Source organism: Hippichthys cyanospilos, chromosome 11 (assembly GCF_059441005.1).
Source record: "Hippichthys cyanospilos isolate Australia breed blue-spotted pipefish chromosome 11, RoL_Hcya_1.0, whole genome shotgun sequence".
In the NCBI taxonomy this organism is placed as follows: domain Eukaryota; kingdom Metazoa; phylum Chordata; class Actinopteri; order Syngnathiformes; family Syngnathidae; genus Hippichthys; species Hippichthys cyanospilos.
Window position 1 is genome coordinate 510,096 of NC_142379.1, and position 1,109,003 is coordinate 1,619,098.

General features: G+C 45.6%; 30 protein-coding genes and 5 long non-coding RNA genes across 65 annotated transcripts in view; 18 read left to right on the forward strand and 17 right to left on the reverse strand.

The window, feature by feature from the left end:
* Window positions 1-22,166, forward strand: part of nectin3a (nectin cell adhesion molecule 3a) — a 25,775-nt gene extending 3,609 nt beyond the window's left edge. The window contains exons 2-6 of the mRNA XM_088428157.1: window positions 12,431-12,778; window positions 14,922-15,221; window positions 15,960-16,077; window positions 17,483-17,634; window positions 19,908-22,166. Of these exons, the coding sequence (XP_088284283.1) occupies window positions 12,431-12,778; window positions 14,922-15,221; window positions 15,960-16,077; window positions 17,483-17,634; window positions 19,908-20,473 (1,484 nt within the window). The 3' untranslated portion in view covers window positions 20,474-22,166. The remainder of the gene's footprint in view (window positions 1-12,430; window positions 12,779-14,921; window positions 15,222-15,959; window positions 16,078-17,482; window positions 17,635-19,907) is intronic.
* Window positions 22,167-37,006: 14,840 nt separating this feature from the next.
* Window positions 37,007-40,596, reverse strand: rrp8 (ribosomal RNA processing 8). Of its 4 annotated transcripts, none has more exons than XM_088427428.1 (9): window positions 40,347-40,596; window positions 40,163-40,273; window positions 39,621-39,879; window positions 39,232-39,288; window positions 38,556-39,186; window positions 38,081-38,210; window positions 37,909-38,015; window positions 37,659-37,755; window positions 37,007-37,302 (listed from the first exon to the last, which is right to left on the reverse strand). In XM_088427428.1, the coding sequence occupies exons 2-9, from the start codon at window positions 40,259-40,261 to the stop codon at window positions 37,189-37,191; spliced, it is 1,494 nt and encodes a 497-aa protein (XP_088283554.1). In that variant the 5' UTR covers window positions 40,262-40,273; window positions 40,347-40,596; the 3' UTR covers window positions 37,007-37,188. The 4 variants fall into 4 exon arrangements, with proteins under 4 accessions (XP_088283554.1, XP_088283553.1, XP_088283552.1 ...); XM_088427427.1 differs by having other exon boundaries at window positions 39,232-39,318; window positions 40,347-40,595; XM_088427426.1 differs by having other exon boundaries at window positions 38,556-39,288.
* Window positions 40,597-41,368: 772 nt separating this feature from the next.
* On the forward strand, window positions 41,369-54,001 carry LOC148415369 (scaffold protein ILK). Its single transcript, XM_088427429.1, has 13 exons — window positions 41,369-41,530; window positions 43,199-43,418; window positions 47,699-47,864; window positions 48,914-49,009; window positions 49,080-49,176; window positions 49,251-49,334; window positions 49,882-49,967; window positions 50,055-50,164; window positions 50,379-50,506; window positions 50,581-50,702; window positions 51,280-51,379; window positions 52,021-52,151; window positions 52,666-54,001. The coding sequence occupies exons 2-13, from the start codon at window positions 43,330-43,332 to the stop codon at window positions 52,813-52,815; spliced, it is 1,359 nt and encodes a 452-aa protein (XP_088283555.1). The 5' UTR covers window positions 41,369-41,530; window positions 43,199-43,329; the 3' UTR covers window positions 52,816-54,001.
* A 907-nt stretch (window positions 54,002-54,908) lies between these two features.
* On the forward strand, window positions 54,909-63,154 carry apbb1 (amyloid beta precursor protein binding family B member 1). Its single transcript, XM_088427802.1, has 14 exons — window positions 54,909-55,066; window positions 56,360-56,904; window positions 57,639-57,844; window positions 58,027-58,086; window positions 58,173-58,252; window positions 58,337-58,403; window positions 58,924-59,070; window positions 59,400-59,527; window positions 60,251-60,365; window positions 60,470-60,548; window positions 60,612-60,692; window positions 60,767-60,882; window positions 61,171-61,347; window positions 61,492-63,154. Exons 2-14 carry the CDS (start codon window positions 56,382-56,384, stop codon window positions 61,645-61,647), a joined length of 1,935 nt encoding a protein of 644 aa, XP_088283928.1. The 5' UTR covers window positions 54,909-55,066; window positions 56,360-56,381; the 3' UTR covers window positions 61,648-63,154.
* An 18,046-nt stretch (window positions 63,155-81,200) lies between these two features.
* On the forward strand, window positions 81,201-243,172 carry robo1 (roundabout, axon guidance receptor, homolog 1 (Drosophila)). 4 transcript variants are annotated; one of them, XM_088426899.1, is made up of 31 exons: window positions 81,201-81,567; window positions 92,745-92,872; window positions 119,640-119,729; window positions 144,771-145,097; window positions 201,551-201,708; window positions 208,004-208,124; window positions 210,430-210,568; window positions 210,639-210,766; window positions 215,585-215,709; window positions 216,234-216,405; window positions 218,601-218,800; window positions 219,965-220,046; window positions 220,105-220,273; window positions 220,832-220,998; window positions 221,355-221,476; window positions 222,255-222,486; window positions 223,700-223,821; window positions 224,315-224,486; window positions 224,988-225,188; window positions 226,779-226,805; window positions 226,941-226,983; window positions 229,018-229,172; window positions 235,371-235,685; window positions 236,527-236,646; window positions 238,218-238,356; window positions 238,447-238,689; window positions 239,013-239,467; window positions 239,584-239,739; window positions 240,219-240,461; window positions 241,270-241,439; window positions 241,522-243,172. In XM_088426899.1, the coding sequence occupies exons 2-31, from the start codon at window positions 92,782-92,784 to the stop codon at window positions 241,534-241,536; spliced, it is 4,899 nt and encodes a 1,632-aa protein (XP_088283025.1). In that variant the 5' UTR covers window positions 81,201-81,567; window positions 92,745-92,781; the 3' UTR covers window positions 241,537-243,172. The 4 variants fall into 4 exon arrangements, with proteins under 4 accessions (XP_088283025.1, XP_088283026.1, XP_088283024.1 ...); XM_088426900.1 differs by lacking the exon at window positions 119,640-119,729; XM_088426898.1 differs by lacking the exons at window positions 81,201-81,567; window positions 92,745-92,872 and adding an exon at window positions 112,180-112,322.
* Window positions 243,173-244,634: 1,462 nt separating this feature from the next.
* On the reverse strand, window positions 244,635-493,441 carry robo2 (roundabout, axon guidance receptor, homolog 2 (Drosophila)). Of its 5 annotated transcripts, none has more exons than XM_088426910.1 (31): window positions 492,935-493,441; window positions 397,944-398,270; window positions 299,596-299,753; window positions 299,398-299,518; window positions 298,758-298,896; window positions 294,658-294,794; window positions 293,363-293,374; window positions 289,412-289,536; window positions 287,493-287,664; window positions 284,314-284,519; window positions 282,818-282,899; window positions 282,426-282,594; window positions 282,036-282,202; window positions 280,035-280,156; window positions 277,398-277,629; window positions 272,507-272,631; window positions 271,420-271,591; window positions 269,620-269,808; window positions 268,741-268,767; window positions 264,913-264,955; window positions 260,388-260,515; window positions 259,172-259,450; window positions 258,634-258,759; window positions 256,129-256,279; window positions 255,257-255,520; window positions 253,940-254,154; window positions 248,935-249,096; window positions 248,567-248,728; window positions 247,789-248,016; window positions 247,044-247,205; window positions 244,635-246,222 (listed from the first exon to the last, which is right to left on the reverse strand). In XM_088426910.1, coding segments are annotated over exons 1-31 (4,722 nt in total). In that variant the 5' UTR covers window positions 493,053-493,441; the 3' UTR covers window positions 244,635-246,220. The 5 variants fall into 5 exon arrangements, with proteins under 5 accessions (XP_088283036.1, XP_088283037.1, XP_088283038.1 ...); XM_088426911.1 differs by lacking the exon at window positions 492,935-493,441 and adding an exon at window positions 410,345-410,803; XM_088426912.1 differs by lacking the exon at window positions 248,935-249,096 and having other exon boundaries at window positions 492,935-493,440.
* LOC148415373 (uncharacterized) lies at window positions 271,577-274,791 on the forward strand. 2 transcript variants are annotated; one of them, XR_015867136.1, is made up of 4 exons: window positions 271,577-271,661; window positions 272,559-272,594; window positions 273,409-273,524; window positions 273,600-274,791. It is a non-coding gene; the product is annotated as an uncharacterized LOC148415373 (long non-coding RNA). The 2 variants fall into 2 exon arrangements; XR_015867135.1 differs by lacking the exon at window positions 271,577-271,661 and having other exon boundaries at window positions 272,475-272,594.
* Window positions 493,442-518,099: 24,658 nt separating the features above from the next.
* On the reverse strand, window positions 518,100-528,089 carry LOC148415374 (protein sel-1 homolog 3). The gene is made up of 23 exons (XM_088427753.1): window positions 528,033-528,089; window positions 527,492-527,966; window positions 527,083-527,209; window positions 526,823-526,944; window positions 526,571-526,686; window positions 526,434-526,495; window positions 526,233-526,365; window positions 525,376-525,511; window positions 525,189-525,311; window positions 524,594-524,799; window positions 523,710-523,889; window positions 523,088-523,207; window positions 522,875-523,015; window positions 522,729-522,791; window positions 522,398-522,571; window positions 521,850-521,977; window positions 521,684-521,767; window positions 520,864-520,954; window positions 520,692-520,779; window positions 520,082-520,191; window positions 519,827-519,954; window positions 518,883-518,985; window positions 518,100-518,579 (listed from the first exon to the last, which is right to left on the reverse strand). The coding sequence occupies exons 1-23, from the start codon at window positions 528,078-528,080 to the stop codon at window positions 518,505-518,507; spliced, it is 3,033 nt and encodes a 1,010-aa protein (XP_088283879.1). The 5' UTR covers window positions 528,081-528,089; the 3' UTR covers window positions 518,100-518,504.
* A 548-nt stretch (window positions 528,090-528,637) lies between these two features.
* Window positions 528,638-550,047, reverse strand: stim1a (stromal interaction molecule 1a). 3 transcript variants are annotated; one of them, XM_088427624.1, is made up of 14 exons: window positions 549,858-550,047; window positions 548,636-548,755; window positions 544,965-545,095; window positions 542,826-542,940; window positions 541,796-541,907; window positions 541,601-541,716; window positions 539,051-539,228; window positions 536,664-536,841; window positions 535,855-536,022; window positions 535,661-535,761; window positions 535,081-535,310; window positions 533,767-533,847; window positions 531,966-532,350; window positions 528,638-530,853 (listed from the first exon to the last, which is right to left on the reverse strand). In XM_088427624.1, the coding sequence occupies exons 1-14, from the start codon at window positions 549,862-549,864 to the stop codon at window positions 530,463-530,465; spliced, it is 2,313 nt and encodes a 770-aa protein (XP_088283750.1). In that variant the 5' UTR covers window positions 549,865-550,047; the 3' UTR covers window positions 528,638-530,462. The 3 variants fall into 3 exon arrangements, with proteins under 3 accessions (XP_088283750.1, XP_088283749.1, XP_088283748.1); XM_088427623.1 differs by lacking the exon at window positions 533,767-533,847 and having other exon boundaries at window positions 532,287-532,350; XM_088427622.1 differs by lacking the exon at window positions 533,767-533,847.
* Window positions 550,048-550,821: 774 nt separating this feature from the next.
* Window positions 550,822-556,595, reverse strand: LOC148415376 (acyltransferase PGAP2-like). Of its 7 annotated transcripts, none has more exons than XM_088427042.1 (7): window positions 554,922-555,186; window positions 553,832-553,863; window positions 552,791-552,973; window positions 552,078-552,327; window positions 551,902-552,008; window positions 551,521-551,629; window positions 550,822-551,288 (listed from the first exon to the last, which is right to left on the reverse strand). In XM_088427042.1, exons 3-7 carry the CDS (start codon window positions 552,950-552,952, stop codon window positions 551,158-551,160), a joined length of 759 nt encoding a protein of 252 aa, XP_088283168.1. In that variant the 5' UTR covers window positions 552,953-552,973; window positions 553,832-553,863; window positions 554,922-555,186; the 3' UTR covers window positions 550,822-551,157. The 7 variants fall into 7 exon arrangements, with proteins under 7 accessions (XP_088283168.1, XP_088283166.1, XP_088283169.1 ...); XM_088427040.1 differs by having other exon boundaries at window positions 553,832-553,908; window positions 554,922-555,185; XM_088427043.1 differs by having other exon boundaries at window positions 553,832-553,908; window positions 554,832-555,001.
* LOC148415377 (neuronal acetylcholine receptor subunit alpha-10-like) lies at window positions 556,324-562,836 on the forward strand. Its single transcript, XM_088427037.1, has 5 exons — window positions 556,324-556,928; window positions 557,943-558,088; window positions 558,520-558,674; window positions 559,344-559,876; window positions 560,902-562,836. The coding sequence occupies exons 1-5, from the start codon at window positions 556,865-556,867 to the stop codon at window positions 561,552-561,554; spliced, it is 1,551 nt and encodes a 516-aa protein (XP_088283163.1). The 5' UTR covers window positions 556,324-556,864; the 3' UTR covers window positions 561,555-562,836.
* Window positions 558,742-563,335, reverse strand: LOC148415378 (uncharacterized). The gene is made up of 2 exons (XR_015867161.1): window positions 559,651-563,335; window positions 558,742-559,566 (listed from the first exon to the last, which is right to left on the reverse strand). It is a non-coding gene; the product is annotated as an uncharacterized LOC148415378 (long non-coding RNA).
* Window positions 563,336-563,999: 664 nt separating this feature from the next.
* LOC148415379 (olfactory receptor 52J3-like) lies at window positions 564,000-564,943 on the forward strand. Its single transcript, XM_088427039.1, has one exon. The coding sequence runs from the start codon at window positions 564,000-564,002 to the stop codon at window positions 564,933-564,935; it is 936 nt and encodes a 311-aa protein (XP_088283165.1). The 3' UTR covers window positions 564,936-564,943.
* A 3,247-nt stretch (window positions 564,944-568,190) lies between these two features.
* LOC148415380 (olfactory receptor 52B2-like) lies at window positions 568,191-569,165 on the forward strand. The gene has a single exon (XM_088427755.1). The coding sequence runs from the start codon at window positions 568,191-568,193 to the stop codon at window positions 569,163-569,165; it is 975 nt and encodes a 324-aa protein (XP_088283881.1).
* A 4,431-nt stretch (window positions 569,166-573,596) lies between these two features.
* LOC148415381 (olfactory receptor 2AT4-like) lies at window positions 573,597-575,440 on the forward strand. Its single transcript, XM_088427756.1, has 3 exons — window positions 573,597-573,850; window positions 573,925-574,252; window positions 575,066-575,440. Exons 1-3 carry the CDS (start codon window positions 573,597-573,599, stop codon window positions 575,438-575,440), a joined length of 957 nt encoding a protein of 318 aa, XP_088283882.1.
* Window positions 575,441-575,983: 543 nt separating this feature from the next.
* hmgb1b (high mobility group box 1b) lies at window positions 575,984-579,821 on the reverse strand. Its single transcript, XM_088427100.1, has 5 exons — window positions 579,633-579,821; window positions 578,452-578,609; window positions 577,653-577,798; window positions 577,063-577,237; window positions 575,984-576,556 (listed from the first exon to the last, which is right to left on the reverse strand). The coding sequence occupies exons 2-5, from the start codon at window positions 578,596-578,598 to the stop codon at window positions 576,428-576,430; spliced, it is 597 nt and encodes a 198-aa protein (XP_088283226.1). The 5' UTR covers window positions 578,599-578,609; window positions 579,633-579,821; the 3' UTR covers window positions 575,984-576,427.
* A 3,748-nt stretch (window positions 579,822-583,569) lies between these two features.
* Window positions 583,570-613,857, forward strand: b3glcta (beta 3-glucosyltransferase a). Its single transcript, XM_088427099.1, has 16 exons — window positions 583,570-583,612; window positions 586,077-586,273; window positions 590,494-590,537; window positions 595,929-595,971; window positions 603,898-604,007; window positions 605,185-605,261; window positions 605,601-605,712; window positions 606,262-606,398; window positions 606,470-606,533; window positions 607,123-607,254; window positions 607,345-607,414; window positions 607,660-607,773; window positions 611,610-611,709; window positions 611,906-612,025; window positions 612,637-612,781; window positions 613,482-613,857. Exons 2-16 carry the CDS (start codon window positions 586,222-586,224, stop codon window positions 613,638-613,640), a joined length of 1,479 nt encoding a protein of 492 aa, XP_088283225.1. The 5' UTR covers window positions 583,570-583,612; window positions 586,077-586,221; the 3' UTR covers window positions 613,641-613,857.
* Window positions 613,858-620,782: 6,925 nt separating this feature from the next.
* On the forward strand, window positions 620,783-671,815 carry LOC148415384 (protein furry homolog). 4 transcript variants are annotated; one of them, XM_088427013.1, is made up of 62 exons: window positions 620,783-620,822; window positions 637,488-637,687; window positions 638,197-638,250; window positions 640,696-640,835; window positions 640,897-640,987; window positions 641,390-641,469; window positions 641,537-641,617; window positions 642,467-642,635; window positions 642,840-642,932; window positions 643,053-643,151; window positions 643,537-643,638; window positions 643,722-643,825; window positions 644,456-644,564; window positions 644,629-644,715; window positions 644,782-644,953; window positions 645,340-645,472; window positions 645,936-646,043; window positions 646,369-646,630; window positions 646,972-647,154; window positions 647,220-647,315; window positions 647,833-648,083; window positions 648,489-648,669; window positions 648,941-649,068; window positions 649,252-649,309; window positions 649,660-649,751; window positions 649,821-649,993; window positions 650,128-650,288; window positions 650,975-651,085; window positions 651,164-651,318; window positions 651,867-651,966; window positions 652,037-652,208; window positions 652,644-652,888; window positions 653,211-653,357; window positions 653,492-653,663; window positions 653,744-653,831; window positions 654,089-654,171; window positions 655,112-655,262; window positions 655,404-655,507; window positions 656,049-656,234; window positions 656,842-657,025; window positions 657,290-657,405; window positions 657,830-658,017; window positions 658,135-658,229; window positions 658,291-658,850; window positions 659,104-659,201; window positions 659,821-659,991; window positions 660,063-660,203; window positions 660,715-660,888; window positions 661,285-661,458; window positions 661,664-661,738; window positions 661,830-662,000; window positions 664,316-664,504; window positions 665,345-665,473; window positions 666,132-666,274; window positions 667,318-667,528; window positions 668,015-668,164; window positions 668,231-668,329; window positions 668,418-668,501; window positions 668,820-668,837; window positions 669,012-669,122; window positions 669,677-669,864; window positions 670,041-671,815. In XM_088427013.1, exons 1-62 carry the CDS (start codon window positions 620,798-620,800, stop codon window positions 670,282-670,284), a joined length of 8,859 nt encoding a protein of 2,952 aa, XP_088283139.1. In that variant the 5' UTR covers window positions 620,783-620,797; the 3' UTR covers window positions 670,285-671,815. The 4 variants fall into 4 exon arrangements, with proteins under 4 accessions (XP_088283139.1, XP_088283136.1, XP_088283137.1 ...); XM_088427010.1 differs by lacking the exon at window positions 620,783-620,822 and adding an exon at window positions 623,343-623,639 and having other exon boundaries at window positions 647,220-647,306; XM_088427012.1 differs by lacking the exon at window positions 620,783-620,822 and adding an exon at window positions 626,077-626,571.
* On the reverse strand, window positions 663,072-665,449 carry LOC148415385 (uncharacterized). Its single transcript, XR_015867153.1, has 3 exons — window positions 665,223-665,449; window positions 664,286-664,543; window positions 663,072-663,243 (listed from the first exon to the last, which is right to left on the reverse strand). It is a non-coding gene; the product is annotated as an uncharacterized LOC148415385 (long non-coding RNA).
* Window positions 671,816-672,330: 515 nt separating the features above from the next.
* brca2 (BRCA2 DNA repair associated) lies at window positions 672,331-689,239 on the forward strand. Its single transcript, XM_088428285.1, has 27 exons — window positions 672,331-672,449; window positions 672,596-672,700; window positions 673,266-673,493; window positions 674,031-674,082; window positions 674,154-674,206; window positions 674,481-674,509; window positions 674,593-674,710; window positions 674,783-674,838; window positions 674,924-675,014; window positions 675,790-676,281; window positions 676,909-682,212; window positions 682,309-682,407; window positions 682,967-683,036; window positions 683,283-683,608; window positions 683,674-683,858; window positions 684,097-684,284; window positions 684,422-684,592; window positions 684,941-685,256; window positions 685,436-685,591; window positions 685,867-686,014; window positions 686,275-686,384; window positions 686,945-687,146; window positions 687,214-687,380; window positions 687,481-687,619; window positions 687,698-687,954; window positions 688,476-688,604; window positions 688,793-689,239. The coding sequence occupies exons 2-27, from the start codon at window positions 672,667-672,669 to the stop codon at window positions 689,162-689,164; spliced, it is 9,492 nt and encodes a 3,163-aa protein (XP_088284411.1). The 5' UTR covers window positions 672,331-672,449; window positions 672,596-672,666; the 3' UTR covers window positions 689,165-689,239.
* A 264-nt stretch (window positions 689,240-689,503) lies between these two features.
* n4bp2l2 (NEDD4 binding protein 2-like 2) lies at window positions 689,504-692,927 on the forward strand. Its single transcript, XM_088427847.1, has 6 exons — window positions 689,504-689,577; window positions 690,196-690,989; window positions 691,440-691,564; window positions 691,857-691,945; window positions 692,020-692,096; window positions 692,588-692,927. The coding sequence occupies exons 2-6, from the start codon at window positions 690,196-690,198 to the stop codon at window positions 692,715-692,717; spliced, it is 1,215 nt and encodes a 404-aa protein (XP_088283973.1). The 5' UTR covers window positions 689,504-689,577; the 3' UTR covers window positions 692,718-692,927.
* Window positions 692,928-694,443: 1,516 nt separating this feature from the next.
* trmt9b (tRNA methyltransferase 9B) lies at window positions 694,444-701,420 on the forward strand. The gene is made up of 4 exons (XM_088428344.1): window positions 694,444-694,728; window positions 697,352-697,533; window positions 697,606-697,779; window positions 698,573-701,420. Exons 2-4 carry the CDS (start codon window positions 697,380-697,382, stop codon window positions 699,226-699,228), a joined length of 984 nt encoding a protein of 327 aa, XP_088284470.1. The 5' UTR covers window positions 694,444-694,728; window positions 697,352-697,379; the 3' UTR covers window positions 699,229-701,420.
* Window positions 701,421-706,172: 4,752 nt separating this feature from the next.
* Window positions 706,173-750,553, forward strand: stard13b (StAR related lipid transfer domain containing 13b). 2 transcript variants are annotated; one of them, XM_088427320.1, is made up of 17 exons: window positions 706,173-708,198; window positions 710,146-710,289; window positions 712,380-712,499; window positions 714,135-714,168; window positions 739,274-739,345; window positions 740,935-741,016; window positions 743,105-743,168; window positions 743,736-745,081; window positions 745,171-745,341; window positions 745,418-745,577; window positions 745,804-746,002; window positions 746,874-747,087; window positions 748,224-748,338; window positions 748,404-748,625; window positions 748,703-748,920; window positions 749,555-749,731; window positions 749,821-750,553. In XM_088427320.1, the coding sequence occupies exons 1-17, from the start codon at window positions 706,240-706,242 to the stop codon at window positions 749,936-749,938; spliced, it is 5,415 nt and encodes a 1,804-aa protein (XP_088283446.1). In that variant the 5' UTR covers window positions 706,173-706,239; the 3' UTR covers window positions 749,939-750,553. The 2 variants fall into 2 exon arrangements, with proteins under 2 accessions (XP_088283446.1, XP_088283447.1); XM_088427321.1 differs by lacking the exons at window positions 706,173-708,198; window positions 710,146-710,289; window positions 712,380-712,499; window positions 714,135-714,168 and adding an exon at window positions 720,419-720,637.
* Window positions 750,554-753,665: 3,112 nt separating this feature from the next.
* Window positions 753,666-917,062, forward strand: nbeab (neurobeachin b). 3 transcript variants are annotated; one of them, XM_088427563.1, is made up of 56 exons: window positions 753,666-754,062; window positions 781,851-782,082; window positions 782,395-782,495; window positions 782,566-782,661; window positions 783,760-783,881; window positions 788,144-788,270; window positions 789,542-789,661; window positions 791,432-791,578; window positions 793,763-793,960; window positions 794,727-794,860; window positions 795,681-795,789; window positions 796,655-796,807; window positions 797,251-797,419; window positions 803,192-803,271; window positions 803,586-803,648; window positions 803,991-804,088; window positions 804,313-804,405; window positions 805,819-805,927; window positions 805,989-806,070; window positions 806,415-806,538; window positions 807,236-807,428; window positions 807,674-808,453; window positions 810,540-810,757; window positions 811,091-811,244; window positions 812,075-812,249; window positions 812,970-813,100; window positions 813,587-813,667; window positions 813,869-814,043; window positions 814,485-814,761; window positions 819,768-819,910; window positions 821,472-821,592; window positions 822,351-822,478; window positions 824,819-824,880; window positions 829,170-829,234; window positions 830,572-830,680; window positions 833,336-833,502; window positions 843,480-843,604; window positions 850,904-851,053; window positions 857,610-857,746; window positions 883,344-883,461; window positions 883,770-883,872; window positions 885,363-885,478; window positions 887,738-887,850; window positions 896,959-897,099; window positions 898,880-898,999; window positions 902,107-902,259; window positions 904,738-904,905; window positions 909,242-909,331; window positions 909,754-909,931; window positions 910,846-910,917; window positions 911,013-911,195; window positions 911,324-911,494; window positions 913,225-913,326; window positions 913,609-913,805; window positions 914,244-914,395; window positions 915,784-917,062. In XM_088427563.1, exons 1-56 carry the CDS (start codon window positions 753,703-753,705, stop codon window positions 915,872-915,874), a joined length of 8,376 nt encoding a protein of 2,791 aa, XP_088283689.1. In that variant the 5' UTR covers window positions 753,666-753,702; the 3' UTR covers window positions 915,875-917,062. The 3 variants fall into 3 exon arrangements, with proteins under 3 accessions (XP_088283689.1, XP_088283691.1, XP_088283690.1); XM_088427565.1 differs by having other exon boundaries at window positions 911,013-911,168; XM_088427564.1 differs by having other exon boundaries at window positions 909,772-909,931.
* Window positions 857,850-860,005, reverse strand: mab21l1 (mab-21-like 1). The gene has a single exon (XM_088427571.1). It carries the CDS (start codon window positions 859,593-859,595, stop codon window positions 858,516-858,518), a length of 1,080 nt encoding a protein of 359 aa, XP_088283697.1. The 5' UTR covers window positions 859,596-860,005; the 3' UTR covers window positions 857,850-858,515.
* On the reverse strand, window positions 907,782-910,518 carry LOC148415392 (uncharacterized). Its single transcript, XR_015867208.1, has 3 exons — window positions 909,962-910,518; window positions 909,645-909,887; window positions 907,782-909,328 (listed from the first exon to the last, which is right to left on the reverse strand). It is a non-coding gene; the product is annotated as an uncharacterized LOC148415392 (long non-coding RNA).
* Window positions 917,063-917,907: 845 nt separating the features above from the next.
* Window positions 917,908-931,372, reverse strand: dclk1b (doublecortin-like kinase 1b). Of its 2 annotated transcripts, XM_088427568.1 has the most exons (16): window positions 930,936-931,369; window positions 929,499-929,880; window positions 928,701-929,050; window positions 923,325-923,424; window positions 923,139-923,255; window positions 922,968-923,062; window positions 922,589-922,676; window positions 922,350-922,516; window positions 922,107-922,226; window positions 921,897-922,043; window positions 921,434-921,567; window positions 921,167-921,244; window positions 920,939-921,035; window positions 920,796-920,876; window positions 920,603-920,716; window positions 917,908-919,320 (listed from the first exon to the last, which is right to left on the reverse strand). In XM_088427568.1, exons 2-16 carry the CDS (start codon window positions 929,857-929,859, stop codon window positions 919,135-919,137), a joined length of 2,235 nt encoding a protein of 744 aa, XP_088283694.1. In that variant the 5' UTR covers window positions 929,860-929,880; window positions 930,936-931,369; the 3' UTR covers window positions 917,908-919,134. The 2 variants fall into 2 exon arrangements, with proteins under 2 accessions (XP_088283694.1, XP_088283693.1); XM_088427567.1 differs by having other exon boundaries at window positions 922,350-922,676; window positions 930,936-931,372.
* Window positions 931,373-931,927: 555 nt separating this feature from the next.
* spartb (spartin b) lies at window positions 931,928-939,054 on the reverse strand. 2 transcript variants are annotated; one of them, XM_088427570.1, is made up of 9 exons: window positions 938,867-939,054; window positions 937,759-938,456; window positions 936,114-936,311; window positions 935,157-935,307; window positions 934,691-934,885; window positions 934,473-934,631; window positions 933,776-933,866; window positions 933,635-933,679; window positions 931,928-932,776 (listed from the first exon to the last, which is right to left on the reverse strand). In XM_088427570.1, the coding sequence occupies exons 2-9, from the start codon at window positions 938,449-938,451 to the stop codon at window positions 932,572-932,574; spliced, it is 1,737 nt and encodes a 578-aa protein (XP_088283696.1). In that variant the 5' UTR covers window positions 938,452-938,456; window positions 938,867-939,054; the 3' UTR covers window positions 931,928-932,571. The 2 variants fall into 2 exon arrangements, with proteins under 2 accessions (XP_088283696.1, XP_088283695.1); XM_088427569.1 differs by lacking the exon at window positions 933,635-933,679.
* A 292-nt stretch (window positions 939,055-939,346) lies between these two features.
* On the forward strand, window positions 939,347-954,444 carry LOC148415395 (uncharacterized). The gene is made up of 3 exons (XR_015867293.1): window positions 939,347-939,468; window positions 939,626-939,713; window positions 954,306-954,444. It is a non-coding gene; the product is annotated as an uncharacterized LOC148415395 (long non-coding RNA).
* Window positions 949,577-966,046, reverse strand: postnb (periostin, osteoblast specific factor b). 2 transcript variants are annotated; one of them, XM_088428350.1, is made up of 22 exons: window positions 965,849-966,046; window positions 964,888-964,986; window positions 961,092-961,156; window positions 960,316-960,473; window positions 960,031-960,195; window positions 959,812-959,958; window positions 959,008-959,149; window positions 958,008-958,220; window positions 957,268-957,402; window positions 956,718-956,866; window positions 956,500-956,636; window positions 956,215-956,345; window positions 956,016-956,146; window positions 955,770-955,872; window positions 955,589-955,656; window positions 955,268-955,313; window positions 954,748-954,774; window positions 953,500-953,652; window positions 953,206-953,253; window positions 952,791-952,868; window positions 952,667-952,705; window positions 949,577-950,111 (listed from the first exon to the last, which is right to left on the reverse strand). In XM_088428350.1, exons 1-22 carry the CDS (start codon window positions 965,968-965,970, stop codon window positions 950,083-950,085), a joined length of 2,385 nt encoding a protein of 794 aa, XP_088284476.1. In that variant the 5' UTR covers window positions 965,971-966,046; the 3' UTR covers window positions 949,577-950,082. The 2 variants fall into 2 exon arrangements, with proteins under 2 accessions (XP_088284476.1, XP_088284478.1); XM_088428352.1 differs by lacking the exon at window positions 952,667-952,705.
* Window positions 966,047-969,829: 3,783 nt separating this feature from the next.
* Window positions 969,830-976,929, reverse strand: LOC148415397 (short transient receptor potential channel 4-like). The gene is made up of 10 exons (XM_088427410.1): window positions 976,552-976,929; window positions 975,939-976,457; window positions 973,021-973,357; window positions 972,789-972,928; window positions 972,100-972,413; window positions 971,840-972,035; window positions 971,553-971,747; window positions 970,786-970,827; window positions 970,622-970,711; window positions 969,830-970,552 (listed from the first exon to the last, which is right to left on the reverse strand). Exons 1-10 carry the CDS (start codon window positions 976,927-976,929, stop codon window positions 970,106-970,108), a joined length of 2,658 nt encoding a protein of 885 aa, XP_088283536.1. The 3' UTR covers window positions 969,830-970,105.
* Window positions 976,930-986,233: 9,304 nt separating this feature from the next.
* Window positions 986,234-1,060,511, forward strand: LOC148415398 (FRAS1-related extracellular matrix protein 2-like). The gene is made up of 24 exons (XM_088428172.1): window positions 986,234-991,235; window positions 992,989-993,078; window positions 1,017,428-1,017,574; window positions 1,022,103-1,022,333; window positions 1,026,026-1,026,151; window positions 1,027,124-1,027,375; window positions 1,037,349-1,037,498; window positions 1,039,506-1,039,715; window positions 1,039,800-1,039,997; window positions 1,040,643-1,040,807; window positions 1,041,403-1,041,585; window positions 1,041,664-1,041,794; window positions 1,042,992-1,043,147; window positions 1,045,279-1,045,582; window positions 1,046,627-1,046,758; window positions 1,047,602-1,047,933; window positions 1,053,522-1,053,714; window positions 1,053,793-1,053,897; window positions 1,054,492-1,054,619; window positions 1,054,690-1,054,824; window positions 1,055,682-1,055,808; window positions 1,055,872-1,056,059; window positions 1,056,954-1,057,100; window positions 1,057,188-1,060,511. Exons 1-24 carry the CDS (start codon window positions 986,234-986,236, stop codon window positions 1,057,710-1,057,712), a joined length of 9,357 nt encoding a protein of 3,118 aa, XP_088284298.1. The 3' UTR covers window positions 1,057,713-1,060,511.
* Window positions 1,060,512-1,061,415: 904 nt separating this feature from the next.
* LOC148415399 (tripartite motif-containing protein 3-like) lies at window positions 1,061,416-1,076,530 on the reverse strand. The gene is made up of 13 exons (XM_088427889.1): window positions 1,076,342-1,076,530; window positions 1,070,761-1,070,917; window positions 1,069,777-1,070,017; window positions 1,069,123-1,069,274; window positions 1,068,805-1,068,985; window positions 1,067,288-1,068,020; window positions 1,066,544-1,066,647; window positions 1,066,316-1,066,483; window positions 1,066,064-1,066,232; window positions 1,065,236-1,065,295; window positions 1,065,057-1,065,127; window positions 1,064,850-1,064,990; window positions 1,061,416-1,064,304 (listed from the first exon to the last, which is right to left on the reverse strand). Exons 2-13 carry the CDS (start codon window positions 1,070,907-1,070,909, stop codon window positions 1,064,152-1,064,154), a joined length of 2,322 nt encoding a protein of 773 aa, XP_088284015.1. The 5' UTR covers window positions 1,070,910-1,070,917; window positions 1,076,342-1,076,530; the 3' UTR covers window positions 1,061,416-1,064,151.
* A 1,727-nt stretch (window positions 1,076,531-1,078,257) lies between these two features.
* On the reverse strand, window positions 1,078,258-1,089,196 carry fhdc4 (FH2 domain containing 4). Its single transcript, XM_088427350.1, has 12 exons — window positions 1,088,168-1,089,196; window positions 1,086,301-1,086,764; window positions 1,084,887-1,084,948; window positions 1,083,980-1,084,082; window positions 1,083,289-1,083,374; window positions 1,083,096-1,083,196; window positions 1,082,956-1,083,026; window positions 1,082,784-1,082,891; window positions 1,082,627-1,082,697; window positions 1,081,846-1,081,963; window positions 1,081,595-1,081,759; window positions 1,078,258-1,081,084 (listed from the first exon to the last, which is right to left on the reverse strand). The coding sequence occupies exons 2-12, from the start codon at window positions 1,086,619-1,086,621 to the stop codon at window positions 1,079,954-1,079,956; spliced, it is 2,337 nt and encodes a 778-aa protein (XP_088283476.1). The 5' UTR covers window positions 1,086,622-1,086,764; window positions 1,088,168-1,089,196; the 3' UTR covers window positions 1,078,258-1,079,953.
* Window positions 1,089,197-1,089,331: 135 nt separating this feature from the next.
* On the reverse strand, window positions 1,089,332-1,097,251 carry LOC148415401 (arfaptin-2-like). Of its 3 annotated transcripts, XM_088427354.1 has the most exons (10): window positions 1,096,996-1,097,251; window positions 1,096,807-1,096,915; window positions 1,095,618-1,095,726; window positions 1,095,383-1,095,445; window positions 1,093,990-1,094,073; window positions 1,093,773-1,093,876; window positions 1,092,923-1,093,144; window positions 1,092,278-1,092,435; window positions 1,092,039-1,092,213; window positions 1,089,332-1,091,290 (listed from the first exon to the last, which is right to left on the reverse strand). In XM_088427354.1, the coding sequence occupies exons 2-10, from the start codon at window positions 1,096,903-1,096,905 to the stop codon at window positions 1,091,135-1,091,137; spliced, it is 1,170 nt and encodes a 389-aa protein (XP_088283480.1). In that variant the 5' UTR covers window positions 1,096,906-1,096,915; window positions 1,096,996-1,097,251; the 3' UTR covers window positions 1,089,332-1,091,134. The 3 variants fall into 3 exon arrangements, with proteins under 3 accessions (XP_088283480.1, XP_088283478.1, XP_088283479.1); XM_088427352.1 differs by lacking the exon at window positions 1,095,383-1,095,445; XM_088427353.1 differs by lacking the exons at window positions 1,093,990-1,094,073; window positions 1,095,383-1,095,445.
* Between the last annotated feature and the right edge of the window lie 11,752 nt (window positions 1,097,252-1,109,003).

The window sequence follows — 1,109,003 nt, forward strand, 5'->3', positions numbered from 1 at the left end:
ATGATAAAATATGTCCAGAAATGACAACATTTCCAATTTTTATTGGAAGTAAATGAGCCCGAAAACACATTTTCTTTGTTTTTAACAAAGAGGACTCTTGAGATGTTTCTAATGCCACTAAACCAAAAAATACGAGTGTCAAAGTCACTGTTGCGCTTAAAAAAAACAAAAACAAAAAACATTTTCATAAGGCAGCTCACTTTCTCCTTTTGTCCAAAATAGCTTAGTGTCACTCAACTGACCTATTTTCAAACAATGATAACTTAAGAGCAGCGTATGGTAGAATCTTCCTTTTTTTTCCCAGGTAAAGAATGGAATCCAATCTTTCACGTGATACCGCCTATGTGTACAAAGACATAGCACACAATATTTTCTCGACCTTGAAAGATCCATCAAAATGCTCCAAATCAGCTTGCACACTCGGGGTTGCCTTTTTCCAAAATGTTCTAGTTTTGGTCATATTTTTTCCTCTAACGTTTGAATTTTTTTTTTGAATTCCGCAGCCTCGATTGAGCGATTCGCCATTAACAAGCATGGAAGCGCGCTACATTTGAATCAATTAGCCGTGCCGCGGCGCTAGCCTCTTTGTAAAAATCTATTTCTGTCTTCAGCCTGTAATTTGGGCGGCTCCATTACTGCCACATTTTATTTATTTCCATGCGAATCCCGCCTCCCGGAGGGGGGAGACCAAAACCGCCAAAGTGAGGTCTTCAATTAAACAGACCTCTCAGCTTTTAGCTCCGCCTCACTCCAATCGCCCCCCCCCCCCACACACACACACGCACACATCTTGAAAGTAACAGCGGCAACTTGGAAGCTCATCAACAAACTCGACTATTTATCTTCAATTATGAAGCAGCTTTTTTTATGACGACAGGCATTTGAGGCCAGACAATACAGAGCAAAGCCAAAGCTATCAATCAACTTGTTTGTAGAAATATGTTGAATCAGCACGCGAGGCGCATTATTAAAAGACGGCCGGGAAAACAAACGCATGTAATCAGGACATTCCACACACTTTCTGCTGCCGGGAACGCTCGATTGCAGCGTGACGCTGCGGCAGAAGCCCGGCTGTCTCTCGAAGAATAAAGAAACGTGCGCTTTTGCCGTCAAACATTCGGCGGATGAGAACACCGTTTTAGGAAATAACCGCAGACCCAACATTACGTCCAGTTGAGCAAAGACGTCGGTTGTCAATATTACCACATTTGCATGAGGTACGCCAAGTCCGACCGCAGCCGACGTAATACTGCGCAAAATATACTTTTTGGGGTGGGGGGGGCTGTCCTCCCCATATGTATATAGTGTCTTCCACGCCATCTACTCCGCAATATGTTCCGAACGTGAGTCCATTCCTTTATTAGTGCCCCCATTGCCCTATTATTGCCTACTTTATTATTATGTCTATTGTGAGGAATGTAAGTCTGCTTGGGGAAGTGAATTTGTATTTGTCATATGAAGTGTATTTGCAATAAAATAAGACACTTCCATCTCTTTTTTTTTAATTTACAGGCACTTTGATGCACTTGTTTTTTTTTCAGTTTTAGACTAATAAAAACTTAAGCTTTTTTCTTTTTGTTATTGTTAAAAAGAATGAAGGTTTAGGTATACTTATACAATTTATAGATAAAAAAATCTACATTTATAGTCAGCGTGTCAAGTGGGGTGGAAGGGTGGGTGAAAGCTTTTCTCTTTCCTGGGGGGCCTTGGCAAAATATCATTGAGAAGCACTGCCCTATGCAAAGGTTTTGCATTGATTAGAACTCATTTGCTTCTAATTAACAATCGTATTGAAATGAATAGCAATTGTATTTCGGTTTCATGATAGATTTACTCAATGTAATCATTTTCGTACATTTTGAGGCGGCGGGCCGAAAAGTATTTTCCAGACTCAAGCAAGCCGAGAGCTGCCGTTCGTCGGTAACGGTGAGCTCATATTTTCTGCGCCCGCGGTAAAAATGCATGACAAAACGCTCGGGGACCCCCGCGCCGCGGCATCGTCGGAGTCATCGGGTCGACCGCATGTATTTAGACGAGGTCACGTGGCGATCCGTCCGCCGCGTGCGCCGCAGCCGTCGATGGCGGCGCGCTCGCATCCGACCTTCCCAGCTGCCGCGACCGGAAAGCCGACGTCACCGTTGCGCCGAGCGCCGCCTCGTTTTGGGACGGCCGATCGGCGTTTTCCCTTTCTTGTGGCGGCCGCCTGCGAGCGTGCGGCGCTAGGGGCCTGCGGTCGCCCGGCGGCTTCCGTCACCCCCCTCCAACACACACCCCTCTTTTGTGTGACAGATGCGACCGTTAAGTCTTCTCATAGAAAAAAACAAAACCGCTCCCCGGTGGTCCATTCAGGCAACTCTGAATTGGAACTTTTTGAGCTTATCTTTGTCTTGACGCGGCCGCAACGATTGCAGACGCGCAACAGGGCTCGTGATTTACGACTGAAGTCACTTGTAGAAAAAAAAAAAAGGATTTGACAAAGGTCCTGACTCGACGTGTCAATGGATGAGAATTTTTTAATGTCAAATATTTGGGTTGTTTGCCAGTGACAAAAATTCTACTTAACTTTTTTTTAAATGAATTATATATGTATATACACACACATATATATATAGTTGCCTACTTATAATGTTTAATGTAAGTCCGCCCGGGGAAGTGAACACAATAAGAATTTCCTGGTGTCAGGGGTGTCAAGCTCGTCGGAGGTGGCGGGCCGCAAGGACGAAAATCTATTTCCCACAGTGATTTCTAAAGAACGGAATAACGTAAAACATGACTCGCATGGAATCCGGTCTTTCATGCGGTACCACCAATGTCTATGTAAACAAGTACAATATTCTGTCGGCCTTGAAAGATGCATTAAAATGCTTGAAATGGTCTTCCTTTTCAGATAAGGGTACATTCCTTACGTGAAAAGTGAAAAGTGAGAGATGAGGATGTCACATCTCTCATTGGCCTTCCTGTCATGAAATAAAAGGCCCTGGCATTCGGACGTGTACGTTGTGGAACGCACGTGGCTGTCCGGGCACGAGCGCGCACGCCCATTTGCTTCCAGTGTATTCTGACCGTCAACTTGCAAGCTCACCTCGTGTAACCCCGGCCTGCGTTTTTTTATTTTTTTTTTTAGTGTTAGGGTTGCCCAAAGGAGATGCTTCGCAAATTGAAAAGGAGATGGCACTTCTTTCACTGCTTTTAAAGGCCTGCATATATCTTTTTTTTTTTTTTTTGTCACTGTACAATTGACACAGTTAGCTGCCTGGGTAGCAGTAACAATCAAATTCGTATAAGTCAACATTTGTTCAGCTGCTGTTTGTATGTAAACTCAATCAGCTGTCGCCTGAATGGAATGCCACTGAAAGGTAATCTATAGTCACTTAAAACACACTTAAACTTTTTTTTTTTTTTTTTTACTGAAACTGCATAGCTGCAGACTTTTACGCTCCAGAGCCCTGGTGTTAAACTCAAGGCCCGGGGGCTATATCATCATTTTATGTGGCCCGCGAAATGCTGATTTGACTTGAAGCTTCTGGTTACGTTTTCAAAGTAAGCTATAACTGAACATTTAAAAACAAAAAAAACGCTTGAAGAATTCTTGCCCCCGCGTGTGTACAGCAACGGACTCAAACGCTGTCTGCGAGTTCTTTTCTTGAAAACAAGACTGTAATAACCTCGGCTAACATAAATACCGCTAAATGCAAAAAGACAAACGGAGAACGTATACAGGAAATACAATGCGGCCTTCCAGATTAAAAGCATATATTTTAGAGTAAGATCATTTCTTTTAATTTCATTCAAATTTGATTTATTTTTAATGTAACAATTACTTGAGGACTCGTTTCACCCCACAGTCACTTTTAACAGTTCTGTGAAAGGAGGCATTTGTGTGTCTTACTCTTACTTCTTTCAAAACAAAACAGAAAATAGTTTCTTTTTCACGCCCCCCTGGTAAAATCCGGCAATTTCTATGAAGCATTTCAAGCCTACAAATAGCAATGTTTGGAGGTCATAACAGAGGCTGGATGACGCCTGCGTGTAAGGGAATATTCTGTAATACCGGGACACCGGTGTGAAATGTAACATCAGGAACTCAACTCAACAGATGGGTTTGCGTATTTTTCAGTTGTCTGGCTGTTCCGGTCGAACGAAACGGGGGAAAAAACCCATCGTCGCACCCGATACTCTAGTTATGACTGTAAATATTTCGATTTCATAAATATACAGTACAGTGCGGCGTAGGTACTTTTGCCATTATCGCGTGTTTACGATTTTTCTACGCAAAGGGGACGTAGGTTCCTCCAAAAAATGTATACATGTATGGATAGCACCCATGCGAGTTCCGGCACCGTCGGGGTCGGCTCGCGTTCCGCGGCCGCCGAACAAAGTCGTGACTCGTAATTGACCCCGCAAGCGTTTCGCGGAGCCGCGCGGCAGGCCGTGAACGCATCACGACCGAAGTGGCGCAGGGGGAATGAGCGGATGATCCGAAGAGCGGCGTGCCTCTATTTGAGCACATTCTTCTCCTTGTTCAGACAGTTACCACAGTCCATCTGTCTGAAGGAGCGAGGCCGCTGAACAAACACAAGCAGAGAAATCCAAGCTCGGGGGACTATAATTTTCCCCCTGCTTTGGCACTCCCGGCCGTAAGGCGGCTGCAGCTGCGCAAAAAAATACAACTATTAAAATGCCTGCGCGCGTGACTAATCCCACCGTATTGTGCTTTTTATATCGCAGGAAGAAGTTTATTTGTCGGCCTTTCCTGACACAACGATCGGAAGTGCATCGGGGCCGTCGTAAATAACGCGCTAGCTCCCTTTTCCTGCCGCTTATGGTTTTGGAAGCTGTAATTCCTGGAGAGTGCGCGGCCGTTGCCGCGCTTGTGTTTTTTTGTTTGTTGCGTTTTTGGAAAAATGTGCCCGCCGAGTGCCTGTATTGGTCGGGGGTAGCAAGCATACAGTATGCGAGCGGTCTTTCTTGGCGCAGTCGGCGTTTGTCACCGTTTGACGGATTGCCCTTGCTCTTATTTCTCCCCCGCGGGTGGGGATGGGGTCGGAGCCAAACGGCAAAACCACCTGACAGCTGAACGACTGGCCAAATAGGCCCGAATGGCGGCGGCCGCACCTGTTTCCCGTAACTCCCCCCGCCCCCCGCTCCTCTCCCCGCTGACTCGGCGCATCCTCGACTCCGGCGCGCCCGCCGCTCTTTCGCGTGAACGACAACGCGACGGTGAGCGTCGGGGCGAACCAGCTCCGCTCACGAAACTAAACAGAATCTGAACGGCGCGTCGGCTGACACTGACGTCCCGCAGAAATGGAGAGTGTATTTCAAAGCGGAATATTATTGTGCGCGCTTTGGTGCAGACGGCGCTCAAACGGAACTCGCCTCCAAAGTGGCCAACAAAACTCTTTGTGTTGCCTTCTCACCGTGGCCTCGTGGCCTCGTGGCCTCGGGCTCGATCGGTGGGAAACAACGTCTTACGTGTCCCCGTATTAATATCGGCGGTGGGTCCGATGTTAGCCAAAACGAATGAAAGAAAAATCAGGGGCGCTCAATGCATCCATCACGGATAGGGGTCGTTCACGAAAGTGCAATTGGTAGATGGCATGGCAGAAACCCAAAGAAAACAACAAGAACAGGTGCAAAAGATGTGGATAAAAGCTCATGATACCAAAAGCGCATATTAGGATTAAGATTGTCTTCATTATATCTTGCGCATTGTTGGAGCTGGTGTGCGTGCGGCGGTGAACGATTGCGGGGGAATATCACGCGTGAGCCTCTTACGTTCTCGCTCGCTCACCAAGCTTATAGATATATAAGATATTCACATCGCTCTACCTTTATTTTCAAAGATTTAAGCAGTAGTTGTTAAATGTTGTCATTCGTAGAAAAGTTGTCTTTATTGTAGTCGCCGGGTGACGTTTTGGAGCCGCTTCGCGTAGGCTGACTAAGCCAATGTCGCTAACACGCTTCTCATCAGCCCGAAATTTGAGCAGCCTCCATTCCCAACATCTCGGATATTAGCACTTTCCAGACTTTGATCCCGCTCTGCTATCGAGCAGCATCTGGTCACCTACTGTCATTTCAATGGCTTTACTAATTGTTCAAATTCACGCCTTGATGGTGTGATGAAGCTTTGACATTTTACAGGTCAATTGAAAAATCAATGCGGTGAAAAATTCAGATTGCTCACGCGCCTGTTTCATTCACTATGGACGCAAAAATGGAGGACACAAACGGAGCGTTTTTTGTTGCGCCGATGTTAGTTTGCAAGCTAGCTATTATTTGAAAAAGTGTTTTAAAGAAAGCGAAGCTAACCTTTTTTCCGTGCATTTTTTCCCATGGTCCCCAACGGCGGTTGTTTTTCTATGCTGCGAAGCGTCTGTATTTTTAACGTTTCACACAGCCAGAAAAAGTATTCCAGTTAACAGACTTTTTTTTTTTCTTTTCCCCACCGCACTTGTGAGTGTAAATTGTGAGCGTCATTCATCTTTTGCGGAACAGGGTGACAGTGGAGCGCTGAGAAAAACGAAGGGGGGGAGCAAGTCAACTCCCTCTGAGCAGACGGGATAATGCTGGTCCCGTGCCACGTTTAACCAACTACCAATGTCGGGTTTTCGCTGGGCGGCTTCGCTTCCGCCCCGTGAGACATTGATTGCTCGTTTCCTCTTTTCGCATGACCTTATGGACATTTTTCTGGGGAAAACAAGAGCGAGTAAAACGCCGCATTCACCAAACGCTTTCCTAAACAAATAGAAAATGACGTTACATGCGGTAGTCCCTTCATGACAGTACGTTCTTGGTGCTCATATGTAAAATAAGACAACATGTCAGCAATTTGAAAGGAAATCTGGTAAGGGTGAACATTCAGAAGTCCATTCAGTTCCTCGTATTGCCAGCAACATCAACTATTTGAACCACGGCTACAGCTAACGAATAGTTTGCCTTTTTTATATCCTCCTGAAAATTCCATTGATTTATTAAATTAATACAGAAGGCAAAACTCATTTCCATTTAAATACAAATTTTTACCGTTTTACTCTTTACACTAGGATTTTCGATAAATATGCGCCCCTTGTTTTAATAACAGAAGTGACGTCAAAACCACTGTTGCGAAAACAGCCTCCTTTGTTCAAAAGTGATCAGTGGGAACGGCAACTATGTCACTTGAGTCATTTCCTTCTATTAAAGTGTAATCTATAGTAATATATAGCACATATTGTCAATATATTTGCGCGTTCCTACAGTAGATGGTTAATTGTACAACGCGAGCTACTCTACCTTGTTGACAGTGGACCCAGCAATGGAAAAGTTGCAAAATGCCACTAGAATCTTTCCAAAAGTGCGTAATGAACCGCCGGGATGCCGTTTCATGGTTTTGTTAGCGGCCCTATACCCGCTGCCATTTTTTCAAAAGCGCGGGGACGTATGGCCCCGGCGTGAGTGAAAGGGTTAAGCCAAACGTCGGCCCGGTGCGAGTACGCTCTTGAGAGTCAAGAGCCTCACGAGCGCACCATTAAGTTGTTGAACAGGGATGGCGAGGGGGAGGCAAACACAAGGAGCCAGTGCCCCCAAGGGAGCTCCCAATTCCAAAGTGCGCTGAATGGGCCACTTGGAGCCCTTTGTCTTTGTGGAAAACACAAACACGCAGTAGCGCGACAGACTTTTTGCCACACCTCCAACTTCGGGGCAAAAGGCCCAGCGGAGAATTGCCGTGGCTTTATCGTCTCGACTATTTGTGCAGGGTGAGCAGAACATCAGTGTAATCCACCCCCTTCCTTCCTCGCATTGTGCCCGGGAGAGGGGAGACAAATAGCGGGTGACGGGCTTTGAAAAACGAGGCGGGGGGCCCCTTCGGATGCCCCTCCCCTCTTCCAGGCCACTTATTAAAGACGTCCGCATAACAAAGCGATATGAATCCGGTCCAAGGACGAGAAGGCGGCAAGTCATGTGAGCGCGGAGAAAAGGCAAACGTTCCTCCTCCAATTCGGGAAAGAAACCAAAACAAAGAGTTCACGACTATGATAATCGTGGTTTGCATTGACCGGCAAATGTCGCTATTTTTCTGCTATGAATGTGAGCGTGTTCGTTGGTCTCTAGTTGCCCTATGACAGACTGGCGACCGGTCCGGGCCGCGCTGTATTTCATATCCCGGATTCAAACGGAACGAGTGGATCGCGACGCGGTCGTTGAGTGCTAACGTAGGGAGGGCCCAAACGCGCCGGTGTGGAGTACGCCTCATTGGAAGCATTTAAAGGCGCGTGCGCGTCCTTGATCCGAATCGCAGAAGGCCGGGACTCATCTTAATGGCGCATAATGGAGCTTTAATAGTGCCCCGACATTATGAGCCTGTAACGGGAACACTGAGCCTCATTATGCCGTGGCCGTCGCGCCCCCTTGAAAAGGAGCAGGAAAAGGGAGCCGGGCCGGGCCGGGCCGGGCCGGGGTTCGCGGGCAAGCAGCAGTACCGCTCCCCGGAGGATGGTTGATGATTTTGGACACGAGCCACTGTTGTGCTGCGCTCTGAAACCCAGCCCGGTGTTCACACCCCTTTGCTTGTTTGCCTGCCCAGCAGTAGGCTGGAAAGCCATTTTTGAAATGACTTTTTATTACTATTTCGAAAGTCCGTGGCGCTGAATGAGCGAAGCCCACTGAATTTATGCAAAGCGCTCATCTTGGCAAAAATGTGCAGAACTTTTTGCACGGAATCGTATATTTACTTTAAAGTGATTTCTTGCTAAAGGTGTTTGAAAAGCCCTGACCGGGACTGACTTCTGACATCCCGTTTTATTTTAATGCTACAAAAGCGCCATAAGCTTCATATTTATAAGCCATGCTGAAGCGTCAGGGCTCAAACGATGAGAAAAAAGTGGCGCCTTATAGTCCGAAACGCTGCGGATAAGCCACATTTGAATGCTCCAAGAGCTCCATCATCTTCATATTTCGAATATTAGGAAAAGAAAATCATTTCCCGTAAATTGTTCATGATTAGCCACATCGGAAGGAGGCAAGGGCAACCCGGAGCCACGGTTTGCGCACCCCTGCCTGAGCTTTACGTGATAGGTGGTGTTCATGTTTGCGCTAGGCCTCAAAGTACTTTTCCTCCTGGCCAGATGTGGTGCATTCTTGATTGCTGAGCTCTTTAAATCAATCCCTCATGAGCGTCTACGCGCGATGCTCCATTACAGCGAGAGGGACGCCGCCGTCTTTCGTCCCACGCGCGGGTGCGCGCCTCTCCGTCCAGATGACGCGCTCCCCCCGGGGAGGTGCGCGCCGGCCGCGGGTGGGCGTCCGATCTGGCCCGTCAAACGGCGGCCGACGCGGAAGGTTTGAGCCGCTTTTCCGGGCCGCGGGAGGAAGGTTTTGATTTCGCCTTCGTAGCAGCTTGACACGATTAGTGATGTCATGAGGGAAAGAAACAAATCCCGAAGCCTTTCCTCTCAGCCTTTTCCCGAGTTCATAGGGAGAGAGAAAAAAGTGCACTTGTAATTGCCACCTGGTAATCACAAAAATGCATTTTCTTATAATGAGCCACAGGCGTGGAGCAGATGCAAAGCGTGACATGCGTAGGGTCATGTGACAAAATCGGGGCTTTAACCCTTGCTTGTCCGGGGATTTTTCACTAGCCTGGCCTCATTATCTCCCAACTTGAGCTGGCGTTAAAAGGGTCATAGCGTCGTCCAATAGAAACATATTTTTTACTTCACGCCTCAGTGTTCAGCTTCGTTTCGAAGAGTTTTCATTTCGTGCTATTCGGCGCTGCATTTTTCGCAACGTGATCGCGTATAAAGTACAATGCTTGTCGCAAAATAAAAGCAACATTTAGTTCTTGGAACCAAGCCTTTTGTCTACAAGTCCCACAATGTAGATTGGGAACAAGAAAAAGAAAAAACAGCATTTTGTGGGCCACGTATAAAGATGAGGCGGGCCGGATGTGGCCCCCGGGCCTCGGGTTCGACACCTGTGCTCTAAATTGTCCTTAAATTGTGATTGGGTGCGCGAATGCTCGTTTGTCTCTGTGTTCCCTGCAATTGGCTGCCAACCGGTCCAGGGCGGGCGTCTCCCCGCCTACTGCCCAAAGTCAGCTGGGATAGGCGCCGGCGTTATAGTCGGAAACACCGCAGATAAGCCGCGCGAGGCTCACATCATGAGAAAGGTTTTCAGACTTCTAACGTCTTTTAGTTAATAGCGTGCGAGGTTTTGAAATTGCTAGTCGCTCACACTAAGCCGCACGGAGATCACAAACATCCAATTGTTTGCTCTGAATGCAGCCGAAAGCCGACACCATGCTTGTCGAGCGGTATTTTGGCAAAGGTTGCGCGCCGCTCGTCGCTCCCGCTCATGCCAACTTTCCCCCGCGCTCCCACTTCCTGGCCGTCGGTATCCCACGTCCAGGCCATCTGTCTCTCCTCCTCGGGAACGGTCAGGGTGGAGTCGGCCGTGCGCGCCCCCGCCCTGTGTTTATGTGCATGCTCCCCGACGCTTACGCTAAAGCAAACAGCACATGGCGCGCACGCCGGCTCTCCTTTCGCGGTGCGGGAAAGCCGACACCCGCGCCGTGGCAGCTGGCGGCGCGTCCTCAGACATCTCCGGGCCCGTCCCGTCCCGTCCCGTCGTCTAGTAAAACGTGGATGCTGTTCAAAGCGCATTGTCTATCTGTGCCGGTTAGCCGGCTAGCGTGTCAGTTTGATTGTTAGCACAGTTATGTTATTACGAGGCTAACAAATGGCGGTTTGCCACTGTGAGTAAATAGTAAAGCGCTACCGCTTGTTACGGAAAATTCAGCTTACGAAACGCCTCGGCGAAAACACTTTGTAACGAGAGAAAATTCCAGATGGAAAAGGTGACGTCGGCATATAATATGCGACCACATGACTGTAATGTACAGTAATACCTTATCACAACCCACGATGTCTATCGTATTGGTTAGTTTGTGATGCATTTTTAGGATGTATTAATATGCCGGCTTGCACACAAACAATACAATAGTTTTCTCATCGATGTTTACTGTGGTCTTCCGCTTTTCATCTTTACCCGTTTCATCCACACTTCCCACCAACAATTTTCACCATTGAACATACTGAAAATTGACATTAGCTGAGGCTAACAACACATTCACATAACACATACGAACATACCACTTTGGGCCGTCGCGTCTGACGTTAGCGTTTTTAGCACTTTGTTGCACTTTTATCAATGGCATCACACAGGAAGCATTTGGCATGACCCCAAACTAAACTTAAGCCAACTTGCATGCTCAAAATATTCAAGAAAAAAAAATATATTATTGCTCATGTGGATTTGTAAATGATTCCCGCATCCCTGGAAAAGTCAAATCAAAATGTCTGAAATAAACATCCTAAAAAGGTGTCTCGCCAGCTCCATCTCAAGGCAAGACTCGGCTATTGGCCCTACCGTGACTGCAGTTGTTCTTCTGTAGGTGACGTTTGAGAAAAGCGCGATGTAAAGTCGTAGCCTGTCAGGGTCCAAGAATAGCTCAAGTAACCTCCTCAGGAATTCCTCTTTCAAATAAAGCAGCTTGAAAAGTGGGAGTTATTAGGTCAAAAATCCCCCACTTGCACGTAGGCAGGCGGGTGCCAGAAGCCCACAGAAAATGTTTTGACAACACTGGCTGAGTGTAGGGTGGGAGTGAAAGGAAAACCCGCGTATTATACCGTAGCACACTTTGCAACTTTACAATACTACTCGACATACACCAAGTCACCATTCAAACTAAATACCTGGCGCTCGCACGCACGCACGCACGCCTTATTTTAGTCGGAAGAGGCCTTGTGTATCGCGCGGGCGCGCGCAATCAGTGAAATTACAGAGGACGCGACGGAGCACCGGGGAGCCAGAGCCTCGCTCGATAGCATTGCTGCGGCTAACCGCTGGCGTCGGTGCCAAGGAGCCAAAATACCAGCCGGTGGGCCACTTTTATACGTTTCACTCGGCTCGCGCGCGCATCCGAGAGGCGCACACAGCAGATTGATGGTTCCCAAATATAACAAACTCTGCGTTGTAAACATGTCAACAGAGCTAAAAGGGAGCTGGAAAAAATAGTGAGCGTGTCGTTAAATGTTTAACTTGACAAGCCTGAAACGCGGAGAATGATTTTCTACGTTTATAGCGTTTGAGTCGGTATAAATCAATGTGTCGCCTTTTGGAAACGACCCCTATTAATGACCCGTCGGGCTGCGAAGGGCTATTTCAATTTTGGACTTTGAAAAAATGTCAATTTTAGGTGAAAGATTCCCAATAGCTAATATTATAGAAATATTGACTCTAGATCACAGGTGTCAAACTCGAGGCCCGTCTCATCGCTTTATGTGTCCCCCAAACATTTTCAGTTCCCAATCTCCCTTTTCGAAACTAGGTTAGCGTATCAAAGTCTTGGGTCACACGGGCCCGGCGTGCTGAAAGCGATCTGTCGGCGCAGGCGCGGGCGGCAACCTGGTGGCGGCCCCCGAGCAAGTGGACGCGGTGCTGGGCAAGAAGATCACGCTGAGCTGCCACGTCAAGATGGTGCCCGGCCTCAACCTGATCCAAAGTTCGTGGGAGCGCCAACTGCCTTCGGGCAAGGAGGTCCTGGCCGTCTACCACGTGCAACACGGGACGTCCGTCCCGGCCGAGTTTGCCGATCGGGTCTCCTTCGTTTCCACCGCCGACCGAGACGTCAGCATCTCCCTGGAGCCCGTGGACCTTGCCGATAAGGGCGCGTACACCTGCAAGATTTCCACTTTCCCGCTGGGAAATGGCCAAGCGACCACCGACCTCAACGTATTGGGTGAGTGACCCGATTTCTTTGGGCGCTTCTATGGAGACGTGCGAGAGTCGGGCCGGTTTTGCCCCCTGCCGACCCGGGCTATCCAACGCTCCACTACCTTCCTCGTCCAAACGCCCGGGTCGGAAATAGCTCCGTTTCGGTTTCGATCGGAACAAATGGCCGGCCGTAATAGTTGGATGATCAACAAAGAAGTTAGCGAGAGGGTATGGAATTTGACGGCGTGTCAAAAGTGCACCGGCTCGAGTCGCGTACGACTCCGGGATGCTCCGATTGGCGCGGGAGCCGAGCGGGCGGAGAGCTCCGCCAAAAAGCCTCCAGACAATGACGCGACTACTGCACACGGCTATAATCAGACGCCTTACGCAAGCTTTGTCGCGCACCATCACAACAACGGCTAAAAATGTTTACGGAGAAGGAGGTATGATGCCAAAAGACGAGAGTGGAAGCACGCTGACATGATAATAGAAGGCCAGCTGCGTACAAGTGGACATTTGACTTCTACGCCACCCCGTGTGACGAGGCAAGCAAGGACAAGAATTTATTGGCTCGCCGTGACATGCAAACTGCCGCCTATGTTTTTAAAATTGTCCGCTCACTCGCGTGGCCAACAATGCAGCCTTTTTTTTTTTTTTTTTTTTTTTTTTTGCCTAGTCAGAAAACTGAGAATTCAGCTGTGCATGGAGATTTGCTGACTCGGGGAAAAGCCCAAGCTCACGCAGCTGCGCGCACTGCTCCATTGCACACCGGCTTTAATGGAGAAGGGATGTCAAATCCGAATCCAGCAAAATGTATTCATTCCACAAGATTTAAAATTCATGATGAATGCATGCTAAAACGTGGTGTTTTCAAAATGTCCCAAATGGAAGAGATTTCCAATTTTGAATGGCGGTAAATGAGCCTGACGCCGGCTCAGTTTTTCTAATTGATCTTTTTCTGATATGTTATGAACCTCATTCAATATGTGAACCGTAATTCATTCATGTGTATTCGTAATTTGTATTTTCCGTCAGAGATTAATTACTTTGGATAAAGGGGTGGAAATTAGAGCTGTCTTTTTCAATTTGAGTCACGAATTACCCTTTATTCTCCCGAGTACAAGTCCTAGGACCCCACTTTGAAAACCACCCATGTATTTAACCACTAAAAAGTCAGGGATAGTCTTAGACTCGCGTTTTTGTCAAATTCATCCAAACCGAAGTAGAAAAGGGGGGTCGACTTGTACTCTGAGAAATCAAGGAAATAACCTGCAGACATGTCTGGTTGCAGGTGTAGAAAATGGACAGTCGGTGTTTTGGCCCTGTAATGATTTGGATCGGCCACCGTTTTTAGTTTGAGCCCGCTAGCCGGGAGGGAGGGGCGTGACTGCAGCACCGGGAGGGCGCCGCCCCCTCAGCTGCGGTGCGGGACACCGACTGCTATTTTTAGCAAACGGGGTGCCGGGAGTTATTTTTGGAATTTGTAACGGCAGCAGCTCCCGCTTGACTGGGGGACGAGGAGGAGGAGGAGGAGGGGGAGGGGGGGCTTTGGGGCACTGCAGATGTCCCGAGGCTGATGGCCTCCTCCTGGGGGTACGGTGCAGCTGTTTAGGCTTATGGGAGCCACACGCAAGAAGTCCCACTTTACGTCCCCTCGCCCCCCAGGATATCAAATGCCCGACTGTCGTACGTCTTCTAAGTAAGCGGTGGTCTGATCGGGAGGTCGGTGAAGTCACCTCAGTAGGAATGGGAGATTCGAGTAAGCTTATGCTGATATCAGCAATTGGAATTGAATGCTTTTTGCCTCCGTGACAGTCGCAGCACTTTAAATTATTTTCAGACCAGGAGCAAATGAATTGGAACAGATTGGGTTCTTTTTTATGCCTTGATCATACTCTGAATCTGTGCTACATTTTCAGGGATGATTTAGATCATGTTAGCTGGTAACAGATATTTGGAGCAAATTTGTTGATTCTTTTTTTTTTTTTTTTGGCGGGGAGGGGATTCAGTGCAATCAATTGAAAGGGGGAGCTTCAATTCCCACCGGGTTTAACTTTCGGAACGGAAACGGACGGGAAAAGGGCTGCATCAAACTGTAAACGGAAGGCACCGTGGCGTCCGCCGCCATCCGCTCACGCCGCGCTTGCGTTCTGTCCCCCCGGACGCAGCGGAGCCAAAGGTGTACGTGTCGGCCGGGCCCGCCGCCCTGCTGGACGGCGAGGGCGAGTCCCTGGTGGCCACCTGCATCGCCGAGCGCGGCCTCCCCGCCGCCGAGGTCTCCTGGGAGGCGGAGCTGAGCGGCCGCGCCGAAACGCAGAGGCGCGAGGAGGCGGACGGCACGGCCAGCGTGCACGTGCGCTACCTGTGGAAGCCGCAAAGCGCCGCCCAAGGCAAGACGCTCACCTGCGTGGTGCGCCACCCCGCGCTGGAGACGGACTTCCGCATACCCTACACGCTCAATATCCACTGTGAGTAGCGTCCTCCTCAGATAAAAATGGGGTAACCCGGAGGTCCCGGTCCGTGGGTCGGCTGCACCCCGGAACTCATTTAGTTTATCTTTCAAGAGTTTGCGCTCGCGCCACCCAACGCCGCAAACTGCACTATCAACAATGGCCAGAGGCCAAAGACTAAGCCAAGCAAGGCACGGAACTATTTAAAGATCAACTAAATGAGTTTCACAACAGGCGGGCAGGCCACGGCCGAGCCCGCTTTAAATGACATAGTTGCGCATGAGGGCGTTTGCCTTAGTTTGGATGGCGCCGCGTGCCGAGGACGGGCCGCCGAAGTGGCAAGGTCGATACGTCGGAATCAGGCTTTGCGGCTCAATAAATCACAAGCGAGGCTTTCAAGCGCAAAAGGAGCGCGTGACGAGTCAGCGGGCGAGACGTCCTCTCTTTTTGTTCAGTTTGTACTCTGGAGAAATCAAAAGGGGCGAAATTGGATATCCGAGTCCGTGTTTGCCGTGTTTTATTACCGCCTCATCCAGGACGCGTAGCCCCGTTAGCTCTACAACTTCTTCTCCTTGTTCTTTTGTCCAAATCCGTCTCATTTGTTTGTCCTCGGCCAAAGCTTTGTCTTAGCTTTCTGCCTTCTCGCAATATAACGTGACGCGCCCCCACCCACCCCAACGTCTGCCGCGCGCTCCCAAACGCGCTTCGCTGGGCGCGAGCGAGCGCCGGCCGAAGCCGACTTTTGTTTGTCCGCAGTTGCCCCGATTGTCGTCATCGAGGGGGAGGACAACCCGTGGTTCGCGGGACAACTGGACGTGACGTTCATCTGTAATGTCCGGGCCAACCCCCCCGTCCGGGAGTATACGTGGGCCAGGTGGGTTTGTCAACGCTTGACGTGACACGTCATTTAGTTTGCTTGCCTTCCCAACGCTGAGCGGCAGAAACCACGACAGGGCATGCTTAGTTACCCTAATTGTCCAAATTCAAGAGGCACCCTTCATTTTGCTATTTGCTATCTTAGCGTGCCTAAGACGCACCTACATTTGGCAAAAATGATAGCAAAACTGTCCTATCTTCCTAAACGCTGCATATTTTCTTGGGTTCATATCTGTAAATGCCCAGAATTCCCCAAGTATAATAGTTATTTATTGACAATAATGCTGTAACAAGATTTTTAAGTTACTGTTGTTTCTAGGACGCACCCATACTTTTGGGGGGAAAAAGTGCGTCTTATTCTTGTATACGGGTAATTACGGTAACCTCCATGAACGAGCTAGACCAAACTTGGGTTCACGATGCCATGCTGAGCTCGTCTCTCAATTGTGACGTCTCACTTGAACGTTGGCCCTTGACACAATTGTTCCTAATTCTTCGACGGGGCTTTGACAGCATCGCTTGCCGCGTTTCAGAAAATGCGCAAGTAGGGGATCAACAAAGCCCCAATGTGCGCGCTTTGACTGTAGTTACTGTTTTGTTTTTCTTTGACATTTGATCCGCCGCTCGTAGCCATCGCAAAGACTCCGCTCTAAAAATAAGCGTCCACATGTCTTCTGCGTGCCTTGCGGCATTCGGCTGTACGCTGATGTGAAAACAAGGCTCGCGGCGACCTGGCGGGATCAGCAAAGTCTCGCTCGGTGAAACCCTATGCCCTCAAGACCCTATGACAGAAACTGTCTTCTTCTAAGTGGTTTTCCAGAGCCTTTTTGGGGGGGTTGGAAATGTCTGTATATCTTTGTCTTTTCTTCACAGTGACGTCACGCTCTTCCGGTTGGCACTAGCTTCGATGTCTTAGTAACTTTCTTTGGATCATGGCAGAATGCCAAACTGAAAAAGAAAAAGAAAATAAGCTTGAGCGGTGATTGTAGGCTTGTCGGTGTACTGGATTTGTACACGTGCGCAGTCCGTTACAGATTGCCACCTAAGCGGCGGCTTGTTGAGTCAACTCTGCAAGAAACCGTAACGCTAGTTCTGTTATTGTCGGAGGCGCACAAAAAAAATGTTCAAAATAACATCTGATGTTGTCTTTTGGAACCCTTATCATGATACATCAAGTTTGTTTGACCAGCATGCGTTTCGGATCAGAAATGAGCCATCTGGCGAAAGCCCAAGAAGGCCCCACTTCATTTTGACGGGTCGCCTTTATTCCTAATCATCTCGCGCGACATCACCGAAATTGGGCACACTGAGGGGTTTGGGCGCGCAAACCTGTCACTTTGTACCCGAGACCTCCCCCTTAACCGACGCATATATACGCTTCGATTTTCCGCCCCGTCTCCCAGGTTGGATGGACCGATGCCGGACGGCGTGGACGCCAAAGCCAACAGGTTTGCGTTCACCCGACCGCTGGAGCTCAACGACTCCGGCGTGTACCGCTGCGAAGCCGCCAACGACGTGGGCGTCCGCAGCCGGGACTTGTCCCTCTGGGTGCAAGGTAAGGTCGCGCCTGCGCTCGAGCCCCCTTACGTCCTTTTGTCCGAAATAGCTCGGTGTCGCTCAAATGACGACATAATAAGGGAGCCTCTTACTCTCATCTTCGGGGTAAAGAAGGCGATCCGACGTGGCTATAAGGTCGTACGATAGTTAGGAAAGATGCCTCAAAATGCTGGAAATGGGCTGGCGGTTTCAGATAACGCTTAAAGAGTTAACGGATGGCGACGGCTGTTTGAAGCAGGTGCAAAAGTGGCGGGGAATAGTGCTGCAATTGGAAGTGCTAGTGGATGAGGCAAACTAACCACGGCGTTCGTCGAAAAGTAATTATAGGGAAGTCGACCACCGCATAAAAGCCATTTTTAGTTTGATTTAGCATGTCATGAGCGCGTGGGACTTTGATGTCCTTTGGGAGCGCACGCCCAAAAAGAAGTGTCCTGCCCGCCGGATTTCAACGTTCAGTGCGATAACCTTTACGCACAGGGGTGTCAAACTGGTTTTCCGCATAGAGGAAAATCGATTCCCGAGTGGGCCGGACCAATAAAATCCTGGTGTATATGTATACAAGTCTAAAAAAAAACAACTTCAGATTTGTCTATTTTTGGACACGCTGGGTGCCGGGGGATTTTACGTCCCCTTTATGTACAAAAAATGCGATCATAGCGAAAGTAACTATGCTGTATATTTATGAAATTGAAATAGGAATAAATATAGGAAAATTTTATACATCACAATTACAGTATATGTCGCGTGACGTGGACGCGAAGGTCATTGAAGGCCCCGCGGCCCGGACCGTCCAAACGGTTTTTCCCGATCGGGCTCGTCTTAACGCGCCGGAGATGAATTGCGGTCCCGGGACGCTTCCACATCTGGGCTCGTTACGGCAAAGTCGGGGCCGGGGCGCGGATCCTGAGAACTTGCCTTTTTGTTTTCATTCCGCCGTCGCTCCTTTTGTAATCCTTCTCCAAACAAAGCAAGCGCTGCCTTTGGTCCCCGCCCACCGGCCCGCTCCCACCTCCCCGCCGATCGCCGGGCTTCGGAAAGCGCCGGACGCGCCCCAAAAAAGCTGTCACGCTTCATCCGTTTACAGGCCCGAGCGAAAGCGCGGCTGACGGACATCCCGTCCAGGAAAGGCTCCGCAGGCCAATTATCTTGCCTCTCACTTCAAATATTAAGACTCGGGGCACGCGGCCTCTCGCGTCCTCCCGTCCTCCTCCCCCTCCCTCGGCTCCCCCTCCCCCGCTCGCTGCCGCTGTCTGTTCTAAAGCCTTGCGGCTTTGGGCCGCTGGCGTTTTCAGATGCTAGCAGATGCTCCTAAACCTCACACGCAGCTTGGCTCCGATTTCATCCGACGGCGAGAGAATCCTTTTATTTTTTTTACCAGACGTTTGATATTGAAAATACCGTAATTCCCCAAATATAAGCCGCACCGGTAATTTGGGGATCAAATCCTCGTATTTTCAACGTTAGCTTGTGTAAGACGCTTGTGCAACAATGACAAAACTATCGCAAAACACAATCAATCTCGTCTTCCTAAACTTTTCATATTTTATTGAGGTAAACCTCCAACAATAAGACGCTCCCATCGTTTTGGGGTCAACTCTTTATATTTTCATGCGTTCTTATCCCTAAGTTGCATTGTGTGTTCCAGATTTCCCACGTAGCGAGCGGTCAGTGGACGCCTCGCCATTGTAATGTTGAACGCGCTCGAAGCCGTTGTTTTTCCTTCTCCTCGCGACGCGGTTCCACCTCGTTGGACCAGAAATACAGCATCCGAGTTGACCAAGTTTATGATTGTGTGTATATGCAAATGGGACTACCTTTCCGTGTTCTCCGCACTCTTGATTGAATCAACTGGAGACGTCGTAGTTTTGACGTGATCCTCCCGGTTTTGTGATGTTCCCGCATGTGAACGGGGATGGACGGCGGTTCAGTCCGCTCGCTTCGAGTCCGCTCGCTTCGAGTCCGCTCGCTTCGAGTCCGCTCGCTTCGAGTCCGCTCGCTTCGAGTCCGCTCGCTTCTTCGAAAGAAAATAATGCCGCGACAATCTCAGCTAGCACGCCGTCGTTAGCCGCCACGGGCACTCGATGCCAACGGCCGGCCGACGCCCCCCTCTGGCTCGTCCCGTTCCGGTGATGACTTTAAGTAACAATGAAACGTCGGTAAAAACGTCCGGCGCCGACCGGTCACAAGGTCGGGGCCCACCGTTTCACACGATGAAAGTTCTCTTCCGCGGCAGCGAGAGAGTTAACGTGGAGCCCTACCTCCCCTCCGCAGATCCCCCCTCCACGACGGCCGCCCCCGCGGCCAGCACCGGCGGCCGTCCGGCCCGCGTCCCGGCGGCCGGCACGGCGCGCTCGCCGTTGACCTCGGCCACGCTGGCCCCGGCGCGGGCCGCCACGCTGGGCCTGGCGGTGGGCGGCGCGGTGGGCGGCGCGCTGGTCCTGATCCTGGTGCTGCTGGGCGCCTGCTACTCGGTCCTGCGCAAGCGCCGCACCTTCCGGGGCGACTACTACACCAAGCAGTACCTGGGCCCGTCGGACATGCAGAAGGAGACGCAGATGGACGTCCTGCAGCCGCACGAGCTGCAGGAGGTCTACGGCGACAAAGGCGGCCAGGAGCTCAAGCCCAAGCTGTCCGGGGACATCATCTACCCGGGCGAGCCCTGGGACCGGCTCCAGGGCGACTACTACGCCGAGCGCTACGCCGGCCACGTGACGCAGCACCCCGGCGGCCCGCCCGCGCTCTCCAACGGCTCGCCGTACCTCCCGGGCGACGCCGACGGCGACTACGTCTCGCACACGGACGGCTCGGTCATCTCGCGCCGCGAGTGGTACGTCTGAGCCCGGGCCGGGCCCCCGCCCCCCTTGCCCTCTTGGGAGCCGCCGACGTTAAAGAGGGGCTCTCGGAGGGAACGTCGGGAGAAAGAAGGGGAGCCGGCCTTTCCTACGCACTACTGAGGAACGGAGACCGCCGGGGTCGCTTCTGGGGCCCGACCGCCGAGGATGTCGAGTGTCGGGAAAGAGCTCGGAATAGTTGCGCTCATGGGTTTACGTGCATATTGGCCGGCGCTTCTCAACGTTGTTTTCCAAAGAGAGGATTTCTTGCACCCCCTTAACCCATCCGATGCCGGGGACGTACTTTCACGTTAAGGGTCCGAACATTCTATCCCGGATACTGTGTCGACTTCTGAATTCCGGAGCCCCTAGTGCGCGTGAACCTCCGAGCACAAGTGTGGCTGGCGCCTTTGATTCCTTGCCGCCACTGGAAACAAGCGAGTACTTCCAAGGTAGCCTCCCGTTCCGTACGCCAATGGACGCTTTTCACCGTTTTTCTTTTTCGGACGAGCGCTCGCTTGGCGCGTCTGCCCGACACGTTTGAGGTCCTGCGTTTGAATCTGGCGTTCCAAAGCGGACTTGCTTGAAGAGTTCCAGAAAATGGCCGTCTGTATTGTGCCCGGCGACCGGTCCTGGCTGTACACACCTTAGTGAGTTCGCGACAAGCGCCAGGCTGCGAACGCTGCTTTTTGGCTGGCGACCAATCCGGGGTGTAAAATGCCATCATACTCCAAATCGTGGCGCAAAGCCAGGGCGTAGCCTGGTTTTGGCCCCCCCAGCGAATTGATCTGAGGATTCCAAAATTGCAGGTTCTGTTGGTTATTGATGTGCGGCGACCGGTCCAGGCGGTTGCTTTTCACGCTAACAGTGAAGTGCAAAGACTCCAAATAAGTGTTAATCATCAAAGATTGTAGAAATGCGCCTTGGGATTGGCTGGCGACCAATTATCGTCCTGATATTTGGCAGGGGACCAATCCAGGGTGCACCTGGCGTTTCTCAACAGTTTGTGGATGGGCAGGGTGTACCCCGCGCTTGTCGCGAGCCGCCATTGCGGAGGAGCCCTCTGGAAAAAGCGGTGGTGTGGTTTTTCCCAGCGATGTCCCCCCCCGAAACAAAAAATCAGGAAAGGTTTTGCCCAGAGAGGAGGAGGAGGAGGAGGACGTCTTAGCGGAAACATTGTTAGCCGCTGACGTCAGCGCTCGCTCGCTCATCGCGGAAAAAGTGCAAGAAGGCGGACGGGCCGAGAGTGGAAGAAGGCTGGAAAGGTTCCCCGAAAGAGGAGGGGCCCGGCAAGTCCCCGGCTCCCGCCGGCCGGCGCTTTTTCCGCCGCTTGCCGGCCGAGGACGGAGCCCTCGCTCGAAAAGCCCGTCTAGACCCCGCGCAGCTGACGTTTGTGAACCAAAGACAAAAAACTTGATTGCTAATTGCCGTCCACCTGGCGCCATTTTGACCTTCGACCAGCCGCTCTTGTTCAAATGAGTTTCTCATTTGCACTACTTGTCTTGGTCTGGCTCAGTCTGAGGCATTTGTCTCAAACTCCAGTCCTGGAGGGCCGGTATCCCACATGTTTTCCAACCCCTCACTCTCAAACACCCGATTCAAACCATCGGGATCATTCGCTAGCTCCCACAGAGCTTGTTAACGTTTGAACCGTTTGAGAGAGAAGGATCAAAAGCATGGCGGGATACCGGCCCTCCAGGACTGGAGTCCCTACACCTGTGCCTTAGATCATAGGTGTAGGGACTCCAGTCCCGGAGGGCCGGTATCCCGCATGTTTCCCGTCAGGTTTGTTTGAAAGAGAAGGTTCGAAAACATCCGGTATACCGGCCCTCCAGGACTGGAGTCCCTACACCTATGCCTTAGATCATAGGTGTGGAACTCCAGCCCTCCAGGACTGCATTTCCACTTATGATCTAAGGCCGAAAAAATGATTCTGACCAAACATTCCAAAAGACTTTTTTTTTTTTTTACAGTTTGTTTATTGCATAGGTGTCGAACAGCAGTCCCAGAGGGCCGGTATCCTGCATTTTTTTCCGACGGTGGTCTCCCAACACACCTGATTCAAATGAAATGATAGCTAGGTCTGCAGGATCTTGAATTATCCTAATCATTTGAATCAGGTGTGTCTGAGTAAGGGTGAAAAAACATGCAGGATACCGGCCCTCAAGGATTGGAGCTTTTTTTAAATTTATTTATTTCGAAAAACTGATGCGTAATCATCCCGAAAAGTATTGTAAAGTTGCAGTTCTCAGGGCAAAGTGGCGCGGAGGCGCACGCGTTGCGTCCCCGCCTCTTTGGGGTTTTGCTGCGGCCGCCGGTGGGCGCGTCCCTGCCCCGCCCTCGCTGAGAATAAATGGCCCGGCCGCAGGGGGGAGCGGCCCTCGCCTCGAATCTCCCTCCCGTTTCCGTTCGGCCTACTCGCAAATCTGGCCACATCTGCGCGCTCCGGCAGCTACAAAGGAGGGGCGGGGGCACGCTGGGGAAAAAAAGTACAACAAAGACATGGAAAAATGTTACAAGAAGGGTCAAGGGTCAAGGCCTGGACAGAAAGATGCCTTCCAATGCGCTTTTATTCATCGTATTGGATCGAGAACATTACAACAATTTGGTTCTTTTTTTCAATTGACATTTGACCTCAATGACTTTTTCAATGGGGAAAAAGGTCCAACCTGACAAAAAAAAGGCTTAAAAAAGTTTTGTTTCCCTTGCAAAATGTTTTTCTATGGGACATACTTGCAGTACGAGATTTCCTTCCTCAAAGCATTTTGGGTCCGGGCCGCCGCGAGCGTCAATCGCTCGCGCGCGGGATTGGGACTCGGCCACCGGACAAAAGCCGCTTTGTCTTGCACATTTCCAAATGGGACGCGCGTCGCCGCTTGCGTGAGCCAACCGCCCACAAAGTTGGGCAAATATTGTCTTGTACATAAGCTGCTGGTTTCATTTCTTTGTTTTTCTACGTGTACGTTTAGGGCGCGCGCTCTCGACGTTTTTGGCGCGGCAAATGGCTTTGCCCGTCCAAAATGCGGACGACGTTAGCAGGGCGCCATCTTGTTCCATTCACACTTTTTGTACGGACTCTCCCGAGGCGGAGATCGAGGAATGTTTTGCCAAGATTTTGTTTGTGTTTGCAATAAAAGTTTTTGACCTTCCGCGTGTTTGCGCGTGTCCTCTGGTCTCCTTCGGGTTGGCGATTTAGGCGGCGTTGACGAAAGCTTGCGCCGCTTGTCCGCGTACCGATTTTTCCGTACCATAAGGCGCAGGTAAAAGCCTTATTTTTTGGAAAAACGGCACCATACGCTTGCCTGTCGGAAATGTGGGCGTGCGTCTTTGGCGAGCTAGACCGGAAGTCCCGCCTGAAATGTTTTGGAACGGTTGATTCGCGGATGCTTTGTTGGCTTGATCTTTGCTTTCGTTGCCGCTATTGAGACGCCGTTCTGGAGTGAGGAAGGACGGCGTGGCTTCGCATGACACGTGTGCCGCCTCCGTCAAAGGTGTCCCACGAATGTCCGTAAGTTGTGCTTTCTCTGTCTTTGATGACGATAAGGCCCGAACGAGCTTGTTTGTCGACCCGTCGTCAACTTGCGACTGTGGCTAACGTGCTAGCTAATGTTAGCGTGTCGTAAAGGGCCGCCTTGTTTAGTCGGGCGGCGTTTTTGTTTGGCCAGGTATTTCCTTTTGGTACATGTTCTAAATCTCAAGCATTGGTTGCGTGGTGATCCCTGAGCTAGACAGTCTGAAACATGCACACGATGTATGCTAGCGACTAGTGATAGGACTAATCGGCGTGCCGTAGGTTCCCTTTTCTTGCGGTGCGCATGTAAGCTTTAGGTACGCAAGTCAAGACTTTGTTCTCAAAGTTTTTTTCATTTGAAAAAAGTCTTGTGGCAGCTTTTTGTTGAACTTGTAAAAAAATAATTCAAATTGGAAAAAATAGGCTCTGCTCCAGAATGCTCCTAAAACTCATTTTTTGGTATTTTTTTCCAAAGCAAAGAACCCCTCCCGTTAGGGTTTTGTTTGTTGCGCCGGTGCGTCATTTGTCTTGGCCGGCCACTGTCGTCACCTGTGACGCTCGCTAAATGAAGCGTTGTCGCACAAAAGCCGCCCGCGTTACGGTGCTGACTTTTTCTTTGTCTCGCCTGGATGCTGGCCGACCACCCGCAGCCACCCTCTTCCACCTGCTGACCCCCACCCCCACACCCACACCCACCACACGCACGCCGCCAATGGTCCTATCTTAAACCCTTCAAAAACGTCGGCTTCAAAAGAACCAATTATACATCAAAATATGACATAGCACAAAGCAACATCCCAAAATGGGTAGTTTAGTACAACACAACCTTAAAAATCGGATTGTCTTGTGTGAAAAAAATGTATCGAGAAAAATGCATGTGTTGTTTTTCCAGGGGGAAAAAACATCATTTAGCGGTTGTTTTTAAATGACGCTTCATGTCAAATATGTTGAATCTTGTCATGAATTGGATCCAGCAAAGCAATGTTGTGGACAAACCTTTTTTTTTCCCTTGAAAAATATGACATTCTGTCATGAATTTGGTAGCAAATTGTGGCAATATTTTCCTGAGCAAAACACTTCTTGGAAAAGAAATTGAGAAAAATAATGATTCATCTTCTCAGCCTATAGTTGTGAAAATGTATTTGAAGAAAAGCCTTTATTTCGAATGTACTTTTTTTGTGGGTGGGAGGTGCCATTTTGAAGAGCCGCAAGATTTTGGCGCCTTAACTAAGTGGCGCTTTCCTGCCCCCTCCACAAACAAGGTCATGAGTTTGAAGAGAAAGGAGGCGTCGCTACAATGGGGTCCCTAATCCGGGCCCTCCCGCTCTAAGTGGCCCCCCGTAATCCCCGCTATCAAAGCAATACGTCTTGTTTAGCTAAATGACAAGTCAACCCCCCCCCCCCCCCGCTTCAGATTACAAGGGCAAGCGGCTAGGCAATGGGGGAGTGGTGCGGCTAATCCGTCAGCGCTAACGCTTTGCGTGTCGGTGCAAGCGCACGCCAAAGTCTTTCCGCGCTTCGTTTTTTCACTCACGGCAACTTTCAAAAACTTGCTGCCGTCTAAATGTTTCCGTTTTGTTTCTTTGGTGAAACTTTTTCCAAATTTTTGGGGGATTCATAGTGATGTTCATGTGCTCTTGCACAATTTCAGACATTTCAGCATCAAAAAAAGAAGCATAAATCTGTTGTTTCGAAGTTCGAGAAACAGCGTTGGCACTAAGGCATCGCTATGCTTTTTATGACATGATTTTATAAATAAATCAGGGTTGCTGATTAACGTCAGCTTTTCTCTTAGCTAGCTGGCTCGTACTGCTGGCGGGCAGGCTTTCCAAACAAAGCCGCTTTTGACTTTGTTAAACGCAACCGAAAAACGGACTCGAAGAACGGGGCGAGGCGAAGCGCGGGCGCCGTCAAACGCAATCAAGGTCCGGGTCGGCGGACGGCCTTTCAAGTCCGCCAGCGTGAAGTCCTAATTAGTGAGCCTTAACGCCGACGTCACGCCGCGACGGTCAAGAGTTGGACGAGGAAGGGAAGGACGGCGAGCCCGAGGCAAAACAAAGGCGGCGGCGGCGGCGGCGGGGGGCCCGGGTGACGCTGGATGAACTGTTTTTCCCGACCGTCAGATGAAAGGCCTCATCCTGTTCTCCGCTCCGCGGCGCCCCATTGCACCTTTTGGGCCCACCTTTTCTCCCGCCTGTCGGCTTAAGCTTTCACGCGCGCTCACCTTGATTGGGGCTAACGACGGCGCCGAGACCCCCTGCCGGCCGATCACGTGCCGGGGGAGCCGCCGCCTCCGATCCTTTCGGAATTGGGAACGCCGGACCCCGACGGCCCCTTTACGGGTTCTCTTCGGACGGTCCAAAACCAGCGGCCAGGATTGTCCGGGTCCCGCGGTGGAACAACCCGTCGGCCCGGGGCGGGGACCGGGGTCGGGCCGCCCGGTCGACAACTCGAGCGGCCCGAAAGGCGAGGTCCTCGATCGGGGGCGGGGAACTCCGGAACCGTCCTCGGCGAGCTCCGCGAAAGCCCGACGTCCGTCCCCGTCGTTTGACCGGGGTCGAAACCCGGCGGGGACCGGAGTTCCCGACCCCTGATCTAGGACCGAATCCTCGTTTAGTATCCGGCCCCTTGTTCCTAAGGCTGTTTACAATCGGCGAGCCTAACTGCGGTTCTTAGAGGGCGAGGCCCTAGATCAGGGGCGGGGGACTCCCGCACCCCGCCCGTTTCGGACACCTCGAACGACCAGCTCGTCTGCAAGCTCCGCCGAAGCCCGCCGGCCGTCTCCATCGTTTGAACGGGCTCGAAAGCGGGCGGGATACGCTCGCTCGCTCGCTCGCCCGGGGATCCCTTCTTGGTGGCGGATTCTTTGCTCGGACCGATCGCCGTCGTCTTTTTTGTTCCTGTTCCTGTCCGTGTTGCTTCTTGGCGCTACGGGGACTAGTCTCGTCTTTTTTCGATTCGAGCCGTTGTTTAGTTCCAACAATCGGTGCTGTTCTTTTATCTTTGCGAGCGTTTGGGACGTCGGCAGCTCTGCCAAAGGCTGGCCGGAAACTCAGCAAGGTAAGAGGCCTTTTCTCTTTACGGTTTTTGGTTCCAGCTTGTTGCTGGCGCTTCTTTTTAGCCTGTCTGACAGGAGAAGGATTTACTTGCTTGGATTCCTGCCCCCCCTTCATCTGGAAAAGTATGGACGGACGCTTTCGAGCCTCAGGCCTCGAGCCGAGGAGACAGATTTATTCGCTGACGCTAATGCTACAGGTTAGCGTGGCAAAACTCCCGTAATAATTCAACTTCCTATTCATTGACTACGCTTGTTCTTGACCATGTTTGATGACAGCCGTTGATCCTAACGCTTGTCAAATCTCAGTTTGAAATTTCGACCTCGCTTATAAGTCGAGCCCCTGTTTTTTCAATGAAATTTCGATGATTTATTTTTTTGACACAGCTGAATATTAATTAGTTGAAAATCCCTAAAAGTTGTCGGTGTCACCAAAAGCACCTCCCGTTTAACGTCCTCTCCTTCCTGCTCGTTATCTGCGCAAACGTCTTTGTTACTCTTCCATGAGTAGTCATCTTAGTCCAATGCGTTTGAAATGGAGGTCTTCGGAGGTTATTTGCTAATCGTCTTACTTGGGATCTTCTTTGCACGAGCGACGACTGTTGCGAGATCACAGAGTGAAAGTTTGCCCTTCGCTGTTTGGATGGATGGCTAGACAGCGAGCTAGCGAGCTAGATAGCAGGTTAGCTAGCAATAGATAGAGGGCCAGATTAGCTAGCGAGAAGCGGCGCTTGAGGAAAGTGCATTTTTCCGATGTTCTGTGCAAAGACCTGAAAACGGATGCATACTATATCAAATCAGAGGTGTAACTAATCATTTTAAACCTTGTGAATGATATGACTTGTTTTGCATTCAAACAGAGATGTGCGGAAGTTTGAGTTATGTGAATATACGGGGGTTGAAAACGAGGAAACTTGGAGAAAGCCGGAGAAATGCGCTATTTTCTCCCATTTCCAGTGCTTGGGCTAAGCCAGACCGAAAATGTAGCCGGCCGCCTTTTGACTCGCACCGATCGCTTGCTAGCACGCCGCCTCACGTAAACAGCGTTTGGAAATGACGTGGCGCGAATGCTCAAATCAATCTTTGGCACCATTCTGCCATTAGTGAAACCAATTAGTTGCTCGAGGGTGAGCTTCGGTAGCGCCGCCTCTTAAATTGCACGGACACTAGCTCTTATTGTTGCTCCGACTAAACGCCCCCCTCTCACGCGCGCGCGCCGAGCGTAATCACTTAGCGCGAGGCAGCAAAATGCCGAGTCAGCGCAAGTATCGCAAAGGTCACGCTGTTGCGTGCGACTGGCAGGAAAACAAGGATGTGCGCCTGCCCGCGTGCGTGCGCGCGCGCGCGTGTTGGGAAAAGAGGTGCAACGACGGCGGGCGCACTGGGAATGCGGCCGCCGTGTTGTGATTGCGCTGGCTGAACATGGCGCGTTTGCCACTGGAACGCAGCGCCCGAGTGATGGTAGCGTGCGCGCGGGGCGCCGCCGGGGATTTTGCGGGGACTCCGCTCGGCTTTGCGGCGTGTGCGCGCATGTGTGTTTGCGCAGAGCACGCGATTAGTCCCACCTGATAGTTCCCCTGATAGCGTTTTGATATCGGGGATGTCACTTGCAGCAGGGGCCTGGTATTCATGCTAATGCCGTATTTTGCGCACAATGAGGCGCACCTAAAAGCCTTAAATTTTCTCCAAAATTGACAGCGCTCCGGCCTTATAATCCACTGCGGAGGATGAAAAAATTTTTTTTACCTCTGCATTTCATTTTGATACGTATTTTTTTACCCTTTTTAAAACAGCAAAACAATATATTTGAAGGTTTTTGCTTGCAATTGGACAAGTGCATGGAGTGGCTGAGTAACGCAACTTCGGCCACTACTGTAGCTTCTATTCTATGCGTCTTATAATGCAGTGCGCCTGATATATGAAAACACTTAAAATGGGCTGTTCATTGAAGGCGCGTAAAATATGGCGATCAAGTTTGACTGAGTTATCTGATTTTGTTTTGAGTCCCTTTAGTGCAGCTCCATCTAGCGGATGCACAACACAACCTTAGACATTCCTGTAGCTTATATTCTATGTGTTTTAAAACGCGGTCCACCCTATATAAGAAAACAGTTTAGGAACAGGCCATTCAGTGCGGTTTATAATCCCCTGAGTCTTATAGTACTGAAAATGCCGTATTAATTAAGGGAGGACTGTGCGATATCCTTGTAACTTCTTTACTGTATGCAAAAAAGATGGCTACGCAGCAGCGGAGTCCGATTGTGCCGGATGCGGAAGAAGGTCTAAACGGTACCTCCTCTTGACGCTGGGTGGCAGGGCTGCAAATAGATGCAGCATAAAGATTTTCTATCCTGGCCCATTTCAAGACCGGTTTCCAAGCGCGCAGAGGAGGTCGGAAGCCGGTCGGCGGACTCTTGGACTCCCGCCCCGTTTTGAAGTTTCGTTGCATCAGCGGCGCAATGCGATGTGCTTGAGGCGCGCGAGAGCAAGACGCCGCAGTGGGGATGCGTCGGGGTGCCCCCCGCCCCGCCGCGCCCCACCCCGCCGGGCCCCGTCTTTGAAGGAGACGCCAAGCCCACGTGAGCCAGCGAGGACAGCCAAGCGTGCGCCGCGTCCATAAAGCTCCATCGATTGGCCGCCGGCCTCGCTTGTTGCCGGAGTCCCGCCGCTCGGAACTTTGTGTGGCGTCAGCTGCATGCGCGCGCAACTCATTATCCCTCCAGCGCCTTCATTAAGATCTCGCTGGCCAGGAAGGAAAAGTCGCTCGCTTAACGCCTCATGCAGTCAATGCGGATTTTCAAACTCTTTTTTTTTTTTTTTTTTCTTCTTAAACCTCGGACGGCATTTTGTCCAATTCTTGGTTATTCTATCAAAAGCCTTTCAAATCTAGGGGAAAGCATTGAAAAAAGGCACTAGGCAGCTGAAATTTCAAACAGATGGGGACAAGGTGTCCAAGTTTAACACAGCGCCGCCACCACTGGCAAGAGTACTTTTGTCTGCTTCGCTCAACCTAGAACATTTGGTAAAAACACACAAGGAAGGAAGGCCAAAGACTTTAGATTCTTTTCGCTCCCGAAGAGAATGGACCGAGACGCGTCGGCGCTCACAGATCTCCTACGGCTCCGGAAACACATCCGGTGCAGCCCTTTTTTTAGCGATTAGAGTAGCCCCGATTACAAACGTCGCCACCCTAAAGTTTTTGGGGGGGGGGCAAAACACACGGCGGCAACACGGCAATAAACACGTATGTGTCTCTGCTATACTATCACCTATCAGTTCATACGGTGGCTAGTATCTTCTTTGAGACATAACAACCATCCGCAGACCGTCACGTCCTGTAGTCGGGTCACGCTGCCTCCTTTCTTCTCATGCTCATGCTATTCTAACTGCTATTTTGTCCAATCTTTTCATCTTTGTGTCAAATGCATTTCACATCAAAGCGAAAGCTTTGAAAGAGGGCACCGGGGAGCTGAAATTTGACCACGGTCTGATTTTTTTGCCTTTCTACAACCTGCATCTGATCTTTTCATGGCAGTTTGCGGCGTAGGCTTACGGCACTTGTTCAAATGAGGCAGCTTTTATCGGGCTCCGGCTTCTCGGACGGACAAATACTCGGTACGGAGGCGGCGGCCGCCTCCGTCACGAGCGCTCGCCAGCAAGCGCTTCCTGACGGCCTGCTCATCGCGTGCGAGTCATTGCAAGTCCACTCGAGTCGTTAGGCGAGGAGAGTGCGCCGCAACATCAACAGGAAGTGGTGTAGACGTGTCACTCAAGAAGCGGGACTCTTTAAAAGCATTCCGGCCAGACCAAATGGCGCGTTTGATGCCTTTCAAGCACTAAACGTGCTGACAAGGACTTCTTGGACGAGGCCGCCGTTGACAAACGAGCGCAACGCAAATCCGTTGGTTAACCTCGCCGGATCCCGCCGCCTTTGCGGCTTGCTCGTGGCCGTTTTGGACGTTTCTCAGGATCGCGCATCTTTGCATGCGTTCGGCTGTAACGCGCATCACATCCACGCGGTGACAACGCAAACGTCAGACGCAACGTGTTACGTCACACGTGTTTTGACGTTAGCGCTAACGTCAATTTGATGTTTGTAAGTTCTACGGGCTAAGTTGTTGGTGGGAAGTGTGGTTGAAAGGAGTAAAGGTGAAAAGTGGAAGAGCACGGTAAACGTCAATGCAAAAAAGCATGGTCTGGGTTGCGGGCAAGCCGGCACATTAATAAATGACAAGAATGCATCGGAAAGGATAATACGGTAGATGTGACGGGTTGGTTGCTCTGGTTGCTAGAGACAATATTTTACCGCCGAGGTGTTTCGTAAGCTGACTTTTCGTAAAGAGGCGTTCGTAAGTGGAGCTACCGCTGTATTTGTTTCTTTTTGGAGGGCTGCAAAGCAACATAAAAAAAACTAAAGTACACAGACTGCCAAAAGAAAACATCATGTATGTGTTTTATACCTTACGCAACATCAAACGTAGCAGTAAATAGCAAAAGAAAACTAGCCGGGGGCTAATTTTCAGTAGTTGTCCAACGATGCTAGCGTCATATTTTATTGCATGCAAACGAGCATTTTGCAAGTAAGTATCCTCTTTGTACGGGAAAGAAAAGAAAAAAAAAACCCTCCTTGGACGATTCTTGCTGCAAACTCCCAAAGCATTTGACGGCGAGGAAGCGCTTGGCCTGCTTTAATTGGCGTGTCAAAGTCACCTCCAGACCGACGTTCTTCTCGTGATTACGCCGGCAGGCCCAAGACACGTGTGTGTGCGTGTGCGTGTGCGTGCGTGTCCCAAAAATGCAATGTTCCATGTCCTACCTGAACTGTCTCTCACCTTCCGGAAAAATCTGGCTCGCAGCCACGCTTCACAATGTGGGCGGATGCAGAAAATCATCCAATCAAAGGAACGACGGCGCGCAATCTCACGGCTGACCTACGGTGCTCCCGCTAGCGTCGCGCCGCTTTTTATGACGGAAAGAAAAGGGATGGATGATGGGGCCGACGGACGGCGGACGGATGGATGGGGCCAATGAGCGGATGGATGACGCAGGGGTAGGATTAACGAATTCAATGATACGGCGGATGAACGGACGAATGGTACGGATCGCAACTCGGTGGATGGATGGATACGACGGAAGGATACGATTCACGATTGGACGGATAGGACATAAACGGAGGGATGCGGCTAACGGCAATGGATGGAAATGGATCATTTATGGACTGAGATGTCTAACGAGCGGACGGACGGATACGACTAAGGAAAGGAAGGGAGCGGCCAACCACCGGATGGGCGCCCGCCGCTAACCTACAGCTAATGGATGGATGAATGGGAAAAGAAAACCCGCCGTTCAATTGATCGTCTTTTTATCGTTTCATGAAAGTCCTACTTCGGACCTCCGGGATTAAGATCGCTCCCAAGGTTGTTCCTCAAAAGAAGGCGTTGTCACAGCTGCTCCGAAAAAAGAAGAAGAAAAAAGAAATCCAAACGCCGGAGGAAATGTTTGTGTGCCGACGTGGACTCCGACTCCGACTCTTTCCTTGGCCTTGGCGTCATGTCAAATACCCCTTGTCTGACAGCGACTCCCTTTTGTTTTGTTTTTAACGAATAGAGCGGTGACGCCGGCGGCCGGCGCTCCTCTTAACTCATTCGGTGCCGTGGACGAGGATTCTCACCTTTTAAAACGGCAATAAGAAATCATCAAATTCTGCTCCAGTCGTTTTTTTCTACGAAAGCCTGACGCTCTTGACTCTTAAGTTCATGTGGGGCAGTTAAGCGCCGTGGTGCTGACTGCGACCGCGAGGTGGCGGTGTTTCCGCACTCGCAGCTATTGCCGCCATCGATTCCAACCGAAGAATGGAAGTCAATCTTTCGTATGATGCCGCCGATATTTGCGTGGACATAGCCCGTAGAAATGCCAATGATACCGGCTGTAACGCTAACAGGCCGGACTGGCGAGAAAGCGACGCGCGCCGCTTGCATGCCGCTTGCATGCCGCTTGCATGCCGCTTGCATGCTGCTTGCACGCCGCTTGCACGCCACCTGCACGTCATGACTAAAGCTGAAGTTTTGCCGGAAAACAAGGGGCGACCCCGGCGAGCGCGGTTTCCACGTCCGTCCGCAGAGCTGGGGCGGCCGCGAAAAGCTTCTCCCGACCACAGCCAAGTGAGTGGCCCTTCCTTTTTTCTTCTCTTCCCCTCCCCACATCATCGGCCACAAACTGGTGACGAGGCAGAAAATGGCGGCAGGAGCTCCACATTTCTCAACTGCAAAAAAGCACTAGTAGCAATGGTGTAAGAAACTATAAATGTGAAATGGCTGGATGTACAGGTGGGTGGAGCATATTGACATCCATCCAAAATTGAAAGTCAACCCTGAAAGCTCTTGTGTAATATTGACACAAAAGAAAATCGATTTTTTTTTTACTTGCTATTTCCAATGTAAGGTGCGATTCTCTTAGTTTGACAACGAATTGTCATTTAATATCGTAAATGCTCGTAAGTTTTTTTTTGGTATACCCCAATTGATTTTTTTTAATTTTTTTTGTCCCGCGGGGCGAGCGTGGCTCAAAAGCTGCTTTTCACTTCGCGGCCGTCTGGTGAGGGAGCGCGCACCTGTATCAATACAACACCCCTGAAATGCATTTTTTGCGTGCGCAGGCGCGCCGTATTTCACCGGCCGACATATTGACTTTGGATGTAGTCGCGGCTCGGAAAAGAAAATCCCGGGCCGCATCGCGGCGCTCTTCTTTTACGGGCCCTCGAAGGATTCCACGGACTTCTTTTTTTTGACATGTTTACACCCGGCGCCGTGACTTGAAACCGCGCCGGGTGCTTTACGGCCTTCCAAAGTCAAATGAGCGCGTCTTGTGGAAGGATTAGCGGCGGGCGGAAGCGGCCGCCATTTTAGTCGCCGACTTACAAGTCGCCGTATTTTTCCGACTGGAAGCAACAATTTTTTTCTCGTGATTTGAGCCCTGTGGCTTATAGTTGAGTGTGGCTTAACTGCAGTTTTTTTTTTTTTTTTTTAGATAAGGGATCGCCGTATTTTTCCAACTACATACTGCAACTATTTTCTCATTTGACACTTGCAAATCATCTCCTAAATGATCAATAACAAACGTGCAAGTGTGCCGCCTCGACTGCGAGTTAGCTAGCGGGCTAACAGCTGCTAAAGGCTAAATGAGCGGAGGACAACAGCGCAATTGGCGTTTCGCTTTGTTGGCCGTCTCTCTCCACCGCTGATGAATGCATAAAAGTGCCGCGTGACTCATTGTTCCCCACATTTGCGCCGGGGCGCCTCCCGCAAAGCATCATGGGAGCAGCCAGCGCGCCAAAGAGCACCGTGACTTCCGTCTTTCTCGATGGGGAACCGGGAATGTTTTTTTTTTTTCTTTGTTTGATGCTCTTCCGCGAGCGGGGAGACGCGTGGCGCTCGGAACCAGAAGTTCCTTTCTTCATTTGGACTTCTTGCGTCGTCATGGCGGCGGAACAAAACAAAGCGCGCAAACAAAACTTTTTTTGCCGAGAGTCACGAGGACGTTCAAATTGTGACTGCGAGCTTTTTCTTCAGCGCGGCTTTTGACGTCAGCTTTCTTCCTTGGACGTTCTGCTTTCGAAAAGAGCAACACGCGCCCATTTATTTCTCCCGCGTTACTGGCCATCCTGGTACTCGGGCGTACTCCTCACGGGATTCAAACCCCCGACCCGAGGCGGATGTTTTCCGGGCCTCCAAGGTTGCGCTAAGCGCTAAGCGCAAGCGCGGGGCCTCGCCTCGCCTCGCCGTGCCGGCCGGCCGGCTCTTTGCCTAATTTGCTGGAAAAGACATTAAGCCGGCAGAAATGATCAAAGTGTTAAAGCAGAGACGCGTAGCGAGCGGGAACGCGGCGCAGGGTGGTCTCGGCCGCTCGCCGACATTTCTTTGGCCCTGCGGGCGGCCGTGTTTGGGGGACGCAAAGGCACTAGCGCCAATTGACCTCTTTGCCGCAGTCTCACCGAATTTACGGGCGGCAGAAACTCTGATGGCGCTACTCAAACACATTGTGACGTTCGGACAAATAGCCAACTAGACGGTTTGATCAAATAGAAACCAACGGGTAGCTCTAAAGCTAGTTTGCGCAATACCGCATCGCTACATAGCGAGATAGCCAACTGGATCGATAAGACAAGCATCTCGCTAGATAATTATGTCGAAGCTGGACGGATAGGAAGCTCTGAAGCCATGAAGATAACTAGCTAACGAGATCCAGACGGGTAAAGTAGAAGCGAGACTGAGAGGTAACCGCAAAGTTAGGTAGCACTAGCTCATCGGCTCAAAGCTCGACCGCTAACAAGTGGCATACAAAGTAGAAGGTAACTATGAAGCGAGGTAGCACTAGCTCATTATCTCTAAGCTAGCTAGCTAACTAGAAACAGACATACTGAACTATATAGCTTGATAAAGCAGAAGCTATACAGATCAGTGGCTATGAAGCTAGCCAAAGTCAGCTAGCTAACTAGATAGACAGACACTTAACTAGATAGCTCGATCCAATCTAACTCATGGGGACAGCTAGCTCATTCCCTCAAAGCCCGCGAGCTAACAAGTTTGACACAGTCCTGACGGTTTAGGACTTTTGAATTAGTTTTGTGTTTTCTCGGGTCACGTGTCCTCTACTTGTTAGGGTTTCCATTTGCAGCCGTTTCGTCATTGTTCCTTGTCTACCAAACAAGTTCAATCAGCCACTGGAGACCTGGCCAGGTGCTCCTTGTTGCGGTCATTCAGATTTCCCTGTTTGGAATGTTTTCTGTGGGGCGGCGTTTCGTCCAAGTGTTTGTTTCTTTGGATGCCGCTTTCCCGGACTTTGTGTTCACGCGTTTCCGATTCCACGTGCGTTCTCTCATATTCGAAATCAACGTAAATCAACGTCTGGCTTCGGGCGCTCAGTCGGAACGTCCGGCCCCGGAGAAAACCGAAGCGAAAACAGAAGCGAGGCGAGGGGCGACGTTTCTGATCAACTGGTAAGTTGGTCACTTCTTTTTCAGCGTTTGATTTGACGTGAATCAAAAAAGAACAGCCGAGAGTTTGAAGGCTATTTGATGTATGCGTGTACCACATGGGTCCAGACTGCTTTTGACTCTGACTGGAGTCATATCGTTCGAAAGGATATTCTTAGGTGGGACTCGAGTCACGGTTTGGGTTTAGAGTTGGCGTTTGTGTTAGTGTTGGGGGTCAGGTTCGGGTCAGGCCCAGGCAAAGTTCAGCCAGAGTTAAGATGGGCCTGAAAAAAAACGATGACATTTGGACGCCGTTCCTATGAAGACATTCTATCCTCGTCTGGCCCGCGAAGAGAAAGAAGTCCATCTTTTGTTCATTTTCCTCTTGGAAACTAAACGAGTGAGTCATTTGATGTGGGAACTTTCCACATCGCTGGCGACGAGCACCGTATTGGGCCCTTGGCTTTTTTTCCCCCCAACCGAAACGGCGCAAGCGCCTCTTCAGCGTGCTCTTTGGCCAAAAACACCGAGAGAAGAAACGCTTACTCATTATGATATAAATGACTTCGAAAATAAAGTCGGAAACCATGCTTTTATTAGTCACTTGTGCAAGAGCGTACGCCTGTGCAACTCTCTCTCTCTCTCTCTCTCTATATATATATATATATATATATATAGAGAGAGAGAGAGAGAGAGAGATTAAAAATACGTATTAAAAAGTATATAAATATACATAATACTGTATTCATAAAATGTATCTATTTTTGTAGAATAGTAAAAAATGTATGGCTATTGCGGGGTGCATGCTTGCGTCTTTTTCCAGACATTAGTGTTAGTCCGCCCTCTTGTGGCGAATGCGCAACCATAAAAAAGAGGAAGAACTGATCAGCATTTTAGAAGTGAGGATCCATTTTCCCTCCCACTTGAGTCAGTCATTAAATAATAAATCATTTTAAATAAAAAATCATTTCTGTAAGAGGACAACTTCAAAGTAAGACCTCGTCACGGTATTCTAAAATGACTCATCTTGTCCTTTTTTATTTTACACAAGATCATAACATTTTCCCTAATACGCTATGTGAAATAAGCACAATAATATGTTTGCGGTATCTGTTTGAAAAATGCATTTTTCAACAGCTGTACACACGTCCGAGCTAATACTTTTCGGAGGGGAAATGGCCCCATCATCTCTTCTTGTACAAACAAGCTTTGAGCTGCAAGTTGAAATTCTTGATGTTTTGTGGCGCGTCGCCGGTCTTGGTGAAGTCGAATGTGTAGAAATGGCTGTTGGTCGTATCCTAAAAAAGATCCAAAGAAAAAAAAAGTGAGATATATATGAGCATCCTCAGAACGCAATGTTAGATCTCGCTCGTCTCAATAGCGTATAGTTTTATTACATAATCTTTGTACATATGGTAATAGAGTTAAAAAAAACACATACTTTGAACGCAGTAAATGTTAATGGGCAGTCATTTAAAAACTGAATTATGAACCGATAGTCGCAATTGATGAAAAATGTGTTTGACTACTAAAATCAAGTCCGATAAAAACATTTAAAGAACATCTTTTTTGTGAGAAATCCTTTTACATACAAACGTAAAAAGTTAGAAGACGGAAATAAGCAATAAATATTACAGGGCAGGCGCCCCCTCACCTTGGACTCCAACTTGAATCCCAACCTGGCCAGCGCCCCGATGAAGCTCCTCACGTTGTCCAACCTGCTCGCCACCTCGGCCACTTTCAGCACGCCCCTGAAAGCGCGGGCCGCGCCGTCAGACGGCCGGCCGGGGACGCCGCCCCCACACATCTGCGCGGGGTCGCCGCGGATCTCACTGCCCCCCGGCGGCCAACGTACGGCGGACGCGCGCAACCACCCCGGTTTGGGACGAACGAAGGCACGTTACCCCCTTTTCAAGACCCGGTTGGCCTCGGCCAGGAAAGCCGGCAGGTTGGTCCCCATCAGCGACAGGCAGAAGACGGCGATGTCCACCGAGCCGTCCCGGAGCGGCACCTGCGGGGCCCGTCGGCGTGAGCGGGCGGGGCGAGTGAGTGAGGCGCGCGTACGCGGACGCTCACGTGGGCCATGTCGCAGGCGGTGGCCAGGGGGCACGCGGCCACCAGGTCGAAGCTGTGCACTTTGTTCTTGACGCTGCGCGCGATCTTACAGTCGCCGCAACCCAGGTCGGCCACCACCAGTGACTGAGATCTGAAAGAAAAAACCGGAAATGATCCAAAACTCGATACGGCTCATTGCGGGATCGGAGGACATTTGGCGTCCCGCCCGTCGTCTACATTGGAAATACTTCAACGTGCGGTTTCCCGGTACATTTACTTGTTCTGAGAGCAAGAGAAAGAGTAGTTTTGAAATAGTCTATCTCTGTGTGCAAGAAAGGTCCGTGCTGCAAACATAGTTCGCGCGGAGGTTCCAGGCGGATGTTCGCCTATTTTTACTAGACTTACCCGACTTGGTCAATTTGTCTTTTTTTTTTTTTGCTCTCGTTTTCCCTCTCAGCCCCAAATCGCAGATTCGAGTATACGTATGGTTTCTTACTTGCTGCTAATGTAGGCGATGATGGCGTCCACGGGGTTGGCGGGCCAGTGGCGCACCTGCTCGGCAAAGCCCTTGTGGTAGATCTCGAAGGCCCGCGGGTCCTGCTGGAACATGCGCTTGGCCTCTCCGCTGCTGTTGCTGTACAGGAACTGGTTGATGTAGCGGAAACGGGCCGCTTCCAGGCGCCGCTCCATGCGCTGGCGCAGGGCGCTTGAACGCTCCTCCGCCTCTTCCTTGTGGGGCTCCGCCTCTTCCTTGAGAGCCTCCGCCTTCTCCCCGGGCTCCTCCGCCTTCTCCCCGGGTTGTCGCAGAAGCTCCCGGGGGCGCCGGCGTTTCAGCCTCTCGCCGTTTTGTCCGACCGCCGACCCGCCGGCCGCTTTTTCCCGTTCTACCTCCGCCGTCTTCATGGACGGTGTACCGGCGGCGTCGCAATCTTCTGTCCTTTTTCTTTTCTGCGGCGATTTTTGTGTATCTGGCGCTTGGACGCGTTTGGCGCTTTGGGCGTGCGACGGAGGCCTGTCATCCGTCCGGCTATTCTCTTGAGGTTTATTTTGGCGATATTTATTTTTGCACTTCCTCTTGTTCTTCATTTTGTTTTTCCATTGCTGCCGGCTGAGCTTGGCGGCCTCGTCGGCCGTCTTTTCGCCGGCCGTCTTTTCGCCGGCCGTCTTTTCGCCGGCCGTCTTTTCGCCGGCCGTCTTTTCGCCGGCCGTCTTTTCGCCGTCCGTCTCACCTGCGGGTGTTTTTGTCATCTTCGGGGCAGCTTGGAAAAGACATTTTGCCGTCAATCCTGACAAAGTGTGTGAGCGTCCCTTCAAGGGTTTTGAAACAGTGATTTGATTCTGAGAGTCACACAGTTGGATGCGTTGAATGTTTTGTATAGAAACGAATTGCACTTGTCATTCAGTTAAATGGTTGACTTCATGTCACTTGTGTACATCTTTTTCTCAAGTGGCACAAAGGATTTGCGATTAAAATCCAGTCTATAGCCACAATGTAGGTTTCACCGTTTCAACACTTTGAAGGGTACATTTCATTTGCAACGGCAACAATTCCACCACTCACCAGTTTTCCTTGTCACTTCCTTTTTGATTTGTGATTTCTCTTCCTTGACATCGCCGTTATTCTCCCGCTCTGCCGTTGTCGCGCCGCCTTGCTTTGTCCGCTTCCTTCTTTTCTTTTTTTTCTTCTTCATCGTGCACGGGCCGGCGTCATCATCGTCGCTGTCGGAATTGGGCTGCCGCCGGTCGTCGTCGGCCTTCCAGTCCGGTATGGATTGCAGCGTCTGCAGCGTCTGGAGGAGAATCTTCTTTGCCGCATTTTTCTGTGGGTGGGGCACTAGATTAGGCAATCGCAACATCAAATCAATGCTCACTTCTCCGGTTAATGATGTGTTGCCATTCGATCGGAAAATTCCGAATGCCCCGCTAGATGGCATACATTACCACGCCATGTTCAGCCCGGTCCGTTCTGCATTAGAGTAAATGGCCTCTGTCTCAGACGCGTGCACATTTGTGTGTGTGCGTGAAGCCGAATATTTTTTTGGGGTGCACTCGATCGTCGTGCCGACTGCGCGCGTACATAGACTTGTGCAATACGTGACCTACCTTTACGTTGGTTCTGATGCCGTTTGGTGGGTTCTTTTTCACAATGCTTTGACTGGGGACGTCGGCGGCATCATTCCAGTCGTCTTCCTCATTAAACATATTCCCCAAAGTCTGCATATTGCCAAAACATGCATGGGGGAAAGGGCAGAGTAAAGCACCCCAAATCAGCAGGAATTTTACTCACCAGTCAAACGCGTTTCTCGTCGAATTGAAGGTCAATTGAAAATGGAAGTTTACGAATATGAATCACCGCATGTTATGATTTCCTGACTTTTTTTGGGACCGCGCTCGTCGCTCAGCTAACATGCGCGTGCACCAAGCAAAACAGTCAACGGCGCGTTGTGATGACGTCAACAGGACGAAATCTCCGCTGGATTTTTTTTTTTAACCGTACGAACACTAGCATAGTACATTCCCCGCTAGAAACTACTCCACACAGAAAACCAGTATAAATGCATTCCGGCCGACTTGAAATCTTGCAGGGTTTCGCAGCTCCGGACGTTGATTGGCTGAAAATGGTCACGTGATACCGGAAAGCCATTTTGCAGCTCAATGCTTGCTGTCGTTGATACGTAAATTCAATTGCTTTTCGCGAGTCTTTTATCACAGTAAAGAAATACTGAGGCAAATAGTCACCTACAGTTGTTAACCGAAGCGGCAAAGACGCGAAGATCCGCAGATCTAATCTACTAACCTGGTTCTTGCGAAATCGTCTACCTTCCAGTTTAATTTAATTGACTTACTCGGTTCCATAAAACCCTACAATCCATAAAACCCTACAATCAAATCTAATGTTATCTATCTTCCTATCTGGTTCCTGTATCATAACCTACCCATCTAAACTACCTACCTAGTACCGAGTATGTGTATTCTTTCACATGCTCCCGTGGGAGCTTTGGGGACATTACGGTAAACGCAACAATACACACTCCGCCTACTGTTGCCCGTGGCGAAACAGACAGGGCAACCAAATGTAATATCGACCTACGATTATATTTAAAACATACTGTTGGGCGTTAAGAACACATTTCTTTACAAGTTTTTGAAATAGTAATTTAATTGATCAATTTTCAATGAAAAACGGTATAAATCTGAAAAAAAAACTATCTAATCCAATCTAATGTAATTTTGTTATTACCAGGTTCCGGTTAAATCCATTCCCCGAGGCTATATCATTTGACGCGGTGTCTGCTAAAGTCTGCAGAGGGCGCAGTTGCTTGTTCGGCCGCCGTAGCACGTCGCTACGTGAGGGTGTGGACGTAGGCAGTTCGGCTGTCGGCTCGGCTCGGCGCGGTTCAGTCGCTCTCAAACGCAAAAGAACAGCCCTCTAAACTTCTCCCGAGGCCTCCTTTCACGTCATTACAATCGGTAAGTCGTCGCCTTGATTCGCTTAAAGCCGCCCGGCGTGCCGGTTAAACGGCGAACCGACGCGCTTTTTGGTCGCTGTCCTGCAATTGCCAATGAGAGAAACGGGGGCGTCAAGAATGGGGTTAGCATGCTAGGCTACAGCTGCCCAGATGCTTTCCTTTCTTTCTTTCTTTCTTTCCTTTTTTGCTTCCTCTTTCCTGGAGTTAGTGTTCGCCAACTGCGTTCTTTGGCGCGAGCGCTCCGTGTAGTGATCGCGTTGAATAGAAATCAACAAGTTTGGTTGTTTTTCCTCCCCCCTCGCGTTCGACAGCAGGCGATGCTAGCTAGGGCAGATGAAAATAGTTCAACTTCTTCCTTATATCAGCAACAGTTTGACAAATTGGACTCCTTATCCGGATCTACGTCTTTTTCGAAATAACGTTTCAAGACGTTACGCTCGTATTGAGAATTGAAATGTTCTTTGGTCAGCGTTCCACCGCGTTGCACGAGATTTGCTTCTTTTCCTTCAAATGATCCGCAAGGAACAAGTTGAGGTCACGGAGTTACTGTCACAGACAAACAACAGCAATTCGTCCCTTTGAGGATGCAACAACTTGCAAATATTTGTTTGCGAATGGCAGTCTATGAGCAGCAAACAGTGTAGGATACCTCCAGGTGTTTGTTGAAGTGATTGAAAAGGCTTCAAGATGTGCCTCAAATGGATCTGCGTTTTGGAGTTGCTGCCATTCAAAAGGAATGAAACAATCGCGCGTCTATTTAAAGATATGCAAATGTTTCTCTCTCGCTATATAATTGAGTACTAGAGTTTAGAATTGTAATTTGCAGGAAGAAAGTTTGGGAAAGAACATTCAATGAAAAGTTAGCGACAAGTCATTCCCGAATTTTCCCTGGCTACATATACTTCATACGTTTTATACATGCTATTATCAATTTGTGGACATGAATTCATCTTTTAATGTCATAACAGATTAATTTATGACGTACTAGGGGTGGGAATCCGACTGCCACAATTCCATGACATTCCAATTTTGAAATTTCGATTTTGCTTCAGATTTTCGATTTTCAGCTCAAAACAATTTTGGTTTCAAAATGAATCAATGCAATTACGTGTGTCACGACAGTGACGGCTCTCGATTAAAACCGCACCGTCCTTCCTCACTACATAATGTAGTATCAACCGTGGCCAGAGGCGGCGCCAAAAAACATAGATCAAACCAAAACAAAGCGCAGCTCCATAACAGTAAGAAGATCAAGGAAACCCGCTCCAAAACGTTATTGTTTCGGCCCCTGCCGCCCAGTACCAGTTGACCCGCGGGCCGGCGGTTGGGGACCTCTGTTCAATAGCGTCGAGTGCACCTATTTCATTTTACAAGCCATTTGTTGTGACTTGTAAGTCAGCGCTACAAACGGTGTGCGTCAAACCCTCTATGGCAAGCGTGTACGAGATTGCTCAACTTTGCTCGTGATTCTCAGTAACCGCGGCTGTCGTCATCATCCTCCCTCGACTTGGGACGTGAAATATACAACAGTAGCAAAATGATTTTTGCCTGAAAATTGCCATTTGCCTTTATAAGGACATTGGAAATCCTAATTTATTTGGAGGCTCACTGTAAAGGCAAGGTTTCTTTCCGAGCATTTCTTTGAGCTTGTGCTTTCCGGTGATTTCAGGTGCGAGGCCCCGCTGCTCTGAGGCTCGGCGACCGTGGCCCTCGCTGCATTAGTTGAGGGACGGATGAAAGGCGCCGTCTTCCCGCTGCAGTTCCGCATCGTGTCGCTCAGTTAACGGCGAGCGCCCCAAAATGGACGACATCTTCACGCAGTGTCGAGAAGGCAACGCGGTGGCTGTGCGTCTCTGGCTGGACAACACGGAAAATGACCTCAACCAAGGGTGAGACGCCGTTTGTTGTAGGTGCTTTATTTCAAATGGGCTACTTCCTTTTCGCGTGGAAAATTGACAGTTCGATGCTATTGATATGAAACTGAAACTGTGGAAAAGAGGAAGCGAAACTTTGGACTTTTTGTCCCTCGTGAATGTGGTGGATTGCCGAGTTGTTGTTGACCCCCACTTTCATGAGGATTTTCTTTAAAATTGTTTTCAAATTACATTCAAATGAATGTTATTCAAGCACAGATATGCGAAGAAAATGAGTCACCGAATCAACTCATTGGTGCTTTTTGAGGCAATGACTTTTACTGGAAAAAAGAATTCCATCAGGTCCGGTGAGTCGACTTTAAAAATACTGCAAATGTCCGCTCACTGGATTCTTCAATGTCGTGATCAATTTTAAAAGATGGGATTGCGACGGACTTACTTGACTCGGCCTTTTGGCTTGATGAGGCCAACGCTCAAGACGTTCCCTGCGGCGATTTAACGTTTGCGCGGCGGCCACTTTGGCTTTATTCCCGGAGGGCCGCCGGCCCGAGGTTGAACCCTCTTCTGCGGAAGCTCGTGTTTATAGGTCGGGAATTCCCTTCCACAAAAGCGCGGCGCTAGCACAGGAAGCTGGCCTTGACGCCGGTGGACGCGGCGGACAACGCAGCCCGACTTGAGGCGGTGACATCTGGCCGGCGGTTTACTTGACCCGGTTCAGCAATCGAGCGCGCGCGGATCGGCGCCGGGCCGGCCGACGCCGACTTTTCCATTAGCTGATGAGCACGTCGACTGGCTGATTTATGGCCTCGAGCGGGAAGAAAATGAGCCGGGGTAACATTAGAATGCGGCGGCTGCCTCTCCAGCTTATGCAATTGATTTAGTTAGGGGAAAAAAAGTTCCTTCAAAGCTTCCAAGCTCATCAATGTTTGGACTCAGCACGTGTTTGCTTTTGTCGCCCCCCCCCCCCGCCCCCCAAAGTACCAAAGGACGGGAAGATTGAAATCTTTACGTCTCGTCGTAACCCTAACCCGCACAAAATAGCTCCTCCCGTTTTACTTCCGGACGTTCTTTCCTTCCCGCTTGTCATTTGTTCTTCCGCGGGCGCTCATCTTTGGAAGTTTGTTTGAAATGGAATTCTCCAGAAATGCTTTGCTGATGCTTTTATTGAATTTTATTTTTGAAACCAAGCGATGACTGCGGGCAGCCCGGAGCCCGGACGGTTAAGCCCTCCCCCCTGTCGGGCTGAAGTCATTTGCTGCCTGTCATATTTGTAAATGTTATCGCTCCGTTGTGAATTTTGCGCTGAAGCTTGACTTGATTGAAGTTCCGATATCTGCAGGACAAATTGCAATTGCAATTTTTTTCCTTAAACTCACTCTGCACCGGCTTGTTCCCGGGAAAGCGTGGTTGCTGAATCTCCTTACAAGGAAAAGGACGCGGGGCGGCCCCACTTGCTCTCCTAGCACTGTCCAAGTGGTGTTTGGCCAGACAGACAAGTGTGCGTGGAATGCGCGCGGCCCTGCACGCGCACATACGCACAGTGATCCGCATTCCACTTTATTCCTGCTCCTCTGCCCTAGCTTACGCTCAACTCATCAGCTGCCGCACTTGCTCTCAGCGCCTCCTTTTCCAGGTGCTTTTCATCAAAGAAGCACTTGGCTGCGTTTTGTTTTTCCTCGGGCTTAGTGCCTCAATCCCAGTCTTTATTTAGCTGGAAAGCTAGCACCGGTAGCCGTACAGGCCTTCTTTGGAAAGCTGGGAGGTTTATGGGGTGATTGCTGATTTTTATATAATACCTCCTTCATCTGCGCGGCGGGGAGCAGATACCCAGTGCCTGTTGTAGCTCTGGCTGACAGTTTTCATGAATGAAAGTGCGTCCCCGTTGGGAACAATCTGTATATCCGTTGTCGTAAAAAGGTAACGAACCATCTTTTGTCATCAAGCAGCGCGACTCATTTTCAGTGAGGAAAAGACGAAAGCTGTCCAAACCAAGAAAATACAGAGGACTAAATACACCTTGCAATGGGGGTCATTAGAAAATGTGTTTTCCGAAAGGGGGTCCCTGACTCCCGACTCATTTGAAGAGCTCCCGATTGACGCTTTCTGGATCTTGCGTTTGCCGGACTGACGACCCTTGGCAGGTGGAAGAGCCTGAAATAAATGCGCGCAGCAAGCCGGGGGGGGGGGGACTCCGAGCAAGGGAGAGCGGGGACCTGATTGAAGTCCTTTTTTTTTTTCCCCTAAAGGTTTTAAGAGTGCAAAAACAAGTCAGAAATTCTTCTGGATAAATTCTTCAAAGTGTCGCTTAAACATTTTTTTTCTTTTGTTTGAGGCTAGACTGAAGCAAATGGTGCTACCAGTAATAGAAAATGTAAGCAATATTTTCCGCTGAATTAAAAAATTCAGGCGAGCCTTGCTCAATTCAAGCAAACTTTACCTAGAAGCGTTTTCTTAAATTAAGGTGAATTTTTTCTTAAAGTTACAATTTTCAAACAACCCCTACAACAAATTCTATTACTAAAACAATGCGTACGCAAACTAGTTCAGGGAGCTCCCGTGGTCATCAGCATCTTTTAGTTTGGATGAAAACTTAAACAGCTTTGGATCATGTTCGACTACAGTCAGTCAAGTTCTCCAAAATTTCAGAATAACAAAAATGTTCAAATGTGTTTGTTTTCAAACAAATGCGAATCCCTTAAGTTAACTGCAAATGTATATTATTTGAAATGAACACAGTTTTGTATCAATTATAATCAGTTATCGGCAATCTTTTTTTTTTTTTTTTTAAGACAAAGCCAGATACCGGTATTCGCCAAAACGCCAAATGTCTGCGCCGGTAATCGGCCTCGTCTCCACTTGTTAATGGCGGCATTTTGGTAGGGGGTCAAGATCTTGCATACATCAGCACAAGCATCAGACTTCCTTCCGGAGATTTGTGCCCTCATAATGTTGAACTCATTACTTTCTAGGGTTTGGCCTTTTTGGTCCGACGGGAAATGACCCCCCCCGCCCGATGCACAGATAGACTTGTGTGGTGGGACTGAGAGGGTCTGTGCGGGACCTCAACACAAGCACGCAAGGACGTGTTACCACAAGCCAGAGAAGCAGACCGCGTGGGCGGAGCTTTGAGATTCCTTCAGAATGCTCCTTCAGTTCTCTCCGGCCTGATTGTGTTAGACGCCGACACAAAGCAAAAGTGTGTAAGTTGAAGGGCTCCGGCTGAGAGGACGATGCGACCGAGGCGAGAAAAACCAGCGGAGGAATGGGGGGGGGGGAGAACACTTTGACATAGAGCAGACGGAGCACTCGCTGTCCTTAGAAGGACTGTAGCGGCTTTTTGTTGGCGTTCATCCGCCAGAGGACATCAGGAGGCCTTATAATGTCGTGCGGGAATTCGAATTGTGACACGATAAGTCAAGTGGAGGACTTATCACGTGAAGTTTTTGATGCGGTTCTATAGCTCCTCAAAGAACCACCGTCTTTTAATGGGCCATTTCAAACCACGGTGACGCAGGGGAAAACTAGACACCCGCGGCTTGTTTTGAAAATTGGCAAAGTTGAGGCTTTTATGCACAGGCCGACTTGACTCATGGGCAAAGTTGATGTGAGGGACAATTTTACATAGGGGCTGAATCGATGCGCGGAACGAGCGGATGCCCGGGGTCTCTTGATGCAAGGGCTGAATTGGGGTCAAATTGACACATGGGGCAAGTTGACCGATGGGCTAAATGAACAGATTGGGCTCGGTGGTTAGCTCGTTCGCCCCGCACTTCAGGGACCCGAGTTCAAGTTCACCCCGCTCCGGCCGTCCTGTGTGGAGTTTGCGTGTTCTCCCCGAGGCCATGCGGCTTCTCTCCGGGTACTCTCCAAAAACATGCATGGCAGGCTGTGGACATACTAAGTTGTCCCTTTGTGTGTTTGGGTGCATTAATAATTGTTGGTCCCGGCGTGCCCTGCAATTGGCTGGCAACCAGTTGAGGGTGTCCCCTGCCTACTGCCTGGAGTTAGCTGGGGCGGGCACCCGCAAGCTGCGACCCTCGTGAGGACAAGCGGCTCGAGAAAATGGATGGGCGGACGTCACAAAATGCCTATGATATGAAGGTCCAACGGACACACCTGAGACGACACAGCCCGACTTGACGCATGTACCCAATTGACAAACTGGTCTAATTGACCCGCGGGCGAAAGTGACACTCGGTAACCTCGCTGATGGAAAATTCCAAAGGATGCGCCGATTGGCACACCAAAGTCAACGTAAGCGTGCGCACTCAAGGTCCGCCGATTGTCGTTTGCAGGGACGACCACGGTTTCAGCCCTCTGCACTGGGCGTGTCGCGAGGGCCGTTCCAGCGTGGTGGACATGCTCATCATGCGAGGCGCCCGCATCAACGTCATGAACCGCGGGGATGACACGCCCCTGCACCTGGCCGCCAGCCACGGACATCGAGACATTGTGGGCAAGGTACTGCAAAAACCCGGCCGCGCTCACACAGTCACTAGTGCCGTTAATGTTGCGTCATCCAATCAGAGGCAAACACCGTAATTCCTCAAATATAAAATGAGATTTTGTCGTGAAGAAAAGGAAAAATCACTTTCTAGCATATCCCGCTGATCGCTCACAACGTGGGAAATCTGAAACACACTCGATGCACAACAAATATATAATTTACGCATACGAACACAAGAAAATATGAAGAGTTTACAAAAGATGAGCTTTATGTAGTTTTTGCTCTAAATTTGACATTGTTGCCAAAGTGTTGGTGGTGCATCTTTTACACGATAACATAGCAAATTAAGGGTGTGTCTTATGTTTGGGGAATACGGTATTAGTTTACATTGCGGCCTGTGGCATAATATTTGAAGATTCTCGCATTTAAATATATGCATAAAATTGTTGCCATCTTAACTTTGGCACATTAGAAATTCCATTTCCTATGAAATGGGTTTTTTTTTTTTTTTTGGTGGTTGGATTTCTAACCAGGAAGTAAATGGCTTTTTTACGGAAACCCCGCCTCTCACCATACCACACTGTTCAAATCTCATATACCCCCATGGGCCCCCCTGCCTCGGTTTGAGAACTGCCAATCGGGGAAGAGTAATTAATATATCAAGTGCTTCTTTTGCCATCACCTTCCAACGACCTTTCTGCAGCGTTCTTCTTCTGCCGCTCCCCCTCGATTGTTGTTCCAAGTTTCGGATCATACGTGCTAAGATATATTGCAGAACGCCGCGGACTCGGCTGTTGCAACACACCACATAAACCTGTCGTAATCTGTCAGGTGTCGGTATTGTTGGCGGCGCTTATTAGTCCCACATGTGTCGGATGGTCTGTGTCGGAATTAGAAACGCTGGCAGGCGGCTATGCGGATTAATATTAGGCGCGTCTCAAAACGGCGTGCGCGGAGCTGCCAAGTTGTGAATCCTTAACGCATGTGCTGTTTGCGGCCTAAACAGAGCAGAGCAGAGTACGCCGGCCCAAAGTCTTTGACGTCTCTTCCTTTGCGCTTGTAGCTGGTTCAGTGCAAAGCGGACACCAATGCGGCCAACGAACACGGGAACACGCCGTTGCATTACGCCTGCTTCTGGGGACAAGACCTGGTGGCGGAGGTGAGTGAGTGCGTGCGCCCTCCGGTGGCCCCAAAGCTCAATTTGCTGACCGGGCCCTGTCACTTGGCAGGACCTGCTAAGCAACGGGGCTCAGGTCAGCGTCTGTAACAAATATGGGGAAACGCCCTTGGACAAAGCCAAACCTCACCTGCGGGAGCTTCTCAAAGGTATCCCGTCAACGCCACTAATCACTCATCACCGGTCCTGTCTGTCTTCACGCTTGCGTTTGTTGCCTTTGTAGAAAAAGCGGAAAAAATGGGACAGAACCTGACCAAAATCCCCTTCAAGGACACCTTTTGGAAAGGCACCACCAGAACACGGCCCCGTGAGTACCAAATGCATCCCAAGAGTTACTTATGCACATTTTTTATTTGAATCTTTGCAAAATGCACTGACAAATGAGGCTCAAAATGAAAATGAAAAAAAAATTGATAAGGGAAACGCCATCACATTTGGGCAGGGAGAGCCACGTTCGCCGATGCGCGTGCAGGACGATTATCGACCATGTGTGAGCAACGGGACGCAGCGAATTAAAGGAAAACTTGAACAAATACAGTATGTGGCTCTCTAAATCAAGTCTTCCAAATTGGCTGTATAACTCAGAAGACCATCTTTTTTTTTCCACATTCCAAAACAAAAGTGCAGCGAGTTTCACAAAGGTGTAACAGAATCCCTGTTTCAAGCCGATCTTCAATTGGATCCGCTAAAATACGTAAATTGGTTAATTCTCCGTTTTTGACTCTCGTTAACAAAACTGCAAGCAACTGAACTTTCTCTCCGGTATTTAATTGCTCTAATAGTTTGTGGCGTGTTTCAAAATGTCCGCAATTTGCATTTTAATATATATTTTTTTTTCTCCCGTCCGTTTGAAGGCAACGGTACTTTGAACAAGCACGCGGGCATCGACTACAAGCAGCTCTCTCTCCTGGCTCGAATAAACGAGAACCAGTCCGGAGAGGTACGCCGGTAACCGTTAGCGACGCCGGCCTCCTCTGTACCTGTAATCCGTCCGTGGCTCGTGTAACGCGTTCTCGACGCCGCGCAGCTGTGGCAAGGGCGCTGGCAAGGCAACGAGATCGTGGTCAAAGTGCTGAAGGTCCGCGACTGGACCACCAGGAAGAGCAGGGACTTCAACGAGGAGTATCCCAAACTCAGGTGCCGATCTGCCGTGTGCATTCCGTACGCTTGCCGTCGTGTTCGGCGTGGCCTCGTCGCGGCGTGTCCACGTCCCGGTTGCGACCGGTCGGGGTGGAAAGTCGTAGGCGGGCATGGGCTCCAATGGGTCAATACGCAAAGGTCGACGCCGCGCGGTTTGTTTGTGACGTCTGACGTCGGCTGTCCCGCGTTGTTGTTTTGGTCACCGTCCCAGGATCTTTTCCCACCCGAATGTCCTCCCCATGTTGGGGGCGTGTCAGTCCCCGCCGGCCCCTCACCCCATCATCATCACACACTGGATGCCTTACGGCTCCCTCTACAACGTGCTGCACGAGGGCACCAGTGAGTACGTTGCGGCGGCGGCGGCGCGGCGGCGAAGACCCGTTCCCGACGCTGGTTTCTCGTCCTCCCGGCAGACTTTGTGGTGGACCAGACGCAAGCGGTGAAGTTTGCCCTGGACATCGCCTGCGGGATGGCTTTCTTGCACACGCTGGAGCCCATGATTCCTCGACACTACCTGAACAGCAAGAGCATCATGGTGAGAAGACCTTGTACGCAAGCCTTGATCTTGGCTTCGAGCGGGGCTGTCAACCCCCTTTTCTTTTCATCATTGTGGTTGTAGTTTACGGCTTAAGTTTTGTGGCTCTTCGAACTGCACAAGACAAACTGAAAATGCGATCGTTAGTTTTTGCGCGGCGTTTGTAGAGAATTATTGTCACATTTTGACCGATCTTTACAACAAATGCATTTCGCATCCAAGGGAAAGCAACCGGAGAAATTAAGCAGCTGACATTTCACCCAAATGGTGACAGAAGACACTAGGGAGATGAAATTTTGCCCGGATGGCGACAACACGCCCAAGTTCCACTCAGTTGTCGCACTTGCAGGGAGCGTGCCATCCCTCGGTAAAAATGCTGCCAGAATGACGTGGAAGAAAACCACCCCGAAATGATCAAAGTACTGCAAAGGATCCAAGCGCTTCGCTGAGCCGACGTTTCAATTGAATCGTTCCAAGACAAACGATGAAGATAAAACGTCTCGATTGCAGACGTGAGCCCCCCGCGCGTCCGTCCCGCCCGCCCGCCGGTGACATCTGCCTCTTGTTTCATCCGCAGATCGATGAAGACATGACGGCCAGGATCAGCATGGCGGACGTCAAGTTCTCCTTTCAGTGTCCTGGCAGGATGTACTCGCCCGCTTGGGTTGCGCCCGAGGGTGCGTGATGCAGCACGCGCGCATCCAATGTGACGGCTTGGCCGCGAACCGTCACTTTGCCGAAACGGAACCTCGCTAAGATGTCCTCCAGAGACGGCTCGTCTAAAGCGATTAGAAAGAAAATAGGAGGCTCTTCGTGGAGAGCTTCCAGACTAGCGCGGTGCCCTTTTTTGTCGGCTAGCTTTTTCCCTGTCTGAAATTGAGGCCCGAGTGGCAGTTTGCTCATTTCCGTGCGTTGCGAAATGACCTCGCGCCATTAAGAAGGAAGTGACGCTACGGCAAACGTTCCTAGAAAACGAGCACTGATGCAAATCGAAGGGGTCGTGTCGCCCCATTCTTAACACCTTCCCACATTTCATTTGCATCTACGACCGGTGGCGGGAGTAATGCCTCACCAAAGTCACGTCGGTACTGTAATGCGTGACTTTTTGATGTAATCGGGTTAGCGGAAGGCATCGCGCACACCAAACTAGAAATGTTTAACTCGCCACTAATGACAGTAACGCTCGTCACCAAGCATTGGGATATCATCGATGACTCGGCAAACGACGGCATCACAACCGACCCCGATCTCGCATAAAAGGGAGAAGGGCGGCCGGGCTGTTGCTAAGTGACTCCTTGGCCCGTGTGGCGCTTTGCAGCCCTGCAGAAGAAGCCGGAGGAGATCAACCGGCGGTCGGCGGACATGTGGAGCTTCGCCGTGCTGCTGTGGGAGCTGGTGACCAGGGAGGTGCCCTTTGCCGACCTCTCCAACATGGAAATCGGCATGAAGGTCAGCAAAGGCGTCTTTGACTTTGCCTCATCACCGTATGTTTGCAAACTTGTCCCGTGGCATGACCTCCGGAGAAAAGTCATCCTGCTCGCTCACCAAGTAGTAGAGGCCAGAGGTGGGCGACACACAACCCTTTCGAAAGTGACGGCTACTTCTTTGGTACCGAGTAATACGAAGGGCTAGCGCTTTGCGCTCGTCGCGTTAACGATTTCTCGCAATCATTAAGGAACGGCTGCAGTAAGTGTCATGTAAATGTCATGCATGTATAATTTTTGATAAAATACATGGAAAAATCACCTATCTTCACAGAACAGGCCTGCGGGCTACTCGTGTGATCTTTCACCGCCTCGGTGACCCCCGCTTTAAACGAAACTCAAACGCTTCTCGTTTCTAACTGCCTAGACAACCGCCGCTAAAGGCTTTTCCTTCAATAGTTCTCGGTTATTTTATTTTGACCTACTGTATTTCTTTATTTGGATGTAATTATGGCTAACCGATGGTCTGTCCCCTCCAGGTTGCCTTGGAGGGCTTGAGGCCCACCATTCCTCCCGGCATCTCGCCGCACATCTGCAAGCTGATGAAGATCTGCATGAACGAGGACCCGGCCAAGAGGCCCAAGTTCGACATGATTGTGCCTATCCTGGAGAAAATGCAGGACAAATGAAAAAAACAAAACAAAATCATCATCAAATCAAATAAGAGCAGACCTTTTATCCCCGGGATGTTGCCTTAAACTCTCTTTCCTTTCTGCAGCCTTGAGCACCGTCGCCACTCCAGTCCGACAGCAGTCCTCCTTTGTTTTTCGCGAGGCTTTATTATCGCTCTTTCTTTGTTTTTATATTGTACATGCCGACTGTAATCAACATGGACTGAATAACCTGTGGAGGGTTTTTTTTTTTTTTTGGGGTGGGGGTGGGGGGGTGAATGGCGCTTACGTCGCTGCCGTCGGGTGGGTTCCTTATACTTTGAAAATCATCGATTATCCGGAGACCCCGAAAACCAATCCTTCAACCATCAGCAATGAATCGTCAGCCTATTTGACTTCTTTGGATCGCTCGGTCGGTCGTTCGCTGGCCGACCAGCTGTATGGATTTGTGAAAAATAGAAAATGTAGCAAATTGTGACAGGAGGTTCGGGCCTGATGCCAGCGATGCGCAAAAAAGCAGATTTTGCAAAGCATGCCACTGTATAACGACCTGTGTAATGATGAGGAAAGTTTTTTCATTTTTAATTTTTTTCATTCTGAAAAACCATAACCCATTTGCCTCAGTTTTTATCGCCAGAACTTTTACAAATTGTATTTTTCACATCTAATTTGAAAATCTAGTCCAAATGTGCTTTTATGCATAGAAGTGCCTGAGAGGATATTTTAGCCTTTTCATTTTTTGGGGGGTGGGGTGGCATCAAACTCAGAACAAAGGCTGTACGCACTGTAAACAGTCATGCTTTTTCCCCGTCTCTTCATTTGTAGGGCGGCCACCTTTCTATGATGTCAGGGGTGTCAAACATGCGGCCCGCGGGACATTTCTGGCCCGCAAACGTGAGAGGATTCTGTTAAAAGTTTAATGGTAGTATTTTATGATTAAAAGTGATGTTGCGCTTGTGTTTCTGGACAGTATTAAAAAAGAACAATACATTTGAAATTGTTTTAAAGTTATATGAATACATACCATGATGCGGCCCGCGAGCTAAAATGTTTGACACCCCTGTGTTATGTTGACATCTCACACATCTTGTCTTTTCTGTGCCTACATCTACTTACTTCTTTGCGTCCATGCCAAAATCAAAAGCAAGCTATACAAATGTATGTATTTATATATAAATATATTAAATTGCAAAGTATGACTAGATTTGGTGTGTTCATTTTGTGCGGCACTTGCAAAAATGCTTCTTTGTGGCTTATAGTTGTCAATTTACTGCAAATCATTGACCACACTTTGTTTTTGCACTTCCCAATCTTTGCCCTATTTTCCTGTGTTGGTTCTCCTTGAGTAGCAATTAGAGATCCGAGGCCTTGAATTTAATACTTGGTGCGTCTCTGTTTGGAATATATCGCTTCGATGTGATGACGTGTGATCGAAGGAAAAGCATACGAAAAAATCACTGGGACGCTAGGATATAGCACGGATTGTCAAAACGCGATGACCTTCAGTACGCAGTGTTTCCTAAATGCTTGCAAACGGGAGGTGGAGAGCTACACCCTGCAGACGTCAAATTGAGCCCATGTCGGGCTCATTTACCGCCATTCAAAAATGGAAATACTGTATTGTCAGTTTTGGGCTAGCTGAAAACCTGATGTTTTATCACACAACTCCCCCGATTTTTGTATTCATCCTTTCAACGGCAACTCGCAAATAAGCCGCAATAGAAATGTTTGTGTTGACGTCCCAAAACCTCTGGGGGTGCTCCTTTCAATGACTGGCTTGTGAATATTTTGAGGGATTGAAAGTAAATATACGTTCATAATTGACATGTTGTCCACGCAAGTTGGGCGATAGTAAGGCCAGCCTAGTGAAAAATCCGCAGACGCCCAGGGGTTAATCTGAGCTCGTTTGGGCCTCGCAGCACTTTTGCACAACGCATATTACAAACAGGACAAAATCTCCAGCCGCACCATTCTTTATAAGGTCACCGAATGAAATGGTAACGTCCTTTATTATCGACGAGTCGTATCGAATATTCGGCGCGGTTTTTGCTCGTCGAGCATCCGAGCTCGGCCGTGACGTCAGCGACTGACGCAGGCCCGTCACCGCCTCTGACACGACCCCCACCCCGGCTCCGTCCTGCCCGCTCCACCTCCCCCCACTGCGCTCGGAGCTAGGAGACGGGCAGTCACCGTGGGCATCGTCGTAACGTGGAAACATGTAGCTAGCTCGCTCCGCTCGACGTCTTTCGAAGCCGAGGAGGTTCCGCCGGTAAGTGTGAGGGCTTGCGGCCGCGCCGGATGATCTTGAATCGGACGCTTTCGGAGCTGAGCCGAGGAGCTAACGTTAGCCTAGCCAAGATGGCGGCGGCGATGGCGATCGGACGTTGCCCGACTGCCCGTTATTATCATCCGGCTGCGGGCCGACTGACCGAGGGGGATATCGCATATTTTCATTCGTTTTTAGATGGTTACATGAAGAACAATGGATGTCGCCGCGAGGCCGTGCTGGTATTTATGGCGAGCCTATTTCTGTGTGTTTATTCAGCATACATGGCCCAAGTACGTATCCGATTCGAATGATTAGAGCTTATGGGCGAAATGTCAGGCTTAGTCCGCTCCTCTAAGCAATAAAATGTGTATTTTAAATGTGCATTTGGTGGTCCTGTTGGGTACGAATCGCTATTTGAGCTTCGCCGGAGCGAGCGAGCCATTTTAGCTTGTGCGCTAGCTGAGGGGCTCGGATGTAACAACATCACATTCGAGCTCCTCAGTTGGCACTCATGACATTCAACCCCCGGCATTCGCGGCGGTTTTTGGCACAAAACGCGAATCGTAGAGCCCCAACCCCTCAGAAAAAGAAAAAAAATCAATCCCTGGGGGGAATTTTGACCCAACTACGGCTTTTGTTTTTCATGTGTGATATTAAAAAAAAGCGCACACAAAACACGAGGAGGCTAAAATATTGCATGGATTGTCAAAACATGGCGTCTTTCAGTATGCTGTCCTGCCGTCCCTTGTAGATGTTTGCAAATGGGTGGTCGAGATGTTAAAATTAGCCCATGTCGGGCGCATTTACTGCCAATGAAATTGGAAATATTGTCAATCTTCAACGTATTGAAAAACAGATGTTTTATCATGCATTTCTACCGAGTTTTGCATTAATCCTTTCAAAGGCAACCCGTGAACAAACTGCAATTGAATTTGTTGCCTTGCGACCCCAAAATCAGCCCAAGTTAGGTGATAATACAGTCAGGTTAGTGAAAAATCCCTGGCCACCCAGGGGGTAAAATGCCCGTCACCACGTTTGTCCAAGACAGGTCCTCGGGGTCCGGTATCCTGCATGTTTTCTAGGTGTCTTTTCCTGACACACCTGATTCAAATGATCAGCTCATCACCAAGCTCAGCAGAGGAGAGGCCTTATAACAATCCCCGCATTTGAATCGAGTGTGTCGAGGGAAAGAAAGCCGAAAGACATGCAGGGGCGCCGGCCCTCGAGGATGGTGTTTGGACGCCCCCGCTCAAAGGTGTATACTTGATATGCCTCCCCGGTGTCGGCCCGCAGCTACGTGGAAAGCGAAGCAGCGATGGGCGGCCACGACGACGACGTCGGGCCGTACGTGGCCAACAAGCAGCGCGACGAGGAGCTGAAGAAGAACAAGCTGAAGGAGTGGCGCGAGCACGAGTCGACGGGCAACAACACCAAGTGGCACAAGGAGGGCCAGAACCAGCTCCGCAAGGTGAGCGAGAACCAGCAGGAGCAGGACCACAACTGCAACATCAGCCACAATGGCAACCCGGACGGGGAACGGGACCGCTCCCCCAAAGCGGCCGCCCGGGAAGAGGCCAACAACATCCTCAATGAGCCGCTGCTCATCCATGCCATGGACGAGGACGAGGAGAAGGAGAGGGAAGAGGAGGACAAGGGGGAGAAGTCGGAGCAGGCCGCTCCGGATGGAGAGGAGGCCCCCGGGGGAGGAGGGAGAGAGGGAGGCGTCCCCGGCGGCAAGGCCTGCCTCCTCTTCGCCAACGTCAACGGGACGCCCGGCGACGACGAGGCCAACTGGCCGGCCGCCGCTCAGGAGGCGTCTTCTCCCAACGGCAACAGAGGTAAATCGCGGGACTGTCTTTGCGCTTTCAAGTAGATCCAATACGCGACTGCAACTACCGCTACTACTAAAACTTCTATGGACAAATTCTGGACGTTCTCAACACAAACCCATGTTTTTTTTTTCCCTACCGAGCCCTCTGTTTTACTACCCCTTCAGTGTGGAGAGTGAGCGTGTCCTTTCAAAAAGTCCCCCATTGGCATTTAACAAAATCCAGATAGATAGATCGCAAGGTAGCGCTATAGATAAATAGCTAGATAGCTGCAGCACAAGGCAACAAAATTTGACTCGAGTTCGAAACGTCCAAGAAAGATACAATACAATTGACTGACGGGGAGACAGATGGCGAGATGGGATGCGCTACGCCGACGACTCAGAGATTTTAGCAGAGATAAGGTTACACGGAGGGGGAAAAAAAAAAGTCTTCAGCCGTGCCCCAAACTGTGAGAGCGTGACTCAAGTCTGAAAAATGAATCTATTAAACATCAACAACTTCAACTGCATTATCCTTTTCTTGTACTGTTCAAAATTAAACATCATAATAAATCCTAAAATATTAACCTTACTATTAATCGTAAAACTTTTCAAGATTTCATTTATTAAAAAAAAATCCTCTCATTCTTATGCTTTACTAAATCATCTCGCGGGCCGGATGAAATCCATTCTATCCAAGGCCTGTGTTTGACACCAATCCCCTTACACAAGATCTTTTCTTTCTCCCCAACTTTGCAAAAGACTCCTTCTGGGACTCCAGCGCCTTCGAGACTGACACGGACCTGCCGGCCGGCTGGATGAGGGTGCGCGATACGTCGGGCACCTATTACTGGCACATCCCCACGGGCACCACCCAGTGGGAGCCCCCCTCACCCTTGGGGAAAGCGGCCGACTCCGTGCTGTCCTCCACCATGTCCCTGGAGACCACGCCGTGCGAGGAGCCTGAGGTCAGATCCCCTTTGAAAGTACCGATGACTTTTTTTCTTTCGCTTTCCCATCCGAAAGAGCGCTGCGGACCCGGGTTGGATCCCGTGGAGCTCCGGGTTGGATCCCGTGGAGCTCCGTGTTTCCACGCTCACAGATCCTGAACTGTGAAGAGCCCAATGGCAAATGTCACTTGTCTTTTCAGGAATCCTGGCCTCAATTTTCCAGCGCAGACGAAGGCGGCGCCGACGGAGAGCTGTGGAAGGTGAGCCCAATCCGCCTTCGTAAATGTGGGGCACCGAGGTTTTTTTCCCCTCGCCTCCGAGCGTCATGTCATCTCCGCATCTTCAGGAGGAAGGCGAGGCCGCGTCCGATCAGAGCCTGCGAGAGTTCGAGGGGGCGACTCTCCGTTACGCTTCCATCAATCTCAAGTATTTACTCTGACTCTTACTCAAGCATGTTTTGAAATGACCGCACGATAAATAGAGCGTGGTCTCTTGTTCCTCACTCCGTAGCTACAACTGCTCCCAGTCTGAGGAGGAGGAGAAACCGCTCACGCTCTGCACCGATTTGGAGAGCAAGGTACCCCAGTGAAAACACACACCGTGCAAAAAAAGTTTGGTCCCCAACCGCCGGTCGGTGGATGGACTGGTACCGGGCCGCGCCTGAAAAAATGACATTTCGGAACCGATTTACTTTATCCTTTATCGGTTCATTCCTTTGTGCTTTGTTTGTCTCGATCTTTGTTTTTTTGGCGCCGCCGTTGGCGACCTCTGGTCTAGACTACGGGTGTCAAACTCCAGTCCTGGAGGAGGGCTGCTTCCTGCGTGTTTTTGAAGCGTCTCTTTCAACCACACCCGACCCATATAATAATCCAGCTCCCGCAGAGCTCGCTAAAAGGCTAATCATTTGAATCGGATGTGCCGGGAAGAGAAAAACGGAAAACATGCGGGATACCGGCCGTCCCCAACCGGAGTTCCGCGCGGAACGATTTGACTTTTTGGGTGCATACTGATATTTTAGCCAGCGGTCCGATATTCTTGTGCCTGGACTGTTGGGAGAAACAGACGGCGGCGGTTGAAAGTCTTCTTTGCGCTGGCAGTGCTTCGCCGTGCGTTCCTTGGGCTGGGTGGAGATGTCGGAGGAAGACATGGCGCCGGGCAAGAGCAGCGTGGCCGTCAACAACTGCATCCGCCAGCTCTCCTACCACAAGCACAACCTGCACGACACCGCCGGCATCTGGGGAGAGGTACCGTCACATTTCCTTTCCATTTTTACTTTTTGGCTTGATTGGATCTTTTTTGGCTTTATATCAAGAGGAGGGCTGGCCACGAGTATCCCTTATCCATTCCTTAAAAACAAAAGAAAACAACAACATGTAGTTGTAGTCTTGTCACTAGCACACAACCAAAGTATTTTACATGACAAATATTCTCGTCCATGGCACCGAAAGAGTTAAAAGCTCCAAAAAGTTGATTTTTCATGTGGCGGCCCCTTTAAAGGCCGCGTCGATCGGTCTTCCGCTGACGCGATCGTCTAAATGTCCACGCGTTGATGCGCCTGTGCGCTTCGACGCAGGGCAAAGACATGCTGATGGTTCTGGAGAACGACACCATGAACCTGATCGACCCGTTGGGGCAGACGCTGCTTCACGCGCAGCCCATCGCCAGCATCCGCGTGTGGGGCGTCGGCAGGGACAACGGCAGGTTGGTTTTCACTCAAATCCGGCCAAAGGAACAAATCAGTCAGATCTTCTTCTCTCCCTTTTGGCTTTATTTATGATTGGCATACAAGCCTTATTTTTGACTGTTTTTTTGGTTTTGATTAGCGATTGGCATACAAACCAGTGAGGAGCTCTGGTGCACAAGATACATACCGACATCCAAAACGTAATCTGAATGACATTCGCATCGTTTGCATTCCCTTGCGTTCTGAAGCTAATAGAAACATCCATCTGAGCGGCGCTCCCCAAAACACATTTGTTCGCCTGTAAGAAAAATTTAGATTCGGCTTTCTAAACGAATCACCGCTATACATTTAACATCTGGGAGTCCGGGGATTTTTCATGAGCCTGGCCTTACTCAACTTGGGCTGACTTTGAATGGCTCATAACATTTTAACATAGAAATATATGTTTACTTTCAAAATTTCCCCAAGGGGTTAAGTAAACCTTGCCCCTACTATCTGGTTTTATAGTGTTTGCATAATGAGTCCCTCTGGTGGACATTTTTTGTTATTACTGCTGCATTTATCACCAACGGGCAGCAGCTGCTTTACATTGTTCTAACACTTGTTTTTTTTCCTCCACGCTGCTTTTTCCACATGCAAACAGGGAAAGGTAAAGTCCGGGCTTTTTTATTTGTGATCTGTCGCGAATTGTATTTGCGCAGCATCGTTATAAGTTCATATTTTCGCGCTATGTCTCGCAGGGATTTTGCCTACGTGGCCCGGGACGTCCTGACGCAGGTCCTAAAGTGTCACGTGTTTCGCTGCGACTCGCCCGCCAAGAACATCGCCACCACTTTGCACGAAATGTGCTCCAAGGTCGGGCTCTCGTCGCCACGCTTTCGGCCGCGTGCGTGCGTGCGTGTGCGGTAACCCTTACATGAATTGTTTTGGGGTTTTTTTCTTCCAACGCGCGCATGTAGATAATGATGGAAAGGAAGGCATCCAAGCCAGGCTTGAGTCGCCTCAGCTCGGACACGGGCAAGCCGCTGTCCGTCGAAGGTAAACCGATAGCACCTTTTTTGGAAAGGGTCAAACGGCTTATTCCTTCTGATTGTCCATCAGAGTTTCCGGCTCCCAAAAATGAACTTTTCCAGCGCTTCCAAGTCTATTATCTCGGCAGCGAGCCCGCGCTCAAGCCCGTGGGTAAGAAGGCCGCCGTCGCCCCTCCTGCCGCCGCCTAGCGCGTACGTACCGGAAAGTGATGAAATGTTTGTCAGGTATGGACGTGATCAATGACGCTCTGGAGGCAGCCGTGGAGGGCAAAGACAAAAACCACTGGACGCCCGTGTCTGTCAACGTGGCGCCCGCGACGCTCACCATACTGGCAAAACAGGTCGGGGGATCCGTAACGCCGGACATTCCTTCGCAATCTTGTGCGGTTTCCACCCCGCGTAACCGCAACTGTAAACTCTCAATGCATCTGGGAGTATCATCATTTCTTTATGTTTTAATTGGACAGCCACGATCTATCTATCGACGTAACCTTTAAAGTTGGGGGTAAAATCGCGTTTTTGGAATATTTCCCCAAAGCGAAGTTCAAAAAAAAAAAAGGGTGGACTTAATAAGCGAGGTCAACATGACAATTGCCACACCATGAATATGATATCATTCCCGATTTCAGACAGAAGAGGTTTTGTCGGAGTGCCGGGTGCGCTTCCTTTCATTTATGGGCGTGGGCAAGGACGTGCGCACCTTCGCCTTCATCATGGCCGACGGCCCGCGAGACTTCACCTGCCACAAGTTCTGGTGCGAGCCCAACGCCGCCAGCCTCAGCGAAGCCGTCCAGGCGGCCTGCATGGTCAGTCTTCCGTGGATTTTCCGTTTGCCTGTAAACGACAGACGTCTCGTACCTGTGCTTGTGCTTGTACTTGACCGGGCTATTAATAGCACATTGTGTTGTTGTTGTGAGGCCAATTGATTTCTTTCTTTGTTTATCTGACAGCTCCGCTACCAGAAGTGTCTGGACGCGCGTCCGCCCAGCCTGGCGTCCTGCTTGCCCACCCCGCCCGCCGACTCTGTGGCCCGCCGCGTCAAGAAGGGCGTGCAGAGTCTGCTGGGCAGCTTCAAGAGCTACAGGTCAGGCTCCCAGTCGCCTTGACGGCCCGCGCGCCGCAACCAGGAAGGTCCACGCAAAACCACCATCTCCACCTTTTTTCCCTTTTACACTCGTCCTGTCGTGTCGTGGAAGTAGCTTGTGGACAAAGACCACTTTTATCCCCCCCTCCTTTTTTTTTCCTCAAATTTGAAACTTTACTCTCCTAATAGCTGGAATTCCAGCCTGGCCGGGGTCCTTTTATGTGATCGGTAACTTTTTGTGTTTTAACAGAAACAACGCTTGGAATGTTGGGACGTAACGTACGTCACCTGCTAAAAAGTGCTCAAATGGGCGCAGCAGATTGTCGCACACACTAGGTTGTCCCCTATAACGCCTCAGTGCAATGTCTGTGTAAAGAAAAACTTTCATGGCGCTCTGTACATTCACCTCACACAAGCCATGGTCCTCACAACAGAAATTCAGAAAGCTACAGCTAATACCCAGTTAAACAAGAAAATACCGTCGTTTCCCAAATAGAAGACAGACTTTTTTGTGCCGGTTCCTCTGTTATTAGCGTTAGCTTCTGACAGCATCAAACTTGGAGACGGATCAAAAATGTGACCGGAATTGAACAACGAGGCCTGGCGTGTGCGGCGAACGGCTTGGTAATTGTCGAGCGTTACCACCAGATGGCGACAAATAGACGTAGAATCCGCTCATAGAATTCATATTTACAGCTACAAAATCCTTTTAGCGGTGTTGAATTTGACATCAGTAGTCATGCAAAATCTATTCAACTGAACAACTGCAGCATACGCATTGCATACAGGGCTTTCAAATTCAATGCATGTCGACGGAGAAGAAAAAAAAGGTAGAATGCTGAGGTCATCGTACGTCATTTCAATCGTCAGGCTGACACGCACGTCCACACACACACACACACACACACGCGCGCGCGCGCGCAGGTGCGTGCGCACATCCAAAGTCTTCCAAAGATAGCGTCATGCTTCATTCGGTGATTTGCATGCAAGTCGAGTGGCCACAGCAAAAAAAAGAAAGATAAATGTCCAACACACACAGCCATGTTGTGAATACACACATGCACGCACACACCGGGCTCACTCCGTAGTCATGTAGGATGCATGTTTAAGTGTGCTAGTCCGTACTTGTGAGTGGGCCTTCCGTCACTAAGTAGCCGTAGAAAACCACACGCCGTCTTGCTCTGTATATCCCATCATGATCCAACACTAAATGGATGATTGTTTTTCTTTTCTTTTTATATAAGGGACAAGCGAATGATCTCATTGTCGATGTGTATGTAGCACCCTAGTAATAGTCGGGGCTAATGGCCAGAAGAAAAAAAGCTATGTATACTGTATATATTTCTATATTAGGAACACTAACCCACCCACATTGATCACTTAACCGTCCACACCCGTGTGGGATTAATTTATTATTTCTGCTTTTAGGTGTTAAAAATTGTGTCTCTATATATATATATATATATATATATATATATATATATATATATATATAAAGTCAACGCACAATAAATGTCAACATATCATGACCGCTGTCTCGTGTAGTGGTTGGTTTTCTAGGGGTGATTATTATGCGCAATACATTTTGGAGCCATAGGGTGGAGCCCTACACTTTCTGATGGATCCAGCTATCTTTGTCTGTCCCCTTTTTTCCTCTGTCCTGTCATGTCACATATGTCTCGCTCCCTTCCTGTCCCGTCCCCGTTCCCCAGGCCTTTGTTTGACGTTCCCGTTTGAAGATGGCGGGCAAAAAAGGGCCGACCCGACCCGGCCAAATGGGGGGTGTGGAACGTACGGCGCGCGGGCGGGCCGGTTCTGGCCCGCCAAGGGCTTTGATAGTGTCGGTGATTTATTTTGGACAGTATTGAAAAAGAATTCCAATTTTGAAGTTGCTGTTTCAAAGTCATATAAATATGGCGGCGTGGTTTTATTGGTCCGAGCCACTTGAGAATAGATTTTCCTCCTCTGTAAGAAATGCTATTCGCCATCCTAGATTCTGTCAAATAACAATTTCTGCTCGCTCAGTCATTATAAATGAAACGATAGGACAAGTCAAAATATTAGCGAGTAGGTTTTTTTCGTTCCTTTTGTTTGGCTCTGGATTTTGTGCGGTGTCACTCTCAATTTTTTTTGGGGGGGGGGGGGGGGGGGGGGGGGGCGTAACTAATGGCAAGTGTATAATTGTCCCCGTAGCCTGATTATGCGGCTGGCATGGGTCTTAATGGAGATTTATTTGCGGTAATGAATGTGTAGTCTTGTGGAACATTGCTTTTCCTGCCGCCGACATCTCGTCGGCCAATCGCGGCCTGGATGGGAGAGGCTGCTCAGGCGTCCCGCTGGATCCCAGTTCATTCTTATAACACCGCATTAGTTTTTCTATAACAATAAATAGCTTAAATGACCTAAAATATGATTTTTATTGTTTTGGAATCAAAAGCCTGACAAAAAAGTGACTGCATTTGAGTTTATATTTGGAACATGACTACGTTTAATTTGACATCAGTAAAGCACCTCCCACTTTTTTTCAATGAGCTAGTCGTAAAATAAGACTTGTAGTGTACATATTTCTTTTATGTGAAAAAAAACCTCATACATATTAAACAGCCAAGAATGCTAATTAGCCTAAAAATGACTTGAAATATTCTCTTGAACTTTGGACGCTAAACAACAATGCGTTTAATGCTACGTCTTAAGGTTTTAATTTCATGAAACAGGCCTATATTTTTTCATGAAATGAGGGGATTGAGCAAATCTCGCAATGCAATCCATTCATTTGCTGTCTTGAGCTTTTCACAGCCCCCCCCCCTTTTCCCCCCGCAAGGCAGCTGCCGCATCTATCCATTTGTTTGCGATAAGCTTGATGGAAAAACAGCACTCTCAATCAAAAGACCAATCAAAAGCATCTTCTGATTCACTTTTTTTTGATGATTTATTATTTTTTCCCCCCTTTTCTGAGTGGAGCGCCTCCTCCATCAACTCGTTCCCCGTCGCGCGTTTGCGAGTGACGGGGGGTCACGATGAGAAAATGGAGGTCAGGTGACAAGCAAACACATGTTATTACAAGGCGGCGCTGTGGTTTGCCTGCCGCTTTTTCACTTTTCGATCATATTCATCGGGAAGGCCGGCCCGCTTTGTTTCCATCGGCCGTTTTAGACACAAGAAAATGTGCTTCGCAGAAATTTCGAGGCAGGAAAAGGTGGTTTCATTTTCAAATGAAAAGTAAAGGAATTAGAACATGAGGGAACATTTGCGACGATTCCTTTGCAACGCTATCAAAGCTTCCGGTTCAAATCCGTTTAGCGCTGGTGTGAAGCTTGCGCGGGGGCACTCCGGCTCGGTCCCGCACCCCGGCGGCACCAACGGCGGCCGTATCGGACATACCCAAGCGTGCGATCGATCGGGCGCCGCACGTATCCCGTACGTTATTTGGGATGCGGCCCGGCACCGCAAAATCCCCTGCGCGCCGAAGGCCGTCGTGTCATACCTCGTACGAAAGCTCGTGGCCAGCGCTGTTCGATTTGGCTACGCCGACGCCTTTTCAATAGCTCCCGGACTCGAAGCGCCGTGCTCTCCGACGCGTCCCGAACGCTTGCGGGGTGAAGGATGCGGCGGCGCGGGCGGACCGAGGGCGGCGGCGGTCGGAGAGCGCTCGCCCGCTCGCCGATTCTTCTCTCTGTTCTCCGGGCCGATGGCGTCCCATGGCGGGCGGGGAGGTGCTTTCTATTCCGGCGGGAGAGCGGCGCCGCGCTTTGTTTTAGCCGCCCGTGCGAAGATCTGAGGCCTTGGGGGCGCCAACCCCGCGGTTAGCGTTGTCAAAAGGGTGGAAAGCGCTTTGTTACCAACCTTTGGCCGTCTCGTCGCTCAACGGCAAAGTCCTCTTCCGCGGCTTTCATATCATACCTGACTTGATATGCTTTCATGCATTTTTTATAGATTTTTTTTTTTGCATACCCTGAAAACAGGTTTGATCTTGTTCACTGAATGCGTTTGCAAATCCTTTTGAACATTTTTGCAAATACTTTTCAATGCATTGTATATATATATATATATATATATATATATATATATATATATATATATAAACAGCACTTATGGGATAAATAGTGTATGTTTTCCCAAAATGCCACGCGCTAATGCGTTTTAGCATTTCATTTAGAATTCGTTTTTCTTTGTCTGAAGTTTTGCTGGATTCCCTTGCACCGTTAGACGCACAGCCCTCATTAATGCCCCGCCCCCTTCCCCGGTCTCCCCACCAAAACCGTCTTGGCAGGAAAGGTCAGACCAAAAAGACAATGCGACTTTTTCCCCCCCGCCTTTCATATTCATGAGCAGCGCGCCGATGAATAATTTCAACAGGAAATGAGCGGCAAGAGTCCCGCGGGGCTGCCGCAGTCTTGAAAAAGCATTTTTTTGGCGGCGATTCCAACGTTTGTTTTCTCGTCGGCCAGCTCGCTCTTTAGCCCGAATCACCCACCTGATCTAGCGTACGTTTCAGCCGGCCATTTTCCCTCATACGGCGTTAGTTGGAGCCAAGGTGGGCTTCTTTCTTTTCCACGCTTGGATTGATGAATGGGCGGCGGCTATCGAGCGCCCCGATCCATAAACGCAGATCCGTTGTCGTTGTAATAATTTGCCATTGATTAACTCCAGTCATTTGTCCAATTACATCGGTTCTCACAGGAACAATAACCTCATTTGTTGACCTCCTCCAAGGAATCCTAACGTTGCGGTTATTGATCTCGTCCTTACGTGGGAGCGCAACGATTTGAGGACCGTCTGCGCGACGCTTTTGAATTTTTGTCCAAAATGTCGACGGAGCGGTCAGGGCACAAGCTTCGGGTTGGAGCAACAATTTGTCGAGATATTTTCACACCCGAACGGAACTACTGCAGATTGACCTTGCTGTTTTAATAGTCGGTAATTCTATTGCAATTATATTCCTTCTCCTGTAGCGCGCGGGTTCCATCGCGACTCGCTCCTAGAGGTGATATTTCCGAGTGCGCGTTTTGGACACGCCTCAATGCACGCGGCCTTTTCCGCAATGTTGTACGCGCGGGAAACAGCGACGGCTACCTGGCTAACTACGAGGGGTTATGCGGGGACCCGCCTAGCAAAGCACGCGCACCTACCGAGCTGGCTAAGTAGCATCCGCTGTACTTAGCATTAGCTGTGGATCTACCCGCTTAGCTAGCTGGATGCGCCAACCTTCGTCATACCTAGCGCGCTAAGGAGCGAGCTAACTCCTCACCTAGCTACGTCAAGCCAGCTAGCTACGGTACTTTGCCTTGCCTAACGTGAAATTATGAAATAAAATTAAAATAAGAAATTTCCGTGCACACATACAAAATATATAAAATGTAATTAAGGACATTTTTATTTAGTTAATGCGATTTTTGTATTCATTAATGGCAATTTATTGATTTATTTAATGGTACGTTTATTTATTTTGTTGACGCTGTCTCGACTTGAGTTTTTATTGAGATTTCTTCCAGGCGGCGCGGCCATCAGTCAGCGTCAAATCTCCCGTTGGCCTTGTGACACATCAGGCAGGGATGATTTGTTGATGCTGTCCCTCATGGGGTAGAAAAAAAAGATAGCGTCGCTCTGTCAATCTGATGGGAGGCTCAAATCAAGTTCATTTAAGGGAATTATTTATTCAGCAACAGATATTTTTGTCTCCCCTTTAGCCAAAAATTGGACACATATATTCATGACTTGTGGTACGGAAAATATGCAGATTTTTTTTTCTCTGAAAATTAAGGGCTTTTATCAATGCCTTGTGGAAAAAGTGCCTTTTTTCCCCCCGGAAAAACGAGAGCTTTTATTGACGCCTTATCGACGTAAACTACACTAATTATGGGACAGAAAAAAACACTCAACTCATGTTACGTGTTTCCGGAGTAACAATGCCTAATGTTACGTAAAAAAAAAAAAAAAAAAAGTCTTTTCGTGGGACGCCACCGCTGGCGCGCATCAGCTGCTGCCCCATAGCCGCGCCTGAATTTTTGCTAATGTATTCAACCAATAATTGAAAAGCGCGCGCGCGCGCGTTGCTCTTTGATTGCCCTTGGGCGGCGGCCGAGGCTCGGGCGTGACGGACGCAGGTGCGGACGCCGAGCCGGCGGACCGATTAGCGCTAATCAACAGTCGGCGGCTATTGTTTCACGGTCCGCGGACAAAACGGCGGCGGCGGCGGCCGGCCGAGGAATCGCCGGCGCGTGCTTATGAATATGCACGCGGGTTAACTGGAGTGCGACTCTGTAATTGCGATGGGACGCAAAGACGCCTTGAGTGCTTTGTCTTTGCATATTAATCCACCATAACCTGGTTTTTTTCTTCCCCTTCTTTCGGTTTCCCTCTGAATTGAATTCATCAGCAAACAATAAATATCCACCCAAACAATAAATATCCACCCAAAGCCGTTTCTCGGCAAATTCGGGCACCGAGGTCGAACATTTACCGAAGATAGGCGTCGGCGAGCCCTCTCGCCGTTTTCGCCTATCTTTCAATATTCTATTGAATGATTACGTAGACGTGGCGGTAGCATATGAAAGACGGGCTTCCCAATTTACCCGGAAAACGAAAGCGCGATATTATTCCGTTCTTCAGCAATCGCCGCTTGAAAAGAGCTCTTCCGAGTGACGGCAAGCTAGGAGGAACAGCCTCGCACAAGTATTTTTTACTGTTACATCTCAACAGTCCTTCGCGTCGATAAAACATAAAAACGGTGAAAACGTGTATAGCAACAGTTCTCGGTTGACATGATATTAAGGGGAGCGCCGGCCACCGGAATTCTTGTCTTTTTTTTACATGACCAAAGTTCTCATCCGCGGCACCCAAGTTCTCACTTTCAAATCGGAATTGTGACTTTAACGTCGGGATTCTGAGAAGGCCGTCGCAATGGTAAGAATTCAAAGTTCAAAATGTGACTCAATGGAGAATTCTCACATTCTGCGAGTGAGACAAAAAGTCCAATTTGTGCCTGTCAGAATTCTTCCTTTAAAAGACAATCTTGACTAAAGTGAGCCTTGTGACCACGCGGAATCACCATCTTTACAATTATTCTGACCGATACCAAAAAAACAAACAAAAGAAGGATCTGCCAACAAAAGTGCGGTCGGCGGTCAAGGTGACGGAGGCGGCGCTCTTGAAACGTTGCGGGACGGGGGCGGACGAGCCGAATGAGACGTGCGCACATGAAAGGCGCTGACGGATGAATCCACACGTGGAACAAAGGCTCTTTGAACTGATGGATGGAGAGATGAATGCGCCGCCGCCGCTGAAGCGCCGATGAGAAATGGGCGCCGGCCTGCCGCGGGCGCCCCGCGCCAAAAAAAAAAAAAAAAAAAAAACACCTTTTCAAAGAGCGCGCATTCATTTTTATTCACAGCTTCGCTCCGGTCCAGTCAAGTCCCCAAACAAGCGGCGGAAAATTGCCGCGCCGCCATCCGCCGCGTATCCTTTTTCAAATGCTTTTTTTGTGTCATTTAGAACAGAGGTCCCAATCGCCGGTCCGCGGCCCGGTGCCGGTCCTGGTACCTCACCCCGAGTGATGATGTTTTGGAATCGATTTAGTTTATCCTTTAACAGTTCTTTCATTTATGCCCCCCCCCCCCATTGCGTTACATGTTTTCTAAATGGGCCAGTCTGAGATATCTCACACTCAGTCTTTTCATGCACCCGCTCACACCCCAGCCCCTCCCCCACACGTACTGCACGTCTTCACGCGGCTCCGTCACTCCCGTAAGAGTCGTGAAGAGTTGTCGCCAAAATGTCCTGGTATCATGCCGCGACTCCGTGGATGTAGAATGGCGAGCGGTGGTTTCGCTAAAAGTTCCTTCGTTTGCGGCTGAACAAGATCGAGTATTAACAGGCTGTTAGACTGCTTCAGACTCCGTTTTAGGGACTGAGCGCGGAAGTATCGTTGCATGACGTTGGCTATGCGCTCTGTAAAAAAACCCACAAAGAAACAAGGGGCCAAAATCGGAGACGGCGGGCCGCAAAGGGATCCCGTGCCATACTTTGGACACCGACGTCCTACGCTAGGCGGAATTTGTGCTAATGCCCGCGCCGCAGCGTGGTTATTAGCATAAGAGGCGCGGGGGTCACCGCATATTCCTTAGCCGCCGAGTATTAATAATAAAACAAGACAATAAGGAGGCGGCTGGGCGCGCATGAGCAACGGGCTGCTTGTCTTTGGCCCTACGCGGGCGGAATATTTATCAGCCGGAGCGGGCGCGCTTCAATTAAAGGACGCCGCCGAGCCGGACGTCTCCGGGACCGTCGGGGAAAATGATCTCTTTTCCTTCTCACCTTATTCCCCCTCGCCCTTTAGCCTCCGGCCCCGCCCCCTCCCCTCACCGCAGTGCTGTCGCAGTGAGCCTGTGCAAAGGAGAGGCATGCGTGTGCATACTAACGCCGCCCGCCCGCCCGCCCGCCTGCGCCGCCCCCCCCAAACCCCACCTGCTGCTCCGGAGTCTTATGAATAAGGGAATACGTGTGGAGCTCTCGCCAAAAGTAGATGGAGACACAGTAAGGTAGTGGCGCCGCCCTTCGCGAAACCGTGGCCGCCTCCGCTCGTCTTCGGCCGGAGACCGCTCGGGCTTCCCCCGAGAGTCCGGTCGCGGTTATCCCCGAATCCCCGCGCGCCGTCCCGAAGGCCCTAACCCTAACCTTTTTATCACCGCTTGAGTTTCTTTATTGTGGACCGGAGGGGGCGCCGACCGCTCTGGAGTGAAGCCGGGCCATCCTTCCTCACTACAAGATGGAATATCGACGGCGCCATCTCTGGCCGCTGTTGATATTCCATTTTGTAGTGAGGAAGGACGGCGCGGCTTCAACTGACAGTTGTTCTGCCCCTGTGAAACGGTGGCCCGCGAGCGTCTTTGTCCTTTAAGATGATCTGCTCCAAACGACTTTGTTGATCCAACAACTCGTGACTGCGGATAACACGCACGCCAACGTTAGCGTGTTACGTGGCGCTGCCTTGAATGCGTTAGTCGTGAGTCGTTTGGTTTGCGCCGGGTATTTCCCTTCGGTACTTGTTAGCATCGATACGAACTCATTTGCATCTGTTTAACGTTTTGGACTGAATTTGTAGTTGAGCGGTCTAGACCTTAGACCATAGGTCTTGCAAAGACATAAAATGGCTTTACCAAGCTGTATATACAGGAACTGCGTATGTATAATACAAAAAAATATATATAAACTAATAATATTTAGTATAACATAAAATCATATTTGATATATGACGAAAATATAAATAAATCAAATTTAAAGCCAGTGAAGAAAGTAGGAAAAAGCCCGAAACAAAAGGGGTTCTCGTGACCATACTTGGTTTGTTTTCGGGGGGTGGGGGCGATTTTTGGCTGGCGCGAAGCGTAATAATGGCGGCTTTCCTGAAAAGCACAGCGCCATCACGCATGAGAAGGCCACAATTGCCTTATGGATTTTTCACAGCGGGTCCCCCAAAAAAAGAGGAGTCACGGGGACCGCTTTGTTCCAACGTGATCATTGGTATTCATGCGCGTGGCGTGGCCCCAACGCTGGCTGTGAGGAAGATGGCCCGCCGTGCTGGAGGGGGAAATTGACTCACCGGAAAGTGGGGAGGGGGGCTTAAGTAGTTTTCCCCTCATCCGGCTTGATTTTGGGCCCGAAGAAACCCGCGCGGATGGGATGTGGTCTCGTACTTGTCAAAAGTCAATTCAGAGCTATTGCTCTGACTTTTCATGTAAATAAGCGCCGGGAGCATATCACGCGTCTTGCGGGAGCGCCCGTCTCCCTCATGAAACTCGCAGGCGCTGTTGGGCGGTCGCCGCGGGAGAGCAGAGCGTTGCAAATCTCTTACCCCGATTTCTCTGGTAACGAATTGGAATTGCGAGTGTAAAGTCCGCTTGTTATCACGTTTGGTCAGCTGCAGGCTCGGCTCAAATTCGACGGCCGGCTGCCGCCAACCTCAGGACGCAAACGGGAAGGGATAACAGAACGGTTACCGTATCTGGTTTGGCAATTGAAGATTTAAGTAAATATTTGTACTCCGGTGATATTTGTCTTTAATGTTAATGTCTTTAATGGCCACGGACACGCGCATGAAAGTTCCGTCTTTGGGGAGTTGACGCTACTTTGCTACGTTTACTTTTTGTTTGTTTTTTCATGCATCGTCTTTCATGTTTCGGAAATCCCGCTCACAGATGGCCACTTGTAATCCCCGTTTCGGAGGGGATCCCATTACAATGTTTGACCCCGGCCCACCTTTCCACCTTAACCTTCACCCTTGGCGCCGCAGCTCAACTTAACCTTTAACCTTTGCAGACTCTCCCTCCGTGCCGACGATCCCTTTTGTTCCGCCCCGGCGACACCCACGAATGTGAAAAACAAGGCCAAAGTGAAAAATACGCAATTAGCGCCACTTGCCAAATTGATTTTTCAGTCTTTGGCGCGGAGTCGCTCGGGGTCGCTCGGGGGCTCCCGACCAACCGATCGGGAAGCCCTTTTAGAAGAAACGTTTCCAAGGACCCCCGTCGCAAACGTATGCGGAAACAACACAAAACCATCATGGAAGCCAAACATAAGTACCCCTTTTTATTCGCCGGCGTACGTGGTATGAGAAAGCGGGTCGGGTTCCTCGCTTTCCCTTTGGGGAAAAAGGTGCGTCTTAAATCTGGAGGATTAGGGTGCGTGTGAGGCCGCTTAAAGACGGATGCGGCTCCCGCTTCTTAGTTCGGTCAGCCCCGCCCCGAAGGTTTGCTTTGACTCCATCCGTCAGGCCCGGGGACCCCCACGTGCGCCTTCTCGCTGACCTTATTGCCCTCCCGCGTCCATTGATTAAGGAGGCATGAATCACGCTGAGGGATTATCCGGCGCCTGCCAAACGCCGCCTTTCTCCAGTCGACCGATTGTGCTTTTTATGGGACGGGAAGGTTAAACGGGCCGCCCGAGCGATTGATGGCGGGCGCTGACACTTTGGGTCCGGGGAGGAAGTGGAGCGGGGATGGATGGACGCCAGGAGACGCGCCGGGGACGCGAGCCAAAAGGGGCCAAAGACGATACTGCGTCCGGAAGTTTACCGAACTCGGCATCGGTGTACATATAGGCCCATCTATACAAATGGACCTATGCGTATGCACGCGTATATTCGTGTATATGCGTATGGACTTTAGTTGTGAAGTGATGGCGAGTCGGCTGGCGGGCCTTTTCCCCACTGGCGAGCGCGGATGGCCTCCCGCGCGAGGCGGGAATCGGTCGGGCGCGGAGGAAGGAAGCGGCCCGTTTTGCATGGCAAAGGGCCGCCCCGCCGCCGATCGCCCCACACACTTTGCTGCCTTTTAATCCCGCCGCCTGTCGTTTGGCGTTTGTCGGCATGATGCGCTTATGAGGGGCGGGGCACCTGCTCAAAGGAGCGGCGCAATCAGGCGAAAGGCGGCATGAAGTCAAACGCGCCCGTATGGATTCTTTCCATCTCTGTCGTCACTTTTGTTTCGGAGCCGGGAAAGGACTTGTCCTTTGCGCTGGTATCGCAAGGCGCGGCCTTTCTCAAGCGAAGGCCGGATAAGCGTAAAAAAAAGGGAGCTCGGCGGTGCGACGGGGACGGCCCGCTTCCGTCGCGTTTAAACCGTGCAAAAGAAACACGCGGGCTCAATGACCGCCACCGCCGGTCTTATCAATAATTGCTTTTTTTCCGGTGCGGCAATTTATGCCCGAATGGCCGTCTTTCTTTCCGTTGCGGCGCGGCCAAACTCAATTTGATAAACGGCGGCGTGGATCGTGCGCCGATCTTATCGCGCGGCAAAATATAAGAGCGGCGGGCGGAAAAGATGTCCAAATTAGCTAGCCGCGTTTCTTCCCGGCGAAGGGAGGGATTGGCCGCCTCCCGCTTTTTACAATTTCAACCGCTCGCGCGTGTGCGGCGACATGTCCGGCGGGCGGATGAGGAAGCGCACGTAATTAGCGGACCGGAGGGAAAGGAGATATTCCATTAGCGTGTTCCTTTGGCGGTCCCATCCAACGGGACGTTTGGCTTGGATTGTTCGCCGCCGCTGTTTTGAAAGCCGATCGTGTCAAAGCTGCTTCAAGTCGCTTGAACGCCGAAACTCGACACGCGAGCCAAAGTAAAGGCGACGGTCAATGCGGTCGAAAGGCCTCCATTTTTTTGCCAAAATAACACGGGCTTGAAGAAATAGGAACTCCTCCATTTCAATACTTTTTTATCATGTTTTTTTCCGATGAAAAAGTATTTGAATAGTATGTGATTTAAAATTAAAAAAAAAACGTCCGCAATTTTTGAAAACGTATGGTTATAATTTTGTTATTTATTATTATTTTATATTGATATTTAAAACTTGTACATAAATATAACAAATATATGCATTAAAATGAAAGAAAATGATTCCAATTTTTGAAAACATGATTATAATTTCATGATAAAAACGAAAATATGCAAGAAAGTGCCAATTCTGTGTCAACGTTTCTTATTGAGAGATTAGGATTGAAAAGAAAAAAAGAGAAACCCCCTGGAGGTAAAGGACGCACGCGGTGTATTTGGTGCCAGGCGGCCGGCTCCAAAGCCTGACCTTTGGGCGGGAGCTCCAAATGTCAGCGCCGGTATGGGCGGGGACTTTTGACGTCCGTTCCCGGGGACCCGAAGTCCGGCCCGCCGCGGGGAGGGGAGCCCATCTTTTTTTCAAAGGGGGAACCAGATGAGACCCCATCTGGACAGAGCGCCGCTTCCCGCCAGCTCTCCGTTCCCCCTGGCCATTTCGGGGAGGGGGGAGGAGGGGGGCTCCCCTCTCATCATCGGCCGTCAAAGGGGCCACCAACCAACCCCCGCTGGCGCCCCCTCACCTCGTTATTGACCAAAAGAGGCCAAGTGGGGGGCCCCTCTTATGGCCGGCTTGAAATTGCGTCCGTCCGCGAGCTTTTGGCATATTTTAACCTTGCAAACTGTTCATTTTGCACGCGGCGGGCGCGCCACCTTCCGCCCACCCACAATATGTTTATTTATTATATATCGGCGCTACTCTACCTTTTTTTGAAAGTAGCCCGAAGCATTTTTGAATAGAGAAAAACTAGCCGAAGAAGACGCGCCTTGTTTTCAGCTCAAAAAGGCCTTGCCCGCGCAAATTCCTCCCCGATCCGTATAAAAGCTAACCAGGTTTTGCAAAGGAGTCGCTAAATTAGCAACGAGCTACCTCATGCCGAGAATAAGTTGCTTTTAATTTGAAAAGAAAGAAGAGTGACGAAAAAGCATTCCATTAGATTTGCTGATACCTGCAGAAAACTAGTTAAAATCTCACGTACCCCCGTTTGAGAGCCAATGCCTTTTTTTTTTTTAAAACCCCCAAAATATTCAGCAAAAAATGCCCTAAGCATTTTCAATGAACAACAAAGGTTGCTACTCCCACCCAAAATTTTAAAAAAGCAAACTGATGGATTTGCGCATAGGCATAAATCCTAGCGGAATAAAATCTTCGAACGTTTATGGTAAAAAGAAGGCGAGCCGAGTTTCAAGGAACTGCTTGGCGCACATTCGCCTTTAAACTGCCGAGACGTTCACCGACCGCTCGCAATGTGGGAAATCTGAAACACTATGACCTTAAAGCGCATCGAACACAGATACAAACGCACGACAATAGGAAGGGTTTACACAAGATGAGCTCGATTCTGTTCGTCTTCTACGGGGTAACATGAAACGATGGCAGAAGTCGGCTCCAAATTTAAGGCTGCGTCCGTACGCAGGTGCGGCTTGTATTTGGGGATTTACGGTAGATTTGCCCTTGAACTCTCCCGCGCCCCGCCCGAGGAGGCAGAATATCAATTTGTGCCCCAAGTGAGCGAGCCTGCCGGTAGCGTTTTTTCCTCTGGGCTCGGCGTACTCGCTGCCGTGCGTCGTTCAAAAACATTTGCTTTGTCCGCCGCCTGGTCGCGGAGGCTAATTAGCACACTCCAAACTGTGTTTATCCAGGCCGACAGCCGTTTTTTTTTTTTTGGTCCGTCGAACAGAAGTGAAGTGAATGTTGAGATGGTGATTGCGGAGGTTAGCCGTTTTCAACTGCGGCGCCTGGCCGCTAATGTGTGCGGAGAGGCCGCGTGGGCGAGCGCGCCACAAGCGCCCGCCCGGCGGCCGCTCGGAGACGCCTTTGGAAGAGCCGGCCACACCGGAGTGGCAATTTCGCTAAAAGCGCCCGTGACTCGTAGACACGGAAGCGGGAAGCGCTTCTAGTTGTGTGCGGCAAACGTGGAAGTACGCAGTTGAAATCAATGGGTTTCAACTCGACTGAAGGCGAGGCCGAAAAGCGGGCCTGTAAAAGGGTCTCGTCAGACCACGGCAAGCCATTCGCTCATCGGTTAAAAGGTGCGCGTCCCCAAAATTGTGCTCTTTCTAACAGCGTTGTTTTTTTGGGAGGGTCATTACTCACGCCAAGATAGAAATCGATGCGCCGGCGCGAGAGAGACGACCAAAAGAAAGGGGGAATCGATAGAGGAGAGAGAGGGTGAAGCGGGCTCGTCGCACCGGCGGATCCGCGCTAATCCCTCCGGTCGCCTTTTGCCCGAGCGCCACCGGCTCATCGGAAATGCGCGTTCTCCATGCTATTTATAATCACCGTGGCGAGTGGGGGGCACAAAATGTTTTTCTTTTCTGTTGGCGGGGAGGCTTTGCAAAAAAGGATAGAGAAGCACCGGAATACACAATTGAGTGGCGTTTTTTGTTCTAAGGGTGTTTTGAACGGCCATCGGCGTTGACTTCCTTGCGGCGAGCAAACGATGACTGGAAGGTGACCGGACCGGGACATCTGGCGCGCCGGCGTCCCGCGGCGCCAACCTCCCCCGCCTCCTCCCGTCACTTGGCCCGGACGCAATTCGTCTTCCCTCCGTTTTGACTTGTCGGACGGTTCCCGGCCGTCCGTCGGCAAATAAAGCATCTCTCCCCGCTCGCGCTACGCTAATTATCGGGCCGAAACCGAAGATTATCGCCGGGCCAAAATGATGAATGGCTTGGAGTTGGCACAGGTGGGCTAGCGCTTTTCCAGATAACCCCCTTTCCTTTTTTTTTTTTTTTTTTGGTCGGGGGGTGCCTCCTCCATCCTAATGGTCTTATCTTGATACGCAGGAGGTGTTTGCTCGGCGCAGAGCTCTTGTAATGAGCAGACGCGGAAAGATGAAATAGTCAAATGAGACGCGCGGCCCGGCCGCATTAGCATATAGATAAGCGACGTCGTCCGTACGTGCCGGGGAAATGCGGAAAGAGCTGTTTAGGCCTTCGCTGGGGAAACGCGGAAAAAGACGGTTTTGGAGTTTGCTTTGGATGGTGGTCTCCGCCTTGTCAGACTCAAACAAGCAACGCTCATGCTAAAACTTTGGTAAAAGGCGGAAAAAGTGGATGGACGGAGTGAGCGTGAGACAGTCAAGTGCTATGCAAAAGCCTGAAAATGAAGCGTCGGCTTGGAGCCTGCTTGCGTGTGACCAGGCATGTTGCACAAAAGCTAACCAAAATCCGGAAAATGCCTCATTTTTTTAAAATGGATTGGACTGAAATGAAAAAAGACCTTACTACTCAAAAGTCTGATAATGAAGCGCAGTGTTCCCAGTTGCTTAACAATTTTAAAAAAAGAGGGAAAGAGGCAAAAATCTGAAAATGAAGCACAGCCATGGAGCAAGGCCAAGTTTCACATCGGCGTATAAGAAAAAGAGCCATGAGTGGATCTACAAAGTGAGAAAGTCACGAACTTTGCAAAAGTCTGAAAATGAGCCACGGAGTTGGAGTAGGCTGCGACATCGGCGTGCTCCACCAAAGTCCGAAAAAGGCGCATAAACCATCAGTGTCCAAGTGAAATGTTCGTGTGCCATGGAACAGTCTGAAAATGAAGCACAAACATGGAGTGTGTTGCATAAAAGCCTCCAAAATGATGTGGCGAGAGCCCCGAGACGAGCCAGGCGCTCCAGTCCAACTGCGAGGTGCAAAAGTCTGAAAATGAAGCGCGGACATGGAGCGGGACCAAAGTAGGGCATCGGTCGGTGCGTTACTCAAAAGCCTTGAAAGGAGTCTTGAAGGGATCTTGGACAGGGTTCACAAAACCCTGAAAACGAGGCACGGAATTGGAGCAGGAGCGCGTGACGGAGCGCGGCAAAAAGCCCTCAAAGAAGCATCCTGGACAAACCGAGACGGCCCGGTGCTCAGGCCAAGCCTGAAAATCAAGCACCCGCACATGTCCGCTTTGGTCTCCCGCCGCCCCCCGTCTTCGGCGCGGATCCTCGGACGTCGCTCGATCCGCGTCTAATTAGGCGTCTGACGCCCGCCGTTAAATCGGAGGCCGCGTGGCCATTAGGGTGGGGAGGGGGCATGCCTCATTTTAACGGCTCCGCCCGGGCGTCCGCCTCAGCGAGCGCATGCCGACTCCTTTACGGCCCGGGATATATATTAGAAGACGCGCAGGCAGACACGGACGTCTCCCAGGGCGCCCCTTTACTTACTTTATTGAACGATCGTAAAACGTCATCTCACCGTGCCGCCGCCATCTTTTCACCCAGAGGCAAAAATGGCCAATCCGCTAGACGGCAGGCGGGTCTGAAGAATTTCTTTCTTGGAATCCGTCAAGGCCTTTTTTTGATTTGCTTCCCTGAAGAAGTTAGATTCTCCTAAAAGGAGATTTCGTTTTCCTTGGATTTGACTGCCTCTGTTTGTATTTTTAGGTATGTTTGATAACTCTTTTTTTCAGGCCGTTATCCATACAAGTATTTGAGAATTGTGTGTGTGTGTGTGTGTGTGTGTGTAACACTAATTAGCAATATGATTGCCTCATGTTCCAGTTCATTTGCTCTTAATTTGAAAAGCAACTCCTGTTGTCTGTTGTTACTTGCAGAAACTCTTTAGACTGATTAAAAATGCAAACCAAAGGATCTGTCCAGTACATCCACATCAAACTTAAAAGAAGGCGTCAGTGTCAGCATAACAACACTTGGCAACGAGTAGCTTCGCGTTCCAATCCGTTTGCTCTTAATTTAACGAATTGGCGTCTAAACGAAAGTCAAGTTTGGACGGGGACGCCTCGGCCACCTCCCCGGCCCCCGGGCCCCGGGCCCGCCCCGGCGGTGAGCTTTTCTTATCCGCGTCCTTCACCCGTGGAGGGCCGCCGTTCTCTTTCACAAGTGACGGCGGCGCCGATAAGCGCTTCGATCTCCTCCGGGGACCCTGATTGGCCGCGTGGCTGCGGGGAGCCCGCGAGCGGCTCGCCGGTTTTCTTGCAAGCGCAATCACGCTTTCTTTCTTTGTTTCCAGATAGAGCAAGATGTCTGTCGGGCCCCATTAGTCGCAGTGGAGGAGCCGTTGGCCCGGAACACAAATGAGTGTGTATATACATGCGCAATAATTCAGACTTTTCATTCAAGAAAATAATAAGAACAAAAAAAAAGTGCGGGGGGGGGGGGGGTTATTTCAAAGAAAATGTGAATCAACTTGCCATTTTCCAGCGGCCCTTTTGGGAGGACAGCACCTCCCTTTGTTTCAGCACTCTCGTCTGCTGCAACCTCTCGCTCGCTCTGAAATGGGAATCCGGGGGGGGGTGGATATTACCTGGCAAGGAGGGGGGGGGCGGCGATCCCTCGGCTCGGCTCGGAGAGAGGGAGCTTCATGCGTTAGATTACAAATGTCAAAAAGCAATGAATTCATCAAAAAGTAGCTCCTTGACGCTAATTTCTTCGGACGAGCTTGATCATTTCTGCGTCGAATTAACTTGCGACACGAGAAGCTATTAGTGAGATGTAATGGGGGGGGGGGGGGGGTACCAAACTTTTCTCCCCCCTCCCAGATTACATTTGACGTGTTAGGAGTCTTCTCCAAGGTCCATCACAATTTGTTTCCATCATATGCATGCTTTCAAAACAGTTGGGGCCAAAAATGTGCCAACTCAATATTTTGGGCTTTATAAAATCCCCCGCTCAAATTATTTATTTATTTATTTTTTTTACAAAAGAGACCTCCAAGTGGCTCGTTTTTTCATTTATTCCTTTGACCCCCATGCGGGGTAAATAAATTACTCAAAACGTTGTTTATTCAAGCCAAAACTGGCTGAAAAATATATTGTTCTTTGAGAAAATAAATAACTTTATTTTGGTTGTTTATTCAATTGAAATCAAATCAATCATTTTGGGTTAAATAAAAAACTCAAATGATATTTTTTCAGACCCAACCTCTGGGTTAAGTAAATAACCCAAACGTTTTTTTTCAAGGGCAAAAAAATAGAATACTCCAAAAAATGGGTTCACGGTCCCCTTTTGGCACAATTTGTAAACACAAAGGCGCAGTAAACACAAGCAGGCACGTTGCTGTTGTATTGGTGCAGTATTCTAACAATCCCAGTATGTAGGCATTATATTGAAGATATGTTGGTGCTGCTCTTATTTCCAAAAGTGCAGGCGTGTTCAGTTTGTGCTGGAGCCACTGACTGCCACTCATACTTTTGGCCTTCATTTCTGGGAGAAAAAAAAGTGCCTCTTATATTTGGGAAATTACGGCGAGGAAGAAAAAATTGCCTTTACATACTGGCGAATGCAAGTAGAGTATTCCATCATGGCCTTTTTTGCACTGCGCTGGGATTTCTGGCGTATTTCTAGGAGGCACTGAGCGAGTTCTTTTCCTCCGCCCCCCCCGGCGCATTTTAACATCCTCGTCTGCAGCGGCCGCCGGGGGGGATCGAGGGGTCACGTCCGCGGGGAACGCCAATCTGTCCTCCCTCGCCGGCTCGGGCTCATCATCCGCAAGCGCTCGCAATAATATTTCATGCGGCGCGGACTTGGATTTGGGGTGCACTCGCCGCTTGATTTCTATTGGCTGCCGCTTCTTGCGATTTTGATGAAGGACACAGCGGCCAAGGGACGAATCGCATTCGTGATATGCTAATGAATCGCGCGTGGCGTTTGCGCGTTCTTGTCAACTTTCAACTCTTGAGTAGCAGCCAAGCGCACTTTGCCAATAGCGGCCTGATTTGAAAGTATCTATCGATACCGGCTGCCGATACTAAACTTATATAGCCGTTAACTGTTGTTAATTGTTTTTTATGTCTAATCCATGAACACATTAACACTGTCAGCCCCCCCAAATGACGTTTATAGCCGTCGTTGGCAGTGAATGCACGAAATGTCAGATTTTGTTGGTAATGCATTTTTTTATTGATCACTGTATGCCAGTGATGTATAGAACCTAGCAAAATGAGTCATTCTTAATCACAGAAAAAGGGATTTGACGTCGACAGCAAAATAGGTCTTTTTTTGCAAAATACAATCATGTATGGTTGATTGAAAAAAAAGAGCATATTGGTCTTTTTCTGTCCTTGCAAAAAACTGTCGATAACAAATCATTTTAATGAAAAAGTAAAAGAACAAAGACATTATCTCCAGTTTGCTTTGTGTGGGGGGCGGGGCCTAAATCCAAGTCAAATGGACGAGACGAGGACGAACACCTGGACGTGCGACAATTAGTTGACACGCAGGTGGACGCAATCAAAGTCGAGGAGACGAAAAGACGAAGCGGAGGGCCGTCCGCGGCAGAAGATGACGACGAATTTTGCAATACACCTCGGGAACGGCTGCGGTCGGCTTTAGGACCCGGCGGCAAAGGGAGCTCACGCGGTCGCCGCTGTTGCTTCTTCTTCTTGTTTTTTATTTATTTATTTTTTTCCGCTGCTGCTGCTGCTGCTGCTGCTGCTGCTCTTCTCTCCTCTCCCACGCCGCAAAGTGTCGAGCACGCACGCACGCACGCGGTCGGGGATTTTGTCCGGTCTGGCGGGCGTTTCTTTCGCACTCGGTTCCAGTCGAGCTCCGCGTAAGGATTGCTTCCTTTGCTTCTCCGGATGAGCTCCGCCCTTCGGCCGCTTTGGAGGCCGGCGAGCATGTGCGGAGACCAGCGCAAAAGTTTGCGGGCGATGGACGCGGAGGCTCGGTGAAGCCGGAGGTGAGTGAGCCCGCTCGACCGCGTGCACGCGCAAGCGCACGTGCGCGCTCCTTCTCGGGCGGATGCCGGTCCCGGCGCTCTCCGTGGTGCTCAAACTTTCCGCCAAGAGTAAAAAAAAAAACAACACGAAAAAGGATACCTTGCTGATCAGCTCTCCGTTTTTTTTCAAAAATATGTTTTTAATCTTCGCCTTTGGATCTAAAATTGGGCCGTAACACAACTCCGTTTTGACTAGCGCCGGGTTGTCCAAACTTTTTTATCGAAGGACACTGACACAAAAATCAAATGGACGCCTTTTCTATTTTACTTTATTTTTTTAGATCAACCACACCGAAATCCAGCATGTGCAAATGGTATTGTGTATACAGTATATATATGATATATATGATATATATATATATATATACTGCAAGGACTGCAAGTATGTGGATGGCGGGCCGCAATATATATATATATATATATATATATATATATATATATATATATAGCGGTGTCCAAACTACAGCCCAGGGGCCGTTTGCGGCCCACCATCCACACACTTGCAGTCCTCAGCAGATGCGGAAAATACATTTTGACGTGGGATGCAAAGCTATTGAAGAAATGTATAGTATTGTTTCTCGGTAGACACAAGTGCGGCTTGACCAACGCTGCAAATTTCTTTTTCATATGAAGTACTAATTTTAAGCACCGTATAATATTACAGTGTATCATTTTCCATACACATCTATTGTTGTTCCTGCTCTTTCTCTTATTTTTCCACATCAAATAAACGGATTGTATTTTTCCTTGTGGAATGTGACCCTGTCGTTGGATTTAGCTTATTCTGGAAATGGTTTCATCAAATTGTCTGGAGTCAGCAGCCCCCCCCGGCCACCTCCAAACCGGATCCCGCAAGAACATTTGTGGAAATGCTTTTGTGAGCCGGGCTCCGGTCACACTTGGCCGCGCGGACGGCGGGCCGGCTAAAGCTGGCTAATCCGAAGAGCGGCCGCGTCGCTGACGCGCCTTCGCGCCGCGTTTGGGCCCAGGCTTATCGGGGAAAAAACCTACAAGTTTGTGTGTGGTAGCCTAAAGGCGGAACGTTAATAGATTTCCATCTAACGGGATTAGTGGATATTTGGGTGAAAAAAAAAAATAGGGCAGCAGGCAGACGCTGAGTAAGACATGAATAAAAACATTTCCCCCAAGGTCTCTCATAGAATTCAGGGCCTTTTACATTTGGATCTGAGGAAATGGCAATAATGTTGCTGGGTCAGTTTGACCCGAGTAGTACTTAATCAAGCCGGAAGGAATTTCCAAAATTCGCTTATCCAAAAGAATACAAAACCAAAACGTTTTGCATATTCATGCTCATATTCATATTTTGGAACAGCTTTTCGTTTTGATAACCAGACACAGTCATAATAGTGCTGGGTCAATTTGACCCGGGTAGTGCTTAATTATCCTTAAGCGTTAGAAAGCAAATCCTTGAGTGTAAATCAGCTCACGTTACAAAGCAACGCCTCATTTGACATTTTTTTTACCAGTTTGTTTATCAAGAACAGCAACATTGCTTCTGGGTCAATTTGACCCGCATTTTGTAATGTACAAAAATGAGCAGAATTTTTTCCAATCAATGAAAAACTTGAAATGTTTTAATGGTTAGTTAGTAATGTTAATATTTGATGATTAATAGTGATTTTGTGCCGTACTATTTTGCTGCGTGCGGCCCGCAAACTTAAACCAGTTTCCAGCCCCGGTACGGAACACGGGCGTCAAACGTACGGCCCGCGGGCCGCTTCTGGCCAGCAAAGGCCTTTAATCCAGCGCGCGACATGTCACCCGTGCTGTAATCGCTCCATTTTTTTTTTCCATGATTTTATTTGTTTGTGGATTGGATGTAACGGGCAACAAAAGAGGAGGTTGAAGGACAAACGGGCGCCGGCGGCACAATAGCACCTTGTCAAGGCTGCGAGTGACGGAGGAAGTGGCCCAAGACGGCCCGACGCCCGCGGGCCGCCGTCCAATTCTTCTTTCGATTGTTGTCCCGCCACCATTTTTGATGGAAGAGTCGGGCCCCCCCGGGCGCGAGGTCGGGGAGCATCCCGCCGCCGGCTCGTCGCCATCATTCCCGCACGACGCGCTATTATTACGGCGCGACAGTCTGCCGCGGCGGCGAGTCAATTAGTCACGTCTGCGGGGACGTCGCCCGCGAGCGGATTAGCATGTGTAGCGCCGACTTTCAATTCCCGGTGAGGGAACGGCGTGACACGCTCGGACGGCGGACCTTTTCGCCCTCGCGTCGCCGGCTAGAAGACGGCGCTGGACGCCAGCAAACACAATTTGTCTTGATGCTTGTCTCAGCAGTGGTACGATGAACATATTTTGCTGAAATTAGAGCCAATATGGCACGGGCCAATAGAATGGCAGCCGTTTATTGCCACTGCCCTAACGGATAAAAGGGGTGAACGGAACATGAATTCAGAACGGTAGGAGATCTGTAAAGGTGCACATCTGTCACTCTCCTCACCAAAAAAGCTAGTTGTCTTCCTTCTGGTTTGTTGTTTATGACCTGTTGTTTCATAAATGTTTTGTTTATGAAAGGTTGCCTGAACCCGATACTGACTCCACGCTGTTTTCATTGGAATAAAGCGCTCTAAATTTCCCACGTCGCCACAAATTGTTTCCGCTCTTCAATTTTAATGTCAATTCGTCACGCGGCACGGCGCGCACAGAGGACCGTCGTCGAGAGACGAGCGTCAGCGGCGAGTGGCGCACGGAGAGTCGCACGCCGGGAAATTTAAGTCGCCCATCAAAAGGCGGCGGCGCCGACGGCGGCTTAAAAACTTCTTGAGGGAAGTTCCTCCAGGAGCCAACGTGTTACGTAAATCAAAGAGACGGGCTTTTGCTGCTCTTCACGTGGACGCGAAACACCTGGAGGTTTAGAAAAGTTATGTTCAAAGAATATAGGTCATTTCCATCGGTTGAAGGGAAGTATTGAAATGGAACTGATTCAGTACCAAGGACATTTTTTGGTGTTTTTTTTAAATGGTCGGGCTAAAATCGATCGAAACCCGGTGGATTCATACAATTCAACGCATAATAAATAAAAATAGCGTATTTTCCGCACCGTACTATTAGGCGCCGTCTCAATTTATGGGGTCTATTTCCATACTTAACCCAAAGGAATTAAACGATGCCCGCTCAAATATACAGTCAGCAATAGAAGGGAAGGTACCCAATGTTCTCTGATTGCTTTATCGCTGCTAGCGAATGTAGCGTACGTACTATTTGAGGTTCTCTGCTTTATCGCTGCCGGCGTGCGTTCTGTACGTATTTCGTGAGGGTCTGTGGTTATGGACGTTAGCGAACGTTCTGCACGTGTTACGCGTCGTTCTCTGGATTATCGCTGCTAGCGAATGTGGTGTTTGTATTCCGTAATGATCTCCGGTTTATTGCTGCCGGCGTCCATCCTGTACAAGGCGCCCCGGATTACACGGCGCACTGTTGATTTATGAGAAAATGAAAGGCTTTTATTAAGCCCTACGCTACGGAATCTACGGTACTTTGTTTGGACTAGTGGGGCGGCGCACATCGTTGTTGTAAAGAACTTTTGGGGCTTTATAAGAGGATTAGTGCTTGCTTTTCTCTTCCCCTTGTATTCACGGGCAAGCCGTTGAGTACATTCCACTTTGTTTGATGCTTCTTACATACAGTACATAAACAGTTTTTGTTCATGTAGGAAGAAGAAGAAAAAACGGATATCCCGTAGCTCAAAAAACTGAAATTGTGCCCCCAGACCACTCAACCAGTGGATTTTGCTGTTTGATTTATTTTTCACAATCGTTAAGAAAGTATTATTGTAAAGAACTCATTTTGATACCTACTCCACAAACGTAATATTACTCGTTGTGTTTCGACGAACTGGGCTTCGTTTTGAGCGACTGAAAGTAAAAATGTTTTTATATTTGATGAAGTTATGACCCGCTAGAATATTTGCATTGATCACCAGCAGACTGGATGGCGTCCTCTCTTGACGTGCCCACTAAACGGCGAGCGCGGCAATGGCGGTCACGCTTGATGATTCACCGTGAAATATCTGCTGCCTTGGCATGGAGTCCGACTTGCCTTATTCGTATTTCTGCGGCTGAGCCTCGGTGATATCCCCCCCCCCCTCGCTTTTTTTTTTTTCCGGCAGTTTGCTGGGTACACCTGCTGCCAGCTGCCCGGGGCCCCTCGCATCTCTTGCTAAACTCCTCCCGAGACCATCGGCAGACACGGCACGGAGCTGCCTTACTTACAACACGGCTCCTACTAAATCCGCTGCTTTGCGTCCCCGTCAGAATTTTGTTTGAGAAATGCTCGTGAGGCACAGTGTTGCTGTCAAAGTTTTTGGGAGCCCAAGCCACATATGGAAAGAATGCATCTGACAATGGCGTATGCATAAGGCCACCGGACGCGCACATTTAACTGGGACGGTCCCCATTTTCGACCTCGTGTCCCCGATCTCTCGTGTCCCCGTTGTCCCGCTTTTACGTACCGTAAAGGGCAGCGGATTATATGGCGCGCTTTCAACGAATGGCCGATTTTCATATATCAGGTGCATCGTATTATAGAGCGCAGAGAATAGAAGCTGCAGTAGCGGCCCGGGTTGCGTTACGCATCCACTAGGTGGAGCTGCGCATTTGTTTAACAGAGAAAAGCTGCGTATGATTGTTCTTTGACGGCATATCGGTTGCTTCTCAAGTTGGAGCGCGACGATGCAGCCGGCTGAGTTTGTGCCGTTGGTCCCCCTCGCTCTGCGTGGCACCATGTTTCTTCTCTATTATTTTGTCTTTCTTCTGGCTGGCTGCATTATTTAGCAGCTTTTAAATTCCTATCACAGCTTGCGTCCCGGCGGGGGGACTTCAGGCATTGAGCTGTTTACCCCATGTTTTTTTTTTTCAGGCGCACTTCTTGATTTTGCCTCATTTATTCATTTATATTTCTTGATGGCTGGGAACATTTTCTATATGTATACACACGGCACACAAAGGCACGGAAGGGGACAATTGAACTGTGTTTTTCAGACTCTAAGCCACAACTTTTTTTCTAATGATTTGAGCCCTGCGGCTTATAGTCCAGTGGTTTTTTTTTTTAATGAGTTGACCACCGTATTATTCAGACTATAAAATGCAACTTTTTTTCCTCATGATTTGAGACCTTGCAGATTAACTGCATACTGTATTATTTTTTTTTTTTAATGACAATTGACCAACGTATTTTTCTGCCTGTGAGCCGTGACTTTTTTCTCATGATTTGAGATGCACTTATAGTTCCGTTTTTTTTTTTTTTTTAAATGAGAATCGACCACCGTATTTTTAAGACTTTTTCTTCTGCAGTATTCCATTGGTTTTAATGAGGGAAGACAGTATGAGATACGGCAGTTTTGAGCGTGCAAATTTGAGCGGTATCTGGAGGCGGCGCACCACGCGGTATTTGCGAGGCGGTTTTGTCCATCCTGCGGGTTGTAGCGTTAGGGACACAAAGGCTTTGTCTTCCCGCGTTGTCGCAGTCCAAATCAATGGGCGCTAATGCCCGCGCGCGACTTTGCTTGATGACGCTGGACATCGTGCGTCCCCTTTAATTACCTGCGGGTACAAATTGTTATTCATGCTGCAGGGAGGAGTGATCCTCCAATCATCCCCCCACAAGCACCGGAGTGGGTGGGGGGGATGTGCAAAAATCAGATGCTACCTTCATGGCCGCTGCAGTGTTTGCGCTAATGATGAGCTCATTTAGGTTTGTCCTTTTCTTTTTTTAAGCTAGCCGCAGGGTGCGAGTACGCTTTTGGCACTTTTAAATGGAAGCGGAAGGCCTCGGGCTTCAAATTCAGGTGTCAAGTTTGGGGTTCAAGTCGGGGTTAGGGTTTCAAACTTTGATTCACGGATGTTCAATAGCGCTTTTTTCCCTTCTTTTTCGAACTCATTGAATCCCAAAGACACATTTTTTTTGTTCTAAGTCTAGACGTTCAATTCAAACTACAGTCTCTCTCTCTCCCTCTCTCTCTCTCTCTCTCGCTCTTCTGTGTATATGTATAAGTAATTTGCACAGGTAGGGTCTAAAAATGGCCAGGACCAAATAAAGTACAGAAGTACATTCCATGGCTTTAATACTTAATGAGCAAAATAATCGATTGCTTTCATTCTTAAATTTCCAATGAACTACTGTAGTACTTTTTTGCCTTGATGAATTGGTTCTTTTAATACTTAGTATATCCTGACCGTAAGTAATTAATTGCCACAGAACTTAATCAGCTAAGGTCATTGATGACCGCGGTAAATAATTACTTAAAGTAATTAGTACTGTAGTACCAGCCATGTCTAGATTCTCCTTTAGCCCAACCCTTGAAAAAAAAAAAAAAAACAAACGGGAAAAAACGAATAAGGACCTTGTTGATTGCTGGACTGCAGAAAAGGTAAATCCGCGTCTTTGGGATTGAATGAGTTCAAAAGAAAAAAGTGAGTGTTTTCTTTGAAATTCCATGCAGTTTTCCATTCTCCCGATTCGGGTCAAATATCGAAGCGGGGTTTGACTGGGGATTCTCTTGATTGATTTCTGCTTTCAAGACCGGGTTATGTGATTGACAGCTGGGCAAACACGGGCGCGCCCGCTTTGTCCTGCCAGCGTATTTGCCAATATTCCCATCCTACGCTCTATTGAGCTTTTTTAATGTACTGCCACATTATACTAGCTGTGTGTGTGTTGTGACTGCGGTGTAAGTAAGACTGATGAGTGTGTCAAGGTTGGCCCCCCCACTTCGCTCCCCCCACCCTTTGCACATCGGAATGACCCGGAGCACTTTGGGGGGGCTGCCGGTGAGTTGGCCTTCCGTTGGTTCCCAGCCAAGCCCGCGCCATCAATTCTTGCTTGCTCTCAGATGCCGCCTTTACATGTTTATTGATTTATTTTCAAACAAAACAAACTGTAAAATATAAGGGAACAGATGCAAAAAATAGAAGGATTCAATTTCATCATGGTCTCTGTTACAGCTTTACCTAGCTGTTTTGCTTGCTTTTTTTCCCTTTGAAGTTGGAGCAGTCCCCAAAGATATCAATTTTATATTTATCTACGCTCAAAATCAAAAGCTCTTTCAAAGTTTTTTTGTGAATTTTTTTTTTCAATGAATTTTCAAAAATGACCATCACATTATTGCAGGTTTACCTCACTCTTTCCTGATGTCTATCCTCCTTGTGATTGTCAAAAAAGAAAAAAATAACCAAATTCAATTAAAAAAAAAAAAGAAAGCCTGTTCCGTCTAGCATCAGTTTGTGGAATATGGCGTCCGATTGGCCGAGGCCAATGTATTCACGTGAATATTCCCACCTCGTCTCCGGCCCGGCTAAAACCTTGCAGGTGGATCGGGCGAGGGCCAATTTACGGCGGAAAACAAACAAGGCGGCGGACGGCGGCCTCCGGTAATTGCCAATTTGACTTTGCCGCTAGCGCTTGAGGGGAGGGCGCACGCGTGGGGGAAATAACACGTTTGGCGTGGGAGGAATGTCAGCGTCCCTGGCTTTCAACAGCCAACACAAAATCAAACAGCTGTTGGAACACGCCGACACTCGTGCGCTCCGTTTGCCGCCCGTGGATTGGGGGGGGCGGTACCGGCTCATGCAAATGAGCCACTTATCACCCCGCCCCCCTCCACCGCGGCGTGCGACTTAGCACGCAACCGCGGTACGCTCATTTTTGGGTGGCGATTTTGACTTTTTCTCTAGTGAAGTTTCATCACTTATATATGCTTACGTTTTTATGTATGTATATGTACACCGGGGCTGTCAAACTCCTTTTATTGGTGGGCCACATTGCCATTGTTTTTTGTAGGTCATGCTGACGGGTTCAAGCAACCTGCAACATTTAATAAACAAAAACCAAGGAGGAAGGAAGAAAAGGGCCTGTTACTGGCGAGGATAGCAGCCAGAGATGTGTACAGTTCCCTGGTCTCTCACGGTTCTAAATTAAACGTTTGGGTCGGGCTTCGTTACAAAGCCGTTGTTTCCCTTAAGGGTTGGAGCGCTCCTATGACAACAAAGCAAACAATCAGTTTGTGATTGTGGGGGGTGTAGGTGCCAGTCCGTGCTGTGATCTTCTTTCCCAGGAACGTAAAGACCGCCCCTATGCCATTCTGCTCCCTGCTCCCGGGTGGGGTCGGGGCACCTGCTTTTGTTCTTACGGCTGTAGGAGATCTTCACAACAGAAAACATCCATGTCCAGCAATATACATGTTGCGAAAACAAATATGGGCTAACCTATATAGAATTATTCTAACACGTGCGAATGAGCCTCTACTCACTCCGTCCCCTGTACTGCGGGCTACGGCAAAGTAAATTCAGCTTAGCGCGATGTCGTCAGATTTCAAATTTTTCTCTCTCTTGATGTGAAAACGTGAAGCGGAAAGGCCAGACCCGACTCCCGCAAGTGGAATTCGACGCAGGCACTTGCTCCCGAGTCCTCCATATGTGTACGCAAACGATTACAAAGTGACTTTTCCATCATGTGTCCTGTTAATTGGTTCAAAAGCAAGGCGCTACTTGCTGTCTGTCACAATGCTAATTAACTGCAGCGCTTGTAATCTCTGGATTTGTTTTTTTTCTTTCTGTATTCGTTCTTAATTAAGCGTAAGTACATTGCGAGCTAATTAGATGAACGTGCTTATTTGGAATGGAATAGCGATGCGCTTTGCTCCGGATTGCTAATTAGCCACAGAGATGCTGAAAGTGTTCACGCGCTGAACTTTGGTCCAAGGACAGATTTGGACATGTAGAAAAGATGAAAATAAATCGATCAATCGAAGGTCCTTTTTATTCGCTTTGCGGGATAACTTTTCAGTAGGCGGTCTTAGGCCTTGTACTTCCAATCCGAACAGAGCAAAACCGTCATTACATCGGCGAGCCCTTATGACGCGAAGCCTCGTAAAAAAGACCGACTGAGACGGCCTGTCTGCACCGCCCCGAATCCATGGACGTAAAGCCGCCTCATTCAGTTCTCAAGTGGAGGTTTTGGATAGATAGGAGATTGCAAGATAGGCTTAGGGATTGGAATTTGGGTTTCAAGACAGTTTTCTTGGATTGATCCGATTGCATTTGAAGCACCGATTTGGTTTGCAAACGTTTTGAAATCTTGCTTTGTCATTGGGACGACTGCTGCGATTCATGGTGCGCCGCGTCAATGCTAATGGTGCACTAACAAGCGCGCCCCTCTAAAATCAAAGAATCATTCGTCCATTCCCTTTCTGGACGGCCGGACTCATCCGAGATGCGGGTCGGTTAGGACGCCCGGCGCGGCGCTCATTCATCACCGCCCGGCCGCCGCTGTCCCCGGGGGAAATAACGGGCTTTGAATTCATCACGGGTCACGCCTGCCGCAAGATGGATGGCGGCGACTCCGTTAAAGCCCCGCTGCCGCACCTTTGCGCTCAAATGCAGAGATAGGATTTCAACCTGATGACCAAAGTCGAAGATTTAAAGGTTTCAAATTCGGGTTTGAAGTCAGCGTGAGGGTTCGAAGGTAGGGTCGCTCCGCCAAGGTAGGCTTTCAAACTAGCGATAACGATTCAAGTTATGGTTAAGATTTCTAGCCGTTAGAGTTTAGTTTTCAGGATTTTCCAACTTTTCAAACACTCATGCGTGTTTTAGGGTTTAGAGACTGGTATAGGGTTTTGAATGAGCATTTGAAATCAAAGTAAGGAAGGTATGAAGTGGACATCTCCCGCCTGGTAATTGGATATTTATCAGATGGAGAGCGCCAGCAAGCCGCAGTGTTTATCTGCCGCGATGATCAGCAAAACTGCAGGGGAACTCGGGTAAATGGACTCCGGAGGTCTTTCACTCCAACGCTCCCTTGCAAATGCAGCACTTGCGCGGACGGGCGGGTCTGCTGCCGTCCGTCGAGTGGCGTCCGGGATCTGATAGGGGGCGAAAAGCAAAAAGGCTCGGCTTTGATAAAAAAAAAAAGAAAAGTCGCTACCGTCGGACGGCAGCTCGAGCGTGTCGCTGTGCTCACCCACAAAGAAAACCAATAGTCCAGAGGATGCTCTGTCATTTCCTGCAAACGGCCAATTGCGCTTGGCCGGAATTATCTTGCCTTTTCTGAAAATGTGAATTTGGGAATGTCCCGTTAGGAATAAATGAGGAAATTTGGGATGAGAAAAGTATATTTGTATATATTTGGCCTGAATATATGGACCATTTTGAAGTTGGAATGGTGCGAGTCGGTTGAAAAACGTGGAAGGGGTTGCGCGTCGACCGAGCATGTGAATGAGGGACGATTGGCTGGACCAATCCTGCATTTTCTGAAATATGGGCATTTTGGAATGTCCCATTAGGAATGAATGGGGAATTTTGGGATGAAAATGATAGACTTTTGGAAAGACCGTGTCATTTTGGAATGAGAAAAGTACAAGCATATTTGGCGCGAATATCTGGAACATGTTGAAGTCGGAATGGCGCGAATCGGTAGAAAAACGCAGAAGGAGTTGAATGTCAACTGAGCATGCGAATGAGGAAAAATCCGCACTGGTGTCGAATCATATAGGGTATGTGAGAAGGTCTCAGCCTTGACGCCATAACTAGAAAACTGCTCGGCCGCGCACAGATACAAGAAGGCCATAGCGTCCCTTTCCAAATATCAACAGTAATCCCCAGTTTACCAAATGGAAAAAAAAATGCACAGCATATGGCGTGTACGGCGTAGAGTCCGCCGTGACACTTGCATAATTTGCAAGAGCGTGTCACGCATGGGCAAGTGGCTGCAATGAGAAAACCCTGGCGCATATCCAAGCGGGCGCCCACGAGGAGGCGGCCTCGTGCAATCAAACGCAGGTGAACAGGTTGTTGCACACATGGCTGAGCCGCACAATTGGACCCGATTTATTTCAGCCGCTCGCGGGCAAAGCTGGCTCGGCTTGTACGTGCGCCGCCAGACTCCCGACACCTTCCTCGTATCGATGCGATGTGTTATTCGCAGCTTTGGTGTCAGGGTGGCTTCGCCGCACCGCCGGTGCGAGTCTTGCTCGAGGCCGAGGCGAGACAAAGGCGAGCGAGTTGGCTCGGAGACGAGACCCGGGCCGGAAAAATCCCGTTGAAAAACGTCGATGAGGTCGAACGGTCTTTGAAATACGCGGTCGTTATAACCGAGTTTACTTTTTGTCTCGTCAGACCCGTGCCCAGGGATGGCGTCAAATTGAGCGGCGGCATGCGTGTTAGGCGCCGGGGGGCCGCGCCCCTCCTGCTACTGATGGCCCTCCTCCAGCCGGCGTGGTGTCAACAGTCACCCTTAGTAGAAGGTAAGCCTGGCGCCGTCTTGCTTGGGCCCCCATTTGTTCTCATGCCCGCTTGTCCGACTTCACAGTTGCTCGGGTGTCACGTGCGTTATATATATATATATATATATATATATATATATATATATATATATATATATATATGTATGTGTGTGTGTGCATAATTTTGTGCTCAAGGTTTGTGATCGAAATGCCCGACTTTCCCGTTTTTTTCTTTCTTTCTTTTTTCGGTAGTCAAGCTGAGCATAAATCATAATAAGCCTTTCAAGTAATTCCCTTGAAGGGAAACAGCCCGGCCTCTACTTAGCGTGACAGAAAGATTGCATTGCATTGCTTTAGCCACGGCTATCGGGCCGGGGAGCCGCCCGAGGCCGATTAAATATGCGCTTAATACGGCGCGGGCCGCAACCTCCAATTACACGGGAGCCGCGCCGACCTTTTCAAATGGCGCCGCCGATTGTGCCGGACGGCGCAGGTGAAGTTTAGAATCCGAGCTGCCAAAACGCAGCCGGCGGGCCCAGGGCGACGTCTCCCTAAGACCGAGACTTGTGACAGTTCGAGACCATGACAAGACCAAGGCTGGTAGAGATGGAGACTGAGACTAGACCAAAACATTTAGAGGTTGAGACCGAGACCGGACTAAAACTTTTGCAGCTCGAACCCGAGACGAGACCAAGGCTGTTGCGGTCTAGACCACAAGAAGACCAAAACTTTTGATAGGTTGAAACCGAGGTTAAACCAAGACTTTTACAGCAAGACTTTTACAGGTTGAGACAAGACTAAAGATTTTGGAGGTCGAACCTAAGGCTATTGTGGCCTAGACTGAGATAAAACCAAGTCTTTTGATGGGTTCAGACCGAGAATAGACTTGTATAGGCTGAGACTGAGATAAAAACAAGATTTTAGAGGCGAAGACTGAGACAAGACCAAGGCTTTTAAAGTTTGAGAAGTAGACATGACTGAAATAAGATTTGCTGATACCTGCAGAAATCTCAAAGACATTTTATGTCACCACCCCTCACGGAGATGAGACCCCAGGTGTCGCCATAGAAAATGCCATTTTTTTCCCTCCTACACTTTAGTGATTAGTCATTTCATGTTCCATTTCATTTGCTTCTAATTTGAAAAGAGAAGGTCTCCGCTTGCATTCACAACATTAAAATAAGATTTGGTGATACCTGCAGAAATCCTGATGAAATTTGTCGTACCCCTGAGGGACTTTCAATAACCCCCCCCAATTTGTGAACCCCTGTGAAAACAAGCAATCTGTCAGCCTGCCTTGTTTTGCCAGAAAATGTGGCCATCAATAATCTTATTGTTTATAGCTTCCAACAATTTCCCGGGAGTGGGGGTGTAGCGTGTTGGGGGGGGGGGTCTTATCGTCTTCCAGCCTGCCGCCATTTAATTAGACGGAGGGGCCACACTTCCTCATCACACTCCATTCGCCCCCAGGCCATCATTTAATGATGCGGAATTCACTCCGGGAGTGCGTCGCGTCTGTTTTTATTTATTTATTTATTTATTTGACAAGCGCGAGTGTGTCCAAGGATGTGCCTGCGCCGCCGCGCCTTTTGTTGTTTTATTTTTTTCCCCGATTTTGCTGGAAGGCTTGAACGTGGATGGCTTGAACTGGAGCGCCTTTGGCTAAAAACAAGCTTCACATCTGATTTCACCTTGAGCCTGCTGCTGGTTTTTTTTTTTTTTTGAGGGGGGGAGGGCCTGGGGGGGGCATCGGTTTGTCTAATGCAGTGGGCAGTTTATTGATGAGGAGATGAAAAAGTCCAAAAAACAAATCCAAAACCATTTAAAAGTAGCATTGACTTAAGGGGCCAAGTATCGTCAGGCCGCAAATATAGGACGCACCCTTAATTTTCGGGTCAAATTCTGAACGCGGCGCCAGCGTAACATAGCTCCAAGCACTTTTGCATTTGCACGCTACGCAGCTAGACTTCATTTTGCCACGATAAGATGCCGTTCTAGGATGCACCTATACATTTGGCCTTAATTTGGGGGGGAAAAAGTGCGTCTTCCGTTTGCGTAATGACCGTAATTGTAAAGTTGTTATTCATCCCTCATGCCGAATGAAAACGTTTTCACTTCGTGCATGCATGAGAAGATGAATAATGCCATTAAATTTGACATTATTGCTCTTAAATGCAGGGAATGACATTTAAATTGAAATGCTGCGCCGCTCGCTTTATTGATTTCCATAGAGACGCGGCACGGGCACCTCTGTATCTCTTAACCCTCATTGTCATTCAGTCCATCCCCCGCTCGCACCTAGCAAGCAGCCCCCTCCACGCGCGCCCCCCATCCCCCGAGGATCCCTCTGGAGGGCTTTGTGCTGCGGGACCGCGGCGGCGGTGGCGGCGTCCTCCCGCAAATGAATTTGACTTCACGTCCCTCTCTCCATTAAAGGCGCCGTTTACTTTCAGCACGCGTGCGCGCGCCGCCGTGCGAGGACGTCCCTTCCCTCCTTTACCCGCGTCCTGGACGCGGCCTTTTTGACGGGGACGCTTACTTTCAAATCGACGTTTTTTGATTTTGTTTTTCTCGGGGTGTGCTAAAGAACGGTTTTACGTCAAAACGGGGATTCTCATTTTCTCTGATTTAAATGGATTCAAAACGTCTCTGCAGGGGTACCTCCACTTACGAAATTGATTAGTTCCGGAAGTCATTTCGTAAGGTGAACCCTTCATAAATTGAGCTGCTTTTTACATGTCGATAGCGTAATCCGTTCCAAGGCCCCCAAAATGCTCCTAAACCCTTTAAATGAATATTATTGAATTACAAGAATGCATCAAAAACTGTAAGAAATACATACTAGAATGACATTAGTGCATAATCTAAATATATCACGAAAAGAATAATAATAAACATTTCCAAAACCCTTTAAAATAATCATATTAATTGTAGCAGTTGACAATGTGAATGCAATTCGCTTGTTTGCCTTGAGATGGTGCTAGTGTGTTGGTGGTGAGTGCAGCGGAACATCTTTTTAAGATTTTTATTTTGTACGTTTTTATTTGACATTTTCAGTGATCAAGGAATCAGTTACAAGTCCACAAAAGCAATATTTACTTTTTTTTGGATTATTTTGAGCATGTAAATTGACTCAAGTTTAGTTTGGGGTCATGCCAAGTGCTTTCTGTGTGATGACATTGTTTAAGTGCCAACAACATGCCAACGACGCTAATTTCGAACACGACAGCCCAAAGTGGTATGTTAATTATGTTTTGATGTGAATAATAAACAAAATAATAGACAGATAAAAAATAGATAGGAATATACATTATTTATTTAGCTATCTATTTAATTTATGATACTATTTGTTTGTGTCTTATTTTGATATAATATATTTCAATATCTATATGTATTTATGTTTATCTATTTAGGTATTTATCTGTCTATCAAGCTATTTATTTGTCACTTTGTGCGATTTATCCTTTCTTATTTTTTGTTAAATGGATCTAGTTATCTTTTTACTGTTTTTTGTTTAGCTATTTTATTATTTAGCCACTCTGATCATTCATCTGTTTATCCATCCATCTATTTCTTTCTTTACCTGCTGAAAAGTAGAAAGTCCAACGGTACGATTCTTTTCTTAACTGATTGACGCTACAGGAAGGGAGACAAAGGATGTTTGTTTTTGTTTAGATGTTTTTTTTTTTCCCGGGCTTTATTCAAGCGTCCGCGCGGTCTCTCCCATCCGTCCTTTCGCATGCAAAAACGCGGGGCGAGCCAGACCACAATTACGGGCTGACCCTTCAGACTGATTGACGATTGAAAGATCTTAAATATCCATTTAAAAGCGGCCGGTGGACGCAACGGCGGGATGGCGGGCGACGTCTCCAATGGCGCGAGTGGAAACGGAGCGGGCCATTGAAGGCTTGATAAAAGGGCCTCGAAGAATACAAGCGCCCAAGTGGGCTTCAAAGTTCAAATTCAATCGCGAGTCAATATCCGGCTCAAAAGCTTCTCGGATGGCCCCGGACCTCAATCCCAGACAAACTTTTCAATTGCCGATGCGCGCTCGCTCGGCTTGAACGGAAAAAAAAGAAACGTGGCTTGCGAACGTGTTTACAAATGCGTGTGCGTTTCAAAATGCCAGGCTTGACCATTTGCTAGCATAGAAAAAAACAAAGCGAGCAAAGTGACCCTTGTTGAAAGATTTGTATATATAAAAAAAAATCAAATTCTTTTTGATACTTGATCGCTGATTTAGTAAATTTGAAAATTGTTCAAATCCCCAGATTTATGCTCCCTCATTAGTAAACAGAATTCAGCATTAACATTGAGTCATATTAGCATACATGAATATTTGTTTTTAAATCTCTTTTTGAGCATAACCATTGATTCGCATCTTTTCAGTTCTATTTCATATTCGTTCCATCAATTGACACAAACATTTGCTTTACAGGTTAAAAAACAAAACACATACTGGACTATAGGCTGCAGGGCTCAAATCATGAGAAAAAAAAAAGTGCAGCTTGTAGTCTGCAAAAATGGTACTTTAATACTTCGTAATCCTCATGAATTACCTCAGGAATTACTGACAAGCTAATGGATAACTTTATTGCTTCAAATCAGCTGCTGTATTTCTTTATCGCCAAGGGTAATCGATGACTTTTGTGTTGGATTATCCAAAGTAAGCGATTGCTTTAGTAGCTAGTTGTTCGGTAGCAGTCGTTTTCAGAGCCACCTTTCTGATTGAACGATGCAGAAGTAGCTGATGCGAAATGACGCCAAGGCAAATGTCCAAACCCGTCTTCGGGATCGAACGAGTTATCCCACGGCAATGAACGAATTGCATCAAGTTTTTCCAGAATGCTTGCCGCGTTTTTCAGAAAGCCGGTACGTGCAGGAAATATGGCGGGATGAGATTTAGTTTGTTTTTGCTGTTATTTCCATCATTCTTTGTAGCTGTTGCCGAGTCCTCCCGTGCGAGAACTCGCCGGGCGTTTGTGAGAACTTTAGCAGAGGTGAGGTGTGTTTGCGCCTTGAAATATTCATGCGAGGAGGCAGGAGGTCAGGACTACGGCGGGACGCCAAACTTCTTCAATTATGGAGCAGCTTGCGCTAACTTTAAAATCATTCTTTCTCGGAAAAACCTGAGTGACTTTGTATTTCTTAGTTTTAGGAAAGGAATAGAAAAGTATTCCCGTCTATGTATGCATGTATTTATTTACAGTATCTGTTTATTTATCCTCTGATTATTTGTTATTTATTCAGCTATCTATTATTTGGTTGTTCAGCTGTCTACGTATTTATTATGTAGCTATTATTTAGCTATGTCTTTTTATATGTTTATTTGTGGGATTCTTTCTTTCTTTCCTTTCCTTGAAAGCGGAAGCGGGAGGCCAACCCGCACGCCACTTTCCAATTCGATAACGTCCTCGTAACTCAACAGGCGCGTCGGATCGGGAGGCGGGAATATATCGTGTCTTTTTTTTTTTCTTCCTAGGAAATGAAATGCGAGCATTTTATGAGTTTCTCTTATCTGGCGTTAATGTCGCCACTATCCCAATCTGGTGCGGCCGCACGTGTCACGCCTGGGATAAGCCACGCGTCGGGCTGGACGCGGGCAGATTAGCCGGGCCGAGGAACGGCCCCGTTCCCGCTTCGGCTTGACGGCCGGAGAGGAAAGATGAGAAATGAAAATGGGCCCGCTTGACAAAACCTGTTTGAAAAATGTTGGATTCTCTCAAGTGGAATGCTCCAAAAGTCATTTTGGATTAGACGGGATAAAAACGTGACAGCAGATGGACAAAAAGAAAGGGAACCTCGGTCAAAGCCCTGCTTACGTCACGGCAGGTCAACCGTCCTCGAATGGTGTCGAATTTAAAAAAAAAAAAAAAAAAAAATTGCATTTTAAGGTACCGTTTATAGGACGCACTCATACCTTTGTTTTTGAGAGAAAAAGGCACGTCTTAAATTTGGGGGATTACGGTACTTCCTGCTTCTGTATCGAAGAATCAGTGGAAATTGTGGTTTTTTTTATGACAAAGCAAACAATTTGCACTTTTCCTGTTAGTATTGATTAATAAAAGTTTTTTTACCTTGCTAGCATGTCGTTGATAGTTCACATGCTAGCTCGCATGCATGCTATTATAATCCCGCTAGCACGAATTAGCAAGCATGCTATCATTTCCAGCGCGTTAGCAGTGGAAATTTGGCGTATCGAAAATATGAGCGGTATTGGCCACTGTACCCGTATCGGTCCAGAAAAAGCCTCGCGTAAACATCCCGAAACGCAACCGAAAAAACCGGCGTATATTCTTTTTCCGGTTGGAAAATCTGAATTGGCCTTTGGAATTGAAAGCAGAATGAAGCAATGGAGATGCGCGCAGCAGAAAGCATCAGGCCCGATGCATTGACTTTGAAGCGCTAATGACGGCGCGCTAAAAGGAGATTATCAAGCGGAAGCCATGTACACAGGCGGCAAATTGATGTTGGGGACAAAGAGGAGGCGGGTGACATTGGCTTTTATGGTGGCCCCCGCCACGCTATAATGCGCCGACGGACGAGCGGGGCGATCGCTCAAGGCGCGCCGGCTCAAGGGTGCCGCCGACTTCTCGCCGATTTCTCCGTCGACTTGCGTCTCAATACTTTTGCCTGTCAAATTTAACTCGTCAAGGGCCACATTTGATTGGAATATGAATGTCTCCTTTGGATGGGATTCGGGCCTTACTTTTCATGTTGTTATTATTATGATAGAGCTACCTTGTTAGTTTTTGTACTTTTATAAGTCCACCTTCTCCCGCCCAAGTCGGCGCGACGCCATCTTGTTCGCCCTTTCGGGGCCGACGCGACAAGCGAGCGAACTGGAGACCGAGCGGTCAGTCGGTGTACGTTTATGAGCCCCGATTGGCTGAATTGATGGCGCGTCGGTAACGTGTGTGCCACACTGAGCGCGCGGAGAGAAAAAAGCTGAATGTCAAGTCGTGGGTACAAGGCCTTGATTTGCGCCATGGGTTGACTTTGACAGCGCACGCACGCACGCACGCACGCACGCGCGCTGACTTCGACTTCCCGTGCGTGCAAATTGCTGACTCGACGCTTTGTTGATGCCAAAAGTTGCAGTGCGGGACTTTTGGTTCGATCCCAGATCTGGTTCCTGACTTTTGTGGGCAAAGATGGATTTTTGACAAGGCTTCTTTACAACCTTCTCATAAACGTAAATCCGCCTGTCTGAGAAATGCATAATTCATATAGCTTCCTCGTTTTTTATTGCGCTGCAAGGGTGATGTTTGTGTGACGCTCGCTGCTCGGCGCTATCATGTTATTCCACGAATAAAGAGCAAGATTTTTTTTTTTTTTTAGAAAGAAAGCTGATCTATTCATATTTATTCCGCAGTTCGTACTACAGGTCTGTTACGGTACATTAGTGTAAACGGCGGTATATTCGGAACTTAGTGTCGGTGAAGCCTGAAGAATTGCGTTCTTGTACTTGTGTCGGTCCAAAAAAGCATCAAACATCCCAAGTTTTATTGGAAACTTCAATTGATGAAGACTCAATTAGGCGCAACAAAATGAGTTTTAGCGTCACAAGGGGGCGCCGGCCCACATGGCACTCACAGTAACAAATCTTTTTTTAAGCGCTTATCAACGACTTCCTTTGAGTAGCCTTTTAATGACGGACTTAACGCCCCGTCTTTTGCTTTTATGTCGGCGATATCCATGGACGGAGAAGCTTGACTTTTGAAAGGGCTTTAAATGGCGAGGGCGTAGCGCTGCCGGGCGGGGTCGCGTCAAGGTGACTGTGCGGCGGCCGTCCGCCCCGTCGCCGCTAATTTATGCCTTTTGATTTCTTTATTGAATGGCGAGCGCTATTCCCCGAAGAAGGCGGCGGATCGATAGCTGACGCAGCGTCAGCCCGAGAGCTGACGCGGCGTCGGGGGGGCGCTTCCTCGGTCGCTGCGGCAAACGGCTCTCGGGTTTATGCCGAGCCAGAAACGGGAGTCCAAACTGAGGCCCGGGGGCCCTTTGGGCCTCGCCGTTCCTTTTCAAGCGAAAACAAAAAGGGGAGGCCAAGATCACCGGAAGAACTTGGAGCTCTCACTTTTTTTTGCAAAAGATTGTTTTCGACTTTGTCTTTTCTCCAAGCTCTTATCGATCGTTGTGACACACACAGATATTGCGCATAAATGGACAATAGCTCACGCAAACTAATGATCGTAATAACCAACTGTCGGTGCAAGTAAACAATTGTTTTATAAACACATGCGGACGCACGTTTCTTTCCACCGCTATCAAAGAATAATGTGTAGATTTGGAGTGTATTTCCTGGAAGTCATCATGACGTCCGCGCACGGTGAGGATCAAGCGGCTTCCGATCGATTTGCCGTCAGTCGCCCGCTGCGAACGCCACCTGGGGCATGCCGCCTTTCTTTTTTTTTTTCCCCTCCAAGCCCGCGGCATCATGCGTGCGCACGTCGGACGGGTTTAGCGGCCGGGGATTGTTTACGCGGCGCACTGTCACGCACGCCGATCGGTTGGCGACGATCCGTCACGCCCGAGAGGCCGGCGCCTTTTAGCGCATTAGCGCACATTAGCGCTCGCGCCCACGTGGCCCCTCCTCGCCGGGCGGAGGACGGCCGAGACGTCGACGGTCGGATGAGATTGACCCGCGCGGACCTATCGTTGGCGTTGCGGCCCCCGGGGCGCGCTGCCCATCGGCCTATTGATCGTCTCCTGACGTATTTGCTTCGACCTCAAAAACATGACTTGTTGATTTATGTTCATGAGAGCGTTTTAAAACCCGGCTGCTTTTTCCAGCCCGCTCAGAAGATATGTCAATTTCTGCTAAAATGGCAACTTTCCTACTTTGGTTTTGTGGGTCTACCCCTGAAAGATGAGAATAGCAAATTTCCAATTGTGCCATGAAACCGGCTTTGGGTTTTGGATTTGAAACGAAAGACATAATGGATGCAAGCAAACTAGTTGAGCCAAAATAGCAAGTTGAGCTCAGGTATCTTTCATTGTCATTACCTGCAGCACAAGGCAAAAATATTTTGTCCCGTGGCGTGGTTGGAGATTAGGCCCAGCGGCGACGTTGAAAAGTGGGAAAGCGTGTGTGTCGAAATCGTATGTGTTAAAGAGTGCCCTTGAGCTGCCGGTCCAGTCCAGCCGACAGTCTTAAGGCCACCTAATAGGGGGGAGAGGAAAGATTGTCACATTTTGAAAACTCCTTGTCCTTTGGGGAAAAAAGTCCAAATAGCGATTGTTTTGGAAGAAGGCCGATAAGTGTGATCCGATGACACCGAACGGGTTTCAATTTGCCGACTCAGCAATAAACCCTCAGTTCAAACCAAACCTTTTATACGCATTCCAGAAGACATTTATTTTGTAGACCGTAGACTGGTCTACCAAATCTCATGTCGCTTCGGGGTCCGAATTTTGCAGGATGCTGATTCATCCTTTTACAACTAAACTGTCGTGGTGAATTTCTTGCGGTTCTGGCCCAGTAGCGTTTCATAACCGCTGTCAGGCAACGCAGCTCGAAATGAGGACGTCTTCGACTCGGGCGTCTCGCGGGGGAAAAAGATTTTATTCGTGTGTCATACTGCTGATCTGAGAGCAAGCCGCTTCCGAGAAAAATGGCCCTTTGTTTGAGGGTCTTAAATACTTTTCCGAAGTTGTCTCCGTCGTCGTCTTTCTGGCAGACTCGCTGGCACCAAATGTCCAACGTCCACTCAGAATGTCTCGGGAACGCGCGGGGTTACGGCCGTCCCGCTGAAATGTGCCCTCTTAGCAAGGACTGAGCAGACAATAGTCTTAGGACAGATAATGAAAGTATTTCATGGTAAAATACACCGCGGCATCGTTCACGACGGGCAGAAAAAAAAGAAAAAGAAGGGCTTGGTCCTCCCCGCTCGGCACGTCCGCGGCTTTTATTTAAACATGCCGCCCGCGTTACTCTGAGGTGGAGGCCGAAGCGGGAAGCGGAGGTGGGGGGGGGGGGGGGGGCAAGTCTCTTTATGCCCAATTAAGCTCGCCGAAGGATTGTAGCTAGTCCTGGCTGAAACCTCGTCTCCCCGGGTGCCCCATTAGAGCGCTGAGAAGCCCACCGAAGCCCCCCCTAGATTGTCCCTGGCGGCGTGAAAAAAAAAAAGGAAAAAAAAAAGGAAAAAGAAAACCTGTGACCCGGAACCGAGAGGTATCTCCGTTTTACTAAATATACAGCGCCGGTGAAAAAGCGCAAATATATGCGTGCCAAGAGAGGTGGGAAGCTGCTGCTTTCGTATGTCAAACGAAAAGAAAAAGTCCAATGCAACACAGAGCTTGAAAATTCTTTTCCGGCGGAGTGCGAGCCGTCCGTCCGTCCGGGACGCCGACGTCTATATTTGTTCACCGAGAAGAAGCCGGTTCCTTTGAGAGACGGCCAAAAAAGTCCTGACAAAATGCTCTAAGAGCTAACCCCATGTTGCGGCGTGAACGCCGGCCGCCCACTTGGGATCGATCGGCGGCGGAATCCGCATCGCTACCGGCTTTAGCGCAGGGGCTTTTTGGCCATCTGTTGATCCTCGATAGCCTGGCGCCCAAAATAAAATAAAAAAAAAGACGATTTGATGCTCCAACTGGCATCTTTGTCCGCAGCCAATTAGCATACAGACATGACATTTCGCTCGGGAACTTTGTAAAAGTTGTTCATTCTTTGTTTCACCATTGACTGTTTTCTTCTCTACTTGTGAAAGTCGGAGGTGGGAAGCGTCTGTGAGAAACGTCCGTAGCCGACGGACGCCTATTTTTCCGACGGGAATGCTCAAAAAAACGGTGAATTCAGAATGCCGGATTTTGCCGTTTTTATCCGTCGTCGTTATCGACGGGATGGATATCACGTCATACGTCAGTCGGCCTGCCATTCTTTGATGCCTTTCAAGCGACCGATGAATGCGGACCAAATTTTCATCTTTTCTCTGATGGCTGTTTAGACAAATGTTAATGAAACCGTCTTCCATAGTTGTAGGGCAGGCAGTTCGAAATGCGAACCGACATCCACCGTTTCGCAGTCACGTATGGCATGATAATGCCGCCCGGTGGACGCCGTTGTTAATTGCGCTCGCCCCCGGGGTTAAAGCCCTTAGCCGGCGTCGGATTCATGTTCAATTTATCACAAAATCGATTGTGGTAGGTTTGACATCCTCGCTGTTAATCCAAACCAGCAAAAACAAACATGCAAGGTGCCTCCAAAATGCCTCGTGGATGCGCAGGTTCTCACACGCGAACGTTCAAGGGCAGGAAGGCAAAACAAAGACAAAAAAAAACTAAACAATGGCACTTGAATGGAAATAAGCTGGAATAAATGGAGTGCGCTTCCAAGGCAGGACTGGCGGGACAGATAAAGACGCCCGCGGCCAGAGAAAATGACGACGATAGGAGTCAATCCCGGTCGGTACCGGGGTTCGCTGCCTTATTGTCCGCCTGGGCCTTTTCCGGAGCTTTATCGCAGCGCCCAATGAGAAACGGCGTCGCCGCGTGCCTTATTGTCAAGCGCTCGGACGCTAATGAATGAGGCGGCCGCGCCGTCAGATAAGGCGGCCGCCTCCGCGAGTGGCGCTCACCTTCTTCAACCTTCAGCCGCTCACGCCAGGACGCAAAATTTTACATGAAGAAATAAAGAGGAGCCCGTTGGAAGCGGAAATATTTTGGACGTACAAATATAATTGCGTGTGTTTGTACTGGATATATATATCAACATTTGCGTACATATTTGTCGGCTAAATACAAAGCATTTTTTCTGTTAATGCCATGCATATTGTAGATTAGGTTCACGATGAAACTGGGAGCGCTGCCCCGATTGGAGAACATTAATGTAAACAATAAATAAAATGAATAACATAAGAAACTAAACTATTTTGACAGGCGCAATCTTTATTTTCGTCGTGTTCTTGTTTCGTTGTTATTGAGTGCGCAAAAAAACCATCTGAGTCTGTTTACCCGGCTTTTTTGAGCCGGCATCATGCAGTCATTTGAGAAATCCGTCAGGGCAACGGGAGAAGATTCACACAGAAGAAGATAATCTTTCCTCTGCCCGGACGTGATGAGGGGGGATTTGTATTTATCATACACAGCCGCGCCAACGCGCGCGTACAAATGAGAAGGTCAAACAGTGGGCTCTCCAAACACGACGCCGATCCGACCTTTAAACCTCCGTCGAGGCGTCAGGCTTTATTTGTCCACCTGTTTGCAGGCCGCTCACGTGGTCGGCCCACCCTTCAAGCTGACCGCGATCCTATTTGAAGCCTGAATCCAAATGCTCATTTCAAACCTCACTCTGCTGTTGAACCGGAGTGATGCTCGCAACCGGGCACTGAAGGACCGCCCGATGACCAAAACTTTTTAAAAATCTCATTTTGGTCCGTGGTCGTAATCGTCACCGCCTGTGGAACCTTATCACCCGGTTAAAGCTTCCAAATTTCTGAAAAATGTTCAAACGGCCATCCACTTGGGAGCGTGGATGTTTAAATACCGAATGGCTAAATAGCGTATATTCCACACTATAAGGTTCAGTATGATTTGAATGAATAAATTGCATGCACATGGTTGACTGAGGCATTCTGGGATGGAGTTGAGGGCATTCAAGTAACCCTTGCCGTGACAATGGTTTTTTCTGATTGCCTTTTAGCCAGGAATTGCAGGATGGAAGTTTGAAAAACGTCCATCTCCGCTCTGTAAAAATGTATGAGGTGTATATTCACTTTGTACATCTGGACACTTGGTAAATTTTTGAAGGATCTGTTCCTATTGTGATAAACAGAACCTGCGGTTAGCCTTTGTCTTCTCGCGTTGTGTTATGGTTTTGAATATGTATTCTGATTGTTTGTATGTTTCAGTTTTTCCTGGGATAAAAATTCCAATTAGAGCTACCCAACAAGCACGGAGGATGCCCAAAATCAAAAATCAAAAGCCGGTCCGGCCTCAAGCCGGGAGCGCATTTACCCTTGGCGGCCCCACAACAAGAAAAGGGGAGACAAAGGAAGGACGAGCAAAAGTGACGTACGACGAAAGAGCGAAGCGCTATCGATTGTCCTCAATTGTGTTTGGCGCGATTAAAGTCCCCAAATGGACGCGCTTGCGCCGTAAAAAGGCTTTTGCAATAAAACACCCTCTTGACAGGGAGCAAAAATGGAAGAGGGCACTTAGGAAATCTTAGGCTTCATTTCAAAGGCGGCGGAGAAACTGAAAGCGATACGACTTTGAAGAAAAGAAAAAGAAAAGGTTCAATGTTTTTAAATGGGGACGATCACACTCTATCACGTTGTGCTTTGCAGAACAGCCAAATGAAAAGAAATGAAAGAGCTTTTTCCTCTTCGATTCAATGGACTTTGTGCCGCTCCTTCTAGCGTTCTCGCCTTGACCACCCGGGGGCGCTAGAATCTGCATTTATTGTACTTGGAGCCCATCGGCTCTTTAGTAGGCCGCGATATAGCAGAAGTCAAATATTAAGGCTTGATGAAATTTGGATGTGAGGAACGAGTGTTGATTTGTTCAAGATGACGTGCTTCTGTCCGACCTGCGTCCCGATTGAAATACAGCGGCCCCCCGGGTTACGGCGTCCCCGGCTTGTCATCAAGTATCCTTGACGATGACGATGATGCGTCCTTTTTATTTACCGTAGCACTTTTCCCGACACTTAAAGACAATCAGTCCACGATTGAAATAGTTGGGCTTTTATTTGCTAGTCCATTTCTTGTCAATTAATTGGTGAAATTGATGCCTTTTTACAAAATCGGGCTCAGGTTGATGACTTTCCTGTCAAACGAACACATGGCACTAGGAAAAGAATTGAGGAAATTCTGTCAAAAAAGTCGATTTTATTTTTTTTTCAGAAACTCAAAACGAATCCCCACAACATAAGCCCGCTTTTATAACAATGCATCATGCGTACGAATGAGCAGTATATATAATTGTCTGAGGCTTTTGTTTTTTGTGTGCGCGTGCTGGGGCGTTGAGTGCTATTTTGCAGTGTTTCTACTGCGAGCTTTGAAGTGTTTGGCGCCCCAATTGATTGGGTGGCACTTTGCGGAAGCAGATGGGGGTGCAAAGGTGAAGGACGGCGAGATGCGTATCCCGACCTGTCCGATTGCGTCACCTGTCTTTGTCTGCCTCTCTGCCCCCCCCCCCATCGGCTGCCGGACAATAAAGGCGATGAAAGCGCCCCGTTAATGGAGCCCCGCTCCAGCTGAAGTAGCATGCCCCGCTCCTCTTTAATTTGAATTCTTTTTAACCGGAAGGATGTCACGAGCTTTTTTGTTTCTTTGTTTGCTCTTCAAGTTGCTTGCGGCGTTTGATCAGATTTCAAGGGGGAAAAAAAAGACCTTATGTGGCGTAACCTAAAATACCAAAAAGAATTTCTATATGAGAAAAATACACTGACCTCTCTTTGCTCCACCTTTCTACTCTATTTCTCTTTATGTATGCTTGAACGTATACACATACAGCGAGCTATAACTATATTTTGGTTAGTGTTTAAATAATATAAAAAATATATATTATACCATATATTATTTATATATGGATTTATTGTAATAATGTTATGAGTAAGGCACTGGCCGACTTGCCCCAAATTTATAATTACTGAAAGCACGCAAAACTAAAAAAAAAAAATATATATATTTTGTTTTGTCAACATGTTTGCTCCCAGCACGACGTGCCGGCTGGCGGTTTTCCCGGCAGCATATGTTTGGGCCGGGGAATGATTGACGCGGCCGGCGCGCGTATGAAAATGCTCCTCCGATCGCTGTAGCGCATGCGGGAAAATTCCAAAGCCGCCTGGAGGTCCGGGTCGCCCCCTCCCCATCCTTGCCCGCCTTCCTCCCTCCCCCCCGCCTTGGCAGGCGCGCTTTTGCTCGGCTGGGAAAATTCAATCAGATGCTTAATTACATCCTAACACGGCTTCCTAGCAGCTGGCTTGATTCCCCCGCTCCTGATTAAAGGGATTTGAAAAATGAAATTTAACAGCGCATTTGCATACGCTTCTAAACGGAGGGAATTGTCCACACGCGGGAATTCATTTCTCCTGACAATATCACAAATAAACGCTTAGTTGCGACTTTAAAGTTAAACGTATGAAATAGGTTTCGTAAAAGCATGCCAAAAACAGGCACGAGTCTCTTTTTGGATACCAAATGGATTTTTTTTGACAACGCACAACATACGTTGCGCCAAAATGTGGCGAGCGGCCGCTAACTCTCACAGAGTCTCCGAGGGCCTCACTATCCATGCCGAGCGTTTTTCAGTCCAATCGCCACCGGAACCGGGCCGCGGACCGGCGGTTGGGGGCCTCTGATGTCAAGTACAAAAAATTCACTGATTTTTAGAGACATTTATAATTAGAGACATTTAGAATCGTGATGTTGTGCTTATTTATTGCCAATATACCAGAAAAAATGTTTTAATTTATCAATTGCATTTGGCCTCCAACTTTGGAGGAAGAATTTTCTGCTAACGCCGAGTCCAACTTGAAGTTGGGAGCTTGTATGTGGCGACACGACAAGCGGCTCATAAATCAGGCCAAAAAAAAAAAAAAAGGATGGGCAAACAGCAGCGCCGGTATCTGGGCTGACGAATGGCATCGGCCAGGCGTAATGGGGGCCAAGTGGGGCCCCGCTCGCCGAGCCGCCGGAAGAAAATGCCTCCATTAATCACGTTTGGGTTGGCGCCATATTCGTCATCTTCATATACATAGCGTATGATGACTCGGCTGCTTTTTTTTTCCCCCCTCATCCTTGTGTCGGGGATGCGGAACTGCTCTGGGACTTTCCCGACGTCGCAGGCGCTTTCGGCAGCCAAACGCTCCGACCTTAGTTCATGAACTCTTTGCGTATTCACATCAAAACACACACGTAACATAACATAACAATTTGGGCTGTTGCAGCTGACGTTAGCGTTGTTTGTAGGTGGTTGGCGCTTTAGCAATGGCATCACACAGGAAGCACTCGGCATGACCCCGAACTAAAGTCAATTTACATGTTCAACATAATTTAAAATATGAACGCGATTGCTCCTGTGGAAATGGAAAATAAAATGGAACAAATGAAACGTCCTATTAAGGTGTCTCCTCTGCACTCGTCACCAACACACCAGCACCATCTCAAGGCAAATAAGTGAACTGCATTCATATTGTCAACTGATGCAATTAATATGATTCATTTAAAGGACTTAGGAGCATTTTTTTAATTCTTTATATGATTGTGTTTGATTTATTGATTATTGCCACAAACATAATTCTAATATTAGTTTTGATGCATTTTTATAATTTAAAAATATTCATTGGTTGCATTTTGGGGCTATTTAAATGTAAAAAGCGGCTCTACTAAAGAAAGATTCACGTTACAGAATTACTGGCGCATAAGGACCAGACTTAGCCTCCTCATGAAAAAAAAAAATCAAGTTTTTGCGCTGTTTTTTGGCAGAACAAACTGAAACAAACACAAGGCATCTCCGTCCGGGTAATGGAGTTCAGCTGGGCGATAGTCACTTTGCGCTGCTGCCTATTGTTAGCAAACATGATGAGAAGCTCTATTGAAGTTTGTATGAGGAGGAATCTGGTATTAGCGGGGATTAACAGGATTAACGGCAAAGTAACACCGCGTAGGAAAGCGCGCTAGGATTAGTCACGTGCGCCTGATGTTGGACTTTTAGCGCGGACGTTGCTTTAGATGAAGGGCGTTGTAATTAGTCCCAGTGAAACAAGGAGACGAGGCTAAGGCCGAGGCCGCGGCTGAGGATGAGGATGAGGATGAGGATGCGGCTGCGGGGGCCTCTTGTCTGCCGCGGATGCGGGGAAGGGCGGAGAATCGGGACGGCCGCTACGTTCTTCAACCCGGGGCGGCACTGCTATCTGTTGGCCGTGCACGGTACTGCAGCTTGTCGGCCTGACAACGGCGTGGAAATTGCGTGGACGAATTCATTGCCGCTCGAACCGGAGCAAACACGTTCATTAGCAGTGGAACTAAAACTGCACGTACAAAGTAAGAGTACAAAAATGTATTGAAAAAAAAAAGTCTCTGTCTACCTAAGTACTTTGAACTCTTTCATTAACGATTGTTTTTTTTCTTCGAAAAACAAAATGGTATACATCACTTGTTTATAAGTCTGGGATATTTGGATACGTAGTTAAAAAAAAAAAGAAAAAAACCCTCTCTTCCATAGATGAAGTTACAGGGCCTGTTTATCGAATTATACTATTTGAGCATATTATTTTATAGTAATCATACTATAAACATGCCAGAGAAGTGAAAATGGTCAGCAAGCGCCTACAATACTTTGTAATCAGTGTAATCCATACTAACATATACATAGCACATATTATCAATATATTTTTCACGAGTACCACAGTAGATGGTTCATTCAGGAAAAATTGTACAACGCAACCTTACTGGCTTGTTGTATAGTTGCAAATTGCCACTAGCGTCTGTTAGGTGCCATTACATCTTATTCCTCTACCCGCTGCCATTTTTTTTCAAAAGCTCAGGGACTCATTGTCCCTATTGTCTCCTTAGGTGTGCCATGTTTGCTCATGTTCAGTCAGGGTTCTAAACTAGAAGCGATGTAAAGTGCGTTCGTATGCAAAAAGTACAGTTAATTTACCGCAACGATCCATGAACAGATATGGTTGCTCATGCCGAAGGTTGTAAATGGATACGGCGGCGAACTCTAGTGGACGAATTATATATTACACCGTCAACGTTACACGCTGCTTTGTGGACTTTTTGTGTCGTTTGCATGCTGTACATGAAATCATTACATCCTAAAAAAAAATGATTGTTAAATTACGACAGTACAAGTAATTATTTACGAAAATTATTACAGTGCATATTTATACTGAATAAAACCAAATGGCCTCAAATTCTCTTGCTGTGTTTGAATATCTATGCTGTGTTTTGTTTCGTTTTTAACAGCAAAAAGCGATGCTTTTGGGGGCTGGAAAGGATGACTTGTAATTTATGATTCTCGTTTAATGTTGCCCCTAAATAGAAAATGTACAGCATGACGTTTTTTCAAAAAGTCATTTGTGCTCTTGGCAAACGTCCCCTCGCTGAGGACATGGGCCACTTTGGCAATGGAGACGAGAAGGAGAGGGAGGCGCGACCTTGACTTTCACGCGGTAACCTCCGGCAGCCGCAGGAAACCGCCAATGTAACCGTAAACGCAGACTTGCTGAGCTTGTCCTTACTAAAAATGTCTTCTATGCTGCGCGTGCGTGCGCGCGTGCGTGTGCTAGAGAGAGACGCACAAGAGACAAGTGTATCAGTATAGATTTTGTTGTGCTATTTTGTATCTTTTTTGGGGTCATTTTTTTGTACTGCACGTCTTTAGATTCAGTCAAGCCACAACATTTAGCCAATAAGGCACAAGGAAGTAAGACAGTAGACTTTTGATTCTTTTTGCTCGCGAGGAGAACAGATGTGTGCAGTTGCAGTCTGCTTCTGCTCTGACACACCATGTTGAGTCCTTTTTATTTGTTATCGATCGGAATAGTCATAGTGACAAATGTCGCCGCCCTAAAGGCTTTGGGGGGAAGAGCACACGGCGGCAACTTGACGACAGCGATAGTGGCGTGTGCGCCTGCTATACTGTCACTTATCAGTTTGCGCGGCGGCTACGATCTTCTCCAAGAACGTGACGAGCAGCCACAGACCGTCGCGTCCTGTAGTTAGGTCACGGGGGCTTCTTTCTTCTTGTGCTCGCTCTTTCAACAGATGACTTTCAAGCACCGCCGAATAGATGCTTTGCGATACAAGAGTAAATACGGGGTGACTTATGTACGTTGATTCCAACAGAACTCTGGCTAGCAATTTTGTTTGATTGCTGCCAAACCCGAGCTAGGAAATGGCAAAAAGTGGCAAGTGTTTCTTGGGCAAGTTTGACCCCGCGCCATAAAAGCTGAAAGTTGAAGCCGGCCAGTCTTAAGAGCACTCCACGCTCTTAAGACGGCGGACGCGCCCAGTGCTGCGTCCCGTGTTTACAAGGCACTCTGAGGCGGCGCCGGCGTTGCCCCTTCCGTGTAACGTGCCGCGTCCTCTCAGAGACGTCGGCGGGATTTACTGGCTGAGCCAGTCGTACTCCGCCGAGCGCGCGCGCTCACGATGACAAAAATCCACGGGTGTATGAACGCGGCGGGGGATCTCCGCGGCGTCAGAGTCAAGGCTGGCGCCGGGCTGACTTCTCGCTGACGGACCAAGGGGAGGAGGACACGGACACCAAGAAAGGGAGCCGCGGGCGGGATTTCTTCGGCGGCCGCCCGGGGACGGATCCCGTCGTCCGGGAGGACGGAGCGGATCTTGATTGGGATGACGGCGGCTCTCCTCCTACGAGCCCGCCGGTGAACGCGGCGCAAGTACGGTAACGATGCTGGCGCCGCTGCTTCTCCTGCTGCTGTCAGCCGGGGGGAGTTCGGCTCCGGGCAAATACAGCGGCAGCTGGAGGTGGAAAGGGGACAGGAGCCGTGAGTAACCTCACACTCATCTTTTGCCAACTTCTCCCACGGGGTTTTGTGAGATTTTAACAAGGTTTCGGACGCGCTCAGAAAATCCACCCTGAATTTCTCCGCGCTATAAGGCGCATAGAATAGAAGCTGCGGTAGTGGCCGGGGTAGCCTTATGCGTTCACTAGATGGAGCTGCGCTAAAGCTAACGTCAACAAAACAAACGGATAAGTACCTTCAATGAATGGTCTATTTTCAAACTGTTTTTGTATGTAAGGTGCAGAGCATTATGAGGCGCATAGAATAGAAGCTACAGTACTACCTCAATGAATGGCCTATTTTTAAACTATCTTCAGATATAAGGCAAGGCGAATTATAAGGCGCATTGACTAGACGCTAGAGCAGCGGCTGGGGTTGCGTTATGCAGCCACTAGATGGAGCTGCGCTAAAGGGAATGCCAACAAAACGATCAGCTAGGTCAGTCAAACTTTATTAACAATCAAGACAATCAAAATTAAAGAATAGAAACTTAAGTCAAAAAAACTTATATGGCAATTAAGTTATTTTAATTTTTTCGTCGCCCAAAAAATGAAAACTTTTATATCGGGTTACTGTTGTGTTGGTGCGGTGCTCTACCAATCTCATTGTGTTTTGGTGTTGTGTTCTCTTCTTTGTAAACATGTATGATGTCGCTGTACTTTGACTTGCAAGCGTGGCCACGGGAGCTTTTTGCCTCGGTGCGGGAGCGGCTAATGAAGCGTCTTTGTCTCCCGTCCCGCACGTCCTATCGTTGAGACGTCCTCGGCCGCCCGTGGGCTTGTGAGCCGCCGGCAGCTAATGGGATTGCTTGGCGGGCCTTGCGGTCGTCAAGCGTCTTGCGTGCGCGCGTGCGCGTTCCCGCGCCGAGGTGAAAGGGACGGCGCGGTCTTGACGCCCTTCCAAGACGGAATGAAAAACGAGCAAAAAGAGACGTGGCGTAAAAACGCTTGATGTCCGGGTCGCCGCTGGCTTGATCTCTGCCGTCCCCGTGCCGTCGCTCGAGGGAGGAGCTTGTGGCCCGGCGCGTTCAGGTGTCGGCACATCTAATTTCACGCTTTGGAACGCGCTGAAGGGAGCGGTGCGGCTTTCTTTTCAAATTAAGAGCAAATAAATTGGAACACAAATTCCTTTGCGAAGCCTTGTTTGCCTTTATTTTCTGAGTTTACAAATATCTCTATCTCTATCTATCTATCTATCTATCTATCTATCTATCTATCTATCTATCTATCTATCTATCTATCTATCTATCTATCTATCTATCTATCTATCTATTCTTCATCTTTTTCTTCACTTTGATTATTTTCTTTGTCATTTTCTCCATCACTTCCTCCTTCATCACCTCCGTTTTCTTTTTCTTCACCTTCTTCCTTCCATCCCTCGTCACCTCCTCCTCCATCGTTACTTCTTCATCCTTTTTTCTTCTTCTCCATATCATCTTTTCTTTTTCGCCTTCTCCTTATTTCTCTTCTTCTTCTTCTTTTCCTCATCATTATTATCAGAAACATTTGTCCAGACAGTGTTTTTGGAACTACTGTCGTTTTTTTTTTCTTTGTTCAAATGCAAAAGCCAACGGTTTGGTCTTAAGCTTTTGCGAGAACGTGTGGAGAAACGGCGCGTCCCGCATGTGAACTGGGATGAAGCATCAAAAGTGTGCTGGCTGGCGGGATGTGTTGACACAACAGATGAATAAAATATCTTCTATTTTTAGTCTTGGCCACTTTGACGCCTGTCTTCTTTTTTTTTTTTGCCGAGTCGGGCGGTGGGTTTGGCGCGGCGCCTCGGTGACGGATGAGGCGGATTCCGGGATGGGCGGCCCGCCGGCTGGCCTCGGGATGCTAACGGAAGCCGCGCGGGCTCCATCGGAGGCCCGGGAGGAAAAGTTCCAGTCCGGCAAACAACAAAAAAACAAAACAAAAAAAAAAATGTGAGGAGGGATATGACGGTCAGTCCAAGTTGCACTTTGCCGTTCGCTGTGTTTGTCTGATGGATTTTGATGAAACTTGATGGCCGATGCCATTTCATCCAATGGGTATCAAGCGTCACAGACTATATTTCCACGGGCCCGCAAAACAGCTTGAATCCGGCCCCTCACATCATTTTGTAAAGGATAAAAATGAGCTGAATGTTTATTTATTGAAAATTGTTATGTTCTGTGAGTAATAGTATTGTTAAAGTTTATGATTAATAGTAATGTTGTGCTTGTTTTGTTTTGGACAGTATTAAAAAAAAAAAATCCATTTGAAGTTGTTGTTTTAAAGACGAATCATATATAAAAGGCTTTTTTTTTTCTTGGTCCCGCCCACTTGGGAAGAGATTTTCAAGCTTCAAGGGGATCCCCGATCTCGAACGTACGGCCCGCGGGTTAGTCCGGCCTATGAGCCAAGCATAAAAATGAGCTGAGTTTTCTCAACGAATGAAAAACCTGAAATGTTTTTAGGATTAATAGTAATGTTCAGTCATTCAATGCCTGGGATGTTCATTCACTTTTTTTTCTTTTTTTTTTGAGTCCAGTCTTTCAATCCCAGGAACTTAACTCATGAAGGTTTTATGAGTATTTGTGATTTTGTGCTTGTACTGTTTTGGACAGTATTAAAAAAATGAAATTGAAGGTAAAATGACTATAAATATATAGGATGATTTGATTGGTCTGACCCACTTGCGGCCCGCAAGCTTAAGCAAGTTTGACACCCCGGTGGTATGTGGGCTCCCTCTAGTGGTACATGAATGTATCACAGCTTATATACAGTTCAGTCATATTTCACTTACACGTGACTAACACTTTTAAGTTAAATGTAAATGAATTAAATGTAAGAAAAGCCTCTGCTAATGTGAATATGTTGGCAAGCAGCATAAGAATAAGACAGCACATTTATTCTGTTCGCCATCTTTCTGAGTGAAATTATGTTTTACAAAGGTCATCTGTTTGTTTCAAAGTTTCATATTGCGTTAAGCTGTGCGTGTTGTTTTAAAGGACTACTTTTTGCTCACTTGAGTATTTTTGACCGGTTTATATTTGTGGGTAAATGACTTTTTGGAAAATATGTTTTCATTGGCTAGTTTCATATGGCGTTAAACTATGAGCAATTTTTTGTTCCGGAGTACTTTTTACATAGCAGCGCTCGTCACATAAATGATGTTTATTTTCACACTTATATGACAGCTAGGAATGTGGGAACATCACAAAAAGATTTGATGAAACTTTAAGCAGATTAATTCACTCGACGTTATTTCCGACGGGGGGGAAAAAGTCTTTGAAGTCCATCGGGGTCACGGAACGGATCGCGTTCCGGTCGGTGTTTGATCCGATAGACGGCGACGGCGGCGTTAGCTTTAGCGAGGGCGCGCTCGGATGAAAGCGCCGCTAATCGAGGATTCCCGGGGCTTAGGCGGGGAGCGCCAATGGAGTGCGGACGCTAGTCAGAGAAGCTAGCACGGCTTTCCGAACACTTGTTTGCTTGGTTTGCTTGTTTGTCTGCAAAACAAAGAAGATGCTACGCTTCATATATTTTCCATCCTCCGCACAGAGCAACTGATAGTGCTGTACTGAGGAAGTTAGACTCGTTCGTGCAGTACAGCCGGCTGCTTTATACTGCTGGCACCGCACAAAATTTGGAATTTCCATTGCTGACCCGAATTATTTCCATGCAGGTTTACCTCGCTATTTTCCAAAAATACAAAAAAAAAAAAAAGTTTGTATTTTGAATAACTGGATGGAGTGGCTTAGCCCGACTCCCATCGTGCGACCGGCAATTTCTGAGCAGTCGGCTCAGGCCGCCGACCTGAAAGAACTTTCCGCCGAGCGGTTGATCAATCGTGTACAAAAAGTCTTCATTTTTGACGGCTTTTAATTAGCGGGCGCTTGAAAGATTAAAGGCGCCTTTGACAAAGGCGCCTTTCACATGTTTGCCATTAAGTGCGGTTTGGACGGAAACTTGGTTAAACGGAAGCAGGGCTCTCACGGCTGTCGCCGCTACCGTCTTGCCTTGTAATTAGCGCCGGAATCCTTTCTTTGCTCGCGCCGTCCGGATGGCGCGCGTTTCTTCTTTTCTTTCGTTTGTCTGGAGCCCCGATCGCCACGGTAACGCCTCATTGGCGACGAGCCCGACGAGGACCCCGCTCCTCGTCAGTCAAACCTTGGTGCATAAACGGCAAGACGGAGTTTGGCCACGCCGTTGCCGTTGCCGCTGCCGCTGCCGCTGCCGTTGCCAGTCCCTTGTCAAACTTTGAGCCCGCAATTTTTTCTCAGAACTGATCTTTCTTTTTTTTTTGCAGTGATTGATTTCCTGAAGAGGATTTCAATCCAAAACACATGTGCGTTTGTTGATGTCAAGATCATACGTGTCATCCAAAAAAGGAGCATCTTTGCAGTTCATCATCTTTTTAAATCCAGACTTTTTTTTTTTTTGTCTTTGTGACGCTTCCCTGCTGCAAACACATTGCTATTTTCATACACTTTCATTTTGAGGGATTTTAGGAGATGTTAGTCCTCGGAAAATGCAATCTTCAATTCCACATAGTAAAAAGAGGACGGAAGAGGAGTTTGTCTTTCTCGCGCTTCAAGACGGATGCGCGATTTAAAAATAGTTCTTCAAACCCGGCTAAGGTTTTTAATCCAGGCTCGGGCTCGGAAAGTAGAAGTTCAGGCCCGGTTTAGGAGCTCGAACCAAAGTTAAGGATTCAAGCCAGGGTTGAGGGATTGATGCTTGATGGTGGGAAATCCTCGCGTGTGCGCCCTATTTTGGTATAATGCCTCCAAAATCTCAACCTAGGATTTAGAATCCCAAACCCTCTTCAGAACTTTCGCCTACGTTTGAAACCTGAACCTTTGTTTTGCACTCCAGCCCAGTCTTGAAACTCCAAGTCTCAGAACCCCGACTTCAAGCCCCAACCCCGCTTACCATTCCACTTTGAAACACTGGACCCTTGCTGGAATATCACACTCAAAATCCGAACCCACGTCTTAAACCCTTAACTCGGGTTTAAAACCCTACCTCGAACCCTCGCCTGAATCCCTAACCCCAAAAACCTTTGCCTTTAAGCAAATTAGTCATGGGCAATTTGCAAAATATTGCCAATGAGTGACCCGTACTCTCGGTGTCATCTGTCCCAATACTTTTGCCATTTAAATTTCCCTTTATTTCTAGCAAGCTAGTTAGCTAGCGAGTCACCTAAAAGGCTAGCTTCATGTCGAGCTATTGCGCTAGCTAGCTTGCTATGCTATCTCTCTAGCTATCTTTCTCAAGCCGGCTAGCCGTGAGCTAATGAGCTAGCTAGCTTCATTCACTGCCTACTTCCAGCTAGCTTTCTTTTTTCTTTTTTTTTGGACGCAAGTCTCTTTGCACTTGGGCTGATGGGTCACATTGCAGTTGTAAGCTCGTGTGTAAATATTTGCAACGGCTTTACAGAAAGGCCTTTGTGTTTGTGTGTCAGGTTTGGTGGGAGCGACGCATATTATTAATGAGTAGAAATGAAGTATTGAGTGTAATAAAGACACAGAGGCTGCTGGAATCTGAACTGCACTCCTAGCTGATGTGAAACGGAGAATGAATAATTCAAGCACGAACAGAAAAAGTGACAAGAAATACATTTTTTATCAATGTTGCCGAGAAGCATTTTATGAATAAATTGTGTCAATTTAATATTTAGTCGCCATGATATAATTCAATTGGACGTTGCTCCTGTTCCGGTTTAAGATGAGACACCGCTTCATTGAGGAACTTTTGCATCACTTTTATTGCGAATGAGCTTTTTTTAGAATTAGTTCCGTAATAGGGTTTTAACCCAAGTTTGGTGAATTAAATTTAGGCGTTCAAATTGGAGTTTTAAGCCCGGGATCGTGTTTCAAAGGAAGTTCCCGTAGTGGGGTTTGAACTTGAGATTGTTTGCCGGGGAGAGGCTTTCAAAGTAGGGTTTGATGCCTAGGAAAAGGCTCCCAACATAAGTTGGGGGTTTCAATTCGGCTTTGATGAAGTGGACTTTGGTTCCTGGCCAGGGAAAGGCTTTCGAAGGCGGCTTTGAAGCCTGGGACAGGGTTTCGAACCAGGGTTGGGGTTTCAAAGAAACAATTCCACCCAGGCTTGATATTTTCCAGTAGGGTTTTAGTCCTCCTTTCAAAATAGGGTTTGAAATTAGGATCGGGGCATATCTGCACGGTGCCGCGTCATCATTATTTGTTGAGCACATTGAACACAATCGTCACTTTGAGCCAGGGCCATCTCCTTGACAACGGAGTATGGGTACATTAAAAAAGTATGAGAGCGAGTGGTTGGCCGTCATTGATGAAGTTGTGAAGACGCTGCGCGGCTCTTCATCTATTTTGGCTTGCGATGAGTGAAAACGTCGCGCTCCGACACGCCGACGCTCACGCTTTCGTCTGGTCTCTGCCGCGCGTGTGTACGCCTTTGATTTTTGCTACATTTGTGGGGGAATTTTGCTTGGTATTATAAGGCAATTGGATTCCAAAGGCAGCGCCATTTTTGAGCTTGTTGTGATGAGGAAGTATTAGCATTATGCCCAATGCTAATGTCATATGGATAGCGAGGCCTGGGGACACTCTGTGAGAGTTAACGGCCGCTCGTCACAATTTGGCGCAATGTATGTTGTGCGTTGTCATAATGTCATATCCGTAGTAAGGTTACACAATGAAATTCTTGCTCTGTTCACTTTCCACACAATAATAAAGCAGGCGATTAGTAAGGGCAGTTACGCTGCGCGCTTGCTCATGCTAAGCGACAGCTGGCACAATAGAAATAAAGAGGAGGAGCGCGGGTATCCGCCCTCGGCCGAGCTCGAGCGCTCCGCGGTCAAATAGGCCGTCTGGCCGTCACATGTCAGTCCCCCGGACGAATACTCTGCGGCGTTCGCCGAGTTGCGGGAAGGGGGGGTGGGGCGCTCGCCGGAGCGACCCACAAAGAGATTTGGCCCGGCTGCGTCCCATTGGTCCCGCCCTCGTGCCGTCCCCGTCCAAAGGGCTCTGATTAGCAATTAATGGCACCGGATGGTATTTGCACGGAGCCCCTTTGGTGCGTGCAAGTTGTCAATCGCGTTGAGTGTCGGTCTGCCCCCCCCCGGGCCCCCCTTGTCCGGGGCGCAGCCTCTTATTGATACACCGCGCCGTTTTCACACTCACTTAGACGTCAAGCGGCGACACGCCGCTTTCCGTGCCTTTTTCGATGGACGCTCTGCAAGGGTGGCGCCGGCGTTTGCTCTGGGCCTGCATCGTGGGCGCGGCGGCGGCCTCCGGGCGCCCGGCGCGAGCGCCGTCCGGCTTCTCAGTCCCTGTGGTGTTATTGTTGGCAGAGACGGGATTGGCGCAGGACGGACCGAGAGAGGGCCCCACTGCGGCTCCCGCCGAGGGACACGGCGACGACAACACTTTGGGCTACACAGGTACCCCCGTGCCACGCTTTCGCCACGGAAATCGGATCTCGGTATTAGGGGGGAACATTTTCAGTTCGATTTTCGAATCAAGTAAAATTCCACCGATGAGCTCGATTATCGGCTACATATATTTAGCATTTTGATGATTCATTCCGATACGAAACGTTAATTAAATGCAAATGAGTAATTACCCATTCAAACATTTACATATGCTAACACAAAGCAAAGGCACAAACGAAAATGCTAACAAGCTAAACGCAAACAACGCAGCACTATATTACATGCTGAAGATCAGAAGTAACATTAACATGTTAGCCAAAGTCATAAGTTGTTGGACCAACAAACAAACTTATGACATTTGCAAGCCTTTCAATGACTTCATTGAGCGGCTTAGCCTGACTCCCGTCTTGCAAAGTTCTTGCTATGCGTTGTGGGACGAGTTGACAAAAGGGCTTCATCCAAGAACTAAATGTTGCAGGAAAGCTTTTATTTTGCTGCAGAGAAGCATTTTATCTCATGCAACACGTAACATTCTTTGAAATTCTTTGAAAATTCTTGACGACCGAAAGTCTTGGAATATTAAACGTAAATATACATAATGGATGAATAGGACCGACGCCGCTGAACATTGAGGAGTTGAAAGTAAAAATATACTTATTTGACGTTTTTATGACCCTTCCAAAGTCAGCCCAAGCCAGTTGATAAAACGGGCAGGTTAGTAAAAAAAGTGGACAGAGGTTTTCTACACGCACCGCTGTGCGGCTTCAAATAAGCCTGGTTATGTATAGGCAAGGCAAATTAGCGCCACCTGCTTCGGAGCGCCGATACGGCGATTAACGCGCGCGCCTAAGCGCGACAATACCAAAACCGTGATGCCGCTAGCAACTAGGATTTCAAACGAGTGCGGGAGTTTCCCAAAGATTTCCAAATGTGCTTTTAGTGTGAGCGGCCTGACATTGGCAAGGCTTTCAAAGCTTCGGAGCGCCTCAAAATTGTTTCCCGATATCGCAGCGTCGCATGCCGTTCGTGACGGAGGCACCGGCGGAGCCCAGATTTTCTCCCTTTGTGGACACGAGAGACCGAGCGCGACTTGGCAGGGAATATTTACGATCCGGCCGCCGTCGCTAACCGCAAGCGGTGACGCGCTACACAGGCGGACTGTTTGGTCAGGTTGGGATGATCACCGAGAGTGCGACGCATGAAAAATTCTGACGCGTCGCTAGGAAAGTATGCGCAATGAACAACGTGGAACGAGGGGGAGCGTTTGTCTCGAAAAATGAAAATTGAGGTATCGGTATATTCGAACTCTACAATCGCATCACAAACTGGAACAAATACGGTTGTGAAAACGTATTACGGTACAGTCGTGTCGGCGGCCTTGCCGTTTGGTAAGTTGAATTTCTCGTAACGAGACGTTCGTGAGGAGACGTACCGCTGAATGTGGGAAAAACGCCTCCGTTTAGAGTTATGCGGTTAGAAGTCCCCCTCCCCCAATATTTTGAAAATGAGGGAAAAAAAACTATCCTTGTATTCCGAGAAATACGGTAATGTGGAAAAGCTGTAATTCCCGGATTGTTTCAGGCCACGAATAGACCTTCAAACTTTAGTTTTCAAGTCATATTACATGCGAGACTTGTGCGGGACAGCGAATCTCATCAGACGAGGCGAGGGGGGGGGGGTCGTAAATCTCAGCAACACCTGCTCCCCCGACTGGGCGCGCGGCGTGAGGTCAACGCCGGCCGATATCCCATCGCTCATATTTATTACGCTCATCGCAGCGCCAGTTTGTTTTGGCAGCTGCGCGGGCGGCAAAAGGAACCGAAGAAGAGGCGTTTTATTTTTCACGCGGGGGCCGAGGCCGTCAAGGCGCGGGGAATGAGGGGATAAACACTTGCGTGGCGTCTCGCGGGAACTTTGACTTCGCAAGCAACTCCCCCGCTATCAGACCTGGGCCAACGCGCGAGCGTTTCAGATAGTGCCCCATTTCTCCGAGTATTCCTCATCTTCACCCCCCGGGGGTATCGGGGGGCCGGACTTTGGTGCGGTTACGGGGGGCAACGCACGCGTGCGTACAGGCAAACGGCGAAACTAACGTGGCAACGATAAGACGGTTGGAACTTTCAATGCTTTTTGTCCTTTTTTAAACAGATGAGCATTAGTCAGGCGGGCAATCTCCTGGCAGATGAAGCGGAAAGAAAACGCACCATCGCTCGTCCGGAGTTGCTGAGCAAAACGCCACTCGACGCACTTCGAAAAATTCATCTCACGCTCGACGCCGGTTAGGCCAACGATGGTGATTTAAGATCGGGAGCGGGGTTTCAAACCGAGGCTTCGGGTTAGCTTTCCGTTCAAGCGGCGCGGCCGGGATGCGATGTGCTAGCGCGCTTTCTTGTTTCGTCTCGAAAAGGGTGATGTGATGCTAAACAGATGCTAATGTGAGGCCGCCGGGAAGAACAGGGAGGGATGGGTCGCGCCGCGCGCGGGCAAGCGGAAAAGCAACAGCCTATTTATCGCCTCGTTCGGCCCCCCCGCACCCCCCCACCCCCTTAACCTCAGCCGCGGTTCCCTGTACGCAATCACATTACAGTGTTCCCTTTCATGCAGTTGAGTGAGACCCATGAACGCATCCCTAGCTTATTTTAAGGGGAACTTCAAGTCTTTATTATTGAATGGGTCAAAAATTTCTACAGTGGTACTTTTACTTAGGATAAAAAAAAAAAAAAAAAAACAGGACATTTTGTAATGTGAATTTTTCACAAGTAACCCTAATCCAAGCCCCCCAAAATGCTCCTAAACCCTTTAAATCACTATTATCAAATTCTAAAAATGCATAAAAATGGTAACAAATACATTTAAGTATTAAACCAGTGCGTAGTCATCCAAATGTATCATGTCAAGAATAATAATAATAAAAAAAAACTCTTCTAAACCATTTAAATTATCCTGTGTAATTATCCTGTATCCAGTGCTTCCTGTGTGATGTCATTGCTAAAGTGCTAACCATGTCCTAACAACGCAAACGTTCCACACCACAGCCCAAAGTAGTCTGTTGCGTATGTGTTTTGATACATGTACAACGTTAGCATGTAGCAAATGTCGATTTTATGTTTGTTGGTTCTAAGCTGAAACCAGTAAAGATGAAAAGCGAAAGAACAAAATGGAAGACAAATGCAAAAAAAACCAAAACAACAACTGTCTTGACACATGAATAAAGAATGAAAACCCATCCCAAGGTGTAAGAAATGCATCACGGGCACGTCCGCAAGGCGTCAAAAAGTAGCTGTTTGCAATGTGAATTTGCGAGGCGCGTTTCCTTCGGGTGCTTCTCGGAGGCGCGCAATCAGAGATGATTTGTTGCCTCTTTTAGCCGGGGCCCCCGCCGACAGAAATACAATCTAGCTTTCGCCAAGGTCGTCTGCCGTCCGTCTCCTCTCCGCCTCTAATGAACGTCCGCCCACATGGACGGGGAGGGGGCGGCGAGGCCGCGCGGATAAATCCGACAACGTTCCTGCGGGAACTTGGGAGGGGAAACACCTTTGTTTGCTGACACGGACGGGAGACGCGCCCGAGACGGCGGAGGAATTCTCGCGCCCGGGAAATCGCCATTTTCAGGGCTTTCTCCCTATCACAAATGTATTTTTTTGAGCCAAATCCCGTGTCCTGTTAGAAACGGGACGTTAAGTAAAGGCGGCCTTTTTCAAAAGCGGGTATCCTGCGTGCGTCGCCGCTTCTCAAATAGGGGGACGGGGACGCGAGGCGATGCCAGCGGACGACCCCAGAGAAAAGTTGTTTTTTTTCCCCCACGTGAAGCATAATTGGGAGAAAATAAGGATCGCCATCTTTTTTTTCAGGCACTTTGATGAACTTGGGTTTTTTTCTGTCGAGACCACGGGTGTCAAACTAAAGGCCCGGGGGCCAGATCCGGCCCACCACATCATTTTATGTGCCCCACAAAATACTGATTTGACTTTAAGTTTCTGGCTTAAATATCAAACTTGCAAGTTGTCTCTTTTTCTCTCCTTCCTTCTTTCCTTTCCTTCCTTAACATTTCTTCTTTTTTCTCTTTTTCTCATCCTCCTTCACTGCTTCCTTCCCTCTTTTTCTCCCTCCTATTAGCCACTGCCTGTCGCTGCTAACATACGGAATGACATTCAAGAAAAGAAGCGAGCAGACTTAACCAACGTCCGAGTCCATCCTTGTTCACGCGCTGTCATAATACTAAAACCGAGAAGATCGTGTCAAAGTTCTGATGTCAATTATGAGTGCATCGCGTAGAGAACACCTTCATAATATGAAGATGAGCTTTTTTCTTTTTTGTTATAGTTTTGACATTGTTGCCGGACGTTTGGTGCATGTTTTACACGGAAAAAAGCAGATTTTGACCCCAAAATGAAGGTGCGTCTTATACTGCATTTGGGGGATATTCCTTGTTTGGACATTAAGTTGAATGTGTCAGTGTACGTAATGAACCCTGGCAGAATGTCTTCATCCTCTGCTCGTCTTAACAAGAGCATCTTTGTTTGATTCACCTTATCCGCTTCGGAGTTTGAGCCATTAAATCGTTTTAGCCGGCGAGGGAACGCGGGCTCCTTTCCCTTCACCCCTCTTTGGCGACGCGTGTGAATGGCGGCTCAGCACGGAGCCCGACAAGATCCCCCGTCCCGCGGCACGCATACAAACATCCTAAGAAGGGATGGGGGGACGGGACAAAAACCTAAAAGGAGTATTAGGGCGCATGAAAAGGCCTCATTGAGAAATGAGACGGTGAGATTTCGGGGGGCTACGTCGCCCTCATTTAGATTTGCCAGCGTGGCAACATGAAGGACGCTTAGCGGCAAGGTTCCGGAATATTCCGAATTTTGCTCGACATCTGCCGCTATGCGGATTTTAGTCTTGCTATTGGCTGCGCTGCTCACGCCGGGGGTCACCGGAGAAGACCGCCGCGGGGGTCTTGGGCCTTTCTCGCCGTTAGGCAAGTGCAAACGGACACACGCTACAAATTTTGGACCGTCTTCTCGTCGTTCCCAGGGAAAAACGCCCGCATGTCCTCGCAGTAAGTGGACACATTTGAACACATTTCCCACATTTGAATTTGAGAAGCTTTAGAAGTCAAGGATGTCAAAATATCTTCAATCAACTCTGCCATCGCGCACAGATGATAATTTGACATTTTTTTTTCCGGCCCGTTCAGCTCTGATCAGGGAGTCTGCTTTTAAAACACTCCTTTTAGTAGCTTGACTTTCCTTTGACCCCCTCGATTGGAAATAATGGAACTAGAGAAGAAAAAAAATAACATTAGGAACTTATTAGAACAGTCTTGGGCAAACTACGGCCGGGGGGGGGGGGGGGGGGGGGGGGGCGTATGCGGCCCACTAAGCTTTTTAATGCAGCCCTTGAAAAAAATGATCATTCAGGAGAAGAAGTTGGACAAAAATATGCAGATATAATGTTATGCTTAACGAAATAAAAGCTTTCCTGCAACCTTTAGTTCTTGGATCCAAAATCACTCAGTGAGAACATTAAGGAATAAAGACAGGATTGAGCACTATATTAGTTCGTCAAAGGATAATTGGGAATGGTGCCTCGCGTCACTTGTCCCCGTGCTTGTGTACTTTGTTGTCATTGGGGATGACAATTGATTTCCCCATGAAATCAGTTCAGGCAAAACGTCGCTAGAGGGCACTGCGGGGGTAACAAATGCGCTTCTTGTAACTTGAGAGCATCACATTGCTCCTGCTGGTGTGTGTGTGTGTGTGTGTGTGTGTGTCTGTGTGAGAGGCTTTTAGCTATTCTGTTTCATGTCACTCAGAAGTTTCTCTCACTTCACGCCTATATCATCTTTTAATGCATCACTGCGAATTATTCATAAGTTGGAGGAGGCGGCTTGTGTTTAAGATTGTGCTTCACCAAAAGGGCCAAAGAAATAACACACTGGAAGCTGGAAGCTGGAAGCTGGAAGCTGGAAGCTGGGGTGTCCATGTGAGGAAAACTCATATTACACCTTCGGTTTCCAACCACAATCCCAAAAAAACATGCATGATGGCTGTGCTGGACACTCCAAACTGTCCTCGGGTGTGTTTGTGAGTGTAAATGCTTGTTTGTCTCTGTGTGCCCTGTGATTGGCTGGCAGTAAGGCGCCTACTGCCTTATGGCTGGGATAGGCGCCAGCATGCAAGCGATCTGCGTGACGATATATATATATATATATATATATATATATATATATATATATATATATATATATATATATATATATATATATATATATATATATATATCGCGTGACGATATATATATATATATATATATATATATATATATATATATATATATCGCGTGACGATATATATATATATATATCGTCACGCAGATCGCTTGCATGCTGGCGCCTATCCCAGCCATAAGGCAGTAGGCGCCTTACTGCCAGCCAATCACAGGGCACACATATATATATATATATATATATATATATATATATATATATATATATATATATATGCTGCAAAGGCTGTCCGTCTAAACAAAGCACTCTGATTTAGGGCGTATTTTGCGCTTAACAATTAAATTGACGTTTATCCATGGACGCACTCGAAATTGGGCCACCGAAATATTACTGCGAATATTAATACCCTCCGAGACCAAACACTGTGCGTTGGGCCCATTATATAATAAGTGTAGCGTTGGAATATGAGCAGCTTATCGTTTTGTCCCAGTGGCAGCGCCATTTTGGGAAAACCGCCGACAAAAAAAAAAGTAAAATGAAAAAAATCGTCCCCATCAAACGATAACAGAAGTTTTGAGTGCGTGCACAGACGGGAAGTGGTTACATTTCCACAGTAGGAAACATCTCCACGAAGCAGGGGGAGGAGGAAGAGGGAGCAAGAGGGAGGAAGAGGGAGGAAGAGCGGTGTGTGCGCGCGTGAGTGAGAGAGTGTGTGTGTTGTCGGACTTAGCCATTGGTGCTTTTCCCCCCGAATAGTCAAGCAGTGATTCGGGCTGCCGCTTCTTCTTTTCCTCCTGCTGACTCGGAGTGAAAAAAAGGAAGAAAAAAAAAGAAGCAAGGGAGTGGGCTGGAAAGTTGCGGATTGGATTTTGTTGAGCTTCTCCTTGTGTTGCCGGCGGAGACGCGGATCGGACCGAACGAGACGGACGGGACGGCAAAGTTGCCCCAACTCCGGCGACGGGAATACGATGTTTGCCCCGGAAGGAAGTTCTCGCGTTGTTTTGCTGTTTGTTTGAATGAAGTGTCGGAGCCGCATGCGGCTGCGAGCTCGGGATGCTTGGACGCGCCGGACACTTTTTTGCTTTGCTTCAACGGCGAGAGGACATGCGCTGACGTCCTTTCGTCTCGGTTCCCCTTGGAAGACATTTGGATGACTTTGGATGACTCGAGGATGTCGCCGACTTGCACAGGATTTCTATTGCTAGTTGGAATTGTCCATGCGTGCTCAGGTGAGCTCCAATCAACTGCGGCTTCGTTTCCTTTTGGGGGCTTTTCACCACAATAGTACGGAACACCTGCGGTCTCTGAAAGCTTGTGAAATATTTTTTCAGACCCCGGACCAGCCCGAATAATATTTGAATACGGGAAGAAATAACGTATCGCAATATATCATACTTTCGCAATAAGTTGCTCGTGTTCAAAATTAACGTGCTCTTAATTTGAAAAGAAAAACGTTTACTTCCTATCATGGCGAGATTTGCCCTGTTCAATTGTAACGTATCCCCTCCAAGTGCCTCAAGGACCGCTTTGAAAAACGCATCTGTACACCGTCAAACGATTGACAGTCATTTTCAGCCTTTCAGCCTACATTTTCAACATATAATTATTTTTAATCAAGCATAGTTTTCCCTCTTAAGGCAGTGGTGTCCAAACAATGGTCCGGGGGCCATTTGCCATTTATATTTGCTCTACAAATCATTTCATATCTATTTTCCTTGGCGTTTAAAGAGTTAATTGGATCACAAAATCCAATTTAGCTGTCCAGTTATGTGTTAGGGAAATTATGAACTTTTTACAGCTGGAATTGTCCAAATAAGTTAAAAGTTATCATTCTAAGCACAGTATACTGAACGCCGCTTGGATCTTTGTAGTTCTTTTTACTTCAGTTACTGCAGGCGAAATGCTTTTTAGGAATGTTGGTCATGCCATTCAAATCTAAATGCGAAGAGATGAAGTCATGCTTATGAGGATGCCACCGTACCTTAAGGACAAGCCAAGCGCTCCCAATTTTCTTATTTGCTGAGCTCAGGTTTTTTTTCATTTCCTTTTTTGCCGTATCGAGTAACACGCTTCTCAATCCAGACGTTGTATTTCCTCTCTGACCCGTTTATAAGAGGAAAAGTGCAGGCTGTAACACAACTGGGCGGGGGTTGGGGGGGGGGGGGGTATTCCTGTGGTCTTTTGTCCTGCCGTGCCGTCTTATTATCTTCTTCCTCTCGGGCCGTCACACGAACGTCTTTATGGAGCCGGCGGAGCTCATCCAGGTCACTCGCCTCCCGAGTTTGGACCCGCCGTCTTATTAAAACGGGGGTCCCTAACCTTTTATCACCACGGGCCGGTCAACGGTTGAGGTTTTTATGGTGGGTGTACATAGTGCTCATCTTTAACGGCAAACTCATAAGTACTTTTCAATGCAAAACATTTGCATGTGCTAACATATAGCAAAGGGAAATAGCTGGCACCAAGAAAAACGCTAACTGGCTAAACGCATACAAGGCGGCACTATATAACATTCACATGTCAGCTAGCTTGTTATGAACAGCCATAAGTTGTTGGATCAACAAACAAACTCATATTTTCATAAATGCCAGCATTCTTACAAAGAAAGGACATCTTACAGACAGACGCTGGTGAGTCAGATTTCTCGCGTGTGTCACCGACAGTGACTGCCCGCAGCTGAAGTCACGTGGTCCTTCCTCACTACAAAATGTCATATCAATATAAATACAAATTGGTTTACAAATATTGGTGTCCAAAATGAAAATAAAAGTCAATTCTAACTCTTAACTAAGGACGTTTGATGCTACTTCTTTTCAGACCGATACCAGTGCAAGTACTCAACTCTTGACAAGTCACTGATACTGATATCAAGTCCCGATACCATTTGTTTTTTGAAACACAAAATATAAAACATCCTTGATTTGAAATAGGCGCTTTGCGTATGCAAACATGGGAGTAAATTGCGTTTCTGTTTTGATTCTTTTACACCCAAGACCAAGAAACCCTTTATCGCAAATAGTTGCTGTAATTATGAATTCACAACGAGCTTAAGTTAAAAAAAACAACTACGTTTTTTGCAAATTCACCTAATATATTTGCAAGAAAGGGTTGGATAGGCCGGGCATCGGCTCCGTCGATACGGATCGGCGGTGTCAGCCTCGGTTTCGTTTCAAGCCCGGCTCTGGGTTTTGAACGGCCCTCTTTGTACGCTCAGGCGATGAGTCAGCCGGGAGCGTCGGTAGACGACCTTTGCGACGGCGCGTGCGGCGGCGCTCGCTCGCTCGCTCGTAAACGGCTGACGCGGCCGTTTACGGGGCCCCCCCCGCCCGAAAGGCTTGTTATCTTGCTCATCGCGACTCGACTTTGCCGAAAGGCGCGGCGCTCTCTGAAAGCCGGCCAGACTTTTGCGCCTTCCGATCAGAGAATCAATCGGAACGGGGGCAAATGGCGGTCGGCGATTTGGCTCGCGGCCGTTAAGCGGCGGGGGTATTGATAGAAAATGCGGAGGCGGCGTCAGGTCTTGACAAATTGGCTCGTAAGTGCTGATAAATTGCCGCCGACGCGGGCCGATTAATGGGCGCCGAGCGCAAGCCGGACTGTCAGTCGGGCTTCAGACACGCCGGCAAAGCCAACGTTGCTGCGCCGCCCGCCTCGCTTCTGTCCAGAAAGACACTTGGAATGAGGCCCTTCAATTAGGGCTCCGAGCCAAGTCTAGGGTGTCGAAGGTGAGGCTTCCAAGTGGGCTCGCCAGCCTGGGTCAGACAGAGGTCCAACAGAGTAGCGGTATCGAGTACCGTTCGTCGGGCCTCATTACAAGGTTCTCCCGATGAACGGCCATACTAATCAAGATGTGTTTGGGCTGTGAAACACTTTGTAAACACTTTGGGCTTGACGCCTCATCTCCGTTTCAGCCGTTGGGGCGCGGCTTCCGCTCCAAATCCCGCCGGCAAATCCCCCCGTCCGAGATTAGCCGGATTGCGCTTCGGCCGAATGAAAGCCGGTGAGAAGCGTGACCAAATGCGGACGCGCTGACAAGATAAGAATTAGCGGCGCGCGGAGAAATGAGTCCTAATGATGGCCCAACGCCACGGCGACACTCCCCTTAATCAAGCCCAAGATGATTTTAATTGGATTAATTAGCTAATCCGTCTCATGTCCGGAGATTTTCGCCCGCTCGCGCAATCGCAACCGCGCGTCTGAAGATCCTCGGTGGGCGAGGAACGATTCGCGAAAGAAAGAAAATGATGTGTGTATATACGTAGCTGTATATACATTGGTCCATATGCTACTGGCAGTTTTTGAGCCAAGCGCTGGCACTTTCCTGGAATCGTGATAACTAAATTGCTCGCGCCATCTGAAACTCGAAAGGACGGCCACCTCCCCGACGGACGTGATGAACCAGTATCTCGCCCAGGGATGAAAGTTCTGCTTTCTGTCAAGCCCCTCCCCCCCAAAAACCCAACGCGCTTGGAATTCCCACGGCTCTGCTTCCTGCGATGAAAAATTGCACCAAAAACAAGCTTCTGCCCACCAACGTGCTTACGTCACGCTAATCCGCTCTGATAAATTTAGTGGACATGGACTCAGCAAGCCACACTTGCACTCTTTGGAAAGTACACAAATCTCCACAACGCAGTGGTAGGGTGCGTTCAACCGTCTTGTTTCAAAATTAAGTTTTTCATAAGGTTTCAGACAAAGTTTGGGCTTTCAAATTCCAATGTTAGGATCTCATAGTCTCATAGAGTTCAAATGATGGGTTTAATCCAGATTTAGGTCTTTAACTTCTGCTTTACGTTCGTTGTTACGGTTTCAAATTTGGATTTCAAGGTCGTTAATACTTGAAATCGGAGCGTTAAGGTAATGTCAGTGTTTGGGGTTAGGCTTGCCATCTGGTTTCCATCCGGATTAGGCTATTGGAAAGCGTTCGCCAGTTAGGAATTTGGAGGGTTTTTAAAAAAAATTTTTTTTAGTTTTTTTTTTAAACTTGGCCTGGTTGAGGGAGTGAAAGCAGCAACTGGATTTTCAAATGAGGGTTTTGTTCCTTTTTAAAACAGGCTCCAAATAAGATTTCAAGACGAGGTTAGTTTTTCACACCAGGGTCATGGTCTGTCATCAGGTTTGAAGCCAAAGTCTTGATTTGAAGGCCGAATCCTGGAGAAGCGGACAGCAGGCGGGGCGTATAACCCAAGAAAGGCCTCCATTTTGTTTTGTTTTGCGCCCGTTTTTGAAGACTTGGCTTTTTTAGTGCTCCCTCCAATAAAGCGGGCCGACGCGCACAAGAGCCCGCGGGGACGGTATTGTGTGGCCAGCCGCGGAGGAGGGGAGGAAGGCTTCACCGGGGACTTAAGGGGTCTGCGCGAAGGGGGTCGGGGTTGGGGGGTGCTAACAAAGCCTGGAAGTCAGAGGGAGGGAGGAAAGCCGGCCCAAGCCCACATCCGGGGAGAGACGATGTTGAGTTTCGGAAGCGCCGAGTAAATGGAGGGACCAAATTATCGGGCGTTCTGATAAAAGGCTACAGAATATTTGCTCGGTTATGAAATAATTATCAATGCAGAAGACAGTATAAACTAATGTCCTTCCAATAATACATTTCGCCTTTTCGGTTTTAGATTTTTTTAAACCGCACACACTTTTTGCCGGCCGCAACAGCACATTTGAATAGGCCCGCTTTGTTCAAGAGCGATCAGTAGGAAAAATGTGGCGCTTGAGTCACTTACGTTTATTTAGCGATCGAAGGCTTTTTAAGCGTCCTTAACTCGCATGACGAGCAGTCGAACTCGATTGTTGTTGATGTCGGCGATGAGTCAAATCAGTCGTGACGTTGCCACGCGCCTTCAAAATAAAAGTGTAGGCATTAATGGAAAAATAAGATCTATCTTGAATTTGAAGAATAAAAAATCGATATCATTTTTAAGTTACTGTTTATGGAACGCGCCCATACTTTTGGCCTTCATTTTGGGGGGAAAAAAGTGAGGCTTTTATTTGGGGAATTACGGTACTGGAGGACTTGTTTCACCCCTGGATTGTGTTGTGGGTCCTCTCACCTGGTATTCATTGATACATTTCCAGGAAAGACTCTGTTTAAGCATTTGAACATGTAGTTAGGCCTCATATGTTTATGCCAGCTATTCACGACCTGGCTCAACAGAAATATACATACCACAGTCAAAAAAGTTCCGCATTGTAAATGCACTTAGGGCTTCACGGTTATGCGCTGAGCGGTCGGTGCTGGTAAACCGCCAACTTGCGCGGCAAGACTATGAATTAGCTAAAGTCAAAAAAGTCTCTGTTAGGAATTGACACACTTATACTTAGGTGTCGGATTATTTTGCCTGTTACTATTGAAGCTGCCACTTAGAAGTAACAATGACTAGATTTTTTTTTTTCTTTTTCATCCCGAGAAACTGAAATCGTCCTTTTCCGGGTATAATCCCCGGCCCAGATTTGAGGCCTCCTCGCAGGGCCCGAGCGACTCTTTCAAAGGCCGACCCAGCCCCCAGCCCCCAGCCCCCAGCCCCCAGCCCCCAGCCCCAGCCTCCGTCTTTTCTGATAACTGACAGCCAGGAGAAATGCCCAAAGAGAAGCTGAAAGGCGCAGATTCAATTAGCCCTTAAAAGAGAGACCGCTAATTAGTTGATAAACGTCTCGCCCACCCCCCCGCTTTATTGTTGTAGTTAATATTCTCTTTTGCTGACACTTAAATCCATCAAACGCTTCACATCTTCACCCGTTCTTCTCTGTCGCCCTTCTCGTCCTAAAGCTATTATGGACTGCAGCCGCGTCAGCAAATTTACATCCCGATTGCCGCCGTCCGTCAAGACAAAAAGAAATAAAAAAAAGGACGCTCGTAAAACCGGGCACGACGAAAGATAATTAATGAGAAGGTGACCTTGAGATGCATGATGATAGAGGCGCTTCCCACCGCTCGGACGTAACCACGGCGACAGGGAAGCTTCAAACAAACACGGGCTGACTAATGGGGAGCTATTAGAGACTAGATCAGGTCATTTCCGTTAAACGGACGCGGCCACCGGGATAAACAAAGTCATCCGTTAGCATATCGTTACCGCGCCGACAAACCTGCCTTGTACTCGGAACCAGTTGGCTATTTCAAGCTCGCCCCGATTTGGTTCCGTTTCAAAGCAAGTCAATCGAAATGCGTTCAATCGAAATGCGTTCGACAAAAGTGCCTTGGCGTAAGGGATTCGTCAGGGTTCCTTCGAGGTCGCGGATGTTTTCCAAACGTCTTTGAGGAATACTTAAGACGTTCTCAAGCACTTTTCACGTTGCCCCTTTTCATGTCAAGAAAAACATGAGGCCTTTTGAAGCCCATGTTTTTCTCTCATCGACAAAAATAATGAAAGCCGTTTTCTTAATGATAGAAGCTATTCCTAATTCCTGCCACCCTGCACACTCGAAACAAACAATAAGAAAGGATCCGTCGTCGCGCGCTTCATCCCCGTTGGGAAAAGTACCTTGGCGGGACCGGCGTCGTGTTCATGACCAAAAATTCCAGGCGTCTTTGAAGACATGTGAATCCCCCGCCCCCGAAAAAAGCTTTCATGCCGCAACATTCCGGCGTGGCGGGCGCGCATACGAGCGGCCTCCCGCGTAGCCTCGGCTGCGCCACTTCAGCCAAAGCTCTAATTGAATAAGAATCGGAGCCGCGCCGGCTTGACGGGCGGCTTCCCCGCGGCTCGGGGCGCCGAGGATTTACATTAGCATTTGATTGCGCGTCTCCATCGCAAGGCCGAGCCTCGGCCGGCGTGCTCTCAAACGCCGTGTATTTATCCGCCTCCATCTATTTGACGTGAGTTCCACATCCCGACGCTTGCGCGGTCCCGTCCCACGTTCCGGACGCCGGGGAAAACGCAATCCAAATCTTAAGTCGTAAGACAAACTTTCCATGGGAGCGAACGAGATTTTTCGAAAGAATTACGTGGAATTCATTCGACCCGGGAATCCACTGGGGATTTATCAGTTTTAATAAACATGGCCGTATTTTGTGCACTGTAAGGCGCACCTAAAAGCTTTCAATTTGGTCAAAAGCTGATAGTGCGCCTTATAAACTTAATAGCCGTCTCATTTCTACCTCTGAATTGCAGTTCTAAATGAATTTTTACAGTTGCATTTTTTGAAATGTTGATATGCTATATATGCTGCAGTTTTGAAGCTGGATGGATAGATGAAAATACGCAGATTGACTTGACACCAAAATACACAGGTACTTTGGCCTTTCGTCGAAAGGACGTCGGCTTGATTCATGGGATTATATGACGGACTTTACAAAGTCAGAGAGGAAATGTTTTGAGGTCTCGTGTGGAAAAAGCCTCCATTGGCGGGATGGGAGCCAGGCAATCGACGAGGTTTCGAAAGAAGCTATCTCCCGAGGTGGCTCATTTCCAAAAAGCGTTTGTCGTCACAGCTGTCTTGTGCGGACCCCGTCACCCCCCCCTCCGCCCCGGTGCCCCCCGGCCACACAGGCCCCGCACACAGGCCCCGCAATCATCTTTGGAGCAAAACGGCTCCTCAGACGTCTGTCAGGGAACCTGATGTCAAACGCTAAAACGTAGCAGATGGCAGCGGAGGACCCGGAATGCGAGAAAGCCGTTGTCGGACCGAGCAGAAGGGGACGCGTCTCAGATGCTCTTGCTGCATACGTGGAGAAGATTGATTTTAAATCAGTTGAGACGTATTCATGGCTTAGGCTAAACAAAAGAGCTGTTCTCAGGTGCATAACTTGCTTAATTGCACGTGGTTATAATTTGGAAGAAAATAATTTAGATATTTGATCATAGAACAGAATAGAATATTGTCATTATACAGCGGATGAAACAAAATATCATAGAACAAAAAAATACAAGTAGAAAAATAGAACAAGCGCTGCTCGGATTGGTGAAACTGAAATAAATATGAACAATGGATAAAATAAACAGAACAGAATAGAAATGATAGCTCCTCTTGATAGCGATCATTGATATTTGCAGTTGTTTTGTTGTTCTAAGTGTTAATAGCTCTGGGGGAAAAGCTATTCCTGATGCTGTTTGTCCAGCTTTTATGAGCACTGTATGACCAACTGGAGGGCAACAGTTTGAAAGCGTGATCGGCAAAATATTCTCTTTTTACTACGAATTACTAACTGATTCTTAGCTTTATGCTCAAACAAATTTCAAACCAGTACTCTTATTATTTTATATTATTTATATACTATATTATTTTTCTCTGAATTTTATCCACACTTTTTTTCTTTAATAAACACAACCTTTAAATAGTCTGTTGGGTTTCTCTCTCTGAATGAATTAGATTAAATTCAGATGGTGGGTTGATTTTTTTTGGCAATACGCTCCAGCCCTAGAGTGCGGTAAACACACTTAAAGAGTCACGAATTCCCCGTGGAATCCATTTGTGGAAGAGTTGCGGCTACTCAATGCAACGCCGAGGCGACGGGTGTCGTTAAAAACCGGAGAGCGGGCCGACGGTCCCGATAAGCTTGATTAAATCCGACGGCATGGACAAGGGGAAGCCCGGAAGGCTCGTTAAAACCAGAAGGCTGTCAAAGCTGCGGGGACCCGCCGCTCGGACTCTCCGTCTCCAGCTCAAACGTCAGTGAGGGACCCTGCAAATTCAGGTTCCCCCGCGGAAAAAAAACCAAGGATGACTGCGGATGTCATTCCTGCCGCAGGAAAAACGCGTCACCGATACGGGCCCCAGATGCCCGGCTGCATTAGGAAAGGATTACGGAAAAGGAGCATGAGGGAAAGCCGCGCATGGCCAATTACTTTCTTATTCCTGGCTCTCCGGTCTCCCTCTGTTATACACTTTCTTCATTTTAACAGAGTTTGACCGGTGGGCCGCAATCGGTCCGAGCGAAGGATCAAAGCCGAGAATAAATTGATGGGCCGCGTGGATTCGCTCCACCGGGGACCGCTCGGAGTGTCGCGCGGGATGACGGACCGGAAAGCTCGAGGGGCTAATGAACTCACGATTCGGGGGGGAAAATAAATTAGGCGCTTTTGTTTGGAAAACTTTGAGCCCTGCGTCGACATTTAATCAAGGGTCTGGATGGTGAACATTTCATGAGCAAAGACTGGAGTCGTGCGTTCAATGGCCCTCAATTGCCACCGATTCTCACAAAAGTCAGCCATTGATTTTTCGAACCAAAGCTGAGCCCGGGCCAAAGCCATCGCGAAGCAGATCCCAGACCGCCGGGCGACGCTTGTGTTTACGTAGCGCGCCGAAAACGCGGGCGCTCGCTTCGGGGTTAAAACGCGGAAGGCGACTGATACTCAGTATGCCGCCACGGACTACAGCTGCGGAGGGGAGCCCTTATTCAATGGGGAAGCCGAGACTCGGCGGAGCCGCCTCTCGAGGGGCCGAGCGGGGCGCGGCCCGCTTCCAGCCAAACGGCAGCGCCGACGAGCTCGCCCGATCCGGCCGCCGGAAAATAGCAACTGGTTTATTTTCGGAGGAGCGCCGTGCGCTGCGGCGGTTAAAATATTGGGTCGAAATTCATCATGGGAGAGACGAAGGCTGCCAAGAGCTTTCCCACTTCCACAGAGGAACGTTTGTGCAATGTTTGTCGGGCACTTAAATTGCACTTGCGCCCTCAAAAATGGAGCCGGGTAACAAAAGCCCCTTTCACACCGACTTGAGCCGCCCGGACGAGACGTTTAGCGCGGCCATGTAAAAAAACCTTTTGTAAAAAAACAAACAAAAAAGATATCACTTGCGCTCAAGGCTGAGTAACAACCAATCACGGCTCACCTGTTGGTCATGCGATGTTCACAAGCTAAACTGTGATGAATTGGACATGACATATTCTTCAGCTTGTGTGTTGTAATTTTCAGTCCACCGCGAGTGAAAAGTCAGTTTGTTTGTTTTTTTTTGAAAGAATTAACTTTTGGGGGAGAAATCATTTCCGTTTAATCCCAAAGACATCATTTTAAGTTTTTAATAGTCAGGAAATTCATTCCCAGGTACCAGCACTTACCGCTATTTATGTTATTGAAGGAGGAGGAGTGCCTAAGAATGGCCGGTCCTCAAATAGTTCACTATAGACAAAACATGAACTACTAGCATCAGTGCTAAAAATGGCTGAAAAAGTGGACCGTCCCTTTAAATGGCACGATGAAGCGCTCCGCACCTATTGCAATCAAAGTGACAAACGAACGCAACGAAAGGGATTTATTGCTGGCGTCTACGTTGTCACGTGGCTAAGCCAGGCGTCCGAGGAGAGCGACGGAAGCCCGTCCGAGGAGAGCGACGGAAGCCCGTCCGAGGAGAGCGACGGAAGCCCGTCCTCGTCGCGTCTCCCGTCGAGGAATTCTGAGATTTCCGGCCGTCAAAGGCGCTAACCTGCGGGGAGGCGGCGCCGCTTGTTTATGGTGTAATCGGCACCTTTGGCAGCTCTTTATTACGCGTGACAAACGAGCGGCGGGACCATCCGAGGGGACGGGCGAAAGGCACCTAAGGACGCCGCGGCCGGCTGTCCAAGAATTCATTACTCCAAAGGCCACGTGAATGAATTAGATTGTCGGCGCTCTCAAATAGGAAATAATGCGTTTAATGTCCTTTGGCGTCACGCTCGGCTTCACCTTCCGCCGAGAGCCGGCGCGCGAGCGTTGATCGGGGAGCGCCCGCGACGGGTCGGACGGCGCCATCATCGAACCTCGTGACACGCGGGATGATAAAAAATGATTTCTTGGAAAAGATTCCGCCCTGCCCATCTGGAACGCAATCGAGCGAGGTTGCGACCGTGGTCGACGCCTTTCAACAAAAACCAAATGCCTTTTGGGCATTTCGCAACAAGACCAAGAAGAATTTTTGGACGGTTCTAAATTGTGCACAATCTCTCCGAAAGCAATTTCTATAGAGTTTGGAGAATTTTGCGACCCTTGGCGTAATAATCATAACCGCAGGAGAATGGATTTTAAGCCTTAGGGGACAGGTGTCAAACTCCGTTAATTGAGGGCCGCTCTCCTTATACCCTCTCCCTCAAACACACCCGACTCAGGATTAGGATGCTTTGCAAGCTCCTGCAGACTTTGCTAATAAGGTAAACATTTGAATCGGCTGCGGTGCCGAGAGAAAAACGGAAACCATGCATGATACCGGCCCTCCGGGACTTGAAAACGCCACAAATGATTGTGGATTCGCTAGTGCAGGAATCAGCGGAGGATGGATTCTAAGCGTTAGGGCACACAGGTGACTAACTTCAGTCCTTGAGGGCCGGTATCCTGCATTGTTTCTCCCTCAAACACGGCCGAATCGAGCGATTAGGGTGGTTTTCAAGCTCCTGCGGCGCTTGCTAATAAGATAAAACATTTGACTCAGGTGTGTTAAATTGAGGCTCAATCCGAATGACGACGCCAGCGCTTTTGCTATTTGAGCCGCCGGCTCGCGGGTGAGAGCAACTGAGTCTATCAGAAGACAAAGGAGACGAGGAAGGAAAGAAGCCATAAAGATATCCATCGGCTCACCTTGCCCCACCTCTTCACACCGGAGGCTTTAATCCCGCCTCTTAGCGCTGTAACCGATAGCCTTGAGTTCAAGCATTAAAGAGGCGGACAAAAGCTCTGATGTCCGCTCGTTCCGTGTGCGTTTGTGTGGCCGAATGCTTAAAAGGCCGGCTTTCCGGTTTGATGCTTGGTGGATTTTGCCGTCTCCCCCCCCCCCCCCTCGGCGGCGTCCCCTCGCGGCTCGGGTCTAACCCCGAGGGACACGCCCTCTGCTCTTATCTGCGCCATAAATCCCTCTTAAGCCCCCTAATCACACATTAATGGGCCCCGCAGATATGCGGCGCTCCGCTGTGCCCGGCATTCCTTATCAAGGATCTGTATTGCACATCGGCGGGACATCTGACAGGTGGCTCGGGCCGGCGGCGGCGGCGGCTCTTTTATGAGATTACCTTGAGCGCCTTTATGAGGGAAAGTAAACATATTTTACTGGGCGCCGATGCTTTGTTCCGCTGCTGAATGCGTCCGGGGTTGTCACGTATATTTCCGGCCGCCAATAGAATGTTATTCGCTGGCACGGCTAGGAAGCAAATGGCCGCGTTTTACGACAGGAGTCCCCCGCCGCCAGTCCCGGTCCGTCCCGGTAGAACCGCAATTCCCTGATATTTTTGCTCGGGGTTATCATACCGTCGGAATGTGACATCGTCCTATGCCAAGCGCTAACCGTATTTACCGTACCGCGAGGCGCAAATAAAAGCCTTTCATCTTCTCGAAAATCCACGGTGCGCCCGACGATCCGGTGCGGACGGAATGCGAACACTATGTACGCCGGGAACAGCATTAGCTACCGCAAACAGCGGTAACGACTAACCAATCAGACGTGACGTAGTACATACAGTAAATATGCTGGCAGCGATAAACTGATGGGAGACCTTCACTTATTACGTGCAGTGATGTACGCTGGCCGTGATGAACCGTTCGGAGAACCTTACGAACATTCCCCTTTTTTGCCGAACAAACGTTTGAGCAAGCTCCTTTTAATTTGAGAACGTTTCGCCCTATGTATGGGTTGAGTACGGAAATAAACTACACCCCGTCATCAAGACCGCAGCTAATAATACGGTGCGCCATATGGTGCGGGAAATACGGTACTTCTAATATGTGACGTGTCGGTTTTACGCGAGGTAGATTGCTTGTGAGGGTGACTAAACGGCAGTTGTAATCTACTTAAATATAATTATAGAATAGGTGCGGTGCAAAATGCTAATTCAGACCTAATTAAATCATCTTTGAGGTAGCGCGCTGGCTAATCGACTTTTCTTGCTCAGATTAACGGCGCAGACATGCAATTTGGACGCTTGAATCAATAGTGTGTCGCAGCGCTATTCGTGGCTTCCAAATGACTCTGAAACAGGCGTGTCCAAACCCAATTCAAACGAATCATCTGAAGTATTTTCTAGCACAAAAGGTTTTGATTATGGCCCGTCAAGATTTTGATCCCACGGCCGACTTGGGGCTCCCGGAGTCTCGTTTGAAATTTGGAGGCCCTGATCTTTTGTTCCACGGTAGGCAGAGACCCAGGAACCTCCCTATTCCGGCCCCGTTTACAAGAGTCTGCACTTAAAATGATCACGGAAGTGAATTTTCGAATGATACAGACATTCGGGGGGTCCATATATTGGAAATATTTTGTCAATTACAGGTCTGCAATACTGCTCCCCATTACAGTAGTCGTAGTAGTAGTATAGCAGTCCAAAATTTAGCGCAAGCTCTAGATCCCGAGCCAAGCTAGAAGCCGCGATGCCGGCAAAAAAAATTTGCGTTGGACCCAAAGCCATTACTACATATGTTTCTGCCATCACTATTTCTTTGTCCCAGCCACCCTTTTTCATCTTGATGAATTCAGCTGAGACCAATTAGCAAAAGATACTGCGCGCATGCTGTCGCCGGAGGGGCCTCACTTAGCTTTTAATTGCGCGCCGGGTCTTGAAGGGATGACCCCGCTTCCGACAGCCGGCGTGCGGTCTGTCGGCTTTTGTTTTTCGCCTTTGATTGCTTTCCTTCACCCGTACCCGCGCGTCTCTTGAATAGTGCAATAAAGGTCCGCCGCCAAAGTCCACCTCGCTCACTTTGCTTCGGATTCCAAAATATGAGATCACTTTGCTTCCATTACACCGGGGAAGACGGTTTTTGTTGAAGTAGGCCCGACAGATGTTTTCGATTCATTCTCGGTAGCCGAATCCAAAATTGAGCTCATCGCATGAAGGTTTTCACTTATAAAAGCCACATTTTCTTAAAAAGAATATGAAAATGACAAAAAGTCAAATCACGGATCATCCCGAAGGTCCTAACTTTCCTTTGTCCTTAAAGATTTACGTTCGATACAGACAGTAAAATATTTCCTAAAATCATCCTGACGATATATCCCAGTTTAGTCTTATTTATATTATCCGATTCATTATTCTTGATACAAATAAGGCATCTCAGAGTCTACATGAGGTTTCGAAAAAAAATTTTTTTTCAGGTACTACGATCCTTTTCTCAGAAAAACAAATCTCATTCAAATATTGATAAGGAGTAGTTAGATGATTATCATGTCATTGTTGCAAATCTGCAACAGCTGCCTCGAGGTCAAAGCTGTGACAGGAACACTTCATTTTTCATTTTTCTCTTCAAATTCCAGCAAAATAATCGCAAAGAAGCCGATTGCTAAATTATGGCGTCTATTTGCAAAAATTGGGGCTATATCGCCGAGGTAAGGTTGAGGACCACTGGTTTAAAACCGTCAATTTGGGGGGGTCGGGTGTCCGGACCCGGACCCCAGCGCTTTCCGCAAAGGCAAGTCTCCGCCTCGGTTACCGAAAAAGAAACTCTCGTCGGCTGTGGCTATTTTTAATGAACACCCTCAAGTCTTCCCTTTCTTTGACTTTATGTGCATGCGGGAGCGTAAACAAGAAAAGGGGGGTAAGAAAAACAAAGAGAAAAAAAAAACCAAAGAGAGCGCTCCGACCAGTTGGAAAGCAGAATCTTTTTGCCCCGGGCCCGGATCGATGGGATCCTCACAGTAGAAGTCTCCGCTTCCCTGCAGGGAGGCATCGGTTCATCGCACAAAAGCAAAGGAGGCCGTGGAAGCGAGGCAGGAGGGTGCGGGGGCGCTAGAAAAAACCCAAGATGGCCATTCGCAAGCAGCCATGAAACAAACAAAAAAAAAACCTCAACGCTCGTCTCAATGCGAATCGGATACGGATTGTGCCGGGGAAATTTTTGGCCTAATTGCTCCTGTACTGAGAGCGAGGGATAGAAGCAGCTTTCACGGCCCCCCCACTCCACACCCCCCGGCGAGAGGTAATGGTGCTGAAGTAACCGGGGGTCACTCAGCGGGGGCGCCCAGTCAATTCAATCAAGGCCACAAAGCATTGTGTAAGTGATACCCGGCACCCAAAGGCTCTCTGGAATCCCCGCGCAGATGCCAAGTGGCAGGCAGAATATTTCGGGACCCGCGCAGAAAGGTTCCCAGGCCATCCCCGCATTTCAAAGGACTTGACTTTGCTAGAAATGAGCAATTCAATGAGTTGGTGTCAAAGGTGCGATCGGGTCGTTTTGACCGTTTCTACGGTTCCTTCAGCGTTGCTACTAAATTTGACAAAAGTATGATTAACCGGTTACCCAAGCGCCGGTACCGGTCGGTCGGCGGATAAACCGGTACCGGGCCGCACCCGAAATAATGATGTTTTGGAACTGATTTGATTTATCGTTTAACAGTGAATTCGTTTGTACTTTGTTTGGCTTGATCCTTGTTTTTTCTTTTTTTGGCGCCGCCTCCGGCTGCTTTTGATTTTACATTTTGTCGTGAGGAAGGACATTGTGGCTTCTGTTGAGAGCGCACTTTGTTGTGTCCCCTTGTGAAATCTGGCCCACTGAGAGTTTGACTTTGTTTGTGAGAAGAATGCCCAAATACATTAGTGTACCTGTTGATCCAATAACTTGTGACTGTGGCTAACATGCTAGTTCATGTTATCTTCAGCATGTTATATAGCGCCACCTTGTATGCGTCAAGCTTGTTAGCATTTTCGTTTGCGCCGGGTATTTCGCTTTGTTAGCATATGCTAAGGTTTTGGATCGCAAACTGCCTACCTCCCGGTCCAAGGCCCGGTAGCCACGTTAATAGCTTCTTTACCCGGACGTGTCTTCCAAAGCTGCGGCCATGCATTAAGTAGAGTAGATAGAAAACACATGCTGGTGTGTTTGCAGCGTTGCATGAAAGGCGACTCCCAGCTGCCAGAGAGAGAAAAAATCAAAACATTTAATAGCATTTGATGATAGTCCTGCTAATAATTCTAGCTCCTCTCAAACCCCCTAAGTATTGTGGTGGCGCGCTAACGACAATGTGTGGCAAGGGGCGCCAACGCCGCACATCCCGGCGTTCAACCGATTCATCTTACTGCTGCGCTGTCCCTAATCATGCTGACGACTTGGAAACGTGCGACCCGTGCCTTCCTCGGCGGGCGGCGGGGTGGGGGTGTGTGTGTGGGTGTGTGTGCGTGGGGGGGCAGTCGCCGGTGCGAAATCCAAAGCTCCAATTACGCCAGACTCTTTTTATTAATTGGCGTCTGAATGTGTTCCAAAGGCCAAATCTGGCAGATATGGCGACTTGAAAGGTGGGGCGGGGGTGGAATCGGGGGCTACTATTACGAGCGGGGACGCCACCGGGAAGCTAATTAGCATCTAAAGCGGGTCGGCCGGCCACGGCCGACGAGTCGGGGAGCCGTTTGACCTCAGATAACGCGGAGGTGTTAAGAAGCTCCTCGGCCGCCGCTTCAGTTCAGCGCCGGCGTTCGCCACGCGCGCGCGTCCCCGTCTTATCGTCTATCGCTTCATTTCCTCTCGGCTTGAAGGTGCGCCCGCGCCGCCTTCGCCCTCCGCCGGGCCGTTTGATCTGAGAGGCACGTGACCGTTTCCGTAATTAAAGGTCACGCCTTCGTATTATTGTACCGCATACGAATTTATGGGATCTAACTTTATATGAAGGGTTTTGCAGATGCGCTCACGCTCGTGAAATTGTGAAACGGAACACCCAAAAAGTAGGAGAGCAATAAGTGGGCCGATTAGCGGCGCAGATATTCAGCATTTTCACCAATATCGGTATCGGCCTTTTTTTTTAAGATATCTGATGGCCGATTATCAATCGATGCAAAACTTTTCAGAAAACTTTGTAGGAGGTTCCGCTGACATGTAAACACACAGGTGTCAAAGTCGAGGCCCGGGGGCCAGATCCGGCCCGCCACATTCAAATTTCTGGCTAATATACCCAACTTGCAAGTTGTCTTCAAGTTTTGGGGGAAAAAACAACAACCGTATTTGTTCTCAAGCTCTATTTTGAACTGCTTATATTGACCTCTGATTTTAAAACCAGCCAAGCGTGTGACAAACCTGACAATTGATTTGACTTTGCCCTTTAACTGAAACCGTAACTACAACGTGGCCCAAGTTTTTCAGTAAATAAATGCCCGAATTGATTTGATTCCTATCCCAATCATTATCCTTTTAGTGAAATATGATTTTCAAAATACTCTTTCTTAATATGGTCAAGGTTACAAAATGGATTTTGTCACCGGGCGTGGACGGAATTTGATAAGTAAATGTGAAAGCGATATTTGAAAGGTGAGCTCAGCTAGGTCAAAACAGATTGCTTCAACACGATAGACGTTCACCGACTGTTATCAGCATTTTCACTTTCCGAGAGTCATCGATTAATCATTACAGTGGAGACTGTCGTCATCCCACGTTTTAGTGCATTAATCGTCCCGCTTGGTTGTTCAGTCGGAGGAGGTTAAAGATCAAAACGCCTCCGTTGTTAAATGATGCCACCGTTCTCGCAAGTCGATGAAAGCGTCCTTTCTGATGGACCTTACGCGTGGGGGTAGTTTGACCACAGATTCTGTTCTTCTGAGCTACTGTCAGGCATCAATTCTTTATGTCATTATAAAGCAAGCTAGAGGTCTATGGCGGGCCGGGCCAAGTCCGGTTCTTTAGGGCCGCAACCCAGCCTGTTTTTGATGTTTCCCTTCAACCAACGCACCTAATTCAAATGATCAGGGTCATTATCGGGGTCATCGTGCCGACGAACTGATCGTTAAGTTATTTTGAGTTTTTTAAGGCGCGCCGTCAGTTATTGAGAAAATTGAAGGCTCTTCGGTGCGGATTATAGTGCGGAAAATACGGTCCCTATATAATTGGTACAAAACGACGGGGCTGGCGAAATCCTTCAGGACTCGCGACACAAAGCCCAAAACTGGAAGCGTTCCCTTTAAGCCGGCACGTCCTGTCATCCCGGCCGTCTAAACGCCTAAGGTTTCGTTGTCGCTGTTCCAGGATCCCGTCTGCGGCAAGAGGACACGCCGCCCCGGATCGTGGAGCATCCGTCCGACCTGATCGTCTCCAAAGGCGAGCCGGCCACGCTCAACTGCAAAGCGGAGGGCCGGCCCTCGCCCACGGTGGAGTGGTACAAGGACGGCGAGCGGGTGGAGACGGACCGGGACGACCCGCGCTCGCACCGCATGCTGCTGCCCAGCGGCTCGCTTTTTTTCCTGCGCATCGTGCACGGGAGGCGGAGCAAGCCCGACGAGGGCTCTTACGTCTGCGTTGCCCGTAACTACCTCGGAGAGGCCGTCAGCCACAACGCCTCGCTGGAAGTAGCCAGTAAGTGCGGCTCGTCTCCTTATCTCCCCCTTCGGGCCGCGGGGGGGGGGGGGGGGGGGGGGCTTTTCTGGTACCTCTCAATAGACGGCTCTGGTTTCCCCCCCGGTCTTGTTTGCCATCAATGTGCTCATTGAGTTGGAAAATCTCTCAGGAGATGGGCAGGATGTGCTTGGCCCGGCGCTCTCCATAGGCCCGCGGAGCCTGGGGAGTGTGTGCGGGAGGGGGGGGGGGTGCTGCGTGAGCCCGATCGTTCCAGGGTGAGCGCTCCTCTAAAGGGCCCTTAGTAGGTGGTCAGGAGCCACAATAAAAGGGAACAAAGGCCTTTCTGTTCTGGCCCCGTTTCTGCTCTTTGTTAGCCACGTAGGTATGACTTTTTCAATCCCATCTCTAATCCTTAAGAAGTCCTCTAAAATGTTGGCACTTGTGTGTCAGCGTCCCAAAAAAACGCTATAGTGCATGTTATATATTTTGCGGGTGGCGACACGCACAAATACTGATGAAACTTTGCGAAACTTATCAAGTTGTTTTCAAGCAGTGGTGTTTGGCGAGGTCTAGTCACATGTGCCCTGGGAAAAGATCCAGTTTCACTTTTAAACACGAATGCGCCGTCGTCGGCTCGATGTCGGATTGGCGAGAGTAATGAAAATGAACGCTAGTCAATATGAAATGACAGAATCCACATTGTGCTATTAATGGAGTGATGGTGGTTTCATCCAAATCGCTGTTGTTTTATATTGTTGGACTGTAGATTTATACTTTATTTATACAAAGTGCAAATATTTCAGTTTCAATTCAATGTGTTCAAAGTGCAAATATTTCAGTTTATTCGGAAAATCCGTTTGCAATTTCTTATCGGTGGCGTTCCTGGATTTTTCCAAAGGAAAAAGTGCGCCTTGGCGCAAAAACGCAGCAATAGTCGATGTGTACAGCTAGCAAATGGCTACCGACGATGTGATCAGCGGTTGCCTTTTCCGAGTTAAAATGAGAAATTTGCAGTTCCAACTTGCAAACCTTTGCTGGTTTTCTGGCAGATAAGTCCAAGCTTGGCACAGCCCTCAGCTGGGGTTTTTCCTTTCGTGTTCGACGCTAACGCTTCTCAGCGGCTTCCATTTTCCGCTAGCGAAATTTTGAATACGTTTTGAGAAGCTCCCATCCACATAAATCACATGGGATGACGCCAAAATGCGCATGAGTCGCCATTTCTATAGGTCAAGCTAAGAATATTTTCCTACGTCCGCGCATGATATATGTGCAGTGTTTGTCAGGGATGGATTTTGTCATGTAGAGCGCGGGGGGGGGGGGGGGGCACAAGCCGGTTGGCAGGCCGTCAGTTGGCAGGCGCTCAACGGCGGGCTTCTTTATTCCGCGCAGGGTTCAAACAGACCTCGTAATGACAAGCCGCCGCCGTGCCGCCGAGCTTCTCGGGCCCTCGGTGCGGCTCACGCTTAACTGCATGTAATTATTTAGCGGCTGCTGCAGCTCAGCCGCTCCGCAGTCGGGCCCGGGAACTTCTCAAGGCCTCCTTTATAACTTCTACCGCTTGATAAATGCTCAAAGCTTTTGGGAGTCCAAGCTAACCTTGCAAAAAAAAAAAAAAGGAGTATTCAGCTTCAAGGAAACTGTCGAGGAGTAAATCGTGATCGTAAACGGTGTTTGTAGACCTTTTCGCCATGACATCTCACGTACTTGAGAAATTGAGAAGTAAACACGGAGGTATGCGGCCCAGAAAAACGGATATGAACCAGAGCGTCACTGGAATGCAAGCGGTCAAGATATGAGATCATATGAAAGTGAAAATTGTCCTCAAAATAAGGTAGAGCGGCTAATGGTCAGCCAGTTAGCAACAATCGAGCTGCTAACTGAGCTACAGAAAGCCAAAGTTACATGATTGATTTTTCTTTTTACATAGATGACGGCTGTCCAATTAAAAAACATGATCGCAATGACAAAACGACGCTACTTTTAGAGGCGTTTCCACGGCGTATATCGAGTAACGTCCAAAGCCGAGAGCCTAATATTAAAGGGGGGGTTATTGGAGTTTTTCTCCCTCGCCGCCGCTTGTTGCCACAATCCGAGTTCCAACAAGTTCCCTTTGGCCTGGCCGGGCGGGGGGGGGGGGGGGAGCTAACCCAGTTTGTTTTGTTAATCATTAAAGGCATTCATGCGGCCGGCTTTGATGCCTTGAGCCCGAATCGTGTTTGCTTTGCGCCTTGAAAGGTACCTGAGAGTTTCGCCCCGGGTTCTGAGATGCTGACGTTTGCACTGGCAAGCCAGTGAAAGAAATCTGCCCCATGTCTGCAGTAGTCTTCTTACAGCCCTACCCTCTGCACACTTCACGCGCCTCGAGATCTAATCTGGGTGATAACCACTTTTTGTAGACAAGGAGTGTCGACGGAATCGGCGTTTCTTTTCTACGATCGTTCGCTCGCCGTTCTCGCCCGAGGCGTCGCGAGCCACGTCGGTCCCGCGACGGCGCTGCCAAATTTCCCTCCGCTTGCCAGCCACATCTGAAAAGTGGCAGATTGGCTTCTTCCAGTTTTGCGGCTAAACTGTCGCCGCGGTTACTCATGCAGATTTTGTGGAGCGCTCCAAATTGTTAGCTACCCCAAATAACGGCCGACATTTGCTCAATTGTCCTTCTGTTTGGGATGACGGTCACTTCAATGTAAGTTTTTTATACACTTGGACAACCTCATGGAAAATTGCCGGGCTCTGATTGGCCGAAGGTGGCAGTAAGTGGCAAGGTAAAATGCTTGTCCTCTAGTTTCAGCCGGTCGAGTCATGCACACAGAATTTTCCGCACTATAAGGCGCACTGGATTATAAGGCGCATTTTCAGTGAATGACCTATTTGAAAACGGTTTTCATATGTGCATAGAATAGAAGCTACAGTAGAGGCTGGGTTTGCGTTATGCAGCCACTAGATGGAAACTGGCTGTACTGTATGAGTCACACTGTCAGCTTCTGAGAATAGTGAAGGCTTTTAAGTGCGGCTTAGAGTGCGGAAAATATGGTATACGTTTACAACTGTCCAAAGCTATGGACAATTTCGATCCTTCAAATCATCAAACATGCCTGTTCTTTTTTTTTTTTTTTTGTATGGAATGTGGGAGGGAATCTTCAGGCAGGAAGGCCGGAGCGCACGTCGGAAGCCCGAAAGTGCGTATCAGGTGTAATGACTCGGCCGCCGAAAAGTAACGTATTTTATTCTTTATGGGATGAGTTACGGTAGCCCCGAGACGCTCTACGAATAGCTGCTTCCTCCGCTTCCCTGCGCAGATAGTAAGGTGAGGTAATGGACCGCTGGACTTGAGCAGGCGATAACCTCTGTCGGGATTGGCTGCAGGCCCGACATCGGTTCTCAAACTCCCCGAAGCGCGCCGCATCAAGCGCAGTAGAAGCCAAGCCGTTTTGACCTGTTCCCGAGATGAGAACTCCGTTCTTCAATCCCGTATCGATCTCAAAGTCCGCGTTTTCGCAGAAGGTGCGGCGCTATCGATGATCTCCGACTCTCACCGGAGTGCGAAGCGGCCCGGATGAAGATCGGCACCGTGGTCCTGGGTCGGAAAAGGAGGTTTACCCGTCCATCGGCTGGACGTTCTTAGTAGGGAGGCATCGTAGTTTGGTCAAGGCTTGGATTCTTCTTTCTTTGGGACGTTTGTCTTTGGCGTCTTCTGTTTTGAATCTTTATGAAAGGATCCGTTGCTCATCATTCACATTGCTCACTCCCTTGTGGTTATTGCAGCATCCCGTTTGAACATCCAGCGTCAAATTAAGTGAGTCACAGGCACCGTCAATGAAACCAGCGTCAGGACAGGCGGACGCCGGGGAAGCCCGGGAGGCGGGCGGGCGGGCGAGCTTTGGCGAGTAGCGGGCTCCGCCGCGCTTATTTGTCTCGGCTCGGTTCACGGCAAATTGCCGCAAACGGCGCGGGATGCTTCCGCTTCGTTTGAGGCGCAAATATGCACTCGGCGGAGTGTGCCGGCAGGAATGGAACGCGCGTAGCAGAGGGTGTGTGCGTGCGTGCGTGCGTGCGCGCGTGCGTGCGTGCGTGCGTGCGGCTATCAAAGGTCTAGCAAACGATTCACTTGAGTACTTGTTGGCATTGACTTTTTTTTTTGAAAGCTGGCTGTCCACTATTTGCCGTTAGCCTTGAAGTTACGTGGAAATGGAGAACTAGCTAATGACGTCTCCCTCAGCATGTATATATGCAGCAAATGCATCTGAATGCGCGCCACGTCTGTTGACTCTTGCATATTTAGCCGCCACTTGGCGCTTTGCGTGCAATTAGAAACGCTTTTTTTCGCCGCGCTCATATGTAAATGTCAGAGTGCGAATGATATTTTTTAATCCTGATCCTTAATTGGCTTGCTTACATACTAGCGCCGGGCAATACAACATTAAATCAGTTTGATGAATTCGGCATTTTGAATATCAAAGATTTAGAAATTAGCGAGATTTTGCAAGTGGCACAATGCTATAAGACGTGTTCACAATAGCTAGCAACTACAGTTTAGTCGCATTGAAATGGATAGTGCATTCATTTAGTCGTTATTAGCAGTACAAAGCTACTATTTAATCCATATTTACTGTAAAAAAAATATAAACCTGTACATAGAATGGAATATCTGGACTTTTGGGAAAACTTGAAACTATGTCTTTGGGAATGAATGAGTTCATCCGATAGTATAATTCTTTTCCACGTACAATGGATACAAGACGTCTGACGTGCTGGAGGCTCAAGTAACAGCTAGTCATTCACGGTTCAGCTTAAAAGGTCACATGACCGACAGGCGAGCCATGATTGATCTTTACCTGAGCCTTGAGCTTGTGACGCCCTTTTCTGTCGACGGTAACTGAAAAAGAAATGTTTTTAAAAGTATTAATTCACCAAGAAAAATAATTTTGTCGTAAAATAATTTATAGACAAAATGTGATCTTTGAACTGCTGAAAATTCATTATTTACAAACCAAGTATTTTAAGACTACATTATTTTTTTCATTTTTTCCACTGGAATTTTTGTTTCTTGCATTAAAACCAATTCAAATCCTAATAGCCCAGAATATGCAAAAACTATCGGGATTTTATTTTTGTGCCCTATTTAAGTTTGATGGACTTGCCTCCACTTCTGCCGACATGAAGCCGATCCAAAAGACGCAAGCGGTGACAGCGGCCCCGAGGCCAGTCAACACCAAAGAGATTGTAAAAAATCTGTCAGATGTCAACCCGATTTATGGATTTGGGTGATTTTGACGACATGACCTCATTCACACATGTATTGTTGGCTAGACATGAGACCCGAGAAGCCTCGCTCGCTTGTAAATTTTTCATTTTTTTTTTCTTGGGAGAAACAAAAGAAAATGAACAGGGAATGAAGCGGAACTTGGGTTAGAAAAGTGACATTTTTCACGTTGTTTTGTTAGTTTATGGGAGTGTGTGCACTACTTTCTGGGGGAAAAAAAAAGATACCTCTTTTATAGTTCTTTGGCAACAAATTGATATTTTTTTGCCATTGTATGGATCAGTCAAACTTGGCCATTTAATAAATAACACACAAAGAAGGAAGACAAGAGGCTTTAGATATTTTTTGCTCGCGAGCTGAATGGACAGAGATGCGGACAGCTAGTCTGTTACTGCAGGGGTCCCCGACGTTTTTATCACCACGGACCAATCAATTCTTGAGATTCTTATTATGGACCGGAGGTTGGGTGTCCAACATAAAGTGCACATAAAATATGAGCTCACCATTAATTATACACCTAACATCAGCTATAGCTCAGTTACTCAGGTAAGTCCCATATGCAAGAATTTTAATCCCGGGCACTTTTTTATTTTTTATTTTTACATTGTCGCTTAACTCTAGGTGCGTTATCTACACGAAGAAAAAATGACCAAAGTTTGACCCCAAAATATAAAGTGTGTCTTCTAAGGTACTTTTCTTGTCACGGCGTTCAAATGCCTGAATTAGATTTGCTGCTAAGTGCAGAAAGCCCTGTGAAAATGGCTCAGGAGCGGTCGGACCCCCGTTTGTGAAACGCCGCCCCGAAGCTCCGACTTGGCTTCAACACCCCCTTCCCGCGACGCTACATTAGACAGAGACCGGCGCGCAGCCTGGCCAAAGCCGGCCCGCGTGAAAGGGGCCAGCGTGTCCGTCTACGCGTTGTCAGACTTGGCAGGGCGCCATCAATCTCAAAGCCTACGCTCCGCCCGACTCCGACGGCCTACTTGGCCAAGGAAGATGGTCGGGATCCAAACCCTGCCCCCCCCCCCCGACCCGAAAGCCCGCTTCGGTGGTATGAGGGCTAGCGAGAAAAAGACAAATGAATGGCGGCACCGACATCTGCTTTTGTCGGTACCCCTGGAGCCCGCCCGGCACTTGAGTGTGATGGATGTCGCCGGCGAGCGAATCGGAGGCTTTTCTTCTCCGTTCCTTATGCGAGCGAGCGAGCGAGCGAGCGTGCGGGAAGCGGCTTTTGCAGACTTACAGACCGTCTGAATGACTTTGAGTCTGTTGCGACGACACCCCCTCGCACAAGCCCCAGTGGAAGGTTTGGCATCACGCGACGCTCCTAAGAAGTCAAACCGCAGCAGAAGTGTCTGAGCACTTACCGTATTACTCCGACTGCGAGTCTGGTTTTTTTTTCCCCGACCCCGATATTAGGTCGCTCGAGACTCGTGAGTGACTCCAAATAGACCAAGGTGTTTCCACGTATCTGAGGGAAAATTCAAGATACGACACGAGACACCGGCGCTCGGGCCGGCATGATTGTCACACGTTATCGCGAGCCGTCACGTCTGCCGTCTTTGTCGTGCATTTTTATCATTTATTCTGATGCCGGCTTGCCAAGCAACGAGACGCTTGTTTTTTTTGCATTGATAGTTTACTCGTTTCATCCACACTTCCCACCGTTTGTCTCATTTTTGTACGTTGCTCGATATACTATGTAGAACTGCCTGTAAAAGTTGCGTAACTGAGTCATTTTAATAACACACGCCATGTGTTTTGATAGGTATGAATTGGACTTTAATAGACGCATGTTTTTCTAAAAGTCACCGAAATTGATGTAAAAAAAAAAGGGCGGGTCAATTTATAAACGAGGTGGACTTGTACTCTGAGAAATACGGTAGGTGTTTTGTTGTTTTTTTTTTTCCTCCCGCATTGCCAGAGCGACTGCGTCTTCTTTTCCCTGTAATCCTTCGCCTCTGGCGTCGTAGTCACGATGGAAGCTTGCTCCCAGGATAGCCAAGCGCCATATTAACTTCGTGAAGTGGCGGTGTAGAGCGGATAAGATCGTGGACGAGAGCTCTCCAGAGCGCCAGCGTTTGTTACAAGCGCCGGGGAGGACTTTCGATATCCGCCCCCCCCGCCCCCCATCCCCGAGCGTGTAGGATTGACTCAACTGCGTGCGTGTTGTATTGTGGCGATTGCGGGCCGTGCGCGATGAATGCGCGTCCCCCCCCCCGCCGCTAATCTCGGCCCCTGACCCGTTTATTACTCTTGTAAGGTTTTATCTGTGAGCCTCTTGCGCGGCCCGAGACACGTCTTTCCACTGCGCCGGGATGCCCGCTCATATGACCGGCCGGACACGCTCGGCTTATTAAACCTGGGCTAAGCCTGCCGAGCTAGCTCCCGACCTTCTATCGTGCTCCCTGATCCGAGACGCCGTAGTTCGCTAGGGATTAAAGGGTTTGGAGACTTGGGAACTTGAAGGATTTTCAGACAAGGCTTTGACAAACTTGCTCAAAGCTAAAAAAAATATATATATGTATACATTCACGGATCCACTCAGCTCAGTTTGGTCAACCGTTGACTTGATTTGATGAGCAGTTGGCACATTTTTTTATTTTCAGGTTTATTTTAGGAACCTGGAGCAAATTTTTTTTTCTATTAAACAATAACATGACTATTAACAATTATTAAAAAAAAAATACATACATACATCCGAGTTTGTAATGTTGGATTTGATTTGAATGCACCGGATGTCTAGTCTCATGTCAGCATCTGGCAGATATGTGTCAAGCTAATCAGAATGCCACCCGGCGCTCGGAGGAGAAACTTCAAAACAAAAGCTTGATGAGATATTGCATTGACATTATTTTCAAGTTGAACTATGTAGCACATGGGTGGCGTCTTATTTCCTTGCATGACTTGCTTGACGTGACTATTCCTCTTATTCGTCCTTCGACTTCAGCCTAAAATACGGCAATCGTTCCGGCCGGATCACCGATGTAATTTTACTGATCCCCGGTACCCTTGAACGCAGACAAAGTGTCGTTTTTGAGACCGGCGAGGCGTCCGAAAGTCCAAAACGCACACAGCAAAGAGCGCTTATTTCCAGCCGCGTTTCTTAACGTGAGTTTCTACCCCGAGGTGACCCTGGAGTTTTCAGCAGATGTCCACTTGCGAAGCGCGCAAGGCTTACAAAACAAACGTGGCGCATAAAGGCTTCTTTTAACACGGCCGGGAACTCTCGGCTGCTTTGCGTACACTGCGCAGGCACCCGGCCGTCATCGCCGCACCGCCGGCCTTCTGCGAGATTTTGAAGTGCGTCTGTGGGAATGTTCGCTTTTGCGGGCTTGGCATCGGTAGGCCCATCTCCCAATCTCCACGTTTAACGGCGATGAGGTCAAAGCTCCTCCGGTGCCTCCCAAACTAACGTGGAGCGCCAACATGATTCAGGTTGACGGGAGCGCGCGGAGTCCAGTAGTCCTGGGAAGCTTCAACGGACCCGTAGCTCAGGAAAGACTTTGCACGCGTGTGGCGGTGTCAGAATTCCCCTCCCTTTTACAACATGCCGCCTCGTCTCTGTTTTGAGCTGTCGGGGGTTAACGTGACCGATCGGCAAGAATTCCAAGCAAACGCTCTCAGTGAAATGCGTGCCAAGGACTTATTGAAACATCTATCTCCCCGGGCGGTGAGCGCGTTGTTTGCGCACTTCAGGATGGGCGCCCGGCCTGCGCATGAGCGACTACGCAAACATAAACAAACAATCCCCTATCGGGTGAATGCGTCGTTGGCCCGACGGTTGAATGGAAGGGATCCGCTCTCGCCTCATCTTTTTGTGTACGTTTGACCTTTGCGGGCCGGGCGCGGCGGGCGGACAATGGGCCCGCCTCGGTGTAACCGTATAGCGCCGAGGACTCGGCTAAAGAGACGGACGGGGGGGACGTCATTTGTAAAGGGAGACGAGCGGAGAGAGGCTCCTTTCAGAAGGGAGATGCTGATAAGTGCGCCCGTGTTTCAATGAGCTGACATCCACCGCTATTGTATCAGCGTGTATCTGCCGTTTGGCCCGCGGGGGGGGGGGGGTCCATTTTCTCGAAAGCCGACAGTGCGCCTCAGCAATCATACTTGTTTTCTGCTTTATGCAGATCCGGCCCATCATCAGTTTATGTGGCCCGCGGAATACTGATGTGACTTCAGGTTTGCGGTCGAAATACAAAACTTGCAAGTTGTCTTCAACTTGTAAACATTTTTGGGGAAAAAACAAGCATGTTTTTACTCCTTTCGCCATCGTGTGACGAACAAACTTCAAATGGATTTGACGACACCGTCGCCGTCAGGCAGATCTTCTCGTCGGTATGCGCAGGGCATTCGGTAGAATAGTTGCTTCCTTTCATGCGGTTTCATAGTTGGCTAGGGTTGGAGACTTTAGCCCTAAGAGGGGGCTGGACTTTGTCTTAAATTTAACGTCGGCGGTCTCCAATGCCGGAAGGAATGCGAGCAGTCCCGTTTGTCTCCAAAGCTTTAGTTGCGCATCCAAATGAGGACATTCCGACCTTGGCGACCCTCGGCGGGCCTCGCGTCAATTCGCAGGCGTCGCAGGTGGACCGTCTCCGGAAGGTCCGGTTCTCCGCCGTCAACGGGATTAACGGAGAGTGCCGACTCTGCAGGCGGAGCCTAAGTTAATTTGCCCTGCAGTTTGGAAGCATAATAGCTTATCGATCGCCTGAGAGAGATGCGAGAAGCGGCGCGCGAGGGCACCGCCGGCGGAGGGAATAAGTTGATCAGCGCTCGGCATGTTGCCGGGGCTTAATCACATCAGCGGAGCTTGGCCGTCGCCGCTATGTAAATGACTTAGAGCCGACTTCCCCCTTTTTGCGGGATGAAGGCGCCACGCCTGATCACGGGTCTGTTTTTTTTCATCAAACGTAGTGTTTTATTTTTCATCAAAATATTGACTATTATTTGACGACTATCTTTTTCCATCCACAAACCGTTCCGTCCTGTAGTTAGGTCACGGTGCCTCCTTTCTTCTGGCACTCGCCGCATCCACAGACAACATTCTCTTTCACGATCCAAACAGGGTTATACTGCTGAATAAATGCTTTGCAATACAATAAGAGTAAATATTGAATAACTTATGTACATTTATTGTAACTGAGCAAAAAATAGGCGGTGATAGACAGTATTAGCAGTCGTTTTGATATTTGAGCACCAGATAGTGGGGCGAATCTAGCCTATGCGTTCTGCTTTCATTTGAGTGTGGGAGTAGTGAACGCTTCCACGGTTTTCCAGCTTGGAGCAGAGCCGCCATTAGCGCAGCACCCTAATCAGCATGTTGCTTTGAGAGCTTTGGCTTCTGGCTCAAGCCGTGGTTTGATAAGTCCAAATTCCCAGCTATGAGGAAGTACGCAACATCTGGAAAGTCTTTTCCAGATCTGAAAGCTCGTCGGGTCTGCGACTCGAGGTGCGGCGCTTAGATTAGCCTCTCTGACAAAAACTCAACGTGATTTAAAGTAATTGCATATCACGCGGGTGCTTTCGAGGTCAGATGTAGACCAGCGGGCAAAAAAAAAAACCCAATGAAGCCTTGGCCGGGATTCTTTTGGAAAGGAAGATTAGGGGGACAGGTGGCGGTTTGTTCTCCGCCGGAGACGCTCGCGCGTTTCGCCGTTCGGTACGCACGACCCATCTGCCGATACCTTCACGGCCGAGCACGTTTTTAGCTTGCGCTCGATTCAGGGCCGTAAACCCGAAGCCGCCTTGGCTGTTCAATGCAGACTGATAGGTGGAATGTTGTCAAATTACGGGTTCGCGGTGAGGTTTTTTGCCACGCAAAAACCGGTGGAACAGCTAGAGCCATTACTTTGGGCGCACTTTCCAACAATCCACGGTCCCCGTTTGTTTTTAGTTTCGCCGTCGAGTTAGCGAGCACCACATAATGGAAAAAGTCAGCAATTGTTCGGGCAAAGCCACTTTAGACACGAGAAAATACCGATTAGATGGGAAATGTCAAAAATCCTCAATATACAAGAAATTTTAGATCATGTGCCGCGACAAATCTCCAGGCCTCTGCCCCTTGCAAAATCTCGATTTTTACAATTGAGCTACTTTTCCAATGTTCAAATGTAAAAATGACAAACGAAAGGAATGAATGGGATTTATTGGCCAGCCCACCGCGCAGGCAAGACGAGACCGACTCCAAGTGCCTTCGTGCTCAACAGCTGTCAAAAGTGTGGAAAAAAGAGAGTGTGCCGATACGCGGCGATCCTGATTTGCTACGCTGTCACCGTTAGCATTCGTCACTGAGAAAAGAAAAAAAAAAAAAAACTATGGAAAGCGGCTGAAGGATTCTGCTTTGTTTGAGTTGGGAAATCCTGGATTTTTCCTTGGCCCGTTCCCCGCTGCTCCACACAAATGAACAAAAGACTGCTTACTTATTGTTGCGCTTGTGTGGCCGTTAATCTCTTCAAAAAACATTGTGACGGCCCAATTTATCATTTATATTACTGATTTTCAAACAATATGTGGATTTGGATTCACAGGTCATTAGCTTGCAAGCTATAAGCCTGTCAATCCAATTTCATAAAATTATTTACAATACCGTCAAGTTTTTTTTCCCTCATTTTCTACCCCCATATTAAGGGGGTCGACTTATAACCGCGTAACTCAAAACAGACCAATTTTTCCACATATCCGTGTTTGAATAACATGAATTCGAAGGTGAAATACGTTATATGTCAGTTACAAGGCTTCAATTGATTATAGTTCCATATAGTCTGCATCCGTTTTCGAGCATTTGCACAGAACATCGCAAAAATGCTTTTTTGTCAAGTGGCTCATTTTTTTCCACCGACTGATGCATTATGAAAAGGAAAAGACGGCTTGACGCGTAATAGAACCTGGCATGGATGTCGGCGGGTGGGGGGGGAATAAACAGCGAAGGCTAACCTTCCACGCTCTCATCTCACAACAGTCGTCAATTGAAATGAAAATATTGCATAGCTTGTCAAAACATGACAATTTCAATATGCTACGCTGCTGCCCCTTCCAAATGCTTGCGAACGGGAGGTTCAGACCTATAGGTGTCTAATTTAGCCTATGTCGAGCTCATTTGCTGCCATTACGCCATAATAAGGCCGGGCTAGTGACACGCATCCGCGTCGCTCCATAAACACTCCCCGTCCTTCGAAATCTTGCGTCAATGTTCGCGGGCCGATTCCTGTTCCGACCATCCAAAGAAAGACGCGCGAGCCGCCTTTTCCTGTTGTTTGTCGACCCTATTTTCCCGGACGATTGGCCTTTGTCCCGACGAAGTGACGGATGGCGTCCCAGAGCAAAGGGCCTCGCTCATAACTCAAAGAAAAGAAAAGCAGGGTGCGTTTGTTTACCTTGCGGGCTCGACTTGGCCGCCGCTGAAGCCTTTCCCGTTGCGAGCGGTCGCCGGCGCTGCAAATGGGCCAAAACGGTGCAAAATGCGGACGCTGGAAGATTTTTTGGGGGCGGGGGGGCTTTGGGCTGCTTCCACATGTTCCGTTTGTCCGGGCGGCGGCGGCGGCGGCCGCGACGGCGCGTCATCCCGGTGGCACGCTGCTTTTGTAAGCGGAGAAGGAGGCTCGCCAGTCAATTGCGGCCAGGCGGCAAAGGCACAGCGAGCCACAAAAGACCAGCGGCTCTCAGTTTGCCACCTAATTAGGGCTTGGCCAAGCTTACGTTTATTCAACGCAAAGGTGCGCTGGTGTCACGTGACCAAAACTGTCACTCAGATCAGAAGTCCCGACGGCCGCTAAACCGGTACCGAGCCGCGCCTGAAACACTGATTTCGTTTATCCTTTAACACTTCAAGATGTGTGCTTTGTTTGGCCTGATCTTTGTTTCTTGGCGCCGCCTCTGGCCGTTGTCGGTATTACATTCAAATAAAACTTACCAGATGTTTTTACGAGGAAAAAAAAAAAGGGAGCCTTACTATACATTGTCGTTTTTTTGCAAGAAAAAAAAAGCCTTCAACTATAGTGTTTTGCAAAAAACAAAACAAAAAAAAGCCTATCGTCATATTTTTCACCAATTAACCTTTGCAATACTTTGTCATTTTTGGTTTAAAAAAAGTTGCTTCATTCGCTCTTAATTTGAAAAGCGAACCAGGCCCTTTTTGTCCCTCACACCCAGCTGGAAACCTTACCGCCACCTGGCGGCAGAGGAGCGACGTCGCTTTTCTCACTTCTTCAAATTGGGGACTTTGACTATTCACCCAGTGGATCTTTGCCGGACTGGAAAAGTGGTAAATGTACCGAGCGGAGTTATTGAGTCATTTGCGCCATTTCTGGAAGCGCGCTGTAATAATGGCCAGATGAATAGTCCTGCCAGACTTCCACTTGGGATCATTTATTATATTAATGCCCGGTTAGACTTGCAGTGTAGCCCGTTTGCTGTTTAGACAGGAATTTGCATATTCTTATTATGACTCCTTCTTTTTTCAATAATTACTGCAGATCAATCTCTGTGCGGGCCTGCGTCTTTGCCGAATGCTGCGCTCGGAAGCTTATTTCACTTTGACAATGAGGTATTACTCCGCTTTTCTCCTTATTCTAAATCTGGCAACTTTATTTTATGGCTTTGCTGTCCTAACGTTGGAAAAAAAGCCGACTTTTCCCCCGTTATACGCTTTATGGTTATATAAAGCGTTTTATATGATATTGTATTGCTATGGCATTGTCTCCAATCTTTTTATCTCCACGGACCGGTCAACGCTGGAGATATTTCTTCAGACTGCGGTGCCTCTACTTACGAACGCCTCTTGCTATGAAAATTTCAGCTTTGAAAGGCCTCTGCGGAAAAAAATATTCTCTCCGGTTATGAAAGAAAATTCAGGATACGAAAGGTGACATTGTCGGTGTATGATAGTGAGACAGGAGCTCCAACAAGACTGTAATGTAATGCGTCACCACAAGCATCGCAACGTCCATTTTTTTACATTTTTGTAATATAATAATATGCCGGCTGACACTAGTTTTTTTACTGTGGTCTCGCATTTTTCCTCTTTACACGCCATACTTCACAACGTAGAACTAACAGACATAAAATAAAACATTAGCTATGGCTAACATTGTACATATTTAGCTAAAAACACGTACGTAACATACCACTTTGGGCGTCTGATGTTAGCACTTTAGCTAGTGGCCGAATGACGTCACGCAGGAAGCACTCCGCATGAGCGCAAACTAAACGTAAGTAAACTTACGTGCTCAAAATGATCCCAAAATAAATATTATTGCCAAACAAAGCATAAATGAATCAACTGTTAAAGGATCGGTTTCAAAACTGGTGCAAACCATGTGCCCAGTTTGGGACCCAAGTTAAATCTTGTGTATGTTATGTTTTTACATGTTACATTCTTTTTCCAACACTGCCCTTCTGTGTGGTTCGATACTTTCTGTGGTCTACTTTTGCCATGCAGACCTTTCTTAATCTTGAAGAAAGCCATCCCAGCAAGCTTTGAGTTGATTTGCGTGTTGAAGCACCAAAGCGTTTTTGTATTTTATTGATTTATTTTTGTCCAAGTTGTCCTTCTTTCCGTAGTCGAAGCGAGCAGCGTCCCGTAACAGATTGCGTTCGATCCGGGAGGCTCCACCTTATTGATTGATGTCGGCACAATGGGATTGTTTGAAGCCGCACCTGATCCATTCGAGCCCCCTGAGGTCACCTTGATTGGGATGCTCGCCGATAGACATTTTCGGATGCTCAAAGCGGCCATCTTGCGACTTGGCACCGGGAGGGGGGGGGGCACTCTGGCAATCCGCTGTGAGTTTCGGAATTTACGCTTTGAACATTGCCACACTGTCCAGTGTACCTGCAATTTTTTTAATGGCCACCGGGGGGGGGGGGGGGGGATTTCCTCATAATAAAAGAGAGACAAAGAAGACTATGGGAAGTATTTTTTTTTCCTATTTTTTTTAGCTTTTGACTTTGAAGTACCTGCCACTAGGGGGCACTTTCCACTCAGAAACACAAAGAGGCGTGTTACTGCTGTGTTGGTGCAGTATTCTAATCATTCGAATGTGTTGGTGCGTGTAGGTTCAATCTGTCGAAGGCATGGTTTTGCTGTGACAGGACAATTTGTAAAAAGTCTAAATCAAGGGTGTCAAACATGTGGCCCACGGGCCCTTTCTGGCCCGCAAATGTGTTTAATCTGGCCGGCGGGATGATTTTGATCAAAATGAGCTGAATTTTTCCAGTATGTGGAAAAACTCCCATCGTGCAAATTTCGTTGGTGGTGATGTTCCTGCTTACCCCCGTGACTGCTTTGATTGGTTGTCATGCCATAAAAACATCCAATTTTTTCTTCGCAGTTGTCAAGCGGCCCAAAATCCTTGGCTTTTTGGCCTCGTCCCGCTGAGGCAAATAACAGCGCGCGCTTGTGTTTTGTGATGTGGGGACTGAAGTTTTCTTGAGCGGGGCTCGCTCCGCGTTCGCCGCATGTGGCTCGCGGGAGCTTTTTCAAGCCGGAACGCCAGCCTTTCTCTCGGAGTAGATGCAAAGTATTTACTTGTGCGTGTGTGCGGAGAGGACCGAGGGGATCGCGCCGAAAACGGGTCCCACCACAAACTCGCTCGCCGGAACATGAAAAGTTCTAAAAAAAAAAAATAAAAATCCCGACAACCATCAACATGAAACGGGGCGCACGCGGACATACTCACAAAGACACGTCAGTTTCACTGGTCAAAAACATTGGGTGGCCATGTCTATCACAGCAGACACATTAAAAGTCTCTAAAGACCCATGTCCACAACCCAACTGGAAGTTGACCATTTTAAGTGATCATTTTATATAAAATATTAAAAAGGCAGCGCTATGTTACATTTTTTTCAAAACTGTTCTGCTTTGTAGTTATAAGTAATATGGGGATCGAAAAAGTATTTGGTGAAATACGGTTTTGCCTATTTTTTTCAAGGTAACCCCTGCGATAAATGAGGAAGCGCTATCCTCTTCTCCGAGAACACAACGGACATCCACAGACTGTCAGTCCTGTAGGCGGGTCACAGTGCCTCCTTTCTTCCACAGACAACTTTCTCCTTTGGTGATTCAAACAAGGTTATACTGCAGAGTAAATGATTTGAAATACAATCACAGTAAATATGGGATAACGGATGTACATTTAGTCTAACAGTAACAAATTTCCAGTCTTTTACTCTCCAAACTTCTGGTATGAAACTCACCCCAACTGGAACCCGCATTCCGAGCCTCGAGTTTTTTTTAATTATTTTTAAATCTCCACCTTTGTGTTCTGTGTATTTTTGGCCATTTTTCTGCCTTTGTCTTTCTTCTGTCCTCTGATTGGCAAAAACATCCTTTAATGTCCTTGCTGTCACAAATCTCAGTCCTCTGCCGGATTTTCACATTGTGAAGGTTTGCTTTAGTCCGCGTATGTCTGGAAAGCGTCAAGGCGAGAGAGACGTGAATGAACAAAGCTTAAGCGTTGAAAGCGCGTCCAAATAAACGCACGCCGCGCTCCGGCCCGCGTGGCTTCTTTCTGTTGCCGTGATGGATCCCTGCGAGGTGAGATAAGACTCGGACGGGACGTTAATCCCCCCGGAGCACCGGCGGCTATCCGCCGCAGACCAAAGAGATGGATGGGCGGAGAAGAGGAGACACGTCGGGGGGGCACGGCGTGAATCCGTGTGAGTACGGCGGCGAGGTAATGGGAAGAGGTTTCTCTCGCCGCGCGGTCAGCTCGGAGCGGAACGTCGTTATTTTTGATTGGCGTCTTTCGCTTTTGCAACTTCTGGGACTTTCCTCACCAGCGTATCAAAATGAAAGACGGTAAACATTAACGTTAGCAATGTCCCGATTACATTTTTTTCGTCACTTGATTTCGAGGGGGGGTGGGGGGGATGGAGTTGCGTAGTTGATCTGGAATGCGCATGAATCACTTTCATGAAAAGAAAAAAAAAAACCCCACCAGCGCTCAGATTGAGTTTCCACTTACTTTCAGCGTCAGCCGTGTGAATATAAAGAGTGCGTTTATTTCTGGACGCCATCACACGAAACCAAGTGGAAATGCATGTGAGTATTGTATTCCCGGAGAGCTTCCAGATGCAAAGCATTTCATATCGTCATTTCAGCGTGCCTCAATTCATCGGGGAGCCCCCGCGTCCGCCTCGCCTCGCTTGCCCGCCGACAGCTTTGACCCCTAATTGGCTAATGGACTTAAACGTATCCGGGTTGTGCCTGCGCATAGTGGCACAGTGCGTCTCTGTTTGCGGAAACTCGAGCGCTCGCCATGTCATTCATGCTATGCTAGATGAGGCCGGCTAGCTCGCGATAGCGTAGAGCTGCGGCCCCCGACCTTTTCATCACTAAGGCCGCGGCGTCCTTCCTCATTACAAAAAGTAAGACCGACAGCGGCCAGAGGCGGCGCCAAAAAGCCGAGATCCAGCCGATACAAGCGCAGATGAATCAACTAAGCTAACACATAACGTTTGAAGACATACAGATGACCCTGAAAGTCCCCCGTGCTTTTGTTACAATTTGTTGTTTGACTTTTAAACAATTTGACTTTTGACAATTAAAGAAAAAAATCTTACCAAGAGGTTTTTGAAAAACAAACAAAGGATTTCAAAAACAGCTAACCCCCTTTGGTATATGCAAATGCACAAATGGCCTCTTGCTTGGTGCAGACCAGTCACCCCCTCCCACCCACACACACACACACGCACACACGCACACCCTCCCCCCGGCGCGGCGCCTGTCATCACTCGGCGTAGCGACGGCGAGCTAATTGGCCAAACGGCGGGAGTAAACGGTGGAGTGTGGCGACTGGTATCTGTCAGTGACAAAGTTGGGGTGTGAGGGGATTTTGTTTTGGGGGTGGGGGTGGGGGGTCATCTATGAGTGTTTGGCTTCACTTTGACCTCCCTCCTTGCACCTTTAATCCCGTCTGTCTCTGTTTATAAACTTTTTAGATTTGGCCGAGAAGGCCGCTCCTTCAACCCCCCGACCCCCCCGACTGGCTCAGCGTGGGAAGGAAACTCCCGAATAGCGTAATTCCGCAAATATAAGACGCGCTTTTTTCCCCATATGACTCATCGCTCCTTTAGCTGGGCGCTCAGTTAGCTTAGCTGGTCGGATCCCGGTTGAGGCGAGCCGGCGGCGCGCGGCGGAAAAGCGTCCGAGACCGCTGGCTCTTTCAGCCGAGGGCTTCCCTAATTGAGCCCGAAGGCGGCCCCCGCGCGCCCCCGCTGTCCGCGTGCCACTTCTTGCGCTTGATTGAAAGCGCGGCGATTCCACTCATTTTTATTTATTTATTCGCCCCTTTCGCCACCGGACCGGGTCCCCGCGGAGGCGGAGGCCCCTCTCTCGCGGGGGCCGGAATGTGCGGCTCACAGCTTGGACTAATGATGTGCGTGTGGGGGCGGGGTGGGGGGGGGGGGGCATCTGGCAGCGGTGTAACCTTTCCAACGTTGAGAGGCGCCATTGATACACATCAAAGGTCCGGTTACACGGCGAGAAGCGGGCCTGCGTGCCAGACAAAGGCGGCGGCGGCAGTGGCGGCGGCCCGGGAGCTCGTCGGCCGTCGCGCTCCGTCGAAATCCCGGCCGACCGACCCGCTCTCGGGGGGCTTGTGTCCCGCCCAAACCACCGTGTCATTGAATATTTGCTGAAGCCTCATAGCACCACTGAGATTTGACCTAAGTACGAGTACATTGCTAGCTCTCCTTACAAACAAAAAATAAATAAAACAAACATATACATAATTTTTTTTTTTTTTTTGCTTAGAAAAAGTAGATCCTTCCCTTGACAGGATGGAGAAAGAAAACTAAAAGCGTTTTGGTTTGTGCACCCCAAAAAAGAGCCACGGGACCAAATTCAATCAAACATTTTTTTTGCTATCGACAAACAGCCGAAATGAGAAATTCCGCTTTTGGGTTAATTAGCGTTTCTGCTCATTATGCTGGAATTTGCTTGCAAGAATCGTGGCGTATTGAGTTGCGCTGACACGTTGCGTGTTTGTGTGCGATACTGACGAATGCGGCGTTTGACTAAGTGGCACCCAGAGACGCCTTGATGAAGCATCTCTAATTAAAAGGCCCGCTTCCCGCTTGTTTCCTGTTGGCAGCGGCCACGTTTTACTTCGCCCTCTCGGGAGACAGACAAATTGTCTTCATTAACTCCAGCTTACTTTTTTTTAACGGTTTTGAGTCTGCGTGTGTGTGTTTGTGTGTGTGTGTGGCGTGCTATGCTAGCTAATTGAAAGGCTTGCGTTGTAGGTAGCGGCGTGCGCGAAGTTGGCTTTGCGTCAACTTCGCCGAGCGTCTTCAATTTCGGTTTCCTCGCTGGGAATGGTCTTTCGTTTGCGAGCGGATCGTCCGTCCGCCGTCGAGTCCAAACCGCTCGGCGGTGAAATGCGATTTGATGATTTCGGGCGCTCGCCCGCTTCCCGGCACGAGTCGCGAACGCTCGGCCGCAGGAAAGCTCCGCGACGTACGGGCCGCCGTTTTTCAAATGACATGGGCTCCGTTTGCCGGTGCCAGCTTCCGGCAAAATCTGAACAAACTCGTGTTTGCGGTGACCGAAGGAGGGCCTCGTTGCGTGCCGTAATTCCCCAAATGTAAGACCCGCTTTTTTGAGGCGCGGGTGATTTATATATCGGCCGTATTCTTACTTACAATAATTGGCCTGACGGGACAAACTAGAAGGGCGGACGTCATTCGGCCGTTAGCAGCCAGCGCCTGGTAACAGCAGCTTGCCATTATTTTCGATAAAAGAAGCAAGCAGAGTGAACCGACGTCCGAGTCCCGAATATTACTAAAAGGGAAAAAGTTCCCATGCCTCCATCCGATTTAAATTCGAGCCGGCCGGTGAAGAAGACGGCAAGGTATTCTATTTGACCCGTTTGTCAATTGTGATCTTTCGCCATGTACGCACATAAACTAGCGCACAACTTCTTGACCTCTGGTTAAACGAATCAAGAAAGGGAAAGACAACCGCGCATTTATCAGTACACCGGTGAGGCGTTCACTGAACGCTCGCAATGTGGGAAATCCGAAAGCCCGTTAATGTGCAACAAATATATAACTTAGGGGCATGAACGCAAGATAATATGAAGAGTTTAGGTTTATCTCGGTTTCCTGAAGGCGTTTTCGGTCCTTTTCTGCTTTCCTTTGTGGAAGCTTGAATCCCACGTGTACCGTGACCTGATGCGAGCACCGATATACTTTGCTCTCTTTACGGAGCCTCGCAAGTGCTTCTGGTGGCTTTTTCAGCGTCTCTGGGGCACTTTATGGGATTGAAAAAAACATCTCCAACAAATATGAAATGAAAATCCCTCGCCCCCTCATCCCGCGATCTGCGGACTTGCGGATTTTTAAGGGGATGCGAGTCATATGGTTGCCGCTATCAACGCCTTGAAGACAGCCAATTGGGTTTTTTCTTTGGCGTTTGGGCAAATCCCCGCTTGGAGTTGTTTTTCTGTCAAGATTGATCCCAATAAATGTGCTGATCGGCGCCGCTTTTTGCACGTCTGCAAGTACTTGCTGCGCCTGCTTTGAATATTGAGCAGAAGTAGAAGAGGAGCGCCCCACTTTCGGAGCCGCTCATGGCCATCCATTGGTGTTTTGTTTTTCCAATGGCGCCCGTCGTCGGGATTTCGTACGGCCTTGTTTTCCATTTGTTTGTTTGCCTGTTTTGGCGACGGCGGGAGCTTGGGATTTGGGGAAGCGCTTTTGCCAGTTTCTTCCCGGCTGTCTGCAAGGGAAAAGATTGATGCCCCGTTTAAGTCGGCCCCAAAACATTCGGGCGATTTACGGGCGCACCTTTTAACAGCCGCTTTTACTTGCGCTCGGCCCGCCCGGTCGGCCGCTGGCTAAATGATCCGTAGCGGCGTATATGGGCCGCGCCTCCGCTGATTGGTCGCAGATGCAAAGGCCGCCGGCTTTTGTGCTGACTCGTTCAAGGTGGGGATCGATAGTGGAGGAGCCCCGTAACTCATCTTCAATTCAAGGAATGTTTATTGCGGTAAAAGAGAAGTTTTTTGTTTTTTTTAAATAATGCAAACCCCCAACATTGAAATTTCTTGCTAACTCTCAATCAACACACGCGCGCGCGCACGCACGCACGCACTTGAGAAGACTTTTGTCTCACCATCCCCTCATTGCGCTTAGTATTACCCACATGCGTTACTTCCTAACCGTCGGTGCCATCAATCGGCGTGGAAAGAAAGTGAAAACGCGGGCGACGATTGGCAACTAGCGGAGCGTTGGCTTGCATGCGAGCTCCCCGCCGTTTTCTAGTGTAAGTGAGCATAGAAGGCCAGCGCGCCGGTGTCAAACATACGGGCCGCGGGCCGTTTCCGGGCCGCAACCGGTGGTCCCGTGACGTGAAGTATAAAAATGAGCGGAATTTGTTTCATTGAGTGAAAAACCTGAAAGGTAATGGTAACGTTGAAAGTTAAAAGTCGCCGTTTGATTTTTTTTTTGTCCTCGACGAGCCGCGAGGCGCCCGGGAGACCGGCTCAACCGCCGACGCTTTACTGGCGGCTATTAATACAAAAAGTGCCATATCGGCGACAGCGCAGGAATGCCAAGCGCTAAATGATGTCAAAGTATGCGCTGGGTTAAACAGTGATATTTGCACCCCCCCCATCGAGGGGATGTGATAAATGACACCGTGTCAGCTTTTATGGCCCGGCGCATTCTTGGCTCTGGACTGTTTATTGTTAGCGCTCTCCTCCGTGTGGTGTGTGGCGCCGAAGTCCGTGCCGCAAACCAAGTCACGCAACTCGCTCACCCGCTAATTCGCTCCCTCTCTCAGGTGCAGCGTTCCCTCATTTATCGCCGTGCCCAACAATACATAAAGTCACTGATATCCACAAATTACAGATTCATCTTTTTTTTTCTTCCTTGCTTGCTTGTTTGTTTTGTTAAGAAAATAAATACGTCAAATCAAAATTTCAAATTAAGAATATCAAGAAAAATAGTGAGGTTGACCTACTTTTTCTTTTGCAGTTTTTTCCCTCTTGTTTTTCTTGCTATTGTTTTCTTTTTAAGTCAGACTGGTTAAATTGAAAATTAAGAATTGCTGTTTTTTTTTTTAAATAACTAGTAAAAATAGTATGAAAATATGAAAAAAAATACCTGCAATAGAAAAAGGTTCTGGTCATAATTGAAAAGTCACAAAAAAGAGAGAGCTGAATTGATTTTATGGTTTGTTTGCATTTTTTTTCTTTTGTTCCCTTTCTAAAGTTTACCCTGTTAAAGAAATACAGTAAATACAATTTTTTTTTGGACTGGTCCAACTATGAAGGGAGAAAAAGGAGCAAGGTAAACCCGCGATAGAAAAGGTTTTGGTCATAAATGATTTTCCAAACGGGAGATGTTGAAAAGAAAGCCGGCAGCTGTAGCCGGGACTCAACGGCGGCAATCGCGGCCACGACAGAAGGGGATTTAGCCTTTGAAACCATTAGCTAGCGTCCGTCTCTTGTTGTGTTAGCAAAAGCGCTCAAGTTGCGCAGCGCCCCCTCGCTTTTTTGCCCGTCCGACTGTCACCGCGGTCGGGGGCCTCGTTGAGGAAGGATTTAGTGTCGGCGCTGGCCCGGCGCCCCGGACGCTCATTAGACAAGCCGCCGTTGCGCGATGACTCCGGGACAGGTGCGCGTGTCGGCGGCATCCGTCACGCCGGACACATGCGGCCTGAGGATTCTTTTGTCCCGACGCCAAAGTTTCCTAGCGTTTTGGATTCGGGACGGCAGATAAGCGTTATTCCCCGGGCGTGTTCACTGACCACTCGCGACGTGGGAAATCGGAAACACGCTTGGAGATTTATAACTTACGGATACGAGCGCTGGAAAACATGAAGGGTTTAGATAAGATTCACCCCAACTCCCCAAATAGAAGATTACCCCAAAACGAAGGGGTATCGGCGCACCGTATAAATGGTAACTTCAAAATGAGATTCACCATTGGAGGAAGATTGACTGAAGATTGAAGTATTCTTACTTTGAAAAATTAGCCGAAGGGACGAGCTAGAGGGTGGACGTCAGTTTGCTTTAAGCAGCCAGTGCCTGTCGCAGATGACGGCGGCCGGTGTTAGCCGAGCGCGTTGCGGCATTCTTTTCACCAAAAGAAGCGAGCGCGCTGAGCCGCCGTCCGAGTCTGTCCTTCGCTTAAAGGAATATTGCTACAATGGAGAAGATCATGTCAAAGTAATGATGTCTAGATCACGAACCCCCGGTCGGGTTGGGCCGCATCCCAAACCGTGACGTTTTGGGACCGACGGTTCATCAGTCTGTGCTGTGTTTGGCTGGATTTTTGTTTTTTGACGTTTTGAATCGAAATGTCATGGATACAATTAATCGTCTTATTGGCCTAAGCTACGAATCAGGAGCAAATTGGACAAAGACTCACCGATAAAGACTTTTATTGCCCCGAGGACATTTTTTGTCTTTATCAGTTCCAGATAAAGCCCACGCATAAACATCCACCTTTCCCCTTCCTCCCATTGAATTTCTGTCAGCTTTATCTCCTCCTCGTGATATTTATTGCAAGGAAAAATTTGAGTTTGTTATTTTTAGCGAGCCTTTTATTCCCCGTTGGTCTGGTCTCAACGCGTCCCCGGTCAGGCTTCGAGCGGCCCGCCGGCTGCCCGGGGCCCTCGTTGAGGCGTCGTTGCGCTTTGCCGTTTCTCGAGGGTCTCCTTCGGCTTGTCTGTCCTCCCCGAGCGTCCCGACGGGCCCCCTGCCACCGACGGGCCCCGCCCCCTTCTCGCCTTCCCACGATGCCGCTGTCGGCCCGTGCGTGTCAGGCGCGGGGAAAAAAAGGGGGCCAGGTGAGGCCAAAGCGCTCTCCGCCAAACAGTGACGTTTAGAGCCATGGCGGCGATGGGAGGAGCCCGCCCGCCCGCCCGCCGAGACGGCACAAGGACCTCTCTGTTGAGGCCTTCTCGGGCCTCTCCGCAACGGCGGGCTGCGGAAAGCGCTAACCTCAAAGAAAGAAACAAAGGTGCATGGATGGATGGGCGGTTTTTTTTTTTTATAGGAATCCAGACATTCAATTAGCTTTTTCATTTTTTTTTGGTGCTGGGCTTGAGGGTCTAAAGTTGGCAGGTACTAGATGAATTAATTTCATGAATTTGTTCAGGAAAACTCTACAATGAATGTATCCACTTATTTAAAAAGGCAAGTGCAGCTCGCGCTGAAAACGGCAAAATCACACACAGTAAAAGACAAAGAGTCCTGACCGATGGGCCGTGTCGAGCGCCCCTTCACCAAATCGAATGAAGCCCAAATAATCCAGTTAGCAAAATGTTCTCTCTCCGCGGTGGCCTCGCATGATCCCCTTTTAATTAGAACGTCCCCCCGGGGCGCGAGCGAGAATTGCCGGGTAATTAAGGGCTAATTGCAGCCAAGGTCAAGCCGCTACTCGCGGATGCGCTCCTTGCGTTCGGTGAGCGCGGGAGGGAGGTGACGCGTCAAAGTGTAACGCCGGGGGCCCCCGACCGAGATCTCTGCACTGGGGTCCTTCCGGGATTGGAGAACATTTTGCGTTACGCCCGTCAAATTTGAAACAATCTGCATATACAATACTAATATAACACTTCCACACCCAGTCCTCAAGCGGAGTCTGAAGCAGTCTAACAGCCTGTTAATACTCGCTCTTGTTGAGCTGCAAATCAAGGCAGTTTTAGCTTCAAACTAGCACTTCTACATCGATGGAGTCGTGGCGTTATAAAATTAGAAAATTGTTGAATTTGACCCAAAAATGAAGGTTGCGCCTTCAATTTTGCCGAATTACCGTACGGTATACGCCAGTATTGTTTTCCATCCCTTGCACACGAAAGCGGCGCTGCGGTGACGTCCCGCGGTTGCGACGTCTCCGTCTGATGCAGAAGGGCTGAGTCCCCCTCCTTAACTCTGCCAGACACAGATGGCACCTTGGCACCGGGACAGGACACATGGCCACCCGTGTCTTGGCCCGTCACACCCCGAGGGCCCCCCGACACGCGGACGGCGCCTGCGTGTCATGCGCCCATGTCTTTTGCGCTCCCGCTTCCTCATCCCTCGCGTTAATCGAACCTTTGGCCATCTTTGCGTCCTTTTTCTTATGCCGAGTGAGAACCTTCAGCTTTTTAGCTGCTTCAAGGAGAGACCTTTCGTTTCTCTTTGCGGATCTGCTCGTTTTAGTCAAGCATAGGGAGAAATTGCCATGGGATTGAATGGCTGAACTCATGAAAGGTGCGTCAAAATTTCAAGCAAGTGATATGAATGTTAAGTTTTCCTTCAAACTCATTTCAAATCAGTCTACATTATTGCCATCTAAGTATTTCCGTCTTTGTTTGTGACGGAGGCCAAAACAGACCGTGATGACAAACTTCCTGTACGTCTTGTCGACAATATTTCCTAGCGGCATCAGAATAAAGACTAATCCCAATTTGATGATTTTGAAGCGCCGTCCGTTACTTTGGCCCGAGAATAATACGTTTGCGTGTGGAGGCCCGCCGACAAGAACAGAAAAGCCCGCTTGCAAATGTTGTGCCAAGCTGCCGGAGGGCTAGCAATATGCGCGGGCTGACGAGGGACAAAAAGCGCGCAGCCTTTCCTTCTCTGCTAGGGGCCGACCACATCCTTTTTAATGCTGCTTGTGTTTACCAAACATCCAAAAAGCAATTTGCTCTGCTCCTTTCAAACGCGGGGTCGTGCCTTCCTCTTCGTGATCGAGCACAAGGGGGAGGGGCTTACGATGGGAAATTCTGGGAACGAATTGTGGTATTTTCTATCTTGCCGTGCATAAGACGCACCAACAATGGCAACGATGTCAAAACTACTGGAGCAAAACAGAATCGATCTCATTTTCCTCTCATCTTCTTTGCAAAACATCATTGAGAAGCACTGCGTTATGGTAATTAAGTAAGATAATGGCCCATATATAGATACACCTCTGCGTGTCAAAACTTATGCGGCCGACCGATCAATCTTCCTCGAATGGTGTCGAATTAAAAACAAAAATTCTAATTATTAAATGAAGGTTTATAGGACGCACCTACACATTTGGCAAAAAAAAAAAGTATGTCTTATATTTGTGGAATTACGGTAATGGAATCAGCCAGTTGTCAATTAAGAAACCGACCATTGCTACTCTACTTGCATGCTATGTTCCCTACAAGTTTTTTGGTTTTTTATTTTTGCGTGAATTTAACGTTTCTGTTGCATCCCGTGGACAGTTTCCGCCCGTGAAAATGCGTCCGGTTCGCTGGCGGACGGCTGAAAGACGGAGCGCGCCCATGGTACACGGTAGTGCGTGTTGACTCTCGGGGCATGTGCGCGTCCAGGTCATTCCGGGCTTCCTGTTGACAGCTGCGGGCGGATTTACTGCGCGGCAGATGCTGGCGAGGGACGCCGCTCGCTCTTGAGTTTATGTTGTAGCATTTGGCCACGTCTATTTATGGCCCCGGCGGACTATACAATGAGACGGGCTAGACTAAGCAAAGCCGCGTGTCGGTTTAGTCGGACGCGCTCATTAGCGGACGGGAACGGGACGGCCCGCTCCACAAAGGGGCCACTGTCGCATCCTTACATCTGTTTTTCCTTCCTGTGTGTGATGTCACCGGCCAGAGCGAGTTTCTGGCGGGGAACCGCTGTCGCGTCCCTCCGTTTGAACGCAAAGGTCCAAAAGTGGAGAATCGGGCGGTTGTCCCTTGAGGTGGACGCGAAGAACCTGGTTTACTTCACGCGCTCGGGTATCAAAGCGCCATTGTGTCGGAGCGCTTCGGGACTTTGGGACGGATTTGGGAATGGCCCACGCTCGGCTGCTTCGAGAACAATCGTGCAGTTGTACCTCAGGTCTTTGTTCCGATAGCAACATTTAAAAAAAAATGTGTCAAATTGTAATTGAAAAAAGTTATTTTTGGACCATATCGTCCATCGCTAGCGTGAGTGGATGTCAGCAGCGTATGATAACGATCCATTTATCGCGTCCAATAAATCACAATCACGTCCACGTTTTTTTCTCATCCGCCCATAGGTGGTTATAGCAATTACCGAGGTTTTTTGGTTACGTCAGCCCTCGGCAAGCGGCGCGTCAAGTGAGTCAAAGGCTTTCTCAGGCTTTGCATCGACCAGAAGGGGGAAAAAAACAGCTGTAAATAATTCGGCGCAGAAGACGCAAGCTCTCGGCTTTAGTTGCCTTCACTGGAAGTTCAGATGCGCCCGAAGATATTGCCATTATTGCCAAACTAACGGGAGTCTCTCCATTTCAAGTAGGACTCCTGGTATATTGCCCGCCCCTTGACCGGGTATTACCCACTTCCCCAAAACGTCCATTTTTTTACATATTCAAGGTCTTTGCGAATTCAATTTTAGCCTTAACGTGACCCGAACGAATCCAAGTCGATCCGGACCGTTTTCAAACCCAGTTTTCAAAATGAAATAGCTTTCAGACTCGGATAACGCGTTGAACGGAAGTTGTACGTTATTTGGGGTGCGGCCCTGTACCAACTGATCTAGGGTTGGGGACCTCTGCGTTATTAGGATTCTTTCTGCTGCCGCCGTTATCTTCCGTGGTTGCCCGCTACGTTCTTATTTTAGGTGAGAAATGGGAAAAAAGTGGTACGTTTGGAGCCAAGGGCACATTTATTGATTTTACCCCTTGTCCGCCGTTTGTCCATCCGTCCAATCCTCATTTTCTCTCTCTCTCTCTCTCTCTCTTTCTCTGCTGATGAGTTTGCCTCCCCCCTGCAGAGGCAGTCAAAGTTCTCACTCGCTATCCGCAGGCCCGCTAGCTAGAAGATTTCTCCTGAGGCGCGAGGGCAACAAGGCGTATTCAGTTACAGCCAGCGCAGGAGAGAAAAATGCATTGTTACCAGATAGCGATGAAATCCAATCTGTTTGACTCTCCTCTGCCACTGAGGAGCATTCTTTTTTTTTTGTTGTATTTTTTTTTCCCTTTCCTCGCAGCAGACAGATGAGGATTGAGCGAGCGCCAATTGTGTTACGCAGAGTGCGCCTGACATTGATAGCGCCGGCGCTACTCCGAGCCGCGGCGATAAGGAACGCATTCATTTCCGCGGGGAAACCGGTCGCAAATGAGTCGTCGCAACCAGAAAGCGCTCAGCGCTGTCACATATGCTTTCGTTGCTTCGTAAGGTTTCATTTTTTGACGTATTTTTCACAGTTGGAGCTTTTGGAATCAGCTGATAAACAAATCAAGTAGCAGCCAATCCTTCGAGGTTTGTTTGAACGTTTTCGGGGAAAGACCTTTGACGTCAAACCGACAACTTTGTCAAACGAGTTCAAAGCCGTATTTATATGCGAAGCCTGTCTGGATAACGGTAATACCCTTGCTCCTAAACCTGAAAAATAAACTCCTGTCCAAGTTAAAGTTACAACATGGCAGCATGGTTGGGGTTAGCGATGACTTTTACGGGAATGGTTAGTTACCCTCACCTTTTTTGGTTCCAAAAAATGCCTCATGAGTCAAGGAATGTTTTATTTCGGATAAGAGATAATTTAAATTTTGCTTTGATTCATTATATATAACACTACTTCATTTAATATTGTTAGGATTGAATGCCTAAACTCACGAAAGCTTTGTAAAAACTACATCTTTAGCACTGAATGAATTCAGGCATTCATTAGCGCCATCGAGTGACGTTACAGTCAAGAATTTTATGGCCGTGTTAGGTTTACCCCCCAAAGTTGAGCCCGTCACGTAAAGGCACTCAGCTCCTCGTCTTCTATCCGTGCATAGTTTCAAAACGGTCTCATGTAAACATGCCCTAAGAGAGCGGAGCGCTACGCTAACATCGGGCGCGCGCTTCAAAGGCCCGTGGGCGTCGACACGCTGCCCTCCTTTGTAGCTATCTGAGCAAATCGAACTAGAGAAGGGAAAAAAGATGGTTACACAAGGAGCTATAAACAAACTCTGTGAAGTCAAGGCTTGGGCAACAGCTGCCGGGGTCGTCCTGTGGCGCTCCCCTCGGTTTTTTGCAGCAGTGTGACAGATGTACGCTGCCGTCTTTTATTGTGTGCGCGCGGAGCTTTTGTGCGGTTGGTCGTGCGGTTCGCGCGCCGCGGGATGATGGAGTCGCTGTGTGGACTTGACTAAAGGGAACTCTATTAATAAGCCAGTCTTTTATCGCCGGAACCTTTGCGAAGGGTCGCAAGGCCGCCCTCTGACCGGGGGCGCGCTCAATGGACACGACAATAGGTACCATTGAAATTTGGGTTCGCCGTATTTCCCGCACTACGAGGCGCGCCGGATTATAAGGTGCGCCTTCATTGGATGGCCTATTTTAAAAGTGTTTGGCGGTTGGGAACCTCTGCTATCCACGATAACAAAGAAAATACCAAAATTTCTCCCTAAAATTGTATGGGGAATTACGATGGATAAAACTACAACCCTGAAATCAAACTAAATGTAACATGTACAAGTAGAATACATGTTATATAAAAGTAATCAAGCAAAAGGAGTCTTGAAATAATTTGATGTCATCAGTAATGTGCGCTGTCTGCTAGCACGGACGGCTAACAATGGATCATGTTGTGGAATTACATAGCGACAAAGCAGCGGTTTGTGGGAATGTTTGTTTGGAATGAAAACAAGATATTTAGGACGTCATGATGAGTAGCTTAAGCTTTTTGTTGTCGTTGCCTATGGTTGTGGGCGATCTTGCATGTGTGCGCTTTTGTGCGTGTGTGCGTGCGTGTGTGTGCGTGCAGTTCATAAAAGGCAGCTTGTGGAGCTAATTAAAAGGTCTGGTGTAGGACACAGCCATCCATCTTGGTGATGGGTCCAAGCTGTCACGATCTTGTGGCTTGAACGGGCCGCCATTGCTGCGCTGAAGGACACTTTATTATGTACACACACACATAGCCTTTTGTATTTTAGGTTGAAGTTAAACACGCAGAGAAAACATTAAAGGCACTGTTGGGAACTGTTGAAAGCGCCCAGTGGAAGTATTTGCAAATTCGAGGCCACTTTAATTGAACAATATGAAATTTACCAGCGACTTAGAGCCGCAAAAACGCTCTGGGAAATCATGACCGAAAAGACAATAGAAGTCTGTCATTTTACTTCCAAGTTTCAATTCTAGGGTATTTTCACATTTTTCCAAGGGTCCTTCAAAGGTCAATGTATCATATTGACGCCAAATTTTAACTCCATAAACTGATAATTGGCAACATTTAATGGCTCACTAAAAAACTCAAACGTAATAGCAATTTTGATGTGCGTGTTTGGAAAACGTGATTAAAAAGTGTGGCAAAAGATGCAAAAGAATGAATAACTGCTATCTCGCTTTTGTTACATTTGCAACAAAAACAATCGTGTTTTTACAAAAGTGCAAAGAAACACATCTCAATCTCAGATAGATAGGCTGTGCAGCTATGAAGCTAGCAAACCAGCTAACTAACTAGACCGACACACAGACAAACAGTGAGATAACCTTTGTTATCTATACCTGCACAAGTCCCAGACAAAGAAATGTTGACCTAACATGCTTAAACTCTCCAAACTTTCAACACAATTGACTGATAGGGGGAGACAGACGACAAGGCGCGATGCTATTAACTACGAGGGGGTGCTCCTCTCACAGCAGCAAAAATAAAGTTACGTGCCCCAAATGAAGGGCACGGCTAAAGTCGGGGCCAAAAAATACACGCACACGCGCCAACAAAAAAGACCCTACAAAACATCTTGCACAAACATGTGGATGGCTGGGGGAGGGGCGGTGGGAGAACGATGGCCTTGACGCCTCCGGTTGGTAGCAGCTAGCAACGGTCAAGTCACGTGGGTGGAGATTAGGACCGGCTGCCACTTTGAAGATGTGGGATGTGCGCGTATTTGATATCTGTGGATGTATGTACGTAAACGTGTCCTTGAGTTGCCAGTCCAGTCCAAGCAACAGTCTTAAGGCCACCTGGTTGGAGGGAGAGGAAAGATTGTAGTTTAGTCGTCTCGTAGTAGGGGTCTTGAGCAATCTTGATCAAAACTCCGAGTCAAAATATCTTTGATTTTGAGACGAGACCCAGGGCCAAAACTGGTCTAGAGACCAAGACTTTTGATCAGTCCTTCCGATAACTTTTGTCTATGTCTGGATTTCTACAATCTATTTTTGATCAACTTCCGTGTTGAAATCACAGCCGGCATTTTGTCTCCCCGTCAAGCAATTAATTTCACATAACTTTACACGCCCGAGAAGAAGGCTCAAAAACATTTGCCCCGTTTTTCTCAGTGCAGGATGTGCAGGAAGCTTTGTTTATGCGCGGTGCCATCGGAGACGGCTTGAGCTGTAGGCATCCAGGTACGTGCGACGCGGCTGTGAAAAGCTCTCCTTTTATTTGAATCCGTCCTAATGTTTCTTTGATGACTGAAAAAAAAAATAAAGCCTCCCCCTGTCAATCTTTGCTCGCTAAAGGTGACGAGACGTTCTTGTGAAGTCGGTTAGCTGTGCAGAAGCTTCCCTCCGGATTCTCCACGCTCAGCTTCTTTTTGTGTGGATCAGAGGGCACTTTTATTAGCTGTGATGGGGCTGCCAAAGAAGCCGTCGCCGCTACCTCTTTAGTATGCGGCCCATCCCTTCTGCCTGCAACCCCCACGGCCGATATTCCATGGTCGAACCCGGGCGAGCGGCTCCTCTTGCCCTCTCATTACCGCCCTGGGCCGGCGGGGCACGGAGAGCTTAGGCCCTCTGGGGCGGGGGAACGCAGATGTCGCGGCGACAAGTGACACTCGGCTAAAATGCCGGCGCGCCATTGCTACGGATGAGCAATCGCTTGTCTTCTATTGATTCCACGCGATGCTATCGATCCAACCGCATATCATTACGCTCCTGTTTTATTCATGGTCCCGAGAAGGTCCCCGCCTCCGCCTGCAGGCCCGCCGTGCACTGTTACCGCTTTCTCTGGTGTCGCGCGGCTTTCGCAGATCGAATTTTGCCAATTACCGTGGCCTGAAAGCGTTTGGAACACCGAGCCGCGTTTAAATGTTTCAATCGACAGCTTGTGAAAAGTCAAGGTGCTCGCAGTACGGATTGTTGTTTTTTCTTTTAAATAAAAGTCTTCATATGGTGGTTTCCGTTCTGTAGATTAGATTTTCACCTTACATTTTAAGATGCGTAAAACGGCCTTCCCCGCCGTTGCCACTCTGCGAGAGGAATAGGCGCGCCTCAACCGGCTGATGACACTAAAAAGATGGCTAAAAGGATTGGCTCTCTCCGCGCACCAAAACCGAAGAAGACATGACTATTAATGACCAAAGCGCATGGCAGAAAGCGCCGTGTCATTTGGCAACGTCACGACCAAGCACGGTGGTGTTTACTCTGTGCCGGACTTTAGCGTGCCTGACGCAACACCTGCAGAGTGTACGTCAAAGCGAGGCATGTGTGCGAGCGCGTGTTTGTTTGTAGGTGGAAGAGGTCGATCCCCGAGGGGGTCTGTTGCACTCAGACACGCGGGGAGCCAGGGGTCAACTCGGGAGGGAGGCGGCGTTTGGGGGTAGGATGGAACCTTCACCTCCGGGTGAACTTTCAACCGGTGACACGGGAGGGAAGCCAGGCGGGAGATGGAGACTTGAGCTTGAACATACGTCTTCGGGCCCTGCGACAAATGACCGGGATTTCCTTTAGCCTTAGAGACCACGTCCCACACTTCAATCTTTTCCCAGTCCTTGGATTTTCCCCGTAAACCCGAACGCTGCTCCATCGTGTAATTTTGACCTTTTCCCAGAGAATGCGGCTCAACTCTAAGTCGCGTGCCCTCTCATCGAAGGATCTAGTTTGGAAGTCTTCAAATCGCCTTCTTGTTCTTCGTTGAGTTGAGTGGACTTTCCCCGCTGTGCTGAGAAACGATGATTGCAGTCATTTTGACAGAGAAAGGGAAATGGTTGGACAAAAATGAAACGGTTTGACGTCGAATTTAGCGGCCGGTCTTTGCAGGAGTCAGACTTCAACGCCGGATATCTCATCCCTAGATTGTCGCTGAATCCATTGGACTTTTTGCACTTTCGCTGTGTCAATTTGACGTTTTCCCCCAGGAATGCGGTTGAACGTTCTCAAGAGGATTTGGTTTCTAAAGCAGAAGCTCAGTAATAGATCATGAGCATACGGATACTTTGACCTCTTGTTGCTTCTCAACAAACGTCTCACATCTCTGAAACCTGTTTTTTTTCCGAGAACATGAGAGATTACGTTTCATGAAACGTGTTAAGATCCACGAGGTCAAATTCAACAACAAATTATAGGTCAAAAGTTCACCTTACTAACATGCACCCAATTGGAACTTGCACTCCTTATTGAATTCCCTTTTCCTTGACGTAAGGCTGTTCCGGAGGTCACGAGAACTCACGGCCGGTTCTCCGGCGCCGTTTGACCGACTGGAAGGTAAGCCATTAGGCCAGGAGTGATGGCTTACCCAGAGCCGGAGCTTCTGCTGATGGATAGAGATGCTGACAAGTGGCGCGAAGCACCGCTGATGCACTGCAAACTGCAAAACCTCCAGGGGGAGCAAGTCATTACCGGGGGGTGGCCATCATTCACACTTACCCGGTGATAGTGATGAAGCATCTCTCAAGACTCCCCCACCCCCAATATATCTACAAGAATGTATGTGTGTATTGGGGGAGGGGGGAACTTTGAGCTATGGTGATGAAGTGCGGCAAACAGACCTTGTTATTAACGCCGGGTGAAGTTACGAGGCGCTCCTTGGACCCATTTCTACCTAAACGGCCAGGAACAAACACGGTGACCCCGCTTTAACCCCGCCGATGGTCATCCATCACCCACTGGCGCGCGCACACTACGTCCGAGGCCTACCCCACGCGGAGATCATGCTGCTCCGTTCTATTATCGCGCAGTCACCTCAGATCAGATTTTTCCAACCGGGCTCCCATATTTGAGCAGGTGGATTTTCTCCGTCCCGATCGACTGGACATTTTCTATCCGCCCGCTAGCCAAAAGTGGCGATTTTCAGATTTCCCCAAAAATACCCCCCTTCAGATTACTATTTCAGTTTTTTTTTCTCAACAATTTGCATCATATTGAGTCTGTTTTTAGCCTATTTATAATTGAAAGGATAAAAATAAACACTGTTTTACACTTCACAGTACCTCTTGATTACATTAATAGACTATTTAGATCCGGGGACACCAACGTGGTGCCCGCTTGCCGCAGGCCTGTTCTGCAAATAGTTTACAAGTGGTAGAAGATTGTTGATTTTCTATGAATTGTACAAACAATTATACCTGTTTTAGTTACATTACGTTCATTAACGTGACGGGGTCTTCACTTCAACTGGTAGCCCTTCGTATTACTCAGTACTAAAGAAGTAACTTTCAGTTTCAAAAAGGTTACTGACCCCTGATTTGGATCAATTTTGAACCGACACACCATGTGTTATAACTGGACAGCCGCAATCTATGCAAGCACTAAAGTGGTAGACTTATAATCGGGTTTTTGTAAAATTCACCCAAATCGAAGTTATAGAAAATGTCATCAGAACCATGCTAGCGTTGGAGACTGTGCAGAAGCTGTCCATTTGTCCTTGAAATGTCCACGGGCGTCGCTGTCACGCTTCTGCATTAACTCGAAATGAAACTGCTGGTCCGAATGATTCCTCGGCGTTGGATCGGAGGGCCTCGGCGTATGAGAGCTACTCAGGCGGAGACCTCCGTGCGCGCCCAGAGCTAACGGCAGCCGACCGACTGGCCGCTTTCGCACTAGACCGTCTCCAAATGCATTTCGTAGAGTGGCAGTCCTCTAAAACCTCGCCGCGTCTCTCCTTCTCCAGCCCGACTTTTCCCAAATTAGCATATAAAGCCAGGTGGCCGAGGCTTTTCGTGGCACGCTCCGATCTGTCAACAAGGCGTGTTTTTGTCTTCCCGTTTGAAAAGACAGTGTCCTCAGCGCAGAGGAATTCGCTCCAGCCTTAATCTACCGCTCTAATTTATCTGTCAACTTTGCCGGCTAAGTCGGCCGCTATCGCGGGCGCCCGTGCCGAGCGCTCGACAGCCGCTTTAATCCTTTCCCGTGACAAACTAAGCCGGCTTTTTTAACCTTTCCGGAGACGCGGGCATGACGCTGCGAAAACCACGCCGGCGATAAACCCCCGAGCGACCGAACCCAAAGGTGCAGCAAAGTCGTTTTGCGTTCAAGGTGTTAAAAGGCGGATGAAAGCGCCACCCTCGGGAAACGCTCGGCCGACATCCGAGCGGGACGTTCCGCGAGTCCCGAGGGTGTCGCCCCACGCATCTGAGGAGGCCTCTCCAAGTACAAACGTGAGAGCCATCCCTTTGCTTTTCTTTGATCTTCTGTTCTTTGCCAATGAGCCTTTGTTCTTCCACTGTTACGACAATGGTTTTCACTTTTACTTTGCGGCCTTATGCGCGAACTGCCGGTTTTAATGGAACTTTAACCGAGACGAAGGGCTTTAGTTTTGGACAAAGGGGAAAAAAAAATGAGGCTTCTTATTTGTTTTGGCATAAAATACCGTCAAGTGTTTTCCAATGTCAGTTTCAAGCAACCTGGAACTTGAAATGAACAACACACAATGAAAGGAAGACCAGAGGTTTTTGATTGGTTTTGCTCACAAGCAGAACGGACAGAGATCTGTTTGCACTTACAGCTCTCCCATCGCTCTGGGAACGCACCTTGTCGAGTCCACTCCATTGATCAGTTACAAAACCTCGCCGCCCTAGAGGATTTTGGGGCGCACACCCAGCGGCGACGTGACAGTCAATACGCGATAGCGGTGTGTGTTCGTGTTTGTGTTGTGTCCTTCTTATACTATCAGTTCACTTCATACAGTGGCTACTATTTTTTTTCTTTAAGGACATAACAGCCATCCACAAAGCGTTCAGTCCTGTAGTCAGGTCACGATGCCTCTTTTCTTCCGCAGACAACTTTCTCTTTCCTGATTCAAACAAGGCTATACTGCTGAATACATGCTTTGCAATATAGTAAGAGTAAATATGGGATAACTTGTATACATTTATTCTAATATCCAACATCAATGTGAAAGGACTTTGCGTTTTCGCCTTTGTGTGTGAATTGAAATTTGATGACCTTCCGTAAAATAGCAGCAACTTTTTGAACTTTTCGCTTCCAATAAAACTTTTCTTTTCCGGGGATCAAAAGGCAGACAAATAACTACACCTAGCCTGCCTCGTCCTTCCTTTTCTGACTGCCAATTTAGCCGTCTCATCCGTCCCCGTCGCGCAGCTCCTCATTTGGAAGCGGCGCTCTGTCATTACCTGAGACGGAAGCGCTCCTCCTATCTTGCCGGCCGCCGCCGTCACGTAGGTTTCCGCATCGCGCGCCTCCTCGGTCAGGACAAGCAGATGGGAATCATCCGGGAAGCGTCGCCTGCCAGCAGCTGCGGAAAGGACGGCAAAGACATCCTGCCCGCTCACTTTCTTTGTTAGATTAGCGCAATTGCCTGGCAAACTAATGGCTGCTTTATTGAATCGTCAATCGGATCAAGTGTTTGACCGCGACTTGCTTCTTAAGCAAAAAAATGCTTCTTTGATGTATTTTTTTTAATATGGTGATGGAGGTGAGAGTCCAAGGTTTGCAACGGTATCTTCGGTGCAGGGAGGCAGGCTGGGGTGGTTGTGTTCTTTAAAATATACAGCAAGGCCTCGAGCATTGAAATGCGCCGTTTTATCAAATCAGTTGTTAATGAGTTGCTAATTTTATCCAAAAATTGTTCAACAAGCCGCCTAAATGGCAATTACTAATATATTTGTTAATCTGTTTTGAATATTTTGCATGTCCTTTTGGTGGCTCTTAATTGTGTGAATGTGATTCCTCTTCTTATTATTTTTATTACTATCATAATTCCCCAAATTTATGGTTTGTGACCAAAAGACCGCATTTAATAAACGAATCAAATGGAACACCTTTCCATGTTCTCTCACCGGAGCACTCGGCTGCTTACATCTCCGCTCTTAATTGAGTGGGTTGGAGACATGGTAACCTTTGTGTTTTTGTAATATTCCTGTGTGCCAACAAGGATGGACTCGGGCGGTGGTTCAGGCCGCTCGCTTCTATTATTGAAAATGTTTATTTGACCTTAGGGATCATTGCCAGCATTAGACATCATTCCGAATCAGTTTGTCTCATTCCGATTCATTTGACGCCGCTACATTCAGCCCTATTGGCTTCACGCGCAAGTTCTTCAGGAATTGCACTCATCCAGTTCTCAACGCTATTTGCTTGGGCATAAATCTGAGTTTTTAATGAGGAGCCAGTGGATTTAATCTTATGAGGGAAAAACTTGGGATGCGGCCGTTGTCGCCGTGCCGACTGATTTATTAAGCGTATTAATAATGTACTTAATGCCGGTTTTTATTGATGTCTTCCTTTGAAAATGTACATGCAGGCTGCGATAAATTTACTTACAATGTAAGGACTCACTCATGCGTGGAATTTAAAAAAACTTTTTTTTTGCCGTTATTAAATCCATGGGTCCCTACAGGGAAATGCGCATGTGTGTAGAAGTCATTCATGTGGTTTGCCACAGGATACAGTCGACATTAAAGATAAATGGCGGTCGGGCGGGCGGGGGCGGAGTGCCAGAGAACAAAAGAGAAGCTTTCTTGGCTGCGGTCAGCGCTGATGACTACTCAAGAAGCGAGGACGGACTAATAACTGGCTTCTGTGCGCCGCGCATGCTGTAGAAGCATTAGCGGCGTTGCTCATTGAAATTCCAGACAAAGGAGCCTTCCGCGTTCTGCCGCTCGCTCCAACTGCGTGGGGAAGTAGGCCTAGCTTGCGTCGACTTCAAAAGTCAACAAATCCAAGGAGTGCTGCTGAGCCCCGCCCACATTACGCACTGTACGTGGCGTACTTGAAGAAATAGCTCCAGGCTCATTTGGGGAACCGTTATCCCATTGGGCAGAGTTTCCTCGTAGAAACATAGTCTGAAATCACTAATATTTATGATGTCGTAATTAGAGCGTTATGACTTTTGAAGATTTTTTCATGATGGGATTCCAGGCTAAGCCAATCATCAAAGTCATTTGAAAGGCTTTCAAATGTCATAGGTTGCCCCCTGGCGCCCCCTGGTGGTTTTGGGGAGTCAACAAAAATTTCTATTGCACCCCATTCGCGAGTTGCCATTCGAAGGATGGATGCAAATATCGGGGGAAATGCATGATAAAACATGTCCAAAATGGACAATATTTCCAATTTTGAATGGCAGTAAATGAGCCTGACATGAGCTAAATTTGACACCTATAGGATGTACCTCTGGACCTCCCGTTTGCAAGTATTTAGAAGGGACGGCACTGTGGCTTCTTCAAAGCTGTCATGTTTTGACAATCTATGCAATGTTTTCTCTTTCCTTGAGGGGGTCTTTGCAAAGAAATAATTGAGAAGCACTGCCGTCATCACCTATCACGTTTGTGAGCGGCGTTTCAGTATTGTCTCACGTTTTTTTTTTTTTTTTAAGTCGTGGCTCCATTCCTGTGGTGTGGGAAATTACAGCGTTTGCCCGAACTTCAAACTTGCCTTGTTTGGACTTGACTGCGCGGCGGTTGTCGCAGCTTCCAAAGCCTTCAATTTGCTAAGTCTTAAATGAGACATTGAAGCAGTCAGGAGACATTCCTCATATGAGTAAACACACGCATGATGGAGGAAGATCAAATCAAAGAAAGGGGGCGCGGGGGTGGGGGGCACTTGCAGGTGAGGTGCATCTTAAGTACCATTGATGTAAGCCTCTGCTTCTCAATGATTTTTTGCAATCCCCCCATCCAGGAAAGCAAAAACAACATACTTAAAATGGTTTATTTTTAACATAACAAAAAACGAGATAAATCAACGTTTCCTCCAACAATGAGCCAGAAAGTCAACAAGCACAAACAAAATGCTTCAGAAGCTCGACAAGAGGAACAAAACTAGGTTTTTGAAACTAAACAAACAAACGCTCACACTAGGAAGCTGAGTGTTTTATCAGCGCTGTCGGGACCCATAGTTTTTTAGTACTGCCAGTCCCGAGGACCCAAGGCTTTTCACCGGTGAAATGAGTGTTGTCCCATCTGCGGAAAGCGGGTCAAAATGGCTCTCCGAATGTCGAAAGTTGCCGGGCGCTGATGCAGCCTAAAAAAATATGAAGCTGACAGCCGACTGATAAGCGGAGGAATCAGAAGGAAGCGAGCGGTTCAAGGAGTTGCTCTTTCCGCGTGACGGCGAAGAAAACGTCTCGCCAAAGATTTGTTCACCATGGTCCTAATCAAAGTCAGACCGTTCCTTCCTCCTTCCTCAATTGAATGGAAAGTCTCTGCCAGATTTTTTTTTTTTTTTGAAGCGGCAGATTATGTTCCCCGTAAATCACCGGCAACAGTGGCAGCCGCACAAAGAGCTTTTGTACCACTCGGATATATGCTATTATTTATTAAGTAATAACCCAATTACATGTTGTTCAGTCAAGGATTTGGCTGGCTGCCGCTTGGCATGGGCTATAATCATCTTTTTTTTCTTTTTTTTTTTCCGCCCGGGGGTGCCTGTCAACAGGAAAACGAGACTCCTCGTCTTTGTCGCCACGCGGACTGGATGTCACGGTGCAGACAAGGAGCTGTAAAATCAAATTGGAAATGCTCAGGGTGGCCTCCTCCTACTCCCCGCGTCCAATTAGATGGCTATGCCAAGTGGCTTTACCTGGCCGAGTCGGAGGCGCTGTCAGCTTCAGGCGACCTCCAACGTTTAAGAGACCACACACAAGGAAGGAAGACGAGAGGCCGTCGATTGTTTTTACTCGCGGCAGAGATGCGTTCCGCAGTTACAGATCTATCTCCTAGCGTTCTGGGATCACATTTTGTCCAGCCCTCTCTATTTATTGATTAGGGTGGCCGTAGTTACATAACGTCACTGCTCTTGAGGATCGGGGAACACACACACACGCACACGTGATAGTGGTGTGTGTGTGCTGTACAATCAGTTATCAGTTCATCCAGCGGCTACTATCTTCTTCTCCAAGAAATGAACGGCCATCCACAGACCGTTCGGTCCTGTAGTCAGGTCACAGTGTCTTCTTTCTTCCACAGAAAACTTTGTTTTTCATGATTTAAACAAGGTTATACTGCTGAATGAATGCTTAGCAATACGAGTAAGTATGGGATAAGCTATGTACGTTTATTCAAACAGGTGCCAGATCATTAGCTTTTGTTTACGCTGATGGGGGCTTGCTTCTTCATTTTTGTTTGTGCTGTTTCATGGCTCTCTTTTTATGTCGCAACCAAGGTTTATTTTTATAAAGGTGTAAGGAAGTTCATGCTTGTTAGATACGCTAGCACAAAGCATTGTGAAAATCCCATTCTGCTTTCAACATGTCACCATCAAAAAATGTACTCTTGTACAAAACCCTGCCAAAGTTGATGAGGCAACTTTATGCATTGCGGGATCCCATTCAGCTTTTTTTTTGTGTTTCAGACTAATGCTTTAGGTCTGGGACGAAGTACATGGTGAACAATTGAAAAAAGTCAAAGTCTCTGTCATTTACAGATCATTGGGTGCAGCCTGTCTTTCAGTACAGTGGTATTTTTGCTAATTACGAAATGAATTGGCTTCCTGCGTGACGTCTTTGCTAGAGTGCCGCTGACGTGCTAACAACGCAAACGTCACAAGTGACAACCTAAAGTAGGATGTAACATATGTGTTTTTATGCAAATATGTACAATGTTAGCCAACGTCAATTTTATCTTTGTTAGTTCTACGGCGTAAATTGTTGGCGGGAAATGTGGATGAAACAAGTAATGAAAAGGACCACAGTAGTAATGGGTGCAAAAAACTATTGTCGGTTTTATGGGCAATCACAAACTGTGTCTCGTGTCTCATGTCAACAATGTCGCCTTTCATATCTTGAATATCATTTTGCAAATCGGAAACGTTTCTGTTGGTAGACGACCCTTTAAGGAGGTTTTCCCCGTGTAGGTTTTACGAAATCCTGCTTGGCTGACATCGCGGTCTAAATTTCGTTCCGCTTCATTGAGGACCTGGCTGAGGTCCGTGCGGTGCTAATGAAATTCCAAACACTCCGCTCCAATCATGCGCTATTATTTGAGCGCTCCAAAAAATGCAGAGGCGAATAGGTAATCCACACCTCAACAACATCATTTGCGAGGCGACGTCTCCTTAGGCGATATTTCTGTCTGCCTGCCCGTCTGCGGCTCCGCGGGGTTCTCCGGCTCCTCTAATTGGCCGGCTCCTTTCCCGCCCGGTAATTGGACATGCAACCCCGCCACCCTCCTCATTCCGCGCCCGGCGGAGCCTCTCCGCGGACCCGCCTTTGACCGCCCCGCTCAAAGGGAATATATGATCCGACGCCGTCCGAACGCATCGCGGCGCATCGGGGCGTCGGTCTCGCCCGCAATCCGGAATACTGGCCTGATATGGATCCCTTGTAGTAGATCTTGCGCCAGAAAGCCCTGGAGACAAACACCGGCCTTCGGCACTGCACGAAGAACAAGCTTATTAATTTTGGCACTCTCAGAATTATTTATGAGGGCGTTCGCTATCAAAATATTCCGCTCTGATCTCGCCTTTAATAATTCATACGCAGCGTTCGGAGTCATTGGTAAAGCCAAGGAGTCGTCCGTCATTATTGGGAGCTCCGGCCCGCTCCGACCTTATTGCGTTGGACTTTTAAGAGGCCTGCTAGAATCGGACCTTCACGTGAACCCCTGGCCGTCCGGGGAGTTTTCACTTCTTATCACCCAACGTGGGCTGACTGAAAGGCTCATAACATCGGCAAATATATTACTTTCAACCCCTCGGAACGTTCGGTGGCATCGGCCCTATCCATGCATATGTATATTATACATGTATAGATGTATGTATATTTTCCAAGGGAGTTTTGTTTTGAATAATTTTCATTTCGTGAGGAAAAAAAAACCTTAGCATATTCAACGCCGAAGATTCGGCTGACGGAAATATGCCGAAATAATGTTATGCGTTGCGTGAAAAAAAATGCTTCCCGGCAGCAAAATAAAAAACTTTCCTGCAGTATTTATTTCTCGGATCGAAGCCTTTTGTCGCCTACAGGTCCCACAATGCATAGCAAGAACCCACTGAAGTCATAGAAAGCCTTGCAAAAGTTGTCCACTAGCGCCCCCGGGTGGTTTTGGGGTCTCAACACCAAAATTTCTTTCGCACCCTGTTTGCATAGGAATTTTCATTATGTCATAATTAGAGTATTGTGACTTTTGAATAATTTTGGATTAAGGGAGTCCAGGCCAAAACAATCATTCAAAGGCTTAAATGTCCTAAGATGGCTGCTAGCGCCACCCAGTGGTTTTGGAGTGTCAACACAATTTCTATTGCGGCCCATTGGCGAGTTGCCGTTGAAAGGATGAATGCGAAAATCGAAGGAAATGCACGATAAAACATCAGGTTATCAAACTGCCCAAAATTGACAATATCTCCAATTTTTAATGAACCCGAAATGGGTGTGGCATATGCGTGCGTGGCATATTGAAAGCCGTCACGTTTTGACAACCTATGCAATATTTCAGCCTTCTAGTGTTTTTTTTGGAGGGATGCTTTTCCTTTGATTTCACACATCAAAAACATCCAAAAGCCCGACTTGGGTCAAAATTTCCCCCGGGAGTTAAGGAGATACTCAGGAAATGACACAATCGCTCGATTAAGAATACCTAGCGTACTGGGATGCTTTCATAAGAAGGGAAAAGAAAACAAAAATTTGCCAGAATTGAAGCTCGCAGTCCAACGCGCGCACCGCGGCCGCGCCGGAGCCACCGCGTGGTGACGGCATACCCGAATCATGCGGCGATTTGGAGCGAGACCGCCGCATACCATTCCTTAGCGCTTAGCTTTGCCTTTGGACGTATTGTCCACAGGCGTTCGACAGGCCGGCTTCTACGGTTACCGCCGACGCCTGCGCGGAGGTCTAAGCAAAGCCGGCGGGCAAGACGGTCCCAGGAGTCCGTCGCGGAAGACCGAGCCGAGAACCCGGACTCAACAGTTGCGCCGAACGCCCGTGGATACGAGCCATCTGTGCGCAATTTGGCTCCGTTGTCATGGCGCTGGCCCTGTGAGCTATCCCTCCCTTGTAACATTATCAGCAGATACGCATAGCTAGCAGGCAGAAGTGAGGAACATCTCCAGAGCTTTGACACTCGGAGACGCGGAGGGTCAACGCTCCGATATGAACGCGAGGGAGTTGACTCCCGTTCCTCTCTCTGATTGGTCCTCGAGAATGTCGAGCTTGATTTCGTGGAGCGGCCATGCGAAGGCCGTAGGGAAGGCCTCCGTCTTTCTGCCACTGGCGCACCGCCGGCTATTTTCTTCTCCGGTCGATCTATAATGCTGGAGTTTCCTTCAGGGTCAAACAAAAAGTCTTCGGGCCCGCTCGACTCCTGAAGTCTGCTTCGAGTGGCGTCGGCCCAACCAGAGGTTCCCAATCGCCGGTCTGTGCTTGGGGGTAATGACACGCTCCGTGCGTTATAAGTGGACATCCATGCTCTATGTAAGCACTGAAGTCGGGGGTTGACTTAGACTCGCGTTTTAGTCAAATTCGCCCAAATTGAAGTAAAAAAGGAGAAATATTTCAAAACATTGCTTGCGGAGTAGACACAGGGGGAACATGTGTCGTAAAGCTTCACCAACGGGGGGTGCTAGCGCACTGTCAAACAGCCCCGTTTAGCCTTCGTCGCTCCGGAAAGAGCTGAAGACGTGAGCCCGGGCGATTCGAACGGCAGAGGGCGGGTCGGAAGTTGTCTTTCCTGATTCAGCTGATGAAATGAGTAGTATGCGGAAAGAATCTTGCCGGTGCCATCTTTCGCTCTTGAGCCCGCCCCTTTTCCGGACGAAGCCATCCGTCTGAGCCGTCATATCGTCCGCTTTTACGGTCGCCGGCGGCCCATAAAACGTCTCCGTTTATTTAGCGGCGATCAAGCGTTGCGGTTTCTCCCCCGAGGAATGTCCTTGCGTGCTAACCTTGAGTCAAATAGGGGGATAACAAATTAAATCGGAGGAAAAAGGAGTCGGAGTTGCCAGGGACAACAGGACAAGTGTTTTTTTTTTTTTAAAGATGATTATCATTATATCAAGAAGATGATATTTGAAAGGAAAGAGACAGAGGCGTTGAAATGAGTAATGTGTGTACCCGTTTTGCAAGGTTGCGCGCATGCAGAGGCGACTAATAATGGGGCCGTCGTTTCGGTAAAGGTAATGGCTTTACGGCATTCGTTCTTTTCAGGCCAAACACACACGTACGCACGCATTCCTGCGCGGCCCCCATAGAAATCACAGGCCATTGAGAACAATTGAGACAGATAGGCCAATGGCATTTCCTCGTCGGCCCCCGAGCCTCAAGGACTCTTGCGGCCTTGTCCATTCATCATAAAGGGAGAGGGAGCTTCCAGTGTGTGCGTGCGCGTGCGTGCGTGTGTGTGCTGGGGGCGGTTGCTGTTTGTCTCTTTTATGATGTAGCCTGTAGACTTGTCTGTCTGGCAACTTCTTCAGCTTGTTAACATTGAAGGGATATATGTACCTGTGAAAAGAGATTTTATAAAGGCGAAAAACTGATTTTTTTTTTTCCATTTTCAAAATTTTACCAAGGGTAAACAGTGAATAAAAGATTCGTGGCTTGGTTCTGGCCACCGGTACCAAAGGCTACGAAGGTCACAGTTGCAAAATGGATTTGTGACATCCTCCAAATGTGCTATTCAGTACGCGAACGTTGAGGGAGACCCGATCGTTGCTCCTGCAATCTTTGTGGATGTTTTATTTGCGCTCAAGTGACACCACCGACAGCGTAACTAGATCAAATAAACACACGGGATTCTGCAGCTAATCCAGTTGCATGGACAGGAGCAGTGCATCTTCCTTTTTGAATTAAGAGCAAATGAATTGGAACATGCTTTACTTTCATTTTTTTTCAACAGACGGGCATTGTCATTTGGAATGCAGTTTACCGACCTTAAAATCAAATTCATAATGTAGACTCCAATCTACAATTTACAAATCAAATGCCTGATGTAGACCATCTACAGACAATCTTCTGGAATTCTTGAAAAAATGCAGAAAATCTATTACATGGAATGAACCTTCAAAATAAGGATGAGAACGACTGTCTTGTACCGTCACTTTGTATGAAAGCAAAACACGTAGCAGTTAGCTCGCCACCGTAGGACTAGCGCGACTATTTTGTGGTAGGAGCGCACGAAAGAACACGAATACCTTTTGATTTTTTTATTGATTCATTTTTAATATACCCCCGGCCCCTTTCTCTGACGCCGTTAATGGATCCAATTAGTCTTGAAGGACTGCTCGCGCTCTAGCTTATGGCCAGCCCATTCAGATGCAAATTGGCGAATCTGAATGGGGGGCAAATTGCACCTCACGCGGTTGGATTATGCTAATGTCAGGTGCAGTGGCATACACGTATATCCCACCGTGCTGCGTAACGGCGCGCGCCTTTCTCTAATTGTTCCTAACGGGAAGCATACGCGCATTTTACGTATGCGGGAACATATTTCAGTTTTGTATGGATCTCAATAAAACCGTGTCCCCAAGGAAACCTTTCCTGACTTTTGACGGGCAATCAAATGGAAAAATATGTTAACTACCAGCGCGGAGCTTGAAGGCGCTGGTATTAGGCCACGCCCACTTCAAGCCACATAAATGCCGCGCTTTTGCTTTTATTCCATTTGGCAAAGCTAGTTGATATGATTGCTTTGTTTTCTCATCAATCCTGTTTTTGGGCGTGTCCCAAATGTACCCCCTCCCACATGTTCACGGCAGTGGGTTTGGGGGCGGGGGGGGGGGGGGGGGGGAGTGCAGAGGGTGGCGGGGTTGCAAGTCTTTTTGTTTTCATTCAAAAGGGCTCTGTGTACCTAGCCTTCATTTCAATGTAGCGGGACTCACCACAGTATCCAATATTAGTATCGGACGCTATCTTGGAAAAAAAAAAATGCTGCTCAAGGATGTTTGAGTTTGATTGTGTGTGACATCAGCTGGTGATGTCCTGAAAGAGTGTGACATGACTCACTTTGACTCTTGTCATTCACGTCGAAAGTCAGCGTCGCCGCCAGGATTTTTTGACCGGCGCCAGTAGGGGGCGGCGCAGCCAGGCCTTCGCCTTGATGCAAAGAAAACCAAGGGCAAGTGGAGGCTATATCGCCATGTGGCACTCGCCCGCATTCTTTCTCCTACTGGAAAATGAATGAGAAGATCGCAATGATGTCAGCGCGTGCGCAAGGAGGTCCCGTCGGGTCCCGGCCGAGCCGCACGCTACGTTAGATAAGCGGCGGCGGCGGCGTTCCTCGGCGCAGATGTAGGTCACGTCGCCGCAATGGAGTCGGCTTTTTTTATTTCCGTCACTGTCAAATCTGGACGCTTCATATGCAAATGGGACAACTTTCTTTCCTTTCATCCTCACAATGTAATGAGCCCCCCCCCCCCCCACCACAAAAAAAATCTAATTTTAGCAAAAGCGTTGAATCCCCCACCCTAGCTATTTCTTTCCTTGAGCGTATGGCTGGAAAACATTTGGAAATTGACAACAGTTGTTGTCAATTATAATATTATAAAATATAATATTTTCAGGTTGTCTTTTGTTGACGTTATGGGCACCGGAATTGTGTATAGGCTGAGGCCTTCACGTTATCCACAAGACGTCGCATTCTCTCGTTTTACGGTCATTATTTCGATTTTGATGCCAACGCGAAGGAATGACGTTGGATGGTATTTCCTCTGGCCTTTGATTAGTAAGAATTGACATTGAGCGGCGCTAACGAAGCTTTCCAAGGCACGCTTTGGAGGAAGCGCGTCGGAAGGGAAACCTCCAAAGCGGTCCTCGGGGGACGGAGAACGCTTTCTAAGTGAGTCTGGATGGTGGGAACCGGTCCAGATGGAGATAGCCATCAGGCGGGAAAAGGCCGCCAAACGCGGAGGCCCGGGGCGGCGCTTGCGCCGCTAAGTTTGTAAAGTGGACAGGAAGTCAATTACCGGAAGCCCGGCGCGCTTTTGGACTTTTCTGGGAAAGCTCATTCCCTCCCGCCTCGGGCAAGAAGCCAACGTCCGAAGCTGCCGTTTGCCGCTCGGACAATGTTGACGAGGGAGGAGGAAATTGAAAAGAAACAGCAACGCGCAGAGTCAGATTTCACTAAATAATAGCAGGGACAGAAATGGAACTGGGAGCTGCTGGATGGTTTTGTTTGTTTGGGTTTTGTTTCTCTGTTTGGACCAAGAGAGGAAAAAAATGCAAACAGTGTATATGAGGGTCATAATTTGAGCTATTGTGTGGACTGTTGAACTCCCACGCGGTTGAAGTTGGAAGCAAATATTGCTTCTGCCAAATGACTATTGTGAGAGTAACTTAGCCTCCGCTCGCATAAATCTGCTTCCCATTTCCAGACTGCGGCAAAATTAGTATTTTTTTTCCTGCATCTTTGTCAGCGGAGGGTCGGAACCAAGCGCGGCATCCCGGATGGCGTCCGTGTGCGTTTCGACCTCAGCGAGGTTTCGAAGGAAAACATGAAGCCTGACTCGGGGCCGGATTGTTGAAACGCTGCTCACTTGCCGCCAGCTTTTTTCAGCTTTATGTTAGCATACGCAAGAATTTTGCATCGATGAGTACTCGTTTGCGAGTTGTATTGAAACAACTAGCCTTTGTGATTCCACTATACCATTGATTTAATCAATGTAATTTGTGTCGCTTTTTTTGTGCATTGGATGCTCGCCTCACCCGAGGCCGCGCGGAGGCGGCCGAAGGCCTCTTGACGCCGCCGGGCCGCGCTGGCGTTCAAGTGGCCGCTTCTCCAAACAATTTGCTTTTGTTAATGGGGTTTGAAGCGGCGAGCCGCTCTCTATTGGGTGTTGCGCGCTTGCTTTACAAAATTCATCCTACACATGTCTATACTGTATATATTTTTTCAAGAGTCCAGACGTTCAATAGCAGGTATTTACATGTTTTTTATCCACTTTTTTCAAGAATTTGGCGAAAAGATGTTCATAAAATGCCTGGTGAATTAAAAAAAAAAAAAATAAAAAATCATGAAGTACTCAGCCAGGATGAAAGGGCACGTCCACAAAAGATGGGGCCTTATTTTGACTGGTGTTCCGTCCCGGATCGGAGCCGCATACGTGAATGAACGTGGCCCCCCGGTGGCATCTGGCCCCCCCGATTGGCGTCTTTCCCCTTTGTTGAGCACAATGTAGCTTTTTAGCGGCCTTATCGCGCCCCGGTTGGCATATTTAGGCCCGGGCGAAGCCAAACAAGGGATTTGTTTGACGACGCGATCAAACGGCGCGTCCCCCGTCCCGTGAGTCATACTGGTCTTATCTCTTGGCGAGGACTCGCCGTGCTGATTGTGCGGACTTGCGGGTTGCTTTCCTGAGCCGCTCTCGCCTTTCTGACGGAGAGTTGTTTGCCTTTGTTGGCCTGGTTTTGCGCCGTCCACAAATGCGGCCCTCTCGGGTAGGGCGCCACTGAGTGCGCGAGCTCGTGGATGAATTTGTAGAAAATTGTGCACTAAAATGTCCGCGTTTAGGTAGCACACTAAAATTGGAGTGGTGACGCTTAGAGCGAGTGTTTCGGTAGCCCGCTAAATTGTTGTGGTGGTGATGCTAAGACCTAGCGGTTAGCTGCTGCACTAAAATGGGAATGGTGGTGATGCTAAGACCTAGCGGTTAGCTGCTGCACTAAAATGGGAATGGTGGTGATGCTAAGACCTAGCGGTTAGCTACTGCACTAAAATGTGAATGTGGCGGCGCTAGGACCTGGCATTTAGTTAGTGCAGTAAATTGGCGTGGTTGTGGTAATAATATCTAGCGTTTAGGTAGCACACTAAAATGGTGGTGGTGTTGACGGTAACACCGAGTGTTTACAGTAGCTAGTGCACTAAAATTGGCGTGGTCGTGGCGCTAGAACCTAGTGTTTAGCTAGTGTACTAAAATGGGTGTGTTAGCAGCACTAGGACCTAGCATTTAAGTAGTGCACTAAAATGGGCAAGGTGGCAATGCTAGGACCTAGCATTTAGGTAGCAAACTAAATTGTTGCGGATGGTGACGCTAAGACCTCGCGTTTAGCTAGTGCACTAAAATGGACGTCAATGCTAGGACCTAGCATTGAGGTCGCACACTAAAACGGTCTTGGTGGCGGTGTTAGACCCTAGCATTTAGGCAGCGTACCAAAATGGGCACGGTAGCGACACTAAAACTAGCGTTCAGGTGCTTGAAAGTGTATGTAGACGAAATCCTGAAATCCAAAAGCATAAAGCATAGGGGCAAGAATATAACCCCCCCCCGTCAACTAAAGGTTTGCGCCACATTTCCGCGAAGCCGCACAGCTGGCAACGCTCGGTGGTCAAAATGTCCCCGCTTGCCACGACCGCAGCAGGAAACGGGCCTGCGTCCCGTCCGCGTCGCAATCACATCTGTTCAAGTCATCTTTGTTTCCAGCGAGTCCGGTTCGCATGCCGCGCTCTCAATAAAAAAGATGATTGGCATATGCGGCCTTCCCATTCGCCGATAGGAGCGCAGACAATCTGAAGATCGGGACGGCGTCGTATGTGTTCTCCAGAAGGCCGGAGCTTTTTATATGGGCGCTGATGACTTTTCAAAATGTTTGCGAGATTTCTTTGAGTAACTGCGACTCAGCCTCCTGGTTCACTGCCTTTTATGCTCTTTGGTTTTAATCGGTGCCTGCAAGCTTGCCAAGATTTGGGACCCAAAGTTACTGACTTGAACATGCTAGCCTGATGTGTTGCCTTTACCCTCTCAAGATCTTTGCAACGCTTTATCATCGATCCTTTTTATTCAAAATAGCCACACCTTTGTTTTATGCAGTTTTTTTGCATTCCAATAACGAATCCTGAAGATATTTAATTGAATCATGAGTGTATTCATTCAAACTTTGGATTCGTCTTGGCATGAACAGGCTTTTAATGTAATTGATTTTTTTCGCACTAGTACCAAAATAAAACAGCTGTTTATTCATTTGGAGAGTGAACAGAGTTGTAAAAATGCTTATATTTTATCAATAAAGTTTGAAGGATTTACCTGATTGTTTTACTGACCCTTTAGCGCATCTCCATCTAGTGGATGCATAACGCAACCCCAGCCACTACCGTGGCTTCCATTCTATGCGCCTTATAATGCAGTGTGCCTCACGGTGCGGAAAATACGGCAACATACATCCTGCAGATTTATGTTTTTCGGTGTCCTATTTAGTTCCAACATATGATTTCTTTTTTTGTCCCTTCAACTTTGGCGACTGAATTCTGGGCGTGACTTGCCGTTGTAACAAAGGTTCAATGGAAAGGTCCATCTGGGAATGTTCAGCGTCCATGTGGAAGCCATTGAACGAAGAACGCCGTTCCCCTCTGGAGCTTCGCAACACGCTCCTATTTGTGCTCCGTCCCCATGCGTTGACCTTTTCAGCGTGTCCCGTCTCCGCCCTTCCCTCCATATACAGTTCCCCCCGCCCCCTCCCACCGGTGCCTGGTAAAGCCATCGGAGAGGCATCAGCATGTCGGGAATTCGCAAGTGCCCATGACGAAAGGCTGAGGGATGTGCCGTAACAGCGCTCGCTTTCCCCGCCGGGCCTTTTACCCGCATACTGCCGCTATCGTTTTACTCAGTCGGTGTCCGAAAAAAGAAAGAAATAATAGAATTCATCAAAACAACTTTGCCAAACAAGTCGCTTGGATTTCCGCCCCTCCGACTTTTTTCCTGCTTTTAATTAGTTGCTTTGACGTGCTGCACGGCCAACATCTGCTCACCGCGTGTTGTCAGTAGCAACCGACGGTTTGCCGCTTCAACACAAATGTTTAGTATTAGCATCTTTTTATGGCGGGGCTAAAACCCGGGAAAGAAGCGTCTCCGAGAAGTATCCCGTGCTGCGTTTCATTCCTTTTTCTTTCGCGAGCGAGAGTTCAGCCCCAAAGTCCGTTTCGGATTTCGTCCGAATTTCTGTGCCGTCTTGGTTTCAAGCGACCGTTCCAAGGCCATTTTGGTCTTTTGCCTGGGTGCTTCAAAGAACATCTCCAGGAGATTTTGTGCGGCTGCTGCCACAATGAACTGCATTCATTGGCCATTCAACTCCCCAACTTGAATAACTCCACAAGGTCTGCGCCTGGTTGAAAATTCAGCCCACAAAGGTAGCAAAAATCTCTAACATTATACAGACTATGCGGGAAGAACAGGACCAAAACCAGATGTTTTACTACCACTAAAATGCAAAATGGCGTCAATGCTTCCCAAACAATCGCTATTTGGACTTCTTCCGCCGGAGGACAAGGATTTCTCAAGGTACGACATTTCAGGTGGCCTTAAGACTGTTGGCTGGACTGGACTCAAGGGCACTCTTACACACATTCACAGAGTTCAAAACACACAGTTCCACTTTTCAACATCGCCCCTGGTCCTAATCGCCACCCGTGTGACTTGACTTCGCCGTGAAAGCGCCGGAACTACTACTGGCGCCACCAGCCGACCGTGCCGTGCCGTGCCGTCCCTCGTGGCGAATACCGTCCGGCCTTGCCATCTCGTCAGTCAATTGCGTTGAATTTTCCCGGACCGTTCGAGCTCGACATGTCGTCAAAACAGTCCCAGTGGAAACCCAATCCTCATAATACAAGTTTCTTCGTATGCGTACCCCCATTTGAGAACCACTGTACTCGACAAATGAATGATGCGAAACTTTTTTTTTCATTGAGTGCGGGCATAGCGTGACGGCCAAGTTAATTTACTGCCCGTAAAGCACAGAAGTCCTAGAAGTCCAGAAGCCCCCCCCCCCCGCTGTGGCCGGCCAGAGTATAATTTGATGAAGCGCCGGGGGCCGGCTCGCGGCGCGGTCTGTCCTGAGACGGGTCGGGATTTATGGCCCGCTCTTTGTTTGCTGAGGCACTTCGGCCAAGGTGACACGAGTCGCTCGGTTAACGTCCGTCCGGGGCGGGGCCATCTTTTCCGTCCGCCGCGGTTTGGGGTTCCGCCGTCCTACCGCAAATCCCCTTTTGTCCCCTCGTCCCGGTCCTCTCAATGAAACCGCATGTCGAAACGCTGTCGGCGGCGCTTACTTTGTGGCTTTTCCCAGGAAAGCAAAACAAGCTCATCCAAAGGTCCCGTCCGCGGGTCAGGTTCCGACACGGCGTCTTTGTCTGCGGTAGGAGGAGCCCGGCGAGCCGGGGCGTCTCCCGGCGGGGCTCCGGGGAGCAGGAATGTTCATCGGAAAGATTGTTTTAATAAGGCCCGATGGCGGCGGGCCCCGCGCGCTCCGATCCTGTCGGCGAACGTCGCGCCCGCCGTTTTACGTCCGCCTCCCCCACCGCCTCTCCCACCGATAAATGCGCAACGAGACGCCGATGCAGTCGGTTATTACACCTTTGTTTGTTCAAGACTATATAAGGAAAGTGATTATTTGACCAGCCCCCTCGCTATGTCCGTAACGCGGTCGAAAGGAGGTGAGGACTTGATGAAAATTGGGATAGGGTCCTTTGCCACGGCTCTTGGCGGTGTTGATATAACCTCTCCTAGTCAAACTGCGCAGGGAATAAAACAAAGTTTCACATTTCAAGATGAAAAATTAATGAACACGCTCTGTTTTCTTTGCAAAAATTTTAAAAATGATGTTGCACTTTTCAAAAAAGAAGACATACTTTAAAAGCATACAACCAATGTTTTGTTTTCCCGAACAACCAGCGTCGTTCTTTTGGTGTACTTTCCTTAAAAAGAAAACAAACTCTTAATGTTGCGCTTTCCTTCAAAGAAAATATACTTTTTTTCTTTGTACTTCCCTAAAAAGAAAACATCTTGAAAGCAGAAGTTCGTTGGATTTTATTGAAAAGAAAACAACATATTACAATTACATTTTCTGAAGTGGAAAACGTCGGACTCAGGCAATCTAAAACAGAGGTCCCCAAGCGCCGGTCCGCGGCCCGGTACCGGTCCGTGGATCAACTGTTGCCAGGCCGCACCTGAAAGAATAATTGGTGCTTTGTTTTTTGGCGCCGCCTCTGGCATTTGTGATTCGTGATTGCGATTCTCTTAACTATACGATCAAAAGGACTAAAAACGCAACAGCGGCCTACAAACGATGAGGCGCTTGCGCTTCTTGGCTCGGGGTGACTCGGGCCCCGTACGGACGGCCTCCACCCCCCGACGGACGGCTCCCGTTTTTCTTTTTCTTGCCGTTGCTTTCATTTCCTCGTGTGATCCCTTCAGCCCGCCTCGCGTGTGGCATGAAGGCATCTTCTTTTTTTTTCTTTTCATTAACGTTTGGAGGGGCGGCTCGGGGATCTCATTTTCATTTGACATTTGAACATCTGTTTTCAATTTCCTCCCCGGGCGAGCGTGCGATACAGTTAAAGGGGTGACGGAGGCGCGATAGTGGAGGCCGCCTCCCGCTAGTTGCGTTAGCTTGGGACTTTTGGTCCCCGCCGCGTCACCGCAAGATTGCTTGTTCCTGTGCCTGCACAGTATTCCTGTGGTGTGATACTGTTCCAGGTACAGGGATGCGGACATTATTTGGGGTTCAAAATAAGCTTTCAGAGTCCGGTTAGGGTGTCAAATGCATGGTTTGAGCGAGGTTGAGTTGGGGTTTCAAGTGGTAGGGTTTTGAGTAAAGATTTTAAGCTCGGTTTAGGGGTGTAAACATGAATTGGGGTTCAAGATAGGGTTTGGGGGAAAAGGTATGGTGTCAAATGCATGTTTCGAGCCAGATTGAGGTTTCAAGTCTGAGTAAGGTTTCAAACAAAAGTGAGGGTTTTGATTAAAGATTGCACACCCGGTTTGGGGGTTCAAACATTAGATGGGAGTGGAACTAGGGGTGAAAACAAGGGGTGCAAACATTTGTTGGGGTCAAACGGGGTTTGATAGTCAAGTGGTGCTGGTTTTAAGCCAGGCTATTCAATGACTAGTGTTTGTGTGCGTGTGTGTTTCTGGGGTCAAAGCATCTCATCACGAGCAACATATTTCAACAAATCCGTCTCTCTGAAAAAACATTTTCACACTCTGCTCCCTGACTCGCACTCATTTACACACATTAAGGAATACATGCACGTACACACACACGTACACACACTTACACACACGTACACACACAATCTGGCCTCCCTGTTAATAGTGCTGGAAATTTTATCCACTAGAAGACAGCTGCAGGCTTACACCAGGAGACGAAATTCTCCAGGAGACTCGTTATCTCCAACGCACACGCGCGCACACACACACACAAACCCTTCTTTTCTATCGTTGTGGGGACATTCCATGACATACTGTGAGTCCCCAAATACAAGACGTACGAAAGGTTTTCCATTTGACTCCTTTATCAGTTGCGGTCTTTTTTGCACACTGTAAACACGCAATCATTAATGTGGCGGAAAACGGATGCTGCGCAACTTTGGGTATTTTTTGTAAACAAGGAAACACAAGAAAACAAATGAGTTTACAAAAGATGAGATTTATTTACATTGTTGCCAAAGTGTTTGTGCGTCTCATTCATGGTAACGTAGAAAATAGCAAAACATGACATCAAAATGAAGTGCGCGTCTTCTATTTGAGGAATCGCAGTCATTCATTACTTAGCATCACAATTACCAACCAAAATCCATTTCAAACCGATAGGCTAATACCAAGTCAAAAAGAGGTCCAAACTTGCGGGGTCCATCCACCAAAATGGGCCCGCGAGTGCAAGAGGTCTCCACAAACACCAAACCGGTCCCCGCAAAGACAGTAAACGAAAGTCTCCACCGTGGAGCAAAAAGCAAGGTGGCTTGCGCGTACACGCACAGGGCAGCAGATAGCGGCCTTGACGTTGTCACCCGCTTTTGTCAGGAGAACCTTTTGCAATGAAAGCGCGCAAAAAAGAGGAACTGTGGGAGCGAGGTGGGATGGCCTTTTGACAAAAGGCTTCACGGTGACCCCCGTGCCCCCCCTCTACCTCCTTGTCCTCCCTCTCAGCTGTGTTTACAGCAAAGAGGTGTTAGTTTGGAGGAGCGTCCGTGGGCTTCACAAATACTGTAAACACTTTGTCTTTCGTTCATTTGCGTCCCTGATTTGGTGCGCCTCAGATGGAAGGGGGGGCTCCCCGTGACTCATGTTGCCTGCTTTCTTTCGATTGGAACATCTCGAGGCGTGCCGGAGATTTTTAACATACTTTATGCAGCCATCAGCGAATCCAATTGAACGCGTTGTATTTCCGTCTTTTTTTTCCCCCCATATTGCTATGGGTGTATGCACACATGTGCAAGTCCATATCCTGTGTCACTATGGGGGTAAAATGCTCTGTTTTTAGCATTAGCATTTGAAGGAATCAAAAACTGTAAACGCCGCAAAATTAAGCGCTTGCATGCTTTTGCCACCTCCAGTGATCGGAAGTTACGCGAGCGTTTTGGCGGCCTTGACCAGAGTCGGGAATTTGTCGGCGCCGCGTTGAGGTGAGAGCTTTCCCGACTTTGATCCGGCATTTGGACGAGCGTGAGCCAGGCCGGCCGACGCGCTCTCCCACCTCCCCAAACAGCTACAAATAATCCCTCTTATTTATCCCGTGCGGACATATACACCGCATACGTGCGCTGCATGTGTGGCCTGAAATTTACTAGCGCGCTTTAAAAAAAAAAACAAATTCATGCAGTCAAGCTGGAAGGCGCAGTGTCGTTACTTTTTCATAGCGTCTCTGCTTTCCCTTCTGCCAAGCCAGTCCAAAGATTTTTCCCAACGAGATTATGAGTCAATTCCACTCGCTGACCGCTTTCATGTGAAATCTGCGTAGATTGAACGAGGGGCGTGCCAGGTTCAATCAATTTAGAACATTTAATAAAGAACGCACAAGGAAGGAAGACAAGAGACTTTCGATTTTTTGTCTTGCTCACGAGGAGAACGGACAAAAATGTGTTTGCAGTCATGTCCTGCCGGCGCCTTGGAACGCATTCTGCCAAATCCTGGTTTTATTGATTGGCGCAGCCCCTGGTTCCAAATGCCGCGGCCCTAAAGTTTAGGGAAGCGCACGGCGACAGGAGTTGGGTGCGACGGAATCATATCTCGGGGGAATTCTTGATGGGGAGTTGGGTTTTAATTTAAGACGCGCGAGCTGGTCTTTATTTGGTACGGGGGTTCCCGACACCCCCAGAGGCATCGTTTGTTGCGGCCGATCTGCGCGTTGTCCCGAGGAAGCGCCTTCAGGGGCCCAAAAACTGTTTGCCAGCTGTTTCGTCCTCCTTTTATGATGGCTTTCATTGGTGTCGCGGCAGCTAACGGCAGATGTTTCCTTCTTTCTTTTTTTTCCTCGCAGTTCTGCGCGACGACTTCAGACAGAACCCCGCCGACGTGATCGTGGCGGCCGGAGAGCCGGCGGTCCTGGAGTGCCAACCGCCCCGCGGGCATCCGGAACCTACCATCTCTTGGAAAAAAGACGGCATCAACATCGACGATCGGGATGAAAGGATCACGGTGGGTTTGTCGAAACATTGATTAGCTCATTATTTTGTCGCAGGCCGTTTTGTAGCTACAACATCCCTTGTTGGGCCAATATGACGAGGAAAGTAACATCTCAACTTTATTATTTATGATACAAAACAAGTTAAAAATTTGGAACTAATTGACATGAATTTTCACGGGCCACGCAGAAGGATGTGGCGAGCTGGATTTAGCCCCCGGGCCTTGAGTTTGACACCCGTGATATCGGCAATATAATGCAGCTTTTTTTCCCACCCTATTCATGACTCTTTTAGATAGGATTAGGGACCATGTCAAAATGAAATTTTAGTACATGCCGCGGACCGCTAAAATGTGGACGACAGGCCGCAAATGGCCCGCGAGCCGTGGTTTGGACACTGCCAAAGCAGCCTGTAAAAGAGCTTTGTTTCTCAAAGTCATGCGAAGCTCCAGACAAAAAAAAAAAAAGAAAAATGTAAAAAATGGCCTCAGCAGCTACGGGCAAACGTTACGAGTTTGGATGTTGTTTTTATAGCTTGGCTGCCGTTTTGGCGGCTGTGACAAAATGTCATTTTTGCTTATGCGCTCCTTCAAAGGCGTAATAACAGCATGCTGGTGTAAAACATTCTGTTTATAGGCAGGAGGGCGCGGCGCGGCCAGGCAAGAGAAAACGCCACTTTTTCAAGCCGCGCCGCACTTTACGCTCCGCCAACATCATCTCATTTACAAATCGCGACATAGCATTTTTTTTTTCCCGTGTCGCCGCAAGGTTTTAACAGGTGTGTGGCATTATGAATAAAAATGCTAGTTTTGAACATTTAGCTTACCGGCATATTTAAATATACTTTGTCATATTTACTTGCAAATATGATATCCGCACCATCATCCTCACATGTATATATAGTAGTTTCTTTCACGCCATCTACTCCATATTATGTTCGGAATGAGAGTCTATTCGTTTATTAGTGCCCTTATTGCCCTATTACAGTTTTTTATCGCCTACTTTATTATTTACTCTGTGTGGAATGTAAGGGAAACTGAAGAACAATTTCATTGTGTAGCCTCTGACAAAACAACTTATGAGGTTGTTGGCTAAATGCTTAAGTCATCACATTTGTTTTTTGCTCAAGCTTACAAGCATCTTTGAACGCATTTGCAAGTATTTACAAATGCGTACTCGTCGATACGTGTGTGCTTAAATGTTTGATCCTTATTGTAAGTAAATACGTACGAATGTAATGAACGCAGGACGTTTCCTCTTCATTTTGTGTGAATGGGTCCAAATGCTCAGAGCGCCCAACGTTTTGCAAGAGGATCTACTGCACGGGTGTCAAAGCGGAGGCCCGGGGGCCCGCCAAATACCGGCTTGACTTCAAGTTTCTCAAGTTGTCTGCTTTTCTCTCCTTCCTTCCTTCCTTCACTGCTTCCTTCCTTGCTCCTCCTTTTCCTTCCTCGCTTTCCTTCTTCTTTCCTCTCCTTTTCTCTCCTTTCTTCCTTCACATGCTTTCCTTCTTTTTTCTATCTTTTTCTCGCCTTCCTTTCTTCCTAACTTTAACAAAATTGTGAGGAAAAGTAACAAGCATTTTTTTGTTCCCAATCTCTCCTTTGGAGGCAGCCTCTGATTCCAAAAGCACAGAAGTGTGGGACGAACAAACAAAATGTATTGGACTTGACAGTCATTGGGGCCCTCTGACAGATAGCGTAACGACAATGTGGCCCGCGTTAAAAACGAGTATGACGCCTTTGATTTACTGAGTGACTTTCACTGAGTCATGTTGCGGCAACTTTTCACTGTGTTACGCGCGTGTGATTGCTTTGTCGGAAAAAGAAGAGGCCGTTCCAAAGGATCCTCTTCCGTAGTCTCGACGTCACCACTGGCTAAGTCCGAACAGCCGCTCATCATCAAAAGCTCATGCTGAGATGCTGCGGGGGCACTGGAGACAAAAAAAAAAAAAACAACAACTGTGCGCACAGGTCACATGAGGTGGGGAGTCCAACTCATAACATGTCCAAGTGCTGGCTTTTCTTCTTGTTTTTCTTCAAGTCGGCGCTGGCCGTCCGTGCGGCGTAATTGAAAGGAACAAGCGCATAATCTTGTTTGGAGAGAAACAAATGGGCTCATACGCCTCCCCGCCCCACCCCCCGCCCACTCGGCACCACCGCACCTCTCTCCCGTCTTTTTGCAGCAGGGGATACTACGTACGTACTCGTTGCCTATTGGGGAGGTCATTGTGAAAAGGTCACACACGGCGATAGCGCTTTGCGTGACGGAGCGAAGATAGGCATGTGGCAAGCATGTCATTAGCATGTACGCCCAAAATAAAAGGGGCTTGGCTTTAGTTCGGGAGGCACGTTGCAAAAAATCCAAACGGCGAGAGACTCCGCAGTTCCCATGGAGACGGCATGCTCCGGCATGCCGCGCGGCGGGAGGAAGGGTCCGCGCTAACGACTAAACTGCAGCGGGGGGGTGCGACGGGTCCTTTGATGAGCTCGGCTGCCGCAGACGCTCGGAATATTCCGCCGTATGCTCGCCGCGCCTCCAGATATGTCCGCGGACAAACTGACGTATCGTGCAAAAACTACGTGGACCTTCCCATCTGTGTGTTGGAGAGACACCTCTGGCAAGTTTTAGCAATAAATCCAAGAGAAAGAAATCATAGAATAAATCAATATAAAGTGTTTTTCAAAAAAATAAAATATAAGAAAAATGTAAAAAAAAAAAAAAAAAAAAAAATATATATATATATATATATATATATATATATATATATATAAATTTATTATTTTATAATTGTATGTATATATATATATATATATATATATATATATATATATATATTTTTTTTTTTTTTTTTTTTTTTTTTAATGCAGCAGTAGTCAGACAATTTTGCAGTCACCGGAAGTAGCCCATTGTTTGCAAACATTGAGAAAAGGTTCTGGTCCATTTGTCATAAATCCCCCCAAAACGCAGCTGCGCCATTGTGCTTGCTTTTGTGCTGTGCTTGTAGCTAATCACCAGCCTGCAAAATGAAGCGCTGTGCTAACACAAAAGAGGGCGCGCGCTGAATGGAACCTCTCACATTATCAGCATTGCCAAATGGCACGAGGCAAAAAAAAAAAAAAAAATGAAGAGACAGGATGGAGCCATCTCCCCACAACGCAGGCATAATGCTCAGCATGTTGTGTGAGGTGGGGGGCGTCGTTTACTCAGTCCCTGCTTTTCCACCAATCCAAACACAGTAATTTCCGCACAATAAGGCCCACTGAATTAAAAGGTGCACCTTCGATGGATGGCCTATTGTAAAACCGGTTTCATGTATAGGGAGCACCGCATTATAAGGCACATAGAATAGAAGCTACAGTAGTGGCTGGGCTTGCGTTACGCATCCACTAGATGGAGCTGCGCTAAAGGGAATCAAAACAAAACAATCGTCAGTCAAACTTTATTAATAGGCGATCAGAAATACGAATAAAGATGATTTGTGGAAAGTACGATCAGAACGGAGAAAAAAAATATCTCTTGATTCCATTAAAAGACTATTTAGATCAATGCCATAAAGAGCAATCCAGAGTTAAAAAGAGGAGAATTATTCACTTCACCCCCCCACCCCACCCCGCGTCAACCCTTTTCGCCGCTGGCTCTGCGCTCTGTACGGCGCTGACCTCAGACCCTTTGTGCGTGTCGCAGTGTTGTACTTGTTAAGCCTTTGCTCAAACAAACAGTAAGGTAATGATACTTCAAACCCTGGTAGCGCCGCAGGGTACCCCAAATAGAGCGCGGCCCCCCCATTTCCCCGTCAATACCAAACAATGGAAAGTCCCGTGAATACGTCCTCTCCGATTCCAGCGTGCGGTTCCATGGTCTCGGGGTAAGATTCCCGATTTGAAAAGACCGGGACGGCTTTTATCCACCACTCAACCTAAAACCCGTCCAGCGCCCCGACTCGATTCGACTTGAGCTGAAACTAAATAACCAAAGCGTTCGTTCGTCCTTCTCGGCCCGAGCTGAGATCCCGGGGCGCAAGCGTTCGGATGAACCCGTTCTTGACATTGATCTCGATGTTGAACAAAAATGGAGCCAGAAGTCGTGTTCAAAACCCCGCAAACTAAACCAAGGACTTGGGAATACAGCAAATCCCTCGTTTTTCACCGTTAATACGGACCTACCCTAAGAGGATCCCAAAGGTTTCTTTCCTCCTTGCTGGTCTCTCGCTCGATTATCGAGCGAAGACCCAAACACGTCTTGGAGGAGTGCCCGTGACTTGGAGGAGTGCCCCTTGAGATGATTGACTGGCCGGTCAGGTGAGAACAGTACTACTTTTTTTTTTGTCATTGCGGAGTAAGTCTTCTGAGTCAATCACACATGAGCGGCTGGAAGAGATCAGCAAGGGGGAAAGAAAGCTTTGGGATCCTCTTACCTTTTGTAATAAATCGCAGGCATAAAATTCTAAGTAAATTTTTATTTGGCAAAAAACAATTAAGTTTATCAGTTTGAACTTAAAATATTTTGTCTTTGTAGTGTATTCAATTGAATATGAAGGATTTTCAAATCGTATTTTGTTTTTATTTACATTTTACAAAATTTCCCAACTTCAACCAAATTCGGTTTGCACATAGCCCGAGCTTGTTGGTCTATGGCGGTTTCTTCTTTTTTTATTGTTTTTTTATTTTTATAGGTGTGAGAGGTTCAGGTTCAAATCCCTTATGAGCCTTTTTTTTTTTTTTTAAATCCAGGCAAAAAACAACAAACCAAAAACACAATTGCGTTAGAAGTGGGCTTCAGACATAGGCGAACAAAGACTATAAACCCCAACACCCGATGGGATTTTTATCCCTGGGACTGCTTCAAACTCTTCCAGCACCACAGGGCGCCTTCTGGATCCTCTTCAGATCTCTTGGCCTCCTTTTTGCTATGGTACATGGATTCATTTCAAGAACTGCAAATGCAGTTTTAGGATTTCCTCAAAGTACGCCTTGTCAGTCTTGGGCGGACATGAAAAAACTAATCTTTTAAAAAGACCCGCCGAACTTGCCCAACCAAAGATCCAAATGGGTTTATCGTAGCGTATTTGCAATTCCCGGCCTGGCCGTCGGTGGACCTTTATGGCAGTGCAGCGTAATATTCTGGCAAGCCGCAACCACGGTCTTTCTGCGGGAAATATATGGGTGTTGTCAGCCCGTCGTCGACCTTGACTCGGTTGGGTTCAAAACAAATCAGAGAAATGTCTCATCAAATTGCTTATTTGCTGTGACGTATCCTTTTTTGGCAAATAGACAACACAAAGCTGTTTTCTTGGTGGATTTGCGTCGCCGTACATTTGAATCTGTTTCACGCCCGTCGCTCCAAAGCATTCACATCGCGTTTTTCAAACATGTTCGTGGCAGTTTGTTTTCTGGAAAAGTGGGATTTTGTCCAGTAGCGTAGAGAAGAGTAAGGTAGACGGCGCGGATGGAGACAGGGCTTCGGTAACTACCGAAACGAGGCGGCCTTCGACATATCAGCATTTGCTTTGATTAGTCGAAGAGGATTTGACCATTTTTCACAAAAGGTTTTTGCAGTGGTAAACCGCAAGGATTGTTCTGCCACCCGTCTACTACGCGTCATTCCAAGTCGCGAGTTAGCTGGCTAATAAGGCTATCGGTTACGGGCCCGCAGGTGGCGATCCCGGCCTCGCGGGCGCTTTAAAGGTTAAACCCCGCCGGGATACAGAGGCCGTCGGTCCCCGCGCTATTGTTGGCCCGGTGTAGTTGTCAGCCGAGAAGGGGGGGGGGCCGCTCGCTTTGCTCGTCCCGCCTGCCCGAGAACAAAGCGGCTCCTCTGGCCTGTAATCCAAGCCCTGGGAAGAGCCCGGACCCGGACCCGGACCCGGACCCGGACCCGGACCCGGACCCGGACCCGGACCGCCCGCGTCCACCGCTCGTCACGTACTCGGAAAGGAAGTCCGAGGAAAGACTCGCGAGGTTCTCACCGACGTCGGAGAGATGAGCGGCTCTTCGGGGCGGCCGGAAAAGAGCTTCCGCGGAGCTTCAGGTGCTCCCCGGGGTGGGCGGGGGGAGCCGGCGCTTGCGTTGGATTGTCAAAGTGTTTTTTGGCTCAGCTTACCTTGAGGGGAAACAGGCCGACCGATAGTGATTTAGACTTTAAGTGGAAGCCGAGAGGCGCTGGGAATGAATGGGGCCTTTCAGCAGGGTTTTTTTTTTTTTTTTTGACGGAGCCCGGCTGTTTTACGGCCGCGGTCGTAACCGCCTCGGCGAGACGCCTGAGCCGCACACAGCGAAATCATTCATTTTCCCCGCTTTTCCTCCTCAGATACGCAGCGGCAAGTTGATGATCACCAACGCCAGGAAGAGCGACGCCGGGAAGTACGTCTGCGTGGGGACCAACATGGTCGGCGAACGGGAGAGCGAAATAGCCGAACTCACGGTGCTCGGTAATTAACGTCAACCCTTTGTCTTTGCTTTCGAACAATCCGGCGCCCATGAAGTCAAATCCGCGTGGACCGGCATGCTTTTGCTGTTTTTTGTTTTTGTGTTTTTTGTTTTTGTTTTTTTTTTTGCTTGTGAGTTTCTCTAGCAAGAGCAAAACAACAGCGGCAAAAGCTAAATAAAACAGCAAAGATTTGAGCACTTGGACTTTTGGTCACTGAGCCATCCAGATGGGCGCACGTCTGAAAGGCCAAACCCAAATTAAGTCTCAAGTCTTTGTTGCACAAGTCCATGTCTAGTCCAAGTCTTAAGGGTCCAAGTCAAGTCTCAACTCCCTGAGGTAAAGTCCAAGCCTTTAGCTTCCAAGGCAAGTCTTAAGTCCGAATCCTAATTAAGACTTGGATTTGTGGATCAAAGACTTGAAACTTGACTTGGACCCCTAAGTCTCAAGTCTTTGACACGCAATACCAAGTTTAGTCCAAGACTTTTGGTCCCAAGTCTAAATCAAGTCTCAAGTCTTCGATCCACAAGTCCAAGTTGTGTCCAAATCTTTAGATTCCAAGCCCAAGTCAAGTGTTAAATCTTTGACAATCAGTCCAAGTCAAGTCCAACTATTCAGGTTCAAAGTCTGTGATGCGAATGTCCCAACTAGTCTTCCACCGTGCCGTCAACGTTAGATACTTTGTAGAGTAAATACTAGAGAAAGCCGCGCTGTCAAGACTGGTTATATCCCAAAAGAAGAGTCGGAGTCAAGTCCTGAGTCTTTAGTCCTGCGTCTGGACGAGTTTAAGTCCGGTTTCCAAGCCCCAAAAAATGCATTCCACGAGTCCCAGTGTCCGTTCTGTGAAATGAGTCCGAGCTGCCTAGCAGGGGCAGCCAGAAGCTGGCAGGACCTGATGATGGTTGTCGACCATCTTGTGGCAGCGTGTTGGCCTTGCTGGGTGGCTTTGCCTCCTTTGGCCCAGTGATCCAAGAAGGATGGACTCTTCCGGTTTTGACTTTGCTTTTCCTGCAGCTGCACTCTCCAGCGCGGAAACACACAAGAACCACGCTGGGCTATGCTCTTTTTTTTTTTTTGGAGCGAGGAGACAATCCAGATGCGTCTGTAACCTTTAATCAGATAAGAGTGCGAGATGACCTCTAATCTCTCGCTCTAAGTTATGAATCCCCCCCAGCGACACCTCCTGACTGGGGGATTTTATCCCCGACTCCTTGGAGGCCCGGCAGAATTTGCCCGAGAGAGTCCCCGCCGATAAACGGGGAGACCTTCCCGCGTTTGGCTCGGCCACTCTTCCGTCTTCATTGCATCCACTTTCTTGCGTCTAGGATCACTTGAAGCGTCTGCTGGAGATTCCAACTCAATGTGGCGCTTTCTTTTTTCTGTTGTTCTTTCTAACAAATGGTTTTCATTCCAGTCAACATAACCTTTAACAAAATTTCAGCTCAGCGCAAGCGACTGCCATCCAATTCGTTTAAGAGCAAATAAAAGGAGCGCGAAGCCACTGCGAGCTTGAACTATGAGTTTAATTTCTTGTAGGACCAAGCTCCTCGCTCAATTTATTCCCATATTTCCGCCCTTGAAATGACTTTAAACACCGTGAATACATTTTTGTCTGCTTAGCGAAATAAAACATTTTGCAAAAAAGACACCATGGCATAATTTAGCAACACGTTACTTAACGATCCAGTTAATTTGCTGTTAATTTGAAAAGTGCTCGGGTTTCATCGCCTTAAAAGCTATTCAATTAGGTCTGCTGATGATGATTATTATTCTAACCATTATCACGCTACAACCCTTTTTAATAATGATGAAAAAATACGTTGAAAAAAAACCCCTAAGGTGCATAATGGGTCATTTGAGCACCTCTGTTTTATTGAGTAGTCGTGGAGGCCTGTGATACCAAACACCGATACTTAGACTCAAACATCTGACATTCGGTTCTCCTAAGCAATAGATGTCAGCGATGAATTCATCAGCTTTTTCCAGAAAGAAAGCGCTTTCATTACAGTATGTTAAATAAACATTTAAAATATCAAAGTATTGATACTAGGTATCAATGAGTACTAAAATATTGCGTTGTTGTACTGGTACCAATCTAAAAATATCATATTGGACATTTCCAATATTTGAGTGTTTTGCTTGTCCGGTTCAACAGACACTTGAAAGTGCGTTGGTGTGTCTGCCTTGCATTTTGGCTCCTAACACAAAGCGAAAAATCGACGAGACGGCTCGTATCTCAAATAACTCCTCCTCCTTAGTACTTTTTCCATTGATTTGACTTTTTCGCTTTGCTTTTTTCATCCACACAGAGCGACCCAGTTTCGTGCGTCGGCCGGGCAATCAGGTGGTGCTGGTGGACCAAAGCGCGGAGTTCCGCTGCGAGGCGCGCGGCGACCCCGTGCCCACGGTGCGCTGGCGGAAGGACGACGGCGAGCTCCCCAAAGCCAGGTGCCCATCTCGCGCCGCGTCCCGGCCGCCGGCGCTCTCGGACTCACGCCCGGGCCGGTCTGACGGCCAGGTACGAGATCCGGGAGGACCACACCCTGAAGATCCGCCGTCTGACCTCGGCCGACGCGGGCTCCTACACGTGCGTCGCCGAGAACATGGTGGGCAAGGCCGAGGCCTCGGCCGGCCTCACCGTCCACGGTAACCTCATATATGCCTTTCGCAATTCATTCGTTTTCATATCATTGGATGGGCTTTCGTGAATACGCTGTCTTTTTTTTTTTGTATATAAGAAATATGCGTATCAAAAATAAATTATATAGAATATAAATATTAATAGTCTTTTGTCTGCACTCGAATGGCGGTTTTGTGATTTTAAGTTTCTGCAAGTATTGGAAAACCTCTTTTAATGCTGTGACAGGAACAGTGTGGTTTTCTTTTCAAAATAAGAGCAAATGGATTGGAACACCAAGCAATCTATTGTTTTCCTGCTTTCTTTGCAACATATTTTATTTTGGTAAAGTTCAAACTAAGGCAGTAGTGCCACAATATTCTGGAAAACTAACCAGAACTAAAAAAGTTCCAATTACAATTCCGTAATAGAGCAGTGGCTCTCAAATTGGGGTCCAATTTTTAATGGTAGTAAATGAACCCGAAATGGGCTAAATTTGACAGGGTTACTGACAGGGTGATTGACATCACACAACATCAAAAACATCTTAAAGCCCGAGTCGGGTCCAAAGTCCCCCCAGGGCTTAAGCCTGCGCCATGCTATTTGTAAACACGCATGCATCTTTTGTGGCCTTCTCCGCTGGATGCCTTCTTAACATGGCCGGAATATAAAGCGGCCCGTCACAGAACGCCAGCGTTTAGAAAGAAGCCATTCGGGGTCACCTGGGGGGGGCGGGGTCACCCCACCCCGAGGTAGGGAGCCGGGCCGAAACGGGCCCCGTCGAGACGCCCGGGGAACACAGGGGCCATTTAACGGCAAACCGATGGGGTTGCGGGAGGGGGCTTCGGAGGGGGGCTCGCCGTCCACGCGGAACGTCTTGGCGATGGGGAACTGGCCAGATTTTCCCCGGTGAGGTTCTGCAAACATGTCCGCTTCATCCTCACGCGGTCACCCCTTGCAATTATTTCGACATTTTCCCCGCCGACAGCAATCTTGACAATTGGCCAATGTAGCTTCGCCGCGAGTGTCGCAATTTTTCTGAAAGAGGGAACATGTAGAGCTGGAGTAAACATTTTCCGCTGGCGAATTCCGTTCGACGTCCTTGCAAATATCATTCACCAAAGTTTCGCATTACATGCTAAAAACATAGCATTTATTGTCATTACCCAATGGATAGACATATCCCGGTAAAAAAAAAACATTTTTTTTTTTAGAAAAAAAAAAACGTATTCAGCCATGCCCTGAACAGAGGGCGTGGCTCAATTCTGGGAAAAACAAAAAATCCCTGCACATGCCCCAACAACAAGACAGGACAACATGTAGATGGCTGGGGGAGGGTCGGTGGGGTCATGACGTGGAATACCAGAATTTGACCCCAAAATAAAGTTGGGTTCTATATTTGGCGAATTACGCCATTTTTCATATGTCTTATTGCATTGGTAAGGTAGGAATTCATCTTTAAGGTGTTTTCAATGGATCGCAAGCACAAGCGAAGCACTAATACGGCCCGCGTTGAATGTGGGGGCCGCGGCGGCGTGATTGACTGGGCCTGTGATATAACGTAGCATGAGAAAACGCCATTGACGGGGGGGGGGGGGGGGTTGTTTGACACCCTCCGCCGGCCAAACAATGCAGGCAGTGTGCGAGCGCCGCCCCGGGCCTGTTTTTCTTTCCGAGCCGGCCGCTCGCTCGCGTTACTAGCTAAATTGGCCGATTGTTGTTTTACACGCGCCTCGCTCCGCCGCGCCTCGCCGCGCCGCGCCGCGCCTCGCCGGGACTCCCAAACACGTCAAGAAAAATAGTGGCCTTAATTGATGGCGGAAAGCCACCAAAGCCTGGCCGAGACTTTGGCTGGAAGCCGCGCGCGCGGATGGGACTCACTCGCCTCGCGTTCGATTATTCGGGGGATTTTACGGGACTTGCCTGGCAGGGGCGCCGCGTCTTGGTTTTTGTTTTTGATGCTAGTCCAAGTTCCGTATGCCACGCTTTCGGGTTATTCTTTGATTTTCTTATCTTAACGCCGCGTAAGCTTTCGAGCGTTTACCTTCGTCTTTTTTGTCACCTGCGCAGCATTCGGGTTTTAGCTCGCCTTAATTTTGACCGGCTTTTGGAGAATTGACGCTCATCATCTCACCTAACCCCAAAAAAGTTTCGGCTTAGAGTATAGTCTGAAAATGTTTACTCGACCTTCTCCCTTTGGACTCGGAGACTTTAGGAAATTTTTGCTTTGTTTGTTGTAGCCGCGCTGAAGCCTATTAATGCTTTTTTCGCAAAATAAGTGGTCTTTATTTTCATCGAGGCGGAGAACGCTCGGGAATGGCGCGGCGCTCCCCGGAGCGACGTTAGCGGCGGCCCTGGCCAAAGCGCCTCGACGGGAACTTTCTTGTCGGCGGCGTGCGCGCTGTTGATAAAGGAGACCAAAGCCCAGCGGGGTGGCCACATTTGAAGCAGCGTTTGCGCGCGTACGCTCGCATGTGTTTTTCCCCGCTCGGCGACGGTCCCGGCGCACGCCGGCAATCCCCGTCGGGACTTTCCATTCATCTTGTTAATGCTCCCGATATGGCGCTAATAACCTTTCCGGGTTGGCGCCTTGGGGGTTTGCGGCGGTTTTGGAGTGCGCCCCCTACTGGGCGCTCTGACTGCCAAAAGCCTCAAAATGAGCGCGTGGATGTTTATTTGCATGTCATTGCAGTAAAGGTAAAAGACGGGAAGTTGAGCCGTAAAAAGGGCCGCGCTGCCAGGCCTCACGTTTTACCTTTCTTTCAAAGGGTGCAGTCTTTTATTTATGAAACACCGGAAAAACTACATTTGTGCTGGTCTCTCATGGCCTTTGTAATAGATTGTGAAATGTTTGCCTGCTGAAAAATTGCCTCACTTTTCAATGCACACCCAACAATGCCGTAACTTGCTTCATGTTCCAACTAATTTGCTATTGATTTGAAAAGAAAACAATGATATACAGTGTAGATATGTGTGTGTATGTGAAGTTCGATGCAAATCGGCACTTTAAAGGGGACAAATGAGTCAAAGATTTGGGGGGGGGGGGGCAAGCCAGGTGGGCCGATATCATTACCGGGACGGACGGCGTTTATGTTTCCGTGGGAGCGCATAGATTAGATAAGGCGAGGCATCGACGGCGCAAGATTTACGAGGCGGCGAGTGACGAGTCGACGTCAGGCCGGCCTTTTTATGGAGCTCTTGGGAGGGGATCCTCATTTGAATCTTTGGGAATCTTCCATCATCCTGCCAATTTTTTTTTTTTTCATAATACAAAATTTTCTTTGTGTCCTTGTGTATCAAATGTTCTCCGCTATGTGTCAAACCTTCCTTTTATGCCCCTGTGCACCAGAAATATTCCAATACATAATAATAATAAAATATAATCATCTCCTAAAAATAAATAATATATACTCTACATGAAACAAACTAGAGCCAAAATGAAATTTTTCTCCTTATCCAAAATCTATACATTTTGACCTTTAGAAAAGCCAATTCGCAACTCAACAAAGTCATCACAAAAATGATTAACATAATTTGGTTAAAAAAAAAACAACAGCAATAGTAATTTTCTCTTTCTGTGCCAATTTATATCTAATCCTAGTAGATGCAATTTTCCAAATTGTTTCCAATGATTTTAAAACCGTTTTTAGCAATCTATGTCTTATATACATTTAGTTTTCTCCCATTTAGTCGTTTTTCAATTTTTCTTTATCCGGATTGGTTGAGCATGAATACCTGGTATCGGTATGAGTATTGGCTTAATAACCGGCCTGATCGATCGATCGATCGATCGATCGATCGCTCTCTTACGCAACAGCAAAGCTTCAAAATGAGTTGAACGGAAATTTGAGGGGTGGTTTATGTTTGGCTAAATGATGCACGTCCGGATGTCGCCCGCAGTGTCCAACATTGCGAGATGTTTCGTCCCCACGGACGCGAGCTTCTTTTGACATTGTTCATTGAGCTTTTGTGTTGATGTCTTTTTGTTTCTTTCCTTTGTTTTAGTCACATCTGGTAAGTTGACTTGTCACCCGTCACCCGAGACAGGAAGCTGTCGCCACTCCACCCATCCCCACCCACCCCCACATCCATCCTCCTCCCATCACCACTCCTCACGCCAATCATGTCTCTGTTGGAGCCTAAATCGGTAAAAAAATAAATCAGAGGGTAAAGAAAGCGGAGGTAAAATGTCTTTTTCTCTTGTTGTCCCCCCCTCCCTTTTTCAATGCATATCCAAACAGCGCGTCTAATTTTCAGACAAATGAGACCTTTATTTCAAAGGACATGTTTTGTCCCCATAAGCGCATTAGTAGGCGCAAAATCTTAGCTCGCCCCTGGATGCTAACTAGCACATAAGGTGGCGTCGCCCGCCCCACGGAAGGCCCAGCACGGAGTTCCCGTGTCAATTTGAACGCTCCGATCTCTCGCGTATGCAAATGAGCTGGAAGCCGCCAACCCTTACGTGCATATTTGCAGCGGTTAGCCGTGCAAAGTTGGCAACTACATCATTGCATGGTTGATGGTTCGCTTGGAATTCCACGCAAAACAAAAAGATATTTCCTTTTTGATATCAACCAGTGAAATCAAATGACGGCAAAATAAACCAAATAAGTTCTTCAATAAATCACATATTTGCCATGAGTCCAAATTTGTTCTGGGCGAGAAATTAAACCTAAAGACCAAAAAAAAAAGTACTAGCTTTAAAATGCCACAAGACGGCCGCAAACCTGGGCCCTTTTCCGACTCGTGAACCAAGTCTTCGACAAAATTTGCCAAGAGTCCAAATTCGATCCGTCTTACAAGCATCTCAGTTGCTTGCTAATTTTCGATTGTCGGTCGCTCTCCAGTGCCGCCCGCGTTTGTGGTAAGACCGAGGAACCAGGTGGTGGGCGTCGGCAGGACCGTCACCTTCCAGTGCGAGGCCACCGGCAACCCTCAACCCGCCATTTTTTGGCAACGGGAAGGAAGTCAGGTATGTGCCTTGACATAAGAGTTACATTGCTTAAATCAGCCTTATCTCAAAATCAGCATGGAAATGCTGTCAGTCCATTCTGGACTCTTAAAAAAAACATGAAAATACACTACGTCCCTGGCATTCAATAAAGTATCTGGGATTGAATGTCTGGACGCATAAAAATAAATGGAAAAATACGTCCCTGGTATTGAATGAGTTATAATGTTGCCATGGTATTGAACCGTCCTCAATATCAGGTGACTGAGACTCAAAAAAAAACAAAAAAAAAACATTGTGATCCGGACATCCCTACTACATGCCATAATATTGGTGGCAGAGGATAAAGAATATATGCATGATTTTGTCAACATGTCAGTCGTTGAAATGTCTATGTTGATTACCGTAGCTTGCCCATGGCGTTTCACTCGAGTTCTTAGCAATGAGCTAGCAAATTTTTGCTCGAAAGTCGACACAAGGCAAAGCGTCGTAAAGGGACGGAGAAATAATTGGTCGCGCGCGCGTGTTTCTCGGCGGCCCTTCAGAACCTGCTGTTCTCCTACCAACCGCCCCAAGCGTCCAGCCGATTTTCCGTGTCGCAGACGGGGGATCTGACCATCACCGGCGCCGAGCGCTCTGACGTGGGCTACTACAGCTGCCAGGCCCTCAACATCGCCGGAAGCGTCATCACCAAGGCGCTGCTGGAGGTCACCGACGGTAAGAACCAGCCTCGGCCAAATCCTCGCCGTCATCCAGTTGCCAGCCATTTTTGACGTCGCTACACCTATCAATGTATCAGTGTTAATATACTGTATTTTCTTCACTATAAGTCGGGCCTGATTTTAAGGCGCACCTTCAATGAATGGCCAATTTTAAACTGTTTTCAAACATAAGGCTCAGTGCATTATAAGTCACATTGAATAGAAGCCGCAGTAGTTGCTGGGGTTCCGTTATACAGGCACTAGATGGAGCTGCGCTAAAGGGAATCTCAACATAACAATCAGATAAGTACCTTCAATGAACGGCCTATTTTCAAAGAGTTTTCATAGGGTGCATAGAATAGAAGCGACAGTTGTGTTGTGCATCCACTTGATGGAGATGCACTAAAGGGAATCTCAACAAAAAAAATCAGGTAAGTCTGTCAAATGTTATTACCGTATTTTGTGGACAATAAGGTGCACCAAATTATAAGGCGCATAGAATAGAAGCTACAATAGCAACAGGGGTTGCGTTATGTAACCACTAGATGGAGCTGCGCAATTCAATATTAAACATACATTTTTTTCATCAAATATCAACCAAAAACCTTAAAATATAATCCTAGTTTTATGGATATGTTTCATAAAATGTTGCTTCCTTTTACAAAATCCAGCAAAGAAATTTACACGACGATCAAGTTATTTTCTTTTTTCGTCCCCCAAAAATGAACCCTGGTGACCTCTGCCCCCCCTTCCCCCGCGCGCGCAGCCATCTTTGTCCTCATTCCTGCTCGTGTGCCATCTCACCTTGCCATCTCGCCTTCATTCTCTGGATAATAATAATCATAATAACGGTGATTAAAGTGAGAGAGCCGGCGCAGAACAGGTCATTAGGGGTCACGCCCACAGTGGTTTTAGCACTGGTGGGCAAAACGCAAACGTGCGCGATTGGCCCCGGCTCATGAATGGCATCAATCCGCCCGTGAAAAAGAACCGTCATTATTAGTCATCCAGGGAGGCGGGAGGGAGCGCCGTTCGCTCTTCCCAAAAATATACACGCGCAATTTTTATCAAAGCCACGCTGGGCGTTCGGCGTGCGCATTGCAAATAAGCAAATTGCTCCTGTACCGCCAATGTCAACTGGAAAACATTCAGTATGTCGACGCAATATAATACATATGTATATTTTCCCAATTACATATTTCTATTTTAAATATAGTATGTTTTACTTGATGAAAATGTTCCGTATAGAAACACGGTGTTCATGATCTGTAGAAAAATAGTAATAGGAAAATATTGAGATAGATAGATTAGCTGCGTTAAAGAAAAATAGATGGCTAGCTGCTAGCAAAATAGCTACAGTATGTCAATAGCTTGCTTTATGACTCGCTAGCTAGCAAGATAGACAGCTAGATAGACAGATAGGTAGCAATGAAGCTTGGTTGCTAATTGCCTTTTAACTAGCTAGCAAGTTAGCTAAGTAGCTCATTACCTCATAACTTGCTAGCTAGCTAATTGGATCTAGATAAACTACCTACAATTCGAGCTGGCTAGCTTGCTTACTTTGAAGCTACTGTCCTTTAACAAAATGATTTATACTTTATTCTTTATTTTTGATCAAGGTAATGTTTGTTTGCAACAAAGTATATGATTCAGTTATATTTATTGTAGTTCCTTTATATATTTTATTGAGTGTATGTGTTTAATCGTGAATTTCATCATGTTCAAAGCAGACAGAGCTATTTTAGCATTATTAATAGTAAAAAATACATGTTGGCAACGAGTTGGAAAATAATGACAACAAAATATTTTCCGGTGTTTTATTTCTCGCTTAGATGTTTGTGTTTAAAAAAAATAAATAAATTTACGCAGCAGTGACCTGTGTTTGGAGCGCATTCCGTCGAAGCGCCGGCCGCATATTTTGGCGTCTCGACTCGGCCGCGGGCGCAACTCCCCACGCAAAAGGCGCATCTGTAGCTGTTTGAGTTTAATTGCGCTGTTTATGTTTTATATGGCGTCCACCTGCTGCGGAATGATTAGAAAATTGCTTTCAGTTCTTCACATTGTCTTTTTTTCATGGTCTCCCACGCTCTGGTGCTGCCCGTCGCTACCTTTTTGTGTCTTTCCTCACGCAAAGTAATTATTGCGTCCCCCCGCCGCACAACATTACCCCCTTCCGGCACAGAATGACCTTTTCTTTTTTTGCTTCCGCAGTGGTGTCGGACCGGCCGCCGCCGGTCATCCGGCAAGGCCCCGCCAATCAGACGGTGGCGGTGGACGGCACGGCGGTTCTGGGCTGCGTGGCGTCGGGCGGGCCCACCATCCTGTGGCGCAAGGACGGCGTGCTGGTGTCCACCCACGACTCGCGCGTCAAGCAGCTAGACACGGGCGCCTTGCAGATCCGCTACGCTAAGGTCAGGCGGCGTCCGAGCAGCTTTCTTCCTCTTTCTTTCTTGTCCTTACGGCCGCACAATTAAAAGGCAACGAGCGTCCACAACCGTTTTAGGTTCGGCCAACCTAAACATTTGATAAACAACGCACAAGGAAGGAAGACAAGAGGTTCTTCAAAAATATTGCTCTATATATACTCATAGGTACCTTATTGTTTGATTCCAGAGGTCATTTGGTAATGGGACACTCGATGCATGCTCATAGAAGGAGACGCGTTGTCAATATCCGTCCACTTTTTGCGGTTGCTTGTCTCACCTCCATGAGGTATTGGGGGGCGGCGGGAGTTTAATCCCGACCCCGCAGGTTTGCAAATAACACCTCAGCGGGCCGCCGCTCAATCGTCACATGCTCCACTCTGCAAAGCCAAAGCCCGCTGTCAGGTGCTGCCTTGTGTGCGTGTGTGTGCGTGTGCGCGTGTGTGTGGCAGCCGCGTTCCCTTCTTGTCACAGGGTGAAAGTTCATGTCAGTTTGCAGTGCGCTGATGACTGTTGGCGTGTCTTGCGGTTTGCAAGATTGCAGAGGGAATGAACCTGCGGTGAAAGCAATGCAGGCTGATATGGGGAGGGGGGCATAGGGGGCATACCCCCCCCCACCACCACCACCCCCATGTGTGCGCCAACCGCGCCTGCACTTTTCATTAACAAAGATGTCACTTCTCACGTGCGGCATTTTCAGGAAGGTGATGGTGATGCATGAGCCAATTGATTTTATTCATGCGCACATGCACACACACACACGGATGCAATCTGGCCTCCCTGTTAGAGAGAGAGAGAGAGGACTGTAAGCCACTATTTTTTCATCTCATGCTTTGAACCATGTGGCTTGTAGTCCAGTGTGGCGTGTCTGCACGAGCCACCAGAGACAGAAGGAAACACTATTGCTCTTTTAATCGCCACCAGAAGGAACTCTCCACTAGTAAGCGCAGGCAGGCGTGTTACTGTTGTGTTGGTGCGGCATTCTAACAATCTGGGCATGTCTATGTTATGTTGAAATGTATGTTGGCGCTGCCCTTTTTTGCAAACATGCAGATTTCCTGTTCAAATTTGATATTCCAGTGCGCCACGTTGTCGGAAAAAAACAGTTGTAAATACAATTTGTCAATATTGTCCGCGCGTTTGTCCTTCCAGCCGAGCGACTCGGGCTCGTACACTTGCATCGCGTCCACGCCCGGCGGCGAGGCCTCGTGGAAGGCCCACCTGCAAGTCCAAGGTAAGGCGACGCCGCCTGCGCCAAAAGCGATTTGCCCACGTCCCCTTTGCGCCGTCAGAATCGGGCGCGGCCGTGCAGCCCAACAGACCCACCGACCCCAACCTGATCCCCAGCGCCCCCTCCAAACCCGAGGTCACAGAGGTCAGCCGCTCCTCCGTCACGCTCACCTGGAAACCCAACCTCAACGCCGGGGCCACGCCCACCTCCTACGTCATCGAAGCCTTCAGGTCGATAAACAACTGAACAAAGAAAAACTTTTTTATCCCTTGAAATCAGCAAATATTTGTCCTCATGTCTCGATAAATCTGTATTTTCCCCAATTTCCCCAATAAGTTAAGGTTCTATCTTCCTTTGGGTCAAGGAAAACCCCAACAATCATGATTGTATCAGATTTGCTTTTATTTGTATAATGATCCATTTTTTGTGTTGTTTTTATTGACAAACGGCAACAAAACTCTGTTCTGTGTGCCTTAGAATGCGGCCCACCCTTTAAACGTACGAAAATACTTTTAAAATAGGCCGTTCATTGAAGATCATCTGATGGTTTTGTTTTGATTCCCTTTAGCACAGCTCCATCTAGTGAATGCGTAGCGCAACTGCAGTCACATCTGTAGCCTCTATTCTATGCGCCTTATAATGCCATGAACCCTTTATATGAAAACCGTCGTAAAATAGGTCGTTTGTTGAACGTGCGCCTTATAATCCGGTGCGCCTTATAGTTCAGAAAAAAACAGTAATCTTGAGCAGGTGAGAAGTTAAAAATAACTGCGGAATGAACGTTGCAGTCACGCGTCGGGGAGCAGCTGGCAGACGCTGGCGGAGCAGGTGAAAAGCGAGCGTGCGGTGCTGAAGGGCTTGAAGGCCAGCGCCGTCTACCTCTTCCTGGTCAGGGCGGCCAACGCCTACGGCCTCAGCGACCCCAGCCCCATCACCGACGCCATCAAAACGCAAGGTAAGCTGCCCGCGCTCTCCGCTTTTCTCTGCTTGCCCTCATGTGGACAATTCACAAAAATAAAACACTTTTCTTTTTAACATCGTAACATTCATTTTGCGTCTTTGTAATATTTGAGGATTCCGAGAAAGAAATAAGCAAAATACTCTTGCTGTCAGGAACTTGTCCGGGACTTTGTTTTGGATGCTGCTGTCCGCAATCCTTATAGTCCACAGTCTTCACTTAGCTGTAGTTGCCCACATGACAAGGTCTCCCCAAATTCCCGAAACTGAAAACAATTTGGATGTAGTCTTTTTTTTAATATATATATATATAAATGAATGTGGCGCGAGTTGAGCGACGGCTTTTGTCCTTAGACATCCCGCCGACCAGCCAGGGCGTGGACCACCGGCAGATCCAGAGGGAGCTGAGCGAGGTTCTGATCCACCTGCACAATCCCACCATCCTGTCCTCGTCCTCCGTCAGGGTACAGTGGACGGTAAGCGCTTCCGCCACGGCCCGCAGCTGCCCCCATCTCCTCTCGGATAAAGTGGGTTAGTCTATTGTGTAAAGTGGTGATGCCTTATGATCGTTAACTAAAAGAGAAATAAATTCGCAAAAAACATCTTGAAGAAAATACTGTATTGGAAACTGTACATTTTTCTTTCAAATGATCTGTTTTTGTTTTGTACTTAATAGCAATAGTTTGTTTTTCATTATACATCAATAATTAAATGTATTGTTTAAAATATATTGATGACCTTCCTATTAGACCGCCTCATTTTGGTTGTTTTAACTGAAAAATATTTTGTAGTCCTGCCTTTTCACTGGACCGGACTCCATATTTTGTTTGAGGCGGCACGTTTTTCCAAACTGAAGCTTTTTCCATAAGCGATCTATTAGCCTCATATTTCACGTGGTTTTGCGCTAGCGGGCTAATCATTACCACCTGAGCTGGCAGCTTACTTTGTAGGGGTGAAAAAAAAAAAAAAACGGCTTCAATTCAAAGAACAGACGCACCACAATTAGCCTAGCCTAGCTTAGCCTAGCCCGGCCTAGAACTTGGCTCCCGCCGCGGTGCGGTTTGCGCGAATGGCGGCAGCGCGCCGGGATCGGAGCGAGTCCAAACGACTCGCCGCAATCGTCTCACGCTGGGGATTCTTTGTTTCCCGGCCGCCACCCATTTTCACGCTGCCCTTAATCTCCCCTTGAATGAATCCCCCAATTGAACGGAAATCGTTGGAGGCTAAGGATCGGCGGCTGCGTTTTTCCGGCAGGTTGAGCAGCAGTCCCAGTACATCCAAGGCTACAAGGTGCTGTACAGGCCGTCTCCGGAGGGGCAGCCGCGCGCCGACTGGGCCGCGTTCGAGGTGCGCACCCCCGGCGAGGACAGCGCCGTGGTGCCGCAACTCCGCAAGGGCGTCACCTACCAGTTCAAAGTGCGCCCCTTCTTCAACGAGTTCCAGGGCACCGACAGCGACGTGAAAATCGGGCGCACCCTGGAGGAAGGTGTGTGTGCGTGCGTGTGCGCGTTTGTGTGCTTTAGCACTTTAGCACTCGGTTGCGTGCACACGCGTTTTTATGTTTACACTCTTTTTATGTGCACAGCTTGCATGTGTGCAAGGAGACAACAGCTGTTCACACCAGGCAGCGGGGCACAGGGGGGATGTTCAAACATGGCTACATTGAAGCATGCTCGGCCTCGTAGATGCAGTTTTATAAGCCGCAGCCTCCGTTTGCTGCAGATGCCCGCAGTCTCTTCCAAGATATAGTCGTGCCGTTATAATATTTCGAGATACGTGGCAAGAAATGACATAAATGAAGCACGCGCTAACGGTAGCCAACCCAATGCCTGATTTCTGGTGGCAGTAGGATTATAATTGTGGTGCCCTAAGTCTCCACACGGATTTAACTGGTAAGTTATTGTAACATTTCAAAATACATGATGGAAAATGACAAAGATTGGCACACATTTTAACAGTAATTTCCACTATTCCTCTGCCCATACGATTGAGTCTGTCTCCATTTTTCTGCAGAGGCCCACAATCTCTTGAATGATACAAATGACACAGATTTTTTTTTTTATGCACAATAGTGTGCGCGTGTTTGCGCGTGTGTGCTGCTCGGCACACAAATGCAGCATCCGAAACAAAGCTAACGTTAGCATGTGCGTTCTGTTATTTCCTCCCGTGTTATTCTCCAACGTTACAGTGACACATAAATGTTTTTCTTTTGTACCGCAGAAGGGAAAACGTGCCTCAGTGTTTACTGCAATGTATTGATGTGTTTTTCTGTTTAATTTGATGTTTCCTTTGATGGAAATGACTGCTTTCACATCACGCACCACCCGCAGTCTCTTTTTTGGAGCCCGCATTTTAATTATCGCTTTGTCCTGTAATTTACTCTCAAATTAATGAAGCACCCCGCTGGGTAAATTGGGGGTGAAACACACATCTACGCTTTTGGCTCGTTGGATAAATTGATGTGCAAAAAAAAAGAAAAGTGAGTGGGCGTGTTTGACATGAAATATGCAGGAGTGCAAATGAGAGGATCCGTCTTTTTGTTATTCTACTTCAACACCAGACGAGAGCCGTTTGGCGATTGTTTCTTTGTTGTCTGGAAGTAGACGAGACGAGCGTCGGCGCTCAAGGTAGCGAGCGCCAAGGTGTGTCCGATAAATAAATGCTCCCCTCCTTTGTGTGCGCCCCCAACCTCCCATCAGCGCCCGGCGCGCCTCCCCGCGAGGTTACGGTGACGGAGAGCGGCGACAACGGCACCGCCGTGGTGGTCTCCTGGCAACCGCCGCCGGAGGAGGAGCACAACGGGCTGCTGCACGAGTACAAGGTAAGTACCCCCGGGGGAAGTACACGCACGCTAAGGCACAAAGATGCATGCGGCTACACGGTAGTAAACCCGTCAAATAAATTGAGCGCAGCGCACTGTTGGGAAACACTGCCCTCTAGTGGATAGAGACAAACTGCCAGGTCGAAAAGAAAGGAAGTGATTTTACTTCTTCCTACTCCTTTTTGAGCTTATGGGAAGGGCAATGCTCATATTGCTGTAGTTGTTTTTTTTTTATGTTTTTTGTTAAATTATTATTATTGTTTATTCATGCAAAAGGCATTGTGTATTGTTTTTTTTTTCAATTTTGCTTGATTTTAGGTTCAAAAATAAAGTTTTTCTTATCATATAGCATATCATGTTTGGGATGAGCTAGCAAAGGGTAAAAGGGGAACACGTCCAATGTAACGTTCGCAAGCGGCAGAGTAAAAGGAGACACGAAGGTATGTGTGGATGCGCTCCCTCACTCCGACGCGCATCTTCTTTTGCGCCATAGATTTGGTGCTTGGGCAACGAGAGCAGATACCACGTCAACCGCACGGTGGACGGCGCCACCTTCTCCGTGCTCATTCCCAATCTGGCCCCGGGGGTCCGTTACGGCGTGGAGGTGGCGGCCAGCACCGGGGCGGGCCCCGGCGTCAAGAGCGACGTCACCTACTTCCAACTCGGTCGGTACCTTCTCCTCTACCCGACCCTGACGGGACTCTTTTAGCACCCTCTATTGCTACAAAGTTGTTACTGCGGCCAGTGAGATGTGGCGATGTGTGGCGTATATGCAGTATGTACTTCATTGAAAAGAAAAATAAGCGCGTTCCCCCATGTATAAGATGCATTACCAAGGTAATGGGTGCGCACTAGACACGGTCATTTAAAAGATGATAAAAAAAAAAAAAGATTGCAACATAAGGCAAATTATGACATACAGATGTGCATTTCTATATTAGATGGCATAAAAATAATTAGGGTAATGCGCCATATTGTTTTATATCTATAACTGCGATTAGCAATTGTGGCTCACACATATACGTGAGTATGTGCGCGTCACCTTCCTTGACAATCGCGCCATGTTTTTGCGGTTCGGCAAACACCAGCATATTTGCATGTGTAGCCATACGGAGGCTTTGCCGTTTCCCCGAACGCTGAGCGTTTGAATGTGTCCGGACACTCAGACGCGTCGGGGCGGATGACGGCGGCGGCGGACCCCCAGAACCCCCTGTCGCAGCAGATTTCCGACGTGGTCAAGCAGCCGGCCTTCATCGCCGGCATCGGCACCGCCTGCTGGATCATCCTGCTGGTCTTCAGCATCTGGCTCTACCGCCACAGGAAGAAGAGGAGCGGACTCTCCAGCAGCTACGCCGGAATACGCAAAGGTCTGTTCGCTTCCGTCGTTTTTAGTTTTTGGGAACAGAATGCGCGCGCGTGTATAAAATTTAACAAAACTAACACATTCATGTTCCAATTCATTTGCTCTTGATTTGAAAAGAAAAACGCACTGTTCTTTTTAGGGAATCATAAGGTTTCAATTCCATTTGCGGAAACCTGCAGAAGCTGTGTTCAAATTTCCCGCACCACCAGGAGTGCCTTCACGTCCCCCGCTATACTAGCACGCTCTTATTTCTTCATGCACTGCCATAATATTAGGTACGCTGGCATAACCTGAGCCAATAATTTCTATGAAGTAAAGCTCCATAGATTCCCTCTGAAGACCTCAGTGGGCCCCCACTCGAGGAAGGGGCTTAATAAAAAGAAACTTTTTTGGTGTAGCGAAGTCAGCGAGTGCCCTGAAGGCGGCGCTACGTTGCATGTTTTCCTTTGAGGGTCGCGCAAATGGAGCATGTGGCCTGAAGAGGCCGCTGTTGCGCCACTTAATTCAGAGCGTGAGAAATGCTCTTTGATGAGCAAGGGCAAAATTGCTTCCATCCCAGCCTGTAATGGTTGACATGATGATGACAAGATATATTGCGGGGAAGTGCGGTGTCCCGACCTGACCCGCTTCGCTACAGATCACTTTTTTTTCAAACGCAAAGCTTTGAGCGGTTTGGGGACGAGAAAGACTCCTCTTGTTGACAATATTTTTGAATCACTTGAGTACTAAAGATAATTGACATTTTTTCTGCATGTGTGCATTGCTTTGAATTTGTTTTTCGCCAGTTTAACCCTTGTGCAGTATTTGGACCATTTTGGGGGTTGATTTTCAAGTTTTATACGTTTGCGTGTTGCGATTAGTGATGTAGTTTTTCCGGCAGATATAAAACACATGATGTTTCACAATATGTCTTGTGAAGTTGCTCAATGTGTCATTCCCAATTTGATGAAATCAGACACGGATTGAGTCCCCCGTCCGAAAATGCTTTGCGTTGGTTAGGGGCTACATGTTGGAAGAAATGTTTCACAGGGGTTACATCATTGAAAAGTTGCAAACACGCAGATGTTTTCGAGCATTTTAGATTTCCAAGTCTAGGGCGCAAGTCAGGCTTTCAGCAAATCGAACCGTGACATGGACTGGACAGTTCTCTTTTCAAATTAAGTGCAAATGGATTGGAACATGAAACAGCCTGTTGCAAATTTTTGTTATGGCGAATATTTGGCAAAATCTACGCTTTATAAAAGCCAAAATTACAATGACATTCTTACTTTGCTTGCCACACAAATGTCATAAAAGTAAGTATCAAGTCAAAAATACGGGAAAATACGGAGAGAAAACAACACACAACAATAAAACGGTTTGCATACTTAGCCATTGTTTCTTAAAAGGAAATGTTTTGAAATATTAAAGTTGCGGTAAGATGTAGAAAAATGATTCAATTAAAATGTGCGGCACAAAAGATGTATTTTTATAAAGTGCCCATTAAAAATTACTAGTTAAAATAGATCATCTTTCTCATTGATATGTACAGTATATATATATATAAAACACTTTTGATCATGTTTATTTATTCACCATTTTTCTTTGCCAACAGTGCCATCATTTACCTTCACACCAACAGGTAATCATACGCGCACACACATACACATGAAATATATGAAGTTATTTGAAACTCAATAGGTTTTTATTATATTTTTTATTATATTGCATATAAAGACGTGATATTTCCACCTGCTCTTGTTTTCCATGTTTTTAGTGGCGTACCAGAGAGGTGGAGAAGGAGTGAGCAGTGCTGGAAGGTACATCAAAAGATACACATGAAAGCACACGCTTTCAACTGCAGCTGATGGGAAGGGTGTACTTCTCCTATTTGTTCAATAGAGGGCGCGCCATGACCGTAAAAAAGCAGAAAGAGGGTGTGGGCCTGGGAGGGAGGTTGACGGCAGGCTGCGCTGTTGTTCCGCGGCAAAACAGTCTCACAAACACATGCTGCCTTCACGGTACATTGTACAGAAGAAAAGGCGTGCGGGTCAAGGCTTGTGCGAAGCTGCGGCAACATGCACTCGCTTACACTGAGACGCCGCCACACAAACACAACGGGAAGCGCTACGTGTTTGCCACTCACTAGTTACAATTGGGCCGATTTGTGTGTGTTTTGTTTTGTTTTTTTTCCCCCTAAAATCCAAGCTCGTCACTGTAAATCTCACATTCCCAATTTTTCCCAAAATGTGGCATATGAGGAAAGTAGGAAAAGAAAGCAAGCTTAAGTGACATATCTTGACTCGGTGACCGGCTTTGTATGTGAAGGCGGAGCTCATTTTAGCCAGGGTTGCTCGTGGCTTTTATGGAGAGTCTTCCTGCGTTTATTGGACTAGCTGCGTAGCCTTTTGATATTTCCGATGTTATTCGGATAAAGATTCCGTCTTTTGAATAATTCAAGCTAAAACCAACCACAAAGGAGATTTTCCGCACTGTAAGGCGCACGGGATTACAAGGCGCACCCTTAATGAAAGCTGCTTTCATATAAGGCGTTCATTACAAGGCGGACCTCCAATTAATGACCTACAGTATTTTAAAACGGTTTTAACGGCGCACCGCATACTAAGGCTCACCTTCAATAAATGGCCCATTTCAAATGTAGGGTGCACCGCATTACGAGGCGCATAGAATAGAAGCTGCAGTCGTGGCTGTGGTTGCGTTATACATCCACTAGATGGAGCTTCGTCGGCAACAAAATACCTCTTGATTACATTGTGAAAAATACATTTATAGATGAAATGTGAAGGTAAAAATTGAAGAATTTACATGGGGATGAAGTTATTGGATTTATTCGTCCAGGAGTGAATCCTGCACACAAATGTTTGTTATTTTTTGTGTTATTGTTAAGGGGAAATCTAGTCGGCGGCCCGTTTGGTACTGCACATTTAGCGACATTGCAAGCGACTTATCCGTTTATCTAATCCGGGCGGGGAATCAGCAAAAGTGTTGTCGGCTTTTGGCTAGTCTAGCACACGCGCGGCAATCTGTTTAGCTGGGATTCTAATGTTTGCGTGTGCATGCGCGTGTGCGTGTGTGTGTGTGTGTCCAAAAGGCAAAAAAAGTAGTAAAGCCGGATTTGTAGTTTCCCTCTTGTCAGCTGCTGGATGAAGCCACTGCACGTAATCTTCTCCTACAATTGTGACGTTCAAGCAAAACATTTACCTCAACGTTATTGTGTTGCTTTTTGCTTCCAACTTTTTTCTTTTTTGCTCGTAAAATTACAGAGATGCTTTTTACATGTCCTAATCCGTTCCCAAGCACCCAAAATTGCTCCTAAACCCTACTAACGAATCCTGTTAAATGATAAAAATGCATAAAAAATGGTAGCAAATACATATTAAAATTACATTAGTGCATCAAAATATATCACGTGAAGAATAATAAAGGCTCCTAAACCCTTTAAACGAATCATCTTAATTGTAGCTGTTGACAATATGAATGCAGTTCACTTGTTTGCCTTGAGATGGTGCTGATGAATTGTTGATGAGCGAAGGAAAAGACACCTTTTTAGTTCATCTCTCCATTTTTTTGAAAATACAAAGTAAAGGTATTTCATATGACTACAAATCTCCAAGGCACTGAAAGAGTTAATTATAACATATAGGGGAAGAAAAGCACTGTAAAAAATGACTTGGGATTGAATGTCTGGAGTCTGTAAAGACGTACAAATACGTCTTTGGCATAGAATGAGTTGAATGAATTTCAAAGTTGATATTATGCTAGCTTGCTAGCATACCCGGATGCCTGTTTTGTTTATTTTGCTATTCCAAAGACGCGATGTGTTTGTGCGACAGGCCGGGCCTCCTGAACATGGGCGAGTCGGCCACGCAGCCGTGGCTGGCCGACACCTGGCCCAACTCCTGCTCCAACCACAACAACTGCAGCATCAACTGCTGCGCCGCCGGCAACGGCAACAGCGACAGCAACCTGGCCACGTACAGCCGGCCCGGTAGGTCAAAAGCAACGCACACGCACACACACAAAAAGAAACACAATGCGCAGATAAGACTAAGCGAGGAAGTGCCAGGAGGAAGTCAAGTCTGATATCTGGGTTAGCTCCCCCGAGAGTTCTCTTATCCTACGTTTGTGTTGTGTGAGTCTTTGTGTGTCTTTCTTTACGAGCGCGACCTGCACAAAGGAAATATTAGGATTAAGAGCAGGCGGCTGTGTTTGATTTCTCCCAGGCACAAGTTGACATGTTTGCGGGCAGGGAAGAAAAGAAAAAAAAAGGAAACGGGAGCGTGCCAAACGAGAGACGAAGAAAGTGGAGATGTCGCTTTGGCACATAACCTGCTGTGAAATGTGCGAGCGGGGGTGCGCAACATCCAGTGACAAAACAAAATAAATTTATTCAAATCGTAAAAGCAACAAACAGCCCGCCTAGCTTCATAGCGAGCAATTCGTCTTTTTAGCAGCAACTTTGTCTGCTCGTTGCTCCGTCTGTCCGTCTAGCTAGCTAGCTAGCTATCATTCATTTACTCGTCATCTGTAGCTACCCGTAGATACACATTTATATATCAATGAATTCGTTTTCTTTTGTTGTTCTCTAACTAGCTATGGTTCTATCTTTGGCTATCTATTGATCATTGTGTAAATGTAGCTATTGAGGTTCGCTTTAGTCTAGCCTTCAATCAACTATTTTATAAGCTAGCTAGCTATATTTCTACATATCGCTAACAAATAAGCATTCTTTGTGTACCTATTGGGGTGCACACCGATTCATTGATTGAGCAATTGTTTCACTGTTCTACACAGCTTTAGCTAGCTAGCTATATTTCTTCTATTGATCATTTTTCATCTGCATCTGTAGCTACTGAGGTATCTATCGAGCTCGCTGCTAGCTCGATCGGTCGAGCTATCTGTCTACATCCATCCATCCATCTTCCAGCTAGCAACCTAGCTAGCTTGCTAGCTATCTGTTGATCCATCAAACCTATTGATCTTGTATCATTCTCTTAACGAAGAAGCCAATGAGCTACGTAGCTCTCTAAAGATTGATTTGTGTTGGTTCGACCGTCTACGATCCAGCTAGTAACAATTAGGCCGCGACCGTTCAGCATACCTCGACTTACAGTATACATCTATAACTTTCTAGGTATTTGTTGGTTATCCGCCTGGTTAATCAAAACTAGTTGATTATCTGTCAAGCCTGTACTTTTTCTTTATTGCACACAAGCTATCTAGTTGAGAACCGTCACCATGGAACAAAACATGTCTGTTTAGTACAATTAATCCTTGATATGAATCCGTTACCATCTGGTTATACATATATAGGTATACATACCATATACATTTCTATAAAAAAGAGCTAACAAGCTAACTAGCTCCATAGTTGATTATCTGGATAGCTTCTCCTTTTTCTTGTTAGCTAGTTGAGAACTAAGTGTTTATATGGAACAAAACATGTTTGTTGAGTTCAATTAACCCTTGACATGAAATCAGTTGCCAGTCTAGATATACGTCTCGTTATAACATATCTGTAAAACACAGCTAACGTGCTAACTGTCACGGGGGAGTACGGCGGTTGAGGAGGCCGGTATGGTTGCAGAGGAGGAGGACCCAAAAGCAGGGGAGCGTCGGGACAGGGGGTTGATTAAATCCATTTATTTATAAACGAACGGGAACAAAAGCGAGAAAAACAGGACGGCAAAAAACTCGAACTAAGGGCGCAGGCAGGCTGGCAAAACAGAAAGCAAAACACTATGGACAGGCTGGCAGGAAAACACGGAGCTGAGGGACTCGGGGCAAGACGGGACTACGAAACAACAATACGATAGAGACAATATGACATGACGTGACAGAGACAATGATCCGACACGGGCTGTAACAGACACTAGGCTTAAATACATTCACAAACTAATCAAACTAACACATGGCAGCTGGGCAGGGACAACAGGCAAAGGGAGCAGATTGGAGGACACGAGGCGCAGGTAACAGACAGGTGGACTAAATCAAAACTAACGCAGGCAGACGCGACAGGGGCAGAAACCGGAACTATAAACGTAAACAGAAACAGAACCCCTCAAAATAAACCCACAACCCAACAAACCATGACAGAACCCCCCTCTCAAGGGACGGATCCCAGACGTCCCAAAACAAACCGACAAGCAAACAAAACCGAGGCAGGGTGGGCGGAAGGGGGACCGGAGGAGGGCACAGGAGAAAAACAAAAACAGTCCAAAGGCACCCCTGGTGCCAAACGGGATGCACCCGAGGGGGAAAGTCCAGAGGACGACCCGGTCGCCAGAGCGAGTCAGGCGGGCGACCCGGTCGCCAGACGAAAGGTGCCCTGCGGGGCGAATCAGGTGGGCGGCCCGGACGCCAGACAAGAGGCGCCCGGCGAGGCGAATCAGGCGGGCGGCCCGGTCGCCAGGCGGGAGGTGCCCTGCGGGGCGAGTCAGGTGGGCGGCCCGGACGCCAGACAAGAGGCGCCCGGCGAGGCGAATCAGGCGGGCGGCCAGGACGCCAGAGCAGATGTGCCCGGCGGGCCGAGTCAGGCGGGCGACCTGGGCGCCCGATGGCGAACAGCAAGCCACCCCAGGTAGGCTTGTATCCCGGTTGCCCCTGAAGATCGGCAGGCGGGGCGTCAGGCGAGAGCGGAGGCGTCGGCTGGACGCCGTCAGGCCAGAGCGGAGGCGTCGGCTGGACGCAGTCAGGCCAGAGCGGAGGCGTCGGCTGGACGCAGTCAGGCCAGAGCGGAGGCGTCGGCTGGACGCAGTCAGGCCAGAGCGGAGGCGTCGGCCGGACGCAGTCAGGCCAGAGCGGAGGCGTCGGCCGGACGCAGTCAGGCCAGAGCGGAGGCGTCGGCCGGACGCAGTCAGGCCAGAGCGGAGGCGTCGGCCGGACGCAGTCAGGCCAGAGCGGAGGCGTCGGCTGGACGCCGTCAGGCCGGTGCGGAGGCGTCGGCTGGACGCCGTCAGGCCGGTGCGGAGGCGTCGGCTGGACGCCGTCAGGCCGGTGCGGAGGCGTCGGCTGGACGCCGTCAGGCAGGTGCGGAGGCGTCGGCTGGACGCCGTCAGGCAGGTGCGGAGGCGTCGGCTGGACGCCGTCAGGCAGGTGCGGAGGAGTCGTCGGGGTGCCATCAGGGAACAGCCACTGGGTGCAGACCACAGACACGAGTGAGAGCACAAGACTGACCTGGGACAGGGGCGACCACAGGGAACCGTCTGGCATCTCTGTCGTCTGCGGCAATGGTGGCATGGCTGACAGCTCAGGCGACTGCCGCGCCGAGGCTGGCGGCTCAGGAGGCTGTGGCAGCGGCGCAGAGGCTGGCGGCTCAGGAGGCTGAGGCGCCGTGGCTGGTGGCTCAACAGGCTGAGGCTGCGGCGCCGTGGCTGGCAGCACTGGGAACGGCAGGCTGGACAGAGACAGCCACTGGGGGCCAATCAGAAACGGCGGGGATGCCAGGAGACTGACTTGGGATGACTGAGGCAGACGGGCGACTGGCTTTGGAGTCAGACGGGCGACTGGCTTTGGAGGCAGACGGGCGACTGGCTTGGGAGGCAGACGGGCGACTGGCTTGGGAGGCAGACGGGCGACTGGCTTGGGAGGCAGACGGGCGACTGGCTTGGGAGGCAGACGGGCGACTGGCTTGGGAGGCAGACGGGCAGGGTTCACAGAGCCTGGGGTCCGGCTCGCAGGGTGCACAGAGGCCGGGGTCCGGCTCGCAGGGTGCACAGAGGCCGGGGTCCGGCTCGCAGGGTGCACAGAGGCCGGGGTCCGGCTCGCAGGGTGCACAGAGGCCGGTGTCCGGCTCGCAGGGGTCACAGAGGCCGGGGTCCGGCTCGCAGGGGTCACAGAGGCCGGGGTCCGGCTCGCAGGGGTCACAGAGGCCGGGGTCCGGCTCGCAGGGGTCACAGAGGCCGGGGTCCGGCTCGCAGGGGTCACAGAGGCCGGGGTCCGGCTCGCAGGGGTCACAGAGGCCGGGGTCCGGCTCGCAGGGGTCACAGAGGCCGGGGTCCGGCTCGCAGGGGTCACAGAGGCCGGGGTCCGGCTCGCATGGGTCACAGAGGCCGGACGCCGGCTCGCAGGGGTCACAGAGACCGGGCGCCGGCTCGCAGGGGTAGCAGAGGCCGGGCGCCGGCTCGCAGGGTTCACAGAGGCCGGGGACCGGCTCGCAGGGTTCGCAGAGGCCGGGAACCGGCTCGCAGGGTTCGCAGAGACCGGGGACCGGCTCGCAGGGTTCGCAGAGGCCGGGCGCCGGCTCGCTGGGACAGGGGCGGTCTGCCGCCTTGGCGCTGGGACAGGGGCGGTCTGCCGCCTTGGCGCAAGGACAGGGGCGGGTAGCCGCCTTGGCGCAGGGACAGGTAGCCGCCTTGGCGCAGGGACAGGTAGCCGCCTTGGCGCAGGGACAGGTACGGGTAGCCGCCTTGGCGCTGGGACAGGTACGGGTAGCCGCCTTGGCGCTGGGACAGGTACGGGTAGCCGCCTTGGCGCTGGGACAGGTACGGGTAGCCGCCTTGGCGCTGGGACAGGGGCGGGTGCCGCTTCAGCCCGCCGGCAGGAAGTTTGGGGAACAGAGACCGGTGGTACAGACGCGACAGGAGCTTGGGACAGGGTGCAAGAAGAGGGTGGTACAGGACAGGAGGAAGTAGGCAGGGCGCGGCAAGAGGGGGACACAGAGACAGGAGGGAACGGATCGGAAGGCTGAACAGATGGGTTCTGGTGGTCACTGGGGCGGTGGCCTTTTCGCGGGCCCCTCCACCGGCGGCCACGAAATGCCAACCGGGAGCCCACGAAAAGGTCACGGTCAAATAGGGGCTCTGAATCGGAGTCTTCGGACGAACTGTAAAAGGACTGGCCGGACTGATAGTCAAAATCTGAATCAAAATCATAATCAGAGGTGCACGGGCTCGAATACGGAATATGATAAAAAGTGTCGAAGGAAGAGGGACGCGGGTAAACAAAATCCGGACCGGTACTGGAACGAAACGTGACGAAAGGAGGGCAATCCTCGATATCGGAAAAATCTGAGTCCAACGTACAGTAAGGTGCGCGAACAGGAGAGGAAGGGTGATCGGGTGTGCGGACAGAAGGTGAACTACGCAAATCAGAAAAATCGGAACTACAAAAAACGTGCGGGGACAGAATCGTGTCGTATGGGAGGTCGGAGGAACACGAGGGAAACGCGGAAGTAACAGACGCGGGGGGCGGATCAGAAGCGGGGACAGACGCGGACTCGGAGGGGAGAAACACGGAAGAAAAAACAAGAGGTCTCACACTGGGGGAACGGGGCTGACCGGCGGGCTGAGAACGGATGCGGGCGGGGCGGCGGCGTCGAGTCCGCCGACGCGGACTTCCCGCTGGGTCCTGTGCTGGTGGTCGGATCATTCTGTCACGGGGGAGTACGGCGGTTGAGGAGGCCGGTATGGTTGCAGAGGAGGAGGACCCAAAAGCAGGGGAGCGTCGGGACAGGGGGTTGATTAAATCCATTTATTTATAAACGAACGGGAACAAAAGCGAGAAAAACAGGACGGCAAAAAACTCGAACTAAGGGCGCAGGCAGGCTGGCAAAACAGAAAGCAAAACACTATGGACAGGCTGGCAGGAAAACACGGAGCTGAGGGACTCGGGGCAAGACGGGACTACGAAACAACAATACGATAGAGACAATATGACATGACGTGACAGAGACAATGATCCGACACGGGCTGTAACAGACACTAGGCTTAAATACATTCACAAACTAATCAAACTAACACATGGCAGCTGGGCAGGGACAACAGGCAAAGGGAGCAGATTGGAGGACACGAGGCGCAGGTAACAGACAGGTGGACTAAATCAAAACTAACGCAGGCAGACGCGACAGGGGCAGAAACCGGAACTATAAACGTAAACAGAAACAGAACCCCTCAAAATAAACCCACAACCCAACAAACCATGACAGCTAACTAGCTAATAGTTGATCTTCTGTCGAGCGTGTACTTTTTTGCTATAGCTAATTGAGAATTAGGTGTCTGGAGCAAAACCCGATTTGTGAGTGCACGTCACCCTTGATGTGAAATCAACGGCGCATGCGTCCGATGAGCGATCACGCTCGCTACGCTAACAAGAAGTCACCTCGCACGCCACCCTTAACAACGCATCTCGCCCATCCCATTCACCCACCCCGACGTTTTGCGCCGGTAACCCTCCCCGTGTCCCCCAGCCGACTGCATCGCCAATTACGGCGGCCAGGTGGACAATAAGCAGAGCGGGCTCCTGGCGCCCGAGCCGCTCTTGTACGGCGACGTGGACCTGTCCAACAAGATCAACGAGATGAAGACCTTCAATAGCCCCAACCTGAAGGACGGGCGCTCGGCGGGCGGGCCCACGCCGTACGCCACCACGCAGCTCATCCAGTCGGCCATCCTGAGCAACAACGAGCGCGGGGAGCCCAACGACAAGCATTGCTGGAAGCCCGTCATGCCGCCCAAACAGGAAACGCAGTACAGCATCATGGAGCAAAACAAGCTGAACAAGGGTGAGTGTGAGGAGACGCCGTCTCGCGAGCGGACCCCAAAAGCCTTCGCTGTCCTCCTTCAACCTTTCCGCTGTGGGAGTCCATCAAGGGCTCACCTTCGCGCGTCGCACTTTGTGTTCCAGCCCGCAAGCTTTGTGTGCGTGTGCGTGTTGCTGTGAGGCGTTCATCTAACCCGGGGGGGGGGGGGGGTCCAATGTACCTGAACGGACAGCAGGGCTTTATGCTCCATTCCAATTTTTGGCTGGGTGGTTCACATCTCCGAATAAATGCTCCTGACCCGTACGTGATCTGCGCGTCAACTATAACGGGCGCAAAACGATCGAGGGCACCGCGATATCATCGGAACAAAAATATAGATGTACTAAAGGTATTAAAATACTAAAACGGACTAACATGTAGCATTCGTCAATATCGTCTTCTTGAAATAACTTATATAACTTTGTTCATTTCGGTAGAAAAGTCATTTTTTTCTTTGATATTTTGTTTGTTTAGCTTCAGCATGTCTGTTTTGCTCCTCTTCTCGATCTTCCAAAGCGGTTTTGTTTTCCATTGTTACCTGATTGTGTATTATTTCACTTGTCACTGATACTAAAAAAAAAAAAAAATGCAGAGTTGATGTTGTTTCGGGCCTAAAGGTAGCAAGATCACACAAGTCCAAAAAAAAAACATTGCGACGCACTTTCATTTGAAAGTAAATATGTGCAAAAATGATGTGTTTGGGACGCCGGCAAACGAGGGCATTTCACACATTTTCAATTCATTTTGATGAATGATGACGAATGAATTGTGTTCCTCAAGTTTGGACGCCATTGAAAGGAACGGTGCTTTTTTTGTCAATCAGATCGTTACAGAGGCGGCGACCCGCCCACCATGCCGCCCACCATCCCCTACAACCACACCCACGACAGCCACACCGGGGGCTCCTACAACAGCTCGGATCGAGGCAGCAGCAGCACCTCGGGTAAGGCGCACGTCCCGTTTCGGTCGGCGTCGCGACTTGTCCCTCCGCAAATAAATGAACAGCCTTTGCACGGGATTCGGATCGTTTCTGGGTCGTTTAATTCCACATCGTGCTCGGACTGTGGTCACAAAGTGTGAAAACCATGCTGAAATTTGACAGGGGTGAAATTTCAGCTCCCTGGCATTTTCTTTCCCTTTGTTGTAAAGATCCAAGGATTGGACAAAATACCACACAAGGGTTCCCCCCAGTAGTCATCCAACCAGCAGGGGGCGACACATAGTTAAATTCCTCAAATAACAAGTAAACACTTAAAAGAACTGATCAAATTGAGAAAAGAAAGTACAAGAAATAGATTTTAGAATTTTACGTCACTAAAAAATGAGTTAACTGTCATTTCAGTGTCAATAGAAATCATTTTCTTATATGGTCATTCAACAAGCAAATATTCAACTTCAATTGTCAATTCATTCGCTAAGTATGTATAAATAAACAGTTGTTGCGTTAAAGTTATAAAGTAATAAATGATGAAATTTTCAAGTAATTTAGATGGGGGGTGTTGTGGGGACCCTCGAAATGCACAATACGCGCGAGGACACAGCGGGCGGCCAAAGGCAATCGCCTGCGGGGAAAGAAGAAGAATAAAGGGCCATTCCGAGTCAGAATGATTGACAGCCGGCTAGCGGAGCGTGAACTGACGGCGGAATAAATGCATGAATAATAGTTGAAAGGCGTCCGCGCGTAATGACGAGCGCGCCGCGCCCCCGCCCCAGTCAGAAAACAACAACAACAAAATCCTCCAATTAGCGCTAAGCGCGCCGACCAATGAGCTGTGAGGCCTAATGAGTGCCAGCGGAAATGGAAAATCACAATGGATGCGTGGCATTAAGGGCGCCAGCCTTGCGTGGCGTCTCCAAAACGCCTTAGCATTTGTCCTTGTCCCCGCCAAGACACCAGACGCCCCCCCCCCCCCCCCCCCCCCCCCCGATAGAATTAGGCGCCACTTGCGCAATTAAAGCAAAGGCAATTTACAGAAATGTCCAAACGGTGCAACGACTTGGAAAAAATCAAATCGCGAAACAAGACGGCTTTCGTGTTTGATGCACGAGGGACAAATTAGAAAGCTTGGCAAAATCTGCGCGCTTGTGCTAGAACTCAATGACAGCAAATTATATTAGCGCAGTACCCCAAAATGAGCGCAAAGCATTTTGGGATTGAAACAACAACAAATTAAAAAAAAGGACTTGAAACAACATGCATGAAACAACTTGGAACTACATTTGTGGTGGTATTTCTTGCTGGATTTGATCAAGCATGTATCTATTAGATTTTCGGTTCCCTGCAAAAAATTGTGCATCTGTTTAAAATTTAGAGAGATTAAAAACAAAACAAAAAAACAACTATTTTGCAGCGGGGACACTAGAATAAAATTTAGTAATAAATTGTTTCATCTTCCATTTCATTGGCTCTTAATTTGAAAACAAGCACTATATACGCAAGTATATACTTTTATATATGTATATTAACGAAAAGGGGACGTGACGTGAATTTTTTTGTGCGCTGTTGCGGAGCAGGCAGCCAGGGTCACAAGAGTCGGACACGCGCCCCCAAAGCGGGGAAACCGAGCACAATGAATTGGGCCGAGCACCTGCCTCCCCCGCCCGCCAACCCGTCGCGCAACGCCGACGACTACTCGCTGTCACTGGAAGAAAGGTACCACGCCCCCCCCCCCCCCCCCCCATCTGCTCGAATCTTTAGCGGATGTTAAAAAAGGCCGCGTGAATAACGAGGCCGCACCGGCAGCCGCGGGCCAGACGGGCCGCCCTCCCACATGTACCTGCAGCCCGACGAGCTGGAGGACGACATGGACGTGGACGTGGACATGGACATGGAGATGGAGCGGGGCCCCACCCCTCCCGTCCGCGGCAGCGCCTCCTCGCCCGCCGCCGTCTCCTACAGCCACCAGTCCACGGCCACGCTCACGCCCTCGCCGCAGGAGGAGATGACGCCCATGCTGCAGCAGCCGCCCAACGCCCGAGAGCGCAGGTAGACCCCCCCCCCCCTCGGTCATATTTAACTTTAGAACGGGTGGATTTTAAACACTGTTTTACCGCGTTCCCTCATGACAAGGCGCCGTCGCTGTCTATCGGATTTTCAAATGTCATTTGTAATCGCATCCAATTCATTCTTCTTAATCGGCCGTTTTGGGAGAAGAGCTCTTAAAAGAAGGGCATCGCGGCTGCTCGGGTAACAAGCGGTCGGGGTTCACGGGTCTGAGCACCCGCGGCGCCAGGGGGACAACTTTGCGGTGGGGCCCGAGCGTCTTTTGTCCCGCGTCCTTCAATGTCCCCCCGCCTTTGGTCTTCCAGGCGCCACGCCGTCAGCCCCCCGCCCCCTCCCAGGCCCCTCTCGCCCTCGCGCGCCTACGGCTACGCGGACACGGACGGCATGGAGGACGAGGAGGATGAGGTCATACCCGAGGAGGAGGAGGAGGAGGAGGACACGGACGGCGAGGCGTCCGAGACGCGCTACCACCACACGCACCCCCACGCCCGGCCGCAGATGCGCCGGCTGCCGCCGCGGGGCGTGGGGCGGACGCCGGCGTCCAGCACGGGCGACCTGGAGAGCTCGGTGACGGGCTCCATGATCAACGGCTGGGGCTCCGCCTCCGAGGAAGACAACGTCTCCTCGGGGAGGTCCAGCGCCGTCAGCTCGTCCGACGGCTCCTTCTTCACCGACGCCGACTTTGCGCAGGCGGTGGCCGCCGCCGCCGAGTACTCGGGTCTCCGGGCGGCCAAGCGCGCCGCCACGCAAGGACAGGAAGGTGCGTCGCGTGCCGGGCCGTCAAGTGGGACTCCGGGGCCCCGGCAGGGTTGGGATCCGGGGCCGGGTGGCCGCGCAACCCCCGTAAGTTTCCCCTGCTTTTTATGCTTTTCTCAGCGCGGAAATACCAAAACAAGCCGGCGGGCCGGCGCCCCGGCAGCCCGGCGTCCACGGACGGCAGCGTGAGCGTGGCGGCCGCGCACAGGAGGCCTCCCAAGAAGCAGAAGCAGCACCCGCCGGCGGGGAGCCAGCGCCGCGAGGCCTACAACGAAGGTAGCGCGCCTCCGCCGCTCCTCCTTGCAAACGCTGACCTCGGCTTCCTTTTGGCGAGCCGCGATTTGAGCCGGCCTCACTTTCTCTAGTCAAAATAAATCAAGAATGATATATACTGTGACGCCCCAAATATATGTGTATAGGATGCGGCCTTCATTTTGGGGTCAAATTGTGGTATTTTCTATGTTTCTGGTGTTTCCAGACATCTGAATGATTCGATTTTTGATTTGCTCCCATAAGGTTTGATAAAATTGCTGAAAATGGCCTTTTCCTGTGGCGGCCGGTTGCCCCGCCTCTTTGAGCGTCTCGTTTGGCTTTTGTTTGCACAGTCCACGTGGAAGAAAATGCCACAGTGCTTCAAACGCCTTTTGTCTTTTGTCTGCCGTTGCGATGGTTCGCTCACAGTTTGTGTGCATTGACCAGCTTGTTTTGTTTCTTTGTTTTTTTTTTCCTAACACGTTGCGCTTTCGCTTCCTCAGACCTTCCGCCGCCACCCATTCCTCCGCCGGCGGTGCTCAAGTCCCCCACGCACCCCTCCAGGGGGGCGGCGGAGGGCCGGGGGGTGGTCTCCCCCAAATCGGGAGAGCGGCGAGGGGCGGCGGGGGCCCCCCGACCCCGAGACGCTTCGGACCCCGGGACCAGCTCGTCGGAACGCGGGGAGGCCCGGGAGAGGCAGAGGCCGCCGGCGGGCAAAGGCGGCCACAGGGGGCGCCAGCAAGCGGGTACGCGGCCGGTCGGCCATCTCGCGCTTTTCAGCTTTGAGAGTCAGACTCGTCCCCCACGTGACATTTGCTAGGAATGTTTGTCGAGACGTCGTCGGGACGGGCGGGTTAAAGCTTATTCTAAAACTCCAAAAAAGAACCCTCATTTTAGCGCAGTTACATGTTGCAATTACGCTTCACGTGAGAAAAACATTAGTTCATCATACGTATACGCAATTACACTTAGAAAATTCGAGTTGAACTCATTCAATGCCAGAAAGGTATTTTGACATCCCAGAAACTTAAGTATTAAATCGATACTTAGGTGCATTAAGGACATTTTATTTTAGCGCAGTTACATGCTGCAATTACGCTTCACGTGAGAAAAACATTAGTTCATACGTATACACAATTACACTTAAAAAATTTGAGTTGAACTCGTTCGATGCCAGAAACGTATTTCGACATCCCAGATACTGAAGTATTAAATCGATACTTGAGTACATTGAGGAGATGGATTTCCAGATGCTTAAGTATTAAATCCGTTATTTTGCCGTCAAGTGACTTCCCACGCCCCCGTTTGAGAAGTTTTGTGTCCGGCTTAGCTGCGGAACGGAAAGGCATTCCAGGAAGCGGCGCCCCAGGTTCCGACGGCTTTGCCCCTCGTATGAAAAGCGCGCTTCCCGGCCTCGGAAGCCTTCCGTTTAGATTGGCGAAGTCTCCCGAGCGCGGGGCGAGGCCCGCTCGCCCGCCCGCTCGCCCGCCCGCTCGCCCGCCCGCCCGCTCGCTCGCCCGCCCGCCCGCCCCTGACGTCTGTCGCGTCCGACAGGTCCGGAGGACGTCCCGCCCTACAGCCGACCGCAGTTCCCGGCGCTGGGCGGGCCGCGAGAGCCCGGCTCCTCCGGCTCCGTGTCCTCCAGGGGCTCGGGGGGCCGGCGGAGAGGCGGGGCGGCCCGCCGGAACCCGGCCGAGCTCCCGGCTGGAAGCCAAGAGCTGGAGGTAGCCCGTCTCGGCGCCGGCCGTCCTCGTCCTCGTCCTCGTCCTCGTCCTCCTCCTCATGCTCCTTGCCCTTCTTTTCCAGATGCTGGAAAGCTGAAGATGAAAACCTTTTTTTTTTTTTTTTTTCCCGTTTGCCGAGCACCCCGGTTTTGGTTTTTGCGTGTTTTGGAAATGCCTCAGTATTCTGCCGCCGCTCATCCCGGCGTTTCTTTACATCCGGAAAACTGCTGATGTCCTCTCTTTTTTTTTCTTCTAATTTATCACACCGGTGGGGAGATAAGGAAAAGAAAAAGTGGACCGCAAGGATATTTATGTCGAATTCCGACGCAACGTGGAGGAGAAGAAAGAAAAGAAAAGAAAAGAAAAAAAAAGGCTTCTTTTGGCGGAGTGGCTCGGCGCACACATGCAAGCCAAGAGGCCCGGACTTTCACTGTGTAAATATACGTACGTGTCATGTCGTCCCATCGTGGTACCTCAATTTGCCCCTCCCCCTTTTTAGGACTTTATTTTTATTGCCAATCCTAATTTTATTATGCCAGTAAATATTTCATCATTTCCCTCCGTATTTGTAAAATGCAATATTATTTAGCAACCCAAGAGTGTGCCGCCTCGGGATTTGTCTTTTTTTCATATATATATATATATATATATATATATATATATATATATAATTTTTTTTTTTTTGAGATGCACTGTTATGTGCGGTGGCCCTGAAGAAGTGCAAATCACCCCAAAAATAAAAAAGCAAACAAAAAAGCAAAAAAAAAAAAGCACATTACAAAAGACAAAAGATACCGGCAAATCAAAAATCAATGACAAACCAAGAAGTGAGAGAAAATGAGTCCATGCGTCACAAAAGAAAACAAGCCAACTGCGATGATTTAGCCCATTCTGCAAATGGCAGACAAACAAAATGAATGGCAAAAAAGAAATTTGCAGTTGTGTTTTTTTGCATTGCATCTTTTGCAATGTGTTTTTATTTTCTCTTTTGCTTCTTTTACTTTTTTTTATGATTTCTGTTTTGCAGTTGTGTTTTGTCTTTTTTTCTTGTTTTGCAGATCATTTTTTGGCATTTTGTAATTTTTTGTTGCTTTTTTTCCCCCAATTCCTCATTTTTCTTTGTGTTTTGTCTTTTTGTTTTTTTTTTGTACTTCAGGGCCACCGTAGTTGTTCTGCTTTTTTTTTGTCTATTTTTCTTTGACATTGGTTTTAAAAGCACAATCACTAAACTTTATTTGAGACCATTCTATCTATTAACTTTTTTTTGTCTTACCTATCGCAGGGAAACGCAGGTATAGGCAAAATGATGAAGATGATGATGATGATGATGATGTTTGTAAGGTTAGTGGGTTTTTTCGAAGGCACGCCTCCATCTTCGGTTGTCAAGTGACAAGCAAAAAAAAACAAGAACCATTGATGTAAGTCACAGCTGCAATGTAAATATTTTGGGGGCTTTGACCTTTGACCTTGATATCCGCGACCGCACATCGAAAGGCTTCCGTTTGCCAAGCGAAATGCACTTAAAAGAATGCGGAGTCACTTTTGAGGCAAGGGGGGGGAAGCGGACGAATGATGAAGGGCCGTCCGTCTTTTTCGAAGGGAGTCAAAAGGGTGCTGTCGTTTATTCGTAGGACATCTGCAAACATTTGTTTCGTAACGCAAAAAAAAACAAAAACAAATGAGAAAAACCACCAAAAAAATGGATGAATAATAAATGGAAAAAAATCATACAATTGCCTGCTTTTCTTTCTTTTTCTTTTGTTTTTTAATCTGTGAAACACTTCTGATTGATACGCTTGATCATTTTGTTGACAAGTTGACAGTTTTCCTGGATTTGTTTTTGGCGGCCTCGCGCGTTGATGACAACGTTCAAAGAGACATTTTCACCTGCTTTCCACGGATAAAACGGCATTAGGAGCACCGTATTCAATCCGAAATGACCAAAACCAATATATTGGCGCAACCTATCTCGCCATCAGTCGCGAGAAAGCTGAGCGCGCTACGGTCTGACTTTGCGATTTACAAAATGAGAAAAAAATTCAAACGTTGCTAAGCAAGACGGGTCCCCGTTGGCGAGTTTGAGGCAAGTGAGTCCCGAGTGGGAAAAGCGGCCACTCCGTTGTCATCGAGGTCCTGGAGGTCCCGGTCCAGTCCCGAGCACCAGACGGTCCGGAGGAGGCGGTCCGAGCGCGGGTCTCGGTCGCGCGCCCGTCCGCTGGGCCGGACTCGCTCCTGATCTCCGTATGCTCCCGAGTCTGTTGACGCTCTCTTCTTCTTTTTTTTTTGCCAAAAATGACTAAGGCATTGCTTTTTTTCCCCCTAAAAATGAAACCCATTGCTGTAGTAACCTGCAAAAACGAAAAAAAAGAAAAGAAAAATGAAGGCGCAAATGGAGAGAAGAAGAGACACGAAGTAAAGGGCAAGCCATTTGTCACCCCAAGATCATCCGTCTCCTGACATTTTCAGATTGTATTAACCTTTCTGCTGCCTTTGGCCCTGCTCATTACTATTTATTATCTTTTTGTATTATTATTAAGGCGGTAACATAATAATCAATAGAGACGACCATCAGCCAATCACCATCATCTCCAAGTGCGGAAAGGATCAACTACTTGCTTGGGATTGGCTGTTTTAATCTGTGTTACGCGTGCGCTTCAACATGCCGCCACTAGATGGCGGCAGACAAGGTGAGAAAAGTTTTGAAGCCCAATCAATTAGCACCCCCGCACCTGCAATCAAAATGGAAATGTGTGTGTGTGTGTGTGTATGCACCCCCCGCCCCGTTTATTTGCGTATTAAACCCTTACTCATTAGCCTCATGTTGAGAAGCTAGCTTGCGTTGGGAATAGCAACATTGGATTAGTTTTACAAAGCCAATTTGACGCTACGGTTTTTTTCTATTAGCACATCAGGAAAAAGGGACGATTATTTCAATAGGTACATTTGCACACAAAATCACCGGGTAGCAGTTAGTTGGGGGTTTCCCCCCCGCAAATATAGACCAAAAAAATGTCAATGTATAGAAAGGGTTTTTTGTTGTTGTTGCTGATACGTGTGTGTGTGTGTATATAGTCACGTTTTTTAAGAAAAAAAGCCTTACATGGTGGTTTTTAATGACTGTACTGGCTGATTTTCGGTTTTTTTCCATTGAATTTGCATGACTTAAGAACAATCATAAAGAAAATGAGTCAGAGACCTTTTTGAAAAATACTTTATTTGATATTGAGGCGGGTACAAGGGAAAGCCAGAGAAGATTTTTTTTTTTTTTTTTTTAATCTTCCAGGAAGGAGGGAGCGTGTCTTTTTGGACATGCAAGTGAAGAAGAGCAAAAGGACAACGAGGAAGAGGACGGGACTGACAAAGGACGGCCCGTCCACACTGTACACACCACTTTTTCAACAGCATTTTTCTTTCATTTTTTTGTTTGTTTTGTTTTTACAAAAAAAGGCATAACACACAAAGGCTACAAAGAAGCATCGATATCGGGGTTAAAAAAAAAAAAACAAAATGAAAGGAGGATGAGGACTTTCGTCTCCCGGCGCCGCCCCGCGCACTCAAAACATTTGAGAAGCACAAACCTTATGCATTTCCACAATAGACTTGTCATCCTTTTTTTTTTTTTTTTGCTTGAAATAAATACAAAAGGAGTTTTGTGGCGTCACAATTATCGGATATTAGAAATCTCAATTTGGTCTTCTTTTCTGGGCTTATGGATACAATGTATATGTATACATATATAAATCTCCACATATATACATAAAGAGCATGGAAATGTAAAAGAACCTGAGATACTGTGCTGCACCTCATTTCCACCGTGCGTGCCGCGTCCCATCAAAGCCAAAAACAAACACCGTAAAAAAAGACACACACAAAAAATAACAAGCACAAAAAATGGCCGACGTGCTCGTTCAGCAGCAGTTTTGCTTACGGGCAAACCAACACGTGCCCGCGTGAGTGTGTGTGTGTGTGTGTGTGTGTGTGTGTGTGTGTGTATCGTCCCCACCAACAAGCTGAAGCTTCTTAACCCATTCAATCCCAAAGACGTCATTTGCTGTTTTTTTGCAGTCCAGAAATTGCATCATTTTTTTTCCAAGTGCTGAAACATCATCCCAGTGTGGTCAAATGAATATTAGGAAAACAATAACAACAAGAAAAAAGCCAAAACCCTCAAATGAGTAAACGCTGGACGTAAAGTGACAGTTTTGTCTCCCGACTTCCTGGCAACTTTCAAAATAAAACAAAAGGTACCATCCTCTTCTTTTACAGTACGCAATCTTTTTTCTTCTTCATGTCAGCAGGAGCTATGGTCGTTTTTTTTTGTGCTTATCACCAAAAACCTTGCAGTGCAAAAAAACAATAATAATAATTACAATAATTAACTATGAACAGATTGTTAAAAAAAAAAACTACAATTTTTATGGCACAGCAGCCTCACCATTCACATATAGTACAATTATTAAAAAAAAAAAAAAATCAACAGTTGGAAGCTTGCATAGCAACAGCAAGTTGAAAGAAGATATTTACAAAGAAATGAAAAGATTTAAAAAATAAAAAAGGGCCGTCACAAGAACGTGTTTTTCGGGACACGCACATAAATTCAAATGAAAAAAACATACAATAAGAGTTTTTGTCAAAGACCAAAAGAAGCCAGATGTACAACATGTCTTTGTTTTATACATGGCGCGGCCGTCGTGTCCGCCGTCCGCCCGTCCGCCCGAGACGTCGCCTCCGCGCGCTTTGCTTTTTTTCGTTTAGTTTTTGATTCTCAGCCAGGTGAAGCACTCTGTGAAGGGAAAACAACAACAACAACAAAACAGGTTTCACAATAGGATTTCCATTTGTGGCTTCAAAACAGCAGAAGGCTTCAAAAGTTGGTTCTGAAGCTCGAGGTAGGGCTCCAAACTTGGCTGAGGGTTTCAAACTAAGGTTATGGTTTCAAATTCAGGTTTCAAACCGAGGATGGCCTTTCAAACTTGGGGTAGGCTTTCAGATCAGGACTTCCAAAAATAGGCTTTCAAAAAGGATTAGGGCTTCAAACGAAGAAGGGTTTCAAACTAGCGTTGTGGATTCTTTTTCCGAAGCGCGATACCAACGCCCTGACGGAATAATGAGCGATGTGAAGCCCCGCCCCTTCCAAGGTTTCAAAGAAACATTTCTAACAAGGGTAAGGGGTCAAGTTTGGGCTTTAGTAGGGATTTCAACTCATTTCAAAGTATTTTAAAAGTCCGGTTCCAAAATTCGGGGTTCACAGCGAGGTCTCAAAAAGGATTAGGGCTTCAAATACGGTTTCAAGTAGGGTTCTGAGTTAAAATCAGGGTTTCAGATAAACATTTCTAACTCGGGTAAGGGATCAAAGTAGGGTTTTCATCTAGTTTCAAAGTCAGGTTCCAAAATTCAAAGTAGTTTTTCAAACCCGGGGTCGAGTTTTGGACTCGGCTTTCCAATTTCGCGTGATCCAATTCTGCGTTAAGGTGTGAAAGTAGGGTTTGGAAAAGGCTGGAGAGGTAGGGTCGCAAAGGTTTTTTGAAGCGCGGTAAGGATGGCCCGATGCCACGTGAAGCCCCGCCCCTCGCCGAGTGGCGTGGAAAAGAAAAAAGCACTCACATAAGTCTCCCGAGTACTGGCCTTGTCCGTTGGCGCCCAGGAAGTCGGCGTGCTCCATGGCCGTCCACTGCTGCGGCTGCCGGGGGCCGTCCGTCTTGCGGGGCCCCGTGGAGCCCTTGGACGAGCCCGCGCCCGCCCTGGGGTACGCCGGGCAGCCGTCGTCTGAACGCGAGAGCGGCTCCGTCAGCGGGGGTCCCGCCCCTCCTCCCCCCCCCCGCCCAAGACGCTTGCGATAAACGCCGCCCGCCAAACCTTGGCCGCGCCAGTGTCAGACGGCGCCATCTGTTGGCGGCGCGAGCGCCGAAGTTCTCGCGGGACCGGGAAGAACGCCGGTGACCCCTCCCTTTAAGCTACGGGAGGGCGGAGCCAAAGATGGCGTTTTGCCCCGGCAGACTTGTTTGTTTGGCCGCCTTTTCCCCATAGTGCCGTGCGGCCTCAACTTGCTCAAGCTTAATATGGGACTTCCACGATAGTGATGCTATTCTAGTCCTGTCTAGTCAAGAGTTGAAGCATTGGATCAGTGCTCCGAATTTTGCTGTATATCTGCCGCACAATAGCAAGAAATGTATTGTAGTCTAGTCCAATCAACGTATTGCATAGGCGCACGTCCCAAAACACTGACGTACTTGCCCATCTTTAATTTTGTCATAATTTTTTGCATAATAAGTCAGCGCGCGGAGCCAATTCGATCGACGACACGCCGACGGTTCCGGGAGGCGCTAGCGATCGGGCGGACGCCGCGTACCATTTTTGTGGCTTCTGCGGCCGTCGTCGTGGCCCGGTCGATCAGGTGCGTGGCGGTGATGCTCCAGGGTGGCGCGCGCCAGCGGCCTGTCGTCCGCCGGCGGGCCCGACATCGGCGGGCGCTCCAGGGAGGCCGCCTTCCGCTCCGGGGGCGCCACGGCGCCGGCCACGCAGCGGCCCGTCTGGGCCCGGGCCTGGCCCGGCGGGGGCTCGGGCGGGGGAGGTAGGTCTGTTCGACAAAGAAACATCCATGAGAAAACACATCAATGAGCGGGAGTAGATTAGAACTCTTGCCCCCGTTGGTTACGCCGGGAGCCAATCTCGTGTCTTGTAGGAGGACCCGACTCCCTCATGAAACTCACACGTGCTGTTAGGCGAATGCGAAGGTGGAGCGGGAACGCAGCGTTGCGAATCTCTAGATCTGTTTTGTAATGAATTGGAATCGTAAACTATCAAGTTTGGTCAGCTACGGGCTTCACTCAAATTGGACTTCCGGGCGCCGCTAACAGGAGGATAACCGCGGCTCTCCGTGAGACCGAGGCCAAGGGATGGAAACGGGAAGGGATAACAGTACAGTTACCGTATACGTTTGAATCATTTGAGAATTTGTGTACTGCAGTAATACGTGCAAAAGTATAAATACTTTTCACATTTCAAAAATTCAGGTACCCACGTACACACTCACTCTTGGCAGGGGCCGTTAATCGCGAAATACGAGGGATTACTGTCTTTGGGATGGAACGGGAAGCGTTTGGATATGCAAATGAGATAGCGCCCACCATCTGCAGCGCCATCTCTGCGGTGGGGCGCCGTGCCCTGGTTGCGGGGTTTGCGCGCCGGTCTGGCGGCCCGCTGGTGGCCCAAACTCTGCGTGGTTCCCACTGTGCTGCCATCTGTGGAGAACGGGCTGCCGGGTCGGTGCCTGTGGGACAGGCCTTTATCTGCGGGGAGGGAAAAAAGATAACGACAGAAAAAACGTCAACGAAGTCGGACGGCGGTCCGGAAAACCAGGTGAGCCGCGGTTACGGAAAGCCGGGAGAAGCGAGTGCGTGAGGCCCAGCCAAACCCAGGCATGCGCCATGCGCCCCCAAAGCAATCAGGAGAGCGGAAAGTAGAAGGCGCCGGCCGGTCCCGTGGGCGCACCGACCTCTTCTGGGGCGAGCGCGCCTGTTGTAGCCCGGCGCCGGGGCCCGGGCCGAGCCGCGGCGGGGAAAGATGGAGCCGTCGGACGAGCCGGCCGAGCTGGAGCGCCGGCTGGAGAAACGGCGCTCGTCCTCCGAGGCCGAGCCCCAGCCGTTGGCCATGGAGCCTGCAACAGCGCACTTCTTCAACCCGACGTCTCTCCGCCCCTTCCGCCGTCCCGCAAATGGGGCGACCCCCGCGGCGAGGGGGCCGGCCGCACCTTCGCGTTTTGCAGAGGGTTGCGCTGCTTCTTATGGGTTTTTTTTCTGCATGCAGTTGCAGTTGCTTGTCTTCTTACGAAGCTTTTTGGTTTGTTGGGGCGCATCCTCAAAGTCCTCTTTGACCTCAACGTGCCCTCCTCCCGGCGGTTGCCTTGTTAGCCCCCCCCAAGCCGATAATGCAAGCAGAGCAGTTGGGCGGGCGCCACTTAAGAGGCGCCTGCCAAATCGGGCCCACAGAAAGCTGTCACATTAACCGACTGCTCTCATGCTCGCCAAAATCACCCCCCCCCCCCCCCCAACAAATGTGGCCTTGATAAAAAAGAAATTCAGAGTACAAAAGACAAGTAGCTCTTTTCATTCAAAGAAAAGGAAATTAAAACCAGGATAAATGCGTATGCGTTTACTGTAAGTCATAGATTTGTACAATAAATAACTATTAAAACAGCTTGGAGATTAAAAAAAAATCTCACAACGAGCCCCAAAACATGAATAGCCGAGAGATAATGAGCTTTTAAAAAATTAGGTACTGCGAAAACGACCAAGGCTAAAATGACGTAGCTCCTCCCCCACTTAAAATGGTCAAGTTCGGGGCGCTAGTCATCAAATATTTGGGTATTAGGGTCTTGTATCGAAAATCCTATCAGGTATTCGGCAAAAAATAATACATGCACATATTTGTTTGTTTAAACAACAGCTGTGAATACAGAAAAAAAAAAATCACTCAATCCTACAATTCAATATCGTAATATGGGACAACTGCGTATAAAAGGCGATGGGAGCGGCGCTGGGCGGGCCTCCATACTACTTGCGTTTTCACAGCCACAACTGGGCCGTCCCTGAGCAGACGTGAAAAGACCCGTACCAACGCCTCTTCTTCTGCAATATGGATGTTGAGGGACAGTAATATGCTTGTGATTTATTGGGAAATGGCGGGGATCCCCTTCAAAGAGTTTCCGCTCGCAGACTTGCACCTCAACTCGCAAAGGTTGCAACATATTTTCTGAAACTTCTCAGATGAAAGGAAATGTTGGAAAAATGTACAGGGAGCTATCAAGCGCCCGCCCTCAGCCACCATGATTTATTTCTGACTTTTTTTTTTTTTTTTTTACGGCAGAAATCCAAGGTGGTTCCGTAACTACTCCGAGCCCTCCATCTCGCCGCTTTGAAATTCTTTTCAGACGTTGACTCGGAGACAGAGAGGCAGCCATTTCCACCCGGTCCAATCCCGCCGCGAAGAATGGCCAAGATAATGAAGTGGCGGCGGTGGCGGCGGTGGCGGGAAAAAGCTGGCGGAGCTTTGGAGGGGGAACACTGCCTCGCCATATCACATCACAGAATGACTTTTTCTTTCTTTTTTTTACCCCCCTTGCTAACAGCCACTTTCCACTACGCCGCTTCCATTCCGGGAAATAGCGGCGCAATCAAAACTGTCGTAACGCCATTCGATAAAAATTCAATCAAGCCTTCTCTTTAAGCTCGGGGGAGAAAAGTTGCTCAGCTCCGCGTGACTCGTCACGCCCGGACCGACCGAGAAATTTCTGCGGACCTTAACGAGCGCCGACCGACATTTTCTTGTTGTTTGTTTTGTTTGACTTGACCACGGTACCGAAAGCTGGTCCGGGGTAGATCTGGACCCTGCTCCGGCTTGTTTTTGATATCTAAGGAAAAGCATAGGACCAAACGGCGGGAGGCTAAAATATGACACGGATGGTTCGAACGCGTCGACTTTGGATATGCCGTCCCTTCGAAATGCTTGCAAACGGGAAGACGAGAGGAAGTCCAATATATAGGAGTCCGACTGGGCCCACGTCGGGCTCGTTTACTGCCATCCAAAATTGGAAATATTGTCAATATTGAAAACCTGACGTTTTATCATGCATTTCTACCGATTTTTGCATGAATCCTGACAACGGCGACTGGTGAATAGAAATGTTTGTACATTTCGAGGCGTCGGCCTCAAAAGTATCATCAAGCCGTCGTGTGTCATTATCGGTGAGCTCAATCTGTATTGGAATCCACAATTAAAGTTCCGAGCTTCGGCCGGTCCGCGACCGTAAAAAGGTCGGCGACCCCTGCTTTAGCTGACCTTTGCGACCGGCGTCCTGGAAAGAATCCCTGTTGAGAATTGCTTTATTATGCAAAATGCCATTCGTGTGGGTTTTTTTTTTTTCCTAAAACAATGACATATCCGTGGAGGGGAAGCCGACTGTTATTTGTAAAAGCGGCGAACGGCGCGCGCAATAAATCTTCCGCCGTCACCGCTATCTCGGCAGTATGTTTTGCGGGGGCGGGGGAGCCCGGGGCCTCGGAAGCGACCGACGGATAGATTAGAAGAAATAGTGCTGTCTTCCCGGTAATACAGTGCAGACGAGATGCGGCGGATTAGGGCGCACTGGCCTCTATATTCCCTTAAATACATCAGTAGGAGCATGTGTCAGCACAAGCAAAAGCGCACTTCCATCATGCCACGGAAAAGTACTTTACCCGCCGCAGAAAGAGGCCAAACCTTTTCTTCCCTGTGGATATTTTCCGCCTGTCTTTTTTTTTTAATTACTATTATTCTCCCCTCCCATACGTTTCCTCTACTTCAGGGGTGTTCAAACTTTTCCACTTCTTTAACTTATTAAACGTGGCTTTATGTTCAAAATGATCAACTTGGAATTTTGTCACATATCTTACAGTGTCTACCCTTTTAATTACTTTTTTGTGAACCACTCCGCTAATTTGAGGATGTATTTTTTTTCATTAAAACATTAAAACAAACAAACAATTAATGCTCACCGCTTTATGTTAAAAGCGATGAGGTAAACTTGCAATTTTAAAAATTGCATTGCAGGCCACGTCAAATGTCGCAGGCCGCAAAAAGATGGCCGCAGGGCCGCAAAGGGCCCTCGGGCCATAGTTTGAACACCCCTGCACTATTTTGATTGGCCAAAGGGGCTATTTTTTGTGAATCATCGTATTAGCTTGATGAGGAATTTTCTAGATTAATGCTTTGACGTCCACGCGTTATTGGGTGGGTTTATTTCGGAGTTGTTGGTGGCGCGTTCCGTTTTTGCGCTTGACGCGACCTACTCTTTCTCCTCGTGTTCGGACGGCGGCCGAAACCGCGGCGACCGTTGGGCGGATCGCGTCTTGCGAAAACCCGGCGCTCCTGAACGCAAATCGAGGCTCGTCCAAAAAAGGTTTGGGACCGTCGCTGGGCGCTTGATTCTCAGATTAGCGAGTCCATCTGTTTCTGTACATGAGGCGCAAAGTCTAAATTGTACACAGCAGCGACGCCAAGCCTCTTACTTGGATCTTTGAAGGCGTCCCCGCTTTACCGCGCGCAAGTCAAACGTTGGCGGTGGGTTTTACGGGCGACTTTGCGGCGGTCAGCGTGTTAGCAAACGGCGGCCGCGCGCGCCGTGCCCTTGGTGCGTCCCCGTGCCTCGTTTTGACAGATGGCCATAAAGCTCTGGCAGTTGTAAAAACTGGAAAGGGCCCGGAATGAAAATGGGCAGTGCCACACGTGAATTTGATTTCAAATATCTTTCATGAGATATGGCCGCATGGCGCCAGACTCCCTGTTAATTTCCCTCTCACTCTCCTGTTTAAAATTCATGGACTTTCTTATCGGGGTTATTTTTTTTTTTTCTTTTCTGGGGGGGAGGGGGTAATTATAATTCTCCGGCGTGTGCCAGAGGTGCTTAAAAAGTTGATTGAGGGACATCGGGCGTGCATGTTCTCATATAAATGAACACATTGCGGAGCCGTGAGCAGCAACAACAATCAGCCGACTGTCACGGGAGATGACAAAACAACTCAGACATGACGTCGCAGCAAAGTCATTAGCGGCCCGAAAACAAGACTAATTAAGCGCCGAGGAAAGCGCAAAATGATTCGTTCAAGACTAATCCCAAGCCGGCAAAACGGCTCAACTAAAACCGGTACAAATCCCCTGAAAGTTGCACGGGTTAAAATGGCTCTACCATAAATCACGCAAACGTCCGAAAGGGTCACTTGAAAATGTGCACAGGTTAAAAAAGAAAAAACCTAAATCCCATCCGATGCCAAAAAGACAACTGTCAATGCTCGTAAAACTGAAATGAAGAAAAAGACTACCGTTAAAAAACAAACAAACAAAAAATTCTGCATATAAAATCAGCCAGAAGACCAACAGCTTGATCCAGACTACCAGAAATCCCCGAAAATTTCACAGGTTGAAAAAAAAGTCCTATAAATCCTTCTAAAATGTCGGCGTTTGAATACAATGACGAAAGCTGCGCCTACGAAAAACAAAACGACTATGAAACACGCTACTGCTTTTTATTATCGGTTTAGAATAGCCGACAAACGACAATGAAAAGTCGCAAAGGTTAAAAAACTACTGCAACAACACAAACAACAAAAGCCCACCCAATATAAAAAAGTATCAATTGGAAAAGCAGCAGTGGTTGTGCAAGTGATTGTACCGCAATGCACCAAAGGTTGCAAAGGTTAAAAACATTGCTGCATAACCACAAAACAAACTAAACTAAACCCCCCACCTAATTCCGCAGGATGGAATAAATCAGAAGATCAACAGGCTAACGACGAGTACAAGAAATTCCCCCCAAATTCCGCAAGTTTAATGAATGAAAATAGTGTCCAGCATCTTTTGTAGGTAAAACCGCAAATAGGGTAAAACCCACAAAAGCCGCGCCTACCAAAAGAAAATCCCATTTGGTAAAAAAGCGCTGCGGCGTCATCCGCCAAAGGTTTTGCTACCTGTCAAGGAGCTGTCCAGGTTGTCCATGCTGGAGCCCGGCGTGCGCGCCATCCCGCGGGGACGCCTGGCGCCGTAGCCTTCATCTTCCTCGTCCTCCTCCTCCTCCTCGTCCTCGTCCGCCAGGTCCGTCTCCAGGTCGGACGCCATCGTGCTGGACACGTAGCCCGCCGGGGGCGCCGGGGCCTGCGGCGCCAGGGACCCCGCTTGCACGTGCCTGCCGTCAAGCGTGGCCGTCATCAACATCGCTAATTTGACCTTTTTTTGTTTGACGTGGCGACGGCGCGTCATTAGGGGCCCTCTCGCGTTGTCAGAAAGGCACTCGGAGCAACGTAGTCATTCACTCCCCGCCCCCACAAATGAATCGAAGACGGCCTTCAAATGATTCGCGTGGGCTGGATATCCCTCCAATGCGTGAACGCGTGTGCGCGCGTACGCGTAAACCCCGTGACATGGGGCCCATCTGGAAGCGTGGAAGCGGGCGCCCCATTAAAATGAGATGATTAATGGGTTTATCTCTACTGCACACACAGGCGACAAAAAGACTAAGTGTTAGAGCAGCCGCAGAATCAATCCTGCCGCTGCCGGCGAATATGCGTACAGTAAGCGTTTTAAAAGAACGCGCGCGTGCGTACGTGTTTTTGTTGTCAGGCTGTGTTTAATGGCATGGCGATGTTTTTCTCTGCATACTGCAAACAATCGCTGGGCAGGCACGGCGTTTCAGACGGGTTCGCTGAACCTTTTTTATGAAATGAAGCGTACTGTAAAAAGGTGATGTCTCGCAAGGCAGGGTTCCGTGTACAAACAAAAATGTAAATCTTTTTTTTTAACTTGTATTCATAGTCATGTGTATATATCGGACTTGAGTTGTTATTCATACTATGACTGCTTAATAATAATACGAAGAATTTGAATACCTCTTTTTTATTCACTTATTTTATTAGTCCTCGAGAATGAGTGGTTACTTTTAGGAATTTTGACTGATGTGTTTTTGCAGGTATCTGCGAATGTCATTTTGCTTTCGAATGCGTGACAGCACATTCTCCATATAAGAGCAAATTAATCGGAACTTTTGCGACTCCTTTATCAAACTTTGTACGGTATTTGTTTGTTAAATGACCATTGTCGATCAGTATGCAATTTAACGGCAGGCGAGTTGAAAAAGCAAATCGGATTCAGCGACGTTGCGGTTGCTGTAACCTCGTCCATTGAAGCACATAAGCTAGCGCCGCGAACGATATACGAAAGGCCATGAAGCCGAATTTGAAGGGAGCGACGCAAAAGGCAAACCGAGAATGAATAAAGCAAAACGTCCTGACCAGGCGTGCTTGGCCACGTCCATCTGGTAGGCCCGGGTCAGCTCGTCCAGGTGGGCCTGGAGCGCGGGCTGCATCTCGTCCCGGGGGGACGGCGTGAGGGTGGCCGTGGACTGCTGGCCCAGGGAGACGGCGGCCGGCGAGGAGGCCACGCCCCGCACGGGCGGGGTGGGCACGCGCTCCTCCTCTTCCTCCAGCTCGTCCTCCATGCCCTGGTGCAGGTAGGTCTGCACCGGCATCGGCGGACCCCAGCCGTCGCTTTCGTACCTGCAAAGTCCATTCCCTTCACGCGCGTACAGAAATACGATTCCCCAAATATAAGACACGCTTTTCCCCCGAATTGAAGGCCGAAAGTATGGCTGCGTTTTCAAAACTTACGGCATTATTTTCAAAGAAGCGAGCGGACCGAACCGACGTCCGAATCCGTCCTCGCTCACACGCGCCCCTTCGGTTTGGATGTATTATCTATGTACTGTATATACGTGTACATATTGCACATAGCGTATAGGCATACGCATATTATATATGTATGTAAATACGGTATATGTACATATGTGTACATGTTGGGTGGAGTCTAGGGTTCAATTTAGATTCAAAACAAATTTCAAAAGAGAGTCAAAATGATTTGATTGACTTCTAATGGAATCTACAGATGTGCGTGTCTGCTCTGCAAGACAAAAAGACAAATTCAAGTCTTCTTTTTTTACATTCATTAGTTTTGAAGTGATTTCCAAATGAAATATAAAGACGCATTTTAAAGCTCCGATCAATATCGTTCGATATCGCCAAAAGGTCAAATTTTGAGCATTGTCGGGGAGAGCAACGTCCGGTGACATTTCGGCGACCTTGGTCCCGAGCGCGGAAGCGAGGCCTACCCTCCTCCGTCGTCGGGATAGTGGTCCATGTCGGTGCCCGGGAGCGGGTGGATGGGGGGCGGGGGCAAGGGAACGTTGGCCCAATTGGAGCCGTTGGCTTTGCTGGCTTTGGAGGCGCCCTTGCTCTTCTTCTTCTTCCCTCCTTTGCCACCTACGACACACCGTTTCTCTTAGAGGCCAAAAACAAGCTGAGAGCACACAAAAGAATCCTGATGGTTTTGGCGCCTGCCGGCTTGAAAAAGGAAAAGGTGGAGGCTTTCAACAAGCCGCCGCCGCCGCTGCCGCCGCACAAAAACTCAAGGTCGCCCGATGAAAAGCATCCTGTGAAAAGCCGCCCATCTCCATAGAAACAGCGGCGAGCGGCCGTCCACCAACCTCGCCGCCCCACCCTTCCTCCTTCCACTCCGCCGCACTTGGGAGGGGGCGAAAAATAAGAAAGAACGCCACTCTGCCGCATCATCGTAATGAATGGCTTGTGCCCGCTCGCCGTGCTCCCCATGCAATTCGCCCCTGACTCCATCACTACTTTTCTTTCCTTTATGACACCGGGAAGCCCCCCAGACACAGTTTTACCCGCCTAACTCCCAAAAACGGGCCCGTCCGCCTTTTCGCAGCTGCCGTTCGGGTCAGCGAGGTTTTTTTTTTTTTTTTGACGAGGAGTCACTTGTTCTCCTTGGTTCAAAGCGCTCGATTGCTTCCCTTCTCAAACGATTTTCTAGGCGTGGGAGTCTAAGGCCGCCTCATCGTTCCATTCCGATTTGGGGGTCTCGGCTTTTTGACTCTCAACAAGTTTTGATTCCAAACCGTCGGATTGATTTAACGGCATGAAGGCGCGGCCGCTTATTCCTCGATGCTATTATTTGAATGCCGCTCACTTATTTGACGCGTTACCACTCAGTTCCAATTTATCCGATTCGCGCTATTCCGATTTCAACCTGTTGCAAACATTCGTGTGAGGGGTGGAAACACTCTGAAACGGATGCATATCAAATTACAGCTCTACAAAATCATCACGATATAACTCATTTGAATTCACGTTCTTCAAACCTGTGGAAAAATGGGTCAGGTTAGGGTTAGGGTTAGGTCTCTTCTCTTGCAGCAATAAAGGACATGAGTAATTCACATGACCCCGTCTTTCTTCTTCTAGGAAAAGTCTGGTGGTCTGGCAGCAAAGTTGCCTCCAAATATGAAAAGTACAGAGCGCGAGGGCTGCGGCCGAGAATTACGCAAGCCGAAGGGGCCCCCGCGCTCTTGGGCGCGCCTTCTAAATATAGACGCCGCCTTGAGTATTTATACCCCGGGAGGTTCTGGGCACCGGCAGCGTATAAGTGCGGCGTTCGCGGCCCCGACGCCGGCCGGCCGGCTGTGTTTTCATTGGGCGCGGGGAAGGAGAAGCCGCACATAATTCACCGGCGCTGACGAGAGTCTGCTGTTTGAATTGGCTTTGCGGGCGAGAAAAAAACGAAACAAAACAAGACAAACGGCAGTAAGGTGAGAAGACAAAGACCGACCGCGCCGCGCTTACATGAGCGGTAACTCGGAACTGGAACTGGGTTTTCGGACCGCCCGCTTTTGCTTGCTTTGATTGGTCGACGTCCATACCGGGACCGAAATAACAGATTCTCTGGGAATCGGGTTGGAAAGTGCGCGTAATGCGTGCTGATAAAGCATTGGCAAGATGGCGGTTGGAAAAAAATAGATACGTAGCAGTTGTTTCATCTTATTTTCGAAATACGTATAACCGATACGTTGGTCAGAACGTGACCGATCTGGTTGGTTATGGAAGTAACAAGTTGATTGGTTAGCTAAATTGGTTGCAAAGCGTATTCTTGGGTATTACCCATATGAACTGATCTAGATCAAACGGGTATATTAACCCCGGGGTGTCCAGGGATTTTTTCAACTTGCGCTGACTCCGAAAGGGTGATTACATCGTCAAAATCAAATATTTACTTTCAACTCCTCAGAATGTTCGGTGGCATGGGCCCTAGCTGTACATGTATGCATTTTTTTGCCCCGTTTATGTACAAACATTGCATGTTTGATAATAGCAATAATAATAGTAATAATAATAATACTAATGGTGCGACCCACGCGGCCTGCTACCGGTCGATCCACGGACCGGTGCAGGGCCACGGACCGGCGGTTCGGGACCTCCGGTGTACATGATTAAAATGCCGTCGGTCACATGTAGCCTGAAAATTCACAGCGTTTCTCACAGGTGAATTTTCTTGGCACAAGTGGACAACCATGAATAGGGTCATGCCGTATTTGGGGGAGCGGCGGCGAACAAGAGGAAGATAAAGGCGGCCAGGCGGAGCAAAGCGTCACTGCTGCGGGACGGCGTTCATCAAAAGCGCCGCGGATGTCAGCTCTGCACATGCAAATTGAAAATCAATGAAGCAATTAGGGGAGCCGTCAATCATGGGGCCGAGTCGCCCACGGTGAGGGGCGTGTCCCAGGGAAGAGAGAGAGAGAAAAAAAAAAAAAAAAAAGCCAACCAACCTGAGAGGCTGCCGCTTCGCTCTGAGCTGTTGTGAGAGCTGCCGGTGCTGAAATCTTGCGATTGGTTGTGTGGGATTCGATTAGACAGCCCGTCGGTCAGCCGGTAGTCGGGAATGAAAAGGAGGGCTACAGGTGGGGAGGCCAAGGGGGGGCGAAAAAAAAAAAGAAAAAAAAAGGAGAAGCAAAGCATCACAGTGGCGTCAGGTGACAAGCAGCGCAAGCACATGCAAACACATGCGGCTGGAGAATCAAAACAAGGTCCAATAATAGGGCGGGGGGGGGGTGGAAAGGGGGGGATTTGTTGACCCGTGTAATCTTTTCTGCCATTTGGGTAAGTTGGAGGTCAAATAGACCCATTTTAATCATGACATATCAGAAAACGTCATTTTTGTTGATAAAAAACAAACCAAAACACAGACACACAGTACCGTATGGTGTGGAAAATACGGTACTTGAAAAAATACATACAAGTAAGTACCTGGGATTGAATGCCCGGATTCGTAAAAAGTACGCCTTCGGGATCGATGGAGCGACTCACCGTTGGAGCAGTTCTTGTCGGGCAGCGAGTATCCCAGGCTGGCCATCTCCTGCTTGGCCTGGAGCGAGGCCTTCCACTGGGCCTCGGGCAGCTCCACGGCCAGCTCGCGGAAGCTGCCGGAGCGCAGGATCTGAGTGGTGGCGTACGGGGTGGCCTGCGAGGAGGCCTGGCCTGCCGGCCCGCCGCCGTAGCCGCCCTTGGTGGTGAAGTCGATGCTGCTGTAGATGGCGCCGTCCGACAGCATGGTGCCCGTCTTTTCCGCCTGGTTGCTGGGCAGATCTGCAAAGAAAGAAGCGTTTGATCGAGTTTATGATTGTATATGCCAAAGACGGCAAATGATAAACCAGTCGAATGGCACGCCTTTCCGTGTCCTCTAACCGGTGCGCTCGGCTCCATACCTAGCCACCCACCACCCAGCTGGAGACGTCGACTTTTACGCCGTCGTCTACGCTGATATTTTCGTGCGTGAACAAGGACGGACTCGGGCGGCGGCTCAGTCTGCTCGCTTCTTTATTGTATGTAACGCCGTGAGAACCTCGGCCAACACGAGCCGCTGTTACCTGCGCCGCCTGCTGCTGAGAGCCAAGTGACGTCCGCCCTCTCGCTCGTACCGTTCTGGTAATTATTGTAAGGATAGAGCCGATATAAAAACGCTGTGCTCGGCAGTACTCGGCTTTTGTGGCTGATCGATCGAGGAACAGTAACTTACAAATTCAAATTTTTCGCAGCCAGACTTTAGGCATTCATTTTTGGACAGAAAAAAAAGTGTGCGTCTTATATTTGGGGGATTCCGGTATTTCCCGTTGATCCTTTTTCCAAATCGTTTGAAACACGTCTGTCCTTATTTGTACGCAGGGGGCGTGAAAACGGCAGCGAGTGAGAGCGAGGCCGGGAAGCAGCGGCCGTCTTCCCGGCCTGCCCGCTCGCACGCACGCACGCACGCACGCAGGCAGGCCCAGCCAAGGGGAGATGATGTAGAGCCAGGGCGGAAGCGTCCGCATCCGCGCCTGTCCTTCACGACTGGCTGCTCGGCACCATCTTCTCACGCGGCGACCCCCCCTCCCCCGCCGGCCGACTCCCATCCTGCCGCTCGGAGCTACGCGTCCGTGACAGCGACAGGATGAAGCCTTCTCCGTTAGTCACCCCGGTGACAGCCCGGGCTTCGCCGCGCCGTGACATCTTGTGGGTAAAAGCGCGGAAGACGCTTCCCGCTCACCTCCTCGGCCGAAGTTGCCGAGGTCGTTGGGTCCCCCGGAGCCGCCGTTGACGGGCAAGCCGCTGGCGGGCCAGGAGTCGGCCAACCAGGGGTACCCCGGGTCGCTGGCGTTCAGTAGGCCCGGGCGGCTGGCGAGAAACAAAAGCGTTTTAGACAAAACAGACACCGCGGACCATTTCATAGCAATCTTTTAACTTAACCCGAGATGCCCGCAAAACTGAAAGGCCAAACAGGATTTGGGTTTATTTGATTGTTCAGTTGGCATTCCCTTCAGCGCAGCTCCATCTGGTGGATGCGTAACGCAAGCCCAGCCACGACTGTAACTTCTATTCTATGCGCCTGATAATGCGCTGCGCCCTGTATATAAAAACAGTTTAAAAATTGGCCATTCATTGAGGGTGCACCTTATAATCCGGCGCGCCTTACAGTGCGGAAACTACGCTAGGTTTTCATGACGTGTTGCGAGTGTTTTCAAAATCAGAACCGTGATTCAACCGCTGTAAATCGAAAATCTTACCACTTCGTAATGAGAGTTATGCTTTGTAAAAGGCTTCTAGATGTGCCGAGAAAACATTTTCAATCTTGGCTCTGTGACTTTCAAGGTTTACTCTTATCCAGACTTGGACCCGGACTTGAACCTTTGTGACTCAAACTTTGACCTGGACTCGGACCCGTGAGACGCAAACTCGAGCAGGATTCCATCAAGATGGACTCGGCCTAAAAAGCCCATTTATTTCCCAAGCCTAACTTTGTGTAGATTCGGGAGCGAAGAACAAACGCGTGGCAGCAGTCAGCATCCCAAGCTGCGATCCAGCACATGTAAGAGCGTCGGCAGGTGCTGGCACCAGATAAGCAGACGCCGAGCCTCTGAAGAGCGATGAGGTAATACGCCGATACGTTTCTCCCCCGCCACAAAGTCGGATTTCCTCCGGGCAAAAGCGCCGCTTAATCTCCGTCGCCGCCGACTTTTTTTGCCACACTAATTCACGCGTTGACTTTCGCTTTCATGTCAAGCTTTTGACTTTCCGACCACATCTTTTCCCTCATCGGCGCCTGGCAGCGATGTCCACACAGTCCCCTAAGTCTTTGATGAGACATCAAGCGCCCGGCGTGACGTGGGGGAGCTTGGCGGAGGAGGCGGCTCCACCGAACAGGTGTTTTGTGCCTCCTTATAGGGGACACCCGGCATAAATGTCAGCCGTTAAGCATGTAACCTGTCACGCGTGACTGCGGCGGGGCCATTAAGACCACTTAAGTGTACAAGCGCGACAGAGCTTCGTTAGCGTGGGCGACGCAGCGAGCGAGGGCCGCACGTCTTCATCAAACCAAAATGTCACCGCGGCTAGCAAATAGCCGTATCGGAGTCCACGGCCACGTTCGACATGACCTCCATTATGACGGTCAATACGGTAAAAAAAAAAAAAAAAAAAAAAAGGTCAAATATGACTCCGTTGTGGGGCAAATAAGCAGAAACTCCAATTTACCTCCTTGACCCCCGATCTTCAGCCTATCTAACATGATCGCTGAATATATATATATATATATATATATATATATATATATATATATATATATATATATATATATATATATATATATATATATATATATATATATGACCTGCCGTTATTCAAGTTGGCATTGAATCCATCACAGCAGCGATCACAGTTAGTGTCACATCCACATGTGAGGAAGGGCCCAAATATGCTTTCATGGTATTTAAAGCGGGGACGCGTATGCCCCGCGGTGTTACGCCTTGCGCAGGTGTGCCCGCCTGCCTGATGGGCCCTTCTTGTCTCAGCTGATCAGATGGCTTTGAGGGGAGGCGAGCGGCAGGCCAGAGCGCCCGGAGCCCCGAGGACGGGGTGCTATGGGTTCTAATGAGAAGGACGGGGGGGCTGTTACGTGCACGCCAAACCCGGCGAGCTCGGCCGGGTTCCTGAAAGCCAAAGTTGGCCCCTGCGGGCGGGCGACGGTGCAGTAAAAAAAAAGGCGTATTCTAAGAAATATATTCCAAACCTCTTATTACATATGAAATATATTTATTTAAGATTTATAGGCTAAAATTATTTACTAATGTAAAAAGTAGTTTTTTTCCCAAAAATGAAAGCCAAAAGTATGGGTGGGTCCTATAAATGGTAACTTACAAGATTATAATTTTTGTGTAGTTTAGAAGCGGAGATGTGCATTTTTTATACGTCATTCAAATTGATGGCATCTGCATCCTCGCCACCGTGACCTCATCCACGTTCCTCCGCCGAAAGTGGAATTTTTACCGTTTGGCGAGCCTTAACACACAAAAGGCCACGTTGGAAAATTGCAACCCCCCCCCGCCCGCCGGCCCAGAAGACAGAATGAAAGACGAGCGTCTGACAGCTGAATGGCCGCGCCGTCCTTGTATCCGTCACAGCGCCGCGCTCCCGCTCGGGATAATTAGAATAAGACTGATTTCTACTGGGGATATTTGTTATACACACACACACACACACACACACACACACACGGCATGGGTGCGCGCGCGCGGGTGGGGGTGGACAATGAAGGGGCGCTCGCTCATACATCTCATGAAAAGTTGACACCTAACTTTGAATCCCCCCCCGACCCGACACGGGGATGGATGGCAACCTTGGCCGATCAAATCTCATCGGCGTCCCGTCGGGCTGACAAAAATTGCGCCGTAAATACGCCAGGCAGGATATTAAAGTCGGGGAAAGTGCATTCATCACATGCTGATGGTCCTCGCAGACGGGCCCCATGGAAATGGGATTAAAAGCATCGACGTGGGCTACCGCCTCCGACAATGGGGACTCATTCCCGCAGCGCTTGTTAAGCCTTCAGAAGGCCGCTCGCTGTACGTTCCAACCCACTGGCAAATAGGCTCAAACAAACTTTGCTACCGCCTTTGACCGCACGTACTTGTAGGCTAAAACGGCATACGTTCAAAAGTACTTGTAGGCCATAGCGCGCTGTGTGCGGGATGTACGTAGTCCGTTGCATTACGGGTAAAATGCCCTTTTTAACATTTAACCAACAAGTACGTTTGAATCTATGTAAATATGTTCACTTGTAGGCTAAATGCTAAAAGCATAGCATTTTTTTCCCCATGATGCCATGGGATACCGGCGTGTACATAGCCCACATAGCCCATTGAATTATGAGAAAAAAACGTCAACTGGACATACGAATGACTAATTGACAATGTTTACGTTTTTAAGCATTGCACAAGTCAATACCTCGCGGTATTATGGGATCAAATGTTTTTACCATTTAACCAAACTGGAACGCAAAATACATGTGTGCATGTACATAGCCCAAGGCATTATGGGAAATATGTCAACGAAACATAAAACTAAGGCAATAAAAAAAAAAAACTTCTAAAAATACCACAGTTTGCGGCCTGCTAATTAGCAAAGACGGCTGTTAGCAACAAGACTCGAAGCCTCCTACTTGCACCGATGGCCTCAACTCTGCCACTCTGACATGAGCTAATCACGGGGGGAGGGGGAGACCCCCAAGAAAACAAACAAAAAAAGGTAAACGATATCACCCAGATGCTCTGGGCAGAGCTTTCACAAGCGTGCACCCCAACGGTTCGGTCTGCATTTGGGGGTGGTAGACACGCACATACCCGCCCGCACGCACGCACGCACGCACCTTTCCCCCGGGTAATTATTTTTACATTATTACACGTGCTCAGATCCCGGCCGCCCACGCGAGCTGACAGGCAAATTCATCACTCCGGAGGGCTCCCGGCTTGGCCCGCAAAGATAAATGACAAAATAAAAGGCCTCTCTGCTTAAATTGTTTCGCTTAATTCCGCAGAGGAGATTGATGAGTTCATCTAGCCATGCGTGAACGTGAGGGGATGCGGCCGGAATGCAGATTTTTTTGGATAACGCGCAGCATAAACATCTGTGGGCCGGACCCGAGGCGTTTTTTTTTGGGGGTGCGGGTGCCGTGACAAAGGAGTTAGCCCGCAAGTTTGTTTGTGGCGTGCTTGTGCCCGGGAGCAAGACAACGTTCAGTGGAACGTTTGAGCTTCCTCTGACACCTGAAGGCATATACACCATATTTTCCGCACCATAAAACATACTGGATATGGCGCACCTTCAATGAATGGCCCATTTTGAAACTGTTTTCATATATGAGGGGCGCCGCGTTATAAGATGCACAGAATAGAAGCTACAGAAGTGGACGGGCTTGCGTTATGCAAATATGGAAATAAGAACCATATTTTCTGCATTATATGGCGCACCGGACTATCAGGCACACCTTCAATGAATGGCCTATTTTCAAACTGTTTTCATAGATGGGGCGCACCGCGTTATAAGGCACATAGAATAGAAGCGACAGAAGTGGCTGGGCTTGCGCTTATGGAAAGAAGTACCGTATTTTCTGCACTGCACCTGTGAAGCCCTTTGAGACGTTTTTGAGGCTCTACAAATAAAATTTGAACGACTGAAGATGCATTGCAACATTTTTGGGGTCTCCTAAAAAACGATTTTGGAGTTGAATGGAAACTCACCTCCCATTGCTCATCAGGCCGCCGTCGACTCTCTGGAATGTCACTGCGGCGAGAGGGAAAGACAAAGCAAAGCGGTCACATATTAAATTTCCACGATCGTCTTTAGTCAAAGTATGAAAAAAAAGAAAGGCAATAATGAGTATTATGGCTGTGCATGTGTTCGAGACGTCACGCGTTGCTCAAGGACACGGCAAGTAAAACTCATTTTGTCTTATTTTGGCCGCTTGCTTATTATCATCAGGTGTATGATTAAATCTTGGAAAAAATGATTAAAAAAGGCAGCGGGACCCATTCATCAAACTGTCTGATCTGACGGGGTGGGGGCACCTCGTGAAGATAACAAGAGCCCGCTCGGGAGAAAAACACAAAGTCAGATGTCCGCGTTCCGAGCCGAGCTTGAAATAGCGCCATTTATGATTTCAGAGCCTGCTTTGAAAGCCTAAGCGCCCTATCCGACGGGCGCTTGGATGAATGGCGGTGGCTGGAAAAGCCAAGCCTAGTTGGGAACAATCTTGAAAGCTTAACTAATTGACTGTAGGAACCCCAACCCTTGCTTGAAACATGATTTCAAAACTCTGACCCTTACTTAAAATCCTGTCTTGAAAGCCTAACTCTAAATAAGAACCTTACCCCTCATTTAAAACCCAAACCCAATTCAGAACCCTAAACCTCATTTTAAACCTGATCTTGAAACCCAAAGCTTTGTTTAAAACCTGGTCTTCAAAACCTAACCCTTGTTTAAAATCCTTTCTTGAAACCCTAACTCTAATTCAGAACATCAAGGCTCCTTTAAACCCTGATTTCGGAACCCAAACTAAATCAGAAACCCGAACCCTCATTTAAAATCTGATCTTGCAACCCTAACCCTATTTTAAAAGTAGAAGCCCATCTTGAAACCTTAGCTCTGACCAAAACCCCTCATGTTCCTTATTTGAGAACTTAGCCTTAAATTGAAAGTCAAACATGAAACCTACTCCAAACCCCGACCGCCGAAACCGTAACCTGAGAACCGTCTTCACAGACGGGGATAACGACGGCCCGCTGGCAACGAGACGCGCTGTGATAGATGTTCAACATCAGGAAGCGCTAAAGGGCTTTGAGGCTTCATCAAGTGGTCTCCGCCACACCTCCCAAAAAAAGAAAAAGACCGAAAGTGATCCTGTGATCTTTGTCGTTTGTTGAACATTAAAAAGCGTGTCGGCCACTGCGCGTTCCACTCGGAAGGCTTGCCAATTCCGACAAAGTGGTGCCGCAACAAGTTGGAGCCCGAGGCGAGAAAGGGAAACTCCGACGTGGGCTACCAAAGCGGCTTTTTGAAAGTCTGCGAACATCAAAGCTTCTGAAAAATGGGGGTACGGGAAAGCAAATCAGCGGCTACGTGAGATTCAAAAATGGTTTCTGCGGGTATCAGAAAATCGAACTTAACGTCATGACAGGAACATAACAGCTTTCTTTTCCAATCAAGAGCAAATCAAGTGGAACATGAGGAAACTTATTGCTAAACTGTATCTTTTCCCAATTAAAAGTAGACATTGAGCAATATCTTTCTTTCGGAGGTGACACCGATTATCGGTAGTCAAGGAGTCTGATAACCCATATTTCATTTTCTAATATTCAGGGACTCAATGAATATTTATTGCAGTAAAGCCCATATAATAAATAGATACCTCAACACTTAAAGTAAAATAACTTTGTGAAAAAGTAATACTGTACCTTGGTTAAACACCGATTTTAGTAGACATTCCAAAGGACGTACCCTTTCCCAAAGACGTCTGTTCATAACTCATTTCACTTATTTGAAATGTTGGTGCTAACGTGACCGAAGAACCCAAGAGAATCCAGCCGCTGTATAAAATGAAAGGCTTTTCAAAATAAAGTTGCTTTTATCCTCAGATGACACATAAAACGGAAGTAGTTTTCTTCTCACAGATAGTGAGCAGTCAAGAGAAATGAGATTTTGTAGATTAGATTTTTGCTCGATTTTGTAAAATTGAAACCATACAAAAATATACGGTACGATAATACACCGTTATTCACAATACAAACAAACTATACATTTATACAACATGAAATGTACTAACAAACACTAATGTAGCAAAAAAACAAAAACGAAACACAAGCGAAGCTTTAGCGGGCTGATTCGACTCCAAGTTTCTGGCTTATGTAACAAATGTGCAAGTTGTCTTCTAAAAAAACCAACAACAATTTTTTGTTTTTACCGGCCTCTGATTTCAAAACTAAGTAACGTTTGTGACAAACACACTTCAAATAAATTCCGGCCCTCTGACACTCCTGAGATAAGCACTCGTCAAGGGTGTCAGCTACCCTCCATAAAGGAGGGTGAATTTTGTACTTTATTCTTTTTATTACTATTTTAAAAGACGAGAATGCTCGTCCGTGGCGCTGAAAGAGTTAAAACAGCCTGGAATCAACAGAAATTAAATCAATTCCTGCAAAACGCCTGAAGAGGGAGGCAAAAGAACACAAACACTAAGCCAACTCTTACAGGCCATGACAAGTTGATTATTTCGGGTGAGGCCCAGGCGGACCCGAACCAGTTCCGGTCCGCGCGCCGGCGGCCTCTGGTTTAGCGCGTTAAAAGTTGAAATGGACACCGGGGGCTCCAAAAGGACGGAAAGGGGCCGCTCCGAATGCAGATGAAGGGCTTTTAATCAGCGCCAGAGGCGGGCGGGACATGATCGGCGTATAAAAAAAACGCCATCAAATCTCCCGGGCGGCTGATTTACCTCGTGGCGAGCTGACAGCTTTAGGAGGCGGCGGCCAAACACTCGCAATACATCACCTTCTGGTCAATCGCTGAGAGAGAGCACTCGCTCTTCACGCTAATGTTGTAAAAATGGCCTGGCTAATCCCTCCTCCGCGTTTGACCTTGTTTGCGGCTTCTAGTTCAACATCTCGTACCGAGAAAACGTCAATAAGCACCGAAATGTTTAGTGGCCCTTTGCTGGACGGAAATATTTTATTTGATCCTGTTGTTGCTACCGTCTCTACCTGTCAGTTTTCCTTTTTAAGTTCCTTTTCTTTTCAAAGACGTGAAGATATGTTCAAGGGGAGGTCACTGGGTTTTTTTCACAATTTGTTCTATGTGCTCCCACACTTCCGATTGTGGAAAACGAATAAAGCGGTAAAGTCCATCAAAAAGGGGCGGCCGTTTTGTCACTTAAATGTTGCTCAGGGCTTAGAAAACAACCAATCACAGCTTAGGTTTGGTCACGTGATGTTCGCAAGCTGACTGAGCCGCGATTGGGTTAGGGTTAGATGTAAATAAAAGAAGAAAATCAGACAAGATGAAAAACATATATTTACATACAGTATGTATAGATGAACCCATGTCAAGTTATTGAACGGCTATTAAGGCTGCATTTAATTCAGTAGATGAATTTTAGCAGTTTTCACTTTGATTTGTTCTCTTTTCCTTTTTAACAAACACCACTGGCCGCAACAAACACACTCACACACGCACACAAAGAAAGGGGAGAATGCAAACACATGAGAAAGACTGAGCGAGGCTTCTTGGTCACAGCCACGGGTAATTTGTAAAAGCGGATTGAGCGCGGGGGGCGGGCAAACTTTTTAGCCGCATTTGATTTGTAACCTGGACAGAGTGGCGGTTCATTTATACTTTATTGTTATAACTGAACAAATCCGAATGTAAAGGGGCTAAAACATTCGCCCGTCATTGCTCCATAGTCTGTGCTGTGCCGGATTAGCATTAGCCATGACCATTAGCCTGCGGGTGGAGAAAGCGGGCAGGGGGTGGGGCCAGAAGGGCCGCGGGGGTGAGGAGACGGGACAAATGAACAGTACCTGCAGGGGTGAAGGTGAAGGACTGAACTGCAAAACAAGAAGACAGAGAGGTTGTGCGTTAAAGCCTGCAGAGGTAAGCGCGCCTTTGGCTGAGGCGGGGGGCGGGGCCGGCCGCCCGCTTGGACACCGGCGGCTAGGCTAGGCTAGGCTAAGCTAAGATAAGGGTGCAAGCTATTCTAGTTTGCTTGGTCTGTTTCCGGGTAGAAAAAGAATCCGGCCAGATCTCGTTCCGAACGGACTCCGGCTCCACGCCCTTGTCTAAGTTCTCGTCATGTAAAATACTTGTTGCCCGCCACTGACAACAATTTATTTTTTTCTTTTATGAATAGAGTCACTCGTGGCCAGCGCTCCCCTTACTATTGACCTTATTGAGGAACGTAGAAAAACTAGAAATTGCTCCTCAAATGTAGTTAGATTCACGAAATCGTGTGGTGAAAAAAAAAGAAAAGAAAATATTTAGAGCCTTGAAAGGGGGTGCGTTAGATAATAACAGCAAATGTGACAAAGTGCTTTTTAAGTGCCTTCATGTAGTCCAAGTGGTACTCGATATTGAAAAGGGGCGAGGACCTGAGAATTTCAACCTTTTTTTTTTTCCGTTTTCGTCAATCGGAACGTTGCGGACGGCAAATCGAGGCACCCGATGGTTCGAAAGAGAGATGCGGCGCCGGCCAAAAGGCGGCAAAGCAGCCACGGCTGAAAGGCCAACACGAAAGCGGCGACAAACTGAAGAAAACAGCAAAATGTCACAAACACAAATGGAGAGCGTCACACACGCTGCCATGGCGCTTATTAAAATTCCTCAAAGCTTCGCGGAATTTGCGAGCGCCCGCCCAGGAGCACTCGGAAGGACCCGGCCGTATTGGCGAAGGGGCGTCCCACCTGCGTAGTTGCTGAGGCCCTTCCTCTTCTTCCGGCGCCAGTAGAGCCAGATGCTGAAGCCCATGAGGATGACCCAGCAGGCGCCCCCGATGCCGGCGATGAAGGCGGGCTGCTTGACCACGTCGGTGATCTGCTCCGTGATGCTGTTGTTCCGGTTGCCGTGGATGATCACGTCCTGGAAGGCCTTGCCTGTCAAACCGGACGGGGGTAGGGCGGTAAGGACCGTGCGTGTCCGCTCAAACATGACTGTCACTTCCTAAATCTGGAATAAAATCCAAATTTCAAAGTCGAAGCCTTGCTTGAAACCGTCATTTGAAACCTGAAATCCCGATACTGAAAGTATCGTTTACCTTTCAAATTGAGAGCGAATTGAGCGGAAAATGAAGTAACTTTTTGTTCAATTATCATAGTCACGGTGACTCCTTAAGAGGCAAATTTAAAGTTTCCTCTAAACCATAATCTGATATTTTAAGGCCTTACCAACATTCTAAACCCGGACCCTTGCGGAGCCAAATGGGAGTAAGTTGTTACTTCAGGGAGTACATATCATCAAATCTATTTCATGCTTTAAATGCCCTGACAGAAAAAATACATTTTCCTTTTCAAATTAAAAGCAAATTGATTGGAAGAACTAAGCAACTTATGGTGATGGTGACTCCTTTGAAAGCTAAATTTAAAAGTCCAAGTCTGGCCTGAAACCATGATTTGAAACTTTAAGGCCATCCATTCAGAACCCTAGGCTTTGAACCGCAACTTGAAAGCCGAACCCATGCCTTCCAAACCTCAAACTTGCTACGTCGCTCTCATTTCAAACTCAAGCCTTGCTTGAAAACCCTAACAAAACGCCGACCTTGTTTTGAAACCCTCCTCTGTTGAGCCAGCACGAGTTCGCTGCTCTCGTGATGCTACGGCGCACAAGTAATCCAGTTCTGTTGGAAACGGGAGTCAGGACATTGATTAACCTGGAAGAACGCGCAACGATTTTCCGTGAAAGATATCGACACGCGACGATGTGCGCTGCAATATAATGCCGATGGGGAAAAAAGAAACGCGCGCGCGCAGAAAAAAGACAAAGCTTAGAAGAAAAAACCCCAGGTGAGGCGCGTGTTTGCCAAGCCGGGCCTCTAATTCACTCCGAGGTGTGGAAAACGTAGCGACGTACGGATCGATCGGCGGCGCCGGACGCTTTTGATGGCGCCCGCTACCAGAGATTCCGGCTAAGCTCATGCGGGCACATTACTGGAGCCGCGCTGGGGAAACAAGTGTCGTTTATGGATCATAAAAAGAGCGGGGATGGCCCGGGGAAGCGTGCTGGCCCGATGGACGCCTCATTAGGTACACCGGAACCGACGTTAAAACTCTTGGCCGATCCTTTGTCTTTACATCCAAGGCAACTCACATCAAAGGGGAAGCATTCCAAGAAGATGCCGGAGAGCTGAAAGTTCACCCATTCGAGGACGATTGATCAGTCAGCTAACAGTGCTCTTGTTAGCTAAGCTTATTTTCAAGAAAAGAAGCGAGCAGAATGAACCAACATCCGAGTTCATCCTTGTTCACACGCAGGTTATGAAGAGTACACGAAAAAGTGCTGCAATATATATATATATATATATATATATATATATATATATATATATATATATATATATATATATATATATATGGCCCTACAATTAAGGGTGTGTCCTATACACAGGTGCGTCCTATATTTGGGGAATTATAGTAGTTTGCACACTAGCAGGCGAGTGAAGTAAAAAAAAAAAAGTGGTATCAAACGTTACCTAATGCCAAAATCCTTACCAATAACAATGGATTGGGGTTGACTCTTGACTCCCACGCCCGCGCTGGTGCTGGCGGCCACTTCCACCCGGTAGACCACGCCCACTTGCAACCCGCCCACCACCACCGAGCGAATGGCGGCGTCCACCGTCTTGTTGACATGGAAGCGCGTCTCGTTCCCGAGGCACCAGATCTGGAGCCGAGAAGAAGCAAAACATCGTGGCGCAGTCAAGTCAAACGATATCTCAACAAGAACAAATACGGTATAGACATTTTTTACACAGTGCAGTACAAAGTTCAGCGAAAAGCACAGGAGATAAAAACATGTTGATATCGAAATGATTGCAAATGTTTGTCTGCCTGTCCATTTATCTATCTAGCTCACTATGTAGCTAGCGCTCAACTGTAGCTAAAGTTTTTAAACCAACTAATGAGCTGTCTTGTTTCAAAGCTACATTTTTGTTTAGCTTACAATTTGCCTGTCAGTCCATTTATCTATTTAGCTCACTAGCTATCTACCAAGCAAGTGCTCAAATATAGCTCGCTACCTAGCTAGTCATCCATCTACTTTGAAACCAGCTAATGAGCCGCCTAGCTTCATCGCTAAGATTTTGTATATCTTACACATTATCTCGCTCTTTGCCTATCTTTCTTGCTAGCTGACAGGATAGCAAACTAGCCAGGTAGCTAGCTTTCAATTGTAGCTACAGGTATATAGCTAGCCAGCATTTATTTATCTTTATAGCAGCTAACGAACAACATATCTTAAAAGCTACCTTTTTGCATTGCTTACTATCTTACACATGATCCCACGCTTTATCTACCTATCTATCTGTCTGTCTGCCTGTCTATCTATTTGTTTTGCTAGCTGACAAGCTAGCAAACTAGCTATGTGGCATTTAGCCACTTCGCTTCATAGCTAGCAATCTGTATATTTTCTGTTTGAAGCGTTGGGCATTTGTCAAGCAAGTAATGAATCCATCAATGAATGCATGCTACGATGCATTCAATAACGTATAGTCTGGGAGCAAACAGAATGGTAAAATTGTACAAATTGGCAAAAAGACAACAAAAAAACAACAGCACAAGCTTTGACACCGTGACTGACCTTGTACTCTTGGATGATCCCATTCTGATGGTCTGGCGGAGGGGGGTCCCAGGAGATGCTGATGGAAGTGCTGTTCTGGTTTCCCACGGTGAGGACGGTGACTTGCTGAGGGGGCGCACTGGGGGCTGCCAAGCGCAAAATCATACAAGCGTTAGAACGCGCGCGGAAATATGAAGCGTTTGCCAGTGCGATGGAAAAAAAAAAAACAAGATTACCCAAGACCAGTGGTTCTCAACCATCCTCATTTATCACATACTGTCATAAATTATTTCAGAGATTCTTTGAACCGTACATCCACATAATACGTTCTTCCGTTTATCTTGAACTGTACATCTGCTAACTTCGAAATTGAATAAACATATTTTAATGAAAAATGTAAATTCTTCAATTCCCCTTGCATTTCAGTTATACATGCATTTGTTTTACAATTAAAAATTAAATCACGATTTTATTAAATAAATCTAGAAACTGTTTCTGAATCAACCAATTAATATATTTTAAGGTTTTGCTTGCATTTTGATCAAAAAATTAAAGTTTAATATTGATGAATTGGTATATATTTTATTAATAAAGTTTGAGTGACTTCTCTGATTGTTTTGTTGGCATTCCCTTTAGCGCAGCTCGAGTGGCTGGATAACACAAGCCCAGCCACCACTGTAGCTTCTATTCTATGCGCCTTATAATGCGCTGTGCCATACATACGAAAACAGTTTTAAAATAGGCTATTGAAGGTGCGAGTCAAAATTGTATTATTTTAACCTCTCGATTTGTCTTGCCATTAATCTTAACAGTCTTTTAAAGTAATCAAGAGGTATTTTTCCCCATTCTTAAAATACCATCTACATTTTTTATTTCTTATTGTTTATTAATAAACTTTGACTGACTTGTCTGATTTGTTGCAGCTCCATCCAATGGATGCAAAACACAACCCAGGCCACTACTGTAGCTTCTATTCTATGCGCCTTATAATGCAGTGCACCCTGTATAAAACGACCTTTAAAATAGGACATTCATTGAGGTGAGCCTTATAATCCAGTGTGCCTTATAGTGCAGAGAATGTTGTATGTATGTATGTATATATATATTTTTTTAGCTCATGCCAGAACAATCTTGGTGCCAAGCAACTATGTTGAGGTAAACAAAGGAGCTTCATTTGCAGCATTTTCTGGAAAATCACCGAAGGTGGCTGTCAGCTGCTTGTAAATTTCGACTATTTACGGAAGCGCTCCGTCCTCATGAACTCTATTTGGTCGCGCGGCCTTGATGACGGCGGGCTCATGTCTCCGCGGCTTTTTTTTTTTCGGAGGCCCGCCACATTGAAAGGAAAATAAACAGCATTTTGTGGCAGGGTGAAGTATTAAAAGTAACGTTTTCTCATTTCTGCAGCGGTGCGGAAGCAGAGCGGCGAATACTGACAGGTCAATTACTGGCACGCCGCCTCTCGCTCACCTGGCCTCCATCCAAAACGCCGCTTGTCACCCAGTAAATCCGGCCCCATCCCTCAGCGCCACCGGCCGCGGCGTCCCAAGATGAATGGGCCCCGTTATGAAGCAGATTACCAACAATCTCTGATCAAAGGGGCCCGCATTAAACCCGGGTGACGGAGCAATGTCGTTCAAAGTTAATGGTATGAATGATTTAGCGGCTTATTATCATGCATATTTGCGCTAAACAATTCACATTTTTCATTAGAGAGCGCCCTGCTCGGGGGCGCTAATAGAGCCATTAGCCGCGTGATGTATGGCGGGCGCAAACGTGACCTCCTGTCTCTCGCGTCGGGGCCGCCGACGTGCCGGATAATGAAGAAATACAAACAAATCATATCGCGCGCGCGGAGAAAAACGACTCGGCTACAAACCGGCCTGAGCAGCACCTAGCATAATGGCTTCTCCCGTGAATATTGCATGATACGCTATCATAAAGCGTGATCGTTTAGACTTTGCGTTGGCAAATTTGGAAGTACTTGCACGTCACGTTGGAAGTTCCCCATTTCAGTGCGTTGATTTTAACTTGATACTACGCAATCCTTTTTTGCCCGTCTGGTCTGGCAGCAATACCCTCCTGTACGTTTTGGTCACTTTCTAAAATTTGATGACTACAATTGACAGTGTTTATTTTATTGCTAGATAAACACGATACCATTTTTTGTACGGCATTTAACGTGGGCCGAGCCTGACGTAAAATTTTGACGATCGTTATCATTTGTCCTTATAAAGTACCGACAATTTCAGACTATTTGGCACTACGTTTCTCTCAAGCTTTGATTCCTGCGGCTCTCTCGCTTTGCAAAGAGTCATCTTGGGAAATAAGAATCAGACGACTTCCGTCCTTAAGGAGAGAACCGTCGTTTAGCCAAGCAAATCCATATGGGGAGAAACCTGTACGTGTGCTAGCTAATGGCCAGCGCTAAGTTTTAATCACATCCGAAACTTGACTTCTCCATCCATCTTGCCAGTGTCTCAGGAGAGACTTGCCAGGAGAGACGAGCCGGGACGGTCTATCGGCTCAGAGCAGGCTCAACGGTGGGGGGGGGGGTTAGGACCCAAATAGAAAGTAGTCAATCACCCCGAGGGACCGAGATTCAGATAGCGCCAAAGCACGAAGAGTTGTCGGCGCCGGTCATGGCATGTCACGCGGGGCTCGGGGGAGGCGGGTTGCCGCGTCTCTCCCTTACTGTTTTGTTAGACGAGGGTTTCGTGACATCGCTCTGCGCGCTGGCCGCTACCGGAGATACGCCGCCGTTGGAGGCAGGGCGGAAAATAAATGGACCGGTCACCTCGCGCGGTGAGGCCAGACGGTCTTCGGCGCCACGACAAGCTGACAATCACGTTCTCCTCTCTTCTGGAAGTTTTTCGTATCCCTTGCAGGGCACGGATAATGGAAAAGTGGTGGAGCGCAACCTGAAAAGATTTCTCCAGCGTCCGCGACAACTTCAGGATCTCCAATCTAGACCCTCGGATGATGGCTTCCAAGCAAATTTGTATTTTTAGTTCAAAACAATTTGTCTTTTTTGAGGGGTCACATGCCTCCCATTCTCCCAGTTGCGGTCCCTCATGAAGGTTTCTTATTTTCCCTAGATGGCTTTTTTGAGTTTTTCTTCCTATTCTCAGAGCTTTGTTCAGGGGTTGTGTATTTGCGATGTTCTGTGAGATGCTTTGTGTGATATCTTTTCACCTGTGAAGTTGTTAGAAGACGGTGGTGATTCAGGGACATATAAATAAACTTGACTTGACACGCGATGAACAAAGTTTGTGTCATCATGAACACTTATCATCATACCATCACAGTTCACAATAGAAATTAAGTGAGCTATGACATGTCATTGCACAAGAGGATTAGACCTAGTGGAGAAAAAAAACACATTTTTTTTCTTACTGACTTAATTTTCTCTGAGTGCAATTAAATAAGGATTGATGTTGCAATAAAATAAGGGTTGGAGCTTTTTTTTTTTTTTTTCCAGGCATTTTGATGCTTCAATTATTTTGTTTCTGATTTAGACTAACCTGTAACTTATATTAACACTGTAAAGGTAGTCAGCAGTTGAAAGTGAACTCCTGTTGCTTTTTTGTTTTGTTAGGTTAAAAATGATGCTGTATATTAATACCATTTTATAGATATTATTGTTACTGTATTTATATTTGGCGCGACGAGTGGGGGGCGGGATTTTTTTTTCTTTCCCGTGGAAGGCTTTGCAAAATATAATTGGGAAGCGCGGCTTTAAAGTCTCTTACTTTAAAGAGCGAATTTTCACTTGAGAGAATTCTGAGAATAGAATCGCGAGTTAAAAGTGAGAATCCTGCCAACGTTTCCTTCACCGCCGCGCGTCATAAAGGAGGCGACTGGCGCCCCAGGCACACAATTTCCTGTCATAAGATTAAAGCTATCATCATCGATCCAGTTTTTCGTGCTACTGTTGACTACACGGAACCATACGAGCCAAGAAAAAAAAGAAAAAAGCAAAGGTTTGCAAGTACGAGCCTGCAGCATAAGCAAGTGAAGATGAATTAAGGAAACAGAAGAATTGTAGGGGGGAGTTTTCAAAAGATGTTGGGGAAATCCCCTGCATTCCGTTCCATGCGCCGTATTTGACTAATAGTCTGAAAGGGCGCAATGGACCTCCAGGGGGTGCGAGCTAGTTGCTCCCTTTGGAAAAAAAAAAAAAAAGCTCATTTGGGCTGCGGAAAACTTCGTATTTCTCAGTGAAATCCCTCTGGAGAGCTTTCAATTGAGCGGAAAATTGAGGCTTTCACCTTTCTGCTGATGCTAACAAAGTAAGCATTTATTCCCTGATTGCGAAAGCTGACTTTTTAGAAGTAGGGATTTTTGTTTTCGCTAATAATCAGGAATCTTTGCCTTCTTTCCCCGCACAGGTTGGGTGACAGACGCATTTTGGGAAGCCATGCTTTTGTTTCATGAGTTTGCTTTTAAAGCTCTTATTGTTTGTAGCCGCTTTCAAATGTTGCACTTTTAATGACAAGAATGTCAGTTCCGTTGTGTATGAATTGTGCAATAAATCAGTGGCTCTGATTTTATTTTGCTTTTGTTTTTTTTTTCATTTCATTTACAGTTTCTGGATTTGTTTGAACACATTTTGCAGGGACACAATTAACTGCACCTTGTCCCCATATAATTTGCAACAAAATTGGAGCATATATAGCATATCAAAATCAAAAAGAGAGGGTGATTTGTAAAATATACATTTATAATGAAAGTGCAGAAATAAAATTTGAAGAATTTAGATGGCAATTAAGTTATCTATTTATTTTAATCTTTATTTGGCTCCGGCGCCGTGCGCGTCAAAGCTTGCGCCAAGCGAACGGGCCCATCGCCTTCTCTCACGGAACCCTAACCCTAACCCTAACCCCACAAAGCGCAGCGCCCTCGGCCGTACCTTCCTCGGCGGTCCGCGCCGTCTTGGATTCGCTGTCCATGCCCTGGAACTCGTTGAAGTACGGCCGGGCCTTGATCTCGTACACGATGCCCTTCCGGAGGGACGACAGGACGGCGCCGCGCTCCGACGGCACCTTCACGTCCTGCGTCTGCCAGTGTCCCGGCGAGGGCAGGCCCGACGTCTGCCTGTACAGGACTCGGTAGCCCTGGATGAACTGCGACTGACGATCCACCTGAAAGTCAACCTCGTTATCGTCACGGGTCAAATGGATTACCTTTCCCTCCTCTCTAACTGGATGAGAATTTTCGTCTTTAGAAGTAGTGATAACAATCAAAAATAATCCAATTCTTGTCATTACGTCTTTTGAAGGGGTTTAGCTGACAACTTTGACTAGCTAATGTAAGCCAACGTAGTGATTACCGTGACCACTGGATGGCAGCGTTTCCACATATACGACATAGATACTACCTACATGCAATTCAAAGTAAGGAATGGAAATCTATCTTTCGTATGATCGCAAGCATATTTACATAGAAATAGCACCAAATATTCAATTGGCCTCGAAAGAGTTTCCTTTTCCGATAACGCTTGGCACTATTGGAGTTATTTTGTTCAGATGGAGATGTCATAACTTTGACATGATCCTCTCTGTTTTCCTGATATTCGCGTGTGTGAATAAGGATGGATTGGTTCATTGTTGTGAATTATATTTGGGGAGTTACGGTAAGCGTTGTATGTCCTTTGAAGACGGACATATTAAAGAAGGATCTTTTTTTTTTCAATTGGTCATCGCACACTCCCGCGGATTGCTTGCGGGACACTTTAGAGGCCGTTTACTAATTTAATGTGCGCTTTTATCACCAGCTACATCTACGCTTGGCTTAATGAACACTCTGACATTAACGCGTGTCGCCCGCCTTACGAGTTACCGCCCCCGAGATATTCCGGAACGCCGCCTTGAAGGACGCGCGCCAGTATTCTAAACGCCGGGCGGCACGGCACCTACCGACTGGGAATGTGGCGGCCACCATAATGCGCAAAGGCGCGCCATTAAATAAAGACAAGAACACCCCCCCCCCGCTCAGCGCACCGGGGCAACGGCCGCATCATTCATCGTAATGGCTTGTTAACAGTACAAGCAAAAGCCCGGCTTTCCAAACGACATATTAAACAGATGCTTTTTTTCCCCCTCGCCAGAGTAAATCAGCGAAATGGCACCGGCCGACTTATTAATGGAATGATTTGGGAATATAAAAGATCTCCGAGCGGAGGTTCTTGCTGTTTACGCAAGGCGCGCGGAAGGCTGATTGATGGGGGTGCTCGCGTTTCGCCTTGATTGGACGTTGTTGTCGTTAAAAGAAAAAAAACAAAAACCCTTCGTCTTAAATTAGCTCTGCGAGTCCCGAGGTGAGACTTATTACTCGGGTAAATAAACATGTCAGCAGGAAAACTGCTAATGTGGCGCGCGTTTGAAAATGGAAACACCCCGTCGATAATGGATGCGTGTGCGCGCGGACCTGAGTGATTTATTCAAATAGTAAAAAAAGGGGGGGGGGGAAAATCCCGTTCGACGAGTTTGTAGCCGTTCGGTAATTTGTCACGTGCGACAGAATGCGCTGATGCTGTGAAATGTAAACGTTTGCACATACGCTGAAGAAAGGAAGATAAATGTGTCACATCATAACAGGAAAAATACTGTTTGCTAAACATTTTATTACCATAAACATTCATTTTTGTCGGACCGAAAATGTGTCTCGCGTAATAAAAACAAGATGGATGGCCAACAAGACGTTTCTGTATATTTCTGTTCGGTTCCGCCGTAGCTTGACGACATAATTTACCGCTCGTTAATGTCCGCTTACTTACAGGCGGCAAACTACTAGAGCCTGAGTAAAACTAATATTTCACATAAAAACAGCAAATATGACTGATTTTGTGTGACCCGTCCAATTGAATACTACACCCGGTGCATTTTAGCATTTTAGCATATTTGGCGTTTGCTTTAGCTTGCTTATTTAATCAGTCATTATTTTACAGTATTCCTTTGCCACTTTGCGCTTTGCGTTTTGCGGCTTTGGCGCTTTGCCTTTTTTCACTTTCCAGCGGCGCCTACCCGATGCACTGCACTAACACTCCCACACTTAGCCCTATAAGCAATCAGCAGCACCCTAACGGCCTGTCAATACTCGGTCGAGTTGACCCGCAAAGGAAAGCACTTTTGCTACAAACTTGCGAGTGGGAGAGCTCCCCCAGTCATTAAATCATTTTAGAAAAAAACGTCACTATTCACACAATTATGGCTTCATTCTCAGGTGAAAATATAGTTTAAAATCCTATTTTCTGGAATTGACTTATCGCGGGGTCTCCCGGTCCCCATTAACTGTGAAAAACGAGGTAATACTGTAATCTGAATCCGATGTTTTGTTTGAAGCAGTGAATAATGAACATTTCTCAAGAAGCGCAATATTGTCGCCGGGGCTGCGCGCAAACTCCACCTTCTCTAGAATACGGATAACATCCTGGGTAAATTTGACCCGGAATCATGTGTAAACACCCAAAAGTTGCAGAGAGCTTTTTCTTTTGTGCGTCTCAAGATTGAAGCCAGAATTCTGCAGGCATTTGTTGCTTTGAACTCACCGTCCACGTGACCTGGATGGCCGTGGGGCTCAGCACCACCGGGTTGTGCAAGCGAACCATGACCTCGCCAAGCTCTTTCTGCACGTGTCGGTGGTCCACGCCTTGAGCCGGGGGACTGATGTCTGCGAGGTGACAGGGAGTCAACTTTAGACCAATCGCTACCAATGTCTTTTGGACATCTCGTCTTCACGTTTGCACCTTGGTGGCACCTTGTTCAAGGGACTCACAGTCTTTCTGATGTTGCTGTTGGTTGCGTGTACATTTTACATGGCTAGTCTTTGTGTTTCCCAAGGGGTTCCTTCGGGATCTGTCCTAGGTCCCCTGTTACTTTCTATCTACATTATTGATCTCTGTCAAAGCGTCAAATGGCCCTTTGTTTTTATGCGGATGACGTTTATTGTACTGCTACTGCAGTCTAACAAACATTTACCTTGTACTTGTCTGCCTTTGATGCTGTGCAGTCTCATTTAACCCGACTGAAACGAACACTTCATAAACATACCATAAAAATCTACAGTGTGCCTTATGTATCGATGGATACTGGCATTTCACCAAAACTAGAACTTCTTCTGCTTATATGTCGAAGAATTATGGGAAATATAGCTAACCTAATCCCCTGTCCTCTTCTCTGCTCAAAGCGTCACCCGTATAGTTGCGCTATGAAAAAAAAAGCAAGCGATAAACGGCGCTACATTATATTTCCCGTCCGGTACGATCTCGCATAATGGCCCTAAATAAAGCAAATGCACACATGGTACAACCCTAATAAACTATTTACCATAAAACGCTTCACAATAATAATGTGCCTTATAACCTGGAGCACCTTATGCATCAAATGATTTTAAATAGTCCTGCTCATTGAAATCACGCCGAATAATATAGTGCGCCCAATGGCCCGTAAAATATGGTAATGGTTTTCTCAAATGGAAAACAGTTACCCTCGATTCTTCCTGAAATTGCCGAATGTCTAGAAACGACACCACATAGGTATTGTTATTGACCAAAATCTGGAATTTAGACATTCTTTTCTGAATTTTCAACCTATAAAACACTCCAATTAGACCCACAGTAAAACATTAGGCTTAGAGCCGAATTCACAGGGAGCAAAAGCAAAGGCTTTGGATGAAGTATGAACAAAATAACAGAGCTGGACAAAACCCAGGCCCAGTGTTGACGGGACGCACACCTTCAGAGAACGCTTCCTCCCAAATAAAAAAAATACAGATCGAGCACCGACTGAAGTGGGTTTATGTCCATTGATCGAGGTCGGTACAGCAGGTGCCTTTCAGCACCTGCCAAAATTGCGGAAGCGCTCGGCAAAGCCGCGCGTTCCGTCAACGACGGGCCCATGTAAAGGCTTTCGTCCGGCACCGCAAAGTTGAACTGACGCGATGAAATTTCCCGGGACTTTTTCACGGGTCTTTTGATTTAGAGGAGACAATAAAATACACCGGCGGAGAAGATCATTTGGAAAAAGTCACAAATCACATCCAAAGCAATCACGCGAGACGGGTGAAGCGCGGATAAAAAAAAAAGGGCCAATGTCAATAAACACGTCTATATATCAGTGTGGAGCCTCTACCTGCACGAGGCGCAAATTTAAATGGACTCCTCGTCTAGAGTACGCACTCGCCCTGACGGTATTTAGCCGAAGGCCGATTATCATATGGATGTAATGAGGAGACGGCGGCCGGGCCGCCGCTGTAATAAAATCCCCGACGAGCCGGGAGGCGGTCATCTCTGCCCGTTATATTCATTAAGGTACCGGGGACGGCGGTAACTCACTTCGGCCGTCCGAGAGTAGACATGCTTACTTTCCGTAATTACTTAAGTGAAGGCCGTGATGAGGCCGGGCTCGGATGAAGGAGTTCGACCTCTGGAAAAGTTCTGCCTTATTTCAGTACGGAGAGGATGGCGGCGGCTACGGCGCTAAAGTCGCCGTCCGCTTTCAGTCGGTCTCCGAAGAACTCCCTCGGGATTCCGGCAAAGGGGATGGCGTACCTTGCGTCCTGACCGGTTCCGACATGGGACTGGGGTCGCTCACGCCCTGCCCGTTGACCGCTCGGACCATGAAGAGGTAGATGGTGTTGGGCCGCAGACCCTTGATGGTGAACTGGGTGGTCTTCACGTGATCGGCGACGGTTTGCCAGCTGTTGCTCACCGACTGGCTGCGAGGAAAAAGGAAAACCGTTTGCTGCCACGGGCCAATGGTATCGGCGGGGAAAATTTCCAACGCCGTTGAAGAGTGGTAAACCATCATTTGTTTTTGAACTGGGATGGGTGTGGGGGCGGTGATGCTTCACTGCAAATTTCACTTTTGGAAACAACTCTCGTCAGGCACGATGGCCAGTAGGCGGCGTTCTGGACACGTTTTCTCTCAACGTTACCAACCTGAAGGCCTCGATGACAAAAGAAGCGACGGGCGACGCGCCGACCAGCCCGGCCTGCCAGGACAGGGACACGCTGTTCTTGGTGACGTCGGTGATCTGCGGCTTGGTGGGCGGGCCCGGGAGCTCGTCATCGCCGTCGCGGTTCTTGGCGAGTGTCACGCCGCCGGCTTCTGCGAGATGCGAAAACGTAAAATTCCCGGGACGAGACCTCATTAGGGTTCGGGTTGGCTTATAGCAAGGCCGCTTCCTGGATTTCCTTCAATCCTTCTGGACATATACGATTTTAATCCATCTTAGAAGAATATGAACGCAACAATCATTTATTTAAATATTTTATTCATTTAAGAGAATCCTGTGGACAATAATGAATACGTCTTTCAAAGTTTGGCGTACCTTTGACCTCAAGGAAAGCGCTCCACGACGTCTCTCCGCTGGAGCTGGTAGCCACGCAGGTGTAGATCCCAGAGTCGGACAGCTTTGACACATTAACGGATGACATTTGTACCGAGATGCGATGATCCATCAATAACCAATCGATCTAATTAATAATTCATTTTGAGAATGGATTTGTCGTTCGGGAACAAAAATTGTGCACATCCATGAATTTCAGCCTTTTGACACTCACTATCAGATTTTTTTTGTAACAAACTAACATTTACAGAGACCTGGATCACAATGAGAAGAATGTTTGCATAGTATTGACATATTCCGACAAAACCGGTACCCCAAAACCTATAAGAACGTGCAATTCCTTCTGTCTACTTGGGAGGATAGAAATTGTTGTTTTTTTCAATGACATCCAATTTACTGACAAAATAACTACAATTATTAAAATAATTGTTAATTCCATCCCTAATCTAAGATGAAAATGGGATGTTTCACCTATTTTTTTGACGTGATCAGAACCAAACCGTTAAGAGATTGGTCTTCTAAAAAAAAATCCTATTTCTTTCAATGAAAGCATAAAAAATGTTTTTATAACATCCGATTCATTGTCAAAATAATCAAGATCAATCCATAATTAAATTAATAGCTGTTTGCAGCCCTAATTTGGAATCAGCGAACAAACACTTAGCGGTTATAGCTCCCGCGTTCTGTGCCCATGACTTCACGCAAAACAGATGTGAACAAATTCGCAGAAACGAGAGAGAGAAAAAAAAAGAGGGCGAGCGCCCCAGCGCCGTAAAAGCGCCGGCGGCGCCTTTTACGAGCTAACTTGGCCTTCCGAGTGCTGACGCTAATTTCCTAATGAATTTCATTTCCTACTCAGCACCATTTTCAGTCAGCGCGCCAGGCCCCGTCTCCGGATTTCACCGCCGCCCCCCTAACCGCAACAAAGCTAATTGGTTTAGGGCGGGCCTGGACCGACGACAGCTGGCCGCTCCGTCCGTCCTTCCGTCCCGTCTCGCGGCATTGTTGTGCTCGCGCGCGCCTTCCATTTATTCAATAACATGTCAGCGGTCGTCGGTTCTGTGGAGCGTAATGGATATTCCGCCGAGGCCTCGGAGTGGGGAAAGGAAGACGCCGGCGCTTTAAATTTAATCTACTCTAAATGTGTGCGCGGGTGCATGCGCGTGGCCCGCACCCTCCAGCTGGAGCCCATCCAAGCCCACGGTGCCGAGTCCTGTTAGAGCTGTCGCTCCGTAAACTAAAAATCAATGCGGCCTATTCATCTCTTTAAGATCTCCTCCCGTCAATCATTTTGACGGCTTGGTGGGTGTGCAAAAAAAGTCCACAACATCGCAACATTGAAAATGCTGCAATTTCATCCATTTTCGAGCTTCCTCCACATATCGTATTTTACGCACTGCAGTATAAGGCTCCCCGGATTATAAGGAGCGTAGAATAGAAGCTACAGTAGTGGCTGGGCTTGCGTTGTGTGTTCTCACCTTGATGTTGGTGATTTGCAGGCTGCCCAGTTCCTGCAGAGACATGCGAGGGTCTTTCCCGAGCAGACTGACGCCGTCCTTGAGCCAGCTGACGGAGGGGATGGGCTCGCCCGACGCCTGGCACTTGAGCAGGGCCACGCCGTCCACGCCCAGCGTCTGGTTGGAGGGCCCTTGGCGGATGATGGGCGGCGGTCTGTCCGACAAGACTGCCGCAGCGGAAAGAGCGGCGTGAAGACGCGAGCGGAGGTCTTTTTGGACCTTATCAACATCGGGCGCAGCCGAGCGGCGGGACTTCCGGCGCTTTGCCCCGGATTTTTAGATGCTACTAGCCTGAGATTGAGAGTGTGGTTGGCCATGCCGAGTGACTTCATGCGGCTTGGAGAAAAACGCACAAGGAGATCCAACACGGTGGACGGCACATGCTAACTACGGGCTAACAGACTGCGCTGCTTTTGTCTCTTGACCCAATTGTATATCGAATACAGCAAACAATGTCTTTCTCTTCAGTATCAGATCGCACTCACTCACTCTAGTGAGTCCCATATGTAAGAATGATATATCTTACAAAAATGAACTTAATTACAAATGTTATTCATTTCAATATAACATGTTAATTACATGCAAATTAATACTTAATTATGCAAAACTTTTGCATACGCTAACATACAGCAAAGGGAAATACCTGCCCCGAACGAAAATGCTAATGAGATCAACGCAAACAAGGCAATGCTATGTAACATGCTAACATTAGCTAGCATGTTATTCACAGTCACAAGTTGTTTGAAACTAATTTTTCACTCAAATTTCACTGAGAGACACAACAACTTGTGTGTCACCGATAGTGACAGCTCTCAACTGACTACAAAATGTCATATCAACAGTGGCCAGAGGCGGCGGCAAAATTTGAGTGAATGCACCGTAAAGTGATCAACTAAATAAGTTCCGAAACGTCACTATTTCTGCGGCCCGGTACCAGAAGATCCACGGACCGGTACCGGGCCAGGGACCGGCGGTTGGGGACGGACCCCAAGAAGTACTTTATAAGCAGCCAACACATCACGGATGGAAGAAAGTGGCAAAAAGTGAACGTCTTATTTGTAAGACTGCGTGTGTGTCAGAAGGTGAACTAGCGGGTTAACAGTGGCGCAGTGTAGCTGAATAATCCCCAGCCCCGCTGGCAAATCGCACAAGCCACATTAATTAGACACTATGGATTAATGACACCAGAGCTGCAGGGGATAATTAGCCAGTCTAGTACCTCTGTAACCTTTCAACACGTTATCGCAGCCTTTCCTTTTTACACCGCCGCAAAAGGCTTCCAATTTAAGAGGATTCTTTCAAGCGATATGCGTAGTTGAAACAGACTTTAGTGAACAAGACGCCGGGCGGTGCGCTATGGTGTGTGTGTTAGCGTTAGCATTGAGCTAGCTGACCCAGAGAAACATTTTTTTTTCTTTAACATTTTTTGTTATTGTAAACAGCCTACAGCTTATTGTTGCATTAGGAACTTCCTGTTTAATATCTTGCAAGGAATCTACAGGAAGTACTTCCCGTTTCGCCGATGACGCATTTCCGTTTCCGAAGGATGATGAGCGAGCTCACCGAACGGCATAAACAAATACGTGAAAATACGTCCCTGGCATCGAATGAGTTAAAAAAGCCTTGCAGCGGCCAGGTGTAGGTGAGTTACTGTTCACAAGGATCCGGTTCGGCCGCGTTTTGTCCTGTCGCTCGGCGGCCCTCTGGGAGAAATATGAAATGATTGCGAGCTGTAAATCCAAAAAACGGAGGCGAGACGCAGCTGCTTCTTTTCCAGACACTCCCTTCGCTGTCCGCAAAGACCACCGGGCTGCGCAAGAATGGCTAAACGGGCCGAGGCGGACGCGGCCGAGCGTTTTGGGAATGCGGGGCCGCATTCCGAGCCTGATGGATGCGCGAGGGCCGCGGCGGGAGGACGGAGCCGGGGGCCTCGGATTTCCGCTTCAGGAATTTCTCATTACGCTTCTCCTTGAACCCGGCGGACGCGGCGGCGGTAAATCACGGCTGGGCTACGGCAGGCGCGGCCCTGACCTCGCTCGCTCCGGCTCCGCGCGCGTCGGGGGCGGCCGTCTGCCGCTCGCTCAATCAGAGAGTCTCTCAAACGAGCATTTGTCACACTTCAACTCAAGGGCGACTTCTCAAAGCGGGAAAAAGACAGATGCACTCGGACTAAGCGTTGGGGGCGGAACTCTTATCGAAACGCTCACCTACGTTGACAACCTTCGGACGCTTCTTCCGTGACTTTGTGTACATTGGAGTATTTCACTGAGGAGCATCGCTTCAAATTCTAGATTTTTTTTTTTCTCTTTTTGTGCAAATAGAGCATAGGTGTGGACCTCCAGTCCTAGAGGGCCCGTATCCCGCATTTTTCTCTCCCAACACACCCGATTCGAATGATTAGTCCTCCAGGACTGGAATTTGACACAGTCCTAGATCACGGGTGTCAAACTCCAGTCCTCGAGGGTCGGTACCGTGCAGGTTTTCCAACGTTCTCTCTCAAACACACCTGATTCGGATGAAAGGATTAGGATCATTTTCAAGCTCGTGCAGAGCTTGCTAATAGGCAAATTATTGAAATGCAGGATACCGACCCTCGAGGACTGGAGTTTCACACAGTCCTAGATCACAGGTGTCAAACTCCAGTCCTCCTATGTATAGTCCGAATCCTGAAATCAGAATTCTGACTCACATCAGAATCGAGAAAGTGAAATCATAATGGTGTGCAAATTCTGCCTTAAAATTGAGATTTTTGTGAATAAATCATACTCCTGAGACTTTTTAACCCAGAATTCTGACATCGCAAAGAGAATTTGTTTCCTTCGCTGGCCCTATTCACCCGTCGTAGATTTCAACCTCTGACTGTATTTCATTTGAATTAATTGTAGACTGTGAAAACCCAGCAAAACGCTATCTTTCTTCCGAGGGGTATTTCAAAGTTAATATCGAGAAGCGGATAAGGGTTTTCTAAAAGTGTTGTGGGCGCAGCTGGCAGGAAGTCAGCCTCTGGCTTTAGGGCTCCGCAAATTCTGCCACGCAACCCAGAGCGAGAATATGAGCGATTTTCTCAGGATACGTTACATGTTAATTTGTTTCAACGCTCGCCCGACGGAATTGAAATCGGAGCCAAAAGCTCGCTTTACCATCCGTGACTTCCAGCTGCGCCTTGGCCAGGATGCTGCCGGCCACCGTCAGCGCCTGGCAGACGTAGTAGCCGGCGTCCACCCGCTGCACCGAGGCGATGGTGAGGGCGCCGCCGGGCGACACCGAGAAACGGCTGTTGGGCTGCTGCGGCTGGTTGGGGAACAGCAAATTCTGCCGAAAGTTAGACAAACAACCCCATTAGTCGTTGGGACGCGTGACAACACCGGGGACCGAATGAAATCTTCCCGTCGTTAGCACTTTAGCTAGTGGCATCGCACAGGAGGCGCTTCGCTTGACCGCACACTAAACTTAAGTAAACTTACACTCTCAAAATGATCCAGAAATAAACATTGCTCCCATGGACTTGTAAATGATGCCAAGACCAATGGAAATGTAAAATAAAAAGGTACAGATAAAATGACCTAAAAACATCCCCCTCCGCACTCTTCAGCCGCACGCCAGCACCATCTCAAGGCAAACTAGAGAACTGCATTCATATTGTCAACTGCTACAATTAATATGATTAAAAGGGTGAAGGTTTTTTTTTTTTTTAATTATTCTTTACAAATGCACTTCGAATTCCATTAGTATGCACTCGATGTAATTGTAATATGTATTTGTTACAATTTTTGATGCATTTTAATGATTTGTTGATATTACTTAGCAGCATTTCTGGGGGTTAGCGTTATTTACATGGGAAAAGCGCCTCTGCTAACGAAAAATTCAGGTTGAAAAATGACTTCCGGAGAGAAATACATTTTTTTAAGCAGAGCTACCACTGTATTTCCGTTTGGGTGTACGATCATCACCGGTGGAGAGCAGACACATTCAAATTAATTACGGCAAAGCGCTTGAATGCAATTAATGAACAAGTGAAATGATACATTTAACAAATTAGCTCGTAGATGGGCTTTTAGCACTTTGTTATCCTCAAGGGGAAGGAGGAGGGAAAGAAACAACATTTTCTGTCACTTGTGCTAATTAATTATGCCCAGAAATAATAATTACCATCGCACCTCGGCGAAACTCACCCGCCCCCGCCAAAGTTCCAGAGCGGCGGTGAGTCGCCGGGCAAAAAATGTTAATTTGCACGTGAGTCAACGGCGGGCTTGGCGGTAAACATCGCGCCGACCGGTGACGACACGCACGGCTTTCGAGGACGACTTTGACGGCCCGCGGGCTCCGCGCGAGAGTGTGCGTCGGAAGCGTAGCCGCGGCTGAATGGTATCAGCGGGCTCATCGACAAGCCCCGACCGGTTCCTAATTGGCGCTGTTGTCAAGTGTTGCGAGGACTCGCAGGTATTTGAATGGCTTAACCGCTCCTGTGAGAGATGGGATCCTTCTTATCGGTGCCACGGGTCACGGGGAAAAGCGATTAGCGCTCCGCCAGGCTTGCCGCCGCCGGCTGCGCGAAAAAAGGTGCATCCGTAGTAAAGATGCTGATGACAGATAGTCGAGCGTGAAGCTCTGCGGATTTGCTTCTGCGGGGTTAGGAAAACCCAAAGCGTTGCATTTAACGTTATTTTTCCCTCTGCCGTTGGGTTGAGTTGGGGCCTCGGCACGGGATCGGAGGAACGCCGTTCTCCGTACGGTTTCACAGTACAATCGGGGTTCGTGGGGATGCGACCGTACTCGGGTTAACCAAACCGGACTATCCTGCAGGACCTTCAGTAGTGTTGTAGTCGAGGCGACGCAAGCCGAGACCAAGGCACGACCGAGACTCGGGAGTATCCAGACCAAAACGAGACGAGAACATTTTGGAGGTTGAGACCAACATGAGACGACGGAATTCTTTTCCTCGGTAACATTGAAATTCTTTCTTTAATTCTGCAGTGAGACTGGAGTTGACCTGATCCCAACCATACCGGGGTTAACTAGAAATATACTGTTAGGTGAGAACACGGCGTCGCGCTCTTACCTGACTTCCTTCCTTTTGCCAGAATACTGCCGGCTGCGGGTTGCCTTTGGTCTCGCACGGAAAGGTGGCGGTGCGTCCTTGGGCCACGATCTGGTCCCTTGGACGGATGACAAATTGCGGGGCGGCTGAAAGAAAAAATGGCCATGTCAGCACAAGCAAAGATTCTAGCGGCGGGTAACCGAAATCCATGCGGCCCGATCTCCGGGTTTTGTTTCCAACACCAACGATCACCATGGAACCCGGGGCTGGCCATTCATTCAAAGAATGAATGGCGGTCACGTTGACGATCACAGAGGGGAGGGCACTAATTGACACCTAGGAACGACACACGGCTACTAGCGGGTGCTTAAACGGGTCCGGTCCCATTTGGTGAAAAGCGAGTTGGGGGCAAGCGGGCTGAAAGCAAGCGGCCGCCGCGCTCGGCGTCCGAGGAGTCAAGTGTCAAATTTGAAATCGAACAGCGAAAAGCCGGCGCGGTCGATACCCGCGGGCTTCGTCAGACGGCCGCCAGAACCGAGGTTACGCGCGGCCGCTCGGGCTCGAGTGAGACGTCTCGCCGCTGACAGCTTGACGCGGGCGCTCGTATAATAAAGCAAGAGGCCGGATGAGATAGGCACCTTGAAAATTTCAACTGCCTCCGGCTCGAGCCGAGCACGCTACTCGTCCGTAGACACTTCGTCAGAAAAGAACTCCAACTATTCCACCATTAGTGCGAAAAGTCTCAGTATCGGTATCGTGTTACTTTGCTGAAAACGAGCACGGTCCACGGTAATTAACGGTACATTGCGTACAATTTAATGCCATCTAGTGGTGACCTAAGAAAACAAGATTTTCCAAACACGTGCGACACTGGGTCTCAGAGAGACGACATTTCGCAAGGCGAATTCGGGTAAATGGAGCAGAGAGATGACGGAGGAGCATGAAGAACCTCCATTGGGCACGGCGTGGCCTCTGGAATATAATGTGCTCGAACCCTGAGTTTTCACTTTTGGTTTTAGTTTTCACGTCTGTCTGTCTGTCTGTCTGTCTGTCTGTCTGTCTGTCTGTCTGTCTGTCTGTCTGTCTGTCTGTCTATCTATCTATCTATCTATCTGTCTATCTATCTATCCATCGCTGTGTGTGTGTATAGTAGTTGATACATGTGTATAGTTATATAACATGTATTTGACACATAATTGTGTGAAGTCTTTCATTTTTCAAGCAACGTCCTGCGAGCATTGGAAACCATGATTTTTACATCGCTTCCCTACCACACGCAAACCATGACTAAAATATTTTTTTTCCAAACAACATGCCATCAGGTCCTTCATTGTCCCGTTGAACACGCTGAATTGCGTGTAATGCTACGAGTAGTCGACAATTGATGCAGTGCAACATTGTGTCCCCTCCCCGTTTCTTCTTTTTCTGACTTCTCAAGTCTGACAAGCCAGCTGGTTCCAGTCTGGCCCAGCTCGGTCCCATTTGGCCGCTTTTTGCGTGTAATCCCTCCGTCGGCGTGCGTGCGTGCGTGTGTTGCGTTTGCGAAAGCTGCGCACACGTACACACAGTTGGGAAGGGTACAGATGGCCCCAGATTTACAGCCTTCTCGCTTGGCCTTGTGCAGCTTGGATATCTCGTGGCTCTCAAAGCCCGCAACTGATAGCGAGCTCCTAAATCACGCTCTGGCGGCGACTCAGCTGCCTCCCCGCCTCCCTCGTCTTCCGCCGTCCCACACACTGCATCGATAAACGCATCGAAAACAACAACAACAAAAAAACCTGCCGCCTTGTCCTTTCTCACGCTCTTTTTTTAGGCATTTTCACAGCACGTGCAAATATCGGATATCTGATATGCGTGTGCCATACGTTTCAACGTTTTGTTGCTGTTTACGTTTGCAATAAAAGTAGCTCAAACAAAACGCTTCTGTTCATCGAAAGTGTCCAAACTGAAACATCTTGGATTGCGAGGAACACATCAAAGTCAGTCAATGGAGCTATTGCATCCTCAGAATATACAGTGCTACTTCTACTTACACAATTCATTTGCTCCGGAAGTCATATTGTAACGTGAATCTTTCATAAATAGAGCCACTTTTTACGTATAAATAGTTTAATCCACCCCTCAAAACGCACCCTTTAAATGAATATTAAATAATAAAAATACACCAAAAATGGTCACATACATATTAGAATTGCATTGATGCACTATAGAAAAAAAATATCCTGTAAAGAATACTAAAAAAACAGTTCTTAACCCTTTAAATGAATCACATTAATTGCGTTAATTGACTTAGCATTTTTAGCCTCATATTAGCATTTTAGCCTTATTTTCAACAAACTGAAATTAACCCCAGTGACCCACAAGTAAATGACATTGTGAATGTGGAGGTTGGAAAGGAACAGGGAGCAAAGCGTTTTCCGCACGTTTAGCTCCTCGAAATAGCCTGTGCTGGATGGAAAGGGGGGGATGCAAGAGTATGCTGGTTTCACAGCTCGCAAGAGGGAAAACTGATACTGTTTTGATTCTGGACACATTAATGACATATGAGACTTTGCATCCTGTCATCCTACCCAGAAAAACAAAACAAAAACCATGATCGGTGCTCATATTTAATTCATGACGAGACACATTTGTCCGGGTGGACGCAAGGGCAGAAAGACAGTATAGGAACTTAAAAGGTGCAATGCTACTTCCAGTATTACCTACGAGGTGAAAATAACCGTGTAGAAATGAGTGATGGACAAAAGCTGCTTCATGAAGCACTTCTGTTTTTGGATGTGTCGAAATCAGGGGTCCCCAACCGACCATTTTGTCGTCGACGGGAAGCCAATAGCGAATATAACGTGCACATAAAGTATGAACTCACCATTAACGGCAAACTAACGGGAGCCCTAGCTTGTTTGTCTCTTTGCACAGATGGGACGTCAGGAGACTGGAAAATACTTATTGGGCTGCTGCCATTTGCGAGCTCATCTTTTTGGGTAACAAAAGGGAGAGAATCCGTTCCTTATTATTGCCTGTCAAAAGCTTTCTTTTTCTTCAAAGTTGTTTGCTCGTCACCTGTCTCTTGAGTGGGCCTTCCACCTTCCCAAAGACGTCCCCGTATTACTCATTTAATGTGAGTGTCATTTTGGTGCTCACATTTTTTAGAGGCTGCCGCCATTTGCGAGGTCATCTCGTCCGGTAACAAAAAGTAAGGGGATCCATTCATTGTCAGTTTGTGGGTCCTTTTTGGCTACGAAGTTGCACTCGAAGTTATTACTTCAAGGACTCCTGGTATTGCCTGTTAAAAGCATTCTTTTTGATTGAAGTTGTAGGCTCGTCACCTGTCTCTTGACCGGGGAACCCTTCCCATAGACGTGTCCTACTCATTTTACATCTTTGTGAGTGACATTTTGGCGCTCCGGAAATTGTTCATTATTTCGGTTGCGGCCAATGTGGCCCAGTACCTTTTGATCCACGGGCCGGTACTGGGCCGCGGACCGTGGTTGGGGACCTCTGGGTCTAAATGGCCCTCTCGGTTCAAAGAGGCGGGGAAATACATTTACACCAGACTAGCATTTCTTTTTAAAACCAACAACACCAAGTAGACCATGGGTGTCAAACGCCAGTCCTGGAGGGCCTGTATCCTGCATGTTTTCCGGTTTTCTCAACCCACCACACCAGATTCAAATGATTAGCTTATTAGAAAGCTCTGCAGGAGCTTGGAAACCATCCTAATCCTCTGAATCAGGTGCGTTTGAGAGAGAAGTTTGTAAAACATACAGGAAACTGGCCCTAGGGGACGGGAGTTCCACACCTGTGAACTAGAGGAATAAAATAATACAGGTGCCTCATAAAGCTTCGTTTTCCCATCACTAATAGAAATGCGGTTGGCCATTTCTCTTGGTAAAATGTCTCCGAAAGCAAAATGCGCTGGGAATGCAAAGCGAGCATGCGGAATGGATTCAAATCAGAAGGATGGTTACTTACCAACGCGGCCATCTGGAGACACGACAATGGAGGGGTGGACACACATACACACACAAGAAAAAAATATAAGAAATTAAAACACGGACGTTTAACAAAAGAACAGAGTAACCAAAAAGGAAAAAAATCAAAGTCAGAATGGGTGATGTTCAGCAGAGCGTGACAGGGAGGGTCCAGTTTTTGCTCTCAGTCTTTGATTTTCACGATGGGTTTTAGGACCTTTGACCAGAGCGCCCCCTGTGGCAGACGCTGGACCCTCTCTGTCTACATCAACGAACGGCGCAACGCTGGGTGTGATTTGCCAAAAAGCCAAGCAAGGGTGCTTTTCAAATTTGAAATCTCACCATTTCCAAGAAGCGCCCCCACAACACCCTCCTCCCATCCTCATGCCGCCTTTAAGAGCTCCCCCGCGGGGACCCCCGACACGCCGCATTTAATGGCGGCGAGAGTGCCGACAATGGCGGGAAACGACGGTTAGGACCTTTTCATTAACCCCGCAAACCCCCAGGTGAGCCAGCGGCGACGAGCACCAGTAAACTGTGAAATGGCTTCGCTGGCGACGGGATGATTGCCAAGGCCGCAACGAGCGTCCAAGAGCAAGGAGGGGGGCGGAGCGGAGCGCCTCAAAATCCCAAATAATTAAAGGAATTCATTGACTGCCGTCATCTCTGCGGGTGTACGCAAGTCCGCGCTCAGTTTATACGCAGTGTAACCAGCATAAAAACCAGAGAAGGTAAAAGGCTGATAAATGATCCCTGCTTGGGTAAATTTGGAAATACTAACCCTTCTTTTGAATGCTACATCAATCTGTCTCTATAGCTACATTTTATCTTGCTAAGTATTTGCATCCTATCTGTCTGTCTGTCTGTCTGTCTAGTTAGGTAGCTGGTTAGCTAGTGAGCTAGCTTCATAGCTACTTAAAGTTTGTCCATCCATCTGATTTTGCTTTTTTTGGTAGTTATGTAGCTAGCTAGCTTCATAGCTACTTAGACATCTATCTATCTATCTACCTATCTATCTGTCTGTCTGTGTGTCTATCTAGCTCATTATGCAAGCTAGCTAGCTAGTTTGCAAGCTAGGTAGCTGGTTTGCAAGCCAGCTGGTTTGCTAGCTTCATAGCCGCCTAGGGTTTTCAATGTATCCCGGAGTGGCTTGGGAAACAAACACAAACATTCTTGACGCGAAGGCAGTGTGGACTCCTAGCACCGTTGGAATAGAAAAAGGAGCGATGCCGCGCAAACAAGGATAAACCCAAGCCGGGGATGAAAACGCGTTGTAGGGGAAGGCCATCGCGTTACCTCGCACGGTGAGGGTGGCGGAGGCCTCCAGCTTGCCGACGCGGTTCTCGGCCACGCAGCTGAAGGCGCCTTCGTCGTTGACGGACGCTTTCTTCACCCTCAGCACGTAGTCGTCCTTGTCGTACTTGATTTCGTACCTGGGGTAAAGCGACGCAACGTCAAACCTCCAAAACAAAACACAACAAACAAAGAAAAGACAAGCAGAGTCCCGCTCGTTCTGACAAACGGAGACGGCGAGGCCGATCAATTATTCAAGCGCGCCGGCTCGGAAGCCCGCTAACGCGTTCAATATTCATGGAGTGTTTTTCGCAGAGCTGCGTCTTCATAAAGCGGGCGGCGGTCAAGGTCTGACTGAATGCGCGGCGTAAGCTAACAAAAGGCAAAAGTGCTTTCAATCGGGCCGCGCTAATGAAATATGTGCACATTGTAAAAGCTGTTGACAGGGGAAGCGTGCGCTCGAGTGGCGCGGAGCGACTCACTCGCTCGCTCGCCGTGCTAGCAAGAAAATCGGCTGCTTTTTTTCACGTGGGATAATAACAGAATTGAGATGCGCACAAAAGGAACAATGTGAAGGCCGTTTAACGGAATCGGCGAAACAAAAAGCGGCGCGCGCTTCTCCGGCAAACGCTAGAGTCGGCTGGCTGCGTAGGCGGGAACCTGATGGCAACGCGCTACTTTGAAACGTTGCCGTCTTGTGTCCAAACTCACATGGGAGTTTTTATTATTACTCTAGCGTTCTTGATCAGGCTTGATTTTTCCCAATTTTTTTGGGTAGAGCGATTTTGCGAATCATTGACGTATTGAGGAGCTACTTTCCAATTTTGTGGAAATATTTTCGCGATTCGCTGACTCATATTGAGGAGCAACGTTCTCATTTTGCGGAGCATTTTTTTTCTTTTTTTTTACATTTTTTGTAAATTATTGGCTTAGATTGAGGAGCAGTTTTCTCATTTTGTGGAGCATTATTAGAGAACATTTTTAGACGATCGTGGAGGAGCAACTTTATAACTTTATTTTATACAAAGTAGTTTGTGCAAACCATAGATTTATATTGAGGAGCAAGGGGTTGCAAGCAAAGGATTGAATATGATTCTTTAACTAACCCAAAACGTAACATACAAGGGCATACAAAATTGCACACTTTCGCATGTTATTCCAAATATTTTGCTCTTAATTTGAAAAGACATGTCTACTGTTCCTGTCAGGGAATGAAAAATACACTCAATTAGATTTGCCAATAGCCGCCGAAACCCTGTTCAAATCTGTCAGTGTCTTCACGTCACCCCCATCTGAGAACCTCTCCTTTCACATGCATCAAAAGTGTATTACTGTACTGTCAATCGGACAATTTATCAAGGGAAAACAAAAACCGTCCCGCTTAGTGGAAACACGCCCCTGGAATTTTTCCAACACACACACAAAGGAAGTGAAATTCAGACCCTGCATATTGAAAAGCCACCAAAAATGCAGAGCGTACCAACTCCGGAGTGTACCGTCAGGCCGGATGGAGTTTTCCTAACTTACTATGTCTTTATTTGTATTTTTACGACGCTATGAAAGTCAATAATCCGTGTGTGTTTTGACAAGTTACTCAGCACGAGAGAGTTGCTTTTGCACAACAGACTGGGGATTTCATTAGACGGAGCCATAAAAGCCTGATGGACGGCCTTCTCTTAAAAGCCGGCAGTGAAGACGGGCGAGTCGAGTCGTTTAGCGCCGGTGATTCTTTGGACAATTACATCTGGCGCCCGAGCGCGCGCTTTGCGGCCATACTTTTTTGCAAGCGCGCTTCATTTCCCTCGGACCTGGAAAAGCCATACGTACGCACGCGGAAAACCCAAAGGGGCGCGTTGCCGTCCCGGTCTTGGGTGACATTTGCCGACCGCCGCTCGACAAAGCGTAATGACCATTTGACGGAGTCGCCACTGAAAGCTTTGTTCCAGGCTGACGGAGCGGAGCGGGGCGAGGCGGGGGAAGGCCAAAATCAACATTGGGGGGGATCGGCATGCTGTCAGCCGCTAATGGCGAGAGGCCAAGACACGGGGGAGAGTGTGGGACGCGCGGGGCCGCGTAGTGAGCTGGAGGGAGAGGAAGAGCGAGAGAGACGGAGAGAGATGGAGATCATGGACAGATGGAGTGACCTAGAGCGGGAGATGGAGAGATGGAGAGTGAGATAGAGATACAGAGCGTGAGCTAGAAAGGGGAAGGAAAAGAGAGAGAGGGAGAGAAAGATAGGGAGGGAAGAGAAAGAGAAGAGAGGGGGAAAAGATAGAGAGAGACAGGAAGAAAGAAAGAACAGAGGGAGAGAAAGAGAGACACAGGGAAAAGAGAGGCAGAGAGATAGAGAGAGAGGAAAAAAGAGAGAAAAACGGACGGAGGGGAAAGTGAGAAGAAGAGAAAGAGGGAGCGATAGCAACAGAGAGAGGGAGATGAAGAGAAAGAGAGACAGGAAGAAAGAAAGAACAGAGAGGGAGAGATAGAGAAAGAGAGAGACACAGAGAAGAGAGAGGGGGAGAGATAGAGAGAGGGAGAGGAAGAAAGAGAGAAAAAAGGACAGAGGGGAAAGCGAAAAGAAGAGAAAGAGGGAGCGATAGCAACAGAGAGATGAAGAGAAAGAGAGACAGGAAGAAAGAAAGAACAGAGAGGGAGAGACAGAGAAAGAGTTGAGCGAGGTAGAGAGAGGAGAGAGAGACAGAAAGGAAGAAAGAGAGAGACGTAGCGAGGGAGGGAAAGATAGAGTGAGGGAAGAAAGCCGGAAAGGGATAGAGAGGAAGAAAGAACAGAGAAAGAGAACGACAGAGAAGAGAGAGGGGGAGAGGAAGAGAACGAGGGAGGGAAAAAGAGGAGAGCGGGAGGGAGCGATCGAGACAGAAAAGGCAGATGAAGGGAAAGAGCGAGAGAAAGGGGGGAGATAGAGAGAGGCCAGAAATACGGAAGACGGCTGTCCCGTTCCAATCAAACATCTGTTCCGACTTGACAACTTCATTTGGCGCTTATGGATCTTTTTCCCGACGAGTGCCAGATTGCCGTTTTAATTGTTTCTGCCTTGGTGCGTGCCGACAATCCTCCGTGGGATTATTATTATATCGCGCCGACTGGCCCGCTATGGTGGGATCGCATCACCCCCCCCCAAAAAAAAAAAAAAATGTTCTCCAACGGAGACGGTGAATGTGAAAGGAGCCCAAGCTGAGACTCCGGCTTGCCTTATGACCAAATATGGAAAACTGTTAAATAATAACTGAACATTTCATTTGAATTTAAAACAACATGTTACGGCAATTTGAAGGCCACGTTTGAGCGGTGCGCATCATCTACTAATCCCTTATTTTCATCTTGGATTACAATTTGAACCTTTCGTCTCCCGTGAAACGAAAGCGGAGACCTCGGCAAAGTTGTTTTCTGTTGAAACCTTTTTCGAAATCTGACGATTGTGACAGTCGAGCCCGAGAACGAATGATGGCAGCGGAATTTTTTTTTGATGATTTTACGCGGTTTAAAGAAAACCCAAACAACACTCGTCCTACTCCATGGACTCCTTTTCAGAGCCAACTGGCTTTCAACAAGCTGTGTATCTTTTTTTTTTTTTTCCGTGTGTGTTTGCTTTGGCACGGCGCACAAAAAGAAAAAAAAAGTCTAAAAAGCTGGCGGCCAGTGAACCAAGAAGAAGAAGAAAAAACTCCTTATCGGATGCAAACGCGACGCCCACGCTTTAGCCTTGAGGGTGATGTCATGGTCATGTGACCCAGTTGACTTTTGACGACTCCCACGGAAGCCCGGCTAGCGAGTACAAGTCCGTGAAAAGGAACGCGTTGGAGGGCTCCCGGAAATCGGGGGTGTCCAACGTACGGCCGATCCTGGCCCGCACGACCCGTTTAAAATGGTCCCAAAGATGCTTGTATGTAAAGTATAAAAATGATCTGAATTTTTTAAACTTGAAATGTTTTGTGACTAATAGCAAAGTTGATGTTTTATGATTACGTAGCATCAACATTTTATTTGAAAAAATGTCCAAAAAACTACCATCCCCGGGTACAGAAAGGTTACATGCTATTTCCTGCTGTGGCCAAGTTGCCCGTTTTGCCCGTCTCAGGTGGCCTCACCTCCCGCGAGGCACGTCAACGTCATCCTTCCTCCAGCGAACGTTGGGCTGGGGGTCTCCCGTCACCTGGCAGCGGAACTCCACCGGCTCGTCCTCCAGAACCACCTGGTTGATGGGTCGGCGGACGAAACTCGGGCGCTCTGAAAATGGGGGACAGTTTTTCTTTTCATTGTACGATACAAAAATGTTCCCGGGTCCGTTTGACCCAAAAGACATTTTCATTTTCCAACGCGGAAGCAAAACATTTTTGGGTCAATTCCCTTAAGCAAGAACTCATTTGAACCTTGTTTCTATTTCATATCTAATTCTGTGGGTCAATTTGACCCGTGTATGTTTTATTATCCGTGTTTTTTTTTTTTGTCGCTTTTCCGAGTCCAGGACCAAACGTTTGATTGTAAATATATAAAAGCATTGCTGTTATTTCCGATGATATTATTTGAACCAAGCAGTAGTTCCATCGTGATTAAACAATGTTTAACTTAAATGGGTCAATTTGACCCGGAATTCTATAGTACCAATTGATATTGTGTAATATATCGTCGGATAGCCTGATTGGACACCTTTGTGTCAAAATAAAACATTTCGATACACGACTTGTGCAATTGTTGGAAATTTTGCAGAATGCAGGGAGAGATTCTTACCAAAGACGGTGACTTGTGCCGTCTCGCTGTCCCGTTCTCCCACCATGTTTGTGCCCACACAAATGTACATGCCGGCGTCGCTTTTCCTCGTGTTGGATATCATTAGCTTCCCTCCGCGGATCTAAAAAAAAGAGATGCAAATTGTTTTAGGGGGTTTCATCGGCAGGTCTTTCTTTCGGTTTAGCGGTTGACCCTGACCGTGATTCTGTCGTCCTTGTCCTCGATGCGCACTTTGTCCTTCTTCCAGTAGATGGTGGGTTCGGGGTGACCCCGGGGAGGGACGCACTCCAAGATGGCCGGCTCCCCCGCCGCCACCACCGCGTCGGTCGGGTTCTGCCGGAAGTCGTCGCGCAGCACTAAGAGGCGAGAAGGAAAACAGGTTCACGAGTCTGGAAGCTTACGGGGCGGTTCTGTCCCTGTCCCCGGCTCGAAACCTTCATTCGAGTCCAGCAAAAATCCTGCAGCATAGAAAAAAAGATAATACCGCCTAGTCCCCTTAGCAATTTTTTTTCTCGGTATTAAGCACCTGAAATGGACCGCTTTCTCAAGAGGGAAAAATCCATGAATCGATTCGGAATCGCGCATCCAAGAATTGAGGAATTCTCTGTAAAATCAGCCTCATAAATCCCAGGGGCTTCAGCAAGACAACTAATTGGACATAATTGGCGTCCCGGCGGAGGGACGGCGCAAAACAAACACAGGTGGGAAGCCCTGAAGCGGCGTGCCGTGCACATGTGAGGGCTAACGATGCAACATACATTAAGCCCACCCCCTACAGACTCGGCAACCTTCCAAAAAAATGCCACATCTGTCAAATATTTTGGTATTCAGAAAGCCTACTGAAAATTCAATCAAAGAGTTGAGTATCTGAACAAAACGAAAAAAAAACATTTGTTACCGTTTTGATGCATTTTTATCATTTAATAATACTATTCCTTGTAAGTGTTTTGGAGCATTTTGAGGGTCTTGGAACGGATTAACGGATTGGCATGTCAAAAGCGGCTCTATTTATGAAAGATTCACCTTACGAATTGACTTCCGGAACAAATGACTTTCGTAAATCGAGGTACCGCTGTATCTGAATTCCTCCTTTGAAGCCAGGTTTAAATGAAGAATTAAGGAATCCATCCAGATTATGAAGAGGAGGGGGTCACCCTGACGCCTCCGACACACCTAATCCCAAGAAAGCCACTTTGGGAATCCCCCACCGGGCCGCGCCCGCCGGAGGATGTTTGAAGGGGCGGCCTTACATAGATTCCGAGGAGGCGCTCCTCAGCGGGATTGGAAATGAGGAGGACCGCGCCCTCCTTATCCTCTCGGCGGAGATATGCCCCTCGTATTTATTTCGAGGAGAAGCTTTCAAGCAAATTATAGCGGGCAAGCAGAGAGGGAATTTGAATACAAATGGAGGTACTCCACACAAGACTCAAGGTAGGAGACGGCTTTCCGTGCCTCCAGTTGCAGGACTTGTGGGTAATTAACTGCACCACGCCCCCCTCCCCCCCCTTTGTTTGCTTTAGCCATGGATGAACCCCCCCGCGGGTGAAAGTGTGTGCCACACACAAGATGTTGTTTGACTTTTAATTGTTCCCCTCCGTTCGGTCATGATGGCACCCCAGGGAGTTGAGCCCAAAACACGCATTAGGTGGATGATTGAACGCTAATCTCATTTCACATCGTCTCATCTGCGCAGCAAGTCTGCGATAAAACCAATACGAGATGAAAGTGACCTTTTCAAACCCTAACATAGGCTTTTCAAGCCCAATTTGGAAGCCCAATCTTCGATTTTTGTATCGCTTTGATACAAACCCTTATTTGAAACATGAATCCAGTCTTGAAAACCCCATTTGAAACCTGAAACCCATACTTCAAACACTGAGGGCAACCTCTGTTAGTTTCAAGACCTAATTTCGAACCTTAGTCCTAACCCAAATCCTTAATCCTCGGATCGCTTCAATTCACGCCCTCATTTGAACGCAGTCTTGAAAATCCGATCCTGAAACCCAAGCTTCAAACTCTATGTGAGACCCGAATCCGAATGCTCAATCAGAATCTTTGGTTGGCTGTGCTTCAAACCCTCATTTGAAATGTGAATCTAGTCTTGAAAAACCCAATTTGAATCTTGAAAGCAACGCTTTAAATTCTATGTGGACCCTAAATCCTAATCCCCAATCGTAATCCTTAAAGGGTTTTGTTTCAAACACTTATTTCAAACGGCACGGACCCATGCTTCAAACACTGAATGCAACCTCCAATACCGGCGTCAAAACCTAATTTGGTCTTGTTCAGACCTTAGTCCGACTCTAACCCTAATCATTGGATGGCTTCGCTTCAAACCTTCATTTGAAACATGGATCCAGTCTTGAAAAAACAATTTGGATCCTAAAACCCATGCTTGAACACGAATAAATGCAACAGTTCCATGTTGCATTTCGTGCGGCCACCTGCGGGGGCGCCCCGGTGCCCGCTTGTGGGTGTTTCGGAGGCACTTGACCGGCTTTTTCGTTTTCTACCGACAAAGTCTTCGGCTGATAAGCGAGCGTATATTTGATGTCAAGAAAGTGAAAACTCGATCCGGCTCGGTAGCCCCGGAGGGATCCGGACCAGGATGAAGGATAATTGCATTTCTATGCACCCCCCCGTCCCGCCTGCACCCCTCCCCTCCCGGAACTCTCCAGTCTTATTAATATTTATATATTTTGTTGCATCTAGACAGCCCCCTTTGTGTTGGCAAGCGTTATCGGCGGATCGGGCTGCAGGCGAAACGTATCCGAGAAGCGCTAATCTCTTTGTATGTTTCTTGATTTTCTGGGCGAGTATTAGAGGAGCGGGCTGCTTTGAAGATCGCGGCCGGCCAGCATCACCTTGAACCCGATACGCAACGGAGCCGCCCCGGGTTTGCGCTGTGAAAGGGCCACTGCCAAAATTGCCCAAAGTACACTCCCACGCATTTGTTACTTACTGGAAAAAGTTGATTTTTTTTTACATCCTTAAGAAATGAAGCAATGAAAAAGGCTTGAAACACAAAGTTTCACCACAGCCACATTTGCGGGCAACAGAGGTGGGCATTTTTTTTCACGCTAAAAACTGGTTCATCAGACCGCCGAACCCTCCTAATCGCAAACCCCCAAAAACTTTTGTTAGCTCCTACCCATAACTTCTGGTCTTTCTTTTACATATACTCAACATTATATAGTTATATTGATGCAATGTATGTCACGTAAGTAGTAGTAATTAAAAGCGAAACAAGACAAACTAATTCTTAATTAAAGTGATAGATACACTTCCAAAGTTGTTTTTTTCAAGCACGTCAGTCAAAGGACGGCCGGTCCGTCGCTAACTTCCGTCGTCAATCCGCCCCCCTTCCGTCATCGTCGGTATGGCCTTTTTTTAATGCTAAAAATAATCTTTAATCTGTTGTAAGCACCGACCTAAAACTACAGTTTTTTTTCTGTTTTTTACGTACACGCAAGTTGTGCAATTATGCAATTGCTCAATGTAAGCAGCAGTAATAAAAGCGAAACAATGAGACGAATGAATTATGAAGTGCTAAAAACCCTTCCGACATTCTTAATTGCTTGTTTTTTTTAGCAGGTCCGCCAGACGACCGCCGGTCCGTCGCCGACCTCCGACGGCTTATAAGGTCATCTTTTGAGAAAATGTTTTTCGGCGCGCCTTACGTTCGGGAAAATAGGCTACGTGCCATGTGACCAAGTCACAAGTCCATTTTTCTTTTGTTTTGCTTCCAGCGCAAAAGAGCTCGCGTGCTTGCAGAGCTACTTTTTGGCGGGTCGGGAGGCGAAGAAACAAGAGAGGCAGATTAGAAGCCCCGGGGACGCACTCCGTCCGGCAACGGGCGCGACGCTCTGATTGGAAAATCACTCACGCACGCGGCCGATATGCGGGCTGGCTGTTAGGAGGTAGCTGGGAGCTATGATATCATTTCATTGGAGTGGAGTGCTATTACAATCTTTTCAATTGAGCCCTGAGAGGAGGGAGCCGCTACACACGTATGGAATATGTCAGCGGGCGCGAGACGGCAGCGCCTAAAACGCCTGCCTGCCTGTGCCTGCCTGTGCCTGCCTGTGCCTGCCTGTGCCTGCCTGTGCGCGCGTGGCCCTCGCCGTCCGTCCCCGGAGCTAATGGCGCACTCCATAGAGGAGATGGCCTCAATCTGTTTTCCCCGTCCCGCCTGACCTTTGCACTCCAGCCGCCCGGTTGCTGAAATTGCCCCCTCGCAAGCTGCTTAAAGCACGCCGGGGGGAACGGCTGGAAGCGGGCGCTCATCCGAGGGGCTCGGCGGGAGCGCGTTCGCGCCTACGTTATGTGAGGTATTTTCATCATTTTTGGGATATTTTCCTCCACATCATTCTGCCATGTTATGACACCCCCCCCCCCCATAAGTGTGAGAAGTCGTCACCGTAATTCCGCAAATATAAGACATACTTTTTTCCTGAAAATACAGGCCAAAAGTACGGGTGCGAACTTAAACATTTGATATTTTTTCCACATCATGCAAGGAGATCAGTCCATGAGCCACATAAATCGAGTTTTGACTCACACGTGCATTTTTATCCGCGCTATTCCGACTTACAATAATTACCGTAACGGCCGATATTGGGAAAGAGAAACCATTTCACGCCCATCACAACACATGTTCAAATTAACATGTGATAATGAATGCTAATGAGTAGCGCTTATCAAGCTAATATGAAACTTTAGGAGCTAAAGAAGCTACGTTGTTAATAGGTGAAAGGTATCCCGTTCCGCATCACGTTGCATTAACGTGTGGAAATGAACGTATAGAGCTCATCAGTTTAACGCAACATGTATTACATTCTAACGTAATATTGCCTTTTTCCCCCCTGGGATTGCATCAGTGGTTATTTTCTCCATTTTTTTTTTCCAGCCCGCCGGGATGAAGCGTCGGTGCAAAGGCCCGCTCGTTTCCTGTCATCGCTCATGTGCGCGGTGTCCATGAAGGGCGGGGCCCCGATAGCATCTCCCAACGCCATGCTCCGGCCGGGGGACCGTAAATAACGCTGTCACTTTTTTCCAGATAACGCGCGGCGAATGCGCTCAAAGGAAGGAGCGCGCGGCCGTACGGCGGAGAACCGACGGGCGATAGGATGCTATGAAATGTGCATCTTTTACAGACGCCGATGCCTGGCGGGAAAGACGCGGGCCAATATTGGCTTTGATGGAAAAGCGGCGAGACAAAAGACGCGACATGAGGAGGGGAGGCGCCTTCAAGGTCGGAAGCGAGAGGCGGCGGGCGGATCCACGCCGTCTGTTTACACGGATGGAATGCGCGCGACGCATTCCCAACATTTGGACAATGACAAGACTTCATATGCTTTCACAGGGAAAAGCTTACACGTCGTCTGTGCGACTCGGCCCCGCCCACGTTTGCTCCAGACGCTTGCTTGTGTTGCTCTTTTTGCCGACTTGTTCATGATTTGTGTCCGCTGTAGTGGACATTTGTTTGTCGTCTACATCTTTTGACTCTTTGAAGCCACACGACTAAGTCCCGGCGTCCTCATATACATGTATATATATATATATATATATATATATATATATATATATATATATATATATATATATATATATATATATATATATATATATATATATATATATATATATATATGTATAAGAGACACAAAATAAGCATATTATATATTATATCTTAGATTTTGGTGTACAACTTTTGATTAAGCCCCGCCCCCTCCAAAAAAATCTCACCTGTATTCCTAATGGCACATTCAAAAACACATGAATTGCTTTCAAAATCATCTCAAAAAAGATATCTATCACCATCATTACACATTGTTGAAAATCATTCATGTTTCTGCATATCAGCCTTGACGCAATTTCTTCGGAAATGACAAATGAATTAAACATACCGTCAAGGATTAAAAACATAACAAACATCTTTGGCATACTTGAGCATTTTGTGAATATATGAAGATACTAGCATTTTAGGAGCTGTACCTTTTGGGGGGCGGAAACATTTTTTTGAGGAGCGCCGCTTTGCAAAATGGCGCCCATAACGGAAGTGACGGCATGCAATGATGTGCGATTATACAGGTTGGGGAGGTTGGGCATTTAAATAAAAGTAAAAAAAAAAACAATGTGATGGAATCCTAATGTAGCTTTTCCCAACAACGGAAGCACGCATTCACACGCGGCGTAATCCGTGCCTTCCAGTAATGTATAGCTCATTAAAACCTTAGCTAAAAACTCATTAGCATTCACTCCAAGGAGTAATGGCTTCATTACCGTAATGTGCTGAAAAGCAAAGAAAAAGACGGGAAACAAAGGGAGACGGCGAGCGACAGCTTTTCTAATCACATAATTGAGTCGCAAATGGAACTCATTTGCATAATAAATAACGACGCGGCGGAGCCTTCGTGGATATCGTTAAACATACGTTCCCTCGCGCCCCCCAAAATCATCATCATCATTTCTTGTCGACGCTTACGAGGCTGTTTTTCGGGAGGGGGAGTGGGCGGGGGGGCAGGCGGGCCGAGATGGCCGATACCGCGAGCGATGCCCCCGCGGGGCGGCCCCGAAGACGCCCGGGAGTGGACGCTTTGCAGCCGGGAGGGGGTAGGAGCAAGGAAGGAACATTGGGAAGGCTTCCTGACAGATTTGGAGCCGGTGCCTTCTGCACTGCAGGGGCTAAACAGGAAGTCGAGCAAAAACGTAAAGCTTCGGAGGCTGCATATGAAGGCAGCGTGGGGTGGGGTGGGGCGGGGTGGGGGGGGGGGGGGGGGGGGCTTCCTTTCATACATTTTCTCGGGGGAAGGAAGCACGTTCCTTGTTTTGCAGACGGCGGACTGAACTTTCTGCGTTTGAGGATGACCGGACTGAACTGAAACGGCAAATGTGTAAGGAAGATTTCATATGAAATCTCTTTCCTGGCCTCGCTCTTCCATTTTTTAGTGGCCGGCATCGTTACGGAGCCGGCGGCTTGCGCACTCGTTACTTGAGACGGAAAAAAAAAAAAAGACCAAGGGTGGTAAAAGGTTACGTTTAAAGGCCGATTGAAAAGGGGCCATTTTCCATTTTCACTGCTACGGAGTTGCTGGGCCTTTACTTGAGAGCAAAGACAGTGAAAGAAAAAACACCAGCGCTGCACTTGGAGGTGACCTTTGAAGGCCTCGCAGGTGTCTTAATTCAAGCGCTCCCTCGCGTGTGGCTTTTCTCTTCCATTTTTCAGTGGCCGGAAGCATGACGGAGCCGCTGGCTTGCACTTGCTTTATTTGAGAGCGAGGACGATCCCAAAAAAACTCCATCGCTTTGAGGTTACGACGAGTCCTTCAAAGAAGTCCTTCCACTTTCCACCATTTTGTTATAGAACCGCTGGTCCCGTAGTAGCCAGCGAAGACATCTTGAGGTAACATTTGAATGTCCTAAATGATTGAAGCTTCCGTCACTTGAAGGCAAAGGCAGGGCATGAAGGGATCACTTTGAGGTTACATTTGAAGGTCGTACACACACGTGTCCCAAATCAATGAGTCCTTCAAATGCGTCTTTTGTTCTCTGCGGTTGCCGGCACCATTATAGAGCGACATGTGGAGGTGACATCAATTACTTGAGGGCAAAAGAAAACATCAGCTAGTGACGATTTGGAGGTTCCGTTTGAAGGCCACACAAGCGTTCCTCCGATCACTCCTTCCTTCAAAGGTGGCCTTCCTCTCGCACTTAGCTTTCCAGCATCGTTACAAAAAGGCTCGATTGGAGGCTATATGTGAAGCGTGTCCCGATTCACGGACTCCTTCAAATGTGGCCTTCCGACTTTTGGGTCTTCAGCACCCTCATTTGGAGGCAACGAGTGAAGGTGACGCAGGCCTGTCCCAATGTAATGTTTCCTTCCTTCAAATGTGGCCTTCCTCTCACATTGGTTAAAATGACAGCGCTGCACTTCCTGGATTTGAAGGTGGAAGAAAGTGAAACTAAACTGAAATTATTCTTCGATGGACACATTTCGATCTTACTTCATCCGTGGATGTCCACGTCATCGATTTTTTTTTTCCTGAACAACATTTGAGAGCTGTTGGACTTCCCGTATTTGAGATCAAAGTGAGCGATATGAAATGGTTCTTTGGATTTCTTGCGCCCACGTATGTATTTTGTAATAAATCAAGTTTGACTTGTATTTTTCTCTAATCTGCGTTATTATTTCTCCGTACAGTTCTTATGTTATATATATATTCTGTATTACTTTGTATTTCTTTGAATAACCTATTCCTGCGGTAATACTTTTGTAATATTTACTAATATTCATATTTGTCTATTTTCAATGAAAAATACGTGGCATCGTTGAAGTGAAATAATCCCTCAGCGTGTACAGTGTGTGGAGTCCACTCCAATGACATTGTGCTGTTGACCTTCCGCGGGGAAAGCTAATCCTCGGGATGTTGTTTAGCGGGATGGATAACGCGCACGCTCGCTCGCACGCTCGCACGCACGCTCGCACGCACGCTCGCACGCACGCGCAAGCAAGCATGCGGATGAGGCGAGCGTCAGCCTCTCGGCCGTCAATCTTCTTGGAAGCATTAACGGCCTCTTTTTCCCTCAATAAATGTATATTATACAGCGCGCTATATTTTACAGGGCTCCGTCTTTTGCTTTTTTATTGTTTTGCGGCGTAATTGGATCGGCGCTAATGGGCCGGCCAGCTCTTTGGGAGCTTATATAAAAAAAGAAAAAGGTGGCGGTCGGCGTTTTAATGAAGCTCTCGGGTTATCGGGCTGGACGCTGCGAAAAGTCATGACGGCCCGGGACGGGAGCCAATATGTACTTTGAACATGTTTGTGCATATGCACGTTGGAACTCAATGTCAAATCGGCTTTCGTTCCACATAGTCGATAAAAGTGCAAAAATGACGTTCTCTTATTTTCTGCCACAATGCGATGCTATCGCAGGTCCGCTAGCGGGAGATTTATAGCAGGCCCGGCCCGGCCCGGCGCGGTCCCGCCGAGGGCCGCTCCGTCTCGGGAGGCGGCGGCGGCGTGACGGGCCTCGCTTATTTGCCGATCCAATTTGCCTTAATTGCGTTACGCCGAGAGTAATTGCGTTTGTCGCATGTGTAATAGGCTCTGCGGCTGACTGCGCGCGCGCGCTCGCTACGCCTTTACAACGGCGAGTGGACGGAGGATTTTCATTCAAAAAAGGAAGGGCCAACAAAACCAACACCCAAACTAAGATTAGCGCCTCCTTCTTTCACATGCTAGCGAACAACAACTAACAACAATATAGTAAACGTAATTACATGTTACTGTTGTGTTAGTGCAGTATTCTGACAATACGAGTGAAAGTAAGGTGATGCTGCCCTTATTTCCAAAGGGTTTCAAGTCTAAATTTCTACAAAGGGGTTCCAAATGAGGTACTTTGCCAGTGTTCGGATTTCAAAGTAAAACTAAGCCTGCCTGATTTCAGATTAGGCATTCCAATGTGGAATTTAAAAAAAATGATGCAAATCCTCATTAGGGTTTCAATTCTGAGTTAAGGTCTCGACAAAAAATTGAAGAGGTCCTGATTCTGGTACTGGATTTCAGTGAAGCTAAGCCCGCTTGATCTCAGATTCTAAACATCAAACGGAAGGAACCAAATTGACGGGAGGGTCGGAAGCCATCGGCCGCTTGAGTAGCTCCGGCGCGGCGGACGAAGAGAATCGAGGGAATTTTCCCACGAGCGCTTTATCGGGTCGCATCACTCGGGGTTAATCTCGGAGATAAGGACCGACGCGGCAAGGACGAGGCACCGGCGGCACGCGTTTCCATTTCGCGGACCTTTGGCGCCGCCTCTCATACGGCCACGTTGTCACCTCGCACACAACGACACGCAATAAGGGATTATCAATAGCGGCAATGCGCAATCGATCGCCATTCCGCCTGACAATTAGCAAATAATTCAATGGGCTACGAGCACTCGGCCTGAACGGCTTGAACAGAGAGAAGCCCGGGTGGAAAATTCCACTCGCGTTTTGGATGACGCATTCATGCGGTGGCAAAAATGCATCAGAAAAAGGAACGCGACCAAACTTGGTTTATCACAAGCATTTCTGATTCAAGAGTTTTATTGCGGTATGAATAGTGGCGCTACTCAATGAAATTCTGTTCACTTCCACACAATAGACATCATAATAAAGTAGGCAATAAAAACAGCGGGGATGAAGAAGCGCTAATAAAGGTATAGACTCTAAAGAATAGTTCTGCAAAATAACAGCTTAAACCTTTTTTTTAATATATATATTTTATAGCAGTGACTTTCAAACGAGGGTGCAGCAGTGCTTTGCAATTCTATTTTAATTAATAATTATTATTATTATTATTTGATCATTTTTTTAGACTAAAGGAAGGTGGTAGTAAATCTACCTATCTATCTACTCATCCGAGAATGACAATCCTGAAAAGTGAAAAATTGAGCGGAGCAAGGAAGCGGAGGACGGCTAAGAAGAATATGAGGGGCATAAAAAAACGACCCGAAATGACGCTGGCGCTTCCCGCTGCCACGGCGTGTCATTGGGAATCCATACGTCATTAAAAATGATGGCTAGCTTGCTTAGTCGCTGCTTTTTGGAATTATCCCTCCGTTACATGATTGTTATCTGGTGTAAATCTTATCTGGAGACAGCCAGGAATCGATACTAATTGCTTGCTCTTTTAAATTAAACACGCAGCAAACGCGCCAGATTTTATACGCTTGTGACGGTCGGGGGTGGGCTCTCCGTTATCCAGAAGCCATCGTTTTTTTTTTTTATGGTAGCTTTATTGGGAAATGCGAAATTTGAACGGGGTTTCGGCAGGCACCGGAAAACAGGAATTCTTTTTTTCCCTATTTTGTAAAGTCTTTTCAAAGGTGTGTTTTGCTTGTCTATTTGTAAAAATATTCTTTTCCTCTTGTTTTCGGTTCGACACTTTTGCAGTGTAGTGTACTTGGCGGGCCGCCTAAAACATGACGGCGGGCTGCAAAATGGCCCCCGGACCTTGGTTTGGACACCAAGAGGTGCCAACGAATGGGTTTCGAGAAGACGGTTGGGGGAGAATTTAAGGGTGTGGTCTCCATTATCCAGAAGTGATAGTTTGGTTTTAATGGTAGTTTTAGTGGGTATGCAAAATTTCGACAGGATTTCGGTCACTCAGATTGTTCTTAAAGACGAAAAAAGTACTTGAATGAGGTAGATTTTTTTTTTTGTTTAATCAAAGAAAAAAAAAGTCTAATTTTGATTTTTTTTCTCCTTGTATTTGCAGTGTAGTATACATCACGGGCCGCTTAGAAAGTGGCGGTGGGCCGCAGATGGCCCCCGGGCCCCAGTTTGGACACCTGGGGTTTTATGCTCAAAGAATGTTTTCCTTTGGCCGAAACTCCGCTTTTTATGGGCGCATCACATCTTAAAAAGATAACGTCTGCTCGCCGGCCCCCGAGGGGGGACCGGAAGCTAAACGGCCACGCGTAAATCCCGGAAGACGATCCCATCAAGGTTGGGTTCAAAGGTGACGCTCGCTGCCATTTAGGATGGGAAGGCGCAATTTTTCCTCCGATTAATTCCGGGTCCTCGAAAGGTCGTCGGCGTACGCCGGCATTTGGAGCGCTCGCGCCTCACCCCCGAGAGCGGGGCGCCGGGGAGCCATTAGGGGGCCGCGCCCGTGTTTGCCCAGCGCGTTTGGGTCGGCGCTCCGGGGGTCCCGCTCGCTATGCGTACGCACGGACGTACAAAGCCGTGCGGGTTACGGAGCGGCGGCCAGACAGCGGCGTTGCCTTCTGGGCCCGCCCGTCGCCACTTTCTGCCAGGTGTGAAAGCCAATTAGCGCCGGCGCTTTTAGCAGATGTCCCCGTTGGAGGCACGCACGCAAATCAAAGCAAAGAAACAAGCAAAGACGGCTACAAATGCGCCACCAAAACGGATTCTGCGTTCATACCAAACAAAACTGAAATTGAGAGTTTGCCTTTGCTTCCCTTGGGATTTGTCCGTAGCCCGGCCTTATTATCCACCAATTTGGGCAGACTTTGAAAGGCTCATAACACCGTCAAATATGAATATAGATTTACTTTCAACCCCTACAAAATGTTCAATGGCATCAATGGCATCAGCCATGCAGGGGGGGTTGTATGCCTTTATGTACAAAGATTGTAAAAATGGGATCATAGCTAAAATAACTACGCTGCATATTTCTATATTTATGAAAATGAGAAATATTTATGATGTCATTATTAGAGTAATGTGACTTTTGAAGACTTTTGCATGATGTGAGTCCAGGCTAAGCCAATCTTCAAAGTCATTGAAAGGATTGCAAATGTCATAAGTTGGCTGCAAGCGCCACCCGGTGGTTTTGGGTTGTCAACGCAAACATTTCTACCGCGTCCATTCATCGAAAATACGGTAGTGTAATTCAGTGTAATTCAAAGGTCTAATTCATCAGACAGAGATGGAACACTATTGAGTAATTTTTTTGTTTTTAATACAAAAATGCTTTTCAATGCCCTGAAAAGCACATCTTTTCAAATTAACACAGCTTGAATATGAAATTAACAGAACACGCACCTTGCTGAATTGTGTGTTTAAAACAACCCCCACATTATCTATTTTCATGGAAAAAAAATGAATATGCACTGTATGTATACAAAACACTAAAATGCTTCGAGAGCTTTGAAAATAAAAAAATAACAACAATGGAAAAACAAAACAAAAAAAGTGACTTTGCAGCATGCCCATGGCTACAAGCTGAAGAGAAAACCTTACTGGGAGCTGCACGCACCTCTCACTTGTATCAGCATCTCAATTGCACAAATCCGTTGGCGCGTATCTGTAGGTCATAGGTGTCGGACTCCAATCCTCGAGGGCCGGTATCCTGCTCGTTTTCCGGTTTTCTCTGCCCAACACACCTGACTCAAATAATTAGCTTCTCGTTAGCTCTGCGGGAACTTGAAAAGTATCCTCTTCATCTGAATCTGGTGTGTTTGAAAGAGAAGCTTCAAAAACGTGCAGGATACCGGCCCTCGAGGACTGGAGTTCCACACCTGTGCTGCGGATGAAACCGATCACGATCGCTTCTCCTTGCTAAAGCTAATGATGGCCGTCCTCCCGGATCCGCACGCCATGAAGAACCTCTTTGGTCAATTATTTAGAGATTTCCGCGACGGGGCTTGCTCTCCACACCCTTCTCAGTATTGGACTGCGTTGCAAGTAAACAACCGAATTGGAGTCTGCGCAACGTTCGCTTTCCTTGCCTTCAAAGGAATGTCGCGGCGGCGCGTCTTCCCCACGCCTTCAAAGGCCTCCCGAGCACAACGGGGCGCTTCTTTGCACCACTCTCAGCTCTTTGATTACTGTCAAAAGCACGGCGCCGCGCCCCGAAAAACGCGCCGCATTGCTGAGAAAACGGGCGCGGAAACTCGGGATGCTCTCATTTCCACCTGCGTTCTTTGACTGACGTTCCGTAGCCCCGCCCACCGCACCACGCTAGCAGAGCCTGTCCGGTTTGCTCCTGGAAATTGAATCTGGCATCCATCCTAATAAAAGAATATTACTACTAGTACGAATGCTAGTGCGCCTGTAGCTATCAAATAATTGGGGGGAGGTGGAGAGCTACACCCTATAGGTGTCATATTTAGCCCATGTCAGGCTCATTTACTGCCATTCAAACTTGCAAATAATTTCCATTTTGGACATACCCCATGTTTTATCATGCATTTCCCCCGATTTTTTTATTCATCCTTTCTCGCAAACAGGGCGCAGTAGAATTTTTTTGTGTTGACACCCCAAAACCACCGTGTGGTGCTAGCGGCCAACTTATGACATTTGCAAGCCTTTCAATGACTTGGATGATTGGCTTAGCCTGGACTCCCGTCATGCAAAAGTCTTCAAAAGTCATAATAGGGTTGAAAGTAAATATATACAGTATTTCTATTTGACGATTTTATGAGCCTTTCAAAGTAAGCCCAAGTTGGATGATAATAACGCGAGGCTAGTGAAAAATCACCAGGGTTTAATGAAAAAATATATACATAAGTTGATCCCCCCTAATACTCGGGCTGAAAACAAATAGTGGACTTGCGCTCTGAGAAATACGATAATGGAAGGAATTCAATTAGTTGCGCGGCCCCCGTTGCAAGCACAAAGAAATGCGCCCCAATAGCTTGAGTTCATCAGGAGGCTTTGCCACCGATTGATAAGATTTGATTAGCAAAGACTTGATTATTTTCAGTTTTCATTAGCATTATTGAACGGCAAACTCAATCCGAGTGACTTTTCTTCCCGATATTATCGACGCCGGCGTTATGAAGAGAGAAGGGCAAAAACCAGGCGAGTGCATTATTTCATGTTTTCTTTTTCTTTGCCGATTCAGCCTGCAGCCATAAATAAGTGAATAACAGAAGCCATGATGGTACGCACAGGGCTGTATTTTTCATAAAGCGGGAGGGAGGAAGCGTGAAAAAACAAGCTCCTCTAAAACGAAGAGCCGCTCATGCATGAGCGCCTCCTCTATGCGGGTTTCCAGCCTCCGCCCCAAAAGACAAAGGCAATAAGAAAGGCGCTTTTATGAAGCGTCTTCCGTGAATGGAAGCCGCCAGCGGTGGAAGGCGTGTTTGTCTTTAAAAGTGGGCCAAGACATCCTTCTGCTACTCAATTATGTTGAACTGCGGGTCAAATTGACCTATTTGAACATTCAAGTACGTGTTGAAAAGAGTTTAATTTTTTTTTTTTTCTGTACAAGCCTTCTGCTTGGCAGCTTTGGACACATTTGTCACCATGCTTTTCGAATTTTTGTTTTTTCTGACGAATAAGTAAAACCCGGGTCAAAATGACCCAATGCTAATAGTGATGTTTCTTACGGAGGAAAAACGGAAACATAAGATTTGTGTAGTCAGCAGGATTACTCACAAAAAAAAAGAAACCTTTGGTTAATTACACAGCACCCTGGGTCAAATTGACCCAGGATGCTATTGCTATTGAAGAAAAAATAAAGGTAACACACAGGTATAAATAATGGTTGCCATGTTACTTAGTTTTTAAACAAAAAACGGTCTTCTTGACATTTGCGGAGAATCAAAAATGCCCCCGGGTAATATTGACCCTAAGCTATTGTTGCTGTTCCTTAGCATAACACTGGTTAAAATGAAATAATGTATTTGGATTACGCAAATTTTGGAAATGTTTACATGCCTAAATACACCCTGGGTCAAAATGACCCAGGGATATTAATGTTTTTTCTGAGGATGGGGGGAAAAAGGAAACACAATATTTGTTAGTTAGCAGGGTTATTCAGAAGAAAAAAAAAGTTTCTGAAACTTCTGGTAATTACACATGACCTTGGGTCAAATTGACCCAGGATGTTAACGCTATTGCAGAGCCATGAACATAAAAACGTGTAAATGATTATTTTGTGAGTACGTTTCCAAGCAAAACTAGAGTTTTGGACACCTGTGGTGAATTTAACATGCTTTCGGGTCATATCGACCCAGAACAATCACAACAAATGGACATAACTGGTTAAAATGAAATAGGATGTTATGGATGTTAGGATGTGCTATTGCAAAGAAACACATGGGTCCAAATTATTTGTTGCCTTGCTACTTCGACAAGTGAGTCTCCAAATAAAAATGAGAATTCTTGACGTTTTGAAAATCAAACATGCCTTCGGGTCATACTGACCCTTAGACATTGTTTCTGATCCTGAGAAATGAACAGAACACTGGTGGTTAAAATGAAATCATGGATAAGGATTGCACATATTTCGGGCAGGTTTGGGGGAACACGCTCCGGGTCAAAGTGACCCAGGAAATTTTTTCTGCTGAGAAACATAACATGAAGGTTAAATTGGAGGATGGGGTTGAGGTGAAGGGACGTGCGAGAGAGAGAGAGAGAGAGAGAGAGAGAGAGAGAGAGAGAGAGAGAGAGAGAGAGAGAGAGAGAGAGAGAGAGAGAGAGAGACGTCGGGGGTCGGTTGCATTGCGCCGTGTTTTACGTTTTGCACGGCGGCAAAACAAACAAAAGCACGGCAAGGGCACGCTAAAAAGCCGTCATTAGCGCAGATCATTTCACAGCATAAAGGCGCTCCCGTGACTTTTGGTCGATCGACAAATTGCTCACTGGCCATTAGCATAATCGCTTCATGCTTGGCCATATTTTTGCAAATGCGCGCACTATTAATGCCAGCAATTACACGGGTTAAATGCAAGTGGGGTGATGCTAGCTTTCATCCAAAAGAGGCGCTGAAAAGACAATTTATCATTTCAAAATGCAAACTGAAAGAGGCCTACTTTTAGCCCAAATTTTGATGTCTTTTTCTTTTTTAATACTGTCCAAAAGAGTACACACACAACATCAGTGTAGTTTTCTAACCCTTGCACCGTAGTCTCGATGGCAGGGGGGGTCAAACATATGGCTCGCGGGGTGTTTGGGGCCCGCAAACTGGTTTGATCCTGCTGGCGTGATGATTTTGTAAAGTCTGAAAATTGAGCTATTGCTATGCTAATATCTTATTCTTTTTTCCTTCTATCTTATTTTTTTCTTATTTCTCCCAAAATGCTTTCAAGGGGTTAGGAAGAAGAAAAAACGATTCCACAGGGAATAGATAATTGATAAAGTTGAGAAGCCCTGCACTAGCGCATTCGGAAGGGCTAAATTGCTGTATAGTTGATTCTTTCTTGAGAGCTAATGGCCCCTCGTCTTCAGTCGAGCACCTCGGAAGATTGTCCCGTGAGGCCTGGCTTCACCGTCAAGCTGGCGCTTTCATTAATAGGCGACGCTTACGCCAACACGTGGGCTATCAATTAGCACGGGCGAGGCCGGGCGCCGGCGTTCAGTCCGCCGCGGCGGGGGTCGGGGAGCGGGCGCTCGGACAGATGTTTGGACGGCCGTGATGGATAACGTCGCGCCTCGCCGTGTTTTGTTTCCTAAAACAAAGCTGACTTGAGTAATCGCTACTCGTTTGTCTGGCGAGGAGCCTTCCGTTTATCTCATAAATAAAGAAAAGTCAAATTTCTGCTGACCGTGCTCGTTAACTCATTCTCTACCAAAAATGCCGTATTGTCTTTTTAAAGTACCGTATTTTCCGCGGTATGAAGCGCACCTAGCCTTAGATTTTCTCTAAAGCTGGCAGTGCGCCTTATAATGCGCCGCGCCCTATACCACGCATAAACCGCCACTTTTCATTTTTGGGGGACGAAAAAAGTAAAATACCTTCGTCGCCAAGTCAATTCTTCCATTTTTACCTCTGCGTTTGAGTTATAAAAGTATTCTTTTACAATTCAACTTCTCAAAACACCCTGTTTGAAACTTCGATATGAGACAATATATATGGAGCACAAGTGCAAAAAATGTGAGTTTTTGTATTGAAAAAAACGGTTTAGTAAACTGAGACAACGGATTAGTAAACTGAGCGTACGGTTTGGTAAACTGCAAGAACTGATTACTAAACTGAGGGTACGGGCCAGTAAACTGATGGTACGGATTACTAAATTGAGGGTATGGATTAATAAACAGGGTATGGTTTTTTTGAGGAAAAAACTCAATTTGAGGAAATTGAGGGAATGGATTAGTAAACTGAGCGTACGGTTTGGTAAACTGAAAGAATTGATTACTAAACTGAGGGAATGGATTAGTAAACCGAGGGTACGGTTTGGTAAACTGAAAGAACTGATTACTAAACTGAGGGTACGGGCAAGTAAACTGAGGGTACGGATTACTAAACTGCGGGAATGGATTAGTAAACCGAGGGGAAGACGACTAAAACGAGGGTACGGATACGTACAAATATATTTTTCTCCTATCCTGGCACCAGAGGGCTATGTAAAAACGCCCGGCACAAGAAAGGTATTTATTTTGAAAAAGGTCTAGGATTAAAGACGCGCAGGACGGCGTCCACCTTTCGGATAAGCCGACTACAGTAGGCGTAGGGATTTGCACACGATCCGGCGGCGCCGTATCAGGCGTCCATCCGTCTCGGCCCTTTTCCCGATGAGTTAATTTCCCCCCCATCAGCCGTGGTCTGAGCGGCCCCCGACGAGCCGCTCAGCTCCGCTCCGCTTTCCTAACAGGATCCTCTCCCCGGCGGCGCGATTGATCGGCCGCCCGTCGGGCCCGATCGATAACGTCATTCCTTCGGTAACAAGAGATGGTTCGTACGCCGCCTCTTCCTTCCCTCCTCGTGCCGCATTACCCCCCTGCCCCTTTTCTTATTATGATTTCTGGCTGCGGATCGATGCGCTGAAAAACAGGCCCGCTGTAAAGCGCGGCGCAATTAAAGCGCCCGCTAATCTCCTTGTTGACTCCTTGCCGTCCCCCGCGCTCAAATCAAACACAGATGATAATGAATTCAAATGCGGAATGGACGATGGAGATGGCTCGCAAGCAGCCGCTTGCTCGCGGGGACGGCGGGGACGGATGGTGGCTGCGGGATTTGGCGTCTTGATTCCATAGCGTGGGGTTCCAGGGGATCGTTTTTAGGCAGTCGAGTACGCGGGATCAAAAACGCACTACGGGCATGACGTACAGGTCTCGGAAAATGAAAATTGAGAGGTTGATATGTTTTCATTCTACTTTAAGTTTGCATTTGAATGCAACATACGTATTTTCCTCAGTCAGCAAAGATTTGGAGCCGTCGAGCTAATAGGAACGCGACCTGCGCTCCGTGGAAAAACGTCAAAATAAAAGCTTGCTGAGGACATCTTTGTCTTATTTTGGTGTGGTTCTGAGTTTGAAATGGGTTATGGAATTCCGAGTTCATGGTTCTGGGATTTGTATTTTGTCGATAGGGATTGCGGTTTGGGGATTCAAAGATTTTAAACTTGAGATGAAGGTGTTGGGTTATCACATGTAACTTCCCTGTCCGCCGTTCTAGGTTTGTGATTTTACAACAGGGATCCGACTTCAGGTTTAAGGATTTAAGGTTTTCAATATCCGTGCTGAGTTTTCTGGTTAAGGATATTGGGCTTTGCGTTGGCACTTCCTGTTCCAAACTGTCCATAAACCCTTTCTCATGGCTATGAATTAAAACCAATTAAAAAAAAAGCAAGCACAGACTTCAAATGTGTGCGTTTGATCGCCAGATTGGGTTTTAGATCTTTTTTTATCTAGTCCTGAAAGAATCTCATCACTTGGCTGTGAAAACGTCGAGGCGGTGTGCGAGAATGAATAGTCTCCGAACTCCTGCGTTAATGACGCTAATTTTGCGACGACAACGTATTAAATTGAAACGTCACCCCGTTTTACTGCGGCAGTTTTGACAGCATCATACATCCTTCTAATGGTTGAACACAGCGTTTGGGGGGGGGGGCTAATTTCTGCGATGTCATCACATTAGCATTCGCTTGGCGGAGAGGCCAAAAATAGACGCTGGGTTAATTTGATGATGGGATCATGGATGCGCCACGCCTGTGCAGTTTGGCGCGAGGTTTGAGGGGCCCGTCTGTCGGCTCGCTGGTGCGCCGGATCCCCTCCACCCGCCGCTTCGCTGCAAAGTTCGAAATTTCAAAGAAAGCACCAATGGGCGTCCCCTCTGATGCGCCGTTTGCCATCCTTTCAATAGCGAGGGAGGCGCTAACGAGGCCTCATCGACGACCGTCTGAGATGTCGCGTAATTAGCGTAGCGGACGGCGATGGTGGAATGGAACGCGGCCAAACAGGAGTGGTTCAATATGGGCTTCTCTCTTTGCCAACAGCAGGAGGACCGAGTGGAAGGAGACTCCCTCGGGGTCTGCAACCAGACGCGCAGTCAGGAACTTCAAGCTAGCTGTCGGCGCCAAACGCTTTCCACAACAAAAAAGAAGAACCCCTCCCAAAATATAGTGTATGTTTATGCTGACAAAAAAGGACATAGGCCGGGACAACGTTTTTAATTTCAATTAACTGCTACTCAACCAGTCAGTTAGTCAGTTGGTTAACGATGCTATTTAGCTAGCAATTGACTCGTAGTAGTCAGAGCTCCACCAGACAACCCAGTCAATTGCCGTAAAACCCCATATATAAGACACTTTTTTTTTCACCAGCCAGTCATTTACAGTACGTAATGTGCAAGCTAGTCAATTAGCTAGCTATATATTATATCGTGGTAGCTAGTCAGGCACGTAAGCAAAGCAGCCGTTCAAGTACAATACTTCTGTCTTCCCTTCTATAACATTTTTCAACATAAAACCAACACACTGGGATTGTTAGAATACCACCCCAAAACAACAGTAACACGTCTGGTTGCGTTGATGAGTAGAGTGTGCCCCCTGGTGGCAAATAAAATAGCAGTTCAAACTCAAGTTTAACATTTTTCAACACGAGACCGACACGCTGGGATTGTCAGACGATCGCACCAACACAACTGGAAGGCCTGTTGCATTTTTGAGCGGCAAGTAAAACAGCAATTCAATCCTTCTGTCTTTCCTTGTTTACTTGTTTAAAAAAAAACTGCACTCGACTATAAGCCACAGGGTTCGACGAATGAGAAAATAGTAGCGGCTTATTGTTGGAAATGTATGGCATAAAACGTAGGACGTTGGTAGTAATTTATTCGGATTAAATTTAGCTAGCTAACTAGGTGACGAGTTTACTGGGGGGATATTTTGGTCAGATATTGACGTGAGTCAGTGAGAGAGACGGCCAGTGATTTATTTTGCAAGTTAGCATGTTTGCATTCTTTGTATGCTGAAGGTTAGCATTTTTGTTCAAAGCAACAAACATTGAGCAAGGAATTTGATGAGAGTGTGAGCTTGGGGCATGATGGATTAGTCAGGACTCATGTCACGACCTCGGGTCACGGCAGGGTCGGGTCAGGTGCGACCGTTAACTGTTTTAGTTGACCTTTGGCCCCAGGGAGTTGAGTTGCCCGGGACGCTTAGCGCGGGGAAGCGGACGCACGGGTGGCGCTTGTTTACGTTGGACATCAAAAGCGATTTAGTAGATCCTAATGAGACATTCGTCTCCATAACGTCTTCCTAAAGCTACGAATTGAAAGGATTAGATCAAGGGTGTCCAAACCGAGGCCCGGGGCCATTTGTGGCTCGCCTTCCATTTTTAAGAACGCCATGTCCTACACTAAAAAAACATTTGGTGGTTATATTTGTTGTTATTTTTTTTTTAGGCAGAGCTTTTTAACCCCTGGGGGCAATTTCGATGCTTTTGATGTGTGATTTCAAAGGGAAAGCATACAAAAAAAAAAAAAAAAAAACAGTAGGAGGCTAAAATATTGCATTGCTTGTCAAAACATGACGTCCCTTCTAAATGCTTGCAAACGGGAGGTCGAGAGGGACACTCTGCAGATGTCAAATTTAGACCATTTTGGGCTGATTTACTGCCATGAAAAATTGGAAATTTGAAAAGCAATGTTTTATCATGCATTACCCCCAATTTTTGCATTGATCCTTCAAAGGCAACTTTCAAACAATAGAATTTTTTGTATGGATAGGGCTGATGCCTCCGAACATTTTCATTGGTTGAAAGGAAATCTATATTTATATTTGCCGATGTTACGAGCTATTCAAAGTCAGCCAAAATTGGATGCTAATAATGCCAGGCTAGCGAAAAATCCCCGGACGAATGCAAACATGCAACAATGGTGAAGAGCATTTTTGCATTGATTCCTCCGTTTTCTGCTTCATGTGAAGTAGTGATGGGAAACCAAAGCCTCATGAAACAGGTGGCCGACGGCGTGTAACGTAGCGCGATGCGGCCGAGATACTGGACGGCGACGGCGACGCGTGGTCCCGCTCGGACATTGAGCAACAGCTGCTGGCATCAGCATGCGAGAGCCAAACGGTGAAATCAATGGAGCCTGGGGGACTTTTCCTCTCTCTCGACATCCGCGCCTCCTTATTAACGGCCGGGCCGCGCTCGCTCGCGGACACGTGTTGGAATTACCCGCCATGAATCAAGGCAACATTTACAGGTGCGATTCAAGGGCGAGCGGACCTTGTGGACATCAGAAGAGCAGAGAATCGAGTATCAAAACAGGACCTACTGTTTATGCAAAAACGTGGAATTAGTGTAGAATTAAAAATCAATATCTCAGGTTTCTAAGCCATAAGTCTTACATTTTATATATATATATATATATATATATATATATATATATGTGTGTGTGTGTGTGTGTGTGTGTGTGTGTGTGTGTGCTTTGCCAAGTATTCAAGCTCATTTGAGTGCCGCAACACAGTAAAAAGTCACTCCCATATACAAGAAAGGATAAAATGGACAAAGGCAATAATATCCTAACAGGCGGTATAAATTACGGGCACGGTAAAACAATAAAAAGGTAAACAAACAGTAAAAGCTGAAGGGGAAAAAGGGCTTTTAAACATTTAAGCTCGGCGGCAGGAGATGCCGCCGGGTGAGCCGTAATGGCGACGGCGGACTTATAAAAGCCTCATAAAATCAGGGAGAGGGTAACCTCACTTGAAGCGGCCGTCTGATAAAGAGACGCCTTGGGAACAATGTCGCGACGACAGGCCGCGCCTTCTCCGAGTCTTTAGCCAACTCCAAGTATGATCGATGAAACCCGCAAATTAAACACCATACCGCCACGGAGAGAATATGCAGGTAGGGATTCTGACACGCTAACGTGGAAAGTACCAGAATATGTACTCAAATTAATATGGTGCGTCCTATATGCAGGTGTAGCCTTTCAGTGGGCAATTACGGGTTTCACTTGGGACAATTAATATATAACTGACAGATGTAAATACCGGTACATTTTGCAAGAAAATATGAAGGAATTCCAAAAACGACATTTTACTATATCACCGAAATCCAAGCATTGAAAATACCAGAATAGTAACATTAAGGGCGTGTCCTATAAACGGCTGCGGCCTTTGCGTGGGGGATTACGGTATTTACCTATTCCCCTCGGTCCTTGTTGTAGTGGTATTTGGTATTATATCTGTGTTATTTCGTAACGATTAGCCGTGACAAGTGGCGCCGGCATTCCCGAGAGCAACTTTCATGGCTCAAAGAGTTTGCGAGTTAGCGGCGCGCAAACCCGAGCACGACAATAAACGTGGGCGCGTAGGTGACGGGGCGAAGATGAGTTTGGTTTCTGCTGGCGTTTCACTGGAGCGTACTCCTGTTTGTAGGTCATTGTGCTTTTCTGACAGGGTGTCAGAGCGTGTCAAACGCTAAAATGCCTCAAAATTGGCGTCCGGAAGAAAAAAAAAAAAAACGGGAGGGGGGGCCTCGGGACCGGCGCCTCGGCCCTCCTTCCATCTGGCCCGTGACAGTCCACCGGCGTGGGGGAGACGGTCTCATTTCGGCGCCTGACATCCATTGGGCTTGAGTGATGAGAGGCCGGGGGAGCGCCGAAGCACGCGTGGAGAAAATGATGGCGAAGTGCTAAACTGGGAGCGAGCCCGGCCGCGTTGACAGGCCCATTAACCGGCCTCCAACTGACATTTCGGGCCGGTGTCACGCCGGAGCGTTTCGGGGGAAATATACTCGGCCCCGGGTACGCTCCGGTGCGCCGGAGTCCTTCGCGCCGGTCCTTGGTATTCGCCATCTGCTTAGCGATGAGCTTGAGTGTAAGGGGATGCAATTCCGCCTGTCATCGGGTGCTTGATGAGAAAGCGGCCCGAGAGCCAAATTTACGCTTTCAATTGGTATGCTGTATTTCTCAGAGTGCAGGTTGAGTTTTTTTTTACCCTCATTTTCAAGCCCCATATCAGTGGGCTCAACTTATAACCTCAAAACAGACCGATTTTTTCCACCTCTGTGTTTGAAGAGCATTAATATTAATGCAAAATAAGTAATATCATGTCATTCACAAGGTTAACATTAATTATATATACCTGCTGTTTGAGAGTGCTTGCACAGACCGTCGCAAAAATGCGCGTTCGTCAAGCGCCGCCCATTTTTTAAATTTTTTTCGGCGGACTTTGAAGTATTATGAAAAGGAGAAGACGCGTTGCCTTATCGCTTTTAGCCCTTGGACATGTTTTGGTTAGCGTCGGGGTTTTCTGTTTTGGGTTTTTGTTGGGCTTTGATTTGTCGTTTCCCATTGTGGGTTGTTTGGTCTCTTGTTCATGTTTCTGTTCCCCTTGTGTCAGTGTCTCGCCAGTGTGATTTCGCCCACCTGACCTCGTTATGCCGCTTCCGTTGTGTTGGCCAATCAGCTCCCTCCTCAGATTGTTTCTTGTCCAGGTACTCCTTGTTGTCTCTTTGGTTTCAAGTGTGTTTAGTTTCCTGTTTACTTTCAGTTCTTGTCAGGTCATTGTTGAAGTGTCGCTAAGTTATTAGTCTCCACTAGTTTTATTCTTGTGTTTGTCAGTTTTTCAGGTTTTCTTTTTTTTTTTTACAGTAAGTTTATTCCTGAGTTGTAGTTTGTTACTTAGTGCGCAGTTGTCAACCTTGTTTTCGATCTTCTTGAGATTGCATGTCTGGACTGTTAAAAAAAAAAAAAAAAGTAAATGAAGTCTGGGACTGAATGCGTTAAAGAGACGCGGCCAGGTTGGGGGAAGCCCCTCTGGGAATCAGGAGGCCTCCGCTGTGATTGACCCTGATGAAGACGAATGGACCGCAGGTCCATCCATCGTTAATAAATGAATGCATGCTGGGAAAGGATGTGGGGATAATGGACTTGAAGCCTAGTCCAAAGGGGTGATTATTCAAATGATAGCTGTGGATCCAGCTAGCCAAACTCGTGTTGCTAATTTTCACGAAAATCAAACATATTTAAGTCACAATATTTATTTGAGGACTTCAAGTATACTTTTGGACGGGTAGTGTATGTCCAGAAAAAATATCCTTTTCCTTAGTGCTAGTGCAAAATTCCGAAAGACACTTGCTGGCGGCAGATTTTGTTTTTTCACAACATCCGTTTTCAGACATACCGTTTTGTCTTTGATTATTTTTTTGGACGAAAAACGGGAAAAAAGTGTATTTTGCCGTTGCGGGCTGAAAAATTTCAGTGGCTGAAAACTCTATGCATCTGTAGTTGAAAGGTATGATTTTTCGTACGATATCGTACAATCCGGCTAGCAAATCTTATTGATCATTTTCACGAAATGTACACAATTTTCATTTGAGGATTTTAGTCCAGAATAAACTTCCTTTTCCTTGCTGGCGGCAGTTTTTGCATTATCACAACATACCGATTATTTTTCAGCCCAAAAACTAAAACGTGTTTTTCGCCGTTCCGATCTCTAGTTAAAAACTGTGATTTATTGTGCAATAGCTTTGGATCCTTACGCTGAAAAAAAAAATCGAGACATATAAAGGCCGCCGCGCATGCCGCGCAGAGGCCATATAGGAACGTCAATAATCCAGCGGAGGGGCGCGTGGGCACGCTTCCTCAAACAGACGGCCGGGGCGTCCGCCGGCGGGGGGCTCCGTTCGCGGCCGACCCGTCGCTAGCCGGAGGGCTTTTACCGCTGACTGACAGGACTAATCGCGCCCGGGCTCCGATTGGAGAAGAATGGGACACAGATAGCCATTAGGGGAATCCGTGGGAGAAATGGCTTTAAAGCCTATGATTTGCCACCGAGGCTGCGCAAAACGGAAATGGCAAAACATTTACTCGCAATAATGGCTGGGTAAAGGACTGCTTTTTAGCTTTTTTTTCAAGTGGTCCTTGATGCTGTAGCCTCAGTGAAATATATACACACACACATATACATACATATATATATATATACAGTATATATATATATATATATATATATATATACACATTTATTCACATATTTTTGTGTCTAATTTATTACACTTTGGAATGCTTATTTATAGTAGTTTTATATTTTATTGGCCTATTCCAGAAGAGTGATAACAGAGAGTGTAACATTATCGATTCATTTATTGATTTATTTCTGTTTCTAAATGGTATTATGAATTTCCAACGAGGTCTTCAAGACGGCGATGGGGTTTCAGTTTTGGTTTTAGGCGCTCAGGGCTAAAATGACTGATTTGGCTTTAGCCTTGGTTTGAGGTTTAACATTGGTGTGGGTTCCATTCCACTTTTCGGATTTCCAACGAATTAGGAACTTGAAATGAGGTCTTCAAACAAGCAATGGGGTTTCAGTTTTGTTTTTTGGGAGCATGGGCTTGGATTTTGTATTGATTTTCAAGTTAGGGTCTATGTTGTGCGTTGGGGTACCCTAGTCAAGTTTGAAATCTCTGTTGAAGTTGGTCTGGAGGTTTACGCACAAGCTGCACCACCCGCAAGCATTTTTTTCAAACGAGATTGAGATGGCCTTTGCTCATATCCGACACCCCCTATTTAGCATTGGGGCGACGGGTCAAGGGTCATGGGGTTAAAACGTCCTATTTAACCTGCACCATCCTTCTTCCTGATGGCTACTTTAAAGGAAATAGCTTGGAAGAAGAGAGGTAGGACCCGCGAGAAGGACGTTTGGCGCAATCTGGGGTCTGAAGGGGGACCGGAGCAGACGAGACCAGGGCGGCCGTCCGGCTATGATGGATGGAAGGAATAAAAGAAGGAATGAAATGATTCATCACTTGGGAAAAGGTATTAGCGTGATGGAAGAAGCGTAAAAGTGGCGGGCGGAGCGGTGTGACGGCGGGCAAAGAAGAGCAGATGGGTGGGAATTCCGAGGGTTTGTTCAATTTTCGGGAAAGCAAGCGAGCGATGCCTTGTCTTTTGTTTTATCCCCGTGCCTTCAAAGCGCCCCCCGGCCCTTTTTCCTGCGGGTGTTATAAGGGGATTAGGAGTTTTTTTTTTTTTTTTTTTTTTTTCGCGAGGCGACCGGGGTTGCAGATGAATGCTTGTTCGTTTGAATCCAAGATGGTCATTATCATTCCCACATGGCGCCTCCAGATAAAGACTCGGTATAGCACCCCCCAACCACCCACCCCGAGCCAGACGGTTTTGTTGTCCGTCCCGTTTTGTCTTTTGTCTCGTCGTTTTCTCAGAAAAGGCGATAGCGCCGGCTTTGTGAGGGCTTCCCGCTAAAGCGGCCCGAGGCCTGCCCCACCGCCGCCCCGCATGCAACACGCCGCGTCATTTGCCGTATCGAGAAATACATCACGTCCCGCTTTGAAATACATCTGGAGCACAATTATGTTTGTGATGAATCCTCAACGGAAAACCGATCGTGTCTAATTGCTGTGTTCGCCCTGATTAACTGTTGAATAAATAAAGCCTTTTTTCAAATTTAACACAACCCTCTATTGCGGTCAATTCCGGGTTTTCCGCCGGTAAATTCATTCGTCGTTTGGTGTTCCGGTTTTTGTTTGAGCTGCGGATTGAAATATTGGACACAATTGTTTGGTTTTGCCACTAGCTTATTCAAACACCTTTTACAAATCATATTACTTGTGCAGATCAAAAGAAATGTGACGCAGTTGCTTGCTTAGCCTTGTTTAGTATGTATATATATATATATATATATATGTGCATGTGCATGTGCATATACATGTACAAATGTGTAACTGTACAAATGCAAGAGATCAACAGAAAGCAGGCTAAACTGAAAAAGTCCCAATAAAAGCAGCAAGAGGCCACAGGGCAAAGACGGCGCGTTTCTCGCCATGCGCTAAATCTGATTATGTGCAAGGCCGCCGAGCAAAGCTAAGTGACCCGCCGGATGAGTAAGTGGCTAAATAAAGGAGGCGAGATTGCGGTGGGCGCCCCCCGTCGCATTATTTGCGTACACGAGCCGCCGCGCCGCTTATCCAAAGCGGGCGCAAACGACGGTACGTCGGCGCCTGTTCGGCGTGGGCGGGCCCGTTACACCTAGGTAAGCGGAGGCGGATGGAAACGCCAGCCCCAAAAGACTTGAAGGCATGTATCATCAAATCTAAGCTCTTATTGTTGTGGCAGGAATAATACCATTTTATTTTCAAAATGACAGCAAATGAATTGGAACATGAAGCTTCTCATTGCAAAATTTTAGCGTCCTTCCTCACTACAAAATGTCATATCCAGAGTGGCCAGAGATCTGGCCAAATGAACGAAACGGACTGCGAACCGGCCGTTGGGGGTTTCTGTTTTATAGGACGCACTCATATTTTTGTCCTTTGTTTTTTGGGAAAAAAAGCGCGACTTATATTTGGGGACTTAGGGTAAATACATCTGACTTTGTAAATAAACGGCATTTGATGTCTCTTGTCGTCGGAGGGCAAAGGCCAGGGAGCTAAGAGAACATTTGGGGAAACTGGTTAACCATTGCACAAATGACGCAATCCAAGGTCTCGGCGTGTTTATTGGGACCACTTTGGGCAAATCGTGTTTTCCTTTCCCCGTAGCCTTGATCCTAACGCTTACTTCAAAAAACATAACAGTGAAAAGTGCGTGTGTGGCCAATGAAATTCAAAGGTGAGTCCCGCGGAGCGCGTTTGGCGGTTTCCGCCGGGTTCGAACATGAAGCGAGCGGAGGAATCCGTCTCCTTCAAATAACAATTATCCCTGACTCACTCAGGCGGGCAACAATTTCAGGAATGCGTTGGAAGTTCAGCTCCCAGCGAAGCCGAGTCAAGAAAAAGCATCGCGGCCTTCTTCTGCCGGAATTGGCTCAATTCAAAGCTCTAGCTTGGGACACAAAGGAAGTCCAAAATTGAAGAAAAACCACACGGCCGCGTTTACCATGTTTAAGCTCTGCGGGAGCTTGAAATGATCCCGATCATTTGAATCAGGGGTGTGCGAGAGAGCGGGATCCAAAACATGGAGCATACCGGCCCTCCAGGACCGGAGTTCGATACCGCAACGATAAAGGGATTCCTCTTCACCTCGGCCGTGTCTTTGCGAAAAAACTCTAAGATAAAGAGTCAGCTAAGAAACCCTGATGACTTCCTCACCCAGAAAAAAAATGCGGCTACTCGGTTTCACGCAGGGAAATAAGACGGGAGATGTACATTGCTCGTCCACTTTTATGTTTCTATTTGATTAGCGATGACGGACGGCGGGCGGACCGCGTCGTGGCTCGTTTGCGTTAGGACTAAAGAGTTAGGACTAAAGCAAAGAACCCCTGATGGGTTGCGACTCCGCGGGGGTGACGTCTTCCCGTATCACCTTGCGTGACGCTCAGCGTGAGGGCGCACTCAGGGCACTTAGAAACTGAACACCTTCATAAGGCGTAACAGGAACATTATAAACACGCGTGATCATTTGTTGTACGATGGAAGAGTATTACCAAACGGTGGGCGGAATGACTTTTGTTTCCATGCGACGAATAAAGTTTTTCGTGAGCGCGCCATTGTCTGCGTGTCAATGAACATATATTGGCGGCGGAGCTTCTCTTTGCCGTGATGGGCCTCGTGTTTTTAGCGAATTTTGGACTACCTTCCCTTGCAACGTTTTACGTCGGACCGGAAGAAGCGGTGCTTGTCTATTAGAAACCGCAAGTATTTTTTTCACGTTTGACGCTCTTAGCAGCATGCGTGGTTGAGTAATATTAGCTTTCAGCTCGATTAGACTTGTTTGCTAGCTTCCATGGTGATACGGCTACATCGTAGCCACAGGCAGATGACTGTTTTTTTGTTTTGTTTTTTTTATTTCTGGAATAACGCGTTCCGACCGTAACGGGGTCTGATACAGAGAGCCATAAGAAAATAGTGACGGTTCGTAAGAGTTAGCAACTCGGCGGTAAAAAAAACATAAGAAATTGTACGTGAAATCAGGTTGATCTGAGCCTCCAGAAAACTGTAAGGTTAAGGGAAGTGAGTGCATGAAAGAGTTTTTAAAAGTGATTTAGCGCTTGAAGCGTTTATGTTTCAAATACAAAGGAGTACCCTATCAAAAGCAGAAATCGACATTTGACTTTTATTGCCTTCGTGCCACTGGCCAAGACCCGATCCAGAATCCACAAGTAAAGACCGCAATGGTGCCCAAAATACACTTAATGTCAGTAACACACATGCAAAAAGCTAAATCTGTCTGAAGCTGGAAGGACTTGGACCGCTGACAGCCTTGGAAGCCTTGACGCACACACGCAAAAGATTCAGGGTGTCAGCAAGTAGGAAAAGTCCAAGAAAAAGACGCTGATGGACATCCAAGACTTGCTGCTCTGCCTGTGCCAATAATTACAAAAGAAACTGCTGAAGCGGAGCGTTTACTGTCGATCATTTACAGTCTCTTATGTCATCAAATGCCCCCGGAGAGGAATAAAAATACAAAAAAAAGCTTCTGGTTTTATTAAAGGCTGATTGTTTTTGACTGGACCAAAAAGTCACATTTGAAAACTCAGCGTGTCCACTTAGAGACACAGAAGGGCCCATGCGAGCTGCTGTCAGGCTACAGTCCAGCAAGACGGAGACTGGACCGTTTGGATCACGTCCCTCCGTCTCCGGGGAGATAACACCAAAAGAAAAACAAGAAGGGGGTGGCGGTGAGAATGATACCAAAGCATGGGAACCAGACTGCGGATGTGCCAAATAGGAAAGCTGTATACAGAGGAGATAGGTGCTCCGAAAACAGGGAGTGAAGCAACATTTCCACCAAGCAATGCTTTGAATTTCCTTTGCCAAAAGCAACCAAACTAAACACTTTGGCTTCTCCGGTTTAGTACCGTCCTGAAAGCCCAAACGTCCGCATCACTCTTTACAAACGCAAAACCGATTGGGGTTCGAGCTGTGCTAACCCTAACCCTAACCCTCCTTTGAGGGACGGCGTCCGAGTTGTTTTGTTTGTCACCCGAGTGAAAACGCCTGATTGAAATGGTCAGAAAATCAGCAAGGTCTGCAAAAGCTGGATAACGCTCTTGGTAATTTCAATCAAATGTCTTATAGCATGGAGACATATGAAACATCCATCACTTGCTGCATGACCAGGATTGAAGACCACCGCTCCAGCCCAATCCAAACGTCACCAAACCACTTTAAAGAAACACGGTTCTTGAGCTCTACTGTGGACCAAGGATCTAACTCCTACCTCCCAAACCATAGGTTTCAAAATCCAGTCCTTGAGGGCTGGTGTCCTTCATGTTTCTCTCTCAAACAACGCGAGTGGAGTTCGACACCTGTAACCTAAACCAAACTGACCCTGTTTGAGGAACTGTAGCTTTAGGTTCCAAACTGCGCCATGTGCCTAACCATAACCTCCTAGCTCTAAAATTGTATTGAACCACTTTAAAGTAACGGGGCTTAAAAGATTCCAATTGCAGCGTAGCTTTTCTCTAGCTCTGAATCTGAACCCTAACCGAAATGGAGTCAACCACTTTAAAGAAATATGGCTTCGAAGAACTCCTGACGTGAAAGCGATTTTATGGCAATGGAGCAGGATATAAGGACCGGGACCCGACCTCTGCGGGGTCAGGACGACAGGTCTGACCCAGCTGTTGCGGGCGGAAGGATCACCGCGAATAAAAGTTGAACGACTCCCCGGCACGACTGCGTCCACCATATGGGGCCGCGGGAGGCCTCGCTTCCTGCCCCGTCTCCGCGAAGGGACTCATCAAACCTCTCAGCTGCTCCTCACTACACGGCCCATCTGGTACCAAAAAAACCACCCCGGAGAAGGACTCGCATTCCAGATAAGCTCACGCCGCAAGTGCCAAATAAGCGCGCTGGATTGACTCGATTTCGTCGGGTCTTGGAAGTTCCCGGCGCGCTCCCTCAGGATCCCAGCTGGGCTTAAGCACACACTAACGGGTGTCCGCAGAACAAATATTAACTCCTCATCCAGGGAGGATTGAGTGGGATTCTTTTTCAAGCGAGTAATTGGGGAAGCCATAGAACATGGGAGGGGATATCCTATTAGCGGTATTAGTTGGAAAGCTATCGGCCGTTTTGCTAGCCGTCACAGCCGCGGGGTCCATCTTGACAAGTATAACGGAGCCTACGCGCACCCAAGTTGTATTTTAAGCGATATTAAGTAAGCTTTTTACTCACCTTTCGAGGACAAAGAAGATTGTTGATGCGGACGAGGAACGAGTGGCAGACATGGAAAAAAAAAGAACGTGGCGTTAAACGCGGAAAACAGCGATGAATCTTCCATGATGAAATATGATCAACCAAATCGCAACAATCTCTATTCCCACATGAGTATTCTGCGCGCCGCTAACCCCCTCTGACATCTGCTAATCCTCCCGACCCCTGACCTCCCGAGGAAATGCACTCTCTCAACCTTGACCGTTTTCCATCCCTGATCCCGCCGGGCCGTATGCCTACCGGATCCCCATTAGCCGTCATCGTCGCTTTCATCCGCGTCCAAGAGAAACAATTTAAATTCCCGTGCGCTGACATGCGCTCGCGGGCTCAACGCAGGCGAGGTACATAAGCCGAAAGGTGTTATGTGAGCGGAGATGGATCCGGGATGGCCTACCCGACAGTTGGATTTGTTACTTTGCGGAAGTTGTGTGCTTTACACAGAGCGGGGGACTCCCGAACGAATGCTCCTTTTCTCCAGATGATGTCTTAGCTCAAAAACACTTGGTGATGGGTGCGCATTGCGCCACCTGCTCGGAGACTGATGCCAGGATATTTCTATATAGATCAACATATGGACTGTCTAGACCGCGTCTCTTTGGATACGTTGTGACAGCGGGGCTTAATGCTCAATTCCGTTCTTTTTTGGGAGGGGGGAGGGGTGAAATCTGATACATCAGATGTCTTGTTTCAGTTTTAAATACCTTCAAAATTTCAGCGGAAGAACAATATGGGGTATCTCTTGATGAAAGGTATGATTTATCGAACGGTTTACCGTAGCCGTTTCCGGTACGATAGCTTGAGGTCTGGAGTAGAAAGATATGATTTATCAAAATCACTTTGATGCGGTCCAGCTAGCCAATCTCATGTTGCTAATCGGCACGAACACTCAACGCATTTAAAGCTACATTCAGGCAACAGGGCTTGATTTTTCCTGTGAGGTCATTCACATTTCTACGTAAATGACCCCCTATGCCTGCGTCAACTATAAAAGGGTAAAAATGTCCGGCGTGCGCATTGAGGACACCGTGACGTCACACACAGCGAACGCGCTTAAGGTTATATAAGGAAGTACCAAAACGGATGGCCCAATTGAGTACGAATGAACGATGGGCACCTTGTCCACTGTTATCGCATCGGTTTTTTTGATGCAGAATTTGGAATCGTGCCGCTTGTTGGATGAAAGCCACCTGGCCGTTCGGTTCGAGGACAAAAGATCGGCTGTGGACCGGTTTTAGGACCGCATACCCAAGTGGCCTGGGTGGTATTTGAGGGGAAAAAAAAATCCCATACAGGCTACATCGGGGCAAAATGAGGGAATTGTGTCACATCAAACGTGGCGGCTAGAGAAGCCCAAGATGACTGCGTCCCGGAGGTGTGAGTGCAACTCTGAGACGCCATTCTTCCCTTTTTGCTTTGAAGTTGTCATCCGTTACCCGAGCACAGTGGCTGGTCCTGTACGATTACGAGAACATAATAAGAAGTCGCTCTCTCTATTAAGGGCGACATGAAAAGCTAAGGCTCCAATAAAATTGTTCCTGCCAAGGCAGTGGGCTGTAGAAGCTCTTTGACACCGCATGTCAGAAAACATGATTCGAAACTGCGGCGTTGCTCCGCGGAGGCGGAGATTAATAGGGGCTGTATTACACTCTTTTGGTTTGAAACTCAGTGTGGTATAAGGTGGATGTCTTTTCAAAAATAACAACAAAAAATCGGCTGTCGAATTGACCAAAAGTCAGCTGATGCCAACAGTCAAATTGTCAAATCCGTCCGTTTTCTGGGGCTGAACCAGAAAATATTCATTTTTAATCACACCTTAACCGATTTTTTAACATAACAGGCCAGCTGACATCACTACACTTGTTGGCAATTGTGATCTCTAAGCGGCAAATTAAAGCATCCGTATTAAGCCAATTATCCTTGCCAAACGTCCACTTCAAAGAAAAGACTTTGGATATTTGCTGTAATGACACGTTGTTGTTGTTTTTTTTTTTCCCCTAAACGGTGCCGGTGAAGGCCCAAAGTTGGCGCGTGCATATTTTGGGCCTGGTCGCAGTAATTAAACGACTTTGCTGTTATTTTTATGGAAGCTACAAGGCCAAGACCGCAACCCGGCGACGCGCCGGGCCCGGCTGGGCCGGACCTCCTTTCCACCCTTGACTTGACTGGGGCAACACCGCGGCCAGTCACATTGTACTTTGTAGCGGGTGTAATTTTCCACAAGGAAGAAAGCAGGCCTTCACTCTCTTTTTTTTTCCGTCTTTTTCTGGTCCGCATCTGCTTCTGCGCTGGTTATTAGTGCGCGCTTAAAAATACACGTCCAAAAATAAAGCATCTGCACATGATCAAAGTCTCTCTGCTGCGGTTAAAACAAAGCCCGGCGAGATCCGAGCGAAGCGAGAGGCGCACGCAAAATGTTGATCCAGAAGTGAAAGACGGAAGCTGACAGCACATAAAAAGAAGGGAAAAAAAAGTACTCTGTGGTTCGTAAGAGCTAAAAAAGCAGAAAATCGAGCAGTTACACACAAGTCATTAACTCGTTCAATGCCAAAGACGGATTTTTACGCTTTTTACTCATTTTTATGAATCCAGACGTTCGATTGGATGCACTTATTGTTTTAGTGTTTTTTGTCAAGTGTTTGGCCAAACATGTTGGTACTGAATGAATCAAGTATGAAAGTAACTGATTACTTTAGATCAGTGCTTCTCAAATATATTTCAGTTTGAAGTCCAAAACTAATGATTATTCAAGGTACCAAGTACCTTGAAAAGAAAAGACTAAATTAGGACAATAAAACAGTAAGTCAATATGTACAATTCAATGTCTGGATTCAAGTGGTAAAAATACGTCTTCGGCATTGAATGAGTTAACTGGAAGACGTGAATTTGAGGGTGCCCGGTTGCTCATTTGTTTGCGTCTGCCCTCGCAATAATAGAATAAATTTAGCATGTTAAAGGCGGCCTAAACACGCAGCCGCTGCTGCGCAGAGGTCAAAGGTGGGAGAGCGCATAATAAGGACGGCTTCTCCGATGAAAACCGCCGCAATATATATCAGCCTTTTGCCGCCCGATCAATTCCTTTTCCCGGGCCGCACTATTAAAGTCAATTAAGATAACACCGAGCTATAGAAGCCGTAATGAGCCATCGACGGGAGATTCCATCTTCAACATTAGAAAAGCCATGTTTTTCAACGAATAAAGGTGGGGGTTGGGTGCGGAGGCGCCGCAAAAAAAAGTACGCTAAAATAAGCCTAAGCTCTGTGTGTAATCGATGGAAGGACGGGCAAGTGCTGATACCAGGTATTTGTGACCATAGCAGCTTCACTTGGACGAATCGCAGAATCGGCCTTTTACGATCAGGAAATAGGAATTCGTTTTGCAGAGGAAGAACGAAGGAGCGGCAAACGTTTGTAAAAATTCCCACCTCGTGACGACCCAAGCGCGGGTAGAACAAAAGCACCGACCGCCGATGACGGTTTAGCGCACGGCCCGCCGTGCCGACGACCAAGAGATGATGAAAGCGTAGGCAAGATAAAACGACGGGCGGGCGATTGGCGTTTGAATACTAGGTGGCGCCGGCCGAGGATGAATTTTGTGTAACACGGTGACGACAGAAACGTGTGTGGAATACAATCACTCATATTTTAGTTGGGCGGGAAAACAAAATGGCGGATTGAGGATAACGGAAGGGAGCTCAGGATAGGTGCGAATAATTACCGAGCAGCAAAACTGTGTGACGTGCCCACCTCTTGGTGACAAAGTGACGACGGGAGCGTTGGTGAAATAAAACCACGGACTGGTAGACTGACCATTACGGTTCGGCTCGGCTGAAAAAACGGCCGACGGAAGATGACGGAATGGGCCTGACGGAATGATGTACGCCAGTCCAGCCAAGGTTGGTAAAATGTGAGTCAGATGTACAAGCGACACATGTATCCCTCTTGAAGCATCCTCCCAGGACCCTCCCCGAGCAAGCCAACAAATCAAGACGGCGTCGAGCGGCCGTGGCCCGAACGCCGCCACAATTACAGACGGCGACCTGCCCGGCCGGCCGGCCGGGCCCCACGCTTTCCGCCCCAGGTTTTCCGCCCCATCCGCCGGAGCGTGAGGCGCAGTCAAGGGCTAAGCCGCGAGCACTTTGCGGAAGCGGAGCAGAACCGCAAGAGGGGGGGGGGGGGGGGGGGGGGGGGCTCTTGGGAGCGCCAATTAGACGAAAGCGGGGCAGGGCCAGCCATTGACAAAACATCTGCTGCCAGGATGCCAAAGCAAACATCAAGACCGGCTACTTGAAGCCACGCGAGTCCACGAACGCCACGGCGAACGGAATGGAAGGCGGTCTAAAAATACCCGCCCGGCGGAGGACAAAACGGCCCGATTATTCGCCGCGTTTTGGCTTTTTCGGCTCGGGCACAAAACCTCCAGCTGCGCCTTTGCCACCATATGCATGAAAAAGGCCCATCAAAGAACATATTTCTTTCATTCCAGGCAATTTCCCTAATCCCTGATGAGCTGCAGGGGAGAGGAAAACATTATGGATAAGGGGGGTTGTGGAGGGGGGGGGGGGGGGGGGGGGGGGGGCAAGCAGGTGGCACAGAGAGGGGAATTTTCAGAGCTGCAAAGAGAGATTTCTGAACCGCAAAACATTTTTTGTTTATCAGACATGTTTGCCGGAGGAGAAACATCCAACGAGTCTGAAAGTACAAGCCACCCAGTCAGAGTCCGCCTCGGTTCTTTGTTGTCATTCGGGCCGCGCCCATGCGTAAACCTTTAATGCTACGCAGTTGGACTTCGGCGCTTCTCAAGCGGGGGGACGAGGACCCCCCGGGGGGTACGTGAAGGCACCTCGGGGGTAGGGGAGACTTTGAGCAGGGTTTCTGCTGGCATCAGCAAATCTACCATATTTTTCGGTTTATAAGCCGCAGCGGCAAGATTGAGCAGACAAAACAGTTTTTGTGAGAGAAAACCGGAAAACACGCAGGATACAACAACCGGGATGCCGGCCCTCGAGGCCTGGAGTTTGGCACCTTTTGTCCACAACAAGCACGTGGAGACAATAAGTGTTAAACTCCAGTCCTTGAAGGCCGGTATCCTTCATGTTTTCTGGTTTTCCCTCCCTCCAATGGTTAGCTTATTAAGAGGCTCTTGCAGTCGTTTGAAAATGATCCTAATCGTTTGAAAACCGGAGTGTTTGCGAGAGATTTAAAAAAAAACTTTTAGGATACCGGCCCTTGAGGACTGAAGTTTGCCATCTATGGAAACGTGGAGACTCCCAATGCATCCAGACCATAAGTGTCAAATTCCAGTTTCTTTTTGCATGTTTTGCATGTTTTCTCTCCCCAACACACATGATTCAAAAGATTAGCTCCGCGGGAGCTTAAAATGATCCCGATCATTTGAAATAGGTGCGTTTGAGGGAAAAGTTTAAAAACATGCGGGATCCTGGCCCTCGAGGACTGGACTTTGACACCTGTGGTCTGCATCAAGCATGTGGAGACTCCCAAAGAGTCAGGACCACAAGTGTCGAACTCCGGTCCACGAGGGCCGGCATCCTGCATATTTTCCTGGTGACTCTCACCAATACACCTAATTGATATGACCCGAATCATTTGAATCGGTTGTGCTTGAGAGGCAAAGTTCAAACATGCGGGATGCCGGCCCTCAAGGACCGGAGTTTGACACCTGTGGGATTCCAGATGAACGTCACTCGTGATCCCATCAATTCTGCCGAGCCAAACCGACCAGAAAAAAAAAGAAAAAAAAAAGCTTCCCATGCCTCCCAAACAAACGCGACCCAATCACAAACACGGAGTTGAAAAATTGCCATCGTTTGCTGGAGAAAAATGGCAGGTGATGCTCGGCTCGCCGGTGGATTTTTCATGCGTTGCCCCAGAGGAAGCGGTGCGCCCAATTTCCCCCGCGTCACCGGCGGCGGGCCCCTGACAGCTCCGAGATGTGAGTGGCAATAACGAGGCGCGGTGGCGGAGTCCGCTGTGTCAGCGGTTTTTTTTTTTTTTTCCCTTTGCACTCCGGCAAACCTCTGAGCTCCGGAGGGAAGCGGGGAAGGGCAGAGGGAGGTTTGCGCTAGTGGGGGGGTGCCGAGGGACTACTTGTTTTTTTTCACGAGTGCTCGTCTTTTAGGTCTTCATGCCTGCCGTTTGGGGAATTTTTCGACCTTCCTCAGCTCCCGATTGGTGCGGCAGCAAAAAATACGGAGAACCCATTTTCCAATGATTGATTATAATTTGATTCATATTTGTTCAGCCCCCAAACGTATGCTTGTACCAGAGCAAAATGTAAGATTTACTTCGTTTTGGATAACAGCGCCATAAAACGGCCTTTCAACAAATGACATGCTATGTATGGTGTCCAAACTATGGCCCGGGGGCCATTTGTGACCCAACATCCATATTTCGGCGGCCGGCTGTCAGATTCCATTTTGACAAAGCTTACAAATAATTTTAGTCATGCAAAGGTTTCGTTTCGGTTTAATTTCAAAGTTTGAGGTTTCGTTTATGAACAACATTAAGAAAAGATTTCTTTTGCATTTGATTGATTCCACGCGCAATCTCAAGCCTTGTCTACATATAAGCAAAAGAGGACAAACAAGAAAAACGTCAAGAAATGCAAAGCGCACGGCTGGATCGGTGGCGCCCGGGGCAAAAGACAAAGCGATGCGAGAGCGGGGTGAACTCGGAGAGCAGCAGAAGATGAGACGAGCGCAATTAGATCCCGAGCCGCTCTTCCGCCTCCGCGCATGGAATAGCAGCTACAAGGGAGTTTCCGTGACTTTTTGGCAAAGCGTCTTGGCACGGCCAATAAATGGAGAGGGAGGGGAAAAAAAATGAGAAATGGCCACCTTCCAAGTCTCCTATCCTTCTCTTTATCTGAACTCTAGCCTGGCGCTCTGGCCGCCAGACTGATTTATTCTTCCCGCGTACTGCGAGCACGCTGGCGCCGGCGTGTGCGCAGCTCCTATGGCGCATTCTGCGCTTCCGTTTCGCGCCGTACGCAAACGTCATCGCTCACGCCGTCAACGGAGTTGGCCGAGCGCTTCTAAACCGGACGCCGCGACAAAGTGGTCGAAAGAATACCGCGGGTCGGCTAAAGCAAAGCAAAGGTTAAGAAAACCTACAATGTCCGTTTCTCGCTTTTCGCATTTGGAGTTCGATAGTGCTACGTATCTATAGTTTGGTTTTGGGAAATAATTCAAGTCAAATATTTTTGCAGTATACTTCAGACAATAAGGGCTTACTTTTTTCTCAGGCTTTGGACCCTGCGGCTTAGAACCCAGTGCGCCATATCTGCAATGATGTTTTTTTTGTTTGTCTTTTAAGAAGCAGATTTTCATATATTCTTGATTTATCTCGGCATTGATCTACGGCTTCTTTTAATGTAATCCCCATTCCTCAAATAGGACGATGATTTGCATCTGTTGAGAAAACTAGCCCCGCCCAGATTTGCCCTGGCCCTGACACCGGTTGCTATTGTTACTGTCACCAAGGTGCTTTTGAAGGCGAGCGGCCGGACACCTCTTTGGATATTCGCAGCGTTTGAGCGTCAAAACATTTGTGATTTATCGGCGCTCTCCGTCAAGGTGAAGCGAAATGAGGTGCCGGCGCTCAACGCGGCGCAAGGGCACACGTCGGGCCGATGACAACCTCGGCCTTGAGGCGGGCCGCCAAGCGCCGCAACAGCTTTGCTAATTAGCGTAGCGCCGCGCCATAATGGCACCTAATCACCCGAGCAAGGCGGCCGGCGCGCGGCGGCCGATGACTCGAAGAAAAATTCAAGCAAAAAAAAACAAAAGAGGGATTTCACAGCCAAAACGCCAGGATTGCCGGTTGCGCTCCTACTCTCAGGTGGCATAGTTAGGGTACTGCACCTCGCGCTCTAATTAGCCCGTTGGGCACCGCTGGGAGGGGGGAGGGGCCAAGAGTTGTCTTGCAGTGACAGCAATTTCCTGCTCACATAAATCATCCCGTTGAGTCACTGATTGCCACGTGTATTTAGCGCCATTTACTGATGAGACTCGCGGCTCTTTAAAGGCGACCCTTCATGAAAAAATGGATTGACTCTTTTCCCTAGTCTTAATTGTTGTTTAAACAAGAAAAAGATAAACAAGTGCCATATTTTTGGACTATATGGCACAACGGATTAGAAACCACAGGTAAATTCACGCAAAAAGGTTGTTATTGTTTTGTGTAAAACGATTTTTTAAACTGCATCGTTTATGGGAAAGTCGTGCCTTCAACATAGACTGAACTTGCCCGCACGTTTAAAAAAAGAGCAACTCCAACATATTGTCAATATAACGCCAACACACTTGAATTGTTAGAATACAGAACCAAGAAAAACATACCATGCCTGATTGCCTTTACAAATGTAGACCTGGCGGCGAGTAAAATAGCTGTTCAAACTCCAAACCAATACTTCCATAGCGTCTTCTTCTGTTTCCTTTTGTTTACTGGGAGATTGCCCCCTGGTGGCTCATAGTTAATTGATTGAATTGTCAACAGAATATTTCATGCCAAATTGCAGCCTATAATTGCAGTTGTAATCTATTAGTACCTTAATTAATTGGTGGAATTTTCCATGCAAGTTTTTTTTTCCACATTCTGGCTTCCATAGGCCATTATTGAGGCATAGTAAAATTCTGAAAAAAAAAAAGAATAATATGACAAGATCTTTGGCATTGTCTGCGGCTTGCTTCTTAATAATTGCCTTGCTTTGCTGTGCACTTGTCACGGGTGCAAGTGTGAGTTGCCATAGTGAGAGAGACACTGCTGGTGAGATCATGCGAGATGGGCGTGTGCGGGCTTGTCATCCTGCCCCAGCTTCCGACTGCTACATGCATTAGCTTAGAAAAAAAAAAAGAAAAAAAAAAGATGGAAACCTGTGCTCAAACACACAAGGGAACATCTGAGTACTTTCCTCATTTCCGCATTGGATTACGCAAGCTTGGGACACCACTGGGACGTGTGTGTGTGTGTGTGGGAGGGGGTTGTCTAAGCATGTCATCAGGAGGAGCTGAAAACCTGCCACTTAAAGCACAAGGACGCAGAGATTCCCATTGCGGGGCTTGAAATTATAGCCGAGAGCCGGCAGACTTAACCGGACCGGACGGATTAGCGCCGGCTTGACTAGGACATGGAGAGCTTTCCAAGTGGCGGGGGTAAAAACACGCACGCGCCAGCCACGACTTGAGTTGTCGTCAAGCCGGGCCGGAAGAGGCAAGCTGCCAGCCACATTAGGACGGCTCATAAACTCCGCCGCAACGCTTGAAATTGAGGCCGGGCTTTCACACCTTCATTGCCCAAGACGGTGGTTCTCAAACGGGGGTACTAGCACCCCTGGGGGTGCTTGAAGGAACTTCAGGGGATTGAAAGAGCTCAGCAAAAAAAAAAAAAAGGATGCACATTGGAATAGAAAGAGAAAACTCGACGGAGCAGCGGGGTTAAAGCAGTGCCGGGAAAAAGCCTGGTCAACGCCTTGGGATTTTTTTTTTTTTTTTGCTAATCAACCCCCAGCGTGCCCGCATCGCTCGCTCTCTGAGGGGCTGCGCATGTCTCAGCCACCATATTGTCATTAAGGGCCCCCGCCGACCGGGAAACGCTACGATGGCATCCCCAGAGTAGGGACCGTCCGCCGAGGACCGACTGCCAGAGTCCCGGTTGTCGTGCTGCTCGCCCCTCCTTATATACTTGCTGCATGTGTGCATAAACCTTGTGCTAAATACAAAGTCAACAAAACAAGCACATAAATCCGGTATACGTTCTTGGAATTTTGACAGCAGAGTTCAAAATTTGATGTTGGTTCAGTGTTTATATCTGTGCCAATCTTGAGTACGGAATGTAACAAACGGCGTATTAAACGTTTTTTTTAATCAGCTTTGAAATCAGCATTTCATTTTCAATTGAATTTGGAGGAATACTTTTGATATTGTTCAACATCAGGCCTGTTAAGTTTCGTTGTCCTCGCCCATCGAATTTCCCTCATATTTTCATCTCAAATAATCCGATGCCCATTGACACTGGGACTGACAGGAGTTTGTGTTGTGTTTACACCCATACATACATCTCTTGAGACAATAAATGTTGTGGGGGACGAAAAAAGCATGATTTTTTCACACAAACAGGACTGAGATGATGCCGAACCTTCCGCTAAAGACGAGGCTTTAAGCGCCCCCCCACCCCCCACCCGTCTGCCTTAAACTCTAGCTAGGACGTCTCTCTGGTGAATTCTAAAAAAAAGAAGAAAAAAAAACCGGACTGGAGGCAGGGCCTTAAGAGGGGAGCACTATAATCATCTCGGCGTACATGCGCTGGAGATGTCTTGCATCTGGGTGGTCGGGAGGGGGAGGGGGGAGGGAGGGAGCCGGGGGAGGACGCCTCAAAAAACCAGGGCTCTCCTATGTGCAGCCTGACAGCGTCTGCGTGTCTACGGCAGATGGACCATTGTGCGGACGGACGGTCCTTATGTGCCCGGGGCGGACAATTCTTTATCCCGTACTTCACCTCTGCCTTTTTTTTCCTTTTATTATTCGCAGAAAATGGTGATTTTTCTCTGTTGCCGCTGTCTGAGGAACAAGTCGGAGAGACGGCAGAAGAAACGCTGAGTCGGAGCTTTTGAAGGTCCGGCCGTCCCCCGGGACGCAAAAAGATTGCCAGACCGGCCGATAAATCACGGGGCCGAGACGACGCGGTCGAATCCAACAGGGACCGCCGACCCTGTGCGCCCGCACCCCTATTCTGCGCTCCAGTATGCCAACTACCTTCGACGGTTTAAAAAAAACAACAACGCGGAATATCACACACCGTATTTTTCAGACTATAAAGCTCACCGTAATATAACCTGCAACACCGTAATATAATGACAAGCATTGAACAGAAAATGTATTTTTGTTGTGTATAAGCCGCACTGCACTATGAGCTGGACCCTAACCCGAACCCTAACCCTAACCCCAGATAAGATCACACCACCACACTCGGATTGTCAGAATTGGCGAGCTCTGGTCTAAGATAATGGTGACCACGGTGCCAAGCAACCTGATCATCGCAACTTCACTCAATACAATTTGAGAATGCACAGCTAGAAATGATAATAATAAAGAATATACACCAAGTCCAAACCTTAAACGTAACGTTAAGGTTAGCTTACCAATCGATACTTATTTTCGCCTGTAGATTTTCCTCAGGATTTAAAGAATCCGGACCTTCTGATTCAATGTTTGTGGGCTTAATTTCTCCGATTTTTGTGGCTTGGTTTCTAAAATCAATAAAAATTGTAAACATCCAGAAAATCGAGGTTTTCTTTTTGGGTGGTTCTCGACGCGGCGGAGCAACTAGACACGAGATACGGCAAGTACGCGTGACTGAAGCGTCCAAGTACAAGGGCGTCAAAGGCTCCTCTTAAGGACCAACCTGGAACGCCAAAGCGTGCGTCACCGTGTCCTCTACTTTTCTCGGGCCATTAAAGAAAAATCTGTCTCTACTGGAGCCATATGGTAGCATTTTTTCCTGCCCCGTTGTGGTTTTCTTTTCCAGCCATTAATTACATCACGTCTTTAAAGGCCGAGTCTATCAGGGTCATTCCCAGCGATGCCTTCACCGCACTTAGAAACGCTTCAAGAACGCCAAACTCCGTCTCCTAGATCTCCTATGCCACCCGCGTCATTCCGGTTTTTGAAGCTAAGAAAAAAAACATCCTCGGAGATTATGGACGCGAGTAATCACGATCCTCCGCCGTTTGTGCTAATAGTTGAAATGGGCAAAGACCCGGGCGGGGAAGTTAGCTTATAAAATAAGTCCCGGGATTATTTATGCCTCCCCGTAAAAGCTGCAGTTAATTACAGCCTTGGAGACTTATAAATTACAGATTGCGAGGCTCCCGCTATACTTAGAGCAGGGGAGGCACGGCCGGGCTCCCGGAGGACCAGAAGGGCGAGGGACGGGAAGAAACAGGAGCGCGGCGGGACGGGGCCCGTTCCGCTCATGCGGTCCGGGGCACGGCCCTAGATGGCCGCCCCGGAACGGGGTCGTGCGGCCAACCCGCGTTGGGCAGGAGCGCCGCGGCGGCAGGCATTATTAACCACGTCCCGCTGGAGCGCCCAAACTTTTTTGCCCCGAGATCTACTTTTCCCCGCTTGCCTACTTGCTCCACGATGGGCGGCCGATACAACTCAGCACGGGCATAATAAACTAGCGGAATTCCCCGATTATAAGACGTACTCAAGACGTGCAAAACTGAAGGCCTAAAGTACAGGTGCATCCTATGCACGGTAACTTCAAGATTATAAATGTGTTTTTTTTGATTGATCCGTCAGCCGCATAATGAGTTTTGACTCACATATTTGTGTCGTATTCTTACTTCCGATAATTACCGCGACGGGACGAGCTCGAGGTTGGACGTCAGTTGGTTGTCAGCAGCCTGTGCCTGTTGCAGCTAATGGCAGCTCATGTTAGCTCAGCATTATTTTCAATAAAAGAAGCGAGCGGACTGAACAGATGTCCGAGCCCATCCTTGTTCACGCGGAGGAATATTACAAAAACGGAGTGCGAGAGGAGATCCGTTGTTTTTTTCTTTGGCTTTTGGGCAAGAATGCAATGAAACACACGAGGAGAAAGCGCTGCCTCTCAATCTAAGCCATTATAGTATCAAAAACAACCGTTTCCAACAGAGTTGCTAAACTCGGTCTTATTACACTAAGCTAACGCTAGGGGCCAACGACGGGTCTCTTGGTCTCTTTATGTTTCATTGATCTGGCGGCCAGGCCGGGCCGGGCCGGGCCGTGGCAGGCAGCAGGCCGGCAGCGGGATGCTAAATAGGGTTAATCCCCGTCATCTTCACACTCCTTATCTGAATTATCAATGGCTTTTAGCAAGGGGGAGCCACGGCGCAGCATGTGCAGAAAAGGGGGGGGGGGGCGGCCACGTCGAAGGCAATCGACCCCCCTTCCAGAAACGCCCTAAAGCTGGGGAGCACCCCTGAGATCTCCCCGGTGTCAAAGGTCAAGCCAGTGGTCAGCTTTAATGCACTGCAGAACGTCAACTCTGTCATGTAAATTTTTTATTACCCTTCAGGGGCTTAACCACATAAGACAATTTGGATTTGTTTTTAAATCCAGGGCTAGCCTGCACATTCGCAATTTCACATCATAAAATAATACATTTTCCTTGAGTAAATAAATGTGAATATGCGGTTAAGACACACGTATATGAGCTTTTTGACCCGACATCGGCGATTTGCGGAACAATTTGAAAGACTGCCATCAACGTGCAGCGCTGCGTTTGTGAGTTCCTTGAACAGGTCACGGAGTCCAGCTGAAGTGCCGTTTGCGGGGGTCAGGCCTGCCACTTCTCATTTGCACGCGCGCGGCCCGAGGCGTAAGGTGCCATCTTACACCGGTTCGAGCTGCCGGTGCTGTCGAGTCGAGAAAGAAAGTCCCGCGGGCGGAGGAAAAAAAATTGGGGGCTCGCCGGGGCGTCTTTACAAGCTTAGCGTAAGACTTGACTAATCCCCGGGATTCTACCTTGTTCCAGCCTTGCTTAAATGCTGCCGACTGACTGCATCTGTTTCTAAACACGTTGCTAACGGATGCTTAAAAGAAGCATTGATTTTTTTTTTTTTTTTTTTTTTGCAGGAGTGTTAGTCAAGTTAAGTGCAGCGAAAAAAAAACACGTAACAGGCCAACAACGGGCTGCAGAGGACATTTTCAAAGTAAACACACCAAATAAGAGATGGCCCTCAATCAAATAACATCCAAGGCTTTCATTTTGAAGGTGTTCTAGGAGCGGGTTATGTTGAGATTCGCTTGACACATCTCGAGCTATGCTAGCTGCTGACGAGGAACAAACGTACGTTGAATTGTAATGCAATTGGAAATGACAAATATATAGAGAAAAAAAAGTCCCTGGGATTAACCTTCGATGCATAAGGATGTGATGCATTGTCTCAAAACCAGGTTTATGTCATGCGTTATTGATGAAAAGACACATTTTCAAACATTCCTACAAAAACATCTTCCTTTAAAGTCTTGACTTTCATTTTCAGGAGCCAAAAGGTTCCATTTTTATGAAAGTGTAAGAAAATAAGGGATTGGTAGACAATACGCCCCAGTGAAAAATGAACGTGTCAAAACTTGAAGTACCTTTTTCTTTATTTTTTCCCTAAACTAGGGATTTGAACATGGTAATATATAAAATTTTCCCTCAATTTTGAGCTCTCTTCACGTATTATATAGATAGATCAGGTGTGTCAAAAATGGATTTCTAGTACCATATTCCTCTTTAACGCGGACAATATTGCCGCACCCTTGCGAATCCCAAATTAGCAAGAATGCAAAGTGTCAGTGAAGGCAGCGCTGAGCATTTGACACCTTAGAGCCCCCATCTCCCTGGAGCTAACATGACCTTGGTCCCTCCTCCCTCCCACGGAGCAAGTCGATTCTTTAGCCCGGCCTCGGGCTACACGGACCCCGGGCTCATTAGGGGGTGCTGACAGGTCCGGTCGTCACCGTGATCCCTCATCATTAAAGCATGTAAATCTGCCTGTCACGCATACGGGCAGATTTACGTACGCTACTGACACGCACGTTTGACGGGGCGGGAAGGAGCTTCCTACCACGTTCACCTGAGAAATTAGAGGCCCTCATAGCGGTGTCGCCGAGGAGCTCCTGCTCATACATATGATAATAAATATAGAACGCTACGAGCAGCTGCCATCTGATGCGCATCCGTTTGACGAAAAACTAGCCAAGGGGTCAATCGGCATGCTAATTAAATACCGCTTTTATGCGACGTGATTTCTATTTTAATGTTTGATGTCAAGTCAAAACAGAAGCCAATTTCTATTCAGACTTGTGCACAAAATAGCTTTTTTGCAGGTTTCAGAGGTGTTGTTTTATTTTTACATGACCTCCAATCAACAAATTCAACCAAAATGTTCATTTGAATGCTGCAAGCTAATTGGATAACATCATATCCTGTGTGTGTGTTAGGTTTGGACCTGACAACAACTTTAGCATTGCAAAACGGGGTCCAAAATTATATCCTAAAGGGTTGGCGACAGATTAGCAACATTAGCAATGATGTTTTTTCCCCCCACTCTCTCTATTAACTTGGTAAGGACCTAATCGTTCACAAATTTGTGCTAATTCAAACCAAATTGCTAACATGCTATAACAACAAAACAACGCCTCAAAACAAAAGTTCAGTTCCTGATTTGCTACATTAGCACTGACGTCTTTCCTGTTGTATCAGCTTGCAAATATGGTGTACCACATCCTTTAAAAATACATGCTAATTAAAAAAAGCTAGAAGCTAACACACAACCAACAACAAAATGAAGTTTGGCCTCTGATGAGCAACATTAGCACTAATGCCTTTTCTGTCCTAATTGCTAAATTGCTACCAAAAACAAAATGAGACCACAAAATAAGCTTAGCTAATGATTAGCAACATTAGCACTGATGCCTTTTCTGTTGTAATCAACTTGGTCAATTTGACTACCAAATCTTACACAAACACATGCTAAATAAAAGCTAATTGCTGACACACTACCAATAACAAAGTGTCATTTGAAAGTAAAAGTTTAGCTCCTGAGTAGCAACATTAACACTGACGCCTTTTCTGTCGTAATCAACTTGGTAATTTGGAGTACCAAATCCTACAAACATACATGCTAATTAAAGGTAATTTCTAACATCGCTACCGATAAGAAAACGACACCACAAAGTAAAAGTTCAGATCCTGATTATCAACATTAGCATTGGTGCCTTTTCTGTTGTAATCAACTTGGTGATTTTGAGCAGCAAAACTTTCACAAATACATGCAAATTAAAAACTAATTGCTCACTCGCTACTAATCACAAAACGACACCTCAAAATAAAAGTTCAGCTGTTGATGAGCAACATTAGCACTGGTGCCTTTTCTGCCGTAATCAACTTTCAAACATAGACCACCAAACCTTGTCAAAATAAATGCGAATAATTATAAATTAGAAAAAAAGCTAGTAGCTAACTCATGACAAATAACAAAATGAAGTTTGGCCGCCGATGAGCAACATTAGCACTGACACAACTTTTTAGTACCGAATCCTACACGAATACACGTTAATCAAAACTAATTGCTACCCGATAACAAAGCGCCGCCTCAAAATAAATGTTTTCGCCCGTAATTAACTTGGTCAGTTTGAGTACCAAATCCAACCCAAATACATGCCAAACAAATCCAACTGCTAACTCGCTAACAATAACAAAATGACACCTCAAAATAAAAGTTGAGCCCCTGATCAGCAACATTAGCACCGACGCTAAGGCAAAAGGTGCGCAACGGTCTGCGAAACAGACACGGCCGCCAGAAAGCATTTACACGGCAAAGCAAAGCCAAGAATCTGGAGGGCCAAACATCTGCTGGGTCCCCACCGAAGCCTGCCGCATGTATCATTCACAGCGGCCCTCTCCCCTCTTTTCCCGCAGCCGCGCAAAGGAGCCCGGGCGCGGCATATGGACGAGCCGACTGGAGATGCCACAGGCGGCCGGGGCCAGCAAACAAGCTGGCCTTGTTGATTTTACCGCGTGACAAATCCTTACGTTTGGCGGCAAAACGTCCGGCCGCAGAAATGCCGTAGTGCGTAATTTCAGAGTTAAGCTTAGGGTATATAATTTTTCCAAAAGTGTTTTTAATTTAGCGTGCGTGACTTCGAGGCTTGGAAATATTTCCGGGGACCAGCAACAGAAAGTATGTACGTTAGGCTAGCGTAGACAAAACGCGCCGAGCCAGCATGGAGGAAAAAATAAATAAAAATAGAACAGAAAAAAAAAATCACTCACCTGATTGTTGCCATTTGTAGCATCACAGCAGGGAAACATGAAAGAGAAAACAAAAAAAGCAGAGATGACTTTTATTGGATATACTGCCTTATTTTTCAACTCTTGTAACGTTAACCAAATTTACCGTACAAATCAGCGAAAACATCCCACACATGCGGAGCGTGGCAGAGGGTCATGGCGCTTATCACGCCGTCAATCATTTGCCAGAGGCACCGCCAAGTTACGGGCGTCCCGTCATAATCTTTCCCCGCTAATTTTACTAGCGGCGGAAGAGGCTGTAAAGCGACTTGGGTGAAAACAGATAAAAAGCCTGCGTCGGATGATGGCGCTGGATAAAGACACCCAAGGACGGCTAATGCGGGTCGGCGGGGATGATATTTGATAAGGACGCTCAAGTAGATGCTATCGCGCCGGCAAGAGAGGCTAACGCCGGGATCTGCTCCACTTCAACTCGTCCTTGTCTTCTAATCACTTTGTTTGCTTGGCGCAAGCGGAACGCTGCTGCTTTGGCATTACTTTCATTTGATTTCCCCGCATGGGCCCTCTAACCTGCGTGCCCATAACGCAGCGATTGACTTCTGATTTTGTTCTCTGCTAGTGATCTTCATGAGACCACGCAAAGTTGCCGTTGGTAAGTTCAAGTCGGAAAAAATACCACCAGAGGTTAGTCGCAAAAACGTACCGTACATAGAGCAACGGTGGCCATTTAACCCTTACTGGGCACTAAAAACGGTTCAAAAAGAAAAAATAAGAAAATTTGCAGCCAGAAACTTGAAGTCATGATAAGCGTTTTGCAGGCCACATAAAATAATGCGGTGGGCCGCATCTGGCCACCAGGCCTTGAGTTTGACACCTGTTCCATAATAAAGTCTGAAAAACGTTGACCTGGAGAAGAGTCTGGCTAGCCAAAAAATACATAGTAAAATTTGAACCGGATCACCTTTCCTTTTTTTTGTTTGTTTGTTTTTTTGAAGTGAGAGGGGTAGATTCAATAAAATCCAACACCAAGAACAGAGACCCACACACCCCAAGGGACACGGTACGCTAACGTAACATGTTTGGCTAACGTTAAATGACGCATAAACAAGAAAACTGTGAATGTTCCTGTTTACACATGAACAGTAGCAGATACACGGGCCTAGCGTACACTTCAGCGGTTGTCAGCGTGAAATTATATAAAAACGTGTTAATAATCTCACATCGCTCCGGAGTTATAGGTCGCACACCATGGAAAAAAAAAAAGGAGAACTGTGACTTGTAGTGGAGAAAATAGGATATTCGGACAAGCCCACTCCCTGCTTATTCGTTTAGGCTTTTTCAGCCGGCGGATCAAGGAACCGGAGGGGGGTGCGGGGGTGGGTGCGGCTCCACGCAGATGGCTGCGGGCAGAGCCGAGCCACGAGAGCCCGATGAAACCATCGCTCGGGATCTGAAGGACGCAGAGGAAGCTGTCTGAAAGCGTTACAATCAATTGAATGTGAGCCGGGGGATCAAAGGCGTGCCCGTGGGCCGCTCAGTATTTTTAGTGGCGCCTTTAGAGCCATCAGTCATTTTCAATGCTGATTAACTCGTGGAAATCCCGCGCCGATTTTTGGAGGTGTTAATTCTCATTAGTCGGCCGACGCGGAGACGGTGACGGATGCGCGAGCAAAGTGACGCTGACCCCGATTTGATTGGATCCTCCCTTTTACATATGTACTTGCTGTCTTACATCCAACAAAGGCCGTTTAAGGTGTTTTTTTGGCCTTATGCCCTTTGCCTAAAGTTTTTTTTCCATCCGCCGTGGCTTCCTTTCACATTACAAAAAGTCAAATGAGCAAAGTAGGAGTAAAGATTGAGTATTACAGAGGTGACCGCTGGAAGAAGTACCGGCGGTCTTCAAACGTGAGGTTCCGAGCTTCTGTTGCACTCCGCTCTGCACGCGCAACAAGCGGCATGCTTCGGTGGTAGAGTGGTAGTCTCCCGGCTGAGAGGCCGCGGGTTCGATTCCCCGACCTTGTCGAAGTGTCTCTGAGCAAGACGCTGGCCCCCCAGTTGCTCCTGATGCTGAGTCATCAGTAGCTAAATGACTAGTTAGTGCAAATCGCTTTGAGTACTCAAGGTAGAGAAGCGCTATAGAAGTCAAAGTCCATTTACCGTTTACCAAGTTTAACATTAATGTTGTGTGTATAGAAGTCATCATTTACTAAACTAATGGGAGAAAAGCATATGGGAAGAAACGCTCATAACGACGAAGCAAATCCACTTATCAAACTGGCAAATTTGACACCCAAACTGCGCTTCACTCTAAAAGTCGATCCGTAAAGGTTGCGCTTCCCCGCGGCGTAATAAGCAAGACGCGAGCCTTTATTAGTATGTATAAAAGCAATGGAGCGAACACACTCCAGTGACCCCGAAATTAGCTTGCGTGGCCCGACGGCGGGCGACCTGCTGTTTTCCGCTTGGATTGCGACCCTCGCCGCTTTCAGGGAAGGAGATTAGGCCCGGGCCCGATGGTGGAGTAATTGGATGAAAGCGGCCGCGGCTCCCGGTGATCCCATCACAGGCTTCACACCTCGCCGCACCCCGCGACCCCCTACCCCGCGGACCCTCGTCTCATCTCGGATGGGGGAGCTTGGGGGGTCTTGCTTCTCGGTTGGACCTCGTCTACATGGGAAACAAGACGACGCTCATGGAAGGAAACGTTTCGACCTCTGCACCTGTCCCGGGGTTCCTTTCGGGCTAAGTCATGTTTTCCTCAGCTGGAGCCCATTTCCCCTCGTTTTTTATGAGGTCGTTACTTCTGCTTGGCTCTGCAGACGGAGGCTAAGCAAGGTCAGGAATCAGACGTCAATGTTCATTTACGCTTGTACGGATATATCTTTCGGCGGTGGTGAGACAGCTTGTTACAGATGAAAATACGGACTTTTTCAGATACATTGCTAAAGATAAATGATGGAATCTTGCGTGTCTTTTAATTGCACCCAAAAAACTCTGGTCAAAAGACACATAAAGAAACAGCAACCCTAACCTAAAACACATGAAATCATGTCAGGCAGCTCGGTTTACCTTTCATAAAGACTTTATAATGACCTCATAAATTACGCAGTGGAATCTCAAAGGTCAAACTGCTGGATCTCAATCGAATGGCATTTTGTCACTTTTGAAACAAATGATCGCAACGGAAACAATCAGTTCCAGGGTATCTTGGCCATAGGTCACAAGCATCGGTCCTCCAGGATCGCAATCCTGCAGGTTTTCGATGCTTCCGTCTTGCTTCCACCCTCCCACTCACCCCATTACCATAAATATTGTGAGAATATGTCATATATATCATGCCGTGATGTGTTTGCAGCTCCCGGTGTTGTCTTATCCGTGGAAACGGGGTCAAAACGGATCTGTGAATGTTAAAGGTCGCCGACCCCTGATCTTGACCTTTAGACAGTTTATATGCAGTATAGTATCCAGTTTTAGACATTCAAAACAAAAATATTCTGGCCCGAATGGCTACTGTAAAAATGTTGGTGCTCTTGCATGTGGCACCAACAAGGTCCGCCCCTGACCAGGGTCCAGTCCGCCACAGCTAGCCAGTCAGCCTAAATGCCATCACGGTAACAGTTCACCCTCAAGGGCAAAGACGCAAGGTTTTCCTTGGCCTGGCCATACTGTCACAAGCCCGCAGCAGCTGTTCCTCATCCTGCGGCTGACCCTCACATCTGCCAACAGGCCCCGACAACAAAGACTCCATCCCCAACCCGGTTGAGAAGATAGCCCTGTTTTTTTCTTTTTTCGCCCCGACGTGCAGTCATTCCACCGTAGCCAAAGGGGAACGTTGACCTCCATCATTCTCGGTCTGAGCACCTGTCCGCCGCGTATCCGAGGGCGCTCCCCCCATGCTAAAAGGTGAAACAATATATTTCCTTTTATGGCGGAGCTTAAGGTCTCCTGCGCCGCGCCCGCGACACTAAATTACCGCGCGCGGCACCACCCGGCCGCCATTAGCCGTTTCTTTTCAATCTGCCTGCCTTCAGCACGACGAGCCCGGCGGCCATTGAGGATGGTTATAATGGTGTGTACTCTCAACGCCCCCTCCCCGCGAAACCTTTAACACCGACAGCAACCCAATCAGATACACGCCACCCTCGAATTCAACATAGCTGGCGGTGTCTTTGTGCCGATTCGGCGTGCGCCGTATTGACTTCTGCGGAGGGTGGGGGGTTGCCTTAGAGAGGCAAACATCAAATCTTGACACCCCCCCTCCTTGAGTCTGTGAGCAGACGCCCTCATCCATTAGTGACAGAGAGGGGCGGACACCCTGTAAATTATAGACGAGCCCCAGCGAGTGAACAAAGGCGCGTCCGTTCTGTATTCACCCGATGCATCTGCATTCCTCTGCGGGCATTTTCCACCAAATACGACAACAACATTTGCTTGAACGGCAAAACAAAAGGTATTAAGCCCTCCTGCTTCAAGGAAATAGTGCGTCCTTGAAAACAGGTCCCAGGTGTCTAAAAAGCTCTCTGGCATTCTTCCCGCAAAATACGCAGAAATCACCAATTCGGAGCACGATTCTTGACACCATTAAGACCGGAGATGGAACTGTTGTCGAAAGCTCAAAGTCATTGTTTTGCAAGAAGTGACGAGCGAGAACGTGTTCAGAAGCTTTATGGAAAGTATTTGTAGGGGCAGCCGAGGCATTGAGAGAGTCCAGTTTGGTGGCCTCAGTTTTGCATGATGCTTTTTGCAGATGATGTGATACTATTGGATGGAGTTGGCATGCTAGCTGATGCGCTTGATGGGTGATGGATGCTAGTTAGCATAGCATCCTGGATGGATGGATATGGCAAATTACTTGCCTAGTGGATGGGTGCTAGTTAGCTGGGCAGGCTAGCTGCTTAGCTTGATAGATGATGGATGCTTGTTGACTTAGCATGCTAGCTGGAGGAGATGGTGAAAATGTTCACCCGCCCGTTCCCACACCGTAAAGGAAAGGGGCTCCTGTGATCCCACCCCCCTTTTAGCCATTGAGCCATCCCAATCAGGCAGACTGCCACAAGGATCCGATTGCATTTGGCGGCTACTTTAGCAAAACTCGAGTGTTTGTACCGCTGATCCGTGCAACGGCTGCACGTAAAAGGAGCGTTAAGCTCAGACGCCGAAGGCAGGGCGGTCCCTTTGCACTTTTCAAACGGCTGACCTTAGCGGGTCAGAAGATGGATCGGCCCGGTTTGCGCAAAAGCGGCGTTTATGAGAACAATGAGTCGGGATCATCCGCTCGGGGAAAACGAATGGCGATAATTAACGTTCCCTCTCAACATCCTTTCCCATTAAACTCGCATTAATGAAAGCTCCAGATAAAGACGTGAAATATCCTCTGTCAACCCCATTCCCTTTTCTAGAGTGAGGCGATTCTTATAAGGTGCCATTACCGAAGGTCCTATTTTTTTGGGGGGGTGCGGTCCTGACGATGGGATTCAGCGCTGCGGGCTGGAGCCGGCGTCTGGTTCTGAGCGAGCTTTAGTTCCAGACTGTGACCAATAGATTGTCTCCAAAGAGAAAATTGAATTTGGGAGGAGGCGAAAAGTGAGAGGCTTTTTCAAAGGTAACGCGGCACGAAGCCCGCTCGCGGGCGCGCTTCGGCTTTGCGGTCTTTCTTTCCGCGCTCGAGCGTGAACCCCGTGACCGAGCGGGCGAAGCCGCGTTTCTGGGCCCCCCGCTCCAAATGAGATGCCTTTACACCTTCCCAAATTCCCCCAAGATGGGCTCGTGTCTAATCCTCAAACACTGTGTACGTGTTCATCCATTAGCAGCCTGGCCTGGAGGCCTTTCCGCCGCCCCCCCATCTAGCCCTCCAACCTCTCCACGGAGAAGATTGGGTTAATATTATATTGGCGAGGGGAGACATTTCTTATTTATTGAAAGGCAGTCTAGCATGAAAGAGTGTTTGCGGGGCAGCCCCAGTGAATTACCTGACCCCGTCTTAGCCTTCTACCCGATCTGGGAGGCGCCGCCGATAAGTACCTGCGGAGAAGGCGGCTTGTCCGAGACTCTGCCCGCCGACTAGAAAACAAAGCTAACCTGATTATTTGCAGCTTTCTAGTACTTGGATGTGAGGCAAAACGCCACATATATATATATATATATATATATATATATATATATATATATATATATATATATATACACACACACACACGCGCACACATTTTTTCCAAGCGCGATTTTACATATGACCTGAGATTGAAGGGTCATTGTCACACAATGACAAGAAGCACTTGATCGGACGAGAGCAAAATCACCAAGAAGAAGGACAAAGGGTACGTGGAGGCGGGAAGTAATCAGGAAAGCAAACACGCTGATGAGCGACTTGCATTCAAGAGAGCCGGCGGCGCGTTATGATAAGTGTGCCAAACACCCCAGTCTATAGTGGCCCTACTAAAGCGGAGACCATCTTGTCGAGAGCGATAATCATCAAGTCCATGAGCCTCAACCGTTGCCGCTTAAGTGCTTAAGTCGCCGTACCCTCCTCGTTTTTAATGGAACGTCTCACGCCAAACACAAAACGGGAGATCCCGCAAGAGCCTGCGATGGAGAGGTCGCATGCAATATAGGCATACACACCCGCACACACGTGCACACACACTTTCATCGGCAAGCAACGAAAAAGGAAATAAAAATCTCCAGGAGCACTTTTACAACTGACACTAATTGGGAAGCGTTGAGGATTTGCATTTTGCAGAGAGTACGACCCGAGGATATCCCGCTATCAAAGAACAACGGCGAGGTTTTCCACGCTTTGCGCCCATTCGATTGCCGTCTTGATCGCCGCAAGCGGGCATTATCCCTTTTATTAATTGGCCCGGTCTCGCTTGTGGGGATGTTGACGCTTTGACTACAAAGACGTTGGCAGATCCACAGCCCGGTAATTGATTCCTGGCTGATAAGGTACGGCGTTGCGGGCGAGGCGGGTTAGCGACCGGCCGCCGCTTGAGCTTAGAGGTTGATGGGGGGCGGGTGGGGGGGGGGCATCGCGCGGCCCCTGACCCATTTACTTACACCCCTTTTGACAGAGCCGCAGGGCGCAGTCAATAACGGAATATTCAGGTGGAGCCATAAGCCAACGGAAGCGGGATTCGTTGACGGGATGCCGAGGAAAAAGAATGCTGCTGTTTTATTGCATATGGCCGCGGCTGACAAAGGCGAGGCAGTCCACGCTTCACATTGTTTTGCGGCGGGACTCCGCCATGTATATTTGATGCGCGCCTTCCGTCCTTACGCCCGGCTGCAGTCGCAAAACACAAAAACAGTCTTACGATCTATGTGTCTTACATTCAGACGGCACCGCATGTGCTGTATGGAAGCAAAACTGCGATAAAAAAAAACAATGATATAATATAATATAATATAATATAATATAATATAATATAATATAATGTATAATTTTACTTCCCTAACCTTCATAGATAGATAGATAGATAGATAGATAGATCTAACAGCCTGTTAATACTCGATCTTGCTAGATAGATAGATAGATAGATAGATAGATAGATAGATAGATAGATAGATAGATAGATAGATAGATCTAACAGCCTGTTAATACTCGATCTAGATAGATGGATGGATGGATGGATGGATGATAGACAGATAGATAGATAGATAGATAGATAGATAGATAGATAGATAGATAGATAGATAGATAGATAGATAGATAGATAGATAGATAGATAGATAGATAGATAGATAGATAGAATTAGAAGATAATAAAAACAAAGTTGAGTTCCATTACACTGAACAAGTAAATTTATATCTGCGACGGGTTGATAGTGAAGTTCCAAACGAGCCGTCAAAATGGCTTGACGGTTCTTTCTCAACGGATGAAAATGTAGTCGGGATGAAAAATGGATTAAATGTAGCTGCAGGTAAATAAAGCACGGCGTTAAGCTCAGTTGACAAAGCGATTACGATATTAAACCCTTGCGAGCGCGCTCTCCCGGCTCATTTAGGCAAAATGGAATCCTTCACCGGCAGCAAATTGGGATAAAAGAACACCTTGCTTTTGGTTTTTGTTTTGTTTTTTTTGCCGCTAATGCGCGACACAGGGCAAGCCAGCTAGGAAGAGGAGTGCGCCCCCACAATGAGCAAATGGTTCAATCCAATCCCTTCAAGCAAAAGAGGTCGCTGTGAATTATTCACAATGATCAATATTGACACAAGCTTCACATTTTATCGCACTAAATCTTTCACTATGCCGTCGACATGGAATGGTGCCACACACGATTACTGGAATTCGTTCCCTTGGCCTCATTATCAAGCTTTGCATCCGCAAGCACCCGGCATGGAGAAATCAAAGAAATGACATTTGCAGGGGACCGGGAATGCCACGTAAAAAAAACAACAACAACAAAGACAGAATTATGTCATCAAAACACTGGCCAGCATAAAAAAAAAAAAAAAAATATGCATAGATATGTTGGTGGTGTCAAACATATGGCCTGCGGGACAATTCTGGCCTCAAGCGGCTATAATACGGCCCGCAAAATGATTTTGTAAAGTATAAAATTAATAGTATTTCAACAAGTAAATGCATTATGATTAATATTAATCATAATGTTTCACAATTAATAATGATGTTGTGTTCAGGGGTGTCCTGATCCCGATCACGTGATGGGAAATCCGGCCCGATCACATCATTTTCAGCTGATCAGAGCGAGGGTTTGGAAAATGTCATACGATTTTAATTTCATGTCTGTATTCGTTTTAAGGGGTGGAAAGGTACACCAATATTGGCAAGAGAAAAAATTGGTAAAAGAAAACATTATACAATATGAAGATTTTTGACGGTTGACTTCCTCGTTAAAAAGTCGATTCGATTTTAGGATTCCCGCAGAAATCCCATGCAAATCTCACGTAACCCCCTGCAGTGGCAACCTACACGTTCCTGCCCCGTGGCACTCCGTTTCACCGTCCCGTTATATCGGAAACCCCATGCAGGTATCAAAACCCCACGCAGGTATCGGGGTTTGCTATTGGATGAGCTTCAGGAGGCGCGATGCAAAAATCTGGGCGGGCGCGTGACGTACGTCTGGCGCTTTCTTACCCGCCGGGTAGGAATAAAGGAATCAAAGCTGCGCGGCTGATGGGAGCCGACACCCCGGGCGGGAAGAGAACCTGGCGTCGCCGGAGACCAGGCGCGCAAATTAGCCCGTAATTCAATTTGGACTTCATTAGAGCACGCGGCGAGTAATAACCGGCGCGGTCGGACCTCCGCGGACATCTCTATCGGACCACGGCGACACCTTCTCGTGCAATCTTGATGACGGCCCGTCTTTTGACTTTGCACAATGAAAGGAGTCATCGGGCCACAGGTGCGTGCGTGCGTGCGTAGGATCTGGCAGCTTGAGCCTCCAGCTGTTGACGCCGTGGCCCCCGACTTCATGCTCACTCATCCGCGTAATTACCTTATCCAACTGACCCCCGCCCGCCCACCCGCCCGCCCGCCGTTCTACCACCGGTGGCAACAGGCGCGCCGTGCTTCTCAAACTCGCTCCCTCCTGGAAATCATACTTCGCGCTAGGCCCCGGCGAAACTGTTTAAGGCCGGGAACGTTTCAAGAAGCCCAGGAACTCTTGCGGGGGTTCCCGGCGCAAGGTTCTTCATTGTGGCTGACTAGTTTGACGGTAGCGAGGTAGACCAAGACCCTGGTTCGGAAGAGCTACTCGTATAGACCCGTGACGTTTTGCAAGGGCTACTCAAACTACCAGGGGGCATCAGGAAGTTCCCCGTTTGCTTCCCGCGGTCCGAAGGGGCCAATCGCACTTTTGCCGTCATCTTCATCCCGTTCCCCGCTCGAGACGTGGGTGCCCCCAGGAAAATAAGAGGAGCGGGGCCCGGCGCGGACGGGGCGGATTTACTTTCTCCTTTACAAATGATATTAAATCGGGGAAAAGGAAAGTCTTTCAGCTGTGAAATTACCGCTTCTCTCTTGTTTCCGCAGAGCGGGAGAAAGCGGCGGAGGACGGCGGGACGACGACCCCCCCTCCCCGTTGCCGCCGAGGCCGTCGGGGGTCACGAGCTTCCCCTCGGAGATCACCTCCAGGGTCGGCGGACGGCAAACGTCTCTCTTTTTATTTAGTGGCGCCGACAGCCTGACGATATACGGCGTTATCGTCCGTGAGCTCATCCGGAGTCGATGCCGGCTCGCATGAAGTCCAAATTTCATGCTTGAGCTCCTTCGTCAATGACTTCTGCCCTTTCATTCAAAAATAAGCAGACGGGATGTCAATAACCTGTGCTTTAGGATTTTTTTTTTTTGGGGGGGGGGGGGCTCATCTTTGATTATTTTTATGTATTTTTTAATTTTAAATGATTTCCTTTTTACTACCTTACCTTTTATTTATCGTTTATGTATCTAAAATATACTGTCAATTTGAATAAATAGTTCCCTGCAGTTCACTAGCTGATAATCGTTGCAGTAGAAAGTTACTTTTTTCGTTGTTGGGCAGTTCTCAATAATTTTCAAAATAATTTTTAAACCTTCACACACTTATTTATTGCAAATTTTACTTATCGTTTCTCATTTATTCTTTTTTACTTTATTTATATTTATTTGTTTTATTTTACATTATACCATTAATATCTCACCTTTTATGTATTGTTTATTTATCTTAAATTTACTGTAAATTTAAAATTTTAGTTAAGTGCGCTTCACACAGCTTATGGACCATCGGAATAAAAGAAAGAAAACAAATGTATTTGTCGAAATGCTTTATATTAGTACCGATAATCAGCCTGGCTCATAATCGTTGTTAGGCTGTAGTTTTCTGCGCTTTACAATCATATTGCAGAACCTTCTGACATTTTTATTGCAAATATGAATTTTATTCATCTTTAATGAATCTTTTGTATTTTTGTTTTTTTTAATGTATCCTATCTTATTTCTATTCATTCTTTATTTCTCTAAAACGAAGCAGGGTAGCAGGCATTCCTGGTCCAGGGTTCAAGTCAACCGTAAAAAAGGAAAAAAAAGACATTGCAGCTGGACTAGACCGGGCCGGACCGAACCGGACCGGAGCGGGCGCGGGGATCAATTCCGAGGGAAACAGCCTTATAATGACTGGGATTAATGATGAAAAATTCGGTGTCATCCGGCCGGCTCTCGGTTGTTTATCACGCGGGGAGCTGCCGGGCTTTGCCGATAGTTGCCTCCGAGCCTGACCCGGCGGCGAGGAGGAGGAGGAGGAGGAGGAGGAGGAGGAAGGCCGGCTCGCTGCAAATGTGGCTCCAGCTGGAGGACTAATGCTGCCGCTCGCTGGGGCGTTCATCCAGAAGACCGCGGATACGCTTGCAACTGACACTCCAGCTGGAGCTACCGCGCCCAAAAGTCCAAAAGCAAACTTTTACATGCACGCGAGGCATATTGTTTTCAAACATTGTCCTCGCATTTTGCAAGGATTGCGTAGGTTATATACATTGCTGCGGGTTTCAGATTTCCCACATTTTGAGTGGTCGGTGAATGCAGCGCCACTGTAACTGTTTTTTTTCTCCTTTTCCTTGTCACACCGCTCAAGTTCATTTTGCCAGCGAATATTCAAAGGTGCGCAGCATCCGTATTCCGCCAAGTTTACGATTGCGCGTGTATGCCAAAGGACGGACTCGGACGTCGGTTCAGCCTGCTCGCTTCTTTGATCGCAAATATTGCCGTAACAACCTCAGGAGCTGCCGTTAGTTGCAACAGGCGCTGGCTGCTAACAGCCAACTGACGTCCGCCCCCGAGCTCATTCCGTTACGGTAATTATTGTAAGGAAGGATACGGCTGTTATAAAAGGCAGACTGAGGCTGGGACCGGACACCATTCGGTGCTCTCAACTCGACTGGTAGGCAAGACTTTTACAAGTCCATTACGTCTCAGCGGCTCAACTTCATTCCCCGCGCGTCACGTCGGTATCTTACAAGCGGAAGGGCGAACCGTGTGAAATGGGCTTGAGACTGATATCATGTCGTTATCGGGGCAACGCAGTCTGCGGTCAAGGCACAGTATCTGTAAGGTGAAAATGGGGCTTCCGTCAAGTGGCGAAAATCCATAAAATAATCCAAGGAAAATAAAGGGTAGGTAGATAGCCTTCATTATCATTCCAGCTGCACACGTTCAAGGCATGAAATCCTGACAACCAGCTGGAATCGTCCAAGAAACATACAAGATTGACTAACGGGGACAGATGCTCCGTACGGAGGGCAGAGCTCAAGTCTGGAAAAAAATCCCTGCGCAAGTGGCGACAAAACGACACTACAACATATCTTGCACAACATGTAGATGGCTGGGGGAGGGGCCGCGGGGGATGGGGGGCCATGACGTTTTTTCTTAAATTTATACGGTGCTTATCCGCACTATTTCAAAGTGACATCGGAACCACAGTAATGATTGTTTTAGTAACTCTGCTTTGTTCAAAAGTGATCAGTTGGAACGGAAACAAATCAGTTGAGTCATATGTGTCTAATATCTTTGGAAATGTCGCCCGACGGCTCTCCCCAGCCTATATGGAGCAGCTGAGTGCCGCTAGTACCGCTTGCGCTGCTAGCGCTGCCAGCCGCTAACTGCTGCTCATTGCTGTCAAAAGGCTCAAAGCTCAGGTAAATGACCAATACCGCTTCACCTTGCCCGCGTCACATGACCAATGACCAGCGATGTCATTTTCAGTCTACAGCAAGTGGCAGAACATGATTTTAAAGGTATCAAATTAACCCTTTTTCGCGAGCGGGAAAGTAAGCCCGTCTTTGTGATTTGACCGAGAAGACAACCTTTCCCACTGGCCAACATTGATGCCTCGGCGTTGTGTGTTAACGGCATGCGGACACGGCGCTAATGGACACGCGGCCGCTATCCAGGAATGCGGAGCATAGGCAGATATGGAGACCCCGAGCAAGGGTGCCGGGCAGCAATTAAGTCCGGGCGGCTGGGAGGGGCGCAGGTGTGCGCGCCGGCGATAAGGACAGCGGAGCGCCCATTACTCATCGGCGGCGAGTATACTGCCAGCGGATGACGCCTCGGCTCTGGCGGCCCGCTTAAGCTTTTTACTTTTTTTTTGCAGAAGAGGAGAGTGTGTGGCGGAACAGAGTGGATAAAGGATAGATAGCAATGAAAAGTGCATTTCATCATGCCCGAATAGACGGATGGGGGGGGGGGTGATGCTTGTGTATGCAACATTGGCCAGGGAAGAGTAAAATAGGCACTAAGCTTGCTTGATTGCGTCTGCTGTGTGACCACGAAAAGAGCCTAATGTGGACTTTATGGAGAAAGCTGCATTTTCCCAAAAAATTGAATCAAATATACTGGTGGCTACGATGGTCATGAAGTGCTAATCGATTAGCCCATCCGTTTTCAATAGCTGCTGCACCTACAAAATACTAGGGTGAACAAAAAAGCAAACAAAAACACCTGATAGGACAAGAAAACAGAAGAGAAATAAAGAAGAAGCACACAAGAAAAAGAAGCAAACAACAAAAGAAGAGCACACGAGAAAAAAGAGGCACGCACGAAAAGAGACGCAAACCATTTGAAATGTATATTACGTTTAATGTAAGCCGGAATTCCACATATTTGGCTTAAAGGGATATAGTCCCTTGAATTTGCTATTTTTAGCAGTAAAAGAGTAGCTCATACAATGCCAGGGACATCATTTCACGGTTTTTAAGAGTCCACACATTCAATCCCAGATATATATGTATCTGAGATTGAATACTTGTACTCTTAAAAAACGTGAAAATACATCCCATCCATGGCATCAACTGAGTTCAGTATCTGTGATTTTATGTCTGGACTCTTAAAACGTGAAAATACGTCGCCGGTATTGAATGAGTTACCTTTTTACAGCAAAAAAAAAAAATAGCAAAACAAAGAGACTATATCCCTTAAAGCAAATTATTTTGAATTTGGGCTAACAGGCTAACTTTATACCTGATATAAATTCCAAAGGGAATATATTACTAAACTGGACGATAAGTCGATGGCAAACCTGAACGGGTGATGAAACCGACTGTTTGTCCTGGGTTTTAGAAGCATAAAGTCAATATTATCAGCAAAGAAAGTATAATCTTCTTATAGGCTCCTTTGAACGTATTCCCAAAAGACTCTAGCGGTTGTCCCGCTGATATGCTGACATTCTAGTTCCTCAACAAGATCCAGCGCTTCATCTGCAGGCGCAGAATCAGCCGCGCCCCCAAGGTTCTCGGCGGCCGCCTTTTCCGACGGTCAGCACATCGTCGCCGGCCTCGACCGGGGCGAAGGGCATCCCGTCTCGTCCGCCTAGCGACAAACAGATGCGGGGCGCCCGGCGTGCCGCGGCATGCATATGGATGCGCGGGTTCAAGCGCTTGACACGGGAACGGATCCTCGCGCGGTATCGGCGACGCTCGGGGACCGGGGGAAAAGGGCATCTCTCTGCGGAAACAAACTCATTGTCATCCGTGACATTTGTCTGCGTGCCACCTTTTCACATAGCCCGCTAAAGCTGTCTAGTGGCGCAATTACATGATGCATGGGCTTTGTGCGCGCCGGTAATCGTTTGAAAGGTGCGACAAAGGAGATCGGATGTCGCGCGGGGAACGCGGACCGCCAGGGAAAGTAATACTGCACCCGCAATCTTGCAGGTTTTTGCCGAACATTGAACCGTTTTCTCCCAAAAAATGCTGTACCGTATTTCTTTGACAGTTTTATGTCGAATCGTCTCTCAATATAAGGATCAAGTTTTAGGATTCCGCATTACAAGGAAGGCTTGAGCTGAGCGTCAAACTCAGAAGCTCACCTGTAACGTGACACCTTATGAAAAACCTATTAGTAATTTGGTAGAAATAAAACCGAAGTAACTTTTGTTTTTGCTCGGTTAAAGAAATTTGATGTATACAGAGAAAGACAAAACACGTATTTACTTCATAAAATAAAGTATGTGTTAGGTACATGCAACCTAGAACATTTAATAAACATCAAAACAGTAGGAAGACAACTAGCTTTTTCTCGCGAGGAGAGCTGCACCTTCAGATCTCCTCCTGGTCCAACAGCACGTCTCGTCATTTATTCATTTGGCTTGGCCTTAGTTACAAAGCCGCTGGTGCCCTTAAGGGTTGGGGGAGACACTTGGCAGGCGCACCATATCTCTTCTTTATAAACAAAAAACCATTAACACACGTTCAAACTGATAGTCTTTAGGTAACGGAGAAACATGATTTTAAACGTGGGATGCGAAGAGAAGGCCTGAGTCAAAATTCGACGGGTTTCCAATCAGAGCAGCATTTGTTTTTCCTCATCTTCAAGTCATGATAACCACGGTTTAATGAAGACTCCTTGAGCATTTTTTCGGATAATCCCACTCACAGACAAAGGAAGGTAGAGCTCAAAACAAAAAACAATACCTCTTTAGCATATCCCATTTGAGTGTTTACACCAAAACATCCTTTCCTGTTCCTCCCAATAAAAAAACAGCTTACGGATGCAGATATCTGCAGCTCTTTCTTCCCCCACGCAGGGGGCTCAGAAAGCCTACTCGCCGCAGTTCAGTCACAGGCAATGAAAAAGTCAAAACTGGGTCTTATTTGACTAAGATCGGGCGGAGGCGGCTCGCAGGCTATAATTCACGGAGAAAAACAAATCGGGCGGCGTTCAAATATGCAAATGGGATCTTCTTGGACTACTTTGGCAGATGACGGCAAGCGGAGCGAACAAGGATCCCGGAGAAGAGTTGGCCGACATCTAGACGGGACCGGCGCTAAACCCCCTCCGCCGACCCGTCACCTGCTTGGCACCCCCCGCTTTTAATTAGCTGCCGGTAATCAAACGGCGTGCGGATTAAGACCCCCGAAAATATTGGAGGCGGTGATAAATCCTCAAGAGAGACAAAGACCCTCGCCCGGCTAAACAAAATGCTGAAACTGTTTATTATGTTGACTTGCGGGTAAAGATTGGAGCAGAGGGAAGGGAAGGGGATTGAAGGGGGGTTGGGTTTTAGGCGGGGGCTTATCGCCGGGATAGCGGAAAACCCAGTGGAGACCGGCAATGTGTAAATCACCAAACCAAGAAGAAGACTGCAATAATTAGAACGGACCCACACGGCGTGAACACAAGCACACACGCTAGGCCCAAAGTATGATGGTGGACCGTGGGTCTAAAGCCTGGCTTGCCATTTCCAAGACCAGATCTCAATTTGATGGCAAGGTTAGGATTTGCTATTGTGGAATGCCGTTTTATACTTGTCCTCGTTTTAAGCTTGGTTCAGGATTTCAAAAGGGGCTTTGAAACCCGGCACGGCTTTGGAAATTAGTCCGAAATTTAGACCTTGCCTAAGTCTCCCATAGTCTCCTCCTCAAAAAACCCAATGTCCACATTGCTTTGTTTATATTAAGAAATCGCTGCTAAACAATCCAACACATTGTGGACTCAAACTGTCCAATCAGAAAGAACCTCCGCCTCTGATGTCATCAGTATCCAAAATCTTACAAAAGTCAGTTGACTGTTAGCGGCCAGTTGATGTTGCAGCTAACAGCAGCTGGTGTTAGCTGAGGTTGTTACGGCATCATTTTCAGTAAAAGAAGCGAGCAGACTGAACCCACGTCTGAGCCCAACCTCGTTCACACACAGGAATAGTACGAAAACTGAGAGGATCGTGTAAAAGTAATATTTAAAGTTGTAAAAGTAGCAACGACTGGAAATTGACCCCCAAATTAAGGGTGCGTCCTACACAGGTGTGTCCCATATTTGGAGATTTAGGGTAATACATTTCCACTTTACTGGCGGTTATCTGTAAACCAAGTACTTCCGTTTACTCTAGTGGAATAAAAAACGAGTGCTTCATGAAGCTTCGTACTCCCATCAACAGATTTTAAAAGGTGGTCCGATATCGCCGCACGCTTGGACCAAAGCGCGCATGGCATCCATTGGCCGTCTCTGATCAGAACCATCCCGAGAGTGGTACTTGCTGAAAAATCCATGCCCATTAAGACAGAAAGATTCGCTTACAGCTCCATAAAAAGCCCGGCATCAATCGATACAGCCGCGCTATTCGCTAACGATGCCGGCCTGTTTTGATTTTGGGTTAACTAAGCGGCGCCGGACGGGAAAAACCTTCCGCCTCGGTCCAGAACGGCGCCGCGGGAGTAACATCGTGACGGTCGACTCGGGCATCTTTTGTCCGGCCCGGCGAGACGCGCGCAGACGGGGCCCGCGGACACGTAGTCCGCAAGCTTCCCCGGCGGATCCGGCGGCGCTACGGAGCCTCCTCCCCCACCCCGGAACCCCCCGCTCAAAACCCGCGCGCAAAGAAAAAGACGCACGCTTTAATACGGCAAAAGACGCATTCTTCTGGCTTTGGGCTGCGTCTGCTTTCCGCGAGCTTCCGACGCTGACCCAAATTGGCCTCCCACACACATTGACACGAGGGGGATCCTGAGGAAAAGCCCTCGCGCATATTTGCACGGAAGACCCAAATATGACTCACAGCGAAAAAAATTCATGTCTGCTGGAGAACTGGCCCACTAAAAGCAGAGGTCGATATTAACGCATACAATGGCGAATGCATAATGCCGTTATTTTTATTTTTAATTTTTGTTCCAGCTTTTTCTTTTTTTGTTAAAGAATCCATAGCAGACATTCAAACCCGGGTATTTTTCACAAATTTTCAAATGTCTTTTGGCCAAAAGAGGGTCTAAAAATGGCAGGGGAATTACTTAAGAAGAAATTCAGGAAAAAAAGAAAGGATTACTTTTGGTACTAAAGCTACCACAGTAATCAATTCATTTTGGTGATTAAGTTAAAGTAATGAAAAAAGCCTTCCATTTTTTTCCAAAGCTGACAGTGCGCCTTACAAAGCACCAGCATTTCAGTTATAAAGGTATTTTTCACAATTCAAATTTTGATAACACCCTGTTTGAAATTTTGATATGCTATATCTGCCCCATTTTTAAAGCAATTTATATTGGGACAAGGCGCAAAAACCGCCAGTTTTAGTAAAAGAAAACACCATTTTATGAAATCCAATTCATTGCAATTTGATTTTTTTTAAAAAAAGAGATTTATTATATAAATGAATTGGTTTATACCGATTGGTTTATATATTAATAACGTTTGACTAATCTGATTGTTTTGTAGACACTCCCTTTAGCACAGCTCCATCTAGTGGACGTATAACGCAAGCCCAGCCACTACTGTAGCTTCTATTCTATGCGCCTTATAATGCGGTGCGCCCTTCATCTGAAAACAGTTTGAAATGGGGTCACACGTTGAAGGTGCGCCTTCTAGTGCGGAAAATAGTATTTGGAACGGAATGAGTTCAACAAAATAGTGTCAGCATTGATTTTCCACACCGGACTGTCTATCAATCAGAAAGGTAGAAATACAATTGAGTGGCGGCTCTCGGGATATCGCTGGATGAGCGGAGGGAATCCAAAGAAGCGGCGGAGTCCTTCAGACCGCCGCATAATTAAGCGCCGCATAGCTACGCCCATCGATCGGTTAAAAGAAAAAAAAGAAAAATCTTTGTCGATTGATAAGCATAATATAACCCCGCTTTTATGTTTTGGGTCAAACTGACCCGTTTGAAAATGAAAGTACGTGGTGATTGTTGTTTTTCAGAATGGGACTTCTGCTGACGTGTGATGAATGAGGAAAATCCGGGTCAAAATGACCCAAGGATAATATGGCTCTTCTGGAAGGAAGAAATGAATCATAAAATTTGATACAAAATTTAAAAACACATGAGCAGGGATCAATTTGACCCAGGATGCTATTACTAACCCAGAGAAATAAACATAACGCTTCAAGCGTTGCCTTTTTGCTCCAAAATTCTCAGCGCATTTTCTGTTGTACTTTAACTTTGTTCTTCTTAGTGTAACGATTCTTGCTTCCGATTGGCTTGACGCGTTTCTCCCGACCATTTACTGACATTTGTGTTAATCCGGGGCAGAAGAAAATGACTGGAGGAGCCGTTTCAGCCCCGATTCAAATATCCAATGACTGATGTCAAACCGATTGCTAAAACGTCTTTAGCGTCTTGACGTTAGGACGAAAAATGGCAAAGGCTGCAGCCGCTGCTTCCACGTTCATGATTAGCAAGGGGATGTTCTGTATTTTCAGCGCTATAAGGCGCACCTCCAATAAATGGCCTATTTTAAAACGGTTTTAATATATATAGGGTGCATTGCATTATAAGGCGGATAGAATAGAAGCTACAGTAGTGTCTGGGCTTAATTCATTTGAAAAAACGAAATTTGTGGAGCATTACTGGCAGACCCGTTTCAGGCCTAATAACCAATGACCGATCTAAAAAAAAAAAAAAATCTAAAACGTCTCCCGTGTCGACGTCAAGACAAAAAATATATCAAAGCTGTAGCCGCCGCTTCCATGTTCATGATTAGCAACAGTACGTTCCCCGCCTTGTGATCAATCCCTTTGAATCGTTCTGGCAAATCCCGCAGCCATTTTCCAGGCCCTCCATTATGTCTGTCAGTCCGTCCGCCTGCGGGAAAGAAAGGGGAAAAAAAAAATGTCTGCGGCCTCTCATCTCCCGCTCTTCCTCGGCACGTCGGCCGGCGTGTCTGTGAGGATTCATCATGCATCCTTAGGACTCGATCAAGGGGAAAACACCCTCCCTCTTGCTCTGCCTCCTCCGGCTCTTCTTGCCCTCATCCAACATTAATGCTTCTTGCTTTTTTAATGAGGAAGTGAGTGTCCCTGTGCAGCGTGTCCGTAGAGGGCTTGCAGCGAGGGGGGGGGGGGGGGGGGGGGGGGGCAAGAGCTGTACTAGTGCAGGAAAAAAAATAAAAAACATCCCCTGGCTCACGAAGCTGAAATGCCAGCCTAGCAGGGAAGGATGGAAGGAAGGGAAGGGTGCTCGTTAGGCCTGGAGGAGAGCGCGCGAGGGGCTGGATGCTCTCGGTAAATATTGCCATGCCCTCAATCAGCCCGCAACCAGGAAAACAAGCCGACTGCGCCGAGAGGATCGGGCGTTAAGATGAGAGAGAGAGAGCGAGAGAGAGAGAGTCACGCGTGCTGGGCCAGTCAAGGAACGCTTCGTTGCATCTTTGGCTTATTTACGTCCTCCGTTCTTGCCTTTTCAAGCGGACGTCCCCAACCGCCGGTCCGCGGCCCGCTACAGATCCACGGATCAACTCCACCTGAAATATTTTGATCCGGGTCTAATAGCTATTTTATTTTGAAAGCTGCCCGCATGCGCTCGGATTCGTTTGGGTCGTTTGAGCGCCAAAATTTCACTCGCAAATAAGTTAAATGAGCGAGAGGGGGAAAAGGCTCAGTCAAGAGACAGGTGACGAGCCCACGACTTCAAGAAGTAGAACGCTTTTAACGCACAATATCAGGAGTCCTACTTGAAATAATGATTTCTTGTTGTAAGGACTTTTAGAGCTACTTTGTGGGCAAAAAGACCCACAAACTGACCAAGAAACAGATGAGCTTGCGAATAGAGGCGGCCTCAAAGGTAAGTGAGTGCCAAAATTTCAACACAACAAATGAGTTCACAGCAGCTGGGCCGAGTTCATTCTTTAACCAGTCACTATAAGTTGCGGGCGTTATACCCGAAAATAAAAATGCATCACGAGAATTAATCATTAAACATTTTGGGAACACCATTGAACTCATTCACTGCCAATGACGGGAATAGACGTCAAAGATTTCTTTTGACTGGATTGGCAGTGAGTTAATGTTGGTGTGATCAAAGTTCTTGGAGAGCAAAGCCGGTGGTGAAGGTCTTAAAAAGTTTGTGAAAAACTGCTTTCAAGAAGTAGGAAACAAAATAAGGGGTAAAAACAACAAATATGCCCCCGAGCGCTCAAGAAATGTAATATCATATGTCCCAAGAATCTCTTAAACGTTAAATATTGTTGTGCGGCTTTCCCGACACGCGCCTTAACGCGTTTATTTCTCAAAATGTGCTTGTTTTCATTCCGCCGCATTGCCTTAGTGAAAAGCAACGCCGCTCTCCACAGAGCGGGCCGGCGCTTATTAAAAACATAAATCTGCGTTATTAAAAAAACGCCGCAGCCAGTGAGTGAGTGCCGAGATGATTGGGCGCGGAGATAGCGGGCGGGGCAATGACAAACGGCCACGCTCACATGAGCGGAAATGCACAAGAGCACACTATGGTGACCTAGAAACAAAACGTCTGGAGAGAGAGCGTTTGGGTGGGCGTCGGTCACGTAGCGCTTCACTCGGCTGCGGATTAGCTATCAAGCTATCGGTAGAAAAGTCTGCGTTTCACTTTGTTCGTTTGCTTGGCTTCGACGTGTCTGTTTCGTTCTTCTTCTCGAGCTTCCGTCGCGTTTTGTTTTCGTCTTTTTCTTTCTGGCTCGTCGGTTTTTTGACTTGTCACTGATAATTACAAAAAAAAAAAATTGCAGAATTGACGCTGTTTCAATTTTAATAGGACTTTTTTCCATGAAAGAAACCCGGCAGACGAAAACGAGATCTCATTTAAAATGAGACAACGTGACCTGCGAGACCAAAACAAACACGGCGGACGAAGTTGTAAAAAATGTTCATAGGCAGCAAAGTTTGTTAAAAAAAAATAGAATGAACTTCCAGGCGTCATCATCTTCTGGATAATGCAACCTGTTAAGCTCCATCATGTCTGTTTTGTTCCTCTTCTCCAGCTTTGGTTTTCACTTCTTACGCTACGTGACTCGGCGCCAATCCATATTTGGGCCTTCCTACACCTATTTGAGCATGTTTGTGTGGCTTAGCCGCCCGGCGGAATCAGACGCACAAAAGACACTTGTTTGATGCGCCTCCGCAGCCTCCTCGCATCCCCCCGCTAAAAGCACACGGCGGGTATTTGGAAATGATGTGCAACAAAGACGGCGAGTCGCTGGCAGCCAATTAAATCAAGGAAATGGCCTTCATCATTGTATGATTAATGGAACGCGCCATTAGTGCAGCATAATGCAACCTCCCACCAATGCTTCTGTGCTACCTGTGTGTGTCTGTTTGTACGTGCGCGCGTGTGTCCTTTGTTTTTGGTACATAGTGGGGACCAAACGCCAGCTTTGACTGTGTTTCTGGGGACATCTTGTACTCGTGGGCACCGTTTTGGTGGTCCTCACAAGTTTGGACCTTTTTTTAGGATCACAATTGGATTTTAGATTGAGGTTAGGGTGAGGGTTAGGTAACGGCAACATTGAACATCCCGCTGGAAACGAGTGGGTGCGGGCACAGGTTAAAAACTACTACGTATTGTGAAAAAACAAAAAACAATGTCTTGGCCCACCATTTTTCTTCAAAATAGTTTGATTCAAAGAAGATAAACAAATCTTTTTCTTTGGGGGGGTTATCCAGTTTAGTTTTAATCTTGAGTTCTATTCTAAAAAAGCGTGCTACATTTATGCATTTTATTGATTTATTTGGGGTAGCGTTTTTATTTAAAACATTTGAAGTTCACCCCGGAAAATAAAATTTCAAACAAAAAGGAGTAACGCGAAAGATGATCAAAAACGAATTTGCAAAAAGGGGGGAGGTTATGTTAAGACTCCGATAAAGAATGATTAAAATAGAAAATAAACAAATATTACAAAAAACATCAACAAGTACTTTGAAGCTAGGAGATGTCCATGGGATGTCCCCACTACAATAGAAAACCCCAATGTGTGCGTGTGCGTGCGCGTGCGTCCCCAGGGTGTCGTAGCTGGAGGTATTCATCTCTCCCTCCTCCCTCCCGAGTGCTAATTCCGCTGTTATTCAGACAGAAAGGGAAGGGGGCGGCGGCCGGGCCGGGCCGGTGATGAAGCACCGTGGCCTTTGGAAATTCATTTACGGACGCCATTCATCTCTTTCCCATTCAACCGCCGGCCGACCCGGCGGGCGCGCCGGGAGGCTCGCTAGCCGGCCGCGCGCCAGATGCGCACTGGTCTCCTTATGATACTTATTTGGGAAAAAAAAACGGATCCTTGGCAGTCCACGGATACTTTGCTTGGATAAAGGGCGCTCCAAATAAAGTGCTCCGGGATGTATGAGCGCCCATCAAGGAAAAAGACTTCCATTTTTTTGTTTTAAAATGAGATGGACTAGTTGCTTTGTTGTTGCTTTTTAAAATGGACGCAAAATCAAATTTGCAATGGTTTACTTCCTGTTATGAAGCAGCCCGTTTAGGCGTCAGAGTTATTTCGCTTCGAGCTAATTAGTTCAGGTCCATTCTGGACACGGCTCCCGCTCTTCTATCCAGCGCCCAACATCGCATTTTATTATATCCGCGCTTGTTGACGATTGTTGTTTTTGTTTGGATTGTATCGCTTGAGCGAGTCTCTTCTCACGTTTCAGGCTAGAAAACAAAAACAAGCGTGTATCCATCCTGATGGGTATCGCTACGTGCTGGTTTTCAAATTAAGAGCAAATGGATTGGAACATGACAAAATTGTATTGGCGCAGTGTGACTATGCTAAATGTATTTTGTTGGTAGGTTTTATACAGAGCTTCTAGAAATGGCTGGAACTAAATGTAATAAGTAGTAATTTATTGCTTTAATATTTAGTATAATTCAGATAATTTATAACTTAATCCATTTAGTATCAGCCATTTTAAAAGTTCCTTTAGACAGATGTTTAAAAAAAAAAAAAAAGAATGGGGGGATGGATTTTCTTAAAAAGTGTTCAAATACGTCTTTGGGATTGAATGAGTTAGCAAAACAGACACAGATGGCGTAGCACTCTATTTTACATGAAAAAAAACAATCTGCAAAAGCTTTGTGCTGGTTAAGAAAAATAAATAATCAGGGTTGAGCTTAAACCAGGTGACCGAACGCTTGCATCAGAAAAGCATCACGTGACGCAAGAGTGCCGTGCCGGAAAAAGCCAAAGTCCCGCTGCCCCGATAGGCCTTAAACGACCGAGTCACCCCCCCCGACACAAAGACGACTCCCCAAAACATCCGTGGGCAAAGCGTCCGCCCCTTTCCGTGTCGAACTAGCACTTAGCGACCGCGCCCCTCCGCCGGCCAATCAACCTCCACTTAGCCCAGTGGACCGGTCCGGCTGGCCTCTCCGTCCTCGTACGCACCCCCCCGACCTCTTCAGCCAAATTTAGAGAGGGGGGGGCATTTTGGGATCAAAGTTTCCCATGCCGATTGGGCGCCCGGCGAGCGCCGTCCCGCGCGTCCAAAATGGGGGCCCCGCAAGCCATGGCGAGGCACGGGAGCGCAGCGCAAAGGCGCGGGCGTTAACAGGCAGAGCCGCGCGCTAATTACGAGCTGGAACGGGAGCGCGTGAGCTGGAACGGGAGCGCGTGAGCTGGAACGGGAGCGCGTGAGCTGGAACGGGAGCGCGTGAGCTGGAACGGGAGCGCGTGAGCTGGAACGGCTGGAACGGGAGCGCGTGAGCTGGAACGGGAGCGCCTTTCGTCTCGGAAGGCGTCAGGCGCCGCGGTAGGCAAATGAAGGACGACAAATGCGTTATGGGAGCAAATGGAGACAGACAGCCAGAGGAAGGCCGCCGCGGCCGACCAGATGTCGCCCGCACCTGCCGCGCGGCGGGGAGGGGGGCGTCGCCGCTCATCCCCAACGCCCGCAAATATTCGCTTTGAGGAGGGAGGCCCATTTTCCGATGGGCCGTTACCTCGCTCGTTGCCACGTATCCGGAAAGCTTGCGCCAACGGGAACTGGCGGAAAACGGCGGAGGGAGAAAAATTTGATTTGGAGGGTTAGGACTTTGTTCTAAGAACTGGAGACAGAGTCCGACTTTTCAACTCTATTCTGACTTCATTCTCGGAATTCTGCTTACAAAAGTGAAAAAAGTCACACCATTGACTTTTACACAAAAATCCACTTTGAGGCGGAACACCAATGACGGAAATGTTCTGATGACCTGTTACCTTTATTGCGCGTATTGGGGTCACGGCACCGATTAATACTCGTATAGTAACTATCCGTGGATGAAGAAAAGGATGGCGGGATTTTCACTTTTAGTTTTAAAATTCTGACCGTTATCAAAAGTAGAGTCGAGAAGAGAGGGAGGATTCTGAGTGAGAATTCTGAAGTCAGAATTCTATGGAAGAGGAGCGGAGCCAGTTAAGGTCAAAAAGCTTCACGATTTTCACTTTTATCGCATAGCTCTGATTTCTCAAAATTCTCACTCTAAAAGGGAGAATTGTGACTATTGTCAGAACTGGGATTCTGCCATCAAAGTCTGAAGTCTGAAGGTGGGGTTCTGACCCAAACTTCTCATTTTAAAGTGCCAACAAATCCTCCTCCGTAAAGTTATTCCTTGGTTTGTCAACTGAATTTTGGCTATTTGGCTATTCCTTTCTTTGTCTTTTGTTTTGATGTCCAATGCATCCTGGGTAACGCGCTCATCCAAAAAAGTACGAGCGATTTCTCGGCCTTCCGAAAAGTCGGAAGCGCTCGGGATTCCGGGCCCGGACGCGGAATTCATCGATCCCGAGAAAGCCGCCATCCATCAAGGGAGCCGTTCGATAGCTGGCCTAGCGCCCCGTGGTAATTCCTCCCCGACAGACGACGCGTCCCGACCTCAACCGGCGCGCGTGTACGTTGCGCAATCGCTCCCGTCCGCCATGAATTATGCATCCCAATAAGCGCGGCGGTCCACGTTGTAGCGGCGGCGGCGGCGGCGGCGGCGGCGGCGGGGAACACGCCCAACATGTGTTTGGCTATTAATGATTCCGGCTCCCGTATTCGCCGGGGCCACCGGCTAGCGCGCTAATTGCCGCGCCTCGGCTGCGTCTCGCTAACGCTGCGAGGCGAGCGGAGGCTCATCAAATATGTAGTCCAAACATTTGCTTTCGGACCGAACAGCCCGGTTGGCGTGAGGCTGGGGTATTGCGCCGGCGTGATGAAATAAAGGCGTAACGGGCGCTCAAAGATCACGCCGCTGTTTTAAAGGCTGCGTTCGCCAGTGATTTCCTTTGGTGCAAATTCATTTCTTCTTCTTGTTGATGTTTTCAAACAATTCAAAACCTAAACATCTCCTTTGGGCTTTCACACATCTTGCCAACTCATTAGATCCCAAAGACGTGTTGATACGTCTTTACAGAGACCGGAAGTTCTATCCCAGGGACTGCTTTTCAGATTTTTTTTTTCAAATATTATGATTAAGGAGGGTCTCAAAATAGTTTTTTTCTGGAAAATAAACAAAGAAATAAATAAAGTACCTGGAATAGAGAGGTTAAAAATGCGTAAAAATGTGTCTTTGGGATTGAGTAAGTTATGAGAAGCTCACTCGTTTTTTTCTTTAGCCGACAGTCCAAACAAATGAAATGAAATGAATGTATTTTTGTGGTATTAAGGTGCTTTTAGATTCAGAGTCTTTGCTTTTTCTCCAGTCTCTTATTACTGATGACTCTGAAAAATTTGAGTAATGTAAGAGTTGTTTCTCCAAGATGGCAGCCAGCACGCCTTGAATATTTTCGGCGGGGATTAGCGCAACGGAAATGGATGGCAAAATGTCCCCGTCGTTTGTCAACGGTGTCTTGAAAGCGTATGGAGTTTTCCGAGAGCACGAATGGCGCCCCGGGTAAATGAGGCTTCCTCTTAACAACAAACTAATGTGGCGTCCGCCGCAGATTCATGCGCGCTTGCTTGGCAGGCTTAATGGCCTCCCCGCTTGAGATGCGAAAGCCATCGCCGCGTATCAGCGCCCGCCGACGCGCCCGTCCCAGGGGCGAACGCCGCCTACCCCCCCCCGGCCCCAACATAATGAATGGCGGGGCTATTGAAGGTTTCCTAATTGATTGTGGATAAAACAGAATATTACTCAGACGGGGATGGCAGTTTCCTGCTCCGGCTGCTAAATTGTACCCTGTCCATGCTAGAGGGACTTTCACTAACCCGGTCCTTCTCCAATAATAGGGTGGGCACCCGTGGGGTGGGGGTTGCGCAAGATGACTCCAGGGAAAATGCTTTTTTAGCCTGGGGATGTGGAATTGCAAAAAATCCGGCACTTAGATCAGCCTGTTTTTTTTTTTCAGCTTTTGACTAACCTGTAACCTGTATAAACGCAGTACAAATAGTAAACAGTCGTTGAAAGTTGATTTAGTTTTGCTTTTGTTTTTTTCTGTTAATGTTAAAAGGATACTTTTTTAGGTATGCGGTTTTTAGAATTGCTTTTTGTAACTAAATTCTATAGATGATTATCTTATTTCTAGTCAACACGGTGAGTGGGGGATCGTGGAAGGTTTTCTCTTTCGGGGGGGACAAATATAATCTAAGTGAGAATCGCTGCGTATCCAATGAGGGGTTTACAATACGCATCATAGAAACTGTGATTTTTTTCTATCAGAGTAGGGCGATCACGTCGGTTTGAGTTTATGCCACCTACATACGACCGAATATCCAATTAGAAGTGTATATAATCATTTTAAGAATTGTACATGACATGAAATGACTTTATTCAAACACAGATATATGGAAAAAAATGATCCGTTGAAAGTTTTGCGGTCATAAGTCCACCCCCCTAATACGGGGGTTGAAAATGAGGAAAAAGAAACTCTTGACTTGTACTTGGAGGAATACGGTGAGTTTATAAATCCTGAGTTAGGCAAGCCGGGGCCGAGCACACACCGCAAGTTTGTGCAGGGCCAGCGATGACTGGAAAAAAAGAAATTATCTTGGTTCATTCTAATTAAAAGTAAATTACAGGCATGAAATTGCTGGAGCGCGGTTTCTGTTTTCGCACTTTTTCAAAGCCTTCACCTTTTCATGCCGCTGCTCAAGTCGCAACAAGAGTTGAGAGTTTACCGATAAACACAGATAAAATTTCTGTTTTGCCGTTTCAAACGGTAATTACCGTTTCTGCTGCATTTGACGTCTCCGGAGGATAGCAACAGGACAGCGGTGATAGCAGCGGTGTCGGTATTTTTCCATTTTGAAAAAAAACTTTAATTCGTTATTTTTTCTTCATTTTCGTAATTTTCACTGGCAAAATCGTTTAAACGTGCTTGCAAATACGCTGGAATAAACTTTTAGGCCGAATGCAAACGCCATAGCATTTTTTCCACATAATGCAGGGGTGTCATTACTATAGCTTCTATTCTATGTGCCTTATCATTCAGTGCGCCCTATATATGAAAACCGTTTTAAAAGATGCCATTCATTGCGGGTGTGCCTTATCGCGCAGAAAACACGGTACCACAACAAATAAATGTCCTGGGAGGGCTAATGTGCTCTCTCTGGATATTTTTTATGTTTTGTCCGTACTTAATAAATCGTGTGTATGTTTCAACCATAACAGAACACTTTGGCAAGCTCCGACCAGGGAAAGGGCCCAAAGAAACCAATCGAGTACGCTAAAATGACTGGCATCCAACTCGGAAAACAGTTTTTACATTTGTGTCCAAAGCCGGCGGCAAGAATTCTGTTTTAAATCCACGTGGACACTAGACGCCGTCCGTCGGTATCAATTGGCACAAAGAATCCCGGCGCTTGAATCCTTCCTTGTGCTCAACGCGTGTCACCTTCTGATCATAATTGGACTCAACATGGAGGAAGACACGGGGGGGGCAACAAGCAAGAGAGAAGCTGAAAAGTCACACAAAGGTTAGCGGGGGTTCCCAAAGGACGCTAAATCCCTTCTCTGAAAGCTTCTTGTTTGGAAAGCATGAAACCCGATTCCCGTAACAAGTCTCTGATCAGCCCGGCCTCAAGGCCCAAAGGACTCAATTAGACGGCGGCGATCCCTTCCGACCGAGCCGCCCCGTCTTTGTTCGGCCTGCCGCGACGTCTTCGGATCGCCGGCCAACGGAACCGAGCTTCGTCCGTCCGTACCCGGACGGGGGAAACGGGCAGCTGTAGCCGTCGGATGCCAAGCCGCTTTTCGCTTTTTATTTGCCCACGGGAAGACACTTGCGCAAGCTAGCAAGAAATAATGCAGCTACTACTATGGAAATTTACAGAAATTTAGGTGCCAATTTGGAGCCGAAACCGTTCAAACCTTCTCACAAACACGTTTGAACAACATTGAGAGTACTTCTAGGCTAAATGATAAAAAAAAAAAAAAATTCATAAAATGCCACAAGCGCATGCACAAGTAATTGCTGTTTTTGTAGGACCATTACATGTACAAGTACACAACTCCAATACCAAAGATCACAAATACTTTGACACCCCCCAAAAAAAGACAGATGATTAACACCACTTGACGCCGATCTTAGCAAATTTGCATGAAAAAACTGCTAGAAATCATGTCTTTATTCTCTTTTATTCATATTCTTTTTCTAAATTATTGCAGATAAATTCAGGCTTCAAAGGGTTAAAGATATTATTTATTAGTATAGCCTTTTCGTGAAAATGACAATTTTTTTATTGCAAAAAAGCAGTGGGTACCAGTGCCTTGATATCAGGCCTGGTCTGGATACTCCATCCTTAAATATGGCCGTATTTCCCTTAATGCCCTTTACAAAATCATCTCGCAGGCCAGATGGAAGCCATTTGCGGGCCAGAATCAGCCCGTGGGAAAAAAAAAATCATAGACGGTACGGCTTTGAAAAAATGTCGAGAAAAACTGCTAGGGGCTGCAATATTGGTACCGCAACGGAGGTTATATCAGGTCGAAGGTTTGGCCCCAAGCTATCATAAATGCTAACACCCTGTTCAGACACGCCGTTCAAGTCGATTGACAAGGCCGATAGCGCGTACGATTGACCGCAATTTGGATGCCTTCGCTTGGTATTCCCGAGCATTTCCGAGCATCAGAAAGCAAAAACCGAGTCCGCTTCGGACACGTGTTCGGGCAATGCGCTGCCTGTCAAGTATGCTAATCAAAGCCAAACTAATCCTTCAAAATAAACTGTCTTTATGGTACGGGTAACATAGGCTTTTATTTTGAAGGTCTTCCCCAAAGCATTGTCATGACAACACTGTCAACTTGATAGTCTTCGGTTCAGAGTGGGCAGTCTCCCATGCTGTTCCAAACATAATTGCGTTCACACGCCGTTGTGAGGAAATAGGGTTCAAACAAAAAAACAACAATGAAGCGACCAGTCAAGTTCTGTTTTTTTTTTTTTTACTGCTTATTTTTTTTCTTGATTGATGTCCATTTTTTCAGCTGTATATATATAGATTAGTGCGATGTCACGCAGACCGAAATAGCCGAGGCGGTCGACCGGTAGACCGCGGTGGACGCGTTGAGAAGCCTGCTCCAGAGCTTCCACGAGACAGCGAGCGATCAAAACAAATCGCGTTGGCCTTTCAGCAGGGGCTGAAAAAAAAAAGACAAGAAAAAAAATGTTTGCGGGCCCCGCCCTCCACTCGAGCGCGCCGCTATCAAGCGGCTGGAGATAAGCTTCCCGTGGAGCGGCAAAAGGCCAGTCCAAACACGGACCCGCCGCCGCTTTTAACGAGGGCCGGCCAACCCGCGCTCCAGCGCGCCGCTCCGTAAATTAGGGCGAGCAAATACCAGCGCCGAACGCGACGGAGGCTCGGCGGTGCTCGCCGAGGGCCGAACAAAGGGCGGGAGAAAGGCTGATACGCCGCAGGGTTACCATGTACAAAGCGGCAGGGAGGAACCAGAACCTGGCATTACTTTTAAAAGACTTGAAAGGTCCTGGAGCCAAGCTTCACAACACTGTCAAAAAAGATGAGATAAAAGCTATGCAGCGCTTTCATATTTAACTCAGTCCATGCCAAAGACGGATTTTTACGTTTTATTAAAGAGTTCAATCCCAGTGACTCATTTAGTCTACTCTTTTAGCGGCTGGACATAGTCAAGTAAAAAAGATTTATTTAATCGAGACTAAAATCATTAGATAAATAAGTACTGAAGTAATTAAATACTTGAAGTAAGTCCTATAATGATTACTTTAAATGTATCATTTTCTATTAAACACTATTATTTCTTTGTATAATCAAGTCCTATAGTGATTACTTTAGGTAATTAAATACTAATGTAATCAATTACTTTATCAATAAAGTACAAAACAGGTTTATTTCTCTAACGAGGTACTTTAGACACCTATTACTTTATGGAAATATGTACTAAATACATTTATTTCATTGGATAATCATGCCCTGAAGTGATTACATAAGGTACTTGAGTACACATCTAATCGATTGCGTTTTGTAATTAAGTACCAACGAATTGTATTTCATTTGGGTAATCAAATACTAAAGGGAATACTTTCTGTAATTAAGTGCTAAAGAAGAGTGGAGTACTTTAAGTAAACAAGTCCTTAAGTGATTGATTACTTTAGGTATTACGTAGCAAAGTAATCAATTACCTGACTAATAAAGTACTGCAGAATTTAAATTGGGTAATCCCGTACTAACATGTTTACTTTACTTTAAAGCATTCTATTACTATTACAGGAAAACTGTACAAAAGAAAATGTATTTCTTTGGGTGATTAAGTCTTAGAGGGATGACGGGAGGCACGGAAGTAATCAACTACACAAAGTAATCTGGCAATTAATTCCGAAGAGTGAGGAAAAAGTAGTCGTTCATAGTCCGAAATTTACGGTAATTTGTCACCGTATGTGGGCGGAACACGGCAGCACAAGCTGATGACTTTCCATCGTATGAAAATCGGGAACTCGATCCAGACCTTCGATTGAAACGTTTCCAGACGGCCTTCAAGGAGAAACGTGGTTTTATTGCGAAGAAATGGGAAAAACCTCTTTTCGGACACATAAAAAAATCGCTAAAAAATCGCACCGTCCTCGAGACAGAGGAAAATGTAACGGAGGAAATGCGGCCGAGCTTTAGCTCCGAGCTTTGTTTTTCCCGTAGCCTGGAGGACGGTCGGCGGGGGAGGAGGGAGAAAAGGCCACCTGATGCCACGCCGCTTCCCGCCGTCGACCGCTTTTGTAGGCCCGAGAGAAAGACGGAAACAAAGAAGAGACGGGACTCACGGCGGGACGCTCCCGTATCCGTCATCCGGCCCGGCCCCCGACGCCTCGTTAGCCCGCTCCCCGCGGCCCCCTCGCGGCGGAGGGATGGAGGGCCGGCGTCGGCCGTTAGGATAGGAACGTGCCCGGACGGGGCTGCGGAACAAAGTGCGAGAACACGCACCTGGTCCACGGGGGATCTCCAGCCCCTGATCGAGCCTTTCGAGCCAAGCTTGTTAAATCTGATCTTTTCAATAAAAGGGCCTCCGGTGGCGGCCGGTATAATTTTTCAATTATTTTTGTTTGGAAAGACTGTCGGACCCTAGTCCGGAAACCGATCTGAATCCTGGGCACCCGACTCCGATTTGACTAGGGCACTGACTTGACTAAGGCCAGCTACGTTCAATTCCGGAAAATGAACTAACAAAACAAACAAACAATCTTTGATCCGGTCGTTTAACATGACTGTGAGCACCGAAGCACGCAGTCTTTTTCTTTCAGCCATTTCAGCCAACGGAGGCATAATAAAATTTGGTTTTACCAAAAATCGGCATGAAAATAGTCTTTTTTCTGTTGTGGCGTTTCATCTCGTCTTGATTTAGACCATAGAGGTCCAACTCCAGTCCTCGAGGGCCGGTATCCTTCATATTTTTAAATCCTCTCTCTCAAAGACACTTGATCCAAGTGATGAGGGTCATTTTCAAGCTCCTGTTAATGAACCAATCATTTGAACGAGGGGTGTTGGGGTGAGAAAACCGGAAAACATTCAGGATACCGGCCCTCGAGGACTGGGTTTTGACGCCTATGATTTAGACCTTGCGAATTGGGACCCTTGTGACTTGCACCTGACTTGAACTCGGACCTTTGTGACCCGGACTTGACTTCGGCTCAGACGTTAGTGACTCAAATCTGACTCAACGTGACACTTGGGACTGGAATTCCACTGGGACTCAAAAAACCTTTGGCGGCGGATCCGTTAAGACTACGAATTCATGTCGAATTTGGCAGTCGCTTCATACCGATTGTCACAACACGTCCGTTTAGGTAAAGCGGCATTAGCGCACGGCCTGCAAGGATCAAAGCGAATAAATACGCAGGCATCGGTCCGGCCTCCACACGCCGTGGAAAGCGGTGAAAATGAGCCCATTTACCACTGCGGCCTTCGACGCGGATCCAATGAAAAGCCCAGTCAAGCTCATATTGATGCAAATAAATGAATTTCTGCCAGGATCCCAGCGAGCGGCGTTACCCATGAATGCAAAGCCCAATAACAGCCAAAATTGAGGGATAAACACACTCCACGCCAACACACGCGATTTATTGCAGAAATATCCATATCGACAGTGCTATTACATACCCATTCATGCCATATTGCAATTTTATGTGCAGACGGGCTACAGAATATATTGCGCCTCCACAGTATATCTTTGCAAATATATTTCCAACGTATCTCCGAGGTTGCAGTGGTACAGCTAAATGCGGGCTAGGGCGGCTAGAACGTTACCTTTGCCTCTTTAAAAGCCGTAGGTTTTGTACCAACCTTCGAAACACGTTCCACGTTATGGTCAGGTTTTCGATTTGTGGGTTATCGTGAACAATGACAAGCTGGTAAGCTGATAGAGCTCAGAAATACACGGGAAGACTCTTCCCCATCATAGCAAAGCAGACAAACGTTTGATATGTTTTTATGTATATATGATTAACAGTTTGTTGTTCTTGTACTATTTTGGACAGGATTAAAAAAAATGATAATCCATTTGAAGTTGCCGTTTTAAAGTATATAATTATATAGCATGGTTATATTGGTCCCGCCCACTTGACAATGGAATAGAAAGCAAGCCATTACACGGCCTAATTAAATGCGCGCATTCATAAAAGATACAGCACAAAACAATCATTTATACAAGACGTCGTAGCGCGCGCCCCCCGTGCGGACGACTATTACATTCCTCGCCTTTCAACAGCTGTCGCCTCACGTGTTGCCGTCTCGCTACCTGCTGCCGTTCGTCCCCGACATCAATCAGAGCGTCCCCGCTGCGTTGTAATGTGTTTGAAGCCCCTCCCCCCAGCCCACGCGGACCATCAGCCCCTTTGCAATTACAAGAGGGAAAGGTCACAGCATCCAATTAGAGCGTCACGTTGGATAGGACGCCGGAGGGTCATTCCGGGAGCCCTCGGAGCGCATCGTAGATCCTCCGTTCGGGCCGCAAAGGACAAGCGGGCCCCTTTGGATTCCCGCCGTTTGACTGATTGCGGCGCGGCTAAACGAGGCGCCGGCAGCCACTTTAATGGACGGCCATGCGCAATTGATGTAAACCCGGCTGGAGATTGATACTCTGCGTCGCGGCGTTCCAAAGTGCCGCGATTGGTTTGTCCCGTATGATGAAGCGTGTCATCGCCGCGGACTGACCCCGCGGCGACCCCCGCCCCGTCCCGGATCAATCGGGTCTCAGGTCGGGATCGGATCCAGCCCCGCCCACCGACCGCATCCTCATCACTCTCCGAAGAGCGCGTTCTCTATAGCGGGGGCAGTTTCCATGGAGGGCCGCGTTCGGATCGATTTACTGATGCGAGGGAGGTCCGATTTGAAATTTTCCTTCCTAATTTATCGAGGACACCCAAATCGGTCAATGAAACAATTGCAGTCCAAACCCATCCTTGCATGAAAAAACTAAACAAGACTGTAATTTAGGGCCCCTAGGAACCTGCACAACAGGAAGGACTGGAGCTTGACACCCGTGATCCAGGGTTAAGGATCCCTGCATAGGATTCTTTTATTTTTTTAACTGAGGTTACGGTTTTAAAGTAAGGCATTAAAGCTTTGGTTGGTTTTCAAAGTAGGGGTTTGAACTAGGATTATGGTTTCAAGTAGGGTTCCAATCTAAAATTTTTAAAGTAGGATTTCAAAATGGAGTTTTGGCTTCCAAGCAGGATTTCAAACTGGTCAAAAACTCGAGTTAAAAAATCTTCTTCCGAAAACATGGATATAAATGTTGCTCTTTGTTTAGTTATATTTTATTAAGATCTTGGTACATTGAGGAAAGCTCTACAGCACAGGTTTCAAACTCCAGTCGTCGAGGGCCGGTATCCTGCACGTTTTTGAAACTTCTGTCTCGTATTCAAATGATTGGGGTCATTTTCCAGCTCCCGCGGAGATTGCTAATCATTAGATTCAAGTATTTTGGGGAAGGAAACCTGGAAAACATGCAGGATACCGGCCCACGAGGACTGGAGTTTGTCACTTGTGCTCTACGGTACATGAAACAGCTTTAATAGGGGCAGATGTCATTTTTAGTCAACGCCGCGGGCCACTTCAAAATGCTCGGCGGGCCACAAACGGCCCCTGGGCCATAGGTCGGACACCGCCCGAGGGGGATTTAGCATGTGGAGGCCATTGTTTTGTCTGGGCGCTGGAAGGACGCTGAAGAGAAAGGGCCACGCGCACACGCGGAGAAAAAGCCAGGGTGGGTCAGTGCGCTTTGAGGCGATCTGGGCCAATTAGGGACAAGTGACAGCGCAGCTACATGCTTGTGACACAACTAGACCGCAGAGCGCTTGCTTCCCCGACCAGTGCCAACACCCCACAGCTTTCAACCTCCAAAAGACATTTCAACGCCTCCACTTTCCCTTCCGAAAAGCATTTCAAAATAAAGTGGCGTCTCACCGCCGCTACTGAATTGGAGGATGGAGGGAAAGTCTTTTTCTATACTTTTAATTGTAGAAATAGAGATCTTGGGAGACTTTCCTACAGAGTCCCGAGTCGGTGGATGTAGAAGCCTTGTGAGTTTTGTCGGTCTGTTTGAAATCGGGAGCTCATCCAATCTTCAAATTAGCCATTTTATTTTGATAAGACAAATTTGGGTATCCGTTTAAGTATACTGTATACCGGTACCGGTTATACTTGAACGAGACCCCTGACGTTCCGCGTCTCGAGGTTATTTGTAGCAGATATAAAGTGTCGAAAGGTTGAAGGCCAGATGAGACAGTTTTCCAGATGTTGATGTTCACAAAGGGCTTCTCAGACAACGATGCCAAAAACTGTATAAACTGGACTTCATTAAACAATTTTTCATGAGAAAACTATTGACAGGAAAGACCAAAATTGTTTCTGTGAACATTTTGTTGCTGTAAAATATCTCAAAAGAGACGGCCAGGTGGGAGGTATTTGATGAAATGACACGGAATAACCCAAGTGAACCTAGACAAGAGGAAGCCAAACAATTTAGTGGGGAGGGGGGGGCACGTGGATTAAAGGGGCAGGGGCAAGTGGGGTTAGTTTGGCCGCAGAGAGGAGGAAGCTCGGGAAGGGGGCCGGTCCAAATGACCGCTGGCAGCTGTTATTGCCGCGCTGCCTTCTTCCCGTCAGCACATAATGACGCCTTCCCAGAGTGCAAGGAGGTGGCGAGCCACCTGGTCGCAGCGCCGTCGGCGGCTCCGGCACCGTGCCCCGTGATTAATGAGACGGGGCACGGCGCGACATGGAGCTTGGCGCCGCGCGCCGCACTGAAGCTAACACCTAAAAGTCACCTCCTCGTCTTATTTAGGCGTGAAAAAACAAGCCGGCGACGGCCCGCCAACATCAGCCGCGCCGCCTCCTCATCTTGTTCACCCTTGACCGAGCGCGGAGTGCATCAAATATGCGGCGACCGCCGCTTTGAGGCGGAGGCCGGCCCTGTGCCTGATGGGGGATGAGGGACGGTCTGCGGGGGGCGGCGGGTGGCGCTTAACGTCTGCCACTCAAAGAAGTTAATGATGCCGCGTTTCCCGACCCGGCCCGCCGTCTCCCGCTGCGGCTGACGGAGCGTGAGCGCGCCGGCGCCGCTGGCACACGTACGCGGTCAGGAGAACGGGGACGCCACTGTGGGCTAGCGGGGGTTCGCAAAGTAAAGGTCTGCGGGTAATTGAACGGGCCCTGGCAAGTAGGGGGCACCTCTGAGACCCTTCAGGGTGGTTTGGGCCATCTCACGCTTTCTGGAGTCCAGTCATTACGTTTTGCGAAACGTCATTTCTTGAGTCGTCGTTATCAATAAAAGAGACTGGAGGCGAGAACGCAATCGGGGTCAGAGCAACTGACAAGAGAGACGGGCGTCAGCTCAGTCACCTGGTCCGACGAGAGCCTCGCCATCTCTGCCTTTAATTATTTTGCCTACAAAACATAAAGGGATCCATGAATGATTCATTAGCTATTTACGCTTTTTCTGTCCTGGCAGTGAATGAGTTTATCATTCTACCTGTCAGTGGCACATATCAAATAAAAATGCAAAACTTGCAGTAAATAGGTGACAATTTGGCAGAACATTTATCTCATTCACTGCCAATGACGGCTATAGACGTCAAAGATCAATTTTTAATATCCAGGCAGGGAATGAGATAAATAGAAGTTTCAGTAGGATATTCAAATAGGAAAATATTCGATTTCTACAACCATCTTCAGACAGACAAGCCTACCAATGTTCGAACGGCTACCTTCTACCGGTTTCAAAAATTCCTCGGGGGCAAGTCGCTTGAAAATGGGCAACATGACTCAAAAATGTGTGCTTCCATTTCCACCGCGGAGTTTATTACTCGGGGGTTACATTTTGGAAGAAATAAGAAATAATTCAGCCAAAGAACACAAAGGAAAAATAAATGAAATAATTTGGCCCGTTCGGGCTTGAATGACTACGCCCCGGTCGGCATTGAATTTCAGATGAAAGAAAGCCGAAATGGTTTTGTTCTTCCCTTCCCAATAACGCCGCTGCCCTCATCACTATCCTTTATTGAGCCTAGCCACACATTACGCTTTCATTAAAAAAGCTCTGCTAATTTCATTTTCAACAAACGGCTAGCTGGTTATTTGATCCCTTTTCAGAATAGAGGTGTGTCGGCCTGCCGGTTTGAAATGGTTATCGTCCGCAGCCAGTTACGGAGCAGCGATTTCGGGTATAGGCGCAACGGAGGAAACGGGGAGGGGGGGGTTCAAGATGGAGCGATAGCAAGGGAGGCAAAGGTCTGGTCCCGCCTCCCCAAAGTGTCTGAAGGCCCATTGTCATGTAAAAGCTGGCAGGAAAGCGTCGGAAGGGTTAAGACTGGTAGACGTCGCGCTAGCTTTCGGGGGCCATTCGTCATAAAGCGGGAAATGAGGTGAAACTGACAATGATTTATGTCGGAGTTTTGGGCCTTCGCAAGAGAAGCGTGGAAGTGTAAGAACAAACAGCATGACAGATGCTTCGTATCCCCCTGGCCGCAAATTGAAAGATGGCTGCTTTTCTTGTTCTGACAAGAGGAATCGCTGGGACTTCTTCTCCTGGAAACGCGGCCATTATCGCCGACGTTTTCCGCCGCTCGACCCATGGTCAATCGATGACCGGTCGGGGGTCGTGTCTGGAGCGGGTTCAAAGGTCGCAAATCTGGACTCATCCGGGTCATCGACGTGCCGCGGGCGAGGATAAATCATGCCGGCAACTTCCGTGCCTCGCCCGTTCCGAAGATCCGATAAGAGCTGTGCTTGTGACATCCTACAATTTGGACCTGTGTCCGGGCCTGTGATTTATCGAACCGTCCCGCCCTCTGCCCACCCGTGTTTGATTCCGTTCATTTTGGTCAGGCTTTCAGGGTACCGGAATGTCTTTGAAAGTCGGGGACCACCCTGTCTTGGTTGCTCATTTTCATACTTGTTGATGTTCAATAACCAAAGAAGTAAACGGCATTTTATTTTTCGGGGCAGATAGTGTCACCAAGTCCCGTAATTCCCCAAGAATAGGACCTACTTTTTTCCCAACATTGAAGGCCGAAAGTATGGGCGCATCCTATAAACAATAAATTAAAAAACGACATTCGAGGAAGATTGATCCATAACAATCTGGAAGTATTTTAGGAATGGCAAACTCCCCGTAGTGTGATACTTAAGTGATCGTGCCATGTCGACATTCGACACCATCTGGGTGAAATTTCAGCTCCCTAGTGTCTTTCAATGCTTCAATTCTCCAAAATGTCCAATTAATTTGAATGCATGATCCAACATTCTCACATCTGAATAAATAACTTATTAATTTAATTATAATGACCCGAATCAGCATTAGTGTTCAACATGTTTTTCTTATGTGGGTGAGTTAAGGTACTAAAGAAAGAGTCAATTAAACAAATAGCACATCAGGTGCATGAACTAACGTCCGATTAATTGCAAGTGTATCCCGCATATTTCCACCATTTTCCACAAGCGCCCACTTAGCGGCTGCAGCAGCGGCCAAAATCGATATTCATGAAGTGTCAGAGTTATAATTCACGTGCCTGTTCCACATGCACACCAGGGGGACCTTTCAAAAGGGAAAAAAAAAAAAAAAGTGAAAATGCAAATGACTCAGTTAATGCCCGGGCTTGGATGTGTTGGCCAATTAAGCCATTCTTTTCAGCTCCATTACGACGCAACGTCCGGGGCTTCATTTTTCCCAATAACTGCGCCATTTAGCTCTCGCACGGTACAATGCTCTTCAAAAAAAAAAAAAAGTGAGTTTGCACATGTGTGCGTTAGCAGATGCCTTTACAAATTAGCTGTAACGTCCTTGCATTTAAATGTTCAATCGTCCTATAGAATATTCACAATATCACCTTGTATATCTGCATGGAGAACACAGGTGTCAAACTCCGGTCCTCGAGGTCCGGTGTCCTGCATGTTCTCCAGGTTCCTCTCCCCAAACACCAGCTTTTCAAGATTAGCTCATTAGCAAGCTCCACAGGAGCTTGAAAATCATCCTAATCGTTTGAATCAGGTGTGTTGGAGAGAGAAGAATCTTAAAGATGCGGGATACCGGACCTCCACAAGCGGAGTTTGACACCTACGCTGTAGAACAACCGCGTCCTCCAAATGTTACGTGGGCCGTATCTTCCCAAACACAGCCTTTCTTAAAGGCCAGACAAAGAGAAACACGGGAGGCACCTGCCGGCACGTTAATAGCTTGGCCCCGGACGGCGCGGAGCGCGGAGGCCAGCAGCAGAGGCGGACAGATAAGATTGTGCTTTGCATTTGAATGGGCTTTTTTGGAATCTTATTCCCTCGGCCTTTGACCGCGCTTAAGTGATCCGCGCGAGGCGGACGGCTCCGATCTGCCGACGAGACAAAGAGCCTCGGCGTCCCGTCCATCGTCCGTCATTTTGCCGCTTATCACGTTGGGTCACGTTGCGTAAGGAGCGACGCAGGTAGCCAGGGCCGCCCTCTGTGACGTCAAGCGTCTAAAGTTTTGCTTCTAAACCTGGGTTCCGTCCAACCCCAGGGGTACAGGGAGTCTGTCTCGGGTTCGGCGGATGATCCCGTGCCATCCAATGGCCAATCAGTAGTCAACGTGAGACCGACTTTGTAGTACAGTTCGTTCCTAACTCATTCGATCCCAAAGATAGATAGATAGATAGATAGATACTTTATTCATCCCCGTAGGGAAATTCACAGATGCATTTTAATGAGAGCAGAGATTCAATCCCACATACTTTTTTTTACAGTTCTTTCCATTTTATCCACGTATTTGGCTGAGAAGACTCTAAAAATTGCTGGTATTACGCAATCAACTACTTTTGGGGTAATTTAGTGCTAAACTTAGTGATTAGTTAAGCTACCAAAGTAAATAATTAGATGAGTACTTAAGGTACTAGAGAAATTGATTATTTGAGTACTTAATTCATTTAATTCCAGGCATTTTTAGACCCCCTTTTAGCCAAACACTTAGGAAGAAAAAAAAATGCACATAAGTACCTGGGATTGAATGTGTGGCCTTAAAAACACGTAAAAATGAGTTCCTAAATGAAAAATGAGTTCATAATTGAATCCATACTAGCTTTGTCAGGCAAAGAAAGACAATGTTTTTCCCATCATAAAACATGCGCCAAAAATACAGAAGCGCTCGCCGATAGCCTGAGTTCCGTAAACAAGGGAGCAGTTTTTTCCACTAGTGACCTCAACCGGAGCTCAAAATGTTCCCAGTTTCCTGGTTGAAGCCACATGGGGGTTTACCTTCTCCCCTCAGTAGACCGGCAAACTAAATTGCACTGTAAGTTTTCTTGGAATTACAAGAAATGATACGGAGGCCCCGTAACAGGTCCAGGTGGCACTTAAGATGCCACCTATTCTTCCACGTGCAAGGTGACCCTCAACCGGACTCTTGTTGTAACAATGCGACGGTCAGGATATAAAAGGTCAACGGAACGGCGCTTTTCTGAACACGATCAAATAGTGCGAGTATCACTTTCAAGCGGTGGGAGAGGAAGCCAAAGGAGGAGGGTGAAAGGGAGCGACGGAGGGAGAAGAGACGGGAGGATCCAGTATCAAATCCCGGCCTGACCAGCTGTCCGGGGAGATAAGCGTCCCTTGCAGCAAATGTAATCGGAGCCCCGCGCAATCTCGGACTGCGCCGTAAAGAAACGACTAAGTCATAACAGATCCGGGGACGCAATAACTCCGGATGGGAGATTTCATTCGTCAAACCCCACTGAAATCTATTTAAACAAAGCCGGAAAAACGGTAACCCGACACCTGTTTGGGTGATTTGTGATCACGGACTCCCCCTTTGCATAATTCCATACCTTCATCCTTCAAGTCATCTACCCATCCATCCTCAGAGTGGACGTAATGAGGCTGAAATGCAGTCTCCCGTGCTCCCCGGGGGCTACTTTCATGGGGGAGCTGTCCTTCGGAAAATGATTTTACCTCAGCTATCTCTCAGGGTACGTGTGACTTTCAGGTACATTTTCCATCCAAATAAGCAAGCCCCTTTGAGAGAAAAACAGTGCAGACAGTATGGTTTTGTCGTGGTTCAAAAGAGGTTGAGAGTTGAGACAATAGCAAGACTTTTAGAGATCAAGACAAAGATTTTTAGAGGTCATACATCGTAAAAACCAATACTTTTAAAGGTCAAGAACTGAAAAAATTCAAACTACCCTCAACTCTGTGAAAGGACTCTGAAAAAGTGGTCTCTGATCTGGAGAAATACACCACGATGCTCTACGCCGGTGTAAACAGGTGAATAACCGGGGCTGGTGAAGACCTTCGGGCCGGATCGATTACGGAACCTTATACTGTTGCAAAGCTGTGTAACCAAGGATATAATGACCACTCGAAGCGGGGACACCGGTGCAGAAAGACACGCCGCTGAGTCCACACGCATCCACCAGACGGTAGATCAATTCCAACGATATCCGCTTCAAAGCCAAATCGTCCGGCACCTGAACTTCAGCCCTCCACGCGGTCACCTTTTTCTCTGTGCTCCCGGTGATGGATTATCCTTTTCAGGCGGGCTCCCAGGGTCCGGGCGAAGGTGCCCGGGGGAGAGGTTGCGTCGACCGAGTTGAATTACGGTCCTGGTGCGGGCCGCGGAGGGCAAAGGCTTCTTTAGGGGTCGCGGGATCCGAGCCGCCTCCGAGAGATCTACAGGGATCGCGCCGAAGGTCGCGGTTGTCGATAAATGCTGCCGTGACTCACTTGTTCTCGGGTCTACTCGTCAGCAAAAAAAGCTCAGAGGTAAAGTTCATCCTCGCAGATATAGGCTGTGTCCGCTCATCAGAAAAAAAAGGAAGCTTGAATAAATCACAATAATTGGCTCAATATTAAACGTGAAATCAAAGCGGAATCCAGCCATTAAAGCAGAAGCCTCCGAGCAAGTCTGCGCTTTGGACTTGATCGATAACGGGCCTGCAGATATGTATCAATAATTTACAGCGCTGTCTGCTCGCCGGCAGGGAGGGCTGAGTTCATTTAAACCTCTTACACTTGTTTCTTGTGAACCGCTGCCCCCCCAAAAGGATAAAAAAAAAAGCAAGCGCACCATCGTAAACTCCTCGGCCGACATTTACGGCAACTGCTGGAATCGCACTCGCGTTGGAAAAATGTATTGACGCCTTGTTCCAAAGGTTGCTATGTTGCGTGACCTTTGTGGGGTGTTTGTTGAGCCCCCCCCCCCAAAAAAAAATACACTACATACTTTTTTCAGCAGGAGTTCTGGGCCTGAGGAAAGTCAGCTTTTGCATCTATCAAAACATTTTTTTTCTAAGCGTTAGACTCCATTTTGAGGCCACTTAATAGCACAAAACGCTTCGCGCGCCGCGTCGCAACGACAATTGGCACTCGGGTTAATTTGTAGCCGACGTTAATGCAAATGTTGATTTTGGAGCAAAAGTGGGCCGGTGCCAAAAGCGGGGCGGACAAAAGCCGGAGAGGCGCATTGTGGCCGTTGGAGAGGCCATCAATAACAGCGCGACTAGAAAAGAGTGAAAGCGCCAGAGTGTGAGAGGAGGCCGTATAATGGAACAAAAAGGCCGCTGCCGATGGGTCTTAGCCGGGCGTTAATGGGCGTGAGAAGAGGCCGGCTCGCCGTTCCGAGGCTGACGGCTCACTCCTTCTTCTTCTTCTTCTTCTTGTGACGGGACGCGCGCCGTCCGTCTTTCATCTGCTTTGCAAACTCCGCCGTGAAATAATGGCGGGGATGCTGGGACTAGCTCATCCTTGAGTGATGGCGCTCTTATCTATCCATCTATCTATCGAGCTAGCTAGTTAGCTTGCTGCACAGCTACTTAGAAGTTTCTCTTTTTGTCCGTCTGCCTGTCCGTCTTAGCTATTTATCTGGTTAGGTAGCTAGCTAACTAGCGTCATAGCTACTTTGACATCCATCTAGCTATCTATCTAGTCAGGTAGCTAGTTAGCTAGCTTCATAGATACTTAAAGTTAGTCCATCCATCCATCCATCCATCCAATTTAGCAAGTTAGGTACTGTAGCTAGCTAGCTTCATAGCTAGTACTTTTACTATTTTTGGATGGATAAAGTGTGTGAAGTCAGACAATGCAAATGTGATTAAACCATTTTTTTTTTTCGCACAGTTATCCGACTCCTTTTGTCACTACTGCTACCCCCTCACCCCAAAAAAGGCAAAGCGCCCCCAGACCTTATCATTTGCCGCTCGCTGAACCGAGAGCTTGTGAGCTTTGGAACTGGAAGTGCGAGCGCGCGAACGGCACCAGATAACACCACCTGGTCCGCAGTCGAGCCGCGCCGATGCGGCGCTGAAGCGTCTTAATCGCAAACGTGTCCTCACTCGCACTTTCAGCGAGCTGGAAGATGTTCCCCACACTCCGACGGCGCCTCGCTATCTGCCAACGCCATTTGCACTTTTTCTGTTTGAGCTGCACGGAAATGGATAAGGTTGAAAAAATGGCAGGATTTTCACTTCGCTCTCACAATTCTGACGTTATTCTCATATTCTCATGTCAGTCCGATTTCCATATTTAAACTCGACACTCGGACTTCTGAGTTCCTGACTATTCTCAGAATTCGCACCTCCGTCAGAAATGTCAGTAGAATTCTCACTCTTCTTGCCCACTTTGAATTTTTACTTTAAATTGATTAAGTCTGAGGTCAATTAGAATTTCGACTATTCGTCATCAGAATTCTGATGTTATTGTCAAAATTCTCACTTTCTTTCAGTGTCGTGTCAGCGAAAATACTGACTATTAAAGTATTAAGTCAAAATTTTAGGGGGTGTCAACACAGAAATTTCTATTGGGCCCCATTTGTGAGTTGCCATTGAAAGGATGAAAGCAAAAATCGGGATTTCATGATGTCCATGTGCACGGCAGTAAATGAGCCCGACATGGGCTAAATTTGACACCTATAGCGTGTACTTCTGGACCACCTGTTTGCTAGCGTTTAGAAGGGACAGCAGCGTGGTGTATTGAAAGTTGTCACGTTTTGACAAGCTCTGCAATATTCCCGGTGTTTTTTGTATGCGTTTCCCTTGATGTCCCACATCATAAAGGTCGAAAATCTGCGTGTGTACATGCTGAAAGACCGCAATTAATAAACGACTGTTGTCTAACCGGCGCACGCAGCGCCATACCTTGCCTCTCTTATTTGAATCAGACGGAGACAGGATCATTTTTACACAGTCCTCTCGTAATATTCTTGGACGTCGGTTCAGTCCGCTCACTTCTTTTGGAAAATACAGCAGATCGAAAGAAAACGGCGTCGACAAAAGAAGGAACAGCCCTTGCTGATTGCGGGCGTTGCGGCTAGCGAGGGCACGTTTAACTCCGAGCGGGAGCTAACTAAACGTTCGGATTCCACATCCTAACTGTAGCACGCATCATTAATGCGCGGTAATGATTGCATTGTTGCCGGGGTCTTCATTAGCCTTCATTATGACTGGAGGACTTCCACGTGGGGATTCAATGAGCGCGCCGGCTTGCGCTTGTTGTTTTGCGCGTTGATTGCGCGCGCGCCGCCGCGGCCACCGTCTCATTTCTGAAAAGTCATAATGAGCCCAGATGAGCGGCGGTGAAAGGCTTCAACCTGGCTCCCCACCTGCTCGGCTCCTCCCTCCCTCCTTTTATTAGCCGCTCCTCCTCTTTCTCCCCGTGCGTTTAGCGCTCGCCTGGCTCTCCCCTCCGCTCCGTTCCCTCGCTAATTACTTCGCCGAATGCAACCAGCCTCGCCTCTTAATTGGAGAACCGGTGCGTTAGGTGATATCGGAGGAGGCTTTGCTGCGAAAAAATAGTCAACCCATCCCATTTCAGGAAAAACATCTGGTCCATTTGCATATTTTCGCCCTCAAATATCTTCCCAGGTGTCTTCGTAAAAATGTACGCTGCCACTTTCAAGGCCGCATTTCATCAGATTTTTCATATATATATATATATATATATATATATATATATATATATATATATATATATATATATATATATATATATATATATATATAAATGTGAGGCAGCAGCAATTTATTCAGCGAGCGTGCCCGACACAGGCTTCAGAATGATTTATGAAGCTGCTCGTTGACCCGCTTCATTCGGAAAAAGGGAAAAGGGGGGCACATCCTATCTTATAAGCGACAGATCTATCGCGCCGCGCCCACTCTCTGACACTTTTGGAAGGCGGGATTACAGAGATGCTCATTGAATTTCTCTCCTTTTTTTTGGGAGTAAAAAGATCAATCAAAATCTGACTCAGAAAGGAAGTCTCAAATCTCCAAAATCCGCATTTTGGTTCGAAGTGACTATTTTAGGCTCATTCTACAAAAATAGATTTTGCTCAAAATTTCAACCACTTAAATTTGTGATTAAAATTCATATTTGGCACGGAAGGAACATTTGCTGAACCACCATAAAGCCGTAAATTTCGGACTATAAGTCGAAACCTATTTTTCATGCTTTGAGCCATGCAGTTTATAGTCCCGTGCGGCATCTTTGCAGATTTTCTCACCAGAGGGCAGTCTCCCACAAAAACAAAGGGAGAAGGAAAAAGATGCTATGGAAGTATTAATTTTGGGTTCGAAGTGCAAGTTAACTCACCACCAGGGGGCGCATTCTATTTGTAAATGCAATCGGGTATGTTACTGTTGTGTTGGTGCATAATTCTGACAATGTGAATGCGCCGGTGTTATGTTTATGTTCTTATTTCTAAACGTGCAGGTTAGTTGATGAAATCATGTTTGACAAAAAGTTGGAAATTATTTACAGAAGATAATACAATCAGTCTCCGCAGAACGTTTAACTCATTCGCTGCCATTGACTGCAATAGACATCAAAGATTGCTTTTTATAGGACCGGTGACAGGTAAGAGTAGCTCATAATCGACGTTGAAAGTAAAACGCCATGTATCAATCGTACATATTTTTGTTAGCAAATAACAGCAGTTGCCATTTCCTTGGCGGTGGTACTCCATCATCCACTGTACGGTCCATTTGTTAGCGGAGCGCGAACCAGACCTAACATTTTCGGAAAACGTGTACCTTCACCAGTATTGCTCCTATCAATAATATAGAGGTGTCATCTTTTTTCTAACGGGGTGGCCGGGATCATGTCCAACCTTGAAGCTCCTCTCGCTGGACCCTCACTTCAATCTGCTTCAGAGCTTCAATTCAATTATCTCACCGGGCTCCATGCTCAGCCGCTCGTGAACGGGTTGGGGCTGGGGAGGGGGGGCGGGTGCGCATGTTCGCCGGGACGGACCGATCACGGGCACAAAAGCGTTTTAACGCCGATACGGATTTAAACGTTGCTTTTTTTCTTGTGCCATTAGCTTCAGCTTTACAATCACCGGAGGGATGTCAGGGCCTGATAAAGCTAATCACCGAGCTAAGCCAAAGGCGGGGAGATTAAGCCCGGCACTGGCCGCCCCCCCAACCCCCAAAGCCCCCCTGAAGATCTCGGTTGAAAGAGAATACTAAGAAAGCCCCGAGCCCTGAAAATGAGACGACAGAACGGCTAATCAATCAGGAATTTTGGATGCTAAAGGACTCCGCTGTTGGTGATAGATTAGGTGAGAAAAAATATTCAGTCGTCTGTCACGTTTAATGATGAGTCATCAAAATTTGTTTACATACCGTGCCCACTAACGTTTTTTTTTGTACAATTGTACAATTAAGAGTGATTCGAGGCCCTCGATCAAAAAGAAAATCAAGCTAACTGCAGCAACAAATGCTCACGCCATACACGAACGCAACACCAACCACATAATCAAGTTCACTTCCCCAAATATCAAATTGATATCAACTTTTATTTTGAAGTAGATCCCGGCAGCGTGTCGCAGCATAATGGTGGTCTTGCCTCATTACCCATGTCAACAAAGCTATGTTGTACAAAATCAAATTTAATTGCGAATTATTCTACTTAAGGATGCGTTAAAGAAAGACAATTATGCTGATATTGCATCATACAGCTCCTGTTCCCAGTGATACACCACAGCTCCAATATTAGCAGATACTCTGTAACGATGAGCCAGAAAGCAAACAGCGAAAAAGAAACGCTTCGGAAGATCGAGAGGAGGAACAAAGCGACATGTTGGAGCTAAACAAATGAACGCTCAAAGTATGCCAGGGACCCAAAGGTTTCCAGAAGTAAAATGGCCTCTGCGACTGGTCATTTTTGACCAAAACAGGCTCACTCACACACGTTATTGTAGTTCGGATGTGACTCCATTTCATAAGCTAAATGGAGATATTTGTCTAAAATATCACTAATGTTCTCTGTAAGTAAAATAGTCCGCAGTAAACCTAAGTTAAAAAAAATCTAAATGCTCTAAACGTATTATGTGAATAATGCGTAATCCCCAATTATTCAATAGCATTTTCAGTAGGATATCCGGAGACCCAAAAATCAGAGAGCTACACGATGGATATGCCTGTGAATTTTTATATTCAAAAATAGTTGAACATAAATGTTGCAATCACGAGTAACGCGGGAGAAGATGTTAGCCTATAAACCTGCGGTGTCAAACTCATTTTTTTTAATCAACTAAATTTGGAGTGTATTCGTCAAACACTTGGCTAGTTTTGAAATCGGAGGATTCTAAAAACTGTTCAAAAGAGAGACTGGGACGTTGAAAAATATCAAAGATGAAGACAATGTGCAAGTTTGGTATTTCAGCCAGAAACGTGAAGTCAGGATTACCCGGGCCACATAAAACGATGCGGCGGGCCGGACCTGGCCCCCGGGCCTCGACTTTGACACCTGCGCTCGAAGCTTTTCCGAAGGCAACACAAAAGACGACGCGCGCTATAAGGCTGAGAAATACGACGAGGAAGCAAACCCTAAAATAATCCAGCGAGTCCATCTATTTTTTATGAATTTTCATTTAGACCCGGAGAGCGGCTCTTACAGCGATCAATAGATCAAGCTGCTGTCGCGGTGTCGCACCTGGGGGGGTCGGGATGCTGGTGGGGGGGGGCGTCTTATAAGGCCCATGGGAAAGCATAGGGGACTAGATCAAAAGGTGGACACCACCCCCCACTATATTCTCTCAACATGTAAGCCAATTTCCTCCAGATCACAAGGCAGCAATAACTGCAAATACGCTTAGGGGGAAGTAGGAGATGTTCTCGGGGCGGCGGCGGCGCTTAAAAGAGCACAAAGAGGCCTCTCGCCGAGAACGGCCCGCAGACAACAGGTACGGTAAAAAAAAAAAAACATTGCGGTGGAATTATGTTTCCGATACAACGTACGGCAAAGCCCGGAGCACCAACGGAAGTCCGCCTCGAGCTCTTCTTCAAAGGTCATTTCATCTCAGGATGGGATTTTTTTTTTGACATAATCCAGGACACTTGAGTAAGAAAAAAAAATCCATTACAGCGTCGATGGCCAACCGCTGGATTTATGTCTAGGTTCAGAGACTTGCCTGAAGTCAGTCAGAAATGGCCGCCTAAAACCAAAAAGATCAACTCACACATCCTCATGCTTGGGTTCTTGGGAATATTTTGCACATCTTGTTATGATCGTCATGTCCAGCCAACGTACAAAAATCCGGTTTCAAGTTTTGGTGAAAATGGACACCCAAGAAATGGTCAAAATGACCCCAAAACACAAAACTTTGACAAAGCATCATGGCTGACTTCCTGTTCAAAATTGGGACTTTTTAAAGACAATTTGTGATTGAAATTTGCGTCTGCAGTGTTGAAATCAATAGCTAACAGTTACTTTAGTAGGATGATGTCCATCCCAGATTCATTTTGGATATTGCTCTGAAACCAGCCAATTAAATGTGACAACATTTCAAATCTGACTAAGCACTTATGTAGAGGGGTCTTTCATTTTATTTTGAATTAATTTGAGGGGCAATTTTCAAATTTTGTGGAACATTCATGGAAGGATTGTTTTATTTTGTTTTTTTTTTTTGCTATGTTGTTTTTTTCCAGGTTAATCCCAGGGGCCTGAATGGGCAGTTTTTATTCATTTTTATATGGCTTTGATAACAGTTATAATTATGAAAGTCATTGACGTTTAATAAGACATAAGCCTTTTACTCTGCATGACTATAAATTGTCGGGCTTCATTTGAACGCGCCGTACACGGTCCCCATGTCAGCAATTACCGGAGCCTCGAACGCGTCAAACAGTCGGTAAAATTGGTCGTAAACGGTTTTGGTGTTTAGCAAAGAAATAAAGATGGGAAGAGGGGCACAGCATACAATACATAACGTACGGACAATTTTTTCTGCCTCAAATCAGAAACAATCTCATCTCCGCATGTACCGAATCGCCCTCCGAGTAACGGTTTGTTTTGATTACGTATAAACGGCGGCCAATCGTACGTAGACGCGCGGGTCGTCTCGGGCAAAGCGATTACCAGCCCGTACGAGGCGGCCAAAAACAAAAGAGGGACGGGGACTCACATGCTACTTCCAAGGAGGCGTTGCGGCTGACGGCCTCGCCCAGGTAGTTGCGGGCCACGCAGACGTAGGCGCCCTCGTCGGGCTTGCTCCGCCGCCCGTGGACGATGCGCAGGAAGAAGAGCGAGCCGCTGGGCAGCAGCATGCGGTGCGAGCGCGGGTCGTCCTTGTCCGTCTCCACCCGCTCGCCGTCCTTGTACCACTCCACCGTGGGCGTGGGCCGGCCCTCCGCTTTGCAGTTGAGGGTGGCCGGCTCGCCCTTGGACACGATCAGGTCAGAGGGGTGCTCCGCGATCCGGGGCGGCGAGTCCTCCTGGCGCAGACGGGATCCTTGGGAAGAAGATCAGATTCAACCTTAGAATAAATCTACATCGCTTGTCCCGTACTTTCTCCTGTGGTAGCGCGAAGCATTTCTTCGGCGGGAAACCTTGTCGAAATCATCAAAGCGAAAGCTGTCTGCGGAAGGAGCGAGCACAAGAAGAAAGGGGGCACCGTGACCTGACTACGGGACGGGGCGGCCTGTGGGTGACCTTCATGTTCTTGGAGAAGAAGGTAGTGGACACTGTATAAGCTGATAGTGGACACTGTATAGCAGGGACACGCATACGCACTATTGCGTGTTGATTTTCGCGTTGCTGCCGCGTGCTCCCCAAAAACCCTTTAGGACGCCGACCTTTTGGAACTAATGAATGAAAAGAGAAGGCTTGACCGGATGTGCTTTCAGAGCGGCAGGAGCTCTGTAGCTGTAAACACATCCCCGTCCGTTCTCCTCGCGATCAAAAACAATCAAAGGTCTCTTGTCTTCCTTCCTGTGTGACGTTTATTAAATGTTCTAGGTTATTAGATGTTCTAGATTGACACAACCTGACACTTCATGTAAACCGGATGATAGAAGTTTGACGTGTGGTTTTTGGAGATTGATACATACATGCATTATACATATTGGTGCATTCATGTGAATATCGAAAAATATTCCATCATAAATTAAGCTACAATAAAACTACCCAACTGCAGTGCTTGATTGGCTTGATGTTAAGAGGAGCGCAGGCCACGAGTGTCATCTAGGCATTGTTTAAAAAAAAAAAAACATGTCGTTGTAGTCACTGGCACACAACTGAAGTACAGTATTTTACAGGACGAAAATTCTCGTCCATGGCACTGAAAGAGTTAGGCAGAGCTAGCCTTTCACAAATTTACGGTTGGGCCTTTGCCAATGTCTATAACTATTACTCACTAAGCTACATTTTGCCTTGGGTTAGGCAATGTTAAAAAAAAAAAAAAGCAGATCCTTTAATCAGCATTTGAACCGGACAAAAAGCAACCATCTGCTCTTCTCCACGCTACAAGCGCAAGCTTGTGGATAATTGGACCCAAGGGTGACCACTGTGAAGGGAGTCGAAAAAAAAAAAAATGCCCGCATCGCTTCCTTTGCACACATTTCACATCACAGGGAAGAGGCGCAAACAAGTCAAAAACTGTTGAGTCCATCCTTGTCAGGATGGGAAATTTATGCTCGGGGTCTGGACTCGTGTCAAATGCTAATCCCCCTGGGGGGGGGGGGGGGGACTCCCTTTTTGATTAGGGACGGCAGCGGCTGAGTCTGGCAGCAAAGATAATACTCCCCGAGTCTTGAAAGCCGTGTGTGTCCACTTCCTGTGTGGCTTGGCCATCTTGAAACGGAGGAAGCCCGCGGAGTCATCGCAAAATCAAAGGGGCGGCCTTGCGTCATCAAACGGCCGAGGCCATCAAAGGAAAACGCGGGCCTTTAAACTCGCTAATTGTTGGAGCCGGTTGGCAGACAACATGTTAATACTCCTTCTGTGATGTCACGGGTCACATTGAGCCCATTTGGCGGCCAAATGTTAACCGTCCGCTTATTTTGCAGGATAAAGCAAAGCTAAATCATTCGTAATTCGTCGTTGAAATTAGCTTTACGTTTCGCACGAATATAGATAACAAAATGCTGCAGGGCAGAATTTAAGTACGCTCTTATGTAGTAGCGTTGGTTACATTTGGCCCAAGCCAAAAAATTCAAACGTCAATAAAGTCCGAAATTTACAGAGTCAAAACCAGAGAATTCTAATTTTAAAGTCAGAAAATTCTGAGTCTAGTCCCAATTCCAAACATTGTGAATTTAAAGTCTGAAAATCCTGACACAGACGGTCACATTTGGCCCAAATCCAAAAATGCTAACTATAAAATGAAGAATTCCTACTTTAAAAGGAAAATTGTGAGCGAAAAGTCAAAATTATGACTTTAATTTCAGAATTCTGACAAAGTCATAATTCCTAGACAAAACTGAGAACCCTGCAAACATTTTGTTTTTCTTTCACTGGCCACAAACCTCTTCCGTACCTTCAAGCAAGTTAGCAACATTTTGAAATGTCACATCTGCCCGGGAACATCTTTGGTCTTGCAAAAAATGAACATAAAACACGCTTTGTCATGACATGATTTGTTGCATTCGTGCATGTCATTGAGCCCAGTTGATGGGCGCGCCCTTTCTTGGGGGAGCTCGCACATTAGCCAAATAGCACCTAGCTTATTGTGCTTGGTCAGGACTAATCTCACAAAGGAGGAAAAATAAAATAAGTTGGCTAGGCTAGTGCTTTGTTTGGCTCGCTATGCACATGTAGCGCTGGCCCATCCACTTAAATCTCCCTAGGGGGGCCTAGTGGAGGGGGGGGGGGGGGGGGGGGGCAACATTGTGGCGGCTGCTTGGATGCGCATCCTGTGTTTCACCTCAAAAAAGAAAGAAAAGGGAGGGTGGCATATTGACCCGTGAACAGAAGGTAGTCTGTACTGCCGCCTGCCTAATTGCTGCTAATTTCCCCGCCCCCGACCCCCCACCCCCAATTCCCTGCCATTGATTGGTGATCAGGTCTGGTTGCTCGCTAAATAGACCCAGAACAGAGCTTGATTCTATGCTAACACCATTAAAAACTCACATGGAGGGACGGACAGAAAACGTACCGTTTTTGACTGGGATTATGAACCGACAACAATTAAAAAAAAGATTTATTTTGTCATGTTTAGGCAACACATAAAAGGCAGTCATTTTATTTCGATACTATTAGAGCCTTTCCCAATACACAAAAAAAAATTATTATTTGTGCAAATATTTAGGAGAAAAATAACACAATTTCTCTCTCTATAAACATGGTGAATAAATGTCATTCAATTTATTCCATTCATGGACCGCTTTGTCTCTCGCTCTTTTTAATGCCGTCCTGCCATTTTCCTTGATATGGCCCTCAAACAAAAATATTGGGACAGCCCCGGTAAACATGAATGTGTTGAGCAAAACTGTGCGTCCCGCTTTTGCCCTTTCGCCGTCCTGCTCTCAAGACGTGAACTGCTCTGTCTCTTGCTCTTTTTGATGCCATCAGTGCATCCTGACATTTTCCTACATTTGTGGCCCTCAAACAAAACTATTGGGACAGCACTGGTGAACATGAACGTGTCGAGCAAAAGTGTGTGTCCCGCCTGGCCGCTTTTGGCCTTCCGCCGTCCAACTCTCGTGACAACTGCTCTGTCTCTTGCTCTTTTAAACCGATCGGCGCCGTCCTATGTACCCCTCAAACCAAAATACGGGGACAGCCCAGGTCAACATGAATGTGTCGAGCAAAAGCGTGCGCTCGCCTAGCCGCTTTTGGCCTCCCGCCGTCGTGACACGGACTACTCCGTCTCTTGCTCTGTTTAATGCGATCAGCGCCGCAGTGTAATCAAGTGCTCACCGAGTTGGAGGCGAGTGCACTTCACCGGGTCTCAAGGCACACATGCGCTAATCAAAAGACACCCCCGCCCCGCAAAGCTACAAGCCCTCTGTTTGCAATATAACGCTAGCAATAGTTTCACAGGCAGGCGGGCAGCCACCACTGGAGGTAAACGGGAGCCCACAGACGAGCAGACAGCTAATGAAATCAGAGAGGGATTACTGAACCAGAAGCCTGCCTTTTTTTCTTGCTAGATTACTTATGTCAGGCTCACTGGAGTCTGCTGTAATTTCCCCAAGAAATACAACACGCATCAAACCGTCTTGTGGTGCGAAAGGTTTAATGTCTTTACTGGGCTACAACGAAACCGAGGGGAAAAAAAAACAACAGCACGGTGACCAATGGTAATTGCCATATTCATGTGTAACAGAAGGCGCTAAATGTTTGATTATATTTTTCAAATTTTATCATTAACTCCCAGGAGAAATTTCCGAATACTGGCCCCCCGAAAAAAAAAAAAAAGAAATCAATAGCCGAGCGCCGGTAATCCGTCGGGGCATAAAATTGGAAGAAAGGTTCCCTTAACGCTTGTGCAGTATTTTGACCATTTTGGTGTCATATGGTTCCATTTCATTCTTGCAGTATTTTAGCAAAGGGATGGCACACTTCAGGTAGTGGGATAATGTCAGAATAAATCTACATAAGTTATTCAATATTTACTCTTGTTATATTGGAATGCATTTATGAAGCAGTCTAACCTTGTTTGAATCATGAAAAAGAAAGTTGTCACAAGAAGAAAGGAGACACCGTGACCCAACTACAGGACAGGATGGTCTGTGGATTGCTGTTATGTTCTTGAAGAAGAAGAAGATAGTAGCCACTGTATGAAGTGACAACTGATAGTATAGCACATGCACACGCACACACATCTATCGCGTGTCGATTGTCGCGTCGCCGCTGTGTGTGTTCATTCAATCTCAATCTGTTCATCCAATCAGGAGCGGTGAGAGATACTCGTGCTAGATACTAGTAACTGCGGGAAGACATTTCTGTCGGTTTTCCTAACGCAGAAAACAAATTAAAAGCCTGCGTTTTCCTTCCTTGTGTGTTGCTTATTAAATGTACTAGGTTGCCTAAACCTGATAGATAACTAAGTGGTCGTGCCATGGGGTTAGGGTGAAATTTCAGCTCCCTAGAATTTTCTTTCAGGGCTTTCCCTTTGATGTGAAATGCTGTTGATATAAAGATCAAGGATTGGAAAAAATACCAAAATCTAGCTGAAGCCCGAGCAGAAAGGTGAATTCCATGATGGAAAACCCAATAAGAATGTGGAACACCGCAAAGAAAGTCCAAGGGAGTGGCGGATACCACCTTTGCCCCCCCCATCCGTCTTCCAGCATACCCCTATCCGTCACGTCAGTGCGGAAGGAAGCGGAAACGGCCAAAGAATGACGTTCCTGACCATGCGGAACTTCCCGGCAGTCCGCCATGACGCTTGAATGCCACGGACGGCTAACCTGAGATTCATCATCCCAGCTTGTCAGCGGCATATCAACTCCACTCCACTCCAATACTGTGCATGGAAAAGCACCTTCCCGAGGGTCTTCTGTGCCTTGTCGAAATGTAACAGGGGCTATTTAAACCCGTATAACCCTCCCCTTTTCGCGTGTGAAAAAACATACGTCCATATAGCTCTGTTTATTAAAAATAAATGATTGCCACACTAATCTGCATATTGCGTTTTATTTAACATTCACAAGCCGAAAGAAGTTTCACCAAATTCTGTCCGATCAGAAAGAATCTCTGTCTCTTGACGTCATCGGCGTTTTTCACGAGAATTAGAGTAGAGTGACGATGGTTTAAGATGGTTACATGCAAATTGCAGAATTTGGCAAAACTCATTTGACTTGACTTTTTGAGACCTTCGGTTTTAATGAAGAAAAAAAACAAACCGGGGTACCTATACCAGATAGGGCGCACCGGAGACACTTAGCGTCCGTTTGCTAGCCGCTAGGCGGAGGAATTTTGAAATTTTGGCCAATTGCGGTCCTATCGGAAAGAATCTGCGTCTCTTAAGGTCATTGGCATCTTTGACAAGAATTTGTGTAGAGTGATAACGTAAATTTCTGGTTCAAGATCCGATGCGGCTTACGGTGCGGAAAATACGGAACTAAAAATCCGTTTGAGTATCAGCTCTGAAAAGAAACATACGGGTCTTTCTCAATCACGGCATCGTTGCCAGGTGATTATTCTGCGATTGTGTGGAACAAAAGCGGTGTGTTTCCACTCCCGTTTGTGCTTTGCGCCTCGCATGCTAACACAGCCCCGCCGGAGAAACCACAGCAAACACAAAAACTCCCAACATTACAACGTGTGGCTACTTGAGAATGTTCCCGCTGTGAATGGAGATGAATGACATCAATTGATTCTCGCTTCTCACTCCAGCTTTGTCATGAGCTCACCTGTGTTGCCGAGCGCTCTCAATGGAAGCGTCTGAGCCGTTTATTACCTCAAGAAATAAAACCGGAGTCAATCGCGGGCAACCGTGCACCTCGGTGAGTCATACGGAGGAGGTAAACGGAGAAAGCGGACACGTTGGACACGTTTTCATGTTTCTTGGCCGGGCGATATGGCCCAAAATGTTTCTTTCCTCCAATCATTCTGGGCGATTACCATTTTACGATGTTATTGGGGGGAAAAACTGCTACTTTCCGTTAAAAGTGATGTGGCAAATTAGCAACCTCTTTCACACTGGGTTAGGGTTAGGGGTTAACCCTAACCCTTAACTCATTCAATCCCAATGCACCTTGACGGTTTTGACATTTCATCCCAGGTACTTATGTACCTTTTATTTTGGAATTAACTTTGCAGTAAAGGTCTAAAAATTGCTTGCTGTAAATTATTTAAATAATAAAGCCTGATAAAGAAATCTGCGCAAAAGCCAAGCGGCCAAAGGTGAACCGCGTTAGAACGAGGGAACACAGTGGTTATTCAGTGCAGTCCCTGGAAACCTCCAACTCCTTCACCGACGCAAAGGACAGTGAGATGGGTAAGTGCCCATAAAAAAAAAAAAAAAAAAAAAAAAACATAAAAACGGTCTCCGATGGTCAGTAGCTCCTGCGTCACCGATCGGCATCAGTATTCAGTCAAGCCACCACCCGGATGGGTGTTAGCGGATCACGCCGTTACAGCGGAACTACTTGACGGTTCAAACGTTCAAGGGCGCCATTAAGGCTCCATTCCAATTGCGAGTCTGACCGGGAGCCAGGAGATGCATTCAATCAAGTCGGGCACCTTATTTATGAAGCGGCACTCTCGACGCCTCGTCATTGGCTAGCCACCTCTGAATTCATTCACCGGGCATCGGACTAGAGTCTAGTCCGATTGAAAAGAAACATTTGGGTCACTAGACCCATAGTTCCTCTTGAAACTGAATTGTGGACAATTTAGCGGGGGTGGGCTTCCAGAGAGTACGGCTTACGCATGTACAATAGGTGTGTGTTCTAGCGGCAGGTGTGTATTGTATAAGTGCAGGTGTGTTAGACAGGTGAGGGCACGGTCCTCCCTCATGCCGGCCTCTACCTGCACAGGTGCACGGCCATGTTTGAATTCCTCCCTCATGACAGTGGGCAGATCTCATCGCTGCGTACGTGAGCGGGGCAAACTTTTGGCTTCATAACGCCACGTTTTTCCTTCCGCGGCACGCGCTTTGTTGGTCTGTGTTCTCCTCGGAGGGGGGAATAAAAAAACATCAAAGATCTAAGACGTTTCCAGTCTACGTTAACTGATTTCACACTGGCTCCCACCTAGCGTTAGCATTCCTTTGATGAAACCCTGTTCGTGCTAGCGTAGCGGGGGTCCCTATTCTGCTAAACTGCGAAACCAAACATTCTATTTTAAGGAGAGAAGTCTCAGTCAGGGGAAAAAAATGAATATTTAACAACAGTATCACAAAATACTGTCAACCCTACACGATCCGACACAGGAAGTCGTCTATACTAAAAAAAAAAACAGGAAACTGAGTATGGGAGATCTGGAGGAGCTATGCTAACCGCTAAAGCTAATTGCATCATCCTGAAAGGAAGTCGTTATACACTATACATCCAGCTCGCTGAGTGACAGAGAACAAGAGAGGCCATGCTAACCGATAAAGCTAATTTCATTATCAGAAAAGGAAGTCGAGTCGTACGCTAAAACAGGGGTGTCAAACATACGGCCCCCGGGTCGCGTGAATGGCTTTAATCCGGCCCGCGAGATGATTTTGTAAAGTATAAAAATGAGCGGAATTTTTTAACGATTATTTCATAATTAATACTAATGTTGATATTTGATAAAAATGAATCATTTTGTGTTTTTTTTTGGACAGTATTAAAAATACGATAACACATTTAAAGTTGTTGTTTTAAAGTTATATAAGTATATACCACGAGTGCACAAAACACCCAGCTTGCAGAGTGCATCATTTGATCAACTTGATCATAATTGATCGGCTATTGCTATTTTTTCATGCGAAATGTCGGCCTGAAAAAAAAAATCCATTAATGCTGGAGCCCCGCAAAAACATATACAGATGAAACAAATGGCATTGAAGTTTTGGGTCTTTTAGGTCTTTCTTCTCTGCTCTGTAAATGTCACGGCTACGCTTCACTGATGCTTAATAAAGCAAAGGTAAAGTGGGGGGAAAAGTGCTCCCGTCCCCTGTTTTATTTGCGGACTCGCGGGGAGGAAAAAAAAAGAAAGAAAATCAGTCAGTGACATTTTGGATTGTAGGTAAAGTCATTAGTGCGGGAAGGAGGCCCGGAGTCGGCCGCTAGCTGAAACCCGAGCCGCTCTGTAGCCAAACGCGGCTATTAGCTGATGGCGGCAGCTGACGAGTGTCCGTCCCGGCCGCCTTTGTTCCCGTTTGTCCCCGACCGTCTCTTTTGCCGCTCTTTGCTATCCACGGCCGCCGTTTTTTTGACGCTAATCGGGGAATAAACACGAGGAAGGTTGACGAGAGCGCGGGCGACAGCGGGCCTTTCCGGCCCGTCTCGGGACCGAGCCGCCTCGGTTGCGCGGCGGCCCCGTTCGGGCAAATGAGCCGCCATTACGATAATGCGCTGTAAACGCGGTCCGCTGATGCAGAACGATCGCATTTGGGGCGCGGCGAGATCCTCACTTGGAGTCGTTTGACGGAGGAGGCGCCGCTACCGAGCTCGCGCGACACCTGCTCGGGTCAAGATGACCCATTTTAAGAAGTTGACGTTTTTGATTGCTTGACAAACGGTTGGGAATAATTACTCACGCGGAACAAATATTGTTCATATGTGTTTAAAAATGTGGGACAACACGTCTCGGGTCAAACTGACCCTTTAAATCAGGGGTCCCCAAACTTTTTCTCGTGTGACTTTTCCATCCTCTGGTAGGAGGGTCGTAAATAAATAAATAAATTAATCTCTGATATTGTTGAGGTGGCCGGGCAAGACGTGGAGGTGGGCCGTAGTTTGGATGAATAATCACAAACTGGGTCAAGTTGACCCACAAACATTCACACACTTCATACAAATAGGAGAGATTTAGTTGTATTGTGTGCTCGTTTTGCAAAATGTCGACAGAGTTAATGCTTTGTCTTTTTATTTGTTTCCGCTACTATTGGATAATTAAACACAATCTGGGTCAAATTGACCCTGAAACATTATTGCCATTTTCTGAGAAAATAAAATATAAAAGGAAGGTTAACGACTCGGATCTCAATGACCGCATTTGATTAAGGTCTCGGCAAGCCCGCTCCTTCACGCGTCCTCTTGAGGATTTGACTTTTTCTGGACTCAGCATTCGCGAAACCGCAAGCCTGGCTGCCGGGGGAGGGTGTGGAGGCGGGGTAAAACGGTGCATCCATTAATGTGAAAAGCGCAGCGTTCCCACTTTCGGCAACTGTCAGCGTGACGTCACCTACGGCTCGGAATTGCCAAGGCACGGGTCACAAGTGCAGCAGGCGCTAATCCACCTGGGACCAGGAACTTGGCGCATGCAGTGGGACAAGTTTCCAGGAACAGATTTCAGATAACCAAGCTCGCTAAGTTTTGGTGAAATTTGCCTTTTTTTCAGGACAACTGGGTGGTTCTCCACCTGTTTTCACTGACGTATACCGAATTTGAAAGCACTTTGGTCTCTAGGAATGCCCAAACTTGGTTCCTCCGGGTGCCAGATTCAGAAAAATAGATCGATGTAAGGGCCAGGGTTACACTAGATATTGCTAATAGTAGCTAATTAAACACCGAAGAAATCAATTAATCAAGCATTGGCGATTATGTGATAGAGCTTGATTTCCCATATAGGATAAGATTATAAAATAAGATTATAAGGTTCAGATCTGATTTCTGCCACCAAATCGTCACTCAGCCGAGGCACTTTCTTTCATATATTCTCTTGAGTGGCGTGGCTTTGCTCAGAGACTCGAGAAAATCACGCCAACGTGAACATGATAGCGTGATAAGTATGTGGGCATCCCTACTAAGCAGGCCCGAAGTTTGGATGTGTTTTCTGCCACCAAATCGTCACCCCGCCAAGGCACTTTCTCTCACGCATGCTTTGTTCGGAGACCTGAACATATGTCCAACTTTCCTCGGATCGCTGGCAAAAAGGACCATTCAACTCTTACTGTACCCCTATAATCTGACAGCGTCTCCCCTCCCTCCCCCGTCTTGGCTAATTTCAAATGCACGCCCCCCGCTTGGGCCGGGACAACATCTCCCGCTCACCTTTTCTCGCCGGGTGTGTTAATCACAGCGCCTGACGCCATTCACAAGCCTCGGCTTTGTTACTGGAGAATACAACTCCAGACCCTTTTTTTTGTCCCCTAAGTGGACTCTTAGAGGAGGGGAGGGCCCCTCCCCTCTTCTCCCAAGGACCCCGCGGATTACCTTTGAAAAAGGATGGAAGGGGGGGAGGAGCGGACGATTAGGAAGATCCGCCGCGACCGGGCGATGCCATCGGGCCACTGCTTAGCAACCGCTGGCCTGACACCAAGAAAAGGTGCCGGAAAGGCTCAGACACGTTTTTATATGGAGACGTTCAAACTTTGCGCGATGACAACAACGTGCGGGAGCAGCCGCGAGCAACAAAAGCAGCGGTTGAGGGGCGGGAAACAAAAAGCTTTGCGCCAAGCGGCGGACAAAAGCCCCCTTTGCGCGCAGGTGTTTGCGCAACAAGCTGCACCTTGACCCAAATGGACTGGCGAGTGTTTAAAAAGCCATAAAAAGCATCATTGGGGCGACCGGCCGGCGTGAGTCACGCTTTCTTTCTCCAAAGCGCTCCTTGCTAATGTGTGAATCACAGAAGACAGTCAACAAATAGACACCGCCCTCATTCCGCCATCACACCATATTGACACATTTCTGCAGGGAAAAGTGGCCCGCTCGCGATGAGAGACCACACTTGTTTCCAATGCTCTCTTGGCGCAGTTTTAGGACGAGCGAGAAGATAATACAAATCGAATGCATGTGATGTCATTTCGGTTGACATCGAGTGGAAAATGTTATATTTAAAAGCAGGATTGGCGCACGGAAATAAATCGTTATCAAATTAGCGAGACAAAACGGTACTTTTTGCAGCTATAAAATGGTTGAAAAAGTTACCATTTCTTGATGTCTTTAACGCAAGGACAGAAAGGGTTTCCCCTTTCAAAATGAGAGCAAATTAGTTGGAACGCAAAGCAACATATTGCTAAATTAGATTAAATTAGATTCAACTTTAATGTTCTTGCACAAGTCACGGGTGCAAGCCAACAAAATGCAGTTTTCATAAATATAAGTACTTTTTTTTTTTTAAATCTAAATGCTTTGCCCTCCTGAGGGGGTTGTTGAAGAAAAGAAATATTTCTCACGGGCTACGTACTGCATTACACCACGAGATATTCACCTAACAGACATGAAAACGTGCTGCCAGGGATTGACGCGGGGTGGCCGGAGCCTCCCCCTGCCACCATCTCGCGCCGCCCCTGCATCCTCGTACAAAGCCCAAGTCACGTTAGGGGACCAAGACAACGCTGCATTTTCAATCTAAAAAAAAAGCCAAGTGAAACGAGTTTATCTTTAAAAAAAAATGTTGAGCAACGAACAAGTTGGGCACAAGCGGACAGCAAAAGCTCCGTGACTCGCCGTGAGTCACAGTTTCTTTCCCTTGAATCTCATCCCGGTCAAGTGATCAGCAACACTTGACACCGCCTTCATTCCACCATGCAGATAAGACACAAAGAAGCGTTTGGAGGGACCAAGAAACAAACAAAAAAAACACAAACACACAATCGCTCCATAGCCAATATGTCAATTTGATATGAAAGTCCAGATGAATGAAACGAGTCCCGCACAACAGGTTCGAACGACCTCCTGTTCCACTTCACCTCCGAGCAGCATCTCCACCACATTTTCAAGAACTCCAAATTTTGCCTGGCGTATTCATGAAGCCGTTTGGATTTTTTCGAATTTCATTTAAAACGAATCCCCACTCAGTCACATAAAGGCAAAGATCGCCGTTTTTCTCCATTTTAACGATTTGAACGTCAAAAAAACGTCAGTTCGTTTGTGTTCTTGAAGTTTTGCAAGTTTGCCATAAAAAAATCATGCAGCTGGAAAAGAGTGACCAGGTTTTGAGTTAAGCGTCGGCTTTGAATCATCCACGTGAAACGCACCAAAAACGTGTTGAACTTACCATCAACTTGAAGGCAAAATAATCCAAGCAGCGGAATGAATGCGAGCGGACTCATTCTCGCATATTCCAACATCCGAGAGAGGCGCGCGAACCCTCCAAAATTCAGCGCGGATTTATTCCGTCAAAACTGACAAAAACGCACAAAATTCAGAAGATCCATTCAAGGAAATGAAGAAGGAGAAGAAAAAATAAAAGTAGGTCACCCGGCGAATCGGGCTCGCTGTTCCGCTCAAGCGGCGTTTCGGTCCATAAAAAAAAAAAAAAAAAAAAGTCCCGGATGGGTTTAGCGCTTTCCCCCGGCTCGGTTCGGATCGGCTTCGGCGGATCAGGCGCGCGTCGGCGAGCTGCGCGTCGCGGTCGTCAGACGTCGCTCGTCGGCCTCGGTGACGCGCGGCGCGCGTATCCGCCGCGACATTTCCCCCGGAGTCGACTCGAGCAAACAAGTTGGGCAGAGGCGGAGGCGGAGGCGGAGGCGGAGGCGGCGCGCGGGTCCTTCCCTCGCTTGGAGTCGGATCGCATCAACAACGCACGCCCTCGCGCTCTGGGACGCGCGCGCCGCGCACCCGCTTTGCGCAGCCGCTTTGCGCAGCCGAGGTCAAAGCCGAGGGTGGCGAGCCCGGGTGCCGCAACAAAGTTGGCTTCGACCCCCGGGGGCTTTTGGATGTCTTGGCCGTGGGATTGCAAAGAAAAACGTACCGAAAGGGCTTCAAAAGGAAGGGTGAATTATTGCCTGGATCGGCGGTTCTCAAAGTAAGGTCCGCGGACCGCTTGGGGGTCCGTGAAATAACTTGCTTGCCGGCTATTTTCAGACTCTCCTTTACCCTAATCCTCTTTTTAAAAATCTGTCAGTAAGTAGCCGTGAACAAACGTTGGGGCGCTTTAACTCATTGAATCCCCAAAACGTTTTTGTGAAGGTTTTTTGTAAAAATCCAGACGTTCAATCCCAGACGTTTGTATTTTTTCCCACAATTTTTTTCGAGTGTTTGACCAAAAGCAGAATCTAAAATGGCTGGCAGTAATTTAATCAGTAAACAGTTAGGTAACTATTTTAGTTCATTAATAAAGTAGTGATTTACTGTATTACCTTCAAAGTCAGCCCAAATCGGGTGATATTAACGCCAGGCTAGTGAAAAATACCCCGGACACCCAAGGGTTAAAATGCTGCTCCTTGTCTCTCATTGGATCCTTCTGGCCAAATCTTGTGATTCCACAGACAACAATAATACAGTATTTTGCCTTGGGTTTTGCATATTAATTAAGTTCCAAACATATAATTTTTCCAAAAGCTCGGTAACAAAAATGCACTCAGTAAAAGGCGTGTACTGTAAATGCTATTTCGAATTGAAATTATTCAACATTTATTCGAACCTTCAAATGGCTGAATAAAGCATTTGCATATTGTTTACAAACTCATCTCGCGGGCCGGATTACACCTGTTGGCGGTCCAGAACCGGCCCGCTGGCCATATGTTTGAAACGTCCTGTTTATTTTTTTACCAAGCAACCCCTAACCGCATTCCTGCACCAAAAAGAAAAACACTTAAAACGGAGATGCACAAGCATATTTTGTTCAGCAAATCCAGAAGATACATCATGTTTTATTGTTGGCAACTCTGCCGAAAAATTGCGTCACGAATGCCACCGCCCATCAGTATAGAACTTAAAATAAAAACACGCAAAGTTTCACAAATGTATCAATAAGATGCCTCATGTTCCAATTCCTTTGCTCTTTATTTGAAAAGACACCTCTACTGTTCCTGTCATGAAATTAAAAAGCATTCAATTGAGTTGATACTTGCAGTTCACGTTTCATAAACTCTGATTTGACTCTTAAACTTTTTTTTTCTTGTACAAAACTGGTTGTTTAGATACAAATCAAACCAAATTGGGTCAAATTGATCCCAGTAGCGGCTGTTTTTTTTCCATCCAAGAGTTTGAAGAAACAGCTCAGTCAAACAAACAAAAAAATAATTTTAAAAAATGTGTGTGTTTTTGTTGTTATTGTTGTTTTTAATAAAAGGCACTTAACATTTTGACCCAAGTTGCTGGGCTATTCAATGTATAACAACCTTTAACCACCCCCCCCCCCAAAAAAAAGGAAGAAATTATACAACATGACACATAAATTTGATTGATTTGCTGCGAATCAACCCAAATATCAGCCGATCCGTATCTAACCCAAACTGGGTTCTTTGTTACTGTGTTACAAGACCCCCCCCCCCCCCCCCCCCCCCCCAAAAAAAAAAAAAAAAACTTCCATGATGTGTTGGCATGAACTGATTCCTTATTTTATTTTTTTTAACCAAAGCTTTGTGAGCAAAAGAAGCTGGATTGGAAAAAAGCTCAACTCAACTGTTTTCTCATGATTTTTAGATGTACTGTATGCTTGTGATGCTGATTTTTGGCCGTCAGACACATCGAGGCGGCAGTTGTGACACAAGCTGTTGAGGTTCACAGCGAAGGGGGCGGGGCGGGGGGGCAAAAGGGAAGGGCTGCGGTGCATGCGGTCTGCCCAGCAACCTCCTCGTCTCCATAGTGAACTGCGAGCTCCCCCTACTGGTCGTTCTGCCAACAACCGCCTCGCCACACCCTCTACTCGACCGGCTCAACGCAAATGTCTCACAAAGCTCATGATTCATCCATCGGCAGAAGGTTTGTTATGGTTGTCGCGATGTTTGCTCACGCATTTTTTTCTCGCAGCAGTTGGATGGCCTCGTTGAGCTCATAATATTTCAAAAACGGATTTCTTTTTTTCGACCAATGCATGCAAACAAAATAATAGCCTGGTATTTCTCCTCTTTCTTGATATGTGTAGGGCTCCACTGCACACAAAGAAATGCGTCTATTCGTAATAACTCCACTGCCAGCAGAGGATAAAATGTTTTTACTTGAATAACCATCAAAAGGAATCAATGGGATCATTGAATAGGAATCATTAACCGATCTCTAGCCGTCATTGGCATTGAATGAGTAAAAAAAGTGAATAAATCCATTCATATGAACTCGTACGCTGGCAGCCCAGTTATTTTTTGTTTTTATTTTTTATTTGTATAACTGTCAGTACGAGTCAAAACGGGTCTTTGACGTCAATAACCGTCATTGGCAGCGAATGAGTTGAGGCACACACAATCAATCAGTTCATTATAACTCTGCTGCCAGCCCAGTTACAGTAAAAAAAAAAAAATGTTGTCTTTTTGACTTGAATAACCGTCAAAAGGAGTCAATACGGATCTTTGACGTATATAGCCGTCATTGGCATTGAATGAGTTGGGGTACAAAAATAAATGAATCCATTCATATTAACTCGCTCGCTGCCAGTTCAAATGTTTTTTTTGACATGTATTACTATAAATAGGACTTCATACGGATCTACGGCCGTCATTGGCATTGAATGAGTCCAAATGTTTTCTTTACTGTTGCACTCCTTTCCTATTTAGACAGAAACTGTCAGTCTAAGAAAAAAAAAAAACACAATACATAGTGAATTCCAAACATGCAGGTGATTACTGATGTTTTTTTTTTTTTTTTCTACTATGCGGCTCCACCCCCACCCCCACCCCAAAGGGATTCTAGTCATTACAAAGCAGGCGCTTTCAATGGCATGTGACAAAGAGAAGAAGAAGAGCCGGAGCGAGATGCTTCCATGCGCGTTGTGAGTTGGGGCGCAGTCGCACGAGAGCAACAGCATCTAGCGCATGTACGGATGGCCTTTAATAAGAGCAGCCGGGGCGGGCGGGCGAGCGGGCGGGCGGGCGTGTCGCAGCTCGCCCTCCGAACTGGCCGCTTTGCAGAAAAGCGCGCGTTTGATTTGGGTTCAAAGGGTGCCCTAACAAAAAACTCTTTTGTATGGTACCACCAATGTCTACAGAGTCATACAATATTGTGATGAGTCAAAATGGCTGCCACTTTTGGGGATGCCTTTTCAGAAAACGCTTAGCGCTGAAAGAGTTAAATGGTGTGCGTTTCATGACGTGAAGCACGTTGACTTACTTTTTGAATAGGGCCGGAATTTAGGTGGTGTTTTCTTGTTTATGGCAGAATAAATAGGGATCTTTGACGTCTATAGCCGCCATCGGCATTGAATGAGATGAAATGAACGTCTTCGTAATAATGCCGCCGACAGCTCAGCTCAAATGATGTTTTGACTTTGACTTGTATTACTGTCGGTGGGAGTCAATATAAGTCTTAGCCCGACTCCCATCATGCAAAGTTCTTGCTATGCATTCTATGCGCCCGAGTCGGGCGGTGCGAACTCGTGAAAAATCCTGGGACGGCCGAGTCGGGCGCTGGCCAGGGGTTAAAGAGCGATGACGCGCGTTTTGCGGGGAGGCCGCAACGGACCGCTGAAATTTCCATTGATTTCAACAGGTCCGAGAGACGCGTGGCCCCGCCCCTCCCCCGCGGCCCCATTAGCATTCTGAGGATTTGCCATGCAAAGGAGGGCGCGACGGAGGGCCCGTTAATCGCCGTTTGCCCCTTTCTTTCTTTATTTATTTATCTTGACTCGGCGCGGCATAAGTAAGGACATTTACCGTATCGCCCATCACGTCTCATCAGTGTGGCTGATGGAAAAAGGGAGGGGCCGGATGGCGCAAAGGTCATTTAGGAAGACGAAAAGCCCGCCCGCCAACATAAACAAGGGCCCGTATGGCCCCGCTGACGGAAAAGTAACTGGGGTGTAATTCTCCGGCTCCCCCCGCCGCCGGCGCCGCCGTTTCAATCGGCGTGTCTGCCGCTGATGTATTTCGCCGCTTCTTAAATATCAGCAAACGAGGATTTATTTTAATTAAAAAAAAGAAAAAAAGCCCGGACCCTCGCGGAACTTCAACACATAAAAATGAAATGTGGCGAGTCTTAATGGGCAACTTGCGCCCGATAACTTTTGTGGCGTCCGCCTCACTATTAACAACAGACTATATATATAAATATATATATATATATATATATATATATATATATATATATATATTTTTTTTTTTTTTTAAAGGTGACTTCACTGATTCATAGTGTTATTTTTTTTGTCCCCATTTGGTGTTTTTCGGGAATGAAGACTGATGAGTTTGTAATCGCATGAAAGGTAATAATGAAATGACTTTGCAATTGTTGCGCTTGTGCCATCTGCTTCTATAATGGATGGATTGTGGCATAACCGTATTTGTTACAGGCCCTTTGTGTCTTGAATGACAAGAGAAAAAAGAAAAAGGGAAATAATACTTTGGTGGTCTCAGGACACTCCCAATTTTTTATTTTTTTAATATAACGTCATAAAACGTTTGAAAACTCCACAGGAAAAGTTTTAAGCAAAAATAGTTGTTGTGTTTGCCTGACTATAATGACTTTAATTTTCTCCCAAAAATCTATGTTACGGCCTCCAATCAGAGGTTGGCATTTTTATTTTCAGAATTTTTGCCGGTTCCTCATTTATTATTTGTTGGCGCAAACATTGGCCAAATGGTCTCCTGTTGTGTTGGTCTTTGCTCCTGTTGTCACAAGGAAACTTCAAAAATTTGCCAATTTTTCAAAAAATTCCCTGAGACTGATAAAGTACTTGGCATGTTGCCAGGAAATTATTCAAAATTTCAGAAAGAAACATACAATCCGGTTGAATGATTAGTGGGACTCTGCTTTGATGTCCTCCAAGATCTTAGCGGAGATAAGGTTACATAGGGGGAATCTTTCCTCATGCCCCAAACAGAGGACATAGCTGAAGTCTGGAAAAAAAAAAATCCCCGCACATGCGCCAACACTACAACATATCTCGCACAACATGTAGACGGCTGTGGGAGGGGGCCCATCAAGCGTAAATCGGTACCTGGGATTGAAATTCTGGACCCTTGAAAAACAAATCCCATCGCAGGGTCCGAACAAAACGTCGGCTGCCGCGATGAGATGTTCGCTCGCAGGCAACCCGGGGCGGGGCGGAGCGGGCGGGAGAAGGGGGCGGGCCTTGAAAGTGTTTTTAATTGCGCGGCGGGTCAGAGGTTGGGGTATCAGCGTCGCTCCGGATCAGACGGGAGCGGCATTTGGGGAGCCCTTAGCCGGATCCCTTTCATTCCCTCGCTCGGCTCGGAGCGGGGACGATTAGGAGCCGGATGGAGGGGGACGCCTGCGCGCGGGGCGGTGATTAATGTAGATGTCAGGAGCGGCCCTCCCTCCCTCCCTCCCGCCCCGCCATCCGTAACGACACCTGGGGAAGGCGGAACGGGCCCACCTGCCGCCCGGGCTCCCCGAGCAGGGCATGATTCTTCCCCGTGATCCTCCTCTGTCAGCACTGCTGTCAGCCGCCTCAGATCGGGGGCCTTATTAATGGGGCTCCGTGTCAAACGCCGATATTAAGCTGTGCTCTGCACCGCCGCGTCCTTCGCCGCCGACGCGCACACATCGACGCGGCGGCGTGGCGCCGACACACTTTTTAAGGTTTATTAGAAAGGAGCCCACAGATCAAGCGTATTAAACATGTCATTTCCCGCACTTTAATCCACACGGTAGCGGAAAAGTGACGAGGCTCTCCTTGGCGAAGACGCATCGGCCGGCGACGCCAATCATCGGCGCTCAGGACGGAATAAGACGCGTGCGGGAAGGTACTTTCCTTTCCACCCGCGCCCGTGTGGCGTGTGACGCGCGGCATTGGCTGCGATCTTGTTTTTGCTATTTATGACTAAGGGGGGAAGGAGGCCAGCTTGAAACACAAAATGGAGGACGCGACGGGAGATTGGGCAAGAGCGAGGCCTCGGTGCGCCGGTTTTGGTTTTAATGCCGTCACAAAAAAATCTAATTGTGTGGTTGCATGTTAGAGCACAAAAAAGGGGCGTGACAAAAAATTTCAGGCGTGACTATTTTGTTTGATATACACTTCAATGAATATATATAAAATCCATATACCATCTTTTGGCATAAATATCTGATGACCTGCGGCTTGTAGTCCGGTGCGGTATATGCATGAAAAATATGTGAGGGTTTTTTGTTCAATTTTTTTTTGCTGCGGCTTATAAATCCGTGCAGCTCATAGCCCGAAAAATACGGTAAATGCGGACCGTCCAGGATCAAATTTGAAGGACAAAGACATAAACCGCTCCTGAAAATCTAGCATTCCATTCCACGCGGGAGAGGCTAATAGGCTGTTATGTGTCCATCGGACATTTCTCTATGAACTTTTTCACCGCGTTAGCCTTAATTCAAGGCCGCCTCTGCTGACCGCTTCCATGGAATTTCCCCGTTAAGGTGAAAAACGGCATTTCTGCCGGCGCTAACGAGCTGACCCAGATTCCCCCTCTTTCCGAGGCTTCCGCCCCGGAGAACGGACCTCCGCGGCGGGGTGCCGGGCGGCGGCCGTGACAGGACCGCACAAACGACGGCGGAGCGATTGCTTAGCCGCTTCGCTAACGAGTCCGAAGAGCAAAGTCTCGGGAAGGGAGGACGCCGGCCGCCCGAGTTCTCCCCGCCGTCCTTACGGCCAAGCCGGCGCTCTTCCCACGCAGAACCTCATCAAGCGGGGCCCCGAGGCCTCTGCCCACTCATTTTCCCCACTAAACTACTGACCGCGCGGAAAAAAAGTTGCAAAGCAACGCGCCGGGAGTCGTCTGACGACGGCTTCCGATGAAGCCGGACGCTCGTTGCGCTACTCATCAAGACGGTAAAAACGGCCCACCGGGGCCGCATTCCGCCCGCGTGTCTGAGTTCATTACCGGGAAGAACCAGAGTTGATGATGATAGGAGCTAGCGTATTTTACGGAAAAGACGATGCGGGGGTCCTGATGAAACACTGGAAAACTTGTGCGATACAATAGTGCTGGGTATTGTCTTGTAAAACCGTATTTATTTATATATATATATATATATATATATATATATATATATATGCATGTAACGTTTAAATAGTTTTTTTCATGTTGTTGGCACACAATGCTATCACCAACACAAGCTAACAAGTTTGACAGGGCATCCCATTAGCCTGAGGTTGAGCAGCACTGTGTTTGTTTCCATTCTAAGCTTACATTTTCTCGCGTGGGAATTCAGTACACCGCCGAGGCACTCGTGAATCAAACAGTGGAAATGTATGACATCCTACTATTTGTCAAAATAAGGTAAAAGAGAAAAAAAAAAGTTGTTTGCTTGTCACTTGGGTCCGGCGAATTGTGGAGCTCTTCTGTTCGAAGGAAAATGGAGTTATTATATTTCGACATGGCCCCTCGGAATCACAGCGACACCACCCACAGTCCAAAGCGGCCTGGCGACGCCATAAAAACATTCATTTACTAAAAGCTCGGCGAGCGCAAAACATCGGCGGCTAAAATTGCCGGGCTTGTGCCACTGACTGGCCCCGCCCCCTTTTGCTAATCAATCGCAGGCCGTCCGCATCGGGCTTCAGCTTTAATCCTTCTCCCAAAGTGGACAGTGATTTACCGCCCCGGGTCACAGTCAAACCCACATTTCCAACAAACGCCGCAAAGGGGACACACTGACCTTTTTGGGGAGCGATGACAGACAAACCCATGTCAACATTGCAATTTGGTCCTGAAATCAACTCCATTTGCCAATGATGTTAATTAAGGATGATTAAAAAAAGAAAAAAAGGCTTGAGACTTCATTTAACATTTGATATTCAGCAACACCCAATGCTAGCGGCTAGCAGCACTCAACCACTCTCCAGCTCGTGCTAGCTGAGGTTGTTACGGCAATATTTTCAAGAAATGAAGCGAGCGGACCGAACCAACGTCCGAGTCCGTCCTTGTTCACAAACAGGAATGGTCGGGAAGGGTCGCGGAAAGGTTATGTCTCCAGTCGATTCAGTTAAAAGGTAATTCCATTTGACTCGTTTATTAACTGTGGTCTCTTGAACGAAACTTCATGGAACTCGGATGGGGAGCCGCTTCGGTATTTTTGGTCAAATCAACATGAACCACGTCGCGAGGAAAAAGAAAATACACTCTTTCATTGGCGACTGCTCACAATGTAAGAAATCATAGAAAATACCAGGCCCTAAAATTAAGAGCGCATCCTATACCCAGGTACGTCCCATAATTGGGGAATTACGTTAGTTGCCGATCAATGGATTCATTCTGACAATTCAAGCCAGGGCGACGGGCAAATCGCACGAGAGGGACGAACAAAAGGACTCGGCCGAGTCAAGTTGGTCAACGTCCCCCCTTTGCCTCGGGGCCGATTGTACCCCGCACAATAGGGATGGCTTCGGTGCGGTCTAATGAAGCCAGGTTTGTTGTGGCGGCGTCCCCCAGGGCCGCGGCGGCCTTGCCACTTCACACTCTAATTGCTGCCTCATAAGCGGCAAATCCACTTAACGGCGGTGGCGTATCGATCGCTGGCCGGCACGCACCGAGGCGACCGGGCGCCTCCCGGACCCCGGCTCGCGGGGGAGGGGGGAGGCGGCCTTTTACGACCTGAGGGACGGACCTATAAAAAGAAGGTCCCCCTGACAAAATAAATACCCAAAGAGGGTCAGGGAGATACAATTACCGCCGCGCGGCCCTGACCCCGAGAGGAGGTGAACAATAGGCGGCGGGATGAAGCGGGCGTCATTACCGAGACCCCTTCAATTTGCTCCAATAATGAGCGCCGGAGAAGCGCTTTCCCTCCGTCCCAGCAGAGCCATTACCGGCGCAGCCGGAATTGGCGCCGGGACGCAAACACACCCGGAAGCTTATGACGCCGCAAATTGACGCGTACGAATCGCCGGTCGGTACGAGGGGGAAACGCGGCCCGTTCGTCCATGTTCCTCAACGAAAAATACGTGCCGTCCGTCAAATAGGACGGATCCTGCGGAGGGGGGAAAGGGTTCCCCGACCAGGTGTTCGTCGCAGCAATCGGAAAGAAACCGAGGTATCGTCCGTTGTTCCGTAACTGACGGACGCTGACGCTTTGGTTCGGCTTGAAATAAAGAGCAAACTGGTGAAAAGAGCATTTTTTTTGCAAACGCTCTAAAACGGATGTAAACCAAACTAGAGTCCTATTAAATCTTTTTAAGCCTTGTAAATGATAGTAGTTATTTCCCATTTGAATTCATGTTATTCACAGTTGTGGAGATTTTGAGTTTTGCGCTTATAAGTCCACACCCTAATATGGGGTTTGAAAATGAACCGAAATATTCAGACTTGTACTCGGAGAAATCCGCGACATGAGGATGCCTCATATAAACACTTGGATTGTGGATTCCACTTGACCGACAAAAACGTCCACCGCGACTGCTTTGAACGGCGCACATGAGATAACTTTCACCTTGCGCAGACCAAAAAGTCCGAGGCGCACTCCCACATTCATGATCTTCCTTTTTCCAACGGTTCCTCTCGCCAGTTATCGGCGACGACGGCGCTAAACGGAACGCCTGGAAATGACAACAAAAAAAAGGCAGCGCTTGCATTTTCCGGCCAGTTATTTGCGGCAAGTGACGGAATGGGGTCAAGAACGAGGAGCTTAGCCCGGCTTCCATCAAAGATGATTATCCTCCCCGTACGTAGGGCCCGACATCAAAGTGGAAAGCAATCAAGATTTTGATATTTTTTAATTCGCTAATCTGCTTTAACGCAGGACTAAACGACTCTTCTATCCCGCCTTTGTTGTTTTAATCTGTCTTATTTTCAAGGCCCGCCGCCGTATCGGCGACGTCTGCTCCTCCGAGAATAGCTTCTTTATCCGCGCGGTGGCGCTTGGGAAAACGGCGCGGCGGATGCGTACGCTCGTCTCCACGCGTTTGTTGACGGGTTTTAACGAAAGCGCCGAACAGACGCTGTTTCTCCGCCGAATAGGGGTCAGGCGCCGTAAAAATCAACGGAGCTGTAAAAATCAGCCAAAATGGCTATTTGCCGCCTGGCGTCGTCTCGCCATTCCTGGAAACGATTTCATCGGCGGGATTTTGGCAGGAGGAGGACGTCGAATGATTCCTGATGGATCCTTTTGTTTAGCGGCGGACGCCGTTGGCTCACGGTGTCGGCGCACCGCTCGAAAGCGAGTGCCTTGGCGCCTTCTGTTGCGCCGCCGTACGAGCGCTACAAATCTGCTCGTTTTTTTCAGGTATCGGCACTTTCAAACTTTTCAAATGACGACGGGCCGTAAATAGTTCAATGTGCTTGAAATCCTGATCGATTGAGTTGAAAAAAGTTGAAAAAAAATAGAATCTTTCCTTTAACTTTTTTTTTTTTAACATCGTATTTCTCAGAGTACAAGTCTAGTTTTTTCCTCATTCCTCACAGCCATAGTCACTGCTGAGCTATTTTTCAGAATAGACTCCAGTCCTCAAGGGCCGGTATCCCGCATGTTTTGCGACTTTCACACCTGATTGAAATGATCAGGGTCATTTTCAAGCTCCTGCCGACCTTGCTAGTAAGCTAATCGTTTGAATGCAGGAGTGCAGGATACCGACCCTCGAGGACAGGAGTGCCAGACCTACAAGGAGGGTGAAAACAAACGACATCTTAATTGACTTTTAGGAGACGGCCAGTTGAGCTCGGCAAGCGGCCAATCAGATTGTGCCCTGTTTAGAAGTCCGATAAAAAATACCAACCGAAAAACAAAAACAGCTCATTACTGCTGAGAGATGTTATTTAAAGTGACTAAAAGCCTGACTTTTTAATGCTTTCAATGCTTTGTCTTTACACATCGATGAAAAAGCATTGAAAAAAGACAAATGGGAGCTGAAATTTCACCCAGATAGCGACAACATGCCCAAGTTCAACACGGCGCCAACCGTAGTGATCACACTACCAGGAGTGTGCCATCCATTGGCTAAACTATAGCGAGAATAAAGTGGAAGAAAATGAACGAAAAATTAGAGGAAAAAACGTTTTTTATCCAAAAAGATTTGTTTCCTTGTTACTCTCACTTTTGTCCACCGTTGACTTGAAAATGCTTGGCTCGTGTACTTGTGATCTATCTTGCAAGGCGGCTGTTATCTTCAATTAAATTGGCGGAAAAGAGGACTGCCAAGCGCTTCCGAAAACGAAATAAATAAAAAAACACACTGAAGAAGAGAGAATGCGCCGTTGGTCTTAAAGCCTTCCAGAAGACAAAGAGAAGCGGCCTTGAACGTGCGGCTTTATTTATAGTCCTCCCTGAGACTTCAGCGTTTGCCATCAAGGTCCAAGGCGTAAAACTGAAAAGTTCATCTGGGCTCTAAAGTAGTCAGGTTGTTTTACCTTTACAACGGACGCGCAGAGAAGGCCACCGAGAGCAGTTTTACGACCCAACTTTAAAAAAAAAAACGGGCGAGTACAAGCTGTAAGAACCGTAAAAATATACGTCCATGTCGGCGCTGTTTTCTTTCCTTCACCTTGCCGCGATTTATCGTGACTATGAGCATCCGATCTCAGAAATGAGGATATTATTGACATGAGGCTACATTGCTGCCTTTATTTCTTTCTTTCTTATATTGGGGAACGCGGCAATTATCGTGGATGACTTGCAAATGGGAACCGTGGTCAAATCCTGAAACTTTATGCCGTGCGTAGAGGACTTTTGAAATTGAGCTATTTTGACCTCGAACGTTTCGCACTCGCAAAACCATTACGACATACTAGATAGATAGATAGATAGATAATTAAAGATAATTAAATACTAAAGATAACTAGATGGCTAGCTGCTAACCAACTAGCAAGTTAGCTACATAGCTAGCTTCCTCGCGTGTTAGCTAGCAAAATACAGACAACTTAGTTGCCAGAAAAGTACCGTTAAATTACTTAACGCATTTTCTACAGTTGCGGTAAAAAAAAATAAAATAAAATGTGTCGGTACTGTTGGTTTTACACAGGACATTTTACCGTAAAAAGCTTTTTTTGTACCATTAATTTACAGTAACACGTTTTCTACATTTACGGTAAAAAATAAATGACTTTTACACGGAGCATTTTGAAACAATAAAATCAACAGTATCAAAATGTTTTTTTTAGTACACGTAGAAAATCCGTTTAATAATTTAATGGTACCTTGCCGGAATTTTACCATTAAAAACAGCTTCTTTTTTTTCTTACAGTGTAAAAAATTCTGTTCTATTGGGTGTGGAGGTACAAAAAATGTACTGCTTCTGTTGTGTGTTTCTCTGTCGCTAACAGTGCAGTTTGGTGCAGCCAAGAAAAAAAAGAAGAAAAGAAACCTGTTCACTCCATCAAACTGCACCCTCAGATTGGACTGAATATTCAGGCGGCTAGAAGCATATGGGTGGAGTTTCAGCAGTATCGCGCGCTCGCTTATATGTAAGATGAAAACCATCAGCGAGAGAAGGCGGCCGGGCGGGTCAAAGGCCACAATTTGCGAGGTGACGAACGGTCCGGCGTTTCTGCGAGCCGGTGTCATCCCGGCAGAAGCGAGGAAAGAAAGCCGGCGCCTTAATAAGATTCCTTGTTGGGAAAGCGACTATTGATTTTGACGACCGGCCGCCCGGTGACCCGCTCCTCGTGGCCCCAGCTCAATTGAGACGCCCGTGTCGCCGGAGATCCCCGCTTGGCGCCAAAACACTCCCCTGGACGATTTATTTCCATCAGCCGGAGTCTTGTTTTCTTTCTGAGTTTTTTTTTTGTTTGTTTTTTCCATCATCATCCCTCTCTGGAAATGTGGGATTTCACCACAATAGATCCTTGACTTGAGGATCCTGACACACAATTTCCTACTTTAAATTCGGGTTCCTCTCTTGGGGAGATGCGGCAGCAGGGTGTGCGTGTTACCATAAAGCAGGCTTGCTCAAACTTTTGGAGTCAGGACCCCTTGGCAGTACATTATAAGCGAGTGTTTCATTCACCAACATATTATATTTGACAACATATAGATGAAAATATGTCACTTTTCGCATACTGGTTTACAAAATAAAAACTGCAAAAAAAAAACTGTTAACATAAATATATGTTTTTTACTTCACGGACCCCCTGCTGTCAGGCCACGGACCCCCGGGGGTCCGCGGACCCCATTTTGAGAACCGTGGGTTTATAGGACGCACCCCTATTTTTGGCCTTTATTCTCAGGGAAAAAAAAGGTGGGAAATTACGGTTTGTTCAAACGTATTTGCGACTAAATTGACATGAGTTTGCCTTTCAGAAATGTTTACTCCTCGTTAGAAGCTTTCGTACATATCCCACTCCGGCATTTTTTTAAGGCCTCGCATCAATTAAAAAATATTCTCTGAAGAGAGAGCGGTCGAGATGGAGCGCAAATCCGGGTCCTTGAATTAACACGCGAGACACTATGAGCAAATGGAAAAACGCCATCAAAGGCAGAATGAATGAAAATACTGATCCCAAATGAAAAAGAGAAGAGAAAAAGAAAATAAAGCTGGCATCCAAGGTCATCCTCCCCCCCATGGCAACAAAACATTTCAGCACACAACGGCGCAGCCGCGGCGCGGCGCGGCGCGGCGCGGCGCGTCCATAGCTCAAACCAATTTGGGGCCGGGAATCAATATGGCTGAAATATTGGCTTTTTATGACTGGCTACAGACAGTGTAGCTGCGGGGCCGAGCGACCGGAGTCACGTGTTCGCCCCGATTTGATTTAAACAAGCCCGGAAAGGCGCAAACAAACACCTGCCCTTATTACTCTTAGTATTCTCATTATTATCATCCGTCCGTCACTCCATTTTCAGGACTGCTGGGAGGGAGATGGAGACAGCAAAAAAAAAAGAAAAACCAGCGACGAAATACCCAGATAAGACCCACTTTTCCCCCCCAAAATGAAGGCCAAAAGAATGGGTGCATCCTTGAAATGGTATGTTGCCGTGACGACGTCCCGTTTATAAAGTAAAATGCTCTTTTTTTGCGGTGTTTGGAAACTGGAGTAGAATCGCTGTGTTTTTTTTTTGTGCGGGGGTGGCGAGTTGCAACACCATAGCATGTTGTTGCCGTGGTGACGTCCTGTTTACAAGGTAAAAGGCTGTTTTTGGGCGGTGTTTGGCAACTGGAGAAAACATTGTGGGTGGGACAGGGGTGGTGCAACACCATAGCACACCTTTTCTGTGACGACGAGCTGTTTACAAAGTGGTTTTTTTTTAGGGTGTGTGTGTGTGTAAGTGTATTCAACCGTCTTAACTTTGGGTGTGCTGTATGAGATGAAAATATTATTACAGTATTTTATTAGCTTGATTCTGTAGCACGCCGTCGTTGTGACGACTTCCAAAAGGGCTTCCATTAAGAAGCCGGCGCCGGAGCGAGCGAGAGCCCCCCCCCCGGCAGCATTACACTCATTAACGCCCTCAATTTGCCTTAACGGCTTTCCCTATCAGCGCTCGCGTCCGTCCATCAGCTCGGACTGTGTATTTTTCCGCCCGTAACGAATCCGTTCATCCAGGCAAAGACGCTGGGCCGGGCGACCCCAAAGAAGGGGCCGCGCCCGCGGAAGAGGCGTGGCCAGCGAGCCTTCGCCCCGTAACGCCTGTTTTAAAAGTCCATATATGAGCCGCGTTCCTCCTAGTAACGCTTTTGCAAGCGAGTCGGCGTTTTGGCGTCAAATGTCATTCCGGGAGTGCCTGTAAAAATCCATTTCGAATGCGGGCTATCAAAATCAAAACTAATGGAGGAGTTTCTACTGGAAGCATGATATTACGCATGATGTTCTTGCCTTTCAAAAAATATGCCAACAAGGCGTCCTGAGATTAAGTTTCATTGCTGATTTTTCTAATTCAGTCATTCAATCCCAAAAACGGATTATTAGGTCTCTTTCAAGAGTCTATGACATGCAATACCAGGTTTTTTTATATGCTTATTTATTCGTTTACGAGATGCTAGCAGCAAATGCGGAAGAAAGGAAGAAAAACTTTAATTAGGTGGAAATGTGTTTTTTTTTTTTATATAAAAATATGATATAAAAAAACGACAGTAAATTTGAAAAATATTATTAAATAAATGAATAAAAAATGAAAAAAAAAATAAACTAAAACTATAAAATGTTTTTTTTGGATAGATTTTTCAGCCTGGTATCCATCTAGTAAAATATCTGATGGGCGCAGCCTTACTTCCACTACTAACAAATAATCCTGTGACGTCAATCCGACATCCAATCAAAGAAAAATGTCCAAGTAATTTAGCGAGACAAGAAGCAAAATTTGCCTATTGTGTTTCCGAGCTACGTGTCATTTTGGGGGTGTATATAAAAATCGATTTCAAATGTGGTTATCAAAATCTAAACTAATGGAGTACTTTCTACTGGAAGCATGATATCGAACATGATGATTTTGCTTTTCATGTACCGTAGGTTGATCCGATTGGTTTGGAGTCGCGTGTGCCGCGTGGCAATCATGTACTGCGGTGCCTCCCACTGACCCCGGCACTGAACCCCCCCCTGCCCCACCGCCCCTCCTTGTAGACTTGGCCTGAGGATCAATAAGTAATTTTTTGGAGCTGATTAGTTTGCAGCAGGAAGGTGTTCGCTGTCTGTTGTGTCCTGAGGATATAATCAAACACTACAAAAAAAAAAAGTAATATCGCTGCTGTTCTTGGCCTAATAGTACGACATGCAACGTGCTTTTAGAGAGGGTGATTAGGGGTAATGGTTTGGAAAAAAAAAAAAAGCAGGGGAACAATGACAGTGTTGGCTGTCCAGTGTGCACCGTTTGCAAAGACCTACTGGAATATGCATTTGAAATGTACGAGTACCGTATTTTCCACTCTATAAGACACGTTTAAAGGAGTTTTCATTTTTGGGGGATGAAAAAGGAGAAGGAGCAGATAAAATACAACAGGAGTAGATCCAACTCCCGAGCGGAGGTGGATTACGACTCCTGCCTTCGTTAGTCGACGATGGCGTCGAATGCCAATCACGTGTCTTGTAGGAGTGCCGTCTCGCTCAGGAAACGGGAGAACAGTGGAAGCAGAGCGTTGGAAATCTCATACATGGATTTCTTTTATAATAAATAGCAATTTATTTTAGTCTTATCATGTTTGGTCAGCTACGGGCTTCCCTCGAATGCCAATCACGTGTCTTGTAGGAGTACCGTCTCACTCAGGAAACGGGAGAACAGTGGAAGCAGAGCGCTGTAAATCTCATACGTGGATTTCTTTTACAATAAACAGCAATTTATTCTAGTGTTATGTTTGGTCAGCTACTGGCTTCCCTCGAACTCGAAGTCCGGGGGCAACCGGAAGGTGATCATCATAAAACTACGGTCAGGTTGTAGAAAATTAAAAAACGGTGAATAACAATGAATAACATTTTCTCGCCTCATTTAGGCCGGTAGGGACAAAAATATGTATCACCGGGCTCATCATGAAGATTTATGTGTACGTTTGTAACGAGCGTCCATACGTTGATTTCCGCGGGGAAGCGGAGGAAAAGTAGGACGCAGGTTGTTATGCATATATTTTCACGCGCACCTCGGTGCTGACGCGGCGACCTCATTCAAACAAGCCAACTCCCCGGTGGGGTCTTGGGACGCCCCTCAAGAAAAAAAAATGGGTCAAATCCATTTCCAATTGTACTTTAGCCGAGGTCCGCAATCAAGATGAGCCCTTAAAATCCAGGGCCCGGCCATAAATCATTTTTCTCGGGGCGTGACGCGACTCCTTTAGTGCGAAGCAAAGGCACGCCGTGGACTCTCGTGCTGAGGGAGGGGCGCGGCAGGACCATGTTGAATCCCACCTCCCTGGGGTCCAATAATCCGGCCCATAAATTGGTGGTGTGCCCGACAGCGGGTTGGCCCCGCTTGTCGCGCGGCATACTTTCATTTCAATCTCGCTGCGCCGCTAATGATTTATGATCCGCTTGCTAAAACGTGCAACGAGTTGGAAATATCCGTTCATACGTGAAAGCCGATGGTCATTTTTTTAAAAGCTGCTGTTATGTATGTTTGCAGAGAGCAGCAATGATAATCTTGGGTCACTTTGACCCGGGGATTACCGTATTTCCCCAAATATGAGACATACCTATTCCCTGAGAAATGCGGGCCAAAAATATGGGTCGAGGAAAAGGAAAAACAACTGTTTGGACAGTTACGCTGCCGAGGTGTTCACCGACCACTCACAATGTGGGAAATCTGATACACATACAGTATATATATATGTGTGTGTGTGTGTGTGTGTGTGTGTGTGTAAAGTTTAAAGAATTTTTTTTCATGCTGTGAAAAACAGTACATTTTTCTTTTCGATTTAAGAGCAAATTCAATGGAACATGGATCGACTTATTTCTGAACCGCGGTACAGTGCCTCCTTTGCTGAAGGGATGACATGGACGCTGCTCCACTTGAGGACACAGTGCGCCTCGCCCAGCGTTTCATCTAACCCGTGTCAAGGGATCAGCTCCCGAGAGGGCTGCGGTACAAGTTGTTTTATGTGATGAAATGGCGCCATCATGGCTTTCTCACACATAAATGCGCAGGGACACGCTCACGCCGGCCCACTTTTTTTTATTTTTTGCAATCCAGAGTCCGTCTCTACGGGATGAATCCGAAAGGGCGCCCGCCGCCGCCGCTGCTTCTATTTCTCCTGGGCGGCCACCAAAAGGGCGGAGGGTGGGCGAGGCCGAGTGGAGGGGCTCCGAGGGGGCAACCCCCCGTCACGGCTTTGCTTTTTACAAGCGGCGGCCAAATGAAAGCAATTACGCTGTAATGTGCACCATAAACCTGCAAGGGAAGGGCCCGGGGGGGGGGGGGGGGGGGGGGGGGGCGACGACTTCATGGCCATCTTAACTCTTTCCTTGCCAGCAAACCGATACTTAAAATACTTCAAATATGAATATATATATACATAATCTATATAATATGACTAGAGTGATGAGACTCGTGGCCAGCACTCCTCTTAAGTTGATTGAGCTCCGTCGTGACGGTTTGAGCTTTTTCAGGATGAGTATCCTTTCTTCTGGATTTCCTGTTGGAAAGCGCGGGGAGCCTACCCTGCGACAGAAAGGATTTGAAACAATCCCGCTCGCCATTTCAAGGAGCTTCATCGCGAGCCCGAAATGCGCTTTGGGCCAAGCAAAGGCCGAGCCCCGTCCGCCGAATCCCCTCGAGCAAATCCGCGCTTTGCCGAGAAGGTCGGCGTACCGAAGTGGCGTTAGGGCGTCCGGCCGCCCAGGAGATAAGTCCATTACCGAGAGCGGGGCAGTTTGGCGGCGGACGCAGCTGTAATTCTGCCCGGCGCTGAATGATGACCCAATGGAGGCGCTTTCCTTTCCGTGACCCCGCCGAGTCCCGCGGCTAAAGGCGACCATAAACAAGGTAGACCCAATAATGCTGACGGGCCCGGCTAAAGACGGTCAGGTGACCCAAATCTCAGCCGCTGTAATAAGCTCCGACAAAACATGGAAATGCTCGGATGCCGTTTACTGAAAACGGACGCAACGTTGATGCCTTAGGAGTGAAACCAGAGCAGAAGTCCCCAACCGCTAGTCGGTAGATCAACTGGTACCGGGCCGCTAATCTAGATGATCCTTTAACAGTTGATTCATTTGTGCTTCTTTTGGCTTGATTTTCGTTTTTTGGCGCCGCCTCTGGCCACTCTTGATATTACATTTTGTAGTGCGGAAGGAGGGTGTGGCTTGACTTGAGAGCAGTTAGCGTCCACTGTTTCTCTGTGAAATGTGGCCCACGGGTGTCTGGAAGTTGTACTTTCTTTGTAAGAATGTTGTCGTTTATGATAACGGGCCCAAAATGAATTTGTTTGTAATTCCGACATTTCGTGACTGTGGATAACCCGCGCGCTAATGTTAGCATGTTATATGGCGCTGCCTTGTATGCCATTCTCATTCAAGTCATTTTAAACTGGGAAGCAAACCTTTCCCGTAGTTAGGAGTTGAATTTTCACATTCAGGCAGAAGTCGTTTGCTGCGGTCACAGCAAAAATGGAATCTAGACTACAATAAACCTCAATCCATGCGCACTAGTTAGTACATAAACCTTCACGGGGGTCGACATTGCATTTGACAAACTAAGCCAAAAGAAGCATAACAGACAGGCGCCGCATCTCATCCTCGGCCCCATTTCGCAGCGCTCGCCTTATCTGCGGGAAAACACATTTGCCGTGCGGTTTGTTCTGCAGACGACCGGCTCGAGTTGAGCGCACCGCAAACGCTTCCCATCTTGGCCCGGTCCCACCTCCTTCTCAGCCCTAGAGCCGGCCTCGACACCGGCCCGAGACACCCGATTCGCACAAAGCGCTATTTACAGAGCATGGCCAGTTATTAAACTTTAATCCTACCAAGAACAGCATACTCTGACAATGAATTATGAATGAAACAGGTTAGAGTCTCATAATATGACCTTCATTCCAATAAACCGGTTGCGGTGGATTTAATAAACCCTAATATCGTGTGTGTGTGTGTGTGTATATATATATATATATATATATATATATATATATATATATATATATATGTGTGTGTGTGTGTGTGTGTGAGCGGGCGAATGAATGAATATACCTGCATATGAAGGCATCATTTAATCCTGCCGTGAATTGCGGGGTGCATGGGTGTGCGGGTCTTAAACCCGCCGCACTAATTAAGAAATCATCTCATGGTCTGAAACCAACAATTTTATTTGTTTGGTCTTATGGGATTTGAATTGGATTGCCAGTTTACCATCTGTCCAAAATTGGAAAATTCATTAGAGACCCATTGTCCTTCACTGAAATGATGTTTTATTCTGTAAACTCCTGAGTGGAGAATTACAGGGGGGGTTCCCCAGGCAATTTTATTACCAACGGCTATTTGGACCAAAGCGGTGGCGACGGGAAGCCGGAAGCTTGATCCGCTTGGTTTCTTATTCGCAATGGATGTCGCACAATAAAACATTGGGTTTTCAATATGTCCGAAATTGAAAATATTTCCAATTTTGAATGGCAGTAAATGAGCCCACCATCGGCTAAATTCTACACCTATACCTATTCAGCTCATGTTTGCAAGCATTTAGAAAGGGCGGCAGCGTGGCATATTGAAAGTGGTCAACATTTTAACCTGTACCATACCAACACGGGATAGAAAATACTGTGTTCCCTTGTGGGAATTCCCGCAAATCACAGAATCCCCCAAAAATGTACACATTGGGTTACAATTGCAGGATCTGGAACACACTTCAAAAAAAAAAAGCAGATGCGCACTCTGAGGTCACGGAGCTGACGTCGCTGCGTTTATTTGTTGCGCCACCCGGAGTCCGAGTGGATTTCCCGGTCGGCATGGCAACCTCCCCGCGAAGTCCAAATTTAAAGGGGCCTCTCATTACGGCCAAATTGCAGGGCACGGGACGCGGGCTCCCTGATTCGGAGACTAATGGGATCCAGGGTCATCATTATGGAGCGCACAGGACCTACAGTACACGATGGAAGCCTTTAGGCTCCTCCAACAGCTGCTTCCCCCTCCACCCGTTCCCTCCCCAAAAAACTTGCATTCCGCTCCCATCTGCCAAGTTCAACCTAACCGTCCCGAGGTTGCTAATTCCCGCCAATTGCATGAATGGGAAAAGCATAGCGTACGTAAATATCTTGCCGCTGGCGGAAACCGCCAGAGCGCTCACGCTCAGTCTTAAGTAGAACTTCAAATAATTCCAACCGGGGCTCAAACGAGCCCTCCGGTAATCGCGATTGCGAACGAGGATGGGCTCGTACGTTGTTCGGTCTGCTCGCTTCTTTTATTGAAAATAATGCCATCAGATTGGCTCAGGTTTTTATGTTCTAATCGTTGGTAAACATAGCTAAGAAAACATAGCAACATAGCAAGAAAGTCAAAACGTAGACCAAAAAGACCGAGCCCTGATGCTAGTTGGCGGGGACTCGACTAGCTAGTTGAGGACCTTGCCCGGTTTGAGAAGGAAGTTTAAAAGTAAAAGGCAGGTACAAGTAGGGGCAAGGAAAAAAAATACAATATGGTGCCACGTGTCTCTCTTCGGGGTGCAGAAGCGAACAAAATGGGGTGGAAAATAAAAGCGCAGACGCGCCGCACGCGGCGAATTTGTACAGCCTTAGCTGTCATCGGCAGACACGCCTGTCAGCATGGGCAAGGCGCGGCGTGCCGCAGAAAACGCGGTAATTACCACGTCGGGCGGATAGGATTGTGTTTGCGGGTAAACGGCGGGCGGTTACGATAAGTGGCCGAGACCGCCGCCGCCGGCCCAAGGTGCGAGTCACGCCGAAAAGCAGATTAGCGCCGCGGCTCCCGCTCGCTAGCTCCGCGGTTGACATTATTTTTGCTACATGCCATTCGGAGGCAAAACATATCACGTGCGGGCTTCCCTCACAATAAAACCTGAGAAGAAACTCATGGGAGGTAATTGCATTATCAACTGTGACATAGAAAAAAAAAAAAATCGTCTCAATTCTATCATGGCGGCGGTCGGGTTTCACATGGCTTATAATTGCTCCATTTCCATTTAAATGAGGTTCACAACACGCTGTCGGGGGGCCGAGAGATGTTTGCGCTTTGGTGACGTGGAGCACATTAAGCAAGGCGGGGGGGGGGGGGGGGGCATTTCCAACCTTCCGCTGCCGCCTTCAAAAGATAACCTTGCAAATTGCAATCAATTCAAAGGGCGCGTTCAAAGGCCGCCCGGCGCAACTGACCCGCTGGCTTTTCCCACTCAAACCTGCAAAATGTGGAGTCATTTGCAAGAGCTGGAATGTTTACTTTTCGTGAAACGGGAGCGTCGCAAAATGACAACGAGGGTGACGGAAAGCGTTGAAGTGGCATTTACCATCATTTGCGCACTCCAAAAGCCATTCTCAAAAGCTGACGGTGCGCCTTATAATCCAGTGCGCCTTATACAGCACAACAACAGATGACTTAATTGCCACGTACATTCTTCCATTTTTACCCTGAATTCCGGTTATAAATGTTTTTTTTACAATTAAAATTTAAAAAATTAAATGCTGTTTGGAACTTTGATATGCTTTATATTAGGGGTGTCAAACTCTTTTTTCATTGTATAGTTTTTTTCAGGGAGTCAATGGAGTTTTGATGATGTTTGTTTTAAAATTAATTTGGAATTATTTCTCTGGTTGTTTTATTTCGATTCCCTTTAGCAGACCTCGATCTAATGGATGCATAACACAACCCCAAGCACGACTGTAGCTTCTATTCTATGCACCTTATAATGCAGTGCACCTTAAGTACGAAAGTTGTAAATATTAAGGTGTGCCTTATAGTGTGGAAAATACAGTATGAACCATCTTTAAGAAAACATGGACCTGCCACTATGAGTAATTTTTGACAAGCAAACTCATATGAGCATATTTGCAAATGCATTCCACCTGGTGATATCGCCCAAAAATGTCTCAAAAACGAGACATTATTCTCTCTTGCCAAGCAGACGGAAGTAGCATGAAGATTCTTTGCACAGCTAAAGATGGTCCAGGAATCGTTAATCCAATCAAATCATTTTAAATCAAAAATGGATTCTGACTCGAATCATACACCTAAAAATCAAAATCCAATCAAATCGCGAGTCAAAGATTCCCACCCGAGATATACAGTCTATCTTTGGGCCGGAGGGAAACGCAGAGTAAACAGAGGAGCGTGGAGTAAATCGGGGCTGTTTCAAGCGCCCCCTCCCAACCCGCCTTTCATCCGGTACTCCCGACCACTCATTATGTGGGCTCGGCCGTCCCCCGTTCCCTGGGGAAAGCTTTATGCGAGTGTCGGCGCAAGCCGTGTCGGCGCCGCCTTCGCGCCAAACGTCGGAAGGTGTATTAGGCGCCAAGGAAAAGTGGCTTATTTCGAAGTGAGGCGCCACCGCCCGACACCAACGCGGAGCTCGAGGAATGAAAAGTGCACAAGTAGCAAAACTAAAACAGGGCAGGCTGACAAATACACTTCGGATTTGTGTTACGACAATTTCCTCACAAGCAATTTAAGGTGAGACTATATACGTCGTATTTCAGTCAGTAGTTAATGCACCATCCAAAATTGGCAGCAATAAAAAACAATATACAGAAATGAGTCCTCAAGTGATTCCATCAAATAAAATGTGCCAGGTTTAAGCGACCTAGACCATTCACCAAACAACTCACAAGGAAGGAAGACAAAAGGTTTGATTGTTTGTGCTCACGAGGAGAACAGACAGAGATGTGTTGGCGGTTACAGATCTCCGACCGCTCCGGGAAGACATCTTGTCGAGAACATCTCTGTTTATTGTTTAGTGTAGCCTTAGTTACAAAATGTCGCTGCCTGAGAGGGTTTTAGGGGAGTACACACAATTTAATAAGTAGAAATGTGTTTATTATTTTCTGTTTTCATACTTGATCTTTATTTAGGCAGAAATCCTTTTTATTTTCCAAATACCTTACTTTTGAATAGAATTTTCAGCAAAATATTCAATAGCCACAGCCCAAGCCTGAATGGACCCCCTTTTGGGCTGGATCTGGCCTCCGGGTCTTGAATTTGACACACGAACGGCATAGGCCAAAGTATATTAAGCTCATCTTGGAGATTTAGCGCCGTTTTCCAGTCTAGAGTATTTTCCAATAACCTAATTTTCCAAAAGGGTCACGCAGGAATGTACGAGGCAACAAAGGCGCCTACCTGTGGTGGCCTTTGATCGTTCCAAACCGTACGACCAATAAATTGCAAAAAACGAACCAATTTTGCCACTTTCGGCTAGAAATGTGCAAATCGGAAGGGAAAACATAAGAATACGGAGTCGGCCATATAACGTACGTTATGCCGTAACGCCCCCATCCAGGCGAGCAAGTGAGCAAACGGCGCCCGACCCGGACGCATAGCTTAGCCGCATTACCCTGCGCGCGCGGACCAAATTTCATTAGCGACTCATTACAGGGTGGATGTCGGGCGTGCGAGCGTGGCGCCGAATCATAAGCGTTCGTTTAGCGGCAGACGCAGAAGCGGATGAAGCCGGATCACGCTTTCGGCCAAACGCGGCCGGCTGGGACCGAGCGGCGTGCGCTCGTCCCGGTTTAACTTAACTCCGATCACAAAAGTACGGGCACGAATGCGAGGCTGCCGTTATCCACTCAAGACTTCATGACACTCGTTACGTCAATGTCATACAAATACAATAATCTTTATGTGCTTACCTAGTTCCGGGAGGGGCCATCCACAATGCAGGCATGGGGAAAAAAAAGAGCAACAAGAAAATATATTGTGAGTTTTCGGGCAGGTATTTTTAATAGCTAGCACAGAGATATCGTCAAAATTTCAATATATATTTTGTCTATGTGCATATGAAAGATTAACAGTTTTTTCCATTCTTTCATTAAAAAAAGTATATAGTTTATTCGTCCCCTCTTTATGGGATTTTCTCTGTTTTTCGACTAAAACAACTGCCATGACCCTAGGGGGTTGGCTGTATGTCTCCATCTGCCAGCGCTTTTAGGTAATTGCATTTGTATTCTGTTGCCGTCACATGACGGAGATGCTGGTCTGCTATTGGTCAGCCTCACTCGTTTCAAAATGATGATATATATATATATATATATATATATATATATATATATATATATATATATTTGTTGGATGCTCAAAAATGTCTCTTGCTTGTGTCGCCATTGGGTTTTCTCCACGTTCCATTTCCCCCCGAAAGACAGCGCTCATTAGACAGATCCGACGCTTCCGCAAATGCGATCAATCGCTCGGCTTTGTTTGTTTCCAAGACGCCGAAACACCCGACGGAGTTTTTCCCCGAGTCCTGCGTTGAAATCACCAATGACGATTTCGAAAGGAGCGTAACCAACGCGCGGCGTCAAGTCAGCACGAGCGGCAACGTTGTTCCTCGATTTAGCTCCGGCGCTAAGCGCCTACTTCAAGACCAGCTAATCAATGGGCGAAGACAATGGCAATTGTGATCAAATCGATAAACGGTGAAGGAAAGCCTCCCGACTGCGGCGAGGCGGCCTCATCTTTCATGTGAACGCTCATTTGCCATTTCCATCTTTCACTGACGCCAAAGATCTGTTGAGGGGCCGCCGCCGCTTCTAATGAGATGTCACTTGATTTAGGGCGGGATCAACCGCGGGACCGCGGCGCCCCCCCCGCGGCCGCTCGATCGCAATCGATACGGACCCCGCGCAATTATTAATACAGTCCAGGGCAGTTAGATGCGAATGAGACAGATGACATTCGCGGGAGATTGATCGAGAGGGAAATGGATTTGACGAAAAGCGCTCAATGCCGTCATTATACCCCGCACAATGGTCGCCGGCGTTGTAATTTGACGCGGGAACACCAACGGGAAATTGACGTGATGAATGTTGTGTTATAACAATGCATTAAAGTGCAAACACAAAGGGAGAGGTCCAGAAAGAAAAAAGAAGCGCAGGTCGTCAACTGGAAATCTATGGCCATGTTACTGTTATTAGGCTAGCCTTTAGCTAACGGTTAATCAAGCGGTTGAGTCGGAGGCTAGCGCGGTTGCGTTAGCCTTGAGCTTGAGTTTCTTGAAAGAAATTCCAACGGCCTGTCCTGTCACTGTTATGAGGCTAACAGTTAGCTAACTGTTAATAAAGCGATTGAATTAGCCACTGATTCAATCGTTTTATTAGCTAACATTGAGTGTTGAGTTAGCGGCAAACTCCAGCACCGTTTTGCCTATACTGGTGAAAATTTACAATTGGTAATTTTATCTTCAAATTGACAGCGTAGCTCCTCTAGAATATGTTTTTTGAAGTATTATTAGTGTGTCATAAATATTCACGATACTTGAACGTGTACTTTGAACGATAGATGAAAAAAAAAAAGACGAAATTCAATACGCACCCAAGGACGCTGCGGTCCGTCAACGAGTCTCAGGTGCGGCTCCCAAATGAATATTGGCCCCGACCGCCAAATCGACGGCCGAAACTCCCCGCGGGCCCGCCGGCGCTAAATAACGGCGCATTAGCGCTGGTAAACACAAACACGGCCGGGCGCTTTGTTTGGATAACCTCCGGCTCAAGGCGCAGAGTGCTAATAAAGCCGGCTTAACGTTTGCAAAATCTCCACGGCTTCATCGACCGACGCAAGCGATTCGGCACAGACGATATTTTGTTGTTTGACCCTTTGTCTGTTGAGTAATATCTTAGCGAAATTGCTTACCGTATTATACGCACTATATGGCGGAAAAGCCTTGAATTTTCTCAAAAGCTGACAGTACGCCTTGTAATGGGGGGCGCCTTATAAACTGCATTGACCAATAGTTTTCATTTTTATTGGGACGGAAAAATATTTTATTCCCTATGTAAATTTTTCAGTTTTTATCTCTGAATTTCAGTGATAAATTTATATTATTACAGTGAAAATTGTGCTAAATGTGATTCTTTTTGCTTTCTTTTTTGGCATAATATGGAAATACCAATGTGTCTTTTGAAAAAACAAAAAAAAAAAAAAGTCCTCCAAAAATATTTCAATGTGACTTAGACAAATAAGTTGTTTGTTTTGTTGCAATATTGTTGTATTGCAGCAATTTGATGTGAATTAAAGGTGTGAAAAGATCAATTCAAACTAAAAACATTCAAAACGTTAAAAAAAAAATACATTATGTATTCTGATTGAAGACAAGACATTTTACTTCCATTCTGCTCAAACATGTAAAATGCAGCACTCACCTTTTTATTTAATTGCAAATGACTTTTAATTAGTTTTTTTATTTATTCATTTGAGCAATATCAAACTCTGCCTAAAATCGTAAAACAATCATTGCTAGTGTCAGCAGGATTCTAATCCAAATAACACCGCGCTGGTAATTGCACATCATAGGCGGGATTAGATTCAAATAAATAAAAAAAGTAAAAAGCCGAGCACGCGATATATTATAGTAATACGACTACATGTGGAAAACTGCTTAATTAACATGTCGACGGGGGTAGCATAATTCCCCCCGCCCCCCCCGCGCTGAGGTTTAAGATAAGCTTAGCGAAAAAAACGTTGGCTCGTGGGAAGGTTGCGCCGCAGCAAACGTATCAATCAAGCCTTCCTTTTGTGCCTGTTTTCTTCAGGCTTCAACGGCTCGGCGCCACCGGCAAAAACTACTTATTGATCCCGCTCGGGATCACCATTATGATATAATGGAGAGCGACCGGGCCGCTCCCCTTAATCAAATTAGCTCGCGCCTCGGCGGAAAAACGGCCGGCGGGGAAGCCGGGCGACGGAGGCCGTCGTCTTGGGAAGGTTAGTCGCCCGGCGCAAGTTCGTCGCTGTCCCGCGGCCACGCCGCCGCCGCCTTTCAGGCGAGGCTTCAATTACACCCTCATGTAATTCCGCGTCATTAACTCCGCCTGATCGCCGCTCGCGCGCGTTCATATTTCAACGCTAGCGGGACGGGAGCCCATTGTGGGAGCGACTTCAACTCAGCCGGCAAAGAAATTCTACTTTATTTTTTATGATGCGACGACCGAAGGAGGACCGCAAAAGCTAAATGTCATGAAAACGAGAAAGGGGAAAGCTCAAATATATGCTAATATAGAAGATCACCGGACAAACTCTGGGTCATATTGACCCAGGGACATTATTGCTATTCTTGAGAAATGAACATGAGTCATTTGTTGAAGAAAAACATCGCATTAAGATTTTACACATTTTGAATGGATTTGGGTGACTACATTTGCCCCGGGTCAATATGACCCATGGACATCATCGCTGTTTCTTACAAACGATCATAACAATTCTGTTGTATAGGGATGTAGAACAAAAATAAAGGCATTCTATTCTATTTGAAATCCTCCCCATCTGAACCTCCCATTGAAATTTTCAAAAAGATCACTGGAAAGGCTCTGGGTCATATTGACCCAGGGACATTATTGCCATTCTTGAGAAAAGAACATAAGTCACTGGTTGAAAGACAACACTGGATTTGAATTATTCACAGTTTGAATGCATTTGGGTAACCAAATGCGCGCCGGGTCAAAATGACCCACTGTTGCTCTTCCTTGCAAAGGATCAAAACGATTTTGTTGTATAAAGTACCGGTGTACAGTAAAAATAAATGGATTCTATTTTATTTGTAAACATCCCTATCTGAACTTCCCATGGAAAGTTTCAGGAAGATCATTGGAAAGGCTCCGGGTCATATTGACCCAGGGACATTTTTGCTGTTCCTTGCAAATGATCCCAACAATTTTGGTGTATACTTGTGTGGAATAAAAATAAAGTCATTCTATTTTATATAAAAACATCCCTGTTGGAACCTCCCGTGGAAATTTACAGGAAATGTTCAGGAAGATCGCTGGAGAGTCTCCGCCCCTTCATAGCCCCGGTGAGTCCCGCCTTCAAATGCTGGACTCCATCCCGGTGAAGATCTGCTTCCAAGTCCTTTAATATGGGAAGAATGTAATCATAAGCGATGTTATTTATGTTTTCACTGGCTGGCTCTAATGAATACAAAGTTGGAGGCAACCGTTGTTGGCGGGAATTCCAAGTAAGCCTCGGCCATCAAACATCTGGCGGCGGCCCTGGCGCCTTCTACCAAACGACCCAGCGGGGCCCGCCGGTCCAAATAAAGCCTTCTGTCCGTCCGGGGCGTCCAATAGCCATTAACCGGCGCCTTTGATTGTCAAGCGCGATCGGAGCGACGGATCTCGCGGCGGCGCCGTCACCTGCCGGCCGGTCGGCGGCCCGCCGGTATTCTTCCCGGGGAAGGCGGGAGGTTAATTAAGCAGCTGTTGGTAAACACACGGGTCATCAGCTCCGTCCGTCGGCGCCTCGCTCCGACTCCGACGGAAGCCGAGCGGCCGACCCCGTGTCGGAAATTCGGCGCATATGGCGCGATAGCCAACATGTGGCAAATGGGCAATTTGTCTTCAGCGGCCCGTTTGCCGTACTGCTACGGCGAAGCGTCGCTATGGCGACAAAGCGAGTATCGGGAGGGGCGGCGGGGAGGGGGGGTGCTTATTATAGCCCGTTATTCAACCCAAAGGCATGGCCGATAAATGCTCGACGGATCACAATGGCTTTCCTTATTTCCAAGAATGGAGAATGATTGCGAAGCGTTGCGAACGTATAACGAGTCATTGGTGTGTTTTGAGGGGATCGTATGTGGAAAATCGTTTGTCTTGAAATCGAGTTCAATTTATTGTAACGGTAAAAACCGATCATTTGACGAATAATCAGTGGTGGGGATATACAAATTTGGTTTGCGCATAAATTTGGGTCGCCGCTGGCAATCGGCGGTTCTATCATTAGTGACTCATGTTCTTTTCTCAATAACGCTAAAGAAATCTTGGGATGAAGCACACACTCCTGGAGTTTTCAGTGAAAACCCTGCCCTCACTAAGTTGAAGCTGTTTTTCCATGTTGGTAATATGCCTAGGGTAAATGTTATGCTAACGCGGTAGCAGCTATGGCTACAATTCACTTGTTTTTGAGGGATTAGCCAAGTCTTGCTAAATTGAAAAGTTGCTAGTTGAAAATATACGATATAAAGTGCCCATAAAATATGAGCTCACCATTAAGGACACACTAATGGAAGCCCTCAGCTTGCGTGAGTCTCCAGAAAAGACCAGTGAGGCTGCCGCCTTAAATGTACAAATATGTACACAAATTACATTGATTAAATCAATGATATAATTGAATTACAAATGCTAGTCATGAGTTCTTTTGAATGGAAAATATTTGTATGCGAGGCAGCGCTTTCTAACATGCTAACATTAGCTAGCCTGTCATCCACAGTCACATGTTGTTGGATCAACAAACTCATTTTGGCCATATTATCATCAATGACAACTTGCAGGCACTTGTGGGCCAAATTTCACAAGAGAATCACAGCAATGTTTGCGTCACCGAGAGTTTGTGCTCTCAAATGGCGCCACGCCGTCCTTCCTCAAGACAAAATGTAATATCAACGGCGGCCAGAGGCGGCGCCAAAACACAACGATCAAGCCAAACAAAGCGCAAATGAACCAACGGTGAAATCAGTTGCAAAACATCATTATTTTTGGTGCGGCCCTCGTGGCCCGGTACCGGTTGATCCGCGGACCTGCGGTCGGTGACGGAAACGAGTCTCAATGTTGGATCCGCTTGAAGAGAAAGCAATATTTGCCATATTGCCTTTGGCCCGTGTCCTTCATCCTGCCGGTCCACACACAAAGAAAGGCCAAGATTGGGTTTGGCCCACGGAGGACATAATGGCGCTGCTGGAGGATTATTAGATCTCGGGCTACAGCTGGGGTGCAAACGGCCACGTGGCTCCTCCTCCCCGAGCGCCTAATGCAATCAGCGCAACAAATCGCACGTCGCCTCACAAAGGCTCCGGCCGCGGGTCAAGTCTTCGGCGCCATGATGTCATTTGGGTCCGGAGAATTCTCATTGCGGCTCACTTTGTTATTCAGGAAAGGACGCAAATGCGTGGCTCTCCACGTCTCCGCTTCTGTCTTTTGTGGAAACTCAGCAAACTCCACTGCCGCGTGGCGGCCACAAAGATTTGCTGGAAATATATATATATATGGCGAAAATGAAAAGCTAATATAATGAAATATATATGATGCACCTCATGAAAGAGAAAAGGTGCTGTTGTTTTTCATCAAATATGTATGATGTACATTATTTTGTTCATTTGGCGCTTTTTCATTTACTGGGCAATTTACCTGAGCTGATACTTTCTAAATAATGAATGCCCTCATGACAAGTGAATTTTTCACTGAATAAGGAATGGAGACGGATGAGAGAAGCCGGGCCACGCCCTCTTCGACACTTGCCTCCATTTTCTCGCACTTCACACCCTAATGTCTTTTTCTTTTTTGCCAGTCGTGACCTTGAAAGGCCCGCACACTCAAAGTACTTTGTGTGTTGTTAATGAGACAAAAAAGTAATGACCCCCATCACTCTGTAATCATACAAGGCACACACACACACACGCGCGCGCGCGCGCAAAGTGACAGCATTCCAACGTGCATCATTCCAACGGCGCACGCCAGCGCCCATCTGTTGTTGTAAATTATGAATGAACCATTAAATTTTTATCCACCTTAAATGTCTTCCATTTTTTCGCCGTGATGAGACATCGGAGTCACAAATTAGAATTTTAATTTCCGGAATAAAAATGTGCAGTGGCTGTTTGGCCTTCGGTTGGGGGCCGGGCGCACGTGCGGGGCTTATTGCGCGCAGAAATGCTGCCACCTGCTGATCGCCACGGGAATGCCAGTAAGCGGAAAGGAGGGGGTGTCGTGCAGCACCCTCGGACGGAGCGCCTTTCGTCTGAACCGGCCTGAGTCAAGCGGGAGCCTCATATTCACAAAAAAAAAAAAAATATATATATATATATATATACATATATAAATATAAATATATACATATATATATATAAATATATACATATATATATATATAAATATATACATATATATATATATATATATATATATATATATATATATATATATATATATATATATATATATAATCTTTTTTTTTCTTGAGCGTCTCCAAGGGAAAGCTTGGGCCGAGGAAGGCACACGGAATATGAATGAACACAAAGGTAATATTAAATGTGAGAAAGAGAAAGCATCCTGCGAGTGCAGTAATAATGCATTCCAGTTATGTAGTATCCTGGGGGTCTGTTTTATCAGGAGTGCGCACATCGATTTAAAAAAAAAAAAAAAAAGAAAGCAAGAAATAGACACCAAGCTGATTGTAATCTGCAACGGTGAAAAAAAAACATGCAATTCGTCATTGTTTTTACAGCTAAATCGGTGGAGGATGGATTTTTTTTTTTCTGTTGGTGTAAACAACACATTACCATAGAAATGGCCTCTTATGGGCAACATGCGAGGCCTTAAGTGGCTGCTTGGAGAGGGAGGGAGGTTTATATAGCGATGCTAATCCCGTTAGCTTCCCCCGGTGCTTGCTATATAGCTTAGTGGCCAACGGGAGAGACACTTTAATATTATCGCCACAAGCTAGGAAATGTAGCTCTCTAATTTCATGGGCTCTCACTAAATTCTCCATTTTCACACATAAATAAAAAGAGTACTTCAAGCTGACTAACTGACTCGCAAACATCCATATAGAATCCTAATTGCCCCCTTTAATAACCACGAATAGGAGGATTTCACTACATTCGTTGCTGTTTGGAAAAAAATACAGCAAATGTTATACAGTGGTATTTTTACTTAAGAAATCATTTGGTTCCGGAAGTATTTTTTTTTTTTTTTAATGTTAAGCTTTCATAAGTAGAGCGGCTTTTCACATGTAAACAGCCTAATTCGTTCCAAGCCCCCCAAAATGTTCCATAACCCTTTAAATGAATACTATCCAGCTATAAAAATGCATCAAAAATGGAAACAGATACATATGAGAATTACATTAGTGCATAATAAAGAAAATGTATCCTTACAATAGGGCCATGCCGCCTTCCGCATAGCAGAAAACACCAAATAAAAGTTAAACAACAAAGGAGTGACAGCTTTAAGTCGCTAGGCTGGACTACACTCCAATTTGACTTTTTTCGCATGCTTTTGGGCGACATACTAGTAAAATGACTATAACAATGTGAACAAATAACATAGGTAGCTTTATAAATCATAAAGTAATACAATAACATTACAGATAGTCGGAAAAAAGCTGATAAATTCTACAGCAAGCAGCACAATAAATTGAATGCTAGCTAGTGCAGTAAGTCCTTACTAGTACAGAAGTTTAACTTGTAAAGGAAGTGGTGCAATAAGTAGTAAAACATGCTATATGGGAAAAACAGTCATTCGTAAAGTATCTTTTAGAAAAAAAAATTGTAAAGGAGGGAGTGCAGGAACTAGTAAAGGAAAGAAGTGAGTTAGCGGCACAGAATGAAGAATTTCGACAGTCTGGTTTGCACTGGCACCGATATGGCATTTTCCATTGGCAAACGGCACAGTAGAACGGAGATAAATTGCTATTTTATGCAAAGCGGGTCAAACGTTAACACGAGCGCCATATAAATACGCCTCGTCAGCGCTCTTTTAAGTGCCGCTCGCTTCTCTCTTGTCCTCGCAAAGATAACAAAGCGGAGGAGACCATCTCAAACCTCACATTGTCGACTGGCAAAGCTAAGCTGCTTTACGTGCTTGTACAAACACGCACACACAAGCTATATATATATATATATATATATATATATATATATATATATATATATATATATATATATATATGTGTGTGTGTGTGTGTATAAGGGAGCATTGTTATGGAAACGTAGCACAACAGGCTGCTGCTACCTGTGATTAGGCTTGGTAGTACTTATGGTTTACTATAAGGTTTACTTATGAGATATTTTTATACATATTTTAATTAATTTTGTACCCTAACACGGTAAAAACTGGGTAAGAAAGGTTCTATATGAGGAGGAATATTCAAACGTCACATATGTGCTTGTGAAGCATTTTTTGGACTATACCTGGCCTCATCTCAAGATATCCATACTTGCGATGGCAGCCTGTATCCCTGGAGCACGTTAATGATCAATAAGTAGAAATGATGAATTTGTAGAATATAAACATCTCAATGTACACATAAAAATGAAGGGGGAAAAAAATCTGCAACGGTGTCTCTGTAAAGTTATTCATGAATCAAAGGTGGTAACGGTACTTGGTATCCGTAAAAGAAGGCTTGTCGTGCATCGGGGTTAATGCGGGGCAGGCGGCGGGTTTGTTTGCTCTAATCAATCAGGGCAGTCGGAGAGGGCGGAGCACATTACGCGGGAACTTGCTCATTACCCCGACAAATCATACGAGCACTCTGATGTATTACACAACGCTACAACAGTCTGTCTTAGGGGGGATACGGGGCTCGGAATAAGCGCTCGGTATCGCCGTTTGCCGGCTAAATCGTGGACTTAGCTTCTCATCTAAACTCGTGAACTCGCCAAACGAAGAAGCGCCCGACCATGGTTTTTGAACTACATTCCATTTGGCGGATCTAAAGGCCAATTTCGAAATAAACACAACAAATAAGATGTAGCCTTATCAAGTCGTTTTTTTTTCCCTTGGAATATTGTGCTTTTATTAGCTTGACATGTCCAAGTCACCGTTAGCTGCTGACGTGCGCGAGGACCAGATGTACGTATGATGCATTCAAATGCAGTTGGACATTTCAAATTCCCACAGAATCCTCAGGTCTCTGGGATAAACCCATAAAAAACTGCTCCCCAAAATGAGAAAATAGCTCCTCAAATCAAGGTGTCCAAAAGCATTCCACCAAATGACATTTGACAAGACTTGCAACCCTACTCCCAATGTAAGACAAAAACCTACTTTTTTTTTTTTTGCAAAACGCGCGGCTTCATAGAGTGCCCGAGAAATCGTCGTGACAGGCAAACATCATTTTACGGGGACGTTTTTTTACGGGAATAATAAGAACACCTTTTGTTTTGGGGAGAACAAGCATTTGTGCGGCTAAGAGGCTTACGCGTGTTAAATTTAGTCGTGACGGTAAGACCGGACCTGTCAGAATCCGCGGCTCATCCCGTCCCATACGCTATGCCGCCAGGCAGGAATCGCGCAAAGGAAAATGCCGCTTTCCGGCAGAAACAACAAAAGAGCTGAGAGCTTCGAAAACACAAACATAATATTTGCACATGAGGAAATTCATCATGTTCTTTGGGACAAACGGTCGACCATTTTCTTATTCGTAAGTCATCAGCAAGTAATAATACCATTGGTACTTTTGATATACAAAATTTCCTGCGATAAAAGAAGGACATCATAAAGATGACCGATATATCGCAATATAACTCGGGAAATGCGGTAAAAATACAAGACATTCTGTGCCCGGAAACCCGGTAAAAATACAAGAAATTTTCTGCCCGGAAACGTTCCGCCCCAATCTCCCCAGATGAGATTTTGGGGCAGGTAAACAGCATTGATCAGCGGCTAAAAGCGACGTTAAGCTTTGTCCATCATACGAAGAAGTCTTGTTTGATGTCAAAACGCAAAGCCCGCGCGCAGCGGCGCCCGCTTAATGCGGACTTAAATATTTGTCCGCACGGTTGTCAGTTGGCGCCGGTGGCTCAGTCGGGCAGCGGGAGTGTAGGAAGCCGAGGAAGGAAGCTTGTCACAAGTGTCTGGCGGCCTGATGTTAATATGGCAACGCTAAGCTGGCAGCGGGCTTAAGCAGCTTACAAAGTAGCGCCCGATGAACTTGACGATTCCACAACAGTTTTTGCCAGACTTTTTTAAATCCCCCAGAGTGGCGGTGAACATCCCACCTCGCGCCATAGGAGAAATTCCCTGTACGCTCTAGTTGGGGGTTGTGCTTAAAATAAAGGTGTTTTTTTTTTTTAAATGTTGACACCTGGCAAAACCAGTAACCAGTACGGGCATATTAGGCCCATAGTACGGGCCCATAGTACGGGCCTTGACTTTGACACCCGTGACCTAATGAGACCCTTTTACATGATATTTTCTCCACAAATGTTTCAAATTGGTTGCCGCGTGGTGTAAATTCCTGCGGTTCATCATGAATGCCTGCGGTCGGAGGGAAAAGGCTCCAAACCGGTTGCCACGTGGTAAAAATGCACAGAGGCTCTAATTTGATTGAGCGCTTTAATGGCCCGCTTGCCAATGAAATTGGAATCGATAGTCATCCGGATCGTTTCAAATCCCTCAAGTCACTCGGGGACCGAGGCCCACATCGGACCTTCGCCGTAGTCCGTTATCTCCCGCCGGGCGGATAATAACACAAAAAGTCCCGGCGGCGCGGGACCGAGCGCCGAGACCCGATCGATAGGGATCGGCAAACGGGCCCGTAAATCGGACGCGGTGTCGGGACACACGTTTTGCTCTTTGCCACACATTCCCGCGAACGGCCGTGAAAACCATCCGTCTCCGGGACGGGGAGACTCGTTAAAGGTGAAATGTAATTCCGGGCGTCAGCGACGATATGGAGAAGAGCTGCTGTCCATCATCCCCGCGTCACGCCGGGCTGGCGGAAGATGATGTTTTATTGTTTACGCGTTACGCTTCCGCGGATTTGCTGTCACTTTGTCAGCCGTCAGCCGCGACCCCAAGACGGACCTTGTCAGATCGGGGGTACGGCCGACGACACCCCCGACCCAGGATGCGCTACTTGCCGCTTTTCTTCCTGATGCTGACTGCCACTCGCTCCCTCTGCTATGTGCACTATTTCACATTTTCTGATATATGACATTTGGAAGGAATTTGAATATTTTTTGCACAAATGTTCTGACTGACATGCGGTAAAAATTAAACTCCTGTTTTTTATACATGCTTTAGACCGGTTGACACATGGGTAAAGAACACAATAGATGAGGAACAGGTGCACAATTTTTGGACAAAAGATAAAAATGTGAGCGGCATATGAGAAAATGTGCCTGTTTTGTGAAATCGCTTGAATCGGGCTGACAGACGGTAAAGGTTTCAGTGATATGAGTTATTTAAATGATGTTTTTTATACATGCTGTGATTTGGTTGACACATGGGTCAAGAACACAAATATATGAGTAAAGAACAGGTGCGCAATTGTTTGACAAAAGGTAATAATGTGCATGGCATTTGAGAACATTTTGCCGTTTTGTGAAAATGCACGCGTTAAATCGGTTGACACCTGGGTAAAGAATATAATATATGAGCAAACTAAGAAGCACAAGTGCAAATACTCTCGATTTGATTGACGCATGCTGAGAATGCAGGCGATAAATGTGTAAATTCCGCATATTTTGGGACACACGCTGTAAAGCGATTTCAAATAGCGGCGGTATATGAAGATGTTCAAATCCTGGGCTAGCAGTATGTGGCGGACCGGCAGGAGATTCCAGCACCCCACCCCACACACACTCATGCTCTCACCCAAATTTCTCCCTGCGACGATAATACCCCCCAATAACAGGCCTAATCCCGGCATGCTGCGCTGCTCAATTACAGTCCTTAGGAGGATGGGATTAGGAGGAGAGGGACGGGGATGCGGGGATGAGAGGGGGTCCGGGCTGCAGATGAAGAGACGGGCGCAGCGGCGGCGGCTAAATCCCAAATAGGCTGTCGGCGGCCGACGGCGCGGCCGAGCGTGCGAGACGCGGACTGTCAGGCCGGCTCCAGCTGGAGATCTTAAGCCTTGGCCCGCTGGACTCGGCACATCCAGTCCAAAAGAAAAGCCAGAAAAGCGTCTGCTTGACACTTGAAAAAAAATGCTTGCTTGTGGGCCATTAACTAGAATATTAGCATGTGCGCAAGGGTGTTGACACAAGGTCAAAATATGAATGATACATGGGGGGGCGGGACTTCCGATGCTAAATCTTTGCTTATAAATAGCCAGTCCAAATCAAGACAGTCACAAAGGTCCAAATACAAGTCAAGTCAGAGTCCAAAAGGTCCGAGTGCAAGTCAAGGCTGAGTCACAAACGTCCGAGTCAAAGACAAATGAGCTAAAAAGAATCAAATCAAACCAGTCACAAAGGTCCAAATACAAGTCAGGTCACAGTCCACAAAGTCTTAGCCCATGTCAAATCTGTGTCACAAAGGTCCAATTACATGTCAAGTCAGAGTCCACATGGTCTTGGTCCAAATCAACTCTGAGTCACAAACGTCCGAGTCAAAGTCAAGTTAGCTACAAAGAATCAAGTCCAAGTCAAGTCAGTCACAAAGGTCCTAGTCCAAGTAAGGCAGCTAGCCACAATATAAAACTTTACTGCTACTCTGTGAGTGCGTGGAGCTGGAGTTGCTCTGAATCAGATCATCTCAGTCGAACTAATGTGCAAAATTTCCTTATAAAGATACATTAGTGTATAGATTAAAAGAAATAAAACAACAACAACAAGATGCTGCGATTTAAGAATCGGCATGCCAATTCTTACTTGAAATAGCATACAACGACAAAAATTGTTCCCCAGTGCTATCCTTCATACATAGTCCTCCATGACTTTCTAATTTTTTTTTTAAGTTGAGCACTTTATGATTCTACACTCCATTCGTAAATGAAAATAAAACCCCAACATTCCATTGCATATCCCAAAGCAAGCCGCTCAGCCAAACTACAAAGTGAAAACGATTAAAGATTTTTCATTTGGGCGACAAAGCCCAGCGCCGATTGAGTCGTCGCCGATTGATTGTGCGCCGTCCTCTACCGCGGGAGATCAAAATCATTTTCCGCCGCCGGATCAAATATTCCCGCCTCTGCTTCTGTTCCTGACTTCCTCCTCGGGGAAGCCTTCATGTTCTCCTGTCAAGTTCTGTTCCAGTGATCCGGTACCGTCCTCGTGTCGAATCCGAAAGCGCTGTTCACTGAAGCGGAACGTGATAAAAAAAAAAAAAAAAGTGTGTGTGGGGGGGAGGGGGGGGGGGGGATGACAGCGGCTGTAAGGGGCGGTAAACAGAAGTGCGGCGATGAAGCCGATAAAGCGCTTTGATCAGTAGCAGCAGTGTTCAGTGGTCCGCAGGGTCCAGCAAGCCTGCTGATGCGCATCCATCGGACATGCCAAGCGGCTAAACAAACACGCAACCTGACGCCATTCAACCTGCATTGGATCCCATTTTCAAGCTTCGGATCTCTCGTTTGGCAAATAAAGCCCGCAGGGCGCAGATAGCGTACTTTTGGATAGAGATTTGACGCCACGTTGTCCCTAGTCTGCTTTAATCAAGTCCGTTTGGTTCTTCGGGTGCTCAGATTAGCGTGGAGCTAAATATGCTCAATATGCAAGTTAGCTCCGTAAATAGGGTCAAAACATCTGGAAAAATTGTGCCTGGCTTGTACGGTTTAATAAAGTGGAGTACGAACAATTCGGTTAAAAACAACAACAAAATAGGTGGAAGACATTTTTTCTGCCTTGGAAAACCATTTATTTAGGGGACACCACAGGTGATTGAAATAAATATTAAACTGCTTTAATTTCAGAGACTTTTGCCAGCATTTAGCAGCTGCTACAACATTAGCAGCTAGCTAATGCTAGCTGTGTTTTTTTGTGCAATATATTGCATACTATATAAATATGAATCATTTCAGATTTTGCAATATATTGCATTTTATATAAATATGCAGTATTTTGTGATTTAACACATCCATAAGTAACTTTGGAGCGGATGGACGGAAAAGCGAGAGACATCCGTGAAGGTTAGGGAAGACATTTATCTCACGGGCTCTCTTGGCATCAAGGACATGGTGCGTCACGTGACAGCAGCATATGAAGGACGGGCAGATGGATGTGTTGTCACTGATCTCTGGGGAGGGAATGCAACTTGCGCCGCTCAATCATTACCTGCTCGCACGTGTATGATTGCAGCCATAATTTAAAAAAAAAAAAGGGGGGACTCCGTGCTAGTATAAGAAGTTTTCAAATTTCATAACAATTGTACAAAGTAGCTGGGACAAATTCATCTTTGGGAATGAGCGAATTGACCCCAAAATGGAAGCTAAGCTCCTTAGACTTGAAAATGATGACTAAGCTCACCGGGTGTCACTTTGCCAAATTCGACCGGTTTCAGGGACGGAGTTATTAGCGTCAAGTCATCTAACTTTCCTGCCAAAAGTTCTAAACGATGTTGTGTTGTCCATGCATCTAGTATGGGAGCTTGAAATTGGTAGAAATGGAAGCTAGTTAGCTTGGCACGCTACTTGGTAGGTTGGTTGGTTGGTTGGTTGAATGGATAGAAGGATAGCTGGTTGATGCTAGTTAACCTAGCGCGCTAGCTGGTTAGGATAATGGATGATGAATACTAGTTAGCTTAGCATGCTAGTTAGATTTGTATGCTAGTTGTTAGTTTGAAGGATGATGGATGCTAGTAAGCCTAGCACGCATTGATGGAAGATGGATAATAGTTAGCTTAGCACACTACCTGGTCGGTTTCTCGGTTGGATGGATGACGCTAGGTAACGTAGAATATCAGCTGGTTAAGATAATTGGTGACGCATGCTAGTTAACGTGCTAGCTGGTCAGCTTTATGAACGACAGATGCTAGAAAGCATTTTCAAAGCAAAATGGTTGACTCCCAATGTCTGTTAGGGCTAAGCACAACTGGGCTTCGGGGGCTAAAGGTGCTAGCGATTTGTCATAAGTGATGGAAACAACAGCGCTAAGTCAAGGGCGTCCGCGAGATGCTTAACACCTCACCTCAGCCTTACGCGACTCCGGCTTTGACCTTACTCACTTTGTCAAATCCTATGAGCGCCCTCTCAATATATGTCAGCGCCGTGATTGACTGGCGAGCCTTCCGAGGCGAAGCCCGCCCCTCGCCCCTCGCCCCTCGCCCAATGTCGACTGGGACAGGAATTTACAGGACAAGTCCATCCATAATGGGGAGATGGATGGAGAATACGAGAAATGACATCCCCTTGTCGATTGCTGCACTAGAAAAATTGTTGTCCAAAATGAAAAATTCCCCACGGCAAGTCCAAAATCCATCTGGACTGAGCTAGCGGTGAAGTCTTACTGTAATTCCACAAATATAAGGCGCACCTGCGTATAATTTGGGGGTCAAATTCTGGTATTTTCCATTAGCGTGTATAAGATGCACCGACAGTTTGCCAACGGACGGTGAGCACCTCACCAAAGTAACGTTGAATGTGCTTGAAGCAATCGTTTTTCCTTCCCTGTAAGCTATATATTTGTTGCTGGTTGAGTGTGTCAGATTTCCCACATGGTGAGTGGTCAGTGAACGCCTCGCCACTGTAGATAATGTTGAAATCGAAGCTGTCGCTTTTCCTTTTCCTCGCGATGCGGTTTAAGTTCATTACGCCGTAAATACCCGAAAGTTGAGCAGCGTCCGTGTTTCACCGAGTTTATGATTGTTGCTGGAGACATCATAAAAACCGAATTTATAAGTTACCATATATCAGATGCACCCGCATTTTTGGACTTCATTTTTGGGGAAAAAAGTGTTTCTTTTATTTGGGGAATTATCAACCCAGTAGTAGAAATGAACCTTTGACGTCTATAGGCGTCAACGGCAGTGAACGTTAAAGTCGGCCACCTGCAGCAGAATGTTGCGGTCATTTCTTTATCACGTTTTACCATAGCGGTGTTTGAGTCTATTGCGGCTCACCGTAGCAGCGGGAGGCGTTTTCTTGGGTGTGTGCCTCTTCAGACGAAATGCGGAGTGACACCCGAGATACACCTCTGAAATATGGATGCGGGGGGGCGCGCTCCATAGTGCTGCAGTGCGGTGTGAGGGGTGGAGGAGATTTTTTACAGCAATAGTAAGAATGATGGACAAGTGAGAAGAAGCAAGGAGAACGCCAATTGAAGGATAAAAGCACTCCTTCCCAACAGGTTATTTGCATTTTACTATTTTTTTTTTTTTTTTACAGGAAATTGCTTCCGAAAAGAAAAATCCTTGCTTTTCACAGTCAGCTAGTCTGAGGGTATAAAACCGGGCAGCGAAAACAGGTCTTCGAGGTAAGGTGTTTTTCATCCCTAAGTCCTGAACAGGCAAGAATTTTCAGGATTTTAGAGAGCTTTAGGGGCACGTTAGAATGAAAACAATGGCCGTTACGGACGGTTTGGGCCGTTTTGCCTGTTTGGCCTTTGAAGGGTTAAGGAAACATGCGAGGTAAAGTCTCCACTAAAGTAAAGGTTCTCAAATAAACACGGTTTGCTATAAAAGCAAATATAACCGCAATGAACACGGTTTACAATAAGAGCAAATATAACCGCTGCAATGTTTAACATTTAGGAGTTTGTTTGCTTTTAAGGAAAATAAAAAGAAATGCAGACAAATAGAGCAGTAAAATTGCCTCCACCTGCCTGCAGTTGAATTTTTAAAAAAGGCTCTGCAATGAATTGGCAAAATAAATAACTCATTATAAAAAGAATACCGCTTAGTTTTTTGTTTTAAGTACATTTTGCATTAATTGCTGCTCCTGTTTTTGAGTAACAAACAACACAAGGTAGAGATAAACAAAACCTTTTTCCTTTTTGGACAAAAAATGATGCGGAAATTCCACAGTAGCGGCCTGAATCATGATGTTGTACAACACCAATCTGCTTGGCATTATTGTAGAAATAACCCCCAAACTTCCAATCCGCGAATCCTCCCATCTGCAGCTTGATAAGCAAACACCCGGCCGCCGCCAACGCCACACCGAACGTCATTTGGCAGAAACGCCGTATGCAGAATCACAGCTGTAATTCCACATCACCGAGTAAACAAGGACATCTTGTTTGTGTTGGGACCCGCTGCCTGCTCATGTCACACAAACGCGCACACACACAAACATTAATTTCAACACATACGTGCCTTTTGGAATTTTTATAAAAATAACCTCCTTAAGGTCTCGATGTCCAATCGCCAGCCGCAAAATCATTCCTATATCCAGAAATCGTATATCTTCCCGCAGACATCAACAGAACTTACTTGACAATCCTTTCAGTAATCATCTTGTCTAGGAGAGGACAGAGTCCCACCTCCAATATGAAATATAGGAAAGCTTTGATTAAAACTCTCCTCCTCGGCAGCCTTCAAAAGCAGGGAAATAAATGCATGGAAAATAAAGTTCTTGCACGCCGTTTATAAAATCATTTCCTTCACGCCCTCAACGCTTGCTGTGACGCATTTACATATTTATGAGCTATAAATAATTTGGAGAAAAGCAAATGTTTAAGATTGCGATGGGAAAGTGGAGTCAACACTTTCATGGTGCATACCTGCGGATAAGGTGCATATATGGGGCACGCAACCAATATAACGTATGATATTTGTTTTTTATTGATTGATTCCTTTCACTTTTGTTCTTGGTCTTAAGTCAGAGTCCGAGTCGAGTTCGAGTCACGGAGGTCCGAGCCCGAGTCAAATCTGAGCGCGCGAGAGGCCGTCGTTGAGTTGGAGTCGCAAAAGTCCGAGTCAAAGTCGAATGAATCACAAAGAGTCAAAATCAGGTCAGGGTCACAAAAGTCAACTCAGCCGCATAGTTCCGAGTCAAAGTCAAATTTGCGTCGCAACGATCGGAATCAAACGTCCGAATCAGCAAGAATCGTGTCCCGCTCTAAAACAAGTCTGAGTCACAAACGTCCGAGTCAAAGTTGAGTTAGCTACAAAGAATCAAGCTGAAGTCATTCACAAAGGTCTGAATCCAAGTCAAGTTTGCTTCACAAAGATCAGAGTCAAAGTCACGTTTGAGTTACAAAGAATTGAGTCCAGATCGAGTCAGTAGCAAAGTTCCCAGTCCTAGTCGAGTCACAAATGTCCGAGTCAAAGTCAAGTTAGGTACAAAGACTCAAGCTCAAGTCAGTCACACAGGTCCTAGTCCAAGTTGAGTCAGAGTCACAAAGTTCTGAGTCCAAGTCCAAATGAACTCGTTTCATTTGGCTTTTTTTAACCCACAAGGATTGTCGGTTGAAACTAAGAGTTTTGTTTAATTATTTTTTGTTTGAAAACAAAATTTTTCTTTGTTTCTTTTTTGTCACAAATATGTTTAGGTTCAGATGCAGTTTCTACATGACAAAAATAGATTTTCGCTTCAATTTTTATTGCGGTTTATAATCTGGTGTGCCTCATGAATCCAAAATTGACGGTACATTTGGTATTGTTTTCCTTTTTAGGGCGGAGCCTTGCATCCACCTGTTTCCATTCATCGGATTTATTTTTATTAAACTCAGCGAGCCCGCAGCGTCCGTTTGGAGTAAAAGAATAGGAAAAGGTTTGCCATTTGATTTGTTCATCATAAAGCCAACTTGAAGTAAGGGCGTCGGGAGCGTTGAGAAAAAAACTGCTCCCAAATTAGCCCTTCATTTGTCACAGCGGCTCGTTCCGTAATTAAATGCAACGCCGGCTCTGGAAATGTGAAATACGGCCTTATTAACGTGATGACCGATAATAAGCGCCGTATAGACCCCTGAAGACCGGTGGCGCGGCAGATTAGCCCCCTAATCCCCCACGCCCTCCCTACCCGTCAGAAAAACACATTTTCCTAATTGCCTTTCTAACGGACATCGAATGAAGTTAGGACCGCCAGATGCGGAAGATGGGAAATCTGCGCGCCGATAGGGCGCTTGAGCCCATTAATGATGACGTTGGCGGGCAGGATAGGACGGAGGACGGGGGGCACGATTGCACCCCTCCGCGGATTATTGACGGAGAGGGAATCGTTGCCTTTTGAAAATTCCTCAATCCACACCAACACAAAGATTTGATAGTGTGACAGATTAAGGTTTTTACATAATTTGGGATTAAACGGGAGATTTGCCGCCAAGGCCTAGTCAAACAAAGATCCTGCTTTCTCACTTATCCTTTTAATATTAGAAGCAGATTGGGTTGCAGTTTCACGGCGTTTATTAACCCCCGCTTTAAAAAACGGGTTTGTCAAAAATAGCCCAAATTTGTTCTGTTTGTATTCCTGCTCTGTGGGTCCGTCTTGAGGTTTTCAGTTTGTTTGTCTGTTTTGGTTGCGTAAAGGTAAGGTTTCTGTTCCACTCAGGTGTATGTCCTCGTCAGTGTGATTGCGTCCAGCTGTCTGCGTTAACCTGCGTCAATTGTGTCGGCCAATCAGCTCGCTCTTCCAATCGTTTCTTGTCCAGGTGCTCCTTGTTGTCACGATTTTTTGAGTGTATTTAGTTTCATGTTTACGTTCAGTTCTTGTCGCGTTATTGTCAATGTGTTGTTGTCTCTGTTGCGTGATGAAACATGAAATAAGACGGAAAACAATTTTTTTTTAATTACACTAAAACAGTTGGATCAAATATATTACAAATTAATAATAATTCTTCAATTAAAATCATAACAACAATTCAGATTTTATATTTTGCCCAAATCGTACAGCTGGTTCGTTGCAGTTTTCACTGTACACAGCTTTACTATTTGTCAGGCCGTTTATCATCTACGGCCCATAATCCTTTGATTTGACTTTGGCGAATTGGAAGCATATAGCAATTAAAGCAAACTCCGCCCTCGCTTTTGTGGCGAGCTTATCTGTGCTTTGGGCCGTTGCCAGTGCCTCCTCAGCCCTTCATCTCCAGCACGAAAGCCAATCTGGGCCCATTTGTTACCTATCTGCAAAACCGCGGCCGCCGGCGCTTGAGCGCCACCTTCTTGGCTGTTTTACGGCCAAGAGTTTGTCGGAGGTCGGCCGTTGCGCTTAGAATCGGGCCGGAGAAAAGAAAAGTCGGGACCGGGCGTCGAACGTTTTTTATGGAGCCCTCGAGCTTCCTCGGGCAGACTAATTAGGAAGCCCGGTTCTCCGGTGGAGCCTCCGGTGCTTTTCGGCCCCGCCCACTAGCCCTGGCAGGTGGATGAAACACGCGGGAAACTTTATGAGATGGCGCATCGACGCGAACATAAAAAGAAAAAAATGGAGGCCGCACGGCCGGCCGCCGTAAATCGACCAGCTGCCTTGGCTGGCAAATTCAGTTTTGTTTTGTTGCTTGGATGCAGCTCGGACTGGACTTTCTTTGACCTAACTATAAATCTCTTCAGTGCACTGCAATTTTAGTTGTAAACTTGGGCACCATTTGAAAATGAATTCTTTGCTGATTTTTAGTGATGATATGGTCCAGGAAATTCCATGTCAAGGTCAGGAAGCAAAGTTTTCATAAGGTCTCTTTCAGATACATATTTTTTATTGTTGACCCTCCTGTCATGTTTGCTTGCAAGGAAAATGAATAATTTCCATGGGTCATTATGACCCGGGGACCCGATATTTAATCGCCCAAAAATGTCTGAATCGAGTACAATCCAAATCCAACATTTGCTTTCAATCAGTGAATCATGTTTATTTGTCTAGTATTCTAGTCAACGGCAATAATGTCTTCGGGTCAAAATGACCCAGAGGTGTGTGCATTTACGCAAACATGCCATAAACTCACTTTTTGATGGGAAACCCACTCACAAAGAAACAAAGGCAACACTTCATAGACACCTGGCATTTTTGATGGATATGTCGATGAGACATAGGCAAAGCAGAGGTGATGAAAAAATACGACATCAACAAGACAGATTTTCCAAAATCCACCTTTAACAACGGCTGAGTGGGGAGGCCCTCGCGAGATCCAAGTGTTTATATAAAAGGCAAGTCCCCAAATGATGTCCCGCCCCCCTTAAAGGCTTTGATTTACAGGAGTGCATTCATTTGTTCTTTAGTTTATGTGAGCGCAAACGGCGGACACCATCGCGCTCATTTGCCTAAGCAAAAAGCATTCTTATTGCCGGAGTTTATGTGGTGCTTAAGCGCCCGCTGTCCCATAATTCCACACAAGCAGTGCAAATGTGTATGACGCGCGCACCGCGTGGAAATGCAAACAGTCGTGACACTTTTACATTACTGGTTACATCGTCACGTTTGGAGTATAATGAGATGTTAAATGTTAAGATTTGATGGTGAAAAATTTGAAAGTTATGTAGAATCAAAAATAAAACAAATTGACCAGTCCTTCTCATCCCAACTTCGACATGTTCCAACAATTCACACTTTCCAGACCTCCATTTTTTTTCTCCAAATGACAGGTTTTTCACCCAAAATTTCACCATTCATTCGCATTGGCAAAATCAAAATTCCATGAACAAGTGTAAATGCAAATATTATAGCAAGGCTAGACTCTTTTACAGTACCACTTGCGTTTTGTTGCATTTGGCGGATAATAAGATTTTCAATTAAGATTTTATGGCAACCAAAATTACAGGTTTTTCTCCAAACGTCAGGTTTTGCACCCCAAATTTCCCCAAACAAAACTAAGTAACACAATGAAACAATACTCGTCAAAGAGAATAGGCGGGATTCAAAACGTCGAGCAAGTAACGAATAACAAAAGCGGAGTTTTGCGAGGCTGATGGCCCGGCAGCACAAGTTGCATGCAATCTCCGATAACGGGCGTAAAAGCAACAAAGGCAAGCGGGGACGAGAAGCAAGCGATAAATGACGTATCCTCCATCCCGGCGGTGTAATAACGTGGCCGTTCATCAGTCAACCTCCGTCCACCTTTCTCTCGCCTCATTCGCACTTTTTCCTCTCTCGGGACGAATCACTGTAGAAGACGAGCGGGATTGATCGAGCGGGACCGCGCTTTGATGTTTATTTTAGCTGCGATGGAACGGAGCCGTCCCCTCGATAAACCTGGCCCAGAGACTATACCTTTGCTAGAAATGACGAAATGATATGGGACTGTCGCTTCGACCGACGGGGCCACGTGTTTGGCCTTGGAATTCTTCTGCCGTCTGCCTCCCTTCCCAAATCCGCCCCTGGCGTTGAATGACTTTATTGTGGTCTTTTGGCATCTTTGGCAACGTTGGCTATTTGTGGCAAAATCAACTCGAGCCGGGTTACGATGAAAAACAATGTGACGATGTCGCTGCCTTCACAATGTGGGAAATCTGAAAAACTTTTAACCCGCAACAAATATATCATTTACAGTTATGAACACAAGAAAATATAGAGACTTCAGGAAGATTATATTTACTCTGTTTTTCTATAGTGTTTACATGTTCCATCTTCTTTAAACGGTAATACAGATAATAGCAGAATTTGTATTTGTATGCATTTGTAGCAGAATAGGTAATACAGATAATAGCAGAATTTGACCCTAAAAATAAGGGTTCGTCTTATTTGGGGGAATTACGGTATCAAGGCCGCCGTGTTCAAAGGCATTTTGGCAAAACAGAAAGATTTGCAACATTTCCCCATTTGTCACAGCAGTGCACACATGCGAAATAGAGAGAAAAGGTGATGGATCATCTGGTTGGTGGCATCCGTCAAGCGTGCGCTGATTTATGAGCCTAATAACCAGTACGTTCGCCAGCCTGTTATATATTTTGGGGCGTTGTTGTTGCTGCTAGTTTTGTAGAAATACAGCAGTAAAACCAAAAAAAAAAAAAAAAAAGCTCATTTTTGCCGTTTTCAGAAACACATAAAAAAACCTAAGCGTGCTCTCAAATGAACCGTTTGGGACTTTGGGCAGCAGCGCTACACTTTGCTGATTAAAAAAAGGCAGCAAAGGCTGTACCTGTTTACAAACGAAAGATAAACATGTTTAATACACGCAAATGGACTAAACACTGACGTGCATTCGGGGCTAAATCGTGAATCTGAATTTTTGCAAAAGCCAAATGGGGACATTTAAACATCCACTTTTTTGGACATTTTTAGCTGTAGAAAAGGTCATCATTTGTCATTAAATTACTTGTTGTTCTAGCCATTATCCTTTAGCCTAACTCTTAAAAAATCTGAAACAAATTGAAACAAGTACCTAGGATTACATGTCTCTTAAAAACGTAAAATTATGTCTTTGGGATTGAATGAGTAAGTTTAACAACTTAACTTATTTTTTACATACACTGGACTCGAACTTGAATAGGACTTGGACCTCGCAGACTGGGACTTGACTTGGACTGGGACCTAGTGAACTCAGACTTGACTCGGACCGGGACCTAGTGGACTCTGACTTGACTCCCTCAATACAAGGGATGTAGAAATCACGTTTATAGAAAAAACAAGCCTTCTTTATTAACTTAATAGGAGCTTTTTAAGAATCGATTTGATCTGAGACAAGCTCCTTTTTAATTTCAATATAGGTTGGGAAAATGCGGTTTCACACTCAGCCAACTTTCCAAGTGACTAATGGTTTTCTATTTGGGGGTAGTCGCTTGCCCCGAAAGCTCCCAGAAGCTCCCCTGCTAAGAATAGCCAAAAGATACGCATAGAAAAGCACATCATAGGCAAAAAAGGCCCGCTTGTCAAATAATGTTTCATATCAGGTGTTCTCCTTCGTGTCTTCTCTTTTTGCATTGTTCGTTGCTGACATAGGTGGAGGCTAATTTGTTTAGAGTGGCACGGTAGAAGGACGCTGGAGGTAATTAATCATACTCTCTGTTGTGCGAGTGCATGTTTCATGCACATAACTGGAGGCACGGTCATCCATCAAGGCGGCCGCGGCGCCGGCGACGCGCGTTGTTTCAGCCCAACGGGCCATTGTTCCCGCAGCGGCCGCCGTCTTCAACGGGACAATTTGTCTCTGGGCGCATCTCAAACAAGTGGGGGGCTGGAGTCACGTGCCTTGACTCCAACCAGGTTTAACATTCGCATTTTGGAATTTGCGACTTTGGGGCTAAAACTTTGACGTCACTCAGAGGAACTTTATCTGTAAACCCCGACTTTCAACCCCCGACTCAAGCGACAACACCAACCCGAGCATAAAATCCATCGCCAGTCCAACACCCAGTCCAACCCGAATCCTTAAACTTAAAGCCAAAACAGATCTTTAATCCCGAAAGCTAAATCTAAAACCTAATTCCAATTTTCCAACAAGATGCCACTCAGCCTAGAAATTTGGGTGGGTAAATCTAAGTCCGACCCCAGAGTCCCGGCCCCCTGTGAGGGACTAGTACCTCACCCCTATCCCTAACCCGAAGCCTCATCCAAATCTTATCATTCACCCCAACCAACACCAGTTTTCAACTAAAACCCCATTTCATTTTCAACCCTCACTCAAGACCCCAACCCCTGAACTCAAACCTTAACCTCATCCCAAACCCCCAACCTTCTAAAATCAACCCAACGCATAGTCCAAGCCTCACACTAACGCAATCATACAGCTAAATCTCAACCTAACCCAAAACTCCAAGCCCTAAAGCCCAAATCAAACCCTAAATCGTGAACCCTGAGCCCACACCCTGCGAAGGATCCCGTCTTCCGTTCCGATCGGTCTTCTTCACTAACCCGCGCCGCGTCGTGCTCATCAACTTTACTCGGCATTATTTCATTTCCCGCTTATTAGCCTCATCTGTCTTCGATTGGCGCTAAACAAAGCAATCAGGCGGCACGCTAGCGCTAAGTAGGTAAACGTGTTAGGACGGCTCTTGCTGCTTGGTTTTTCTTTGTTTTGTTTTGGGCGCTAACCGCTCTCGTCTCGTCTCGCCCGCCAATCTTTCATGTGGATTTCAAAGCTGGCTGGTCCGCAGATAAAACAAGGAAGCGTAGCATCCACGCAGAGGGAGCCAATTTCCTCGTCTCTTGTGAAGATTAGCCGGGGCTCGGCGGAACGTAGGTGCGTTAAAAAGCCTTGCCAAATGACGGCACGCGGTCGGGGGATTCCTAATTATCTTTTTATTGCTTTGCATGTATAACGGATACCCCCGTTGTACGCATACGTCTACATTACACCCAAGATGGAAGAGGAACAGGTGCATCTATCCTACTTTCTCTGCAAACCAACAGGATATTCATATCAATAACTTCGCGTGTCATTTGAATATCGATGTAGTTATGACTCGCACGCGTTGGAAACTTGCTGTTGTTCCGCGTTTCACGCGTATTCATGTTATTATAGGAAACTGAGCACCGCTGGGGTGCTCAATTTGGTATTTCTGCTATTTTCTATGTTACCATGAAGAGGATGGACCAACAGTTTGGTGACAATGTAAAAACTATAGCAAAACAAAATGAATCTCCTCTTAGTCAATTCTTCATATTTTCTTATGTTCATATTTGTAAGACATATGTATTTCAGATGTCCCACATTGTGATCAGTTAGTGAATGCCTCGCCCTTGTAATGTTGTTTTGCCTTTTCCTCATGATGCTCAGGTTCATTTTACCATATATACGCCAAGTTGTGCACCGTCCGTGTTCCAACAACGATTTAATGGTATAGTATACCTTTCTATGTTGTCAAACCGGTGGTCTCTTAATGGAATCAGCTGGAGACATAACTTGTACATGATCCTAACCGCTTTAGTAATATTCCTGTGCGTGAAGAATGGATTCGGACGTTGGTTCAGTCCGCTCGCTTCTTTTTCTGAAAAAGAATGCCGTGACAACCTCAGCTAACACGAGCTGCTATTAGCTGCAGCAGGCAGTGGCTGCTAACAGCCACCTAACATCCGCCCTCTAGCTCGTCCCTTTTCGATAATTATTGTAAGAATACTGCCGATATAAGAATGCACATCTGTGCGTCAAAACTGAATTACATTATGCTGTTCATTTCAATACAAAACGTTAATTAGATGTAAATAAGGACTTATCTATGCTAAAACTTTGCATATGCTAATATATAGCAGAGGGAAATGCCTGACTCAAACTGCTAACGAGCTAAACGCCTACAAGGCAGAACTATATAACGCGCTGAAGGTAAGAGGTAACATTAGCTAGCAAGTTATTCTTAGACACAAGTTGTTGGATCAACAAACAAACTCATTTTGGGCACCTTAACAGAAATGACAACTTATAGACACTCGTGGGGCACGTTTCACCGTGACTGCTCTCAACTCAAAGCACATCACCCTTCCTCACTACAAAATGTAGTACCAACAGCGGCCAGAGGCGGCGCCAGAAAACAAAGATCAAGCCAAACGAAGCGCAAATGAACGATCGGTTAAAGGGTAAACTAAATCGGTTACAAAACATCATTATTTCGGGTGCGGCCCATGCGGCCGGGTACCGGCTTTCGGGGACCCTAACCCAATGACTTGCTCATGAATGGCATACGGCGCTATGGCTTCGCAGCCTTGATGTGACGGAGCTCAAGGGTAGCTCAGCGCTCCGGCCCCCGCCAGCGCCCATCGCCGCGGGTCGTACACCTAGAGCCGACAAGAAGGACACAAGAGCGCCGGGGCTAACGGCGTCATTTCATCCGAAGCCGGCGTCAGCGGCGGCCACTTCAGAGAGGTCCATATCTCCCCGCGCTGGGGATTAACGCTCGCGGGGAAGCGTCACGCCGGCGACGGCTAATTTGGCATCAGCGTTTTAGCACAAGGCTTGATTATGCGCGGCTTTAGATGAAAGAGCGCATCCCGCCCCCCCCATCACTTGTTTACGGAGCAACCTTCGAGCTTGGCGCCAAAGTGGAAGTGGCGGGGTTCAAACAAAATGCCTGCTCGCTAATTATCTGCAATTCCTCATCAGAGGAGCCTCGCTCGCACAACCCTTACATAGCACATAAACAGTCTTTTTGCAACAGACCCCATTTGCATAATAATTGCCAGTTGGCCGCGCAGGACGTAAATAACGGAATGACGCCGGCTTCTTAAGGAGTTTGCTAGTTTAGTGCTCGTCCGCTATGCGATGATGAGCGCTTATTATGAGGGACGGAGCGGTCTTTCTCAAATGGGGCTCGTCCACTGCCAGACGATTAAAATGTATGCTTGACGCCCGTTGCAGTCAGTGGGTCTGAATGAGAACGCTTTTTGAATGACGGTAAAAACAGATTTTTGACGTCTTTAGCCGTCAATGGCAGTGAATGATTTAACTTATTTACTGATGGTAAAAAGTGATAGCCGCTGATGCCTTTGAGGTAACTTGCTGTATTTCTTGAGGATAAAAATGGATTTTTGACGGTCAAAGACGTCAATGGTCCTGAATGAGTGAAGTGATTTCCTGACGGTAAAAAAGGAGTTTGGACGTCCTGGGCCGTCAACGGCAGTCAATGGTTGAAATTATTTCCTGACATTAAAAACAGATTTTTGCGGCTTATAGCCATCAATGGCAGTTATTGCTGATTTCCTGATGGTAAAAATGTATTTTTGACATCTTTGGCTGTCAATCGCAGTGAATGATTTGACTTATTTCCTGACGATAAAAATGGATTTGACGTCTATAGCCGTCGATGGCAGGGATTGATATCACTTATTCCCCATAGACGATGGCAGTGAATGAATTTACTTATTTACTGATGGTAAAAAAAATATATTTTTGACAATCATAGCCGCCGAAAGCACTGAATGAGTTCCTTTTTTTCCTGACGGTACAAAGACATTTTTGATGTCGATAGCTGTCAATGGCAGTGAATGCCAATTTTCTTTTGGCGTTCCGCTGAAAAGTGATGAAAAGCCAACTTTTGATGGCGTCTTGGTCTGAATGTTCAGTCATTAGTGCGGAGGCCTTGTTAATATTTCAACATGAGGGTTGGTGGCCACTTTCCCAGAAGCTACTTTCATACGGAGGACCGTCAAAAATTTCCGAGAAATTCATAAAAGTTTCAGGAGCTTCCATACCTTGAGAAGTGCACCGCAAAAAAAAAAGGCTCCACTCGATTTTTTTTAAGTCATTACTCAATGATGAAGTGAATTATTCGAGGGGTTTCAAAAAGACTTTGTAAATGAAAGGTCACGTGAAATCATATCGGGGTAGGTGAAATTTTAACAGATTTTCTGCATGTAACAGCAACTCAAAATTGTTTTTAAATGCCATGACCTGTCATTCTACTTTTTAAATTATAAGCAAATCAATTGCAACCTGAGCACCTCCACCCCCCAAAACACAAAAACTATTACTTTTGTTCCATTGTGTGCGTGTATATATCCATAAAAATATATGTATGTATGTATGCATATTTATACGTAGGCTATGCATGAACTGTGAATCAATAAGCCGTAGTTAATGATGAGTAAAAGTTGTAGAAATCGGTGGCGATCCAAATTGGGCCGGCTCAGTCTGGCTGCGCTACTTTCCACCTACATCAATGCTCAAAGACTAAATGTAATGGAATCTAGGCGCCAAATGAAAGATCTGACGCGCAACAACAAAAGCAAAGCAAGTAACAAGGAAGAACAAGTTTAACAGCGTTACCGTTTGCGCTAATTAGGAAAGGAAATGAGGAGGGCCCTGGGCTGGTGGGAGGACCCCTTTCCCTTTTTATGAACTCCCGCGGAAAAGTTTGATTGTACGCCGGCATGAAGTCGAGCAACGGGTTTGTTTTCGTTGGCTTGTTAACATTGAATTTAGCTTCAGGGGCTAGCATTGCTTGACTATGGCACTATTGCTACTTGTAAATCGGGGAAGCTTATTTGTGGTACGGAGGCGAGGATTAGCACCAAAGATGAGTGTCTCCGCACCTTGGAAGTGAGAAGCCACTCGCGAGATTAGCGTTAGCGCTCCCACTCGCGGCCTCCTTTCCTTGCGATATCCACCTTGGCATGGTGCTATTTCAAATGAGTGCAACTGTTGGAATTCCTGCCAAGAAGATTTTGCAAACTGTCGATGACGGTTAGCCAGAGGCTGAGCCGCACTGTAGTTGTTTACGTAGTGGACATCGGGCGCTTAAGCCTCCTGCGCTTAAATGAACCCAAAGATTTGAACCCTAGATTTTGTTGCTGTTGTCTTTTGTTTTTAGGACAGGTCTACTTTGAACATGTCTGTTTTGTTCCTCTTCTCGAGCTTCTGAAGCATTTTGTCACATTTTTGACTTTTCACTGATACGAAAACAATGATAGAGTTCACTTTGTTTTGATGTCCGAGGAACACACGAGGATTTGAATGTATGTGTCCCCAGTCAAAAATGATGTGGGACGCAGGGAGATGAGAGCAGCGCTTGTATTTGAGGAATTATGGTCATCTGAAAAAACAAACAAACACACCACGAATCTGCAAATAAATGTATTATTTTGAGTCCCGTACAGGTTCGTGATCGACCGGTGGCACATTCCGACTCATGTACGAATCGGATACAGACATTTTTGCAGCGCTATTTCATTCCCGCCCTTCTAGAAAAGCGGGCGTGTAACTTTATTCTTCATAAACAGCCCAAGTGCGGCGCCAGCAAGAAAGCCGCAAGCTGGATTGCGGCTTGCACACGTCTCCGTCTTTTTCCCGGGGAATCCTTTATCGGCCCCGAGGCCCATTTCCAGCCCCCGCACGTATGTATTATTCTGCACGCCCCCATCACGGAGCCCCGATGAGCAGTACGCCTCCCCCCCGGCGGCTCAAGTTCTCCATCGTCTCCCACCCAGCGGCGGCGGAACCGCCCGGGCGGGTACCGGGACGCGGCGGCGGGATAATGCCATTGGACGCACTCCCACCCGCTTCCCGAGCTCACCTCGGGAAACGCATGAAGAGCGTACGAGACGGGCGGGGCTACAGCTTCTCTACGGAGGAGTGAAGCTGGATTACTCTAGAGAAGAAGAAGAAAAAAATGACCCACTCAGTGGAATGACAGGATGAAGATGGCGAAGGGCCTACGCAGGTTTGGAGTGGGAGCGATCTGCGGAATCCTCTGGGGATCAAGTGTGACGAGCTCAGACGGTCACTTCAAGACCCCGTGATTGGATGATGCTTCAAAACGCGGAGCGCGGAGTTTGGGAATTTGGGAAGAGGCGGCGTGCCAGACGGAAGGCCTCTTCAAACGGTAAAAACCGGAAACAAGTGCTGGTTAATCGCCGCAGGTGAGCGCCTGAGCAAAACACCGCAGACGATTTTCAGATCGCTCGCGTGGCGCCGAGTGGGAGGCGCGCCCGCAAGGGACGGGCTTTATTTTTGTTTGTTTTGTTTTTTTCCTGTGCATTTGGGGGATTGTACATCTCACATAAATCTCTTTGGAAACTGGGGCACATCTATTTGGAACATGTAGGACCAGCAGCAGGTGTACCTATTACAAGTAAAACTTTGTTTCCGTGTCTTTGCGCACTACACTATATCATAATTCAGCAGTTTACGTTTCCGGTATTGCGCGGGGTTTTATTTTGCGCCATTAGGGGAAAAATACCGACGCGAGACAAAAATAAAACAGTAAAAATGACTCATAAACAATGCTTACTTGCTCTCTATAAGACTCGATGTATTATAAGGTGCAGTCTCAATTGGACAAGTCTATTTTGCTAACCCTATTTCCGTATCAAGTATAGGGTCCACTGGATTATAGGTTTATGATAAGTGATACGGTGTACTGATAATTAGAGGAAAGTAGTCCAAAAAATAGCACACACACATTTCAAACCCATTGAAATAACGTGTGAAATGTGTTTTTTCACCGTGTTTTTCAGAATTCTAGACGCACCGTATTAGAAGGTGCAGTCTCAATTGAACAGGCCTGTTTTTGAAATCCACTGGGTTATGGCTTCATTATAAGTGATGATTATAACAACACCTTATATTATATAATATGAAACGGAGTTATATTTATTACATATAAATACAAATATATATATATGTATTTTTCTGACTTGTTATATATAACAAAAGTCAGAAAAATACATAATTCTCAAACGTATTAGTATAATGAAGGTCCAGTGTTAAATATCTTTTTTGTTTTCGAACCTCTTCATTATAATGACAAAAATTGTTGTTTTTTTAGCATTTAGCCTACAAGTGCACATAAACGTACTTGCGAGTACGTTGGAAAAGGTTAAAAACCTTCCTCACATCGGCAGCTCCGCACGTCCGCATTAGTCGGTCATAATGCGCTTTGTTTTTCTGCCTTTTGAAATTGTATCTTTATGAAGAACAGGATGACAAATGGAACGTAAAAGGCAAGCCGAAGGACGGCGGCCGGCGTGAGAATCAGTCATTCTTCGCCCCTAATTGCACACGACATTTCATTTGGGAGAGCGGCGTGTCATTTAATCAGATGTATCCTCCAGTATCTAATTAGTCAAGGTGAAAAATAAAGAGCAGGAAGATGCCATTTGTATTGCGGCGTTTAAACGTGGAGGCACGGCCATACGGCGCGGAGTAACGCAGGATTTTGCCGCTGTGAGGAATCGGGGGGGCGGGGGGGTAAATGTCATCCCCGGAGCTATTTATTGACACGTCGCCCTCGCAAATAGAAAACTTCTGGCCGACTCCTGTCTCCATTAACAAGCCACCCCCATTAACACCAAAGCCGGCTTGATAAATGACACGCCTGACATTAAAAAAAGGGAAAAAGATTCCCTCCCCCCCTTCAGAAACGCAATTAATGTCAAGTGTAAAATTGTCAGGGTTGTTGAAGCCCGGGAAGTCTGGCTAATATGCCTCATTAGGATAATAAAGGCTGGCACTCTTGAACGGGGTCCGTCCGGGCTCCGGTGCAAGGCGAGACGTCAATCGTTGGCGCGCGTCCCATAATTTCCTCTCCGTGAATTCCACGCCGAGACTATGACGGCGTGGGACTCCAACCTCCGGGCGCCGTTCCGACATTAGCGTGCACCTGGCCACGGCCCGGACCTAATGAGTCACGTTTCCCGTCCATGGCGTCGCCACTCTGGAAGGGGCGCGCGCCCCCCGACCGCCTTCCGCGCCGCCGCCGCCTTGGCCGGCGTTCAGCCGGAGCCGCTGGCATCGGCGCGGGCCCTAATGGAGTTTGGAGTGTGAAAACACTTAACGGCGAGGCGGGTTCATTTTGGAGCCGCGCGAGCAGAAGACGTGCGGCTTTCATTATGGCTAATGTCCGAATAGACGCGGCGAGCGCAGTTACGCTTTACTTTCGGATAAATAGGAACAGCGGGGGCCCTTCGAGCGGAGAAATTGTGCAGTTATATAGGTTGGAGTACACCCGCCGTGCTCTTTATTGTCTCGGGTTTCCCGGCGTCGACTGTTTTCCAAATACCTCGCGGCGCTAGCCAATTGGATTTCTTTGTTCCCGGGTCGGCCTAAGTATGAAGAATTACAGCGCTAGACAGTCCTCACGCTTGGGAAAACAGTGACTATAAAGACGAGGGTTGGGAGAACGGGTCTGAAAGCGCGGCGTCCCGCTTCCGCTTTGTTGACGTATGCTTGAGACCCACATTTGGGATGACCGGATTTTCAAAGAAAAGCAAACAAAACAGAGGCGCTGCGGAAAATCAAATATGCAATAAATTCTCAACAGGTACTGTGTAAAAAAATGGAATCCCTCATCAGTCTAGAGACCAGGTTGTGATGGGACTTAAAATTTAGGATGCCATCTGGATCTTGAGCTTCAACATTGGAACTGAACCACCAGAAACACTCAGCTCATATTCAGCCTGAGCGCAGAATTTCTCTACTTACTAGAGCTCAGTCAGACTACATTTCCCATGATGCTTGGACACAGAAACTGAAAGTAGTTCTTTGCATGACAAAATCGCAGAGCCTCCTGACTAATAGTTGTGGAAGAGAATGTAAATGGAAAATGGAAGGAACTCCTAAGAACTCTTGGCAAATCTTTGAGACTGAAACAAACCCTGATGAACCCCATTGAGAGACGCAGATGCTGATGCACGTTCACGACAGGTATCGGGGTTCGTTCCAGGTCGTAATTGTTCTCGGGGTATATAAGTCGTAATCGTTTTTTGTGCGGCAAAGAAATGTTGCCAATTCGCTTTCAGAATCGACTTTCAGAATGTCATGAGAACGTTTTAAGAACAATTCTGATGTTGCACCAAGCCTGATGAGGTCAAAAGAGCCGCTACCGTTGCCGACGGTCGCCAACTTTCGTCCCTCAGTGGGACCGGGGCTTAGGTTTCGGAAAGCCCATGGGCTTTGTGCCAAACAGATCAAGAAAATCACTTGCTGCATCGATCCTTAATTAGACAAGCTGAAAGTGGCGGCAAAATTGCAGCATCGCGTGCCATGAGTTGTCTGCCGACATCAAATTTCGACCCCCCGAAAAACGAGCTTCGCCGCAACTAGGACGACTAATCAGAGATTAAAGACTTCATATGCGGAGACAAGCCAGGGGTCAGGCGACCAGCGGCCGTTTCCTCAAAAATCAGAGCCAAGCGGCAGCGCCAGCCCGACGGCGTGGCATTAGCGGCGCGCTGGAACCCTTTGAAAGGGAGCGCTCCGCTTTCTCTTAACGCGGCAGGTTACCGTGGCCGCCAAACGTTGGAAAACATCAAAAAGCAAACGAGCGAGAGGAGCCAAGATGGAAGGCGGACAAACGGCGGAGGCTGCCAGTTGGAAAATCAGGTACGGCCGTAGGAAAGCCGTTCCCTTGTCGCCCCGGCTACGGCACCCTTAATCCGGTGTCGGCCGCGACGGAGGCCGGCCCCGTGGTTTATACCCGCTTTGATCCTTCAGACGGGCGGCCGCCCCTGCCGTCTCCCCGGGCGAGGGTGAAGGATTGGAGGCGGCGGGATGGCGGACGCCTCCCCGAGCCCGCAGCCAGCTTCTTTAATGCCCGCCTGGCCGCAAGCCGCTTCTTGACTTCCCGCCGTTGTAATCGACGGAAACGGCGAATGGGGCCCCCCGCGAGCCGCCTCCTCCAGTTAGGAAGGCCGCGGTGATCCAAAGTCCACTTGGAGACGCCATCTGTTTGGCCCCGGAACCTGGGCGTCCCATGCCTTCTATTGTTGAGCTCCGTCAGATGACGGGCCAGGACCCCGGCGGGGGACGCTCCGTCAGCTCAGTGGACGGCTGTGTGTGTGTGTTTGCGCGCATACGCGTGTGTGTTTGTCGTGGTCGCAGAGAGGCCAACGATGAAGGCCAAGCGCCGGCCCGGGCGGCCGTCTTTCAATCAAAATTCTCAGAAATTAGAAATCTAACTTTAAAAAGAATTTTGAGAGTGGAAATTGTGACGCGAACATTTTGACTTTAATGCGAGACTTTAATTCCTAGATTTCTCACATCACTCCGAAGTCTCAGGATTTTGAATTCTGACAAGAGATTTTTAAGAATGAAGTCCGAATGCAAAGAAGAGTGAACACCCTGACTCCAAAATGAGAATTCGGTCAGAACCGTGACTATTTTAAATTTACGTGAGAATGCGGACTTGCAAGTGAGAATCAGAATTGTCACACGCGCTAATGCGTGGCTAAGGCTAAACCCAGCTGCTAATTCTCAGCTAACCTGCGGCGGATTCTTACCATGAGCAAAGGAGGAACACGTTCTTTTCTGAGTTGGTGAGTAGCATAAGAACACTTGAGTCATTAGCTTCCCTTTTCCATCGCAGGTGCTTTAATTGTGTACTCGAAGCTTATAAAATTGCACAGCTATGGTCCTCATTGTTCAAATATGATTGAATTTAGAAAAAAATCATGACGTGCACTTGACTCTTTGGCAAGAAAACGTAATTACATGACAAATTTGGACAGTTCCATTGTGTCCATTTATTACTTTAATTTTTGACCGACAGCCCGCATGAAAAAAAAACCCCACCAAAAACGACGTCCTCTCATGGGGACGCTATTTCTGGTCACGGATGTCTTCCGCATCATTTAGGCCATTCTGTTCACTTGGCCCGCACGAACTTTTCTTCATCCCATCATTAATCCCGCGCTTCATCCCTCATGGACGTTTTGCAGACGTTTAATGACGGAAGAAGACGCGCGATAGCAAAGCGCAACGTCCGCGCAGGCTTGAAAAAGCATTTTTTTACATTTCACTTTTCATGCATTTTGCAGCGCTGAATAATTAAGAATGTTGATTCCCTTATCATGAAATATTAATGTGGCGAGGATGCATAATTAAGTACTTTAATTCCAGGATTTCTGATGCTCTCCTTGTGTAATTATCATTTGCCGGTAGACGGCTTGAATATAATGGGAGGAGACAATCGGAAGACGCAAAAAAAAACACAACATACTTGTCGAACATTCCGCTGTGTGAAAAACACACTTTGTGATTATTGAAAAATGTGTATGAGCGATTAAAATGCGTGACCAACAAGGTAAAACGGGTAAAATGCTGCCGAAATGCTTTTCCAGGATTGATTTTATTTCTATTGGCCTCCGTAACCTTTGCACCCTAATCCTAAACGCTAAACCGGCGGTATCCAAACCGCGGCCCAGGGACATTCGTGGCTCGTCACACACATTTCTGCGAAACACATACACTAAAAATGATATGTTCACGTGGCCTGTAACGTCATTTAATATAGAAAAAAAAGTTTGGTGGTGTGTGTGTGTGTGTGTGTGGGGGGGGGGGGGTGTCTTGAAGTTAAAAAAATAATAAATAATAAACACTTCATATAGAAGAGTAATTTCTTGCTTGACACTTATGTTTACAAAAAAGAATACATAAATAAAAACTCATTTCCCGCATGCATCCCAAAGGTTTGGACATCTGCAATATGGCCACACAATAAACTCTCAATTTTCATTCTGGGCAATTACAATTCTAATCCATTTTAATGGAAGAAATAAACCAATCATATAAGCTGAAAAACTTGTCAATTTGAAACCAAATCCTGTGGAAAATATTCAGACAAAAATAATGAATAATGATTTTAAATCAGTTTGATCTCAAACTTATACATAGCCTATTTATTTTGCCATTATAAGCAGTAAAAAAAAAAAAAAAAGTAATATTTTGTCTACGATTGATTAGGTGACTAAATGATTTTGCATGTCGAGTTAATATCTTCACACAGACGTTTTTCTACTTGCTGTCGCCCGGATATGACGTCACTTGTGCCTAAGGCTCACGCGGTGGCCAATCACGGCTGGCCCGTTGGTCATGTGACATTCAACTATGAATCATCCTTGACGATCAGCTTGGATGAATGAATTGCTTCCAAGTCAATTGATGGTCAAGCGCGCAGCCACTCACAAAGGAAGTTGTTTGATGGTGTTTACCTACTGCCGGCGCAAAGTTTAAGCATGCGGCGTGCAATAAATCCTCCGGACGTCCATTATTCATAGCATAATGGCCACCATCTATCATCCAAAGCACCAGATGAATTAACTGCGGGAACCGGCTGTGATTCTCTCAAAGAACTTGAAGTTGGGTTTTGCTTTTTGGGCTGTCAAAAAAAACAAAAACGTTTTTAACGCACTATAAGGCGCACGTAAAAGGCTTCGATTTTCCTCAAAACTGGTGGAGCACCTTATACAGCGCAAAAACTGTGTCTTTTCATTTTTGGGATAGAAAAAATAAAATATCGCCATGTAAATTCTTCAGTTGTTGCCTTTGCATTTGTTAGGAATGTATTATTTACAATTAAATCTTGTTGTCGTGTATTTGTTGATGCATGCGAGGATTTTTTTTTTTCCAGACTTGAGTCACGCCCTCTGTTTGGGGGCATGATTGAAGGCTTTTTTTTTTTTTTTTTTTATTTCTCCAGCCAATGTAACTTTATCTCCGCTAGGATCTGGGCATCCGGACGAAGGGGGGGCGGGGGGGATGAAAGACAAGCGAGACGCTGATATGATCGCACGTGGGCTGGAAGCGTTCCCAGGTAGCGCGAAAAGCAGCTTGGGAGGGGCCGCGCCGAGACGCAGCCGCGAAATAAAAGAGGCGCTAAACTCCTCCACGCGTTAATTAGCACCCGGAGGAAGTCAAGGGAGGAAGTGGGACGAGGCTTTCGGGAGGTTACCGGGAGAGCACCCCGGGGAAGACCACACGGGCAAAAGAAAAGCAACGTTCTGCCGTCGGCTTGCTGAAATGTGCCAGATTTATTGGTGGAAACAATGCCGGGCCAGGACTGGGGACTTTTTACCCGTTATTTCTGCTTCCAGTTCACTCAACAAAAAACTGCATCACAACTAAATACCTTGTTTATTACACAAAGTATTACCTCCACAACTTACGGCCCGTGGGCCGTTTCTGGCCCGCGAACTGTTTTTTTCCGGCCCGTGAGATGATATTGTAAAGTATACAAGTGAGCAGAATTTGTGTGTGTGTGTGTGTTTCACAATTATTCATCATGTTTGGTCAAACGTCTCATTTAGCGGCCTTTTTTGAAACAAGCAGTATATCAACAAGATTTCAAGGCTTAATACTTACAAATAATAACAAAAAAATAAATAGTTTGTTTTTGTTTTTTTAAATCACCAAAGACACGGCAAAATCTTGGCACACAGGAAATACGTAGCACCATAAGCAAAGGCTTAACAAATGATTTTTTTTTAATAGGTTCCGAACATTGGTAAAAGGTAACGATGATTTCAAGAGCCCGTTCCTATCACCTAAAAGCCCGACCCCTGAAATTCTTGAAATAGAGTGATCAAATATGTTGACAAATCCGTGGAAACTACGCCAAGATATGGAAAACTTCACGTTGCAGATAGACTGATTGGGGATCAGGTTTTCGGCTGTGACCCATCAGATCCTGCAAATGGTGCCGCACCCGCAGCAGGAGGAGAACCGTATCGCCACCGTGTCAAATTTTCTCTAATAAAGAGACAAATTGACACGTTTTAGGCTCGAAGCTTGGCGCCATTCGTCCTAAGATATGTTGCTTATATGTTTGTTCTCTCCACTTACTAAAGGCAAGCGTGGCGCACTGTACTTTTTTGTAGGTGCTAAGTGAGCGGTGGCGCCCGGCTGCTGCCGTGCGAGGGTGGACGTGGCGGAAAAAGACCATCTGTGCTCAATGTAACATTCTTGGAAAAATAAAATGTGGAAAAAAAAAAATCACTTTCATGTCACCTCGGTTCCCGCTTTCACTGAAGCCCTTTTCAGATGAAAAACAATCTTAATAGACTGCCATAAATGTTATGTAAATGACTAGAATATTTCTATTAATTCTGTTTATTGAATTATCTGGTGAAAGTAGCAACCGTATTAATATTACCGCATTTTTCACTCCAAGCCGCAACTTTTTTCTCATGATTTGAGCCCTGCGGTTTACAGTCCAGTATGGCTTATTTGCTTTATTTTTTTATTATTATTTTGTTTTCAGGAGCTATATGTTCAAGGTGCCAATTTATGGAACAATAATGAAATAGAACTGAAAAGATATAGCTGTGCTGAAAAAGAGATTTAAAAATACAGTAAAAAATGAATTATAAATGGACTCAGATCTTGTACAAACATTTTTGTCTTGTAAATTCGATATATATGACTGGATATACGTGAATGATTGTAAAAATGAATTGTGCAATGTGTTTTTATGTTCACGAAGTTCATGAAGACAGAACACGGCACTATCAAAGTATTGATTTTTAATTGCCCTCCAACTGCAATATTCTGTCGGTCTCATTTTTTCCTGCTGCGGCTTATAGTCTGAAAATAGCTGTTTATCACAATACATCGGTGCCCAAAACAAATGAAATCTAGCCATAAACTATAGCTATGGCTCTTCGTCAGAATATCCACAGAATCATTTTCAATCGGCCTCTCTTTTTAAGCGAAAACAAAATAACGGGAAGAAAGATCCCTTTAAAAACTGCATCCATCTACATACGGCGCGGATAAAATTCTGCAGTGAAGCTAGCGGATGGCCCGACGGCAACATTTCCGCTTTCAAGGAATAATTAAGCCTCCTATTATTAAGACGATGGGTGTAGCCTTGGTAATTATCACTTCATAGGCATTCCCTTCCACGAGAACTTGCCTTGTACGCGATTTTAATATCCCAGCATTTTTTTTTTAAATTTTGGCAGACTAATCCGGTACAGAAAAAACTGATTTGCCATCTGTGTTAATACTGTTAATCTGCTAAATATGTAGGATAATAATCAACTAAATTGGGGCAATGAGCATGATGGCGGTGTTTGCAAAGTAGCGTTTGGATTTGACAGGGTCAGAAAGCAAAGATTTTGTAGGGTTGGTTCAAATTCAGAGCTTCTTTTTTTTTGTGATGAACACATATCACCTCTAGGAAGCTGTCTGATGAAAATGTAGCTTTTGATGGCGCATTCCCAGTGTTTCCAAATCTACTGACGTTTGACGCGTGACAGTTGAAGTCCACCGCTGGGGCTACCGGAAGAGTTAGTCCACCTATTGGTGTAAGATGTGAATATTCGCTCCAATCGATTTCAAAATTATTTTTCGCATACAACTGATACTCTTAAAAACACCTTTTTCACATGCAGCTTGCGAACGTCACATGACAAACAAGTGAGCCATGATTGGTGGATGGCTTGTTTTTTTGCATGAGTTCTGAATGAAAGTGATTTGAAATCAGTTTCATTATTTTGGTTTGAATGTTTTCCACTGTATTTTTTTGAAGACGAAGCAATCCTTACGAAATCATTTCGAATGACTGAAGAAAATAGAGATTTTGATGCGAGTTCATTTTACATTCCGGGGTTCGTTTGAGTGTTTGGCGTTAATTCCGAGGACGCGGGTAGAGATTTGGCAACGATTCCCGCCGCAAGTAGGTCAGCGCGTGCGCAAAACCAAAAGATTTCCCGCCGCCTTATTAGCTACCTGCAGCCGAGACGGCGGAGGTGAAAGGAGATGTCGGGGAGGGGTGCGATTCATTAGCCGCCGGCAATTAGCCGGGAAGTGCTACGGGCCCTTTGGATGGCAAGGTTGCTTAAATATGGAGAAGATAAGAGAGGCACAGATGTAGCATCCCACACCTCGAGGTAGACGCTCGGCGGATAGATAGCAGAAGCTGCTAAAGGCTGGGATGGGCCACGCAGGACCGATCCGCCGCTCGATAGCATCTGTCAATCACGCCTCGGGCCCCGTGAATAAATGCGGCCGACGGGGGGGCGGTGACCGGGCCCGCTCGGGGGTGCGGAGGCTCGTGAGCGGTCGGGTCCGCTCCGCTTCAAGGTCACGCGCCTTATGGGTTCCGCGGGCGTCGCGACGAGGAACGGGCTACCGTCCGCTGGCCCGCGTGACGCTGTCACGGCTCAAGTTCATCAAAGCGCAAAGAAAAGCAGCGTGCTCTCCATTTTTCTCTCTTTTGGTGTCGGACTACAACACACGGATGTCAGCTGGCTGTTAGCGGCTAACAGTTGCTTTAGGGTTTGGGACGTTAGCATAAGAGTCAAGGTTGAGGTTGCCAATTGGCGTTATGGGTGGGGTTAGCATAAAAGGTTTGGGGCAGAGTTAGCATTAGGAGGTTAGCTTACGTGGAGCAGTGAAAGGCGTTCATCTCCGCTAGGAGATAAATTGAAAGTTTAAGCTTGGTTTTGGGTTTAGGGAGTTGACATGAGGATTGGGGTTACCATGGGTCAGGTGTGGGGTTAGTGTATTTGAGCTAAAGGGGCAGAGTTAGCATTATGAGGTTAGGTTACAAGGATCAGTGAAAGGCTTAAGTTTAGCGGAGATAGTTTGGAAGTTTAAGCTTTGGCTTAGGGAAATGTCATGAGGGTTGGGGGTACCATACGGCGTTATGGGTTTGGGGAGGGGTTAGAATTTGGAGACAGGGTAAGGCTGAGGAGGTTAGCGCAGCGCAAATATTTTGGAAGTCGAACCAATTGAATTTTCCCTGAACGCCAGCTCGTTCTAACGTCTATCCTTTTGTATTATCAAAGCAAAACGGTGCACTTTCCGATTGTTATTTTCCCCCCTCTCCGTGGTGCAGAAAACAATTCAACTCTGCAAACTTTTTGCCAAAAGCTCCCTCCCCTTATCTTCGCAATACCAGTGACCGCATTTTAATTGGAAAAATATCTCAAGTAATTAAAGCGGCTCCCTACGAGCTCCTTAATAAGTTAACCACACGTTTTATTGAATGGCCGGCAGGCCGATGCCGCCATGTTTTAGCCAACCTGTCCTTGAAGCCTTTGTGCTAAATCTCCAACATCTTTTTTCACGTTGGCCTCCACGACCCGAGAAAAAGAAAAAAAAAACGTAATTCCCTTTAAGTTTTGAATGTCTGATTAAGATAAAGCCAAGCTTGCAAGCTTGTGCGCTCTCCTTGCCGAGTCTCTTCTGGATCCAATTGTGTTTGCTTGGGAAGCGCCGCAGATAAAAAGGGAGAGTCAATGACTTCTCTAATCAGTCGGCAGGGGCGATGCTGGAGAAAGGGGTGCGCTCGCCCCACTGGGACCGGGATAAAAAGCTCTCTCAAATTTCGCCATACTCTGACTGACTTGGCAGAAGCGTCGTTCATTTTGACTGTGCGAGATAACTAATACAGTAACTACAGCATTTGTTAACTCATTCAATAGCAGTGACGCATTTTTACGATTTTTTTTCCCCAAGTCAAGACATTCAATTCCTGATACAAATATTTTTGTTTGTTTTTAAATGTTAAATTTTTTGGCGAAAGGAGGGTCTAAAAAAAGCTAGGAATAAATGATCTTAGTAACTGATTATTTTAGGTAAAAAAAAAAAAAAAAACTACAAGTGGTCCATTTCTTTAGGTATTTTGCCATATTTTGCGCACTACATGGTACACCGTCAATAAAGGGCCTAGTTTAAAACTGCTTTCAAATTTAAGGCGCACTGCATTATAAGGCACATAGAATAGAAGCTTACAGCAGTGGCTGGACTTGCATTACGCATCCACTAGATGGAGCTGCGCTAGCGGGAATCGAAACAAAACAGATAAGTCAGTCAAACGTTATTAATAGAATTTTCATTTCAAAAGGTCAGCAGTGATTGGCTGGCAACCAGGTGAGGGTGTACCCCGCCAGTTGGGATAGGCAACAGCATGCCAGTGACCCTTGTGAGGACAAGCGCTTGAGAAAATGGATGAAAAAATGAAATCGTGAAGGCCCACCGCTCTCAAAACATGCAGAAAAAAAAAAGTATGAGCTGAATTTGGGGCGCAGGCGGCCAATTGGCCCCCGCTCCCCATCAAGCGTTGATAATTCACCTGCGGTCACCAAGCGTCATCCGGCATTTGCTCACTCATTTATCTGAGTCCGAGTTCATCCCCTCAGCCGTTAGCCCGCCGCGCATTCGGGCCCGAGCGGAATCATCTTCATTAATTGGAACGGCGCTCCGATATGCTAATTACAAATCAGAGAAAAAGTGCGACGGGGGAGCCCAGACGCTATCGGCGGCGAGCGCTGCCAGCTTTTGTTTTATCAGCAACAAAAGGCGCGAAAAAAAAAAAGTGGCTGTTTTTGCGTGCGGTGAACAATGTGTGTCAACAATTAGGTCAACGTCGGCTTGAGTGACAAACGCGTTGGACCGGCTTGGCTCAAAAACCACATTTTTTCACTTGGAAACCATTTTGGAATGCTCCTTGAAGACTTGCCTCCATCTGGCCAATAACTCATTGAATGCCGTTGACGGGCGTCAAAGATCCATTTGAAGTGGGCTGGCAGCGCTTTGAGTTAACGGACAGACAAACGTGCGTTTAGGGCTGTGACTCGAACCCTCAAAAAAAGTCAAGTGAAAAAGACCTTTGCAAACTTCTGCTTTTACATCAGAAAGTTATGAGCAAATTATGAACCAAATCCGTTCAGTGATAATGGTATCGCTTAATTGATTCATTTTTTTCCCTACTAAGCAAGTGGTCCCCAAACTGCGGCCCGGGGGCCGCATCCGGGCCGCTTCCACATTTTGCCCGGTCCCCAGAACATCACTAGAGACGCATTTGTTTCGACAAACTTTTTGTTACAAACTGACCCAGCTGTGTGTGTGTGTGTGTGTGTGTATCCCTTAAATTGTAAACAATCTCTTGGTTTACATTGTATAGCAAGCCCTGCTTGATAGAGGAATAAACCACAAAGTTGGAGATCCACTCTTCAGATGTTTTTTTCTAAAAAAAAAAATCTTCCCTCTCCTTTTATGAAAAAAGTTTGACTCAGCTTGTGTCGCCTGTCTCCAGTCTCTCTTATTGAGAATCCCGACAGCGACGAGACCAGAAGCCGCGACTTTGAGTTTTTGCGAGTCGCTGCAAACGTCAGGGTGCCGTCAGCAACCCTTCCCCCCAAAGAAGCTCGGCGCCACATCGCCCCATCCTGTTTTGCCACGCGGCGCTGTGATAAATGCCCGAGAAATATACGCTCAGTCGGTCGCGTCAGCGAGGCCGCCGCCACCTCGCCCCTGAGTGCTTTTGATTTGTCGTCCTGAAATTTGAGCCACCGTGCCAAAAACATACCTGTCGCGCCGACTTTGCATGTCACAGCTGAATCCTTTCACTGTCCTTAATCCTCGGAGCAGGACTTGGAATCTTTTTTTTTTTTTTGCGGGCTAGGAGCGGATCAGCACCGGTAACATCACTGCCACGTAAGTGACGACTCCGCAGGCACACTTTTTAAGAGCTTTACAATCGAGGAATGAATCAGTCAGCAAGGGAAAGAAAAGTACTTGCCACTGCTTTTTTTTTTTTTTCCCCTCAAGAGACCTTGAACCAGTTACACAAACTAATAGTGCATGCTCCAATACAGCAAAGGCGTATTGCAATAGGTATTCAATTGGGCAATGTTTGTAAAAAAGAAAAAAAAATCTTCTATGGCATGTATATAAAAACAGGATAATAGAATAGAAAACCTTCTTTTGAAAATACGCATATACCCGCAATGTCTGCAAAAGCGACATTTGACTCTATAATAGACGCTTGACTCAGCTTGTGTTTTTTGTCTCCGTCTCTCTTATTGAGAATTCTGAGGGTTGTCAGAATTCTGAGTTGAAACCCAGTGAGAATTCCGAGAAGTCCAAATTCCGAGCTAAAAGTGAGAATCCCATCAACCTTTTTTCTTCTCACTGTCCCTAATCCTCTTCCGTGCAAAAGAGACGTTTTTAATCGCCAAATTTGTGTTTTATATGAAAGGGCGCAGCAGCCAGCCGTCAAAGATTTCTCGCCGCCGACCGCAAACTATTTGAAAAGGAGAGCAATCCTTGGATTATTCCAACACAAAAGCTTCATTTGCTTTTGTGGCTGTTTGTTTCTTTGAACGGGGAGCCGAGCGCGTCTCGCCGCCGTATGCAAATTTGGCGCCGGAAAATCCGCGTGGCTCGCCCAGAGCCTCTTATCCTTTAGCTTCAATGGCGACTTTGAATGCGCTGCCGGGCGCCATTTGCGCCGGGCCCGCAGATGCCAGAAGTGTTTCTTTGCCGTCTGCAGACCCTTTTGCAAGGGTCTTTTTGTACTCCAAAGCAGAGAGCGTTTCAAGGATCGCCTTTAGTTGCAACTATGCGGATAGAGGCACCTGGACATATTACATTTCTTTTTGTTTGCGCTTGCCGTCGGAAAATGAGAGCATTCCGACGGCCTTTTGCCGCACCTGCTGCGGTATAAGGCGCACCGGATCAAAAGGCGCAGCGCATTATAGGGTGCATAGAATAGAATCTACAGTAGTGGCTGGGGTGATGTTATGCATCCACTAGATGGAGCTGCGCTAGAGGGAATAGCAACAAAACAATCTGATAAGTCAAGAAGAATGAAGAATGAGGTGAGAATGGGAAAAAATACGTCTTGATTATAGTTAGTTAAAAAAGTAGATTTCCTGCAAATAAAAGATGCGCTGTGCATTGATGAGAATCCGCCATCATGTCAAAAACTAAAATGTAAGCAGAGCTGCGCTGATATCGGATGCGCTCGCTCGCGTCCACAGGCACCATTTTGAACAATGCTTGACTACCTGCTTGGCTAAAACAAATGCCTTGTGCCTCCCGTCTTGAAGCTGAAACCCAACAATGTCCCAGGGCCACCCTACCCACCCCCACCCCTTGTGTGTGTGCGTGTGTGTGCGTGTATGAGGAAGTGGCAGCAAACAAGACATCCATCACAATGACAGACAAAACAAATTAGAAGGGAAACAGAACCTTAATATGTCAGCAGAGCTAATGGTGTCAGGTCGGGGGACCGGGTAAAGGGGGGGGACATGAGGCCTTGCCCACAGTGGCATACAATCACCAAGTTTGGGGGGGGGGGCACATTTGGTTACACACTATTAACATTGCATCAGAGCAAGATTCATAAAAGTCCGTTACAGTACGGTCCACAGCGCACAGGTGACCCCCACCCCCCACCCCCATGAATGATGCATCGTGACTCCAGACAATAAAAGTGTAATTACATGCCTCGGGCTTTGGTGGCGGTGCTGCCGCTGCCGCTGACAGGTGGCTAGAAATGAGGAAGAAGGGATTACCTTCACTTTTCATCCAGCTCTGGCAGCGTCACCCCCGCCCAAAAGGGGGGTGGGGGGGGGGGGGGGGTCACCTTGGATGAGAGGCCATCATTTTTTACCAGTCATTAAACCCCTAATCCAGCCCGGGTGTACACACACACTTGATCTCATCACTCACCGCGCCCCGGAACTCGGAGCGCTGGCCCCCACGGCTGCAACATAATCCAAATCTCTTTTAGACCCGGATGCCTTTCTGGATGGACTCAGACCTGCTATTGGAATATTTTCATCAAATTTACAGATATATGACTTCAACCTGCCCAATTTTTGCAGGGTTTACAAGTCTTGAATTAACCTGTGCAACTTTAATGGGATTCATCGGAGTCTATTTTAAGAGTTTACGCTAGTCTTGACTTGACCTGTCCAAATTTAGTGGGATTTAGGGTGAAGTATTTTAGATCCGCCCAATGTTTGTAGTATTTACGGTAGTCTAATCAACCTGTGCAACTTTAATGGGATTTACGCTAGACTATTTTAAATCTGCCCAATTTTTGCAGGGTTTTTTGCTCTAACTTTTTTTTTTTCATTTGTGCAACTTTTGTAGGATTTTATAGGCTCTCTTTTAGGACACACAACTTGGGAAGGTTTACAGTAGGCTCATTTTAACGGTCACAATTTATGGAATCCCAAAGATGTTTTAGCTTTCAACAGTCTTGACAATCAATCGCAGGTACGTAGTTTTTGTTCTTCAAGTTTTAGGGTGAATGAGTTAATTGGACCAATCAGATGTTAAGGTCTTATCTTTTTGGACGCTCTTCGACTTTGGGGGTTGGATTGCGCCGTTGGAGTTCACCGCCATTTTTTTTCTTTCCCTTTTATACTTGTCATTGGAAGAAACGACGCCGGACATTGGGAGTCATATCCTGCTCTGCTCTCCAGCAAAGTTCATCACGCAGTTCTTGGGACTTCGCTTTTTGCCGGGCATCAGCTGCAAGATTGCCAAGATCATTTGCTTATACGCACGTTATGCCGCATTTGCAAGGCAAAGCTATTACGCGCCGTTAGATGGACGGCCAGATTGTTCTATTGCCCCCCCCCTCCCCCGTCCCAGGACAGGCGAGGTAAGCATGATGAATCGGACAATAAACGTTCAAATGCGCCGCTCGCCACTTTTAATGCTGATCTGAATATGGCCTGCTGCCGATTACCTAAAAAGTCATATTGAGGGAGCTTACGGGCGTAGGAGAAGCTAGATACGCAGGCGTGTGTGTGGGCCTGTGTCAAGCCGCCTAAAATTGACCGATGTTGGTCCAACCGGATTACCGGAACAAATTTGATAAATAAACCTGATTTCAAATTTATTTTAACAACATCAGCCAAAAAAAACCAAACCATCCTTGTCCTGTCATGTCCTTGTTTTACAGACGTTAAGAAAAATCCATGAGTCACCGCGACCGACACTATTGTAAAAATGTTTCATCTCTATTATTCAAAGCAAAAGCGAGAATGAGGCGATTTCCTTGAACCGTCGCCATCTAAATGCAAACACCGACAGACCGGCACAAAAGAGCGGTAGGTAACACCGTCGCGCTCAAACAAGGCCATTTACCGTGCGCTAAAGATGGGCCGCGGTGTGTGGAAAATTGCAAAAAAGCTTTTCATAAGCATAAGAGGAAAGAAAAAAAATATATTTCAGACTTCTAATCCTTCAAATGTTTCGATCGCGTACCGTGGCCCATTTTTGCAAGCGCGACTACCTCTCGGGGTCAAGCCGATCCCGGCGACGTCCCGATAGCGCGCTCGGAAGCCGAACGTAACCGATAACGCGGCGGCCGTTTTAATCAATCAATCTAAGTAATGAGAAGGGGAAGTTAATCCATTGTTCCGCATTATTGGACTGCAAATGAAGGTCTTTGGGGTTAATTAACTAGCGGGCTAAGGACAATGTTAATATAAAGAGGCCCTCGCGCCCGGCAGGTAAGAACGCGCTTGGGAACATTTCCAAACTGGAAAGTTGGAAGCCTGAAGTTGCGCTACGGGGGCCAACTTTTTGCTGACGGGCAAAAGTTCCCAACGCTAACGACTGGAAAACGTGTCGAAACGAAACAAATGGTCCCCGCCTCGCATTTGATTAAAAGTCAATCGCCCAAATCCGGCATTTCCCAAGCCCGTGGACCAATTAATTTCATCGTCATCGACTGCAGCGAGGAATCCTTATTACGATGAGCTGACAAGATGATTGGTGACCGTGCGTTTATGCCGACAGATGACGTGGAGGAGAACCTTCCGCTGTTGACTTTTCTTCAAAAGTCAGAACAAAATAAAGTTCAGGTCGGAGATTTTCAAGAGCAAAAATGATTCAAATCGAATCCGATGACAAAGCCCGGCCCAAAAGGACTTCTTCCTAACAAAATGGCTACCTACTGCTCCATTCCTTGTCCTCCTGTGATTTGCCCGACATTTTCTGTCAGCTGGAGACAGAGTTGCTTATCTTTTCATTAATCGGGATGTGGTGTAGTAGGATCCAGAAGCAACTTCCTGCGCATAGTTAATTTCCATTATTTATTGACAAAAACAAAGCAGGATCGGAGGGCGAACTTCCTAAACAGTCATGTCTAGGAAAGTACCCGTTATAATCTGACAAAGATTTCACAGAACAAATTCATCTTTTATAGTAGACTGGGGAGTCTCCAAAATACTTTTGAGGCTACTGTCAATTGCGAACTTATCTGATTTGATAACAAAAATGCAGAGAATACATTCCTTGCCACTTTGTGAGTCCCTTTTGGCTACGAAAAAGCGCTCCAAGTCCTTACCACGAAGACGTCATGACGGAATTTCAAGTAGGACTCTTTTGCCTTAAAGTTGTAGGCTCGTCACCTGTCTCTCGACAGGACGTCTGTTTCATTTGTGAATAATTTGGCTACAATTTGGCACAGAGGTGGCGCCCAAAAATAAAGATCAAGCCAAATAAAGCACAGATCTAGAACCATTAAAGGATAAACAAAATCAGTTCCAAAACATTGTCATTTCAGGTGCTGCCCATGCGGCCCGGTACCAGTTGACCCACGGACCGGTACAGGGCCGCGAACTCTCAGTTGTGGACCTCTGGTTTATAGGACACAGCTATACTTTTGGAGGAAAAAAGTGTGTCTAATATATGGGGAATTGCGGTTTGATTTATTGTATGTTGAAAATAAAGATTTCAATCAAAATCTAATCAAGAGTTACTCAAGCGCAAACTCATTCATTTATTTGTTTAACTCATTCAATGCCAGGGACGTTTGATCACGTTTTGAAGAGTCCGAACATTCAATCCCAGATACGTAAATATGAAATTGATACGTACGTACTTTAAGGACATTAATTTCTAGATACATAGGTATTAAATCGATACTTAAGTATCTGGGATTGAATGTTGATTGAATGAAAAAAAAATATGTCCCTGACTTATAACCGGAGCTGTTTTTCTGCTTTTTTTTTCCCCCAGCATGTCAAGAGAGCAACCGCTTGCACTTAATTCAAAAGGAGAAGGAAAAAAAGCTGCACACTAATGCAAAATGCAAAGGTTGCCTTTGTAGACCGTCGTAGCTTTCTAAATCCCCAGCTTCCCATAAATACTGCACCGACATGCTTCTTCTCACAAGGGAAGGTTCAAACCGCATCACCTGGTGTCAAGAAAGAAAAAAAAAGGAGATACAGCAAGAGAGAATAAATGTTGCTTTTGATTGGACATGAATGCCGCGGGGTCGGAGACTTCGGAAAACTCAATCTGATCCCGTAGATTTTTCACCGCGCTAACGAACATACGAGCTGCGAGAAGTGGAACGGCTGATCTGTAAACAATCACAGTGCAGCTCGGCCTCTGGCGGGCGCTTTTGGCAACATGTCGAGCTAAATGTCAGGGCGCCCAGCAAGGGAGAAAAAAAAACGTGACTTTTCAGTGGCATTTAAATGCGATCTCAGATTGCGCAATAACAAACGCCATTGGTGCTTCGATAGCGTCATCGTTAGTGAAAGTGCATTTTCCAGTGGAAGCCATGCAAACGAGCCACTTCCTCAGTAGTCGTGTTGAGTGTGTTTGAATTTCCATGTCAAGAATTTCGGAGCCGTGTACCTGTTGAAGTGGACTGTATTTTCCACACCTATAGCCATCAAAAGCTGGCAAGCGCCTGAAATCCGATAAATCGCATAAATTCCTCCAAAAGCTCCATCTAGCGGATGCATAACGCAACCCTAGTCACTAATGTAGCTTCTATGCTATGCGCCTTATAATGTGGTGCGCCCGATACATGAAAACAGTTTTAAAATAAGCCATTGGAAAGTAGTAATTGTCAGTGTAATACACCTAAACGTGTCTTTTCGACTGACACTAATACCAAAATTGGTGGCAGTGAAGTGTATTGATGTGTTTGCTTACATGTGTTAGCCTAACGCCGCTTTTTTGCCGAGCAAGATTGCATGAAATGTGACGACAAAAACGAAAGGTCCGTCAAAGGTCGCTTCCGTAACGTGCCCGTTTAAAGAAGGAACTAGCGTCAGCCCGATTCCCCGGAGCAAAACGGATGCCAGTTTCCGGTCTGCACCCACGACGGGTTAGCTCAAGTTAGCTCTGCGCCTGTGTGTTTCCTGTCGGTGCGGCGGAGCATTTGGAAAAGCAATGGCGCCTCTGCGCCGGAAGGGGCTGTTGCCTGACACGCCATATTGGACAAGACAGTAACACGGAACATTTAGAGGCGGACGGCCAGGGTGCAGCGCGGCGGCCGGGCTTCGCCAGCTGCGATAACGATGTATAATTTAATTGAAGGCTGTGCTTTTCTATCCTCCATAGGACTCAAACTGTTCCTCTCTCTCGCCTATGCATTATTCAGGCTAATGGTGACCCTGAAATAGAAAAAAAGCTTCTTATCTCTTTAAAGTTTTATTGCAGAGAGCAAAGAGAGGTAATGCGCTACGTGGGGAGAACGGATGAGTCAGAGTAGTTTGGGGCGCGGATAAGCTAGCTTCGGCTTTCCGATTCTGACCGCCGACGACGTCGTGGTCCCGGCGACAGGTGAGGAACGCAAAAACGCTCGGTGTTTGCGATGATGTCATAATGATGATGTCGTAATGGGCGGCTCGCTCACCAATGCTGCGGCTATTAAACAAACCCTCGATGGCGTTTAGCTAGACATCTTTACTACCGATTTACACGTTGGAAATGGGCGCTAAATGTCTGTAGTTTGCCCTATCTGCTATACGTGCCTGTTTGTTGTTGTTTTGATTTTTTTTCTCATTAAAACCAACAGTTTTAAAAACTCAGACCAAAGTGTAAACTTGATGCCGGATGGAGATGTCATCACTCTACTCCGCAGGTGTCAAAGTCAAAGCCCGGAGACAGATCCCATCCACCACATCATTTTATGTGGCCCACAAAATGCTGATTTGATTTCAAGTTTCTGGCTCAAACACAAAACTTGCAAGTTGTCTTCAATGTTTATCTCCTTGCAAGAATAAATGTGCATAAGTTATTTACACTTTTTGTATCGCAAAACATTTATTCGGCAGTATAAACTTGTTATATTATGAAAGGGAAAGTTTTCTGTGAAAGAACGTTGCCTTTGAAAGAAGCAAGCACGAGAAGGCAGATGACTCATGCAGCTTCAAAAAGACGGGAGGCACCGTGACTTAACTACAGGACAGGACACCCGAGCCTTTTACAACAAAGGACAAGATTAATTTATATAATGTGGGTCTAATGACAGCATTTAAGCCATGATGATCTTTTGAGACGATGTCGACCATTACATTTTGGGTCCAGTCGGGCGCTGTCAGGTGGGCAACGTTGAAATTACTCGAGTCAAATTTTCTTTCCAGAATGTCACTGACTTCCGATATCCACACAATGCTTCTAATTTTATGAAAAATGTGGATCTTCTGTCCAAAGCAGATAATGGGGAACAAGACAAAATACAAGAACCTGGGCTAATTGTTAGCTCGGCTGGAGCCTCCAAAAAATTCATTCTATAGCACTCTATTTTTTTAAATGATTTTTGATGACTTCAGTCACGATACCCTAATATTTGAGAATCTGGCTTTTGCGAGGGAAAAGCAAATGTTCACGTTTAAAAATACCTTCATCTAAATTTTTTACGGCAAAACGTGTTTTCCGGCCCCCCCGTCATCTCCCATCATCTGTAGAAAGCAAGATGGGCGGGGGGGTTGCGGGGGAGCAACCACGCATACGTAACAAGGTAAAAAAGGCTAGGTCCTCTATGTGTGATGAAAAGTCGAGCTTGGGCGCTGGGAAAACAGTCGGGTCAACAATTACCCAATTATGGGTGGAAAAAACGACGGCTCAATATTTGGGTCAGTTGTTCAAAACAACCTACAACATTGTGTGATGATACAAATCTTGGGTCAGCATTGGGTTTTTTTACCCACAATTGGGTCATTTGGACCCAACGTAGCCAAAAAAAAAGGATTTTTGCTAGTCATTCGCCATGATTGTTGAGCAGAAAACAACCATTTGCACTATTCTTGAAACAGGCGCACATGTAAACTATGTAAACAAAAAAGCTGTTAAAATCTTTTGCATATCTTAAGTAATTGGTAACTATTATAAACTTGTCTTGTAAATCACCCTGCAGGCAGCCATTTTTCTAGTATTTAGCAATTTCAAAATCTTCAGATTTTAAAAATGACAAATTAATCGAACGAATTTGATTTATTACACAACTCTAGATGGAAAGTGGAACTCTGGTATTGTATATGTACACCCATATATATATATATATATATATATATATATATTATATACTGTATATGTATACATACACTCTTTATATATATGCGCGCAATGGCACCCACAAGCGTGTTTTTCAAAAGGTGTGGGTGTTTGAGAAAGTGATTCTTCTTCACACACAAAAGCTTAATTATGATGCCTGCAAGAACGGCAGGCTTACTTTGTGCCTTTCGCCCTTTTCAATTACCAGACGGCAACTTTGTTATTCATCAATTTGCCGACTTGTAATTACTTGGAATAGGAAAAACAAACAAACAACAACAAATAGCTTCATCGTGTCAGCAGTCAAAAAAATGAGTAAGAGTGCACAGCACGTCGAGGCGGCAACGGTGTGAGTGATTACGCTCCAGATACACAGCGGCCCTTACTGTACCCCCCCCCCCCCAACACCACCCCCGCCTACTGCCCGAAGCCAGCTGAGATAGGGGCCAGCAAGCCTGCGACCCTGGTGAGGATAAACGGCAGATTTTGACCCCAAAGATAAGGGTGCGTCTTCTACACACATCTTATATTTGGAGAATTACGGTACCGCACGAATATACATGTACCTTCAAAAGATGAGAGTTATTCCGTTTTGGTAGAGTTTTCAACACTGTCGCCGAAATCCCGGTGCGTCTTCTACCCGGTATTATAGAAAAAAAATCACAATTCAAACCCTAAAATTACAGGTGCGCCTTATACAAAGTTGCATCCTACATTTGGGGAATGATGGTGATGAAACACACCACCCATCACGCCGGGGTCGGCTTTTGTTCAGACGCCGGTATTTCTGATAAGCAAGGTTTAAAACCATGCGTTGGGCGTGCATCGTTGCCTCCAAATAACAAGCGGCGCATTTTCACGCCCATTGCATCAGCCCCAACCTTTGGCGTTCCGTCTTAAAAGCCCCTCGGACTTGAAAGGTGACAATAAAGTTGATGGTTTCTATCTCCCGGAGAACGGCGGCTGTGATCGGAGCCGGCTTTGAGGAGGAATACCGTGCAATCCCAAAAGCGGTGTGTCATGACCGGAAGGGGAGGGGGGGGGGCGAAAAAAAAACAACTCCCCGCGGCTATTCTGATCATTTTCCAAATTGAAAACTCACCGCCGGCGCCATAAAATGTAACAGACGCGGATCCTGAGCTAAAGAGTAAAAGCCGTTCTCCGTGCGAAGAGTCAAATAGCTGCTTTACCCCCCGAAGGCACGGGTATTGTGGAAGAGATGGCGATAAGGACTCGTTTGCTTCACAATAGCATCGAAAATGCTTCACAATAGCATCAAAAATGCTATCAATGAGATAAACAATATAGAGAAGAAAGAGAGTTGCACTCTAAAGTATCAGGATGTGAGGTTTACCGCATCATCTAACCGCTGCGCGCGGCTCATCTTTTGTAAAGTTCATTTTTTATTGTGTTCACATTCGTAATTTGTAGATTTGTTGCGCGGAAAATTAAACGTGTTTTAGATTTCCCGCATCGTGAGCGGTCAGTGAACGTCTCGCCGGTGTAACTAACACCCAAAGTTGTGCAGCATCCGTGTTCCACCAAGTTTATCATTGTGTGTATATGCCAAAAGACGAGTCATAATACCTTTCATATTCTCTGACCGGTGCGCACTTAATCGAATGAGTTAGTGATTTAGTTAGTCATTTTATTTTATTCAGACACACAATTAACAAAATGTTTACAGTTTGAGTATGAATTCAAACAGTGACTGAAAAGGCACAGGATAAAAGTGCTTATTGTTAAGTCTATCCTAGCTGATCTGGAGACATTATAAATTTTAGTAATATTCCCGTGCGTGAACAAGGATGGACTCGAACGGTGGTTCCTCCTGCTCGCTTCTTTTTTTACTGAATATACTGCCGTAACAGTCTCGGCTAACGCGAGTTACCGGCATTTGCTGCTAACAGCCAACTGACGTGCACGCGTTACGGTAATTATTCTCAGTAAGAATACAGCACATCTGTGAATCAAAACTTGGCTCATGTTGCTGACGGATCAAGTTTCCTCAAATAGTGTCAGAAAAAAAAAATCACATTTTTAAACTGCCATTTATAAGACGCATCCATACTTTCAGCCTTCATTTTTTGGTAAAAAAATAAAAATAAAAATCGGGGCTTTTATTTGGGGAATTATGGTAAATCTTCCATTTGTGTGAGCAAATGCAGAGGACACTTTGATGGTTTTGTTCCCGATATTCCATTTTTCCACCGTCTCACAACTAGAAATGAAGCAATCCGTTTAGGGTGAGAATTGTTTAGATGCCTTCATATATAGAGATCTTACAGTCTGCTTGGGACTGCGAAGGTCACTGACCTCTATTTCACCAGACGCCGCACATAACTGGAGGGTCACACTCCGACCGCATTGGCCCTAGATTTCAAATCATTCATCACAACCAGCAACCACCAAGTCAAAGTTTCACCTGACGGAAATCGAATCAACATCTCGACCTACTTCCTATGTTAATTCCGGGAATTAATGCGCCACGTTCCGCAAAAGATTCTCTTTCGTTAAGCGAAATTCCGGGGTTACGAAATCTCAATCCGGGCGCGAGCTCCAAGTCATTAGGGCTGAACATGAGGACGCGGCATTTGAAAAGCGCAGGGGCGGAGCTGGACGCCGTCAAAAGTGGCGAGGAATCATTAAAAAGACGGCGGTGGCCACGGCGGCTCTTTGAAGACGCCCCGAGATCCCGCTGAGCGCTAACGACGCCGACGGGGCCGCATCGCAGCCTCCTCGCCCAGATTAGAGGGTCTCTTTAATCCGACAAAGGGGATTAAATCCTACAGGGGGCGGCGAGGGGCGACCGCTCCCGCCGAGGAGAGTCGTTAACTCCTCCGCGCTCACGTGGTCTTTGAACCGAAAATCACAGGTCTTAGACATCCAGCATGGAAAGGAAACTTCATAGGAAAGTGCCAAGTAGTCTGAAGACGAAAAGTCAAGGCCAAACTATAAAGATGCAGTAGTCGCCAAAGTACCAATTTCCACAAACGGAGAAAGTCCAACGTAAGCAGTCCTCTAGTTATGAACAAGTTCCGTTCTTACTCTGGCGATGTACCCCAGATTTCATCATCTGTCGGAATTAGTCTTTAAATTACACGTACAAGTCAAGCTCTCTTCTACGGCGACGCCCCCTTTTTTACTACAATTTGTGTGGATTTCACAAAAACGCGATTATAAGTCTACACCTGATTTTAATGGTTAAATAGAAGATGGCTGTCCAATTAAAACACATGGTGTGTGTTTGTGTGCGTGTAATGAAAATGACAAAATTAAGATACTTTTAGACATATTTCTCCATTGTATATTGAATAACGTACTGTTGTGGTCATGGGGGGGGGTGCAGAAATGAGACGTACGCAGGCGCGAGGCAATGTGTGCGCGCTCGTTTCAATGCTTTGTTTTTTTTCTGACACAGCTGAATATTAATTTTTTGAAAACCCTAAACGTCATCATCACTATCTGACAACAAGTAGCTCCTCCTGTTTAAATAACGTAGGTCCTCCCATTCTTCCGCGTCATTTGTCCAAACATCCTTGTTACTCTGCCACGGAACCCGTCCAATTTGTTTGAAATGGAGGTCTTCGGAGATGATTTGCTGATCATCTTACTTGGGATGTTCTTGACCAAAGTGACAACTGTTGTGAGATCACAGCGTGGAACATTGTCCTTCATCTCCCCCCACCTGCTGACATCCATACCAGCTCGTTCAAGCACACATCCGAGGACCGAAGGAGACAAGTCAAGCCGTCTTTTCCTTTTCATAATGTGTCAAAGTCCGCCAGAGAAATGAGCCACTCATCCTCGTTGTTGACAACAGAGGCAATAATGCTCCTGGGTCAAATTGACCCCAGTACATGCAATTAAACAGCCCGGAAAAAAACAAAAATAATCACAAACAGCTGAGCGTGAACTAGTTTCACGACGCAGCAGGTGATGCTATCTCTCAAAATGACAAATATTGTGTTTCATTGTTCAACTGTTTCAGAAATGAAGAAAATTCCATTTAGATCTAAATGGCGTTTGTGGAAGTTCTCGTTATTAACTCCAATTGCAAAACGTTGCATGGCAAGCTGTTAACCTTCCTATTGCAGTCATATTTTTTCAACAATGTTCCTGAGGTCAAATTGACCCGTTATGTTCAATTTTGAAACAAGCAAAATACAAAATAAAAGCAGCCACAAGATCTCAGCATGAACTCAATAACTTGAGTTTCAATTATGACAGAGCAGGTTATTTCATTCCTCTTGGTTTAAAGGAATGTTTCATTATCCAAAGATTCATGATCCAAAAATTGCATAAACTCATCGTTAAGTCTGATTAAGAAGTTTTTGCGAAAGTACAGGAAGAAGCTGACTTAGCCCTCTTACCGCTTTAATACTTCAGCAATTGGGTCAAATTGCCCCAAGTTTGTTCAATTTAACGTGCCAGAAACAATCACAGTAATCTTACCATTAAGTAACCGCATTTGTAATTGCAAACAGTCACCAAATTATGACCAAGCAAGTGATGTCATGCTGCGGGAAATGCATTCTTGCATCTGGGTCAAACTGACCCACGGAAAAGAAATAAAATAAGAATCCATTCAGCACTTTTTATATCTCTCATCGTTAATTCCAATTGCCAAACAGTTGCCAAAGTACACCTGACCATCAATCCTCGATGTTGCCGGGTCATTTTGACCCGGGGTGTGAAATTATGTATTTGAATGTAACAAATTCAAAACTTGACACGAGGGTCAAAAAGTCTGCCCAGGCGACGTCAGCCTTAGATCGGTCCCACAACATCCCACCCAAGACCAGCTTGCAACACATCAGAGAACCCGAAGAGAAAATAATCAGAAAGCGTCTCTTACCTCCCTTGTTCCATCTGCCTTTGGTCCGCGCCGGGTAGGTTGCCTCGGGACATCCGGACAGCACCAGCAGAAACAAAACAAGTTCAAAGGCGGGAAGAAATCCAGACGTGGAAAACATGTCCGAGAGTTGCCGGCGGGCGGCCCGAGACACTCTCACATGTCTCCTGGAGCGGGAAGCCGCGCGGGTGCCGGCACGGGTGGCGCCGGTGTCGGCGCTTAGGTCTCCGGCTCGCCCAGCATCCCGCCGGTGCCTGCGCCGGTGCCTGCGTCGGAGCCGCTCGCCAGCCGGGGGCCGGTCCTCAATGGCGCTGATGCTTCATCCCCGCCGTGGGCCGAGGAGCGTTGTGGGAAGCGATGGGAACGCGCAGCCCGCCACGCCGCCGCGCTACGCTCGGCGCGGTGCATCGGAACTGCCGCTCTCAAGCATGCACACGCCCAACCAGCCGGCCGGCCACCCGCCCGCCGCTCTCTCTCTCTCCGCCGCTCTGTGTCGCGCAACGCCGCCGCCGCCGCCGCCGCTGCTGCTGCTGGAATTTTCTCCCTCCTCTATGACTCCAGGGGGAATTCATTCCACAGCACTCAGGCTTCCGCCGTGAGAGGTGAGGGCGTTATCCACCTCCCGCGCTCTAGAAAGGACTGGTAGAAAACCTGGGAAGCGGGAAAGAAAAAAAAAAAAAGGACTCTCAGGGGACCGTCGTGGCAGAAAAGCTCACGTTCGGGTTTATGTTGACGACCTTGACAGGCGGTGTCAACTGGATCACCTCCGGTAGTGTAAGGATTAGCTTTAATCAGAGGCGAGAAGGAACGTAAACTAGAGGTGAAGAAGCCAAAGAGCTCACCGGGATCATTTCCTGGAGATATCTGAAGCGTTTTCAACAAACTATGTCGCAGAGATTAGTGTTGTGCTATTTTCATCCAACCACCCATCCATTTTCTAGAGCCACTTCTCCTCACAAGGGTCGCGGGCTTGCTGGTGCCTATCCCAAGTGACTTCGTGCAATAGATGGGGGACAGCCTGAACTGGTTGCCCGCCCGTCGCAGGTCGCACAGAGACAAACAACCCTTCTCGCACCCAGTCACACCAAAGGACAATTTAGTACGTCCAACACATTGGAGTGTGGGAGGAAGCCGGAGTGACCCAGAGGACCCAGGCGGTCTCAGGGAGAACATGCAAAGTCCACACAGGAAGACCAGAGCGAGGTGGATTTGAATTGTGGTCCCTGAAATGTGAGATGGATGTGCTAACCGCGGCACCACCGAGCCGCCTACCGAATTTCAGTCCAATTTGTGATTTCTACCAGAGCAACCTCTTGAAGGTCTCCGCTTTTATTTCCCAGCAACCAAAAGATTTCAATTGTCATCACAGTGTATAAAATAAGAGATTATTAGACAATGCACACCATTGAAAGGCGAATGTGCCAAAACTTTAAGCGCATGTTTCTCCAAAGTAGGGATTTCAACTTTGCGACGTTCAAAGTGTGATAACTTTGTCGCTTTGTAGCTACACCCGTGTATTATATATTTATTTAAAAGGAAAACGTCATGCACATTGCATTCTTATTATAACATGAGAAGTGTCTTTGCAATGATATAATAACGTGTCATTAATTAATGATAACTTAATTAAAGGTAATGTGAGCAAATTTGACGTGCATCTCAAACCGATAAATAATCAACAGCCAAGAATTAGTTCTCCGTAGCCAGGTTTACCAGGACCCTTTACATGGGTGCCCTAACCCTAAAAACATCGAAACCGAATGGTTCCCCATACACAAAATCCTAACCACCCTAAACTTAAACATCCTTACTCCCTTAACGTAATCCAAGTCCCTTAAAGGTAACGATCCTATGCTCTCTAATTTTAACCATTAGTTAGCCTTACCCTAAAAATAACCTTAAAAATCCATTTGATAAACAATTCCCCAATCTTCTTTGTCTTATTCCTTAAAGTGCACCATTAGCCCCGGCAATCCCCAATACCCCAACATGTCAACCGAGCAAAGAGTCGGGAAACCCAGAAGACCGATCGGGGTGTGCGCAGACCAGAAGGTAGGCCCGCAATCCGTATTTGTGTTGATGACCTTGACCGGCAGGGGTGTTGAGTTTATCAGCCCCGGTGGGGTAAAGATTAATCTTAACCGGAGGCGAGAAGTCACATGGACAACAGAAGGTGGGGAAGGGGAAAACTGGATCCATTTGTGAGAGGGACCGGCGCCATCTGCTTTGACAAGCCAACGATTACTAAACGGTGCCAAATGGGCACAACAAACATTCTGACTTTGGAAAACAATCATTTCAAACGTATCACCTATCCCAAACAAATCTCTACTCGGATCCTAACTCTTAACTCTTACTTCTTAACAGTAATCCTTGCCTCCGTACCTATAATCCCACTAAATCCAGTAACAGGAAGGGTCAAACACAAACGCTTATCCCCTTTAAACTCAAAATCCAAACACCGCATCAGCCCCGGTCTAACCGTCCTGTATCCTGGAGGACTGGAGTCGACCAATTTAACCCTGACCCTAAAAATCCTGTGTCCTATACTCTCACCTCCTTGGATGCTCATTAGTCCGTGTTTTGGTTGACTTCTTTTCAAATTCTAATTGACATCACAACATTTCGACTGACTGCACACACCAGTCACCAAAATCAAATCATTCTTCCCAACCTCTCTTTCGCTTCCGCTTTTGCAATGAGAGAAATCATAGGTCAATCCAAATGGCCAAGGCTGACATTCCCCGAAACGGATTTCCATTTTCTATGTATCTTGTTGTCACTAAAGTGTTAGGGTATTTATACAAAATCAATTAAAACCTGGATAAAGTTTCATATCAAGGTTATTTAAAGTTAGTTCACTTTAAAAGAATACAAAAAAAGAACTCACTGCGTGAAAGCCGCTGCAATTCAATATTTGCAAGTGTATAAAGCGACTGCAGAGTTGAATAAGAAATATTAACGTCTTGTAGAAATAGGCAACAAATCAGTCATTTGAGAACTTTTGGTTACTATTGTATCCTAATCCTTACCACCAACATTCTTTTAAAGGAATCGTTGGGGTTAAGATTTTGGAAGGGATCGTTGGACTTTAGGGTTTGGGGTTAAGAGTTTGTTAGGAGCGGTTTAGTCATATGTGACTGTAATAAATTGAGGTTATGATTAGGGTTTTAGTTTGGGATTACGGTTTGGAAAGGGCCTCACAAAGTTTGCGGCTCATTCTATTTGACAGGCTTCCTTCAAGGTCGCAGATGTTCTGAAGACATTTCGAAAGAGTCTTGTTCAAATGTTCAAAACGTCTTTGAGACACAGAAACCAAGAGTGTTTCAAAAGAAGGATTACTGTTTCATGATGAAAACAAATGCTAGGCCCCATCTTCCTTGACACACAACAACTCAGTGGATAGGGTGTTTGATTTTTGTTGTTGTCTCAAGAACTTGTTGAAAATTTCCTTCAGACAAGAGCAGCACAACCGAACGTTTGGAGACCACCTGGCAAACGTTCGAACTTTGAATGAACCAACAGCTGACGAGATCAAACGAGCGGCTACATTTGCAGACCCTCACCGACGTTCAGCCCTCCGCGGATAGCACATTTAATCATTGTTTTTTTTGGCAAGAACGTTTTCCAAATTTCCTTGTGACAAGCGTAGTACAGGTGAGTGCCTGGTGAACATTTGCTACCTTGAAAGAACCCTGGCCGGATCAAAAGAACCGCTACCGTTGCCGACCCTGCCTTTGTCCGTCCCTGCGAGGGATCGCGCCTTCTCGTTCTTCTCGTTAGAAGAACTTGTTGGAAATTTCCCTGCGGCGAGAGCAGTCCAAGCAAAGATGGCGCGATCGTCTGGCAAACGTTTGCCAAATCGAGGGTAGAACGAGGGCTATTTTATTTACCATCGGGGCTTGTTTTCTTGTAAACTCTCTGCATGAACCCACCGATCGCACAATAAGTTGCAGGTTTAGTGTCTTCCCTCTGGGTACATCAATCCCCTGTGTTTTGTTTTTTTCTTTTCTCCTCAGCGAGATAGTGGGAACTCTTCAAAGCCTCATAACCCGGCAGCTTTGTCAGCTCCACAGCTTCTACTGCTCCCCAGTTCATAAAAGTGGCGCTTCTCACAAGTGGGTGGCTTCAACAGGCATCAACACCCTGGATTTAATGTCCTAATTACAGCTTTCCAAGCCATATTTTTTTATACGTGCGGCACAAATTAATATTCGCACACAATCCTTGCTCATTTTCTACCTGCCCAGACGATTTCAGCGTTTCGTCACGCTCTCCCGAGCTTTCCGCTATTAACAATCAGTGAGAACATAATTAATCTTTGCGCGCACCCCGCGCGAGAGAGACGTCTGTTTTTCTTTTTCGAGAGGTTTTAACAGGAACATCTGTCGCCAGCGCAAACCTCATTACTAAGAACACTCGTCACGAGATGAAGATCGTAGCCCGCAAGGTAAAAGTTGTCTTGAAATTGACTCGCCTCGGACTCCCTGCCATTTATGACGTTATTTTCAATAAAAGAAACGAGCGGACCGGACAAACGTTCGAGTCCTGGTTGACCCTAAAATTGAGTGTGCGTTTATGGTTCGGGTAGGGTGCGTCACAGGTGCAAATTACGGTATTTTCAAGTACATTCAAATGAGTTTACGAGTGAAAAATGTTTACTGCGCGCTTGCAGCTCCATACTTCCGTTCATTTTTTCAATTGCACGTTGCCAACAGTGGTTTATAGGAACGGCTTTTTAGACTACGGGATTGGGTAAGAGATTATTGGGATCCGGTATAGCTGGTGAGCACTTCAGCTAATGGCGTAGTAACTGGACCCATAAATTACTTTGGCGCCATTATTTTAAAGCTAGCCGTGTAATAATTAGCCCCTAAATTCCACAATAATCAAAGGCGGAGGTGGTTTATATGATGACGCAAGTATAGCTACACTTAAATAGTTTTGCATTGACGACAGTCCTTCAAAGGGCAGCTAGCGAGCTGATAAAAATATGTTGCTTCAAGGTCGAGATTTTATGATGGAGCTATATAAAGATCATTCGCTGCAATATGTTTCAAATGTGCTCCGTCTACATGTCTACTTGTCCAAGTGGAAGCAGCAGACGCTGTGATGTCGTGAAATCAAACTGTGGCTCGGTGTCGTCAGGCTGCCTTTGATGTGTGGGCGCCCCCCCCTTGTGTAAAATTAGCTGGCATAGACAAGAGAAATCTGGCGACGGCATAGCTGGAATTAGCATCCAGCGTCTTTGTTTTAGGTCCCCTGTGAGCCCGCGAGATTCTAAACTTGTTTTCACATCAAAACGCAGACTGAGAAAGAGACCGGGCGCAATCGTTAGATGGAGTTGAATAATTGAGATATTGACCATCCTTTTGGGAACAAAGAGCTGATGTAGATCTTGCGGTCCAACACATATAAATACGTTTTAACATACTTGCAAATATGTACCGTGTTTCTCGGAGCACAAGTCCAGTTTTGTTCCTCATTTTCAACCTCCGTAATGGGGGTTGTAACCGCACAACTCAAAACAGACCCATTATTTTTTCACATCTGTGTTTGAATAACACAAATGTGAAATAAGTAATATGTAATTTACAAGGCTAAAATGATTACAAATACATGTAATTCGATATAGGAAGAACATCCCAAGCAAGAAGATCAGCAAATCATCTGGGAAGGCCTCCGTCTCAAACAAATTGATGACTACCCGTGGACGATTAACATGGATGTTTGCGCAATTGTCGAGCAAGAAGGAGAGGGCGTCCGTGAGTTAGATGGGAAGAGGTATTTGGCGTGTCAGATAGTAATGATGACTTTTACCGTATTTCCTGCACTATAAGGCACACCTAAAAGCCTTCAATTTTCTCAAAAGCCCAGTTTTAAAATAGAGCATTCATTGAAAGTGCGCCTTATTATCCGGTGCGCCTTATAGTGCGAAAAACACGGCGGTGCCTCTACTTCTAATATACGGTCACGCTTCCGTGCATGAATATTAAAATAGCACTTCAATAAAACACTGTCCAGACTGCTATCACTTATTAGACTCTCAGGCAAAAGTATTTTCAAGTACCTTGACGAGACCACCCCCCAAATCCCGCGGACGGAAGCAAAGCCGCCAGCGTGTGCGAGGGAATGGAAGCGCTCCACATGGGTCCCGCTACGTTTGACAGCTTATCACCCCCAGACAAGAGCCCTGCGGATAAATGTGGTCAAGCGGGAGAGGAGGCCGACTGCTGGCTGCCGCCGTTGCAGCGGCGTGGGTGCAGCTCGCCGATAAGGACGAAGCTCTACTGGGCAAAATGAGACGCTCGGCCGACAGCCAGCTCCGGTTTGGCTAAACCTCTTGAAAAATTTACACACAGGCATTTACCACACTCAGCAAATATGGGTTAAAGCATGTGCGTGCGTTTTCTGTCACGCGCGTGTCACGTTTCGGAGCCAGCCAATAAGGACACTTCACGGTGTAGGCGGGAGCTCAACAAAGACAAAAGGAGTCGAAAAAAAAAAAAAAAACAGTCGCCTTGACAGCGTGAAATTAGCTTTCTCGAGGGAGTACAATGAATGGATTCCACCCGTCGCCTTGATGGAGATCTGCCTTATTTCCCACCCCCCTCCTTCCTCTTCGGCACATCTGCCTGCCCAGATACTGGATAATCTGCTGGCTGGCAGCGTTCTGAATCCCGGCAGCCCGGAATCTCACTCCAGGATGGGCGCAAACTTGGGACCGCATCGCCAAACTCATCTTCATCACTTTCCGTGTCAAAAACACATGACTTTTACAGACAATAAAAATATGTAAGAATAAATGTACATACATATTTACTCTTTTTGCGTCGCAAAGAATTGATTTGGCGGATAACCTTGTTTGAATAATCAAATCTGAAAGGAGCAAGCATGAGCAGGGTAAAAGAAGACGGGAGGCACCGTGACCTAACTACAGGACGTACATGACTTTGTTTGACTCATGAAAGAGAAAGTTGTCTGTGGAAGCACCAAGTGTACGAGGAAAGGAGACACTGACCTGACCACCGGGACGGACGGACGGCCGTTAAATTCTTGGAGAAGAAGGATATTAGCCACTGAATGAACGGATGACTGATAAGTATAACAGGGACACGCACTCACACACACCACTATTGCATGTTTCATTGTCACTTTGCTGCCGTGTGCGCGCGTCAAAACCTTCAGGGCGGCGACGTTTGCGACTAGGGCTACTCTAATGAATAGAGGGTTCGGCAGGATGTGGTTTCAGGGCGGTAGGAGATCTGGGACTGCCAACACAACTCTGTCCATTCTCCTCACAAGCAAAAACAATCCCGAGTCACTTGTCTTCCTTCACTTTCAATGAATGTTGTAGGTTGACCGAACCTGAATAAATATAAAATTCTTCCTTTCTATTTTGACCGTTTCCGGGTCATTTTGTTCCACATCGTTCTTAGCCTTCTTCTTCCATGTCATTCTGGCAGTATTTTAGCCAAAGGATGGCACACTCCTGCTATTGTGATAAAATGGCCGCTCCATGTCAAACTTTGACGCGTTTTCACCATCCAATTTTAGCTGCCTAGTGTCTTCTTTCAACGCTTTTCATTTGATGTAAAGATCACAAGAACGGACAAAATGCCGGACAACAGAGGAAAAAAAAAAACACTTTTGTTTCCTAAAAAAAGAAAAACAAATCAATTTCAGCCATTCATTGAATGCGATAGCGTTTCCATCATCAAACACGCAATTTCATTCTCTCGCTCTCTGTTTTGATGTGGCCCCCGTTGTGAAGGAATATCCGAAGCTATCCCAAACACAAAGGAGCACTGATGGCCCTTAAATCCCATATACCAATGTGGAATCGCTTTTAAGGTGAACATTTGCGCAGAAAACAACATAGTGTAGATGACATAATACGTCAAATAAACGGAATGCGGCTTGGCGCCTTTATTACATATTGGATCAGGATGTGAGCCCGGGCTAGTCCATATGCAAATGTTATGTACAAACGTGCCGGGCCCAAGCCGGGCAAAGTGCAATTACATAGCCATTACATTCCCGTACGTACCGAATAAGCGTGCGTGCGTGTGTGTGTGTGTGTGTGTGTCCAAGGCAAAAGAACAGAGGCGTAATAAGAATCCCAATGAGTTAGCGATGGTTGTCATAAACTCCGGCACGACTTCTATTTACAAGCATCAATGAAAGTGCCTAGCGAGCGATTTATGAAAGAGGAGCTCAACCTCGGTTTTTTTTTTTTGCCAAGGGCATGTGAATAACCTCTGCGCCGCTTCTTAACTTCTTGGCAGATGGACATTTTGTCTAATTGAGTGCCTTAAAAAAAAAAAAAAGATGCAGTGAGAGAGCGCGTGTATTCCAGTCGTTTGCGTCGATGGCGAAAAGTCAAGCAGTCGTGATTGTCGTGAGGGAACACTGGACTGGAGCAAATTTTATCAATGAAGATCTTTTTTTATAGTCACCGTGGGGTATCTCTTTCCTGGGGGAGGGACTTTGCGGGTTAGCGGGTAGCATTTAAGCGAGTGACTAACCTGTTAGCTTGTAAACAATAGCTGCTACCTTAGCCTAGAGCAATTCTCAATTATATTTTACCAAGTCCCCCCCCCCTGAGGAAAAACAAAACATTTCATGCCCCCCCCCACTTGCCATGCCAAACATAAATAAGATTATTATCTGCAAAAATTGTATAAGTACTGTGTACTTAAAACAGTGTCCTTTTTAAAGCAACGACTTTCAACAACTGTTTTCCAGCACTTATACAGGTTAGTATAAAAACGGAAAAAATAACGAAAAATAAGTGAAAACCAGATGCTAATCCTTGTCACAATTACACTTCACTTGCGCCATACCTAACCCCACTCCAACTGCACTCCATCCAATAAGACTTTGCGGCGGCGAGCGCTCATTTCTCCAAACACTCCAACATCTCAATTACGCCGGCTGCCGAGCCGGGCGGAATTAAGACGGCGTTTTCCGAGCCCCGCGCATTAGCCGTAAAGCAAGGTGACATCAGTCACCGGGAAGAGACGCTAACCTTAACCACACGATTACGATGGCCGCCTGACGGATGAGATAAGTCGCGCCTTTGCACAAAACACATTAGCGTTACGCTAACGCGGGAGAAAAACAAGTGCCTGCAGTTTGTTTTTTTTAATCTAATTACAAGGAGGAATTACACGTTTTTTTTCAAAATATTTTACTCGTGTACATCACTTAAAACCATAAGAATTTCTTTTAAAAAATTTGTCACTGAAAAAAATTCCCAACCAAAGTGATCAAAATATTCAAATTTTTCAATATTTTACACTTCATGTGTACATGACTTATAACCATAAGATTCTCTTAAAAAAAAATACTGTCAAAAAGTTTGGAATTAAAAAAAAAAAACTTCCCACTGAAAATTTGTTTTTTTTAATTGAATTTTTTTTTCTTGAAAATTGACTTAAATGGATCAAAAGTAAGATTTCTTGAATACTTGTATAATATCTGCCTTATTTTCGAAAGCCAATTTCATTCGAAAATAGACCTTTACAAAAATTACCAACTTTTTACAACAATTCTACACTTGTTTCTTACAAAATATATTTTTCCATCAATATTTACTTGTTATGAACTCATAATATCATTTTACTGTATATAGACTCTCAGAGAGAAATACTACAGTACAGATATTAAGAAAAAGAAATTATTTCAAAATAAGAGTTTTTCTTGAGCATATATTTACAGAGAGATCAATTAATTTATTTAGTACCAGCCCCCCAAAAAACACACAAAAAAAAACGTAAAAATACGTCTTTGGGATTGAATGATCCCTTTGTGTTTTGGGAGAAAAAAAAGCAAAAAAAATCTTGAGGATTAAAAATCATAAGGCAACCGGCTATGGAGACATCAAAGTGTGTCATTTGTCTTCTGGCAGACAAAGCAGACAGATTGAGTCGCTGGTTTGGAACAATGACTGCCGCTATTGATGCCTAGCTGCAAAAAAAAAAAAAAAAAAATTAAAAAGAAACTCAAACGAGTGGAAAGTGCACTTTTGTGCTCCGGGCTTTTGTCAGCGCCCACGCAAATCACTGTCATAGCAGTCTTGCACAAAACCGGGCGCCCTCCATCACATATGTGACATCACGCTTCCGAGCCGTCTCCATTGGCCGCCGTGAAATCCCGCAACCAGAAACACTCCGGTACAAACAAACAAAGCATTCTCATAGTTTTTTGGACTCGGTTAACTCTTTGAGCGCCAAGCGGAAAAGGCGAGCCGCAGATCGCTTCTTTTGTAGCTATGGAGAGCAACGCTGCCATCAGATGGTGGCACTTCATTACTACAGTACCCTCAATTTTATATAATAATAGCAAAACATCTTCCTAAATGTTCTCGTTTTCATGTGCGTAAATTATATATTTGTTGCGGATTAAGTGTGTTTCAGAGTTCCCGCATTGTGAGTGATCAGAGAACGCCTCACCAATGTAACATTGAATGCGCTCAAAGTAGTTTTTCCTTGCGACGTTGCGCACCATCCATGTTTCACAGAATTAATGAATGCCTGCATGTGTCAACAGACGACAATCAATAAACGAGTCAGTCGGAAATACCTTTCCGTGTCCGGGGCTTGCCGCTCTAAATTGAATCAGCTTGAGAAATCCTAACTTTTTCGTAACCCTCTCCGTTTTACTCAATATTCCTGAGCGTCAACGAGGATGGACTCGGACGGCGGTTCAGTCTGCCCGCTTCTTCGATTGAAAATGATGCAAATGATGAAAATTTGCACGCCCAGTCGGTGGGTTTGAGCACGACATGGCTTTGTGTGAGTTGGTCAAAACTCTCAAACTTTTTCAAGGCTTTTCTTTTTTTTTTTTTTTGGGGGGGGGGGGGGGGGGGTCTCCTTTGATTGTAGATGATGAAGCCAGAGTTGTCACAAACAAGGCTGTCACCTGGCAGGCACTTGCCGCTTTCAGACAAAGCCCCTCAGGCCGCAAGCACGCGCGCGCCTCCCATTCCACCCGCACGTCGGATCACTCCAAATTGAATGAGGGAAATAATAAGCTGGTCTCGATGATACTCTGCGCGCCCCCGCCCCCTTCCTTCTCCCCCACCTCCTCCTATCTCCAGTTGAAAATTGCCAGCGCAGAAGTGCACTCCTATAGAAGTCAGGTGTTTCCATAATCACATTCTCTTTCCTCGACACTTTTTCGCTCTCTGGCAGAAAACGGGATCAGTTTTCACGCGGCGGGCGGGGCAAATCGCCCGCAGCCTTCTGCTCCGCGTTCTCAAAAAAGGCCTCCCGGGCCGCCGCGAAGCGCCATCCGCGTTCATGCGACGGCTACTCGGGCGCGTCTCACGCCCAGACGGAAAGGTACGAATTTGCCGCTTGTCCGACGAGCGAACTTTCCTTGAAGGTTAGCCAAATTATGAAGGGGAATTAAAGCGGGCGCGCTGATGGACAGCCGCATTACGTTTAACAGTCCCGCTCGCCCTGATTAAGGGGACAGGGCGCCGTGATTAAGATGTCTCTGATTGTGCTGTCAATCTTCCAAATGGACGGGACCCCGCCGCCGCCGCGCTCCAAATGGCCCGGCGGGGGGGGCGCGCCTCGTCCGCGTTTCCAGCACTCGCCGGACACTAAATCTCCGCCGGCCCATCTGGAGACGGGGCGTTACGCGGGAACGCCGGGCTAGCCGTCACCTTTACGGTCGTGGGCCGGTACGGCGCTCCATTAGTATTAACGGCGGGTTGCGAGCGGGCAAATGGAAGATGAGCTCCGAGAGGCGCTAATAGCCAAGGTGGAACGCTCTGCCTTTGGCGAGGGCACGTCGGACTACTTAGGGTGTCATATGGGACCCCCCGCGGACTTACCGATGTCCCGGTTGGCTGGTTCTCATGGTCACTGTCAAAACGTTAGCCAAGCCCGTTCCGTTTAAAAACTGTAATTGCGTTTCGGGAATTTATACCCTAAGGTGGCCTGATTATCACCCGACGGGGGCTTACTTTGACAGGGTCAAAAACATAGTCAAATATAAATACCGTCATTCCCCAAATATAAGACGCACCCGTATACGGGACGCACCCTTGGTTTGGGGGAAATTCTGCTATTTTTTTGGTACCGTGTTTAAGACTTTGGCAACAATGTCAAACCAATAGCAAAACAGAAAACATTTCATCTTTTGTGAACTCCTCATATTTTCTTGTGTTCATACATGTGTTCTTGTTACATCACGCTTACATCAATGAAGTGCAAATCCATCTAAAAACCCAGTATAGCACCGTTCCAAAATAACTTTGAATGTCATCGTCTGTCGCCCTTAAAATGATACAGAAGCAAGATTGTTTGATTCTCAATTTTAGGCCCGCCGGATTACAAGGCGCACGTTCAACGAATGACCTATTTTGAAGCGGTGTTCATATATAGAGTGCATCGCATTATAAGGCGCATAGAATAGAAGCCACATTAGCGATTGAGGTTGCATGATGCCGCGCTAAACGGAATGCCAACAAAACAATCAGAAAAGTCAGTCAAACTCTTCTAATGGAAATTAGGAATCAGGACGAGTTGTGGAAAGTACTATATGAAGTGTGGGAAAAAAAGCATAGAATTTTCATTCAATTCAATATTTAACTTTTGCAGTCTATCAGACGCACCACAAAATTCAGCTATAATACGACTTATTGGTTTAGACACTGAAACAGATCATGTCCGACAACATTTCCTGACACCTCTCTTCGCAGACACTTATTAACTCATTCGCTGCCACTGACGGAAATAGACGTCAAAGAACCGTTCGGACCGGGCGAGCGGCGAATGAGATCATTTGAAATGTTTACCGAAGCGCTTCAGAAATTACGAGGCGAAAAAAACAAAGGGCACGCACGCACGCTCGACGCGAAATGACTTTAAAGCTCCTTAAACGGCAAACAAGCTGGAATTTATGACCGTAAATACATAACGTCGCGGCGAGCGGGCACGCCGTTGTTTGGTGTTTCCGCCGGAGCGCCTTTTCATTTGGATTTTCTCTCCAAACATAATGTCATCATCATTAATCAGTTGGGCTTTCCGGGCCTTAATTTGATGAATGGCCCCTCCTGCCGCGTTTGTTTGGAATGTGAGCAAACAACGTACGGACGTGTCGTTTATCAACAAAATCCAATGCCAATGTTAAAGTTCATGTAACCACGGCCGCATCATTCACCGCGGGATGAAAATGTCAAAGAAAGCCGCCAAGCAGAGGAATGACTTACACGCGCTCAAACTGACGCCTGGATTTTGGCTCGAGGCGGGGACTTGAGATACGAGCTGGATTCGTTGCGCCTCCGCGCTTGTAATTCAGAGACTTCTTTGGCACGTGGAAATATCGTCAGCCCCCAAGAAAATTGTTTTGTAATATCAACAACGCAGCATGCCGCATTTTGTGCTTCGATTCAATGAGTACTGCACTGCTCCTTCTGACGTGCACACTTTAGCCACTTGGGGGCAGTGTAACACAGAAAAACTGATGCGATTGAAGCTATGTGGCGGTTACAAATATGCAACGTGTTTGTTTTGTTCTTCGTCCGTCCAACAGCAACAACATCTCAAACAACTCGGACACATGGTCACTCTTATCTCAAGGCATCGCCGATTTACTGCATTCATGACTCGTGGTGGCATAATGGCTCTACTTTGGGGATAGATAGACAGATCGATAAATAGATCGATCGCTAGATAGATCAAACAGCCTGTTTGTAATACTCGATCTTGATAGATAGATAGATAGATAGATAGATAGATAGATAGATAGATAGATAGATAGATAGATAGATAGATAGATAGATAGATAGATAGATAGATAGATAGATAGATAGATAGATAGATAGATAGATAGATAGATAGATAGATAGATAGATCGATAGATAGATAGATAGATAGATAGATAGATAGATAGATAGATAGATAGATAGATAGATAGATAGATGGAACGGATGGACGGACGGAATTGATTTGATTTATCAGGCCAAGTAGTGCCTTCAAACAAGCAGCCGCGATGCGTCCATCTTCATGCGAGCAATTTGTCTGCATTTTGACCAAATAACAAAATGAGTGTCAATCTAAATGAGGCGTCATCACGATGGTTAAGGAGGCGCCTGCAGCAGATCGCCGCTGGAAATCTGACAGGGAGAAAGTAGCTCGGCAGCTCGGGGACAACTCCTCACCGCTGAGAAGGTGACGCCGAGGAGAAAAAGAGTGACGGGCCAGGAGGGACACTGGAGGTGTCAGCGGTGCTTTGGAAGGCCGAGAGTAACGCGGGCTGACAGGTGAACTCGGGGGTGGGGGGGGACTGAACGGCGTGCTTCCAGCCAGCCGTCAAACTGGAGCTCATGTGGCACCGGCAAAGCTCAAGTGTCAAACAAGGGTGACATTGTTGCCCGTGTTGACAACGTGGAGGAGAGGACACAAGGATGTCTGCATATGGTACAGCTGCGCCCCCCCCCCCCCCCAACTAAGCGGCTTTAATGAGCGACATGAAACAAACAGAGGAGGGCACGAGGACTGCCAATAGCATTTATTGCGCTTCGCATCCAATGTGAAGCGGTGACTTGCAAGTGATCTGTTACAAAAAAGACCTCGGACTAAAAATAGCTAAGGCTGCAGGGGGAAAAAAATAACAAGGAAGAAGGCGAGACATTTTTGATTGCCTGATCCACTTGACGCTGGAATTTTTTTTTTTTTTGGTCATAAAATGGAAAGGAAGAGTGCAGTGGTGCCAGGTTTGGAGAGAAAAATGCTCAAAACATTTAGCTTGTAATGAGTTGAAACGTTCGACAGGATTGACAGCACATTTTCCCAAAAGATGAAGATTCTTTTAACCCTTCAACTACCCCAGCAAGACAGAAACTGCGTACCATATTTTCCCCGCTATAAGGCGTATGGGAATATAAGGCGCACCTTCAATGAATGGCCAATTTTAAAACTGTTTTCATGTATAGGGTCCACCACAATATAAGACGCATAGATTAGAAGCTACAATATTGCCTGGGGTTCTGCAATGCATCCACTAGATGGAGCTGCGCTAAAGGGACTGGCAACAAAACTATCAGCTGAGTCAGTCAAACTTTTCAACAGAAATTTAGAATAAAGATAATTTGTGGAAAGTACCATCTGAAAAGGGAAAAAAATGCCTCGATTACAATAAGACTGTTTCGTTCAATGCCAAGATGAATCGAGTGTTTAAAAGAATATGAGTATGATTTGATTGAATAATAAACTTCAATTTGTCCATCAAATAGCAACCAAAAACCTTCAAATATGTTGCTCTCTTTATTTAAAAACGGTTTCTGGATTTAAATTCCAAAATGGCGCTTTCTTGCGCCTTGTCCCCATACAAATTGCTTCAAAATGACAGCCTATCAAAATTTAAAACAGTAATGGTAAAAAAATCATTTATAACTGAAATGCAGTGGTAAAAACGAAAGAAGCTACGTGACGATTATTTGATTTTTTGAAAAGTGGCGCTTTATACGAGCGGACGGCTTCCGTTCATGCGGCAGCTGGTGAATTTGACCCCTTCGGTTATTAAGCCCACCATTGAAAGCAAAAGACAGTTGGGCAGTAATTAACAAATTAATGAACAATGACAACTAAAGCTTGGGAGGCTCCCTAGACATTTGGATAGACAGCATGTTCATTTTGCTGGGAAATAGCTTTTCTACATTTTTGCTTTGCTCGGAAATAGCTTTTCTACATTTTTGCTGTGCGGACACGCTAAAAAAAAAAAAATATTTGATCCATTTTTATCACTCTTGGGGAGTGGCCATTTTGCCACTTGCTCTCGACTAAAAATGTCATCACAGTAGCTAGCTAGCTAGCTAGCTCGATCCCCAAGCATTTAGAGCAAAACCGATTCATGAACATTTTATGGCTGAATGTCCGCACTCCGAAAAGACGTAAAAACGCGCATTTGGGATTGAATGCGTTTATGCAGTGAGAGTGAGTACGGCAATTTTCTCAGGTGAGTCCCTGGAATGTAGCATCTGGGCGGCTGGGTAATGAGCGCGGCTTGTCAAAGTTAATGGCACTTAGGTGGGACTGTTTGTGGGATGCTAATGAACTCGTTGAGACACTTTTTTTTTTTTTTTTTCACGAAAATCCTTCATTGAGCCATCCCCGTTAGGGGTTGGCTCCACAAACGACTCAAACACCACAGACCATCTGGAAGAATTTGCTACGCTAACGCAATAAGTAGCCGTCCAATTGGGCGCCAAATCCCGCCTCGGTTTACAGCGTGCGGAGGTTAATAGAGATTAAGCACACACTGGTTCGCGCGTGCCAGATGTTCCTCGGTGGGCCTTCACGCCGGGATGACGCTCACGCTCAGCAAATCTCTTTAGTGGAACATGTGGGCCAGCAGCTAGCTTTCTTGACAATTAACTCATCAAACAATAAATTGGACTATTTGGAGCGCGAGTTAGCGGAGCAAAATTTTCAGGGCACCGAGGATTTATGAATCCATTTTAAAAAAATTCTTTTAATAGGAACGTCTTCAGAAAAGTGGACTTTTTAAACTGCTTGCGTTTGCATTCTGGGGCATTATGATTAACATTTCATTTTATTTTCGGAATGTGAATGGAGTAGCTAAAGCAAACGGATTTTATCCATCTCGGGGGCGGCCATTTTGTGGCCTGAAAATGACATCGTGGTTGCCTTTAGCTTAGGAAACGACCAATCGCTCCGCTCTTTTCTGAGTTTAGTCATGTGACATTGCCAAACTGAACCATGATTGGTCATTACCTAAGCCCTGCGCGATTATGATGCCATTTTCGGTCGACAGGGAGTCACAAAATGGCCGCCCGAGTAGAATGATTCAAGATTTAAGATTCAAGAGTCATAAGCATAATAATACCACATAATGAAATTCTTATTCTGTTCACTTGCCCGTGCAGACTGCATTCCATAATCGAGCGAATAATAATAAAAATAAGGTAGGCGATAAAACACAAAAAACAGAAAATTAGCAGGAAAACTGCTGCCACGTTTTATACACGGTAACATAGAAAATATCAGACTGCCACTAAAAATATCATTAAAATTTGCGCTTTGACTTAGCAAATACGCTAGCAATTACCCTGTTAGCTTGGAAATGATAGCACTGGCGCTGCATTCACTGACCACTCACAATGTGGGAAATCTCAAATGCACTGAATTTAACCCATAAAAAATATGTTATTTACAGGTATGACCACAAGAAAATGGAGGATAAGATTTCTTCTGCTTTGCTATATATTTTTACATTGTCGTCAAACCGTCGGTGCATTTTGTACACGCTAACATAGAAAATAGCACAATTTGATACTAAAATTACGGGTGTATCCTATAAACAGGTGCATCCTACAGTATATTTGCGGAATGACGCTATTTGGAATGAAAATGACGATTTACTTTGAAATTCTGCCGTGCGTGCAATATTTGGACCCAACCGCGGTCACGGCCGTTTGTTTTCATTTGTGCAGAAATGTCACCTTTCAGCTTACACGATATAGACGTCCGCTCCGCTCCCGGGCTGACCGCAGAGATTTCCAACAAACGCAAGAACAGCAAAAAAAAAAAGACAGACAAAAGTCAGGGCGGCAAGCAAAAAGCAAGCGAGCGAGCGGGCGCGATCAATGAGACGGTGAAAAATATCAAGCGTTTCCATCCGCGGGCCGCCGAGCCAGGAGAAGGGGCCACATATCATTTGGGGCCGACAAGCGGCGTGATGAAAAATTGTGGAGCGCCGTCACCCCGGAATATTGATCAGCGCTGGAAACGCCATCGTTTGCCTTTAACGCCGGCAGATATGAATGCGTTGGCGACGTGCCCGGAATAGACTGAAAAAGTGACGACCGGAGGACGGGCTTCTCCTTTCAACTTTCCCATTCGCCGTTGGAACTTAGTTCTGTTTCCAGCTAGGTTTCAAGGAGAGCTGATTAGCTAGCTTGTGGAAAAATGTGCTTTTTGTGCGTTGACTGTTTTTTGTCGCCGTTTAAAAAGGCAAAAAAGTACTTTGGATTGTTGTGTTCTGCATTCAAATTTGCGCGCTGTTACTTTGGATTTTCGCCCACTCGATCCAGTCCTGCTTTTGTTTCTTTGGATCCAACCGTGCTCTTCATTGTTACTTTGGACTTTTTTTTTTTTATGTTCTACATCCATTTCTGCTCTTTAATAATAGTTTGGATTTTTTTGTTCTGTTTCCAGTTCTTTGTTGTTACTTTGGATTTTTGTGCTTCGTTGTATTTGTGCCTTCTGCATCAAGTTCTGCTCTCTGTTGTTACTTTGGACTTTTTTTGTTCTGTATCCAGCCTTGCGCTCAGTTGTTACTTTGGACTTTTTTCTTGTTCTACATCCAGTTCTGCTCGTTTATGTTACCTTGGATTTTTTTTCGGTTTCTTGACCTGCTCTCTGTTATTACTTTGGATTTTTAGTTCTGTATCCAACTTTGCTCCCCGTCGTTACTTTGGATTTTTTATGTTCTACATCCTGCTCTGCTCCCAGTTACTTTGGATTTTTGTCAAGTTTTACTCTGTTTTTAACTTGGATGTTTTTGTGTTTCGCATCCAACCTCGCTCTCTGTTGTTACTTTGGATTTTTCTTTTTCTACAACCAGCTCTGCTCTTTGCTGTTACTTTGGAGCGACAAATACAGTGAATTGCAATAGCCAACAGCGCGTACACGGGGAAAAACATGATTTTCACTCCCACTTTGCACATATTGTCAATATCATCACATCCATTATTGCCACCGACATGATTTAATGGAGCCGCAGACGTGACATTTCCAACTTCAATTTCCCCTGATTAAAGTTGTCAGCGTTCAAAAGGCAAATTGTGGACGAGGGAGGCGGCCTTCAATTGAAACGTCCTTCTCCATCGCCGTCCGCGCCCGAGGAAAAAATACATTCAATAAAAATGCCTCTGCCAAAACAGTCAAAAGAACAATGGGGAAATCAGAGTCTCGTGCTCCGGACACCAGGCTGATGGCATTGTTTTTCCGCCCGCTCCTAAAACAACCGTTATCTGGACTCTCCCTCCTGGGTACATTTTTTCCATAGACCCCTCCTTCCAAATCCCCCCAGACTGATAAACAGATGCTACCTTTTCCAAGTGGGACAGTATGCTTGGCGTATCAGCTGAAGGACGCTCTTACACAAAGACGGACACCACATCGACCGACACCTCTGCCGTTCCTCAATTCACCCGAGTGACGTGACTGCCGCTCGAGGAAGCGCTCGCATGGCTGCTGTCGGCAAAGCCGCGTCATGCCCCCCCCCCCCCCCCCCCCCCCGTACCCCACGCCCCTCCCCCAGTCATCAATCCCGGGTGTTTATGTACTTTTTTTCTTGATAGGTGTACTTATATAGAAAATGGCTGGTTTTTATTTTTAGACTATTTTAAATTCAACGAATTGAATGTCCGGTATCCTCTTTCTCGTCTTTGGTATGGAATGCGTTAAAAGCTTAATTTTGACAGTGAAAAGCAGAATCCAAACTTGAAAGGGGAGCCCGGCTTGAAAGCGTACTCTGAAATTCCGGCGTGTCCGCTTTGCGCTTTTCACGTGGCCCGGTCACGATTTCGCCTTGGGGATCAATAAGAAGCGGGTGGGGGAGGGGCGGGCGTATCATTCCAAATGGCCCAAGGACGGGCCTGTCACCGGGCGCTTATTGGGGGCGCCTCGGCACAAAAAGCGCGCGAGTGGTAAATAACGGCCTGTGGCTAAAGTAGCCCTTTGCTTCTTTCATATTGCGAGGGGAAAATTCAATATATGTGCGCAATTTCTCTCACGCCGGGCATTTAGTCCCAATCGCAAGAAACTCAGCATCTTGCGTGGCGATATTAAACTCTCGCGTCCAATCATCTTAATGCTGAAAAGGAATACATTAAACATGGGACGAGGAAAGTAATATGCTGTGTTTGTTCCAGCGGAGTCCATATGAAAAATGTAATATCAAGTATCTCCCGAGGACACGCACATCACGCCTGCTGAGGTGGTACACCAAAAAATATTTTCAAAAACTTTTCAAGACTTACTGAGGCGGAAATACGAATGTTAAAGCCAACAGATAAGCAGAGCTGCAAAGGGTGATCTTGGATGCAGAGATTTTTCATACTATAATGCGCGCATAAAAAGCCTTCGAACGAGGGGACGAACAAATATAATTGCCGTGTAAATCTTCAATTTCTACCTCAGTAGAAATTCTATTTCAGCGATTTTTTTTTGTTTTTTTACAATTGATTGCAATCTGATTAAAAAATGAGTTAAATATTGAATATTCTACTAATCAAGTTTGATTGACTTATCTGTTTTGTTTTGATTCCCTTTAGCGCAGCACCATCTAGTGGATGTGTAACGTAATCCCTGCCACTACTGTAGCGTCTATTCTATGCACCATGTAATGTGGTGTGTCCTGCATATGAAAACAGTTTCAAGATTGGCCATTCATTGAGGAGGCGCCTTATAATCTGGTGTGCCTTATAGTGCAGAAAATATGTTTGCTAAAATAAAAAAGAAAGCTCAAATTTTGCTTGTGCTTGGATTCAATTTAGCAGTGTTTCAGCACCCCCAACAACGTGCTAGTGACGCCCACGGTATGGGAAATCTTTTGTAAAAATCCATAATCTTGACACGAAACCCAAACGCAGTTTGAAAATCGAGAAACCTTCAACTTCCTTATTAGTTTCAGCGCATGGCGTTTTTCAAAAATTGCCAGTCCAAAGCCGAATTTTCCACAGTGACCGCATCAAACCGAAGTAGCTTCGGCGCTTTGACTTTTAAGTGCGGGCAACTCGGATGGATTTTGCAAAGTGAAAGTCATCAGACGGCGGCTTTGGCGTGGCGCTCAGAGATAGCGCCACGCAAACGGAACCGGACGGCGGGGATGAGCGGCGCCACAAAGTCAACGGGACCAATGATGCATCATTGTTTAATTGGACTTTGATTTCACGGCATGCCAAAGCCAAATTGTTGTGTGTGTGTGTGGGGGGGGGGGCATTGTTGGCCAGCGCTAGCCGTCACAGATTGCGACGGGCTCGGGAGGTTCTGCTTCGCCGCTGATAATGTTGTTTATTGTCGCCTGTTTTCCCGCCAAGACTTAGTCCGCAAACAATGACGATTCTTACATTATATATTTATTAAAGCCGTTTGCGCGCAACATGAAAAATGGATTTTCAGAGCAGCACTTTTTGAAAACATATCATAGAAGTAACTTCAAAAACAGAACATCACGATTTGACTTGGGATCAAACAGAAGCGCTCCAAGGGTACATCGGCGCTTCATTTTTTGTGACCCCCCCATGAAAGAGAAGGAAAAAAAAATTGCACCCCCCCCTTGCTATGGTGACTATAAATAAGATCATTATCTACAAAAATAATATAAGTTCACCTAAGATTGATCATATTTAACATTAACCATTTAGATGAACTATCCGCATATATTGACTTTTGACAGGTTACAGCTTATTCAGAATATGAAAAAAATACCTTAAAGCGCATCAAAGTGCTGGAATTAAAAAAAAAAAATGTCACGACTTGAAAAACTAGAAAAATGTGGACTAACAACTGTGCCATGCTGAAACTGTAAATTCATCCGGGAGATGAACACAGCGCATGGACTTGCAATTACATGTCACGCGACAAAAGCAAAAAGCTTGCCCCCCCCCCCCAAAAAAAAAAAAGCAGGGGCAGCAGCATCTCAAGAGCACGCCCTCAGTCTGCTTCCACCACAAGGCGGCCAGGAGAGAGAGAAAAAAAAGACAAATCCATCACACAGGTGTCAATGGTTTCACACGGGCTCTCAAACAAAAGAGATGTCGAAAAGCGGAAGTCCCCGTGAGCCATTTACAGGCTCGAAAAAAGAATGAAGTGAAAGGAAAAGGCACGCGCTGTGGGGAAAGAGACAGCGAGCGACCTTTTGAGCACAGTCAAACAAAGGATGTGGAAGCAAGTCCGGCTGAGGCTGAGGAAGGCGTGGCAGGACGAACGCCGCCATCTGATGGCCAAAGCGCAGAACTACAACTCGATACCAAGGTTTGGAAGGGGTGTCCAAACCTTTTACTTGGTGGGCCGCATTCAGAAAATTCCAAAGATGAAGACGTTTTTTTTTTCCCTTTTTACTTAAAGGGACACTGTGTAAGATTCAGACTGGTTTTTTTTTGTTTGTTTTTTAACAAAAAGGAATAAATGAAATTATAAATTTCAAAAACTTGCAAATAAATGTGTTCTCAACAGTGTGTTTTAAATATAATCGTAGGTATAGTTATCTTGAAATGATTTTACATGGGGGGAGGCTGCCATGTTTGTTCTAGCTACGGACAATGGTAAATGCAGCACCTCCTGCTGGCCGTAATGAAAAATGCTCTAAATCTTACACAGTGTCCCTTAATTAAACACGGTAAAAAATCAATAAAACAAGTAGTTACACGTCATAGACTGTAATGTATGACGTTTATACATTCATAGACAGAGGTGGGCAGCCTGCACGTTTTTGCTAGTCAGAGCCCCGCCCCCTTTTCGTTATCTTCGGTCCATCATTTTTTCAAGCCAGATAAAATTATAATCGTCAAGTCCATCCGTATATTTTTTTTACCAACCTTCAGTCACCAATAGAGGGTGACATTTGTTTTTTTTTTCTGGTCCATCATTCGTCAGGCGCTGGTCTACTTCTGTCTGCACACTGACACACTGTTCTGGTGCCAAATTTGGATTTAAAGCCTCGGTTTTCATTTTGATTCAGATTTCATGGTTCGAATTCTAATTTACGGCTTCAATTTTACTTAAATTTGTCTTCTGCTGGCTGTCCTCATTTTCGTAGTCATTCCTTTGTGCTGGCATCGTCGTCACACCTGCGACTATTTCCCTCCCTGCGATACGAATCGGAGAGAAGTTGCATGCCAAACGCTCTTAATTACGCTCCATCTCAACCGCGCTATCAGATCATCAATCAAAGGGGCCGACATTTTTCTTGGGGGTGCGCGTGCTTGGAAAAGGTCGAAAAAGACGAATGGAAGTGACGGGGACACATCTCCATAGCCACCCAATATGTCAACAGCTGCACTACAGTGCTCCCTGCTAGAACATGGTTTACGTTTGGCAGCCTCGCTGTTTCACGGATTTTTTGGGGTACAATTTTGCTTTTTTCCAAACACCGCGTGTGCATTCTTAGATAACAAAAGATGCTAAATCAAAGTTGATTCATGGTCAAAATGGTTGATATTTGGTTAACGATTCGTGAAATACACGAGTTTCTATTATTAATTACGAAGTATTATAGGTTTGTTTGAAATTTGGGAGCGCTCAAATGAGAGCCAAATGTGAGAAAATGTTCATTCCCGTGGGAGAAAAGTCTATAAAGTGTATGGTGAGGGTTTTTTACAGCCTTAAAATATTGTGAAATAAATAAAGAGGTTGCCTATCGGGGTTATTTTGAGAACGCAACCGCCGCGAGAAACGAGGGAGCACTGTACTTGTGCCGGACAGTGCACTTCCCGGCTAACCTCACGACAAAAAGAAAAGATCCATTGCTCAACACAAAAAAGAAGTGCTCTTTTGCGTAAAAAAAAAAAAAAGAACCAAGAACACATTTTCGTTAACTTCCACAAAGCTTTGAAACGAATTAAGCTATCTTTTTTCCAGCATGTCATTAAAATGCCCAAATGAAGCTGACTCACCTGTGTGTAATGAAGCAACTTTGGAGCTATTTAAGTGTTGAATATGTCCATCTTTTGAGAGCGCTCAGGTTTAGTAAAGCCTCGTTGCACTTGAAATAGTCAGTATCAATGTTCGTGGATTGGTGTTGTTTTTTTGTTTTGTTTTTTGTTTTAATCAGTAATTAATTAAAAGCAACCGTGAGACGTTCTTATTCCCAAGGTGTGCCTCTGGCTCTGCGAGGCTACTGGGCAATTCCTGCCATCCTGTGGTCACTATTGGTATTACATCTTTCTCATCTCAATCGGCGTTGGTATTCATATACGTATTATCATGACTTCAATTTGTATCAATCCTGTGATTGATGTCCCGTTTAAATCAGTCTGTTCTTGTTTGCATTTAACGGTGAATTTCTGATCTGGATATGTATGCGTTTAGTTTAATAAATGACTTGTGGATGCAACCGTTTGTCCGCTACGGTGGCCCTGACGTGAAAATCACACACACAAAACAACAACATTTTATGAGGGAAGGACACAAGAACAAGAAAAAAATACATGCGTGGAAAAGGACTCACAGAATCAAAAAATACCATGCGAGAAAAAAGAAGCACGCAATCAAAAAGAGCTAGCTTGAAAAAAGAAGTGTGTGTGTTTGCACACCTAAAAAAAGAAGCAAAAAACAATAAAACAGTGCAAGTAAGAGAGAAGCACGAAAGAAAAAGGAAGCGCACCATAAAAAAAATCACGCAAGAAAAAAGAAACGCACAAGAAAAAAGAGAACGCAAGAAAAAGGACACACAATGAAAAGGAGCAAAAAAGAAGTGTATGTGTTCATATCTCAGTTCATACAAAGACGACAAGTGTCACCCACAGACCGTCCAGTCCTGTTGTTAGGTCACGGTGTCTCCCTTCTTCTCCAAGCCGCATGAGTCATGAGGCTTCTCGTGCTTGCCTTTTTCACAGGCAACTTCCTGTTTCAGGATTCAAACAAGCGCATGCAAAGAAAGTTGCTGGGTTTGCACTTGAAGCACCTGCTGTCCTTTTTTTTTTTTAAGCCGTTACGTAACATGACGCATGAGCCGGCATACAAATTTTCGAGAGTCCCGCCGTGCGCCGCTGTCAGCAAATTAGCCACAAAGACAAATGCGCCAGACCAAAATAGAGCGCTGCTTCATCAAGCGGCACGCTCGCCGCGGGGACTCAATAAAATACAAATGTGTCCTTCGGCTTCTGCGTCTCAATGTCCCACTTGGGAACTTCATTTCCTGGATGGCTATGTACATACTGTATATATACACCAAAAACCTGATACAGACTCATACTAAATTCATGTTCAAACTTCTTTGCTCTTAATTTGAAAAGCCAAATGCATTGTTGATGTTATTAGATTTGCTACAACCCACAGAAACCCTGTTCAAATGTCAATAAAAAAACATAACTTTTGTTCGTGGTACCTCTCAGAGTATTTTATTAAGCAATTGCAGTTCCAAGTTCAATCGCGTAACATCATGGTGAATTTGTTTTGGCTCGTCTGCTGGAAAAATGCATCATTAATAACAATGTGCATCTGTGTAAAAGTGAACAAAATAAAGGCAGATAATATTTTGTCACCAGAACACAATATGGCAAACGTTTCTTCATGTTCCAATTCATTTGTTCTTAATTTGAAAAGACAAATGCAGTCTTCCTCTCTGCATCAAAAATTATTCAACTGGATTTTCCGCAGAAGCCCTGATTAAAAAAAATAATAATATTTGGGCATCAAATGATTGTTGACAAATATTTAGTAGAGTCGCTTCATGTCTCCAGGCATTTATTTCTTGATCCAAAAGTTGGCATCAGCGTTTACACTTCACAGCAATCGTTTGGGGCGCGGCGGATCCTTGGAGATGATCAGGGTGTGCGAAACGGAGCGGGACGTGCTAGCGCCCCTTAGCTTGGAGCTAAGACGCGTGAAGCGAGGATCGCTAGCACGATCGGCGCGGCTGCGACCGCGGCGGCCACGCACTGCACAAAGCACATGGCGGCAGCAAAAAGGAAAGTGGGCTCATGCCAAAACGCCACCCGACGCTTGGGCCGAGCTCATCCTAGAACATTGAAAATCCTAACATCCACTTGGAACAGAAGACTGTTAGCTAGCTGTAGTATTACATTTTCATCAAGGTAACAAGTACAAAGTAGTGATCGGTAAAAAGCTTTGCTGCCATCTAGTGGCAGAAAGTCACTTAGTAGCCGAGTTTCGCTCAAAACCCGCAAAACGTGTAAATTGGGCCTGTTGGCAAAGACTCAGGCGGAAAGCGTGACACCAACCTTGATAGTGGTGGAATACTCCTTGAGGAAGTGGCAAACGTTCACTTTGAGCAGAGCCAGGCTGCACGGCGCGTACGAGTCCGAATTTCCCCGGTCTCGACACCTTTCGGCAAAAAGATCATCAGTGGATGCAGCTCGGATATATGATTACTATACTATTAGCACCGCCTGGGATGAATACAAACACACACATATACATATGGCTTTTGATCAGGTGTGTTACTATTGTGGTGGTGAAGTATTCTAAAAATCCAAATATCCTAACTCTTTCTTTCTTGCGCTATTAACACTGTAGTTTATAGTTTGGTGTGTCTTATCTGCAGCGTTTCTTACTAACCACCAAGAGGCAAGCTCCTAGTAAACGAAGGAAGGCAAAAGATGCTATGGAAATATTGATTTTGCGTTTGAACTGCTATTTTACAAGCACTCTCCACTAGTAAATGCAATCGGGCGTGTTACTGTTGTGTTGGTGCTGTGTCCTAACAATCCCAGTGTGTCGGTGTTGCGTTGATAACGTGCTGACGCTGCTCTTATTTCTTTACATGCATATGTTCCGCCTGCGTTGAAGGCTTGAGGTTTGCAGTTTCTAATCCGGTGCGTTTTATAGTCCGAAAATCCGGGCAACTCCAAGCCTCGTGGAGCACTTTTGATTGTTTCTAGCTCCGATGGTCGGCACGCTCGGTTTACAGATTAAGTAGAAATGTAATTCGTTCGGTGAGACCTATGGCCGCCAAAAATCGATTTTCAGTTCCATTTTTTTGGTGCGGTTTATGGTCCGAAATTTGCGCTTAGATTTGCTGCATCCGTTCAGATTTCTGCGGTGCCGTCACGTAGCGCCTCCATTCGGGAAGCTCTCATCGAGAAGAGTCAAATAAAAGATTCCGAGCGGATGAAGAGGCTTCATTTTCCCATAGTTAGCAAGGAAAAAAAGAAAGGAAACAAACCTTTGGAAGAAAGCGGCCGCAAGCGCGTGACGGTGGGCAAAATCCGTCGGGGGAAGGCGGAGCTGGACGAGCAGCGCCGCCGGTAGCCGGAAGCCCTCTTCCACCAGCAAGCCCAGGTTGTACCAAGCCTTTGGGAGGGAACCAAAGGAGAATTTCTAAATGTGACAGAAGCCTCAAACGTCCCTTGGAGAAATTTCACGTTTTTGGCGAGAAGGTGAAAGGAAGGTCGTGCGTGTGAGAAACCATCGCTCTGACCTGCGGCTCGTTCCTCAGCGCGGCAAGTTTGTACATGTGGGCGGCGGAGGTCAAGCTCTTGCCGCCGTCCGGGAGGCCCTCGTACCACAGGTCGCCCATCCGCAGCAAAGCTTCACGCGCGAAAATTACATTTGACATGTTGTCACCATCTGGGTGAAATTTCAGCTCCCTAAAGGCAGCTGGATGGATGGATTGGTGCTAGTTAATTTGGTATGCTAGCTAGTTAGTTTGTTGAAGGATGAATGCTAGTTAACTTAGCATGCTAGCTGGATGGATGGATGATAAGTTAGCTTGGCATGCTAGCTTGTTAGCTTGATGGAGGATGAAAGCGAGATAATGTAGCATGCTAGCTGAATGGATGGATGGATGGAATGCTATTTAGATTGAACAGGGTTTCTGCAGCAAACCAAACTGAATGTGTTTTAATGCCGTGACTGGAAGAGTACTTTTCTTTTCAAGTTAAGAGCAAATGAAACGAAACACGAAGTAACTTTCAACTATACTGTTGAAAATGTTGAATTCTTTTGTTATAATTTGTGCTGTCTGAAAACGGCATTTCACAGAGCGTACATGATTGAAAAACAAAAAATGTTGGAAAAGACTACCTTACCGTAAGGGTCCGGTTTGTGATTGTGGATTGTGAGGTTGTAATATTTTGTCCTGCACTGCAGTGCGAAATCAGGAGGCAGGAAGTTCCCCTGCAAAGCCACCAAGGCAAAACTTTGATGACGGGCGGGCGGCGCGGCGTTAACGCCAAAGCAAAATGGGCGCGGCCCACTTGCCTGGTTTTGATCGCACAGATACGCCGCGTTGAACTGGGCCACCGCCACGCCCAGCTCCGCCGCCATCATGTAGTGCAATAACGAGACGAACCTGGAAAGCCAAACGCACGTGCGAAAGTCTTGGGACAGCACAATCTGCAAGTCTTTGTCCACCATCAGAAGCGCTCGCGACCGTGTTTACAACCTCAAGTATTCCCTCAAAATCGATTTACGTATTTGCAATGTGCTGTTCACCCGATGGGAGAACAAAAGTTTGCAGGGGTTGCACTTTTATCTTATAATTCTGACTTTATTCTCCATCACGTCACACAAAGTATTGTTTGCTTCTTCTTGTATGCGCCGTTTTTCCTGTTTGCATCTTCTCTTTTGTTTGCTCCTTTTTTCTAGTTTGCGTCTTTTGTCTGCTTCTTTTGTCTTGTTTGTGTCTGTTTTCTTGTTTGTCTCTTGTTTACATTTTTTTCCTTGTTTGCTTCTTTTTTCTTATTTGTGTCTTTTTCTTTGCTTCTGTTTTCTTGTGTGCGTCTTTTTCGTGTTTGCTACTTTTTTCTTGTCTGGTTCTTTTTTTCTTGTTTGCATTCTTTGTTGTTTGGGCAACTCCCTTGTAAGGCATTTTTGACTTTGTGTTTGCTCTGACCTTTTTTGGTTTTTCCGTCCCCTCAAAATGAAAAACCGTTGCCGTATAAGGCGCACTGACAGCTTTAGAGAGAAGCGAGGGCTTTCGGCCGCGCCTTATAGGGCGAAAAATACGGTTTTCAAATATGTTTGACAGTAAAAATAAACTCCAACTTGTACTTGACATCCCTTGATTGAGTGCACTTACATCCGACCGTTGCGGAAGGCGTCCAGGGCTCGCCGCAGCAGGTCGCCCAAGTATCCGTTTTGCTCCGCCGCCCACTTTGCAAATCTGCGCTCAGGTAGGAAAACACGTTAGGACGGCGCCGCCGATCTGATCGGGATTCAAAACAAGAAAAAGAAAAGGAGCCGACAGGACGGCGTCCGCGGGACGGCGAGCGACGCGCCCAGCGAGGCCGGTGGACCAGACGTCGGCCACTTCCACCGCGCCTCGGATGTGTCCCCGCTCCGCCGCCTTCAGGAAGTACGTGTAGGCCGTGAACTGCGGGAACAACGCGCCGTCAAACTCAAATAATAATAATAGCAATGCTGTTGGAACTTCCCCTTTACATTTTACAGCAAGCTACAGCCCGCGGGCCAATCGCTTTGTCTTTGTTACTTTGTGAGTCGATGTTTTTCATAAAAAAATCTGATATTTTGACAACGGGATGGGCTTACATCCCTCCGGGTCATATTGACCCAGAGACATCATTGCTGTCATTGAAAAGTGAACAGAAGTTCTGATTTCAAAGAATCTTAGATTTGTATTCTCCACATTTGTGGAACACTTGGGTGACTAAATACCACCCGGGTCAAAGTGACCCGGGGACATTATTGCTTTCCCTTGCAAACAAACAGTCGCAAAAGTAGCAATATTGCTGAATCATTTGAAGCGCTTAAAAGCGCATAATCATCTTCCCACCTGGTCGGGGGGCCTGTTGGGGTAACGGCCCAGCGAGTGGACGACGCCCAGGTTGAGAGCGGCGTCCGGGTCTTCCAGAGCGTCCGCCCGCTCCCACAGCGCCGCCGCCTTCTCGTAGTCCTGCTCCAAGCGCTCGTAGTACCAGGCCAGAGCGCTGATGGCGGGCACGAAACCCTGAGCCACCAAATAATATCATGTCATGTCATATCATACCATAAATTTTAATACGGATGTGAGGATGTGTAATGGCGCCTTTTGAGAGTTTTTCATGACAATAGCCAAAAGAAAAACAAGACAAATTGAAAAAAAATGAGGAAGATGAAAAGCTAACCTTGTCCATTGATTCCTTCAATAAGTTGACGGCTTGGGGGATGTCCTTTTGGACCCCGTGGCCCTAGAGACCCAACAAGAGTTGAAAAAAAAAATATATGTGAAGAAGTTGCTAAGGTGTCCTCCATGACAAATACGGGACCGGACCTGCAGGAGGACGACGGCAAAGTCGTACATGGACACGGGGTCCCGGAGGCGGAGCGCCCCCCTCCGGTAGTGCTCGAGGGCCTCCTCGGTGTCGGGGGCCACGCCCCGCTGACCCCAGAAGAGCATCCGGGCCAACGCTCGCTGCAACGGCCAAGACGGGGGATGCCTGTCGCGCTTTCCATTTCTTGACGGAGGAAACGAGGGTGGGGCTACCTCGGCGTCGGGGTCACCTCGCTCGGCCCGAAAGGCGAGCCACTGGAACGCGTGATGGTCCTTGTTGGTCTGAAGACTCAGGACGTCCTCATTGTGGAGGCGGATGTCCTCAACGTACGCCTGAAGGCCGGCAAAAATTCAAGAAGCTACTTTGCGTTGGTCACGCCACATGACAAGGTGAAAGTTTTTCATGAGTTTTTCATCATTCCGCGGACGAGGTTGTTCTTTTGCTCGCCGAAAATTGGCTGCGTGCGGAAATGCAAAGACATTGCTGTTCTGAGGGGGTGTGCGCACTTATGCAAATGTTTTTTGCATTTATTTTGCAATGTAATGATTTTAGAAAAATATTAAAAAATTCATAAAAATGTGATAAAAATATGTAAAAAATATTTGAAAATGTATTATTTTAAAAGTATGTTTAATTGTATAACTTTTGCCTGTAAAAGAATCCACGGGTAATCACAAATTTTAATAATCAAGTCATTAAATAATTAAATACAGTAATAGATCATTATAATAAATAAATATACAATAAAAATTACAATAAATAAAATGAATGATATAAATAAACTCTAAAGGAGGGGGGAAACGGATTTTCCAAAACTAAAGATGTCCGTTTCACCTGCTTTGGCGAGGGCTTGTGGCGGTCCGCAACGCTCTGTTTGGCTACGTTGGCGTAGTAAGCGTAGGCCAGGTCCTGGTCGGCGTCCAGTCCGCCGAGGCCCTGCCGGTGCAGGTGGCCCAGTTGCAACAGGGCCAATCGGTGGTCCTTTTGCGCCGCCAGCAGGGCCAGAAGCCACGCCTGTGGACAGCGGCGCGCTGGCAACCAATTTGCTTTTTGGTTTTTTTTTTTTTGCAAAGCGTTTTGAGATGGAAAAACATGCTTTCAAACGAAGAGCGGGTACCGATTCCGAGTATCGGTATGGGGCCGATCATTGGCTTCTGGAGTTGCTGAATAAAATTTGCAAAGGGGTACCACTACAAATGTCATTCCAAAGTTGCTACTGCCCTCTCTCTTAGATAGGGGCGGGTGAGTATCGATACCAGGTATCAGACCATGTTTCGAGGTATCGACACTCCCAATGTTGTGAGGTTTTTCAAATTAAAAACAAGAATTTAGAATTGAAAATGGACCCAATTCAACATATTTTGGGGGGGAAATGTTGCATATCAAAATTATCAAAAGTACTTAGTATCGGAATCAGTGACTACTCAAGAATTGAGTACTCATACTGGTAATGAGTTGAAAAACGGTGGTATCAACATTCCCTGTATGTGAATAGTTGTCATTCACGTTCAACAAAATAGAGTACATGACTTTCTTCATGTTCCAATCAATTTGCTCTTAATTTGAGAAGCACCAAACAAGAACACTCAACACCGCCCCCTATAGTCTGGGGGGGATATCAGCGAGCCGTATTTCATCATTTGCGCGAGCCCGCTTCCGCACCGAACATCCGTGCGCCCAGTTTCTCCACTTCCTGCGCGTGACCAATCAGAACGCACCTTACTGGGCTCCTTGTCCACGGCCGCGCCCAAGCCGAAGAGGAGCGAGGACGCGTGCAGCGCGCCCGTGTGATTCAGGCAGGCGGCTTTGAGCAGCGCACGTAAGATTGGAGGCAGGGCCGGCGCCCCGTTTGCCGCCTTTAGCTTGCGGAGGGACGCGCGGTACAGCGCTCGGCCCAGCGCTTCGGGCCCGAGGCCACGCCCTCCTGCATAAAACCACATCGCAAGGGAGAAAAAATGGAGGACGTCACAAGAAATGATGTGAAAACCTACAGCGATTATGACTTTGATAAGTTGATCCGTGATTGGTCATTACCCGAGCCTTCAGCACATGTGATGTCATTTTAAGTCGACAGCAAGTGGGGGGAAAAAAAGAAGCATTAAGTGTATGCAAGTAGTTCACTCTGCTCCTAAAACAACCTTTATCTGGACTCTCCCTGCTTGATAGAATTTGTGTGTTTGTGTGTGCAAAAAACACACGCATACACACACATTCCACCACTATTGCAAACTCTCAATTTCATGACTTCACACTCATTTGACATATTACATGATATTTAAAATGGCCAGTTCAAGATGTGAGTGTGTCTCTTACGGCGTTTGAAGGCCAAACGTCGCGCAATTTTGGCCACATATGGTGGAAGGTTCACCTCCCACAAGTGACACGTGTCCAGCCCATTTTTGTGTTTGCCACTGGAGAACACCTCTAAAAGCTGGCCTGGAGAAAAAAAAATGTTTAGAAACAATGTCGGCGCCACCTAGCGGGGAAGGACATCTACTACCTGACTCTTGGTCATGGCGAGCCAAGAGGGAGTAGAAGTGGACGCTTTCCTTTACATGGGAAGAAAATTCTCGGCAAGCGTGCATCCACCCGGTTAGGTCCACGTCTCTCAGGATCTTGGGAAGGACCACTTGCGTCTGTGCACAGGAAAAATCATCGCCTTTATACCTGCCAGTCATTTATGTGTATTAACTACATATTTTAGATTTCCCTGTAGAAAAATTTCTGGCTCTGCCTGTTAGGATATGTGAATGTATGATAGTTATCCTATATTTACTCTAATTTTATTGCAAAGCATTTGTTCAGCAGTATAACCTTGTCTGAATCATGAAAGAGAACGTTGTCTGCGGAAGCAGCGAGCACAAGAAAAGAGACATCGTGACCTGACTACAGGACATGACAGTCTGTGGATGGCCATTTTGCTCTTGGACAAGAAGCCAGTAGCCACACACATACACTCACATCAATACTGCGTGTTGATGCCACGTTGCCACCCCAAAGCTTTTTTTTCTTTTTTTTTTTGGGGGGGGGGGGGCACATTTGTAACTAGGACTACTATCATCAATAAATAAAGATGACTCAACCTGATATGTTGCAGAGCATCAAGAGATCTGTAAATGCGAACATATCCGTCTGTTTTCCTTGCGAGCAAAAAGAATCTAAAGTCTCTTGTCTTCCTTCCTTGTGTGTTGTTTATTAAACGTTGGACGTGGTTTCATAAGTAAATAGACCACATCATCGAGACTGCGCCTAATGATACGATGCTCCATACGGTGCGGAAAATACGGTCACATATGTGCGAACGCCTGGAAGCCTTTGTGTAATTCTGAGTTCGGGGAACTGCGGTTTGCGGATTACCGGGCAGTCAGGCGACATTCTGTTCCGGTAGTAAACAGACGGGCCGAAGAAACCTTGGGCTCCCTTCACGTATCGTCCGCCGCCGATCACAAAGTAGCCGTCCGTATCATCCAGTCGGATGTCGTGGTGCAACCTACAAAAAAATAAATAAATACATATACGTATACATATATATGTGTGTGCGTGTGTGTTTGCACTGACGTATTGTGCGTGGTCTTGATTGCGGTCGAGCCGTTGGCCAAGCACGCCATGGTGACGGTCACCTGACGACACAAAAAAGGGAAGGTGATCTCGGGCGCGGCCGTGTGACTTGCGCGCGGTCGGGTCACACGACTCGCCTCTCTGCCTCGCAGCGTCACCGTGAGATGACACCACTGGCTCAAAGGCACCTCGTGCGGGAAGAGGATGGCGGTGGATTCCCCCGGATGGCCGTGCACTTGCACGTGCAGCAGGCCTGAACGCATGATTGATTGATTGATGGATTGACCGATGCTACTTTTCACCGCGAGTTGATCGAGTGAGTCACGTCAAGTCTGTTCCAATACTTTTGCTCGGCTTAAAAACAAACATGGGGGAGTGGCGGCGTGTACCTGATCGAGTGAGGAGCAGAGTGGGCGTGGCATAGTTGTTGTGGGAGTCGATGTGGTGGAGCAACCCGCACGTGTTGTCCTGGCACTGTCGGGTCAGCAAAATCCACATGCAGAACGTGGACCTGCCCACCAGGGGGTGCTGATTAGTCTTTATTTTCATTATTTTTAGTCATAAATCCCACACCAAGAAAAGAAAATGTGTTGGATCATTTTGTTGTTTTTGCTATTTAACCCAAGATAAAAGAAAGAAATCGACGCACCAAGGGAACATAAGGGCCCGAATTCGCAGGTGCTCCAAAACATCGCTGGCGTGCGGCCCAAAATTCTTGACGATGCCAAATTGTTCCCCCGTGGAGGCGAAAATGGAGGAAAGCAACGGCGCCGTTTCTAAACAGTACAGAAAAACAGAAACAGGAAAAAATATTTGTACTTTCGGTCCTCCATCACAAGTCGACTTTTTGTTCATTTTTTGTTGTTGCAACTTATGATCCGAAAAATACCGTACGTAGTACTCTTTGTTATACATATAATTTATATATTTTTTAATATAAATGTATATATAATATATATATGTATATGTATTTAATTCCACGTTTAATACATTTCTGAAACATGTAATTAATTCATGCCAAACTTTGTTGAGTTTTCTGGGAGCGTGGACAAGTTTACCTTGCTCCAGCGGGCATCGTTCCCTCGCGTGCCCTCGCGCCCATCCCAGCACCGCGGCGCTCCAAGCCAAGCAGCGGCGGTGGCGCTTGGCGGGCCGGCTGTACTTGGAGCGGGGCTGCAGAGCGGCGACGTGCTGCGCCGCCACCGTCCACCGGCCGTCGTCCGCGTTCGCGTACCTGACGGACGCTCCCAAGATGCAACTCAACACCCATCTGGACTCGGGCACCGTCCCGTCCGGTCTGTACACCAACCAATCGGGCAGCCTCAGCTTCAAAGTTCTTTTGCGGGCTTTTCCCGGGCTGCAAGGCCATCGTCTCAGCGCCGACGTCAAACTGTCGCCGACGTCGAACGTCACCGTGTAGTCCAAGTGGACCGTGGCGGGGGCGTCGCAAGAGTAGAAAACCACCAGGGGGTGATGTGGAAGGGGCTCCCGGGGAGCATTCAGGAGTCTCACAGAGTCCAAAGCCAAAACCGCCTGCAAAAACAACTACGCTAAAGTTTTCCCATCTTGTAAGTCGAAGAAAAGCCCATTCGCTCGTACCTGCACGCCGAGCCACAGCTCGCAGATGCGTTTGCTCTGCAAATACATGTTGCCGTTCAAGATGGGCGAGCTGCTCTGGCAAAAAAAGGAAACAAAGTCAAACGCAAAGCCTTCACAGCCGGACCTCATCCGGCTCCACCTGATTGCTAAAGTCAATATTGAATAGTTCACGCTTTCTTGCTGTCGTTCGGTGACTGGTCACAGCCAGGGCGGGGCCTTGGGAATTTCATCACACCTTAAATGCAACCACTGAGAATGAGATAGAGATATATATTTACAGTATATACATGGATGGATGGATGGATGGATGGATGGATGGATGGAAAACCCCACAAAATTCTGGAGTTCAAACATTTTCTTGAAACTAGGAGGTGGAGGGAAAGAGACGAAAGGGCAATACTGTATTATTTCTCTGGTTATAATTGGGTAATTCCATCCCAAATCCCCCAAATTTTGAGATGAAAAATAGCCTGACCATCCAAATCTTTTGGCCACTCGAAATGACGCAATACACTCGCCTCTGAAATGTACGGATGTACTGTTTACTATTTAATAAAAAATTTAACTTTTTTTTTAAGAAATGACAGCAAACGGTTCCCCAATGGTTCATTTAAAATAGTTTATTGCTTTCATGCAAGAATGCCATAAAAGACCATGACAGAAGATGCAAAAAGTTGTTCCTGTACAAATATACGGTCTGAAATTTTTAAATAGAAGCGGAAAAGTTGAAAGGTAAGAAGTTAGTGTAGAAGAAGACGGCGGCGGCACTTTGACATGCGTCAACAAAAACATTCAGGATTTCACTTACGGTGCAGCTGTCGTGCAAAACGATTTTGCAAAAAGGGAGCGGTTTGTAAAACCCTCAAAACCGCATCTTAAGAGTAAGGCCTTTTTTTTTATTTATTTTTTTTTTTTGCTTGTTTGGTGGCCATAAAGCTGACAATACAGATGCATAGTCCCGCGAGGCCCTTTGACAAATGTAAACATACGAGACGTTGAAATACATAATTTGGCACTTTGATGGGGGGATCTTAGGTCTTTTTTAATTATTTTTCACTGTTCGGGGGAATTAGTACCAAAATGACTTTTTTTAAGCCCTTTACCAACACCCGTAACAAAACCATGGCCTACACACTCCAGTATTTACAATACGCACACTCGAAAAGAGAAATGAAAGCTGCAAGCCAAAACTTTACACCCTCTTTTTCGCGGTAAAAAAAAAAAGATTCAAACAGAACTCTGCCAAAAAAAAAAAAAAAAAAGATAAGATGGTCAGATAAGTCCGAGTTGTGTAAAGGAATCAACATTATTTGGTAACTTTATTTCTCCTGACACAAGATATATATATATATATATATATAAATAGTGATTTAAAATGGGGGCATTGTCCACAATAAAAAAAAAAAAAAAAAAAATGAGAGGACAAGCTGACACTTGACCACACAGCCCTTTTGGAGTCTTGGGAGGAGTTAGCATTCAAACAAAAGACATGCAAGGAAAGCAACGATTGTTTCCCTTAGAGATTGGCATAGAATAAATAATTCCTGACGTTGCACCCCAACCCACCCTCACACACACGCGCACACACACACACAAACGCTCACTACTCACAAAAAGTTCCGCTCAAAGACATTTCGGGGTGACATTTCAGGATGAACTCAATACTTACAGAAATGTTTTTGGGTTGATTACGTTAATTAAAATCGATTCAATTTGCAATTGTTATTTTCTTCCAAGTACATTTTAATTTTTTAAATGTTGCTGTGTTTGGACTGACACGACAGTATATTTTTTTATTTTACATGGCTTTTCATGTATTGCACATACTCCGGCCAATTTTTCATTGTTTTTGATGTTTATTTATATATATGTCTTTTCCATGGACTTTTTTTTTTTTAACCCCAGGGGTTTTTTTCACTCAGCTGGCCTTCTCGTCACCCAACTGGTGATTTTGGGGTGTCAACACAAACATTTCTATTGCACCTGGTTCACAAGTTGCCATTGAAAGCGCAAAAATGAGGGGAAATGCATGATAAGTGTTTGATAGGTCCAAAAATGACTATTTTTAATTTTTAATGGCAGTAAATGAGCCCGACATGGGCTAAATTGTCCCAAAGGGGGTGAAAGAGTTACACACTCTGAGTTGACACCTAGCCCCTCCCTAAAAAAAAATCTATAGGTATCTTTTTCAAAACAGTGAAAGGTGATCAACATTATAGCGAGGGAACAGTGTATACCGTACTGGGTTAGAGGTTGTGGCGAAAGAAGGTTGATCCTGGAATCCCACCAAAAGGCGCATATAAGGTGAACTTTTTGTGAGTGGCTCCTTCCCCCAGCAGTCCAGAGGGTCGGAAACCTCCTGAAAGTGTCGCCGAAAGGAAGCCCCCGCTCCAAAAAGAAAAAAAAAAAAAAAGAGGGGGGGGGCGTCCCTCATTTCTTCTGCTTCTTGAAGATCTTGAAGGTGTGTTTCTTGCGGGCGGCGGCCGAATCGGTGTCCTCTCCCGTGGAGCCGCTGTCCTCCTCCAGCGGGCTCTTCTTGGCCGACAGCTGCGGGATGCGGGTGGCGGCCTTGGCGCCCGCCGCCCAGGTGGGCGAGGGGGTGTCGGGCTCGGTGGAGCTGAGCGAGCGGGTGGACTCGGCGGGGCTGTGGGCCTCCTGCTGCTGCGAGCGCTTGATGAAGAGGGGGCTGTCGGGCGGGAGGTCGCCCTCGTGGAAGCGGCCGGCGCCGTTGGCCAGCAGCGAGACGGGCTTCATCAGCAGCCCTCTGGAGCCCGACGCCGACAGGCACAGCGACGAGTCCGAGTCCGAGCGGTTCAGGTCCCTGCGGCGCAAACGGCCGGATGTTAGAACCCATCCGATATAAGGAGTAAGAGCGCTGTCAAACACGGATGCGTGTTTCGCAGAGTTGGGCAAATTGCATTTTTTTGCTGGACCTGCCCCCTTTCCATGATGGTCTGTCAGTTATTTTTTTCAAGCCAGACAAAATTGTCAGCCCGTTGGTGTATTTGTTCCCAACCTTCAGCCAGTACCAGAGGGTGACAATTAAGTTTTTTTTTTTTTTTTTTTGGTCCATCATTCGTCAGGCGCTGGTCTACTTCTGTCTGCTCTCACACTAATTTGGCGTTCTCATGCTTTACGTGACTGTCATACGGTGGATGTCATTTTCATTGCCCTACAACTATAGAAGACGGCGCCGCTAAAATTTTTCTAAACTTTATTTGTAACAACTACAAGTAAAACAAAGTACTGCTAAGGTTGAATTTACTGGAGAAAAAAAAACAAATTTAATTTAATTAGGGAATTAAAATGCTTCTATCTTGCATTTCCTGGCCAACAGCCAATCAGAGAAAGAATGCAGATTTGACTGCAGACGCATCGGCTACTTGAAAGAGCGGGCGCCTGCTGGGAATGCTCTTTTCGGCAAGCAATTTGTCCGCTAGTTTGGCGTGACGTCATCTTAATTTGCATATACAACTGAAATCCAAAGACTCGGATCCGCCAATCCTAAGGAGAGATTGATGCAAAGACGCGGTGGTGTCTTGGTCCCAATGATGAAACTCGCATACGCCTTTTTGACGGCCATCTTACTCCAAAGCCACACTGTTAGATGTGAAAAAGCAAAGGTAAACGTGGGCAAAACGCTAGTAAAACCATCTAGAATCGCAGATCGATTTTTGATGAACATTTCTGGATAATACTCATGAATCGAGAAGGAACTTTTGAGATAAGGAAGAAACACCGACACTACTTTTGACTGCCAAGACATCATCAAAACGTTAGTCACATATTTTTGATTAAAAAATGCTCGGTAATTAACGGGTTAGTAGCCCTTGGGTTAGTAGCTTTGGTTTGGATCGGCGGCATGCCTTCCCAACGGTTAGCGAGCGCAGGCCATTAGCGTCCACACGCGCATGCCCGCACGGCCGGAGATACCCGAAGCTGTGGCTACGCGCCGAGAGCGCGCTGGACGCGTCGGAGAAGGTGAGGTCGGGAATGGGGTCCATGGGCTGGAAGGAAGGGTGATACGCGTGGGAGGAATGAGGAGGAGCGGCGGAAGAGGAGGAATGCGGAGCGCCGCCCGAGCTGCAGCCGACGGCGGGGTGGGACGCGGCCGAAGGCGGCGGGGGCGGACACAGAGTCTCCAGGTGGTTGAAAGACTGGCTGCGGGAATCTCGGAAAGCGGGCCGAGGCCGGGGACCCGGGTGCGGGGCCACCTCCCCCTGCTGACCCTCCGGCGGGGGAAGCTCTACCAACCTCTGCGAGCTCAACGCCAGGTGGGGCTCCGTGTGCCGCTGGCGCAGGGACATCATGCTGGGAGCTGCGGAGACAAAACCGCAAGCGCGTTACGCAACGTGGGACGAAATCTCGGAAAGACACCCAAAACTGGATGGGATTCGTTTCCTTATTGAGAAGTTTTTTTCTTAAGTAATAAGGCCGGGTTAGTGAAAACAGGTTTCAGCATGTTTCGACAATGGCGTTCCCCCCCAAAACACAAAGATAAAATCCCAACATTTGTGGTGTCTTTCCATTTACGTGTGGGAGAAGGAGAATCAAGAATTAGGTGCTGCTACAGTGAACCCCCGTGCATGATTCTTTGGGCGGATTGGGACTGAGCCCGGCCAAAAAATGATCCCCGCCCAAAAAATAAATAAATAAAAAAGGTCATTGCGTTTCGTTCTTTGAAACATGGTGACGACCAGACAAAATAAGGCTTTTCCCTTAATATGACATGGCAGCACCAATAGATGGCGCCAAAGAACCATTTCTACATTAGATATGGCTTTGGCCCATTGAATTAAAACATCAAGCTGAGGACGGTTTCCCATAAAAAGGCATGCAAACAAACATGTGGGGGTTCACTATATTTCAAGACAGAATTGAGAGCAGCACAATGATTTTAGCCTGTCAAAGCTGACGTTTTGCGCCTTTTGGATGGCAGGATGAAGCAACTGCAGACAGGGGTGTCAAACATTTTTAACTTGAGGGCCGCATGGAGGAAAATCTATTTCCAAATGTGCCAGAGCAATGTATATTTTTCATAGAATTTACAAAGTCATTTTGCGGGTCTAATTAAACTTGGATTTGACTAGTTTTTTTTTTCTGGTCAAAATACCAATTTGCAAGCCTTCTTAAAAAAAACAAAAACATGTTTTTGCTCCCAATCTCTCTTTTGAAAGGTTTGATTTCAAAATTAGAAGTGTGACAAACACACCTAAAATTTCACAATCATACCAGCATTCTGATATAAACTATAGCTCCAATGTGGCCTGCGGTAAACATGAATTTGACAGGGGTGTAATTGGCCGATTGTTGGTCCCTGCACAAAGAAAAATATGAAATGACGGCCTGTTGCTGCCAAAGTCTTTTATATTTGTTTAACTTTACAAGAGAGAGAGAGAGAAAATCGGGGGGCATTTCCCGGCCAATTTCAGGAAGCTAATATCAATCGATAAAATCTGTCGGGGTTCCAAGTACACAATAACGTTTTCTGTGCCCTTTAGCCCAAATACTGACATGAGAAAAAGGCAGTAAAATCGCAGCTTTTACAGGCTGTAAAAAAAAAAAAAAAAGATGTCATAAGAAGCAAAGGGGTGCGCTTGGTGGTGATCAGGTTAAAAGCAGGGTGACAAGGGTGTGTATTTTTCAGATGGGGCGTGGGGGCTGTGATTTGACGGTTTGGGTCAGAGGTGGCTTCCACCGATCGGGCGTGGGGGATAATCAAGAAATAGCCAACCGAGATTTTTCCACATGGGCTGACAATCGGAGCCGCTGGACCACAGCTCACTGGCTCGCCGCTCCAAAAGTCGAGCGCCATCTGCAGGTGGTGAAAACCAGCCGGCGAGGGGGAAAGGGGGTGGGTGGGGGGTGTTGCGGGCGTGAAGAGAAGGGCGTGAGATAGGAAGTGCGATTAAGGCCGATGAGAAGACTTACGATTGAAGTCAATTCTTCTGCGTGCCCGCTACAAAGCAGAGTTTGAAGCAAACCTAAAGGGCTGTTAAAATGAGGTTTTTTCAACCCTTTTCCCCATATTTCCAATACTGCTGATTGGGTTAGGGTGGCAGACTGCTGGTGCCTATCCCAGCTGACTTTGAGCAAAGGTTGGCCATCAGTCAGTCAAAAGACACATACAGGGACGGACAACCATTCACACTGTCACTGCGCGGTTACGTGGGCAACGCTGCCTGACAAACAGAAAAGAATCCACAAAAACCAGAGGAAAAAATAAGACTACAAAAAAAGAAAACAAAAAAATATATATATTCATAAAAAAGTTTTTTTTTTGCCTGTTAAAATACATATTTGAATACGTTTTATTATCCATATGGGCAATTTCGAGGAAGGGGTCAGTACTCTATTCACTCCTCGGGGCACAGGAAGTGACATTATAATAGATTGTAATATCTAGCCCCCCCCCCAAAAAAAACCAAAACAAAACAAAAAAAAAAATTTACATCCTGCTTCACTCAACTTTCGCAACGTCACAGCTCCGGAAATACAAGAAGACGGGAGAGTGCATGATTCAAATCGCAGAGGACAGATTTAATCATTCAATCAGTCTGTACTGACAATTATGCTTTGCAAAGGGGTTCCGGAGGTCTCAAGAAGAAGTTGTCAATATTTGCCCCCTGACCTTTAAGGTAATAAAACCAATGAGAGGCAAAAGACAGTCTTGGGGGTAAGGAGAGTTTTGAGTTGGTGAAGGAAGCAAACAGGCATGCATCCGGGATGCGGGAGGATTCCGGAGGAACACGCGGCAACCCCAAATGATTCGAGTCTCCGATCTCGGGCCGCGCACGCAACCGGACCTCCGCAACCCAACAAAAATTCACATGCAAAAATTCACCGTCAAACGGTACAGCGTGAAGACATTCTTACGGGCGGCATCGTACAAAAGGACAACCTCGGCGTCCTCCCGTCGAGGTGGGGAAGCCTCACGAGTTGTGCTGTCTAGATTTCCCCAGCAGGGTCTTGGGGCGCTTAAGGGACCGTTTGCCACCCCCCGCCGCAGAGTCCCCGGACGAGCCCAGCGACTCGGACGAGCTCTTACATTGCAGCACGGCGGGCACGATGTCCTCGTCCAGGTCGTCCATGTCGTCCGACACCAGGAAGTGCTGGGGCGTGGCGCGGCCCCCCATGAAGCCGGGGTCCAGGTTGAGCGCCGAGGCCAGCGAGGGCAGGCCCGGGTTGTTGACCACCGTGAAGCCGGTGAGCAGCTCGATCTGCTGCCAGCGGTGGAGGCGCTCGCGCAGCGCCGCCGTTACCTCGCCCAGCGCTTGTCTGCAACGCGCGGGAAAACAAACCACGGTCGGCGATGCCGCGCCAAGGGCCGCTTACAAAAGAACACTTTCGAAGCCAGGGACGTACTTTCGAGTTTCTCTTAAGAGCCCGGACGTTCAATCCCAGATACTTAACGTAAGTATCGATTTAATACTTGGGTATCTTAATGTACTTAAGTGTCTATTTAATGCTTGAGTATCTGGGATTTTATGCCCGGACTCTTCAAAAACGTCAAAATTCATCCCTGGCATTGAATGGGTTGAGAAGCTGCACTGAGGGAAAAAAAAAACAAAAAAACAACGACTTTTTTAGGTAGAAGTTTGGATGGCGTTCTAGAGATTCTGACTCACTTTGCTGCCAAAATTTTGTGGTCTACATCATCCAGGGATGAGCTGTGTGCCACATGGAAAGTCCCAAAGAGGGTGTTCCTCTTTTTCTTGATCTTCTCTGCCTGTAGGAATCAACCAAAAAAGAAAGAAAGTAAATTATGTTCCAGGAAAAAGGGAAGAATCTATTTGCAAAAGCAATTTTCAGAGTGTAGTACCCCCTCTTTGGCCACCAGGAGCTGCCGTTCGGCATTCTGCTTCTTGACGTTGTAGTACTGGACCTCAACCTCATGGGTGAGCTGCAGCCACTTTTGGAGAGACTCGGGAGGGGACCAGCAACTCCGCGACTCCAGCTCCTTCTCGGCTTTCTTCAGGGCCATGCGCACCTGCCGCGCACACCCAAAGTCATTTTCAACTCCTTCATACTCGTTTGGTTGCCAGTGAAGTTGCTAGAAAATACAGTGCTGCCTTGGCTTATGAGCTCCTTTGTTGTGTGAGCATGCTCCAATTCAAAACACGAGTCTTTTTGACAATGTAGTCATTGCATTAACATTCGTGAGGAGGGATGTTGACGTCTACTTTTTTTCCACTCATTATAGTACGAGATTAATTAACCCCCCCCAGGTCTAATACTAGTACGAGTAGGCAGTTTTTAAGTCGTCACCGTTACAGAGACTTTTAAAGACAGATCAATCAATCGAGCTTAAATGTTTAGCTCTGAATCACCAAAGTCTCAAAGGGCTTCATAGATGAAAACAGAGACTTCTTCTCATCAGAAATACACACCGATATAGCAATTTTCCTCAAAACTGTGGAAAGTATTTAGATATCACATTACAGCCCCTTTAAAAAACTTAAATGTCAGGGACAAGTGTAATTTCTGCACCCGAGCCAAATTCTGATCAACAAAGCCAAGCGTGGGTGTATTTCTACTAGCGTATAGCCAATGTGACCGACGGAGCCAAACATATGTCGGAGTGTGATATTACAACGGCCGTTTCCCCACAGCGGATTGAGCCTTTAATACCTGCTCAAGCTCCTCTTCGGCGTACTTCTGTCGACTGAGTTCGTTCTCGGTGCCCTCGCGCAGCTCCCTCAGGCGCTGGGCTTCCTGCTTGGCCGTGCTGATCTCGTCTCTGAGTTTCTGCTCCAGGTTGACTTTCTCCACCTCCACCGAGCGGTGTTCCTCCTGGGCGATCTGCAGCCTGCCGACAAAGAGACAAAGGCCCCTTGTTCTCCGTGTTTGTTGAAACAAACAAGCTGGCTAATGAGCAGTGATTTCACATACTTTAGGCTTTTTTGTGTAATAAAAGAACTTCAAAGAACTTCACTCAGTCAGCAGTTGCAAGAAAATTGGGACTTGTAGTCCTTTTGGATGGATTGTAGTCCGAGTGGATGGATTTCGAAAATGGATGGAGATAATGTACTACTATTTAGGGAAATCATAAGAATTCAATTTGCAACCTCAATACAGTTTAATAAATAAATGTATACTCGTGAGCTTGTCGATGAAAATGGATGACGACCAGTCGAAGTTCGGACGTCTTTGTGTCTGCGCAGGTGTTGCTAACGTTCCGCTAGCTCTCACACGGCGCACGCACTAAGTCAGAGGCGCTCACAATCAAATGGCACCGGGGGCCCGGAACAGCTGTCGGCGTGCAATTATAGAACGGTACAGTGTGTTACTTAACGCTCGTGTACAACCAGCGCGCATGGTTTCGTATGGAGCCATTCTATTTTTAGATGCGAGCATGACTTTACAAAAGAGGAGGGCTTTATCACCCATGACTTCATTTCTCAGCGCTTAGTCACGCACAGGCCTTGATTTTTAGCGCCAGCTCATCCGAAACGGCTCGTAATGCGTTTGGGGATCTTCGTCCCGTCACTTGGGAGCGGCGCTTTGGCGAGGGAGCGTGAAACGGGAATGAAATCCAGATGGATGCGGAAATTCCAATTTAACGTTTGCGGGACATTTCCCGAGAAATGGATAGGGCGTACTTTCTTGATACTAACTCTGGTGTTTATGACTTGTTAGATGCCATCCTTGTCAGTAGTCCTTGACAATGTTTTCCCCCTCCGTCTGCAGCACGACAAGAGGTCCACCCCCTCCTACGCGGCAGAATTAGCAGCAGAGCCCCCCCACATGTTAAGCGCCGATGCTTAACACCAGGGCGCTCCAAAAGGCTCCCAGGAAATCCAGCCTCCTCCCGTCGTCGCTCCCTACAGGGACGCGGCGGTATCACATGGCCTCGGCAGGCCCGGGGCAGGATTGTGGGTATGGAAAGAGAGCAGCTGGCGGGTGGTGGATCAGAAGGAAGCGCTGGGCGGCCTGTCGCTACACTGCTGCAGCTCTAGGAACTGGAAATTGCCCTTGCTTGGATCAGGACGTCACGGCGGCCGTCCTACTCAAATTGGGACTTTTTGCCCTCTCTGACTTGACTCAAACACATCCCTCAGACTAGCAACATATTTGAATCAACTTGACGGAAGCCAACAATTTTTTTTCCCCCCAGAAAACCGGATTAATAAAATGTTACCTACCGTTGTGTCAACTCCAGTTTACTGGAGACTGGCATCTAAATACCGTCAAAGAGGCAGCGAACTGACTCACCTCTGCAAGCGGCAAATGGTATTAGGCCATATTTAGATGTAGCCGCTAGTAGATTTGGCAAAAAATAAAGACAAAGTTCTCAATATTCGTAGTTAGTGAAACCTAACAGACCAGAATTTCATGTAATATCAGAATTTAAAAGAGGGCGAATGCATCTGATGGGAGTTTGGGCCAGCAGAGAACACATTGTCAAGTGCATGTCGTCCCCGGGATAAACGGTGCACGCTGAAAGGGAGCGCTGCGTGAGATCACAGTGTTAGCGTATCCTTGAAAGGAACAAGAAGAGACAGCGCACAAGCTCAGAGCGCATTGTGAGCATTCCTTGTCGTATTAGCGGGCCCGAAAATAGTTTCTTCAATCACCTACGCCACAACGGTGCTCGTTGCTCATTCGGACTCTTTTATCTTATCGGCCGACAGCTATGCGAGGCTGTTTAAATACGAGGTATCACTCGGGTCCGACGGGATACAAACGAAGCGGTGGGAAAGGATAATATGTGTTCAAAATAGCTCTTTTGAAGGACCTCTAACTGCTGCGCACTCAGAAAATGTTAACAAGCCTCCTAGAGTGGCAGCTTGTTGAGCGCTGACAAACCGGCTTGAACACGTTTTGAAGCAAAAAAAACAAAAAACAAAAGAATTCTAGTTAAATCACCTTCCAGTTATGCAATATCATTCATCGGGTTCGTCGGACTTGAGCATACATAAAGTGCATCAAATGTGAAAAGTGTGATGCACATGACTGCAAAAGGTTTGAGGACAGAGGATTGAAGAAGAAGAAAAAAAAAAAAACCAACAACATACTTCTGTTGCAGGTCGTGCAGACTCTGCTCGGCCCTCTGTAGGCCCTCCAGGTCCTTCATCATCTTCTTCATGTGATCCTTGGAGTAGCGGTTCTGGATGTAAGCGAACCAGCAACCGCCCATTCCGATGACGATGGACACCACTAGCATGAAGTCTTTCAGATGGTTGTGCCGGTTCACTGGAAAACAGACAAATTGTTTGCGTATGTGATTTTTTTCTTGTACGGTCACGATTTCAGACAAGTGTTTTTTTTTTTTTTTGTGTGACGAAGCCAATCTGGCCAAAATTTTGAACTGGACAAACACACAGCAGCTACCTCAAATCAACGTGCGTCCACCGTTTTTTTGTTATTTTGTTTTTTTGCTCCTCTCGATATGCCAATTACAATATGAAAAAGATGATGACTGATACTACATACATTTTACTGTGACATCTGCTGTTGGTTTTTGCTCATGTCTTGTAAATGCAGTTTGAACCTTAGACTTACCCGGTCCTTTTTATTGCACAATTCGGGACAACAAACATTTCTGTTGGGACCCATAGTTTTATAGTATTGCAAGTCCCGGGAACCCGACACTTTTCAGAGGTAAAATAAGCACTGTCTAAGGTAAACATGGCAAACTCTTCCTTGAAAATTGCTCATGGCATTAAAAAGAAGCAGAAAGAGAAATAAATTGATCAAGCTTGTTTTCTCATCCTCAGAAAACACCCTCATAAGAGCACAACCGCCTGAGCAGCTTGTAAGCGCCGGTGATTAAATATTCAAGGTAATAAAATTCAAATATTTAGGCGAGGCCTGATATCAGGTTGCGACCTGCTACCAAGTCAGACAGCTCAACTCATGAGAACCTCTCGTCTCTATATTTTGATGTCATTTTTGCACACAAGTGCACGCAAGTGGTTTTCTTACACAAAAGTTGCTTCCTGAAGTCCCCTGAACAGGAAGTTGAGGAGGTTCGCGAGCTACCTCGCCGCAAGCCCGGTTTCTCCGCAGAGTGGAGTTCAAACACACCCTGGATCGAAATGCAAGCGCACGCTTCCCGTTTTGACAGCCAGCCAGCCAGCCGAAATGCGAGGGAGGCAAGTGCTCTTTTGTACAAGTTCCACAAGTTCTGAGGCAGCGGGAGAAAATCAGCTAAAAAAGGGCTCAATTTTGTGCCTCCCGGCAGTTATTTTGGGACAACACTTGACGGACAGTAACGGTGCAGCGTTAGCAATTTCCCTATTTGCAGGGTTGCCTTTTTTTTTTCTTTCAACAGTAAGTTTGGAAAGCTGCTCAAGAAAAGACAGTATTTCTAAATGTTTGAATCAGGGATGTCAAAATCATTTTTATCACGGGCTACATTGTAGTTATACAGTCAGTGGGCCAGAAAAACTGTAAAGTCAAATAAATTTTCAAGTTTATCACACATTTAAATAAAAAAAAAAAACTTTTAAAAGTTGAAGACAACTTGAAGACAAGTTTGGTATTTCAGCCAGAAACTTGAAGTGCCTTTTGCGGGCCACATAAAATGATGTGGCGGGCCGGATCTGGCCCTTGGGCCTTGAGTTTCACACCTGTGTTTTAAATGTATTTCAAAGCCTATGGGTGGTTTTAATCAAAACTTCCACATTGACCGTCTTTCCGTGCGAATGCCACTGAGCTAGCTTTGGTCCGGCACATGAACAAGTGTGACATCTGCCGTTGTGTAATCGGTGACACGCAACAGATGTTCTTCAAATCGGCGGGCTGAATTGCACAAGGGCGGCCGGAACGAGAAGGCCTCTCATTGTGCGCGTGTCTTAAAATGCTGCCGGGCCGCCGAGGGAGTCGCGAGCACGAACGTTTAAAAAAGGGGCTGTCAAAGACAGACGTGGCTCCCTTGAGTCCGTCCTTCCTGGGCGGCGAAATCCACGGTGACATATGCCACGTGCAGATTCCCCTTCCATGCTGCGCATCATCAAAAGTAGGCCAGCCGGTGTCAAGCATGCATGTCCCTGGCGGGTCCCATGTGCCCAGATTATCTCGTCCGATAAAAGCAACAGAACGACGGCCTTGATGTTTCCTGCTTTCCCACGCAAGTACTTAGAATATGGCCAATGCAGCAGAGCTGAACATTTCAATGTCGGAGTTTAACACTTCTTCTTCAGGTGAAACGTGGAAAATGGCGTGCAAGCGGGCCAATTACAGTGGATACGGTGACAGGAACAGGACATTTTACTTTTTAAATTAAGAGCAGTTTACTGTTAATTCCCCGAGTACAGTGATTGAAAATTTTAATTTTTCCTCTCGTTTTAATATTCCTGCGCGTAAACAAGGATGGATTCGGACGTTGTTTCAGTCTGCCGCTTCTATTATGGAAAATAATGCCGTAAACACCTCAGCTAACACGAGCCGCTGTTAGCCTCAACGGGCACTTGATGCTAACAGCCAACTGACGTCCCCCCTCATTCCATTATGGTACTTGCTGTAAGTAAGAATACTAACATGCAAACAACAGGTATGTGGAAGTAATCGGAGAATAAAACACACACACACACACAAAAAAGAAGAAAAGAAATTCCACTTACTGAGAGGCGCTCCGAACAGCACAGTGTCCAGAGATTTGAGCTGCAGCTTTTGAACGTGGCTTCGGTCCAGGATCTTGAGGATGGAGTGTGTCAGAGTGGTGTTCTTCACGGCCAGCCTGAGGGAGAGCGGACGCCGGAAGCGCACTTAGCATCAGGTGCTTCGGAATGAATCGCGGGAGCTTGGGCTGTCCTCACCTGGGCATGGCGCTGCCGTTGAAGGCCATCCTGCGGAAGGCCTCCACGTACTGCGGCAGCTCCACGTAGGTGATGAGCCATTCCACCACCTCGTCCACAGTCCAGTTATACACTGAGGGCGCCCACGGAGAATTATGTTTTTTTTTTCCCCAAAAAATAGCTTTGAGCGAAACGTGATTTTAACTTTGCAATGCTCATTAACAATTAACAGTAAATGTGTTCGTAAGCCTGACAATTTGGTCGTATTAATTAACAATCACCAAGTTTCTCTGTCCATCATTTGCAACATGGATCATTTACATGGACCCAACATGAAAATCTTTCAGTGGTTCCGAAATGGTGCAAAAAGTGCCCCATTGGGTACCTGAAGACACTTTAGGCCCTAAGGTCCTCGAGGGCCTCTACAAACTTGAGAACCACTGTCGTTAAGAAAAAAATTGTCAGGCTAAACAAGACTGTACCACTTGTTAGTTGGCTAGATTGGCGTTTGGCTTCATGAAGGTTTACTTTGCGCTGTAGCCGGAGAGCGCCTGTAACGTTTGCATCTGGGCTGTATCCCAAATGAGCTATCCAGTGTCATAACAGTGAAGCGGCCGGGGTGAGGTTGGCAAGAGCGGGGGGTGCGCATAACCTAACCAGCTTGGAAGCTGCTGGCGCGTGTGTACTAGGGGTGTGAGAAAAGGCGGCCGACAGAAAGGGCGTGAAAGTCGCGATCAGCAGATACGGCGCCCGGCCAGACAAGTGCGACAGTACGTGTGTCGCTCTCTGCGTCGACAGGCTGCCGAGTGCGCTGCTCTTAGCTTGACACGCCGGCAGATAAAGGGCCTTGAAAAGTACCAAGAGGGTCAAGTGGCAGATTAAGCGAGCCGCAGAGTCGTCACTAACACGGGGGGCACGATAACATGCAATGCCCGAATTTGATTCTGATCATTAAAAACGTTTCCTACGAGGGTGATTCGCATACTGGATGCGGGCCCTCGAGGACTGCAGTTTGACACCCGCGGTCTAGGTCCACCGTTGCAAGCGGTACCTTCGGAGCCTTTCCAGGCATTCCACAGATCCTCCACGCTGATGAACTGGTCATCCCCATGGAAGCTGTTGTGCTTGGCCTTGGGGTCGTGATAGTTCAGGTCCTCCCTCAGGAACTGCGGGAAAACCGCATTTGCAGTTTAGCGAATGACGCAAAACTCCTTTTGTATGACTCCAGGCGTGACGATAGTTTTTGACACGCGGGGAGGGTGTAAAACGGAGGGGAGAGCACACAAACACAATTACACAATCATGTCAAGCATAAAAGACAACTGTAGAGACTTTCCAGTTGTTAATGAGTTGGAAAAGAAGCGAGAACGTTCAGTACCACCTTTTATATATCGTAGTTAACATGCATAAAAACGCGGGTGCGCTCATGACTACTGGCGGTGTCAAGTTCTGCTTAACACAAGACTTCTTTGTGATTTAATCTTTCAGCATCACACCAAAGAAAGTCCTCAAGTGAGAGCGATAGAGCGGTACCTTGACATTCCAGTTTCATTCATTCAGAGAACGTACTCGCGACTGGGGGGGGTTCCTTTCTGATGCCATACCGATAATATCCTACACCGACTGACGAATATCTGGATCAGGCATCGGCCTGAAAAAAAATCTGTATAGGCTGGGCCCTAAAAATAAATACTGTACTGCATTTAATATGTAAATAATGGTTACTGTGTAAAAGAGTCAACATTTATGTAAGAAAATGAGCAGTAGGGCAGGAGGGCTTTTTTTTTTCTTGCTCTCCGATTGGCAGCTGGTAATTCTCTCGTGCTACCATATCAGTCCATACAGTTTACTCTCTTGTTAAGGCATAAATGGCCCTGAAAAAATGATTGTTTGTTGATTTTATCCGGCCTACAGACTGCTGGCACAAGTAGCCCAAAGTTTGAACCTGAGAGTTCCTGCAAAAGCCGCGTTGACTGCGTTGTTGACTTTGGAGGCGTACATCAGCATGTGAGCCTGCCAGGGACTTCAAGACTCTCAGTGCAGCGAGTTTGTGTTTCACTGGAGATACCTGATCAGCTTGCTGACCGGGGAGGAGGCCAACTCAGTCAGTCAGGTTGTGTTTTTTTTTTTGTTTTTTTTTTACATTGCCACCAGCCCCCCACAAGAGCCAAGTCATCGCATTTGGGTGGAAGACTGACAGATGGACATGTGGGATCATGTAGCCACTGCCATCTTAGGCATTTTGACATAAACATCACGAGACGACGGAGGAAGTCGCAATTGAGGCCGCACAGATGGGAAATTGTGATAAACCGTCCGCGCTCGTGAAGGTCTGATAAACACTGAATTGTTTGTGCGTGTAGGGTTTCCCCACCAACAGCGATACTGACTCTGCGTTCAAGTAGTGAAATTTTTGGGCATTTTTGAATCGACAGTTACAGAAACTGGATGGTGTGTCAATGTATGTAATATGTATGTAATATCAACAGCGGCCAGAGGTGGCGTCAAAAAACAAAGTTCAAACCAAACAAAGCACAAATTAATGAAATGTAAAAGGGTAAACTAAATCAGTTCCAAACATTATTATTTTGGGTGCAGCCCATGCGGCCCACTACCAGTCAACAATTAAAAAAAAAGGTATTTTTCACATTTAATTTGCAGTTATTAGAAGAGTCATTTCAAAAGTTAATTACACAGGACTGTCTGTCGTTATGCTTTTGCTCATTTTCTATTGAAATCAAAGCACACGTTTTCTAGATTATCCCCCTTTTTTTTTATTATTAATCTTATGAGGTGGATTATCAAAACTCTCCATTCATCTGCTCCTGCTCCGGCCCTTTTGTTAAATTTTAGAACACTTAGCAGTCCTCGGGTCAAAAATGTACCCACCCCTGGGATAGGCAATCAAACGTTTCATAATAATAATGTTTCATTTCTTCTTTTTAAAAACTAATTAGGGAAATAACATAACAGGATGGGTAATAATAATAAAATCCCGCTGCTGTTGGTGCCTTGGGAGCAATGTGGGTCATCCTGATGATGTGTCCAATGTTAATGATTAACAAAAATGACTACCGGGGAAAGAGGCCAAAGGAGAAATCCTCCAGCAGCGGAGGAAGGATGCTGTTATTAATTGAACTTCTTGCTGACAAATTAGATTCCAGAGTGTTGCGGGCCGCCCGCTACCTACCCCGTCCGTCTCCACCACGTCCACGTTGCCGTTCTTGTCGTCGTCCATCTGCTTGTGGATGCTGCGGATGGCTTCGAAGCTGAGGACGGGGTTCTCGTCTCGGCACAGCAGCTCGTCGATGCGACAGAAATCTGTCGTAGGAAAAGTCATGCACAATATCGGTCTGGAGATTATGTAAAAAAAAAAAAAAAACACCCCCCCACTCGACTTGTTTTATTGTTATTATTATTGCCTACTTTATTATCTGCTCTATTTTGTGGAATGTAAATCTGCTGGGGAAGTACACAGAATAAACATTTCATTGTGTCGCGTTACAACGCATATGAGAATAAAACTTTTGAATCTCGAATGGATCATTTTCAAGCTGCTCATTCGTCTCGTGGCTTGCAACGTTCGCATGAGCTCGTTTGCGTGAAAGACACGTGATGATGCGATTGCGTAATTGGCCAATCTGTCACTGAGGCCTTATCGAGCGACTCCTCGTCTTCCCTTTTGTGGCCGCTTCCTCCTTCCTGACGATAAAAGTGAGCCCATATAGCGAACCTTGCTGGGAATGCGCTAGCGATGTGAGGCGGTCGAGTTTCTGTGTACATTTTAAAATAAGGCAGGCTGACAAATGTGCACTGCTGCTATCACTCGTTTGTTTTTTGTTCACAGCCGAAAATCAAGTTGTACAAACTCAAGTTGAAAAAGCACCTTTGCTCAGCTCACTGAACAGCTAACAACTTTCTGTGGGTGGTACTTTTGCTTTGGGGTTTTTTTGTGGGGATGAGGGAAAAAATCAATAACAAGTTTCAGTATTGGATGGATACCTGGCCTAATTTCAAGGAATCAGAGCTTTTGTAGGCATCCGTTTTATCAGTTTGCTCTGTTGGAACCACTTTACGATCATAAACTAAAGATTAAAAATTAGAAAAATTTAATTGCATGGAATTTTCAGGAAAATGCTATGTTAAAAGCGATAAGCCACTCTTTATAAAATATGTCATTATTTTGGGGGGGAAAGGTGTCTCAAAAGTATGTAGTATTGGTACTGGTAACTACTGTATTTGTCAGAGTACCCTTGCTTATAAGTCAAACCCCCCCCATTTTTTTTTTACTTCTATTTGGGTGAATTTCACAAAAACACAATTGTAAGTCTACCCCCGACTTCAGTGGTGACATAGATTGTGGCCGTCGTTTTCTTTTCATAATGCGTCAAAGCCTGTTGAAAAAAATCGGCCACGTTGTCGACATCAAAGAGGCAATTCGGCGGCATGTGACAAAAGTGCAGATTTACAATGTTTGTTGCAAACGGTCAGCAACAGATGAATATTATATTGAGTTAGAGGTATATGTAATCATTTTATGCCTTATAAATGACATATAACTTATTTCGCATTCGAATTAATGTTATTCAAACACAGATATGTGGACACATTGCTCTGTTTTTGACTTATGCGGTTGTAAGTCCACCCTCCTAATATGGGGGTTGACAACGAGGAAAAAAAAAAAAAAATCGACTTGTACTCGGGAGAAATACGGTACTCAATAGATGACTACTCATACCGATACTATAAAAAGCGGTAGCAAACATCGCTAGATAATTGTTTTGCAAAGTAAAAGCAGACGTTTGTAGATATCTTATTTTGATTGAACGCAAAGATAATCAGTCCGCTTTCACAGAGGACTAAAAAAAAAAAACTGAGATTGTTTGCCGAAATCCTAACGACTTTGAATTTTAGGAGTCTAAACAAACCGACAATATGCATCCATATCAAATTTAACAAAATTAAGATTAAGAGCATTTTACAAAGGAGTCCCTGCAATCCAAACACCGTAAATGCTATCATTCCTAAACAACTCTTGTTTGATTTTAGAGACTCCAACTCGGTCTCTATTTTGAGTTTTGAGAGAAGACATGATCTGCACTGGACAGCAGCTGTGATGTTTGTTTTGTTTTGTTTTTTTAATCAGAAAAGAAAAAAAGTTAGCATACCAAGTAGGGCACTTTATTCACAACAGCACGTGTTATGACAAGTCTTTGCACAGGAGACTGAACAGAAAGTCCTACAACATTTTGTCAATTTTGCATTTTAAAGAAGAAGAAAAAAAAGCTGACAAGCAGGAGCTGTGTGAAAGACTTCACCTGCGCCCCGACCATCATTTGCCTTGCAAACATCCAACGAGCAGATAAGAGAATTACAAACCAGTCGGCCTGCTTTGTTTTTTGTTTTGGCGCTTAAGTTATGCAAGTCATTGACGGCACAGTCCACATGCCGTACGTTTCCGGCGACGCCGCAGAGCAGCTAGCGCTTATATGCAGTCGGAAGACAGCAATTTACAGTGTGAGAGTGCTCGAATAGAGAATGCTCCAAAAATGCTGCACTTGAAAAACACCTCCTTTCTTTTTTTTTTTGGGGGGGGGGACATCACCTGCACTATTATGCCGACTCCACTACCATGCCATCTGAAGTCCAAGCCATTACTGTAAGCAGTGGTACTTCTACTTATGAAATGTATCCGTTGCTGTCACTAGTGCATAATAATCAAAATCTATCATGTAAAGAATAATTAAAAAGATAAAAAGAATAAAATAATCATATTATTGTAGCAGGTGACAATATGAATGCAGAGAAGAAAGCAAGACGTAACTAGGGATAGACCAATAATGGGCCCGGCCAATGATCGGCGCCAAGATTTGGCATTTTGACAACACGCAATAATCGGAACGGGCCCAGAACAACACATCTCTCCAGACACATTCCAGCTACTAGAGGAGCAGCTAAAATCCTCATTCGAGGCATTTCCGTGGGTTTCAAATGTTACTTTAGAAGAGGAGAGCATCCCGGAAGTACAAGTGAGACGGTGTAGTTAAGTCATTTGCGGAGAATTTTCACGTGATAAAGAGCCGCGTCGGCCACCGGGTCAATTGCTTCCTGTCTGGCCGAGCGTTTTGATGCGCTCCGGAGAATGCGAGGCCCGCCGGACTATTCTCAGTCGGGCCGCATATAGAAGCTGCACAAAGTCGCACGTGAGGGTTGAGTCCAGCTGCCCGACTCAAACCCCTCCACCAGTTCACGTTGTGAATGGGTCGGGCACATCCCGGGAATTTGCAATGTTTGACACTTTCCGCAGGAATGAACAGGAAATGTATGGGCCTATTTTCAAACCGATTTTTAATTGTAATTATGATTTAACAACAACTTAAGTACAGGCCACAACATGAAACGGTAAATAATGGATCAAAATAACATTAGAAGCTAAAAGACTAATAAAGTTTGTATTTATGTCGAAATATGATTCATCTTAATCTTAATTCTGGTCTAAACAGCAATGTGATCAAGACTACTACATTTGTGGAAAACAAATGAACTATTGACGGCTATAGACGTCAAAGGGCGATTATTATTGCCACAATCTTTTTCCATTCATTTGAGGGGGCGGCCATTTTGTCGCTAGGTGTCGATTGAAAATGACATCATCGTTGCTCAGAGGACATATTAACTTGCGCAAGTCACAAAATCTACCTCAGATAAGGGAGCAACTCTGATGTCAGAGCCCAGAGCAACTACATAGAAAATATTCACGTGAAGAAAAGTTAGGGTTGACTTCCCCTTTAACTTTAACTTTTACTATCAAATATTACAGAGATTTGCTGGATATTTCCAGCCCTCTTCAACGCCGCTCACCTGAAATTCCATTTTCGGTACTTTCCGCTGTCAGCGAACTGGACCTGTCCGTCAGGCTTCCTCCGATGAGACACAAACAAAATATCCACAGGGTCACCATTTTGTTGAGCTCCATGACTGCTGTAAACACAAAAGGAGAAGCGCTTAAACCAGCCCAGCAGGTCATTGGAGCAGCATTTTCTCAGACAGCCAAAATTTCAAGCTAAGAAATCAACAGTGAAATAGATAGAAATCTTTTTTTTTTTTTTCATAAGTGAGGCAGCTCTTGGACAATTGCGCCAAGTGGCTAGCTTTCCTCATGATGCTTCACATTTAAATGTGTGACACCAAACCTGTATTTCTTCTTCTCTGTGCATGTAATTAGAACAATCAGATTAGCAACCAAAATACACATGAAGCTGTCACCAGTCTCACAACATGCTGTCATTCCTTGAAAAACACCCATGACTCAAATCAAGTGAAAGCAAAAATCATGAATAAGTGCGTAAATTATGAATAAATTCCATCTTATTTCATAATGAACTCAATCACTGTCAGTCCAGTTAAATTGGATTTTTAACTGATTTAGCTGTCAATGGCAGTGAAATGGACCTGATTACCATTCCGAGATAAACATAGTTGACAGTGGTAGTGTCATTTGATTTTTCTTTGCATTGAAAGGTGAGAAAAATCGTTAGGATCAGTGACATGATCAACCGCATGTCCCTATAACTCAAAATTAAAAGACTGAAAAACATACAACGTGCATAATCTACGATGATTTCTATATCTCTCCGTTACCTCGTGCAATGGACCATTCCATCATCCTGCTAAACATGTACAGAGTTGATTTTTTTTTTATAGAATCTCTTTACTGTCATTGCACAGCAAGTAAACACCTAAACTTTTATAGTATATATACAGTATATAAAATGAAATAAATAAACACAGGTTCAGCCTCGGGCCCCGTGACGAATCTGCGTTTGACCTAAAACTAATCGCCATAAATTCCGCCGGGTCTAACGCCAATGCTAGTTGAACTTGTAGCGCCGAGTTGAAGCTAGCTTGCGTGAGAACCAAGAAATCAAATTAAAAAAAAGACGACGTCGTTCTGGTTAGATTCGGCATTTTTCGCAGCGCAGATGGGGATCTTGAAAATTCGAGCGAAGTACTTGACGTTTCTGCGAGTCGGACGCTCCGTGAACGAGCTCCTCCAGTCCACACCATCAGAGCCCAAACTTACGCGTCATGAATCACGAAGCGTCGTTCAAGTAGCTTTTAGTCCTGGGCTACCATCGCTTCGGGCATCAAAAAAGCAAGAAATTGAGGACGCGGTCCCCTTGCAAGGTTTCTCTCGCTTTCCGTCTTTGCTCACAGACCGGAGAGACTTGAACGTCCCGACGACGAGCCGAAAGAACCGCAGAATGTGGAGATACAAGTGGACATTCTTCTACGCTTCGCTTCTTTTCACGTCTCCTCGTTGTAAAGTGGCGACGCTCGCCCCCTATCGTCCGGCGTACACACATATCTAGTTTGGCGGCTGTGGGGCGCAGAAGTGGGTGGAGTCTAACGTTCGATTCCGGTCACTACACGTTTGAATCTGCCTTTAAACGTGCATTTAACGTGCAGGTTAAAAAAAAGCAGGGCCAAAGAGTAACGGAAGTACTTATGACCCCATAGTAAGTCACGGAGTTCAAATGTTGTGGTCAAAAGATGTCCTCCACGGAGAAATGCTTGGGATGGGAGCAGTATCTCATGTCCCCAGCAGAGAGCGCAACTCATAAGTGGTTGAGGACAGTATTGTGGATAGGGCAGGCATAGTTGGGTTATTTTTTTATGGCTTGCAAAGCCTTAAATAATACAAATAAGATTAAAGTCCCCGAGGAAATTGTTTAAAAAATGGACTCGTGTGGGCAGAGCCAACCGTTTGGCTTAATCTATAGGTCAAACCACGGGAATAACTCAAGGTGGCCATCTTGTGGATGATTATAGAAAAGTATTCCGGGTTCGATTTCTATTTTTTTTTTAAATGCAGTTATGATTCATAAATGATTGTGTGCAACCTAACTAGCTATCACACTTTATATACACTTGAATAGTAAAGAAATTAAAAATAAAAAGGTTGTATTTCAAACTACATTTATCCCCAATGTGAGAAAAAAATACATTCATTGGGTCTCCGGAATATACAATAAATTGGTACTTGCTCCTTTTCAATAAATATTTATTTTTAAAGCTTGATGAAAGATCTGTCACTTTGGCACACATCAAATCATCTTGTCGGCTTTGTACTTCCAAGACAACGCGAGTCTCCGCACAAGAAAGCAAAACAAGCAAATGTGTTGATGCACATCACAAGCTGGGCAGGACGTGGAACCTTGGAGCGAATTGGCACGCGGCCATCCATCCTCCAACCTCTGTGCAAATATTTATCATCATCTCATCACAAGCGGAGGAAAAAAAGGCCTCTGCGACAATTTTCCAGGGCCACGGCAGGCAAGGGGCCCGCCCCGCTCTCGCCGCGCCCTTGGGGGGGTCTCTAGTCAGAAGATTTTGTCGTTGGAGCAGGAAATGACCATCACCTCGCGGGTCTTGAAGTCCCAAGCCGCCGTCAGGTGGAAGGCCACGTTGGAGAAGACCAGGAAATACTCAAACAGGGCAAAGAGGGTGTAACCTGGGTTGCAAAAAAAAAAAAAAAGTCATTTATTTGTCATGAAAATGGATAACCCTTGAAATGACAACAGAATTGTAAAAATGAATAACAAATATTTCTTCCTTAATATTCAAACAAATGGTAAACTAAAAGCATTTTGTTAACTTGTGCAAGTCTAGAAAGTGATCACGTGACATGGCCCTGGCATTAAGGAATCAAATGTTCAAAAGTTCACAGATGATGTCATACTTACTCCCTGCTTCACAGTACAAATTGTGTTTGATGTAGAAGAATACTGCAAAGCCGCAGAAGAACAAGTTGAGGATTAACAAACGAACTTTCCAGTGATGGGATTTAGCATCCTGGGGAGACAAAAAAAAATAATAATTATGACCTCATTTACTGCCAGACCAGTTTTAAACGAATTTTGGCTTATATAGCTGTTAACTTCTTGATTGGCAGCCAAGCGCCAGGTAGCGACGTAACAACAGAATGCATTAAAATTGTACACGTAAGCAATCAATGTCGTACTTTGTGCCGGCCCTTTTGTGTTGCGGTCTTTCCCCAAATGTCTTTTTTCTCATTTCCGATGATGAAGTTTTCGACTGGATCTATTCATAGACGGCGTCCTTACCTGGGGATTCGAAGAACACTTCTTGATGGCCTTCCACAGATGACACGTGATGATCATGTAGACGAAGGAGCTGAGGAGGAAGAGGATGGAGCCTTCCCTGTGGACGACTGAGACAAAAAGGGGAACGTTCGGTCGGTTGCTTTTCAAACACGTTTCAAAAACAGCCGGGTACCGACAGTGCGTCTCGGCGGACGAGACGTAGGTGAGCAGCAGCAGGCCCAGGTTCTCGGAGACGGAGAAGGCCAGGTTGAGGTAGGCCAGCGAGCACTCGGGCAGCCGGGCGGCGAAGCAGCCCTTGTAGAACTTGAAGTAGGTGAAGGCCACCAGCAGGCGCGGCGCCGAGTGCAGGCCCACGCACAGGCGCCAGATGTGGCGCTCGGGGCTCAGGCTGATGGAGGCGCTGATGGACGGCAGGTAGTTGGCAACCTGCGCGCGCATGCACAAGCGCACACTTTTACCGACGGCTATTTTCGATGCGGCCCGCAAGCCAAGTAACACCGGCGCGCTCGGATTGTTAGAGTACCGCACCAACACAACCGTAAGTAGTCGCCTCTCCCTATGTATCTCCTTTTATCTACAAGGGGATTTCCCCCCGGCGGCCGGTAAAAACAATCGCAGCTGTCGGCTTCATCGATTAATCTGCAAAATAATCAGGCTAAATTTACATGGCGCGCGCGGCCCTAAAATACCCTAATTCCCCAAATGTAAGGCATATTTTTCCCCCCTAATTTTCGGTGCGCGACTATTTATGGAAAGAAGAACTCTCCGCGGTACGAGGAAAAGGAACGAATGCATTCAACGTCACACGGACGCTGCGTTCGCTGACCGCTCACAAGGTGGCAAATCTGAAATGGTGGATGAGATTTATTCCGTTACGGTAGCAAGAGACCTGGCAGTGCGTGCTGGTGGAGTCCTCAAAGTGAAAGAAGGCCGAGATGAGGACGCAGCTGACCAGGCCCATGAGCGGCAGGCTGGCGATGGCCAGGGCGCACGCCGTGAACGACACCCGGATGACCAGGGGCCTCTCGTGACCGTACGGGCCCGAAATCATCTCACTTCACGCTTCCTGCTCCTGCCACACGAAAACAAACGAGTAAAATAAAGATCAACGGTGATCCAAGCGGTGTCAAACCTACGGCCCGCGGCCCAGTTCCGGTCCTCAAACGGGGTTTAATCCGGCCCGCGCGATGATTTTGTAATGAAGTATAAAAAGGAGCATTTTTGGGGGGGATGTACTGTTAATGTTTTATTATTAATAGTGATGTTGTGCTTGCAGTCTTACAAAAGTGCATTCAAAGTTGCTTTAAAGTGATGTAAAGAGAGGAAAATCTATTCCCAAGTGTGACAGACCAATAAAACCATGGTACATGTTTATATAACTTGAAAACAACTTCAAATGTATTCTTTTTCATATTGGTCAAAATAGTGCAAGCGCAACATCAGTAAGAATCATAAAATATGAACATTACCATTTCCAAAACACTTCCAGTTCTTCATTTTTTTAGCTCATTTTTTTACTTTACAAAATCATTTGGCGGAACGGATTGAACCCGTTGGCGGACCGGAATGGGCCCGCAGGCCGTATGTTTGTCGGACCCGGTTTCGAGCAAACGTTTCAACGAAAACGGACAAACGTCTCCAAAGTCAGCCTCTCTTTCGTAAGCGTTTTCATTCCTGTAGTCCTTCTTCAAAGTAGACTGATGTCATTATTGCAAACAAAACATTTGCAAAGATTTGCCATTCAAAGCTTTGAGTTTGGGAAAAAACCATGAGCCAACCAGGAACGAGTATCCAAAGGTTTGGCGAGTACGGCGTTCCCTCCTTTTTAGCCGATACTACCCCTGCGATAAGTGGACAAAGTAGGATTTGCATGGACATCGTTCGTACATAAATAAAGTGTATGAAATGTGATCAATAAAACCTTGCCTACCTTTCTTTCCCATTCCCAGTGATCTCCTAATCCTAGCACAGAGGCACATGTCTCTTTTTGGCCACAAACTTTATTTTCTTTCACAACAAACAACACGGTACATCAGAGCGCATCAGTACTTTTAAGCGATAAATACCGTAATCCCCCAAATATAAGATGCACTTTTTTTCTAAACAGTCAAGTCCGAAAGTGGGGGTGCGTCCTACAAACGCTAACTTAAAAATTCGTTTTTTTAAATCTGACACCAATCGAGGAGGATCGATCCGGATTTGATGCAGATTTGACACACTGCTGTGCATTATTATCTTATTTACGTATTCTTACTTACAATAATTACGGTAATGGGACGAACGAGAGGGGGACGTCAGTCGGCTGTTAACGGCGGCTCGTGTTAGCTGAGGATTGTTACGGCATTATTTTCAAGAAAAGAAGCGAGCAGACTGAACCAACGTCCCAGTCCATCAGCTTTCACGTACAGGATTATTACTAAAACTAAGAGAAAAAAGTTATTATCTCCAGATGATTCATTTACGAGTGCACGGGTTAACACACTTGACGTGCAACAAATTTACAACTTACGGATACGACCAATGGAAAATATGAAGACTTTACAATAGATGCGATTTATTCTGCTTTTCTTTATAGTTTTGACATCGTTGCCAAAGTGTTGGTGCAGCTTATACACGATGACAAGACCTGAATTTGACCATCTTATTCACAGGTGCGTCTTACATTTCGGGAATCACTACACAGCGCTTTAATGACAAAATATGGATTATTCAATTAATCAATGAAATATTTGATGGAATAATCAACTGCAAATATTCGATAGCGACAGCCCTAAATAATCATGTATGATTTCGACTGATAATCGTACTGGATATTGTTATCTTAGCGAAAGTGAAACGCTTGTACTGGGACACCTTTAAAAAAAAAAAGTCTTTCGGTTAGGGTTAACATTGGTCATAATGTGAGTTTTTCCGATAGGGTGCGGACCTACTTGAGATTTAAATTCATTAGTAAAAAAAAATTAGCGGCACCCCTGCGTGCCGAGCGATGGTGCGAATTTGTATACAAACTTGTACGTTACCACATTTTAACATTTCGTCCCAACGCCAGCGCGGAACACATAAGCCGGTGGCAAATCCCAGAGCCCATACGAAACAAGGCCAGGAAGTGCGGGAGGCAAACTTTGAAGTCTTGGATGACTCTGATGTGTATGCTGTCCATGAATCATAGTGGGCAGGCGCCCAAAACTGCCAAGCATCATAATGCTGTCCACAAAAGTCTTCTTTTTCTTGCCTTTGGCTAAGATGTTTACTTTCCAGCGTTGAACAAAAAAGGTCGGCGCAACGTGGACACGCGCTCGACTACAAACAAGATTATTAGCTAGAAAAATTGTATAGTGGCCATCTAAATAATCTAAATAAATAATAATAACATTACATAATAAATCTAAATAAATGTGTCCTGTTATGAATAGTTGACGTCATTTTTGTTTATGAAATGTTTTGTGAAATTTTTGCGAATTCCTGTGTGAAGTTTGCATGTTCTCCCCGAGCCCGCATGGGTTCTCTTCCTCCCACACTCCAAAAACATGCACGGCGGGTGAATTGGACATAGTAAATTGGTATTGGGTGCGTGATTGGTTGTTCGTCTCTCTGCGCCCTGCGATTGGCTGGCAACCGGTTCAGGGTGTCACCTGCCTACTGCCCGTAGCCAGCTGAGATAGGCGCCAGCAAGCCTGCGACCCTTGTGAGGACAAGCGGCTCTAGAAAACTGATGGATGGATGTCTTCACGGGTGAAAGATAAGTCATACAGAACATCAAAATCATCCCTGTGATGACCATTATGATGGTGAACATCATAATCAGCCCTGTGATTTGGGAAAAAAAAATGTTGACAGCAAATTGCAAGAGTTGAACCTTCCTGCAGGACATTGACAATAAAAGCGGCATTGCACCATCTGGTGCCATGTTTATGCAATTACACTTAACATGGCAAGAGAAAACAGCACTTCATCTGGTATAAAATGTTCAATAACACGGGGAGAAAGGTGGTAGTTTAGATTGAACTATATAAAAACAATATCTTACATTCCTAGTGCAATTATTATTACTTCTTTTTTCATTTGGAGCTGCCAGTGATTTTGCCTGGCAAACTTGTTCGAAACGTACGTCAAACCGTCCACCTTGTTTGAGTTGTGGCACAATGTATGCGCATGCGCTACTCAAAACTAAAGCTGCGTTGGAGGAAAGTCTGAACTTTTCCAATTTTAAACAGAAAAAGCCGAGAGCAATGTTAAGCTAATTGTGCACAAGTACGTGAGAAATGCTGTTTCAGGATTTAGCCTACATTACAAGTTCGAACGTTAAACAATGACGCAGCCCAGTTTCCCTCGCCGCTATGATGAAGCAGCACCGAGCAATTGCGAACCAAGCTATGCAGGTGCATCTTCTAATGAAGTCAAGATGGCGGCGACTGCGTCACTCACTCAAGATGACAAAGTCAGCCGCTGATCTAATGAACTTGTGCTCGGGCGAAGATGGAGAGAGGACGTCCTGCCTTGCGCCTGCCGCACTGTGGGCAAATCCTTGGCGCCACACAAGCGGCGTGCGCGCGCGTAGAGAATGCACGCGCGCATGCAAACACCTCCGATCGCGCCTACGTGAAGGATTCGTTCATTATGTCAAGGTATATTTTTTTTCCTCCGCTGGGCGGCGATTGAGCTCTCCGTGGTGCTGAAACCCAAAAGTACGGAAGCCGAATGGAGCAAACGAGCTGCAACCGGAAGTACCCGAAAAAAACGGGAATGAGGCAGCGTTGCGCGGGGGCTTGGTTCGGTTACGTCATCGTTCAATGCCCCGCCTCCCCGAGCAGCCCCTCGGGTCTCACAAACCTACACAACGTGAGAGGATTGATTTCTATTTTTTTCCTCGTTGCATTTCTATTAGATTATTGTGTTTTCATGCGATATCGTATTTATTTTATTTTTGATAAATATTGCTTTGGGATAACCCGCTTTCGACAGCATGAAACGATCGCAAGTGCAAAGTTTATTGAGGTTGATTGTTTTTGCCTCAGTGTTGCTGCCAGGTAAGATTCTTTTTGCGTGTGTTTTCAGTTGTATTTTCGTTTTTTCAGTTTTATTTTAGTTCCAATTTTAAATGTCAAGATACGGGGCACAACCGCAAACAAATCCCCCTAATTATCATGACATCAAATTTATTCTAGTGTTGGTTACATGAATGGGGAGTAGCTCTACTTTTAACGCGTGCAAACGTCCTAATGAAATGCACTGTCCATTTATATTTATTATTTTTTCATGTATTTTCCTCCATGTATCGTGGCATCCAGATGTTTGGGATTTCACCGTCATGGTAATCCCTCTTCTGCGTGCGTAAGCTTTCGCTGCAACACAAACTACCTCCGGCTAATGCGCGAACTGTTAAATCGCTCGTTCAACAACTAAGAAGATGTCAAAACATCACGTCCCTGGCTTCTGTGCGTGTGTCTGACAAACAACACGGTAACATGCTCACACGCTGGATTGAGGACGAGTGCAGGTGTTCGTTGACGGATTCGGGTCAGGATCTCCTCGCAAAGCCATCCGGACGAGGCCTCGGCCCGCCATCTGCAGCATGTGACCCGCGGCAAAAAACTGAGAATTCATAGGAAATCTGATAAGCGAAGAGGTTGTGAACGTCAGACTTACCAAAGCGGACAATTTGATGATTCGTAGTAAATAAAGAGTCCAGAGATCAATGTCCAGGGAGCAAAAGGGGACTCATCACCATATAATAATAATTACAATTGACGCAACATCGATAGCGACAAGCAAGAACTGAAAAGAAACAGGAAACACTCAAAACTGACTAGACGAACAAGGAACACCTGGACATACACAATAGGAGCAGGGAGTTGATTGGCTATTCAATGCTGCTGCAGTTTTCAGGAATATGCAGATATGTTATGCGTTGCATGAAGTAAAACGCTTCCCCCAGAACCAACATGGGACATAATGGTTCAAAAGGATGTTTCCATAGAAACTTGTGAGTTCTTCAAATGACCGTTCATTCCACCGAGCGATGATGTCTGACGTTTCCACAGCCTCTCGCTGCGCGCACAGCAGATTCGCTCAGAAGCTGCTGAGTGATCTGTTTGACAACTACACGAGCGCTCTGAGGCCGGTGGAGGACACCGACGCCATCCTCAACGTCACCCTGCAGGTCACGCTCTCGCAAATCATCGACATGGTAAAAACACTTTTTTATGACTGAAGGAAGCAGCTCGGAAAGTATTGGAAAAACTTTCATTTTTCTGCTTGTGCAACTTCTGAGGGAACTCAGTTTAACCTGCAGACCATTTCAGGGATTAATGAATAAATGAGGAGTGGACAGGATGTGCAGTTAGACCAGAAGGAGATCTGAGAAGCTGCAGGTCTCTGTTCGCCCTCCTCGCGAGTAAAAGCTACTTGCCTTTCTTCTAGTTTGATGTGCATGAAATATTCTTGGAGGTTACCTAAACCTGACAGTACCTCAAACTGTAAATATATTTTAGCCCACGCAACGTTTGTTTTTTACGGTCTTCTCACTTGGCTTGTACAACTCTTGGGACTAAAAGTAGTTTGAAAGAGCAAAACGTTGTTTTTTAATTTGTTTTTGTTTACACAACGGATGTTTTCCAGGACGAGCGAAACCAAATACTGACGGCTTATTTGTGGATACGTCAAGTGTGGCTCGACGCACATCTCAAATGGAGTAAGGATGACTACGATGGCCTCGATACCATCCGCATACCTAGCAGTTATGTATGGAGACCCGATATAGTCCTATATAACAAGTAGGTCGGACTGGTGTCGAGTTACCGTCGTACGACCATTCGGTTTTGATGAAAAAGACACAAGACATTCCTTGAAGACTTTATTCATGGGAGTGTGCAGAGCTCGGTCTGGTTTTTATGCCCCGGTAAAAGGACAAAGTCGACAACAAATGAGACACTTCTTCTCAAGACTTGGCTCCCATCAGCTTTGCCTTACTGTAAATACATAAAAGACAGACGGAGGCCACTGAGGGACGAACTCGTTCATAAGTGGGTATACTTGTGTCTTTTTTTTTGCAATGAGAAATGCTTGGCCAGAAAGACAAAACCCGGCCACAGCTTGGCTTTCGCCACAGGTGCGTCCTTACTCAACTCTAGTCACCTGGCCGGTGGACGAGCTTGTTTACCATTCGCTTGAGTCGACGGATTTGCGAAAGCCAATCTGTGGAATGGGGTTTTACTTTCCGGACCTGGATTTCCCATCCCTGATCTTGTGTTGGGAGTCAGAATAGACTTGAACTGCAATTATTGAGCCATATGGGACATTTACGGCAGTCTTATTTTAAACCCGTGCAAAAGTTAGAGGATTTACGTTCATTTCAGACCGAAAGTTGATCTCAAACCTGACTTTTCGGGTCCCGGTTTGATCTCAATCCACTTCTCCACGCAAAGTGTGTTTGTGACTTTCAGTGCCGACGACCGCTTTACGGGCCCCATGGACACCAACGTGGTGATACGCCACGACGGCCAGATCATGTGGGACTCGCCGGCGATCACCAAGAGCTCCTGCAAAGTGGACGTGTCCTTCTTTCCCTTTGACGCGCAGCAATGCAGGTTCACCTACGGCTCGTGGACCTACAACGGCAACCAGCTGGACATCCTGAACGCCATGGAGAGCGCCGACCTGGCCGACCTGGTGGACAATGTGGAGTGGGAAGTCTTGGGCATGCCGGCCAAAAGGAACATCATTTTGTACGGCTGCTGTGCCGAACCTTACCCCGACGTCACCTACACGCTGAAACTCAAGAGGAGGGCGTCCTTCTACGTCTTCAATCTTCTGATACCGTGCGTGATGATTTCCTTCCTGGCTCCGCTGGGATTCTACCTGCCTGCGGACTCTGGAGAAAAAGTTTCCTTGGGTGTCACCGTGATGCTGGCGCTGACTGTCTTCCAACTTCTGGTGGCGGAGATCATGCCGCCATCAGAGAATGTACCACTCATCGGTAGGGTTAAGGATCGATCGAGCGTGACACTTGACACATCCTTATATTTCTCCGACCCCTGCAAAACAAACAAACAAAGAAAAAACTAGAAAACGCCAGCATGGCTTTGGTAGGTTTTCATGCTAGCGACATCCAAAAGCCAAGCAGCAAAGGCTGTTCTTGGCTGCTTTTGTTGTGTTTTTGTCGCCGGGCTTGCTTGTGACTAGCAGGACTGGCGCAGAAACACAACAGAACCACGGTGGTCTATGCTAGACTTTTAATCAGGGACCAGTCACTAGTCCAAAGACTTGTGCCCACACGCCAATCCAACATTGGGAATGGGCATGCACCATTGGCTTGGCGTAGCGGAGCACTGTCAGAAAGTGAGGTTTTTGGCAGGGCGTTTTCATCCGACTGAGCATGTTCAATCAGGCCCGACAAATCATCACTCTGATCGGCTGTCACCTAGCGAATCGCTGCACAGGAAGAGACCAGGAAGCGATGAAAGTAGAAAAAACAAGCTTTTATAACTCCGCCCCTTCCTCAAGAACAGAATCATTTCTCTCGTTTTTTTTTTTTTTACTTCCCCATTTAGTGGACGGATGTCCTTAACTAGCTACGTTTTAGTGGCCCCACATACCCAACAGACATGGTGTTAAAGTGGCTCATAGTGCTGCCTATCAGCTCTTTCTTGTCTTGTGCATCAACACAGATACCGGAAAACCTTTCAGTGCTAATTCCAACCCCGGGTAATGAGGAATCTGAATCTGGAAGATCAGTTTAGCAATCAGTGGACTGTTAGGAAGAAGAACCTGAAGGATTCTGATTCCCTCTGAAAAAGAGGGAACAAAATTAAAACAGGAGGTATAAAGACATGACTTGAGAAGGAAGTAGCACCTATGAAGCCCTCTGAATCAGAGGGAACAAAATTCAAAGTACCATTCAAAAGGACTGACCTCAGATTCGAGCTCAAAATGGGGTTTAGCTTAGGGTCATTGACTCGAACTAACCAATTTGAAAGACTATGTATTGTCTCTCCTCAACAGGAAAGTACTACATTGCCACCATGACCATGATCACGGCCTCCACTGCCTTGACTATCTTCATCATGAACATTCACCACTGCGGCCCAGACGCCAAGCCCGTCCCCAAATGGGCCAAGAAGGTCATTCTGCAGTACATGGCCCGAATGTGCTTCGTTTACGAGGTCGGGGACAACTGCATGTCTCCCCGATTGGAGAAGAGGGAAACCCCCCCGGTGAAGAACGGCGACGCAAACAGCTCCGGGGGCGCCTACAGAGCGGATGGGACCTTCGGAATGGAGGCGGTTTTCCCCGTGACCCCGGAGGAAAAAGAAGTTTTCGACGGGTCGATGGGGCCGAATCCCACCAAGCGCTACAACTCCTGGAGGAACGGCGCCTTTGTCAACAGGGACTACGACGACTCGGGGAGCGCGAGGAGATGCCGGAAAGGCGGCGTGAGTGACAGGGAGGGTTCTCGTCGGGACCCTTGCGATGAAAGGCTTCTCCTCTTTCCCCAAGTGGAATACATCGCCAACTGCTATCGGGAGCAGAGGGCCACTCAAAAGAGGACCGGCGAGTGGAAGAAGGTAGCCAAAGTACTGGATCGCTTCTTCATGTGGTTGTTCTTCATCATGGTCTTCTTCATGAGTCTTCTCATCATGGGCAAAGCCATCTGACCACCTGCTCATTCGTGTAGGGGAGTCGGGCTTGACAAAAAGTGTTTTACGGGAGCGCCATATGTTGCAGTCGTGTTTACGTAAAGGACTGGACGAACGGCAGTATCGACCTTTACAGCAAAAGTTCTAAGATTTGATCCATGAAATTGTATTCATTTGTTCCCGAAAATCTATTCCCTGTCTCATAGCCAACTTTCATAAAGTACACATTTCCCAGTCCACTATTTTTTTTTTGGAGATACTTATATTATTTGTCTATTTTCCCAGATACTTAGGTATCGATTTAATACTTGAGTATCTGGGATTTAATTACTTCAATGTACTCAAGGATTGATTTAATACTTCAAGTAACTGGGATTTAATCTCTGGAGTATTGAAAAAATTTTTTAAATACGTCCCTGGCATTGGATGAACGACTGAATCAACGGTTGACAATTTTACAACGTGAAATGTACTAACACAACTCTCAAGCGATGCTTTCACGGGCACAAACATCAATTGGAAGTTACGAGAACTCTGGGAGCTGTCCAGCAGCTGTAAGCACAGAAACTACTGTGTTGTTCAGTTGACGTCGTCACTGCCCCGTGAGCCGGAGGTGTCATGTGATTCAATCAGACCGTCGTATTACAGGTTGGAATAAACTAAAGTGAGATAAACTGCTCAAAAACACCTGAAGAGGGAGGCAAAACAACACAAACCCTCACCAACTCTTACAGGTCATGAGAAGTTTATTTTTTCGAGTGCGGCCCGGAATCAGATGATCCACGGACCGGTAGCTGGGGACCTCTGGTCTTGGCCACAACACTCCCTTCAAACAAAATACGCCGATTCCTCCAAGTTGCATTTCCGCTTCAGATGCAAAAGCTGAAATGTTGACCTGGTCCCGTATTCATCATTGATTCTACAGTAAGGATCTGGCGACCATTGCGCACCTATCCTCGTCTCCGTGTAATGATGGATACAAATAAAGCTGCTTTCTAGCATTTACGATGGAATTGAAAAGTGTCTGTTGGGGCCGTAGTATGTGTGGTTATAAAATCAATTAAGGGACCACTCAGCATCTGTCATGTCCACATCGGGTCTCGCGGGAGAAACAATTAGTCCATTCTCAAGGTCCCAACTGCTCAACTTTGGCCAAGTTCAGAGAAAGCTCAATAATCCGCATTTGATGAATTTTTGACGACTAAAGGTATCATTTTGCATCGGTATGTATCGTTATGTATGCGACAATACACTCTGACTTTATCAATCCTTCAAATAAAGTCTCATTCGTTTACCACGACAGGTCGTGAAACGCGTTTTTCTTCTGGCGAAAGGTGGCGCAAGCGAAAGCTGAAGAACAAGTGTGGACCGAGACCACCTATTTCAATACGGAACAGTTTCGCTGTTGAATAAAAGTTTGGAAAACAAACAAGTGGACACCTCGGGGGTGTCGTTAAACTCTTGGATAACAATTAGCCACGTCATTAGCTAGCAGAGGTTTATACAAAGCCTACGGGGAGTAATTAGCACGCCAGGCAGTTAATAACAATATTTTTGTCGCTACCCCAAAGGAACTCATTAATAATAAGGTGTTTTGACGCTAAACTAATGAGGCCCGCCGGCTGATGTAATGTGCTTCGTGGAGGGGGTTCCCTTCCCGAAAATGCCGACGGTAACTGAAATCTGCAAAGTAGAGATTGAACTTTTTTCGGCTTTTCTTACCAATGTTTTAGTTTGTTTCTTTTGTCGTAAAAGTAAAAATCAATTCACAAAATCATGCTTATGTCTCCAAAAATGAAGTACTGTATGAGATATTGATACACTGTACTCCCAACTCTACACTTCCCCGTAAAAGGATATCTAATACACGGAGTTACAGCAATTTCAATGTTGCCAAGTGGAAATTCCTAGTTTAAAGGTTCAAAAGCAGAAACACAAATATTAAAACCGTTATATACATGTTTAGATATATTGTTTGGTCCAAATTAGGAGGAAAAATACCTACGCAAATAGTGAGGTAAAATCAAATGAAATAAAGTGGTCAGAAATGAAAATTCTCCAAAAAGAAAATTGTTTTTGCATTTGAACTTATTTTTTCTGTTTGTTCCATTTGAGAGATCAAGATCAATTATTGTCGTGTGTGGTCCAGATTACAAGGTACACAAATATTCTCAATAGTCACAAATCCAAATCCACAAAAAAAAAAAATTGGTATTTGTTCAGTTTGAATTTTTTCCAATTTGTTTCGCCAGTCGAAGAAATAAAGACACGATTTTAGAAAGGCTTACGAATGAAAATCCCGGACAGAGGCAAGAAAAGGCGAAGCGCGACGCAGGCGGGGGCGGGGGCGGCCGCCCATCCCCGAGGGGGGCGGCGACGTCAGCGGCGAGTCGTCGGCGACGGCGTTAAAAGCCCGGGGCGCGGGGACGGCGCCCCGCGGCCGGGTCCCCCCCTCCCAGGAAAATGTCCAACGGGTCCGGGGCGGTGCCGCCCTACGTGATCCTGGACACGCTGGCCATCCCGGCGGCGGGCAAGTACCCGGTCTTCCTGGCGGGCGTCCTGCTCTACTCGCTGTGCGCGCTGTGCAACGGCACGCTGCTGGCGGTCATCGCGCTCCGGCGCAACCTGCACAAGCCCGTCTACCTGATCCTGCTCAGCCTGCCGCTCAACGACCTGATGGGCGTGACGGCCATGCTGCCCAGGCTGCTGTCGGGCATGCTGTCGGAGAGCGAGCGGGTGGCCTACCCGCTGTGCGTCCTGCAGGCCTTCGTGCTGCACCTCTACGGCGGCGGGCTCCTCTTCATCCTGGCCGCCATGTCCTTCGACCGCTACGTGGCCATCTGCATGCCGCTGCGCTACGGCTCCATCATGACCCCCCGGACGGTGCTGTGCCTGGTGCTGTCCGTCTGGGCGCTGGACCTGGGCCTCATCGCCTGGCTCTTCTCCCTGCAGAGCCGGCTGCCGCGCTGCCGCTGGGCGCTGGCCAACGTCTTCTGCGACAACCCCTCGCTGCTCAAGCTCATGTGCGGCGACGCGTCCCTCAACAACGCGGTGGGGCTCTTCAACACCGCCCTCATGCAGGCGCTCAGCCTCTCCGTCCAGGTTTTCTCCTACGCCAAGATCCTGCTGGCCTGCGTGGGGAGCCGGCGCGGCGACGCCAAGAAGAAGGCGGTCAACACCTGCGTGGCGCAGCTGCTCATCCTCATCATCTTCGAGGTGGCGGGAACCTTCACCATCTTGTCGCACAGGTTCCCCGACGTCTCGGGCGAGGTGCGGAAGGTCATGGGCGTCTTGATATTCATCATCTCGCCGCTCCTCAACCCGCTGGTCTACGGGCTGTACACCAGCGAGATTCGAAACACCCTGCTCAGGGTTTGGACCAACAGGGTCTCCTTCTGAAGTCTCGCAAGCCGACTTGACCCCCGGGGGGAATTTCGACCCCGCTTTTTGATCTTTTTGAAGAGTGATATCAAAAGAAAAGCAAACAAAAAAAAACGAAAACAGGCTCAAATATTGCATAGGTTGTCAAAACGTGTCGACTTTCAACATGCCGGCCCTTCTAAACGCTTGCGAACGGCAGGTCCGGAGGTACGCCCGATAGGTGTCAAATTGAGCCCATGTCGGGCTCATTTACCGCCATTCAAAATTGGGACTACTGTCATTTTTTAGACATATTGAGCGCCCCGTGTTTTATCATGCATTTCCCCCAATTCTTGCATTCAGCCTTTCAACTGCAACTCACCAATAGGGTGCAATAGAATTTTATGTGTCGACGCCTCAAAACCACCGTGGGGCGCTAGCAGATTCCAGAAAACTCCCGGACACCTAGCCGTTAAAAGTGTTAAAGATACGCAGAGTATAAGACAAGGTTGAAAAAGTAAAAACATTCTAAATTGAGTGTGCCGAACGGATGCGGAGGCCATGTTAATCATTTAGCTTGAAATCATTCATGTTTTGGGAGTAAATTATGTGTATCAGAACTTAGTTAGGACTCGCGGTATCTGTACTTGCAGTGTCGGTGACTACTCATAAGTTGAAGTGCTCGTACAGGTATCTGTCTGGAAAAAATGGTATCGGACATCTCTATTTTAGAAGTGACCTTAGTTTGAACTTCTCTAATATTTGGAATGCATTTTCTATGTTTTCTTATGTGACGTAGTTAGTCTCTTTCAAGGAGCTGAAGCAGGGCTAACAAGCACCCAACCTGCAAACCAACTTTACTTTGTGTCAACAGTTTTTCAAAAACGACCTATTTAATAGACGCACGGCCATCTGTCGACGAAAAATGAATGGTCGCACTTAAACTCAAACATTTACCTGCTAAAATCTCAACATTGCAAGGACAAATTTCATTGCACCTCAGCCGACACCACAACAGCTCCATAAAAATCATTTCTATGACAATAACAATCAAAATCGAACTTTATATTCTTGTTGAAGCGAGCTCATGTTTTAATGTAGCACTTGTATTGGACCAGTTCTATAAATAAAAAATGCAAACTATGCCCTGTAGTGCCTTCTCAAGGTTTCTTCTTTTTTCTGCATTTTGGGATTTTCGAGTATGTGACTAAAATGTGTTAACTGTTGCCTTGTGACGCCATTGGACGTTTTTGTGATGAAGGTCAAAACAAAACACACGCTTTTGACTTAGGTGATACGTACAAAAATATCGTAAATAAACTATTTGGTCCTTGTTAGTTTTTTTTTTATGCCTGCATGGAGACATTTGAAAAAAAGTTATCAGAAATGCACAGTTGCCATTCCTACTGATCACTTTTGATCAAAGTCTGCTTTCTCAAATGTGCTGTTTTAGCTGGCCAGAATCGCTACTGTGGTCATGATGTCACTTTGTTTCATGTATGGGGAGAAATTTAAATAAAAGGTTATCAGGACTTGCTGTTCCTACTGATGTCTTTCTATCAAAACGGGCTTCCTCATATGTGCTGTTTTAGCCAGCCGAAATTAATACTGTGGCTTTGAGCTAACTTTATTTTATAAATCAAACGGGGAGAAATCTGAACCAAAACTTATCCAAAAATGTACATTTTAAGTGTATTAAGGATGTAATACTGAAGTGACCCAGTTGCCGTTCCTACTGATCACTTTTTATCAAAGTGTTAGCAGCGAACGTTACTCAACTGATGGATGTTGAGAGTAGGGTCGCGACAACGGCCAGATGACCTTTCAAAGTCAAACAAGTAGATAGATGATAATGACTCACGTGACAGAGCTGCTGTTCCTACTGATCACTTTTTATTCTCAAATTCGCTAATTTGGCCAGCCAGAATCACTAATGAGGTTTTGATGTCATTTTGTTTCATGAATCAAACAACCAGCTATTTGTCATAGGTCGCAGTTTCTACAGTACAGTAATAATCTGCTGCTGCGAACGGTTAAAATTAAATTTTAACAGTTATCAAAACATGAAAAAATAAATGCATAGATAAATGTGTGTTTTGATCTTCTGTATTCATAATTTAGACCAAGTTACATATCAAAAGCCACTTCCCAAATCCCCCAGAGAAATATCACTTTGAATTCCTCTCCCGTGGCTATGTTTTGGTCATATTGATGAGGTGACGATCTGGGAGATCCCTAAAGATTTTTGAGGGTTGTAACTGAGCTCGCGGCGTCTATAAAATCAGACGCCTTCCACACATGGAGCAGCTCGCTCATCGACGCCTCTGCGTGGCAACGACCCCACGTCTGCTTCGCTTTTTAAAGAATTGTAATTAAAAGCGCTTAATGCTGTATTGTCGCTCTACTCCGAGTACGTCATTTACGATTTATTGGTAAGTATGAATTTTCAGGGGGTCACGCATCACTGAACTTACTGTCTATTTCATTGTTTTCTATTCATGGCATAGATGTGACTTTTAATGTCGTGTACTGCATTAGCATAGGTTAGCACGGTGGTTCTCAAATGGGGGTACGGGTAGCCATGGGGGTGCTTGAAGGAACTCCGGGGGGTACTCAAGATTTTCAATAAAATCAGCAAAAATGCAAACATTCTTTCAAAATAGCGATTGAATTGATGAAATGTTTCAGGAAAATATAAGTTGATAAAACAAAAGTTATGTTCTGCGGGTTATCAATTTCATTCTTTTACAAACCCACATACTAGAATGCTTCGACCCAAGCAGCCACCTCTCGTTACCTGTCAAGTTCATGATTTTGTGAACACATCTCTACTGTGGACGGAGGACACTTTGAGTTGAATGTTTCTCTGTGGGCAAATATTTATTCATACTTACTGTCTTTTTACTGTCTTCATGCAGATTATTTTTGTGGACGGATATTTATTAATGCTTAAGTTATTTTTTTTGACATGTTAGGACACTTTAATTTATTTTTGTGGAGCGATACAAATGATGTTCGAAAGGTCCTTAAGTTTGATAAATCAGACACCGACGGCATGTTTTAAGACTTTTTTTTTAACCCAAGAATGCGTTGTACTGCTTAATGGGTACTTGGCTGCAAAGATCATTCACAGGGGTTCACCATCAAACGAAGGTTGAGAAGCACCGGGTTAGCAAAACCAGGCCTACCGAGGACACCGAACCGCCCTCGCCGACTCGACTCGATTGACAAGGCAGACAGCTGAACTGATTCTCCTCGAGTACTTTTGCGCCCCGCGTTGCAGGTAGCGCGAAGATGGCGAGCGAGCAGAGCGCCTACAACGTGTCGTCCATGCTGGCGTGGCGTTACTACCGCGTCCCCCCCGAAGGCGCGGCGGCGGCCTTCGTCTTGGCCAGCCTGAGCTACGCCGTCATCCTGTTCTGCAACCTGCTCCTGATCCTCACCATCGTGCTGAGCAAGAACCTGCGGCAGCCCATGCACCTGTTCCTGCTCAACATGCCGGTCAACGACCTCCTGGGCTCGTCGGCCTTCTTCCCGCAGCTGCTGGGGGAGATGCTGAGCGAGACGGGGCGCGTGTGGCACCCGCGCTGCGTGGCGCAGGCCTTCTTCATCCACATCTACGCGGCGGGCACGGTGCTGATCCTCACCGCCATGGCGTACGATCGCTACGTGGCCATCTGCCTGCCGCTCAAGTACAACGCGGTGATGACGCCCGGCCACGTGGCGCGCATCATCGCCGCCATCTGGCTGGCCTGCCTGCTGATGATCAGCGTGCTCTTCTACCTGCTGCTGCGTCTTCCCCGCTGCCGCTCCACCATGGCCAACGTCTACTGCGACCACCCCACGCTGCTGACCCTGGTGTGCGCCGACACCACCGTCAACCACGCCTACGGCCTGCTCATCGTGGCCGTCAGCCAGCTGCTGGGCAACGCCGTCATCGCGTACTCGTACCTGCGCATCCTGCTGACGTGCTTCCGCAGCCGGCGGTCCGACGCCAGGGCCAAGGCGCTGCAGACGTGCGCCACCCACCTCTTTGTCTTCCTGCTGCTGGAGTGCCTGGGCCTCTTCACCATCATCTCCTACAGGGTCAAGCAGGCGTCGCCCATTTTCAGGAGCTTCATGGGCTCCTCCACTCTCATCTTCCCGCCCTCGCTCAACCCCATCGTCTACGGGATCAGGACCAAAGAGATCCGGAACAGCCTGCTCCACTTTTGTAAAAGTAGGATCCTCAAGTCCTGTTCCGGGGGTTTGCGCCCCTCCAAGTCATAGGTTTTGATTGGGGACCGATGCCGGTGCCGCAACTCTGAATTTCCGCGACGACAAAAAGTGAACACAAAATATTATGATTCCATACTATAAGTCGCAGGTTGTCAGATATTTACACTAAAAGATGGTGCGTGCATGTTGTGTTAGAACTCTGCACCAACACAACAGTAACACACCCACCACATTGCATATCGCACACATAAAGTTGGGTTGCTCACCATTGAACGACAAACTAATGGGACCCCTCAGCTTGCTCGGGTCTGAAAAATACGTTTAAGGCTGCCGCCTCAAAATGTAGAAAAACGCACGCAAATTACATTGATCGAATCAAGGGTGTCAAACTCATCTTTCTCATGAGCCACATTTTAGTTATAGGTTCTGTCAGAGGGCCAAAATGACTGCAAATCAAATCAATTTTAGGTGTGTTCGTCAAAACAAAACATCATTATTTTGGGGCTATCATTACGGCCTGTGTGGCCTGGTAACAATTGACCGCTACCACGCCGTGGACTGGCGGTTGAGGACCTCTGCTATATTCAGTATGCTGTTCAGGGGGTGAATAAGGTCATTCTTTATATTGCTTTTTTTACAATCTATAAATATACAAATACAAACATTCAATCAACCTTAGCCTGTTAGATTACATAATAAAGATTATTCCAACCCAGATGAAAAAAAAGATTGTTACATTTTCAATTTTTCATGAGTTAACGAATGTGAGGAAATTGAAACGATTCTATATTTATGATTTAAGTAGCTTTTTAAATACTTTTCATACTGATGTGCCCTGAGATTTTTGTCTTGTAAAAGTCATTATGTGGTTTTGGTCAATAAAGCTTGGGAAACTGCGTTACTAACAAAGAGCCACAAGGAGGAGCCACACGCAAAAGAAAACCATTTCTCGTTGCCCTGTGTGTATACATTGCCACGTGAACATTGAACTCAGCAAATAATCGCTAACATGCAAACATTTTCAAAAGGTTTCTTCTTCAGAAAAAGCCTAGCGTACTGAAAGCCTAGGCCTATTTTGGAAAATTGCACTTAACTTCAATGAAGGAGCTCCGGGTCGCCAAGTGCAGCTTCCATCCGTCTTGGTGTTTTCTGAGTGTTTTGTTGTTGTTGTTGTTGTTATTTATTTATTTTATTTTATTAAGTCGCGATTTAAAGCCTCCTCGAAGAGATATAACGTTTTCATGACTAGATTAAAAGTCGTGATCGTAACTTCCGTGGCGACTTTAAAGTCAAGCGGTCACGTGGTGTCACAAACCGACATGCGTGCATTCTTGTTTACGCGACCGCATATTCGGATCATTAGGATAATTTAGATCTCGTTATACCAATTTAAAATGTCACGATAACTCAGCCATTACGCGAGGTGACGCTCATAAACTACCGTCCTGTTGCGATATCAATTTGAGTGTAACTAAACCTTTGTGACGAAATAAATGGAACGATTTAAAATGTATATTAGACGGGAGCGCTGCAAAGAATTGACGATCACGTGATCGCGTTGTTGGAATCTTGATTTCAATCATGAAATTATCCATGGTTCAACGATGACGAATACCGACTTTGCATTTGATTAAATCATCTTTTTTACATCTTTTTCTAAAGTTTGTGAATAAACCTTTTGGGCCTTGGCGTGATTTTTTTGTGAACCGTTGACATTTGTTGTCTTGTAATTCCCTCATGGGATTTGCGAGTCACGGGACTAAATGTTTGCAACTCATTATGTTTAATGGCTTCTTTTGTTTGTGAGCCGTTGATAGGAGACGCAAAATCTCGATTCTCTGCAGACACTTGTGTTAGGGCTCCTAATGAATCTAAGGGGGATTAATTGTCACACTAAACAGCGGAGATTGTCTTTTGCAACACTTCCAACTCTCTCCCGCGATACCCACTTAAATGTGTACAGTATGTAAAAAGCAACAACAACAATACTTTCACGCACACTGTATTTTAATATCTTGTCTAATTTAATTTATTACCGGTTTGTCTGTTGATATCTTTGTATCTTTTATTTTACATTCTCAGTGATCCAAGCATCATTTACAAGTCTGCCGAAGCAATAAAATGCGTTTTTTGGATTGATTTGACCATGTAAATGTCCAAACAAGAAGCGTTTGTAAGTCGAGGTAAAACTGTACTTGTTAACACATTAGTATGTACTTCTAGGCTAAATGCTGTTGTTAGCATTTAGCCTACAAATACGATTCAACTTTCTCGCAAATATATTTGAACCTACTTGCCAATAAATTTGATTGTACTTGCAAGCGAAATGATAAAAACATAGCATTTTTTTCTCCATAATTCCAGAATAGGGGTTATTGACTTGCACATGTGCATACCACATACTGTAGCATTAAAGGAAAAAATGTGAACCACATAATAATAACAGCAGAAAATGACTATTAAACACCATCAACTTTTTTATATGATTCTGGTCTGGTAAGCAGAGCATTTGTGTTACTTGAAATAACATCCCGTGGCATTATGGGAAAAAAAAACTGCCATTAAGCATTTTGCCTACAAGTTTGTTCAAACACACTTGCAAAAACATTCAAACATGTTGAAATAGAATTCAACGTGTTTGCAAGTATATTTGAACAAGTTTGATATTCCAAAATATTAATTTCTCATTAGCATCTCTAGACTTCGGTAGAGGAAACTTTGTTCCGCAAAATAATGTGTGTCCGGTGTTCAAACGCTCCTATTTTTTCACGGAACACACTCGAAAGACTAAAGGGGTCTTTCCCTGTAAACATTTGTATATTTCTGCTGACAACGTTGAGGAGCTACTAGTGAGGAGGCAACTTGTGACACTGGAGACACGCGCCTGTGTGTATTAAAGGTCACGAGCGAGGCATTAAGCACAAGGGACGTTAGCCCGTTTCATTAATTAAAATGCACGCTGGGCTAATCTGCACTTGGGGGATTTTGATTTGATTAGAACCATTTTCTCGCGGCGTTTCCCCGCTGAGCCAAAATGCCTTTAGAGTGACCTTTTTTTTGTACTGTACTTCTAATGTAATTATTCCATTTTCTCTGTTTTAAATGTAAGCGTATACCAAGGTTGCCTAAACATAAAATGATCTATCTATCTATCTATCTATCTATCTATCTATCTATCTATCTATCTATCTATCTATCTATCTATCTATCTATCTATCTATCTATCTATCTATCTATCTATCTATCTATCTATCTATCTATCTATCTATCTATCTAGATCGAGTATTAACAGGCTGTTAGATCTATCTATCTATCTATCTATCTATCTATCTATCTATCTATCTATCTATCTATCTATCTATCTATCTATCTAGCTAGCTAGCTAGCTAGCTATCTAGCTAGCTATCTAGCTATCTAGCTAGCAATCGATTTGTATAGCTAGCTAGCAAGCTACATATCAATATCGCAAGTTACTGATCTATCAACCGACCTATACCTACCTAAAACGGGAAGGGGGAATTATTTTTTCAAATTTAAGGCCAGATAAATTTGGATTTTCTTTTTTTACTTAACGAATAAAATCTACAAAGCGTGGCGTTGCAGCGTAAACCTTGGATTTCTAGCGTCACTGGCAAATACGTTAGATTGTGAATATTTGTGCCACCTTTTCAAAGATCGGTTAATGAAGAACTGTGCTCAAAGCGTGGCGAAGTTGTCGTCAAGTATGACGTCAACGGCAGCGAACGTTTGAATATCACGTGGATCCACCTGGGAAGCTTGACGTTAGCTTTAAGTACGCTGTGGCTCGCGCACATTCGGGAGGGGGGAGCCTCCAAGGTAAGGTACAACTTCAATTTTATTGACTTGTATATTTTTTCTATACAGTAGTTGGACAAATGAGGTTGTCTTATGCCTGTTGAACTGACAGATTCTAGTTTATTTTCCACACTTCATCTTACGTGGCTTAATTGCATTTTCCCAACAGAAAATATGTATAATTTTCCTTAACACTCCATGTCTTTTTCCTTGATGTAATTTTTTTCTGTAAATATGTTGTTTCAATCCCGTTTATATTTTTGTTGCCTATGGCTCTTCAGTTGCATTTCTTGCATTTTTCCCCCCACATTGAGAATCTGCAATATTTTCCTTAACATTCCATGTCATTTTCCATGATGCACGTAGCTTTGAATCGTTATTGTTTTCTATTTATATTCTAACAGGATGCCGTGATCCTGCTCACTAGGGCAAACATTCTTATATTTTGCCACTCTTTTCCTGAGCATTCCACGTAAAATTTAATCATGTATCCTTTTCTGGACCGAGCTTTTATATCCGTCACACTCACATAGCCACAGATTCTTCAGCCTTGCATCGACATTTGACCTTTAGTTGACCCTTTTTTGTAGGATATTTGCACGCCTTTTCTTGCATTTCTTTCCGTTGGTGAGACTGAATTTGTCAATCCCCTCTTTTGAGCGCAAGATGATTTCAGGGAACAGCACAAGGTTTGAGAAGTTCTTCCTGCTGGGTTTCCCGGGCCTGGAGCCCAAGTACCAGGGGCCCGTGTCGACGTTGCTCCTGTTGGTCTTCTTGGCCATCGCCGGCGGGAACATCTTCATTCTGCTTCTCATCAAGTTGGACCGAATCCTCCACAAGCCCACCTACCTCATCTTCTGCCACCTGGCCCTCACTGATCTTTTTTTTGGCACAGTGACGCTGCCACGCATCATCTGGAGGTAACAATTTCATATTTACGTTGTTTTGGGCCTTTTTATTTTCCGTAAACTTTGCCGTTTTGCGACCTGTGGAGGTACTGGCTGTCGGACGTGTGGGTGGCCTTCGCCGCCTGCTTCACGCAGATGTACTTTGTGCACTTCCTGGGCGCCGCGCACTCCTTCATCCTGATGGTGATGGCGTTGGACCGCTTCGTGGCCATCTGCAACCCGCTGCGCTACTCGGCCGTGGTCACCAACGGGTCCGTCACGCTGCTGTGCGCCCTCTCCTGGCTCATCCCCGCCTCCTTCATGGTGGGTGTGGTCATGCACGCCCTCATGTTGCCCTACTGTGACTCCAACGTCATCCGCCACTGCTACTGCGACCACATCAGCATCACCAGGCTCAGCTGCGACCAATCCCAGGTAGGGCGCCGCCTTTCGGACACTTTCTCTACCCGTTTCTCTAAAAGGACATATGAGGAGACAGTTTGAGCTGGAGTAAGTGGTGGTTTACCTTTGCTTTTGCTACGATTGTGAAAATGTGTTTACATTGATTTTTGGTAAATATTTTGACAATTTATCACAGTATTTGTCCCTTAAAAGTCTCTTACTTCTTCAAAAGGACATACGTGAAGACCTATGGAGCTACAGCAGTGCTTCTGGTTATATTTTGCAAAGCCCCTTTGCAGTTATGCTCTTTACTCAAAATATAAACAATATAAAATTGCTTGTTTGATTTATTAACAATAAATGACAATTAGAGAATCTTAACAGGCCTTTGCAGCCTTCTGTTTTTTTTTCTTTCAGCATCCGGCCCTGAAACGAAAATGTTTGGACACCGGTGTACTTCAGTGATCAGATTCGATCAATCAAAAATATTTTCATTGATTTTTTCTTTGTTATTTTGGTCAAATTATGACAATTTGCGTTGCTTTAATGTCTTTTGCTTCTCTAAAGAGACAGTTATGAATATGATTCGTGCGAGAGTAGGTAGTGGCCGGACTAAGAGGTTCCCGACCGCCGGTCCGTGGATCACCTGTTACCGCCCCGCTACCAAAATGTTTTGGAGCTGATTTGATTTACCCTTTAACAATTCATTCTTTTGTGCTTTGTTTGGCTTGAATTTAGTTTTTTAGCGTCACCTCTGGCCACGTTATTACATTTTGTAGAAAAATGTGCTTGGGTTGATTTTTGATGACTATCGTGTGGCGAACATCCCCTCGGTGTGCTCCCCAGGTGCAGGCGGTGGCCTTCCCCCTGGCCATGTTCAGCCTCATGTGCCCGCTGACCTTCATCATCTTCTCGTACGGCGCCATCATCGTGACGGTGGCCAAAAAGTACGGCGGCCAGGGTCGCGGCAAGGCGCTGTCCACGTGCTCGCCGCAGCTGCTGATCACGGGCCTGTACTACACGCCGCGATGCTTCGTCTACACGGCCAACAGGCAGGGCTTCCACTTTACAGAGTCGCTGCGCATCGTGGTCATCATGGTGTACAGTCTGCTGCCCGCCGCCGTCAACCCGCTCATCTATTGCTTCAAAATGCAGGAGTTCAAGGAGTACCTCAAGAGGAAGTTTCACATCAAGAAAATTACACATCTAAGAGCATCCTAGTCACTTTGACAAGCTTTCAATGTTCATTCAGCCCTTTGCAGAACCTTTTTTCCCCCCCAGTCGCCCTCTGCGATTTTTCCCTAGCATTTCGGGTCATTTTTCCAAGACGCTGAGGATACGTTTAAAACCAGACCTAGTGGTTTTTCACCGGGCTGGCCAGGGTGACACAAACTCAGCGCTGCATGCTTCAAAATATAGATTTTTTAAACAGACTAATAATTCTGTGGTTCGTAAAAAATGTGTAGTGCTTACGTAGGGTCACTAACAAATATTGTTATAATCAAATATTTCATTTGCCAAGGTCAAATGCTTGACTTAGCTTCTTGTTTTGTCTTATTGCAATGTAATTTTAAAGAGTAATTAGGCTTTTAATTTTAGATAAAATATTAAATATCACATTTTCTATAAGGTTTGTTCATAGATTATTTTTGCCCTGCAAAGACCCAAGTATTTCTCCAGAGGGGTCAAAGGTTCGACTTGAAATTCCTCATCCTGCTCATAAGCGCAGGCCAGAGGAGCGAGCAAAAGAATGACTTCTTAAAAAACAACAACAGAAAAACATTTATTTTACGATAGGACATTCTTGAATGTCGACAGCTGCACTTTTGTTGATATTCGAGTGGTATTCAAACAAAATAAAAATGACGAGGATGGCACATGGAAAAGAAGACTTTTCAAAATAAAAACAATAGCATACAATCAAAACTGGGAAATCTCATTTCCGAACGAGAGGGAACATCTATAGAGACTTAATACTGTCCTGCTGGTACGGGGGGAGAAAAACGAGCACAAGAAAAGTCCCCAAAAGGGAAGATATGTGGTGTTTTTTTTTGTTTTTTTTCCTCAACACTGTACATCTTAAAAACATTAAATATACACATGTTCCATCTGGACATCAACATGGTGGCTTGAGTACATCGTGGTTGGTTATATGGCATCGACAAAATTCAGGTCCCTCCCCCACTTAAGGTCTTCCTCCTACCCCGCCTACTCGTCGTCTTCCTCCTCGTCTTCGTCGTCGTCTCCTTCCTCTTCCTCATCTTCCTCCTCGTCATCGTCCGCCGCCGCGGCTGAGCTGGAATCCACTTTCCCCTTCGTGCGATAGGCCACGATGTCCTGCAGCGATATGGGCACGCCGTTTTTAAGTGGCATGAGTTCAACACACAATCATGAGATACAATGGACCATGGGGTCAAATGCCAAAATTAATGAGAAAAAAAAATCCAAGATCAACTTTTTTTTTGTAACTAATATGAACGGCAAAAAAATGTAATTTATTGTAACACACCCTCTAATAATTGCAACTTGAATGTCCATTATTAACCAGTCACAAATCCCAGTCAGGCATAAAAGGAGTGAGACCACGGTTGCCACTATGTAAAGTCCATCTGATTAACCCCAAATAAATTTCAGGTGTTTTTGAGTGGGAGACTCTTTGGAAGGTAACGTATTTCACAGAGAACAAGCAGAGTTCAACCCACATAATAGGGGGCTGGCTATAACCGCGTTACACAAAACAGTCCATTTTTTCCTCATAATGTGTTTGAAAAACATATAAGGGACAACGTATAAGCAAGGTCGACTTGTACTTTGACAAATACGGTACTTGCGTGTACGTTTACCTTGTCATACTTCTCCTTCAGCTTGGCTGCCTTCTTCTCGTAGGGCTGCTTGTCCTCCATGGACGAGCCGTTCCACATTTCTCCCAGCTTCTTGGCAGTGTCGCCGATGGACAGGCCCGGGTTCTCGCCTTTAACCTTCGGGCGGAAGTCGGCGCAGAAGAGGAAGAACGCCGACCTATTGGCGGCGGCGCACACCAGTTAAATTTGCTCGATTTATATGAGTCTGAAAGCGACTGAGGCAAAAATGGGCGTGACCATGAGATTTGCTGCCGAAAACGGAACGGTACATCCGGGTTACAGAAAGTCCTGCGGGAGCGTTATTTTGCTTTACATATCACATGCTTTGAGTAAAATTTACTTTTTTTTTTTATAAAAAGAAAATGGAAAAAATATGATACTTGTACTATTACAAAAACAATACAGAAAAATGTTTATAATACCAAAAAGGTATACATTTAATGTGCAACTTGAAAAATATTAGCAGTAGAAACAATAACACTTTTTTTTCCCCCCTCTAACACCCATGCCTAGTGTGGCATAAACTGAATGAGCAAAAAAATAATTTTGACGTCAGCTCAAAGTGTACTCACGGTGGTCTCTTGGGGGCATTGGGGTCCTTGAAGCGCTTCATTTTCTGCCCCTTGGGTGGGATGTAGTTCTTCATCTCGGCCTCATAGCGCAATTTGTCTTGCTTGGCCATGTCTTCAAATTTGCCCTTCTCCTTTGCGGACATTGTCTAAAAAAGAAGAAGAAAAAAAAAAAAAAAGCATCAGAACAGTCCTCTTGAACGCACTTTTTTAAAATGCCTTATTTTTTTTTAACATGTTTTAACAAGCCTAGCCATACATATTTATATATAAACACACAGACATAATAATAACAATATAAAAACGCTATTCGATGTTGCAGATTTCGCAGACGGGAATATGCAGATATTATGTTACGCGTTGCATGAAATATAACAAATCCCTGCAGCAAAACGAAAGTGGATTTGGGGTCTTGACACCAAAACACCTATTTCACCCAGTTTGTGAGTTGCTGTTGAAATGATTGATGCAAAAATTATATTTGCTAGCATTTAGAAGGGACAGCCTATTCGAAGTGAACACGTTTTGACAATCTATGGAATATTTTAGCCTGCTGGTGTTTTTTGTATGCTTTTCCTTTGATATCACACATGAAAAACATCTAAAAGCCCGAGTTGGGTCAAAATTTCCCCCGGGGGTTAAAAATACAGTTCTGTGAAAATAAACCTCTTGTAAAAACGTTTTAAGACTTTACGATTTGATTGGAAACCAAGTTCGAGGTCGGATTTGCGTGAAAGTGAACCTATAGACCCTCTGATAGGAGTTTGAAAGCCTCGCCCTTGTAGAATTGCTCATCGATTACCTTCCACCGCTCGGAGCATTTCTTAGAGAACTCTGCAAAGTTAACGCTGGCCTCCGGATGCTTCTTCTTGTGCTCCTCTCGGCATGTTTGCACAAAGTAGGCATAGGAGGACATTTTGCCCCGGGGCTTCTTTGGATCCTTCCCCATTTTGCTTGATGCTGAAACACAAGGAAATGAAAACCAACAAATAAATAAGAGAATGAATATTGGACACACTCGAGACGCACGGGCAATATGTAAATGAGCCCATGTCTGACTGGGAGCTGTCTTTGTCTGTTTAATGGGGCTGGAGGGAGGAGAAAGGAAAAGGAGGGTGTCTGGGTGAATGACTGATGAGCTTTTGTACATTGCGACCTTTATGATGCCGCATTAAATTATGATGTAAACCCGCTGCTGTTTGCGTTTTTTAAGAATCACAATCATAACCTCGTGTAAAGGGGCCCGATTTCCTATCAAGTGGAAGTTGTCAATGGATACATTAGCATTAGCTCCGCCCTTACGACTCGCTTTGTGTCCTCCAGCTTGCTAGCAACGCTGTTAGCACACCAAGCTAACTATTACAAATGGCCGACAGCTAACAATAGGCCGCGAGCCCTCCTCGCTTGACAGTCGCATGTGCCACGCTCGGAAAACGTTTAATTACAAGAGAAATAAACCGGTTAATTGTAACGGGAAAGACTTTTGTAATTATATGCTGCGTTGGCGATCTGTGTTGTCGTCTAGCTAGCGCGTTAGCTAGGCTAACGTAGCAGGCTAGCGCTGTTATCGCCTTTGCTAGCTAGTTGGGACAAAGCTAGACTGGGCTAGGCTAGGCTAGGCTAACGTAGCAAGCTAGCTATCGGAGGTTAGCGCTCCGTTGCCACAACTGCGGACGTTACTCTGACCCACGGCGTGAGTGTGTGTTGACATTGGGAGGAGTCACCCGTCAGAGCACGCCGCGTGGATTCGGGGACTCCACTTTGGGGCAATTTTCGCTCCTCGCAAATCCAGTCGACAGCCTGGCGCGTCTCACTATGCTAGCATCCTTCCCCATCGCTGTCATTCAAGTAAGTTCACCCTTTTCGCCCCACGCAGACAACACTCTCACTCACTCGCGGGTACCGACAACACGCTACACCGCGAAGGCTCGGCTCCGCTCTGGACGAACACACCCAACAAGTTCGCGACAAGCGAAGGCTTACCTCGAGTATGTGCGCGCGCGTGTGTGTCGTCTCAGACAATGGGACAAAAAGCACGATGTGAGTGCGCACTGATGATGATGATGATGGTGGTGATGATGATGATGATGATGCTCGCGTGTTTATCCTGATTGTCGGGAGCGGTGCAGCCGGCGGACATTGGCTGCCGCCGAGCCCCCCGCCACCGTCTAATTGGGCAAGCGGCCACTTGCACCGGCGGGACGGTTGGCTGCTCGTCTGCGGCGGCGAATCGTGGCGCTAAACTTGAACGCAAAAACACAAAGTTTCTCCACGCGTCCGAGTAGCCGCATGCGCGGGTGCAGAGAGTTGCTCCAAATGCAACTCCCCCGAGAATACCTTGCTTCAGAAAGGTGCGTCTCAATTCTTTTTTGCAGAGCGCCTCCTTGGAAAGAGAAAACGCTCGCCGCGTTGACTAAATTAGATCGCGCTCTATTAAAAAAAAAAAATGCTTAAGTAGACCTACAATTATCAAAAAGTCTTTTTCTAATCCGGGGCTGAGTTCTTAAACTTGTATTAGAGCCGGGCAAAAAAAAAAAAACAAAAATCAATCAATTAAAATGAATTTGTCACTAATAATTGCCGATTTGAAAATGAGGTAAATCGTGAAATGATATTTTGAGGAGAATACCGTATGGATTGTTTTACAAAAAGGGGCTTTCCAATTTTTACACGTTTTAAATAAATCCAACCTTTAAATGAATGGCTGTTTGGTCTCTTTTAAAATTGTGATTGTCTTTAATGATTGAAGGAAATCGAGATATAATTTTTTGTCCATATTGTCCCGCCCCACTTTTTGGCCCCGGTGACATCTGTAGCGATATCTCTTAACATATCATTTCAGACACTCCAGAAGATAGTGTAACATTATTTGTTATATGCATGACAGAAATTTACCCCACGAATGTCAGCGTGCATCCGTATAAACCTTATCCAAATAAATACATCAGCGTCTTTACGAAGCAAAGTTTCAATGAATTTTCTCTTAATTTGAAAAGAAAAATGTACTGTTACTTTTACAGCATTAGAAGGTAATTTCACAATTTATCAGTGAATTGCTTGATACACCTAAGGACATTTTAGAGTGTCCAATATGCCTCCTATGCAAGTTTTTGGGAATGGAGGAGGAAGTGAGAGTGACCTCACATGGGCACGGGGAGAATATGTCCACACAGGAGGGCTAGAGCTGAAACTGATCCCTGGACTGTGAGGTGAAAATGCTAAAGACTTTTCCACGTGCCACGTATGGGTGTGTGTTTACTGTCTACACATCTACTCTAGTGTCTTCCTACTTGAACTGAATTTCACTCTGTCTTGCAGCATTCTCACCAAATTATGGCGCCCATATCGCTCAGGCGGGATAATCACAGAAGTACGGCCCTGATGTTTGGCAGAGGAGCAACACAGACAAAGTCCGGCCGCCATCGATCGGGCACTCAGCCTGAAGGTAGGCGCTTGAAGGTCAACTCATGAAAAGAGAATGCGACCCTTTGAAATGTCAACCTTACTGTGGAAAAGCACCGCCATTCGGTTACATCGCTGTATTGATTTCGAATATTACTTTCAAAGTGCTCATGCTGGCCTCAAGGTGTCACTAGCGACACATTTTAGTTTAAGCTTTGCCTCTCAACAACACACTCTAGGTGTACAGTACTGTATTTTCAATCATGTTCTAGTAGTGATGTAGTGCCACATTCTCCATCAACGACATCAACAATTCCTTGAATCACAGTTTCATACTGAAGGAATTCCAATGCTTGTACGTGTGTGTGTGTTTTTTCCATCATCACAGATCAATTAGGGACTGTCATTGAATAGAGAGCAGTTGCTAGGGAACCGTGATAGTGTCTGGAGACCGACCGTTAAGAATGGTGCCCGTTAACCTTCGCCGTAATTACTTGTCCAAGTTACACAAAATGGACGGCCTTAGTGTTGCCCTAATCTAGGAAACATTGTCGCGATATTTGGCGTCAGAAGTGGGATCCAAGGATTGATTTGCTCCCGCTATACAACAAAATAAACACTCTTGGTCTTCCCAAATTTAGGCAAAGGATAAGATTTTGAGTTTTGCATAAAGTTACTTCGTGTTCCAGTTTTTTTGCCCTTAATTTGAAAGGGAAATCGTATGGGTCCTGTCACGGTGTTAAAAAGTATTTGATTTAGAAAGCATAGGGTTTCTCCGTAGCGCCGGCAGCTACTATATTCATTGGTGACATTCAGGCAGCCGTTCAAAGTGTAGACGACTTGTACTTCACCTAATCCAGCAAAATAAATCACCTCTGCGCATTTCACATGACGCCTTTCTGTCAAGGTGAACCTCCTTTTACGGCTTTGCAATCGATTGAAGTACACTTGAGAGGGAAAATGAATCCCCTCTACGCCCCGAACCATCCAATGAGGCGGCTTCTGGTGATTTCTTTCATTACAGCTGATGGTGACTTGCCAGGTCCAACGAGGCCCATTTGGAGTGGGGGAAAAAAAGAACGAAAAAAAGTACCAGAGCATTTAAAGTGGAAAATGTGACCCTGTGATGAGAAGCACAATATTCTGGTATGGTTTTACGATAATGGCTCATCCATGAGGAGGTCAACACAGTATAAAAAGAAGTTATATCAATGCGCTATTACAAGAATTTAGTCGGGTAATGTTCTAAAAAAAAAGTTGAGACTAGTCTGAAGAAAATGCACATTTTTGCCATTGGATACATAGTATTTGCTCTTCTTACAACTTATGAACGTTTGGACCTGGGATAGACAACTGGCGGCACATGGGCTTCTTGTGGCCCCCAATCCCACTTTGGGTGATTCAAAGTAAAAATAAAAATCATTGTAAAAGTTCATATATAAGGTACATAGAATTGAAAGCTTTTAGAATATAAGATATATAGAAAAATCCGGTATCCATCTTTTTTTTTTATCAGCTTATTCTCAGTGGGGTGCTGGAGCTCATCTGTTGTAGGCAGTAAGCGAGGGACGCCCTGAACTGGTTGCCAGCCAATCACAGCGCACACATAGACTAACAACCATTTACCCGCACAAACACACCTAAGGGCAATTTCCAGTGTACCTACCATGCATGTTTTGGGGAAAGCGGGAGAAAATTGGAGTAAACCTACATACGTGGGCACCGGCAGAACATGCAAGCTCCACACAGGAAGGCTGGAGTTGGAATCGAACCCACGACCTTTGTACTGCGAGACCAACGTACTAACCGTTATCCCACCGTCCAAATATGACCCAAAATGTGAAATACAAGTACTGAATCGAGCTTGAAGAAGAACAGTATGTACTGTAACTGCTTTCATCATTTCTTTTTAGACAACTAATTTTGTCCTCTACCTTTTGCTGTTAACATTTATGGCAGTAACTGTGATTATTAGTGTGTGCCTCTTTTATTGGCTGCAGTAGCCTGAGGGGGGGAAAAGGCCATCGCCAAACGATGTGACTTTTATTGGCTAATAATAAGCTGGTGTAACCTTTCAAAAGTGGTTACGGTGGATGAAGAGGTTCCGGGAAGCTGGATCGCGTTATCTGGCTCGCTTTATTACACGAAACAAATATGACAAATACTGTCACATGACCTCAAACATATCCAAGCATTATTATATTTATGAGTTTGCGAGCCATGATTAGATCATGCAAGTGTATTGTTGTGGAATTTTTAGAATTTAGTCGAGACTGATAAAAAGTCTGGAAATCAAATCGTCTTTCCAACACGAAGGGAGGCAGAGACCGGAAAACAAAAATGTATCTTGAAGTGACTATAGTTCTCATCCATGTGAAAGGATCTTTCTGAACAAAATCGTGTGGTCAGCGAACACATTGTTATACTAATACTTATTTTCCATGACAGTATCTAATGAAATGTTCACCGTGTTATTCATTGCGATCCAGATTGCAGCTGAAGATCACAAGATGGCTGCCACAAGAAAGGAGGACTGTGTTGTACGCCACTAATCCATTCAGGTACATTATGTAAATCCGTGTGTGTTTGGACTTACAAACGTAACATTTTTGTTTGTACTTTGCATTCATTTAACTCCCTTGGTTTTCTGTTCCCTTTTTTCACCTGAAAGCGTTGTTTTTGGAGTACACTGTGTTTCCGGCTTCCCTGCATTTGGGTCCACCGCCCCCCACGCATCACGTGCATCCGGGGAGCGCATTTGGCAATTGGCATCGTAGCTCAAAGTCCCCAAGCCAAAGTATTGCGAAGGATACTCGTGGTGCTTTTGATTAGGGCCCTTTGGTGAAAAAGGTCCATGCATGCCGTTTCCCAGTCCAGTCCACACTTGCAGCGAGCGCCGCCTCCGCCGCCTGCCTACATGTTTCTCCTTGAGAGTCTGTAAACAACGCCCACGCTCCCGCCAGGCTGCTCATCGGCTGTAGGTCAATTAAGCCGTATTTAATTGGCGGTGTTTATGCAGCGCACGTTTGAGAAGGCATGATCAACAAGCGGAGGGTTTTCGACTTTGTTACTTCCCAGTGACGAGTGGGCAAAAAGCTGCAGCTGCCAACTCCGCCGTTTCTGTTGATATCTTTCGGAAGAGGTGGTGGCCGATAGACACTTCCAAGTGCACTTTAAGGGAGAGAGAGAGCCAAGGTTGTAAAAAAAATAAAAAATAAAAAAAAAGCTCATCTCTTGGTTTGTTTTATAGCTTGCCATCAAAAAAAAGGCTCGTGGGTAGTTTTTGTGGAACATTTTGTGGTCTCGCCTTGAGTGATATATTTTCATGTGCAAATCCTCTTAGGGCCAGTGAAGAGGGGGGGGAAAAAAAACAGTCGGCTGGATTCCAGATTCTGAATTCCTCACCTTGACACCCAGACAATGCCATCTACTGGTGACCGTGAATAAGTATAGTTGTTTTCAAAATTATAATTTACAGTGGAGTAGCATCAAACGCTTTGACTATGATGTCAGTATTCCCATATTGAGAAGTGTATAAAGTCTGTAAATAAAGTGAGAATTTGGGGAATGCAGTTGGAATCGTAAATTTAAATGGAGAATTCTGAGCATTAAGTAAAAGTTACATCATTACAGTCAGAATTCTGCACTCGTTAGCTAGCATGTTGTTGGATGAACAAACAAACTCAGATTATCATAAATAACAACATTCTTACAAACAAAATACAATTTACAGACGCTTGTGGGCCACATTTCACAGACGGATCAACGTGCGTGTCACCGACAGTGACTGCTCTCAACTGAAGGCACAGTATCCTTCCTCACGACAAAATGTAGGATCAACAGCGGCCGGTTCCAGTGGATCCACGGACTCGTACTGGTTGGCGACATCTGGCCTAGTGCACATATTGATCTTTCTACTTAGAAGGTCGACAAAAATGAAAACAAGTCTGACATTTGGCATTTCCACATCTTCACTTCATAGAAATATTTCTGACCCGTCCTCTCAACGGAAACGCAAAGCAAACAGCAAAAGGGGTCATTCCTTCATTCCTTCGTTCAGCCAGGCCGAAGGAAGCGAATAAACAGTACCATTAAATGTGAAAATAGCAGCGCGCGCGTCGCATCGCGGTGAGTGCATGCAAAATTGCATTTTGCACAGGCCACTGTGTACAATGCCAGTGAAGCGCGAGTGACTGCATTATTCCTGCAGAGATCCTTAAAACCAGGCGCTTTTATCATCCTCACCTTGCACCCCCGCCCCCACCCGTTGCAAGAAGTCACACATTCTAATGGAAATACTGTATTTATTATTATGAGACAGCCAGGTTTATATTGTTAATTTATTTTTCTTGGTGGTAACTAATAGCAACCGGCCCTCGATTGATTTGCGGCGGCTGCTTTCATTTCAATTTTGAAAATGCTAATGTGCACGCTCTGTCTCAAATTGGCGTGATTTATGACTGGAGCTATAAGGGGATGCGAAATGTTCACTCTCACGATGATGCGGTGCAGCTCGACTCCACTGTAAATCAAAATATTAATAATAAACATGCAGAGGTGCTCAATATCTTTTTCCACATCGAAATCAACTGAAACACCATTAATACAATCCTGCCCCCCCCCCCCCCCACCTCCAAAAAAACTTTTATGTTACATTTTTAATGAATAGCTCTTCAATGTATTTATTAAATATGGACATATTGCAGAGAATGTCAAGAAATTGGAAGGAATTAAAAGAAGGACGAATTTTTTAATAAAATGCATTTTTTCGTAAATGATGAAAATTTTCCATAGTTTTAACGCAACCCAACAAAAATATAACGACAAAAAAACGATTTTTTTGTCAAGTATCGATTTACCGGGCCGACTCTGGTTGCAGTGTTTTCGCTAGCCCGCCAGAGGACGCCCCTGAGCCGCGCACGACGCCGTCGACCACCACGAGAGAAGCGAACAAGCGGAGAGATAGCGCCCACTCACTCTCTCACTCACCCCCTCTCGCGCTGCTCTCCTCTCTGCCCACTTCAGTCCCCAGTTTGCCCGTCAGAGTGCACGGAGCTCCGGCGCCGTGTCGTATGTGCCTCGCGGCCGAGCTCAGATAGCCTCCGACGCGCCGAGCTACCCGCGTGTGGCCGGGGCCGGTGTCACCGGGCTTCGGCGAACCGAGACCACAATGCTTCGGCACCGGCGGTGGCACGTCGCGGGCTTGCTCTTGTTCCCGCTCGGTGAGTGGCCGCCTTCGCCTCGCCTTTACTTTTTTTGCTTGTTGCTTTTATCCCCAAATTACGTCACGTGACGGACGCATCCACGCAAGCGTTCCACAGGTGACAGCTGACAACTTGTGCGGAAGTTTGAAGAGAGTTAAAAATCAAAACAACCAAAAAACGACAAACCATCACGTAATGGCCCCCCCCAAAAAAACGGAGTTCTTGTACTTAGGTTTGGTACTTTATTTGACTTTTGAAATGTATGTTGTATCTTTTTATTTCATAGTCATGTCATGAAAAGTTTGTTTCTGACAGGTAAGTGACTACTGAGTAAAAAAACAACAACCATGCAAATAATCTTGTTATAATATTTAAGCGTGTAAATTGGGGAAAAAAGTTCATTAAGTGATTTTTTTTTTTCAATGCTATTCGGTTTAGTGACCGAAATTCTCCAAATATAAGACACACCTGTGAATAGGGCGCGCCCTTTTTTTTTTTTTTTCTGTTACTGTGTACAAGATGCACCAACAATTTGGCAACAATGTAAAAACTAAAGCAAAACAGAAAAACATCTTTCAGAATTCATATTTTCTTGTATTCATATGCGTAAGTAAAGTTAAATTTCGTTAAGTGTACTCGAGATTTCCCACATTGTGAGTGGTCATTGAATGCCTCGCCAGTGTATCGTTGAATGCGCTCCAATACGCTTCCTCACGACGCAGCTCAAGTTCATTCGCCCATAAATTGTGCACCATCCGTGTTTCACGAAGTTTATGATTGTGTGTATACGCACAGCTCTATACCTTGCCAGTCTAATTGATTCAGCTGAAGACTTAAATGATTCCTGTATATGAACAATGATGGACGCAGACGTTGGTTCTGTCTGCTCGCTTCTTTTATTGAAAATAATGTTGTAATGCACACGTTGTGTTATAAAATCGCACTTTCTTTTACAAAACTTGGCCGTTTTGGCGCCTTGTTCCAATATACGTTGCTTGAAAAGTGGAGCATATATTGCATAAAAATGTATTGTAAAAATATATATTTATCACTGAAATGCCGAGGCAAGAATTGAAGAATGTACACGGCGCTTATTTTATTATTTTGTCCCCCCCAAAGTGAAAATTGGCGCTTTATAGGGCGCTGTCAGCTTTTGCGAAAATTGAAGGCTTTTACGTGTGCCTTAGAGTGCGCAGAATGCGCTACATTTTCCAAATGTAAACTGTGCATCGTAGCTTCATAAAGGTCACGGAATCATTGCTTTGGTCCATATTGAGTCTCCTGGCACACTTCTCGCTGCGATTTGATTTAATAAGCAGAAACCGCCTGCCGCCTTAATGAAGCCACTTCACTTCACTCCACACTTCCATAATTCGACCGCATGAGCGACGTGCATGATAGCGCCTCGTGCCTGTGCAAAAAGCTCCTTTGTTTGCCACAGACATCTTCCAGTGAGTTCAGGCCGTCTTTGCCTGTGTGGAATATAAAAGAGGTCAGGAATGTGGATGTGTCCAGTTGGGTCAGTGCCCCCCCCCCCATCCATACCCTCCCCGATGTGCTCTTGAGAGGACGGATGCTGAGAACAGAATTAAAAGCAGCAGCAGACATCCGGGCCACGTTCCAACTGTGACATTTTGGGCTCCGAAAGTGATTTTTATGCTGATTACACTCATAAGCAGAAATACACCGGCAAACTGGTGTCCTTGCTCTCTTTCACTGTACTGAGTGAAAGGATGCAGGATGTGTAAAGAGGTGGAAGTGCATAAAGATGCTCAGCTATTATTAAGAATTACGACGTGAACTCAGCTGCAGAATGACACCATTCGTCTTTCGCGCCCCCGCAGGTTTTTAAGTGATCATTATTTGTGGGCTTGTGCAGTCTACAAGTCTGAATTTCATTTGAATAGTAGTTTCATTTGAGTTGAGTGCTACCGTATTTTCTGCACTAAAAAGCAGCCTAAAAGCCTTGAATTTTCTTCAAAGCTGACAGTGCGCCTTATAGTCCGCTGCGCCTTGTACAGCGCATAAACCACCAGTTTTCATGTTTGTGTGACGGAAATGACTTAATCGCCATGTAAATTCTTACATTTTTACCTTTGCGTTGCAATTAGAAATGCATTTTTGTAATACATTTTTTTACAACACCTTGTTTGAAATGCTGATATGCTGTATATGCTCCAATTTTGAATCAATTTATTTGGGGACAAGACGCATTTTGTAAAAGAAAACGCAATGTCTTCAAAAAATAAACAGAAACTGTTTTTAAATCAACAAAAACTTGTCTGAACATTTTGCATTGGATTTATTTTTTAGTAAATCACATCTTCTTCAAGTAAGTGTTTTCTTAGTTTATTACTTCGATCAAAACAAAGATTTAGTTTTTTGCCGTATCAAGCAGCAACGTTAGGCGCAATATTGTTGTCAATGATTCTTTTTTAAGGGCAAAATGATACATCGATGTATCAATATAATCGCCCAGCTCTACTTATGGCAAATGCTTAAAAAAATCACAAATTCATTAGGATGTCGTTGATTAAAACGGTAGAATATGTGGCCCCTGCCATGCCCGTCAAAGTCCGCGTTGACGCCGATTCCCCAACCATACAAAAAGCCTTCAATACTTGACAAGCTTCCGTTTCACGCCTCTTGTAAAGCTTTACATCAAACGTTGGCACCACTGCGGAATGGCCACCCGAGATCGTGGACTCATTTCAAACCGACGGCTAATTAGCTTTTCCCCGCTAACACGATGCACCTGCGCCGATGCATTTGTTCAATTTCCCGCTCGCCTGCCGGAACCGTTACATCCTTTGATGAACCTCAACGTTAAATAACGCTCAATCTCATTACATCCTAATTGTAGCTGCGCTGTGCTTTTATTAAGGAAACGTCAAGCAAGGAAAGAAAGTTTCATGCTATTAGCGGAGCGCCGCCCCCGTGGCGAATACGACAAATGCTGTCTTTCCGTCTTTTCTTCCCCGCTCAGTCAATGGTTTTGAATGTTTCTTGGATGGTTTGAGCTCGTTAAGTCAAAATTTCATCCCCTTGTACTGCAGGTAATGACAACGAAGGCCACCCGCCTACCTAATTTCATTCTGCCTTTCCCCATGTCCGAACCGGCGGCTTCACCTCAGGCCCAGGCGCTCACCAGAAGTGTTTTTTGAAGTCAAATGGGTACTCTGAAAAATAGATGAGATTCCCTCTCAGCGCAAGCAATCACGCCTGACCAAGCCACCACGCGCCGGCTTATAAAAGCCGTGCCTGGCAAGAAAGTATGTGTATTCTTATTAGACGTTTTTATTACTAACGGCACGGCCGCATAATGAACAGCTGCAGGCCCCTTCCTGGAGAACTGCCGGTGTTATGTCTTCATCAACCCTCCCGAGTTGTCCTCTAATGGCCCGCGCAGCACTTTTTCTACCTTCTCAGCGTGGAAGTCTAATAGAGGTCACCGTCTTGGTGAACCGCTGTTGGCAAACGGTCTGATTTAATAACCGACTGCATAACTCTCATGCGTCCGGCGTTGTTTTTCTTTCATCGTATCGATTCCCGGGAATCCCTCTTCGAGGAGGATCTGGCTCCCGGGATCGATGACGGCGTGATTGGAAACAAACCAATCGCCGCGGTCCAATCAGAAACTGTGAGGGATGTCACTGCGGACAATGCGCTCTGGAAGGCGGCCGCATCTCGAGGCCATACTTTGTTTTATTTGAGCCACGCCGGTAGCAAATGTTGTGTCCAAAGTCTGGTCAGAAGGGCAATGATTAAAAATACTCCTCAAAGCTTTTCAGAAACCTGTGTCATCCGTTTGTGTTGTGCACTTTTTTGCATGAATCTCTCCTTTAGATTCGTAGACGTTTTTGCATGAATCTCTCCTTTAGATTCGTAGACATTTTTGTCGGTATACACATGATAAACATGTTTTAGCAAATTTTAGGTCACTCGGTCAAACAGGTTTCAAGGATTTCATCTTTTCCTTCACCCGTGACCTAATAGCTTAAAACAAAATGGCCGACTTCCTAGGTTTTTTGGAACGTGGCTTCTCGAAAACATTTTTGTGGGTGCGCTCTTGACAAGACGCGTCGACCAAATTTGAGCTTGCTCGGCAAAAGTGGATTCAGGAGCTGACGCTTCAGAGAAGTTCAAAACACCAATGAGAAATGCGTGACTCAAATGGACTAAATTCTGCGCGCATGCATTGCAAATTGTAAAACTCTCCTACTTTGGTCTACCCCCAGGTCACCTCATCTTAGCTGCAGGCAGCTCAGAAAAAACTTCACAGGTAAGCATCTTACTCCACTATTCTGCCAATAAATTGAAGCGCAAGGCTAGTGTTAATCATAACATTCCTAGCGTTCCCTCTGCTTGTATTTTAAGACTTTAATTACCTGCTCAGAGAAAACAAACGCTCCCCTCCCACCTTTTTCTAACTGCTGAATGATGAGCTTTGGGATCAAAAGGCGGCATTTTGCTCTGCGCTCGTTTCTCGAGCTTTTTTTTTGGGGGGGGGGGGGCGTTTTCCACGTTTTTTGGGGGGGGTTCCACGTTGGCACTTTACAGCTCGATGAATAATGAACGCTTTGCTTCTTGGGCTCATCGCGAGCGTGTTGACGGGGAGTCTCCTCGCAGGGTTGCTTAGCATGGCAGGAATAGGAAATGACTGCCTCGGTGCTCCGATCTGAGCTTGCCTTTGTCAAAATCTGTGATTTTTTGGACAGCGGCGATGTATGAACGTTTCAACCAAATGTGTGGAAGGCTGGAGAAACGCTGGGAAACGGTATCCGAAGGTTTTGTTGGAAGCTTTCCAAGGTATAGGACATGAATGCGTACGGGATGCATTTTCACACAATTAGGCAATTATGTCGAAAATGAAAACCGAGATATTGATTTGTTCTAGTTCTATGTTCAATTCCATTCAAAATGAAACAGAATGTTTGGAGGTAGCTCAAAAATGGACAAAGTTACAGCAATTTCAATAGTGCCAATTTAAAATGAGTTTTGCCATGGAAATACCTTTAAAGCTCAATGTAAAGTTGATGCTGTCGTCCTCAAACAACGACCAGATCTGGCCCGCTTCCAAATTTTGCCCAGTCCCCATAACAATACGAGACGCGTTATGACGTTTTTTTTTTTTCTTTCTGACGACGTGTCACAGAAAGGGGTATTAATATTTGGTGATATCTAGAATTAATACTGTATTATTTATTTCCATTTTTTTCCTCCTGTTCACAGAAAAGGGCCTTATTTTCTTACGTGTGGCATTAATATTGTTATTTATTTTCACATTTTCCCTTGTCAAGATCCCAGAAAGGGGTATTAATATTTTATTGTTTGGCATTAATATTCTTATTTATTTTCATTTTCTCCCCATCAAGATCCCAGAAAAGGGTATTAATTTTTGGTTCCGCGTAGCATTAATATTGTTATTTTTTTCCCAGCCAAGATCCCAAATAATATTTGGTTATGTGTGGCATTCTGGAAAACAAAAAAACCTTCACGTTCTATGCGGTCGTCGCACTGTTACAAACCCTACCCGGCCCCCCATCTGAGGAGAGAATAATATGGCCCTTGGATACAAAAGGTTTGGGGACTCCTGTGTTCACGGATTAAAGAGGATCTGGATGAATTGTGCACGCCGGCTTGTTAGCGCTCCGCCCTAATTTCCTGAAGTAGAGGACAACACTAACAAATTAGAGAGGAATGCACATTTTTGGGTCAAGCAAGTGCTCCAGTTTAGTCGTGGCCTGACTGAATATAGTGGCAGCAGATCCTGAACGCTAAAAACATTGCAATTTCCCATAATACCCGGAGGCATTGAATTAAGTGTGTGTATATGTGTGTGTGGGTTGTTGTTGTTTTTTTTTTTTTTAAATGGCTGAGTGTTTAATTTCAGATGTTTTTTTAGCGCCGTATTTGGTTAGATAGAACTGGGTGAGTTTTTGGTGACAAAAATAAGCAAAACAGATGAATAAAATCACTAAACTGGCCAAATATTGTCAGATTTTTGGGCATGCCCCCCCCCCGATTGCTATTAATTAATGGGAAGAACACTAATAAGGATTCCGAGATGGCCTTGGCACCGCTCAGGCCCTAATTGCCGCTCAACGTGTTAGCCCTGTCAACTTTGCAAATTTGTTTTGCTTTTAATCTTCTCAGAGCAACAGCGCGTGTCTGTTTTAATCACTGTTTGGCCTCCAGTTGTTTCCATGAAGGTTGCGGCCAGATGAGCTCAAATGAGATGAGGAGGAGCTCGTGACTCTCAACCAGCTGGACTCATCGCACCTCCATTAAAAAAAAAAAATCTGCTAAAGTACTCATCAGCTCCCGCCGTGTTCGTTTGTTTTGCTGATAGTTTAGTCCCAAAGATTCCGTTCAAGGAGTATAAATGCTCCATTAAAAATGTCATCTTCTTGTAAGCCTGGGCGTATGGTAGCGACGAGCGCTGGAGTTGACCGGAAGCACGTCGAAGACTTGAACACGGCCAGCTCCAAAGTCTCGGCGATCGCCTGCACCGCTGAGCCGCCTTCTGAACGCTTTACTTAAAACGGCTCATGCGGCGGGAGGAAGCGGCGACAGTTTTTCACCCCCGCCCCCCGCTGTTGCCCGGAGCAACGAGATTTAGACCACTGTCAACAATTTTCTCCAGTCTGGTGCGTTTTCTGGCAGCTGAAACGAGCGCTCGTAAAACGACAAGTCAAAGCATCAGCGCGCCGTCTGAGTGAAGGACGGATGATCCGGGGAGCGTTTCAAAGTCCTCACGGGGGTCCTCGGCTTCGTTCGTCTTCATATTTATGTGATTAGCGGCCGTGCTTGGCTTGGATACTTTCGGCCGAATGGAAAAAGGGTGAAAAAAGATACGTAGGGGTCAAATATTCCACCTTTTTAAATGATGCAGGCGTGCAAATGTACAGCGTAATTTAGTCTTTTATTTAATTATTAAGTTTTAATTAAGTGCTGCTGCATTCATGCTATTCATTTCAGATGTCATTTAAATATTTTCTCTCCTTTGCCCAGAAAGATTTATCTTAACTTCCCTCACACCTTCTGTCTGAATTTGATTTTTTTCCATTTTAATTGGGCAGAGTACCGCTAAATCGGATACCATGGATCTCAAATAGTGTTTTTAAACACTTTAAAAGCCAGTACCTCTACAATAGTGTGAGAATGATTTCAAAATGAGTTCAGAATAATCGATCAAAGTTGCTAAACGCGGCCCGTGTTTTTAAATGACTTCAGCCAGACACACATATCAAAAATGAACTAACTCCCTTCCTGCCACATTTGACTTTTTAGCCAACATTCACTTACCACTGACTAAGTTGCGTTGATTTACTTATTTAACCAGGGAAACTCATTGAGGTTTAAAATGTACGTATTTTTCAAGAGTGTCTTTGTCAACTCCCATGGTGTTCCCATCAAGGCATACAGAAAGATGATAGATGTGCTCTTGTGACTTTCTATTGAAATGCTAAAAGAATGTGTTGCTTTTGATGTAGGATGATGATGGTGCGTGCGTACAACAACAACTAATTCAATAATAAAACATTCAAATATGATGAATATTTGATACGCATATGAAGTAGTTAGGAAGTTTTTACTGCGACCCGCTATGGGCAGGAGGATGCTTGTTGCTACGGTTACGGCCCCACTTCTAGCCTCCCGCTACTTAATTACATCCTTAATTTACCTTGACTGGATGCGCGTAATTACACATGGCGCAATAAAGCTGCTACAGTGATGAAGTGTCACTAATAACGCGAGTTACCATTATACCTCAAGTACGTACTGCTGAGTTGCGCGCATAAAATGTTCAAATCCGTACCGAGGCATTGACAACACGTTAGGAGTAGACAAAATGCTTTGGGAGAATAAACAGACAATAGAGTTTGACAAAGCGCAAAGGCCCTCTGGAAGAAAATCATTACCGTATTTTCTACACTATCAGGTGCACCTAAAAGCCTTCGATTTTTTTCAAAAGCTGACAGCGCGCCTTCATCCGGTGCGTCTTGTACCGTGCATGCGCCGCCACTTTTCATATTTGGGGGGGACCAAAAAATCTAATAACTTAATCGCCACGTGAATTCTTCAGTTTTTACCTCCGCATTTTAGTCTAGTTGTAAATGCATTTTTTACAATTAAAATGTACAGCACCCTGTTTGAAAATGTGCTATTCTCTCTCATTTTGAAGCACTTTATGTGGGGACACGGCGCAAAAACCGCGAGTTAATACTAATACTGTAACTAATTCAATACAAAAAACCTTCTGCGAACCCCGGGTTTTGGACACAAGTGATGATTTAAGTATGCATAATTTTATTCCATCATTCCACTGTGTGAAAACCTTTCAATATTATGCAGTGTTGAGAGTCCACCGTTACATTTTTGCTGCGGAGTATCGCAAACCTGGAACCTTGAGTGGGTCTAACCATCATCGTACACCAAGCTAATGTGACCTGACACATCTGCAGTGTATGCCCGTGTGTGTGTGTGTGTGTGTGTGTGTGTGTGTGTGTGTCTGTGCGTGTCCTCGGGGATGGATCTTGGCGCAAGGCATGAGCTTATGTATGAAGCGCTTCCAAAGCAATGGTTCGGCACTAGGCTTTTAGGGCATTTTGGATGCTTGTGTAACGTTTTATATTTTATTATTTTTTTTATTGAGGTGGAATATCGAAAAGTTTGCGCCTCATCGGACTAGATGTGGTTGGAAGTATCAGCATCAGAATTTAGTATGAAAACTACAAACCGCTGAGATTTATTGAAACAACAGAAATGCACTGACAACTATGCGGCCATAGCCCAACATTGATGGGTTTATATATGATGTACAATAAAAAGAAAGTACTAGTCACAAAAGTACATGGCCGAAGATTCCAAGTTGCAGAGCAATGAAAGATGACAACTTGTGGGCAAGTTAAATGCTCCCCGTCCAATTATCCCAACGTCTTCTCCCCAAATTGATCTGCTTGATACCATCTTGTCTACCTGATGCGTACCCTCCCCCGGAACGCTTGTCACCGACTGGGGAGAAGAAAAAAAAAAAGAACGATCAAAGTCGACACGCGTATTTATAGCTTTTTTTTACTTTTCTGGTTGTCAAAAGTTCTACAGCAGTCCAGTACACGTCCCACACTACGACTTGTTTTTCTGACGTTTGGCTTTTGGTTTTAATAACTTTTTCTTATAGAAGTGGATTGCAATCAGTTGAAAAAAGACTTTAAACATTTTTTAGGGGATTTCTGTGTGTGTGTGTGATTTTTTTTTTTCTTCTGTTTTGGGGATTTTTATTGATCATTGATGTATTTCAATAAATAGCGAAACAAAAATCCCCCCCCCATAAATGCAATGTCTAGTTATTCGACATACGATGTAGAAATGCCTCTAAAGGTACCGTAATTTAGTCATGTGTTTTAATTGGACAGCCATGTTCTATTTAACCGCTAAAGTCAGGGGTAGACTTCTAATCACGTTTTTGTAAAATTCACCCAAATTAAAGAAAAAAAAAAGTGTGGGTCGAGGAATACGGTCGCAGTCTATATGTAGCCATCGTGCGTCCGCGATACTTTGATGCAAAGTGAGATTGTGACGTGAAATTGTATTTGTTGTTTTTCATCTTTCCCTGTCCCTCTTGTCAGCCTCAATAATTAAAGCACTTCTTTCTTTCTTTTTTCTTCAGAGTTGGGAAGAAGATGCGCACGAGATCCCTGCCAGGCAGCTCGGTGAGTCTAATCACAAATAGGAACACAGAAAAACCTCAAAAAAAAAAAAAAAATCGTAGGAAAGCCTTTGTTTGACACTGTGCCGACATGACAGCTGGTGTAGCAATAACGGTTTAAGTGAGTACAAATGCGTTTCTATAAATATAGATGCATTGTACTTAAAAAAAAAAATATATATATATAATTCTGATGCTCACTGCTTATTAAATAAACATACAGGCTTGAGTCATCCATGCTGAGTTGGGACTGAGTTATGTTTGGCAAATCCCACATCGAGTTGTTGTTGTTTCTCAAGCCATGCAACTATGACAGCAAATCCAAGAAGCCAACATTTTCTTGATGATTTTGCTTCCAAAAAAAAAAAAAAAGAGTAAGCAACGCATGAATTTGAAAGGCACACAGTAGAACACAGACCTCCGCCGAGGTTGAGATGATTTTTCTCCAAATTGAATACCTTTTTTTTTTTTTTTTTTTTAGATCTGGGCGTTCAATCTTTTTCAAGGCTCTCACAGCAGTCGTGTGTCCCACTAGAATAGAATCATATCTCTGTATTCTGAAGCAAAACAAGAGCAATCTGTAGTGGACTGAGCTGACCTTGACATGGAGCGGAAAGTCCAGAGTTATGCAAATTGCTTTTTTTTTTCTTTTTTTGTTGTAGCGCGTTTAAAAAAAAAAAAGACAACTCCAGGCAAGAGTAACAATTCACTCTTTCAGTGGCAAACGTTATCAGAAAAGCAAGCGAGAGCAGCACTCCCATCAAATGGTCACGCTTCATTACTACGATGCTCAATAGGCTTCAAATCAAGAGGAGCGCCGCTAACGAGTCTCATCACTACGCAGGAAAAACGGAGTTACCGGCAGAAGCATTTTACATGCCGAGAATTATTGTCGTTGGCAAGGAAAGAGTTAATCGAGTTAATCTTATTCATTAAATTCACTACCAATAACTTTTTGTAAATTTAACTTTGTCCAAAGCCTCAGAATTTCCGCTTGTCAACGGGAAATATCGTTCGGTTTCTGTCATCATCCTTAAAAACTGATTATCTTTGCTTTTAATATCAATTATGTATTTGCTGTTACTCAACTGACCCATGCATTCACGGAATCATACGTTCCTACTAAACATCCCTACTAAAAGGTTCACATCCAATCAAAATGAGACACTTCCAGTGTCTTTTAAGGATATTTTTTCACCATGTTGATAATTGAACTGTTTTAAAGAACAGAAGATTAAAAAAAAAAAAAAAAACTTGGCAAAACGTAGCGGTAAAATCCAGATGCACAAACTTGACTTTTAGTTCATTACAATTTTTTTCCCTGCTGACATTTCCAGAAGCTAAAGCATCCATCCGCATTGATCTCCCGCAAAGCGATGAAAAGTGCGCATTCATACAAATGTCATCTCTGTGGCTCGCTTGGCCATCTCTTCCCACCAGAAGCCTCTTTTCAAATGGCAAAATCAAAACTCTTTGCGGCCGTATTGAATTTTGGCCTTCCCCGTCCAAGCGTGCGGATCGACTGTTAATTCCCAGAAGCTGCAACCTGGATTTTCCCCCAAGCGCGAATGTTTGACTTTGCGACAGTGATGAGAAGGAACTAACTACAAATACATGCTACGGTGAATATCCCGTTTTGCTAATATGTAGTTAGTTACCAACTTAGCTATAGACCAAATATTGACTTTTTTGCAATTGAAAATGACTTCATAAATTTGCTTTCCCTTTAAATAACCACTAAGTTTAATGTAATGTCAAGTTGATGGAAATTCTTTCAGCGTCTTACCGTAATTCCCCAAATATAAGACGCAAGTCATATTGCAGCGTGTGAACAAGGATGGACTCGGACATTGGTTCAGCCCGCTCGCTTCTTTTATTGAAAATAATGCCATAACAACCTTGGCTAACATGAGCTGTTCGCTGCAGCAGGCACTGGCTGCTAACAACCAACTTATGTCCACCAGTTACGATAGTTATCGTAAGTAAGAATACGCCTGATAATGAAATGCACATCTGTGAGTCAAAACCCGGCTTATGTGGCCGACAGATCAAATTTTTTATCTACCTTTTATAGGACGCACCCAAACGTTTGGCCTTCATTTTTGGGAAAAATAGGCGTGTCTTATGTTTGGGGATTTACGGTATTCTTGTGACAAGTTACCAGATCAAAATCGCTTTTACTTTTGCATTAATAATTTAACATCAGATTCCCCTTTTTTCGTTTGATTTTTCTTTGTTGATTGTACTTAATTAAAGTGTTGAGTCCGTATTTTTTTTTTAACATTTCTTTGGGCTTCGGTATTTCCTCTTAAGTGGCTTCCGCCTCCAATGACGCGAGTCAGTGGAGTGTCGCAGATTGCGCAGCATGTTATTTGGATGGCGGACAGGATGGACGAGGCGAGGGAGAGCTACATCTGCGGAGAATGGAGATGAGGCTGTGGCATTCTGCGTCATGTACGATTATGCCCAGCAATGAAGACGTATGTTGGCGTCTTGGCAGCATCGTGGTTGTCACTCCGCTCTAATGGCCCCCCGCATGCACTATTTACACTTCGGATCTCCTTTGTCACTGGAATTTCAGGCCCTGATGGGATAAAGAATGGCAATGCCGCTTGAAAGCTGCTCCACGTTTACCTTATTCATGCTTCTCTCAATGAACTGTAGCTCACCAGTCGCAGTAGCACCGGTACTTTTGTGATTGACAGTTTGCAAGAAAGACACACTTGCCTTTGTACTCCTCAACTGGTTGCCAGCACATATCCTTCGCACCTTCTCTCGCTCTCACTCTCTCTCTCTCTCAAAAAAAAAAGATTTAGTGGTCTCATCAGACCACAGGACATGGGTCCAGTAATCCATAATTGCATGTTTTCCGTAAAATGTTTGTGGCTTTCTGTTGCTTCTGGGACAATGCAGGGTATAAGACTCGATTTTGTTCCAATTGATTTGCTCTTACATTGAAAACAAAATCTGTTGTTCCTGTCTGCATTAAAAATCATAACATTAAATATGTTTTTAAGGATGCAAATATTATAAATATTATATAAATATGAAAAAATGCAGGTACCTTGTTAAAATCTCACATCCCTCCTGAAGTGCCTTTGCATAGTCGGTGTTCTTTTTTTTTCTTCAGACCTCTTCGCCGCGTGTTTATCACGGTGACTCGCTCCTATTGAGCGCACACCTTCGGTGCACGGTACGCAGCTCTCCGCAGAGTTGACAGCGGCGGCCAGGGGTTGCGACGGGCGCCGTCCTCCACAACACCCGCCCTCCCGCTCTCAGCAAGTGTCACCATTGATTTGCGCTAACCGGGCTGCAGGACATTCTGCATTTCCTCGCAGCATATAGACACACATACGCGCACATCTCCAAATGCGTAACATATTTCACTTTAGCACCCTTGATCCTTTTAATCACCGCCGGCCCCCAGGCTGAGTTGGCCACAGAAGAAGCACAGCAGTTAGTTTCCCCTCCTGCGCCTCCTCAGTGGAATAGCCAAGGGAGCTTCCAGGCTGCTTTTATCTATTTATTCATTATTTCATATTCCCTTTTTAAGTTCTTTTTACATTTCATCTGTTCCAAGGTGACCTAAACCCCTCATTGAAAAAGGTATGACCCTGTCTTGAAAGCCTACTTTGAGTGTAGGAATCCACCATTGACAAATTGTTATCTGCGCAAAGCCGGTGTTGACGTGAGCAGTCTGCCAAGACCGAGCGGACGCCCACCGGTCTCGGGGCGACCGTCCGGAATCAAACCCCTTCTCGTTCTCCCCGTTGTAAGCGTCTGCTACTTGACTTTCCCGGGCAGCGAGCCCATTTCCTATGTGGCTTACCCGTTTGCTCGTGTTTGACAGCCACAGCTGGGTGCATTTAGCTTCACGTATCGATCGAGCGTTTGCCGTCCGTCGCGGTCGCCCGTGAGTGGCCGGATGCTGATTTTTCACCTGAAAGGAGCGGGGCATAATGGATGGGGGTGAAGGAAGGACACTCACCAGAATGTACCCCCCCCCCCTCCCCCGCCTCCCCCTGCCTTGGTTTGATGGTGAATCGAAAGCCATTAGTATTGAGTCGAAGCTTGCACGTTCAGTCTTAATTAGTTTCTGTCTTTTTTTTCTTCTTCTTCTTTATGCCTCACAACACAGAGCACAATTTTATCTACATGATGAGGGATTGGGAAATCGTTTATCTGATCTGGCTGTCAATCTGGGCTTTCTGGAAAGTCGGCCGTTTAGCGAGCGCCGTCGAAGGACGTTTGGAGGTGAGGGCAAGGATTTGCCATCTAAGCTGGGACGCATGGACCCGTTTCTTCGTTGGCGGATTTTGTAAATCTGGGAGATCAATCGGGTATTTGTTTTGATTGATGAACTCCCTCCTTCGGATATCCAAACTGTTTTTGTGTTATTGCCAAGGACGTCATTGTCAACACCCAAGCTTTTTCCGCTTTAGGGGCCCCTTAGTGTTCATCATATCGTGACTACATTCAGATAAAGAAAACTTTGCAATTTCAAGGTTGAAAACCCTGCTATAGTATTTTTTTTTTTTTATGCCTGCCGTTAGAATAATTGCACATAGGTTATCTCAGATTTGTTTCTGCAACATGTTTATTGGTAGACATGGATATTTTCTGTTGGAGTCGTTTTTGAATAAAGTGTTAGGAAACATGTCTGTGACAAGAAAAGCATCGTTACCTCATCTCAGGCACCGCGACCTAATCATATGGAGGAACAATATAGGGTCTGTTGCCATGTTCCTTGGAAGGCAGATAGCAGTGATTGCATGGACTGGTAGTGTATGAACTTCCACCTACTTCCCCCACTATCAGAAACGGATTGTTACCCTGCTTCCAAAATGTCTCCCCGACCCTATCAGGACAGGAAGTGGTTTGCCAACCCTAATGGGTAAAAAGGGGTGAACAGAAAGTGTATCCAGAACGGTACGAGATCTGTAAAGTTACACGTCTCAGTCCAAATGGAGACATTCATCTAAAATCTCACAGTTGGTTCTAGAGAGTAAAATAGTGTGGAGGGGAAAAATTATATCCATTTAATGTCTTCTGCATTATTGTTCTTTAACAAAAAAATGCACTCATATGTTTATTCCTGATTATTTGATCGTACTTTCATGAGGATATCTGAATTCCAATAGGCACCTCCCCCCTCCGTGACTTTCATCTTTGTGCATAGCCCAGAGACATGACACATTTTTGTCTCTTTTGTGCAGTTCGGTTCGTACAAGGCCGCACAAGAGCCGCGGGGGCTTTACGTGCAGCTATGTTTGTGTAGCCAATATCATCAGTCACCGAGCGCCGTCACTACCGCAGACCTTTAAATGGATGTCACATAAAGACGAATGGCAAGGCGGGCTGTGCGGGTTAATGACGAGCTCGCCATATCAGAGCTGCGGTGCACTCGTCTGTGAGGCCAATGTCATCACCGCAGAGGAGCGATCCAGATTATATCACTGGGAACACATTTCTTTTATATTCAGTGGCGGCGAGATTGATGCGTTTCTGCTTCTTGTCAGAAATTGGAAATTGCAAAAGCCCGTAACACACACATTGTCTTCTAAATGCGGGTGACAACTGTGACCACGAGTCACAAACAGGAAACCAAGTACAAAGCGCAATCGACCGGTATCGAGCCGAACCGCAGATAGCAAAAATGAACAAAATAATTGACTTGCGCTGAAATTCGTTTATCAAACAAATATATATTTTGAAAGAACTGATTAACGTCCGTTAAGGGTGTGTTCCAACTACAGGGGGATCACGCGCCTCAGCCTCTCAGAGAAGGTCTTTTCTGGGGTGCTGGAGAGGTGGATCCGTCAGGAAATGGAACCTCGGATTCAGGAGGGGCAGTATGGTTTTGGTCTCGGATCAGCTCTGCACCCTTGGCAGGATCCTCAAGGGCGCGTGGGAGTTCACCCAACCGGTCTACATGCGCTTTGTGGACTTGGTGACTCGGCTGGCGCGGGAACATCACACATTGACATCAAAATATACAACTCTTAATTTATTTGACATGTTTTTAAGCATGTGTTCATGAATCAAATTTTTAGACCCATGTTGAAATGTTTTCTTTGTTTTCTAATATCAAACAGAATCAATTCTAAAAGCACTCGATAATGACTGTCCTATTCCGGCCAGCATCAGTTCATGCGGTACTATTTGTACATTTCTATTGCAGAAAAGTAGTTGAATCAGTGCCACTTTTTCAAAGACGACAGAATGATTGCTTTTCCCACTTGTCAGGAAAAGCAATAAGAGACGTCTACGTTTGTCCCCGTCTTAACCGTCAGCTCGGGTGGCTTGCTCGCGCTGAAACGTGCAAACTCTTCTCGGGTTCTGAGCAGCTCAGAAGAAGACCCGGCACCAAATGACGCTCAAGAGCTTAACACATTTGCAGAGAAGAGGGTCATAAATTTTCATTTCCCGAAAAAAGAATCTGTTGAAAGGCACTGAATCATTTGGCTTTTGAATGAGAAGCACTATGGTCCGACTACTGCAATGAATCCATAAAAAGGCAGACTTGTTCAAATGCATGTAAACACCTCAATGTAATCATTCTGGATCGGAAACAAAATGCTTCTGGCCCGTGGACGCTTTGCGTCCTTTGAACATGGGAACCAGCTTTCTATCCTCTCTAGCCGATGTTTAAACATCGGATTTCGATTGCATCACTTTAACCCCTTGGTGTTTGGGGATTTTCCGCTCACCTGGCTTTATTGTCACCCAACCTCTGCTGACTTTGAAAGGCTCATAACATTGTCAAATATAAATTTAGTTTTACTTTCAACCCTTCAAAATGTTTCGTGGCATCAGCCTTATCCTTACATATGTATATCTACAGTATATACTGTATTCCAAGGCTGTTTGGATTCAAAGCATTTTCATTTTGTGAGGAAAAAAAACATTAACAGCTATTCAATGCTGCAGAATTCTGCAGACGGGAATATGCAGATATGATGTTGCATGAAATAAAACACTTTGCTGCTGCAAAATAAAAGCTTTCCTGCAACATTTAGTTCAACGTGCTGAAGACAAGAACTAACATTGGCTAGCATGTTATCCACAGTGACAGTTGTTGGATGGAGAAACAAACTAATTTGGGCATATCATAAATGACAACATTCTTACAAAGAAAATACAACTTAAAGACACTCATGGGCCAGATTTCACAGAGAGACAGAACAATGTGTGTGTCACCGACAGTGACTGCTCTCAACCGAAGCCACACCGTCCTTCCCCACTACAAAATGTAATAACAGCAGCCAGAGGTGGCGCCAAAAAGCAAAGATCAAGCCAATTAAAGCACAGATCTATAACTAAATCCCCTCCAAAACATCATTATTTCAGGTGCGGCCCATACGGCCTGCTACCACTAGATCCATGGATCTGGACCGGGCGGTAGGGGGACCTCTGATGTATAGCTTTGAATAATTTCTTGACCACACCGGGGCGTAATTGTTATGCCATACGAACAGTAACATCGAGTGTTGATCTGATGAGATGTAATTAACCTCGCATAACCTTAATATGCCAACCGTAACCTTAAGCTTGTGATTGTTAGGCAGCACATGGCTTTAAGATGGCCCACATAAGCTTAATATGCCATACTTAGCCTTGACAGCAAGATTGTCATCATCGCATGCAAGCAATCGTGTTGCTCAGTCTCATTTCACGCGCCGTTTTTGCTTGTTATGGTACGTTGCAGGAAGCCATCCGCATTATTCATTTGGTGACACCGTCTGCGCCGTGACATTTGTGCTTTCTCTCACCTAATGAAGCTCTTAATGCCTAGCTTATTATCGCCGAGCGGCAACGGGGATTAGCGGAAGCCTGGTTGTTTTTTTTTCCCCCACCGCAAGGGAAAAAGGTCATCCGTCTATCGTCGCCCTTCTTATTCCTCACGTCTTGGGTCCTTTGTGTTTGGCAGATCTTCAAGAGGTGGTGTTTGTCATCTGTAGTCAGAGCAACTCCTTTCACGCTAGGCAAGCGGAAAAACGCCGAGAGGATTTGCTCCAGCAGGCGCACGCTCGGTCTGAGGTAACATTCAACAACCTGCAAAAACTCCAAGCCCAAACAAAATTCAGGCGATGGACATTTTCCCACATTTTAAATGTGATGGACTGGCTTGCGAATGTTGAAGAAAACATTTTTTGTGATGTACCATCTACTTTCAAATGAATTTTCTTCCAGTTTAAGAAATGTTGCTGCATGTTTTTTTTAAAGAAAAAATCTGCATCATACTGGGCTTTGATGTATTTAGGAAAGTCAGACATTTGCTGCGCTTTGATGTTGGGATCATCCGCATCATCGTCATCCCGCCGCTCGACGTTTCTGCGGGTAGCGCCGACTTTGCCGTAATGAGAAGTAATGGCAGCTGGCATGTTTTGGTTCTAATGAGCCGCATGGTTCCCACGTCCGCTTTCTCGTTATGTTCGGATAGAATTTGTTTGTTTTTTCAATACTTTTAGAACTGCAGTGCACGGAAGCCAGCTTATTTTAAATGGAAAGTCAAGCCAAACAAATTCTTGACAATCATGTTTAATGTGTCCCCAGTTATTTAAACACGGCACTGATTTATGTCGTATTTCTGAACTATGAATTGAGCAGCAAAATCCACTTCTTTTTAGCAGCCATTTTGCCACTTGATGTTGACTGAGAATGACGTCACAGTTGCTCGGGGCGCACCTGTTTTCTGAGTTTGGTCATGTGACGTTCGTAAGTTGAGCTGTGATCGGTCGTCACCTGAGCCATAAGTGACAGCGAAATCATTTTCATTTTTGACAGTAGGTGGCAAAATGAAATGGATAGAAATAATGCATTTGGCTGATTTCATTGGAAAGCCATGATCTGTGTTGCCACTAAAGTCAGGGGTAGGTAGTCTTATAATCGAGCATAAATTGAAGTTAAAAAAAAAAAGGGGCGGGGGGGTTGACTTATAAACGAGATGGACTCGCAGAAAAACAGTAGCCATATCCACTGTTTAGACAAAATGTTTTTTGGGGGTTTGTAGAATATTCATCTATGTCTCCATTTTATTGAATTGAATTTTACGATCGAAACAAACATCCGAAAGAGGCCAGTAGTAATGTACATTTTGCAGATGTATGGCATTTAAAATGGCGCCTGAGTGATTTCAAAGAGGTTGCGTTGGGGTCTTCGTCCTCAGGTTCTGATCAAACGGTCAACATTTGTTGTTGTTTTTGTTTTCTTCCAGCAACCTCCGGTGGTTTTGCTCCTTCACGCTTTATCCGACAACGAGGGTGACTGGAGCATCCTTCCTCTGCTGCCTTAGTGAGTCCAGTGAACCAACCTCCTTTATCCTTGCGCATACCTGCCCTGAAAACTTTCAAATTCAAAGCTTTTGAATTTCACCACAGACATGCTGCATCACAATCAATCAGATGTCCTCAAACTTTTGTTGAGCTCTGTAGAAAACTGCCCTGTTTATAATCATTGCTGTGCTTTTGTTCATTGGGCATCAACCATCTGTTAAAGTCTCATGTTTTAAGGATTAGGGCGCGTTCAAATAAATTAGGTTTATTCTGGTTCTCAGCGCCCAAAGGGGCTATGAAATGCCAGGGAAAAAAAAATCAAACTTGCTTTTAACAATGTATTTCTCTCTGTCCTCAGTTTGTCTCGCTCCTTCGGGAAGAATTCCTCGTGGATGGTGTTCCTGGAAGAGGAAACGGTCGTGAAGGCGGCGAGGCTCGTCGGAGCGCTCGCAAAGTTTGACGAGAACAAAGTAAGCCGTCTCTTCCGTCGTTTTTTTCTTCCGCTCCTTCTGCACCCGGGCCCAATAAAAAAAAAAAAAAAAAAAAAAAGCAAGCGTCGTCAGGTACAAAGCGTCTGCTCAATTAAGAACTCCGCCATCTGCTCGGCTCGCCGTGACAGTCGACAGACGTGTCAGTCACGTCGCCACTGTCGTGCTAATTAAAAAGTCTCTTGGCTGGTAGTTAGTTTTTTTTCCCCCTTTAGTTTTTGCCGGCAATGTGGGTCAAATGTTGATCCTCAGCAAACCTTTTCACTAGCGCCCAGTTTTACATTTGGGTAAAAAACATGCAATTGTGGAGTGGATTCTGAAGACGGAAAAATCAATCTTGGCCGTGTTAAACATCCAAAAGCAAATCTCTGTTTGTCTACATCTCCAACTAATCAATATGTTCTAAAATGCTGTTTTGAGTTCCACAAATGGCGAAAGAAAACCCATCACCAAATCAAAAGTCTTCAAAGAACTCCATTTAGGATTCTTGAGCAGTGCCGATGGGATTTATGGAGAAGGACTTTTCATCAGGAATGGTTCCTCGGGAAGCCGCTGCACGACCACGAGTCCACCATCATCCATCACTACGCCTTTGCCGAGAACCCCTCCGTCTTTAAGTACCCCGACTTCTCTGCCGGGTGGGCCTTAAGCGTCCCCCTGGTGGTCCGGTCAGTCAACTCTTGTCAAACTTTAGTTTGAAGATTCCCAAAGTCCTCTGTGACACTTTTTTTTTTTTAAGGCTCGCCAAGAAAGTCCGAGAAGAGCCGCTGAAATCCGACTTCACCATCGACTTGAAACACGAGGTGCGTTCAAGTTACGGTGGTATGCTTGTATCTCAAATCACCCTTACCCATTCAGATGAATGCATTTTGGCTTTTTGCGTTCACAAGCTGATTTTCAGTCGACCGTAAATGGGGCAAAACCCACCCTACAAAATTCAAGGTATTAATGGTATATTGAAATACACTTAGTTGTTTTAGTTCTTAGTTCATATGAGTTTAGTTATACCAGTGCTTCTCAATTCAATAATTGGAAAAAAAATAAAGATGGCTACTTCGCGGATTTTGCTTATCACGGCTTATTTTAGAACGAAACCCCCGCAATTAACGAGGGACCACTGTATTAGGTATAATCTATAGACAAAATACCAACATTTATTGCTGGAAATTGATAAATATGTCTTGTATCCCTCTGAGTTGTCATTAAAACAATTTTGCGTTCAGTTTTCATATCAAGTATATGAACAGACGGCAAAAAAATAACCGCTTCTTAAATCATGATATCAATATCAAGGTGGGAAAAAATTACAATTATATCGCTTTCCAAAACGGTTCAACCCGAATCTGGAGTCATGCCAGTAATTCTGGTGTGCATTTTTTTTTTTTTTTGCAGGTTGCCTTGTACATTTGGGACAACGGCAATGGTCCTCATCTGACGGCCGTACCCGAGCTGTGCACGAACCCCGAGGACTCGCCCGGGGCCCGGCCCTGCGCCACTGTGCTTCGCGCCCATCATCCCGCCTGCGTGAGTCGCCGCCTCACCTGCAACCGTCGCAGGAAGTCCCAGGAAATTTGGGAGGCAAACAAAATCTTTTTTATTCCGTTTTCTCAATAGGGCGAGCCGGTAAACAAGGACAACATCTTTGTCGCGGTGAAAACGTGCAAGAAGTTTCATGGCGAAAGAGGTGAGCGTTTTTTCTCCTGTTTGTTCACACTTGAAAGTTTTTTGTATACTTAATGTTCTGCCTTTAAAACTAATGATGCTGAGGTTTGATTGACACGGCGCTAAAAGGTTTTATTTCCAAGTGCGGACAAGCTAGGCCGTAAATGTCAAATCATTTTTGCTTCCATTCTACTCTAAATGTCATACATTATTTCCCGTTATTTTATGTTGGGGCCATTTATTAAGACATTACCAAACGCTCCGCAGTTCCCGTCATCAAGAAGACTTGGGAGGGAGACGCTGTCTTTTTGGAGTACTACAGCGACCACGCCGACCCTTCCATACCCACCGTCGATTTGGGAGTGGCCAACACGGAGAGAGGTGAGTTGAGGTCTTCGGGTGGGGCGCATCCCTTCCGTTGGATCAGCTTCTAGTCGCTAGTCGTGCCACAAAATGAAGCTACTTTTAGACGCATTTCCTCACCGTATATAATAGCATACTGTTGTTATGTGGGGTCGGAAACTAGAGAGGTGCAAGGCAATGCCTGTGTTTATAGACGCGAATGCTTAAACTAATTTTGCAAGAATAAAACCGTTTTTATTTTCCTTTTCTTTTGCCATCCTATCGCAACACTGATGTTGTTTGGCTAATCAATGTTACGTGGATATTGGAAATGTAACATCCCAGCTGGATGAATCCTTTTCTCTTTTACTAATTCATAAGAGCGCTTTCCAAACGTTGCGCTTGGTCAAGGTGAGAGCTGCGCCTCCGGAGGTATTCCTTCTTGAGCCAACTTGTCCGAAAGGTGGCTTTTTTTGCTGAGTCACTTGCGTAAAGTCGCTGTGACAGGGTGCGCAGCAAGGCTCACGGTGTTCCCGGCACTTTCTCGCTCGCTCGCTCTCTGGCTCGCCCGAGGCTATCGGCCACTCGGGGGCAAATTATTCCAGACAGCGGACGCTATCGGACCTTTGGCGTTGCACCTTAATGGGATGATGCATGGGGCTGTAGTCGCTTTCAAGGGAGCAAAGAGAGCGGCGCAATGCGCAGCTTTCCATCCGTGACGCCGCGCCGGCTGAATCGGCGCTCCCGATCGCTGAGAGGAGACCCACTCAACCGCGTCGCACACGCTCTCTTTTCAACTTTTACTGGCCGTTCTTAAGTTGATTCTCAGCAAAGCCAGACTTGCTGGACAAGCCGAAATGAGCATGCGACACTCGGTAGGATTTCTCAGTTTGGGGGGCGAAATATACTAGGGTCCAAAAGCAGAACGACCTCAAAAAATGCCAAATTTAACAAGTTCCTGATTGTAAATCAGTTTAAGTTTTCATGTAAACATAATGTTCATCGCAATTACGGGGATACTAATCTGTAGCTTTTTCAGCAGTAAAAAGGCAATATTTTGTCTATAATTAATCTGATTACTAAATTATTTTTCATTCCTTTATATCATACTATTAAAAACAAATGTTGCCACTTGCTGTCTAGTAAATATGACATCACAAGTACTAAGGACGCAGAGCATGACCAATCACGGCTCAACCGGCAAACCCAGAAAACTGGTCAGCTGTGATTGATCAAACCTTAAAAAACAAAATTTGACACTTGCCATTTGGCACAAATATTATGTAATAATATATATATATATATATATATATATATATATATATATATATATATATATATATATATATATATATAATATAATAATAACAACGATATAGAATAATACTTAGTATTAATAATGATTTTTGTATGTGTTATGCTTGCCAGTGCTTTCCACTCTGGTTAAAAAAAATTGAAATCAATGTTAATATATGTTCATTAATAATATCAAATGATAGGACTTGTCCTTGGGAGGGACAAAAAAAGCGAGTTGAAAGCGGACGGACGCGCACCATTTCCTCCTGTCTGTTGCTTTTCCCCGTGACAACCTGCAGCGTTATGCTAATGACGCCCGGCAGTCAGCGGCCATCAAGGCGTCACCGCTCGCCTGTCGCTTTTCATTCAGTTCCGTATTTATTTTTCATCGGGTGGCGTGCCGCGCCTGCACGGCATTAATGCGTTGGCACGCGAAAGAGCGCCCATGTCAAGCGGAGGTCAAGAGATGTGAACCGAGCTCCGTGATGGACGGGTGGAAGTGCTTTGATGTATAATTCAACACCGTGGAAGCAAAACATCAGCAAAAAAGCTTATAAACCAAAAAAAAACTTGTTGGGAAGATGTATTGATGTACAGTGGCGCATGCCTTGAATTTCAATTGTCTTTAGTATTCTGTTATTAGAAGAAATGGGCAAGGAGAGCCGCTGTCGACAGTGCACTTTCATCTTTTTATTGACTGGGACGAACAGTATTGTGTGCAAAAATGACCCGCATCGAATGGGAGAAAATGGAGGGAAGGTTCAGCTGTCAACTAGGCCTTGTCATGGGTGGCATTTTCCAAAAAACACTAGGATCCGAACAAAAAGCTGAGAAAAACAGTTTGTTTTTTTGGAGAAAATAATGTCGAGAACAAAAACCACGACTGAGAAAGCGCTTTTCATGGTAAATAATCCACTCGCAATTTTCCAGTCAATAGTGTTGGATCGAAAGGTCTTACTTCAGTAATTTGTCATTTAAATTCTGAGACTGACTCTGATTGGGGGTCATTGTGAGCAAGAAAATGACCCGCATGGAATGGGAGAAAACGGAAGAAAGTTTGAGCTGTGGACGAGGCCTCGTCATGTCTTCCCCCCGCGTTAATACAACCAGTGAAACGACAAACACGTCAATCTATTTTTACTCCTTGGCGCCACAGCTACACTTTAATGTACCGTGTACAATGTAAAAGGTACCTGCGCCTTTTACATCGTACACAGTTTTTCTTTTACTCTCCAAACGAATACAGTATGACTCGCCGTTATTTGTTCAAGCAGACATTTCGTCACGTACAAACTGCGCATTGTGGCCTGTGGAGATTTTTGCCGCTTCTGATGAACGCGAGCATCCCAGGTAACGTTTTGTGAAGCGCTGGCATTTTAATGACAGTCAATGGCAGGCGCCCCAACCTAGAATCCGCTCCGCTCTTCCCAGCGGCCCCGGACGTCAGTCAAAGCCAGCCGCTCGTTCGCGAACAGCAACTCTGCAGCTTTGTGCCGATCCACCTAAAAATACAAAAACAAGTGATTTTGATTTTATTCCTGTCAGCAGTTCAAGGTGTCCGCTCCTATTGTGTATTCGCATGCCAGCTAACACGCAAAACAACACCTCGGCTGCCACATAAATAATCCAGTAAGGTATCTTGTTCTTTTCCTTTGTGTGCAAAGCCTGCCACCGGGGATTTTCCGCAGAGCCGCGGTGAAGACGACCATGGAGCGCACACGTTTCAGATGGTCTGAAACCACTTCCCGTTTGACCCAGAAGCCATACGTAGTGGGGTCCTGAAGAGGTTCGAACATGTGTACCTCCACTTCTGAATTGGCCATAAACACGATCTCACGTTGTCCTTTCAGGAACCAAACTCATTCTCGTTTGAGCCTTACTTTCTTCCAACTGGATTTCATTCGGTCCCCGCATTTTTTTGAGCTCAGACTGGTTCGTCTTTAGTCTCTACTTGGTATCAACCAGGTTCTCATTTGGTCCTAACCAGTAGTGTGATCCTAAACAGGTTCTCACTTGGCCCCTAACCCTAATCTCATTCTCATGTGTACCTTCACTTCTGACTTGCCGCTAAACTGGTTCTCATGTAGGCCTTTCAGGAACTTAGCTGATTCTAATATGGTCCTTACCAAATCTCATTCGGTTCTTGCTTGGTCCTTTGGTGCCAACCGGATCTCAGTTTGTCCCTGCATTTTCTTGAGCTGGTTCTCTCTTGGCCCTTGGTTATTTCTTAGTCCTCACTTGGACATGAACTGGTTTGTACATGGTTAATCTTGAGTCATTAGTTGCTATCAAACAGGTTCTAATCTGGTCCGCACCTCTACCTAAGGTGATTTTCACGTCCTCAATCGACCCTCGCTTGGGTCTACATCAATATTTCAAGGCTGGAATGTGCGTGTATAGAAGATATTTCTCTATCCGTTCCTAATGAAGTGACGACCGAGTGACTACATTAATGCGATAATGGAATTTGTATGCGCCAAAATAATTATTCGTTCCTTTAGTGGGTCATTCTCCTGTTTAAATTAGATTCTCCATGTTGCTCCGGTCCTTTCTAACCCAAATAATCTCCCGAAACGCAGGCCACTGCGGGAAAACCTTCGCCATCCTCAAGAGGTTCGTCAGCGGGGACGTACCCGACACGGAGTGGCTGCTCGTAGTGGACGACGACACGCTCATCAGGTTGTGCGAGACTCATCTTCATAATCGTATTCATTTACTTTGGCGGATGTTAAAGTTGATGCGGAAAAAAAAAGCTCTTAAAGTCCATCTGGCTTGACTCTGTGTTCGTCAAGTTGCTTCTTAATGTGGAATGCGGGACACGTGCAATACTGCCTGAGGGACTGCACTCATTCCCACACCTGTGTGTGTGTCTCAGCCTCCCCAGACTGCGATCCCTGCTCAGCTGCTACAGCCCGTCGGAAGGCGTGTATCTGGGCGAGCGCTACGGCTACGGCCTCAGCCAGGGAGGCTACAGCTACATCACGGGAGGCGGCGGGTGAGCTTCGGCGCCAGACGCCGCAAACCCCGTTATCTGTCATTTCAAGATAAATCGCTTCAAAAACGCCGCTCGCCCAGTGGGGGGGTTTTCAAATTGCCGGCAAAGCGTCACGGTTTCCGAGTGGAGACTTAAGCCGTGAGCGAGCGCTCGGTAATCATCGCGTTGGAGTTTTGCCGCTAATCGGAAACGTTCGGCGTAAGTAGCTACACGCAGTCCTGGAGGATGTTTACGTCGGATTTCTATTAGGACTTTGTCCTGTTTGGAAAAAAAAAAAAAAACACTTATGTGTCGTCTCCTCACAATACTGAAGACGAAACTATGCCGCAGCTTGTTTTGCACCATGTACTGGGACCAGTAGAACCCTGAGAGGTTTGGGAGGAAAAATGTCATCGTTGTTGATGTTTAAATGCTCCGCAAAATAGCCTGTGTTGTACGCGATTAAGATGATCAACGACCAGTAATGTGTGTATGATTTCTCCACCTGCGTTGTCATACATGATGGTACATAATAGCAAGCTATTTTCAGCCAAATGTCCGTAAAAAGTATCAGTACTAAAAAGGCATGGTTTGATTTCTTTTCTTTTCGCTACTTGTGATTGTGTTGTCAGCATGGTGTTCAGCAGGGAGGCGGTGGCGCGACTCCTCCAGAGCGGCTGCAAATGTTACAGCGACGACGCCCCGGACGACATGGTGCTGGGCATGTGCCTCAACGCTCTGGGCGTTCCCGCCACCCACAGTCCGCTTTTCCATCAGGTCGCCGTCCGACGCCCCGAATCGTTCGATCGCATATGCACTCACACTGGTATCGGTTTGAAAATAAGTGGTATCCAACGTTCCTGATTTTTTTTTCCAGGTTTTTTTGGTTCGACTCTCGGTGGCGCTGCAGAGCCACAGCACAATTTTTTTTTGGGGGGTGGGCTTGTGCTGCACGTGGAACACGGGTGTCGAATCAAGGCCATGGGGCCAAATTCGCCCCTCTAATCATTTTACGTGGCCCGTGAAATGATCAATATATCTTCAAGTTTCTGGCAAAAATACTGACTTTGCACTTTGTTTTCTACCTCTAAACATTTTTTTTATTTTTATTTATTGGAAACAACATGCATTTTTTTTTTGTTACCAATATGAACAGTTTCACTGGCCTCTGATTTCAAAACTAGGCAAATATCACACTTAAATTTGTTTGACTTCACAGCCATAACGGCCCTCAAAGAGAAACTAAAAGTACGATCCGGCCCGCAATTTGAATGTGTTTGACACGTCTGATGTGGGATATCGCGTATTCAGGGATTTTTCCTTAAACGAAGCATCGCTTTTATCCGTCTCGGGTAGCCCGCAATGGAACGGCGTAATAGTCTCCAGAAGACGATCGCAATTATCAATCTCAGAAGCGCTTCTTTTGTGCACTTTGTCGCGACCGTACTCGTAACCCAGCGCGGCGGCTCCTTTTCAGGCTCGGCCGGACGATTACCCGGCGGACTTGCTGGCTCACCGGGTGCCCGTTTCTTTCCACAAACACTGGAACATCGACCCGGTGGCGGTTTTTAACAAATGGCTGAGAGACGGGCGCCGCCAAACCTCAAACAATAAAAGCCCCAAGACGGAGCTGTGAAATGAAAACCCGAATGGATGAATGTGTCGCACGCGAGGCTCGCGACGCGGTTCGTGTTGGATGAGCTTGCATGGTATGTATGACTTTGCAATATTTATATACACGCTACACTATACCGTATCTGATGAAAGCGGACGGATGCTGTTCTCTGTAAATTGACAAGATGTCACCTGTGCTGTAAAGTCTATTTTCAAATAAATGTGGACCTTTTTAATAATGTGCTTTATTAGCGGTCGCTCCGTCGGTGTATTTAGGCCCAAACTTCCGCCACCGCTAGAGGGCAACGTTTGGCTTTAAAAAAAAAAAAAAATCTGGTCCGTCATTCATCGGGCGGGAGTCGACTTCTGTCTGCGCTCATACTATGTCTTTTTTTCTGCTTTTGTACTTACACTTATAGCCAACACCATGTCTGTGGTTCTACAGTTACATTGGAATTGAAGCACAACACAGTAATATAAGTGTAACACGAAAAACTAAGCCAGCTAAGGGGTTTGACCATAGGATATACCATCATGTTTAATGAATGCAATTAGCACCCGTGTCCAATGGATGGCACTGGACGCTTTCATTAAATTTTGTCTAAATTTCAGCTGTCGCATACACCGCAAGCAAAACAATATATTGCTGAGGTTGAATTTACGTAAAAAAATCATCTTTAATTAGGAAATTAAAGGCATGTTCCTTACAAATCAAAGCTCAAAAAATTGGAGACCCCAAAATCGGAATCAATTCTTTTCATTCCAAATTAAAAATTGAATTTTATTTATTCGGTTGAATCTAGTAAGCGAGAGCCGTTCTCATAGTACACCCTAGTCCCACCGATGTGTCGAAGTGAGCTAGTAGCTTGATCTTGATTTCAAGGCTACGGCGTGCAGGTTCGCACGGCTTTTCCTTCACAATCCTGACGGCGCGGCGTTTTGCCACCTCTCTTCCCTTGCTCGGATTTTCTTCTCTTATTAAAGGTGGGCGAATTCAGCCGGAGCTCATTAGCTGCAAAAGCCTGAGCGCTGCACCGGGGAAACCGTCGGCGCGCTTTCAAGGCTTTGCTCTTTTAGCGCTGGCGTTTTTGATTTCCACTCCCTGTTAGATTTGTTTGACTCATCCCGCTCATGAAACAATGCGACCGGAGTTGCTTTCTTCGTAGAACATAGGTGTCGAACTCCAGTCCTCCGGGGCCGGTTTTCTCTCCCCAACGCACCTGATTCAAAGGATTGGGATCATTTTCAAGCTCCTGCCGACCTTGCTAATAAGCTTATCGTTTGAATCGGCTGTGCTTGAAAGAGAAGGTTGGAAAACATGCAGGATACCGGCCCTCCAGGACTGCCAAAATGAATCAAGTGTTCTTTATATACATATATGTATATATATATATATATATATATATATATATATATATATATATATTATCATTTGGTTAAATATTAAACTTTTTTTGTTGATTTAAAAACAGTTTCTGTCTTCATTTGCGCATTCTTTTACGCCTTTACATTTTTGCGCCCCGTCCTCATAAATTGCTTTGAAATTGGAGCATATATAGCATATAAAAAACTCAAACAATAAAAAAAATGAATCGCACAAGCATTTTTCAATTTTATAATTTTACAAAAAAAATACTTATGACTGAAATGCAGGGGTAAAAATTGAAGAACATACATGGCGATGAAGTTATATTTATTTGTCCCTCAAAAAAGGAAACGTTATGCGCTTTATAAGGCGCAGCGGATTATAAGGCGCAGCGACAGCTTTTGAGAAAATTCAAAGCTTTATAGTTCGGAAAACACAAAGTTATTTCCTCCGCGTCCCTTCCTCGCACTTGCTTGTTGTCGTTGAGAAGGGATGACACAGCCGGGAATTAAAGCGCCTCATCTCACAAGCGCTATCGCAAAACTCCAGCTTCCAAGCATCTGCTTGTCATGTGCCGCCAAGAGGAAAAAAAACAACAACAACAACAACAAAAGAATGCAGGGACTCTCCAGGCGTAATAATAAAAGGAAGGCATTACTTTGCGGCTTCATTAGTGCCCACTCAGCCGGAATCAAAGAGGCCCGGCGCAAATGTGTAAAGCAAATTGCAGCAGGGAGCCCTTAAGAGCTGCATTTTAATGAGGCGCAAAGAGCTTCTTTTTGATTACAGCTGAAATAAAACACCGCTCGCTTCCACGTGGTTATTACTTTACACATCTTTGTCTTGCCTGCGCGCTTTCATCGTGTAAAATAGATGAAGAAATATAAGAAATCTATATTCTTCCCAAGGAAATGAGGCTTGGATCAATGTTCAAGGAAATGTATCCTCAAATCTAAAATGTTGGCTCCGCGCGAGAGACAATGATGGAACAGTCGAGTCTTTTTTTTCTTTTTTTTCGTGTCACCTCTGGGCTGCTATCATTAATTCATCTGAAAAGACTGGCAGATGTTGCGGTGCTCAAATGAAGGCTTACTTTTCTCCTCCTCGTCAGTATTTTACATTTCATACGGAGGCTCGCGAGCCAGGGTCAAGGGTTGAAGCAAGGGTGAGGCAAAATTTCAAATTCAGGTTTCGAACAGACGTTAGGGTTTCCGAGTCCGGTTATGCATTTTGTGCTGCGCTTGGGAATTTAAGTCTGGCTTTTGAATGTGGTTTTGATGCCAGATTTAGGGTTTTAAGCATGTGTAAAATGCCAGGCTTTCTCTTTTAAGCCAGTGGGCCCTCAAATGTTTGTATCTCAAGGCGCTTAAAAGGGGATGCTCTATATTTTATCAGTGCTTCTGAAGGCATTAGCGAATATAATTTATTGCCTTGGCAGGAACAAGATGCTCACCTTTTCAAATTGAGAGCAAAGGAAGTGGAACATGAAGGAACTTATTGCAGCATCTTCTTTGCAAAATTATGGATGGTTTTGTTTTGGTAGGTTTCATGAAGATGTCCATTGTTACGTAATGACCAAATTTTCCGGCAGAAACGATGTATTTTTGTTTTCAAATTAAGAGCAAGTTAATTGGAACATAAAGGACCGTATTGCAAAGTAGTCATGTAGCATCTCCTTAGTGAAATTTTGTATGGTTATGCTTCGGTAGTTTACATTCCAAATAAAATCAGGATAAATGTTAACTGTGTGAGATTTACAGCAGCAAGCTAAAGTGTGTCAGCCATGTCAACGCAGAAAAAGGTCAGTACGTCTTTTTTCACTGAAGAGCTTTGCGAATATCACAGCACTTCATCTTTTCAAGTTTGCATGCACTAATGGCAGAGCAAATTGATTGACCTTCATGAAATAAGATACTCGCACACGCTCGCACGCAGAGTGAATGACAAACGCAACCACTTTCTTCACCCTCCCCCCATCGTCTAACAGAAGCAGAAATTTTCGACATGGAGTCACACCTGGCGACCAATCCCAAATGGCGGCGTTTTCGTTTGCCGTCGCTAGTAAACAAAGCCTCCAAGTTTTGACAGGTAAGTGGCGTCCAAAACAGGGAGTGGTTGAATTTCACTAGTTAGTGACATAGATAGATTATAAGGTGCATAGATTAGAAGCTACATTACTGGCTTATTTTCTTGCGGTTTTCTTCCTTGCTGACAGAAACGGTAACTACAATGCGGTCCCTGAGAAAAACAAGTTTGACACCCCTGATATATATCAAAATGATCATTTCCAACAGCAGTAGAAAAAAAATAATTTACATTGAGATGAAATGATATTTTTCCTCCTCTAAAAATGAAAACGGGCAGTTTGTGCGCTCACCGGGTTATAAGGCGCAGCTTTAGCTTTTGAGAACATTGAAGGCCACGTCTTCAACGTCCTCGGCTTTCCCCTCCGCTATCTCGTCTTCTCATCTGGTCGTTTTTTTCGGCCTTTCAGCTCAGCCGCCGCGTGCGCTTTATTTGCTCGGCATGGCACTGCCGATCCGGTCAGATAAACAAGTTTTTTTTGCTTGTTGTTTTTCTTTATCCGCCGGGGAAGATTAGCAAGGCGGAGGACGGCAGAGAGGACATGATGAACGGAAGGGGCGCGAAGCGAGACGGACGTGCCTCGTGGTCTCGGCGAAGGCGTCCTGTCTAATCGCGGGGATGGAAGCGCGCGCGCGGAGGACGATTGCGCCATTAGGACAAAATGGCCAAGGGCAGGCCGCCAATGCTACAAGGGGATGCGCGCAAACTCTCCACTCCGATTTGACTTTTACCGACTTGACGGGCGCGAATCCCGACCCGTCTCGCTCGACCGAGTCATCGTTATGAAAAAGGTCCGAATTCAAACTTTTTTCGGATTTCTCACTTCGTTTACATACGTCAAAATGAGGTTTTTGGAATAAAGACAGAATTGTCCCAAGTGTTTCGAGAATAAATCCTTTGATAATCGAAATGTTCCCCCCAAAAAAGAAATATATATTTTTTTAAAATAGACCTATTTGAATGAAGAATCTTTCTTAAAAGATTTATTAAATTAAAGGCAATTTAGATAAGGGCTGCATGAGAGTGTTTGTGTGAAAGTATTTCAGTGTTTGTGAGCAGAAACAATTTGAGGGTTTTAGAACTATGTGAAAGACCTTCAGGTTTGTGACAATTTCAGTAGTGTATACTTGTGATTGAGAATTTCAGTAGTGTGTATGAGAGCTTTTCAGTCGTACATGATAGCATTTCTGCATTGTGAATGTTATGTTTTGTCAGGTGTATGAGAGCACCTTAGTCGTGCCACTTGAGAAAGTGCGTGTGTGTGTAAAACACACACACTTCCTCAAGTAGGGCGTGAGTGTTTCATTTGTGCGCGTGAGAGCTTTTCACTTGTGAACGAGGTCATCGTGAGTGATGTAACCGGCCTTTGAAAAAACTTCGAGGTACGGCTGGAAGCGAAATCAGGTGCTCGTCTTCAAGGTCCGTGACATCATATCCACCCACAGCTGAAAAATGTCAGTTTGGCAGCCCACCCGGAAAAAAAAAAAAAAAAAATATCTGCCACACTGTCGCCCACTGGAAGCAAAGCAGGATTTAAAGACGCCGTGGCTAATATGATTTAACGCACGTCAGTGAGGTTCACCCCGCTCACTGCCACTTTATTCGACACACACGCACACCCACACAAACGCAATTCCTCCTCTAGCTTCCACTTTATCCCTTCCAAGAACAAGGTCAGAAAGCTGCTGGGCTGCCATTATTTCACTCATGGGTGGCCTGAAATTGCCTTTTTTGTCGTGACCGTGAGAGCCTGGCTCTTGTTGAAACATTCACTTCAAAATATTGCTCTGAAATATCAAAACAAGATCATTTGAGTACAAATTCACTGTTAGTATGAATATCATCAGGGTTGCTATCGCTGCTAACGTTTAGCATATTTGCACAAGGTTACCGGTGCTAGCCTTGCTAACCTGTGAAGAACAAATGTAAAATAGCAGAGACTTGATATTTATCAGTTCACTGACTACTCACGATGAAGGACATCTCAAACATACTTAACCCACAAGGAATATGTGAGATGAACCCAAGAAAATAAAAAGAATTTAGGAAGATGAGATTTATTCAGTTCTGATAGAGTTTTTACTTTGACGCCAAAGTAATGGTGCGTCCTATATTTTGGGGAATTAAGGTACGTTTTATTTCAGCAGTAGTTCGATTTGTCTCACGACTAGACACAAAACGCATACTTTCTAATAAACCTGCCTTGCATGTTTTTGGTGTGTGGGAGGAAGCCGGAGTGCCCAGAGAGAACCCTCGCAGGCCCGGGGAGAACATGCAAACTCCACACAGGAAGGCCGGAGCCGGCTGGATTAGAACTTGGGTCCCTTAACTGTGAGGCGGATGTGCTGACAACTGTGTATGTGGATTATTTGTCATTTAAATAGTGTGTTGTGTGTGTGTGTGTGTGTGTGTGTGTGTGTGTGTGTGTGTGTGTGTGTGTGTGTGTGTGTGTGTGTGTTAGCATCGATGAGAGCAGCTGGAGTCTTATTGCATAATTCAGTCGCAAGCTCTCCTCTTAGGGCGTGCATGCCGGTGCACCTGCTGCCCCATCAACACTGTCACATGTCAGCGTGTGCAGTATGGTGGGGGCCAAATTCTGGTTTTTACTGTAGTTGTGGGGACCATTTTGGTGGACCTCAAACGTTCAGACTTCTTTTTGAGGGACTGTAGGTTTGAATAGGGTTTTGACTGAGGTTAGGGTGCCTTTTAGGGTTAGGGTTTGTTGATGCTTAAAGTTGTAGGGGATAGGAAAGGCATTATGTCATAAATCATTAATAATTAAATAAATGTTCCTTTAATTAATTGAAAGTGTCATTAAATAATTTTTCATTAATTAAAAGTATCCATAGTTAAATAGCTCATTGATTAATGTTACTAAATGAATGTTTCATTAATCAAATAACACATTTAATCAATTAAACATTTATTTAATTATGACACCGTTAATTATTTAATGAAACATTTAATAGATTCATTAACACTTGTGTAATTATTGAACGCAACAGTTCTGTTCTCCGTATTGTGGGCACGCAGTCATCTAAATCCAAATAATAATTTTGGAAAAGCCTCTCTGCTTGCTTTTCAAAAAATAATAAGAAAAACACGCGTGCGTGCATTACTTGGGACTTTATTTTGTGCAACGTTCTTGTTGGGGTGTCTAAAATGTTTTTGTTTCCACAACATCAAAGATAATTCACTTGAAGATGTTGGTCTTTTGGCACCATCTGCTGGATGTTTCGTGTATTGTTTTATCATATTTACTCTAAATTAGACGTCACCTGCGTTAGCAAGATAGCCGCCCTGCTAACCGGCGAAGAACAAACTTGCAAAGGAAAGAATCTTTAACATTTTGCATATTTGCTCAAAAGAATGTTACCTGTGTTAACTACTTTGATAACAGATAAAGGAACACGGTAAGAGGAAGATCATTTTGATATTTATGAGTCAAAGGCTAGCAAATCAGCGCTTAGGTTTAGCCGATTTGCTGCTACTTGCACTTGATGTGAAAAGTTTTTCTAACTCTGCTAGTCTGTTGCGGCTTTGCTGACGTAATGGTGACAGCAAATCCAAAGATCTCCTCGTTCACCTTGTTCTCCTCCTTCATTATTCAGGAGAACCCGAGCCAGGCGGGCGAAGGGGGCGGAACCTGAACCCTGCAAACCAGACTAATGGAGACCTGAAGCGGACCTCCTTGCTGGGGAGACGCTTCAAGCTGAAAACCGGTTTGAATGACAACAACGGCTTCATCTCCAGGTAATTTGTGCTTCATTTCTTATTGTGCTTAACCCAGCAGCATTTGTCCGCCTAAAAGAACAGTGTCCACAACTTCTAAAGTTTTTTTTTATTTTTTAAACTGAATAATATATATGTATTCAGTGGTACTTTTACTTAATTTGTTCCAGCAGTTATTCCGTAAGTAGAGACGCTTTTTATATGTAAATAACCGAAACTGTTCCAAGCCCACAAAAATGCCCCTAAACACTTTGAATGAATATAATTAAATAATAAAAAATGTATCCAAAACGGTATCATGCATATTAGATTTACATTCGTGCATATTCATCAAAATATATAAAGAATAATAAAAAAACGCTCCTAAACAACTTTAAATGAATCATAATAATTATAGCAATTGACAATTTGAATGCAGTTCACTTGCTTGCCTTGAGATGGTGCTGGTGTGTTGGTAATGAGTGCAGAGAGAGTCGCCGACTGTACTGTACTGTACTGTACTGTATGTTTTCTTACTCAGTCATTTCAGTTCAGTTGTATTTTAAGAAAATGTATCAGGGAAATGTTTGTTTGAATCTAGCTAACCGACATGAATTGAGATGAGAAAATAGTGCTTTTAATTGTCTCAAATGATACTTATTTTAAGCTACATTTTGAAAAATACGGTGAGTGATGTTCTCAGCTTCGATGCTATAATTTAGCATGTCTGTTTTGTTTTCTATAAGCGTGAATTAAGTGCAGTTTATTTATTTACTTTTTTATGCTGTGGCGCCCACCTCACACACAAAATGTTTTGTTCACGCGTTGTGTAATTCCATTCAGAGTCTTGCACACTTAGGAGTCAAGCTAGCATGAGGAAGCCTGATGTCTGTCAATTATTCATCATTGGCAGATCCGAAAGCAGTTTGGCGTGGTTTGATAATGCATTAAAAAAAAAAAAAAAAAAACTATTATTCCCTGAACTGAATGAACGTGAATGAATTTCAATACAAAGTCCAAAAGTCTATTCTTAAATGTAGGTAGGAAAAGCACATTTTGTCAGAAAAATCATCACTTAAGTCCAAATACAAGAAACGAGTTGAAATACTCAATTTAACTGCTAACTTTGCAATGGTGTTTTAACATTAAAAGGAAGAAAGAGAAAACATCCTTCACCGCCAAAAATGTCGGTCACAGATATTGTTGTCATTCATACGTTGATGGCTAGAGGGAGCCCTCGTACTGTTACGTTAGCTGCATTCATTGTTTTCTAAAGCTCCCCTTTTCTCCTTTTAAAAGTATCAACAAATGCACAAAGAAGTGACTTTTAGGATATTTCATTTTTGAAATGATTGATTGCCTCAACCTAAATTTTCTGTTTATAAAATGATTTCTGGTTTAATTCAGCCCTTTTTTTATTTTTGTGCTAGTGGCTCATTGCATTTTTTTCTAAAGCAAAGGTCTACATGTCAGTGTGTACACATGGTTGTAATATTTGACATGTTCTGACGGACATTTAGAAGGAGGTCAATGTTCGCAGGGGTTGTGCAAATACACATGTACCTTGTTGATTTTTGACACTCCAGAATCGGACAACAATTTTGGGGCTAAAGTTTTTAGAAAATGTTTAACTAAGGTAAGAGGTAAAACTGAACCATAGCTATTGCTTACAATAACTTGCTTCATCTTCCGGTTGATTTGCTCTTAATTTGAAAAGACTCCCATCACGGCATTAAACATGAATACATCGGATTTGCTTGTGCCTTCAAAAGTAGCGAAATTGAGACTGAGCCTCAAAGCTGCATATTCCATGTTGTCACCACGGAAACAGGAATACGCCTTCACACACGCTGACGTACACACACAGGCGTCTCTCACAGGCACACACACACACACACACCTACACACACAGGCTGTTTGTATTGCTGATGTAGGTCAGATGAAGGAAACCTTGAGAGAAGGTGTGAGCGGCTTGCGCTGCTCTCAAAGTAGTTTTTTTTTCCTCTTATTTTTAGTCCACAGACCAATGTGTGTGTGTGTAATATATATATGTGTGTGTGTGTGTGTGTGTGTGTGTGTACATTACAGCTCATATTTTTGATTATTTTTTTACTCAGGCAAGGCCAACAATCAATAATTTTTTAAAATAGTTATTTATGAGAAAATAGACAATGTTCCGGCATAGAGGAGCGTCTTAATGTTCCAAATAATTTGTTCTCAATTTGAAAATTAAAAAGCAACTATTCCTGTCAACCACATCTCACTCTTCATTTTGCATCTTCTTTGTCAATAAACACCGTCGGCGGGTGTGTGCACCATTCCACCAGTCAAATAGCGCAAGACAAATACAGGATATGTATTCAGGAATGCCTGGTGGGCACACACACACACACACACACACACACGCACACACACTAGGCGGGGATGTTGCTCTCCTTCTCTGTCCCTCCCTCTTTTTTTTTTTTAGTCCTGACTCCTTCTCTCCTCGCCTTTTGGCCCCAAAGAGAGGAGGGGCCGTCCAAGTAATTTAATACCTGTCCAATTCATGACTTTCTTTTTTCTTTTTTGGACTGGAACGGGCTCAACTGCCCTGACAAGTGGCGAGGTTAGCGCACATGAGCAGGCACAGAGACGGGAGCCCGGCTCCTTTACCTTCCAGTCAAAGAGAAGAAGAAGGAGGAGGAGGGACCCAATCCCGCTCTCATGGAAACATGATGGAAATGCCTCGGGGCTCAGGGACGGGGACCGGGACGGAGTGTCCTCAGGATGAGCTTGCCGGCCTGGATGCTTTCCCGCCGCGGGACTTTAGAGGGAAGTTTAAAAAGATGCGGCACAGGAAGAGGCCCACCATCCTCGAAAGTAGGTGCAGTCCGTATTGGTCGGCAACTTTTGCAAATGGCCAAAGTCAACTGGGTCCATCCACAATTCGATCAATAGTTTTGTACACGCAGTCATGACATGATTAGGACCCGAAAGAAATGCTCGGTTCTGACGGTATTATCAGGCATTCTTTGCAGAGGATAAAGACTATATGCCCATAAGTATTTTCTTTCTTCATGTTGCTTGGAGGCATGGTGGAAGACTGCTTAGCACATCCCCCTGACGTGCCAAGGTCGTGGGTTGAATTCCGGCTTTCTGAGTGGAGGTTGCATGTTATCCCCGTGCCTGTCGGGCTTTTCTCCGGGTACTCTGCTTTCCTCCAAGAAATGCATGCGAGGCATTTTGAACCTGCAACTTGTCCATTGCTTCTCAAGTAAATTTTGCAAGTATTTGTTTGTGTCGTGAATAACGGCGTGTTATGATCGCACTATATCTTTTTTGTTTACGTAATATAACCTTCATTTCTCTTGACTTTTCGCAATCTGTCAATTTGCGTTCTGACACACACTGAGGACTAAACTATTTCCAGTTTGTGTATAGTTCGAGAATTTTTTTTAAACCATTTTGTTTCGAAAACGGGCTGGATTCTCTTGGATATGTTTCGGTCACTCGAGCGCCAAAATTCCACTCACAAATAAGTTACATGAGTAATCAACAAATGTATTTGGGAAGGGGGAAAGGCGCAGTAAGGAGACGGGTCCACGACAAAAAGGTTGGGGACCCCTGCTCTAGTTTACATATGCTAACTGGTCCAATAAAAACCTTTAAAAAAAAAAAATCACGTGATACACCTGCGTTAGTTTGATTGACACACTCTATTATGTCTGATCACAAAAAAGATAAATGAAATAAATGATCTTGGTCTGGCTGCGGTCAAAGCAATTAGCTTAATGCCATTTTAGCTTGCTAAAATTTATAACCCGCTCCGCGAAAAATGTCCTCCGATTGACCCATTTGGTATTAAAGGAGCCGAGGTCCCAAGATGTCGGGGGCCCCACCCGTGGGCCGAGGGGCCGTACGTAGCGCGGAGATAGTCGACACATAGCTGGCATTCCTCGCCTTCATCAGCGCTTGATAATGCTCTTAATAATGTCGTTATGTGGCCCAATCTTTTATTTTTTTCTCGTATACGGGGGAATGAAAGAGAGCTTGATTGACAATGTAAGACAGGGGCGTCCGAACTTTTTACTTTGAGGGCCACATTCAGAAAAATCCAAAGGCGTCAGGGCCATGTTTTTTTTTAAACCTATTAAACACAGTAAAAATCAATAACGCAAGTAATTACACATTGCCTATAATAAGAACTTTAAATGTATAAAGTTAATACATTCATATTAATCAATGACTTTTGTACATTTAGTATTGTAGTTAGACTACTAGTAGTTTTAGTACCGCAAAAATGTGGATGGTGGGCCGCAAATAGCCCCCGGGCCATAGCTTGGACACCACTGCTGTAAGAGGACCTTCATTTGAACTCCTCATCTGTTATTAGAGCTTTTTTTTTCATTTACAATATGTATTTTATGCTTCTTTTTTTAAATTATTTTGTTTTAATCTTAGCTTTGTTGGCTTATTTGTTTGTTTTTGATGGCTACTGGCAATGTTTACCCTGGTAATTTCATAACCTCTCCTGGTAGTCTCCAGTTGAGTCATGACATAACCGTAGAAACAATGTAACTGACAGCGAGCGCCGGGGAAATATGAGGTGGGAAAAATGCTTTTCGGGGGCCATAAATCTCAAAAATTCTCAAACAAATGCTTTGCGGCAGAGCCTGATAGTGCATTTTTTGTCCGACTGCGCTCTTAAATGCACCACACCCATTTCCATGTTGCCTTCTTCAACACCGGATTGCATAAGCTGGGAAAAGCCTTGAGGCCATTTGCTTGATTTACAATACAAATCATTCGCCCCCCCCCCCCCCCCCCCCCCCTTCATAATCAAACAAGCAGTTTGTCATCATAGCACGTGTTTGTTGATGTATCCTAACAGTGAGTGAGGAAGCATTAAGTGTGGCCCGTGCGTTTGCATGACAGCTCAGTATTATTAAAGTCTTATAGATGACATAACTGGTCACGCAAGGATTTCTTTACGTTGCAGGATGTTTGCATTTGTCGCCGCCAATAAGTTCGCTGGCCACCACATTGGTTCCCTTGTAGTTGTTTTGTTTACATATACATCTATTATTTATTTTGTGTTTTTATGGTCACAGATGTTTTCTTTGATTTCATTTCTGTAAAGATATGTTTTATTGTGAAACACCCAAAGTTGTTGCGTTAGGCTCTTTGATTAGACAAAGTAGGCAATACAAACAGTCATAATTACAAAGAATAACAAAGATGGTATGCATTTCCTTTTTCTGATAGTTTTCGACAGACTGACAGCCAAAAATAATGACCTTTAATCTTTGTAGTTTTGAAGGGTCATTCCGTTTGAAAAAAAAAAAAAAAAACGAAGCGGCACTGTGCAAAGGGGCCAAAAGCCGACAGCGGGCTCTCGTAAGCGCCGCTAATCCACGCGAGCGCTGATCACTTTAATGCAGATGTTGCCGCTTATACTTTTAGTTCTCCACGGACGACAGATGAGACGCGGCGGTGTAATGCACTCATCGTCGTCATCATTACCGTTAGCATCATCTTCATCATGAGGCAGCTCATGCAGACAAACGCACAGTTATTATTAACCGCACGCCGGCTAAGAGGATTGCTCCCTCCGCACGCAGTTATTTAAAGGGAAGCGGCGCTCCCGCCCACCGCCCGCCTGGTGATGCTGAGCGTGAGAGGCGGCTAGCGGCCGAGCGGGGAGGACGCGCAGAGACGCCGGCCGCCGCGTCCATTTTCATTATGGCCAGCCAGCAGGACTCGGGCTTCTTTGAGATCAGCATCAGATCTCTGCTCAAGTCATGGAGCGCTTGTGAGTAGCGGCTTGCTCTCTTCTGCATCACGCTGCAAAAATGGCAAAGAAACAAAGACAAAATTAGGCAGTTTTTCTTTGTTTCAAGTCAAACATTCTGCCACTGAACTGATTTAGTTGAGCTTTTTAACTTTTCATTCATTTGTGCTTTGTTTGCCTTGATCTTTGCTTTTTGGCGCCGCTTCTGGCCGCTGTTGATATTGCATTTTGTAGCTAGGAAGGACCGTGTGGTGCCAGTCAGAGCAGTCAGTGGCCATTATTTTATATTTTCATTCGGTTTTCGCGCTACGTAAGGCACACCGGATTATAAAGCGTCAGCTTTTGAGGAAATTGAAGGCTGTTAGGCGCGTCCAAAACACGGCATATAATGTCAGGTTTGGAGCATTGAAACGCAGAACGCTACTCTGTTGCCTTCAAGGCCTTCGGAGCCCTTCTTGCCAATCACTTTCATTTTCGAATTAGGAAGGAGGAGACAATCAGTAGCCCATCTCCTTTCGGCTTGGCCCCGATGGAAGAAGCCAGCTGGGCCGCGGGCGAAGCTCCGCTAATCCTATTAGAGCGTCCTCCCACTTACGAAGAGCTCTTTAGACCATGTGAGAACTTCGCACACCGCCGCGCTTCGTTGCTGCCCAGCAGCGGCGCATTTAAGATGACGCGCCATGCTGAATCACTGTATATGCTCTGACAGTGACTAAGGCCCCATTGCAAGCCGCTGCGTATTTCCGTTTACGTTTCAAGTCAGACGTAGCATTTAAGATATGGATGTGTTCACGTTCCCTGAACGCGGAAAAAAAAAACCACAAACATGACTGAAACCGAGAGAAGTTTGAATCTGTCATTGTGAAGTACTGGAAAAACACGTTAAAATGTATTTGCAAGTACGTATTTAAAGGCTAACGCTAACCTAGCATTGTTTTCCCTGATAATGCCACAGACTTGCACAGTTGTGTTAGGTTAAAGCAGTGCTTCTTACAGATGGGTCCGTCAAATAATTTAGGTTAGTAATTAACGCCCAACAAATACATCATTTAGGAATATGAACACAAGAAAATATGAAGTGTACAAAAGATGAGATTTATTTTGTTTTGCTATAGTTTTGACATGGTTGCCAAACTGTTGGTGCGTCTTTTCGACTATAACGTAGAAAATACCAGAATTTGACCCCATAGGTGCGTCTTATATTTGGGGAATTGCGCTGGTCTCAATGAGCTAGTCACCATTTAGTTTGTTCTAAGAATGATGTCATGTCATCACAATTTAAACATTGAATACACCCTTTATTGATTTTATCCTCTTTCCACCTGGCTATGGAACACAATTCAGTGAGTCTTGCGCATTACCAAGGGTGTTGTCTATTTTTTTACGCCTTTTGGCGTCAAATCTTGACATCATAAAGCTTCTGGCGGGGTGTTCCTGCCCATTACGTAACGTGACGCACATGTTTTTATGAGCCCCTCATTCTACTAGAGGAACAGTGTGTGTTTATTTTTAGCAACGTGTGTGTGTGCGCGAGTGAGTGTGTGGGGCGGGGGGGTGATGCTAATGCATCACCTTCACTTCCAGGCCTGCGGTGACCCCGGATATTCTGGTCTCGTTCAAGAGGTCGTTTGTGTCTAAATGAATGGCTGCTAAATCCATTGTACTTTCCATCAATGTGTTGCCTGAACCTTTTCTCGGGAGCCATACATTATGTAGTCTGCTGTAAATGCGACCATTTTTTTTCATGCCCAAAATGTACAGCCACCAAAACAAGTCCCAACAAACAAACAAACAAAATCCTCACACACAATCCAAAAGACAAAACAGCAGCAAAACAAAAAACAAAGAAGTTAGTTGGAAATGAAAAACAAAAACAAATGTTTCTAGAGTTGCTTTAATTTCAGGGCACACAGAGACAAACAACCATACATGCACCTAATCACGCCTATGGACAATATATTGTGTCCAATACAGCTGCCATGCATGTTTTTTCAATACTGAGGGAAATATGTCAATATAAAAAAAAAAAGTAAGCTAGCTTACAACATTATCCCTCAATGCTTGCAGAGAAATAACCCACGTAAACAAAAAATCAATTTTTCGTAAAGGAGTTCAAAAAGACCTGTGTAGCGCGATGGCAAGAAAATGGCGCAAACGCTTCAATCGTCACATACCTATTTCAAGTGTGTAGCTTTTGTGAAAGTTAGCAGCGTGAGATTGGCTAGCTGAAGCGCACCTGAGTGAAAGCCAATGAACGCTAATTCTTCCCAAAATATTCAACTTCTTTTGTCCGAGCGTTCAGACCTCGTGCATATTAATGAGCAAATGTGACATCCCCGCAATGTTGGTTTGATAACATGTGAGGAGGAGCCACTTCTTCTCGATTGGGCGGTCCTCAGGGATCTGTGCCACGCTCCCTTTGTTTTCACTGTGTATTGCTGAGCCTTTCCGTCTTAGAGACTGACATGTCAGTGCCCCCCCCACCCTGGGGGGCTAATTATAATCCCGCAGCTATGCCCCGTAGTATCAGCGCGCTCCGCTCGGGCTAAAAATTCCCGCTTGACCTTCACTCCTGGAAGGCGGCGCAGGCTGGTCACAAGACGAGAGCGGGAAGCCAAACACAAATCTCGGGAAAGGAAAGCCACAGTCAAGTCTGCGCTCGTTTACGCGCACCCGCCATGGAAAATATTCCCCGGGTGGACACGGCCAACTGACACGCGGGACATGGAGGTCGGCAGGTTTCCCTAGGGGATATTTTGGGGGATAGGGCGTCCGGCTTCCCCGTCATGGACGTGACGGCCGTGTGCTGGAGTAAGACTAGCGTCATCAGCTTCATCAAGGGCCTGGGTAGGTTCACCGTGTCCTGGGAACATCCGGGGTGCATGTGTACGATGCATTCGGCTTGCAATATTCCGGGGAATTTGTACTCCGCTTATAAACTTGTTAAGCAACTTTCATTTCAACAAAAGCGTTAAATCATGTGCAGACAGAGCATTTAGCAATGCTCATCGTCAGGTTCGAGCGACCTAGAACATACGACAAACCCGAAGGAAGACAAGTAGCTTTAACTCGTGAGGAGGGCGGACAGAGAACTTGTATCTTCTCAGATCTCCCTCTGGTCTGGTTACACCTCCCGTCTGCTCCTCATTTATTCACTCGAGTTGGCCCGAATTACAAAATCATTGCTGCCCTTGAGGGTCGGGGGAGACGTATGGCAACAATGCAAACAATCAGCTCGTGATCGAACTAAGTCACTAATATAGTTGATGAAAGTACAATATACAGGTTGATGTGCTAGCAGGTTAAAAATAAATAAAAAAAACAAGCCATTGAAGTGCTTTGCATTTAAGTAATAACAATAATAACTAGAGCTGCAAGCAGCTATAAAGGGCCCTCGCAGACCTGTGCACGTTGGGGTATGAACAGGTCGGGGTATGAACAAGGACTATGAACAATGAAATAGTAGTTGTAGATGACTTCAGTGCAGGACTCTTACCAAATATGTAAAATTTAGACAAGGTGGGACAATGTGGGTGGAGTTACTGCAGCTTTTATTGTTCCAATTTTGTGACTTTCAATGCCATATAGGCCACACCCACTGTCGAAACATCGTACTGATTTGTGGAGGGCATAAGGCATGGCCACTGGCTTTTCAGAAAACATTTAAGGGATATCACTTCAAGGGGCTCAGCAGAGTACATAAAAACATTAAGGATTTGCTATATTTTTTGCTGCCACTAGGTGGCGCTCGTACTATGATAAAAAAATAGGCTTGTAGGTGTGTTTCACATTGGACTCCCATCCCATATATGAAGTTTTGCAAACATCAGATCATCTAGGTCCAATTACAGCAACTTTTACCGTTTTGGGGAGACATCAGACTTTGAGTTTGCATAGAGGCCACGCCCTTTAATGAAAAGTCATAAAAGTTGAGACCCTTAATCTTCCAATGTGTCATAGCTTTTCTGACCATTTTTTAGTTCATTTAGTCAAACAGGCATTTCACAGTACATAAAAGTATAAAAAATGAGATTTTTGTCCGCCACTGGGTGGCGCTGTAAATGATTAGAAAGTTTATCACATAGCTGTATTATTCCATGACTTTTAAAGTCCCAGGAAAGTTTCAGATGGTTTGAAGCTGTCATAGCTGAGTTATTAACATTTTTGTCACTCTTGGCGAAGGAAGTATTAAACATAATTTGAAGCTCCGCCCCCATCTTTTCTGTCAAGAGATCTTCACGATATTTGGACTATGTGTGCCCCTCAGTTGGATAATGATTCATGCCAAAGTTGAAGGTAATGGGGTGAATCATTTAAGAGAAAAAGGCACTAGTTTGAGACCAGCTAATGTCTAAGAATGGGACAAAACTGCACATTAAAAAAATTCATAACAATTTTTCTGTACATCCTAGCACATCACTTGTATTGACTTTTTTGTAGGACATGCAGTCCTTCATTTGCCTACAAAGTTTCATAGCTGTAGGTCAAACCAAACAGGATTGACTGTAAGCGTTCGACTAATGACATTTTTTGCAGCCACTAGGTGGCGCTAGCTTTAAACTGGAATATATTTTTGTCGATATGTTCAGGAGAATATTTTCATCCAATGTGTGAAATTGTGAGAAGATCAGATCATCTGGGTCAAATTACAGCAACTTTTACTGGACAGATAAAGCTTCGGAATGAAAATGGCCGTAGAGGCCACACCCATTATCGAAACTTCGTAAAATTTGGTGGAGGTCAGCAGGGCTGTCTAGAGGCTTTTCAGACTTAATTTCAGCGATATTACTTCAAAGGGCTCAAATAAACACATAAAAATGTTTAAAAAATGCTATATTTTTGGCTGCCACTAGGTGGCGCTCGCACTATAACAAAAAATACGTTAATAGGTGTATTCCGCATTGGAAACCCATCAAATATATGAAGTTTAGAAAAGATAAGCCCATCTGGGACCAAACACAGCAACTTTGTTCGTTTTGGCGAGACATCAGACTGACATTTTTGTTTGCCACTAGATGGCTTTATAAGCAATTGAAGATTTTTTTAAACACTTGTGTTAAGGGCTTGAGTCTTCATGTGTCTGTGAATTTTCAGATTTTTCCAAGCTTGTAAAGCTGAGTTATAAAGGTTTGTTTCACATGTGGCAAAGTAATCATCAAAGGCATAATATAAAGCCCCGCCCCCAACATATTTGATGGCGGATCATCACAAAAATTTGAACAATTGTGCCTCACAGTCAGATAAAACATCACAGCAAATTTGAAGTCGATCAGGTCAAGGGTTTGGGAGAAAAAAGGAGCAGTTCGGGACCTGCAAATGAGCAAAAACGGGCCAAAAGTGCACATTCAAAAATTCATAAGTCTCTTTCTGTACATCTGAGCACATGGCACGCGCTGACTTTTTTGTAGGGCTCGAGGTCCTACATAAGGCTACAAATTTTTGGAGCTCTAGGTCAAACGGGCCGGGAGTGAGAGGCTATTTTCCACTCATAAGGCCATTTTGGGGCCAATTACAGACACTTTTTTCGTTTTGGCGAGTCATCTGACTTTGAGGTGGCGTGCAGACTACGCCCATTATCGAAAAGTCGTAAAATTTTAAAACCTTAATATTCCATGTGTTAATGATATTCTGACCGATTTTCATTTGTTTTACTCAAACAGACTGAGCACAATACATGAAAGTGTAAAAAATGACATTTTAATCAACCACTAGGCGGCGCTAGTAGGTATTAAAAAAAAATTTTTTCAAAGGTGTTAAAGACATAAGTTTCCATGTGTCTATGAAGTTTTAGATTTTTTTAAGCTAATACATCAAAGTTATTAAGGTTTATGTCCCTCTTGGCGAAGGAAAAATTGAACACATAATTTGAAGCCACGCCCCTATCATATATGCCAGCGGATCTGCACCAAATTTTGCCCACTTGTGCCCCTATGTGTGAATATGCACCACAGCAAATTTGAAGGTGATTGAGTAAAGCGTTTAGGAGAAACAAGGAGCAGTTTGGGACCTACAAACGTGCAAAAAAGGGCCAAAAATGCACATTCAAAAATTCATAACTCTTTTTCTGTACATCTGAGCACATGGCTCGCGCTGACTTTTTTGTAGGTCTCTAGGTCCTACATATGCCTAAAAATTTTCGTAGCTCTAGGTCAAACGGGCCGGGACCAGGTGCACTTTTTCAACCTTAGGTGGCGCTGCAGAGCCATTTTTTTTGCATTGTTTTGGGAAACACAAAAATATCCAATTTTTCACCGGGCCCGACAAATGTGCAAATTTTGGTGACTTTTCGTGCATGTTTAGGCCCTCAAAAATGGAAAAGCGCTGCACAGTAAATAATAATAATAATAATAATAATAACTAGAGCTGCAAGCAGCTATAAAGGGCCCTCGCAGACCTGTGCACGTTGGGGTATGAACAGGTCGGGGTATGAACAAGTAATATGAATGATGAAAAATTTGTTGTAGATCACTTCAGTGCAGGACTATTACCAAATATGTAAAATTTTGACAAAGTGGGACAATGTGTGTGGAGTTACTGCAGCTTTTATTGTTCCAATTTTGTGACTTTCAATGCCATATAGGCCACACCCACTGTCGAAACATTGTACTGATTTGTGGGGGGCATAAGGCATGGCCACTGGGTTTTCAGAAAACATTTAGGGGTTTCACTTCAAGGGGCTCAGCAGAGTACATAAAAACATTAAGGATTTGCTGTATTTTTTGCTGCCACTAGGTGGCGCTCGTACTATGATAAAAAATAGGCTTGTAGGTGTGTTTCACATTGGACTCTCATCCCATATATGAAGTTTTGCAAACATCAGATCATCTAGGTCCAATTACAGCAACTTTTACCGTTTTGGGGAGACACCAGACTTTGAGTTTGCATAGAGGCCACGCCCTTTAATGAAAAGTCATAAAAGTTGAGAACCTTAATGTTCCAATGTGTCATAGCTTTTCTGACCATTTTTGAGTTCATTTAGTCAAACAGGCATTTCACAGTACATAAAAGTATAAAAAATGAGGTTTTTGTCCGCCACTGGGTGGCGCTGTAAACGATTTGAAAGTTTATCACATAGCTGTATTATTGCATTACTTTTAAAGTCCCAGGAAAGTTTCAGATGGTTTGAAGCTGTCATAGCTGAGTTATTAAGATTTTTGTCACTCTTGGCGAAGGAAGTATTAAACATAAGTTGAAGCTCCGCCCCCATCTTATATGTCTAGAGATCTTCACGATATTTGGACTATGTGTGCCCCTCAGTTGGATAATGATTCATGCCAAAGTTGAAGGTAATGGGGTGAATCGTTTAAGAGAAAAAGGCACTAGTTTGAGACCAGCTAATGTCTAAGAATGGGACAAAACTGCACATTAAAAAAATTCATAACAATTTTTCTGTACATCCTAGCACATCACTTCTATTGACTTTTTTGTAGGTCTTGCAGTCCTTCATTTGCGTACAAAGTTTCATAGCTGTAGGTCAAACCAAACAGGATTGACTGTAATCTTTCGACTAATTACATTTTTTGCAGCCACTAGGTGGCGCTAGCTTTAAACTGGAATATATTTTTGTCGATATGTTCAGGAGAATATTTTCATCCAATGTGTGAAATTGTGAGAAGATCAGATCATCTGGGTCAAATTACAGCAACTTTTACTGGACAGATAAAGCTTCGGAATGAAAATGGTGGTAGAGGCCACGGCCATTATCGAAACTTCGTAAAAATTGGTGGAGGTCAGCAGGGCTGTCTAGAGACTTAGCAGACCTAATTTCAGCGATATTACATCAAAGGGCTCAGCTAAACACATAAAAGCGTTTAAAAAATGCTATATTTTTGGCTGCCACTAGGTGGCGCTCGCACTATAACAAAAAATACGTTGTTAGGTGTATTCCGCATTGGAAACCCATCAAATATATGAAGTTTAGAAAAGATAAGACCATCTGGGACCAAACACAGCAACTTTGTTCGTTTTGGCGAGACATCAGACTGACATTTTTGTTTGCCACTAGATGGCCTTATAAGCAATTGAAGATTTTTTTAAACACTTGTGTTAAGGGCTTGAGTCTCCATGTGTCTGTGAAGTTTCAGATTTTTCTAAGCTTGTAAAGCTGAGTTATAAAGGTTTGTTTCACATGTGGCAAAGTAATCATCAAAGGCATAATATAAAGGCCCGCCCCCAACATATTTGATGGCGGATCATCACAAAAATTTGAACAATTGTGCCTCACAGTCAGATAAAACATCACAGCAAATTTGAAGTGGATCAAGTCAAGCGTTTGGGAGAAAAAAGGAGCAGTTCGGGACCTGCAAATGAGCAAAAACGGGCCAAAAGTGCACATTCAAAAATTCATAACTCTCTTTCTGTACATCTGAGCACATGGCTCGCGCTGACTTTTTTGTAGGGCTCGAGGTCCTACATAAGGCTACAAATTTTTGGAGCTCTAGGTCAAACGGGCCGGGAGTGAGAGGCTATTTTCCACTCATAAGGCCATTTTGGGGCCAATTACAGCCACTTTTTTCGTTTTGGCGAGTCATCTGACTTTGAGGTGGCGTGCAGACTACGCCCATTATCGAAAAGTCGTAAAATTTTAAAACCTTAATATTCCATGTCTTAATGATATTCTGACCAATTTTCATTTGTTTTACTCAAACAGACTGAGCACAATACATGAAAGTGTAAAAAATGACATTTTAATCAACCACTAGGCGGCGCTAGTAGGTATTTAAAAAAACTTTTTTTAAAGGTGTTAAAGACATAAGTTTCCATGTGTCTATGAAGTTTTAGATTTTTTTAAGGTAGTACATCAAAGTTATTAAGGTTTTTGTCACTCTTGGCGAAGGAAAAATTGAACACATAATTTGAAGCCACGCCCCTATCATATATGTCAGCGGATCTGCACCAAATTTTGCCCACTTGTGCCCCTATGTGTGAATATGGACCACAGCAAATTTGAAGGCGATTGAGTAAAGCGTTTGGGAGAAACAAGGAGCAGTTTGGGACCTGCAAACGTGCAAAAATGGGCCAAAAATGCACATTCAAAAATTCATAACTCTTTTTCTGTACATCTGAGCACATGGCTCGCGCTGACTTTTTTGTAGGTCTCTAGGTCCTACATATGGCTAAAAATTTTCGTAGCTCAAGGTCAAACGGGCCGGGACCAGGTGCACTTTTTCGACCTTAGGTGGCGCTGCAGAGCCATTTTTTTTGCATTGTTTTGGGAAACACAAAAATATCCAATTTTTCACCGGGCCCGACAAATGTGCAAATTTTGGTGACTTTTCGTGCATGTTTAGGCCCTCAAAAATGGAAAAGCGCTGCACAGTAAATAATAATAATAATAATAATAATAATAATAATAATAATAATAATAATAATAATCTGGAGAAAAACAAGAGGGCTCTCGCAGCGGTAGCTGCTCGGGCCCTAATAATAATAATAATCTGGAGAAAAACAAGAGGGCTCTCGCAGCGGTAGCTGCTCGGGCCCTAATAATAATTTCATTCATTTACAGTTAACCCATTTGTAAACATTTTTTCACACTGACAATTACACAGTTTATAGCTTTTGTTATGGCTCTCATTCAGTGAAACTTGCGTGATCGTCTTTTTTTACGTAATCAAAGGCGGAGGTCGCGGTCGCCCTGACGCCATACGGTCAGTCGCATTTGCGGGATGCTCGGCTGCCCTTGCCGACTGACATCTTTGCTAGGAAATGAAAACAGCAGCTGCTGCCCATGAGGCTTTCACTTCCACGCGCAAAGGCAAAAGTCGCTCTGCGCGCGTCAGGAATGTTCACCACGGTGGGAATTTTCATGGCCGTGTTTGGGGAAAACCTTCTTCCTCTGCATTAGCTTTTGGCCCGCTTGCTGTCAGTGTTTATTGTTATTGTTCAAGGAATGAATGGCCTTTTAGCGGGCCTCAGACTGCCTGAAAACTCAACTTTTGTTTGTTTTTTTTAATGTTGTGAAAGAAACAGGACATTTTTTCATTTCATTGTCCCAGATCAACACGAATTTTGGCATTTTAGTTTAAAAAAGATATTTTGCAGAGGTGAGCAGTTCGACGGGCCGACGTTTTGCTGACTAACGGGTAAAAAGTATTTTTGTCGATACCAATGTGGGCTTTGTTTACGTTTGTTGGAGTTTTTCTGACGTTTGTTGGAGTTTTTCTGCAACCAACCGTCGGTCCACGACCTGGTACTGGTACCTGAAATGATGTTTCGGAAAAGATTTAGTGGATCCTTGAACAGTTGATTCATTGGTGTATTATTTGGCTTGATCTTTGATTTTTGGCGCCACCTTTGGCCACCCTTGATGTGACATTTTGGAGTGAGGAAAGAGGGTGCTGCTTGACTCGAGAGCAGTCACTGTCGTCTGTCTCTCTGTGAAATGTGGCCCACGAGTGTGTGGAAGTTGTACTTTCTTTGTAAGAATGTTGTGAGTTTTTTTGTAAGTTTTTTTGTAATTCCAACATTTCGTGATGGTGGATAACATGCACGCAAATGTTGGCATGTCATATCGTGCTGCCTTGTATGCGATTAGCTCATTAGCGTTTTCGTTTGTGTCAGGTATTTCCCTTTGGTACCATATGCAAAGGTTTTGCATTAAGTACTCATTTGCATCTAATTAACGTTTTGTATTGCAATTACTAGCATTTGTAATTCAGTTACGTGATAGATTTAATCAATGCAATTTGTGTGCATTTTTGGAAGATATATAACTTATATAACATAAGGAACTTATTTGAGCTATTGAGTTATAGCGCTCCACATTAAAAATCTCAAGCATTGACTGGTCCACGGTGATTTACGGTTAAGTCTACCAGGTAGTGGTATGCCCGCTCCCTCTAGTGGCATGTGAAAGAATCCCCGAAATGAATATTTAACCTACGCCTAAAATGACAGCGTGCGAAAGCATTAATAACATTACGTGCTTTCGGCAGCCTCGCCCGTGGGCAACGGCTACAGCAAGCCGCCCCTCCCTCCCGTCTGCAGTCCCCTGGGGGAGAAGGGCCCGCCGGTCGCCATGCCCATCAGCGTGGACCCGGAGAGCAAGCCGGGCGAGTACGTCCTAAAGAGCCTCTTTGCTGCCTTCGCCACTGTTTCGGAGCGCAAGATCCACGTCATCATGGCTGAGCCGCTGGTGAGTCTGTGTTACTGTCATGTTGGAGCAGCAAATACATGTATTCTTTGTCCTCTGTGAAGAGCAACTCCCATTGCTGCTCAAATTAAGGAGCAAACTAGTAAAAGGTACAGAAAACTCGGCTGTCTTTTTACCTGATTTCATTTGTTATCCTTTAGTCGTTGATATGCGCTAAATATTCTTCCTTTTGACAAATTGCGTAAAATGTCCTCTTTGTCCTCCGGGCACTCAACTGACAATCCAGCCTCCATTTATTCCATAATGAGGATGTGCGTGAGTGGTGTAAAACTCATTAAGCAGCCCCAATCCTTTTTGGAAGCTGTCATCGCGTCGCACGATTGAAGACGAGAGGCGCACCATTTATGTCGCGTCGTTAATATCGGCGGCAGGCCGATTGATGGCTACATACAGTCCTCTGCTTAGTGGCGCTGAGTTGAAAAACGTGGGACGGGTGAAGCTCCGTTTTGAGAGAATAACATCTTTTGGTGGTTTTTTTTTGTTTGTTTCAGGAGAAGCCCTTGGCAAAGTCGCTTCAGAGGGGTGAAGATCCTCAGTTTGACCAAGTAAGCATTGCTTCACCGCTTTTTCCATTTCGCGTTTATCGCATTTAGTTGACATCATTTCCTTTCAAACAGACAGCAGAAGGAAAGTGGGCTTTTTAATGGCTTGTGATAAATTGCTGCGTCCATGAGTCAAGTGTGTCCTGTTTTGCCTTTCTGGACTCAACCAGTAACCAGCCCATAGCTCCGCCCCTAGGTGGCCCACAGAAGGGAGACGGGGACGTTTTCCAGCAGAGATCATCTTACACAATCTCTCAACTTCCTGAATAGAATTCATGTAAAGATATCACTACAAATGTTAATAATGACCCAGACGCGGATGGCAGAGAATTCTGTTTTCAAGGGCACATAACTGAAACCACTACCGTATTTTCTGCACTATAAGGCACACCGAAAAGCCTTGAATTTTTTCTATACAATGAGTAAACCGCCAGTTTGATTTTTTTGGGTGGGACGGAAAAATAAAATAACTTAATCACCATGTAAATTCTTCCATTTTTACCTCTGCCTTTTAGTTATGAATGTTTATTTTATGATGAAACATTTTATAAAACCCTGTTTATAATTTGAATATCCTATATATGCTCAAATTTGGAAGCAATTTATTTGGGACGAGGCGCAAAAACTGTATTTTCTTTTAAGGAATCTTGATTTAATAAAATAAATCCAGAAACCGTTTTTTAATCAACAAAACCAATATATTTGTTTTTGGCTGCAATTTGATTCAAATGTTTAAGTTTAATATTGAAATGATTTGGTTTATATCCTAATAATCAAGTTCGACCGACTTATCTGACTGTTTTGTTGCCATTCGTTCTAGCGCAGCTCCATCTAGTGGATGCTTAACGCAAGCCCTGCCACTACTGTAGCTTCTTTTCTATGCGCCTTGTAATGCAGTGCACCTTGTATCTGAAAAGAGTTTTAAAATAAGCCATTCATTGAAGGTGCGCCTCATAATCCGGTGCGCCTTATAGTGTGGAAAATACGGTCGGTGAAATTATTGACGCAGGCCGGTACAGATCTTTTTTTTTTTTTTTTTCCTCCATGTTATTCCTGTAAGTGTTTGCGTCCCTTACTGTACATGCTTTTGAAAAGCTCCGCCTCCATTTGGGACGCTATACCTGAAAAGGCCCATTGGGCCGCATCCCAACAAAAGCTGCTTGTGAGCCAGCGGAGGGCAAGGCATGTTTCCCCGAGCGCTGGCGCTTGTCCGAGGCGCCTCCGTGCGCTGAGAGCCTCCTTTGACGGCGGGCCACAGCGTGGCGTTTGTGCGGCCGCGCGAAGCACTATTTTGCCTTGCGCACACAGCCCGGATTCTTCTCTGGGCCTCGTGCTCTATGAAGGCCTCGCTTGTGTCCCCCCCACCCCCCACCCCCCCACCCCGCTTCGGGCCCGCTGGACTTTCCTCCCTTCCTGTGTGCTCGGAACCCGCCCGTTCCTTCCTTTCCCTCAAGCTTACGGGCACCTTGTCTCGCTTCTTAGCCGAGACAAGCTCGCCCCATACTTGTCATCAAAACGCATTTGCCGATCAGGCTACCGTGCAAAAGTCTTGGGTCGACACCTTGTTTTTTTTCTGCTGGATTTTGTCTTTTTGGTGTTTCCTATTTCAAGCCATTGAAACACTTTATGTGAAACGCTTTAAATATTCGGTCCAAATGGTAGCTATGTAACATTTGAACAGGATTTCTGCAGTTTGCAGCAAATCTAATTTAATGCCCTGAGAAGAACAGGATGGTTTTCTCTTCAAAATAAGAACATATTAATTGAAACATGAACCAGCACATTGCTAAGCATTGTTGTTAGTGACAAAAATTCCGGCAGGAGCAGAATGTATTTCTCTTCAAAATAACAGCAATGCATACGACTATATCGAATTAGTAGAATATATAATCGTCTTAAGCCTCGTAAATGACATATTACTTACTTCACATTCGAATGAATGTTATTAATGGCAAAAATGGCTCTGTTTGAGTTTTGCGGGCTTTGAAAATGTGGAAAACAAAACCTCGACGTACATGGACAAAAACATGCATTTTTTGTTAAAGGGTCTTGTTGCTACCTCACAAAACTTTGTACAGTTTTACAAAGTTTCATCCAGATGAACACTGTCAATAGTGACAACATTTTCTGGCAGGAGCAGGACATTTTTCTTTTCAAGCTAAGAGCAAATTAATTGGAACGCGATGCATCTCACTGCTAAATTGTGTTGTAGTGAATCCTTGCAACAGGTTGCACGCTTTTATTTTGTCACTCTTACGGCACAGGAGCCACGAATAAACCAGATGACGTCAGGAGAATCGAATGATTTCACAGGGTGTACATAATTGGAAAGCGGTTGCTGCAAAAACAAAGTCCTTCCCGCATTCTTCTGTTGTGATCTCATCAGCAATTAAAGTCAGGAAGACGCCGGCTGATGGCAATCTGTTTCTGCCCGACTTCTTGCCGCAGTTGATAAGCACCATGAGCTCCTTGGCCGAGTACTGCCTGCCCTCCATCCTGCGCACGCTCTTTGACTGGTACCGCCGCCAAAACGGCCTGGAGGAGGAGCTGCACGAGTACCGGCCCAGAGCCAACACCAAGGCCAAAAAGTGAGCTCCGTGAACGGGGAAACGCGCTCGGCCGGCCGTCATTGCCCGTGTCTGTTTACAGCGATGAGCAGCGGAGGGATTATTTACTTGAGAGGAGAGATCTGGCAATCGACTTCATCTTCTCCCTGGCGCTCATAGAAGTGCTCAAGCAGGTGATTTCCCCCTTTGATCATGCAAAGTCAACGGTCGTTGTTTTGTCAACATTAGCGCTTCGTCTCGCAGGCCGGGGTTGTCAAACTCGTTTGAGAAAATCTACTCTCAAGTGGGCCGGACCAATGAAACGATGTCTTGAAAAAACATTCGGCTCATTTTTATACTTTACGTTAAAAAAAATCATCTCGCGGGCATGACGAAACCAGTTTGCGGGCCAGAAAGGGCCCACGCGCCGTATGTTTGACACGCCTATTTTTCTGCGCTCTGTATTAGCTGGCTAGCTAGCAAGCTCCGGTCCGCTTTCAGAAGAACTATATAAATAATATCGCTTGTTTCAGAAAAATAGATTCTCTCATTACGAACCACGTCTTGAAGTTTATTTTCTATTTACGTCTCCGCAGATGCCGCTGTACCCCGCACTCGACAACTTGGTCAACGAGGTCGTCAACATAGCCTTTAAGCACTTTAGATACAAAGAAGGGTAAAGTCTTTGACTATATTTTCGGACCACATTTCCTTGAGCCTGTTTTCTCTTGTTTCTTTGACAGATATCACGGTCCTAACACTGGCAACATGCACACCGTAGCGGACCTCTACGCCGAGGTCATGGGAGTACTGGCCCAGTCCAAGTGAGTACGTGTACTCTTGTGGTATTCATCGGTGCCGTGCCTCCGCATCTCCAGTTGAGGAGTGAGTGGAGAAGTCTCATTTTTGCCCCCTCGGACCAAACTAGGACTGGAAATTGATGTGTGTCCAGTTTCTGTTTTCGGATCACCACAGCACAGAACAAAGCTCTTAAAATAGAGCCCGGGGAACGTTTCACCCACCCTAAACGGCCGTCGATGAAATGTTGTCTCTCACACCATTTTTGTCTGTCTGGGTAAAAAAAACAAAAAAAAAACATATTTTCACATAAGCTCGAAGACGACCACCCGGGGTGTTGCATTAGCATCTATAAATAGTCTGAGTGAAGAATCGTGTCTGGTTGAATTTGAGAGGGATCAGACGCTCAACCGGGAGCTCATCTTTACAGTGCAGACTCAACGTCTGGAAGGAGCACACGGTGGGGGCGGGGCTGATATTTTTAGGAGGCGCGCCTCTTGAAATAGCATCCGGAGTCTCCCTGGAATCAGACACCCAGGAAGTTGCTATTTGTCTGGCAGATTGAGGGAAATGCCGTATCGCTTGCGGAGGTGGGCAATTTTTGCATTTTTTTGCTGGTCCGACATCGGTCAGTCCTCAGTGCCCCGCCTCCCTTACATCAAATTAACCCGATGTCTGTAATTAAACTTCACTCGAAACACAAAACGGTAATATCAGCGCAACAAGAAGACAAATTAATCTGAGGCTCTTAATCCGAAACTGTAGCAAATCACCATGTAGGTCAAGCTGCTTCTAATTGGATGCAGGCGGGACTAAAAAAAAAACGAAGCATTACAGCCCACCTCTGGTGCCCACCTCGGGTTGTTTGCGCTCAGGTTTCCTGCCGTGAAGAAGAAGTTCATGACAGAACTGAAGGAGCTGAGGCAGAAAGAGCAGAGTCCACACGTGGTCCAGAGTACCATCAGTCTCATCATGGGGGTCAAGTTCTTCCGGATTAAGATGTATCCTGTCGAGGATTTCGAAGCTTCATTTCAGTTCATGCAGGTAATTCAACTGTTGGGGGATTCCGCCAAGCAGTTGCTCTAAAAAAAAATTCAAAAATGGAAATGGCTAAAAATCAATATTTAGGAAACTCGACACGCTAACACAAACTGTGTTTTTTAAAAGGATTCTATAGCGCCTAAAAGTTTGGCTCGGCTGTGATCTTAAAAACGATGTTTAGCTCTAGCGCAAATGTGTTCCTTGCAGGAATGCGCCCAATACTTCCTGGAGGTTAAGGACAAGGACATTAAACACGCCTTGGCCGGGCTCTTTGTTGAAATTTTGGTTCCCGTGGCGGCGGTAAGTGATTTTTGCCCGCTGAACTCCACAACTGCGCAGCGTCAAGTTTGTTCAATCGGAAAAATCCGGTACGGTACTCACGAACGGAAGAATACCCCCGATGTGACGGTCTTGTCGCAGGCGGTGAAGAATGAGGTGAACGTTCCCTGCCTGAGGACTTTTGTGGACAGCTTGTACGACAGCACCCTCGACCTGTCGGCAAGAAAGAAGCATTCGCTGGTTAGTTCGCAGCTGCAAAGCGAGCGCACACGACCGACCGGCACGTTCCATGTCGCGTATTTCCATCGCCTGGATTTCATCGGGCTTGCGCAATACCGTAATCTCTCGTGTATAAATACTCTTGGGACACAACATAAAAAACGGATCCTCTTTTTCAGGATCAATGCTCCAAACGAATGCGTAATTTGCACCACCGTATTTTCCGCACTATAAGGCGCACGAAAAAGCCTTGAATTTTCTCTAAAGCTGACAGTGCGCCTTTTAATCCTTTTCCTGGGTTTTGTTATCTTTGACTTGTTCCGCCATTTCCGCGTGTATCGCTGAAACTGCTGTCGGGGTCATCGAATCGACCTTTGAAGGCAATTTGCCCCCACGCCCCCGACAGGCGTTTTACCCGCTAGTGACTTGCCTGCTGTGCGTCAGCCAGAAGCAGTTCTTCCTCAACAGATGGCACGTCTTCCTCAACAACTGCCTCTCCAATCTCAAGGTAATGGCATCCCATCCCCGTTAGGGGGCGCCCTGGCCAAGTTGTCAAAAAGCGGCGGCGTGATTCTCCCCCGCGTCTTGCAGAGTCGAGACCCCAAGATGGCCCGCGTGGCGCTGGAGTCGCTGTATCGTCTGCTCTGGGTCTACGTGATCCGGATCAAGTGCGAGAGCAACACTGCAACGCAAGGGTTTGTCCTCCTCATATGAGCTAGCTAGTTAGCTAGCTAATCAATATTTTCTGACCAACTTATCAACATAAAGCTAGCTTGGCTTATGTAAACTTATGAGCACAGCTGTGTTTAAACTAGTGGCGAATTGTGATATATACGACTGTAGCGACCTACACTGCAAAAAGTGTGTCAAATATGAGGATATTCAAATAAAAATATTGCATTTTTTCCTCTTTTAAGCCAAACAATCTGCCAATGGTGTAAGATATTTTTCCTGATAAGAAAACCTGATTCAAGATTTTTTTTTTTTCATAGTGGTTTTAAGAGTGGAAAAACAAGTCTCAAATTCTTCAAAATGTAGCTTAAGCATTTTTTTTTCTCGTTTGAGCCTAGATTTAAGCAAAGGGTGCTAACATACTGTCGAATGGAAGCAACGTTGTCCCATTGCCCCGCCTACTCTTTTCTCACATTAGCGTTCATCCCATTATTTGGATTATTTCTTTGGCTACTTTTATTTTTATCGTTGAAAAGGCAAAATAAAAGGCGATCGTCTGCTCGGAGGATAATAAAACTCTTCATTAGGCTAACTAACTGGGTTGTCTTTGCGATTTGGAAAAGGCGCTGTTTTTTCTGGTCTTCTGTCCGCAGTCGCCTCAACAGCATCGTGACGACCCTTTTCCCCAAAGGGTCTCGCAGCGTGGTGCCCAGAGACATGCCTCTCAACATATTTGTCAAAATCATTCAGTTTATTGCGCAGGTGAGCTCGTAGAAACACCTTCAGTCGGGATCCCGTTTACCCTACGGTCTTTGTTTCATGTCAGGAAAGGCTGGACTTTGCCGTGAAAGAAATTATTTTTGATCTCCTGTGCGTGGGCAAAGCCGCAAAAGCCTTCAGTCTCAATCCGGAGGTACGCAGACGCAGGAAATACGGCCGCATAAGAGCCCAATGTAAAGACGCGCCGCTTTGCGCGCAGAGAATGAACATCGGTCTGAGAGCCTTCCTGGTGGTGGCGGACAATCTTCAGCAGAAGGACGGCGAGCCTCCCATGCCCACCACCGGCTGCGCTTTACCCTCGGGGGCCACGCTGCGGGTCAAGAAGACGTACCTGAGCAAAACGCTAACGGATGAGGAGGCCAAAGACATTGGTGAGAGTTTCCATCAAATAGGCACGCTGCAAAAAGTGCCCGACCCAAAACGCGGAAAGAAAACACAAACGAATAAGAATTAGGCCTCAAAAACCTAATTCAGTTTTTTTATTCTCATGTTTTCAGAGTGCAAAAACAAGTCAGAAAATCTTCATTTAAGCATGTTATAAATCAAATTCAGGCAAATACACTGCAAAAAGTGCAGCCCCCCCCCGCAAAAAAATGTAATATCCTGAAATAAGCATTCTTTTCTTAAGAATCTTTGCTACACAAGATATTTTTTTCCCTTTTTACACAAAAAATGAGAATATTTTTCATATGATGCTTTCTTGAAATGGACTTTTTGCAGTGCAAGCGAAGGTACAAGTGTGTTTGGTTTCCTTAAGGGATGTCCCAGTATTACTACCACGTGCGTAAAGCCATTGACAACATCCTGAGACACCTGGACAAGGAAGTGGGACGCTGCATGATGCTGACCAACGCTCAGATGTTGAACAAAGAGCCCGAGGACATGATCACGTATGTAGCGGACGGCACAATTTAAAGTGCCGTGTGTACAATTTGTTTTTCACGCTAGGATTTTCTCCCGAGAACCTGCGTCCACCGTTGTGTCCATTTTGTCTCAGCAAGGCGGCAAAGTGAATTGCATCCAAGCTAAAGACGTGAGACATGATCGGAAAGACCAGGATGTCCTCAATTGAGCACACTGGGACTTAATAGGGTAATTGGGATGTGTCCAAAGATGTAGAACAAAAACAAATGTCCACAACAGTGGACACAAATGACCTCAGGACGATATTCTTCTCAATGCTTACCGCCAAGTAGTTTAATACTGAAATGAATTTCAGTCCTGGGATGTGTATTTGCACTTTATAGTTTGTAAAAACAACATAATCAGACACGTTTTTATTTTTGGACTTTTGTTTATGAATTGAAAGTATGAAGGAACAAAAGACATGATAGTAGGCAACATGTGCTGCAGGGGCGAACGCAAGCCCAAAATCGACTTGTTCAGGACGTGCGTGGCGGCCATTCCTCGCATGATGCCCGACGGGATGTCCAAGACGGAACTCATAGAGCTGCTCTCTCGGTGAGATGATCAACAAATTCAGTCTCTGTGCGATACGAAGAGTAGAAGCAACAGTAGTGACTGGGCTTGCGTTATGCTGCCACTAGATGGAGCTGAACTAAAGTGAATAGCAACAAAACAAGTACCTTCAATGAATGGGCTATTTAAAAGCCGTTTTCAGATATGAGGCGCACCGCATTATAAGGCGCCTAGAATAGAAAAGAAGTACGATCTGAAAAATTGGAACAAATGCATCTTGTTTACATTAAAGGACTGCTCGGATCTAAAACCATGTCTTTTCGTTGCTTGGTTCCATTCCAAAATATCTTTTCTCGGTCCGCTCTAGACTGACGATCCACATGGACGACGAGCTGCGGCTCATCGCTCAGAACTCTTTGCAAAGTCTGCTGGTGGACTTTCCCGACTGGCGCGACGACGTGCTCTTCGGGTTCTCCGGCTTTGTGCTGCGCGAGGTCCAGGACGCCCACCAGGGGCTGTTGGACGCGTCCCTCAAGTTCCTGCTCCAGCTGCTCACCCAGTGGAAAGTGACGGCGGCGGCGGCGGCGGCGGGGAAAAGCGCCGACGTGGCTAAGCTACACACCGCTGAGGTGCGTCAAATTCCGCTACGTTCAAGTCATTCAAGCATTCATTTGGTTGTTTTTTTGTATGCTCATTACAAGCTAGGATGTCAACTCAAAAATTGTCTTTTCAAGAACGTTTTTTAATCCGGCCCACCGGATGATTTTGTATGTTTTTTTTTTTCAATGAATGAAAAACTTGAAACGTTGATAATAATAATTATACATTTGAAGTTGCTATTTTAAAGTTATATGAACATATAGACACATATGATTTTATCGGTCCGGCCCACTTGGGAGTCGATTTTTTGACAGCTCGGGTTCAGACTTAATGATACTCAGGACGAAGGTCCATTTCTGTCACCCGCAAGCTGCTGCAGACGAGCTCCGAGGCCCGCGCGGCGGCGGAGCGCGGCCCGCACGGCGCGGCGCTGCACGCCGTGGAAGCTCTGGCCCTGGTGCTGCTGTGCTCGTGGCAGCTCAGCACTCGCAGGCTGGCCGTGGCCGTCCTCAAGGAGATCCGCGGCCTCTTCGCCGTGCTGGGCCAGTCCCAGGTAAAAGCTGGGAGGCGGGCGGGCCGCGGGACGCCCTCTCGCGGCTGACGCCTCGTCTCGCCCAGGATGACGATAAACCGCTGATGGAGGTGATGGACCGGCTCAGCCCCGTCATCGCGGACAGCTTGCTGGACGTCACCGTCTCCGACGCGGTGAGTTGCGTGAGTTCCGCCGGATCCTCAAATCGTAATCGGAACTTCGCTCAAAGTCAGGTGCAAAAATGTATTGAGAAATGCAATCATATTAAAAAAATATATATTTTCGAGCAAATAAGTACTTGGGTTATCAAATGTTATCAATTAGATTACCGATGATTATATGTTAAAAGTATGGTTTTGTAATTGTTTCTCTATTTAACTCGTTATTTCATGGTCATGTGTTGTGAATTTCTTTCATCTGTCAAATTTGACCATGACAGATAGTTGGCGGAGATAAAGACAGATTTCATTTCAAACATGAATAATTGGCTATGTTTCAAATGGAAGATTTAAGGTCGGGTTTATTTATTGTACTTTCGATCCTCTATAGGGAGTCCACGAATTTTCCAATGAATTTGTTGTTCATTTGAAAAGATAAATGTCATTCTGTAAAGGTTCGGAGGTTGCATTCGTGATATAAGTATATCGATATCGAAGAGGCGAACCAGAACGCGGAAATGAGGCCGCCTTTCCTTTCCAGGCCGTCGGCCCCCACGTGGACCTGCAGTGGCTGGCCGAGTGGAACGCCCGGCCCGTCAACGGCCCCCACGACATCCGGAGCCCGTCGCACGCCTGGATCCTGGCGCAGTCGGCCAAGGAGCCGTGGGCGCTGTGCCTGTACGGCCTGCTGAGGCCGGAGCACCTGCCCAAGCGCTGCCCGCTGGCCCTGGGCTACGCGTGGCCCTACGCCTTCGCCCGCATGCACGTGCTCATGCCGCTGGTCGACCCCAAGTGAGAGCTTTACACCGCGCGTTCGCGCAAAGGCCACCGAAACAGACGTCGTTGCAGGGGCGGCGACTGAAAATAAGTGTAATTACCTAAAAGCGCCTGCAGATGGAGACACAAATACAGCCAAGCCCCTAGGGTCATGACAGTTGCAAAACCGGGAAAGTGTCATAAAGAAGGAATGAAAAAACTCAGTCGCAACATGAAAATAACGTGAATCAGGGACGTTGTAACACGGGGGTCCACTGTATATTTATGTATTTTTAATTTATATATAAGAATGAAATAATAAACATTTATAGATAAAAATGAACTAATAAAATGGAAAGCACAACTGCCGAGAACTTGTTTTGATGGAGTGCAGCTACCTGATATCAAAATAAAATGTTCAAAATAACTGTGATTTTCCAGTAACCCGGCGAACGCCAAAAAGACCAGCAGCACCTCAGGCGGCGCCGACCACTACATGACCCTGTGGAGGAACTACTTGATCCTTTGCTTGGGCGTGGCCAAGCCCAGCGTCATGAGCGCGGGTCACCTGAGAGCGTCGTCACTCGAGATGGCCGCCGCCGCGCCCGACAACGACAACAAGGTGATGGAGCTTGACGCATCAAATGCGGAATCAGTGCGGATTTTCCGCACTACAGCTGACACCCTTGACTGACGCTTACCTATAAGCCAATTGAGCACTGTAGTGATAACTGTGACCATTAGATGGCAGTGTTTCCACGCTTACAGCGCAGATATTACCTACATGTAATTCAAAGTCAGGAATGGAAATCAATCTTTCATTTGATATCAGCCACATTTCCAGACGTTCGTATGATGCTACAAATATGGGAGCTTGTTATTGAATGCCTCAGGTGGTCCCGGGCTGCCCGTCCGTGGCTTGGCTCCTCAAGCAGCTGGTTCCCCTCATGAGGGCCGAGAGCGTGGAACTGACGGAGGCTTTGGTTCTGGGCTTTGGCCGCACCAACTCCCTGGTCTTCAGGTATTTTGCCCTCTCCCAAGTCATTCGGGCACCCGTCTGCCCTTTTATGAGTTTTATGACGATTCTTTCTTAGTGCGCATTGTAGCAGCTCAAGAAGTATTTTTGAGGTTAAATGTGGTGGAAAATTTCTGTTGTCGCTGTTTGATTGACGCGATGACTGATGTTGAGTGTGTGTGGCCTCAGGGAACTGGTGGAGGAACTGCACCCGCTAATGAAAGAAGCACTGGAAAGAAGACCTGAGGTTGGTTGATTTCGCTTCCACTATTTTATATTCCACATTTTCGTTTGGGCCAGGTGTTTCCCTTTGGTATATGTTAGCATATGCCAATTATATTTTGTCATGCCTTCTCTTGAAAAGATCAAACTTTTCTAGGTCTCAAGCATTGACCGGTCCGTGGTTGGGATTACTCCCTGAAATAAAGGGATAAATAATGTTTTGCAAAAGAGTCACTGTAACAGAATTTAACAAGTCGTTACTTCATTTTCCAGTTAATTTGCTATTAATTTGAAGAGAAAAAAGTTGAATGTCATTTGGAGCCATTTTAATGAAAAAAGATAAAAGCGAAGGTGCCACTTGTGTCATTTGTGTAGAACAAGAAGCGGCGTGAGCGCCGGGACCTTCTGCGACTTCAACTGTTGCGCATCTTCGAGCTGCTGGCAGACGCGGGCGTCATCAGTGACAGGTTGTTGACCGCGTGTTTATCTTTTATTTTTTATTATTTTGTGAACTCTTTGTAACTGGTTTGACGCAGCACAAACGGGGCTCTGGAGCGAGACACCCTGGCCCTGGGCGCCCTGTTCCTGGAGTACGTGGACCTGACGCGGGTGCTCCTGGAAGGCGAGAACGACAAAGACGCCGACATACTCAAGGACATTCGGCTTCACTTCAGCGCCATGGTGGCCAACCTCATCCAGCGTGTGCCAGGTACATCCACCTTCCATTAACCTTATTACGACACCAGGAGCTTGCTGGGAATTTTCCATTTTAGTGCTAAGTGTGCTTGCGGACTTTGTGATCAGATCATGAATAATAAGAGCCCGTCTCGTTTCCCTCCTCAGTGCACCACAGGCGCTTCCTGTTTCCGCAGCAGAGCCTCCGACATCATCTCTTCATCCTCTTCAGTCAGTGGGCTGGGCCCTTTAGCATCATGTTTACCCCCTTGGACCGCTACAGTGACAGGAATCACCAGATTACGCGCTACCAGTACTGCGCCTTGAAGGTAAAGAAAAAAAAAGGAACGAAAATATGCAGGCAGTCGTCTTTCCGTCTCCTTTTTACCCAAACATGGATGGGTACTGATGTACCTGAAGTTTATGATTGAAAGGTACAGACAAAAACACAAAATGAGAGCACTCATAAGGAGCCTAAACACAAGGCCAGAGCTCGCATTTACACTCATCACATAAAATCCTTATACCAGCGGATCTCAAATGTGAAGGCTTTTCAAGATCTACGTGAGACTTGAATAGGGTTTTCTACACATTTAATTTAAGGCTTTTCAGTGTCGTGCCAGGAACGGTACATTTGTTTTTTTCAAATTAAGAGCAAATTACTCGAAATATGAAGCAACTCATGGCTAAATTGTGTTATGGAGATTCCGAGGGCAATTGCTGTATGCCTTTTTTGTTAAGTTTAATACGTATGCCTTGATCGTCTTATACCGGTGTACATTTTCAAATTAACAACAAATTAATTGGAACATGACGGACATTGGAACATAAACTTGAATTATAACGTTGCCCAAAATATATTTTACCGAAGTCATCCTTGATAAAACTGCAGAACTACTGATCTACTTAAGTACTGTATATTTATGTATTGTAATATTATTTGACGAACTAAGATCGAGCCCATAGAAAACAACTGGCCGAATTTGAATGGGACTTTTCCCTCTGGTTCTTGTAGGCCATGTCTGCCGTGTTATGCTGCGGGCCGGTCTTCGACAACGTGGGCCTCTCTCCGGACGGCTACCTCTACAAGTGGCTGGACAACATCCTGGCCTGCCAGGACCAGCGGGTACCGGCGTCCCCGAGCCGCAAAGTTTGAGAAACTCCGCCCGCCTCCGGCGTGTGACGCGCTACCCTCTCCGCGCAGGTCCACCAGCTAGGATGCGAGGTGGTCATGTTGCTCCTGGAGCTCAACGGCGAGCAGGTCAACCTGTTCAACTGGGCCGTGGATCGCTGCTACACGGGCTCCTGCCAGCTGGCCTCCGGCTGCTTCAAAGCCATCGTCGCCGTGTGCGGCGGCAGGTACGCCGGTTGAACAAAGTCGTGGATTCTATGGAAAACACCTTGCGCTCGCAAGTTTTCAATTCGTAAGCGCAACGTAATTTAAAGTCGTACCAAAAACAATTCAAACCCAACACAATTTACTACAAGTCCCACAACGCATAGCAAGAACTTTACATCATGGAGTCAGGCTAAGCCACTTAATGAAGTCATTGAAAGGCTTACAAATGTCCTAAGTTGGCCACTAGTGCCACCCGCTGGTTTAGGGGTGTCAACACAAAAGATTCATCCTGTTCGCAAGTCCCCGTTGAAGGGAATAATGCGAAAATCGGGGGACATGCATGATAAAACATCCGGTTTTTAATTAGTCCAAAATTGACACTATATCCAGTTTTTAATGGCAGTAAATGAGCCCGACGTGGGCCCCCATATTGAATGTTTTGACAATGAAGGTATATCACGCAACAAAAAACATCTAAAAGCCCGAGTTGGCTCAAAATTTTCCCCTGGGGTTAAAAAGAAAAAAAAAAAGAAATTCAATTTTTTTTCCCCTTCTCTATTTGTTGCAGAAACTACCCAGGTGATGTGGTGACGCTGCTCAATCTGGTCCTGTTCAAGGGCTCCCAAGGCAACAGGGAGATTTATGAGATTTCCATGCAACTGATGCAGGTGAGATGAAGATGAAGACGAAGACACGCTCGAGATTTCGCGGCCCGGCTCCCCTTTGTTTTGCCAGCAGATCCTGGAAGCCCGGCTGTTCGTGTGCTCCAAGAAGATGGCGGGGCAGAAGCCCAACGGCGTGCTCTGCGGCACTCACGCCCCGTTGCCGCCTCTCTACAGCGTCTCCGTCCCGCAGCTCTCCGCCCACTTGGCCGCCATGTACCCCGAATTCACGCTCCCTCTTTTTTCAGGTAGCTTAAATTACGGTACATTGGTTTCAGGGGAAACCCTGCATGCATTTAACATTTTAAGTGTTAAATAATTGCTCAAATAATAACATTAAAATAAACAAGAGCACATTGTTATATAATAAACATTTTATTTGTCGCAAGAGTTTATTTTTGATGAGTAAAAATGCTAAAATGTTATTTTGTATCACCTTATTGATTGTTCAGATTGAAAATAATGATCAAAAATAAGGTTGTAAAAATGAATTTATTTTGAAATAAATATATGCATAGATCCATTTTCAACGCTTTAGATGGGTGGATTTTTGCGAAAATATGTATAATATCAAAGGCGGCCCTTGTTGAGCATCTAGTTTTTTTTCCCCCCTTCGCCGCATGCTGCTGGCGTTGTTTGGAGCGCGATGTTCCCCTGAGGATTTCTTGATGTGTTTGCTCCAGAGGTTAGCCAGAGGTTCCCCAGCACCCACCCGAACGGGAGGCAGATCATGCTGACCTATCTCCTTCCCTGGCTCAGCAACATAGAGCTGGTAGATAGCGGCTCGGCGCCGTCTCACTTCGACTACGACTCCTCGATGAGGGGGCGCGCCTCCGCCGCCGCCGGGCAGCCTCTATGGGGAAGCGGCTGGGGCTCCCCGCAAGCCACCTCCATGGTGCTCAACAACCTCATGTACATGACCGCCAAGGTAAATTCATCTTCTGGCTGTCATCGTGAGCTAAGAGAGCAGATGCCCCCGAGTGATGTCTTCCGTATCCGTCTGCAGTGCCTGATATCTGAAATTTAGATAGGCAGTAAAAAAAAAATAAATGTAAATGGGTAAAGGTAGGGTAGTTAAATCAGGATCCAGGCATGGGGTTCCACAGGGTTCAATATTAGAGCCCTTCTCTTTTTATTTTCCTTTGGTATTTTCTTTCCCTACGACCCGATAACGTATGACTTTTGGTATGTATTTACATCCAAAATTTTCTCTCAAACGTAGTTGCCATTTTTGTTTTCCGTCCGGCCAGTACGGAGATGACCTTCCGGGAGCCGAAATGGAGAATGCCTGGAATGCTTTGGCGTGCAACGAAAAGTGGAGCCACAACCTGCGAACCGCGCTGCAGTTTCTCATCAGCCTATGTGGCGTCAGCAGCGACACGGTCCTCCTGCCGTTCGTAAGTCTGGTGAAACGGGTCTGAAAAAGAATAAAATTTCAGATGAAAAAGAGCAAGAATCCTGATTTTAGCATGTCATGTTATTTTATTTATTTTTTATTTTCTTTATGATATAATCTTGCCCCTGTGCTCAGATCAAGAAGGTGGTGATCTACCTGTGTCGAAACAACACCACGCAAACTATGGAGGAGTTGATTTTGGAGTTGCAGCAGACGGACCCCCTCAACCCCGTGGTGCAGCACTGCGACAGCCCGCCGTTTTATCGCTTCGCCGCCACCAGCAAGGCCGCCGTCAGCACGCCATCGGGTACGCTACTTCCGGGAGGACAGTTGACGAAGCGGCTTACGAATCGGAAGAAACCACGTTCACCTTTGGACTTTCTCCAGGAACCGCATCCAGTGCCAATACCGTGGTGGCAGGACAACAAAGCTTCCCGGATGCAGATGAATACAAGACGAGGGACGGCGACGAAAGGTTAGCACGATAAACGCTCACGTCTGGCTCAAGTATCGTCATGTTTACCCCACGCCACAGGAAAATCTAATCTTTTGGAAATATTTGATAATCATCCTTTTTTTTGATTAGAAGAGGGGAATATGGTCGACATTCATCAATATGTGGGACAATCATTCAGGATGATCTTTACGAAATATCCTAGAATTGGAACCTTTGTTCCCGATTTGTTTTCCCGATCATCCAAATGTAAGTACGCGACGTCTCTCCATCCGTAGGCTCAGCCACGCGAAGCGAGCTCACCACCGCCTGGAATCTCGCTACAGCAACAGCTCGGGAGGATCGTACGACGAGGAGAAGTGTAAGTGTATTTTGGCGCCTCTCCCCCTCGTCAGTAATTCCGTCACCATTTGGTGAGAGCCGGACCGGAGGACGAGAAGATGGCGAAGGGCGTGGTGTCCTTGATAATGCAGAAGCACGGTGCGCGCAGTCTGTCCTGAGGCTCTCTGGAAAGGTTTTTTTGTGCAGACTGCCATTGAGAAATAAAGCAAACAGTTGCTCAAACCACCAAGCAAGTTGCCCATAAAATGCCTTTTTTTTTTTTTTTTTTTTAAGTGGCGCCTTTAAAAGTTCCTTCTCTAGCTTGACACCAATGCCAAGTATAGTAGAGGTGCTGCTTTACGAGTTAATGCGATTGAGCCGAAAATAGAAATGGCGTGGTCCCATCCACCCATCCGCTGGCTTCACTTTAGCATTTTGTGCCATGACTCAATGGAATTTACTGGAAATGCTCAACACACACATTTGGTTTTGCTGGTAGTAAATAGAACAAATATCACTTCTCCTTGCTCAAACAAATAAACATTTACAATCTAATCAAAAGAAAGTGAAGTGGCCCTTGTTTTAATTGTTTATTGCTTTTTATCTGGTGTTTGATTTGTTTATTTCCGAGGGTAGTTCCATCAAGATACAGACATGGGATTCCACAGGGTTCAATCTTAGAGCCCTGCTTTTTTTTATTTTGCTAAGATATTTTCTTATAATCTACTAATCTATCTATGCATCGAGCTATCTCGCCATCAATCTATCTGTATCTGTCTATCCGTCTGTCTTTTTATCCATCTGGCTGTGTCTGTAATGAAAGCGTTGCTATTTAGCCAGCTATCTGTCGTCGCTAACTCACAACCCCATTATCTATCCAGCCAGAGCTAGCAATCCGAAAGAACTTGCATACAGCTAGCCAAAAGGCCAAACAAAAGCATCTATCCACGAATCTACGTAATGCCATTGTGTCTCCGCAGATGAACTTCTCCCGCCTTATTTGGATTGGCTGATGGCCGTGGTTGAGAGCAACCATCCGCATCCTCTCCCCATGCCCCTCAACGGCGGCTGTTGGGCTCCCCTGGTGGACTTCCTGCCCGAGACACCCGCCCCAAGAGGCCCGCTGCACAGGTCCGTCCTCTGCTTCAGTCAAGTTCAGTTGAACCTTTATTCCGAGTTGATCTTTGGCTCCACAAAGCGGTCGAGTGGATCACGTCCCTGCGGCGTCCTTTAAATAAAGTCGTGTGACGTACACGTTTTCCTTCCCGCCAGGTGTAATATATCAGTCATATTGATGACAGAGCTGGTGGTGGACCACAGCGTGAGGGAGGACTGGGCCTTGCACCTCCCGCTGCTGCTGCACGCCTTATTTTTGGGTACGTTTACACTATAATTTCTCGTCTTCTCAGAAACACCGCCACGCGATTAAAATAACTCCGAAGTTGTGCTGTGGTTTTTCTGTGCGTGTCAGATTGAGGTCAGTCAAGTGAGAGCATCCATTTTCTAGAGCGCTTGTCCTCACTTGGGTTTGCGGCTAAGATGGAGCCTATGTTCAGCGAGAGGACGGGGTACATCCTGAACTGGTCGCCGGCCAATCACAGGAGACATGTAGTCAAGCAGGCATTCGTACTGACATTCCATCCACAGATTGTTTAGAGCAGAGGTGTCCAAACAACAGCTCGGGGGCCGTTTGCGGCCCGCTGACCACATTTTAGTAGCCTATTTACCGCACTATAAGGCGCACCTAAAAGCCTTCAATTTTGTAACAGTGCGCCTCATTAAAACGCATACAAATATATAAAATAACTTAATCGTCATGTAAATTCTTCAATATTTAACTGCATTTCAGTTATAAATGTATTTTTTGTTGTTGTCATGTGTCAATTTGACATAACGCGCTCCTGCTGCGACCCTCAGGCATGGACCACTACCGTCCGGAGGTGTTTGAGCACAGCAAGCGTCTCCTCCTGCACCTTCTCATCACCCTGTCCTGCCGCCACAACTTCCGGGCCGTGGCCTCGGCGCTGCTGCACACGCGCCAGCTCGGCGGAACCAAGACCCTCACTTGCCAGCCCGCCCTTCAGCCCGATCTCATCACGTCAGGTAAAGAAAAACAAAAATAAAGCAACCAGAAGGGGAATGGCTGACATTCCTTGTCAGGATGCTTCTTAGATAAGGTTCTTTTGCCAGGAGAGCGTATTTGGAACTTGGAGCACTGGAGATTTGACAGATCTTGATGAAAGCATTCCACGTGGCTATTTTTACCCGCTCGCCCCTCGTCCAGGCATCTGTCAAAGCTCCGATGTGCTGCTTTGCCTCTGCAGCTCCCGACGCGCTCAACTATTTCATTTACCGTCTGAGTGCAAGTCGACCTCGCTTATAAGTCACCCCCCCACCCCTTTTTTTAAGGTTAATTTGGGTGAATTTTACAAAAACGCGATTATAAGTCTACCCCCGACTTTATATCAGCACATCAGCACAGTATAAAGTTACTTCCCACGCTTGCCTTTCCAACATCGACTTTTCAGGATACTGCAGAGTGTTTACTTTGCTAAAAGTAGAGATTTGGCACAATAACGCCCCATGATAGGACATAATGACATCATTAAGCGACTTGCCGTTCCTTCCCAGCCCTCCTAAAGCGCGTATGTGCACACATGTGCACTTTGACAGATGCTATCAGCGCGCCATTTCCTCCGTTGTGCCTCAGGAGCTTTGGACTTTTTGAGGGAGGGTCAGGCCTCTCCAGTGCCGGACTCGGGCCTCAGTTCCTCCTCCACGTCTTCCAGTCTGAGCCTGGGGGGAAGCACGGGGAACCTGCCCGAGATCTCGGACGAACTGGCGGCCCCTGCCGACGAGAAGACCGCCAAGCTCATTGAGTTTTTAACCAGCAGGTACCGCCGAGAAGAGAACCATTAAATGCACGCGGAAAGATTTAGCTGAGAATGTGCTGCATGTACAGTACAAAAAGAAAAGTAAACTCTTACTCCCAGAAGCTCATAAGAATGTAGATTGAGCACCATCTAGTGGTGAAGAGCTGCAATTTTACGGCAGACCAGCCGGAAAATAGAACAGATGACGTTAGGGTATATACGGTAAATATTACACGCTGTATAATATTTTCAAGTACAGTAATTGTGTTGTGTATTGTTTTATAGAGCAGGTGAACCCCTGTGGTGCCACGAAGACATCTCACCCAAGAATCAGCTTTCAAAAAGTACCGTCCAGCTGACAAACTTCTTGCGCCACGTGCTGTCCGTATTCAAAGAGCCTGGTAAGAATTGTGTCGAACAGACCTCTTTTCAATTATGTGAATTTTTATCGCACCCCCTAACCAGCGCATTTTTGGATGCAAAAAAAAAGAAATAATGTGCAATGCCATCCAAATACGATTTTACTCATTCAGTCCCAAAGACACATATTTACATTTCTTCTAAAATGAATAAATATTTTTTATATTAAAGACAATGCCGTTATTTCATGTTCCAATTAATTTGTTCTTAATTTGAAAAGACACCCATACTGTCCCAGTCATGGCTTAAAAACAATAAGTTACATTTGCCGACACCTACAAAAGCCTAGCCAAATTCTCAGGTACCTCCTGAAGCGCTTTTCCGTACCCCCACTTGAGAAGCACTGATCCTCCATCAACAGCAAATGTGATTTATGATGTCATATTTCGATACAATTATGTCAAGGATGGCACCTGGAGCAGCAGCTCTGCGAAGTGGCCCTGCACACGGCCCTGTGCAGTTCCTCGCGTCACTACGCCGGACGCTCCTTCCAAGTGTTCCGGGCGCTGCGCCAGCCCGTCTACGCGCACGCCGTCTCCGATTTGCTCTCCAGGCTGGTCGAGGTCGTCGGGGAACACGGAGAAGAGGTGCAGGTTAGTGTTTGCCTGAAACATACAACAAAGGACAATCAAAGATTGTATATTGGCACATTAAATGATCTAATATGCCGGGGGTTACTTTGCTTTAATGTAATTTTTCCGCTGTGGCAGGGCTACGTGATGGAAGTGTTACTCACGCTGGAATCAGTTGTGGACAACTTGGCCGAGTGCCTCAAGAATAACGAGCCCGTGGCCGCGTTGAGCAGGTGCGTTAGCGGCGGACGCCTCCCGAGGCGCCTCGGTAATTAACGTCGCGTGGGATGGCAGGGCGTCATCTCCGGAGCTCGTCGACTCGCCGAAGCTGACGTCCAACAGGAAGAGCACCGGCCAGCTGGACCTGCGCCGAGAAGAGCGCAGCCGGCATCAGAGGAGCTCGTCCGTGCCCAAGAAGTTCGGCCAGGCCGAGGCCCGCCGGGACGGGCGCCCGGACCCGCCTCGCAGCGCCACCCTGGACCGCGTCCAAGCGTGCCCGCCGTCCTCCGGGGACGACGTTTGGGACCCGGGCAACGTCAACCATCCGGGCAACCTGCTGGCCGCCGTCTTCTGGGCGGCCGTGGCGCTGATGGAGTCCGACTTCGAGTTCGAGTACCAGATGGCGCTGAGGCTGCTGGACAAGCTGCTGGGCCACCTGTCGCTGGACAAGCGGGAGGACCGAGACAGGCTGGACAAGCTGCGGGGCCAGCTCAAGTGGAGCCGCTTCACGGGGCTCCAGCAGCTTCTGCTCAAGGGCTTCACGTCCGCCGCCACCCTGGACCTCACGCTCAAGCTCTTCTGGCAGCTCACGCCCGCGTCGCGGGCGGCCGTGGTGGACACCTCGCAGGCTATCGGTACCTTCGTTGCATCCTTAACCAAAAAAAAAAAAAATGCATAGAGCAGTGCTTCTCAGTTCTTTTTTGTAAAGCCTAAAAGAGAAAACATTTCACAAAGGCCGCTCACCGTGGTGACTGGAAACACGATCACTATAAATATTGTGTACCCTTTTTAATTTTAATGAAAGAAAAAGGCAATGTAAGTCAACAAGCATTTATATGGGTTACAGGTTAGTCTGAAAGTGAAAAAAATGTGTTTGTTTCGCTCTAGGTTTCCCCTTGAACGTTCTCTGCCTGCTCCCACATCTGGTGCAGAATTTTGATGGTCCCACACACTTCTGCCAGGATGTCGCCGAGAGGATTGCGCAGGTTTGTTTTTTTTTCTCACTGTCTTTAAACATGCATAATTTAGGTCGGTAGTTTTTCTGTCTTTTTTTGTGAAATGTTTTATTCAGCCAAGTACCCCCTAACCAGGGTGTCTGAGTTCAATTTTGGAGCTACATTTTACATATTTCACTCTTCAAACCCCAATAGATTTATGTAATTTTAATGTTATGTGACCGTTACCATATTATCCGCACAACCAGATTATATGGCGCATCTTCAATGAATGGCCTGTTTTAAAACTCTGTCAGGCGACTAGAAAAGAAACTACAGTAGTGGCTGGGGTTCCATTATGCATCCGCTAGATGGAGCTGTGCTAAACTGAGTCAAACTTTATTAATAGACAATCAGAAATGAAATATAAAGATGATTTGTGGTCTAAAGAATGGGGAAAAACAATACCTCTTGATTACATTTGTATGTAAAATTTGACCAGGGTTTCTGCAGGGATTAGTGAATCTAATTTCATGCTGTGACAGGAACTGTACGTTTTTCTTTTCAAACAAAGAGCACATTAATCGAAACATGAAGCGGCGCAAAATGTTGTCGTCGTGACGGTGTCCTTGTGTATTTTGCACCTGAGCTCTGGCACGCATGTGCGCAGGCGTGCCTCGACGAGAAGAACGACAAGCTCTCCAACCTGGCCCACGTCATGACTCTTTACAAGACTCGCTCGTACACACGCAACTGCTTCTCCTGGGTCAACGTGGTGTGCCGCTACCTGCACGAGGCCTTCCCCGACATGGCGTTCAGCCTGGTCACCTACATGGCAGAGGTTTGGAAATCAGCTGCTAGAAGTTGGCCGGGTTCAATATTTCTTGAAATTGTGTTGGTGTTTTGCCACAGCTGTTGGAGAAAGGTCTGCCCGCTATGCAGCAGACCATTTTACAAATCATCTACAGCCTGCTGAGTCACATGGACCTGAGCGGCGTCCAAGCCAAACCTTTCAACGTGGAAGTGCTCAGGACCATCGAGAAATTTGCCCAGGTCAGGCTTCGCATCGCTTTCAACCCTATTTTCCACACTCCATCTAGTGGCTGCATAACGCAACCCCAGCCATGACTGTACCTTCGATTCTATGCGCCTAATAATACTTATATTTTAAACCCGGCTCTGCATTGAAGGGTTATGGTTAAAAAAAAAAAAATAAAATCAAAAAGGTTCAATTTTTCAAACATAAATCCTGCAGAAGAGGATTAGGACCAATGACTAAGGAAAAAAAACCTTTTTGACTATTCTCGGAATTCTCACATTTAAGTCTCACTTTAAAGTCGAGATTCTGACATCTCAGAATGGTCTAAAAGGCGGCGCGGTGTCCGTGCCGAAAATTCGTGGACGCGGCCCAAATCTAAAGAGCCCCTGCTGAAGAGCAGCGAGCGGTCTGGTCTCAGTTTCCTGCCGTGGCATTTGGCCAGAATTGTCCATCTCCAAAAATAGAGGCGCGCGAAAGCCCACAAGTGTGACGCGCCGCTGAGCGAGCCCGTTGCGCCGCCCGCAGACGCTCCACTGGAGGGAAGCGCTGAACATCCTCAAGCTGGTGGTGAGCCGCTCGGCCAGTTTGGCGCAGCCCTCCGGCCCGCTCTCCTGCGAGGACGCCGGCCCGCTGTGGGAGCGCTCGTCGTCCAAGGCCCTGCCTGGGAAAACGCTGGATTTCCACTTTGACGTATCCCAGGTGAAAGGTCGCCGCCGCCTTCTTCTTCTTATGCAACAACCTCATACCCCCCCACCTCCCAGCCGTTACTTATTCCAGGGTGTGGTGGGTGTTGCTTGTGTAAAAAAAAAAGGGAGGGAGAACCCCCCGCCTTTTCCTCATGGTCCCCTCAAGCAAAGAAGCTGAATAGGTAAACAAAAGTGTCAGCAAGCATGAAGAAGAAAAAAAAAGTGACGCGTGAGTGTGTGGGAACCGAACACAGAGCTATTTGTGTGGCGCATGAATGGCAGGAAGTGATGTCACATCATTGCCGCCTGTCTTTTGTGTGATTCCAGCAGCCAGACCGCCTTGTCCTCCAAACCGCAAGAACATTCTCACTACTATTTTGTTTTTTAACATGGCCGCATTTGTGTCAAGACGCCCGTGATTGGTCGGCGCCACGACGACCCGCGCGCCTCCCCGCCGGGCCGGGACAGCAAGAGCAGAAGCGCGGCGGTGACCCGCAGCGCCTCCTCCTCCTCCGGCTCTCTGGGCTCGGTGTCCAACAAGGTCCTGGTGCCGGTCAGCTGGAAAAGACCTCAGTCTTCTCAGGTGATGGACTTTATGTAAGGTCAGAAGATGCAATGTAAACCTCAGGTTAAACCAGATCCGATCCAGATTGCACTATTGGTAGCAAGTCACCATACGAGTTTGCCCCAAGTGATCGGATCCGGTTCGAATTTGTTTCTAGCTGGTGACAAATGTCTCGTTGATAGTTCCTCTTGTGTTAAACCGTTTTTTTTCCCTCTCTCTCCAGAAAAGAACCAGAGAGAAACTTGTGCACGTTTTATCGTTGTGCGGGCAGGAAGTGGGCCTCACCAAAAACCCTTCGGTAAATCCACCGCGCAATGCGTCGGCATCGTGGATCGCCTCTATTAAGCCTTCCTTTTTTTGGGGATTTTTTTTCGTCTAACCGGTCACAGGTGATTTTCTCGAGCTGCGGCGAGCTGGAGCTGACGGAGCGCCAGCCCAGCCTGGCGTCATCCGAAGACGGGACCCGAGAAGCCGACGCGGCGGACGACACCGCCTCCGAGCAGCAGTTCCGGGTCTTCCGCGACTTTGACTTCCTGGATGTGGAACTTGAAGACGGGGAGGTGAGCTTGCAAAATTCTAATTAGGACTTGAGGTTTCTGACTAAAATGGCAAACTTGAGAGTTGCCGTCAACTTAAACAAAGTTTTGGGAAGCAACTAGCATTTCGTTACCAATCCCCCTTTCGAAGGTTTTTTTTCTGCCCTCTGATTTCAAGTCTAGATAAATGTTCAAAGATCATACCGTACTTACAATGTATTCCTGATAGAAACTTTAACCACAATGCTTAAAAATACGTCTTTGGGAGTGAATGAGTTAACTTTCCACTCTGGCATTTACTTAACATGTATTGAAATTGTCACAAAGCTCACAGAATCAACACTACACCAAATATTTAAATGGAAACTCTTGGGAAATTACATTGTAAAATTCATAAGATTATAGTGAGCTAATATATAATATTGCAATAATGTATTTTTCTTTTTTTTTTTATGCTATCCAGGAGTTGCAGGTAAGTTCCTCTGCTGTTTTTGCTGTGCGTGCATGCCACCACTTGGCCACTGTGCACACTGCAGGGATATAACGCATTCCTTTTACTTTAGCTCAAGGAGCATGTTGTTGTTTTTTTAACTCATGGATCAAAATCATTTTTATATCGGACGAAATCCTTCTTGACGTAACAATAATAATAATAATAATAATAATAATAATAATAATAATTGCCGTAAGAGTACGAGCTTGAGGTTAGACGTCAGTTTTCTGTCAGCAGCCAGCGCCTGTTGCAGCTAACAGCAGCCCGTGTTAGCTGAGGCTGTCACGGCATTATTTTCAATATAAGAAGCGAGCTGACTCAACCAACGTCCGAGTCCGTCTTTGTTCAGACACAGGAGAGGATCGCGTAAATGTTATCATGTCTCCATGTCATTCAATGAAGAGTGCGCCGGTTAGAGCAGTGGTTCCCAAAGCTCGAATTCATAGAAAAAAATAAGGACCTAAAAGCCCTACTAGGGACTCGTTTTCCCTTTACCAAAAAAACACGCAGAAGAGAGTCATGGCTTAACTCCGCTGATCACATCTTACGTCGCTAGCTTTCGTCTCATCCTCCGATTCGTGAAAGGAAAACAAGTGTAGACAACAAGTATTTTATTATTCTTGTCACTGGCAAGCAAAGAGTTAAAAAGCAGACGCAAAGGCATCCGCTTTCAGCTGCGTGTGTATAGAGTGTAGTGTGAAGAAAATACAAGCGAGGACATTCCTCAAACTGCGGCATTCCTTCCATTCTTCGTTTGAGGGTGCGGGCAAGCACCTGGAGGGACAAGTCAATGTGAACGTACTCTCACTGCACAAATTGACAAGCAGCGGAATCTCCAGGTATACTTTATTCAGCGATTGCACAAGTTGGCTTGTGTGATGGGAAATTGCTTCACTAATGACAACGCGCATCCGTTATAACGTTTAAAATATAGGCATGCGGCGTTTTGTCACTCGCACAGTTTAGCGATTGGTGGCTACATGTTCCCATTGATTTGCTCTTAGATTGAAAACCACTGTTCCTTTCACAGCATTAAAAAGCGTTTGTTAGTTTTTCATGTACCTTGAAGCGCCGCCATTTGAGAACCACAGTTGGTATCATGGCAACTACGATTTATACAAGCGCATGTTTCTGTATGTTATGCATGCATTATTTGAAAAAGAACAGCGTACGGTATCACAAATCCATATTTCACAGAGTACAAGTTCTCACATATTTCAATTTGGGTGAATTGTACAAAAACACAATCATACGTCTACCCCGACTTGAGTGGTTTCATAGATCGCGGCCGTCCAATTATAACACTTATGCAACATTATATTGAATAACATAATGTTGCGGTTATGTGGGGAGGGGGTGGGGCGGAAACGAAACAAGTGCACCGGAAATAATGATATTCGGGAACTGATTTAGTTTAGTCTTTAAAAGTCATACGTGCTTCGATTGACTCGATCTCCGTTTTTTGGCGCCGCCTCTGGCCGCTGTCGATATTACATTTTGTTGTGAGGAAAGGCGGTGCAGTCACTGTAGCCCCTCCCCTCAACATTGACCTGTTTGCGCTGATAAAAAGGTTGGGGACCCCTGTTGTAAATGACATATTACTTATTTCACATTCAAATTGTTATTCAAACACAGATGTGGAAAAAATCGCTCTGTCTTGAGTTCCGCGGTTATAAGTTGACCCCCCTAGAATGGCGTTTGAAAACGAGGAGAAAATAACTCGACTTGTACCCTGAGAGATATGTACAGGGAATGGCGTGATTTTCCACTTCTGTCAAGTGGCTACGTTAGCCTGACGCCGCGGCCCGCTACGTACGTATATTACAGAGGCTTTTGTCCGTCCCAGGGCGAGACGGTGGACAACTTCAACTGGGGTGTCCGTCGGCACTCGGTGGACAGCCTGGACCAGAAGGAAGCGCGCGCCCTGGAGGAGAGCCGCCTGTCCGGCGACGCGGCCGTCCTGAGCCGCGTCGCTCTCGAGGACGACTCGGACGAGTCCTCCGAGGAGGATTCCCTCACCGCCAGCCAGATCCTAGTAGGTTGGCTTACCTTGAGATTTCTGTAAAACCGCCGCCTGAAACAGAAAAGTGAAATGAAAATGTGTTTTGACTCATTCGCGGCCATTGACGTCAAAGATCATTTTGTCTCCTAGCTTAGTGCTAGCTTAAGCCAAAGTAATATGGAGTTTGGCATTTACTGTTTTCTCAATTAAATCTTTGTTTACATGTGTTGCCATCGGCGACCGCGCAGTCTCTAGCCACATGGAAGTACCTATCGTATCTGTACTGGTAAAATTACAAATGCTCAAGAATTTGTCTGATCGACGGGGAACATTTGTCATAAAGTAGATGCACAACCGTGTGTTCCACACCTGACACCCCAAAACCTCTCCTGATTGGTCCATCCAGTGTTTCTCAACCACTTTTGCGAAATATTTTTTTCAGCCAAGTTTTCCCTAAGCAGCTGTGCCATTAATTGGAACTACATTTGTAGTGGTATCTCTCGGTATGTTTTATTCAGGAAATCCAGAAGATAAGGTTTCTGGCTCGCCTATCGGGAAATTGTCTCACAAATGACACTGTGGAACTTTCTAAAACACAAAATAACGGTGGTAAAAAGGAGTCACTTTAACACAATTTAGCAATACGTTTCTTCGCGTTCCAATTGGTGTGCTCTTAATTTGAAAAGAAAACTGTAGCGGTCCCGCCACGGCATTATATGAAATTTGCCAATACCTGTAGAACTTCACGTACCCCCGTTTGAGAAGCAGCGGGTGAGGCCAAGCCGCTTCCACGCACTTGAGGAATGTGGCGCCCTCCGACCAAACGTCTGGCGCCGAGGGCGTGTCCATCCTCCGACTTGTCTCTTTTGGCAGGCCCTCAGCCTTTCCCCGACTTCGGAGAACTCTCCCTCCTTTTGTCACAACATGTCGTCCGAGTCCACGCCTCCCGGCAGCAAAACTCCCGGTTCGGAGGGCCGAGCGCCGGAGGACTCGAAGCCGCGGGTGAATAAGGGCTTCAGGGTGTCTGACGTTCTGGGGACTAGCAGCTCTTCTATTTTGGACTTTTTTTCCAACTTTGCCAAATAGTCGCGATACTTTGTTTGTGTTTTTGGCTTCCTCTTGAACGCTCTCCTCTCTGGCTTTTCTTCTTGTAAAAAGAGCATGTAAGGCTCATTTTTTTGTGAATGAACTCGATCGATCGTAACACCCTTCTTAATAGCAGGGATTTTTCTGGCATCTTCCAAAGGTTCTTTCTCTGTTTCGCTCTGCTAAAAAGGCAATGTGTATACCTACTGCTTGTGCGCAACTAAAACCTGGCGTTCGGGCATGCGGGACCTATACAAGGTTTACACATTGCCTGCCCCCTAAATGGAAACAAAAAGAAAAAAAAAAGTGAGCTGGGCTGCACGCAAAGCTCCAAATCAGTTAAATTGGCACCGCACGCTCTTCTAAAGAAAGACAAAAACCTCAAGGAGTGTCCCGCCAAGGTTAGTCTACTCTAACACTTTACCAACACACACAAAAATGTGTATGTTAAGGCTGTATAATTGTATACAGCAGTTTTTATTTGAAATGATGTTGAGTTTGAGTTCACTGTATCAGCCTGCTGCATTGCAACGCGCACACGTGCCTAAAAGACATATTTCCCGCATTCTGACAGCTTTTCCGAGAAGATGAAGACCCGAACGAGGCGGACGCGTCGCTCTCCGTCATTTCCCTCCCTCCTGAGTTTCACTGCGCCGACTCTTTGGATGCTCTTCCTGCTTTCTACCAAGAGCTGGACCTCCACAGCTGCTTGCCCAGGTACAACAAATAAAACATGCATTATAGGTGATATATGGCTTCGACTCAGTTACGTTAAGAATACTCTACTCCCATTCTGCCAAATTTTCAAAACTTAACTAAAGGGCTTGAATCAGTCAACACATGATGCAAATTGTCACGCTAATGTGTTTATATAGCAGAACTTAGATAGCTGAGAAAAACATAACACATTTACACGTTTGTTTGTGTGTGATTACTACTGCCATCTAGTGGCCAAGTCACGCACAACCGCTCGCTCACCACCACAAGCAACTTGTATTTGAACACTTGAAATAGCTTAGCGATGAACGTGCCAAATCTACGCGGTTTGTTCGCGCGTATTACATTGCCATCTAGCGGCCAATTTATGCGCCATGATAAATAATCAGGTATTCGAACCCTCCCATCAAACTTTGACGGTGGAGGTTGACAGATAAAATTAATTCATGAAACGCCGTGAAATAATTAACTAGACAAATAATTATATATAAGGTCATTTAATTAACACATTCAATGAAACATTGATTATTTAACTAATGAAACATTTTTTAATTAACGAAACATGTAATGAATTAATTAAATTGATTAGAAATGTAATGAATTAATGACACTATTATTAAATTATTGAATCGAACAATGGGTAATTGAATTTTGGCACTTTTTGTCCTCCATACATTCACATACACTCACAACACGTGATGCAAACCGTCATGCTAATAAAACTCGTATTTATGTCACAGACATTATGAAAACTTAGCTTAGCTTAAAAACATGCCAAATCTGCCCGTAGTTTGCCTGTATTACACTGCCACCTAGTGGCCAGGTCATGCCCAACAGACAGCTCGACACCATTCCAATTTTAATTCCGTTCCATTATTATGGTTTTCCAAAGTACAATACCGGAGTCCATTCTGCCAAAATGACTATGATCAGTCCTTCTGAATAGTTTTATTTTAATTTTATATTCTCGCTCCCTCAAATAGCCGTACTTTAGTCAGGAGTTGACGCTAAAGACGGCGACTAAACTTCGGGCCCCCAAACAGTCTGGCGGAGGAGGAGCGAGACGACGGCACGTTGGAGTCGGGCTCGTCGCCGCCGCCTTCGCCCTTCTTCTCGGCCATCCTGGCGGCGTTCCAGCCGGCGGCGTGCGACGACGCCGAGGAGGCCTGGCGCGCGCACCTCAACCAGCTGGCGGCCGACTCGGACGGCTCTTGCGCAGTCTACACCTTCCACGTCTTCCGCTGCCTCTTCCAGGTGCCAAAGGTTCACCGCAGAAGGCAATTTGTCGTCTGCCGAGCTTCGTTAATCAGATGTGGTCTGCTTCGTCGAGCAAAGCCGACAGGGAACCATTTTGAATGTTTTAAGCCAGGGGTGCTCACTCGCACGTGCGGACCAACTGCCGCGGCCTTAAGCCTTTCAAAAACAGCCACAGAGTGGCTACAGAAGGACGCCATAACCATCTAAAGCGTATTTGTTTTTTTTCCCTATCATCACCGTCAATAAAGTGAAGTAAAAATAGTAGTAATATGATTATTATACTTCTTAAATTATTCTTATTAATATCATCATCAATAAAGTGAAGTGGAGCGTTTTTGTTATTATTATTATTGTTGTTATTCTTAACCACAGTTGTGAAACGCTTGGATCTGCTTGACTTCATGATGCTGCCCTCTGGTGGCCAAGTCATACACGCAACCTTTTTGGGGCCGTCTCCTATTTGTCTTATTTTTGTCACGGCAGAGTATTCAGAGCAAAATGAGCTCGCTGACGTGCGACGCCGTGACTTTTCTCAACGACGGCCTGCAAGGATTGGGCGCCAAGTTCCTGCGGTCGTCTCAAATGCTGTGCGCCTGCGTGGAGTGCCCCCTGTTGTTTATCGACGCCGACACGGTGAGTGAGCCCACCGGGCCCCCCGGGTTGAACGTTTCCTTTTCAAGCAACGGCTCGTGTTGCCAGATCGTGTCGTACGGACTCCTGGAGAAAATGAAATTCAGCGTGTTGGAACTGCAAGAGTATCTGGATACTTACAACAGCAAAAAGGAGGCAACCATCACGGTAAGGATAGCTGGAATCTGATTTATTTATGCTTTCGTTTTCATGATATACAACGCTAAAGCATGGTTAAACATATTGTGCACTGAAGTGGCTGAACAGCTGTAAGGCCTACTTTCCCCAAAGTCCAGATGACCCCGTGACCTCACCGCCACCCCTGGAGCTGGAGGAAAAGGTAACTCTTATGATTCATAAAACATTTCAAAATTTCCATTCATTTACAAATCCAACTCAAGTTTATACTTCACAAAATTAGCACGCGGGCCGGATTAAACCCATTTGCGGGCCACGGCCGGCCCGCGGGCCATACACTAAGCTATTACCATTATGCATCGCTGGCATCAATACAAAAATTGATTCTTTGCAGGTGGAGAAAAACTTTTAAAGAGAAAGTGTGCTCGTAATGAAGCACTTTTGAGCAAATACGTCTCCAACAAAGCCACACCCACTCTTTGATTATCTTTTTCTATCTTGTCACATGCTCGCTCGCTAGCAAATGGAATCTCTGGCTGTAAGTTGGACCGGGCTTCTGTTTTTTTTTTCCTCATTTTAGCTTGGCGTCTACAAGAGCTTTTTGGCGCGTTTTAGTCGCATAACCGGTGACTTTTAGAAAAGACGTAGCAAAGAAGCACAATGAGAAAATGAGTGCCCAAAATGAAGTGTGTGTTGTTGTTTTGTTTTCCAGCAACTGGAGCTGTGTCAACGACTGTACAAACTGCACTTTCAGCTGCTACTGCTGTTTCAGTCCTACTGGAAGCTGGTGGAGCAGGTCCACGCCATAAGCTCTCTTCCAAAAGTACGTGCACAAACGGCGCCTTGGCTCACACCTTTACTTGTTACCTCACTCGAAATACAAATAAATCATTCTTGCAATTTCAACCTTAGAATTTACTTTTGTTGTGGTATCTTGACATAGTTTTACACAGCTATGCAAGAAACGTCCGTCACATTTGTGCCGGAATATTGACCAAACTAACCCTAACCCATTAGTATACATTTTTAACCAAATAAATGCAGGAGTGGCTATAACACAATTTAGCATGAACATGCTTCATGTTCCGGCTCATTTGCTCTTAATTTGGAAAGAAAAAAAATTGCTAACCTACAAAAATCCTTTGATATGACAGTGCAGCTTTAAAAATGATATGTTCAAAATTTTCAAAGGATTGGCTCGTACCGTTTTGGTATGGGTTGATACATTTTTTGAGGCGGCGGGGTAAGTACATAAATAAAATATAATTTGTACATTCGTGTTATGAATATATTTTCCTGAAGTATTTGCATAAATGAATCATCATTTTTGCTCGGATGCTGCTGTGTAACACATTTTCTGCCCCTTGCGACCCGCAGCTAAGCGACGTGTCCCGAGAGCTGAGCGACCTGAGGAGCCGTCTGCGAGCGGCGTCGGCCCAAGAGGACCGGGCGGCGCGGGACCGCCCCCCCGCCTTCCGCTCGTCCGAGGCGGCCGTGCAGGCCATCCTGGAAGTCCTCAAGGGCGACGGCGTGGCCTCGGCCGTGGCCTACATTCGGGAGTGCAGGTCGGATGGCTTGCGTTATGCGTCGGCTAGATCGGAGGTCCCCGACCGCCGGTCAACTGGGCCGCACCTGAAATAATGACGAAAAAACAATACCTCTGGCACTTAAGCACCCACGCGACCCGAGGACCCGTCCCACTCCTAAACGCTAAATCCAGTTTCCTTTCCTTGACCTTCAGGACGAGGTGGCCCGACGACATCTTCGGCGGCCCCTCGGAGGACGAGATCCAGACGCTGCTCCACATTTCCTTCCGCCACCAGACGCTGGGCCGGACGGGCACCTTGGCTCTGGTGGGCGACAAGCGGGACCTGAGCGACGTGGCGGCCCAGCTGACCCGGCTCAACGAGGAGATGCGCCGCGCCGTCGGCCGGGCCCGCGGGGCCTTCCTGCCCGACGCCAAAGTGTCGGGCTCCAGTCTGTGACGGTCGCTTACGCGCGCTCTTCCCGCACGCTTTGGCGGAAAACCTTTGTTTTCGCTTTCGTCACTCATTCGCCGCCAGCCCGGTCAAAAGGCGTCTATAGCCGTCAACGGCAGTGAACGAGTGAAATGTTCTTCCGCCGGATGGCGCTTATTTGATGCAAGCAACGCATTGTTTTATTCTTTTGACGTACTGTACGCCGGCGAGGAAAATAATTAACTCATTCACTGCCGACCCAGTAAAAATGGACCTTTGACCTGAATTGCCGTCACTGGCAGCGAATGAGTTAAAAATCTATGAGAATAATGGAAAAAAAATGGCGGGGCATATATAGACAACATCCCAGTATGACGCTATTATCATTATTATCTGCATCGGGTAGTTTATTAAAATTCAAAAACAACGTAAGTATTGACAATCCATGCTCCATATTTTCTTGATTCCGTGGCGAGTACTTTGCAGACGCACGCTTTATGGAAATAAGACAATAATTTGCAATTCATCTTCAAGGGCAATTGTGCAATTTTCTTTCACGCGTGGAAGAATTTCACTGTGCAGTATCGAATGTATTTGAGGTGAACATGTAAAAAAGGGAGGATGTGTTAACTTACTCGTGTGCATGTGTGTGTACGTGCAGGATTTGATCTGGTGGCCATTTTGGATGGGACTTACATGCTATGAGTAGTCAAATTATGTACCGTATTTTCCGCACCATAAGGCGCACCGGATTATGAGACAGACGCACCTTCAATGAATGGCCTATTTTTAAACTGTTGCCATATTTAGGGCGCACCGCATTACAAGACACACGGAATAGAAGCTACGGTAGTGGCTGGGCTTGCGTTATGCATTTATGGAAATAAGTACTGTATTTTCCGCACCGTAAGGCGCACCCGTTTATAAGGCGCACATTGGAAAATGCGCATTGGAGCATATTTAGCATATCCAAATTTCAGCGCGTTAAAAACATTTGAATTGTAAAAAATACATCACTAGAATGCAGAGGTGAAAACTGAAGAAATTACATGGCGACTAAGTTCGTTTATTTTTTAGTCCCCCAAAAATGAAAACTTTTGCGCTTTATCAGGCGCAGCGGAATATAAGGCACCCACATTGAAGGCTTTTATGTGCGCCTTAAAGTGCGTAAATCACGGTACTTTGAAATACTCTTGCTCTACTGTAATGATACTAGCGGGTTATGCATTTTGAAAAACAAACAGTGTGTTTTGTATGTGGAGCAGCTTTTTAGCAAATGAGATATTTATATTTAAGGAAAAGCAATATTTTTTCAGAGGCTGTTACAAACACTTGCAATTGTTAGTCTGTTTATGAACAAGTCTATTTTCATCAAACTGTACATACTGTTATTGCAAGCTTTATCTGAGTCTATTTTTATCAATTTGCAATGTGATATTTGCATATTTACAGAGTAGAGGAGATCCATATTTTTAAAGCTGTAGTCTGGTGCTGTAAAATAGTTTTTGAAAATTGTGTTGTGTACTTATGTCACAATAAAAGAAATATGTTTGTCAAATATTGTTTTGATTGGAGGATGAGTGTTTTGACAGCACGCCGTCAAAAAATGATGTGAGGAAAATGGACGCCACATCTTAGTGTAAATCATAGTGTTAATCATAGTACCGGTAATTTCTTTTTTTAAAGGCATGTTTAAATTCTTAGGTTTTTTTTCAAATGGTAGGTAATAGGTTAGTAATTCATTTTAAATGATTTTTTCAAATTCTCTTTTTCATACAAATATAACATTTAGCCAAATATATATATCTTACTCTGAAGGTAGGCGGAAACATTTAGGCGGTAAAGCATTTAGGAACAACAAACGCTTTATACGTGTGATATTTTTTGAAATACGTTTTTTGTATGTGTTGTAATGAAGTGTTAATCCTGATTTGTAACATAATACAAAAATAAAGTTTTGCACGTTAGGCACGTGCTAAGTCTTACTTTGAAGGCGAGCACTGTGACGTTCGGTATCCGGCGGCGAGGCATGCTAAGTTTGTTTGGTCCAAAACTAGCCTAAATGTTCGATACATGATAGGCCAACTCTAATATTAGATACATCTCTGGCAAATTCAGCCTGTTTTTGCTCTTAAAGCTTGACACTATGTGAATTTTTGTGTTTTTCTGAAAGTTTATCTCGAGCCGTTATGGTAAGTAATCAGCTCATTTTATAATCTTAATAGCGAGCCTAAACGTTCGAATAAGCATCGTCAACAAATTTTCCGAATGTAAATGAACTGAAGGATCGTGTTTTTACATGACCTCGTTTTATTTTATGACTAACGTCCCTTCGCAGGTGTGCCGAACCGGGCCACATATTCGGGACCGTTTAAGTGTCGGGGAGTGCTTTCCTTCCCATCACCAAACATGTACGACTATTTGACAGAAGACATTTGGAAAGGTAACAAAAACAAACACACACTCAAAGAAAAATAAACAACTTTTCTCTAAACGTATTCTCTGATAAATAACTCAGTTAATACAAAGTCCACTTACTTGAGCCAGAAAGTCAAAAACTAAAACAAATCACTTTGGAAGATCGAGAAGAGGAACGAAACAGACATGTTGAAGCTAAACAAACAAGCACTCAAAGTGAAAAGAGGACTTTTTTTTTTTTTTAAACCAAAATGGACTGTTATATCAGTGGTTGCAATATGAAGAAGATGATGACGAAGGTTACATGTAAGTTCATTCTATTAAGTGAATTTTACTGTGCCATTTTTCAGTATTTGTTGTTGATTTTTGCACTCGTCTTGTAAACGCAGTTAGACTTAATGTGTCCTTTTTATTGCACAATTTTTGGGACTCCAAACATAGTTTTTTAGTATTGCGAGTCCCGGGGGCTGTAACAAATCTACACATCGCAAACTTTTATACAAGATCTTATACAATTTCGACATACTTTTTGTATTTTTAATAATAGCTTGTTTTTTTTTACAACCTTAGTCTTCTTCTTTTCACGACAGAACTGGGACATGTTGAACCCGACTGGTTCCAGGTGTTGAGCGCGCGAGCGTCCTCAAAGGGAGAAATTCTCTCGGATTCAGACGATCAAGAACTTTGTCCCAACCAAGAGGCCAACTTCAAGACGCCTTTGCGGAAAAATGCCGCCGCCAGCGATGCACAAACCTTTTCAACACCTCGAGCGTTCGGACGGAGTAACGTTGCGTCCCCGAACGTTCAGGACCAACAAGGTCAGGACATGTCCAACATCTGAAATCCTCTCTCACTCATACTCAAGGCAGCACTATAGTTTTAAAGTTTTAGGGTTTCAAAATTTCAAAATTCAAAATTTCACACAGAGGATAGGGTTTCATGATGGAATCGGGTTTTGACTTTTCACACAGGATCAGGACGACCAGGAACGACTGTACACGAGTGTGAAAATGTTGGGGATTTGAGACGGGATTAGGGTTTCAAATAATGGGTTCGAGTCAGGACCGCAAACAGCAATTTGAAACCTAATTTGAAACCCTAATTTCAATCTTGAAAGTGTCATTTAGTTAGGGTTTAACATTAGTGCTTTTAGAGAGGGGTAGGGTTTCAAATTAGGGTTTTGATTGTTGGCCTTTCAAATGGCGCTATCAAGCAAATGCCGTTTTAAAGTCGGTTTTCAAGATGGGATTCGGGTTTCATGTTTTCACTCAAGCAAATTTGTGCATCCAACAACACTGCACCTCTGCAAAGCTTTTTTCGCTAATTGTTTAAAAATAATCTTTTCCCTGGTTCAGAAAAGGAAAGGGGCGCCAGGAGTCCGCCTTTGTTTGGCCTTGCCAAAGACACGTAAGTCAATCGACGCTTTTGCTGTGGATTTCAATGACGTGTGCAGAAAAGCTTATGATGTCATCACACAGAGTCCCGCCTTCAAATTCGGCCTGTGCACGTCCACGCACTCCCAGCTTTTTCGGTAAATGAAACTTTTATTTCAATTAATATTTCTGTTTTTAAATGAATTAAATATGATTTGAAATTGATCAATAATTGATATACTCTTTAAATTTGTAGTAGTTTTTGCTGTTTTACCACAATTCACCTTTGATTGTATTTTGACAGTTTTTACTTGTATTTTCTTTATGATTTGATTATTTCAGTGTATTTTTTTCCCATTATTTAGCCATTTTTTGATGTGCTGTTTAAGCTAAATGTCCTTTTTCAATGATTTAATTTGTTTTTGTCTTCAGATCTGCTTCACACGCCACAAGCGTCTCCAGTACGTTCATTTCTTCGTGCAGTATGTAAAGGTGAGGCTTTCATGCGACGAAAGTGACATTTTTGCGCGCGCGGCTTTGGAAGACGCCGGCCAGTTCCACCCAGCACATCTCGGAAAGCCTGGGCGCCGACGTTCACCCCGACGTCTCGTGGACCAGTTCGCTCAACACGCCGCCGGCTTTGCCTTCCACCCTCACTTTATGTAAGCAAGCATTTTTTTCGAACGTTCCCGTTCGACCCGGCAAACTTTGCGAGCTCCTCTGTCGACCCGCAGCCAAAACGGAGGCGAGCCCCAGCGCCGTCACCTTTTCTGTGGACCAGAGTGCCGTGGTGAGTTCTTTTCACGCTTACGATGGATCGCCCGGTGATGTAACGCAACTTAGACGGCTTTGTTTGTGCTTTTTGTGGTTGTCAGCTGGTTCGCGAGCTCTTCCCTTCGCTGTCCAACGAATTCAAACAGGCGGAGGCGCCGCCGCAAAGCAATGACCCGCTTTTGCTTCTGAAAGGTATTAGTCAAGCACTTGCCGTATTCTCTTGACTTGTGACTTACTGTAAATCCTTAAATAGAGGACACACTTTTTTTTCCCAATAATGACGGCCAAAAGTACGAGTGCGTCCAATAACTTTTTTTTTCCGACACCTTTCGAGGAAGATCTGTCAGCCACTTAAGCCAAGTTTTGGCACACAGATGTGCGTTTTTATATCCATAGCCAAACTTAGAATAATTACCTAACGGTACCTATTTCAGTGCCGATTACAGCTAACAGCAGCTCGTCTTAGCTGAGGATATTTCAGCATTATTTTCAGTCAAAGGATAAATAAACAATATAGAAGTAAAATGGTGATAAAACAAGATAGAATAGAAATCATAATTTTGCAGGACTGCAGTGGTCATTGTTATTTTCAGTGTGTTTTGTTTTCGGTGTTAATAGCCTGTTAATAGCCGCGTGGGGGCTATGGTGTGTGACAACCCCCCGCCCACCGAAAAAAGAACAAACTCTAGAAAAACAGAAGGTAAAGACCAGCGGTTACCACCATGAACTGAACGGTGCAGCCCAGAACAGTCCAGAAGAAAAATCACTTTTCGAGATACACTTTGCTTTTAACGCTCCCGGTTTGGTTCACTTTGAATTGTCGGTTAACACAAAGCGAAATTTTGTCAAAACGGGACATATTTCATACAAAAAATTCTCCATCAATGCATTGTAGAAAATGAAACCAGACATTCCACATGTACAGCAGCCGCAGTCGATTGTTGATCAGTCCATCTCCAATCAACAGATGCCGATTCTCCAGAGGTCCCCTCTCATCCAACGTCCAGCATCTTGGGACGGCAGCTCCGAGACGGTCCGCCGGCCAGTGACCCCCGCTGCCCCGAAAACAGCCCGTCCTTGTTTTTGGGTAACGGCGCTTCAGTAATCAGGAAGACCAAGAACGACACAACAGGAGGGAGGCGAGAAGAAGACCGCGGCGACCCTTTGGATATCCCCATGGAGTCCGAGCCTGTGAGCAAGGAACAAGTAGAACCTAGTCAAGAGCTATGCGTAAAACGTCCGGGGGGAAATGGAGACTCGGGACTTGCACAGCGGTCGCCGTTGAGTTCAGCGGATATTCCGGCCGCCGCTGTTGCTGCGCAACAGGAATATAAATCTACAAAGCAAGCGTGTGATTCGGTCAGAGCATCTTTGAATTGTGCTGGATTTGTCAAGAGAAGGACCAAGTTTATTTACACCATTGATAAGGCGAAGCTCTCCAAGATCAACACATTCCAAGGTATGTGGGGAAACACCTTTGTTATCGATAGAATTAAGGTCGCAACTAGCCTCTTGTTTTAATAGTTGAATAGTCGGCTGACTTATTTTCTTGATGAATCGGATTTCAAATCAATATTTTTAGTTTCCGTCACTTTATTCAAAAACAGGGCATTTTCTCAAGTTGGCCGTTAATCAATGTCATTTTCTATGGATACGAGCCAATAGGAGGAGACCACTTGGTGAAAACGCTCATTTTACAGAGAAAAAATTTGTCAAAAACAATGAAATGAGATTTCGACACGTTGTTTTCCTTTTTACAACCGACAGAAAAAGCACAAAAAAATGCAAATGTCAAAAGTGGCCCCCTTTTTATTGGCCGATATCTCCTTCTTATTCACTTAAGAGTGGAGCTGTTTTGGCTTACAGTATATACACACAATCATCTAATTGGTGTAAGATGCTTGCCGCGCAACTTTGGTATTCATAGGGAAAAAGACTGCATGGCAAGGAAAAGGATTAAAAAAAAGTTTCGAGCACATTCACTAGACTGGCAATTACAGTCATTTTTTTCTTAGTTTTCCCCACACATAGATGGAAATGTCATGCTACAAATAGCTGTGACCATTTTTTTTGCACGTGATTTCAGAGTGTACGCAGACGCCAAACGCCAATGATAAAGCAGACCTTTGCAACATCGGCGATGGTAAAGAGGAGCTTCACCAAAGGGACGAAGTCCCAGAAGAAAATCCGCCTTCTTTGCCCGGAGCCAACACGCAGGATTTGGGTGACATGTCGCAGCTTTGCCGAGCGTTTGCGCGAGACTTCAGTCAAATGTCCTATCCGGGCGCGCCACCAAAAGCCAGTCCGCCGCCACCGCATCTTCCGCCTCCTCTGGGATTCTCTCCATCAGCTTGCCTGACTGCGTTGAAAGTTGCTCGACTGAAGGCCAAAAGTCAAGGAGAGCTTTATCGTAAAACGGCTCTGGACGAGTCCTCCGACGAGGAAACGGGAAGCGACAGCGGCTTTCTGTCCACCAGTGCCGGCGTCTCGCAATTGACCGTGTCCTGCGGCGAGAAACGCCAACCAAATCACCAACGGACTTCAGAGTCTCCGAGTCGAATTTCTTTGGGAGAGGTTCCCCTTGAAACATACGAGGATGCTAAGGAAACATCGGCGCCGCCGCAAGGGAGTTTAAAAGACTCGACGCCAACTTTGCTTTCCGTTCAGTCCAAAAAGGGTGAAAGGACGCAAGACACTGGAGCTGTAGTATCAGGTTTCAAAACGGCTTCCAACAAGAACATCCAAGTATCCGCAGCTAACCTGAAGAAAGCCAAACGGCTTTTTGAGGAAAACGACGGTCGGCAGCGACCCTTCAAAAGCATCGGTGATAAGGGACTTTCCACATCGTGGGCTCCTGCTGCGAGTTGTAGAGGAAGTGTTTCTGAAAAGTGTCTGTGGAAAGATAGTCACGAAAATAGCGGAGAGACAAAGGATGCGCCACAAAGCTTCTCTTGGTCCATTAAACATGTTGAAAATGCAAAAGAAAGCCCCGGAAGAACTACCACAGAGACGCGCCGCCGTGAGGATGGCAGCAGACGCATTCCTGACGCCAAAGAGCAAATCTCCACAAGGTTTTCGTCTGTCCAGAACGGTCCTCTAAGAGTTTCCAAGAACAACTCATTGTGTCCAAAAGAGAATCATTTGGCATTCGACTTAAAGGAGCCGTGTCAAGTTTTGTCTTCATCCGTCCAACAAGTTCAGAATGCTGCAAAAAGTCCTGAGAACATGAACACAATCTCATGTCAGGGTGAGCAACGTCTGGAATGCGACAGGGACACCGCCACGGATATTCCCGCAATATCAGCTCTCGCTCCATTGGTCCAAAACTGCGAGCGGCCCGACTGCCAGCTGACCGCCTCCCAGAAAGCTGATGTGAAGGAGTTGTGCGCCGTCCTGGAAGAAGAGGGCAGCCAGTTTGAATTCACGCAGTTCTCCACCGTCAAGTTCAAACGAGCAGCTAAAGAGGATTCTGTCCCGGCAGCCAAAGCAGACAAAGACCTGGACCCTGACGAATTGCTGTCCGGGATCGATTTTGATGACAGTTTTTGTGCTGAAGCAAACGAGAAAATGACCGCTATGTCATGTGATCAAACAGGAAACAAAGAACCCAGTGTGCCAAGCTCTCAAACCGCTGAAGAAAGCGTCGCAAGAGTTTACAAAAAGTGCCTGAAGAAAACCAAACATTTATCTGAGGATTTGGAGAAGGAAGCTCCAGCACGCAAACAAAGTGTTGAAAAGGGTAAACGTGTTCTGCACGAACACACCCGGCAACAAGATCTTCCATTTTTTGATAGCTTTACCACAGAGGCACCTCAAGACTTTTTTTCATCTGAATCCAATCAAAGTGCTGCAAAAACTCCTGGCAACATCTCATGCGTACCTCAAGATGGCTTTCAGATGGCCAGTGGGAAACGCGTTTTCATTTCACCCCGAGCCATGCGAAGAGCAAATGCTATTTTCAAAGATTGTGGTGAACAACACCTCGTGGGGATTGAGCCTTTTGCCGATGCGGCATCGTCTTCTTCCACATCCACCAACTTTGTCTCCTCCATTGATGTGTCCGCTGAGGCCAAAGAAAACTTCTCAGGAAAAAAACATCTTGAGCTTCGGGCAAACGGGTTCCAGACAGCAAGAGGCCAACCAGTTGCTGTTTCCGTTGCTGCTCTGAAGAAAGCAAGATCCTTGTTGGATGATCGTCACCAAGTTGAAGAACCTCCAGCCCCTTTCCCACCATCGAGGCGAAGTGACCTCCTATTACCTAGCGGGAAGTCTGATTCGTTTTCAGCAAACTCTCGCTTTGACAACCTCGGCTCCACTCCAAAGAGTCCTTCTGTTTCTGGTCCAGGCGTGGAGATGATAGCTGGTCGAAAACATCCTGTTGAAAATGAAAATCTACCGTCTCATACCACTGGGAACAACACAAATCCATCTTTGGAGGTGGATTTTTCTATCTCAACTGCTGGTGGATTTTGTACTGCCAGTGGGAAAGAGGTACCTGTATCTGCAGTGGCCATGGCGAGAGCCAGACATCTTTTGCAAGAAGACCATGGAGATAACCCCAGCGCAGAATGGAAACAGGGCAACTCCTCGTCGTTCAAACGTATCGACCCACAGCCGGGCGGGTTCCAGACCGCTGCAGGCAAACCGCTCACTGTTTCTTCAGCTGCTCTCAAGAAAGCAAAATTCTTGCTTGATGATTGCGGTGAAGTCAAGGAACATCCCGCCCTTAATCCACCTGCAAGAAAACGTGAGCTCCCGTCAGCACATGAGAAGTCTGTGTTGTTTTCAGACGATCTCGATCGCACTTCAGAGACTTTGTCTATTTCTAGTGGGAAGGACGTAAAAACATTCAAAGCTGCCATGGTGGAGAACATGGATGCTCGAAACTATCGGGTAGAAAATAAAAATGTACAAAATTATAACAATGCTGAAAAGCGTGCAACTCCATCTTTGAATTTTGCTTCTTCGCTGAATGTCAGTGGATTTGCTACAGCCAGTGGGAAGAAAGTAAGCGTGTCTGCGGCAGCCTTGAAAAAAGCCAAACATCTTTTGCAAGAAAACCACGGAGATAATCCATCCGCGGAGACGAAACACGGTAGCTCCTCGTCACTCAAACATGTAGAGCGTCAGCCGGGCGGATTCCAGACCGCTGGAGGCAAACGAGTCACTGTTTCATCAGCTGCTCTCAAGAAAGCAAAATTCTTGCTTGATAATGGCGATGAAATGAAGGAACATCCAAATCTTTATCCATCAACAAGAAAACGTGAGCTCCTATCTGCTAGTAAGAAGTCAGGGTTATTTTACAGCAACCTTGAGCGCCCTTCAGAAAGCGCATCTGTTTCTGGTCTGAAGGATAAAAATACAATAAAAGCTGCAATGGTGGAGAAGATGGGTGGTCAAAATTATCAGAGGGAAAACAAAAGTTGTCCAAATTATAACGATGAAGAAAAGCGCGCGACTCCATCTTTGAATTTGACTTCACCGAATGTGAGTGGATTTGCTATGGCCAGTGGAAAGAAGGTACGCGTGTCTGCGGCAGCCATGAAAAAAGCCAAATATCTTTTCCAAGAAGAGCACAGAGATGATCTGAGCTCAAATATGAAACGCGGAAGCTCCTTTGGTGTTGAATGTGTCGACCGGACAGCTGGATGCGAAAAAGACAATTGTGACCTTAACTTCGCTTCGGCGAGTCCAGCTGCAACGAAACAAGGAAATGCTTCAAGCAGAGAAACGTCGGATGGTCGTCTTACAATCGCAGGTGTGACACAGAAGAAGAACTCTTTACCCAACATGGCAACGCGAGAAGCCGACGCTATCTTAAACCATTTGCTGGGCAGTAAAGATGGAATACCAGGAAAAGCAAGTCCATCTTTTTCCGATGTGAAGACAGCGGAGATGAACGGTCAAATAAAAAACATTCAACCTCATAACAATGAGGAAAAGTATGGAAGTCCATCTTTGGATTTTGGTTTTTCTTACCTGTGCGGTGGTGGATTCTCTACCGCTAGTGGGAACAAGTTATCCGTGTCTGCAGCAGCCATGGCAAAAGCTAAAGATCTTTTTCAAGAAGACCACAAGCATGACCCAAAGGTAAAACACGGAAGCTTCTCCGGAGTTGAACGTGTCGACCGTCAACCGGGTGGATTCCAGACAGCTGGGGGCAAAAGGCTCGCTGTTTCTTCTGCCGCTCTTAGGAAAGCAAAGTCCTTGCTAGATAATCGGGATTCAGTCGAAGAACATCCAGCCAAAAGTCAAAAACCTGGGCTATCTTCACAGAGTCCAGCTGTGAAGCTTAATGACGCGAAACGAGGAACCGCTACAAGCAAAGAGCAGTTGTTTATGGGGCAAAAAAAGACATCTTCAGCCTACGTAAGAATGCTGGAAGCGGATGATTACCATAAAGACACCATTGCCGCCAAGGACGAAACGTCTCATGTTCAGTTGAGCGGCAGCGGATTCTGCTCTGCCAGTGGGAAGGGCATGTGCGTTTCTGATCAAGCAATGACAAAAGCCAGATCTCTCTTCAGCGATATTGAAGGTGAAACGCCAAAGCTCCATCAAAACACAAGTTTGCCAACAGACAAACAGGATCGCCTACGAAACATTGGATTCCAAATGGCCGTTGGCAGAGAAGCTTCTACTTCGACCGCTCATGTCAAAAATGCAAAATCCTTCAAAGTGGGTCTTGAAGGCACAACAGAAGTACCACATGCGTCCACATCCAACAGTTGTGGATTTAGCATGGCCAGTGGCAAAAAGGTTCTTGTTTCTGACAGTGCCATGGCAAGAGCAAAATCCCTGCTGGATGAAAGTGTCACGAGCAAAGACGCTGACTTCCAGTCATGTGCGTCTTCAAACAAAGCAAGTAACCACCTGAGCGAGGAACCCGATGGTAAAATCACAGCAAAAGCGAGCAGAATGAGGAATTTTGGATTCAGCGCAGCCAGTGGGAAGCCTGTGTCCGTTTCCACCGAGGCCCTCCAGAAAGCCCAAGCTCTTTTTGATGACATTGGCCGCGAAGAAGGTGTCCGAAGAGACTCACAGAAAACCTCCTTCAGTGTGCCTTCAATCTCTGGACTTGGTCAAGGTCAAAGCGAATGCCTAAGAGAAGAAGACGGCGATCTCCGTCAACAGAAGCTTTCCAATGCATCGGACAGAGAAATGGATCGGACGACTGAAGAGCCTGCAATTGTTAACTTACAGTCTTTAAACCTGACTGACTGCACTGAAACGCAGCTGTTGTTCCTGGCCCAGGAAGCGCTGGACTGCACCAAAGCTTTGCTGGAGGATGAGAGACAGGCCGGACATTCCATGACGATAGAAAGCATGCAGCCAGAGGACCAGGAACGGACGCATGGGAAAAGATCAGCGCAAGCCACCGGATTGCCTGGTAAACAATAATGATCTATTCGTCATGGACCTTCTTTAATCTTCGCTTTGACACATGAATTCATTGTTGTTGAAATGATGGCCTCAATTCTTCTAGAACAGCCCCCTTCCAAAAGAAGACTACTGGACGAATTTGACAGATCTTTGGACATTGCGGGAAGACCAAAGTGCTGCCCGCTAACATGTTCTCCCAATGGTAAGCCCTACTTTATTTATTTTTTTATTTATTTTTTTTCATTTTTGATATTTGTATATCAATGTTATGTTATGCTAAATTTGGATCCTAATTTAACGTTTTTTTTTTTTTTGCTGGTTCGACAGTGGTCAACTGGACCGCCATTTTTTCACACTAATAATTATAATCGTCGGTCCATCAGACGGGCGGTTCGCCTGGAACTTCCGCCGTCAACCCCCTCGTCGCTCATGTCAACTCCCCATTAATTAGTTTAAAACAAATGAATTCCTTGACTGCTCTAATAGTTATAAACACACAGCAGCACCTCTGAGGTCCAGTAAGCACTTTCTCTCTTGGGACACCGATTGACAAGTTTGGATTCGGAAAAAGTATCACTGCGGTATACTTTCAATTGAAACGATTTTGACGACTCACCGATAATTGTAATTTTTCACTCTTCTTTACAGTGTTCAATCTGTGCTGGCAAATATCTCCCTGTTAATGTTGATTAAATAACATGAGAGTCCCCACTATGTACATTTTGTATTCATGTGATTTTTATTGTGTGTTGATCTATAAGGTCTGATGAAGGACAGGCCAGCGTTCAAGTACGATGTCTCGCTTAGCCCAATCATCACCAGACCTCACAGGTGAGCCTCCAGGAAGTGATGTCCTAATTGCATTCTGAGTCCGACGTTGTGATGTTGCATAATTTTAAAGACATTGTTTTGGATTATTTTGCTGCTTCAAAAAAATGTATGATGTTTTCCCCTGATTGGATCAGCTGGTAATGCGATCAGACACGATTTTCTATCACGACAGGGGATGGGGACATCCCTCCTGCCAGCCTATGGTTCCATCACATAAACTGTAATCCCGTCTTGTTTTCCATACAGGGACGGCATGGGTTACACAGAAGCTCCTGCGTCACTGAAGATGGACCGGCAGACCTCGACGGAGGCCGTGACTTGTCTTCCTCCGTTTTTCAAGGAGACCGAGGCGCCGTTGAAGAGGAGCGATACGAAAACGCCCGCAGCCTTTGTTCCTCCTTTCAAAAAACAAACAACAGCCGTGGAACAGAGCTCCACAAAACTCTTCAGATGCAACACAAAAACAACAATCGAAATCAGCGAGGACCCTCACGCAACCGCCTCCGACCAAAGCGCGACCAATCGCGTCTCCGGTCAAAGCCCACCTCCTCCCACCACATCTTGGAGTCCAGGTAAACATTTTGGATCTGCACTCAACACAATAGACACGATATATTGTTTTGCTTGCGTCAACAAGGGATGACGCTGGAGAAGGTCCAACTGGCGCGAGATATGCAAGACATGAGGATCAGGAAGAAGAAACGGCAGACTGTGCGGCCTGTGCCTGGCAGCTTGTTTGGAGCTAAGACCTCTGGAGCGGCCAGGATCCGTTTAATTGACGCCGTGGCTCGGAGACCCCCTGCCAAATACACACTCAAGCAGGTGAGTCCTCACATCTCTAAAATTCAGCCACCAAAGCCCATTTGGCTCAGTCACCTGAAATTTAGTATGGCACTATCATGGCTCCACCCACCAAAACATCTTCTACAATGACAAACTTGCCCTTGAAGGTGCAAAGCAGAGCTCTTGTACTGTAAATATCTCAAAAAACAGGGGCTTCATTGCTGCCCACGGCTTTGTGCTTGTTTAAACTTTGCCACTTGTTGCTTTTCTTTTCTAGCTGTATGAATATGGAGTGCATCGGCACGTGCGCAAGATCACCAGCGAGACGGCGGAGGATTTTCGCTTTCGACTTGAGCTATTCTTTCAAAAGGAAGCCTTCGCGGACGAAGGCGGAGTTCAACTTGCGGACGGTGGATGGCTCGTTCCCGGCGGGGACGGCGCGGCCGGCAAAGAGCACTTTTATAGGTGGGTGCTCGGCAATTCTCGCCCCGAGCTTTAGTGGCCTTGAGGGGGGGGGGGATCTTGACTGTAAGGGTTCCCTTGAAAAGTTTATTTTTTTCTAATGGACTTGTGATGACCTGGACGTGATCTCTGTCCGCCAGAGCCTTGTGCGACACGCCCGGCGTTGATCCCAAGTTGCTTAGTGACGAGTGGGTGTACAATCACTACAGATGGATTGTGTGGAAGCTGGCTTCCATGGAGAGGTCCTTCCCGGAGATGCTGGGAGGCCGTTGCCTCACGCCCGACAGAGTTCTACTGCAGCTCAAGTACAGGTGCCAAGGACTTGGAGACTTAGAGAAACTCACTTTTTAATTGCTCGCACTCACATAGTTGGCTCCGGAGCATACATGCCCAAACTCTGACAAACTAATGGGAGACCTCAGCTTGCTCGAGTCTCAAATACTTTTGCCTCCTCAAAATGGTCTAGCTGGTCTTTACGAGTTGTTCTGCCTCACAATTCCGAGGTTGGAGGTTTAAATCCAGCTTTTCTCCCACATAACCAAAACAACTTGAAATTGTCCGAGCTGTAAACACGCATGGTTGTCATAGGTGCCATAATGAATGGAAAATAGACAGCCGACACAGCAATCATCAATCAAATCTTGTACTGTATGTCTCAGATACGATGTGGAGGTGGACCGCAGCCGCAGGCCCGCTCTGAGAAAGATCACGGAAAGGGACGACGCGGCGGCCAAGACGCTGGTGCTGTGCGTCTGCGGGGTGCTCTCGCAAGGCGGGGCGGAAAAGGGCTGCGCGATGGTGTGGCTGACCGATGGCTGGTACGCGGTCAAAGCCCAGCTGGATGAACCCTTGAGCCAGCTTCTTGGCCGGGGTCGACTGGGCGCAGGCGGGAAGCTCATCGTCCACGGCGCTCAGCTGGTGGGCTCGCCGGACGCATGCGCGCCGCTGGAGGCGCCCCCGTCACTCATGTTGAAGGTACGCTATGTACGTGCATGCTCAAGGTAATTGATAACTTAATACATAAGGTAATCAATTACTTTTATACTTAGTACCTAAAGTAATGGCTTAGTACCTACAGTTCCTACTAAAATGTTCACTCAGAAATTGCTCTATTGTGGCTAGTAAAAGGTTTTTGTTTGTTTTTTCTATTTCAGGTTTTTGCCAACAGCAGCAGGCCTGCCCGATGGGACACCAAACTGGGATTTTACAGAGATCCTCGACCGTTTCTGCTTCCGCTTTCGTCGCTGTACAGTAACGGTGGGCCCGTCGGATGCGTGGACATGGTGGTCCTGAGAAGTTACCCCGTTCAGGTACTTATCTCTGGCAAGCTTCGTTTTCGCAAACTAAACAAAAGCCACCAAAAGGTGTAGCCACTCAAATGATGAGCTTGTATGGTTTTATTCACAAATGGATGTTAATTATTGGATGTACCCACTGTCATTCAACATAAGGGATAAATAAAACAATTTGGCTGAATTCAGTGAAATGACAGAATTCCTCACGGCACACCTGCTGATTCCTCATGACCCGAGGCTTTCGCTGGTTTGCACTTTCCTGATTGATTTATTGACGCTTTGTCCTCGAGTGGATGGAGAGGATGTCTGACGGCGGCGTGGTGTTCCGCTCGACCCGCGCCGAAGAGAAGGAGGAGGCCCGCCACAGCGGCCGCAAGCAGAAGGCCATGGAGACGCTCTATGCCAAGATTCAAGCAGAGTATGAACAGGAGGATCTCGGTACGAATTGCAGCCGTCCGTTCGTGCAGGGTGGCACTTTCTCGCTTTTGGGGAACCCATCACAGTCGCGTGCCTCACCTGACTCATTTAATGCCCGCTTGACCGACTAAATCGTCCGGTTATGGCCCTTCAAACATCTGCCAAAATAATTTGCTAAATTGCCGATATTTGCTGCCTATTATTTTAACTTTTATACTGTAAAAGACGACTTTTCCTAAACAAAGCTAATGAAGGAAAAACAGAACTGTGGTCGTTCGTAGAGAGAAAACGTCAGCTGAGAAGACGGACTGCGGGTCTTCAAGATATTGGAGGTCTGCGGGACGGGCAGGAGCTCTACGAGGCCGTTGGAGACGACCTAGCTGGACTTGAGGTACTAAATACCATTTTATGGGGAAGCTTTATGGGGACCAAAAATTCCTATTGCGCCCCATTTGCGACTTGCCGTTGAAAGGATTATTGCAAAAATCGTAAGAAATGCATGAATAAACATCGGCTCTTCAATATGACCAAAAATAACAATATTTTCGATTTTGAAGAGCAGTAAATGAGCCTGACATGGGCTAAATTTCACACCTACAAGGTGTAGCTCTCAACCTCCCATTTGCCGACATTTAGAAGTGTTGGAGCACGGCATATTGAATGTCATCATGTTTTGACAATCCATACAATAGTTTAGCCTCCTTTTGTTTTTGTTTTTTGCATGCTTTTCCTTCAATATCACACATGAAAAACATCAAAAAACCCAATTTGTGGCAAAAATTTTCCTTGGGTTCAAAACTGTTTCTAGATTCATTTGACTTGAGGGCGGAAAATACAATAGCTTAGTTATGTTTACATGGGTCAGTTCTATGGCGTATGTAAATGACACGGTTGGGTCGGTCGACTTCGAGGCCGACCGTTATGGCCTGACCTTTGACTTCCTGGTTTCAGGCCCATCTGAGCGAGCAGCAGCTGGAGACGCTGCGGGCTTACAGCCGCTCGCTCATGGACAAAAAGCAGGCGGAAATACAGGAGCGCTGCCGTCGCGCCAGCGAAAAAAATGCGGACGAGGGCCAAGCCGGCTGCGCCGAGAGAGACGTCGCCCCCGTCTGGAGGCTCTGCGTGGTTGACTCTTTGAACCCCGCTGGCGACAGTGAGTCTCCATTTTTTCCCCTATATGACTTGTATTTGCGGTTGACTCACGTTGCTTTTTCTTGAAGTTTACCAGTTGAGCGTTTGGCGGCCGTGCTCAGACTTGCAGGAATTGTTAAAAGAAGGTCGTCGATACAAAGTCTACAACCTGACCACGTCGGACAGGAAGAGGCGTGGCCGCGTTGCCGCGCTTCAGCTCACCTCCACCAGGAGAACACGATTTCAGGAGCTCCAGGTGAGGAACATTCTTTCACTAAGCTGCTGAACTGGAACGTCGGACGGGTGGAGACTGGAGCTATCATTCGCATATTGAACCGTTTTTTCCCGCCATTCAGGCTTCTCCAGAATGGCTCTCAGCATGTTTTCAACCAAGAGAGAATACCGACTTTGAGGCTCTTCAAAACCTGCAATTTGATCCTCCGTGCGGCGAGGTCGATCTGACCGGATGCGTCGTCAGCGTGGTGGATGGACAAGGTCCGCAAGATTTTTCTTTACCGACTTCAGTCGGGAATCGTTCGGCCGAGATCTCGTATTTTCCTCTGCTGTCCTCAGGCCCTTGTCCCGCTTTTTACCTGGCGGACAGCAAGGTGAACTTTGTGAAGGTGCGCTGTTTCGGCAGTCTGCTGGAGGCCGGCCTGACGGACCTGGTGAAAGCCGGCGCTCCGCTGGCTCTCGGCAACCTGCAGCTGAGGGGACAGTCCACCCGGCCCACCCCCGTGGTTTACGCGGGAGACCTCACGCTTTTCTCCATCAACCCCAAAGAAGGCCATCTACAGAGAGGCTTGGAACGGCTGAGGAAGCATCTTCGGGTACACGGTCATGCCCGTCAATCTCTAAGGTTACAGCAAATGCTGTACTGGAGGCTCAAGGGAGAAGTAGGTTGAGATGAGTAAGGAAGAAGTTTGGTTAGATAGGTGGTCTGGAGGCCAAGATGAGTAAAGACGTTTGACAGCTTTGTTCATTGTGTAGGTGAGATGAAGAGATGGCTCTGGTTGCGTTCTTTGTCTCCAGTCTCTCCTATTGATAAGGCTGCCAGTAAGATGGGTAGGTCTGGTGGATGACTTGGTCAGTTAGACGATTATGTAGGTGCGTTGGCTGACTGCTTTAATGTGTATGTAGGTTGGAAGGAAGGATATGGAAGTAGGTGGACTAGGTTAGGTTTTTATTCTTTGCTAGTTAACTCCGTGTAGGTTGGAAAATACGTAACTAGCTTAGTTCCCCTGAAGACAAAATTTGAACACTTCTGGGATTACATGGTAGTGCACAGCCATTTTGTGTAGTTGTCTTCATCATTTTTGATGGGTGTGTTTGTTTGTGTGTTGTATTTTAGGCAGAAGAGAACTTCATTGTATACGCCCAGGACAAACTTTCCCAGGTGCTCAAGTGTGATGTGAGGAGTTCCGTCTGCTCTCCAGCTCTGGCTCCTCAAACTCCGCCTTTGCAACACACAAGGACAAATGTAAGCGGTTTTATTTTTGTGGCGGAAGTGCCGTTAGTAATTGGCCGACAGACTGATGATTACACTTTGGGTGAATTTACAAAAACGACATCGAGGACTGGGGTCCATGTATCGTAAATGACGAACCAGCAAAAATGTAAAATTCCCATCTCCGGTTATTTGTTTCCAAATCATGTTTCCCTTGGCAGACAACACCTCAGCAGCCAATCCGAAACCTTGGCTGCTTCACTCCACTGAGCAGGAACTTTCATCCTCCATCCAACGCGTCGCCATCGGACCCGAGAAGCTTGAAGAAGAAGCGAGCCGTGGACTTCCTCTCCCGCGCGATGTCCCCTCCGCCTCTGTTTGTCCCCCCGGGCCTGGCCGCTTCGCCCTTTGTCAGAAAGACCTTCAAGCCTCCACGGAGAACCAGCACGCCCCGCCCTTTAAAAACTGAACGCAACCCCACCCTGGCGCCTGTACCTGCGAGCCCACCTGAGAAAAAGGAGGAGGTAGACTGGGTGGATGACCATGAGCTCGCTATGATTGATACACAGGTGTTATGTGACAATGCACTGTAACCGCAAAAAAAAAAAAGTTTAACTGAAGGCATATTGCTGTTGTAGATGCCATTTGTAATAAATGTTCATACATGTCTCATGTCTTCTGCTGCATTACTGGAAGTAGAAAATCCTGTTATACTGTACTTGTGATACAGTGTTAAAGCGTTCCAGGCGAACGTAAAAAAAATATGACCAATTACCATTTTTTTTTAGCATGAACGAAACACCACGAACTCCCTCAAGTGAAAGGGAAGAGAAGTGTCTAGTTTCTCTGCTGGATGTCAGAAATTCACAAGTTATTGGAACGTAGCATTCAAACCAAACGGAAACGTTGTGATGTCATATCCGTAAACATTGAATTAGCTTTAGCAATGTGGCAGCTAGCCGCCATCCAGGTTGTGCTTTCATTTCATTTAATCACCTAACTTAAGGTAAGCATCTTATAAACTCGAATGATGAATCGTAACAGTGATGTTGTGGTGGGAACGTATTTGACGTAGCTACGACTTTAACTTTGAATTGAATTGCTCTATCTAGATAGTTTATACGGTTAGCCTCCGAATTTACAAGGTACATAAAATATGTGAAATGTTCTTTTGTATAACAGATATAGAAATAGTTGGATCTCTAGAGTATCCATCAAATGCTGAAGTAAGCAATTAAATCTTACGTTATCTGTCTTTTTATCCATCCACGTGTATCCATGTAAATCGCTTATTACGGCTTCGTAATGGAGCCCTGAAAAAGGTAAGTAGTCGTCGGTGCACTTTCGCTTGCTTTATTGAAAGGTTTTATTAAAAGACTTTATTGAAAAGCGAAAGGTTTTCTCCTCCTGGGATGGAAAAGGGGACTTTTTAAAATATACTGTATTTGAGAAGCACTAGGTTAATCCATTGAGAACCCCTGCTGAATAGCACAATGGCGACCCCAAGTGGTAAACTCTAACAACTGCAACCTATACCGCACAAACTCTTTTTTTATGTAAACTGAGACGCGAACAATGTTTGGCTGTTGAAATAAAAAGCGCATTTTCCCCAAATCCTCTGTAGATGTCTCAAGGTCCTCCTTCATGCATCCCAAACTCCGCCGATGCTCCATCCAATAAGGATGAAGCAACGTCCCAGACTGAGGCTTTGCCCAAAGAGTCTACAGACCTCCAACGCGTTTTGAAGGAAGTGGGTATCACCAGCGCCACCTTCATCGGTCCCGCCTTCCCTCCACAGAAGAACATAGACGACTCGCTGAGCGACTTTTACAAAGAGATTCAAGCCATCGACGACGGAGCGGAGAAGGAACGGGAAGCTCTTGTCCAAGCGGAAACGTCATCGTCGACGAGCGGACCACCGGGAAACCCTTCCGCGGCGAAGAACCTGAGAAAAAGCTCCAAACATTCTTCCAAAGCTTTCAGAGAGGCTCCTGACGAGCAGGACGCATGCGGAGCTCCAGAAAAACTTCCGTCGCGGCCTCACTGGTACAAAAACCAACCGTATTCATCTCACAGGCCTGATAAACGGTTTTCTCGGAACCATCTGGATTATTATCCTCCCGCGCCATTCCCGCCACCTCCTCCGCATCCGGGATGGTTCTCAAGATTTGGCCGGCCCCCGTCCCCGAATCCGCAGGGTTTTCCTCCTCCCTACCACGAGCAATATTCCAGTGAATTCCCCGGGCCTGGTTATGACCATTACGACATGGGGGCGCATGACGACGATGGCGCCGCCTGGTGGCCGTGTGACGCGCCGCCATATTATTCCGAAGAACCTCAATACTTTGATCGCTCTTCGTCTTTGGTGCTGATCCTCATGAGGGGCCTACCTGGCTCGGGCAAAACTACGATGGCCAGGTACAGCTTAGCTTCAAATTTACTGAGACTACGTTCAGTTGATTTTATTCAATGCCAAGAGCGTATATTCACTTTTTTTTGTAGACCAGTCCAGACATTCAATCCCAGTTACTTGTTTCTTATTTCTTTCCAAATTTTCAAGTGTTTGGTTTGGTTTCAGGGTCAACCGCTCAATTGCAAAAGTCATATTGGTAGGTCACATGACATTCCCCAACAAAAAAATCAATAAATAAAATACGGGCACAAGCGACGGGATCGAAATCTAACTTGGAGATGCAAATTGCCCGCAGGGATGCCAAAAACCATCCGAGTATAGATGGAATCGATTCTAAAGTTTATAGCGGTATCGTATTAATACCAAGGAGTCTGGATTTTATTGGAGACAAATATTGTGTGATGATTGAACTTCCGGCGAGTTTTATCACACTGACTTTTTTGAATTTGCGTCAGGGAGTTGCTGGCCACGGGCCCCAGCGGCCTGATCCTGAGCACAGACGACTACTTTGCACATCATGACGGATACCACTACCAACCGGGCCTTCTTGGGGACGCGCACAAGTGGAACCATCAAAGAGGTCAGCATTCAAACTATTACCAACATATACTATTACCAGCATAGGGATGTCCAAAGTGTGGTCCGGGGGCCATTTGTGGCCCGTCGTCCACATTTTAGCGGTCCACGGCCTTTACTAAAAATGCATTTTCAAAATGAAAACACTCCTTTGAGTTTTTTTTTGAACAAAAGAAAAATGAAACTCTTTTCCTCTTGGGTTTTCATTTTCGCATAACTTTATTGCAGCTTTACCTTGGAATTTTTCTTGCCAGTTTTCCACCGGTGAAGTCAATTTGTCGCGTATGTTCTTTCAGCTAGCGACGCCATGCACGTCGGCCACTCTCCCATCATCATCGACAACACCAACCTGCAGGCCTGGGAGATGAAGCCTTACGTCCAAATGGTGAGTGCGCGCACGCGTTCCCTTTTCGAACGTGACCACGCCCGGTTGTCCTTTTTTGTTTTCTTTTCACGCAGGCCTTACAGCAAGGATACCGGGTAGACTTTTGTGAACCTAACACCAGCTGGAAATATGATCCCTACGAGTTGGAGAAGTAACATCTTCTTTCTTTCTTTCTCTTTTTTTTTTTTTAGTCCAGACAGAATGATGTTTGATAGTTATTATTCTGAATTATTATTATGAATTAAATGCACGTTTAATTCATTAAATACATCAATTAAACAATTTTAAGTGTCATTAATTAAAGAAAACATTTAATTAATTTAACAATCATTTAATATATGACACTGTAAATTACTGAAACGTCAAAATTAATGCCCGCTTTATTAAATGTTACGTGTATTTATCGAATTTTGGCACTTTCGCTCCTCCATAGTAAAGCATCGTGCCACTCGCTTGATTTGTAGGATTTCATGATTGTCTTTTCTGCAGCAAGGAAAAAATGGCGTTGTCACCCTCTTGTGGCGTTAATGGGCAATTACACTTTTTAACGTCTTTGCCCCCTAAAAACAGCAACCAAAATCATCAGGATTTTGTTTTCTTTTTTCAAATAAGAAGCCTTTTTTTGTTTTCCCCCCCTAACAGGAGGAACAAGCATGGCGTGCCTCAGGAGAAGATTGCCCAAATGCTGGATCGCTTTTGCTACCCCGTCTCCGTGGACGTTGTGTTGAGTTCTGAGGAGCCGCCGCACGTCCAGCACGGGCGCCAAACGTAGCCCGGGAAAGACGGAGCCTCCTTCCCATAGCGCAAACGGGATTTGCTTTAAGTCTTTTTCTACGTTTTGGGGAAATTAAATTGAACTTTTACTGCTCTTTTTTGATAATATATATGTATATACAATGATATTTTTTTAGGCTAATTTTACCAGTTTTTTTAAATGAAAAAAAGATTAAAGCCAAACAATTATCTCTGATGTTTTTTTACATCCACGACTCCCATGTTTTTTCGTTGTTTGACAGACACCCAGTCATTGTTTACAAACATACCAAAGCGATGATTGATTTTTCCCCGAGAAGCGGCTGAGCGCGTCCTTGAGAGAACGCGCGGCGGCTGGTGGCTGAATGGACTCGACGAGCTGCAACGTGACACGGCGCCGAGGCTCGCCTTGCAAATTTCACATCTCCAACACGTGCCGAGGAGAAAGCTCCCGCGAGTAAACCAAAACAGCCATTTGATGTTTTATATGCACTTGATACGCATTCTACTGCATATAAAGCAATCAATTGAAGCAGTTTAACTCTTTCGCAACCAGTGCATTTTGCATTTTCACTCATCTTTCAAGGCCGGCGGAGTTTTGTGCGCCATGTCTGTGTAAACGTGTGGTGTATCAAATGAAAGATTGATTTCCATTCCTTTCTTTGAATCACATGTAGGTAATATCTGTGTTGTAAGTGTGGAAACACTGCCATCCAATGGTCGCAGTGATCACTACACAGCTACATTGGCTTCATATTAGTTGGGGACACCCTTGTGACGAGAAGCGGCTGTAGAAAATGGATGGATGGATAGTCAAGGGTGTCAGCTCCCCTCTGTAAAAAAATAACCTATAAGTAAAAATTTAGATTTAACGAACAATGCCATCACTTTTATTAAGCTTTTTTGTTTGTTTTGTGTGTGTGTGAGATGTCACCCACAGGCACTGCTGCTTCTTTCTTGTTGGAATTCATCCTTCAATCATAATTTGATTTACTGCATACAAGGCACAGCGTAATCCATTGTCCTCAAACTTCAAGGGATACTAATGTATAATTTTCCACAGTAAAAACTTAATTTGTAATTTATTTTTCATGTACAAGCAATACCTGAACAACCGTTATTTTTCCCACGTGCTTTTCCACTTTAAAATGACATCACGTTTATTATTTCCTGGAAAGCCCCTATTTCAGGGAGCGCGTGCGCGCGCGCGTGACGGCGAGGTCTATTGTTTAATAGTGTAGCGGTCACATGACGCCGAGAGCCAATAAGACGGGAGCTCTGCCACTGCACCGCGTGCTTTTTCTTTTTACTAGAGCAGAGCTCGATTAAGTCAAGTTCGCGTGTGCAGAGTTTGACGAGATAAACAGGAGCCTTTCACAATAAAAGCTAAGTTTTGGGGATCGTCTGATCGGATGTGTCAGTATTGTTTGAGAAGATTGTTTTGTATGCCATCTAGATATCAAAGGATTATCTACACTCGCTTCACCCTTCACCGGGCACAAACCAGATCCAATATAAGCGCTTAAATAAGAAAATGAGTGTCTGTTAATGGTCGTTGTCGTAAGACAGCATCAAGTCAATTGATCTCAATAGCTCGTCTGATTTCCTTGTGTTTTATTGGTTGTTTTGCGATTTTCTTCAACCTAATTTTAGCTAAAATGCACGCAGAGCGCGAAGTCGGGTTTTATTTTATTGTTTTGGGCAATCCGGAAGTTAGCGTTCGCCTTCCAACGAGCGTCTTCACAGTTTCCGCCGAGTCAACGTGAGACGTCGCCGCCGATGGCTCCGTGGCCGCCCGGCGGCTGCTTGACGGCGGCCGCTCACGCACGACGGCGGTCGCTCGCGACGGCCACTCGCGCGTGACGTAACGTGGAATCGGGTCGCCGCATATTGAAAAGGGAAATGTGCCCGCCGCGGGCGGTTGCAGCAGGTGCGTGGCCGCCCGGTGCCAATTAGCGACGAGGAGCGGCAAGGTCACTTCCGGCGACCTCAAGGCGGCCAAGACGGCGACGCTCCTCTGCCCGTTCATGGTGAGGCTTTTCGTACGCATTTCAACTGGTGCACTGTGATGATTTCATGTCCTGATTTTTTAATTATTTTTTATAAAGATGCGCATATGAGCTATAACCTTATAAATCCTAAAATTGTTCATCTTTAATAACTTCTTTTGTTTGTAAATTGCGCCCCCCCCCCCCCCCCACATGGTTCGAACGGGCATAAAGGCTGAATTAAACTTTTTTTTGTTTTTTAAAGAAACTAATTTGAATGTAAGTTGTGCCCCCCCATTCCTTTCCATGGTTTAAAGTTAGGCCAAATCCTAAAACTGTTGAGTTTTATTTGATTTCTCCAAAACAAAATTGTCGTCATCACCCATCCAGTCTATGGTTCCAGCGCAATTATGGGATAAATATCGAAACGTTGTTTTTTGTTTATTTTTACGTAAATTGTGCCCACCTCCAGGTACTACTGTTAATTTTTATTATTTTGAATGATTTTTTTTTTATGTAAGATATGTGTCGATCACGTTTACGAAACATAACACATAACTCCAGTCCAATCCAGTCAAGTGCAGTCCATTATATTAAGATGCTTGTGAATTCAATCATTTATTTATTTTTCTTTTGTTTCGTCTAAACACATACGTTGTCCCCTGCAGGTGAAACAGTTCATTTTTATGAGTTATTTTGTATGTAAGTTGTGTGTCTTGCCCAGTCCAATCCATACTTTTTGTCTAAATCCTTTTGTTTGTTTGTTTTGCGTAAGTTGTTGTCCCCTGCAGCTAAAACTTCATTTTTATGAATTATTTTGCACGTAAGTTATACCGTCCCCCCCAATCCAGTCGAAGGCCAAGACCTTTTATTTATTTTTTTATACACAATTTGTTGTCTGTTCACCCCCTGAGGCGAAACAGTCAAGTTGAGTCACGGCCGCGGGCTTCACTTTGTCGTCTAAACCAGTTTGCCTGCGTTGCGAGGGATCAGCTCAATCATAATGTCTTCAATGCAGCGTTAGTTTTCTCCCCGCTCGGATGCCCTCCCGCATTTACGGCGTGGATGAGGCTCTCTCCCTGATACTGATTACATAATGAGTACCTCACTTTGGGGAGGGGGGGGGGGGGGGGCAGGGTTACATAAGATGTGTTTTCCTTCCACTTGGATGGCATGATGAGGATGATGCCAGCAGCTCGGCAAATGGGCCCATGGCAGGCTTTTGAGGTGGCCATCAGCCGCCTCTTATTGCGCAGCGTTCCCCACGCCCGACGGAGAGCTTTTGCGTCTCTCCGACACGAATGCCGGCGAGCTATCATTAGATTTGTTCATTGTCATCCCCGACAATAGGCGTCAGGTGGCACAACGCAGTGGAACGGAAGAACAAAAACCCTCCGTGACCATTAGGATTTTGTCAAAGGCCTTCAGGGAAACAAAGCGGTGGAACCGAGGGCCGGGATCGCAAAACAATGACCGGGACGGGTCGGAGCTTCAGAACAGGAACAAAGAAAACAAATCTTAGAATGCTTCCTCTGGCAAAATGGGACGCGGCCATTTTCGGTGCGCTTACAAAGACTCAATGTAGGGGTGTATTAAAACAGAGAATCTCATACACCATCGTTCGGAATCGATTAGAATGGTCTCGAAATCAGCGTCATGATACATGTGTCGTTATGACAAAAGGCACCTTCCTTAAATTTTAAACATAAAAAAAAGTGTTTTGTTATTCTGTCTTGCGGAAGTAACATGATTATCTTGTGCACAGCTATAAATCGAAGAAGAAATGATTGTAAATTGCATCCAAATTTGAATTGAAAATTGGTTATGAATCGAATTGACTCAAAAATCAAAATCAAATCGTGAGACGGGGAAAAAAATCTAAATATTGGTACTTGGTCATTTTTTTTCAAATCAAAAGCAAATGAACTGGAACATGAAGCAACTTCATGCTAAATTGTGACCCCTTTTGTAAATTGTTGTATGCGTTATTTTTGTAAAGGTTTCGACACTTTGACGACGGCAAACTGCCAATCAAGTGACGCGTGCGCCTTTGTTTGAGCATGAAGAGAAATTCTCTTCTTGTGTACCTGTTTTTTTTTTTTTTCTTTTTGAGCTGTGGGCCATCCACAATGTGGGAACGCATTTCTATTCAGCGCAAACAGCAGCAGAAAACGTGACGGCGGATTCCTGCGGTGTTGGGCGATGACTAGTCCAGGGATCGGTGTCATAAAGCTCCGCAACTCGTTTTTCGGTCCTCCGGCGAAGGTCGCGCCGGACGGAATGTGAGCCCCCGCTTTAATGAGAAACCTCCAGCGTGCTGTCATATTTGCAATGCTCGCCGGATTCTCCGACCGTAGTGACCTTTCCTCTTTATCTTTTTTTTTTCTTTCTATTTAAGCCGATCCGCAACGGCGCTCCCTCCATCTTAACTGCTGTGAACGTGCACTTTACCAGGATGACAACCTGAAACCTTGTTAGAAATGTGAATACGTACGCAGTAGATGTGTGAAATTAGAAATTCAGTCAAGCCCTGCGCAGAATTTCATTTGCAACCCATATATATATATATATATATATATATATATATGTATATATATATACGTACATACACACACACACACATATGTATGAATCTTCATCCTGTTTCGCGGCGTTGGACCCGCAGGCGTGACGGCAGCAAACGGCCGACGAGGATGGAGGAGGCGGCCAGCCGGCTGGAGCGCGAGCACGTGCACGGCGTCTACGACAAGATCGCGCCCTACTTCAACGACAGCCGCTACAAGGCCTGGCCCAAGGTGCGGCAGTTCCTGCTGGAGCAGCCGCCCGGGAGCATCGTCGCCGACGTGGGTGAGTCCCGCCGTCGCAAACCTTTCGCTCTCGGGGGAGCGCGGACGTGAAAACCGTCGGCGTGCGGCGCAGGCTGCGGCAACGGCAAGTACCTCGACATCAACGAGGACGCGTTCAAGCTGGGCTGCGACGTCTGTCGCCCCCTGGTGGACTTTGCCGCCGGCCGAGGCCACGAGGTGCAGATGTGCGACGGGCTCCACTTGCCTTACCGGGACGGATGCTTCGACGCCGTGCTCTCCATCGCAGGTGACGCACGCACGCGCAATAAATGAAATATCAAAAAAATACAAACCAAACGTATGGCAACTACATTTGAAGTGCTATCTGTAGGCATATTTTCTTCTGCATATCCAGAAGAGAGATCGCAGAACATGGCCTGTATCATTTTTAGGTCGTTAGCATAAGAATCGCATCGCAATGATTTGGCATTCATATAAAGAAAAAAAAAGGCAACAATTTAGCCATGAGTTGCTGAATGCTCCATTTCATTTGCTCTTAATTTGAAAAGACAAATGTACTTTTTCTGTCGTAGCATTGAACAAGTTTAGCTGATGTCTGCAGAAATTCTGTTCGAATCTCACAAACCCTCGATTTGCCTTGACGCGCCCTCAGGGAACTCCTACCCCCCGTTTGAGAACCGCCGCACTTGGTAGAACGCCAGTATTAGCCACAAATCCTGGACATAGGGCTGCGCAATTAATTCATCACAATATCGGCTGACACGATTAATTAAGCCCATCCTCTCCGATATTAACATTTAAAAAGCCAAATCAAGCACTTTGTCTTCCAAGCACCAGGGGGCAATGTTGACCAAAGCCTCTGCTTTCTCACCCCGAGATATTATTTACCGGTGTGAAAGGGCGTGGTTTGCCACCAGATTCCTAATATATGAAGCGCTAGCTGTCAATTGAGACCCATTTATAAAAATTCGCTTCGTAGAAATTCACGGCCCATGCGGGTCCGAACTAAGGAAGAACCCATCTATCCCGAATGATGGGCTGAGGGCCGGAATATCTGTTGTGCGGATGACGTTTCGCAGTCATCCACCACCTGTCCACCAAAGAGCGTCGTATCCGAGCAATAAGGGAGATGGCGCGCACGCTGCGCGCCGGCGGGCGCCTCATGATCTACGTGTGGGCCATGGAGCAGAAGCGGCGCAAGTTCGACAAGCAGGACGTCTTCGTCCCGTGGAAGCCCGGGCCCCGCCCGCCGCCCGACGCCCCGGACAAGCACAGGAAGGTCCGCAGCACCTCCTCGGCGCCGGCCGCCCCGCGCCCGCTCTGGTTCTTCTCCCGCTCCCTGGACTCGGTCCTGGACTTCGCCGGCCTGTCCGTCTCCCGGTCCTGGACCCGGGAGCCGGGCCCGGGGAGGGCCCTGATCCAGCGCTTCTCGGGCTTCTTCTCGCCGCCCTCCGAGGAGGACGTCTTCGGCCCCGCCGCCGACGGAGGGGAGCGCGGCGCCGCCCTGGCGCCCGAGTGCGGCGCCCTGCCCCTGCCGGACCTGCTCCCCTTTCAAAGCGAGGGCCCGGGGAGGGAAAGCGCGGACGACGGCGCCGACGGAGCCTGCCTGAGGTACTATCACGTGTTTCGCGAGGGCGAGCTGGCCCAGCTCATCAGCGATCACGTGAGCCAGCTCCGCGTCCGACACGCCTACTTCGACCACGCCAACTGGTGCGTGGTGGCCGACAAAATATGAGCGCCTTTCTTCACTTTTCCAATGATGTTGGCCCCTTCTTCCTCTTCCTCTTTTTCAATTTCATTCTGCCCTTAACCTCGCGTTGTCTGGCGTGCAATTTTGGCACTGAATCTCCATTTTATTTTCCTTCGCATCTTCTTAATGATGTCTTTTTAATGGTCCGACTGCCAGTTCAGGCATCGAATCTCCTTTATTCTTTTCTAAATTACTGAGCAGTGAATCTCCATCGTTGTATTCCTTCCGTGCTTTTTTTAACGCTCTTTTTACCAGTTTTAGCGTCGAATCTCAGTTTTGATTTTCACCTCTGCCTTTTTTTTACACTTTTAATTTATTTCGCCTTTTTATATCCCGCCTACCAGTTTTAGCACTGAATTTCTTTTACTTAATGATTCCAAGAAGTCTCAGTTTTGACTCTTACTTGATGCCCTGAGCCGTTTACAGTTTTATAAACACTAAAGTTAGTCCTTAACTGGAGCGCATTTTTCGAACGATCCCCTGTTCCTATTTTTGTGTTGACGACATCAAATGAGTTGTGCAAATTTGAATTTTGGCAAATTTGACCTGCACCTGAGTCACATAGCAGCAAAAGTGAAAAAGTATGACTTGTCTGAAATATATGCTATGCATTTATTTGTTTTGGAAATCCCAATCATTTTAGTCTTGGGTTTTTACCTTATCCAGCAAGTTAACACACACATTTAGTGTTGTGTCTTACTTGCAGAAGAGAGTCAATCCATCTGGTGGAGAAAATGCATATAGAAACAAATCTGTTGAGGGAAAAAATGAGAAGGTTGGACTTGCTTTTCCATCCTTCTTTAACTTCAAAGATGGATGGAAAATCAAGTCCAAACATTCGGCACACTTGCAGACACAAAGCAATAACATTCAAGACCACAACATACACGCACCAAAAAATATTTGCAATACTACACGAAACGCACAAATATCAAGGAACCAAATTTCCAAATGTCATAATGAACTAACCCTCTGCTTTTTTTTTTTTTTTTTTGTTTTTTTTTTTTTTGCAAGCCTCACGTGGCAACACGCAACTTTTGATTTGTACTGAATTCTCAATTTGGGGCATTTTGTCTGCTCGATCCGTTCGTAAATCGAACATTCACACAATTATACGTTTACGCACCAATTTTCTGTTTTGACTTGACTTTAGTAAGAGTTTCCGGTTTTGAAAACAAGTTACGCCGTGCCTGCAACACACGACTGTTACTTCTTCTGTAGGGTTTGGCATTTCTTGTTGAGACTTTGTTTTCCACTATTTCATTACCCTTCCAATAAGATGTATATTTTAGATATATTTTAATTTACTTTCATTTCCCTTTGTTACCCAACAAGTAGTTTTGCAGCATAGTGACGTGACTTTAAGGCACGAGGCACCCTGGCTTTGAAATGGGGGGAAGTGTGCCATCTAGCGGATTACTTTAAGACTGCGCCTCAGTCACATGAAAATGATTTTTCCGACTTTTGAGTCAGAGATTCGGAAATTGAAGTGGCACAAGTCAAACTATTAGGCACACTTGGAGAGCCAATGTTGAGCAAAACAAAGTACGGAAGCATGGAGCCAACATTTTACCACGGCAAGCTCGTTCCAACGTTCATGCTGGCTTTTGTGTGTGTTGTTTTTCAAGTTGTATCATTTCTCACGCAGTATTTTTGCCATAATGCCACGGGGTACCTAAATCGTCATCACCTTGCCCAGGCATTACGTTTGAACGAGTTTACCAGTACAGAACGTTTCTAAACATTTCCAAATGCGGGCGGCACAAGTTGTGCCAAGTGCACACGTCAAAACATTAGGCACAATCAAAGCAATAACGCTTGAAAGATCACTGTAAATAAGCCTGAATAATACGCAAATGTTTGGAGAAATATGAACATTTTGACAAAAAATATCACTCAAGTTCCTGTTAGGCTGCAAAGCACGACTGTTTTTTGTGTGAAAAAAAAAATCTCAGACGGTGTTAAGTGTTGTGATTCCGATTTTTGTCGTCCGAGTCCGGTTTTTTTTTTTTTTTTTTTACGTGTTTGCTCCGCCTCATACTGTGAATCCACGGCCGCCCATTGTGAATTACATGGAAACTTGAAGCTTGTGCCAAGGAGGGAGACGTACGTTTGCTCTCCTGTTCTTTCTCCGTGCGTGCGTGCGCTTTGATGTTGAATAAAAGAATAAAAGCTTTTGTGTGGCTCAGCGTGCTCAATGAGAACAAAACGACCGAACACCATGACCCGCCCAAAGGCAAAAAACTTAAACCATACACCAAGCATCATGGATATTTTCATTGTGCGTTTTTAAGCCTAGTATGAAAGCCTAATTTGAATTGCAAAACCTTTTGAAACTGAAGGATGGTCCCCCCACCACTAGGGGGCAATGTTTATGTCGGTACAGAAACAAAAGTGCCATTTTTAACAGGAATTTAATGTAGTTTTGTCAAGATATTTGCCTGGTCATTGCGAGTATTGCAATACAGATTATTTGACATCACTGTGTTTTGTTATGTCTTTATTGTCGGTTTATTTTGTAGGGCTTCCTCACATTTTGTCATTCAAAGTTGTGTTGACCTACAGGAAGCCAATAACGAGGCGAACAGCTTCACATCACTTCTGACAATATACTAAATGAAACACTGCCCTCTAATGGAGGGTGAGCTGTCTTTCAGAAACCCTACTTTGAAAACATCCTCGTTTTAGGTCATATTTTGAAATTCTCCCCTACTGCTTGACCTTTGACCCAAAGAAGATTGTCACACGTTCTTTCATGTGACTCGGCAAAGCGAATGTGTAAACCCCCCCACCCCCCCACGTTGCGGAAGGTATTTGCGGCTCACTTGTGAATGGCGGCGGGGCAAGTTGCCGCACGCCGCCGCCTTGTTGTTATTGCGCTCAATTAATTTGAAGTGTGTGTGTGTGTGTGTGCCAGTACATGTATGTGTCCATGTGTGTGTGCAGCATTCCTGATGTGTGTGTGCCCCTGCACAAGTCTGACAGATGGGATACATCTATACTCAAGCGCTCTGGCATGCTTTACTCAAATTTTTGCGCTCTCCCACAACTGAAAGCCACACACACACTACTGAAACATTCCTACATGCTACTCCAATGACTTCAAATTTGGCTGCAACACACTGTTAAAATGTTTCTTTTTTAACATTTGTCGAATGTGGGGGCATGAAAGCTCTTCAGGGGCGATGTGAGATTTAGCGTGTAGCAGCAAATCTAAATTTTCACTTCTTAATACCCTAACACGAACAGTGAATTTTCTTTTCAAATTAAGAGTAAAGAAATTGGAACTTTTTTTTAAAAATGCAACTTCTGTGCAGCTATTTTGTTGATAGTACTTCCGCTCTTGCCATATTGCATCGCTGCCAGTAGTCAGATTTCTCACTTTAAATTCAGAAAATCTGAATTCAAAGAATAGTCCAAATTTTGACAAGGGGAAAATTCCGAGAATAAACTCAAAATGGTCTTTAAAAATTACAAGAATAAATTCTGACTTTATTCTCATAGTTCTGACTTTTTCCCATTTCGTTCCGATCAAGTGAAAATGTTGCCATGGGGACTGATTTCCAATCACGTGATCAGCATCTGGACAGCCCTACAAATGAGTGATGAACACTTCATGATGCAACTTGCCGAAAAAAATACACCTTGAGAAACAACTTGAGATGTAGTTCCAACGTTCAATAAGTGGCACACATTTTTTCCCAAAATGGTGAGGATTTACAAACAATTTATGATCCCAAGGGGTGAATCATATATGGTATGGTATGGTGGGAATGCGCGCTGGTACGTTGCGGCCCGTCGCGTTGCGTAACGGCCGGTGGCGCCGTCGCAGCTGCAACAACGCCGCGGGGCCAAGATAAATGTTGCGGCAAACACGCGTGCCGCGCGTGTCTCACTTGTCACACCTTAGCAGCTTTCTGCCACTTCAAAGCAAACACGGTGAAGCAGCATTTGCCTGTTATGCTGCGCAAGTGGAAACGACGACTACCGCATTTTCCGCACCACATTATAAGGCGCATAGAACAGAAGCTACGGAACTGGCTGGGGTTGCTTTATGCCGCCACTAGATGGAACAGCAACAAAATAATCCGATAAATACCTTCAATGAATGACCTATTTCAAAACCGCTTCGTATATAGGGCGCACTGCATTATAAGGCACGCAGTATAGAAGCTACAGTAGTGGCTGGGGTTCCGTGATGCAGCCACTAGATGGAGCTGCGCTAAAGGAAATCAAAACAATCAGTTAAGTTCCTTCAAGCAATGGCCAATTTGAAAACTGTTTCTTATTTCGGGCGCACTACATTCTAAGGCTAACAGGCAAATCTGATGAGATAGATTTGCGTGGATTCCTGCCAGCTAAAAGTCACTAAATAACATGAAAATAAAACCTCAGCATTTTTTTCTGAAGAAAAACTGTTCTGTCTGAAGGACTTTGAAGTGTGGACTGTTTGTTTCCTGTTTTGCTCTTTAATGGGGACCCGCCGCAGCAGACTCTTGAGAACATCCAGCTGTCCAAAACAAGTCGAGCTAACCGCGGCAACAAGAGTTCATGCTATGCATGATAATAACCCACCACCAACTTGAAAATAAACCTTACTTTCCCAAATAATTTAAACATCCGGTGATTTGCGGCGGCTCCTGCGTTAGCGGCTAGCAGCAGTGAGCAACCCTAGATGCTAACAACATTAGTGGCTAGCGGCATTTCATTGCTCTATATAGGCTGGCAAGCACCATAAGCTAAGGCAGTTTAACAAACCTAAATGACTCAACAGACTCTTTCTGTTCCTACCGATCACTTTTGAACGGAGCAGGCTCAGCCAAGTGTGCCGTTTTAGCTAGCAAAGATAGCTAATGTGATTTTCATTTGACTTTGCCTTGTAAGCTTAACGAGGAGATATTTGTCTAAAATCCCTACAGTGTTTCTAGAAGAGTAAAATCGCAGCGGATCAACTCATGTTTCTAGCGTAATATAGCATTGGCTCCAACGTTAGCCGCTAGGCGTGTCAAACAGCAATAAATGTTAGCATCGTTAGCGGCTAGTAGCATGCAACTTCTGTGCGTGGTTTGCCAAGTTAGATGACTTTTCAAATGTATTTACCAACTGAAATAAGTTTTGCTGTTCCTATTGATGACTTTTGCAAAAGCGGGCCTACCCAAATTTTAGCCAGCGAAATTTGCTAGTGTTCTCGTAAACTAATTAAAAAAAACTTTGTCTAAAATCTCACTCATGTTTCCGGAGAGTAAAATGAAAGAGAGGTTAACATTGAGAAAAGATTCTAAAGATGAAACATTTGAGAAGTGCGGGTGCGGCGGGCTGCTTTGCGTTTTTTGCGTTTCGTGTTCGCACCGGCGAAAAGTGTGTAAATCAGCGGCTCCTTTTTGCGCCGGACTTGAAAGCATTCCTGCAGCGTCGGGGTCAGCGTCGGTCCCGTCCCCGCGCGGGCCCGGCGCTAACCTTGCTCCCCACTCATCGCCAACTATCTCTCTCCTTTTCCTTTTTCCTTGTTTCTCCTCCCCCTTCCCGTCTGGCTCACAAGAGAGAGAGAGGTTCCCGCTCCCTGCTGCCGCATATCGCCGATGCCTGCGAGAGGATGGCGCCGACGGCGTGGAGGACGACCGGCGCCGCTGCCGCTTTTCCACTCAACAGGTGAGTTGCGTGATGACTTTTGGGGTTCCGGCGCAAGGTTGCGTTCAAGGAGCGCGCAGGGGTTCTGCGACAAAGTTAGCCCCTCTCGAGTTAGCTTGTTGGTCAAATCCAGGAGTTCATTTTGAAACCTTCAAGTCGTTTCATAAACGAGGTGAGAAGACGGTAACCCGTATTTCCCGCGCTATAAGGCGCACCGAATTATAAGGCGCATCTTCAATGAACGGCCCATTTAAAAAGTGTTTTCATATATAGGGCGCTCTGCATTATAAGGCGCATAGATTCGAAGCTACAGTAATGGCTCAGCTTAAGTTATGCATCCACTAGATGGAGAGAATATCAACAAAAGTAATAAGATAAGTCCGTCAAACTTTATTAACAGGTTATCAGAAATGAAGAATACAGATGAGTTGTGGAAAGTACTAGCTGAAGAATGAGGGAAAAACCACCTCTTGATTACGTCAACTCATTCGCTGCCATTGACGGTGCTAACAACTTGCTAACAACGCGAACGTCAGATGCGACATCCCAAAGTGGTAAGTTACATGTGTTTTTTTGTGAATATGTACAATATTAGCTGTAGCTAATGTCAATTTTATGTTTGTGAGTTCTACCGTGTGAATCGTCGGTGGGAAATAGCGGTTTCGGGGTTCTGTCCCGGCGCCCGAGGTTCCGTTATCAGCTCATGTCTGGAAAGCAAACAGGCATGAATATGTAGGTGCATGCTTGTGCGCAGGGGGAGGGTTGGTGTGTGGGGGGGGGTGAGTCAAGACTGCCAACTGCGGTGTTCTCACGCCTATCATAAGGACGGCAGATTAGATCATAAATGTTTGGATGGAGCGCCCGGGAGTTCCTCTGGCTCTCGAGGAAACCCGTTTCAGACGCTGGACTGAGCCTACCGCTTCAAGAAAACGGGGGCGAGCCGAGCGGGACGTTCACCCCGCTCCAACGGCCGCCTTTCTCCATGAGATCCGCGCGGCGCCGCTAAATCATCTGCCCGCCGCTCGGAAGAGCGGTCGGATTCCTCTGCGGAGTGATGTCACCGCCGTCAAGCGTGAAACAAATCCAGACATGAAGGCCCCCCCCCCACTCCCACTCCCCCCTCCGATGCCAGATGTGCAAATCCGCGGCACGCTCTACTGCGGGGACGACACTCTAAAGTTTGGAGGATTACAGGCTTCGCTGTCAAAGTGGGAGCTCAGCTATGACACGCAGACAAAGAACTCCGACCGAGCTCATATCTGCTCCTCTCTGTTTCAGGATCACACTGAGGATCTTGAGTGTCTATTTTGCAAGCGGCCGGCGGACCCGCCGCTTTTAAATCATGACAAATTGGAGACATCGATAACAATGGAGCTTCCGCCTGCGGCGCAATTAGAGAGACATCCGTCCACACGCTTGGGATCCGACAAATTGGCCTTGTCAACACGCGGCGCGTTCGCCGGTTGCGCCGCCAACAGCTCACGGGACCTCAAAGGGGAACATCTATCTGCTGAGGAGTCGCACTTCTCACGTTTGGAACCGGGACTAAGCGGCCCACAGGACAAATCTGTTGGATTTTGCCCCAACAAGGAACCTGTTGAAGAATTTCTCCTCCGAGGCCACGATCAAGACCCGAATTCACTCAACTCGCTGCAGGATCACGCTTGTCCAAAAGAAGAAACTCTTGGTGGTCCATGCTGCTCCCGATTGGAATCGGTTCCTAAAGGATCTTGGTACAATTCTGTGGATGTTGGCCCTAGTGACTTAAACGCCTCTGAGGAATTGGTCCTCCGAGGGCGTGATCAAGAACTCAGTTTATTCAGCTCACGAGACACTAAAGAAGATCTTCTCCCTGTTGGCCCATGCTGCTCACAGTTTGAATCGGTTCCAAAAGGATTAAGGTACACTTCTGTCGCTGTTGGCCTCAGTGACACAAAGACCTCTGAGGAACTGGTCCTCCAAGGGCACCATCAAGACCTGAATTTACTCAACTCACTGCGGGATCACTCTTGTCCAGGTCAGGTCCTGAAAGAAAAAGCTCTTCTAGGTGGTCCTTGCTGCTCCCAGTTGCAATCGGTTCCTAAAGGATTCAGGGACAGTTCTGTTGACGTTGCCCTTCATAATGCAGAAACCCCTGAGGAATTGGACCTTCAAGGGAATGATCAAGACTTAAACATACGCAGCTCATTGCAAAACCATCACAGTCCAAGCCAGGACCTGAAAGGCGACGACCCCGGTGGAAGTACATGCTGGTCCCAGTTGGAACCAGTGCTGGCAGGGCTAAAGGACAAATCTGATAGTGTTGCTCTTAGTAATGAGCGTGGACAAGAAGCTCTGAGCTTACCTCATAACCAGTTTGGTTCACGCCTTGTCCAGAACCACCATTTGGTTCCAAACGGACCCAAGGACAGTTCCATTTACACATATTTGAGCAATGCAGAACCTGTTGAGGATGTGTGCTCTGGATTGCCTCCACAAGACCGTATATCTCAAGACCTCGTTTTTCTGTGCTTACCTCACGAGCTTTGTGATCCAGGAGGGGATGAACTTGATCCTGAGGATCAATGTCGCTCACAGTTGGAATCAGTTCCTAAAGAACTAAAGGACACCTCTGACTCCGTTGGGCTCAATAATTTAGATTCGGTAGTGGAGTCGGGACAATCGTCGGTGCTGCTCGCAGATGTGCCTAAAGTTCTTCCTTTTCCGAGCTTACCTCACGATCAGTCTGGTCCGCGTCCTGTTCGGTGCCGCGGAGCGGACGACGATCATCCCGAGACTCGGCGCTGCTCACGGTTGGAACCGGGGCATGACGGACCCCGTGAAAGTCCTGTTTGTGTCCAGCTCAATCGCCGCCTGGAGCATCATGGCCAAGCCTCCGTCATACATCAAGAGTTTAAGCCTCAGAATTACCCGGCTGACGCAGTTGGCTCGAACTGCGAGGATGCGGTCCACAAGAAGTTCTCAAACAGCTATGTCCATCAAACATCTGACCCAAACTCCTCACCCGCTCTTAATTCCCGCCTAGGAAGCCAGGAACTACCCCGCATCATCAAACACAAGCAGAGCTCCATTACCTTCTGCGGCTACGCCGAGAATCGCGCCCGCGCCTCGGAAGATGGCGGGTCCTCGGGGGGGCGGGACGACGACCGGGACGACGACCGGGGCGACGACGACGAGGACGACGACGTGTTCCTCAAGCTGCCGCCCGGCGCGGAGCTCCAGGCCGATCAAAGTCACGAGCGGGACGGCGGCAACTACTGCCTTGGAGGAACAATGGGAAGAGGCGCCTGGGATTATGAAGCGGGGGAGGAGAGCGGACGCACGCAGGTATGAAATCGCTCATTCTACAGCAACACTTGCTCTTTCTACCGCTGCGCTCAGTTCCCAACGGACGTCCTTCACCAAGTCAGTTAAACTACAAATTGAATGTCAGAAGGAAATTGGAGGAAAAGAGTTTTCCTGCGCAGTTCCAGTTTAGTGCCCCTTTAGTGCAGGGGTCCCCAGCCCGTTTATCACCGCGGGCCGCTCAGCGCTAGAGATTTTTCCACCTTTCCAAAGAATGACAAATTCTTCCCAAAAAAGGTAAAAATTGTAATTGTAATTAAAGCGATTAAGGAACTTTATTTTTCCTTCTCCCACAAATGCACACCGGATTGCAAGACGCGCCGTCAGTTTTTGAGAAAATTGAAGCCTATTAGATACGCCTTAATAGTGCAGAAAATACGGTACAGTACAGTCCTCCTTTCTGACATGCAGTTATCAAGCTCGCCACACGAGGGCGCTGCTCGCATGATTTTCCAAGCTCTCCTGACAGCAGCTCGGCTCAGAGTTTCCACAAGTCGAGTGTACTTTTGGAATGTGTCTGAAAAACACATCAATTCAGTTGAGGGAGCTGTTATTGGGAACTAGTGCTTGGACGTCTGCGAGCGCGGGGGTACGTGAAGGCGCCGACGTGGGGCTTTAAGAGTGCTTCAGCTTGTCTCAACAAAGATCATTGAATCCGCTTTAATGCCGTGGACAGGAACCGTGCCGTGTCTTTTCAAATTAAGAGCAAATTAATTGGAACATGGCGCAACATACCAGTAACATAACATATTTGCAAATGCAATTACAGTTTTCTTTTCAAATTTAGAGCCAATTGATTGGAACATGAAGAATACACACACACACACACACACACACACACACACACACACACACTATTATTATCCATCCATTTTTTAACCCCTGTGTTAGTAAACGTATCAGCTTGGCTAAGCTCCACTAAGTTATTTGCTGAGCTCCTGCTGGCCCCTGCGAGGAGTTCATCCTAAACGCATTTGCACATCTCATGTGTGCGCGCGTGTGTGTGTGTGTGTGTGTGTGTGTGTGTGTGTAAAACCACACACAGTCAGATCCGATGGTGACAATTTGGCGAGTGAGGCCCTCCTTTTGATTTACGAGCGTGCACATCTTGAGGCCCCGCTCTCCATCGTGTGAGGATGCGCTATTTATACACGCTGTGTGTGTGCGCGCGCGTGCGTGTGTGTGTGTGTGTGTGTGTGTGTGTGTGTGTGTGTTGGGTGAAAGGCGGGAATTCCATGACTGTCCACATAGCTCTCATGTCTGGAACTCTCCCGTTTCTTTGCTCCTTCACCCCCCCGCTCGTGAGAAATGGCCAAACAGATCGTATTCCCCTGTGGACCATGACTAAATCTTGGTTTTTTTTTAAGTTCAAATTTGTTTATGTTCACAAGTTATTTGAGATCGACCGAGTAAACATTCTAAAGCAAGAGCTCCGCCTTTAGAAAGATCATCACGCGAAATCAATACAATCATCGACAAAATCCTCTGATATTAATGTAAATAGTAATAAAACATGAAATAAACATCAAAATAAATGAATACATAAAATAAAGATTTGAAAACAAGAGCTGCGCCTTTACAATGATTACAATGCTCATTTTAGGTTGTTCAAGCACTCTTAAAGTGAATCCAAGCACCCCCAAAATTTGAAAGATTTTTTTATATCAATATATATGTCATTATCTCTATCTACACAGCTGCAGTAAAATCTGCATGAAATCGCAAGACACTTTACATGAGAAAAGTGGGATTTTTTATTAAAATAGGACTGGCAGAAATCACAGGCTAACAGCTTTGGTGCAAAACTGCACATAGGTTTCGAATAAAGCTAGCGTGCTAAGATTAGCTATGCTAACGGCAATTCAGGGTGAGAGCGCGTTAAAATGTTCTGTTCTTTTGGACTTTCTGGACTTTAACTCTGCTTTGCAGGAGTCCCCGCAGCTCCGGGCCTCCCGGTCCCAGTCCATGAGCCAGCTGATGAGGAAGCTGGACCGGCTCCATCCGGACATCCGGGAGGCCATGAGCGCAGGCCCCTCCCCCTCTGACACGCCCTGCACCGCTGGCGACGGACACGTGAGTCAAATACAGAAAAGATGCTCAAATTGACTTTTTTTTTGTTTACCCAAAAAATACACATAAAATCGATTATTTTATTTTTTTGAGTGCTTTTGCCGTGTGAAGTGTAATTGCAAATCCACACCACCAGGTGGTGCAGCGGTGCTTTCACTGTTAGATCCTGTGCGGGTATATATTAATTTTTTAAAATGCTGTCAACAGCAGTTTGTTTTTCTTAATACTGATTAATGTGATTTAGAAAAAATGTATTTAAATATTTTTTTATTAATCGTATTTTTTTTCAGCATCAAACAGTTTAATTAGCCAAAAATGTTTCTTGACTTTTTTTTTTTTTTTTTAATTTCAGGTACTTGCACTGCCGTATTTCCCCAAAATAAGACACACTTTTTCCCCAAAATGATGGGCAAAAGTATGGTAAATGGTAACTTCAAAATTGTTTAACCCTTACGCTTTAGACTAGCCTGTAACTTGTTCAAAGTAGTCAAAATTTGTCGAAAGTTGATTTATACTTTTTTTTCTTGCGTTGATGTTAAAAAGGATACGGGTATAGCTATATCATTTTTATAGATATTGAGGGGCAGAAAATGTTTTCTCATTCCTATTTGAAAAAAGAAGCGTCGTTCCGATGCATTTTGGAAAATATGGGGCGGGGGGGTCCAAAGTCCAAAGGGGTGGACAAAGTCAAGGGTTTGTGCGTTTGCACGTGTGGCAGCCTCCCCGGCGGCCCGGAGGCTGCGGGCGCATTCCCGCAAAGCGCACGCCGCATTCCTGGTCATGCTGTCAATCGGGCCGAAATCCATTTTCCGCGCTCCGACAGCCGGAGCCCAAGCGGGGGAAGCGCTCGCACTTCCACGCGCGTCACGCTCTTTAGCTAGCTCCCCTCCACTCCCGGCTCAAAAATATTTGCTTCTTCCGCACTTTGCTAAGAAACGCATGCGCAACTTCTGCAACTATGCAGAAAAATGGAAAGGAGGAACCGCCCGCTTAAAACAGCCAAACTCTTATTAACCTTTAGGCTGAAATTAATCATGCAAATCGCCAGCGTTCTTGCTGTATTACATGATTAAATGCAGTATTACGTGATTAAATTTGACATGAATAATATTTAAAAGCTTGAGCATAATTTGCTTAAAGGGCTAGCTGACTTATTTAGCCATTTATTTAGCAAATATTTTATAATGATTGAAGTTACTGTTAAATTATTCTAAAATGATTCTTTTTTTTAATGAATGGATAGATGCCACTTGTGGCCAGCGCTTCTCTTAATATGACGCCAAATGAACACTGTTCTAATAAGCTAACTGTACTTTTGCCACCCAAAAGACATTTTCACTATTTTCGTTCTTTTTTTACGGAAGGCAAGGAGTGTTGAGATGTTTCAGGATCTACAAAAAGTATATATTTTTGTGTCAAAGTCACACGATCTTCTTTTTGTCCCAAGTAGCGTGATGTCACCCAAATGACCTTATGTCAAACGGTGATTCCTAGAGCGAAATAAGGTAGATTGTTACTTTGGTTTTCTCGGTAAAGAACGAAATCCAATCCTTCGTACGTTACCACCAATGTCTACGCAGACATTCCACACAATATTCCACGCAAAATGTCAAATCAAAATGCTGGAAATCAGCCGGCGCTCTCGGACTCGGCGCTGAAATAGTTAAGCGCCGAGACTTTTTGGAAAAGGACACCGACATCTATGTGACATGTCACTCTGACGTTTTGTTTTTCCCCATTCGCGCAGAGGCGGCCATTGTGGCGCTTTTGATGCCACTTGCTTCATAGGCCGGCCAAGGTAAAAAAAAAAAGTCCACAGAAGAGCCCTTGTGCTCTTTGGGGATGGTTCCGAGGGGCCCGCGCAGAAGCGGGCCCGCCATTCAAAGGAGTGACAGGCCAAGACGTCTTTAGCGTTGCGTTAGACAAGGTCATCGTCTCTGTCCTGTCAAAGGAGCGCGGAGCGCATACGAGCGCCTTTGTGCGCCGCTTTGCCTACCGCAGACGCCGACCTCACCCTTTTGTCCGCTCCGGTCCGGTCCGGTCCCTGCCGGACAGACGGGCGCACGCTGAACGGCGCCGTCGTCTCGTTTCAGCGCCCGGCGTCGAAGCGGAGCCCGAAGGAGCCGGCCCGGCGAGGGGAAGGGTCCGGACCGAGCGGCTCTTGGGTCGCTCGCCGACCCGCCGCCAGAACCAGAGCCGGGGGCAAGAAAACGGTCAGTTTTTTGCAGTCGTCGTTTAAAAAAATCTTCCGGTTTTACATTATGATGTCATTAAAGTTGACTTAAAATGTTCAAATGAATAAATGATCTAAAAATGTTGATATTAATAATTAAAAGCTTCTGCATAAAGGGATAGTCTCCACTTATTTAGCCAATATTTGCCCATTATATTAACTTTTCAATCCCGCTGAGTAATAAATTGAATTTTTTTCAATTGATTCATCCTTTTAAAAATCTAAAATATGATTCAATTTTACTTCAAATTTCAAAATGTAATAAAATTAATAATTATACTAAAAAAAAAATCAGTCCTTGTGTAAAGTAGAAACATTTGTAACCAACGGAACAGTTTGATTCTGAAATAAAAATGAAATAACAAATAATAATACATATAAATTGATCTAGAACATGAACAGAGGAGTGCCAACATCTTAAACATGTTAACCTAAAGAAAGATATCAAACATCATGCTATTTTTTTCCTAAATCACATTATTATCGGTGTAAATTTAAAAAAAAAAACGTCGGACTGTCAGACTTTGACAATGGGTGCCACTGCACCACCTAGAGGTGTGGCCGTGCAACTACAGAAACATTTTGTGTTTATCTGCTAGCTGAATTCCGTTCAATTGCAGATCCGAAATCCGAGTGCAGCAATTGAAGCTTTTACAAGTAGCAAATGCCGAGGTCACGTTTGCCCTCGGGGAATGAGGCGCCAGCTGTCGCTTTCAACTGCAAAACCTTGCAAAACAGCTGAGAATGTTTCACGGCGCCGGATTCCAACTTTTTTGGAATGCATCTCCTATCTGCATTAAATCTCAAAATGGAATTCGCTAGCCTTTTTTGTTGACTTTGGCAGATTGATTGTTTCCAACGTTTGCCAAGGAAAACGCGATGTTCCTAAAATCACGTGTAGAAAAAAAAAACGTCTATTGGTGAGGATAACAATAAAGAAAATGAAGTACGGCGGACTCCTTCCCCGCTCACATTTGCAATTCAAAACAGTCACAAATAATCTTTCCCCATTGAAATGAATGGAAAGGCTGTTAATCCGTTCCAGTCCCTCTTAACTCATTCCATCCCAAGGACAGATTTGTCAGTTTTTTATACTTTTCCCGTAATAAATTATTTAGCACTCTATGTCACATAAGTACTAAAGTAATCAATTAGTCTAGTGACTCGAGTATCAAAGTAATCAATTAGTGCTTGATTCATACAGTACCAGCTATTTTTCGCCTTCCAAATGGCTGAAAATGTTAAGAAGAAAAAAGAATTAATAATAATGACAAAGTCGCTGGAATTAAATGTCTCCACGACTAAAAAATGTGTCTTTGGGATTGAATGAGTTGAAGAGCAATGACTACATTGGTGAGGTGTTTTGGATGAGAACAATGTTATCATTTTCAAACAAATATAAAAAGAGAAGCTCGACGGCGCCCGAAAGCGCCTGACTCGCCGCCAGCGGGAACAAAATGTGAAACACCGGACGGTGTAAATCACAGCGGGCGGGAGAACCAAGAGGAATGTTCACCTTGTCCTTTCCAGCCCCCCCCCCAAAAAAAAAAAAAAAATCGGTCATCTTCTTATTTTTTTCTGACAAGCTCCTTATTGTCTCTTTTTCCTCCTTCAGCTTTTGGACACCATGACAAGCAAAGCGGCAGCAGGTAAGATGACGTCATCGCTGGCAATCGGAGGCGGCCATCTGCTTCTGAGGTTAGCGTCACGTTTCACCCCCGCCTTGCCACGGCATGCGGGAAGTTTTTCTGGCTATGCTGTGGCCACGTTCCAATAATGTCACTATCTGGCTCTATGGTTAGCATCGCGTTTGCCTGTTTGTTATTCTCGCGGCTTCATAACAAAAACGCCAAAGAAGCAAAACGCACGCTACGAGATGTTAACGTGTCGCTGTGCTGTGGCCGCGTTCCAATAATGTCTCACTATCCGACTTCGTGGTTGGTATGGCATTTGCCTTTTTGTTATTCTTGGGGCTACGTCATAAAAACACCAAATTAGCAAAACACTTTGCGCAAGATGATGCCATGCGGGAGGATTTTGTGGCTATGCCATGGCCGCGTTACGATAATCATGCTTTATAGTTAGCATCACATTTGCCTCTGTTATTCTTGTGGCAGCATCACAAAAACAGCAAATTAGCAAAACACTTTCTGCAAGTTTTGGTCGCTACCTTTTGGCTACTACGATTGACTGACAATGTATTTAATTTGAACTCAATGACTGCCATTGAAGGCTTTAGACGTCAAAGAGCCATTTTGACCCACCCGACCAGCAATAGAAATGGCCAATTCATTATTTACACTTGCACATGCTAATGCTTATTTCATAAGGAAAAAAAAGAAGTCTGTTTTCGTGTTCCGCTGCTTGTCCCACAGCTGTTGGACTGCCCCCCCCCCCCCCCCCCCCTCCAAAAAAACCCAAAAAAACAGCTGAGGCCTCCCACCAGGCTCCCCGTTCGAGAAAAAACACGAGTGATTCAAGATCATTAAGACGAGTGATGTTTCCTAGCATTTTTTTTTCAGACCCATACCGCCAAAAGGGGCCGGTCTCTCTCAAAGGCGATTTATTGTTGGAACCCCAAATATGAACGCGGACTTGAAAGCCTGACCCTCGTCTGAAAGACAAGCCCCATTTCAAACACGTGCGTGAAATCCCGACCTCAGCGCGAAACCCGAACCCTAACTTGAAACTCTGACTGGCAATGCTTGACCTCTGTTCCACACACCAACCACACTTGAAACCCGAACGGGAACTCCATTTAAAACCCTAACCGGGTGTTTAAAATCTTGAACTTTCATTTAAAACCCTATTTCAATATTGAAACCTTTGTTTGAAATATTTATTTGAAGCCCTAAGCCTCGGTTTAAAACCCTAAATTCTTTAGAATCCTAACCCGAAATTGTGAATCCAATTCAAAACTCAAATCCAGACTTGAAACTTGAGCTAACTTGAAACCCTGACGTCAATTCGGAATTTCAAACCCCGAATTGAAATTCAATTCGGTTGAAGTTTGGACGCTCGAGCCAGAAAATAAAAAGGCGGATCTTGGAAAAAACCAACAGAAAACTTTTTCCTGCCCTTATTTTTTTTTCCTTCTTTTCATTTTTGTTGTTCTCCGGGAAGAAAAAGAAAAGCCGCGTCGCTCGCGTGGGCGGAGTCCAACCGATCCCGCCCTCCTCGTCTCCCGTTGGCCGTCCGGCGGGTGACATCATGCGCTAAATTTACGAGGCGCTGGTCTCCACCGTAAAGTGTGCCGCTGGCGTGAAGGCGGCATGAAAAATTCCCCACATGGAAAGATGGAAAATCACTTGCGGTTTCCTGACTGCCGAGGAGGCAGCCAGAGAACGGGGGAAAAATTAATACATACACACACCCACACATATATATATATATATATATATATATATATATATATATATATATATATATATATATATATATATATATATATATATATATATATATTTTAAAGAGGGAAGGAGCTTCTGGCTGCTGTTGATATTACAATTTATTAAACCCGCATTACCACCAGATTATTTATTTTACACGTAATTATTCTTTGTTTTATGAAACATAATTATTAAATATATTACATGTTGTACATACATTTGATTTTATTGTATTTTTATACTGTAGTTAATAATCCATAAAGAATTAAATATAAATTATTATATTTACATAATTAGCAGCACTGTTTTTACTAAAAATAATAATAATAATAAAAAAATATTAATTGAAAAAAGTATAAAAGGTAGTCGGATGTCTGAACTTTAAAAAAAAAATGAAAATATGTCTTTGGGATTGAACGAGATTATTACGGTTTTAGGATGGGGGGGCAAGACTCACAGGTCCAAGTTGACCTCTGCAAAACAAGTGAGAAGGAGCCATGACAAAAGGTTCTCAAGAAAATAAGATTAGCCCCCCCCCTCCCTCCAGTCGCCCCCGCCGTCCTAAAGCCATAATCTGAACCCACACCTTGGAAAAATGAACTCGTTTTGGGAATATATGGTCAGGAAATTTATAGCACATGCCTGGGACGAGGCCTCAGGGTTGGGGGCGGCATTTTTTTTGTTTTTTGGGGAGGGGTGGGGGCTTCACGCTCCCCGAGCCCTGTAAAAAGAATATTTAACGGGCTCTAGCCTAAGCGTGACCCAAGTACTTTTGCTCACATCGGGCATTTTCCAACTTCCTGCAGAAATAAATCAATTAGAATAATAGTTGTATTTTGAAATCGCCCCAGTGAAAATGCACCTAGACAAGAAAATAGTTATTCACAATGTCACGAATTACCTTTTCAATTTGTGTTTTTTTTCTGCTCTTACTCGTGGACGAATTGAAATATGGCTTTGTATCTTCGCAAACGTCCATTTCTGGAGTACCTTTTGTCCCCTGTGCCTATTTGCGAAGATCGCTGATGTCATTTACACACGTTCATCTAATCCATTTTGTTATTCGACACGGAGTGGACGTTTTTCCCACAGTCGTTGAACGCATCAAGACAGGCTCACGCAGAGCGTGGCTTTCCTCACTCACACACACGCACACACACGAACGCACATCTGGTGAGAACTGGGAAAAACTTCACCATCATTTCGTAACTTTTCTGATGCTGGATGATAACATTTTTCACTTTGACGTCACGGGGACCTATTTATTGCTTTTATTTTTTCGACGCGAGCTGCTGGACAGGAGAAGCCATTTGAAAGTTAGGCGCCGGGGGAAAAGTTTTTTCTTTTTTGGTGACTGGAGGATTTTTGTGGGTTTGACATCGATTATGTCCGGTTGCGATGACGTCTAAACGGACGTGGGCCAGGCTGAAGTTGCGGCGGTCCCTCAGCGAGCAGCTGCGGAGCTCCACGTCCAAAGCTTGGGACTTCATTTGGAGGAATGTCCGCGAGCGGCGCCTGGCAGGTCAGCAGGACCTCCCCCAGTATCATTTATGACATTCATTCAAAAATCATTGCATATTAAACACAAGTTTCCCGTTTGCACGTCAAATGATTGGCGCATGCATTTTCTTGCCTTTTGCACAGTAGATGGAAACTTTGGAGGAGGTTTTTGTGCGCGGCTCTGACGTGGCCACACGGTGGCGCCAAACAGCGGTTGAAATTAGGAAAGATTTTTCATGACACTCGTTTCGGCAGTTTGACCCTTGTGCGGCATTTTCTCCAAAGCGTTGGTTTTTACATCCTTTTAATACTCTTTGAGGCCATGACAGGACCGGTCCAGTTTTCCTTTCGAATTGAGAGCAAATTAATTCAAAGACGAAGCAATTTATGGCTAGGTTGTGTTGCAGTTACTCATTGGTAATTTGGTATTTTCGTCAAGTTTACTGTGGACGGGCAGTCATTAGTGGCACAATATTTGAATGGTGCCTTCTGATTGGCCAGGAGCCATTTCAGGGTGCAGCCGGGATAGGCAACAAATCAAACAAGCAATAAAATAAAGCAAAGGGATTTTGCAGGCGTCCCATTCTTCAGTGCGATGTGATGCAACGGCCCGCGTAGGAAGTCACACGTGAACACGAGACGTGTTCACGTGGGAACGGCACACTAAGAGAAGATGAAGTCATGCTAATGGGGTACAGATGTTGCATACGATGCTTCTCCGTTTTTTGTTTTTTTTTTTGGGTGAGGGGGTCCAAGGAACTTTTACGGGGGCAGAAACTTTTCCAAGGACTCACTTTCACGTGTGCTCCAAAATACCAGAACTGAAAAACTGGGCGGGGTGTAATTTTGATGACAGCGAGTTCCGATTTTTTTTTTCTTTTTCCTAGGGAAACATTATCTGCCAATGCTCAAATATGGCCCGATTTCTGCTATGTGTACAATACAGGACAATCTTAGTTTGTGGATCTTTGCACTCTGATTTGCTATTAATGATGACGACAATGATGATAACGACGACGACGGCGATGACGATTACGATGATGACGGTGAAGATGATGACGATGAAGATGACGTCGTCGAAGACAATGCTGATGATGACGACGACGATAACGATGAGGGTGACGACGACAACGAAGAGTACCGTGACGACGAGTACCATGACGACGATAATGAAAATGACACTGATGATGACGACAACGATGAAGATGACGACGAAGATGATGACGATGAAGATGACGACGAAGATGATGACGATGAAGATGACGACAACGATGACGAAGACGATGCTGATGATGACGACGGCGATAACGGTGAGGGTGACGACGACAACGATGAGTACCATGACGACGAGTACCATGACGACGATGATGAAAATGACACTGATGATGACGACAACGATGAAGATGACGACGACAATGATGACAACGGCGACGATGACGACGCCGCCGACGAGGACGATGGCGACAACACGAGGGCAAAGTCGACCACGGTGCTGACCGTGACAATGATGACGACCAAGATGTCGGCGACGATGACAACGTTTCAGCTTAGTAGCAAATTGTTGTAAACTGCGATTGCTCATGATTAACTATGGACATTTTTTGGTGGTAAAAAAATATCTGACAACGCCGTTTAAATATAGAAACGACATTGTCCTCATCCTTTAAAGTTTTGTTAACGTTATAGCAAAAAAAACTAAATCAGCTAGCCAGCTATTTGTCATCTGTGTAAGTGAATTGCATATGACCTTTGAACTCTCCGGTTACAACAATTGTGTCATTTAAATCCAAAGAAAAAAATCCCCCAGAGCTAGTCCCCGCATACCGCTTGTCTCCAGTTATGAGCTAGCGATGGATTCCGTAAGTCGATAGGCGCAACTCGCCGTTGGAATGCCATCGTCTAGACGTCTAGTGAGGAAGTAAACACAGTAGGAGTGTGTGTGTTTGTGTGTGTGTGTGTGTGTGTGGGGGGGGGGGGGGGGGGGGGGTAAATCCATCCCATGCTAAGCAACATTTTCTTCTCTGAATGAAGACAGGTGTTTGTGCCTCTGCCCAAGCGGCGTGACGCCTTCAAAAAGGTGTGTGTGAGATTTTATGAAAACACCTGACGTGTTTTGCTCAAACGCGCTCTTTGTGAGATTTGATGGTGGGGGCGGGGGGCACACAGCGGCTCATGTGTTTAACGTTCTGCTGTGACACAAGTGTAACCGCGTGTCGCAAAGCGCCACCGCCAGGCCCGGATCCCGACGGGGACTGGCCTGGGCGGGTCCGGATGTGGACTTTAATCCAGGTGCGAGCAAACTCGTGTCGTTCGCTCGTAAAACGGAGAACAGCGCGCTTTCTATTTCCTTAGCCTGCGGCGCCAAGGCCCAAAATGGGCTTTTTGAACATTTTAATGAGGGTAAGTGGGATTATCATGAGCAGACCAGTAAAAAGTCTCACTACTACGCCCAAAGACGTACAGGAAGTCAAAAATGTGGGTGTTAAAAATGTGAACATTGATGCGTAGATGCTTGGGAACATAACCCCTATGAGTTGAGGAGCTCCAGTGGTTTGCAGCCATCAGCTGGTTCCTATTGGCAATTACAAGGCAATGATTGGGGGGGGGGCATTCTGCAGGGTGCAAAACGACTCCTCCGGTTCTTGTGTCATTTGGATCCATTTGGTCCGTTGGCGGACCCGGCATGACTCCGCATGTCCGAGCACACTAAACAAGTTGTTGCGGATTCCGAATCCGCGGAGTCAAGGCCTATTTTTAAAAGCGTCGGTCCTCCTTACTCAGCGGCCGGGCATTCCGGACGTATTTATATTTCCCTCCCGTGCTGACGGCTCTCCGCACAGAGCTTGGATTCAGCCCGGCTAGGTGGGCAGGACTCCCGCGGCCTCCCCGCCATTGGCCTTCCCCCGGGGTCACGTGAGCGCCCCCCCCCCCCACTCCCGCCCTCTGCGCCGGCCCACTCGGCTCACTCTAGGATTTTTGCACCTCCGCGCGAAGAGTACCGGGCGCTCTCCCGGGCTCGTTTCAGTCGGAGCTCAGCATTTTTTCTTCCCCCCCCGCCGTTTGGACATGTTTCGAGAAGTCCAAGAGACCTCGGGCGGCGAGTGTCTGGGTAGCATGACCCCGGAGAGCCGGGACATCTACCTGAGGATGGACCACCGCCGCAGGCGCTCCGGCTACAGGCTGGGACGGATCATTGCGAGGCAGCAGCTCCTCAAGAGGATAGCTGGAGGTAGGCTGGGGCTGGGGCTGGGGGTGAGGGTGGGAGACAAGACACGCTTGAGGGAATGCATGCCTCAAGTTCTGCCTACCCTTTGACTACTGTCACTTTTAGTTTATAACTACGCTGGAGTCCTTTGTTACTCTCACACACACGCTTTATATCGCCATAGCAGGAGCGGTGTGTTTTTCTTTTCTAATGAAGAGCAAATGAATTGGAACTTGAAACAACTTCTTGTGTTCTAATGACCCCTATGCAAAACGTTGTCCGCTTCAAGTTTTATCCAGATGGACATTACTACCGAGAGGCTGAAATCAGAAGGTCTGGACAAATTGAAAAAAATAGCTTGAATCTGAAAACAGTTGACGGTTAATTTGATAATCGATTACTTGTCGATTAACCCTTTCACTCCCCTAAACTTTTTTTTTGACACTTCTTTATTCATTTTTTTTGATGAGTCCAGAAATTCAATTCAATACCAGGTGTGTGTGTGTGTATGCATGTGTGTATGTATGTATGTATATATATATATATATATATATATATATATATATATATATATACATATATATATATATATATATATATATATATATATATATATATATATATATATATATATATATATAGATAGATAGATAGATAGACAGACAGACAGACAGACAGACAGACAGACAGACAGACAGACAGACAGACAGACAGACAGACAGACAGACAGATAGATAGATAGATAGATAGATAGATAGATAGATAGATATACTTTTTTTCTGTGTTGGGCTTGAAGAGGGTCTAAAATATGCTGAATGAGTTTACTGGAATCATAATCAGACCTCCATGCAAAGCACATTGGAGGTCATGACCTTTGCTCTTGCTTTTTTCCACTTCACGAGAGCGCACAAAGTTTGCTCCTTTGAAAAACTCCCGAAATGTCCCCAAGCCTGTGCGCAAATGCTAAAAGCAAGCCGCGTTGAAAGAACTGTGGCAAAGTTGTCCGCTGTGTAAGGAGTTGAGTCCACGGGAAGCGCCGAAGGCCGAGTCCTCGCGGTGTTGTTTTTCACATCAGCTGATCGTCTGCGGCCATAGACGTCCTTCCGCGTGCCGACAAACTTGACCTTCAGCCGGCGACGGGGCGCTGCGGGCGCACTAAATAATTCCTATTGACTGACAACAGAGAGGCAGATAAATTGGCCTTACGTAAGGCGGCGGCCGTGAACGGCGGAGCCCGACCCGACCCGACCCGACCGCGCAGCTCTACCTACCCCATCCCGACGGTAAACGCGCCGCCGTCGCTTCTTCCGTCGCCTTCGCTCTTCGCTCGCTGATTAAACGGACGCAAATATCGGGCGCTTACTTCACGCTTAGTCTGGATTATTTTCAACCATGCTTTTGATTCATTTTTTATGCGAGCGGAGGAGGCGCCGTAGAGATTTTGATTTCGATTGCGCAAGGCGGTGGTTGCCGTAAAGGAGTGTGTTCAATATGACTGTGCCTACTTTGGAATATCTCTTGTTAGCGCGTATCGTGCAAAGGTGGTAGCTATCGTCAACAATCGGCGAGCGGAGCAGAACAAGCGTTTGGGTTCGCGCTGGCTACGGGCTGTTTTATTTCTTTTATTTCTATCGTGCCAGTCGGTGCTTATTACGATTAACAGAATGCAAAATCACATTTGTGACGACACACGTTTAATGAGCGGAACGTCGGAGCGGATTTTTCGCTGTTTACTTTGGCGCGTAATCATGGCTTGAATCTGCAAAAAGCACAAAGAGAGCCACAGTTGTCTGACATTTCCACATCCTGTCCGCGGAATGCGTCCCAATAATTTCGCCCGTACGCCGGCATACTTTCCAGTCACGCTCAGCGGCTTAGTCACGCGCCTCATGCGCTTGGGCGCCATATTGGACTCGGGAGGAAACGTGCTCATTTTTGACATTGTCGGGCGTGCGTTGTCACGTCGAGCCCCAAATTCTCGCAGGTGTCTGCGTTTGGTTTCAAACCCGCAATTTACCAAAAGTTAAAAAAAGTCATTTTATTTTTGCGTCTCCGGCCGTCAGCTTTGGGGAAAATTCAAGGCTTTTCCGCGCGCCTCATAGCGCGGAAAATACGATAGCGGTATCACGATGGCCCGAATGTCGAGAACATCGTATCAGCGTCGGGAAAAACAATATCCGACGTCCTTACTGATTAGCGCGCAAAGCAAGCAAAAACGCCAAGAACAAATTGACGTGCGATCCGATCATTGGATGAAATAATCCATAATTGTAAAAATATTCAACAGTGTCAGCCCTGATGAGAAGGTCCTCAAATGCGGCATTGTTCCAATTCCCATCATTTTTTTTCTCCGGCCATTGTTGCTCTGTTCAATATTTGAATCGTTTTGGAATGTTATCTGGGCCTGTTTTGCTCGGCCTCACCTGGCACCACCAAATGCCACAGATAACGCCATTAAGTATTTTCAGAGCGACAGAGACTGCGCCACGCGCACATTCGCATAAATAGCGGCGGTGGCGGCGACGACTCCTGCATTCCAGCCTTCTGTTGACACAGCACGTTCAAAGAAGTGTGTGTGTGTGTGTGTGTGTGTGTGTGTGTGTGTGTGTGTGTGTGTTGTGTGTGGGGGCTGCATTTTGCCATCAAAATTGACAGCATATTTAAAATGATTTTCTAACATCTATTCTCATGAGGGGCGGACTGCTGAAATCATTAAAAAGACTTAGTGCCAATGTTATGTCAGTTTTTATGATGGGCCTGGTCCCAATTCTCTTCAAATTGCGACGGGCAACTGTAAATATACAGTATTGTTGAAAAAAATACAGTATGTATAAAGACATAAAGATGAAAATTCTTTTTTGCTCCCCCCAAAAATTCCTATGACGTTGTTTCCATTTATTTATACAATACAAATTTTGTATAGAACAGGGGTCCCAAACGCTTGAGATTTTATTTATTTTATGGTGACCGGGGGGTTATATATCTTACAAGACAACTTGCAACTTATTATTTTAGCCAGGAACTTCAAGTCATAATGAGCATTTTGCAGGCCGCCTAAAATGAAGTGGGCCGGATCGGGCCCCCGGGCCTTCAGTTTTACACCTGTAAACGTATACGACGACAATAAGTAAGGCAGTTTGTTTTTTTTGTCTTTTTTCCTTTTTCATATGTCTTTTTTCATATGTCGTAAGGCATATTTTTCCTTTATATTTAACCGTGTAATTTTTTGTTGTGTTGTTATTATGAATTGGTAACAACAACATAAATGCTTGCAGTCCCACCCCCAGAATTTTTAAAAGTTGGGTACTTTAGCCAAAAATTTGACAAATCGGCGTTTTGCGTGCCACATAAAGTGATGTGGCATTCCAAATCTGCCCCCCCGGCCTTGACTTTGACACCTGTGCGCACAGGGAAACAGCTGGCACAAACGCAAATCCTAATGAGCTAAACGCATACAAGACAGCACTATATAACATGCTAACATGAACTAGCATGTTAACCACAGTCACAAGTTATTGCTTCAAAAAACAAACTCATTTTGGGCGTATATCATCAAGGACAAGGTGCGTATCGCCGACAGCGACGGATTTCAAGTGAAGCCGCACCGCCCTTCCTCAATACAAAATGTAATGCCAACAGTGGCCAGAGGTGGCGGCATAAAAAAAGATCAAGCCAAACAGAGCACAAAGGAATGAACGGTTCAACTAAATCGGTTCCAAAACATGATTTCAGGTGGGGCTCCTGGGTACCAGTTGATCCTGTTGGGTACCTATAGTATAGAACACATAAGAAGAAGTAAGAATAAATAAATACAATAGTTTCAAAGAATTCCAGATGCTTCACTCCTATTAATAGTCTTTAACGCTTCACAAAATAGTCTTGCGGGCCGGATGAAACCTCCTCGCGGGCTGGATCCGGCCCACGGGCCTTCCATTTGACACCTTGTAATTCAGTGTTTTTTACTGTATTAGCCAGCGAGCTAATGAGTTAGCGACCGGACAGCCGTGAGTTGTACATTTACGTCGGCCGTGTGACATTTCATAACAGATCCGTTCCTTCTGCTCGACACCCTGTCAAAATATTTTTGCAGTAGACAAGACAACGTACAAAAGGCGCAAAGAGTGCGAAGGCGGCGGCCGCCGCGGGAATGGGAATGTTTCCGTGGTTTTCGTTTCCTGGAAATATTCCAGTGGGCACTCAGAAAGGGCCTCTGCGTTTGCATTCTGACTGCTTTAATTTTTTTGCTCATTTGAGTGTTTCCTCCTCCATGGTTGACAGCGTCCATCATCAATGAGCACTCTTGTCTTTGCAGAAGCAACTTTTTTCTTGTGTCCCGTTGGATCACATTAGTGTGTGTGTACTGAAGGCTCTCGAAATGTTGTTGCATAAGAGTGTTGCAACACTTCTCCACTTTCCCCCGCGCTGGTCTAACTGCAGTAATTCCCCGCATACTTATACACTAGCTTAACGGGTACCCGAGGAAAACTGCCTGGAAAAAAAATGAACCGAGGTCCTCGCATTACCCAAGGCCTCATTTTACTCCTACATCATGAGAGGTGTGTGCAGCTCCCAATTAGACAAGTGATGAGAACCGAATTGGCAGTGTGCTGTAATTCCCCGACTAGAAGGCGCACTTTTGTGTACTAATGTTCCTATAAATGTACCTTTCCGTCCCCTAATTTCTAGACTTTGCCCATTTGTATTTTTTCACGATAATATGCTACATTAAGTTCATCATGATTGTGCAATACAGTACAATACTGTTTTCGCCTCCTAGTGTTTTTTGTAATCAAAAACATTAAAAAGCCCAAGCTGGGTCAGTATTTTCCCCAGGGGTTAAAAATGTCACGTTAGATTGGTGTTGGATTCCGCTTGAAAAAAAAAAAACGCCATCGAAGCTAACGTCCCCCAAAACGGCGTCGCCCAACGTTATTGTTGGGTTTCCCCCTCGCCAAAGTGGAGAAGCGGCGGCGCTGGACCGTTTTGGGGACGGTCTTGGAACGCTTCCCTCCGCCTCTCATGAATTTTCCTCAATGGAGCGCTGGCATGCGACTGTAATAAGGAAGCCGGCCGGCGACGAGGTAGCATTGTGGCGCTTTGCCCGTTTCATCTTTTATTCATGAGCGCCGGCTTTATGCGCTCGTCGTTGTCATGCAGATTTTTGTTTGCGGCTTTCCGAGGCCTAGTAAATAGTGAGTCGGAGATTAAGGGGAGGAAAAAGGCATTGGGACAATGTGATTAGCTTGTGTGCCTACATCCGCCGCTGGCGTTTACGCACTCGAAATGCATGAGCTCCTCTTTATTTTGCGCGTATCTGAATTCACGACGACTAAGTAAGTTAGTCACGGCGACCTGTAGGATGTTCTCTCCCCCTTGTGTCAAAGGATTTGGAGCAGTGCGCTCCCCTCCAAAGGAAACGGATTCATCGAAGCCCGACATTTAAAACGGACCTTTTTCAAATGGGGGTGTACCTACGTGAGATTATTAAAAGGTTACTGCAGGTCACAACAAGTCAAATTGGAACCTTTTCATTTTTTTGTATTATTATTTTAAGCCGTGACAGGAACGGGACATTTTTGTTTTCGAATTAAGAGCAAATTACTTGGAACATGAAGCAGCTTGTTAAATTGTTTTCAGGTGACTCCTTTGCAAAGTCTTGTGTACGTCTGTTTTGATTGTGACGCAATCGACACGAAGCGAATGATGAAAACTGCTGGTTTATGCGCTGTTTAAGGCACAGCGGATTCTACGGCGCATTGTCAGCTTTTAATTCAAAGATTTAAGTGCGCCTTTTAGGGTGAAAAATATGGTAACATAGTCTGTTGTCGACATTTTTTTGGGGGGTGTGGATGGAGCAAATGTTTATTTTGTTTTATGTTACAGCTGGCCGGCATCTGATTCAAATGACACTTTTGATAATAATGCCAAAGTGAGGCAACAGATACTCTGGTGCGTAGTTTGCATTGTTTAGCATTGCAAATATTAGAAAATCCCAAAGATCGTTAGAATTAAAGCTAAACTTGAATCTACTTCCATATGTGGAACAATGTCGTCATTTAACAAGGCCAATATTAGGGCATCCCCAGAAAGTAAAGCTCCATCCGTCTGATAGTTTGGATTTCTGTTTTGTGGCCTCTAGGGGGCAGCCTGAGTTCATTTTTTGCTTGTTGACCGCTCGACATGCGGGGCGGCAGCCTGGCTAATCATTGACAGCGGTGCACATTTCGCAAATGCTCCTGTGCACTGTAACACAAACGCATGGTCACACATTAACAGGGACGCATGGGAAACTGGGGGGGGGGTTCTGTAGTCCTGACCTACCCACCTCCTTTTGGACTACAATCTAACAGTTTGCACAACATGTGTGCGCTTGCTTATCTGAAAAGAGCAATGGCACATTCTTCCTTGTTATTGCACTAGCTTATCTGCAGTGCTGCATTGTCAATAGAAGTATGTGCTTACAGTACTACGAACTACTTTTCAGGTTTCTCTCATTGACTTGATTTGTTTTTCAAATGATTTTTTTTAACTACCTCGCTCAAACCTACCTAGCTCTAAAATAATCCAGTTTGTGTGTAAAAAAAAAAAGGGGGCTAGACCAAATTCACCAGACTTTCTGGCTTGTATTGCAAGAACTAATTGGATTGTCTCATTCAAAACAACCCACAAAATCCACACAAATGTGACACAAGTCATGAATCCCACCAAATTGGCTTATTTTTGACACAACTGACTGTTCAAGTAAATACTTTCTAAAAACCTTTTTGTGCAAAAAAATATATAAATAAATTAAAAAGCCAAATATTGGTCAAAAAAGGACCAGCCGGGTCAAAAATAAGCTAGTCTCGGTAATAAAAAAAGAAAGGAAAAACAATATTACAAATTGTTCCAAGTTTTATAAATTCATGTAGAATGTTTGTTTTTTCATATTTTGAGTCATTTTACAAAAAAAATATTCTACATTTCTATTTATTTCAATGGGGAAAATGGATTTGCGGTACAAGTGGCCGCAGAACCTTTGAAATCCCCAAGTGGAGGCGCAGCGTGACTGCCCCCATGTGGTGGAGAGGAGTACTTCCATCCCTGCCTCGTGGCCGTTAGAGAAGCGAGGAGCCGGTTTTATGGCGGAGTTCCTGAGAGGCCTTTCTCACGGTGGGGGCCCATGTTCCGACCTTGCCCCCCCCAACCTCCGGCTCCCCTCTTGACTCTTCCCCAAAGAGGGAGGCGACCCCACGCTGTCCCCTCTGGGACGGGCTCCAAATGAGATGGACCTAATGAAGAGCTTCTTCTTCTTTTTTTTCTTTTTTTTTTTTCCCCCTCTCGTATCTTGCCGTGTTGTTTACAAGAGCCCGGCGCTGTTTCACATGAAGCAGCTCACAGTACAGTGCCAACTTGACTTGAAGAAACATTTGTCCCGTGATGAGGTTCGTTACTCAAATCTCAAATCCGCTCTCCCAACTGAAACAAATGGAAAATATGAAATTCCCTTCCCCTCAACAGAACGGACGTTTTTCTAAATGTATTCAATTCAATAACATTGCGAGTACTCAAATCGTCACTGAGACTGATAGCAGCTACCGATACCGCTACCACTTTTGAGAAACAAGGGGAGACAGAAGACGCTATATCAATATCGATTTTGAGTTTGAACTGCTATTTTACTCGCCGCCAGGGGGCACTCTCCACTAGTAAACGCAATCAGGCACATTACTGGTGTGTTGATGCAGTATTCTAACAATCCGAGTGAGTCGGTGTTGTTTGAACTAAAGTATCTTCGTGCTGCGCTTAATAATAACTGCGACAGTAATAAAAAAGAATAATTTAAATATATTGTCAAACATATGGCCCGCGGGCCGGTTCTGGCCCGCAAACGGGGCCCGTGGGATGATTTTGTAAAGTATAAACATGAGCAGAAATAGTTGAGTTTGCAAACCACCCTATGCAAAATAGGCGGGGTTCACTGCACCCTTTGTTTTTATGCGTGGGTTTAAAATTTGACGTATGTCAAGTCACGTGACCGGCAATCGGCAACTGAGCATTTCAGCGACACCTACATGTAAACGTTTGGGAACATTTGGTGCCTCCAAGTGCATGTTTTCATAGCGTCACTGTTACACACGCTTTCTTAACTGGAATGCGGCATTTGACGCCATTTTCAGTAAACCCCCCCCCCAAGGCTGAGCAATCGTTACAATGAACAAAGGCTTGCGGGGAAACACAGCACACAGTCAGCCACTGTCCGTATTCCACCTACAGACAGTTATTTATTCATCTGCGGACAAAAGACAACAGTGAAAAAAAAAGGGTGGCGATAAGGCCGCAAAGATCAACAGCGAGCTCCAGTAGAATCCGGCAAAATTCCCACGTGATGTTTTGGGTCTATAAAGAAAGCAAATTCTTGCCAGAGATGTCCATCAAAAGGCTTGAGCGATCAGAAATATTTTTTCAAAAGAAAAAAAGATGCTCTACATATCCTTGACAAAAAAAAATGAGGTCGCTGGTCTGGTCATATAACAAAAAGGTTGTAACTTGACAGGTTGGAACTTGATTTTGATTGGTAAAGCTTCGTCCAATCATCTCCCATGAGAGGGCAACCATCAAAATAATAATAATAGTAATAATAATAATGATAATAATAATGCGACATGCGTGAATTTGGCCATCAGGCCGCGAGCGGTATTCCAGGAGCGAGGGATGAAAGGCTGCTCTGCGTGCGTGTCCTTCAGGAGGTGAAACGGCGTGTTACCACAGCTGTGGCGCTCTTGTTTGAATTCAATCCGGAAAAAAAAAAAAACATAGCCGGGGTGACTTTTGACCCGGCGCGCTTTGACGACGGTCAACAACAGCAGCTCCCCAGCTCGCGTGCTCCTGTTATTTACCCCCTCAATCAATTAGCTCTTGCTGTGTGGCTTTGCGCGCGCGTGCGTGCCATCGAAAATGCGACGCTTCTTTAAAGCTTCACTGTTTACGCTAAAGAGATGAATGCCGCGGATTCTTTGAAGATGTGATGGGGCTCTTGGCAAAAGACATGAAAAGGTGCAGGGCCTTATGATTTGTGCGTCCCCAGCCATTTTCACGCAGACATCCTGCAGCAGAAAAGCCATAACCAGCACAGAGCATTTTTACATGGAAAAACAAAATGAGTGCTGTGCCTGATTTGTCGAACTTTAGCACTTGATAGGTCGTGGCGTGCCAAATAAAAGGCATATATAGCATTTTGAGTCCAAATAACACAATTTAGCAATAGTTTGCTTCATGTTCCAACTCATTCCCTCTTCATTTGAAAAGAAAACTGGTCCTGCCTTGAACAAATGGAAAAAAATCTACTTAAGAAAAAAGTATTGCAACCGATTGAATCAAATTGTTATTTTTGTATGTGTCAACTCTGTGGCGCTGTCATCGACGTGAAGCCACCGGCGGCCATCTTACGTTGCCATCCGCCGAGCGGGCCTAGCGTCACATGCTAATTCAAACGAGGACCCAAAAGTGAATCTGAGCGTCCGCTGGCTGGCTTCGCTGTGTTGTCGCGGAAACGCGGCCCGGGGCGGATGGCTTGAGAACCGGAGCGAGGCTCACGACCCCCCCCCCCCCCCCCCCCCCCAAATCAAATGAGGCTTCAGGAAGTCTGCGGGCGATTCAATGCGGGCTCCGTGTGTGTAATTACTGTCCTGCCGCTCGCCGACTGTTAGTCACTTTGTTTGAGACGGACGATTGAGACGTTGTGTTTGGCTGCAAGTTTCATTCGTCGAAACATTTCCTTTCAAACGGGTTCGCAAAGGCACAGAGTTAGTCTAGCTTCTTATCAAAAATCCAGGCGTAATTCAATCAAGATGGTCATTTTGGATGACTTCATCTCGTAGAAACTTGCCTTCAATAATCATGAGTTTGAAAAGATAAAAATCCAGATTTTTTTTAATTAATTGTATTTAAAATTTGACATTTTTCATTTTTTTATCATTTCATTATTTATTTGAAAAATTAAGATATGTTTTAAAAACATTTTTATTCTATACTCTCCAATGATTTTTTAATATTGTTTAAAAAAATCAATTTTTAATCAATATCTCACAATTGAAAAAACTTTTTTTACAATTTATATTAATCATTTATCAAATTAGCAAATGGCTTGGCCAGTTAAAAAAAGAAGGCTTATTTGTTAATAAAAGGATGAAAATTAATCTGATTCATCAAATAATGGACACAATCAATAAATAATATTAATATACGCATTAATTTTTGTTAAAAAAACGTTTTGCTATTCATCGTAATGATTACATTAGTTCTGACTTCCATTGACTTTTTTTTTTAATTTAATGTTGAAGGAATTGTGTTTTTTTTTTTTTTTTTTTTTAATCAGCGAGCGTTTGCCAAGCGCCACCTGGTCTGGTCACGACAAGCGTGCCTTTGTGGCGCTTGTCCGGAGTCCCGCTGGGCCGTTAATTAAAAGCCTCCCTCAGAAAGGCCAATTTCCAACATTCCGACGCAATTATTTGCCTTGTGGGGGACGCAATCGATAGACGTCATCCCTTCCCAAAAAACATTCAAAGTTTCCTTTCGGCCGCCATACATCACATTTATTAGATATTTAGATGTATTTAATCAATGGCTGACTGCTCAGTGTGTGCGATTAGCGCGATCAAGACTGAAGACACGCCTTCTTTTAACTCATTCAATCCCAAAGACGTATTTTGACGTTTTTTGTTTCTTTTTCTAATCCGTTCGATCCCAGCTATTTATTTAGTTTTTTTTTTTTTTTTTTTCAAAGATATTCGATTGTTTGTCTGATAGAAGGTCTAAAATGACTGGTGCTAAATGAATTAGCTACTAAAGTAATACATTACTTTAGGTATAAGTGTAATCCAATACTTTACTACACAAAGTAATGGATCATTTTAGTACTTATTTTTTTTTCATTGTTTTCAAGTGTTTGGCTAAAAGAGGGTCTCAAAATACTTAAGTAATTCATTACTTTAGCATTTAATTCCCTGAAACAAGTTGTCGTAAGTTTTACTTTGATGTTGAAGGCGTGTTGCTTTCGTACAAAGAAGTAATGGATTACTCTAGTACTTAGATTTGTTTTCTAGTTTTCAAGTGTTTGATTAAAGGAGTATTTCAAAAATAACGTCCATTTCTTTATATTTGATGAGTACTTTAGATGCTAAAGTAGGTCATTACTTTATGTAATAATTTAGACACGAAATAATTGATTACTTACTATTGAATTTACTAAAATAGTTTAATTGAAGGTGTGTTACTTAAGTACCGAAAGTAGTGGATTATTTTAGTTTAGTTTTTATTTGAGTTTAGTTTTGTTTTCAATTGTTTTGCTAGAGGAGAGTCTCAAAATAAGATTACTGTAATTATTTTATGTAATGGATGAATACTTACTATGACTTTGCGTAATACTTTAGGTGCGAACGTGGTTGATTACTTTATTTAATTCTCTAATTTGTTACTTCAGTCTTGAATTAATTTAGTAGCAGTCATTTTCAGACGCTTCTATAGGTAAACACTTGAATTAAAAAATGATTAAAGGGTTGGATGTTTGAAAGGGGCAAAAAAACAAAGATAAAAATATGTCTGGGATTGAATGAGTTAAAGCCCTCCAGGTGTGTTTTGATACAGACACTCACAGTCAGCTTTTGTTTTTGTTTTTTGTTTTTTCTTTCTTGGAGACAGGTCTATTTTCAATCCTCGTCTGGGTGATTCACTGGCGCAGCGGCAAGGAACTGAGGAACGGGGTAGACGAGGTTTTTCGAGGGTCCACGCAGTTAGCGTCAGCATATAAATCCAAAGGGTTTGTTTTAGAGTGCTTTTAAAGCGCCTGGTATTTATTTTGAAACGGCGACTAAAGCCGGGCGCCTCCGTCTTTCTGTCTGCACTCGGGGCTTTATAAGGCTCCAGCAGTTGTGTTTTACAAGCGTGAAATGGCTGAGCAGGTATCGGGCCTACATCTGGAAAATCTTCTTGTCTTACTGCCCAATGGGCGGACGGGGAGCTCTTATGTAATGGCACGCTGTGCACGTTAAGAGAATTCATACTTTACATTTTCGCATATCTATGTGGTCCGTTCTTGGAAGGCGTTTTTTTGATGAGTCCGTGCTGGTTGCGCATCGAGACGTTTTTCATGTTTCATCGACCCAACGATACTAAATGGAAGCGCGCGTCGTATTTTCCGTGCGATAATGCGCACCTAAACAGGAGCCGCAAACTGACGAGGAACGGATTCGCCACCTTTTTGTCACCGAGCCAGATGAGTTCGCAAATGGCGGCGGCCTCAAAAGTATTTTCGAGGCTCCCGACGGCCTATCCGTGCGAGGAAACGAGCTGACGCCTCCCGTTAGTTTGCCGTTAATTGTCGTCGACAAAATTGCCAAGTGTCGATCTGTCCCTTTTGTCGAGCGTTGACCCGTCCCTTCGTCGACAAAATTGTCAAGTGTTGATCTGTCCCTTTAGTCAAGCGTTGACCCGTCCCTTCGTCGACAAATTTGTCAAGCGTCGATCCGTCCCTTCCTCGACAAAATTGTCAAGTGTCGATCCGTCCCTTTTGTCGAGCGTTGACCCGTCCCTTCGTCGACAAATTTGTCAAGCGTCGATCCGTCCCTTCGTCGACAAAATTGTCAAGCGTTGATCTGTTCCTGTTCCTATACACCAACAATTTCTCATTTCGTATCCTGGAGTTTCTTTCATAACTAGAGATGATATTTTTCCAAAGAGGCGCTTGGTAACCTGAACCTTTGGTGAGGATTGCGCTCGATTACTCGAGGACTCATTTCACCCCTGGTTCTTAAATGCTTTTCAACCACGGATCGCGATTCCTCGCGTTAGGATCCGTGTGCCGATTTGTCACAAGAAAGTCATCAGTCTCTCAGATGACAGAGATAAAACACATCCTTTCATTGGTGGACTCCTTCCAGACAGTTTAGGCAGACGACCGAGTGTGACTCACAGCTGCTGCCGCGATGTCATACTTTTTCCTCCCCTCAAGGTTTTTCTCGCCCCCCCCGGAAGAACATCTGTGCTGGTCGAAAACCACATTCGGTTCAAACAAACATTCCCAAGAGACAAAGCTTTGATGATGTAATGCGGCGAGAATACATTGAAAAGATCCCGCAGGGGTTCTAGAATTCCGTGGCAAAATCTTGGCGAGCGGGTTGTCTTGGGCACCGTTGGCTAGGAGGGTTGGGCACAAAAAAAAAAAAAAAGGGGGTGGGATGGCTCCACCACAGAAAGGGGGCTGGCTTGAAGGAAAGATTTAGGACGGGCCTTTAGTGGAGATGTTGGGGAGGGGGTTTGACAAGGCGAGAGAAGAAGGCGAAGAAGGAGCTCGGTTCAAGCTCCAAGCTGTGCTGAGAGCGAGCAGGAATGCGGCCCGGCGTGGGAAGGAGAGATGCTCTGACTTGGCCGGGGCCTTGACGGATAGGAGACGCAGCCTGGCTGTATGATGAAAGTTTCCCGTGAGTACGCGAATGTTTGGCCGGGCTGGAGCTCCGTGGTTTAGGACGGTCCCGCCGTTCTTCATCCTTTCACGGAATTTAACTACTGTATTTTCCATGCAACTACGTCAGTTTGACTCTAATCCTGTGCTAGCGCAACTTAGTGACTATCATGGCAGTAGTCCTTGAGATTTGGCATTTTTGGGTTGTCTCGTACTTGATTCAAAGCGCTGGGCGTTTGACTCGGACTTGTCTCGCACCCGCCCGTCGGACCCGCAAAATATGTTTACCGATTCGAGCGAGTCCGACCGTGATTTAACTCCTGAAGCTGAAGGTCATCCGTCAAAAGAAATTCGGACTTGTCTCGGACTCGGCTATCGGACCCTGAAAAGATTTTTCCGACTCGGCCGAGTCCGACCACGATTTTACTCCTGAAAATAAACTCAAAATGAAGTTTTTCAGATAATGAAAATAGCCTTTTGATGGGTTAACCTGACCGCTAGCACCAAAGTGCACGCGCGAGATGTGGTTATGGACTTAGATCCTGTGAACTCTGACATTACTTGGACATTTTTGACTCAAACTGGAGCCTTGATGACTCAAATTTGACTCTGGCTTGATAACAGCCCTGGTGACGATTTCATGTGCAAACTGTTGTAAACTCTTGATCTCATCCAGACTTGGATTTAGACCTTGTGGACTCCGGCTTTACTGGGACTCGAATTTTGCGCGTGTGTGTATTAGTGTCTGACACAATAGTCTTCGATCACTTCTATCATATGAAAGACTGATTTCCATTCCTTAGAATTACAGGTCTGATATATATGTGTTGTATGTATGGCAACACTGCCACACGCTGGTAACCGTTATCACAACAGTGCTCACTTGGCTTATTATTAGATACGCATGAGTCAAGGGTGTCAGCTACCCTCCATGAAAAAAACGTATTTGACCAGAATTTGATTATTTTTATTACTTTTTCTAAAGACGAGAATTCTCATCCACGTTCATGTACCCTGTAAGGGAACTCGGACCCCCAATTGAGAACCGGCGCTAAAAAACATTGAATCTTGTATCCTACCGGGTGGTTTGTAGGGCATTTGGTGTCATTGTCCCATTTTTCCGCCATTGTTTGCGGGTGCGCAACCAAACGTCCCGCTCGAATCTTATCGCACACATCTGACCTCGCTGCGGGATTGCGTAATCATAACGTTGCATAATATCGCATAGAAAAAGTAGCTGCCCGCTCTCCGCTTTTGCACGGCACACATCGGGGATATTCTGTGTTGTTGCGGTGTCCCGTCCCAACGAGTCCGCGTCTTGTCTTTTGTGGACTTGTAACTGGAGACCGTACGCAGGTCGTGAGCGTAGCAAACACAAGCTCTCATTCTTTGGCACGGTGCCCGCCCCGGCCTTTTATCCACGGGAGATTTCCTCGGAGAGAGGATGAGAGGACAGAATGTCTCCGTGTCGCGTTACCGAATGCCAAACACGGAGGAATTCCCGGCTCGTGTTACTTTGGAGCGTCGGCGGGGGTGCCGCGGGCGGGGGGGCCGGGCTGGCCGGACGGAACAAAACGGGACGGGATACAAGCACCTGGGAGGGAGGCGGGGCTGCGCGCGAGCCGGCGATGCGGGCGCGGAGGCGGCAGATAGGAACGGACGTTGGCGGCGGCGTGTTGACGGGGTAAACACTGGACTTTCCAAGGACGGACGTGGAGCTGCGGCGGCGTGGGAGGGGGGGACCGCTAATATTTATTCAGTTGTTGGTCAGGGCCGGAGAGCAAAGTCACTTTTCATTGATTTGGCCCTCGTCACACGCATGTGAAGCAAAGCAGGTGAGTGGCGGCTTGCTTGGCTACTGCGGTTGCGTGAGAGCGAGGTCAAACGTCAGAAGCGGCGCGCGCGAATGCGGGATTTCGCTTGGCGGCGATTCCGGCCGGCGTCGGTAAGCAAACCGGCTGCAAATCAGCTCGTTTTACTTTGCTTTTTGCTCTGAAAATGTAGTTACCGTATTTCCTGCACTATAAGGCGCACCTTCAAAGAATGGCCTGTTTTAAAACCGTTTTCATATATAGCGGGGGTGTCAAACCCAGTTTAACGGCGGGCCAATTTGTACTTGGAGTTTCTGTCGGAGGGTCGTCATGACTGTGAAGTCGAATCGATTTTAAATATGATTATCACACATTTGAGATCCCAGGCCGGTAAAAACTTTTCAAAAGAGGGGCCAGGGGTAACAAAAAATGCTTGTTGCTTCGAAACCTTTCGAAGTTGAAGACAACTTGAAAGATTGATATTTTTATTCATAATTGGCATTTTAGTTTGTTAGTTGGAGTTTTGAGTTTGACACTTGTGATATATCGGGCACACTGCATTATCAGGCACATGGAATAGAAGCTGCAGTAATGGCTGGGTATGCGTTATGCATCCACTGCGCTATAGGGAATGGCAACAAAGCAATCGTCAAACCTCATTTGTTGGCAAAATGAAGAATAAAGATGATTTGTGGCAAGTACTATCTAAAGAGTGGGGAAAAATCTCTCTTGATTACGTTAAAAGACTCTTCAGATCAATACCAAGACTAGTCAAGAGTTTAAAAGAATGTAATTAGGATTTAATTCAATATTTAACTTAAATTGCAACTAAAAATCTTGGAATATATTGTTTTGTTGATTTTAAAAACAGTATCTGGAATCATTTGATATAATGACAAAAACTCCCTTTTTTGCGCCTTGTCCCCAATAAAATCGTTTCAAATGGGAGTGACTGAGTTACTTCATTCACTGCGAGCCTTGTAAAATGGATCTTTGACTTCAATAGCCATCAATGGCAGTAAACGCAGTCACCACTGGTCATTGGAGAGCAGGAGGCATAATACGGAACTTTCGCGCAGCTTTCGGAAATCGGATAGATGAGAAATCTACATCTGTATGGATGTTTTGTCGGAATTTGAGAAAGATTTCATTGTTTGCACAAATGCATAATGGATGTCAGTGGATTACAGTGGATGTAAAGTATATTCTAGTACTAACAAATAACCTATATATATATATATATATATATATATATATATATATATATATATATATATATATATATATATATATATATATACACACACACACACACACACACACACACACACACACACACACACACACACACACACACACACACACTGTATGTGCGCGGAGTATCAGGTAACAGTGTAGTGTCGGGCAACGTTTCTCAGCAGTGGCAGTAAATAGCCGTGTTAGCATTAATGGGAAGGCGCCAACAGTTTGTTTCCTTGCCATGTCAACAGCAGCGGCAGGGTCATGTCAACTTGATGTCTTCATGTTGTTATGCGGTGACCGCGCGTCTTCGAAAGTCTGTTTGGAGGAACACCGGCGTCATCCTGGTGGAAAAAAACGGCGAGCGCAACACGGTGCCCGTTAGAACGAGATACGTGAAGTCAAACGCGAACTCCGGTTGCCTTTGACCTCACCAACACGTTTTGGGCCGCAAGCCAATATGTCACTTGCTGATCATTGATTCGGGCAATGCGCCGCTACGCTGAGAAGATAGGGAATGAACCCTGACACAAGTGGCGAAAAATGGCAACCCCCATCTCTAGAATTGTATCACGTGTTCTATGCAGTTCACCTTTCACAGCTTCACTGTTTCATAGAATTTTGAAGCAACCCTATTGTGTCATGGCGGCAAGATTTTACGCGGTTCTCGTGTTGGATCTCATTAGCTGGCGCGGGCAGCTGCTAATGAAGTGCCTGACCAGCGGATGCTCGGATGAATTCAACCAATGGGAGCAGGCCGCTTCTTTTACTAGCCCGTGGACTTTTTTACAGACACGCAAACGGCAGCTTTAGCAGGTAAACATCTTAGAAACTCGGTGGCGCCTTTGAGGCCAGCTGAAGGCTCAGAAGTTTGGTTTGCTGCTTATATAAGGGCCATGTGAAGGAGTCAGGCTGGCTTAAGAGCAAGGACACATCCCCGCTATCTCACAATACTCAAGCGTTGGGTCTGTGTGTGTGTACTCTTTGTTTTCGCCGCATGGTGGGGACCAAATTTACTATATTTAATGTATTATTTAATTTTTCACTTGTAGAGACCATTTTAGAGGACCCCACAAGTCCATATCGGTTTGTGAGGGTCAAGACTTGCTTTTATTGAATAGTTTTGAAAGTCCAGGTCTTACTTTCTTTCTGAGGACCTCTTGCACTTGTGTAGACCTTTTGGGTGGACCCCACAAGTCCCGACCTGTTTTTAAGAGTCAAGACTTGCTTTCGGGGAATAGGTTCGAAAGTCCAGGTTTTACTGTCTTTCGGAGGACCTCTTGTACTTGTGTAGATCTTTTTGGGCTCACAAGTCCAGACCTGTTTTTGAGGGTCAAGACTTGCTTTTACAATCAAGGTTGGAATTGGAGTTTTGTTGAGATTAGGGTTAGGAAATCTGTTTTGATGGTTTAGATTAGAGAGGCTAGGAAATGCATTTTGTCAATTGGAGGGCCCCACATGATAGAAACAATTCTTGTGTGTGCGCATGTGTGTGAAGGGGCAACGCACCCACGCGTCTGGAGAAGTCGGGTAAGCTTTTTCCAGCCATGTGCAATTCGTCATTGGGTCAAGTCAGAACGAAAGTGACCTCACTGTGGTTTCATTTCGCTCGGCTCCGCGTTCTTAAAATGGATACACGGTGGAAAATTGGCTTTCCGATTGCTGGGACCAAAATAGCCGGGGTCCCGGTAAACGCACACCCTTTGTGAGCTGCCGTTTTACTAGAAGCGTGGCATCGCACGTTTCAAAAATCACGTTCAGCGCACATGGATTTGACGGGTAGGCTGGGTGAAGATCTGCCATTTCGGAACAATATCACGGAGAAAAACGTTACGTTACGTTAAATACCCATTTGGTATTGGATGAGTTATTGGCAATTTTATATTCCTCCAATTTGTAATTACTAACCCGCGATCGTAAAAGAGAATGACCGAGACTAGCATTGCTGCCGTCAATACCTTGAAAAAAGGCTTTGGCTAATCAATATGTATTTTGCACTGGTAAAGAGGTTACTTGACTGAAAAATTATTTGACAGGAGGTACATCATCAAAAAAGATTGAAAAATGCTGGAAAAATGCTGGAAAATGTCATTTGGAAAGAAAAAGGAGGTTAAGACATCAGGGAGGAAAAAATAGCTAAATATGTTTCCGTGTGCCGTCCCGTGTTTGCAGAGATCGAGGCGAAGGAGGCGTGCGACTGGCTGCGGGCCGCCGGATTTCCCCAGTACGCTCAGCTCTTTGAAGGTAAATATCAAAACTCCCAAGCCCATCGCAAAGTGGAAAAGTCTGCCTCGGGGGACTTCAAGATAGAGACGTGAAGATTGTAAAGCCCAAAGAACCCCGCCAGAGCTTTTATTTCGGCCCATTATAGCGGCGGCGAAACAAACGGCCGTTCAGCGGCTGAATGCCGCCTTTTTTAGGACGAGCGGCCGCGGAAGGTCGTCAAGTCGCTCGGGCCACAATTCTTGGCATTCATGGGCCGCGTGCATAGTGGAGCTCATTGAAGTCCTTGAGATGTTCTGGAGCCTGCCAGATGACGCCAAACAAGGCCTGCATCTGTGGGGGTTACAACATAAACCCCCAAAACACGGCGCTACGCTGACACACTCTAGCTAGGGTTGAACCGGCTTTTGAAAAACGCTTCGCTTTTACTCTTCCACTTTCATTCGCCGTTTGTAGGCTTGCGCGATTTTTTCTCATTTTTTTATTCGGATGCAGCGGCGTATGGTCGTAGTAATAATCAACTAGTGCTAATGCTAACCATCGTTTAGCAAACATTTTGTGTACAGTGCCCTTTTTTTGCAATTTTATGGCTTTTTTAAGCAGAAGGTGGCTTCTGAAGATTTGCTACTCGCGGCAAAAACTTTGCGAGACAGGCGCCAGTTCCCTTTGGAGTCCCTTAGGAGCCCTTTGAGACTTCGGTGATTTAGGGCTATACAAATAAAATTTGATTGATTGATTGATTTGGAGTGCCGGGATTGACGGCGAGTCCACCAGCATATAGACTCTATTAGTGATGGACAAACGAAGCTTCGTGAAGCGCTTGTGATATTTTTTACCCGGCGCAAACAAAACCGCTAACGAGCTAAATGCATACAGGGCGGCACTATATAACATGCTCAAGATTAGCTAGCATGTTATCAACAGTCACAAGTTGTTGGATCAACAAACAAACTCATTTTGGGCATATTATCACAATTGACAACATTCTTACAAAGAAAGCTCAACTTACAGACACTCGTGGGTCACATTTCACTGAGAGACGGACGACAGTGACCGCTCTTAAGTCAAGCAACGCCGCCCATGTAATACCAGCAGCAGCCAGAGGCGGCGCCAAAAAACAAACATCTAGCCAAACAACGCACAAATGAATAAACTGTTAAAGGATCAACTAAATGAGTTCTAAAACATGCCCATGCAGTGGGCTTCTAAGGCTGGCGCTCCAAAGCCAAAAGGCCCGACAGACAGGCCGGGCCTTGTTTCAATCTGAGGGGGTCATGGCTGCCCGCCGCCCTGCTTTTCATAAAAAAAAAAAAAAAAGTTAATGACTTTACATGAATGCAGCGGAATGTTAGATTCAGAGATTCTGGATGCGCTCCACCGAGTTATGTAAGAGAACACGAATTCCCGGCCGGCCGGCCGGCCCAGTACGTGACGACACCCCCGCAAGCAAACGCCGCCGCCAATCGGACAAATTCCGTCGCTTCTCATTAGCATGAAATACTACACAAGTGTCACAGTTCACTTCTGCTCGGACTCCCGGTTTGCATTTTGGCATCCGCGCAAATACGCAAAGGAGCCTTTCTAATCCCATTGTCTTCTTGGCCTTCAAGATTCCCAGTTCCCCATAGACATCAGCCCTGTCAAACGAGACCATGACTTTCTGGACAAGGATCTTGTCGAGCCTCTTTGCAGGTAAATACGTCAAATGTTGCCGGGTTTACGCAAGTATGCCAATCTGAGTGTTCTTGGAATGCTCTTGGAATTATTTCAAACGTTCTTGCAAATATGTTCGAATGAATAAAGTGTTTATTCGATATTTGAAGACGCAGGTTAAAGAACATAGGGGCAAAACCGTTCAAACTTGCCGATACGTTTAAATATATTTGCAAGTACGTTTGAACATATTCAAATTCAGTTCGATAAAATGTTTCTTGAATGTATTCACCAACTTGTTCCAACTTAGGTGCAAATTCAGACACACTTTTGAATGAATATAAATACATTCAAGATATTATATACTCATAAACAAAGTGCAATCTAGGCTAAATGTTAAAGAAAAAAATGTCATTGAAACTCGCAGGTATGTTCTTGAAGTGTGCCGGAATGTATTTGCAAGTATGTTTGAACGTATTTAAATTCACTGAAACAAATTTAGTCTGATTTTTTTTTTTGCAGATATGTTCTAAGCAAATGCTATTGCAAAAAAAACAAAAACAAAAAACGACTACGTTTTTAGCATTTGGCCTAGATCATGAAAATATCTTTGAAAATTCAGTGAACATTGTTTATTCGGAATTATGTTTGTTTTATTAATATATGCAAAGACATTTTTTTCAAGTAATACCACGGGATATGCGTATGCCCAATTAAATAAATGTGGTTGTGCATGGAAAACAAACGTCAGAGTGGGAATGCTAATAAAAGGTGTTATATGAGACCCCTTCTAACTGTACTCGGCGCATCGCAAGTCATTATTTATGTAAGAGACCAAAACATAGAGCGCATTGTGCTCAACAAACACGAGACGATCACTACTTCTCCATTTGCAACCTTTTTTTTTTTTTTTTTTTGACGTCTAAATGCATTAAGCCATAAAAAGTGTGGTTCAATATCACTCCATTATGTCAGAGCACAGAAGCTCTCTTCCAAGAAAAGTTGAAAAAAAAAAAAAAAACAGCGCATGGGTCGCCACGGTAACCACGGCGACGACGAAGAGAGGAAAAAGCCGGAGAAGCGTGAGGGCGCTTGGCCCCGCTCGACATAGTGTGACTCTAAACAGCCCTCCGGCAACTCATCTAAATTCCAAAGTGGCCACGGGGACAAATGGAACACCAGCGGAAAATGTTCCAACTGCAGTGGGAGTCCGGCCTTCCGCAACATCGCCATGGTAACATTTGGACCGAACTCAGGAGCTAGCAAAATAAATAGCGCTGGAGCTGCGTTTGATTTCACTCGGTACTTCACGTATGCCCCCCGGGATCGCCTCCCGTTTTAGCAGCGGCTTCCAAAGCTCTTGAGGCCTTTTGGACCAAAACGGCCCCGCCTTCCAAATCCGCCCTTAAGCCGGGGTCCCGCTATCTACAGTAACCATCATGGGAACTTATTGTTTGGCTAACCCCGAGCGTCTCATGCCGGTTACTGTCGGGGACGCTCGCGTCCGTCGTAGAAAAATGAGCTTTTTGCGGGGGTCGCGTGAATCTCCGCTTGTGTGCTACGTCACGCCATGTGCTTGGTCTTCAGAAATTTTGAAGTTACTATCAACGTACGAGCAACTGTTTTGCACAGGTTTTTGGATTTTATTCTCCCTTTAAAGCGGCGCTTCTCAAATCGTGGAACGACGGGCGGCACCAGGGAAAAGGCTTTGTTTTTGTCATGTGAAGTGGAATTGCAATAAAACAAGAATTTTCATCATTTTTTTTTCACGCACTTTGATGCACTTGTTTTTTTTTCAGATTTAGACTTAGCTGTAACTTGTAAAAACGCTGGAAAAAATGATGAGCAGTCGTTGGGGGCAGGATTCTCACTTATCTCAGAATTTCGACTTTATCCTCACAATTCTCACTTTAAAGTGACAATTCTGAGAGTAAAATCTCAATTCTGAGATAAAAGAGAGATACGACCCCCTGAATTCTGAATTTAAAGTCAGAAAGCAGAAATCAGTATCCATGTTAGCGGTTGAAAGATTACATAGGGTTTGTTAGAATGCATATTGTCTCAAATGACAACCTATGTATTTCCTGCTGTAAGTTGATTCAGTCCTGTTGATTTTTTTTCTTTTAGGCGACTCAACACCTTAAATAAGTGCGCCTCCTTAAAACTTGACGTGAACCTCCCGAAAAAGAAAGTAAGTGTTCAACGGGATTTTCATTTCAAGAATTCATAAGGATTTCTGAGGTGGTTTTCATGTTTTAAAGCTTCGACTGTCAAAATGTCCTCGCGTGGTATTACATATTATTCATAGTCTCATTTAAAAAATGCATAAAACCAACACCGCTGAGTTAAATCTGCATATATGATGTGATACATTGATGTCCGGGGCTGCGGTATTCTTTATTAGCGTGCTCTATTTGTGGCGTTTTCAAAGGAGTCATGTTGCATCACTGTTTCCCGATTGCGTAACGTTATTAAGTCCGAGCAGACGCTTCCTCCGGCGAGTCCCCGCAGGTCACACTCATTGTCCTTCCCGGTAATAATGATACGCTGTCAGTAATCCGATACAAGGCCACCCTAACCTATTTAGCCCGAAAATAGGTTTCTGACTGACGATACCCAGCAGAAATGCGCTCGCGAGAGAGGAGCGCGTCCTCTCTGTTCTCGCAGTCACCAAGCAAGCGCATGATCAATTTTGCATTCATGATGTTTACAAGTGCACCGTGTTCCCACCCGCCGATTTCATGGTCTTCACGTCTAGAGCGAAGACTCGGACGAGGAAGACCTGTTTGCCATCAGCGACAAATGGACGTTTGAATGGAGCAGCAGACGTTGGTCCAGGCTGCAGGACATTGACGGTCTTCTGGGGAACCAAGGCATAGAGCCCTCCGCGGGGGACAAGGAGCCTCTAAGAACTACAACCAGCAGCGAAAGCGTCGTAACGGACCTGAGCGAGCCGGAAGTATCCTCGGTGCATAGCGAGAGCAGCGCGGGCAGCGGTCCTCCAGGCGTCAGCGCCGAGGACTCTGACGGTTCCAACCGCACCTGCTCGGATTCCGTAGCCATGCCGGACTTGACGTCGCTCACAATGTCTCACATCGCAAAAGACATCGGCCATTACGGCTCGCTGCCTCACAAGCACGGCAAGGCAAGTCGCACCCGGGCCAAAGACTTCCTCAAACGCATGGAGACACTGCGCTCCCGGGGGGCGCTCGCGAGGGGCCGCAAGACCTTGGTCATCAGTTCTCCGCTGCCGCGGCAAGAAACCCGCGCGCTCGAGACGCCGCCGTGCGCGGAGATCATAAACGGAGACGGGCTTCCGGGGATTCGCTCCCGCGCGCTTCCGTCCCAGTCCTGCAGCGATGGCAGCAGCCATTCCAGCGGAAGCGCCGGCAGCACGCCCAGCCTCAAAGAGCGCAAGCCGTACCGGAGCGACCACAAGCGCAGCGGCATGTATCTGGAAGACGTGGACATCTTCTCGGGCGACCAAGTCGCGGAGCAAAATCGCATCAATGAATTCTGCTCCTACGAGGACCTGGTGGTCCATATTCCCAACGACCACAAGCCGGGAACCTTCCCCAAAGCGCTGTCCATCGAAAGCCTGTCGCCAACCAACGGGGCCTCGGTAAATTGGCGCGCGGGCAGCACGCACCTGGACTCCACGCACATTTCGCGCCGGCAGGAAGCCAGGCCCGTCACGCGGTGCTGCTCTCGAGGAAGCCGCATCAGCGTTTACGACAACGTCCCCGGCTCACATCTCTACGCCAGCACCGGCGACCTCATAGATCTGGAGAAGGAAGACCTTTTCCCGCACCTGGACGACATCTTGATGCACGTCAGCGGCCTGCAGCAGATAGTCGACCACTGGTCCAAAAACGTACTGCCGGGCGGGGACGGGGCGTCACGGGGCGGGGAAGATACGAGGGACGATACGGTCGGCCTTCAGCCTTTGAGTCGGATAACGCTGGACTTCGAGGCCGATCCCGCCACGGAAAACCGGACGGCGCCGAGCGCCGGGGACGGGGCGTCTCTTTCGGACGTGGAAGCCGCCAGACTCGGGGAGAGGAGAGACTCGGGAGTAGGGGCGTCCCTCACCAGACCCAGCCGGTAGGACTTACTGTATGTCGACGCTGTTATCCCGGGACGTTCTTGCAGAAAACGCTGACTCTGCCGTCTTGTTTTTTTCCTCGCTCCAGGTTACGATGGCCCAGCTTTCAGATATCCAATCGCCTGAGCCACTCGGTGGCTTCGCTGCAGATAACCAATCAGTCGGCGGGCCAGCTGAGTTTGTTACAGAAGTTCTCGTTGCTCCGTCTCACTGCCGTCATGGAAAAGTACTCCTTATCAAACAAACACGGCTGGACCTGGTCAGTTTCTTTTCAGCTCTTTCTACTAGCCTTGAATCCCTGAATTTGATGATTTGACGCCTTTTGCGCCTATTAGGGCAGTCCCGAAGTTTATGAAGAGAATGAAGGTGCCGGACTACAAGGATAAGAATGTGTTTGGCGTACCCCTTATCGTTCACGTGCAGCGTTCTGGACAGCCGCTGCCTCTTGGCCTGCAGCAAGCCCTGCGCTACCTGAGGAGCCGGTGTCTTGACCAGGTCAGCCAGAGTGCGTGCGCGCTCTCATGTTGCGTGCGGCTAGCGTGATGTAACGCGTAATTGTCGTGATGGAACGCACCACGTGAGGTGTACGCTTTCCGCAAACAATGATACGGCTTCTCGCGCGATACAATAGCCGTACGGCAACAATGCGGACAATGAAAATGCGACGCTTTGCCGTCACGTCACGCCTCGTCTCGCGTCAACATGTTTGTTGGGCTGCCAGGTGGGACTCTTTCGCAAATCCGGGGTGAAGTCTCGAATTCAAGCGCTGAGGCAGTTGAACGAAACCTCCCCGAACAACGTCAACTACGACGAGCAGTCGGCGTACGACGTGGCCGACATGGTCAAACAATTCTTCAGGGATCTGCCGGAGCCCTTGCTAACCAGCAAGCTGGGGGAGACCTTCCTCCATATCTACCAATGTAAGGACACTGCACATATGCTCATATCCAGGGCTAAAGCTATTCAATATTTTGCTATTCCAACGGTGAGTGGGGTTTTGCTTGGTGACAGAAAATTTATGGATACAGAAGGCAGTCAATGGAAATTTTTGATTTTCGCGCGTAGCAGCTAACTGTTTCGCTTTCTCGAAACATAAGGGAGATTTGGGGTAAATTATCCTCATTCTGTTTATGAAATGAAGTGACGCCAAAAGCACAATAGCTCCTTTGACGCTACTGTTCGTGGCGAATGTTATTTTGTTTCAGAAAATGAAATAAAGATTGTTGAAACTAAAAAAAAAAAAGATTTTTATAGGCTAAACAGCACCCGTTTCAGTTGAGTGATTGACATCCAATAAACTGCCTTTGAAAAGTCATCTATATGTTGCAGTCGAGCGCTGCTAATACTGCTAGCATCCCGCCACTGCAGCCACTCAGTTTGGAGATGCTGCCAATTGCTAGCAACAGGTTCCGTATAACACGACGTTGGCTTAATTAGCAGAATCAATTCGCATAATTTGCATTTTAACTTGATTTCGGGATAGCATCGTCTTGTTGTCAAAGAGGAGTAAATTTAGACGTTACGCAGCGACACGCTGCCGACAGATACTTCAAAAACGTTTGCAAGATAAGATACATTTTGAAGCTGGTTTTATCGCCGGCCGCCACGGCACTGCCATGCATAGCATGGACACTCGTTAGCCTGGCTCCTCTCATGGCGGCGTACACAAAATAAACGGGTAATGGAGTCAGAAAGATCCCGTCTGGACAATTTTCTTTTAATCTGATCGCCTTAACGACCTCTACTTACGCCGCAAAGACGATGAAAACAAATGTTTTTACCAACCCGCAGATGTACCCAAGGACCAAAGACTACAGGCCGTCCAGGCCGCCATTATGTTGATGTCGGACGAAAACCGAGAGGTGCTGCAGACGCTACTTTGCTTCCTGAGCGACGTGACGTCCTCGGTGGAGGAAAACCAGATGACGCCCATGAACATCGCAGTGTGCCTGGCGCCTTCCCTTTTCCATCTCAACATACTCAAGAAAGACAATCTTTCCCCGAGGTGAACGCTAACCAGACGCCCCCATAATATCACAGGCCGCGCATCCTATTAACTCCTCCTTCATTAACTTCACTTCATTAACAGACTATAAAAAAAAGACAAACAGTGTTTTCTAAACCCTCGGGGGTGCGGCGGACGGCTCTGTTGAAAGGATGGGGCGCTCTTTTTGAAGCTCGGTCTTTCATGACATCATGCTGTGTACAAACAAAGCAAAGCGCTCTAATTTACCGCAATGAAGTTGCGCAAGAGGATCAAAAGAGGCGTCCTGCCAAGCCAAACGCAGGCTTTGTACCGGCGGTGTCAAACGTACGGCCCGGGTCCGGATCCGGCCCTGGAATCAGTTCAATTCGGCCCGCGAGGTTCTTTCTGAAGTATTACAAAAATGAACAGGATCAAACCCGAAAGTCGGCTTTCCAAAAACCGTAATGCCGCAATGCTCCGCGTAGTAACTAACTCTCAGTCGTCCTCTGCGGTCTTCGTCATGACCGTCATAACGGACATTACAGTACACAAAAATCCTTACTTTTTCAAGCGATGCCTAAATGCAACTTGCAAGCCCAAGTGCCGATCACTTCGGTGACAGAATGAAGAGAACAACATTCAACGTTCGCGTTAGCATTAGCATCTAGCTTTGTCCATCGCAGGTCAAGTCATTCCATCGCCCCAATCATTCTTGTATTTCTTTGTAAGTTTACGGCTCAGCGATTAGCGCGGAGTGATTCGACGCTACATCGTGACTTCTTCTTCGCGAGTTTCCAATGTCTTCTGTCATGTATATCATTACGCGGGTGCCACCCAGTGTCCAAAATGAGACACTACGGTACTAGCACTTGTCTGCACTCTGCAAAGAAGTTGCACAACCGCAAATTTCAATCTTTTTGTTCCCTGAATATTTGTGTTTCATTGTTATTTATTTTCTTTCATCCTGCGTTCTAAACAAAACATCAATTTTATGAACAGATGGATCAAAAAAAAAACAGAGCATTTTTGTAATGTTTTTTAAGACGTGTAGTATGATTTTACTTGTTCGGCTGGCTTGAGAATACACGCAGCCTGTTAGCTAAAATGAGTTTGACACCCCCGGGTGTTTCTACATCAAGACGTGTAACCCGGTACTCGATTGCCATAACCCGCAGGGCAATGCAGAAGAAGTACGCGAGCGGCAGGCCGGACCAGAAGGACCTGAATGAAAATTTGGCAGCAACTCAGGGTCTGGCGCACATGATCACAGAGTGCAACCGTCTCTTCGAGGTACAACGAGCGTTTGTTGTTCGGTCTCCTCCGCGGTCTTACAGCCGCTCTCGTTGGGAAATTAGATCCCTCACGAAATGGTTTCCCAGTCGCGCAATTCGTACATGGAAGCCAACCTGCACGCGCCCACGTTTGACGAGCTCTTCAAGCAGCTGGAGGACGAGGACGGAACTCGCCAGAACCACTTGGAGGGGAGACTGGAATGCCTGCTCAAGGAGGCCCGGGAAAAATCCAAATACTGGGTGGCCTGTAGCAGCTCGGATAACACGGAGCTGCACTGCAAAAAGGCGCGTGCTTTTTTAGTTTTGGATTCGCCGTACGATGACCGTACTGTCTTATTCATACGAGGCTGTCTCGTGTCCAGGTGGGCGACGGGAACCCGCTGAGACGCTGGAGGGTGTCCGTAGAGGTGGAGGCGCCGCCCTCCGTGGTTTTGAATCGCGTGCTGCGAGAGCGCCACCTGTGGGATGTGGACTTACTGCAGTGGAAAGTGTGCGAGACGCTGGACAAGCAGACGGAGGTGTTTCAGTACGTTCTCAATCGGATGCCGCCCCACCCTAGCCGAGACTTTGTGGTTCTCAGGTGAGCGCAGTCGTCCCGATTGATTTTGCGAGCGCCGTAATTTGCAAAACGCTTACTGTAGGTGATGATTATTGGATGGATGGATGGATTATTATCATTGCGTCTGAACAAGTACAAGGTATGAAATTTGGACTTGGGATGCGCAACGCTGAGCTCCCCGAGAGATAAGGTTACATGGGGGGCGGTGGGTAAGGAGAGAGAGAGAGAGAGAGAGAAGAAAAAAAAGAATCTTTGGCCATGCCCCAAACAGAGGACGTGGTTCAAGTCTGGAAAAAAAAAAAACTGTGAATGTGCCAACAAGAAGACACTATAATATATCTCACATAACATGTTGATGGCTGGGGAGGGGCAGTGGGGGAACGGGGGCCAAATGAAATTTTACTAGGTGGCTGGTCTGTATTTATAAATGTTCTCTAACCAAACAAAAAAAATAGATATAACTGTATTTTTTACATTTTTATCCAAACACCTTATTACTCCATTCCAGTAGGGTGTCCAAATACTAAAAAACTTGCGCAAAACCTTTTTACATCCAAATTTGGGTTACGTCACTGTCGTAGTAACTGAACTCCGTCATGAACCCGAGACCTGCCATGGTTTCATTCGGACAATGTTTTTTTTCCCTCTCTCTCAGGTCGTGGAGGACAGATTTGCCCAAAGGCGCGTGCTCCCTGGTTTCCGTCTCAATCGAGCATGAGGATTGTCCTCCCGTCGGAGCGGTGCGAGCTATTGTCCTGGAGTCCAATTACCTGCTGGAGCCCTGCGGTTCAGGGAAGTCCAGGCTGACTCACATTTGCAGAGTGGATTTGAAGTAAGGGCCCATTATTTAAATGGACGTCTATTTTTCAACCAAATCCAGGCGAGAAAACGCAAGCCCAAGCCTCGCAATTTCTCTTTCAGGGGAAGGACTCCGGAATGGTACAACAAAGCCTTCGGCCACCTTTGTGCGGCGGAAGCCGCCCGCATCCGCAACTCCTTTCAGCCGCTCATCGCAGAGGGCCCGGAGACCAAAATCTGAAAGTCTCGAGTCTTAGCAAATCAAAGAGCAAAGTTCAAACCCCCGAAACAAAGGCACAGTTGAATAGAACGTCCTGGACAATGATGAGCTCCTCTGTACTTGCACGATAACAAATGAGGGCATCTTATAGGTGTTGAGTGTATTTATCCGTCGGGAACTTAATCATCCTGGCAAATTCCAAATTGAATTGACTTTGATATCAGAAAATCTCCATATTATAAAGTCGAATGCGTTACGGTAGTACTATACAATGTGTAGGACGTTTAAGCTCTCATACGCTTCTGGGAAGCATGTACATAATCATTTTAAGATTCAAAGCTATAATTATTATTATTGTACATAAATGTGTATACTGTACATGCAAAAACAACTTGTATATATTGGATATTTGTGAAGCGATGAATAGTATGGTCATTTCCTATATAATGAGTCATCCTCAAAAATGTAAACTGGTTTTACTTGCGTATTGACATGGATTTGTTTTTTGTTCAACCTGGACCTCCTTTGGTTGTGAATGACGCAGTTTTTACTTGATCATACCTGTCTCGAGGGTACTGGATGTGCTGGTGACAGCAAGATTTTTTTTTTTTTTTTTAAAGAAAATGCTTAAAATAATCAGAATGTTTTGCTCCGTTCATTTTTACATGCAAGCCATGTTCACACGAGTCAACGTTCAATTACTAGTTGAACCCTTTTAACCATTACTTGTCTGATTAAGTAGAGAGGGACCTCTAGTGGTGATTTGGAGATAACACTTACGTGTCATGGATGCTGTTGGCATGAGCTGCCTCTAAAAAAAACGAATTTAGATATTATTAAATAAATACTAGGAGTTATATTTTGGACCAATTAATATCATTTCGTTTGCAAATGTGAATCAGGAGTGCTGGAAAGGGGAAACATCTAAGACAGGCATGATTGTGGCACTGAGAAGCAGAGTTTGACAACGGTGGTTTAACTAGCTGAGCGTTGACACCAAGTACGGGCACGTAAAACCCTGCAAAATTTATCACGCTTTCCTAAGCCGTGTTGAAACGGAACATCTTAATGAGGTCACCAAAGGAAGCGTAGAAAGTTGCTGCTAGCTTAGTCAAAATTGATTTTCGTCTTGCATATCTTTCAATAGCAACGAGTAACTTTGCTTTTTCGCTGCCAGCTTGGTTAAAATGCATCTTTAACGTCTATGGCCGTCAATGGCACTGAATGGGTTAATATGATAAAAGAAAAGGCTTCCAGTCAGCATGTTAATATAATTTTAGAGCGCTTTTCAGTGGATCATCACTCTTTATAATATCCATGGTGTTTAAGCGAAACGTTAAAAAAAAAAAAAAAAAACGCTTTTAATGGTTCTGCGGCAAAATAACCTTGAATTCATTAGCCGGTGCAACATTAGACTTTTAGAAGTTTAATTAACCTCAACGACCATTTAATATCTTTAAAAAAAAGCGAGCGATACAGAGAGAGAAGCCTAGCTTTGGGTATCAAAGGTATCATTTGTCTGAAATAAATCTAATTTGCTCCTAAGAACTTCTTTTGAGATCAGGCAGATGACACAGACAGGATTTTTTTTTTTTCCTGGAACCAATGTGAAAACGTAATGAGTTATCAAGTAATGATCTAGACACCAGTAAAGCTCGCCACTGTTAAAAGTCAACCGATAAAAGTATCAACTTGCATTTACTTCTGGTCAACTAAAGATGAGACTTGAAGGTACTTTGTTCCTTACTTATAATCCATGAATTGGCGCCGTATTATCTGCTGAATGGTGAGCTCTGCCTCCCCCCAGTTGAGCCCACTTGCGACGGCTGCTACCCCGAGGGCAACTTTAAGCTACTTTGTTATTTACGTATTTTACACAATATGAATCAGCACCGTACTATCTCGCTGATATGGCTTTTACCAACTCTGCACACGCTGGTCCTTTGGAAGTCAGTAGGTCCTCGCGCAGGGGTGTCAAACTCATTTGCGGGGGTGCCCGAGTACAAGAAACCTGGTGCATGTTTGTGTCGGAATGGCATGTAAAATAACACAAAATTGTGTTGCGAACTCCGCCTCCTCGTCATCACCTGGTTTCAGTTTGGTCGACGCGCGATGGCGGCTAACCCTCTAGAGTGAGAATTTCCTCCTTGACGGGGGCGTGAGGAGACTCAAGGAGAGTTAGCAGCCGCTCTTACCATGCACGGGCGCACTGAATGTTCTTTGTTGTAAAAGAAAAGAAAACGTGTGCATAAAGAGGGACACATAGTACAGTGTCAGCCACTGTCGTATGGTTAGGAGATCACTGGCCATGGAGAAGAAAGATTGTCCGTCAGGGGACAAGTCCTACAATTCCTTGCGGGATTCACTCATCACGGGGTGTTTTCAGTCCCCATTATCCAAAAAAAAAAAGGACCGCCGCATTGAACACTTGATTTGCGAGTTGTTTTTACATTGTCACATTTAGTGAAACCACGGCCAGTACGCACCTTGCCTCTTGCCTTGCTGTAAATCTTGCCATGTGGATTTTGGCCTATTTTACTGCTGCTGCTCCTGTCTCCTTCTCTCCTGCTCGGAAAGGGGGCTCGGCGGAGATGATCTAAGCGAGGACGTTGCTGTAAGGATTCCGCGTCGAGCGACCGGGACAAGATCTGAGGAAGAACCACGTCCTCGGAGGAGTCTACCTGCAGCGTTTCAGCTCATTAAATGGACTCTCATGCTGTTTTAACTGTATAGCGGCACACTACGTGATATTGACATCCATTGCAGCGTGGTTGGTCATCCTGAAAATGGGATTCTTACCTTTATGGTCCCTTAGAAATATTTTTTCCTTTTTGGGACGGTGTCAAGTTTTTCCTTGCCTGGTTGAGGTGGTTTAAATGATATTATTTCCTTAATCTTTGAGAGCTATACTGCTGTGAAGCTCTTGGGCCTTTTTAACTCATTCAATGCCAGAGACATATTTTCACATTTTTTGAAGAGTCTGAACGTTAAATCCCAGATAATTAAGTATTATATCGATACTTATTTACATTAACAACATAAATTTCAATGAGAGTAAACACTAGATACTTAGGTACTGTATGTAGTGACTGTCTGGACGCTTAAAAAACGTGAAAATATGTCCTGGCATGGAATGAGTTAAAAGTTACACGATAATTTATGCCATTTTTGCCACAAAAACCACATAAATAGAAAAACATTTCCGATTAACGAAAACACAAATAAGCTAAAAATAAAATAAAATAAAAAAATACACCACTCATTTCTATTATGTCGCTCGGAAGTAAGCGTGCTTCGTCAGACAATATTTGCGAATTCGTATAAGTACGCTTAAAAGCTGAAGGATTTTTAAAAAAAAATCTTAATGATTAACATTCAGATGGGCACAAGGAGTCCCGAGCGGAAATAGAATAGACGCCGAGCCATTTCCGGTCTTCCAGGTGTTGAAGCAGGTGTATCGAATTCAACATTTTCATACGTGACGTTTCTCACTTTCCCAGTTTTTTAAAGCCATAGTCACGCTTTTCCCCCCCTAATTCATTCACCGCATCAGTCGAAAATCCATCCGCACTTGACTGAATGGGACACTTCAGCAGATCTGCCAGCAGGCGGCGCTGAAAGCGACCCAAACTCTTCCATTCGCTTTGTGGGGAACACGCGCACGCACCGGAGAGTGCCAATTACGTGCGCGCGCACAGCTGAGCCAAATGGAAGAGCACAATGCGGGTTAGTTAACCGACCGGCACCGGCGCGGACGCGACTGACCGACCGGGTTTACACTCTCTATGCTCGGCTGCACCCTCCGGAGCTCGGCTGCACAACCGGCGGCGGACACTCGGGAGCTCGGAGCGGACGCCGTCCAGCCACCAGAACAAGCACCGAGGATAAAGGGAGGAAACACCGAGGGTACCATGCCCGGATCCGCGCCCGGCTCCACGCCCGTCACGGAGCGACAACCTCCGCTCGGTGACGGCGAGAAAGCAGCGACGCCCGGAGCCGGTCCCGGTCCCGTACTGCTGCCGGAGGGAATCATCGACCCTTCGGTTCCCATCCGAGATATTAAAACCAAATTTGCGGTTCTCGGCGGACTCATTCAAGCCGGAGAGGTTAGCAACCGGGATATAGTGGAAACTGTGCTCAATTTGGTGAGTACGTTTTCATTCTCATATTATCCCTGTAAAGGTGCGTGAATGGGTTTTCCCAGCTGTTTATGACGACAGCCTGTTAAGTTATGGAAAAAGAACACTACTATCTGAATATTTCATTTGAAATGCACCAAGAAAGCCAATACATATTTAGAAGCCGTCCCACTTGCGCGACAAAGTTGAGCGATGGAGAAATAGTTGGTGACTTGAACGCAACTTTGTGTTTGCTGAAGAAGTAGAGAAATGACTAATATTGCAACTTTGATTCACCCAACCTATGTTTTAGTCACGAAACTAGAAACCGCTTAACCGCAGTGGCGCCTTGAGATACGAGCGACTCAATTTACTACTTTTTCAGCTGCTTCCTATTCTTTCCTCAGACTTCCAAGCGATCAAACTTGAGATACGAGCGCTGTATGGCGGCCGATGAGTCCATAATAACAAGCTGCAGTTAGAACAGGTGTGTCAAATATACGACCCGTCCTGGCCCACGAACGTGTTTAATCCGGCCCGTGAAGTGATTTTGTAACGTATAAAAAGGAACCGATTTTTTTTCAATGAATGCAAAACGTGAAATGTTTTATGATTAATAGTAATGTTAATGTTTTCGATTAATTGTGACTGTGCTTGCACTATTTTAGACGGTATATAAAAAAAGAGTCATAAAAAAAGTAATAAATCAAATTAATCTAAAGTTGTTGTTTGTAAAGTCAAACATTTGTACCGTCATTTTATTGGTGGGGTGGTAATTATTGTCATACTTAACATAAAACAAAGAGATTTGCATAATTCTTAGTAAAAAACAAACAAACAAACAAACAAACAAAAAAAACGCATAGCCTCCACTAACTCAATGCTAGCATATAAAGGAAAACTCCATCGGCACAAAGGCTAACTATTAGCATCCACATTGCAGCGCAAACTCTGGATATTTGAACACTAACAGTGAAGCAACACATTTAGACTATAAAGAAATATAAAAAAATTGAATCGAAGGAGAACGTCATAAAAATGCAAACAAGAACGGTGCTTTAATTTTTCATCTTCTGCCATTAAAGCCATCAGCAGGCTATTTCGCACAAGCGTGATCACATTGCATGCAAATACGTTTTTTTTGTGTTTTTTTTTTGTGTCATGTTGTGGTTGTCAGACACGAGGAAGACTGTGGGGGACCGAGGGTGTTGTAATCAAGCACCAGCATTAAATGCTTCACAAAATTATCACGCGGTCCAGAATAAACCTCCTCGTGGGCCGGATCCGGCCCCTTGGTAGTATGTTTGACACCTAAAGTGTCATTTTTAATATTTTATTGTTGTTTGCACATCGGACCATCCGTCACGGTACAACGCCATGACACAGCACTGGGGAATCACCGGTGTTACCGTTATGTTGTTTCAAATTCTATTCGCTGGAAAGCGTGGGAGATGCAAGCGATGTAAAAATTGTCCAAAAACCTGCACGCTGGATTGACTTGAGCTTTAACAGCAGCCTTTACTTTCAGCCGGATCCTTTCAATTGGCTCGTTTTATTGATTTCACTCCTACATAGCGCAAATTACTTGGTGGTGCTTAGCGCTAATTCTAGGAAAGTCTTTAATGATTTGGACATCTTTCTCTTGTATTTCAGGAAGCACGCAATAAATAAATAAAAAAATCTCTATCCAGAAGTGACACGCAACATTTCCAATTCATTCAGGCCCAAACGCCTGCTACCAATGGCATGTCAAGGCATATTAAGGTTATGTAAGGCATAATAGTTATATTTGACATGTTAAGATTCCGCAAGGCGTATTAAAGTTATTTGTGCCATATTGGGGTTATGCGAGGCGTAATCAAAGCTGTGGGTGGCCTCACAATAATGGCACAGGCTCGTCAAGTCAAAACAATCACTCTCAAATTTGTGCGCGGCACAGCAACCACTTTCTCCTGTATATGGCTTTGCTTGTGTAGTTATTATTATTCTAAACTATTAACAAAAGACGTGCGGTGTTTTGCAAAGGAGTCACAATTTAGCACAAAAATTGCTTCATGTTCCAATTTCATTTGCTCTTAATTTGAAAAGAAAAATTCATAGTTTGTATCAAAAACATTGTTACAAAAAATGCTGCTTGTGTACAGTAATTCCTGTTATTCCGAAATTGCATCACGATTGACAAAGATCATCTATTAAAAGTCGCAGTGACGCAATTTAGCACAAAATGGATTCATGTTCCGGTTCATTTCCTCTTAACTTGAAAAGAAAACCCGATTGTTTGTGTCAGCGTATAAAAACACAAAACAAAAACATTCAATTACAAAATTTGCTAATATCAGTAGAAATCAAGATCTCGCGTACACCCGAAGCGCTTTTTCGTCAGTGCAGTTGTACCTGCGAGTCGACTGACAATTTTTGGGGGACTTCCTGGCTAAGTGGCTGTAACAGTGTCCCCATAGGCCCGCGTGACACGCGCTAACGATGGCGCCATGGCCTTGTTTTCAACTGAAACAAACCGCGGGCAAATAAGTCTCGGTCTTTCAGCGACGCGATCCCGAGAGTCCGGCGGACACAAAAATGAGAATGAGCCCACATCCGGGGTAAAGTCGGGTGACTGTCTCTTCGCCGCAGAACAAGTCTTTAAAAAGTTAATTGCCACAGCAGTGCCAACAAACATTTACGGCACTATTCAGCTGAAATAAACAAGACTATTTTGACCTCATTTCCAGGGCCTGGCTGAACTCTGATTGACTGATGAAATCATCTTTAATGAATCAAAAACTGCAGCGGCACAAATGAGTCATTTCACATCTCTTTTACATGCAAGCTCATTCTTGCCAGCAACAACTAAACGCACTTTTTTTTCGTTTTCAGCCAGCGGATGTTATCTGCAAAGAAAAGGGATATTTACAAACGATGCCAAATGATGACGTGCAAGGATACAATAACTTGATCAAGTTAACGTTTGCGTTTCGTTGAGTGCAAGTTTGACTTTGCTCCATGTTTGAAATGGTGCTCGCCTATGGATGGGCTTGTTTATGCGATTGCGCAACTTTTTTTTTCAAGCAAAATTCACGATGGGCTGCTGACGGTAAAAAAAAGAAAGTCCCACTGGCGGAAATGAAGTTCTGATCAGTAAAAAAAAAAAAAAAAAAAAAAAAAAAAGAATCATTTTTATTTTATTGGTGGAAATAAGATTTTATACCATATTTTCTGCACTATAATGCACACCGAAGTCATGAATTTTCTCAAAAGCTGACAGCGTGCCTTATAACCCAATGTTCCTTATACAGCGCATAAATTTCGAGTTTTCATTTTTGGCAATACATTTTTTATAACATCCTGTTTAAAATTTTCATATGCTGTATATATGCTCCAATTTTGAAACAACTTCAAACAATATGGGGACAAGGCGCAGGTTTTGTAAAAGAAAGTGCCATTTTATAAAAATAAATCCAGAAGCTGTTTCTATATCAACAAAACAATATTTTTTGTGAAATTTGATTGAAAAATTGGAGGTTAATATTTAATTCAATCATATTTATATTCTTTCAAACTCTTGATCGGTCTTGGTATTGATCTAAACATCCTTTTAATGTAACAAAGTGGTATTTTTTCCCCATTCTTGAGATCGTACTTTCCACAAATCACCTTTCTTCTGTATTTCTGTTGTTTTGTTGACGTTCCCCTTAGCGCAGCTCCCTCTAGTGGATGCATAACACAAGCCCAACTGTTTCCGTAGCTTCTATTCTATGCGATGCACCCTATAAATGAAAACAATTTTCATTGAAGGTGCGCCTCATGTATAGCGCGGAAAATACGGTAGTTCTTAAGCAACACTTCAGCGCTCAATTTTATATGCTTGCAAAAAGGTTAAATTCTTCCTGCAGTCATACTACAGTTAATGACTGGAATTAGGCTGATCAGGAAAGTTTTGGAATCAGTATGCCAATTTTAGTTTGAATCTGCATAACCCAACAATTTTTTTCTTCAAATGTCACTGAAGTGAAAAACCCCTATAATTTTCCAAAGTAGCTAATTAAGATATGTTTTCCTCCCAGGTTTTTTTTTGCATTGATCAAGGAGTGAGCATATACGCGGCGTTTGCGAGTTCTTCGCGTACAAGCGCTAACTCCCCATTATATTTATTTCCTCGTGGATTGTCAAGATGAAAGATTGTGTATTTATCCGTGAGGCTCTCATCTCGGCGTTTGAATTTCCAAGCGCGCTTGCTTCGCTCGAGCGAGTGCGTTACGCCAATGTTGTCTTAGCCTCACATCTTTCCCTGCACGTTTGCCTTCTCAAAGTCCTTTCGGAAGCTCTTTACTTTTACTCTTGATCCAATTCGCATTGTTTCATATACGTGCTCAAGATAAGGTCTCTAATCTATATTCCATCAGAACAAAGGATGAGTAATCATAAGGTAAGATGAGAAATGGTCATCTGTGACATGATATCAATAAAAGATTTTTGAACATCGTGGAAAAATAATCCTCAGATCTATCTCACAGGATCCAATTTGGCGGGTAATGGATACATGTTGTCCTCTCTGGCACATCTCGAAGGATCTCCGTCAAATAACCAATTTAGAAATTTGAGTCCACGCTATAGATTAAAAAAAAAAAAAAAAAATCACATAGCATAGGGTATATCAACAAATCTAATTGAATGCATTTTAATGCTGTGACAGGAACCAAACAATTCCTTTTCAAATAAAAAGCAAATCAATTGGAACACGAAGCAACTTTGCTCATTTGTGATAGCATCTGTGCAAAACGTACCTTTATTATGTGACGTTTTTTTACGGATTCCAATGTCGTTGGTGGCAATTCTCCGGCAGACGAGGCAGGCATAAAATTGATGACGTTACGCAATCTGTTTTCTGGAGTTGCTGGATAAAAATTCGTCCAGCAATACCACTACCTGGATGTTTGAATTTGTGATCCCTCAACTACTCTTCAAACAAACTCTGTGCACCTCACAGCGGCGAAAGATGGCGACTTTAGGTAGCGTAGTCATTTTCGTCGAGCCAAGCGTCGACATGAAGCTTCTTTTGTGCGCTAATCGGAGCGATTAATGCGCAAATGTTTTTTCTTGCCATTATACGAAGGTGGATTGAAAGCATTTGACTACATGAGGATGTTATGACTAATTGGCCATTTGTCCAAATAGCATCCAGGAAAATGAATGAGTCACAATAAAAACGGACATGACGCGGCGTGATTTATTGCTGAGCAATAACGGGCGCTCTCGTCTGTTTTCGGTTCAAAGCGGTTCACTCGCTCTAATTAAGCTGTGTAATCGTCCTGCATGTTCATACATTGGTGATTAATGTCTTTTGACCCAACGGTAATAAGTTTTTTTTTGTATTCCTTGTTTAAAAATGCAGTTTTTGCAAAGCCAGAGTCACATGACACCTTGCGCATCCCACGCAAATCTTCAGCTACATTCGTGCCATCTGTCTATCGCATCTCGCTGAGATATTTAGCTGCTGACATACGCTTGCTGTTTTCACCTCTTTCGAAAACACGTACTGTAGAAGTACATGTACAGTACGTAAAGTTAAAACTTGTTCTAATTCACGGTATACATTCCAAAATTCCAAATTCCAATTTAATTATAAATTCCAATGCTATCTGGCTGGCTGGATAGATGGATAGATTTTTTTGAAAACTAATTCAATCGACTTGCTAACTAGCTAGCTAGCTATCTGTAGGTAGTACCTAGTACCTATAGATTGATAGATTTTTAAAAAAGTAGTTGCATGATCTCATTAGCTAACTAGCTAGCTAGTTATCTACAGTTATCTAGCTACCTCATACCGAGATTGAATGATGGATAGATATATTTGCTTCCCTAAAATTGAGATATATGTAAAATGGATGTAAAATAAGATCCGTTGTTTACAAAAAAAATCCCATAGGTATTGCTTTGTTTTTTTTTCGATCACATGATCTGCCGCACCATTTGTTTTCAAATGTTTCAACGTGGAAGGATGATTTGGGATGCAAGTGTTTTTCGCAGATAAAGATGTCTGTGTATAGTATAGACGTGTTTTTTTCCAATTCATCCACTTTGAGCGTCTGAATCATTTCTACTCTCCATGGTCGTTTTTCTCTAAATCATCAGCAAAATGGAAATGCGGCCTGGTAAAATCCCAGAGTGCACACACTGATAACAAACAGTCAAGTGTTTTTTTTTTTTCTCCCCCTCTTCTTTAAGCCACTTTTAAAAGCAGAGCAAAAGCCAGGGGTCCATTTCCTGTGTGTCAGCGAGGTCTAATTCTCTTCTTAGCGCGCCCGTCCTTCCTACTTGCCCGTGTGCCATTAGCCTAGGGAAACGCTCATGGTGTGTTCTAATGGATTTCGGCGTGTTGTGGGACATTCTTCCGAGCTCGCCGGGCAAATGTTTACTACCGGAGCAGCTAGGGATGCGCCGGTCAACAATAAACCACGATGGTCCGTAATACCATACACACACTTTTTGTGTGTGTGAGAGTAGCAGTAGTGTTTTGGCTTTTCCCATAAGTTGTTTGCTACAAGAGTAAATCCTAGCAGTTTGGCAGCTGTTTTTTTTTTCTTTTCCTAACATTTGTTTGTAACATTCGTGTATTTGACGGTTTTTCTCTACTTCTACAGTATATGTTTTGCCAAGTTTTCTTCCATTCATTCCCCATTTTCATTCATATATTTTTCGAAATTGTACTTGAGTATTTTTCCAATGGTGTTTCCCTTTTCATCGCTGATAATTGTCAAATCTCAGTCTAATAGTCTTGTATGTTTTAATATGTTCAATTAAAAATACAAAAACCCCAAGTCTTTGTATTGTTAATATTTAGATGCTCGATGCTACTTTTTATCAGACCGATACCAATGCAATACTCAATTCCTGAGTAGTCACAAGTACTGACACCACTACTACTTTTGATACATACACTTCTTGAAAAAAAAAACCCAACAACAACATAATTTTCAAAACAATCCCAATAAAGCGGTTTTCATTAATACTATGATCAAGTGTCTGTCGTTTGAATTTCTAGTTCTCGATTGTAAAACGGCCACAAGGGCGCACCGATACCGGTATCGTCGCAAGTACCGATACCTTGAGGATTGTACAAGTGTAGCTAATGTTTTGATTTGTGCCAATCCCAATCCAGGGCGTTTTTCTTTTGCAAATTAGCGATCAGACTGCTAACCGCAATGATTTTACTCCATTTTTACAGTTTCCTTTTGCGGTGCAGCCGACTTTTCTTCTTTCATTTGAAAAACGCTGAGGTATTTAACAAAAAAGAAGACCAAGTCACACAAGTCTTCCAAATACGTTGAGCTTGTTAAAAGTGTCTGCTATGTGGTTCAGGCGTTGACTCTGGAGGCCGTCTTGATTGATGACCCGCGCGAAAGCAATTTATCTCGCACTTCTATTTCCGGTTTAATTAGCACGCGCGTGTGGGTTTGTTGCAATAATATTTCCTCCCGGTCCAGACAACATTTCTCTATTTCTTCTCGGGCCAGGTCGGCATCGCTCCCCCCCTCCCCAAGTGACAGTGGGGGATTTAGATCAGTGGCGGTCGCATCCTCCTTTCAGAGATTAGACCGCGCAGCTGCCGGTGAGGCCACTCACACTAACGCAGTCGGGATGAAAAGACCATTCCAATTGAATTGTTTCCATCCACCTGTGGCAAAATCACAAGTGCGGCGCTCTGGAGACGGCGCAAGCCAACACTGCCAGTAATCCGTAATCTTTCACGTTCGGATGCACCGGAAACCTGACACCCAGACCCCCGAAAATAGAGGTTTGTCTTTGCTAGCTCCCTACCATATAAAGATGCATCTTCCTCACGTATTTGTCCTATTTGTCTTGTGTCTTGTTGCATTCTTATGCATAAAAGGTGCAGTATATCCTCTTGAGACCCAGTCTTTTCATTTGTTTCCACATTCGTTTTTGGTATACTGTACTGCAATACGCTTATTGTCTTGCTGAGACAACAACAGTGAAGTAAATGTATGGATAGGGCCTCAAGAATTTAGAATGTATATCTAAAAAGCATACTGTAAATCGGACAAAACAAAAACAGCAATATGACCAAAAAATACAATCTCCATTTCTATGCGACTGTCTGGACAACAATTATGATAACCAATTTTATTCAAATTGACAAAAACATTTAACATGACAAATCAATAACATTAATTTGATTTATTTCCCAGCCCTAATATAAACCAGGGCTCTGTAATAAATTTAGTTAATTTGACGAATTCATCATTTTAAAAATCGCCAACATGAAAATTTGCAAAATCGTGAAATCCTGGTTTCGTAAAAGTGGCAGCTTCATGGTGCTTGACTAGACAAGTTTACCACGGCTAACATAGCTGTGTCGCATTCAAGCAAGTTATGCACAAGCCACAAATAACTCTACTTTAAAAACTGCAATCAATCGTAGTCCTAACGTATTCAAAATATGCGTATGCAAAAAAATCAACCGTAGTGAGTTAAACAAGGAAATGCCGTACTTTCTTTCTGCCATAGCTTCCAAACTCTAGTCCTCGAGGACCGCTATCCTACATGTTTTCAATGCCGCTCTCTCAAACCCACCTGATTCAAACGATTAGCTTTGCAGAAGCTCGAAAACGATCCTAACCCTTTGAATCGGGTGTCTTTTAGAGCGAAAGATTGAAAGGAAAATGCATGATACCGGTCCTCTAGGACTGAAGTTTGACACCTATGCCTCAAGTGCTTGCGGTTGGGCGGTTCTTGAAGCCGCCGTCATTGACCGAACTCTTGTTAATTTCTCCCGTTTACAGTCAGGGCCTAGCATGTTGACTCTGTTCCTGGCAGCCAACCAAACTCTCAATTCAATTCTTTGTCTCCATCTCCCCCGCAAGCGCGCGAGTACTCATTTGTATGGAGATGAGCTGCATCTGCGATCAGGCCCCGTCCTTCTGCCGGCTGCCGGTCACCGTAGCGACACGCCGACGCCGATGCGGCAAACGTACGGCAAAGTGGCGGGAAGGGATCAAACCCGCCCCGTGTCCCTCGGGAACCTGTGCGCAGTCGCTCAAAGACGGCCAGGGAGACACGGCCCGGTCTTCTGCGCGTTTTCCAAGAATCGATACAGGCCGTTTAGTTTTTGGAATTCAAAAGAAAATCAACAAAAAAAAAACACGCGCCATGATATTCCGAAAGCGTCGCCGTAGCCCGATCGGTAAGGCTGCCGGCTCGCCGGACCTTTTGCCTTCAACTTTTTCACTCGCCCTTCACTGCCCTTGAGCAAGGCAACGCCGCTTCGCCGGCCTTTCGATATTCAGGGCACAACTTTAACAAGCCGGAGGGAATAAAACCATCCATACCGACCGGCGCTGGCATTTTATAAGACGGCTTTTAGATGTCATCCGCCTCCACCGGATCCTTGAAACCTGAGCACCGTTTCGGTGGGTTCCCGATCATCTCCCGTATGGGACAATGAACAGCAAATAAATCATTTAGTTTTGGAGGTTGGGATTCTTGGTATTTTTATTTTTTCACATCTACTCATGTGCGATCAGAGCCTTGTCATTTTAACGTTAAATTGGATGTTTGAAAAAGCGGCAATCCTTATCCGTTAGGAGGAAGCGTGCGGGAAAACCATTCCCACATTAGCGATGCGGCATCAGACGTCTGAGGTGTGTGACATATTCATGAGCGGGCCATTTTATGTAGCGGTGTGCTGTGAATTCAGGTTCGGAGATGACAGTATTTGCCGCTACCTTTTAATGAACGCGTCATTTCCTTTTTGAGGTCCGGTCCCCTCAGCCTCATCTCTAATTTCTTTTTAAAAGGCACCGAATGCATATTTTGAAACGTACGAGTCGAGTAAGATATTTCCATTTTCCAATGTTTCCGAGTCCTGCCGGTAGTGAGGCTTGAAGGACTCGGCGAGAGCCGGATGACACGCCGATTAATACCAAGGGATCGGCTTGACGAACAAATCGATTTTTTTTTTTATGGCTCATTACCCTCCCCTCCACGTTTTAACTAGATCTAAGAATCGGCCGTTTGGACGTTCATACTCGGGGCGCTCCAATTCCCCGCGGAGACCAAGAAATCGTCATGGTCACCCCCGGAAAACAGCAAGAGTCTAAAGATGTCAGATTTAACACGGGAGCAAAAGGGACATTGGGCACACCGGCGCTCGCTCATCAGGCCCCTTTTATTGCTCGTTAATATCCAATTGGTTGTAAAAGTTGTGTTGCGCAGCCCCTTTAAAAAGGAGGAAATTAGCAGGTGTCCCTGACTTCAACTCTCCGACGGCAGACACAGCTCCGTCTGGAGATTCAAAGGAGGAGCAGACAAACATTTAAGAAAAGTTCACAAAATGTCAATCCGTCTGAATGGAAGCGTTGAAGCCTCGGAAATATTAGCACTTCAAAATTCATCTTCAAATCACATATGGTATTCGAAAGTAACTACCGCGCTAGCAAATGTTGCATTCATCTTTTTGTGTGGAGAGTCGCCTTTTTCTATCTTTTTGATATATTATTCTGTAATATGACTATTCATGAATTATTCACTTTCGGACAATTTGATTAGATTTAATTAATCAAGCCTCTAATTATTCCCACCATGATTTGATACAGTGTTGTTGTTGTAGTTATTTGAAATATTCTCTGTGGGTTCTTGCGCGGATAAAAAGTTCCTTTGGCTGTTGCTGTTTATGATTTTCAAAGGCAAAAATGACATAGGGTTCGAGCTGGGTAATATGGTTTTCAAACTTGAGGGTGTGAGCCCTGGGGGGGGGTCATTATTACAAATTATACTAGCTTTGTAAACACGGGAGTGCAATTTTTTAACTGTAAAAGTGACCACCGCTGTTTCATGGATTAGAGTAGTCCTTAGTTCCAAATGTCGCCGCCCTAAAGGTTTAGGGAAGCACACGGCAACAATTTGATGTGTGCGGCTGTGCTTGGATGTGTGTGCTATCAGTTCTCAGTTCATGCAAGTGCTGCTTCTTTCCCATAGCGGCCATCAATAGACTTTTTCGTCCAGTAGTTAGGTCACAGTGTCTCCCATCTTGAAGCTTTGCTTCAGGATTCAAACAGCTTTATACTGCCAAATAAATGCTTCGCAATACAATACGAGTAAATGCGGTGTAGCTCTTTCCACATTTTCGGTGGGTCTATCTGTCACGTTCATTTGTGAGACGTTTGTCAGAAACTATACACAAAAAAGGATCACAATCTGGCAGCTCGCTTAGATTTAGCTATGTTGCTCTATATCGCTCGGGAAACGTGCGGCATCACTTTGTTTACGCGTGGACGCCGGATTTGAAGCGACGGCTAACGCTAAATCTGTGTTTCACGCTAATGCTATTAGTCGCACTGCTGTGAAAGGAACATCTGGCCGGCCGGCCTCGGCGCCGCTCCCGAGTCGCCGGCAGAGGAGGATTAGGGTTGCGGCGTTCTCTTGAAGATGATTCAGCATGGAATTACTTGGCCTATATGGAACAGGACTCGGGACGTAAAAAACGTGGCGTTTTAGCCCAGATGAAAAGCTGCGGAGATTTTTTAAATCGGGCTCCTTGCCTCCGAGTGATAGTAAATGCTTGGAGCCCTCCAATGCAGGCGCAGTATTTATGTGCTCCCATTTATGCGACGTTCAAGATGCCCAAGGAACACGGACGATGTTAGACCTCCTAAGATGATTAGTTTAAAGTGCTACCTGAAGAACGGGCGAAAAATACCTCTTGATTGCTTAAAAAGCCTGCATAGCTCAATGCCAAGACCAATCAAGAGTTCAAAAGAATATAATTATGATTAAGATTAAACTTCCATCTTTTTAATCAGATTGCAACCTTAAAATATCGTTGTACTGATTTAAAAAATGGTTTTTCGACTTATTTGATAAAGTTGCACTTTCTTTTACAAAAAATCGCTTCAGAATTGGAGGATAGCAAAATTTCAAACAGGTGTTGGAACAATTTAAATTGTAAAAAAGTACATTCATAACTGAAACGCTTAGGTAAAAATGGAAGAATTTACATGGCAAGTAAGGTATTTTATTGTTTAATCCTCCAAAAATGAAAACTCGCACCATATAAGATGCACCGTTAGCCTTTGAGAAAGATGGTGTTTCAGTGCGCCTTATGGTGAGGAAAATATGGTACTAGAGAAGAAACAGTCACAAAAAAAAAATGATTTACCCGCAGAAACCGTGTTCAAAATCTCCCATACCCCGGTGCACATACCCTGATCCGAGTATCGGCGGATTCATCGATTATTCGGCGTAACTCGATTGATTTTCAGCAACCGTTGCTTTTAGCCGAGGAGCCAGATGACGGCGGCCTGATATCCTTCAAGCGTTCCCAATGATTGAGCCAAAACCACATCATGACACAGCCTCGGCTGTGGCCGAGCGTATCTACGGAACGAGTCTTGCGGGTGGGGGTAAACCGTCAGTTAGTGGCTTAGCGGGCCGTCTGCTCGTGTTCCCGCATCCAGCCGTATGATTGCCGCGTGTCGGCGAAGACCGGCCAAGTCTCGCTCCGGGCGTTCCAGATTAGTATCTGTGGCGCGTGTGCTTCTGAGCCGTCCAAGCGCGCAGCCGCTTCTCTGTGGCCGTTAAGAGGCCGGCCGCTATTCCGAGCACACTCCGCTTGCGCCGCTCTTCACTAAACATAATATGCGCCCCGCTATCGTTGGGCTCCGTCCATCCGGTTATTATCTAGTGTTTATCCTGCGCGAGGAGCTGGAGCTTATCACGGCTCCCGTTGGCCAACCGGGCGGGCTCTCCCCAAACACCGGCGGCCGTTTGCACGCATACGGGCAGACCCAACCCGTGAAATTTCTTCACACCTATTGGCCAGTCCGAACACGCGCCGCGTCGATTGTCCGTATTTTCGCAGCCTTGCTCCGTAGGGGGGGATGCGGGATTCTGAAAATGATTAATAATTCATATTTGTTAGTCAATTGCGACGTCTACCGCTAGACATAATGCTGAAGCTTGCGGGCGGGTTCCAAAGTTAGCTGAAAGCTAATAATTCGTCTCAATCGCTGATAATTTTAATATCGGCGTCAAAGAACAAGGCGACGTCCTTTCACGCACATAAAACAATTGTTTTATCCACACTAGAATAACAAATGTCATCACACCGCGCTGTTGTAATTTTGTCTGTTTCATAGCACAGCGTACAGTTAGTCACGCTCGGCTGCGCCATGGCCCTCAGTCAAGCGTGACTAATTGCGAAGAACGTTTTCAATCATTTGTTTTTATTTTCGGTCAACGGAAGTTGTTTTTGTATGAAATGATTTTCTTTAGAGGAAAAATAAAAGATTGTTTAAAATATTCAATCCAGCGTGGAAGCAAACCAATGTGCTATATAATGGGGGATAAAAGTAGGAAATAGGTTCTTATATGATTTGTCATTAGCTGAAGCTATAAGGAAAAGTTCTGGAGAGTGAAATAAGTTAGGCGGTCCCGTGTACAAAGGCTGATTATTCCCACAACCGCATGTCTTGTCTCTGGATTTCCGCAGGAGGTTTTCTCCTTCACATCTTTTAATTAAGTCTTTAAAGAGTCTTTTATGGTTGCAGTGTTTGACAGCGGATTATTTCCAATTTCCAGCCTAGGAATCCAAACAAACGTGAGCGTTTTCGAACAGATGGAGTCTGCCTGGTGTACGTGGCACAACACCGTCAACGCTGTCTTTTTGAGACTCCGGTCAAATTGGAGCCGCGTTATGGCAGGCGGCAGCTATTAGCCGCCTTGTCATCTTTTGCTAGCTGAAGCTTGACGGCCAAGCTCTCCACAAGCCATTACGCTTGTAGTCCTGTGTTTCCGCAGCCTCTGGGAGAATCAAATTAGGTGGGCCGTATGAGATTCACTTGTTGGTTGTCTTGTCCGCTTCTGCCCCCCCTCGTCTGATTTATTGTCGTGGAGCGAAAGAGCTCCGCCGAGATCAAAGTAGAACACTTGTCCTCTGTGCTCCGATGATTGACTATTGTCCCTCGAGCACGGAGCCACCGCTCGCCTGGATTTGAAATGCGTCTTCCATGAGCCTGCGGAATCAAATCACGCTAAAACAAAAAGTGATCATAGCGCTTAATAAATTGGGCTATGAGATGACACTTCATTAGCTCTTTCGGTGCCAAGCGTTATCGGAAAAGGCAACTTCTAGAGTGCCGCTATATTTAGCATTTTCACTCATCTTTCAAGGCTGACGGAATATTGTGTGCTATGTACACATGCCTGGTATCGTATGAAAGATTGATTTCCATTCTTTACTTTGAATTACAAGTATGTAACGCATGCGTAGCATGCATGGTGTTGCGGAATGGCAACACTGCCGTCCAATAGTCACGGTTTACACTGCAGTGCTCAATTGGCTGAACATTTTATGTATGTTTATTGATAGAGGATGAGAATTCTCGTCCATGGCACTGAAAAAGTCAGTGTGATATTTCAACGGGCTTTCTTTGGGTACCAGCAAATCCAATTCAATGCTTTTTAATGCCGTGACAGGAATAGTGCAACTGTCTTTTCAAATTAAGAGCAAATGAATGACTGCAATAACACTCCCCCCGCACAGTCCTAACGCGGAGTCGCCGATCTTGTTCGGATCAAATGAAGGCACGTTTGCCCACTGCTCACTTACCGTGGAGGGGGAGGGAACGAGGGAACACTTTACTGTAATTGCCTCAAAGCACGCCCGTTGTTTTGTTGAGTTTAGCATTTTTCCGGATTTTTCCAAAGTCATATCACATCATTAGTACTTTTCCCAGAATTTTTCCCCCCTCACAAAAGTATCTGTAGCACTGTCTAACAGGAAGCGTTCCTTTTTTTTCTTTTCAAATTAAGAGTAATTGAATTGGAACAAGAAGTATATACTGTAATTGTGTTCTCTTTCGCAAAACATTGCATGGCTTTATTTTGTTTATTTCGTCATTAGTGACGCAACCTTCCAGCAGACCGGCCAGAAATCAAACAGATGATGTTTCATGACCTATCTTCTGGCGTCGCCTACAAGCAGTTAAGTGGCCAAGTGTACTTGCCTGCGGGACCGTCTGGCGCGGATGTGCGCGTTGTGTGCGTTTGCGCCAAGACGCCGCTCGGTTTGTTGACGTTTGGCCTGCTCTCGGCGAGCCGCGTTCTGCTTGCGACGCTCGGCAGATTGAGGCTGACAGGTTGTGTTGATGCAAGTAATTACACAGTAGACCAAATAAGACCGTAAGAGAGCCATCAGTCAGCACACACACACGCGCCGGGTGGCAGTTTGATGAAAGGACTCGGGTCCACTCTGCGCCTGTGATACACTGGTCGGCGTAGCGCGGCCGTCTGTTTGTCACGTTGGCATCCGGGCCCCGCGGGACCGAGCTTCCGGCTTGCTTTGCGGGGGATTCCTTCCACGCGATGCTAAGGTGCGGCTTGGCATGCCAGGCCATACTTCTTCGTTTTTTCTTATGTCTTTTTCTTACACTCGCCCGGTGCTTCTCCATTATTTTTCCAAAGGCCCCCCTTTGGAAAGGGTAAACATTTCATGTGGTGACTATAAATATCAAGATCATTATCTATGATAATTGGATAAAGATGCCTAATATTGTATCCTTTTCAACAATAGCATGAGAAAAAAGATATACAGTAATATGTATATAATATAAATATAATTATAATATAAATATAAATTAGCTTTCAACAACTGTTACCATTACTTTTAACAGGGTTTATACAGGTCACAGGTTAGTCTGAAACTGAAAAAAAAAAAGCAACTTAGTGCATCAAAACCCTTGAACTAAAAAATGGGTGATCCTTAATTAAACCGGAAACATTTTTGACCAATTATACCATTTGATGCTTGGAAAAAATATTAAATCATAAATAATAACTGTAATTTTATCTGGAACACTAACACAGGAGCACCAATATATTGAAAACAATAAGATCACTTGTATAGCAATTTCACTTCTATACTTCTGTAGCAATTATATATACAGTATGTACACGTGAGTGTGTGTGTGTGTGTGTGTGTGTGTTTATATATATATATATATATATATATATATATATATATATATATATATATATATATGTAAACTGTAAAAGTAATTTCTATACAAATGAAATTGTGATACAAAGTGCTCTCTATTTTCCATTACAATACATGTCTACGTTTTTTATACACGTCATTTATAAACTTTATACATCTATTATGCATATATGTATGTGTAGAAAATATAGTTATGTTGGCATATTATATCAATATCATAAAAAAATAAAAATAAAACATCTTCATCTGCAGAATTTTGGATTTTGCGTTTTTACACAAAAGGGTGAGAAAAAGGATGACTCTCCATTTTCACGCCTCCTATCTGGGGGAAAAAAGTGTTTTTGGCCATCCATATGTGTACGTATTCAATATATGTATGTACATGCTTTGACATGTCATGCAACGTTCTTACGTTGGCCTGCATTTGATTTCTTTCTTAGCGAACCTAAAATTTCCACTATTATCTTCAAGCAAACATCTTCATTGCAAGGGCAAGGCTGGGGGGGGGGCATCGCTCGCCTCCGCCACCGACATAATATATTAATCGCCTCCTGAAATGCGAGCAGTCGGGAAGAAGATTGTTTACCCCAAAATGATTCCCACTTGTTTGTCTTGAAGGGAAGACTTTGAAACGCGCGGCTCTTGTCGCTGTAATTCAGGACGCTGGTCAGCGATGCCGCGTCGGATGTGGCCCGCTCCCTCCCGACTAAGTTTTATCACACGCCTGGCAGGCAGGCTTTGCCCCGTGTCGGCGTGGCCGGCTGCCCAAAGAAAATGGACGGCCGTGGCGGCGTCACTCTTTTCTAGCCCTTTCTTGCCCATCTATTTTCTATTTATAACCTTTTCCATATATAAGGCGCACCGGATTATAAGGCGCACCCTCAATTAATGACATATTTTAAAACTTTTTCCATATATAAGGCGCAACGGATTATAAGGCGCACCCTCAATAAATGACATTTTAAAACTTTTTCAATCACAATATAGTAATACTCAAAGTAATAACAATAATAACTCAAATAATAACTCTCAATAACGTAAGAACTCAATGTCAATACGACCAACCTTGTTCAACACACAAACGAAACGGGTAAAGCTGACTTTATCACTTCACTCCCCATCTACGAATCCCAATCTCAATATTGATCCATATATAAGGCGCACCTACCTGATTATAAGGAAAAAAAAGGCTTTTGGGTGCGCCTTATAGTGCGGAAATTACGGTACATTTCAACATGTTTGAATGCATTAGCAAGTAACTCCTAACGTATTTCCAAATACCTTTGAATGAGTTTGCTCCTCAAAAATGTTTTTCTTTTGTAATTAGCTATTAGTTTTTATTTGTATCAGTTTTACCGCAGACGTTTTGGCGACAGAGTGGTCGAGTTTAAATCGACTGTGCCGAAGAAATTCTTCCATTTTTCTGACTCATCTTTCCTCCTCTAAGCAGCGCAATTCCTTTTCGTCGCAGCTGCCTTCAAGACGTGACGTCCGCTTCTGTGTAGCACATAGAATTTTTTTGTTTTATGCTTTTAATGTCTGCCGACTTCCCCGGGCTGGCGGCGTTTTCAATCATTCATTTTCTCTTTGCCTCCTTCGCGGCATAAATATAAGACGAACAGAGAGGCCGAGACTCCGGTAAACAGACAAAAGATTCACAAGCCCCTCTTTTCTTTTCGTTTCTTTCACTCCGATGAATCCAATGAAGCAATTTGGTCTCCGCAGAACATCCACCCCTCAATACGGTACGGCGATTGTTTGGACATTTCTATACCGCGGTCTCAATTTCTTCATCAAATATTACACTTGACGCCAGAATCCTACAAAATCATCCCTTTTTCTTCGTTCACCCGTTTAAAGACGGACAGCCATTTTCTACACTTTAGATCGTTCGGTTCAACCGGACGCCAGCTATTGCGTGGATGACGGTGTTAAGCTCTAAACTAGCCACTCGGCTGATCTCATCGTTTTTGGGTAGCCACACGTGTGCCTGTACTGTTCAAAAGTTCCTTGTAAGAAAAAAAAAGAAAAAAAACAAATTATCCGCACTTTTGGGAAACGTCCATCCTTGGTAACATTTAGCATTATCTTAAGTTAGATTGACTACAGATAAAAATTGTTCCCGGTGATAATTTATTATAAATTTCATTTTCAGCAAAAAAAAAAAAAAAAAAGTGGTGTCCTGTGTAGTGTATCATTTAGAAAATCCGGTCAGCATTTTTCAAAGGCAATGAGACAAATGATGTCTTTTAGCATCAGATGACGGCCGTCCGTTCGATTAGCGACACGCCTCTGCCACGGAGGCCGCCGCTTGAGCGGTGGATTAATGGTGCTCATCTGCTGCTAATTAGCGCCTGCGCTAACGGTGGCACATTGAGTATGATATGTAATGATGCGTGGCGAACCGTGGCCCGTGTCATTTTGGAGAGCTATCTCCCACACCGCTTGCGCTTTTAACATATGAATGAGAGAAATTGGACTTGTTGATGATGCGCTTAAAAGTCAAGAGCACTCTGCTGTCATTGTAGCTTTTCGTATTCAAATTTTTGCCATTGAGTCCATAGTGTCTTTGCTAGGTTCCTCTTGTTGTAATGTAAAATATTTTTCTTAGTAGATTTCCCAATTATCATGATGAATCAATTGACATCCCCCCAACACAAAACATTCCCAAGATATGGGCTCCCCAAACATCTACAAATTTTTGTGTTGTCATGCCAAAATCCGCTTTTAAAGGGTAATAACTCTCAAAATAGTACACTTATTGAGAGTTTAGGTTTAAGTTTAAGATTAGGGCCTCCAAATTTAGCGTGCAATTCCTCGATCCCAAAAGTGGGCGTGGCCCATGACATTTGAAGGCCCGTAACTAGAAAACACTTTGAGCGACAAGCCTCACACTTTGGATTATTTCTTATGACATCATACGCCACCATTCGAGTAAAAATTAGGCTAATTGATGTGTCACTGGGGAAGCTATATGACTTGACATGGCACAAGCCTTACCGCAGTGATGTGGAAATTTTTGCACTTGCAATATTTTCACCCCCCGAGATAGTGCTCTAGGTTTAAAGACAGTGGCTATTAGAGTGGAAATGTATATTAATTTTTCACAGATCAACAGGACAGATCAAGGCTTGAAAATTGTATCGTCCATGGGGGTAAATATAAAGTTCACCTAAAATATGAGCTCAACCATTGACGCCAATCTAATGGGAGCACTCAGCTTTTTTTCTCTTCAAACAGATGGAACGTCAGAGTCTCAAAAATACTTCCAAGACTGCCGCCATCTGCTTCGGTAACAAAAAGATAGAGAATCCATTCCTTGGACAAAGTAGTCCTTACCGCGAGAAGACATCATTTCGAGTAGGACTCCTGGTATTGCCTGTTAAAAGCTTTCTTTTTCTCTGAAGTCGTAGGCTCGTCACCTGTCTCTTGAATTGCTGCTTTCCTAAAGACGTCTGTTTCTTCCTCATTTCTACTTTTTTGTGAGTGAAATTTTGCACTCAGGTGACCGAAACAAATCGATGAGAATCTGGGCAGTTTTCAAAATGAAAGGTTTTTCACAATAAAATAGCTTTCAGACTCAGATAATACATACAACTGAAACGGTTCATCATTTGTTGATCCACAGACCTGGCCCGGGCTACGGACCGGCTGTTGTGAGCTTTGTCAAATGGGACGTCAAGGTCACCGGGTTGAACGGCAGCCCGCAAGTGTTGCCCCATATCTTATGTACTAGCTAATTAGCTGGGAATTAGAGGGGCTTGCTTTATTACCCCCGCGTCCACAGATGGAGCGCGAGACGTTTGCTTCCGTTGTTAGCATTATGGGATTAGATCACGAGTCTTCGCCCGTATTAACGAGGCCGACCGCCAAGGTGACTGTCTGGAACGGAGCAAATTTATGAACAAAGAAGGAGCAGTAACGTAATATTCACTCGCCGATAGATGATATCGTCAACGAGGATGGGCCCTGACATTTTCGTCTCCTCCCGGTTCCCTCTCGGCTTATTTGACGTGTCCGTGGCGCGCTTTGCTCAAAATACCTCAAGGATCGATAATTACAGGCCCCACTCTCTCCCCGCACCGTCACCGCGGGGTGTCCTGAGGTGAGCGCGGCATCCTGTTGCCATGCTAACCACGGACAGTGCTTCGGCACTGCTTCTCCGCCGTTTTTACAATGATTTGGCGGCAAAATGTTCAGCTAAGTACTCCATAACCGGTGAAAGGCATTGGATGGAAAAAAAAACATTGGATTCAAAAGAAAAGTAAAAAAAAAAAAAGTCTTAAAGCGCTTCGCGATTTGTGTCTGATGGATTAAATTTTGGAACGATCTCTTTATGTAGGATCTGAAGAAGATCATCTGTTGTATTTTTGCCTCATCTGCCGGTGAATCACATCACCGTGACGATGGGTTAAGAAAATGGAAGTTTTGCGAAGGAGGGACGAAGGCGCTTTGCTCGCTCAGACACGTTTTCTAATCTGGAAAAATGTCCTTGGGTCTGTGTTTTGATGTTTGATGGTCAGGCAAAGTTAGGTTTTTCATCTATTCGCCGGCAAACAGAACTTTGTTATTTGACAAAACGTGGCCGTTATCTTACATGAGAATTCATTCAAATCAAATTCCGTGAAAAAGATGAGGCAGAATAAGTCATTTTAATACTCGGGGAACTCATTCCTTTCATTCTATTACCACGCCAAATGCTCCATAATGAAAATAAAGTCGGCCAATCGAGCATGAGGCAAACGCCTGGTCCGTTTCTACCTTGCGCCGTTCCTCACGCCAAACTTCACATTTCTAGTTTTTGGGCCAATTTAGGAAATTGTAATGCACTTGAAGCCTGGGGTTTTAATATTCCGGTGCGTTTCTCTGCTCTTTCGGCATGGCCTTTACCCCCCCCCCCCCCCCCCCCCCCCCCCCCCCCCGGTAATCCATCGCAAAGCTTTTTCCTATCATTTTGTTTTCTGCACTGATTGAAATAATTGCAGCAAGTTCCTCAGCTCGGAGAAACATTGATGGAAAATGGGAAGGAAAAAAGGGGGGGGGGCATAAAAAATGTTATCGTTCGAGGACCACTGATACATGTTCTGGAATATTTATAAATGCTTTTTGTATGCACCCTGCAGTATGTGAAGTAAGCGTGACTTTATAAAATGAACACATAATTTGGTTTTAAATCAAGAGAATCTATTTTAAGGCTTTTGGTTGCAATTTGGTAAAAAAAAAAAAGAAGTTTAATATTTCTTTGAATCACTGTTGTATTTTTTTAACCCTTTATTCATCGTGGCATTGCTCGGTGTGCCTCATAGTACGGAAAACACGGTAATGTTTCCGGAGGGTAAAATATTTGACTATCCGATCGTCTCTCCGGTAAACCTTACTTTGAAAACTACTACTTTGCGCTTCAATGACGTAATGAAGTTAGACCGTCATCCGTAAGGCCCCTTCCACTTCAAACCGCTTCCGATGAGGTTATGGGTCGCCATGGCGACGATTCTCAACGCTCGGACTGGATATTCTTCCCACGTGAAGCCGCGGGTCGCTGGGAAGGGGGCTTACTAAATTGAGTGAAAATAACTAGGACTGATGTCTTACTTGGGAGAACAGCAGGGCGAGTTCAAGTATCAGCCAGAACGAGCCCGCCGAGAGAGCGGGAACGTTTCCCCGTCGAGCGTTTTCAATTAATAATACCAGTCTTGTCACGGTTCCAATAGGCCGCTTGAGAAAAAAGAAGCAGGGAGGAAGACGAATCCAAATCTGAATTGCTTAATGAGCATATGGCAAAACACCTGACATTCCCTCATATTCTTTTTCCCCACTGAAATCAAGTCAATCCGCAAAAGAAAAAATAGCACTGTACACAAAAGAACACATTGGTTTTAAAAAGTATTTATTATGTAATGTAATGTATTAATGAGTGTCTTCGTCTTTGTATTTGTGCGTCCATACCATTCAGTAAACAGCTTTGATTGTGGCGCACCTTTGCACACACAGCAGTGTATCTCGCCTTAAGTTCCGGCGTGCAACACAAAAAAACAAAAACTAGCGAGCCGGGGCGCTCATAACTCAAGGTATGACCTATGATGTTATGACTGCGCGAAAACAGAAACGCCGCCGCCAGGAATTTCGCCGTTCTAGGGCGGGTTAAAATGGAACGGCACAAATGGCGTGTAGAACACGAGAACGGCCAGGCGGATGAGCCGGAGCTCCGGCGAGTCGTTATCGCGCGTTCACCTTGCGGCAACTCCGGGAGCGCATTTGTTAGGATGTCAGAGGCAAGAAGAAAAATAAAAAGGTGATTAACAACTCGGGAGAGTCGCCAGACTTTGCCGTTGTAAACAGCGTTCCGCTGCGTTCATCATAAGCCGGCCCGAGTTTCAGCTTGCCACCCAAGCCCAAAAGCGCTCCGTTTTCCCCATAAAGAACGTCGGATTTGACCTTTGAGGTTTGGACGTTACCAATGATGCGCGGCGAAATAATTTGCGCCCTGAAGTAAGCGCGCTAAGCCTTATCATTTTAGAAGAGGCCCGTTCTGATCTGAAGCCGTTTTAGTCCAGGCGTGTTTTTTTATTAACGCTGCCATGATGCATTTCCCAATTTTGCTCTTCTACTTTACTCCACTGGCTGCGGTCAACAAAACTAATGTAGCATATCTACACCGCAATTAATTGCCCGTGCTTGCGCTGAACTGATTTCGTTCACTTCTTTGTCAAAGGCTTACTTGTGTTATATGACAGATGCAGATGTATTTTCATTGTTAAGCGTCGAGGATTTAGGACTTTAATTATACATTAAATTGAGATTTGATATGTATCTTCATTTCGAATGGAATAGAGTCCTACGATCGTCATTGTACAGATGGCAAGCAAAGAAATTGGGAGCGCTGCTACGATAGGTGCATATTAAATAAATAGGAACAACAAACAGAATAAATATTAAAGGACAAAAAAAAAATCACAGTTTGACAGTGCAGTTGTTGTTTTTCATGCGTTTTTATTTTGTTGTTGAGATCACTCTGGGAAAAAGCTGTCACAGTTTGTTTGTCCGGCTTTGTCCTGAGCTCGTCGCCTACGCAATTTCCATTTCCGAGTGGCACTGGCTTTAGCTAGCACATAGAGGCGTGGCTCCATGTGGGGAGGAGCTAATCAAATGACTCCACCCACACAGTTCAAGAACCTATGTTTTTTTTTTAAACACTTGAGCATCAAAAATGACTAATTCTAAAACTCGGTCAGCGCTAACTATGCTGATAGAGGAAGTCTAACCGACAGAGGGACACTTTGTCAGACACAGGATCGGAAATTTCCTGAAATTTGCCCAAATCTGACTCGAATACGGCCTGGGTCTTTCGCCGATCCGACTAGTGAGGCTGTCGATCAGCCACTCGGGCGTAACCGCCGGTCCGCCGGCGGGAGCCCGACCGAGACCAGTTAGAGCCCAATTAAAGTCCCATTAGTTTCCAGCTGCCCGCTCGAAAAATCCCCTCCCCCGCCGCCTGTGCTCCGTTGCAAATCATTATATGCATACGCACGGCTCCATCGAGCTTCTGAGCACCTAATCCGGTCTAGAGTTGCTTAATTGAAATCCTATAAATTAGCCGCAGGGCTTCGTCTCTCCTGGGAGAGCACAAATGTGGTCGGCCTCGCGTCCGTCTGCGAATTCCCGCATCCGACGAGGAATTCGCACCACCAAGACTTTCCGGACGTTTCAAAATCTAGGGCATCCAAAACTCAAGCAGTATGTGCGGCGCTTTGATGTAGATAGGGCCATTTTAAAGATGCGTAGGGTGCTGTCACTTCTGATGGGACGGCGTGTCTGAAGACTTGGATGCAAACCCATGTGTCGTGACAGTAATGGCACATTTGGAAAATATGTAAAGAAAATACACTCAAATAGCGAGGGGCCATTTTTGCGTTTCTATAAGACATATGCAGCATGATCACAGAACAAATTCCAGTAGTAAGTCCTGCCCTTACTTTTTTGTTTACTCGAACTCGGGGCTGAAACGTGTCTTGTAAAAAAACCAACATGCTTGGACCTGTTTTTCCCAACCTTGGGTACTTATTTTTCGAGTTCACTGTCAGCGGGTCGTGGTGTAACAGCTGACTTGACTTAACATTGACTTCAACAGCACTACGTTGTTCAAAAATGAATCATTTTTTGCTAATTATGCTAATCAAGGATGCTACAAAAGACTTGATGATGCTAACATTGCATTATACATCGCCTGATGCCATTTGCGGCGGCTCAAATGTTAGCGGCTAGCGTGGTTAGCAGCAGTAACCAGCACTAGGTGCGCTAGCACTGTTAGCGGCTAGCAGTACTCTACTGCTCCTTATAGGCTGGCGAGAGCGGCCTGATTACTTTTGAAAACGAGTTGAATAGACTTTTTTATTACGGCTTATCGTCCGTAAAATACGGTATTACTAAGTGAAAATGTGTCTTACGATTTTCCTTAACCGAGCAAAAAGCCCTATTATTTATTTTTACCCGCACACCCTATTATTCGACAATATTTGAAAATATTCACTCGCAGCAGCACCGCTCAAACTTGATTGGGGGACCGACCTCAATATTCCGCAGGAATCAGGCCAGCGGTTGCACGCGCGGCTTCGCGGACACAAAAAAACGAGGAGAAGCGGCAATTTAGTCCGGCGGGCTGTCTGCATGCGAATCCACGAGGTGGAGTGGAAGCGGAAGTGGCCGCTTTTTTTGTTGTTGTTTTTTGCATGCAGAACAGCGGCTTAGCCCCGCTCTCGTTATTTCCGACAGCAGTTAACTGGCGGGCTCTCTTTGAGGACGGATTTGTCTCCGGCTCCCCCGTCCTATCTCCCCTCATTGTTTCCTCAAACGCGGCTCCGACACGCACATTACCGCCAGCTCATTAGCTTGCCGTGTACGCTTTCCTCATTGTTCCACTGCAAATACAAACGGCTTCTGGATGGGCTTTCAAAACGAAGCCACTGTGCGCTTTCTTCCCAAAATAACGGCGCCAATAACAGATGATGAAGTTTGTGTGTAACTTCATACTATGTATGAACTATAAACGTTGTCTTGAGCGGTTCAGCTTCATTTCAAGCTTTATTCAAATCTAGATAAACAATTTCTGGATTTGATAAAATTGCGCTTTCTTTTACAAAAACCTGCGGTTTTTGCTCCTCGTCCCCATATTAAGTTCTTCCGAATTGGAGCGTATATAAAACGGGTGTCAAACTCAAGGCCCGTGGACCAGATCTGGCCCACCACATGGTTTTATGTGGCGAAATGCTAATTTTTTCTAAAATAAATACCGAATTTGTAGTTTTCTTCAACTTTGTGTAAAATTGATTTGACCTCACAATGGCCCTCTGACAGAAACTATAACTTCAACGTGGCCCATGATGAAAATGAGTTTGACACTATGCAGATACATTTTTCAAACGAGGTGTTGCAAGAAAATACATTTATAATTGAAATGCAGAGGTAAAAGCTGAAGAATTTACCGGTACATGGAGATTAAGTTATTTGTTCTCACCCCAAAAAAAAGAAAACTGGCATATAAGGCGCACCGGATTATAAGGCGCACTGTAGGCTTTTGAGAGAAAGGAACGCTTTTCGGTGCGCCTTATAAACGCGTAAAATACGGTAATCCTTACCATCTGAAAGGTCCCGGTTTCATCGATCTGTTTCATCTGTAACAAAACGGATTCCTTGCCGTTTGATCTTCAGCCCGTAGTCCCCTTGAAGTCCTCGTAGGTCCGCCGTTGCCTTTTGGTCCCACCGACGCCATTAACCGTCAATCACTGTCCTTGTTGCGGCCCATTTTCCACCTCCGCAACTTTGATGCCCAGCATGCCGTCGTCTCATCTCCCGCACACAGGTAGCATACGCTTCTTCGGCCGGGCTAATTTCATGCTTGTTGAATTTGATGAACTACGTTATTGATTTGCTGTTTTCGACTTTCTTACCGATTACTTGTGACTAAAAATGGGGGGGCGGCGGCGTCCCTTTTCATTAAAGGAAGGCTATTTTATTTTCACAGGCGGTTAAATTGTGATCAAACCTTTTAGAAGGGAAAGTGATGACTACCCTCCTCACTTAAGGGAGATGGAGTAGCGCATGCCTGAGACGCCATGCCTCAATGAATGTGATTTATTAAACGCCTCACCTCAAATTAGGTGACAAATGCTTCCCTTCTACGGGAAGAAAAAGTATTTGAGATATCTATCTTCACCACAAAGACAGCTGGCCAATGACTTGAAATATCTTGATTCAGTTGTCAAGAAAATCAACTGTTTGAAAATGATCTATATCAGGCGTCCCCAAACGTGAACGTTCATTGTTTTTTTTTCACCGTGCCACGCATAACCAAATAATACCGCTTTCTGGGATGCTGACTGGGATGCAATGAAAATAAATGAAAATATTAATGCGGAACTTCATCAAATTTTAATACCCATTTCTGGTGCTACAGAAAGGAAAAAAAACAAAAGTCTAGTATTGTTCCCGGGGCCGGGCAAAATACAGAAGCGGGCCAAATCCGGCCCGCGGGCCGTACTTTGGGGACCACTAAATTGTGAAATGTTACACATCCTATGCATCCTACTTCATAATTCAACTTATTTAAAATACGTCATTGTTTTCCGAGCATTTAGCTTTGCATTTGAATAGAACCTTTTTCACGTGAACTTTTGTTGCGTTTATTACGTCCAATCAAATCACACCCGGGGCTGTCATGTCACTGAGGCCACGTAAAGGGGGATTTCTCCGCTGGTAGCACCCTCTACTAGTGAAGGTTTAAGGAAGCTCCTGTGTCAAAATCTGCTTGGGGACTTCAAAACGGCTCGGCTTTTAATATTTTGTGTAGCGAAAGGAAAATTGTGCCGTATCTCTTTGGTGTAGCCTGATTTCTCGTGATTATAATGTATCTTCCGGTAGCCCTAGCGGTAGATGAAGTGACGATTTGTCATTAAATCCTTGTTTTGAATCAAACTGCAGTCATTAACCTCCTAGAAATGACATGGATGCATATTCACGGTGAACGTTTTTTCCATTAGATTCCTAGGAACGCTACGTTTGCTCATCTAACGATCGCGCCTATTGATTCCTCTTGAAAAAAACCCAAAAAGCACCGCGCTTTGACCAGGTCCGCAGCCGGCGAGCTCGCTTCAAGCTCCTCGTTCTCAGTAGTGATTTGACCTGAGCAGAACAATGAAAATGACGGAAGAGAAAAATATTGTCAGCGTTGAGAAACAGCCGCTGTTTTCCGCTGGCGAGGTTGCTTTGCCGTTCACCTCTCTCTGATACGCCTCTGGGGAAGCTCCCCTCGGCCGGCCCTCTCTGGAGATGACCCTTTCTAGAAAGTAGGTTTCTATAATTGTGAGGAAGAAAAACTAGGTCAAGTATGCTGCTATTTGTTACTCTACAGTTCTTTGTTTTATGGCTGAATTTGTTTCATTCCAATACCGAGTGCAAGAGAAGCGATGTCAGTCAAGTTTTGACCCTGGAAGTTGAAGTACAGTATTAGTTTATGAAAATGGAAAGAAATGACAAGATATTGTGAAACCCACCCAGTGAAAATATCGATAGTTGGTAGATTAAAAGAGGACGGAATGATATAGGAGTTTAAAATTGGCAGTGTAAAGGTACTTTAAGCAGTATTGTTCATGGAATCGGCGTTGCAATTTTCTTTTTGTAATCAGCGACGGAGGTTAGGGAAAAAGACTTTTTTCACCCCCCGTTGCGGACAAGGTGGCGAAGGCTCCCTCCTCGTCGGCAACGCCTCGGCCGGCGTCTAAGGCACGTTTCTCGTCCCGCTCCGCAGCTGGTGGCCGGCGAGTTCGATCTGGAGACCAACTTCGTCATTCAAGACGCGGACGGCATCGGCTGCCTGCCGGCTCTGCTGGAGCGCTGCGACGCGGCCTGCCAGGCGGAGATCTGGAGCATGCTGACGGCCGTGCTCCGCAAGAGCGTGCGCAACCTGCAGATGAGCACCCGGGTGGGCCTCATCCGACGGCTGCTGCTCCGGATCGGCTCCGCGGACGACATGATTGCAGGTGGTGCGCCCGCGCGATGTAAATTCACGTGCGACAAGATTGCAGTATTTAGCGGGGACTGCAAAAATGGATTTCGAAATGACTCCTCCTGAAAATACTTATTAGGCAAAAAAAAGTAGAAAATGCACATTTGTGAGATAAATAACATTTTGGAAGCAAAGTATTTTGCAGCATGATGCGTAAAGAAATGAAACTAGAGCACTTTCTTGATGAGAAAACACAAATCAGCTGATTTTTGGCATGTAAGCCCAACAAGTGTCTGCGGGGGAGCGCCTGCTTGTCTGAAGGCGTTGCTTTTTGTTACCGTTGAAGACTTGCTGGTGGACATGCTGGGCGTGCTGGCCAGCTACAGCATCACGGTGCAGGAGGTCAAGCTGCTCTTCAGCATGCTCCAAGGCCAAGACGGCCTCTGGGTGAGTCGCGGCCACGACGCCCGCCCGCGACGCCCGCCGCCGTCTCATCTGATCCCCTCGCTCTCCGCAGCCCAGGCACGCGCTCAAACTGCTGGCCGTCCTCAAGCACATGCCCCAGCGACACGGACCCGACGCCTTTTTCAACTTCCCCGGTCGCAGCGCCGCCGTGAGTCCTGACGCACGCTTCATTTGCGTCTTGCGGGGTATTTAAAAACAACACGAGTTTGGATTCATAGAGGAAAATACAAGATGAGAAAAGATACAACATGAACACTGTCATTTTTTTTTCCACAATTGAAAAACACACTCTTTTTTCCGAGTAACACACTCTTATTTCCACATATTTTCTTCCACTGTGAGAATTCCAACAATTCCGAGCTGAGATTGACTGCGATTGACTGCCTGTGCTCATCCCAATCCAAACCGATGCGACACCGCCATCTACAATGATCTGTTAGTCATTACAGTGATACAAACTGTAACCTGCAAACCTGATAAGATGTTTAAGACAATCTTCCATACTGACCCATTTTAAAAACGTATTTGGTATATGCATACATGTATATTAGGGACGGGCGAGTATCGATAGTCACCGGGCGATCCGGTCAACGCAACAAGTACCAATTTCAAGTATCGTACTCGCGACTTCACGTCACCCAAATTGAGCGTAAATTCCAAACGGTAACATCCACGTGCAAAGCAACCGTAGCGCCGATGAAACAACGTTCTCTTTTCTGATGTGGTCTTTCACTGAGAAATGAACATTTGTTCACAAGTGACTAGAAATTAGTCCACTTCCTACGAAATATTTTCCTCGTTTGTGTCAAGTCTCGTAAAAACGCCACAATTTACGACCTCCCTCTAATCACATTCTCTTCAAGCAAGCAAATAAATCCCAGGTATCCATTATGCATCATTTTAGCGAGTTGTTTGCGGTATGAATAATAAATAAACCTCCGTGCAGAAATGAAGCCAGTACGACTTGGATTTATTTAAAAAAGCCTCGGCAGTTAATACATATTTAGCAGGCGCTGAATTTATTGTAGTGAATAGGGCCTTATTTCTTTCAGAAAATGAGCTAAGGAAGGAATGGAGGAAGATGAACGTTTCCGTGAGCTAAGCAAGCATTTTGCACATTTGCATAGCTGTAAAACATGTCCGCCGAGATGCTCCTTGCTTACTCCCAGCAAGTTTGTGCACATTTACTTCGCTAAGAAGTGAGCAAGTAAGCTCCGCCTCACCGTGGACATTTCTCTCCGCGCAGGCCATCGCTTTACCTCCCATCGCCAAGTGGCCTTACCAGAACGGCTTCACCTTCAACACCTGGTTCAGGATGGATCCCTTGAACAACATCAACGTGGACAAGGACAAGCCCTATCTCTACTGGTGAGCCAGCGCCTTCAAAATAACAGCTAGAAAACTTTTTCAAATTCGCAAGTTTAAACTCAAGGTACAGCTGTGCCTTTGGAAAGCTGTTTAGCTTAATGCTAACAAACAGTGCGGTTAGCATCAGGTAGCTGCGGTTTTGGACGCAGTGGATATTTGAACATAAATGGTGGAGCAACACATGTAAACATACTTATAGCTGCAACTACCGTATTTTCCACGCTGAAAAGGCGCGCATTTTCTCAAAAGCTAACAAGTGCGCCTTAAACTCAGATGCGCCTTATACGATGCATAAATGTTTCGAAAAAAATAACATCACCAACATCAAGTAAATTCTTCAACTTTTACTCATGCGTTTCAGTTATAAACGTATATTAATTAAATCAATTTATTAGGGAGACAAGGTGTAAAAACTGTCAATCAATTTAGCAAATCAATCCAGAAATTGATTTTCAATCAACAGAAAGATATATGTTAGGGTTTTTGGTTGCGTAAGTTGATTGAGAGTTAAGTTTATTGATTAAATGAATCATAATTATATTCTTTTAAACTCTCGATTGGACTTGACATTGATCCAAACAATTTTTCGATGTAATCGAGGTATTTTTTCCTTTTCTTCAGATTGCACTTCCTAATTTCTTACTTTATTATCAACATTGTTGACTGACATATCTGATTGTTTTTTGCCATTCACTCAATCAATACCCGGGAGGTGGGGGGAGAAAATCATAAAAATGAATGTTAAAAAAAAAAACAAAAAAACCCTCATTTAAAACATTTTTAGTGGATGAGGTTGAAACGCATCTACACATTTTGGTGAGATAGATGAAGTAAAATGAGCAAACACATTTTACTTGCACTTTTACTTTTACTTACTTACTCACATTACTTACTTACTCACATTTTACTTACTTACACATTCTACTTTACTTACTCTCGAGGCGCCACTAGACAGAATATTTGCAGGTCTAGTGTTCCCCCAGCTGCACTGTTTTTTTTCCCCTCCCCCATCATACTAATTGCTTTAGCATAGCATTAGCGCCGGTTGCAGCCGCGTGCACGTAGCCGCTCAGTCACGGACTTCCCGTTCCGTTTGAAACCCCGCCGACCTCACGTCCGAGTAGATTAGGGGGACACGAGGCATTTTGTCAAGGTCAAAACGCTCTTTGTCTGGCAGTGGAAAGCCCACGCCGTCCTCGGGGAATATTACAACACTTGCGGCGTTCTTTCTATCGTACGCTATTGGTCTCCTTTGCTTATTCTTGACTCTCATCTGGACCAGGCAGGTTTCATTCCAAAGATATTTATCGGGCTTGAAAAGAAGGAATATTGGTCACGCTTTTATGGATCCAGGTGGCAACCGAGTGTGAGATGTCATGCTAATCTTCACAGCTCGGCGCCAGGCCGTGGCAACCACAGGAAAAGCGTGATCACTTCCAAAGGCAGCTGGGGGCGCCATATAGGGTTGCAACATCTCCGCCATACCTATTCTGTAGGTGCGAAATTACACCGCAGCTGCGGAATAAACAAAATGTACTTTTGAATGTACAATTGTTGAATTAAATTGCAAACAAAAGCCATCAAAAATTCACATTTTCTGCACCTTGTTCCCATATAAATTGCTTCAAAATTGGAGTATATTTAGCACAGGTGTGAAACTCCGGTCGGTATCCTGCATGTTTTCTATTTTTCTCACTCGAAAATACCTGATTCAACCGATTTGGATCATTTTCAAGTTCTTGCGGAGCTTACTAATGAGCTAGTCTTTTGAATCCGGTGTGCTAAGGACAGAAAACATCGTAAACATGTAAGATACCGGCCCTTGCGGACTGGAGTTTCACACCTATTGTATGCTATATAGCATATCAAAATTTCAAAAAGATTCTTACAGAAAAATGAATTGTAAAGAATACATTCATGAATGAAATACAGAGGTAAAATTTGACGAATTTACATGGCATTTCACTTTTTTCATTTTTTTTATCCCCAAAAATGAACACTTGCGATTGATTATAAGGCGAATATCATCTCATGGAGAAGTCTGAGGGCTAGCTCAGCGCGAGGCTGCACACCGGCCGCAGCGTAGCGACGCTTTGCTTCGGCAAAGGGGACCTGGGATGATCTCCGTGGGAGGTGTTGACAAAGGACCGCACGGAAGACGGATGCTAGACGTCTTAAGAAAGCGGGCGTAGCAAGGAGTATATTACAACGACCGGATCGATGTTCATTCCGCGCTCGTGCGTCCGCGGCTTGAAGTCGGGGTGTGTTTATTTGCTCTGTGTTCTAGGCGGGCCTCATTTCCTCCGTCAAACTGCTATCTGCGAGATCACGGCCGAAGAGCAAAGCTTTTCTCACGCTTGCAAAAATGCATCGGTCTTAGCAAATATCCCAATAAAATACTGCTACCTCCATTAACGACACCATATCGAGCCCTGAGCGGTATTTTGTCCAGTGCTTCCATCTTGACATCTAAGGGAAAGGGTTGAAAGAAGACACCGGGGAGCTGAAATTTCACCCAGATAGCGACAAGTCAAAGTCTGTAAACGTAGTTATCACACTTGCATACACTTTTTTGTATGTTCTTATTCATACTGTGTTGTTTTTAACGTGGCATGCACCATTGTAATAATACATCAAAGCAAAGTAACGATAAGTGGTATTGAGTATATTTAGTCCTAAAATTCTTGCCGCTTATAAGTGGTAGATCAAAAAAATATATCATTAAACTAAGGAAGGAACTAGCCATGTGCAGTATTTGTCCGATCTTTTGATCAAAGGTGTTTCACATCAAAAGGCAAAGTATTAAATAAAGTCATTAGGGAGCTGAAATTTCACCCAGATGCTGGCAACATGTCAAAGTTCAAAATGGCACTACCGCTTACTTATCACCCTGCTGTGATGTGAAAAAAATGAACCAAAAATGGTCAAAATACTTAGAAAGGGTTACAAATGTAATCATAGATGGCAAAGAACAAACAAAGGATCTGGAAATGGAGGATATTCAATAAAGTATTCCTGCTGATAAAAAACTAATAATAATAAAAACCAGGCCGGATTTGTAGCTTACTTTGAAATATAAACATTGCTTCACAAAGGAAATATGATGGTTGTAAAACACAGACGTGTGAAAACCAATTCACATTTCTCATTTTTCCACACTGACTTATTGTTTGGAGGAATCATAATAGCTTCTGGAGAAAAGCAAAAACTAAGGCACGGACCTGTGCTGCTAATTAAACCTAATCAAATCAAGAGCATTTTTTTTCTTTCCATGCAATGTTATGTTCTTATATTTATATGATGCTATGTAATATGATATGTTCATTGGACCAGCACTCTTTGAATGGGGTGCGGACTGTGTGTGAAACACATTTCAGGGGGTACGTGAATTTTTGCCCGGGTTTCTGAAGGTATCAGCGAATCTAATTTCATGCTTTGCAATGCGGTGACAGGAGCGGTACACTTTGCTTTTCAAATTAAGAGCGAATGCATTGGAAAATGAAGCACCATATTGCTAAATTGTGTGATCGTGACTCCTTTGGAAAACTTTGCATGCTTTTTACACAGTTTCATCACCAAACTGTTTCTAGTCAAATTGAGAGCAAATTAATTTGGACCTGATCGCCGCAGTATTTTAGAGTGTACTTTGCACAACATTTTATTTTATTTAGATTTATATGCACGCATATGTTCATTATTGAGGCAATTTTCTGGCAGAAATAAAACAGATGATGCTATGTGATGTTTCTTTTGGAGCTGAATAAAATGCACTTCAAGATACCACCACAAATAAAAGTTGGATAAATCAGACACAGCACTGTTTTAAGGTTTTTTTTTGTAGTTTTTGCCCCCTAAGAAAAAACTCCACTGCTACAGTGCACAAGTTCTTTGAAGTTCCAAGTAATTTGCTCTTCATTTGAAAAATAGTACTGCAAGCTTTGCATTGTAGTAGAAACAAACAACTGTCTCAGAGGGCTTCACGGGTGTAAACGAAATCATATAGAACATCACAAATACACAATGGCTTCCCCCGAACAAAGCGATCAGAAGTGGAAGGAAAAACCCAAAAACCCACCTGGGGAAAATAAGAAACCTTCTGAAGGGACCACAGGTGGGAGGAGCCCCGTTTCAGGCTCAACAGGTTGCACTTGATGCCGATACTAAAAATAACACAATGTGCCATATTAAGCAGTAGTATCAAAGTGTGTTTGGAAAAAAAAACCAACAACATCCCAAATGTCTTCTCCATTTTGTGCATCCAGTTTCCGCACCAGCAAAGGCATCGGCTACTCTGCGCATTTCGTGGGCAACTGTCTGATCGTCACGTCCCTGAAATCCAAAGGGAAAGGTTTCCAGCACTGCGTCAAATACGATTTCCAGCCCAGGAAGGTGAGCCAAATTCATTGCTGCTTTGAAGTGAGGGCCCCGCGCTGCGACTTGTTTGTTTTCCGAGCAAAACCAAACACAAAAACGACGGGCCTCGCCCCGTGTCGTATTTGGTCAAAGCTCACATGAAAACAATGAAGCGTGTCATTGTGTTGACAAGATGTGTCCCCGTTTTTGTGGGGATGAGCTCCCTTAATGGCGTCTGTTATTCCAAGAGAACTAAAAATACGGCGGGATTTAACACCCTCTTCTGAGCTAAATTAGCATGTTCTCTTCTTGACTGCAGTCCCTGCTTTAAATGCATCCAGGCCGCTGTCTTTACTTTTCCTTTATAACCTATATTTATTTCTTTTTGATATCGATTTTGTTTTGGTTTTACAATATGCAGATATCCGAAGCACAGGAGAAAATCCTCGTGGCCCTTTTCTCATTTTCTTAGGTGCGATGTGTGCATGTGGGGGCGCTCCTCGAAGAAACGCCGGCATGAACGCGGTCGCCAATTGAAGTCGATGTTTTCCATTATAAATTGCCAAAGTCATCTCCAGCTTGTTGCCTATCACTCATTAATAACGTCATTGATAACGTTTTGATTATTAGCAGTGGTTGTCATTGAAAACCTTGCTGATTTTGCAGCCTGGAGTAGTGATGCGCAAATGAAGCTTCATGAAGCGTTTGCAATATTTTTTGACTCCTCTAGATGACGCTGTTCACCTTTAAGGAATGATTTATTTTCAAACATATTTCATACTGTATATAAAAATAAAGCCATTCACAACAAAAGCGCAACATTCCCCTTTTTAGTGTTCTTGAATTATATATGAATATTGCCACACAGATATGTACTGTATATATATTGTAAATACTGGATAAATAATTATGTATGAATACCTGATTTATAAATAAACATTAATAGCATAGATAAACTTGATAAAAATCCATATGAACATATATTTATGCATTTATTTACATGCATATACTTCACCGCAATTAATATAGCACATATACACAAACCTTTTATATAATCAAGTAATTATCCTAATCCATATGTACTATAAAATACCACATTACATCACACTATTCGATTTGTAGATTTGTCCCTTATTATCCTGTTAACACGCTTCCTTTCAAATGTATTTATAATTTTTACATTTTTATAATATTATATTTACAATTATTTTTCATGCTTTATGAAAAAAATAGGATTGTTTTTCTAGTGATGAAAATTGCAGATTATTTTTTTTTCAATTGATGAATTTCTTTTTTCCTCGGCTCAGTGGTACATGATCAGCATCGTGCACGTTTACAGCCGCTGGAGGAACAGCGAGATCCGCTGCTACGTCAACGGCCAACTGATTTCTTACGGAGACATGGCCTGGCACGTCAACACAAATGATGTAAGTGCACTCTTCTTCTTTGCTGGATATTTCATGCCTTTTGTTTGTTTGGTTTTCTTCTTTCAAAAACGTCTTCCATTCGGTTCCCGCGCACGCTCCCATTTTCATATGCTAAACAGATGTGGATGCCGGGGGAGTAGGTGGCCAGTGGGCAAGATTTGCACTCTCCGCTCCATTTGCATCTTTCAATGAGGGATAAACAGCTTCGCATTTACACTCTCAGGCACGGCGGATTGCTTAAATGACCGGCGTGCTTCATGGACTACTCCTTCGCATTAACTGCGCCCGCCGCTAATATGCGAAGAAGCACCGGCAGTGTTGCTTTCTGGGTTTTTTAAATACCGCTTGGAAATTTCTGACACCCGCTTCACCAACGTGGCAAATCGGCAGCAAGTAGGACCGGAGGCGGCCTCGTGGAAGAAAGCGCTTCTTAAATTGAGATCTGAGAACTCCCGCTAATCCAAAAGCTAGTTTTAGGTTTAAAAAAAAAAAAGTGTTTTTGCTATATGCTGTATACCAGAGGTCCCCAACCGCCGGTCCGCGGCCCAGTACGGCCCGTGGATCTACAGCAAACGAGAGTGAATTCAAAGTACCGTATTTTACGCACTATAAGGCGCACCGGATTATAAGGGGCACCCTCAATTAATGTCATATTTTCAAACTTTTCCCATGTATAAGGCGCACCGGATTATAAGGCGCACCATCAATTAATGACACATTCTAAAACTTTTTCTATATATAAGGCGCACCAGATTATAAGGCGCACCCTCAACTAATGACATGTTAAAACTTTTTCCATATACAAGGCGCACCGGATTTTAAGGCACACCCTCAATTAATGACATATTTTAAAACTTTTTCCATATATAAGGCGCACCGGATTATAGGGCGCACCCTCAATCAATGACATTTTAAAACTTTTTCCATATATAAGGCGCACCGGATTATAAGGCGCATCCTTAATTAATGACATATTTTCAAACTTTTTCAATCACAATATCGTAGTACTCAAAGTAATAATAATAACTAAACTCTCAATAGCATAAGAACTCAATGTCAATATGAGCAACCTTGTTCAACCGTAAACATAGTAAAGCTTACTTTATCAGTTCATTCCCCATAGGAATCCCAATCTCAATATTGATCCATATATAAGGCGCACCTGATTATAAGGCGCACCATCAGCTTTTTTTAAAAAATGAAGGCTTTTAGGTGCACCTTATAGTGCGGAAAATACGGTAACTCGCACATGCAAGTTTTCAATGTGTAAACTCAATTTAGAGTCATACTCACGCGAATGATGAAACACGTCCTTTTGACAGCGATCTCACGCCGCACAAAACGGGTTGAGTTCCAAAGGACCAAGCCATCCTGTTGTAATTCTCGATCCTGGGGCTATTTTGATGGAAGCGCGTCACGGACAAACCCGGGAAGTCTTTTGGAACGTGTCAAGAATGGCCTCAAGTAAAAGAACTTGAAAATAGCACAATAAGAGAGAGGTCGTAATGGCAGCCGTTTCCTTCCCGAGCAATATTCCCCGCGTCCCAAACGTCTATAGCCAATCCTAATTTGTCCAAATGGATTTCGGTCCTTTTGGGAATCCGGCGGAACGTTGCGTTTATGATTTTAAGGTCAAAGTGTTGGCGGACCTTTCGTCAGACGATGAGCGAAAACCGTCCGAGGCGCCCGGGAGGGAAATGAATTTGAAAAGTCTACTCCATCGTTGTTAAAAGTCAGCGCCCCCATCTTTGAAACGCCCGTCCCCCCCAGAGCTACGAGAAGTGCTTCCTGGGCTCCTCGGAGACGGCCGACGCTAACAGAGTCTTCTGCGGCCAGCTGGGAGCCGTCTACGTCTTCGCCGAGGCTCTGAATCCGGCGCAGATCTTCGCCGTCCATCAGCTCGGGCCGGGCTATAAGGTATGATGACCTTCAGGGCGGCTCCATTTGGATCCTCGCTTCTTTTAATCTGTTAAAAAAAGAAAGGAAAAACAAAAATGACCTTCCGGGGATTCGCGACATGATGCACGACATCATGAGAAGGAGACTCTGGGGGGTAGAATTTTGATTACGCGGTCAGCCATGCAAAATGTGTTTGCCTTGCATATTTTAGGGGAGAATGCGTTGCTTTTTACAAGACAAAATAGTCGTTCGTCTTTTTTTGCGTGGTTGCTCCGTGCCGGTTTTCGGCTTTGCATAGATCAAGCCACGCCGCTGCGTACACCTTCACATTGGAACGCGCGACATAAAATGAATACGTGGGATTTGTTTGTTTGTTTGTTAAGGTAATGGAGCTAGCCCTTTGTCACTTTCTAATCAGCGTTCTTGTTCGCTGTAATGTTCTTGTCTCGCTTTAATGCATTTCTACTTTCCTGCCTCACTGTTTCACGGAATCATTTTTTTCCGTTAAATAGCCTGTATACATTTGTATAGGTAGTATTATATGAAAAATAAATAAATAAATAATACATAATAAATGAAAAAACAAACCAGCAGTGAAGACACAGAAATAAACACGAGATAAACATAAAGAAAAAAGCATACTAAACAAAAAGCTACTGCATATACTATAAGCTATTATAGTTATTAACTATAATAGCTATCAACTATGACAATATTTGATGCCTTTTTAGACAATTAGGCTTTTGTCTCCTGAAATGAAAAGGTGAAGCATTTTCACAAAATTGGGCCTATGTATCAGAAAATGAAATTTGAGATATTGATATTCGAATTCTACACTTTATATTGAGGTTTAATACATGGAGGTAGCTCAAAATTGAACAAGGTTACAGTAATTTGAATGTTGGCCTCAGGTTTGACAAAAAAAAACAACTTTAAAACTGGCGCATTTATCTTTCAACGCTGCATCGTCTACCAACGGTTTGAATGAACTTATGTGATTTCGTTAATAACGAAACTAATCTCTCCGACATAAGTTGTTTGGTCATAATGTTCTGCGTTCCTTTTGTTGAATGGACCCTGAGATTTTCTGCTAGGTTCTGACTGAAGTGAAGTTGCTCTCTCCTTCCACTGATGCTCACCCGTTGGCCGTGTCAAGTCAACTTTTCCCTGGAGTGCATCACAGGAATGAACCTCTGCAATCACAAATGGCCTCGGGACAGAAACTGGAGTCTCTTTTTTTTTTTTACTAACAATGACTGTGGCCAACGGACTGAGTGCTCGAATGCCTCTGGGTTTTTTTTTCCTCAGGAGCGGCTTATGAGATCGTTATTTTCACAGAGGGACGGACGCGCGGCGCCGGCCGCTCGTGCCGTCCCGAGATTTTTCAAGGATGAGCGAGACTGCGCCACGCGCCGCCTTCTCGCTCGCCTCCATTACGGCAGACGAGCACAATATGCAATATTAGGCTATTTTATCAGCGGACTGGAAGACAACATCAAACGCCGTTCAACACCCCAGTTGGGTTAAAGTCTCTGCGGCCGGGAAGATGCTGTACTGATGAACTTGTTTAGTTGTGGCTGCACGCTCATGGAATGTTTAGCTTGTTTAGCTAGCTTATATATATATATATATATATATATATATATATATATATATATATATATATATATATATATATTGTTATTGATTCGCAGTGATGTTTGTGTACCCTCAGGCATGAGTGAACGCCCCCAAAAAAGCTATGTGTCCCCGAGGGCAATTCCATTGGGGAATTGGGCCAGATAAGCCCCAAACAGAAACACATTTGGGAGACAGATGGATGACATTATCGTAGCTCTGATCAAAGTTACATGAACATTTTGACGATTCGCTTTGAGTGCCCCTTCATTACTTCAGCAGCTATAGTTAAAAAAAAAAAAACACACACACACGCGCGCACATTTTGTTTTCTAATCAAACATGCTTGGGAAGATGTATCCCATTTCCCCCAATTCATCCAAAGGTTGATGAGGCGATACACGCCAGGCTATCCCCGAGATGTCTGCCGGCAAAATTCCGTCACATACAAGCGCGCGTTTGTAATGAAATCACGCCGCCCGCCAACGCCGGCGTGTAATGAAAAACGCCCAGCCCAAAACCCTCATGCGTCTCACCCGATATTTTAATTTCACCCTTGTTTGCTTCCGTGGCTCCCTTCCCCAGAGCACCTTCAAGTTCAAGTCCGAGAGCGACATCCACCTGGCCGAGCATCACAAGCGAGTGTTGTACGACGGCAAGCTGGCCGGCGCCGTCGCCTTGGCTTACAACGCCAAGGCCACCGACGCCCAGCTCTGTCTCGAGTCCTCCCCCAAGGAGAACCCCTCCATCTTTGTCCACTCGCCCCACGCGCTCATGCTTCAGGTTCGTCAACGTTTCGTCCCTTTCCGCAAAATTCCGTCCGACAATCGGACGTTTGGATCAAAATGTGCGATCGGTACCTTTGCTTGGTTAATCCTTGTGTGGAATCCTTTGGTCTTCACTGTAAAGGAAGAGTATTGAAACAAGACGCCGGGGAGCTGAAATTTCACCCAGTTGTTGACAGGCCAAAATTCAACATGGCGCTACCAGCCGTTTGATAAAATACTTCCATAACGATGCGGAGGAAAATGACCCCGAATGGTGCAAAAACTGCACAAGGGTTAAAGAAAAAAGGAAAAGCATTGAAAGAAGACACCAGGGAGCTGAAATTTCACCCGGATGGTGACAGCAGTTTTAAAGTAGGCCATTCATTGAAGGTGCACCTTATAGTGCGAAAAATACGGTACCTCAAAATTATGCCCGATATGTCGGTATAAAAAAACATGCTGGCTTTCAACATTTTTTAAGTGGGCAAAAGTTTGTTGTAACTCCATGTTTGCAAAAAACAAATATATTTCGTGAAAACCGACCTTCAGATAGTCCTTTTTGTTGATTGTTTTGTTTTCTCCCTTCTAGTGCAGCTCCATCCAGTGGTTGCATGACTCAAACTCAGCCACTACTGTACCTTCTATTCTATGCGCCTTATAATGCAGTGCACACTGTATAGATGAAAAGCGTTTTAAAATAGTACGGAAGATACGATACTCGAGTTCCTCCGCGACCTGTTTCGCCCCTGGTTTGAAAGTCGTCGTTTTTGTGATTTTTCCAGGACGTGAAAGCCACGGTGACTCACTCCATCCACCGGGCCATCCACTCCATCGGAGGCATCCAGGTTCTCTTCCCGCTCTTTGCTCAGCTGGACTACCATCAGTTGAACGAAAGCCAAGTGGAGACCACCGTATGGTGAGAACAGCGCTGAGCAGATTCAAAGCACATAAAGGTCTTGACCATCAGCCGCTGTCACCCATTTCATTTTATTTTTGCTTATCGCTCAAATGTGTTTGTTGTACCCCAGAGATCTTTGGTTTACGACCCAGACTTTTTCAGCTTTTTATTGAACGCTATAAGACAAAGCCTAGCCTTCTTTCTCTCCGCATACATGATTTCGATTCGACTTTTTGAATGGCGTCAACGGCCAGACTAAACCGAGCAAAGTCGGCGACACTCCAACGGCCTGCGCCGGGACTTTATATGCGTGTAGCGCATCCGCGGACCGGCCTGCACGGCGGCGATTGTGTCCCTGTTATTGTTGCGCTGGAGTGGGGGCCACCGGAGGATGCCGGGCAAAGCCGATTACGGCGCGCCGCTCGTCGCCGCTGTCGCTCAGCCAAAAGGCTGAGAAGCCACCTTTGGCGGATCCCCCGGCGCATTGTGCTCACACTTTAAGCCCTTAAGATGACCTTCTCCGCACCTCTCACGTTTTACAAACGTAAGCTTCTTTCCTGAGAGTCAATCGCGGCGGCTTCCCTTTCCTTTATTGAGTCTTTCCAGATGAGTTCAGTTCGGCCAAAAGTGGGAGGAATCGGACCAAACAATCGGACCGTAATGCATTGGTTTTTCACAGCCCTACGCGTCTTGAAGATTAACGTGCAGTCGATCTAGTTAAAAAAATGATTGTGCCAAAGTTTCTAACGCGTTTTTTCCCCAGAACTTGGGATCTTAAATGGTCGACATTCAAATTACTGTGCGTGCCTCTTAATCGATGCGCGTTGGCTTTTGGCAGCGCGACCCTGCTGGCCTTCCTGGTGGAGCTGCTCAAGAGCTCTGTTGCCATGCAAGAGCAGATGCTGGGCGGAAAAGGCTTCTTGGTTATTGGCTACCTGCTGGAAAAGGTAACGCAAACATTTGTCTTCATTTTCCGTTTTTTTTTTTTTTTTTTTTGGCGCTGGCTCCCGACGACACTTTTGCCGGCACTTTGTCACTCAGCGCCTCGCCAGCTGACACAAAGTAACACCCAGGCGCCGAGGAAGTGGCCTTTTTCCCGCCCCTCCTTTCTCGCTCGCGACCCGCTGCCAGCGTTCGCACCCCGGCGTACGGCTCCATCTGTTCAAGATATGATTAAAGTTCCACCTTTGCGTTTGCCGTATCCTCATTTATCTCTTCTCCCGCCTTTGCCGGATCCCCGGCAGAGCTGAGAACAGGTGTCGCCCGAGCGCGCGTCGACATTCTGTGCAAAGTCAAAACTTTTTGCAGCGCTGGGATTGTATGCCCCCCATGTGGGCAAGGAGAGCCGCAATCACGAGCTTATTGAATTGGACGAATACAGTACCGTTCCAAAATGCGCACTAAAGTGCCAAATTAGGCCACGCCCCTTAAAGGCCAGCACAGCCATACTAGGAATGTCCCCATACAATTTCCCTTCTGATATGATTCTGATATTTGCAGCCTAGAGTACTGTTCGATATCGACATCCAACACGATACCAGCAGGAATGACGCACGCTTTTGTTCAGTGCTTCTCATTTATAGTTTGGAAAGATACCCATTGAAAAAAGACACATATTGTTATCTGATAACAATATGTGATTGGGACTCCCCATTCATTACAATTTAATACAATTTTTTCATATATACGGTATTATTTTATATATGAATAATCAGGATCAAAATAGCAACCAGTGGCGTTATGTCCAGTTTCGTGCAGTGTCTGGTTATCTTTTCCTCGGCAGTTGTTGACTTTTTTTTTTTTTTGCCCTAGTCGTCCCGCGCACACATCAGCAAGTCGGTGCTGGAGCAGTTCCTCTCCTTGGCCAAGTATCTGGACGGCCTGCCGTACGGGGCGCCGCTACTGAAGCAGCTGTGCGACCACATCCTGTTCAACGCCGCCATCTGGATCCACACCCCCGCCAAGGTGAGCTAGAGCGCCTCGCTCCAAACGGAGTTATCACAGAAACACGGCTTGTCTCCAGAAAGCAGCTGCTGCGCGAGCCCGTCATGAATAAATATAAGGGCAAATAAACGCTCAATTGTCTGGAGGCCGGCCTGCGACAGTCCTCCCAAGTAGAGCGGCGGCGCAGGGAGAAAAATGAGACAAACATTGAGGTAATGAAGTAGGTTGGAGCACTTTGAGCCGCGTTGCTGCTCTTCTTCCCTGAGGGCGTGCCACCACGTTTCCTGTCCAATGATGGCGCCTTGCAAAACGCTCGCAGGGAGGAATAACGACCAAAGGCCTCACGTTTTGGGGAGTTCGCTTTTTCGTAGATCGGTCTCGGAACCCCCACCCGTCGCTATTAACAGACTTGATCGTTTTGTTCTCTAATAGTGATGAATTTTCATTTCTCGTGTTATCCCAAGATCCAGGTGTCCCTGTACACCTACCTGTCGTCCGAATTCATCGCTACGGCGAGCATCGCCGGCACCATTCGGCGAGGCGGCGCAGTGCTCCAGCTAATGCACACGCTCAAGTTCTACTACTGGGCCGTCGACCCGGTCGACGCCAGCGGCATCGCCCCGAAGGGTCTCGGTGAGAACGCTTTAGCATCTCATGAGCTAACTGATTGATTCTAACGAGCACCAAGTCGCCCATCCGGAAAACTCGCCATCCGTGCCCTCCATAGCTATCTATCCAGTTAGCGTGAGAACGTAACCAACGCCATCCATAGTTCCAGCCAGCTAACTAACAATTGAGGTGACATGCTTAGCTAGCTAGCATCATCCTGCCAGTCAACCAAATAGCTATCCAGCTACCATCCAAAGCTAGTTCCAATCCATCAATCCATTCATCCATATTAGCTTGCTAGCTATCCAGCTAACTTACACGACCAACATTCATCCATTTATCCCAGCTGGCTAGGTGGCTATTCAGATATAATGCTAAACGAACTAGCAACTGTCAAGCAACTGTCTAGCCAGGTTAGACCTGAAGCACTCTCAGCTAGCTGGCTAAGCTAACTACCATTAATCCATCCATCCATGTTAACTCACTAGGCTATCGACCTCTCATTCACCCTTCCATGTCAGTTCGCTCTCCAGCAAGGATCCTAGGCTAACTAGCATCCATCCAGCTATCAACTAGCAGGCTAAGCTAGCTTGCATTCATCCGTCCACCTGTTTGTTAGCTATCTAGCTATCATGCTAAGATGGCTAGTGTTCAACCGTCCATACGTGTTACTAACATGTACAGATGGACCAGCGTGATTTTATTGATGTATTCAGCTTGCGTGCTAAGCTAAATAGAATTCATCCAGCCAGTCAGCTTGCTATCCAGCGAGCAAGCTAAGCTAACTAGCATCCATTCATCCGTCCTTCGAAACGAACACTCTAAATAGTCAATCATTCACCGGACGTATGTCGGAATTAAACGTTTTGAGCGCATTTGAACTCTCTTTGCAAACCAAAACAGCAGCCCGGGACCACCCGTGTATATGAACTGAAGGCTGACTTTAAGGAGGCTTGCTGTTTCTGAGTTAAAAAGCCACAGTGAAGTGATTGAAGTCAATTTCCAAGGCTGCTTGTCAGAGTGGCCACAGCGCCCTTGAAGTGTCACTTTCATTCACCGTTCCCATTCTCATTCTCCCTTTTTTTTTTTTTTATTAGCACCCTATCACACGATTTTTTTTTTTTTTCCCGCCTATCCCGCGGCCTGTCGTGATGTAATCTTCTCCCTGGTGGTGAAAACTTTCATCCTGATAGCGCAACACTTGTCACACCGTCAAGGCGTGACTTCTTCCATTGTTAGCGGCACGCTTCACCGCTAATTTCTCGGAATAAATCAGCGTGTGATGAAGATGGATTCCCACAGGCCGCGCCGGGGATTAGTCAAGGCCTATATTGCTTTAATTGATTCCCCGCTAATAATGAGGGCGACCTTTTTCGCTTCGGGTTAGCCGGGTTATGCTAACGCCGCACTCGCTGCTTTACAAATGAGCTTTTTTGCTTTAATCATGCCGTACAAAAGGAAACTTGCCCGATTGAAGCTCCTAACATTCAAATACGTTTTTAGGACCGTAGATGATTCGTAAGTGCTGCGGGACGATACGTTGGTGGCTTACGATTTTGCCAATGGCTCAAGACCTTTTTTAATTGTAATGAATGTTCAGCAAATATCATGTCAACTGACTGTTGGCCAGTGTTACAGAATTTTTAAACAATATCAGAGGTAGAAAGAAACAAGGTTTACTTTCATAAACCCACTAAAACAAAAGAGTTTACGAGAATATGATTGTGTACTCTCCGCGCGCTCGGTGTGGCACACACGTTAGCAACGTGCCCCCATTCCAGCCAATCAGAGCTAGCTAGTCTCATCCAGTGATAATTCGACTTCCGAGACTTGGGTGCGACTTGTGAGAATGAAGTCAAAAATTCTCAGACCAAATCAAGAAATCTTTGATGAAAGTGAGAATCCTGCCAATGTTTTTATCCCTACCTCGTCCAATTGAGCGCGAGCTAAGCACGACGGCGAGCGCGCGGGTCCGACGCAAAGTCTCCTTGCGCTCGATCGGTTTTCCACTCTTCCGCTCCGTAATGACGCCTCTTGCTCGTCGACTCGGTATCGCAGAAAAGACGGCGCCGGGCTCCGATGGGAATCGCGAAAGGGCTGGCTTTTGTTCTTGCGGGTCAATCCGGGCGCCATTAATCCCGGGCTTGATTTGGCGGCTCCGTCATTGTCGACTGAGAAATGAGCAAACAAAGGCGCTTATAAAAAGGGAGCGCAGCAGGTAATGAAGTGTTCAATTTTGGCGGACGCGGGGAGGACGTCCAAGCGGCCCGGGCTTTTTTTTAATAGCCGAGCCTTTCAAATTAAAGCCGTATATCATCGGCCATCTTCCGCGCTCGCGCTCGGGCCTCTCCGACTTCCAGTCCGTCTCAATCAATGGCGTTGTCTCTTTGCGCCGCTCGCCGGGTAATAAGCAATGAAAAGCCGCTATGCCCGCCTCCCCGCTCGCCACTTTGCTGCCTCCGAGTGCTAATGTGGCTTGAAGCCTGCCGCTTGAAATTAGGCCCCATCTGACGGATCGCCCACACCTACAGATTGCGCCGCTTTTTCAAAAGCGCGCTCGCCTGACAGTATTTACGCCTCCGAAGTTCCGTGGAGCACACCTAAAAGAGTGAAGTGATATCGTTTTGTTGACTCGAGGACCTACGATATGTTTTGTTTACGTTCGCGTTCTGTTTGCGAGGGCGAGTAAATGATTTGCTCGGGAATTACAATTACAAGTGATGTATGGCTTTCTTCCTCAAAGTGAGCAACGCTGACATCTAACGGTCACACTTTATCACTACACTGCTCAGTCGGCTTCATTTTTAAGCACCCTTGACGAGTGCTTATTTTAATATTAAGGATTATGTTAAAATAAGCACTAGTCAAGGGTGTCAGATACCTTTGATTAAAAAAGAAACATATTTGACGAGAGTTCTCGTCATTGGCACACAACGTAAGTATTTTAAATGACGTAATGATCATTCACAGCAGTGAGTTAGCATGCTGCAAGAAAGTGATTTTTTTAAAATTAATAATTATTATAAATTGTTATTCGTGATGTGTTTTGACAAAACCAGGTGTATGTCAGCTATATTAGTTTTGAAAACAACCTCCTGAAGCCTTGTGCGGTATTTCGTCCAATTCTTCGATCTTTACATCAAAGAAATTTCACATCAAAGAGAAAGCATTGGAAGTAGACACTAGGGAGTTGAAATTTCACCTCGATGGTGAGAAGGTGTCAAATTTCAACATGGCACGGCCACAAGCAAGAATGTTCCTTACCTTGACGCAGATCATCATGTCATCCGAACATCAGCGAATAATCCGAATGGAATTCATCATCACTTCCTGGATTTTCTTTGAGTTTACGGGCCTCCAGTCATAAGAAATGCACATCTAAATTGTATGACATCGGCGAGTCGTTCGAATAAAGTATTTTTTTTCTCAACAAAAAATTTGAAGTGCCTTTCGAGTAAACTAAAATCGTAAACTAAAATCAACGAACAACGTTTGGACTGCTCCTAAACACATTCATGTCCACTTTTTGCAAGTCCCTTCAAAAGCTTGCGGACGGTGCAGTCCACGCAGTCGCGACATAACGAGCATCCGTCGCCGAGCCGAGGAGACGACTGCATTAATCACGCGGAAATAAATCATTTTTCAATAAACTCGGCGTGCCCTTGGGCGAGTCCGGGAGCGCCGCGGGGAGAAACAAGTGCTGTTGAACATAATTGCTCGCAAGAAACTCGGACGCATCGGCGGGCCGCTAATAACGCTCTTATCGGCTCTACCCTGGCAGGCACTCGTCTCGCCGCCCGGCTTTTTTTTTTACCCCTCTCGATTAATCACCGTGGAGATCGGTAACTGTTAGCCCGGCCCCCGGGGAGCCTCGTCATTGATTAGCGTTTGTTTGCGCCGCGGTCCTCGGCTTTCTCGCGACAGGAACGGCCGAGCCTGACGGGCCTTGCTTGCGGTAAGAAATTGAAAATTACAAGTATTGAAAATTGCCGTTTATTTCGTGAAATTTAAAGAAGAATGCTGTATTGGTATATATATTTCTGAATAGAAAAATTGCCATTAATTTCATGAAGTATTTGGAATAGGTAAGTCTTTCTTTATTCTGTATTTCATGCTCTAAAATAGTGAATTTCGAAGAAAATGAAAGCGACACTGCTTTGTTCTCTTCGACATGGTTTCTTCCCTGTAAAAAGTTGGCCCATCCCATTGGCCCAGACCCATACATCGTATTAAGGCGCACCGCATTATAAGGCGCGTAGAATAGAAGCTACAGTAGTGGCTGGGCTTGTATTTTGTCCGCTTGCTTTTTGACACTCCAGTTTCCTCCTTCCTGTATGGAGTTTGCATGTTCTTCCCATGCCTGCGTGGGTTTGCTCCGGACCCTTTGGTTTCCTCCAGCCTTCCTGTGGGGACTTTGCATGTTGTCCCCATGCCTGTGCGGGTTTTCTCCGGCCACTCCGTTTCCTGCGGCCTTCCTATGTGGACTTTGCTTGTTCTCCCCATGCCTGTGTGGATATTCTATGGACAGTGCAGTTTTGGCCCACATTTCCTCAAAACATGCATGGAATAAATATCGCGGAGTTAAATTGTTGTTTTGGGTGTTTTCTTAATGAGCACACCGGAATGGCATTTAGCTCCGGTAAGGCCTCGTCCAAATGCCTTCATGTTTTCATTAACATTCATGCGTTATTCACCAAGAAATTGCCGGAAATGCCAAATGGCGCTTTAATAATTAATATGGAAATCTTTTTCCGGGCCGCTTTGGACAAAGCTCAGCGGCGGGCGGGACAATTCGGTCGGTACCACCTGAGGGGTTAATGGCGCGCGGCCCCACTGAGATGGGCAGGTGTGACCTCGGCTGCCTGCGACGCAACATTTTCACGGCGCAGCCATCCGTTTTCTGGGAACGTCGCCCTGCCGATAAACCTTTTTTTCATTAAAAAAAAAAAAACAACTGCTCAGTCGGTGAACTTATTTGTTGTTGTTTTTTTTCAATGGCTTGCATTAGAAGAGCAAATGAGCCTTTATGAGGATTGCTTTTGCTTCGTGACTTCTTCCTTTGTTTTCATAGTCAAGGATGTTTTGGATGTGCGTTCAGGAGATTGTTTTTGCCCCCCTCCCCGCAAGAAAGGTAAACTCTCCTGGTCAAGGGGAAGCCGAGCGAGGAAATACGTGGGGCTTTTCTTGCAAATGCCAGGCATGCATGCCTGGCTCATTATGGCCACTTCAAACGCTAACTCCACATCATTAAAAGCGACCAAGAGTAAAATAAGGAAGAACAACGTAAACAAGCGGGCGCCTCTGCCCGTCATGTGCGTGTCCCACAGCTTCACCCCCCCCAACACTCTCTCTCTCTCTCTCGCCCTCCCTTGTTTGTTTCATCTCTTTCTCCCACTCTCACTTTCTCGCTCTCATTTCTTTCCCTCTCGTTGCTTTTCTCTCTCTCTCTCTTTTTCTCTCTCTCTCATTTCTCTGTCTCTCTTTTGTTCATTTTTTTTCTTTCTCCTTTTTTCTCATTTTATTTCTCCCTGCCTCTCTCTTTTCCTCTCTCTCTTACTCTCTCTCTTGTTCTTTCTCGCTTCACTTTCCCTCTGCCTCTCATTCTCTCTCATGCACTCGTTTTTTCTCTCTCTCCCTTTTTCTCTCCTGCTCTTACTTTTTTCTGTCTCCCTCTCTCTCTTTCCTTCTTTCTCTCTCTCTCTCTCTCTCTCCCACTTTCACTTGTTTTTTCTCTCCCTCTCATTCTCTCTCTCTCTCTTTCTCTTTCTCCCTCTCTCCCCCGCTCTCTCTCTACAGATGGTCCAAGGCCGAGCCAGAAAGAAATCATCTCTCTGCGCGCCTTCATCCTTCTCTTTCTCAAACAACTCCTCTTGAAGGTATCTCCCGGCCGTCTTATCCTTAAAGGCGACTGATTTTTCATCTCAGTGCCAAGATCTTGCTTCCAAATAGAAGCGTATTTTGTCATGGTGTGTATTTTTGTTTTCTATGTTTTATTCAATGCGGCAGCCTCGGTAAAGCTGGAGAACGTAGTCATGAAGCTGCGAGCAAGATTTGAACGTAGTTGTTCATGATGGGAACCGTATAATGTATGAGTAAAGAGAAAAAAAATGCTTTTGAGAGTGAGGGTAAAACGGTACGACATCCATCTTCATAGATTCAATGTTCCATCGACAATTTTTTAAAATTTCAGGACCAAGGTGTGAAGGAGGACGAGCTCCAGAGCATCCTCAACTATTTGTTAACGATGCATGAGGTACATTACCCTGTCACGCCTGTACCAGTTAATACCTACAATCAAATTAAAGTGTAATTAAAAAAAACATTTACATTTGCTGATGATGACGGTAATGTAGAGATGCTAATTTGTAGCAAACGTATACAAATATACACAAGCATACATTTTCAACACAGTCGCAAACATATGTTCACATACACACAGATTTTTAGGGGGAGCCAACAAGGGCTTTCAAGCATATTAGCACAGACATGCCACGGACACATTTTTCACAAATATTTTCTACAAATGGGCAGAGACTAAAATCGAGGCAATTTCATGATCAAAAGCTCATTTTTTGGCATTGGCTTTCGCCTGCAGGACGAGAACCTCCACGATGTGTTGCAGCTGCTGGTGGCCCTCATGTCGGAGCACCCGGCCTCCATGATCCCCGCTTTCGACCAGAGGAACGGAATACGGTGATTCTTAGACCGCCGCAATATTACCTCTCGGGCGGGACGTATGCATAATTCCGTTGCAAATAAGGGGAAACCTAATTAGCGCGCACATTTGAGGATAAGGGGGCGCTCGCTCACCGTGAGAAACATACCTGCTGTTGCTCTGCTCTTATTATGACACTTGGGGTGTTATTAGCAAAGGAAGTCAAAGCTTTCGTATTTTTTGTCTCGCGCGTGTGCGGCAGGGTCATCTACAAACTCCTGGCATCCAAGAGCGAAAGCATTCAAGTGCAGTCCCTAAAAGTGCTCGCCTACTTCCTCAAACATTTGGGGCACAAGTAAGGGATCTTCTACGTTCAAATGTATATGTGTGTTCATTCAAAGGTACAGATTCCCAAATATAAGGCGCGCCTATGGATAGGATGCACCATTGATTTGGGGGTCAAAAAGACGCACGACACTCTGGCAACAAAACACAATCTCATCTTACTAAAACCTTCATATTTTTTCGTTTTCATATCTGTAACTTTTATGTTTTATATGTCCTCCGCTTACTCCCCCTCTTCTGAGACTTCAAAAAAAAAAAAAGACTTGGCTCGTAATAGAATTTTGCCATGACAGGCCCTTTCCAAATTCCATCGGCAGGAAAACGCTTGAGTCAAACTTGCTGCTGAGCCCCGCGGGACGGGATCCCGTTTGGGTTCCTTTTTTTATTTCTGCTTAGCTTCAAGATGAAAGGCAAACTCCTTTGTCAGGGAAGACTTTCCTCATTGCTGAAATCCCGCGGCGGTAATCGGACCGGGATCCTTGACGGAGGCGTCGGGGCGCGTCGGCTCGGTCGACCCGGCTCGGCTCCAGCCTCTGTCGCCGAAGCCGTTTGTCAGCGGCGGACCCGTTTACCTCCTCCGCGCCTCGCTTCCATCTTGATTCCCCCGCAGGGGACGGGTTGGCTTGTGTGATGGCGAGCGCCTCCCCTCCCCGCCCGCCCGCCCCCCGCCCGCTCCGTTTATGACGGCGGGCGCTTGCTGACACGGCTCCCGCCGGGCTCTTAACAAGACGCTTTGCCGCAAAAGCCCCGCTGAGTGTTTTTGCCACCTGTTTGGACCAAAGGCAGTCTCTGCGTTTACTACCGGCAACGTCGATGTGGAATTTATTGTTCAATTGCGTAATCCCGCCACTATCACATCAGAATTATGGAAACAATCAGAGGAGACTGACGGCTGGTCCGTCAATCCGTCACTTACGGATGACCGTTTTGCCGATGAACGAACTAAACCGTAGGTGTCCAACTCAAGTCCTGGAGAGCCGGTATCCTGCATGTTTTCCATGCTTCTCTCTCAAACTTGCCTGATTTCAATGATTAGGATCATCTTTCAAGCTGCAGCAAAGCTCGCTGAGTATTAATCATTTGAATCGGGTGATTTGGTGGAAGAAATCTGGAAAACATGCAGGACACCGGCCCTCCAGGACCATATTTTGGACGCACGTGAACTAAACGTTGACGGAATGTGTGTTTTCATCCGCTATTGTTTTTGTCTCTCACCGGTAGAGTTGGGAAGCCCACCGTGGACCAACCGATGCACGCCACGCCAGCAAATTACAAACCTATTAAAAAAAATGAACATTGATGGCTTTTCATCCGTAATGGGAAGTCTGTTGAAGTCCGACGCACTGTCACTTATGGACTTCTCTTTTCACGGGTTACGTACATCTCAGCCTTGACATCTCACAATTGTTTTGCACCCGTGCAGGAGGAAGGTGGAGATCATGCACACCCAAAGTCTGTTCACCCTCCTCGGCGAAAAGCTCCTGCTGCATGCCGGCGCCATGACCATCACCACCTACAACGCGCTCTACGAGGTAAGTTTTGGAATAGGCGGAATCGGCAGACCGGCTTCAGCTTCTTCTTCTGCCGCTTCAGATCCTGACGGAGCAGGCGTGCACGCAGGTGGTCCACAAACCGCACGCCGAGCCCGACTCCGCCGTCAAGATTCAGAACCCGAGTAAGGCTCGGAAAACGGCACATCACCAAATGATCTGGAATGTTAAAACCATCACTTACATGGTTTTTTTTAATGAACTCAATGTCAAATACTTATTTTTAATTGTTTTTTTTTTTACATTTCAGGCATTCAATCTCTAGTACCGATTTATATACTGTACACACACTTAAAAGAAATGAAAGTAAGGAAAATGCATGAAAAATAGTGACTTAAACTTGATATATACCTACATATATACAGTATATATATATTTTTTTGGGTTGTATTTTTTTCGATTTGCTGCAATTGCTGGAGGTCTGAAGTGTTGTCTCTCTTCTTGCGTGTTTGTCTTCTCTCTAACACAGTGATCCTCAAAGTGATAGCGACCCTATTAAAGAACTCGGCCCCCAGCGCCGAGCTGATGGAAATTCGCCGCCTCTTCCTCTCCGACATGATCAAACTATTCAGCAGCAGCCGGGAGAACAGACGGTAAGCGGGAGAGCCAATTGGCGCACCGGCACGCGCTGTCAATTATCTTCCTGATCGCAAATGGGCTCACATTGATGCCTAATCATCCTCGGCACGCCTCTTTTTGTAAACGCGCGTGGCAAGTCCTGCGTTTGTTTTGTTCTTCCTGACTGAAGAGGCATGTGTCTCTCTCGGGGCAAAAATGTTACTTTCTTATACAACACGCAACATAACAGTGCGTCAGAATGTGGCAAGCTGCCGCTAACTCTCCCCGAGTCTGCAGCACCAAGCCCCACCCACAGCTACAATACCATACAGAACTTCTTAAGGGGCCCGTCTTCGCCCGTGTTGTTCAGTCTCGTTACCGTAGTCGGGAGACACAGGGGATTCTCTCTCCAGGGCTGAAGTTGCCCTCGGGGTAGCGGTCGTCGCACGTCCACCATAATGAAGCCTGTAACCACGGGGAGCCGCCGTTCGCAATGGCGCAGTCGCTCAGTTTCAATTCATTTTAGTATATTTTCAATGCCGCTTCAACACCACTGCAATTCTCTTTGTTCTCCGGCATGCACGCCTCATGTGCGTCCACCTCACCCCTACCCCCCTCTTCCCTACCCGTATGTCCCCGCTCAGCTTCCCCCTTACTGAAGATCCCAGCCAATAAAAATACATGCACTCCATACAAGTGTTGCAAATGCGAAGCGGTCGTCCCTTTTTGCAGATGTCTGCTCCAGTGCTCGGTGTGGCAGGACTGGATGTTTTCCCTGGGCTACATCAAGCCTAAAAGCCCCGACGAGCACAAGATCAGCGAGATGGTCTACAACATCTTCCGGATCCTGCTCTACCACGCCATCAAGCACGAGTGGGGCGGCTGGCGCGTCTGGGTGGACACGCTCTCTATTGCCCACTCCAAGGTGACTCCATTACACACCCGCGCTGTATTTAGGGCAGTCATTCATCTTCCAATTGATTTGCTCCGAATTTAAAAAGAAACATGTCGTGGCATTGAGAAATATTCAGCTAACTTTTCTGCAGAAACCAATTAAAAATCTCACATAGCTACGGAAGTTCCTTCGCATACCTGCAGGGGTCCTCGTACCCCCAATTGAGAACAGGTGAATTGGAAAATGGCTCACTTTGGGGGTGAACTGCCTGGCAGGTCACGTACGAGGCGCACAAGGAGTACCTGGCCAAGATGTACGAGGAATACCAGCGCCAAGAAGAGGAAAACATCAAGAAAGGGAAGAAAGGCTCGGTCAGCACCATCTCGGGTCTGTCGGCGCCGGCCGCCGGCATGACGGGCTCGGCGGAGATCGGAGAAATGGACGCCAGCTCCCGGTCGCCGGGCAGCGACGACGCGGACTCGCGCAGCCCGCTCGCCGACAGGCAGAACCGGGAGGCGGCCGACGGCGGCGGAGCGGAGGTCCAGCACCTCCTGGTGGACATCAAAGCGGAGAAGGTGGAGGCCACGGAGGTGAAGATGGACGACATGGACGCGCTGATGGAAATGGACTCTCTGCTGGACGACGTTTACGGCGCCGCCCTGCTGCCAACGAGCGGCGCGGCGGCCCAGCAGATCTCGGCTCCTCTCATCTCGCTGGACGACGACAAAGGCGCCGTCCCTCAGGGCAACGCTTTCCTGTTCCACCCGGTTGAGGACGCCTTGTTACCCGACTTGAATCCGCCACGTCCTTCGCAAGCTGCCCCTGGTGAAGATTTGCGCCTCCTGGTCACTTGCGACTTTGCCTCCTTACCCGGCATCCTGGAAAAGGACGACGTTGAACTCCGGGGTATCCGCGCGCTTCGTGAAGCCGGCCAAGAAAGCGTTGCGGCGCCCCCTGAAGACGACATCTCTTGGAGCGGGGGTGACAAGCCCTCAGAGGCCGAGAAAGTGGAGGACAGCAAGGAGATGAAGATTCAGACCACAGCGACTACACAGGTCAGATTTGATGAAAATGCGTATGCTGCTGCTGTTGCAAAACGTTTTTTTAGGAGTCCAGAAATGAAATACCAGGTATCTATTTACATATATTATTTTTCATTTTTTGTGTTGGGCTTGAGGAGGGTCTAAAATAGGCTGGTACTGAATGAGGTAATAGCAACAGCCATGCAAATGATCATTCCATGCCACGGGAAAGCTAATTCGCATGCTAAGCTAACTAGTGTAACTAACACGTCTCAATGGACTGAAGATTCATTCGTAGAAGCGGGGAGCTGGGACGCTCGGATAATTTTCAGATTTGGGATCCAGAAGTTGTACGCTAAATTTGTAGATACTGACATTTCAATCCCAAATATGTCATTTTACATCCAGACATTCGGAAGTAGAGATCCCAAAACGTCCGTTTTGTCTCATAGCCAGATTTGGAGCCCTCCCGTACCCTTTCAAAGACCCGAGTGCCGTGAACCTCTCCAAAAACATAGTCGAGTTCCTAAAGATGGTGATGAACCAACGGAAACCCCACCAACACAAAACAAGTGCAAGATATGGACTACCAAAACGTCAGAAAAGCATCATAAATACACGAATGGAACTTAAAAAGAAGGAAATTGAAGAGGTGTCAGAGTCTGTGTTCTGGAGATTTGTGTGAAATGACCCCGACCTTTCCGCAGTTTCAAACTCAGTTGCTCTCTACTGTGAGGCAGACGCGCAAACCACTAGGGCACTCTACTGCCCTCATGAAAAGCAGGGCAGATAACGACGAGATGGATTTTGGATCAAGTGTGTTCACGAGGCTGCCGCCGATGCTTCTTAAAAGGCTTTTGGCGGCGTCTTGCTGACTCGTTCATTTCATGCTGATCGCTCGCGCTGAGGTGTTGTTATTGTTGTCATTTGTTATCGAGCCGCCGAGGAGGGAGGTCGTCCGAGGTCTGCTTTCGCGCCTTCCTTGTGAATGAACTCAGCGCTGAGTCGTTTCTCATCAAGCGCGCGCCCTAACTTCTGACGCCAGGAATTGGGCTTTAATGCTTTCCCCGTCTGCTCGCGGACCGCAAGTTCTGTGTTTGAATCTCGGCTTTGTCGCCTCTGCGTTGAGTTTGATTGTTCTCCTGGTGGTTTCCTCCCACCTTCCTGTTACCCACAGTATAAATGAGGCCACTTTTAGGAAGAAGAAAACTGATTACAAATATTATGTTGTGCGTATAGCTATCATTGAGCTGTCTTTACATCTGTTCAGGATGCTAATCAAACTAGCATCCATGCAGCATGCTAAGCTAACTAGCATCCATCATGTGTCCATCTAACCTTGGTGTACGAGTATGCTAAGAAACTTAGCATTCATCCAACAATCAATCTATCATTCAAAATACCAATCCATTCATAAAAACAGCTTAGCTAGCATCCGTCAACTGGCCACTAACCTGCCAAGCTAGCGAGCATGCGTTCATCCTTCTAACCAGAGAGTATATTGTAAAAAAATTGCATCCATCAGTTTATCATGTATAATCCAAATCTATCTTCCAACCAGTTAGCATGCTAAGATGACCGGGATCCATCAACTCATCGAAACAGCTTAAAAAGAGTATCCATCCATCCATAATCATTATAATTTATCTGTCTACCATCTAGCATGCTAAGCTAACTAGAATCCATCCATATTTCCATTCTCAACTAAAATAAGTGGCAAGGGTGCACGCTTGACATGGCAATCACAGTTTCATCGAACAATATTGTAATCCCAAATATCTATTAGCATCAGCTAAAATAGTAGAGGGAAAAATATTTTTACAGCCTTCTTTTCATACAAACATTTTTCCATGAAAATAAAGTTTTGGAATGACTTATTGCATTGAATGATTTTTTTTTTTAATTTAGAGTAAAAATTGCTAAGTGAATGTGCTAGCGTCACTGTTTTTAATTTAGCCATCTTAATGCAGCCTTAACCTTGCCTTCGCCCCCTAGTGGTTGCCCGACTACTATTTGAGAAAGCACTTGACGTAGCAGAGCCCACATTTCAAACGTATATATTGCCAACGTCACGCTAGTTTATTTTTCTTTGTATTACAAAATGTCTCCTTTACTTCAGAGGGGGCGCCTCGGCGGTGCGACAGACAGCACCGACTTCCTGGCCGGCGCCGCCTGCGCGGAGGAGGACGACGACGAGCAGCGGCAGCGGCGCCAGTTCAGCCCGGGCCCTCGCACCACCATGTTTCGCATCCCCGAGTTCAAGTGGTCGGACCTGCACCAGAGGCTGCTGGCCGACCTGCTCTTTGCCCTGGAGAGCGACGTGCACGTCTGGAGGAGGCGCGCGCTCGCACGCGTTTGAACGCCTGCACTTGAGAGGACCTCCCTTCACATCATGCGTTTCCTAGCCCCTAACCTTCACCTTCTGAAATGTTTGCTTAACCCTTATCTTAACATCAACCCTGACCCAAATCAAACCTTGACCAAAGTCTTGACCCTCAAAAAGAGGTCTGAGCAAGTGAGGACCGACCTAAATGTCCTCGATTCTCCAAAATGTCCTCGCGATGTTGGTAGAAACCGCAAAAGGGTCCCCACAAGTACAGCCGCACAGGAACATACACACGTTTACCCAGAGGGGTGAAAATAATCCATCTCCGTTTGGCTCTCTCACAGCCATTCCAGCAAGTCCGTCATGGACTTTGTCAACAGCAGCGAGAACATCATCTTCGTTCACAACACCATCCACCTCATGTCGCAGATGGTGGACAACCTGATCGTGGCCTGCGGCGGCATCCTGCCGCTGCTCTCCGCCGCCACCTCGCCTTCTGTGAGTTCTCACCCTTGACGCTAGCGGCCTCTGCTGGCCGTTTGCCGCACAACTACATTCTTTTATTGCATATAGGCTTCTGTGGCAAAATGCTCGGTAATCACTGCTTTGGACTGTGTGTCACACATTTTAAAATTATTTTAATATCTTGCCAACCAGAAGAAGTTTCAGAACTGATATCTTCGTACTTGTGCAGTATTTGGACCCTTTTGGAGCCATTTTCTTCCACCATTCTGGCAGTATTTCGGCCAAGAGATGGCACACTTCTGCTGGTCTTACGATAACTAAGTGACTTTGACATGTTGCCAACATCTGGGTGAAATTTCACACTATTCAATTACTTTCCTCATTAATTAATTGAGTGCTTCTCATTTTTAGACCTTCCTTTAGGAAACTCTATGGGACGACTATAAATAAGCTAATTATCTATTTAAAAAATGTGTATAAGTACACCTAAAACATTCACATTAAAAAAGAAAGACGCAATATAAATCGATTTCTAATTATCTATTAAAAAATTGTATAAGTACACCTAAAACTTTCACATTAAAAAAAGAAAGAAGCAATATAAATCGATTTCCAGAAACTGTTAACTACTACTTTTTACGGCGTTTCTACAGGTTAGTCTAAAACTGAAAAAAAAGAGCATCAAAGTCCCAGGGAAAAAAAAAAAAAAGAAAGAAATCCCAATTCTTCTTTTATTGCAGTTACACGTCCCCATCCACTCTTTGGAATTTCCACCAACAACCCGGCTGAAATATAACATGCCTCATGCAAAAACACAATGTCAATTTTTCCCAAAGTAGCGTTTTGTCTGGCTTCCTATCAAGGTGGAGAACATCGAGGCGACGCAAGGGATGTCCTCGGAGAGCGCCATCACCTTCCTGTCGCGCCTGATGGTGATGGTGGACGTGCTGGTCTTCTCCAGCTCGCTCAACTTCAGCGAGATCGAGGCGGAGAAGAACATGTCGTCCGGCGGACTCATGCGTCAGTGCCTCAGGCTAGGTAAAGAAAGAAAATCGAAACTCTTCCCACTCGTGCCCTGCAACCAGTTCAGGGTGTCCCCCGTAAGTAATTGATTACTTTAGCATGTAGCACTTCAAGTTATCAACTACTTCAGTACTTCAATTACTTTAGGTACTTCATAGATACTTTGTTCCTACGATATTGATTTCTTGAATGTGCAAAAGTAATCGACTGCTTTATATATGGGTTCGCTTACCTTAATAATCAATGATTTAAGGTACTCTTTAGGTCTTTTAGTACTCAATGTAATACCTTGTTTTAATTGATGACTTCAATACTTAAATACCTTGATTAATTGATTAGTACTATATTCATTTAGTACAAGCCATTTTTAGACATTCTTATATGAGTAAGTACCTGGGATTGAGTGTCTGGTTTTAAAAAAAAGAAACTTTAAAATACGTCTGTGGGATTGGATGGGTTAAAGGCAGAGTGCAGTATCTCAATTACTCTGTGTGACTTGTAAAATGGATTTGTTAGCCCTGTTGCAATCGTTTTATATTTCATTTGAATTAAATTTGTTTCGTTTGCTCGTTTCACTCCCGTTTTCTCCCACTAGAGGTCGGTAAAGCACTCATATCGTTTGTGGTTAGTAGCATTTTCATTACAACTAAAGAGATTACGTGTTTGTGCGTGCGCGCGCGTACGCGTGTTTGAATGTGTTTGAATGTGTGTTTGTGTGTTTTTGAACGCGTGTAGTGTGCTGCATGGCGGTGAGGAGCTGTCTGGAGTGCAGGCAGAGGCACGCCGATGGCGGCAATATGCCATCCGCTCCCGACAATAACAGCAAGTGCCAGGAAATGCTGCCAAATGCTGCGACTCCCGGCAAGGTACGACACGATTAGTTTGTCAAACTAAAAAAAAACACACACACACACACACACACACACACACACACACACACAACACTGTTGTGTCATGTTTCACTCTCTGTGCTGGTACAACTAGTACTTTAGCAAAATACATTTTCCTCAAAATGGCAATGAAGAACGATTTATAGATAGAGCTCCACATCCCAGTACAGCATTTTTCTTTAAAATTGCGTAAAAATAATTTTCCATTGTAATTTCGGGATTATTAATTTAAAACCCTCACAAGGGTGAAACTCGTCGAGACAATGCCTGAGATCAAAAGATGTGTCAATCCTTATTCAAACTACAAACATTTTTGACCAACTGAACCGTTTGATGCTGAAAAAAAATATTGACTAAATAACAATAAATGTAAAGTGATCTGGAACCTTAACGGCAGCAATGTATTGCATGCCAATCCCCCAAAAGTTACAATGTGTTTTTTTCCAAATCGTCCCTCTTTAGCCGTCCCCCATCAAGGATCCTGACGGTCTCCTGCAGGACGTGGACATCAACCGCCTGCGCGCCGTGGTCTTCCGTGATGTGGTGAGTCTCAAAGGCAACTGCTTGCCTGCGATTGGCTGCCGACCAGTCAAGGGTGTTGTCCAGTCCCTGTAATCCCCAACAGGGTAAAGTGCACAAAAGTGTCCAAAAATCACAGGGATGCTTTTGCGATTAAGAGGGGGAAAAAAAGCGACCGCGCCAAGCGAGCGACGCGAGACATCGTCTTCCCGTTATCCCCTCTAGGACGACAGCAAGCAAGCTCAGTTCTTGGCTCTGGCCGTGGTCTACTTCATCTCCGTTCTCATGGTGTCCAAGTACCGTGACATCCTGGAGCCTCAGCGCGAAACGGGCCGCACCGCCGCCAAGACGGGCCGCGACGCGCAATGCCGTCAGGATGTTCGTTTGCCCGCCGCCGAGGGTGAGTCTAGCGTCCAAAATGCATGCAATATCTATCTATCTATCTATCTATCTATCTATCTATCTATCTATCTATCTATCTATCTATCTATCTATCTATCTATCTATCTATCTATCTATCTATATACGTATATATAGTGAATGAATAAATGAAGAATGAATGATTTTCCGCATTCCGAGTTATAACTGATAGATACATCTTTGTAGCATTGATATATTGCGGTTTAGTTTATCACTAAAATAATACAAAACAAACAATAATTGGTATGTGATGTGTAAGTAAGGTGAAAATTGGTGTTGTAACTTTAATGCGAGTTAAAGTCGCCTCAGATTATCCGGCGGAATAATTGTGACGCGATTATTGGATCAAACAATGGATTGTGAAAATGTTGTAGAGTGACAGCCCTAGGCTCACTGGACTTGCGTTTGTGCGCGTTATCAGCGGCGATCTTTTCGGAGCCCGCGAGCCTCCCTTCCCCCTCGGAGGAGGGCGAGCCGAGCGCCGGAACCGAGCGCGTCCCGGGCGCGGTCAACGGCTGCGACCGCTTCTCGGATCCGCCGCCCCCCTCGTCTTCGGGCCTCAATGTTAAGGAAATCCTCAAGAGTCTGGTGGCTCCGCCCGCGGAAGGCGCGGAGGCGGGGCTCGAGCCCGTCTGCTGCCCGGACGTCTCGGCCGAGGCCCGCGCGGCGCTGCCCGTGCGGTTTCACTCCTTTGACAGGTAATTGCGGACGGTCGGGTCGAAAATGGACCACTTTGAAAAATAGTGCGCCCCCTAGTGGCTTGTTTAAAAACAAAAAACACTAGATAAACCGCGCTGGACTATCATCCACAAGGTTCAAAGCATGAGAAGAAAGTAATGGCCTATAGTCCCAAATTTACGGTAAATTCAATGCAATCCTTTTTTCAGTGATAAAGCCAAAGGAAATGCGAAATTGTACGGCTTAAAATGTGTTTCATTTTGCGCTCCCTGACATGTAAGCAACAATGCAGTGCTTTTAATGCATGTAGCCAGTGTGTTTAGCGGGAAATTGCCTCCTGGTGGCGAGTAAAAAAACAAAAAAACAACAAGAACAAAAAACACACACCATATAAACCACACTGGAATATAAGCCACGGGGTTCAAATCATGAGAAAAAAAGGACAATCAAATCAAAGTGCCGTCACATATTTGCCAAGCTTTTCAGTGATAAGACCAAAGAAAATGCTAAATTCTATTTTATAAAGCCGAACCACCCCAGCGTGTTTTTTTTTTTTTCCCACTCCCTGACATAGGAGTAAGAATGCGGCGCTAGTAATGCATGCGGCGGGCGGGGTGAGAAGGCGGCGGGGGTCTCCAGGGTGTTGATGACAGATTAAACAGAAGCGGCCCCGCCGTCCACTTCAGCCCTCACGGCGCTAACGCGAGGCGGCAGCCCCAAATGACGCTCTGCGGCCAACGCTATCGTTTTTGAAACGCTTTCACGCACACGCGCCCGCCCGCCGCCGTATGACTTTGCCCCCCCCCCCCCCTCGCCTGCGTGGAATTGTTTGCCACCTGTCAGGCAAATGAGCTGCCAGCCTTTCAGCGGGCTGTCGCGCCGGACGTCGATTGAAGGTGACAACATCAAAAAGGAAAAGGGGAGGGAGGTAGATGACTTGAAGCTAAGAACACCTGCTTTCACCGAGCGCACAAAAGCAGCAGAGAAACCGGGAGCCTTCGCGCACCTCATCGCTCTTCCGGGGGCGTAGCCAGGAATTTTACACTCCTCGTTCTTCATCATAGCTTGAATTATTCCAGTACCTTGGTTGGAAAATTTCTCAAAACGTTTTTGTCTTCTTCCGATGTTACTGTATTTTCCGCACTATATGGCGCACCTAAAAGCCTTCAGTCGAAAGCGGATGATGCGCCTTATAATCCAGTGCGCCTTATACGTTGCCAGTTTTTGTTTCGGGGGAGGCGAAAAAATTAAATAACCCCCTCGCCATATAAACTTCAATTTTTACCTTTGCGTTTTAGTTATAAATGTAATTTCTAACAATTATAACACACCATTTATAATTTTCCTTTTTGATTATTTTGTATTGATAATATGGTGACAAGGAAAGTGCAATTTTATTAAATAAATCCAGAAACTTTTTCAGTCAACTAAAGGCGGACCTTTAAAAGCTTTGAATTTTCTTAAAAGGTGACAGTACGCGTTATAATCCGGTATGCTGTACGGCTTTTAATTTTTGTGGGATGAAAAAAATGTCAATTTGTAAATTTTTACCTTTGGTCCGGTTTTGTGGATCAACTGGAACCGGGCCGCATAGGCAACACCCGAAAGTTTAGAACTGGTTTAGTTTATCCCTTTAAATCTTTCAGTGCCAAGCGTTATTGGAAAAGGAAAGCGCTGGAGGCTTCATATTTTTAGCATTTTCACTCACATTTAAAGGCAGAAAACAGAATATTGTGTGCATGTCTATATAAATATTGTTGGTATCATATAAAAATTGACATCCAGTCTTCAGTTCGAATTGATTTCGGTAATCGATGTGTCGTAAGTGTGGAAACACTGCCATCCAGTGGTCACAGTTGTCATTACGCTGCTCAGTCGGCTTATATTAGGTCAGCATTAGTCAAGAGTGACAGCTCCTCTCCGTAAACAAACGTATTTGACCAGAATTTCATTACTTATTGTTATTACTTTTTTAAAAGATGAGAATTCTCGTCCATTAACAGTTCATTCGTGTTTTTTTGGCTTGAGCTTTTGTTTTTGGCGCCGCCTCCGGCCGCTGTTGATTCTACATTTTGTAGTGAGGAAGGATGGTGCGGCTTTGGTTGGTTATCACGTTTCCCTCGCGATTCCAAGATTCCGTGCCGGAAACACGTTTTCCTTTTTTTTTCCTCCCGGTTCCAGCGCAGTAAGCGCGCCGCTGGTGCAATATTGCAAAGGCGGCCCCCGAATGCGCCGCCCGCCGTGACATGTTTGTCTTAAAGGCGATGAAAGCAAATGATAATTGCTCGCAATTGCAGCTCGGCGCTCCATCGTCCTTTTGTACGGCTGAGGAAAACACAGCGGGATTAGATCCAACGTATAGCAAGCGAGCCGCAAGACTGCTTAATATTCACTCTCGGATTAATGCCCGCTTTATTCGCCGCAACTCAATTAAGACAATCCTATTAATAAAATATGCCCCGGATAATTCATGCGGGATTCACGAGCCTCATGAATTATTCACGCGGGACGCCCGCGGCCCGGCCCGGCCCGGCCCGGCGTTCCTCCGGCGCTCCGCTCGTCTTCTGATACCTGTCAATGAGCGCCGCGCAACAAAGATCCGCCAGATAAATGATGCTTGTCATCACTTAGCTTCAAAAAAAAATCTCAGGAGATAAGCCAGCTTTCAAACTCCGTTTTTTTCTCTCTCCGGTTTTGATCTTCTGCAGCGAAGAGAAGAAAAGCGAAATTAGTGCAATTTTTGGTTCGGGCGTCAGGCGCTTGTCAGGCGGGGCGCCGAATGTGTTTTTTTTTTTTTTTTTCCTTGCAACGGCAGACAACTATGAATAATTCACACCGTTGGCAGATTGAACCCTTGCGCCAACAAATGCGTGCAATTATCATTAAACTTGATACGCATTCCGCAGTCCAAGCAAACTCTTCGCAATTGCACTCAACGTTTGCCCATCCAAGGCTTGAAATGTGCTCAAAATGGCCGCTTCAAACCAAAATGTTCCATTTCTAGCATGGCTCCTTGTCACTTTTTTATACAGCTTAAATGTGTGTAGCTAGGTGTTGAAACTTTCCAGGGCTGCTACTAATTGCAATTTTACGGGTTAGTTGTACCCCAAAAGGGGATGAGAGTACCCCAGAGGCTACATGCAATTTTAACCGTCTCTATTCAGACTTCAACATATCGAATTTATGCTTTTTATGCGTCAATGCTATGTTATGTTATGTTTAATGCTGTGACGGGAGCGGTACACATTTCTTTTCAAGTTAAGAGCAAATGAGACGGAACATGGAGAATATATTACATTATAATGACTCCTCTGCAAAAAGTAGTGGCTTATTTTCCGCAGTATAAGGCGCACCAGATTTTAAAGCGCATATTTGACATTTGTTTTCATATGTAGAGGACAAAGCACTAAAAGGCACATAGAATAGAAGCTACAGTAGTGGCTAGGCTTGCGTTTGTGAAAAAAATATCATATTTCCTACACTACAAATCACACCGGATTATAAGACGCACCTGTTTGAGAACTGTTTTATTTATACTGTGCACTGACTTATAAGGCGCATAGAATAGAAGCTTCAGAAGTGGCTGGCGTTACGCATCCACTGGATGACAGCATTGGTGCCAAAACAATTTTTTTCTTTAAACAAGATTTGTGGTTTTTGTGCCTTGTCCTCATATAAATTGCTTCAGAATTGGAGCATATTTCAATTTCAGACGGCGTTGGAAAAACAATGTAAACAATTAATTTAGAAATGGAAGGTAAAAATTTACATGGCAGTTTTTTTTCATCCGCCAAAAATGAAAAATTCAAAAGGCTTCTAGGTGAAAATACGAAAAGATGGCACCTCTTGTTTTTTTTTCCCTCATACAAAAATGTTTTCAAATTGAGAGCAAATTGAAACAAAGCGACTTAACTTTTTTTTTTTTTCTAAATTGTTTTCAAGATTCTTTTGCCATTCTTCTGGAGTTGCTGGAAACTTGCTAAATAATTCACCCGCCTTAAAAAACTAAAAGTGACCTAGCTATTCACCAGCCTCGGACGTACATGACGGGGTGACGTAACCCGCGTTTCCTGTAACACGCGAGATGAAACGGAAAGATTATGCCTGGTCCGACTTTGAGCATTTCCAGAAGTGAAACCCGGACAGAAGCTGGGCTTTGGCCCCCGGACCCAAACGGGCCTCAGCTGCCCATCAGCTGTCATCCAAACGGCCATAGAGCAAAAGCAGACGCGCCCGGGACCCAAGTTCCCGCCTTTGATCGTTATCCCGCTCGCGCAATTGATCTGCTTGGCCGGACGATGTTTGCAGCTTTTAGGCTCCCCCCCTAGATTTTCTGCATTTATTCATTCATATCATTTTTGTCAGAATGCCGACCTAGGTAAGGTTTTTTTTTTTTTTTATGCCACTAGGAGGCGGTGAGCTTCCCGCTGGTTTTACTGCACCAAAATTGTAGAATGGGGGCAAATGAAGCTTCAAGATGCTTCATGACTCACTTTTCACATTTTTCGACTCCTCTAGTGAGAACTCCCTGTTCAACATACAGTTTGCGATTTCTCAAATGCCTTTCTTCAAACCAGTAGCACTATCTAGAGGAATTAAAAAAAAATACAATAGCTTCATTTTTTTCAACACTACTTGGAAAATCCTGGTTTAATCAATTTTTGAATGGGGGAGTAAACAGACCTGTTCCAATTTATTTGCTCTCAATTTGAAAACAAAACAGTTCTGTTCCTGCCAGGTTGTTCAAAAGCATTCAATTCGAATTGCTGCCTTTTGCAAAAACTGTTGAAATCTTATGCCCCTCCCTCCCCGAATTATCATCGCGTACCCTCATTCGGGAACTAGCATTTTAAAGGCAATTATTGAGGCAATCGTTTTGGAGAAAAAAACAAAAACAATATATCTATTTCTTGCATTTTTCCAGATGCAACTGTTTGTATACGAGCCATTAAAAAAAAAAGAACTTTGCTATCTCATCTTCCAAGAAGGTCATCGATGTTTACGATTGTTGCATTCGGACCCGCAGGAGCGTGGTGGTGCCCGTCAAGAAGTCTCCCCCGCCGGGAGGCCTTGCCGTCACGACGGCGACGGCGGGGGGCAGCCCTTCCGGCGCCCCGGTCACCCCCAACATCTTTGCGGCCGGCTCCAAGAGCATGATCAACACCATGGGTGCGTACGCCTGCTCCGCTGCTAGCTAGAAATACACATCCTCTCTCCTTTGCGCTTGTGTTCCCGGCGTCCACCAGATGGCACTGTTGCCTTTGCCAACGCCGTCTTGCGCCCGGCCGACAATGCAATGCTTTGTTGGAGTCTGTAGAATTCCCCCTTACGCAAGGCCGACACTCGTTTTGTGTTTGCTCACGTTGACCCGAGCCCGATTCGTGATCCAAAACTGCTTCCCATCTCATCCTTGTGTCACCTTGCAAGTATAAGAGCTGCGCCCATGACCAAGTGCTCCGGCGACGCTTGCTTTTCATGCCCGTAATCCACTCAAGTGGGTCAATTCGACCAGCAGCATAACAGGAGGATGTTTAAAAAAAAAAAAAAATCCCCTCTCCTCAATGAGCAGGAATGAGGCCAACGAAACCAAAAGCCAGAGGCGTTCACGCGCACCCCGTGATCTCACATTGTTTGGGGGTGGAGGGCAGTGGGGGGGTTTCCCTGCTTCCACAACACACTGGATTGTCAAACATCTGATGCCGCTTCAGGTTTGCGCTGGATCGCTTCAAACTCACATGTTTAACACACACGCACGCACACACTCAAACACACACACAGATTTTTTTCCCATTTTTTTCACTTTTGTATTTCTTTGTCTGCTTCTTGAAGTGATGCTGACGTGGGCGTCAGTCAGAACATCTTCAGTATCATGTGAATGCAAATTGAATCTCGATCTGATCCCGCTAAATATGGTTTGATTATTCATGTTTGATTGAAATTAATCGTGGGTACACAGGGTAACAACATATTGCTAAAAATAAATTGGATCCGGATCTGATCCGGATGTGTCACCAATGAAATCCACCATCACATATCCTGCCCAAAGGTGAAGGGAAAATGAAGCTTCATGATTTTTTTTTCCTCCTCTAGATGGTGTTCCCGGTTTAAAGATAAAGGCGATTTTATATTTACGCTGCATCCTAAGAGGAAAAAAATAGGAAGGTAAAAGCGCATTAAAATCCTAAACACAAATACACAAAAAAAGTTGATTCATTAAATATAATTTAAATTTAGAAACATAACAAATGAAATGGATTCAATGGAGTCTGTTTAGCAACAACTTGCTTAGTATTCCAATTAATTTACTCTCAATTTGAAAGGCTAAAACAGGCTAAGTGGGAAAAAAAAGATGCTGTTTGTAAAAATAAAGGCATGAAACATACTGTATCATAAAGAAGTCATGAATACGGTTTAGCAATAAATGGCTTCCTGTTCCAATTACTTTTCTCTCAATATGATTTATTTTTTATTTTTTGGCATGGGAGGGACAACATGTGCTGTACCATCCGTTTAAAAGTAAAGGCATTCAATGGTTTGGAAAGAAGTCACTTGAACTCACTTCAGCAATAAGTTGCTTCTTGTTCCGATCAATTTGCTCTTAATTTGAAAAGGTAACTATACCGGTCCTGTCAAGTAATGAAATTAGATTCGCTGATTTCGGCGTGATAGCCCAAATTTCATGTTTTTGATTTGTTTCTTCTTCTTATTTTGTAAACTTTGTTGCCTTCAGGAGCCGCGGACGTGGCGGAAGCGGCGGCGTCCTCCGGCCTGGTCAACGGCGCCACCAGTAAGAATCTGCCGGCCGTGCAGACCGTGGCCCCCATGCCCGAAGACACGCTGGAGAATATGAGGTACGAGTGCGCCGCATTTCAGCAATTTGCCTTTTGAAAATATTTGAAATTTTAGGGGCGCAAGTAGAAAATTTCGGGGCTTACCTGTATTTGGTTTCGAAAGCAAATATTCCCCCCAATATATTCAACATTCCTCTGTATTTCTTTGCATTTTAGTGGGGGGCTCATCCAAATCTAGTCCGCAAAGTATTTGCGCTCTCCCCTCGTGCGTGTGTGCGCGGTTAGCGTTCCCTTGACTGGCGCGCAAGCGCCCTTGACTCATCTCCCGTCGCCGTTAATAGTTTGTGACAGTGGCGCTCGTTCCGCGCTCACGTGTCCTCCTCTCCGCAAATGGGAGACGGGTTGCCATGGCAGCCGCGCCCGCCGTAGCCTGCCGTAACCCCGCGCTGCAGCCCGCCTCACTTTCACGCGCCCGCAAAAATCCAAAAGAAAATCTCTCGTGCCAAAGTGGAAACACATCAAGTCATAAATACGTCAAATCAAAGTAATAGGTCCAGTTCAAAATAACCCTAAAATATTTACCGAATATATATATATATATATATATATATATATATATATATATATATCTATATATATATATATATATATTATAGTATTATAGCTATGTTATATTATAGTATTATAGCTATGTTATTTTATAGCTACAATTAACATTTCACAGTCTAAAAAAAAAACGAAATCTGTCGAGTCATAGTGAAAAAATTCATAAAGGTGCAGAGTCGTGAAGACGACGCGTGATGCCTTGTCTTTTTCAGCATCACGTCCAAACTGGAACGAGCTTTGGAGAAGGTGGCGCCCCTCCTCAGGGAAATCTTTGTGGACTTTGCGCCCTTCCTGTCACGCACGCTGCTGGGCAGCCACGGGCAGGAGCTGCTCATCGAAGGTACGTCCTTTGTCTTAAAGAAGGAAAAAGAAATATTGTCACTTAGTTTGTTTTGGTAAAAAAGTCCGTTTTTTGCTTTGAGTGTTTGTTTGATTGGCTTCGACGCGTTCGTTTTGTTCCTCTTCTCGATCTTCTGAAGCATTTTGTTTTTGCTTTTTACTCTCCGATTGTGTACTATTTGATTTGTCACGGACACCGAAAAAAATGCAGAGCTGATGTTTTTCCCGGCCTAAAGTAGCACTTCTTGAAGAAGATCTTAAAGACGAAATCTCACGGCAACTAGACCTCAGGTTAAAAACGGGCCTATGTGACCAAATACAGAACAAAATAAACAAGGTGGACGTTGTCAAAAATGTTGGGAAGTGGGCAGGTTTTACTGGGTAAAATAGTAATGGACGATGCCAAAAAACAAGGCGTTCCTGTCAAAAATGATGCCTCTGGGACGCAGGGACAGAGACAAACGTGATCGCAGCGAATATGCCACACTCGGTATCGGAAATGAAAAAGTCATATCGGGGCACGATTGCTTCCGTTTTATCCATTTGAAATTCCGAGGTTCGCGCTAATCTTTGCGCGTTTTCCCCGGATCCCTTCGCATCTTGCAGTCGAAATGGTTTCCCCGTAATTACCAGCCATCCATCACTCGTCCCATTATCCGGGGTCGAGCCCCCCGGTGCCCTTTCTTGCCTAACCCCTGGCCTCTCGCTTCCCCGCCGGCCCCGCCTCCCCGCAGCAATCGCTCTGTGCTGCAATTACGGCCAGAGCCTTGTCGCCACGGCCGCCGTCCGCCACGTCCGCACCCACAACGGCGCGGTCGCTTCCCCGGCTGCCGTTTGCGGGCCTTTCAAACCGAGGTCTTCGGTCTGTCCGTCGGCGCGAGGCCGAGGTCGGCCGGCCGCCGCGTCTCGCGGCGCTGACTTGTGGCGCGCCGCGTCACGGCCGTAACGAGAGGTCGACAGCGGCGGCGCCGGCCCGTTTACAAGAGAAGGGTCATTTCCTCTTCCGGGCTTTCCGAAACGCTCCTTTCGGGTCGGGCTCAAAGTCGGCGGCAGACTCGCGGCAAACATCTGGCCGCCATCAGTTCATCTTGCCGTGTTTTCAAGTCACGGGCAAACGGAGAGCCCGGAAGAAGATGCGTGCGGCGTCGAGCCATCGAGATCACACAAAATACCACTCTGGAAAAAAAACGTCCAAATATGTCTTTGGGATTGAATGACTTCATCATCCTGTTAAAGTGCGAGACGGATTGGATATTTTAAACCCTGTGTGGTATTTTTGCCAATCCACTGACCTTTACAACAAAAGTATTTCGCATCAAAGGGAAAGCGTCGAAGAAAGACTCGGGAGCTGAAATTTCACCCAGATGCTGACGTGTCGAAAAAATAAATACATATGTCCTTGGGATTGAACGAGTTAATCTTTCTTTTCAAACCTTTGAAGTTTACATCAAAGGCATTTCGCATTAAAGGGAAAGTCGAGGGAGCTGAAATTTCACCCAGATGCTTACAACATGTCAACGTGGCACAACCACTTAGTTACAAGACCGGCAGGTGTGTGCCGTTCCTCACAATGGGATCGCTAGCGTCGTACATTTACAATAGCCGTAATGATAATAGCCGTCGGCCCCGTTGGCACACAAGATGACAGCCGCCTTTTTCAGCTAGCAAATCAAGCAGGGAAAAACACTGACTATATTTGCAAAAGCGACATCATGAAGCCATCACGCGTCCTCTCCGGCGTTACGTTAGCGCTGCTCTGACTGACAGCCGACTTCTTCTTCCTGTCCCCGTGGCCTCTAATGAGCGCGCGGGACATTCCTTCTTGGTTGTTTTTTTTTTTTTTTTTGCTAATGACTGCGCTTGAATGCATCTCTGCAGACTGGCATAGGGAGAAGCCATTGTTTCTGCAAGTGAGCTTTTTACACCTGCAGTCACTATCAGTGAGTGAGTGAGTGAGTAAGTGAGTGAGTGAGTTTCTTCAAACGTAATTGAATGCTTTTTCATTCCACGATAACAAAACATATTTCTTTTCAAATCAAGAGCAAATAAATTGGAACATGATGCTGGTCAAAATGTTGGTCGTACAAGTTAATGTCGGACTGTAAACCAGTACTTTTTTCTCATGCTTGTAGTGCAATGTGGTGTATCTGCGTTTTTTGTTTTTGTTTTTTTTTTAGCCAGCCGGCAATCCCCTGGTAAACAAAGGAAGACAAAAGACGCTTTTGAAAAATTGATGTTCTGCTATGTTACTCACCACCAGGGGACACTACATGAGTTATAAACACAATCGAGTGTGTTACTGTTGTGTTGCTGCAATATTCTAAATATATGGTATCTGCAGGTCTTGTGTGCATGAAGTCAAGCACGTCGGTGGTGGAGCTTGTTATGCTGCTTTGTTCTCAGGTACGTAAGCGTCGAGAGGATCTTGTGACCCGCGTATATATGTATTTATATATAAAGTACTAAAGTATGCTTTACTCATGTTCTTACTTTAGTACTGTAGTTATTTGATAAGTTTAGCACTCACTTACCTAAATTATTGATTGCTTTAGTACCTTATTGATGACTTCAAAATAATCCATCAAAATCCATTACAGAAGATGTATAATTCACCCGGTACACCCTTCTATAGCATAGAAACTGAAATAAATAGCTGGGATTGAGTGTGGAAACCAAAAACGTTAAACTACGTCTTTGGGATTGAACGAGTTAGAAAACTGCTGCCCGAAAGCTTATCTTGGTTGCGTTTCGAAAAAAACGTTTGCCCGTCGTCGGCGGCGGCGACTTTCTCGCCTTGAGCCGCCCCCTCGGACGACCTCGGAGCTGACCCCGCGAGTCTCTTGTTAAGGCCTTGTTTTAAAGCAAGGTCGGAACCCCGATGTAGCAGTTGCAAGGCAGATATTTAACATACCTTCTGTCAGCCCATCGGTCTTGCGTCGGGAGGGCCATAAGGAAGCCATTACTCGGTGCCTCTTTCCTGGACGCGGACACCAGAAAGTGGACGTTGCGCGGCCCCGAACATCCTCTCTCCGGCGGGGGGCCTGGCTTCTACCGGAGCTGTCATTCAGACCCCCACCCCCTCCCAAAAAAAAAAAAAAAAACTTGCAAATGGGACAGCCGGCGTTGAGTTATTGAAAGTTCCCCGACGGGCTCCCCTTTCCGCGGGACCTTTGGATTTATTGCACGCGAGAGCACGAGCGTGCCGGGCGGGGTCGGGCCCAACCCCCGCGCTGGATGCTCAGATAGCATTACGCCCGCTCAAGAGCTTTTTGCCATTAGGGGCTCGGGGGGGATGAAAGTCAGGCGGAGATATCGATCAAACGGCGAGCCCTCCAAGTCCGACCCACGACGAGGGACGCGCGTCCTTCCGCGGACTCTCGCGCCCGCCCTTGATGGCTACGCTAACAGTGCTATTAGCGCAGGTTGGCAGTCCGTCTGGACCGGCGGACTGGAAGTTGGTCCGTCACTGTCGGGCACCCGTTTTGACCACGAATGACGAGGATCCAAAGTAAAGTGTGTTTTTGTCCGTCGCGGTTTGTCACTCACCGGGCGGGTACCGACGGACTGTCTGTCAGTCACGACAAACGTTAAGAAAGCATATCAAAATATGCAGAAGCAGGTGGTTGTTCCGCATCACTTCTTCTCAATGGCTCATTTCTGTTTTAACACATAAAGAGCATTTTTTTCAGGGGCCGTATTCTTACAATAACCGCCGTAACGGGTGGACGTCAGTTGGCGGTTAGCAGCCGGTGCCTGCTGCTCCCGAGTTCATCCGGGACTATTGACAAAAACGGAGAGGATTATGAAAAAGTCAACAAACAAAATACCAAAATTAGACCTTAAAATTAAGGGTGCAAGGGTTAATGTCAAAAAGGTTACAGTTTTAGGTCTACTTTTACATTTTTTGTATTCGGTTCAATCCTGAATTTTACACTTCAAAACTGTTGATTTGGTAGAAAATGGCGTACGAGCCTTTTTCGTTTTCCGTCCTTTTCTCGCTCCCATTTGTGTTCTGGCCAGTACCCCAACGCCAAACAACAAACATTAGCCAGGAAATTTGCCGTAATGCGCCGGGACCGTCAGGAGGGTGCTCGGCTGACCCTTGACCCTTCCCTGTTTTGCAGCCTGTCACTTTTCTGCATAAATTAGCGCTAATGACGCGCCTACGGTAATGGCGGCGATCGGGACGCGCAAACGCCCGGCGTCTGCGCTTGAGCGAAAAGGTCAAGCGGCTCTGTTTCTTGTAACAGTTTGAGTGTATGCGGGGGAGGGGAGGGGGGAGGGGAGGGGGGCCAGCGGGCGGCGGAGCCAGCAGAGATTTAGTGATGGAAGGCCTCCAGATGTGCGGAATTTCGGCCGGCAGATAAAAGGCAAAGGCACTGACAGGTCGGATCGGAGCGCTCGCAAATACCCGCCGCCCCGCCCAAGCTCGGCCAGATGAAAGCCCGGCAAAAAAAAATCCAAAATAAAAGGGGCCGGGGTTATGGGATTTCAGTTCCTTAACTGCGTTCTGTCATTGATGGGGAAAATGATCCCGCAAACTCATATTGCCGCAATCTCGCACGCTGACTTTAGAAGGAGAAAATAAAGAACGTTTGGGGATCATTTTTTCTCCAAATTTGGATTTTTCTAAAAAGTGGTAATAACTAACACATTTTCTTTCATTCACAAATTCTTTGTTGACATGCTGTATCGCATAACGCATTTTTAGTATTGGGATAAAGTGGGATCATGGGATTTTTTGGAAAATGATTCGGTTACCGGTTGGGCTGTCGTTTTCCAAAGCGAAAGCAGATTTCTGCAAATCCGCAATTCTTCCGATGAAACACAAAAGATCATCATTCTGCTTTCATGAAAAACAACAGAAATCGACAATTACTACTGATAGGCTGAAATCGGACTATTATTTGCAAATATTGCTCCAAACGGTTGCGCGATTATTAAAACTGATTGCTTTGATATGTGATTGCGTTGTCAATTAATCTTGTTTTGATTGATTTGTTCTTAATTCGAAAAGAAAATTGTCGCGTTCCTGTCATAGCATAAAATGAGCGTCAGATCGTACAATTTTTTTTTTTGTTTCTTACGATTTCTTTCGTTAGCTCGAGACTTAATCCAAACTCGGTTCGTCTTGATGATTCAAACCTTTGGGGGCGCAGTCTCCCCACGCGGCCAGTTTTGTTTCCATCGTCCCGCCCCAGGTAGCACTCACTTGTCTTTCCATATACAAACACAATGATATATGTTATAAACAACAAAATCAAAGCCTGTCAATCAGCGACCTCGTGGCGTAGGTGTCACACACTCCCCCGTGTTTATTTTTGTCACGTGAGTGCCTCAGCGCGGCAGGATCCCTGTCCAAAATCCTCCACATAGGCTTACACTGTATCGCGGGAAAAAAAAAAAAAGGAGGGGGGGCTACAAGGAACATTTGGGGAGCAGATGCTCAGCCGTTTGTTTGCGGCGTCTCCTTTACTTGCCGGCGTGTGTCGCTGGCAGGTAAGGCCAGAAAAGGCCCACTAGCACGCAATGGCGCGCCGCTCCAGAAAACGTCTACGATCAACTCAATTAGCCCATCTGAGTTTGTTGGCGTAATGGCGAGAGCCCGCGTTCCCACAGCCGGGGGACCGCCCTTTTTTAATCATTTCCAGGGACGGCGGATGGCAAGTCAGGCGAGGGGGGGGTGGGGTGGGGTTAGCCGGCTCGCTAATCTGTCACCGCGCGGTCCGGAGGAAACGGCCGCGTTTCAAGCGGGAGGATACGGTTTCATCCCGCAATTATGCCTCCGCAGCGTTTACAGATCTTTTCAGCAAAGCGGCACGGCGCAATCGCGCATGTGCTCGGCAGCTTGTCGCCTCCGCCGCCATTGTTATGACCCCTTTTGTTTCCGAAGGCAAATTTTGGACATTTGCACCGGTTTGACGCTTTACCGTGCGGTTAAAGTCAAGCTTTCAATAAGCGCTACTAGTGTCTGTAACCACTAATGATGCTTTTCTTGTTTGCTTTGTCTAACAAAAGGGGCGTTTACACCAAGCGTGATATGATTGGCTGCTAGAAGAGTTGACTGAAAATAATGAGATGGATGTTTTTAGGAAAACTTGAAGGATGTTAAATCATTCAAACGCGACATGACAGGTTTTCTTGCGTAAACCAAAAAAGTGGCTGAATTTTGGCTGAAGTTTTACCAATCGAAATCAAGTTATGACACTTGGCACGCCCTCCGTGCCTTTTTTGGATCTTGCAAAGTGGCTCTCAAAACGCAAACCTAAGTGCTTGTTTTTGATTAAAAAAAGTGTTTTTTTATCTAAAATTAAAACTCTAAGTCTAGTGTTCCTCACAGTTGATTTGAATGGAAACGTGGTGCAGTTCAGTGAAGCGCTATCACTAGTGCTTGCAGAGTTGACTCAAGCAGCCACCTCTTTGAAAAGAACTCAATTGCAATCAGGTTTTTTTGGGGGAGGCATACATGAAGGATGTCTTTGTTTGAAAAAAATAGCTTGCCAAGAACAATCAAAAAACGAGGAACGTTCATGTGTTTATTTCATTCATTCTTTTGTACTAAACTTGGTACACATTTATGAATGTCAAAAATGCAATTTTGTGTCAAGATTGTGTTCATTGGAAAAAATAGAGAGGTAATTGTGATGCTTTGCTCCAAGTTTTCGTCTAATATGGACTTGTTTTGTCGTCAGGAGTGGCAGAACTCCATCCAGAAGAATGCCGGCTTGGCCTTTATCGAGCTCATCAACGAAGGAAGGTACGCGATCAATAGACATATTGTCAGATTCAGGCAACCTAGAACCTTTAATAAACAACACACTAGGAAGGAAGACAAGAGACTTTAGTTTGTTTTTGCTTACGGGAAGAACGGGCAGAGATGTGTTTGACGTTTCAATTTCGGATTTTGGTTGACCTTTGTTCTTAAAATGCATATCGGCTCCAAATGTGGGTTATGGGACTTTTGACCTCTAATAATCTGTAGTGACCCCGGCATAAAAAGATATAGGTTTGCCTCTAGTTGGACTTTGTCATGATTTGAGACCTGGAGTTCGCCCAAAATGGCTTCTTTGTCCCCAAACGTCTGCGATTCAACACACTTATCCGATTTCATTTCAATTTGAAAAGCTTATGTCAAATATATGATCATGTGATCCGGCCTGATGGAATGATCGCAACTACAGTATGTTAAAATGAAGAGGAGAATCCGAGAACACGGGAAGGCCAAAGATTGAGTCTTGCCTTTTCTCCAGTCTCTTATTGATAAAACTGACAGGCATATTCTGGTCATGTCCACCTTGTTGCCTTCTTGTCCCGCTGTCTTTCCCCCCGCTTTTGTGGGCGTGGCCCAGACTGCAAGGGGTGTGGGGATTGGGGTTTGATGGCGGGGTTCCGTTGAGCAGCTCAGGAGTGGCTCAGCCTCCTTGCCCATCTGCTGACCCATCTGGCCCCCCCCCACCGTTCCTACGCCCAACCTGGCCCAGGTTTGGCTCGGTGGCCTCGGTCCCGTTGGCGCCGAGACAAAGAGTCAGCGGTATGCGCTGTCCGTGGTTCTGAGTTATTGTTTAGCTGGTAAAGATTTCAAAAATCCATTCGATTTAATTGGGACCAAAAAAGAAATTCCTCATCTCGATGGGTCTGTTTTTTTTTTTTTGTTTGTTTGTTTTGGTTCAGGACTACACAGGATTCGAAATATCCACTTTTCTGTCACAATTCCAAACTGACTTGACGTTTTCGACCGTTTCCCACCAAATTCTCATCGCTACGTCATTTTCAGCGCAGAACGGCTGAGCTAAACGCTGACTGAAGTCTTTGACGTCTGCGTGGCGAAGCCGGCGTCTTCCTGGGACAGCAGGCAAATTACAGTCTCTATCAAGCATTTTTGATTAAAACAAAGGCAGCCTAATGACGTGTAAAATGCACCCGAGTAGCTCGGCTAGCTTTTCAATTAGCGAAGGGGGCGGGATTCAAACCCAGTCTGCTTTCGAGCTGCAGCGGCGCCTGCAAGTGATTCAAGTCTTGCCCTTTTAAAAAAAGACCGGTGACGCGTTTCCCCGATTAGCGCATGCCTAATACGCGTGTGTCCATTGTCTGAAGGTTGCTGTGTCACGCCATGAAGGACCACATCGTCCGGGTGGCCAACGAAGCCGAGTTCATCCTCAACAGACAGCGAGCCGAGGACGTCCACAAACACGCGGAGTTTGAGGTACAAGCGTTTGCGTTTGAAAGGTGTCAGCAACATGACAATAGACGTGTACTAGAAACATAAAACACATGCATATGATGTTATGATGCTATAATAGGTGCGTAGGTGTGAATGAGGAATGAAGGTTAGGTAGGTAACATAAGTGGGCAGGTCATTTGGAGAGTCATAATAGCAGTAATATCGGTGACTTTGGGGTGGGAAAATACACTTAGGATAGGTAATTGGTAGGCATTCCGTAGGATGCATTAGATAAGTTAAATACACTTGGTAGGTCAGTACAGCAGGTACTGGAGGTGGGTAGGGTGGAGAAGTAGTTAAGGAAGTAGGGTGGCTCGCTAGGTAGGTATGGTAAGGTAGGTACAAAGGAAGGTCAATTGGCGGGTAGAGCAAGTAGAAAGTTAGAATTTGAAGAATAGATAGGTGAGTAGAAAAGATGAGGTAGGTAGATAGGTAGGTGGAAGGAAAAGGTTGTTATCTAGACAAACGCTTCGGTAGGTAGGTTGGTTGTAAAACGGTCGGGGAGGTAGAATAGGCATACCGGTAGCTACAGTATGCATGTAGGTCGAGTGGGTAGGTAGAATAGACACATCGATAGGTCGGTTGGTAGGTAGTTTGAATTGACAAGTAGAGAGGTAACATACTGGAGGTGATTATGAAAGGTTAGGTAAGGTAGGTCGGTTGGTAAGGTGGTAGGTAGGTAGAAAAGACAGATAATTGGGTGGTAGATTAAGCAAAATAGGGTAGGTAAAGGTAAGGTTGGGAGATAAATACTGTAAGTAGGGAGGTAGAGTTGCAGCTAGTTATAACAATCGGAACGTGCGCTTGATAGACTGAAGGGTCCGTACTGAAGGTTGGGGGACAGATTAACTCGGTAGGATAGTTTTTGTGAGTCGGCGCGCGTGAGTGTTGTGCGTCCTACAAGCAAACGCACGCAAGACAGAGCGGGGCCCACCGCGTGTCACCTCTGTTAGCGGCGCGTACGCGCGGCGACTGATGACTTCCTTATCTGCCAACAGCAGCCGTCCTCAAACAGCTGCTTGATTTACAGTCGCCCGGGATCCTTGACCCGCCAGATAAACTCGGGGAGACGTCTGGATGCGCAATGTCACAAGAAGACGGCAAAGCGTACCTGGCCCCATCGCTTCTGTCTGACAGCCAACACGTTATTATCCCCGCCATAGCCCTTCAAAGATTGAAGATGCGCCGCGCGGAAAAGACGGCTTTACAATTAAGAAGGCGCGGCGCGCGCTTGAAAATGATATTTTGTCAGCGCGCCTCACGTGACCGCGCGCAGATCCGGTTACCTTCTTTATGAGGAATACGCTCAAGAATAATATCTGACAGATTTGAAAATTGAGGCAGGAAATTCAATTAGCTCCCGGCTTCTGTTAGCAAATTCAATTTTGAATATTAGCCGCCGTCCTCCCGGGAGGCCTTCGGGAGGCAATCTCATCCCAGCGCCAAAGATAGCCGGTCGCGCCGCATTACCGTTACACGGCATTACTGTATTTGCTTTACATGAACTCGTTCGCAAACATTGAGCGATAGCTAGCCGGTTGGCCGGCGAGATAGCTAGCTGGAAGGATCGCTACGTAGCTAGCAAGCTAAATGAACTAGATATATAACTACAGTAGCTATAATGAGAGTCGCAAACATTGAGCGGCAGCTAGCCGGTTGGCCGGCGAGATAGCTAGCTGGAAGGATCGCTACGTAGCTAGCAAGCTAAATGAACTAGATATATAACTACAGTAGCTATAATGAGAGTCGCAAACATTGAGCGGCAGCTAGCCGGTTGGCCGGCGAGATAGCTAGCTGGAAGGATCGCTACGTAGCTAGCAAGCTAAATGAACTAGATATATAACTACAGTAGCTATAATGAGAGTCCTGCGCAACTGCGATGCCGTTATCAGTCGACGGCGAGTGGCAAAAAAAGCAGATGACTTTCATGTAAATATGTTTGTAGTCCTTTTCTCGTTTACAGTCCGCTGTCCGGACACAACCGTTTGGAACGGACAGCGTGGAGAACGGATGTAATATTTGCGCGAGTCGGCCTTGTTATTTTGCCTCAGACAAAACAGCCTATTTCCCCTTCAGAAGAGGCCAATAATAGACGGGGCGCAGTGATATGTAGCCCCGTTTGGTCCTTGACAGCTGACGGTCCTGGCGGCTCTATTAAACGCTTTTTCCTTTCTGGTCTTAATAGCCCCGTCCGCCTAGCGGGGAGCCCCCTCCGACGGACGCTTGATTTACGGCCCTCCTCCGAGGGAGCCCCGATATATCTCGCCGCTGTCTGCTAATATCTCGGCGCGCTCAAGTGTGTTGACTCAAGCCAGAGCATTAGTCAGTGTGACAAATGCTCCATTAGAGGATCTCGCAGTGTCCCTGTTACCTCCGTGTGCCTGGATCTTCTCATCATTTACAGGGGGAAAAAAATACTGTATATATATATATATATATATATATATATATATATATATATATATATATATATATGTATGTATGTATGTATGTATGTATGTGTGTTTGTGTGTATATGTACTATGCTATGTTGTCATGTTGGACGTCAACGGCAGCGACGATGCAGTTTTCTTTTTAAATTAAGAGCAAATTAATTAGAACATGTCTTTATGCCTTTTTTTTCTCTGATGGATTCAGGCGAACTGCGGGCAGTACGCCGCCGAGAGACGAGAGGAAGAAAAGATGTGCGAGCACCTGATCAGCGCCGCCAAGCATCGGGACCACGTGACGGCCTGTCAGCTGCGCCAGAAGATCGTCAACATCCTCACTAACAAACATGGCGCCTGGGGGACGCTGGGCCAGAGGTGAACCTCCTTCCCCATTAAGAAAAGTTCGACTATGCATACCGCAAGCCCAGCCACTACAGTAGCTTCTATTCCGTGCGCCTTATAATGCGCCGCGCCTCGTATGTGAAAACGCTTTCAAAATAGTTGCGTTTTATGGTGCGTTTTTTCATAAGAGAAGCTGACCAAATGGCGGGGACGCAAAGTTTCGTCAAAATGGGATGAGGCCGCCAGTCTGTTATTTTCCCAGAATCCTGCGGGGTCAGCAAAAGCAATTAAAGCACGGGAAGCTTTTATCCCCCCCGGGGGGGTGTGGGGCTCTTGATTGGCCGCTCATCCGACACTTTGGCGAGCGGGGCCTGGTGTGTGCGCGCGCTGTGTCCAGGCATTCATTGACCTCCTCAGCAACGCGCACCAACACCTGGCGCCGCTTTCAGACTCCATTCGACCCCCAACACCCGCGGGTCCTCTTAAAGTAAGCGCTCGTTCCACTTCTCTGCCTCGGGGCAGCCGAGGGGAAAGACCAAGAAGAGACGCTCCTTTTGAACAAACTCCGCGCACGTGTTCCACCAGGCCAAACTTTCGCCATCATTCCTTTTCATTCCTATGCATCCATCCATCCATGGCCAGGTAGCTAGCTAGCTAGCTAGTTTCGTCGCTAGTTTGGTCAATGTAACTATTTAGCTAGCTACCAATTGCTAACACAGCTAATGAGCTACATAGTTTCATAGCTAACTATCCGTCTAGCTAGCTTATCTCTTAGCTCAGGATTTATCCGTCTAGCTAGCTAGCTAATTTATTGTCATTCTCTCTTTGTCTCTCTTCCTATTTATCTACTATAAAAATTATGAGAAGCATGCAAAAAAATTCTCATTGCAGTTTTGAATTAAAAACAACTTGGAGTTGCAGAAAAAAAGTACAATCATTTGTTTTTATTCACAAGACAACTTATCTCATTCAATGCCAGGGACGTATTTTTTTTATTTATAATGTATATTTTGAATTATATTAGCATGGTATTTGCATACTCATCTGGTCCCGTCTGATTCATGCTTCATCCTCGTCTATTCAGAAGCAGAATATGAACAAGTTGCGTTTGTTATGGCTGCAAACTCTTCCATGAAATGCACTTGGACGGGTCAGGACAGAAAAAAAGAAAAATCCAACTGGATTCCGGGCGTTTGTTCAAATATTTATGGATCTCGCTCTCTCTCTGTGTCTGACGCAAAGCATCGATAAAAAAGGCGGGCGCGTTGTAAATGACACCGCAAAAAAAAAAAAAAACCTGAAAAAAAATGCAGCAAATTCAAATTTAATGGTAACCTGCTGTTGAAGAAAAATGACGCAATATGCTGCGGAGCGCTCGGGGCGACGGCGCATGCACGCCACCTCACTCTTATTCAATGCTACATTAACTTTCCCATTTATGCTGCTCTTGTAAAATATCAAGCCCTCCGGCGTGTTGAAGTCGATGCGGAGAAGGGGGCTGCCTGGTGTGGGCGGGGGGCACGAAGCTTTGCTCCAAATGTTTATTTTCAGCCTAATGCACTGAAATCTCAACTTCTGCCCCAGGATATTTAGCATCGCTCTGCCGTGAATTATAGACAAAAGACATTTTTTTTTCTTTTTCAAAAAGGGTCTCAGCGCATATATATATATATATATATATATATATATATATATATATATATATGTATATATATATATATATATATATATATATATATATATATGAAAAACTTTGCTTTTGAACTTAAAATAAAGCAAAACAAACAAAATTGCAAAAAAAAAAACAGTATACAATGCCTTTTTTGCATGAATAAACAATAATAATAATTTACCAAAAAAAAACAACAAAAGACAATACCAGTATGAGCACTGATCTTCCCATAAGTTCAAAAAAGGAGTAGGGAGAAGTAAAAAAAAAAAAATATATATATATATATATACCGGTATATATATATATTTCTTTAACTATACGTAGTAAGTATAAATATGTATACATAATGAGTATGTTTTGAGGTCAAATTACTATTATTATTATGATATTATGAATTATTATTTTTCCCTGTTACTGAAAATGAATATCAGCCGGAAATAGCAGCCTTCTCGACTGCTCATAACTGCTATGAGTCCTGATGAAACCGTTTGGGTCCGTCTCGAATATAAATTAGTCTCATGCCCGACAGTTCTTTGTTCTGTGACTCAAGGCGCGTTTTTTTTTTTTTTTTTTTTTTTCCGCAAATGAGCTTTCCATTAAAACGAGCGGAAATGTCAATTCATCATCTCCAGCCCCCCAAAACATCCCACTGATAATATTCGGATATTTTACTACTTAAACTTTCAAATATCTTGCACTAAATGAGTCAATTAGAAAAATAACAGCACGACGCTTCATCAAAACGTCCAGTAATTACTCGAATACGTTATTTGAAGTCCGCAAGGGCAACCGTTTTCTCCGCCGCAAAATCAAGCGAGGCTGAGGCGGCTTGGTGGTGGCGAGCGGTCACGTGACCCGCGCGGGGCGCGTTAGCCGGCTCGTCGGTGATGAATGTCCCCCTCCCCGCACGGGAAAATCAATAGTCCTCAAATTGAAACAGTATAGGCTTGTATCGATCCTGCGCGCTAAATCAAAACGAGGAGCCCTTTTATACGTCTCCGCACGACAGCAATGACACACTATCAATTTTGCTCTCGCGCTGATAAATCAACTTGAAAATTGGATGTCACAAGCGTTTTTGTTTTTTTTTTTTCCTTCTCACCGGGGAGAGGGAGGAGGCGAGAACGGTTCCCTTGCCCGCGGGTCACCTCTGCTGTTGACCTCTGAACCGCTGTCGCTAGATTATAAAGTTCAGGATAGCGCAAAGTGAAAGTAGATGTCCAGGCGGACTAATCGCTACAGAAATCGTAGCGGCACAACGCCAGCCATTTTTGTCGTTACCGAGCCGAGGCTTCCTTGAGGCGTTTTTTGCTTTTTGTTTTTTTTACGTTAACAGGCTGCAAGAATTAGAATCCAGCATGCAAATTCGGAAAGTTTGAGGTGGAAAAAAAATATACACCGTAAATTTCGAACAATGAGCCGCTATTTTTTTACTCAGGCTTTGAACCTTGTGGTTCATACAGTAGTCAAGTGCAAGGGGATCTGAGCTTATTTTGCTTTACTGGCCACCAGGGGGCAATTATTGATAGAGACTCTAAGAAATGTGTTTCTGTTTCGCAAATCTAATTTCATGCTTTTTCATGGCATGATAAGAACACAACACATTTCTTTTCAAATTAAGAGCAAATCAATAGGAACTTGAAGTCATTTATTTGAGAGACTCCTTCGCAATGTTTTAGCATGAGTTTCTGGCAATTAGACACTACATTTTTTTTCTCATGTCTTGAACCTTGTGGTTTATAGTCCAGTGTGGTGGATCGGTAGTTTTTTAACTTTAAAGAGGCAATCTCCTGGTAAACACACAGAGATTATTATTAATAGACTATTAAAATGCTTTAAGAAGGCATTAGCAAATCTAATTATTGCTTTTTCATGCCTTGATAAAAACAGAACACATTTCTTTTCAAATTAAATGCAAATTAATTGGAACATGGAACAAATTATTTACGGGAGACATTTGAAAATTGTCGTGTACATTTCTGACAATTAGTCACTACTTTTATCCTCACGCCTTGAACCCCTGCGTGTGGTGTTTTTGTTGTTGCCAAATTATTGGTGCTTCCTGTACACATGCTCGAAGATTTGACCCTAAAATTAAGGGTGCGCGCTATACACAGGAGCGTTAAAACAAGCACCGGTGGTTCCTCGTTGACTGGGCGGGGGGGAGGGGCGGGGCTTCAGTGACAGCTACCCAAGGATCCTCCATCCATCGGCGACCGCAGCAGACCTTAACCTTAGCTGCCTGCTCTATTGATTGCCAACATTTTTTCTGTATAATTACTTTTTTTTTTCTGTTGCAGAGAGCAAAACGCAGGGCATCTATCGATCTCCGTTAAGGCCGGGTTCATCTCTCGCATGTGACCAATGGGAACAATAGCTTTTTTTTTTTTTTTAACTGCCATTAGACCCTGTCCGGGAGCCAACCAGCGTTTGCTCTGACTTTAAAATGCCATCCATTCCAATAGACGGGAAGAAGGTCGGCGTGATGGGGCTGATGGTGGTGGGAGAAGGGGGCGGGGCCAAAATACCACCTTATCATGTCACTGCCAAAGGTTTTACATCAACTTCCAACAACTGTTAATGATTTTTTACAGTGTTTCAAGGGGTTATAGCTTCATCTAAAACTGAAAAAAATAGCAAAGCGCCTAGCAAAGAAAACAAACAGATGTCAAATGTCAATATTGCGATTACGCTTCACATGACAGAAAGAAAGTCTTTTCCCTGTGGTCACCCCCCCCCCCCCCCCCCCCCCCCGGCATCATCTCGCGCCCCCCAGGGGGCCCCGCCCCACTACTGCGCTCGGCAAACAAAGCACGGCGTGGAACGTGACAATAAGAAGGCCAGACCAAAGCGCCCTCCGAGTCGGAGTGGAAGTTCCTCCTAATGCTCCGCCATCAACACGTGATGCGTGATCAAACCCCAAGGAAATTATTGACTATCTTTTTTCCGGCTCCACTTTGCTCCTTCGTTTCATTTTTCATCTCCCAGCAGCTGTTTGTTTGATTTGACAGACAAGGTTAGGTTTTTTTTGTTTTTGTTTTTTTAAAGTTTGCTCACAGACGAATGACTTTCATCATGCGCTGATTCACTTGAGATGGTTTGCTCTGAAAGCGGGCCAGATTTTTTTTTTTTTTTTTTTTTTTTTTACTTACTTCCTGACAAGTGACGGTAAAAGGAAACAAAACCAGTGGCGTCATTTGATTTGAGTCACAAACCGACCTCAAATGCGAAGTAAAAACATAAAAAGTAAAAGTAGAAAAAGTAAAAAAAGTAAAAAGAATACTTTACTTTTTTAGCCAAAAGTTCATAATATATATATATATACATATATATATATATATATATATTTTTTTTTTAAATAAAATAATATATAATAATTTAATAAAATAAAATAAAAAATATCTTTTTAATACTGAAAAAAACTTATATATATATATATATATATATATATATATATATATATATATATATATATATATATATATATATATATTTTTTTTTTTTTTTTTTTAATAAAAAAAAATTATATTTTTTTTATTGCTGACAAAAAAAGACATTCCTTTTTTCATTAACGTTGAGCCAATAAAAACTCCGATATGGTTGCATTACTGGAAATAATCCATTCAGAGATGAAACTTTCTACTGTGTCCTAAAGTATTTGACAAAGGTCAGGCTTTCCTGGGGGGGGGTATAATTTACTGCACGTTGGACCTTAAAGGCCGTAGTGTATTTTTTAATGTATGTTGTAGTCATTGTCTGTTTGCTGTGACTACTTCATTGAGTCGGAGTGTGTAAGGTCATGTGGAAGAAGAGACGTCTTGTCTTGGCTGTGTGTTAAAGGCACGCACGAGCGAGTGTGCGTGTGTGTGTGAGAGAGGGCCCCCCCACTTGAATAGAATTGTCACTGATTACTGGTATTTATAATAATTAGCGCCTCACTCATGTCGCCAATTGACGCCTTGAAAAGGAGCATAATGGCGTTTTATTGAATCAGCATGTCTGCGTCCTCCCCGCTGGCCGCCTCACGCAAATCTTCCCGCCAGTAAAAAGAGAAGAAAAGGGAGCCTTTATCTGCGAGATGGCCCCGCGTGTGCGTGCGTGTGCGTGTCTGCCTTTGCCAAAGAGGCGCAAAACATAGCGAGCGGGTCGCAGCAAATGACCAAAATGATGATGAATATATATATATATATATATATATATATATATATATATATATATATATATGTAAATATACTGTAAGTATATAGATGTATATCTATGTATATAACACCATAAAAAATACTAATAAACAGTGTTTACTACTATATTTTCTTTTTTGTTTGAGCATATTGGCAGGTAGGTCCATAGTTTTTCATTTCATTTGGAAACGTTTCTCACTCTGCAGTTTTAATGCTGCCGTCATGAATGAAGCGCAGTTAAAAACCCAAAAACGGAACAACAATCTGAAGTGTGTATTGTACAAAAGGAGAGTAGCAGTCAGACAATGCCCCCCCCCCGGCCCCGCCCCTTCCCGCATTTATCCCGCCACACTTAGCCAAAGTTGAAAGGCTCCATAAATAACGGCGCTCCCGTTTCCCGAAGGTTATCAGTGCGGGAAAATTAGCTTTTAAAATGCAGTTTGAAATCCATTTAGGTGATTGATTGGCGAGCGCTCGAATAAATTCTGCCGCTATCCGGGCCGGCCTCGTCACGGCCATTTTTTATTGTTGTCACCCGGCCAGACGCGCTTCCGTGTGCAAACTAAAGCTCTGCGGGGGCTTCGGAAACGGGCAAACGCCGAAGGACGCTTTGTTTATGTTTGATGCTTTTTCGTTGTAATTTGATTGAAAAGCTTATGTTTAATATTTACTTGAGTCATTATTCTGTTCTTTTAAACTTTGATTGGTCTTGGCCTTGATCTAAGCCGGCGGTCCCCAACCTGTGGCCCGCGGGCCGAATCTGGCCCACTTGCGCATTTTCCCCGGTCCCCGGAACAATACCCGAGAAGCATTTTGATTTCTTTTGCGTGTTACATTAATATTGTTATTTACCCTCATTTTTTTCTCCACTCAAGATCTTAGAAAGTGGTATTGATATATGCGTGGCATAAATAACGTTAGTTCATCTTTTTCCCATTTCAAGTTCCCAGAAATGAGTAATAATATGTGTTGATGTGTGGCCTTAATATTGCTAGTCATTTAAAAAAATAATAATTCCGGTCAAGATCCCAGAAAGGAGCAAACATATTTGCTTATGTTTGGCATCATTCCAAACAAGTTGCTGTTTATTTGAAGGCAAACCAAACAAAGGAACCCGAGCAGATAAAAGTGCATCGCGCGTGCTGTGGATCTTCAAAGTCAAGCTTTCGTCCCGCCCCCAAAGTGCTTATTTTGCACCCCGAATTAGGCGGGCATAATCTGGGGCCTGGAAAAATGTGTGGATTTACATTTCCTAATCCGACGTTTACAATATCATTTGCGGGGCTTTCTTCTTTTGTACGCCCACTCGCATCGCTCTCGCTCTCTCTCTCCGGTCGTCCCCATTTTTAAACGCGGTGATTGACAGAGGACAAGCTCCAGGCGTTGGCTTTGCATATTAGACAGCGGCGTGCAACCTATACGCGCGCGCACACACTCGCACAGATGTTGCTTTTTGATTGATATTTAACTGCAAGTGAGCTCTTGTTGCTGTCAAAGTCCCGCTAAGTCTCTTGAGCCGCTTGATTTCTGACACTTTTCACACAAAGGACCGCGCGCGCGTTTGTGTGCGCGCGTGTGCGTACGCCACGTTGTCATGTGATCCGTGTAACACTTTAATCTGTTTCGACTCCTCCGATACGCCGGCGCGAGCCGTGCGTGCGTGGAGACGGCCGCCTGCCAAGGTCTGGCTAAATTGACGCCGCCCCTTTCTACATATGTTGCAGGTAATCGTACCCTTGTAATATTTATGCTAATAAAGCGGCCTGTTAAAGGAAACGCTGCACATCGGAGCGATACGATTTGACTCCTGAGAAGATACTGATATTCCAAGTGACGATACCGTGATACCCAGTAGCCCCGTGAATAAAATTGACATCATTGGTTATATCATGGTCGATATCATTGGTTTTTCAGAGTGATACCGCTATGAGAACTCAACTCTTGATAGTTATCGATACCATAGATACTTTTGATTCCTCCCACCCATGAAAAATGACATTAGGGTCAAAAGTAGTGCTGCTTAATATTTTTTTTTCAGAGTGATACCACTATGAAAACTCAACTCTTGATAGTTACCGATACCATTGATACTTTTGATACCTCCCACCCATGAAAAATAACATTAGGGTCAAAAGTAGTGCTGGTTAATATCTTTTTTTCAGAGTGATACCACTACGAGAACTCAACTCTTGATAGTTACCGATACCATTGATACTTTTGATACCTCCCACCCATGAAAAATGACATTAGGGTAAAAAGTAGTGCTGGTTAATATCTTTTTTTCAGAGTGATACCACTACGAGAACTCAACTCTTGATAGTTACCGATACCATTGATACTTTTGATACCTCCCACCCATGAAAAATGACATCAGGGTCAAAAGTAGTGCTGGTCAATATCTTCTTTTTAAAGAGATACCACTATGAGTATTCAAATTTCAAGTAGTTACCGATACGGACATATCAAGAACCAATACCAATACTTTTGATAGCCTTCACCCATAAAGAAAGTTACTTTAGGGTCAAAAATAGGGCTGATTGATACCATATTTTTTTCATCGTGAAACTGCTGAGTACTCAACTCTTGGTTTGTTTCTCATATACCAAGTACCGATACCATTATTACTTTTGATACCCCTCTCTCACCCATAAAAAAACAAAAATGACAAAGTCAAAAATATGGCTACTTGATATCTTTTTTTTCCCTTTCATTTATACCACAATGAGTACTCAAATCTGAGTGGTTACCGATACCCACATACCGAGTTCCGATACTATTGACCCTTTTGATCCTCCTCAAAAAAACGTCGGCTAGCTTTCTGAAAATCGTAATTCCCCAGTTGTCACCTATGCGCAATTATCTAAATAACAAATCTGTTCTCCACTCAAGGGTAAAAGAAGGCAACGTTCTCGTATTACGGCTGTAAAAAAAAGAAATACGTAAAAAATGTAAAACAAGCAGCTGGAGCGCACTTAGTCACCCGTTCCTTAATGGTGACCATTATAAAGGCACCCCGGCCGGGTCCTCGCTAATGTCGGAATAATCATTTACAAAAAGATAGTTACCACATGCTGAAATTATTTTCACCCCCCCCCCCAAACAACCCTAATTCACCATTATTAATAATGAATAAAACCGCAATTTTCAGTGGGTTCGCTCCAGGGCTCTGGGAATCATTACCATGAATATTTCAACACATTATTTTAATCTCCTGCACGCAAATGCGGGGGAAGGAGGTGGAAAGGGGGGGGGGGGGGGGGGGGGGGTCCTTACTTTTATAGGCTGGTGCGTCAAGCGCCCCGAGACCTCCCCGGTCATTAGAGCTCACGCTGTCTGTGTGAGATGCCTGCCTTTGATTTACAAGACTTGTTAAAAAAAAACAAAAAACGAGACGCCTGTTTCCAAAACGAGGCAGGCTGCGCCGTTTTTGCTCGTAATTTGACGCTGGAACCCCCCGTCTGATTTATGGGCGTGGCACCTCCTGCTGGTGATGTGGCTTTCTACTCAGAGAGAGAGAGTTTTTTTTTTTTTTTTTAATGAAGAACCACAAGTAGGAATGCCCACAATCTCTGCTTGGATAAAAACAAGTCCTCTTACTTTGGCCAAGCAGGAAATGCCCTCAGTCTCTACTTGGATGAATTGTTTTCTTAACATGAACAAAAGACATTGGTCGTGCCCACAATCTCTGCTTGGATAAAAACATGTCTTCTTACTTTGGCCAAGCAGGAAATGCCCTCAGTCTCTACTTGGATGAATTGTTTTCTTAACAAGAACAAAAGACATTGGTCGTGCCCACAATCTCTGCTTGGATAAAAACATGTCTTCTTACTTTGATCAATATGGAAATGCCCTCAGTCTCTACTTAGATCAAATGTTTTCTTACCAAGAATGAAACAAATTTGTCCCGTATTCATGTCCACAATCTCTGCTTGAATGAAAAATAGTTTTCTTCCTTTGGCCATTGGGGAAATGCCTCAGTCTCTACTTGAAATCTTTTCTTATCAAGAACAAGAGACACTTGACACGTATTAATGCCCACAATCTCCTCCGAGATAAAAATAATCATCTGTCTTTGGCCAACAAGGAAATGCCCTCATTCTCTTCTTTGATATACGGTAGTTTGTCTCATTTGGACTCTTTCCGTGTTTTTGTTTTTGCAGGCCGCCTCAGGACTTCTGGCGCCTGGACTACTGGGAGGACGACCTGCGGCGGAGGCGGCGCCTGGTCCGGAACCCGCTGGGCTCCGCGCACTCGGACGTGCCCTGCAAAACTCCGCAGGAGTACGGTACGCTGGCACGCACGTTTTGGATGTTGATAAATATACGTTCATGAGTCTGAAGAGATGAACAGCACACATAAATTTCATTGGGGTTTTTCTCCCCTTCAAGACAGTTAGGAAAAAAAAAGAAAAAAAGAGGCGCCTTCTTGTTCTGTGGTCCCCGCTTTGCCCCGGGGTCAACTTAACTGCCACTTAATGCAACGCTGAATTTTACGCACAAACGGTGCTATTAAACAAGCCTTCTGGCATGCTGATTAAATAGCAAATGCACAACGAGTATTGATTCATAAGCTAATAGCCTTAACCCGCTCGCCGCTAGTAGCTGACAAATGCCTGCCTGGATTTTTTTTTTTCTTTTTACGCTTATAAATGACTTTCAGCAGCTTCTTCCGGTTGCGTCGCAATAACTATCTTCATGGGACGAATGAGATTTTTGCAATTGCATACATCCCCAAATAGACACGTTTACGTTGAAAGATTTAAGATGCGTGAATATAGTCGCAATTTGAATACAAGCGTTTCCGAGAGGGTGTGTACACGTTTGCAAACACATCTCACTTTTTCCTTATTTATTTATTTGTTTGAGATTTTACAGGTGACATTTGTGGCACATCTGGCAGAGAATGGCATTATTGATGACGATGCACATCCATGTAAAATTTCAAATCAAACTCATAGTCAAGTGTAGATTTTTTTTTTTTTTTTACTAGCCACCAGGGGGCAATCTCATGGTGAACGAAGGACAGAAGAAGACGCTATCAAAGTATCGATCTTGAGTTAGAACTGCTATTATACTCCCGTTCAGGGGGCGCTTTCATCTTAGCACAATCGGCCATGTTACTGTTGTGTTGGTGCACAATTCGAACAATCCCAGTGTCTCCGAGTTTTGCTGAAGATCTCTTGGTGCTGCTCTTATTTCTAAACATCAGTCTGTTGAAGGCAAGGTGTGTGTGTGTGTGTTTTGTTTTGTTTTTTTTTAACAAAAAAACTCCACCACTAATCATTGCCATTGCTGTATTTGCAAATATATTTTAAAGTATATAAACATGAGTTTATATAGCATATCTACGTGAATATCTGATACAAGCTGCCGGTTATAATCCAGTCTATACAGACAGAAACACAATTTCTGTTAAATCTTTGCAAATAATCCGATGCGTTTTATAGTCGGAAAAACACGGTATTTTGGTACGCGTCTTCACATCCTCCGACCTACTGGAGGTCAAATCCGAGTCTGGTCTCGCCGGGCCCTCCTTTTGTTGGAAATGTTCTAAACTGGCGCTGATCTAATGAGGAACGCCGGACGGGTTCAGGAAGTCATCTGGTGGCTCGGGCTTCCAGCCCCAACACATGGCAGCTGCAGGTGGTCCATACAAGCAATCATTGTCCCGTCTGCTCTTAATTTTGCGCGTGCCTTTTTTTTTTTTTTTCTTCTGGGCGGGGGTCGAGCCCAGTCATTGGCTAATTTTGCGGGCTCCCCGTGATGTGTTGACGTCTGTCAGGCAAAGAAAGCTCTCATGTCATCCGCCAAGGACAATTTGGCTTGCCAGTAAATTGACATGATTGCCGACTAAGCAACTATTAAATCCTCAGCGCTGACCTCCGCCAAGGCTTTCTACATTTGTCACCTGCAACCCCGCCTGCATTTAATCAACCGTCTTAATTGTTAAAAGCTGCTAAATTTTTAAGATTCATTTATTTTCCGGATTTCTTTCCATGATGTCATACTTACTCGCGAGTATGAAGGACGGCGCTTTTTCCAGTGGAGCCACTTCCAAACAGTTCCGCAGTTGCATTATGGGAAAATGCTAATTTTTTAGCATTTAGCCCTCAAGTATGTTTAAATGTATTTACATGTTCAAACTTAATTGTAAATACAATCAAATACATCTGCAAAAATATTTGAATGGAAGTGAGATTTTTCACATGTGCATATGCTCGTCAGTACAGCATGGCATTATGGGAACTATGCTGTATTTGTGGCATTTAACCCAAAGTATCTTTAAATGTGTACGGTCAAATGTATATGCAAATATGTTTCAACATGTTTCAATACTTCACTTTTTTTGCTTTACTTGTTTGCATTTGCAAATAAGTTTTACTTGACTTTCGAAGCGCCGAAGGTATTTTGTGGCGAGGTCACAGAGGTTCCGTCCGAGGTGATGCGCACTCGATTGCATCCAGACTTTAGAAGATTTTAGCGGGCCGCGGCTGGCACGGGCAGCAAAGAAGCCATGCGGTGCGTTTGAGGCCCTGGAGAGCGTTTATTAAAGCGCTCCAATCTGGGACTAATGGAGAAACGCGAGCTTGTCCAAAAAGAATGCAGACTTCTCTGCTCTGACAGCGGGATATGACAAGACAGGCTTCAGCCGCCATCTTTCTTTTCCCGTTTGAAGAAGGGCAGACGCCTTCGCAGCACGCGTCCCCCCCCCCCCCCCGCCCGCTTGAAGGAATGAAAGTGATGTGGACAGATTGTTTTTCTTTTTGTTTCCCCTCACAAAGAAGACTGAGTGAGTGAGTGAGTGGCCCGTGTCGGTTTTGACGCAGTCTCGCCGTCGTCGTCTTTGTTTTCTCCCGAACGTTAAGAGCTGGCCGCCTTCCCTTTATTTATTTGTTGTGCGCACTCAAAGGAGTTATTTTGAGATTGCGCACAGCTTTGTGCCAGTTTTTGAAGCCGCCACTGAGCACTTTGTTAGACGCGTATATCAGTGGCTGGCCGTTTTTAGGGCCGCGTTTGGAGCATTGTTTTGACCGACGGCGTATGTGATTTACACATATGACGCGCCCACCGAATTCCAGGTCACTCAGTCCATTAGATATTTGAGGATGGTTATTTCAAAAATTCCCAGGGCGCGCTATTGAGTGAGTTTGCTGAGGGCTGCTATCTTATACAGAAATCCTGCTGAAAATTGAAACCAGTATTGGGGTATTCATGTAGAAATGGACTATATGTAACAATGTTGAACAAAGACAATAAAACACAATTTCATTCCAAGTACTTGTCAGGTTTAGGCAGCTTAAAACATTTAATAAACAAACAGGATGGAAGACAAGGACCTTTTACTCACGAGGAGAGCGGTCAGGAACCTTCGCCTTCTGAGAGCTCCTTCCGGTCTTGTTACACTTTCTTTGCGTCCCTTTTTTATTCATTAGGGTTTGCCATGGTTACAAAACCACTTGCAGCCCTAAAGGGTTAGGGGAGACATTATGACAGCGAGGTAACAATCAGTTTCTGATGGTGGGGGAGAGTCCATATACTATCAGTCCATGCAATCCCTGCTACCTTCTTCCCCAGGAACATGGCAACAGACCCCGTACTGTTGCATCCTGTGATTAGGTCATTAGGTCATCATTTTATATTATGTATATATGTGTGTGTGTGTGTATATATATATATATGTATATATATATATATATATATATATATATATATATATATACTTTTTTTTTTTTAACCGAGATACCTGAACTACTCATGTCGTCGTTGTGTTTCACCTCATACCAGGATCCAAGTGGTTAAAAGTAAATATTGTGGGTTATGTTGGGGCCCACAGAAAGCGATGACGGTAATTTGTGGGAAGAATAATGACTATACTCTTAATAGCAACTCCAAGAGAGCAATAAGCTGGATTTGAGCCGCACTCGTTAGGTTCAAAAAGCGTCGGCAGCGTACCCTTTGTCATCGCTTTATTGCGCAGTGCGCGCGAACGTGACGGACACTCCGTCTCGTTGTCTATTAACCGCACCGGCAGCTTAGCCAGCACATTCGGTGTCGCCGGCGCCGTCCGCCCGAAATAAGCTGCCCCGTTGCGCTGCTGGGAGTATATTGCGGGCTGATTGGAAGCGGGCAAGCATGAAATGGAAGTCACGTTAATATTGATCCAAGTGTTTAACGGGGTGTTTTACCTCCGGGTGTCCTTGCTGTCTGCGATCAGGCCAGAAGCTTCTTCTTCTCCCGGCTCGCCGCTGATTGCTACAGACGGACAGATTGTTCTCCGCGGTTCTCCACAGCGCTACCAAGGATAGCCGCATCCATTTAGACTGAAGGCTGAACCGCGCAATTTAACGCTTTACTTAAAAGGTACTTTTCGATGCCATCGCTCGTCCCCAGAACGACTCTTTGGCGTATGCGATTTGGTGAATTAAGCTAGGCCGTTGTGACCTTTCCCCGCGCCGCTTCTTCCTGTCCATCTGCACCCTGGTACGCTAAATTTAGTTGGTACCGGTTTAGACCCCAAGGTCACACATGGGTCAGGCATCAAACTCCCCGCTGGTACCCGGCCAGGGCAGAATAAGGGTAGGAACCATCTTTGCCAGAACTCAGACCTTCTTCTGCATTGAGCAGAAGAGTTGAGTAGTACTACATACCGGCGTTCCAGAAGATGCCAGAACGCTCTGCGCAAATCACCGCACTTATTTGCAGACATCTGACAAGACCCGACATAAAACAGAATCATTCCAAACTTAAAGCCGCCTTTGGAGTTCCCTTTGAGGTCACCGCGTCGCGCACGGCGTGCGCGTGCGTATGCAGTAACGCGTGTACGGTTTCCCGACATATCGCCGGCATGCCCGGCAGTGCAGGAAATCCAAACTTGAGAGAAGTATGTTTTGAAAGCCTTTTAAGTCTTATGCGTTCCATACTTAGGAGTGAGAGACCCCCGAACGCCAAATGATTGGTCTCCATGGGAGCTGAAATGTCAGTGGCATTTTGCACACTTTTGATGCTTGTGTGTGTGAACGACAAGATCCAATCAGCCAAACTTTTGAGAACAAATAAAATGGCGGTATAAATCAGAAAAGCTCAGATACGCAAGTGTTTCTGAAGAGGACCCCAAATTCAAGATTCAAGAGTTTTTTGTCATACGCATAGTAAGACAAGACAATGAAATTCTTATTCTGCGGACTGCATTCCATAATCGAGCAAATCATAAAGTAGGCAATAAAACAAAAAAAACAACAGTAATAGAGTAATAATGAAGCACTATTAAATGAATGGACTTACATTCTGAGCATATTACTGAGTAGATGGACTGAAAGAAACGATACATATGCGGATAATCATAAAACGTGGGACCCTGTTTATACAAAAAACAAAAATGGACACCTTGCGCACTAAAAACTGTCGGGTCAAAAATAACTCAATTATGACCCAGTATGTCGGTAAATGTGATGCAAATTTCTTGATTGTTTCTGAGGTTGACCTGACCAAAACGAAAAGTTCAGTCAAGTTGATACGAATTTTGGGTCGGACTTTTTTTTTTTTTACCCTGAATTGGGTCTTTTTTCTAACCATATGTTGGCGTCATTTTGTTTTGTTGACAGCTGCCACTACTTTAAAAAAAAAAAAAAAATGACTTGAGTAAGCCAGCTTGAAAGCTGGGTCATAAAATTGTCGATTACATTTCCTTCCCAATGCCGGTTCATTTAAAAAAAAAAAAGATTGAATGTTTGACTTAGCTTTCTTTGACGAGTCCAAACCACACGCGAGAAGTCCAAAATGACATCGCAGGCCAAGCTGCGACCCGCAGCGGTGGCCGTGTGTGATTTCTGCGCGCTTGTAGGAATTAGCCGCGTTTATTTAGTCTAGTCAGGCCGCGTGCTCCAATCCGCCAATCCAAACATGGGCACGTCTTCTCATCAGCCTTTCAGCGGGATGCTTGACAAAATGGCGGCGGCGCTCCAGATGCAAGGCAGCGCAGGGAGCCAGCTTTTGTTTTGTTCAATGGGACCTCTGGCCACTTATGTGCAGTACAAGGCCTGATTAAAAAAAAAAAAAAAAAAAAAAATATATATATATATATATATATATATATACTGTATATAAAGGCGACTTTATTTCTGCCAATAGAGGAATCGAAATGGCGTCAAAGGGGGACGGGCGGAACGCGGCGCAACAATCCCGCCCTCCTTTTGTTTTCGGCGGTCTCGGTTGAGTTGCAGGCAGATGATGAAGTCGCGGCGCAACCTAATTGCGCTGTCTGTTCAGCATCGCCTCCTGTCACGTCTCCAAACGCGGCTCGCCGCGTCACTAATCGACGGCGAGCCGTTGGTCTTTCAAGACGCAAACGTTGTGTTTCATTGTTGACCTTGTCTGGCAATAAAAGCAAATGTAGCTGTGATGTTCAAAACGTGTTCAGTCGGCAAATACGTGCCCGCCTTTATGTGTTATGGCATGTGGCGTCTTTTTTTTTTTTTTTTTTACTGTGTAGCATGAGAAGAGATGCTCACGGTAGTTTGTTGGCCACAGATAGGAATTGAGTCTTCAGCATTCATTTTCTGGACTTATGAAGCTTGAGCAAACTGTGGATCAATCGATTGTGGCACTTCCTTATTCACACGTGTCTATTATTTTTTTTAATTCTGCCTGTTTTTTGACACGTTTCAACGAAATTCCAATTTATCCAATTCACGCCATTCCCATTTGGAATTGTTCCGCATATTCATGTCAGGGGTGCTTGTATTTTTTGGTATTTGAAAAATTTACAATCTTCCCCCAAATCGCCAGTTCCCATCCAAAAAAGGTACCATTGACTTACATTGGGAGATTTGACATTTCACATTTAAAGCTTTCCCATTTCACAGTCACAAAATTTAGCTCATTCATTTTGCCTTAGCGATGATTTTCAACATACCAAAAATTCACACATTCCAAAATCTTTTGGAAACTTTCCAATTTTCCTCCCAGATTTCCCCATTCATTCCCAATAGCAGATTTTATATTTCACGTTTAAAGTGTTCCCATTTCAAATTCACAACATTTAACTCTTTCATTTCACACGAGGAATGATTTTCATCATTCCAAAGATTCGCACATTCAAAATTTTCCCCCAAATTCTCAGGTTTTCACCAAAAATTCCCCATTCAAGCTCTTTTGTAGATTTGACAGTTCACATTTAAAGCTTTCTCAATTCAAAAAATTCAAAAAAATGATTTTTGACTTTTCACACATTACAAAATTCCATTTTTTTAATGTGAAATGTGTTTTGTAAATTTGAACCCTCTTTTACCAACTAGAAACTTGAGTGAGGTTTGGGGCAAATGTTTCCCCATTTGGTTCATAAAACAAAATTAAGTATTTAATTAGTATGATTATCAACTGGACTTAATTTCAGGATGCTGTGTGGTCGAGAAATTGAAATTGAAATCGAAATGTACCAAGGCATTAATGTCTTCACGTTATTTGGGAAAGTCAAGTTTATTTTGAAGGTAGCGTGTTACCCAGGTACCCCATTGCCAAAATTTCGCATAAGAGGTTCATATTATTTTACCTGAAGTTCCCTTATCTGTCCTTTTTTTTTTTGTCAGTTACGGAAGAGGAGGAGCCGATCAAGTTGAAGACTTTGGTCTTCCCCGGCCAAAGCGTTCCGGGCCAGAGTCCCGAAACGGAGCTGATCCTGGAAGGAGATGACGATTCCGCCGGCCTGCTGCAGGAGAAGGAGGCGGACCACCTGGGTGGTGAGTTCATTTCGTGACTGTACATCGCTTTTACAATTTTGAAATGGTGCGGGTACATGTACGCAGCAAATAATAAACGCAGCGCCGCTCAGTCTGCGGCTAGCACATTCTTCAAATGAAACAAAAGCATTAACAAATGTCTTTGGTTTCTCTTTTATTGCAATGGTTCAGACTGTTTCAAGAAATGATCGTTTTGTCAATTAAAGGACAAACTATTGACCTTACTGCAATATTTAATCTTTTATCATGAATTATGTAGTAGCTTGAGCTACAAGTGAGCCCTATTTCTCGAGATGCGAGCTACGCACGGACCCGCAAGTGTAAACTCGGATACGAGTGCTGTATAGCGACGGGCGATTCAATTTAAGAGATAGTTGATGATTTTTGCATGATTTTGAGCGTACCCTATTTTCTGTACTATAAAGTGCACCGGATTATAAGGCGCACCTCCAATGAATGGTCTATTTTGTAATTATTTTCATTTATTAGGTGCGCCGTATTATAAGACGCATAGAATAGAAGCAACAGTAGTGGCTGAAGTTATGTTATGCAGCCACTAGATGGAGCTGCCCTAGGGGGAATATCAACAAAATCAGATCAGTCAGTCCAACTTTATGAACAGATAATCAGAAATGAAGAATCTAGATGATTTGTGGGAAATACTATCTGAAGGATGGGGAAAAAGTACCTCTTGATTACATCAAAAATCAATGCCAAGATGAATCAATCATTAAACGTCATCAAATTGCAACTACAAACCTTCAAATATATTGTTTGGATGATTTAAAAACAGTTTCCGGATGTATTTATAAACTGTTTTCATACCGTATAAGGCGCACTGCATTCGAAGGCGCATAGAATAGAAGCTACAGTAGGAGCTGCGATAAAGAGAATGTCAACAAAACAAACACATAAGTCAGTCAAACGTTTCAATCGGAATTGAAGAATAAAGATGATTTGTGGAAAGTACTATCTGAAGAATGGGGGAACACCTCTTGATTACAAGATTTTCAATCAACACCAAGACGACTCAAGAGTGGAGGAGAGGTAAAAATTGAACAATTTTAAGCAACAATTAAGTTGGGTTTTTTTTTCACCAAAATTGAAAAATCATGCTTTATGCGCTATATAAGTCGCACCGGATTATAAGACGCCAGCTGTTGACAAAATTGAAGGCTTTTAGGGGTGTTATAGTGTGGAAAATACGGTAATTGGGTTATTGTTGACTTAAGTGTTTTGGGCGTGCACGGTGTCAATTTTAATTATTTTTTTAAATAAAATGGGTTTTCTCATCCACCTGGAGGCCTTTTCCAAAGCATATCTTTTCTTTTTTTTTTTGGTTCTCTTCTGGAACACTCGGGTAACTCGAGTATATGAACTTTTCTGATTTGGATGCTCCTATAGTGCGGGAAATACGGTACATCCCAGCTCCATTCTCGCCATCACACTCCTCTTGAGACATCCTGTCATCATCTCGCGAACATCCCATAATATGCGGCTTTACGAGGGACGACGTTGCCGGAGTTTGGCTTTTAGCGGCCGTCCAAAGCAAGCCTCTCAAAGCGCAGGCGAGACGTTAGTGGCTCGAGCCACCTTGTCTCCATCTCTCAACTTTCTCTTTTCCGTTTCATGTTGCGGAGAGCAAACAACACATTGCTTTTAGCCGAATGCCTTTCATCTGCGTCCTTTGTAATTACACTCGGAGATGTCGCTGAGTGACGGTTCGGCGTTACAAATGGTGCGCAGTGAACGCCGGTGTATTCCCGCATGCTAGCACTTTCTGCATGTATACTATATTTGCCGTACCGAGGCACAAATAAAATTAATTTTCGGAAATATCGACGGTACACCCGACAATCCGTTACGTCTTGTTTGCGCAAGTCCCAAAAGCTATCAAAAATGTTTTGGTAGACCTTTGCTGAGCCAGCGGCTTGACTGACTCTCTGAGTATTTTACGACAGGCCGCTACGTTACATGCAGTTATACATACAGTACGTACGCTAGCTATGAAATATGTACAGTAAGTACGCTAGCAAAAATAAACCCATCAGAGAACGTTACGAAATACGCTCAGTACATATGCCGGCAGCCATTAATCAATCAGACAACGTTATGTAATATGTACAGTAAGTAAGCTAGCAGCGACACGAACATTTTATTGCCACCATATTTTCAAGCATGCGTCTTTTAATAAGGAACGACTCATCTATAGGTTACAATTTCGCTGGCGCCGTCACTTTTTTTTGGGATGGTGCATTTTTCAATTTGCCGAGGACAAAATGGTATTTAGTCTTTAAGCTTGACTTTTCGTCTCACATTACGTACACATATTTTCGTTTTTTCTTCACTGCGATAGCATTAGTCGGCTACAATGTTAATGCGTATTAAATCCACAAATGCTGCAAAAACCATCTGTGACCTTGCCTGTTGCTGGAAGAAATTAAGCAATAAACTGGAAGCGTTTTCGTGGGACCATTTCAAATCAGTGTTTCCCTTTAGAAATAATGGACGTCTCGTAATTTGTTCCAGGTGCAAGACTTTCAATGCAGGTATTAACCCTGCTTGTATATTGCCGCTCTAATTAGCCCATTTAAACTTTGAAATGCTGTTGAAAATATGAACTACAACAAAAACAGCCAGCCTGACGCAAGCTCTTTCTATCTTTAGTTTATATATATATATATATATATATATATATATATATATATATATATATATATATATATATCGAAAAATCTACTTACTTTGCAATGCAAAGATTGATGTAATTTTAATTTAAAACATTTGTCAATAACTCATTAAGAAACTAAAATGTTTGCGTTTTTTGTTTCATATTTTTTTGCTAAATATACTATGATTATCATGTATACTATGATTATCATGATTACTGCAATGTTGCAAAACATTGCAAGTAAGTATGTATTGTGATCGTTCTAATATATATACATACACATATAATGGTTAATTATATATTCATATATTTTAGAGCAGTCAAAATACAAAATACATATTAAATACATATACTCTAATTTGATCATTTTTCGCTTTTGGAAGTAAATACGTATTTTATACACAGATATAATTTATACAGATTTTTTTTTTGTAAATACGGTATATTCATTTAAGAATTGATATCAATGATATATGCATGTATAGCACTTTAGCTTTTAGCATTTCCTGCAACGGCTGCTTGTTTGCGGCTACGTGTACACCACGCATATATTGATGATATATTTATGAGCTTTGCGTTCGGGCTCTCTCTCGCAAGCGCGAGGAGGAGGCCTAATGAGAGATCTGGGACGCCGTCCGCCCTTGCCAGCCTTTAGGAGACAGCTGTGATTATAGAGCCACCTCCCCCTCCCTCCCCCATGTCCTCGCACAGCAAGCGAGGACAACTCGAGTCAAGTCAACACGCTCAATGTGGAGGCTTAAGGTCAGCTCGGCATCATAATATTGTGCAGGCATGTGCTCGGACGCCTAAATGAATCGCGTGTGTGTCCGTGTCAGGAGAGTGAAGAGTGTGAGTCCACACTAACCCTCTTGTCACTTTGCCGGCTTTGTTTGCGTTCAATTTGGAACAAATAAGGTGTGTGTAGGTGTGCTTTTGCTCTTTGCCACAAGTTGGGGACAAAATCCCTGCTTTCGCTGTCTTTGTGGGGACCGTTTGGGTGGATCATACGCATCGTAATATGCAGGCGTGTGCTTGGACACCTAAATGAATCGTATCAGTGTCCGTGTCAGACCAAAAGTAATAAACGTTTTGCTCATTGCACATATTTTACTTTGCCAGCTTTGTTTGTGTTCAGCTTATATAAAAAAAAAAGTGTGTGGGGGAGTTCTTGTTTTTTGGACACAAGGTGGGGACCCAAAAAAAATTCTGCTTTCACTGTCTTTGTGGGGACTTCTCGACTTGTGGGGACCATTTCGGTGGACCCCACAAGTTTCGACCTTTTTGAAGGGTTCAGACTTGCTTTTAGAGTATGGGTTGGATTTTGTTTGAAACTGGGGTCATGGTTTGGCCAATTGCTCTGATGGTTGTGGTTAGGGACTGGGAAATGCGTTATGTCAATGAGATGTCCCCACTACGATAGGAAAAAAAAACTAGTATGTGTGTGTGTACCTGTGTGAACGTGGGAGACATGATGGAAATATTAAGAAATGATGTAGCATGTAGGCTAGTCTATCATCTGTAACCTATTTTTTCCTCCCGACCAAGAACCCACAAAACCAGGTTTTGCAGAGGAGTTACTATGTAACACAATTTAGCAATAACTTGCTTCATGTTTTGTTCCAATCAATGTGCTCTTAACTTGAAAAAAATTGACGTGCACTTTTAAGATATGTTTTAATTAATTTTCAAATTTGATTTGCTGATACTTGAAGAAACCGTGTTAAAATCTAATGTACCCCCCTGAGGCGGCTTCGCGTATTTGAGAAGCGCTGACGTCATATTTAACTGCTGCAGCTAAATTATTTGGAGGAAATATGTTTTCAGCAAACCATGTTTCTGAATACTTTTTAAAAATTTTAATAGTCTGAAACGACCCTAAAATTGTGTTGGTGTTTACAAAAAATTGCGTTTTGCACTCGACAAACAAACTATTGTCATATTTTTGGCTTTATTCATATGACCCAAATTTGGGGGTTAAATATATATCACAGAAAAACAGTTGTTGGGCACTTTTGGATCCAATTTGGATTCATTTTTCACACAACTGTTTTATCTGTGGTTATTTTTTTTTCTTGTAAATATTAATGTGCACACTCCGAGACGCTTTATTGGTTGTATCTGAAAAAAAAACCTTACAAAAGATCACTTGTACTTTTCTTTTAACCACTCCGTTGTTTTTTTTTTAATGAGAAACGAAAAAAGGGGGCAGTGTGACTCGATGTGTTATTATACCATGTATTGTAAATTAAAACGAATTTCACACACACACACTTATATATATAATCTTAAATAGTAAATATTTTATTTCGTGTTAGAAGAATTGTAATATTTTTATCATCGGTCCGTCGTGTCATCCGAGCATTTTTTAGCAACACATTTCTGTTTATGACGCATGTAAAATTACACACCACATTTTAGTGAAGGAATTCTCCCAGCCTGCACCTAATGAAGTCTCCATCGCGTGTCCGTATATGCAAATTATTCTCGTCTTCTTGCCTTCTCAAGCTTTTTGTGGGTCATCATCCATCGCATTACACCTGACTTTTTTCTACCAAAAGGAAAAAAAAAAACATGCATTGTAGGCGGCTAGTACGTAAATCCGCAGTGTTAACGCGCCCTTAATTTCATTATTGCCATGTAAACATTGTAAGGCCATATCGCCTAATTATGAAAGGATCTCCGAGGGGCGGATTAAAATGTTTCTATAATCCTCTTTTTGCAATCCTGCAGCCCCAACACACACTCCATCAGCGCATGCGTGTGTGTGTGCGTACCATACATTTATTACACAAACAAGAATGCACTCGTAATCTTGTTGCCATCATCAATCGGATTACTCTGGGTGACGTCACCAGATTACATTGTCGTGTATGTGCAAGCTTGTTCAAGCGGCTCCTCTTGACTCCGAGGGTTCGATCGAGGTCCGGGCGCGCGCGTGCGTGCGTGCACGCGCGTACCCAGCAAGGGTGAATAATAAACATGACAACAGCAAGCAACCTGCTGTCAGTGAAGGCAACACCCCCCACCTCCCCGCCCCCCTAGGTCTTCCTTTTCCCAACTTCCATTTGACGCTGTTTCTAATATTTTGGTTACACTCGTTTTAAATGCTCGTTTTGGCCACGCATATTTCCGCACAATTTACATTTCCTTATTTAATGACGCAGTCTTTCTTCAAGCGCCATTGCGATTATTTCGAAATGAATTTTGCGTTGCTAAAACTATCATCAAAATATTTCAGACGATAACGCCAGTTTGTTGTGTATTTATAACACTGCCGAAACCTAGCCATTATATTGCATTTTTCGCGTACGTTTTTATGTTCTAATTAATTGCAGTATTATGCAAAGCTAAATGTTTCACCCGGAGATGTTTATGCACTTTAATTTGATTTCATTATGTTAAAATATGTAGTAGATGCGTATTGAATTAATAATTGACGATATCTCTTGTTTTCACACACTGCGCATGCATGCACTTTATTGCACTTTGTCGTGACGAATTGACAAATTGCATTTTCGTTGAATGTTGGCCGCGACGTATTTGCAATCAGCGAAATATATGCACAAATTAAAATGCACTATGGTGCGGCGTAGTATTATCATTTTAATCATTTTAATAATTTTAACGATCTATTTTATTTATCTTATTTCTTTTTATAATCAATTGCACCTTTTGTTTTTACACAAATTTGAACTTCGACATTTTGAAATGAACTATCCTGAAAATAAATTGAGTGACTTCAAAATAATTAATTTATTGACCTTTTGGTTCTAATGTGGCAACTACAAGTTTTGTCTTAACGTCATGGGAACATACTTTTTTATTTTAGTACAAACAATGAAAAAAATCCCCCCCCCCCCCCTTTCTTTCTCCCCAATCACGTAGGCCTGGTGGTTCTGAGCAGCCCGGCCCAGTTGGTGGCTCCCGGCCTCGTGGCCCGGGGAACCCTCTCCATCACCAGCAGCGAGATTTACTTCGAGGTGGACGAGGACGAGCCGGCCTTCCAGAGGCTCAGCCCCAAGGTCAGACCGCAAAAAAACAAAGCGTCATTTTGCGCAGTTTTGAAACTAGCGTTTATGATGGCTACCTGCAAAAAATAAAAAAAAAACAGCACGACGATGTTCGTTTACACGTAACAGTTGCTTTAATACTTTTTTTTAAATTAAGTGGATGACAATTTAAAAAAAGACAGATCACAGATGTTATAATCCAGTGTAGTTCAAGTGCATTTAATTTCCTCAATTTAACCGTCTTATATATTTACTATATTTATAAAGGTTTTCATTTAATTAAAAAAAACATGGCAGAGCAAGATTTAAAAAAAACAGCCAGTCATAATGTTATTTAAATTAAAAATTCAAGTAAATGATGGAATGTTTACTTTACAATCAAATGTAAACTTTGCAACAACAACAACAAAAAAATGTACAGGGATTTCGCAGAGTACATATACTCCAAAAAGACTAATCGGGTAAAATCATCCGGCTCGAGATATATTTTGGTGTATATTCTTCTTTTTCGAAAACGGTCTGGATTCAGTGGCGTCAAACTTTGACTGTAAAAGGAGCAGGGGAAATCCGAATGACATTTTTAGCAGTCAAATAAGAAGAAGTGAAGTGCGTTCCGAATGGAAGAACGGGTCGAAACGGGTCGCGATCGAAATGGGCAGCAGATATTCGGGAGTCTTTTTCGAGCGTAGGCGTACCGCGCGTAAATCAGGCGGGGACCGTCACCGGAAGCACGACGCGTCGACGGAGGTCCAGGTAGTTTCCGCGGGTTTTACCTGGGGACTCAGAGCTTCTCGAGGCTCTTGGGGTTGGTGAGGATCTCGCGGGCCAGGCGCCACGTCTGCTTGGCGGCGTTCTCGAGCGCCGAGTGCGGCTTGCCCTGGAAGAGGTCGAGGTTGGGCAGGAAGTAGTGCGGGCAGCGGCGGCACTGCAGGCAGGAGATGAGCTGCAGCAGGATGCCGTTGAGGCGGTCGCCCAGGCAGTTCTCGTCCCAGTCGGCCTCGCGCGGGTGCTTCTCGCACTCGTAGGAGACGAGCGTCTTCATGTGGTAGTTGTTGAGCGGCGCGCCGGGCAGCTCCAGGTGGCGGTCGCGCAGCGCCTTGAGCACGGACAGGCACTTCTTGCGGCAGCCGCCCAGCAGCAGCCGGTTCTCGGCCTCGGCGAACTGCAGCACCCAGGCGTCGCTCTCGGCCGAGCTCTGCTTGCCGTTGAGCGAGTAGCACTCCTTGGAGAGCAGGTTGAAGCCCTCGGCCTTGACCTCGGCCACGCGGTTGGGCCCCGGCCACGGGATGTGCGGCAGCGGCCAGTGCGCCGCCGAGCGCGGCCAGATGCCCGTGCACTTGAAGGCCGGCGTGATCTGCACCACGTAGCGGTCGCGGATGCGCAGCTTCACCTCGCTGGTGTCCGCCACCATCTTGACGGCGTCGCGGTAGCTGCACTTGTCCACCGCCTGCGCCACCAGCGTCTGGAAGCGCGAGCGGATCTTGCGCGCCGACAGGTAGCCCGAGGCCGTGATGAACTCCACCCACAGCGACATGCTCCGCTTGCGCCCGTCGCTCAGCTTGAGCACGGCGCAGCCGGGCAGCGAGCCGTCGTCCACGAAGTTGAACACGCCCATCTGGTTGAGGTAGAGCACCACCTCGAACTCGCTGGGCGAGATCACCTCCAGGCCCTCGAAGCGGTTGTCCAGCTCGCTCAGCGAGCTGATGAAGCGCGGCTCCTGCACCTCCACCTCCTTCAGCACGTCCGACACCACCTTGCACACCTCGCGGATGGTCTTGGACACGGCCGCCTTGCGGGACTGGCACTTCTCGTTGTAGTACTTGTTCAGGTGGTACACCAGCTTGGCCTGCGCCGCGATCATGTTGGGGCAGAGGTCCGGGTTGTACGCCGGGCTCTCGCAGTACGCCGACGGATCCAACGCGGCGGTTTGTACCGGAGCCAATTTTAGACGAGAAAAGGGGGCCCTGGCTCCAGCGAAGAAAACGAACCCCGGCCGGGACCGGGATGGGGGAGGGGGGACGGGGACGGGGACGGGGACTGGGGAAGCTCCGGGGGCGCTCCGCTTACTCCTCGGCTCGGCGAGCCGCGCGACCCGACATGACTCCGGCGGAGTTGCCGCGGAACGGACCGCTCCGGGAAAAAAAAGGGGGGAAAGAAAAAAAAAAAAAAGAAAAAAAAAAGTCCGCCCCTGTCTCGAGCCCGACGGAAAGTGTTCGGAACGCCGAACGCCGCGGTCTTTGCTGTCACACTCAAACCCACACGCGCTCAAACGCGCGCGCGCGCGCTGGCTTTATGGCGAGGGGAGGAGCCGGCGAAGGGACGGACCAATGGGTGGCTGTCGCGTCACGGTAGGCGGCGCCGCTCTTCCGTAAGCCGCGGGGGCTCCGGACGAGGCCCGCACAACACGCTTTGCAGCCCGAAGAAAATACGCACGGGCTCCTGGGAAACTTCGCTAAATATACATTCGATTGTTTGGACGAATGACTGCTGCTCGGGAAATCATTTAGAATTTCACATTTGCCGAGAATACGCCTTAAAATTGGGCTTAGCTTGACATGTTTTTCTGTGGAGTTTGAGCGTGTAAAAACAGAAACGTTCATTATTCGTTTCTTAGCCTTCATGCAGGGAAGCAATCACTTTATTAACACGTACAATTGTTTTAAATGTTTCAGTTGTCCTCTATAATTATTGAAATACTATTCTACCATCTTCTTATTCTACTGTCTTGCACCAACGCCAATTCTAATGACTTAGAGAAATACATTTCTATTTCGTTTATATATATATATATATATATATATATATATATATATATATATATATATATATATATATATATATATATATATATATATATATACACTCACACACACATGGGACTGCATGTTATTGGGAGGTTTTTTGTCTATATGAAAGAAATGTTTAATGTTTCATAAAGCATCTAAATATGGGTGTTGAATATTGCATTATCCAAATGATTTCGATACTAAACGTGTACCTAAAATCGTCTTTACTACCTAATGAAAGAAATAAGCATTTCAAGAGGCATTATCATGAAAAATTGTAATTTGACTTTGTTGCTTAGTTTTACAGTGTTAGGAATACTTCAAAATACTGTATTGTAGAGCGTATATAGAGAATTCTTGTAATGGCAGTAAGAAGCCTGCATCCACGATTGGTTAAAGTCAGATAAAAGCAACCATTTCGAAGGAAACACATCCCACGCCGTTAGGATATGCATACTGCACGATCCGTTTTCGCAGGGAAGATATTTTGTCGACAGTATATATATATATATATATATATATATATATATATATATATATATATATATATATATATATATATATATATATATATATATATATATATATATATAATATTTGCATGATGCTGTGAAAATAACCGAGGCTTCCGTACTGTTCTGTCCATCCATATTTTCACACGGGCAAATTATTTTCCACAAAATGTTTGATGCCTCTCATACACTGCCTGGTTCCATGTCTCACTTTGAAGCGCTAGTGAAAAAAAAAAAGTAGCAACGAGATGGACACAATAGGATATTATTCTATGATGGACGAAAGCGTGTGCCCCCTAGCGGCCGCGAGCGGAATAAGGCCTTGTCGAATTTCGAGATGGGGCCATTCCCATGGCCCGTCACGATCTTTTGATCTCTTTCAAGTCTGCTATTTCGGAACCGATAAATATTCCGACCCAGGCGAGTCCAAGCTGTCCCGTTTCAGACTTTTCTTCTTTGAAATCCGCCGAGAAATGCGATTCTCCCCCCTGACGCTCACCAGCAGCCGGAAAAGAATGCAACCCCTGTATTTTGGCCACAACGCTTCTCGACATTCGCGCGGTAATCCCATACAACATTCTTACATAGCGCTGTAAAACGGACTCCCTTGTTGACATACTTTCCATGCTCCCTCCCATTGCGGCCCGTCCCGGCCCGGCCCGGCCCGCCGACTTTATTGGAAGCAGACCGCGTCCGCCGTTATTCCTGGGCTGGGCTCTTGCTCGGACCCATTTGGCCCGACGCCGGCGGAGTGCGTGATACCGACGCGGGGATTTGGCCCAGATTATCGCCTCCTAATCTGAAGCATGTGCTGCCTTGTAAATGCTCGGGCGATGGCGCTGAGGCCTTCGCCGAGCTTGAGAGCGATCCTCTCGACGACGTTGTCGCCGTGTATAGATCTGCGCTTCTCAAGCGGGGGAACGTGAGGACACTTCAGGGAGTAGTCAACATCGCAATAAATCCGAGGCAGGAGCAGTGCGTTCTTGTTTTCAAAAGAAGAGCAAATGAGTTGGAACGTGTTGCAAATTTGTTTTATCGTGACCCCTTCGCAAAATCTTACACAAAAGTCATATTTTCATCCAACGATGATTTATGATGGCTCGTACAGAAGTTCCCAAATGGAGTTACTTCAAAGCACTTGGTAGGTGAACTTTTGCCTGAATTTCGGCCCGTATTGGCAAATCTCATTCAGTGTTTTTAATGCCAGGGGAGGACTAGAGCAGATGTCTATACAAATTAAGGGCAGATGAATTGTAACATGAATCAATTTATTGCTAAATTTGCTTTAGAGCAACTCCTTTGAAATTTTCCAAGTAAGTGGTTTTTCTCCAACAATGCTTTGAGCTTTAGCGTACACAGGTTCCCAAATTGGGGTACGAGTTTGAACGTTTGAATCATTTACAGTCAAATGGCGCATGTTTCTGTCCAAAAATGATTCATTGCGGCTTCTCTGATTGGAGGGAAAAAAACGTTTCACGGGGGTACGTCAGAGAGGCAGTGGTATAAATCAAGATGGCGTCCCCCTCAATTTTCTGCAGAGCGCGTGAGCCCGTTTTCAAGGCCTCTTTTGTTTGGGCCGGGACACTTGATGGCTTCTTGCCCCCCATCGGTCCTTGGCGTCCGGCTCTTTATGAAGACCGATTGTCCCGTTAACATGGCGGGCCGCTCAGGGGGCGGGGTCAGCCCCGCCCGACTGGAAAGTCCCCCCTCTGACCGCGGCGCCCGCGCTCGCTTGTACGGCGGCCTGGGGTCACGCGACTCGCTGGCTGGCCGCGTGTGTGCGTACCGGTCAAAAGTATGGGAACGCCTTCGGAAATGTTCTCAGCTCGGTCACGTGACATTCGCAAACCGAGTCGCGATTGGCGGTTAGCTGAGCGCTGGCGGACTGTGATGTCATTTTCGGAGGGCGGCAAAATGGCCGCCCCTCAGGTATGTTATTCATCGTAACACTGGCACTTATGGAAATACATAGAGAATATTATCAGGAAACAAAAATGTTTGGCTTGACTTACGCTTTAGTAATTACCAAAAGAAAAAACAGTACGAGCTTTTTTCGTTCGTTGTGGTGAAATGTTCCCAAAATGATCCGCCGAAAATGAAATCTACAATTTTTTTTTTTTGCAACCCTGATTATTTAAAATTTATTTCTTTTTTGTGTGTGTGTAAAATCTTAAAAAAACTAGCAAGGTAAACCTGTAGTAAATTTATGGTCAAAAATATATGGACGTATATAGAAAATAGAAAGTTAAATTTCTTGTCAGAAATTAAATTAGAAAAAGAAATTGTTTTTTGTTCCTTGTTTTTAATTTTTTAAAAATGAATACATACTGTAAAAAATATATGTATTTATGTATGTATATATATATATATATATATATATATATATATATATATATATATATATATATATATATATATATATATATATATATATATATATATAAAAGAGTAAATTTATGGTAAAAAATAATGTATACAAAAAGAGGTAATGAAAAAAGATTTCTTGTTTTTAATAAATATATATTATAAATAGTATTTATAGCTAAAGTTGGGAGTTTAAAAAAAAAAAACGAGACGTTGAACATATATTAATATATTGCATATATTGCAGCTCTACTGGGTTAATGCAAAGATAAGCTTAAGAAGACTTCATGAAATGACATTTTACTGCATAAATCGGATTAAAAAAATGTCAGGGATTTGACGTTTTCACTGTGAGAAATAATATTATTTAATCTCATGGGTAAACTGCTGGCGTGTTTATGATGTTGATTGTCACTTGATGACATTGTCACTGGGATGTTTTTTTTTTTTTTAAGACGGCTCATGAATATTATTGTTGCGATCATGCGCATTCCCCGGCAATATGGCGTCTCTGCGGGAGCCGGCCAATTTGCCCGGCCCCCCTTTGGCTCGTGTCCATGGCTTTATTTTCTGGGGCGCCCGGAGGCTCGCAACCTTCCCCGGCGGATCCGGCCAATCGCGTCAAGCGCACGCCGGGACACCGGGCAAACTTTTACTAGCGTACGTGCGTTTTTTTTTTTGTGTGTGTGTGCGCGCGTGTTTGCGCGCACAAAAGGTGGCGAAAGTGTAAATTAAGAAACGTAATTGATTGTCTCAGCTTCGTTTGGCCCTTGGCCCCCCCCTCCCCTTTTGCAATATGCTACGCTTGTCAGCTTTTGTGATAAATTACATGCATGCATTTGCATGAATTTAGCGGGCGGTGTGGCTCACATATGGATTTTTGACAAATTAAGAGTTGGCCAAATGCGGAATTCGCCGTTTAAAAGTCAAGGTGTTAGCGTTTGCGCGCACCTTTCTCGTGGTTAGCGTACAATTTAGCATCTGGTGATGGCCGCCAAAGAAGGCGCCCAGCTTCTTAGGCTTGAACTTCTTGTCGCTATCAGGCCGGATAAATACCGGGTTTTTACGGCTATAAGCAGCACCGGTATAAAGGCTGACGCAGCGAAAATTCAGAAAAAGTTGGAATTTTTTTTAAAAGATAGTATTATAGTATTAATATAGCATTCAAAATATAAATACTTTATGTACAAAATGAATGAGATCTTGTATAAAAGTTTGTGACTATATATACAGTGTGTATATATATATATATATATATATATATATATATATATATATATATATATATATATCATCAATTACTTTAAAAAAATTGTATTAAATTAAAAATTGTAATAAATCAAAGCATATTAGGGCCGTTATTTAATGCAGGTAGTGTTTTTTTTTTCTTCTTATTATTTGATGTTTAGTGACTAGTATGATAATTGACTGCCAGCTGAGGAAAATGAAATGTTGACGTCTGTAGCCGTCATTGGCAGTGAATGAGTCAATCATAAAACGCTGTTTTTCCATTTATTGAAAAAAATTCGACTCAATTTTATTATTTAAATTAGAAAATCATCTTGTGGGCCGTATTATACCCGTTTGCCGGCCAGAACCGGCCCGTGGGCCGTATGTTTGACACCCTTGTTTTTAATGCTTTAACAGTTGATTTCTCTTCAAAATTCGGATCGTTGGCACTTGCTGGAGTTCTGCATTTTCCTTTTTTTTCAAACGGTAAATACCAGCAGCATATTAATCTTCATGTTGGGCGTGCTGTCGGCCATCTTCTGGACGTGGGCGCTGCAATCATCTGCCTACTGACCCCAAGATGCTCTTCTGCGCTCCCCTCACGAGCGCGTTCTCCTTAAATCTGCCTCCCCTTAGGATAGAAAAAACCAAAACAAAAGCGGGCGGGCGGCCGGCCGCCCCGGTAATCGAATGTCGCGGCGGACGCCTGTGGTAAAATTAGGCGGGGTCGCCTAAATAAGGGATGAAGGCTTCATAATTGCCGGTGGTGGAGATGCGAGGTGCCGGGTGCCAACTGTCAGAGGCGGGCTAATGATGACAAATGTCTCTCTATGCAGATCGTTTCTGCTGCTGCTGCTGCTGCTGCTGCTGCTGGGAAGAGAAATGCAGCAGGGCCTAATGAGAGGAAGCTTGTGTGCTTATTTAACGACCTGCGCGGGAACAAAGCGCACTCGCTCAAGCTTCGTGTTGTTGAGGGTCAACATGAAGGAACGTCGCCTACCCGCGTTTTCCACTAGAAATAACATCCCCAAAACCTTCTCGAAGGAGGAAGAGTAGGACGTTTGGAATTACCATGGATACAGTAGGGTCACGGAGTTTTGTGGTGCAGGCGGGTTTGTCAAGCTTTGACCGTGTTTTATATCGTTAAAAAGCTCACCGTCCACGATTTCGCCAGCCGCAGGTTACCGTAATTCCACAAATATAAGACGCAGCTGTTTGTAAGACGCACCCTTGAATTTGCTGGCATACGCCTTAAAGAGGAGACGAAAAAACGCGGTATCCCACTTCCTAAAGTGAAAAAATCATAAGCTAGGGATGCGGTGACCCCGGGATCCATCAGCAAAATGCCCAAAACATCACATTTTGTTTCTGAACTACATTGAGTTCGAGCCAATTGGTTTGTGTGTTTTTGCAATGGGGTCACACTAATTATCGGCAGGGCCAGTTTTCAGCACCGATTTGGACAAATGCGGGCCTTTTTTAAATAGCTGATGGCCGACAAATCAAAACGAAGTTAACCTCGAGGATGGACTCGGACGTTGGTTCTGTCTGCTCGCTTCTTTTGTCGAAAATAATGCCACAGCTAACACGAGCTGCTGTTAGCTTCGACGGGCACTGGCCGCTAGCTATTTATTTCTGGCTGAAACGGGACATTTGAGTAAGTCTGCTTTATCAAAAAGTGATCAGTAGGAACGGCAACTGTGTCACTTGAGAAAAGCACAAGTATCTGGTATCGAATGCCTGCAATCTTAACAAACAAACAAACAACTTAAAAACACGTGTTTGGGATTGAACGAGTTTTTTTGTTTTGTTCTTTTTCTGGATGACCTGGCTCAGATAAATGGCACGATTCTCCAGTTTGGACTGGAGTTTTAGCGGGACCGCGGAGAGCTACCTCGCCATAGGTTTTTCCGACTGAGTAGTCGGCATTTTCGCTGTCCGCTTCCGTTGTATTATTGAGCGGCGTTTTTGGGAGGCGGCGGTAAATCCGAGTTTTTACTGGCGCTGTGACGTGGGCCTCACGCTAATAAAAGAGCAAAGCGGGAGCGGGCCAGATTTGCCCAATTTGTTGCATGAATAGCTCTTGAAAGGCTTCCCCGGGCCGCACAAAGGCCCCCGCCCGCCCGCCCGCCGGCCCGCCGGCCCGCCCCACCCCGCCCGCCCTTTGTTTGCTCCGGCCCCATCTGTGTCATCTGCCGGTCGGCGTCTTGGGGCCGCTCCCCAGCGGCGCCGCCAGTTGTTTTATGAACTGGGCCCGGTTCTGCCGGGAGTTCATAAGTCGGCCCCCGGCCCATTGTGCGGCGGGGCCAGCTGACGCGCCTCAATGGACGCCAGCATATTGACACATCATTTCCATTAATGAAGCGGACGGGGCGGCCTTGTTTGGCGTCGTGATTTATGTTTGCCGGGTTATCGGCAGGATGGGGGGGGGGGTTCGCCCTTGTGACTCGAGGGACCGCAGAAGACTTTTTTTTTCGTTGACATGAATCTCGCTTATCTTTACAAGAGGAAACTTTGCTTGCAGTTTTATGACTCGCTGGCCAATAAAGCATGTAGCTTTGTTTTTATTTTGTTTATTTTTATCCACACAGGGACATTTTTGTTAGGATTTTTATTGAGTTTTTTTCAAATTTCACTTTGACTTACTCACTAAAATTGTTCCATCTGCTTGCTGGTAACTCAAATGTGAATGCCAAGTCAGTTTCCCCCATTGAAATGAATGGCAATTATGTTAATCTGTTCCAGCCCCAGAACACCCCCCCCAAAAATGTGGAAATATATTTTAAGTTGAATAGCAGTATAATGTCTACCGTAGAAAAAAAAAATCAAACTCGATTAATCAATTGGTTTTTTTTTCTCAGTTAATCAATGCATTTTGTTGCTTTTGTTTTTGTTTTTTGCAAAGCAACAGCCATCGACAGTGACTTACCAATTAAACATTGTTCCATTAGGGTGCATGTAACTCCAATCTGAATGCCAAATCATGTTTCCCCATTGAAATGAATGGACATTATGTTAATCCGTTCCGGTTCCAGAACAAACACCAAAACATTTCTATCATTTTTAATAAGAAAAATAGCAGGATAATGTACTTTTTAAAAAATAAAAATAATATGTTCAACTAGAATTCACACGCAAGTGATTTGACAACCAAAGGGCATTATAATGCAAACATGCATTTGGGTCTTCGACTACCAATTTTTTAAAAGCTCGATCATTTTTTTTTTTCGTCATTTGGTCAGAGGACAAAAAACCTTCACTTTGTATTTCTTTGAAAAAAAAAAAAAAACAGGAAATTTGCTCGAATCAAATTGAAAAAAAAAGCCTTTTCGATTTAGTTATTTGAAAAAAAATTTTCAAGTCCCTACCCGTCTTTTCCCATTTTGAGGTAAATTCGCCACACGATATTTTCCCGGCCGGTGACCCACTTTTGCGAAGCTGGGTCCTGACGCCGCGCCCCATTTCTACATTGGTGTCAGGAAGCCAGGTGAAAAGGAGGGCAAAGAAGGGGAGCTTAAGCCCTCCAAAATGGCAGCCAGAGACATTTTGTCGACTTGCATCAGTTGCGGCTGGCGCTGAGCTGCGCTTAATATTCGGCCGCTCATTTCCATCCGCCACGCTGGCACAGACGTATGGGGGCTGGATGCCAATTGCTTATTTTATACGCTAATTAGCCACGCTCACACCGCGTTAGATGCGCCTCCAGCCTGACTTAGTTTACTTGACACATTTACATTTTGCCTTTGCCCAGGTCATCTATTGCACAATCTGTGCACAAAGAAAAATGATGGAAAATCATTTTTTATCTCTGTAGTCTCGGGGTCCCGGAGTCAAGTATCTTTTGGTCCGTTTTCCAAAATTTTATATATATATATATATATATATATATATATATATGAATTCATTTCTTATTTTATAAACAAATAAAGAAAAGGCTATTGTTATAAATATTGCCCAGTTTGCAAAGGTCACCTGAGCAAACTCAGAAAACAGAAGAGCCGTGATTGGTTGCTAGCCCTGAGCCACCGTGATGTCATTTTCAGGCGACAGCAAGCGGCAAAATGGCTGCCCCGACTATGCTCAAAACTAGTGGATTTTTCTGAGTATTTCATTTTCCACAAAGGCAATATTAGACCAGCAAGGCCCACATAGAACGCATAAATATGAATTCCATTTTTATCTATTTTTTTGCAAAGGGGTTGGAATGGGCGCAAACATGTCAGCAGTTGACACGGTCTAACGAAGGGGGCCGGATTATATGAGAAAAAAAGAAAAAAGAGCAAAACCGCAGAAGCAGCAGCGCTCGTCGGAGTCACGAATGATTGAGCGCAAAAGCAGTCGGCGGCGAGCCGAGCGTCGGCGGCGACGGCTGCCTCTCCGCGCCGGCCTTGATCACGTTTGGGCGCTCGTCTCGTCTGCCGCGGGGAAAGAAGCTTTCCGCGCGTACGTCTTCCCCTAATTTACACATTTAAGACTTCTTTTTTGCTTGTTTGCGGTGCTGCTCTTGCCAGTGAACCTCTCTCCATTAGTTGTCCCGGATGCCGGCACCGGGGTGGGGGGTGTTCTATCATTGTGGGGACTTCTCGTTGTCATTTGGCATTTCCTCCTGCCTAACCTTTAACTCTTTCCTTGCCGTTTGTTTGCAGTTTGTTTTCTTGTCAGGTTGGACGATATTAACGCCCGGCTCGTGAAAAATCCCCCCAAAAAAGCCCAGCTTTAACCTCAAACAAAATCCAATTCAAACATATACTCTCAAATCAAGTCTTGACCCTCAAAAAGAGGAAAACGGTCCCCGCAACGACACTTGAAACCAGAATCGTGTCCCCGTAATGTAGCGCAAACCGAGGGCACGCGCAAACACAAAGGAGTGTTTTGTTTTCCATCGTAGTGGGGACATCCCATCGGTCCCCACAAAAACGGTGAAATCCAGGATCTGCGGCAAACACCAAGGGCACACTGGCACACGCGCGCACAGCTCCACACACTCAGACAATTTCTTCCGCGTTTGCCTCCAGGCGGCCAACTCATTTCAGCTTCCATAATTGCGCTGTGTTGTACACCTGTCTGCTATTAATTCTCCCCCATGTCGCTCATTGGCTCCCTTAATGAGATATTATTGTAATTATTTTCATTATACTTTTCTCTTTTTGGAAGCGGCACATGAGGGGGTAATGAGCTTGATTGATGTTATTGTTGGGGGCGCCCGTCTATTAGGGAACGTTGCGCTACACTGCAGCAATAAAAGAATTCCCGACTGCAAATGTTGGAATAACCGCTGTCAAAATGGGCCTGAAAAAACAGCAGGGGGGGAGAAATTCTTTCGGGGACTACGTTATGTAATGTATGCAAATTTATCCTCCAAACAGAGAGGAAATTATTTATATATAGCCTAAACCATTGAGAATGACTTTTTTGGTATACTGTAAAAATTTGTGGGGTTTTTTTTTTTTTTGGTAAAATACTCGGTAATATTTCCTTGGTTTCCTAAAATGTACTGGTAAATTACGGAAACACATTTCCTACAATAACGGTAAAAAATAACAAATATTGGTATTGTTGATTTTACACTGTACATTTGATAATTGTAAAATCAACAGTATCAGTACAATTTTTTGCCTTAAATGAAGAAAATGTGTAATTGTAAATTCGGCATTATCACTGTAGAAAAAGAGTTATCATAATTTAATGCTATGTTTTTGGCAACCAAGTTGCAGGTATTTTAGTCATTTATTTTTACTTTGAAGCGCTTACTTTATTGATACAAAAATGTCGTACTGCCAATGGGGCACAAACAAGTTCTGATTGGCAAGCTCGCTATATTTTTCATCGTATTAGAAAGTACTGTGCGTGTGTGTGTGTGTTTGTGTGTATGCAGTACACAGATACACACACATATATAAAAGGGGGGGTGGGAGGGGGCTAGCACAAAACTGGTAAAAATCAATCGTCAAGTTTGGGGTCGGTTTGAATGGCGCTGAAGTGTTGCTTTGAGGGCCACGTCCAAATGGGATCCACTGGACCTGCATTTCGGCACCGAAAGGCATCACAATGCCCTTGGCTGGCTTTTGTTTCAGCCCGTCATCGGCAAGCTCCCCGAGAAAGCCGATTGGGGCAAAAAAAAAAAAAGGGAAAGGTGGGAGAGGACAAAAAAACGGTTTGGCGTCTAAAAACGGCAAAGTTTTCCCGTCAGGAATGCAGTAAAAGAAAAAGGCCAGTGAACAATGGCCAAATGTTTCTTCGGCGCCGCTCGCAATCCAATTAAGAGTTGAGTGAGGGTCAGGCGTGGGGGACGTCACGCTTTTTTTTTTTTTTTTTGAAGGGGGAGGGGGCCGGCTTTGGGAACCTGGCCTGGCCGCACTTGAAGTCTCCCACATTGAAGCATTTTGTTGTGCGGGCTCCAAATGGCCAGGTCGGATGTCATTTTTTTTCCGTAGCGTCGGTTTCTCAGGTGGTACCAATTATGGGATCTCCAAGTCCCTTCGCATTGCCTGAAACTCCCCCATCTCCTACTTGATAATTACTCCTAAAATGTGTGAAAAACGTGCAGGTTTCGGACATCTTTTTGTGCAAGACGGACAAGCTTTGAAGGCCCATATCTAATCTGCGAGAGGTAGAGCGGCCCGGAAAGGGCCCGGGAAGGGGCCGGGGCCGGGGAAGGGCCCGGGAAGGGGCCGGGGCCGGGGCCGGGCCCTTTGTGGGTTTGTCCACACGGCGGCCGAGCTTTGGCGTGCGTGACAGCCGTTTAACTCCACACGACCCGCTTCTCAAGTGCCCGCTCTCCAATCCTGTTAGGAGCCATAATTACAATTCATGCACTGCCTGCGCCTCTTTGAAGAGCCTCTGAGAGAGGGTGAGGACCCCCCCCCCCCCATCCTCCCCATCTCTCGCCGCCCCACCCCCACCAACCCCTGCGCCGCTCGTTCTGCATGCCTGAAGGCTCCTCGGCGCGAGGATATTTTTAATAAAACATTTGACCCCCATCTCCAGACGTCGGGTGGCTGTGAAATACCGCGCCTTAGCAACAGGTGGCGCTCTAACTGTTAGATAATAGTCTTAAAATTATTCACGCAATATCCAGCGGGCACTCAACGTTTTGTTGCTGGACCGTCATTCACTGACCTTTCATTTTAATACCCAAAGTTGCGCACAATCCCGCTTGTTTATGATTGTGTGTATATGCCAAAATACTGCAATAAATAAAGGAGTCAAATGGAATACCTTTCTATGTTCTCTAACCGGTGCCGGACGTCACGACTTTTTCATGAACCTCTCTGTTTTCGTAATATTCCTGTGTTTGAATAAGGACGGACTCGGACGTCGGTTCGGTCTGCTTGCTTCTTTTATTGTAAATCATGCCGCAACAACCTCAGCTAACTGTTAGCCGCTAACAGCCACCTGATGTCCGCCCTCTAGCTGGTCTCGTTACGGTAATTATTGGCAGTAAGAATATTCCCAATGTCAAAATGCACATCTGGGCGTCAAAACTCGCTTTATGTGGCTCGAATGGAGTAAAAAAAAAATAAATCTAGTTTTAAGTTCATAGGGCGCACCCATGCTTTTGGCCTTTGTTTTTGGTTTTTTAAAAAAAAGTGTGAGGCTTATATTTGGGGTATTTTTTGCCCCAGTTTGAAAAAAAAAATCGGTGCATGTTTGAATTCAATTGTGCTAAATCAATTTGTCACAAAGGGGGAGGCGGCTTGCCCCGTCTTCTCTGTGTAATAATGGCCTTAACGCCGGGCGAATACCAAAGAGGCTTACGGCCGCCGTTCCATGAAACATTTAGGCAAAAAAAAAAAAAATTCCGAGGGGCCGTGCGTGATGAAAGAAAGTGAAGCCGGTGGGATCGGGCGGCCGTATTGTACACAAGTCACATCAAATTAATAGCGAGGGCCACTCGCAGCCTTTCTTCTCCCAGCCTTTTCACAACGGATTAAGCTATGAAAACTCCCAAATGACTAAAGCACCTATTAGGCTCTTTCTTCTCCGCTGCCTTTGAAAGTCGCTCAACGCCCGGCGCCCGATTTCCATTTCGCAACTTGAAAGCGGAAAATGCGTCACGCTACCTGGGGGCGGCGGGCTAACGCAAAACTGACCGATGTCGTTAGCCCGCGCAACCGCAAAATCCGCAATGTCGACGTTACGTCGGTAGTTTTCGGACTTTGAGCCGCAACTTTTTTCTCATGATTTGAACCCTGCATCTTATAGTCCCATGCAGCTAAAGTTTAGGTTTTTTTTTTTTTTTTTTTGCTAGCCACCTACCAATAAAGTGTCCTTTCAAGGTTTCAATTCAATGAAATAGACCTGAAAAGATGCGAATCAAAAAGTTTACAATAATTAACAGTGCTCAATAAACGTTTGAAGAATAAAGTATAAAAAAAAATAATTATGTATAAATTGAATAAGAACTTATAAAAAAGTCTGTGAGAACCTATCCTAGTGGCTCCTTTGTGTACGAGAACATCTTGCGTGAATATGCTCTAATCTCACGTCATTAGTCAAATCACAGCAGGGCAAAGCAGCTTGTCGGGTTGGGGGGGCTTGGCACCAGGGATGGCCGGACTACCATAGAGGTCTTAACGCCGTCACTCTTTCGAATATATCTTCAGAAAAACTCTCAGGTATCACTGATACAAAAAAAGCCCACACTCATGTTCCAGTTAATTTGCTCTTAATTTGAAAATAAAAATGTGTTTTCCTGTCACAGCATTAAAAGCATTCAATTCAATTTTCTGATACCTACCGAAACTCTCCCATGTATCTATAACTCACCTACTCACGTTCCAATGAATTTGCCCTTAATTTGTGAAGAAAAATATGCTTTCCTTGTCAACGCAATCAAAAGCATTTAATTCAATTTTCTGATACCTGATCACATGGCACATGTACCCCACTGCCTTAGAAGATAATAGCGCTCGCGATGTCCCTGTTATTTATTTATTATTTGTGCAACACATGATGAAATATTATTTGTGCGCTTGCGTTCTAAAATGGCCGCCATAGCTGGTATCTCTGGCGGCCAGCTAAGTTGGATCAACCACCAGTCAAAATAATTACATCAGTGCCCCTCTCCTCCTACGGGACTTTTTCCATTTTTTTTTTTTTTTTTTAATCTGGGCCAGTAAGCACCCTAACCAGCTAGCAAATTTCAGCCGGGACATTTGCTAGCTCGACGGCGGGATTAGCGCCGGTAAAAAGACTTTAACGCTATCATTACATGAGGATAAGGCGCAAATTATCGGGCGCGCTCCGGTGCCGGATTAGGGTCCCCTCGGCCCGCCGTGGCCCCGCTCAGCCCCCGAGGGGCGGCGCCGCCTGACAAAAGACGCTCATTTGCATTTACAAGCCCCCCCCCCCTCACATGCAGAAGAGCCGATAAGAAACCTGTTCCACCTTTTTTTTTTTTCGTCAGGCAGATAAGTCGAGCTAATTCCGCCGGAAGCCTGTGAAAATGATGCTCCCGATGGAGGTGTCACCCGGCATAATCCTCAAAGGGCGTCCACCCCATCGGGGGGCGGTTTTTGTTGGGGCGTGACGTACCGCAGGTGACAGGGAGAATTATATGAAATCTGGAACATATTATCAAGCAATTGGCGGCAAATAAGGTGCGGATAAAAGGATAATGGATGAGGGTGTTTTTGAGAGGTTAAAAAAAAAAAAAGAGTGAGGTAGACAAGATTAATCGAGGGCCGCTCGTTGCTCATCAGTGCCTTGCTCTCCTCCATCCTTGTCTTGTTCCTTCGCCGCTCCACACCACCATTAAAAAAGAAAAAAAAGCAAAAGATAAGCGGGATCAAAAGCGATCAGCTTGGCACTCGCCGTGGCAAGATTTCAGTCATCTTAAAGCTGACAAGCCTCTGGAAAAAGTCCCATTAAGAAAAGATGGGCCCCAAGCTTCTTAGCGTGGAAAAAAAAAAAAAAAAAAAAATCAAGCTGTTTCTCTGCGTGACGGGCGCATATTGGCCACCACTTGTTTCTCTCTTCACTTTGTTAGCCAACTACAAGACGCTTAAATGGCTTTATGCTTCCAAGGTGGAATTAAATTGGTGTAAACAAGCATGTTCAAGCACTTTTTAATCATAATTACATGTACAAGCATTGGAAAAAAAAGTGGCTGCATTCATGTCAAACCTAACACGCTCAATTTTAGAATAAGCAGGATGGTGCGTGCACAAGCGGCAAATGTTGACTGACAAACTCATTCGTACGTAAAGTGGTACCTCTACTTACGAACCAAAAATTTCAGCTTACGAATCTCCTCGGCGGAAAAATATTGTCTCTTGTAACAAGAGAAAATTCAAAAATCACATTGCTGGCATATAAATTGAGACACAGGATGACCCTTTGTGATGCATTTATGTCATTTAATGTACTCGTTTTATCCACGCTTCCTACCAGTAATTTACACCGTAGAACATAAAATTGACATTAGCTACGTCAAACATTGTACATATTCACGTAAAAACACAAAGGTAACATCCCACTTTGGGGCAGACGTCGTTAACACTTTAGCAATGACATCACACAGGAAGCACTTTGCATGACTTCAAATTGAATTTACATGCCCAAAGTAATCCAAAAAACAAATATTATATAGTGTACCATGTCAAAAATTCAAACAATCTTATTAAACATTCGTGTAAAAATTACATTTTTAACTGAAATACAGAGGTAAAAATTGAAGAATTTACCTGGTGATTGTTATTTTTTCATTTTATTTTAAACACATTTTCTGCATTTTAAGGTGCATAGAATAGAAGCTACAGTAATGGCTTGTTTTGCATTATGCATCCACTAGATGGAGCTGCGCTAAAAGGAATGTCAACAAAACAATCAGATAAGTCAGTCAACCTTTATTAATAGACGATCAAAAAATAAGGATTATTTGTGAAAAGTACCATCTGAAAAACACCACTTGATTACATTAAAAGATCAATGCCAAGAGGAATCGTTTAAAAGAATATAATTAAATATTAAACTCATGTTTATTCAACAAAAGTGCGTGTTCCACAGTTTTTGCGCCACGTGCACATATAAATTGCTTCAAAACTGGAACATACATAGTATACTTACATACATAGTATGTCAAAATTTCAAGCTGGGTGTTAAAAACATTTTGGGTGTAAAAATGACATTATAACTGAAATACAAAGGCAAAAATTGAAGAATTTACGTGGTGGTTGTTATTTTTTTCATCCTCCAAAAATGAACTCACAGTGTAAGTTGCAAAGCCAGTTTTTGAGAAAAACTGCCTTTTTCCTTACGGCAGCAGACCTGAGAAGTAAGCGGGAAGTCGTCGAAAAGCGTCGCCTCCCACGTGGGAAGACAGCGCCCGACGCGCGCGGAATAGCGCGCTCGACGTAAACGCCGCGGCCGGACGCGCGGGCGTATCTCTGGCCATGCATATTCATGGGCTTTATCGACCGCTGGGTCTCAGCCACGCCGCGTCATCCCGCCACACTCCGGCTCGCTCCCAAATGGAGACTGACACTGATTATGCAAATCTCCATCCCCCGCCCGCAACCCATACCTGCTACTTTATCGCGGGTCTCGAGCCAGCGTCTTTCTATATGCGAGCGGGGGCAGCGTACGTATTTTGCAAGGCGCTTCACAACGGATGTCAGCGAGGGAAGGATGGGATGGCAACGGGCTTTGATGCGCTAATTCTTTGCGGCATGGAAAAATGGATTAATGCCAGGGTGCGCCCAGTCCTGTCGAGTCCGCTTTATTTCAAGTTAAATACGCCGCCGTTACTTTTGCGTCACCTGATGGAAAGTCCGCCCAAGTTAACTTCCGCGCTCTTTAGCGACGGCGTTCTACTTTTTATTATGTTTTTTAAAAGCGTCTTTTTGGGACCACTTGTGTGCTTTTTTTTTGTGCATAAAGGTGAAAATCTCATGTTTTTTTGAATACCACCATTAGAGTAGCCTTGGTGAAATTTCAATTTGAGTCATTTTAGAAGTATGCACGCTTGGCCGCAAAGTTTGTGTCGAGTTTGGACACCCCTGTGCTCGTTTTTTTATCCATAAACAATGTGCGGAATACCACCAATTATTTAAAGTAGCCTAGGTGACAAGTTTTAAATTAGTAATTTTGTCACGGGCCACAAAAATGTCCATGGCAGTTCGTAAAGGACCCGGGGGCCGCAGTTTGGACACCCGAGAGGGTTTTTTTTGTACATAAACAATGTGCCAAAAAAGCAAATCCAAAATCTAATTTTGTTTTGTTTTTCTAGGGGGGGGGGGGGGGGGATACCACCATTTATTTAAAGTAGCCTTACAAATGGCCCCGGGACCATAGTTTGGACACCCCAGAACTTGTTCATTGTACATAAAGAATATGCCAAAAACGCAAGGTGAAAATCTTTTTTTTTTTTTTTTTAAATACCAGCATCAATTTCAAGTGACTTAGGGGACAAGTTTGAATTTTCATATGTTTGACATGGGCCACGGAAATGGCCCCGGGGCCATTGTTTGGACACCGCAGAACTTGTTCATCGTACATAAACAATATGGTCAAAATCTCCTTTTGTTACGTTGAAATACATTTCTAGTAACCTTGGGGACAATTTGAAATGTCAATTTCAATCGTTTTGTCACAGGCCAGGCAAAAATCCACGCTCCCCGGGCCCTAGTTTCCAGGCAATACAGATAATCCGGCCCTCATTGTTCCACCTTGGGCCCGGCCGGGCCTTTAGGCGGAAGCCTATTAGACAAACGGGCGGAGTGAGAGAGCGCCGTGACGCTGCGTGTCACACCGCTCCGTTCCCTCGTATAAATATATCCGTCACGCCCAATTGCATTTTTCTCCCATCCAGGAGGAAATATGCAGACAATTGCATGCGCCCCCCCGTCCCCCTCTTTCCCGCTTTAGATTTATTAATAACATCCATCACGGCGTGTGAGCCAATGTGTCGTGGAAGCCGCCGGCCAGTCACATGTGATTAGAGTCGCCGGGCTGCGCGTTAGACGGGCCGTGTTTGAAAGTCTGTTACGCCGGCGCGGACGGGTTTAAACGGCGGCGTCACCTGCGCGCCGCCTCCTCGCGGCGTCTGTCGTCGCGCTTCCGCTTTTGCGCCGCTCTGATGTTGCCCTCTGTCAAGGCACAAAGGCGAACGGGAGGATGGGAGATTGCGTTACGTGCGGGAGGGAGGAAAGGATGGCGGCGCGTGCGCGACGGCTTCCCAGTGAGCGCGCGCCTAGGGGAAAACAAAAGGCTTCCGGGTGGAATCGATGGCGGCGCTTAAATGTCACATGAGGAAAATAGTCACCCTACGGAAGCCTGGACTTTGCTTTTTGGAAAATTCCTTCAAACGTATTTGCAAGTACATTCAAACATTGAAATGCATTGGAAAAGATACCTGCAGGCTAAATGTTAAAGACATAGCATTTTTTCCCCACAACATTTTTAGCACGGTGAGCAGCCACTAACTCTCTCCGCAGCCATTCCCCACCGCACAATTTTTCTTAAAGGGCCAGAGCTCCTCCTCCCCACATGTATGTCCCCTCACAGCTCTCTCATGCACAGCCATACTCGCACCACCTGTAAGAAGAGTTGATGCTCAAATGGCCTTACATAATATGGCTGACCAAGATCGAATATTAACAGGCTATTAGACTGCTCCAGTGTATGCATTCCCCACCATACAAGTTTTCTTAAAGGGCCAGACCCCTCCCTCCCCACATATGTAGGAAGAGTTTTGAAGAGGGGATGATGCCAAAACGCTCTCATATAATGTTGCTGACCAAGATCGAGTATTAACAGGCTGTTAGACTGCTCCACGTTAGACTCGGTGTTTGTTATTGGCTTGCATTATCCAAATACGTTTAAAAATTGAGTACACAATTTTTATTAGCAGTACTTTTTCATGGTTTTATTATGAATTCCGTAGGAAATGTATTTCCCTTCGTGCCAGTGTATGCACAGACTCTGTTGCATTATGGGAAAAAACCGCGACATTTTTTAGCATGGTGAGCGGCCACTATTTCAGATAACGCAGCCCCAAGCAAAGTGCAAGTTTTCTTAAAGGGCCAGACCCCTCCCTCCCTAAATCCCATGACTGCAGCCAAACAAGATCGAGTATTAACAGGCCGTTAGACTGCATGGGAGTGTTATTGCGGTACATCGCGTCGGCGTTGCTGTGTTTTTTGAATGGCGAGGGAAGGCGTTCTAGTCTTAATCTTACATCGTATTTTTCAAATCATACGTTTCATTTCCCGGGGTGCACAAATGACAGCTCCTTCCCCGTCGAGGGGATCATTTGGAAAGTTGGCTTTTGCGCGTCGCCCTCCGTCGAGTGGAAACGGGAGACCGGGAGGATGCCGCGTTTGAGGCGCGTGCCCCTCCCAGCCGGCGCATGCGCTCCGGCGTCCTAATGAGCGCGGGCGGCGGGAACAAAAGGCTGGGGCGGCCCCCCTCCCCACCCGCGCCTCTCCTCCCGCGGCCCTGAGCGTGACAGACCCAGAGCAGAGCGCCCGGCGGTCCCTTCCCGGTGGCGTGATTAGATTGGGGCCGAAGCCTCCAGCTGGCAGGCCTGTCTGTGACTGGAGGCGGCCGTCCCCGTCGCTCGTCAGCGCCTGACACCTCTGACAGGCAGGGGACGGCTTCGGCAGACAGGTTCATTAAATGACATTTTTTACAGCTGGGCCTCCAAAAAAAACACGCACGCAGGCGCTGGGCTTTGTCGAGGCGCGGACATGCGGAGGGGGCCCCCGTGTGTTTGCTTTAGACCCCCGAAGCTTTGTTGTTATGACAAATCTTCTGATTGGGGCTGTTTGAAATCAGCTTTTTTTTTTTCTACTTCCGTGGTCTTTAGCCTCCCTTTTGTTGACAGCGGGCCCTTTGGCCTGCGCTCTGACACGCCGCACAAACGCTCACTTGCACGGGCGCTGGCCAGAAAAGACCATTTTAATCAAATGGAAGCTGTCCGAATTGGGGAGCAATCAAAGACCGGTTCGTCCCAAAATGGCCGATTGAATCTTAAAAGTTTTTGCAAGCCTGGCCTCTTGAGAATCGCTTTTCTTTATAGTCTGGGCGATTAAGATTTTAATCTATTATAGTCAGACAATAAACCCCACAATTGTTTATACAAATATGGTTTGATTTATTGAAAATTAATCATTTTGAGAGGTATGCATTATTGCGGCTTTACTCTCTCGGATTTTCAATTATGACCATAATTTTTATCTATCGATCTATCGATCTATCGATCGATCGATCGATCTATAGGGTATATAAAAACCCTATCATATGTACGTGAGCTTTATAACAAAATGGCTGACTTCCTGTTGACTTTCAGGCACTGCTTCCGAATTATTTTGGAATTTTTTACTGCTATTTCTTTTTTTTTTTTTTTTACGATCAGGTCAGCAGACGCTAAAAGAGTGTGGCGTAATTCCAAATACCAGCGAGTTGAAATTTTAATCACGATACCTTTGGACTTTGTCCAGCGCAGATTTGACTTCCCCAACATCTGGATGCGGCTGAGGACATTGAGGTTGGGGGGGGGGTTAAAAGTAAACCTCAAGCGCCGCCCCCTCTTCTGGGGCCACGCCGTCTCTATGACAACTGTTTGAGTTGGAGGGGGTGCAGAGGTGTCAAATGAGGGGGGCATTACCCTGGAGGAGAGCATCATTTGAGGGACGCCGCGTCGCACGTCGGCTCTCTCCATCTAATCCAATTTTAATTGAGCTCCAGAGAGCCGGGCGGCGGCGGCGGCGGCGGCGGCGGGGTCGGTCGAGCGGCCGCCTATTCCATGGAGAAATTAAGGCGCCGGGTCCACCATCCCTGCTGCACATTTCCAGCGCTCTTTTTTTTTTTTTCTTTAAATGAGCACTAGCTTTCAAGAGCTGACCTAGCGGAACGGCTCACACTTGCGTTTTGCATATTCTAAACATGCACAACATACTGTGTGTATTTATTTACAGTACGTACATGTGCAGTACATACTCCTACATACTAAATGCGTTTTGACTGTAGTTGAACATGATTTAGTTGACACTAATCTGTATTTTTTCGTCTGTCAGCGTTTGTGCGGGTTACAAAAAACTGAAAATAAATAACCTAGTGCATCAAATTGCCTGAAAAAAAAATGATGAAAATTCTTATTTTATTGCAATTACACTTCACATGACAAAAACAAAGCCTTTTACCTGGGGTCACCCAGACCCCCTCACCCTTGGTATGGAGGACCAACAGTGCCAAAATTCAATAAATGTAGCGTTAAATAAAGAAATAAAAGTGACAACTAAATGTTTAATTAATTCAATATTTAATAATAATCATTCTGGGCCTTGGATCAAGTCGTTACATTTTCAAATCGATACATCCTTGATTTGTTTTCCATGTATTGCTATACATATCAAAGTGTCTGATGAAAATTGTACCCTGAATGTTTAAATCAGTTTGATGATTTATTTGTTTCTTTGATTTATCAAAGCAAATCGTTATTTATTTTTTTCAACCAGTACCGGGCCACACGGTCCGCACCCGAAATCTCCTGAAATGCTTTGGAACCGCTCGTTCATTTGTGCTTTGTTTGTCTTGATCTTTGCTTTTTGGCGCCGCCTCTGGTCGCTATCGGTATTGCTTTTTGTAGTGAGGCAGGACGACGCAGCTACAGTTACTAGAATAAATGTAACATAGTCTAAGTAATTATCGGTGAATTATTTTGGGCGATACCACCCGTTTTAATCATTTTACACAACAAAAAACAAACTTGTCTGTTTTCATCCACGGAGCGTGATAACCGTTGTTCTTCTGACAAACTTTACGATTTCAAAAGGTAAGAATGAAAACAAATGCTCGAGTAAATTTCCCTTTTTGTTTGTTGGCAGGCTGTGAGCTTTTTTTTTTTTTTTTTTTCCCAATGTTGTGTGGACACACCTCACCGTCACGGCGCCGGTGTTGCGTCTTTATTCTCAGCCGTCGTCTCACAAGGGACGGCGCCGTGACGACCCGGCGAGCTGATGAGGTCGCCGCGGGACAAAATTGTTCGGAGAGAAGCGAGATGGAAAAAGCGGGGGCGCGCGAAAAAGGGGTGGGGGGTATTCTCACCTGTCAGAACAATTGTCTTACTTTTGTGTGCGTGCGTGCGGGCCAGCCTGCAGCGCCCGTCCTTTTGTCTGCCACCTCAGCCTTTAACACAATGCTTTATTGATTTTTTTTTTCTTCTTCTTCTTAATATGTCCACACGCCACATGGGGTCCGTTTCTCAATGGCCTCGCTTTATAAGAATGGAGATGCGTAGTAGGGCATCAAATGAATCCCGACGAGGGGAAAACTGCTGCTGCCAGTGAAATTTTATTCATGGCAATTTGACAAGTGACATTTGGATTTATTTTGGGTTATTACAGTAATTCCCCAAATATAAGACACATTTTTTCCCCCCATAAATGAAGGCCAAAAGTATGAGTGCGTCTTATAAAGAGTAACTTAAAGATTAGATTTGTTTTTAATTTGACACCACTCGAGAAAGATTTGTTATTACCCAAATGGGTAATTATTTTATGGGTTAGTTGACCCGACGTTTTGGGTAATAAAATAACCCAAAAGTTGCGTCAGTCTTTTTTAAAACCAAGTAGGGTTAATTTTGACCCAACTGTTTTTAGAATGCGTGATTTTAAAGAGATGTGGATTGTTCGAATTTGAAATTTAGGGGCTGAGGGGGTTGGGATTATAATAGTACGGTAGAGTAAAATTTGAACAGTTTTTGAAGTCCACCCTCCCTTGAACAGTTCTGCTGAGTGGATCTTGTTGCATGATGGGAAATTCCCCAGTCATCTTGGCTAGTGGCGGGACAATTACGGGATGATTCAGGACCTAGTTTGAGCCAGCTCGCAAATCCTCTGACACGTAAATTAATCTATTATGTCTGGCTTTCATTTGTATTCGTGGTCAAGTTCCCTTGTCGATCTGCGTCAGGTTTATCGTTCAGGCTTTTATTTAGGCCATTCTTTAAAGGTCAGGTAGCAAAGTTGTTCATGTTTTGTAACGCATACATGTCACTTCAAGCAGAGTTTGATGAAAAACCAGCTTTTAACGACACATTTGGCTGTGTTTTTGGATCTACCGAAGCTTGAAACAACACGGGTGTCGTTACTCTTTCCACCGCTAGGGCTACCGGAAGTGATGTTGCAAGAGCTTTGAAAGCAAGCTAGCGAGAGGCGGCTAACATCAAATTCCTATTCACAAGGAAGACGGGAGAACGCATGATTCAAACAACAGAGAAGAGATTTAGAACTGTATTTAGTCATGAAATTGCGGCGTAGCTATTTTATCGTTTTGTAATGACAGCTCGGCTTTGAAAAGAGCTTCTGGAGCTCTCAAGCTACAACTAAATATTCGTGTGTCACGTTGACCTACTAAAATATTTTAACATATAAACTGCAAATTTTAGCGTTTCATTTTTTCAATGCTTTTTGTCAGATGTTTCTAGATCAAAGGCCCAAATCTGGTCAAAATTGACTACAAGGCGTAATCCAATTATTTAGAAGTAAATCCGTATTTTGTCTAGTTAATTTGAAGAAAAAAATAATTTTCACTCACATTTAATCTATTCAAAAGCCAATCTGGCTCAAGGGTTAGGTAATGACCAATCACAGCTCAGCTTTTGAATGTCACGTGACCAGCTGGTGGTGTCATTTTCGGGCTCAGCAATTGGAAAAATATCCCTTTAAGGCATAAAAATCACACTACAACGCAAAATGTGTTTGGGCGCAGGTGTTGGCGTATACGGAAGGCCTGCATGGGAAGTGGATGTTCAGCGAAATCCGCGCAGTCTTTTCCAGGCGTCACCTGCTGCAGAACACAGCCATGGAGGTCTTCATGGCCAATAGAAGTACGGCATATTTGTCGTCATTGTAATCCTGTTATATTCAGATACTTTTTCTTTATAGTAGTGAAATGATTTTTTTTTCCAGACTAGAGCCGCGCTCTCTGTTTTGGGGCATGGCTGAAGACTTGTTTTTTTTTTTCTTCTCCTCCATCATCCCCCCCATCTAAACTTAGCTGTGTTAAGATAACGGAACACCATCACTCAATTGTATTGTGACAAATTGGATCTCCAATAAAAAAAAAAAATAAAAAAAACCTGGAAAAGAAAAATGCAAAATAAATCTCTTTTTCTGTTTGCGTGTCCGTTCCCAGCATCGGTCCTGTTTAACTTCCCCGACCAGGCCACGGTGAAGAAAGCGGTCCATAGTCTTCCTCGAGTCGGAGTGGGGACCAGCTACGGACTCCCTCAAGACAGGTGGGCCGCCGCTTGTCTCCTTTAGCGCATTAGCGTTGCATTAGCCCTTGCATTAGCCGTTGCCGTTGTTTGCTCGTGCACTCCGGCTCTTGTGCGCTGACCCTCGGCGCCCGGCGTGAACTCATTCCGCAAGACGGACGGGCTGCTGACCGCGCCGGTCCGCCCGACGCTTTACTCTTCATACAAGCATAACGCGGGGGGCAAAAGAACTATAAATACATTCCCAACTTTGCAGAAAGTACACACAGTTGTACGCCTGTTAAACAACTTTCCCTCAAGAAAAAAAACTTTTGTTTTGCTTTTCACTTGGTAAAAAAACATTCATTCATTTGCTCTAGGATCGTCCAATAGGAACCAGCCGTTTACTGCAAGTGCGTTTTTCAATGTGTAGCCTAAAAAAAAAGTCCGTTCTAAACCAGCGGGTTCCAAACTATGGCTTGGGTGCCATTTGTGGCCCGCTGAATATACAGTAAGTATTTCCAACTATCTTCTATCATCGGTTCCAAAACAGCGGCACGTAAGTGACTCGTATCGTTTGGAGTTTGGCTGGAATTACGAAAGATTTTCATGTTATTCATTCACGCACTGTAGAATATTAAACTGCAGATAACTGCATGTTTTTGTTTAATAAACAGGTCTTGAACAATATATCTTTGCATTTTATTGCTTGTGTTACACCTGCGCTGTATTTTTTTAACGTACTTGCACGTTCGCGCAGGACATGTAGCGTCATTTCCCACATGAGGAAAGATTGGACAATGCAAATATGAGTCATTAATATGCATCGTTGTGCGCCATTTTGATCATTTTGGGGTCATTTTCTCCCACATCATTCTCGCACTGGCTTAGTCAAGGGGTGGCACATTCCTGCTAGTGTGATCAGTAAGTGGGCGTGTCGTTTTGAACTTTGACATGTTGTCACCATCTGGGTGAAATTTCAGCTCCCTAGTGTCTTGTTTCAACGCGATCCCTTTAATTTCCCCGATAGTCCCAAATTTACCGCATATATTGTTCGTGTTTATTTGAATCGGAACAGCACAGCGCTAGCATTTTTTTTGTAATGGCAATAAAGGCATTGTATTCTATTGTATTCTAATGGTGTACTTCATGACCTCTCTCCACTGGGGGAAAACAAAAAAAGCAAGCCGCAGTCTTAAGTTGAATGTCCTGAAGGCCTTTCAGTAGGTGTTTTGGCGCGCTTGTTCCTGCGCATCGGCATGGCCGTTTGGACCTCGCCTGGCAGCAGAAAAGGGTCTTTCCCAAAGTGTTCCCACAAAGCCCGCAATTGTCCAAAACGTCTCGCGAAAGCGACAAACTAAGATTTACGGGCTCCAATCCAAACCCCGATTGATTCATTAATCAATGAAACGGTGAGTCATTTGTCCTCGCAAGTGCTGCTAAAGCCGTGCCAGACATGACACGAGGCCAGTTTTGGCCCGCTCTCCACCTTCAAAAATGGCCCGCTTGTAAAAGCGCGTCTTGTTTTCCAGGCGCGTCTCGCTGGCCAGCCCTCGGCAACTCTTCAAGTCGTCCAACATGACGCAGCGCTGGCAGAGGAGAGAGATCTCCAACTTTGAGTATCTCATGTTCCTCAACACCATCGCAGGTGAGAACGCATCCGAGTTCATATACATATGCCTGTTTCCAGATTACAAATCGTTCCAATCAAATAAAAAAGCACTAAAACGTTTGCATACCGCAGACATTAATATTGATGCAACATGCTAGCTTCACGTTAGCTTCCCACCAATTCCGATCAGCCGAGAACGATCCGATCCGGCCCGATTTCCGAACACGTGAAAAGTGCCACATTTTTAGCATTTAGCCTATAAGTATGTTCAAACACATTTGCATTTATGTTCGAAGGAGAACGTGTATATTGTAGAAAATAGAACATTTCTTCCCCCTGATGTGTAAATGTTATTGTAAGTTTAGCTTTACACGTACATGCGTGTTGTTGACTCCGTAGCCATCCGTCAACGACATCGATTCGGACTCATTTCCTGCCTATTACGGGAAGATTTTATCGGAAGCGAAAGCGCTACGTTTAAAGCAATTATCCTCATCTTAGGCGTCGGAGTGTTCCGACTGCGGGTTCGCCGCCGCCATCAATAAACGACGTCGCGGAAACAGTGCCAGGCGGCGGCCCGGTTTCTCCGCCTCGTCCTTAAGTGGTCCTCGCCGACGCCGTCGAGGGACGTTTGAAGCGTACGGCGGGCCGGATAATTAGGCTCGTGGAGAGCGTGCAAATTTGGACGGGAGAGGCTCGGCGGTCTCTGATCTGAAGTGAAGCTAACAGGGGAGGCGAGCCGGGCCGGGCGGCGCCGCTCGCGAGGTGTCACGCCGCCTTCCTTCATGCATATTTATATTTAGCCTCTGCGCCGGGCTCCTTCGATACGTTATTGTCAGCTAATTAGACGGAAAGGCAAGACGGAGGGAAAAACATGCAGGAAATTCATTAAATGAAAAGGGGAAGAAGAAAAATCCCCCGGTAATGACCCGGGCTGACAGGCACGTCAGGAGGCGGCGGCGGCGGAGAAAAGCAGACAGTTGGGCTGTGGGGGTGAACAAGTGCCGGGAAGAGGTGCGAAGGGGACGTGCTCTTCTAATTAACCACTATTCCGCTATTATTAACATGCTGACACCCCGACTCGAGCTACGCCGACGCCCTGACGGCTCGGCGCTGTTTTTTCCTTGGCGCCGATGATGCTTCCGAACTACACAGAACTTTTGTGTCACCTTTGAAAAAATCCGAAGCTTTTTCCTCTGGTTCGTTAGCATAATTTCATCGTCGCGTGTCACAATCGCAACGGTATACAAGAGTCTTCCAATGAAAGTTTTGTCGAAAATGTGAGTTTTAATTGCTTGTATACAAGTAGGTGGATCTCTGGAGTGCCTGACCAACCTGTGACTAATTACCAGAAACTTTATAGCCCCTAATCGCGTCATAAAACACATATTTACTTAAATCTTAAATGCTTAAACCTTTGACAGTAACTGTACTGTTGTCCTTTCTGGTTTCCATCCCTCGGCTGTAGTCTCACGTAGAGCCGCGGTTGACCTCGTAATAGCTGTGCCCGGAAGTTGAATTAGAGTGAAGCTTGTAGCAGTCCAAACACGATAAGAGTTTATATTGGGAATTCCAATTGCTCTGCTGCTCTACCTTCGCGTATGCCTAACAGCATGTTTGAGTTTCATGAGGGAGACACGCATTCCTAAAAGTGACGTGAACGGCTCCGGGCGCAACCCTAACCCTAACGTTTCTAGGATGCACCCATACTTTTGGCCTTGATTTGGGGGAAAATTCCATCCTGTATTTGAGGAGTTACGATCATATAACGTTTGCGTCCCTGAATGAACCCCGACAAATCGTTGACATGAACGTAGTTTTGTTAAACTGGAAAAAGTTGAACGGGAAATTCAATTCTTGATAACATCATTTATATAATGATCTTTTTTTTCCTGTATTTCTTCAAGATCTTTTTAAAATTGGCATTAAAATTCAGAAAAGCAAAAACTTCTTTGCTGGCTACGTGTCCCAAAACAATCCCTGCGGCATATGTTTCAACTGGAAACCACCAAATGTGGATTTTTTTTCTTCTTGTCATGAATTGGCCTCCGCCGTCGATCCGCTAAAAGCGTCCGTACAGATTCCCGGATTACAGCTCACTCTTGATCCCGCAGCTGTCCCGCGTCTCTAACCAAAAGAGTGAAAACACGTTGCCGGCGTCTTCCCACGGATTTCTCCCGACACGTTTTGCCATCTGAAAGCGGTTTTTCTCCCATAGTCAGCGGTCGGAGGAGCCAAACTTTTTCGTGTAGCTCAGCGACCTTTCATCACTCAACGCCGTCTCGGTGTGTCCAGGCAGGACGTACAACGACCTCAACCAATACCCGATCTTTCCCTGGGTGTTGGCCAACTACGACTCGCAGGAATTGGACCTCACCCTACCGGCCAACTTCAGAGATCTTTCAAAGGTACGGAATGCAACCGGAGAAGTCCCATGCTTTTGTCACGACATTTCTGGGAAAATACTTCACTTCAAAAGAATAAAAGAAAAAAAACGGATTATATACTCCAAAAGTTGGGTCAAAAATAACCCAATTTGGGGGGAAAAAAGGACCGAGCCACAATCAAAATTAACTTGACCCAAATTTATTATTGTCTTATTCAAAACAGATGAATTTTTGAGATGTTTTATACAAATCAACACATTATTTTAGTCATTCTTTTGTGCGATACAATTCAGGACATGGGGTCAAATTGACTCAAATATAGTACTGTTCCTTTTTTGACCTTTTTAGAGGTCAACAAAGATGTAAGAACAGGAAGTCTGTGTTGTATACAGTAGAAATACACTGCCAGGTCAAAAAACATCTAATTTGGGTCAAAAACATTACTGACCCACCAATTGGGTCAATGACCCAACATTAGGTTGCTTTGTATCAAAGCATCCTGGATCAGGAGTGTCAAACTTGTTTAATAATCTATTTAAATTTAAATGTATGATTCTTTTTTTAATACTGTCCAAAATAATCGAAAGTAGAACATCACTTCTCATCGTAAAATATTAACATGACTGTTAATAATAAAACGTTTCAAGTTTTTCATTTGTTAGAAGACTTCAGCTCATTTTTATAATTTAGAAAAATCATCTCGCGGGCCGGATTAAACCCATTTGCGGGCCAGAACCGGCTTGCAGGCCGTAGGTTTGACACCCCTGACCTAGCTAGTCGGGTCAAATTTCAGGGTGTCCCAGTCCAATGGCGGCTGGATGGATTGATGGATGCATGGACGCATAGACAGACAGACAGACAATTTCCAGCACTCACATGAACGCTCTGCGACCCCGAGAGTGAACGTTTTTTTTTTTTGTTTTCGTGTCTGTTTTGTTTTCTGGTGCAACTGAAAAGGGGCAAAGACAGCAGATCATTGGAGCACAAACTTTGGCCTGCTTTACTTGCCCCCCCCCCTCTCCGCAATTCTCTCTTTCTCTTTGGCTCTCGCTCTCTCCAAATGTTCAGCTCACTGACCTGAAAACAGTCACATTCCTGACTCGCGCATCTCTCCTCTGACTCACTTTGTCACGTCGAGCCTCAGCAGTTTTCCGTTGTCGATGCTTGGCTCCAGTCCAATTCTGCTCGATGTGTGTACGCGTAGCACGGGACAATACGCTTGCCGCACTAGGGTGACGAAAAAGGAAAAAAACAAATTGCAGAGGAATTGAGTTGTAGGGAAAGCATGGTGTTGGCATGTCAAATTTTAGCATGCAAAGTCAAGAAAAACAAGTATATCTTGGCTACATATGTAAAACATTTTTTGCGACAGAATGCTACTCATATATGAATAGACGCAGGCGTGTATACATTTATAGACTGAAAAACAACGAGATGGCTTGATAAAGTATGATACAGATAGGTATCTATGAAGCTAGTAGGTAGTGCAGTGCCAATTAGCTAGCTACCTCGCTAGCTAGTTCACCTAGCTTAATAAAGTAGAAGCCATACAGGTAGCTGTCTATGAAGCTAGGTATTGCTATGCCTACTAGCTAGTTTGCTAGCTACATATTGATTGATTGACAAATACCGAACGTGATAACTTGATAAAGTAGAAGCCATATACCATATAGGTACATGTATATAGGTATCTATGAACATAGCTTTTGCAGTGCCTGTTAGCTAGTTCACTAGCTACATATTGATTGATTGTTTGACAGACAGACAGACAGACAGACAGACAGACAGACAGATAGATAGATAGATAGATAGATAGATAGATAGATAGATAGATAGATAGATAGATAGATAGATAGATAGATAGATAGACGGTATGTGTATACAGTGGAATTTCTTGCTTCCATCATTTGTACGAGTCGACTTTTGCACGCAAGCAGCTGGACGCATGTGCGCGCGCGCACGTCCATCCTCCCATATGTTCCTCGCTCCCACAGCGGCGCACACATCCTCCTACCTGCCCGCAGGCGGACAGTTATGTATTGTAATGTATTCGGGTGACATCCTCCCATGCTGTTTACAGGCCCGAGCTGCCTTCATTAGCATGAGTTCACAGGCCCGCAACACTTGACAGTTGTCCTTGGAGCCCCCCGCAAGTTCACCAACACCGGCTCCATAATGGATGACATACTGGAGAGCCCTCGCCGAGACCCCCGCAGCATTAGGCACACCCCAGAGACAAATGTCACTTTTTGGCGATGGCTGCAAAGGCAACGTTTTCATAGCGCCTACCTAATGTTATGCTGCAATGAGTAGAACTTGCATTTGACGTCATATTGATGTCATATTTTACATGAACTCATCCGGTGCCATTGATGACTATAAACATAACATTTGTTTTTACATTTTTGTTTCGCTCCACTGCAATTTTAACTGATTTTAAATCCTATGATTTGATGAATACCGATACATGGTACAAGACAAGGTACTATATATATATATATAGATAGATCTATATATATATATATATATATATATATATATATATATATATATATATATATATATATATATATATATATATATATAGATAAGATTGCCGTTTTATTTCTGGCTAAATTGGCACATTTGAGGAAGCCCGCTTCATGAAAAAGTGATCAGTAGGAACGGCAACTGTGTCAGTTGACTTTTATGTAATGATCTGGTATTGAGTGTACAAAAAAAAACATATATGATGTGTTTTCACAAAAACAGGATTATGATGACGGTTTAATGTTTAAGGACGCACCCGTACTTTTATCTGAGCAAATCCAGTAAACTTTTTCCGAACGCACGTGGTGACATCACATCAGCAGTTGTTTCTTAAATGCTGCGAGCACCTTTCCCACAAGCGCGTTAACGTCCGTCCGGTTTGTTGACGGACGGCATTGCTGGAACGGCTGCCACTTATTGCGCCGGGCTGCCCCCGCCCGGCTCCGCAGCGCCGCCCGCGGGCCCGTGCGCCGCATATTTGCGTGTCAGCTCGTCAGCCGGCCTCGCGCCTCCGATTCTAATGATTATTTCCCGATGACTTGACAAGCGGCTGACAGATGAGGAGGAAGATCGTCTTCCTCATAGCTGCTCAATCATGTGGCGGAGGGTTTTTTTTGTTGCCTTTTTTTTCCCATGGCTGCAGCAGCAAATGCCACGTGTGACTTGCGCTGATCTATTTCAAATATTTTTCAAGTGATTAAATTCATACGCAATGTCAGGTACTTGACGTCCTGTCATCACTTGCTCTTCATAACTGCCACATTGCGTAAATATAATTAACATAACTACTAGTAATAGGTCTGAGTCCAAAACGTGTCATGTGACTTACCGCAACATGCACATGTGCAATGTACACTATGTATTATGATTAATGGGATGACCCCGTTGTCAAGTGTTGATTATAATCATTAACTTGCGCGATAGAAAAAAAAAAAAAAAAAGAGTCCTTTTTTTGTGAGGTCATGTATTGTAAAAATCGCCCCCCCCCCCCAAAAAAAAGGATAAAAAATGAGGTTTCAAAAATAATATGATATTTGTTTTTATAAAACACATTAACAATGTGAAAATATTTTTTCGTATTAAGGCCACTATAATATTGCCCCTGAATATGGGAACTTTAAAAAAAAGTATTATTAATAGGATTTTATACATTATGAGGTCACCATTTGAACTCGTGTTTCTCAAAGCATTTTAGGGGGATCTGAAACATTGTTTCAACGAGTCTAATATCATGCTTTTTAACGTTTAATGTGCGTTTTAACCATGTCAGTGAAAGTAGTAAGAATCTAAATTTGATCCGTTTTCTCTGTCATGTTTTTGAGCTAAAAAAATGAAAATGGGTCTGAATCTAAGATTGAATTGTTATCAGCGCATAGTATTATTCTGTGCTAAAAAGCTAGTTTTCTGTTTGCAACTATTGATCGTACTGACCTATTGGGAGCTGGACACACCTCTCACCTGTCACACTGTCTCAACTGTGGCTGTCCAAAAATGTTGCCATGTCACTAAAAATGACTCCAATTGTAATCGTTTTTCTTACTACAGTGGCTAACAAAGTCTGATTTGGAATCAAGATGCAAATTTTAATCTTAATCAGTAAAAAACGCTCAAAACGTTTTGTTTTTTTTCATTGCAAGGACAAATTCATTCACCTAGCTTTATACAAGGCAAATTCATATAGCTTGAGTAAAAATGTGAACGCGAGCGAAAGAAAAAAAAAAAACGTGAATTCTCCCGGCCAATCGGGGAAGAGATGGCGCGTATTGTCACGCAACGCCGAGAGAAGTCGACATGTCGCGAACAAGCCCCTCGCTCGCTCCCATTTCCTCTTCCCCTTAATGCATGTTCTCCTGCTCACGCGCTTTGTTTTGAGCGCCCGTCTCTGTGATTGCATGCGACCGCGCTCGCCAGGCCGGCGCAAAGCACTCCGACGTGTCCTGACGTAGCGACGCGCCGCAGCGTAATTCCTCGTGAAATCTCAAGTGCGGCGTGCCGGACGGATTGTCTTCTCCGACTGGAACGCACGCACGCTCCTCTCGCATCCCAACCCAAGTTGGATCATGCTTTGTTTATGTTTCAGCGAGTCGTGGCGATGAGGTCACGTCGGTCTTGTTTTGATCGCTATTTTACGTGGAAAATATAGAAGAAAGGGAAGGCCTGCTATTCAGCATTTCTTTGGATATGTTATGTCACTGTTGTAAGAAATTGTTATTTTATTTCTTATCCAAGACAACTTTATATCCTCCTGAGAGCAAGCCTATTCATTTGTGTCAAATGTAGTCAACATTTGTTTTTACTTTATATCTTTTGACTGATTTCCAGTAAATCCTCATTCGGTTCTACAATGCTTTTTGGTGACTACTGGATGTTATGAATCTGATCGAATGACCGTGACTTGTGGGGATCCTCAAGGGTCAATCCTTGGACCCTTTTTTTTTTTTTTTTTTTAGCCTGAATGTGCTCTGAGAGCCAGGCTATTCATTTATGTCAACTGTAGTGGACATTTGTTTTTACTTTAAGTCTTTTGACTGATTTTCAGTAAATCCTCTCATTCAGTTTTGAAATGCTTCCGGTCCTAAGGATTTTTTTGGTGTTACTGGAAGTTATGAATCTGATCGAATGACCGTGACTCGTGGGGATCCTCAAGGGTCAATCCTTGGACCCTTTATTTCAGCTTGTATATCCTCCCCAGAGCCAGCATATTCATTCATCTCCACCGTAGTGGACATTTGCTTTTGCAGGACAGTCCTGTGTGCTAATCTTGTGATCCTTACGAGCTACCGTGTGCTCGCATTGGTGACCCCTGGTCTAGTGCCATTGACGAGTTATACCGTTAAATGATTCGCTGGTGTGGAAAAAAAGTCGACCAAGTCGGGTGGTCGGCTAAACATGTTTTCTACATGGACCTTTCTTGCATTGTTGCAAAGGCAGCAAGGGAGAAAGACTCCCCCAAAATATAGGGGATGATTTTCAATTCACAAAAAAAGAGTGCTGAAAACCTGACTGATTTAGTAGTTGGCATGCTTTCATTAAAAAAATAAGAGAAGCCAAGGAGCACATGGAGCTTTCCAAAATTCTGCACATATCTAATTTAAATCATTTTTATTTGACTTTGATCTCGTTAGTAACTTGATAACACTCATAAAACATCAAATTCAGTTCCACGAGGTGGTTTTGCGCAAAAATCTTGATGATATTTCTAGGCGCCCCCTACAGCGATAAATGTGCAGTTGCAGTCATTCGACTCCCGCCTCCGGCTTTTCCTACAAACGATGCCGGCTGAGATCCAAGTCGGGGGCGCGCAAGGGGCCCTTAGCTCCGCCATAATTGAATTTGACTTTTCCGCGGAGACGAAAGATGACTGTTTATTTATGTTTTCCTACGCAATGTATACGAGGCCCTCGGCTGACTTCACACGCCGTCGCTCTGGAGACCAACGCTGCACGATTGGGACGTGCCGGAGTTTTTGGGGGAGCCAACGCGCCGTGTCCTTCTGGGCTTGATTTCAAAGCCGGCGACGGACACTTGAGTCCATTTTCACATGGTTCCATTTTAGGCGTCATTTTCCCGGTGGAAATGTCAGTCAGAAAGCCACAGCAAAGAGTTTTGTCATCCTGAGACTCATGTTGACTTTGGAGAGGCACAATCATTCCATTGGTGGACGTTTTTTCGGACTACCTTTGTAAATTTGGATTTACTTTGAAGACTTGAGATGCAGATCGCCGTGTTAGCTTTTAGCATTAGCCACCGATTGGTTAGCTGCTATACGGCTGTTGCTTGTGAGCAGTAAGGTTCCGTCTCTTTTGATTTTTTTTTTCCTGTGGTAGGATCCAGAAGGAAGTTCATTCCTATTTTTTATTAGCGAAAACAAAACTGGATTGGAGCGCGGTCATGTTTAAAATTGCCTTTGTTTTTTGTCCATGTTGTCAGAAAGCATGAAATGAAAGTAAATCAACCAACAGGAACTTCACGTCCATGACTGACAGATTTAACGAAACATCACAAATTTTATATCTGTGATGCGTTTTCACAAACTCAGGCTTGTTGAGGTTATTCTAATCCCACACTTAATTGCCTTTAAAACTATATATAATACATGGCAAAAATAGGTGAAGTAATTTGAATGTTGAAGTTGGAGAAGTTTGGGGAAAAATAAGTTTAATTTTTCGAATATGTCTTCTAATCCTATGTCTTCTAATGGAACCTTTTGGCTGCTGGGAAATGAAAGTCAAGACCTTAAGGAGTTTGTTTTTGTATAAATGCAAACTGCGAGACAAAAAAATTGTATTTCCGTCAATAACTTTAATTTTAAAAAAATCTTTAAGATACAAACTGCACACTATCTTCAAAATTCCCATTTTCAAATGCAAACAGGTAAGATTTGTCCTGTTCTTCACGTCGTGGTCAAATGGAGTCTTTTGTCAATTTGAGCCCATGGAATCCTAAAATCTGCGACTCCAGTCTGACTCGCGTGTCCGCCGACCAATCCGGCGCTGTTGGAATGGCCCGGTGAGAGTACGCCCTCGGGTTTTAATCTTATTCCTCCTTCGGTGCGAAGAAACGCAAGAAAAAGGCGGCGAGAATTTGATCAGATGTCAGCTTTAATCAGTTTTGTCTGGACGTTAGCGGCGAGCCGGTTGCGTGTAGCGCTGCCGACCGCAGCCGTCGTCAAGCATCTGTCGGCCGAACCCTCCCCAAATATGACAGCGGGCCCCGACAAAAATAACATCTGCGGCTTAGCTCGCTTTCCTGGACAGCAAAATCAAAGGCGATCCCCCCACGCCGGTCCTGCAATCAAGTACAACACGCCTCTGTTGGGTTTTTGTTTTTTTTTTTTTTTGGGAAACGTTTAGGGGAAGAAAAAAAATGTGATTTGTGGTTACAGTCAAGAGGGCACTGGAAGGAAAATGCCATCAGGATTAGAGTTACAATTACATTTTTTAGAACACCCTTTTGAAATTTCGATATGTGCCTCAATTATGAAGCATTTTATATGGGGACAAGGCAAAAAAAATGTGTATTTATGAAAAAGAAGTGCAATTTTACAAAAATAAATCCAGAAACTGTTTTTTAATGATCTAAACAATAAATGTTTAGGTTTTGTGTCCTGAATGAATCATAGTACTCATAATCATGAAATGTTTCATAACAATGTTCTTCTAATCTCTTGATTGGTTTTTTCATGTAATCATTCTTCAGATAGTACTTTTCACAAATCATCTTTATTCTTCATTTGTGATTGAAAAGTATGACTGACTTCTCTGATTGTTTTGTTGACGTTCCCTTCCACACAGATCCATCCACCACCGGGTGGCGCTAGCGGGCAACTTAGGACATTTGCAAGCCTTTAAATGACTTTGATGATTGGCTTAGCCTGGACTGTATGCAAAAGTCTTTAAAAGTCATTATACTCTAATTTTGACATTAAAAAATATTTTGTACATAAAGGATTTGTAGCCCCTCCCACCTGAGGGATTCAAAGTAAATATATATTCATATTTGACGATGGTATGACCATTTCAAAATCAGCCCGATAATGGGCGATAATAAGGCCAGGCTAGTGAAAAATCCCCGGACACCAACGGGTTAAACTGAGACGGTGACAGAGTTTTAAATGAGGGTTTCGAGTAACGAAAAAAAGTCACCTTTGCGCTGTAACATCTCGTAAAGACCAAGGTCAGGGTTAAGGTCACATTTAACAGGAGAGTAACTACACTATCCAGCAGCTGTAATTTGTAATGAAAAAAAAAAATTCATAATTTCTGTTGAAGGACCTGCTGCCCAACTTTGGAATTGATCAGTCCAACCGCTTTTTCCCCCCGTACTTGTTTTTACGGCGTGAGAGCCGACTTTCAGCCCGCCTCGCGCTCCAGCTGGGCCCGAGACGAGTCACATGCGGCACCATTATCACCTCATAAATCCACGCGGATCTCCATAAAGTTCTCCTACGTCGCCCGGCCAGATGTAACTCGGGACTCAGGCGCCTTGGTTTGCTCGCGGGCAAGAAAGCCGCCATTGATTAGCCCAGCGCCGGCCGGCGTCCCCGTCATCCCTCATGGTGACCGACCGGGTCATGCAGAGTGTATTAATATTGACCGCCGACGTTCCTCCCGGGCTTTGCTATTGGCAGGCTTGATTGAAAAGGCACGGAAAGCAATTTATCGGCCACTAAGCGTATGCTTCATGGGAGCCCTTTCGTGGAAAGCACAGCCAAAGGGCAAGAGACGCCCGTTTTATGTATTCCTTACAATGGGAGCCAAACAAGACAAATTGACGAAAAACATGTAATGAGGGGTGGGTTTTTTTTTTTTTCCAAGCCCGGGAAAGGCTTTGAAACCAAGGTTGGATTTTAAAATTAGGCTCCACTGCTATGGGGTGTTCCACAGGGTTCAAGTTTGGGGCCCCTGTTGTTTTTCGTTGCTATAGATTAGGGCTGAATGATTTATCACTTTGGGACCAAAAACAAAATTCTGAGATTGGCAAAGCTGCATTTTCTTTATTTTTAAGTGTCCTCAACAAACCACATGCTACTGTGGAAAAATCTCACTAAAAATCACGCTAGCCCGCTACCTCATTTGTTGTTGTTCGGTCGCTCCTCAGCCCATCGGCGCTCTCAACCCCAAGCGCGCCGCCTTCTTCGCCGAGCGCTTCGATTCGTGGGCCGACGACCAGACGCCGCCGTGCCACTACCGGCGCTATTGCTCCACCGCCGCATCGGCGCTGCACTGGCTTGTCCGAATGGTGAGTCCAAAATGGCGGGCAAATGTCCGCTAGATTCACTCACGATTTTGAGGTAATTTTGAGAATTTAGTATTTTTTGTTTGTATCGGATCAATATCGTAATCTGACAGTTATACCAGGCTGCAAAGAAAAAACAGTTAATTATTCTACCTGTCACTAGATGTCAATGATGTAAATCAAAGAATAAAAATGCCTTACTTGCAGCAAATAACTGACTTTGCTGTGTCGCAGAGGAACATTTATCTCATTCACTGCCATTGACGGCTATAGACGTCAAAAGATTTTTTTTTTTTTACTGTGCTGGTAGTGAATGCATTATTTGTTCCATCGGCTGTATATCAAAGGATAAAAATGCCTCACTTGCAGAAAATAACTGAATTTCCTGTGTCACAGAGGAACATTTATCTCATTCACTGCCATTGACGTCTATAGACGTCAAAAAGGTCCTTTTTTTACGAGGTTGGCAATGAATCAGTTATTTCTACTATCTTGTGGATATTGAAGGATAAAAATGCCTTACGTGCAATAAAAGACTGACTGACTTCTCACGGAGGAACATTTAACTCATTCACTGCCATTGACGGCTATAGACGTCAAAAATATATATATATATATATATATATATATATATATATATATATATATATATATATATATATATATATATATATATATATATATATATGTGTGTGTTTGTGTTTTTTACTGGGCCGACAGTGAATGAGCCAATTGCCATGAAAACTTTCCAACTTGGAAACGTCTTCCACCCTGATTGTGAGCGACAGCCCCAAAAAATAAAATCCCGCTGTGCATTCCTCTCTCGACAGCCTCTTTCCCGGTTCCGCGGTTAGCGTTAGCGCGTCATCACCTGTCAGGCCCGCTGACGCTCTTACGTCTCCATCGGCGCCCCCCCCCCCCCCCAAAAACACATTTCACAGGCCAGTAAAGCGGCATATGTGCGCTAAATAAAGAGTGGCTGTGTAATGATTTGCAGAGGACGGGGGGAAGTCGGGGGGGTGACAGGTTTATGCCTTTCAGGCCCGCCGACGTGTCCATCACGCTTACTCGGGTCCTCGTTTACTGGAGTAAGACGAAGAGGCGGCGGCGCGAGTTGTTTGCGGAGGTCCGAGCCCCCCCCCCCCCCATCATTAGTCGGAAGGAGCCGCTGATCAACTGGGAAGCTTCCCTCGACGGCGCCCAGATTGGCCTCTGCGGCTTTGCTCCCACAATCCCTCGCTTCCTGACGCCCGCCGACGCCGCGTCGAGGGGGGGAAAAAACTCATTTGAGCCAATTATCATTAACGTTCGTTGTACTCTGCCGGAGAGCTGCTTAATTTCCCCCTCGGGGAGGGGCGGATCTTTATGCCGAGGTTTGAAAACCAGGTTTGGAATTCAAGTCAATGTTAGCTTGCAAATAAAGCAAACGTTTTCATTTCGGGGCCTCGAGCAGAAAAAGGGAAGGATGCAAGGGCCGCTTTAAAATGATTGGAGGTGTTCTGGCAAGAATATTTTGGATATTATGGGGGCCCGGTGCTCCCCCCGCACCGAACACATCCGCAATCCCGTCTCCGCGTTCAGAACCACCAACAAGAGCAAATTGGAGCCAGCTGACCATTTTTCAAACGGTCAAATAAATTGGCCCCTGACACAGAAATGACACAGTAGTGCTTGATGTCAGCACTTCTCTGCCATAACAATAACAATAAATAAAAAAACACATTTTTAAAAACAGAAATATTGGGGTGCATGTGTGTCAATGCGGCGTTGTGCGTTTGCTCAGGAGCCGTTCACCAGCTTGTTTCTCGGCGCCAACGATGAGAAATTTGACCACCCCGACCGCATCTTTTCCTCCATCGCCCGCTCGTGGAGGAACTGTCAGCGAGACACCTTCGACGTCAAGGTGAGTCCTCTCAGGGATTAAAAGAAAAAATCATAAACAGCCGTCATGCTGGACAGTGATTCAAATTAAGGTTGGGAGAAAAAGTTATGCTCTCAATTTGGGGTTCTGAAACAATATTGACACAATATTAACACACGTGTTGTTCTGTCTCTGTGAAATGTGGCCCACGAGTTGTACTGTCTTTGTCAGAATGTTTTCATTTGCGATAATATGCCCCAAATTAGTTTTTTTTTTGCTCCAGTAACTTGTGACTGTGGCTAACATGCAAGCTAATGTTAGCATGTTACAGAGTGCTGCCTTATATATTTGTGCCAGGTATTTGCCTTGTGTTAGCATATGCAAATATTTTGCATGAATAAATACTCACCTGCATCGAATTAACATTTTGCATTGAAATGAAGAGCATTTGTAATTCACTTATATGATTGATTTAATCAATGTCATTTTTGGATATTTTTGTACACTGTGCACTTTATATTATTGTTACTTTTTGAAATAGTATTGCGGGCCAGAAATATGCAGTTGGCGGACCGAAAACAGCCCTCCAGCCATAGTTTGGACACTCACTTGGTTTAATAACTCCGATATGCATTGCACAGCACAGAGCCCTCTTTTAAGTTTGACTTTTTTTAAATCAAACGTGTTTTGCATTGGTTAGCGAAAAAATGTTGACAACCTCTGCACTAACGCACTCCATTAATTATAAATAGCGTGTTCAAACGGAGAAACATTCACACACGCCGAAAAAAACCCTCCACTTTTTCACCATCTTTAATGACTCCCCCCCGAAAAATAGATGCTATCTCCTGAACAAAGAACCGAAAGCCCCGGTGAAAGAGAAAAAAAAGCGAGCCATAAAAAGCCTCCATTTTGCTGGGGTTGGCGAGCGCACAGCCTGCACGCACGCACGCACGCACGCACGCGCGCGCGCACGCTGACCTGAAAGTGTCATCCTTTTCCAACGCAGCCCGGGAGCGGGCGCGCTCGCCGCCGGCAATTAATAAAGCATTAATGACACGATGCGCTTCACATGCACGCCATGTCGGGACAGAGGTTGGGCTCGCTCGCCGCCGGCCCGCCACTCACGCAGCACCCTGTTAACAAATAGCCACCCGCGCAACACACAAGCGCGCTTGCCATCTCGGCGCCGCTGAATATCTGCTGACTTTTTCAACTCATTCAAAATTCTGTTTCCAACAAAAATTCTGAAAAAAAAAAATCACTGCAGCGTTATGCCATAGTTATGGCTTAGTCTTTGTTTTCTGGCGCCCCCTCTGGCCGCTGTCGGTAGTGCATTTTGTGGTGGGGAGCGCTTGCTGTCAGTGCGCACGCGTTGTTCCTTCTCTTTGAGAGATCTGGCCCACGAGTTTCTGTGAGTTGGAATGTTGTCATTTTTGCTAATATGCCAAAAAAGACTCATTTGAAGACCTAACCGTTATTTCGGGGGTGCCCAAACTACGGCCCGGGTGCCATGTATGGCCCGTCATCGATTTCTTGGCGGCCCGCAGCGTACATTAAAAATCGCAAGGCTAATGAAAATTTACAGTACAAATCATCTCGTGGGCCCGAGATAACCCGTACGCGAGGCACAAACGGCCCGCGGGCTGTATGTTTGACACCCTTGTTTTGGTGATGGCTGAGGTGAGACATCTTTTTAGGACGTTTAATTTGTCCATTTTTGTTTTATATTTCGAGTGACCCGGGAATCATTTACAAATCCACAGAAGCAAAAATATTTATTTTGTATTCTTATTTTGAGCATATAAGTTCATTTAAGTTTAGATTTGGGGTCATGCAAAGGGCCTCCTGTTTGACGTCATTGCTAAAGTGCTAACGACAACGCTAACGTCAGACGTGACAGCCCAAAGCGCTTGGTTACCCAGTGCCTACGTAGGCAAAGATCGCGGCTCTCTCGTCACGGTGCGTTCAAGATCACCAACATGTGGCCAAATGTCGCCAGAGGTCAGTAAAATGTCACCGGAGGTCAGAATTTCCTTACAACGAGAACAGGGAAACGAAAATCATTAAAACTGGCGGAAGCAAAATGTTGAACGTTAGCGCTTTCCTTCCAGGCATCGGCCGCTGTTAGGTGCGTATGATGAGCATTCCTGGTGTGCGTTGACGTTTGCGCTAAAGCCAAGACAGGAAGTAGGTGTTGTCTTAAAGGGCCGCTAGCGCTTTTTTTTTTTTTGGGGGGGGAGGGGGGGGGGGGGGGTGAATGGGGGCAGGCGTTGGCCGCTTCCTCCGCTGTCACAGGCAACAACAACAACAAGCGTGACTCACTTCCACTTCAATTTAACGCCATAACACTTCACTGGCTCCTAATAAGTGTGAAGGGGGAGAAAGGGAAAAAAAACAAAAAAAAAACAACACCACCTCTCACTTTTCACACCCTGCTGTTAGGCGTGTTTGTGTTACCTTTCACCTTTCTCTCACTGGTTCATCTTCATTTTCTTGTTCTCCTTTTTCTCATTTTCCTTATTTTCTCTTTTTCTTCTCTTTCAGTTTTGCTCTTTTCTATATCTTCTTATCTTTCTTTATCTTTTTCATTTTTTTCTTCTTTTTCTTTTTTTTTCTCTTTATCTGTTTTTCTTTATTTCTTTTTATTTTTTCTATCTTGACTTGTTTCTTCATTTTCTTAGTCTTCTTTTTTCCTTAATTTTCACATTTGTTCATTCCTTTTTTGTTTTTATTGTCTTTTCCATTTTATTTTGTTTTCGTTTTTTTCTCCTTTTATTTTTCTTATTATTTTTCTTTTATTTTTTGCATTGGCATTTTTTGCATGAGCTTTTTTTTTTCTTTTTCTGCCTTTTTTTTCATTTTTTTTTCCTTCCTCCAATGTTTCTAATGACGGGAATAAAAACAACTTTGTTAAAGGGGGCAGCGGCAGTACCGCCCGTGTTACCATGACAACCAGTCAAAGAGCAAGGTCAAGTAAATTTTACCGATGGCGACGAGAAACAAACGAAATAGTTTTTGCCGACTGTGACGCTCCTCTCAAAGATTTGATCCTATTTTCACTCATGGCGGCAGTACTTCATTATTGCAATCGCCCATCCAACTTTTCCCTCCCAAATGGCTTGTGCGCGTCCCGATCCGACCCGCAGGAACTGATCCCGGAGTTCTTCTACCTGCCGGAGATGTTGGTCAACGCCAACGGCTATCATCTGGGAACGCGGGAGGACCGCGCCGCGGTGGGCGACGTGGACCTGCCGGCCTGGGCCAAGACCCCCGAGGACTTTGTGAGGATCAACAGGATGGTGAGCAGCACGCGGATCGCGCCCCGATTTAAACTGAGTACTTTCTGCAGTTACGCGAGTCAATCGCTAAATGCTAAAAAGATAGCATTTTTCCCATAATGCCGCAGGATATTGACTTGAGCATGAAAAATTTGGATTTGGAATTTAATCCTGACTGTTTGGCGTGTTTTCCCATAATGCCACGGGGTACGCACTTGTGCGCGTCATTTTAATGCGGGGAAAAGAATTCACGTTTCTACCATTTTTAGCGTCGACGTTTGCTCAAACATATTTGCGGGTATGTTTAAAAGTATTTGAGAATATGTTCAAAAGTATGACATATTTTCAAACGTATTTGCAAGTGCATGTATGCGCTAAACACTTTGAACCTTACCTGTAGGTTCAATGCTAAAAACCACATTTTTTTCCCATTTGTTATGGGGAACTGGCATATTCAAAGTCAGTATTATGTGGCATTATGGGAAAAAAAAAATATATATATATATATATATATATATTGTTTATTATTGTGAAATAATGTAGGCCAAATTTTTATATATATAGCATTTGGCCTACATTATACCACAAGAATTGTTTTTCTGCCGTCGTTTTTGCTTTTATTATGATATGAGTTTGGAATTGTTTCCCATAATGCAATGGGGTAACACCTGCACGCAATCAGGATGCGGCAGCATTTCTTCACAGAGCCTAAAAACTATCTGTGACGCTAAAAGCGGACAGCTGGATTTTTCAAGGGGGACTTTTTGGTTTCGTGCGGTTGGACCGACGGAACACGGCCGCTACACATTTGACCTTTTCAGCCTGAGTGACACAAGCGGGCCGCTCCCGCCTCGGTGACCTTTCCGGGTTCCGCCGGCTCCCACAATCGGAGCAGAACGGCATCGCCGTCTTCTCGCCGTCGCCGCCATTTTTTGTCTCCTTTTGTTCTAGTCTGCCGCACTCTCGCCTCCTTTATGATTTCATTTGCCCCCCCCCCGCCCCCATCCCCTTCCCCCGCCCCCGCCGCCTGGCTTTTCCCTCCCCCTTTCCATCTTTGCATGTGCCACTTCCAATTGTGATGACATGCCCCGTGGCAAACTGCACTTGCGTGTGCGCGCGCGCGCGTGTGCGTGAAGCCTTTGTCGCTAATGGCTGTTTTTCCTTGCGCCAACGCCGGTATTGTGCGACTTACAGTGGCATTTATCAGCCTTGCGCTCTCTGCTTACACGCCAAAAGAAGAAAAAAAAAAAGCCAGGGCGGAGGGATACACCCTCGCAGGTCGTTTATCAGGCTCCTTTTGCACTAAATTGGATCCCGGTTAGAACGGGAAAGCCGTTTGTCTCCCCCAATGATGACTTGCTCGTTTTTAAGTGGGCCGAGAAATGCGAGCCGAGGCGGCGCCGCATGACACGTTGCTCACGCCGCTTCCTGTAATTTGACGCTCGTACATGATACGTCTCGCGTTCATATTTATTTAAAGCGCCCTTTCGCGTAAAAACCATCAAAATGCCCACAAAATATCCACTTTTCAATTTTTCACCTGTTATTTCTACTTTTTTGACCTATTCAAGCCATTCCAACTTTTAACCCCAAATTTTCCTTTTTTTGATCATTTTCACCAATTAATGATACCACCATTTTTCCTGCAATGTTCCCCACATGTTTGCATGACAACAAATGCTGCTTTTCTCACCCAAATCTGTTATTTACAGCGTGATATGGTGATATGGTGGAGTTTCTCACCCGATTACTAATATTTACAGTGCTAGCTGTCAATTTAGACCCATTTTGAAAAATCCGAAAAATTTTAATACATTTGGTTTGAAACCACTAAAAATGACATTATGACTGCTAATTGGTTCATAAATTCGGTTTGAAATCACTGAAAATGACATTTTGAATGCTAATTGATTCAAATTCGCTGTGCTTGGTTCTAAGTAGCCTTATTTGTTTCATTGGTTTGCACTCAGCAAGTTATTAACTTTATTTATTTTAGGTTATTATTATCATTTGTAATGATCAAAGCCTTGAAGCCTCGTTTATATACTGCTTGTTTAATTTTAAAAAATAGGGCAATAAATATTGCCCAAACATGATGAATAATCGTGATTTCAACATTGACCAAAATAGTTGTGATTATTATCTTGGCTATAATCGTGCAGCCATGTACGTATTTGTTTGTGTGTATTAGAAAAAAATCGTACGTTGTTTTGGCACGTTTATTGGCGCAGGTCATCGACTAATCTTTTATATTCACACGCTTGGATGATTTCATCGTTTTGGCTGACGGGAAATGAAAGTGGAGACCTTAAGGTAGCAGTTTTTGTTTTTTTTGTCAATGACTCAAAACTCATTTCCACGAGAACGTAGACGCATTTGCTTTATTGGTCATGCGCGGTGGGTGTACGTAACGTTACTCGGCGAGCGTTTTGCGGTCGCGAGGTGACGGAAAAGGTGCGCCATCCCCCTCTCTAATTGGGCGCTGTGCCGGTGGGTCAGGCGCTGGAGAGCGACTTTGTGTCGTGTCAGCTGCACCAGTGGATCGACCTGCTTTTCGGCTACAAGCAGCGCGGGCCCGAGGCGCTGCGCGCCCTCAACGTCTTTCACCACCTGACCTACGAGGGCGCCGTCAGCTTGGACGCCGTCGCCGACCCTTTGACCAGAGAGGTAAACGTCTGCGCACGCACACGGCGAGGTTGGCGTAGCATACGAGAATTGTGCGCTATGTGAGTGTGGTTCAGTTGTCTTCAACTTTAAATCCACTCCGTGTTTAGCCCATTCACTGCCAATGGCGGTTATAGATGTCAAAGATTGCTTTAACTGGGCTGGGAGTAAATGAGTTAGTTATTAAATCGGTCCCTATAGGTTGCTGGCATTACATCTCAAAATAAAAATGCACGAGTTGATCTGAGCTACCATTTTGGGAAAACATTTAACTCATTCGATGCCAGTGACGGCTATAGACGTCAACGATATTTTGAACTGGGCCGGGAGTAGATGAGTTAATTTTTAAACCTGTCCCTATTTGTAGTTGGCATTATAACACCCCAAAAATGCACGACTTGAACTGATCCACCATTTTGGGAAAACCATTAACTCGTTCACTGCCAGTGACGGCTATAGACGTCAACGATATTTTGAACTGGGCTGGGAGTAGATGAGTTAATTTTTTATTTAACCTGTCCCTATAAGTAGCTGGCATTATAAACCCCCCCCTAAAAATGCACGACTTGAACTGATCCACCATTTTGGGATAACATTTCACTCGTTCCCTGCCAGTGACGCCTATAGACGTCAGCGATGTTTTGAACTGGGCTGAGAGTAACTGAGTTAATTTCTTAACCTGTCCCTATAAGTAGCTGGCATTATAACTCCCCCAAAAATGCACGACTTGAACTGATCCACCATTTTGGGAAGACATTTTACGTTTCCTGCCATTGACAGCTATAGACGTCAAAAATTCCTATAACTGGACTTGTAAATGAGTTCATTATTTACCCAGCCCCTATTAGTTACTGGCACTATACCCAAGACTAACAATGAACTGATCTACGATTTCGGGAAAAGGTTTACTCGTTCACCGCCAGGGACGGCTATAGACGTCAAAGAACTCTTTTCAGTTCATAATATGAGTTGTTGAATTTGATCGGTGACCAAGCCCCTCCGTCTCCCTCCCCCCCGGGTCGACATCACTTCCTGTCGGCGTGCGTCCCGGCACGCGGTCACGCGCTTTGCGGCAAAGCGAAAGAAGGAGCCGTCCCCCGCCCCGTCGGCTTTCCACGGGATCAATGCGAGCCGTCCCGCGATCAATGGGCAGAGGTCGGGCCGTCGATAGGCGTGCGGGCGCTTCTCCTTGTTCTCGCCGCTTTAATTGAATATCTACGAGCTTCATTGCGGCGCCGGCAGCTGCCGTAACATTGCGGCTCTTTGCCGTGATATCCGCCATCTGCCGTCTGCAAAACAACTCATTTATAGACTGTCACTTCCAGCCGCGCTTTGATTTATCAAGTCACCGTTATGCAAATGGCCCGCGCCCAGATTTGCCTCATCCCGGCGCGTCTGTATTTTTTTGCCTTGGCGCTTTTGAGTCCGCTACCGTAATTCCCACAATATACGACGCACTTTTTTCCCCCAAAAATGAAGGCCAATAGTATGGGTGCGTCTTATAAACCAGTGGAGTTAAATAATTCGGGTTATTCATAAAAAAATATATGTTTATGTTAATTTCATTTGACTTTTGACATATTAAATTGTATAAAAAGCAATACGTTTTTATCATTATTATTTATTTATTTTTTTTATAATGCTGTTTTTGATTAAATTGGTAACAACCTGTTTGGGGGAAATTGATCCAGTTTTTTTTTTTATCCTTCCACATGGCTGAAAAGTAACTTATACAATTGTTGTCGAATTGAAGCTGTAGGTGAATAAAAAAGCACTTCGCGGGCGAAAAATATATCTTTTTTCGTTTTTGCAAGCAGTTTGCTTTCTAAAAGAAGTCCCTGACTCCAAAAAGCTGCAATTCTGACTTTACAGTTGGAATTCGGAGTCAAGGACAGTACAGTTTGGCAAAACACCATTTTTCCGGCAGACGACACAAATAAAACTGATTTGATTTCATAAGGGATTTCACGTCGTCTGGAGCTGCTGACTAAAACCCACCAAGAGATACTGCAACAAATGTATTTCCAAAGTTTACTGAAGCAGACATGGATTGCGCAGCACTCTGTATTTCCTCATTGAAAAGGTCCAAAAACATGACATCGGCCCCTGGCTTTCCGGGCTCACTTGGGACAGGCCCGACCAATTCATCATCAGCGGGACGCGTGGCCCCCTCACGACCGAGTCGTGCCCCCGCCCGCCCGCATTTAAGTTGACAAAGACAACAAAGCTTGAGCGGTGGTAGACATGGAGGTCATGTTGAAAAGTGTGCCATCACTTGATCTTCTTTAAAGGGTGTCACATATCGCTTGCACGGGTTAGTGGAGGATTTGGGGGGTTCCTAATGTACCATAGTGACAAAAAAAAATGAAAGCACCATATGAGAAGGTATCTGAAATTTAAAACAAAATGGCTTACTTTTAATGAACAAAAAAGCCCCCAAAAAGTTCACACGACAAAGCCGAGACTTGCCAGATGAAAGCTCGTATCTCGAAAACAGACAAATGTGAAATCAACTCGCTCTTATCCCAAGGCACCGCTTTCTTTTTTATTTTGCTGACAAAGCTCAGGAGCGTCGTTGGCCTCGCTCGTGTAGCGCTTGCCCGTGTCTTGGCCGTCAATTCTCGCCGGCGTGCCGTGTTGTCTGTCGGCTTCAGGTGTCGTGACGCGTGGCCGTCCCACGCTGCTTAGCGGGTCAAGCAGAGGCCGCGTCCTCCTTCTGTCTCACACGCTTCACCTTCTTGTGCTCTGCTGTGCTGCTGCAACGAAGCGCTGCACAATGCTGCAATACATATATATATATATATATATATATATATATATATATATATATATATATATATATATATATATATATATATATATATAAGGATGGGATTTAGGTGTCTCTGATTCGATTCAGAATCGATTTATGGAACTTTCCAAAATATCGTTTCATAGAGATGGCGCCTCACAATTAGTATTTTTAGTATTATAGTATTAGTATTTTTTAAGGCGCTTTATGGTCAAAGCGTATTTTTCTTTATGTATGGCTAGCAACAACTGCGGTGAAACTTTTGAGTGCATTCCGACAGGCTGGACAGCGGCATCGCGCCAGATTGGAAGTGACGGACTGCTGGGGTAGAGGAACTTGTTTTGGGAATGGGGGGGGGGGGGCTCGCAGGTGGCCTGTCCTCATCCAAAATCACCTCAGAACATCCCGTGCGGCGTGGCGGGCCCTGGCATGTGCTGCCCATTGGCTGCGAGTGATTTTAAATGGTGTGTACAGCCCCCCCACCTCAGGCAAAAGGAGGCTTGGGCGCCCCAACCCCATCGGCGCCGCTTGTGTCCGTCAACGTCAGTGATAGCCGCCCAAATCTTTTTCTTTGTCTTCTTGCATGGTGCCGCCCATCACAATTGGATGCTCTCAATACAAACCGCACTTTGGATTTAGAGATCTTGGAAACACAACAAGACAGAATTGCAAAAAGTCATAGTTTTAACTGAAAATACACAAATTATAATCCCAAAATGTCACCAATTTACAAATGTTTTGTATTGGAAGCAATAAAGACTCCTGCTATTGCCTTTTAAAAGCGTAATTGTTTTTAAGTTCAACCGATACCGGGCCGCATCCCAAGTCATTCTGTTTTGGAACTGATTTAGTTGAACATTTTGCTTTGTTGGGCTTGATCTGTTTTTTGATCTGTTTTTTTACATTTTGTAGTGAGGAAGGACAGTGTACCTTCAGTTGAGAGCCATAACTGTTGTAGCCCCCTCCGAGCTTTGACCCCTGCTCTAGATGATGCTATTGCCTCTTTGGAACAAGAGTGCCATCTAGAGGAGTGAAAAAAAGTAAGGCAGTTGCTTCATGAAGCTTCATTTGTCTCCCGCTAGCTTGAACAACGGCAAAAACGGGCTAAAAGCACCCAATTTTCACCATTGTTGTTTTGTTTTTGTTTTGTTCCCGTGTATGTGTGCGTAAACATGTGTGTGAGGCGGCTCCCCTTTGTGCCGAGCACAATAGCGCAAAAGCTGGCCCGGGTTGTCACTCCAGGTTAGCGTTAGCGCAAGCGGGGGCCCCCGGCGCCCGCAAATGGGAATGGTTAAGCCAAGCATGTTAATGGGGAAAGGCTTGTCTCTTCCATACTAACACTTGGATGACTCTGCAGGGTGAGGCGGGTGAGGATGGGGATGGGGGGGGGGCAACTTGGGATTTGCTTGCATTGTCAACTAGCGCATTGACCCATCACTTTGACGCAGATCCGCTGTGACAGCAGCTCGCTCTCTCTCTCTCTCTCTCTCTCTCTCTCTCGCTCTCCCACTCTATCGCTCTCCCTCCATTCGGCGTTCCCACCCGCAGGCCACGGAGGCGCAGATCCGGAGCGTTGGACAGACGCCATCTCACTTGCTCATCGAGCCACATCCTCCGCGCAGCTCCGCCATGCACCTGGTGAGAGCAGAGAGCATGCTGGGAAAAATAAGGGATGAAAACACAATGCGGAACCACTTCAAACTTGTCCAAACTTTTTCCTCATGAGGTCCGCATCCACAAAAAGATGCTCATTCATATATGTGTGTTTGTCTATCTATCTATCTATCTATCTATCTATCTATCTATCTATCTATCTATCTATCTATCTATCTATCTATCTATCTATCTATCCATCCATCCATCCATCCATCCATCCATCCATCCATCCATCCATCCATCCATCCATCCATCCATCCACATATATATTTATATATACACATATAGTAACTACCTGATTTGAATGAATGCAAATCTGTGGCCGTCGCCACGGCAACGTTACCACACCAAGACATCCAGGAAGTGACGTTTGTAACTGAGTCGTAAGCGAATGTGATTGTCAGAGTCCCCTGATGTTCAAGGACCAGCTTCAGCAGGACGTGATCATGGTCCTGAAGTTCCCGTCCAACTCGCCGGTGACGCACGTGGCCGCCAACACGCTGCCGCACCTGGCCGTGCCCGCCGTGGTCACCGTCACCTGCAGCCGCCTCTTCGCCGTCAACCGATGGCACAACACGCTGGGTGAGCAGCCAAAAGCTCAAAGCGTCTCACCTGGGCCCAAGCGGGTCCGCGCCGTGCCTTTCGCACCTCCGGGTCGCGGGGGGTCAAAATCCCGCTTGGAAATGAGGCGCCGGCTCCGCCTCATATTTTCCTCACACTTGCCAGCTGTCGGAGCGGGGAAGGCGGCGCCCTAATGAGGGCAGCTGCAGACCGCCGCCCGCCGCTGCCCGCCATCTTGGACACATAGCAAATAGGAAATGTAATCATTCAAAATCAGTGTAAAAACTCATATTGCCTATGATGCGTTCAGGGTGCCTTGTGCAAAGCCGCTGATCCTCGGAGCTTTAGATTTCATGTCTTTACTCTTGATTATTTAGAACGACCTCCGATTAATCGAATAATAAGATCAATTTAAGTTTTCGTGAAGATGTGTTACAAAATTATGTTTTCCCAATCGGGACTTTTTAAAAATTATTTCAGCAAGCAGCTATACAAGAGGGGCCAGTATTGCGTATTTTTAGAGTTGATTATTTCCAATGATCCACCGATGAATCGAATAATCAGATCAATGTTCGTTCAAATGTGTTACAACATGATTTTTACCAATTAGGGCCGCTTTAAAATTCTTGGAGCAAGCAATTACACAAAAGCCACTCTTGAATATTCTTAGAGTGGATTATTTTTTGAAGACCCTGCCGATTAATCGAATTATCTGATCGATTTTTAATTTTCACAAACTGTTTAAAAAAAATGGGGCCATTTTAAAATTCTTTTAGCAAGCAATTATACAAGGGCCACTAGTGAATATATTTAATTGATTATTCTTTCACATACTCGATTAATCGAATATCTGAATTTATTTTCATTATAATCAAAATGCTAATTATTGGTGCTGGTAATCGTCCTGACCAACAAAACAAAAATTCCCGTCCCAGGCTTGCGAGGAGCGCCGGGATATTCCCTAGAGCAGGCTCATCATCTCCCAATCGAGATGGACCCCTTAATCGGTGAGTTTTCTCGATCGCTGCGTGCGGGCGGGCGAGGGGCGGCTCGTAACGTCCCGCGCGGATGTGTCCTCCCCGCGTCCTCTTTGGCGGGACAGCCAACGGCGCCGGCGGCAACAAGCGTCAGATGACGGACTTAGTGGACCAGAGCATCCAGATGAGCACGCAGTGCTTCGTGGTGACAGCTGACAACCGCTACATCCTGGTGTGCGGCTTCTGGGACAAGAGCTTCCGCGTCTACTCCTCCGAGACAGGTGGGAGCGCCGCAGGTGGACGCGCCGGTGCGTGGAGCGTACGCGGGTCGCCGGTGACCGCCGATCGCGGCTCGGCTTCTGATTGTCGAAAAGACAAACGCGCGAAATAGCTGCGCCGGGATTTTTTTTTTTTTTTTTTTTTGCGCACCATGTAGGAAAACTGAGCCAGATCGTGTTCGGCCATTGGGACGTGGTGACGTGCCTGGCCCGCTCCGAGTCGTACATCGGAGGGGACTGCTACATCGTGTCGGGCTCCCGAGACGCTACTCTTCTTCTGTGGTACTGGAGCGGCAGGCATCACATCATCGGCGACAACCCCGTCAACGGTGAGCATCTTTTTTTTTTTAAATGCAGTCATGTTTATACCATGTTTGACAATGTATCATTTATAATGTAACAATATTTTGTGTTTTATTCACGATCTAAAGTAGCTTAGACCTAGCGTTAGCTTGCAAAAGATATGTTGAAAAGTGTGTTTTAAAGCAGTGGTTCACTTTTTTTTTTAATTCATGTGGAGGGCAAAACAAGAATTGTAATATTATTAGAAACATGTACGAACTTGTTCTACACTTTGTACCTGAAAATAAACACATTGAATCTTGAGTCTTGACTCACATCAAAATAAAGGCACATTTTGTAAAGGAATCACTAGAACACAATTTAGTAACAGTGATTCATGCTCCAATCAATTTGCTCTTAATTTGAAAAAAAGTACTGTTCCGCTCATTTGTGTTCGCCAAAGCAATGTCTGATGCAATAATATATCTTTGTCGCCATCTGGTGGCACTCTGGCGCACGGCAAACGTCTGTGGAGCTTCAAATTGTCAGGCCTTGATGCCAATGAGCAACAAATGCGGTTTGCTGCCATCTGGTGGCATCTTAATGCAATAGCATTTTTTTTCCAGGTAGGCGTTTCTTATTTGCACTGTTCATGTTTTGGGATAAGCCAAAGTAAAAGCCAAACCCTCGTATGGAGTTTGTGGCTTGCTGAGTTGAGGTCACGTTAATCAAAGAGGTGTCTGGATGTGTCAGATAATTAAAACTAGTGAGTGGGTTTCAATCCGGACCCCCGCGCCCCCCCAAGTTGCGCCCCAAGGGAAAAGGCCACTGAGATTGAATCTTTTGTCGGGCAGGTGAGCGGCTCCAGCTCCCCCGTTGCCTCCCCAGAGGCTTCCTGTGACACTTGTCCTCGTCAACCCCCCCCCAAGTCCCCGAGCCCCCCCACCTGGCCCCACATCATCCTCAGAGCAGCTGCCGGCACTGACAGCGCGGCCGAGGGTCCGACGCGGTCTCTGCGGGACCGCATCCATCACGGGCTGGGCCGAGGCGATCTGGCCGGGGGGGTGGGGGGGCAGGTGGGCCATTGTCACTCCGACATGTGACTGAAGGGATTAGCCTCAAATAGTAGCGTTAGCTTGTCCTTATGAGTGACTCGTCCGTGTCAGGATGGAGAAATCCATACTCCAGGCGTCACATCAACAAGCAAAAGCCCGCCTCCGTTTCGCTACAAAATTGGACCTGTTTGGGTCCATTCAGTTTTTTGGAGAGACTGTGTCCAGCTGCAGCTATTGGTTCGCTATTGGGATATCCTATTGAAAATTCTATCCAACAGAAATGTCTAATAAAGTATTTATGTAAAAATAATGAATACTGACATGAAAAGACTTTTCACTTCATATTTATAGCTTGTTGACTTTCTTAAAGGGATCATTTGTTTATTTTTCCATTTTCAGCGCTAAAAAGTATTTCTTTTTGTCTATCATTAAAGAGCTACATTATTTTCCAGGAACAATCAATACATTTAAAACACATGTGCCTTTAAAAATATTTGTTTTGCATGTTTATCAAACGAACTTGGTCAATCACAAAGACGTCATTATGTTTTAAAAAATCCAGACCTTCAATCCCTAATATTTATTTGTTTTGATTTTTTTTTTTCATCTGTTAGGCTCAAGGAATAGCTTAAAATGGCTATGGATAAAATATTGCTAAAATTGGGGGAGGGGGGGTGTTGGTAAAGGATCTTAGCTTGAGCTGCGTGCGTGTCTTGTTGCAGGCGACTACCCGGCGCCACGAGCTGTCCTGACGGGTCACGAGCAGGAAGTGGCGTGCGTGGCTGTCTGCGCCGAGCTGGGGCTGGTCATCAGCGGGGCTAAAGGTCAGCCAGCCTTCATGCCCAACCCCCCCCCCCCCAAAAAAAGATATCCGCTTTAAGCGGCGGCTCGAACATCATCGGTGCAGCAGCACATGTAGACCGTCGTATATTTTCAAATCCCGTGAGAGGAGCCGCTAATATTAGTGCCGCGCCGATGATCCCCGGGGAGTTCAAAAAATATCCGCTAGCTTTGCGTAGCGTCAACGCGGTGCTCTCGAGAAGCGGAGGCACACAAACGGTGCGGCGACACACGCGGACAGGCACCCGTGCGTTCTCGCTCCCCAGACGGGCCCTGCCTGGTGCACACCATCACCGGGGACCTGCTGAGGGCGCTGGAGGCCCCCGGGAGCTGGCGGCGCCCGCGCCTCATCTCGGTGTCCAGCGAGGGCCACGCCGTGGTCTACTACGAGCGCGGGCGCTTCTGCAACTTCGGCGTCAACGGCAAGGTGCTGGCCCGCATGGAGCTCCGCGACAGCACCAGGGTACGCGCGCTTCATTACTTTTTTTCAGATTTTTATCTTTTGTTATATTCTCCTTCTTACGTATTTTACGTCTGTATTTTTGCAATTTTATTTGCATTTTTTTAAATAATTTTTTCTTTTTATGTGATTTATTTATTTCTGATTTTTTTTTTGTTTCATAGCAGTTTTTTTTATTTACTTATGTCATTTGACAATTTCATTTGCCTTTTTTCAAGCAATTTTATGGACTTTTTAAAAAAATATATTTGTTTTTTGACTCACTTTTTTCATATTGTTGGCCACATATATATATATATATATATATATATATATATATATATATATATATATATATATATATATATATAATAAAAAGTATAAGAAAATAGAGGTAATTACTTCTAAAACAACACAATAAAAATAAAAAAAAATAAAAAAAATTAAATATATATTTTTTAGGCCATGGTGCTGAGCAGCGACGGGCACAACGTGGCGACGGGCGGCGACAACGGCGTGGTGCAAGTGTGGCGGGCGTGCAACCTGAAGCCGCTCTACGAGTACCCGGCGTGCGACGCCGCCATTCGCGCTATGGACCTGTCACATGACCAAAGGTCAGTGGGTCAATCAGAACTCCTATATTAAAAAAAACAAAAAAAGTTAAGTCAGTTATAACGACAAATATTGATCCGATTATTTTAATATTGGTTGACAATGAGTACGGGCTAGTTTAACTTGAACTCATTCACTCCCGAAAACGTTTTTATACGTTTTTTAGTTGTCCAGAAATTCAATAGCTTGTAATGATTTTTTTGCTTGAGTAGGGTATTGAATAAATGAAAGTCTATGAAAAGAAGAGGCCTTTATAAATGAAGAAATATATTTTATAAGAAAGATATTTTTTTAATAATAAAAATGATACAAAGCCACCAATGAGCATTAGTTATAGCCCTAAGGGAAAATTTTGAATGTGCTGTTCATACGGTTCTTGTAATAATGTAATGTCTCAATAAATAAGCTTGGTGATGTGTTGCCGGCGGGGAAAAAAGCTCCTTGGTGCCGGATGGCGTCACGCTTGTCAATTTGACTCCAACTTAGCTCGATGCGCTTTCTTAAAAATGGCGGCTGGTGCCCCGAGCAAGTAAAACGTACAGCGGCTTCTTTGTTTGTTCAAACCTCGCCGTTTCTCCACTTTGGGACGCTCATTTCAAGTCCGAGTGAAGGCGCCGGTGACCACTCCCGCAGCGGCGCAGCCCTCTCTGCCGTCTTGTTTTGTGTACCGAATTTCCCGCTGCACCTAAAATGAATTTTCTCAAAAGTTAATCTGATGCAACTGTGGCTTCTATTTTATGCGCCTTATAATGTGGTGCGTCTTATATATATGAAAGCAGTTTTCAAATAGGCCATTCGTTGGCGGAAAATACTGTCTCGTTCCTTGTGTTGCATCCTGGGAAATCAGCTGCTTTTGTCAGGCGGAAAAAAAGGAAAAGACGGAGCTGATTCAGTGGCACGGCCCTCGTTGACCTCTCTCGTCCGTCTTTCAGTCAGGGCGCTGAAAAGCGGTCACCTCCGCTTCGCTCAATCAACGTCATCCTGCTGCTTGCTCTCAAGTCTTACTTAGCCAACATGGCAACCCTTACAAAGTCATTCGACTTTTTTTCGTAGCTATGACATCTACATATATATATATATATATATATATATATATATATATATATATATATATATATATATATATATATATATATATATATATATATATATATATATATATATATATACATATATATATATATATATGTATATATATATATATATATATATATATATATATATATATATATATATATATATATATATATATATATATATGAGAGAATAAAATTGATGTTTAAGGTCTTTGGATTCAAAATTGTACTTTGACCGTGTAAAAATACATGTATGACTTTTTTTACACAAATACCCTAATCTAATAAATGTCAAGTCTTTTGTTTTTTTTTAGGACTCTGATCACCGGGATGGCCTCGGGAAGCATCGTAGCGTTCAACATCGACTTCAACCGTTGGCATTACGAGCACCAGCACCGCTACTGAGCCGCCGGCCACGGGACTCTGGACCAAGAACTGTGACTTTGGTCCCACCAAGACCCGTTTACGTCCAGGACCAATCCCGGTGGCCTTGAGTTTGCGTTTTTTGTTTTTTGTTTTTTCTTTTGTTTTTTGACGTGGGCCTGGCTTCTGGGAAGCGAAAAGCATCATGTGTAAGTATAAGCGGATTCTATTTCGAGAAACGTCCTATCGAGCCAGAATTCGTTTGCATCCATTCTGTATGTTTGTAAACAGTGGTTCACAAATGGGGCGCATGAAGGCACTTCGGGGGTACTTGAGATCTCAACAGGGCTTCTGTAGCTAGACGACATAAGCATTACCTTTAATTGGCACACCCAGCGCGTCTGGTTGAATATTTTATACACGCAACGACAAAAACATGCGAACGTGGTTTCAAAAGTCAGGTTTCGATGCCAAGAAACTCCACTGTTAATATTTGTGCTTCAACACTGCCATCTTGTGGACATCTTCAAATCTCACCACGCTCAAGTTACAGGGGTGTTAAACCCCTTTAAATTTGCGAGCCGCAGTCTCGGAAAAAACTATTCCCGAGTGGGCCCGACCAATCAAATCATGCTATACGTTTTTATAACTTGAAAACAATAACTTCAAATTGATTTTTTTTTAAATGCTGTCCAAAATAAACCAACTGCAAATTGATTTTTTTTTAAATGCTGTCCAAAATAAAATGAGTAGCACATCGCTATTAATCACAAAATATTGACATTACAGTACTATTAATCATAAAACAGTTTAGGTTTTCAAAATTCTGCTCATTTTTATACTTTACAAATTTATCTCAACGACCGGATTACATCCGTTTGCAGGCCGGAACCGGCTCGTGGCGGCATGTTTGACCATGTTGGATTCTACGTATTTATCACTTCTCCCAATAATAAGTGGAGCTCATTTGCACACACCGTTTTTTTTTCTTTTTGCACAGTGTTGCTCGTGTGTATTTGTTCTTGTGTAATCTAGTGTTTTGTCTCGTGTCAACTATGTTTTAATTTGGAGGAATTACATGACTCAAAATTATTTTAGGTGCATGTTAGGAAATGTCAATGTTGTCGAAAGGTTTATTTCAGTTCAACTTTTATATACGTATAAATATAAAACATTTGTTTATTTTTATTTGTTTGTAAAAAATACACATATTAAATTTATTTATTTATTTACATGTGTCCGTTTTAAATGTGAATTAAAAAAAAAAAAAAAGCTTAATGCTGTACCAGTGCCCTGGCAAGCAATATGAAACTGAAAGGAACTGTGCTTGAATAACTTGAAACATATTTATAAATATAGAGTATGCAAACATTTTGAGAGCTTCAGAAGGAAAATTAGTTTTTATTTGAGAATCATTTTCTTTCGGTTACATTTGTTTGTTCATGTGAATGAGTTTATGCTTTAAGTTTCCGCTTTTTTTTTATTTTAAAAGATGTATGAGATGTTCATTGAAACGTTACGTATGTATTCATGTGGCACGTAAGCGAATGGTTTTGTGCGTGCTTATACTGCCACCTAGTGTCTGAACTTGGGCCTTGTTTCCAAAGTCAATGCTTTTCACACATCCTTTCTAATGTAAATAAAACAAGCATACTGACATTTTTCAAAAATGGTTTCATCCAAAATGTTTTATCTTTTGTAAGATGCTTTTCCTCCTTCCATCCACCAGGAGGCAGTGGTTTTGCACTGAGAATAGGTTACATGTTTTAATAGAATAAAAATTGACCTTCCTTCATGGTTAAACGCCTTACCATCCATGGTCATTTTGTTTAATTCACGCTTGATAAGGTTTAAATTTAGGGTTTTTCTTCTTTTATAGAAAGAATATTATTTTTGGTGAAAAAAATACACCTTGCTGTACAGTTTTTAAAATACTTTCATTTATAGGGTTGTTTAAAGAAGGGTTTCAACAGAGTTAGGGTTTGAAAATAGGGCTTTGAACTCAAGCTAAAGTTTGAAAGAAGAGTTTTAATCCGGGGTAGGGTTCGAAAGACTTTCAAAAGAATGTAGGCCACTCCCAGAAGACTGACTTGGCGCTTTAATTTCTTACAAGCCATTCAAAAGTCGCTTGTGGAATATCCTGACGTCGTTACATGAGACTGCGGAGAAAAAGTTCATTAAAAAAAAACAGAATGATTGACATTTTGTGCTATTTTTCAAATATTGTGGCAGCCCTTTGCAGACGACAAAGTGGCTTGCGCCACCAGTACAAACAAACAAAGACACATTGGCGGCCACTAGTGGTGGCCAAATGAAACTTCGTGAAGCATTTACCATATTTTTATGCTCCTCTCCACTCTTGATTGAAAAATGCAGCAAAAATGTCATCCGTTTGAATTGCGCTCGCTAGCTTTTATTTTGAAAGCAATAGCGCCATCTGGAGGAGTGAAAAACAATCAAGCGCTTCACGAGGCTTCATTTTCCCCATGGAAAGCGGGTGCAAACACGGGTTGCAAATCGGAAGATGCGCACATGCAATCGACGGATTTTTAAAAAGGGATCCATTTTCGAGAAATAAGGACGCACGCTGCTACATCCATTTTTTTCAATACATTTCATCCAACGCTGTGCTTTTATTTTGATTTTTTTTAATTGCACTTTCTCTCATGTGCTCTTGACGAATGCCACTTTTTCACCCACAATTATTACCATGAGTCACCCCTAAAAAATTGTTTTTTCTTGTTTTGTTGGTCAAGACATGAGCTTGAAAGCTTTTCAGCATTCACGCAATTAAAAAAAAAAAAAAATCCACGTTGTTCCGATACCATTTTTTTGGCCACGATACTTAAATGCTAGTCAGCATTCACAAAATAAAAAAAAACTAACCAAAAAACAAAAACACAATTAAGTGTATTCAGTGTTGTTCCGATACCATTTTTTTTCGGCCCCCGATACCGATACCCAGCCGATACCGTAACGAGACGATCCCATTCGATTATTTTTTTCGTTTAATACTGGAGAACATAACACTCATTTACTCTCGGGCATTTCTTTTTCTTCGAGATGAAAAAGCTGCCCCGCCATTGGTTGAGAGCGCGCGCTCCGGGCCAATAGGAAGTCTTGGCTCGGCATGAGACGGCAAAACGCAAGACGCTGCGTTCAAGTTCCTTATCGATATGGGAAAATGGCGAGAGATTCGGTAGCACTTGCCGATACGACGGCTCCCATTCGAATGCCGCATCGGTACCTATCCCGATACCGCTATCGGAATAAGTCGTACGTTACGCGAAGCCGGAACGCCGTCAGAACGGCGACACGGGCGAGCGCACCGTGTCGGCCGAACCCGGAGAACAGTCGTCCGACTCGGACGTGATGTCGGAGGGGTTGCGGGGGGGCGCCCACGTCACCGTAGAGCGGGCGCCGTGCGGGAAGTCGGGATGCTCGCGTCTTTGTCGGAAAACTTGCTTCTCCTTGTCCAGCGGCGTGTTCTGACAAAAAACGGAAAACGGAACATTGGAAACGATTCAAAGTATTTCTTTTCCCCCAAAATAAACAACTTATCAACGAATGATTTTAAAAATCGGCGTCGTTGTCATCGTCGTCGTTTTCGACGTCGTCATCGCCATCGTTGCTATTAAAACGACGAAGACGACGTCGGTGTCGTCGTTGTCGTGGTCATCGTCGTCGTCGTCATCGGCGCCAACGTCGTCTTTGTCGGCATCGTCAATGTCGTCATCGCCGCTGTCAACGACGTCATCGTTGTCATCGTCGGCGGCGGCAACGTCGTCAAAAATGTCGACGTCATCAACATTTTGGTCATCGTTGTTGCCATCGTCACCATCTTCGTGGTGGTCGTCGTTATGGTTGTTATTGTGGCTGTCTGTCGTCATTCTTGCCATCGTCGTCATCGCCGTCTTCATCATCGACAACGTCATCGTCAACGACGTCGTCGCTGCTGTCGTCATTGTAAATGTCAACATCGTCAACACGGTCGTCGTCGACAACGTCATCGTTGTCATCGTCGTTATCGTCACTATCGTTGTCGTCACCATCGTCAACATTGTCGTTATTGGCGTCATCGATAGCGTCGGCTTTATCGTCGTCATCGTTTACATCATCGTCAATATCGTCAACATCGTCGTGATCGGCGTCATCGATATCGTCATCATTGTCATCGTAGTCGTCGTCATCATTGTCATCGTCATTATGGTCGCCATCGTCTTTATTGTCATCGTCGTCGTCGTCAACGTCGTCGTTATCTGCGTCATCAATGTCGTCACCATCTTCGTCATCGTCGTCATCATCGTTGTTGTCATCATTGTCATCATCAACGCCATCGTCATTGCTGTCGTTATCATCGTCGTCGTTATCGTCGTCATCGATGTCGATGTCATCGTCACCATCGTCGTTATTGCCGTCATCGATAGCGTCGGCTTTATCGTCGTCATCGTTGTCGCCGTCATCGTTTACATCATCGTCAATATCGTCAACATCGTCGTGATTGGCGTCATCGATATCGTCATCATTGTCATCGTCATTATGGTCGCCATCGTCTTTGCGTCATCTCTGCGTCATCAATGTCGTCATCATTATCGTCGTCATCGTTGTCTTCCTGTTCAACGTCATCATTGTTGTCATCGTCGTCGTCATCGTCGTCCTCATCGTAGCAGTCAATGTCGTCATTGCCGTCGTCACCATCGTCGTCGTTATCACCGCGGAACTTTATTTTACGGATGGTCCTTTTATGTTGGGACTTGAGCGACGTCTCACAGTGATGAGCATGACGCCCGCCGCGGCGCTGCCCCCCTTGGTCGCGGTGTTGAAGTTCTTCCTGATCCTCGGCGCCACGGGCAGCTGCTGCTGATTCTCCGCCGCGCCCTCCTCCTGCGCAAGCAAACGTTCCGCCAATCGCAGCTTCGGCGAGCGGCGGCGGCGTCACCGAGGCGGGCTTGCGGGCTCTTACGTTGACCCAGGGGTGGTCCAGGACCTGCGCGGCCGACAGGCGTCGGTCCACGTCCACCTGCAGCATGCCGCCGATCAGAGCCTGAAAGAGTCGCGGCCAGGTCGGATTCCAGTCAAGGTTTTCTCTCCGGGTTCCGACCTAACCTTGGCCGAGTCCGACACGCCGTCCCAGTGCGGCGACGGGAACGCCAGCTCGGCCTTCAGGATCTCTTGGAACAGGACTTCCTGGTCATCGCCGCTGCTGCGCAAACACGGAAATACGCCGCTAAAGCTCGGCTCCGTTCCAAGATAAAACTTGACAACTCTCGTGCCAGGTGTAGACACACAAAAAAAATTCTATTGCTACCACTACTACTGATGGGCGGAAGATACCAATTAAACGGGGGGAATCCACACAGCAGGATGTACGTGATAACGCCCGCCGCCCAAATGTCCACCTTCAGACCATACCTGCAATTCAACAGGAAGAAGGCTTTGTAATGCCCTGACAGGAAAAATACGCTTTCTTTTCAAACTAAGAGCAAATCAATTGGAACATGAATCAACTTCTTGCTAAATTGTATTAGTGTGACTCTTTTGCAAAGCATTGCAAAGTGCAACACACTTTTTAAGATCTTTTTTTTTTGTTTTCGGACTCACCCTTTCTCAGCAACAATCTCCGGCGCCACGTAAGTGGGCGTGCCGCAAATGGTGTACAGGTAACCGTTGACGACGGTGGCCAGGCCAAAATCGCCCAGCTTCAGGGACTTGCTGCCGTCGTGGTGCTGGTAAACCTTAATCACGCAGAAAAAAATAAATAAAAAAACACTTATGTGGAAAGAGATGTGCAATTGTTATATCATGAAGAGTAAATTTGTTCTGAATTGCAACAATGTATATGTAATAATGTTCAAAACTATACCAAAACAGAATAAAATTAATCTTTTGTAAGATCTTCATATTTTCTTGCGTTCATATCCGTAATTATGATTATTTGTTTCATGTTAAGTCACGCGTGTTTCAGATTTCCCACGCTGCGAGCGGTCAGTGAACGCCTCGCCAACGTAACGTTGAATGCGCCGGAAGCGGTTGTTTTTCCTCGAGACGCAGCGCGTTTGCTTACCAGCAGATTTTCCGGTTTGATGTCCCTGTGGACGATGTTGAGGCCGTGCAGGTATTTGACGGCGCTGGCCAGGTTGAAGAGCATACAGCCGGCGTCCCGCTCCGTGTACTTGTTGGACGAGGTGATGGCGTCAAACAGGTCGCCCCCCTTTGCGGATTTGGGGTTTCAAGGTCAGGCTTTCAAACGACGGATGACGAGAGCCGCTCATACCTTGACTAACTCCATGACCAGATAAATCTCGTTGCCGGTGTCCATCTCTTCGATCAGAAGGACGATGTTGGGATGTTTGACGCGTCGCAGGATGGACACCTCGTTCTGGATCATGTGCTCCTGAGCGCATGACATGACATCACATCGGGGACAGCGCAGATTACACGTGAAAACAATTGAAAAGTAAGCTGTTCATGGACGAGGGCACCACCCGCTGGCGTGGATATGCAATTACATGAGCACCTTTCCTCTGCATTTCTCCTTGCTGATGATCTTCAGGGCGTATTCCCTCCCCGTGGATCTCTCCACGCACTCTCGCACCACGGCGAAGTTCCCGCTGCCTAACGTGCGGCCCACTTTGTAGCGCTCGGCGATGGAGGCGGGGACGCCCGACTCGTCCGTGGACTCGGCTGCGGAGGACGGACGGACGGACGGACGGCGGGTGAGATCCCCCGCCCGGTTCCTCGAGCCGGGCGTCTCACCTTCGCTGCTGGGTCCGTCGCCTTCGTCCATGGAGCTGCACACTTTGGTGGAGGCCAACGACAGCGACGAGCCGCTGTGCTGGGAGCCCTGAAGGCAACGTTTCATAATTTCGTGATGATTCCTATTTTTTCTTAGTGAAGGGCCAAATGAAGCCTCACGAAGCATTTTATTTTGCTCCTCTAGAGGGTGCTCTTGGATTAAAGATAAAGGCCAGTGCAATGGAAATGTATTAAATGTTTACTGGATCTTTTCACCTAGGGCGCCATCTAGAGCAGAGGTTCTCAATTTTTTGGGAGTAGGGAGCAGTTTTGGGAATTTTCAAGAAAAAATATAAGTTCTTCACGAGGCTTCGTTAAGCCATCATATTTGCGCGCCTACCTGGGGCCTCCTGAGGCTGCCAGGACTGGTAGGAGAGGGGCAAGGAGATTTCCCCGAGCGAGGGGTGGACAGCTGACTGCCTGCAGTCCCGTTAGCTGGCAAAAAAAAAAAAGACCCTTCCCATTTTGGCCCCTCCCTCTTCGAGCGTAAAAAAAAAAAGCGAGACCTCACCTGAGCCGGTGGATGAGGGCGACTTGCTCCTGCGAGACATCCCGCCACTTCGTGGAGAACAGCGCCCGTGCACCGACGGAAGGCGACCGTACGAGGACGACTTGGCCACCCTGCAATCTGAAGAGGAAAAAAATAAAACCTAACGCCATTTGAGAAGCACTATTTCACTTTGTGTGCCAAGCTTACCGCTTTCATCCAAACTGAAGTCGTCTTGGTAGCGGTACTTTTCGGGCCCGCAAGCAAAGAAGATGTCATCCTCTCCAAAAAAGTCCTGAAGGCACGTGACCTGCAAAACATGTATTCAAAAGTATTACAAAAAATATATATATGTATTCATATATGTAAATTAACCTCTGCATTTCTCTTATAAATGTTATAAAAACACCTCGTTTGAAATTTTGACATGCTATTTATGCTCCAATTTTGAAGTCATTTGTATGGGGATAAGGTGTAAAAATCGTTTTTGTAATAGACTTTTTCTAAAAGAAATTGTTATCAAGTAAATCTAGAAACTGTTTTTGAATCAACAAAAGAATATAGTTTAAGGTTTGTGGTTGCAATTTGATCAAATCATTCAGGCTGAATATTGAATTAAATCATAATCATATTCTTTTACACTCTTGATTCATCTTGGCATTGATCAAAACAGTCTTTTAATGTAATCAAGATGTATTATTTCCCATTCTACAGACGGTCATTTCATCTTTTTTTTCCCTTTCTGATGTATAAATATATATACAGTATATAACATATGAACTACAAGTAAAACGATTCCTTTGTATGCCACAAGAGGGAGCCCACATATTAATACTCGACCAAAAGATGAAAGCTTGCGAGTAGGTAAACAAATGTCGACTCGGATGCAGCCGGCGCTCTCATTAGAAAGAGGCCGACTCAGCGTTGATAAATAAATGAAAAGAGGCTGATGTACTTTTGGCCTTCTCCTTAAAAGCCGCCATTGATACACTTAACTAAAGCGCCTCTGCCAGCTTAACTCAAGAAGTTGGAGTAACTTGAGGTCATCCTGCACATATTATTCAAAACAATTGAGCGCAGGAGGCACGCCCGTCAAGCGCCCCCCCCCCCCCCCCCCCCCCTCAAAACTCGTGTCGCCTCCCCGCGTGGAGGGAGCTGCAAGGACAACCGTTACCACGGAGATGGGGGAGGGGCAAGTGAAAGCGAGGGTGTCTGTTTTCGACACTTCACGGGGTGCATGAGATCATTATAGGGTGAGGAAAAATGTTTTGATGCTACGGTGGGAGCCGTTCAGTTTTCTTTTCAAATTAAGAGCAAATTAATTGGAACACCAAACAACACGTTGCTAAGTTGCGTTACAGTGACGACCTTGAAAAATACTTTTACGTTCAGGTCATTGTTACTCAAGAATTTCCAGCTGACATGTCAGAAACAAAACGGATGTCACACCATCAGTCTTCTCAAAATATTGAATAAAAAATACCTTGAGATAACGGTACCTCACTAGCGTAGTTCCTTTGTGAACAAATCAGAAACGGATGGCTGGTTAATGGGAATAAAAAGTACGCTAGGCCATAGATGCCATAGACGGGCTAACAAATAGCATCTATGCGGTGAAAACAATTCAATTATATCGATTTTTTTACTTTATGATTTATGTTATAAAACAAATAAATAAACACAACCGGTGCAGCAACACATGCAGACAGACATCATCACCCAAAAGCACATCTTCTGTGACTAATATAAGTGCTGTACTGAGGAGCTGACCCATTCTCGGTTTTTAGTATAAACTGATGCGGATTATTTGCACTCGGATTTCAAATGATTTTGATTGTACCGCACATTCTCGCAAAGACGGGGGTCCAAATGGACCTATTTGGGACTTTGGTGCTTTTGATTTCTGATGGCGTTCAGGTGGGACGAGATTTTGGCTTCTCGCTTGTCCTCGGCTGTGACTTGGCAGCGAATCCTGACTTTTATCCTGGCTTAAGAGAGCAAAAATGGTTTCATCCCAAAGCGGCAGAGGGGATCTGCTTTTCATCTCCATCGTGGGCATCTTGCGGCAGAAAATGGAGGCGGGGACCGAAAATAGCTTCTTTTTGTTTGAAGAGCTAAATATAGCGAGCGCTGCTTAAGGAACAGTGCATTTCCACCTTAAATGCGCAGACTTACGGCAATGAAAGATAGTAGCTTTCATGTGCAATACAGTTTTTCAGCAGGTAGCCCCTAGCCAGCGCAAAGCATTTTGGAAAAAAAAATATCAAAAATGAGTGGCGTGCCATCCATGTCTGATTTATCCAATTTTGGAGCTTAATTTACAGTCTTAATTTATTGTAAATTAATTACTTAGGCTAATTTCATAATTTATGTACCAAAAATAATTGATTCCTTTAGTACTTTTGTAGTCCTAATGTAATTGATGGCCAAAGCGATTGACTACAAAATTATTTGATTTCTTTAGCACTTAAAAGCATAGAGTATTTTGCTCATTTAGTACTTAACTGGATTCAGTAAAGTTGCTTCATGTTCCATTTAATTTGTTCTTGATTTGAAAAGAAAGCCATTTCAATTGTAAGAAATACATTTAGAACTGAAATGCAGAAGTAAAAATTGAGGAATTCACAAGGCGATGAAGTTATGTTATTTTTTCCTCCCCCAAAAATGAAAACTGGCAATTTGTGCACCGCTTAAGCTGCACCAAATTATGATGCGCATTCTCAGCTTTGGAGAAAACTGAAGGCATTTGGATGCGCCTGGAAAATACGATATTTGGGATGGAATTTCTGAACTCGTGGGGGTGAAAAAAAACGTAAAAATACGTCTTTGGGATTGAATGAATTAAAATAGTCATTAATTTCAGCGGTATTTACGATGTTGGGGCCTGAGCGTGTGCCGAGCAAGTAAGAGATGAAAATACGGTGGGAAGACACTTTTAGGTAAAGGTGAGCATTTTTGCTGGCTTGGATGGGAAAAGTGGAGAGTAGGAATTTTCGAAAGCAGGCCACCGGTGATTGTGCTGCTTTATATTGATTTTTTTGTGCCAGTTGGCTCAGTGACACAGCAGCTCCATCAGGCACGCCCCCCCGCCCCATCCCCGCCCCTCCCTCTTATTGTCATCAAGTGAGGCATCCCGTATTGAGCGAGCGAGCGAGCGAGCGAACGAGCGAGCGAGCGGCTGGCTTTTAATCAGCCGGAATGACAGACGATGAAACGGCTTTGCGTGACATAGGCGCAAGTAATACATTCGAGAGGAATTCTATACTTTGTCATGCGGTGGCAGGGATAGGTTGTTTTCTTTTCAAATGAAGAGCAAATGAATTGGAACGTCAAGTAATCTATTGCTAACTTGTGTTATAGTGACTCAGTCATTTATTTTTTTAAGTGTTTGATTGATTTTAGTCATCACTTAGCCCTGAAGTGCAAATCACACAAACAAACTAAGCCACAAAAAAAACACACTTGTGAAAGAGAAGCGCATAAGAAAAAAGAAGCACTCTATAAAAAAAGAGCATGCAAAAATGAAGCAAACAATACAAAAGAGCAAAAGAAGAAAGCAAAACCAAAAAGCAGACAAGAAAAAGAACAAACAATAAAAACGAGCACGCAATAAAAACATGCACACAAGAATAAAGCCACATGCAAGAAAAAGAAGCACAAAAGAAAAAAAAACGACATGCACAAGAAAAATGAAGCAAACAAGAAAAAAGATGCATGAGAGAAAAAGAAGCAAGCAAGAAAAAAAGACGCATGCAAGAACCCAGAAGCAAACAAAAAGGTGCACGCACGAAAAGGACAAACAAGAAAAAGATGCAAACAGGAAAAATTAGGCATGCATAATGTTTTTTCTTTTGATTTTTTTCCCTTCGTTTACAATTTCTTGCAGACAATCAGTACTTGAGAAGTACTTTGTGTGATTTGCACTTGAGGGCCACCGTAATTGTTCGATTAATTGTTACACTAGTGAGCATGAACAAAAAAAAATCCTGTTTCAAAATTTCCGCTTCTAAAACGCTTTTGTACTGTGCGGGTAGTAGGGTTTCAAAATTCAAGCTATCGATGTCCATTTCAGCGTCGCCGATTATAGCACGGCAATTTTGAGGTGCGCGTTCTACAATTACAGAGCGGTGGGCCGGAACCGCGTCCATTACTGTGGCGAGTGGAAGGCCGCAAGGCGAGCAAATCGCCTCAGACCCAAACCACTCACGCATACTTACTTCTCTTTAGCTAAGTGTCGGCGAATTACAGAAACATTTCAAGTAACGTTTAAATTTTCAAATCAGGGGCAAATGAATTGGAACAGGAAGCAATGCTTTGATAAATTGTTTTTGAGTGACTTCTGTTTTGTTATACACCAATTTTTTTTACTCATGATTAGAGCCCTGCGGTTAATAGTCGGAAAAATTCGGTCATTAGTTCCAAATTTCACCTAATCGGACACGGGTGGCATGTTTTGTATTTGTATTTTTTTCATGAATAAATATCTTTAACCGGGATGAGGTAGCATGCGCTCCGTGTCGGCGCCGCCGCATCCCGGAGCCCTCTCGCGCACTCTACGACACACACCGAGTCCTGACACGACTGCATGCAGCACCCCTCTGCAGCAGTTCCTTAGCAACCGGGTCGGGGAACCACGTCGCCATGGAAACCGTAGACACCATCGGAGAGGAGGGGAGGGCTGCTGAAAGTCATTGGATTTTCGCGATACGCTCCAGTGCCGTCATTGGCCAGACGCCCGCCGCCAGCCTTAATCCAAGAGCTAAAAAAATTATCGTTAAATCGTCTGCGTGAAATGCATCAAAACTGCATTCCCTAATGCAGTAGTTATGTCTGTCCGTGCGTAAGATAACTAGCTAGCTTATTTAGCTCGCTAGCTAGCTGTGTGTGCCATCTATTAGAATAATTGTAAATCGGTTATCCCGTATTAGTTTTTTGCAATATTATTAGACACGGATGTTTTCTGTTGGGAGTTGTTTGTGAAGAAGATCGCTTTTGATGTTCCTGGGAAAGCTCACGGCATGGACTAGTACCTACATTCCCCAGGATCCCAAACTTATTGTTTGATTGTTGCCATAGGGCAGTAACAGCTCTGGAAAGTGCAGGTCTCTGGCCGCTCTCCTCGTGAGTAAAAGATAATTGTCTTCCTTCTGGTTTGTTTTTTTATTAAATGTTCCAGGTTGCATGAACCCAACACTATCTAGCTATCTGGCTAGCTAGCTATGTGTGCGTCTGCCTGTCCTCCCTCTCTCCATCCATCCATCATCCATCATCCATCCATCCATCCGGCTAGCTAGCTTTCTACTGTACGCGCCTGCCTTTCTACTTATCTGTCTGTCCATTGATCTGGAGAACATAAGAAGCCGAGTCACTAAATGGGATTGATCACCTGCTGTTTTGCTTGCCGTTACATCCGTCCAACTTCCCTTCCGTAGAAGTGCATTAAACAGAGACCGGGAAACGTCATTTCTCAATGGATCCAAAGTATTGATTTCGGGGGTACCAAGACCGGCATGCTTGGCAACCCTTCGACTTAAACGGCCGGCGCACTTCGAGGACGTAAAGCGCGGGGAGAAAAAGGCTACGCACCGCCTTGCCGTCGACGGTGAAGAGCCTTTTGACGGCGCCGCTGTCCAGTTTGATGGCGTCGGTGATGTCGGTCATGACCTGCTCGAAGGAGTGCGCCGTCTTCTTGTTGAGCAGCACGCGCACGGCCTTGCGGGGCTTGACGCCGCTGCGGACGATGGTGACCAATTTGGGCTTGATGAAGTCCTTGCTCTCCCGGGTCTCGGGCGAGCCGGCCCTGCCGCTGCCCAGGGAGGGCGGGTCGCGGGGGAAGGCCACCGCCGTCCTGGCGCCGCCCGACCAGTTGGGGTTGACGTTCTTGGTGTAGTCCAGCTTCTTGAACGGCTCGAAGGAGGCGCACACGTAGCTTTCTCCTGGGAAAAAACACCATGATCGAAATTGAATTTCACAGGACTCCACAAAAACCATGATAAGAAACGGTTCATTTGGAAGCTATCCGCAGTCCATGACCATTATAAATGACTACATTTAGAGGGCCTACAATATTCTAAATTATTTATTATTAATCAAAATTACTTAATTGTTAACCCTGGTGACTTGTTGTAATATAAAATCATCAAAATTTACTGAATTTCGTGAAATGCTTCATGTTCCAATTAATTTTCTCACAAGTCGAAAAGAGAACAGTACTGTTCCTGTCGCCAACATCCGAGGGATGTGGACGTGAAATCAGTTTTAAGTTGCAATTCCGCGCATTAAATCAGACGCGCCGATCCCCGCGAAAGCCCTCTAAATCCTCTCGGACCCCCTTGGAGCGCCTGGAAGTTCCCCGAATTGGAGAAGCTATAGAAGCCAGCCCACCTTCCACCAGCTGCTCCATGCTGGCGATCCTGGTCATCCCGTCCACCGAGTATATGTTGCGAACCCCCTGCGGCAGGTTGACGTTGTCGGAGAGCGCCCGCGTGAGGTCGGCCAGGAGCGAGTCCAGGGCGCGGAACCTGTCCTGGGAAATGGCGTAGACGATTCCTTGGAAGTAACGGTCCCCGTTGCGGTAGAAGCGGACCTTCTTGGCCTTCTTCTCCGAGCTCAGCGCCTGCAGCGTCCTGGTTCGGTACAAACTGCAGTGGGCGCTGTGAGTGGGGCTGGGGAGCCCGTTGCCCCTGGAACCCCGGCGGGCGTACCGCTGCGCCTTGTCGCGCTCGTCAAAGTGCTCCAGCTCCATTCTGCTCGGTGCTTTTACGCCCTGGTGCGGAAAAAGAAAAGATAGTGGATTTTAAAAGTGACACGTCGTGCTAATGCCATTATTTGCTTGACAACATAACACAGATGAGTGCGATGCTACTGTCTGTCTGCGTGTGTTGCTGCACCGCTTGTGTTTAAATGTCCGCTGCTACGGTAAATGAGGATTTCTCTTCACACTTCTCATGGCGACTGCCGTCGATTCCGCGCGTTACTTTTATTTTTCTTTTCATATTTTTGCGTGCCATTCACAATGTGTTTTTAAGCATTTTGCAGCGAGACGTAAAAATGTGGGTGCCGGGCCGCAACTCGCAACCGGGCTGTAGTTTAAGTGGCAAAATTTTCCAACTGATTAGTTCTTAATTTGAAATTGAAAATGCTCTGCTCCTGTGACGGCATTATAAAGGTTCAAATTAGAATCGCTGATGCAAATTTACTTTCGAGGTGAGATCTCTAGGCGTATTTCATTCAGTAACTCTTGAAGACAAATTATGTAACATCATTTCTAATTTGGGGAAAAAAATGAAGGCTTACAAGGTTTTGCTAAGGAGTCATTATTACACATTATGCGACTTTATGTTCCAATTAATTTGCTCTTAATTTGAAAAGAAAACTCATCAGTACCTATAACAGCATTAAATTAAATTTGCTCACAATAAAACCCTATTAAGAATCTCGTGTACCCCAATATGAGAAGCACCGGCCTACGGTGACACGTGTAATTGTTGGTCCTTGTTGTACATTGCAAAAAGCATGACATTGACCTGTTATTTTTAATTTCAGATTTAGGAAATCCGGACAAATCCGGTCATGCTGGAGCATGTCAGAAAGAGAAGCCTCTCTTTATGGACACATGAGGTGCATGTCACACCCATCCCATGCTGCTCGGTTTGACACCTTTCAGAATCAGGACATTGCTCATTCGTTTTGAAAAAAAAACGAATGCACAACAAATGCAGCCACATATGCACATACAATAAAAGCAGATTTGGCCATTTTTTGCAAGATGGGAAGCGGACAACATCAAACAATGGAAACGAATCGGATTATTTGTCTTACCTCCGGAGATGTGAGCAGACGCGTGAGTCAAAGAAAACAAAATATGAAGATTGAAAGTTGCGTTCACGTGCATTTATTGGATGTGACAGACGGAGCGAGTAGTCCCTTTGTTGCGGCGGAGGGGAGGCAGGGCTGAGGCTGGAGCCGGAGCCGGTGTCCTCCTCCACCCTGCTGCGCTTCCTCCCCCTCCTCCACCTGCTAGCAACTCCCCATCCTCATCTTTCCTCCTCCCCCCTCCTCGGCCATTGCACTGCGGTGGCGTCCGGCCAGCCTGCAAAGTGCTCGTCCACCTGCCAGCGCGCATGCGCAACACCGATCCATTAAATCGAAAACATTCGTCCCGGAGTCGCCAACTTTTTGAAAACAGACTTCTCGGCCGCTCGTATGAAGGGCTAGCACAATTTATGTTAACTTAAAGGCGCGGTAATCAGTATGGGGCCAAATTGCAACGCTTTTTCAGTCAATTAAAGCTACGCATATTGATTAAATAATTCCATGGGCACTTTAAACTGTCTACATTTCTAACCCGGAAGTCGCCTGGCTCATGAGACCACGTCTTTCACTGAGTGCCACGCCCTTTTGCGACGTCATCACACGCCACATCCCAATAACCTCGCCACACCCTATGAGATGCACTGTACACGCCGTAGAAATTCCACGTAGCGATTGAGAAAGAAGTAAAGTAAAAAAAATGGCAGCATCGGTTGAAGCAATTTTGCTTGCTTCTTAAAACGATACGACGGCAAACACATCCGAACAAAACGCATTCTGCATAGCGCTTTGAAAGCAACAAACATTAAAAATTGAAAATAAACATTCAATGAAAAACCATGACAGACTATGCAATATTTCACGCTTAAATTTGAAAATAGCACTTGACTTGTTTTAATCTTGTACTTTCCAGTACTAATGCAAATTTGAAAAGTGGGTTGCGTCAAACAAAATGTAGTTTACTCAACTTTTGACCATCATGTGAATACATTTGAGACCAATTCTCTATATATAAAGTGATGCTTTTATTTCATTAGAACGAGTATGTCCATTTGGCTGGGAAAGGCACGATCCACTTTTCTTCACAGGCAGAGAAAAAGGTTACCTGTTATTAGGGGGAAAAAAGTCCTCTAGAATTAAGCAACCTTGTGATTCAGTTTGTGCACTAATATGCAGAAAAAAGAAGCACCACTAGTCATGTTTACACTTTGAAATAACCACATCTATTAAATATCAGTATTTAAACATAATTGCAACATTAATATTGACAGTCAACGATAAGTTTTGCATCTTTGGTTTGAAAATATACATTTTGGATCACTTCAAGTATTAGACACAGCAGTTCTAGGCACATAGATCAGTAGTAAGAACTTCAAAAATTATATTTTATATATATATATATATATATATATATATATATATATATATATATATATATATATATATATATATGTGTGTGTGTGTACACAGTAGATTTTATTGCATTAATTTCTCGAAATAGAATCCGATATAGCAATTAGTAGTCTTGTAAATATAAATTCAAATGACTCGAGTCCAGAATATTAAAAAGTGATCAGTAGGAATGGCAAGCGTGTCACTTGAGTCACGAACGTCCGTGAAAAGTCATTGGACGGTCTGGGCGGGGCTATTTGCTGGATTTCTCCACTTGTTTTTGCGCGTCGCTTCTGTGGGGCAGCCGGTAGTCCTCCAAGATGGCCTGCGCCGTTTGCTTGCCCGTCCGCTTCACCGCCGCTTTGACGCCCAGGTTGTCGATGTTGAAGGCGGCCACGCCCACGTTGATGGCCGAGCTGACGGCGTGATCCGTGGCCTGCCCGGCCGCGTCGCCGTACCTTTTGATGGCGGTGGGTGGGCAAAGGTGAAAGGCGGGGAACACACACAGGGATTTATATGCAAAAGATGCCATGCTGAGAATGATTGGAGAAATTGGACGGGAAGGACTTGGCAGGGGGCGGGGCAACGAGAGCCTCATCTGCATGAGACTGGCCCAAACCTCAAAATCAGCTTTTAAAAGGAGAAAGTGCTGTAGAATTCTTGATACTTGGCGTACTTTTTGTCAAATGCATTCCCAGATACGAAGAGGTATAAAATATTTCAAATGATCAGATTTTCTAAGATCGTTTCATGCGTTCAATAACATTTTAGAGCTTCCCTTTTGAGTGTGTACTTTCCTCACAGTGTCTGTCACATTCAATACGGCGGCGGTTTTCAAATGGGGGTACGTGAGAGCTTAAGAGTTTCTGCAGAGATCTGTAAAAATTATTGACTAATTTACAATGTCAAGACAGGAACAGTAAAGTTGCCTTTTCAAATTAACAGCAAATTAACTACAACATGAATACACCTATTGCTAAATCGTGATTTAGATAAGTCTTTTGTAAATTGTTGTCGGGCATTATTTTGTTCAGTTTTATATGGATGCAGTCATTAGTGGCAATTTTTCGGCGGATGAGCCAGAAATATACAGAAGCTACACATTCTATTTACTGACATGGGTGAAACGTGACTTTTTTTTTCCAAATAAAATATTTCATAATAGAAAGATTGAGAACCTCAAAGGGATGTTTAGGTAGCACCAATTTTCCCCCAAAAGGGAAGAGAGTGATTTGCAATTAGTGCAAGTAAACAGGCCAGAGTCATGCTTGTCGTTAGTGCAAAGCGTTCATTAAATAGCTGGTGAAAATCATAATTTGTTGCTGTTAGGTGGGTCAAAGAGCGTTTGAAGACCCCTAAATCTGCAAAGCAAATTGATAAGGGTGCAAAAAAGTGAGCGCCACACAAAACACACGCAGTCAAAGCATGACAGGCAAGATTCAAAGGGCGTGGCCTACTTGTGTTTTACTGTGGTGACCGTCTCGGAGGCCACGCTCGACGTGATGTTCCTGGCTGCCACTTCCAAACCTGTCCACATGGTGGCGAATCCTGGCCCACAAAAGGGAACGCAAAATTCTGTTTGTCTCTCAATGCACCTTGGAACTTCAAACAACAACACACTCATGAGAAATGCAATGTATCTAATGCCATTGAACAACAAAGTTCTTTGCTTGAGCCCCCTTGTGGATGCTTCTTTAAAAAAAACACTCCGTTTCAAAACAAAACAAAGTGATTATATTTAATTTATTTGTTTCATATTGAAGATGGAAGGTTTACAAGGTAAACCAAACACAGCTGTCTATGCAGTTGATGCGACAGCCCCCTCTGCTGGCACTTGTTGGAATAACAATCTTTGCTGCATATCTTGGACAGCAAGCCATGTATTCCATCACTTTGTTACTACAGTCCGATGTGAAACGATTAGTCGAGAATTAATTCTATAATTACTTTTTTTTGCAAATTGTGCAACTCTTCAGAAGTCCAGGTTGTCAAGAGTACATATCTGCAGATTTTTGAAGTCTTCTATGAATGCAGACAGATGAATATTGTGCTCAAAAATCCAAATAAGATATTTACAGCAGTCTGCTTTTCTTTGGAAAGCAACGGTCAATGCACAGTGCGCTGGCGGCCTTGAAACGCCGAAGAGCGGACTACCTTGCACGCCGCTGGCGGCCACCACCATGGCCCCGTCGATGTTGGAACGCCCGTCCTTGTCTTTGCGCATGGACTCGGGAACCAGCTTGCCCCCGTGCTTCTTGACGTGCGGCGCCAGCTCCCGGCCCACGCAGCCGGCCACGGCGCACACGCCGTCCACTGCGGTCCGGCGCCAGTCAGTCAAAAGGTTAAAAATACAACATGGCGGCGATGCTGACCTAGAAACTGGCTGACTTTGACGGCGCCGCCAGTGGCCTGCTTGGCCACGTGGAGGCCTTTGGTGACGGTGGGGCTGACGTGCGCCGGCTTGTCCTCCGGAATGATGTGCTCCCGCAGTTTGGACGCCCCCTTGTGGATGGCCCTGCCAGTGAACTCGGCTCCTTTGACCAGACCCCAGCTCAGCCACGAGGCTCCTGAGTGACAAAACGCCACAAACCAGACACAGACCTCATACTTTCATATTGGCCAAATATTGGAAATATTAGCCAGTCTTCAGTAAATATTCTCATACTTCTATAGTGCCGTTAGCAGACTTTGCAAACATATGCTTTTACTTAGGGCTTGGGTGTCAAACAAACGGCTCGCAGGGCGCTTCTGGCCGGCAAATTTTTTTTTTTTTTTTGCACTGCCGACTGAATCTTGGCCATGTAGTAAGAGCAGACATTCGGCAAGCAAAGAACTGACCCGTGAGGATCCCGCTGGCGACCTTCTCACTCCACTCGGGCAGGTTCTTGTCGTCCTCCGTTGCCGTCGCCTCCTGGGCCGGTTCCTCTGCGGGCGTGGCGATGGACACTTTGTTGCCGAGATTGACGTGCTGGACGGAATCTTCTGCGTCCTGATGAAATAAACACATGGTGGAGCTGAAATCTCAGGACGGCTCCACTGGCCCAAAAAGAGCTGGCTTGATGAGACAAAGCTGCAGTTGTTTATAAATCAAACAAGATCTCTTTGTGTTGAGCGCCTCCGATCTGCCGCTCGCGGAAAGAGAAAAATGCCTCCACGCCAAAACGGCGTGGGCTCCATCGCCAAGGAGCCTCACATGAAAATTGACCTTGTGCGGCTGCTTCAAACAGGCGGCGATAAGAGCATTAGCGCCGTTTTAATGCTCAAATCCCGACAATGCTGAGGCAGAGCGAGCAAGACCGGCTCGCGCCTCCACAAAAAAGTTTTCATGATTTGCTTGTTTGTTACAAATAAATCATGTGTACAGAATGTCTTCTGTTTATTATCAATGCTTTTTCATTTTTGCTTAGTATTTATTTACAGTATTTTTTCATTGTTTTTTTGTCGTATAAATCTTTTCATTTACGGTATATTTTTGTTTATCATGTTTTTTTTCCATTATTATACTGTGCTTAGGCTTTGTAACTGTGATTGTTTTTGTATTTTTTTATCTATTAAGCCCTGTATTTTGTGTTTGTTTATTCCATGTTTTAAAGCTGCACCACTCCTCCACACACAGTTCTTTTTTTTCAAGATTTTTTTTCCTTTGTTTAAATACACTAAAAATTGTCAACCTTCCTTGATTTAAAATCAACAAAACAAGCAGTGCCCAAAGAAACAATGCAGAACAAAAGTCCTGCCTGTGTGGCAGGCTAATGCTGAGAGGCCAAGCTACGGCAGAGCACCACAATAGAGTACCTGCACTCGGAGGTCCGTCATCTGAGCCAGCAGATCCCGGAACAGCTCTCGGTCGGAGGCGGGCAACTCAGACGATAGGACCACGCCCACAAAGTGTCCCTGCGCCGGCGCCATCAGGTCAGGGAACATGAAGACGCCGGTGTTGCAGAGCAGGGCCGGCGAGTTGGCCGCCATGAGCGGGTACAGCCAGTCACACACCTGCGGGAAGACATTACAGTGGTTGCACGGGTGCCAAGTAACAACACGCACATTTTTCAAAAACTCCAGCACTTGAAGGGAAACTTTACTTATTCAGCCATTTTCAGCAAGACCTTTAAAAACATGCAGACTGAAAATGACTCTGCTTGTACTCAGGGTTTAGGCAACATCCAATCATGGCTCAGCTTGTGGTCACATGCCCAAACCCTGAAAACAGGTGAGCTGTGAAAATATCAACATTTGACTGATGAAAATGGCTCAACGACTTTAGTATAGCTTTAATTATATTTGCCAGATTTTTCTTGAACATTTTCACCTGGTTTATTTGTGTATTTTATGCCCTACATTATAAAAGTTATAAAACAGGGAAAATATTTTGTGTGCTGGATTTATTTATTATTGTGTCAAGTTATGAAAATGTGTAAAATTGACAGTAAACATACATGTTTACGTTTGTGCTCGATTTCAGAGTCCGTCCTGTTTTTTAGGGATGTCCCGAGCCAATACTGGAGATTTCCTCCCACAAGCTAAAACGAGTTTGACACCCCATCTAACAAGATTGTGAGCATCATCACAACGTACACATACACAGGTTGAACACAACAACTTTCTCTCATGTGACTCGTCACTATGCCATCGTGCACTGCCACGGGGAACCTGGGAAATTCCCCAGTGAAGAGTCAATTATCTGTCTCATGACAAGAAACCGCTATCTCTGTGGTTTGTTCAATAGCTGCCCGACAAGACAGTACAAATTGATTTATGTCCAAATCCCATCTGTTGCTTCAAAGTCTAAAGTTGTGATTATGTTGAGATTTAATTACGTACATCCCAGCTCACATGATACATTAGTTATGGCCGCACACTATCGATGCAGATTAGTTACTAACATCTTTTTCTTGGCTTTTTTGCATAGCATGCGCATCCTATGATTTTTGTAACTCGGACTGATTGTTTCCTGTGGGGGGGCTATTACAAAATGGCTCTGAGTAATAAACAATGCTGAGTCAGGCACTAGATGCTGCTCCCCGACTACGTAGGCATGGGCTGGCTATATATACAGAAAGCAAGTTTGTTTGACAAGCATGAGCATAAATTTGTGTATGAGATTAAAAATGAGCACTGTTTTGAAGATGCAATTTGAGAGCCATCTTGTAAGATCTAAAACGGGTACGCAAGGTTGTAAGGGTCACAACTTGACTTTGGTAACCCTTCATCCAATCATCTTCCAGAAAATTCTTTTTATTTATATGCTTAGATATGCAAGTGTGTCATGTCTTCCACCATGCTGCTTAGGTCAGAAGGGGTTAAAAAAATGTGTCCCCCTTTTATTCTTCATGCATGCCAAGACAGAATTATCACTTATAGTAACCTTGATTTTTTTAACACCGCGGTAAAACCGTCAACCCTGTAATCAGCCCATGCCAACTCCCAACATCAAAATTACCTGCAGGAACGCCGGCGGTCTACCAGGGCAATCGTTGGTGAACCTGATGAGCCGCAGGTAGCCCGGGTACGAGGGGGCGCTCACGTGTCCATCGGGGGTGACGTAGAATATCTGTACCCCTTGCGGGATGCAAAGCAGCTCCTCCGCATCCTCGCCCATGCTTTGAGGGGACGATGCGGCGCCGGACGTCCGGCTGTAGAAGTCGTCGCCCACCAGCGAGAGCTCACCCGACTCGGTACCGTACGAGATGGAGAGGTGGCCATCAGCCGCTTGGGGGGAGTACGCGGGCGGCTGATCCCCAAGAGCCACGGCGCCGCATGCAGGCATACATCCGGAGGAGGGGCCCTCAACTGGCTCGGCGGGGAGTTGCGGGTAGATGGCGCGCTCGGCGCCGGCGGCCGTCTCCAGCACGGCGAGGCGCGTGGTAATGTTGTCCAGGGTCTCCTGCATTTTCCGCTGCATCTCTCGGGCCAAGTCCCAGGAGCTGCCTGTGCATTCACCCCCTTGAGATGGCACACTGATTGCCCGGAGGAGGTGCTTGCGCCCTTTCCTGTAGAGCTCCAGGGCTTGATGCTTGTCTCCAGCTTCGTCGGCTGTCAGCGCCTTGTTGATACACTCAAAGGCTCTTTCGTAGCCATCTTTGATCACCCCGAGTCTGGCTTGGTCGAATGCATCCTCTTTCCCCTTCTCCATGTCCTCTGCAATAAGACGCATTGAATAAATTGGTTAGGAAACAAGACACCAGTCACACCATTGTCTATTATTTATTCATAATTAGTAGTTTCATCCGTTTCTTATATTTGTCACGTCCTGCCTGGGTTTTATTCTGTTGTGGGTTTAGTTGTGGAGATATTGTATGAAAAAAAAACATGTAAACAAAGCAGAGCTATATAACAGAACATTTTATTGAATATTCGACGTACACGCCCCCAAACTTTTAAAACTATTCTCCTCAAATTCGATTCTAAGCACGTCCTCAGAAATAATCAAACTATCTGAACGAGAGATTCGACAACACGATTTAAGAACTTTGAACCACGTAGGATTATCTGACAGCTTTTAAGCTAGTTAGCGTTAGCTTCCCGTTAAGTCGTAACGGGTGACGTACCTCCCAAACGTAGCAGCCGGGTAGATAAAACCGCTAACGTGTAATGATACTCTTGCCTCCACGAATATCAGTTCTGAAGGGCTTAGGTGAGATATATTTGGACTTTGATGTGAGAAAAACAAAAAATCAATCAACCAAAAACCTTTGTGACGCAACTTAACTGTAGAGCAACCTTGCTTGCCTCGAGTTTGTTTTACTGTGAAGGGTTTGATCAAACCGGAAATGGCGTTCATGTGGCTCAGAAATACTTGATTTAATAAGTGGTTTCTTTGGCTCAATCTGTAATCTCCCCACGGTTTTTCATTTACAATCCATTAAGATTCAACATGTGAGTACTATTAGAAATGCCGTTTCGCGCAAAGTCATCGAAAAACAAGGAACAAACCTTTTAGTTTGAAAGTTGCCAACCAGAAGTCTACAGTCGATTGGTGACACTAACGTTACTTTACTTATTAATAAACCACGCCGTTTCCTGGTTTCCACCACCAGATGGCAATGAATGAGCGCTCGTGATTGCAATCATTTTGCCTTCATTTTAATATTGTTTTTGTTTCTTTGCAGAAATAGTCAAACATCGACAATCATTTTCAATACCCAGTCGAGTAAGTCAACTAAAAACCGATCAAAAACGCCGACAAACCAAAACTATTGCTCAATAATTATTATTTTATTATATTTATTATATTCGTTAATAAGCGGCGCTCGCTGTGAGAAAAGGCGATGATATCATAATTTCGAAACTCTCCGTGTGTCTTTTAGGCGAAGAAACAAAGCTAATTAATCATACTACCTGCTACCTGGCCTGGAAACGAGTAATGACCACTTCCTGGAGCAGACAGCGTTTCCGGTAAGCTTTTGAATAAACATTATCCATTTTACTTTTTTTTTTTTTGCTGACATTTTTTTTTTTTTACAAAATTACACACTTGTGTAAATAAAATACACGTTTGTCAAATTTAACACATACAAACACAATGATGAATGATAATGTTCAAAGCCTGCAGGGGGCGTAAAATCACAGCTCAAATGCATATATGTGGAATTATGAGGAAGGGTATTATCTGCTTGTTTTTCTTTTCTGTGGCTTGAACAAAAGCAATTTATTACTCTTGTATATTTCCAGAATTGTGCATGGAAGCTATTATGTATACGTATAATGACCAGGATGTTATTTATGATCAGCATTATGGGCGGCGAATCCCACCAGTAAAAAAAAAAACTTTGTGATTAAAAGTGGTCCATAAGTCTTTTATTAGCATTTCTTTGCCTTTCAACTATTATAGTTATTATTGTTTATTTATTTTTTACTGATGGCAAGTCACGATGGAAAACATTTCTTCTCCCTGTGGCGATGTTGTTTTCTCTTTTTTCTTTCAACGCACATTACATGCTACAGTTTGAATTTTGTCCTCTTCTTACGGCTGGGAAAATAGATTTGTTTTAAGCAATTCAAAATCTAATATACAGTCATGTCCAAAAGTACAGTACATATTTGGATAAGTTCACATTTTTCAGCAGTCCAGCTCTTTACAACATCACAATGGATTTCAAATGAAACAATCAATATGTGTGTAAATATCAATTGAACAGTGTAGGAATTACAGCACATTTTAGGTGTACTTTGCATTTTTTAAAGGGCCAAACATATTTGGACAATTGGCTACTCAACTGTTCCATGGCCAAATGTGTGTCATCCCCTCATTTATTTACAAATAGGCCCTCGAGTTGCATTTCAAGTGTGCGATATCCATTTGGAATCTGCTAAGGTCATCTCTCAATATGAAATCCAAAAATATGTCACTATCACTGGAGCAAGCCATCATTAGCCTGAAAAATCAAAACAAACCCTTCAGAGAGATAGCAAAAACTTTACATGCGGCCAGATCAACTGTTTGTGATTCTTCAAAAAGAAGAGAAGGCACAGATGAGCTCAGCAACACCAAAAGACCTGGAAAAACACACGCAAAAAATGTGGTGCATCGTAGCCCAATTTTGTCCCTCCTCAAGAAAAACATTGGAGCCGCCACTAATTTGGCAACGGGTGCCATGTAAAACAATATCAGCATCATCAAGTCTTTTTTTCAGCATTTTTACTTAGCATAATTATCAGTTGATCTTGATTTCAGGACAATGTAGAGTTGCTGACGTCAATGGGGAGGCGGAAAAACAATGAGATTTTTTTTTTTTTAAATCAAGATACAAATGACCTGGGTGAGAAACAAATGTTATTTAATAAATTGAAAACATTTGAATGAATTGATCGATAAATCCGTGTTTTTATTCCTGCACAAAATCAGATACAGCCTAAAAAATCCATTTCAGTCGGGCCCCAATTAGGATTTGTCATCAGTAGTTGGAACCACTCTGTTGAATTTACGACGTTATCGCGCCGTTATTTGTTTCCCGTCGAAAGCGACCGCCCGCTTTGCGACAGCGGCTGCGCCTAAGTGAATCCACCTGTCCGAATTATGAGGCGCGACAATTTCAGTATCATCGTCGATGATGAATGAGCGATCATTCCTCTGACAAGTTTATAATTGTGCACACATGCTCGGACAAAGGAAGCAAATAATTCGTCAAACTGTTGTTTGGCTTTGCATGTCTGTCTGCGCGTGGGGGGGGGGGGACAAAAACGCAGCACGGTGGAGTAGCGGTTTGTGATTCACCCTCACCCATTAATGGTTCTGGGTTTGAATGTCAGCTCAGGCCTTCCTGTGTCGAAGTTGCAATCTTTTTCCTAAAATTAATTAGGTTGACTACCAGTCCATTCCCGTAATTTCCGCACTAAAAGGCGAACCATAAAAAATGGCCTGTTTTAAAACTGTTTTCATATACAAGGCGCGCCGCATTATAAGGCACATAGAATAGAAGCCGTAGTAGTTGTAGGGGTTGTGTAATGCATCCACTAGATGGCGCTGCACTAAAAGGAATGCCAACAAAGCAATCAGATGAGTCAAACATTTCAATTGGAAATGAAGAATATTGATGATTTTTGAAAAGGAATATTTTGAGAATGAGCAAAAAATACCTCGTTTACATTCAAATACAGTTTAGAACAATGCTAAGGTTTTTGCGCCACGTCACCATATAAATTACTTCAAAATCGGAGCATATAGAGCATATTAAATTTTAAAACAGGCTGCAAATGTAAATGTATAAAATACATGACTAACTGAAATGCAGAGGTAAAAAAATGAATAATTTACATGGTGATTAAGTTATTTGATTTCATTTCCCTCAAAAATGAAAACCTACTGTTTATGCACTGTATAAGGCCCGCCGGATTATAAGGCGCACCATCAGCTTTTGAGAAAATTCAAGGCTTTTCGTGTGCCTTATCGTCCGGAAAATATGGCAGATGCCACGCTCCAATTCATTGCCAATAAATGCCACACCTCAAATAAATGTCCCATTTTTTCACACGGGTAATCTTACTCTCAGAACGTATCACAAGGAATTGCGCAAAATCCAATTGGGCGTTTCTAAATGATATTTTAAGAGTGACTTCATCCTCCTCATAAATATTTCGCAGCTTTATGGGACAGATCAGTAAGGGGGCCAGAAGATGAATGTCAGGAAAGAGGAAGAAGAAGAAAATAAAACTGTCCTGGTGCTCAAATCTGTTTTCAATTTTGCTTCTTCTCATTTCAAATTGGTGTTGAGATGTTGGACACCAACGTTTTTAAAAAATTAAAGATAGATCATTTTGAGTTTTTTTTTCAGGGCTGATACCGATTATTAGTGGCCAGCCAAGCAGATAACAATTTTTGGAGCCGTATTATTTTTCAATTCACGGTAAAATATTGGTGTGCAAAAACAAAACAATACCTCTTGATGATTTTAGTTTTGATATACTTTTGATTACATTAAAAAATGTTTAGATCAATGCCAAAGATAAATCCAGAGTTTACAAAAACATAATTACGATTCAATTAAATATTAAACGTCTTTTTTTTAATAAATCAACCTGCGACCTGTGGAATTGTTTCTTTTACGCACTGAAGATGCTTCCACACACACGTGCCGGTTGTGCAACAAACTGGACGCACAAACAGCATTTTCCTTTCTCCTATCCAACTTTGTCTTCACACGTTACTTAGCGCATTTGCACATTTCTTCCAGCAGCATATTCGTGGAAGGGAAATACTTTCAATAGCGAAAAAAAAAAAAAAGACACCACTAGAACCGTTTGGTAGTAGATGACCACAATGTATCCCACTGGACCTTTTCAAAGTATTTTTTTTTCACGTGAAGTGGGACTAAAGCCTAACCCTCCATCCATCCATCCATTTTCTAGAGACGCTTCTTCTGGTAGGCTTTCAATCGGGCGTGTTACTGTTGCGTTGGTGCAGTATTCTAACAATCCAAGTGTGTCTGCGGCTACTCTTATTTCTAAACATTCCGGCATTTTCAGTCCGTTGAAGGCGTGAAGTTGCTGTAAGCAGGCAGTTTGAAAAAAGTAAACATAAATTTACAAAACTTCCGTGTACCATCTATCTGCATAAATATCTGATGTTATTGCATCTTATTCAAGCCCAAAAACAACCTTTTTGTTAGATATTTCTTGGTGCGGATTATGGTTTGAAATCTATGGTATAGCAACCAAAAAAAAGTTACATTTCCATTGTCCATGTCCCCTTTCCAACCACGCAGCCCTGTAGTAAAGGTTTTAAAAGTTTGACCCTGGAAATTCATTCAGGTTTTCTAGGTGGAAACGGATTTGAAATCAAAGCAAATTCCAATTTGACGCATCGTGTTCCGCTTTAGTTCCACCTCAATGTTACCATATAATCTGAAGCGGTCCAGTGTGACGAAAACTCAGCTAGAAACGTAAAAAATGAACGTATGTACGTAACGTATGTGTCGTCATTGATTATGATAACGGGCTTGATTGAAAAAGCGGTTAACAATAAGAAGGGATGTTTGCTGTCTGGAAAAACACTTTGTCCCCACGCTAGCTGCCACACCCACGCGCAGCTACGCTAAATACACCAAATCAAGTTCCACGAATATGAAGCAGTCATGCGCAGAACATGCATTGCGAAAAAACACCACCGGAGGGTAAATCACACGGATGTCAAAACGTTTGTCGATTCCTGCGAGCCCGCCGCCGGCGTGACCTCGCAAGCTAACGCGCGTCAGCCGAGCTAAACTAAAGTATGCTTCTCAAAAAGTCAGATGTGCTCCAACGCGTCGGCCCAACGTAAACTATTTGGTTTCCGCGTGACATCATTTTGGAGGAGGTTTGCTTTTGAGTCGAGTGCTGCTTTGCCATATCAATGATGGCTATTAATATTTTGCTTTACACATAGACAAAAAATGTCATCTACAAATAGAGGTTTTAAATGAAAAAAGCGGAGAACAATTTGCAACGTATTAAAGTAATATAATTTGATATGAAAAGCAGCGGTCCCCAAACTAAGGCCCGCGGGCCCCATCTGACCTGCTTCCGTATTTTGCCCGGTCCCGGAGCAATAACACTAGGCATGCATTATGATATTTTTTTTCTTTCCGACCACGCGATTTGTTTCCTGGTCAAGATCCTAGAAAGGGGTTTTGATATTTGATTATGAGTGGCATTGATACTCTTGTCTAATTGTTGTTTAATTCAATTTTTTTCCTTGTCAAAATCCTAGAAAGGGGCATTGATATTTGATTTTGAGTGGCATTAATATTATTTACTTTAATTTTTTTTTCCCAGTCAAGATCTCAGAAATTTTTAATATTTACATTATTAATATTTGGTTATGTGTGGCATTATTATTGTTATTGATTTTTACATTTTCCCCTATCAAGATCCCAAAAAGAGGTATTAATATTTGATTATCAATGGCATTAATATTGTTTTTTTTATCTTAAATTTTTCCTGCTCAAGATCCTAGAAAGGTGTATAAATATTTGGTTATGTGTGGCATATACAATAATCGTTCGCGTTCGATTGTCACACTTTTTTGTTTTTTAAACTGACCCGCCCTCGGATGAAAAAAAAAAGAGCTTGGGGATTCCTGTTGTAAAATATAATATAGTTGTTTCATCATATCAAATAAAAAGCGACAGTGTAACTAAAGAACAATTCGTGAGCGATGAACAATTTGACGAGGCGCGTTCATAAAACTGTCCGGCTGCTATCATACAGGTGTTGATATGAAAACACTTTTATGGACGCGTTCCAAACAACCTCCGAACTTTAGGGGGATCTAAAAGTCAACTGCTTTTTTTTATGATTTGTTTCTGACATAAATCCTGACAAAGATACCGCTTGTCTCCACACATGGCGAGTAAATGGAAAGAATTTGTCTTGCCGCGTCTTTATCTCAAGGCTATGGTTTTCACGCCGGAGAAGGCACGCGCGTCACACAAGAATGCCGCCAACGTCCGAGTCCACCGCGCGGAAAGAAAGAACCTGTCGTAAACCTATATATACATATATATATATATATATATATATATATATATATATATATATATATATATATATATATATATATATATATATATATATTGGGAGTGGTGCACATAGGTCGGTGACTCGTGTCTTCTTCATGTGATGGAATGTAGTTCATTTCCTGCAAATAAATCAATGAAAGCATGGCTCCATTGCGATGGATTGTTTGTGAAATATATTTATGGTTAGAGTTTTAGGACAGGGTTAGGGTTTCAAAGAAGGGTCGGGGTTTCAAATCGGGATTTTGTGATTTATGTTACGGTTTCAAAACCGGTTGGGGGTTTGAAGACACGGTTTAGGTTTCAAGATAGGATTTTAAGACAAGGTTAGGTTTATAAATTTTCCGTTAGGGATTCAAATGAGCTGATGGACTTCCATTGACCACGCAGTAGGTGTTGGACTCCAGTCCTCGAGAAATGACCGCTTAGGATGTTTGCGCGCCGATCCTGTTTGGTTTTTGTTCATAAATGTTTAACGCGTAATACTGCGGAACAGTACTTCTGCTGCCTTTGCAAGCGGCCAAATATCCTATTCCAAGTCAGCGGCTTTTATGGACTATGGAAAATAGAGTACGGCGTCCATCCTGAGGCAATTATTTCCTTGCCGCTTCACCGTTGAAAATATAGGATCGCTTGCGGCGAACACGATGACGTAATGACAAGGAACTTTCAATGTTTTCCTCGATGGACGCGCCTCATGTACACGTTGGAACAAATTTTGCACCCTGACGTGTTCATAAATCCAGGATGGCCTCTAAGGGTTTCTGTGTTTCTTCAATGGCTTCCTTATGATGGCGTTTGTACCTGTTTGTAATAAATCAGCGTTGCCATGGAAACTTAGTGGCATGGATGAATCATGACGCGGACGGGGACGATCATGTCCGATCTCCCTGATATGCTTCACGTTCCGTTCCTCCTACCGGGCCGTGAAATCTGCCACAAATTGAGAACATTGCTTGTTTTAGTTTGGATTTTAGCCACCCTCCCTCCAAAAAAAGAAGAAAAATTCATCCAAGTTTATCTTTTGTGAGCTATATGTTTCTGGCAAGAATAGATTTAATTTTGAACATTAAGGGTGCAGCAACACATGCGGACAATGGAACAATCCTCACAGACAATATATAATTTGTCTTCTGTGACAAAACACTTATTACATGGGCTATATTATATTGGTTCTTGATCAGTTTTCTGTGATTTTTTTCACGTACCCCCTAACAAGTGCAAAGCATTTGCGAATGAAAAAAACACCCCAAAACCGAAAACAGAGTACTGTGCCAGCTGTCTCTGAATTATTAAACTTTGGAACTCCATTCGTAGTGGTATCTTTTGGCGTAATGACGCAAGTTGGCAATAGGTTACTTCGTGTTCAAATCAATTTTTTCTTAATTGGAAAAGAAAGCTGTCATGGCATTAAAAAGCACGAAATTGAATTTAAGCTTACACCATCACTCAAAGACGTATTTGCGTCTCCTCAAAAATGTTCCATGGACGATTCCTTGTATTCCAACTACTTTTTTGGCAGCGTCGATCCGCGCTGTTTTTCTTCCCGCAGCTGCGGTGTCGTCATGAGGACATTAAAAGCAAATGATAGTTTTTCACAGAAGTTATATCACGACTTTATAACACTTGGACGTGGCATAAACAGTTTGAACGTGGGGCTGGACGGCCGCCACTTGGTCTTTCTAACTCACCAGGAAGCGTGCGCCCGTGAAAAACCTTCCGCCTGCCAAGACGTGTTCTATCAAAGCGGCCATTTTGTTTGGATACCACTGACCGATTGGCCATACGCACGGCAGACACTTCATTAGGTGCGCCGCTAATGAGCTCCAATGGACATTTTCAAGCTTGGCTGTAATGTTTTAGCGTTAGTCTCATGTCAAGCTGTCATTTTAGTTTTTAGTAAGTTTTTGTCATGCCCAGAGTCATTTTAGTCAAGTTTTAGCGAACGCAAAGATTTAGAAATGATGATTCAAGCAAGACGAGCTGGCGCTTTGGCTTTCCGTCTGCTCAACTTTTTCGGTGCCGAGTGTCATCTGAAAAGGTAAACCTAGAGTGCCAGCCAATTTTCAGCATTTTGACGGATCTCTCAAGGTCGGGAAAATTATATGCGCTATATCTATGCACGCATAGGTGATGCCATATGAAAAAAAGTACGATTCTAGCTTATTCCGTTCTTTAGTAATCACAGTTTGAAAATAGGCCATTTGAGTGACACTAAGCTATTTTGGGAAAAAAGGGGAAAATGAGTTTTTGTGAAAAGATGTTTTTTTTCCACACAATAGTGCCTTTGACGCAAATAGTTTTTGGTTTAGTGGCATCTGAAACATCTCAACAGTCCTTTACTTTGTTGAAAACATAAACAAAAACAATGAAATATATATATATATATATATATATATATATATATATATATATATATATATATATATATATATATATATATATATATATATATATATATATATATATATATATATATGTGTGTGTATAGAGAGAGATGTTTTCAAAGTCATTAGGTCAAATTGATTCAGGAACAAAGAAAGAAAAAACCGCAGCAGGAGACTAAATAATTTCAGTCGAGTTACGGTGGTCCCATGTTGAGGTTTGAGTACCAGCGAACATGTCGCCTTGTCTGCTTTCACTTAACGACAAGCGTCAGATCGCGTGGGCGGCGCCACATCCGCAGAAATTTCAATCCATGACACAATCGTTGATTGGAACAAACTGCTGACTCGCGCGGAAAAATATATCGCCAAACAAACGGAAAACTCATCCTGTCTCCCGACAGATGTTTTCTCAATCCTTCATCCCAGTACAAAGAGTCGCTGAAGTCTGAGGCCATGTAAGTTGAAAATTTTATGAATACATCTTCACGTTATGCTTACCAGGTCCCGCAAAGGTTTGTGAGTGCAGCGACCCATAAAACAGTAACATTCTTTTTCCGAGGTGTTGGTAGCCATAAATTCTGTCAAGGTTAGTTCTCCCCATCCTGAACCTGGGATTTCCTCTACACGCCACAAACAGCGGCTTTTCCTTGGACATCCATTGCCGACATGTGTTTAAAACATCGTGTAACCGGTGATGCGTGCGCCATTTGAAGGTTGAGGTCATTTCCCATGTTTCAGCGCTATCGGGTTGCGGATGCTTTTTCAGCAGATGTACACAGGAAGGTGGCTAGCATTCAGTTAGCTCACTCGCTAATTGGAGATGATGTGTATTTTTCTGATCGTAACGGTAATTCTTCAAGTTGCTGACCACTGATTGGAAAAACGACTGATTTGAGTGCATTCAAAATTACACTGGCGAGGCGTTCGCGGAACATTCACAATGTGGGAAATCTCAAACACAACAAATATACATATAACTTTTGGATATAAACATGAGAAAATATAAATAATTTGGAAGTTGAAATTCATTCTGTTTTGCTATATTTTTTTACAGTGTCGCCAAATCATTGGCGCATCCTTAAAATGGGAAATACCAGAATTTGACCCCAAAATTAAGGGTGCCTTCTTTACACTGGTGTAGGGGACTACGGTTTTTATTTATTGTTAAATTTGTCAAATGTTTTACCAAGAAAAATGTGTGTGTTGTAACATGTTCCTTATATACTATTGACGCTTTGTTTCTAAACAAGGCGAGTTTGGCTTAGGCTTCATCTTTTTGAATCAGAATTACATTTATTACGTATTGTAAGTGTATCAGACGGAAACCACATTGTAACATTTAGCAGTCATATGCGCAGGGTTCCACAGGGCGTAGTTCTCGGTCCCCTATCATTCAATCTCTATCACAAGAAGACAATATTCCGAAAGGTTTTCTGAATATATTCACGTAAGCTGATGAACGAATGAATGAACTAAGAACTTGAAAGTCACCAAAGACATTTTCCCGCTTAGTCAAAGGACTCGCTGTTGATTAATTCCATCCATCCAAACTAAACTCGCATCACCCAAAGCAAATACGCAGACCTCACAGTTCTGCAGGCCGCTCCATTTGGATACGCATGAAAGAGCGTTTTTCTATTTAAAAACTCTTCTTGAGAGCTTACCAAAGCAGACGGCCGTCAATTATTATGACTTGGCAACGAAGGAAGAATTTAACGTTATTAAACGCTCGTACTTGGAAAAACTTGTAAATTGACAAAAGAGGCATAATTAGGATTTAACGTTGGATATACAAAGACCTTTTAAGGAACTCGGGAAATTCGCAAGGCCATCATTGTCAGGTGTCCTTTTGGAAAAAGTGGCATGTTTATATGAAAGAATGCACTTTATTGGAAAACGGTTGGGAAAACAGAGAAAGCAGGGAAAGCTTTAGTTGAATACATCGTTGGAAACGGGAGACACATAAAATTGTGCATGAAACTTTTCAACAAAAGCCAGAGGAGATAAGAGCATTTAAGGGTCCGAAAACGTATTTATCATGCCGGGATTTACAAAATCTTCTACTTGAGTTTCATTGCTTCGACTCGGACAAGTACGGCACAAAGAAAGAAAGTGTAGAATGAAACCGTATTTTTTTTTTCCTTTTATTGCTCCCCTAATGGCTCGTATTAACATCAAGCCAAAATGTTCATTTGTTTGCATTTGCGACCCTTAAAATGGATATGCATTCAAAGCACCGTTGCGCTCGCTTACCGGAACCGTTTTGAACCGAGAGTACACTTGAAATGACAAGTAAAGTGCGTCCCTGTGTCAGCCAGCCGCTTTTAAGCTGCTGTGCTTTGATGCCTCGCTGCCTGATTTGCGGTCACTCCCCCTCGTCCAGGCTCAGTCCCTTCCTCTTCGCCTGCTGCCAGCTTGGAAGACAAGAAAAAAAAGGACAATTTTCATGCATTTTTCCAACTAGACGAAGCGTTTGCAGGACGTTTAACCCTTGTGAAGTATTTTGACCAATCGCACAGTATTTTAGTCAGGGTACAAGGTACAGATGGTGACATGTTGTCATTGTCTGGGTGAAATTTCAGCTCCCGAATGTCTTCTTTCAATGTGTTCCCTTTGAAGTGAAATGCCTTTGATTAAAAACAAAAAACAATAGTATTGGCCAAAATACGGCACAAGGGATCAAGGCAGAGGTACTGAATGAGGATACAATGATAATACCGTATTTTCCACACCATAAGGCGCACCTTCAACGAATGGCCTATTCTTAAACTGTTTTCATATTTAGGGCGCATCACATTATAAGGCACATAGAATAGAAGAATAAAGATGATTTGTGGAAAGTACTATCTGAAGAATGGGGAAAACATACCTCTACGTAAATTACATAAATAGACAGTTTAGAGCAATGCCAAGATGAATTAAGAGTTTAAAAGCATATTATTTTTTAATCAAATCCAAAAATCTTAAAATATATTGTTTTGTTCATTTAAAAACAGTTTCTAGATTCATTTTATAAAACCGTGTTTTTTTTAAACTCTTTTCAGATATAGGGCACCGAATTATAAGGCGCATAGAAAAGAAGCTAGAGATTTGTGGAAAGTACAATATGAAGAATGGGGAAAAAAATCCCTCTTGATTACATTAAAAGACTGTTAAAATCAATTATAATGTTTTTGTGCCTTATCCCCATATACATTGCTTCAAAATTGGAGCATATAAAGGGCACAAGCAGAATGTGCGAAAAAAATGTCACCTTGCGGTTTATCTGCTGTAAAAGGCACGTTGGATTATATATCATTGGATTATAAAGCACTGAGTCAGTTTTGGAGAAAATTGAAGGCTTTTAGGTGCGCCTTCTAGTACGGAAAATGCGGTAATATTGGACAGCAGAGGATGCTAAACGAACAGCGTGAGTGCAAATGGAGCAGCAGCAAGCATGGCAGCGCAACACCGATGCATGCGCGGTCGCATGGACAGACAAAGACTGATGTTAGGGCAATGGACTTGCTTTCTTTTTATTCTGCGTCGAATGACACATAGTTATCTGCGTAGTCCAGGGCCCTACTGAATCGTAAACATCTCAGTAAACATCTCAAGATTATAATTTATAACATTTCTGCAGGATCCCATGCTCCTCAGGTTACCACTTAAACGTAATCCCTGAATGCAGTGGGATTCATCTGGAGCTGGGAGGAAAAAAAATATACGATCCCTGTTCTACTGTGTTATGGTTCCTGGATATCAGGGATTAAATGAAATTTGTGCCGCTGGATGCTTTTCGTTGCCTAGCGGCCGGCTGTTTACTCGTTTCCAGACGTTCTGCTAAGCCAAGCTGTCTGGCGGGAACTCCTTGATTGTCCTTTCAAGGCCAGCGACTTGAAAGTTATAAATTCCAATGGTTGTAAAATATATATGTGATGCCTTTTTGCAAAGTCAGTTGTAAATGGAGAAATCCTCATGTGGACATCTCTGTCGAAAATTCGTAAAAACCGATCTCTGTGGCCTGGTTTTGTGAAAATGCATCAAATGCATACAGTATTATGTCTTGTCGCTATCTTGCATCAGCTAAGGAAGGTCTGTAAAAGGACGCTGGGTTGGAACGGCGATTAGCTCCCACACACCACAATAGACAGTGGCGACGCCTCTCCTAATGGACCATGCGGTGGAAGACTGCTTTGTGGCCACTTGCTTGCCCGCTAAATTTATATGCTGAAACCTAAAACCTGACTGGAAAATTGGTCATTTATCACTGCGAGACAAGGACTCCAAATTACTCTCTGCAAGAAAGTACTGTTGTAGCATTAAAACTGCCGGAAAGTAGAAAGCTTTGTTTTAGTTTTGTGTAGAGAATGTGGACAGTCTTGGCAACAGAACCCACATTGAAGTCAAACCGATTGCGATTTTTTTCCTACTCAAAATCCTCACACAAGCTTCTGTCCATCTTGGGTCTTGTTTGGGTAGATTCTCTATTAGGAGATCCCCCAAGTTACGAGCCCATTACATGGCTGTCTAAAACCCAAACAGGATGACTTTCTTTTTCATTTTTTGCCACGGCTTCTTGAGACTTTTTTCTGTATCCTGGTGTGGTAGACATGTCCGGTCCTAATGAAGCCACACTTGAAGGATGTTATTCCAGCAACTGGATTGCAAGTGGGCCACAGCTCGACAGACTAGAGCTTCTCTCTCAGATTATTTTGATCCAGAGGCTGAAATCATGTAAAATAGAAGATGTGGCGATTCATCTAGGAAAGGATATATACCGTATACTTTTTTACAAAAGAAAGCAGTCAAAATGTTTTACTTCCAAGTTTCTCTGAATTAAATACACACAAACGCAGCAGAGTACACAGGTCTAAGACCGTTCTATCAAAGACCATTGACTGACAGTTGAATGCAGGCTCAACCAGCTTGCAAGCCGATATGTGTGAAATGCTTTTTCGCAGAAGCGGCATTCACCCACTGGATTTACCTAAAACTCTTCGGGAAGGGTTTCTCCTTGAAACGCCCTCTATGTAAAGGCAAGCAAACAACATCCGGTCAAACGGCTTTTTTCCACTGTTAGCGTGCTAACAACGCGCTTTCTCCAAGCTCACCTTGGATCATTTTGACAAGTCGGTCCCCGTCAAAATTCGAATCCGTTTCAATGGTGGAGATCTCTGCAGCGTTAGATCCTACAGGAAGAAGAAAAGATGTAATAGCTAGTGTCGACTAAGGTAGCAGTTCTTGTCAGTTCTTGCAATGTTCTCCAGGCCTTAACACCAGAACGACCATCGGAGAGAACACCAGAGAGCTTATCATCAGGAAGGATTATAGCTCAAAATCACCTGCGAACAACTATTCTTGGTGTGTCTTATTTATTTAACAAAATTAGCAGTTCACAGGCGATATGGGATGCGTGCTAAAACCCCTTTCTGCCAATCGGCTCCCCGGGGTCTTTGTAGCTAGCAAAGCCAAATGGCTCTTCTCTGTGTGTTGCGCTAACGGCGGTAATAAAGAAGTTTGACTGACCGTCCATGGAAACGTGAGAGGTTCCAGAGCTGACTGAATACTGAGGTCCTGAAAACAACACAGTTATCACAGTTAGTCAGCGAAAATTTACCAGAACAATCTGCTAAATGTGATACGGCTGAGAATCTGTCGGGGAAGCAGAACGCGGCTCGTTATGAAGCATTATTGTTTGAACGCCCCATTCCAAGTGACAATCAAGTTTAAGTGAGGCAAGCGCGTTCGCCAAAAGACACCGGTTTCATCAAAGTTTCACCGTGCAGATTGGTCTGATTTTACGTCCATGAAAAGACTTGCCTGAGACAACTCTGGTGACTTTGGTGATGGTGGGTTCGCTTTCAATGACTCTGGTCACCTTTGTGAGGGACGGTTGGCCTTCAATGACCCGTGTCACCTTAGTGATGGAGGGTTCCTGTTGGATGACCCTGGTCACTTTGGTTACGTCGGGGGCTAAATAAAATGTAAAACAGAAAAGCAGCTGAAGGAGAAACTACTAATTTTATGCAATACGGTCAATAGATCAGAAAAGTTCCTCCAAAAAGAATGTGATTCACCATTAGAGGATTCCTTCACTCAAGTTCGAGCCTTTGGTAAATGGTAAACGGACTTTCACTTCTATAGCGCTTTTCTACCTTGGGTTCTCAAAGCGCTTTCTACTAACTAGTCGTTTACCTACTGATGACGCAGCATCAGGAGCAACTAGGGGTTCGGCGTCTTGCTCAACGACACTTCGACACCGTCACGATGGTCGGGGGATTGAACCCGCAGCCTCTCAGCTGAGAAATGACCACTCTACTACCGCGCCATGCCGCCCCGGCATTTAATGCATTTAATAAGTCGTACCTAAGCGAATTGCAAAATCTTGAAATCGGTAGCTCCATTCGTACTTGAGACAAGTCACGTGACTCCGCCACCCCCACCTTTCCTACGATGCACTTTTTCTTTGTGCTTCGCAGAGGTCTGCAGGATGTGCCAAGGAAGAAACCATTACATCACCGGGCACATCTGTTTAACATCCTCCGCAAAAACCTAGTGGCATCTGTTTTGTGCATTATATGTGACTGCGATTGCTGTGAGTTTTTTTTTTTTTTGTCACTCGTCAGGGGCACTCCACCGAGGCCAGGGACTCCCCTTTGTGGTCGGTGGGAAAAACGCCATGGAAAAGCTCTTCTACATTCAAAAGATTTGCCAGGATTTGACGGTTTGATGGCAGAAGTGCAAACAGAGGTGCATCGGTTCAAACGCCAGTGCACCCGTCATTCACAATGTAAGCAGAATTTGATGTAGCTGAAGTCATCTTTGAAATCAGTAATGAACATGCCTCCGCTTGCCACTTTAATCTTCCATCTGTTGAGTGTAAACAGTATTTGAACTCAATAATTTCCTGTTTGAGGCCTGTGATTTTCTGTATGTATTCATTTTGACTGCTACATGATATTTTGGGAGGGTTGACCAGTCGCTGGTGAAACTATAATACAAAGCTTGTGCATGGGCAAAGAATTTCCTGATGGGGAATCACATGATACTTAATCGTAATTACTGTACCTTCAACCACTCGCGTGATGTACCTCTCTGATGACAACAGGAAATAGAAAGCCATTAATGACAGTGCATTCTCAGGAAATTTGAAACTCTTATCGTATTTTCCGCACTGTAAGACCCACTGGATTATAGTATGCACATTCAACGAACGGCCTATTTTAAAACTTTTCATATATGGGACGCACCGCATAAAAAGGCACATAGAATAGATGCTACGGTAGCAACTGGGGTTGCGTTATTCATCCACTAGATGGAGCTGCACTAAAGGGAACGTCAACAAAACAGACATAAGTCAGTCAAACTTTTCGATCAGAAATGAAAAGTAAAGATCATTTGTGGAAACTGCGATTAACTTATTTTATTTTTCCATCAACCCCAAAATAAAAATTGGCGGTTTATGAGCTGTCTAAGGTACATTGGAAAATAAAGCGTACTGTCAGCTTTTGAGAACATTGACGGCTTTTAAGTGCGCCTTATACTGCAGAAAATACAGTAAATGAAATTTCAAATTTTTACTACTCACTCAAAAACGTGAGGGGGATTTCCTGATATCTGAAACCCGGAATGTACTGAAAATGAAAAAAATGTAAGAGTATGTTAGTGCAAATTCCAGAACACAGTTGGTAGCATGACCTTGCTAGATTTCCGTATCATGAGTAGCCGCATAAACACTGTCAAGAGACATGTGGTTGTTTTTTTTCCTAATACAGTACATTACGTAAGCAGATAAAATCCACATGAACTTCAATACTACTTCAGTCAAGCTTCTAAAAATGGAAAGATGTTTCATGTACAGCAATATTCAAATCTCCAAGGTAGTGTCCATCATGAGGTTCTGACAAACCTTAATCTGTATATAAGTGATGAGCCTCTTCAGTAGTGAGAGGAGGTCCTGGCTTCCAACGGGGATATCTGTGTGAAAGCGCACCGACTCTCATAAGAAAAACTGCATGAGTAGCAAAGAACTTGGTAGGGGGTGCATCTCACAGCTTGAAAGATATTTTACAAGGAGCGGAAAATCGTACCTGCGGGATACAAGAGTTTGTTGACAAAGTGAACGACTCCATTTGTGGCCATGATGTCAGACTCGGGGATTTGTACCGAGTTGACCAGCATGGTGTCGTTTGCCTGCGAAAGACAACATCCGTGAAACCCAAGACCTCGGATGACTCCTCGTTCTAATGGCAACCATCTTGCTGTCAGTTGAGCTCATTGGATAATTGCACCGCAAATCATTTAAAAAAAAGGCAAATACGCGTAACTCTACTCACAAACATCACTTTGAGGTTGCTGCCTTGCAGAGACTTGAGAAGGTTTGTCACTCCCGTTTCCAGACCGCCGCCAATGAAGACGCCGTTATTGATGTGGTAAAGAAGGATGGTTCTGAGAACGTTTATGTCACCTAATTTTAAAGAGAGTCGGGAGTTATTATCAGCGAGCAACGTGTTAGGAAGTGTGCAAAAGTCTTACTCTTCAGCAGTGAGAAATCTCTCTCCCTTAAACCGTCAAACGCCTTGTCGGTCGGGGCAAATAAGGTGAAGTCTCCCTCTTGTCTCAACAGGTCGGTCAATCCGGCGTCTTCCATCAGAGACAAAAAGATCCTGCGGCGCAAAGAGGAACTTGGCACCGGAATAGTGCAACATCTTTTTCTCATTTCCGCGGTGAACGGAACCATTTACAACTCTGCGATTAAAACCGGCGACGTCGCATATTAATGCCGAGGTCCACTTTCGTCAAGGCTTGGGCTGTACTTACTTGAACTGGCCGTTTGCTCTCAGGATCTCATACATGGATTTTTCGGCCGGTTTGAGGAAGCTCCTCATGAGATGGAGCGCTCCATTGCTTCCCTCCTTGCTTCCTCTGATGAGGCAGGAGTTCTCCACGCACACGGCCTGCAAAAGAACGGAAACGATACGCTCAAGATCATTGCACAACCGCGCAAGTCTTGCTGGTTAGTCGGAGAGACGACTTACGGTGCGATAGATGAAGACCCTCAGGAGTTTTCCGCCGATGGTCTCCAGCGTCTGCCCGTTGTACAGCTGTCCCAGGATGATCTTTTTCTTCAGGATGTGGTTCTCCAGGATGATCTTGAGCATCCTCTGATCCATGGACATCACCTCATCTACGAAAATATGGAAGCAGCTCTCAGTTTCGTGCTGAATATTTCGTTGTGCGGGTGTAGACAATTGTGGTCTTTTTTCACAATGCGATGCAAGGAGTCTGAAAGGCATAGTGGCTATAAAGGATTTATAGCTCAAGCTCGAGCTCAGGGACTGAACGGTGCGCATTAAGCTACAAATCATGTCTCCACCACAGGAAGAACTGACAGAGCATGAGGTTCCTGTGACCTCCAGCTTTGGCGTCTTGTGAATTCCTAGCTCTCTTTCCAAAACCTATAAATTGTCCAGGGCCATTGACTGTTGTACATTTTGACAAATACAGCATCAGCCCTTCAACTTAGTTCCATCCCGTGAGAGAACATGGAGTTGTGCGATGCATCCGATTGGGTGGCATGGTGCTTACCGTTGAAGGCGGTGTTGAGGGGGGCCAGCAGCGTGTACTCGGCCTCGGGCCTCATCGCGGCAGAGAGGCCCAGCTCGGACACCATGTCGCCAAAGGTGGACTGGGAACTTCCGACCAGTTCCATCACCTGTTTGGCTTAAAAAGCAGAGAGAATCCCGACGACGTTCACATCAAAGCTTTAAGTCTTGTGATTTTCTATGTTTGGTATTCATGAAAGAATAGGACTGAGGTTAGGTTTCAGTCGGGGTTGAGGTTAGGGTTAGATTAGTAAGACAAACAATATGTCTTCTGGAAGCAATTCTGATGCAGTGTTCTGACATGCAGGATTCATGCGTAGTGTTTACAAAACCACAGGATGACATAGAGGCTCTTGGTTGCCCAAGCAAGAATTTAGGGTCAATCACGGGGTGAGGGGTTGAATTGTTGTATTTAGATATAGGGTTTTCGGGCTGCACTTTGGCAAGTTGACTTGGGATTGGGTTAGCATCCTGGTAATGAGACTTGCAAGCAATATTTGGGTTCAGCCTAAGGTAGATGAGACCAGAAGCCTGATCTGTCATTTTTCAGATCAAGATTCTTATTTATTTGAGAAGATATCCGTTACAACATCTTTGATCCCTCGGTACTATGTATTTTCTGTCCCTTCCTTTTATTACTGTACCGAAATAGTAAAAAGATAGTGGCTTGGCGGTCAAGCATAGGTCAGTGAAGATTAGCGGAAGATAGACGGCAGGTCTAACCTGAGTCCGGCATAAGTACTTGGTCAACGAGGTGGATGACGCCATTGGTTGTGACGATGTCCTTCTTGCGCACCATCTTAATGCCATTGACAGTCAAGCTGTCGCCGTCACAGCCGATTACAATGCTGTTGCCCTCCAGGGTTTCATAAGATGTTCCGGCCATGATGGCCTCAGAGCATTGCACGGAATCCAGAAGGTGGAACTTCAGAAGAGCTGGAAAACAAAGAGGAGTTTATCACCGATGCGGTCCCGTTGTCGAATCCGCTTGTTAGCCGCTTGGGTGGCTTCGCGCTTCATCTCATGTTACATTACAAACAGAAGCTCCAGGGAACCAGAAGCCCCTTGGATCCTTTGGGTCCTTGAGGATAACCGCTTGGGATTCTGCCATGGTTCTGTTTAACTTTGTGTGGGATTGTGTGATCTGACATCATCAGCCAATAAAATATTTGAGGTTGACCAGCCTACTTTGTATAACTACTGCTTCCAAGGAAAGCTGCTTTATGTTGCTGCAGACTAGAAGAACATCACTTACTTGATATTCTTAGGACCGTTGTAACAAACGTATCAGCAAAATAGGGTTTGCTACTGCCCAAAACGACGTTATCTGTATAAATGTGCGATCCTGTTACATGGTCGGATATTCTCTTTCATCTGTTGACTTTCCGCTCGCGGTTACATGCGCGATTTGAAAGCGGAGCCTAATTTTTGTTATGATTCCCCACTAAACTTTGTTATGCACGCCTTGCCAAGACGTGTCCACGATCCAGACTCATTGCACAGAATATCGCGCTTTCAGCTGTTTCCAATTGGAGCCCATTTGAACCTGTGACAAAAAGCCAAGCAAACACGGAGCCTGAGAATTTTCAATTTTGCATACCTATGCTTCCACCTTCACCTTATAGCTACAAAGACACCTTGTGTTATGCTTATAGACTTTAATGTGGAGTTGAGAGATGTCTGGGGATGATTTATCATCCCTGAGAGCAAACATTTGGTGTACCTTGGAGGGCTTGCTTGTCGCTCTGGAGCCGCTCCACTACGTCGCCTCCGAGCTTGGCAAAGGCTTCGTTAGTGGGGGCGAAGAGAGTGAAATGTCCGGGCTGACCCAGCTTGTCCATCAGTCCGGAGTTTTGGGCAATATCCTGGAACCAGGGAAGCAACGGGGTCACGCTTTGAGAGGAAAAATAATTGCTGAGGAGTCACCGTAGATGAAAGGAAGGAAAATCTCGTTGAAGAGTATTTTGAGGAAAACAATCACGATTATGCGCTTTGAGAAAAATATGGCAGCAAAGTATGTAACATTGACCTCGTCGGTAATCCGTCACAAGAATGCAAACAGGAAGACGTTTTGCCGTACACAAATGTAGTAGCGCAAATAAACACAAAATGAGCGGAACTGGTGTTTGTTGATAACTCTGATAATCAACCAGATAATCCAGTATGCTACAAGGCTCCTGCAAATTATTCTTGTTTGCATGAGGAAACAACATTTTGTGCCAAAGTCAAGACTTCATCTGAAGTTACATCACCACATAGTTAATTTCACTCTTTTAACCCTTGCGCAGTAATTGGTCCTATCCTTTCATCAAAGGCATTTCTGTCACTTCTGTTTGGATTTGGTGGTTTTTTTTGTTGTTGTTGTTGTTGTGGGTTTCGGGTTGCTGCTTTTGTGGGTTCTTCTTCATGTATCTAAGTTCGCGCTTCTGTTCTCCTTGTCAGTGTCTTCGTTTGTGTGATTGTGTCCACCTGTCTGCGTTTACCGGTCCCCCCGCGCTGTGTCATTTTGCGAGTGACAAGGACTCACATTCAGCGACGCGAGGTCATCATCGACCTCGATAACATCCTTAATGGTGGTCCCCACGGCGCTGATGACGCGGTCGATGACATGGACCACGCCGTTGGTGGCCACCTGGTTTCCGTGGATGATCCTGGCACAGTTGACGGTCACCACCTGCGGGTCCACGTGCCGTTTGAAATACATGACGTGAGATGACGGCCAGCGCTAAACGTTAGTGGCGCTCACCCCGTTGGAGTAGTGATTGATGAGCAGACCCAGGTCGTTGTACATGGAGGTGACGGTCATGCCGTTGCGCAGGTCTTTGGTCAGGAGGCGCTTGTTGACCATGTGGTAATGCAGGGCGTTGTATAGCTCGATGTTGACGTTGCTTTCAAGCGCCCCTCGCATGCTCTGTCGCAGAAGGAAAGATACGATGAAAAAGATGATACGAGCCGTGATGGGAAGAACCCAAACACCGTTTGACCACTTCTGGATACCAATGGATCACCGGATCTGTCGGCAAAGCCTCACCTGTTCCAAAAGGTCCCAGGCGTCATTGCTGGGGGCAAAGAAGGTGTACGATCCGGATCCCTCGATCTCAGCCCTCAGCTTGGACGTGTCAGCGTATCTTTGGGTGGTATGGGCCTTCACCATGCCCAGCGTGCCGTACACATGGTCGATCGGGGCCACTGGGGGGGGTCAGAAGGAAGTTAAGAACTTCTCGGATGCCTCAGGAGTCCAACATCTCAAAGGATTGACAAGTTGGAAAAAGTCCTACATCAATTCATCCCATTTCCATGTTTTTCTTGTCCGGAAAACTGACATTTTCTTTACGTAAATTTTTTTTACAAGCATTGATTTTTCACCAACTTCCTTCTTAACATGAGACAGGGCAATTTTCATGTGCTGAAATATTTTTTAATCGCCGTTTCCCATGACATCTGATATCAATTCAACACAATCAGAAGACTGCTAATACTGCTAGCTGGAAGCTAACTAGCCTCTGACTGATTAGCTGCTAAAGAGCATTGCTTCACATATTCAAAATATGAAGTAACTAATTAGTTATATGACCCCGTCAATGAATTGATAAACAGTTACATTACACCGTGAGTTCAAACGTTTAAACGGCGTTATTCCCAAAACCGTGTTTAACACACGCACGCCCTCAAGAACATGTGTCGGCAACATGTGAGAGCATCCTTTACCAGAGTAATAACAAGCTTCTTCTTGCCTGGTTTGGGAGCCATGGCCCAAATAATACTTTTATAAATTGACTCCGCCATAAGTGGGTTCACGTCACACACCTGCAGGGCAACCGCGCATTCCATCCAGCTTCATGTATCCTGGGCAGCACTCGTAAAGGACGGTCCTGTGAAAGGGAAACCAGCACATTGTAAACCTCGGATAGGTAGCGAATCCTTTAAAAGGTTGACTAAAACTAAAGGCAGAATTAATGTTATATCTGGCTGCCGACAGCGTTGTCACAGTGTTTCCAGATGTGACCGTTTTTTTTGTCTCCCTTGGTACCGAAAGATGCCACGTGGTCTAGAATCCGGCTCCAAAAAGTAATGGGAACGATGCCTCCTGGATTAATGCTAACATAAAAGTAGCAGATTTATATTACCAGTTTGCGCGCCATTTGAAGGCTGACAATCAGTTTGGTTGTTGCTTGGCGTTGGGTTAACCTCATTTTGGCACGCAGAAATGCAGAGTGCTCAATGTCAAATTGCAGAATATTATGGTCAGCACAAAGATCTTTTTACGGTCTCTTCTGTGGAAACTATTCAACTAAAAGTATTGCACTCTTAAAGAAATTGCTATCTTCTTAGATATCGCACAGTAATTTGGTTTTATACAATATTCCCCCGTCATTGGGGACTGAAAACCCCCTGCGAAAAGTGAAACCCCACCCCCCCATGCACATGTATGCGGGAACCAGAATTTTTTTTAAAGAGATCACCCAGGATGGCTATTGTTAATACTTTCAAGAACAGAAAGAAAAACAAAAAGTGCAGCTGCTGTATCCTATACTTCTCACATCCGCGGGTATGAATATGTTTGAACCCTGTTTCCACTATTAGAAACATTGTTTCGTTTATAACAGCCCGGCCAACCTATGCAACATTAAAAGCGAGCCACAAGAATACCACAAGTGTATACCTACACGGTTATAGCTTCATTTCTGCTCTGCAGCTTGCACATGTGGATAAAACTTCAACATACTTATCAAATAAACAAAATGAGAACAATCTATGACCAAATATTCACATGGGAGAAAAAAATGGTACCACGTGAAATCTGCAAAACAATTGGCGGGGAGAAAAGCTCCATATGTGAGTCACCTGTTCTTCTAAATAGTGAGCCTGTGCACATTCAGGCATTTTTGGGTGGGGGGGGGGGGGGGGGGGGGGGGGGGGCATTCTGCATGCTTGAATCATCTGATGAAAAAAAGATGCTGGATTGGATGCAGTTTGCAGTCAGATGACAAAAACTCCAAATGCGTCCAACCCTCATGGAAGAAAAACACTTTTTTTTATAAGGACGTACCTTATTTTTATTAAGCTTTTTAAAACATTTTCATTTTAACTTTCTGTTAAGGCAGAAAAGTATCTATCTATCTATCTATCTATCTATCTATCTATCTATCTATCTATCTATCTATCTATCTATCTATCTATCTATCTATCTATCTATCTATCTATCTATCTATCTATCTATCTATCTATCTATCTATCTATCTATCTATCTATCTATCTATCTATCTATCGATCAAGATAGCGAGGAAATACTGTACCTAGATAGCTACTAGCTAGCTAGCTAGCTAGACGGTAAAATACCTTGCTAACAACTGTATTTGCTTGTCTGTTCTATCACAGTTTTCTAATGATGTGGTTTGAAACTCATACTAGCAATGTCAATGATTGATGATTTTTTTTTTTCTTAAAACATACTAATTGCCGGGTACGCTATGCTTCAGATTCCCATCAAAGATTAAACTAATCTTAGAATAAAACTAGGATTAGATCGTGAAGTCACCCATATTATTAATACTGCTTATTTGTGGTTTGTATGAGACTTGTAGGCACGGAGATGAGATCACACAGTAGCCTAGTCACGGCAAATCAGCATATATTAAAAAAAAAAAAAAAAAAAAATGCTACATTGCTCTTTCTCAGAGAGGGATTGGGACTGGCCCAGTTTTCGGAAACTTTTGACTTGTCAGCGTTTCCTTGAAAAAAGAATGAGTACCTCTGAAATTCACGCTAAATTAGTCAAGTCGAATAAATTCTCCCCAGGGCTGCATTCCGACACACTTACTGATTAGCAGCGTGAACGTTTCTTTTGAAGTCCACATGTAAGGAAAGTGGTCGTGGAATCGCTGTCTCCAAAGAATAAAATGCTCTGTGTTTGTGACGGTCACGTTTTTATCTACGGTACCTAATTGTGTTGACTAAAAAGTTTTCTTTTTAAGCTTACCTTAGCTATAAAATGATGACTTCAAGTGAGATAGAATTGGCCATGAAATAAAAATAAATCATCGACTCATGTCATACAAACTCCCTTTCAAACGGTGGCAGTAATGCAAAGAAAGTATTTGCCAGTACCCCAAAAAGTGGAAAAAGTGTGACGAAGGTTGGTTGATATGAGAGATGAGTGACCAAAAAAACAAACAAACATGGATCCCGTCCATGTTTTTTCACAAAAGTGCTGAGATGCCAGAAAGGGCATGATAGCGAGAGAGAGAGAGAGAAAAAAAACTAAGTTGTGCCTTTGGCGGGCTTTTCCATTCATAAATGGAGTCAGCAATTCCGAGCCACATCCTGGAGTCTGTGGTTCACCACAGTGACACTCCAAACAGTGGCCAATGGACAGCCTCCAAAATCGAATGAACAAGACGCAAAGACTACAAAGGACCTGTTTTCATTACCCCTTTGATCCTTTAACTGTATATAACATGTCAGATCCCAGAATGGAAAGATTTTTTTTTCTTTTTCCTCTGAAAAAAACGACACTTTAAAGACGACACAGGATAAACGCACATGAATTGGAAACATGTCCGGCACGTCACCCAAATTATGGTAATGTGTGAATGACTCTATACGCTACGGCGGGTCAACACCATCCTGATCCCTGGTGTTTGTTTTCGGATGTCAAGACCAATGTTCTCATAGCACATACAGTGAGCGATTCTTTACGAGTTCATCTACTTGTAGTTTCATCTCCGTTAACCCTTTTCCAAGCTAAAATTGCTCTTCTGGGATGCCAAGTCATACGGAAAATGCGCATCTGTATGAAAGTTAACAAAATCAAGGCATACAATATTTAGCGTTACGTTTCTTCATGTTCCAATTAATTCACTTTTGATTTGAAAGTAATGTGCAGTGTTTCTGTCATATCATTAAAAAGCAATGTATGTTTCGCTGATGCCTGCGGAAGTGCTGTTAAAATTTCACATAACACCTGTAGTACCTTCACGGACCCCTAGGGGGACACAGCCACGATGAGCAATAACAAGCCTGGAGCTTTAGACTGTTTTAATTATTATTATGTTGAAATGATCTTTGGGACATCATATTTTCGTTTCTAGCTGCTCATGAAGCATTAACTAAAACTCAATACAATTTATAGAGCAATTTAAAAATACCTACACTGCATACAAATTGTGATAAATAGAGTAAAAATGATTCTTGCAAGAAGTAAGATAGGAAAAAATGAATAAAAGAAGTAATACAAAAAAAAAATCATGTTCCAATTCATTTGCTCTCACCATATTTTCCGCACTATAAGGTGCATCGGATTATAAGGCGCACCTCCAATGAATGGCTTAAAGCTGTTTTCATATATAGGCCACACCGCATTATAAGGCGTATAAAATAGAAGCTACAGTCGTGGCTGGGCTTGCGTTATGCATCCACTAGATGGAGCTGCACTAAGGGGAATGTCAACAAAACAATCAGAGAAGTCAGTCAAACTTTAATAATAGACAATCCGAATCTTAGGACCGTGGATTGGTAACACATTTTGATCACTTTAAATGTACAATCAAATTTCATGGCATTCATCTCATCGTATTGATCACGTTGACTGGAGTCTACTCACGCTTTCTTTCCGCAGATGGCGCCTTGGTACCAGTTGCGACAAGTGCTGAAGTACTTCTTCCTGGTCCCCATGACTTGCTGCAAGGCGCACACATTGGGCCTGAGGTGCGTTGGAAACAAGAATAAAGGTCGAAAGGATTTATTCATGTTAGATTTATGTCAAAAATGGCAGATTGTGTTCTAGAGAAATTGAATCTTTTATATGTGGAGAAAAATGGCCTTTGAGGAGTATTTTCAAACAAAATTTCCTATCATTATTAATTCTTCCAATAAAAATATTGGAATAAAATTATATAACTTTAATCTCGCGGGCCGCAATAAACCCATTCGCGGTCCAGAACCGGCTTGCGGGCCATATTTTTGACACCACTGTTCTGGAGAATTCCACAAAGATGGAAGCCATTTAAAGTCCAAAGATAGTCCAATTATTCAGCCATTTCCAGCATTCAAAAGTCAATATTATGACAAGCTGTGCCGTGATTGCTCGTTACCTGCGCCTTATGTGATGTCATATTCAGTCGACAGCAAATGGCAAAATGTGTTTCTTAAAGTGAAATTAGTCATAGATCAAATTTGAACCTTTCCCCTGCTGAAAATGGCGAAAACTGGCAGTCAGATTTTCATGAAATAATTATTTTATGATATATTAATGCAAATATGCTATTAAAATAAAAATAGTTGGCATCATGGAGTCTACAAATATTTCATGCATGTAAAAATGACAGAAAATCGCAGATACCATTTTTTCCCCAGAGGTTTTGCCAGAAAGTGGCATGCCTCCCCCCACTATAATAGAACCCATTAAAAATGTGCATCATGACATTTCTTTGTGAGATGCAAAAACAACAGTGCCCAAAAGCGCACGCACAATAGAATCGCATTAGCCACAAGGCCGGATGACGTCATCATTTATCAAGAGCTCCGACAGAATTGCAATAAAAGCAAATAAAGGTATTTCTTACCCCTGCTTCCTTGCCCGGATGCGACTGTGCGCCACGATCTTGTCGTAGGCAGACGAGTGCGCCCCGTCCGGCAAGGATGACAGCACCAAGAGTGCAAAGGTGGCGGCGAACAGGAGCTTCATCCTCGGATCGCGTGGATGGATGGATGGATGGATGGATGGCGTGTGGGCCTTCTGCAGCCAAAGTGATGAGGGCTCCTCTCGCCGGGGGTTTATATAGGGCCCGTCGCGCGCGGGAGGAAGGACCGCATCGCTCGCAACTTACTTTTTTTTTCAAGTATTTTCCATCAGTGTTCCTCACGAGCGAATGGAATCCTCCGGTTTTTGGCTCAAAACTCAAACGTTAATCATTTATCTCTTGATTATTTCACCCTCTTACTGCCCGGCCCGATAAAGTGTTATTTTGACAAGAATAGTTGTCAAGAATAAGTTTTAAAAAAATAATCAGGAAACATGTCTTTGACGTCTATAGCCGTCTATAGTAAACAATGAGTTAATGACAAACTTGCCTCGCGGGACCATTTCTTAGGCAAACTTGAGGCCACAAAAATATTAGAAACAGCTCTTAGGGTCATGCGGTTCTACTCTAACTGAAAAAAGGGACAGATCTTTTTTTATGGCAAAAATATAGATAGATTTTGTAATTAGTGCCTGTTGGACTGCGAACACGCGTTAGCTTGCAGAATGTTGCGTGTGTGCCCCCTAGTGGTCAGACGATGTTTATCACGCGCACTCAGGTCATACTAGGTCAGCCTTCCCCAACATTTATTGAGCCTTGAAAAAATATCAAGGCACAGCACAAAAGTGATGCAACATATATAAAATATATATAAAACTGACTGAAATAATGATTCTGTCTGTCATTATACCAAATTGAAATCCTGTAGATTCACTATTGTAGTTGTAAGAAAATCACATTGTTCAAGCAAGTTTTTAAAGCCAGAAACCTGAAATTATAATTTGACAGTGATAAAGGAAAGGCGCGGAACCCATGTGGGAAACATCTGGGAGATTCCAGGCAAACATGGCTCCATGTTTCCATGGAGGTCGTACATCCAAGTGCAAATTTCATGTGGCTGTCCGCCTGGCCTCCAAACTTCCAAAATAAAAAGTCTCAACTCTGAACGTAGTAAATAATGACAATACAAGTGTGAAAATTCGAGGAAATAAAAATGACAGCAACTGTATGGAAACAAAAGAAACAAAACTATAACTTCTAGGCCATGATTTTAAAAAAAAAATAGTGTCAGTAGAGTAAATGTCTTTAAATAATTAATTGCAAAATATTCTATAGTTGATCGAGTGATCACATTTTTCGACAACTATTTTAGAAACTCATATGTATGGACATAAGAAGAAGGGTTCAAGGGTCATAATTACTGTGAATATTTGTAAGAAAAAAACATTCCTACTGCATATGCCCTGTGGCTTCTTCTGAAATACCATTCAGTGCCACAAGGTGGCATTAAAGTTCTGTCTGTCTTTTAATGCAATTCAGAGGTATTTTTTCCCTATTCTTCAGATAATTCTCCACAAATCATTTTTATTTTTGATTTCTGATTGTCTATTAATAAAGTTTGACAATTGTTTTGTTGCCATTCCCTTGAGCTCCATCTAGTGGATGCCCAGCCACTACTGTAGCTTCTACTCTATGCGCCTTATAATGTGGTGCGCTCTATATATAAAAACAGTTTAAAATAGGCCATTCATTAAAGGTACTCCTTATAATCCGGTGCGCCTAATAGTGCAGCTCCATCTAGTAGATGCATAATGTAACCCCAGCTACTACTGTAGCTTCTATTCTATGCGCCTTATAATGTGGCGTGCCTTCGGTATGAAAACATTTTAAAAATAGGCCATTCATTGAAAGTGCACCTTATAATACTTATGGTGCGGAAAATACGGTAACTACAATAAAATTATTCTGTGGGAATCACTGACTGAATGAACTGGCAAATTGAGTGCACAAAACTAAACCTTTTCGTGATCATGTTGTTTGTGTCATGGTCATGACCTACCAAAATGTAAAAAAAAAAAAAGGATAATTACTTCATCTCCACCACTCATTACTCAATAATTCTTGGAAAATCGTGCGACTAATTTGGTTCCCTTCACGACTTGTGGAAGCTGGCCATAAGCCACACCCACTCCGACACGAGGCCTTTCGAGGACAGAAAAAACAATACCGGCGCCATGATGTCAACCGCTGGCCGCTATGTGGAAAAACTGTTGACTTGCTCAGTCCGTCCATGCGGCTCCAGCGCCTTTCCTACGTGAATCTTCTATTTGCGGCGGACTCGATAATATCTGTGTACCGACTGCAATTTTCAAAGTTCTCGAGAAAGTTTTTGACTTCTCCGGCTCTAAAAGCCTCCGCGCTCGTCAGGGCTTTCATGCCGGTCACGGTCTCGCCGTCCAAAACGATGATGTGACAGATGCGTACGCTCTGCCGTGTTTTGATGATGGATGCGGAAGTGAGCGAGAGCCGACGGCCGCTGGAAGCTGCGTCCAATTAACTTCATCTGCGCCCTTGTTTTTGCTGCGCGCACGCCATTCTCTTATCGTTTTCGAAAGTCGGGATTATCAAATTCATGTCCTCCAGCTGTCACGATTAACTCTTTCGGTGCCATGGATGAGAATTCTCGTCTTTTAACCCCAGGGGGAACCCGACTCGGGCTTTTTGATGTTTTTGATGTGTGATATCAAAGGAAAAGCGTAAAGAAACACTAAACAATGCTGTCGTTTTGATTTTTGCCCATGTCAGGTTCATTTACTGCCATTCCAAATGGGACATATTGTCAATTTTGGACATTTTGAAAACCCCATATTTTTATGGAGTTTTTTTTTAATTAATTTTTTTATGGGAGGTAGCTGACATCCTTGACTATTACTTATCTAATATTAAGCCAAAAGAAACGTTTTTTAAAAAAAGTGCAACTATTGAATCAAAACAAAAATGGACCAATTTGATTTTTGCAGTGAAATGAATATTCATAATTTGAGTCGGGGATTCATATTGTGAGATGGATACGTTATTTGTTTTCCCTGTCAGTCGTGTGCCCCGTTTTTTTGGACAAGTTTGAAGCAGGTGTCGAGAATTTCCTGATGCTCTTGTATACAGACTCCGTATAAGAAATAAACTGTTTACTCGAATTGTTTACCTCCATCTCTAAACAGGACGTGTAAGAACTTCACTTTACTTGCAATCGTTGCCCATAAATGGAAACAATCGTCCAGAATTCGGCATTATATATCGCAGTTTTGTTTTTCCCATTGTAATTTGCTGATAGGGCAGTTTAATTGATGGCAATGTTTTCCCAAGAAAACAAAAATGAAAACGCAGCGTGTTATTTGGGCAGCATGACCGGCAAACTTTCCAAGAATTGCATTTCTTTTTATTCAATTGACCGCACACACAGTAAAAAAAGAAAAAAAAAATCACAGTAACCTACAATTATGTCACAATAATTTAGTTGCCTTGGCATACAGCGCTATGTAATTAGTACAAAATTCATGTTTAGAGGTTACTTGAAGCAGCTTCGTTTATGAAAATAATGAATAATTTACTATACAAATGACATGAGCCCTTAAGCCTCTTCCAAAATTATTGTCACGCAGACAGACTATTTAGAATTAAAAAAAAAAAAAAAAACGAAAAAACATTCTTGATACTTTATTAATGGTACCCTCCACTTTCCATAATTCAGCGCTGGCCTATGACCTGATTATGACATATTTTTATGTAATACGGAACTCTAAATATGGTAGAAGCTAACGAGAACATGGACTCCCACCTTCATTTAATAAATTACAACAAAGCAGGGAAAAAACAAACAATTCTTGAAATTGTAGACATGAACTCATTAAATCCCAAAGAGATATTTTATGCTCTTTTTTTTTTTTTTTGTCCAGACAAAGAGTCCCCCCCACCTTTTTTTTTTTTTGGGGGGGGGGGGGGTGCTGAAAATGTCTGGTAAATAAAATAAAGTGATCCTTTAGTTAACTCAAATAATCAATAATTGTAGGTAGATAGGTGCTACATCTTACTTCAGGTGCTAACATCAATAATTACCTCAAATAATTGCTTACTAAATGAATTTATTCCCAGCTATTTTTTAGATGCTCCTTTAGCCAAAAACCTTGGAAAAAAAAAAAAGAAAAAGACTAAACGCGCACCCGGAATCGAACGCCCGGGCTTGAAAAACGTCAAAATGTATCTTTGGCGTTGAATGAGTTAATATGCGCATCGGTTAGGTGACTAATGTCCAGCGGTTTGCAGTTTGCACGAATGCTCCTTCTCTTGAGCGTCCTTCTCTTGAGCGTCCTTCTCTTGAGCGTCCTTCTCCACCTCCTGCGCGGCTTGCACGATGACCCTGGGACTCACGAGCCCGCGCTTCGGTCCCCCTGCCGTTTCCGAGCCCGTTGAGGTCATTTCGCCGCGGTCCCGAGACGACCCCCGTCTTTCGGCGGCGGCCGCGTCGCCCGGACCGCGACTCGCGTTGTCGGTTACGTTGGGCCTGCGGACGGCCGTCTCAAACACCTCCAACCTCTGCTGTGACTCCTCCTGGCACCATTTCGGGGAATACTTGAAGGCGTTTCCGGGGTAAGCGAAGGGGGAGCTCGCTAGTTTCCCCGAGCCGAGGGATTTGCCCTTCATCATTCCTAGAACCTCGTAGCGGAAGCTGGAGATGTCCTGCTTCAGCTCCTGTCAAAGATTCAGGACAAACGTCTTAACAATAAGGGACGGGTCTTCGGTTAAGCGGGTTTACGCTACCTTGAAGTTTTCTTCAGTCAAGCCTTCCTCCGTCTTGGCGTCTCTGATCATCGCGGCGACGTAGCGTTTTACTAAGTTTCTCAAAACCTCCTGAAAAGTTGCCGCTGATGTTGACGTAATCAAATCTCCGATGAATTATCACAGATAATGGAAATGCGCCTTACCTGATACTCATGGTTTAGTCTGACATTGTCTGCTGCACGCCTCTGAAATTACACAAGTAAATCTTGTGTATATAAGTGAAAGGCCGTTACACAAGACCGTTTTCTATCTAAAGCCGCGCGGACCAAATTTTGATCGTTGGCAAAATTTCCTTGGTGCAAAAATAATCACTGATACTCGTGACCGTTTGTCCCAAAATCGTCTTAAAAAAAGAAAACTACAGGCGGACGTCTGACCGGGAGTTTGCAGAGCGTTTTGACTTTCATTCACCGTGACGAGAACGCAATACCTGATACCTTCGCCAACACTCGCGAGTGAAATTTTGAACGTTTGCAAAATTTCCTCGGTGCGAGAATAATCACTGATACTCGTGACCGTTTGTCCCAAAATTTTCCGGGCGTTTGCAGACCGTTTGTGACTTTGGACGCACCCTAATAAGAAGGCATTATCTGATAGCTTCGACTTGAACAAAGCGTGATAAGAAGGAAATATTGACTGTGTTTATGACTAGTATTGCATTGATGTAGTACGATTAGCTGAGTTTCCGTTTTCAAACAGAACTCTTGAACGGATGCTTTCCTTTTCGTCTTCCCGTCTCGGAATTTGGGACCAAAACACCCCAGATTGTTTGCGAATATGTCTAATCCAAGATACTTGAGCTCATCGCAGGACAAACATTTATTTTTCGGTTTCCCCATGCTCGATTTCATCGATTAGGTCAGGTTAGGAGTGTGAGCCAAATCCCGGAAAACGTAATGAAAAAACTTACCCCCAAAGTTTCAAAGGTTTCAAGTCTCTTCAAGCTGGGCCTCCGAAACACACGCGCTTGTATCCATCCCGTCAGATAAAAAAAAGACTTTGGGCTGGGTATTATGTTGAACGGAGACGGCAAAGTTCCTCCCTCTTCAAAGTAGCTCATCCATAATTTAGTTCTGGCAAATTTCCACTCTATATCCGCGTGATCCTTAAAAGAATATTCGGGTCGTTTATCAGAGGCGTTCGTAAAAGAAAACAAGACAAACGGGAGCGGTTAAACAATGGAGCAGGCTAACTCACGGCAATGTGCTGGTAGGAGTTGTTCATCATGGCAATTAGCATGTTGAGCAGCACAACCAGGGAGATGATGTTGTACGTGCCGAACATGGTGGTTCCGACGAACTCGGTAAATTCATGATCCGGCTTCACCCGCGTCACGTAGAGGGAAATGAGGCCAAACACGGACCAGAATAATGACTGCAGCGTCTCGAATAACCTGAAAAACACGGAGATCGTACATCAGGTTTCGTCGCGAGCGGCGCTTCGCTTTCACGACGTACGTTGAGAAGGCGTTGTTTTGCTGCATGCAGCGGATGCCCTTGCAGTTGTCGCCCACGTCGGTGGCGTAGTAGTAGTAGAGCTGGTTGAGGCCGTTGGCGAAGGCCAGCAGAACCAGACAGTAGATGAAGAGGAACTTGAGGATGTCCAGGAGCATGCGGCCCAGCGAGATCTGCAGCGGGCCCAGGTGGGAATTGGCGGTGAAAAGGCAGATGAGGCGCAGGGAGCTGAAGATGTTGGCGATGGCAAACAAGGCCTCGGCTATCAGAGTCGGGTGCCACATTTCCCAGCTGCATCGGGGTTTGTGCCCGCTGTACTGCAAAATAAGCGTACGCGGCCTCGTCAAAGATCCGGTCGATCCGGCTTCGGGTTATCCTCTCCCTAGTGACTTGATGTGTACCCCAGGGCTCTGTGCCGGGGCCCGTGCTTTTCATCGTCTACTTTTCCCCTCTGTGCTACTTTCCAAATTTTCAATCTTCTCTTCCGCTGCCTCCCGCTGTCGGACATTAACTCCTGGTTCACATCCGATTTTGTAACATTAACTCCTTCAATCCCAAAGACATATGTTTATGTTTTATTTTTATGATTCCAGACATTGCGTTTCTTTTTTTCTTTTTTGCATTTTTAATGTCTATATACTCACACACTTTTAAAATGATCAAAGTCACTTTTGCTTCTACAACTGCATTACCTTTGCGTAGGCAACAATCTTCAGGGAAATGGTTGCAAGATACAGCGCGTTCATAATGAAGTCCATAATGTTCCACCAGTCGTCCATGTAGTCTTGGAAACCACTATCCCACATCTGCTTGATCTCTGTCCAGATGAAACCTCCAAGATACAAGCAAGAGCTGGAAATATGATTGTGCCGCCACCGGGCCAGTTATAGGAATAACAAAATGTTCTTTGAAGTGGTTCTTTACCGATTACCCAGGGTAGGATCATCCATTCCACCACGGTGGGTGCCGGGCCCTGAAAGTCCCGCTGCGGGGCTTCGATGTGCTGCGACGCCAAGAAGAGCAGGAACAGGAACGTCAAATAGGAAGCGGCGTGACAGATGAACTTGATGAAGGGCTTGCGGATGAATAAGCCGTAACGGCTTTTGGGGGAGACCAAGTAAAGGATGGATAAGACTGGGAAGAGGAGCCCGATGAGAAAACACGTGATGAGCTTGACCGCCCAGTGACGCCTCCTCCAGCCTGGGATCTCATCGTACCACCGAGAGGCCAGCAGCTGCTGGCAGTTGGGCTGGGCCACAAACTAACCGCAAGACAGAGAAGGAGATCGTAACCCACCCACCCAACAACAATCGTCAAAAATGGGAAATAATATTCCTGACGAAAATGGTTCTACTTATTTATTAAAGGGTGCTTAACGGGTAAATCCAACTTATAATTGATCATAGTCGTTTGTACTGCCCCAGTAGCGCCGGTGCAAGAGTAAATACACGCCCACATTATCCGAAAAGACGTTCACTTCTTTACCTTTAGTTTCATTTCGAGGTCGGGTAATAGATATTTCGCGCCGAGTCCGCCCAGTTAACAGCAATTTTCATTTAGCAGTTACAAAATTTTACTGTAGAATCTGTGGACGTGTCGAAAATGTGTGTTTGGGAGCACGCGGCTGGACAAGCAACGTTGTAGTGCATAATTCACCCGAGGGCGGAACTGTTGTTTATGACTAGCGGTTTCCTGAGAGGTTTCATTTGATAGGAGGAACGGGTGTCGCTGTGTGCGCTCTCTTGACTTGTCTTTTCTTTGTTGGCACTCCAGTTCATTTCATTGTCAGTTAAATGCCTGTTTTGGTTTCTTGGTTCACTCCTCCTCTCACTCTCACTGATGGCTAAAACGTTAGCTATTTTGTTGCGTCGTTGAGGCGGTCGTCATGAATGTGCCACTGCAGTAAACGGGACGTTTCACTTCCTGGGTTGAAATGTCTGTACCAAAATAAAAACCTGAAACTTTGATCAGAAATTAAATTGCCAATGTGCCAAAAATAAGATTTCATCTTTTATATGCGTATATTTAGCTGCTGAAAGTCACTTTTGTGAGTTTGTCAAACCGTTCCAAGTATAATTTATGATTTTTTTTTTTTCACGAGTCGTCGAATCTGCTTCTCATCCTCTGCTCTCCAAGATGTGATAAAAACATCTGCAAGGCATCTTTTTTCTGGTGATGGGAGTTCATTTCAGCTTAACCTCGTTAGAGACAAATGGATTCACTCCATAATGGGGTGGGTGATGAGGTCATCTTTCCACGCAGAATCCCTTTGAATCTTCCCATCTTGCTTCGGGAGTGGCCAAATTGCGTGTTGTGGCTGCAGGCGAGCGCGAGGCCTCGTGCGTGGCATCAAGCGGAGGATTCATTTGCTGTATGATTCGAAAATCGGCCCCTCCGGTTATATGGCATTTGTTTACACAAACCCTGGTAGCAGGAAGAGATTTTGAGGACATGTGCTAAGTGCTTGTAATGTTCTGCGGCGTTTCTGTAACCACCTTGGGATGTATCCAATCAGACAAACCACGATAGCAACCTGTAAAAAGCTTGCGGTTATGCCGTCTGCAGCGATATACTCTACTGCTTATGTGCAGTGAAAATGAGCGACTACGTGTGCTGGTGCTGAACGAAACGGGGACATTTATTTGTCTCGTGTTCTGCTTGATCGACAAGGAGTCAAATATACAGAAATCATTTTCTGTATATATATATATATATATATATATATATATATATATATATATATATATATATATATATATATATATATATATATATAATGTATATATATATATATATATATATATATATATATATATATATATATGTATATATATATAGGACACCCCTGGTTTAGTGTGTTTGATAAGCACCTAAATTTTCGCCGCTTGTGTTCCTATCACATCCAATAAGCCAATCAATGTGACAAAAATATTATATCCGGTATAGCCTCTCGGAGTAGTGCATTATTTCCAAACCCAATTCCCGTAATGCCTGACATCCCAATGTTCTCCTAACGTTGAAATATTCCAAGTTTGGGGTAAATAGCCATCACGTCGTCATGGTCACACTTGAATCCGATCGCCTGGGGGCCGAGGAGACAACGGTAATGCGTTACATTAAGAACCAGCCTCGCAATTAGGGGCTGGCCAAAAGTCCCTCAGGACACCTCTAACCATTTAGACCCATTTGTGGCTGCTCTTGTCTTCTTGTCACTATCTTTATCATTTAGCCCTTGTATATCTAATAGCGGCCTTTTGTCCACTTTGATTTTCTTTTCAGCAGCTGTAAAAACCTTTTACAGCCAAGTATTTCACTCAATAATCCTTCTTGAGGGCCACAAATATCTTTATTCGCAGGCTGTTGAATTGGTGTAAAGCGCTTTGTCCTTGTCCTCCTCCAAGAGGGGACCCGCTCGTATGTGTTCAAAATGGTTTGCGATAAATGTTTTCTGATGGGCTTGCTGCGATGAGCTCTTATTCGCTCGGAGATTGCGGGACGCATGGAGGAAGATCTATTCCCGGGTGGGCCGGACCAATAAAATCGCGGTATATATTTATATACCGTATTTTTTGGACGATAAGCCGCGACTTTTTTCTCATGTATTGAGCCGTGCGGCTTGTAGTCCGGTGTGACTTGTTTGCTGTTTTTTTTTTCGAGCGCATGCTTTTGAGGCGAAGACTCTCCTAACGTCCGCTTACGACCCAAGCTAAGCTTAGCGCTCTCCGTGACCCAGAAAACTGATTGAAACTGATTTACAGGCAGGCGTGACTAGAAACCAGCAAACTCGACGGCGCGGTTTGGGAAAGTATTGCGAAAAGGGACGGCTCCCTTTTGCCACTTACTTCTTTCTGGCAATATTTGATGGCCAACTTCACCCGGGCCAGATCGTTGGCGTTGTCATCCAGCAGCGGGTTGACGTCGTCGCGGTAGTTGAGTATGATCTCCAGCTCTCGGGAGCTCCTGGTCTGGTCCAGGAGGTCCTTGGCAAATCTCTTGCACGTGCAGGACAGCTCCTCGTACTCCGACTTGAACTCGTTCTCCACCGTGCTGAGCTCCTTCAGCTCCCAGCTGAGCTGAAAGGCGGTGAGGAAGGGGTCCTCGCTGGACAGGGCGATGAGCGAGGGGCTGGCCAGCGCCTTGTAAATGTTGAGGCGGGAGTGCGAGTGGCGCAGGCCGTCCACGTCCAGGCTGGACACGCACTCCAGGCAGTCGCACAGCACGGCGTGCGGCTGAGGGATGGAGACGCCTCGCTGCACCAGCAGTTTGATGATCTCGTAGTTGTTGGTGTGGGCCGCCAGGATGATCGGCGTGATGTCCGGGGTGAAGTCGGAAAACTGCTTGTCCAGCAGTATGGGCGGCAGCTTTACGGGAACAGACGAGCCGTTTCCAAGTGGGATGGTAGACTGACGCTGCGCGATTGGCCCTTTCGGCGCAAATCCCTCAGGACGGGCGTACCTGCTTGTCCCCCCTCGGCCTCTTGTGGTTGAGCAGCAGCTCGACGGCGCCCACCACTTCCTTGCGGATGGCGTGCAGCAGGGCGTCGCCCACGTGCACGTTGTAGCTGAGCAGCAGCTCCACGATCTCCAGGTTCTCGTTCTCGATGGCGATGAGCAGCGCCGTGCGCCCCAGCGAGTCCACGCAGTCGATGTTGATGCGAAAGTAGATCTCGGCCTCCTCCAGGGCTTCCTTCACCGTGGCGTAGTCCCCCTTGCCCACCGCCCCGAGGTAGGCCCTCTCCAGGGCCGACAGCTCCGACTCGGCCCGCACGATGCGCAGGGGGATGCGGTCGCTGTACGACGAGCTGTCCGTCTTCTTATAGTACAGCTGGGACATCGCCTGCCTCTTCTCGTCGCGTGCGCGATTGGCCTAAGCGACCCAAACCGTCCTTGCACGCGTTAGGCTTTCGTGCTCTAGCCCAGGGGTGTCAAACTCGTTTTAGCTCGCGGGCCGCATACGGGGAAAATCTATTCCCATGGTATAGCTTTATATAACTTAGGAACAGCAACTTTACATGTATTATTCTTTTTTAGAAATATCGTCCAGAATAGTACAAGAAAAACATGACCTTACTAGTATTCGTGATACATTTCAAGTATCAGCATCAGCTCATTTTTTTACTTTATTTTATACTTTGCAAAATCATCTTCCGGGCCCCATTAAACCCGCCAGCGGGCCAAAACCGGCCCACGGACCTTAGGTTTGACACCCACGTTGTTGCCTGCCTGCCCCAATGTAGAGTAAACCTCCCTCCATTTTTATTGTTATTTCTTAATACAGTAATATAGTAATTTTGGTGTAACTCCTTGTTTACATTGTAATTGCTATCTTGACCATTAGATAGCAGCAAACTGTTTAGTTTGGAATCGTAAATCAGCTATTTAAATATTCTTTATTTAGTTTTTTTTCCCCTTTTGATGTGTTAATGTTGACCATGCGGATTCATATAAAAGAAAAACCAAGTCATACGATGTTTTTGCAAAAGAGTCACTATACCAAAACTAAGCAATAAATTAATTTATATTCCAATGAATTTTCTCTTATTTTGAAAAGGAAAATGTACTGTTTCCACGTTAAAAAGGCATTCATTTATATTTGCGGATCCCTACAGAAGGGTGTTATTTGTACACATTTTTGACCAATGTAAAGTGTTGAAAATTGCACAAACTTGATGCATTTGCAGACATGAGGTTGAGATATATATATATATATATATATATATATATATATATATATATATATATATATATATATATATATATATATATATATATATATATATATATATATATATATATATATATATATATATATAATGCCCTCTATTTCCCCGATTAAAAAGAAATAGGCTTTACCTTTTCCACGCTGCAAAGTAGCCACGAGCAGAAAATGTCAAAGAAAATGGAGGTGGGGGGGAAAAATACACGCCGGTGTCCTCTTCTCCGGAATAAGAAGTCCTTCAGTGCACAGAAAGCACTAAGTCAATGACATGTCAAGCAGTCGGCTTGGCACTTCCCCTCTCCCTCCTCTACGGACACATCCTGTCAAGCCGCCGCCTCCCTCTTCATCTCAAGTCTTTCCTCTTTTCTTTTCCCTCGTGCAGATTTGCACTTTTCCATGTAAAAGTCAATCGTGTGTGGCGTTGGGATTCTCGCTTACGGAACGTGGCGTCATCGTTATCCTCGCTGCAGCTATTATCGCTCTCAAGAAGACAGTCGCTGGACAGTTTGGTGTTGTGTGTGTGTGTGTGTGTGGGGGGGGGGGGGGTCTTTATCCCCGCATAGATTGATGGGATCCCATATAAGCGGAATTCATCTATTCATAATGTTTGTAAACAAAATGTGTGGCAGGTAAGCCAAATGCTAGGCCATAGGTAAGCGGAGCTGCATTCAATTTTGTTGGACGATGCCGTTAGCTTCGATTATTAGACACAGATACAATGGTACATTGATACAATGCTCATTTTTTGTAGTCAACACGGCCGATAAACGATATTTGGACCTAAATTTCATATCACTGAAAGAGGGAATTGTGGAAAATACTGTCAAGTATATAAATATATATATAAATATGCATTTCATTCCTCTTTTTTTTCTATACAGAAATTGTAACAATAAGCTCCGGGATGCTTCCTTGTACATCATGGCAGTATAGAAAGTAAAGATTATAATATAACTTAAAATGTTCAATTTTCACCTACAATGTCTTTGTTTTTACTCCAAACAAAAAACAAAAAGTGCAGTATTTCCAGGATATGCAGCATCTCTTATAAAGTTATCTGAACTTAATTTCAATACTTGAAAACAATTTCAATAAATTGTACCCTGCAATTAACTCCGTATAAAACTGATTATTTTAAAATTGGGTGTCACACTTTTAATAAAGACCCATGCTAATAGTCGTCAAAAAGTAGAATATCGCCCCGATAATCGGCCTATCCCTGTTGTCAATGCCGCAATCACAAAACAGAAAATCTCCCAGAGAAAACAAAAACAAATGATTTATATGTATGTATAAAAAAAAAATGGAGCCTGTCGTCCACTAGAGGGCGGAAAAACACCGTTTGTTGTTGGACATTCACGTTGTCAACATGACAAATGAAAGCTGCATCGTGTGGGGGCAGGAAACTTTTTCACCCTATGGGGATGGGGGGGGACTTTCCCCCAGGGGGGTGGTCGTTTTTTAGGGGGTGTCTGAAGAGGAGTACAAATATCTAGGCCAAGCAAATGGGTAATGGTCCATATATTAGCGAGTCCTCCGGTCCACTTCTTGAAATGTTGTTTACTGCTTGTGAACTTTTCTCGCTCAGGAGTTTTATGCGGGCAATAAATAAGATTTAGCGCCGCAGGCTCGAGGGCACCTAGAGCCGCGAGCGCAGACGTTTGCAGCAACATCATTTAATATTAATCGCATCATTTATCGAGGAAGTCTTTTTCTTCGCTAAAAATCTTCAGCAAATAAAGTAAGCGGAATCAACTAGGCCTACACTTTGTATTTCACGCGAAACGCACGCGGCCCGGCTTTGCGCGCGGGTTTCGGCCTGGTCGCTCAAGAAGATCCCCGGTGATGCAATGGTCAGAAATTCCAACGTCATTAGGTGGACATGAGCTAATTAGCGTTGCCGGGCTTCTTCGGAACTTGATTGACACGTTGATGCAACCCGAGCAGATTCGTGAATCACGTACCATATATTTGATGACGGCTGTTGCTGACCAGTAACGATGTGACGCTCGCAAACAAACCGAGTCCTTTGATTGGCTCTTCGTGGTGCTTATATGTTGAGGTGAATTGGTGTGGGGGTGAACAGCTCCTTACAACAGGGGATCGTAAACTTTATGGAGTCGTTTGATTTAGTTGACCCTTTAACAGTTCATTTGTTTGTGCTTTGTTTGGCCTGATCTTTGTTTTTGGCGCCGCCTCTGGCCGCTGTTGATATTGCAGGATATTGAAGGATGATGTGGCTTCACTTGAGAGCAAATGTCAACCTTTGGTTGGTTTGCGGTGATGGTTTGAACGTCAAAATAGCCTAATCTGTTTCATACTGTTTTCGTATATAGAGCACACCGCACTATAAGGCGCACGGAATAGAAGCTACTGTCGCGGCCGAGGTTGCGTTATGGATTCACTAGATGGAGCTGCGCTAAAGGGGACGTCAAAACAATCAGAGAAGTCAGTCAAACTTCATGAATGGACAATCAGAAAGAAGAATTTCCCTGGCGACGAAGAGATTTTTTTTTTCACGTCCTCCGAGAACAAAAACTGGCAGTTCGTGTGCTGTATAAGGCGCACGGGATTAAGCTTTTTGCTTTTAAGAAAATTGAAGGCTTTTAGGTGTGCCTTATAGAGCAGAAAATACGGTAATTTGTGGGCTGGGCAACAAGCCGTCACCTGACAAGAATGGGCAAAATTTTCGTCACTTGCTGCGCTGCTTCCTAATTAAACTGTCAGTCGTGCGCATGTATGTTTGCTATGAGTACATTTTTTTTTCCAACCCCCTGCGTGAGGGGCTAGCAGGGGCAGGGGGGTTATAAATCAAGCTCAGAGTCCATAAGTGAAGTCCACATCTATCAGGAAGCATCAATGACATCAGTTAACAGATGACAGATGACTCCGAGGGGCAGATTAAGTCCATTACAGCACGGCAGGGGGAATGGGCAAATATTTCAAGTATTCCCTCCCTCCCTCTCTCCCTCCCCCCACCCTCTCCCTCTCAATCTTCTGGGCCACAATCGACCCTCACCTGGAAGCTCCATGGTTGATTTTGAGGCTTGACATCAAAGAAATGCAAAGGAAATCTGATCCACGCGATTCCCAATTTTCAGTCCTCGCAGCTGTTTTCATTTCATTTGATGTTCATGATTGTGCGCATACGCCAAAAGACCGCAATTAATAAACAAGTCGAATGGAATGCCTTTCTCTAACCGGTGCGCACAGTTTCATAACTGAATCAGCTGGAGACATCATTACCTCTCCGTTTTAGTAATATGTCTGCGGGTGAACATAGATGGACTCAAACGTCGGTTCAGTCTGCTCGCTTCTTTCATTGAAAATAATGCAACCTCTTCAACACGAGCCCGCGCTGGCTCCGAACAGCCAAATGACAGTCCGCCTTTTAGCACGTCCCGTTATGGTGATCATTAGACGTATATATATTAGAGATGGACCGATTATCGGGGCCGATATTTGGAAATTTGACGAATATCGGTATCGGCCTTTTTTTTTGGTCCGGCCGATATGAAGGAATCAATGTAAGTGTGTTGCCTTTAAGGCTGATTGGATATTAAGGTATATACTTCCGATTTTACTGATGACGCATTTCTGTTTCTGGATTTGAGCTATTATTTTCAATGAAGTTCAGTGTTTGCATTAGTCGTTTTTTTACAACAATTTTTACACTTTTACCGCAAATGAATATCGGCTCCAAATATCGGTTATCGGCCTCCTCTGCGCCTAATAATCTGTATCGTATCGGTCCTGAAACACCCGTATCGGACGATATTTATATATAGAACTTCTAGCAAATTCTAAACTGTAAAAAAATACGTCGTGAGTATTTTCCTTTGAGAATTCCAAAAGTATTCCCAGCCATGCTTTCAGACACAACAAGAGTATTTAAAGGTCACGAGACATCTCTTTTTGTATTACCGTGCGTTTCTATTTTCCAGGTCGCCATTTGTGAAGCAAACAGTGTAAATAAAGCTCATTAGACTGCTTTGCTAAAGGCGTATGATTGCACCTGCCACCCGTAATAGTCCGGCGCCGGCGCTCGGCGCGTCCCCGGGGAGAAATGGAAGGCCCCGGCAAGGTAAGGAATATGATGAAATCTGACTGGCTCGCGCCGCCTGTTTAGTAGGGCGCCATCCCGAGAGTCATGAAAATTGGGGAAGATGGATTTGGCCGCCGGCCGACTCGGCCCGGCGCTTCGGCGGTCCGCGCAATTTGCCTTCGTCGGCCCCGGCGCCGAGTACGCGCCGCCACTCTTTGGCGCTTGAAGCGGCGGAAGAGAATTGGAGCTGACAGAAAGTTGATGAAGTGAAATTGCCTCCGAGATGACGTCGGGCGGCGCCGGCGAGGGAATGACCACTGAGGACCCATCTCGCATCGCTGGCAAAAAGTGAGTTAGGAATAGCCTTGCTACGCTCCTTTGTTCCGTCAATAACATGAATATGGGGCTGCGAAGATTAAATCGAAACCATTTTTGATCATCGATTCATCGTTTTGAAAACCGGATTATAAAAATAGATTTCCAGCCCTACGCTAGTAAAAATTATCCTCCAAGTACACAAACTAAGTGTCTTTGTGTTGAAAAAAAAATCACTATTTTTATTCTTCTTTTCCCGATGTTACGGATCAAACCGACAACTGATATTTAGAGCGTTCATATTATCACACCGCCACTTTGAAATATGGGAGGTTTTTGATTAAAAGGATAGGAATTTAAAATCCAGGATGGGAGACGTCCATGCAACAACATCCCCAAATCATGATGCCTCCACCACCATGCTTCACTATAGGGACGCTGTTGGCCTTGTGATGAGCTTTGCCTGGTCGATCGGTTTTCGGCTTCCTGGCAAAGGCTTTGAAGACTCATGTAAATGTGACTTCTTAGTTTTCGATTTTTAATGTAGCTACATTCCGAATGTATTACAAAAACAAAAAAAACCTATGGAAATATGAATTTTAACAGACCCTATGACATCTATTAAGAATCATCCTTCTTGTGGCGATTTTGAATGAACATAACTGCAGCTTCAATTCCAATGAACCGTGTCTTGTGTTGTCAGCCTTAAGTCTCGTGAATTTCGATTGATTCATTCAAACTGCATTTTCCTTTTCCTGTTTTAAACCAAGATGGACAGCCTTTCGCTAGAAGCTTTGAGTATAAAGATATCTGACACCCTCGTTTGAAACCAAGAAAGAATGTTGTAATATATATATATATATATATATATATATAATATATATATATAATATATATATATAGAGCTGTCCTCAGCGTGCACCCACAGAGCCAAGGTAGCATCTTATGCGACTGTCAGCGCAGTCGTCGCGGAGGCAAAAACAAACCGGCGGCAAAGGATGCTGGCGCCCTGCAGCAAAAGCTTTTCACGTGTTTTCTTGTTGGGTTTAAAAGAGGGGCAAACTTTGCAGCGCCAGTGCAATATTGAAGCCCTCAGCCAATAAATGACGGCAGGAGAAAGCGACCAAGGTCTCTCCAGCACCTTCTTGACAAGGCGACGCCGTGACGGCACGCTCCGGATCGACAATTTACACTAAATTGGATAGAAATCCGATATGGCGGGATATCATAAAACTTGGCTGAGTCTCAAACCCAAAGCCCCAAGGTTTGGGATATGATCCAATTCCCTCACTGCGGGGGTTGCTGTCAGACGCTTTTATTCCAGCGCTTTTTTTCCCCCCTCCCATTTTCTCTTCTATCTGGAAGCTGTCAAAGCCTGAGGGGCTTTTGCTCGCAGTTTATTCGCCTGCGCTCATAATTGGACTCTGTCAACAATGTCCACTACCCGTTTCTGCACTTGCCAAATTTTGACATGCTGTTTCTAGGGGCATTTTTTATGTATTTTTTGATAAACATCAATTACCTTTCAGGTGGAAGTTTTTTTTTTTTTTTATATTGTCTTTATCGTATTTTCCGCACCTCAAAGTCTTCAATTTTCTCGGTCAGAATTCTGAGACTTAATTCTCAGGATTCGGACTTTTCAGAGTCCTATTTTCTCAAACAGTCAGTCAGAAATAAGAAAAGGAAGGGTTCATTCGGATTTGAAAATTGTTGAAATACGTTCTCCTCGCAAGCAAACAAATCTAAAGACTCTTGTCTTCTTTCCTTGTGCGTTGTTTAATAACTTATCTATGTTGACTGAACCAGACAGACAGCGAGAAATATGACTTTATTGTCAAAATTCTCAGAATTCAAACTATTCTCAGACCGCAAAACATGATGGCTCTCAATATGCCACGCTGCCTTCCCTTATAAATGCATGCACACGAGAGGTTGAGGGTACACCCTATAGGTGTCAATTTTAGCCCATGTCAGGCTCATTTACTGCCATTCAAAATTGGAAATATTGTAGATTTTGGACATATTGAAAACCCCATGTTTTATCATGTATTTTCCCTGATTTTTGCTTGAATCCTTTCAACAGCAACTCGCAAAGGGAGCACAATAGAATTTTTTTTGTTGACACCCCAAAACCCTCGTGTGGTGCTCACGGCCAACTTATGACATTTGCAAGCCTTTCAATGACTTCGATGATTGGCTTAGCCTGGATTTCCTTTTGAAAAGTCGTACTACTCTAATTATGATTAAATAAATATTCCTATTTCAATTTTATGAATATATAAATATACAGCGTAGTTACTTTTGCTATTATCGCATTTTTACAATTTTTGTACATAAAGAGGCCGTAGGTTCCCCCACCAAAATGTTTTTGATATACGTATGGATAAGGCCGATGCCACTGAGCATTTCCAGGGGTTGAAAGTAAATATATATGGATATATTTGACGATGTTATGACTTTTTGAAAGTGGGCCCAAGTTGATTGATATTACCGCCAGGCTAGTGAAAAATCCCCGGACACCCAGGGGTTAAAGAAGGGGGGCCGGGCTATGTTCTGACCCCGGGGAACAGACTTTTGCCTTTGCCGTGTAAAGTGTGATTCCACGTTCATCGGGCCTGTCCAGCCCGCATTCATCTCATGGCCATTGTCCAGGACTGTTTACACCCCAGCGTGACATGAGAAGCATCCAAATGGGGTCAGGGGTGACTGTCGATGGAGGAGGTCAAATTCTGGGAGGTACCGGAGGGGACAAAACATAATGACGGGCAGCCGCCACCGCGGCTTTTTCCGTCCGCCCGCTTTGACTGCATAACTAAGCCAAAGTCTTTTTTTTTTTTTTTCTATTTTTAAAGGCGCCCCCGCCATGCCCTCATCTAGCTCAGCGAGGATGAGACTTCAAACCCCTTTTTGATATACGCGGAGCTCACTTTTGACCCGCTCGGCGTGGGTGTCCTCCCGCTCTTCATCATCGCTGCTACGCGGTGCAGACTGATGCGGGATCATGACCGGGCTTGTTGTGCGTCAAGAGAATGTTGCGCTGACGGGCAGGAAGGCGGGACGCTGAAGGAAGTGGGTGACATCTTAAGGCCTAGTGATGAGTGAAGTACCACCGCAAAACAAAATCCTAACCAAGATTAAATATGTCCAAATGTTATCGTTAGCTGTCTGGAAAAACATTTATTTTTACCGGAAAAGGTGGAGAGATGAAACGATAAGAAAATACGGCTCGGGGGCCAATTTGCGGCCCACCATCCACTTTTTTTGCGCCCCGCGGCATATGCTAAAAATACATCTTGACATGTTCCATAATTTTATTGAAAAAAATAATAAACGACATTAATGGTAGACACTGTTTGAAGTGTAAGAAAAAAAAATCAGTATCCATCCATCGTCTTTGTATTTTTACAACAGGAATAAAATTGTAAAATGAATACTTTCCTGAAAGTGTTTATAGATGCAATTTCATTTTGTGGTGAATGCCATAATCCATAATAGCGTGTGTATAACGAGCTCAAATTCTACCGTCTAGTCCTTTTTTTCCCCGCAGATTTGTTTTCTTCGCCTTTTTGCATGTTGTAGGACAAGGAAAAGGTTGAGCCTTTATAATGTGCAGTCATGAGCAACTTTCACCAACAGAGGGAGACAAAGCTTTCTATTTGCACGTCATGTCTTCTATACCGGTCTTTGCCTTGCTCGGAAGCAAAAATGTGCTCGCAAGTAGAATATATGTACAGGCATAAATGAAAATCTGCTGGATGCTGTCATATCGATGTATCAGGTCGAAGTGACGAGTTTTAATCTTCTCTGTGTGCAATCAGATTCCTTCCATGAAAGCGGCCAATCGGCTGCGAGGGGGGCGCGGCCGCGCTTTACTCCGTGCAAGAGCCGCGAGCATGAAGTTTGTCTCTCCAGTGCACGGACGCTGCGGGAGAATGGTGCACCTTGGCGGCGGGGGCTGCGCGACGCCGTGCGGCTCTTCAACTTAATCGCGTGTCTGCTCGTGTGTGTGTGCATGTGTGTGCGTAAAGTGAAACCGCGGCTTCCTCCGTGCAGCTCCAAATGGCTGGAATTCCTCTTCGGCGCGCAGCCGCTTTCCTCGCGCTGGCGCTCGTCCTCACTACAAGGAGCGAGGCGCAGTTTTGGGACCACCACGGATTGTCCTACGCGCTGAGGTCCGAGCTGTCCGAGGACACGGTGCTGGTGGCCAACAACGGCATCCGGGTGCCTTTCGGGAGGTCGGCCTTTGTGGATCCTATCAACGACCTGGTGATTCAAGTTCAACCCGGGGACAGGTGCAGCATCACCGTCCTGGACAATGACCCTCTGACCCAGAGGCCGGGAACCCTGACCCCCAAAAAGTTCCCGTGCGAATTTGGCCCCAACGACGTCAAGTATTCCCACTTCGGCTCCCGGAGTCCGGCCAGGGACCGGGTGAGACTGCAGCTCAGGTACGACACGCAGACTGACACCATTGTGATCCCTTTCATGATGGAGGTGGAGGTGGTCTTCTCCCAGCTGGAGGTGCTCACCAAAAACATGCCGCTCACCGTGGAGAAGCTGCTGGGCACCAGCAACCCCATCGACAGGCGCGTTTTGGAGTTTACGTTCGACAGACAGGCGCAGCGGTGCAGGATCGCCCCGCTGTCCGGCGGAGGAGCGTTGCCCCGGTACGGAGTCCTGGTGGACGAGAGCGGCCTGGCCACGGGCATGACGGACTGCGAGGAATTTGTCAAGCTCGACCTCCGCTATCGGCACACATTTGCTTTGAAGTCGCCGAGCAGAGATTACATCCCCATGGTTGTGGAGCTGCACGACCAGGAGGGGAACCTGCTCAAGCAGGAGTTCTTCCAAATTTTGGTCAGGATTAAAGAGGGCGAGGAGAACACGCCGCCCAAACCCAGCTTCGTGGCCATGATGATGATGGAAGTGGACCAGTTCGTTATGACCGCCCTCACCGGCGACATGCTGGCCGCCGAGGACGCCGAGTCGGACCTCAACGAGTTAATTTTCAACATCACCTCGCCGCTGTCCTACGAGGAGGGCTACATCGTGAGTACGGATGACAGGAATTTACCCATAAGCTCTTTTTATCAGGGCGACCTCAAAGACTTCAAAATCGCCTACAAGCCTCCCGCCGTGGATTCGGACAGCGAGCGGATTTTCCAGCTGGAGTTTGAGGTGGTGGACGCGGAAGGGGCCGCGTCGGACCCTTTCGCTTTCATGATCGTGGTCAAGCCCATGAACACTCTGGCCCCCGTGGTGACCAAGAATACCGGTCAGTTGCTGTACGAGGGACAGTCCAGGCCACTCTCCAGCTCGCAAAATCTGGAAATCAGTGACGAGGACAATCTGGACGATGTCAAAATCGCTGTGGTCGACGGCCTGAAACACGGCCACTTGACGGTCTTGGGCTCCGGCGGGAAATTCTTCACGCCGGCAGACCTCAACGTCGGCGGAGTCATTTATCAGCACGACGGCAGCGACACCTACAGCGACAACATCGTTTTTCGGATGACGGATGGCTCGCACGAGGTGGAGTTCTTGTTTCCCATCACCGTCGTACCCACCGACGACGAGCCGCCGATTGTCAACGCCAACACCGGCTTGGTCCTCTTCAAGAACCAAATGATGCCCATTTCCTCCCTCATGCTCAGCGCGGCCGACATCGACTCAGAGGACTCCACCATCAAGTTTACGATCCAGTCCCCCTTTTCTACCGTCGGGCAAGTGCTGCTTCGCCAAGCCGAGGCCCCGGAGGATCCCTCGACGTGGAAGTTCAACACGGAGGAGGAAATGTACGAGAAAGCCGTCACCGAATGGCTGCAGCGGGACGTGACCGATGGCAAAGTGTTTTACAAGCACGTCGGGCCACACAGCACCAGCACGCTCACGGACCAGTTCAAGTTCCGCGTTCAGGATGACAACGACCCCCCGAACCGGTCAGAAGAAAACTCGTTCGTGATCAAAATCCTCCCCGTGGACGACCTCCCGCCCGAGTCGCACCCGGAGGCCACGCTGCAAATGACCGTGCACGAATATCAACTCACGCATTTGCGGAAAAAGTTCCTCCGCTACACGGACCTGGACTCGGAGGACCGCGACCTCAAATACGTCGTCGTCCAGCCCCCGACGGACACCGACGAGAACAACCCCGTTGTACTGGGAACCCTGGTTCTGTCTGACAACCCCAAGGTCGAAGTGACGACTTTCACTCAGGCCCAAATCAACCATCACAAAATCGCCTACAAACCGCCCGATCTGGAGCTGGGAATCACCACTCACGTTTTGCAGTTCAGATACACGGTGGAGGACGTTTCGGGGAACGCCGCCGACGGTGTTTTCACCATACTCCTAAAGCCCGTGGACAACAAGCCGCCGCAGATTACCAACTCTGGATTTACACTTCTAGAGCGGGGTGCGCATACCATTACAGGGGCTGAGCTGTATACCTCAGACTCCGACACGGATAGCAAACTGATCTCGTTTACGGTTTCTCGGCCGCCGTCGCACGGGCACGTCCGCTTCATGTTCACGGACATGACCAGAGGAGACGCCTTTAATCTCGAGGACATTGACACGGGTCGAGTTTCCTACGTACACAACGGGGACGAATCGACGTCAGACTCAATACAAATAGACGTCAGCGACGGGGTCCACGTGGTCCCCGTTAACGTCAGGATTACCGTGAAGCCGATTGACGACGAGACCCCGTCGATCAGCCTCCCGGCGGGTACAATTGGCTCCTCTATCGACGTCCTGGAAAACGGGGCGACTGAAATTACCAGTAATGTCATTCAGGGGAGAGACGAGGACACGGACGACCTTCGTTTGACCTTTATCGTGGAGGACCCGCCCTCGCTCGGGGAAATTTTGGTCCGGGGGGCCCCTTCGTCCACCTTCACCCAGGCCGACATCATCAACGGCCACGTGATCTACGCCCACACCAGCGGCGAATTGGGTTTCACCACAAAACAGGATGTTTTTAATTTAACCCTGACGGACATGTCTGACGAATGGACGGTGGGAGGTAACAAGATCACTGGCGTTAGAGTACACGTGACCATTCTTCCGCTGGACAGCCAGGCCCCGCAAGTCTTTGTGGGCGAGCTGTTTTCCGTCCCGGAGGGTGAGAAGAACGCCATTCAGACTCATCACATCAGCGCCGATGATATCGACACGCTCACGGAAGACCTCCTGTGCACCATCATCGTGCAGCCGACTTCGGGCTACGTGGAAAATATCTCCCCGGCCCCCGGCTCGGAAAAATCCAGGTCTGGCATGGCTGTCAGCGCTTTCACCATCAAGGACGTTCAGCAGCGTCACATTTACTATGTTCAAAGCATCCACAGAGGAGTGGAGCCGGTGGAGGACAGGTTTACTTTCAGATGCTCCGACGGAATCAATTTCTCGGAAAGACACTTTTTCCCCATTTCCATAATCCCGGCTAACGATGAAAGGCCCGAGATTTACATGAGGGAGTTTGTCGTCATGGAGGGCATGAACATAGTGATCGATACCCCGATCCTAAACGCCGCGGACGGCGACGTCCCGTCCGACCGGCTCACGTTCATCATCACCAGACCCCCCGCGCACGGATTTGTTCTCAATCAACTCACCACGGGCACCGTGCCCGTGTCCAACTTCACCCTGGAGCAAATCAGCGAGGCCTCCAGCGTCGTGTACGAGCACGACGACTCTGAGACCACGCGGGACAGCTTTGACGTGCTCCTGACCGACGGAAAGTTCAGCGTGCGCAAAACGGTCATCGTCATGATCATCCCGGTGGACGACGAGACGCCCAGGATGGCCATCAACGACGGCCTGGACCTCGAAGTGGGCGAGGTCAAAGTCATCGACGGCAACATTTTAAAGGCTACCGATCTGGACACCGAGGACAGCACGCTGACGTACGTCATCCGCCATCCGCCCGGACAGGGTTATTTGCAGAAAACCACGCCGAACGGCAGGCTACGAAACGTAACCGCCGGGATGAATTTCACCCAGGACGAGGTGGACCGGGGTTGGATCGTTTACGTGCACAGCGGCCAGGAGGGCGTTCGCGACCTGATCAAATTCGACGTGACGGACGGCTTCAACCCCTTGATCGACAGATACTTCTACGTGACGGTGGGCGGCATTGACATGGTGTTCCCTTACGTGGTCAGTAAAGGCGTGTCCTTAAAAGAGGGCGGCAGGGTGACCCTGACGACAGACCTGCTCAGCACCAGCGACCACAACAGCCCGGACGAGCACCTGATTTTCACCGTCACCCGAGCTCCCGTGCGAGGTCACCTGGAGTGCACGGACACGCCCGGGATGCCCGTCTCGTCCTTCACGCAGCTTCAGCTGGCGGGCAACAAAATCTACTACATCCACACCGCCGACGACGAAGTGAAAATGGACAGCTTCGAGTTCGAAGTCACCGACGGCTACAATCCCGTCTTCCGCACCTTCCGCATATCCATCGCGGACGTGGACAACAAAAAGCCGGTGGTGACGGTGCACGGCCTGGTGGTGACGGAGGGCGAGAGCAAGCTCATCACGCCCTTCGAGCTGACGGCGGAGGACAGGGACACCGCCGACCGACTCCTGAAGTTCACCGTCACCCAGGTCCCCGTCCACGGCCGCCTGCTCTTCAACGCCAGCCGGCCCGTGGCCTCCTTCACCAAGCAGGACCTGAACGAGAACATGATCAGCTACAGGCACGACGGAACGGAGAGCGCAGAGGACAGCTTCTCCTTCACCGTCACCGACGGCACCCACGCCGACTTCTACGTCTTCCCCGACACCGTCTTCGAGACCCGGAGGCCCCAGGTCATGAAGATTAGCGTCCTCCCGTTGGACAACGGCGTGCCGCAGATAGTGGTGAACAAGGGCGCCCCCACTTTGCGGGTCCTGGACGGCGGCCGCCTGGGCTTCGTGATCACCGGCAAATCCCTGAAAGCCGAAGACCGAGACAGCGTCCAGGGTTCTGTGCTGTTTCGGATTACCGGCGCGCCGCGGCACGGCTACCTGATCGACACCGGCAAAGGAAATGCCACCGTCACCACCTTCACGCAAGGTAAGAGGCTTTGCGTCTGTCGCATTCTTTCAAGCAGGCATACTATACTTTTTTTTTTTTCACGTTACAAGTACCTCAATGTTGTATTGTCTGTGTTGTACTTTTCTTCGAGTACTTTAACAATCAAGCGGGTGAAAAAAAAAAAAAAACGACTTAAAACAAAGTGCCGTGTCATTTGTTTCTAATTTTTTAAGCTTTGGAACTACATTTGTACTCTTATATATGCGTATTTTACCAAACAACTTCAGAAGATGGATTGTGTGACCGTTTTATTTATGATTCGTCTGCCGGAAAATTGCATCCGCATAAAACTAACAACACGTTGTTTCATGTTCCATTTAATTAGCTTTTATTTTGAAAACAAACATGCTCTTTCTGTCATTTCATCACATTCGATTTTCTGATTATTGCGTGGACCTCATTAAAATCTCACAATAAGTGCCTTCAAGTACCCTAAATATGTAAATAATAATAGCAGTATTTTTTTTCCGTAATATGTACCAAATCAATGGCCACTCGTATTTTGCTTTATTTGTCATCGGGTGGCCGATTTTTTTTTTAATCTCTCAAGAGTCTCACCCATTAAGAGCGATGAAATATGCCAGCGCCTCAGGCAAACGTTGATCTCACAGGAGAATTTCAAAGGGAGCCTAATGGATTACTCTTAAGGGAAAGTACCCAAGGTGATTTGTACCAGACCCCAGACGCATTTTTCGCCAGCAGACAGGAGGATCACAGGTGTCGCGCTAAATAACCGGCAAATATGTCAACGTGAGAGCGTGGTCAGGCCGCATCGGCGGATTTGGCAAAACTGCGAGCAGGCTACATGCAAAGGCGGCCATGTGCATCCGCTTTTTTTTTCTTCTTCTTCTTCTTCTTCTTCTTCATGGAGCCGCCACCTTCCTCGAGAGGCCTGTTCAATATTTCACGAGTAAACAGACAGTAAATAAAGGCGCTGTCTCCTGGGCTTTTTGAAATACGCCGAGATGCTCTTCTATGCATCGATCCCTTTGAAGGGAAAACGCCGGGCCATCAAATATTGAAGATGGCAATGTGCGTCCAGCTCCGATTGGTTCCGAGTCCGAGCTGTGAAAAGTCGAGCGAGGATGGAGCCCAATCTATTTTTCGTATCGTTCAAGGGTCGTTACAGAGTCAAGTGCGTGTGCAGCTGCTTTCCTGTCACTTTTTGCTAAAGCAATTTTGTTGATGCTTACCGTATTTTACGCACCTAAAAGCCTTGAATTGAAACTTTATAATACGGTGTGCATTTTACATCGCATAATCCGCCAGTTTTTATTTTTGGTTGTCATTCTTAATTTCTGAATGAAAAGTTTGGCTGATTCATCTGATTGTTTCGTTGACAGCTCCATCTAGTGGCTGCATAACGGAACCCCAGCCACTACCGTAGCTTCTATTCTATGCGCCTTATAATGCGGTGCGCCCTATGTATGAAAACAAATGTAAATAAATCCAGAAACTGTTTTTAAATCAACAAAAAAAATATATTTGGAGTTTTTTGGTCGCAATTTGACTAACACAGTTGAAGTTTCATATTTGATTGAACCATTATATTATTTTAAACTCTTGAATCATCTTGGCAAACAGTAGATAGAGATGACAAATGAAATGCTGCTGTTTTTGTTTTAATTGTTTGGCACAATTCATCATGAAGGGTCGCTTAAGAAGTCTCGTTGCACCTAGAACAGGGGCAAAAGCAAAACCACTGATATCATTCTTGCATGTCTTTATGCAGCGGACATCAATGACATGAACATCTGCTACATTTTGAGGAAGGGCGACGACGCCACAAACGACGTCTTCCACTTCTCCATCGAAGACAGCGGTAAGTCGCCATTTTTCGACCACTCAGACTAGTCAAAAAAATAGCAGTTTTATTTATCAACAAAAAAAAATGTCACATTTATATCTTTAATATACAGTATATAAAGTCTTGAAAAAGATACTATGTAGCTGAAATTTCACCCAGATTGTGAGAACATATCAGGAGTGTGCCATCCCTTGGCTAAAATACCACCAGAATAAAAAGAACAAAAATGGTCAAAATAACACAAAAAAAATAAAAAAAAATTAACTCAACTCATATTTTCTCGAAAAAAAAACTTCTAGACCATAAATACTGTACAACACAATGAAAGTAATGCGGCATTTTCGGAGGGCTTTTTGTGCTAGGTGACTATTCATCGGCGCTTCCGCTAATCTCGAAACGTTTGTAACGCGAGGACTCCCGTTCACTTTTCTTCTTCCATGTTGAAATCCCGAATGTTCTTCATTCCAACCGATGCCGATGTAAAGACACGTTCCGTAACGTTTTTTAATTAAGCGTAAACATCGGCGACACGGATGGGAGATTTACATGGAGTTCCATGAGCTCCATACGGCCGCGTGGGGAAATAAGTACGGCGTGAATCCGGGAACATGCATTTTTAATAACCTGGCTTCGCCGTCTACAGTCCGCGCTGGCCACGTTCACGTCGCCGCCGCGTGATTCACGGAACAATTAGCAAACGCAAGAATACAATGGAGCCGAGGCGCGCCCGTCGCTGCCGGCGCTTAGCGGGAGCGGCGTGCCCGACGGCGCGTCCTTTTGTCACACAAAGGACCAGCTCTCACGGGGCCCCCTCGTTCCCACGTGCCCCCCGGCGGGCCCCCCGGTGACCACTTTCCCGTCTGGAGCGACAGACAGCTTGACTGAGCCCCTTTCAGTTCGCGGGAACCCAATCGGGAACTTCCTGATGTCCCCTTGTAGTTTCAGTACTCCCTCCGCTTTCACACGCAAAACCTTACAAGTCTGAGGCGTGCTCTGAACCGGTTGTCCAAACTACGGCTCGGGGGCCAAGAGTTTTATCACAAAAGGTAAGAGGATCCTAAAGCTTTCTTTCCTCCTCTCCGGTCTCTTTCAGTCGCTTTTGTGTGATTGAAAAAAAAAAAGTAGTACTGTTGTCAACTGACTGGAAGGGGCACTCCTACAAGACGTGGGCACCAATGAGAAGTGGATTTCAACTTCTGAGCGGGAACGCCTTATGACTCCTGCCCTCTGGTTTATTGTTGCGCTGGGAGCCAATCCGTTTCTTGCAGGAGTACCCGCGTCTCGTAAGAATGCTTGTAGGAGAACACTAAACGGATGCATACTTTATCAAATTAGAGGTAGGTATAAACATTTTATGGCTCGTAAATGACAATCTTATTTTGCAATCAAATTATTGATATTCAAAGAGATACGTGAAAAAAATGGTCTGTTTTGAGGTATGCGGTTATAAGTCCACCCCCTAATATTGAGGTTAAAAACAAAGAAAAAGAACCTAGTACTCAAAGAAACACGGTAGGTCCAATTTGGTGGGTTTACCTTGAAGGCTTTCCACCGTATTGCTTTCGTAGGACGTGCGAAGACAAATTTTCTACTGGCGGCGTGCGCGAAAAAGGTCGAGAAGTAAATTTTCAGCGGCTCCCAGAAAATAACTGCGGTCAAGCAGTCACAATCAGCTTTATGGTGGCACATTAATGGCCGGAAATAAGTCCTGTGCCTGTGACCTGTCCACTCGGACTTAAACGCTGACTCCACTGCAGCTTATGAGGCCGTGAAGGAATTTTTTTTTTTTTCTCCATTCCTAATAAGATTTACTTGTGCTGGGTGGCCCAGACGGAGCCTCGAGTATCGAGCTTTGCGGGGCGGCCGGGCTGTCAATTTCAGCTGGGGAAAACACCTCGTCCTCCTAGAGCGTCTTAGCCGGCTCGCTCGCCAACGTATCGGAGCGAAATGACTTTTAATGTCGCCGCGGTTCAGCGCGACGGCTGTAATGAAGCGTGGCGGTTGGCGGCGTGTCGGGGATGCTCGCCGTGGACGACTAATCGGTATGTACGCGCCATTGGTGCTTAATTAATAAATGTTTTTCCGCGATAGAATCGCCGTTTGGAACAATATCCCGCTTGTTGAAAAAATAATGACGCCGCTATGACGCCAGGAAGCGCTCGCGTTGCAAGTGTTGAAGATTTTGGAAATCCATTGGCGATTTCCATTATAAATTACGTCGAATCCGTAGTGCCGTAGAAATGGTACCATAGAAACTGTAGTGATTTTTGACTTGGATAGGTGTGCTTTGAAAGTGATCAGTAGGAATGGCAACTGTCGAGTCATTTTGAAAAGTCAGTCTTTGCAAAGTTATTTGTTGGATCTCGCCAGTTTATCGGCAAGTTGAGTGCGGCTAGCTGCTAATGCAACTAGCATCCACAAGTGGTGTTGATCGTGGTATCAAAACAACAGTTGTGATTTTGTAGCACTGCAGAGCTATTGAATATTTTGGTATTTGGAGATCCTAGGAACAATTCTATCTATAAGTGACGTCAAAACCACAGTATTAATTTTTGATGGCCAAAACTGGACGTTTGGGTAGGTCTGCTTTGTTCAAAAGTGATCAGTAGGAACGGCGACTGTCACTTGAGTCATTTATGTCGCTTCAACTGCCTTTGAAAAGTCACTCTCGGCAACACATCGAAAAGTTGAGTGCCGCTAGCTGCTAATGCTGGTAGCATCTACAAATAGTAGCTTAAATAAAGGTTTAAGTGAAAAGTTCAATTACCTTTTTTATTTGACTTAAAAATTTAAATAGTTTTGTAGCAACCCATAAAATATTCCCTTTCTGTACAGTTGCTCATGGCAGCTACAGCTATCTATGATTTTTTTTTGTGTGTATTTTTTTCATTGGCGGGCACACGAGCGTGTCGGTGCGGTGAGCTGGATGTTCAAGTAATGAAAGGCTGCTAAGGATCCCGCTTAGGGAAAGGAGTTGTGTTTTTGTGGCGCTTCTGCGTGGCTTAACCGCAGACACAGCACCAAGCCCGCGGTGGGCCATTCAGGTGAGCTTACCTGAACACACACTTACGCAAGACGGGACTGACCCGCTAAAGTGTTTTTACAACCGCACGCTAATCTGCCCTGATCCCGTCAGTCAGCGTACGAGTCTCGATTTGTGACTTTTTGTTTGGTTTGTTCATCGTATAGAATTACCGTAATTCCACAAATATAGAATGTACCTTTGTATAGGACGCACCCTTAATTTTAGGGTCTGTGTGCCCTTGGTTTTTGCCACAAGGTGGGGACCAAATCCCGGATGTCCCTGTCTTTGCGGAGACCTCGCGGGGACCATTTTGGTGGACCCCACAAGTCCGGACCTTTTCTTAGGAGTCAAGTATAGGTTTGAATTGGATTTTGGTTGGGATTAGGTTTAGGATCAGGCAATCTTCTGATAGTTGAGGTTAAGGGTTCGGGACTAGGAAACACATTGTGTCATTGAGAAGTCCCCATGATGGTAGAATAAAAAAAAAAAAAAACCTGTGCGTGTGTGTTTGCATGCGTGTGTGCGTATGTGTGTGTGTTTAGCAGCATCGCGGTGTCACTCGGTGATGATTGTGCATTTCCTTTGTGCTTTTGGACGCTATTATTAATTAAATTGTCCACCTTGGCGCTTATCGTGCCACGTGACATTGGTCCGTCCTTGGCAACAATGATAGGAATTATACGCGTGGAAAAAATGCTCTAAACTTGAAATTACACAGGCGCTGCTGCTTTTTCTGCGTGTTTGCGTAGAAAACATCTGGGAGATGATTACAGAGCTATTCAGGCGTGACAGCTGCTTTACTTTTGAGGAAGAGAGGATTACAAGCTTGCGCGTTTTGTAGGACAGACACTCCAGACACCGCCTCGCTAAATTGGACTCTACGCTGCTTACTTTTCGACAATGAAGTCGCGCTTCAGCGGATTTTGTTCGCAAAAAGTAGTTCATCATACCTGTGGACAGAGTGGAATCTGCTTGTCTTTTCTTAGTTTTTGGTTTGTTTTCCAGTCATAGCTTCCAGGTGCTTTTCATATAATTTATATATATATATATATATATATATATATATATATATATATATATATATATATATATATATATATATATATTACTGCTGCATTCGTGTCAGTTGGTTTAAATAAGAAAAACATAGATAGCATGTATTTAATTAAAAATATAATTAAAAATATTACTTATATATCAAATTATTAAATATGCAATTAAATGTTAGAAATATAATTGAATAACTTATCATTTCTACTGCATTGGCATTAAATAGCTCAACATATACACATAATACACATAAAATATATTATATATGTAATTAAATGTTATATTTAATCTAACATTGAAATAATTTATAATTACTATATATATATATATATATATATATATATATATATATATATATATATATATATATATATATATACACACACACACACACATGCACACATACACTGGACCTCTAAAAAAATTATCGTAAAATTATAGTAAAATTGTAAATACGTTTTACAGAATAAATACATCAAATCAAATGGCATTAAATGTCTTAAAAACCGTAAAAATACGTCTTTGGGATTGAATGAGTGAAGCAGCCCGTTTAGGCAAATAACCCCGCTAGTACGGTTTTTCCGACGCAAGAAAGCGATCAGATTCCTGGCTACCGATCAATCACCTGACGATCAAGGTCCATTTGCACAACCGGTGGTCTTGCGTGGGAATCGGCGTTCCCGCTCGCCGCAAATCTCATTTGTTCCGGAGCGAGCGCGAGTTCCCGCCTTGTTAGCTAGCTCATTTTTATTGCACCTTGGACGCGCGTGATTTGCGAGCCGCCAGGAAGGCGCTCGCCGGCCCCGCCGTGAAAAACGGATCAACGTCTAACAGACTCCAAACAAGCGCCGTTGCCCTCAGCTCCAGATTAAGCAAAACAATCGTTTATTACCGTAAACACACACACACACACACAAAATAAAACGCATCTCGGCGAGAGGTTTATTGCTCGATTATGAATTAAGTATTATCATACCGGCTCCATTATAGCTTTCAATTTCACGTTATGGCAGATGTCTGTTAGTTTTTACGATTCCTCTTCTGCTTTGTGATTACTTTTTCGTTCATTTTTACGCGCCGGAAAATGTTTACGCATCACGTCAGGAAATACGCCGCTCAATCGGATGAGTTCATTTGAGTCATTTCGCAATATGTTTGTTTGTTTTTTTTAACTACGCTGTATGATTGTATTATTATGATTGACGTGTTTCTCCCAAGCGTACTTCTACACCACCGCAAACAGAAAAGCACAATCATAAAAATGAATCATGACGGAAAACTAAAGCAATTTCGTTACATACGGCGGAAACTATAAAAAGTCCAATGCCCAAGTTTGGTATTCAGCCTGTATTTCCTGCGATGATTATAAAGTTCAAACCGCCGTCATGTTTTATATCATTGAAGATGCCAGGTTTGCCTTTTTCTTTGGCTTTTTATGACTTTTTTTCAAAAAAATTTGCAACACTGACATTCAGGAAGCGCGTGACCTTAGCTTCCGTACGGTCCCCGTAATTAACAACATTTCCTCCTCCCATGACTTTTATTTTTCCGACGTGACTCGCGACAAATCTACATTGTGGGCCGTTTTATGGGCTGGTATGCCGATAAACACGGAGGCGCTTCTGCAAGTGTCACCGAACCGCACTAAAGGCTCTTTTATGCTACGACGGCAATACTATAGCTTGTTGTGACATTTTTCTTTTCAAATCAAAGTATTTTTCGCACTATAAGGCGCACCCAAAAGCCTTCAATATTCTCCAAAGTTGACCGTCCGCTTTATAAATCGGTGCGCCTTATACAGCGCATAAACTGCGAGTTTTCATTTTCGGAGGACGAAAAAATAAAATAACGCGACGGAAATTCTTAGATTTTCACCCTCTGCATTTCAGTTATAAATGTATTTTTTATAATTGCAGTTTTTATAACACGCTGTTATAAAATGAAAAGAAAAGTATGAATTTTGATGTGCTATATTTGCTCCAATATCGGGGCAAAAATCAGAAGTTTTTGTGAAATGAAGCGCAATTTTATCAAATGAAAATGAAACTGTTTTTAAATCAACAAAACAATATATTTTAAGCTTTTTGGTTGCAATTTAATAGAAAAAAATGAAGTTTAATATTTAATATTTTAATATTTCATATGTTTTATATTTAATTGGTTCCTAATTATATTCTTTTAAAATCATTTTCTTCTTCATTTCCGATTGAAAATTTGACTGCCATCCGTTTTTGTTGACATACCCTTGAGGGCAGCTCCATCTAGTGGACGCATAAAGCAAACCCCAGCCACTATTGTAGATTCTTTTAAATGCGCCTTATAATGCAGTGAACTCTATTTATGAAAACAGTTATTAAATAGGCCATTCAATAAACGCACGCCTTATAGTGTGGAAAATATGGTAGTATAATTGTAGATAAATTTAATGATTGTATTTGTTTATCATCAGAAGTCAGAACTCTAAGCTTACCCATTCATATATTCATAATAAATTCATGCATTTATGCAAGTGTACGTCTCCAAAAAAAAAAAAAATCATAACGCATCTCTGGAATTGTTCATCGGATCAGACAAAACGTGCAGACGGTCCGTATCCGGCCCGCGGCCCGTAGTTCTAGTCCCTCGTGCCGTCACCGTCGTAAATTCCTGCTCGCAACCCGTGTAAATCTTCTGCCGGCCTTTTGAACCGAAATGGTGCGACTTCCGCAGCGGGGGAAATCCCGTTGGCCCCCGTCTTCAACTCAAAGTCGGCGCTCCGCGGCTTAAGTTCTCCAGGTCCGGGCTTGTTCCCCGGACCATGATGACGATTCGTACGTGTCGTCATACCAGCCTTAGGATAGCGGCGGAGCAGAACCCGGGTTCCTCAAGCGCCGGCTTTGGAGAAAATTCCTCTTCTTTCAGACGGAAGGGGGAGGGAAGGAGGGGGGGGGGAGGTGGTTTTCGCTTCAAGGACAGCCAGGAGTCTTCTTTCTCCGCGTCTGTCTTTCTACCATGGCAACAGGATGCAATCTTGAGAACGTGTTCGGGCAAATTGAAGCGTGAGAAACAATGGAGCATTATGGAAAGGTTCAAGCGTCTAGCGCTACTAGGTCGCTAGGCGAGACGCTTTTCACAGATTTTACACACATTCAATCCCAGTTACTTATATATATATATATATATATATTTTAAACTTAAGTGTAGTTTGGGGCCATACGAAGTGTTTCCTGTTCCTGCCCTGTTTCTTGTTTCAGTTAATTTGCTCTCGATTCGAAAAGAAAAATGGACTTTTGGTGTGTCATGGGAGCTTTCAGTTACCGTATTTTCCACTCTATATAGTTTTAAAACTGCTTTCATATAAAAGGTGCACCGCATTATAAAGCGCATAGAATAGAAGCTACAGTAGTGGCCGTTATGCATCCACTAGATGGAGCTGCGCTAAAGGGAATGGCAACACAGAGATCAAATAAGTCAGTCAACTATTATTAATAGAATATAAACCAAATCAATATTTGGATATCGAGGCGTTTCGTGAGATACATTTTTTGTCACGAGACCTAATTGTAAGTAGAGGTACCACTGCATAGTAATCCAGGCGAGATAGAATGGAGGCGTGGATTTTAAAATAACCTTTGCTGACCTTGATTGATTTTTTTTTTTTCTTTTGAGGGGGTTGGGTCGGGTATAACGAATAATGGTAACTGTCGTCCCGTCGCTTCTCATTCCCGCCCGCCCGCTCGCTCGTCTGGAGAAATGGTTCCAGCTCTCCGTCTTTGGACGAATAATTCGCACCTCTCACGGGAACATTCATTAGTGTCTTGAAAAATGTGATATTCCTTGAAAAAAAAAAAGAAAAAACAGCAGGGAATCAGAGTGTGACTTGACGCAGCTGTCTTTGCCGAGACGTCTCTCTCTGCGGCTTTTTGTTCCAATTTGTCGGAAAACTCCTGCGAGGACGACGCGAAGCGCCGGCCCCGCCCCTCGCTTGACAAGTGCGGCGATGGCGCTTCCCCGCAGGGAGCTCATGTTTCATCGTATCCCGATGATGCCGTCAAACGAACTCCAATGATTGGACACGTACAATTAGGAGTATTACTTTGTAGCCAGATTAGCTGTTGCGTCACCGTTGCATATCGTTTCACCTTCTTCTACCGAGTAGAACGAGCCGGTCGAGCTTCCAATTTGGACTTTGCCTTTCTCGTGTGGAATTTGCATGTCCTCCCCGTGCCCGCATTGTTTTTTGTGCAAGTTGAAGAATCACAAATTTTTCTGTAGGTATGAATGGGAGTCTCAATGAATGCCTTTTAGCCAGCAAATCGAATGTCCAATTTTTGAACGCTTTCTTTTCTTTTCAAAATAAGAGCGAATCAACTGGAACATGACGCAATGTCCTCCTCAAAAATGTTATTACGACTTTTATGCCTCTATTTCGACGGTATGGTCGGCTAACTTGTTTTCGACTAGCTTAGCATGAAAATAAAAGATATATTTCATTATTATTAAATCTTTCTATTTTTTTAATTACAATTAAATCAGTACTAAAAATAAAAAAACAGTATATATATAAACATCGTAATATTTTATTCTTTTTTCTTTTTTTTTTTCAAATTAAGAGCGAATCAACTGGAACATGACGCAATGTCCTCCTCAAAAGTGTTATTTCGACTAGCTTAGCATGAAAATAAAAGATTCATTTCATTATTACTAAATCTTTCTATTTTTTTAATTACAATTAAATCATTTTTGGTCTTTTTTACGGAAAGACCTTTACCTCATTCACTGCCATTGACGGCTGTAGACGTCAAAGATGAATTTTTACTCGGCTGCCAGTGGATTAATAAAATCATTTGACATAAAGAAGCAACAACAAAAAAACTCGTATAGCGTATATTGGCATCCCATCAAAGCGGATGTTGCACCCCGCTCGTAAATCCAGTGTAAGGCAGCAGTAAGGTCTCCAGCTTCCGCCCGACCCTGAACGTGACCCCCGCAAGCCAAGCGGAATATGAATAGATGACATGACATGAATAATACATGAATAAGACGCGGGGCGCAGAAGAGAGGATGCTTCCCGTCTCCCTTAACCGGAATTGAACACGCCTCTGATTTCACGCCGCGCTCACTTTTGATTAGCGGCGGCGTGACGTCAGGCCATCCAAACGCGCGGGAATTTGGTCCCGGCAGGCCGGCCAAATGCAGCGGATGGGTGGGGGGCGGAAACGGGCGCTCTCGTCTCCTGAAAAGTATTGAGGAAACCTTCCTCCTCACCGGCGGAGACGGCGCAGGTGAAGGCGACGGCGACGAAACGAGATACGCGAGATCAGACGGGGAGCGGGGGGCCTGCGGGGGATCCGCGTCCTCGTCCCGATGCCTTTGATGGCTCGCCTGCGCCGCTTTCATTACCTGCGCTTGTCCCACTTCTCTAAAAATATGCGACAGCCTCAAAACCAAGCGCCGAGCGCTATCGTTATGATAAGGGAAAAAAAAAAAACTGCTCGGCGTTGGATGACGAGTGAAAGGGAGTTTTGCGTTTTCCCGCAAATTCCATCCTGCTTTTTAACCCTCCTGTTATGTTGCGGGTCAAGCGGGCCCGTTTGAAAGTCCCAGGAAGTGTTGAATCTGGTTTTTCGGGACATTCTTTGCTTGTTTTTCGTGGATAATGGGGGCTGAAAAGCGCCATAGCGAACTCACGCATGCACATGTGGGTACGGATTTTTTGAAGCCCTTGGTCGCCAGGTATTTTTCACTTATAGGCGCCCGACTCGGGCTGACTTTGAAAGGCTAATAACGTCATCAGATATAAATATATATTTCCTTTCAAGACTTCTAAACATTTAGTGACATCAGCCCTATGCATTAACTGGTCTCTATCGCCACCTACTGTCTTGGGGTGAAACACAAGTCAACAAAGAATTTCCAGTTTGTTGACATAGTTTGACCGCCGCTCAAAAGGAATGTTGCAAAAATCGCAGGACAATCAATGTCATAATCCTATGAAAACACATCTCAAAAATTCTCTTTATAATGGTTGTGTATGGTCCAACATTTGGATAATGATTATGTATTTACACAAAATCTGGCACGTCCAGCTGCAATTCCATAAAAATGTCAGGTTACAATTAAAATTTTAACATGTTTTAATTATATGCTGGAAATTTCAGCTCCCTAGTGTTTTTTCCTCATTGATTCTTTAATGATATCACAGAAAAATCAAAGGAATTTCCATCATTTGTAACATAATGCCACAATGTTAAAAAAAAAAAGCTTCAAAGAAGTCTTCAAAAGGATTAACTGAAAGTTGCACATAACTAAACTGAGGTGAAAAGCTTCTGAGTCCAGAGTCCATCTGGCCCCTTCACTCCCCCAAAGAAGAATGTCTTGTAGGATGTCTGGGCTAATCCAACTTGTCTAAGCGACAAGTTAAATATTAGCTCGCTGAGAGGCAATATTAATGCAATGTGAGCAAATTAGGAGAGAAAAAGTAATCAATCGAGGAATGTACTGCTTAATTTGATCAATATTTCAAGACAGAAATTTTCTTTACAACAATCACGGCACCAGGTGCTGCATTGGTGCGCTCATTGTCTAAGCCTGTGCCGCAGTTGGAACTTTTAAAATTGCCGTCAACCGATTTTTTGGCGAAATCTCATCAACGGTAAATGTTTAGAAAGAAAATCAATACAATATTTATTTATTTATTTATTTTTAGGGGATAGTCACATTTATTTTTTCAAGTTTCAGACTAACCCGTGACCAGTTATCCGCGCCGATTTGGGGATTTTTGACAAATATCAGCATGTTTTAAAACGCAGACGGCCGATAAATCACTTTAAAACTCGCACGGCGGTTCAGTCTGCTTGCTTATTTTCATGAAAACAATGCCATAGCTAACACGAGCCGCCGATCTTCTGCCGATCTTCCTACAATGGTGTCGAGCAAAAAGAAAATCAAATCTTTTAGTTTGCGTTTATAGGGCGCACCCTTACTTTTGGCCTTCATTTTTGTAAAAAAGCGCATCTTGTATTTGGGGAATTACGGTAACTCAGTAGTGACGTCGAGCTCTGCTTTAACTGGAGAACCCACGGGTCAGTTTCTAATGATATTGTGTTTGAAGAAAAAGGTACTCGGGTTCTCCAGGGTTAACGATTTGCTGTGAGGGAAATGAAAAAAAAAGTGTGTGTACTGCGAAGATGGGTGAAAAAGGCGCTTATGTTTGCCTCCTCAATTTTCCCAGTCGTCACCCGAAACCCTTTTAATGAGAGCGTAATCGCGGCCGCATACTAATGAGGTTATCAGTGGCCAATGAGGCGCAAGCCAGAAGGTACTGTCAGAGTTCCGCTGGCCCAAGTTGCGCTTCGGGGTGGGGGGGCGTTTGGGAAGGGCGCGTGAGCTCCAGTTTCACCGATAACGTTGCGAAAGGTCCGCGCACCTCTCACGTTCCGCGTTTTGCCCTCACCCGTAAAATCCCATCCGGCGCTTTTTCAATGCGAAAGCGATCTCATTCTTCAGTCCTGCGGGCTCCCGCTGTCACCGAGCGGGACGTTTGTCTTGTTGTTTTGTGTGTGCGTGTGCATTGTATTACAAGGGAGCAGAGTGTGTGCTGTGATTGCAGCTTTTGGACACACTTGAAACTTGTGTAAAGGAGACGCGGATTTGTTGACGTTAAGCGTTTTGCATTTTTCATGTTTAGGATTACTGGTAGGTTTCGGTTTGACGTTTGGATTCGGTTCTCAAGTGGGGGTACGAATAGACGTGTACGTGAAAGCGCTTTAGATGTGTTTTTTTAGCAAGGTTTCGACAGGTTGAATATTTCTTTAATGGCGTGACATGAACATCGCGTTATTGTTTTCAAATTGAGAGCAAATCAAATGGAACATGAAGCAACGCATTGCTAAAGTGTTATAGTGACTCATTTGTGAGCTGTTAGTATTTTGTTCATTTCTATATGAACGCGCGTTGTCATTGGTGACAAAGACGAACCAGGAAAAAAAACTATTGATGTATTCGGATGTACCATTACAAATGGAGATGATTTAATTAGACACGGCTGCCACAACACTGTTAAAAGTCCTTCACCTTGAAATGTTTCTTTTTCAAATGCTTCTTCTTCGCATGCGTCTTCTTCATTGTCACATGCTTCTTCAAATATTTTTCTTCACATGCTTCTTCTGCAAATGCTTTTCTTATCCTTATACTTCTTCAAATACTTCTTCCTCTTCTTCAAATGCTTCTTCTTATTACGTTTCTTCTTAAATGCTTTTTCTTCATTTTCTTCATCTTCACATGCTTCTTCAAATGTTTTTCTTCGGATGTTTCATATTCAAATGCTTCCTCTTCCTCTTCTTCTTCTTCAAACGCTTCTTCCTCTTCTTCAAATGCTTCTTCTCTTTCTTCTTCACATGCTTCTTCAAATGTTTCTTCCTCTTCTTCACATGCTTTTTCAAATGCTTCTTTTTCTTCTTCTTCACATGCTTCTTCAAATGCTTCTTTTTCTTCTTCTTCTTCACGTGCTTCTTCAAATGCGTCTTCCTCTTCTTCACATGCTTCTTCAAATGTTTCTTCCTCTTCTTCACATGCTTCTTCAAATGCTTCTTTTTCTTCTTCTTCTTCACGTGCTTCTTCAAATGCTTCTTCCTCTCCTTCACATGCTTCTTCAAATGCTTCTTTTTCTTCTCCTTCACATGCTTTTTCAAATGCTTCTTCTTCTTCTTCACATGCTTCTTCAAATGCTTCTTTTTCTTCTTCTTCTTCACGTGCTTCTTCAAATGCTTCTTCCTCTTCTTCACATGCTTCTTCAAATGCTTCTTTTTCTTCTTCTTCTTCACGTGCTTCTTCAAATGCTTCTTCCTCTTCTTCACATGCTTCCTTTAGTTCTTCTCCTTCACACACTTCTTCAAATGCTTCTTCATAAAAGGCTTCTTGGAAGACCTCCTCTTCAAATACTTCTTGGTCAATACTTCTTCTTCATCTTCAAATACTTATTTTTTGTCCAATGCTTCTTCAAATGCCAATTGTTTGGCGTACTTGACTGGAAAAATAGTTCACACCTCTGCAAAAAAAACGAACAAAAAAACCCCTTTAATATAAGTAAATCTCCCCTGAAAACTAAGAATAGCAGAGTCGCATTCATTTTTGTTCCCGTTTTAAAAACACAAAGGAAGTCATTTCCTGACTCACCTAATAGCCCCTTGCCCCCCCCCCCCCAAAAAGTGTCTGAATGGACTTCCACCGTGTCGCGCCGTCGAGTGAATGGAAAAGCGGCGAACAAGGAGCTACAAGAGCCGGCGCGTGAAAACAAAGCAGCGCAAGGAGGCGTCTCGGCGGGACTTGAACAAGATGGCGGCGGGGGGGGGGCGGCTTTTCCTTGACCCCTCCGAAAGCCCGCCGTATTTGCTCTCTTGTCAGAGCAAATAATGGCGGACCGTTTGCCGAAAGCGGCGGGATAAAAAAGCGCCTGAGCGCCATACTAATCGGGCTCCTTCTCCCAGGCGAGCTCGAAAGGTCCGACGCGAGTTTGCCACCGTTCCCGCCCGAAAAGGTAACGCTACGTTAAACCACTCCCGCCGCTTCTTTGTTTGCCCCGGCTGAAAGGGGGCCTTCTACGGGAACACAAAGCTGCCCGCCGGAGATAAGACGGCCGCCCGGCTTTCATTCAAACGAGAAGGACGGAACATCTCCAAAGGGGCCGTTCCTTCCGCTTCTCGGAATTTGCGATTGAAGATTAGCACGCGCGCAAAAGCAAACCGCGGCTCGGGTGACGCATTAGCCTAGCCTACACTCTTGGCCTTTGACCTTAAAGGCTAACTAGCTTGAGCAGCGTGTAAATGTCGGTTCAGTCAGTGTCACCTCTGCAGTCGTGCAGGAGCAAATAAAAAAAAAAAGGGTTTTAAAGATAGTAATTGTTAAAAATGAAAAAAAAAGTTTAGTTTCCAAGTCAATTTTTTACAAAATATTAACTTTTAACTGCTGAAATTGGCCAAATAATTGGACAAGTTATTTTAAGGTTTATTCTTGATCTCATCTGGACTCTTGTGGATCTTGTGGACTCAGGATCATGTGACTCAAACCTGACTTGAACTGGATATCGGTCTTTGTAACCAACTTGACCTTGACTCTGATCGTTGAGACTCACACTAGACTTGGACTCTGACCTTATGTGACTGACCTGACCTAGAGTCGGACCTTTGTGACTCAAACTTGATTTTACTCAGATCTTTGGGACTCAGACTTGACTTTGACTCTTCAGTTTGTGACTCACCTGATTTGGACGAGGACCTTGTGACCGACTTGACTTTGACTCGGATCTTTATGACTCAAATTTGACTTAGACTCTTACCATATGGACTTTGACTTGGATTCAGACCTTTGTGACTGACCTGGAGTCGGCCCTTCGGGACTCAACCTTGACTTGGAGACAGTAGTTGGACATAGACCCTTAATACTCAGACTTGATTTGTACTACAATCTTTATGACCGACTTGACTTTGGTTCGGGTCTTTGAAACGCAAACTTGCCTTGGACTCTGACCTTGATTTAGATTTGGACCAATGTGACTGACTTGACCTGGACTCAGACCTTTGGACTTGGACTTGGCTTTGAGTCTTACGGTTGGGACTCCCTTGACTTGGCCTCGGACCTTTGCTGCCCGAACTTGACGTGGGTCTGATAAAGGTGGCCTTGACCCTGCCAATAGTGAGGGATTCTGTAAAGTAATCCCTGTGATAAATCGGGATTCGGTGTAATACTGCCACCTACAGGACTGGAGTGCAACGATATGACCAGTAAAAATTTTGTTTTTCCAAGATTGTGTGCCTTGTTGAGATTTTATACGTTTTTATTGCTATCTGATAAACTATTCAGGAGTCACAACTTGGAACTTTGGCCAAACTTCCAAGCAAGCACCCCGCTAAATGATCAATGTGTTCACCTCCACAGCGACACAGGAGATTAGGACACGTTTTAATTTCTCGCTTATTATCCCAGCAAACGTGAGTTTCTGCAGTCTAGATGCGGGCAGAATACAAATGATTCAAAGGCAGCATATGAAAGCCACTCTGACGATTTGATCTTTGCGCTCGCTAAACGGGGATTAGTCTCCCCCCACGTCTTTACGCTAACCTAAAAAGCAGCGTATTACTTTTGAATAAAGCTGCTCCTATCTGCAGCTAATGTGCTTTAATGATGGGCTCATCACAAGGCCCGTCTACTCGGAGCGAACATCTCGCCAGGCGTCGCGCAAGGCGCCATCGCGCTAGTTGACTCGCAGGCGTCGCGCTCATCCCCGAGGTGTTCTGAATTATTCCTCACAACGGCTCGCAGGCGGCGCCGGCGGGATCAAGCGTGAAATCCCGCCGCGTTCGTTCGCTTCAAGTCACCGGCGCCGATTCCGTCTTTGCGCCGTTTTCGCATCGGCGGCGGGCTAAGCTAACGTCTGGCCTCCCCTCAATGACTTGACAAACAGCCCCAAGAAGTTTGCCGAGTTTTATTTTGCGCCGGCTCTACGAGAAGACAAACGAGGCCGTTCGGAGGCAGCGCCAGGACGGGTTGACCTTTCTTTACAATCGCCCCCGTACAGTATTTCCTTTGCCTTTAAAGTCTCCCGGGACGCACATAAAGGAGGCCCGTTTGAAATAAGAGCCTTGGGAATTTCCTCGAGATGGCTGTACTCAGTCAAGGGCTTCAACTTTGTGATCCCTGTAAGAACAAAAAAACACACAGGCACTATGACAATCTAGTGCTGGAGGATGGAAGTATGTGATGTGTTTTCACAAAACCAGGTGTGCGTCTCCATATATGACAATTGAGATATGAACGAATTTCAGCAATCAAGGCTGACTGTTTAACCACATTGTAATTACACAAATGAAGGAAAATCTTAAGTGTATAGAAAGTGCTGTACATATTGTAATATTGCGCATTATATGTGTGACTTAAAGACCTGGAGTCAGGCGGTCGTGTGATGTCACAAAGTCGACGCTCGAACGATCCATGAAGTCACGCGGGCGGAAGATATCGCAAAAATCACTAGCATGTATTCTTTATCTTCTGGATCCCCCCTTAACCCTAACCCTCCCCCAAGATTAATGCATGGGGGAGGGGTCACCATTCAAGGCCTAACTGTCCTTATGTTTTTACACAGTTTTTGATGTTTTCATTCCAAAAACAGTGCTGCATAATGGTTACATTATTCATATCAAAACACACTATTCGCTTTTAGCCCAAATAAAATGGATCTATCCCCCACAGCGCTTTGACATCTTTAGTTGTGAATGGCAGTGAATGAGTTAACAAACATTCCCAAATTCCATATCTGTCATCTCCCCAACCAGCTTTATATTTTCAGCCCCGTGGATATCGGCTCGCCTTTCCTTATAAGGCTACTCTGCACGTTTTGACTTGAGCAGCTTATTTTTCCGCCCTGTCAAGCGCTTGATCCGCTTCGGCGTCTGGCTGCGTTCACGCCCACAACGGCACAAAAACGCCATTTTTTTACGTGCCGCGTAAAAAATACCAAAGCTCGGTCTAGCTTGCCCCTGCGCAGACTTCACTGGCCACGCAAATTGAGCCTCCTATCGCGCTTCTCATGTACACAGAGGTCGGCGGGCGCACCTCACATGTTCGTCTGAAAGATGGGGGGGGGGGGGGGGGGGGGCTCCTGCGACTGAGGGCCGGACGCTGGAAAAGGGGCTTTAGACTGTGTGAAATGATTGTAAATCTTTTCCACTCCCCTCTCATTAGCGCTCATACAAGGCTCAAGGTGATTAGAGCGTATAGCTCACTCTCGCTCCGTAGTTTTTTTTTTCCCTTCCACAGGATTATCTTCCGCCCCTCCACCTTAATTGGACTGCTGAAAGGCATGCGCGCCCAGTCCGCCGCTTTATTGAATCAAAACACTACGCCCAAATATAACCTAGGCCCGGATTAGCCGCGCTTGCTATGGATTGTATTTAAATGGGAATTTCGACTCGCTCTTATGACCAATTAAGTCTCCTGGCAACTCTTCGTGATGAAACGAGACAAAAATGTAGTTGACCCACACACACTTTCTCCTCTGCTGTTTTCAGAGCATTCAGAAAGTCAAACAGTTCTAATTCTGATAATAAAAAGGATGATAAATCGGCTAGAATCCCTAGCAAAATGGACATGCTCATAATTTGGTCTCATTTCCATTTTTCGGAAGGTCCACAAAGCAAAATGGCCGACTTCCTGTTCTGGTTCTAGCGTAGGTTCTTTCAACTTATTTGAGAATTGTATTTCGTTCGACAAGATGGTGTGAATTGGGGAAACGGGTGGCTCTGGCATAGTCTATCTAAAAATAAAAAAATATCCCAAAACATCACATATATATATATATATATATATATATATATATATATATATATATATATATATATATATATATATATATGTATATATATATATATATATATATATATATATATATATATATATATATATATATATATATATATATATATATATGTATATATATGTATATATAGATGTCAAGTCAAAATGGATCTTTGGCGTCTATAATCGTCAATGGCAGCGAATGAGTTGTAGTAATGAGTAATCAAAATTGTACTTAGCATATAAAACGGTTTATAAATGAGCCCCCCCCCCCCCCACCCCCCCACCCCACACACTCATCCTTGTTGCAAACGTCCGTGAGAACGAGCCGACATCAGAGTTTGAAGTCAGAGTCATGTGACTACCTGCTCGGGAATGGGAGGGATCACAACATGGACGTCGTTTGCCAGCCAGCAATTACAAGCCATTTGCCAAGTCAACAAAAACAACCCGCCCGGTCGCCGGCGTGTTTACACTCATCCATCAGCGCCGCGCTCGGCTATTCATCGCATGTCACGGAAAATTGAAGCATGCGAACGCCATTTGAACATTCAGTATTTTTAGACCTATTGTGTCTGTTGGGGCACGTCCCAATTTATCCGGGCCGCCGGAGCGTCTGCCCCGGCTCAAGCGCGAGACCCGAGGTCCGCCGAGGATGCTCGCCCCCGACCGTATAAGGAGTGTCTCCAAAGTGGGAGGGGGAAGGGGGGGCACGGCGTTGGCATGGCCCCGGACCCCGCATTCCTTGGCCCGCTCTCTAAAGGATTGTGTCGCTCGTCATCCGCCCACTGTGTTAGTGCCACGGAGTTCACGCTCTGCACTTTTGTGCTCCGCACTTTCAACATCAAGGCGCACTAAGGCTAAGGTGAGGAGGAACACGCAGCGCTGTGCAAATGACTTTCTTGTTTTTGGACTCCTCTCACAATGCCGTTCATTCATCTTTTGCCACTAGTTCAAAAAAATGGCTAAATAATAGCTGTTGGATAAATATATAACACAAACACATACACACACACACACACACACACATATATATATATATATATATATATATATATATATATATATATATATATATGCCTTCAACATGCCTGCACCAACATCATTTTAACAATTTTAATCATTTTAACTTTTTAGAAAACTGCACCAACACAACAGTAACACACCTGTATGTGTTTACTAGAGGAGTGCCCCCGGTGGTGAGTAAAATAGCAGTTCAAGCTCAAAATCAATAATTGTACAGCGTCTTATTCTGGCTGCTTTCCACAGGGAGATTGCACGCTGGTGGCCAATAAAATAAACTGCAGATACTGGACTTAACTACGCTGCAGGTTCCAACATTAGATATTTACGAAGAAAGATGGTACATGGAAGTTGTTTAAATTGTTTTTATTTTTTGGAAAATCACAGAACACACCTGCACGTTTAGAAATAAGAGCAGCACTAACATATGTTCAACACGCTCGAATTGTTAGAATACTGCCCCAACACAACAGTAACGTGGGTGATTGTGTGAACTAGTGGAGAGTGCTCCCTGGTAGCGAGTAAAATAGCAGTTCAAACTCAAATTTAATAATTCCAGTAGTGCCTTCTTCAATCTGGCATTGTTTACCTGGAGATAGCCCCCTAGTGGCACTTGGGTATAAGCCACAGGGTTCAAAGCATGACAAAAAAGTGTAGTCTGAAATTTACAGTATTTTTTTTCCAGATTTTTTTTTCTAAGAGTGCCATTTGGAAGATCCTTGTGAATCAAAAGTTACGAGCGCGGCTTTTATAGGACCCTCGCTTGCGCGCAAATATTCCAAAAGAGAAACGAATGTACCCGATGTGAGGCGTAAAGATTTGCATTAACGGCAGGTGAGCTCATGCGGGTTTTGCCGCAGCCGACGCTCCAAATGCAAATATGCGTGAAAGCGCCGGTGAAAGATTAACGATTTGCCGGACGGGGAGGCCCTTTCAACTCAACCGCACTTCTTATCTTAATTTGAGAGAAAGCCGGAGGAGTGAAGCCTCTAACCCCCACCCCCCATTCACCGAAATCCCAAGGACACTGCAACCTTAACTCAAAAGTTAATGTTTGCTCATCAACTCAGTAAACTTGTAACGTGAACGTTTTGCTACAAAAAAATGAACTGAATGCTTTTTAATGCCGTGACAGCAACAGTTTATTTTCTTTTCAAATTAAGAGCAAATTAAGTGCAACATGAAGAAACACTGGTAAATTGTGTTGGAGTGGCACCTTTGCAAAGCATTATATGCTTGAGTTTGTTTGTTTGTTTTGTTGTTGTTTTATACCAGAGGTGTCCAAACTACGGCCCGGGGGCCATTTGTGGCCCAACAACGACATTTTAGTACCCAACGGCATGTATGAAAAATAATTTGTCAAATTTGGAGCTCATGTGTATACACCACCATTTGCCACTAGATTGCAGCAATACAGTTGTGCTATATTTTTCATATATCTATTTTTTGGGGGTGTTATTATTTTTATTTTTTTTCTGGGGTGTGGGTAAATATTTTTGCCAAAACATTCGGCGGTGAGTGCCTGAATAACGTGCTTCCAATTCATCTCAATGGTGAAAGTTTGATTTGCTATCAGAGTGATTTGAGTTGCCACCGTGATGTTGGACTAAATTAAACTTGTAAGTCAATGTTCCACCCGATGAGAAAAAGCAGTCAAAGAGCAATCCATTTCCATCATTGTATTTCATGGACTTTATTGGCTTAGCCGGCTATTTGCGACGTGCTCACATTTTGCTAATGCGAGCTCTTCTATTTGATCAAAGTGGCCTTAAAAAAGCCTCGTAAAAAAAAAAAAAAAAAAAAAGGTCTTTCCTGACTTCCTTAAGCCGCGCCTGCATTTATCCTTGTGTGAAGTTCCTCAAAGTGTGTGAAATCGGACTTTCTCCATATTTCCATTACCTCTTCACGACTCAGCGATCTAATCTGTCGCCTTTTACTGGTGGCTTGTCCTGCTAACGTTAATCCTCAGGGGTTGGGTTGGAGGGGGTCGTCATACTCGGGTCACCTGTTTTGGGGGTTGCGTAACACTCAGGCAGCCCACAAGTGACTTCAAGTGAACTGTTTTCATAATAGGGCGCACCGCGTTATAAGGCACATAGAATAGAAGCTACACGAGTGACTGGAACTATGCTAAAGTGAATCAAAACAAAACAATCAAATGTCAGTCAAACTTTACTACAGAACTTTCTGCACTATAAGGAGCACCAATTCTAATGTTTTGAATGTATATAGGGCGCGCCGCATTTTAAGGCGCATAGAATAGAAGCTACAATAGTGGCTGCGGTTGCATTTTGCATCCTCTAGGTGGAGCTATGGTAAAAGAAATGCCACCAAAACAATCACATAAGTCAGTTAAACTTTATTAATAGACAATCATAAATGAAGAATAAAGATTTGTGGAAAGTCAAAGTCAAAGTTTGCTTTATTGTCAATTCTACCACATGTGCAAATGGCCTATTCTAAAACCCTTTTCACATACAGGGGCACGCCGCATTATAAGGTGCATAGAATATAAGAAATACAATTCTGAAAATAAAGTCAGAAAACACATCTTTTCACAATAAAAGCTCTTTTTCTCCATTTTGTCCAAGACGACACAAATGACCCACTTTCAAATTGTGATTCCAAAAAAATGAAATAAGGTAGACTCTGACTTTCTTTTTCTAGGTAAAGAATGGAATCGGATGTTTCATCTGGTCGCCTCGATGCCTCCATATTCTGACGATACAATATTCCGTCGGCCTTGAAATATGCGTCAAACTGCTGGAAAGTCACATTTCGGACTTTTTTCTCGGAATCGTGACTTTATTCGTCGAATTTCTAAATTCTCATTCGATTGGGCTAAGTTTCTTCTCGGAATGAACCGAACCAAATAAACGGAGAATTTCAAGCGCCGATTCCGGAAGTCCGCATTGGCGGAAGGCGGATAAACGTCAAAAGAGTCGGGGGTAAGAGGCGCGCGGGAGGACGGGTGCGAGCGATTGAACAAGGATGAATATGCAGCCGACGAAGCGCGCCGTTCATAATGGCTGTCATTTGATGGCTGGCTGGCCACGGAAAATAGCTATTAAGACCCAGAATGGAGAAAAGGCAGCTCTTTACAATATGATTATTCTTCGATCCCGCCGCGACTCGAGTTTTTTGGCGCGCTTTGACATCGGCGGTTGCTAAGCGCAAAGACGACGTGTCAAGGACTCCATTATTCTCCGTTTTTAGGGAGGAGAACGCCATTGGCGGATGAGTCAAAGCAGTCACGTATTTGTGGATAATTCGCAAGAGAGATGGGAGCACGTGGACCCGCGCCTCGTGTCCTCGCGGGCCTTTCGGACAAATTCGTCCCCCGCGTCTTTATTTGCACGATGGAGCATGAGGGCGTGGCCCGTTGGTTTCAACATTCGCCATCGATCGCGGGACAAAACGTCCGACTCGCTTGGGATGTTTGCAATGATTTTTTTAGGGCGCCATCTCATTTCAAGTTGAATCAAACTGAGCTATTTTTCCACAACATTAAGCTTAGTCTTAAGCTTTGAGGTTGGGCTCGTTGATTATTGATGAGAAAATATCTGCAGGTAGAAAAGGTGATTCGTGGTTTCTGATCGGAATGACTGCATTGATTTTAATGAATGAATCATATTTTTGGGGGCTCAAAATCCAGAAATCTTGCCAAAGTATTGCAATGTGGATACATGTGAATATATATTTGCGACCTTGTTAGTTTTTGTATCTCGTTTGCTCTTTCCGGGCGAACGCAACAAGCAATCTACTGAATACCATGCCGTCAATCCATGTACTTTTACTAGCTCTGATCGGCTGGATTTTTGGCACATTGCTAACGTGCGTGCCACACTGAGCGCGCGGAGAGTACACAGAGAGCGGAGAGGCGGATGTTGAGCGGGTGAGGGAGGGCTATTGTGAGCAAGCAGTGAGAGATTTGGAAGCGAGCAAAAAGTTCTTCTGTGCTGAAAATCCATCCTTGCTCAATATATTTTTCTGTGCTCAAAATCCATAGTGTCTTTTTGTTGGCGCATGTGCAGGGATTTTTTTTCCCCAGACATACCCTCTCTTTGGGGCATGGGCAAAGATATCTATCTATCTATCTATCTATCTATCTATCTATCTATCTATCTATCTATCTATCTATCTATCTATCTATCTATCTATCTATCTATCTATCTATCTATCTATCTATCTATCTGTCTGTCTGTCTGTCTGTCTGTCTGTCTGTCTGTCTGTCTGTCTATCTCTATCAAGATCGAGTATTAACAGGCTGTTAGATCTATCTATCTATCTATCTATCTATCTATCTATCTATCTATCTATCTATCTATCTATCTATCTATCTATCTATCTATCTATCTATCTATCTATCTATCTATCTATCTATCTATCTATCTATCTGTCTGTCTGTCTGTCTATCTATCTCTATCAAGATCGAGTATTAACAGGCTGTTAGATCTATCTATCTATCTATCTATCTATCTATCTATCCATCCATCCATCCATCCATCCATCCATCCATCCATCCATCCATCCATCCATCCATCCATCCATCCCACACCATTTTCAGTTTATTTTGCGAGAATCCCATGGCTGTTGTAAGCTCGTTCATTAGAGCTTACTGCGTTAATTGTATTTGGATGTCACGAGATAGTCACGGCTTGCCGAGCGCGTTTCCCTCAGGGGATTGGTGGAAATGATTTAGAAACCTGTCTACGGTGCATTTGCCCTTTTTCTGCTATTACGTTTTTTTCTGCTATTTTTCTTTTTTCTGAGGCGCACGGGTCAAAAGGAAAGCAATGGGAGTTGCTCGCACTCCTCTAAAGAGGCTTCACAGCTAATAGAGCACTCGATGTCAGCATCTTGAGCATCCGCGCCGGGAGAGGAAATGGAAGCAGTTGCAAGGTGGCGGATTTACTGAGCGGAACATCCAGGTCGTGCTCGGGATGAGGCTGGAGAACCCCAGTCATGCCGAACACAAACAGCGCCAATCCACTCGACCTCGCAAGGTTTTTTTTTTTTCCCCCTTCGCACTCTTCCCCAAGCTGCCAGACGTCTGGCAGTACATTAGCGCCCCGATCGTCACCATTCCCTCAACCCTCCCCGGCTTTCCGCCGAGTGCGGCCGTCGACTTTTAGGAAGCAATCATTCCGGCTGCCTACCGGAGCTCGACACGTAAAAACATAAAAATGTCTTCCTTTTTTTTTCTTTTCGCTGATGTAACACTTCACCTGGTCTGAGAAGTAACCGCAGGGCGTCCGGGTCGAGTCTTTGAAAGCGGCTTCAAAAGACCGGGATGAATGGAGGCGGTTGAGACGGGAAACCCGCACCTTTTTATCTTAATTAGAAGCAAAGCGGTGGGATCCAAAGAATTGAGCGTAAGGCTCGGCCGCCCTTCATACCTCCCGCGTGCGCTCAAAGGCTCGCGCAGTAGTGTTTTTCAAAAGCCTTTTACCACGGGAGGCTTCCTCCGACCTCCCAAAAACTTCCATCTTAGCTTTAGTCAAGACTTTAAATTCCCCGTGGCTGCGAGTACGAGGGCCGAGGACCCCAAGCGTTGGTCCGTACGGCCGTCCCAGAAATAATGAACTTGCCTGTGAGAACGTTTGTCTTTTGCCTCCATCTTCAGACCTTCTTGAGTAATTATATCATTTCAGTTCATTCCAAGCTGGATTTTGATTTCTTCAGATGACACCTCTACCTCGCGGGGCAATGACAACGTCAATTGAACAATACGCCACTGCAGTTTCCGTGTTTAGAACCGCCCGGCAGCTCCCGGTGTTCTCGTAACTTCCTCTCGACGTTTGTGTTTCAAAAGCGATCAGTACAAACAGCGATTGCGTCCCTTGAGTTACGCTCCCTGTGAAAGGTCGTCCGAAGACCGGGCGCCGCGAGCCGCTAAGGTTGCTAACGTTTGTCATGTGTTCCCTTGCTCCGCAGGTGGCAACAAACTGAGGAAGCAGCAATTCCGTCTCAACTGGGCCTGGATCTCGCTGGAGAAGAGACACTACGTGGTGGACGAGGAGCTCAGGTTCTTGGAGGTGGTGCTCAAACGGCGAGGGTACCTGGGGGAGACCTCGTTTGTCAGTAAGTCAAAACAATGGATGTGTAGAAAATGTCAGCCTTTGTAATGATGGATGGATTTGACTTATTTTTATATATCTATTTTAGATAGTCCCGATTTTTTATTATTATTTTCATTAGTGTTTGCAAACTGAATTCCCTCTAAACAAATACGGTAATTGAAAGCTCCCGTGAGACGAAAAGTCCATTTTTCTTTTCAAATCGATAGCAAATTAACTGGAACAAGAAGCAGGGCAGGAACAGGAAACACTTCGTATGGCCCCAAACTAAACCTAAGTTTAAAGTGTGTGTATATATATATATAGTTTGCAGCAACAGTAAGAAACAGATGAAGCTTTAACTCCTATCTACCAGCCACGGTTTTCTCTCTAGATGCTTAATAGCGCCGGGTGGAGAGATCACCTGCATTTGAATGAGCAGTGAGCAATTTAGTAGCCGGAAATAAACAAACAGCGTGCAGCCACTGTTGGGCTTGTTTTTCTTTTGCTGTCGCTCTAAAGCCAAGGTGTCATTAAATGAGTTCATGCTAAAGGTTAGCTCTCTTGGCATCATTAAGCGCCTCCCTCAAGATTTGATCACGAATGCAACGTCTCAAATTGCAACATCATGCAAATTTCTGACCTTTGTTCAGCTTGCCTCACCCCGCCATTCCGTCGTCGTTTGAAGTTTATATTATTGTGTAGTTATTGTTATTCTGTTGCGGTTTATGCTGGACTACTGAATATAATCAGCAATCCTTAAAATTCAAAATAAAGGGAACATAACAATCCGTCAGGCAATTTGGACCGGAGTTCCTCAGAGCAGACCTTTCGGTCCTCTAATTTTCTATTCATAAAAATTTGGAATTTCCTCCACCTTATCCTTATCGCAAGAAAATGTATTTTTTTATTATTTATTTATACTTATAGTTAGTTATATTTATAGTTAGTTTTCTAAGGTGTGAATGCATACACACACACATATATATATATATATATATATATATATATATATATATATATATATATATATATATATATATATATATATATATATATATATATATATATATATATATATTTGGAATGCAGCTGACAGTAAGGTGTGAATCCAGAGGTGTGAAATTGAAATGGCTCATTTGTAATAGCTTCTGAGGAAAAAAAATAAAAAGGAATGATACAACTAAAAAGGCAGCGTGATGATCCCCGTGTGATAGCCCCACAAATTAAAGCTAAACAAGGATGAGCATACAAAGAACGTGGGCGGAAAATCTAATTGTTGTGATTATCAGGAGTATGGCTTGCTGTTGTTATAAATGGAACAGATTCCACTTGCAACGTTTTGTATTCTAAACACGCTGCATTCACAAGCAAGAAATTGACTAAAATATTGAAACCATCGTTCTTCAGCATGCAGACCTTGAATCTTAATTCATTACTTTTATCTCTGGTTAGAACAATAGTTCTCAAACGGAACAATTTGGAACGGAGTTCCTCAGGGCAGAACTATAAATCCTCTAATCTTTGCAAAAAATATTAATAATCTTGTAATCTTCTCATTTTTATAGCAAAAACAACTATTGAGAATGGTTGAGATGAGAATGAAAATAGTTATGGTTAGTTTTCAAATCTTGGAATGTTCATTTTTTAAAATTATTTTGTTTTGTTATTGTATTGTTATTCTAATTTGGACTATTCTGGATTATCACGCATAATCAGTAAATCTGTAGAGTAGAAAAATAAATAAATAAAGAGAAGCAGTAAACACCCATTCAAAATAACAATCTGACAGACAATTTAGAGCGGAGTTCCTCAGAGCAGAACGTTGGGTCCTCTACTTTTCTTAAAAAAAACAACAACAACAAAAAAACATGACCTCTCTTTGTTGTTGTCGCAAAACCTAAATCGAGAATTGGCTATATCTTTGCAGCAAACCTGGCGAACAAACTCACTGGGGGCCAACAGTTTTGTCTTCCGTCTTCACATGCCGTCAGCGGACCGCGCCCTTAATATTTTTGCCGTCCATATGGCGCACGAGCCCTTTGCGGCGCCGAGCTCTCGTCAGATCAATGAAGATCCGACGAGAACAAGCGAGAACAATAAAGCCGCCGCGCGCTGATGGAGAGTTTGCCGACGTTGAAATCGGATAAGTCGGAGCAATTTTGTCCTTACAAGCCCCTGAGCTGCCGTACAACCTTTTATGTTGGACATTGCTCACTAGATTGAGCGCCGCCTCACGTTACCCCCGAGTGTGATTGGCCCTAAAGAAAATAACATATTTCTCAAACAAAAGGTCAAACATTTGCAGACCCGACCAAATCATCCAGCGTTTTCACGTTGAACTTTCTTTTTACCGCTTGTGCAAACACGCCGCCTCGGACGATAATTGCCCTCATCATTTTATCTGCTAATTAGCAGAGGCGGGCACTTTGTCAGCACCGACAGACCCCCGGTTTGCGGATGAACCGACAAATGACGGGAATTCTAGAAAAAAAAACGGCGAATTAAAATGTCGGAATTGCGTTATAGACCAGCGCCTGACGAATGGTGGACCGGATGGGCGTGGTTCTGTTGAATGTAGGACCGTCAAAAATATGTACGTTTCCCACCTCTGCTAATTAGCCTGCCGGGCTTCGAATCAAGCGGTGCGATTTTTGAAAGGCGGGCTGCCATTTGAGTGCAGCTAGCATCGAGTCACCGCTAAACTTTTGGGATGAATCCTTTCTCCTTGCCAAGTCCCCGAGCTCCTCGGGGGGGATTCTGAGGTGGACCATCTTATCTCAGGTTGGCTATGCCGGAGCCTCTTTTTCTCCTGTCTCTACTTACATATCAAAGTCCTCGCTTTCATTTCAAAGAGCAGGTGAATAAATCAGTTATAGTCCCCCCCCCCCCAAAAAAAAAAAGTCAAACGCATGCATTTTCTGTGTGCAGCCTGAGAGTCTTTCTTCTACAAGTGGAATTATTCAACGTTTTTCTTCTGCTGACACTTTTTTGGAGGCCTGAACACCAATGGTCCATAATCACTTACAGCGGGGCTTCTCATTTATTTGTCCAAACCCCCCAGGGAAGAGAAAACATAACTATTACATTTAGACGATGAATAAGACAATTAGATATTATATTTGTATAAATATCCATAAAACTGTATCATTTTTAAACATTCACACATTAATTGAAGCCCAGTAATGGTTGACTTTTGACGTCTATAGCCGTCAACGGCAGTGAATGAGTAAACAAAATGAAACAAAAAAAAAAAACAGCGCTAGCTGTAGCGATTTGCTTGGCGGCCGAGCTAATTGGCCTTGGGTGGGCGGCCATGTTTACGGCCAAAGCCCGTGTTGTGCGCTCACTTTGAAAAGACAATGAAGTGTCCGCGTGACATTTTACGGGCCTTGGCGCTCCCTCCGCCGCCGTCACAGCGACAGTCAAACGGCCGGCACGCCAAAGGTCAAACGCGAGCTCCGGACTGAGAAGACAGATAATTGGCTTCACATGGACCATAACCGTCCCACGCGGCGACTTGGGACTTGAAGATGGGATCGACTTGGCGGCGCTGGCGCTCGCCGCCTGTATTGATGACTTTGTTTATGACGGGAGCTGAGAAGGCATTTTTATATGACAAATATATTTTACTTTCGGTTGTAGTCAACAACGCAGACGGCACAATCTGTTATCGGCGCCAACAACAACAACACCAGAACTTTCGGCTATTGGTAGGGAAACAAAACTCAAAAACGCATTTGTGTTTTCCACCCATAAAGTCCACCAGAGAGCCGATCAGCAGGAAGGATTTTAGCCCGCATCCTAAATCGCCTGTGAGAGGCTAACTTTGTAACGTAAATAAGGCGCATCGAGAGTTGCGCTGAAGTTGCAAAACAACTTATTCTTAATGGGAGAGCATCACACATGCAAAGGGGGTCATTTCCTAAAGAAATTGCATGGGGGTTTCTGAGATGTGTTTTTTTTTGGTGTGGGTGTGGGAGAATTTTGTGTGTTCAATTTTGTCAAAGTCTGACCGTGCACCTTATAACCTGGTGCGCTTTATACAACACATAAAACGCGAGTTTTCGTTTTTGGAGGGACTTATAATACGGTGCGCCTTATATATGAAAACATTTTTTTTAAAGGCCATTCATTGAAGGCGTGCAGAAAATGTGATAACAAAAAAGGCAAACAACATCATCATAATGCATTTTAGCAAGATGTTGCTTCATGTTCCAATGAGTTTGTTTTTCATTTGAAAAGAAAAGTGCACTGTTCCTGTCACTGCATTAAAAAGCAGTCATTTAGATTTGGGCTTACCTGCAGATATCCAGATATCTCACATACCTTCCAGAGCGCCTTCATCCCATATATGGACTCATCCTATGGAGTTTGAAAAATATGTCATTTTCCTATCCATACATTTGTATGTAAAGATGAATTCAGAAATTGAATCAGAAGATATACCGCTTAGAAAGGCCACCATTTGAGGAGCATTTAAAAAAAACTGCTCTACCCACATTTGGTTTGTCAGTACGGTAAGAGCTGTTTGTGTGTGTTTTTCCACAAAGGCATCGGCACCAAGGACGGAACGGCGCTCAAGGACAAAGATTTCCGCGGCAAAGCTCAGAAGCAGGTGCAGTTCAACCCCGGTCAGACCGCCGCCACCTGGAAGGTCCGCATCCTGCCAGATAGCCAGTACGAGGTGTCGGAGACCTTCCAGATTGTCCTCTCCGAGCCTGTCATGGCCGTCCTTGAATTCCCTGAAGTCGCCAACGTGGACATCGTAGACCCCGCCGACGGTCAGTTGCTAAGGAGCGAGAATTGTTTTGTTTAGCGCAGCTCCATCGAGTAAATACATAATGCAAGCCCTGTCACTGCTTTAGCTTCTATTCTATGCCCCTTATAATCCAGGGCACATTATTCAGGTGATACTAATTGATAATAATTGATTTAAACAGTCTTTTACTGTAGCCGAGAAGTATTTTTTCCCATTCCTAAGATAGTACTTTCCACAAATCATTTTTATTCTTAATTTCTGATTGAAAAGTTTGATTGACTTATCTGATTGTTTTGATTTGATTCCCGCTAGCGCAGCTCCATCTCGTGGCAGCATAACGCAAGCGCAGCCGTGCCTGTAGCTTCTGTTCTATGCGCCTTATAATGCGGTATGTCCTTTATGTAAAAAAAGTGTTAGAGATGTGCCTTATAATGCCGTGCGCCTTATAGTGTGGAAAATACGGTGCATATTGGATGTACACTATATTTTTTTTCCTGCGACTTATTTTAACATGGTGATAATCCAAGGATGTACGTTTATTGTGCGGATGTTCCTCATGAAGTAGCAGCTTTTAGCAGTGCAATTGAGGATATTCATCCTGAAGTGGAGTTGTACGGCAGAGCCATTTCCAACCACTTAGCGCTTAAGTGTTTCAGGTCAAGTGCAGCGTGCGGAGGTGGGATGACCTCGCCGCTTACAATCGTAGCATGTATACGCCGTCCGTTGAATGCACCGAACGACTTGGGAACCAGCAGCAATTACACACTACGGTGCGTGTGGCTTCTCGGGGGGGGGACAATAGGATTTTAAGGAAAGTATGGGATAGAGACTAAGTAGAAAAGTCATCAAAGTGGGCGAGCACTCAAGGAGCACCCTGACTTTGGCCAAGGACTTTAGCTTAAGCTTCCAAAAAACTGGGATTAACTTTGAAAACTCTTCCATCCGGCTAGTTGGGGACACGAGGATTATCAAAAGGAACCAAGTAGTATTGTATAGGAGGGTCCCGATCTGAAGTTGATGTTGGATATCGGGCCGATATTAGCCCAAAAAAGAGGGTGTCGGATGATATTGTCAACATCCAAAATCTGCAATATTATATTGGATCTATATCAGTTTTGGAGACAACCTGAGGCTGCAATATATGGGGACACCCCTAGTGTTGTAGTCTTGGTCTCGAGACCACTTTTAAAGGGTCAGTTCAGTTCAGCCCATGTCGGGTTCATTCACTGCCATTCAAAAATGGAAATATTGTCATTTTGAACATATTGAAAAGCCGATGTTTTGATCTCGTCTCGGTTTTGAGCGCCAAAACTCGTGGTCTTGTCTCGGTCTCAAACTCCAGAAGTCTTGAATCTGTCTCGTTCTCCATCTCCAAGAGTCTTGTTCTTGTCTCAATCTCGACCTCCAAAAGTATTGCTCTTGTCTTGGTCCTGACCTCCAAAGGTTTTGGTCTTGTCTTGGCCTTCATCTCCAAAGTTCTTAGTCTTGCCTCAATCTTGACACTTTCCAGTCTCAAAGTCTCGTTCTTGGCGTGGTCTAGACTTACAATCCTACTCCTACTTTGAACCTTCCTGCAGGTTCCCACGGACATAAATCGCTCTCGCCAATCTCCAACTTTGACTCCCGTGAGTCCGTTTTGCTTCAAGTTGGCTGCGTTCACTCCCACAACGGCGCAAACCTCTATTTCGAACTGAGCCCATCTATGAAAACCTTCCATTTGGAATGTCGGAGTACTGTCGAAAAAAAACACACCCGCATTAAAAAAAATAACGTAATCGGGCCACATTATGGCCATGAGGAGGTGCAGATAAGCGACGGCGCTTTCGCATGTGAAACAGTCACGGAATAAATATGGGTGAGATGCGCCAACAACAAGTGAACAGAGCTTCTGTAAACACTTCCGCCGCCGATGCTGAGATGGGGGAAAAGTGCAGCGCATAAATATGGATGCGCTAGTCACCGGGGACTTTGCTGACTGGAAAAGGCGTGATTCGCTGTCAACAATTTATGCAAATGAGCATGTTTAGTTGCTGGTTTGTCTTGCGCAACATGGAGTCTCCGGTGGACAATCGCCACGCAACGCGGCAACGCGGCTCGCTTGTCAGCTTTGAATTTTTGGGCCGTGTTTTGGCAGCTCAAGGAAGGGAAAAAGCAAAGTCTTTCTCGTGCGCCTTGAGGTGCTGTTTGTTGTCAAGTTCACGATGACTGAAGCCCGCACCAAAAGGAAGCAAAGCCGCAATCGAGAGAAGTCATCCTTGTGATTGACGTGCATAGTTAAAGACGAAATATGCGTTTTTTTGTTTGTTTTGTTTTTAACCAGCTTTCTAATTAGAAGTCTCTGTCGAGCTTTTGTCAAACGCGATAAAGAAATGGCAACAGTTGACACTGTTATGCAAGCCTTGCGGAGCTCCGCCCATTTTGAGGGGGCGGGTCCTGTCTCATGAAAACTGCTTTTGTTGCCGTGACGACCAAAGAGCAAAAAGATTCGCTTCAGGGGGCTACTACTTCTTAAAGCGAAGATATTTGAGTCGAAAAGTGCTTGTAAAAATTATTTAAAATATTAATAATTATGGTTGACCTGATACCGATTATCGTATCGGGCCAATACTTTATTTCAAGGTGTAGGTATGCATGCTCTTAGTGTAGTTTTACATCTCTAAAATATTGTACATAGCATGCTTATAAACATGAAAATGAATCATATTTGTAGGAGCTCTTGTTAAAATATTTTTGGGGATCGTTTTTCTTTTTAAATGAATAATTCATCTATCGTTTTCAAGCGCAATCTTTGTTTTGATATACTTTGCTTGGTAGGCAAATAATCTGCAAATAATTGATGCCCATCATAAATGCCTTGATAATTGAAAATGATCAAATAAATAAAGATAGATCGATAGATAAAAATACCGATAAATATATATATATATATATATATATATATATATATATATATATATATATATATATATATATATATATATATATATATATAAAATGATATGAGTTGTTCAAAGTAATGCTAAAATAAATAAATATTACACAAAAACGAATAATAAAAGGGTAAATATATAAATAAATATTTTTTTAAGAAGTAGTTATAATAAATAATTAAACAAGATCGTCAAGAATGGTTAGCTTCAAGTAGAATACAGCCCAAGAACAAAGAATCGCACAAATAAATAATGAGAATAAATCAGTAAATAAATACTAAGCAAAAATAGTTTACAGAATAAAACATGTGTTCATTTCACTCCAAGCTAACAATTGCAAAACCTGAGAAACAAACACACCCAGTTTCAGAGGTCTCATTATTTCCAGAGCTTTGGAGTCTGCATAAAAATTGTATGTAAAAAAAATTCTGATATGCATGTCTTCCACTGCACAGTAAAAGAAAAAAAAAAAAAATCAGCGTTAATCCTTTAGTGCTCTCTGGACATTTGGGACTGCACCAGCTCCATATTAAAAGTGCAAGTTTGTAACTACAATGAAATTGAATGAAGAAGTAGTCCTTTTCCTCTCATGCTGGGAGCGCAATATGGAAGTAAATGTTCTGGTCGGCAGAACGGCCACGGGTGCGTGAACCCCGCGTTTTGCATTTAAATGATTTTTGCCGCCGCTAATAGTTCATTGCACTTCTCATTGGCTTCATGGCGCTTGGAGCAAATAGATCAAGGGCGACTTGAGTTTCATTCTGCGCCCCCTCCCCCTCCTCAGAGTCCACCGTCTTCATCCCGGAGGCCGCGTACAACATCGAGGAAGACGTCGGCGAGCTGATGGTGCCGGTGAGGCGCAGCGGCGACGTGGGCCGGGAGCTCATGGTTCTCTGCTTCACGCAGCAAGGTAAAAGAAATTGTGGGCTGGAGGGACTTTTGCTCAGATGGATTTTTTTGCAATGCAAATGTGTGTGGGGGTTTTCCTAGTAGTTTTCAAAAGGAATGCGAGCTACGGTTTGGACCTGTGGCATTCTGCAAAGATTCCTTGCTAAAGAAAGAAAAACTGGGTCATTGTTCTACTAAAAGTCCATTGCAAAATGAAAAGTGGGTCCATATCTCCTGTCAGCTTCGCTCAATCCAAAACATTCATTGAACAACGCACAAGGAAGGAAGACAAGGGACTTTTGATTGGCTTCTTTCTGTTTTTGCAATGCAAACGCGTATTTTTCCCTAGTAGTATTCCAAAGGAATACAAGCTACAATTTAGACTTGAAGTATTCTGCGAAGGTTCCTTGCTAAAGAACTGAAAACTGGCTCATTGTTATAACTAAAAGTCCACTGCTACAGTGGTTCTGAAAAGATGTACAGCTGTCTGTTTTGCTCTACCTTAACATTTTTTTTCTTAGTAGTATTCAAAATGAATACAAGCTACAATTTGGACTTGTGGCATTCTGCAAAAGTTCCTTTCTTGCTAAAGAATTGAACACTGGGTCATTGTTCTATTAAAAGACCACTACTACAGGGGTTCTGAAAACGGGGTACATGTACCCTGTCAGGTTCGGTCAACTGAGCACATTTAATAAACACAAGGAAGGAAAGACGAGACTTTTGATTGGGTTTTGTTTTTGTGCTATTTTTCTTAGTAGTACAGTTATTTTGTGAACCCCCTATGCGTATATACATATATACATATGCACTCCTAAAAGACATGTGATTGGCTCCTGGCGCTACAATTGACCAATAAGGTTGGCCAGGAGCCAATCATGTCTTGTAGGAGTGCCCATAAAAAATATATATATATATATATATATATATATATATATATATATAAATTTGTGCCAAGGGTGACATGTATTTGCGGTGTGTCGACCGCCCCCAGCGTCGGCCACGGGCACGGTGCCCACCACGGTGCTGTCCTACTCGGACTACATCTCGCGGCCGGAGGACCACCACAGCGTGCTGCGCTTCGACAAGGGCGAGGTGGAGAAGCCGTGCCGCGTGGTCATCATCGACGACTCGCTGTACGAGGCCGAGGAGAGCTTCAACGTCACCCTCGGCGTGCCCATGGGGGGTCGCCTGGGCGCCCGCTTCCCCAGCGCCAGGATAACGATCGTGCCTGACATGGATGACGGTAAGACCGCGAAAATTCAAACGAGCGAAAAGGCTGGTTAACGGTGCTTTGGTATCGCTACGTACGGATCTCGCTCGCAAACGAATCGCTGTGTGAACGGACGTCATTTCCCGTTAGTTAACGAGTCAATGATTGACCGTACGTCATTTCCCGTTTGTTAACGAGTCAATGTTCGAACGTACGTCAATTCCCATCCGCGAACGAGTCAGTGGGTGAATATACGTGGTTTCCGTGTTTACGAACAAACCGGCGGGTGAACGTACGTCATTTCCCATTCGTGAACTAGTCAGCGAGTCAACATACATCGTTCCCCAATTGAGTGGACGTACGTCATTTCCCGTTTGTTAACGAGTCAATGATCGAACGTACGTCACTTCCCATCCGCGAACGAGCCAGTGGGGGAATATACGTGGTTTCCGTGTTTGCGAACAAATCGGCGGGTGAACGTACGTCATTTCCCGTTCGCGTACCGTTTCCCCGTTTGTGAACGGCAAATGATCAAAAGTACGACGATTGCCATTTAAGAGCAAGTCGTTTCTAGAATACGTCATTTCATTAAGCAGTCAGTGTTTGAACGTAAGTCATTTCATTGACGTATTCCAAAGTCAAAGCAAAGGTTTTGGAAAGATGATATTGTCATCATTAATCTGCTTTTACAAAGGGCTAAGTAAACAAGACAATATTTATATGTTGTGTGATCGATTAATCGATCATAAGAAACAACTACGGATTAATTTTGATGAGATTAGTTGTCAAACAATCAATTCATCGTTGCACCTCTGCGCTAATACAACGCTTTGTTAGTGTTTGAGTTTGTACTAGCTGATTCAAACAGTTATACTTGATATTTATCCAGTACTACTTTTTTTTATGTTAACATAATTGGATTTATTGGATGGACCCCGTCTCCATGCACACGCGCCTTTAAAATACTGTTAATATTTGATATGTTTATTTCAGACTGACGTAGCTTGTTTCAAGTGGAAAAATATCATCAAAAATATATTCAGATCATATTTCGTTAAACAGTTTTTTGGGGACGCTGGCAGTTTGAGTTGTTGGGGCCACATTGGGGATTTAGATGTAGATGAAAAACAAATCGTTTCAAGTAAAAAGCAGCAAAATGGAGCTGAGGGTTTAGCGTAAGGCTAACGTTTGTTGCTGTTGATTGCAATTCCGCGGCTCCTGATTGCAATCAGATGCAAAAAAACGCTCCCTGCCCGGCAAAACCTCTGGCGCGGAAAGCCCCGTAACGGCTGTTATGACGCCCGACCAGAGCCGGGCGGCGTTGCGGGAAGGCGGCTAACTCCGTATTCAAGCCGCCACCTGCGGCACGGAGCGCCCGTCTCGCTTACCTAACGGGCTTCAGACGGCGTAACAGGTTCCCATGGAAGTCCGGCTTCAAGTGGATTTGTTTGACCTACTTCAAGTCGCGAGGAGGAGGCGGGCTACGTGAGCGGAATGCGCCGTCCGCCGCCGTAACCTGAGCCACGGGCGTTGAAGGCGCCGGCCTCTCGGGACAGCTGTCGGAACGCCGCTAAAGCTCTTTAATGGGATGTGCGGCGCGGCTCCGTTTCGGCCGGTCCGACTTGATTGAGCGTGTCTCCGGGTAACACCGGGGAGACGTTATTCATTTTTCTTGTCGTTATTTATTGCTTTGTTTGTACCCTTGTTTTTTTTTTTTTCATGGCGCTTAAAAACAGCACAATCGCTTAATGGAATTGAAAACCCTGTCTCGCTGGGCGATAAGCCTCGTTATTGGTTTTGGACTCACTTTTATATATATATATAGTATATTTTTTTGTGGACTGTAGGCCGCACCGGACTATAAGCCGCACATGGTAATTTCTTTTTAAATACGTTTTTTAAAATTGCCTGATTACAGCAATGTCATGCTTTCGACACAGACCGAACCTGCCTGCACGTTTAGAAGTAAAAGCAGCACCAACATATTTTGTACACACTCAGATAGTTAGAATACCGAACCAACACAACAGTAAATGCCTGATTGCAATTCCCAGTGAAGCGTTAACCCTTGTGCTTGTTTTTGTCCCTTTTCGGGTCCTTTTTGTCCACGTCATTCTCACTGTATTCCACCAAAGGCATGGCGCATTCCTGGTAGCGTGATAACTAAGTGGCATGTTGAAATTTGACATGTTTTCAACATCCGGGTGTAATTTCAGCTGCTTCCTGTCTTCTTTCGACGCTTTCCTTTTGATGTGAAATGCCTTTGATGTGACGCACAAAATATAGGACAAAAGAATGCACAGGGGTTAAGAAAACACATGATACCGGCGGTGCCAGAAATCCGGGGCCGCAATTTGTGCGCGAGCCAACCGTCTCGCTAACTTTTCGCATTCAGAGCGTCTCGCTTATTCCCACTAACTAGCACACCTTCACCCACCGCGAGGGTGTAATTAAAACCTGATTTGTTTGGCGCTGATACCGTGGCTCGGGAACTGAGATTAGCGGCTTCCAGGGAAGTTTCCGCTGCTGTGAAAGATGGCGGCGCTTTTTTTTTTTTCCCGCGGGAAAACAAAGTGCCAAATGAACAAAGGGATCTGGCGACGCCCGGAGCCCGTCAGTCGGAATATAATTGTCATCGGGGCGCTGATTTGCGACGTCGCCTCCGCGACAAAACAAAACTGGGATGCCTGCGCTCTGATTGTGAGGCGTCGCAGTCACGCCGCTTTGTTTTAAAAACTCCAAGCCGCCCGTTTGCGTTTCTCAAAGCCTCCGACTTTCCTCTGGGCGCGGTATAGACTGCGCACATTTGGTTGGGACGGGGATTAAAGAAGCCCCGCGGATCATTATGGCTCTCCCGGGGTAATCCGCGCATTGGATCCGAGGAGGCACAAGGACACTGTGAAGTGTGGAGACAAAGGAAGTCAAAGGGAGAATTCTGCATTTCAACACGAGGGAGACATCCACGTAGATCCCAAGTGCGAGAAAGGGCGCAAAAGGACGAAGGGAGCGCATACAAAAGATGTTTGTATGCATACAGCGCTCATTTGATCCTGATCAAAGCATCAATGAGAGCGCCGCACAAACGCCTTTGTGAAATCGTCATTATTTCTGTTAATACATACCCGATTTTCCGGACTATAAGGCGCACTGGTATATAAGCCGCAGCAGCAAAATATGAGCGAAATAAAAAAAGATTTTTTTCACAGATAAGCCGCACTGGACTTTAAGCCGCAGGTAATTCCATCAGATCTTTGTGCAAAAAGATGGTATATGAAGTTGATAATGATGTCATTTTTTTGCAATTGTCTGCCAACAGCAATATCCTCTCTTTAGCATATTTATAGAAAATGGATGTATGGATGGATAGTTGTTAGTTAAATAGCGTTTCAAAATCGAAATCAATACTTAAATAGCATCTTTTTTGTGTCCCTTTGTTTGATTTTAGTGAACATAACAACTCGTTCTACTTCATTCATATACAATCATAAATACAGCAATAAAATCACATATGCTGTGTACTGTGTCCATAAAATGTACACAAATTCACCCCAAATTTTAAAAATTCTCTTATTAAATCAGATTTACCCCAAATTTTATACATTCTCTTATTAAATTTAGATTTTTAAAACAATATATATATTGTTTTAACTCTTTTTGAGCACAGCCATTGATTTACATCTTTTCGGTTCTATTTGATATTTGTTCCATAAATTGACACCTTGACAGATACACGCATTTGCTTGCTGGTGACTAGCAAAATAAATAAATAAATACATAAAATTAAAAATAAATAAATAAATAAAAACAACGCAGACAAACATGAGGAAAAAATCGCGGCTTGTAGTGGTAAAAATCCGGTACCCGACGGCGTTCACCTTTGACAGGGGATGCTGTTGTGCACCTTACATTGAAAAGATGTCTCTGTATGACCTCTTTTCATTCTGTGAAGCCCTTTGAGACTTCGGTGATTTAGGGCTATATAAATAAAATTTGATTGATTGATTGATTGATTGACCCTCACCGCCTTTGCCTCAGTTCACCTTCTGCCGCATCTCGGAAACTTCCTTTGGCACTCGGGCCTGTCCGGCCTTCCGCCGCCACCGAGAGCTCGTAAAGCATCGGCCGCCGTCTCGGCGGCAAGGTTTACAAGCGGCCCGCCCGCCCGGACGGACGGACGGACGCCCGTCCTCGGAAATAACTCGAGGCTCATATGTTGTGAGGCGCGGACGGGCCTTGGGCACTTTTGACATCCTCAAAGCGCTTTCTCCGCAGACTTGCCCTTTCTTGCCGAGGTAATGACTGTTTGATATGGCGTCCGCATCCGGATGTGTGTTTAGCTGCTGTCAGAAGGCTCGTAAGACAAGGCGCCACTTGCGGAATTTGGCGTCCGCCGGGCGGTAAATTCTCCTGCGTCTTTCTCCGGGTATGATTAGGACTTGTTATACAGACGACGCGTTCGGGGAGTCGAGGATGGGAAAGAACGGCACTGTTATTATTCTTCCCCTTCATTTCGGAAACAGATGTCCAAGGCACTTAAACGTACCGACCCGTTTTCAACAAAAAGTCAATCGCCCGTATTTACTTTTCGAGGACGCAGACGGAGACTCGGCGAGGAGAAAATCGCCCTTGACCCGTTTGAATAGTCAAGTTAGGATTCACGGCCGATTCCGAAAGCGTATTGCCTCACTTTTTTTTTTTTTGCTCTACCGGGCTCGAAATGAGTGGTTTGACCTTGCCGTTTGTTGTGTAAATTTGGGACTTTGCGTCTCGCGTAAACGAATGGACTCGCGAAAGCGAGAGAGCGCCGACGGTCATAAATGTTTTTTGCGCGGTAAATCCTTTGCGTTTGAGTGCTTGTTTTCGTTAGACTTCATCAATATTCCGCGCGGAGCGACTGACGCGGTTCAAGGCTGCCGTCGGAGGAATCCGATGAAAAATAGGTGGAGTCTTGTCAACAAAGTCAAAATCAACAAATAACACATGGACGTCATCGCAATACCTTAGCAAGCTTTTAATTTGAAGGTTTTCCTCGCAGCACCGTTTTCATTCCGATTACCTTGACACTTCCATGAGCCGGATTGAGGATGAGACGTATGGTGCATTCAAATGCAGTCAAGCATTTCAAACTCACAGACTAATAAGACATCAACGCATTAAATATGAATAATGCTCTAGAAAATGTGAAAATTGCTCATCTAAAAAGTCTTTGATTCACAAAAATATATATATATATATATATATATATATATATATATATATATATATATATATATATATATATATATATATATAAATATATATATATAATTTTTTTTTAATCTTTTAAGCAACTTATTGCTGTTTTTCTGAGTCCTTTGCAAAACATAGTATGCTTTTATTTTGTTAGCGTCTTTACGGATTCGCATTGTTATGAATGGCGCAATTTTCCAGCAGCCTTGCCGGAAATAAAATAAAGGCGGCGTCACAAGATGTATCTTCTGGAGTTCTCGAATAAGATACAGATATTGCTACAAGTATATTGTAGTTCCTAAGTTCAATAAATCATCTGAAAAGTACTGAAAAAAGTTTTAGTCGTGGTAAAAAGGTCGAGAACCACCGAAATAGATGATTCAGACCAGTGATGGGAAAAATTGAAGTGCCGCTTTTCGTTTGAGTTTTATTAATAAGCAGTTGTTGCTCGCTCGGGAAAAAATTCGAGTGCCTCGTTGTCATCAAATGTTGACATTAGCGGCGCGCCGGTGGGCAGGGGGCTTCAAATGAATCGAGCGGCCACTTAGCGCCGCGGGGGCGTCACGTAAAGTTCAAGTGGATTCAAGCGGCCGGTCGGCAAGCCCCCCCCCCCCCCCCCCCCTCCCCCCCGAGGAACAACGCGCCCCCGCTTCCCTTTTTCCCTCTCTGTCACAATGTTATTCAGGCGCGATGGTAAAAGTGGTTGGACTTGAAAGGACGCGGCGGCCGCAGAATTCATGATAAACGGTCCTTATGTCATTGGTAATTTATCAAAGCAGTCTTTTGTCTTCGACTTTGGTCGAGCGGCTTACGACGACTCCACGTTCCCGGCGTACGATTCTTTCAAGTCCATTTTTGTTTGCTCGTGATCATGAGTGGGCTCATTGTTTAGTCACGAAACAACGGTTCGAAACTTAGTGGTTCTCCACGCGAAGGAACTCCGGATTGTGACCCAACTTGGGCTTTTTGATGTTTTTGATGTGTGAAGTCAAAGGAAAAGCATAGAAAAAAACATTAGGAAGCTGAAATATTGCGTAGATGGTAAAAACACCATGAGTTTCAATTTGCCATGCTGTAATCTCTTCTAAATGCTTGCAAATGGGAGGTTGAGAGGTACGCCTTCAAAGTTAGCCCATGTCAGGCTCATTTACTGCCATTGGAAATATTTTCAATTTTGGACATATTGAAAGCCCGACGTTTTATCATGCATTTCCCCTGATTTTTTGCATTAACGGTTTCATTGCCAACAAGGCGCAATACACGTTTTTGTGTTGGGACCCCAAAACCAGCAGGTGGCGCTCGCGGCCAGCTTATGACATTTGCAAGCCTTATTGACTTAATGAATGACACTTTAATTATTGAACGGTCCATTTATTTCTTGAATTTGGCACTTTCCGTCCTCCGTTTTCAAGTACCCCCAGGGGTACGCGCGCCCCCTTTTGAGAACCGATGACAGTCTTGTTGATCGCGCGCCGCGCGGAATTGCGCGTCCTCGGCGGACAATAAGAATAGAATGGGAAGCTTTCATGCTATGTGTCTCCCAAGCGAGGAAGTAAAAGTTGTTTTGGGGTTTAATGAGCGCGCCTTAAATAATTGCCTCCCCTCACATGGGCTCTAAACGTGGATAATGCGCGCTCACATTCAGGTAACTGAAGATACTTTGCGAGTTTACCTTTCACTTAATGAGCGCTAGCTCTTTGAAGCGCCGCGCCGCCGATAAGCCGGCCGCAGTCTGCTACATGATCTGATTAGCGGCGGTGGCGGCGAGCGGATACGGGCCTCCGAAGCCATCTTTGTTTGGCTCCTCCGCGGGGGGAAGCAATCTGGCACCTGTCAGAACTTTTGATTGGGCCGCTCATTGTCCTGCCAAGCTTGCAAGGACAGACGCTCGCGCGGCTCTTTTTGCCCTTTTGCCGCCACTTTTGGGATCCCGTCGGACGGGCAGATGGTACAACTTAAAAGCGGAAATGCCAAGGATTTACCTTGAACGTTTCAATTCTTTGAAGGATGAAAGAAGTTTGACTAAACAGATCTGAAGTGGCCTTTTGACTCCCGACACATTTCCATATCTGCGACAAAGCACTTATCGTATTTTGCGCACCGTGCCGAGCACGATATTATTAGGCTTCGTCTCAATTTCTGTATTTAATCCACGCATGTGGTGCGCTGTATTATCCGCGGGGAAAATTATGACCCAACTTGGGCTTTTAGAGATTTTTGACGCGCATTCATAGCTTGTAAAACATTTCGACTTTCAATATGCCATCCCTTCTAAATGCTTGTAAACGGGAGGTCGAGAGGTATGCCCTGCAGAGGTCAGATTTCGCCCATGTCAGGCTCATTTACTGCCATTAACAAATGGAAATATCGTCAATTTTGGACTTATTAAAAACACAATGTTTTATCATGCATTTCCCATGATTTTTGCATTAATCCGTTCAATGGCAACTCCGGGTGCGATAAAAAAAAATTATGTTGAGACCCCAAAACTAGCAAGGGGTGCTAGCGGACAACTTATGACATTTGTAAGCCCTTCAGTGACTTCATCGAGTGGCTTAGCCTGACTCCTATAATGCAAAGTTCCTGCTATGCATTGTATTGCCAAGAACTGAATGTTGCAGGAAAGCTTTTATTTTGCCTGTGTTGTCATTTCCTCACACGCCCCCCTACATGTACACCCCCGCACAGCTCTTTCACTCACACTCACTCACTCATATGTACTACATATATTATTATACGTATACTACATACATACATATGTAAGTATATATATGTATACGCAAAAGTATGCAACAGTATATGCATACGCACACTACGTACATACACTATGTACGTGCATACGTTTACGACGTCGAAAAATGCATATACATACATATACATATACATATACATATGCATAGTACGTATGTACGGACTCTATGTGCGTATACAACTCTGATTGCGGCGCTCATTGTCCTGCCAAGCTTGCAGGAACAGATGCTCGCAACATTTTTCGTTCTTTTTGCGAGGATCGCGTCAGTCGGGCAGATGGTAGAACTTTAAAATGGAAATGCCAAGGATTTACCTTGAATGTCTGCGTTAGATCTTTGAAGGAAAGAAAGAAGTTTTATGAAACAGATCTCAAGTGGCCTTTTGACTCCCGCCAGATTTCCATATCTGGGACACCTGCGCAAAGCACTTATCGTATTTTGCGCACCATACGATGCACCGTATTACAGCATTCTCAATTTTCTAATTTCATGCCTCTCAACATTAATTATGCTGATTTCTTTAGTCTTTTATGAAAGCAGGTAGAGTACCTTTTGTATTTAATCACAATAAGACTTTTGAAAACATCTGCTTTTATTTTGGAGGGCAATAACCAAACCAGGAGGTGAATCGGGTTCAAAACGTTTGGTGAGAACAACCTCTCGTGTGGCGTTATATAATGTTCGTTGAAATGGTTTCGCGATACAATTTACTTCAAAATGAAATTTCATCCGATTAATCCGTGAAATAATCGAATGGAATCACGGTCGAACAATCGTCGTAACGATCCTAGCATTCAAACGGGGTTATTCGCCATATTGCTACCTTCCGTGATGGAAAAGGGGATTACTTCCATTATTAGTGCGAAAAAAACCTTGTAATCTGTAAATATGAGGCAGTCGGATGAAAAGTACGGCATTAAGTGGCTCCTTGTGCCCCCACTATTTGATTGTTGGGAACCTGGAAGGAAGAAGCGCCGGGGCGTGCTTGTCCTATCTGTGACTGCTTCCTCCTGACAGTTATCTCCCATGTTTGGCAAAATTATTATCTCTTTATTTCCGCCGGCGCTTGGCTTCCCTCAGATAACCTAATCTTCAACACAGCCGCTGTCGTATTTTATTCAACGCTCCTCTCCTCCCGCAGCACCCGTACGCCCCCCCCCCCCCGCTCACTCAACACCACTCGCCACACACACATCGCCACCGGTGAAGTAGCCTCTCCAAGGTGCTCGGCGCCATTGTCATGGAAACAACAATCCTGCCCATGGCCGTCGCCATTCATTTGGCTGCGTTTATTGCCGCGTACGATTTGTCGCCTTCGCCGCGCGTTCCAGAACGAGAATCAAACACATGGGCTTTGAGTTGAATGAGTCAGTTTGGCGAGTCACAGTTTGCGGCATCTGCCTTGTATCTCATGTAACGTCATCCGCATTATAATGCGCACGGGGTTATAAAGCGCACCTTCAATGAATTTGAAAACTTTTTTCATATATAGGGCGCACCACATTATAAGGTGCATAGACTAGAAGCTTTTGTCAACATGACATGACAAGGCGAGATTGAAAAAGCTTTTTCCTCCTTCTAAATCGGAACAAATGAAAAATGGATTTTTACAGTATGTATACTATATCAAAATCAGTAGACTCCCAAAAATGGTAAAAAGTGAAAATAATCAGCAAATATCAGCCATTTTGGCCACTTATTCCTAGCAGGGCCATAACCTGATAAGTCAGAGGAGCCCTCCTGTCAAATGTCAAAATAGCTCCGATTTGGTTCTAAAAGGTACGAAACGTTCATAATTTTGATCCTCGCGGATGTAACGCCCCCGCCCCCGAAAGATGAATCCAGGAAGCAAGACACTAAATGCTGTAATTACGGCGTGCACTCAGCAGAAACATTTGCGTCATTTGTCTTATAATAAGCGGCATTCTTAGAGAGCACGCTGCTTGTTTTCGCCCGATTCAAAGAGCCAAAAACGATTACACCGTCGTCCCGATAAGCGCTTCCGTCTTTTTTGTTTGTTTTTGCAGCCCCCGTCTTCTACTTTGGCGACAGCAACTACCAAGTGGACGAGAGCGACGGCTTTGTAGAGGTGCAGGTGCGGAGGACGGGAAGCGACCTGTCCAAAGCCGGGAGCGTCACGGTGCGCTCGCAAAAGACGGATCCGGTCTCGGCTGAGGGTAAGCGCGTCGTGTTCCCACGCGACCAGGCGACATTGACAAAGCTTGAGGAGGATGCGGACCCAAAATGCAGAGAGGCAGAGAAGCGGAGTTAAATTGATTATATATAACTGGATCAAAAATGACTTTGAAAGTATCTACAAAAACCAACAACATAACCACAACAAACTGAAAGGGAGCAGGAAATTGCCGTCTTTCCCCAAATATAAGACGCACTTTTTCCCCCAAGATTTAAAGATTAATTTAAAGATAGATTTTATTTTTGACACCATTCAATGAAGCTCGCCACATAAGCTGACTTTTGACGCGCAAAATTGCATATTTATATCTTTATTTTCTTACACGCAATTATTCCCGAAACGGTTCAAGCGGGAGTGTGGACAGGTCAGGTGGCCGCTGCAGCTAACGGCAGCTCCTGTTCGCTGAGGTTGCTACGGCATTATTTTCCAAAAAAGAAGCAAGCAGACTGGACCAACGTTCGAGTACATCCACGTTCCGACACAGGAATGTTACTAAAAATGAGAGGATCATATAAAAGTCAGCCGGGATAGGCACCAGCAACCCTTGTCAGGTTAAGAGGCTCCAGAAAATGGATGGATAGGCCTAACAGACGAGACAACGATTAACTCCTGGACACAACACAATTGGTGCAGGGGGCTGATCGGCTGACCCGAGGAGAGCATGTTGACGTGACGTGACACCGACCCAAGGGACGAGAAAAGCATGAACGAGGACCAAAGAAACCCAAACCTGGCGCATGAGAGGAACGCCAAAACCAACCCAAGACATAAAAGAAACAAAAAACACTAACAACACCCCAAAACACACAACGTGTCCTTGCACGTTTTGGCTTTTGGCAGCCACGGAAACGCGGATTCCAGGTTAACAATGTTCTCAAGTCGTGGCCCTTTGTGTCCGAGGTTCAACCGTCTCGCGGAATGTCAACAAAGCCTCGAGGCTATGTGTTAGGTCCTTATCTCTTTTGGGCGAAAATAACGGCGTTTTGACGGAAGGCGAAGCTTTTGGAATTCCGTCCGGTTGGCGCGCCGCGCTTAAAGTTGGGCTCGCCGCCGCCTCAAGCGTTTCTCACCGCCTCTATTATCTCATCCCTTCAGGCTCTTATTCCTCCCCCGATTGCGCCGCTCAGACTCCCTCGGCTGCGTCTTAACCTCGCGAGTAACTAAGCATCTAATCGTATGCAAACGCTCACTTTCGGGTCATAAGTACATGAGGAAAGCCCGCCGGCGGAGGCCGGCCTCATCTAAACCGGCTCTTCAAAGTCAGCGTGGAAATGAGTACATTGGCGGGCTGTCACTCAAAAGGCCAAAGCCACAGGTGGCGCTCTGACTAAAAAACAGACGCTCTTGAAATAATAACAAGGCTATCCAACCCAGAGATACTTCCTGGGTACTGATTAATGCAAAGGCCTGTCGTAAATGGCAAATTTGTTCAAACAGGGTTAGGGTTAGGCCTGTGACTGCCATTGACGACTATAAACGTCAATTTTAACCGGGCTGGTAGTGGATGCGTTAACGAACGCAATTCGTGCTGTCAAATGACGACTATTGCCGTCAATGGCAGTAAATGGGCCCAAATTCTGAAAATAAAGTCAGAATTCTGCCTTTGGATTCAGAATTCTGACAGTTTTTTTCCTGAAAATGTATGTGTGCGTTTCATGTTAGCTGAGGTTGTGACAAATTTCAATGAAAGAAGCAAGCAGACTGAACCAATGTCAGAGTCTGTCCTCGTTTACACACAGGAATATTACTAAAACAGAGCGTTTGTAATATAATTCTCTTTTGCTCTAGTTTTGACATCGTTGCCAAAGCGTTGGTGCATCTTATACACGGTAACAGAAAATAGCAGAATTTGACCCTAAAATTAAGGGCGTGTCCTCTAAACAGGCGTGTCTCATTGTATTTTGTAAACCCTCTTACCAAAATACCGCACACGGGTACATCTGTCCTGTCAATCATGACTGACGCCCGTGTCTTTGGTGGCGGACAGCCGGGGCGGATTATGTGGGGATCAGCCGGAATCTGGATTTTGCGCCGGGCGTGGGCACGCAGACCTTGCGCGTGACCATCCTGGACGACCTGGGCCAGCCGGCGCTGGAGGGCCCCGAGAGGTTCCGGCTGGTCCTGCGGATGCCCGTCAACGGACTCCTCGGGGAGCCCGGCGAGGCCGTAGTCCTCATCAACGACTCCGTGTCAGACCGTGAGAGCCGATCTTTAAATATGGATGGCGCCGCCGTCATCTCTTATTCATGCGTTGTTGTTTTTCTTCGCGCCCGTGGGCCAGGACCGACGGTGCAGTTCCGGGACGCCGTCTACGCGGGCAACGAGAAGGCGGGGCGGATTGCGGCCAGCGTGTACCGTAGCGGCGACATCGGCCACAGGTCTACGGTGCGATGCTACAGCAGGCAAGGGACGGCCCAGGTCATGATGGACTTCATCGAGAGGCCCAACACGGACGACTCCGTCATCACCTTCCTGCCAGGTGGCCCGAACGCACCGTGTTACAAACGACAAATAGCGTGAAGTTAGTAATGCCGTCAGAGCGGTAATCCGTTAGGTAACCATACGTTTCTTGTTTTTGTACAAATGCATCAGCCTCAAAAGGTGTTCCTAATATTTTGACTGGATGATACATGTCTTTTAGCTCAGTATGTTGGATTTATGGAGGGATGATGGATGATATTTAGCTTAGCATGCTAATCAAATGGATGACTGGATGCTACTTAGCTTGGTATGCTATCTGGTTAGCTTGATGGTTGATCAGCGCTAGTTAGCTTAGCAAGCTAGCAGAAGGGATGGTGACGCATGGGTGATACGTGTCTGTTAGCTTAGCATGCTAACTAGTCGTGTTGATGGATGTAGTTAGCTTAGCATGCTAGTTGGTTGGATGGATTGATAAATGGATGGATGGATGGATGTTTGGACGCTGGTTAGCTTGGCATGCTATCTGCTTAGCTTGATGGATGCTAGTTAGCTTAGCAAGCTAGCTGAATTGATGATACATAAAAGTAAAGATGTATTTCATTTTTATTTTTATTTTATTTTATTTTATCAAACACGTGTATTTCTTTGTTTATTTATTTATTTCAAGTGAAATGAGCTTTACGGTGGCCGCGTGTTTCCTCAGGGGAGGCGGAGAAGCCTTGTATCCTGGACTTGGTCGATGACACGGAGCACGAGGAAGAGGAGGAGCTGCGTCTCGTGCTCGGAAGCCCCAAAAGCGATTCTCCCTTCGGCGCATCCGTCGGACGGCAGAACGAAACACTCATCAGAATAAAAGATGACGGCGACAGTGAGCGCTATCATATTTTGTCCGTATTCGGCTGTGAAAATGTCAAGTTCCTGCATTAGCTATCAGTTTCTCAGAAAGTGAGTGACTGATTGAATGTCACCGGGGGAAGCGGGTACATTTATAAATGACCATAACTGCCTCAATTTGTTACCTAGTCGGTGTTATCTGCTGGAGCCGTTCTCAAAAGAGGATACGAGTACCCCTGGGGGGACAGCAGATCTTTCTGTTGATATCAGCAAATCAAAGTGATTTTGCAACACAGTGGAATAGCATTTTTTTTTTAAATTACGATTAAATGAATTGGAACATGAAGCAACTTTTTGATAAATCGTCTTCAAGCTGAGGTTCTCAACCTGTGAAGTATTCGTTCAGCCAAATATCCCTGAACTGCTTTCAGTGTCTTGACTGGAACGTATTTCTTTTCAAATTAAAAGCTAATTAATTGGAACATGAAGCAACTCAATTTTGCAACTCAATTAATTTAGACACAGTTTGGGGGTGCTTGCCATACATTTTTTTTTCACGTCAAAAGAAGATTGCAAACCACTGATGTACATGTGGTACTGTAGTCCGCCACTGTGTTTTTTTTCTTCAGGGTCCATCATCAAATTCGGCGAGACCAAATTCAGCGTGAACGAACCCAAGGAACGAGGCCAAGCGTCAGTGGTGAGAATCCCCGTGCTGCGCGTGGGGGACTCGTCCAAGGTGTCCGTCGTCCGGGTCCACACCAAAGATGGGTCTGCCACCTCGGGGGAGGACTACAACCCCATATCTGAGGGTGAGCGAGGAGAACATTGCGTTGGAATGACAACCAAATGATACGATCCGTCATTCATTTTTTTTCTCTTCTCCACAGAACTTGTGTTCGGAGAAGGTGACACGGTGCACTATGTGGAGGTGGAAGTTTTGTATGACGGCATCAGAGAGATGAGGGAGGCCTTCACCGTGCACCTAAAGCCAGATGAAAACATGGTGGCTGAAACCCAGGTACAAAACTCTTTTTTTTGGGGTTCTTTTGTTTGCAATAGATGAACTCATTCACCGCCATTCAAAGCTTTATAAGCTAAAAATGTATTTTAACTGGCAGTCAGTAAATATTACTGTCCTTTAAAAAAACATAGATAGATAGATAGATAGATAGATAGATAGATAGATAGATAGATAGATAGATAGATAGATAGAAGGATGGATGGATGGATGGATGGATGGATGGATGGATAGATAGATAGATAGATTTTACTGCCTGTTAATACTCGATCTTGATAGATAGATAGATAGATAGATAGATAGATAGATAGATAGATAGATAGATAGATAGATAGATAGATAGATAGATTTTACTGCCTGTTAATACTCGATCTTGATAGATAGATAGATAGATAGATAGATAGATAGATAGATAGATAGATAGATAGATAGATAGATAGATAGATAGATAGATAGATAGATAGATAGATAGATAGATAGATAGATAGATTTTACTGCCTGTTAATACTTGATCTTGATAGATAGATAGATAGATAGATAGATAGATAGATAGATAGATAGATAGATAGATTTTACTGCCTGTTAATACTCGATCTTGATAGATAGATAGATAGATAGATAGATAGATAGATAGATAGATAGATAGATAGATAGATAGATAGATAGATTTTACTGCCTGTTAATACTCGATCTTGATAGATAGATAGATAAATAGATAGATAGATAGATAGATAGATAGATAGATAGATAGATAGATAGATAGATAGATAGATAGATAGATAGATAGATAGATTTTACTGCCTGTTAATACTCGATCTTGATAGATAGATAGATAGATAGATAGATAGATAGATAGATAGATAGATAGATAGATAGATAGATAGATAGATAGATAGATAGATAGATAGATAGATAGATAGATAGATAGATAGATAGATAGATAGATAGATAGATAGATAGATAGATAGATAGATAGATAGTATATGATTTAACACAGGAAAGAAGGCCAATTTCCAAACGTGGGAAATGAGACTGAGCAGAATGAGAGCGGCGGCATGTTTGTGCACATGAATAATACATACATGTGCGCGAGTCAACGGCGATGTGTACACGAACAGATGCTTTATACGCGGAAGAGAAAGGTCAGCGTCGCCCCGCCGCTGTACGTACAATCAAATTTTCCTTTTCGCTCCCCAGCTGACCAAAGGCATCATCTACATCGAGGAGAGCAACAGCATGGCAGATGTTACCTTCCCCTCCGTGCCCAGGGTGCTTTCTTTGCTTCATTACGACGACGCCGACAAGCATCGAGACGCCCCGCCCGTGGCCGGCTACCCCGTCGTTTGTGTCACCGTACGTCCACCGTCCCGAGCCTTCCGTCGCGTTTTTAAAACAAGCGGCGCCGGGTTATTTCCGGATGGTCGTTCAACCTGAAGGTGACAAACCAGATCACCGCAAAGGGTTTTAGTTGCGTTTTTTTGTTTGGATGGACATCAAGAATAGATGTATGGAGAAAAACGTTCAAACCTTTACGGGGTTTGTTATAAGGTTTGTCCAAGGCGGAGGTAGGCAGTCCAGACAGACGAATGCCGTTAAAAAATGAACTAAGCACTGACTGGAATCGGGTTTTCTTCGGACTCTCCATCTGTGTCACTAGTAGACACCCGTTTTACCGATTAATGACGAGAAAAAAAAAAAACTAAGCAGTGACGTCATTGTATTCGTCACTTACTGGCTAAGGTGAGCCGCACCCATCTGTTTGTCCATCGGGGACACTGATGGACACCCGAATGATGAGAATCCTTAAAAAAGAAGTTAAAAATTAAATCAGTTTTAAAATGGGCCATTCATTGAGGCCGTGTCTTATAACCCGATGCTTCCTTATACTGCGGAAAATACAATATACCTTGCGTTCCCACATTGAAAAAATACGGCCAGAACGGCCCAGCTGATTTCATTTCCCATGATTCTTACATACAGATGCAGCAAGTCGTTCTAGTTCTGATATGGCTGAAATGTGACCGTAAACAGTTTAACTTCTTTTTTACCCGGTATCATATGAATCGCTATGACAACTATGTGACTGACAAAAACACTGGCTTGCTGACTGGACTAAAAAAAAGAAAGAAAAAAGACGACACTGGGACATGACATACTTAAAAGTGGGCCCAAACAACACGGCTGGCAATATCCGCCCAAACTGTTAAACTGGGACGTCGCCCTGACTGAGACATAAAAGCTAGCCTGCTAGCTACCGTCGGCTTTATAGCGCGGTAACAATCTGAGCATCAAAAGAGCTCGTCTGTGCCATTAATCCATGCAACTGAAAGATAAGTTAATTATCCAGCCCCCCAACGGTCATGTTAATGACTCTTGAGTTTCGCCCCGTCTATTTATGAATCAATTTACCTGTGAGAGCGCTAATTGTGAGGAGAACCCAGATGCGGATTATGGAACACAGCAATAGCTATATTTGTTTGCGGGAAATTGCTGCGACTGGAGGGAAAGGCTCCCCGTTGGGAGGGTCGGGGAGATGCGGATGCCGGGTCGATGCGGGAGTGCAATGAATGAGAGAGAAATGCCGACACGGCAGAATAAGGAGTCACAATTCAAGCGTGAATTTCTAAGTGGCGAGTGGACGCTTTTCGGTGGAATCCAAAACGAGCATAAGGACTGGCAGCTGCTAATCGGTCAGACAGTGATACCTCACCGTGAAAATACACATAAAATGTTCTAATTATAAATTACACGACCCCGATGGTACGTAAACCTTCGCGTACAACCGTATACAACAATCACTAGTTTTTAAACTAGATTATTAAACTAGATCTAAATTATGAAACCTTATACAGTAACTGGACTGAGGCGCTCAGACGTCTAACTAGAGTAAAGCAAGTAGCTGACCAAACGTGATTAAAAAGCAGTTTACACTTGAAAGTCCAATTTTACAAAATCTAAGAGGATCCAAAATCTTACTTTCCTCTTTCCCTATCGCTTTCAGTCGCTCGTGTGTGATTGAAAAATACAAAATTAGCTCAAGGGCCGTCTTACAAGACACGTGATTGGCTCCTGTTGAAAGCGGGAGCCGCAGCCCACTCCTACTCAGAAGTTGTAATCTTCCTCATCAATGGTGCCCGCGTCTTGTAGCAGTGCCCCTTGAGCTAATTGACAGATTGCCTGCCTTGCTTTCAGAAAAAACGTAGTCTTTGGCGGTGATCTTTTTCAAAATAAAACGGTTGCCTGGCAATGTTGTTATTTGGGAAGGTAAGCTTTATTTTGGTGTCGGTTAAACTTTTTCCTGACCGTGCACACGAAATGAAAGGGTTCCCAAGGCCGAATAAAATGGCCCAAGCGTTATCTTTTTTAACCAAGGTACTCTAATTACTTAAGGGCTCTTTTCATTCCTACTTCACCGTGACAAAAGTTTAGATGAGGTGGCTATAGCAACGCTTTTATGAAGTTTCATTTGTCCTTCCTGCCACAGGCGTGTAACCTGAAATACCCGGACTACGACAAAACGGGCTCCATCTGCGCCAGCGAGAACATCAACAACACGCTGACGCGCTACCGCTGGCTCGTCAGCGCCCCCAAGGGCCCGGACGGCGTGACGTCCCCCATGCGGGAAGTGGACTTCGACACCTTCTTCACCTCGTCCAAGCTGATCACGCTGGACTCGGTCTACTTCCAGGCGGGCTCCAGGGTGCAGTGCGCCGCCAGGGCCGTCAACTCGGACGGCGACCGGGGCCTGGAGCTCGCCAGCCCCGTGGTCGCCGTCAGCGTTGACGAGGGTCAGTCCGACCGAAGCTTTCCTTTGCTTCCATGATTTACGGCTTTTATATATTTTATATATGTTTTACTGTTTTATAATGCCTTAGTCTTCTTCAAAGAATGTTCCATAGCACTTTCTTTGAAATTAGTAGTCATGGTTTTTTTTCATTTTTGGCATCAAAAGAACTAGTGGTGTCAATACTTGGTAGTGGTATTGGTCTCAGAAAAAGTGGTATTGAAGAGCCCAATTTTTTTTTTTTTTCAGTATAATGCACGCATTCGTAGATTTAAAAAAAAATAGCAACTCTAATTCTTTAAAATCTATCAAATATCTACATTGTTTATAGATATGTCTTTACTTTAGTTTTTGGTTAGAATTTTCCGCATTGTTGATAATAAATATACTATACAATATTAACAAACTCCATGCGTTAATGATATCATTTTAAAAAATGCAATTATTTATATTTTAATTTATATTTGCATAGTGCGTTTATTACATGTGTTATCACAGTTGACACAATCCTTACATATGATGTCAACAAAACTACGATTAACAAAAAAATCACTTCATTGAAATGTTTGGTTAGAAATTTTTGGTTAGAATCCATGCATTAATGAGGTCATAAACCATTCAAATAACACATTGGGGAATAAAAACAGCAAAATGAGCGTGTGTATGTCTTTTCAGATTCTATTTCATGTCATTATTATTTGTATGGCTCCATCCAGTATCTGTATTTAAAAGTCTCCCCAACATTTTTGAAATTCAAATCCCAGCGAACGTGTTAACATGCCAAATCTCTTTCTTTAATCTATCGTGTTTGTGGAGGATCTAATTACATTTCATATTATAAAAAAGAAAGCGGCTGAGGTGCGAATGGGTTTTCTTCCTCGTCGGGATTCGGTGGCTGTTTTTGACTTGTTTGTTATGGAAATGTCAGCGCCCGACGAGCGGCTGCCGCGGCGGCCGCTCTGCCGGCGGGAAATCATTTCTCCGCCGTGGATCTTTGTCTTCCGCGAGCTAACTAAACGTTTGATGTTTGTTTACGGGCGGGCGGCAGGCATGTGCCAGCCTCGCGTGCCGGGCACGGTGGGAGCCGAGCCTTTCTCCGCCAAGCTGCGCTACACCGGCGCCGAGGACCCCGACCATCCCAATCTCGTCAAACTCACTGTCACCATGCCTCACATTGATGGTAAGGTCATTTTTTTTTCGTATTTCAACAGTTTCCAGCTGTCCTAATCACTCTTGTTTACATATTTGGTAAAAATGCAAAACTATGAGGGATGAAACCGTTTTTTTTTTGTTTTTTTGCACCGGATGGTGCACCGTGTTGTTAGACACTATCTCGATGATGGGGTATTGAACCCATACAGAGGGCGCACTGTGTTGAAAGGCGCATGCTCACACATGTAATCGGCAACAATAAAGAACGTACGTAGTATTCTCTGATTGGTGTATAACGCCTAGCGTGCGTACCGTACGTCATTTTCCGTCTTTGGTTCACTGCTGTCAGCTTACATTCTGTTGGTCATCCATCCCTATCTCAGCAGGAAATCAAGTCAATCAAGCAAAGCGCTTACCAAAACAAACATGTTTTCCACAGTTAGTAATAGTGGTTTGCCAAAAACCCGAAGATTCGGGATTCTCATTTGCTACGATTTAAATCGATATAAAAAGTCATTATATGGATATCGAAACTAAAACGGGACTCGGTACACTTGCTGGCGGCTTCTGTAGTCTGCGCTGTGCCATGACATCACCACGCAAGCCGTTTGAGATGAAAGCAGTCTCATGGCAAGTTAAGGAATGGCGTATCACCGTCACGACTCCGGTGATTGTGCGAGCGTCAAAAGTCACGTCAGTCACGTCTTCTTCCGCTTTCCGTACGTGAGATAATTTGAGCGAACCCAGAAAAGAATACGCATACAGAACAGAGCGCAAACGGTCCGGTGGTTGTGATGTTCAATGGCCCCCATCTGAGGCGCGTCTGCACCTGCGCTTTTCGAAAGAATAAATGAAAATGTCCGCGCCGCAGGTATGCTACCGGTGGTGTCCACCCGGGCCTTGTCCAACTTTGAGCTGACGCTCAGCCCGGACGGAACCCGCGTGGGCAACCACCGCTGCTCCAACCTGCTGGACTATTGGGAAGTCAAGACCCGACACGGATTCCTGAGCGAGGCCACCAAGAACCCGCAGGTGATCGGCGAGACGGCGCCCTACCAGTACAGCGCCGCGCTGAGGGGCGCCGGCGCGCTGCGCTTCTACCGCAACCTGGACCTGGAGGCCTGCTTGTGGGAGTTTACCAGTTACTACGACATGTCCGAGCTGCTCAGCGACTGCGGCGGAACCGTCGGCACCGACGGACAGGTGAGCCGGCCCCGCCCCGTTCACCTTTGATCCCCGCTTGTCATCTCCGGAAGGGAGCAGGAATGTTAACTCTAGAGTGGCGGCTCTTCTCTTTAGAAAAAGCATGTTTGGGCTGGTTGTACTCTGAATTTTTACACCAAGTATCTTCTCTTACCATCATCATAACATGCATAAAAATTGGGCAGTGTGGTAATAATAAGGAACGCGTTGTAAAAGTACGTCTTTGGGATTTAATGAGTTAAGTTCTGCGTTTAGCCATGCAATATAGATGTGTCAAACAATGACTGTGAGGTGATTGTTTCTTGGTGTTTATGTTTTTCCTAATAGCTGGTATCTGATATCTGTCCAGTGGCAGGGTTAGGGTTAGGGTTAGACTGGTTAGACTGGTTAGGTCATCCTCCTCGCTGTTAGGGTTTGATTCCGTATCCGGAACACCAACTACACAAAGTACCATATAAAAAGAATTAGCTGTCTGTCCATGTCTGTCTGTCCAACTTAGAATTGGAACATCTTGCCGAAATGTCTTAAGGTGATGTGGATTGCCTTTTTTTCCTAACGTATTTTCCGCACTATAAGGCGCACCTTCGATGAATGGCTTGTCTTAAAACGGTTTTCTTATATAGGGCACACTGCATTATAAGGCACATAGAATAGAAGCTACAGTAGTGGTTGGAGTCGCGGTATGCATCCACTAGATGGAGCTGCGCCATAGGGAATGTCATCAAAACAAATAAGTCAGTCACACTTTATTCATTCAAAATAAACCAATTTGATTCAATATCAAACAATATATAGAGAGGGGGCGTGGTTAAAAGCTGCTGAATTGTAATTGCAATAAAATAAGGATTTCCATTTTTTCAGGCACTTTGATGGTTATTTTAGACTAATTTGTTACCACTATGAAATAAAATTGTTAGATGTTGATTTATATTGCTTATTTCTTTTGTTAATGTCAAAGAGGGTACTATCAATTTTTATAGATAATAATCTCATTTATAGTTGAGTGGGGGGGGCGTGAAAGGTTTTCTCTTTCCTGCAAAATATAATTGAGAAGCACTGCTCTAGAGGAATAAAAACAACAAGTAGAAGTCAAGCAAAATCAAATAGCCTGGCGTGAGCGCACCCTAAATTATTTACAAGTCTATTAAAGGGACACACGCTGGCTGGTGTGTCTTCATTTGACACCTGCGCAGGACTCTCGCTTCCATAATCGTGTTGAACATCTGCACCGATGACAAAGCGCCCATCGCCTCTCGCCGGCCGCGGTTATTTGTCTTTTCCGTCAGACGCGGCGTCCGCAGCAGCTGCGGGGTGCGGCGCCGCCGCTCCCCCGACACCTGGACACCCAGCCGGACGGGTTCCGTCCTTAATTTCAGGGCGTCTTTAATAGACCGTCCCGCTTCCGTCCGGCCAGTCCGGCCCGTCTCGGTACGCAGCAGGAACGGCCCATATCCAGTCGGACTTCACGCATAATTGATTGCGATCATATCGGAGGGTGACCGTAATTCCCCAAATATAATTCCCCAAAAATGAAAGTAGGAGTGTGTCCTATAAACGGCAACTGAAAAGTGAGATTTTTTTTTTTTAATTGGACAAGCTAAGTTTGAAGCTAAGTTCTGATGCACAGTTTTATATGGGCCAAATTCCTGCTTCAAATAATGACGTCAGTTGATGGTGAGCGTCAAGTGCCTGTTGCCTGTAGCTGAGCTTGTTACGGCATTATTTTCAGTAAAAGAAGCGAACGGAAAGAACCAACGTCCGAGTCCATCCTTGTTCACACAAAGGAAAATGACGAAAACCCGGAGGAAAAAGTTACGATGCCTCCAGCTGATTCAATTTAGGGTGCGCCGGTTAGAGCAGGGGTTCTCAAACATTTTGGAATACATGAATACTTTCACAAGTTAATATCAAATCAAATAAAATCAACACAAAGATATATATATTTTTTTTAATTAAAATCCAAATGATTTCATGGACCCCTTGCAGTCAGGCCACCGACCCCCAGGGGTCCGCGGACCCCACTTTGAGAACCACTAAGAATATCAGCATATGACCCTAAAATTAAGGGTGTGTCCTATACACAGCTGCGTCCTAAATTAAATTGGGGAATTACAATTTAGGCGTGAGTTGTCAGTGAATATTTAAGATTAGAACGCTGATCCTGTTCTGAGTTCTATGATTTTTTTTTTCTTTGTATTCAATGTCAGCATGCAATTCCGCTTGAATGTCAGAATGAATGAAACGGCTCTGGTATTTCATCTCAATCCACGGCCTTCTTGTAATACACAATTTCTTAACGGAATGCTGCGCGCGGCGTCCGATATTATCTTTAATCAATACGCGCGAGTCCATCCAGGACGCTGGCGCATATAATGTACATAATCCATTTTCTGCGGCGATAACGCCCGCGTTAAGAGCGTACACGGCCGCCAGCGGCTTGCTGGCTTGTTTCGAAGCCTTTATCAATACCATAAATAAGCCGTGCCACTGTGCTCCTTTAATTATTCATCTTCTTAGTGGAGCAGCGGAGGTTGGTCCACTTTCATTAGAGAAATCTCTCTGCTGGACCGCAGTGTGCCAGAAGGCACAAGCGGAACTCAAACGCAACTTTTAAGTCTTATACTGCAAGTTTGCTTGGGTGAGCACATTTCAAAACAAATAAATACATAAAACGTACGTCCCTTTTGACCAGGAAGTATTTGTACCAAAACAAAAATCAACTAGTTGGGGGGGCACTTGTGACCCCCAGAGAACAGGTTTTGCTTTTGCTGTGGGAAGTGTAATTGCACATCCAAGGCACTAGGTGCAGTGGCGGCTTTTTTTTATTTGCATATATAATGTTTGGTACCTAAATTGGTTAAGATATCGGTGCTTGTGTTATGTTTAAGATCAATTTATATTTATTACTGTTTATTTGATATTTTCTTACAGTTTCAAACAGTGCAGTCGGTTAAAAATGTTTCTAGTTTGAATAAAAATGTACTTTTTTCAGTTTCAGAATAACCTGTAACCGTAATATAAACCCTGCAGAAAATACGCATTTGTTGAAAGTTGATTTCTATTGCTTTTTTCTTTTGGTCATTTTAAAAAAGAATGCAATCATGTGGGTATACATTTTTAATGATGATCTTAAAAACAACGTAAAAACAATGTTCAGTTTGTCAAAAATATTTCTTGGTTCAATAACGCATGACATAATTTTATTAAAAAAAAAATTAATTTCAGGCTATTTGATGAACTTGATTTTTCATCAGTTTCATACTAACCCGTAACCCGTGTACACCCAGTACAAAATAAGCAATTGTTGATTTTATATTGCTCATTTCTTTTGTTAATATTAAAAATGATACAAAAAAGGTGTGCGATTTTTATAGAAATGACCTTCCCTCGGTGAGGGGGGTTGAAATGTTTCCTCTTTCCCGGGGGGGGGCTAATGATTGTGTTGCGGACAACGGCCCGAGGCGGGATCAAGTGGAAAAAGGAGCGTTGACCTCTGATTGGCAAGCGTTGCGAGGTCAGCGGCGCTAATGGAGGGAAGTGTCATGTCACCGCTTAGCGAGGCCGCAGGAATCCATTAAGGCCCAGCGGGTCATGTCAGGAGGATGAATATGAGCAAATGATGCGCGCTGCTCAGCGGGAGCCCGGAGGCTCGCCTGAGCGCGCTCGCCGCACCGGCGCGGGCGGGCGGCCGCATGTCAGAGGGGTTCCCATAACTCGTTTTTTCCGTCTGGCGTGTCGGAACGCGTCGGGCCGAATTTGCGCGTTTTGAACTTTTACACATGTTCCCAATGTGTAAGACTGGCCGCATCGCAGCTTATTAATGTTTGCGCTCGCGCCCAATAAATAACGGGGCCGCGCCACGCGGGAGCGCCTTGTTGACAAAAGATCCCAGGTCCAACAGAACAGAAAGCATTAAGCTAATGAAGTGCACATCAAAAGGAAAGAAAGAGCCTAAATAAAATCTTCACGATGGTGGCGCCGCACAGGATTTGCTCGCGCGCCGTTTTCGGGCAGGTGCGGCACGCTCATATTTGCTTGGGTATAGTCCCCTTCATTTGCATGGCGTAAAATTCCTGATGTAGTTTAATAATGCAAAAAAAGACGCCACCACAGTCACACTCACCACATCAACCCTTGTGCACACACACATCACTATACACATTGCATTTATGTGGCGTAATAATTAGTTTTTTTGAAGATTTTGTTTTCTTTATTTTCCTTGTAAGGTTACATGTATTGACAGCCACAAAAAAATTGAAAAATGGTATTCTCAGTCTTTGTATTCTGTGACGTGATGATGACACTTAAAGACATAGGCATTAACTGGTCTCTGCTGCCACCTACTGTCTTGAGGTGAAACACTAGTCAACAAAGAATTTTTTGTTTGCTGACATACTCTGAGCACCGCTCAACAGAATGTTGCAAAAATCACAGGAAAATCAAGGTCATAAATCTTATTAAAATGCATCTCAAAAACTGTAATTATAATGGTTTTATATGGTCCAAAATTTGGATTATTTTTGTACACAAAATCTCACACGTTCAGCTTCAATCACAGCGAAACGTCAGAATCGTTGCATTGAGAAATATACATGTTTTAATCATCTGCTGGAAATTTCAGCTCCCTAGTGTTTTTTTTCCCCATTGATTCTTTTATGATCTCGTTAAAAGTCTAAGGAATTTCCATAATTTCTAACATAATGCCACAGGGGTTAAGATGTGATGACTCAGTTATCAAAGAAGAGGTTTTCGCAGTGTCCAAAATGTATTTAAAAATAAGGACACGACTAAAGTGAGGCGAGTAGAAGCTGCATCTCATTTTCTAAATTGGATTTTCTTTCCAGGTTTTATCAAAATATTGAAATGCATGAATTTGAGCGGCAAAGTTACAGGAAGATTAAGGAAAAAAAGGTAATGAAGCGGCATCGGCTGGCAGCCGCGCCGTTTTTGCTGATCCTCATGGTGACTGGCCGTTCCTCCATTAAGATGCTCCAACGTGTTGCCAAGGGCTACATTTAATGAGCCAACACTTTTGCCAGCAGCTTTAAACACCCCCTCGCCACTTGGCTTTCACTTGCTGTTTATTTAACTCTGTTTATTTGGGTTTTGGTCCTGTTATTTACATACGGAAGTATTTCCCAGTCTGATTATTGCCGCGTTATTATAAGCGTCAGGTTCAGGCAATCTAGAACATTTATTAAAGAACAAACCAGAAGGAAGACAACAAACGTTTCTTGCGAGGAGAGCAAACAAAGATGCGCACGTTAGAGATCTCAGGATAAGGAAGTTAATGCCAGAGAGGCGTTCACTGACCGCTCACAATGTGGGAAATCTGAAACACTTTTAACGTGCCCCAAATTTATAACTTGCAGATATGAACGCAAGAAAATATGAATAGTTTACAAAAGATGATATATTTTTTCGACTTTGCCATAGCTTATACATTGTTGCCAAAGTGTAACATAGAAAAATACCTCAAAATTAAGTGTGCGTCTTATATTTGGGAAATGAGGGTATGTCTTGTGCTGCGACTATATCAAGCTTGTAAATTGAGAACTTTGCTTGGGTTGGGTCGTTTTTCCTGGCAGGTCCTGAACCTGGTCCAGTCCTTCGTGACCCTACGGGTGCCGCTCCACGTGTCCTACGTGTTCCACTCGCCGGCGGGCGCCGGAGGCTGGCAGCACTTCGACCTCCGGTCGGAGCTGAGGCTGACTTTCGTTTACGACACCGCCATCTTGTGGAGGGACGGCATCGGCAGCCCGCCGGAAGCCGAGCTTCAAGGTTGGGACGCCTCTTTGTCGAATTGTCTCCGGCGCCGACTTTTGAGGACGTCGAGCTGCAGCTGCGCCGTCTTTGCAGGCGCGCTCTACCCGACCAGCATGCGTATTAACGAGCAGGGACGCCTGGTGGTCAACTTCCGCACCGAAGCTCGCTTTAGAGGCCTGTTTGTCTCCGGTCATCCTGGTATGTTGCGCTCGTGTCTCTTCGGCTCTTATCCAAACTGCGGTCCTGGGGCCGTTTGTGGTCCGCCGTCAGTTTTTTGTGGCCCGCACCTTACCTGTATCCTTTTTTTTTTTCAAACATTGAAAACAAGTGAAAATTTCCTGGAGATAAACCCCAAAAAATACGTTTTAAGACTTCTCTTTTTGTTTAACTTTCAATCCCCCTTAAATTTTGTGCTGTTCCTGGGGGCACACTTTTGAAAAAAAGTTGAGGCTTTCAAATGAAAATCAAGCGTTTCAGAAAATTGGTATACTGTGGGAATAAATTCTAGTTTGGGAATAGGAATGGGAAACAAAGTCAACCAAGTCGCATAAACCGACCACATAAATAAGTCCGCGCCAATAAATATGTGCATGGACTTTAGGGGCACCATTTTACCCAGGCAGTGGTTTCACGGTCTATTAGCTACCTCTACTGGTGGATTTTCTTACTGCAGTCAGGCAATGCATAATCGTCTTTTTTTTTCAGCTCGCTAGCTTTCTAGTTGATGACGTTCTTGACCTCCATATTGAATGTTTCCAGCCTGGAAAATATGTATTTTTCATTTTTGCTCAGGCTCCGCCCTCAGCTCCATGGTCATATGTGCGGATCACCCCGGTCTGACCTTTAACCTCAGCCTGGTGCGGAGCGAGCCCACGTACAACCAGCCCGTCCAGCAGTGGACCTTCGTCTCCGACTTTGCCGTAAGCAAACATCCGCGCGTCCGCGCGCTTGTTTTGCCGCCGTCCCAGGCCGCGACCTTTTGACCTTCAGGTACGAGATTACTCGGGGACGTACGCGGTCAAGCTGCTGCCGTGCGCGTCGCCGCCCAAGCTGGAGTTCACCTTCCCGCCCGTGTGCAATCCCAGGGAGCCCGTCAGCTTCGATTTGGACATCCGATTTCAGCAGGTACGCCCTCCAAGCCAACGTCAACCCTCGCGTTATATTTCATTGTAAGGAAGGGCAATAATGTTGGGTCAATTTGACCCGATGTGTATTTAGTCACCTAACAGTGTCAGAAATAAGTTTCAATCCAAATCCAATGTCTGGTTTTAACCAGTAATTTATGTTTGTTTTTCTAAAACAGAAATAACTTCCTTGGGTCAATTTGACCCGGGGTTATTTAGTCATCAGACTCTGTCAGAAATGTGTAATCCAAATCCAACAATTTGTTTTAACCAGAGATTGATGTTGATTTTTCAAGAACAGCAACAATGACCCTGGGTCACTTTGACCCGGGGTAAATGAAGTCCCTCAACTATGTCAGAAATGTATATAATCCAAAGCCAATATTTTTGTTTTAATCACAAATTCGTGTTGATTTTTCAAGAACACCAATAATATCGCTTGGGTCACTTTGACCTCTAAAAGCACTCAAGTGTGCTAGAAAAGTCTTATCATCCAAATTCAGTATTTCCTTTTAAGCAGTGATTCATGTTGATTTTTCAAGAACACCAATAATGTCCCTGGGTCACTTTGACCTCTACGAGCACCCAAATGTGTCGAAATGTATATCCAGTAATCCCAAGCCATTACAGTACTTTATTTTAGCCCGTTCCCCGTAAGACATCGTGGGTCAATTCGAGCCAGGCTCATATGTAATCATCCAAATGTTCTATGTGTCTTCCTGCTAACTAACCAATCTTGTAATCATTTGACTCAGCTTGCGCTCTTTGCTCCAGTCTCTCTTTTCGATAACAGCTTGCTAGCACGTCGAAAAGAAAGACGTTTATTCCACTTTTGTAAGCGTCAACTTCGGCTCCCAGGTGAGCGATCCGGTGGCGGCGGAGTTCAGCCTGAACACGGAGATGACGCTGCTGTCCAAAAAGACCCTGTGGCTGTCGGACGGCTCGGCGGGCTTCGGCCAGGGCGGCGACGCGGCCTTCTCGCCGGGTAAGCCCGCCGGCGGCCCGCGGGCCGGCGCCTCCACTCCGCCCTGACCCGACGTCTGCGCAGGCGACACCATCTACGGGCGTGTCATGGTGGACCCCGTGCAGAACCTGGGCGACTCCTTCGTCTGCAACATCGAGAAAGTCTTCCTGTGCACCGGCGCCGACGGCTACGTGCCCAAATATAACCCCGACGCCTTTGAGTTCGGCTGCCTGGCCGACGCCCCCTCGCTGCTCTACAGATTCAAAATTATCGTGAGTCTGCTGGTCCTCATCGGGCGGGGATGCCCCGCCCCTTTTAAAAGCGCAGCGCTAAGATATAACGGAAAACGCCGTTGACATGCTAACGGTTAACGTCGATCGTAAGTAATTGTAGAAGCAAGTAAAAAGTAATTGATTATTTTAATACCCAAAGTAATCAATTTTACTTTACTCTAGTACCCAAATTGATCAGTTACTTTCGTACTTTAAGTAACCCTAAGCATTCATTATTTTCGGTACTTTTGTTAATAATTCAATCCCAAAGATATTTATTACAATAGTGCTTGAAAGGTAATTGATTACTCTGATACCCAAAGTAATCAATTTTACTTTACTCTAGTACCCAAATTGATCAGTTACTTTAGTACTTTAGGTAACCCCAAGCATTCATTATTTTCGGTACTTTTGTTAATAATTCAATCCCAAAGATATTTATTACAATAGTGCTTGAAGAGTAATTGATTATTTTAATACCCAAAGTAATCAATTGTACTTTAATTACTAGGTACTTTAATTACTGGGTACTAAAGTAATTCATTACTTTAGTACCCAAAGTAATGAATTACTTCAGTACATTAAGTAAGCCCGTACATGAATTATTTTAGTTGCTTTTGTTAAAAATTAAATTCCAAAGAACTAAATTACTTTAGTACTTGAAAGGTAATTGATTAATTCAGTGCCCAAAGTAATCAATTTTACTTTACTTTAGTACCCAGGGTAATGAATTACTTCAGTACATTAAGTAAGCCCATACATGAATTATTTTAGATATTTTTGTTAAAAGTTAACTTCCAAAGAAATAGATTACTTTAGTACTGTCAAGGTAATGGATGACAGTAGGGCCCAAAGTAATCGATTTCGCTTGACTTCATCCCGCCCGGTCTCAAGGACAAAGCCCAGCCCGAGACCCAGGCCGGTTCTTTCGGCAACGTGGCCTTCGGCGCCCGGCTGGCCGCCGACGACCCGGCCGCCCTCCCCCTGGTCCGCCAGCCCGGATCGGACGGCTTCAGCGTGGATTCGGCCGCCCTCTTCCAGGTACTCGCCTTTCAAAGTACACTTTTAGACCCGTGGGGGTTTGGGTCGAGGGTCAGGGACGGCAAGTGACGGCGTTTGCGTGGGCAGGTGTCCGCCGGGCGAGAGTGGTTCATCCACGCCATCTACACGGTGCGCTCGCGGGACAGCGCCAACCGGGGCATCGGCAAGCGCAGCCTGGAGCGCCACGCGCTGAGCCGCCGGCGCCGCTCCGCCCACCAGGACATCGGCGCCCACCAGGACATCGGCGCCCACCAGGACATCGGCGCCCACCAGGACATCGGCGCCCACCAGGACATCGGCGCCCACAACAACCGCGGCACCAACATCCTCCACGTCACGCTGGACCGCGCCGCCGCCGCCGCCGCCGACCCGGTCCGCGAGCTCCCCGGCCCCGACGGGGTGATCCCGCGCGAGTCGGGCCGCGCCCGGGACGGCGCCGGCGCAGACGAGGGGCCCGTATTGGCGGTGGGCGTGGCCGTGGGCGCTCTGCTGGCCGTCCTGGCACTTCTGCTGCTGGTAGTGTTGCTGCGCCGCAAGCGGGACGCCAAGGACCCGCCCGCCCCGCCCGCCCCGCCGCCGACGCAAGGATTCTGCGACAGCTCCGAGGTCTGAACCAAAACAGGTCCAATTTTTTTTTTTTTTTTTTTAAATCTAAGGCACCAAGTTACATGGCAACAAAACAGAAAACTTTTACATGAACAAAATCCAATATTAAGTGATCTTTCTTTTTTTTTTTTTTTAAAGGGATAGTGTGTAAGATTTAGGCCGTTTTTTATTACGGGCAGCAGGGGGTGCTGCAGGTGCTACCATTGTCCATAGCTATAACAAACATGGCCGCCCATGTGCCGCCACCCCCCCAATATCATTTCATGATAAACGTACTGTTGGTCGTTAGGAACATGTTCATTTCTTTTAATCCTTTTTAATGAAAATCTTACACACTGTCCCTTTAAGAAATTCGTCACTTTACAAACTGCAATCTAATTCATTCTTTTTTTCTTTTTTCGAGGGATAAAGACTCCAAAGACAAGTTGTCATTTTGCCAGACGCGTTTGTACAAGGAAAATTAATTGCAATTTTACAAGAATAAGGTTGCGATATTCAATTTGTAAATTGCAAGAATATAATCAAAATACTATAATTGTCTCCTTATTCCTTTTTTTCCTGGAATATTCAAATTGGCGAATCGAGCCTGAAAACAGAATTTGTATTTTTACAGAACAATATTGTACAGGAAAAAAAAGAGGAATTGAGATTTTTTTTTTATGTAATGAATAAATAAATAAATTTGATAAAATCCTGATTAGGATTTTTTTTAATCTCATAGTTGAAAAAAAGACTTTAGAATAAAATTTTACAAGTGAAAGACAAAATCAACAAGAAATAAATCCGAATTTTACTCGAATCAAGTTGGACATTTATGACAAAAAGTATAAATATTGTAATAGTATTCATTTTCAGTCATAGAAAAAATGTTCATTTGAATTGGCTTTACAATGCAATTACCCTCACATACATGGCACATTTTTAAGAAATATTAAAAAAAAAAAAAAAAAATTACAAATAAGGCATAATGTTCACCCTAATTCAATTTATTTGTAATATTTTTTGTGTTTGTTCATTTCAATTTTTAAATCATTTTATTGTTATTATTATTATTTTCTTCTTTTTATTGTTATTCTTTTAAGAAGCTGCCAGCCCATTTTTTTTTCCTCTGCAAATAACAGGAAAAGGAAAATAATTTCTTTGAAATTTCCTAAGAAAATGCCAACTTTTATGTGGAAACGTTTCATTTTCTTGTCATGGTGTCTTTCGTACTTTTTTGCTGTTTTGCAAGTGCCTGACATTTGATGAACACACAAAATCCGAAGACCATGGAGGCTTTTTTTTTTGTTTGTTTTTTTTTCTGAAATCTACTTGAAAGGCGTGGATTGTCCAGCCTTTGGATCCCACGTCCCGTCTTTGGCTTGTCCTTGTTTGTTTGCCCGTTCCCCACAAAAAAAAAAAAAAAAAAAAAGTGATGCGGTGCGCTTGGTGGGTTGGGTGGTGCATGTCTTTGATGCGCGGGCTTGTTTTTACGCTATAAAGTCAAACTGCTGATTTTCTTTGATGTTATTTTCTTCAATCAATCAAGACACGCCGGTGAAAATGTCGCATGATGATATAAAAATGCCTCAAGTCGAAGTGGACTTCTTTTTGACTGAAATGGTGACAAAGGTGGCTGTTTTTTTTTTTTTGTTTTTGTTTTTTTTTGCGCGCATAAAGTAAACCGGTCACCCTAAAAGTTACAAAGCGGATTCTGGGTTAAGCTTAAAGGTTCGGGTTAAAGGTATGTGAGATTCTAACGGAGATTTCTGCAGGTATCAGCAAAACTAAGTTAACAGGTTTTACTGCCATGACAGAAACAATCCGCTATTCTTTTCAAAATAAGAGCACAGTAATTGGAACATGAAACAACTTAGTGAAAAAAATCTGCTCGTCATTCAAAAATGCAGAACATTGTATGCCTATATTCATGCTGTTTAATGTTCTTCCAGTACAACATCAATGTTTTCTAATTAAGAGCAAATCAATTGGAACCTGACGCAACTTTTTGCAAACTTGTGTAAATTACTCCATTGCAGAATATCACATGCCTTATTTAATGCCCTAATTATATATAGAAATATAAATTTATTAAATTTTAAAATATACTAATTAAAAGCAAAGGAATTGGAGCACGAAGACACTTCCTTCCTGAAATCTGGCAAAGAGGCCACTTTGCAAAACGTTGTATGCTTTTATTCATTCTCTTCAGTGCCGTGACAGGTCAAATATGTTTTTCTTTTGGAGTTAAGAGCAAATTGACTGGAACATGAAGCAACCTTTTGCTGTATCGTGCAAATGTTACTCCTTTGCATGTATGCCTTTGTTATTAGTACTTTTGAAAGGCGCTGACAGGGATCCGCGCAGTTTGCTTTTCAAATTAAGAGCAAATTAATTGGAGCAGGAAGCAACCCATGGTTGAATTGTGTTCTTTTTTTTTCAACAGACGACATTATTTTAATCGGACACGGGTGGGTGTTTTTTATTTTTCCGTTCTTCTGATTCAGGTTTTGATTTTGAGGGCAAATAATCACATCTATGCAATTTGTAATATGTTGCGTTGTATTTTTCACTGCACAATCGGCTTGTTAATTCACGCGTTGTCCTCTTGATGCTTGGAGTCAACACCGTTTTCTGCACATCTGTGTACCATATGGATGGATATACGCTACATGGATATACTTATCAATATACCATTTGGTTGTGTTTGGGAATGGTTGTGTCAAAAAAAAAACACAAAAAAACCGCAGACTGTATGTGCTGTAAGTATTTGTAACATAGACCGCAAGCGCAGCGCTGGTCAGCAAATAAATAATTTTTCAAGAATTGTTTTTCTCCTCTTTTATTTGAATACAATGTCGTCATTTATCAAAGACAAATGATTGCAGTTTGTATTTGCCACTTTTATATGTTTTGTTTTCCTATAAAATGTAGGGAAAAAGCCTTTAAAAAAAAAATCATTTCTATGCATGGGGTTTTTTTTTAGGGAAAAGATGCCTACTATACATTGTTTTTAACTGCCCCAAATATGGTCGTTTTTTTTTTTAAAGAAAAAAAAAACATTAAAAAATGACCATTTATAGTGCAGCTTTTATCTAAAAAATGACCTTTTATAGTATATATATGTATATAATATATATATATATATATATATATATATATATATAGAGAGAGAGAGAGAGAGAGAGAGAGAGAGAGAGAGAGAGAGAGAGAGAGAGAGAGAGAGAGCGAGAGAGAGAGAAAAAAAACGTCTTATTGCATGAGATGGGATTTTTTGCGGATATATTTTTTCCGTTTGAGATCATTTTTTGTGGGAAAAAGCCTTACTATACATGGTCGGTTTTTTTTTGTTTTGTTTTTTTTTACGAAAAAAAAAGTCCTTTCTGTACCTGGTTATTTTTTGGTGGAAAAAAATGCCGGTTATACAGTATATGGTGTTTTTAATTGCGAAAAAAAAATGTGACTAAACCTGGTTGTTTTTTCCGAAAAAAAATAAAAGCGAAGCCTCACTAGAAATGGTCATTTTTTTGCAAAATAAAGAAAGGCCTTACTTTAAAATTTGCCGATATTTTACACAAAAAAATGTTTTGCTGTACATGGTCGTTTTTTGTGAGAATAAGAAAGGCCTGACCGTACTTGGTCTTTTTTGTTTTTTGAAAAAAAAAGCTGTTTAATCCCTTTCTATGCATATTATTATTGTTTAAAAAAAAACAATAAATTCCACGCACCCTTCAGGTAACCATGTGCTTTTATTACCAGTGCATATTTGTTGAAAAGAAAGCAAAGTTTATAGAGTCGCAGTGACGTGCGTGCGTGACACAACTAGATCACAACCATGACATTTTTCTTCATATTCCGAGCACAGCTGCAAAGAATGAGCTACAAAAAAATAGCCTTCAATAATCGGGTTGGCACACAATCACCAGCAGAGGGAGCCAAAGCGGAGAGGAGGCACAATGACCATGGCACGTCCGTAAGTAAGCGCAAAACAACTTTCTAAAACCGAAAAATGTTTCTTCAAAAATAATAATCACGATGACGACGTTAAAAAATAACCTTAGCGTCCGACTTGTTTCCTGAGATGTGTATTTTCTAAACAAGCACCTCGATGAAAAATATTTGTTGTTGAGTTTCTTGGTAGCCTTGCGTCAATAATAAAATGGTAAAAATTGGATCTATTTCTTCCAAATGATCATTTATGAAATTTCCCCGTGATGCCGTTTTTACCGATTCGTTAATTACTTTCGATCGCGTGAATGAAATCATTTTAAAAACTCGACGCGTTATTGAAAATATTATTTTACAAATAAATAAATAAATAAAAAATGAGTTTCAGGGGGAAAAAACGAACTCGCGGATCATCTTCTGAAAATCAATACAGATTATTTCATTGATATGATGCATGATTTAGCTAGAAATAACTCTACGAACGAGCTACGGATGAATTGAAATCACGAACTGCATTTTAGCATTTATTGAATAAATAAAGCTCGTCTTTCGCAAAACATTTTCATACGATGACTACGATTCTCTTTCAAAAGGTAACGATCGTTTACAATTCAGTGGGGGGGCACGTTCATGTAAAAAAAAAAAAAAAAGTAAACGCACAGCTAGTGTATAAAAACAAAATGAATGATTAGCTATTTTTGAATGATTTCGTCCTATGGAAGAAAAAAAGAAAAAGTGATGATTTGTGCTGCAATAAATACGCTTTGCGTGTGTTGGATGTCCGGCAAGCAAGTTTGGAAAAGCGCAAGTTTGAAAACAGCTGCCTTCCTCTTCTCTGTACACAACAATATACATTTCCTCAGATATGTACACTACATACATCTCCGTTGTTTTACCTTTTAAGCGGTGGAACCAGAGGGGGATAAAAAAATAAAATAAAATGACGGGAGGCACACTGAAAAGAAAATCAAGCCCAATTTGATGAGAAAAAAAAAACGCGTCATTTTGCAAGCTGAGATCAAAATAAAATGGCAATTTACAAGAATAAATATGATTTTAGAAGAGTGTAATTGTGTGTGTGTTTTTTTTTCCTAGAGCTAACTTGTGGCTAAAATGAAAATGAATGTTTCCAAGAAAACACGTCATCAAAAAAAATCTTCATTTTTGGTGCAATTTTCCAAACGTGTCACCTTACAACAATTCGATTTAATGGCGCTACTTTACAAGGACTTAAATTGCAATTTCAGTTGTCGTTCAGACAGAATTGTGCAACAAACGATTTGCATTAAAAAAAAATATTATGAGTGATTTTTTTGTTTTTTAATAAAGATCAATTTATTCTAATTTTGTGAGTATTCCTTAATCATTAATTAGGAAAAAAAAGGAATTTTAATTTCAAAATATATGCCCCTGAAAAGCAGTTTTTTCCGTTTTGACATAATCATCTAATTACGTGTTTTATTTTGTAATATTTAGAATTCATTCGCGTGAAATCAAAATGTTCATTTCTGGATAAAGGAAAAAATCTCCCCCAAAAGCATTATTATTAAACAATTATCAAATTGTTTTATTTTGCAATATTTAAAATTCATTCAAGTATAATTTAATGATTTTTTTTTTCTACAAATGTCCCATCAAAAAAAACTTTTTTTCTTGTATCAATATGTTTACATAGAGCAATGATTTAATGACTTGTTTTATTTTGTAATATTTAGAAAATATTCAAGTGAAATTAAAATGTTCCATTTTTGGATAAAGCAGAAAATCCCCCGAAAAAGCACTTTTATGTCTTGTAACATTAAGTTTACATCATTATCTTATTATTTAGAATTTATTGAAGAAAACTGTCCATTTTAAAAGCAGCACTTTTTTCCCTGTAACATTAAAATTCCATTCGCATAATTATCTAATTACTTGTATTTTTTGTCCCGTGTAAGATTTATTCAAGTAGAATTCAAATTTTTCTTTTTTTTTTTCTTTTTAAACGCCCCCTCCAAATCACTTTTTCGATTTTAACGTAACGATGAAGCTTCCGATATTACAAATGAATTTTGGGGGATATTTCTACGATTTGTTTGTAGTCCCGTTCAATGTAGTGTTTTTTTTTCCCCGCCTTTTTTCCTCATTATTTGAGTGACTTTTGATTTTCTTTCAAGCGCGACCCAAATACTGCGTTTTTTCCGCGGAATCGAGCGCCGATTACGCAGATGGAATTTTAAGGCATGCATTTCGACGTAGTTACGGCTAGCGACTGGAAAACCGAAGCTTCGCCAAGCACCCGCGAGATTTTTTTTCATTCGGCTAGGTGGCGCTCTCGAGCGCACGCGGAAACGTGTGAAAACGTCTCCCTGAACCGAGAGCGCCGCCCAGAGGTGTCGAAAATATCACGAGCGCTCGGCGGAGCTCGGTTTGTCCATCACCAGTTACGACTCTAACTAGGGAGCGTAAACGCACACTTTGGGCGGGGAAAAGCACGCGGGCAAAATCCCAGGACGGCCGCGAGCGAAGCTCCCGCGCTTCACTGCAGGTAGCGGTAGACCTTGAAGCAGTGGTTGCCCGAGTCGGCCACGGCCACGTGGCCGTCCGACGTCAGCGCCAGGCCTTGCGGGCCGTACAGCGGGTCCGCCGTCGTGTTGATGTACGACAGGAAGGAGCCCGAGCTGTCGAACACCTGAATTGCCGGGGGGGAAAAAAAGGAATTAGCTTTGCTGTACGTGGTCAGTAAAAAAAAAAAAAAAAGCCTAATTACATGTCATTTTTGACCACTTCTGTCATTTTTGCGAAAAGTAAATAAACGGATAAATAAATAAATAAATAAACAAATAAATAAATATAAGACAATATAAATGGTCATTTTTTTGAAAAAAAAAAAAGCCTTCCTATACATGGTTGCAAAAATAATAAATAAATAAATTAAAAAAAAAGAATGCCAAACAAAAATTTAGCAATTTTTAGCAAAGAAAAATAGCCTGGAATAATTTTGACCTAATAACAGCCTCATTTTTTGTGGTAAAAAAAAAAAAAATCATTATTTGGGGGGGGCAAAAAAAAAAACACTATACATGGTCAATTTTAGCAAAAAAAACAAAAACAAACAAAAAAACGTACTATACATGGTGTTATTTTGTGAAAAAAGTCTTACCATTTTTGGTCACTTTTTGTGAAAAAAGGCATTAAAAAACAACAACAACAACCTAGTACTATTTTTTCTTCTACCTGGATGCGACTGTTGCCCCAGTCGGCGACGATGATGTTCCCGTTGGAGTCGACGGCCACGCCGGTGGGAGCGTTGAACTGACCGTTGCCTTCGCCGTGCGAGCCGAACTTGAACAGGAACTCGCCGTCCGCGTTGTACACCTGAAGATGAACGCGCAAAAATGACACACATGCTCAAAAAAATAATAATCAAAAAATGTCATGTACCTTTACGGAGTGGTTGTGAAAATCCGTCACAACAATCTCATTCTTGTTATTGACGGCCACAAAATGAGGACCTGCGGGAAACAAGAAGTTACACTAGTTTTGGACTTGGTCAGGCACAAAGTGATTAAAAAAAAAAAAAAAAAAATGGGGTGCCAAGTGAATTTACTTCATTTACGTACTGAAAACTGGGCCTGATTTTGTCAGCTTTTGTTCCAAGGTCACATTTGCACCACTTTTATCTACAAAAAGAAAACATCACAAGTTAGCAAACATTGTCGACAGCTAGCTTGCTAGCCGGCAAGATAGCTAGCTAGCTAAATGTGTGCAAGCAGGATCGCTAGCTAGCTAGGCAGAGAAAAACTACTTTTGACTTGAGAAAAAACATCCCAGTCTTGCAAGACTGCCCCCCCCAAAAAAATATTTGTGTATGTTTGACCTTTGGCTTAGTAATACACTAGCAAAACAAAAAAAATACAATTCAAATCAAAGCTAATGTTGTCAGCTTTTTTCAAGTGCCACATTTGTGTCGCTTTTGGCTACAAAAGGAAAGAAAAGTTAGCAAAAATTGTTCAAAGCTAGCTTGCTTGTTAGCTAGCAAGATAGTTGGATAGCTACAAGTGAGCTAGCAAGAGAGCTAGCTAGCTAGCCAACTAGCTAAAAAACAAACACCTCCACAATCAATAACTTGACTCTTGCAACATTAAGACTTTTGTCTGGTTAATACACAACCAAACCAAAACAAATTCAGCAAAAAATGCCGAGTTAGCTTGCTTGCTAGCTAGGAACATAGCTAGCTTCAGTTAATGCTATCATCCTCCGTTGCCACAAAAGGAAAGACAATGTCGCAAGTTGGCAAACATTATTGACCGATAGCTAGCTTACACGCTCACAAGATAAGATCTAATATGAGATAGATATAAGATCCAATAAGAGCGGCACGCCCCCAAAAAAATCTTTCTTTCCTTTTGTGACATTATCTCGCAGTAATTTAAAACAAAGCTAATGACCCGCAAAATGTCTGTCAGAAGTTCCCTTGGCTCCAAACTTGGTGACTAGCTTCCCGTTGGCCTGGAAGATGAAGACGCAGCAGGCCTTGTTGTCCACGGTGATGATGTGTCCGTTCTTGTCCACGGCCACGCCTTTCGGACCCATCAGGCGACCCGCTCCGATTTTGCTCTGAAAAAGGCCGGCGCCGAAACGCGTCGTTACAGAGTAGGTATGTAGTGATGTCGCTATTTCTGGCACCTCCCGGTACGCACCTTGAACTTCCCGTCCGAGGAGAAGATGCTGATCCACCTGTTGTCGTAGTCGGCCACGATGATGTCGCCGTTCATGTCCACCGTCACCCCCGTGGGGCGCTGCAGCTGCCCCGGCGAGCGACCCCGCACCCCGAAGCGCATCTTGAACTGGCCGTCGTTGGAGAACACCTGCCGCGGGACACCTTGCTCACCCACGGCGTCCCGCTGGCGGGATTTTGTCTTTCTGACCTGGATGCACTGGTTGTTGCTGTCGGCCACCACGATGCGGCCGTTGCTGGAGGTGGAGATGCCCTGCAGGTTGGTGAACTCGCCTTTGTCGCGTCCTCTTGTTCCTGAAAAACAAAAAATGCCTTCATATCAGACTATTTATTTCAATATACATAAAAACATATATATATTTGGACATGAAATCATTTTTGATGATTTCTCACCTATGTTTATATTTTTTATTTGACTTCAAATAATTTTCTAATAAACTTATATGATTATTTGATGGCTAGCCGGGTCAACTACTCCATATAGGCTGGCGAGGGCCATCAGATGACTTTTCCAAGCATTTTAATAGGCGCAAAAGACTCGGGCGACATAGTTGCTGTTCCTACCGATTACGTTTTACCAAAACAGACCGACTCAAATATGCGTCTAGCTAGCAAGAATCGCTACTGTGACGTTTGCCTAAAATGTCCTTGTTTCTCAAGAGTAAAATAGTTTGATGCTGCTAGATTTCAACGTATTAAAGCTGTCTTTTACTGTCTTCAGTCGCCAAATTGGTTCTAGGGGCTAGCGAAAATACCTACTTTTTATTTTCTTGGATTAGCCGCTAGCAGTACTCAACTGCTCCATATAGGCTGGCGCGGGCCGTGACGACTTTTCCGAGTAGCTTTAAAGACTGGAGCGACATAGCCGCCGTTCCCACTGATCACTTTTTAGGCTCACTCGAGCTAGCCAAAAACGTTTCGTCGGCGGGCTCACCGACTCTGTAGATGAGCTCGTCCTCGATGGGGTTTTCCTTCTTCTTGGTGGTGCTGTACATGCTGGAGGGCCTCCTGACGGCCTTCTGGCGCACGTGGCCCCCGCCGCCGCCGCCGGGCGACTTGACCCGCCTCTTGACGTCGTCGGGCGACTGCAGCACGTCGGACGGCTTGACGGCCCGCAGGCGGAAGGGGCTCCCCCGCACGGGCTGCTCGTAGAGCAGCAGCTGGAAGGCGAACTCGCCCTCGGCCCGCGGCGTGAAGCCCACCTCGTAGGTGCCGTTCTTGTTGTCCGACACCTCGGCCTCGGAGGCCGCCCCCTCGGCCGACACGATGCGGGCCCGCAGGTGGGCGTTGCCCGTCCTGACCAGCTCGCCGTCCTTGTCCTTGGTGGTGACGGTGACGGTGGTGTGCTGGCCCACCAGGGCGTGGCGCAGGCCCTCGCCGGTGGCCACGCTGGTGTGGCCCACCGCCCCCGTGGTGATCAGGACGCCCAGGTTCTGGATGGAGCGCCGCAGGCCGTCCGTCTCCACCTGGCACTCCAGGTGGCCGTTCTCGTGCGGGAACTCAGGGAAGCTGTGGCGGGCCAGGGCGCTGACCCGCTCGCCCATCTGCTTCTGGACCAGCAGGACCTCGGTGGCGCTGCCGTGGCTCAGGGCCTGCTCGGTGAAGTCGCAGCTGCTCTGGATGTTCTCTTTGCCCTGCACCAGCGACGTCAGCTGGGCCTGGAGCACCTGAACGCACACGCCGACCGGGACGTTGGCCGTGGTTTCTTTATCACCCGCGACGCCCTTCGACGGCTATGCAAATATGTTTTACTTGACTTAACAGGGAAAAGGGGAGAAAGAAAATCATCTATTCCCCTGTTCTCAACCCCATTGAGAACCTTTGGAGTACCGTATTTTCCGCACCTTTTAATCAGCCTTATAACCCGATGTGCCTTGTACAGCACATAAACAAACGCAATTTTCTAAAATGAATCCAGAAATTATATTTGACACAACAAAAAAGAATATTTGAAAGTTTTCCATTGCGAGTTGAATGTTTATTTGACTCATAATCATAATCTTTCTTGGTATTGTGGTAAACCAGTGGTGTCAAGCATACGGTCTGAACCTTGAACTGCAATTCTACTAGCCACTAGGAGGCACTCTCCACTAGCAAACACAATCAGGCATGTTACCGTTGCACATGCTTCAAAATGGTTCTCTTGGTTCACCATTAGAAAACATACAGCCCTGAGTCCGGGTCTGGCCCACAAAAGGGTTTAATTTTATTAAATAAATGAAAAAAAAAATGTTTTATGAACAATAGTATTGTTAATGTTTTATGATGAATATACTTTTGGACATTGACAAAAAAAGAATAATGAAGCTCAAGTTTTTTCGTTGTGTCAGGCGCCGCAGTGAGCCAAACTGCCAGCAGAGGGTAGCAGTGTGCAATTTTCAATTTGCTAGTTGTTTCTAATGGAACTGCCACGGAAGTAGTACGTGCATGTCACCAAAGAAATCGTGGCACCTTCTGCTTGGCGCCGCAGATGTTGTCCACCTCGGCGATGAGGGCGCTCTTGCGCTGGCGCAAGGCTTTCTCCAGCTCGTCGAAGGTGGCGTTGATCTCGGTCACGGCGCAGTGCTTGCGCTCCGTCAGCTGCTTGGAGATCTCCGACACCAGCTCGATGGCCGCCGTTAGCTGAGGGAGTCTGCGGCGCAAACAAAACGCACTCTTATTACTCTCATGCTTTACTATATATTTTTCTTGTTGAAAAATATTATCTAAAACCGACATTATTTGGGAAAATCATGTGAAATCAATTTGAATGGGCAAATTTGAGCGGACCTGTTGCGTACGGCGTCCAGCTGGTTCTTGAGCGCCGACTTGTGTTGCTCCAGCACGTCCCTCAGAGGCACGGTCACGTGCTCCCTGTGCTCGCCTTCCGTGCACTCCAGGCACATGGCCGTCTCACACGACTCGCAGTAGAACTCCATCACCTGCGGGGGGCGCAAAACAACAGCGGCGCCTTCGAACCCGCACTTGTTTCAAGGGGAAACCAAGCCCAGAATTTTCCTGACAGTGTTTCCTGCGACCTGCACTAGTGTAAGCGTGGCATTCCGAGTAACATTCCGTAATAGTGACATTATGTGATCATGTGACCTTCGCCAGCTGAGTTGTGATTGGTCTTTTACCCGAGCAACTTGATGTCGTTTTCTCTCGGCAGGAAGTGGCACAATGGCCGCTTGGAGGCAGATATTTTTAGTCCACCTATTTTTAAAGTAACTTACCCGACTTGGTTGACTTTCCCCCATGCACATTTTGATGATGTACTCCGATCATATTGGCTTTATACTGTGTATAAAATGGAAGTAACTTCCATTGTGACCCACTCCAAAATTTCAAAAAACGGTTGCGCATCATCCGACCTATCCTTTAGCAGCGCTTAAGTCGTTAAGTGCCAATGACGACTATAGACGTCAGGGGCCATTTTTCGCTGACCTTGCCCTCGTGGTTGGGGCAGGAAAGTGGCTGGCAGGCGCTGGCGGCGCTGGCCGACTCCAGGACGTTGCAGGCCTCGGGCCGGTTGCATTCGGGGTCCCGCTGCAGCACCTCCATCAGGTTGGTGATGAAGAAGTTGTTCTGGAGGGCGGCCACGCCCTTTTCGGGCAGGATGGACGTCTGCCGGCACACTGGACACGACAGCGTCAGGGACTGCGGCGGGATGTAATTCTGCAGGCATCTGCGGAAGACAAGTCGCGTTTATTGTCCGGCATTTAAAGGGGGCGCAATATGATAGGCTGAACTCAAGAAGCCATCTCAAGATTTTGGAGGAATTTTTCAAGTGTCTCGCAGTGGACGATTGTGGAAACGCAGTGCGCTTGGTCAATAATGGAAATAGTGATGCGGTATCACTAAAGCTTGTCGAGTTGACTCAACAGGACGCCTGAAAATAATTAGATCGTTTTTTATTTTTTATTTTTACCTTCTTGGCATCCATGAAGGTTAAAAAGGAAGTTGTTGTCAAGTTCAAGTTATAACGCTTAGGACGTTTTTTGTCCTTTTTTGGATCGTACAAGACGGCTCTCAGTAGACGGCATCAAAAAGGCAAACGTAAGTGCTAATTTTTCATCAAAAACACAAATTCATGATAATGCTTATCAAACAAACTTGCTTTTTGTACAATTCTAACAATTTAGTGGAAACACTCAGTTATTTAGAAATTATCTCATTATTTTAAAGGATTTTTTGCAGTCTTGTGCGCCACACAGTGGGCAATTGTGAAAGTGCAGCGATACGGTATCATAAGTGCTTGTAGAGTTGCGATAACTTCGGACACAAGCATCACGCTGGAGGACATGACACGTTGCGTGTCTAAACCAATGAATTTGCTTAATTTGGTGACGTCGCCAACGGCTGGGAGATGATTGGATGAAACCTTACCAATCAGAGTGGAGCGAAAGGTGCGCCGATTTTGCAACGTACCTCTCGCAGAAGGTGTGCAGGCAGGGCAGCACTTTGGGGTTGTGGTAGCGGTCCAGGCAGATGCTGCACACCAGGAACTGCTTGTCGATCTGCCGGACCACCGGGCTGGCGCCGCCGCCGCTCTCGCGCTTGGCCATGGACACGGACATTCAGGCGCCTGCGGACGGCGCGGGGTCGGCCGGGCCGCCGGGAGGAAGGAAATGAGTCAGTGCGCTGGAATCGGCCGGCTCGGGTATCGAGCGGCTACGAGATGGCCGCTTGCGCTCCTTCCGCCGAGGGAATATAAACTTTTGTCGCCCGCGTCGCCGCGGGCTGTTTGCCTCCATAAGTGCCGCATCTTTAACGACTCCGCGCGTACTTCTTATGACGGCCTACGGGCTTTATGCAAATGAGAACTGGGCTGCGTGGAAAGAAATAATGGCGCTGCTTGGAAAGACACTTAGTTACATTGTTGACGCATTTTTACCACCATATATATATATATATATATATATATATATATATATATATATATATATATATATATATATATATATATATATATATATATATTGTTATATATATATATATATATATATATATATATATATATATATATATATATGTTTATATATGTTTATATATATATATATGTTTGACAGCTTTTGAACGATCTCTGAGCCGAGGCAAATATAAAGCGTGACTTCAAGCTACGAGTTTAGTTGAGTGGCTCGTAATGGCGCGGAAGGGTTGAGTAATGCGCTAGTGGACGGCGTGTTGTGTGTCAGTGGGTCAAGCGGAGATGATGATGTCGTGATAGCGCCGCTCACATCTGCTCCATTGTCAACAACGCATGAAAACAAAGGATTTACATGAAGACCGCACGCACCATGAGAAAATCTCTTACATGAAACATGGCCGTATTTTCCGCACTGTAAGGCGCACCTAAAAGACGGTTGTCATTTTGAGGGGACAAAAAAATAAAATAACTTCATCGCCATGGAAATTCTTTGATTTTTACCTCTGCATTTCTGTTTTAAATGATTTTTTTTTAATGAAGAATTGTCCTTAACTCTTTGAAATTTTCAAATGCTGGATATGTTCCAGTTTTGAAGCAATTTATATGAGGACAAGGCGCCAAAAATGCAAAATTTTCTAAAAGAAAGCACCATTTTATAAAATAAACCCAGAATTGGCTTTTAAATCAACAAACAGTATATTTGAAGGTTTTTGCTTACAATTTGATTTTAAAAAAAACTATGTTTAATATTGAATTTGTTTATACTCTATTAACAAAGTTTGACTGACTTATCAGACTGTTTTGTTGACATTCCCTTTAGCGCAGCTCCCTCTAGTGGATGCATAGCGCAAGCCCATCCACTAATCTAGCTTCTATTCTATGTGCCTTATAATGCCAAGTATATGAAAACAGTTTTAGGCCAGTCACTGAAGCTGCGCCTTATAATTAAAAGTGCGGAAAATGCAGTAGGTTGACCTCAGAGGTCCAGACTCACCTCACCTCACAAAATCCTTCCTTTACGGTCACTTGAAGCCCTAAGCTAAAAAGGCACTGCGTGGGCTGCTTTTGGGACGTCCCCGTCCAGATGATTGCAAAAGTAAGCAGCAGCCCGCTGACTGTTGCGCTCTCATATTTGCCACTCCCACAATTCCTGAGAGGCTCCCTTGTGCTAGATGGCCAGCTGGCTGACTTTGAGACAGCGCCACCTGACCCCCCCCCCGATCAACCGGCAGAAACTAGAGCTAAGAACAACATTCTCTCCGTGCACTCGTGGCATTGTCAGAACTACCCCCCCCCCTACACGCCATTTCTGTTCCGTGAACTTTGATTTACAGCGGTGATGTCACAACCCCCCCGCACCCCTCTCCTCTTGTCCCTCATTCTTCCTCTATCTCAACACTCTCAGTTCCTCCCACTCCAGCCAGGCTTTCCTCAACAAATGTCATCTGCTTCGAATATTCTTTTGCTTCACTCCGATGACTTTCATGCAGTGGCTTGACCTTTTTTTTTTTTTTTTTTTTTGATAATATACTGTGTGTGTGAATATATATATACAAACCGGATTGATTCGGTTGGTTGGGAAATTGTGTAAAGTGTAAATAAAAACAAAATACAACGCTTTGAAAATCCTTCGCAACCCATATTCAATTGAATACACTACAAAGACAACATATTGAATGTTTAAATTGATAAACTTGATTGTTTCTTGTCTAATAATAATGAACTTTCATGGCTGCAACACGGCCAGTAAAAGTTGGGAAAGGGCCTGTTTGACATCAACTTTCCTTTTAATAAGACTCAATAAACGTTTTGGAAGAAAGAAAACTAATTCTCTTAGCTTCTCATGCGGAATTCTTTCCAATTCTTGCAACTGATTGCAGTGCCATTTGTGTCTGATTTCGGGCTGTCTGTCACCAATGAATATATTTTTATTTTTATTGATTATTTTAGTGATTTTCTTTCATGGTTGAATTGAAAAATCACCAAAAATTGCAACCATTTTTTCCCAATACTACAAGTTTTCAAGTAAAACACGCTACTTTTTTCTTACGATTTGAACCCTGCAGCTTAAAATTCAGAGCATTTTTTTTACTAGCCACCAGGGGGCAATCTCCCAGTAAATAAAGGGATACAGAAGAAGAAGCAGTCAAAGTATTGATTTGAGTTTAAACTACTATTCTACTCGCCACCAGGGGGCACTCTATTAGTAAAAACAATCAGATATGTTGCCATTGCGAGTGTTGTATTCTCTTAGTTCACCACTAGATGGCACTAAATTCTAAACTCTGTCACTTTAAATGAGATTTGCAAGGACCCAGAAAGTGTCTTCAACGTGGGACCAAACAAATTAGGGACTCAAGCCCGGCTTAGAGTTTTTAAAAAAATGCGGCCATAATAAAAGCGATAAAAAGCTAGCAGGCGATTGGCTAAATGCTCGGGACAGCACTCTCACCTTATAGCGCACTTAAGTGGCTTAATGTCCTGCATGGGGGTCAAAGGGGGGGCATGTCCCCATCTGACACGTAGATTAAAGCGACCCGCTGAGACAAGGCCGACACCTCGCATTACCAGAAGCCACTTACAAGGACAAATGAGATGAGCCCCTCCCCCTGCGTCCCTTCATTCTTGTTATCGGGACCACGTTGATGAGCTAATCTTGTCGCCGAAGTTTTGAAGTCAACGTCTGCTTCGTGAGGGGCGGAGCTTCAGGGTGGTTAGGGTTGGCTCGCATTGAGACTACCAAGTCAAATCGATTTCAAGTACAGAACGAATTTCAAACGTTTACCTCGCCAGAAACTTGAAGTGGTGATTAGCATTCGGCGGGCCACGTGAAATGATGTGGCGGGCCGGATCTGGCCCCCGAGGCCTTGAGTTTGACACCTGTGCCACGGAGGCATATTTTGAAGCCTTATCCAGCACTATCATAACTTTATTGGTCCGGCCCCTTGGGGTTACATTTTCTTCCACGCAAGCTAAAACGAGTTTGACACCACAGCTCTAGACACTGATCCCACAAATTATTTTTTTATTTTTGACTTATTCATCTGGTGTCAGGCTAAAGCCAGCTTGGAAAATGAATGGCACTTGGTTAAATGGAATGTACATAGAATTTAGGTTTTTACAAGATTCACGTGCCTCTTTCTGGTGTGAGCGTTTTTGCCACCAGGGGGCGGTACTATGCAGAAATTGATGACAAACCGATTTTGTAAACATAGCAATTTAGTGACAGTAAAACGTGTTGTTATCTTTGCAGGTAATAAATAATATATATGAGTAAATATTGTCTGTTCACGTGTGTTGCTCAACCGTTTGTGTTCCATTGTTGCTTTAAGGGTTATGAAACTGTGTCGTTTATGCTCATTTTCTTGGGACTCACACAGGAAGTACTGCGCTTTTTTTCAAATCTGATTCAATCAAGATTTGACAATGCGGGTGGGGGATAAAGTTGGTCACATGACTCACAACGCAAATGTTGCTGACCAAAAGCCAGAGCGTGTTTTCATCGCGTGGGACTAACCCCGACAAACAGTCGGCGAGTCAGCGCTTTGAGCGAGCGGGGCCCAGACAAAAGCCGGGCGGCGGACGGCGTCAAATCACCCTTTGACCTCTCGCCAACTCGGAAGCTCTCAACTTGAAGCCAGGCGCTCTAACCACTAGGACACCACGCTGCGCCTTGTGACAAATCTCCGTTCGTTTATCCTCCTGAATGCATGGATGAGAATTGGGGTACACCCCGGATTGGTCGCCAGCCAATCAAAAGGCGCGCTCACATTCACGGGCAATTTAGATTCTCGATGGAACTATTTTTTTACGAGCCTGAACTTTTGGAAAGGGCGAAAGAAGGCAGGTAAGGCCCGAGTCGGGATTCGAACACGGAACCTCACACCTGTGAGGCAGACAAGCGAACCACTAGGGCACTGTGCTGCTAAGTAGAGTGATCCAAACCGAAATAGCTCAACTCATTCAATCCCAAAGAATGAGGTTCTAAAAATGGCTGGCACTAAATAAATGAAGTGTTAGAGTAATCGATGACTTGAGTATTTTTAAACTAAGTAATTAATTAATTTAGGTGATAAGTACTAAAGTAATTGTATGTTAAGGTTTTGTGTACTAAAGTAATCAATAATTGTATATAATTGCCTACTAAGGAATATGGTTGATTAAGGTACTCAATTACTTTAATCCTTAAAGTGTTTGATTACTTTAGCCTATAAGTACTAAAGTAAATATAAAGTTTATTTGGCTGACAAGTCACTGTAACTCCGTTTTAGCAGTAAATGGCTTCATCTTCCAATTAATTTGCTTTTAGTTTGAAAAGAAAAGCAAACTAGCAATTTAGCAGTAAACCATCTCATCTAACATTTGATTTGCTCTTAATTAGAGAAGTAGTGTGGAAAATATGGTACCCGCTTGCTAAAAATGACCTTAAACCCGGGGTGGCCAAGCCCGGTCCTCGAAAGCCACAACCCAGCCCATTTGTGATGCACACCTGACTGAAATGATCAGGGTCTTCATCAAGAAGCATTTTGATGAGCTAATCACTCCAATCAGTTGTGCTAGTTTCAAGGAAACCTGGAAAACAGGCTGGATTGCGGCTCTCCAGGACCGGACTTTGGACTTTCTTGCGAAGCCCGGCCGTCACACCTGAAATCCTGCTGCAGGAGAACCCAATCTTGTCCTCAGACAGCCGAAGCCCTTTAACTGATGCTCGCGATGATGATGATGATGATCTCCGACGAAGGCCCGAGGGCTTGTTCTTTCACAAAGACCTGCTAATCGATCAGAAATCATCTGACGCGCTTAGCTGCTGCAATAGCACACACGCACGCAGCAGTGACATAAGCAAACAAGCTGACTCACATGTACCCCACATATTGCTGCAAAGGGGTCACACCTGCTGCGAGAGGCCTGCTGTCAACCATGTTTACCCCCGTAAATTCTCATCTCTCGGACGTTTGACTAACGCGAGCTTCACATCACAACGCAAAGCATCAATTAAGGGTGGAGGTGCAGAACCGGGGAGCAAGCGGAAAACAAAGGGGGGCGAACCGTAAACCTGTGTTTAAATCGAGGGGTACTCACGTGAAATTCCGCCAGCGGCACGAGGAGGAACGGACGAATGGGGCAGCGGAGGCGTCAGCATCGCAGAACCGCTGGGAGAAAGGACCTCATTGTTACGGTTCCGCGGCCCGGTCCGCTAGTCCCAAAACCGAGAGAGAAAGCAAAAGGAAAAGGGCACGGTCGCTCCGGGAGGAGGAGAAGGGAAGGACGAGTGGGAAGGGGAGGGGGAGGAGGAGGGCGGAGGGGGCGGGGGCGGGCTGAAGGGAAAGGAGAGGAAGGAAGAAAGGAAGGAAGGAGGAGGAGTCAATGGGAGGGGCCTCGACGCGATTATTGGTCAGGCGTCCTGTGGGGGGAGCTAAATCAGCCAACGGCATGTGGAAGGAGGGAATGAGCTGAGGAGCAGACGGCAGGAGAGCATGTGATGCAAACCCCCCCTCCAAAAAAAACAAGGTTGGCGGGGGCGGGGGGGTTAAGATTCCACCCAGCCAGTCCACCTTAAAAGGACAAAAGGATGGAGTTTATTACATTTTAGGCTGAGGATTACCAAGGGAGGGCTGCTTTATTTAAAAAAAAAAAAAATTGAAGGGGGTGTCCTGTGAGATGCCTGAATAAAAAATTAATTAAGCATATTTCAAGGTTAAAATGAAGGAGGTGGTATATCCTGTAATATATGTTGAAAATTGATTTAAAAAAGGATGTGCGGTGTGATGGTGCGCAGTAAAGGCGACGGCTTGTTGCTGGGGGGAGGGGCGCCCTCGCACTCATCTGCCGTTTATCATTCTGCAGCGCGGCGTTGCCATGGAGACTGCCTCCACAAGATGGCCGCCGCCGTCTGGCACAGCTTGCAGACCAGAGGGGAGAAGGTGACATTTAACAACCTCCACGCAGATGCACTTTTTTTTTAATCTCCTCTAATATATATATATATATTAGAATATATATATATATATATATATATATATGCGGACCGTATGTTTGAAAGAAATGCTCTAAGACAACAGCAAAAAATTATACAAATAGTCAGATAGGTGTTTATGAGAAAATATGTTTATTATGGTCGTTTGCTGCTGAAAACTGTATTGCATTATACAAAGCACTCCATAAATAAATGACACGTATAAATAATGATGACATTTTCACGCATTGCAGTATTATGTCATTACAATGAGAAGCTGACCTATATTAACAGTCAATTATGCAGTCAATTACTAAAGTAATTAATTTATGTCAAATAAGCACTTTTTAGTACCTTAGCATCAAAAGTATTCCATTACTTTATATAACTTTAACTCTTGAAATTCACAATTACTTTAGTACTTAAGAATCATAGAGTAAATCAGTACTTTAGGAAAAGCAAATTACTTTAAATGACTACTTAGTTGAGGTAATTGTGTAATGAAGTGATTGATTGCTTAGACAATCAATTACAATCAATTAGGAAAGAAAACTATCAATTACTTTTGTATTTACTAAAGTACATAAAGTAATTGGGTACTTTAGGTGTAGTAATAAATTACTTTGAAGTAATTGGACACTGAAATTATTGATTACTTAGGCAATCGATTACAATTAATTAGATACTAAACTTATCAATTACTTTAGTGCCTAATTCTTTTAGTATCAGCCATTTATAAGCCCTTTATTATTTAAAAAAAGCACAAAACATAAGTGTTCATCGATTGAATGTCTGGACTCAAAAAAAAAAAACGTAAAAATACGTCTTTGGGATTGAATGAGTCAGTGAATATTCAATCGGCAGGATTTGTGGGCGCAAGTCGACATGTTGGCCCGCCGTCGGGTGTTTGTTTGTTTGCTGGTTCGACAGAACTTCAATTGGAGAGACACGACCCAATTGACAGGACGCCTTTGTAACACTGACCCATTTACCCCCCCCCCCCCCCCCCAAAAAAAAAAAAAAAAAAAAAACAAAGACTTGATTGTATGGAAGCAAAATCTCATCTGGTGACGTCACTGAAGAGCAACATGAAGACAGCATGTCAAACTGATGAATTACAAAATGATGGAGAAAAAAAAAAAAGTATAAATGTTCCCTGGGGGCCAACCCAAGAAATAACCTTACAATGTTCGAACATGCTTTATTACAGTAATTTGTCTTGGTTTCTATAAACTGGAAAGGATCCGAAACGAAATTTGTCCTGCCTGACTGCAACATGGCGCCATCTCCTGGTAGAACTCGCAAAACGACGGGCGCTTCGAAATCAAATCCCTCCATCCGTCACTCCTCTATCACGTGACCGGGGCCGTAGCTATAGAAGATTTTCATATTCGAATTGGAAATTCAATCAGGAATAAACGCATTTCCACTTCAACATGAACACCCTCTTCATTTTTAGTGAATCCATTTTTTTTAAACTTAAATTCAAACTGCTTTTAGAAACATTAGAAAGATTTGTTCTATGAGACGTGATGTATAAACCATAGTTGTCATTTTTACGGCCTAAAATAAGCACAATTGAATAGCCCGCTTACCTAAAATGTGATCAGTAGGAACAGCAACTCTGCTGATTAAGTTGTATTATTTAATTTTTTTAAAGTCTGTTAGCTGCTAGCGCTGCTAACGTTGAAACAGCCGCTAATCGCAGGTCATATGTGATGCACAAAGACTTTTTTTTGTTACACATCCTTAAGTCACTTAATGCCAAGGACGCATTTTCACGTTTTTTAAGAATCCAGATATTCAAATTAGGGGATGTTACCTGTCATGCGTAGCGTGAACGTTTGTTGCTGCGGTTAGCTTGACTTCTTCCTGACCGTATACGCTGAATAACCTGGGGCAGAAAAAAATGCCTCGAGCATCGAGGTACTTGAATTACTCGTGAACTCATCTCACCCACCACCTGACACTTTCCTCCATCTGTTCTGACTTACACGGATCCATTTCTTTAGCTTCCTCCATCACTCGCCGTTACTCAAATTTTTCAAAGTCCTCCGCACTTGCTATTATACTTGCTATATACTCTCCCCCCGTAACCGCTCTCATTCACAAACGTATTTAATCTCACGTCAACAAATTATTTCTCGACTTTCCGATGCATGCCTCCACCTTTTTAGACGCTCCTCCACTCGCTTCCATTGTAGCTCATGAGGTTAAATTTGAGAGTCTATGAGAACTCCAGTCCAACCTTATGGATCCGAAAAGGGAAAGGGACTCGGAGTTGATCCCTGAGGCGGCTCTCCAACCACCCTAAACTCACACCTGTAGTCCAGCGTTACAATGGGTGTTTTTTTTTTTCCTTATTTCAGTTTATGCTGCCATGACAGACATTCCAACGGCGCCAATTCAGAGCCAAAAAAAAAAAACGGAATTCCATCACTTGAAGCACACAATGTAAATCCTGCCTTTGGGCAATGAGAATATCTCACAAAGAAAATGCATTTGGGCCGGTTGTATCCATTGTTATTTTCAGCCCCCCCCCCCACAGTTCGGTAGCATATTTTTGTGAATGAAGATTGTACCGACTTCAGGCATTTGCGAAAAGACCCCCCAAATCCTCAAACTCATCCGGTCCGCCACTGTAAAGTTCATTTGGAAGTCATTTCAGAATGACGGTTTTATTGACACGTTTGCGTTGCAGAGTTGTAAAACATCTCCCTTGGTTTGGAAACACCACCCTACACGTCAGTCCCGAGACCTCGCTGGGCGCTTTCCTTGCTCGTCTGCAGCCTACCGATATCGCCGAGGCGCTTGAAAAAGCCATAGAACAGACCAGAGGACTCCGATTTATTCCAGGAATTCTTGGGCGGAACATCGTCAGCGGCTTCCTGGTGGCTTTGCTCCTTGTCTTGGCCGGGGGGCGGAGGCAGGCTAACCCCCCTTTCAGTGGACTGAGAGTCTTGTTTTTGAGGTAGGTCAGGAAAGTCAAACGAGCGGCCGGACTCGCGTGCGGTTTCCTTGTCCGCGTCTCCGGGGACGGGAATCCACAAGTCGTCGTCGCCCTCCTCAACCTCGTCCTTCTTGACTTTCACCGGCAACGTGTGTCGACGGGCAATGTTCCGTTTTGAGGAGGGCGGTGAGCTGAGCAAGAATTTGACCAGATCCTCGTTGGTGGGGTCTCCGGGGTATCGATCCGTCTCCGCGTCAAAAGTCCGCTGACGGGGCACAGTTTCGGCCTTCGGCGATTTGGGGTTTTCCGCGACGGAAAACTCGTTGGACGAGACGCTGCCCCGGCTGCCCTGGTAGAGCAAAACCTTCTTGGAGGCTTCGCGTAACTTTTGGGCCTCCTCCTCGTTATTGTCCTGGAGATCGTCCTCGTCCATGTCGGCGCCGGCGGAGAAGGATCGAGCCGACGAGGAAACGCTGGGAGTCCTACCGCCGGATTCCTCGACGGCGCGACGCGCGGCGTCCTCACCCTTACCCTTTTGGGACCCGACGTCCGTCTCGTCGTCCGAGGCGCTCGCCCGTCGGCGGGGAGCGGCCGTGAGTTCGGCGGCCGAATTCCACTCTTTCTTCGCCGTGACGCCGGCCTTTAAAGAGCCCACGCGTTTGAGCTCCAGGAGGTTGGGCTGAGACGCGATCTCAGACAGACTTCCCGTTTGGGGGCTGCCGTGAGTGGACGAGGGTCGTCCGGAGCGTCTCCTCTGGAGCCGGTTGGTCAGGAAATTTTGCAGGACGGACTCCAAAGCGATCCCTTCCATTTCTTTGTCTCGGACCGAGCAGGTGGCCGTGGATCTGCGCTTGGCGGCGCTCTGAAGACGGTTCCTGTGTCGGCGTTTTACCTCGGCCACCTCCCGCGCTGTGTTTTCCTGCGGGGGGAAAAGGCAAACCTCAACGGGTCGACCCGAAAGTTGTAGTGAAACTAGTGAACTCCTTTTGGGCCAATCAACATGTGCCCTATGAATGGTAACTTAAAAATTAGATGTTTTTTTTAAAATTCAATACCATTCAAGGAAGATTGATTTTTCAGCCACATAAGCTGAGTTTTGACGCACATTTGTGCATTTTTCTATCACTCGTATTCTTACTAGCAATAATTACCATTGTCTGTCTCCAGCCTGTAATGGTACGATATCGCCTGAGGTAACGTCCATCCCGACGATTACGACGACGGATGAAAAGTGCAATCCCGACATTTTTAACGGGCGTCTACGTTCAAATGTAGAGCCCATCTACGTTCAAACGTAAAACATCATCAAATGTACTTCTAAATACGTCGACATTTTCGCAGGGGTTAAAGTTTTGAGAAGCAGCAGTTTTGTTCAGAAATCAAGTGTTGAGCGGAGACTTTTTCCAACACGTCGGAACACGGGCTTAACCTGCACGGCTCGTAGGAACCTCTCGCAAAACGAGTCGAAGATTGAGCAACACTCCTCCAGTCTGAACTTGCTGGGGTCTTCGCAGAAGTACTGCGCCACAGCGTCGCTGGCTGACTCCAGCTCCTCCAGTTCCCGTTCCACCTCGTCCAAGCAGGTCTCAGCATCCTGGGCCCCACGCAGTACTTAGTACCAGTCCCCTAATGGAGTCTCCGGTGACAGCAAACAAGGATTCCAACCCAGGCCTTTCTCACCTTGAGGAAATCGGACATTTGAAGCCTGAGGTCTTCCTGCTTCAACGTATTGGCCTTGGCCTCGTTCACTCTTTTGACTTGGCGGTCCAATTCGGCTTCAAGGTCACTTTGATTGATTCTGCAAACACAAGGGCGAAAAATAAATCTTGGAGGGGCGCGGTAAAATCAAAGCCTAATTTTAGGATTTCGGTGCCAGCAATAGTTTTTTGCATTGAATTTCACTGTGGTCTTTCAATTTTCATCCAGAACAATTTACATCGTGGAACAAACAAACATAAAATTGACATTAGCTAAGACTAACATTGCACAAAGTCACATATGTAAACATACCATAACACATATGTAATATGCCACTTTATAGTTGTTAGCATGTTGTTAGCACGTTAGCGATGACATCACACAGGAAGCACGTTGCATGACCTCAAACTATACTTATATGCTAAATTACATGCTCAAAATAATTTAAAAAATGAAAGATTATTGCTCCTGTGGACTTGTATTCCTGGATCACTGGAAATGTAAAATAAAAACGTACAAATTAAATGTCCTAAAAAGGCATCTCACTCTGCACTCATCACCAACACACCTGCACCATCTCAAGGCAAACAAGTGAACTACATTATACTGTCAATTGCTATAATTAATAGGATTTTAAAGGGTTTAGGAGTGTTTTTTTTATTATTCTTTACATCTTACTTCTTTCTTTATATTAAAAGGATCGCCATGGCCACCCCCAGGGGGCGCTTAGGTCAATTTCCAAGCAGGAAAAAAACACGCCTACCTTGCAGCAGCTTGAATGTGTGCCAGTTGTTTGGGAAAGTTGAGTAGCTCGGCGTCAATGTTCTGAGCTTGCTGTAGTAAACAAATCACATTTAGAAAGATTTAGAATCCCCACAAATCAAACAAACAAGTTGTTGAAAGCAGGGGGGTGCACTTGCCATGACAACATAGTGCATGAGATTCATCCCAGGTTTGTTTGCTTTGGTGTCCACCAACTTGAGCAGGGAGGCCATGCGGAAACCCACGGCGCTGCCCGCGTAGCCGCCCTGTTGTCCAAAACAAGCCAAGTTCACACACGCGCGCGCGCATAATCCATCCCCTGCTACTCACAGCATTCATGTAATTTCCCGTCTTCAAAACCAGCCGAATGACGGAGTGCAGACTGTCGGAATCCAGGAGCTCTGAGAACATTTAGGTACATTAGCACAAAGTATTACTTTGTGGGAAACTAAAACGTCAAAGAAGAGTACCATTTCCAGCAGCTTTCAGAATGCCAATAAAGTCTCTCATTTCGGCCATGATGGGGAAAAACTCCTCCTTGAGGACCAAGCTACTTAGACGCTCCTCATACCTGACACACACACAAAACTCCGCAATCGTAAACTTTTATCCGATCAACGGGAAATCTCCAAAAGAAGATGGCGGGATTGGGCAGGTTGATACCCGGGGATCTGGATCAGCAGCAGCATGAAGAGGTCCGCATCCGGGAGGGCCGTTTGGTCCCCGTTAAATCCGCGCAGTTCTTTTAACTGCAAAAACGGAGATTTTTGTCACGTGCCGTATTTCTCCGAGCGCAAACGAGTTTTTTCCCCTTATTTTCAACCCCTGTATTAGGGGGTCGACTTACAACCGCATAACACAAAACAGACCAATTTTTTTCCACATATTTGTGTTTGAATAAATGAATTTTATATACCTCGAATTCAATTTGTGTGCACACATTTTAGAGTGTTTGCACAGAACATCGCAAAAACGTCACCAAATTGCCGTGCGGATCATTTTTTCGGTGGGCTCTGACGTGTTTTGAAAAGGACAAGACGGCTTGACTTGTCTACTTAGTAAAACCCCCCCCACCAAGCAGGAAATATTTTGTAATGTGCCGCAATGAGAAGAATTTCAAAGTGCGCCCTATTATTATTAGTTAACAAGCTCATTATGACGCATTATGAAAAGGAAAAGACGGCTTGACTTGTCTCCTTCAGCATTTAGACATATGCTTGAATGAGCCGGCATGGAGGTCGGCATTATTATATCATGTGCTTCAATGAGAAGAATTTCAAAGCGTGCCCTATAGTCAACAAGCTCTTATTTGTGATAGAATAATGGAGACGTGTTGAAAAAGTAGAGCGGGTACCTCGCCGTCATCCGGCAGCAGTTTCTGCAGCTCCCGCAATTTCCCGGGACCAAAAGCCAGGCCGTTTCCCGCTTTGATTTCCTCAATCATGTCGGTGACGGGCCTGCGGATTGACGAGCGCACGTGAACGGAGAGGCGGGACAACATTTAGTTTTATTGAGGTTGGACCGCTTGAATCCCAGATGCTCGAGTATTGATTTAATACTTAAGTATCTAAAAACTAATGTCCATAATGTAATTAAGTACTGAGTTAGTACTTAAGTATCTGGGGTTTGATGTCTGGACTCTTAAAAAAAAAAAAAAAAAAACGCGAAAATACGTCGCTGGCATTGAATGAGTTAACTCATTGCCAATGACGACTATAGACGTCCATTTTCCTGGGCTGGTATTCAATGCCAGCCCAGGAAAATGGACGTCTATAGTCGTCATTGGCAATGAATGACTTAAATGTTCTTCGCCAAATGGCAAATTAAATGAATTATTTGCAGCAAGTAATTCTTATTTTATTCTCCTATACATGCAAAAGACATATAGTAGAATAATGAACTCATTCAATGCCAGCTCAAGAAATACGCACGTCTATACCCGTCAATGGCAGTGAAAGAATTAATTCGTGGCAATTTAATTTACTGTCTTTTGTATTTATAATTGTTCATTCACAAAAAAAATTAAATAAATAAATAAAAATTCACATTTTTATCCCGATTATTCGATTATCACAAAACCAAACGGCTAGATAACTATGCCAGTTGTTATTTTGTATACGGTGTGAATCAAGGGCCTTGGGCAACATGCTTCTTTCTCATCCCGGCTCGAGCGGGCGCGCCGGGACACGTCGGTACGACGCCGTGCCGTTACACCGCGTGCCGATGTTGCGAAAAGCCAGTGACGTACGCCGGGGACTCACCGCTTAAACTGCTTGAGGAAAATACCCATGTTCATGCTCCTCTTTGCGCTGAGGATGGACACCTGAGAAGACAGGGCAAGGAAGGTCAATTTCAAGGTTGCCGGCTTGACCGGCAAAATGGAATACACCAGGGGATGATTTCAAATTGTGAAAAAAAAAAATGCATAGTGCAGCTTTTCTAATTTGCTTCTACAGCAGAGAACGCCGCGCGAGAAAACCTTCCCTTAGCAAACACGCACTGTGTAACCAAGAGATAAGGTTCTCCGATCATGAATGATGTCATTCCGTGTTTACCTTTATTCCAGTTCGTGCTTTTTGCTAGCCGAGGAGCATTCGTGGAGCTCGTACGGGGCGTGTATTACGCATTGGCCCGTTCTTTCTTGGATCGATTTTGCTGAGCTTCTCAAGGTTGTTTCAGTTCAACTTGGCTCGTTTTTTTCAGTTTAACTTTTACTCAACTTGGCCTACGGTGATTTCTCTTCATTGTGTTTCAAAGACACACCTACAACAAAAGTCAATACGTGTCATAGAGACCAGAGTCTCAACAGTTTGAAATCAAGTTGGACCAAAACTTCCAAAAAAAGCATACAATTTTACTTATGTGTTTTCATTTCAAACAAGAGGATCTGCAGAAGCTCTTGTTAATATATTATAATATATATATATTAAATTGTATTCATTATTTTGCATTTATTTATTCTATTATTTATTATTATTATTATATATATATATATATATATATATATATATATATATATATATATATATATATATATATACACTGAAAATGGTCACTGCCCATTTATGCTAAAATGCCAAATACTGGGTAAATAAATAAATACATAGGTCCCTTTATAGTCATTGATAATAAAATTGGGAGTTATAATTGATGTACATCACAGTAGATAAATATGAACAATAAAGAATACTAATAAATAAATAAAAACCTTTTCGTCCCATAGTATAGCTGATATACAATGAAATTGTGAGCTACTGTATGAGTGGTGTTCAATAAATAAATAAACAAAAACATAATCCCTTTATTGTCACTGTATAGCTGGCATACAATGAAATTGGGAGCTCTGGTGAATAATAAATAAATATGGGCGATAATAATATTAAATAGATAAAGCGTTTATTCTAACAATACAGCTGGTACATAATTGTACAAAATTGGTACAAATTGGGAGCTCTGATTGATGTATAATATGTAAATGTGAACGATAAAGAACACTACTTATAAATAAATAAACAGAATCCCTTGATTGGCATTGTATAGCTGGTACACAATGAAATTTGGGGGTCTAATTGGTGTATAAGATGTAAAAATGAGCAATAAACAAAAACTTAAAAAAAAAAACAAGAGGGGCCGCAGCGGACAGCAAGCGAAGTCGGCTGTTTTTCCCCCACTTACCAGTTCGGGTCCGGAAACGGCGGCCAGCGGGCCCCCGGCACCTTGGCGGCCCCGCTGCCGGTTCCGCTGCTGCGCCCGCTTATGACTGAAGAGCTCCTCCATGTGCTCCGTGTCCAGCTGGTAGTCGCCGTCCGCCTGGTCCTCCGTCCAGATGTTATGCTTGCCCATCACCGTGTGCTTGGGGATGGTCTCCCAGTTGAAGTTGCGCAAGCCGGAGCGCCGACGCTCCAATTTGGACCCGGCCGGGCCGGGCGGGGGCGGAGGGGGCGGCAATAACGGGGGAGGGGGAGGGGGCGGCGGCGGCGGCTCGTCCGCATTCATATCGACGGCGATTCCAGAAGTGATCTTCTCAGCTGCACGTGCTGGATGAAAGCAAATCCGGCGGCAGCGTCACGCTTTTTGTCTTCATTGGACTCTGGTGCAATAGGAGTGTCCCAAACGGCAGGAAGAGTGACGCATTCATTCTGGGGGCAAAAAAAAAAAAAAAAGGTGTGGGGTTGCTACAACAGTGTTATTACCTCAAAACACACACCATCAAGTTATAAAGCTGCGGCTACTGCATTCATTTGGTATTCATTCATTTCAGTAGCAATTTACAAGAGTAATCTGATTAAAAGTTTGTAATGCATTCATTAAAAGTATCAGGACGCGGGTCACAGCTTTTTCCTGATCGTCGGCTTATCATATTATGACATACAATCTACACCATTGATAAGATTTGAAATTTGCAGTTAAGGGAAAAATACTTTGTTCAGGTATTGTTCAAACTATCCATCTAAAAAAGAGGTTTCACCGCGAAATGTCAACATTAATAGAAGATAATAGAGCCGACGAGAACCACAGTGGGCTAACTCCATTTTTGTCATTTGTAGGGCAGTGATTTAAATAAAGTTTTAGGATTGCCGTCCAATAGCTGCTACTGTGGTCAAAGTCCACACATCAGATTTATCGATATTTCACGAGTTGATTAAAAAAAAAAAAATCACGGTGCACAGTCGCCCAAATAAGAAAATAAATAAATAAATACTGAATGCATGGAGTACCCCCTGGGCGTATGCCAAGGTACCTGAGATTTTAATAGGGTTTGTACATTTGTCAGTCAATCTGATTCAATGCATTTTAATATCATGACAGGAAGAGTTCTTTTCAAAACAAAAGCAAATGAATTTGAACATGAAGCAACTTATGGCTAAACGTTTTTATATTGCGACTTGTTTGCATATAAGAAAAAAATGCTTTCCACTAGTTCATGACTGAAAAGTACTTAAAAAAAATACACGTTTTATTTACTGTAAACAACATTTTAGCTCATTACTTTGTTTTTATTTTAGGATCAAGACTTTTTTTTAGAAAAGTTATACTAATCCATTTGGATAATAAGCGCCAGCCGGTGGTTTTGGGGTATCAACACAAACATTTATCTTGCGCCTCGTTCACCTCTGATCACTTTTTTTTTGATCACATGAATCCATAGTTCTACTTCAGCGCAGGGTGTGATAACATTCGCTACCACTGTTTTTGGCAACAGTGTGTGTGTGTGTGTGTGTCGCGTAATACTTTGGAACGTGAGCTCAAAGATCAATAAAGTAGCAAAAGGAGCAATCACATGACTAATTCGATAGCCGGGATGTGACTCAGCGAGCAAAAGGATCAATTAAGTCATAAAAAGACAAACTTACCTTTACTTTTGCTCCGTATAAAATAAACCGCGCGTTCTACTATTTTTCCATTCCTGACTGCCTCTTGTCGTGCTGAAACTTGAAAGCTCTTCCCTGGAAAGTTGAAGGACACGCCCATGGAGAGGCGGCGGCGGCGGGAGGAGGGTGTGTGTGTGTGTGTGTGTGTGTGTGTGTGTGCGCATGCTCACCTTAGCGGGCGGCTCGGAGCACCACCTGGGATCTCTGCTAGAGCTCCTTGACTTTTTTGTGCGAGCGCTCGGGACTGTGAGCGCTCGCCTGGATTTATGGACTCCAGCAACGTCATGAGTTGCGTTAAAAAGATACCAGATGACAGGACATTGATTTGTTTTTAAGACACACACAAACACACACACACACACACACACACACTCTCTTTCAATCATTAGTGGAAAATTGATATTTACCTTGGGAAATAATGAAGCTGGGATGTAATCATCCGTTTCAATGCTAATGACCTGATGGTGGGGGACAAATGATACAAGACAATAGGAGGGGACCGCTTGGCGAAAAGCAACATTTTGCAGGGGAGCGAGAAATATAAAAAAAATACAAATAAAAAGCAGGAAGCCACGTCGAAGACAATGGAGCGCTGTTGGTTCAATTTTCACGTTATTTTCTACAAAATTGACTGTTTTGAAAGGTAAAATACAGGATACTATGCCACCAAAGTTTGATTGGCCTTTTTCTCAAAATTAAGGAAAAAAAAAATGAACAAAAATTCAATCTCAAGTTTTGGCACATTGTTTCTCTATGTAAAAAGCATAAAAAATGTCACCAAGCTGTCCCATTCTATTGGCGCTTACCCAAAAGATTTACTGCTAATTTTTTTAAATTTGTTGTAAATCCAGATGGTAAGATTCAATGTACTGTTTTATCATATATAAAACACTATATACTTTTAATAAAACACTACAATATTTTCTGCATGATAAGGTACACCTAAATGCCTTGATTATACAATGCGCCGCCTCATAATCCGGTGCGTTTAAAAACACGGAAAATACGGCACCGTTATTGTCAAAAAGACAACAGCGTCACAGTAATCCAATCGGGCGCTTTTTAGCGCTATTCACACAGGCACAGGGAGAACACGCATGCCAACACCACCCGTGACCTCTGAACTGCGAGGCGGACGCGCAAACTCCCGTTTTTCCATACCACCATTTGAGGACGACTTGTAAAATTTCAGTCGCCGATTGTCTGCCGTGCAAAAATAAACCCACAACAAACCCGCATCGGTTATCAGTTTATAATCAACACGGACGTCCACGTGCCAGTTTTTTCCTGGCCGTTTTTCTCCCGCGTCAAATGCGCATTTAAACGGAACAAAATCATCCATCAGATTTTTATTTGCGAGTGCACCACCACAAGGACAGAAGACGTGAAAATACAGCGTTTCGTACACAGATTGGAAAGACAGCAACGTAAAAGAAGGAAAACATTCGCTTAGAAGAGCCCAAAAATGTTCATTTGGGTGGTACCGTTTCATGAATTGGGCCATCAAACGCATCGTTGTCAAAAGTTCGGCTCATCGGGTCCTCGAAGCGCAAGTTGAAAGATTGTACGCTAGCCAAGAGTTCCGCTCAAATATATACACCGTAAATATATGGATTTCATCTCGCCATGTAAAAGGACCAATCCAGGCAGGTAAATAAAAGTGGTTATTGCGTGTATACATTTCCTCAGGCGACATTCTACGGGGTTTGTTTTGGAAGGAAAATGGTCGCTTTCAACCACCTTGGGAAAAAGTGAAAACAAAAAAGTTTTGCTGGCATTTTCTGTCCAGGCACGGGGAGAAAATGGAAATTTCCCACAACTCGGTTTCGTCCTAGTGAGGAGGATTAAGGCTTGTGAAGCAAACGAATTCTCACGTTTCTCTCAGGAATTCTGACAACAGTCAGAACTCTGACTAGATTTCTGACTTTATAGTGAAGAATATGATTGTATTCTATTCAGATTTAGAACTTTTTTTTTGGACTCACTTTGGTCAGAATTCTTTCATTTCTTTAATCTCAAGCTTTAAAGTCAGAATTTGGACTCTTTTCTGAACATTTCACTTTACTCCGAATTCTGCTTTAAAACACTTTTATCCTTTTCACTCGAGACAGAATTCTGACGAAAATGGGAATTCTCATTCTTATACCCAGACTTCTGACTTTAAAGTCAGAATTCTGACTAAATTATGAGACCTCTGAGAAGCCAAAATTCAGATGTTAAAGTGAGAATTCTGACTAGAGAATTCTCATTGTTCTGAGACGTCAGAATTATGACTAGTGAGAATTCTGATTAAATTATGAGAACTCTGAGAAGTCAGAATTCTGATTTTAATGTGAGAGTCAACACATTATTTGCATTTCCACTTTAGACAGAATCTTGACTCAAAATGAGAATTCTCATTCTTGTTCTCAGACTTTAGTCAGGATTCTGACTTTACAGACTAGGGAATTCTCGTCATTCGGTGAAGTCAGAATTTTGACCTTAAAGAGAGAATCCCGACTACTCTCAGAATTTGAAGTTTGAGGTCGGAATTATGATGATTTTAGCCTGTTCTCAAAGTCAGCCAAAAATCTGAATGCTGAAAATATTTCTTGCAGAATTCCAACCCTCAGAATTCTGAAAAGAAATTAGGAGACAGAAGTAGGTTTCCTGTTGACCTTTTTTTTCCTTCACTGGCCCCAATCCTCTTCCGTACAAAATACTTACCAGTCATTCAAATTGGAAACCAATTGGCCGCTAATCGGTCCGGAGAGAACAACTGAAAACGACCCGAAAACAGCAAACTTCCTGTGACATTTCAGTCCCGGGTCCTCGAGACCAAAATGTCCGTGGCCTCCGCCGATCGTAATAATGAAAAAGTGAAGCAACTTGCGACGTGCCGTTGGTAACACAGAACACAACACAGATCAATTACAAACTCTCCTGAAAAAAAAAAACCCAAAAGACAACAAAAAGAAAGAAAATGCCCAATAGCCACGCCCACTAAAAGGTCTATCCTTTACGTATTGTTATATACATGGAAACGACTGGACTACCAAAGACTAGCGCGTGGCATAATAAAATATAAATAAATAAAACTTGTAGCAATCGTGTGAGGATTCCCGAGAAAAACAAGCACTTCCCTTGATTGCCACCCGTCACTGTTCCTCCAGCCAGGACGGCTTGTCGGCGCCGGGCGGCTTTAGCTTGACGTTGAATTGCACCAGAGTTTGTTCCAGCTGCTGCTGGTTGCCGGCAAAGTAGGCCGAGATGGCGTTGTGGAACAGCAGCAGCTGCTTGTGCATCACTTTCACCTGACCCGCAAATGAAACGGAATTAGGGCAAATGACTGGGTACTTTCAAGGCGAGCCGTTGGCGCCCTCCGCTGTCAGGAAGTAGATGACACGCACGGATGAAAACTCATCCGCTACCCGCTTGTTTTAGACAGGAGGTGTCATATTTATATATTTCGGAAATCCAAGAATTATAAGGTGCACCTAAAAGCCTTCATTTTTCTTCAAAAGCTGATGGTGCGCCTTATCATCAGGCGCGCCTTATATATGGATCAATATTGAGATTGACATTGAGTTATTATGCTTTTGAGAGGTATTATTGTTTTTACTTTGAGTATTACTATATTGTGATTGAAAAAGTTGTAAAATATGTCATGAATTGAGGCTGCGCCCTATAGTGCGGAAAATACGGTAATAATCATTTCACCTTAGTTTATATCATTCCATAACTAGCGATGGGCGAAAGAAGCCTCAAGAAGCTCAATTTATGTATTTTTTTGCTTCTCTTGGTGGAATTCTTGACTTGAACATGCAGTTTAACTCCATCTACAAATTGAATCCATTTCCATTGCGCCAGCCTTTATTTTTAACCCAAGAGCACCGTCTAGAGGCGGGAAAAATAACCGCAAGCGCTTCATGAGGCTTCATTTCCCGGTCGCTACAATTTCTCCAGGAACGACATTCTCTTATACGATAAATTTGACTAACGCGTAGACGGAAGGTAGTCGCGCGAAGAAAAAAGATTTTTCGGATGGTCAATCCAGCCGACCTTGTTCTCCTCCAGGAACTTGAGCTTGATGGTGACGTCGCTGCGCAGGCGCTCGTATTTGTCCCTGTGCACTTGGTAGTCGTGCTGGGCCATGTCCATGCGGACCACGGCAGCGCCGTCCCTCGGGCCCAAACTCAGCTCTTCCAAGTCGGAGCGGTAGGCGTCAAACTCCAACCTGGGCGCCCAATGAAGGCGGGTCACGCGAGCGGAGAAAACCCGGCGGGGGGCCGTTGCCGTACCTTGCGTTTTCATAGTGCTTGATGGTCATCAGCGTGTCCTCCATGGTTTTGTTGACCAAAGTGTCGATGCTGGACACAAAGAAGTTGATGGCGCCCAGCAGGGACTCGCCGTTCTTGCACAGGAGCTTTTGAGTTTCCGCGTTGTACCCGAACTCATCCTGTGGTCGGGGGCGGGAACAACAGGCACATCCAACGGCCGATTTCAGAAAAGAGATTTGAAAATTGGCATTTCTTTACTCCTGGTCATGGATTAAAGAAATTGTGGATTTGTTGACGCCGATTCCAAGATATGTGAGAACACGTATTTTGACGTTTTGAAAAAATGCAGATATACGTAATATCTTTTTCAATTTTTTATCGGATATGATGTTTTTCTCAAGTGTTTGGCAAAAACAGTGACTCTCAATTATATTTTGCAAAATCTAATATGATTATTAGCCATAAAAATGGTTTAAATAAGCGTAAATCAACTTTCAACAACCGTTATCCACTTTTTTCCAGCGTTTATACAGGTTACGAGATAGTCTAAAGCTGAAAAAAATACCATGTTTACCGTGAAATTATAATGATAAATGTTCTAAATATAAATTTAGTACCGAAGTATTAGTTTAGTTTATGCATTAAAAGCATAAAGGTGTGGCGCACCTGCAGCTCGGGCGACTTCTGGCTGAGGTCGGTGAAGGTGTCGGCGAGCGCCTGCTGCGTGTGCACCATGCTCTGGAAGTGGCTGGTGAGCGCCGTGGCCAGCCTGAGGATGTTCTCGTACTTGCTCTTGGTGTCCCTCAGCAGGTCGATCTGAGCCTCCAGCTCCAGGTCCACCGTCCGCGAGCCTCGGCCGAAGCGCTCCGAGAACATCTGCTTGGTGCACTGAGGGCATTCCAAAAACAACTGCGGCAGCGGTCCTGACCAAACCCAGCCATGTTTTCAACGTATTGAGTAGAAAATGCGGTTTCAAGGATATCAAAAATAAATGCATGGGTACTACAGGGCCACAAGAACGGATTCATGTCAAGAACCTGCGTTGATATACGGAATATGAATGAAATCTTGCAGCCCGAAACAACGCCGAATCAACATTTTTTTAGTATCAGTAACAAAACAAGTAATACATCATCAAATAACGCTGAGCGAGAAAGCAAAAGCGAAAATGAAACGCTTTGGAAGAGCGAGAAGAGGAACAAAACACATTTGTTGAAGCCAAACAAACGAACTCTCGAGTAAAGACTTTTCTACCAAAATGGACTAAGTTTTATCAGCGATTGCAAGATGATGACGAATGTTATTTCTATCATTTTATTACATTTTACAGTGACTGTTTTGATTGCGCAATTTTTGGGACTCCAAACATTTGTGTAGGGACCCATGGGTTTTTCGTATTGCGAGTCCCTGGGACCCAACAGGGGTAAAAACTCAACTAAACAGGTGATTGCAACTGTGATGTCATTTCCGGGCGCCTGCAAGGGGCAAAATGGCCGTCGACTGAGATGCAAAATACCTTATACGTGTTTATACCCCATTTCTTCATACTGTCCAGTTTCTCCACCGCCACACCACGGGATACCTCCTCTGTCGCGTTGCAGGTGTTATGGTTTGAGGAGCCTTCAAATAAATAAATAAGGAGCAGCTGACACAAAAGCGCTGACTCGCTCGATCCGTGATGAGTCATGGCGATGAGTTGAAGAGGACATGGTGACGGGCTTCAGCGAGGATACCTGAGAGCTGCTCGTGCTGAGCCGGTGGAGTGGCAGCGGGCTGGCTGCTGGGCAAGCTAGCGGCCCGTGATTTCATGCGGATGTCTGCCATGGGTATGGGGGGGAGGGGGGGGGGGTGCGGAACACGGGTGAGAAAAGCTTTGCAAAATGAAATGCGGCGGCGATTGAAGATATGCGCAGCATGCGTTTGTTTTCTCATGCGCTCGAGGAACGTGGAAGAATGGAGTTAATGAGATGAAATGCAAACAGCAATGACGGCCATCCTACCAATACCCAACAACACAAGACATGATATAAATGCTCATACGTGGTTAGTAAGTCTTTTAACCCTCATGTTACATGTTTGTTTGCACTTTGAGAGACTGAAAATTGTCTGTGACGTTTATTTTTCTTCCCCTTTGGGTAATCAATCCGTGTTTTGTCAAATATTTGGCTTTGATTCAAAACAATACTGAACAAAAGTGATCAATACTGAACAGAAGATCAGACTTTTCAAAATGGGTCTCAATTGACAGCTAGCACTGTATATGAGGAATCAGGTGAGAAACTCAATGCCATTTCACACTGGTAAATAATAAGACAGGGTGAGAAAAGCTCTGGTCATGCAAACATGTGCAAAATATTGCCCCCTGGTGGTTGGATGACAAAGTGCTCGATTTGACATATACGGTAGCCGGTTTTGGCTTTTTAAATGGTAATATTGCGGAGGATCCGCTTAATTAATCGTGGCAGCCAGCATTGCGATCGTGATTACAATTCGATTCATTGTGCAATCCTGGTATACGGTGGGCCATCAAAGCAGCTGCTAATAAAAAACAAAACAAAAAAAAACCGCTCCACTTCCCTAAGTGTATTCTAACTTAAAACAATACCTAACCTAACAAAATGTATAATTACACACAGCAGGTATGCCTTCTTATGGATTAAAAGAACGAACTGCACACGACAAAATTGACACGAGTACATGCCCAATTCTGATGTTTAAATCTGTTGTGGGTACAAATCCACAACATCCAAAAAATGTATCGAATCTTTTCTTTGTACAAATTTTTCGATGTTAGCCTTCCTGGGGGACCTCGATATTGGTATATAAAAAAGATGTATAGGGACGCCCCTAGCGCGTAGGGTAAAATGCTACAAATAAGTACAAATTCTAATGATCCCAACAAGGTCACAGTTGATATCTGACACCAGATCAGAAAAAAAACGTCACAAAACATAACATGAGGGTTAAGGTTGGGATGTTTTCCCTCAGCCGCCAATGTCGGCATGCAAACAAGGCTGCATCCACGTCCTTTTGTTGTTCAGGTCGGACACATTTTATAATAACGGGCCCAAAAGAGAAAGACCGGAAGGGTTGAAGTTGGGAAACATGGACAGAATGCACAGACACCTGATGCGGGCGCCGGGCCACGTCTTCTGTCCAAATATTCGGGGTTGAAACGAACGGCGGGCCCTATGAGATACGGTCGTATACTGTAAAGCAGCGGCCTGGAGGTCAGCGGACGACGCGCTCATCGTCCAGCTTCCGGTTGTCGGGCCCGCCTCTTTTTGCCATCCGAGGCCATTCGTAACCTCATCGGGGTTAAGGGAGGAAAACGAATAGCCCGTGCCGTTGCGGGCAGTACCTTTGATGGAGCTGGTCGGAATGATGCCCCCCGCCGGACCGCCGTAACCTCCAGAGACGATGCTGGTTTCGTTCAGGTTGGGTCCCGAAACCATCACCTGCTGCAAATCCTGAGCCGTGAACAATTCAATTAGGTTTGTTGTAGTACACAATATTCAGCAATTGCCCAAATAAAAAACACAACTGTGTACAGGATGCAGCCTTTATTTTGAGGTCAAATTTTGGTGTTTTTCTATGTTACCGCGTATAAAACGCACCTTGGCAACAATGTAAAATCTGTAGCGAAATAGAATAAACTTTTCGTATTTGCTTGCGTTCATATCCGTAAATTATATAGTTGTTGCGGGTTATGTGTGTTTCAGAATTCCCATATTGTGAGTGGTCAATGAACGCCTCGCCAATGTAAAGTTTAATGCGCTCCGAGCGGTTGTTTTTGTCAAGGTAGCAATCTCGGATGAATATTAGTCACGCTGTGTTTGCAATGGGATGGTTTTTATTTATTTATTTATTTATTATTTCAATATTAAAGAGTTTTATGGAGGTGCGGCTGGAAAAAAAAATCAATAGCTATTAAAAATATGCTAATGCTTGAATTAGTTTGAGATAAGATTAGTGATGGAAAAATTTAAGCTTGTATGTCAAGGTAGCAATCTTAGATGAATATTTAGCGACACTGTGTTTGCAATGTGATGTTTTTCTTTTTCAAATAATGCACATAGCTATTTTTTACTTGAATGAAAAAAACGTTTTTTATGGAGGTGGAACTGAAAAAGAAACAATCGATTTTTTATAAAATACTCATTGTTAAATTAGTTGGATACAAGATTAATCATGGAAAAGTTTGAGCTTGTAAGTCAAGTTAGAACTCTCGGATCGATATTTAGTGATGCTGTATTTGCAATGTGACGTTTTTTTTTTCTCAAATGAACCAGAGTTTATTATGTAAACGAAAAAGGGTTTTTATAGACGCGGGGCTGGAAAAAAAACTCAATGGCATTTCGAGAAACGTGAATGGTGAAAACGAATTCGATATAAGAATAGTCATTGAACAATTTAAGCTTGTAAATCAAGGTTGAAATCTCAGGTGAATATTTAGCGGCATCGTGTTTGCAAAATGATGTTTGAGATGCTGAAAACAAAACAACATTACATAAAAAAACAACAACAACATATACATTTATATAAGTGACCTGCTCCAGACTGTCATCCTCTGGCTGTGTCCCAGTGTCTCCATTGCTGTTAATGGGAATCTCCATCGTGGCTGCTTTGCTCATCATGCCCTCTGCCATGACGAAATATCTGCAAAAGGCAGCACCAGGCATTAAAAAGAATCATTTTCGCAGTGCAAATACAACAGAAAATGCGCACAGTTGTCTTACATCGATGATATGCTAAGTGCAGCTGATGTGGCTTCTTGGCTAAGTGACAGCTAGCTTAAATCTGCCTCAGCTTGCTCGTGCGAAAAAACAATCAAACGGGCAACGCGGGTAAATACAATGACCTATGATGATGCGATGGGAGATAAAAAGCATCCATTTGTTCAATTAATCAAACCGGTGCAACGTCACATCCATGGCTGGTGTTTACATGAGCTGCCTCGTTCCGTACAACTCATCCTGAAAATCTTTGCATCCAGCCAAGCAGCGGCTTTAGCGTCACACCACAATAAAAGCTTAGGGTTTCGTAAATATACAGAAATACGCGTTTCGGCGCTTAATTTTGAATTTATATATATTTTTAAAGTACATAAATACCTACCAGTATTTAAGTAAAGTGTTACCAACCGTTTGGGCGCGCATAGCGAGAAAATGTGATATTATTGTGAAAGAACACCAATCTTCGAGGCTTTTTCCGCCCTTTTCAGTTGTCCACGTCGTGCTGTGCTGACGTAGCTTTGTCACCAAACTGCAGTATCCTATTTTGTCCAAAAGAGGTCACTGTTTCCTCATTATAAGGCGGCAACAACGTCTGACAATCAGCTGTTACGACATTTTGCGTAAAAGTAAAGTATTAACTATTAGTATTGTTAGTTAAACATATTTGCATAAATTCTTGTTTCTCTATTATATTTGTTTATTTTTCTTTCATTCCACCTCTCTTTGATTTCATTCTTTTCATTTTTTCAGGGGTGTCAAACTTGTTTTAGCTTGCTGGCTGCATAGAAGAAAATCCATTCCCAAGTGGGCCGGATCAATAAAATCATGATATTTATAAAACTTTTGAACCACAACTTCGGATGTTTTATTCTTTTTTTTTGATACGTCCAAAATAGTACATGCACAACATCACTAGTAATCATAAAATATTATCATTACTATTAATCAGAAGACATTACATGTTTTTCATTTATTGAAAAAAAAATCTGATCGTTTTTATACTTTGCATGAAAAAAATCAGTTTCCTGGTCAGATTAAAGCCGTTTGTGGGCCAGAACTGGCCCGCGGGCCTCATGTTTGACACACCTGCATCATATATTCTACTGTATCATGATTATTATTCATATGTTCACTATCTATCATGATGCTCTTGTATTTGTTGTATTATAATGAATAATTTGGAGTTAAAAAAAAAACTATTAGTATTATTGTTTGGTGGATTAGTTTGTTTAAAAATAAACACTTTTTTTTCTTAAAACATGTTTATAAAAAGGACGATTTTCTTAATGATCCCAAAATGGATCATTCCAGCAGTAGTATTATGAATAATGAAGACATTTCGTGATTGGTAAATGCAGTGTCTTGTCGACGTTAAAAAGTCCGTAAGGATAGACATGATCGTCCACCGTTTTCAATGCGCGGCCCTAAATTCGGCTGGCGACCATTCAAGGGTGTGCCCCACCTCTCAGCCAAGTCATTTGGGATAAGATCCAGCTCACTCACAACACTTATGAGGATAAACGGTATGAAAACCCAACGGATGGATGATTAAATGGCCGATCTAACCATCGACTTCTAAAGGAATTGTAATTTCTGATGATTATTATTATCATTATTGCGTCCCGCCTCTCGCTGATTGCCGCCGTCTTTACAGATAGGCCGATAGAGCCAAATTGGACTAATGCCTCTCATTTGTTTCAATCAGGGATGGCAGCGAGAAGGGAACATGGCTTCCAAGTATACTAAAAGTGCTTGAAACAATGATTTCCTGCAAGGGACATTTTTTTTTCCCCCTGCTTCTGCACTATTCAATTCCTGTCAAAAGAACTTATATGTCCGGGTGTTGTTTTAAACAAAATGTAAAAATGTGCGTGAGTGGGGTTAGAGATCTTTGCTGTCTGGATTTTTTTTTTATTTTTCCATTTCACTGCTTCTTGTTAGCTGTCAAAGCCAAATGTATGTGTGCAAAAAAAATATATAAAACACAATGTACATCCTTTTGCTTCTGTGCAGCTAAAAAAAAAAAAAAAATGGAGGATGAATGGAACATTGACATGAAAGAGTGATGATCCCCGCCTGAGCGATGACAAGCACGCCTTGCCCAGTGTCCAAAATGTCAGGGCCAGTCAACCTAGAACATATAATAAACAAAATAGAAAGAAGGAAGACAAATTCTTTTTACTCATGAGGAGAGCGGTCAGGGGATGGGCACCTTCACACATCTCCTCCACGTGACTTTCCTTGACTTTCTTCTTGGTGTTTTGTTTATTAAATGATTATTAAATAATTTTGGTTGCTTCGTTTTCCTATTGTGTTTCTGTTTCATTGTGTGGTTCTTTTATTTGTTTCTTTTTTCTTGCGTGATTCTTTTTTCTAATGTGTTTCCTTTTTCTTTCGTGCTTTTTCTTGTGTGCTCTTCTTTGTTTCCTTTTTCTTTCGAACTTCTTTTTCTTGTGTGCCTGTTTTTCCTTTCGTGTTTCCTTTTTCTTGCATCTTCCTTTTTCTTTCAAGCTTCTTTTTCTTGCGTGCCTCTTTTTCCTTTCATGTTTCCTTTTTGCAGTTCAGTTTACCTCATAACAAAATGTTATGTAGAGGTTTATCAACGATATTATCATGTACTTTTTTGCTCGATTTTAGCACATTTGATAAATCCGAAGTTCGAAGTGGCCCCCAAGGCCCAAAAAAAAGGTTGGACAGCCTCGTTCATAGGTGTTTCTAGCAGGGCGTCCATGAATAACGATGACGAAGGGAAAGTCCATTTGAAATAAGTCGTCGATTGTGAGTCTCGATCCCGTTTCCGACAAAGCGCACATTGAGCCGTTGTATGCATTTTCTAAGTCGTGTACGTTACAGCGAGCGGGCAGGAAGTCAAGTTCCATAAAGGAAGAAGGTAAATAATGTTGCTGTTGAGACTCTCTCAAAGGCAAACATCTCAATGGCTGCACTTTGAATAATTGAAAGGGTATGTTTTGACTTTGCGTCTTGGCGGAGGAGCAGCCTGGACGTCGTCGGGCCTCCCCCAGGCATACCTTTGACCTGTGCATTATTCACTGCAAAAAAATGTCCACGTTTGACTTTTGTTTTACTTGGAATGGAGTCAGTCGCGCAAAATCAATTTGAGCACCGGAGTCAACAATCGATGATAAGATGAGGAACACAGCTTGGAAACCGCATTTTTAATGGTATCTCTACGAGTATTTTACTCAGCAACTCCAGCAGGTCGATGATGTAACATCATCAGTATCAGCGATATTTCATGACGTTAAAAACAAACTGAAAAACCTTAAGGCACGGGTGTCAAACTCAAGGCCCGGGGGCCAGATGCGGCCCGCCACATCATTTCACGTGGCCCGCAAAATACTAATGATGACTTCAAGTTCCTCAATAAAATACCAAATGTGAAATCATTTTGGGAAACCACAAGTTACCATTTGCCTTTTTTGAACAGTTTGTATTGGCCCAGGTAAATATGTGATGATCATACGGAAAAAAACATAAAGACTTCACGGTTATAACGACGACACTCAGATAGAAACAATTAAGCCAATTCGGCCCACAACAAAAATTAGTTTGACACTCCTGCCTTCAGGAAGTTACAGACTCCCCCTAGTGGCTGAAAAATCTACACGCATTTACAGACAAGCTCAAAATGGCTTCGGGAGATTTAACAACAGATTCTTACTGCGACTCTCCGGAATATTGCTGTGGGAGCAATCCTCCAAAATGTATTAGAGGAAATGTTTGGATAAGAGGCGAACAGAGAAAACAACTTTGTCCAAACAAAGCATCAAACCTGTCTGAGTGCCCTCCTCGCTGCCAAGAGGATTTCTATTATTTACACAAGAGTCCTCAAACGACTGAGAGATATACACAGCGTCTTATTGCCACATGAAAAGCAAGCAAACAAGGCTTGACAATTATTTTGTAAATATGCCATGTACAAGATTTGAGCACGCGGCTTGATGCTTTTACCCAAACGCTAACTCGGCTTATGAAGGCCAACTGAAACATGCGGTGCGCCTTCGACCTCCCGCTGGGCTCGAGAGCCCATCGTTATGGGGACAGAACTGCCGGGACCGCCGAGCGGCTCGTGCAATTGCGTTTCGAGAGCAAAAATATATATGTGCAGTATCATATGATTGCTCCTTTTTAATCGTGATAATGTCATCCTGCCCATTGGAAAAAATTCAACGTCAACATTGAAGTCCACTCCGAGTCATAAGGAGACACGTTTTATTTTCGTCTGTACAATAATGACTCCAATTAGGGGCAAGTAGGTCGTCATCAAACGGAATATTTCGAGCCGATGCTTTTTCCATCCCGCCATTTACGGTAGGTCCATTTTGCGAGGAGTCAAAAGCACAAAAATGTCCCGAAAGGAATGCAAACGATTCCAAGCGAGCGGTTTGAAATGAGCGACTTGACTCAGGAATTCTTGGGAGATTCCTCGGACAAAGTTGAAAAACACACAAGAGCTTTTCCAGCTTTGATCAAAGCCCGTCCATCATGTCCGCTCATTCATATGCGGAGCGGCGCGACAGATTTACAACGCTCCTCCATGCTCCGGGTTCTTCCTCCCTTCAGACTTTTTAACATCATTAAAATGGGAGCCTGAAATCCTGACATCAGACAGGCTGCAGGTGACTAACTCACAGGGACGCACGGATTAGTGGACGCGCCACCAAAAAGTCCTTAACAAACTTCCTGGAAGCGGGCGCCGACTTGCAGTTTTACAAATGACACGGCTACTTTTTAACTTGTTCAAGCTCAAAGGAAGGAAGGAAGAAAGAAAGAACGAACGAAAGAACAAACAAACGAAAAAAAAGAATGAATGAATGACCGTACAAAAGAAACAAAGAACGAAAGAACAAACGAACAAAATAGAATGAACAAATGACAGAAAGAAAGAACAAAAGAAAGAGCAAAAGAATGAATAAACGAAAGAAAGAACCAACGACAGAAAGAACGATCAAACGAAAGAGAAATCAAGAACAAATGAACGAAGAACAAAGAATGAACAAACGAAAGAAAGAAACAAACAAAGAAAGAACGAAGGAACGAACGAACGAAAGAACGAACGAAAGAAAGAAATTACAAATGAGTCAGAAAGTCTTTAACTCATTCAATCTCCTAGCTAGCTAGCTAACTAGCTAGCTTTGAGATTGAAGCTAGCTAGCTAGCTAGCTAGCTAACTAGCTAGCTAGATAGATAGATAGTGCTACATCTTGAGATCTAGCCCAACTGCGTACACCCCAACTTTATTCATTTGACCCACAAAATTGAGCCAAATTAACAAGCCAACCTCATTTTTGAGGAGGTGCTGCCCAATTTTCTGGATTTTGATGGTTATCCTTCCGATTCAACTTTTGGGATTCAAACTCAAAAAGTTTGCTTGGTCCTCTTCTCACCCAATTTGGATTAGTATTGACCCAACAGTGTTCAGATTAAGAAGAAACTCTGGCTCCTGATGTCACAAGGCTCCCTTAAAGCAGAAATTCCAAACACAAACGCATTACAGCAAAGGTCCCAAAAGTACTGTCCGCGTTCACGGTCACGGTCAGACATTTGGTCCCGTTATAAACTGACCCGCATCCCCATCTGAGAAGAGAAAAGCGATGCGGCCCTCGGTTGAAAAAGTTTCCGATACAGGAAACACAAATATATACAAAACGAGGAAACAAGGCGAGTGCAGCAATTGATGAATAGCGAATACACGGGGGATTACTGTATTTATTTTGATTCCAGGTCTTTGTTTTGATCATCTGATGACGAAAACAAAAGGGGTAAGCGAACGTGACATGGGCCATTTGCGTGCACCTGCGCCTTGATTAAGATCACGGCTCACCTCGCTAACAACTCTCGCTCGTTAAGCGCCAAGCTGCTCCACAGATGCGGCGGCGCGGCCTCCATGCGCCGACGTTTGCCAGCTCTCTTTCCCACTTTTTTATGAGCTACAGTAACATCCTGACTGTGTTCAAAGTCATGCATAAATCTTTTTAATATTGCCAAGCCGGCGGCTGACACATTTAGCGCCGGGCTAACGCTAGCTTTAAAAGTGTAGCGCGGTAGCCACAATTCATACAGTAGCTTCGCTCCGTGTTTGTTAGCCGCCATGAATGCGACACTTGCTTCCCAAATGCCCCCGTGTGATCTCTTTTGTTGTTTTTTTAAACGCCAAATGTCGGGTCAGTCCCTTTTTGGACCAAATTTGGATTGTTTTTGGTAAAGTCCCTAATGTTTTTGAATGCTGTTGTTTTTTTGTTTTGTTTTTTCTAAAGAAAAAAGGAGAACTAAAAGACGACGGTAATTAGGTGCGAAGGTAACTGATTACTTTAGTCCTATATTACATAAAGCAAGGGTGTCAAACATAGGGGCCGCGGGCCGGTTCTGGCCCGTGAATGGGATTGATCCGGTCTGCGAGAATGACCAAAAATGGACTCAAATTGTCAAATGGTGGCAGTAAAAACAAATTGGTGAAAAATAACCCAATAATGGGTCAATAAAAGACTGACTTAACATTTGAGAATTATAACCCAACTTTTTGTGTTGTTTCATTTAAAACAACTAAACTTTATAGGTTTCCTTATACAAAAAAAAAACAAAAAACGATAAGCTTTCCCTGTAAACAATCGTATGCTAATGCTAACGAGGCAGCCGGACATTTTAAAGGCAAGGCCTGGAACGTCCGCACCAATAATCCGAGCCACGATATCCGCCGCGGCTAATTAGCTCCGGCGGATATTAGCGGCTCAGAGCAAAAGCTCAACCCGCCCTCCGAACTTTTCAAATACGAGCGTACCGCAGCGTACCTGATTTATACCTTCAACCTATTGTTTGCGAGCGTCCCGCTTTGATGTGGTCCTGGCGGCATCTGGGTCACGGTTCAAGCGCTACCGGCTAGCGTAAGATTGCTTTCTAGCCGTGCCAGATAGATGTCAGGACGGTAAAAGCCCCGACGTTTACTTGGGAGCGCTCGGAGCGGGACCTCCCACGACCAGCGCGCGTGATTAAATCCAGCGGGTCAAGGAGGACACGGTACTGTAGCTCTGCCTAGACTTGGCCCGGTGGGGGAGGGGGGGTTATTTATTTTATCCGATTATTCTTTTGTTTTTCCAGCATAATGGCGCCTTGTGGTACCGGGGTCAATTTACAAATGACGCATTTTTCAACATAGAAGATGTCGTTCAAGCCATTTTTTGGTGCCGTACAAAATAGAAAGTACCATACCGTATCATATCGCACCGTATCGTATCATACCTTACCGTACCTTACCATATCGTACCATACCATACCAAACTATTTAAAAAAAAAACAACAAAAGTGCATAAAATGTTGTTCAAATGAGCCACTACAACAGTTTAGCAATGAGTTGCTTCATGTTCCAATCACTTTGCTCTTAATTTGAAAAGATAGTTGTACAGTTTCTGTCATGGCACTAGAAAACATTCACAACAAATCACAAGCATAAAATATTCACAAAGGGAACGCTACAACAATTTAACAATGAGTTGCCTCATGTTCCAATCACTTTGCTCTTAATTTGAAAAGATAGTTGTACAGTTTCTGCCATGGCACTAGAAAACATTCACAACAAATCACAAGCATAAAATATTCACAAAGGGAACGCTACAACAATTTAACAATGAGTTTCTTCAAATTCCAATTAATTTGCTCTTAATTTGAAAAGAGAGTTGTACAGTTTCTGCCACTAAAAAGCATGAATAACAAAAAAAAAAAGCGTAAAATGTTTTGCAAAGGAGCCACTGCAACAACTTAGCAACGAGTCGCTTCATGTTCCAATTACTTACCTCTTAATTTGCAAAGAAAGCTGTGCTGTTCCTGTCATGGCATTTAAAAGCATGACTAACAAAATAAAGGCATAAGATGGTCGTTCCTGTTCTTTAAAACATGTATTTAACGTCCGAAACGGAACAGGAAATCAAGCGTTTTCAGCAATCGTTTTGCTATCCAATTGGTCGAAAGCACATAGCGAGATACAGCGACACCTGCCGTTAAAAGTCAAAACTACAAGTAATTTCCACCCGAATGAAATCATTCTCGCAATAATGACTCAATCCCACAATAAGTCCCGCTTCCTGGTCTTGACGCGAGCCACTTTGGTGGTTTATTGCCACGCAAATCAAAGGCCTTTTGGAACCCAGTGTACAGAACAAGCGTGGCCTTTTATGTCTTACATGAAATACTCTTGAGTCATGGTGCGGACGATTACTAAGGCAAAGCTGATTTTTCACCACGCTCCCTCCGAGGGAGCGCGACATCAATGACATTCTCCGAACTTAAGCGTTTCCTATAAACCGTAAAAAAAAGCCGAAGCGATTACCAGCCGTAAATTTTGACGAGACGCCGAGTGGCTAACTGAACATTTGGGAGTCGGGCTCGTAATGAGAGAAAGTCGAGCCGTGTAAAAAAAAAATAAAAACGGTTGTCCAAATGAAAGCATATGGAGCCTTAAGGCCAAAGTATTTTCCATTGGAAGGAGGCCTCCCCCTTTCTGATTTTTTTTTTTTTTTTTCCTGTTGGAAAAGTTGGCAAACCCCACTCGGCGCACTATTGTTGGCTAGAAAGTAAATTTATGTGCCAGACGTCCTCCCGGACTGCACTGTCAAGCTTTTACATGCGAGAGAGATCGTACTGCACAATCTACTTCTCTTATGTAATCTCATTTTTGTGCAAAGCAGAGATGTCCACGGCTTTTACTCCAAGGGACTAATTCATTCATTCTTCATGTTCCAATTAATGTGCTCTTGATTTGAAAAGTAAAAGAACTTGTTCCTGTCAACGCCGCTAAAAGAATGAAATTAAATTTAGGGACACCCAGAGACTGTTAAGATCTCACGTATCCCCTGAAGCGCCTTCGCATACCCCCCAGGGGTACTCGTACCCCCATTTGAGAACAGCCGGTTTGGGGTATCTTGGGGTATCCGCATGTTTAAACCCCCATGATTATTGAAACCAAAAAAACAGCACATTTTTTCAGGGAGTTCACAATTAATGTTGTAAAAATCTTTTGTGACAGGAACAAGTTTTCTTTTCAAATTAAGAGCAAAGGAGATGGAACATGAAGAACCTTATTGCTAAACTGTGACTCCTTTGCAAAACATTTATATGTCTTTATTTGAAGTTTTATACGGATGCAATTTTGGATGCAAAATACGGATGAGTGGCGCGATTTTCTGGCTGAGATAAAAATAATGTTTCTCCTGGGATTGCTGAATGAAATACACCTGGAGATACCGTCGCAATTGTATTCAAAAATAAGTGGTATAGCAGATTGAAATATGATGCTTGGAACAAATGTTTATATTTATGATAGATAAACCTTGTCCGCACCTAAACAAGGACGGGGACTTTATTCCCCTACCGCTTGAACAAAATAATAGAAAAACAGATTGAAAAAGGTAGCGCGTTTGGAATGTAATCATGTCATATTCTGAGTCAGGCGTAAACTTCAATGACATAGACCAAAGGTTGTGTTCAGTGCAGTCCTCTGTGTCTCGTCTTGGTGTCCTGATAAAGGCTTCCGAAATTTCCCTTTCATCAAGAAATAATCATAGTGACAAATTGCTTCCTATTCAGATGAGACCGTTTTGACGTGTTCCCAATACTTTGGGGGAATAATGTCGCTATTTCAACTTATGGAAGGCTGCATGTTTTTTTTGGAGGGAGGGGTGCAGAATCTCCTCTAGGTTTTTTTGAAACGGCATCACATGAGCGGCCCATCGGGTATTAGAAGGGATTGTGCCTTTGTTGATATTTATTGGACTGACCGCGCCGGACTCGTCTCTGGGGATGAGGGCTTTACTAAAGCCAATTAGTGAAAACGCCAAGCTGATAGGCAAGGGGTCGGAGCCGAGGACCGCCCCCATCAATTTGTGAGGCGCAAGGTGAAAGTCGACGCGCTTTAAGGTAATGCTGCGCGTTCGTTCGGATGCCGGTGGCTTCTTTTGCGTCGAGGGTTTCATTGTTTATCCAAATAATTTTGTTTCATAACATTTTTTTTTTGCCCTGATAGCTTCATCTCATACAAATGCATTTTTGTCAGGCGTCGGTTATACAAGGCGATGAATTGCGAGCAGTCGAGCTTTTGAGAGGGATACGAGAAATGGTAGCTACCTGAGTATGTCTGACTCATCGGTAATTTTCAAGCAAAACTACTTCAAATGACAAAACTGGCTTTTTTTAAATCGCGGGAAATGTAAAAAAAAATACACTGTTACTTATATTGCATTAGAATTTTTCTTCATCAGGCTTCAAAAATGAAAATTGAGACACTGATATATTCTGATTACACGCTTAATTCCCTTAAAAATTATATATAATGATGCATAATACACAGAAATAGCGTTACAGCAATTTCTTCCCAAGTTGAAATCCTCAATTTTGAGAAAAACGCATTTAAGGTTTTGGCACGTTCATCTTTTCGCGCTGCGCATCGACTGCTGGTCGCTTATTTTCATACACTTTGAAAACAATTTGAATTTTTCGGCAGCTTGGAAATAAAAGCTGAGACCGTAAGAGGGCTACTTCACACCTCAAAACTAATCTGAAAATGAATTTATATATATATATATATGTATAGTGTGTGTGTGTGTGTGTGTGTGTGTGTGTGTGTGTGTGTGTGGACCTCATCTCCATGCATCAATCCACGCCGTCACAGCAAAACAAAACCACTTCTCATTTGGTGAATGTGAAAACATGATGTAGGAAAAGAAGAGGACCACGGACGGATCCTTGAGGTACGCCACAAAGCGTTTCTTCACAGCCCACTGCTCAGATAATACATCGGTTGCCGAAAACAAAGTTTAGCCTGACAACAAAGTGAGGACGGACCAAAAAAGTACTTTTCGACAGACCGGCGTTTTTTTCGAACATGATTTTATGCGGCTTGAGAGGTATTTTTCCATTGGAAAATGAAAGGTTGTTCTAGATAATTCTTCATGGTTAATAACGGGTTTTCTTCCTGCATTTGCTGCAAAAGTCATTCGGAGGCATCTATCCATCGCCGCGTTATTAGGATCTCGCAATAGAGACGTTTCAGTAGATAACAATGAGGCATGATGGCACGCTCGGATTGGCTCGGCTGACGTTTCCTGACTTACGACCACGCGCTTTTTAGAAGAACGAACATTTTAGAAAAAAATCTCTTTCCTTGGACACGTATCGGTGCTTTTTCTCTTTCCCCTAACCAGAAATGTTCAATCAACGACGGGAAGCTCTTCATCATCCACGCAACATCGCGCGGCGCCGGCGTGTGACTCGTTAAACTTTGACTGCCGATCTGGCGCGGGGACATACGTGGCGGCGGCTAAGTATAGCGTCCGGCGGTCCGACATGAAAAGCGAACGGGAAAAACCGCCATTGGACGGGACGCCCACGCGACAGAGTCCTCCGAAACAATGGCGCGTCGCTGGAGAATTTACGAGCTGCAAAGCATAAAAAAAGAAGAAGCGCAAATTTGCCGGTGGCAAAGTTGCAAGCGGGAGGGGTCAAAACAAGAAAAAGACAAACACAAACAGTCGGCCGGGTAATGGGATCCAGGCCGGGTTGCTAAGTGACGACTCTTGAAAAGGCCCCGAAAAGATTTGGCTGCGGTTTTCGCAGGAAAAACACTTCAACTACACCCCCATCCCCCCCTCTGCCACCCTCCTCTTCCCCGTACCGCTGTGGTTCTTCTGACGCTGGCGAGGCCGGGTCCAAATGAGAAACAGACCCCCTTTCGCCCCGCTATTGCCTATTTCTCCCTGTGGCTTTTTTTTTTTTGGTTTTGTTTTCAGCTCTCTCTCCAAAAATAGACGAAGGTCTCGTGTGCCAATGAGTTTTGAAATCTTTTCCCCCCCTCCTCTCATTCTAGTCACGCAAGACGATTTGCAGGGGAAACTTGCGAGAGACGGTGGCGGAGGGGGGCGGGGGCTTGGTTTCTCCTCGGACTGTTTGGAGAAGGGATTGTAGGAAGCATCGCTGGAGCCTGACCTGCCGCTTAAGGCAACTTC

Bases quoted from the DNA above. Each gene is read 5' to 3' on its own strand.
- rrp8 (XM_088427425.1), bottom strand. From the start codon at position 40,261: ATGTTTAATGAGGAAGACGACTGGAATGATGCCGCCGACGTCCCCAGT. The intron at 38,211-38,555 runs GTAAGAAACCAT...TTTTTCTTTCAG, and splicing joins ATCGCCTACATTAGCAGCAA to ATCTCAGTCACTGGTGGTGG. The intron at 37,756-37,908 runs GTAACGTGCCTT...CCGCGCTTTCAG, and splicing joins AACCGGGTCTTGAAAAGGGG to GGGCGTGCTGAAAGTGGCCG.
- LOC148415369 (XM_088427429.1), top strand. From the start codon at position 43,330: ATGGACGACATCTTCACGCAGTGTCGAGAAGGCAACGCGGTGGCTGTG. The intron at 47,865-48,913 runs GTACTGCAAAAA...TTGCGCTTGTAG, and splicing joins ATCGAGACATTGTGGGCAAG to CTGGTTCAGTGCAAAGCGGA. The intron at 49,335-49,881 runs GTGAGTACCAAA...GTCCGTTTGAAG, and splicing joins CACCACCAGAACACGGCCCC to GCAACGGTACTTTGAACAAG.
- apbb1 (XM_088427802.1), top strand. From the start codon at position 56,382: ATGGGCGGCCACGACGACGACGTCGGGCCGTACGTGGCCAACAAGCAG. The intron at 59,528-60,250 runs GTTGGTTTTCAC...TATGTCTCGCAG, and splicing joins GTCGGCAGGGACAACGGCAG to GGATTTTGCCTACGTGGCCC. The intron at 60,883-61,170 runs GTCGGGGGATCC...TCCCGATTTCAG, and splicing joins TCACCATACTGGCAAAACAG to ACAGAAGAGGTTTTGTCGGA.
- robo1 (XM_088426898.1), top strand. From the start codon at position 112,226: ATGCTGGCGCCGCTGCTTCTCCTGCTGCTGTCAGCCGGGGGGAGTTCG. The intron at 220,999-221,354 runs GTAAGCTGCCCG...TTTTGTCCTTAG, and splicing joins CGACGCCATCAAAACGCAAG to ACATCCCGCCGACCAGCCAG. The intron at 226,806-226,940 runs GTAATCATACGC...CCATGTTTTTAG, and splicing joins ATTTACCTTCACACCAACAG to TGGCGTACCAGAGAGGTGGA.
- robo2 (XM_088426910.1), bottom strand. From the start codon at position 493,052: ATGTTTTCCACGTCTGGATTTCTTCCCGCCTTTGAACTTGTTTTGTTT. The intron at 282,595-282,817 runs GTACGCCAAACT...CGCATCTCGCAG, and splicing joins CGCTTTCCTTGAGGTCAAAG to AAGCCGGCGGCGTGACACTC. The intron at 260,516-264,912 runs GTGAGTTTCCAT...GTTTCTCGCCAG, and splicing joins GGCCTGATGAGCAATGGGAG to CCGCCCGGGCCTACTGAACG.
- LOC148415374 (XM_088427753.1), bottom strand. From the start codon at position 528,080: ATGTATTTGCAGAGCAAACGCATCTGCGAGCTGTGGCTCGGCGTGCAG. The intron at 527,967-528,032 runs GTACGAGCGAAT...TTGTTTTTGCAG, and splicing joins AGCTGTGGCTCGGCGTGCAG to GCGGTTTTGGCTTTGGACTC. The intron at 525,512-526,232 runs GTAATCCGCAAA...TCCTGTGCACAG, and splicing joins GAATGTCGCCTGACTGCCCG to ACGCAAGTGGTCCTTCCCAA.
- stim1a (XM_088427624.1), bottom strand. The intron at 541,717-541,795 runs GTGAGGACAGCC...GCTCTCCCTCAG, and splicing joins AACGGCAGCGCCATGCCCAG to GCTGGCCGTGAAGAACACCA. The intron at 530,854-531,965 runs GTATCTCCGGCC...TTTGCGCCGCAG, and splicing joins GCGCGTAGCCACAGCTTCGG to GGACCTGAACCGCTCGGACT.
- LOC148415376 (XM_088427045.1), bottom strand. From the start codon at position 552,952: ATGATTTCGGGCCCGTACGGTCACGAGAGGCCCCTGGTCATCCGGGTG. The intron at 552,009-552,077 runs GTCGGTACCCGG...TTTTTGTCTCAG, and splicing joins CTCGTCCGCCGAGACGCACT to TCGTCCACAGGGAAGGCTCC. The intron at 551,289-551,520 runs GTAAGTATGACA...TTTGCAACCCAG, and splicing joins TTTGTACTGTGAAGCAGGGA to GTTACACCCTCTTTGCCCTG.
- LOC148415377 (XM_088427037.1), top strand. From the start codon at position 556,865: ATGAAACGATCGCAAGTGCAAAGTTTATTGAGGTTGATTGTTTTTGCC. The intron at 558,675-559,343 runs GTAGGTCGGACT...TGTGACTTTCAG, and splicing joins GATATAGTCCTATATAACAA to TGCCGACGACCGCTTTACGG. The intron at 559,877-560,901 runs GTAGGGTTAAGG...TCTCCTCAACAG, and splicing joins AGAGAATGTACCACTCATCG to GAAAGTACTACATTGCCACC.
- LOC148415379 (XM_088427039.1), top strand. From the start codon at position 564,000: ATGTCCAACGGGTCCGGGGCGGTGCCGCCCTACGTGATCCTGGACACG.
- LOC148415380 (XM_088427755.1), top strand. From the start codon at position 568,191: ATGGCGAGCGAGCAGAGCGCCTACAACGTGTCGTCCATGCTGGCGTGG.
- LOC148415381 (XM_088427756.1), top strand. From the start codon at position 573,597: ATGATTTCAGGGAACAGCACAAGGTTTGAGAAGTTCTTCCTGCTGGGT. The intron at 573,851-573,924 runs GTAACAATTTCA...CGACCTGTGGAG, and splicing joins CTGCCACGCATCATCTGGAG to GTACTGGCTGTCGGACGTGT. The intron at 574,253-575,065 runs GTAGGGCGCCGC...TGTGCTCCCCAG, and splicing joins TCAGCTGCGACCAATCCCAG to GTGCAGGCGGTGGCCTTCCC.
- hmgb1b (XM_088427100.1), bottom strand. From the start codon at position 578,598: ATGGGGAAGGATCCAAAGAAGCCCCGGGGCAAAATGTCCTCCTATGCC. The intron at 577,799-578,451 runs GTAATCGATGAG...CTTCTTTTTTAG, and splicing joins AATGCTCCGAGCGGTGGAAG to ACAATGTCCGCAAAGGAGAA. The intron at 576,557-577,062 runs GTAAACGTACAC...ATATCGCTGCAG, and splicing joins TGAAGGAGAAGTATGACAAG to GACATCGTGGCCTATCGCAC.
- b3glcta (XM_088427099.1), top strand. From the start codon at position 586,222: ATGCTTCGGCACCGGCGGTGGCACGTCGCGGGCTTGCTCTTGTTCCCG. The intron at 606,399-606,469 runs GTCAGTCAACTC...TTTTTTTTTAAG, and splicing joins AGCGTCCCCCTGGTGGTCCG to GCTCGCCAAGAAAGTCCGAG. The intron at 607,774-611,609 runs GTGAGTTGAGGT...CCCGAAACGCAG, and splicing joins AGTGGCCAACACGGAGAGAG to GCCACTGCGGGAAAACCTTC.
- LOC148415384 (XM_088427010.1), top strand. From the start codon at position 623,396: ATGAGCAGGCACAGAGACGGGAGCCCGGCTCCTTTACCTTCCAGTCAA. The intron at 642,933-643,052 runs GTAAGTGATTTT...GTCTTGTCGCAG, and splicing joins TTTTGGTTCCCGTGGCGGCG to GCGGTGAAGAATGAGGTGAA. The intron at 657,406-657,829 runs GTAAGAATTGTG...AATTATGTCAAG, and splicing joins GTCCGTATTCAAAGAGCCTG to GATGGCACCTGGAGCAGCAG.
- brca2 (XM_088428285.1), top strand. From the start codon at position 672,667: ATGTACGACTATTTGACAGAAGACATTTGGAAAG. The intron at 676,282-676,908 runs GTATGTGGGGAA...ACGTGATTTCAG, and splicing joins CAAGATCAACACATTCCAAG to AGTGTACGCAGACGCCAAAC. The intron at 687,147-687,213 runs GTGAGTCTCCAT...TTTTTCTTGAAG, and splicing joins TTTGAACCCCGCTGGCGACA to TTTACCAGTTGAGCGTTTGG.
- n4bp2l2 (XM_088427847.1), top strand. From the start codon at position 690,196: ATGTCTCAAGGTCCTCCTTCATGCATCCCAAACTCCGCCGATGCTCCA. The intron at 690,990-691,439 runs GTACAGCTTAGC...AATTTGCGTCAG, and splicing joins GGCAAAACTACGATGGCCAG to GGAGTTGCTGGCCACGGGCC. The intron at 691,565-691,856 runs GTCAGCATTCAA...ATGTTCTTTCAG, and splicing joins CAAGTGGAACCATCAAAGAG to CTAGCGACGCCATGCACGTC.
- trmt9b (XM_088428344.1), top strand. From the start codon at position 697,380: ATGGAGGAGGCGGCCAGCCGGCTGGAGCGCGAGCACGTGCACGGCGTC. The intron at 697,534-697,605 runs GTGAGTCCCGCC...CGTGCGGCGCAG, and splicing joins GAGCATCGTCGCCGACGTGG to GCTGCGGCAACGGCAAGTAC. The intron at 697,780-698,572 runs GTGACGCACGCA...GACGTTTCGCAG, and splicing joins CGCCGTGCTCTCCATCGCAG to TCATCCACCACCTGTCCACC.
- stard13b (XM_088427320.1), top strand. From the start codon at position 706,240: ATGGAGCTTCCGCCTGCGGCGCAATTAGAGAGACATCCGTCCACACGC. The intron at 712,500-714,134 runs GTCAGTTTTTTG...TTCCTCCTTCAG, and splicing joins GAGCCGGGGGCAAGAAAACG to CTTTTGGACACCATGACAAG. The intron at 746,003-746,873 runs GTAAGGACACTG...ACCAACCCGCAG, and splicing joins CTTCCTCCATATCTACCAAT to ATGTACCCAAGGACCAAAGA.
- nbeab (XM_088427563.1), top strand. From the start codon at position 753,703: ATGCTCGGCTGCACCCTCCGGAGCTCGGCTGCACAACCGGCGGCGGAC. The intron at 897,100-898,879 runs GTGAGTCCAAAA...GCGTTTGCTCAG, and splicing joins TGCACTGGCTTGTCCGAATG to GAGCCGTTCACCAGCTTGTT. The intron at 904,906-909,241 runs GTAAACGTCTGC...TCCCACCCGCAG, and splicing joins CCGACCCTTTGACCAGAGAG to GCCACGGAGGCGCAGATCCG.
- mab21l1 (XM_088427571.1), bottom strand. From the start codon at position 859,595: ATGATCGCGGCGCAGGCCAAGCTGGTGTACCACCTGAACAAGTACTAC.
- dclk1b (XM_088427567.1), bottom strand. From the start codon at position 929,859: ATGGAGCTGGAGCACTTTGACGAGCGCGACAAGGCGCAGCGGTACGCC. The intron at 929,051-929,498 runs GTGGGCTGGCTT...GTTTTTTCCCAG, and splicing joins CATGGAGCAGCTGGTGGAAG to GAGAAAGCTACGTGTGCGCC. The intron at 919,321-920,602 runs GTGAGACGTCGC...GTTTTTTGTCAG, and splicing joins CGGGCGTCATGCTCATCACT to AACACGCCGCTGGACAAGGA.
- spartb (XM_088427570.1), bottom strand. From the start codon at position 938,451: ATGGAGAAGGGGAAAGAGGATGCATTCGACCAAGCCAGACTCGGGGTG. The intron at 935,308-936,113 runs GTACTCTATTGT...TTATTTCATCAG, and splicing joins TGACGGACCTCCGAGTGCAG to GACGCAGAAGATTCCGTCCA. The intron at 933,867-934,472 runs GTAGTCCGCTCT...TTTGTGGGCCAG, and splicing joins GGCCGCCAGCGGCGTGCAAG to GATTCGCCACCATGTGGACA.
- postnb (XM_088428350.1), bottom strand. From the start codon at position 965,970: ATGAAGCTCCTGTTCGCCGCCACCTTTGCACTCTTGGTGCTGTCATCC. The intron at 953,254-953,499 runs GCAAGTCTTTTC...TGTTGTTTTCAG, and splicing joins AGTCACCAGAGTTGTCTCAG to GACCTCAGTATTCAGTCAGC. The intron at 952,706-952,790 runs GTGAGCTTGGAG...GCCTTTACATAG, and splicing joins ACTTGTCAAAATGATCCAAG to AGGGCGTTTCAAGGAGAAAC.
- LOC148415397 (XM_088427410.1), bottom strand. From the start codon at position 976,929: ATGTCCCAGCTGTACTATAAGAAGACGGACAGCTCGTCGTACAGCGAC. The intron at 973,358-975,938 runs GTAAGTGGCAAA...TCTTGCGGTTAG, and splicing joins TCAAATATTGCCAGAAAGAA to TTTGTGGCCCAGCCCAACTG. The intron at 970,553-970,621 runs GTAGCGTAAACC...AATCTTTGACAG, and splicing joins TGACTGAAGAAAACTTCAAG to GAGCTGAAGCAGGACATCTC.
- LOC148415398 (XM_088428172.1), top strand. From the start codon at position 986,234: ATGGCTGGAATTCCTCTTCGGCGCGCAGCCGCTTTCCTCGCGCTGGCG. The intron at 991,236-992,988 runs GTAAGAGGCTTT...GTCTTTATGCAG, and splicing joins CGTCACCACCTTCACGCAAG to CGGACATCAATGACATGAAC. The intron at 1,053,715-1,053,792 runs GTTGGGACGCCT...CCGTCTTTGCAG, and splicing joins GCCGGAAGCCGAGCTTCAAG to GCGCGCTCTACCCGACCAGC.
- LOC148415399 (XM_088427889.1), bottom strand. From the start codon at position 1,070,909: ATGTCCGTGTCCATGGCCAAGCGCGAGAGCGGCGGCGGCGCCAGCCCG. The intron at 1,065,296-1,066,063 runs GTCATTAGCTTT...TTCTTTTTGTAG, and splicing joins TTCTGACAGACATTTTGCGG to ATAAAAGTGGTGCAAATGTG. The intron at 1,064,305-1,064,849 runs GTAGAAGAAAAA...CCGGCAATTCAG, and splicing joins GGGGCAACAGTCGCATCCAG to GTGTTCGACAGCTCGGGCTC.
- fhdc4 (XM_088427350.1), bottom strand. From the start codon at position 1,086,621: ATGAATGCGGACGAGCCGCCGCCGCCGCCCCCTCCCCCTCCCCCGTTA. The intron at 1,083,027-1,083,095 runs GTACTCTTCTTT...AAATGTTCTCAG, and splicing joins TCTGAAAGCTGCTGGAAATG to AGCTCCTGGATTCCGACAGT. The intron at 1,081,085-1,081,594 runs GTTAAGCCCGTG...TTCCCCCCGCAG, and splicing joins GGTTCCTACGAGCCGTGCAG to GAAAACACAGCGCGGGAGGT.
- LOC148415401 (XM_088427354.1), bottom strand. From the start codon at position 1,096,905: ATGGCAGAGGGCATGATGAGCAAAGCAGCCACGATGGAGATTCCCATT. The intron at 1,093,877-1,093,989 runs GTATCCTCGCTG...ATTTATTTGAAG, and splicing joins TCAGCACGAGCAGCTCTCAG to GCTCCTCAAACCATAACACC. The intron at 1,093,145-1,093,772 runs GTATTTTGCATC...GAATGCCCTCAG, and splicing joins GGGGTATAAACACGTATAAG to TGCACCAAGCAGATGTTCTC.